At 43.8% G+C, this 999,332-nt stretch overlaps 2 protein-coding genes and 1 long non-coding RNA gene across 4 annotated transcripts; 2 read left to right on the forward strand and 1 right to left on the reverse strand.

Annotated features, from left to right (window-relative positions):
- The first annotated feature begins 201 nt into the window (after window positions 1-201).
- On the forward strand, window positions 202-171,568 carry ARHGAP19 (Rho GTPase activating protein 19). 2 transcript variants are annotated; one of them, XM_029610172.1, is made up of 12 exons: window positions 202-340; window positions 42,255-42,520; window positions 67,428-67,508; window positions 75,108-75,317; window positions 75,987-76,213; window positions 85,562-85,648; window positions 116,591-116,653; window positions 118,125-118,331; window positions 137,001-137,099; window positions 143,706-143,816; window positions 163,017-163,100; window positions 166,752-171,568. In XM_029610172.1, exons 1-12 carry the CDS (start codon window positions 294-296, stop codon window positions 166,806-166,808), a joined length of 1,539 nt encoding a protein of 512 aa, XP_029466032.1. In that variant the 5' UTR covers window positions 202-293; the 3' UTR covers window positions 166,809-171,568. The 2 variants fall into 2 exon arrangements, with proteins under 2 accessions (XP_029466032.1, XP_029466033.1); XM_029610173.1 differs by lacking the exon at window positions 143,706-143,816.
- A 115,037-nt stretch (window positions 171,569-286,605) lies between these two features.
- On the forward strand, window positions 286,606-867,151 carry SLIT1 (slit guidance ligand 1). Its single transcript, XM_029610174.1, has 37 exons — window positions 286,606-287,226; window positions 374,456-374,527; window positions 376,311-376,382; window positions 387,902-387,973; window positions 637,232-637,303; window positions 642,130-642,201; window positions 642,553-642,624; window positions 643,123-643,286; window positions 654,368-654,515; window positions 662,550-662,621; window positions 667,232-667,303; window positions 669,684-669,755; window positions 670,713-670,856; window positions 676,039-676,202; window positions 679,165-679,188; window positions 686,986-687,130; window positions 689,815-689,889; window positions 690,413-690,556; window positions 696,651-696,794; window positions 706,424-706,590; window positions 708,091-708,223; window positions 723,659-723,727; window positions 724,134-724,205; window positions 725,466-725,537; window positions 729,846-729,917; window positions 758,674-758,837; window positions 764,047-764,171; window positions 767,172-767,263; window positions 816,024-816,163; window positions 826,498-826,591; window positions 828,147-828,284; window positions 836,035-836,272; window positions 836,902-837,032; window positions 852,939-853,090; window positions 854,353-854,641; window positions 863,987-864,198; window positions 865,326-867,151. The coding sequence occupies exons 1-37, from the start codon at window positions 287,027-287,029 to the stop codon at window positions 865,562-865,564; spliced, it is 4,599 nt and encodes a 1,532-aa protein (XP_029466034.1). The 5' UTR covers window positions 286,606-287,026; the 3' UTR covers window positions 865,565-867,151.
- Window positions 344,002-352,605, reverse strand: LOC115095882. Its single transcript, XR_003857900.1, has 3 exons — window positions 352,491-352,605; window positions 344,221-344,257; window positions 344,002-344,103 (listed from the first exon to the last, which is right to left on the reverse strand). It is a non-coding gene; the product is annotated as an uncharacterized LOC115095882 (long non-coding RNA).
- Window positions 867,152-999,332: the final 132,181 nt, after the last annotated feature.

The raw sequence follows: 999,332 nt of genomic DNA on the forward strand, positions 1-999,332 counted from the left end.
TATCAAATAACTACAACTCCCAGAAGGCTTTAGTCTCTGTCGAGACTTCACCGTCTCTCGAGCGAGAGCACCCGGATTTGAACAGCCAAGCCAAGCCAACCCTCCTCCTCCTCCTCCTCCTCCTCCTCCACCCCGCCCTCCCCTAAGGCAAACCGCAAACCAGAGCCGGTTCAGTCTTAAAGGAGGAGTGATATTCAAACTAACCAATCTCTTTTGAAGGGGAGATAGGACGCTGCCCAATCGGGAGAAGCAGGAGGCGTGACAAAGACGGCAGCGGAAGATTTGAAAACAAAATGGCGACTGCGACAGATGGGGAGGAAGAATGTATTAGGATAAGACGGTGAGTAAAAGAAGTCTTTGGGGTAAGGGGTGCTGGTCAATTAGGGCAGCGATAGTTAAGGAGGGCAAAAGTATTGGAACTGGGTGTTGCCTACTTTATTTTATTAGGAGAGCATATGTTCCTTGACCAGTGAGAGTTGTCATAATGTGTGAGTACGGTTTTATAACACGGCTCAGGGGAGCTTTGAAAGGTGTTAAGTAATCATGTTATTGCTTGAAGCTTATTGAGCGATATCGAATTTGTGTGTGTAATTATTTTCTATTGGTACTATATCTAATGACTGGAATGAATCTGATAAGGGGGGTTTGTTGACAAAGAATGTGGTCGTGTAGTAATATAGCCGAGTTTTAAAAAGTTTTGGACACTTTTATGGAAATCCATAGCCAGTAGATGTGGGTGTCTCCATACTTCTAGGCGTGAGCCAGAAGGCATGGACTTTTCTATTATGATCTGCTGGGTCCTTCACAATGACCCAGACTGGCCGCCGTCAGACAGGATGTTAGGCTCGTTGTGTTATTGGTCTGTCTCAACATGGCACACACATGATTTTAATCTCAGGTTTACTGCTAGTGCTTTTCTAAATACTTGCATTGTGCTAAAGCTCTTCTTTCTGGAGCTGCTAAGATGTAATATATGCCGATAACATATGGAGGTGAGCTTTTTAATCAGGCTTATGGCTCCCAAGACAGTTGGGACCAGTTCTGTGTCTCGTCACATTTTCCTGGTCTTGACTGCATCTTTTGTTACCTGATATTCTTTCTTCATTTATAGTACAAGAATAACATTATTAAGAGATGTTTTCTCCTTAACCATAGTTTTTTGTGTGTGTGTGTTTTTTTTAATCTTCTAACTTTTTCTGTCTGTTGGAATGGGAATATTCCTTGTGATCAACTACTGTGTTTCTTGTGGGCAAAATCTCAGATGCTAGTTTCCCATACCACCAATAGTTAGCAGACTCTTTTTGTATGAGGGGGATGCCAGCTGCTGAGAAACAATTTTATTGACATTCTGAGGCTTTTTTTTTTTTAAAACTGTCATTAAAAATGTCTTGAGCATCTCTGGAAGGGGTGCAGGGTCACCAGAGTGGATCGCTCTTGGAAGATCAGAGCTGAGCGGGCTTCAGCAGAACATCACTCCCTTCTTGCTCCTCTATCCAGAGGGCAGATACTTCTAGACTCTCTCCAGGCTTTTGAAACTATTTTCCCTGCTGGCTGCACCTTCCCTGAACTGAAGCATAGCTTCAGTTGCTTTTGCTAACCTCTGGGAGCTCCTGCTTGGGACCCGATGTAATAAAACGTGAGGTAAATTTTAGCTCATGTTTTCTGAGTTAATGCCCATTGCATTAAGCTAATGATATGCTAATACGTTGGGAGTTTAACAAAACAAAGTGTGCTAACCTGAAAGTGCTCAGCATGAATAAATAGACCTTATAAACATTTTTTCTGAAAGATAAATAATCCTCTTTGGTTGCAGGAGTCCTGTTCTCTGAATTTATGCATATTGGACACAATTTTGCACAAAGCAAGTGCGTATAAAACATGTTTTATGCACAGAGAATGTTTTGTGCACAGATTTATTTTATGTGCAACAATTGTGTTCTGTGCACATAAAGCAAGCTCTGGAAGACACTGTGCAGAAAACATGTTTTATGCATATCCATAACTTAAAACATCACACACAAACAATATTATTTATTTTTATTTATTTATTTCAGATTTTTATATACCGGCATTCGAGACAGCAGTCACATCGTGCTGGTTCACATAAAACAGGGGTGCATAGTAAACATAACTATAACAGGGTGATAAGAACTTGGCTGAGAAGGAAGAGAAAGGAAAGGTTATTAAAATTCACACAGGTAAATGATATATAACTTAATATATAACTTAAATATAACTTAACATTAAAAATTGTCATACAAAATACAGTAATAAAAGCTACATAAATACACATCTGATTCCTGAACACCATAGTTAGCAATCACCAAAGGCTACGTGAAAGAAAATATTATTTGTTATGATGAATCATGGAGTGAGCAAGCTTTTTCAGATTTGTGGGTTAAAAATGTCTCAGAACATTAGCCAGGGCAACATTACTCCAGTTCTAACTAGGAGTTTAATTTCCAGTATGAGTTAAGCCTATACACCTCTGCATCAGTGAGTAATAGCTAATGCCTTCATTAACACCTTCATTAACATGGGATTTAAATGGAGGCATGGTAATGTGCATATTTTATGCAGGTTTGTACACTTTTTTTTTGTGTGTGTGCAGACTTCACTCCTGATGTAGCAAGCATAGCCTAGTGCACCTAATTACATTGGGACCATAGAGGGAGCTGAAAGAAATATGCGGTCAGGTTTTTTTTTTTTTATATACAGACATTCGATCTGAGATATCACATCGGTTTACATTCAGGTACTGTAGGTATTTCTCTATCCCCAGAGGGCACGCATAGGCCACTCTCCTGTGCGTGTGATTCTGTATTAAATGAGGCCTGGCGGTAAAAACGGGCAAAAGGAGGCGCTAGGGACACTAGCGCGTCCCTAGCGCCTCCTTTTGGACCAGAGCGGCGGCTGTCAGCGGGTTTGACAGCCGACGCTCAATTTTGCCAGCGTCGGTTCTTGAGCCCGCTGACAGCCACGGGCTCGGAAACCGGACGCCAGCAAAATTGAGCATCCGGTTTTCGACCTGACAGCCGCCGGCCGACTTCAAAATTACTTTTGGAAAGTTTCAGGACCTCTGACTTAATATCGCCATGATATTAAGTCGGAGGGTGCACAGAAAAGCAGTTTCTACTGCTTTTCTGTGCACTTTCCCGGTGTCTGAAGAAATTAGTGCCTACCTTTGGGTAAGCGCTAATTTCTGAAAGTAAAATGTGCAGCTGGAAAGGAGGCTCAACCCACTGTCTGGACTGATCCCTGGTACTACAGGAACGAAAATTAACAGGTAAGAACTAATTTTCCTTTCTTTTGGTATTTCATCTAGTGTGCTTGCTCATCGCTGCACATTCCTGGTGTGGTCTTATTCCATATCTTCATCTAATGCTATACATTCTAACTCTCTGAACTTATTTTAGACTTCTGTATATTGACATCTACCGTATTTTTCGCTCCATAAGACACACTTTTTTCCCCCAAAAGCAGGGGTAAAATGTCTGTGCGTCTTATGGAGCGAATGTAAAAAAAAATTAAAAATCTAACAACGCGCCCCTCCCAGACCTTCCAAATTAATTTACTACAACCCCCCGCCCTTCTGACCTCCCCAAGACCTGCCAAAAGTCCCTGGTGGTCCAGCGGGGGTCCAGAAGCAGTCCGGGAGCGATCTCCTGGACTTGGGTCGTCTGCCGCCAGTAATCAAAATGGCGCCGATGGCCCTTTGCCCTTACTATGTCACAGGGGTTACCGCTGCCCTTGGTCGACCCCAGTGACATAGTAAGGGCAAAGGGCCGTCTGCGCCATTTTGATTACTGGCGGCGACCACCAGGGACTTTTGGCAGGTCTTGGGGGGGGGGGGGTCAGGAGGGTAGGGGGTTGTAGTAAATTAATTTGGCGGGTCTGGGGGGGGGGGCATCAGGAGTGGGGGTTGTTAATTAATTTAAAGGTTTGGGATGGGGTGGGGGTTCCTACAGAAATAGAAAAGTTTTCTGATCTGGGGAGTGGACCGAAATGGCCCTCCCCAGACCCGAAAAAAAAAGTTATGCACTTCCCTAATTTTCTCCATAAGACGCACAGACGCCCGGGAACAGAGCCGGTTAAGCACACCATTTTTTTTGCGTCTTATGGTCCTGTGCGTCTTATGGAGCGAAAAATACGGTAAATGTTTTCTTTTTATTTTTTACAACCCACTTACTAGCAGTTGATTAACATGATTTGGAATCTGCTTTTTCCACATCCTCACTGTCAGGGCAATCTAATTTCTCTTTTTTAATGGTATCCTTTGTGAATACTCTGTTCTGAACAACTGTCTGCTTTCCCTCAAGCACATTTATGCTACCTAATTAATTTATGGTTTTGCATCCGACACACACCAAAATTTCAGAATATGTCAGATGTCTGAGCATCATTGAGTGAGATTTTTTTGGGGGGAGAATCCATGTATTCCTTGAATACATGTATGCAGCTGTCACCTAATAACTTTTTTGGTTTTGCATCTGATCTAGGGGGCCTAAGAGTCTTATATGGGTATTTTTCTCTGGATGCACATAAGCATATGCATTCAGCATGTAGGCAATTTGCATATAATAACTTTTTCCTAGCGTGTAGCAGATGGACTCAGAACCAATGGGTATAGTGTACTCATGCTAGCAGTTGGAGACGGATCAGATTTCAATCTGACGTCAGCCCCTAGTACATATACCCCTGCAGGAAGTGCAGATCCTCAGTATTTTCCGTCTCCATAGCAGTTAGGAGCTTTCTGCACGCTCTCAGAGCGTTGGAACCAAATTCAAAGAAAATTCTACTGAAGACGAGCCCCGCTCTCCTGCGGTGATACCCTCGGGTCCCTCCCCCAGTCGAGATTCCCGAGGTGATTTCCGTGATCCCTTGGAGGTGAGCCTCGGTCCGGCGGCCGAATCGCGGCAAGGACTTACGGCCCCCGAGCGAGAGGAGTTCGGGCGCGGCTGAGAGGCAGCGGGTGTACCCTCAAAAGCGGCGGTGAAGGTAGTTGCCCTCTCCCCCCGCAGCCGGAGACCGCTCAGGTCGAGACCGGGAAGCGCCAAAGGTAAGGTAGAAATCTTTACTTGTGCCGGTCTCCGAGGATTGAGGACGAGCGCAGGCCATCGGCCGAAGCCAGCGCCACCGGTTTGATTCGCCCTAGCAGGGCCAGACCCCGGCATTTCCAAGGGCCTTCCCACGTGGAGACCCTCTGAGGTAGTCGCCATATTGCCCGCATGGTCGCTGTCGCCATCTTGGCCTTAATCTCGCCGATTCACATCGCCGCCCGGCCGAGCGCACAAAATTTACCTGTGCGCACAAACCTACTTCTGTGTGTAAGTTATACGTACAAGAACCCTTGGACGCATAAGCGGCACGCGCAAGTCCTGGTCGCACGGACTACGCGCACTCGTCTACCTGCGTGCACATCCCGGGTTAAGCGCTCAGATACGCGCGCACGCGGCCAGGCACTCCGGAACGAAACATGTACGCGCAGGCAACCTAGACACCTCCAATAACGGAAGTAAAATCCCTAGGCCTCTGCTCAGCATGCCACCTCGGGGCCGCCCAGAGCCAGGAAGCCGATGCCTTATGCACCCAATGCGAGGAGGCCCTGGGAGATCCACCACAGGCTCAGTCTCGCCCAGGGCCGGGGACTAGCTCTTCAGGGGGCTCCCTGGAGCTAGCGACCCCCAGCGGGACCCCCTCTCAGCCGGAGGCTCCCAGGGAAGCAGCGCCACTCAATGTGGACCCTTCGTCTATTTCTTGGGTGGAACTCTTCAAGGGGATTCACGCCTTTATCCGAATGCAAACGGATTCCCTGGCGGACCAACCACATACGTCAAGTCAGCCTGACTCCCACAAGGAGGTCAAAACTGTGGAACCGGTTGCAATCCTTGATGAGCAACCCTCGCCCCACGGCATGGGATTACCTGCAGGCCCTAGGGCTGATGGCATCCACACTGGAAGTGGTCCCCTGGGCGAGGGCCCACATGAGGCCTCTACAACACTCACTGCTGTCCCGTTGGAACCCACGGTCGCACAACTACACCGTATGCTTAGCCCTCCCGGCCACAGTTCGGACCAATCTAGACTGGTGGCTGCAGCCCAGCCCATTTTCAAAAACATCCATCAATCAGCCCCAATCGATCTCCATATCCCCCTCAGATTACACTACTCAACAAGACCGACAAGAGATGCTTACAAAGGATCACTTCAAGTACCTCCAGCCAAATCTACCAGACACATCACGCATAGAGATCGGGCCTTCTCCACAGCTGGTCCAACTTTATGGAACTCCATTCCCCTGGATCTTAGAATGGAACCCAGCATCTCAACATTTAAGAAAAGACTCAAGACGTGGCTGTTCACGCAGGCCTTTCCTAACTCCAACATTACTTAACTCCCTTCAATCAGCATACTTCGCTAGTAATAGCATTAATAGTCACCTCTTATAATGTTTTTGTATATATATATATCTGATCTTCATTTTCCTTCTTACCCCAAGTTATTGATTCCCTGTTACATGTAACTGCTTTTCTGCACTATTGTTCAAATTGTAAAGTTTATTTTAATTGCACCCCTGTTTCTTGTGAACCAGCATGATGGGACTACCGTCTTGAATGTTGGTATATAAAAAAACTTAAATAAATGAACAGAGGCTCAAGACTATCATCCCCAACCTGGACTCTGCTAACTACAGATGCCAGCCCTTGGGGATGGGGAGCACACTGCGAGGAATTAACCGCCCAAGGGCAGTGGAACACAGAAGAGGCAGGATGGAACATCAACCGCCTAGAAGCGCGGGCAGTCAGACTCGCCTGCCTGCGGTTCGCCCAAAGACTTTGAGGAAAAGCGGTCAAGGTGATGTCCGACAACGCCACAATGGTTGCCTACATCAACAGGCAAGGGGGAACCAGAAGCCAACAGGTGTCACTGGAGATAAACCCACTGATGGCATGGGCGGAAGTAAATCTACAGGAGATCTCCGCCGCTCACATCGCCGGGAAGGACAACATCACGGCGGACTTCCTCAGCAGAGAAAGTCTAGACCCAGGAGAATGGAAGCTGTCTCCTGCAGCCTTCCGGATGATAGTAAACCGATGGGGAACACAGGAAATGGACCTTCTGGCGAACAGAACCAACGCCCAAGTACCCAGACATTTCAGCCGCAAGCGGGATGTACAATCCCAAGGGATCGATGCCCTGGTGCAGGCCTGGCCACGGGGGACCCTACTATACGCCTTCCCGCTGTGGCCCCTCTTGGGCGCAATCATTCACAAAATACAGCTCCACAAGGGACTAGTCCTTCTGGTGGCCCTGGATTGGCCAAGAAGACCGTGGTACGCAGACATGAGAAGACTGCTGGCAGGGAACCCCCTACCCCTTCTCCCCCCCCCCCCCCCCCCCCCCCAGGGACCTGCTACAACAGGGTCCGATCTTCCACGAGGACCCAGCTCAATTCTCTCTTACGGTCTGGCCATTGAGAGGGCTCGCCTGAAGAAGACCGGATACTCGGGGGCGGTAATAGACACCCTCCTCCGAGCACGCAAGTTCTCCACATCGTTAACATACATAAAGATCTGGAGGATATTTGAAGCTTGGTGCGAAGATCACGACATCAAGACACGTTCACTTAAAGTTCCCGTGATGCTGGAGTTCCTACAGAGCGGACTCCAGAAAGGACTGTCCCTCAACTCCATCAAGGTACAGGTGGCAGCTCTGGCATGCTTCGGCACCAGGGGCAAGAGGGATAGCCTAGCCTCTCACCCGGATGTGTCACGTTTTCCTGAAAGGAGTCAAACACATTCGTCCACCTCTGAAGTGGCCGGTACCTCTGTGGAATCTCAACCTCGTCTTGGACTTCCTGTCTGGAACCACCTTCAGACCTCTTCGAGGGCTATCACTCCATCAGCTGACCCTGAAGATTGTTTTCCTACTGGCAGTTTGTTCAGCGCGACGCATCTCTGAACTACAAGCACTGTCTTGCCGTGAACCCTTTCTTAGGTTCACTCCGGGATCCATCCAGCTGCGCACGGTACCGTCATTCCTTCCCAAAGTGGTCTCCCACTTCCATCTGAACCAGACCATCTCGCTCCCGTCGGCGGGAGCCCTGAAGAATTCGGAAGAAGCCCGTAGTCTGCGTCACCTCAACGTTGACAGAATCCTTTCCAGATACCTGGAAATTTCAGAACCCATACGGAAGACGGACCACCTTTTCGTCCTTCACAGCGGGAAAAGACTAGGGGAAGCAGCCTCGCGGGCAACCATAGCCCGATGGATCAAGGAAGTCATCAAGGCGGCCTACGTAGAAGCAGGGAAACCTCCGCCTCTACAGATCAAGGCCCATTCGACCAGAGCCTGGGCAGAAACAAGAATGATGTCACCCGCCGAGATTTGCAGGGCGGCAACATGGTCCTCCATCCATACCTTCTCCAGATTCTACCGTCTGGATGTTCAGGCCCGGGAGGACACGGCATTTGCAAGGGCAATACTGAGTGGGTCACAGGCAGCCTCCCACCCGGTTCGGAAGTAGCTTTTATACATCCCATTGGTTCTGAGTCCATCTGCTACACGCTAGGAAATGGAGAAATTACTTACCTGATAATTTCGTTTTCCTTAGTGTAGACAGATGGACTCAGCAGCCCGCCCTTGGCTGCCGTCACGCATGGAATTGCAAATGATTCAAGGGTAAGCCTCCTTTCGTTTACCTAGGGCTCCACCCGGCTGGGTGTCGACGCTTTCCGGTTGAGCTCCCTGGCGGTCTCCAGCTATACTCAATCGACTAGTTAAAATTAATCCAGTTAATCAAGTTATAACGTTTATATAGTTACGAAGTTATACAAGTTAATCAAATTAACCAATCGGTCAGTCAAACATATATCCACAATGCTTTGCAAGGAAGAATACTGAGGATCTGCACTTCCTGCAGGGGTATATGTACTAGGGGCTGACGTCAGATTGAAATCTGATCCGTCTCCAACTGCTAGCACGAGTTCACTATACCCATTGGTTCTGAGTCCATCTGTCTACACTAAGGAAAATGAAATTATCAGGTAAGTAATTTCTCCAATATAAACTATACCCTTTATGATTGATCCAAGTTTATTGGAGAATATCACAGTTCTGTTTATCTTAGTTAATGGATGTTTTACTAGAGATTTAAGAACATGCCATACTGGGTCAGACCAAGGGTCCATCAAGCCCAGCATCCTGTTTCCAACAGTGGCCAATCCAGGCCATAAGAACCTGGCAAGTACCCAAAAACTAAGTCTATTCCATGTTACCATTGCTAATGGCAGTGGCTATTCTCTAAGTCAGCGGTTCTCAACCTATGGGTCGCGACCCCGGCGGGGGTCGAACGCCCAAAACACAGGGGTCGCCTTGTGTCGCTCGCTCCCGGTCTCTCCCGCTGCCGTTGCCGCCGGGCTGTCAGCACGTTCAAGCCCAGCGGGAACGGCAGCGGCGCTAGAAGAAGCTGTGCACCCGTGGCTGGGCCTTTTCTTCTTCCTGCGCCTGCCCCCCCCCCCCCCTCCCGTGACCCGGAACAGGAAGTGAATCGCGGTGCGCGGGAAGGAGAGAGAGCCGCGCGAAAAAGTAGCAGCAGCGGCTGCAGCATCGGTCCTCGAGCAATAGAAGCAGCCGGTAATGGAGAAAGGAGACAGCAGCATGAGCCTCCCGCGGCCGATGGGATTCTTCTTTCTTGGCCAGCGGAGGCTGCTGCAGCTCCCATTTGTGCTCGGGGGGGGGGGAGGAGGAAGTGAGTGAGAGAAAGAGAGAGAAGCAGCCAGCCAGCCTGTGTGATTGACTGGTCAGAGAGCTGGTGTGTGTATGTGAGAGACAATGAAAGTGATTGCTCAGGGAGATGACTGATGTGTATGTGAGAGTGTGAGACATTAGTCAGGGAGGTGACTGATGTGTGTGTGTGTGAGAGAGAGAAAAAGCATGGAAGTGAGAAGTCTGGGTATGTGAGAAAGCATGGGCGTAAGAAGCCTGGTGTTGTGGGGGTGAAAGAAAGCATGGGAGTGAGAAACCTGGGTGAGTGTGCATGCATGAGAGAGAGAGACTGCTTGGTAAGGTGATGGTGCGTGTGAGAGAAAAAGACTGGTGTGTGTGTGTGAATATGAGAGAATGTGATTCAGGGAATGAGAAGCCTGTGCACGTGGAGAGAACAAGCATGGGAGTGAGAGACTGGTGAGTGAGTGAGTGTGTGTGTGTGAGAGAGACAGAGAAAGTGATTATGAGAGTGAGAAGCCCGTATATGTAAGTAGAACATGGGAGTGGGAAGCCTGTGTGTGTGTGTGTATGGCATGAGAGAAACTGTTCAGGAAGGTGACTGGTGTGTGTGTGCCAAAGACTGTTTGGGAGATGATTGGTGTGTGAGAGACAGAAACTGGTCATGGGGGTATGACTGGTATGGTGTGTGTGTGTGAGAGACATGGGCACTAAGGAAGAGGACCATAAGTATAGAGCTTAGCTTCTACTGCTGCTTCTGGTGAGTGCCACGGCCTGCAGGGAAGGGGAGTAGGAGAGCTGCTGGAGGGGTAAGTAAAGGTGGCTTTTTAAGTTTATTTTTCTTGACTGCCATTTTAATTGTGTGATGTCTGCTTTTTTGAAATATTTTATTGGTGTTTGGAGAATGTTTAATAGTTTTTATGAGTTTTTAATTGTTGGATGTTCATAGCTGTTTTGAAACATTTATTCTGCTTATTAGTATAGTTTTACAATTATTTCTGTGTGGGGATATATAGCTGCTTGCTAGTTCTGTTTTCCTAATAAGAGGTGTATTGGTTTTTAGGACCTGATTTAATATTTGTAGTGTTGCCTTTTCATAGATAGGGTTGCTCCTGTTTGAGTGTATTCCCTTCGGCGCAGCCCCGAGGAGGCCCGAGCCATACCCGAGGAAAAGCCCTAATCAACAACAATAGTAACAGCCAGTAAAGGTACAAAGCCAACCGTTTCAGCTGTATGGAATACAATTACCATTCAACCAACTTCATCTATTCCAGTCTCTACAGCGTTGTCAGAAACATCTACAATAAGACTCGCCACCCCTTCAGGACGCCAGTCAGCATTCATCCAGCCTCACCGGCAATCCTCAAGCATTCATCCAGCCTCACCTTCAAGCTTCCAGCACTCATCCAGCCACACATGCAAGCTACAAGCGTACATCCATCTTCACCTGCAAGCTTCCAGATCTCATACAGCCTTGCCGGAATATTTCCCACAGCTATCTAGCCCCACCTGCAAGCTTCTAGTATTCTTCTTGACCCACTTGCAAACTTCAAGCACTCATACAACCTCTCCTACAAGCCGCTAGCATTCATCAAACCTGCACAGACAAGCCTCCAACTTTCTCATAGCCCTTCTTTCATAATTCTTCTTACCTTGTAACATAGTTCTTACAAATGGCACCATTTTTCACAATTCCAATTCTCCAACATAACACACCACCGAAAAGAATTTCTTTCCGACATGCTCAACAACTCAACCTTAAATCCCTCTCTTCAACTCCGATCACTCCTTCCACACAACTCCTAGGCCTCACCCTCTTCTCTTTAAGCCTTTTCAATGTTCAATCTCTAACGAAAAAGTCTGTAATCTTAAACGACTACCTCATAGATGTGAAACCGGAGATATGTGCAATCACTGAAACGTGGTTAAAACCTTCTGACACAGCAATAATTAATCAATTACCTACAGAGGCTTACGACTTCTTCTCACTTCCCCGTCATAAAAAAAAGGGAGGAGGTATCCTTTTAGCAACTAAAAAGGACCTCAGATTCTCTCTACATCAATCCAATTCCAATTCAAAACTTGAATTTGGCTTTTTCACCTCAGACAAGCTCCAAATCCTCCTCGTATATGCTCCCCCAGGACTTCTGGAATCAGATGTTTCACCACTAATCGAATTAACCTCTTCCATCATCAACTTTGACTCTCCAGCTATCATCCTAGGTGATTTCAATTTACACGTTGATAACCCCAACCCATCACCTAACTGTGAAACACTACTCACAGCCTTCTCAGCGCTAGGCTTCACTCAATTAGTCAACAAACCTACCCACAAAGCCGGCCACACGTTAGACCTGATCTTCGTTAACGCTGCCATCAAGCCCCTATCTATCCCAAATTGCACTAAGGTCCCCTGGTCAGATCACTACCTCATAACAACTTCATTCTCTATAAAAGATACTAGCCTGGCTTGCATTCCTTCGCCCTCCTTCACTTACAGGAAAACTTGCTCCCCAGAAGACCTCAACAATCACCTATCACCACAATTACACCAACTGGACCTTACAGATCCGAACTCAGCACTTCGATCATGGAATACCATCACCGAAACTATAGCTAACAAGTTATGCCCTACAATTACAAAAAAACCACACCAGAATTCTTCCAAAAGACAGCCCTGGTTCTCCTCAGAACTAAGAAAGCTCAAACTCCAACTAAGACAAAATGAGGCTAAATGGCGCAAAAACCCAGGAACCAACACCCTTTCAATCTACAAATCATCACTGCACCAATACAAATCAAGCACCTTAAGATCCAAGAGGGACTACTACGCCTCGAAGATACACGACCTCGTATTCGATGCTAAAGCCCTCTTCAGCTATGTAGCCAACCTCACACAATTAAACCAACCAGAGATTGCACATGACCAAGCTCAATCGAAAGCGGAAGAATTAGCTCTATTCTTCAGCAACAAAATCAACAATCTTCTAGCTCAGTTCCCCACTAACCCCATTGATCCACCAACCACTCCCCAACCCTCAATCAACTACACTCGGTTAGAAGAACTTGACACAACTTCATCCATTGAAATCCAAGGAATTCTAAGGAAAATTAAACCTTCCTCTCACCCTTCAGATCACATCCCAACTAAACTACTTCTCTCAATTCCAGACTCTATCTCCAAAACACTGGCAGATATCATAAATTGCTCCCTCACACAAGGATTCTACCCTGACAACCTCAAACTAGCCTCACTTAAACCCCTTCTCAAAAAACCAAATCTTGACCCTATTGATCCGAACAACTTCAGACCGATAGCTAACCTCCCCTTCATAGCCAAGATAATGGAAAAATTGGTAAACTCTCGACTCTCTAACTACCTTGAAGACAACAACCTACTATTCCCATCACAATACGGTTTCCGTAAAACCTTAAGCACGGAAGCCCTCCTCATCTCTATGACTGACCACATCATCCTAGGCTTAGACAAAGGACAAGCCTTCCTTCTGATCCTACTCGACCTGTCGTCTGCATTTGACACGGTCAATCACTCCCTTCTCATCAACCAACTAACAGCCATAGGTATTTCAGGCACTGCCCTGTCATGGTTCAGAACCTTCCTCAGCAACAGAGGATACAAGGTGAAGATTCATAATAAAGAATCCTCTCTTCACCCCATGTCAGTAGGAGTCCCTCAGGGCTCTTCCCTGTCTCCTACCTTGTTTAACATTTATCTATTACCCTTATGTAAACTTCTCACTGACCTCAATCTCAAACACTTCCTCTACGCTGACGATATTCAGGTCCTGATCCCCATCAAGGAGTCGCTCGCAAAAACACTGGCTCACTGGGAAACCTGCCTCCAAAATATCAAACAGCTTCTCACAAGTCTCAACCTGATTCTAAATTCATCAAAAACAGAACTTCTACTCATCACACCAGAAAACAGTTCCCTCACACACACTCATCCTACCTTACCAAATACTACACAAGTGAGAGACCTAGGAGTTCTAATTGACAATCACCTAAACCTGAAAGCTAACATCAACAAAACCACCAGAGACTGCTTTTATAAGCTCCAAGTGCTGAAAAGAATAAGACCTCTGTTCCACACACATGACTTTAGAACAATTCTACAATCAATCATTTTTGCAAAGCTGGACTATTGTAATACCATCATGCTTGGTCTCCCCTCTTCACACACCAAGCCACTGCAAATGGTCCAAAATGCCTCCGCTCGTATACTCACGAACACCAGGAGAAGAGAACACATAACCCCTATCCTGATGGGCCTCCACTGGCTGCCCATCCACTTCAGAATAATCTACAAGGCCATTCTCACCATATTCAAAAATATCCACCAATTAGCCCCAATCGAACTCCATATCCCCCTCCGACTACACCACTCTACAAGACCGACAAGAGATGCTTACAAGGGATCACTTCAAGTACCTCCAACCAAAACCACCAGACACATCACGCTAAGAGATCGGGCCTTCTCCACAGCCGGTCCAACTTTATGGAACTCCATTCCCCCGGATCTTAGAATGGAACCTAGCATCTCAACCTTCAAGAAAAGACTCAAGACGTGGTTGTTCACGCAAGCCTTTCCTAACTCCAATATCATTTAACTCCCTTCAATCATCATGCTTCGCTAGTTATAGCATTAATAACCACCTCTTACAATGTTATCATTTACATATATAATTATCTGATCTTCTTTTTCCTTCTTAATCCAAGTTATTGTTTTCCTGTTACATGTAACTGCTTTTCTGCACTATTGTTCAAATTGTAAAGTTTATTATATTGTGCACCCCTGTTCCTTGTGAACCAGCATGATGGGACTTCTGTCTTGAATGTTGGTATATAAAAAAAACTTAAATAAATAAAAATAAATAAATAAATAATACAGGTGTAACTGTGTGCGGATTAGTTTATGTGCATTACTACAGATCCTGGGAGTATGTTAGGTCGGTTCTGTGTCTGTTACCGAGATGAGATATTTTGCTAGCATGTAAGCGTTTGTATCGGTCTTATTTGTTGTGTTTTCTCAGAGGACATGCATTGGTGGTAAACTGCTGTCTTTTCATAAGTAGGGCTATTGAGCCTGGAAATAGAAGGAGTTTGAGTTGCTGTTACTGAGATGTCACTAGAACCAGAATATCTTTTTTGTAGGGTGAGTTGTATGGGGAATGTCCTAATTCTGCTTTACATCCATTATTGTGGGTCAGGGGGGTTCCTGTGGATACAAACTGTACTTTTACATCTAGCCCCGTGACGATCATGGGTCAGTGTGCCATGCATGTGAGAACCTATGGTGAGTTGAGTTACATTCACATTATAAATGTCATAATTAAATAAGTGTGCACTAAAATCCAACCCCATCCATAGCCCCGCCCCCATATGACCAAAGCCCCGCCCTCACCCCACCCTCACGGGGCGAGGGCGGGGCGAGGGGTCACCGCAACATGAGGAACTGTATTGCGGGGTCACGGCATTAGAAAGGTTGAGAACCACTGCTCTAAGTGAACTTAATAGCAGGTAATGGACTTCTCCTCCAAGAACTTATCCTATCCTTTTTTAAACACAGCTATACTAACTGCACTAACCACATCTTCTGGCAACAAATTCCAGAGTTTAATTGTGAGTTAAGCCTATTTCAATGAAACTGTGACAGTAACCCTAATGATTGTCAGGTGTTAAAGAAATACATTTAGCAAATTTAAAATAGAAAAATATTCTGTTCTTATAAAATAAGACAGCATACCAAATTAATCTGAAACTTTCACTTAAGAAGTTAAAGATTCTGACGACTCACAGATATGTATTTAAATGTCCAATCCTTCCAGTTCACAGCCTGGGCTTAGGAGCTCTTGGAGGTGGCTGGGAATGCTGTTATCCGGTCTTGCGAAACATCAGAAGCAGCAGTTGACTGGACTTCTGCAATTGCAGCACCTCGCAGGAGATAGGGGTGCAATCCTAGCTTTGTGTGGGAAACAAGGATTGCTCAGCCCTGGAGATGAGGACTAGCAGGGGAAGTATCTGCTTCAGGTGTTACATGTGGCTCCTCTTCCCTTGTGTTCCATTAATGCCTGATTGTTTTTGTTCTTCCCTTTATAAAGTTTGCATTGCTTAGTTCATTAATGCAAATCAGCTTCCATACCATCAATACAGTTGGTCTAGCTCATCCAGGTTTTTTTCTCAAAGTGCAGATCATGCCTCGCCCAGAGGCACATTGACCATAAGGTTTGTGGCAAACATCTCCATGAAGAGATGTTTGCCTCTAATAGGCGATTTGGTTTTACTTGGTCATATACCCCAGCCTTGCTAGTGCCTAGCTAGGTCTGTTTTCACAGAAATAGTATTTTATTGTCCTTGTCTTTTGTATAGAAAATAGTCTCTCTTGTTCTCACTTTGTGCTGGGAAAGATGTCAAGTATCCTATGTGCCTTTGCAAAAGAGACTCCCATATTGTCAGAATACACTCCATAGAAGGTTTTATTGGGCCTTATACCTACAGGAATGTATGCTGTATTAACTTTGTGTGGAACTTCTAGTTTTCCATCAAAGCAGGCTGAATCACCCATGACATGTGGGTGATGTAATCTGATGACACTGAACGGACTTGTCTCTCTTGGCTAGTAGAGGTTTTAGCTCTACTAAGCATGTGTGGGAGTTGCTTCATGAGCTGCCTCCAGTCACTTTTTGTCTGTGCACAAGCATGGACATATATTTGTTATCTCCAGATATTTTTTTCTCTAAAATGTTTAAACCTTGATATTCTTCAATATTTTTCTTCGGTATTTATTTTTGTTAGTTACCTTGCTGCTTCTGCTGCACCTACCACAACACAGTTCAGGGCTAGTAAAAAAAAATAAAAATAAAATAACCCACACACATAATGAAAGGACTTGCCTCCTCAACATGTCTGACAAAAAAGAAACCTACCGTCCGTGGTTTTAAAAACTGCATCTGTGTCAAAGCAATGTTTCTCGTGTACTGGCATGAGCTATGCTATTGGTGCCTTGGGCTGAATCATAATGGGGCAGATTGCCACGCCTGTGCATAGATGTCCCTGATTGCCAATGTTCCAGGGCTGGTAAGATCGAAGAGCTACATCAGTCTCTTTGGAGTTGTAGCAGATTCTCTTCCCATGATGTAGCATTTTCTGCCTTGCTGGGTAAAGTGTTGAGCAGGGGCTCTTCCAAAACTCCTCCATCAGCATGTTTCAAAGCCACGAGCTTGAGTAGTGTGAGTTGCCCTGTGTCAAGGAACCAAGTGTCCTCACTCTCTAGGGCTGTTGGAGCCTGGGTCAAAGAAGCATACATCCTTGAATTGCTGTGCATCTGCTATGCAATAGACTTTTGCACCATTGGTGCATTCAGTGCCTGGTATACAGGTCAGGTGTGCTCCATCAACACACCTTGATGCATCTAAGTACCATGCTTGAAGTGCAGCAGGATCACAACATAAGACTTGCCATACTGGATCAGACCAAAGGTCCATCATGCCCAGCATCCTGTTTCCAACAGTGGTCAATCCAGGTCACAAGTACCTGGCAGGATCCCGAGATCCATTGATTCAGGGTGCAATAACATTTGGCATGGGAACTCCTTCAAGACTAACAATCCCTATGCATTCATTGAAAAAACATCCCAGCTCTGTGCTTGCTTTGTCAGTGTGGCTCAAGGGAAGCCCCTCGAAGCACTAGAAGAAATTTTCCTCTGCAGCTTCCAGGCATTTAACTCCATTGAAGCACAAGGTTTCTATAGTGCTGCAATTGACACATTGAGCCCCAGACTCAGTCGTGTTCCATTACCTACATAGCTGTATGCTGGTTACCCTAGATCAGGTACAGAAGGGGATTTGTTGCCTCTGCCCTTTCCTTCATGATTACTGGAGGAGGGCTTCTGATATGGAGGCACTGATTGCATAGTACCGTTCAACTCTAATAGACTGACCCCCTATTGTGTAACAGGAACCCATTCTTATTGCCGAAGAGGATGTTCCACCTTCTATACCAAGTCAGAGGACATGTTGGTCATTTGACCAGATTGCAGATATGGTGAAAAATTTCTTTACCTCTTTGACTAGGGAGTCAGAAGGAAATATCCAGCCTCTCCTCTCCACTTTTGCTACAGCAGTCCTTCAGTCCAGTCTAGAGTCTAAGCTTTAGTTATTTATTTATTTATTTAAAGGCTTTTATATACCGACTTTCTTGATACAAATCAAATCAACTCGGTTTACATCGAACAAGTAGAAACTATAACCAACCAAAAAATAGAGACAGTTTGAAGGAGTATAAAGTTACATTATAACAAGGATGTGTTAACTTGGAGTAGGAAATAAGAAGGGGTACGAAGAAAGAGTATAATATACATTGGAGCATATGAGGGAGGCAAGGGGCAGTCCTCATGGTAATTTGTAAACGTCCTCATAATAATTTATATACATGATATACAATAAGCTTCACTTATTGGCATGAACACATCATTGGAACTGTTGCCAAGAGGTTCTTTGTCATTCAGAGATGGTGGACCAGAGTGTTTCCCCTCTGAGGAAACTGGGAGAACCCCCTGGGTCACCACCTTTTGTCATTTGAGTCCTGAATTAGTGAACCCACACCATTAGGTTCTGAGGAGGTTTCTATGGGTATACCTTTGGCCTTACTTCTGGATCCTGTTGTGACTATATGTTGCCCCTGGAGGACTTTAACTATTCAAAATTTGTGGGAAAAATGGAAAAGACATTTGGCATCAATGTGTGCAAGGATACCCCCCCCCCCTCCCAAATCAGAAGTCTTAGGTCTCCTCCAAGTACTGGACACATCATCAGAACCAGTGGCTCTTCAATCCATGACATTCTGACCTTATTACAGATGAGAATGTAGGAAACTCCTATTTCTAGCATACCTATAGTCAGAAAGCTAGATCTAAACTCTGCCGGAGAAGTCACAGGGGTTCGGAGTCATCCAACTACCCCATCAGTCTGTCGTTGTTGGGTCTTCTCTGAAAAAAGCAAAAAAGACAATTCATTTGAATTCACCTCTAGGCAAAGATCATAGACTACTAGACAATTTTGGAAAGAAAGTATTTGAGTTTCATGCTTACCACTTGTATCTCTACTCACCAGTTTTATATGGTGCATTATACTGACTGCATTCAAAAACTAAAGCCTTTTCTACTTATTACCCCCAACCACTGTTGAATGTGGAAGAATGCTAAGATGACATTTTCATTTTGAGTCCTTTGTATCTCATCGGCCTCCGTTGGAGCTTGACATATAGCATGGCTTAGAGCCAGTAGCATCTGAGACGATATGCATGAGAAATTTGCATACTTCTCTTTTTAGGGGACAATCTTTTTTGGTGACAAACTCAGAAAAACAGTCACTCAAAATCAGAATGTGGTGGTCCAGCCCCTCTGAACAATTCCTGAGCAACCTTCTTCTTTGAGATGCTCCTTCTTTTCTTACAAGAGGCTATACTTTCAGAGGCACCCATTTGATCCTTTTTTCAACAATACCGCCTTTTCCAGCTCAATAGCAACCGCTTCTAGCCAGACCTTGGCAGTGGGAATGCAGTTGGTCGAAAACACAACAGGCCCAGGTTTTTTGATTCTTCTGTTCTGATGGGGGACAGAGTCCAGGCCTTCTTGAATTTGTGGTGCCAGATAACCAAGGACTGAATGGGTCATCAAGGTCATGGAGACTGGGTACCGTTTGCATTTCTCTTGGCTACCATATTGCCTGACTTTCAATCCAGGTCCATCCTTCTTGGTGCAGCTCTGTCTGGAAGTAAAATTGCCTCTTTAACAATGGACGATCGAGCCAGTCCCAGTATCCCAACAAGGACTCTGCTTCTTATCCCAATATTTCCTCATTCCTAAGAAATTAGGAGGCTTGAGGCCCATTCTGGATTTGTGACTCCTGGACAAACATCTACTCAGAAAGAAATTCAAAATGATTTCTCTCAGCATGATTCTTCCCTGTATCCAGAAGGGAAAGTGGATATGTCCTCTGGATCTGAAAGACATATGCTTATATACCCATCTGTCATTCTCACTAGTGCTACTTTCACTTTAAGATGAATTTTTCCCAATATCAAATAAAATACTTCTGTTTGGCCTGTCAGCAGCTCCAAGAATCTTCACCAAATGCTTTGCAGTGGTAGCGGTACACCTGCGTCAGGGGATTCGAGCTTTCCCATATCTGGATGATTAGCTAGTCACAACAACTTCTTGGGAAGAAGTGTTGATCTTCCTGTACAAGACGATCCGTCTTCTACAAGATATGGGTTTTCTGGCAAACTTTGAGACATCAAATCTACTGCCAATTCAGAGCATAAAATTCAACAGAGCATGGAGACTCTGGAGACTCACTTCAAGAAAAGGCGTTTCTATCATCAGATTGAGCAAGCACCATGAAATCATTCATTTACAAGCTGCTGAGCGCTTGGCATTCAACAGCCAGAGCAGTTCTAGTTGCCTTGGGTGGTGTGGTGGCTATTCCACCTTCAGATCTTTTGTCTGCAGTGGGTCTACACTATCAGTGGGATCCACTAATCCAATCAATGTCAACTGTAGTAGATATTTCTAGAGACATGAAGTGGGAGTTGCACAGGTGATTAAATCCAAATGTGCTTTAAGATGGAGCTCCACGTCGCACTCTCCCCCATCAGATAACCCTAGTTGACACATGCCTCCACGAAAGGATGGGATGCCCACACAGGATGCTTTCGGACCCAGGGCACTTGGTTTCTCGAGGAAAGCTACTTTAGATCAATCTGCTATAAAAGCAATCTGATACATTTTGATGATGTTCATGTATCTTCAAGGAAAGAACATCCTGATTCAAACCGACAATCAAGTTGGCATGTAATATGTCAACAAGCAGGAAGGCACAAGGTTTGGACTCTACCAGGAAGTCTTAGGGATTTGGCAGTGGGCAACCAAGAATCAAGCTACCCTACAAACCACCTATCTTCCAGGGATTTCCAATATGCTGGCAGATCGCCTCAGCAGAATGTTTCATTCACATGAGTGGTCTCTGTATCAATCAGCAATCAATTAGCTATTCGACTTATGGGGTCTGCAGTCTGACCTATTCATTGGCAGAGCAAAACAGAAAGCTTGACAAATTTTGCTCATTTCTGCCCAGCAATCTCAGATTAGCTCAGGATGCTTTCCTGCTCAGCTGGGGAATAAGCCTCATGTATGCTTTTCTGCCAATACCACTGATCGCCAAAATAGTACAAAAGATACTGCAAGACTGCGCTCTCTTAATCCTCATAGCTCCGGCATGGCCCAGCCAGATACGGTTTACATATCTTGTATGGGGAATTGCTGGAAAGTTGTATATATTGGGGACAAACCCTGCCTTGCTAACTCAGAACAATGCTCTCCATCTCTCAACCTGACGGTTTGGATTTTTAACGCTCCGTAATTGCTGGATTTTCATTCCCCAGAGACGTTGGTTTCAGCTAGGAAGCCCTCAACTAGAAAAAGTCTTTTTAAATGGAAAAAGTATTCCAAGTGGTGTCATCAGAATGCCTTGTATCCTTTTCTTGTGAGCCCAAGCATTTGCTAACATTTGCTCTTCCTTTCTGACTCTGGCCTTGCTGTGTTATCTGGTAGAGTACATCTCCATGCCATAGCGGCTTCATCTTTACTCATCCAATTGTATCAAGATTTATGAAAGGCTTATAGCACTGAAGCCTCCAGTGCAAAAGCATCTGGTCCCATGGGACTTGAATGTTGTACTTTCTCAATTGATGAAGTCAACTTTTGAATCTTTAGAAACAACTTCTCTTAAGTTCTCGATGTGGAAAGTAAGTTTCCTGATAGCAGAAACTTTGGCTAGAAGAGTCATTGAACTCCAAGCTCTCGTTCATTATCCACCAGATTTGCAATTCTTTCACAATAGGGTGGTGCTCTGCAGTCACCCAAAGTTGTTTTTGTTTTGTTTTTTTGTCTGAAGGTGGTCTCTGCTTTCCATAACAATCAATCCATTGTGCTACCTACTTTGTTTCCACAGCCACATGCACATGAAGGTGAGAAAACCCTTCATAAGTTTGATTGCAAAAGAGCTCAGCCACATCGCCAAGCTTGGTGCTTCATTTTATACAACATAACGGACTTGGAGCAGTGTTCACAAAATTGCCAAACTGGGTAGTGGAATGCATTCAGCACCACTACGCTTCAGCAGGCTTGCATATCACAGACACTATCAAAACTCATCAAGTGAGAGCTATATATAGCTTCTTCTCTTGCCCATTTGCGAGAAGTATTCCTTAAAAACATCCGCCGAGTTGCAACACGGTCATCTGTTCACACTTGTATGTCTCATTACTGGCTGGACGATCTCTCAAGAACTGAAAGTAAATTTGGACAAGCAGTTTTGCACAACCTGTTCTCGCAGTAGTCTACTCTTCACGGTGGAGTCCGGATTGCTTACTCAGTAAATGCTTTTGCTGCAACTCTTAGCTTGGGACTCCCCACGTGTCAGGGATAATTCAGCCTACTTATCGACAGAAAAAGTAAGTTTGCTTCAGTAAATTGTGTTTTCTACAGATAGCAGGATGATTTAGCCATGCTAAATACTCGCCTGCCTCCCAGGAGAGTTGACTAATTGCCTAAGATTAGCTTTGTTGTTGACCTGAGGAAGCTCATGAGGCAACCCCTGCATGGGAACTCCTGCATATGCTCAGAGCTAAAAGTTCTAGTTGGGAGAGATGAGTCTGTTCGGTGCTGCTGGATGACATCACACACGTCATGGCTAAATCATTCTGCCCTCTATGGAAAACACCATTTGCGGTAAACAAACTTGCTTTTCTCTTTCGTTTTCTTCAACATATCATCCAAGATTCATTTCATTGAACTCTGAAGTGTTCAGCCTTGGAGAATATATTCAGTATTTTCATAATTGCTGTGTTTTTCCTCTTCCATCCTCTGTGAAAGAGGCTAGCTGCTAGCTGTTGCAGGTGAAGCAGAGGTTGCTGTACAATATATCGGGCCAATCCTGTATCGTGCGGTAGGAAGAGCTGCGTTAGTGCCTACGGCACCCGCAGTTACCGCCCGCACAGAGCAGCTCACCTACCGCGCGATCCTGAAGCCTAATTATATGTAAATGTAAGCCGCGTCCGAAAAGCCTTAGTCCCGCGCAAACCAGGATACTGGATAGAGCGCCTATACAGGATCCTGGGTGCGCGGGCCTAAGGCTTCACGCCACGCTGGTATCTGTCATTTCAAATGTCATTTGAAATGACAGATACCAGGAAGCAACGGCGGCGACAGCGCAGAAGCAACGGCGAAAGGACTTTTCAGTGTCCCCCCTCCTCTCGGAGCAGGGCGCGAAAAGCTGCCTTGCTCCGGGAGGAAGGGGGACACTGACAGCGACGAAGCTTTCCCCCAGCCCGGACACCGGCGAAGCCAGAAGACAGCGGCGGAGAAACGGCGAAACGACTGTCAGTGTCCCCCCTCCTCTCGGAGCAGGGCGCGAAAAGCCGCCTTGCTCCGGGAGGAGGGGGGACACTGACAGCGGCAAAACTTTCCCCCAGCCCGGACACCGGCAAAACTTACAATTTTGCAGCCATGAGCCACGAGCAGGAAGGCTAAGATCTGGCTCCGATAGCTCCTCCCGACAAGATGGCCGCCTGCACGGGGAAAGAGTACAATTGGCCGCTCAAGACGTGATGTCGTGACGTCACGTCTTCAGCGGCCAATTGCACGCTTTCCCCGTGCAGGCGGCCATCTTGTCGGGAGGAGCTAAGGCAGGCCAGATCGTGTTCGTGCTCGTGGCTGCAAAAAAGTAAGTTTTTTGCCGGTGTCCAGGCTGGGGGAAAGTTTTGCCGCTGTCAGTGTCCCCCCTCCTCCCGGAGCAAGGCGGCTTTTCCGCCCTGCTCCGAGAGGAGGGGGGACACTGACAGTCGTTTCGCCGTTTCTCCATCGCTGCTTGTGCGCTGTCAGTGTCCCCCCTCCTCCCGGAGCAAGGTGGCTTTTCGCGCCCTGCTCCGAGAGGAGGGGGGACACTGACAGTCGTTTCGCCGTTTCTTCTCCGCCGCTATCGTCTGGCTTCGCCGGTGTCCGGGCTGGGGGAAAGCTTCGCCGCTGTCAGTGTCCCCCCTCCTCCCGGAGCAAGGCGGCTTTTCGCGCCCTGCTCCGGGAGGGGGGAGAAGAGACAAGCGGCGAAACAACTTACTTGCACGGGGGAAAGCGGTCTCCGTGGCAGCCCCAGTCCTCTCCCCTCCTCCCGAAGCCAAAAAAAAAAAAAAAGCTTTTTTTTTTGGCTTCGGGAGCAGGGGAGAGGACTGGGGCTGCCACGGAGACCGGCACCCATGATCGCGGCCGGGGCAGGTGAGCGGGGGCTGGGGGAAAGCTTGCCACCTACCCTGACCCCTGCCTCTACCGCCTGGGTCAGGGTAGGCGGTAAGTTTGCAGGTTAAACGCGCGACAAAGCGGCAGGGAAAGGTAGCGTTAGTCGGGGCGCGGGTTACGGGATGCTAGGGGAATAGCTAATTCGCTCGTTTGCATGCAATATCGCGCTAATTCGCTCGTTTGCATGCAATATACATGCCGCGGGCGGAAGGGGTTACCCGGGGAATTTAGGACGCGGTAGGAGTAGGTTAAAGGGGATTCGGGATCGCAGGAAGGGCTAACGCGGCCGGAACGTGAGTTAAAAGCGGCTTAGGAGCAGGGTAAACGCAGCCGCACTTTACAGGATTGGCCCGTATGTAAAGCTTCTGTAGCCTAAATTCTAGAATGCCTCCTATAAGCAGCACTATGCAGGGATGAATGGCTGTCACGCATTTTAAAGGAAATACTGTTTGGTACACAAAGGGTTAGACAACCTATTAATTTACTGCCTCCATCATATGTTTCCAAGCTGATGAGTCAATGGAACAACGTGGAAAATGGAATTCATTAGTTCACGCTCTATACAAAAATGATTTAGTACAATAGAAGACATCTAATTATGCTGACATTCTCCTCCTTTTTTTTCTTGAGCAGTGGGATATTAACCATTTTGTGCTAAGTCTGGGCAATACTTTTTTGTTTCCATTAGAGACTCCAGTTCTACCTATTAGCTCTTTACTTAATAATTCAACCAAAGGGGTTAAAATAATACAGATTGGTGTTAAATCAGTCTTTGTGCATTTTGCATATCCAACATACATGTGCTTGTATTTCATTGTTCTTACAATGAATTGTATACCGTCCATTATAACAAATAGAAAGTAGAATTTCCAATAAGGAATGAATGAGTAGGTCTATAATGGCATTATGGTTTATGGCTGTATAGGTGGGTATTTTGATCACCTGAATGAGGAAGCTGCATCCCTCCCGCCTGAACCCCCTCCATTCTAATGTATTACTTCCTGTCACAGATTTAGCAGGATACATAAATGCTCATAACATATTTCAGCCTATAAACCGCCCCCCCCCCAAAAAAAAAACAAACAAACCTGTAGACAGAATTACACAGTCATCAAGTATAATCATTGGCTCCTGAAGAAAATTTATCAATACATATGGAACATCACATGTCCCTTTTTAATTGAAAATTTGTGGAGTTCAAGAACCTTAATACAATTTAACTACTTGTGCTATAACCACCTGTAACGACTACCTCAATTTTTTCACAGTCTCTCTTTTTGCTCATTATTTAAGGGCAATACAAATTAATAAAAAATAACCCAAAGTAGCAACAAACTCTCGAATGTCCAATATACTGAAATAGGGCATAATTACTAGATTATAGAGTGACCATCATATAGCACTTCAGGCTGATTAAATTTTTTTAATAAACCCTGTTCAAGTGCTAAGGCTTTATAATCATCAGTCACTCTAAAATGAATTTTGTGGATTCTTTGTATTAAAGTTACCAACCACTTATCTTAGTGAAGTCCACTATATTGTTGAGCCTCTTATTGTTCTGTCTAACACTGCAATGTTTCAGAGAATGAGCTGCTCCTTCAGGGAATTATAAATCTTTAGGATTAATTTTCGGTGTCCTTGTATGTAGACTATTATGGAATTTATTTGGTCAGATATGGTGCTGTGCGCTAACTACTGGATCATAACATCTTCAAAGTTATTTAAACGCGGTGCTGTGAGCTATCTGCTGCTCCGAAGCGCCATGACCGTTACTGACCTTATTTAAGGGTGACATCTATCAACCAATTCAGTGCCTGTGTTTTCACGGTCCCCAGCCAAGCACTGTCATAACAATTACTAGCTAATGCTAGAGATCCATTCAATAAATGATAGCGTGAAGAAACGGGGAAATACAGCAACCAACAATACATCAAGCAAGATAAGTTTTATATGCATTTATAAAGTTTTCACATTTTATTTATTTTTGCCAAACATGCCAATGAAGGTCATGAGAGTGGTAGTCTTTATTATGATGGCTACTCTTATCTGAGGGAAAATGTTTAATGTATTACAATAACTGGATCAGGTATGTTAGGAAGTGGGATATAAAATAAGTTGGGGGGGGGGGGAGAGGGGGAATCCCCAGGTAGCTGCAAATGAAGATTTATGGCACCAGATTCCAGCTTTAGTTCCAACTGAGCTGGCAAGTACAAAGGAGCAGGAGAATTTCCTTATTTTCCATGGATAGTGCCATTTGTTTTCATTATTCTGAATGTGCAGAACGTGATTATGCAGCTCAAGTTTTTGAAAATGCTCCCCACTTGCGAGATCATTCTGAGTGCCTGTGAGTGGACAGAGAGGCCAAAAGCCAAGCCCCCCGCCCCCCCGCAGAGGCTGAGTAGAAAGCAGTTTGAAGAAGCTTCCTCAGCCCACTGAACAAAAATAGCATGGCAGAGGAAAATGTACCAGGGCCTGGATGATGGTGGAAGCATCTTCTGCATTTACTGGGGGTAGAGGCTGCACAAGGGTGGCTGGGGATTCTGTGCATTCGTTGGGGAAGAAATACATTTGCCATATAGTCGCTACTGTCTACCTGCCCCTTACCCACTCCCTCCAATTTATATTTGAATGGGGGATGGGGAGGAGGGGGATGGGAAGGTACAAACAGATTGTAAGCCCTTTGAGGATGGGAAAATACCTCCAGTAGTTGAGTGTAACTCGCCATAAGCTACTATTGAAAAAGTGTGAACTAAATATAAAAATACATAAAAAAAAAAAAATATATATATGGCAAAAGTATTTTAACCCTGGTGGTTAAGTCCTAGAAAAATTGTTTAGATCCCTGTTCCAGTTTGTTCCAATGTAATGCAATTTTCACAGTACAATTAAATCTGAATGGTGTACAGAATCTTTCAGGAAAGAAAATGATGAATATAATGAGCACCTGGAGGTTTCAGTGCCTTTTATGGCTGATGAGATAAACAGAGAACCTTTTTTGAGAAACACTTTTCATTTAATATGACAAATTTGATGCTTTACAAATGACCTATCTTTCCTCCAATGTATGCTTGGAGATGCAACAAAAATGCACTGGAACCTATCAAAGAGCAAATTTCCCCTATCCTAAAGCAGAGTAACAAACTAATTCTCACACAGCAGTAAAGAGGTGAATGATGTGTATATCTAATAAACAAAAAAGTAAAGGGGCTCACATTCTATGATCACTGGGAGAGACTTCTTTCAAAAAGATTTTAAGTGCATCACTTTGTCCACATTAAATTTCATTTGCTATTTGCATACCCAGTCTCCCAGTTTTGCAAGGTCTTCTTGCAATTTCTCACAATCCTCGTGCTTGGCATCATCGGCATATTTTATCATCTTCTCATTCCTATTTCCAGGTTATTTATAAATATATTAAAAAGCAGTGGTCCCAGAACAGATCCCTGGGGCACTCCACTATTCACTTTTCTCCATTGGGAAATTTTACCATTTAGCCCTACTCTGTTTTCTATTTTTTTAACCAGTTCTTAATCCACAATAGGACATTGCCCCCCCTATCCCATGACTTTTTTAATTTCCTAAAAAGTCTCTCATAAGGGACGCTGTCAAATGCTTTCTGGAAATTCAGATATACTATATTAACTGGCTCACCTTTTTCCACATATTTATTTACATGCTCAAAAAATGAGCTGATTGGTGAGGCAAGTCTTTCCTTGGATAAAGCCATTGGCTTTATCCCATTAAACTATGCCTATCTATACGTTCAGCAGTTTTGTTCTTTATGATAGTTTCTACCATTTTGCCGAGAGCATATGTCATTCACTAGTCTGTAGTTTCCTGGATCACCCCGGATCCCTTTTTAAAAAATTGGTGTTACATTGGCAACCCTCCAGTCTTCAGGTACCATAGACTATTTTAATGATAGTTTTACAAATTACTGTACCAGGTCTGCAGTTTCATTTTTCAGTTTTTAGCATTCTGTGATATATACCATCTGGTCCAGGTGATTTCCTACTCTTTAGTTTGTCAATTTGCTCTATTATATCCTCCAGGTACATTGAGATTTGATTTGGTTCTGCTGAATTATCACCTTTGATTATCATTTTTGGCATGGGTATCTCTCTTACATATTCCTCAGTGAATAGTGAAGCAAAATAATTCATTTGGTCTCTCTGCTATGGCTTTGTCATCCCTAAAGGCCCTTTTACCTCTTGATCTTCTAATAGTGCAACTGACTTCCTTGCAGTCTTTCTACGTCTAATGTACATGAACGAGATTTTATTATGAGTAACCATTTAGATTGAAAGATCTATGGATAAGGGATTTGTGTCTGAATGTAACTTGTTTCATGGTCTCCTGGTTTAGAGTGCCACAAATGCTGAAATATTTAGAATATCTTATGCTTTTTATTTAAAACAGCCAGTAGCCATGATATAGTCATAGATTAGTAATATTCATTATAAGGTTCTAAAAGTATTTTAATTACAGTATATCTGATTTTCATGATATTTCAGGAGAAATGAATGAGGCAGTGAAGGTTTTATTGCTGGAAATTGGCAGAAAACAGAATAAAACAGATAGTTGGCTAGCCTTAATGTCTTTTAAGGATAGTTAGTTTCTTGGCAGATGAGCTACCTCACCAGAAAAGGAGCCATGATGGATCTTGGTTTTTGATATAAACCAAGAGGATGGAGTGAAAGACCTGCAGGTCATGGAACACTGAGGAATGTTGACCACGTTTTATTTGAGTTATGAACAAAAGCAGAAAATGCAAGTGTAACAGCACCCCACTCCTTTTCACAAGGAGCCACACTTCAGAGACTGCAGAGCACATCACAACTTAGTGTAGTGTCTAGAATCTGGAGTCTGCTAAGAGGGGACAGGCTACCCTGTAAGGCTCAGGGGATCACGCTTAGCCTTGAAAAAATATTCTGCATGCCATGAATTGTTACAACATAAGTTTTTTTTTTTTGTTTGTTTTTTTACTGAAAATAGAAACAGAAGCTCAGCATTACAAAAATGTAAAGCAAACACACCACAACCAATAGTTTTCCTCATAGCAGCAGACTCAGAATTAGATAGTCCACCGTCCACAATATTAAAAGCACCTCCTCATGCACCTTGAGTAGACCAGTGGCAAAAGATATAGGACTTTCCTTTTGAACTCCCAAAAAGTCTTTCTTCACCCAGCCTCTTCCCAGGACTCAAGGATCGCCTTCTCGGTGGGAAATGATATGAAATATATGGTGATGCCCTCAGTTTTCTAGACAACCTCCTCCTCCCTTGAAACAAAAAGGAGAAAATAACCCTCCAAAGTCCTCCTAGCAGAACCATCTCCCATCAGATGAGAAAGCAAAATGCTTTCCCAAAAGGACAGGAGGCAAAGCCATTTGACCTTCCCTGTTGTGGAGTCCAGAAAGCCTCTGGCTGTCTCTTCTCATGTCCTTCGTCAAGGATTCCCCTAAGGGACTCCAGGAGTCCTCTCTTGATTTATGACCCACTAATTAGGGCAGTGTTATTCAATGTAAGGCCTAGGAGTTAGTGGTGGTTCCTGTTGCCATTGGTGGGTTTTTTTTTGTTTTTTTTTTAAATAAATGTGAGCTGGTTAGCACAGAATCAGTAGTGGACTGGACAAGCCAAAAAGGAGGTGGCTTCCTACACTGGCCACTAATGAAAAGGAGGCGTCAGCTGGCATGGGCTGACATTAAGATGGGGTCAGTGGGCCCATGCCAGCTGAAGAGGAGCAGTGGCAGACCAAGGCGAGGAAAGAGGGGAGGGAGTGATGTTATTTTGAACTGCTGAGGAAGAGATACATTGTAGGCCGAGGAAAGCTGCTGTCCAGCAGGGATCCAGCCCAAAGAGGCTGCTGCAGTAGAGTTGAGAGATGCTGTGGATCAAGAGACAGGGAATTGTTGAGAGAGGCTGCTAGTGTGGACCAGTTCACGCACTCTGGGCCACCCCACAGCAGGTACAGCATGAGCAGTGTCAGTACAAGCTACACACACTGCTCTACCACAGAATGGTGACACAAGGTAGGAAGGTTGAGAAACAAAGAAAGATGGGGACAGAATATCATTTAGCATGCACTGGTCAGCAGTGGTGTTAGCCCATGGGAATATATTTGTTGTCTTTCCTTCAGCTGCTTTGGATCCAGAATGGCTTCTGCTTAAAAGTTAGTGAAGACCATTGCTTTAGGAGATGGTATTTTAATATTATTTGAGAGATTCACACTCCTCCTGAATCTTCCATTGTTGGAAAGTTCCTCAGTGCATTACATAGAAGGGCCTAACTAGCTCCTCACAAGAAAAAAAATCAAACCCTAAAATATTACAGTTTAAAGTGGCCAACAATTAAACAGGCCCAAATTGCTGGTTATGGGTGGGACGGATCCTTGAGCTGGCACCCAGGGACACATAGAAAAGAGAGATGGACCCTTTCTGCACACAATTCCTCTAAAATCTCTCTGACTCTCCACGGATAGCATTTACTACTCTGTGCTCCAGGATTCTACTTGGGGGATGAACAATTGTGTTTTAAACCCGTTTCTTGCAATGCAAGCCCTTCTCAGTCTCTGTACACAGCACTGATAATTATCACTGTCTCTGCATTCAATAAACACACAGAAGCAGGGTGGTTTCCAACTTTTACTGATAGTTGATTTGATGACTGAATAATATTTACTGCTTCAGTTCTAATTCCGATTAAAGTCAATAAATAAGATAGCAAGAAGAAGACCTCACTACTTTATTAAAATCTCTTAATTTCTCTAGAATCACATTTTTTTAAAAATACTTAATTCCTTCTCTTCCCAGTTACTCCAGTTTCTCAGTTTATCCTGATTGAGGTTAATTCAATCCTACTTCACTCCTGGTTTTATTTCCCAGCTCTTCCCACTGTAGATGGTTAGAATATAGTCCCAATATGTAAACAATTATTTTCAGTCCCTTTTCTAAACCTTTCTTAAATCCTGATGGGCACTTAACTCTCCCTTAAATGTTACTTGAGTTAGCAACAAAGTTCGTGTCACCTCTACTTTGGTTCCTCTAGTTTCCTTTCCTCTTGTGCCACCTTCTCCTCCAGATGGATTCCTCCATCTTCTTTCAGGTTGAAAGATGCCACTCTCCCCAAGGTTTGGTTACGGAGTCCTGGGTAGCAAGGGCTATCAGCTCCCACTAAAACAAAAATAGTCTTTGAACCCCAAAAGGGGAAAAATCAAGCATGAGACAGAGTAAAAAAAAAAAGCTTCCTTGCCTCAAAACCAAGGAGATGGTGCAAAAAGACAGTTAATTCAAAGTGGAAACTCCTCTGCAATCAGATCATTGTCAGGTGAAGAGAGAGAGCACACTGCAGGTCTTCCTTACCTCAAATTCAGCCTTGAATACAGGGATGCCCCAGATCACTACAACAAGGGGGACTGTTTCTGGCAGGGAATTCTCCAAAAACTGGATTAAAAATGTAAAAGCAAGCAGAAGAATACAGGCCAACGGGAGGCGGTCCCCAAAAGTAAAATCCCTACTCCTTTCCCATAAACAGGGAAACTTTATACAGCAGGAGCGAAGAGCTCCCGACTGCAAGAAAATCCATAACCGGTCTGAACAAAAGCTGGACTAAAAATCCATGAGGATCGATGGTGCTTGGGGATGATAAAGAGCTAGGTGACACCATCTGCAGATCCCACATGGGGCAGTAAAATCCACACTTCTTTATTCCTACACAGAACCTCCCCAGTTAAATGTTATAATCCTTTAGTGAGGGAAACCAAAGGTTCCCTACACATATGCAAAATATGTTGGAAAACACAGTAGGGAAATATTACTAAGGATGATGAAACCAATCCCCAAAGAGCTTTTTGCTTTGTTTAGTTTATGATGGTGAAGAATGGAGTGTGAAACACAATTATTGGATATAGGGATAAAGCAAAAACCCCAAATTACTTTTGGGGTTTCCAGATATTAAAAGAACATTTAAAAGACAGTGATTTGATCAGGGTTCACAGGTGTCTACAGTAAGGCTATAGCAGCTTTGCCACAACAAAAATATTTTGTCCATTTTATATCAATTATATACTCCTTGTCTATATAGGGAACTTACTAAAAGTATTCCCCCACTTCATTATAATGTTACCCACATTCTTCTCGTCACACAAAGCCTTCATAGACAAACTCTGGAATTCTCCTTGAGGCATATGCAAGAGATTCTCCAGTTTTCCAAGCTCACGCTTTTCTGAACCTCTCCTTTCCTAGGTCTTCTACAGACTATAGGACCTGGATCACTCCTCAGTCTCATGACCTAATCCTCACCCCCTGATTGTTTTCCTTTTGGGGGGGAACACTACGGCAGCCTCAAGGTTTTCAGGATATCTGCAATGAATATGCATGAGAGAGATTTGCATGCATATTCATTGTGAATAACCTGACTGGCTGGGGGTCCTCCAGGACAGGTTTGGGGAACCACTGCCATAAACAAAACATCTGCCTGGCGTTCTGTTGGCAAAGTGAACTCCTCTACCTAGACTTTTCCTAGGCCATATACAATGACATTCCGTAGGGCACAGTTTGGAGGCCTGTCACATGCATAAAAAAAAAGCCAATTTTCATTTAGAAATGGTCAAGGAGCTGGCTAAAGAGAAAACTGCAAATAATCGATACTTTTAAATATTAATAAAGTGACATAGTTGGGTCCTTCAGAGATCTGTACTTAGACTGCTTTTTAATATTTTTTTCATCAGTGATCTAGAATGAATAAGCAATAATATTGCTATTTTTACAGGTGACTCCAGTATCATTCAAATAGTAAATACAAGTCACAATTGATTTTTACAAAGGAATCTAGAAACCCTACGCAAAATCATGTATGGAGCACAAGGCTAGCTAGATGAAATTATTATTACAGAGCATTTCTTTATGACTAACCAGGAAATGACCTGGATATCCTAGTTGATTCTGTAAATTGGAAAGGAGTGTGCAAAGCCTGCTAGTCAGGTAGATTAGTGACACTTGTATGTGGTAATCCAGCAAGCAGCAGCTAAAATTCTTGTTTAAATGAATGACGATTTTTGTCCTATTCATAACTAAATGAAGCATGAACTGCCTCCAGTGTATTTCTGCCAATGGCAACATAAAGAAATTGAGTTTGGAATTGGATTTTAGTCCCAAATGTTAAATCCATCAAAATAAAACCATAGAAATATGACGGCATCCAGTCTGCCCAGCATGCTTATGTAGCATCTGCCAGGCCTTACAGGTCACCCCAATACTTAGTTTCCCAGACCATCAAAGTCCGGGCCCTTGTTGGTTGCTGTCTGAGTCCAATTCCCCATTACCTCTTGCTGTTGCAATGTTGGAATTTCATCAAAAGTATCAGGCATATTGGTTAATGGTAGTAACAGCAGCATCAGCAAGTTACCCCCATGCTTATTTATTTTCCCAGACCGTAAAATTCAATGTCCTTATTGGTTAACATAGAAACATAGAAATGACGGCAGAAGAAGACCAAACGGCCCATCCAGTCTGCCCAGCAAGCTTCACACGTTTTTTTCTCTCATACTTATCTGTTTCTCTTAGCTCTTGGTTCTATTTCCCTTCCACCCCCACCATTGAAATATCTAGCTTGATTAGTTAGGGGTAGTAACCGCCGCAATAAGCAAGCTACACCCATGCTTATTTGTTTTACCCAGACTATGTTATACAGTCCTTATTGGTTGTTTTTCTTCTCCCCTGCTGTTGAAGCAGGGAGCTATGCTGGAAATGCGTGATGTATCAGTCTTCTCCCATGCTGTTGAAGCAGAGAGCCATGCTGGATATGCATCGAAAGTGAAGTATCGGACACAATTGGTTTGGGGTAGTAACCGCCGTAACAAGCCAGCTATTCCCCACTTTGTGAGTGCGAACCCTTTTTTCTTCTCCCCTGCCGTTGAAGCAGAGAACTATGCTGTATATGCATTGAAGGTGAAGCATCAGGCTTATTTGGTTTGGGGTAGTAACCGCCGTAACAAGCCAGCTACTCCCCTCTTTGTGAGTGTAAATCCATTTTTCCACATTTCCTCTTGCTGTTGAAGCTTAGAGCGATGTTGGAGTCACAGTAAGCATGTGTATGTTTATTGAATAAGGGTATTGTCTCCAGGCAGTAGCCGTCATTCTGGCGAGTCACCCACTCTTCATTGGCGGCCTCTTGACTTTATGGATCCACAGTGTTTATCCCACGCCCCTTTGAAGTCCTTCACATTTCTGGTCTTCACCACATCCTCCGGAAGGGCATTCCAGGCGTCCACCACCCTCTCCGTGAAGAAATACTTCCTGACATTGGTTCTGAATCTTCCTCCCTGGAGCTTCAAATCGTGACCCCTGGTTCTGCTGATTTTTTTCCTATGGAACAGGTTTGTCGTTGTCTTTGTATCATTAAAACCTTTCAAGTATCTGAAAGTCTGTATCATATCACCTCTGCTCCTCCTTTCCTCCAGGTTGCTGTCTGAATCTAATTCCCCTTTTCCCCCTGCCGTTAAAGCAGAAAGCAATAATGGAGTTGCATCAACAGTATGAACAGTATGGTTAAGAATAGTATCTGCAACACTGCCAAGTTATCCCCATACACTCTCTCTTCTTCATTTCCATCCTCTAGCCTTTAGGGATCCACAGTGTTTATCCCATGTCCTTTGAAATCTTTCTCTGTATTTGTCTTCACCACCAACTCCGGAATGACATTCAGGCATCCACCACCCTCTCCTAGAACAAGCAGGATGGAAGTCCTCACATATGGATGACATCATTGGATGGAGCCCGGCACGGAACTTTGATCTCAAAGATTCTAGAACTTTCAGCATGCCCCACTGAGCATGTGCAGCTGTAGTCATCACTCTGCTCCCTAGGCAGAGTTCCTCAGTCTCTCTTATTTTTTTCCGCTGAGCTGTTGTCTCACGGTTGCGGAGCTCGTGCTCTTTTTTTTTTTTTTTTTAATCGGAAAAAGTTTTTCACAATATTCAGCTTTGCTCTCTTACAGTTTGTAAGTGATTTTTTTCTAGAGCTGCAGCTTTTCTTTCTGGTAGTTTTATTCTTTTTTCAAACTGTCTGCCGGCTGCATGGTGGATTCTCCCCTGTGCAGCCTGGCAGGGTCTGTTAATCCAAAAAAAAACCTGCTCCTGCAGGTTTTGATTTGTGTCCTCTCTTTGCTCTGTTTTTCTTTTTTCCCCACAGTGCTGACAGGACTGAACTATGCAGTCAGTTGGTGACCAGTGTAAGCCGCTGAACCTGGGGACTCGCCTGAGTTCTACCTGGGCTGGAGTTCCATGGCAGTTCACCGATTGCTCAACATCGATGGATTCAGACGATGGAAGGATTGAAGACTATGCCGTTCTTGTGGGGTGGGGATAGCTCATCTTTCCCCACCTTCTCAAGGAACTAGTCTCCACGGGTGGGAGCCCTGGATGATGTTGCCTCCCCTCTTGCTTGCCAGCCTTGATAATGCAATCTCTCTGGGAGAGAGGGTGAGCGAAGCCTAAAGCTAGCAGCTTGCTGCTGCACCTCTGTGCCATGCCCATGAACGGTTGCCTGTGCACAACTGTGACAAGCGCACCATTTGTGTGACTGATCGATGTTGGACCGCATGAAGGACAGGGCCCATCCTCTGTACCGTGGTCCCCTTGATGCCATCGAGGTCCAGGATCACCCTCATTGCCATTGAGGTGTGTGACCACCCACGATACCGTGGTGGCCTTCTGTGCTGTCGGCATAGGTGGAACTGGAGTCTCACTGCACCAATTTGGGCATCAAGTCCTCTGTGCTGCGGTGCCCCCAGTGCCGTGATGCAGTACGCTCAATGACACGATGCACTCAATGGCACTGTGCACTTGTCCAGGCATTCGATACCTCGGTACCCTAGATGCACTCGATGCTACGGTGCTCTTGATGCCCTTGATGTCACGATGCCCTTGCAGCTCTCAATTCCTCAATACCCTTGCACTCAGTGCTGTGGTGATCGTGGTACCATTGATGCCATCGAGGTGGGGGAACTTACTAGAGAAGCCTTAGGACCACTTATGCCTCTCACTACTGCCTCGGCTGCGTAGAGTCCCAGTGACCAGGCACTGGACTCTCCATTGAGCGACCGTGTTGCTCCTGTGGCAGTAGACTGCCGGGATTTTGTAAAGCCCCCACATGACCCTGCAGCCTTCGGGGGGGGGGGGGGGGGGGGGGGCAAGGGTTCTTGGCCTCTTACGGATCGAGTGCAGAAGTTGCCATCTACTCAAGGTGCGCTGGTGTATTTGTATTCAGTGGCTCGGTGTCCTCAGAGCTCCTGGGTGGTGTTCCCTACAGAGCACTGGGAAGCCCAGGGCTTTCCCTTCAGCCGACGGTCCCAGTGTTGGGGGCCCCACCAAGATGCGCACACCATCAATATTAATGGGCACTAGCGAGGCTCTCATTAGCCATAATGCTTCCGAGGCCATCTAGCTCGCAGCATTGACACCACCGGTGTAAATTGGGTTGCTGAGGGGAATTGCCATTGGCACTGGCGGTCGTCTGTGCCTTTTTGATATCTATGGCCTGTCGGGAGGCTGTGGGGCCTCTCCCTGCAGAGGCCCATGGCTCCTTTATTCCATACTTTTGGACGTCGGGACCACTGGGCTGTCAATGTCTTTGGGGACCTGTGGTGCCAGGAATGGTGCTAATTACCAGAAAACTGCTTATAGATCGCAGGATGTGTCCACAGTCCTCCATAAGCACCTGCATTTGCCAGGGACTTTGCTACAGTCGTTCCCTGTGGGACTTGCAAGCGAGCCGGTTCTAATGCTGTTTCAATGGCCCACCTGTTGGAGTATGCTCAGGTACTGAAGGAGGCAATGCCATAGACCGCCACCCTTCACCATGCCCTACCCAGAGCACCAGTGGTGCTGGGGATGCAGTCACGCTGTCCTCTTCACTCCGCTGCAGTTACTGTGGCGTTGATGCGCCGCTTGCGCCGTTGGGACAGGTAAGGTATCTGTTCCAAGGGCCTTGGACCTGACAGACGGCATTCTCACTAGCTGTGCAGTCCTCAGCCACACTAGATTTCTGCCATTTTTTGGCATAGTCTCAGCCTCCACATCAGTCCATGCTGCATAGCGCTGTGGAGCACTGTCAGAGGAGCTGTCATTACATACTCTATGCTTGGTCGTAGGGCGGCGTGTAGCCACCAACTCTAGCAAGTGGTTCTCTGTCCTCGCTGGGGCATGGGATTTCTCTCACAAGCACGGCGTTCAGGATCAGTGATGTGCCACCATCTGTGGATAGGTTACCTCTGCATGAGTCCGCCCAGCGTGCTTTTCGCAGTGGAGGGTTTCCAGTTGCCTGGTTATTGGAGTGTGTGTGTGCTCATTGTTCCCTCCAGGCAGTCACAACAGGTTGTGTTCCGCAGCTGCAGGACTGACCTAGGATCCTGAGGTGAGTGGACATCACGAGAGTGGCTAGAGTGTTCTCTCCTTTCTCAGCAGAGGAATATGTCTTTCATCCTCTACCATGATCTTGTGGAACAGTCCCTGGGGCTCTGTCCCTGAGCAATTGTTTTCTCTGATCCGGAGCCCCAATCCTTTGAATCGGTGCATTTCCTTGGAGGCCAGGGAGTGGCAGATACAGTCATTGGACCGTCTTCAGCTGGGGTCCCTCTGGGGATTACAGTGGTGACCTCCCCTATCCGAGGCTGGCTGCCTGTGGTGAGATGGTCACGTCTGTGCCTCAGCAAGTAGTGATTGTGCCTCAGCTCTCCTTCAGGGAGTTGCTAGGACTTTCGAGATCAGGAGGCCCCGATCCTGCTGCTTCCCTCTGCCCTCTGGAGGGGAGATTTGACTTGGTTCCAGGGTAACCATTTCGGGTTATCCTATGGACACCCCACTATGCACCCCTTTGAGGGGTGACCCTTCGTTCCTGGACAAGGGATGCCACTGCTCTGACTGGCGCCAGTCCCAAGAATAGTCAAGAGTAGCTCTCTTCCTTGGACGCTTTAAAGCGCGGCACGTCTAAACTCGAAGAGGCCTGTCCATTGTTGCTCCCTGGTGGCTCTCCAGGTCTCCCCCCATTTGGGAGTTACCTTGGAATCTGCTGGGCTCTGTGGGCGTCTTTCTTAAGGATTGCTATCTTCAGTCATCCTTGCCTGCAGGACCCTCCTCTGTGAGGAGTATTTTGGTCCATCAGCTAGGCGATTGTGCCTTTCACCTTTTTGCCGTGTCCATGGAAGAGGGAATGGGGGGCAGAGTACCCTGCATGAGGGCTACTGCCCTCTGCTTGTTGTAGCATGCAGTCTTGGGTCATGCAACATTGTCCATTGCTGGGCCATGTGCTCCCTTAGGAGGGGAAGTATTATGCACTCATGGCTGGGGTAATGATACCGCAGCCGGGTGGCTTGATACTCTGTCCCGAGATCGCTCTGGGCCTGTGCTGATAATACAATCAGGTTCTACAGGGGTTTGTGCTTGCAACTCCCCGACTTCCCGTCTCCTGGTGGAGCCTTCGGAACTTCTCCTCCCCTGGGGCAATCGTGCTCAGTTTCTGCTGTTTCGAGAAGACTGAGGGCTCCGTCTCAGTGGGATACTCCCTGCTGCCTTGGGCAGTGAGTTGTTTGCTTGGGGTTGATAGACATCCGGGCGACTTGTGCTTGCCCTGGCGGTCCACCAGTCTGCTTCCTTGTGTCCTTTGCTCCTCCTAACTTCTGATTGGTTTGTTGGGAGGAATGGAGATGAAGCCCGTGGTATCTCTCCGTATACCTGCAGGGAGAAATACTGCCTTAGGTTTTATTTTTCCTCATTCTCTGGGTTGCCCAAAGGCCTTCCTGCTCCCCTTGCTATCCTGTGACAGGATAGATGAACCGGTTTTGGCAGGTGCTCTTGAGTGAGCTTCAGGCCTATTTTATCTCCCTGCCGGGAAGCTTTGTGCTACAGGTCTGTTTCGGGGGTTGTTCTCATCCCCTGAAACCCTTGACGCTGTCTTGTGCGGTCAGCTAGGTCTGATGCTTCGGCTCATAGTGTCTGACCCAGGCCCTGCCATGGTTTACTGCTTGTTCTTCAAGCTTAACGTGGGTTTCTTCTGCCCATTCAGCCTACCAGCCATACCTGGGCACTCTTCTTCTGACCTTTCTGGAGAGCTCTCGGACCCCAGTTTGTTTTTTCGGTTGTTTTCATACCAAAGAAATTGTGCAGTTTTCATCCTAGAGTATCTCTTGTTTACATTTTTGGTTCCTTCCTGTATCCAGGAAGATCTAGATCCACTGTTTTTGTCAGAAATCCTGCTTGTACTGTTTTCCATGATACGCTGTTGCTTCTGCTTGCACTCGCATCACTCCCCTGCCTCAGGTATCCCTGATAATTATGAGGGTTTGTGACTGTCTTTTTCTTGGCTTTCTTTGTAGAGCCCAACTCTTCTCCAGCTTGCACCCCTGGTGGATCTGCTGTCTCTCAGGCAAAGGAGGGAGTAGTGCTCCGGCACTATGCGGTTTACTGCTTTCTCCTGTTCGGACAGCCTGTAGCTTGATATTCACCCATATGTGAGGACAACCAACCTGCTTTGTCCTAGGAGAAAGTGTTGCTTACCTGTAACAGGTGTTCTCCTAGGAGAGCAGGATGTTAGTCCTCACAAAACCCTTCTGCCTCCCCTGGGAGTTGGTTTCTCTATGTATTAACTATATCATGGACTGAGGAACTCTGCCTAGGGGGCATGGTGATGACTACAGCTGCACATGCTCAGTGGGGCATGCTGAAAGCTCTAGAATCTTTGAGATCAAAGTTCCGTGCCGGGCTCCATCCGGTGATGTCACTCATATGTGAAGACTAACATCCTGCTGTCCTAGGAGAACACCTGTTACAGGTAAGAACTGTGCTTTCCTGATGTTGGTTCTGAGTCTACCTCCCTGGAGTTTCATTACGTGACTCCTAGTTTTACTGATTTCTTTTCAATGGAAAAGGTTTGTTGATTGTGTATCATTAAAACCTTTCAGGTATCTGAAGGTCTGTATCAGATCTCCCCTGTACCTCCTCTCCTCCAGTGTATACATATTTAGGTCCTTCAACCTCTCCTCATACGTCATTTGATGGAGACCCCCCTACTATTTTTCTCACCCTTCTCTGGACCTCCTCCATTCTGTCTCTGTGCCTTTTGAGATACAGTCTCCAGAACTGAACACAGTACTCCAGGTGAGGCCTCACCAAGGATCTGTACAAGGGGTTTAACACCTCCTTATTCCTCTCTCAATGCAGCCCAGCATTCTTCTGGCTTTAGCTATCGCCTTGTCACATTACTTCACTGTCTTCAGATCGCTAGACACTATCTCCCCAAGGTCCCTGCTCTGTGCACAATAGCCCTTCACCCCCAATTCCCGAAAATGCAGTGTTCTTCAGTTTTGTAATCTAGGACCTAGACTGGGCCAGTAGCAAGCTGCAGTACTCTGCTTGTAGCACAGAAGTTATTTGTGGCTCTTCAGGGCCCTCTGGAGGACTTTTACAGCATGCAGAATGTTTCCAAATGCGTATGTCCTAAAATGAAATGGAGCTAAGCTTAAACTTAAAAGGAGAGAACATTTGAATGAAGGCTCTTAGAGGTGTAGTAAAAATTGAGCATGACTGGATTAGTATTCAAAAGCAGCCCTTGATGAAATGCTATGGTTGGTAGAGCCTGTATAAATTATATAAACTGAGAAGCTGATGTTTTAACCAGAGCTGCATTTCTGGGACACCAAATCTTTGCTCTGTTTGTTTGTTTTGTTTTTTTTTGGTTAAATTTTACTGCAGTGTGTTAACATTGTGTGTATTTATTTAAGAATTTGTGGCAAGAAATGGTGGCATTGCTTCTAAGTGCTGGATGTCGCCCTGTTTAAAAGTGAAAGACGACATATAAGTTCTGGTTTTCATCAATTTAAACCTTGTGGACTTCCTTTCAGAATTTCAGGATGGGCTGACTGTAGTGCAGGACTGTCTGTAGATAACAGCAGCACTTGCAGTTTTAAAGCGCGGCATCCAGTTCTAGTATAAACAGTAACAGTAGCTGGTAGTGTGCGGATGTCGAGGTCCCAGGAGCACGGGCCCATGTCCTAGTTATTGTTTTATGGAAGGTTTGCCCAGGGCCCCGCTTTACTAGCACACAATGTGCCATTGTGGTTGGGAGCATGTCTGGAATTTGCATAGGCTGCTTTGGCACTGGGGCTTCTTTGTTCCTTGGAACGGAGGAGCAAGTCTCCTGTGCACTCTGGCTTATTAATGCCTCTCCACAAGCTTTCTGCACTCTTGTAAGACTTTTTGTCATTTATATAATATTGCTATTGAGAAATGTTTTAGATGCAATAATTTGGAACTGGAAATTATGCTCGATAAATATCTGATCGGAACTAGAAAAAGTTGTTTTCAGTAGTCGAGGGAGCATTACTAGAACAGGTTGCACTGAACGGAACGGTAAAATGTAATGTTTTGACAATATAGTAACATCATTGCTACTGCAATTAAGCTATCACTTCACATACACACAGGTGTTGTATTATGTAAAAATGGTAACATTTTGTCTGCTGCTTACTCTAAATTCCTCTGGTGCAGCAGCCTTATAGCAGAAGCCATGATGCACTGTAAAAGCAATTTCTTGCAGCTTGCAACTTTTATAGTTAGTACAGTGTCCCAAGTATCTTTATATGTATCCTTCTCTTATCAGAATTTACTGTATCCCACTTTTAGTTCAGTTCATCTCATGCTGAAGTGATTTTTCATGGTTTAAATATATTTGGTTTGGTATCCCTGAATAGACACCTCCCCTTTCTGTATCCAAAATGTGTTCTGTGAGCAATCCCTACGTAAATTCCTATTACAGCCGAAAGTGTTTATGTTCATTTTCTCTGAATGTTAAATGCAAGTTTTTAAAATGTCATTTTGCTGGGACTTCAGCGAGTCTACTAAAGTTCTTTATCCTGTGATCTGCAAATTATGGAATAATCTTTTTCCTTTCAGCTTGGAGTTTGTTCTGAATTGTTTTGGGGAGGGCACAGATGTTTGGCAAGTGTTATATTGTGGGAGTCTTGTGAATGTATAACCATTTTTTTATTTTTTTATTTACAAATTTTAAAACTCATTTCTTTGTTAAATTCAGAGAGGCTTTTTAGCTGTCGTCTTCCGTTACTATAAGCGTTTTCACTTTTCATGTTGTCATTCTCTCATTTTCAGTGATACGCTCTGCAGCATCGTCATCTGTAATGATGCTGCCCTTCGGAGCGGGCCCGTCATTTTCAATCCGGATTTCTTTGTGGAGAAGTTGCGGCACGACAAGCCAGAAGTATTTACCGAGTTGGTGGTCAGTAACGTTACAAGGCTAATTGACCTGCCTGGTGCAGAGTTTGCCCAGCTCATTGGAGAGGAGGAGCCGAAGCTGCCTGGAAGCAATGGAACGGCCGCTGGGTTCTTCCGCTCCCTGAACTTCCTGAGACGCAAAGGTTTGTACCGAGCTCTGAATTCTTTCGAACACTGTAATAGTATGCCGGCCGACCAATCAGTAGGAGCGCTTGTTCAGATACTTTTTCTTAAGCTCATTGAGGTGTAATTGTAATCATGGCCTCTGTTAAAACGCTCCTCTTACTGCTCTTCTGTACTATTTCATTACCAGGATCAGGCTTCCCCTTTAGTTTGTAATGGAGCAGCATTGCCTCTCTGTGGCCAAATGTCTGTAATTGTAGGAAATATTCGGTTGTTTTCTTTTTAATCGAGAAATACTGCATCATTTTCTTCTAACTTGAATCAGAATTATGGCTATCTGGTAAATGATTCTATAGGTTTAGTTTTGTTTACTGCCAGGTCCTCTCTAACTTCTTAAGGGGCCATAGGCAATGCTTTGTGTGGATTCCCTTTTAATTTTCCCATATTTGAACTTAATTGAATTACTTTTTTTCCAAAATCCAAGCTCAAATCAAGTTATACTCAGGTGCAGTAAGTAGGTCCCTTCTCCTGAGAGCTTACAATCTAAGGGGCTCATTCACAAAGCCATGTTAGCATTTATTGCATGGTAAATGATCGATTTATTGGGTGGTAAATGGCCTAACATGGGGATAATGCAAAGTATTTGTAGTACCTCGCATTATTTCAGCCCTGGCACTGCCCATATTATAATGAGCTGATTAGTATTTAAATGCATGCTAAAAAAAAAAAAAATCACAAGCCACAATATTTGACTTGAATTTAGTTACAGCTCAAGAGTTGTAGCTAACTTCCCCCAGATGCATCAGGATGCTTCTGGAGCTATCACTTAAAGGGGCCAGTGAGTAAGCCCCCTCCCTGATCCCTGGAGGCAGCTGTATAAAAGAATAAATTAAAACATTTTTAAGGTCAGTCCCGGCCCTACTCCTCTACTCCCCTACTCTCACCCCCCCTCCCCACTCACAAACGGGCCGATTCAGTAAAGTCCACGGGAGAGCGGACGAATGCCCACTCTCCCGGCGCGCGCGATTCTGTATTTAAATTAGGTGGTGCGGTAGAAACGGGCAAAAGGAGGCGCTAGGGACACTAGTGTGTCTCTAGCACCTCCTTTTGATCCAGAGCGGCGGCTGTCAGCGGGTTTGACAGCCGACGCTCAATTTTGCCGGCGTCTGTTCTCGAGCCCGCTGACAGCTACGGGCTCGGAAACCGGATGCCGGCAAAATTGAGTGACCGGTTTTCAGCCCGACATCCGCCGGCCCATTTAAATTTTTTTTTCTTTTTTTTTTACTTTTTCTATCCTTCGGGACCTCCGACTTAATATCGCCATGATATTAAGTCGGAGGGTGCACAGTAAAGCAGTTTTTACTGCTTTTCTGTGCACTTTCCTGGTGCCGGCAGAAACTAGCACCTACCTTTGGGTAGGCACTAATTTCTTAAAGTAAAATGTGCGGCTTGGCTGCACATTTTACTTTCTGTATCCCGCGCGCATACCTAATAGGGCCCTCAACATGCATTTGCATGTTGAGGGCCCTATTAGGTGCCGCGGGTTGGACGTGCGTTTTCCGCCCCTTACTGAATAAGGGGTAAGGGAAAACGCGCGTCCAAGGGCAGGTTAACTGTATCGGCCTGCAAGTAAGCCCAGGACTTTGCCTTTATTAAAGGCTGGACGCTACCTAGGGACGCTCTGGGCCCCCACTGTACTATTGGGGCTTGCTTTGTGAGTAAGGGGGTTCTGGAGGGTAAGCTAGTGTGAGGGTCCTTGCCTCCAGGGTCCGGATTGTAGGGGAGGGGTGGGAGGTAAGGGTGGGCCCAGAACCGGCCTTAAAAATGTTTTATTTCCTAGCATGTAGCCAGATGAACTCGGGACCAATGGGTATTGTGCTCTCCTGATAGCAGATGGGAGACAGAGTCAGATTTCAAAGCTGACGTCAGCCTACATATACCCGTGCAGCATGCTTAGCTCTTCGGTATTTCTCCGTCTCCATAGCAGATGCGGATACTATCCCAAACAAGAATAGTGTAACATTTAAAGTAGGAAAGAAAATTTACTTTAAGAGGAGAGCCCCGCTTCTCCTGCAATGAAACCTAATGGTCCCTCCCCCAGTCGAGACTTTCCTGAGGTGACTTTTAGTATCCCTCAGAGGTGAGCCTTGGTCCGACGGCCAATTCCCGGCGTGGACTTAGCCCCCAGGGTGGCTGAAAGGCAGCGGGTGCAGATTTGAGCGCGGCGGTGAAGGTATTTCCCTCCCCCCCCGCAGCTGGAAACCGCCCAGCATGCGACCGGTAAGTGCCGAATAGCCGTACCGTCCTTCCTTAGATGAGGCTTTAAAATCGGGTTGAGTAGTCCTCCTTGGGCAGGCCCTGATTCAGTGTGAGGGTCCACACACGTGGAGACCCTCTGGGGGGGGTCGCCATCTTGCCTTCGGGGTCATCTGCGCCATTTTCCCCCCTCGACTGACAGTAAGCGCAGGGCAGGCCGGAGGCCTGAAGCGCCTAATTTAAACCCTCATCTATGGGGTGAGCGCACAGCGGCGCGCACATCTGAGTTGTGTGCACAGCGATGCGCACAACTAGGCCGCGTGCATAACGGTGCCGCAAGCACAAGTTCCGTTGCCCGTTCGCACAACTTGCGCGCACTTCTTGCACATAACTTCCACACACCCAACGTGCACAACTAAGCGCATTTGCGCGCATAACCCCACGCATGGATGAGTTTTTAAGACCTACTCATGCGTAAGCAATGGCACTGCCATCCAAGAAAGCCAAGGGACCTTTTCTTTGCCCAGCCTGCCACTTAAGAGCCGCACAGCTGGAATTGGATTCCCTCCTGTGCCAACAGTGTGAACAGAACCAGAGAGAACCAAATCAAGACCCTCTACAGCCAGGAGAGGGATCCGGAACCACTGATGATGGCACCCTCGACCTAAGTATTTCCAACTCTGTGCCCCCATGGGAAAATTCCTCTGGGGCAACCATTACAATCCCCCCCTGGGATTAACATGGACCCAGGAACCTTCTCCTGGGTGGAATTTTATTTAAAGGGCTGCAAACGTTTGTCTAGGCACAACCAGCCCCTACTACCCACCTAATTCAAACCCTGCCGGAAGCTTAAGCACTTCCCGGCCCCTTCTTGGTTCCTCGAGACATGCCTCTCCTAACCAAGAGCATCCCTGATGAGGATCCAGACACCTCAGAAGAGGAAACTGACTCCCTGGAAGAAGGAGACATTCCCCCAGGGATAGAGCCATACCGGACCATGCTCTGATTCTTCCACAAGGACGAATTACCAGCCCTCGTGTCCCAGGCTATGAAGACACTGGGTCTTCCAGGCATGGAACCTACATCGGAACCAAAGAAGAATCACATGTTGGTGTACCTCCTTAAGGCTTCATGCTATTTTCCTATGTTGGTGCCAATCAAGGAATTGATTGACCCTGGAATGGAATGCTCCAGAGGCCACTTTCAAAGGGGGGCAGGCACTAGAAGCCCTATACCCACTGGAACCCATGGTTAAGGAACTTCTACGTTTCCCCAAAGTAGATGCTATGATCTGTGCAGTCTCAAAACAGACTACGATCCCAGTGGAGGGGGGAGCGGCACTGAAGGATGTCCAGGATAGAAGGCTGGAAGCCATCCTTAAGCAGACCTTTGATGTTTCAGCAATGACGCTACAAATTGCTTCCTGCTGCACATTAGTGGCACGTCCTCGCCAGAAACGCAACCACGCCCAGAGAAGCGATGGAGCCTGCATTCTCCTTCCTCACCAATGCTACCGCAGACCTCGTGCGCACCTCATCCAGGGGTGTTGCTGCTGCAGCGCTTTAAGCCTTACAAGAATACACGGTCCCAAGCACCTCGTCCTTCAGGAAGGTCTCAGTCCTTTCGAAACAGGCACATTTAAAAGAGGAGCAAGCTCAGGGACAGGCCTCGGCCATACCCTACAATGAGAAGACGCAGACCCATCCATAGGAAGAAGACATAGGGGGCAGACTTACCCTCTTCTACCAAAGATGGGTCGCGATAACTTCAGACAAGTGGGTCCTAACTATCATTCGAAAGGGGGTACTCGCTGGAATTCCAAAGCATTCCCCCAGACAAATTTATGAAATCGCCGTGCCACTCCCACTCCAAGAGATTGGCAGTGGAAATCACTCTAGCAAGACCACAAGGCCGTCAACCACATGGAAACCCTATGCTCAGTTATAATGGCGGTACAACCGGGAGAATCTTAACCTCCCTGGACCTATCTGAAGCCTACCTTCACATCCCGGTCCATCAGAACCACCAGCGCTTCCTGCGCTTTGCGATACTGGGCCATCATTATTAATTCCAAGCCTACCCTTCGGACTAGCTACTGCCCCCCAGAACCTTCACGAAAATCATGGTGGTAGTGGCGGCAGCACTGAGGAAAGAAGGAGGCCTGGTACATCCTTACTTGGACGATTGGCTCAGGGCAAAGCCTCCAGAGGAGAGTCGCCATGCGACCACCAAAGTCAAGAATCTACTACAAGAACTCCGGGTGGGTTGTGAACACAACCAAGAGTTGTCCACAGCCCTCCGAGTCACTAGAATACCTGGGAGTCCGGTTCGATACCAAACAAAACAAGGTCTACCTTCCCCCTCCATGGAGAAGGAAGCTAATGGACCAATTACAAAAGCTGTTGACCTCGGTCCGCCCCAAGGTATGGGACTACCTTCAAGTCCTCGGCCTCATGACATTAACTCTGGAAGTTGTTCCATGGGCAAGGGCCCATTTGCGGCCGCTATAATGTTCCCTACTGTCACAATGGAATCCAGTGTCCCAGAACTACTCAATTCACTTCCAGCTACCGACAGAGGTTCAGGAGCAGCTCAGTGGTGGCTACAGGAAAAACACCTAAGCAGAGGCGTAAACCTATCCGCACCAAACTGGATCTTCCTCACCATGGACGCAAGCCTGCGAGGGTGAGGAGCCCACTGTCAGGAACTGACGGCCCACGGACAATGGAACAAGGAAGAGGCGGGATGGAACATAAACCGCCTGGAAGCTCGAGCATTCAGACTAGCCTGCCTATGATTCAGCCACAGATTCCGAGGTGAGTCCATCAGTCATGTCGGATGATGCAACGACCGTTGCCTACATCAACCAACAGGGAGGAACCAAGAGCCAGCAGATGTCTCTAGAAATAGACCCCCTCCCTGCAAGGGGTTTTGGCCTCCCACATCGCGGGAAAAGACATCTCTGCGGATTACCTCAGCAGAGAGACAGCCTAGACCTGGGGGAATGGTCACTGGCGGAACAGCCTTCCAGCTGATAGTAAATCGATTGGGTCTCCCAGCCATGGACCTACTAGTATATGTAGGCTGACGTCAGCTTTGAAATCTGACTCCATCTGCTATCAGGAGAGCACAATACCCATTGGTCCTGAGTCATCTGTCTACACTAAGGAAAACGAAATTATCAGGTAAGTAATTTCTCCAGTTTTCACTCTTGTACGGCTGCCTCCAGGGGCGGCAGCAGGGGAGGGGGTACTGAGTCCTGTGGAGACTCACGGGACTTTTGGTAACTCATATGAGGGGGCGCTTACTTGGGGCCATTGTCCCTATTTAAGCGAGGGTGGCCCCACAATCCCAAGGCCACTATTGTGCAAATTTTTGTGGTATTTAACACCGTGGTATTTTACTATGGGATAAAATACAATGGGACTCGCAAAGCGGCAGGGTCATTTTCTGCGGCTTTGTGACTCCTGCGTTCAGTTGGATCTCATCTTTCGATTTGTTTATATTCTTTGGGTAGACCGGGGGTGGGAAGCGGGGAATTTGCTTCCTATGTTTACTCTTTTGATGATCTATGTTTATATGCCTTGGGAACTCAGGAACCCGTACCCAGATGTCTTGTGTTATCTTTATTGTTCAATAAACAGATTAAACATAAAAAAGGTATGAAAAAGGAAAATGTCTGTAGCCCAGTACTTGAAATCTCTAGGTCTGTGGTTCCCAAACCTGTCTTGCAGGACCCCCAGCCAGTCAAGTTTTTAGGTATCCATAATGAATATGCATGAGATACATTTGCATGTCCTTCGTCCACTGCTTGCAAATTTTATCTCATGCAAATACATTGTGGATACTCTGAAAAGCTGACTGGCTGGTGTCCTCCAAGACAGGTTTGGGAACCTCTGCTTTAGGGGTATCAGAAAACAGGAACCACCAGAGTGCTACAAAAAAAAACTGAAACCAACTAGACTATATAATCATTTACCTCGAATCAATAAACTGCAGAGAATCCAAAAAGTATTTCCAATCTGTAAGAGCATTGTTTAAGCATCAGTCTTATTAAAAAATTTGCAATCTGATTAGTGTGATCTATTATTTTGGAGGGTAGTCTGCACAAAATAAAAATCAAGAAATATCTAAATTTTATAAATTAAAAGAAATTCATTCAGCATTAGTTGAAAGTAGTCTCTCTTACAGGCCAATACAGAACGGTGCACTTGGCTGAGCGCACCATTAGCCCTCGTTTGGCCGCGCGTTTTTGACGCACTATTATTATCCCTTATACAGTAAGGGGTGGAAAACGCGCGGCCAACCCCCCTGAAACTAATAGCGCTCATCACATGCAAATGCATGTTGATGAGCCTATTAGGTAGTCACCCGCAATACAGAAAGCAAATGTGCGGCTTGCCCACCGGGCAAGTGTACAGAAAAGCAGAAAAAACTGCTGTACACCCTCCGACTTAATATCATAGTGATATTAAGTCAGAGGCCCCCCCACCAAAATAATCTTCTTAAAAAAAATTCTGCCCGCGGGTTGGATGCTCAATTTTGCCGGTGTCCGTGTTCCGAACCCATGGCTGTCAGCAGGTTCGACAACAGACGCCGGTAAAATTAAGCGTCGGCTGTCGGATCCGCTGACAGCCGGCGCTTCTGCCAATAAGGAGGCGCTAGGGATGTGCTAGTGTCCCTAGCGCCTCCTTAGTGCGGACCCTAATTTAAATACTGAATTGCGCGCCCGGGAGAGCTGCCTGGGTGCGCATTGGGAGAGCGGGCGCTCGCCTCGGAGCACCGGCTCTCCCGCAGAGTTTACTGTATTGGCCTGTTAAATAATTAGGAAACCTCGGCTAGAATGTTTTCTCTTTTGCTCAACATAGAAAAAAAATGCAAATTCTTTTTTTCACCTTAGTAATAGTGACACATACTCCTTCTATTACCAGGCACTTTTGTGAAGTAACACATAACGCTGCAAAAATGTCACTCTCAACCCCATATACCATATCTGTAATACCAAAACACTAACTACCAGAACTCAAACAGCAACAACCCTATATGAAAAGGCAAGACTGCAAATATTCTGCCGGGCCCTAAAATGCCAATATACCTCCTATTGGGAAAACAGAACAAAATGGACTGCTCTAGATCCTGGCACAGAACCTACATGCTACAGCATGCCTCACCTTTGTTACATAGAAACATAGAAAATGACGGCAGAAGAAGACCAATCGGTCCATCCAGTCTGCCCAGCAAGCTTCACACTTCTTTTTTTCTCATACTTATCTGTTTCTCTTGGCTCTTATTAACCTTAGGTTCTATTTCCCTTTCACCCCCACCATTAATGTAGAGAGCAGTGATGGAGCTGCTTCCAAGTGAAATATTAAGTTTGATTAGTTGGTTAAGCGGCAGCATAGCTAGCTCTCTGCCGTTGAAGCAGAGAGCAATGCTGGATATGCGTGAAGTATTAGTTTTTCTTCTCCCCTGCCGTTGTAGCAGGGAGCTATGCTGGATATGCATTGAAAGTGAAGTATGCCTTGAAAGACACGTTAACTATCATCTAATATTGAAATGCCTAATAATTGGTAATTGAATAAGCCTAATAATTGGTAATACTTATAGCCCATGAACCCATCCCTGTTTTTTTTTTTTGTTGTTTTTTTTTCCTTTTTTTAATTTGGAGATGGCAGCCCTCCATCCTTCCGCTCCGTGAAGGTGGAACACCAACCACTGGCATCCCGCTCCGTGAATGCCTCTGTGGCTACTGCCGCTCCGTGCAGTGTTTTGCTGCCTCCTCTTTATATGCTTCCTCTAGACCTGATGGATCCACAGTGTTTATCCCATGCCCCTTTGAAGTCCTTCGCAGTTTTGGACTTCACCACTTCCTCCGGAAGGCATTCCAGGCATCCACCACTCTCCGTGAAGAAATACTTCCTGACATTGGTTCTTAGTCTTCCTCCTTGGAGCCTCAGCTCGTGACCTCTGGTTCTGCTGATTTTTTTCCGACGGAAAAGGTTTGTAGTTGTCTTTGGATCGTTAAAGTTTTTCAAGTATCTGAAAGTCTGAATCATATCACCCCTGCTCCTCCTTTCCTCCAGGGTGTACATATTTAGATTCTTCAATCTCTCCTCGTATGACATCCGATGAAGACCCTCCACCTTTCTGGTCGCCCTTCTCTGCACCGCTTCAATCTTGTCTCGGTCTCTTTGTAGATACGGTCTCCAGAACTGAACACAGTACTCCAGGTGAGGCCTCACCAAGGACCTGTACAAGGGGATAATCACTTCCCTTTTCTTACTCGATATTTCTCTCTCTCTGCAGCCCAGCATTCTTCTGGCTTTTGCTATCGCCTTGTCGCATTGTTTCGCAGACTTTATATCATTAGACACTATAACACCAAGGTCTCTCTCCTGCTCCGTGCACATCAGCCTTTCCCCCCCATTCAAATACAGTTCATTCGGATTTCCACTCCCCATATGCTTGACTTTGCACTTCTTGGCATTGCATCTCAGCTGCCATATCTTCGACCACTCTTCCAGTTTCCTTAAATCCCGTCTCATTCTCTCCACTCCTTCCGGCGTGTCCACTCTGTTGCAGATCTTAGTGTCGTCCGCAAAAAGACAAACCTTACCTTCTATCCCGTCCGCAATGTCGCTCACAAAGATATTGAACAGGACCGGTCCCAACACCGATCCTTGCGGTACACCACTTAAAACCGCTCTCTCTTCAGAGAGAGTTCCATTTACCATCACACATTGTCTTCTGTCCGTCAACCAGTTTGGGGCCACGCAAGCCCCCAGCAGCAGCAGTAGAAGGGCGGCTAGAGAGAGCGGCTTCAGCGGATCGGGCGCTCCCCATGCGAGGCAGCTTCCAGCAGCCCCGCCGGCCAAGGTGAATACGCGCACACCGTGACCTCCGTCCAGCCGGGTGCTCAGGTCACGGCGTGCGTTCATGCGCCTGCTGCCTTGAGCGCCCATATTGGATGTACAGGCGTGCACGTATTCACCTTCGCCGGCGGGGCTGCTGGAAGCCGCCTCACATGGGGAGCGCCTGATCCACCCCGGGCTGCTGAAGCCGCTCTCTCTCGCTGCCCTTCTACTGCTGCTGCTGGGGGGGCTTGCGTGGCCGCGGCCAGGGCAGGTGAGCTGGGGCTGGGGGAAAGTTTGCCCGGGACTGTGAAATTTCGTCTCTCTCTGCTGGGGCTTGGATTGGGTTGGGTTGGTTTGGTTTGGGACTGTGAAATTTCGTCTCTCTCTGCTGGGGATTGGGTTGGATTGGGTTGGTTTGGTTTGGGACTGTGAAATTTCGTCTCTCTCTGCTGGGGATTGGTTTGGTTTGGGACTGTGAAATTTCGTCTCTCTCTGCTGGGGCTTGGATTGGGTTGGTTTGGTTTGGGACTGTGAAATTTCGTCTCTCTCTGCTGGGGATTGGGTTGGATTGGGTTGGTTTGGTTTGGGACTGTGAAATTTCGTCTCTCTCTGCTGGGGATTGGTTTGGTTTGGGACTGTGAAATTTAGTCTCTCTCTGCTGGGGATTGGATTGGTTTGGTTTGGGACTGTGAAATTTCGTCTCTCTTGCCCGTCCGAAGGAGGGTGATTTGTTGCGCTCCCTGCCTCCGATCGCCGGCTGCTGGGGCTTGCTGGTGCCGGGCGCTCAAGGCAGCGGGGTCTGTAGGAGAACCATTCACTTCATGGTACCTGTCATTTCAAACGTCATTTGAAATAACATTTGAAATGACAGGTTCCAGCGCACCCAGGATACTGTATAGGTGCTGTAGTGCCTATACAGTAAAACGGATTGCGCTTCATGGACGCGCTTTGGACGCGGCTTGCATTTGCATGCCATTTAAATACTGTATCGAGCGGTATGTGACCGGACTGTGCGCGCGGCAAACGAGCGGGCGCCCGGCACTGCTGCACTTTTTCTTACGCGCCCTTACTGTATTGGCCTGTAGGTTAGGGAGCAAAGTGACTCTTCTTTGCTGTGTTTTGGCTTTGTCTGCCCCGTTATTCCCTGCAGGCTGCATGGGAGGGGACTTGCTAGAACAGGAAGCTGAGAGCTGTTCTCTGCTGCCTGAGATTGGGCACTGACGAATTGAATTGTCAGGGGCAGAGCTCTCTGTGCTTATGCAACAGGCCCTCTGCTATGCAGGGACAGGGGCATCTACCCCTTTTGCCTCCATCCTGCATGTCATCTGACAAAGTGAAAGTTGCGTACCTGTAATGGATGTTCTCTGAGAACAGTTGGATGTAAATCTCGCAGAACCCAACTGTCTTACCTTGGAACTGGATACTGTCTGTATTCATGTTAGATAATTTAAGGACCGGAAGAGGTCCCTCATGACACGGGATGGCCATGCACATGCTTGGTGGAGCAGGGCAAAAGATTCTCACTGCTTTGTCATAATCTTCATTGGCTTGGTTATTCAGAAGACATCACCATCCGTGAGGACTTACATCTAGCTGTTCTCAGAGAAGACTTGTTAGAAGTAAGCAACTTCTGCGTTAATGTACACGGAGATGCCCCGTTAATGCCTTTCGCCTGGAATTAGACAATATGCCACCTTGAATTGCATAAGGTTTGCTGTTACTGAGATGTGTGGGTTTTTTTCTTTCTTTTTGTTTTGTTTTGGTTTTTAGTAGTTCATTACTTTGTTTTGATTTTCTAAGTTCTTGGTGTGACACCAGCATTATTTTCAGGGTTTTTTTTCTCACCTCTTTAAGCATATTATTTCTCTCTGATATCCTTCTTAACAGGTCTTGTAAAACACTTTCAGAGCTTATGTTGCAATATTGCCATTATGGGGGAAAAAACCTATTTGCATGATGTGTCAGGCTGTGAAATAAATTATTCATGTAACCAAGTGATATTAATAATTTGCATGCTTTATCTGCTTGCAGATCACTCAGTGAAAAGGGTGTTAATTACCCTGATTATGCTTCTTATTTACATTATACTCTGTTTTTCTTTTTTATTTACCGAGTTGCTAACAGGAAAAATAATCATTAGATTAAAAAAAAAATCCTGATATTACTGATCTCCTCACAGATTCACAAGTTCTGTTGTGATGTGTACACTTGGAGACAGATTTTGACACTCATCTTGCATGTCACATAAATGTTGTTAATCTTGCTGGCCTTCTTTAGGGTAAAGGGTGCCTTTCTGCTTGACTTCTTCACTTGATATATACTTTGTTCATGATAAGCAGGGCTGAATTATCCATGACAAGTGAGTGACGTCGTCTGAAGGCACTAAACGGATCTTTCTCTCACCAGTAGAACATGTGCGGGAATTCCCACATGGGCGTTGCCTTCTGAACCCACTCATGCATGGATGTATATCTATCTCTGCATCTCTGTCTCTCTTCCCCCCCACCCCTTTGAAAAAATAAATTGCTTTGCTGCCTCAGCAGCCCCCACATTTTTCCTCAGAATGGACGTAATTTTAAAAGGTTACACTGTAAATGTAACTACTATTGTAGCAATGTATCAAAAGTCAATTTACGCATGTTAAGTGCACTTCCACGTGAATATCCTATGGACATTTCAATGGCATATTTTCTAGCAATTTTCAAAGGCCCACTTATATGGGTAAAGTGCATTTACACATGCAAAACCCAATTTTAAGCATTTTAAATACTTTTTAAAATCAGGCCCATTACCAGAAAGAAGAAATCTACAGTCAGTGGATTCAAGGACTGTTTGTGGCAGGAGAATGGCCCATTACAGATGGGCACAAACACTTCTACACTGCCTCGAACAGGACCATGACAAGGCCAGTTGTTACAACTGTGGATGGATTTTCTCCGTGTACTCAAAAATCCAGGGTCTGGAAAATGGAGGAACTGCGTCTCTGAGAAGCCGCAGTCAATACTTCTCCCAAAGTGCAGCCTCCTCTGCCTCTCTGGGTCCTGAGTTGAGTAGGAACTCAAAAATATCTCCTTCATTGATGGGACAGGCTGAATCCTTGGTCGAGTAATCATCATGTGTAAAAAGATTGCGTGCCACCCTCTAGAGTTGCCGGTGTACAAAAAGCATTGAGGCATGAGGTGCACAATTTTCGACGAACGTGATGCTTTGAGCCATGAATTGCATTGATTCTCCGCACCTATATCATCGAATTATACATCAGTGCTTCCAACACAGCTATATGCTGGCTTACACAAGATTTTATCAGGAGCAAAGGGGGATATGATACCTTTACTCCCACTAATTACTCCCTTGCACTAACAAAATTAGTGTAACAAGGGCTATGCCTGGAGACTCTAGATTCAATTTGCTTTCACATCTAATTGGCTTTCAGTTCAAATTCTCAGAACCCAGAAAATGTGCAGGATTCCCATACTTGTATCAGAAGAGGATGTTCCATCGCCCATGCCAGGTCAAAGGGCACATCAACCCATTGACCAAATAGCTCAGTTACTAAAGGATTTCTTTGTGTTCAGTGGCTAAAGGAAAAGAGATCACTTTGAAATCTCTCCTGTCCAGGATATCAGAGCTACTCCTATGAGGAGTCTCAGTATCTCCGATTCAGCTAGATACTTCATCAGAGCCCATGGCAGCTACTTCCAGCAGAGTCCAACCAATCGGAGAATGTATACCAGGAGCATACCGTTCCATGACAACCAAGGACCCCTCCTCAGACACCTATTTCATCATTGGGGTCCTGGATTCATATTCCCTCACCTCCAGACTCTGGAGACAGGTTGATGGGAATCTCCTCTGACCCCCTCCCAGAGCCTCAGGAACATATGACTCCACTGGAAGACATTCCCTATGTCAGATTTTGGAAAAAAGCACTTGGCGTCTATTTGCGCGAGGATAAAGATCCCTGCACAGAGGTCTTTGATCTCCAAATTTTGGACACTCAGCAAAAGTAGCAGCTATCTCCATCCATGACTTAATACAAGAATTACAAACAAGGATGTAGAAAAAATTCTATTTCCTGTGCCCCATTTGTAAGAAAATTAGACCTCCAATATAGAGTGCAAAAATCCCCAGGATTGGGGTACTGTAATTATCTCATTAATCAGTTGTTAAAAGAACAAAGATAAGAAAATATTCAAATACTCTGTTAGAAAAGGATCTCAAATTATTGGACAATTTTGGTAAGAAGGTATTCCAAAGCTCCATGCTAAATTTGCAGATTTCTGCCTACCATGTTTGTAGTCGGAAACTGAAGCCTTTCCTTCCACCTGACGAAGGAGAAGTTGTCTACCGTCAACCACTCCTAGATGCTGAAGAATGTATATGTCATCTTATTTGAGCCATTTACCAGACATTGACACCACAGCAAGCATTTTGACAGCATTCATCTGAGCACACTGCAAGGCTTGGTTGAGAGCCGGTAGCCTCTGTGACAATGGCCATGACAATCTGGTGGATATTCCATGCCAAGATCAACTTTTCAGTAAAAAGGCCAGAGAAACAGTTGCTTAATTAAAAGAATATGTGGCGGTCCAGTTCATGTAGACAGGACTGGAACAGCCGTCTTCTGCAAGGCGTTCTTACTACTCCTTTAAAAAAACAGTATTTGTAGAGATGCCCATTCCGGCAATTTCAAAAATAGTGGATGTAGCCTCTATTTCTGCTACATCAGCAATTTCCAGCACACAGTAGACAGCATGAATGCCATCAGCCTAAAGCAAATCATCCTATCTAGCTCAAGTATTTGTCCACACTCCATACCCAGCAACAGTCCTCTCCATTGATTCAAGATCACCAAGTATCACTGAGTTCTCAAGATTGTAGATACTGCTTGCATTTCTCCCAGCTTCCAATGTTGCCTCATTACTCAGCCTTTAATCTGGATCTTCCATTTATTATTAGACTGGCCATTTACTAAGGTTCATGATTACCATTGTTTATTGTATTTGCTTTGATCTTGTTGGTATTTTTTGATATATATCATGTCTGTTATTTCAATTTCTCTGTAAAGCCTGTTGCTGAATTATTGTTTATTGTAAACCGAGGTGATGTTTTTAACGTGCCGCGGTATATAAAAAAAATCACCAAATAAATAAATAAAGCTGTCTTACTTGATACAACTCCACCTGGAAGTGGAGTCACTCCTCAAACAGCGAACGATAAAACCTGATTCTCAGCATCAACATGGCTAGGCGTTCTATTCCCGTCGCTTCCTTATTCCCAAAATATCTGGGGAATTGAGACCATCCTAGATTTAAGAAGCCTGAGCAAGCATATACTCTGGGAGAAATTCAACATGAATTCTCTCCACCCGATACTTCCCTTCATCCAAAAAGGAGAGTGGATGCTGATGCTCATATTCCCATCCATGAGCATTAGCTATGTTTCATAGTGGACTCCTCCCACTATCAATACAGAATGTTCCCATTTGGCCTATCAGCAACTCCATAGGTATTCACCAGATGTCTAGTGGTAATAGCAGTGTATCTGTGGTGATGAATTTTCCCACACCTGGACAATTGGCTTGTGAAGGAGAACTCCCAGGAAGGTGAGTGAATCTCCCTGAAAAAATCAATACATCTACTTCAGTCGTTAGAGAAGATGTCTCAAAATTTAATAGAAATCCTAATTCCCTACCAGAAAATAAAATTAATTGGAGACTGGATAGATTATTTCCGATAGAGAGCTTACCTTCCAACAAATTGAGCAAATACTCTCAGATCCCTAGTGAGCAATCTGTTGAACACAGATCAGTCATCATTCAGACATGTATTATTCTCTGCCATATGGTGGTGGCTAATCATCAGGCCGATACAGTACAGTGCGCTCCAACGGAGCGCACTGTTAACCTGCCCTTGGACGCGCGTTTTCCCTTACCCCTTATTCAGTAAGGGGCGGAAAACGTGTGTCCAACCCGTGGAACCTAATAGCGCTCTCAACATGCAAATGCATGTTGATGGCCCTATTAGGTATTCCCGCATGATACAGAAAGTAAAATGTGCAGCCAAGCCGCACACTTTACTTTAAGAAATTAGCACCTACCCAAAATAGGCGCTAGTTTCTGCCGGCACCGGGAAAGTGCATAGAAAAGCAGTAAAAACTGCTTTTCTGTGCACCCTCTGACTTAATGTCATGGCAATATTAAGTCGGAGGTCTCGAAGGGTAAAAAAAAGTATTTTTAAAAAAAAATGTAAAATGGGCCGGCGGCTGTCGGGTCGAAAACCGGACGCTCAATTTTGCTGGTGTCTGGTTTCCGAGCCCGTGGCTGTCAACGGGCTTGAGAACAGACGCCAGCAAAATTGAGCGTCGGCTGTCATCCGCCGCTCCGGGCTAAAAGGAGGCGCTAGGGACGCGCTAGTGTCCCTAGCGCCTCCTTTTGCCAGTTTCTACCGCCGGGCCTCATTTAAATAGAGAATCGCGCACACAGGCGAGTGGCCTGTGCGCGTGCTGGGAGAGCGGGCGTTCGTCTGCTCTCCCGCGGGACTTTACTGAATCGGCCTGCATGTGATTCCACTCCCCTCCCTTCACAAACAATTCCTGCAGAAGGATCTTTGTTCTCAATGGGACGAACTTGCTGAACCTTTGATAACCAAAGTATGGATTTGAAAAGAAATGAAACAGGAATTACACTGGTGGCTAGACCCTTTCATTCTTCAGGAAGGAGCACTCTTCTGCTACCACCTCACTAAGTAACATTAGCAACCGATGCCTCCATAAAAGGTTAGGGAGCCCACACAGTCCCCTTTTGAACCTAAGGAACTTGATCATTCATAGAAAAACCAATTTTAAACGAATCTCTTAGAATTCAGCAATTCAGTACCTTCTGACAACCTTTACACACTTCCTCCAGGAAAAGGGCTTTCTAATTCTTTCCAACAATAAGGTAGCCATGTTCTACATTAACAAACAAGGTGGCACAGGGTTATGGACCCTTTGCCAAGAAGAGATTTAAAGATATGGGAATGAGCATGCAGATGTCAAGCCGTCCTGCAAGTGACCTATCTCCCAGAGATCTCCAACATGTTGGCAGATTGTCTTAGAGTATTTTGACCATACGAGTGATCTCTATAGCAATCGATAGCCAACAACCTATTCAGTCTATGGAGGACTTCAGTCATCAGCTTATTTGCATTAGAGCAAAACAGAAAGCTGGAAAAGTTTTGCTTCATTCTTCCCAGTAAACTTAGCTTCACTCAGGATGCTTTTGTGCCTGATTGGAATGCAGATCTCATGTACACTTTTTTCCACAGATACCGCTGAGAGCCAGAACAGTGCAAAAAGTTATCAAAGACCAGGCCCTTCTGTTCCTCATAGTTCCAGCATGGCCCAGACAAGTTTGGTTTGCATATCTGCTATAACTGTCCAGCAGTCCTCTTGGATCAAACCCATCACTACTGATTCAAGAAGAGGGATGTCTGTTACATCAGAACTTCTCCTCCCTCAATTTGACAGCTTAAGTGTTGAGGACTCAATTGCCAAATTCTCTCACGCAGGCCTACGGTAGCAACACTTAACACCCCCCCCCCCCCTTTGTAAATCTTCCCCTCTCCTTCCTTCTCCCCCCTTGCTTCTTGAGCTGTTTGTAACACCCTTTAAGCCTCCCCTACCCCTTCCTCTCCCCCCGTCCTACTCCCCAGCTACACTTCCCGATTTGCCTTTCACTTGCCCATCTGCTCAGCCTTTCGCCGTCACAGACTGTTCCCCCCCCTTGACCCTTTGCAACTCTCCATTCTCTCCTGCTTCTACATCCTCTGACAATCTTGCACTAATTTTATACTATTACAATCCTGTAAATAGCCTCAGCGCCTGTAAAAAAAAAAAAAACAAAAAAAAAAAAACAAAAAACAAAACCAAACAAATCCAGCGCTTCCTTTTGTATCCTCAGCGCCTGTAAATCATTCCAGCGCCTCCTTTGGTATAACTTTCCTCAACTATTTCTCCCTTCTTCGGCCTTTCCCACCCCTCTCCTTTATCCTTTCCATCATATTGACCTCTGATGTATCTGATTTATGTGATCGTTACAGTTCGCTTTTCATATCTTTCCCCAGTTTGCTGTCTGCTTATTATAAGTTTTCCCTGTTACAGCCTTATCACATATCCCCCTCCCCCCCCCAGTTGAAATTATGTTTATTGTAAAGCTTTGTTTTGTTGCACTATTTGCTCTCTGGAAAAAGATGTGATGTCCCTAATGAATGTCGGTCTATAAAAATGTTAAATAAATACTTAGAGTTTGAGGACATTGTATTTTTTGATAGAAAACCATCAACTAGAAGAGCCAAAGATTATAAATGAAAACAATTCTTCACATGGTGTTATGACTATACATTGGCTCTGTTCACATGTGAACCCAAAGAGTTACTGAACTATTTACTCTTTTATGTTTCATCAGTGAGAATACATCTCCATACCAAAGCAGCTTGCCATAGCAGCTTACCATACCCAAACTGAGGGTAAGCCAATCTCTACTCAGCCCTTGGGATCCAAGTTCATGAAAGGTTTATGGTATTCTAAACTTCCAGTTGTAAAACCACTTACCACGGGACCTAAACTTGGTTCTAGCACAACTCATGAATCTGCAGTTTTAGCATTGGAGTCTGTTTCACTTAGTAAGTTTCTATCTTAGAAAGTGTTATTCCTTAAGAACATAAGAACATTCCATGCTGGGTCAGACCAAGGGTCCATCAAGCCCAGCATCCTGTTTCCAACAGTGGCCAATCCAGGCCATAAGACAAGTACCCAAAAACTAAGTCTATTCCATGTTACCATTGCTAGTAATAGCAGTGGCTATTTTCTAGGTCAACTTAATTAATTGCAGGTAATGGACTTCTCCTCCAAGAACTTATCCAATCCTTTTTTAAACACAGCTAGACTAACTGCACTAACCACATCCTCTGGCAACAAATTCCAGAGTTTAATTGTGCATTGAGTGTAAAAAAACTTTCTCTGATTAGTTTTAAATGTGCCACATGTTAACTTCATGGAGTGCCCCCTAGTCTTTCTATTATCCGAAAGAGTAAATAACCGATTCACATCTACCCGTTCTAGACCTCTCATGATTTTAAACACCTCTATCATATCCCCCCTCAGCCGTCTCTTCTCCAAGCTGAAAAGTCCTAACTTCTTTAGTCTTTCCTCATAGGGGAGCTGTTCCATTCCCCTTTATCATTTTGGTAGCCCTTCTCTGTACCTTCTCCATCGCAATTATATTGTTTTTGAGATGCGGTGACCAGAATTGTACACAGCATTCAAGGTGCGGTCTCACCATGGAGCGATACAGAGGCATTATGACATTTTCCGTTTTATTCACCATTCCCTTTCTAATAATTCCCAACATTCTGTTTGCTTTTTTGACTGCCGCAGCACACTGAACTGACTATTTCAATGTGTTATCCACTTATGACGCCTAGATCTCTTTCTTGGGTGGTAGCACCTAATATGGTGGTAGCACCTAACATTGTGTAACTATAGCATGGGTTATTTTTCCCTATATGCATCACCTTGCACTTATCCACATTAAATTTCATCTGCCATTTGGATGCCCAATTTTCCAGTCTCACAAGGTCTTCCTGCAATTTATCACAATCTGTTTGTGATTTAATTACTCTGAACAATTTTGTATCATCTGCAAATTTGATTATCTCACTCGTCGTATTTCTTTCCAGATCATTTATAAATATATTGAAAAGTAAGGGTCCCAATACAGATCCCTGAGGCACTCCACTGCCCATTCCCTTCCACTGAGAAAATTGTCCATTTAATCCTACTCTCTGTTTCTTGTCTTTTTAGCCAGTTTGCAATCCATGAAAGGACATCGCCACCTATCCCATGACTTTTTACTTTTCCTAGAAGCCTCTCATGAGGAACTTTGTCAAACGCCTTCTAAAAATCCAAGTATACTACATCTACTGTAGCATTCACATCTGCCAGAAGAGTCGACAAACTTCAGGCCTTGGTTCATTTATCCTCCTCATATTCAGTTCTTCCACAATAAGGTATTGCTCTGCACTCACCCTAAGTTATATATGGTATCCACCAGGCAGCCACATTGCCAGCCAGTGGCTCAAAGTCCCAGATTTTTTTTTTGTTTTTCTGAAAGGCATAAACTCATATACACACATCAGCACAGAAAGGCAGACAGAGAGACAGAAACTGATATCTTATACCTACACACTCCACATCCAGACCAACAGAGAGAAAAAGACTCAGACATCGACACAGAGACCCCCACAGACATCCAGGGACTCAAGACACCCCACACAGAAAAACACAGAGGCGTAGACCACATACACATTCTACAGCACACTAGACAAACACAGACACACACACCACAATGTTAAGGGCTGAAATTTATTTTTTTTTTAATTTAGGTGCCAGCTAATTTTTATTTTTATTTTTTTTTATAATTTTATCTTTATTGAATTATTAGTCATTTACATGAATAAACAACAAAAAGTATATTCTGCACATTCAAAGAAATAAAAAATCAAGAATACATCTTAATAGGATGTATTCTTGATAAATAAACAGAATTCAAGCCCTCTTCTTGGGGGGAAATCAGAGGCAAATAATAAAAAAAAAAAAAAAAATACTAGTATCTCAAACCTTGCAGCTGTTACTTTCATATGACTACTAACCCATGTTAAGTAACTTGATGTTCATTATTCACAGAAGATTTATCATTCAAAAATGTCTCCAGACATGGGATGAGGAGAAATGGGACGGGTGTTTTCAACGTCTGGGGAGACATTCGATGTCTACAGCCATGATGGAAAATTAATATAAAATGCTATATCGGTGGTACCTAAGTCCAGATAAGTTGGCTAGATGGTACCCTCAATTAACAGATACCTGTTGGCGGTGTGGCCAAGTTGGGGGCTCATTTATACATATGTGGTGGGTTTGTTCACATGTACATGCTTATTGGATACAAATACAGGAAGTTTACAAGGAAATGGTGGGCATAGAGCCTCCTTTACTACCTGGGCTTTGGCTGTTGGGCTTGGGGACAGAAGGCTTTAGTGTTCCCCAAAGGTGTTTATTGCGCTATATGATTATAGCGGCAAGGATGGTGGTGGCACAATGGTGGAAGAGGCCGGCTGCTCCTCCCAAGAGTTTGGTGATAACTAGACTAATGGGCATTAGAAATATGGAAAAGATTTCTGCACACCGCCGAGATCAATTAATTGCTTTTGAGAGGATTTGGGATCCGGTAGATAAATGGCTACAAGCACATGCACCCAAACGCACTTCTATGGTTTAGAGTTGTTGATAAGATACCTAGATAGTGATGGGATGCTGAGAATAGTAAACTTACCTTTGGTCAGTTATCAGTGTCTACCTCTGTTGGAATTATAATGATCTGAATGCTGTTCCTTTTTTGATAATTATTGATGACAAGAAGGTTGATGTTTCCCTACATAATGTTATAGCTAGGTTCTATATTTGTTATTATCATGACAATTGCACTGATACAGATCTGCTGTATATATCTTATACTGTCTATTTGATGTTTGTATTATACTGATGAGGTTTGAGCTGAGGGGGGTGGGAAGGGGACTAATAAACAGGGGATTATGAGGGAAAAATGTTGGATGATGGGGTGGGCTTTAATGGATACAGCTGTATGAAGTAATACATGGCATGTAAGTTATACATTATCCAATAAAAATGTTTAACAGAAAAAAAAAAATGTCTCCAAATGAGCTGGATCTAGGAACACACATGATTTTCCTTGGTAAGTTAACTAAGCACTTAGAGGGAAACTTAGCGAAAAAAGTAGGCCCAAGAGAAATCTTATGCTGTCTAAGAAAAAAAGTCTTCCTCGAAGTTGTTTCACGAGAGACATCTGGGAAAACGAAAACCTTTTGACCACAAAATTCAACTGATTTAAATTTAAAATATTGTCTGAAAATTAAATCCTTATCTATGTCTGTTACAAAGCTAACCAACAAAGTTGCTCTCTTGATATAATATCCTGTGAGTCCTGAAGAAACTCAGATACATCAAGATTATATTAGATTATCATAACCTTCCTCAGTGCCCTGTACAGATTTAAATTCCGGAAGGAAATAACATTTAGAAAGCTTGATTTCTCTAGCCTGAGTAATCTGTAGTACTTCATTAATATAATTCCTGAACAATTCAACCAAAGATAGTAATCTGCTTTTCGGAAAGTTCACAAACCTTAAGTTCTTATCTCCTTGCATTATCTAACTGTTCTAGTCTGTTATGTAAAAATAGACTATCTTTAATATTAGATTCTAAAACAGATTGGGGTAGATTTTAAAAGCCCTACACGCACCGGGCCTATTTTCAAAAGGCACGGTGGTGCGTGTAAAGTCCCGGGACGCGTGTAAGTCCCGGGGCTTGCAAAAAGGAGCAGGGTGTGGGTGGTCTGGGGCGGGGCCGGAGCCTCCAGGCACAGTGGCCATTTGCTGCTGTGCCCAGGATCGTGCACCAGCATTTGGCTGGCCCCACGTAACTTGCGCCTGCCCAAGGCAGGCGTAACTTGTAAGTTAATTTTTTTTAGGGGGGGGGTTAGCTTAGGGCTGGGGGGGGGGGCGGGAGAGTTAAGGGAAGGAAAGGTGGTGTGGGGGGGGGTAGGGAAGTTCCCTCCGAGGCTGCTCGGATTTTGGAGCAGAATGGGAGGGAACAGAGGAAGGCAGTGTGGCTCGGCGAACACAAGGAGCACAATTGTGCACCCGCATGCGCGCGCCCACCCCGGATTTTATAACATGCGCGCGCATGTTATAAAATCAGGCGTACATCTGTGCGCGCAGGTTTTAAAATCCGGCCCATTGTATATTATTAGTAGTTTTGATTAATAGTAACCAGTTGTCCCTCAGTTGCAGCTGTTCTATACTCCAAGTCCAGAAATGTTTTGGAGGCTTTTGTAGAATAATCGGATAACTGAGAGACAGTTACAGATAATGCAGTCTCAGTCCGCAAGACTACTCTCCATATGTCTCTTAAAGTTATATTCTCAGGTTCTTCCAGGTCGCCAGCCAATTGTGATTTAATCTCTGAAAGCATAACGACAGGTTCTGGAATCGGGGCCCTCAATCCAGTGTTTTCATCCTCAGTATGAGAGTCTATATTAAATTAAGTTTCCAAAACTTGACTCGCAGCTGTTGTGTGCTAGTTGAGGTTAATGCACAACAGTCAACTTGAACAAGCTGTTGACACATTAAGTCCCTTGAATTTACGTTAGAAGGGGACCCAGAGACCAATAAGCTGACTGGAGACTCTTAAGTGAGGTGCATGGAGAGGAGTCCTACCACCCATACTTAACGATAGCTCACCTGAAATTCCACTTTCTTCCAGTTCACTTTTCTCCCTATGAGCTGATGTTCTTCTAAGATGTTGATCCATAGGTCCGACTATGGGTGGATTTGTAGGGGACATCGCCTTGATCTCTTGGACAAGGGATAGTGGATAGACCTGGCCCCGAGGGGGTTCTGTGTTGGGCAGGAGGTTGATGGCACAGTCGTATTGATGGTGTGGTGGTAGAGTATCTGCTCCTTGCTTGGAAAAAGACCTCCACATAGTGGGGCGGCAGTCCGGCAGAAAGAAGCGCCGTGGAGAGGCAGCGTTGGGAAGTCGGCGGTTTCAGGCAAAGGGAGAAAATCGTCCGAAGGGGTGTGTGGCTTCGGCGCGCCACAGGCACTTCACTTAAATCCTGTTGTACAGGATCCTGGTTGTCGTCCTCTGTGCCTGAGGGAAGGTCAGAGGTTCAGCTGCAAGATGGTAAGCAATCCCCGGAGGTGAGCGGCCGGCGGCACACCACTTAAATCCTGTTACACAGGTCCCCAGTTGTCCTCCTCCATGCCTGATGGAAGGTCAGAGGTTCAGCTGCAAGATGGCAAGCAATCCCCCTAGCTAAAATTTTTTAGGAGCTGAAAGAAACTCCATCCCACCCTGTCCAAAAATATTTTAATACTGTTTTCATATTTTTCTCTTTATTTTTGTTTTGCTTTGCCTTTATTTTCTTATGTTTTTGATTAGCTTATTTAATTTAATTTAAATTTTTTTAACACTTTTTGCCTCTGTTCTCCCTTCACCACATCCTCATTCTCTCTAGCCTCTCTGTCTATTCCCCTCCCCTATACTACTTCTTTTCCCCTGGGTGGATAAGAGCTATGATTTCTCTCCCTGAGTAGGGACCCGGAGGCAGTAGGAACACCTCCCAGGCTGAGGCCTAAGGAGGACAGCTCTTCCTGGAGTGTGGAATACCATAGTGGTTCCTCTCGTGTTCATTTCTATTTCAGTTCTCACTACCCAACCTGCCATAGCTTGTCTCCTGGCCCATTGAAAGAGATGCATGGCTAAAGCATGGTATGTCATTATGTTCGGGCCTAAACTTGCAGTGCTTCCAGAGCACTGAGATTCATTAGGACAGTCATTTATCTTCCCTGATTGAGCAACCAGTATGCCTCCCTTCAGGATTATTCATGCTCCCCCCCTATTCGTAGGGCCCGCTCCCCAGTTTACTCACCCCTGCCTTAAACTGTAAAAGGGCTCTGGTTTACTACAGGAGAAGAACAGCCTTATTGTCAGACTTCGCAGTTCTTTGTCTCCTACAATCTTAACAGACTAGACATAGCAGTGGCCAAATATATATTGTCCAACTGGCTAACAGATGTATTGCATACTCCTACACTAGCAGGCTTATAGATCAGAGACTGTTAAAGCTGATCAAGTTAGGGCCATGGTTGCTTCAGTGGCTCATTTGTAGATATCTGCAAAGCTGCAACATGGTCATTAGTACACACCTTTGTCTTATTACTGTCTGGACAATCTCTCAAAGAGCGACAATAAATTCAGACAATCAGTTTTGCATAGCCTGTTCACCAAGTAGTCTACTCTCCTCGTTGGGGTCTGAATTGCTTACTCACTAAGTACTCTGCTGCAACCCTCAGCTTGGGACTCCCCAAATACTGCTACTTTAACCTTATTTATTGATGGAAAAAGCAAGTTTGCTTACAGTAAATGGTGTTTTCCATAGATAGCATAGCTAATTCAGTTTTCTAAGTACCTGCCTGCCTCTCTGGAGAGTCAAATATCTAGCTAGATTACCTCTAAAATTGACTAAGAGGGCTCATGAGGCAATGCCCACACAGGAATTCCTGCACATGCTCAGTAGAACAAAAGCTATACTAGCTGAGAGAGATCCGTTCAGTGCCCGTGTATGGTGTCATGGCTAATTCATCCTGCTATCTACGGGAAACACCATTTACAGTAAGCAAGCTTGCTTTTCTTTCTCCAGACTCTGTACATCTGTTTATAAAGCAGGGCTTTACAACTGGTCCTGGGGACCTAACAGCCAGTCAGGTTTTTAAGGTACCCACAAAGAATATGCATGAGATCAAGGGTTCCAATGTATGCAGACTTATGCCATGCATATTTATTGTAGGTATCCTGAAAACAAGAATGATCAGGGGGTCTCCTGGACATGTTTGGAAAGCCCTGCTTTAAAGTAAGGTACTCGCAGACTATCAAAAACACGAGTAACTTTTAAAAAGCTTATATAAATCCTTTTCCATGAATTGATTTAGCTCTGTATCATTTTGTTTTATTATTGTGAATGTGGATTGGCCACTGTTGGAAACAGGATGCTGGGCTTGATGGACCCTTGGTCTGACCCAGTATGGCATGTTCTTATGTTCTTATCTTGAATTGTGAAAAGTTTGGGTTTATAAACCCTTTTAAATACAAATAAATAAAATAGTAAATGCACCACTCTTGTTTTCTGACTTCCTAGACAAAGGGGTGATATTTGGAGCACCACTAACAGAAGAAGGCATTGCCCAAGTCTATCAACTAGTTGAATACCTGCACAAGAGTAAGTAAACAAGGACAAAACTAATTGTTCAAATAATGGCCTAAAATTAAAATGGTCTGTAATGAGCATTACTGCTTGCTGTTTGAAAATGTCAAGGAAAACTGTACCCATCTATATACAATGTTAAAGTACATTAAGGCTGGTAAGCGAGGAATGCAAGTTTAAGAAGTTGTGAAATTTCTCCCTTGGTTGTATTTTATTTATTTATTTCTCAGTTCTTTTATACCACTATTTCTTAGGCTATGGACAGGTGGATCCAAAACAAGTGGATCATGCACCTCTACCAGCAGATAGAGACGGAGCAAAGCTGACATCACTGACATCAGCCCGCTAGTATTCTCCGTCTCCAGGTGGACATGCATCGCCAATGTAACAATTGTGGAGCCTTTATCTTGAGGCAAATCATCTGGAAACTTAGGGCTTGCCCCATTTGTTCAGAACTCTCTTCCATGAAAAAGGAGTAGACTCACCTTTAAGCTGAATTAGCTGCAATAAAGAAAGTATCAGCAACCACCAAGAAATCCTCACCCACTTTACAGTATTCAGGAATAGTTTCCCCATTACCACAGAAAAGTCAAAAGCCCAGAAAAAAGTGGTTTACAGTGGGCTCAGGTAAGATAAGACCTGTGACCCAAAGACACCCATTTTTCACAATTGTGCAACCCACATGTCCCCCTTCACTTACATAGAGTGTACAGGAACCCAAAAACAAATGGATTACAGTGGGCTCTGGTAGAATAAGACCTGTGATGCAGAGACACCCACTGTCTCAAGTGGCACACGTACAAAATGCCTTCTCTGTATTAGATAATAACGAAGCTCTAGCGAAAGAGATTGAAGTGGTATCTGAAAGGAAAGAAGAAACCCAATGCACGCAGAAATTCCATAATACAACCAATAACCATAAGAAAAAGCTCATTATGCTGGGTGACTCAATCATCAGAGGCACTAATTTGGGAACTCTTTTCGAGGGGGACACTATAGTTAAAAGCCTTTCAGGATCATCAGCTGCTATAATGCTATTCAGATAGTCAATGTAATCATAGAAGAAAGTGAGGACTCTGAAGCTGATATTGTTATCCATCTGGGAACAAATAACCTTGCTAGAAACAACATCCAAGTGATACAGAGATTTCCAGACTCTGGCGAAGCAGATTACTCACATGGCGAAGACTATTCCCTTTTTAGAAGTGTTACCTTTTCATGGAAAGGGGAAAGAGAGGCTAAGCCATATAGATAACTTCAATTCATGGCTCAAAACCTGGTGTAAGGAAGAAAGTTTTGGATATATTGGGGGCTGAGGTCATGTATGGAACAGTAAAATACTTTGTCAAAGATGGATTACATCTGTCTGTGGCAGGAAAAAAGATCCTAAGTGATAAAATTCAAATCCTATGCCATAAGGCATTTAAACTAGAGGATGGAGGTGGCAGAAGGAAATTGGAATGTCATCCCCCCAAATCTCAAAGAAATGGGTGAAGGGAAAAACAAAAGTCATCTGAATAAGGCACAAAAGAAGTCCAAGAAGAGCAGAAACCTAAAGGAGGAGAAGCTGTAAAGCTATCAGCACAAATGCTTGTAGTCTGGGCAATAAAATTCCAGACCTGTAGGCTCTAATGGTGGAAGCGGATCTGGATGTCGTTGCTGTTATAGAAACAAGGTTATCATAAGACAAACAGGGATAAACAATTCTATAAGCCGATAAACTTATGTCCGGTATTGCTTATCCTGGGAAATGACCATTCAAAGATACAAACTCATTAGATAGCCAGATATTGCTTTACTCTATATAACAGCTAAATTATTTTTTTTAAATGATCTATTATGTAATTTAAAACTTATTTCTTTAAACACCTTCTGTGAGAAATACATTTTTTTTAAAGTAGAAATCTTTATATAGTAGTCCTCCCGATGGAGTCTAACAAAATACAGTAGTTGTATTGAAACTTGAATTGCACTTATCTTTATTTCTTGTGCACAGATCTTCCATCCAACGTATTTTTCCAAAATTAGAGAGCACCAACTTGCCCAGAAGTGCACAACATGACTTGCCTGACACTGGCTGTGTTTCAACATCTTGCATCTGTGTCAGGGGCTGGAGGACTACATAAAATGATAGAGCAGTCATAAAAGATCCCAGGAACAGTTAAGCTATAACATAAAATACTCAGTGAAGTTAGCGTTCATTCATCTTCTAACTGCCATCTTACCATATGACGGCATACGACTTGACGTCAGCCTATTTAAAGAATCTGTGACCAATCACTGTCCTTTCCACTTTAAACATGCCCTTTGTTTATCTGTTATATAGAGCAAAGTGGTATTTGGCTATCCAATGAATTTGTACCTTTTGAATGGTCATTTCCCAGGATAAGCAATACCGGACATAAGTTTATCAGCTCATAGAATTGTTTATCCCTGTTTGTCTTTTGATACTTTTGTTCGGGAGGGATTTTCACCTGAGGTTTTTTGTCTGTTTGGTGTTTGATAGACAGAAACATGGTTTACAGAGTCACAAGACTGGAACATAGCCATCCCTGGCTATAACTTATTAAGGAAGGACAGAGAGGATAGGAAAGCAGGAGGAGTAGCATTTTATGTCAGAAGCAATATCCAGGCAATTGAAATGCAGGAGACGTGGGGTAGGGAAGAAGCATTATGGGCTAGCCTAAAAGAAAAATGATGATGCTTCCATTTACATTGGTATGGTTTATATGCCTCCAATTCAGACAGAAGAGCTGGTTAGAAATCTGATCGAAGACATCAAAAAGATGAGAAAGAAGGGAGAATTATTGCTTATTGGAGATTTTAATCTGCTGGATGTAGACTGGAGTTATCCCTTCTGCGGAATCTACAAGAAGTAGAGAGATACTGGATGCCCTTCAAGGGGCTATGTTCAAACAAATGGTAATGGATCCCGCAAGGGACTGTGTAATCCTGGACCTAGTGCTCACAAATGGGGATAATGTCTATAATGTCGAACAGGTGCTCACCTGAGTACAAGTGATCATCACATGGTATGGTTTAATATTGCGAATAAGATACAAAGAAGTCACAAAAAGACCTGAGTTTTGAATTTCAAATATACAGACTTTGACAAAATGGGGATGTACCTGGAGGAAGAGCTAGAAGATTGGGAGCAAATGGGCATGGTGGAACAACAGTGGGCTAAATTAAAAGGAGCTATTACAAAGGCAACAAGTCTATATGTTAGAAAAGAGTTTGTTTATTAATTCAGCCCTTTCCTTGACTGTCTCGGGTCATTGCTTCTTGTCACCTTTCAATTTCACTATACCACTTCGGGTATAGTGGGGTAGGGCTTCTTCCCTACCCCACGTCTCCTGCATTTCAATTGCCTGGATATTGCTTCTGACATAAAATGCTGCTACTCCTGCTTTCCTATCCTCTCTGTCCTTCCTTAATAAGTTATAGCCAGGGATGGCTATGTTCCAGTCTTGTGACTCTGTAAACCATGTTTCTGTCTATCAAACACCAAACAGACAAAAAACCTCAGGTGAAAGTTCAAGGAAAAAGAAACCAATTTGGTTCTCAAAGGAGGTGGCTGCAAAAATAAAAGCAAAAGATCAGTGTTCAAGAAGTATAAAGGATCTTAAAAAGAGGAACACAGGGATCAATACCAGGTGAAAATGAGGGAGATGAAGAAAGAAATCAGAAAAGCAAAAGGTCAAGCAGAAGAAATCATTGCCCAAGAAATAGAGAGGTAACAAAACATTTTTCAGATATATGAGAGAGAGAAGGAAAGCCCGAAGTGGTATAGTGAAATTGAAAGGTGACAAGAAGCAATGACCCAAGACAGTCAAGGAAAGGGCTGAATTAATAAACAAACTCTTCAGTTCTGTGTTCACTAAAGAAGACCCTGCAAAGGTTAAAAGTGTACAATAGATGTGGACATTGTTTAAAAATACAATTTTAGAAGCGCAGTCCAGATGTATTCCATGCATTAAGAGAGGTGGGAGAAAGGCAAAATGATTACCAGCATGGTTAAAAGGTGAGGTGAAAGAGGCTGTTTTAGCCAAAAAAATATCCCTCAAAAATTGGAAAAAGTGTAAAATTGTTAAGTTTAAAACATTGATAAGGCAGGCTAAGAGAGAATTTGAAATGAAGTTTGCCGTAGAGGCAAAAACTCATAATAAATACTTTTAAAAATATATCCAAAGCAAGAAACCTGTGAGGGAGTCAGTTGGACCGTTAGATGACTGAGGGGTTAAAGGGCTCTTAAGGGAAGTTAAGGCCATTGCAGAAAGACTAAATGAATTCTTTGCTTTTGTGTTTGTTAATGAGGATATTGAGCAGATATCGATTCCAGAGATGGTTTTCAAGGGAGATGATTCAGATGAACTGAACCAAATCACTGTGGACTTGGAAGATGTGGTAGGCTAAATTGACAAGCTAAAAAGTAGCAAATCACCTGGACCGGATGGTATGCACATCAGGGTTCTGAAGGAACTCAAAAATGAAATTTCAGATCTATTAGTAAAGATTTGTAACCTATCATTAAAATCATCCGTTGTACCTGAAGACTGGAGGGTGGCCAATGTAACCCCAATATTTAAAAAGGACTCAGGGGCAGTCCAGGAAACTAAGAACATGCCATACTGGGTCAGACCAAGGGTCCATCAAGCCCACCATCCTGTTTCCAACAGTGGCCAATCCAGGCCATATGAACCTGACTAGTACTCAAAAACTAAGTCTACCCATGCTACTGCTGATGATAATAGCAGTGGCTATTTTCTAAGACAACTTAATAGCAGGAAAACTATAGACCATTGAGCTTGACTTCAGCTAAGAAAGGGGGTTTCCTTAAGATCACTGGACTGGCTAGTTCTCACGACTGATGTGAGCCTCCAGGGTTGGGGAATTCAATGTCAGGAGTTGACAGTGCTAGGGTGCTGGAGTACAGAAGACTCTTTGGATCATCAATCGGCTGGAAGCCCATGCTTTCTGTTTGGCATGCTATTCTGCGACTGCTTGCAGGGTCGAGCGGTCTGGATGAAGTCGAACAATGCAACAACTGTGGCTTACATCAATTGGCAGGGAGGAACCAAGAGGCAGCAAGTGTCACAGGAAATAACACAATTTATGGACTGAGTGGAAGTGCATCTTCAGGAGATCTCAGCCTTGCACATTGTAGGAAAAGACAATGTAAGAGCCGACTTTCTCAGCAGACAGTCTGGATCCAGGAGAATGGGAATTGTCAAATGAGGCATTTCAGCTCATAGCGGATCGCTGGGACCTTCTGTATCTGCACCTGCAGGCGATTTCTCACAATGCGAAGTTCCTCGCTTCTTCAGTTACAGGAGAGATCAAAAGAGGTTGAGAATCGATGCCCTCTTGGAGGAGTGGCTGGAGGGCAAACTGCTGTATGCCTTTCCCCCATGGCCCATGTTGAGCAGAATGATTCAAAGGATTGAGAATCACATGGGAATGGTGCTTCTGGTGACACCAGATTGGCCCAGGAGACCGTGTTATGCAGATTTGCAGTGGCTCCTGGTGGACTCTCTCCTCTGGTTTCCATCTCACAGGAACTTGCTATGGCAGGAACCTGTTCTTCACAAAAATCCCACTCTTATTTTGTCTTACGGTATGGCCCTTGAGAGGGCTTGGATGCTGAAGCATGGATATTCTACTATGGTGATTGCCACCTTGCTACGAGCATGAAAGATCTCCACTTCCTTAGCCTAAGTGAGGGTTTGGCAAGTGTTTGAGACTTGGTATGAAGATCGAGGGGTTCTCGTTCGGTTAAGATCCTGCTCATTTTGGAATTTTTGCAGGATGGATTGAGTAAACGGTTGGCTCTTAATTCATTGAAGGTACAGGTGGCGGCTCTTACCTGTTTCGAGCTCAGGTGAATGTGGACCCTTGTCAGCTCATCCAGATGTGGCCCGTTTCTTAAAAGGAGTGAAGCCTCTTTGTCCTCCCTTGCGGTTACCGGTGCCTTGTGGAGTATTAATCTAGTTTTGGAAGTTTTTGGCGGGCCTCACTTTTCGACTGATGCATAGCCTCTCTTTGAGGTTATTGACCTTGAAAACGGTGTTTCTTATGGCAATTTGTTCTGTGTAGAGATTCCGAACTGCAGGCGTTGTCTTGCCAGGAGCCCTTTCTGTGAGTGACTCTGGGGGCGATACAGCTGCGTCCTATTCCATCCTTTGGCTTTTTTTTAACCAAAAATGGTCTTGTATTTTCTCTTGAATCAGTCAGATTCCCTGTCGCCTCTGGACAGTGAAAGAGGAGTGGAGGAATATTGCCTTCTTTTGTCCTTGGATGTAAAGAGGCATTTCTTGAGGGATTTGGAGGTTTCTAAACCTCTCAGAAAGATGGATCACCTGTTTGTTCTCCATGGGGGGAGTAAACAGGGCAAGCCGGCATCGCGGACTACAATAGCCTGCTGAATTAAGGAGGTAGTCTCTGCCGCGTATGTGGTTGCTGAGCAGCCGTTGCCTAGTCAGGTTAGGGCTTGTTCCACTAGGGCTCGGGCAGTGTCATGGGTGGAGATTAGATTGTTGTCTCACGTCGACATTTGCCGAGTTGCAACGTGGTCCTCCTTACACACCTTTTACAGGCATTACCGTCTGGATGTGCAGGACCAGGAGGACACAACCATTGCGTGTGTGGTGTTAATCGGACTGCAGGCAGCCTCCCGCCCTGTTCGGGAGTAGTTTTTGTTTTTTGGATCCACCTGTCCATATGCTAAGAGAGGAGAAATTACTACTTACCTGATAATTTCCTTTCCTTTAATAAGGACAAGGTGGATCCACCTTCCCACCCTTGGCTGCCGGATGGTTGTGCTCTTGTCGTCCTGTGTGGCTGCTTGTTCCAGTGGTTACTGGTAAGTGTTGTTCCAGTCCCTAGACTAGTATTATTACACGCCTTCTCTGAGCTGAGTGTTTTCCTGTTGGCTGAGTGCTGGAATGGTTATCTGTTAATAATCAAGTTTTTGTTAAGTTTGTCAACAGTTGGCTTTTGCAGAGAATACTGGCGGGCTGATGTCAGTGCAGGGGTATATATACCGTGATGTCAGCTTTGCTCTGTCTTCATCTGTTGGTAGAGGTGCATAGCCCACTGGTTTTGGATCCAGCTGTCCTTGCTAAAGGAAAAGAAATTATCAGGTAAGTAATTTCTCCATTCAGATATCAGATCTGCTCAGAGCAGTGCACAACATTAAAATACAAAGTAAAAACCCCAAAATTACAATAAAATAAACATGGTCAAATGCAACATTAGTAATAGTCACTCCCATCTACAACTATCAACTTCCACTAAGCTGTAATGCAAATAGCCAAACCTTTTGTTTTTTTTCTAAAAGCTAGACAATTTTATTCCAATTTTATATCCTGGGGGGAGGCTTCGTTACAAAGTTATAGACCTATTACGGCAAACATCCTTCTCTGATTTGCCATTGTGCATATCTCAAGCCTTGATGGTAGCTGACAAAAGGCCTTGTTCATTGAATGTAAATTATGGTTAGGAACATAACTTTTAATGCTTTCCTGTAAATATTTAGCTCCATCCCCTCGTAATGCCTTAAACATCAGAGTCAGAACCTTAAACCTTTAATCTCTGCACCTCTCCACTCTGAAGATCTCCGTACCGAAGGATTATTTCGTGTGCCTGGGAACAGTGTCCGACAGCAGACTCTGAAAGACACTCTGAACAATGGGGGTGATGTTGACCTGGACTCGGGTGAGTTTCATCCAAATGATGTGGCCTCTTTGCTGAAGATATTTCTGGGAGAATTACCAGAGCCCATCTTGACTCACCGGCATTTCCATGCCCATCTCAAGATTGCAGGTAAGTGGATGATGCTTGCTGCAACTGAAATATTTCCATGTAAGGTTTATTTTTTCCCTGCGCAATTGTCAAATGCATCAGAATTTTCTGTTTTAAACTGACCATATGGCATTCTATTTATGAGCAGCTGAAAGATTTATATGATTGTTTGTTTTCTGCTGTTTTGTTTTTGGGGAAGTGGGGTTTGCTCTTTTTTTTATCTTGGGTTTTGCTCTGAGTCCTCTCTCTCGTACTTTACTGAAGCATCTTTCAAGATGGATCTATGCATTTGCTTCTTTTATGCAGGGTATAGAACATTTTTTAAGATTATCAGTTTGCCATCTTTTAGTTCTGAAATATGGGAACATAAAGATACTAATGCCAATTGATTTTGAGCAATATTATTTTGAATTATACAGGTTAATGGTGCAATTGTAGATTTCCCCAACTTGCTTCCTCATACACTGCAATTCAAGCAGCATAAAATACTTACATACTGTTTTGCCTTTTATGTAGCTGTTTTGTGGAATGTTTGTAGCATGCAGTATCCAGGTATTCAGTGCAAGCTGTCGAAACAGTTTATTGAGAATATTTAGGAAACTTGTCAGCTTCCATGCTATACAGTACATGCTGTACATGGCAGCCTTTGTATTCACTTGTTCTTAGGATTTTTGATATTTTTGGCTTCAGATCTAATGCTGTTTGATGACAGAGGCAATAGAACCGAAGTGCCCGATAAAGAGCGTCGGATTGAAGCACTGCAGCTTCTCTTCTTGCTTCTCCCAGCAGCCAATCGGAATTTGCTGAAGCTTCTCTTGGACCTGCTTTACCAGACAGCAAAGAAACAAGACCGCAACAAGATGTCTGCTTACAACTTGGCCCTTATGTTTGCACCACATATCTTGTGGCCCAAAAATGTATGTGGTGGTGAAATATTTTACTTGAAGAGTTGGGATCAGGCACTTGGGTTCGAGCTAGAAGGGATAAATGTTCATTATTTCTGGAAAATAGTGTGCTTGCCAGAAGACTAACAGTAGCTAATTTGCTTTTTGGAATAAGTTAGTTGATACTGGTTGTCAGAGTGTAATAGTCCTGCAGCAAGTAAAAGGGAAGTGATCTCACTTTCTTCGATCGGCTTGCTGCCACCTTCCAAAGATAATCAGTCTGAGACGGATTTCTCACTGAGAAGGACTGCAGCAGTGAAGCTCTGGTGGCAAGAGTCACTGTAGACCTCTGACCTGGAGTTTTCATTGCCAATTCTTTTTAAGGAAGTCTTCAAAGCTTTATGACCTAGTAACACCCAGGTTAAGTTTCAGTACTTTCTCATGATCCTCTCGTTGGCCAGGACTTGGGGATTCAGTGAAGGCAGAATTCAAAGCCCCTGGGAGGGAGGATGTTCTGGCCATTATAGGTGCCAGATCGGTGGGTGCTTGAGCACTCTTTATGTTGCATAATTGCCTTCACTGTGTCTAGGGAGGGGCAACTTTGTGTTTAGCACCCAAATCATTTTGAAAGATTGGCTCCTATGCAAGCCATTATGTAACAGCAACTCCTACTGATTAACTTAAGCATGCTAGTGCCAGAAATGAACTCTAGATTGGTACTGCATTGACTGCATGGGAGAAGAACTAAAAAGATGAAAACACTGGATACCTGCAAATGAAGGCTTATGGTACTTTAGCCCAAATTTAATTCCTCCTCTTCCCCTAGCTTTTATTTATTTTGAGACATTTAGCAATAATCTTATCCAAAGTCTCTAAGCGATATATATATTATGCAGTTGAAAAAAAATTAATGTAAACATTACATGCTAATGTAAAAGCAAATATGCTCCGTAGATAGCAGGATGAATTAGCGATGCTGTCATGGGAACTGTCAATCAGACCCGGTAGGTGTAGCTTCAAAGTAGATTTCAGAAGTTTGTGTCTGAGGCTGCACGTGAGTTCCTGCGCAGGAAGACAGAATCTCCTCAGTCTGTACAAAAGCAAGCGTAAGCAAGATATGGAGTAATGTCGACCTCTCAGGGAGGTGGGTGGGTCAGCCTGGCTAATTCATCCTGCTATCTACGGAAACACCGTTTACGGTAAGCAAACTTGCTTTTTCCCGTTGATAGCAGGGCTGAATTAGCCATGCTGTCATGGGAGTCCTAAGCTCCCGATCACGCTGTATTATGGAGTTGAATTGTCTTGTAAGTGTGATCCCATACATGTAGCAGTCAACTATGTGAATTAATGTTTTAGCGAATGTATAATCGCAAGCCCCAGCTTAGCGTCTTCGGCTGTGTCCTGGGCTAAGTAGTAGTGGGACGTAAACGTGTGCAGGGATGACCAGGTAGCCGCTTTGCATGTGTCTATTGGTTGGACATCCCTGAGGTTCGCCACCGAAGCGACCACCGCCCTGACTTCATGCGCCTTAGGATGAACAGAGAGATGAGAGCCCTGTTTTTGGTGGCAGTACTGGATACACTGAGCCAATCCAGCTGGAAATTGTTCGTTTAGCCACCGGTAATCCTGGGGCAACCGGATTGAAGGAAGCAAATAACTGAGTTGCTCTTGACGTTGAAGTGGTCCATTGCTTGTAATAGGCCAGTGCTCTTTTACAGTCTGTGTAAAAGTCTTTCTCTGTCATTCTGATGCAGTTTCAGGCAAAAGGTGGGTAGCTTTATTGGCTGATTCAGATGAAATTGAGACACTACTTTTGGTAAAAATGAAGGATGAGTCCTGAGGATTACCTTCTGATGGTAAAACTGAAGGTAGGGACTATAGTGAACTAGAGCTTGCAACTCACTGACTCGACAAGCTGACGTGACCGCCACCAGAAACACAACTTTCCAGATAAGGTATTTGATGTGAGCAAAGTCCATTGGTTTGAATGGAAACAATGTTTACATCCTGTGCTACTGGCGGCTTGGAGATCGGAGGTCTTAAATGTGTCAGATCTCTGACGAAACGAGATATAGTCGGATGTACTGAGATTGGTTGACCGTGGTGCGGTCTATGGAAAGCTGCAATTGCGCTAGGGTAGACTTTGGCCGATGCCATGGCTAGGTGCCCCACGTATAATTGGTAAAGGTAGTCCAATAATAGTTCAAGGGAGCAAAGTAGCAGATCAATGTGTTTGGACACGCACCATTCAGTATATCTCTTCCATTTGAAGGAATAACTTCTGGTTGAAGGCTTTCGGGATGCTATGATTATGTCTTGTACCTCTGATGACAGTCCTTGTTCAGTTAGGAGGACCCGCTCAATCTCTATGCTGTTAGATGGAGGGAGGCATGCATCGGATACAGAAGAGTTCTTGAGAGAGAAGATCTTCCCGGTTGGGTAAGTGAAGTGGGTCTTTTGAATGAAGAGTTGTAGAAGATGAATGTACCATGGTTGCTTTGGCCATGCTGGTGTGATGAGGATAAGTTGCGCTCCGTCCCGCATGCATTTCTGAATTGTTCTGGTGAGCAATGGAATTGGGGGAAAAGCGATTAGAAGTCTTTTTTTCCCAAGGAATGAGGAAAGCATCTTGTGCTGCCTTAGATTACTCGGCCATATGGAACAGAAGCGTGGTACTTTCCTGTTGAACTCTGTGGCAAAGAGGTCCAGGGTTGGAAGTCCCCATTTTGCAAAAATCTGTTATGCCACTTGAGGGTGAAGCGACCATTCATGTGGATGAAAAATCTGACTTAACCTGTCTGCCCATGTGTTGGCTACACCAGGGAGGTAGGTCGCTTGAACTTGAATGGCAGGCTGCCCATTCTAGAATGATCGTTTCCCTGCAAAGGTTCCACGACCCGGACCCTCCTTATTTGTTTGTGTAAAACATGGCCACTTGATTGTCCGTGTATACCATGACTCGATGACCTCGCAGGTGGAGGACAAATGCTCATAAGGTGTATCTGATCGCCCTGAGTTCCAGGAGATTGATTTGGAAATGTTGTTCGTTCCGGGACCAGAGGCCTTATGTCTCTAGATGGTCGAGATGTGCTCCCCATCCCTTGCAGGAGGCATCTGTGGTCAGGACTGTGTTGTGCGGGAGCAGGGTGAACGGGGCCCCTTTTGTAAGTGTGATTATGTTCAGCCACCATTGTATGTCCATTATCACGTCTGGGGGTAAGGATAACTTCCATGTTAACGGCTGAGAATGTTGTCGCCATTGCCACTTGAGCCCCCATTGGAGACGGCACATGTACAGTCTGGTGTTTGGCACTGTGTGAATGGCGGCCGCCATGTGACCCAAGACCGTTACTACCTGGCGAGCTGACGGCGAGTGAGTGGCTTGGAGGGATTGGAGGAGCTGTCGAGTAACAATTCTCCTTTCGTCGGGGAGAAAAACTCTGTTCCTGGTCGTGTCCAATCGAACTCCTATGAAGTGTAGTATTTGAGAGGGCTGAAGGTGCGACTTTTCGTAATTGACAACGAGCCCCAATCTGTGTAGACAGTGGAATATGTCCTGTAGATGAAGTTTGAGTGTCTCTGGGCTGGAGGCCACTATGAGCCAATCATCCAGATAAGGAAATATCTTGATGCCCTTCTGGCGAAGAAACGCCACCACTGCCATGCACCCTGTAAACACTCTGGGTGCTGCCGAGAGGCCAAACGGCAGGACCTTGTTATTGGTAGTGTTGAGCCTTGAACTGGAAGGTTAGGTAACGCCAGGAATCCTGGTGCATAGGAATGTGCGTATACGCATCCTTCAGATCGATTGAACACATCCAATCTTTGTGTTGCAGCAAAGGAAGAATGGTTTTCAGGGAGACCATTTTGAATTTCTCTTTGAGCAAATACTTGAGTTCTTGGAGATCCAGAATGGGGCATAGAGATCCCAACTTCTTAGGAATGAGGAAGTATGGGGAGTAGAACCCTGTAGAGTGGGAGGAAGGAGAAACGTGATGTATCGCCTGTTGTAAGAGCAAAGCTATTTCTATTCCCAATTGATGTTGATTTGACATTCTCCCTTAGCTGAAATTCAATGGAAGTGGAGAATATGTTGTAAATTGGAGGTTGTAACAGTGTCGAATTATATCCAGTACCCAATCGATCTGTGGTTATCATCTCCCACTCTTGGATGTGCGCTTTTATTCTTCCCGCTGTGAAATGAGGCAGTGGAGGTGGGTGAGCAACTCCTAAAAAGAGGAAGGAGCCTTGGGAGCCAGGGCAGGTTGCTGTCCCTGAGGTCTTTGAGCTTGAGGACGACCCCTTTAGTTATGCAGCTGCTGTGGTGGTTGGTATGGCTGTGGCTGGTAAGAAGCGTATGGATGATATGGTCGATGGGTGAACGACTGTCTGCGAGACGGTGCATAGAATCACCTGGACGAAGCCGCATAGGATTGAGGATGCACTAGACTCTGTATCGCCACTGACTGCTCTTTAATTGGGCCACAGTCTCTTGAAACAGGGTTCCGAAGAGGTTGTCACCTTTGCATGGCAAATTTGCAAGTTTATCGTGCACGTCGTCACGAATGGCACTAGACCTCAGCCATGCCATGTGACGTGCTGCAATTGCCGAAGCCGACGCACGCGATGATGTTTCGAACGCCTCATAAACCGTTCGTAATAAATGCCTGATTTCCTCCTCCATATCCTAGATGGGCTGTGGAAGTGGGTTAGATGGGTCAGGTAATGGCAGCTGATGTTTTAACGTTTGCAGGCACTCATGCAAATACTTCATGATATAAAATTGATAGTGATTAATTCTTGCCGTCAACATGGCTGCTTGGAATGAATGTTTTGAAAATTCATCTAAGCATCGATACTCCTTTCTGGGGGGGTGGCGGAGTGCATCACGTTTTCTTCGCCCGGTGTAATGCCGACTTCACCACAATGGAAGTGTGCGGTAACTGTGGCACTGAATAGTAGGGGGAGGGTTTCATTTTGTACTTGAGATCTGTCTTTCGAGAGACTGCCTCTTATGCCGGTATGTGGAACCAAGGTCGACGGCCGCTTACCTTGAGTAGAGGTTCTCGGAACTGGAGGCTCAGCGAGTACGTTGGGTAGAAGACTTCAGATAATTCAGGTAGACCAACAGTGAGATTGGATCCAGGCAGGGTGATCCAAGAGTCAGGCTGAGAGTAGCGCAATCCAGTCACAGTCCGGTTCGAGGCAAGCGGCGGCAAGCAAGCAGGAACCAAGGCAACAAATCCGAAGGCAGGCGGCAGGCAGAATAATCCAATAACAGTCCAGGTCAAGGCAGGCAGCAAACAAGCAGGAACCAAGGCAACAAATCCGAAGGCAGGCAGCAGGCAGAGTAATCCAAAGAGCAGTCCGGATCTGGCAATAAACAAGTAGCAGGAACACAGCAAGAACTCTCCAAACGCAATAGTGACCGAAGCAACACAGAATAGGAGAAGCTCCCTTAAATAGACCAAATCTCCCACGCTGCCCGGCGGCTCCATCGGCGTCTGACGTCAAAAGGGGGCATGGCTAAGGCTCCGAATCGTGCGGAGCCACGCCGCAGGAGACGCCAGCGTCAGGAGAACGCAGACTCAAACGGGAGGTAACACTGCCTGGATCGCAAATGGAGTCTCCCATGACTTTTCCAGTACGCCATCAAGAACTTTGTGAGATAGGAGTGAGGTAGGCTCCGATGGAAGATCAAAAATCTTTAAGAAATCTAATGTCTCCACCCCGGGATCCGGAACTTTCTGCACCTCGAGATGAAGCACCGATCCAAGTTTTTCTAGAAATTTGGGGTATGTCAGGTCTTCCGACGGGGAATAAGTCTCTGCCAGTTCATCCGGGGGGTCAGAAGAATATCCTGTGGAAGTATCTGGAGATGATGGTGGAGAAGCTGGTGTAGGTGTTGGAGAAGCAGGTGCTTTTCTCCATTGCCGAGGTTGCGGCAACGGTGTATCTGGTACTGGAGACTTAGGCCTTGTAGGAGATGGAACTGCGGTAGGCTCCGGTGATGGAGGTCTCGTGCTTGGTGCTGAGGGGTGTAGTGTGAATGTAGCTTGCATACTTTCTAAAAATCCCGAGAGAGCTTCAGAAAGTTGCGTGAATGCTTGGCGGGTATCAGGAGGCATTGCTCTTTTTTGGGGTGGATTTTCACCTCGTGGTGGAAGTGCCGCCACCAGGATATCTGAGTTTGGTGGTGGACGAGAGTGTGTGTTAGCATGCAATTCCCGTCTTGTGACCTGTTTGTCCTTGAAAGGTTCCTGTAGGCTCTGGGCGGAATTACGCCGCTTAGAAGTATCAGAGAGATCCGAAAATATCTGAACCAAGGAGGCTGAAGAATCCGAGGAGTGAAATGTGACTCTTACCCACTCTGCATCAGTTCCAGTTAGCAAATCGTTTTCTGACGAGTGGGATTGTGTAGTGTGTTCTGGGCTTCAGGCCGGGCGAGTCGTCTGCATGGATCCCACTCCTGGTGATGGAGTACAGTGTTGGACCGAGGAATCTTGGTGAGAAGCTGTCTTGCACCGTTTTTCAGCCTGTAGGAGGGTTGCGTTCCTCTCTTCAGGGGCTGTTTCGTGTGCTTCATCGAATGAGTCGACGCCGTTGGTATTTGCGTCGAAGATCTCTTGGAGTGCACTGGAGAAGTGTGACAGCGCATATGCTCAGAGTCCGAGGAAGTCGGCGCTAATTGAGTCGGCGCCGCTGGCTTCGTCTGGAGCGTCGATAAATTCGAGGTGGACGCATGTGGCGTCTGCCTCGACTCCTTAATCGTCAACGCCGATATTTTCTGCTTCGATTTGGTGCGACGGCGACGTGACTCCTCATGCGTCAAATGCTTCATCTTTCCATGCGATTTGGTGTGCGTCGGCTCCCCGATGGCTGTCGAAGCTTGAGCAGACCGCAGACGACTTGTCGACGCCGGTTCACACTCCCCAGTGCTGGCTCTGTTTTTTTAGGGCTAGCACCTTTCTCACCTCCAAGCCTGGAGGAAGTCTGCTCCATCAACGCCACTCGACTCGCTTTGAGAGAGAGTGATTTTGCAGGCCCCGGGAAGGAGTGAGCTTCCGAGGGGGGCGGCCATACGAACCTCCCTTTGCTGTTTTCAGGCCCTGATTTTTCTCTGCTCACTGACTGCTATCCCTTGGGGACATCTTTCCACAGTGTTGCCAAGTGTCCTGCTGGTGATCTGGGCCCAGACACCGGTAACATCGGTCGTGGTCGTCTGTTATGGACATTATCTTCCCACAGGGGCAGGGTTTAAAACCCGATGGACGGGGCATGTTCTATCTTTTGATACTTAATATATATATATATATATATAATTCTAATTGAATACAAATAGTTTTAACGCTTCCTGTTGACTCTCCTCTCCTATATTTTTGCATATCCTCCAGTTAACCCCCTCCCCTGTTCATTGTAATTTCCTTTCTCAGTTATTTGTAAACCGACATGTGTCCTACGAATGCCGGTATAAAAAAGTTTTAAATAAATAAATAAACTTAAGGAAAAAATGCTGAAGAAACTCCGATCAAAAAATCAAAGTTGAGGAGACTGAAGATCCGCATGTGTTCCCGCGTGCGGAAAAAACAGACTGAGAAAATTCTGACTTCCTGCGCAGGAACTCACGCGCAGCCTCAGAGACAAACTTCTGAAATCTACTTTGAAGCCCCGCTTCCCAGGCCTGATTGACAGTTCCCATGACAACATGGCTAATTCAGCCCTGCTATCAATGGGAAAAATAAAACTAAGCAATCATCTTAAACTAAAATAACCACTGATTCAGCAATAAATTTAACTAAACAAAACCACTAAAAAAAAAACAAACCCCAATAAGCACAATAAGTTTGTTCAACCAAGCATAAATAAAATGTATGGAGTCTGTACTTCCTCCAATGAGATTCTAAACGGTTCCCACCAATTTGGAGTAGTCAGATTAAAGCACAGACTAAGGGGGGGGGGGGGGTGTCTTAAACAGCTTTCTACATCTGAAGTAATACCGCTCCAGACAGAGCGGTATTACCTCTGGGGAGGGAGTTTCACAGAGTTGGAATGTTTCATGAAAAACCTTTTGACCTGGTCCTTGCATGTCCTCATTTTTATTGTGGGGATGCTTAGTAATAATTCATCCCCTGACCTAAGATGGTAGCCTGGTACATATATCTCCAGTTTTTTCTGCAGATGCCAGGTCATTCAGAGCTTTAAACATAAGGCAGACCATGTTTAAATGTTGTTTTGAATGACATGGATAGCCAATGAAAGTTGAGCAATATAGAAGTGATATGAGTCCTGAAATTACATCCCAGTACTAGCTGGGCAGCAGTATTTTATATGAATTGTAACTCATACAAACTCTTTGAAAGAAGACCTGCAACATGACCATGGAGTGCATACTGTTTTTAACTAAGCAATTCTGAAATGGTCTTTATGTGTGAACTAAAAGTTTAACCAAGCTTTTATTACTATTGATGCATTGTGTTTTTCTAAGTTGAGTGCTGAATCCAAAAGTACTCCTAAAATTATAACAAACAGCTTAGGGAGAAGAGAAACCCCCTTCAAGCTTTATCTGAAAATCCAAGGCATACTTGTCCAATTGCCCATACACAACTCTTTTTTGATGGATTAAGTGAAAGTGTGTTTACCCTCATCCCTGCAGAGACAACACTCAGACATTCATTCATACAATGGATTGACTCTAAGGGATTTTCCGTTACAGAAAAATAGATTTGCACATCTGCTTAACACTGTTTTCAAAAGCCATAAGATCTGTCAGGTACAGCACCAGGTGCATGTAGACTCTAAATAGCATTGATGAGAGAGTAGCCCCTTGAGGAACACTCCTGCTCTCAACCTTAAACAGACACAAATAAATTGCCCTTACACAGCAAAAATTTGGGATCTGTCACTCGGGGAAACAAATCGAAACTATTGTATTACCTTACCTGAGATACCAGCGTATGCTGCTTATCTTGTGCTTTTACTGTGAAGTGACAGTAAAGGTACCAGGTCAATAGCAGCTACCAAATAAGGCAATTTATTTTGAAGCAGACACATCTGAAAAATTAACAAGGTGATGGGTGAGAATGAAATACAGAAATTGTAATTTTCCATCCTTTTGTATGACATTATATTTCCTTCCCTTCCACACAGAGCAGCTCTGGAAACCTTTACCAATCTAACAGCACCATTTCCCAAGTCCACAGTTAGCTGGTAGTCCTTTTTCCCTTCCACACTGGGCCTTGGTGATTCCCCCAGATCCAGCTGGCCTCTAAGCCATGTGGCTAGACCCTTGAAATTATTTTATTGTGTAATTAAGACTGGTTTTCTCTATTCAGAGAACTTTACCCATTTGCTCATCAATTGTGTTTTTTTTTCTCTGAGCAGCTCACAGCAAATGACCTTCAGGAAAACATTACAAAGCTGAATAATGGGATGACATTTATGATTAAACATTCCCAAAAACTTTTCAAGGTAGGTGTTAGCAAAAAAAAATGTTGTTTCCTCCTCCTGACCCTTATTTCATGATGACTAAGTTTCGGTAGTTAAACCTCTTTTCTCTTGGATGTGGCATTAAATTGAAGTCTCAGCTTTACATGTGCATATGTCCATGCTTTGCTTTCATGTTTATAGAAAACTATGGTCTCTTGGTCCATTTTCAAAAGATATCAGTGCCCAACTTAAGGCATGATGCATCTGTCCGAGAGAGGAACCATGATCCTAGGTGCACAGTTCAACTCATTCCTTGGCAAGAGTTTAAACTAGATGAGGGTGGTGGCATGTGGAGGAAGATTGAATCTGACTGTCTTACCCAGCAAACAAGGTAGGAAGAGAAACACACACGGGTGGAAATCCTACAAAACTGTAAAAAAAACCAGGGTGGATAAGTATGAGCAGTTACAGAGGGAAGGGGTACTATCTGAAAGCCTATATGCATAAATGCTCAGTATGCTCCTCCTCTTGGGTGTAGTTGGGAGAGATGTCAGATCACTCTGCATAGGGTTTTCTAAATCTGTTCTGGTGGTATTTTAGCCAGTCAGGTTTTCAGGATATCCACAATGGGATAAATTTGCTTACACCGGAAACTCAACCTACAGATTTATCTCATGCATATTCATTGTGCATATCCTGAAAATCTGATTGTCTGTGGGGTTCCCAAGACAAGTTTTGGAAAACTCTGACATAGCATGGCCTGACTTGACTTCACTCCTCATAAGCGAGAATAGGCCTAAATGGTCAATATCCTCAGTGGGGAAAAGTAAATAGTGGCGTGCCTAGGGATCTGTACTGGGACCGCTGCTTTTTAACATATTTATAAATAACCTAGAGATAGGAACAATGAATGAAGTGATCAAATTTGCTGATATAAAATTATTCAAAATTTGTTAAATCACAAGAGAATTATGAGAAATTGTAAGAGGAGCCTGGGAAACTGAGCATCCAAATGGCAGGTGACATTTAATGTGGACAAGTGCAAAGTGATGAACATAAGGAAGAACAACCCAATTATAGCTATACAATACATGGTTCCATAGTGGGAGTCACCACCCAGGAAAAGGATCTGGGCATTATTGTGGAAAATATGTTCAAATCCTCTATTCAGTGTGTAGCAGCAGCCAAGAAAGCAAATAGAATGCCATGAATTATTAGGAAAAAAATAAAGGATAAAACAAGTTACTCCAGCACCTTGAGTACTGTGTGCAATTCTGGTCACTGCGTCTTTAAAAAAAAAAATGATATAGCAGAATTAGAAAAGGTACAGAGAAGGGTGATTAAAACGATAAAGGGGATGGAACGATTCCCCTATGAGGAAAGGCAAAAGAGGTTAGGGCTCGTCCACTTGGAGAAGATGGTTGAGGGGAGATATGATAGAGGTCTATAAAATAGTGAGTTGAGTGGAATGAATAAACATCTGTTTACTCTTCAAAAAAGTACAGAGATAAGGGACACGCAATGAAGTTACAAGGTAACACATTTAAGACAAATAGGAGAGCATATTTTTTTACACTATGCATAATTAAACTTGAATTCATTGCCAGAAGATGTGGTAAAAGCTATGAGTGTAGTTGGGTTTAAAAAAGGTTTGGAGAAGTTCCTGGAAGAAAAGTCCATAAACCATTAAGGTGAACTTAGAGAACTTACAGAAATGCACTACTTATCCCTGGGATAAGCAGCTTGGGATCCTGCCAGGTACTTGTGATCTAGATTGGTCACGAACGGAAACAGGATACTGGACATGAAAGACTGGTCTAACCCAGAATGGCAAATCTTATGTTCAACTAAGGGCAGAAAGGATAAGGAAGAGTTCTCCAGGCTATTGGGCTTGTATGGCTGAAAGCTGGGGGATCTCTTTAACACAATGGGCAGTAGTGAGTGGAGGAGTAGCCTAGTGATTAGAGCAGCAGGCTGCGAACCATGGCAGCCAGGAGCTTGTGACCTTGAGCAAGTCACTTCTCCCTCCATTCCCTCAGGTATGAACTTAGATTGTGAGCCCACTGGGGACAGGGAGATACAATACAGTACCTGAATGTAATCTGCTTTGAAGTGGCTGAAAAGCAGAATTTAAAAAAAAGAGTGAATCCCACACTAGAGCAGTATAGTGGTTAAGACTGTATGACTGATGCAGTGTAGGCATGCAGACTGAGTGGGCCAAAGTGATCTTTATCTGCTGACATCTGTGTTACCGCTGCCATTAACCAGTAGTTTGCATAACTGGTAACCTACAATCAGGCCTGCTCTACATTGTACAGTCAGTAATATTAGTCACAACAGACCGTTAAAGACTTAGTTTTGTTTGCCTATGAATAAAAAAAAAACAAAAAAAAAAACTGTGACAGCAGTATACTGAGTAATCAAGGTTCCATAGACAGTATATATAGCAGTAGTGATATCAATTAATAAAAAAAGGTCTCTACCACTGTCAGCTGGATGTGCAAAAAGACTAAGAATCCTGGACTGGTGAAGCAGAAATACAGGAAAAAGAATTATCAGGTAAAAAATCTTTTTGTTAGCTCCAGTTTTCAAGGTAAATGTCTAGTGAATGCCACTTTGAAGTGTCTGAAAAGCAGAATATAAATCAAATAAAAACAACTAAATTCCAGTTCAAATAGTGGTTGCCAGGTACTTGTCTCTTTTCTACAGAATACTGAAGATCACTTTCTCTTGCAGAGTTACATGCTTTGTTTGGTTTTCAACTAACATTACTGGTATCTTGCATTTCTATCACAGAATAGTTTTTGTTCTTGCTGGGTATTTACATTGCTGTTATTGGCACTTGTTTAACTCATTTGTATGGCAAGTTTAACTTAGTCTTTGTAATTTCCTTGTAGAAACTAGGCAGTTAAATTTAGCCATTTAAAGGGAAATTCCATCCTGTAAGATCTACTGCCTAACTCCATTGGTAGGCAGCTAGTTCCTTTTGAAAACCTACTTCATAGGGTCTTATCCAAAAATGACCTTTTACCATTCTTTACCTATTGAATAGAACCCTAAGAATCCAAGATGGTTCCGTTTTCTTTCAAACAAAAAAGTTTTTTAATTTATCCCTGTTATGAAGTGGATCATTTGCAAATATACATGTTGATCTGCTAGTGTGTTAGTACATTTTCATATAATTACAATGTATACTCCCTTTGTGGTGCCAACTGAGCTACTACCACTAAATCATTTCTATAGTGAAATTAGATGTATACAGCGCTGCACAGATACACAAGAGTCCTTTCTCCATGGAGCTTACAATCTAATCAAGAGACAAGAAATATCAGGAATTGTATTGCCATAAATGTGGCTAAAATCAACAAAATCAGGATTGTGAATAACCAAGTTTTAAAACATAAAAATAACCTCAAAAGAGGTTTTCAGATGGGACTTGAAAGCAATTCATTGAACCTACACTACTACTACACATTTTTATAGCGCTACACGACATACGCAACACTGTAGAAACATACAAAAAGACAGTCCCTGCTCAATAGAGCTTACAATCTAAGACAAACATACAGGTCAAGAGACTTGGTTACAAGAAAAGAAAGTTAGTCAAGACAATCAGGCATAAGATTTAAAAGCAGTTTCAAAAAAGGTCTTTAGATGGGATTTAAACATGGCAAGAGAGGGAGCATAATGCACCAGTTCAAGAAGACTATTCCAAGCACACGGTGCAGCCAGGTGGAAAGCACGGAGTCTGGAATTGGCAGTAGTGGAGAAGGGCATGGATAGGAGGGACTTATCTGACGAGTGAACTGCACAAGAAAGGGTGTAGAGAGAGATGAGAGGAGGGGTAGTGAGGTGCTGCAAAGTGAAGGCATTTGTAGGTGAGAAAGAGGAGCTTGAATTGTATGCAGGAGCGGATAGGGAGCCAATGCAGTGACTTCAGAAGAGAGATTATGTGTGCATAGCAACTTTGGTGAAAGATAAGTCACACAGCTGAATTTAGGACAGATTGCAGTGGGGAGAGATGGTTTGCTGGGAGACCTGTGAGGAGCAGGTTGCAATAATCTAAGCAGGAGGAGATGAGAGAGTGCATAAGGGTTCTGGTAGTGTGTTCAGAAAGGAAAGAATGGATTTGGGAATGTTATAAAGAAAGAAATGACATGTTTTAGCACTGTTTTGGATATGCACAGACAAGGAGAGAGAGGAGTCAGAGGACTCCAAGATTATGAGCTGATGGGACAGGGATGACAACCTTGTTATCCACAGAAACAGAGAGAGGAGGAAAAGGGGAGTTCTTAGCCAGCTGGAAACAATGTGTAATTGAGTATAGGTGTTAATGATAATTTGACCCAAATGTATTTTTCCCTACCGATGTTTCAGACATTCAATGAAAAGTCTACAAATGGGTTCTCATCCATCACCCCTCTTTTTTTTATTTATTTTTTTTATTTTTTTACAGCTTTCTCTTAAGTAATCCAAAGGGTAGCAGCAAGCGATCATTCAGGAATATGATTGCTCTGTTCCCATTTTAGTAATGGGAAAGTCAGATCATTCCACAATTGTGTCCAGCTGGTATGCATTTTCATAGTTAAATATTTGGCACATTAAAAAGCTCAAAAACAACCAGGACGTGTAAGATATAGAAATATCAAAATTGAAAGAACCCTTACACACACATTTATTGCACCAAAATTAGAAATATCCTTTTAAGGAGGAAAAAAGACCTCAGAACCCAAGTGTAAGTTTTATTCAAAACTTATACACATTTACGGGTAGGTCAATCATCGGTATTTAGAAAAACCTCCCCGAGTGCCTTTATTGCTATTTAAATTTTATTTCCAATATTTCTTCTTTTTTTGTTTTTTTATATTAAAAATCAGTTTCATTCTTCCTGTGACATTAGTTAGAACCTCTTTTTATCATAAAATTTCCACATCTAAATTCATGCAAAGCTTTGTTAAGTTCACATTTCTTTAGCTCAGAATGGCTCAAACACTTTTTTTTTTTTTTTTTTTTTAAAAAGCAAAACTTATCTTAAGGTCTCAAAGGACTCTTGACTTGAACCCAATCTCACTCAAAAAGCTTGCATGGAACCGTGGTACAAAGCTCTTCATGTAGGAGGTCACTCCACGTAACCACTCATATTGTGGATCAAGGTGCCGACGTTAGCTAGCATTTCGCTGTTAAGCTGTTTCAAGGCAATAGCTACAAAACAAGAAACAGTGTAACCATCTCACAAGGTGGAAACACTGAGAGGAGAGGACATTCCAGTGGAAACACTGAGAGGAGAGGATCACCTTGCTGGTGGCTGAAAGGAATCACACAGCAGTGAGTCACTCAGGAAATCTAACTGAAAGGTCACTCAGGAAATCTAACTGAAGTGTACATCTCCTAAGGGATTGTTCTGCACTAATTTACTTTAGAAGCACATTATAAATTAGAAGGAAAGAGCTCAGTAACCCACATTCCAGTGGAAACACTGAGAGGAGAGGATCACCTTGCTGGTGGCTGAAAGGAATCACACAGCAGTGAGTCACTCAGGAAATCTAACTGAAAGGTCACTCAGGAAATCTAACTGAAGTGTACATCTCCTAAGGGATTGTTCTGCACTAATTTACTTTAGAAGCACATTATAAATTAGAAGGAAAGAGCTCAGTAACCCACATTCCAGTGGAAACACTGAGAGGAGAGGATCACCTTGCTGGTGGCTGAAAGGAATCAGTAAGTTTTTGCTTGGGACATTGACATTGACTTTTTTAAAAGTATTGGGGCAAAGTTAACTATTTGGGAATATTATTTAGTGTGTTTGTGTGTTTGTGCCTTTAATAGTTAGGCAGTGAATAAACAAGTTAGACTGTTTGCATTTTAAAATAGTCAGTCAATAAGGTAGCAGTAGGTAGGCAGTGAATACACAAGTTAGACTGTTTGTATTTTTAGTCAGTCAATAAGGTAGCAGTAGGTAGTGTGTTTATTTTTTTAAAGTCTGCCTGACTATTAAAGTGTCCTCCAGACTTTTAAAGAGCTAAGTGTTTTATTTAATAATAACTGAGTGCATTGTATTGAAAAACAAAAAAAAAAAACCCACAAAAAAAAAACCCACAAAAAAGTAGCCAGAAGCTAGAAATAAGCAAGGAGCAGTATATACCAAAGTAAAAAAGTTGAATAGTTCAGCTCAGTTACTCACCTTGGAAAGGTGTTGAGGTAGTGTGATTAGGTTTGAATAGGGAACAACATTTGTTAATCAAGGGAGCTGTGAGTCACTCAGGCTGACTAACTAAAGTTAGACTGTTTGTAATTCCCAACCCTCCCACCCCTCGCCCACCCACCCCAAGCTCATCCCTTAATTTATAGGCAGGTGCCACTTGCACAAAAAAAAACAAAAACCCATCAACAAAAACTTTATTGAGAATTCGATCAGACCCCAGTAGGCCACTACCAGACATATAGTGAATTCACTAATACATTTAAAGGAACTTAGACATATTCCTACTCCCATAGCAACCTAAAACTTAACTAGGAACTGATCAAAATTGAGATGAAGGCAGTAGTCCAGCAGCAAGAGGGGGGCTTCCCAGTCTTTTGCATCGAGTGTCACATGTATGATTTTTTACCCACCGGTGAGAAGTTGTACATGTGCATGCGATGCAAAGAGCTCCTGGCTCTCAGAGAATGAGTCCGATCTCTGGAGGCTAGAGTGGCAGACCTGGAGGAGCTGAGGGAGACAGAGGTATATAGATGAGACCTTCAGGGACATAGTAGTCCAGTCCCAACTTCAGACTGGCAGCCCTGGTGCTGCCTTGGAGGAAGAAGGTCTCATAATGGGAGAGCACCAACCAGGTGTAGCAGGAAAGGATCCTGTAGCAAGGACCTGCTCTCTAGGTGATGCATTGTCCTTTCGCACTGAGGATATCTCCCCAAGGCCTACTGCCCAGGAGGGAAGGGTTAGGTCGGCCGTCATAGTTGGTGATTCGATTATTAGGAATGTAGATAGCTGGGTGGCGGGTGGGCGTGAGGATCGCCTGGTAACATGCCTACCTGGTGCGAAGGTGGCGGACCTCATGCGTCACCTAGATAGGATTTTAGACAGTGCTGGGGAGGAGCCGGCTGTCGTGGTACACGTGGGCACCAACGACATAGGAAAAATGTGGGAGGGAGGTTCTGGAAGCCAAATTTAGGCTCTTAGGTAGAAAGATTAAATCCAGAACCTCCAGGGTAGCATTCTCTGAAATGCTCCCTGTTCCACGCGCAGGTCACCAGAAGCAGGCAGAGCTCCGGAGTCTCAATGCGTGGATGAGACGATGGTGCAAGGAAGAGGGATTCAGTTTTGTTAGGAACTGGGGAACCTTTTGGGGAAGGGGGAGTCTCTTCCGAAGGGATGGGCTCCACCTTAACCAGGGTGGAACCAGACTGCTGGCGCTAACCTTTAAAAAGGAGATAGAGCAGCTTTTAAACTAGAACAAAGGGGAAAGCCGACAGTCGCTCAGCAGCGCATGGTTCGGAGAGATGTATCTTTAAAGGATACTAATGATGCATTAGAATTAGGGCATCCCGACAGTGAGGTTCCAATAATTAGAAAAGTAGTCCAAGTGCCTGTAACTAAAAACTCACCTGAGCTAAAAAATTCTAACTTATCCCTATCAATTAAAAAGCAGAATAAAAATACAAACAAAAAACAAACTTTGAAATGTTTGTATGCTAATGCCAGAAGTCTAAGAAGTAAGATGGGAGAATTAGAATGTATAGCAGTAAATGATGACATAGACTTAATTGGCATCTCAGAGACATGGTGGAAAGAGGATAACCAATGGGACAGTGCTATACCGGGGTACAAATTATATCACAATGACAGAGAGGAGCAGTCGGGAGGAGGTGTGGCGCTTTATGTCCGGGATGGCATAGAGTCCAACAGGATAAACATCCTGCATGAGACTAAATACAAAATTGAATCTTTATGGGTAGAAATCCCTTGTGTATCAGGGAAGACTACAGTGATAGGGGTATACTACCGTCCACCTGGTCAAGATGGTGAGATGGACAGTGAAATGCTAAGAGAAATTAGGGAAGCTAACCAAATTGGTAGTGCAGTAATAATGGGAGACTTCAATTACCCCAATATAGACTGGGTAAATGTATCATCGGGTCACGCTAGAGAGGTAACGTTCCTGGATGGAATAAATGATAGCTTTATGGAGCAATTGGTTCAGGAACAGACGAGAGAGGGAGCAATTTTAGATCTAATTCTCAGTGGAGCACAGGACTTGGTGAGAGAGGTAACAGTGGTGGGGCCGCTTGGCAATAGTGATCATAATATGATCAAATTTGATTTAATGACTGGAAAAGGAACAGTGTGCAAATCCAAGGCTCTCGTGCTAAACTTTCAAAAGGGAAACTTTGATAAAATGAGAAAAATTGTTAGAAAAAAACTGAAAGGAGCAGCTACAAAAGTAAAAAATGTCCAAGAGGCGTGGTCATTGTTAAAAAATACCATTCTAGAAGCACAGTCCAGATGTATTCCACACATTAAGAAAGGTGGAAAGAAGGCAAAACGATTACCGGCATGGTTAAAAGGGGAGGTGAAAGAAGCTATTTTAGCCAAAAGATCTTCATTCAAAAATTGGAAGAAGGATCCAACAGAAGAAAATAGGATAAAGCATAAACATTGGCAAGTTAAATGTAAGACATTGATAAGACAGGCTAAGAGAGAATTTGAAAAGAAGTTGGCTGTAGAGGCAAAAACTCACAGTAAAAACTTTTTTAAATATATCCGAAGCAGAAAGCCTGTGAGAGAGTCAGTTGGACCGTTAGATGATCGAGGGGTTAAAGGGGCACTTAGAGAAGATAAGGCCATCGCGGAAAGATTAAATGATTTCTTTGCTTCGGTGTTTACTGAAGAGGATGTTGGGGAGGTACCCGTAATGGAGAAGGTTTTCATGGGTAATGATTCAGATGGACTGAGTCAAATCACGGTGAACCTAGAAGATGTGGTAGGCCTGATTGACAAACTGAAGAGTAGTAAATCACCTGGACCGGATGGTATACACCCCAGAGTTCTGAAGGAACTAAAAATGAAATTTCAGACCTATTAGTAAAAATTTGTAACTTATCATTAAAATCATCCATTGTACCTGAAGACTGGAGGATAGCAAATGTAACCCCAATATTTAAAAAGGGCTCCAGGGGCGATCCGGGAAACTACAGACCGGTTAGTCTGACTTCAGTGCCAGGAAAAATAGTGGAAAGTGTTCTAAACATCAAAATCACAGAACATATAGAAAGACATGGTTTAATGGAACAAAGTCAGCATGGCTTTACCCAGGGCAAGTCTTGCCTCCAAATCTGCTTCACTTTTTTGAAGGAGTTAATAAACATGTGGATAAAGGTGAACCGGTAGATATAGTATACTTGGATTTTCAGAAGGCGTTTGACAAAGTTCCTCATGAGAGGCTTCTAGGAAAAGTAAAAAGTCATGGGATAGGTGGCGATGTCCTTTCGTGGATTGCAAACTGGCTAAAAGACAGGAAACAGAGAGTAGGATTAAATGGGCAATTTTCTCAGTGGAAGGGAGTGGACAGTGGAGTGCCTCAGGGATCTGTATTGGGACCCTTACTGTTCAATATATTTATAAATGATCTGGAAAGAAATACGACGAGTGAGATAATCAAATTTGCAGATGACACAAAATTGTTCAGAGTAGTTAAATCACAAGCAGATTGTGATAAATTGCAGGAAGACCTTGTGAGACTGGAAAATTGGGCATCCAAATGGCAGATGAAATTTAATGTGGATAAGTGCAAAGTGATGCATATAGGGAAAAATAACCCATGCTATAATTACACGATGTTGGGTTCCATATTAGGTGCTACAACCCAAGAAAGAGATCTAGGTGTCATAGTGGATAACACATTGAAATCGTCGGTTCAGTGTGCTGCGGCAGTCAAAAAAGCAAACAGAATGTTGGGAATTATTAGAAAAGGAATGATGAATAAAACGGAAAATGTCATAATGCCTCTGTATCGCTCCATGGTGAGACCGCACCTTGAATACTGTGTACAATTCTGGTCGCCGCATCTCAAAAAAGATATAATTGCGATGGAGAAGGTACAGAGAAGGGCTACCAAAATGATAAGGGGAATGGAACAACTCCCCTATGAGGAAAGACTAAAGAGGTTAGGACTTTTCAGCTTGGAGAAGAGACGACTGAGGGGGGATATGATAGAGGTGTTTAAAATCATGAGAGGTCTAGAACGGGTAGATGTGAATCGGTTATTTACTCTTTCGGATAGTAGAAAGACTAGGGGACACTCCATGAAGTTAACATGGGGCACATTTAAAACTAATCGGAGAAAGTTCTTTTTTACTCAACGCACAATTAAACTCTGGAATTTGTTGCCAGAGAATGTGGTTCGTGCAGTTAGTATAGCTGTGTTTAAAAAAGGATTGGATAAGTTCTTGGAGGAGAAGTCCATTACCTGCTATTAAGTTCACTTAGAGAATAGCCACTGCCATTAGCAATGGTTACATGGAATAGACTTAGTTTTTGGGTACTTGCCAGGTTCTTATGGCCTGGATTGGCCACTGTTGGAAACAGGATGCTGGGCTTGATGGACCCTTGGTCTGACCCAGTATGGCATGTTCTTATGTTATGTTCTTATGTAAGACAATGCACAAAATTGTTTCAAAACTTCAAAAACTCCTTATGTTACCATATTTGTGGTTTTACTCCAACATATTCTTACTTTTCTTCTTGCGGTTCCACCGCTAATTGCGATTCTTAGCAAAGAACGCTGGCGCACGCGCATATCTTTATATGTTTCAGTAGCCAATCACATGAAGAGTGTGTCCTGACAGGGATTTGCCTCTTTCACTGCAAATGAAACTCCCATAATTTGCATGATTTTGTCGATTAAAAAATCATTCAAAAAAAGAGGAACCATTCCATATCAGAATTTAAACCATGCGGAGTATAACTCTGCAGTTTATAAATCCACTGCAGTTTTTGTCACCACCCCTTATATTCACATGTATACGTTCTAAGATAAAGCATTTTAATTCCTTGAATTTGTGGTTACTTTCCAGGCAATGGGAAACCATTGAGGCATCTGTCTTTTTATTTTTAAGGCACTCTTATGTTTAGCCAATCGTGTTTTTAATGCCCTGGTGGTTTTGCCAACGTATAAAAGTTGGCATGGGCAAATGATGACATATACAACAAAATCTGTAGAACAATTGGTATATTCTCTCAAAAAATATTCATAATTGTTCCTGGGATTTTTGAAAGAAAGTCCTTGTAACATATTTTCACAAAATGAACAGTGTCCACAATGGTAATGTCCCTTTAATTTAGTGCCAACTAAATTTGCCATCGATAGATGCTTTTCTTCCTCTGGTAACAATGAAGAACTTGCCATTTCTTTGATGTTCTTTGAACGAGTATATGAAGTGCATATCCTACAATTTTTGAAACAATCATGTAATTGTACAATATCAAAATGGGTCTGCATAAAGACCGATGATTGACCTACCCGTAAATGTGTATAAGTTTTGAATAAAACTTACACTTGGGTACTGAGGTCTTTTTTCCTCCTTAAAAGAATATTTCTAATTTTGGCGCAATAAATGTGTGTATAACGGTTCTTTCAATTTTGATATTAAAAAGCTCTACTGACTTCCTTACATAGATATAGCATACTTTGTACTATTCTGGAAACTTTACAATCCCAAATGAAACGAAATACCTGTCTTTGCATACATTTAAGGGCCTCCATATAGCTTTTTTTATTTGGAGTTTGGTTGGATTTACTGTAACTTCATTTAAGTTTGTCCTTTTAGCTAAACTATTAATAGAAATCTTTGCACATGTATTAAAATTTATGGATTGTTTTGAAAAACTTGCTTGTTAGAGCAAGGGCAACAAGATGCTTTCTCTAAATGAAAATTGCTCTTTCCTCTTCATCCAGTCAGACCAGTCCAGAAAAGTAGATTATGCTCACCGACCAGCTGATGGAGACAGAGATCAACAGGCTTGGTGATGTCCTTCCTTAAATGCATCTGTGCTAATACCAGCCTGCAAGTAATCTATGTATCCAGCTGTGAAGGCCTGGGAGGCTCAAAAGAAAAAGTTTGCAAAGGCTTCTGAGGTGAAAGACTAGCTCTCCCTCTCTCAGTTGAATGGGTTCCTGAAGTTTAAAAAGCAAAAAAGAAAGTGAATAGGTGGTAGCCTGAGGAGAAAACATTGCTTCCCTCCCTCAGGACTGTGTGTCAGGACCAGGAGAATTTGGATATTTCCTTCCTTCTACATTCCTCTCCACCTTCTCCTCTCTGCCCCCACCCCTTCGGTGCTGCTGCTCCCCTTCTCTTTCAGCGTCTGTGGTTTTTTTTGTTTTGTTTTTTTTAAGGAAACTGCCTTTTTGTGGAAGTAGCAAAAAAGCAAAAAAAAAAAAAAAGGCAGCAGACCTTGACAGCGGCAACTACTTACTGCAGTAGTAGAGCCACAAATTTTTGAGTATCAGAGGATTACCTTGATGGGTTTAAGGAACTCCAGTTAGACATAAGAACATGTCATACTGGGTCAGACCAAAGGTCCATTAAGCCCAGCCTCCTGTTTCCAACAGTGGCCAATCCAGGCCATACGAACCTGGCAAGTACCCAAGAACTAAGTCTATTCCATGTTACTGTTGCTAGTAATAGCAGTGGCTATTTTGTAAGTCAACTTAATTAATTAATAGCAGGTAATGGACTTCTTCTCCAAGAACTTATCCAATCCTTTTTTAAACACAGATAAACTAGCTGCATTAACCACATCCTCTGGTAACAAATTCCAGAGTTTAATTGTGCATTGAGTGAAAAAGAACGTTCTCCGATTAGTTTTAAATGTGCCACATGCTAACTTCATGAAGTGCCCCCTAGTCTTTCTATTATCCGAAAGAGTAAATAACTGATTCTTATTAACCCGTTCTAGACCTCTCATGATTTTAAACATCTCTATCATATCCCCACTCAGCCGTCTCTTCTCCAAGCTGAAAAGTCCTAACCTCGTTAGTCTTTCCTCATAGGGGAGCTGTTCAATTCCCTTTATCATTTTGGTCGCCCTTCTCTGTATCTTCTCCATTGCAACTATATCTTTTTTGAGATGTGGCGACCAGAATTGTATACAGTATTCAAAGTGCGGTCTCACCATGGAGCAATACAGAGGCATTATGACATTTTCAGTTTTATTCACCATTCCCTTTCTAATAATTCCCAACATTCTGTTTGCTTTTTTGACTCTGGCAGCACACTGAACCGATGATTTCAATGTGTTATCCACTATGACGCCTAGATCTTTTTTGGGTGGTAGCTTCTAATATGGAACCTAACATTGTGTAACTATAGCATGGGTTATTTTTCCCTATGTGCATTACCTTGCACTTATCCACATTAAATTTCATCTGCCATTTGGATGCCCAATTTTCCAGTCTCACAAGGTCTTCCTGCAATTTATCACAATCTGCTTGTGATTTAACTACTCTGAACTATTTTGTATCATCTGTAAATTTGATTACCTCACTTGTATCTCTTTCCAGATCATTTATAAATATATTGAAAAGTACGGGTCCCAATACAGATCCCTGAGGCACTCCAATGCCCGCTCCCTTCCACTGTGAAAATTGTCCATTTAATCCTACTCTGTTTCCTCTCTTTTAGCCAGTTTGTAATCCACAAAAGGACATCGCCACCTATCCCATGACGTTTTACTTTTCCTAGAAGCCTCTCATGAGGAACTTTGTCAAACGCCTTCTGAAAATCCAAATATATACTACATCTACTGGTTCACCTTTATCTACATGTTTATTAACTCCTTCAAAACAGTGAAGTAGATTTGTGAGGCAAGACTTGCCTTGGGTAAAGCCATGCTGACTTTGTTCCATTAAGCCATGTCTTTCTATATGTTCTGTGATTTTGATCTTTAGAACACTTTCCATTATTTCCTGGCACTGAAGTCAGGCTAACCGGTCTGTACTTTCCCGGTTTGCCCCTGGAGCCCTTTTTAAATATTGGGGTTACATTAGCCACCCTCCAGTCTTCAGGTACAATGGATGATTTTAATGATAGGTTACAAATTTTTACTAATAGGTCTGAAATTTCATTTTTTAGTTCCTTCCAAACCCTGGGGTGTATACTATCCAGTCCAGGTAATTTACTACTTTTCAGTTGTCAATGAGGCCTACCACATCTTCTAGGTTCACCGTGATTTGGTTCAGTCCATCTGAATCATTACCCATGAAAACCTTCTCTGATACGGGTATCTCGCCAACATCCTCTTCAGTAAACACTGAAGCAAAAAAAATCATTTAATCTTTCTGCAACGGCCTTATCTTCTCTAATTGCCCTTTTAATCCCTCGATCATCTAACGGTCCAACTGATTCCCTCACAGGCTTTCTGCTTCAGATATATTTTAAAAAGTTTTTACTGTAAGTTCTTCATTTCAAATTCTCTCTTAGCCTGTCTTATCATTGTCTTACATTTAACTTGCCAACACTTATGCATTATCCTATTTTCTTCTGTTGGATCCTTCTTCCAATTTTTGAATGAAGATCTTTTGGCTAAAATAGCTTCTTTCACCTCCCCTTTTAACCATGCCGGTGATCGTTTTGCCTTCTTTCCACCTTAATGTGTGGAATACATCGGGACTGATAGTATTTTTTTTTTAAAAATGACCACGCCTCTTGCACCCTTTTTACCTTTGTAGTTACTCCTTTCAGTTTTTTTCTATTTTTCTCATTTTATGAAAGTTTCCCTTTTGAAAGTTTAGCACAAGAGACGTGGATTTGCTTACTGTCCCCCTTCCAGTCATTAATTCAAATTTGATCATATTATGATCACTATTGCCAAGCAGCCCCACCACCGTTACCTCTCTCACCAAATCCTGTGCTCCACTGAGAATTAGATCTAAAATTGCTCCCTCTCTTGTCTGTTCCTGAACCAATTGCTCCATAAAGCTGTCATTTCTTCCATCCAGGAACTTTATCTCTGTAGCATGTCCCGAGGATACATTTACCAAGTTAATATTGGGGTAATTGAAATCTCCCATTATTACCGCACTACCAATTTGGCTGGCTTCCCTAATTTCTCCTAGCATTTCACTGTCCGTCTCATCATCTTGACCAGGTGGACGGTAGTATACCCCTATCACTGTAGTCTTCCCCAACACACAAGGGATTTCTACCCATAAAGATTCAATTGTGCATTTAGTCTCATGCAGGAGGTTTATCCTGTTGGACTCTATGCCATCCCGGACATAAAGTGCCACACCGCCTCCTGGGTGCTCCTTTCTGTCATTGCAATATAATTTGTACCCCAGTATAGCACTGTCCCATTGGTTATCCTCTTTCCACCATGTCTCTGAGATGCCAATTAAGTCTATGTCATCATTCACTGCTATACATTCTAAATCTCCCATCTTACTTCTTAGGCTTCTGGCATTAGCATACAAACATTTCAAAGTGTGTTTTTTGTTTGTATTTTCATTCTGCTTTTTAATTAATATGGATAAGTTCGAATTTTTTAGCTCAGGTGAGTTTTTAGTTACAGGCACTTGGACTAATTTTCTTACTTTGGAACCTCACTGTCGGGATGCCCTAATTCTAATGCATCATTAGTATCCTTTGAAGATTCCTCCCTCCAAACCATGCGCTGCTGAGCGACTGTCTGCTTTCCCCTTTGTTCTAGTTTAAAAGCTGCTCTATCTCCTTTCTAAAGGTTAGCGCCAGCAGTCTGGTTCCACCCTGGTTAAGGTGGAGCCCATCCCTTCGGAAGAGACTCCCCCTTCCCCAAAAGGTTCCCCAGTTCCTTACAGAGCTGAATCCCTCTTCCTTGCACCATCGTCTCATCCCACACATTTAGACTCCGGAGCTCTGCCTGCCTCTGGGGACCTGCGTGTGGAACAGGGAGCATTTCAGAGAATGCTACCCTGGAGGTTCTGGATTTAGGCTTTCTACTTAAGAGCCTAAATTTGGTTTCCAGAACCTCCCTCCCACATTTTCCTATGTCGTTGGTGCCCACATATACCACGACAGCCGGCTCCTCCCCAGCACTATTTAAAATGCTATCTAGGTGACGCCTGAGGTCCGCCACCTTCGCACCAGGTAGGCATGTTACCAGGCAATCTTTACGCCCACCAGCCACCCAGCTGTCTCCATTCCTAATAATCGAATCACCAACTGTGACGGCCAACCTAACCCATCCCTCCTGGGCAGTAGGCCTTGGAGACACATCCTTGGTGCAAAAGGACAATGCAGCACCTGGAGAGCAGGTCCTTGCTACAGGATCCTTTCCTGCTGCACCAGGTTGATGCTGTCCAATCATGAGACCTTCTTCCAGACAGGCAGCACCGGGGCTGCCAGTCTGAAGTTGGGACTTGGCTACTAGAGATGTGAATCGGAACCAGAATCGGTTCGGATTTCAGTTCCGATTCACATCTCTATTGGCTACTATGTCCCTGAAGGTCTCATCTATATACCTCAGCTCCTCCAGGTCTGCCACTCTAGCCTCCAGAGATCGGATGCGTTCTCTGAGAGCCAGGAGCTCTTTGCATCGCATGCACATGTACAATTTCTCACTGGCAGGTAAAAAATCATACATGTGACACTCGATGCAAAAGACTGGGAAGCACCCCCCCCCCCCCCCTTGCTGCTGGACTGCTGCCTGCATCTCAAATTTGTCCAGTTCCTAGTTAAGTTTTAGGTTGCTATGGGAGTAGGACTGTGTCTAATTAACGTCCTTTAAATGTATTAGTGAATTCACTATATGTCTGGTAGTGGCCTACAGGGGAATGATCAAACTCTCAATAAGGTTTTTTTTTGGGGGGGTTTTTTGTGAAAGTTGCACCTGCCTATAAATTAAAGGATGAGCTAGGGGTGGCTGGGCGAGGTTTGGGAAATACAGTCTAACTTTAGTTAGTCAGCCAGAGTGACTCGCTGCTCTCTTGATTAACAAATGTTGGTACCTAATCAAACCAAATCACACTACCTTAACACCTTTCCAAGGTGAGTGCTGAACTTTTCAACCTTTTTACTTCGGTATACACTGCTTCTAGCTTCTGGCTACTTTTTTTTTTTTTTTTTAATATACAAACACACTAACTTCTGCTTATTAGCTGCCTTACTGACTGACTATTTAAAAATACAAAGTTAAACTTTAGTTTTTTTTCCCTGCCTTACTGACTATTAAAAGCACAAACACACTAAATAATATTCCCAAATAGTTAAGTTTGTCCCAATACTTTTAAAAAAGAAAATTTCCCAAGCAAAAACTTTCTGATTCCTTTCAGCCACCAGCAAGGTGATCCTCTCTTCTCAGTGCTCCCTGTGGATTGTGAAGAAGAGGTTGGAGGAGGGTGTACGTTCTCTTGAGAGGGGTAGACAGCTCCTCTATGCTGTGACTCTTTCATAGCGAAATGCTGGCAACTCTGATTTCTTAGTCTCTGTGCTCCTTGCTTCTTGCAGACAACAATAGGGATGAAGCTGCCGCTTCGGAGAAGGATCCAATTTATGGTCAGCCTTAGGAAATCATCTAAGACTTTCCCATTTCACCAGGCAATGCAGGACCTGATTGATTTGGAGTGAGTGGCTCTCCAATTAATTTTAAGAGCAGATGTTCTCTTGCCAAGCTGTACCCATTGGATCCCCTCCAGAAGGAAAAGTTTCATTTTCCCAGGTGGATGCATTGGTTTGTTTGGGGTCCAAGAGAACCACTGTTCCCGTGGAGGGTGGCACAGCTCTTAAAGATTCTCAGAACAGGAAAATAGAATCCATGCTTAAGCAGACCTTTGAAGCCTTCAGCATGGCACTTCAAATCTCAGCTTTCTGTTGCATATTAGCAAGGTCTGGTTTGCATCTTGCATAAAATGTTCAGGAGGAGTCCTTGGAGGATTCTTTGCAGTTGGAACTAGAAGTGGCATATTTGGCAGATGCCTGCTTTGCTTTAGTACGCTTTTTAGGTAGGGGGATGGCAGCTTGGAGGCTCCTTTGGATGCTGAACTGTTTGGCGGACTCCATTTCTAACTATAACTTGACCAAACGTCCCTTCAAAGGGAGGCTTTTTTTTTTGGAGAGTAACTAGAGGAAATAGCTAAGGCCTGGGGAGACTCAAAGGTTCCCAGGCTCCTGGAAGAGTGAAGGTTTCAGCTTGTAATTTCCCATCTCACAGTAGGTATTGAGATTCCAGAACATTTAAACAGGTTGAACTTCATCTAGTCCCAAGGTTTAGGACCTTTTCTCAATACTAGTCCTTTTGTTCCAAGAAGATAGATAAGGATGGAGCATCTGGTTCTGGGTCCTCAAAAGCCACCCAATGAGGATTTGGGGGCCCTATCTCCGGTTCCAGAGGTAGGCAGTCATCTATCCAAGTTTTATCGGAGATGGGCCCAAATGACATCCGATCAGTGGGTCCTGAACAAAGTGCGAGCCCGATACACTCTGTTTTCTTGTCCCATTTCTCACACTTTTATGATTCTCTCCTGTTGTTCCACCAGAAAGAGGGAAGCTGTAAAGGCAACTTTGGAGAGGCTCTTAGAAATAAAAAGGCTGTGATTCCAATACCGAGAGGTCAGGAGAGGTTAGGCCGCTAGTTCATTTACTTTGTGGCTACAAAGAAAGAAGGCTCTTTCTGTTCCATTCTTGATCTGAAGTGGGTCAACAAATTCTTCAAGGTGACTCCTTTCTAGATGGAGACTTTAAAGTCTGTGATTATGGCAGTCCAAAAAGATGAATTCTTTACCTCATTGGATTTAATGGAAGGTTATCTCCATACTTCCATAAGAAAGTATCAACGCTTCCTTCATTTGGTGGTGCTAGGCTGACATTTTCAGGTCCAAGGACTTTTTCAAAGGTGTTGGTGGTGGTAGCAGCTGTGTTGTGCAAGGATGGTATTTTGGTCTATCCTTATCTGTACGATTGATTGATAAGGGAGCACTCGAGTCAAGAGAGCATGGCAGCCACCCAGAGGATGGGTTCTGTTTTTGCAGGAATTGAGGTAAATAGTCAATTTCTCCAAAAGCAACTTTCAACCATTTCAGATGGTGGATTATCTGGGTGTACATTTTGACATAAAACTGAACATAGGATATCTAATTGAACAAAGGCTCCAGAAGTTGGGTCATTAGACTCTAGTGTTTGCCAAATGGTATGATATCTTAAGCTGTATGGTTTGATGTGGCATTGCTGGATCTCGTTCTGGGGGCAAGAGCCCATATGTGCCCTTTGCAGAAGGCTCTGCTTTCAAGGAGGGATCCTCGGATCCAGGACTATGCCATATGACTTCCAGTGCCAGAGTATCAAAATGAACTTGCAGTGGTATTTGGACTGCAATCATTTGCACTGGGGGGAGGGAAGTGGATTTAGATACCCTTACCTGGATGGTAGATGCCAATCTGATGGGTTGGGGGGGCACACTATCTGGAACAGTGTACTCGGGATCAGTGGACATTCGAAGAAGCAACTTGGTCCATCAAGCGGTTGGAAGCCAGGACAATTCTCTTGGCTCTTCTGGAATTCGCTCCTCAGTTAATGGGTCAAGCAGTTGGGATAATATCCAGCAAATGCAATAGGCATAAGCTTACATAATCAAGGAGAGACAAGTCATCAGGTGTCGTTAGAGATAAATTTACTTCTTGCTTGGAAGGAAAGCGATTTGAAGGCTGCATCAGTATCACACATAGCAGAGGTGCACAGTGTTCAAGCAGATTACTTCAGTCATAATGTGGTCAATGCAGGGGAGTGGTCTTTATCCCAAATGGCCTTAGATCGAATTATACCCAGGTGGGGTTTACTGGAGTTAGATCGTATGGAAATTAACAAGAATGCAAAGGTGCAGGAATTCTTCATCTGGAAGAGAGACCCTCTCTCATCCTGAATAGATGCTTTGATTCATGTCTGGCCCATGGAGACAATATTGTCCATGTTTCGCCTTTGGTCCATGATAGGCAGAATACTTCAGCAGATCTTGGGGTATCTGGGCCTGGTAATTTTAGTGGTGCTGGACTGGCTATGTTGTCCTTCATATGCAGATCTCATGCATCTGATGCATGGCAAGCCTCTAAAACTTCTATCCCACAAAGGGATGCTTTCACAAGGTACAGATCTACATGGTAATCCAGATCAATTTTCCACTTCCTTAGCCTATATCTCAGTCTGGAGAGTTTTTGAGGAGAAGGCTTCGGTTCTGTTGATCTTGGAATTCTCACAAGAAGGTCATTCTAAGGTCTTTCTAAGGGTTTGGCTCTTAATATCTTAAAAGTATAGGTTGCTGCTCTGTCTTGCTATAGAGGGCATGTTCTGGGTGGGCCTTTGTGTTCACATCCAGATATATCTTATTTTTTGAGAGACCTCTGCTAAGGTTCCCAGTGCCATTTTAGGATCTGAATTTGGCATTGTCTTTCCTGACAGGATTGCAGTTTCTAGCTCTCAAGAGTATTTATCTGAAATTGCTTACACTGATGACTGTCTTCCTGGTAGCTATTTGTTCCACTCAGAGGATTTCAGAATTAGACACTTTCTTACAGAGAACCATTCCTTTTGATTACGAATGACATGATGCAGATGCATACGGTTCCATCTTTTCTGTCAAAAGTGGTTTCAGACTACCATCTAAATTGGTCAATTTTCTTGTCTTTGTGCAGAGGGGGAATAGATGGAGAGGATGACTGTATTCTTCAGACACCTGTTACTACATCTCAAGGTCACTAGGGTCTTCGGGGAAATCAAGCCATCTTTTTGGACCGTAAGGTAGAAGTTGCAAAGATGACACAGCCACTAAAGCTACAGTGGCACGTTGGATTAGAGGTGATGCAGGGAGAGAATGGAGAGAATACCATTGCTGTCCCTGTACCGGAGTTACCATCTGCAGCCACTCAGTGCATAAAAGGATGTACCAGCAGCACGCTACCACTTGCATGCCCCTGCATACAGTTTTTCTGTGCATTTTGTGGTCCGATGGGGTAGAAGCGAAAGGGGAATGCAAAATCTATCCCATTATTGTCCTCTCCTCTACCCTCAACTTCAGTCTGTAATCCCACAATTCTTTGCTGCACAAGATATGTCGGAAAGTGAGGAACTTGGGGATCTAAACTCCAAGATTAGATGGTAGTCCCTCTCAGCCCTGCTGGGCCTGTTCCTCCAAGGGCAGGTTTATTGTTGTCTGGTGAGTTTCCCAGTAGTGCCAAACAGAAAATAGTCTCTCCTAACATAACAGGGGTTTGGCCAGTTTCTAAGACTTTAGAGACTGGGTCATCTAGTCTCCTGGAACTTGGAATAGTACTCAACTTCCAGTTTCTAAACCTGCAATTATCACCTTAGCAACTCGAGTAGATATTCAAAATAAGTTATCTGTCTAAATGAATAAGCTGCTATTTTAAAAATTTTAACTGGCTTTATTCTAGCTGGATAATGAGTTATCCGGCTAGAATATAGCTGGTTAAGTTGGGGGCGTTCCAGGGCGGCCAATAGACGATCTTGGGAGGAGCCAGAGATAGCTGGTTAGGTTAACCAGATAACTCTGATATTTTGAGTTATCCGATTAACCTAACTGGCTAATTCTAGCCACACCGTAGGGCTGTTCTAAAGTTAGCTGGATTCACCTGTCCAGCTAGCTGTAAGATATCTGGGTATATCCAGTGGTGCTGCCGCACTGCTGAATATCCCGGTTAAGTTAGCCGCTCCGCGGCTAAATGTGGACCCCTCTATGGTTTACTATCAGTAAGCTGGATCTATCAATGTCTGCTAGATTAGACTCTCTCTGGGATGGTTCAAGGTCTTTTGCTTTCAGTCAATAACCATTCATAATTATTAGCTGATCAATCAGCAAAGATGAAGACTTTAGAAAATGAGTTACTGAAATCTCAAGAAACTGATGTTTCTTTGATAAAGATCTTCAAGTAGTGTATCAGAAGATGGAAAACATGGGGAACTATTTGAGGCGTTGTAATTTGAGATTTCTACATTTTCCTCATTGCCCATTAATCTCTAAACCTAGAGAAATGCTGAGGAGATTCTACCTTGATTTTTTTTAAAGGTTACTAAAGAGATGGTGCCAGAGATTACAAAAGCATATTACTTACTTCCCAAGAACAAAGTTTCCTCAGAAATTTTCTCAATTTGCCTGATGGAAAAAATCTTACTGTGTTCTGGGAACAGATTTCTTTGTAAGTTAAGAATGTGGAGAGAGCTACACTCATTGATACCTTTGTTAAAAAAAAAAAAATTGGTGAACAATGGATTTTACATTTATTTTTTCCTTTGAAGAGCGTGTTGTTTATGGGTCAGGCTATTTCTATCTTTGCAGACGTTTAAGAGGAGTGCTTTTCTTTTGAAAAAAACCTAGCGTTTTGGACATAGGTGCATCCTTTTTAAGATTTCCCTGCAAATATTTAATCAGTTTTTCTGATGTTAAATATGTTTACTGACCCTATTCAACTAGAATCCTTTCTTCAAAATAGAAGTGTTTGCTAGCTTCCTGAATGTTTGACCATTTAGGCCTAGATTCATCATTTAGCGATAAATATTGCAAAAATAGTGCCCTTGATTAAAAAAAAAAAAAAGGGGGGCGTGGGTGGGGGGGGGGGAGAGAGAGTCTCTGTAGAGGCTCACAACAAAGTTAACTATACCGCTGTTATAAGGGGCACTAGTAACTCGGGGTAAGGTGTGTGGGGTGAGTTGGGTTTTGGGGGCAGTTTAACATGCACTGTCATACGTACGAACAGCACAGTGAAGAAGTAATGTGATTTGGAGTGATGAAAGGTGAAAGAAGAGTAGATTTATACCATGTTCTCTCTACCTAGCTTGACCACTCCAAATCACATTACTTCTTCACTGTGCTGTTCGTACGTATGACTGTGTATGTTAAACTGCCCCCCAAAATCCAACTCACCCCACAAACCTCACCCTAAGTTCATAATGCCCCCATAACAGTGATATAAATAGCTCAACTTTAAGTGGGCCTCCACAGGGGCTCTCCCTCCCCCTCTTCTCCTCTCCCCTCCCAAACCAGAATTTGCAATAACTCACAGCTATCACAGGCATAACACCAAGAAAAAAGGTGTAGTTATTTCAGGAATTAAATCCCACAAGAGTGTGTGTTACGTTATCACACGCAACATTAACCAGCCCTCATTTCCATTTACTCTGCCCAAACTCCTCCCACTTGAATAAAATTGTCAAATTTGGGTATGCATTTCGTGATGCAGTATTTATCACATGTGTTATCGTGGGCATTAGGGCCTTAACGCGATTTGATAAATGACCCCTTTAGTTTGCAGGCCCTCTTAATTTAAATGGTGTATTTTCCTTAAATAATTTCTTTAACTTTCTCCCCATTATGTGTCTTTGTATGGATGACTTTATGATTGATTCTGGAGATATTTTGCTTTTTTTGTATTTGACTGATGGCTCATTCATTCCCTAAGCAAGTGTATTCTTGTATTGTAATTCAGTTTGAAAATAAAGTATAAATACAAAGAGGTGAGAGAGAAGCCTATGTGGATTCTCTTTCCTAAACAGGTGTGAGCTCATTCTACTAGAGTTTAGGGATACCTCTTGGGCACAATTGTCCTTGGTATTTCCTTTGGAGAACTGCAAGGCAGTGATATGGTTTTCACTGCACACATTTTCTCTAAGCATTACTACTTGGATTTCAGGTATAGAGAAGAGACTTCTTTTGCTTGGATGATCTTGCAAGGGGCAGGGGCAGTGTCCCATCTTAATCAGGAGGAGCTTGGGTACATCTCACTTGTCTGGACTAGTCTGACTGGATGGAGAGGAATGTGAAATTACTTCTTACCTGATAATTTCCTTTCTCCGAGCACAAGCAGGATGGTAGTCCTCACACATGGGTGACACCATCAGAAGGAGCACCAACACGGAAACTTATGACAGAGTTTCTAGAACTTTGACCTGGCACACTGAGCATGCCCTATACCGCAAGTCCACTTGGGGTCCCTCTCCAGTCTCTCTTTATCCGCTGAGTTGCAGCATTGAATTTTGTGAGCTCTAATCTTGGCCTTTTTGGCTGTTTTTAGAAAACTTTCTCTTTGCTTCTTTTGCAGTTTTCTGAACGTTCGATGCCAGGTCCTTCTCTATCCATCCCTGATAGCATTCCTAGTCAGGATTTTTGTCGTTTATTAGAAAGTTTCCTTTCACAGTCTATTCCCCTGCATCAACGCTCGCCACCATCGATTTTGATTTTGCATCCCTTTTATTTCATCCTGTTATGGCCCGAGGATCATATTCATTATGGACCCCTTGAGACATGTGTCCTCAGCCTGGGGGCATTGCATGATGTCTGGGGTTGCCACTTATGTGCACAAGTGACCCTGAAAGGAATGCCATCTTCTAGTCTTCCAGATGGAACAGCTCTTTAAGTCCAGGAAGACCAAGTCAACAGCATCGGAGCCACATCAATGGACACCGTGCCATCAACATTGGCGGGGCCATCAGTGCCGTCGGCGGATAAGGAAGCTGGAGACCGACCACCATTGATCTCCTCCAGGCCGAGGACATCTGGTTCCTCATCATCAGCCTTGGCATCGGGGAAGTACCAGGCCGAGCACTGAAGGAAGCCAAAGAAGCATCAGCACCGGTCTCTGTTGATACGCGGCGATGGGCACAAGGATGCACCGGCACATGCTGTGATGCCCCCAAAGCGACCCTGCAGCAAGGAGCGCCAGTCAATACTGGAGGTCCGTGATGGTCTCCATCAGTCCTGATGCCAGTCAACAATCCACTTTGCGGGTCTGAAGAGGATCTGACCCCTCCTTCCTCTCAGTCAGTGTTGGTATTGGCAATGTTCAAGGAGGAGCTGGAGCAGAGAATCCAGCTAGTGGTGGAACAGGCAATACAGGTCATCGGTCCTGTGGCACCGACAGCATCAGAGCTGGTACTGACCGTCCTGGAACTGCTGCTTTAGTAGCTCAATGCGCTCATCAGTGCATTACTGACCCAGCTGGCGTTGGTTCCCGGGAACTATCCTATTATGTTCCTTATCCCTTACCCTAAGTTATTTCTATATACTCTCAGATCTTCTGCCAGCTAATCTCTGGCTTCATGAAAGACCCTACTATTTAAATGTTGCTTTGATCCCTGTTCCATTGCTCCAAGTTATTTATTCCTTGTTAAATGTAAAAGCATTCTTACATGCTAGTTATTGTTATATTGTAAACTGAAATGATATGTATTTTCTTACATGAATATCGGTATATAAAAGTGTTAAATAAATAAATAAATCAGTGCCTTTTTGGGCACCACAGCCTCCCCCTACCGATACAGTGGTCACTGCCCGTTTCTCGGAGGAGGAAGTTCAACCCAGGCCAGCAGAGACATGGAGGCTTGTAGCCCCCCATCCAGCTTTTCCGGTGCGTGTATTTCTGGATGAAGGCTGAGAGCCTAGGGCCCCATCCCTTGTTGCTTACAGTGAGATGAGGGTCCCTATGACCCCTGGGGGATGACACCATGGAGTCCTCCTCCAAAGGCTCTGAGGGTCTCCCATCAGACCCTTCTCCTCCAAAGGCTCTGAGGGTCTCCCATCAGACCCTTCTCCTCCAAAAGAGTGAAGGAAGTCTCCGCCTAAGGACTTAACCTTCGCAGGGTTTGTGAGGGTGATGGCAGAAGCCATCTCATTTCAGTTACTGATGGAGAAGAATGTCAGGCACAAAATGCTTGAGATCCTTCAGTTCGTGGAGCCTCCTAAGGAGATCATGGTAGTCCTGGTACACGATATAAGAATATAAGAAGTTGCCATGCTGGGTCAGACCAAGGGTCCATCAAGCCCAGCATCCTGTTTCCAACAGAGGCCAAACTAGGCCTCAAGAACCTAGCAATTACCCAAACACCAAGAAGATCCCATGCTTCTGATGCAATTAATAGCAGTGGCTATTCCCTAAGTAAACTTGATTAATAGCCGTTAATGGACTTCTTCTCCAAGAACTTATCCAAACCTTTTTTGAATCCAGCTGCACTAACTGCACTAACCACATCCTCTGGCAACAAATTCAAGAGCTTAACTGTGCGTTTAGTAAAAAAGAATTTTCTCCTATTAATCTTAAATGTGCTACTTGCTAACTTCATGGCATGCCCCCTAGTCCTTCTATTATCCGAAAGTGTAAATAACCGATTCACATCTACTCATTCAAGACCTCTCATGATCTTAAAAACCTCTATTATATCCCCCCTCAGCCGTCTCTTTTCCAAGCTGAACAGCCCTAACCTCTTCAGCCTTTCCTCATAGGGGAGCTGTTTCCATCCCCTTTATCATTTTGGTTGCCCTTCTCTGTACCTTCTCCATTGCAACTACATCTTTTTTGAGATCCTTAAGGAGTTGCTGCTGAGGAAATGGGAACACCTGCTCACAGTGCCTCCCATTAACAAGAAGGTTGTCAGGGTCTACTTTGTTCAGAAGGCTGCCAGCTGCTTCACCAGTTGGTGGTGGTCGAATCCGCTCTCAAGAGAACCAAGCATTCTTGGACCCATTCCCTGGTGCCATGGGGAAGGACTACAGCATGATGGATTCTCTGAGAGAAAGTGTTTGAGGGCCTTGCTCATTGCCCACATAGCTTCCTATCAGCTCCACATGAGACAGTACTCGTGGGACATCTGGAAGCAGGTGCAAGAGGTAGCCGAGCAGCTGCCTCAACAGCAGCAGGACACCCTCATGTCACTGGTGCATAACAGCCTAGAGTGTGGAAAACATGAGTTCTGAGCGACCTATGATTTCAAGATGGCATCGAAGGTCTCTGCAGCAGGAATCATGCCCACAGAATGGCATGGCTGCAGGCTTCAGATCTATGACCGGAGATACAAGACCAACTCGCTGATGTGCCATGTACTGGGGAGAATCTCTTCAGAGATGGGGTGAGGGACACGATGGCCTAACTCCGGGACCACTGTGAAACCCTCCAGGAACTCCCTGCCAGCACTCTGGACCCCTCCTCCTCCTCCAGGAGATTGGGGCAGAGGAAGTCTTTTTTTTTTTTTTTTTTTTTTTTTCGGCAGAGGAAGTACTATCCTCTGCCCCCTCGCTCCAGTCAACAGCATCAGGGCTCCTGTGGCCATCCAGACAGCAGAGAGCCCCCAAGCTCCAACTAGCACCCCAGTCAATTCCAGATTTGGAGTTTTGACTGGTTTGTAGAGAGCGTAGGCCAATCACCTGTACCCGGGATGTTATCCCCTCCAGTCGGGGGCAAGCTGCAGTTCCTCATGAACCAGTGGCCCAGTATAACCTCGGACAAGTGGGTGTTTTCCATTGTCCATCTGAGCCCGTTTTGGGGTTTGGTAGTGCATCAGGAGGTACTGCTGGCAGAGCTCTTCTCCTTCTTAATGGACAGAGCGGTCAAGCTAGTTCCACAAGCGCAAAGAGGGCAGGTATTTTACTCCCAGTCCTTCCTGATCCCAAAGAAAACAGGAGGACTCATCCCATCCTAGACCTAAGGGCCTTCAACAAATTTCTCAAAAAAGTAAAGTTCAGGATGGTTTCCCTGGGCACCTTATTTTATTTTATTTATTTAAGGTTTTTATATACCGGCATTCATGATACAATCACATCATGCTGGTTTACAGTTGAAAAAGGGGGTGCAAAATAAAATTAAAACTGGAACCTGTGCAGAGGAAGATTTCAGTTACAATGAACAAGGATGATCGAACTGGGAGAAGAGAGAAATACAGTAAGAATTTAACATCATATAGAGTTATTTACAAAGAACTGGTGTGGCTGCATTATAGATGTTGATGAGGTGAAATTTAGGAGGAGTCCGGAAATGCTTGTTTAAACAGCCAAGTCTTAAGTCTTTTTCGGAAGGTTGGGAGGCAAGGCTCCTGTCTGAGATCAGGTGGAATGGAATTCCAAAGTGATGGTCCAGCTGTCGAGAAGGCCCGTTCTCTTAAAGTTATATGCCGAGTGGATTTGGTATGAGGTACCTGGAGAGATCCTCTCTATGCTTCTCTGGTAGGTCTTGAGGAGTTACGTTGGATGAGCGGGAATTGTAGGTCTAGTGGAGTAAGGTGGTGGGTGGCTTTATATATAATGGTGATGGACTTGAAGATGATTCTGAAGTGAATAGGCAGCCAATGTAGATTTTTTAGGATAGGGATATGTGGTCTCTTCTCCTGGTGTTAGTTAATTCTTGCTGCCGCATTTTGGACCATCTGTAGCGGTTTGGTGTAAGAAGATGGGAGACCTAGTAAGATAGAATTACAGTAATCTATCTTTGAGAAGATTATTGCTTGTAGAATCATTCTGAAATCTTGGGAGTGGAATAGAGGTTTTATCCTTTTCAGCACTTGGAGTTTGTAGAAACAGTCCTTGGTTGTACGGTTGACAAATGCTTTCAAATTCATCCAGTTATCAATTATAACTCCTAAGTCTCTCACTTGGGTGGAGAGTGAGTTGGCTGGAGGAGTTATGGTGGTGTTGCTATTTTCTGGGGAGATGAGAAGGAGTTCAGTTTTGGCGGCATTTAATATGAGGTTTAGGCTGGCAAGGAGGTGGTTGATTTTTTGGAGGTAGGTTTCCCAATGTTCGAGAGTTTTTTAGATAAGGATTCTTTAAGGGGGATCACGATCTGGACGTCATCCGCATAGAGAAAATGTTTAAGTTTTAGATTGGTTAGGAGCTGGCACAGCGGAAGGAGGTAAATGTTGAAGAGCGTGGGTGATAAGGAGGATCCCTGTGGGACTCCTACAGGTGAGTCATGGCGGGGGGATTCTTTGTTGTGGATTCTAACTTTGTAGCCTCTGTTGTTGAGGAAAGTTTTGAACCAGGCTAGTGCCGTACCTGTTATACCAATGGTTGATAGTTGGTTTATGAGGATGGAATGGTTAACGGTATCGAAAGCTGCCGAGAGGTCCAGAAGAATCAGTAGGAATGATTGTCCTTTGTCGAGACCCATAATGAGGTAGTCTGACAACGATACGAGGAGGGATTCTGTACTAAAAGCTTTGCGGAACCCATATTGGAAAGGGAATAGTAGTTTTCTTCGATAACATAACCTTGATCCCCTTTTTGCAAAAAGGGGACAGGTTATGTTCCCTCAATCTAAAGGACGCGTACACTCACATCGAGATCTTCCCCAGTCACAGGAATAGGAATTATTTCCGATTTGTGGTAGGAAAACAGCACTTCCAGTACTGGGTGTTGCCATTGGGGCTAGTGTCAGCCCCACAAGTCTTCACAAAATGCTTGGCCGTGGTGGTGGCGCACCTTCATAGGCTGGGTATACATGTTTTCCCTTTTCTGGATGATGTGCTGGTCAAGAGCACAACTCAGGCAGGTGCTGTCAGGTCCATGTGCTTGAGCATCTGGGTATTGGAGTCGCTAGGGTTTGTCATCAACTACCCGAAGTTCCATCTTGGCCTGTCACCTCAACTGGATTTTATAGGAGCCCTGCTAGACACGACTAGGGCCAAGGCCTTCCTGCCTCATCAGAGGGCAGTCACTTTGACGACCATTGCGGCAGAGCCAGCAGATGTCAGCTTGGCACATGTTGAGGCTGTTGAGCCATATGGCTGCAACCGTCCATGTCACTCTCTTGGCAGGATTACTCATGTGCAGAGTCCAATGGACCCTTCACATATTCACATCTCACTATTGCTTGGATAGGGATGGCCGAAGCGACAGTAGGTTTGGCCATTCTGTCCTTCAGAATCTGTTTGAGGTGTAGAACCCAACTCTCTCCTGCCTGTCTCCCCTCTTGTTATCAACAGCACCATTGCTGTTACTTAGAAACATAGATGTGACAGCAGAAAAGGACCTTATGGCCCAACCAGTCTGCCCAGCAAGCTCCCAAAGTTACCAGTTTCCCATACCTATCAGTTACTCAGACTGCCAAGGTCAGGGCTCTTGGTTACTGTTTGAGTCCAAATTTCCTTCCCCCCCCCCCCCCCCCCCCCCTGCTGTTGAAGCAGAGAGCAATGTTGGAGCTGCATCAGAAGTGTAGTATCAGACTTTTTAGTTAAGAGTAGTAACTGCCACATAAAGCAAGTTACCCCATGCACCTGGTTGGGTGTCTGTTGGTACACTTTTATGTTGGGAAGCAGCCTGTAGCTAGGGATTCACCCATGTGTGAGGACTACCTTCCTGCTTGCCCTCAGTGAAAGCAAAGTTGCTTACCTGTAACAGGTGTTCTCCGAGGATGGCAGGATGTTAGTCCTCACAAAACCTATCCGCCACCCTACGGAGTTGGGTTTCTCTTATTTTTTCATTTATATATAATTCTGTGTTATAATACTGGAGAAGGACCCCATGTGAACGCATGGTATAGGGCATGCTGGGTATGCTCAGTTATACCAAGTCAAAGTTCTAGAAACTTTGACATAAGTTTTCTGTCGGACCTTCATCTGATGATGTCACCCATGATGTCATCTATCCTGTTGTCCTTGGAGAACACCTGTTATAGGTAAGCAACTCTGCTTTCCTTAAATCCAATGAAGACCAGTCCAGGACTCTCCCTGTGCTCTCATGTTTTCAATTTCTTCTCAGTATGCAGAGAGAGAGAGAGTCGAATATTCTGAGATGTTAAATTTATAGTCTTCTCAAGTGAGTGACTACTGGTATACTGTGAAACTTCTTTATTTTAACTTCCTTGTTCTTCTGGAAATCCATGGGTTTTAGAAAAAGGCAAATTTAAATAATATTGATTGGTTTGAATTTAAGTAGTCCGCAGTTTAGTTTGTTACAAAAATACTGGCAGGCTGGTGTCTGGAGATGCTTATAAGATTGAAATCAGTGAGCCTGTTGATTTGTCTCCATCTGCTGGTTGGTGAGCATAAACTACTTGTCTGGACTGGTCTAACTGACTTAAGGAAAGGATATTCAGGTAAAAAGTAATTTCACCTTGGTATCCCATAACCATTTCCACCAAAACTGTTCAGAGCAGAGGTCACCAAAAATAAGTAAAGGGGGGGGGGGGGGCTGTATGTCTTTGGAGTGTTGGCTCAGTTGCAAATGCTGCTGTTTTTTTTTCACAGGCACCTGCATATGTACGAGAGTACTCTAGATTGCAGTATGGGTCCAGATTACATGCATCAAAGGTAAGAGCAGGAAGTTTTCACCTGTCAAGCATCTGCACTAACATTTTAACACTTCACAAACCAGGCTGAGATGCAATTTTAACCTTTATGGCATAAGAGGTTAAATTTAAGCAGCAAGACATGTTTATTGAACCTTGTTCATTGCTTTTATTATCATTACACTTGTCTCTTTAGTGCCTGGCATTTGGAGCTACTTTTCACTAACGCGATGAGCAAGATTTTCCTCCTTCAGTACATGAAGAGGCAGAAAATGTTTGCTAAAAAATTTAATTTTCTTAACTCACAAATGCATTATCTTAACTTTAAGATAGCAGGTTTGTAATTGGATGATGTAAAACATGTAGAAAGCTTTCAGATGTTATCGGTCCATGAAAACTAAGTGATCAATTAAGTTTTTTCCACCATTTGATGCCGTCCATAATACACTGTAAGCCAGCTAGACATCATGGCATGTGTTTACTGAACTGATGTTAAAGGCTTTACAAACTAGCCAACTTAAAATGAAGATGAGGTTCATATTTGATTCTTGTGTAAGCTATCAACCACAACATATTTTATAAATACTGTCAACTGTTTACAGTTGCACAACACATGATTGTTAGTTTTTAATGTACTAAAAAAATGCCTAGCTTACATTATTTCTCAAGCATGTATGGCACCGAAGCATAGTGCTGCATACCCTCAAAAGAAACAATATTTACATTGCTATTGTCTGCATATTTGTAGGACTTTTTGAATTAACTACATTGGAATGTCTGAGTTTTAGCGGGGTTGGATTTCCCAATAGGCAAACAATTTCCAATGGGCAAGTGGTGATGCCAACAACAATTTTGAGGGCCCCTCCGGTTCTCCTCCCACCTCAGCCATGCAGCGTTGGTGGGTAAAGGGAGTAGGCAGCTAGATGTCAGACAGGGGATAAATCCATCACTGAGTGATAGGTGGAACTGGGAGTACAACATTTATTGTAACATTTCCTTTTTAAAGTAAGAATGGATAGGACAGAGTGATAAATTCTAGGAAATGAGAAGGGAAAACAGAATATTGGATATACCATTTAGAGCTAAGACCTTGAAAAAAATTCTAATGAGCAAAAGTGCAATCTCTGGACTGATTTGACAATCCACATTAGAAATCTGGACATGTTCAAAAAAAATTAAGCCAGGTAACCAAACAGTTACCTGTCTAGAAATGGAGAGGTGGCACAGGATGCCTTCATCTGTGAAAAGCAATTAACATTAAATGTACTTTCTCTACTCTACAAATATTTCTCACATTTTACCCCCAGTTTAATGTTGTTCTTACCAGATTTTGTAGACCTCCTACTAGTTTTCTATAAACTACTAGATATGGCAAGGATATTATTTTGATTCCTTGACTTGTCATTATCTACTTTTTCATGGCCTGGAACAGTTAAAGACGAATTGCGTAAAATCTGTTAGTTTTCCTGAGTCAGATTTTCAAACCTTTTCAGGATGATCTGGATTTACTGCCTTCTCAAGGATCCATGGACTTTCAGTTGGTGAAGTCTCAGAAAAGGAGCAGAATAGGGGACTGCTCCTCTGCAACGAGCACCCTCCAAGATGACACACAGCAGCGGACAGAAGAAGCCCTGAAAGAGCTCTTTCGTCATGTCCACAACATGCCAGATTCTGCAAAGAAAAAGAAACTAATCAGACAGGTACTGCATTAGATGAATACCTTACACCATGTAGTGTCATGTTTGTGCATTCTCAGATTACCATATTGTATTAAACTTTAGAAAAGTTAAGTGCAAGCTAGTATTTACTTGTATGCAGTGGTGTATGTAATAAAACCTGGCCAGAAGATTATGATCACTAACCCTGCTCAGAATTTAGGGGTGTGGCTACAGGCAGGGACTTAATTTTCTGGGTTTCTATTGAGATTTAATAATTATGATCTAGCAGCACCTCACTTCTGCCGGCAGATGAATGCTTATTGTGGAGTGGGTTTGTAAAGAGACTGAGATTTTTCAGCCTGTATGCATATTTTTTCAGCAGGATGTCTGAGGACCAGGCAGCCCTCTCTACTGAGAATTTTTTTTTCCTAGTCCTGCAGCTTTCTCCTGTTCATTTAGCTTCTAGCTCAATCAGAACTCTACTTGATGTCCAGATCCTTGTGTTGGGGGTGCTTGTAAATACTGAATACCAAAAGCTAGTAGGAAAAAAAATATTTAGTCTTTTGTCTAGGAGCAGTGCAGCTTACTAAATAATGTAGAGTAAACCCCAGCTCTTCTTAGCTGTTGACTGGATTCTTGTAAGTCATGATTTCTTGTAAATTGAGCCCAGAAAGCAGAAACAAAACTTAATTCTGAACTTTAACATACTGATTAACCTTTAACTTATGTTTTAACATTTCAACAGCCTTGGCTATTTCTACAAGTCTGATCAATGCAATCTTATTGTGTTTCTTCACTGGCACCAGGCTCGTTTGGCTTCATAGAAAACCTTCTCAAAGCACCCTTACACAAGAGCCCTCATTCACAATTAACCATGCTTTTTTTTTACCTACTATACAACCTCCCTTCCATCTAGCCCAGTTATTGCAGCAACAGTCTTTGTCCAGGGGCCACAGACAGCTACTTCATCCAGAACCCTGTACACATGCACCCTGAATCTGGTCACAGCATGACTGAGAATTCCCCCTCCCCCACCATCAAAACGCTAATAAAAATATTGATCTAATTATATTCCAGTTAACTCCTGACAGCCCTTCATAGTATGTTAATATCTGTTTTTATTTTGATTTGTTAGGGGGTTTAGATCTGTTGTATCAAACAGGATCTTTGTGGCAAAAATCATTTGATATCTTTTTATGCCATAAACATAGGAAGCACCCAGTGGGGCTCAAAATTATCTTTGAAAACATTTATCACTACTTCTCATTCTATCAGCTGCTGTGTTTGGATTTTTCCAGTAGAAGTATGTTTTGAAAGAGCAGCCCTACAACATTTCATGATGATTTTCTGTAGAAAGTTCTAACATTTTCCTCCATAACTGTCCTATAATGCCCTTTACCTAGCTCTCTTTGCATCCCTCCCACTAGCAAATGACAATTGGTAGGAGATGTGAGATTGTCTAGTTAAGTGTAGTTAAGACAGGCAAAGAGATAATTTGAATTGAAGTTGGCCATAGAGGCAAAAACTCATAATAAAAACTTTGTTAAATATATCCAAAGCAAGAAACCTGTGAGGGAGTCAGTTGGACTATTAGATGACCGAGGGGTTAAAGGGGCTCTTAGAGAAGATAAGGCAATTGCAGAAAGACTAAATGAATTCTTTGCTTCCGTGTTTACTAATGAGGATGTTGGGGAGGTACCAGTTCCGGAGATGGTTTTCAGGGGTGATGAGTCAGACGAGCTGAACGAAATCACTGTAAACTTGGAAGATGTAGTAGGCCAGATTGACAAACTAAAGAGTAGCAAATCACCTGGACCGGATGGTATGCATCCTAGGATACAGAAGGAACTCAGAAATGAAATTTCTGATCTATTAGTTAAAATTTGTAACCTATCATTAAAATCATCCATTGTAACCCCACTATTTAAAAAAGGCTCCAGGGGCGATCCGGGTAACTATAGACCAGTGAGCCTGACTTCAGTGCCGGGAAAAATAGTGGAAACTATTCTCAAGATCAAAATCATAGAGCATATAGAAAGACATGGTTTATTTATTTATTTTATTTATTTGAAGAGTTTTATATACCGTTATTCGGTGAAGCCATCATAACGGTTTACATAGTGAACAAATATGTTCAAGGAAATTTTTGAGATATTATTATAACATTGTGAACATTACAGTAAAAACATAGAATAACAATTCTATTTATTTATTTATTTTAAGTTTTTCTATACCGGCATTCGCGATGAATATCGCATCATGTCGGTTTACAATTAACGTGGAGAGGGAACAAAAAAGATAATAAATAATAATGATAATAATAGTAAACATTAAACAAGTGAAGGCTAAGGAATTGCAGTTACAATAAAACAAGGGAGTTATACAACTTGGAACAGAGAAAAGAAGTTAGGGATTTAACAGAGCGAACATATATGCACATAGCGGCATTTGTAGCATTAGTGAATTACCCTGTTGGGGTGGAGTTATTAATTACCATATTAAGGCAAAGTCTAAGCGATTAGTTAATGATGACTAGTAAGTAAAGTAAGGTTGGAAGAGGAGGGAAATGAGTTAGATAGGAAATATAGTTCTTAGTTCATTTGAGAGTAGGTATGAGCAGATTATTGGGGGTCCGTGAGAAATTTGCGAAACAGTAAAGTTTTTAGGTCTTTTTTGAAGGTTTTAATGTTGTGTTGAGTTCTCAGGTCTTCAGGTAGAGTGTTCCAAAGATTGGGGGAGGCGATGGAGAAGGCTCTCTCTCTTGTTGATGTTAGATGAGCATCTTTGATGGTGGGGATTAATAAGTAGTTTGAGTTATTGGATCGTAGATTTCTTGAGGAGTTTTGAAGAGTTTTATGTTAAGGGTGTTTAGGCCTTGATGATCGTTGTTAAGGATTTTGTGGATGATAGTCATGTATTTGTATGCAATTCGTGCAGTGATAGGGAGCCAGTGAAGTGAGGATAAGATGGGTGTAATATGGTCATTTCTTTTTGTTCCAGTTAGGACTCTCGCAGTGGAGTTCTGAAGTATTTGGAGTGGTTTGAGGGAAGAGAAGGGTATTCCCATTAGTAGGGAGTTACAGTAGTCGAAGGTGGAGAAGATAAGAAGCTGAAGGACGGTTCTGAAGTCAGTGATGAGAAATGGTTTAAGATGTCTTAGGGTAAGGAGTCTGTGGTATCCTTCTTTGGTTTTATTTGAGATGTGGTTCTTAAAGGAAAGGTCTTTGTCAATGATAATTCCAAGGTTCCTGGTGTGGGTGGTAGGAATTATAGATGTCATATATTTGTCTGGAATTAACAGGGGTGGAGGAGTTGGATTCTGTTTTTTATCCATCAGAATAATTTCAGTTTTGTCAAAATTGATTATGAGTTTTAGGGAATTTAGGAGATGTTTGATAGAAATCAGTAGATCTGAGGTTTTCTTGTAGGTTTCTTCAATTGATTTTTTTATGGGGATCAGAAGCTGGAACACAGTCAACATGGATTTACCCAAGGGAAGTCTTGCCTAACAAATCTGCTTCATTTTTTGAAGGGGTTAATAAACATGTGGATAAAGGTAAACCGGTAGATGTAGTGAATTTGGATTTTCAGAAGGCATTTGACAAAGTCCCTCATGAGAGGCTTCTAAGAAAACTAAAAAGTCATGGGATAGGAGGCGATGTCCTTTCGTGGATTACAAACTGGTTAAAAGACAGGAAACAGAGAGTAGGATTAAATGGTCAATTTTCTCAGTGGAAAAGGGTAAACAGTGGAGTGCCTCATGGATCTGTACTTGGACCGGTACCTTTCAATATATATATATATAAATGATCTGGAAAGGAATACGACGAGTGGTGTTATCAAATTTGCGGATGATACAAAATTATTCAGAGTAGTTATATCTCAAGCGGATTGTGATACATTACAGGAGGACATTGCAAGACTGGAAGATTGGGCATCCAAATGGCAGATGAAGTTTAATGTGGACAAGTGCAAGGTGTTGCATAAAGGGAAAAAAACCCCTTCCCTGTTCGTACCCGGATCAGTCCAGACCGTGGTTGAGCCTCCTGTCCAGCAGGTGGAGACAGACCAAAACTGTGAGCGTATCCTATATCAGGACAGAGCCTACCCTACACCCCTTCAGTATTTGTCTGCCTCCAGCAGGTGCAGCCAGCTGAACCTATGGTTCCCCTTCTTCTTATTCCCTTAGTTTCCCTAAGGGGATTTTCTTTACTTTTGGTCTGGATCAAGCAAGTATTAAATTCTTGTTTAAAAAAAAAAAAAGAGGACTTTGAAAGATTTCTCCCTTTTTTTTCCTCACAGAGACAGTTCAGTCTCTTCGCTCTGCTGGGAACCTAGGGGTGGGCTTGCCCATCCTAGGCCCCTTTTTCCCCGGTGACCATCTGGGGTGATACTGGTGTTCCAGTCCCTCCTCTCAGGGAGTGTTTTTCCCCTAGCTTAGCTGAGCAGTTAAAAAAAAAAAAAAAAAAAGGGGGGTACAAGCAGGCCTGTATTTGTTACTTTTACTTTTAAGAACTGTGGACAGCTCCGGCAGCGTGCAGAGTTCAGTCGCTGCCTCCGCTCACCGACTTCAGCCCTGCATGGCTCAGCTGTTTTTACTTTTTTAGCGATTTTTTTTTCTTCAGCGCTGATGCCGCGTTCCAGCGCCTGTAAAACATGTGGAGAGTCTGCCACACGTTTTTCCCACGGAGTCCTCTGTTCAGGGTTCCTACCAGGTGGGGAGGGACTCTCATCGGTCCCCTCGCCCACAGCGACCTGGGACGAGTTCCCCGCCGCGTGGCCAGGCCATTCCTGGCCCAAAAAAACGCGGGAACGGCAGCCATCTTGGAAGCAGGCTCAAATGCAGAATCAGATGTGCAGGAGGAAGGTGAGCCCGATTTTTTTTTTTTTTTTTTTTTTTTTTTGTTTCTTCTCCAGATTTGAACCCCCTCATGCCCCGGAGGGGGTGCCTGATCTTTCCCTCCCCCCCCCCCCCCCCCCGGGAAGTCTGTCTTGTTTCTCCGCGGAATTTGTGCTTCTTATGCACAAGTCCTATTTAGCCAGCTTACAGCAGGAGGAAGATCCATCCCTGGACCCCCCCCCCCCCCCCCCACACCAAAAAACCCTCAAATTTCTCCTCTGCAACCTCCAAAGTCGCCGGAGGGCCAGGTCTCGGTTAGGGTGGTCCCGGGAGCCCAGCCGCCGCCGGTCCCAATTCCAGATCCAGATGTTGACCCACTGCTTCCTAACCTCCCCCCTCGAGGGGGACTATCCTCGGGTGCTACGCTTATTTCAAAAGGAGGAACTAGAACCGCTCATTCCCTTCATTTTGCAGGAACTGGGAATTGAGTTGCCCCCGGCAGATACGGTTACGGCCACAATGCCTGCCAACATGAACCCTGTCCTGGTGGGACTTAGGGCTCTTCCATGAACTTTTCCTTTTCACTCTATGCATAAGCTGATGCTCCTTAGGGAATGGGAGTCCCCTGAGGTGGGAGTCCGAATGGGGAGGGCTATGGACAAGCTCTACCCCCTTCCTGAAGACTGCTTGAATCTACTTAAGATGCCCAAGGTAGATTCCTCTGTCACGGCAGGTACCAAACACACCACCATCCTGGTGGTTGGGGCTACGGCTCTAAAGGATGTCCAGGACTGCAAGTTGGAATTTTACCTCAAACGCATATTTGAGGTACTCTCCTTGGGAGTTCAGGCGACAATCTGCAGCAGTCTCATGCAGCGGGCAAGACTCAGGTGGGTTCAATAATTACTCGGCACCCAAGACCTCCCATCTGCAGAGGCGGATTGCTTGGAAGGAGTGATTGCGTATGGGGCGGACGCGCCCCGTATGATCTTCTGCGAGTGCAAGCCAAGGCAATGGTCTTCGCGGTCTCGGCCAGGCGCTTCCTCTGGCTGAGATATTGGTCTGCGGACGTCTCTTCCAAAGCGCATTTGGGAACCCTTCCCTTCAAGGGCCAGTTGCTTTTTGGAGAGGACCTAGAGCAACTTATCTAATCCCTGGGAGAAAATAAGGTTCATAAGTTGCCGGAGGACTGCCCGAAACAGTCTAAGTCCTTCTTACCCTCTCGCACTAGATTTAGGGGGCAACGCCGTTTTTCCACCAGGGCAAGGGGCTTGTTCCCGAAGGGTAATGCTTCCTGATCTCAATCCTAGCCTCATTCCTTTCGGGGACATCGGCCTTTCAGGGATAATAGCCAGCAACACTCTGTCACCAAGCCCTCCTCTCAATGAGATGGGGCCGGCTCATTCCTCAGTTCGAAACTTAGGTGGACGACTGTCCCAGTTTCTCAGGGAATGGGCCACCATAACGATGGATCAGTGGGTCCTAGAGGTGATAGAAAAAGGCTACACGTTAGAATTTGCTCAAGACCTACTGGATCTTCACCTGATCTCCCCCTGCGGAGGTCGAAAGAGGCCGGCGATTGAACAAACCCTGTGCAGGCTGCGGGAACTGGGGGCCATAGTCCCAGTCCCAGTGGAAGAACAAGGGTCCGGCCAATATTCCATCTACTTCGTCGTGCCCAAAAAGGGGAGGGCCCCTTTCGTCCAATTTTGGATCTCAAGTGCGTCAACCGGGCTCTGAAGGTTCCCCATTTTCGGATGGAAACCTTGAGGGCCGAGTCTACCGTCACAGAACTGCAGTGGTGACTATCGCCTGCCCATCTTCAGAAGGGGATGTCCCTTCTGACACCTCAGTGGATCGTGGTAACAACGGCCGCCAGCCTCTCCGGTTGGCGAGCTGTATGCCAGACCCAGTCTGCTCAGGGGTATTGGTCTCTGACCCAATCTCGCTGGCACATCAATCAACTGGAAACTCGAGCGATCCGACTGGCTCTCAAGGCCTTCTTTCCCCTACTGCTCCACAAGCCGGTGCGGGTCCTGTCGGACAATTCCACCACTGTAGCCTATATCAATCGACAAGGTGACACCAGGAGTCGCCTAGTAGCTCTGGAAGCCAGCAGGCTCTTCTCATGGGTGGAACGTCACCTAGAGCGCTTAGCAGCGTCCCATATTGCGGGGAAGGAGAACGTTCAAGCAGATTTCCTCAATCGTCAGAGGTTAGACCCAGGCGAGTGGGAATTGTCAGATGCAGCGATGAACCTGAACATCCGCAGGTTGAGTCCCCTTCACTTGGATCTGATGGCCACCATGACCAATGCGAAAGTTCCTCGGTTATTCAGCCACAGACGGGAACATTGCGTGGAAGGGGTGGACGCCCTGGTCCTTCCCTGGCCCCATGACATTCTACTGTACATGTTCCCTCCCTGGCCGTTAGTGGGCAAAGTACTCCAAAGAATCGAGCTTCATCGCAGGCTGGTCATCCTAGTGGCTCCGGAATGGCCTTGCAGACTGTGGTTTGCAGACCTCGTGAATCTGGCCACGGACGGTACCCTACGCCTCTGTCATCTTTCCCAGCTTCGGCAGGGTCCCGTATTTTTTGATCAGGCGGATCGCTTCTGTCTAGCGGCCTGGCTTTTGAATGGCAGAAATTAAGAAAGAAGGGATATAAGGAAGAAGTGTTATCCACTCTATTGCGGGCCAAGAAGCCGATTACCTCGCTTATGTCTAAGTATGGAAGGTTTTTGAAAATGCATGTGTCGCCTCTGGTATCTCGGCTCGTAAGGCTTTGGTTTCCCAGGTCCTTTCTTTTCTCCAGAACGGTCTCACCAAGGGGTTGTCGTTCAGTTCCTTGCGAGTGCAAGTTTCCGCTCTCTGTTCTCTCTTAGGTACCACTGACTGTTACTCAGTGGCAGCTCATCCAGATGTCGTCCGTTTTCTCAAGGGAGCCAAGCACTTGAATCCTCCGGTCCGGGTTACTTGTCCCTCGTAGAGTCTTAACTTGGTTCTCCGGGTTCTCTGCGAAGCTCCTTTTGAACCTTTACGGAGGGCTACACTTAAGGATTTGACTCTCAAAACCGTCTTTTTGGTGTCCATTTGTTCAGCCAGAAGAATCTCGGAGCTCCAAGCGTTGTCGTGCAGAGAGCCTTTTCTACGTTTCTCGGATTTTGGGATATTCCTTAAGACGGTACCCTTTTTCTTGCCAAAGGTCGTGTCTTCTTTTCATGTCAATCAGTCTGTGGAACGTCCGGCTTTTTCTTCGTCAGAAGTAGCAAATACAGCTGGGGGGTGAGCTGCGGCGCCTCGATGTGAAACGAGTCTTGCTGCGATACCTTCAGGTTACAAATGAGTTCCGGGTCTCTGACCACTTGTTTGTTCTGTGGAGTGGGCCAAATAAAGATAATACGGCTTCCAATGCCACTATCGCACGCTGGCTAAAGAAGGCCATTGCGTTGGCTTACATTTGTAAGGGTCAGCCCGTGTCGGAAGGCTTAAAAGCTCATTCCCGGTCTCAGGCTACTTCTTGGGTGGAGAGTCAATTGGTCTCTCCGCAGGAAATATGTAGGGCAGCTACTTGGAAATCCCTGCATACTTTTGCTCGTCATTACCGTCTGGATGCGCAGGCTCCAGTTTTTGGCTCCTTCAGGTGGCAGGTTCTTCGAGCAGGACTATCTCTGTCCCATCCTGTTTAGGGAAACTTTGGTACATCCCACGGTCTGGACTAATCCGGGTATGTACAGAGAGAGAGGAGAATTGGTTCTTACCTGCTAATTTTCATTTCTGTAGTACCACGGATCAATCCAGACACCCGCCCGTACTAGATCTGATACGTCCGCTCGAATATTCTGTCTTTTTCTATAGGTTTTTTCAATTACCTGATTTGTTGTATACTATTACTAAAGGCACCGGAAGCATCTAACAGATGAAAATAAAATTGTATGCAAGAGCGTTTTTATTCATACAGAATCCTTTCAGTTGTTCACTTGTTCAATTTGTTAGTTTTTTCTTATTGCTTGCTTGATCTTTGGGAAGTTATATCTGCTTTGAAAGTACTTTATACTGAAGGGGTGTAGGGTAGGCTCTGTCCTGATATAGGATACCCTCACAGTTTTGGTCTGTCTCCACCTGCTGGACAGGTGGCTCAACCACGGTCTGGACTGATCTGTGGTACTACAGGAACAAAAATTAGCAGGTAAGAACCAATTTTCCTTTGCTGTAGTTACACGATGTTAGGTTTCATATTAGGAGCTACCACCCAGGAAAAAGATCTAAGCATCATAGTGGATAATACTTTAAAATCGTCGGCTCAGTGTGCTGCAGCAGTCAAAAAAGCAAACAGAATGTTAGGAATTATTAGGAAGGGAATGGTTAATAAAACGGAAAATGTCATAATGCCTCTATCACTCCATGGTGAGACCGCACCTTGAATACAATTCTGGTCGCCGCATCTCAAAAAAAGATAGTTGAGATGGAGAAGGTACAGAGAAGGGCAACCAAAATGATAAAGGGGATGGAACAGCTCCCCTATGAGGAAAGGTTGAAGAGGTTAGGGCTGTTCAGCTTGGAGAAGAGATGGCTGAGGGGGGATATGATAGAGGTCTTTAAGATCATGAGAGGTCTTGAACGAGTAGATGTGAATTGGTTATTTACACTTTCGAATAATAGAAGGACTAGGGGGCATTCCATAAAGTTAGTAAGTAGCACATTTAAGACTAATCGTAGAAAATTCTTTTTCACTCAACACACAATAAAGCTCTGGAATTTGTTGCCAGAGGATGTGGTTAGTGCAGTTAGTGTAGCTGGGTTCAAAAAAGGTTTGGATACGTTCTTGGAGGAGAAGTCCATTAACAGCTATTAATCAAGTTTACTTAGGGAATAGCCACTGCTATTAATTGCATCAGTAGCATGGGATCTTCTTAGTGTTTGGGTAATTGCCAGGCTCTTGTGGCTTGGTTTGGCCTCTGTTGGAAACAGGATGCTGGGCTTAATGGACCCTTGGTCTGACCCAGCATGGCAATTTCTTATATTCTTATGTGTAAATGTGTGCCCTAAAAAAAAAAAAAAGCCCCATTATACCAGCCTTTGTCCCACAACAAGATAGTGTACCTGGAAAACATTTTTGTGTAATTCAGTTGACAGCTAAATAAAATGAAGACCCCTTTTTCTTCAGAATTATATTTCATTTCTCAGGAATATATTGTTCTTGAAAGCTTCTCCTCTTTAACCATGTGTGGATCCTTATCAGAATCTCATGCAGGCATTACACTGAAATGTGTGTAACGCAGACAACTGAAGAGTAGCCTCAAGGAAAGTCAATTAAAGTCATAGGACATGGTCATAAAAGCTGAACACCTTTCATCCATACATTTGTGTACAGGCTTTCTCTGTTGACAAGTAGGATAGTAATCAGCCACACCTCTAATGGCACTGAGGCAGAAAAGCGCACTCACAGGTCAAAAGATCGAGCTCAAAAGGAGTAAAATATATATTCCATTTCATCCTGTGACACCAGGCCAGTCCTTACAGGTGGATTATTTCCCCTTACCAGCAGATGGAGGCAGAGCACACTGTCTTTTCCCTTGACGTCATCACCACTACTTAGAGCACAGAAAGATCCAGTATTTTCAGTCTCCAGCAGATGGTAGGACTCACTTTTGGTGCAGCAGGATCTGGAAAGGAATTGCCACTGGTGTGTCTGGGGATGCGAGGCCGCTTAAGGGATTCCCAGTGGGAGAGTACTCCTTTTTTTTTTTTTTTTTTTTGAAAGAAATAAAAGGAGAATCTGTATTTCTTGAGTAAACCAACAGCCCTGATGAGAAAATCCTGCCTCTCTCCCCCCACCACCACACCTGCCGATGGTGTTCTGAGGCTTTTCAGCACAACAAAAAGGCCTGTATCCAGGGCAGATGGAGACAACTGGCTGAGCAACTAATCTGCCATCTGATTATAGTAAGTGCCTGCTGGAGTGGTTGATCACAGCGATCTTTGATTTTCATGCCTCTGAAGCTGCCTCGTTATGGAGAGGCCTTAATGCAGCTGCTGCTGCAGAGCTTGTGGCTGCTGTCACATGGCTAGCACAGTAAGGCCTCTCTGTTCTGTCTGCATCTGTGTAAGGGAGGTCCCTGGAGAATGTTCAAAAGCTGCTGATTTGGTAGCCGCTGTTTCTGGCTTGGTGGGGAAAGCCTGGGGGCCATTGCATGGGCGAATCCTGCATCAGAGGAGGTCTCAAGTGCACTGGTCCTGGTGGTAATGGTGGCCATATTAACTCATTCTCCTGCAGGCACCTCAGTTTCTCCACAATGGATTTCAGATTCCACGTTGGGTTCCGATTGTCACCTGGTTCTGGTTCCCATGAAGCGTGCTCCTTTGGGTCAGGCCAAGGATTTTGCTGATTTTTCCACTCGAGGACAAGCAGGAATGGTAGTCCTCGCACATGGATGATATCATCAGATGGAACCTGGCACGGAAAACTTCTGTCCAAGTTTCCAGAACTTTAACTTAGCACACTGAGCATGCCGTATACCACGCATCTATGTGGGGTCCCTTTTCAGTCTTTTTTTTTTTTCCACGGAGCTATTGCATTACGGTTTAATGAGCTCTTGGATTATTTTTTTACTTGTGGAAAACCTTTTCACCCGAATTTTTTTTTTCCTTCAGGTTTTTGCATTCCATCAACACCGGGGCCCTCTTGGTCCCTCCCATAGCTTCCTTAGATAGGTTTCTCTGCGTTTTTGGGTAAGTTTTCATTTCGACCTCCTCCATGGCAGCGGTGTCTTGGTGCCCGCTGGTCATTGTTGCCCACCATTGTTATCGTTGCCCACCATTGTTATCGTTTTTCATCTCTCTTTTTACGCTTTGATCATAGCTACTACCAGTTTTCGCCCGAAGGCCATGTCTATCATGGACCCCCATGACGTTTCATCCTGGGGCATTTCATGACATCTGGGGTTGTTGCAAGTGTGTCCAAATGACCCCGAAGAGATGTTATGCCCAACTCAATGATGAAGAAACTCTTCGGGTCAGGGAAGTCCAAGCCATCGACTTCGGCATTGGTGGCCATGGACTTTGGAGCCGCCCTGATGGACACCACGCCATTAACATCGTCTGTTCCGCTGATGGCGTCGGAAGTTGGCCACATTTGGACTCCTCCAGGTTGAGAGTTCAGGTTCCTCATCTTTGACCTCTGCACCGGGAAAAGACCGGGCTGAGTACCAAGGGAAGCCGAGGAAGCATCGGCACTAGTTGCCTTCAATGCATGGTGCCGGTCTCATGCTGTGATGCCCCCAAAATGACCCCAAGGCGAGGAGTGCCCATCCTCCATCAATGCCGGGGGTTCATGATAGTCTCAACTGGTCCTGATGCCAGTCACCAATTCACCTTGAGAATCCAAGGAAAATCTGGCCTCCCATCCTTCCTCTCAGTCAATGTTGGCTTCAGCAACTTTCAAGGAGAACCTGGAGCGGCACATCCAGCTGGTGGTGGAGCGGGCACTGCAGAGCATCTGTTCTGTGGCACTGACACAGCTCCAGTATGCTTTGGAACCGCTGTTGGAACAGCTCAATGTGCTCATCGGTTCCTGGGAGGCCATTGATGCCCAGCTGGGCACCTTTGCTTCCCCTGACCAATGCATTGGTTGTTCCCGGTTCCTCCAAGGAGGAAGCTCTGCCTAAGCCAGTAGAGTCACCGCGGCCTGCTGCCCCCATTCTAGCTTTGCCAAGGCCTACACCAAGTTTGCCAGTGACTGCGCCTCTGCCCGAAGGCTGAGCATCCAGGGCCTCATCCCCTGTTGATTACAGTGAGGATGGGGGTCCCTATGATCCCTGGGGGATGATGATATGGATCCCTTCTCTGAGGGCTCGGAAGGTCTCCCCTCAAACAGTCTCCTCCAGAAGAGTGAAGGAGGTCCCCCACTGGAGGACTAATCCTTCCTAGGTTTTGTGCAGGTAATGGCGGAAGCCATTCCATTTCATTTGTTGACGGAGGAAGATGCCAGACACAAGATGATGGAGATCCTCCAGTTTGTGGAGCCTCCTAAGGAAATCGTGGTAGTCCCACTGCACAATATCCTTAAGGAGCTGCTGTTGCAGATATGGGAACACCCCCTCACTGTGCCTCCCGTTAACAGAAAGGCACACAGGGTCTATCTTGTCCAGAAGGCTACCGGATTCAATAAGCATCAGCCCCCCCATCAATTGTTGGTCGTCGAGTCTGCCCTCGAGGGCCATGCACTCTCAGACGCATTCCTCAGCTCCCCCAGGGAAGGACCACAGGGCGTTAGACACTCTTGGGAGGAAAGTGGTCCAGGCAGCTATGATTATTGCCTCCTAAGAGCTGTACATGAGACAGTACTCGCAAGACCTCTGGAAGAAGGTGCAGGAGATAGCCGAGCAGCTGCCTCAGCAGCTGTAGGTCTCCCTCCTGTCACTGGTGCAGAAGGGCCTGGAGTGTGGGGAAACACGAGGTCTGGGGCGACCTACAATGTTTTTGAAATGGCAGTGAGGGCCTATGTAGTGGGAATCAGCGCCCACAGATTGGCAAGGCTGCAGACCTCGAATCTTCGTCCAGAGGTTCAGGAGCAGCTCAGTGACGTGCTGTGTACTGGGGAGAATCTCTTTGGACTATTTGTGGCACCTTTCAGAGTCTGGGCTCCAAACCAGCTCAGTCAGGGTCCATCTCAGCATGGTTGGTGCATACCATTGAGGCATCACTGGCACACCAATGTTGGCGCAGCCCTTGGTGAGTCGTTTTATGAGGGGCCTACTTCAGTTGAAGCCCCCTCTTTGGCCCCCTACTGCTTCCTGGGACCTTAACGTTGTCCTGGCACGGCTCATGCATCCTCCCTTCAAGCCGCTGCTTTCCTGGGATCTGAAGTTCCTTACCTGGAAAGTCATTTTCTTAGTGGCGATTACTTTGGCTTATAGAGTCAGTGAGCTTCAGGCCTTGGTCATGTACCTGCCATACACGTGTTTTTTCCATGATTGTGTGGTCTTGCGTACACACCTGAATTTCCTGCCCAATGTAGTGTCTGATTCCCACATCAATCAGTCCAATGTTCTGCCCACCTTCTTTCCCAGGCCTCATTCCCACCCAGGGTTCAGGCCCTTCATACTGTAGACTGCAAGAGGGCCTTGGCTTTCTACTTAGAATGCACAGCTGGGCACAAACAGTCCACTCAGCTCTTTGTGTCTTTTGACCCCAATAGGCTGGGCATGGCTGTGGGTAAGCAGACTTGTCCAACTGGCTAGCAGATTGTATCGCATTCTGCTGTGCGCAGGCAGGCCTTCAGCTATCTGGCCGCATCAAAGCTCACTCTGTGCGGGTCATGGTGACGTCTTTTGGTCATTTGCGAGCAGTTCCTGTCGAAATTTGTTGTGCCGCAACGTGGAGTTCTCTTTACATGTTTGCGGCTCACTACTGCTTGGACAAAGATGGGCGGGAGGATAGTGCATTTGGTCAGTCCGTCCTGCACAATCTTTTCCACACCTGAACCCAACTCTTCCAGCCTAGTGCCCTTGGTTGATGCCAGGCAGTCTCCTGCCAACCAACAGAGCCACAGTTGTGCCCGTTGGCACCTTATTCGGCATATGTTGGTCTCCTCCTATTCATGGAGACAGCCTGGAGCTTGGTATTCACTCACATGTGAGGACTACCATCCTGCTTGTCCTAGGAGAAAGCGCAGTTGCTTACCTGTAACAGGTGTTCTCCTAGGACAAGCAGGATGTTAGTCTTCAGGAATCCTGCCCGCCTCCCCATGGAGTTGGGTTCTCGTGCGTTTTGTTTTATTTTTTCGCTCGTATTTTTATCTGTGTTATGAGTCTGAAGGGGGACCTCGCAAGGACGCGCGGATAGTGGCATGCTGGTCATGCTCAGTGTGCAGGTCAAAGCTTCTAGAAACTTTGACAGAAGTTTTCCGTGCCAGGCTCCATCTGATGATGTCGCCCACATGTGAGGACTAACATCCTACTGTCCTAGGAGAACACCTGTTACAGGTAAGCAACTGCACTTTCCCAGGCCCCAAGGAGAACAAGCACTGCACAGTTTGGACTGCAAGCAAACTTCTGTCTGGAGTGGACAGAGGCCCATAGACGGTCCACCCAACTTTTTATTTCTTTTGATAAGAATAGGTTGGGAGTTGCCATTGCCAAACAAGACTCTATCCAACTGGCTAGCAGATTGCATCTCCTCCTATTTTGCCCAGGCGGGACTGCATCTTCAGGGTCATGTCAAGGCTCATTCTGTCAGAGCAACGTTGGTGGCCCACTTGCGACCAGTTCCTGTGGAGGAGATCTGCAAGGCTGTAACGTGGAGTTCTCTCCATACATTCACATCTCACTATTGTCTGGATAGGGATGGCCGACATGACAGTAAGTTCGGGCAGTCTGTCCTTTGGAATCTCTCTGAGGTGTAGAACCCAATTCTCCCTACCTTGGGCCCATTGTTTGGGCTCAGGCTGTCTCCCCTTCTGTTACCAACAGCACTGTTGTTGTGCTCTTTGGCACTTGGTTGATGGTGTTGGTCCTCTTTTGTTTTGGAAAGCAGCCTGTAGCAAGGGATTCACCCATGTGTGAGGAAAATCATCCTGCTTGTCCTTGGAGAAAACAGAATTGCTTACCTGTAACAGGTGTTCTCAAAGGACAGCAGGATGTTAGTCCTCACAAAACCCTCCCACCACCCTGTGGAGTTGGGGGTTTCTCCTTTTTTTTTTTTTTTTTAAATTAATTGTGATTCTATGTTACAAGACTGAAGAGGGACCCCGCATAGATGCATGGTATAGGACATGCTGGACATGCTCAATATACCATGTGAGAGTTCAGGAAACTTTAACAGAAGTTTTCCATGCTGGGCTTCATCTGATAATGTCACCAATGTGTGAGGACTAACATCTTGCTGTCCTTGGAGAACACCTGTTACAGGTAAGCAACTCTGCTTTCCCCAATCTCCATACCTGAGAATTTTTGCTTTCCAGTCACCCTAAGATTGCTGTGGAATAGTAGGGGTGAGGAGGAGGGTGCACAGACTTTCTCTTCTCTCTCATACACACACACACACGTAGGCGTTCATTCTCACTCACACACACACGCTCACATAAACATGCTCTCTCTCATTCATACATGCACTCACACACACCCACATGCTTCCTTTCAAACACAGTGCTGTCTCTCATACATATGCTCATTCCCCCTCTCTCACACTGTCTCACACACACACACACACGCTTCCTTTCTTATACACATGTGCTCTGACACGCATGCTCACATCCACACTACCTCCCGCTCACACAAATGCGCTCTCACACATACACATTCCCTCTCTTCTCAAATATACGTTCTCACTCACATACATATGGTCCCTCTCTCTCATAAACACATGCTCTGTTACATACCCACACACACACACATACAAGCTCCCTTTCTCTCATACACTCAGGCTCCCTCTCTTTCTGTCGATCACACAGGTTCTTTCACACCCTCTCTCTCATACACATCCTCTTTCACTGGTCCTCCCCCTCACTCAGGCTGCTGGTGGTCCCACAGCCTGCTTCACTCTTCTGCTGCTGGCGAGATGGGGTGCGCCGGTGGCCTGTTGGGCCTGCTTTGTTCTTCTGCCACCGGCAAGAATGGCCCGAAGCCGCCTTCATTCTTCTGTTGCCGGCAAGATGAGGTGCACTGGCAGCTTGCCAGGCCTTCTTCGCTTTTTGATTGCCGGTGAGTTGGAGTGTGCCGGTGGCCTGTCGGGCCTCCTCTATAGTGGCCACCATGGGATGGGGTCCAGTGGTGGCCTGTGAGGCCTCTTCTTGGCATGGGCTTTTTCAGCTTTTGGACTCCCTGTTTTGGTCTGGCAGATCCCAGATTGGTAACCACTGTGCTAGTTCAACCATGGTCAGTAGTGGAGCTTCTTTGTTTTCCCTTCTAGGCCTCTGATAGGCAGGATTTTGCACAGAATTTAATTGAAGAGCAATCTTGTTATCCTCGTAGCTCTAGATTGGCCTCGAGGACCTTAGTATGCAGATCTGTTGAGACTTCAGATCGACTGACACCTACAGCTCCCAGATGCCTGTGGACTATTGGTACTGGGTCCCATCATCATGGAAGGCCAATTTCATTCTATCTTAAGGCCTGGCTCTTGTGAAGTCACGTTTGAGAAAAAGAGGTTATTCTTCTTTGGTAATTTCTAACTTTCTAAAAGCCCATAAGATTTCTATTACTTTAGCTTATATTCAGGTGTGGCGCATTTTTTATATGTTCTGCAAGCATTGATTGGTCTCTCCCTAGCATTCTGTTAATCCTTGCATTTTGTCCTTCAGAGAAATGTTGGTAAAGGTTTAGCCTTGAATTCTCTGAAAGTTCAGGTTGCAGCTATCTCCTGTTATAGGGATATTTCAATAGCCGCTTATCCAGATGTGTCCCAGTACCTTCAAGGAGTGAAAAGGTTGCGGCCTCCATTTAAATTTTGGTTTCTCAGTGGGATTTCAATCTCATTCTTAAGGCGTTGGTATCGCCTCCCTTTGAAACCCTAAAATAGGTTTCTCTTAAGCATCTTTCCTTGAAGGTGGTATTTCTAGTAGCAGTCTGTTCAGCTTTCCATATTTTGGAGATTTGGGCTTTATGTAGAGCCCCTTTCTCATCATTGTGTCCAACTTTGTGTTTTTTCAGCCTATATCTTCCTTTCTTCCAAAGGTCATGTCCACATTCCATATTAATCATTCTGTTTCTCTGCCAACCTTTTTGATGGAAGAGTATTGCGAGGGTAACAAGTCACTGAGATATCTGTACATTCGTTGGGTGCTCATCCGGTCTTAAAGCTAACTAATTCTTTCTGTAAGACGGATAGACTTTTCGTGTTGGGAGGACTGTACAAGGGTGAAGCGGCCTCTAAAGCTACGTTGGCTAGACAGATCAGCATATTTACTCAAGTGCCAGCATATTTACTCAAGTGCCAGTAGACCCAGAGATTATTTGTGCTCATTTTTCTAGAGCTCAGTTTTCTTCTTGCATGGAAGCGGTTGCTGTGGCACAGAAGGATATTTGCAAGGTAGCAATTTGATCGTGTCTATGTTCTTTTGCGAAGCACTATAGATTGGATGTTTTTGCTAAGGAAAATGCAGTATGTGAAGTTGGAGTTCTCAATGTGGCCCTTACTTGCTCCCTCCTTTCTTAGTGGGGCTTTGGTTCTTCGCATCTTTAAGGACTGGACTGGTGTAGCAGAATGAAATGGAAAGAGACATTTTTACATGTTAATTTTCTTTCCATGAATCCTTATACACCAGTCCAGGACCCTCCCAGGAAGTTGGGTCATTTTGAATCATGGAAAATGCATAGGTTGGATTTCTGTTGAGCATGTGTGTGTGTGTTGTGTGTGTGTGTGTGTGTGTGTGTGTGTGTGTGTGTATATATATATATATATATATATATATTATATTTTCAGTGCTTTGTCAGTACTGCACCATTTCTAAATAATAGTATGATGTCATGGGAAAAGATGGTGTGCTTTGCCTCCATTTGCTAGTAGGGGGGAAATAACACACCTGTACCACTAATGAGTCTTACTATCTGTTGGAGACAGAGAATACTGGATCTTTCTGTGCTGTAAGTAGTGGTGATGATGTCATGGGAAAAGACAGTGTGCTCTACCTCCATCTGCTGGTAAGGGAAAGTAATCAACCTGTAAGGACTGGATTAGTGTAGCAGAATTCATGGAAAAAAAATTAACAGGTGAAAATTTTTCCTTGAGACGAAGAAGAAAAGTATCCTCTTTATAAGTCCCAAAAGAAAGCAAGAATCAAGAAATATGCAGGATCTAGATAGTATGTGTGCTTCTTTAAAGGGAAAATGAATAATTAAAATGGTGACGCAGGATTTTTTTTATCTTCTTAAGTTTACTAAACAGCCAAATGCTGGCACTCCTGTTTCTGACATGCACACTCCTTCAGGCAAGAAGCATGCTCGTTCACGGTCCTTCAGCGGGCTCATCAAGGTAAGCCCTTCAGAAGCTTCATCTTTAAAATATAGGCTATGTAAGCCTTATGGCTGTAAGTTAAATTGCAGATATTTATCTTCTGTTCACATTTATTTATAATTCTGTTTTTAATGCAGCAATTTGCTCTTTGTGAGTTCTATCATCATTTTTTGAATTTTATGTCTTCAGTTTGTGCTAAATGAGCACATTAGCATCCCATGAGTAGCCAAAGAAGAAGTATAAAATGTTTCTGGGCAGACTGAGGGAAAGGCCAGCAGATTTATGTCAAGGTTTGATTAGTTTGTGTAATTAGGGTATTATATCAAAGTTGCTTTAATTTGATAGCATCTAAGGCAACTCACATATCTGTTCAAGTCCAGTTGGCATTAATAAGTGATCACTTGGCTAGCTGAGTTGACAGCGCTAGACTTCTCTTAAATTTTCTAGCTAATCTGTAGATTGTACCACAATTAAATGTCTTGAAACCTTAATGTGCCTTATGCTTAGCTGCATTTTAAGCTACATCACATTTTGTGATAATCAGGCTGAAAAGATGTTGCAAGAAAAGACAGTTCAGTTCCTTTACATATTTCAGATAATGTAGTTTTTCTGTCAGTAAGCAGGCTGAATTAGCCATTATGCGTGGGTGGGTGATTTCATTTGGCGGAACCAAATGGAGTCGTCTCTCCAAGCTAGTAGAGCTTTGAGCTCTACTGAGCATGTGCAAGAGTTCCCATGTGAGCGTTGCCTTGTAAGCCTCCTCAGGCACAGACCTACACACTCTCTCCTCTTATTTTCCTCTAAATATCTTTTTTGGTGGCATGTGCCTCACAAAATATTTTCTAAGTTGCCTCGCTGTCTCTGCAGCCTCACAGCAGCACTTTTCAGTGCTACTAAAAAAAAAAAAAGCGTAGTTCCACCATGTCTGGCTAGAAGAAAGTCAGCAAAGGTAAGTGATTTTAACAGTTGCATCTGTGATAAGATTATGTTCCTCAGCAATGGCCACGAGCTGTTACCAATACCTCAGGCCGGAACACAACCAGAACTGTTATGCTTGTAGACTGATGTCCCCGTACTTGTAGCATTCTAGAGCGCTTTGTATCAAGTAACTGCATAAATCTCTGCTCTGATATCTATCCACCAATTCTATATGGTGCAGTATATTCATGATTACATTCAAAAGCTGAAGCCTTTCCTACATCTATTGACCAAGGGCCCCTATTATCCTCAACCACTCCTGGAAGCGGAAGAAGGCATCCGCCACCTACTTGTATCTATCTGATTCATTTGATTCTATTTTACATACTTCTCAGCCTCCATTGAAGCTAGACATATGGCATGGCTGTGGGAAAGCAGTATCCGTGCGGAATTTCATGAGAAAATGGTAAACCTCCCATGCTTGGCGGACAATCTTTTCAGTGAAAACTTCAGGTCACTCAGATAAGACCAAAATGTGGCAGTGCAATCTCTCTCTGGCTCCTGAACAGCCCTCCATGTTGATATCACTTCTCCCCAAACAAGAGATCATACTTCCACAGGTGGCCTTAGCGGTCTTTTCAACAGTACTGCCTGCCACCACCTGTGGCCAGGCCTCAATAAAGGGAATGCAATAAGCCAAACAGCACACAAGCCCAGACTGGGGCCTAGTTCTTGATCGTTCCGAACAGTCCATTTCCCGCTCTGCTAGTAGTGGGAAGAATTCATCATTTCATGAAGAGTGATGTCAGATCACCAAGGACCTCTGGGTCCTCCAAATTGTGCAGTCTGGGTTTTGGTTGCGTTTCTCCTTACCACTATCCCTTCCACATTGTTTGATGCTCTATCTGAATCTGTCTCATCTGCCAAAGCTTTGTATAGAAGTCCAACTGCTTCTCAGACAAGCAATAGAGCCAATCCCAGAGTCTTAAAATGCAGACTTTCTATTCCCAATATTTTCTTATTCCCAAGAAAACAGAATTGCAGCCTATTCTGGAGATGTCTGAACAAACACATACTCAGAGAAATTCAAAATGAATTCCCTGGGCATGATTCTCCTTTACATACAGAAGAATGAATGAATGTGTGTCCTGGATCTAAAGTATGCACATGCTCACATACCTATCCACCCATTGTATTGGCGCTAATTCCACTTCCATATGGATTCTTCCCATTTCCAACACAAAATAATCCCATTTGGCCTTTCATCAGTCTGGAGGGTCTTCACAAAATGCCTTGAGGTAGTGGCGGCTCATCTGGCAGCTTATCTGCATCACCAGAGAATACAAGTCTTCCCATACCTGGAAGATTGGCTAATCACAGTGAACTCCTGTGCCACTTGGGTTTTCCAGTAAACAAGAAGTCAAGCCTGGAGCCCTCTCAGAGACTCAAGTTCATTGGGGTTTGGATAGACTCACTGCAATAAAGAGCATTCCAGCCTCCCAACCGAGCAAGCACCATGACATTGCTCATTTTCAAGCTACTGTGCTCTCCATGCTCGACAGCCAGAAGGCTTCTCATGGTCCTCTATCATATGGCAGCAGCCATCCATGTGGTTCCGCTGACCCACCTTCATATCATTTATCTCTAATGGGGTCTACATACCCAGTGGAATCAACTAACACAACCACTTTTATCACCAGCGCAAATTACAGTGGCAGTGAAACCAGAGTCTCACCCCTGAGTTCTCCAGGAAGGAGCCCATCTTCGCTTGCTCCCTTATGAAGTGGTACTGGCAATGGATGCCTATTTGAAACATGGGCATCTGGTCTCTTTGGAAGAGCTGTTGCCAAATCAAGCTACTAGACTTGAGAACAATCAGACACGCTCTATCAATGTTCGTGAATCTCTTTCACGGAAAGAACATCTTTATTCAAACTGACAACTAAGTTATGTTTTACATCATCAAGCAAGGAGGATTAGGGTCATGGCCTCTCTGCCAGAAAGCCTTAAAAATCTGGAAATGGGCGGAAAGAAATCAAGTTGTTCTACAGGCCACCTATCTGCTAGGCATCTCCAACATGCTAGCAGATCGATTCAGCGGAGATTTTGACCACAGCAATCAGTGGCTGCTGAACTGTTCATCTTATGGGGGTCTGCTGTTAGTAGATCTATTCGCATCACAACAGAGCACAAAACTAAATCAATTTTGCTCAATTCTTCCAAGCTCAGACTGGCTCGGGACGCTTTCCTCCTTGGCTGGGGACAAAGCCTCATGTATGCTTTTTCTATTGTTACTATTTATCGCCAAGACAATGCAGAAGGTTCTTCAGGATCATGTTCAGCCACTCCTCATACCCCCAGCAAGGCCCAGGAAGATCCTGGATATAACTTTCCAGCAGTCCTCCCATACATCTGGGAACAGACCCTGGCTTGTTAACTCAGGAAGACTGGACACTTTTTCATCCCAATCTATCAGTCCTCAATCTAACGGCTTGGATGTTGAGCACTCAGTGATTGTGGGTCTCCACTTACCTACAGAGATTTTTAAGTGGAGATCCGCTTACTTTCTAGTCTCATCTAGAAAGCCTTTAAATGGAATAGGTAATCCAATTGGTGCCAACAGAACACTTTGGACCCATTTTATTGTAAATTCAAGCAGCTGCTGAAATACTTGCTCCATCTTTCTGACTCAGGCCTCACCACCTCTTTGGTGTAAGTGCACTTCAGCGCTATAGTGGCTTGCCATGCTAGATAGTAAACCGATCTTTACTCATATGCTGATATCTTGTTTCATGAAAGTCTGTCATGTCAAGCCTCTGGTACAAAAACCACTTGTTCCATGGGACCTGAATGTCGTCCTTTCCTAACTAATGCGTTTTCCCTTTGAGCCCTTGGAGTCAACTTCTCTAAAGTACTTGACATGGAAGGTGGTGTTCCTCGTCATAGTGACTTCAGCTAGAAGAGTCAATGAACTCCAAGCTCTCATCCCTATTCTCCATACATACAATTCTTCCAAAATAGAGTGGTGCTCTGTAGCCACCCAAAGTTTCTACCAAAGGTAGTCTCAATTTTCCATATCAATCAAGTCATTGTATTGCCTAGCACCTTTCCAAGGCCCCATACACATGAAGACGAAAAAACCCTCCATATTCTGGACTGTAATAGGACTTTAGCGTGTTACAAGAAACACTCAGCTGCATTGTCAAACCTCTCAACTGTTTGTCTCATATAACAGGCTAGGAGTAGCGGTCACCAAGCATACTTTGTCTAACTGGCTGACTGAGTGCATTCACCACTGCTAAACCTTAGCAGGGACTGCAAGTCACAAACTCTTTGAAGGCTAATCAAGTGAGCCATGGCTGCTTCTGCTGCTCATCTTCGAGAAGCACCCATCAAGGATATCTGCAAAGCTGCAACTTGGTCATCAGTTCACACCTTTACGTCCCACTGCTATCTTGATAACCTCTCAAAGACTGTCAGTAAATTTAGACAGGCAACTTTGCGAAATCTGTTCTTGCTGTAGTCTACTGTCCATGATGGGAGCCAGGTTGTTTACTAAGTAAATGCTTCACTGCAATCCTCAGTTTGGGACTCCTCATATGTAATGGATAATTCAGCCTACTTATTGGCAGAAAAAGCAAGTTTGCTTACTGTAAATACTGTTTTCCATAGATAGGATGAAATAGCCATGGAGATTCATCCACATAGCTAGAATTAATTTTGAGTAGACTCATAAGGCAACACCTATGCCAGATCTCTCGCACATTCTCAGAGTTCAAAGCTCTACTAGCTCAGAGATGAAGCCGGTGCTGCTGGATAACTTCACCCACCCACATGTAATGGCTAATTTATCCTGCTATCTATGGAAAACATCACTTACTGTAAGCAAATTTGCTTTATGTACAAGAAAAACACATTGGGGTACATTTTTAAACATAGCGCGCGTGCGTACTTTTGTTCGCACACCAGGCGCAAACAAAAGTACGCCGGATTTTATAAGATACGCCCGTAGCCGCGCGTATCTTATAAAATCCGGGGTCGGCGTGTGCAAGGGGGTGCACATTTGTGCAACTTGCGTGCACCTAGCCCTGCGCGCGCTGCCCGTTCCCTCCGAAATCGGAGCGGCCTTGGAGGGAATTTTCCTTCCGTTTCCCTCCCCCCCCCCCCCCCCACCTCTGTCGCAGAAGTTACGCCTGCTCGAAGCAGGCGTAACTTAGCGCGCCATGTTCCGATCCGGGGGCTGGTCCGGAGACCGCGGCCACTCCCCCGTGCTGAAACCACGCCCGCGTCACGCCCCCCCAACACGCCCACCCCAAGAAAGCCCTGGGACTTACGCGCGTCCCGGGACTTTGTGCGCGCTGGAAACCTATGCAATATAGGCTCGGCACACGCAGGGGCGTTTTAAAAGGGTTATGCGCGTAACCCTTTTAAAATCTGGCCCATTATTTCCCCGATTTCCTTCCAGGCATCTTATTCCCCATTCATTCCTAAGAGTTGGGGGAAAAATTATAAACTTGATTAGAAGTAGTTGAACAACAGGTTTCATGTGGTAGTTGGTAGGGTCTGTTTTGCTGAAGGGAAAGTGATCGACAGGTGTCGCGAGGATAAGTGCTAGGCCCATTTATCTTCAGTGTCTTGTATCGGTGATAGTATGGAAGGATTAGAAGGAAAAGTATTTATTTATACATATATATTCTGCAATATCCAAAATTCTATGCAGAGAACAGTTAAATGCAATCATAAAAAAAATTACACAAATGACAAAGATATGAGCCACTAGCATGTTTGCAGATAATATGAAAATTTGCAGCAGAAGTAATTAAGATGAAGATGAAATTGGTAAAGAGGTAAAAAAATAAGACACACACTTTAATTCAGTCATGCATTTGGAACACACAAATCCAAGGGCCAAATATCCTTTTGGAGGCGATGAGGAACTAGCAGTCTCCAAACAAGAAAGAGACATGGGGATCATGAACTCTGATCTCATGTAGCCAGTCAGTGTGAAAAAGCATTCGGGAAAGCTGAGATTTCACTATTAGGAGGAAGCAGTATTCCTTTTCTACAGATCTCCTAAGATCCCACCCAGAATTCTGTGTTCAGTTCTGGAGACTATATCTACAGAAAGACATTGACAGGATAGAGGCAGATTAAAGAAGGGCCACCAAAATGGTGCATGGACTTCACTATAAGCTATACATAGACTGAAAGAGTTAGATGCACTCTGTAAAAGAAAGATGGGGAAAGGGAAGATATGATACAAACATTCAAATATCAAACAGGCTTCAATAAAGTACCAGAAAGAAGCTTTTCCATAGACTGAAAAGCTCAAGGATACAGGGCAGGTCATATGAAACTGAAGGGAGAGAAACTCAAAAGGGATGTAAGAAAATACTTTTCACTGAAAGGGTGGTGGAAAGATCGAAACCAAAATAGTGGCTGATTTTGAGCCTGCATGGGAAAAGCACAAAGGAATATTTGTAGCAGAGGGGAGAGAAGACCACAGATTAAGACCTGACAACACAATGAGCAGGAATAAATGGGCAAACTGGACCAAATGATCCTTTTTTGCCAATACCTTCTGTTTCTAATAATGAATTGCCTGTTCAGCAACTTGCTGCATTGTTGCAATAGAAGTACTATCCCCATGCATTGCATTTCCTTCAGGTACACCATCCTTGTCTTTGTTTTCTTTTCCTGCACTAGCGAAAAGTTTTGGGAAATCAGATAATCCTGGAAAGGAAAACCAGAAATGTGACTTCAGAATCTTCAACAACTGGAGAGACAGAAAGCACTAGCAAAGAAAATGTGCACTTGGTAAATACTGGTAACTGCTTGCTACACCTAGTATTTTAAATATGTCGGGGATCAAGGAGCATGTTAACAGCAAAGTGGCAGCTAACATGGAAATATAAATAAGGGGAACCCTTTTTATATTTATTATAGTACTATTCCAAATGAGGATTTGCAGTGTGGTCATTGTGTAGAATTCCCCCCTGTACTCTACTCCAGGGGAGAATTCTACACAATGCAGAATATACTCAGAATTCCTCCCTGTCAAGTAGAAGACATTCGTGTGAGCATGGTAATATAAATACCCAATGGGAGCAGGGCTGTGCACCACCATATATCAACTTCAGGCCTGCCAGCAATCTTTTATCTCCCTCTCCCTCCTGCTGGCAGGAGGTGTCAAAGCACTACCTCTTACCTTCGGCTGCCTTCTCTTCTGCCAGCCTTCTTCTGAAGTTTGAGCCACACAGAGTTCTGTAGTATTGCATGACCTGCCAGCCACATGTGGTTCAAATTTCAGATAGAAGCTAACTGAGGAGGCAGCCACAGGAGATGCCCTGCCCTCCAACTCCTGCCAGTGGAAGAGGATCACACCTGAGAGGAAGGAAGGAAATGATAGGTGGAATGTTGGGGTGGCAGATCGCACTAGGATGGGTGAAGAGAGAATTGCACTGGGAGGGGGGAAATAAGGATGTGAATGAGCAGGAGGAAAGGGAAAAGTTAGTAAACATGGGGGGGGGGGGAGAAAAGATGATTATGCCAACTCCCCACTTCCTCCTCCTATCTCCTGCTGCCCCACATCCTCACCTACCCCCACCCACCATCCTGGGTCTCCTGTCTCCTGCCTGCCCAAACACAGGTTCCTCTGCTTTCTATCCCTGCCCACTTTTCACCCCATTTTCAATCTCCATTCATAGCTTTGTCTTGCTCTGTTGCATAATACTGCTTCAGTCAATGTTGCTGAATTTTTAAATTCTTACAGGACAAGCAGGATGGTAGTCCTCATCAGGATGGAGCCCAATCACGGAACACTTTTGTCAAAGTTTCTAGAACTTTGGCACCTACTGGGCATGCCCAGCATAGCACCAACCCTGCAACCATCAGGGGTCCCCCTTCAGTCTTCTTTTTTCCGCGCAGCAGTAGCCACGCGGGTTAAGGAGCTCTTCAGAGATTCCTGACAGGAATTTTTCCTCACGGAACTTCATCAAAAACTTTCAAAATATTTACCCCACAGGGGTCCCCTTATCGATATCTTTGCTTCGCGGTCGAACGGTAAGTTTTTTTTGTCTGCTTACGGTCAATTCCCGTTGAGTTTTTCCCTCGTGGCCTACTGGCCATCGACCGCACCGCGGCTAAATTTTGTCGAGGCCATGGCATCAGGTTTCTGTCTGTACCCTGACTGCGCTCGAATGATGTCCATCACTGACCCTAACACGGTCTGTGTGATGTGTTTGGGGTCAGACCATGATGTCCTTACTTGCACCAAATGTGCTCAAATGACACCAAAGTGTCGCAAGGCTCGGCTGGAGAAGATGGGACTTCTCTTTCGACCAAAAACCCCAACTCCATCGATAGCTTCGACGTCGTCTGAAACAGTGCTGTCTACTTTACGCCAGCACCAGGAAACCACTGCTGCCTGACCAGCGTCGACTATTCCGCAGATGTCGACCCCCCCCCTCTGTTCCTCCTCAGGGAAAAGACCGAGGAGAACATTGAGAAAAACATAGACACCGCCATCGTAAACTTCAGGCCACCGATACAGGCAAGTCCTCTGTGTCAACTTCATCTGAGCCACCGACAAAGAAATCCCATACAGAAAAGGCCCCATCCTCTTCTGTCTCTGGGTCACCGATGCATTCCCCACCTGGACAGATGCTGGGATCCGCGATTCCACTTTCACCGGTGGACCTTCGGCTACGCCAGTGCTGCCTCCTACTCCGGAACCGGGTATCCATTCCCCAGGTTTCCGTGAGGAATTGGATCGGATGATCCAAGAGGCCATCGGTAAAGCACTCCAGGGGTTCAAACCTCCATCGCTGCCAGTTGCTGCTCCGGCCACCGATCCGATACCCATGGCGCTTGCACCGCTATTGGCAAGAATGGATAAGTTAATCGGTGCCCTTCCTCCGGTGGATCCGAGAGAACCGATGGGCCAGATTTCTTCCTCACAGAGTGCTACCACCGACACAACCATCGATGTCACCGATTCCATCGGTGCCCCCATCAATGCCTTCGATTCCACCTTTGAGGCCATCGATGCCTAGGCCCAGACCTTCCGGAATAACACCGTTACTCCCTTCTGATGAACATATGGGAGCTGGTGATGAGCCATACAATCCCTGGACCAATGATTCATCCCAGGATACAGATGATCTACCTTCACAACCCTCTCCTCCTGATGAAAGGACTTGTCCTTTATCAACTTTGTAAAAGAAATGTCTGAAACAGTTCCATTCCAGCTTCAGACTGAAGAGGACTCTAGGCATCAGGTGCTAGAACTTCTCCAACTTCTCGATGCTCCTAAGGAAATCATGTCTATCCCTATTCATGACATCCTCTTGGACCTTTTAAAGAGAAATTGGGAGCGTCCTGGCTCTGTGGCACCTGTCAACCATAAGGCAGATGCCACCTATCTAGTTCAGTCAGCCCCTGGCTTCCAGAGAGCTCAGCTAGACCATCACTCAGTGGTTATGGAGTCAGCCCAGAAGAGGGCACGACGCTCCAAACCCCACTCTTTCATTCCCCCAGGAAAAGAACAGAAATTTATGGATGCATTTGGAAAGAGAGTATTCCATGGGTCAATGCTCATCTCTCGCATTGCTTCCTATCAACTGTACATGACCCAGTACAACAGGGCCCTGTTTACGAAGATTCAGGAATTTGCTGAAGCCTTACCTCCGCAATTCCAAGACTAACTTCATGCCCTAGCACAAAAAGGTTTAGATGCTGGCAAACATGAGATGCGGTCGGCATACAACATCTTCGACACCGCCTCCAGAGGCAGGTATTAGTGCGAGAAGATGGGCCTGGTTAAAGTCTTCAGACCTCAGACCAGAGGTACAGGACAGATTAGCTGACTTGCCCTGTACTGGGGATAATCATTTTGGAGAAAAGATTCAAGAAGCAGTGGTGCAGCTCAGGGACCACCAAGAGACTCTGTGCCAGCTCTCCTTACTGCCTTCTGATCTCTCTTCCTCTTCCAAAAGATCTTTTAGGAGAGATTCCAAGAGACAGGTCTACCGGCAAAGAAGATACTATCCCCCGGCATCCAGGGGTCGGCCTTCTAAGCCTTACCAAAAAGGCCAATCCAAGCAACCTCGAATACAGAAGTCACAGCCAGCTCCCCAGTCAGGTCCAGCGTCTGGCTTTTGACTCCCTCTTAGAGAGCAGTACCCAGCCTCCACTTCCGGCTATTCCCGGTGACTGTGTGCCACTTCTCCAAACCATGGCATACAGTCACCACAGATCAGTGGTTACTCGCTGTAGTAACTCAAGGTTACCACATCAACTTTCTCTCTGATCCCCTGGATTCCCCACCTCGGCTTACGTGGGGAACATCTCACCACTCATCACTCCTGGAGCAGGAGGTCTCCCTCCTCCTCCAGTCCCAAGCAATAGAGCCAGTGCCCCTCTCCCAACATGAGCAAGGGTTCTATTCTCGTTATTTCCTGATACCAAACAAGTCAGGTGGTGTTCGCCCAATACTGGATCTTCGCACCCTAAACAAATATCTACAAAGAGAAAAGTTCAAGATGGTGACATTGGGTTCTCTTCTTCCCCTTCTCCAAAGGGAAAACTGGCTCTGCTCTCTAGACCTCCAGGACGCCTACACACACTTTTCAATTACTCCGTCACATCGCAGATTCCTGCGGTTCCTAGTAGGCCCAAAACACTTCCAATATAGAGTATTACCATTCGGCCTATCATCTGCCCCACATGCGTTCACCAAGTGTCTCGTAGTGGTAGCTGCCTTTCTCAGGAGTCAGTGTCCACGTCTACCCCTATCTCGATGATTGGTTGATCAGGGCACCCACTCAGCAAACTGCACTGACATCCCTTGTCTCACGTGGCATACCCTGATCTCCCTAGGGTTTCTCATAAACTATCCAAAATCCAGGCTAGTTCCTTCTCAAACCCTATCGTTCATAGGGGCCGATTTGGACACTCTAAAAGCGAAAGCCTTCCTACCTCAGGATCGAGCTCTCACTCTCGCTTCTCTGGCCCATCGACTTCAGTTTCGACAACACTCAACTGCACGTCACTTTCTGATCTTACTGGGTCATATGGCCTCCTCGGTGCATGTCACTCCCATGGCCCACCTTGCCATGAGAATAATGCAGTGGACTCTAAAATTGCAGTGGATTCAGTCTTCTCAGCCAATGTCCACCATTGTCCACATCACCAACCAGCTCCACTTATCGCTGGCTTGGTGGATAAACCAATCCAATCTTCTTCACGGCCTTCCATTTCAGGCTCCAGAACCTCAAATAACCTTGACAACAGATGCCTCCAACCTCGGCTGGGGTGCATATGTTGCAAACCTGCAAACTCAGGGCATTTGGTCTCCAGAGGAAGCCAAACACCAAATAAATTTCCTGGAGCTTCGTGCAATCAGCTATGCTCTCAGGGCTTTCAGGATCACCTTTCCAATGTGTTGGCAGACAAGCTGAGTCGCACTTTTTCAATCGCACGAATGGTCCCTCAACCCCACTGTAGCGGACTCAATATTCCAACATTGGGGTTACCCTCACATAGACCTCTTTGCGTCAATTCAATTGTGTCCACAAAGTAGGGAACTTCTACTCTCTCACTCGCAGCCAACAATTTCATCCAAGAGACGCTTTCTCCCTCTCGTGGGCCAGCGGTCTCCTTTATGCGTACCCTCCACGTCCACTCATTTCAAAGACTCTCGTGAAGTTGCGAAGGGACAAGGGGCTAATGATTCTGATTGCCCCTCATTGGCCACGTCAGGTCTGGTTTCCAATTCTCCACGACCTATCAGTACACCGGCCATTCCTCTGGGGAAGGACCCGCTTCTGATCACTCAGAACAATGGCTGCCTTCATCACCCCAGCCTCCATGCCCTCTCCCTGACTGCCTGGATGTTGAAAGGTTAATACTTCAACCTCTTAACCTTTCAGAGCCGGTTTCCCATGTCCTAGTAGCTTCACGAAAGCCTTCCACAAGGCAGTCTTATTACAAATGGAACAGGTTTAGGTATGGTGTACTTCCATGTCCATCGATCCCTTCACTTGTTCCACACTGACGTTTCTGGACTACCTGTGGCACCTGTCAGAGTCAGGCCTCAAAACTTCTATCAGGGTACATGTCAGTGCGGTAGCCGCCTTCCATAAAGGTGTCAGGGATGTACCTATTTCAGTACAACCCCATGTAACACGCTTTTTGAAGGGCTTGCTCCACCTTAAATCTCCACTGCACCCTCCGGTCCCTTCCTGGGACCTCAATTTGGTTTTGGGGCGGCTCATGAAACCGCCATTTGAGCCTCTCCAATCCTGTGATCTCCGTTATCTCACCTGGAAAATGATATTTCTTTTGGCAATCACATCCGCTCGCAGAGTTAGTGAATTACAGGCCTTAGTCACCTTCCCGCCTTACACTAAACTTCTGCATGATAGGGTAGTACTCCGCACTCACCCTAAGTTTCTACTTAAGGTAGTATCTGAGTTTCATATCAATCAATCCATTATACTACCCACCTTCTTTCCCAGGCCCCATTCAAATCCAGGAGAACGGGCACTGCATACCCTTGACTGTAAACGCACTCTAGCATTCTATCTAGACCATACAGCTGCCCACAGGAAATCCACTCAATTGTTTGTTTCCTTCGATTCCATCAAATTGGGTAAACCTGTGGGTAAGCAGACTCTCTCCTCCTGGTTAGCGGACTGTATTTCCTTTTTCTATCAGCAGGCAGGCATTCTGCTTCAAGACCGTGTCAAGGCACACTCTATCAGGGCCATGGCAACATCAGTAGCGCACCTACACTCGGTGCCGCTTGCTGACATCTGTAAGGCTGCTACCTGGAGCTCTCTCAACACCTTCGCAGCCCATTATTGTTTAGACAAGGCTGGCAGACAAGATTCCATCTTCGGCCAGTCTGTGCTACGCAACTTATTTGCGAACTGAGGTACCGACATCCTTCCGCCAACCCGTTAGGGTTCAGGATGCCCTCTACCAAATTCCACCCCAGTTCTTGTGCCTGTTGCACGTCTTTGGGTACATTTGGTGCATTGCTCGGGCATCCTCAGCTCTGTACTCACCCATATGTGAGGACTACCATCCTGCTTGTCCTGTGAGAAAGCAGAGTTGCTTACCTGTAGCAAGTGTTCTCACAGGACAGCAGGATGTTAGTCCTCATGAAACCCACCCGCCACCCCATGGTGTTGGGTTCGTTGCATTTTCTTATTTTATTTGTCGCACTACTTTTTACTATAAGACGAGACTGAAGGGGGACCCCTGCTGGTTGTAGGGTTGGTGCTATGCTGGGCATGCACAGTAGGTGCCAGTCAAAGTTCCAGAAACTTTGACAAGTGTTCCGTGATTGGGCTCCATCCTGATGATGTCACCCATATGTGAGGACTAACATCCTGCTGTCCTGTGAGAACACCTGTTACAGGTAAGCAACTCTGCTTTATTTTGCACAAATTTCCCCCAGGAGTACCTGCACTCTTTTGAGACAAGTGTTGAATGGACATGTATTGTGGTTCAGAGAGTATGGATGTGTATTACCTGAAGAAAAGCAGGTTCATTAAGTCAAGTGGGTCAAGAGTTTGTGCTCACTACCTTATGGACAATCCTTCCTGTGCTCTCTGGAAAAACTTTACTTGCATATGTGCAACAGTTCACATGCTGTCGCGGCTCATGACTTCTCTCTATTTCTTTTGGTCTGCAAACAGACTTCTTGCCCTTAAAATGCCCCTTTTTAGTGTTGCTTCATTTTGTTTTCAGCACATTACAAATTTTATTTTCTTAGCATCAGTCAGATGAATCCAGAACAAGTGTGTTATGCACTTCTACCAGCAGATGGAGACAGAGCAAACTAAGTCACAGTACATATACCCCTGCAGTGACATTTGCCTTCCAGTATTTTCCGTCTCCAGCAGATGGGGAACGTGCATCTCCCTACTGGGGATTGCTTCATTTTGAAAAAGGAGAATTAAGGATATTATATTCGCCTCGCTTTCCTGAGGTGATATCAAAAGGTCCTCCCACAGTTGAGAATTCCTGAGGTGATTTCCATGGTCCCTCAGATGAGTGCCTTGGTCTGGTAGCCCGACTAAGCATCCAAAAACTGGACTCACAGTTAGACACACACACCGAACTGACAATCCTGTAGAGAGCAGCCTAAGAAAGCAAGCAAAATGCTGTTGCGGCCTACCACGTGGCACACAGCAAAAAAGCCTCAAAGCGTGGCCAAGCCTAAAGAGGCTGCTGAACCCGCCAGGCTGCCCACATCCCTCAACCTTCCATGGAGCGGGACGAATGTTGGAAAGTTGCACCGGGCATGGAGACCGGGAAAAAGAAGGAAGCCCTATGCTTCAAAAGCCTCCTTTTACATCTCTGTATATCTATCTATCTCTCTCTCTCTATCCCCTATATATTTTTTAAACTTACTTGAGCTCAGTCTTACCTGGCTGAGCGCAGAGACTGTTCAGCCGAGCTCGGCGTTTATGGCATATGCTCTCCCTGCAGCCAGAGACAGTCTCTGTGCTCAGCCAGGTAAGACTGAGCTCAAGTAAGTTTAAAAAAAAAAAAATCATAAACGATGGTTACTTCAAATTAAACATACTCAAAAGATTTAAACCCCTCCTATTCCCTAAAGACTTTAGAACTGTCTTACAGGCACTTGTCTTATCAAGATTAGACTACTGTAACTCACTATTCTTAGGCCTTCCCGCAAATATAACAAGACCATTGCAACTTCTGTAGAACTCTGCAGCTAGACTCTTGACGGGTACTAGAAGATCTGAACATTTCACTCCAGTATTAAAAGAACTTCATTGGCTGCCAGTCAAATACAGGGCCCAGCATAAAATCTTATCACTAATACGCAAAACCCTCTACAGTGAAAAAATTGAATGGCTAACCTCTTCACTTCACTTCCACACCCCCTCAAGAACCACCAGATCAACCGGAACAGGGATGCTACCAATTCCTTCCCCCAAAATTGCCCACCTAAATAATGTAAGAGAAAGTTCTATCTCTATTGCTGGACCCCTTCTATGGAACTTCATCCCGCAGGAATTACGATTAGAAGCTGACATCAAATTATTTAAAAAGGGGATTAAAACTTGGCTTTTTAAACAAGCCTACCAAGAGCTGTTAGCATAATTATCTTACACTTCTGATTTATTACCAAGGTATTGTATATTTTTTATTTTTATTATACTATCTCTACCCTAACTATACTACCTCTCTAAGTGTTTAAATTTTGATTATTTAGCATATTTGGTTTGCTATGTTAATTATGTTATCCCAGGACAAGCAGGATGTTAGTCCTCACATATGGGTGACTTCATTGATGGAGCCCTATTGCGGAAAACTTTCTGTCAAAGTTTCTAGAAACTTTTGACTGGCACTCTGAGCCCATTTAGCATGCCCATCATGCCATGATATTCTCAGCCACAGGGGTCTCCCTTCAGTCTTCGTTTTTCCGTGCTGCTGTTGGCATTGCGGAGCAGGAGCCTGTGTGAGTTTTTCTCACAGTTTGTCTGATTAAAAATCAGATTTCAAAAGCATTATTCTCTCCCATATCGGGGTCTCTCCTATTACCACCGGCTGGTGAGTAAATTTGGTCTCTTTGAGTAAAACATTTTTCCTCTCCAGTTTTCTCTCATTTTCATCGACTGCTGTCAGCGAAAAAATACGGCCACGGGATTTAAGAAATGTCCCAACTGTAATCGGACAATGCCCATTACAGATCCACACCTCAAGTGTGTCCTTTGTTTAGGTCAAACACACGACGTAACAACCTGTCCCAAGTGTGCTGAAATGACCGCGAAGGGAAGAAAGGCCCACCAAGAAAAGATGGAGCATTTATTCCATCTACAGCTTCTGCCTTACCCTTCTACATCGACTCAGTTGTCTCCAGCCGGAGTCTCTAAACGTATAATACTGAAAAAGCGTCATCCGGAAGGCTCGGGGGATCACTCATCGCCGACACCATCGATAGCATCGTCGAAGTCAGTGACAGAACACCATCCGAAGCATCGCCATCGGCACAGACACCCATTGATACCAGAGGCACTTCTCTCCCCGGAGGAATCAAACGCGAAACGGCCTAGACTCCAGGAAACGCCGAGGCCTTCACCCCATATTGAAGCACTGATCGTCTAACCTCCACAGGGCCCTGTGGAAGGACCATCGACACCTCCACCGCCACCACGTGTAGCTGCTCTGCCTGCACCAGCTATCACGGAGGAATTGACGGATTTTATCCGTCAAGCGGTGCTTCAAGCATTGAAGGATCAGCAGACGTCGATGCCAGTGCCCGCACCGATGCCGGCGGTCCCGCCAATGCCGGTGCCTGCACCGATGCCGGTACCACAACCGAAGTCTATACCGAGGCGACCATCGATGCCGATGCCCGACCTGATACCATCGATGCCGATGCCACCTGGGGCTCCAGGACATCCGGAGTTTGCACTGTTCCAGCTTTAAATGAACAAATTCGATAAAATAGTTGGTGCTCTTCCATCGACTCCATCCAAGCCACAAGAAGAAGTCCCTGAACGGATACCTTTAGATGATCCACAGCCAGGTCCTTCAGGGCTTTCTCGTCCACCAAGGTCTTCTCCAACGTCTCCACATCAGGACGACCCGTATGATACCTGGGACGACAGGCATACTGGCACTTCTTCTGAAGGATTAATGTCTGATCCTTCTCCTCCAGAAGAACGAAAGAAATCTCCACCGGAGGATTTATCCTTTACAACTTTTGTTCAGGATATGGCAGACACCATACCGTTTACTCTGGTAGCTGAAGAGGACACAAGGCAGCAAACACTGGAGGTCCTCCAATTTGTGGACCCTCCAAAACAAGTCTTGGCTATACCTGTCCACGAAGTCCTCCTAGACTTACAGCACAGACTCTGGGAGCACCCATGCTCAGTATCAGCTATCAATAAGAGTGGACACCACTTATTTGGCACAATCTGTCCCCGGCTACCAGAAAGCACAACTGCCACATCAATCAGTTGTTGTGGAGTCTGCACAAAAGAAATCTAAATGGATAAGGCCTCATTCCTCCACTCCTCCAGGCAAGGATCATCGATTCTTAGATTCCCTGGGCAGAAAAATTTATCAGGGAGCTATGCTAAACACAACAATTGTGTCATATCAGTTATACATGACGCAATATCAGAGGAATATCTGTGGAAACAGATGCAAGATTTTTCAAATTCGTTACCACAGCAATATCAAGACACAGCCCAAGCAATCATACACAAAGGACTTGAAGCTGGCAAGCACGAAGTCCGGGCCGCTTATGATTTTGAAACGGCCTCCAGAGTAGCGGCCTCTGGTATAAGTGCGCGTTGCTGGGCATGGTTTAAGGCCTCGGACCTCAGGCCTGAGGTCCAGGAAAAATTGAATGATTTGCCATGTGTGGGCAACAACCTTTTTGGCTCTAAGGTACAGGATGCTGTAGCACAATTAAAAGAACACACAGAAACCCCTCGACAATTGTCAGTTCCACGGGATTCTGCCACACCATCTCGACGACCTCCAAGGAAGGAATCTCAAGACTCTTCTATAGACAGAGGCGTTACTACCCTCCAGCATCAAGAGGCAGATCTTCTAGGCCACAGCAAAGATCTCAGCCCAGGCAACCTAGAGCTGCTAGGCCTCAACCTCCGCCACAGATGGGACCGGCTGCAGGCTTTTGAGGCCATCACCAGAGACCAAAGCCATCTCTACAACCCTCAACCAGATCTACCGGTAGGAGGCAGAGTATCCTCATTTTACAACAATTGGGTACAAATAACAGATCAATGGGTACTCGCAACAATATCTCGAGGATACCAACTCAATTTTGTCTCAATTCCAAAAGATTCTCCTCAAAACATTTTTCATTAAGCGAAAATCACATAATCCATCTAAAAGTAGAATTATCCACCCTTCTGAGAGCCAGGGCTGTAGAGCCAGTGCCCCGGACTCAGCAGGGCAGAGGATTCTATTCCCGTTATTTCCTCATTCCAAAGAAAACCGGAGGCCTACGTCCATCCTAGACCTCAGAAATCTCAACAAATTTCTGAAGAAAGAAAAATTCAGGATGGTTTCTCTAGGCACCATGATTCCACTTATTCAAACAGGAGATTGGCTTTGTTCTCTGGATCTTCAAGACACTTACGCTCACATTCCAATATTCCCTCCTCATCGCAAATACCTGAGCTTCATGGTGGATCATCAACATTTCCAGTACAGAGTACTACCATTCAGACTTGCATCAGCTCCCAGAGTGTTCACAAGATGTCTGGCAGTAATAGCAGCACACTTACACAAAGAAAGTGTCCATGTTTTTCCTTATCTAAACGACTGGCTCATCAGATGTCAATCTCAACAAGGAGCTCTGGCTTCCCTCAGTCGAACAATTACTCTACTTCACTCCATGGCCTTTCTCATCAATTATCAAAAGTGCCATCTCATTCCATCTCACCTGCTTCAATTCATAGGAGCAGAATTGAACACCATACTTTCAAAAGCTTTTCTGCCCAAGGATCAGGCAGACACCCTTTCCCAGTTGGCAAACTCGTTACACTCAAACAAGCAACAGCTCATCAGTTTCTAACCTTACTAGGCCACATGGCCTCCACAGTTCACGTCACTCCTATGGCAAGGCTAGCCATGAGGGTAACCCAATGGACTTTAAGATCACAATGGATCCAAGCCATTCAACCACTGTCCTCTCCAATTCAAGTGACCCACCTGTTAAGATCATCTCTACTTTGGTGGGCGAACAAGGACAACTTGCGCAAGGGCCTACCCTTCCAACAACCAGTCCCACACATAACTTTAACTACAGATGCATCCACCTTAGGTTGGGGAGCTCACATAAACAATCTCCAAACCCAGGGTCCTTGGACAAAACTCGAAGCAACATTTCAAATCAATTTCCTGGAACTTCGAGCTATACGTTATGCGCTGCATGTGTTCAAGGACTGCCTTTCACACAAAATTGTTCTGATCCAAACAGACAACACAGTAGCCATGTGGTACATCAACAAACAGGGAGGTACTGGCTCGTATCTCCTTTAAGAAGTCACACAGATTTGGAACTGGGCCCTGACACACTCAATGTTTCTCCGGGCCACTTATCTGGCAGGCATTCACAACGTAGTGGCAGATCGACTCTGTCGTTAGTTCCAACCACACGAGTGGTCCCTGGATCCCTTAGTAGCGACCAGGATATTTCAACGTTGGGGGCAACCAACAATAGACCTCTTTGCATCACACCTGAATCGCAAAGTGGAAAAGTTCTGCGCTCTCCACAGACAGAAATACCAGCCAGCCAAGGACGCCTTTGCTCGCCCGTGGAACTCAGGCCTTCTATACGCTTATTTATTTATTTGAAGCTTTTATATATCGACATTAGGGTGCAACATCATACCGGTATACATTATCAACTGATGGATGGAAAATACATTGAACAGGGGTAGGGGAAACAGGAGGGATAATAATATACAATGACAGAAAAGGCAGAAAGTAAAATAGATCAACTTTGTTAAACAATTAAGCGAAATACCAAGAGGGCTTGGTAGTAACTTATATACAAAGAGAGCAGGGTTTACGGAGGAGATTTAAACATTTGCGCGGAAGGAGCAATCCAAGGATAAAAGAAGGGGGTGTAGGCGTGTGCGAGAGAGGAAGGAAACAGGGGCTCAGAAAGGGGGGAGACAGGGGGATAATGGAAGCAGGTAGTCAGAGTTCGAGTATTAATCCGATACCGCTCATAACCAAAACTCTAGTGAAGCTACAACAGAACAAGGGGTCCATGATACTCATAGCCCCGTATTGGCCTCGACAAGCATGGTTTCCCACACTTCTAGACCTCTCAATCAGAGAACCAATTCGCCTGGGTATAGCTCCCACTCTCATAACTCAGGATCAGGGTCGGTTGCGCCATCCCAACCTTCAGTCCCTATCCCTGACAGCATTGATGTTGAAAGCTTGATTTTACAACCTCTCAATCTTTCAACCAATGTATCTCAAGTGCTTATAGCCTCACGTAAACCTTCAACACGAAAATTATTTTTCGAAATGGAAAAGGTTTACTTTGTGGTGCACACAAAAGAACGTTGACCCTTTCTCCTGCCCCACAACTTCTCTACTAGACTACTTATACCATCTTTCAGGTTCTGGTCTCCAGACATCATCTGTAAGAGTACATTTAAGTGCAATCTCAGCTTACCATAACAAGATGGGAGATGCATCAATATCACTACATCCTCTTGTCAGTAGACTTATGAGAGGTTTAATTCACCTTAAACCACCAATTTGGCCACCTGTCACAGAATGGGACCTGAATTTGGTCTTAAGACTCGTGCGTTCTCCTTTTGAACCCATGAATTCCTGTGATCTTAAATTTCTCACATGGAAGACTATCTTCCTTATAGCCATTACATTGGCTAGAAGGGTTAGTGAGTTACAAGCACTTGTCACTTACTCACCCTATACAAAATTCCTACATGACAGAGTGGTTCTCTGTACACATCCAAAATTCCTTCCCAAAGTAGTTACGGAATTCCACTTGAACCAATCCATAGTATTGCCCACATTCTTTCCAAGGCCTCATTCTCACCAAGGAGAATGGGCCTTACATACCTTAGACTGTAAGCGTGCGCTAGCGTTTTACTTAGACCGCACTGCAGTCCACAGGAAATCCACTCAACTTTTTGTATCTTATGATCCAAACAAACCGGGAAAGGCAGTGGGTAAACATACTCTCTCCAATTGGCTAGCAGATTGTATATAGTTCTGCTATGAAAAAGCAGGCCTTCCTCTCCAAGGGCGAGTAAAGGCGCATTCAGTAAGAGCAATGTCAACCTCAGTAGCACACTATCGTTCAGTGCCAATTCTTGACATCTGTAAAGCAGCAACATAGTTCTTTTCACACCTTTGCAGCTCACTACTGTTTGGACAACGAAGGACGACAAGATTCAGCTTACGGACAATCTGTCTTAAAGAACTTGTTTCCAGTATAATCCCAACTCCTTCTACATCCAACCTGCTGTGATCTTTGGCTGCCTCATTTTCACCAACAATACTTCACTGTTGCTTCACTTCAAAATGACTCAGGCTATAGCTTGCTAATCACCCATATGTGAGGACTAGCATCCTGCTTGTCCTGGGATAAAGCAAAATTGCTTACCTTGTAATAGATGTTATCCCAGGACAGCAGGATGTAGTCCTCACGAAACCCACCCGCCACCCCGCGGAGTTGGGTCCGATATGTTTTATTATTTTATTTTTTGCTAAAGCTTATTGCTACATACGAGACTGAAGGGAGACCCCTGTAGCTGAGAATATCATGGCATGCTGGGCATGTTCAGTGGGCTCAGAGTGCCAGTCAAATGTTTCTTGAAACTTTGACAGAAAGTTTTCCGCAATAGGGCTCCATCAGTGATGTCACCCATATGTGAGGACTACATCCTGCTATCCTGGGATAACACCTATTATAAGGTAAGCAATTTTGCTTTATGAAATAATGTATTTACTACTTTCTTCTTTGGAAATGCAAATAATTTTAAATGATTAATTGCTGACTACTTAAAACAGATTTGGTATACTTGCATGAAAAGTTGGTATATAAAAATTAAATATAAGAACGTAAGAAAATGCCATACTGGGTCAGACCAAGGGTCCATCAAGCCCAGCATCCTGTTTCCAACAGTGGCCAATCCAGGACACAAGAACCTGGCAAGTACCCAAAAACTAAGTCTATTCCATGTAACCATTGCTAATGGCAGTGGCTATTCTCTAAGTGAACTTAATAGCAGGTAATGGACTTCTCCTCCAAGAACTTATCCAATCCTTTTTTAAACACAGCTATACTAACTGCACGAACCACATTCTCTGGCAACAAATTCCAGAGTTTAATTGTGCGCTGAGTAAAAAAGAGAGACGTAAAAGGAGGCTTTTGTAGTGTAAGGCTTCTTTCTTTTTCCCGGTCTCCATGCCCGGTGTGACTTTCCGACATTCGTCCCGCTCCATGGAAGGTTGAGGGATGTGGGCAGCCTGGCGGGTTCAGCAGCCTCTTTAGGCTAGGCCATGCTTTGAGGCTTTTTCGCTGTGCGCTGCGTGGTAGGCTGCAACAGCATTTTGCTTGCTTTCTTAGGCTGCTCTCTACAGGATTGTCAGTTCAGAGTGTGCGTCTAGCTGTGCGTCCAGTTTTTGGATGCTTAGTCAGGCCTTGTATTATGTGCATTTAAGTTAAGCAGCCCCTTATCTGTGCACACAAATTATATTGTGCGCTTAAATTGTTTCACATCGCTTTGTTTTTGGAACACCTAAAGTTTTGGATGCCTAGGCATTGGGTCACACAGGTGTGAGACGCCTAAGTGTCGGACGCCTAATTGTTTTATGCCTAGTATTTTTGGACGTACAAAAAAAAAAAGCTAGACATACGCCTCCAGCCACCTCTTAAGCGCACGTTGGCCATAAAGGTTCCTATGCCTAAGTGCCTTTCTCTTTGAGCTACCTGTCATATACGGGCATCTCAGCCATGAATACCCGGAAACTTGTATCAGCACTGTTTGGAGGCTCAGGGAGAATTGCCTTCCTCTGACTTCACTAAGCCTGGCTCTTCCCAGCTGGATATAGGCCTGGGTACAGATGGCTCAGCTGGGGCACCTGAATTTGGAACTCCCCTAACTAGTTCCTCTACAAAGAACAGTAGATCAGTGAGTGTGCCTCAAGTACCTCCTGGATTGGATGCTTCTACCTTTTCGAGGGTAGAGTTTTTTCAGGGATTTGCAATCCTTTCTCCAGGCACAAACTTCATCCCTCTCTAATGTTTCCAGAGCAGAGTGGCAGGTAGGAACCTTGCCAGGACCTACTATTAAGCGCCGGAGTACTGTTAGAGCAGCAGCGGGACTTCCCAATGGAGGTCTGAATGACATGGATGATGATGCCGATTCTGACTTCTTTGAGGATGGTGAAATTTCTCCAGGATCAGAACCGTATAGAACTATGCTAAGGTTCTTTCATAAAGATAAACTGCCAGCTCTGATTTCCCAGACCTTGAAGATGCACAGATTTCCTGGGGCAGATGCTGTGACTGAGCCGAAGAAAAATCCCATTTTGATTTCCTTGCCTCAGGCCTCTTGTTTTTTCTCCGTGATGGAAGCCATTCAAGAATTGATTGATCTTGAGTGGGGCACCGCAGAGGCTAATTTCAAAGGGGGTCTGGTTTTGGAAGGCCTGTACCCTCTGGATCCAATGGCAAGAGAGCATTTACATTTTCCAAAGGTAGATGCACTTGTATATGCAGTCTCCAAGTGGACCACTATTCCCATGGAAGGGGAGCGGCTTGAAGGATGCTCATGATAGAAGAATTGAGACTATCCTTAAGCAAGCTTTTGATGCAGTGGCAATGTCCTTGCAGTTCGCTTCTTGTTGTTCCCTGGTGGCTCGATGTTTTGTTTCTCTCCCAGGTGGTTGATGACTCTGGGGTGAACTCCAAGGCAGTTATGGAGCCAGCTGCTGCTCTTTTGGCAGATGCGGGCTGTGATTTGGTTCACTCTTCAGCCAGAGGAGTGGCTTCCATAGTAGCGGCCAGGCTTCAGGTATGGCTGAGAAATTGGTCAGCCGATGTGACCTCCAAGACTAACCTTAACCAAATTGCCCTTTAAAGGCTCACTATTATTTGGAAGCGAGTTGGAAAAACTGGCCAATAAGTGGGGCAAATCTCCGGTTCCTCATTTCCAGAGGTTAAGAAGCAGATGCCAAGCTCTTTTAGCATGTGATGTCGTACTAGAGGATCCAGGTGCTTTCGTCCCTATAGAAGAATGACCCGTCAGAGAACTCAACCATTTGGTAGGTCTCAGTCCTTTTGTCCCTGACAGACTAGAAGAGGTGCGGGTTCAGATAGTGGAACCTCCTGACCCCCCCCCCTCCCACAATGAAGGTTTGCCGACCCACCCCCAGGAACAGGAGATAGGGGGGTGCCTCTCTCTCTTCTATCAGAGGTGGGTCGCGATCACATCAGATCAATGGATCCTGGAAATAAGAGTGCTGGAGTTTCGTAGTGTTCCTCAGGATGTATTCATGGTATTTTCCTGCCATTCACCACTGAAGAAGCAGGCAGTGGAAACTACATTGGCAAGGCTCCTCATTCTGAGGGCTGTGGTTCCAGTGCCCACGTCTCAAGAAAATGTGGGTCAATAATCCATTTATTTCATTGTGCCCAAGAAGGAGGGCTCCTTTTGTCCCATCCTGTATCTCAAGTGTCAACAGTCATCTGTGGGTGTCGCATTTTCGCATGGAAACATTGCGCTCGGTAATAATGGCCGTACAGTCGGGGGGATTTCTGACCTCTTTGGATCTGTCCAAGGCGAACCTGCTTATTCCCATCCGACTAGAGCATCAGTGCTTTCTGTTCTTCGCAGTTCTGGGATGCCATTATCAGTTTTGAGCCCTATCTTTTGGTCTGGCCACTGTACCAAGGACCTTTTCTAAGTTAATGGTGGTTGTGGCAGCAAAATTGAGAAAAGTTGGGATCCTAGTCACCCATATTTGGATGACTGGCTGATTCGAGCCAAGTCACTAGAAGAGAGCTGCAGAGTAACCCGCAAGATGATCTTCCTGTTGCAGGAGTTCGGCTAGGTGATAAACCTGGCCAAGAGCAGTCTTCAGCCTTCTCAGTCATTGGAATACCTCGGGGTTTGCTTCAACACAAAGCAGAGCAAGGTTTTCCTGCTGGAAGCGCGCATTCCAAAGTTGATGACACAGTTCTGTCTGTTATTAAACACTCTGCGCCCGACTGTAAGGTCCTTCCTGCAAGTACTTGGCTTAATGGTGGAGACCCTGGAAGTGGGTGAGAGCGCACATGCATCCTCTTCAGCGCTCCCTGCTGTCTCAGTGGAACTACAGTCTCAGGACTATTTGATTTGGCTCCTTTTGCCGATGGAAGTCTCCTCCCAACTGCAGTGGTGGCTGCAGGCAGATCATCTAAGGAAGGGAGTTTCCCTAGCACCACCGAACTGGCTAGTACTGACAACAGATGCGAGCCTCCTTGGTTGGGGAGCTCACTGTCAAGAGCTGGTGCAAGGGCACTGGTATACAAAAGAGTCTCTATGGAATCTCAATCGACTGGAAGCCAGGGTGGTCTGGTTGGCATGTTTGCAGTTCAACGACAGGCTGCAGGGTTGAGCGGTCTGGATAATGTCGGACAATGCAACAACTGTGGCTTACATCAGTTGGCAGGGAGGAATAAAGAGCCAGCAAGTGTCACAGGAAATAGATCAACTTATGGAATGGACAGACGTGCATCTCCAGATGTTCTCAGCCTCACACACAGCAGGAAAAGACAATGTAAGAGCAGACTTACTCAGCAGAGAGAATCTGGACCCAGGAGAATGGGCTTTGTCAGACGAGGGGTTTCAGCTGATTCTGGATCACCCTCCTCCTCTGTCTCGATCACCCCACCCCCTCCTTCCACAAGTTATCTAGTTTTTTGCTCTGTTTCCTGAGCTTATGTTTTACACTGTTTCTTGTAAAGGCTTTGCCTATATATCCTTGTTGTAAGTTATCTGTAAACCGGCACGATGTGCAAACGGTTGCCGGTATATAAAATTAAATAAATAAAATAAATAAAAAAACTGCTTACCTATAACAAGTGTTCTTTGAAGGCAGCAGTTCACAAGTCACACACACCCTCCGTCCTCCCTTTCTGGAGTTGAGGCATGGTATAGTTTTCACTAGGAAAGTGTTCTGAGTTGGTGCCATTGGATGATGGTACCCATCTGTGTGACTTGTAGATTGCTGCCGTCAGAGAATACCTGTTAATGTTCATTTTGAAATGTTCATTAGCCTAATAAAAGTATTGCCTGCTCAACTATTTTTTTTTGTTTTATTTTAACAAACTAACACAGCACTCCCCTTCTACTTTCTATATTAGTGAGTGAACTTAAGTCAATTTTTAGAACATCTTGATTAGCCTGACTTAGTAAAGAACCTGATGTTGTGATGTCATTGTTCCATGTGCAGTTACAGAGATGCCAAGAATCTTCATCAGTCCTCATGGCACATACAAGGTTAAAATTGTCAGAGGATGGCCATAGTAGGAAAGAGGTAAGAAGTTTCAAAAGTCGTCTTCATACCACCTAGAGTATAAAAGGCTATCAAGCATATTTGGCATGATGGCTTGTGGGTTAAATAGTGTATTGGGGAAAACACTAACTTTTCTCCTTGAAGGCCTAAGTTGAATTAGTGTTCTGATTTAATAGTTTTATATACCATAGTGATACGATATCACTATGGTATATAAAACATTATATTAATTTATGGTTTACTGTCTGTTCTGCCTGTTATCATATATACCTGTTATCTGTAAAGCCTGTTGCTAATTATTGTTTATTGTAAACCGCGGTGATGTATCTTTTTACGTACTGCGGTATATAAAAATCCCTAAATAAATAAATAAATAGTACATCCTAATCGTGCAAATATCACATTGCTAAGGAACAGACGTCACTTATGCATGCTATTTTTTTTGTGGGAGAGGGAGGTTCATCTAATGCTAGACTTTCACTTCTGACCAATTCCAGCTTTTAATATTTTTTGTATGGCTGTTTTCAGATTACCTTCTCTTTGCTCTGCTTCCCAGTTCCTTTTCTTTAGATCTTGTCCTATGCCTCTCTCTTCACTGGCCCACCCTAACATTCCTCTTCCTGGTTGCTTTTCCTGGTTTCCACATTCAAAGCCAGTAATCTCATTATAATAGACCTGCATAATAGAATAATTATATTTATTTATTTTATTATTTAACATTTCTTTTATACCGATATCCGTTCGCACATCGTATCGGTTCACAGTGAACAAAAAACCATTGGGCAGTGCCCGTACATATAACATATAACAGATAACATAATATAATATGATGAACTAGGCAACATATAAATAATTTTTGGGAGGAGCCCTTACATATAACAGGCATCAAAGGGTAGATGCTATGGAATAGAACTATAACTATATACATGATAGTGCAAAGTACAAAATCAGCAGACATAAAGGCGTTCATACCAAGATATCAGTATAACATTCATAGGGGGGTTTTATGTAATAGGGGGTGAGATGGAGTAGGCCTGCTGAAAGAGCCAGGTTTTAAGTTTCTTTTTGAAAGTGGGGGTATAGGTCTCTGTGTGGATATCATGGGGCAGTGAGTTCCATATGGTGGGGCCGGCAAGAGAAAAGGCTCTGTTAATAGTGGAGGAGAGTTTAAAAGATTTAATAGATTGGGCATGGAGTGTTCCTTGGAGGGCTGGGCGTGTAGGTCTCTTGGAGGTACGAGGTAAGAGGGGGGGGTTAAGCCAGTTGAGGTTGGAATTTACTAGACTCTTATGTATGATCGAGAGTGTTTTATAAAGAATTCGTGACTGTATAGGGAGCCAGTGTAGTTCAGTGGCTTAGTGTGTGTTGCAGGAATGCCAAGTAAGAGCGCATTACAATAGTCAATCTTTGATAAAATAATAGCTTGGAAGACTGTACGGAAATCATTGAAGTGTAGTAGGGGTCTGAGTTTCTTTATTGTTTGGAGTTTAAAATAGCAGTCTTTTATGATGGATTTGATGAATGGTTTAAATGAGAGGTGATTATCAATAATAACTCCTAAGTTGCGAGTGTGCGATGGGAAGTTGGTAGCTGAGTAAGCAGGAGGGAAGTCTGGGATCGGTTGCCTATTAGATATGATTAATAGCTCAGTCTTGTTGGAATTAAGAGCTAGGTGCATGTCCTTTAGGAGTTGGTTGATAGAGGAAAGACAGGATTCCCAGCTGTGTAAAGCAGTTTGGATGGTGTCAGAGAAAGGGAAGATGATTTGCACATCGTCAGCATAAATAAAATGCTTGATGTGCAGGTTAGTGAGAAGCGTGGTAAGGGGAAGCATGTATAAATTAAATAGCGTGGATGAGAGTGAGGAACCTTGGGGTACACCTTGGGGAAGACTGATGGGATCAGATTCATTGTTGTCCATTGTGACAGTGAAAGTGCGATTTTGGAGATAAGATTGAATCCAGTCAATGGCCTTGCCAGTGATCCCAATATTTCTGAGTATGTCGAGTAGGACATCGTGATTGACTGTGTCAAACGCAGCCGAGATGTCAAGTAATGCAATAAGGTAGGAGGATCCGGAGTCGGTTCCTTTGATAAGGGTATCGTGCAGGGAGAGGAGCAATGTTTCAGTACTTAAATGCTTCCTGAAACCATATTGGGTAGGAGGGAGGATGTTGTTCTGTTCAAGGTGATCGGATAGGCATGAGTTCACCAGCTTCTCAAGAACTTTAGCTAGGAGGGGTAGGTTGGACACCGGTCTGTAATTAGAAAGAGTGGTGGGGTCAAGGTTGGATTTTTTGAGTAGCGGTTTAACTATAGCTTGTTTCAGAAAATTCGGGACAAAGCCATGCTCTAGGGAACAGTTGAGAATATTTGAAATGGGTTTGGCGATTACATTGTGTATAGATAGGAGTTTAGAGGGAATAGTTTCAGAGGGATGTGTTGATGGTTTCATTTTCTTAAGTATGTTCTCTACTTCTAGGGAAGATGAGGACTCAAACGAGGAAAGGGAGACTGGAGAGTTGATATTGGGAAGACAGATGTTGAGGTTGTTGTGCGAGAACTGTGCCGTGATGGATGATACCTTGTTTTTAAAAAATTGAGCTAATTCGTTGCAACGATTTGTCGAGGAGTTAGCTAGTTGTTGTGTGTGTATGGGAGAAGTCAGGTCAGCGACCATAGTGAAAAGAGCCTTGGGGTTGTATTGCAGAACATTTATTTTTTTGGCGTAGTATTCCCGTTTAGAATGTAGGATGGAATTTCTATATTCATGCATGTGTTGATAGTAGAGAGTTTTGGTTGCGGGGGATTGGTGTTTGCGCCATGACCTTTCTGAAGCTCTGAGTTGGATTTTGAGATTTCTGAGGAAAGGCGTGTACCATGGTTTCCTATTTTTTCGGTTGGGGTTGATAGTTTTTGTTATTAGGGGGCAATGTTCATTGGCCTCAATTGGCCTCATTGGCCTCAAGATCCTATAATATAGCATTAAAACTGTGAAAATCATAATTTTGTAAGAACATAAGAGATGGCATTCTGGGTCAGACCAAGGGTCCATCAAGCCCAGTATCCTGTTTCCAGCAGTGGCCAATCCAAGTCACAAGTACCTGGCAAGTATCCAAACATTAAATAGATCTCACTTTTGATGGGATGGGGGGGGGGAGAGAAGAGATATTGCATTCAGACGACAACAACACGGGCCATGACTTTTGTGGTCTGGGTACTGATACAGACATAGGGGAAAAAGCACATGACTGCTTCTACGGCCAAGTCCATAAGCAAAGCACGTCAAAGCAGCACTGTCTGAATTTTCAAGAAGGCTCATCACCCAGTAAAAGGGAAACATGGGGGTAACCTACACAGAAGATACTACCATAAGCTTGCTGGGCAGACTGGATGGACCATTTTGGTCCTTTTCTGCCATCATTACTATGTTATGACAATAGACTGTAAGCTAACTGAAATTCAAGCTAAATGTTTGGTAGAGATTTTTTCCCCACAAATAATGTATTGAGAGAAAAAAAAAATCCCAAAATGAGCAATCTAAATGATCTCTTGTACGTGTTCCCTGCATAAAGTCCTACTTTCATATGTACATTTTGCAGGCTAGCATCTTTTTCCTATTTTAAGGTATGGAATGTAATACTTTTTTTTTTTTTTTTTGTTCTACTGCAGGGGTCTTGTAAGCGGATCAGGGCCCTTCTGCCTTCTAGCCTGGAGACTTCTATATAGAGAATCCACATATCCTCAAGTATACAGCAAAAATCTTCATTTAAAATCTGTGAAAAGCAAAGCATTGTGACTGAAACTGTGACGGAGCTAATACTATGAGGGAACCCTACAAATACCTCTAACATGACTCACTGGAACCTATTTGAAACATGTTTTTTAACGTAACATGGACTTTTACTTTTCATTTTAACAAGGGTTTTCCTTCATCAGCAAGTTGCATGGTTCATAACCTGTGGAACTAAGTGTGACTAGAAAGCTATTTAAAGATTGCTTAAGTCTGAAAAGGCACATTTTTATAATTTCAGATTTTATCTATTTTCTTGTTTTTTTATACTGTCATTGGCTCTTCATGTTTAACAAATGCTGACTTATTTTTATTCTAGGCTTTCTTATTTTGGCATGTGCTGAAGCACCATGTGAACAAAACTGATGAAAGCTAGCTGTAACAAAATGCTTTTGCTCAAATATATAGCTCTGCCTACCTTCTTGAGAAGTTAATAACCTTTTATATTTTCTGTATAACTCAGCAGACGGTTTTGAATGTTGCACTCGGTCTGGTGACCACTGGTGGACTAATCGAAAGGTGCTAACAGAGCAACATCCTCTTAGCACATGGTAGCCCACCCCCTCTGTCCCCCCACTCGAAAATCAGGCAGAAAGTAACTTTGAACTTTACAGTTTTTTGCTTGACTAGCACTGTATACCTTTAGGAAAGCATTTCCACATAATCTGCAATTCTGCTGTGTTTGAATGCTGCTTTTAAATTATTGAACTCTCCCAACAGATGGCAGAGAGTGAGTTTGAATCATCAAGTACACCTGCAGAGTAATCTTAACTGTGCATTCAGGTAAAGCCTGCACATATTTTTTTACATGCAGACTTGGCACTGCATTTTCAAAGTGCATACGTTTGCTTTGAAAATTCGCACATAAGACCCTGGTATGTGCACAGATTCAACACACCAGTTACACCTACTTTGTCGAAGGCATAACCTCTGCTGGTAAACTTCCCTGCATACTTTTTAAAATTCAAAAGTATACATGTAAGTCCCAACTCTACCTCTGATTATGGGTTTACTTTTACATGCACTGAGCTCTGGGCTGTTTTATAACAGCCATTTATGACTGTAAATGGCTTTAAAAATCAGGCCCTTAATGTATTTCTCCTTCCCCTTTGGCCTTCTGTGAAATGATTATGCTGACTGTATAATATCCCAGAGGTTCCTATAGTAACTGTCATAAACATGATTGCTAAAAATCAGAAAAAGCAATAGAGCAATGATTGCAGTGGTGTGGGTAATAAAAATTTCCACCCTGTGTTTAAAGGGGCTCTCAGTTTCTTTGATGTGAAACTCTTGCTGCAATTTTAATCTCTCCAATTTAGTATCATTTCAGCTCTAATAAAGGGGATAGAGGGGTAATGATGCACATTTGTTTAGTCTGATAATATCTAATGTTACTTTGTCACTAATTGGTAATTACAAAATCTTATCAATCCCAAGTAAGATTTGTGAACGGTCTTAATTCATAAAGAAATTTGCAAACATTTCTAATTTTTTTATGTTTGTAATTTGTTAAAGCAGTACTTCAGTATAGGTCATTTCATTGCCAATAGTGTTAACTACTATAGAGGTAAAAATATTGGAAAAGGTTTTTGAGTCTGTACTTTGGTGTTTAGGGGACGTTGTCAGGCTTTCTGTCTTCTCTAATAGCACTGTTTGCTGGGCCTAAAAGAAAGCCTTATACTTCATGATAGGCCATAGTCAGAAACAAGACAGCCAGAACGGGTACCAACATTACAATAAAATAACTTCATTTAAAAAAGAACCTCCTCGGAAAAACACATAGAACTGTATATCTGAGCGCTCTGCATGCTTGAGGAGCCATTTTAACATGGCCCAGCTTGGAGTCTATGGGTCTCAAGCAAAGAGGACTTTCCCCATTCGGTGCATATGGAAATAATCGCTATTGAATAAGGCTCTGTGTTGGAGAGCTACTTTAAGGTCAGTAACTAAATGATGTTTGACTGCTTATATGTGTTTGGTGAAAAGATGATGGTGATGGTGGCTGAAAATTTGTATCTCGCTGTCTGTAGTTCTTTCCTGTCTGAAATGGTGGAAGTGCATGTTCTGTGTTACAGACGTGCAGGCCTTGTTGCCCACAAATGGAAGAACAGTGGCATTCTGTAATGATGGTAGCGTGTGTCTCAGAGCAGCTAGTGGCATCTTTACTTGAAGATTGTACGTGTTGCAGATTTCTTCGAGGAGCACAAGGCATAAATGCCACCTTTCCTCTTTTTTTGTTCTTTGTGTTTGGACTTCCTGTACACTCTTTTTTGCAAATGAGACTCCGTTCAAAAGAAAAGCCCAGCAATGGATGAAAAGGTTAAACACTGGCACCATCAATATCTAGTAGTGAGCTATTGTAGGTATTCCAGGGCTTTGCACAGCAGGTTTGAATAGATAGTTGTTTTAAGAAAACAATATCCTGCTGGCTGCTGTTGCCTGAAAAATCCATGAGGTAAGAGGTTTCTCCTGGAAGGAACAATTATCAGAACAGCAGAAAGGTGCATAGCATCAATAGTGCTTTTCTTCAGTGTCTGTGTTGTCTCATGCACATAAGAAATACTAGTAGCACATTTTTATTATTGATGTTCCTTGGTTTGGTATGCAAAGATCCTGCATAGTATTCTAAAAACATTACAGAATTCAATATGCGATTGTCAACTCTGTTTTAACTTAAAAAATGGCCAAATGCTAGTAAGCTTCTGGATTTGCTGTTTCAATTTTCAGCAATGCAAGAAGTACCCTCTACAAACAATAGTTGCATATTTTATCATTGTTTCAATCATATCTGAATTTTCTTCTCATACAGTTGTCGTGTACAGCTACAAATGTTACTGAATAAGATGGGGAACTGAATGTTAATACCTTACCTAGGCCCCTTTAGCAACTGTAGCATCCAAGGTTACATTGTTTTTCTAAATGTGTGTACATTCATTTTGAAAAATGAAGCTTGTGTTGTAGAAATCCTACCAAAGGGTGCCTAAAGTTTTGCATCCAACTGTGTATGTATGTATGTGTGTATATATATAAAATTTTAATCTTTAAACTTGAACATATAGCATTGATTTAATTTTCATCATAATGTGCTATACATGGCTTTGACATCACACTAGTGTTTACGAGGCTGCTAACCTCTGCACTGTCCCTTTTACTATATTCTTCTAAAGGATTTCAATATAGTCTGGCTCATATTGGAAGCTGCCTGTCTGTAGGTGTGGTCTTGTGGGACCAAAGATAGAAGAGATATTTTTTTTAAGGATTGAAGAGGGAATGAGCAACTGCATTCCTATAGCGTGGAGCAACCTGCTTCCCCTCCCCCCAATCAACCTTAGCCTGTAAGTCACATTGCTTCGTGGTGACAATTATAGAGTTGTAAGAGTTAGCCATGTGAAATTCCACATGACTGTGTTGTGAGGGCAATTTTTAAATCCTCATCCTAAGTTCTGATGCTAAGGGTCAGATGTACCAAGGATTTTTCCAAGACAGACAAAATAGGAAAAACCCATCTGGCCTTTAAGTTTAGAAGTTTTAGGACTAGGTATATCCTAGACAAGAGGTAGGCAGTTTCGGTCCTATAATTCATCAGCTTAATTTGGAGATAGCACTATGTAGCAAACAATATGATAGCATTTTAATTCTTAATCTGTAATGCACAACATTTGAGGCGTCAACAAAGCATATACTTCAACATGTCATGTAGATAAAATGCAGGAATTGTCAGTGACTGAAACAGAGTGACAGGAAATGATGCAGGACTATTGTGAAATGGTTGTGTGCATTTTTGTAAATATTCATTCAAATTACTGAGACTGTAAAACATACCTTAGCAAGCAGTATATGCACTGTTTGTCTGTGTCTTTCTTCTTCATTTCAAGTCTCATAATAGCATGAAAACTTTGACTTTACGTTCAGTCTTTCATTGAACGATAATGAAGAATTTGAAAAGCATTTTCTATGAAATGTGGTTGGGCAATGTGTTGGCAAGTATTTGCCATATCAGAGTGTTTCTTTTAATGATCCTATAGCAGTTTTATTAGTCTTAAAATATTTCTAATCATTTTTCAGCTGTTACTTTGTCCCAGTCTTGGTAGTTCCTAGCAGTGGACATCTCTCTAAACTAAAAAAAAAAAAGGGTCTTGAGGTTCACTTTTCAGATGCTTTTGTATCCAAAACTGTTGTATAAGAGCAAATGCTTTTAGAAATAGAATTCTGAATGTATTTTTTCCTGTATAGAGAGAGGGTACTTATCACCATGCTCATGGATGAGCAGGAAATAAGAAAGCAGTTGTAATTGCAATAAATAATCCTGGAAACATGCTTGAAAAAAATATTTCAACAGTAATTTACAAACATTCAAGGGTCCTGGAGATTGATTTAATGTGAGAGACACCAAGCTGCCAATAGACTGTTTGAGTACAGCATTCTTTAATAACCAAATCCTCAGCATTTCGCTAGTAAATATGTGCATATCATAAAGTAGCAATAAACAAGTGAGAAATGTCTCAGAGGGAGTATGAACTCTTAATGTGAAGCTTTGGCTTCTGGGAACTGAATGAACAGAGACAGCTGAGTCCCTGCTATCTTGGAACAGGAGCTTATTTATGTAAAATTTGTCATACTGTAAACATTTTATATATTTTTATTTTGCTTCTAATGTTTTAATGTAACATTACCAGATTAAATGCTCTTACAGCTTCTCAGCTGTGCCTGGTGTGTTTTGTTTTTAATGTTTGTTCATTTTTAAAAGGCGCAAATTTCCCTTTTAAGAGGACTATGACAGTGGTTATTCTTAAAGACAAAGGGGAAATTTAAGACCACAAGTACAGACACGTGGACCACATGGCTATATGGCTTCTTCAGACTATACCATCTCCTTGTCACCAAGTGGGACGTGCTTGTTAAACAGAAACGGCAATCTTCTATGGCACCTCTCTATTTTGCATATGGGGGTGAGGGGGAACATGGGCAGATTGGCCCATCGGGGCTTCGGGTATTCCTGGTAGGCCGGTCGGGCCAGTCACATGACTGGTATTGGACACAGTGGCCTCTGCAGAGCCATTTTGACCAACATGAGGTCCTGCAGCAGTTTATACCAGAGGGAGCATCTCCTGAGGGTCTCTGCTCACTCACCCACCCCTACTGGCCTTCATTTTTTCACAGCGGCAGTGATAGCAGTTCCCTGGGCTTATCCACCCAGTGCTCTGTGACACCCCCCTCCCCCATCACACACACACTATCTTCAGCAGCAGGTAACACTCCCGTGACCTGCCCTTTCACCTGCTCAGTGGCATCACCATGGGTGGCGTGTCAAAAGATGGCTTGCAGAAAGACTTGTGTGACCGAAGATGCAAGAATAATTGGAAAGTAACCATGGGGCCTCTCAGAGCCAACAGTACTCAGGTTCTGAAACAACTCCTTACCCTCCTGCTGCATGGATTTTCTATTATGAAGGTAATTCGTGCAAGGGGCAGGGTTTGCCACAGGGCCTGAGCGTTGCTGGCTCAAAGATAGGCCCCACGGTTACTTTCAAATTTTTCACAGTTCTTCAGCCACACCACAGTCTTTCTACAAGCAACGTTTGACAAACCCCCTCCCCTTTCATTGTCTTGGATCAACTGAATCAAACAGGTGAGGGAGGAGGACTTGGCAGCATGGGGCTATGAAGAAGAAAGGGGAGATGCTGAGCTGAAGTGGGAGAGAGAATGAAGGGAGATGCTGGGCAAGGGGGAGAGAGTGAGGGGAGTTTTTCACTTATCTGACTAAGCTAGGAGGAATAGCCTAGTGGTTAGAGCAGTGTCCTATGAACTAGGAGACCAAGGTTCGAGTCCTGTCGCTCCTTGTGACCTTGGGCAAGTCACTTTACCCTACATTGCCTCAGGTACAAAAACTTAGATTGTAAGCCCTCTGGGGATAGGGAAATACCTACAGTACCTGAATGTAAACCGGTGTGATATCTCAATTGAGATCAAATGTCGGTATACAAAAATAATAAATAAATAAAGTTAGCTGCGGCCAAATAAGTACGAATTATCCAACTTTTTAAAATTTTTATTCTCAGCACAGTCGTTTTGTTCCCCAGTTCCCTTCCCCACCCCCAGAGTTAAAATGTGCCTTCAATAGTTCAAAGGCAGGTAAAGCTCTGTGTTTCTGCATCAGCCTGAGAGAGAGGCATCTGGCTGTAGGATCATGGCATCTTCTGGAGAGTGGGAGTGGGAAAGAAAGGGGGCTGCTGCAGGCTAGGGAAGGGCTGGTAGCAAGCAAGATCTTTACGTAATGATGTGGCAGTTCTAGGGCCACAGGACTCAATGAGCAAGCACATGCGCAACATACTTTGTGTGTGTGCCTGGGTCTTAGCCATTGGCTGGCACTGTGGTTATCTCATTGCTTCGCAATTGGTTCAAGAGCTGATTGGTTGCAAACAGACTTTAACACCAGGCCAGGAATCCAAATAAAAACATAAATTCTATATAAATAGTCCCCACCAAATACCTAAGTATATAATCACTCATAAGGAGTCAGATGAATATTTTGAAGGTTCTTTTTGTACCATAAATTTATCTTATGAAAAGTAACCGCGACTCTTCAATAATAAGTTTGATGTGCTTGGAAGCACTGCTTATCGCTAATCATGGGAGTATACTCCTTTATTGCTAGATATGAAAAGACCATTTTGCTGCTGAGCTTATGACTCTTTGAGATCTACATGGACATTAATCTTTATTTAGGAATTTTGTTATAAATATTTTTAGTGGATGAATGTTGCTTTTATTAATGTTGTGAGATTTGTTACAATAATATTTAAGACATTTTCTATTATAGATATTCATTTATGTTCCGCTTGTTCCCTTATGAGTGATTTATATACTGTCTACATTTTCCTAGCATGTAGACAGATGGACTCAGGAGAACAGTGGGTTTATGCTCCTCGCCACCAGATGGAGACGGAGCAAGCTGACATCACAGTATACACAACCCTGCAGTGACCTCCAGCAGATGGGGAACGTGCATCTCCCTCTGGGGATTGCTTTGAGCTTTTTGAAAGGAGAAATTTGAAATTGTAAATTCAGGAAAAGAAAGCCCTGCGCTGATACCTAAAGGTCCCTCCCTAGTTGAGGATTCCTAAGGCAATTTCTGTGATCCCTCAGAGGTGTGCCTTGGTCTGGTATCTGGGTTTTTGGCATGGACTTAGATGCTAGTTCAGCTGAAAGGCAGCAGATGCAGAAGGCAGAATGTAGCGGTGATGGCAGATGCCCTCTTCCCTGCAGCCAGAGAACATCTCTGTACTCAGCCAGTAAGCACTGAGCTCAGGTAAGGTTTAAAAAACAAAAAAAGTTTTACCTGAATCGGAAACAGAGAGGTATCAGGATTTCCTCCGGTCTCTGTTCTCGGCACTCCGTGCTGATTTTTGTTGCTGCCCCCGTTGGGGTTGGAGAACTGGGCAGCCTGGTGGGTTGAGTGCCCCCCGTGGGCTAGGCCCCGCAATTAGGCTTTTTTCTTGCACATTGCATGGTAGGCCGCAGCGGCCATTTTTGCGCGCTCTTGTGCACGTTCTGCTGCCCTCTATAGGCTATCAATGTGTGCAGTGTGTCTGCTCTGCACGCACTGCGCGCTCAGTTTTTGGGTGCGCTTTTTAAGCGCACAAACTATGCGCTTAACTTGGCACACAGGTTGTGCGTGTGTCTTGCCACGCTTATTTTATGGGCACATTTCATTTATGAGCGTGAGCCTTTCCAATGTACGTTTACTGCAGCAATTGCGCCAGTAAGCAAGAAGCCTAAGCGTCTTCCTATTCGTGTTGCCTGTCATATTAGGGCTTCTCAGCCTGACCTGGCTTCTAACCTGTGTCAGCACTGCTCAGACGCTCAGGGAGAGTTGTCTTCCTCAGATTTTGCTAAGCCTGGCTCTTCCCATTCTGAAGATGAGTTGGTCACGGCCCTGACTGGAGGGACACCAGATCTTTGTTCTCCCTTGACCGGCTCCTTTGCTGTTGAGGGCAGGTCAGTGAGACCAGCTCCAGTTCCTTCTGGGCTTAGTCTGGACCCAGCTGCTTTTTCTTGGATGGAATTTTTTCAAGGCTTACAAGATTTTCTTTAAGTGCAGTCCTCCTCACCTTCTCCCATTTCTCCTCAGCCGGTGGCTCCTCCCTGTTCCAGTCCTATGCTTAAGTGCTGGGGCTTGTCCCGGCTCCCTATGGGTGTTCTGACAGGAATCTAGATGGCACTGATGAGGTTGATCCGGATTTCTTGGAAGATGGGGAAATTCCTCCAGGGCTGGAACCATATCGAACCTTGTTGCGGTTCTTTCATAGAGATGAACTGCTGGCCCTGATTTCCCGCACCTTGAAACAGTTGGTGTTCCTGGTTTGGATGCTATGTCAGAGTCGAGGAAGAATCCCATTTTAGTTTCCTTATGTAAAGCCTTTTGGGTTTTTTTTTCCTGCTGCTGAATGCCATCCAGGAATTGACTGTTCTGGAATGGAGTGCCCCAGAGGCAAATTTTAAAGGGGGTCAGACATTGGAAAGCCTGTACCCCCTGGATCCGACTGTGTGAGAGCATTTTCCCAAAGTGGATGCTCTGGCATGTACCATGTTAAGCAGATGACTTTCCCCGTATGGGGAGGAGCGGCCTTGAAGAATGTACATGATAAAAGGATTGAGACTATTCTTAAGCAAGCCTTTGAGGCAATGGTGATGAATTTACAGAATGCCTCCTGTTGCGCCCTAGTGGTGAGATCTTGTCTGCTTCTCTCTCAGGAGGTTAATGAGTCTGGAGGGAATTCCAGAGCGGTTATGGAGCCCTCTGCCACCTTTTTAGCAGACACAGGCTGTAATTTGGTCTGGACCTCGGCCAGAGGAGTGGCTTCAGTGATAGCAGCCAGGCATCAATTCCAGTTGCAAAATTGGTCAGCTGACACAGCTTCCAAAGCTAATCTTACCAAGATGTCCTTTAAAGGCTCGCTCTTGTTTGGGAGTGAATTGGAGAAACTGGCCAGTAAGTGGGGCGAGTCTTCGCTGCCTTGTTGCCGAAGGATAAGAAACAGTTACAGCACCCCTTTGGTATAAGAGGTCATTTCTGGGGTTCCAGGCATTTTCATCCCTACAGAGGGATGACCTTTCAGTGGACTCGGCCTTTCAGTAAGTCTGTCCTTTCATCCCTGGCAGCCCAAGAGAGGAGCGGGCTCGGGTGGTGGACTTTCTCAAGCTTCCCAATGAAGGTTTGCTGACCCACCTTCCAGAACAGGAAATGGGGGGTGTCTGTCTCTGTCTTCTTTTTTTTTTTTTTAATTATTATTATTATTTATTGAATTTTAAAATTTTACAGACAGCAATTAGCATACCCAAGACGTTATAGGCAATATATAAGGTCAAATGTTGAAAGAAATACATAAATGCGGAAATCACTTATTACTTACTACACTACCTGAGTTACAATGCAAACTGGAGGGGAACAAAATTTCAAAGGAGCAATTCTATTATTTCTAAAAAAAAAATAAAATAAGGAAAGAGGTAATTGCAGAGTATTTAAGCAACGGCTAATATATCGGTCCCTTCCCTAGGATCAGATAAGGAATTCAAAAATACTTCTAATTGAGAAGGTTCCATGAAAACATATCTAACATTATTCATTTTTAAAACACATTTACTTGTAAATCTAATGACAATCTGTGCTCCTAATTGATGGGCTCTAGGACACAGTGCAAGGAATATTTTTCGACGATGCTGTGTAACCCTGGCAATATCTGGATATATCTGAAAATTACAAAAACCAACGGCTCACTCCCTCAAATTAATGTATCCAAAACAAAAAACAAGAAATACCTTTAAAAGAACCTAAAAGAAACCACTGGGAATGGTATCAGAATAACAGTAAGGAAGGTGACTACAGCAAAAGATAGGAGCAGAGAAAATAAGTTATATACTACACTAATGGTGATATAAGTGAAGTTAAATAGTATCAAGGAGTACACTTTTTAATGAGTAATTTTTAATGGGTGTTTCATTGGAGGCTTTTTGCACAGGAAAAAGGGATAAAAGATTAAAAGCCAAAAGACCACATGGGAAGAGGTAGATGACGTTATAAGAAAGTGCTAACACAAGAGAGGGGTTGTAGCCCTATGCGGGCAAGAGCCTATGAGACTGCAGCACCAAGCATTCTGATACCATTCCCAGTGGTTTCTTTCAGGTTCTTTTAAAGATACATATATATAATTCTGCAATTTGCAGTTTTCCCTCAAGGTATTTTTTAATATCTGGATATATCCATATTTTTGGCCCCAAATGCAACACATTCCTATTGCGAAGAAACAATCTTAGTATATTATCTCATCTGCAGGTAAGGTGAAATTAACCATTAAAGTTCCTCTTTTTTCCACTTTGTTTTCTAAAGATGTCTCCAAAAACTCTGATAGATTCATTGTTAGAGATACAGTCTCAGCAGATTTCACAGGATTATTGATAATCAAATTCTCACCTACTTGAATGGTTTCAGGCAAAAAGTAGATCTTAGATATGATTGGCAAAGCTTCAGTCGAAAGATGTAATATCTCTAGTAAGTATTTCTTAAATTGTTCCCTTGGTGAGATCATTTTACACTTAGGAAAGTTAACCACTCTTAAATTCAGGTATCTAATATTATTTTCTAAGTTTTCCACTTTTTTCTCCAATATAGAGTCCCCTTGAATTAGGCCCGACTGAATAGTTTGTATCTGAGTAATTTTTGAATCCATTTCTTTGATCTTAGCAGAGTGGGCTACCACCACCGGATTCAAAGAATTAAATTGAAACAGTTAAAGAAATAATAACATTTTCCAGCAGCGATATAGCATTCCACAATGTGTCTAATGTTACAACCGTAGGTTTAACCAGAAATGTTTTAACAGTCATATTTATCACAGAATCAGGCTCTACTACTTAACTTTCCTGGGATAGTTACTTATTTCTCCTTCCTTGGGTAGTTTGATGTAGCGGTGAACTGCAAAAACCGCCCGATATTCTGAAGTTTTGCTTCTCCAAAGCGGTCATAAAATCTCCACTTTGGGCTTGCCCTACCATATTCATAGGTGGGCCTGCCTCGTGGGCCACTTTCTCTATGAACGCCTTCCATCCTGGATTCGTGGCCAAACCCAGACGCGCCGGCAAGGGCTGGTGGGGAGGGAGTCGTCGGTGCTCCGTGGCTCAATGATGTCTCACCCAGCAGCATCAGAGCTTGCTCCTCCTCAGAGGCTGCAACTGGGCCTCCCGAAGCCATCTCTGCAGCGGTGCAAAATCCTTTGTCATTTGTGTCATGGTGGGTTTAAGGGGGGTCAAGGCTCCATCCCTTACCTTCCCCTTTCTCTTCATATGAGGCATATTTAGATTCAAGGAAATAATTTTTCACAAGCGACTCAGCTCTTGCAAACCGCGTCCTATCTTCTCAACACCATTCTCTGTCTCTCTTTTATTGGAGGTGGGTCGAGATCACGTTGGACCAGTGGGGTCCTAGAGGTGATAAGCGAAGGATATTCACTGGAATTTTTCAGCATTCCTCGGGATGTGTTCATGGTGTCCCCTTGCCACTCCCTGCAGAAGAAGCAGGCAGTGGAGTTCATATGTCAAAGGCTCCTCACAATGAAGGCTGTGATTCCGGTGCCCATGTCTGAAGAAAGTATGGGGCGATATTCCATTTATTTTGTTGAGCCCAAGAAGGAGGGCTCCTTTCATTCCATCTTGGATCTCAAGAAAGTCAACCATCACTTGAAGGTGACTCAATTTCGAATGGAAGCCTTATGCTCTGTAATAATGGCGGTGCAGACAGGTGAATTTCTGACCTCCTTGGATCTGTCAGAGGCCTACATATTCCCATCCAATTGGAACACCAACGCTTTGCACACTTTGTGGTGTTGGAGTGCCATTATCAGTTGTGGGCACTGCCTTTTGGTCTCGCCACCACTCCCAGAACATTTTCCAAGATTATGGTGGTGGTAGCAGCAGCCTTGCAAAAAGACGGAATCCTGTCTGGACGACTGGCTGATTCGAGCCAAGTTTCAGGAAGAGAGCTGCCTGGTGACATAAGGTGATCTCCTTATTGCAGGAGCTTGTTTGGGTGTTGAACCTGACCAAGAGCAATCTTCAACCATCCTAGTCATTGGAGTATCTGGGAGTCTGATTCGACACAGGACAGAGTTTTCCTACCGGAAGTTCAAATTCAGAGATTTATGTCTCAAGTGCGTCAGTTGATGAACACCATACGCCCGATGGTGTGGTCCTACCTATAGGTACTCAGTTTAATGGCAGGCTACCCTGGAAGTAGTGCTGTGGGCAAGAGCACATATGGGTCCTCTTCAGCACTCTCTGCTATCTCATTGGAACTTGCAGTCTCAGGATTATGTGGTTCAGCTCCACTTGCTGATGGAAATCTGCTCCTGCCTCCAGTGGTGGTTGCAGGAGGATCATCTGAGAAAGGGAATTCCCTTATCCTCTACGGCCTGGTTAGTACTCACGACAGATGTGAGTCTCCATGGTTGGGGGGCTCACTGTCTAGAGTTAACAGCCCAGGGGCCCTGGAATGCCAAAGAGTCCCACTGGAATATCAATCGCCTGGAAGCCCAGGCAGTACAGCTGGCATGCTTGCAGTTCAGCCACAGACTGCAGAATCAAGCAGTTTGCGTGATGTCAGACAACGCATCGGTGATCTATATCAACCTCCAGAGAGGAACCAAGAGCCAGCAAGTGTCGCAAGAAATAGACCAGCTGATGGAATGGGCGGAAGGTCATCTGCAGATCTCGGCCTCTCACATTGCAGGAAAAGACAAAGTAAGAGCAGACTTTCTCAGCAGGTAGCGTCTGGACTCAGGAGAATGGGTGTTATCAGCTGAGGCGTTTCAGCTAATTGTAGATCGCTAGGGCCTTCCGTTCCTAGACCTGCTGTCTACTTCTTGAAATACGAAGGTTCCTCGCTTCTACAGTCACAGGAGAGATCCGTGGTCCCTGTGTATAGATGCTCTCCTACAGATCTGGCCAGAAGACAGATTGCTTTATGCCTTTCCTCTGTGACCCTTGCTGGGCAGGATTATTTACAAGATTGAAGGCCACAGGGGGTTAGTACTCCTGGTGGCATCGGACTGGCCCAGGCATCTGTGGTATGCGGATTTGTGAAGACTCCTGGTGAAGGCCCCCCTTCGTCTTCTGCCGCATGTGGATCTGCTTTAGCAGGGACCGGTTCTTCATAAGGATCTGACTATTCTGTCCTTGAGAGGGCTCACCTGTTAAAGCGTGGTTATTCCTCTGCGGTGATTGCCTCTTTACTTTGTGCTCACAAGTTCTCTACTTCCTTGGCTTATGTGTGGGTTTGGAGAGTTTTTGAGGCCTGGTGTGAGAAGCAGGGTGTTCTTCCTCATTCAGTTAAGATCCCTCTCATTCTGGATGTTTTGCAGGATGGATTGAAGAAAAGTGGATCTATATACAGACAACAACCAACAAGGACCGAATTACATATTCTGGGTAAACAAATAAGCATGGGTGTAGCTTGCTATTTGCGGCGGTTACTACCCCTAACTAATTAAGCTAGATATTTCACTTAGATGCAGTTCCAACACTGCTCTCTACATTAATGGTGGGGGTAGAAGGGAAATAAAACCAAAAGGTTACTAAGAGCCAAGAGTAACAGATAAGTATGAGAAAAAAAAAGTGTGAAACTTGCTGGGCAGATTGGATGGGCCGTTTGGTCGTCTTCTGCCGTCATTTCTATGTTTCTATGGATTGAATAAAGGCTTGGCCCTTAATTCCCTGAAGGTGCAGGCCTGGTGAATGGTGTTTCCTTGTCATCTCAACTTGATATTGCCTGTTTTTTGAAGGGAATTAAGCACTTTAGGCCTCCCTTGAGGTTACCAGTTCCATTGTGGAGTCTTAATTTGGTGCTGGACCTTTTGGTGGGCCCTACATTCCAACCACTGCATAGCCTTTCCTTATGGTTTTGATTTTGAAGACTGTTTTCCTGGTGGCTATATGTTCTGTGTGTCAGCTTTCTGAGCTGCAGGCATTGTCTTGCTGGGAGCTGTTTCTTCGGGTGACTCCGGGGGCATTACAGCTGCATACTGTTCCATCCTTCTTGCCCAAGGTAGTCTTGGACTTTCATTTGAATCAGTCCATCTCCTTACCATCTCTGGATAAGATCAGGGTTGTGGAGGAGTTTCAACTTTTGTGCTCCTTGAATGTTAAGCGTTTTGTTGTGTGGTAGCTGGAGGTCTCTGAATCTTTTCGAAAGACGGATCGCCTGTTTGTTCTCCATGGCGGGAGTAAGTAGGGAACTTCGGCTTTCGCGGGCTACCATAGCTCATTGGATTAAGGATATGGTCATGGTCGTGTATGTGGATGCTGGAAAGCTGTTGCCTACTCAGGTTAGGGCTCATTCCACTAGGGCTCAGGCATTGTCATGGGTGGAGGTTAGTCTGTTGTCTTCCGTCGATATCTGCCAAGCCGCGACATGGTCCTCCTTACACACTTTTTCCAGGTTTTGTCGTCTGGATGTGCAGGCCCGGGAGGATTCAGCCTTTGCACATGCGGTGTTGACTGGACTGCGGGCTGCCTTCCACCCTGTTGGGGAGTAGCTTTGGTACATCCCACTGGTCCTGAGTCCATCTGTCTACACGCTAGGAAATGGAGAAACTACTTACCTAATAATTTCATTTTCCTTAGTGTAGACAGATAGACTCAGCTTCCTGCCCTCGACTGCCGCATGAGTGTGTCAGTAGTCCTCCTGTGGGGCTCTGGGTCCCAAGGGATTACTGGTAAGTGTTCATCCAGTCCCTATCTTGGGGTGCCTAGAATCTTATATAGTTCAGTATTTATGGTTGGTTGAGTACAGTTCTCGTTGCCTGTTTTTAATCATGATTTTAGTCAAGTTTTTTGCTAGTCTGTCCACAGATGCTTTTGAAGAGAAAACTGGCAGGCTAGGTTCACTGCAGGGTTATGTATGCTGTGACGTCAGCTTGCTCTGTCTCCATCTGCTGACAGAGGTTCATAAACCCACTGATCCTGAGTCCATCTGTCTACACTAAGAAAACTTAAATTATCAGGTAAGTAATTTCTCCAATAGATACACACCCCTATATATATATATATATATATATATATATAACATTAAACACATCCCACTCAATTTTTAACTATTTATTTCTTCATATTTTTCCACACAAATTTTTATCAAAAAAATCTGTATAGCAGAATAACTTCTTGTTAAAACATACAAATCCACTCTAAAATCATTACAAGCATTGTTTCTCAAAAGAGCCCACCACTCTGGAAACTATCCAAATGTATCTTTCACACCCAATCAAGCTTAATCAAGTTGTACCATCCTTGTTTTCTTTTTCTTTATGATTACACCATATTCACAGATGTGTTCACAGACGTGTTTCCAAAGGTTAAGAATTTCAAAAGAACCTTTTTTTGTATGCCCAAGATAGTGAATTTATAGCAAGATGGAACGCAATTTTGAACAAGTGTTCATACGATCTAATGCTTCTGATTATTGAAACAGCTAATAAAACTTCTTTAGAAATAAAGTCAGTAATAGATACTCAGATTTCAGAACTCCAAACTAACACAACATTGAAGTCTTTTACAATACAATTGGCTGAATATAATGACAATATGCAGGAGTACTGGTCAGAGTTAAAGGCATCGAAAATTAAGAAACTTCAAAGAGATGAACGGGATTATACCCAAGGGTATATATATCCATGGATGGATAAAAATAGATCATTAAAGTCATGTACTTTTGGTAGTTCCTCGAGTGACCCTTCAGATGAAGATAATAGATATTCATCAAGTAAATTATCAACGATATGTTACGTTTTCTACTGCTGAAAACCCGCCTGAAGTTTCTTCTAGCAATCAGAATTTATCCAGTAATGTGCGAAAAAACTGTGTAGGAACCAACTACGATCGGGGAGCGAATTTACGGGATAAACTTATGATGCCATGGAAAAGAATGACTGAGGAACAGAATCCAGGACAGTTTACATGTGGCCATTGTATAGTATGTCAGAATGTATTACAAATCAAGTCTTTTACCATTCACAATAAAGAACAAAATATTTTCTGAGTGCACACTATGATTGTGACACTACTCTGGTGGTGTATGCGATTATATGTCCTTGTTTGAAGATTTATATTGGTCAAAGTAGACTTGCAATCAGAACTAGGATTATCCAGCATAAAAGTTGTATTCGGACTAAGCGTTTAGAATCACCATTGGTGAAACACTGGCTTGCTTAGAATCTTGCTGTTGAAGATGTAATCCCCTGAATAATTAAAAAAACGTACTTTACCAGAGGGGGGAACATCTCCTTAATGCTCCGGATGGAACAAAGATTTATATATAACTGATGTACAGCAAGTCCAGCAGGCTTGAATTTATCAATAGAATGGGATGCTTTTTTCTAGAAATTAGAAATGTATTAGGGGAAGAGAGTTCATAAGAACATGTTTGGAAGAACAGAATTCCATGAGGGGTTTAGGGATATATGAGGTTTAGATGTGGTTGAGAATATTTGAAAAAGATTATATTAAGAATATGAGAACATTAGTACAAGGGATGAGGTTTGACCAGTAGTAGAAAAGTAGAGAACAGCAGAACAAGTTCCATAAATTGTTGCTAAAACATGAGAAAAGGAGGTGAAGATCAGGAAATGAAAGGGGGTAGAACTTAAGCTGTAGGGAATGTTGTTTCTTTCTGCAGTACTCAGATGCTTAGAGAAGAAGGATCCTTTATGGGGTTTGGGAAATACATTTTTTATATTTTATTTATATATTGTGAGTACAGTATATGTCCATCATCAATACAAAACATTACCAATCTCAACCACTATATATACCAATATACAAAATTTCAGAAATAACTATTTTAACAATAACATAGTAACACACACATTATATAATACATACAGAAGACACACACACACTCCACATACATTTCAACTGAAACAAAAATAAAATACATAAACTATAAAGATAGATATAATAGTAGTCAAGGAACACTAAGGTGATTCCCAGTAGTAAAATCCTTGCCTTTGGATAATCTTTAGATAGAGAAAGCTGCATAAAGATTGCATCTAATCTTTCAATATACATGTAAGAAAAGATGGAGCCTCCTGTTGCAATCAGTATTCTAAAATAGTAAAATAGGCCAACAATAAAGTCATGATATCCTTTTGAAAGAGGAGGGCTAAATTGGGACGATCCCAATAGCAGTAAATGTCCGTCAAATGATGGGTGCCAGGACATTATCTTTGTTAAATAGAAAAAACTTCATCCTAAAAGGGAAAGACCAAATGGCATAAGAGAAATTTATAAAAAAGACTCCGACTCTATTCTGCATCTATTATAAATCGTACTCAGCAACACCAAATTTAAATGCTTTTAAATTATCAATATAACTATGATGCAAAATTCAAAAAATGTCCTGGTATTTAGCATCTAGAGATAATATAGTGATATATTCAAAATACTATCTGATATGTGCTGTAGATACCCGTAATCCCCAAAATGATTCCTGTATTGTGCTAAATCCATTAGTCATTGGTAATTTTCTGTAGGTGGAATGTATACCACACAGATAATTGGTTCACCTTCTTGTCTCCCATAGATCGAAGATCTGTTGCCAGTGAAGTAAATTCTTTCAACAGGCTCACCACATAGTGTCTGGCTTGAAGATAGGCAAATAAATGTGTTTTGGGCAAATTATATTGATCTTGTAGTTGTTGCAAAGACAGTATGGTTTCTGTAACAGAACAATAAAGATATGAAATATCTAAGATACCTTTTAGTACCATTCTTTAAACATCCTGCCTAGCATGCCTGATACAAACAATGCAGTGGGAGAAAAGTGGCTATAGTAGAGGATGATCCCCCACCATTTTTTAACATAGTGCCAAGCCAACCATACAAAACAAGCAACAATTCCGCAAAACTGCCGGCAACTCTGTGTCCGCTATATGTAGAAATCCAAGAATAGAGAGGAGTAATACTTTAGAAGTGAACACATTTGGGGCACAAAACTGATAGGAGGAATTATTACATTCCCAAAGAGAATGTAACTGACTTACCAAGTTATAAAAACAAAAATCATGGAGATTAAGGCTTCCAAAACATCTAGGCCTTGTTAATTTTAAAAGACTATTATGAGTTCTTTTCCAGTGCCCAAAGAAATTGACCCAGCATAGATTTGAGAGCTGTTATATCTTGATTATGTAACCAGCACATCTTCCAGGCTTGAAGTTGAGACCAGATCTCCACTATATATTCCCCTAATATTGGTAATATAAATCTACTCTGCTCCCTTATACCCAAATCCCCAAATATTTAATTTTATCTTCTGCCCAACTTAAAGAAAACACACCCGACCACAGTAATCTTGTTGCATCATGAAGAGGTAACACTTCAGATTTAGAAAGATTGATTTTTCAAGCCAGCAAATTTTCCAAAGAGTTGAAACAATTGAAGTGTATGAGGATTAACTAGAAACCATAGTAAGTCATCTGCAAATAAACAAATATGACAATCTTGTCCTCCCAATTTAAGCCCACAAATGAAAGAAGATTCTCTAATTTTTACTGCCAGAGGTTCAATAGTAATTACAAGAAAAAGTTTGCTGCTGCTCTCTCTACATGACTGCAGCAGAGTGTGCATTGTTCTTCGTTAAGCTTCAGGGGTTTCACATTGATTTCCACCTCAAACATATTATCTTGTGTCTTTCAGAAGTTTTGCTGAAAGAGATTGGTACACACAAATTTCTTAAAAACTATACCATTGTCTTGAAGATGGGAATGTTAAAATATAGCTCTCCACATTACTCCTGAGATAGCTATAGTCACCGTAAAGCAAAGACAGAAGTAAAAGTGTATTGGGCTACTCTGATGACTCCATGAAACCTAAATTCAATCCTTAGCCCCAGTTTCTGCTTCTTGGGCCATTCTGTCCTGAGGTCATGCGGGAGCCAATGTTCACAAGAGGCAGCCTCAGCTACAACATTGATACTTACTGAACAGAGGTGGAGTGCCTGCCTACTGGGTTTTGGAAGAAGCCACAGGCGCTGCCCCCATTCCACCGACTGTCATGATGATGGCTGGGCGCGGTGGAAGGATCCTATAACGGGGAAAACTGCTGCACATCTGAGTATGAAGGCTGGCGTGGGGGGCAGGCTCTGATTGAGCTGAAAGCCTAAAGGAGCAGCAGGAAGCAGCCAGGCCAAACAAACAAAGCAGTCAAAATTCCGCATGTCCATGGATTTTGGAGTGCTTTTCAATTTTCTCTGAGCAGGTCTTGGTGCATTTCAATACGGTTAATTCCAGGATCATCTTTGCCTTCGTAGAAAGTTTTTTTTTAATCTGATTGGTCCACTCTAAGCAAAGTCGTCGTGCCGCTGGAGGGATTGGGCTGCGGTCCCAGTGCTTTTCAACCCATCTAAAAACAAACAAAAAAAAGAATAAAAACAATAGATTATTAAAATGAATGGTGGGATAATTTGATGAGTTTCTGCTACGAACTTAACTAAGAGCCTCATTTACTAAGCATTTTTTCCATAGACACAGAATGGGAAGAAACTCTTAGTGAATCAGGCCCTAAGATCAACAAACAACTTTCACTTATGAACTGAACTTGAGTTGATCCCCACATTTCCAGACCTCACCGGTTACCATGCAGAGGCATTGCTAGATGGGGAAAAGAGTTAGGGCTAGCCCTGTGTGGAATTGGTGGTGGTGAGGGTCCCACCCTGCCACGTCTGCAGACTTGGAAAGTGCTGGTACCAGCCTTGAATCCAACACTCCAAAATCATCCTCCTCTTCAAAGTGCAGGGGCTCACGACTCCTTTTGTTTAGGGGGGGCGGGCGCGCTCATGTGGCAGTGTCTAGTGCTATCAGGCAGCCGCATTATGCAAAAGAAGCCCACACAGGAGGGAAGGGGGACCAGGGATGCACTGGTTTAGTCACTGATCGACCTAGGCACTGAGGGCTGGTGCCATGCTGTCCCCCCACCCCAGCAAGCCTCCAAGATCCGCGAGGTGCCACTGACCCTCAGCTCCAGGGGTAATCCTGAAAGTGCAGTGAGTGCAAGGACTAAGCATGAAAGCCCTGTGAGCACACCTGGGAACTCTCTAGTTTTCTCCCAGAGACTAAGGGAAGTTGCATCAATTTCTGAAAAGCTTTAAGCCTCTCTGTTTACAGCCCCAGCCACTCCCCTTCCTCAGTAAGCTTGGGGGAGCAAGAGGAAAATGGGTGATTCTGGAGCAGACACTGCAGACAGCACATGGGGAGAAATTGGAGAGGTGCTGCAACACAGCCTTAGGCCAATGCAACATCGGCTCACATAAAACGGGTACTCGTGACTAAGCGCCTGCTATCCTGACGGGCGCCAGCCACCTCTCCTGGGCACGCGATGCATTATTTAAATAAGGGGTTGCACTGAAACAGGACGTGCTAGGGACAAATTGTGCATCCCTAGCATCTCCATGGCATCGGGCGCCCGGGAGAAGTGGCTGTGTGCCGTTAGGAAAATGGACACTGAATTAATGAGCGGCCATTTCCCTAACCTGACACCCCCCCCCCCGCAGAGAGCAGCAATCTCAGAAATTCCTAGGCATGCCTGTGAGTGCTGGCTTTAGTGCCTGTGCTCACTGCGCTTTGAGGAGCTAAGCTCCAGGGCAGGAGGTCTTGGCAGCAGGAGCGTTGCCTTCCAGGGTCTGGAGTAGGATTGCAGGGAAGCAGTGGGCAGGAATTTTGCTGCTCTAGGCAAAGGTTTAGTAGGTTTGTGTGTAAATCTAGGCTTGGGGGCAGGAACAGATTTGGTCAGCTAGCTTCCCTTCCCCTCAGGCACTGATTCAATGACAGTGTCGCCACCCCCCACCCCCACGGCACCCTTGAACCTTGTTCCAATAGTGACCCTCGAAGTGCAGTGAGCGTGAGGACTAAGCCTGTGCTCACAAACTCCTCCCCCTGATTGTGAGCCCAAAACGAACGGAGCACCCACCCACCCTCACTGTGCTTTGAAGATCTCACTGCTGGAGTCGAGATCCGGGGACGTGATGGAAGCAGCAAGAGAGGCATCTTCCACTGTTTTTTTTTTTTGTTTTGGTTTTTTGCAGGATTTCAGTGTGGTGAAGGATAGGACATTTCACCTCCTCCCAAATTTGGTCACCCTGTGCTTAAAGCTAGGATTTCCTGGGGGGCAGTGGGAGACATAACTATACTATAAACTTTTTAATAGCTTGCATGCTTGTAATTAGTGCAAGAGATTAATATTTTCTATATATAAAAAGGCCAAGGCATGAAACCGGAAGGTGAGAGGCTCAGAGGAAATGTGGGAAAGGGGAATTTTAGTGAAAGTGTAGTTCATATCTGGAATAGGCTACCTCCCAGCAGAAGTTGTGGCAACCGATAGACAGAGCACATTCAAGCCTGCTTGGAAGAGATTCACAGGGCGATGGTAAAACAAGGCAAGCACGAGGGCTTTGCGTCCATGGCAGAGAGGATTGTTGGAGATTCCATCGATGGGGCAGGCTCCTCTGTGAGCGCAGGACCTACCGAGGGGAGCTCCACTCCACAGGAAGTGCGATTGACGAGCGGCACAAAATCATTTAAGGCACTGCTGAAGACGTATTTGTTTGAGCTAGCTGTTGGATTAATTTAGCAGACAGCTCTATATCCTCTCTGGATTTTTGTTTCTCCGCCCGTTTCAGATTGTGTCCTCTATAGTGACGGAGAGGGTGGTGGACGCCTGGAATGCCCTTCCGGAGGAAGTGGTGAAGTCCAAAACTGCGAAGGACATCAAAAGGGGCGTGGGATAAACACTGTGGATCCATAAATTCAAGAGGCCGCCAATGAAGAGTGGGTGGCTCGCCAGAATGATGGCTACTGCCTGGAGACAATACCCTTATTCAATAAACATACACAGGCTTGACTCCAACATCACTCTAAGCTTCAACAGCAAGAGGAAATGTGGAAAAAAGGATTTGCACTCACAAAGCAGGGAGTAGCTGGCTTGTTACAGCGGTTACTACCCCAAATCAAATAAGCCTGATACTTCACTTTCAATGCATATCCTGCTTCAACGGCAGGGGAGAAGAAAAACAACCAATAAGGGCTGTATAACATAGTCTGGGTAAAACAAATAAGCATGGGTGTAGCTTGCTTATTGCGGCGGTTACTACCCCTACTACCCCTAACTAATCAAGCTAGATATTTCACTTGGATGCAGCTCCATCACTGCTCTCTACATTAAAGGTGGGGGTGGAAGGGAAATAGAACCAAGAGCTAAGAGAAACAGATAAGTATGAGAGAAAAAATGTGTGAGGCTTGCTGGGCAGACTGGATGGGCCGTTTGGTCTTCTTCTGCCGTCATTTCTATGTTTCTATGTTTCTATATAAGTGGCTTGCTAATTGGACGCTATCCATTTTTGTTTTTATGGTGTTGGTATACTGATGTATCTAATTGTGCATGTTCTCGCCACCTAGGGTCTCTGCATAGGCCGAGTATAAATAAAGACGCACACATAAATAAAATGAGTCGCCGCAATGGGCGGAGGCTACTGTGCAGCCTGTAGGGGCCAGAAGTTCTCTCTCTCTATCTACGCCTGTGTTACCCTGTGCAACCGCTAGATGTCAGTAGAGATCTCCAGTAAGGTAAAATCAAGTCTCTTTCTATGGCAGCTGTGCTCTCGGAGGCAGTCCAACTGAGAACAGCTTGTAGTTAAGTAGCTCTGGGGATATTTTTTTTTTTTTGTGCCTTTTTTTAAATTATTTTTTAAGCCCCCCCCCCTGTTTTTTTTATTTTAGAAACGCTATTCACTGCGTTGTCATAACGACCGTGGTTTCCATCCGAGAATGCCTAAATATTAGCTCTTCCGATCAGATGCTGCTTCCAGATGTGACTGCAAGCTTTAACTGCAAACGTGACACTTCACAGACAGATGTAGGTGAAGGGAAACAGAAGGGTATGAATTTATGCTAGCATCCCCCCCTTATTACTTCATTCGGTTATAGCAGTACCAGGGAGTAGAAGTAATGGGATACTGGAATCCTAAGGAGGGAAGCAGCTCTTTAAATTCCATTTACTCCGACCTGGACGATTTGAAAGCCTCATTACGCTCTTTCAGCAGCAAAGTACTGTGATTTTCATGCACTGTAAGTTCTTCAAAGCTTCAATAAATGCCTTAGCTAAACAAAGCCCTTCACAATGCATGCTACAAGGGTGCCCCATTGACTTCAGTTTCTCATTGTACACTGTTTTGACACGTTTTTACAAAGGCCCTTCACCTCGTAAAGAATTGTGCTAAAATGGCTTTAACAATGATATTTTTTAACAGTTAATCTTGTTAATTATGGATTTTTTTTTGCTCTTTCCCCCCCCCCCCCCCCCCCCTTTCTTCTCTAATGGATTTATGATGAAATCTCAAGTCGCCATAACCTGCACCATACTGGCCTTAAATTCTTCTTTATGAATTGCGAGACTGCTCTGAGTGGTTACTAGCCCTTAGTGAAGGGTTTGCCTTTGCAATGCACCTGAGCCCTTCTTCATCCCATCAGACTAAAAAAAAACAAGCTTGAGCCTCTCATGGCACAGATTCCACACTAATTCCAAGTTGCTAAATGAGGCCATCCAGTTTTCACTTGTAGTTTCCTGTGAATTAGTTCCAAATTTTTATTTTAGCTGTTAGCTTTATTCAGCCCCTTGAAATATCTAAGTCCCAAAGGATAAACATGGCATAGGTAATGTTTGCCTTGCTTTGTGAGCTCTGTTTAGTTTTGTACTCTGGATGCCTTGTGGCATTTAGCTGTGGCTCTCAAACTGTGGGATGCAAGACGTTTGATTTGGTACCACTTTAATTGTGGTTTAATGTACTGCAATTTAAAATAAGCTAATTTTGTGTTTGGGGGAGGAAGTATTATAGGGAAGAAATAGGAGAGCATGACCCAAAATGTTTGAGAAACACTTGTATACAGTAGGCCATACAATACAGTCATATCTAGAGGTGGAAGGGGGCCCCTTCTTAGCCGTTGTCAGTTCCTATTGAAAATTCTCAAAAAGCAAATTCTGAACATTATTTATTTATTTTTATTTATTTAAGGTTTTTTTATACCGGCATTCAAGAACTCGTTCTCATCATGTCTGTTTACAGAAAATAGGGGTGTAAAAATATAACCAAAAACATAGATAAACATGGAGAAGAGAAGCAGTTACAATTAACAAGGGTTCATGAACTGGGACTATAAGAAATAAAAGAGATAGATGAGGATAATTATATACAAGTGTACAGTGTAAATAAGGAGTCCTCTATCAATACAAGAGAACAAAATAAATATGGAGTCCACTATATACAGCTACTTAGCATAGGAGTCATTGATGGATCTTGTTAGGTGGAGTTCGGGAAGGCTTGCCTGAAAAACCATGTCTTCAGTCTTTTCCTAAACGTTAAGAGGCACGGTTCGTTTCTTAGATCTGGTGGGATAGAGTTCCATAGCGGAGGGCCTGCTGTTGAAAGGGCTCGGTCTCTCAAGGTTCTGTGATTAGTAGTTTTTATGGGTGGAACAAGGAGGCATCCTGTGTAGGCTTCCCTAGTCGGTCTTGTTATACATCCTATTACATATATTTAAAAGTAGAATGGGCATTGAAAGATTGGCATACTGTAGGACTTAAAAAGCTGGATGAAGCGACCCTACTATACACCTCAGCAACACAAAGCCATCAAACAAAGAAAGTGTGGAAAGATAGCAGCTATAGAGAACCTCTTATATAGCAACGCTGCTTCAACTAATGTGCAATTGTGTTAGATCACATTTGGAAGCATTTACTGTTTAGGAAGGAGCAGCTTGAGTCTATGGAGTTGCTGTTGGACTCATTTCCACTCTTTGAAGAACTTAAAAGTCTGTGGTGATGGAAGTCTTGGCTTTGAAGGTATATTTATTTTAATTATTACTCTGTTGTGTATCAGGAAAGACCATGCAATACTGGGATTTCATATTCTACACTTGATGTTCTTCCGTTGAAGAACTGCAATGTTCAAAACGGCACCTTCCAACCCTCTAGGCAACCAAGCTCGTTAAAACCCAACAAGGAGCAGATGATTGGTTTTCAGAGATCTGTTTTCTTTGAAGTGCGCTCATGAATATTTATTTGGCAAGCAAATAAATGTTTGCATGTAGGCTTTTAAAAATTCCCAAATCATTCATTTTTATTTAGGGAGGTCATGAAAATGATTTTGTATAGCATTGAGTGTGTATAGTGCTGTCACGGAAACAGAGAATATGATGACAGATAAGGACCATAAAGCCTAACTAATCTGCCCTATTTACTTCCTGTTACAATGCCATAGTCTCCAATTAATCATTGGCAACATAGATAAATTAATACAAGATACAATTAGGGTTACCAGATGGCTCTTGGTTATACCCCCCGTTCCATGCATGGAAGAACGATAATTTGCATGCCTGCGGGGGAGCGGGGGTTAAAGCAGAACTGGTTCAGCTTGTCCCTGATGAGCGGGAGCCATCTGGTAACCCTAGATATGATGAGTGACGAAGTGGATTTGTACCTCAGAAAGTTTAATTTTATTTGGTGCAATCACCTGCAGATATTCAACATAACTAATCTAGTCGGGGCTCAGTAACATGCATTGTTGCCCCATGGGAAATCAGAATTCTGAGTTGTGAGCATGATTTCTTATTCCCTGGACCTTTAGGCGTCCCATCTCCTCGTAGTTAAGGTACAGCAGACATTGCTGCTGTGTAGAAGGTTTCAGAGTTTTCTAGAGAAGTTTTGGGGGGGGGGGGGGTGTCCCCTTGGTTCTTTTGCTGTGCTTCTCAAACAGGTTTTGCTGAACACACTGAATGAGCTGGGCTCCAGGAATCACACAGGGAGGGCAATAGTGAGGAGAAAACCATGTATGTGTTTGCGAAGCACATGTAAAATGATATTAAAGGGTTAACCAGGAGCAAATAGAACATATAGCACATTAGCGCTGGCTTTTCAGGCTGAAGGCCTCTAGCAAAGTGCAGATTAGATCACATGCAGCGGCTTTGCTAGTCTTGTTCCATTCTGCAGTCTGTCGGCTTTACTAAAGCACTACATATTTTGCCAGGGCTGCCAGACTCTGCTTGGAAGAGGAGTGGGAATGAGCTATGTGCGAGGCAGCAGTGAGTGACATAGACAAAGCTTCACCATTACGTACGTTACCAGCTAGAGCTGGGAGAGGAGAGAAAAGGCATCTGCCTGTTTTTGTCTGGTGCTATCAGTGTCTGTTTTGTGTGTATGTCTATCTTATCTATAAAATAAAAACCCAGCAGAAAAACTGGGTAGAAATCATTTCATTTTATTCCCTTGATTGCATTCAGTATCAGGTCCTGCACCACTGCCACCACCACAAGAAGTGCATGAATATCATCATTTATGTTTTTAACAAAAGGGAGCGTTTTACATTTAAAAAGGTATTACCCCCAAGTACCCTTAATTGTAAGCAGATGCTATGGCCTCAGCTCTATTGGTGGTAACAGAATGTGATCCAATGGTTAAGTCTCTGCGGTCCCCATCTGTCTGAGAAAATCTTTTTTTCTCTACTCAGAGCCACATGGCCTGTCTAAAACTTTTATATATTTTTTTTTTGTTGTTGTTCTGGTTTCTAATCCACTTGAGACTTTTCCTAAGGGGGCTTCTTTTTCTCTCTGAAGAGGCTGGAGAACCATCGAGAATAATTAGCCCTACAGGCTGCTAGGGAATAAAATGTTTTCTTTTTTCTTAATGAAGAAACTTCCATGCAAGATCATTGCAGTTTTTTTGTTTTTTTTTTCACAGGCAGATAAGGCCAATCGGCTAACCTTCAGCAATCCAATTACCAGGACGAGCTGTACCATTTTATTACGGGCCATAGACAGTTTATGGCACCATGGAGAGAAACATGCCAAAAAAAAAAAAGACTTTGGCAATAGCAAATGGAAAGTTAGTCTATTAACCAGCGAATTGCCCATTGAGCAGTTCTTCATTTGAAAGGCTTGGTTAATGGCTTGTGTCAGCAGGTAGGGGAAGAACCTTCCGGAAAGGAGTGAAACCTCTGAGGGGGGGGGGGGGGGACAGCAGAAAAGCACTCTGTTCTAATTCACGCACTCCTTGCCTAATATTTCAGGTGAGAGCTGCGTTACCAGTAATACCTGTTCATCACCACACGGACATTTCACCTTATTCCCCTGAATCCCCAGGAATGCCTGCTTCTCCTCGCGTCGGTTCCTTCCCTCTCAGAAAAGTAAAGGTTTATCACACTGATCACATCCGAAGGTAGCACGATGAGAAGCAGTGAGAGGGGTTTTGGTGTCCCTGCTTGTGTGGGGAAGGGTCGTAGCTCAATCACGCCGTGACAAAACGACAAGGCCAGATGAAGAAGTGGCCCATTCCATGATGGGGGTAGTGAGAAGATCTGCCAAAAACGCTATCGTTATGCGCTCTCATTCTTTTAGCGTAAGAGGCAGATATGAGGTATATTTTGGGCATTTTGTTTAACAGTTAACTCCATGGCTAATGTTGATGTTTCAGGCTTTTTTGGTTTAACTGCCATAATCACAGGATCTTTGTCATCAACCACAGTGAATTCTGCTCTCCTCAGCCCCTGGCTCCATGACATCTGCCACAGCTCGCTGGTCAACTGGACTAAACAGAAACAAAAGGAAGTTAACAACATTTTATTTTTTTCTTTCTTTTTTTTTTTTTGAAAGTTAAATTATTACTCGCACATTGCAACTATTTTCATGGTTATTGGGACCACATATACATTGTAATGACAGCAGAAAAGGACCAAATGGACCCATCCAGTCTGCCCAGCAAGCTTTTTATGGTAGTATCTGCTGGGCCGGGCAGGTTACCCCCATGTTTCCTTTAAGGGTACTAACTGCCACTCCGTGCAGTTATTCCCAAGCCTTATGATCACACACAAAACATGTACTGCTAGCAACAATTTTTACTGGGTGATGAGCCTCCTTAAAGATTCAGACAGTGCTGCTTGATATGCTTTGCTTTTGGACTTGTGCTTTTTTTCCTTATGTCTTTGTATTATTACTCCAGACTAAAAATTAGGGCCCATGTTTGTTGTCGTCTGAATCCAATTCTTCCTCCATCTCCCCCCCCCCCCCCCCCGCCATCAAAGCAGAGAGCAATGTTGCAGTTGTGTCAAAAGCATCAAGGCTTATTGCTTTAAGGGTAGTAATCCCATACCTTCCATTAAGGGTAGTAACAGGTGCACTGTGCAGGTTACCTCCATGCTTATCAGTTCCCCAGACCGTAAAAGTCGGGGCTCTCATTTGTTGTTATCTGAATCCAATTTCCCTTTTCCCCCTGCCATGAAAGAGAAGAACAATGTTGCAGTTGCATCAAAAGCATCAAGGCTTATTGGTTAAGGGTAGTAAACCACTGCACCAGCAAGTTACCTCCATGCACCCTTTTCTTCATTTCCATCCTCTAGCTTTTAGGGATCCACAGTGTTTATCCCATACCCCTTTGAAATCTTTCACTGTTTTCATCTTCACCTTCTCCAGAGGAAGGGCAATCCAGGCATCCACCACCCTCTCCATGAAGAAATAATTCCTGACGTTGGTTCTGAGTCGTCCTCCCTGGAGTTTCATTTCTACTGATTTCATTGGAAAAGGTTTGACGTTCGGGTATCATTAAAGCCTTTCAGGTATGTAAAGGTCTGCAAGCGTCCTATTCCCCCCTGCACCTCTTCTCTTCCAGGGGATACATATTCAGATCCTTCAGCCTGTCCTCATAAGTCTTCCAATGCTATCCCCTCACCATTTTGGTCGCCCTTCTCTGGATCGTCTCCTTCCTGTCTCTATCCTTTTTAAGATACAGGCTCCAGAACTGAACACAGTAGTCCAGGTGAGTTTATGTATTTAAACTTTCTACACAGTCTAAATATATAAAGTGCATAGAAAGCTTTTGTAGCTGACTTATGACCAGAAAGGAAGCATATGCTCATCTTTTCGGAGGACTCTGGGCAGGGTAGTTGTGGTGAAAAGCCTCTTGCAAACCTGAACAATAAGTACCCTCTTCAGCCAGTCAAAGCTAACCATATTTTATGGGGTTGTGTTATGACCCATGAAGTTTAGCTGACTGAGCCTGAGCTAGCTTTGCTGTAGGACTGGGGCTTAGCGCCTGGGTGATAGGCTAAGCCCCTTCTCTCCCTCCTACTCGAAGACCTAATGGCATCACCACCCCACTACTGCCATGTCAATTACAGTCTGATTAATGCTGGTTTTATACAATTGTGGTGATGCTAGCAGGCACTACCAAAAGAAAAAAAAAACCATGTAGTCACTACTCTAACCAATAAAACACACTAACATTTACTTTTTAGCTTCATTATACTAAAGGAAGTATTAAGGTATTTAGTAACATAGCTATGTGAGCAGACCCCCAAAATAGTGTCTGTTTTTAGTATAATAAAACAAGATTTGGATAGAGGAGGCCACAGCACTTTCATGTGTTTGAGGTGTTCTAAGCAAATGTTTGAAGGTTTAGGCCTGCAGTACTGATAAGTGTCCCCAGGATGGCATTTAGGGTGGTTGCTGGGGTATGTTAATGCCTTCTAGTTGAAAGGTTTTTGGGTGAGTTGTCCCCTTAAGTGGATGGGAGGATTTGATTGGTTGGGGACAGTCCCAGGAAGGTATAAATTCTGGCAGTTTGGCAGTTTCTAGTTGGAGTTTGAGAGAGAAGGACCTCCAGGATGTAGTATATTAAAAGCTGTTAAATAAATAAAATAAATAAATAAATAAAATAGTCGACCTGGAGTAGCCAGCCATGGGCTTTGTAGGGCCTGGGGTCTCCTCCAGTATGAACTGGGCCCTTCAGGGGGGTTCCCGCCAAGGGAAGACACCTGAGGCTGTGGAGTGGAAAGGTGGTCATTCCTCCCCCTGAGGAATAGGGTGAGGAGAAGGAGCAAGGTGAGAGGTTGTTTCTCCTCCCAAAGAAGAAAGTACCTGGATAAAGACAGACAGAGAGAGAGAGTGCCTGGGAGAGGCCATGGGTAGAGAGCCCCTGGCAGAGGAGAGGAAGGGGAGTCCTAATATAAATGGAGCCCTGAGGAAGATGGGAAAATGAGGAGGAAACAGGGGACTCCTGCACATTATTTGAGACAATGGCCCAATACGAATGAAGAGAAGTTCCTGAAAGCGTGATGTGTGAGTAACCCTTGGGGTAGGGAGTGAGTGATCCCAGGAATAGGGGAATGTAATTGTAATGTGTCAGAGAAGATGCTTGGGTAGTGATCACATGTTTTACCAGATGGAGTCTGGTGTTTAAAAAGAAGAGGGATCTGAAGGGTGATTTACATGACCCATGAGAGAATGGGTAGATTTTGGAAAAATTGAGAGAAGGGGAGAGTTGTAATGAGGAGTGAAGGATTTAATTTCTGTTCAAGTGAAAACGAAGAGGCTAGTACCTCTACCCAGAGGCATCATGGAATTTACTTTGACCGTATCTCATGAATTCTGAATATTCAGTACTGAAATTCCTACCCTATGGTATAATGTGCATAGTAACTGGTGGTTTAAACCAGAAATAAAGATTAAGGATTTGGTTTTACCAGAGAGTGGAGGGATTTTGTGTGTTTGAGGTTTGATTGGGGCCAGCATTGAGAGTTAGCTGTAGGAAAACCGTTCATGGAGGGGAGAGGCTGAGGCTATCCCTGACCAATCAAAGGAAAGGGGTCTACCCCTGCTGTTTCTAGCTGGGTCCATTTTGCCATCTGCATGATCCACATTTTTTGAACCCACAACATAAATGTGAGGGTCTGTCCTTCAAACGGGGACAGAACCACATCATTTTACTGTATATACCCTGGAGGTAGGGCTACAGCTGCACAGATGATGATGCTGGCAAATAAGGACCATTTGGGCTCACCCAGGCTGCCCAGTTGCTCCTGCCTCCACTATGCTAGCTCTGTTCATCGTCCATCCTTGTCTTTACTACTGCTGTCTGAGCTACAGAAGATCTCCCAGTTGTCAGCTATACAAGCCAACTGCTCGCAACAGGTCATTGTTTAGCCTTTTTGCTATTAGCAGGGGAGGGTAACCAAAATGCCTTGCCAGACAACCTGCCATGTGCTCCTAAGAATACCAGAAAGCATAGCCCTATTGCTAGTCCATGCAGGCCAAGCTTGCCACCTCTCCCTGGAAGTTCAATGCAACCATACTGCTGTTCTTTGCCTTTCTGCTATGGCATCTTTGTCTTTTGGCTCACTGCTGTTCCCGGTTGATGGTTATCTGTATTACCAGACATAAACCAAAAGACAGGCCTGCCTCTGCCTCTCCCCTACCCTTACCAGCACACTCCATATGTTGTCCCAAGCATGCTTCAGTTGCATCCTTTAGTGACCCCTCTACTTGTTTGCTAAGCTTCTGTTTTTGAAAACTATTAAAGAGCCTTTTGTGTATCACTTGAACTTTGAAATAAAAAAGACATATCCTTTGTATCACTCAATATAAATAAAATAGATAAATGTACATTTTACCACTGGTGTACAGGATTTCTGTTCCATAAAATAAGTATTCCTAGAGTTCCTTGGCATTAATTTTTTAAATTAAAATAATGTCCCATTAAAAAAAAATAAATTCCCCTATGGAGCTGGCATTTCTGTTGCTGTTGCGAACGATGTGGAGTGTGAGCCCCTCTTGCCATGGTGCAGTTTGCGCAACCTCATGGGCTGGACCCTAAGGTTTGTGCCGATGATGGGTGAGGGAATTTTGGCATGGGCCAGGCTATGACAGAGTCCACAAGGCTATGGCAAAAGTTGAGGGCTTGACGGGAGCAAGGTGGAGTCTGAAGCGGAGCAGGACTGAAGTTGTTGACTGGAGCGAAGCAAGGCTGAAGACCTGGAACAAGGTGACCTTGCTCAAGCAAGGCTGGAGTGTTTGAAGAGCCCTTTTACAGGGCCGGCAGCAGTGATATCATCCAAGGACGCCACAGACTTTTCCCGCAGCAGGCCCTTTAAAGGAGACTGTGTTGCATGCACACACGCCTGGGAAATAGCCTCGGTAGCGTTCAGGGTGAGTGAAGCTGCTCACGGGGCCTCTCTTTGAGCAGAAAATGTAACAATGCCCCCTCCCCAAGCATCTTTTCTTTGACTTCTAGGGAGACATCGAAGGTACACCTTTACCATCTGGAGACTCGGGGGTATTGACATAAGTACTGGAGATTCGTTGGTTTCGGGACTGAGCCGAAGAATCATTCAAAGCTGAGGATTTAGGCAAAGACAAGGCTGAAGGCTTGGATGAAGACAGTAGCTGATCCTGATCTGCAGGCAAGGAACCTTTAGTAAGAGGATGAAGACATGCTTGTAGGTTTCAAGATCATCATATTGAGTGAGGACAGTCTTGACAGTGGCTTCTACCTCCATGACAAAGGACTTCAAATATTTGTAATGGTCAGTTAAAGCTCCTGGTCGCTCCTCATGGCCTAAGCAGGAACAGGGTGTGCACAGGAGTGGCAGATCTGGTACTTTAGGTAGTGTGGTCCAGGCCATTGCATTCAGAGACGAGTTAGCGCAGTGTTCCCAGCAGTAGGGATGTGAATCGTGTGATCGATCGTCTTAACGATCGATTTTGGCTGGGGGGGGAGGGAAATCTGATCGTCATATTTGTTTTTTTTTAAAAATCGTAAATCCGGGGAGGGCGGGAAAACCGGCACACCAAAACAACCCTAAAACCCACCCCAACCCTTTAAAACAAATCCCCCACCCTCCCAAACCCCCCCAAAATGTTTTAAATTACCTGGGGTCCAGTGGGGGGGGGGGGGGGGGGGTCCCGGCGCAATCTCCCGCTCTTTTGCCCTCACTATGTCATACGGGTCGTATGACATAGGGCAAAGGTAGCGCCGGCGCCATTTTGAATATTGGCAATACGGCGCGAGTGCAGAAGGTCTCTCCCGGACCCCCGCTGGACTTTTGGCAAGTCTTGTGGGGGTCAGGAGGCCCCCCCAAGCTGGCCAAAAGTCCCTGGGGGTCCAGCGGGGGTCCGGGAGCGATCTCCTGCACTCGTGACGTCGGGTGTCAGGAACCAAAATGGTGCCGGCGCTACCTTTGCCCTGTCATATGGTAAGGGCAAAGGGCCACCGGCACCATTTCTATTAACGCAGCCGTGGCCCGAGAGCGGGAGATCGCGGGAGATCGCGCCGGGACCCCCCCCCTCACTGGACCCCAGGTAATTTAAAACATTTTGGGGGGGGGTTCGGGAGGGTGGGGGATTTGTTTTAAAGGGTCGGGGTGGGTTTTAGGGTTGTTTTGGTGTGCCGGTTTTCCCGCCCTCCCCCCTCCCCTGATTTACGATTTTTTGACGATAAATCGGGGGAATTGTTATTGTATCGCGGCTCTAACGATTTTTGACGATTTAAAATATATCTGACGATTGTTTTAAATCGTCAAAAAACGATTCACATCCCTACCCAGCAGTATGAACCTCAGTGGGTGAGCTGTAAGGTGCTCCAGTCGATGGATGGTTGATGGAGTCTGAGCCAGGGTAGTCCCAAGTATGAGAGGACTGGATGATTTAGGTAGCACATAAAACTGAAGTTTTTCTTGGTGAGACCCTATCTGCATAGAGATGGGCATGGTGGTCATGGTCACCTGACCTGGTAAGGGTTCTCCATAAATGGAGGAAATAACATAAGGTGTAATCAAAACTGGTAGTAGGGCATCCACATTGGTGTAACAGTGAACCTTGGATAAAGTTGTCCCTGGCTCCGATATCAACACCTCAGTTTGAACTGAATATTTTCTGAAGGTAAGGGACACTGGTACCCTCAGTTGTGGAGAAGGAGCAGAATGGTGGAGAACTGCCCTCCCGACTAGGCTTGTTTCTTCTGAGTTTCCAGTTTCTTGGTGCACCGACCGACAAAATGTCCTTGTGTTGCACAGTAAAGGCAAACGGGCGGATTTTAAAAGCCCTGCTCGCGTAAATCCGCCCGGATTTACGCGAGCAGGGCCTTGCGCGCCGGCGCGCCTATTTTGCATAGGCCGCTGGCGCACGCAGAGCCCCGGGGTTTTTTGAAGGGGGCGTGTCGGGGGCGGGACTGGATGATGCGACGTTTCGGGGGCGGGATGCGGCATTTCGGGGGCGGGACCGGGGGCGTGGTGCCGGCCCGGGGGCGTGGTCCAGGCCTCCGGACCAGCCCCCGGGTCGGAAGACGGCGCACGTAGATTTACGTCTGCTTTTCGCAGACGTAAATCTAGGGACAAAGGTAAGGGTGGGTTTAGATAGGGCCGGGGGGGTGGGTTAGGGAGGGGAAGGTGAGGGGAGGGCGAAAGGAAGTTCCCTCCGAGGCCACGCCAATTTCGGAGCGGCCTCGGAGGGAACGGAGGCAAGCTGCGCGGCTCGGCGCGCTCAGGCTGCCCAAAATCGCCGATCCAGGATTTTAGAGGATATGCGCGTATCTTATAAAATCCAGCGTACTTTTGTTTGCGCCTGCTGTGCAAACAAAAGTACGCGATCACACTTTTTAAAAAAATCTACCCCAAAGGTTGTGCCGTCGCCACCTTTGTTTTTCCTTGAGTGAAAATCAGGTGCTACCCAATTGCAAGGGTTCTTCAAAGGCCACTGCCTTCAGTGGTTCCAGCAAGGACTCTGAGAGACACAGGGGTTTGAGAGCTATGGCAGTGACCCAATAAGGAGGTCTTCCTCTCTCAAACTTGTTCCTGAAATCTCAGATATATTTGAATAGCAGAGTAATAAGTGTTTCTTTGGTCAGGAGAAGGTCCCGAGCTGCTAGCTCATCTTTTGTTGTCCCAGATAGCCCTTGCCAAAAAATGGAGGTTTGACTGTCTTCGTCCCAACCAAATTCAGAAGTTAGGGTACAAAATTCTACTGCGTGCTCAGCAACTGAGCAAGTGCCTTGATGAATATGAAGAATTTCTTTAGCAGCAGACAAGAGGTGACCAGGCTGGTCAAAAATCAGGCAAAACTGTTGAATGAAGTTATCCAAGTTCCTGAGAAGCAAGTCATTTAGAAGCCCAGTGAGAGCAGGATCATTCAACAGAGCAAGGATGTATGTAATCTTGACACGGTAAGAAAAGAAATGAGCCAGCTTTAACTCTAATTGCATCTTACAAACGAGGAACCCTCTGCACCCCTTGGGATCACCACTGTACCTTGGAGGTGGTTGGAGTTGCATCATGGATTCCATGGGCTGGATAGGTACCATGCAGGGTTCGCCAGAGCTGGAACTGGGCGGAAGCTGGACATTGGGCTTGAATCATATCTAAGTGTTGGGACAAAGTCAGTAATAACCCATTTACTTGGTCAAGTTGCTGCTGGGCTTTGCTGCAGGAACCTGCTCGGGAGCCTGTTTAATTCAATCTTTTGCTCCTGCATCTGGGAAGCCAAGACAGTAATGGCCCGTTTTGGGAAACGCGTTCACTGAGCTCACGGCCTCTGCAATCTGTTGCGAACCACCTGAGCGTGAGCTCCTCGTGCCGTGGTGCAATTGGCGCAACCTCGTGGGCTGGGCCCTACGGTTTGCACTGACGGTGGGTGGGAGAGTCTTGGCATGGGCCAGGCTGTGACACAGGCTATGGTGAAAGCTGAGGGCTTGATGTGAGCAAGACAGAGACTAAAGTGGAGCAGGTCTGAAGCTGAAGACCTGGCACACGGCCACCTTCTTGTTGAGGCAGGGCTGGAGTGTCTGAAGAGCCCTTTTATAGGGCAGGCGGCAGCGTCATCATCACAGGGCGCCGCATGATTTTCCCGCTACGGGACCTTTAAAAGGAGGCTGTGTCACACGTGTGCCTGGGAAACAGCATTGGAGGGAGCGGTGGCCAGGGTAAGTGAAGCTGCTCACAGGGCCTCTCAGTGAGCAGCAAATGTAATATTTCCAGGCTCTGAAAACTGCTTGCCTGTACTGCCAGCTTTAAAATATAATCTAACAAGGTTTGTGGGGAAAAGGGGAGGGAAGGTCATCTTTTCTTAAAATTACATCAAAGTATCAATAAAACTAGGCTTTTTGGAGTTTGCTAAATCTCTCATGCATTGCTGGAAGTTAATTAAAAAAAAAAAATGTTTGTCAGTGTGCACCAAACCTCATTTTAGGGAAATTATTGCAGAGCATGGGAAATTGCCAAAAAAAAAAGACACAAACATGCTTACAGCTATTTGGGCCTACTTCTTATAGCAAATTATAAAGGAAATACACAAAAATTGCAGACTATCAATTGCATTATGTGTTACTAGTATGAATTTCTTTCAAATTGCTTTAATACTGTGTGATCTGTTTTTTTTCTGTTTTTTCTAAATGAATGAATTTTCATAAATTGCCTTTGGAAAATAGGAGAAAAGAAACTAATTTTCTCTTAGGTAAATTAATTTGCATGAAATTTGTCAGAAACAAATGGCAGACATTGGATTCGTTGATTTATTTTCAGTATTAACTGGATTGAGAGAGACATTTCACTTCATTTGTTACACAACATTATTCTCCTATTAAACCCTTGCTCTGGCGGTGAATACTGACTCTGCAGACAGACTGAAGCTGAAGCCACGTCTGTCTGCCTTAATGAGTTGTATGGGAGACCTCACTGACAGAGGCTGATGAAATCCACATTCCTGGCCTTCCTGGGGGTGGGGTGGGGGGGAGGAAAAGAAGATGTGCCTTTCAGACTTCATCTGGTTAAAGGAGCCTTCACAGCTGGACCAAGAGCTGGTTATCAGCTATCATGAGTCATTTCCAAACATCTGCCCTAAGATACCCCACTAGAACTCTACATTTATTTATTTAAACATTTTTATATACCGGCATTAGTTGTGTACATCATGCCGGTTTACAGCAAACGGGTTAAGCTAGGAAATTACATTTTAACAGGGAAGTCAAAATTGGGAGGGGGGTAACAAGAAGTAGAAGAGAATAGAAGTAATAACAATAACATGGATCCTCAATGTGAGAAGAGAGAGGATAACAAAATATAGTTCCTCAATATGAGGAGAAAGAGGAGGAGAAAGAGGAGAAAGAGTAGACGCAAAGTGGTCTATTTCTTGGAAACTGTGTGGTAGCATTTTATTCTGGGTAGGCTTGCTTGAACAACCATGTTTTCAAATATTTTTTTTTCATATGTTTATGTCAGCAGGCAACTTATTATAGCTTCCTTATGTTGTTTGGAAGTTTTCATGTGACTGGTATTATATCATATACAAAAAATGTCTAGCAAAATGCAAAGTATGATAAGAAAACTCCTTACCCTCTGTTTTAAGTTTTGTAGGAATTTTGATAAATTTTCAGATGACTTGTTTGGATAAAGAAATCTAATTTATGAGCCGCATGCAAATGAGGGCCCACGGTAAAAGGAGGCGCTAGGGACACTAGCGCATCACTGGCGCCTCCTTTTTGACAGCAGACGCTCAATTTTACCGGCGTCTGTTCTCGAACCCGCTGACAGCCACGGGTTCGGAAAATGGTTGCCGGAAAAATTGAGCGTCCGTCTTCCAATCTGTGGGCCGTGGGCAGATTTTTAAATTTTTAAATTTTTTTTTTTAAATTTTAAATTTTTTTTTATTTTTGGGACCTCCGACTTAATATCGCTATGATATTAAGTCGGAGGGTGTACAGAAAAGCAGTTTTTCTGCTTTTCTGTACACTTTCCTTGTGCCGGCCGAAATTACCAGTAACTCCTGCCTTTGGCAGGCATTAATTTCTGAAAGTAAAATGTGCGGCTTCGGACTGGGAGGGAACTGGGGGAGGCCCGATTGCATCGCTGCGTGTAATTTGCTAAAATTCATACCCCCCCCCCCCCCGCGCGTACTGCCCGCACATGTGCATGTGCACGCAGCCCAAGGATTTTATAACATGTGCGCGCATGTTTTATAATTTGTGCGTCCATGTGAGCGTGCTGGGAACCGTGCACATATGGATATGCACGCACACCTTTTAAAATCTACCCCTATGTGATATAATGCATGCACCATTAGCTTCAATGGTGACGCCTGTTTTTCATCAGCTGTCTTCTCATTGCAATGTCCTTGATAATGGTTCTTTTTAAAATTTTGTCTTTGCAAATAAAAATCTTTGTTATGTGTTCTTTAAAAATTATCATGTATATACATTTAACTTGATATGCCTATACTTCTTGAAGCATCTGCTTCTTAAGTTGATACATCATTCCTTCATTTGTTATATGTCCTGAATTTAAACTAACAAACTGATAATCATCTTACCTCTTTATTAGAAAATATGAAAGCCAAACTTATCTTCAGGCTATATATTTTCAAATCATGCTGAACAGTTTCCCAGTGCCGGCTGTGTTTCGATGTAATTCTTCCTGCAGTTTCTATAGTGCACTGGTACCAGAAATGGCGTCTTTTAAACATCTTTTTAAACTGACAATTGACCAGTAAAGATAAACTGAATGTTGAATTACAAATGATTCATCAAAAATGAATAAAATATTGCGACTTATCCCCCCCCCCCGAAAAATGCAGAAAGATACTGAGTGAAATAAAATTGTTTAGTGTTGACCAGTCTAATTCTTCATTAAGACCATCTGAAATATCATTTTCAGATTGTATATTCAATATTGCTCTTTAAAGTTCAATTTAGCCAATCTATTACCTCCTCTATCCGAATAACCAACGTACTCTAGCACTGTCCAGAGCAGTTGTGAAAACGAATGTTTATGGCCTAAACAATGTTGTATTATCAGTGCATTCAATTTTGCTGTATTCAAACAGCTACAATGCTCAATTATTCTACTGCGAACTTGTCTTCTTGTATGTCCAATATATATTTTTAAACAGGGACAGATTGCATAAATGACAAAACTGGAGGTATAGTCTGTTTCAATTGTCACGCTATCTTTCTATGCGTGATTGAATGTTACCGCGTGTGTCCTGTTATCGTGTTTGCACAGAAATCACATTTATTATCTTTATGTTTTGGAAGAGATGTCTTATCTTTACTGTCTCTTTCTGGTATAACTGCTTGCACTACACAATCTTTGATGTTAGGTCCTCAAGAAAATGCTATTAATGGAAGTTCACAAAAATCTCATGTAATGCTAACTCGTACCAGTTTCTACAGATGGAGGCAGCAAAAAAAAAAAAAAAATGTAAAAAAAGAGCCATTATCAAGGACATTGCAGTGAGGAGACACCTGATTTAAAAATAGGTGTCGGCACCGAACCTAATGGTGCAGGCATTATAACACACATGATCTCCTGTCACATCTGAAAATTCACAAATAGTAAAGTGATATATTTATTAACTGTAGTCCCCTTACGATTCACCATACAAAAAAAATTGAAATTGTTGTCACCTCAGTAACAGTGACACAAATACCCTTTATAACATACTTTATGAAGTGACATAAAATCCTGCAAAAAAGTCACTCAGAACCTACAGTATATAATAAACCTGCATACCAAAACAGCACTAACTCCCAGAACTCAAACAGCAACAATGTTACCTATGAAAAGACACTAATACAACTACTATAGTTCTTCCCATCATGGGAGAGTAGTTTAGTGATTAGACCAATGAGCTGAGAGCTAGGTTACAAATTTATTTATTTTATTTAAAAACATTTCTTACCTGCTCTCTTAAAATACTAGCCAGGGAACAACAAATATTCATATACTAATTAACACATAAACATCAAACATCATTACATTGGATATATAAAAAGAACTCTGTATTCTCTCAAGGGATTCTGTGTTGTGGAAGTGGACCTTTGGACCAAGGTGAGGTTGGCCCTGTAGGTCCTCACCGTCGGCAGGCGAAGCTGACTGGAGCAGAGACTCAACAGGAACTTGACCAACACCAGCCCTCTTTCCCCTTAGGTTGAGCCCTAGGATGCCGGGGCTGGCTGGACTTAGGCACGGGCCTCTTTGCAGAGATGAATCCATCGCAGAAGAGACAGTTGGCCAGTGGGAAGAGAACAAAGTCAGTCCAAGTAGAGGTCGGGGCAAGCAACAGACAGCAGAATGAGAGCAGGCTGAGGTCAGGGTGGGCAGCATTCAGCAGGACGAGAAGCAAGCAGAGGTCCCAAGGCAGGCAGAAATCCAACGTGGTCGAGAAGAGGTCCAAAATTAAGCCAGGAAATCAAACAAAGACGAAGCCGGAGGTCCAAGCCGAGGTCAAGTCGAAGAGTCAATCCGAGAGAAGGAAGGCAAGGCAGAACAAAAGGAAGACAGGTGTGGGACCACTAGGGTGTGCATTCGTTTGCAACGTATTGGCAATCCGCAACGTATATACCATATTCGTTGTATTTGTGGGGGTCACGAAACATATGGCGAATCCCCACGAATACAATGTATCACTAACGAATAAACTCCCACCCTCCTGACCCCCTAAGACTTGCCAAAAGTCCCTGGTGGTCCAGCGGGGGTCCTGGAGCGATCTCCTGCACTTGGGCCGTCAGCTGCCGGTATTCAAAATAGCGCCGATAGCCGTGCCCCTGTGACATAGTAAGGGCAAAGGCTATCAGCGCCATTTTGAATACTGGCAGCGAAAGCCCGCGTGTAGGAGATCACTCCAGGACTCCTGCTGGACCACCAGGGACTTTTGGCAAGTCTTGAGGGGGTCAGGAGGGTGGGGGGTTGTAGTTAATTAAATTTAAAGGGTTGGGATGGAGTTTTTTGGGGAAACGAATACATATGTAACTAATGAACAGGTCGGGGTCCCCCAAGAATGGATGCAATGGATTTGGGTCCCGACGAATACGAATACCGAATGGGACAAATCTGTCCCTGCTGCACATCCCTAGGGAGCACCAGATGAGAACACAGGAACTCCAAAGAAGCAGGAAGGGAACAGGAACACAAAGACAAGGCACTGGAACAGAAGCAAGATCGGGAACCAGGAACATCGTGGTAAATAGTTACTCCAAGGAGTTCAACCTATTGTCGAGATGTCTGAGGCAGGGCAGAGCAGACCTTATATAGGGAGAGGCCTGTGACGTCATAAAGGGGCGCCGCAGAGGATCTCCTGCTGCAGGCCCTTTAAAGTGCCCGAGTTGTGCACACGTGCGCTTAAGGTCACACTACTCAGCTGAGTAGTGTTCCTAGCGAGATGTAGTTCCTTCACTCACAGGGCTGTCATCCCTCTAGGCATCGCAGCAAGGCTGAAACGGCTGGGCTCTGCTGCAAATTCAGACGTTCTGGCAATTCTTTAAAACAGTTTAGGAGTCAACCTTTTGAATGAGGTTACCCATTCTGTCTCTGACTGTCCCTCCTCCAGTCAGGTATTTTTCCTGAGCTCTCACCGAGATGCAATTATCAGTTCTTCCCCCTCCTCCACTGAGGAAGGATTCACAAACAAACATATAATAGTTTATCAAAAATCCAGGTCTTTTTTCCTTTCCTAAGATTGTGCAGAAATTGCAATTCACTATTGCCTCTGCACTGAAACCGAAATGTCTGTAGTCAGGCTTCTAACCTTGCACTGACTATCCAGCGTGGGGATCCAGCATCAACTCACCCCTTCTCCCCTATAGTTGTGCTCCCCGTCCTGTCTCACCTCTATCTCTTGCGGTAATCAACCTTGTCCTCCTTGTAAGTGTGTAGTGAAACCAGGTAACCCAATGCTGCAGGACACCCTCACTCCGTCTCCATGTCAGACGCAGATGAATCCTCGGAAGGCAGCTCCCAGTCCATCTCCTCCTCACTCTCCATGCTACTGCTCTCTGAGCTTTCTTCCTCACTCCTGGACACACCCTCTGCTTCCCACAGCATGCTCTCAGCTGCCTCTAATTCCTCCAGATTGCCCTCGGCCGTCACCTCAGCCTCCTTCTGGTTAGGAGCCTTCCCCTGCCGCTCTGGGATTCTGGGAACTGTAGTCCACACAGGGTGTCTCCACGCCCCCTGCTGTTTCCCCTTGGTATCTTTGGACCACTGCTTAACGGGGACCTGTAGAATATCCTGCCGTGCTAGGAGTTTGTCACTCTTCTCCTGACATAATATATATATAACATACATATATATGTTATATATATATATGTATGTTATATATATATATATATGTATGTTATATATATATATGTATGTTATATATATATATATATGTATGTTATATATATATATATATGTTATATATATATATATAATATGTTATATATATATATGTCTGTATATATACCATATATATTGTATATATAATATGTATGTATATATAATGTGTATATATCTGTATATATATAATATATATATATATATATATATATATATATATATATATATATATATATATATATATATCTCCCATTGTAAGAGGGTCATTTTTAACTTAGGGTGGGTTTTGGTGGTGGGGGGGGGGCACGGTGTTACACTGCTCTGTTTAAGGCACAAGGGTCTGTAGAGTGTAAGCTTCTCTCCCCCCCCCCCCCCCCCCCCCGCAATATGGTTACTTGTGCAAGCATGTTATTAAAATGTGTATAAAGGCTCAGCACATGTGCACAGCAGGGATATCTTAAATGATACATGTGCACTTGCACATACGAAATAAAATTAAACGTGTCTCTGCTCGCGTGCCAATACGCATGTTTGTTTATGGGTGTACGCATGTTCCTTTTAAAATTAGTCAGATTATAAGCACTTTGGGACAGGGACTTCTTGAATTTTGTTTTCTAAAATGCTGTTAACCACCTTGACTCTTATTTGAAAATGTGAGCTGACAATCCAAATTTATTTAAAATATCCAAGTTTATTATTATTATTAGCAATACACCTCCTGTTAGAAAACAGATCAAGCTGGAATGCTACAGATCACTGCACAGAAACTGCACATTGTCACAGAGAAGGGAATTAGCTGGATGGGGGTCTTCTGCCTGACCAGTTACCTTCCCTTTGTGCTGAGCCAGCAGGTTCTGGTGGCCAGCAGAGCTTTCCTGAAGCAGTACATGGCTGGCAGAGGTCAGGGCAGGCAGTGTTCAGATGAAGTAAGTTTCCAAGCAGGAGATCAAGGCAGGCAGTTAACAAGCTAGGTCAAGGCCAGGTAAGAAATAAGATCAGTCCAAGGAAGGCTGACAGGGAAGACAAGGCAAAGGCAGGACAGGGGCACCAGGCGGGAGCTGGGGACTGGCAGGAACTGGAAGTAAGGGCTGGAAGAGGAGGCCAGGCCTGGAACTGGAGACAGGCAGGAGCTGGATATAGGCAGAGGCTGGAGACAGGGACGGACTGGAGAGAAGGACAGGAACTGGAGACACAGATGGTACTGAAGGCCTACAGAACTGGACAGGACCACGAGAAGAGGGCAAAGAATATACAAACACAGGCAACCAGGAAATTAAAGCAAAGCAATGTACATATAAGAAAAGACGAGGAGGTCTAAGCAGGCCACAAGGCAAGGCAAAATGAGACTAGAAGGCTTGAAGGCCAAAAGGCAGGGCAAGAAGGCCAAAGAGGCCACAGGATAAGGCAATAAGGCCAAGGAGGCTATAGGATAAGGCAAGATGAGGAAAGAAGGCCACAGGGGCCACACAGTACCAAGGTAAAGTGGGCCAATGCAAGGAGCCAAGGTAACTCAATGAAGAGGCACTGAGTTGTGGGAGAGGCAGGACTAAATAGGGTTGGTCTTTCTGTGTCATGGTGCCATCAAGTAGGTGGCTAGAGTGGGAGAAAGCGTGGCTCAGTGAGGACCTCTGCTGGTGGGAGGCTGTCTAGCAGCCAGAAATGTTACACACATTAGTAGAAAAATCCTCACCAAATACAAAATAAGTGACCATAAATTATTAAACATTCAGACCACTGGCCAGTAGAGTAATTGAAGTAAAGCTCCATGTGCTCATGCATAGAAAAGTCCAAAGCTGTTGTGCTTTAGGTGAGTTTTCATCCCTGAGTTATCCTCTCTGTCTTCTTCACCCATCCCTATGATCCCATTCCCATGCAAATTCCCTTCGTCCCTTCCTGCATCAATCACCAAGATCCCTTTTTCTCCCACTCCAAAAAAAAAAAAAGTCAGTAAAGAATAAAATGTTACCCGGATACATAGGAAAGGTTGCAAAATAACTATAATTTTATAAAGCAAAATTAAAAAAAAAAAATCACATTTAATATGCAAATATATGGAAATGAGCTACAGAACTTTGTAACCCTTACCCCAGAATCCTGGAGCTGTGACTATAGCACTGCAGCTTCATCAGAACTCTGAAATCACCATCACTCAGGAAGCCCTTTCAACAAATGATGCTGAGCCACAAAGTGAAATTAAAGCAAGCCTGTCCTAAGAACTAGCTCAGGATCAATGGACAGCATGATTAAAAAAAAAATGTTCTTATTCATGTCTTAATACTAACATAACATTAACAATAGTCAACTTTACACCTCCTCACATTACATAGTGGTTTATCAAGTAGAACTAACATCAAATGGTGTCAATTAACTGAGTTAATGTTTTCAAATCTCATTAGCCGCAAACACTCTTTATTAAAAGTCTTATCTCTGTAGCATGCTGAGCTCCAAATGAAGCATGATTCAATTAGATCGACTCCAGTACTAGTGCAGCCAGAAATATTGTAAGCCACAGCAATTTCCTGCTCCCTACCCCATTAATATAGGACAGGAAGAGGATTCTTGGAATTGTGCCCTTTTGGTTTTTCCAGGACAAAACTTTGTAAATCTTCACTAGCCAATCCTTAGTATTGGAGGAGTGGGTTGTTTTTTCTATTTTGCCTCTGGTCATCATATTGGCAGCTATAAAGAGATGCGCTGTTATTAACTTTTTTTGAATGGGGTATATATACAATCCTACTAAGAGAATGCCTGGTGTAATGACCCTCCTTTTAGCTGGGACAGACAAGATAGTAATTAGGGGAAGCACCATTCATTATAGCCCTCCCTTTGAGGGTGCTGGGATGGCCATCCCCATGGAGAGGAAATAAAAGCAGCTTTTGCCCTGAGAGTTGGGCCACAGTGTAGATTGAGTTGAGAGTCTGGAGGAAGTGCAGGAGGTTTTTAATCCTTCGTTGGGTTTTTGGGCCTACTTGGAGGACTCAGGCAAACCCTGCCCAGGGTCCATGAGAAAGGTCAGGAAGCTGCCTTCCAGTCCACCTACTGGCTGGTTGTGTCTGGTTTCCAGGTTGTTTTGGGATATTTCCAGATTTTTGTGGTAAGAAGCCTGCAAGACCACTGGGTGCTGCCTGGAGAGAAGTGACGGGGAAACCTTTCCCTGGGGGACCCAGGATAAGGGGAGTCCTGCTCCTCTGCAACCTCCTTGAGGACAGAAGTATGGTGGTGACCTGCGGCAAGGAACTTCTGGGGTTTTGGACTCAGTTTTGAGAAAAGACTCTTTGGTGGGAAGAGCCAGGAGGAAGAGTTTTTCTGCCTTCTTCCTACCCTGACAAAAGGAACATCAAGGGCTGTGTGTTCTTGAGTAGATCCTGCCCATCAAAGAATTCAAGAGCGATGTTTGGAGAACTGTGAGTAAAACCAATACTGGACAAATTCTGAGGACTCCCACTTGGAGTCTGCACCCTGGGGAAGAGGTAAATTGGGACTCTGTGCTGAGACTGTGTTACCATTTTTCTTACCACTTGGAGGGGTTTTCCCTGCCCACACAAGGAGACCCTGTCCTTGTGGGAACCTCATTTATTGTTAGGAGTTAGCAATCTGTTAGGAGCTGCTATCTGTTGGGAGTATCAATCAGATAGGAGTTAGCAATCTGTTGGTATTTAGGAGAGTTGTGGGTGGACCCTTGGACTGGTGGCAGATGACCACACCCCGGGGGAAGATCCCGAGAGGGACCACCGGTCAGGGTCAGAGTATGGAGACAGACACACACTAGTTTTTTTATTAAACAGTATATGGAACCACCAGAGGTGGCAGTAGTGAGCTGGAATGCCCGGCTGGGCTGTAGTCCCTCAGATACTGGAACAGCGATCCTGGATAACTGAGCTGTAGAGAAACTGCGATATAGTGAGTAGGCAGGGTATGCAGAGTTCATGTACCGAACCTGATGGTAACACTCACACAATGTCTCATAGAAGCCCAGGAGCTGGAATGTATAGGCCCTCGAGGAGTGAGGGAAAGCTCTGAGAGAGCGATGATAACTCACTGATGTAGTTGGCAGTGATGACTTCCAGGCAGAAGAGAATACGGAGCAAGTCTGGGAATGAGGGCCCTCGAGGAGCGAGTACCGGTTCCAGACTGTCACTTGAAAAACAAAGGAGAGAGCGAGGCCCCCAAGGAGCGTGTACCCCTGGTAAGTCCGAAGAGGCAGAGTAGCTTAGGTAGAGTAACCCGTAGCGAGTCCGTTCCTTGCTAACTCTATCTGTTAGCAAATTCTAAGACCTTATATATCCGTCACGGGTGACGTCATCTCAGGGGGACGCCCCTGAGGTTCGCGCCATTGCCGGTACTTCAATCGGGACCGTGCCGCGCACCCCTAGGCCTCCAGGAAACATGGCGGGTTGCAGCGTCTAGCCGGTCCGGGGACGCCGGAGGACTTCAGCAGGAGGATGCCGCGGCAGCCAATCTTCCCGCGGTCAAAGAGGGAGGCGCCAAAGAGGTAAGGAGGGCGGAGAGAGGGTGTCGGGAACTGACGGACACAACATTTATCCCTTGCCTTGGAAGAAAGAGACCCTTGCACAGATACAGAAAGGAGTGTGAACAGTAAAGATCATTTGTGGTGTTAAGAACTTCTATTGAATTGTGCCATTCACTCCACAAAGTTACCTGCAATACAGTCTCTTGTGTGTTATTGACATGTACGGAATTCACAGTGGTAAAGAACTTGTACCTCTCCCAGGTAACAGAGCTACAGTGCCTCTCAGGGCCTTGAAGGAGAAACTACCCTGACGTTTTGATAATTAATCATAATAAGCTCTCTTCCCCCCCCCCCCCCAACCCCCATTCTAAGAACAATCCTGTAAACAATTGACCCCCAGTGCCACCATAAAGGTTGACTGGTTAATTGCTAACTGGTTGGATGGCACACAACATTTTCAACAATTTGGGATTAAAGGAGATACACTTCTCCATGACTTAAAAATTTCAGAAACTGGAAGATTAAGTTGAACAGGCAGTGGAAAAAAAGGAGCAATATGGGCTTCACTGTTAAATTCACTATAGCCTTTCTTTCTGGGAAAGTGGGAAACTTGAGGTTTGAAACTATAACATAGATGCTTGAGGACTGTTATAAATTTAAGAGCCTAAAAAGTCCCCCTGAAGCAGGCTAAAAGTGAAAGATGACACCCTATCGGGGAAGGTTTGAAGCATGTTTTACAAATATATGGGAAGGACTCAAGCAAGCTTCAAGACTGCAGCTAAGTCTTAATTTTTATTTGCAAGATTAAAACTGTATATGAAAGCAAGGTCTGATAGTAGCTATACAGGATTGATAATTAGTGGTTTCATGACAAATGCCATTTGGTGAACATATGATATCCTTTAATTGAAGATTGATATTCATTGGAAAGATTGTTAATCTTAATTGTTCTTAACCAGTTTCTTCCTGGGGAGATTTGTGGCAGTGCTATAGGTATATTGTGGAATATACCCACACCAGAAAAGTTCTTTGATGTGATGATTCAAAGTAACAGAAGCAAAAATGAAAGATGTAATAAAACAAATTGACAAACTAAAGAGTAACAAATCACAGGACCAGATGATATTGATCCCAAAGTTCTGAAAAAACTCACATATAAAATTTCAGACCTGTTACTAGTAATCTGTAACCTATTATTAAAAAAGCTACGGTACCTGAGGACTGGAGGGTGGCCAATGTATCACCAATTTTTTTTAAATCGGTGCTGGGCAAAATGGTAGAAGCTATTCTTAAAAACAAAATTATGGACTTTTGATAATGATGCTGAATTAAGTGGTTGTTGGCACTCTCAGCTCCTTGGAGTTCTGTGAATTTTCCTTTAATTAAGTGCATCAACCTGCAAACTCATTAACTGGGATGCCCTTTTATAGGCATGAGTTAGATGGACATTTCTGGGGATTCCACATCTTTTGATATGGCGGGGAAACAGAGAAAAGCAGCGGCGGAAAAGCTGACCCTACAGGAAGACAAAATGGTGTTTTGGAAAACTTGCTGAGACAGCTGACTAAGGCAGTGTTGGAGGTGCTGAATGATCAACTGCAAAAATTGCAGTCATCTTTAGATGAATTGCAAGACGAGCTAGAAAACAAATGTGCTGAAGGTCATCGATGCAAGAGTAAGTTGGCAAGAGGAAAGACAGGACAGCACTGAGGCTTCAATTACTTTGCTGCAAAATAAAAAGAACAGGAGCTGGAAAACAAATTGGATGAGTTAGAAAATTGTAGCAGGAGGAACAATATACGTGCATTGGGCCTACCTGAAGCTCTCCAAAATGAAGCTTTATTGCGGTTTGAGTGGTGGTTGCCGGAGGCCTTGGGACTGGCGCGTACGGGAAGGCAGATAATTGTGTAGCGCGCACACCAGTTGGGTCCACAATCAATGGCTAATCGCAAGCCTCAGCAAGCAATTGCAAAATTTCTTGATTTCAATGACAAGGTTAAGATCCTGGAGGTTTACAAGAAAAAGAAAGAGCTCATTTACAAGGGAAACAAAATTCTGTTATTTCTGGATTTCTCCACATGTGTTAAGGTGGCATGCAAGGACGTCATGCCATATTGCATGCAGCTCTTCAACAAAGGAATCAGATTTGCTCTGCAGTATCCCGCCCATGTGCAGGTGTTCCATCAAGGAGCCACTAGTCTACTTAACACTAAGGAGGAAGTTAAGAGATTTCTTGACGAGCTCTGACATAAATGCCCGAGGATATCTTTAAAAGCTACTGGGTCCCAGTTAGTGGCTCCTTCTTCCAGTTTTGATACTCGACTCGCAATGATTTCTAAGGGTCTCCAGCATTAATTCTATTTTGAGAAAGATCCCCTTGTTGATGTTTTTGAGCTGGGATATGCATTCTTGAAGAAGTAGCTTTTGGAATGTTTTGTTTGCACAAATGTGAAATAAACTTTGCAGGTTCATTGCATTTTTACAGTTATTTCGCAGTTGTCTGGAGCCTCAAGGTTTCGATTCCTGTTCCAATGCATGTGATGCAGATAGGAGCCTTCCATTGAAGAAAAACTGAGTCTGGAGCTGGACGGTACTTTGGAATTGAAAATTATGGGAATACAAAGTTTGGGGGTGTGAATGGTAATGGTATGGATGCGGGTTTGTTTGAGTCTGATTCTAAACTACTGTTGTGTGGGTCTACAATGGGAACTTGTGAGAGAACGTGGGATAAGAGGCGGGGTCCAGCTGGGGGACCCTGCCTCTTCAAAGTGTATTTTGTGTGTCACAGTTAGTTTGGTCACTGTCTGAATGGCTAATATCATTAAAGCTCTCTAAACATAGCTGGCTTGCATTCTCCCATAAAGAGAAAAAAATTATCTAAGCTGAAAAGAAAATACACCGCTGTTGCCCTTGTGCAAGACATCCGCTTAAATGATCTGGAGCACCAAAAGCTGCAGAGAGATTGTGTCAGTTCTTGCTATTACTCTTCTTAACCAACTAACCAAAGAAGAGTAGTGATATTGATCAGTAAAAAGGTGTTATTTGTTAAAGAGGGTGTAAGATTTGTGATAATGCGAGGGGTGCTTCAAGGGTTTATGTGCCTAACAAATACTCTCATGTCTTTTTTTTACTCAACCAGACTCTAAAATTACAGAATGGGAATAATATGCTGTCATTATGGGAGAGGACTTTAACATCACCGACAATCCCAGAGTGGATTGCAAGCCTTCAAAAACCCCAAGAAAAAAATCAAGCTGATATTTGAATTAGTTTTCTATGTCAAGAATTGCAACTGATTGATTCATGGCGCACATTACACCTGGATGATATGGAATTCATGCATTATTCTCACTACATTAGACTAGATTATATCTTAATTGCGGAGACTTTGCTAGATTGACATCAAGTACTATTGATATTGTCCTATTTTCAGATCATGATATGGTGGTATCTTCATTAGCTACCACCCAAGAAAGAAATCTAGGCGTCATAGTGGATAACACATTGAAATCGTCGGTTCAGTTTGCTGCGGCAGTCAAAAAAGCAAACAGAATGTTGGGAATTATTAGAAAGGGAATAGTGAATAAAACAAAAAATGTCATAATGCCTCTGTATCGCTCCATGGTGAGACCGCACCTTGAATACTGTGTACAATTCTGGTCGCCGCATCTCAAAAAAGATATAGTTGCGATGGAGAAGGTACAGAGAAGAGTGACCAAAATGATAAAGGGGATGGAACAGCTCCCCTATGAGGAAAGACTAAAGAGGTTAGGACTTTTCAGCTTGGAGAAGAGATGGCTGAGGGGGGATATAATAGAGGTGTTTAAAATCATGAGAGTTCTAGAACGGGTAAATGTGAATTGGTTATTTACTTTTTCGGATAATAGAAGGACTAGGGGCACTCCATGAAGTTAGCATGTGGCACATTTAAAACTAATCTGAGAAAGTTCTTTTTCACTTAACGCACAAACTCTGGAATTTGTTGCCAGGGGATGTGGTTAGTGCAGTTAGTGTAGGATTGGATAAGTTCTTGGAGGTGAAGTCCATTACCTGCTATTAATTAAGTTGACTTAGAAAATAGCCACTGCTATTACTAGCAGCAGTAGCATGGGATAGACTTAGTTTATTTGTTATGGTTGAAGTGGACTCTTGGGCACTGTGGTAGTGGTTACTCCCACAGGGAGGAGCCCCGTGAGGATCCGCAGTGCTAGGCCAGACTTGTACATCCACACGCTCAGAAGATCTATCTTTATTATACGGCAAAATGATACCACCAGAGGTGGCAGTAGTGAGATGATCCAATAGAGATAGTCCTAGAACCCTCGGCAGAAGAGACCCGTCTCACAATGATGGTATAGGAATCTCCCGGAGTAGATCTCCCAGCACGGCAGAGCTGTAGATGAGACAAACTGAGAATAGATTACTCAGTAGATGGTTGCTGTGAAGTTGAGATCCCAGCGAGCAGGATAGTTGAATAGCAGGCACCAAGACAGGAAGAGCAGGCCCTCGAGGAGCAAGTACCTGATCCCAGATAGACACCTGTAAGAAAGTAAAGGGCCCCCGAGGAGCGGGTACCCAGGTTAGAGAAATTACCCCGAAGGGCAGAGAGAGCTTCAAGAAGAAACAAGAAGCAGCAGAGTAGCTTAGACTGAAAGTCCCAATCCTTGCTAACTTGCTGATGGAGAGAAAGGTTGCTGTTTAAATACCCCCGCAGGGGTGGGTAACTTCCGGGACTGGCCCGGGTATTCCCGCACTGGTCCCTTTAAAGGAAGGGATGTCCTCGCTGTGTGTGTCTAAGTGACGTCGAGGGGTGGAGCTTCGGCAGCGGCAGCATTCCTGCCGCGAAGGAAGGCCTCTCTGCCTCGTGGCAGGCCTCGGAGCCAACAAGCAATCTGTTCTTCCTCCCCTCGGCATCCTGGGAACTGGCGGTCCCTCGCGAAAGTGGGTAAGCATGCTCGAACTTGGGACCCAAGGTCGAGCAGCGTAACATTTTTGGCAACTTGCCAGGTTCTTATGGCCTGGATTGGCCACTGTTGAAGACAGGATGCTGGGCTTGATGGACCCTTGGTCTGACCCAGTATGGCATGTTCTTATGTTCTTAAAGGGAAGATGTCCACTCTGGTTATATGATGATCAAAACTTTAAAACTTTTTTAACCAGAAATGGGATGAGTATGTAGTGTTTAGTAGGTCACCTGAAATTAATGATATAAAATTCTGTAATGCTGCTAAGGTGGTAATGTGGGGACATATTTTAGCAAACCAAGCAAACAAAAAAAAAAAAGAAGAAAGAGATAAAAAGATAAGTCATCTCACAAAAAAGCTACAGGTTTTAAAAAGACAGCATGTGAGAGATCTTTCCCAGGATGTTAGGGAAGAATTGTCAACTAGAAGGGAATTTAATGAAGTATTAACGATTAAGGTGCAACAGAATATTGTATAATATAAATATAAATTATATCAATAGGGGAACAAACCAGGCAAACTATTAGCCAAGTTGGTAAAGAATAACAAAGGGTCTAGGGTTTTGATAACCCACCTTAAACATGCTTCTCGTACATAGTCAGCTTTTTAATAATATTATGAGAAGGTTTACACAGCAGGAAAAGTTGTGCAACAGGAAAGGCAAGCATTTTTTGAAGGCTTGAATATCCCCATATTGTCCGATACTGTGTGGCTTAGCTTGGAGGCCCCTCTTAAAGAGGCCTAGATATTTATGATTATTATTCAGTTAAAACTGGCCAAGGCTCCTGGGCCGGATGGATTGTGCCCAGGGTTTTATAAAATCTTAGGGGACAAAATTTTAAGACCACTGAGACTTATGTTTCATGTCAATTATGAAAGAGGATTTTTTGATGTGGGGCATAACGTGGCAACTGTGATACTGTTGCCCAAACTGAGCAAAGACCCCCAATAACCCTGAGGCATAGCAGCCTATATCGTTATTAAACCAGGACATAAAAAGTGTGGCCTGCTGCCAGGTTCTTGTGGCCTGGTTTGGCCTCTGTTGGAAACAGGATGCTGGGCTTGATGGACCCTTGGTCTGACCCAGCATGGCAATTTCTTATGTTCTTACTTGCCACCAGATTGGGCTCAAAAAACAAGAAGGAAGTTGGTCTAACAAAGCCGTGAGGAATTCTCTGGGACATGTTTTAATTCACTTTAGACTTCCCACCTTTGTTGCACGCGTACCACATTGTGATGTCTTTTAGAGCCACTCTGATTGAAAGAGAGGCTCCAAAAGAGCCGCTCTTTCAATGTGCAGTGTGCCTAAGAGGTAACACTGCATTTTACTAATAAGGCTCCTTTTTAAATTATTCGATGCAATAACACAATTCTTAACAAATTCCAGTAGCTTTTAATTTTACAATTTAATTTTATTGTTTTATTTTTACTTTTTATTTCTTCTTTTTAGTATTCTTCTTACATTTCATTTTAAATTTTTATTTTTTACCACACTCTCCACACCAATTTTAATTTTTTATTTTTAAGCTCGTTTATGAACCTCTATGGAATGAGTATATCAACAAGATAGTGAAAAACCTGCTACCAATGTTTTGGATCTCGTTATTGATGTCATTTTAAATGAAGTACAATTCTGCCGACACATATACATTTACATAAGTTTTTAAGTTACAAATCCATTTTATACATTAGTTGATTATTAATTTATTTTCTTCTGATAGGCTTGAGAAATTGAAAGTGTTTCTTGAATGAGACAATCTGTTTTTCACAGGTAAAAACCAATTATAAACTGTGCCATGGTCTTGCTGTTACATATGTTCTTTATCCTGCTACTGTCCTTTGTTCACAAATTGACTTATATGATTGTACTTTCCTGTATGTTTATTAGTTTGCATTCATTTTAATTTGTGTATCTGTGTGTTGCTTGTGATTTCTAATGATATTAACATTATTTATGTAATGATTATTTTATTATAGCCCTTGAAGCAGCCCTTCACTGGGCGAAACTCAGGCCTAGAGTCAGGTATTCACGGATTAATTGTTTCTTAATAAATATTTTTGAGGACTTTCAGCATCTCCTCGTTTTCATTCCTTGCCACCAGATTGAACACTGTTATTCAAGACTTAGTATCCCAAGATCAGTCTGGGTTCGTTAAAGGTAGACTTTCTAGCAATGATTTATTGAACGTGATCATGGCGATTCAGTCTGCAGGAAATATCGGGCAAGAGGGAATGTTAAGCTTAGATGCATCTAAAGCCTTTGACTGTGTGGAATAGCTCTATCTAATGTGGGTGTTACAGAAATTTGGACTAGGAGAACAATTCATTAAGTGGATTTGGCTACTATACCATCAACCAGTAGTTCAATTGCTGGTAAATGGAACTTTATCTAAACCTTTTGCATTGGATAGGGGGACTAGGCAGGGCTGTCCACTGTCATCTCTACTTTTTGTCGTGTCTCTATAACCCCTGGGCATAAAATTACGCGATCTGGAGATCTTTTATGGCATATGCATTAAAAATAAAAGGGTGAAATTAGAATTGTTCACAGATGATATAATGCTGTTTGTAGGCAATCCTGGGGCAAGTATGAGGCATATTTTGAAAACCTTTGAGGCCTTTGGGACATTTGCTGGTTTACAAATTAATTATGACAAATCCCAGGCATTTCCCTTAGATGGTTCTTTGCCTGATAGATGGTAGGGAGGGTTTCCACTGGCTTGGGCAAATGACATATTACAATATTTGGGGGTCACTTTGGCATGGAGGGATTCGGAGATATGATTATAATTTCACCCCTATCATAGAGAAGGTTAAACTGCAGTTGAAGAGATGGAGAGATCTGACTTTGTTAATTATGGGGCAGTGTGCCTTGGTGAAAATGGTAATACTCCCTTATATTTCTATATTGCTTATGCATGATACCATTCTGGGTTAAAAATAAAGATATACATGCCTTTAAGTCTGCCATAGTTTCCTTCATTTGGGGAAGCAAACGTGTATGCATCAAATTTTATATGCTCTGCCTGGGGAAATCGTAATATGGATTAGCCATACCAGACTTGCATGTCTATAATGTCTCATGTCTCCTGTGTCACATTCAAGATTGGGTTTCTAATCAGAGAAAATTTGATGAAGAGGAATTTGTGAAGGATTGGTCCTCTCATATCACCCCCTCAACTTACTTTATATATTGGGGACCAAATTGGCCTTAATATCTCGCCCACCTTTTTGGTTGACAGCCTTGCGCAAGGCATGGCTATGGTGGAGGAAGAGTATTGGTCGCAGACCCTTTCTCTCCCCATTTATAACTTTAGAAGGCAATTATGATTTTTTGCCTGGGCGAGACTGTAAGGTGTTTAGAGACTGGGCTAGAAAAGAGTTCCACTTTATATCACCATGGCTTGATGCTGATTTAGTGTCCATTTATTCCTTTGAGCAGTTACGTGAGACATGGGAGATATCAAATAAGCATTTCTTTGCATATTTGCAGGGAAGACATTATTGTTCACAGCTGTCTAAGGGGAATCTGAAATTATTCCTAAATGTCTGGAAACTATTCTTAAATTTAATAAAATTATGATTTTGGCTAAGCATTTAAAATCTAAATTGCCGGATTCTCATTTAGAGCAGCTAGCGTTGTAGTGGAGTGCGGATATGGGTGTAACAATCAAAAAGGAGGATTTACAGTTGGTATTTTCTTGAATATATAAACACCTTATCTCAGCCAATTTAAGAGCGATTCAATTTAAGCTCTTACATAAAATCTATTTCACTAGAACTATGAGTAGTATTTTGTACCTCTGGGAGTCTGATTTATGTACTAAATGTAATGTCCAGAAAGGAACTCTGTCACATGTTTACGGCTTGTGCAAAATTACTGGAGGCAGATATGTGGCCTATTGGATAAGGCGTTGGGTTATGAGATCCCTTGGTCAGGACCTCTATTGTATTTACACTTAATGGATAGAGGTTTACAGCTCCCTCAAGGGGGTAAAAAATTCATCATGGTGGCCATTATGTTAGCAAAAAAGCATGATTTATTAAACTGGAAATCTGTTTTGCCAACTATGGGGGCATGGAAAGAAATGATGAACGGCACAGAGGGAAATACTGCAGAAAAAAAGAGTGTTCACCATTCTGGACAGATATTAATGATGTGTGGGTATTTCAGTTTGTGGGAGAAAATTGTCGGACTGTTTTAAACCTACGCAAGACTTGTAGAACAACTAAAAGTAAATGTGTAAAGAATCAGCCAGAATGAATGCATGCGTCATGTGTGAATGAGGGGCTAGGTAATCTGTAGGGTGGGGAATATAGACTGCCTTTCTAAAGAGGGGGGATGAAAGAAGCAAAAGGAAATGTTGGAAAGAAATTTTCATTGTATCTGATTCTTGTTGGGTTGAATTATTTACTGAGGCCTCTAGCAAGGCTTTTCTATTTCTGTTCTTTGTTTACTGTATTCTCTGCAACTTGAATAAAACAGACTTAATAAAAAACCATTATTGGCCACACAAATAGACATGGTCTAAGTGGGAAGAGCTAACATGGATTTAGCAAAGGGAAGTCTTGCCTTTCAAATCTACTAGATTTTTTGAAAGTGTTAATAATTTATTTGTTTGCTCAATCGCATATCTTCTATATAGTAATCTAAGTGATGTACAATAAAAGCTAGAATTAAGTACAGGTACACATTAAAATCAAACAGTCATAAAAAAATTGATAAGCTGGTTGATATAGTATATCTGGATTTTCAGAAGGCAGTTGTTAAAGTCCTCGTGAAATTAAGAAGTCATGGGATAGAAAGTAATGTCCTATTGTGGATTAACTGGTTAAAAGACAGGAAACAGAGAGTAGGACTAAATAGTCAGTTTTCCCAGTAGAAACAGCTGCCAATGGACAAAGAGAAGGGGAGGCTTCAGGACCACCAGTGGAGCCCATCCCTCTGGCAGTTGAAGAGAAGGGGAGGGCTCCACAGCTGCCAGTGGAGCCATTCTGCCAACAGCCGAAGAGGAATGGTGGCCACTGGCCATGGCAGAAGAAGTGAATGAGAGCGGAGCAGTATGTGGATGAGGGAGGGAGGAAGAGAGGTATATGAGTGAGAGAGCGAGACAGAGTGTGTAAATGACAGAGGGAGAGAGATATGTGTGTGTGTGTGTGTGTGGAGGGGGGGAAATCAGAAGAGAACATGTGTGAGAGAGTGTATGAGAAGGGAGTAAGGTATGTGGATGAACATCAAGGTGTGAGTGAAAGAACTATGTAGGGGAGAAAAAGGAAGAAAGTGTGTGTGTGTGTGTGTGTGTGTGTGTGTAAGTGAGAGAGTGTATGTGAGGGCGAGAGGTGTGTGCAAGCGAGAAGGCTATGTGGGTGAAAAAGAGGAAGAAAGTATGTTTTAGTGTGTACGTGAGAGAATGTCTGAGAGGAAGAGAGGTATGTGAGTGAGAGAGCTTTAAGGGGGCTCTAAGAGCACCAAGGGCGACTTCTCTTCTAGAGAAGCTCCAAGGGAAACCCCCCCCCCACACCCCTTCCAGGCACTTGTTTCAAACGGGAGCTAGTAATGTGGCTGCCAGTAGAAAAAAAACATTTACCCATCCCTGATCTAGTATGTATTCTGTATTCTGGGTCAATATTTTTTTTTATTTTATATTCTACTTTTCAGAACTTCAAAGCAGATTATATGCAGGTACTATAGGCATTTCCTTATCCCCAGAGGGCTTATAATTTATTTGTGCCTGAGGCTACAGAGGGTAAAATGACTTACCCAATATCATAGGGAGTAGAAATGGAATTTGAACCCTAGTTCCCCAAGTTTGTAAGCTGCTGTACTAACACCTTAATCAGGTGTTTCTTCAGGTTAAATATTCTGGGGCTGGTATGTTTAGGCTGAGAGACATCTGAGAATGTTTTGGTATGGAAAGCTTTTTTTTTTTTTTTTTTTAAATGGGCTGCTATTTAATGTATGCATTTAAATATCCACAGGGATGGCTGATCTTAGATTTTTCTTCTCGTAATGTGGATGATGTATACTTACCTACTAAAAGGAAAAAAGTGTGCCTCTATTTAAGAAAGAGAACACTCAAATACGGGCAGATTTTAAATGCCCAGTGCGCGTAAAGGCCGGTATGTGCTCAAGTGCCAGGCCTCTTGGAAGGGGCGGGTCGGAGGGTAGGCCAGGACAGCGCCATTGTTCGCTGTCCCAGAGTTGCGTCTGCCGGCGCGCACAACTTACTTCAGCTCTGGAGCTGAAGTAGGTTGAACAACAAAGGTAAAAATAAAATTTAGATTTAGGGGTTGGGGAGAACAGGAGACGGGGAAGGGAGGTTAGGGTAGGGGGTAAGGAAGTTCCCCTCCAGTCCGCTCCTTAAATGGAGTGGACTGGAAGGGAACTTCCTTACCCCTGATTGCGTCGCCACGCATAGGTAACAAAATCCCCCTGCACGTGCCGCCATCGGATTTTATAATATGTGCATGCTGGTGCGCACAAGTTATAAAATAGGGGTCAATTTTAAAAGGAATGTGCATGCGTCCATGTGCCAGCGGTTCCCGGTGCACTCGTCAATTTTATAAAATGTGCACGCCAACATGCACATGTTAGAAAATCCGTGCAAGCGGACCGTAACTTGCACACGCAGGAGGGAGATTTTATAACTGACGCGCGGCGACTTCATTGGGCCTCCCCCAGTTCCCTACCCCCCTGCCTAACCTTCCTTCCCTTTCCCCTCTCCCCTCTCCATCCCGACCCCTAACCCCTACCTACCTATACCACAATGTTTTTATTTCCCTACTTACTGCTCCTCTGGAGCAGAATTAGTTTTTATGCGCCGGCCAGTTGCCGGCGCTCGTTTCCCCGTCCCGCCCCTCCCCGCCCAGTCCCCGCCCCCTGGCCCGCCCCTTTTTCAGGGCCTAACACTCATGCGTGTATTGGTGGTTATGCGCGTGGCCGGGCCCTTTAGAAAATGCGTACGGCGTGCGTGGGGCCTAGCCATGTGCATAACCATCTGTATTTGTGTGTGCAGGCCTTTGAAAATTTGGCCTTTGGCGCATTCATGTGCGCACGCCGGGAACTGCATGCACATGGACGTGTATGTGCTCCTTTTGTGTTTATCAGTCTTTTTCAGCAAAAGTTATCTGATTTGTAATGCTTATGTTCCTAATGCGTAGTATTGTATATTTTTTTTCGATTGGTCAGTGTTCTCAGCCAACTTTTGGAGCATGTTATGGTTGTTGGGATGAGGATTGGGGAGAGGGATTTCAGTTTGTTAGCTGACTCTGCTGAGGATGCTAAACCTGTAGGCTAGGATGGAGTTTTACTATGTGTACACTGCAGTTTCTTTTGGACATTTGATATGTTTTACATCCCAAATTGCTGGATTTTTCTTTTTATTCTAAGGCACATGATAGTTATTACCATACAGATTATCTATTGATTTCCACCACTTTGTTTTCCTGTGTGAGGAGTGCTGATATTGTCAGCCTGACTTTGTCTGATTATGGCCCCTGTTGCGGCATTTTTTTCACTTGGGTAGGACTGAGTCCAGAGCATTTAAGTGGCGCCTTAGTCCAGCTGTTTATTATGATAAAGATTTTTGTGACCAACTGAAAGATGAGTAGCAAGCAAATCTTACTATTAATGATACACTGGGAAGTGTCTTCAGATTTTTTGTGGGCAGCAGGGAAGGCAGGAATGAGAGGGGAAATTATTGCTTATGTGCCACAAAAAAACAAGGCTCATGTGATTTATATGAGCAACTGGCATTTGAGAAGCCATGACTTCTGAGGTAATAGACAAACTAAATTCTGTTAGCAAAAGATTACATTGGTTATTACATCAAAGAGCACTTAACATCTATACAAAACGTTATAGGAGAAAGCTGTTTATAATAGCTAGCAAGCTTTTGGTGAGACTGGTGAAAGGTTCTGTGGCTAGACATAGAACCTGTGGCCTGAATAGATAAATAGGGGTTTGAGTATACTGAAGTTCAGGAAATAAACTTATTATTATTTTTTTTTTTTAGAGTACTGAATGAAATTGTATTCAGCAAGTAATGTTTCATGTGCATCCTGTGAGCAGTGTTTTTTTTGCTGATTTACAATTGCCCCAATAAAATAAACTACAAAAAGAGCATTAAAGGCACCTGTGTTAAGTAAGGAGGAAGTTGGTGTCAATATCAGAAGCTTGAAATTGGGAAAAGCACCAGGACTGGATGGATTTGGACTGAATTTTACAAAATTTTATGAGTTCATTTCTCATCTGTTGCAGCAAACATATAATTGCCCTTTTCAGAAAGGGACGTTATTTTACCAGAAATCAATCAAGCCCTTATATTATTTTAGCAGTGCTTGATCAAACTGGATTTGTAAAAGCCCATTATGGTGTCAGTAAATTCTGCAAATTAATAGCAGCAAAATGGTCTACTCATTTAGATAAGAATGGGATGATTATTAATTTAGACTCAGAGAAGGTGCAATAGTAGCATGTGTTTCGAGTGTTGGGACACTATGGTTTACAAGGTTCTTTTATTCAATGGATCCCATTGTTATATACTTGTCCACAAGCAAGAATGAGCATTAAATATCAAGTCTCTTCCTTTTTTGATCTTCATAGTGGAACTAAGGAAGGATGCCCATTTGCCATTTCTCCCCGTCAGTATATTTTGACTATTGAGCCATTGGCTATAAAAATTAGATCTGTTCCTGAAATCAAAGTTTACAATTGGGCATGAGAAAACAGAAGACTTGTATGTTTACAGATGATATGCTTTATTTGTTGGCAATCTCCAAGAGTCATTAGACATGACTCTACATATCTGTGAATTTTGAGAACTTTGCTGATCTCAAAATCAATTTTGGTAAGTTAGAGGCGATGCCTGTTGTGTTGTCTACGCAAATGAAATAGCAAGGAAAATATCCCTTACGTTGGGCATCATCTCAACTTAAGTATCTCGGGATCTCTATTCTTCATGAGGTGTTTTTATTATTGAGAGCATCCAGGAGCATTGAAAGCAAAGTATGGGCTGAACTTCTATCTGTATTTAATAGATGTGCTTTGTGTAAAATGGTGCATTTCAGTGTTTCTTGTTGATACTTGTGCGTTGAATTTATTATGATATGTACAGTGTTGGTATATTGATACACTTCATTTGTTACTGTTTTGTATGGACTCAGAATAAAAATTATTTTTAAAAAATGGTGCTTTTGTTCAAGATGCTTTATAGATTACAGATACTTCCATGTTGGATGACATCTGAATATGTGAATCGATTATGCTCTATGTGTGATCCAATCTATTTGGAGACCTAAGATTGGATAGCAAATGTTAATGAGGGAAACAGATTATGGTGGATTGAATATGTTAGTTTTCAGATTTTATAATATTGTAGCTCAGTTACATTTTTTGCTGAGAGAGGCGAACAGGTTTTTATAGGTTTTGATTTCCAGATTTGGTTGAATCTCACACAGATCCATTAGTACCAGTGAGTATTACATTCAAAAGATTCCACCATCCCTGCCAATGTCCTCCAGTAAAGCTAGCGATACAGGCATGGAGGACTCTGTAAACAGTGGGGAATTGGTTATGCTGTTTCTTAATTTTGACCTCTGGTTGGTAATACTGACTTTCCTCTGAGTAGTTCTTCAGGAATGGAAATCAAGAGGGATTATAAATATTTCTGCTCTTTATTGTATAGCGCAATATACTATACAATCATTTTGAACAGTCAAAAATAATGAAGACAATATTTTAAAAACAAAAAATGGATAATGTAGCTGGCTGAAGTTATCTGGGATATTCAGTGGAATAAACGAGCTGTTGAATATTGACATATAAAGTTATTCAGGCATACATACCCATATAACTTTCAAACTTAGGCCTGGATTTATCAAAATGTGATGTATCGCATGCGATAGCAAAAGGGGCATGGTTTATGCTAATAGACAGTTTATCGCAATTTGCACTAATTACCTGTGCGAAGAGCTAAATTAGTGCAAATTGCGATAATTTATTTATTTAACACTTTTTTATACCGATATTAGTAGCTACACCATATCGGTTTACAGTAGAACTGAAGTTAGAAATTACATTAAATAGGTGCAGGGAAGGGATTAGATAGGAACTAAGATAAAGCATGGAACTGGCAAACAAGAACAACAGGCTGCTTGCAATCACAATAAAAACAAGGGGACAAGATAAAATATTGTAACATAACTTATACCAGGTATCAGATTAAGAGATAGCGCGATATGTGTTAAGGGAGCAGGGAATCTATTTGGGGTAGGCCTGTTTGAAAAGCCAAGTTTTTAACTTGGTTTTGAATTTACTGGTACAAAGCTCAAGCCGGAGGTTCGCGGGAAGTGAGTTCCAGTGGGTAGGCCCGGCGATGGAAAGGGCTCGGTCCCTCGTGGAGGTAAGGTATGCCTTCTTGAGGGAAGGCACATGGAAGGTTCCTTTATTGGCAGCTCTGGTGGGGCGGCTAGAGAGTGTGAAACGGAAAGGCTCTTCAAGTCAGCTGGAATTGTGTATGTAGATGGATTTGTGGCTAATTGTAAGGGTTTTATAGAGGATACATGAGGGGATTGGGAGCCAGTGCAGGTCTTTAAGGATGAGAGTGATATGATCAAATTTATGGGCATTAGAGATGGTTCTTGCTACTGCATTCTGAAGCATTTGAAGTAGTTTTATGGAGGAATAGGGGAGACCTAGGAAGAGGGAATTACAGTAGTCCATTTTAGAAGCAAGAGTGGCCTAGATGACGGTACGGAAATCATTAGTGTGGAGTAATGGTTTTAGTTTTTTCATCACATTGAGCTTGAAGAAGCCATCCTTGAGGATTGTGTTGATGTATTTTTTTAGGTTCAGTTGCTGATCAATCAGAACCCCAAGGTTTCGGACAGAGTGCTGAGCGGAAATGGTACTATACGCAGGGTCATTAGTGAGGGAGGATTTGGGAGGTTGGTGTTGTGATATGAGGAGCAGTTCCATTTGGGAGGTGTTTAAGGCAAGGTGGAGATTTGTAAGGAGGGTGTTAATGGCTGCAAGTCAATTTCCCCAGTTTAAAGGAGTCAGATAGAGAGTCATGAATAGGTATGATAATTTGGACATCGTCAGCATAGAGATAAAATTTGAGGCCCAGGTCAGATAGGAGTTGGTAGAGGAGTGTAAGGTAGATATTGAATAGGGTGGATAAGAGTGAAGAACCTTGAGGGACTAGTGAGTGGATTCGGCATTGCCTAGTTTGACTGAAAATTGTCTATTTGAGAGGTAGGATTTGAACCATTGCAGAGCTGAACCTGAGAGGCCTATGTCAGATAGGTGGGAGAGAAGGTGTTTGTGGCTAATTGTATCAAATGCAGAGGAAACGTCAAGAAGGGCAAGGATGTAACTGTGACCTTGGTCCATACCTCTGATGATGTGGTCAGTGAGAGTGAGTAAGAGAGTTTCAGTATTAAGATGCTTGTGAAAGCTGAATTGTGAGGGGTGAAGTATGTTATTATCTTCAAGATAGTCAACTCCCAACTTACAGACTATCATTTCCATGATTTTAGAGATAAATGAGAGGTTTGAGATGGGATGGAAGTTGGCTGGGTCATTAGAGTCTAGCGATGGTTTTTTGAGCAAGGGTTTGTTTTCAGATAATGTTTTCAGACTTTGCAATAAGTGCCAGACCTGTTGTATTTCCTGCATACAACCACTGGGGGGGGAGAGACTGACTAGCCATAATGTCCTCTCCCTAGATAGGTATTTGTATCACTATGGGAGGCCCACCTAGTAACTCGAGGTGAGGTTTAGGTATTCGTGTAGGGGGTTAGGGGCCACTTTGGCATTCAACGTGAGACGTACGAACAGAACAGTGTCTCTTGTGAAGATCTGATGACCTACGGAGAGAGGAACTCACCCAAAGATGAGATTTGTGCAATGCTCTCCACCTAGCTTGATGTTACCCAGGCAGAGTGTCCATCAAGCTAGGTTGAGAGAACCTTGCACAAATATCATCTTGGAGTGAGTTTCCTCACTCCGAAGGTCATCAAATCTTCACAAGAGACCACTGTTCTGTTCGTACGTTTCAAGTTGAATGTCAAAGTGGACCCTAACCCCTACACAAATACCTAAACCTCACCTCGAGTTACTAGGTGGGCCTCCCATAGGGATAGAAATACCTATCTAGGGAGAGGACATTATGGCTAGTCTCTCTCTTTCTCTCTCTCTCTCTCTCTCTCTCTCTCTAACTCTCTCTAACACTACTGAAAAAGGTGTAGTTAAATCAGCATTAAGCCTGTGCAATAGCACTTTGCAGACTGGCAAACCTAGCCCACTCCTCCTCTTTTTTGAATTTGCATAGCACCATACGATATGGTGATATCGCATGCGAAAATGCCTTAGCGCATTTTGATAAATGACCCTCTTAGCTGGCTATCTTTGAATATCACTGCTAAGGTTTCAAAGTTATTCGGAAATATATTAAGAAAATATAAGTGGTTAAGAGCAATGCTAAGGGGGTGGGGGAATCAGTGGTTGGAGCCTCCTGGTCTGATTCCCCACCTCCTGACAGAGAAAGCAAGGCTGGTCCAGCCAACTGATGTCCCCTCCTCCAAAGCCCCCCAAAATGTAAATATCATGGAGAGCCTATAAGCCTAAAAAGCTTCCCTCCTTGCTTTCCAACATGCTAAAAGTCAGTACATAAGGTTGGCCAAAGTCCTTATCAAGAGGGTACCTTTCCCTCTGCCTTCATACCTCTGTCGCCCACACCCTAACTCTACCACACTGCCTGGACCCCCACAAAACCTTTATTGTGACCGAGAGCTCAGAGCATGCATCCAGCTATGCTATTATATAAGAACATAAGAAATTGCCATGCTGGGTCAGACCATGGGTCCATCAAGTTCAGTATCCTGTTTCCAAGAGAAGCCAAACCAGGCCACAAGAACCTGGTAATTACTCAAACACTAAGAAGATCCCATGCATTGGCTATTCCCTAAGTAAACTTGATTAATAGCAGTTAATGGACATCTCCTCCAAGAACTTATCCAAACCCTTTTTGAACCCTGCTACATTAACTGCACTAACCACATCTTCTGGCTGGCCCCTTGGCACGGATACTCTGTCACATGGTAAGGGCAAAGGGCCATCGGCGCCATTTTGATTAGTGGCAGCCGACGGCCCGAGAGTGGGAGATCGCTCCTGGGACCCCCACTGGACCACCAGGTACTTTAAAAAAGTTTTTTTGGGGGAAGCTAAAGAATGTGTTTTAAAGAGTTGGGATGGGTTTAAGGGTTGTTTTTGTGTGTCATTTTTCCCGCCCTCCCCCAAAATGATAAGAGAACCCCACGAACAATTTTGTGGGGATTTCCTATCGGTTTCGGGGAGCCCCCGATTTCTGACGAGTTTGAAAATATCGTACAATATTTTCAATAATCAGAAAAGCAATTCACATCCCTAGTAAATAACTGATTCACATCTACTCGTTCAAGACCTCTCATGATCTTAAAGACCTCTATCATATCCCCCCTCAGCCATCTCTTCTCCAAGCTGAACAGCCCTAACCTCTTCAGCCTTTCCTCATAGGGGAGCTGTTGCATCCCCTTTATCATTTTAGTTGCCCTTCTCTGTACCTTCTCCATCGCAACTATATCTTTTTTGAGATGCGGCGACCAGAATTGTACACAGAATTCAAGGTGCGATCTCACCATGGAGCGATATAGAGGCAGTATGATATTTTCCATTTTATTAACCATTTCCTTCCTAATAATTCCTAACATTGTTTGCTTTTTTGACTGCTGCAGCACACTGAGCCGACAATTTTAAAGTATTATCCACTATGATGCCTAGATCTTTTTCCTGGGTGGTAGCTCCTAATATGGAACCTACCATCATGTAACTACAGCAAGGGTTGTTTTTCCCTATATGCAACACGTTGCACTTGTCCACATTAAATTTCATCTGCCATTTGGATGCCCAATCTTCCATCTTGCAAGGTCCTCCTGTAATGTATCACAATCCGCTTGTGATTTAACTATTCTGAATAATTTTGTATCATCTGCAAATTTGATAACCTCACTCGTCGTATTCCTTTCCAGATCATTTATATATATATTGAAAAGCACCGGTCCAAGTACAAATCCCTGGGGCACTCCACTGTTTACCCTTTTCCACTGAAAAAATTGACCATTTAATTCTACTCTTTGTTTCCTGTCTTTTAATCAGTTTGTAATCCATGAAAGGACATCGCCTCCTATTCCATGACTTTTTAGTTTTCTTAGAAGACTCTCATGAGGGACTTTGTCAAACGCCTTCTGAAAATCCAAATACACTACATCTACCGGTTCACCTTTATCCACATGTTTATTAACCCCTTCATAAAAATGAAGCAGATTTGTTCGGCAAGACTTCCCTTGGGTAAATCTATGTTGACTGTGTTCTATTAAACCATGTCTTTCTATATGATTTACAATTTTGATCTTGAGAATAATTTCCACTATTTTTCCCAGCACTGAAGTCAGGCTCACTGGTCTATAGTTATCCGGATCACCCCTGGAGCCTTTTTTAAATATTGGGGTTACATTGGCCACCCTCCAGTCTTCAGGTACAATGGATGATTTTAATGATAGGTTACAAATTTTAACTAATAGATCAGAAATTTGCTACTCTTTAGTTTGTCAATCTGGCCTACTACATCTTATTTTATTTATTTATTTATTTATTTATTTATTTAAGTTTTTTATATACCAACATTCAAGACAGTGGTCCCATCATGCTGGTTCACAAGAAACAGGGGTGAAACTTTACCATTTAACAAAAGTGCAAAAAAGCAGTTACATATAACAAGGACAACAATAACTTGGAATGAGAAGGGAAAAGAAGATTAGATATTGAAATATAAGTATAAATAACATTTTGAAAGGTGGCTATTAACGCTAATACTAGCGGAGCTTGTTGCGTGAAGGGAGATTAGATGGGGTTGGAGTTAGGAAAGGCCTGTGTGAACAGCCACGTTTTGAGTCTTATCTTGAATGTTGAGATGTTGGGTTCCATTCTAAGATCCGGGGGAATGGAGTTCCATAATGTTGGACCGGCTGTGGAGAATGCCCGATCTCTAAGCATGATGTGTCTGGTAGTCTTGGCTGGAGGTACTTGAAGTGATCCTTTGTAAGCATCTCTTGTCGGTCTTATGGAATGGTGTAATCGGAGGGGAATATGGAGATCGATTGGGGCTAATTGATGGATATTTTTGAAGATGGTGAGAATGGCCTTGTAGATTATTCTGAAGTGGATGGGCAGCCAATGGAGGTCCATCAAGATCGGTGTTATGTGTTCTCTTCTCCTGGTGTTGGTGTTCTCTTCTCCTGGTGTTGGAGATCGATTGGGGCTAATTGATGGATATTTTTGAAGATGGTGAGAATGGCCTTGTAGATTATTCTGAAGTGGATGGGCAGCCAATGGAGGTCCATCAAGATCGGTGTTATGTGTTCTCTTCTCCTGGTGTTGGTGAGTATACGGGCGGAGGCATTTTGTACCATTTGTAATGGTTTGGTGTGTGATGAAGGGAGACCAAGCATGATGGTATTGCAATAGTCCAGCTTTGCGAAAATGATTGATTGTAGGATCGTTCTGAAGTCATGTGTGTGGAAGAGAGGTCGTATTCTTTTCAGCACTTGGAGCTTGTAAAAGCAGTCTCTGGTGGTTTTGTTGATGTTAGCTTTCATATTTAGGTGATTGTCAATTTGAACTCCTAGATCTCTCACTTGTGTAGTGCTTAGTACGGTAGGATGAGTGTATGTGATGGAGCTGTTTTCTGGAGTGATGAGTAGAAGTTCCGTTTTTGATGAGTTTAGTATCAGGTTGAGGCTTGTAAGAAGTTGTTTGATGTTTTGGAGGCAGGATTCCCAGTGCGACATTGTTTTTGCGAGCGATTCTTCGATGGGGATCAGGACCTGAATATCGTCAGCGTAGAGAAAATGTTTGAGATTGAGGTCAGTGAGAAGTTTACATAAGGGTAACAGATAAATGTTAAACAGGGTAGGAGACAGGGATGAGCCCTGAGGGACTCCTATGGCTGCGGGGTGTAGAGAGGATTCTTTATTATGAATCTTGACCTTATAACCTCTGTTGCTGAGGAAGGTTTTGAACCATGATAGGGCAGTGCCTGAAATACCTATGGCTGATAATTGGTTGATGAGAAGGGAGTGATTGACCATATCAAATGCAGATGAGAGGTCGAGTAATATCAGAAGGAAGGCTTGTCCTTTGTCTAATCCTAGGATGATATGGTCAGTCATGGAGATGAGGAGGGCTTCCGTGCTTAAGGTTTTACGGAATCCGTATTGTGATGGAAATAGAAGGTTGTTGTCTTCAATGTGGTTTGAAAGTTGAGAGTTTACCAATTTTTCCATTATCTTGGCTATGAATGGGAGGTTGGCTATCGGTCTGAAATTGTTAGGATCGTTTGGGTCTAGATTTGGTTTTTTGAGAAGGGGTTTGAGTGAGGCAAGTTTGAGGTTGTCCGGGTAGAGTCCTTGTGTGAGGGAGCAATTTATGATGTCTGCCAGGGATTTGGAGATAGATTCTGGAATTGCTAGTAGTAGTTTGGTTGGGATGTGATCCGAGGGATGAGAGGATGGTTTCATTTTCCTAAGAATTCTTTGGATCTCAGCGGATGAAGTTGTGTCAAGTTCTTCTAACCGAGTGTAGTTGATTGAGGGTTGAGGAGTAGTTAATGGAACAGTGGGGTTCTTGGGGAGCTGCGATAGGAGAGTGTTGATTTTGTTGTTGAAGAAAAGAGCTAGTTCTTCTGCTTTTGATTGAGCTTGGTCATGTGTAATCTCAGGTTGGTTTACTTGTGTGAGGTTGGCTACATAGCTGAAGAGGGCTTTGGCATCGAAAATAAGGTCGTGTATCTTCGAGGCGTAGTAGTCCCTCTTGGATCTTAGGGTGCTTGATTTGTATTGATGCAGGGATGATTTGTAGATTGAAAGGGTGATGGTTCCTGGGTTTTTGCGCCATTTAGCCTCATTTTGTCTTAGTTGGAGTTTGAGCTTTCTTAATTCTGCTGAGAACCATGGCTGTCTTTTGGAGGAATTCTGGTGTGGTTTTTTTGTAATAAGCGGGCATAGCTTGTTGGCTATCGTTTCGGTAATTGTGTTCCATGATCGAAGTGCTGCGTTCGGATCAGTAAGGTCCAGTTGGTGGAGTAGTGGAGATAGGTGATTATTAAGGTCTTCAGGGGAGCAAGTTTTCCTGTATTTGAAGGAGGGCAAAGGAATGCAAGCCGGGTTGGTATCTTTTATAGAGAATGAAGTAGTTATGAGATAGTGATCTGACCACGGGACCTTTGTGCAATTAGGTGTAGAAACTGACTTGATTGCAGCGTTAACGAAGATCAGGTCTAACGTGTGGCCGGCTTTGTGGGTGGGTTTATTAACTATTTGAGTGAAGCCTAGCGCTGTGAGAGCAGTGAGGAGAGTTTCACAGTTAGGTGATGGAGTAGGGTTATCAACGTGCATGTTGAAATCCCCTAGAATGATGGCTGGCGAGTCAAAGTTGATGAGGGAAGAGGTTAATTCAACCAGTGGTGAGGCATCTGATTCCAAGAGTCCTGGGGGGGCATATACGAGAAGGATTTGTAGCTTGTCTGAGGTGAAGAAGCCGAATTCAAGTTTTGAGTTGGGATTGGATTGCTGTAGCGAGAATCTGAGGTCCTTTTTAGTTGCTAAAAGAATGCCTCCTCCCTTTTTTTTATGACGAGGTAGCGAGAAGAAGTCGTACGCCTCTGTAGGGAGTTGATTAATTATTGCTGTGTCTGCTGGTTTTAACCATGTTTCCGTAATTGCACATATCTCCGGTTTTACCTCGATGAGGTAGTCATTCAATATTACAGACTTTTTTGTAAGGGATTGAGCATTGAAGAGGCTTAAAGAGAAAAGGGTGAGGCCTAGAAGTTGTGTGGAAGGAGAGACTGAAATTGAAGAGAGGGATTTGAGGTTGTGTTGTTGGGCATGTCGGACAGAAATTCTTTTAGGTGGAGTATTATGTTGGAGAATTGGAATTGTGAAAAATGGGGCCATTTGTGGGGTCTATGTTGTATGAATGTTTATGGCTTGCTGGAGAGGCTGGACGCTTGCTGGACGCTTGCTGGAGAGGCTGGACGCTTGCTGGGCGAATGCTGGGGAGGCTGGATGCTTGCTGGACGCTTGCTGGAGAGGTTGGACGCTTGCTGGGCGAATGCTGGAGAGGCTGGACGCTTGCTGGAGAGGCTGGACGCGTGCTGGGCGAATGCTGGAGAGGCTGGGCGAATGCTGGAGAGGCTGGGCGAATGCTGGAGAGGCTGGACGCTTGCTGGAGAGGCTGGACGCGTGCAGGGCGAATGCTGGAGAGGCTGGGCGAATGCTGGAGAGGCTGGACGAATGCTGGAGAGGCTGGACGCGTGCTGGGCGAATGCTGGAGAGGCTGGACGCGTGCTGGGCGAATGCTGGAGAGGCTGGGCGAATGCTGGAGAGGCTGGACGCGTGCTGGGCGAATGCTGGAGAGGCTGGGCGAATGCTGGAGAGGCTGGGCGCGTGCTGGGCAAATGCTGGAGAGGCTGGACGCTTGCTGGAGAGGTGGACTTTTATTCCCTATGGCAGAGACGGTTAAATCTGGGTCTTTGCTGGCTGTTGCCTTTGATGAAGATTTAGGTTGTTCCGCGAGTAAGGCACGGGGCCTCCTAGGGGCTCTACGAAGGGGCGAGACAAAGGGGCAGGCCCCTTTGTCGCGCTCCTTCGGCGCGCGACGCTTGGCGCGCGGCGCTGAGCTGAGCCGCGATTTAAAGTCCCTCTGGGCCGGCTGTGATTGGCTGAGCTGGCGGGTAGGCGGGACTAGCGTCTCGGCGCGTTTTTTACCTTTGTTGCTCTTTGTTTGGATTTATTTTACCCTGCTTTTGGCCGCGCTGTCGGGGCCGAGGTCGCCCGGGTGGGGAGAGAAGATTTCCGGCCTTCCCCCGGCGGGGCTCGGCGCCGATTGCGCAGGCCCTCCCCAGCAGTAGCGGCAGCGGCAAGGGAAAGGAGATGGCGCCGAACTGCGCCGCGATTTAAAGTCCCTCTGGGCCGGCTGTGATTGGCTGAGCTGGCGGGTAGGCGGGACTAGCGTCTCGGCGCGTTTTTTACCTTCCAGGTTCACAGTGATTTTGGTCAGTTCGTCTGACTCATCACCCCTGAAAACCATCTCCGGAACTGGTATCTCCCCAACATCCTCATTAGTAAACACGGAAGCAAAGAATTCATTTAATCTTTCTGCAATGGCCTTATCTTCTCTAACCCCTCGGTCATCTAATGGTCCAACAGACTGCCTCACAGGTTTCTTGCTTCGGATATATTTAAAAAAGTTTTTATTATGAGTTTTTTCCTCTATGGCCAACTTCAGTTCAAATTCTCTCTTCACCTGTCTTATCAAAGTTTTACACTTAATTTGACAATGCTTATGTTTTATCCTGTTTTCTTCAGATGGATCCTTCTTCCAATTTTTGAAGAGGGTTAGATTTTGTCAAGAAACAAAACTACATTAATATAAAGTTACTATTCAAATTGTACGTTCCTATGCCAACTTTACAGCTAGATGCATCAAGTTGTGATGTTTAATCGTGGGAGGGTTCCCCCTATTGGGGAGGGGGTGTCACCGCGATAGTGGGCCCCTTCTCCGAAAAAATATAGCAGCTTGATGGCGCATTGTTTTCTCTTGCGGGAAAACGCAGCAGGAAAAGCAGCGTTGCAATAGCAGCCCCAGCCTCAAAGGACCACCATTGCCTTAAAGAGCCAACTACTTAAAAAATGCCTTGAAAAAGAAGAAGTTGCGCGGGGTGAAGTCTAACTTCTGGCTCAACCCAGGCAGCCCTGACAGCCAAAGCTTTAAGGCGACACGCAGCAATGGCCCTCCAACTCCCCAACCCTGTCATCAATGTATAATGCGCCCCCTTTTCCAATGTCCTCAAGGCTAAAACTGCCCCTCACCCCCACCCCAATAGGTATCCAAAATCTTTGAGGGTATAATGGACCCCCATCCCTCCTCTCCCCCAATTGTAATAAAAATCACATTGGTAGTTAGTGGAACCCCCTCTGGCCCCCTCCCATATCCCCAAAACTTGAAGCAGATCCCATGATGGGGTCCATGGCGCCCCCTAGTCCTGGTATGGTCGGCACCATTTTTAAAAATGGTGCCGACCTGACCTTGCCCCCTAGGCCATGTGATCAAGGTCTGATCCCTGGACCTTGCCCAGTCTTGTGACTCCTGATTTGGTGGTACATTTGGGGTGGGGGGATGGGAGGGGGAGCAATGTCTTCATGTCTTTGGAAAGGGAGGGGTGGGGCGGGTACTTTTTTTTTTTTGAAGACAGAGTTCTGGTAAGAGGACCATCGCTGCCATGAACTTCATTCTTTTTTCACACTTGGGTATTGGGGCTGACCTAACTGGCAGCCCTGGGTTGAGCCAGGGTTCAGTCTTGACTCCTGCTGAACTCTATCTTTTATGCTGGGTAATTTTTCATTTTGCAAGGCGTTAGGGTCCTGGAGTTCCTACATTACATTTAACGAAACCCAGGAAGGTATTAATTTATCACAGCTGACCAGTTTCTCGGTCAGCTGCCATAAATTATTAACATAGAATTGCCTAGTAATAAGCTACTTTACATGGATTTGCAAAATCCATATATGCAAATCACATGCGAAGCAGCTCATTGTAATAGTAGAGGGACTCTGGGCATGAACATGCAAAATATTGCTTGTATTTTGCAATAAATATTGTGCAATATAAGCTGTTTAACGTGCATTAGAGTCCTATCGTAGCTTGTTTATGTATTTATTTGTTTGTTTTTTATATACCAACATTCAGCTTGATGCATCTCCCGGGTAATTTCTAATTACGAGCTGGAATTCAAATGGGGGGCGGTTAGATCAGCATCCATGATCGTTTGTGCCCACTTGGGTTGTTCCATGGATATTACACTAGTGGAATTCCTGGGAGTCATAACATTTTCTAAAAAGTAAAAAAAAAAAAAAGTCTAAAGAGTAGAATGACAATGTTTTCCTGAAAAGCATCAGATTCTGAGAAGCCCTGACAAAAGGATTTCCTAAAATCTAAGGGATGAGCTTACTGAGAGATGCCAGAGGAGAGGTATTCTGTCTAGGGAAGTCCCATGATTCAAAGACTGATTAAACACAATTCAGCAAAAAGTCCAGAGGACAAAATCAGAGAAAAATTTAAAGAGAAGGTATTGGGATGGTTCAAGATAGAAAAGCACCTGTCCCTGGGAGCCTAACTATTTGGGAGGGAGTGTGATAAGACACTTAGATTTAATTTTGGTGCTGTAGATTTGTGTTACGTTACTGGTGCACTGACTTGTGGTGTTACCAGAGTTTTGGACTTTGATTTTTCTTCAACCAGTTTCTTTAGTAAAAACTTTATTTTTTAACAAAACTAACTGGAGTGAAGTGTAGTTTGTGGAGTGCTAAACATTGGTGTTCAGAAGAGCTCCAGAGAGGTAAAAACCCTAAGTCCTTGAAAACCTGAACTTTTCCTCCCTCTGTGGGAACCCTGCATGGTCTGTAGCCCTCCCATGTGCCTCAGTTCTGACAGGGGCTACATATCTAGTTATTTATATTCTCCTTTTCAATAGGTTGCATTCAGATACATAAGTATTTTCCTGTCACCAGGGGGCTTACAATCTAGGTTTATATTTGAGGCAGTAGAATCTTTGATATCCTCACAGATGACAAACCTAATATTCTTGCCATCACTGAAACATGGCTTAAGGAATCTGACACCGCCATTACCAACCAACTACCTATACAGTCATACGACATCTTTTCGATTCCCAGACCTAAAAAAAAAAGGAGGAGGGCTCTTACTAGCAGCTAAAAAGTCCTTTAAAATCTCGCACAAACCCATCACGCCTCCACACAAACTCGAAATCAGCCTATTCACTGCTCACAACCTACAACTATGCCTTGCCTATGCTCCTCCAGGTCTCCTTGAAAAGAACCCATCCATCCTTATTGAATACATTTCTAAACACATAAACATTCACCTTCCAGCAATTATCCTTGGAGACTTCAACATCCATGTTGATGCAACACCTAGCACGCCCTCATGTGAGGCCATCCTATCAGCCCTGGATGCTATGGGATTCAAGCAAATAATTTCTAACCCCACACACAGAGCAGGCCATAAATTGGACCTCATATTTACCAGTTCTCTCATTTATTCCAACTCATCCACCTGCACCCCCATCCCATGGTCAGATCACTGCCGCATTGACATCTCCTGCTCTATAAACAGCCCCCCCCCCCCCCCCCCACCCCTATTCAACCCAAAAAAATCAATCCAATTCAGACGCAACTGCAAGCAAGAAGACTTAATAACAGCCCTAGCATTAGAGCTTAACAAACTTGATCTCACTGACGCAGAAACTGCCCTTGAATCTTGGAATCACCTTACTAACACCATTGCTGAAGAGCTTTGCCCCATACAAACGCGCCTAATCGACCCGTCTAAAAATAAAAAACAACCTTGGTATACTACTGAGCTAAGAACCATGAAATGCAACCTCAGAAAACTTGAGAGAAAATGGCGCAAAAATCCCTCCCCGGTGTTTATCGCTACTTTCAGAAACCACCTTCATACTTACAGAACAGCCATTGACAAAGCAAAAAGAGATTTCTACGCATATAGAATCCACCACCGCCAGTTTAATCCTCGTGACCTTTTCAAACTAGTTAATAGTTTAACAAAATCCAATTCTAGCTGCTCACAAGTTATTGATGACTTGTAACAATGTAACGACCTAGCCTTTTTCTTCAACACAAAATAAGTAACATTATGGCACGTTTCCCCTCCACCTAAGTTTCTACTGATTGCCATTGCGTTTGCAATTCTGGAGGGCTCCCTGCACTTGACTCTATTTCCTCAGTGGAAATTGAATCTATTTAAAAAAAAAAAAAAAAAAAAGAGACCATGCACACACCCTTCAGACACCATCCCTACCAAAACCCTGCTTTCTATCCCTAATATCATTGCCAAGCCCATTGCAAATATCATTAATAGATCCATTACACTTGGTCTCATTCCTGGTAATCTTAAGCATGCCATTATCAAACCTATCTTGAAAAAAATGACACTTGATCCGGCTGACCTTACCAACTTTCGCCCCATTTCTAACTTGCCTTTTATCACCAAAATCCTTGAAAAGGCAGTCAACCGGCAACTTACGGATTACCTAGACGAACACAACATTCTCTCACAATCGCAATTCGGCTTTCGGCGATACCACAGTACTGAGACTCTACTAATCTCACTATCCGATCACATCCTCAGAAGTCTTGATAAAGGCATATCACATATTCTGATTCTCCTGGATATCTCAGCTGCCTTTGACACTGTCAATCACAAAATACTTGCTCAATGCCTCTCAGATATTGGCATTTCTGGAACAGCCTTGCAATGGTTCCAATCCTACTTACAGGACAGACAATACAGTATGCAAATAGGCAAATGCACCTCCAAAACCATCCCACTGCCACAAGGTGTCCCCCAAGGATCCTCCCTTTCATCTACGCTGTTTAACATCTACCTCCTCCCACTCTGCAACCTTCTATCCAAGCTAGGTCTCCCATACTTCATTTACGCCGATGATGTGCAAATTCTTATTCCTGTAAATGACACTGCAAAAAGCTACTGAAATCTTGAATTCCACTTTAACGGTGATAATTACACTCTTGACAAGCAACTTCCTAGCTCTCAACACTGCAAAAACGGAGATACTACACATCACTCCTCAAAGCATTTCCCCCTCCTTGCACCTAGGCTACAATCCCCACACCCATACTGCTTCCAATGAACATGTGCGCAGTCTAGGCATTACCATCGACAACCATCTTACCTTCAAAAAATACATCAACAACACACTCAAAGCCTGCTATTTCAAACTTCACACCCTCAAAAAAATCAAACCCTTACTACACCTCAGTGACTTTCGCACCATCTTACAAGCATTCATTCTACCCAAAATTGACTACTGCAACTCCCTTTTCCTAGGTTTACCTAAAAGCACACTGTAACCACTACAATTACTCCAAAATGCTGCAGCAAGGATCCTCACCAACACACACAAAAACGATCACCTCACCCCGGTCCTAAAACACCTTCATTGGTTACCTGTCACTGAAAGGATAACATACAAAACCCTCACCCTCATCCATAAAGCTCTCCATAACCAAAACATGCAATGGCTCACTGAGCACCTTATTTTTCACACCTCAAACAGACCCATAAGGCAGCAACATAGAGCAACACTGCTCACCCCTTCCCCTAAGCATTTTAAACTCAGTTCCACCAGAACTCGGGCATTCACACTGGCAGGACCCGTCCTATGGAACAAGCTCCCATCCTTCCTGCGTCAAGAACCCTGCCCAAAAAAATTCAAGCAGAACCTTAAAACTTCCCTTTTTAGACAAGCCTACTCTTGATTACCTACTTCGTCCCCCTGAACTCTGCTACTCTAACATATGTGTTTTTCATTTCGCTATTTAACTAAATGTATTTAATCATTATTTTTCCCACTTTTTATTTTTTGCAACATGTTCAGTCCGCCCTTGTTGTTTTTGCACCCCTTTATTTTATTTGTTCTCCCCTCTATTGTTCAACTTTATGAGCATTGTTCATTGTTCTCTGTATAGCTTGTTTAGCTGCACTTTTTGTTCACTGTGAACCGATGAGATGTTCCCAACATTCATCAGTATATAAAAGCCTCTAAATAAATAAATAAATAAATAAATAAATAAATAAATAAATAAATGGTAAAGTGACTTGTCCAAGGTTACAAAGAGTGATAGTAGGATTTGAAGCTTGACTTCCCTTGTATACAGCCCACTGCTTCTCACCACTAGGCTATTCCCCCACTCTATAGTGCATCCTAATTTATAACTATCATGGTAATTTTTGCATGATCTTATACTAATCTATGCTGAATCACATTTAGCATTCATAGCACATTCCCTGTCCCCATCCCTTTCCCCCCATACCCCTCCAACCTATCAATATTATCCTCAATTATTCAATGCTAATTTTAGTGTCATCTGTAAAAATTCCTCTTTCATTAGGGATGTGCAGGGTCTAAAAATTTGTTTTGGTTTGTTAATTTGTTTTGTAGGTCACAGTCATTCTTTAGTTTTGTTTCATTTGGTTTTCATTTGTAAAAGAAAAATGAGATGGGGTCCAGGCCCAGGCTTGGGCCAAGACCCTATGCCTGATGCAGGGGCCTGGCCCAAGGTTGGGTCCCATCACCAAGACTAAGGCCCAGATCAGGTGCCAGGACCTGGCCAAAGCTGGATACCATTGCTGAGACCCGGGCTTGGGCATAGGTCTAGTCCCGATATCGGGCTCGGCCCAAGGCCAGGTCATAATCACTTAGGTCCAGGCCTATTTGCCTATTTATTTTATTTATATTCCGCTTTTCAGGCACTTTAAAGTGGATTACTTTCAGGTAGTGTAAGTAGTTCCCTGTCCCAGAGGGCTCACAATCCATGTTTTTACCTAGGATCCGATGCCAGGGCCCTTCTTAAGCCGGGTCCCATCACTGAGGCTAGGGCCTAAGCCTAGATCAGGCCTGATGCTGAGACCGAGTCGAGGCCAGATTTTTGTCACTAGGCCTAGGCCCAGGCTCAAGACCCAGACCTGAGAACTAGGTCCTGGTGCAATGCCAGGGCCTGGCCAGAGCCCAAGCCTAGACTAGGACCAGCCTGAGGCCTAGGCCTAGAAGCATGCCTTCCAGCATCATCTTTCTTCTTCCATTGACTCAAAATGTCCTCCAAGGGAAGACACATCACAGTGATGTCACTCTAATGCCTTCCTCCAAAGCAGATGGTGCCATTTGATTGTACATCCTTCACTGCGGTGCATCCTTCAGGCGAAGAATGTCATATTAAGTCGACAAAAGAAGACACCGGAAGGCCTGCTTCTGGGCCTCTGAGCTTAGGCCTCAAGGCCAGGCCTAGCCTACACCTGGGTCCTGGCAACAGATCCTGGAATTGGCTGGGACCCAGCCTCAGATCGGGACCTAGGCATGGGCCTTGATGACCAGGATCCTTCCTTGGGCAGGTTCTGGCATCGGATTCCAGCTTAGGCGACCAGGACCCTGCATCAGGCCCAGGCCCGGGCCCGGCCCTCTGTATCTGGACCTAGCCTTGGTCATATCTCAACCTCAGATCTGGGCTTAGGTCTTGGGGGCTAAGCCTAAGCCCAAGGCCCAAGGCCTGAGCCTTGACGATGGGACCCAGCCTCAGGCTTTGTCCCGCGGACGAGACTAGGCTGAGGCCTGATCCCAACAGAGGCCCCTTTTTTTTTTTTTTCAATACTTGAATCCCAAAATACCCCAAACTTTTCAGGTATTTTCCTCTGAGGCTAATTTTTGGTTTGTAACATTCGTACGAACCGAAAATGGCTTCATTCATTGCATATTGCTAATTAATTTAAAATAAAAGCACATCCTTATCTGTCATCATATGCCTCTTAGAATAAATTATTGCTAATGCAGAGCATGGCCTCTGTAGGAGTAATGAAGAGGCATCAGACAGCTTTCATGGCAGGCAGGAAGAGAGAAGGCAAAGAGCGTTTGTCCTCAGAGCCTCTTCCTTTTATTGTACATTCATACAAAGGCAGATGATGTGTCATTACATGACTGGCTACTTTCCCATAGCAACAGAAGAGTCATTACACCATTGGCTTTGGCTCAGGGGGTGTGCACGGATCATATCATTGGCTGCTGAAATCTATACCTCCTGACTTTGTCCTGCCTCTGACTAAGGAACACCCAGCCCTACTTTCAGGCTAACAGGATTAATTATAAGCCAGAGAAATACATGAAGTCAGGTATACTCTCCTTGGCAGAGACTTAAGCACAAGTGATGCTTTTATTCAGGCAAATGTCAGGGAGAAGGGAAGTTAGTGTTTAACCCTGATGAAATGGCTTGCTGGCAAGCGCATATTTCCCACATCTCACCCTTTCTGTTTTTGTTTAGGGCAGCTCAGTAAAGCTTTAGACCCTTACTGAAATCTGTTATGTCTTGGTATGGGCTGGAAATAGGGGAAGAGGGTTTATGGAGGGAAAAAAGCTGATTCGACGTGGTGTGCCAGCTGTCGATGAGCTCCTGAATCTCCATATCACCCAGAGCTGGTGCAGGTGGTGTGCCAACGCTGCAGGGCTCCGGATTCCCTATTAGGCATCTTACAAGACATCTTTGTATCCGGGCTGAGAGCAAGGTTTCAATATGGATATGAGGTTTGGGTATGCACTGAATACAGCATCACAGGCAAATAATTAAGATAATTACAGTAATTATAATAGAAATCACCCTTTTGAGACCAGAAATATCAGGGAGTCAGGACCATAGCCAGTCCCATGGAGAAGTAGGTATTCTGCCTGAAAATGGTGCATCAGCAACCATGGTTTCTATCTGCTCTATGGTATGTGTGAGGTTTGCTTTATAAACTGATATGTACACACAGCAATGAGATCCAATTAATGCACAAACACCACCCTTTAAGGCTAAAATGGTTTCTAAGATATAGCTGTTCTGTAATGCTACTTCTCTAATCTGAGAGACTTTTGTTGTAAGTAGTTTTAATGCATGGACTGTCTGATTAAATATGGCAGTCGTCCAGTTAGCTAGGACGTGTAAGTCTCTGTAATTCATAGCTGTCCCCATTGGGGGAAACAGGCTTCTAGCTATCTGAGTTTCTGGATACTTTTCTATGGGATTATTTATCGCCTCCCTTTTGTTACGGAGCCTTGCTTTAGGTAAATTTTTGACTGCATAGTATGAGGGGAGGATGTAGCCTAAAGTGCATCTGTCTTTCCATCTTGGGGAAATGTACATATATGCTCTACGCCCACATAACATCCATATGTTTCCTAACAGATTAGTGGACATGTCATTGTTTATCATTTGGGCTATATAACTACAAAGGGTAAATCCTTCATCCCTTCTATACTTTCTGTACTTGCTTGGGTCTCCCACTGCACATCCTGAAATCTGCCAATTGCATACATATGTGTGGTATAATTATGTAAGTGTTCAGTGATTAATACAAAAGTTCAGTTACAATATGGATATTTCCCACCTGAATTTCCTTCCCATCCCCTGTATCATAGTCCCAACAAAGAGCGGCAGTCTCTTGAATACAGCTACCAATGTGTAGTATGGTATTATTAACTGGAGAGTTAATGAAAACACCTCTCTGTAAAGGATAATTAGTCCATACTGTAAGGTTAAATGGTACAGCATGCATCAGCCGTTCTCCGCAGGCTTGGGTTGGCATGTGTGTGCAGATCTATCAGTCTGTTCGATTCAACAGGTGTGAAAAGTTCTGTGCAGAGGATGTACATGTTGTCCTGTCAGAGTCCTTGTTCTGAAATCGCCATAGCTGGAGAAATAAGGCAAAAGATGAGGATGCAGAACACAATTGTTAATGAGTTGGCATTCAGGCAAGAAAAAGCGGCTAATAATTTCTCTGGAGTTTTCTCAAGGCCTTGCTGTTCCAAGAGTTGTGCAGATTGGTTGGATAGGGCCTTGATCTGTCCCCAGGTCATGTGGTGCTGCTTTTTGCAAGGAGTCCGGTCTCTGTCCTTCTGAGGGCTGTGGAGGCTCAGGGAGAAGTTTGGGATCGGGTCCTGTAGACCTGGACACCTTTCCATCTTTCCACGGCTTGATATACCTGTGGAAGCAAGCAGAGAAACATATCCTCGTTCCCCATTTTAAGGGAACGGGACCGTACCAGACATTAAATATTCTATACAAAACTGATGGCTGTGGGTGACTAACCCTAGTCCCATAATGATTACTCATGGCTGTGTTCTTATGTGAACCTGATATGTTTAGATGATTTAAACAATACTTTGTTCAGCCAATCCTGTTTAGGGGAAACTCCAGGGGCAATCCCCCCTCTTTTCTTTTTGTTTGGTCCAGAGCTCTTAAGCATATGGTTGGCTCTCTCCACAATGGCTTGCCCTGTGGTGATGTAGGGGATGCCAAATAAGTATTTAATGTTCAATTATTGACAAAATTCATGCAAAGGAATGGCTGCAGAAAATAGAGCCATTATCAGTTTTCAGGACAGAGGGTAGCCCCATTATCAAGAAAGTTTTTATGCAGTGATCAATTTTCATTCAGTAAAATAGCAATAAATGTAAATTAATCCTTTAAAGGAAAAGTCATTTGCAGTAAGCAGAATCAAATGACAAGTATATTAGACATTACATTAAACATATGTTACACAAGACTGACATATATTCATTCATCTTGCAAATATTAATTTACACAAAACTGACACATATTCATATTCATTCTGCAAATATTCATTCATAGTCTTCTTGGCATCAAGACAGACAACAGATAACACATAATTTGAGCTAAAAATCTTATCAAAAAGTTATCAAAAACAAAATTAGATCAAGGATCAAAAAATCAAAAGTCAAAAGGTGTTAGAAAAATGTTAAAATAAACTGCAAAGTGTTCATCTTCACATCTCTTCATGGCAGCGTCAATCTGGAAAATATTAAAAACTGGCATACAGCAAAAATTTATTAAGGTAAGGATTAAAGTGAAGTTCTTACTTTTTTAACCTTGAAGAAATCAATTCTATCATTCAATTTAATAAAATCAATTTGGATTTGCAAGAAAAGGCTTGGGAGGGATTGCTTTAGATGTAGCAACCTCTGTCAGTAAAAATTTTAAGGTTCAGAATTCTGTAAAAATTTTGTGAAAAAGAAAATAAAACTGAAGTTTCTTTAATACAGAAGGTCCATAGGCCTGAAAAATAAAAACTATTATACAACAGAATTATTAAAACAATAATATAATATAACTTGTAGAATAACATAGCGCCTCCTAGTGGAGACACCATCATTACTTTATAGATTGCAAGTATTGTTCCAGGTTGCAATCAATAATACTCTGAGCTTAAATTCAATGTGGAATATCAGAATAGAATTTCTTCTTATAATTATTAGAATAGGAAATTAAACACGCTGTTTGCTCAGCTCTGTCTGCTGCATGCTAAAGTTTGAAAGTATTAAAAGATTAAAGACATATAGAAAGTAGAGAGAGAAATTGCAGGACTAAATCCAGGTTTTTTTCTTTCTTTTCAAAAGTTCTCCCTCCCTCCCCCATGAGTGGCTAGCAAGAGTTACAGAAAAGGGGGGGAGGAGCAGTGTTTCTCAAAAGAAAAGAACTGCACCCAAGGAGTTAATCCTTCAGTCAATAGGAACTGAAAGATAGCTTTGTTTAACAATTTAACATCAACCATAGACAATGGCTTGGCAAGGACTGATTCCCTGTAGACAGACACCATTCCAATCCACTTTTGTCCTGAAAGGGAGAATCACAGTAAAAATATAAGTTCTGTGTGCTGGCAATTCAAACTATAAACTTAAATCTCAGAGAAATGGAGTCATTTTAAATGTGAGCCAAATTAACTTTGTAAAAGGGAAATTTTCACATGAAATTCACACAGCAATTGTTCAAATTTCAGTACAGTTTTAACATAAGACTATGCATACACTTTGTGGGGGAAAATACTCTCAAAGTATGCAGATTTTTTGTAACTGAATTCAAATAGAAACTACTCCTTAAGCATGCAGTCCCTCTGCAACTGAACATCGAAGACCAGGAGAAACCATTTTTTCCAAATTTGTACTGTCTGCACAGTTACTTTGCCGCCTAATCTGGTCTGCAATAGGTCATTGAAGTGTATAATTAAATCAAGTTTTTCATAGTGATATTTTCTTTGCTTGTAACGCAGGAGTCTAATTAAATCTTTTTTTTCATATTGATATTTTCTTTGCTTGTAACGCAGGAGTCTAATTAAATCCTTTTTTTCATAATGATATTTTCTTTGCTTGTAACACAGGAGTGCAGCTGCCTGGCCCAAGGTCTTACACGCTGATTTCTTTGAAGACCTGGGGGCATAGCCACTGCTCATGGCATTCCGGGCTGCACTCAACTCTATTGCTGCCACACCCAGCTCCCTGTTTCTTTCTGTAATGGGAAAGGCTTGAATCCCTTTCAATAATTCCTCCCTTGTGAGATTTCCATGTTCTAGGTGGAATCCCATGCTGACCACGGCACATAAATTGTTACCGAGAGCAGTGGTTTGAGATAGTAATTTACCTGCACAAATTGATGATGCAGAATTAATGACTGCCTCAGGCAATGGCAAATGAAGGTTCAGGGAGTGGTTAGTGGGGGAAGGGGGTTGCAGGCAAGATGGAGGAAGGCTAGTTTTTCTGACCTCTGTGTTTTCAGGTTCCTGGGGCCTTTTCTCTGAGGTGGACGCAGAGGAAGCCACAGGAGCCATGTGAGTGTGTGTCCCCAGATGTTCTATTTCATTTTCTGTCCCCCTTTGTTCATGGTTCTTTTCTGTGATGGGGAAGGCTTGAAGTCCTTCTAATAATTCTGTTTCTGTAAGGCTTTCTTTTTGCAGTTTCTGCTGAAATTCAATGCTAATCACCCCACCCAGGCCAGGTGGTGGCTCTATTGTTCTCAAGGGTTGCTTTTCTAAAGAAATGGGGAAGGTGTGAATGGCTTGTGCCTTGGGTGTAGGTATGGGGAGCTGAGGATACAAAGAATTTGCTGTCTCTGAGGAAGACTGAGAAGATGGGGGAAGGGTATGTCTGCCTGCTTCTAAAAGCACATGGTTTGAAACTGCTGTTTTTAAACCTTTTTTTTCTTCCATGTGTTCGATGGCCTCCGTGCATTTTTGCCAAATTAATCTTTGCTTTATGGGAGCTCTGGGAGCCATATGAAGACAATTGCCGATTGAGATCCATTCCTGGGTATTTAGAGTTCCAGCCTCCATCGAATACCAAGGGCAACGGCAAGCTATTTCACTTATTAATTTTTCTAAGTCCCCCAGGCTGACTTGCGCTATTTTTCTTCTGGTGATGAAATAATGATTATTGATGATTTTCTGCAGCTCCTTGGCATGTAGCCTCTGCTGCATAGATAAATCACTGCCCATGCTTACGAGTGTGGGGAACAAACTTGCTGAGAAATACTTTTAAAAATTACTAAGAAGTACTTTTTTTTAAAAATATTACGATTGCAAATCTGTTGAATGGTACGTACCTTTAAGCTATGACCAGCCGAAATAAGCATGGAGTTTATCATCACGGTCGGGCTCACCAGATGTAGGAGTAATGAAGAGGCATCAGACAGCTTTCATGGCAGGCAGGAAGAGAGAAGGCAAAGAGCGTTTGTCCTCAGAGCCTCTTCCTTTTATTGTACATTCATACAAAGGCAGATGATGTGTCATTACATGACTGGCTACTTTCCCATAGCAACAGAAGAGTCATTACACCATTGGCTTTGGCTCAGGGGGTGTGCACGGATCATATCATTGGCTGCTGAAATCTATACCTCCTGACTTTGTCCTGCCTCTGACTAAGGAACACCCAGCCCTACTTTCAGGCTAACAGGATTAATTATAAGCCAGAGAAATACATGAAGTCAGGTATACTCTCCTTGGCAGAGACTTAAGCACAAGTGATGCTTTTATTCAGGCAAATGTCAGGGAGAAGGGAAGTTAGTGTTTAACCCTGATGAAATGGCTTGCTGGCAAGTGCATATTTCCCACAGCCTCCTACTATGGATACTCATGGCATCTGTTTTTCATCCATTGATAGTCAGAACCTCCACAATATAACACCACGATTTGCATTTTATGATCCACTTTGCAGTCCATTCTTATAGTCTTCCTATGCTCAGTTGTGTAATTTACTTTACTGCCTGCACTTCCAGACAAAAGATATGCCCACTATTTACTTCCATCAATCTCTTCGCTAGTAATAATGAACACACTCATGACTTGAATTCATCTCATTTGCCTGCAACCCGTGCTGGACTTTTGCAATACATTTACTGTAATTTTGTAACAGCCCACTCAAATTTAAAATAATTTAACCCCAGACTTTACCGTAGATTTCCAAATGAAAGCATACATGTACTATCTTTTCCTTTGAAGATTATCCCACCAAAACTATCCTCACACATCTGCTAATGTGTATGCTTCTTTTTTTTTTTTCAAGGAAAAATACATGTATACTTTTGAAATGCCAGAATATAGGCATAAGTGCAAACCTCTCCCCAGTGCACCCTTAGGGATGCCTTTTCTTGCTGCAGGTACACGTATGCACATACAAGCCTCACATGTGTACTTTTACCTGTGTAGCGGGTGGACAATTATATTAAAGGTAAACTCTGTGGGTAAAGCATTCTAAATGTTACATTTATGTTTCCTTTATGATAGCTTCTAGCGCTGTATTTTCACTGGCCATGATGTCTGATTGACCATCCAAATGTTCTCTCTTTTCTTTGCCTCTCTTTTTTTTTATAGTGGGGTCACATTTGCTTTCCTCCAGCCTTCCAGAACCATTCCTGCCTCCTGAGATTTCTTACTCTATCATGCATTTTAGTTCCTGTTAACAGTCTTGAGTGAATTCTATCTGCACCTGATGCTTTATTCACAACCAATGTCAAGAGCTGAAGTTCATCTCTAGCAGGTGAGTTCTTGCTGAATCATCCTTTGCTTCCATGTATCACAGGTTTACAGCTTCTGTGTCTTCTTTCTCATGTCTTGGAAAAAGCTTTCCAAAATATTGTAATACAGGCGTGTTACCTCGCTCATGCTCTGTAGAATTGCTTGGTTTTTTAAGCAGTCCAACCAAGCATGCTGTATTGTATTTGTTTGTTATCCTCCTACAGAGGGTACATTTCTAAGCCAATTTTGCGGGGAAAACTGTTACTTTACCCATGGAAAAAGGCTTTTAAATTAAATTGTCCTCCCTGGGTGTGGGGTAAACTTGTGTGCGTAGCACCACTACTTGCATAACTTTACCCACAGTGGAGCAAATCTTTAAACTTACGCAGGGGCGCAGATTTGTTCGCGCAACCTGGCACGAACAAATCTACGCCCGATTTTATAACATGCGCTTGCTGCCGCACGCATGTTATAAAATCCAGGGTCGGCGCGCGCAGGGGGGTGCACAATTGTGCAACCTGCACGCGCCAAGCTGAGCAGCCTGCCTCCGTCCCCTCCGAGGCCGCTCCGAAATCGGAGCAGCCTTGGAGGGAACTTTTTTTTTTTGGTCCCCCCCCACATTTCCCTCCCTTCCCCTATCTTACCACCCCCCAGCTCTAACTAAATCCCCCCCCTACATTATTTCGTGGAGTTAGGCAGGCGTAACTTGCACGCGCCGCCGGCTCCCTGCCCCGGCATAGGCCGCTGTGCCGGAGCACTCGACCCCGCCCCCAGACCACCGTCACGTCTCCGGCCCCGCCCATGGACCACCCACGCGCCACCGTCACACCCCCGGACACGCCCTGGCCTGTCGCCATGCCCAGGACACGCCCCTGGCCAGCCCCTTATTTGAAGCCCCAGGACATACATGCGTCCCGGGGCTTGCTTGCGCTGCTGAGCCTATACAAGATAGGCTCAGCGCTTGCAGGGGGAGCTTGGGGCAGGTTTTCGGGGGGTTATGCGTGTATCTTTGAAAACCTGCCCTAGTGTGAACAGGTGTCCCCAGGGTCGGGGTTGAGGAGGGGTCTGCACTTATACAGACTTTTAATTTTCTTGGAAAAAGAATCCAAACAAATTAGCAGCTATAAATGTGTGTTGGAATAATTTTGAAAGGGAATGCACTGAGTACCCTCTCTTTGAAAATCTGTATAAACTCCACAAATAAAATGTACCCTCAAACTTTGCACCAATGCAGGCAGTGATAAAGTCACTAGAGATGGACATTCATTTGGAAATGACTTGAAAAAAACACAACAAAAAACAAGCAGTTTCATTTTGTTTTTCAAAACAAAACAAAATACCAATGAAATTCCTTTACATTTTTATTTTCGTTTTTGTTTAATTTTGTTTTGTGGGCAGAATTTAAAAACTGTGGGGTAGATTTTAAAAGAAGCGCGATCAGCCTACTTTTGCTTGCGCATCAGACTCAAGCAAAAGTACGCTGGATTTTAGTAGATACGCGCGGAGCCGCGCGTATCCACTAAAATCCTGGATCGGCGCGCGCAAGGCTATCGATTTTGTATAGCCTGCGCGCGCCGAGCCGCGCTGCCTACCCCCGTTCCCTCCAAGGCCGCTCCGAAATCGGAGCGGCCTCGGAGGGAACTTTCCTTTGCCCTCCCCTCACCTTACCCTCCCTTCCCCTACCTAACCCACCCACCCGGCCCTGTCTACACCCCACCCTTACCTTTGTCGGGGGATTTACGCCTCCCGGAGGGAGACGTAAATCCCCGCGCGCCAGCGGGCCTGCTGCGCGCCGGGCCGCGACCTGGGGGCGGGTACGGAGGGCGCGGCCACGCCCCCGGGCCGTAACCACGCCCCGTACCCGCCCCCAAAACGCTGCCGACACGCCCCCGCAACGCCGCGCGCTCCGGCCCCGCCCCCCGACACACCCCCCTCCGAGAACCCCGGGACGTACGCGAGTCCCGGGGCTCTGCGCGCGCCGGGAGGCCTATGTAAAATAGGCTTCCCGGCGCGCAGGGCCCTGCTCGCTTAAATCCGCCCGGTTTTGGGCGGATTTACGCGAGCAGGGCTCTGAAAATCCGCCCCTGTGTGCGTAAAATGCAAATAGTGCAAGTGCACAGGTTCACTTTTATATACACAATGTGAAAATTGTAAATACAAAATGGGAAATGAAATGAAAGAAAATAAAACAAACAACAAAAAAAAAAAGATAAAAAAAAAATCTGAAGTCATTTCCAGTTTGGAACCTCTATACCTGGATCTTAAAATAGCCCTGAAGAAGAATTCTCATTCCAAACACGGTCCCCTGTCTGGCTAAGAAGAGACGGGCATTTCTTGAAAAAATTATCCTGCGTTGGCTGTTTGGTGTTCTTCTGCCATGATTGATCCTATATAAGATAAGTTGCTGGACTATTTTGTATTGAGAGAGTATATTTTAATTGCAAAAAATCAAAAAGTGGGACATTCCTGTAGACCTTTGATTATATATAAGGCTAAAGACAGTTAAAGTGTTTAATTACATTTCTCTGATGACGCTTATTATGAAGGTCTAATATAAAAATTCATTGACCCACCATAGTGGAACCGAAAACCTCTCCCTTTTCCTCCTACAGTTTAAGATGTTTTTACATAGGGCACCTCTTCTAGAGATTGTTTTGATCTTATCTTGGTTCACGGCTTTATATCTTGCAGCTGCTGGTGGAATGGATTAGGCATCGGTAGAAGGAATTCAGCACAGGTGTTCTTTCCTAACATTAGAGCTTTACTGTTACTACTTAGCTGCTTCCAAAGTGGGAGGAAAATGAGATGGAGGAAATGGCTCTGTACCTGGATCTGCTTGGCTTTGGTGTCTTGCCAAGAGCTGTCCCTAAAACATCAGACAGGCAATTAGATTCTAAATTATAATTATGATGGGGGGATATTTCTCCAGCCAAAAGTATCAATCTCACCACCTCCCCTAAGAGTCATGAAAACTGCTTTTACACTAATAAGAAACACATTTGTCTTTGACCGAAGAGGTTAAATTCTGAGCCTGTGTGGGATCTCAAATGCACTCATTTCATAGTGCCCAACCTTTCACATGCTTAATATACTTTGTATGTAGACTTTTTTTTTTTGTTTGCTTTTGAATAAACATTTGTAATGGTAGGAAGGAAGGAAAGTAATAGGCATGTGCAGTCTTAACAATTCATTTTGCTTTGTTCATTTGATTTGTAGGTCAATGTCATTCATTGGGTTATTTTAAACAAAAAAAAAAAAGTCCTTTATTTTGTTTATTCATTTAACATTAGAGTCAATGGGGAAACAACATACTATGTTGGACTTTTCTAATCATTTCTAATGGAATTGGTATGTAGACATCATCAGAAGGATGAAGGCATGCCAACACTTCAAGATTGTGTTGACACGGCACTAAAAGTAGCATGAAAAGCCCAAGGACTGCATTGGGGCAAACCTGTACCAGCAGTAGCAGGTGTTCCCCAAGGCATCTTCAGAGGAACAAAACAGCAGCAAGAGTGGGCAAATCACCCTTAGGCTGCAAATGTGGGGCAAAGAGTACCAATAGCAATGGCATGAACCCCCCCCCCCTGCAAGGCTTTATAAGGGAGCCAAAGAGGCACTGAGTGTGGCATGAAGAGAACAAGGCACCAGGAAGGGAGAACAAATCAGTGATAGAGGGTGAAAGCAAATGAAAGAGTGGCATAAAGACCCCCAAAGCATCATGAAATGTGCAAAACAGCACCCAGAGTGGCAAGAACACCCTAAGGTTCCAAATGGCACCAATCAAATTGGAAGAAAGCCCTAGGCAGGGAGAAGACAAAGGAAATCCCTGGAGGAGGCCTGATGTTATTACTGAATGGCATCATTGGTGAAGTAGCTGACTGCTCTATCTCGAAGTTGATCTTCACCAGAGGCTAAGATGCTATCGACTAGAGGCATCAAATGTTCTTTAGCGACTTGCTGTTTTGATATCCTGTGATTCAGGAAATCCAGGACATGATTCTTCTTCTGAATCAGTTTTTCGCAAAAACATAAGAACATAAGAAATTGCCATGCTGGGTCAGACCAAGGGACCATCAAGCCCAGCATCCTGTTTCCAACAGTGGCCAATCCAGGCCATAAGAACCTGCAATTACCCAAACACTAAGAAGAACCCATGCTACTGATGCAATTATAGCAGTGGCTATTCCCTAAGTATAATTGATTAATAGCCGTTAATGGACTTCTCCTCCAAGAACTTATCCAAACCTTTTTTGAACCCAGCTACACTAACTGCACTAACCACATCCTCTGGCAACAAATTCCAGAGCTTTATTGTGCGTTGAGTGAAAAAGAATTTTCTCCGATTAGTCTTAAATGTGCTACTTGCTAACTTCATGGAATGCCCCCTAGTCCTTCTATTATTCGAAAGTTTATTTTTATTTATTTATTTATTTATTGTTTTTGTTATACCGAGTTTCATGACTGGCATCACATCAACCCGGTTTACAATTAACAATGTGTGAAAAGCATAAGGTAACGTGATAACAATATTCCCAATAGAACTGTGAACTTTAAATACAGAGAATCAATTGAAGGGTGAGAAAGTTACAATAAAACAGGGAAAATTAACTTGGAGCTGGAAGAGGGGAGAGATTGAACAATGCAATAACAATGCAATGTAAATAATAATGCAATAACAATGTAAATAATAATGTAAATAATAATGCAATAACAATGCAATGTAAATAACCAAATCACATCTACTCGTTCAAGACCTCTAATGATCCTAAAGACCTCTATCATATCCCCACCTCAGCCATCTCTTCAGCCGACGTCGCCCGTATGACATAGTGATTTTGGCTGGGGGGGAAATCTGATTGTCTTAGTTTTTTTGGTTAAAAAATCGTTTTGAATATTGGCAATACGGCCCGCGTGCAGGAGGTCGCTCCTGGACCCCCGCTGGACATTTGGCAAGTCTTGTGGGGGTCAGGAGGCCCTCCCAAGCTGGCCAAAAGTCCCTGGGGGTCCAGCGGGGGTCCGGGAGCGATCTTCTGCACGCGTGACGTCTGGAACCAGGAACCAAAATGGCGCCGGCGCTACCTTTGCCCTGTCATATGATAAGGGCAAAGGGCCACCGGCGCCATTTCTATTAACGCAGCCGTGGCCAGAGAGCGGGAGATCATGCTGGGACCCCCCCACTAGACCCCAGGTAATTTAAAACATTTTGGGCAGAACAACAAAGTCCTGACTTGAATCTTACTGATATACTGGAAATGTCTTCTGAACATCAAATAAGCCAGAGGAAACCTCTCCTAGTCTCATTTGCATTCTTATCAGAGCGGAATCATATTATGAGACTGTTTTTCAGAAATCGACAAGTACCTCTTTATGGATTCCCTATCTGGATATTCCCAGATGTGATTAAGTCTACCCAGACACGTAGGAAAGAGTTCCTTCTGATGCGGACAGAAGCCCTTAGAATAGGGGCTAGATTTACTCTGAAATATCCCTGCAAGGCTTGCATCAGGTATCAGAATGTGAATTATATGTTTCTTGAACCCGATCAAATGAAGACATTCCTAGCTGGGAAAACCCCTTTGGAAACTTCATCAGAAACGGTGTGAAAGAGAAGAATTGATGCAGACGCCACGACGAACCAAGTATTCTTGCGGACTTATTTCCTATTTTTGTTATTGCTCCTACCGCCTCCTAATTGCTAATTTGAATTTTCTTATAATTTAAATGTCGTTAATTATTATGCTGAAATAATGGTTAATCAGAATATTATTGTTTTCCTATTGACATTGATTTTTCTGAAAGGAGTTAATTCCTGGTATGTAAGTTGTGAAAAACTTGATAAATAAAGAATTATAAAAAATAAAACATTTTGGGGGGTTCGGGAGGGTGAAGGATTTATTTTAAAGGGTCGGGGTGGGTTTTAGGGTTGTTTTGGTGTGCCGGTTTTCCCGCCCTCCCCCCTCCCCCGATAAAACGATTTTTTAACCAAAAAAACTAAGACGATCAGATTCCCCCCCCCCTCAGCCAAAATCGATCGTTAAGACGATCGATCACACGATTCACATCCCTAATACGCAGTATATAAAAATCTTTTAAATAAATAAAATATACTCAAAGTAGAGTATGTGTGACTGAAAGGAAGGAATGAGATTGTGATTTAAACATTGTGTTCATGTTAGAGCAATCCAGGTAAGAACGATGGCAGCAAAAATATAGTAACAATCAATTACTTAAAATTACAGCCAAGATGCAGAGATTTTCATTGGCTTAGTTCAGTTAGATTGTTGTAGTGAGAAAATTTACTGAGTATGAAAACATAAGAAGAAGAACATGCCATACTGGGTCAGACCAAGGATCCATCAAGCCCAGCATCCTGTCTCCAACAGTGGCCAATCCAGGCCATAAGAACCTGGCAAGTACCCAAAAACTAAGTCTACTCCATGCTACTGCTGCTAGTAATAGCCATGGCTATTTTCTAAGTCAACTTAATTAATAGCAGGTAATAGACTTCTCCTCCAAGAACTTATCCAATCCTTTTTTAAACCCACCTACACTAACTGCACTAACCACATCCCCTGGCAACAAATTCCAGAGTTTAATTGTGTATTGAGTGAAAAAGAACTTTTTCAGATTAGTTTTAAATGTGTTACATGCTAACTTCATGGAGTGCCCCCTAGTCCTACTAGACCGCTCATGATTTTAAACATCTCTATCATATCCCCCCTCAGCCGTCTCTTCTCCAAGATGAATAGTCCTAACCTCTTTAGTCTTTCCTCATAGGGGAGTTGTTCCATTCCCTTTATCATTTTGGTAGCCCTTCTCTGTACCTTCTCCATCGCAAATATATCTTTCTTGAGATGCGGCGACCAGAATTGTACACAGTATTCAAGGTGCGGTCTCACCATGAAGTGATACAGAGGCATTATGATGTTTTCCATTTTATTCACCATTCCCTTCCTAATAATTCCCAACATTCTGTTTGCTTTTTTGACTGCCGCAGCACACTGAACTGCCAATTTCAATGTGTTATCCACTATGACACCTAGATCTCTTTCTTGGGTGGTAGTTCCTAATATGGAACCTAACATTGTGTAACTATAGCATGAGTTATTTTTCCCTATATGCATCACCTTGCACTTATCCACATTAAATTTCATCTGCCATTTGGATGCCCAATTTTCCAGTCTCACAAGGACTTCCTGCAGTTTATCACAATCTGCTTGTGATTTAACTACTCTGAATAATTTTGTATCATCTGCAAATTTGATTACCTCACTCGTCGTATTTCTTTCCATATCATTTATAAATATATTGAAAAGTACGGTTCCCAAAACAAATCCCTGAGGCACTCCACTGTTTACCCTTTTCCACTGAGAAAATTGTCCATTTAATCCTACTCTCTGTTTCCTGTCTTTTAGCCAGTTTGTAATCCACGAAAGGACATCACCACCTATCCCATACTTTTTACTTTTCCTAGAAGCCTCTCATGAGGAACTTTTTCAAACGCCTTCTGAAAATCCAAATACACTACATCTACTGGTTCACATTTATCTACATGTTTATTAACTCCTTCAAAAAAGTGTAGCAGATTTGTGAGGCAAGACTTGCCTTGGGTAAAGCCATGCTGCCTTTGTTCCATTAAACCATGCCTTTCTATATGTTCTGTGATTTTGATATTTAGAACACTTTCTACTATTTTTCCTGGCACTGAAGTCAGGCTAACCGGTCTGTAGTTTCCCGGATCGCCCCTGGAGCCCTTTTTAAATATCGGGGTTACATTAGCCACTCTCCAGTCCTCAGGTACAATGGATGATTTTAATGATAGGTTACACATTTTTACTAATAGGTCTGAAATTTCATTTTTGAGTTCCTTCAGAACCGGTGTATACCATCCAGTCCAGGTGATTTACTACTCTTCAGTTTGTCAATCAGGCCTACCACATAAGAACATGCCATACTAGGTCGGACCAAGGGTCCATCAAGCCCAGCATCCTGTTTCCAACAGTGGCCAATCCAGGCCATAAGAACCTGGCAAGTACCCAAAAACTAAGTCTATTCAATGTTACCATTGCTAGTAATAGCAGTGGCTAATTTCTAATTCAACTTAATTAATAGCAGGTAATGGACTTCTCCTCCAAGAACTTATCTATTCCTTTTTTAAACACAGCTATACTAACTGCACTAACCACATCCTCTGGCAACAAATTCCAGAGTTTAATTGTGTGTTGAGTGAAAAAGAACTTTCTCCAATTAGTTTTAAATGTGCCACATGCTAACTTCATGGAGTGCCCCCTAGTCTTTTTATCATCCGAAAGCGTAAATAACCAATTCACATCTACCCGTTCTAGACCTCTCATGATTTTAAACACCTCTATCATATCCCTCCTCAGCCGTCTCTTCTCCAAGCAGAAAAATCCTAACCTCTTTAGTCTTTCCTCATAGGTAGCCCTTCTCTGTACCTTCTCCATCGCAATTATATCTTCTAGGTTCACCATGATTTGGTTCAGTCCATCTGAATCATTACCCATGAAAACCTTCTCCGGTATGGGTATTTCCCCAACGTCTGCTTCAGTAAATACAGAAGCAAAGAAAGAATTTAATCTTTCCGCGATGTCCTTATCTTCTCTAAGTGCCCCTTTAACCCCTCGATCATCTAATGGTCCAACTGACTTCTTTATAGGCTTTCTGTTTCGGATATATTTTTTAAGTTTTTACTGTGAGTTTTTGCCTCTATGGCTAACTTCTTTTCAAATTCTCTCTTAGCCTATCTTATCAATGTCTTACATTTAACTTGCCAACGCTTATGCATTATCCTATTTTCTTCTGTTGGATCCTTCTTCCAATTTTTGAAAGAATATCTTTTGACTTAAATAGTCTCTTTCACTTCACCTTTTAACCATGCCGATATTTGTTTTGCCTTCCTTCCACTTTTCTTAATGTGTGGAATACATCTGGACTGTGCTACTAGGATGGTATTTTTTAACAATGACCATGCCTCTTGCACACTGAGAAACTGAGGTGTATAAAAATGTTGTGTTAATATTCTTTTTACTTGTTAACTGAAAAGTGTAAATAAACTTTTGAGACTGACCTCACTGCAAATGTTTGCTACATAAATTGATGGAACCTGAGAGTTCATGGACTGTTGAAGTTCTACAGCGCAAGAAATTAGCTCAGATTCTGGTCTGAGAGTGACTGCGCAATTTAAGTGACTATTCACTGTTTCATATGAAACAGAACTAGATATTTCTGTTAATTAATCCAAAATTTCTGAGCACAGTAATATATTAATCCAAAATTTCTGAGCACAGTAATATATCAGAGGAGAGGAACTATAAGTAAGTTTAAGCTGTTTTTCACTTAAGAGCTCTGGTGTGTGTGTGTGTGTGAAAATACTTTTGAACAAACCTAAACCAAATCATTTTCCCTCTTTTCAGTGAGTTTAGAGTGAAACTGATTATCCTTTGTTAAACACACCAAGTTAGATCAGTGCAATAAGACATCTAAGTTGCCACATTTAGAAACATTATTTAAACACATCTTTGGAAGAGGGGATCATGGACAATGTATTCAGGGAACACATGCTTTGATTTATTTAAAGATAGGTAGGTCTTCAAACACCTGCACGAGGAGATGGAGAGAGAAGTGGAGAAGAGACAAAACCGCCTTCAGTCATTTGCATCCAGCACCTGGAAAAGACAAAGGGAGACCACAGCGAGGAAAATAGGAACTGGTCTGGAAGGATTACAGGCAGCTAAGTGAAAGCATTGTGTACCACAAAATTGTTGGCCAACACAATATAGTAATTTGAGAAACCTACATAGATACACTGCATAGGAGTGAAAATAAGGAAACCGGGCTACTTCTGGTATTTTTTTTTTCTTAGTTGAAGCAAAGAGAATATTAAAGAGAAAAATAAAAAACCAACCAACATATTTACCTTCTTTGTTGCATCACACCTGAGAATCAGCTTGAACACCTGAGGAAAGAAAGCTTTGATAGGATCATTTTCTTTTATAACTAACTTTGGAAAGAGTCACACACACACACACACACATATATATATATAGTATTGAGTTAACTCATAATATCTCTGGTGAATTAACTCATAATATTTAAGCAGATCGTGCCTTATTTATTTAGTCATATGAAAAGTCAATTGTTCGTTCTTATCAGTTACCATGTTACAATGTAAAATAAGCAGATTATGACTTATTTGTTTAGTTATATGTAAACCGATGTGATATCTCGATCGAATGTCGGTATATAAAAACAATAAATAAATAATATCTCAATAATACTTACCTGATAAGAGTTCCCTATTAGCAGTACTGGTACCAGACAAGGAATAAGAAATCCTAAGTGAGAAGGTGATATAGGAAACAAGAGTTCTTTAATACGATTGTCTATTGTAAAATAGTACTTTCTGCCTTAAATGTTTCTTTTGTAAACTCACAAGAATTGGAATGACTGATTTACATTATTTTCTTGGTAAACAAACTGTTAAACTGTTTTCTTTAAGTTTACATTCAATTTTCCTAGGTATTATACTTTCAAAGACTCTGCTTCCCTCTCTACCCCTGGGCAACTGGTTGGGTGGGTTTCAGTCCCTTCTTTCCTGGTTTTGGAAGACCCAACAGGAAGGAGAGCAAAATTTTCCTCTCGTAGCCCCTCTCTTGTGGGCTTAGTGGCTCCCAGAGTAACACCAGAAACCCCATAGCTTAATAGCCACCATAACCACCGTAGAGGTCACTACCCACAAGTAGTGGGGTACAGAGATTTGGCGTCACGTTCACAGGATTAATCTGTTTACAAGTGTTCTAGTACTGTTATTAATTTGATGCCTGATGGGAAGAGCAATCAGATAGGGGTTAGCAATCTGTTATTAACACTCTGCTAAGAAAGCTGGGAGATAGCAATCTGTTAGCAATCTGTAGCATTTCTGCTAAGAGTAGCAATCTGTTAATGTTGGCTCCTAAAGAAGGAGGAGTCAGCAATCTTGTAGTGTCTCAGATATGGTCTTGCTACGTAGTTAGCAATCTGTTCAGGATCTGATATAGTTGTGGGTGGATCCTTAGGCCGGTGGCAGATGACCATGCCCCCGGGAGGATATCCCGAGAGGGACCACCGGCTAGGCTTGAGTGTGGAGACAATCACACATAGTTCTTTTATTAAACAGGTTTTTGAAACCACCAGAGGTGGCAGTAGTGAGCTGGTAAGCCCGGCAGGACTGTAGTCCCTCAGGTACTGGAACAGCGATCCAGGATGGCTGAGCTGTCGAGAAACTGTAGAAAGTGAGTAGGCAGAGTAGACAGAGTTCACGAACAGAACTAGATGACAAAACTCACATAAGGTCTCAAGGAAGCTCAGGAGCCGGAAAGGTTTAGGCCCTCAAGGAGCGAGTACCTGGTTCCAGGGAAAGCTCTGAGAGAGCGATGGTAACTCACAATTGTTTGTAGCAGCGATAGCTTCCAGGCAGTAGAGAATCTTCAGAGTGTCCAGGAACATGGGCCCTCGAGGAGCGAGTACCGGTTCCTAGCTGCAATCTGAAAATAAAGAAAAGAGCGAGGCCCCCGAGGAGCGGGTACCTCTGGTAAGTCCGAGGAGGCAGAGTAGCTTAGGATAGCGAAACCCTTCCCTTGCTAACTCAATCAGATAGCGAAATAGAGACCTTTAAATATTGGAAGCGGATGGCATCATCTCAGGGGGACTCCCCTGAGGTTCGCACCCTTGCTGGTACTTCAATCAGAGCGCGCGCGCGCCCCAGGTCTTCAGGCAACATGGCGGATCTGCAACGTTGAGCCGGTCCGGGGACGCTGGAGGGAGACGGCATGGAGACGCCGTGGCAGCCAGCCGTCCATCAGACCTGGAGGGAGTCGCCACAGAGGTAAAGAGGGCGGAGTGAGGGCGTCGAGCCGCGACGGTCGCAACAAGTACTTTTTGCTTACAGCAGCAGGTACTAAACAGTGAAGTTAATTTAGGGTGTTTACTTGCTGGGTGTTTCTCTGTTTTCCTGCCTACCCCTGTGCTTTGGTTATTGGTGGGAGAATTCAGAGTCTCTTTTATAGTAATAAGAGAATTTAAGAAGTCAAGATGAGTGAAAATATGCAAGCGGCACTGTAGGCACTGCAAGCTAAATTGGAGGAGCAGGAGGAGAGGATCCGCAGACCAGAAGAGACTATTCACTGAAATCAAGAAGGCAGATGTGGAGAAAGAGCTGAATGACCTGTGGAAGTGCCGCGGATGACCACTTTGTACATCCCAAAGGAAAAGAAAATTCCAGATTTCACAGGCGTGCCAAAGAAACAGGGAGACTTAACAGTGGAAGACTGGATAGAGCAGACTTGAGCAGCCTTGCAGGTTTTACACATTCCAGAAATAGGCCAACTGGAAATAGTGAAAGACCACTTGTACGGTCAGGCAAAAGATACAGTGAAATATGCTACACCTCGGCCCAAGAATATTGAAGAGATGTTCCAACAAGTGCAACTAGTATATGGGGACAAAGTGCCAATGAGCACTAGATTGCAGGAATTTCATGATCGAAGACAGGCATCTGGAGAAGACCTGAGGACCTATGCCTAATAGCCTACAGGAAAGGTTAAACAGAGCTTTGGGTGCAGACCTATCTCACCTGTCTGATTCACAGAAAATGCTGAAGTAAAGATTTATTATTGGCCTTAGAGATAGTAGCTTGCGATGGGAGATGAGAAAGAGCTTATTTGAGCATCCAGAGAAAACTTTTACTGAGCTGATGCAGTTGGCCATAGTCTGGTTTGAACAAGATGAAGCCACGTGTCACACTGAGGAGAATATCCCTCAGTTCCTAGTTAGGGGCAGGAACGAAGTGGCAGTCCGGGCAACAACTACTGAAACTAAGATGTCTCTTGCCATGCAAAACTTAAGAAGAATGATGTTAAGCTGTTGCCAGAAACAGGATGAAATCCTCCAGAAACAGGAGAGAGCAGAGCAGCAGCAGCAACAGAGTTATCATCCAATGCAAGCTACCAGAACAGTATGGATGGACTACAGTAACAGGCCAGTATACAAGCCCAGTGAAGTGTACTCACCCAGAAAGTACCCAGAGCAGTATGGCCAGCAACTGAGATATAATTGGAGGAGAAACCCAGCTTCCAGAAATGAATGAGGGGAAATTCCCTGTTAACGCAGCCAGGAATCTGGACATATTGCATGGGACTGCGAGAGTGAGAGGAATGTAAATTCCAGAAGGGGGAACCAGTAAGCATAGGAGGCTGGAAGCATGTCACCTGACACAAGTACAGAAGTGATTCGGCCCCAGCAGAATGAACTGGGTGCACCAGAGAAAGACATGCCTACCACCGTCACAGTTCAGCTACAATGAGGACATATTGATGAAGATGTAGCACTTGAGGAAAAGAAGAAAAGAGCATTTGGAAAGAGTCCAATATTAGATAATTTGATAGGCTCAGTTAAGAACACATACTTTGTTGACATGGGCTCAGATGTCACTACAATTACAGTCTCTCATTTCAGAGAATATTTTGAAAAGACAAATAGACTAGAAGATGCAAGTTGGGTGAAGCTCACAGCTGCCAATGGACTAGCTTTGCCAGTGCTGGGCTGTATTGAGGCTGAAGTTAAGTGCCTGTAGCAGTGTATGAAGCAAAAATGTATATTCATTGTGCCAGATTGTTCTACTGCTGAGGTGCCTGGAATCCTTGGCATGAATGTGCTGCAAGATTTGAATCTGTCAAAAATCACTGCTGAATTACCACAAGGGACCAAGTTGGCTAAACTCTGTAAAACTCTACAACAATAAGAAGCCAAGAAAATCAGTTTTGTGAGATTAGGGTCTAAAAGGATTAAGCTTCCACCGCTGGCAGAAATTACATTAATGGAACATGTGCTCGATTACAACAAATAACAGCTGAGAAAATGGTAGTCTTACTCTCCACTTCTGAATTAGTCACTTTACCATCGGCAGTGCTTGTGGCAAACACACTAGTGGATCCTCAAAGAGATAAAGTACTGATACGCTTAATTAATGCTGGGCAGCAACCGATTCAGTTGGTCCCTCAGTCCAGAGTCACATAGGTGATTCAACCCACTGAAATTTATATAGCGGCTCCTACCACATTCCAGCTAAAGGGTGATGAGTTTCAAATATAACAGTGTGCTGTCGTGACCAGTGATGCACAACCTGAGTCTTCTACCTGTGACATCTCAGTTGGGGTACAGTGGGATAATTTAACCACAGATCAGAGGTTAGCGCTATAGAAGTTATTATAGAAAGACTGGCATATCTTTTCTATTGCAGATACTGACTTTGGCTACACAGGTGATGTGGCCCCAATCAAGCAGATATATTGATGAGTTTGAAGATTTCAGGTGCCATGTACAAGACTTCTTTTAACACAAGGAATTTTAAAGGGAAGCAACAGTCCCTAGGCTTCACCAGCAGAAATAATTAAGGAAAAAGATGGATCGATCAGGTTCTGTTGTGACTACAGGAAGTTAAACATGTGACCACCAAGGATGTATACCCACTTCCCAGGATCAATGAATCATTGGATGCTTTGAGCTAAGCTGTTTTCTTCTCTTCACTAGATCTGACGTTGGGTTATTTTCAGGTGGCGATGGAGCAAAAAGATCAATCAAAGACAGCAGTGGCTACCCCATTTGGCCTCTAAGAATGGACACAAATGCCTTTTGGCCTTTGCAATGCCCCTGCTACATTTCAAAGACTTATGGAGCTCGCCTTCAGTGACCTCCTCTATAGCATCCTTCTACTATACTTGGATGTCATTTTGTTAATTTCCTGAGACTTTCCAAGTCATCTAGAGAGGCTGGGAAAAGTTTTCCAACAATTGGCAGAATGTGGCCTGAAATTAAAGCCCAGTAAATGTAAACTGTTGTACTAAGAAGTCAATTATTTGGGGCATGTAGTATCGGAAAAAGGTGTTGCGGCCCTGCAGGACTGGCAACCTCCCAGAACTGTCACAGAAGTCCATCAATTCATGGGGTTTGCCAGCTACTATAGACTATTTATACCAGCTTTTGCACAAATTGCATCACCATTATACCAGCTGATGGGGAAACAACCCAGGAAGAACTGTACACCTGTGCCATTTGTGTGGTCTTCTGAATGTCAAAAAGCATTTGAGACTCTCAAGGAGAAATTAACTAGTGCTCCTGTTCTGGCATTTCCACAACTTGAGTTGCCATTTATCTTAACAACGGATGCCAGCTTCAAAGGGCTCGAGGCTGTACTCAGATGGAGAGGAAAAGGTCTTCACAAGTTTGAGCGCAATGATAAGAACTTTAGTGCTTTCAAGCTTGAACATCTGGCACTAAAATGGACAGCAACAGAAAAATATAAGGACTAACTCATGTATAAGAAATTCACAGTACTGACTGACTACAGCCCTCTGAGATATCTTGAGTCAGCAAATGTTCAGGTGGTGGAACAGATGTGGATAGCCCAATTAGCAGAGCTGATATTTGAGGTATGTTATAAGCCAGGGCGAAAAATGTGGTGGCTGATGCATTGTCTTGTCTATGATCCGAAGAAGAACCAAAAATTCAGGATTCTGAAAAAGACTTTCTTAAAATAGAGCCAAGTGAAGTTCGCAAGTACTTGTAGGAGAAAGAGAAACCACCTACAGTTCAGGCAAAAACCCTATTAGTGAAGCAAAAATGTTGCGCTAGTTTGCTGGGATATTCACTGGAAGTGTTATGTCAGCTACAACAACAAGATCCGGACTTAAGCTTAATGTTATCTGCAAAAATGGACAGTGTTGCAACTGATAGCTAACTGGACTCAAAATCAGAAAAAGTTATGGGTGCAGAAGAGTCAACTGATATGCAGACAAAATCTTTGGTATCGACAAATACAAGAGCCACGAGATTACCAGGAGGTTTTGCAGTTTGTAGTTCCAGCTGCAATACAAGCAGAAATTATTCAAGTGAAACATGATCAAGCTGGACATCCAGGAGAGGAAACTACATTGAGAAGTCTGAGAACTGATTATTATTGGCCGAGCATGACCTGGGATGTGCAGAACTGGATCAGACAATGTAAGCTGTGTGTATTTGCAAAAGACTTGTTTCCCCGAGAGAAAGCCGAGTTTAGTTATTTCCAGGTAACCTACCCACTAGAAGTCCTTGCAATTGATTATACCCTGCTAGAACCTAGACCTGATGAAATGGAGAATGTTCTGATTATGAGAGGCATGTTCATTTGGTTCACTATTGCAGTGCCTACCTAAAATCAGATGGCTCTTACCACTGCTAAAGTGATTACACAAACGTATATTGACCATTATGGTTGCCCAACTCATATACACTCCGACCAGGGTAGGAATTTTGAATCAGTGGTGATTAAGAATTATGCAAGTTATATAAAAGAACTGGACTACACCATACCATCTGCAGGGGAATGCCCAATGTGAACGTTTCAATAGAACTTTACATGATATGTTGTGAACACTGTCTGAAGAGAAGAAAAGAAGATGGGTAGATTACCTGCCTGAACTGGTTTTGGCCTACAATAGCAGAGTACATAGTGCCAGGGGGTACTCTTCTTTTTACCTTCTTTTTGGGAGAGATCCAAGGCTTCCATATGACCTCCAGACTAAAACAGAGGAGCCGCCATCCAGAATTGACCCATGGGTAGAACAGTAACAAGATAAGCTCAAGTCTGCATATGAGGTAACACAAAGATCAACAGCGCATACGTTCAGACAGAGGAAGAGAAGATTCAACAGAACGACCCGAGGAGCCATAATACAGAGGGGAGATCAGGTCCTACTCTGGAATCAGAGTTACAGGGGTAGGAGGAAAGTAGCGAACACCTGGGAGAGGCATCCATATGAGGTGATAGAAGTGTATGAACCTCCAAGGAGCACTTACAAGATAAAAGCAGTAGATGGAATGATTAAAGTAGTACATAGAAATAATATCTGGTTATTTGCATTTCCTGAAGATGTAGTACATAGCCCTAACTCTGAACTCTATAGTGATGCAGAGATAGTGATAGCAGCTACTCCAGAAGAAAAATTAAAACCAAAAAACATATGTACCTTCTTTGTTGCATCACATCTGAGGATCAGCTTGAATACCTGAGGAAAGAAAGTTTTGAAAGGATCATTTTCTTTCCTAACTTTGGAAAGAGTCACACACACACACACATATGTGTGTCAAGGGCTGGGTATCTATGTTTAATACCAGAAGGTAATTTAATATTTTACATATGGCCAAAAGACGAGGTACTACAGGCTTGGTTGTCTCTTTGGATGCAGAAAAGGCCTTTGATAGGCTATCATGGACTTTTTTGTTTGCAGTTCTACAACATGCTGGTTTGCCAACCTGATTTGTGGCATGGATTCAAGCCATAAGGCTAAGAGCCCGTATATTAGTTAATGGTTCGCTTTCTTCTTTCATTAATATAGCACGAGGTATACGGCAGGACTGCCCACTGTCCCCGCTTGTATTTGATTTGGCCATTGAACCACTGGCTGTAGCTATTAGGTCAAATTCAGAGATTGTGGGAGTGAAAATGGGAAAAGGTGAACATAAAGGGGCAGGTTTTCAAAGTCCTACGCGCGGCAGGCCTATTTTCAAAAGGCCCGGTGGCGCGCGTAAAGCCCCAGGACATGTGTAAGTCCCGGGGCTTGAAAAAAGGGGCAGGACGGGGACGGGGAGGTCCGGGGAGGTCCGGGGCGGGGGCAGGGCTTGAGCCTCCAGGCACAGCGGCCATTTGCCGCTGTGCCTGGGATTGTGGGCTGGCACGCGCAACCTATGCCTGTCCGGAGGCAGGCGCAACTTATAAAACAAAGGTTAGGAGGGGTTTTAGGTAGAGCTGAGGGACGGGTTAGGGAGGGGAAGATGGGGGGGAGGAAGAAAAGTTCCCTCCAAGGCCGCTCCGATTTCGGAGGGAACAGGGAAAGCCAGCAGGGCTCAGCGTGTGCAACGTGCACTATTGTGCACCCACTTGCGCGCACCGATCCCGGATTTTATAACATGCACGCAGTTGCGCGCACATGTTATAAAATCTCTCCAAACCTTTTTGGCCCACTCCTGATAGAGCTCTTGCAGAAGTATGGCACCTTAGCGGGATACAAAATTAACTGGAGCAAGTCGGAGATATTTCTCTTAAGGCTAGTGGCGTAACCATGGGTGGGCCTGGGTGAGCCATGGTCCCCTCACTTTGGGCTCAGGTCCACCCAACCGGAAGATACCTCTTGGAGTAATGCCGTTGAGGGATTCCATCCCCCAATGGTGAAGAGGAGGGGCACAAAAAAGCAAGGCCATTGTGGGATCCTATCCCTGCGATGGCGAAAAGGAGGGTCTCAGAAGAAGCAAGGCTGCCACGGGATCCCATTCCCGTGACAGCAAAAAAGAGGGCATCAGAAGAAGCAAGGCCGCCACAGGATCGCGAAGAAGAGAGCCTCAGAAGAATCAAGGTTACCGTGTGATCCCATCCCCACGATGGCAAAGAGGAGGGCTGGAGCAGTAAAGCCGTCGTGGGATCCTATCCCTGCTGCAGCAGAAGTAGGACTTTGGTTGTTCCTAATGAAAAGGTCCTGAATGAGTGTGGGTGAGAATGGAAGCTTGAGTGTGTGTATGTGGGTGAGAATGGGAGCTTGAATGTGTGTATGTGGGTGAGAATGGGAGCTGGGGGTGTGTCTGTGTGTGTATAAGAATAGGTGCCTGGGAAGGAAGGAGGGTGAGAGCTTGTATGTGTGTGTAGAGAATGTGAGCTTGTACGGGGGGGGGGGGAGCATATGAGAGTGAGAGCTTGTGTGTGTGAGGGTCTGTGAAAAAAAGCATGTGTGTGTGAGGGAGGAAGGCAAGAAGACAGTAGAAGAGAGACACTGAAAAGGAATTAGGAAATGTGTGACAAGGGAAAATGGGGAAAAAAAGAGACTGGGTCCAACTGATTAGAAAAATACAAAGATCAGACAACAAAAGTTAAAAAAAAAAATTATTTTTAGATTTTAGCAATTTGAATATACTAAAAAAAAATTATTTTGAGATTTTAGCAATTTGAATATACTATCTTTGGAAATGTACATTTCTTATATTTTTGCATTTTGCTCTTATTCAGTATTCCATTGTTCAGAGTCCAGTTTCTCAGGCTTTCTATTTCAGTTTTGTTTCTGTGTTTCTGTATCGAATTTGTAGTCTCTTATTTCTATATTAGGTAAGAGTCGGTCTCTGTTTTGCCTGTGTGTGTGTGACTGAAGTGCAGTATTTCTGCTAGCGTATAGTTTCTCTGTAGTACTCCAGCTTGTTCTGTTATTCCCATAGGTGATGTATTAATGTTCTAGGGCCTGGTGTAGTATTTGCACTACTGCTTTTTCATAAGGTTGCTGTTTTTTGAGTCCTGAGAGTCAGTGCTGTGATATGATATGGCAAGGTTGTAGATGTCTCTTTCTTTGCAGGAGTTTGTATTACATCTCAAAATAGCAGTGGTGGGATATTTTTTGATGAGGTGACACCAGAATTTGAATTTCTTTTTTTTCATGTTGGTTGTCATGTGAATTGTCCTAGCTCTGCTCTGTACCTGTTCTAATGATTAATGATATTTTATTATAGTTATGATTATTTCTGGCTTTCTGCAAAGAGGATTCATGAAAGGATACATTAATTTTTGTTTTATTACATGATTGATTGGATCTGTTTGCTTTCTTTGCTTTTTCATGATATACTTGTTGCAGTTGGACACTGCTGGAGAGATAGTGGACCCTTGGACCGGCCTACCTAGGGTGACAGGGTAGGCCAGGGGGCGGAGCCACAAGCAGGAGGTGTTCACCCAGGAACCAGGGACCCCCCGGGAGGAGCCCGTAGGGCACCGGGTCCTCGGGACTTGGAATAGAGGCAGAAAGTCCAGGGGCTGAGATAGGCTTAGACCGGGACCAGAGCAAACAGGAAGGATAGGAAGTCCAAGGTTCCCGGGAAGCAGGGGACCGGCTGTACAGGGCCGAGGGCCGGCTGAAGGCAGGGCAGCGGGCGGCAGCGGAGTCTGTAGCAAACCGGAGGCTGAAGCAGGCTGTAGGCTGAAGCAGAGTCGGTAGCAAACCGGAGGCTGAAGGAGGCTGTAGGCTGAAGCGGAGTCGGTAGCAAACCAGAGGCTGAAACAGGCTGTAGGCTGAAGCGGAGTCGGTAGCAAACCGGAGGCTGAAGTAGGCTGTAGGCTGAAGCGGAAGCAGGCCGGGGTCAGAGGCTGGCTGCAGGCTGAAGCGGAGTCAGAGGCAAACCGGAGTCGGAGGCAGGCAGCAGGCAGAAGAGGAGTCAGAGGCAAACCGGAGTCGGAGGCAGGCAGCAGGCAGAAGCGGAGTCAGAGGCAAACCGGGGTCGGATGCAGGCAGCAGGCTGAAGCGGAAGTCAGAAGCAACCGGAGTCAGAAGCAGGAAACGTGGAGATCACCAGGAACGCAACTAAGAACAACTATGGAGTTGTGAACCTCGTTGGAAGGCGATGAGAGAGAGTTTGAGCGCCGGTTATATCGGGGCTTGGGCGTGACGTCAGCAGCACGGGCGGGGCCAGGCTTCCGGGAGTTGAGCACTCAAGACGGGCGTCCTCGCGCACGCGCGCACGAGACTGACGAGAAGCAGGCACGTAATGGCGGCCGCCACATGGAGTGACAGAAGCCCCCGGGGTCCAGGGCGGGCGGAATGCGGTGATTCCTGAAGCGGAGGTAGGCGGGTTTGAGCCTTAAGCGGAGAGAAGCGGTAGAGACCGCAACAATACTTGTGCATTTATAAACTGCAATCAATATAAAATAAAATAATATAATAAGGAATTTTTATTGCTGGCAAGCGCTTGAAATAATTGCGGTAAAATGTTTTAAAGTTTCACACATGATGCATAATGGCTGTTGCAAACTACTTAGAAAGCCTTTGTAGAGTGCAGTATATGGCATTATTTATCAATAAGAATACAACTAGATGGTCTCAGACCTGCATGCCTACAGCCTACCCATGTTAACCTTGTGCCCATCCAAAAAATCAGTTCTGGCTACTCCACTGCTTAAGGCTTAAGGTAATATTCCCTGATTGCATGAAAAACTTTAGATTAGTGATATCTGGTTTTAAATATTTGGGGATGTATATTGTTAAAATTTTAAGAATATATACAGCAAGTATTTTGTGGGAATTAAAGCACTATTAAACAAAATTTGCAGGAATGGGCGGACTTGCCCATATCTTGGGCTGTCTGGATAAACTTGCTGAAAATGAATGTGATTCTTAAATTATTATATCTGTTTCAGCATGTGCCATGCTCTGTACCGTTAAAGGTGTTTGATGAGTTACATAGTCATATGACTAAATTTATTTGGAGGTACAAGCAGGCACAAATAAGCCTCCAGCAATTGTGGATGCCCAAAAGCAAGGGGGAATGGCATTATCCAATCTAAAAATCTATTATTGGGCTGCAAGACTGGTGTGTGTAAAGTCATGGGTTGGTCATGTGGATACACCTTGGGTGTCCTTGAAGTGATTACAGACAGAGGCGACAACCTTGGGTATGTTGCCGCTTCTCCTGGTTGGATCTCTGATAAGACGCAATGTCTGTAGAGAAAGCCATATTCTAGCTTAAGGTGTGGACTCACGTGCAAAGATTTATGGGTACACAGTGTTTCTGAATCTTTAGCTACATCTGGATATGAAGTAACAGAATTTACTACTTTACTTGTTTCCTTTATCACCAATAGCGATTTAAGTAAGGTCATGTCTCTTTATTTTCGTAATTTAAACTCAGAATTTCAGGGCCAGAAAATCCATATTTTTCCTGATTTATCTAGGATTACTCAGGAGTGTAGAAGAGGGTTTCTTGCTCTAAGGCAGGAGGCGTTGGAATTAGGAGCTTCCTTTATGCTACGCTATTCTTGCAAATGCCCCATTAAATTTCACTCTGATACTTATATCTTCTTCTCTCCTGAGCAGCTTAGATCTTTTACTGATGCTAGGAAGAATCCAACTTCTTCTCCTATTTCCCAAATAGACCAGCAGTCCTGATTTTTTATTTATTTTTTCAGGGTGAATTATCTTCGCTATGGCTTTCTTTTTGTTTTTTGTTTTCCTTAGATTAACTCCTTTATTTTCTTTGCTCCTCTTGTTCCATTTCTTTTTAAATAATGAATTAGTATCAACTTTGTTATTAGATATAATTTTTCCTTTTGATATTGTTCCATATGACGTTGATTTTATAAGAACATAAGAAATTGCCATGCTGGGTCAGACCAAGGGTCCATCAAGCCCAGCATCCTGTTTCCAACAGAGGCCAAAACCAGGCCACAAGAACCTGGCAATTACCCAAACACTAAGAAGATCCCATGCTACTGATGCAATTAATAGCAGTGGCTATTCCCTAAGTAAACTTGATTAATAGCCGTTAATGGACTTCTCCTCCAAGAACTTATCCAAACCTTTTTTGAACCCAGCTACACTAACTGCACTAACCACATCCTCTAGCAACAAATTCCAGAGCTTTATTGTGCATTGAGTGAAAAAGAATTTTCTCCGATTAGTCTTAAATGTGTTACTTGCTAACTTCATGGAATGCCCCCTAGTCCTTCTATTATTCGAAAGTGTAAATAACTGAGTCACATCTACTCGTTCAAGACCTCTCATGATCTTAAAGACCTCTATCATATCCCCTCTCAGCCGTCTCTTCTCTAAGCTGAACAGCCCTAACCTCTTCAGCCTTTCCTCATAGGGGAGCTGCTCCATCCCCTTTATCATTTTGGTTGCCCTTCTCTGTATCCATACATTTTGCTACAAAGTTATGATTATATGCTTTGTAAAATAAAATGCTTATAAATAAAAAGAGTTAAAAAAAAAAAAGATTTATGGGTACACGGGGGAGGTTCTGTCACCTAGTTCCGCAATATACGCGAATGCCCAAATTTCAGGGTGCACTTTTCAAGAGAGTTTAAGTAATGGAGGCAATTAGGCCTTTTTAACATTGCCCAACTTTGGGATGATACTGGCTTCCAATCTTTTAGTGATCTTAGAGAGGAATTTGATTTACCTGCCCAAATGCATACAAAATATCTGCATTTCCGAGAGGCGCTGACAGGCCACCTCAATATTTCAGCACCCTTATGGTCCCTAAATAGAATGGAGGTCTATCTGAGTGATTCAGAGACTTTTATTAAATATATTAGAGCAAAAGATTGGGGCATTCTGATTGTTAAATTTAGGCAGCAACTCCACCAGCCCTGATTGAGAAGTGGAATGTAGACCTGGATGTTACTTATGGCCATAAGGTGTGGAAGTCTGTTTGGGAGGGAGCCCATCATAGATCTGTATGCACTAAATGTACTGAGTTAATGGTTTGAATGTTACACAGCACCTATCGCACGCCAGTATTTTACTATAATATTCACTTAACCCCAGATGCAGCGTGTTGGAGGGGGTGTGGAGAAATAGGAATGTATTTACATATGTGGTGGCAAAGTCAGGGAGTTAGACACTTCTGGACACTGGTCACGCAAGAAATTGTTAACATTTTAGGCTTTCTGGTGCCTATTAAGCCTGTTGGGGAGATGGGCTGGTTTATCAATCCCAAGAAAATATAGATCACTACTTGTCAGCTCTTGTTGGTGGCCAGATTTTTGACTGCCACCTTTTGGAAGTAAAGTCCCTAGATAGTCCATTGGCGTGATCAAGTGAGGGACATGGCAGACCTTGAATGCCTATGATATGCATTGAAAAATTAGAGTTTTAGATATGAGAAGATATGGGTGATTTATCATCAATATTATAACACTGGATGCAGTAGTTAGGTATGGAATGATGCTTGTTTTCCTGGGATGGGGGATTATGTCTTATGGTCGGGAATGCTGCACATCTGTTTTTTGCTTAGTCTGTTATGAAATATTATGTGACTGTACCAAGAAGGCATTGCTTTTGTAAGTAATAAAGAGTTTAAAAAAAAAATAAGAAGAGTAGCCAAGCCCCTGCCCTGCCCCCCCCCCCCACCCCCTCCCGCCACAGTACACCCTGGGGGCTGAGGTGGAAGGAGGAAGAATGGCATCAAAAGCCAAAGGCACCAGGAGAGGCAAAGCAGTACCTGGAATGGCGTGAAATGCCTGAGGATTGGTGTAGAGAGCGTAGAAAGCAACAAATGGTCAGGGCAGGACTAAAAGTGAAGAAGTGCTGTAGAGAAGTGGATTTGGCAAGGAGCAAGAAGACTGTCAGAGCAGTGGAGGAAAGACCCTAAGGTATCAAGACTGGCTTGGAGAGGCGACAGCAGTGGCACTGAATATTATTAAAAACTGAAATAGTAGGAACAGAAGAATGACATCAAAAACTCCAGGAGGGGTTCAGCAAGGGCGCAAAACGACGGATGGCCAGGGCAAGACCAAGAGTCGGCAAATATCATAGGGGAAGGGAATTTAAAAAGAATCTTCAAGCCAAAGCGGGGGGATGCCTGTCTCAATAGGAGGAATCTAGTCCTTTCAAGATTTTATAGACCTCTATCATATCCCTCTCAGCTGTCTCTTCTCTAAGCTGAACAGCCCTAACCTCGTTAGCCTTTTTTCATAAGTAAGCCATTCCATGCCCTTTACTATTTTGGTCACCCTTATATAACTTTTTCGCGATGCAGCGACCAGAACTGCACACAGTATTCAAGGTGCTGTCTCACCATGGAGTGAAACAGAGGCATTATGACATTTTCCGTTCTATTAACCATTCCCTTCCTAATAATTCCTAACATTCTGTTTGCTATCTTAACTGCCGCAGCATACTGAGCCGACCATTTCAATGTGTTATCCACTATGACGCCTAGATCTCTTTCCTGGGTGGTAGCTCCTAATATGGAACCTAACATCGTGTAACTACAGCATACGTTATTTTTCCCTATGTACACAACATCTTGCACTTTCCACATTAAATTTTATCTGCTATTTAGATGCCCAATCTTCCAATATTGCAAGGTCCTCTTGCAAATTATCACAATTTGCTTGTGATTTAACTACTCTGAATAATTTTGTGTCATCTGCAAATCTGATCACCTCACTTGTTGTTCCCCTTTCCAGATTGTTTATAAATATATTAAAATGCACTGGTCTAAGTACAAATTCCTGAGTAACTCTATTGTTTACCTTTTTCCACTGAGAAAACTGACCATTTAATCCTACTCTCTGTTTTCTGTCTTTTAACCAGCTTGCATTCCACGAAAGGACATCGCCTTCTATCCCATAACATTTTAGTTTTCTTAGAAGCCTCTCATGAGGGGCTTTGTCAAACACCTTCTGAAAATCCAAATATACTATATCTTCTGGTTCAACTTTGTCCACGTGTTTATTAACCCCTTCAAAAAACTGTAGCAAATTTGTGAGGCAAGACTTCCCTTCGGTAAATCCATGCTGGCTGTGTCCCATTATATCATGAATATCTATATGCTCTGTGATTTTGATCTTTAGACTATTTTCCATGATTTTTCCCCATTACTGAAGTCAGGCTTGCTGGTCTATAGTTTCCTGGATCACCCTTGAAGCCCTTTTTAAATATCGGAGTTACATTGGCCACCCTCTAGTCCTCAGGTACAAGGGACTATTTTAATGATAAGTTAGAAATTACTAATTTGAAATTTCATTTTTTAGTTCTTTCAGAACCCTGGGATGTATACTGTCTGGTCCAGGTGATTTGTTACTCTTCAGTCTGTCAATCTGGCCTACTACATCTTCCAGGTTCACTGTGATTTGGTTTAGTTCATCAGAATCATCACCCCTGAAAACCGTCTCCGGAACTGGTATACCCCAACATCCTCATCAGTAAACATCGAAGCAAAGAATTAATTTTGTCTTTCTGCAATGGCCTTACCTTCCCTAAGTGCCCCTAGATCATCTAACAGTCCAAACGACTCCCTCGTAGGCGCCCTGCTTTGGATATATTTTAAAAAGATTTTATTATGAGTTTTTGCCTCTACCACCAACTTCTTTTCAAATTCTCTCTTAGCCTGTCTAATCAATGTTTTACATTTAACTTGCCAGTGCTTCTGCTTTTTCCTATTTTCTTCAGATGGATACTTTTTCCAATTTTTGAAAGAAGTTCTTATGGTTAAAACAGCCTCTTTCACTTCGCCTTCTTACCATGCTGACAATCATGTGGCTTTCCTTCCACCTTTCTTAATGCGTGGAATACATCTGGACTGAACTTCTAAGATGTATTTTTAAACAATGTCCATGCCTGTTGTACACTCTTAACCTTTGTAGCTGCACCTTTCAGTTTTTCTATTTTCTCATTTTCTCAAAGTTTCCCTTTTGAAAGTTTAGTGCTAGAGCCATGGATTTACTTACTGTCCCCTATCCAGTCATTAATTCAAATTTGATCATATTATGATCACTATTGCCAAGCGGCCCCACCACTGTTACCTCTCCCACCCAGTGGCGTAGCCACGGGTGGGCCTGGGTGGGCAGGTGCCCACCCAACTTAGACCCAGGCCCACCCAACTGGCACCGGAACTGCAAGGCTGTCGCGGGATCCCATCCCCGCGACAGCGAACAAGAGAACCTACGCCTCGCGCGCCATCACGGCACACGTGGGGAAGCGCTGCTGCGGCCGTATGGCCAACCGGTCTTCCTTTTCGGGGGGGAGCGGAAGCGCCGCGCGCAGCTTCCGCTTCCTCCCCCCAATGCAGGAAGATCAGCTGCCTCTCCTGCTGCCACCCGTTCTCCTGCTATCTTCGGACCAAACGGCCCGCCGAACTTCCTGTTTAGGGGAGCGGAAGCGCCGCGCACAGCTTCCGCTTTCTCCCCCAAAGCAGGAAGATCAGCTGCCTTTCCTGCTGCCACCGGCCTCCTGCTATCTTCGGGCGTCGGGCCGTACTGCCCGCCGATCTTCCTGCTTGGGGGGGGGGGGGAGGAAGCGGACGTTGTGCGCTGCGCTTCCGCTCCCCCCCCCCCGACAGGAAGTTCGGCGGGCAGTACGGCCCGACGCCCGAAGATAGCAGGAGTCCGGTGGCAGCAGGAGAGGCAGCTGATCTTCCTGCTCTGGGGGAGAAAGCGGAAGCTGTGCACGTGCTTGAATGTGTATGTGTGGATGAGAATGGGAGTGTGTGTGGGTGAAAACTGGAGCCTGGGTGTGTATGTGGGTGAGAATGGAAGCTTGAATATGTGGGTGAATGGGAGCTCGAATGTGTGTATGTGTGGTTGAGAATGGGAGCCTGGGTTTGTGGGTGGGTGAGAATGGGAGCTTGAATGTGTGTATATATGGGTGAGAATGAGAGCCTGGGTTTGTGTGGGTGGGTGAGAATGGAAGCTTGAATATGTGGATAAGAATGGGTGCTTGAATGTGTGTATGTGTGGGTGAGAATAGTACCTTAAATGTGTATATGTATGGATGAGAATGGGAGCTTGAATATGTGTGGGTGAGACTGGGAGCATGGGTTTGTGGATGAGAATGGGAGTCTGGGTTTATGTGTGTGGGTGAGAATGGGTGCCTGGATGTGCGTCTGTGTGTGCATAAGAATATAAGTCTGGGGAGGGGTGAGAAAGTGAGAACTTGAATGTGAGCTTGGGGGGGGGGGGGGGAGAGCATATGAGAGTGACAGCTTGAGTGTGTGAGAGGGAGTCTGTGAGAGAAAGCGTGTGTGTGTGTGTGTGTATGTGTGTGTGTGTGGAAGGGAAGACAGTAATAGAAGAAAGACACTGAAAAGGAATTAGGAAATGAGCTATAAGGGAAAAAGAGACCAGGACCAACTGATTAGAAAAATACAAAGATCAGACAACAAAGGTAAAAATATATATCTATATTTTGAGATGTTAGCAATTTAAATATAAGCAACACAACCGCTCTCTCAAAATTTATGGACAGGTAGGAGTCGTGTATAAAATCGTAATAATAAGAAGGCTAAAGTACCACAAATCACCGTGAATTATGTTTGTATCATTAAGTAAACCTCATATTTAGGCGTAGATGTGAATGCTATGCTGCATAATTTGGCATTATTTATCAGTAAAAAAAACAACTAGTAGACCTGCATGCCTACAGCCCACCCATGTTAACCTTGTGCCCACCCAAAAAATCAATTCTGGCTACGCCACTGCTCCCACCAAATCCTGCATTCCACTAAGAATTAGATCTAAAATTGCTCCCTCTCTCATCAGTTCCTGAATCAATTGCTCCATGAAGCAGTCGTTTATTCCATCCAGGAATTTTATCTCTCTAGCATGTCCCGATGTTACATTTACCCAGTCAATATTGGAGTAATTGAAATCTCCCATTATTACTGCATTGCATAATTGATTAACATTGCATAATTGCATTGCATAATTGGTGTACCAGTCCCCATTGAGAGGAGTTTGAGATCCAGCAGGACTCCTGTGCCCATATGACACAGACGGAGTTCAGCATCAGGCTTAGCACAGGGCTGAGGAGGCAGGTATCTCTCCCTGTGGATGTGGGCCTGGGTCTGTCCCTTCACAGGACAAGTACCTGAGAGGAAGAAATTCCAGGGTTCTGGGAGTCCCGAGTGTACTGAAGGAAAAGTTCCTGGAAAAAAAAAACAGAAGAGAATCTGAGGAGGCTGAAGATAAAAGAGAACTGAATGAGTGAGGGAGGTGTCAGAGGAGAGAGAACCTGTCTGCAAAAATCCAAGGAGTTAAAGATTGATCAAGCAAATCCGTCAGAGGCTCTAGAGAGAAAAGGAAGTGAGAGACTGAGGAATAGAGAGGATGGCACTGGAGAAGGGTGCAGGGAGGAAGGTTACCTTCCCTAAGGGAAGAGCAATCAAGGAGAAACGACTGTGTTGAATGGGGTGCTATTTTTTAATTGTATTTGCTGGCGTGCACCACCATCTGGTGTACTGTGTTTAGACTTTGTTTTCCTGCCAACAGTTTGCAGTAAAGATTTCCATTTTAAATAAGTGAATTTTTTTGGACTGGACTGGGGTGCAGAAGAGCCCCAGAAACCCCAAGGGCCTTGAAAAGACTTGTTTTCCCCTTCTGTGCAGGAACCCTGGGAGATCACGGGGGCCCTTGCATGGTCCGTGGCCCTCCCCGTGTGCCCCCATGCCCATGAATTGAACAGGTCAAGGGTTACAGCAGTCTCTGGGCTAACTCCCATCAGCCACTGGGGGTTATGTTTCTCTCAGTGTGTACTACTTTAATGAGGGGACTGTATTAAACCAGGTCCTGCGGGCAGGATTTAACTCACAGCCTCATCACTTTTGTAGGTCACAAGCAGGGAAGGATCTCTTACTTCTGGTTCCTTGCATCACATCTGACTTTCTCCCTCTGTCTCCCTCTCTCTCTCCCCTTTGAAGTTTTAGTAACCCAGAAGCCCGCATGGAAACACTTTCTTGTGCTCTGCACCGTCTTCTGACAGAGGTTTGCTGGTACAAAATAAATATCCTCACCCTTTCTTGTAGCCTTCTCATGAGATCTGGGCAGCTGCCACTTCTACCAACTTCTCTTCAGGAAGCAGAACAAGCCCAATAGTCATAGGGATCTTTGGATGCACAGCCGAGTCCTAGCAGGAAGACGTTTCTCTGGCTCCTGATTGATGGGTGTTGCTGTCCTGCTGGAATACATGTTGTAAAGTTCTGTAGAATGCTTGGCATGGTCAGGTGAAAACCAAACAGAGAAACATAGAAACACAAATGACGGCGGAAAAGGACCAAATGATCCACCCAGTCTGCCCAGCAAGCTTATGATGCATGTGCAGGTTACTCCCATTCTTATCAGTTTCCCAGACCATAAAAGTCAGGGCCCTCGGATGCTGTTTGAATCCAGTTTCCCTTAACCCTTGCCATGGAAGCAGAGAGCAATGTTGGAGTTGCATCAAAAGTATCAGACTTAGCGATTAAGGGTAGTAAAAGCTGCATCAGCAAGTTACCCCCATGTTTATTTGTTTCCCAAACCATAAACGTCAGGGCCTTCGTTGGTTGATGTCTGAATCCAATTCCCCTTTTCTCACTGCCTTTGAAGCAGAGAGCAATGATGGAGATGCATTAACAGTATCAAGTAGGGATGTGCAGAGCAAAATTTTATGTTCATATTTTTTATGTCCGAAAGGGGGTCCCACTTGCGGCCAATATGGACATAAAAAAAATCCAATGAGTTGGGTATATGTACATATGTGCAAAAAAAAAATTTAAACCCCCTCACCCTCCTTAATCCCCCCCCCCAGACTTACCACAACTCCCTGGTGATCGAGCGAGGAGTGAGGACGTCATTTCTGCAATCCTTGGCGAGAAGCATGTGACGTCGGTGGCACGTCGAGTGACGCGACGTCACGTGATTCCCGGCTCGTTCGCGCCGGACGGCTCGTTCGGCCCAAAAAGAACTTTTGGCCAGCTTGGGGGGGCCTCCTGACCCCCCCAAGCTGGCCAAAAGTTCTTTTTGGGCCGAACGAGCCGTCCGGCGCGAACTTGCCGGGAATCACGTGACGCCGCGTCTGAGTGACGCGGCGCCACGTGATTCCCGGCTCAAATAAGCCTTGATACTAGGGGTGTGCATTCGGATTGACCGCATTAGTAAAACGCAACTCATATTTTTTTTTTACTTAAAAAATTGATTCGACATAAACGATCGGATTTCCCACATATCGAACATAGATATGTTCGATATGTGGGAAATCGCGATTGTTGAGCCAAAATAAAAATATAAACCCCCTCACCCTCCTTAATCCCCCCCCCCCCCCGACTTACCACAACTCCCTGATGATGGAGCGAGGAGTGAGGACGCCATTTCTGCAATCCTTGGCGAGAAGCATGTGACGTCGGCGGCACGTCGAGTGACGCCGGCGTCACGTGATTCCCGGCTCGTTCGCGCCGGACAGCTCGTTCGGCCCAAAAAGAACTTTTGGCCAGCTTGGGGGGGCCTCCTGACCCCCCCAAGCTGGCCAAAAGTTCTTTTTGGGCCGAACGAGCCGTCCGGCGCGAACGAGCCGGGAATCACGTGACGCCGGCGTCACTCGACGTGCCGCCGACGTCACATGCTTCTCGCCAAGGATTGCAGAAATGGCGTCCTCACTCCTCGCTCCATCATCAGGGAGTTGTGGTAAGTCGGGGGGGGGGGGGGGATTAAGGAGGGTGAGGGGGTTTATATTTTTATTTTGGCTCAACAATCGCGATTTCCCACATATCGAACATATCTATGTTCGATATGTGGGAAATCCGATCGTTTATGTCGAATCAATTTTTTAAGTAAAAAAAAAATATGAGTTGCGTTTTACTAATGCGGTCAATCCGAATGCACACCCCTAGTATCAAGGCTTATTTGTTAAGGGTAGTAACTGCCACACCAGCAAATTACCTCCATGCACCCTTTTCTTAATTTCCCTCCTCTAGCCTTTAGGGATCCATGGTGTTTATCTCATGCCACTTTGAATTCTTTCACTGTTTTCGTCTTCACCACCTCTTCCGGAAGGGCATTCCAGGCATTCACCACCCTCTCCATGAAGAAATATTTCCTAACATTGGTTCTGAGTCATCCCTGGAGTTTCATTTCATGGTCCCTAGTTCTATTGATTTCTTTCCAATGGAAAAGGTTTGATGATTGTGTATCATTGAAACCTTTCAGGTATCTGAAGATCTGTATCATATCTCCCCTGCACCTCCTCTCTTCCAGGGTGTACATATTCAGATCCTTCAGCCTCTCCTCACAAGTCTTCCAGTGCTAAACCCTCACCATTTTGGTTGCTCTTCTTTGGACGGCCTCTATCCTGTCCTTATCCTTTTTGAGATATGGGCACCAGTACTGAACGCAGTACTCCAGGTGAGGCCTTACCAAGGACCTGTACAAGGGCAATATCACCTCTTTTTTTTTCTTACAGGTTTTTCCTCCTCCTATGCAGCCCAGCATTCTTCTGGCTTTAGCTATTGCCTTGTCTCACTGCTTCGCCGCCTTCAGATCACCAGACACTATCACCCCAAGGTCCCTCTCCCACTCCATGCACATTAGTCTTTCACCGCCCATCACACACAGCTCTTTTGGATTGTGCACCCCAGATGCACGACTCTGCACTTCATGGAATTGAATCCCAGCTGCCAAGTCTTCAACCACTCTTCAAGCTTTCTAAAATCACATCTCATTCTCTCCACTCTGTTACAGATCTTGGTATCACCCGCAGAGTCAACAGACACTGAGGCAGGGTTGGGCTGTTTCTCAAACTGGCCTAGAAAGCCGAGTCCTACTGAGCCTCTCCTTTGGCCCGAACTCTTCTCTCAACTGCCAGCCATCACTGCTCACTGGACCCTTCCTTTCCCATACCCCGAGCCCTTCTGGACCTCCCTTGTCACCCATCCCATCTCCTTGGGCCTCCTTAACCCTACTACTGATTTCCAGCTCACCATCCCTCTTTAAATGTCCGCCCCCCCCCCTTACCAGACTCCTATTGGCCTCCACCTCCTTCTCTCCTACCCCACAGCTCAAGTGGTGTTTATCTCCTGAGTCAGCTCCAGGCACAGTGATATGGTCTGCTCAGTATAAACCTCACCTGCCTCTGCCCCCACTTTGCCTGCAAAAGCATTGGCTCTCATTGCTTGGTCCCCAGGGCTGCAGAAATCAGCCTGACTAGCAGAGGGCATTCCTGATCCCTCGGAGCTGCTTCTCCTCCTCTCCTCGGTGCCTACTTCCTGTTTTAAAAGGATGTATGGGAGGGGTAAGAGAGGACCAGGAGAGAGAGAGCACACTCTTGCTGTGTCCCTGTGCTGAGGTCCCGTTGGCTCCCTCTGCCTGCTTCTCTGCACCTCACTTCCATAAACCAGGCCAGGGTTTAGGCTACTGCACTAGCCCAGTGCAGGATGTCCCATTAGGCTGAGGAAGCACCTGCCTGAGGGTGCCTCACTGAAAGGGTGCCACAGTGCTGGGAAATCTGGTCCTGACTGAAGTATTTTGTCCTGGCGGCAGGCCTGATGCTGCCACAAAGAACATAAGAAGTGCCCTGCTGGGTCAGACCAAGGTTCACCGAGTCCAGCATTCTGGCTCCGGCTGTGGCCAGTCCGGGTCAGAAGTCCCGGGCAGATCAATCCCAATACTTGATCTTTCTTCTATTTCACTCTGAAGGATAAGTGTTGGCTTTCCCAGATCCACATGGCTAGGGCCTGGAGGAGCCAGGGAACCCAGCATTCAGAACCGGCTTCTGCTCCTTGTGACCTTGGGCGAGTCACTTTATTCTCCATTGCCTCAGGTACAAACTTTGATTATGAGCCCCCTGGGGATAGAGAAATGTCCATACTACCTGAATGCAATCTGCTTTGAAGTGCCAAAAAGCAGAATATAAAAATAAATAAATACTGCTGTCCAATCCTCTTTAGAACCCCACTATGTGTGCACTGAGTGATAAAATGCTTTCTTTAATTTGCTTTCAACCTGCCTGGTTCTCGTTTCATGGCATGTCCCCAAGTCCTAATGTAGTTTGAAAGGGTAAATAATGGCGCTCTCTGAATCCATTCCACACCACTCGTTCATATTCCCCCTCTCAGACCACAGAGTGAGAGACCCTCCTTCCACCCTCAGATCACCTTAAACACTGCGCAGGAAAAGATCCCACCGCTGCCGCCTGCTGTGGCCTGACTGTGCTGGAGCTGCCCTCCTGTTCCTAACACGGGCTTGGACACCCCCCCCCCCCCCCCCCACCACCACCACCACCACCACCTAGGGATGCGTGACAGCGAAATTTGGCCCTGGCACTAGCCAACTGGAAAATGTCCTGCTGTCCTGGTGCAGCAGGTCCATCTCTCTACCGTCTTGAGCAGTTCTGCCTTTCTCATCAGTACATGAATGTTTGCTATTTGGTCCTTTAATAGCCTGAGACCTAACAGCTGAGCACCACTGTGTTTGCCGTGTGTTTTTTGTGTCCATTTTTCAAATTCGGATGACATTTTTTTTTTTTTGGCAAAACTACAATCTTTCAACAAATCCCCGTGGTCCGTGTTTTAAATTTGACACCTCGGTCCTACCTCTGCCACAGCACAAGCCTCCTCCAGCGCTGTCCACGCAAGAACCTGAAGCTGCTATTAATATATTAAATATATTTCATTTGGCAGTAAATTTGTCATAGGAAGCTACATTTTCAGGCAACTTGTGTAAGGTCTCTCGCTGAGCATAGAAATCCATAGATCCGATTCCTCATGCTTTGTCTGAAATAATCTTAAAAAAAAAAAAAAAATCTCACACGCATTGTTTTAGGAATAAAAGGAACTGCTAAGGCATTTGGGCGATGATGCAACTAGAAGCGTCTTCGCATTGCATTTAAGTCTTTGTTCCTCGGACCAGATCTCTTTTATCCTCCCAGCTCTCTCTTTATTTTTGCCTTACTCTAATAAAAGAAGAGGAGAATTTGCCTAGAAGGGAGTGGGGGCGGGGGATTCCCCTCTCCAGCGCGCTTGTTTCACTGTGGATGGACTTTTCGGTTTGAAAGCGAGCGCCCCAGCATGTAACCAAAGTTTGAGGCGTTTAAACAAAGAAAAGGGCTGGCCGTGCTGCAGCCCGGCTGCACGCAATTATTTTTCTTCTCGCTGGGATCAGAGAGGTAAAGCAGGCACGATCGGCTCCTGCTTTCCGAAGGAGGTGCCGAGTGCTAAGGGCTAGGGGCACGGTGTCTCTCTCGCACCCCCTCCCCTCCGGAGGAGGGGGGGGGGGGCAGAGCTCCAGGCTGAGCGCAGATTTGAAGACAGGAGGAGGAGGAGGAGGCGGGGGAGGGGAGGAGTCGGGGGCTGAGGTTTGTGTCTGGGGTTGATGGATGATTGCTGTTATGAGCCTCTGTGGCCGTGTGTGTGTGTGTGTGTGTGTGTGTGCGCGCGCAGTGGCTATGCGCACTCTCGCTTGTGCTCCCTAACAAGGCACCGAGGTAGTGCGGCGAGAGAGCAGGGACGGGAGCCCACTCTGGAGGGAGAACTCCAGCTACTGAGGCAGGGGGAGGAGGGCACCATTAAAGCAAAGGGGTTGTTTTTGTTTTTTGTTTTGGGTTTTGTTTTGGAATAATAAACGTGCTGCTTACACTGAATCTCAAACGCACGAAGAAAAAGCTCGTGCTGGGCTTTTCTCCCCCTCTTTTCATTTTCTTTCTTTTGTCATCATCATTATTATAATAATAATAATAATTAAATTTTTTTTTTTCATTGCCATTATTTTCACTGGTGTTGCCAAAGGATCTGGAAGCTGTTTGCCCGGAGCCTGTCCGGGACTGTGATGTGGAAAGGCTCTGCTCTCTAGCTCAGCAAGGAGTAGCAGGAATGGCTCAGAAGTGCAGGTCCAGCCCCGGCTCCCCGTGGCTGAGGGCAGGAGTCTGGCTCCTGGCGTGGAGCGCGGTCTGCCAGGTCCCCCCTGCCAGTGCCTGCCCGGCTCTGTGTACCTGCAGCGGAACCACTGTGGATTGCCATGGCTTAGGGCTGAGAGCGGTCCCCAAAAGCATCCCGAGGAGCACAGAGAGACTGTAAGTATAGCCCAAGTGCGTTCTCCTTGCTACACCTGCCCAGGGCTTCTCAGCAACCCTGCAGCAGGCAGTCGGGCTTAGAGAAGGATCAATAGCATGACAGTGGATTTCAAGACAATTACAGAAAACTCCTGATTCTTTGTTGCCCGAGAAGAATAAGCTGTGTACCGGATAGGTGACTGCACGATTTAAAGGTTACTTTTTAAGAATCCTAACCTTGTGTTATGGCAGATTACTCCATACCTTTCCACTGCTCTGTTTCATCCTCGCCCAAATTTACCTGTGCACAGAACTGCCCCGATGCCATTCCCCTTTCCCCCCCCCCCCCCCCCCCTTCTCTGATGAACTTTTGATTCCTGAAAGTTAGGTTCTGTCGAAACTTATGCCTGAGGAGATATTTTATACAAAGGCTGCTGCTTGCATATGTGCATAGGTTTGTTAAAAAAAATAAAATAATAATAGTGTGGCCACCAGCCAAGATGTGCACACCCTGAATCCTCCCCTTCAAGGAATAAAATGTGTTGTAATGTTCTTCTATGGGGGACAGTGCTCAGGCCTTTCCTGAGTGGCCATCACCAGAAAGACACCTGATTTGGGGAGGAGAGGAGGGATTGCACAGGGTCAGGTTATGATCTTGTTGATCAGAAAGTACTAAGCAGGCAGTCTGTTTGTGCTTTGCAAGCCATGTGACCCTTTCACTGGACCCCCATATGAGAATTATCTGACAGTGATGCCATAGGTGAACTTTCGAGACTGCACAGGTCCTCGGATAACACCTGGATGGTGTCAAAAGCTCACCCATAACAAGATCTTCCAATAATTCAGTTTGCAAAGAATCCAGCTTTGTCCAGGATCAGCAGGATAGCTCTGCACTTTGAGCTGAAAAACAGATTTTTAGACTGGAATCAGTATTTCTTCAGCCCCCCAGCATTTTTGGTGGGGTGAGAGACCCAGACTAAAAAGAGACCTTCACCATGCATTTGACATGCTTTAAAAAAAACAAGATAAACGAGTGTTTCTAATTTATTGTATTTGAAATCTGTGCATTTTGACTATTGCTGTGAATATGATGCACTCAAAAAAAAAAAAAAAAGCAGGAGGGTTTGAGGAATGGAGCAATCTGATTGGCTACAAGGGAGACCATGATTGGCAAATAATAGAGCACTCACACCTGGGTACCCATGCGGTGTCACCCTGGCCGCTGATTCATGCGAGAAGATTTTCAATTGCACGTGTTGAGTTTCACAGCAAGAACTGGCTCGGGGTATTTGACAGGCTTTCTATAGTACTTTATCACATAGTCCTCATGATTCATGTTTTACACTGTCTGCTTTTCATCGTTAGATGATAAAATGCTGTGACATTTGCACCCTCAACGACAGAGCCAAAATGAGTAATTTATGAAAACATTTTTGCTCCAGTGTAAAAAAAAAAAAATAAAACGACTCCAATTTAGTGAAAGGAAAAATGTCCCAGCCACCTGAAATCTGGAGAACTGATTAATTACCAGACCTTCCCCCAAAACAAAACAAAATATCCATTAAAATTCAAATTACAAATCTCCTTGCATCTTCCTCCCTGCTCTGTTCCTCCTCTTTTTCTTTCATGTCTCCTTTTAATTTTCTCTTCTACTGTCTCCTTTGTTTTCCCTCCTTCTCTGCTCTCTTTAAACTCCTCTAACGACCTTTGTTATAATAATTATTATCGTTTGTAGAGCACATACCAGATGTATGCAGCAGTGCCCTCCTCCCTTCCCTGGCTTCCTTTGTTTTATCATCTTCTCACCTCTTCTGTAACTTTGTTCTTTTCTCTCCTATCTCATCGCTCTTTCCTCCTCTCCTTTGCCCACTGAGCTCTGAGGCATTTCTTCATAATTCGCACTCCAGTCTGCTCTTTTCCTGTCCCCCCTCCACTCCAAATGCATGACCCTAGGGCAGGACAAACTGTGTTTCATTCTGTTTGCGGGATTTCTACTTTCCCCCCCCCCCCCCCCCCCCTGAGTATGCTTCTTTACGCTGAATCATACCATGAAGGCTCACTAGTGGTGGACATGCATTCTTGTAAGGGGTTTATTGTCATCTCTGGGTCTAGTCTGGCTGCTGCTTCGCTATGTTTCTTTTAAGCTAATTCTGTCAAGGAGTATGGGGCACAGATGTGTGTAGCAGTGTTCAGTTTTTCACCATCTGCAGAGCGGGGCTGAATTCAATGGCAGGGAACAGGAGGAAGCACTGCAGAAGTCTTACGAAAGCAACGCTAGGGGCCAAGGGGCTTAGAGAAAATTCTAACGCATAATGGGGTGGTTAACCAATGACGTCACTTGATTGGTTGACTTGCTTTGCAGCAGATTGTGTTGCCATGTGCAGGGGAAAATCTGTGAGACCGTTGCATCGTAGACAGTGCCAGACGGCTACCCGCCTGTTTTTAAGTTTAAAGTAAAGCACATGTTCATTTTGAATTTGTTGATGTCTTGTAGTATCATGCTTCGCCTATTGTATCTTTTATTAAATATTGATATGTACACATTTGGACAGAATCATTTGTGTTGTGGTCTTCTTACCAAAACATGCGTCCATAAGTGTGAGGCATATTAATGCTAGAGTGGCAGGAACATTAATACCTCTTTGTATTCCACTATGTACAGGTCCCACTACCTGCGTTCCCTTTCGACCAATATTAGCCTTCAAATGATATAAAAGTTTTAACCTCAATAAATAAAAACTGAAAGCAGCAGAGTATAACTATTCGGTGCTGACCTATGGGTAGGGTGAGCTGGGCGGTCAACCGGGGTGCTGTAAGATAAAGGGGCTGTAATTTCAACAAAATTAAAAACAGCACAGCTTGGAGATCCTTCTCTCCGAGTTCCATGCACGGCCGGGGAACGCCTTGCTCTAGAACTCCTGAGTCGATTGCAGTGATCTGTGACTAGCAGGGCAATGCTAGAGCAGAGCTTCTTAACCATTGTGCTGCGGCACACTGGTGTGCCGCAGCAAGATCCCTACTGTGGCGTGGTAGTCTCCCTTTCCCTCTCCTTTCTCCCAAGGCAGTGCTGCACTGCAGCCTGTAACTTTTGATCCTCCACAAGTCCCTACCAGCCTACCTTGCTTGTGATAATCCACCAGCCAATGTCTTCTTGCCACCGCAGCAGCCTGCCTTCCAACAGGCCGGTTGCTCGATGTGCGCTTGATACACGTGCAACAAATGTTTCCTCTAAGCTGTGCCCATGCACAACTTTTCCCCGCTGGCATGCACAGCTGTGTTCGAGCAAGTGAAAGATGACAGACCTGGCTGCGAACCTCAGCTGAAGATGAATTTCAAAACAAAATAAAGAGAGACCCGACTGCAGGCTGCAGCTGGAGCCCAGGCTGGTGTGACCGAAATTTAAAAAGGAGAGATCCCGCTGCAGGCTGCCACTGGAGCCCAGACCGGCAGGGACGAAATAAAAAAAAAAAGAGAGAGAAATCCCACTGCAGGCCACTGTCAGAGCCCAGGCCAGCAGGGCCAAAATGAGAAAAAAAAAAATAGAAATCCCGCTGCAGGCTGCCGCTAGAGCCCAGGCCAACAAGGACAAAGACTAAGTTGAGACACAATTGTGTTAGAGAGATTGGAAGCCTGCTTGTGTGAATGCCTTTGTGTGAGAGGGAGAGTGAGAGATTGGGAGCCTGCTTGTGTGTGTGTCTTTGTGTGTGTGAGAGAGAGAGAGATTGGGAGCCTGTTTGTGTGTGTGCGCCATTGTGTGTGTGAGAGAGAGACATTGTGAGCCTGCTGTGTGTGTGCCCGTGAGAGAGACAGAGAGAGATTGGGAGCCTGTTTGTGTGAGTGCCATTGTGTGTGTGAGAGAGAGATATCGGGAGCCTGCTGTGTGTGTGCCTGTGAGAGAAACAGAGAGAGATTGGGAGCCTGTTTGTGTGTACTTGTATGAGAACCTGTGTTTGTGTGCCTGTGTGAGAGTGCATGCCTGTGAAAGCCTATGTGTCACATACATGCTCTCACAAGCACACACATATATAATGTGTCTGTGAGGGAAAGAAAGCCTGTGCATGTGAGAGAGGGGGGAGTGTGTGTGAGAGCATCAGTATGAAAGAGTGAGTGTGTGAGAGAATGAATGTGTTATTGTTTATGTGTGTGAGAGAGAGAGAGAAGATAGTTTGTGTGGCTCTCCCTCCCCCAATCCATGACAATCTCAGGGTGTCTGGAAATCAAAAGATTCCAGGAGAGCAGGAGTTTTAACATTTATATTTTAATTATTGGTTGGTGCTTGATGTTTCTGCTGTTTTGAAATATTTTATTGGTGTTTTGGGAAATTTATAACACATTTTTTTAAATTATTGGATGTCTGTTTTAACATTTACAGTATTCTTTTTATTAGTATGATTTTAATATTATGAATGTTTTTGTCTTGATTTTATTGCTTGATGTTTTGTGAGGATTTCTGATGTTTCTGTTTTTCCATTGTGGCACTGCATAGTACAGTCAGGCTTGTGGTTTCCAGTTCAGTTTTTGTTGGCACATTTCTATTTATACTTTATGGCCTTTCTATTTTGTTTTGGTGAGGGTCTGCCTTGTGTAACTTTAATTCTTGCTGTGAAAATGAAGGTACTTATCATCATAGGCTTTTATGGCATTATGGTCATCCTTTCTTTATTTCTATTTTAATAAATGTTTGCTCTTTATTTATTTCACCTGCATACAGAAAGCAGTTTTGAACATTGCTGAAAATATTTTTTTGACACATTTTATTTTCACTGGTGTTAGTAGACATTAGACGATTATTTTAAGCAAGGGATGGACTTAGCCAATGTTCCCCTTAAGGATTGGGTTGCTGTGAGCATAAAAGTAATAGGCCTTTTGCATCAAAGAAAGTGCTCACAGGGTAATGTAACCAAAAACATTTTGCTCATGTGCAAAAATCTTTGCACACAGCAAACCAGTCCTTAGAGGGAACACTGGGCATTGGGAAGAAGAAAATTGGGATTGGATCTTGAGGGATTTAGAGAGAAAAAGAGTGCTGTTTGGTTTGGCTCTTGGGGAGGGACGGTAGTGCTGCTGAATTTAGTTAAAAGTACATACCCTGGCATTTTCACAGTCACGTGACCAGTGACCGGCGGGTATGAATGAATATATGTGACATTGTAAAACTTGGTTTGGTGTACCATGAGGATCAAGCAAACTTGAAAGTGTGCCCCGATATAAAAAAGGTTGAGAAGCTCTGTGCTAGAGTGTCATCATCGTTTGGCCTGTCCCCCTCCCCCTACAAGCTGATGGAATAGGAATGCAGGCTTAGAATGCCAGGGCCAGGGGAAACAGCGACAAGAGTCGCTGGAGGAGGTATAGAAGAGCATAAAAAACGGAGAGGGGGAGGTGAAGAATTGGACTGGCCAAGGCAGAGATAGAGAGAGTTGGGGGGGGGGGGGGGGTTGGAGAGCGAGCAGGAAATGCAAGTAGAGCCTGGCTCCAGTGAAGGGATGCAGTAGTACTGGGGTTCAGTAGAATTCTCTCCTTCCCTCTCCATGGACCCCAGAGCTGGTGGGCATCGGCTTCTCCCAATGACCAAAGCCAATAGCAGCTGAGGGAAGCACTATGGGGGGTCTGAATGGGACAGGTGGAGGCTTGAGATCCTGTGCATGTAGATTCAGCAAGAAGGGCATGTTTTGTAGTTACAGTGAAGTCACAAAAGTTCGTATGTTGTGGCTCACAACATTCTCCTGCTCAAACTAATGGCAGCATCCATTGAAAAAGTGCATTCCACTAGCCATTATTATAAATGATAAGGTATACATATTTTGTGGAAAAATACATCATGGGTGGGGATCAGTTGGGAGATGAGGCACTATTGACGATTTTCACCCAGGGCACCATTTGTTCGAAAATGGGTCCTGAGCGATCCTGGCTGTTTAAATTGGCCAGTAAAGTGATCGCTCTGAGAATGGAAGATGTTCTATTACCTTTCGCTCCCCAAATACGTTATGTAAGTGTAGAGGGTCCCTTCCCTTCAAGAATCCCCTCTGTTTAAGGATTACGATTTGTTACTAAAATTCCGGCTGACTGTGACGAGGCCCTACTGCGCCTTGCTTTTGTGACGGGCCGAGTGCCTGAGACCCACAGAAAGTTAATCATCCATCACAATTCAGGCAATATTGATATCCCATTAACCCCCTTTCCATAGGAGAGAGAGGGGTGGGAGAGCAGAGGAAGAATGGGGTCTTGGTGACCAGGGGGAATAGAAGGGACTTGTGGATTGGGGGGGTGTGGATACAGAAGGGCAGGAATCTGAGATAGAGAGGGGGAACGGAGCAGAGACTTGTAGATGCAGATAGCAGGGTCTCAGACTGAGCAGGGATTTGGGGTAGACAGTAAGAACTCTGCTATTGGATGAGTAGGAGTTGAGCTGTATTAGGTGGCCTGGGAAAGGTATGAGTGAGGGTGGGAATGACCTGGAGTGCTAGAGCGAGTGTGAGAGGCAGTGGAAAGAGTGTTGGATGTTGTGAGAGAGGCAGTGAAAGAGGTATTAGGAGGCTCAGCAGGGCTCAAGAGACAGAAGCAAGAGGCCAGGGAGGAAATGAGTGCCAAGGAAGGACCAGGGGCTGGTGAAGGGATGGGAGGCAGAGGAAGGTAGAAGATTGAGGAGATGTAAATGCAGAGGGTGGAAATGTAGGACTAAGGAGCTGGTGAAAAACAGAGCAGGAATAGGAAGCTGGGGAAACATGGACGATATGGGAATGGGTGAGAGTTGTGGATAGGAAGCTGGTAGGTAGATGAGAGTTGGAAAGAAGGAGACTGAGGACTGGAGGATTAGAAAGAAGAAGAGGGATCAAATTTAGCTATGAGTGGATAGAGAGGCAGAGAAATGGATAAAAAGATGAAAGAAAACAGAGTCACAGACAAATGTCGGAAAGGAATGGAAGAATATAGGAGGAGAGAGAAAAAATGGAAAGGTGATCCTGGAAAAGAACTTAGGAGAAGACCTAAAGAGAGACTAGTATCAAATAAACTAACTACACAACAAAGGTGTAAAATAAAACATTTTATTTTCAGTTAAGGTCGATACAGTAAGGCCGCGGTAGAAACAGTGCGGCAGTGTCAGGCGCACCCTTCCTCCCCGCACGCACAGTTCTCTTCACTAAGTCCCCGATACTCTCTTCTAATCGCATGCAAATGCATGCCGCGGCTGTGAAGCAATAGGGAAGGGTTATGCCCGCGCAACCCATTTTACTGTATAGGCGCTTAATACAGCGCCTGTACAGTAACCTGGGTGCGCTGGTACCTGTCATTTCAAATGACATTTGGAATGACAGGCACCGGGAGGAGGGAAGCGGCGAAGCGACTTACTTCTTGCTGTGTCTCTCCTCCTCCCGGAGCAGGGCGCGAAAGCAGCCTTGCTCCGGGAGGAGGTGGGACACAGCGGCGAAGCAAAAAAAAAAACCAAGGGCGCGTGTTCGATCGGGCGGGTGGGCGCGTGTTCGATCGGGCGGGTAGGCGGCAGCAGCGGCGGCAGAGAAGAAAAAAAAAACCAAAAGCAATTTTTTTTTTTTTTTTCAAAAAGCGACAATTTTGTTTTTTTCCAAAAGCGACTTACTTTTGAGGAATATGTAAGCTTTGGGAATGTGCATTTTTTAAATATCTTTGTATGTTGCTCAGAATAGGTGGAAATTCATTTCTATTTCTGTTTCTCTTTCTCCTATGTTGCACTGCTCATAGTGTCTGGCTTCTTGCGGTTTCCATTTTAGTTTTTATCTGCACGTTTCTGCTTCTAATTTGTGGTCCCTTATTCTATATTAGGTAAGGGTTAGCATGAGTTTTGCTTGTGTGACTGTGGTGAGGGATTCTGCTGGCGTGTAGTCTCTGGGTAAGGATCTATAGCTTGTTCTGTTTTTTTTCCCGGAAGAGCATTGGTGTTCTAGGGCCTGTAGTATTATTTGTAGTGCTGCTCTTTCATAGGTAAGGTTGTTGTGTGAGTTTTGAGTGTTAGTGCTGTTATAGTATGGCAGTTTGCTAAAAAGGTTCTGAGTGTGTTTTTGTCAGGGTTTTATGGTGCGTCACAATGTGCCTGGTAGTGCAAAGACTTTTGTTTTTAATGAAATCTAGACCCTAATTCGTTTAATATAATAAAAAATCTTACAATTCAATAGTAGAGAAAAAGGCATGACATTATTATGGTTTAAAGGCACACACTCCTTTTTTAACCCCTATTGCTTAACACTTTTATATTAGAGTATTAATTTTGAATATTCAGAGCATCCGAATTAAACCTGGGAATGCTCTTTAAGCTTAAGGGGTCTAGAGATGAGGTCTGAATTGGTAGGGCATTATTATGGTTGTTATAGAGGGATGGTAACATGATGTGCTATTTTATTTTTTTAATGGATGTATATTGTTTTATTGTTTGTATGATTTTATGTGATAGCTAAACATGTGCATCGCTTTGGAAATGTTTATTATAAAATTGGAAAGCGATTAATACATTTTATAAATAAATGTGTTGGGGTAGGTTGTAGATTTTATAATTATTGTACACTGCTTAGAGATTTTTTATAAGTAGTATATCAAATTGAATGAAAGAACAAATAAATAAATAATCATTTGGGTAGAGGTTAAGGGTCACAGTCATACAGACCTAAGGGTCACACTTTTGGAGTCAGGATCACCCTTATGTTCACTTATAGATTATAAATAATAGTGCCATATTTTATGTTAAAAAAAAATTGACAACCTCCAAGTTCCGGTTGTGCATAGGATGAGGGCACATTTTTTTACTTGACCATAGGTGCCAAATTGCCTGGCTTCAGCTCTGGTGCCACCATCCAGAATGAGCGAGGAGAGAAAGCAGGAAGGATTACACGGGTTCATTCAGGAGCTTCAAGGCCTACTTTCACAGATGCAGAGAGACACAGGACTTCCTGGAGCAGATGCAGCTACAAACAGATATAGGGTGCTTTCAGCTAGGCATAGCTGTCACCCAGCATCTGGACCTATATTTTACATGGCGGGCTACATACCTTACTTAATTTAATACCATTCCAGATTAGATGTCTTAAATTCTTGCTTTGCAGTCCTGCTCTGGAAAACGGTCGTGTTTAGCTTCCTTTAAGACAGAAGAGAATGTTGTGCAAAAGAGGATGGATATGAATCCTCCATGCTGTTTCTTTTTTGACGATTTGGGATTTGTTCTTGATTAGAAAACAGAAATTGTATATATATTACAATATACATACACATATATATATATATATATATGTGTGTGTGTGTGTTTTTGTATATATATATATATACATTTATTTATTTAAAAACTGTATATTCCACATATCAGAGCACCTATGCTAAGCAGATTACAATAAAAACCCTCATAATAAAAGAATCAATAAACATATAAATAAAGTGGACAGACAACACGACAACCAATCAAATGAGACGATCAGGCTGCTCTGCAAAATCATTAGCACAACTGTTATCTGAGCTGCTTTTTCTGTTGTAATGCCATTAACACACTTTGTCATTTTCCTTCAGCACGATCAATCAATGGCAACAGCTAAGTACCGGATAGGGTTACTATCCTTTTCATTCAGTTGTCTCAAGATGTTTTAAACAAGGATTGACATCAACTGTTTCTCCTCTATGCACCTGGTTTGAGATTTTACAGGAAGAGCCATGAAAAGTCAGCAAAATAAAGGTTGCAGACTCTTGATATAGCGTATGGAAGAAGATAAGTTTCTGCATGGTAAAAATAAATCAGCTTTTAAGTGGGAAGCTAGATTCAGGCCTACAAATAATAAAGGGAGAAGAAGCATGCACATAAAATGAGGCTGAGAATAGCAAAAGAAGGCAAAGACGGGAGAAAGGTTCAGACAACATCGGGGTTAATTCACTCAAAATCCTTTTCAGCTCTGGAAAGTGAATAATGGAGAAATCTGAAAAGGCAGATGTTCATGAGGAGGAGTCAGTAGCGACGCCCTATGTGCTCCGCCCACAAAATCGTTTACATAAACCCATTCACCCAAATACATGCATGCCTTTTGTCCACTTCCAGCAACCCGCAGACCCCAGTATATGCATCCCCCCTCAAAACTGGCATAAGTCTGGGCTGAAGCGGCACAGCTCCCATTAATGCAAGGCGGAGTGATTTTGACACTTCTAAGTATTTTTTTTTTTTCATGCTTGCTGAAAATTGGAAAGCTAGCCCCGAACAAAGGTTTTTGTTTAATCCCACAGCTACCACCACCCAGAAATGTTGATCTTATGGGGCCTAGACACCATATTAGGCCTGTGGTGTCTTCTGCAGAGAGGGTACCCTGGGCCAGATGTGCTGAAGCATTTCCACTAGGGTTGGATTCCTTTTGTTTTGAATAACCATTAAGCAGTCGGCCCCCTCTCACTCTCCCACAGATTAACCCGCAGCTCTTACCCCGCGCCACCCCCCCAGGTTCTCCTCTCTCCCTTCCACCCCCTCGGGCCCTCCTTAAGCTTTAGATTAGTTTAATTTTAGTGTATCCATTTGAGTGGCCGCTTTTCTCTGAACTTCGGGTCGGCTCCTCGAGCACCATTTTGAAGTGCAGCACCTGCAGGACAGGAGTGACTGGGGATCGTTCCGCCTCCTTTTGGAGCCCGGATTTGGTAAGTTTAAGAGGCTGGGCCCAAAGGAGTTGGGGGGAGGAAGGGAGGAGAAGCTCAGTGGGCTTGATTTTAAAGTTTGATGGTGCGGGTTAATCCACAGGACGAGGCTGACTGCTTAATGGTTATTGAACATGAAACAAAAAAACCCAAAAACAAATGTTTTGTTCATTTTCAGAACGAAATCATATCCCTAATTTCCCCATGAGCACAAAGTAGGAGATACCCCCCCCCCATTTATTTATTTAACATTTTTATATACCGATAGCCGTTTACGCATCATACCGGTTTACAAGGAACAAAGTGGAACGGCCACAAAAGGGCGTATCCTTTACATAAAACATAGAACATTGGTAAACAAAATAAAAAGTAATAAACGGATATGAACACGGAAAAACAAAATAAAGAAAAGACATCATTAAGATAATACATAAAAGCAAACTTAGGTTCAGCATTTAAACCAGGAGGATAATAAAATATATACAGCTTATGTACGTAGGAAAAGCATAATTACTTGCTGGGCCCATAGCACTGGCACAGGCAACCAGCCGCTACCCCTGCCAGTAATTCAAGTGAAGCGTAGCAGGTAGCTGGTACAAATGGTTGCAGCTTTATTTAGACATTCAAAATACAATGCAATCTATATCTATTGTTTCTACGCAAGCTGAATCCTTTCAATTAGACGTATCTACTACGTAACTCATCAGCCGCGGAAAAGGACTGGGCTTCGGCAGCAAGGCCTTCTGAAGAGGCCCCTGCTTGCATCACCTGACTCACCCCTGCCTGCTCCCATTGGTTGCCGATCCCTGGTTGACTCCCTCCCCCCTCAACTCTGCCCAGTGGCGCTTCGTGCGGGGGCGGGAAGGAAGAACAAAGGAGCAGGTAGTGGGATAGGGGCCCGCGTGTCTCGCAGGGACGCCCTGGCTCCGCTGTGGCCGCCCAGCTCAGCCGCACTGGGCTTGCATGACCCTAGTTTGCAGAGCCATTATCAACAGCAGCATTCATCAAAAAAACACTTTCTAGTGTAGCAGTCTTCCAGTTAAGGCAAAACTGTTGCTGAAGTTCAATGAAATCGCCTTTAGCAGAAAAAGATTCCTCCAACAAAAGAGACTCTACAAAAACAATCGCCATAATGAAACACTTAAAATTTAAACACTGTGTGTCACATTTATAATTCAGCTTTGGAAAATGCCAACTGTATGCTTATCCTCCTGGGGATATTTTAGTGCTATTGTTTGATTTCATGGACATTAATGCAGTATGATCTCAGCCTCTCTGTCTGTTGCATGACTGCTATTGTTTACATTTCATCAGTCTAGGAGCCAACCAGGAAGTGGCAGAATCCCTCTGCTTCTTCCTGACAGCTGGGTGTGACTCTGGGAGCAGCTTAAGTTGGGCGCCTTCTGCATCTCATCTACTCTGTTGGGCATGTTCTTCTGCTTGCAGGAAGGGCATGGTGCCATCTTTCTGTCCAACCCTATTTCATTCTCTGGACTACTTTGATGATATTTTTTCAAGCTGTTAGTTGAAAACATTAGTGGCACTTATGATTTTCACTCACTTTCTCCTTATTTCCTTCACTGCATCCCCAAATAATGCTTCCTCACGACTCTCATCTTGTATCCCATCGGCACCTGCACTATTCATGTATTACCCCAAAATGAGATATATTGATGATGTAAGAGCAATGCAGATCGGAGAATCCTTTTGATGTCACGAACTGCCCCCACACAGTACACAGAGCCTTGCAGTGCCCGTCATTCTTATAAAGGAATGCGTCACATCCCCTGCAATCTGTAAAATCTTTAAAGGAACTCTCCACCCTATCTATTTATTTATTTATTTGAAGTTTTTTATATACCGACACCCGTTTGCACATCGTATCGGTTTACATATAACTTGTGACTATTTGGCAGTGCCTTTACATGGAACAGGAACTATGCGTACAAGAACTAACAAAATAACCTGGAAAAAACTAGTAACTATTTACAGGATTCAATGGAATATCGTCCATAAACTGATTAGAAAAGGAGTCCATAAACTGATTGAGGATCTGGGTAGGCAAAGAAAATTACAGGATTTGCGATTGAACAATATGGAAACAGAAGGATATTCCAAAGGAATTTAGTAGAAGGAGGGAGAGAGGAGCGGGATGAGTAGTTTAACTAGGTATTAACACGAGGGGAGGTAGAGGCATACGGGCGGATTTTAAAAGCCCTGCTCGCGTAAATCCGCCCGGATTTATGCGAGCAGGGCCTTGCGCACCGGCGCGCCTATTTTGCATAGGCCGCCGGTGAGCGCAGAGCCCCGGGACGCGCGTAGGTCCCGGGGTTATTTGAAGGGGGCATGTCGGGGGGGGGGGGGGGGGCGGGACCGGATGACGCGGTGTTTCAGGGGTGGGACGTGGCGTTTCGGGGGCGGGACCGAGGGCGTGGCGCCGGCCCGGGGGCATGGTCCAGGCCTCCGGACCAGCCCCCGGGTCGGAAGACGACGCACCAGCAGTCCGCTGGCGCGCGTAGATTTACGCCTGGTAAGGGGGGGGTTTAGATAGGGCCGGGGGGGTGGGTTAGGTAGGGGAAGGGAGGGGAAGGTGAGGGGAGGGCGAAAGGAAGTTCCCTCCGAGGTCGCTCCGATTTCGGAGCGGCCTCGGAGGGAACTCCGCTCCGATTTCGGAGCGGCCTTGGAGGGAACGGAGGCAGGCTGCGTGGCTCGGCGCGCGCAGGCTGCCCAAAATCGGCAGCTTTGCGCGCGCCAATCCAGGATTTTAGAGGATACGCGCGGCTATGCGCGTATCTTATAAAATCCAGCGTACTTTTGTTTGTGCCTGCTGTGCAAACAAAAGTATGCGATCGCGCTTTTAAAAAAAATCTACCCCATATTGTAAAAGGTAATACAATGTAAAGGTGCTAGCCGCAGCTGAGTGGGTCGTCAGGGGGGTGGTTATCGTAGGAAGGGTAGGCCTGTAGAAACAGCCAGGTTTTTAGGTTTTTTTTTGAATTTGGGTGTAGAGGTTTCAGTTCGTAAATCTGGGGGCATGGAGTTCCATAGAGTGGGGCCTTATCCTACCTCTGGGCTCGGCTGTTATCTTCAGTTCTTGAGGAAGTGGGAAATCCACTTTGAAATTCCAGAAAACAATATAAATCAATAAAAATCAAATAAATAAATAACTAAATCATAATCCCTCTTGTAACTTTTGAATTCTCATGTTTTTGGCTTCTCTTTCATTCCTTCCAAATTTGCTCGGTAGCAGCCAGGACCCGGAGAGCTGGGCTGCTGAAGCCTTCCTGCGTTGGGATTTGTGCAGCACCACAGCCCTAATGAAGGCACCGGTGAATTCTGCATGGCTCCGGTCCTGCCTGCTTCTTTCAATTATAAGTCCACCACTAACAGCTACTTCTTACACGCTCCCTTGAGAATCCCTGGTGTCTGCACTGCCATTGTTGATCCTTTTTTTTCAAGATGAAGAGATTGCAAAAGACAGGCAAAGGAGAGAAGGGATGGTGAATATAAAGTAGAGTGGGGGGGGGGAGATAGAGAGACTAGAGAATAAGGACAGAGGGAAAGGGAGACAGAGATAGAAGGGCAAGGATGAAAAAAGAGGGGGAAAAGGGTGAGCGAACAAACGGAGCTAACAACGCTAACGTCACGGGTCTTTCTTTTCTGTCTGCATGCAATAATGAGGATATTTTTATTGTACATCGCTCTGACGTGAAGAGCGGTTTTATCAAGTTTTAGTAAATAAAAAAAAACAAACGTTACTTCAAGGCAAGAAAAGAAAAACCAAGCAGCATCTAAGCACGACCCCCATGTAAAGCGATTTGCTTGTGGGTGCCCACTGATTGCCCACTGAATATCCTTGGGAATACCCAGTTTGTTAAAGGTCTACAGCAGGGCCGGATTTACTTCTTAGGTGAAGGATGCAGGAGCCGGGGAGAGGGTTCCCTAATGTGATGAAAGGGACCACGTTCTCCCATGTCCAGCTAGCCCTCCGTGTTCAGCCCGCACGTCAGCACACTCGCACCCTTACCAGCACGAGGGCCGACAGCTATTCAGTTTCACAGAGCTCTGAATATTGCTGGCTCATGAGCCCTCCCTTCCCCCCCTCCCCCCCCCACAATGCCTTTAAGAAGACAAATCCGACAAGAGAAAAGTGCTGCCGGGATGGAGTAGGAGATGCCTCTTTCCCCACGGGAAAGCTCGCCTATGCTGCCTATTTGGAAAATGGGGGCCTGCACAATGTACTAGTAACCAACTCAGCGGTGAGTGTGGCATTGAAGCACGACCTTTCTCATTGACGTTGTCACTGATATCTGTCCCGAAGATAGTAAGGCATGGGAAGGAATGGCCTGATATGTCTAAGTCAGAAAAGACAGGGACAGGGAAGAGTGAATAGAATGGGTTAAAAATATGTATTTTGCTGGAAAACAGCCGGGTTGATCCCATAAGATGAACTTTTCTCTTAAAGGTGTCATGGTGGCATGAATCTGGCAGCCTTCTTACTCTGCCTGATGCACAGTGTACTTAATTCAGCACTTCCATGTTATTTCAAGATAGAACGAAGTGCAGTACAGTCATCCCCATCATCCTCTGGCCCTTGTTTTCACCTGGGCTGTATAATTCAGCATCCTAGGAGCAGCGTTTTAAATCTGTGCTTGTAGCCCTGCCGCCCACAGGAGTGGGAAACCTAACTGTTCAGGGCCAGCAATAGGGCTGACTCGCATGGCTCTTTCTCTAAGGCAGCCAGTCTGCCATCTCTCAGGCAATGGGGCCCATGCAATACTGCGTGCAGTGGCTGGTACACGGTTTAACCCTCTATTGGGTACGCATTTTGAATGCGCGTCTATAACCCCCGATGCAACACGGGGACTAGCGCGTCCAAAATCACCGTGTAGCTGATAGCGCTCATCACATGTAAATTCCATGTAGACGAGGCTATTAGCTAATCCCCGTGTTGCAAAAAAAAAACATTTCCAGTGCGGCCAATGCGCTCATTGCAGCGTGGCAAATTGTACGCCAGTCCGGGGCTGCCGCAAATGTGTGCCCCGCTCAAGGGCGCATTGAAAAAAAAAGAAAAATCCCGCTTTCTGTAATACCGCCTAATAGTATTGTAGCGATACTGAGTAGGAGGAACCAAATAAAGCAGATTTAGTTTAAAAAAAAAAAGTCTTTGAAAAAAAACTTCTGGATGCCCAATAGACACACATAAGCTACACGGTCCAGGCCAAGGATCTTGTGCGTATCTATTCCACGAGCGGGAGAAAACAGACGCTCGTAGATTGAGCGTCCGTTTTCCCAACCCGCTCGACAGCCACCTCTCCTGTGCGCCCGCTGCCGAGGAGGCGCTAGGGAGGCAGACATTTTCCCCAGCGCCTCCTTTTTTTGTGCAGGCCCTCATTTTAAACATTGTGTCCCTGGCCCAGGAGAGGTGGCTGGCTGCGCCTTAGGGAAACAGCAGCGCTCAACACTCCGCTCCCATTTTCTGCCCGCAAATATCGCATCGGCCCCTGAGCTTGGAGGGATTTGGGAGCTGTGAGAAACCAAACACTTTTTTGTCTCCATTACCCGAAAAGCTCCGAGCACTTGAGATTCCCCCCTCACAGCTCGGAGGAAGGGACCTCAGCTTTTCTCCTAAAGGAGGACTCGGAGAATCTCGGATCCTGGTTCGTCTTTGTACAGCAGGAGTTGGCAGGAATGCAACCTGTGCACTTGGGGTTTTTTTTTTTCCTAGGAGTGCTTCACAAGAGATGATATAAGGAGGGATCTGATACTAGATAATCCGCCTCATCTTTCAGACTGCTGTATATTGGAGAGCAGCAGTTTCAAGTATACTTCTGTAGTAAGGACTCAAAGTCTAGATCTTCAGATATTACTGTGATGGTGTTATAGTTATGCTAATATTGTGGTTGTCATTAATTCTTTCTGCTTAAGAAGTGTCATGCATAATTCACCATCTGCTTGCTTCTGCTGCCATCCTCGCTGCTAAAACAAATTCTTGCAGTTGAGAGAGTTTCATCCTATGATGGTTTCCTTGATTAGTTTTTAAGTAGGTAGATTAAAAAGCGCATGATGCTGAAAGAGAGTGTGAAATGTTGTGTATTATTTATGACGCGGGGCGGAGCCTGCATTTTGCTCTGCGCTTTGGTTTGTAATTGAAATGGCATTTTGCCATTTCTTGTGCGTTAAGCATTATGAAGCAGGCTTTTGGCCCTCCCCAGCTGGGAACGCGTACCCCTGGAAGTCTGGCTGCCACCCGTGCACACAGCACACAGTGCCTGCTGGCTTAACCGGAGCTCAGTCCTGTACCATGGCAATCAGATTTGTTCGTTCCCTATCCATTGCTGAGCTGCAGTACTCATTGTCTCCTTTGCTCCTTATTTTACTCCTTAGCTTTCTGTCCCAGAATTTACCCCATCACTACAGCATTTCAGTCCATTTTAGTATTTTTTGTTTTTTTTAAATTAATCTTTTGGATTATTCCAAGCCATTTGCCTACAAATAATCTGCTTCACGTCCTCTGGATAGAGGATGCATCCTGCCAAGTCCCTAAAAGAAAGCGGGGAAAAAGCACATGCATGGTTTGAATATTTAAATGTATTGAATTATTTATTTTGTACACAGACAATGATGCTTTAGATTTATGATACTATTATGAATTTTGCAATGGACTGTTAGTTTATTTATTTTGTACATTTGTAACCCCTGAGCGGGATGGATCCGCTAAGCTGCGCCCAGGGGCACATAGGAAGTGAGATGGACCCCTTCTGCTCACAGTCCTCTCAGCTTCTCCATGGAGAGCAATTTCACTCTGAGTTCCAGAGCTCCCTGGGGGGGGGGGGGGGGGGGGAGTGGAACTCTTGCATTATTTCCAGCTTAAGCCCCTTCTCTTTCACTGTAAACAGCACTGATAATAATCCCAGCCTTTTATATCCATAAAGCACACTGAGAAGCAATGTGGTTTTCAACGTCTTTTATTTATTTAGCCATTTCATATCCCGTCATTCCAAGTGAAGATCACAACGGATGACATGCACACTGACTTGATGTGAACATCTAACATGCACGTTATAGGTTGACATATGCATTGAAGAACGCAATCGAGGTGGAATAGATCTGCTATATAATATGTTTCAGTTTTATTTATTTGAATGTGGTTGGGATGTGATGAAGTTTTTGGTTCAATTGATAGCGTCTTAATGAATTTGTCCTTGTTGGTGCAAGCTCTGTGTACAGAAGGTTTTAAGTTAGGACATAGGCATTTTGAAATAGCCATGCTTTTAGGTCACGTTTAAATATCTTTGTTTCTGGGGTCCGTCGTAGAGTCTGCGGTAGAGAGTTCCATAATATTGTGCCTGGTCACTGAAAAAGATTTACAGCTCTCAGTTCGGTTTTCAAATAAAGTCAAGAAATAATAAAACAGCAGAAAGATTAATAAACTTGTAACCTCACTCTGTCTCTTAATTCTTTGGAAGCACACTTTTTAGCACTTGATATCTTTCTCTTTTCCAGATACTCAAATTACTCAGATTGAAACTAGTGCAGTCCTCATTTCAATTTCCACGTTTATCACTGCTTCCTCCCCACCGTGGAGTGGTTAGAATAAAGTCCCAGTAACTTATCAGAACCTAAGTCCCAATTCTCATACTTTTCCTGAAGTCTTCTTAAATACTTTACATCTCTGCCTCTGGAAGCACCTGTGGATACTTTCCTCACAAAGCAGACTCTGCTCGAGCTCACACAGCAATGTTTCAAAAAAATACCTTCAGATCTTTCCTTTCTCTGTGAAAGGCAAAGCTTCAATCCTCCCAGATACTCCTCCGATCTTCAGCTTCCTTCAGAGTGAAACACACCTCTCTTCCAATCAATCTTTGTTTGATTTCAGTTATTACTTTGCAACATCTTCAAAGTGAAACCGCAAATGATTGAGTAGTCCGGAAGACCTTGTCGGGTGATGAGGTACTTCGTCAGGCTTGCTGATGCAGTCTCATTTATATACATACAAAGAGAATTTGGTTTGAAATTATGATAAAAAATACAAAATGAAGATTAAAAATCACAAAATAATAACAAAAATAATTTTAAAAAAAAGTTTTCTAGTGAGTGGTGATACAGAGAAATGATTATTGATGATCCCCTTTTTTGTGTCATTTTGTCGTGTTTGGGAACTTGAGTGCTCTTTTTTGATTTGCAGGGGAATAAAAACCAGGACTGGATCAACCTGTCCTGAAAATCTGGAGCCAGTTGGCAACCCTGCAAAGTCTGCAAAAGTAGGATTACCCGAGAAAAAAATAACACCAAAATGGGTCCCTCTGGCAGGTAGATCCTCAAGGAAAAAACAGACTCTGCTTTCTTCAATAATTAGGAAAAAATAAAAGGCAGGAGACCACTGAAAGGTTACCTAACAATCCACAAGGATTGATGGTGCTTGAGAATGATAAACAGCTAGAACCCCCCATCTGAGGCTCCCTCATGGGGGAGCAAAACCCAAATCTCTCTCTTTACTGAATAGTTCTGAACCTCCCCAGCTAGTTAGTACATTCCTTTCATTAAGGAAAGTAGGGTTTCCATGAACATTTATTGTTTTATTATGTTGTTCCACATTTTGGGCATTTGATGGTAAAGCGTGTAATAAATAATCTGGTAATAAAAAAAAACTTCACTGTGGGTTTATTGAAAAAAATAGACAGTTATCAGAAAGGGTCTGATAACAGTTTTGGCCTCAATATTCAAAGCTGAGCGGCTATGTAAGTTAGCTAGATAAGAGTTATCCGGCTAACTTATATGGGATATTCAGCAGCATGGCTATGCTGCTGAATATCCCAGTCAAAACTGCCACTTAGCCGGTAAGTTATATCCAGCTAAGTCAGACCTGATGTAACTGGATAAGTCTGAATATCAGCACTTATCTGATTACGTTAACTAGATAAGTAGCTCCGCCCCAATCCCCCCATTGCCCATCCCCAAGATATCTGTCTATCTACTTAGCTGGATAAATACTTATCTGGCTAAGGGGCGACTGCTGAACATGGCCAGATTTTCAGCGACTGCCACTTACAGCAGCTGGATAAGTACTGCTCTTCTGGCTAAGTAGCACTGAATATTGGGCTCATCAGAGCCTTTCTGATAACAGTCAGTTGGTGTATTGTGGTCACTTTGAATCAGAAATATTTGCACCAAAACTCTGCTAAGAAACGGAAGGTTGCACTGATTTTTTTTCAAGGAGCCAAACATTGAACATGACAGCAGATAAAGACCATAAGGTTCATTCAGTCTGCCTGATTTCGTTCCTGGTGTAATGCCATAGACCTCAATTGAACTCTGGCTTTCCCTTCACTTCTTCGTGCCTAGGACTCTTCTGTGCTTATCCCATGCTTTTTTGAATTCCATTACTTTTTTTGTTTCCATCACCTCTGTTGGGAGGTCATTTTAACCACCTACCACCTTTTATGTAAAAAAAAAAAAAAAAATTTCCCGGTGTTGCTCCCAAGCCTACCCTCTCAGAGCCTCAGACCATGGCCTTTGGTTCTGGAGCATTCTTTCCTTTAAAAAAGGTTTGCTTCTAGTGCATTGTTTATACTTAGGAAATATTTTAATATCTTTATCATATCCCCCCATCACTCCTCTCCTCTAGGAATGTACATATCTAGGTCCTTAAATTTCATCTCAAATGACTTTTGGTATAGAACCAGCAGGAGCATCGTTAGGTAGGGACACATGGGAACTGTGTCCTCACTCTATTTGACTATGGCCCATGTCTCCACTCTCCCTTCCCACTCCCCATAGCTTTAAGCAAGTTCCTGCTCCTGCCTCTCTCTCATTCCCATCACCTCCCTCCATGCCCTGGTTTTTCTAACCCAGTCACTCCTCCTGCTGTCCGTACCTCTTCATCCTATAGCCCACCTGTTTCACACATCAGCAGTCTGAGCTGTACAGGGCTCCATAGATACAGAGATCTACACAAAACAGCTGATGTGTACACTGCGCAGGAGGAGAGACACTGGTACAGCAGCAGGTGCAGTGGTTGGAATACAAATGCTCTGACCATGGAGGGTGGAGCAGCTGAGTTACAAGCACTGGGGCATGAAGGAGGGAGGTGAGGGAGAGAGAGAGTAGGATAGGGGACTTGGGAATTGGGTGGTAGCAGGTACTTGTGAAAACATTGACTCAGGGACTGGAAGGGACTTGGCGATTACAGCAGAGAGTCCCAGACTCAGGGGCAAAGAGTGAGTATTTGGGGATTAGGTGTGGGGAGAGTGAGTGGGAACTCAGTGATGGAGAGGAGAGCAGGAATTTGAAAATAGAGTGGGGATTTGGAGATTATGGGGAGAATAGGGTCTTGAAGATGACTGGTGAGCGTGAGAACAGAGACTGGGCAGAGACTGGGGAAACAACAAGGACTCAGCAGTTGGGTCGAGGGGAATGTATGAGTGAGGAGTGATAGATGGACTGGAGCTGTGAGACGGGGGAAGGAAAAAGGGGCTGAAGGGCTCGGAATGGTCAAGATGTGAAATTAATTTCAAATAGGGCTTCTTTAAATTGTTTGAATGTCAATACTTTGGTAGATGGTAGATGTGTTCAATATGCAATTGGCTTCCATTTTAGATGAAGAGGCACATATTAAATGTTGCAAGGTTTTCGGCCATAGTCCCTTGGTTTAATAAGGAGCTGAATGAGAATAAGAAATCATTACAGAAAATCAAAAGTAAATGGCATAAGGATCCAAATTCAGTTAATAAAGATTTGTTTTTGGTTGAAAGCAAATCTTACACAACTTTTTAAATTTTACTGTGGTACATTTTTTCACTTATACCACAATTATGGGAGAGAGAAAGAGAGAGAGAGAGAGAGAGAACCTATCTATAAGGCTCTTGTACTAGTTAGCTATTTATGCTACTATAGGAGGCCCACCTAGTAACTCAAGGTGAGATTTAGGTAGTAGTGTAGGGGTTAGGGGCCACTTTGACATGCAGAGTGAGACAAAGGAACAGAACAGTGCACTCTTGGAAGATTTGATGTCTTTTGGAGTGTGGAAATTCACACAATGATGAGATTTGTTCAATGTTCTCTCAACCTAGCTTGAAAACGCCTTAACGCCATAACACGAGTTGGAAAATGACCCCCCAAAAAGAGAGCTGTTTTATCAAATAAACAATTTAATTAACACTTCTAAATGAATACAATTTCGATGGGTATTAGTTGTGACGATTATGCTTCCTTTTTTCAATCTAAAGTTTCTACTTTGTTGAAGCAAATTGATGATGTTTCAGTTCCCTCTCAGATAGGATCCACTGCAGCAGGTGTTGATGTTTTGTTGAAGGTTACATGGAACTGATTTGATTTACCCTCTAATCTTGAGATTCAGCAAGCTCTTCATCAAGTTAAAAACTCTCGTTGTTGGATCGACCTTTGCCTTATAGGTCAAGTCTCAATTTTTAGGTATTATAAAGGATATTATATTTAGTTCCATGAAGAGTGGTATTTTTCCAGAAGCTTTCAAAAAGGTAGTAATTCCTCAAGTTCCAAAACTTGGTTCTTCTCTTAGAGATTCCTGTTCCAGTTACAGGCCTATCTTGAATTTACCTACTATGGTTAAATTTCTAAAACAAATTGTTTTGGTTCAACTGGTTGATTATATGGAAAATAATCATATCTTAAGTCCACAACCTTGTGGTTTTAGAAGTAACCACAGCATGAGACACTTTTAGTCTCGGTTTCAGACTATGTATTACGTAAGGTTGAATTGTGTAAGGCAGTTATTGGCATTTTTTTGGATATTAGTGCCTCCTATGACACAGTGAACCACTTCAGACTGTTGTCTAGGCTACATGATACTGGGCTTAGAGACGAGGTCTATAGATGATTTGAATCGTACTCGAAATCTCACCAGTTTCAAGTGCAGATAAACCAACAGTTTTCTGCTTGGTATAATCTGGATGTTGGTATTATTCAAGGATCGGTGTTGTTGACAATTCTTTGTAATATTTATAGTTGTCCTTTGGCCGCTGTTTTGGATGTTTGCATTCCATTTTATAAAATCTATGCAGATGACATCCAACTTTTTTTCCCTGTGCAGTCAAACTTATCTACCACTATGGCGCAAATGAATGTTTGTTTGCAGGGTATCAAAAGTTAGATGTCATCAAATTACTTAGTTTTGAATGTTCTAAAACTGAGGCAATTTGGATTTCGCAAACTCCATCACCTACAACAGGCTTGGTAATAGATATTGATGGGACTTCTATTCCTTTTGTGAATTTGGTATGGAACTTAGGTTTTTACTTTGATTCTGATTTACCTGGACTATCTCATATTCGGAAAATAACTTGAGCTGATTTTTTTTATACTACATCTACTGAGACACTTATACTATATACTGTCAGTAACTGATTTTAGAAATGTTATTCAGGCATTTTTGCTGACAATGATAGATTATAGTAATTCTCTGTTGATTGCATTACCAAAATTGTGTTAAAATCAATTTAATTGCTACAAAATGCCACTGCATGCCTTATTTTATACCACCTCTAATCAAATTGCATTGGTTACCGATTCAACAGAAAATTAAATTCAAAATTTTGGTATTAGTTTTTAAGGCTGCCTCTGGCTTAAATCCTTTCTATCGCTCTGAGTTACTACTGTGGTATTCTCCAAGCAGAAATTTAAGATCACAACATGATTTTTTGTTAATAGTCCCATCAATAAAAGAATACCAGTTAGTCAGAACATGTTCTTGGACCTTTGCTATTATAGGCCCAACCCTTTGGAATTCCCTGCCTATAGATCTACATGTTATTTCTGACATTAAGGTTTATCGTAAACAGCTTAAACCCTTTCTATTTTCTGAAGCTTTTGGTAGTGTCTAATGTCGCAGCTGAGATGTAAAGGATTTAGGAAAAATTAATGGAAAATTATCTATTTTATTGGTTGTATTATGATTACTATTTTTATTTTATTTTAATGTATTTTTTGTTTGGTTATTTTATCACATTTGTGAAATTATTTGATGGTATATATTTATGCAAACTGTATTTGATTTATGCGTATTTAAAATTTTTAAAAAGTAGGTGAGAGGCAATGGAAAGGGATGAGAGGGAGCTGTGGAGGAATGAGAGACAGGAAACAGATAAGTCTGTGTATGGGTGAGAGAAGGTGAAAATGGGGCTGGAGATGAGGTGAAAGAGGGAATAATAGAAGTCTGGATAGGGAGTAAGAAACAAAAGAGGAGGCAGGGGAATGAGAAATGTAAAGAGCTAGTGAGGGAATAAGAGGCAGAGGAAAGTAGTTGAAGGTTTGGGAAGAGGTGAGTGCAGAAGTTGGAAATGATGGACTAGAAAATGGGTGAAAGACATAGCAGAAAAAGAAGGCTGAGGGAAGAGTGAGAGAGAGAGTGTGTGTGGGAAATGGAAGGATTCAGGAGGGTGTGAAAAAATGGGGAGATGGGCTGGGAAGGGGTGAGAGTGAAATGAAAAGCTGGTAGCTAAGCAAGAGATGAAAAGAGGAAGACCAAGAACTGGAGAATGAGGGGAGTAGGAGTGAAATTTAGCTAGGAGTGGATATAGAGGCAAAAAATAGAGATAGGGAGATAAGAGAAATGAAAAAGAAAGATCAATGTTATAGAGCGATGTAGAGGAGGAAAGAGAAGAAATGGAAAATGGAAAGGACTCTGGAAAAGGTTTAGAAGAAGCTCAAGAAGAGAAAAACAGAAAAGAGAAACTGTGACCAACATGATTAGAAAAATAAAATGTCCAGACAGAGGTAGAAAAAAAAGCATTTTATATTCTGTTTAGTGATTGGAATATGTCAGCTTTGGGAATGTACATTTCTTATTTTGCTCAGTAAATGAAGAAATATGTTTCCGTTTCTCTTTCTCCAGTATTGCACTGGCTTCTTGGGGTTTCCATTTCAGTTTTTGTCTGTTTATTTTTAATTTGTAATCACTTATTCTATAGCTGGTTTATTTATGGGGGATGTTTGTAAGGTGCAGGATTTATACTGGGTTTCTGTCCCTTCCTGAATAGTCTCCTATATAGAATCAATTGAAGGATGTTATTGAATACTTTTAATATCAGTTTAGTAGTTTTACTGGGTGGTTGAAACTGGCAAGGGGTTTCTTTGTTGCCTAGAAGGCCCTTCTGTCTACAGATGCCAGTGTTGTGCACACCCAGAACCTTGGGAGAACGTTGCATGCATAATGACTGCAGCAGCGCCGTCTGCTTATGGGCAGGGGTGTCCTCTCTTCACACTGTTCCTGGCCAGATCTCAGTAAAAGGTGGGTGCAGAGTGGGACATGGGAATTTTGCCAAGGACAAGCTTTCAGAGCAATCTCTCTTCCCCCACTCCGTCACAGACCATGGAGGATGGTCTGCATGGGAACACAGTATGAAAAGAGCATTTAGAGAATAATTTGCAGCAGCAGCTGGTAGCTTGCAGCCTTGTGGGTGCTGGGGGGCTGCAGTTGATTCAGTCCTGGTTTTACCCCATTACATGCTGGGACTTATTCTGATTTCCCTATTGCATTTCCTACGAAAGGCAAGACTATAAGAACCTGCATGCAGGCAAGAAAAACCAGGACTGGATCACCCTGTCCTGGAAATCTGGAGCCACGTGGCAACCCTTCCCCCGAGACATACAGCAAAGTAGGTTGTTTTGTTCTTTCAAAATGTAACAAAAAAAAAGCCAATGAAATGTGTTTTCGTTTTGTTCTATTTTTGTGCATGTTATTTGTAAACTGCATGTCCAAAAATGGAAAATGAAACAAAAAAAAAACCCACCCACCTTTCCCCCTCCTGGCCCTCACCTAGCTAAATGAAAATAATCAGTGTTCACACCTGTTTGAGCATGGGAGAAGATTCACTTCTAGGCCCTTAGGTTTGTGCTTTTGGACTAGAAGAAAGAGCCTCCACACACTGACTTGTGTTTCAGCTTAAATCTTTACTGAAATCAAACTTCTTTAATTGTTGCAATCAGGCAAAACAGTACATTTGCTTGGAGATGAATCTCTTGCTTCCATTTGCACACCGACCAGCCACGCCAGCAGGACCCCCTTGCTTCCTTATTGCCAAGATCTCCTAATGGGACGATTCCGGGGCCTCCCATGCCTCTTAGGACACCCCTCGGTACGTCAGATCCGGCGGGGCAGTCTCCCTTCCTTTTCCCTTCGGTTTCAGTACAGAGTCGGTAACGACACCTCCTCCTCCTCTCCTTAGCAGCGAGGCTCCTTGTTGGCACTGGGTTACACTGACTGGAAACTCCTTCTCCCTGGAGGAAAATCACCACCAACTGCTGTTATGGATTCCAGTTCCCATTCCGGCAACCCAGAAATAGAATTAATTTGAGCTCAGAGAGAAGACTCTCCCTCCTTCCCTGAGAAAACAATGCTGTGTGAGAGCCAACATCCATATTTGGGGAAACTCATTTCTCCATAGTCCACAACACTAGGACTTTAAAGAAGAAAATTATAGGAATGGGGTGCTTCAGGCTTGCGTTCCCCTCCTTAGGCCGCTAAAATAAGGACGAGAGCCCACAGACCCCTGACTTAAGGTCATGCAGCTGCTCTCTGCATACAGTGTCCATGGCTGCCTGAGTAACTTCTTTCTTCTTACTGCAGAGAGAGGGGAGAGAGCAACAGAGGGGAACCGATCCATCTCTGAACCACTAAATCATAGAACTAGAAAGCTCTTGGGGGTCTTCTTTTGTTCACAGTACAATCCATTACTTATGGGCTGATACAGTACAGTGCGCTCCAGCGGAGCGCACTGTTAACCCACAATTAGACGCGTGTTTTCGACGCGCTAGCGTTACCCCTTATTCAGTAAGGGGTCGAAAACGCATGTCCAACCCCCCCGAACCTAATAGCGCCCGCAACATGCAAATGCATGTTGCGGGCGCTATTAGGTATTCCCGCGCAATTCAGAAAGGAAAATGTGCAGCCAAGCCACACATTTTACTTTTAGAAATTAGCGCCTACCCAAAGGTAGGCGCTAATTTCTCCGGGCACTGGGAAAGTGCACAGAAAAGCAGTAAAAACTGCTTTTCTGTGCACCCTCCATGGCGATATTAAGTCGGAGGTCCCGAAAGTTACAAAAATTTAAAAAAAAATAAATAAATTTGAAGTCAGCCTGCGGCTCGCGGGTTGAAAACCGGACGCTCAATTTTGCCGGCGTCCGGTTTCCAAGCCTGTGGCTGTCAGCAGGTTTGAGAACCGACACCGGCAAAATTGAGCGTCGGCTGTCAAACCCGCTGACAGCCGCCGCTCCTGTCCAAAAAGAGGCGCTAAGGACGCACTAGTGTCCCTAGCGCCTCTTTTTACCTGTTTTTACCGCTGGACCTAATTTGAATACAGAATAGCGCGCACAGGAGAGTGGCCTGTGCGCCTGCTCTCCCGCGGACTTTACTGTATCGGCCCGATAGTAACTTAGTATTGTTGGAAGGAAAAGACCAAATGGTCCGTCCAGTCTACTCAGTAAGCTTCCCATGGCAGCAACTGCCGCTCCGTGCAGCTTACCCCTACGCTTTATGTTAAGGATAGCAATACTTAGAAGCAAAACCAAACAACTGTCAAACCCTTTAACAAAATTACCGCAACAATTTTACGTAGTGAGCAGCCGCCTTCCTGATAATTCAGTCAGTGCTGCTTTAATGCTCTTTGTGTTTGGACTTGGTCCAATGTCAGCGTATCAGCACCCCAGACTGTAAACGTCGGGGCCCTGCATTGGATGTCTAGAGAATCCAATACCCTTTTTTCCCAGCCCCCCACCATCAAAGCGGAGAGCGATGTTGCAGTTGTGTCTAAAACATCAAGGCTAATTGGATAAGGGGTAGTAATGCCCCATGCCTTCTGCTTAAGGGCACACTACTAACTGCCGCTCTATGCAGGTTAACCTCATGCACCTTTTTCTTCATTATCATCCTCTAGCCTTTAGGGATCCCAAAGTGTTTATCCCATGCCCTTTGGAATTCATTTACTGTTTTTGTCCTCACCACTTCTTCCAGAAGGGTATTCCAGGCATCTACCACCCTCTCCATGAAAAAAAACATATTCCCTTATTTTGTATTCTGTCAACCTCCAAAAGGGGTGCTCTTACAGAGGCATCATGCCAACTCCTCACGTCACAGAAATATTTTCTGTCAACAGAGCACAAATTTAGTGGTGAATCTAAGGGATCAGTACGTGATTATTAACATAGCACCAGATAGATCAGAGGTTCTCAACCCAGGCCTCGGAGCATATCTAGCCAGTCGGGTTTTCAGGATATCCACAGGTAAATATGTATGAGGCAGATTTGCATATAGTGGAAGCAGTACACGCACATCTACCTCATGCCTATTTACTGTAAAAAAAAATGAATGAGTTATGTGTTGTGAAGGTGACGCCCTTACTCACAATTCCTGTAGAAGGCAGAGGGCGGGGCCACTTTTGAGTACTGCCACTTTTGAGTACTGCAAAGTACTCAAAAGGGGGGACAGCTCGATGCTGCAATAACTAAAGACCTCACACGCAGAGGAAATTCTTCACAAAAAAGCGTGTTCTTCCAAAACAAAGAATTTTGAGTTTACTGAAGAATAATGAAACAGCAGAAAACAATCAAATCCAGCTCGGGCCTTTGGATTCTCCTCCACAGTTACTGCTCACAGATCAACAAGAAAATGCTAAAAATACAAAGCGGTGAGAACAAATTCCAGGAGCCCCTTCTGGCTTTTCCCCTTGCCCTCACGACCCCCCCTCCCCAGAAACAATGTTGGCTCTGCTGTAACTATTTCAGCTTCTTGCAGGTAAGGGGTGAGTGCTGCAGGCCTTCAGCAGTAACGCAGCTTTTCTCCTTCTGAGATAAAGACACCGACCGAAGATTGCGCCCTCAGAGACCTCACTAACTTCCCTTCCACATGGAAATAGAATTGAGTTCACAATTGTGGATTTCTAACCCTTTGCTAGAGAGATCCTTTTGCAAAGAATATTTTGAAGAGGACTGAGTTTGCCTCTTGTAGAGACCTCGTTGGGATCTCCACTAGTGGTTAGGACCGAGCAGTGTAGGGCAGAGGGATCTACCATCTTGCCAATGCATCCCCGAAGGAGAATGCCGCAATGGTAGTTTCCCGCCTACATATTTGCAGGTGACCCCCCTTGGTTCAGTGTGGCATTTTGGCATTTTGAAGGAGAAGGAGTGATTTTTTTTTTTTATAGCTCCTTTATTTTCATTCAGACCTGACTCAACGCTTTTTGCTGAGTAGTTTAGGGAGCACAGAGATCGAGTTGCTGCTCCACCACTAGTGGGTCAGTAAAATGGGTCTCAATGATTTTTGTTGGGAGGAAGATTTTTTTTTATTCCACCTTTCCTGCCCGTGAGTAAGGAGTAGGGAAGAATATGGATATTTTCCTGTGTGCAGTATTTTTGGACCCTGGGCCATCTAGGAGAACTGTGAGGAAAAGGAGTGGATACCGACTGGAATCGAGAGCTGGGAGGAGAGAGGAGGGTACTGGACCTCCACACCAACGTTTCAGCCAGAACAGGGGAGGAGAGTTTTGGAAAAGGAAGGATCAAGCAGTGGTCACTGGGCACTGTGCAAGGGAGAACCTTAAGGGATGGAAGACCCCTCTTCAGTGCAATTCAGTGCAGTGTATTCCATTGGGGGGGAGGGGGCGGAGGGCGTTGGACGATCTCAGACACTGATCATTTTGGATTTGGCAGGAAGAGAATGTGCTTGGTGCCAGTTGATTTCTATCGAACAATCTGAACAGTTAACTTTTAATTTTTGGAGCACCCAACTCAAGTTTCCAACCAATTTCTTGGCACTGGGAAGTTTCAGAGACGGAGCTGAGTTTAAACCCACAGAAAAAGGGACTCTGTCTGTTCTCCCATCTTTCAGAGAATCCATACCAGGGTTTGGTGGGATTGTATATGGACTAAGCCCTGGTACTGAGTGTGCCCGCTGCTTTCATTGCTATTCCTAGAAGAAGGATATATTCCCTTATTGGAAAAAAAAAAAAAAAAAGCAAGGATGTCTAAGAAAATATGGGAATCAGGCCCTCTATGTCTCTGTGAAAAGGCAAACAGCCTTCCCACTGAAAAAAAGTGAGGATTTGGAAAAACTTCCTCAGAGAGCAGGTCAACACACTTTGCTGCCTTTCTTCACTCCTCCAAGGTACTGAACTATCTAGAACACATGGGGTCGATTTTCAAAGAAGTGTGCATACATCCATGTGCGCGCAGTTCCTGGCGAGCGCACATGGACGTGCCGATTTTATAAGATGTTCGCGCCGGCATGTAAATTAGGCTACATATTGCAGAAGTCTTCATTCCTCATCTTCTTTCTCTGGCTTGTTAATGATGATAGCGTAGTACTTGAGCAAGCTCTGAATCTTGGCCACCAACAATATAACTGGGATATTATCCAACATGGCCATGCAAAAAAAAAAAAAAAGCAAAACCCTATAGCTTTGTCGAGCCCTTGTCTTACTCTTCTTCATGTACACTAAGTGAAGTTTGAGCTTTTGGTTTCATGATTTGAAGCTCCAGGGAGGAAGACTCAGAACCAATATCAGGAAGTATTTCTTCACGGAGAGGGTGGTGGATGCCTGAAATGCCCTTCCGGAGGAAGTGGTGAAGACTAAAACTGTGAAAGATTTCAAAGCAGCGTGGGATAAACACTGTGGATCCTTAAAGGCTAGAGGATGGGAATGAAGAGTAAAGCCATGGGGGTGGCTTGCTGGAATGTTTACTACCTGGTGATTACTACCCTTACTCAAAAAAAAATCCCTTGCAGGTTTAATGCAACCCCAACATTGCTCTCTGCTTCAACGGCAAAGGGAAATGTGGAAAAGAGGATATGCTTTCAGATAACAACCAAAAAGGACTGAACTTCACAATCTGGGTAAATAAGCATGGGGGTAGCTTGCTTATTACAGCGGTTACTACCCTAAACCAATTAAATCTGATACATCACTTTGAATACATATACAATGCTGCTCTTTGCTTCTACAGCAGGGGGAAAAAAGTAGAAAACAGGATTTACATTCAGGCAACAACCAACAAGGACTGAACTTCCCAATCTGGGTAAACAATCGTAGCGGTAGCTGCTTATTACGGCAGTTATACCCTAAACCAATTAAGCCTGATACATCACTTTGAAAGCATATACAGCATTGCTATCTGCTTCAATTGTAGGGGGAAGTGAGGAAAACAGGATCTGCATTCAGACATCATCCAACAAGGCATCGATCTGTGCAGTCTGGGTGAACAAGCATCGGGGTAGCTTGCTTGATGCGGCGGTTACAACCCTTAACCATAAGCCTTATGCTCACCTTTGATGCAACTCCAACATTACTCTCTGCATCAATGACAGGAGATGGCAGGAAATTTGAATCAAACAGTTACCAACAAGGGCCCTGAAGTTGGTAGTTGGGAAAATAAGAGTCAAAGCTTGCTGGGCAGACTAGATGGGCTGATTGGTCTTTTTCTGCCGTAATTTCTATGCTTCTATGGCAAAGGACTGCTTTTGATTTTAAGATCTCCTTTCCATTTCAGCACCATTATTTCAGACAAGAAAAGGGTTTTTCTCCACCTGTTTCAATGCAGTCCCCGCCACTTTATTGCCATGGCAATACTGGGATCTATCTACCACTGGACTCACATGTTGGAACAATCAGTATTATTTTAAATATAACTATCTATCAAGTATAACAGGTGCAATAGATATATAACGCAAATGTATCTTGCTATCTTGTACTACCACCTTCCACTGATGCAGACAAGATTCCACAGCGTGAGATAAACATTTGCGTAGTCAATAGTTCATGCAGCAGGCAATATTCGCTGTGAAAGTGGCATCAAACGTAGGTTTTTGCATTTTAGAACAGAATTATAAAATAAATATAGGCAGTCATATTTACTCAATATTGACCCATCAGGCAGAGATAGAGATAGCCAGGGATGATATTGTCATCAGCTGATATAATCCACTGTCTGCCACTATTTTATCCTTCAGAAGTCTGTATTTCCCACTATAAACCTCATCGGCAGTCAGTATTTTGCTCCACGTTTTGAATGCTGATGCCAGGTCCCATGCTGCTGACTGCCATACGATCCCTTGCTAGCCCCTATCAGGGAGAACTGAGGAGGTAACAGATTCTGTGATATTCACTGCTGTACTTAGGTTAGCAAAATGACTTCTTAAACTTTGGATTTTATTCAAGAAGGGTGCACAGTGACGTAAATAGCACTACAGAGTCATGTGGGAGCATTTAAATCCCACTGCTTTCATGTTGGCTATGTTGAAAGACTGCTAGAAATCTCTTGATTGCTCAATCAGGTTAAACATAAAGGGATACATTTTCAGCCAGGCGCCTAACTGCAAAGTTATCCTGTGTAGTGGTGAGGACAGAGGATTTTCAAATCCACAGTCCCCGTGTACAATGAGTTTGAAAACCAGGCTGTCATGAGGGTAACTACATGCACGTACATTTTGGCGAAGTAAGATGGGGTGTAAAGTTAGGTACATGAGCAGGATGCCATCTACACGAGTACTGCTTGAAATTGTAAGGTACGTGTGTACATCTAATGCATGTTCCCCTGGGAACGCCAAGTGTGCACGTTCTATGAAACAAGAAACGGTTTTCAGATGGCTGAAAATCCGTTTGACCACATACAGCTGACTCACGTGGATTAAGCCTATTTTAAACTGCGAAACAGGTAACTAAGGGGACCGTGTACTAAAGGTTTTCTCCCATTTTGCGTCTCTGGGAAAAATGCATAGTACGGAGGGCTCTGAGTCTGGAAACTAACCACAAAAGATGCATTACAAATCCAGTGAATGTACATTTACAGATTTATTTTGCAGTGCAAAACTGAGTAATGAAAAGAGGATTTCACTTTGGTAAATTAATACACACCAGGCAAAGGACAGATTTTAGCATTCTGCAAAATCTTCCTCTAATACAAAGTGACAAAATAATATACATTTTTAATAAGTGATATGAAAAATTTTGGCCCCTGGTAAATGCCCTTAAAAGGTCAAAGCACACTCAATGCAGAAGAAAAATACTATATCCTATAGATGTATATCTTTCCAGAGTTTAAATACAAGCTCCCCAGAAGGATTAAAACAACTTGTCCCTCTAGGGCTCACTCATAGGCCCTCCTCGGAAGAATTTACAGTGGATTTATTCCTATGTTTATTAGATTAGCATTGAGTATCCCGTTCCTTACTGTATGTAGTGTGGTCACGCTGCAGTCTTTGGAACGGTAATTACGGATCTCATTACAAAGTATTATATCTCTTCACCCATTCATTCTTTGGGGCAATGCAATTAATATCCCTTTTGCAGGAGAACTGGCATCTGTTTGAATGCACAATAAGAATAAGTAGTTAAAATTGTAGATGATTGTGAGTTTAGTTTTTGAGGTGTGCTTCCTTTGATTTTACAGCTGCATAAATATATTTTAGCCGTCTCCAGTTAGTGCAGAGAAAGACCATACATGTTGGAGCCTCATGATTTATGCAGATTAGCATGTTTAAGTTGCTGTGGGATTGTGCCAACACCGCTTATGTGTACATTTTCAAAGGCTTAGATGCTTAGCCACATATTACACACCATGCCATTTCTTAACGCACCTGGTATGTAATATGTGGCTAAGTGACTTTTTAGCCTCCAGAAAGTAAAGGTCCTTATTCAGGCGCTGGTCAGCTAGAAAAGTTAGCCAGATAAACGTATGTGGCTAAGCTAGCTAGGATATTCAGTGGCGAAGGTTGCACTGCTGAATATCCCCAACTATCTTAGAGTTAGCCCGATAAGTTTTTCCGACTAACTTTAGGACTGCACTTTCACTGTCCTAATGTCATCCAGCTACAGCTAACTTAGGCCTAGATTCACTGAGCCGCAATGTGTTATCACAGGAGGGGTCCAATTTCGTGGCGGTATCGGCGCGTTCTTTTGTCTCACAGAAAAAGTCCGCAAGGCTAAAAGAAAGCGGCAGAGACCTTATCAACGCAACATGGCAGCCCCCAAAAAATGGGGCAGCCATGGCTTTAAAAGGCCATGCAGCCCAACACGACTCCTCCCCCTAGGTTTAAAAAAAAGGTCCTCAGGAGTCTTACTGTACCCACCCCGGGCCACCATTTGAGGCATCCCCGCCAAAAAAACGTTTAAAAATAGAAAAAAATCCACTGCACAGCAACAACGCGACCCCTTGCCCAAATCCTTTCCCGTTCAAGCAGACCCATCCCCCCACCGGGTCCATTAATTCCCCCCCCCCCCTCCTAATAGCTACTCCCCCACCCAACTCCCCTTTCCATATAAAGTGTAGGCCTGTAGGGGCCGCTACATCCCCAACCCTCAAAAATTTTCTGGTGGGCTCGTGGCCCCCAGCTCGGACTCCCCCCAATGATCCATTACCTTTAAAATAATCATTGGTGGCCAGCAGGAGGAAAGTGGCCCCACGTGGTATGGGCATTGGTGGCCAGCAGGAGGAAAGTGGCCCCACGTGGTATGGGCATTGGTGGCCAGCAGGAGGAAAGTGGCCCCACGTGGTATGGGCATTGGTGGCCAGCAGGAGGAAAGTGGCCCCACATGGTATGGGCATTGGTGGCAGCAGGAGGAAAGTGGCCCCACGTGGTATGGGCATTGGTGGCAGCAGGAGGAAAGTGGCCCCACGTGGTATGGGCATTGGTGGCCAGCAGGAGGAAAGTGGCCCCACGTGGTATGGGCATTGGTGGCCAGCAGGAGGAAAGTGGCCCCACGTGGTATGGGCAGAGGCCAATCTGCGCTGTTCTGAAAATTGCCAATGACCGGGCCCAGAGCTAGGGGGCACCCTGAGTCTTGCTTCTGGCCACCAATGATTATTTTAAAGGTAACGGGGTGTCAGGGGAGTCCATGGGGTCCGGAGTGGGGGCCACTAGCCTGCCAGGTAATTTTATGGAGTTGGGGAGAGGGTCCCTACCTGCCTATACTTTTTATGGAAAGGGGGGTTGGGGGGAACAAATGGACCTGGGAGGGTCTGCCTGTTTGGAGGGGGCTGGGCAGGGGTGCAGGTCATTGCCTCATAGCGAATTGTTTCTATTTTTAAAACTTTTGTTTGCTCGGCTGCCTCAACTGGTGACCCTGGGGTGGGCAGGGGGGGGGGGGGTATAGCCTGGTGACTTTTTTAAACTTGGAGGGGGGGTCATCAGAGGCCTCATGGCCCTTTACTTCTACCACAGGAGCATCGGGACCCGTGTTAGGGTCGCGATGCTCCTGTGGTAGAATAGCATTTCTGGCAAAGTTGTAGATAAAATAACGTGGCTGAAAAATTTGTAAGTCAGCCGCGTTATTTTATTTACAAAGGATTAGATATACATGAGCTGCTTTGCATGGATTTGCAATAGGGGCTCAAACATCGTGCGATATTGCTGTTTAACATGCGTTCTAGCCCTATCGTAGCTTCATAAATCTCCCTATTAGCTGGATAACCGGCTCTGCCCTGGAACAGTCTCCATCCCGCTCCCCAAGTTAGCCGGATCACTTGGGCTGGTCCAGCATGGTAGGATTTTCTAATTGCGCCGCACATCTGGCTTAGTCCAAATTTAGCCGAGCAAACTGTCTGTGCGTACCTTTTGGCATCATACTGAAAATTAACCCTGTAGGGTGGGGATGGCGAACTCCAGTCCTCGAGTGCCACAAACAGGATATCCACAATGAATATGCATGAAATAGATTTGCATAAAATGGAGGCACTGCATGCAAATCTTTCTCATGCATATTCATTGTGGATATCCTGAAAACTTGGCCTGTTTGTTGCACTGGAGTACACCATCACTGCTATTGCGGGTCCTGTTCACGTAGGCGTAGAATCTGTAGGGACATTTTTCCCTCAGACTTTACACTAAGTTTTATGGCAAAAGTACACGCATACTTTCGCTTTGAAAATTACTCCAGGTAAAAAGTGCCCACCCACATTTATGCCTGCTAATGTGTGCAGATAGTTTTCTGGGGGAAATGTATGTGCAGGCTTTTATGAAATTGAAAAATATGCAGGTAACTTCTAAGCCCACACCCCGGCGCGCCTCTCTTATACAAAGGTACAGATGTGTGCGCACAGCGTGCATGCCCGCATTTTTGCCCGCATATCGAGCAGACAATTTCACAAGAGATCCTGTGGGTGGGTAAGGCACTGTTTGACCTGCAGAGACGCCTTTTAAAATTTTTATCCTTAAGTGAAAACTTTGGTTCCCAGGCGATATTGACTCAGTGTAATAATAATTCTGGGAGTGTTAACAGTTAGCCAGGCCCCTGGTTCTCTGTGGCAACCTGAGCGGCAGATTCCACGGGCAGATAGAATTCCACAGCCAAGCTAAACATTTTGCAGCAGCTCCCAATGGAATGTCTGCGGCGATAAATATGCTCGTATCTTGCTATCTCACCAGAAAAAAAACAAAACATCTTTTCACATAGGAGGAAAATGTTTCCTGCTTTAGTTACAAGAATGAACATAATCCTTAAATAGCAGAACTCAAAACATAAATGTATATTAACCCTTTGAGACTGTCCTTACAGCACAAGCTCAGAGAAACTGATCTCTGCTCCTCTCCTATAGCAGGAGCTCAGGGAAACTTTGATCCCGATTGTTCCTTGAAAGGCAGGAATACAACCACTGCACGTTGTTTTTTTAATATCTTTTCTCAAGAGCAGAGAGAAATGTAAGAGGAGATAGAAGGAAAAATATGCTGCGACACAGTGAAATTATAGCCCGAGTTAGCTGTGCCGGTTAGAGTCTGCTAGGGGACAGTAAGCTGAGGTTTGATGCTCTTTGTTTGTATATCAGGGGGTTCCTGACCCTGTTTACCCGCTGGTTGTCTTATTGTGACTGTGCATGTTCTTTTGTTCGCCGGATTGTGCAGGATATATACATTTAAAGTAAGTAAATAAGTAAGTAAATAAATAAATAAAGGAGGGACCTTGAAATACAAATATTCATTAAGGATGTGCATTCCTTTTAACGAATGGCACATCCGAAGCAAAAAAGGCCATTAATGGCCTTGCGCGAAAATACCCCCAAATTTTCAGGCATTTTTCTTTTGTTTAAAAAAACAAACAAAAAAAAAAATAAATCTAGGCCTTTCAACCACATGTAAGGAACTATTGTGTTTCGTTACCAGAATGCGTGAAGCAAAATTCTGGGGAGGTTCAGAAAGTGTAATGAAACAGAGATTTGGGCGTTGCTCCCCCATGTGAGAGAAGCAGATGGTGTGCTCCATCTGCCATTATCGTAGCGTGTGGATTTTCCTTTGGATTCTCAGTTGGATTTTTTAGTTGAAAGTCTGAGTTAACCTTATAAGGGGCAGCGTACTGAATGCTGTACCACGCTGACTGTTTTCTGGGTTAAGCCTCTGGGATCTGTCTACATAGAGACTTGGGCCTTATCCCTAGAGTGTTTTGTCCATGTTTTAGTTTTCTGTTTTAGTTGCCAGAGGAGGAAGGTTCTTTCCACTGCCTCTGAGCTGCCCTGCTGAGTAAGATTTTGCCTTTTCTGTGTTACTGAGCACCCCAGAGCCCAGGGGCTCAGCGTCTGTTGGTCTGAGAAGTGCCTTTCCTTTTGAAAGGACTGGGAGAAGAATCGCTGTCGCCAAGGAAGAATGGACTCCTATCCATTTCCAGGGAGAAGAATTTGAGGGATGGTATAAGAATCCTGAATGTTCTCAGGGATATTTATCAGAGGAGAAAGCATGAAAAGGCACCCCCATTGGGTGCCACAAAGTGGAGGGTGAAGAACAGTGAGGACTATGGGGAAGGTATGAGAAATGGGACTAACCTGGGATAAACCTTTTTCCTTCCCATTCCCATGGGAGGATCTGAAGAGAAACTGGGAAAAGTGAAGGGAGAATAGCCGGTCAGTTTACTCAAGAGATTGGCTGAAGTAACTGTAGAACTGGTCGCTGGTCACAAATTTATTAAGTTTTAAGTTGTGGAAATCTATTGGATTATTTTCACTTTTGAGTTTACAAAGAAATCCAATTCACTTTTATAACCTAACTAACAGGCCGATTCAGTAAAGTCCGCGGGAGAGCGGACGAACGCCCGCTCTCCCGGCGCGCGCACTGGCCCCTTGCCGGTGTACGCGATGCAGTATTCAAATTAGGTGGTGCGGTAGAAACGGGGAAAATGAGGTGCTAGGGACACTAGTGCGTCCATAGCGCCTCCTTTTAGCCCGGAGCGGCAGCTGTCAGCGGGTTTGACAGCCGACGCTCAATTTTGCCGGCGTCGGTTCTCGAGCCCGCTGACAGCCACGGACTCGGAAACTGGACACCGGCAAAATTGAGCGTCCGGTTTTTGGCCCGACAGCTGCGGGCCGAATTCAAATTTTTTTTTTTTTAACTTTTTTTACTCTTCTGGACCTCCGACTTAATATCGCCATGATATTAAGTCGGAGGGTGCACAGAAAAGCAGTTTTTACTGCTTTTCTGTGCACTTTCCCGGTGCCGGAAGAAATTAGCGCCGACCTTTGGATCGGCGCTAATTTCTTAAAGTAAAATGTGCGGCTTGGCTGCACATTTTACTTTTTGTATCCCGCGTGCATACCTAATAGGGCCATCAACATGCATTTGCATGTTGAGGTCACAATTGGGTGCCGCGGGTTGGACGCGCGTTTTCCTCCCCTTATTGAATAAGGGGTAAGGGAAAACGTGCATCCAAGAGCAGGCTAACTGTATCGGCCTGTGTATCAGTAAAATTGAATTGGCATTCACACAGTCTCCGGCATGATTATGGCTACTGCCTATGTTGAGAGATCTTCAGTGCTGTTTACAGGGTGTGGAACCAGAGACTAAGGGTGTGGGTTAATAATGCAAAGGGCCTTGAAGCTGAGCTTATCCCCACAGGGGATCCTGGACACTCCGAGTGATATGCTATCCTGGTGAGAACTGTGCAAATAGGGTCTACCCTTGAGATGTGCGCTTTTGGGGACAGGGAGCTACACACCCTTCCATTCCCAATGGCAGTTACAGGGCCTGGGCCCTACCAAACTAACTGAGCTGAACTCAGCCAGGGCCTCACCGGGCTCCTTCTGCACCCCTCGTAAAAATTTGCCAGGACCAGGAACAACCCCAGCCCCCACTTTTCCTTTTCATGGGTGTTGCTGGGAAAAAGCCAAGTCTTTTAAAAATGGTGCCACTGGATTTGAGAATGACATCAAAGGAGATGCTTTAACGTAAAAGAACTGCTGGATAAATGCTGGTCAGATCCCTTTCTTTTACAACTCATAGGGCAATTTGTTAACATAAAGAACACGTGCAAATTTCTTGTACATTAAGGAACAAGATTACCATTAGGTTACTGCTCCAGTTCTTTTCTTGATCTAGAACTCACTCAGTTGCTCAAGCTGCTTGTCATGAAGTTAGCATGTGGCACATTTAAAACTAATCAGAGAAAGTTCTTTTTTACTCAATGCACAATTAAACTCTGGAATTTGTTGCCAGAGGATGTGGTTAGTGCAGCTATTGTAGCGGTGTTTAAAAAAGGATTGGATAAGTTCTTGGAGGAGAAGTCCATTACCAGCTATTAATTAAGTTGATTATAGCCACGGCTATTACTAGCAACTGTAACATGGAATAGACTTAGTTTTGGGGGTACTTGCCAGGTTCTTATGGCCTGGATTGGCCACTGTTGGAAACAGGATGCTGGGCTTGATGGACCCTTGGTCGGACTCAGTATGGCATGTTCTTAAGTGTCAAGTACTAGAGTGCAGTTTCAAGCCTGTGCTTGGTTGATGTAACCACTAGAGCTCATTGTGCATTGCCTGTCCCTTGGAAATCTTCCTCTTATCTTTCAGCCCTTCTCAACTGTAGCTCATCCTGCTGCAATTTCATAGCGTCTGGGATTCTGCACAGTGTCCTGAAAGTTCCAGGATGGTTTGCAGTAGATAAGCAACTTAATTGCAAAGCAGGTTTTGGTACATTTTTCTGTGGTTCTGAGGCATGCGGTAAGCATTTCTGGCCTTGGAGTGCACTGATAATGCTTAAATAACTCCTTTCCTGTGATAACTGACAGTGCCAGCATTCTGCCTCGCTTCTCTTTTCACCTTCTCTGCTTTTCTTTCTCCGTCTTTTGGTCTCTTCCTTCTCTTAATGTTTCTCACTGCCATTTTTCTTGTCTTCTTTTATTTTTCTCTCTCCCTCTCTGTGGTCTCTCTGGGCTTAGGATTTGTGATTCGACCAAGGAATTCATGAAAAAATAAACATAGGAAAGAATGTTCTCAAACCTTATTGCTCTGAACTCATCTTGCCCTTCCTTCCTCTCTCTATCTTGAAATTTCCTCTCCTGGAGTCTCAGATATTCCTGTTTTCAGACATTATATCAGACATTATATTTATTTACTGATTATTCTAACCGTGTGTTCCCTTTAATATTTTGTGCGCACGTGCGTGTGCAATGTGGCGTGCAAGTTTGTGCGCAGTGTTCTCTGAAATGCCATTTTATTTTCCTTGCCTCGTGCATGCTGTGGTTACCTGCGGGCGCTTGTTTCATGACCTGTGTGGGTGCGCTCCCGCTCACAGGGAACATTGCTTCGTAGCTTTTTTTTTAAACTGCATTTGTTAAAAGGTGCGACCACCTCCTCTCGCCTACCTATAATTAACCCCCACCCCCACCCCATCCCACATTTCTTTTTGTATTTGTAAGAGACAACCCATTCACATGATTATTCAAAAGACCTTTATTGGATGATATGGCTGGCCGCAGCATAGCTCAATTGCATACAACAATTCAATTAATAAACAATTACTAGCATTCATTCAATTACAAAAGCATCAATTACTAATATATTCTCAATCCCCAGGGGTGACCATGTCTTCGCCTGCTGAATTCCCATTCACCAAATGCTCCCTAGGATTATGCTACAGTTATGTAGTGCCGTTGTGGACGCAAGACCATCAAAGCCGTGCTCCATTTCATAAGTTCTCTATAATATCATGGTACAGCAAAGTAGCACTATTGGGGGACAAGGGGCCGTCAAAGCCCCGCCCCCTCAAGTTATCCAGCAATTTGATCCTGATTACCAACTAAGTTGTCTGTGGTACAATGAAGTCCTGCTCTGTAAAAGAGCAGGTGTCACTCATTAAGCATGCCAACACAATTTTGGGTGATGTGCAGGCCAATCCTGGCCGTCAAAGCCAAAGGCTTGACAGGCAATTCATCTCGCTGTCATCCTCCAATACAACGTAGGAGCAGAAATACCACACTACGTGGTATTCTCTTCCCTGCTAGCTTTCAAGAATTGCATATGTAGTGCCCCCCCCCGGGTCATGGTCAACCCCTGCCACAAGCCCACAGTAGTGACACCTCACTTGCCAAGGGCACCCCACTAACCTAGCTGCGGCCATATCTTACAACCACTAATGCTGCTTAGGGCTTTAACAACCCTGAATACTGTTGTTCGATGCCTTGGTAAGCCATGATAATGATGAAAACATGCTGCATATTGCTCTGGAGATAGCGCAACCCCTTGCTGAATACTGCCATTTGCCTGTCAAGGCCTCGTCCTGAAACCTGCTGGGTTTAACATGTAGGACATGCTGTATGCAGTAATAATCGAAAGGCATGGTTGCCATGTTTCTGCCTTGCTTCTCCAGGATTTCAAACCTTGTCTCCCCCCTCCTCCGGATAACCTGTTAATTGGCCCGCATGAACAATACAGGCAGGACAGATAGTAGAGACATTGCCACAGGGTGTTACGTCAGCCGGCTGTGGAACTCACGACCGGCCCTCCTTGCCTAGCCCGCCGCCCTGCCGGGGCGGGTCCCGGTTTCTCCTTTGCCTTCTTGGGCCCAAGACGCGGCTGAGACGCCGCTGATGGGCTGCACCACAACAAAGACGCCGCCGCCATCAGCCTCTTCCCTTCTGGGTTCCCTAGGCACGCATGCGTGCCCCTCTTTTCAATTTAAAGGGCCCACAGCACACTAAAGCTGCCGGCCCTTCCTGAAGGTGTCACGTGCTAGGACCTATTTAAGGCAAGCTCTGACAGTCAGAGCTTGCCTTTGCAACAGGACCCCTCACTTCTTGTTGCTTCCTGGCGATTCTTCAAGTTCCTGAATCCCTCTATTGTTGGACTGCTTCCCCGGACACAAACCCTGCTTTGCCTGACCACGTCGTTGATTCTCTCCAAGCGTTGACCTCTCCTTTGCCTGATCACATTGTTGATTCTTTCCAAGCGTTGACCTCTGCTTTGCCTGACCATGTCGTTGATTCTCTCCAAGCGTTGACCTCTGCATTGCCTGACTACGTCATTGACTCTCTCTTCGTCCAGACCTCAGCCTGTCTTGCCACTTCTTCCTGCTTTCCGCCGGTCCTGACTCTAGCTTGCTTACGACACTCCCTCAGTGTACGTTCTGGACTTGGCCTATTCAGGTTTCGGCCTGTTCTTGCTCGGGCGCCTCATGTCTGACTCTGTTCCTTTCGGTACCCGGGTCTCCAGGATTCCACCTCATCCAGTACAGACTAATACTCTTCTCAGTTGCTGCCTCTGGGCTGACTTCGATCCTTCCATTGATGACTACATACGGAGGCCCACCTAAGCCCTGCTGGCCCCGGTACCCAAAGGCTCAACCTGCGGGGAACAAGGGCTAGTATTGATGAAGCGCCAGCCAGCCTCCGTCCATCAGCCCACTCCGCCTGCTGACGGTGGGGGACCCATAGAACCCTTCCTACGGGTTGCGTCAACCCCGCCTCGGCCCAAGGGTCCACCTCCGGCACAACACAGGGTATCAACAACCACCAAAATAGCACTTCAGCCACCCTCTTGGAGGCAGGCAGCTAGATCAAAGACCATTGACACAGATAAAACCCGTTTAGTAATTCTCTCTACTGGCCCTGCCTATGCACCCGAATTTGGAACAAGAAACCCATTCAGGTAAGGCAGTGTGAGATGCCTAGATTAAGTGAAACATGTGAATTGATCTGCCAAATTGCATAGGGATGGGTCTATAGCTTTGCTGTAAGAATTAATAATTATTTTGTGCAGGGTTGCAAGAGCCACAGGATCTCCCCAAGAGCTTATGGCTATATTGGCAAACACAGGGAGGTTGAATTGTAAGCTGGAAACAGTGATGGTGACATGCCCCACAACACCGGGTCGCTTGCCCAATTCCTCTAAAGTTTTGCCTACCTGCACTAGAGATTATACCAAGGATGGGTACAAAGGAAAATCAACTACAAGATAGCACCACTGTTGAGCAAGCTATGCAAACACCTTGTTGAACATTTAAATCTGTCCTGCCTTGAAATTAACCACCATTAGCTGAGATAGCTCATGGACGAACACTGGGCACTGTCCTGAACAAATAACAAGATCGCATACTAAAATGAAAATTCCAACTGCCACAAACTCCTTCTCCATTTTCAACCTCTGAATCATTGTCCAAAGTCCCTTCCCAGTGATAGGGAAAAAAAAAAAAAAATCCTCTCATCTCCTCCTTTTCACGGTAAAACACAACTTCTCCAAAAATCAGTTCTTCCTCCTGGGACACCACACAGCCCACTCTCCCTGGCTGCAGGGTAAAGCAGAACTCAGGCAACTGCAGACTCTGCTTTAACTGGGGGGCAGAGCACCGAAGCCTCATCCCATTCCCCTCGACAGGGGTAAAAGCCCTCCCAGAATGGGAGCAGGTCAAAAGAGAAATCGCGCTCTTAAAGACAAAAAACATACTCTCTTCTGAATGCTTCAAGCCAGGTCCGTGAAGGCTCTAGCAGGGATATTGTCCTCGCCTGTCCCAGTGATGCAGGCTGGGGGAGGGGGGATCCACCGGGAACAACTCTCCTTCTCCCAAAAAGAAATCTACATCCAACTGTGCTGCTTATGCTCAGGCAAGGGGTTTTCATAGCCTGAGCTTGGACCAATCCCAGCACCCTGGGCAGGAAAAAGAAAATCCGAGCGATGGTCTCCAGACATGATAACGATCTCCAGAGTTAGCCAGAGGAAATTTAGCGAGGGAAGCCAAGTACCCCTTACACTGTGTATTTAGTTGTTATGTTGTACACCGCATTGAGCTTTCTGTGCATATGCGGTTTATGAATCTGATAAATGCATTGATAGTTAAAGGAGATTATCCAGTTTTCTCTGAGACATGTCCAGCGATGCCACATGTACAGTCTTACTGGATAGTGCATTCCATAACTGGATCACACTATGCTAAATTAATTCTTCCCTGGAATTGAATTGTTCCCCTTTATCTGGAGCTCCAAAGTCCGTCCTCTTGTCTTTTGCATGTTGCCAAATGTAAGAATGTGGTTTGATGCACCTGTTGCCCTCTAAATATTGAGAGACAAATACTGCTATTATCTTCTCTCAATCTCCTCTCTAAGGCGAAAATCCACAGCTGCCCTGACTTTTCCTCATCTGGTCCCGACTTTCAGGCCGATACAGTACAGTGCATTTGGATGCACGTTTTTGAAGCGCTAACTTTACCCCATATTCAGTAAGGGGTAATAGCGCATCGAAAACGCGCGTCCACCCCCCCCCCCCCCCCCCAAGACTAATAGCTCTATTAGTCATTCCCGCGTGATACAGAAAGTAAAATGTGCAGCCAAGCCGCACATTTTACTTTCAGAAATTAGCAAAAACTGCTTTTCTGTGTACCCTCCGACTTAATATCATGGCGATATTAAGTCGGAGGTCCCGAAAGTTAAAAAAAGTTAAAAAAAAAAAAAAATTTAAAACGGGCCCGTGGCTCACGGGTTGAAAACCGGACGCTCAATTTTGCCGGCGTCCAGTTTCCGAACCCGTGGCTGTCAGCGGGCTCGAGAACCGACGCCAGCAAAATTGAGCGTCGGCTGTCAAACCCGCTAACAGCTGCCGCTCCTGTCCAAAAAGAGGCGCGAGGGATGCACTAGTGTCCCTAGCGCCTCTTTTTACCGCCGGCCCTAATTTAAATATTTTAGATTACTGAATTGCGCGCACAGGGCACTGGCCTGTGCGCTCGCCCGCTCTCCCGCGAACTTTACTGTATCGGCCTGTTAGTGTGGCTTTTACCCCCAGTATGCCTTCCAGTTATGGATCATTTCAGTGAAAACAAGGAAGACCAAAAGTGGGGCAGGCTTGCTAGGACGTGATACAACTGTGGGTTAACAGCAGAAACCCCTGCCTGAGGTGATACCTGGCTGACCTCTCTTCTGCCTTATTCCCCCAGCACCAAGTGCCAGTGCAGCAGAGCTTCCCCAGGAGTCAATGAGGAGAGGTGTCAGGTGGAAGGAACCACGGCTGGGTCTGGTGAAATGTCATTAAGGAAAAAACCTTGGTATACTCCCGAGCTTAAAGCTATGAAAATGGAGCTACGTAAGACAGAAAAAGAATGGCGCAGAAACCAAAATTCTACTACTTTATTAAAATTCAAATCATTACTACACAAATATCGCCAAGCCACCGACAAAACAAAAAAAGATTTCTATGCTTCCAGAATTCACCAATATCAATTCAACCCTCATGCACTTTTCCAATATGTCAAAAGCCTTGTTACTGCTCCAACTTACAACAATCTAAACAACAATGATGATTCAAAATGTGAGGAACTAGCTACGTTCTTTTATAGCAAAATACATTCTATTTTAACGCGATTTAATTCATTTCCTGCTCCTTTACACACCAACCAAGCTACATCAGCCGCTCAAGATAAATTTGAAACAAAGCTATCTAATCTTGAGATTACTACTGGTATTGAAGTTGAGTCAATTCTAAAGAAAATGAAACCAGCTTTCCACCCCACAGACATCTTACCTACTAAGACTCTTCTTACAATACATTCTACAATAGCAAAACCTATTGCAAAGATTCTTAACAAATCCATCACCACAGGCATAGTTCCTTCTATACTTAAACATGCTATCATTACTCCAATGATAAAAAAAATCTAACCTAGATTCATCTGATCCAGCAAACTTTCGACCAGTATCAAACCTACCCTTCCTTTCAAAGATTATGGAAAGAGTCATCAACAAACAACTAACTGATTATTTAGATGATCATCAAATACTCTTCCCATCCCAATATGGGTTCAGAAAGTACCACAGCACGGAAACGCTTTTGATATCACTTTCTGAGGTGCTACTAAAAGCTTTAGATGCTGGCAAATCATACCTCATCGCCCTTCTTGATGTATCAGCTGCTTTCGACACGGTAAACCACAACACCTTTATTACCCGTCTATCTGAAATAGGTATCTCGGGATCGGCTTTACTATGGTTTCAGTCATTCCTGAGCAATAGAACATACAGCATTAGATGTGGACAAAGTGAATCCAAGCCAAGAAACCTCTCTCAAGGAGTCCCCCAAGGATCTTCTCTCTCCTCCACATTATTCAATGTTTACCTTACACCACTATGCCGGTTACTCTCTAAATTGGGCCTTCAACACTTCATCTACGCAGATGATGTTCAAATACTCATACCTATAACCAGCACAATCACAAATGCACTGAGTACCTGGAAGGTAGCTTTATTAGAAATTAAAACAATCCTCACAGACAACCACTTGGCTATAAATACCAATAAAACTGAACTTATCATAATTTCACCTCCAAAAAAAAAATGCAATACTGATCAACTCTGATATTCCTCAAAACAACTCCACTATTTCACAACAAGTACGCAGCCTTGGTATCATCATTGACAGCAATCTCACGTTTAAAAAATTCATCGCGGATACGGTAAAAAACGGTTTCTTTAAGCTATACATGCTTAAACGTATTAAATCTCTATTATACCAATATGATTTCCGCACAGTCTTACAAGCAACTATTTTATCAAAGATTGATTACTGCAATGCTCTGTTACTGGGTCTACCTAAAGCCACCATTCAACCTTTGCAAATGCTGCAAAATGCAGCTGCCCGCATTATCACCGACACAAGCCGCCATGATCACATCACTCCAGCTCTTCAGTCTTTGCACTGGCTACCCGTGGCTTACAGGATAATTTATTTATTTATTTATTTATTTATTTAGCAGTTTTCTATACCGACCTTCATAGTAGATAACCATATCGGATCGGTTTACATTTTAACAAAGGGTAAAACTGAGGTAACAATTCTGGTAAATAATAGATAACAAAGGAAAAGGAATAAGTCAAAGTTACAATCAACAAGGTATGGAAAACTTGGAGGCTTAAAGACAAGCTGGAAGGAAGATAGAGGCAGGTAGAATAAATATAACATGATACGAATAATTTAACGGGTTAGAGCATATGCTTTAACCAGGAAATGCCAGTGTCCATTGTTCAGGAGGAAGTGTGTCAAGGTCCTTGTAAGAAGTGAGGCTCAAACTAGTGATTATCCGGTGGATCTGGGAAGGCTTGGTGAAAGAGCCACGTCTTTAGTCTTTTTCTGAAGGTTAAGAGGCAGGGTTCCAATCTGAGATTTGCTGGGATATTGTTCCAGATAGCTGGGCCTGCAATTGAAAAAGCTCTGTCTTTGGTCGTAGAGAGGCGAGTGGCTTTAGTAGGGGGAAATTTCAGAGTGCCTTTGTGGATATCTCTCGTTGGTCTGTTAGAGGAGTGGAGTTTGAAAGGGATATCCAGGTCGAGTTGGAGTTGCTGATGGATGGTTTTGTGTATTAGGGTAATAGATTTGTACAGGATTCTGAAATTTACTGGTAACCAATGTAGGTTTCTGAGGACGGGGGAGATGTGTTCACCGCGGCTGGTGTTTATAAATCTATGTCGCTGATACACAAAGCCATTCAAAACAGAGAAATGCACTGGTTCACAGATCAACTACAATTCAAAACGTCTTCCCGCCCAACGAGATTCCAGAATTTAGCCAAACTAAATATCCCAGCACCCAATCTGACTAAACTTTCTAGTACAAAAGAACGATCTTTCATCATTGCTGGATCAACAATATGGAACACCATGCCCTCTGAATTACGCCAGGAACTCTGTCACAAAAAATGTAAACAAAACCTTAAAATCTGGCTATTTAAAAAAGCCTACTATTAATGAACTTAATCTTCTACTACTCTTCTTAATTTCCACAGTCTCTCATATATTGCTTATATTCTATTAATACAAAGTTATATACTATATTGTATTCGTTCAATTACCATGTTATATTGTAAAGCGCAATGTTGAATTACTGTTTGAATGTAAACCGAGGTGATGTTATTTACGTACCCCGGTATAGAAAAATCTATAAATAAATAAATAAATAAAATTAAACTTTTCAAGTCTTCAGAACTCGGTGTTCTGAAGAGCACAAACTACCATTCTGAAGAAACTTGTGATTTCTTTCAAACAAGGGGCATCTTTATCTTCTATGTCTTAATTGACTTTGTGTAATACTGAGCAAACTAAAGGGAACTGTACATTCCAAGGGTCCAATTTCCAGCTTTGTGTTTTGGGTAGAATATACACATATATATATAAACCACAGAAACCTCCAGCCTTCTGGGTTAATCTCTTGATGGAATTTACCTGCCTGTGATGTGAGTTTATTATCTTTACATAACGAGAGAGAGCAAACGTGTGCCGTACCTGAAACGTTTTCAGGGCCTCAATCCCAGCCTGGTGCAAACATTCTTTAAAAATAGAACCTCCACTGCACACACAAAGAACCCTTTAAGAATCCCCCTGTCTCTCACGGCTTATAATGAAGCCCTGGGGAGGAGCTGTGTCCTGGTTGAAAGACTGGGAGAGAAAAAAAAATCCCTTTCTGCCCACCCATCCAGCAGCTGACGCTTGCTCCCTCAACCCGGCAAGCAGTGTAACTGCGCAGGGCACAGGCAGTTGCTATCCTGGTTGCCGTCGGATCCCCCGGGGAGGCAGGCGGAGGTGGAGTGAATGCTGGGGGATTAGTGCTCTAATCCTTTTGTCTGGCAAATCTGTAACAGAGTTATTTAGGAAGACACTGAAAGGAAGATTTAGGGGTGGGCCTTCCTAGGTAGTCTCATTAGAGTGACCTGAACTGTGGGGGGGGGCCCCCACACAGAACAAGCTAAGGGCTGGTGGGCTGGTACTCCTAGTTGATGTTATGGTGTGACTCAGATTTATCTCAATAGGAAGCAGGGAGGAGGAGGAAGAGGGTGAAAGTGAGACAAAGGCCTGTTGGGGCTTCTCCTTAGCTGCAGGGCCTCAGAGAAGAGGAAATGGTGGTGGATTGGGGGTAGTGTGTGTGTGTGTGTGTGTGTGTGTGTGTGTGTGTTCGCGCGTGCATGTAGTTGAGAGGTGAGGTAGGATATATGTAATCCCCTCCAATCTCCTGTTCTTTCCTCTTTGTCTCTTCATCACTGCAGGCTGCATCCACCTATAATAGTTTCTGACTCACCTTAATCTCCTTTCCTTAGTCACGGCTGCAAACAGTTCAGGTTTGGTTTTTTTTAACAAGCTTTTTATTTATTCCTTTATTAATGTAATTGACTTACCATTGTTGTTTATCCTACTTTTTCCATAAAACTGATTTGAAGTAACACACACACACACACACACACACACACACACACAAAAAGCACAGCTTGAGTACCAGCAGCAGAGTGGTCCATTTCTCTAGACAGAATGGGAGGTAACATTTCGCAGCAGTTTTACCATGAATGGAAGAGGTAGCAACAGCATGAACCGTACAGAGTAACAGGAAAGGCATTAATCACACGATAAACAGTTACTCAGATCCAAAGCAATATTTCCGCAGTTAAGAAAAATGATGAAATGGCTTGAAATCTACCAGGAGGGAGGTCCTGAAGCCCGGTGGAGTGCCTCACCGGGTACCTACCATGATCGTTCCTAATTTGGAAATAAAAATCTAAACACAACCTGTACTCTGAAATTGATATAGCCACTAAGAAACTAAAGTAGTGAAATTACTGACCCTTTTCATAATTAAAATGGCAAAGACCAAAATTCAAGATTGTCACAGACTAGCCTGACACTGATAGTGGTTCTCTGTTTCTTGGAGATTTGTTTTATTCTTTTTTTTTTTTTGCCTGTTTTTTCAATCCTGCTCTTCTTTCCCTCTTGATATAGTGAAGAAAAAGAGTCTGTTTTTCCAGACTCTTAAGAGTAGGAACATTTTGTCATTTTCTCACAAGAGGCTCCTAGGGAGCTGAGCTGCCTGACATCAAGCATTTAGGTACAAATACAGTAACCACCTTGGACCCAGAATTGACATCTCCTTGATGGCTCAAGATGCCTCAAAATATCTTGATGAGAAGATACCTCTGATCTTTAGGAGGAAATTGCATTGTTTTTGTACCCATTGCAGAAGCTGCCGAACCATCTGGGATGCTTGTAGAAGTGGCATATGGCAGCACTTCTCTCTGTCCCTTTGTGTGGAGAAGCCGCCTGCAGGGAGCCTGAGGATATGTCTGTTCAGAGTACCAGCCCTATGCCTGGGAACGAGTGATACCATTGAGAGCCCGGGCCTGGACTAAACTTGGAGAGAACCAGAATCGTTGCCCCTAAAATAGCCAATGATTGGGAGGGCACGATTTCTCTGGTGGCCATGGTGAAAAGTGTTTACAGGACCTGGTGTGCCAGTAGCTAACGAAGTCTCAGCCTAGTGCCAGCTCATCGCACTCCAGAGCTAGCCAGGAGAACTTCAGTTATCCAGACATGTGATATAATCTCAGAAAAAGAAAGAGTGTTAAAATATCTGAAATTCCCTTCTCTACAGATAAACGGTCTAATCTTCGGCTCACTCACCTGTAGGTCACCAGGTCAGAGTGGGTTCTCCAGCCTTAAGATCTCAAACCATGAGTCCCCCCTCTGGGGAAGTGGGTATCTTCCCCTATGCTCACGGAAGTAACCCTTGAGAGAGCAGAAAATTGTGTGGGAGCTACAGTTCATGAAAAATTGGAATTACAGCACTCCTCCACTGCTCGATTAGAGGATAAGATGAAAATGTGACACCTATAGGTTACTAACACATTTCTGGCTATCTGCGGAAATACATTTTTAAATTTCTGGTACAGTCTGGATTGTATCTCCCCCTGGAATGTGACTTGTATATAAAAATAAAAAGAGATCTCCAAGAGGAAGGAGATAGGGGGGTGTGGTGTAGAGAGTTGATGTGAAGCTGCATTGATGCCGAGCCCTGAGTTCCCATGTATCTAATTTTTTTAACTTGTATGAAGACATCTGAGAATTCCGGAGATCTTCAGGGAGAGGCATAATGTGTCAGCTGTGTTTTTGCTGCTTCATTCTTTGTGTATGGATCACAGCCATCATCTTAAATCAGTTCTATGTCAGTAAATGTGACATGTTACTTCAACCATCTACCTCAATAATTAAATTTTAAGTTTATGTGTGACCATATATGAAAATAAAAGCAAATGTCACTTAGAACTGCTAGTCGGTGTGGAAGTGCTGTTGATGTGTAGAGAGAGTGCTGTGGGGCTGAGCGTTGCGTTCCCCGGGTACAAAACTATAATTTGTCTGGCAGAAATACTAAATGAATACTTCAGTTCGGTGTTCACTAAAGAGGACCCAGGAGAAGGACCTTCGCTAGTTAACAAGAAACTGGAGGGGACTGGAGTAGATGTAACTCCGTTTACAGTGGAGAATGTGTGGGAAAACTGAAAGTGGACAAAGCCATGGGGCCTGTTGAGATTCATCCCAGGATACTGAGGGAGCTCAGAAACATGCTGGCGAGTCCGCTGCATGACCTATTCAATAGATCACTAGAAACGGGAGTGGTGCCGAGTGATTGGAGAAGAGTGGTGGTGGTCCTGCTTCACAAGAGTGGGAGCAGAGAGGAGGCTGGAAACTACAGACCGGTTAGCCTCACCTCAGTGGTGGGTAAAGTGATGGAGTCGCTGCTGAAAGAAAGAATAGTGAACTATCTACAGTCTAAAGAATTGCTGGACCAGAGGCAGAATGGATGCACCAGACTTTTTCAACTGGGTGACTAGGGAATTGGATCGAAGAAGAGTGCTCAATGTCATCTACTTGGATTTCATCAAGGCTTTTGATACGGTCCTACACAGGAGGCTGGTGAATAAAATGAGAAACTTAGGAGTGAGTGCCGAGGTGGTGGCCTGGATTGCAAACTGGTTGACGGACAGAAGACAATGTGTGATGATAAATGGAACTTACTCTGAAGAGAAAGCGGTGTTAAGCGGAGTGCCGCAAGGATCGGTGTTGGGACCGGTCTTGTTCAATATCTATGTCAGCGACATAGCGGACGAGATAGAAGGTAAGGTTTGTCTGTTTGCGGATGACACTAAGATCTGCAACAGAGTGGACACGCCGGAAGGAGTGGAGAGAATGAGACGGGATTTAAGGAAGCTGGAACAGTGGTTGAAGATATGGCAACTGAGATTCAATGCCAAGAAGTGCAGTCATGCATATGGGGTGTGGAAATCCGAAAGAACTGTATTCAATGGGGGGTGAAGGGCTGATGTGCATGGAGCAGGAGAGAGACCTAGGGGTGATCGTGTCTAATGATCTGAAGTCAGCGAAACAATGTGACAAGGCGATAGCTAAAGCCAGAAGAATGCTGGGCTGCATAGAGAGAGGAATATCGAGTAAGAAAAGGGACGTGATTATCCCCTTGTACAGGTCCTTGGTGAGGCCTCACCTGGAGTACTGAGCTCAGTTTTGGAGACCGTATCTATGAAGGGACAGAGACAGCATGGAGGCGGTCCAGAGAAGGGCGACCAAAAAGGTGGATGGTCTACATCGAATGTCTTATGAGGAGAGATTGAACAATCTAAATATGTACACCCTAGAGGAAAAGAGGAGCAGAGGTGATATAATACAGACTTTCAGATACTTGAAAGGTTTTAATGATCCAAAGATAACGACAAACCTTTTCCGTTGGAAAAAAATCAGCAGAACCAGGGGTCTCAATTTAAAACTCCAGGGAGGAAGATTCAGAACCAATATCAGGAAGTATTTCTTCATGGTGAGGATGGTGGATGCCTGGAATGCCCTTCCGGAGGAAGTGGTGAAGACCAGAACTGTGAAGGACTTCAAAGTGGTGTGGGATAAACACTGTGGATCCATAGTCTAGAGGATGTGTATGAAGAGTGGGTGGCTCGCGGGAATGACAGCTACTACCTGGAGATAATACCCTTATTCAATAAACATTGCTCTAAGCTTCAACGGCACGAGGTAATGTGGAAAAAAAGGATTTCCATTCACAAAAAAGCGGGGAGTAGCTTGCTTGTTATGGCGGTTACTACTCCAAACCAAATAAGCCAGATACTTCACTTTCAATGCATATTAGCTCTCTGCTTCAACAGCAAGGGAGATAGTCTGATACTTCACTTTCAATGCATATCCAGCATAGCTCTCTGCTTCAGTGGCAGGGGGGAATGAAGAAAAGTGGATCTATATACAGACAACAACCAACAAGGACTGAATTACATAGTCTGGGTAAACAAATAAGCGTGGATGTAGCTTGCTTATTGCGGCAGTTACTATCCCTAACTAATTAGATATTTCACTTAGATGCAGTTCCAACACTGCTCTGTACATTAATGGCGGGGGTGGAAGGGAAACAGAACCAAAAGGTTACTAAGGGCCAAGAGTAGCAGATAAGTATGAGAAGAAAAAAAGAGTGCGAAAGCTTGCTGGGCAGACTGATGGGCCGTTTGGTCTTCGTCTGCTGTCATTTCTATGTTTCTATGAGAGTGAACCCTGAACATAAGAACATAAGAAAATGCCATACTGGGTCAGACCAAGGGTCCATCAAGCCCAGCATCCTGTTTCCAACAGTGGCCAATCCAGGCCATAAGAACCTGGCAAGTACCCAAAAACTAAGTCTATTCCATATTACTATTGCTAATGGGAGTGGCTATTCTCTAAGGGGCAGATTTTAAAAGCCTTGCGCGCGTAAATCCTTACGGATTTACGCGCGCAGGGCACTCGCGCGCCGGCGCACCTATTTTGCATAGGCCGCCGGCGCGCGTAAAGCCCCGGGATGCGCATAAGTCCCGGGGCTTTCTAAAAGGGGCGGGGAGGGGGCGTTCCCAAAACGATATGCGTTTCGGGGGCGTGCCGTGGCGTTTCGGGGGCGGGTCCGGGGGCGCGCGCCAGCAGCCTGCTGGCGCGAGCAGATTTACGTCTGCTTTTAGCAGGAGTAAATCTGCCAACAAAGGTAAGGGGGGGGTTTAGATAGGGCCGGGGGGGGGGGGGGGGTTAGGTAGGGGAAGGGAGGGGAAGGTGGGGGGAGGGCAAAGGAAAGTTCCCTCCGAGGCCGCTCCGAAATCGGAGCGGCCTCGGAGGGAACAGGCAGCACGCGCTGGGCTTGGCGCGCGCAGGTTGCACAAATGTGCACCCCCTTGCGCGCCGACCCCGGATTTTATAAGATACGCGCGGCTATGCGTGTATCTTATAAAATCCAGCGTACTTTTGTTTGTGACTGGTGCGCGAACAAAAGTACGCGATCGCGCAATTTTTTAAAATCTACCCCTAAGTGAACTTAATAGCAGGTAATGGACTTCTCCTCCAAGAACTTATCCAATCCTTTTTTAAACACAGGTATACTAACTGCACTAACCACATCCTCTGGCAACAAATTCCAGAGCTTAATTGTGCATTGAGTAAAAAAGAACTTTCTCCGATTAGTTTTAAATGTGCCCCGTGCTAACTTCATGGAGTGCCCCCTAGTCTTTCTATTATCCGAAAGAGTAAATAACTGAAAGAGTAAATAAGAGTAAATAACCGATTCACATCCACCCGTTCTAGACCTCTCATCCACAACTAAACCTGACTAAACCTTAGGTATTGATGTGATGAGTTAAACTTGTAGAATGTGCTTATTCTCAGTATCCTTGCTGGGCTGTTTGTTAAGATTTTGTTGTTTTCATTTTTTGGTTTTTCCTCCATAGGCAGGATGATTATTATTAGCTTTTTTCTTCATTTGTATTCTCTTTTTGTTGGCTTATTCTTCATGGCTTGACCTTCGAAGCATTTTATGTGCGTGAAACCAAACTGAACGCTCATAAGTCACATTTTGAAAATCAACCCAGTAAAAATACAAAGCCCACTTTGGCACCTACTTTTCCCTGCAATAGGACGAGGAATTCCGAGGGAGGGGTGGTGATGAGGGCAGGGAAAAGATCTATGAACCTATTTTTGATTTCTGAAAGTTTACACGCAGATCTCCACTCACACTGGCCCGCACACTGGGGACATCCACAAATTTTCAAAACAGAATTACATGCATAGGTCCACTTTGAAAATTCAGGCTAATGTCTGTAGGTAGAAAGTCTGCAGACTTTAGCCCTATGCGGGCTGATATAAAATTACCCTCCTTAAGAAAGATTGCAATGTATAAGGTGCGAACTGTTTGTTTTCCTATTGGATTGCATTTATATTTTGTAATTTCCTTTTTGTTTATATTAAAAAAAAAAAAAAAAGCCAAGACTATCAAGAGGAGAAAGATCTTTTATTTATGTTTTTATTACAGACCTAGAAAGGATGCATCCACCCACTTTTTTCTGTAATGATCCGAATGATAGGTGCAATGTGCAATAAAAGTCCTCCTCTTGCATAATGCTTTTTAACACCACCACACATACCCAGTACAGTCAGATGCAGTGACGCCCCAGATCTATAGTGAGATCTATATGCTTCAAGGCCTGATACCCTGTTTTTTTGTGTAACCCTTTTCATAAGATTGTGATTTGGAATGGATAACATAATCCCTGATGTTTCTTCCTCTACTGGTAGTTATGAGAGGTTCCTCTCCCAACACACTATGGAGAGCCATTTGGATGCCCAATCTTCCAGTCTTGCAAGGTCCTCCTGTAATGTATCACAATCTTCTTGTGATTTAACTACTCTGAATAATTTTGTATCATCCGCAAATTTGATAACCTCACTTGTCGTATTCCTTTCCAGATCATTTATATATAATTGAAAAGCACCGGTCCAAGTACAGATCCCTGAGGTACTCCACTGTTTACCCTTTTCCACTGAGAAAATTGACCATTTAATCCTACTCTCTGTTTCCTGCCTTTTAACCAGTTTGTAATCCACGAAAGGACATCGCCTCCTATCCCATGACTTTTTAGTTTTCTTAGACGCCTCTCATGAGGGACTTTGTCAAACGCCTTCTGAAAATCCAAATACACTACATCTACCAGTTCACCTTTATCCACATGTTTATTAACCCCTTCAAAACAATGAAGCAGATTTGTTAGGCAAGACTTCTCTTGGGTAAATCCATGTTGACTGTGTTCCATTAAACCATGTCTTTCTATATGCTCTACGATTTTGATCTTGAGAATAGTTTCCACTATTTTTCCTGGCACTGAAGTCAGGCTCACTGATCTGTAGTTACCCGGATCGCCCCTGGAGCCTTTTTTAAATATTGGGGTTACATTTGCCACCCTCCAGACTTCAGGTACAATGGATGATTTTAATGATAGGTTACAAATTTTAACTAATAGATCAGAAATTTAATTTTTGAGTACCTTCAGTACCCTAGAATGCATACCATCTGGTCCAGGTGATTTGCTACTCTTTAGTTTGTCAATCTGGCCTACTACATCTTGCAGGTTCACAGTGATTTCGTTCAGTTCGTCTGAATCATTGCCCCTGAAAACCATCTCCGGAACTGGTATCTCCCCAACATCCTCATTAGTAAACACGGAAGCAAAGAATTCATTTAGTCTTTCTGCAATGGCCTTATCTTCTCTAAGAGCCCCTTTAAACCCTCAGTCATCTAACAGTCCAACCGACTCCCTCACAGGTTTCTTGCTTCAGATATATTTTTAAAAGTTTTTATTATGAGTTTTTGCCTCTGTGGCCAACTTCATTTCAAATTCTCTCTTTGCCTGTCTTGTGACACCGTATGTGACACTGTATGTGACACCGTATCCTGTCATATATCTCTCTTTTTTCTTCCCCCAAATCAAACTCTTTTCTCAGAACATCAAAGAAAGCCACTCATGGTCATTCTATAGTTGCCCTAAAAATTTCCCATTTGCTGCCAATCGTTGAGTATGAAATGTAGCAATGGACATATGTGGATTATCTCTTAATATGGCATATACGATCCCAGAGGTATGTTCAGGTGCTTACATAACATGCAAAGTCTTAGCTGTATATGCAAAGATTGAATTGGACCTCAACATCCATCTCACCTTCAGCAAGGAGAGTGATAAAAACAAGAGAAGAGAGAGATCTATCCCCTCTACAGCTCCCACCTCCAACGATAACCAAGGCTGGTCATAGCTTCTCCTAAACCAAGCCAGTAGGCATGCAAGTCAGACAACCAGGTAGTATCCATGCAAACTCAGGAGTTTATTTAAGATATTTGCACTACAAGTTTGTGTTCATCATTTGAACTGAAAATTATCTAATTTTTTATTGGTGAACCCTGGTACCTGCAAGGTAAAAATAAAAAAAGAAGTTAATATTTAAAGTTCACTGAAAAACCTGGCAAGCAAAAAAAAAACAGTAGTTAATAGTGAAAGACAAACAGTTAAAGGAAATACACTTACTTGTTGAATATTTCACTTGAAGTTGTTAAAGGTGTTCCTGGAAAGAATTTAAGGAAATTATACTTGTTACTAAAATGCTTTCTTCAGTTTGGGTTCTTTAAAAAATAAAATCTATTGAATTTGAGTCAAGATATGTATTACTATGAATTAACACTTAAAGGCAATTTTTCAAAGTATTACACTTCCAAAAATTAGCATGTACGTGCTTAAGTAGCTACTATTCACGATTTCCATATTTTTTAAAAGTCACAAGTACACACATATATTCACTTTTGTGTATATATATATATATATATATATATATATCAACATATATATAGTAATGATGGCAGAAAAGGACCTGATGGCCTATCTATGCTGCACAGCAAGCTTCTTACGGTATATCTGCCACTCCATGTTTCTCTCAAGGGTATTAACTGCCGCTACGTGTAGTTACCCCCAAGCCTTATGATAAGAGTACTAATATTTATAATCAATCAAAACCAAGTAACTGTCAAACCCATAAATTACTGCTTGCAACATTTTTACTGGGTGAGGAACCTTCTTGATAATTCAGACAATGCTGCTTGATGTTCTTTGCTTTGGAACTTGGCCGTAGAAGCCATCCTGTGCTTTTTACCTTATGTCTTATTGATAATTCAGACAATGCTGCTGACATTCTTTGCTTTGGGATGCGAATAAAAAAGGGGTGATCTAGTGGTATTTTGGAAGTGAGCCAATAGTTAAATGCAAAAGTTGCTATTTTAAAAGACTTGCATGTACATTTTCCAATTTACCCATGCATATTTAAACCTTCTCATTATCAGATGTAAAAGTGCTAATAAACGTGTTTGTATAGGTGGTGGAAAATCTAAGTAAACTGGGGGAAGTTCAGGCTAAAGAACCAGGAGGGTCTCGATGGCCTGGAAAAGAACTGGGCAAACTGGTGAGCTAATTGGTATAACTGGTAATTTCCTCAACGTGAGCATCTTATAAAATTGGCAGACTTACACATGGAAATCAGGACTAACGTGAATAATTAAGTACTAGTTTACCTTTACACGTAAAATATGTACACGTATGTGTTTAAAATTAGAGATGTGAATCGGAACCAGAATCGGTTCGGATTCCGGTTCCGATTCACATCGTGGGTTTTTTTTCGTCCGGCCTGATCGCGGTTTTCTTTATCGGCTGCGCCCAAGCCAATAAACAAAAAACCCACCCCAACCCTTTAAAACTAATCCCTTAGCTTCCCCCACCCTCCCGACCCCCCAAAAAACATTTTACAGGTACCTGGTGGTCCAGTGGGGGTCCCGGGAGCGATCTCCCGCTCTCGGGCCATCGGCTGCCATTAATAAAAATGGCGCCGATGGCCTTTGCCCTTACCATGTGACAGGGTATCCGTGCCATTCACCGGCCCCTGTCACATGTAGGGAGCACTGGATGGCAGGCGCTGATGACAATACAATTTTTTTCCCCATTAATATCGATACCTGATGTAGCCTTTGCAAAGTTATCACATTGTATTACCACTCTGACTGGCCCTCTTTGAACAGGCTGGCTCTAAATGTAAAGAAAACGGAAATCCTCTTGATGGCTAGGACTGACATGAGTGACTTTAAATCATCCTTCAGTTTTGAAGGTCAGATCATTCCCATTTCCACACATGCATGGAATCTAAGAATAATCATGGATTCTGCTCTTACGTGTTGCTTTAGATCAATTCCGTAATCAAAACTTTCTATTTTAAAATGCGCATTCTGCGGTCTGTGAAGCCTTTTCTTGGTATAGGGGACTTTCAGACAGTTATTCAAGCATTAATCATCTCATGCACAACTGCACTTTTGAAGAAATCATGGAATACATGTCCGACAGGGAAATCCGATATGCAAATGCAGCTGAATCAGTCAAGCCATGGATTTCAGGAAAGGGTTTTTGTGTGTGTGTATGAAACGTTGAGGGTGAAGTGTAGATAGTGTGAAAGATAAAAATATTTATCTGCTCCAGTGCCCTGCTTTTGCTCTGAGTCTATGAGGACTGTTGGTGGCAGGTAGACGTATGCCCCAATGCTCCTGGCACTGATTGGCCCAACGTGAGGAAGGCCCAGTGTCTGTAGGGCCTTGGGGGGGGAGAGACTGGGTAACATGGCCACAGCGTGTTTTTTTTAAATTTTTGGAGGCCTGCAGAGGGGCTCCCGGTGGCCAAAAGGAGACAGGCCATATGATTCAGAGGCTGGAGCAAGTGGCCAGTAAGACTGCCGCAGCCACTCCAGGACTCCCGATGCTGCTGTTGAGACCACATATTTTTTTTAATTTAAAAAAACAGCCCTTTCACACTGCATCCACATGTCCCCGGCTTTCTGCATTGGGGCTTTTGGGGTATCTGCATGGGTATTTGCTCTTTCGCAGGTTTTTTTGCGCCTATCTCATCTGCATGCCGTTCCTTTATTACATCCTGTGGAGCCGCCTGTTTCTGCCGTGCATGCTTAAAAAATTATGCGCAGAAAAACAGCACTGATTTCAGTGTGGGCCTTATTGCATCGGCCCCTATATGTCTCCTTTTCGTAACATCATAACTGAGTTTGTGGAGTTTTCCAAAATGTATGCTGATGACATCCAACTCCTTTTATCAATAGGGGATTGTATGTCTACCTTGCTGGAACTGCTTCCTTGTTGTCTGCAGGCTATAAACCTAAGAATGAGGCATAAAATCTCTTCTAAGACCAAGAGATTTTGGGTCGCTCGATCTCCAGTTTCTGAGTTGGGTTCTCATATGGTGACTGAAGGAATCTCTGTTCCAGTTTTGGAAACTATTAGAGACGTAGGGGTCTTATTTGATTTTGCTTTCTCTCTTAGGCAACAGATAATGGCAGTTAATAGAGAAGGGTTTTTCAAGCACAGGATAACTATGTTTGAAATTTATGCTAAAACAGATTTTCATGCTATTATTCAAACACTGATTTATGTATTTAAAAGAATTTTAGTTGTATTAATTGATATTGGTTTTAAAATTCTATTGGATTGCTGTTTTAATTGATATTAATGATTTCGAAAATTTATGAATGATATTCTGTAAACTGCATTGATTTTGTTAACCGTTGTATATCAAATTTAATAAGCATAAACATTTGTTTTAACATCTGTAGATAATTCCAATTCTTTTTATTTAGGCCTTCCCAAATGTCAGCAAAAGGTCTTGCACATGTTATCAAATGCTGCTGTATGACTTGTTTCAGGGCATTCCATTCTGGATCTTTTCTCACCAGTTTTGATGGAATTATATTGGCTGTCTGTCGATATTGAATATATCTGGTTAAGTCCAAAGTTATACGGCTAACTACAGCTGAATAACTTTATACATAACCGGCGATATTCAAAAAGAACATCTGGTTATGTTTAAAGTTATCCAGCTATGGTTAGTCAGATAACTTTAAGCAAGTATATTCAGCGGGATGTTTATCCCGCTGAATATATGGGACAAGTTATCCGGCTACCTGTAGCCGGATAACTTGTCCATTAAATGTCCTACTGAATATGAACCCCCTTATGTCTAGCTAAATGGTGCTGAATACTGACCATTTAGTCTAACTCTCTATTTTTATCTTTAAACTATTTATTTATTTAAGAAATGTATAACCCGCCTATCTACTATTCTAGGCGGTAACAAATTAAAACATTTATAAAGAATTAGACAAAACCAAAAACTCAACAATATAAAATTCTGCTCTTCTAATTACATTTAAACTCAACAGATAGAGAATATCAGACTCAGTATGGGCTTTCATCTTTGGACTAATATTCTCAAAGATGAGAGGATTTAGGGCCAAATGATTGTGCAAATAATATCATCTTTAACTTTTTTCTGGAAAAAAAACTAGTTACCAACCCACACTAGGATATTGCCTCCTGTGCCTTTTTAATTTCCTAAGAAGTCTCTCATAAGGGACTTTATTAAATGTCATTTGAAAATCCGGATCCATTATATTGACCAGCTCACCCTTATTTACACCTTCAAAAAACTAATAGAGTGTTAAACACGACTTTCCATTACCTGTCTATTACCATGTTGGCTTTTCCCCTTTAAGTTGTGTCTATCCATATGCCCAGCATTGAGATCAGGCTTTCTAATTTATAGTTTCCTCGATCATCCCTGGAGCTCTTTTTAAAAATGTGCATCACATTGGACATCTTCTAGTCTTCCGGCACCATGACTGATTTTAATGATAGTTTGCAGATTGCTAGTAACAGGTTTTTAATTTCATATCTGAGTTCTTCTATTCCTCTGCTGTGAATACTGTCCGGTCCTGGTGATTTGTAAATCTTTAGTTTGTTAAGTTGCTCTCTTACATCTTCCAGTTTCAGTTATTTGCTTCAGTTCCTCTAAATCATCAACTTCAAAGTTTCCTTCTTGTATGGGTATCTTCCCAACGTCCTCCTCAGTAAAGACCGAAGCAAAGAACTCATTTAGTGTTTCTGCTGCGGCTCTGTCCTTCCTGATTTCCCCCTTACCCCCCCCCTTGTCATTTGGTGGTCCAGCTGACTCCCTCACAGACTTCTTGCTTTTGATATTCTTGAAAAGGGTTATATTATTAGTTTTTGCTATTTAGTTTAATTTCCTTTGTCAGACTTATTATTCCAAAGTGGATCCAGAATCCCAAAAACAGATATAACTTTGCTGGCATTTTTGTGGTGAAAATATAGCATTATTTGCAAATCTCTTTCTATATAGTCCATAACAAACATTACTTTTGGGAAATCTGTGAATGTGTAGTTTCTTCAACAATGAGCTCCCAGTCAGAACCCTCTCTACTTTGGGAGTAGTTTGGGATTTCCTCCTGCGATGGCTTTAACTGATGGGATGGATCATGGATGCATCATTTCCTGTCGCATGCCATTTTTTGAAATGTTGGAACATGAAGCAAATAAGTTTCAGTGACTAAGGAAGGACTAACAAGCCTGAAATTCAGCCCCGTGTCAGGCTCAAGAAAGGTATCCTGCAAAACTCAGACATTTCAAGGCAATGATTGTGCCCAGGAACGTGCAACGCAGTGAAGATAAGTTTACTCTTTGAATTCTCTTAGAGACATTTTCAAATTGTGCTTTTTTATTTGCAACAAAAAAGAAAAATATGAATTGATTGGTTTAAGACCTATGATTAAATATAAGGCTGAGAGCACAATTTTGTGAATAACATTAATCGATGTCTGTTATGACAGTCACATTGTATTTTTTTTAAATGTGGATATTGTGAGGTGAAGAGGACTATATAGTGCATAGTCTATTTATGTCCATTTATCTTTGAGATCAAGATTAAGGAAGACATTAATTTGGATTATGATGGTATATATACAGTGTATGCATGTGTATAGAGAGAGAAATGTGTGTGTGTGTATATATATTTATAGATATAGACATATGCATAGATATATTTTTGTAATCCCTGTTAGGTGTACATAAAATAAAAACCAAATGTTGAGGGGTTCTGATCCCTCCTGGCACTGGTCTGTGGGTTCAATAAAATGTCATAACGTGATGTAATGGACCAGGCTCCAGAGGTCTTCTCAGTGACTGTTCTTATTGAACAGGGAAACCCTTTCCTCTCTGTGCCTTGAATTAACTTTCCTCTGGATGAAATGGCTGCATCTTCAGTTACAACCCCATTCACTGTCAATCCTCTGCTTTAGGTGAACCCAAACCCTGGGACATGATCCCGTCCACAGTTTGGATGGGGGGGGGGGGGGCTCCAATGATGCCAATTTTTTTAGAACCAAAACAGTGGTATTTAAGTCCTTCCACAGGCTTTCATAGTAAAGAACTTCATACAGTTAAGTAGCAAAATAAATCACTTTAGCAGTGCCAACTCCTCAGCATAAGGAATTCCTTTCTAATAAAAATCTAACACAGTTCTACTGAGAAAATCAGTCACTTGCTCGTTTCTGAGGCCGAGAAGAAGTTAGGCCTTACACCTTACCATTTTAGATGTACTCTCTCCGTGAAGGAAAAAAATTACTTCCCTGGGTTTCTGCAGCAGGAAGCACAAAACACAATAAACAGTCTGGCAAAATATGCCAAGCCAAAAGAGCCCTCACAAACAGCAAGTCTATGACATCACCCAGCTTAAAGACACATGTTCCCACCAGTGAATCAATGGCAAAACATTGCTTTACATGCATCAGGGATAAGTGAAAATTAAACAGATGCTAAGCATAGGCCACATAGACCTAAAGGTCACACTTTTGAGACCAGGACCACATATTGAAGGGATGTAACCTAATCCAGACATCAACGAGCACACAAAGGCTTGAAATAAAACCACCGTAACAGATTCTTTCGGTCCCTAACCCAATAAATCAATGGCTGGTGTTACACGATACAGGAGAGAGTTCAGTTTTCTTACTGCAATGCTGAGGAGGTGGTATGCCCCGTGAAAGGAGAGTTACTGTTATTTGTGGCTGTGGTTCAACCTTTGTGTTCAAATTAAGTAGCCCAGGAAAAAGAATGTACAACTTACTTAATAGTACACTCCAAAAAGCAGTTTAGTATTTAATTGAGAAAAAAAAACATCTGTACAAAACAAGAATGCCTACTCTATTTAGTAGCTGTAGCTCACTTGCAGGGCAGACCAGAAGTGAAACTGAAAGCAGCAAACAGGGAGAGAGAATTAAAAAAAGGTCTTATGAGATCAACTCAACTCCAGTCCAACCTCAAGCAGTAAATTTGAAACACAGAAGGAGGGAAAAACATTTTAACATTACCTTATTTTACATAACTGTACATTAGTTCAAACAAACATAAGAAACATGCCCTCCCTTTCTATACTCTTAGGAGCTGATGTTCCCAACATTTCCATTCTCAGCAATTCCGCACATTTGCTGTCCATTATTACGCTGGTCCCAATTCATTGTGCAGGGCCAAAAAATGATCTCTGGACAAAGAGTTAATATATTTGCCACCATATTCTCTATGAGGCAGTATTTCAGTTTAACCATTCCCTTTACGCACAAGTTCTCATATAATATTTTTTATGTCCACATGTTTCATGTTTGGCCTGAGCCATTTTTTTACACCCTTGGTTGTCTTCATAAAGCCTTACTGGTGTCAGTTGATTGATCTCAAAGTCCAAAAATAACTTTGTGTGATGGGGCTTTGCCAGTCACTAGATTTGTTCCCATGTATATTTTTCCATCATGGTGGTGGGAAAGGTTTGCAGATTTTTGAACTCTCCCATAACCAAAACCCCACCTTTTTGGGGTGAAAGGTTTCTTGGGGTATATAAATTCCTTGGAGCAAGCTCAGTTCTTTAGTGAGCTGAAGAGAGATTGGAGAGTAGGTTGGAGAGCTGGAGATTCCTTCAGGATTTCAAAAAGGCAATTCAAGCATTCTAGCAGGAGTTCTGAGGAAAGAGATTTGAGAAAATATTTTGAATGCCTGGCCAACACCAGAGGGAAGGGCATATACTCGGTATCCAAAGGACTAGGCCAAAGATCTTTTTGCCCAGGCAACTAGAAATAGGTTGAGCAAAGAGAAAGGACTATGACATTTGAGCCAAGAACTCAAGAGAGTTGAAGATTTTGGCAGTTGGACTATAAATTGAGATTTGTTGACCCACATTTATGATTTTTGTATTTTGGCTTCACCTGTTGTACTTGAAGAATTTTTTTTATTTTTTTGACAGCTACATGCTGGGACCTCATTCCAGCTATTCAACCTTCAAGCATGAGAGATGTTTTCTTATGTATAATCATGCAAGATAGCTTAGAATGAAATAAACATCTAGTATGGGCAAACTATCTATCATCCTCATTGATATTTTATTTATTTATTTAGTTAAGTGTTTTTTTATACCAATAACTGTATTCACATCGTATCGGTTTACATAGAACGTATAATAATGATAGAGAAAATACATTGAACAATTTGGTTACATGGCAAACAGAACAAGAATAACTTTATATGCAGAGTGAACATAACTGTTGATATAAGTATATATATATATATCTAACTAGATAAATGAAGCTTGACCGACGTGCCGCAAATGCGCAGTAGAGAACAGCTCTACTGCGCATGTGCGGCACAGAGAACTCTGAGCAACAGAGGGGAGGAGGAAAGGGCAGGGAGCTGCCGCGCCGATATGTTAACAGCCTGAGCCCATCCCTCCTCCACCGCCGGGGTGGGGGGGGGGGAGGAGGGAGGGACGGCCGGACCATCACGAACAGGGACAGGAGGAGGAAAGAAGAGTCATCAGCAAATGCAGTAGAGACCCACGTGCTGCGAAGGGGCCTTGCTCCTTACCTCCAGCTGAACAGATTAGAAGCAGGAGCACAGAGAAGACAATGGAACGGAGAAGATCTGAGTCAGCCCGCCCCCTGCCCCCTGAGTCCCGCAGATAAGGAGAAGCCAAGTAAACATTCAGCAACTTCAGGCGGGGGGAGGGGAAGCAGTGCTATCAACCGGGGGGGGGGGGGGGGTCTCAGCCACCAGGGGAAGAGTTTACATGGGCATCCCTCCACCCCCACTCCCCACAAAGCAGAGCAACAAAAGTGAAAGCCAGAGCCCTGCTCCCTCCTCCCTCTCAAGTCACTGAGCGGATTTCTTAAAGGCACAGGTCTCCCAGAAAGAGAGCAAAGCAAGCCTTTACTTTGATGGAGCTCCAGCACTGCTCTCTGCATCAGTGGCAGAGGGGAAGAAAATTAGAAACAAAAAGTTTCCAATAAGGGCCAAGAGTAACAGATAGACTGCCGTGCCACAAGGGAAGGAGTGAGTCACATAGCGTAGTGACTGAGAGGGGAGGGGAGGAGAGTGAGGGATGGGATTGGGAGAGGGTGGGGAGTGACTGAGGAGGGGAGGGAGTGAGAATGAGGGAAGGGGAGGTGAGAGTGAAGGAAGGGGGTTTCAGTGAGAGGGGAGGGAGGCAGTGGGAGAAAGAGGGTGAATAAGACTGAGGGAAAGGAGTTTGAGTGGGGGTAGGGGAGGGAAGGGAGGTGAGTGGAGGAAGGGGGGTGAGTGACCGAGGGGAAGGAGGATGAGTGACCAAGGTGAATGAGAGAGGGGAAGGGGGAGTGAGGGAGAAGAAATGAGGAAGAGTGCCGTTTCCGAAAACCAATCCGAAAAAAAATGTTTTAATGTAGCCCGTTGTTACGGGCTTAACGGCTTGTATATATATATTGGGTACAATATACAATGTTTGGATAAAAATTAGGTAATAAGGCATGTTTAGAGATAGGTTATATATTATTGAAACTAAAGAAAGGTGCTTGATGTTATATGCAGAGTGAAACATAACTGAGGATAAAGGCATATATATATATTGTACACTATATACAATGTTTGGTTAAAGATTATGGTAACAGGCATGCTTAAAGTGTGATATATATCATTAAAACTAGCGAGTAGATGACTGTTGAAATAAAATATGTGTAAAGGAAAATGGCTTTGTGACTAGGCATGTTCAGAGAGCATTTTATTACTTTAAAGTAGTTTATAACTTTAAAATAGAGTATAAGTGGCTGGGGGTAATGGTAGGTATTATGGATAGGCTAGCTTGAAAAGCTAGCCTATCCATAATACCTACCAAATTACCCTGCATACCAAATTAATAATACCTACCAAATTACCCTGCATACCAAATTAAAAAAAAAATTGAAGTTTTCAATTTTTTTTTTAATTTGTGTATGCAGGGTTCAATGCATAGGTCGGGAGGCATAGAGTTCCAGTTGATGGGTCCTGCTATTGAGAGTGCTCCGTCCCTAGTGGAGGTTCGTTGTGTAGTTTTAGGAGAGGGGATGTGGAGGGTTCCTTTATAGGCAGATCTGGTTGGTCTGTTGGAGGTATTGAAGTGGAAAGAGTTATTTAGCCATGTGATTTTCTGGTTGTGTAAGGTTTTGTGTATTAGGGAGAGTGTTTTGTCAAGAATTCTAGATGACATCGGGAGTCAGTGCAGGTCTCTTAGGATGGGTGTGATGTGGTCTTTTCTACGGGTATTGGTGAGTATTCTGGCAGTGGCATTCTGTAATAGCTAGCTGGAGGGCTTTGGTGGTGGAGGTGGGGAGGCCTAGTAGGAGAGAATTACAGTAGTCTATCTTGGCGAAGATTAAGGTTTGAAGAACGGTATGGAAATCATGGGCATGTAGGAGTGGCCTAATTTTGTTTAACACATGAAGTTTAAAATAGCATTCCTTTAAAGTTGATTTTATGAATGTTTTAAGGTTCATCTGGTTGTCAATAGTAACACCCAGGTTGCTACTTGTTGAGTGAGGGGGGTAGGGAGGGGTGACGTGCTATTAAGTGTGGGTTGATGTGTGGTGGGATTGTGGGAAATAATAAGGAATTCAGTTTTGTTGGTGTTGAGTGCCAAGTTGAGATTAGATAGGAGGTGGTTGATCGAGTTGATGCAGTTGTTATAGACTCTTAATGAATTGTCTAGTGAATCAGTGATGGGGATAAATAAATTGGACATCGTCCGCGTATATAAAGTAAACGATGCCTAAGTTGGTTAGAGGTGGCAGAGGGGTAGCAGGTAGATGTTGAAGAGGGTGGAGGAGAGGGCAGAGCCTTGGGGTACACCACAGGTAAGTTTAATGGGGTCAGATTCGCTATTGCTTAATTTGACCTTGAAATATCTTTCAAGGTATGATTTGAACCAAAGATGGGCAGTTCCAGATATGCCTATGTTAGAAATGTTGTTTAGAAGGATCTTTTGACTGACGGTGTCAAAGGCAGAGGAGATGTCAAGCATCGCTAGGAGGAAGGCTTGACCATTATCTATGTCTTTGAGAATGGTGTCTGTGAGGGACAACAGGAGTGTTTCTGTACTGAAAAATTTACGGAAACCAAACTGAGATGGGGATAGAATGTTGGGTGTGTCTAGGTAATCAGTGAGGTGGAGGTTGACTACCTTTTCGGTGATTTTGGCTAATAGAGGTAAGTTTGAGATTGGGCGATAGTTAGTTTGTTCTGATGGGTCAAGATTGGGTTATTTTAGGATGGGTTTCACAATTGCTTGTTTGAGGGAGGTGGGGAATACACCATGTGTGATGGAACAATTGATAATCTCTGCGAGGGTTGAGGCTATTGTGTTGGGGATGGTTTGTAGCATTTTGGAGGGGATGTTGACTAGGGGGTGTTTGGAGGGTTTGATTTTCTTTAATAGGGATTCAATTTCTAAAGCCGATGTGGTTTCAAGGTGTTCAAGGTTGGCAGTGGTTTTGGAGAGGGGGTCATGGTGAAGTCTGTGTCAGGGGGAAAATTTGCTGTTCGATTGGCGACTTTGTTATGGAAGAAGGAGGTTAGGTTGTCACATTTGCTTTTGGAGTCTAAGGATGGGCTGTGTGTGGGGGAAGGTTCAGTGAGATTTGATATCAGAGTGAATAGGACCTTGGAATTGTACTGATAGTCGTGAATTATGCATGCATGGAAATTACGTTTTGTTTTTAGGATGGTAGTCCTGTATTCGTGCATGGAAATTTTGTATGATGCGAGTAAAGAGGGGGGATGGGTGCTTCCTCCATTTTCTTTCCTTTATTCTCAGGTTGTTTTTGAGTTTCTTGAGTTCTGGTGTGAACCATGCTTTTTTATTGCTGTGGGATGGGTTTACATTTATTGTTTTTAGTGGGCAGATTGGGCAGATTTTGTCTGCAATGTCTTTGGTGGTGTCGTTCCAAGAGGAGATAACTGATTCTGGGTTAGTGAGATCAATCTTGTTTAAGATGTTAGAGCATGATGCGATAAGGTCTTCTCCGGAGCAGGGTTTGCGAAATTGGAAAGAGTGCGTGGGGGGTGTTGGTTTCATTATAGAGAGGGTGGTGTTTATGAGGGCATGGTTGGACCAGGGTACTGGGGGGCAGGTGGGGGTATCGGTGGTGGCTATGCTGGAATTCGTAAAAATGAGATCAAGTGTGTGTCTTGCTTTATGGGTTGGGAGGTTCATGACTTGCTTGTATCCCATGGCGTCAAGGGATAAGAGGAATGCTTTTCAGGAGGGGGAAGGTGGGCAGGAGTTGACATGTAGATTGAAGTCGCCGAGTATGATGGAGGGTGTGTTGAGATCCATGTTGTCTGCAAAGAATTCAATTTTCCTGTTGCTTTCATCTGAGTTTTGGAATACTGGCTTGGATCATTTCATTTAAGCTGCAGTAAAGACTTTGATTTAATCTCTAACTTGAACTTCAGTTTGATTTTTGCCTATTACTTCCGGTGCTCTGACTGAATGGAGGGACCCTGGTAGGAGCATTGGCTGCATCCTCGGATTCCCTTAGTCTCTACTGTAACATTGTTGTACCAAGTGGAGGTTTTACATATAGCAAGTGATCCTCTGATAGTTATAATACTGACCATACCAGGGGCCCTGAAAAACTATCTTTCTCTCCATCTGAACTTGGACCTGGACCTTAAACACCTAAACTGGGCATGGTTACACTTATATAGACATGCAAGTTTCCTGACAGCTTACTCTGCAGCACAGTACTCTGCCTCTGTTGAAGACAAAAGCTACATCTGTCTGCTTCTTGCTCAACCTTTGTGAAAGAAAACTTATCTTCTTGTTGATTTTCTGTCCGTCCTGTCTCCTCCCCCATGTGCATCCATATAGCCAGCTAGGAATCAACTCTCAGTGGCTGGTAACTCCAATTTTAAGTTCATTTCCCCTTTCAGGTACTGTCCCAGCCTTTCTACTGCTCTCCAGTCCTTCTGCATATTTTTCTTGTAGGTCATTATCACTGGCAGCTATGCATGCCTCTGCTTGCATATCAGTGTCTTCAGCCTCTTGCTCAGCAACCCCTTCTTGTTCTCTTACTGGGTTGAGCCATGTGCTGCTGGTAGATCTTGCTTTTGTTATTTGAGATTCAAGACTTAGTGATTCATTCTGGTTCATTCTTTCTTTTTCATCAAATTAGGCCATACTGCCTATTTATACTTCTTTTGTTTTGAGATCCAGGATTCTATAATGATTAGTTCCTACTGCACATCCCAATATGATTCCCAATTCACTCCTGTATTGCTGTTTGTTTCTCTTTTCTTTGGGAATATATACATATAAGTTTTGCAGCCAAACACTCTGAGATGAGACAAATTAGGCTTGTGTCCATTCCTCAGTTCATAAGGTATTTTGTCGTCACCCTTGGTTAGTAGGTAACGCTATAAATAGGTGGCAACATGGATTGCTTCGCCCCAGAGGTCATCAGATAACTGCATCCAACAGTAGATATCTAGTCATATTTAGCAAGCTCTGATTCTTTCTTTCTGCCTGTCCATTCTGCTCAGGGCTATATAGCTTATAGTCTTTTCATGGTTTATACCTTTTTCTGTTAGAAATTCCTTTGTTTTTTTGCTACAGAATTCCCTTCCATTGTCCATTCTAAATCTCTTAATTTTTCTCTGAAATTTATTTGAACATAGGCACAGTAATGTTTTTAACTTTTCAAAAACCTCATTTTTATTTGACAACAGATAGGTGTAAGTGTACTTTGAATAGTTGTTTACAAAAATAAGAAAATAGCTCTTGCCACCCTTTGTTTTCACTGCATGGAGGTCACAAACATCTGCAAAAACCAGATCCAACCTTTCTTTTTACTTTCCTGTGCTTATAGAATATAAAAAGAGCTTCTTTTTGTTTTTCCTCTGAAACAATATTCACAGGGCATGCCTTTATCTTTGCAGTTGCAAAGCCCAAGCCCATCTGCAAGCTCCTCTCTTCTGATCTTGTTTAGGTATTCATATTAACATGCCCACAGAGTCTGTGCCATAAATTGATCCCTCTGTTTCAATGTCACTGTGATGGCTCACCGTCCGTGAGGCCTCGAACGCTGGTCTTCCGTCTCCAGTTCTCTGTCGCCACCAGTTGCCCCGGTTCCTGGAGTCTGGTGTGTTCAAGTAACGCCCTGAGCCTGTGCCTCGGCTGGCCCTGGTTTTGCTGGGCTGCTGGGTTCCCTTTAGGCAGGGTTGGGGGTAAGCAGTTCCCCCAATCCCCAGAGACAACACAGAGAGAGGGATAGTTCCTTCAAAGCAGTTTAATAACTAACAACTGGATGCATTACATGGGGTTTGTCCCCTCCCCCTCCAGCCCTCTGATTCCCTTACAGGCAGTGCTAGTTCAGAGCACTCATTTACCTCCTCTGTTCAGCACTATTACAAGCCCCAACCCCGCAGGCCCCTTTAGGGTAAAGAGTATACTTCACCCAGCCACCTGGATTACTCCGTATCCATGCCTGAACTGGAGGACTCCTCCATCCCTGAACCTACCTCCATCTCCTCCCCCTCTGACTCTGAAGAGCTGGCTTTTTGTGGCCAGTCCCACCAAGGGGGCACGCCCTCTTCCTCCACCTCCATGGACTCATCGGTGTCTGCCTCATTAACCTCTATGCTTGCCACCTGTTCGCCTTCAGGCTTTCCTTCCCTGTCTGGTGGTGTTTCAGGGAAGCTGGGATTTGTAGTTCTTCTCTTCCCCTGCGCCCCCTGCTGTCTGGCTCTGGTACTCTTGTTGCACTTATGGTAGCTTGTCAGCTCCTGCCTGCGGCCGGGCTGCGCTACATCACAGTCACCAAGCCTCAAATCTACTGCATTTTTCCTCAGGTTGAAATAGTTCAAGCAAGCTTGCACTGGTCTTTTTACCTTTAGCAAAATTTCCCCATTGCTCTCTATTATTTATTTATTATTTTATTTATTTATTATTTTTATACACCGACATTCGATCTCAATCAAGATATCACACCGGTTTACATTCAGGTACTGTAGGTATTTCTCAATCCCCAGAGGGCTTACAATCTAAGTTTTTGTACCTGAGGCAATGGAGGTAAAGTGACTTGCCCAAAGTCACAAGGAGCAACAACCTCTTTCCATAACATAATATTTAGATAATTCACATCCAGTTCAGGAGACCAATAAGCATCCATAAACTCACCAGTTCTACCTTTCCCCTCATCAATCAAACAATTTATCTGGATTTCCTTTTTCTGCTTCAACAGATCTTCCATCTGATAGACAAATCTCTGCTCTGAATAATTTGTCTAAACAAGTAAATGCACTTTAATTGCACACCTATTTATATGAGGCACCTGAATCTAGATAGTATTTATGCTTGCAATCTTCATTTGAGTTGTTTGCTATCTTCAATAAATATTTGTCTGCAAACATCATTATCAACAGTTTTTCTTTGATCTGTGTTTCTGCCTTACAGCAGTTTGGAGGCTTCCCCTCCCCTTTCTCTTCTTCAAAAGGTTTTGTTTTCCTGCTAGAAGAAGCATTTTTAACATTGACTTTGTTTAATTTACAATGCCTTTCTATATGACCTCTCTTCTTATTTAGATAACACACAACACTTCTTGTTTCTGCTTTAAAATCATTTTGATCCCTTTCTGAATGTTTCTATTCTTGTAGTTTCCTATATGTTTCAAGTTGTGCTAGTGCCTGTTTTGGTGACATTGCACACTGAACTCTAAATAGTCCCATAATGTTTCCATAGTTCTTAAGCAGTGAATGGAGTATAACCTCCTTTATAAGCCCATCTGGTAAACTGATATCATTATTATAAGAATTGTTTGCATTGATATGAATTCTGACATATCAGAGTCAGATTCCCGGAGGCCTCGGTCCCTCCCCCGGACCGCCCCCGGACGGCTCCGGGACCAACACCACGCCCATGGCCCCGGCCCCCTTCCCGGCCCTTTTTCAAAGCCTCGGGACATACGCGCGTCCTGGGGCTTGCGCCTACCACCAAGCCTATGCAAAATAGGCTTGGCATGCGCAGGAGAGTTTTTAAAGGGTTATGCACGTATATTATGCGCGTAAACCTTTGAAAATCTACCTCAATGTGTCCACAACAACTTAAGTGCAGCTGCTGTGAGCTAGTGCTGCCCCTTGTTGGTTAATCATTTGTATCTTATGCTGCTTTAATTGAGCCAGGTTTTTCTGAATTTATACTAAACCTAAACTTAACCCTGACACTAACTCTAACCTTAAAAACTGAAGCACCCAGGCTCAAATCCTGGTATGGTTGGATCAACTTTCCAGCCTTCTGAGCTATGTTGAAGAGATGTAATTAGGCAACAGCAATGTGCAATAAATGCTGAAAATGTTCTGAGATGCTTTGGTATCATTCTTATCAGATGAATGCGCAGAACAGAGCATCTAATAGAAATATAATTTTACGGTAACTTTTCACTGCCTTTTAATCCTTATTTACAAATGCACTAAGACGTCAATATTCAGAAAAGTGGTGAGTGGGCAACTATGTTCTCTCTAAGGATTGGGTTGCTGTGTGCAAATGTTTTTGGTGAGTACTGCTTTCTTTTTTTTTTAATTTTATTTTTAATGCAGTTTAACAAAATTCCAAGAAATCATCTTGTATAGAAATATGAGTTCTGTTACATTTGTATATAAGGTATAAGAAAAATCACAATTTTCAGAAATAAATGATCACTTAAACCCACATATTACAAAGGTAAAGAGGGGAGAAGCCTAGAATTTGAGCGTATATATACGGAAATAGTAAAAGTACGCCATTGAACATAAACCCCTTCTCTATATCACAGCTGATTTACTAGGAGGTCTCCATCAATACCCTTAACTGTTCTGGTTCTTGAAATACATATTTGGCATTCCTATAGCTTACAAGGCATCTACACGGGTATCGCAGGAAAAATTGTCGTCCTTTAGCCAATACATCAGGTCGTAATGCTAAAAACGTCTTCCTCCTACTCTGTGTAGCCCATGTGAGGTCTGGGAACACCCAGATCTTCTGCCCATAGAATAGCGATGTTCTTGCTCTAAAGAAGAATTTTAGTATATTATCTCTGTCCGATTGAAATGTAAATGTAACCAATAATGTTCAGACAAATTCAAATTCAAATCAATTTCCTTTATAAATGTTCCTTCTTTCATGTCGTCCTGCTGATCTTGATTTTCATTTTGGAGCCTTTTATTTCCCTGGGGCAAATAGAAAACTTTGCTCACTATAGGCACCGGCATTTTAAGTGACTGACGAACATAGTTCTTAAACAGTTCAGTCGGCACCATCTGTGATATAACAGGGAAATTTAGAATCCGCAAATTCAATAATGCATATAATTCACCAGATATTCCAATTTTTTACTATACATTGATTCAGACTGAATTAAATTGGTTTGCACTTTCTCTATTTTATTCAATCTTATTTCCACTTTTGCAATTCTTTGTTCTTGATGTTCTATCAAATCCGAGTTCTTCTTAAGAGTACTGTTTGTTTCCATTACAACACCCGTCAGCGTTATTACCGCTGCCTCTAGCCTCACTATCGCACTCCATAATGAATCCAAAGTAATATTAATTGATTTTGTAATCTTAGTCTTACCGCTCAGGGTGTTTGATGTATCCCCTTCGGGTCATGGACTCACTGCTTCGAGAGCTCCAGAAGATAATGTCCCAGACCTTCTGGGGTTGAAGTAAGTAAGTTTACCATCTGTTTAGAAGATGGCGTCCTCGCAGTGGCCTGTAACTCCTCTGCAATTCCAGAAATCTTTCCAATTCTCCTGGCTCTCTCTTCTTCAGTTAGCCACATTCCCATGCTCTCTGAGAGCCTCTCCGTTTCTGGAGTGTCTACATCCAAGACCGCTCCCGGAGGTGTAGGTGTTGCCGGCGCTCCCAGGGTTAAAGAGATTTCCTCTGCTATAGAAGGAGTGCCTCGCTCCAGGTGCTCCTCCACAGTGGCAGGCGCTCCGGGCATCTGAACAGGGGTCACCGAAAAATAGTCCTCAATTTTCTTCTGAACCATCTCAGACTGCTTGGATTGAGTAGGTTCTACTCCCTTCAGTTTAGCCTTATGCTTTGTATGAGGCATCGAGGCAATAAAGGAAAATTATTCTTCCAAGGTAAGAAATGCAAAAAAGCAAAAAATGCAAAAAACTTTTATGCAAAAAGCTTATCGATTTTATGCTCAAGCAGCCCAATCCTTAGTTAGTAGCAGCATGCACACTAACTTTCTCACATACAAATACACCCTAACACACTTGCATATTTACCCTCATACCCTTTCACACATATATATGCTCATTCACACAAACACACACACATGCACTCACTCCTCAGAGTCTCACATACATGCACACTCACTCAATTCTCCTCCTCTTCCATACATACACACATCTTGTAACTGCAAATCCTTCATTGCCAAACACTTTGAGAAGTAACACAAACCCCTAAAAAAAAAAAAAAGAAAGACATCTAGAAGCTTTTCATACTGTACCAGCACTATCTCAGGACTCAAACAGCAGCAGCCCTTATTTATGACACAGCAGCAAGGCAAATATTATAGCATGTCATAGAACACTAATACACCACCTGCTGGGCTTAACAGAACAAGCCGTACTGCTACAAAGCCCTACAGAAAAACAACATGCCAGCAGAAATACTGCACCTCAGTTACACATGCAAAACACAGACAGACCCTTACCTAACACATAATAAGGGACTACAAATTAGAAACAGAAACATGCAGACAAAAGTAAAATGGAAAGCCTGAGAAACCAAAATCTTAACAGTGGAATAATGAAGAAAGAACAAAATACAAATATGTAATGCACATTCCCAAAGATATATGCCAATCAGTAAAAATTCAAAATAATTTTTTTTTTGCCTTTGTTGTCTGGTCTTATTTTTTTTCCACATTCCCTTTCTCGGTCTTTTACCAATTCCTTTTACACAATCTCTTTTTTCCCCTGTGTCTTCACTCTCTACCTGTCTTCTTTCCTTCCTCTCTCAATGCACACTCAGGCTCTCATTCTCACACGCTGTCTCTCTCTCTCTCACACCCACATGCTCTTATTCTCATATGCTCTCTCATACATAAGCTCCCACTCTCACATGCTGTCTCACATTCAGGCTCTCTCTTACACACACAGGTTCTTGCATGCTCTCTTTCTCACATGTTCTCTCTCTCACATACACACAGGCTCTTGCATGCTCTCGCTCTCACTCTCATATGCTCTCTCTTAAACATACACACTGGCTCCCATTCTCACATGTCTCTCTCACACAAACACACAAGGCTCTCACTTTTACATGCTCTCTCTCTCTCTCTCATACATATACACCAGCAGTTCTCACATGCTGTCTCAAACACACACACAGACTCTCACTCTCACATTCTATCTCACACACAAAGGTTCTCTCTCACACATACACAACATACTGTCTCTTACACACACACAGCTCTCACTTTCATATGCTGGCTCTCTCTTACGTTGTCTCACTCACACACACATAGGCGCTAACTCTCACTTTCTGTCTCTTACACACACAGTGTCTCTCTACAGGGCCTCAGCCAGCCTTTCCCCTCTGGACCTCCTCTTCTTGGGCCATGTAAAATGGGTTATGATGCAGCTCTGCCTCAAACATTGCTCCTTTTCTGCACACGGGCCGATGAGCTTCCTCCTTCCTATCTGCACTGCTCCAGAAACCTTTTCTTCTGGGTCATGTGGGCAGGAAGGAGGTGGCCCTGGAGTTTTGGGGCCTCTTTCTTTCTTCATGCTGTGGTGGGATGTACGTCATCACGGCCCCCACCAGTCTCCTCACTTTGGGCTGTGTTGCAATGGGCTCCACCACAGCCTCGACGGTCTCCTTCTCATTTCGGGCCGTGGTGGGCCCCGCTGGTCTTCCTGCATGGGGGGGGGGGGGGGGTAAAATCTGTGTGTGGTCGTGAGAAAAGTTCACAGCTGCGCATGCACACAGCTTAGAGAGAACAGTGGTGGGAAAGTGATCCAGCTGATGAGCCAGATAACTTACGACATATTCAGCTGGACACGTTTCCCGCTGAATGTACTTATCTAATGTTGTTACCCAGACAACTTTAAACCTTACTGGTTATATTCTCAAGCCTTCCCCTGATGAGACACTCCCCAATTAGCAATGACTTTTACCCCCCTCCATAACCTTCCCTCCCCGCCTCGAACCTATAACCTCCACCTGCCATGGCCCCCTCTAGCCCCAGTCGTCTCCTCGGTTTGTTGCCTCCTCTACCACCTATCTAAAGGAACCGTTAAGATCAAACCACTTAGTTAATTTAGCCGATAAATTAGCTTTCCCTGCTAATCAATTGTTATAGTTGCCTGTTCGCATTTCTATTAGAAGCCTTATGTTAAACTAATTCTTTTTCTTTCAATTGTCCTGAATTGTGCTCCCTGTTCATTGTAACTTTCTTTCTTCTAATTATGGTTTCCCCTGGTTTTGCTGTAAACCGGTACGATAAGACCTGGTCTTGAGCATCGGTATATTAAAAGAATTTAAATAAATAAAATAAATTCTGAATGTACAAAGAGCAAAATAGGTGATTTAAGCAGATTATAAGTCAAAGAAGCTTTTGTGACAGGTTTAGCGGGGAAATCAGGCTTCAGCCTCGATCCCCCAGTCCCTCTAAACCCCCAAAATCTATGTGTGTTTGTGTGTGTGTGTGTGGGGGGGGGGGGGGGGTTGTCTTTTGTATATCCTTATGAATGTATTTTGCATTTGTATTTAGAGTTATCTAGTGTGTTATTTGTATATTTTGATTAAGACTTATAATTGTAATATATTTGCATTCATTTATAGTATATTAATTTTTTGGCTACATTCATAATATAGGGGATCAATGCAAGGAAGAAGGACACTAAAGTTCAGCAGTGTCCATAGAGCTCAAATACAAGCAAGCAGAGTTCAATTGTCAGCATCAAGCCAAAAAGGCAGCCTGATTTCCCCGTTAAGTCCGTCACAAAAGCTTCTTTGACTTACAATCTGCTTAAATGGTTTAACAGCAACAGTTTTTCTCGGACTGACTTTATCTTGCTCCCTTTAGAACTGGGCTACAAGTTTCTATAAATACTTTTCTTAAAGCATTGTTATGAAATTTCCTTACAACTCTGCCTTGGGGACTCAGCTCACTCATCCTGTTACTCTCTTAGCTTAGATGATTTTTCAACAACTTGTGGGTTCCCTCCCGACGCAGTCTCTTCGAAACAGGGCCCATGTCGGGGAGACCGTGAATCTATTGACATAATCTTTTTGGCTTGATGCTGACAATTGAACTCTCTGCTTGCTTGTATTTGAGCTCTATGGACACTGCTGAACTTTCGTGTCCTTCCTCCTTGCATTGATCCCCTATATTATGAATGTAGCCAAAAAATTAATATACTATAAATGAATGCAAATATATTACAATTATAAGTCTTAATCAAAATATACAAATAACACACTAGATAACTCTAAATACCAATGCAAAATACATTCATAAGCATATACAAAAGACAAAAAAAAACACAAAAAGGTTTCAGGGGGCTGGATGGGCTGGGGGATCGAGGCTAAAGGCCTGAAAACATTTTTTTAGAATATACTTAACCAGCTATAGCCAGTTAAGTATCACGATATCTGTTTACACGTTCCAGGATAACTTTAGGACTGGTCTGAGGTAGACCTTGAGTGATCTGGCTAAAGTTGTCAGAGAACATTGAATATCAGCTAATCTGAATAACACTCCTCTGTCCTGGAATGCTCCCGCCCTGCCCCTGACTTGTGCGGCTAAAAGGTCGATTTTAAAAGCGCTACGCGCACCAACGTCAAGTCATATGTGCGTGTCTCAGGCCGGCACACGCCGCGTGGCTTTTAAAAAGTGCACGAGTATGTGCCTATCTCCCGGTATGCACACAAATCAACACGTTTTAGAGGGGCGGAGCTTGGGCATGGTGTGGGTGGAGTATGGGCGGGGCTTGGGTGTTCCAGGAAGTTATCTTGAAATGTACGTGGAAGTATTTACACGCACAAGAGCGCCCAGGGTTCCCCTACCTTGTAACTTTACTTCTGCTATGGACGGTGTGTAAGTATTAAAATAAAAAAAAAACAAAACTAGGCAAGTCAGTGGGGTTTTAAGGGTCGGGGTTAAAAGGGTAAAACAGAGGCTAAATAAAATGGGGGGGGGGGGGGATAGGAAATCCAATCCATTAACTGGGCGAACTGGGAAGAAGGTCTATTGCATTGGCTTGCGTATCTAAAAAATCCCCCACACTTGCACGGTAGAGCCAGAATTTGCGTGCACATGCACACGTACATATAAAACTGTGCGCACGTGTACGTGCACACAGCCGATTTTATATCACACATGCATATACACGCTTATGTTATAAAATGGCCACGAGTCTGCATACATTACTATCCCCAGTTTTAGCTGGATAGCTGCTCGGCCAGATAAATCGGGGACAGCGAATCCAGTGGCATTTTCAAAACCTTCTATTTGTCCGGCTTAAGTCCTGAACTTAGCCGGACAAACACTTCGAATGTAGACCCTAGACTTCCCATTTTCTTCATAAGACAGTGACAGAGAAATAAAGAACAGTGTTGGTTGTAACGGTGGGCCGGCCGCAGGTCGGCCCCGTGACCAGCTGTACGCACCACTGGATGTCAACACTTCCCATTCCGCCAGGACACTGCCATGTCTGCCTCTCCAGCCCAGCCTTAGGTGCACGTGTGCGGGCTGCACACTGCCTTAAGTTGGCCCCACGGCAGGAAATGCTGGAGCAGCACTGATGAATAACGTTGGCACGGTGGGATACTTAAACCCCCGCCATGCCCCCAGCTGATGCCGTCGCAACAAGTCCTCCTGCTTTTTGCCTGCAGTGAGTGTGCTCAGCGCCTGCTCTGCCTTGCCCTCATACCAGCCCAACCTGTCTTGCTCTTGTTCCAGCCCAGCCAGCCTTGCCTTTACTTCTGCATCCCTTGTCCAGCCTTGTACCTGCTCTCTTCCTCCATGAATGCTTTTCGGACTGCCTTCTGGATCTGACCTCTGCCTGGAACCTGATTCTTACTTGTCTTCCACCTGCCCCCACATTTGCCTGGATCTTGGCTCTGCTGTCTACCACCGATCCTGGTCTCGACCCGTATTCTCACTACTTCTATCTGGCATCCACGGGACCCTCGCCTATGTCCTGCTGGTCTCCTTTAACCCTCAGGGGGAGGAGCTGGTATAGGTGAAACCTAGTCTTGGTCCCTTTGCCAGTGAGCATGTCTTCTGCTGGTGGGGGCCAAGCTGGCTCACCAGCTGGGCCGAGCCAATTTCACCACAGTCAAAGGGCTCACAAAAATAAATAGGCATCACGAAGCGTACCTCAATGTAGATGAAATCCCCTTATTCTGCTGTATAGCTTACAGCAGAGCAAGTATGGAGAAACAACTACATGTTGGCTCTCAGACGTGCGTTCTGCTGCTTGTCTTCTTCAAAATTACAAACTGGGAAATGGAATCTTCTTTCATTCAGTCCATACCCTGATATGGTATGCTTTGTCCTCACCAATGTATGTTCATTATAAAATGGTTTTTATATTATTATTGTAATTAGTTGATTGATTAATATAAATATTTGGATTTTCAGCCCACCTTTTCAAATACTACTCAAGGCAGCTTGCACCATTATTGTTCAGGTACAAGTCTCTGCCCCAGAGAGCTTACAATCCAAGAGGCTAACTGAAGGCATGGATTGGCTTTTGCTACTATTATTGTTAGTGCTTCTAATTTTCGAGCTGACTTTATGCCTTCCGCTAGTGAGCCACTGTGCGTTGTTCATTCATTAGTTCACGTGCCTCTCTGACCCATTTCACTCAGGGTTCTGCCAAGGAAACCCAGAGCCCCTTGTAAACAAAAGCAGATGGGTGGAATGCGTCACTCCTGGTTTCTATTAGGTCCTTCACGCTAGTTTTATTTGCTTGTTGTTTGTTTAGGATTGTTAAAAGAAAAAAAAAAAGGCAGATGTTTAATGACTTTTCAGTCCAAAAACTGCTTTCTTTGATGCCGTGGAAAGCAACCATTTTTTCCAGGGCTAAGAAAACAGCTCCCCCCACCCCACAGCTGCAACTGGTGGGATCAGGGCGAGGAGAAGGAGGGGAGAAGAAAAATAGTTATTTACGTAAACAGAGAACCACTGGAATTAGCTAACGCGATAGTGACTTAATTTTTAAATAACACAGCTTTCCGTGTGCAGCCTCGGATACAAAGATGTCAGGTCCCAGCTTGTGCTGGGGTTTTTTTTTTTTTTTTTGTGCTAATGTTTTGGTTCCGTTTTGACTTTGATTCTCCTCCTGCCACCCACGCAATTGTAAACCCGAAGCTGCACTGCACCTAATGAAAGAGATACTCTTACTTAGGGCTATCAGTGTGAGTGTTGTTTGTTTTCATACTTTAAGCTGCATTTCTCAAAACAAACACAAAAATATAGCTGTATTCATCAATAAAAATATTTTCCAAAGATAGTACTCTCATAAGCAGGTGTATCATGTTCTTGCATTATAGAGTACAGTACTGTAAAGGATAAATTAAACAATAAAACCATCCCAGGAGCAGCACACATGAAGGCTTGCTCTCTCTGGCGTTTCTCTCACCCCACAGTCTGATTGGAAATATGGTGCTCCATGACCTTGCTTTCTGATGGGACCTGGTAGGGAGGAAGCAAGACCTGCAGCTCGCTCCTTCCAACCCCCCCATATACAAAAACACAGAAACCTCTGTATGGATTTAAAACAAGGCCGCAGTTTATTACGTAACATAACCCGAGCCCCTCAACTTATTATACACAAGTACCAAAACATATGGCCCCCCCCCTTTTTTTTCCTTCTTGCCCCTCTTCACTTACCACCACGTCCCAATGGTAAGACTCTGTCGGCGTTCTCCCATCTCTTACCCCGCTGCTGCCCCAGCGAGGGTAAGCGCACGGCCTGAGCATAGCCCCCCCCCCCCTTTTTCCTTTTTGCCCCTCTTCACTTACCACCACGTACCAATGGTAAGACTCCATCAGCGTTCTCCCATCTCTTACCCCGCTGCTGCCCCAGCGAGGGTAAGCACATGGCCTGAGCATCAGCCCCCCCCCCCTTGCTTGTAGGCCTTCCCTTGCTTGTAGGCCTTCCCGTGTAGCAGCCCCAAACTACACGAGATTTCCCTCCCCCCCCCCCCAATGTTCTTTACAATACAAAACAACACATTACCACTTAGGGCTCGGGTTTCCGCCACAAACGAAGACAACCAATGGTTATTTTTGTTCCCCCACTGCGGCCCTACAGATACTGGATTTGTTGCTCAAATCCTTCCTGCAAAGCATTGTTGAACAAGTCAATGTCAATGTCTGAAAGATGGACCCCATCGCTCCTGAAGAAACCGCCCAGCACTTTCCATGACCAATCGTGCCTTATCCAAAAACCGCCTTGTTTGATCAACCATTTACCAATTTGGCGGTTCAATTTTTTAACACCCCTGCACCACAAAGGCTCTGTATGATGCCTAATTCAGACTATAATATCCGACCACCCAACCCTTGTACCTGGCATCATATTCATAATACCTGCAAGATCTTTCCTCATGCACATTATGAAGTCACGACAAGACAATTTCCCGATATCGTTGCCCCCCCAAATGCAAAATCAGGATCTGTGGTATATCCCATATCTCCACAAGCTCTTGCAGGAAAGATAGCAACTGCCCCCAACGCATGTCCTGTATGCTGAACTATTGTATTGTCCACTTTCTGGTATAGTTCAAATTCCTTCCATATGAACGTTTTGCTGCCCGCCGCTGAGCCCAATGGACAAAGGAATGGCCCACGACCCAAGCACATTCCCGATTGTATGGAACCTGTTGCAATTCTGCAAAGAAAATAACCATATTAGCCGCAGGCAAAAAAACCCCTCCCTCCCCTAGCCCCTAGCATCCTTACTTCCGCACATACGACCTATACGCATCAGACTTCCATTGCCTGATCGATTGAATCAACTGTACGGACAACCCTAACTCTGCCGCCATAGTTGCCGCTCCGATCCGGAAGGAATGCGGTGTAAAATACTCGGCTTTCCAACCTAATCCATCCACCACCCATTTCAAAACCTTGGAGAATTGAAATATGGTCAAAGGCGAACCATCCTCATGAATCAAGAACGAGCCCGGGACTACCAGCCTCACCCATACAAACGCTTGGGTGCTATGTACCGGGCACGCCACCTCACTGCATGCTGGCACCAACGAAATCCAATGCCCCTTGCCCCTCTGATTCATCTAGAATTTGCGAATGCAGTGTCACTGAATGCTCGTAAACCTAAACATGTTGAGCCAACAAGCCAACCCCCAGGTCCCACAAACAAAAAATCATCTAAATAATGCAAAACCGCTTCACACCCTATATGCCACATAACAGCCCATTGTATGAAGGTACTAAATGCCTTGAAGAATGCACAAGAAATCGCGCAACCCATAGGCAAACAACGATCCATGAAATAGCCCCCCTCAAAGACAAAACCTAACAATGGAAAGCTTCGCGGATGAATAGGTAACAACCAAAATGATGATTCTATGTCCGCCTTGGCTAATAACGCACCTTGTCCCACACCTTGCATTAAACTATCTGCCTCATTGAAAGAAGCGTATTTCACCGTACACTCTCTGCACAGAATTAAATCATTGATGGACGACCCTTCTGGAGAAGATAGATTCAGAATCAACTTGAACTTTCCCAAAGCCTTTTTAGGTATGACTGCCAGCGGAGACAAATGCATCCTAGGGAACGGCGGCCGATCGAACGGCCTGACCACCCGCCCCAAGTGTATCTCTGAACTCAACTTTTCCCTGGCCACTTCGGCCAACTGGTATGTTGACCTCGTGTTCCGTGCTCGACCCCCGCAACCCGGCCCCTCATAGGGGATACTAAAACTAACACTAAAACCAATACTCAAAAACTTTGCAACCGCTGCATCAGGATAACACCGCAACCACTCCTTTAACATGGAGATGACCTTGCCCAAATATCTTCCCTTTGCCCCGCTGGATGCCTACTACTAGGCTGAAAAACCCTGTCCCCTTCTTCACCTCTGAACTCCACAGGCCAACCCCCTACGCCGCCCCTTGCCCAAAATTCTTCCCCACCCACTGTTTGGGAGCTTGTCCCAAAGCGGGTACCCATATAATGGCCTAAAATATCCGCAATTAATTCAGCTGTTGGCCCCCCCATGACCCCGGACCTACTCGGGGCTGAGGCATCTCCTCTGGGCCGAGGCCAGCAGTGGGTCTCCTCGGCTAGGCCCCTGGACTTACGCGCTGCCTTTGCCTGTCCTTTAACAGTCCACTTACTCCTACCACCCCCTCTGCTAACATTCTTGCCCTTTCCTGGGCCCATCGGGAGAGGGAAAGGCCTAGGGCCTGGCATCTCCCCATATATGGGCATCTCTCCGCCCGTTTTTAACCCACTCTGCGCCTGGGCCTTGCCTTTGACTGCCTCACCCAGAACTGCCGCATGAGTCCAGGCCGCTGCACGCCGCAGGTGCCCCTGCTCGCTTGCCTCTCGCCACCGGGAATGGAGTTAGGGGCTCAAGTGGGGAAGCATGAGGCACCGGAATTGCTTGTGCACTGCACCACACAGGGGTGGGTGGGGGGAGGAAATCGCCTCCGGAGGCGTCCAGGGAGATCTCGGCCGCCGAACCCAACGAAGAAGAAGAGGAAGAGGACGGAGGACCTGGGGAAGCGGCCGGCTCAAAAACCGGAGGGTCAGCCGACTCCGGGCCACTCTCCCCCGAATACGAAAAAGAAAGAGGAAGGGGGGCTGCCGCGGGGACTGGAGGGGCGGGCCGACAGGGAGGCCGTCGATGGGGGGCCCACCGAACGTGGACCACTTACCAAGGACAGCATGGCAGAGGAGGCCGCCGCCAATCCCTGGGAGGCCTCGCTGCCGGCCGCCGTGGGTAGGCCAGCCGACACTTCAGGCCGTGTAGAAGCCGGGCGAACCTTTGCACGCTTCATGTTACGAAACTTAGGCCCGGAACCTACAAAAAACGTAAGCAAAAACCAAAAAACCCCCCGAAATAGGTGCAGAGCAAACGCAGAAAATCTGCTGCTTACTTCGCTGCTACTTGCTGACTGAAGTCAGCACCGCGCCAAAACCCCCTATTCCCGCGAGGCAACCAATGGCGAGGCAGCAATTCAAATTGTTGCCATCGCCATCGGTTACTCTCACCCCCCCCCCGCGTATTTAATGCTCGCTGCTGCTCATCCTATGTTATTTGCGGCAGCATGAGACAAGCCCGTGCAGCCTTCACACACTGTGGATGTAGTACATTTTTATAGCTTAAAGTTATAGAGCAGATACAGTATATAACACTAATAGCACTGTCCACTGCTGAAAGTAGTCTAATGCAGACACCTAGAAACACAAGATGTCGGCTGAATAGGACCCCTTGGTCATCCCCCTTCTGCCCCATTGGTGCCTGCCTATTGTACTGCTACTGGTCTTACTTTGTGGTTAAAACTCCAGTTTTTTAAAAAAGGCAATATTCCTGGGCTGACCAGGTAAATTTAACCACCTACATTTACAAACTGGTCAATTTAGCCAGGCAAAAAAAAAAAAAAAAAGTGATACCAGGGCGGGCTGTTTTTCAGCTCTTACAGCTATGTTTAGCCATTCAACTCTGGTCACAGAAATAGCAGACCTTCATCTTTCCTGACTAGGGTTATGTGAATTTTCTGTTGAAAACTTTCCTGCTTAGATTCTGCTGAAAATTCACCTAAAAATAGCAGGTTAAAATTAGCTGACTCTCATCAGCTTTCTGAAAATTGACTTGTTTATGTTTATCCCATGCACGCTTGAATTCTGCTACATTTTTTTTGGCTCCAGTAACCTTGGCTGGAAGTCTGTTCGCACTCTTCACACTTCTTGTCTACATCATATATTCCTGGTAGGAGTATAGCATAATAATGCATCCCGTGAGTGCTTTGGATACCTTGTGGGTTGTGATACTGATTAAAGCACTAAGAAGAAAGCAGTTGTGATACTTCAAAGGCTTTGAAGACCTCAGGGATGTCATCTGCTTTGATGTCTTTGGATGAAGGGGCAGTCAATAAAATATTATTAAATAAATCTGAAGAGGCATGTGAGATCTTGAACATTGACGTACCACAACGTCTTTTTGGTTGGTCCTTTAAAAGATATCACAACCTACGAAGACTCCAGTTTTCCCCAGGACTAATATGGCCACTGCAAGTGTTTTTGTATGATCACAGATAAAGTCCCATGTGGAGTTTTCTGCGGTACAGAGTATCCTTCTCATGACATTCCCAATGATTAACAGTGCGGTCAATAATGAAACAGCTTTATAAAGACATGGAGGACAGCGATCCATGATATAAGCATCCCCTTCTTTTATCTGAATGATTAGGAATGAGGTCAAATACAAGGAGATCTGGAAAGATTTCTGCCACAGTTCCTTATCGCATAAGATCTTCAATAAAATTGTGTTTGACTTAAATTTTATTCTTACCTTGTCTAAATCCCCATAATTATGGCTACAGTGTATGGGTGCAGATGCTATTTTGGGGCTGGGCATTTCCTGAGAATTATGAGCTATGTGAACCTGAAAACTTAGAATGTGGTGAATGATTGAAAATAACTAAGATTGCAGTTAGACCTTATGAAATTCTAGGGCAGGGGTAGGCAACTCTGGTCCCTGGAGTGCCACAGACATATCAGGTTTTCAGGATCTTTGCAATTAATGTGCATGGGATATATTTGCATACAGTGGAGACAGTGCATGCAAACATACCTTGCGCATATTCATTGTGGATATCCTAAAACCTGACATGTTTGTGGCACTCCAGGGACCAGAGTTGCCTACCCCTGTGCTAGGATGTGTGGCAAGGGTTTCAAAGATAAAATCTCATTACTCAATATATACGTGGGTGGAGTAGGACGGGAGAGAGGGCAGGGAGCCAAATAAAGGCCACAAAAGTCTGAATGACTGAAAGGAGCCTGTGTATGGAGGCAGGTAAATGGGGTAAATGGGGATTGGACTTCAGAGTTAGTGGCAAGGTTTTGAGGGACGGAGAGAAGGTGTAGAGCAGAGGAAGAAGGTGAAAGGTAACTTTGATGAGGAGCCAGTGGAGGAGGAACCTCCAGTCCTTGTGGACACCAATTTGCTCAGGTTTTCAGGACATCCCTATTGAATATGCATGAGATAGATTTGCATGCACATTGTTTCAAGAGAATACAAATCTCATGCCCAGGCAGATTGGTATCCACGAGGGCTGGAGATTGCTTATGCCTATCCCTGAGGAGGAATCAGCAGTAGGCACAGGGGATTAAATCAGTGGTGAAGGTCCCAGGGTCAGTGGCAGAAGAATTGGTGGTCCAAAGCAGACATAGAGGGTGAGATTAGTATGACAGGCCTCAAGGGATCATTGGTTCTGCTTCCTCATGTGAAACAGATATTATTTCACTGAACCGTTTTATTTACGTTTGTTACTGTCTACAGGGAACTCAATGGAAATAACATCACCCGTATCAACAAGAATGACTTCGCTGGACTCAAGCAGATGCGAGTTTTGTAAGTTTGCTGTAGTCACGTTCTTATTTATACTTGCTGCCAGAACAAACTTTCCCAGGGAATTCAAAGGAAATCAAGGTGTACGTGTTTTCATTTTCTAATGGCGCTGTGCTAAAAACTGAAGAGTGAAAAACATGGAGGCCTCCGTGAACCAATGTAAGTGCTTTCTAGCTGAAACGATCCAAGAAAAACGACTTGGTGTTCACCTTCCAAAACTGCTCAGATTACTGGTGCCCCAGAGGTGCTACTGTGCACTGGCTGTTGTACTCCAACTCATGTCACTACTTTCTCGGGCAGTGAAAAACTTGACCTGAGAATGCTGGCACCGTGGGTGTCCAGGTGGTAGTGACAGCGCAGATGTGGGAGCACCATTTCACCGGCGTCCATGTTGGGCATGTATAAGCCAATGGCACAGAAAAAGCTAACAGGACAGAAGGCGACTTGGGTGTAACATTAAGAGCACAGCACACAGTGGCACATTGTTGTGCTAAGAAAAGTCTGGAGAAATGTTTGACCATAGAGGTTAAAAAGAATAACATGCCCCACGCCCTACTGTCTTTTGTGCATTATGAAGAACAACAGTGTTACAACTGTCTCCATCACAAAGGACTATTCAAGGCAGTGATGCAGATAAGGTAAGCTGCCACCGTAAACAGAACCTACGAAATCTATGGGCTTCTCTCACAGAGAAACCATCATCATAAACATAATTAAAATTGAGACTATAAAGGAATGCAGCTGAAAAAAAAAAAAGTATTCAAGCTAGTCAGAAACCGTCCATGTTAGGGTCAGGTCCAAGAACACTGATCTGAGAGGACCCGGTGAAATTAATCTTCTGTTCCTCCAGCAATGAGAGGAAAGAAAGGAGTAAGGTGGATCCAGGAGAGGGGGGGAAAGAGAGAAGAGGAGAAAGGGAGCAAAGAAGAGAGTGAAGCGGAGTGCAGAAGAGTAAAATTAGAAAAAGGGAAGCATTGGTCACATTTGACGTATAATGCCATATTGTATTCCCCTGTGTCAGGGAGTGGATGGCATGGTGTTGCCCGCAGACGCCTATGAGCATTCACAGACTGCCACAGATCACACAGGCAAATCAGTGGTTTTTTTAGTGTTCCGCACTGTAGACACAGAGCAGTGAATTCATATTTTAAGGCTATTCCGGAAGCCACATTCTTGTTTTCAGTTGTGTGTAGCCTTCTTTTTTTTTTTTTTCTTTCTTTCAGTACTTTGTGTACTATAAGTTCCAGCTGCAATCCGCACACCAGTTGTTGCTTCCGTTCTCAGAGAACTGAAAGGATAGCCAAGTTACTGCGCAAGCTGACGGAAGAGTCGTGCAAGTGCTAGGTTGTGTGCTGTCAATCGTTAATACTGCTGCCTCAGTAGTGGTGGAGGAGCCTGGGGGGGGGGCCTTCCTTAGCTGACATCCCAATGGCCTTGGTGGAACCTACCGCCTACACCTACAGCGTTCTGCTTGTGGGAGCCCTCTATGATTTCCTTTCTTGTTCCTTCTTGGAGATGATCTTCTTTGCAAGCGAGAATAGCAAAGTACACCTGCTCGCCTCCACGTGCTTCTCTTTTCCTCCGAAGGCTAGCATGTCATCTGTGTAATTTTTCCAGCTCGCACCAATCTGCAGCTCTGGTCAGTTGCTAGACTCACTTACTGCTCCTTTCACATTTGTGCCCTTGGAGGCACACATCCAGGCTACCTTTGATGACTGCTGTGTTTATTTTTTACTTTATACTGAGACTCTCTTTCTTAAACAGCTGTTTTGCATTTTCTTTTCAGGCAACTGATGGAAAATCAGATTAACACACTGGAGAGAGGTGTTTTTGATGATATGAAAGAACTTGAACGACTGTGAGTATTCTTCATGATGTTTTGGTTTTTTGTGTGTGTGTGCATGTGGATGAACCAGGCCTGGATTTACACACAGGCCTACTAGGCCTATGCCTGGGGTGGCAGCAAATATCCTGCAACCTGCCCTTGCTCCCCCCCCCCCCCCCCCCCCCCCCCCGCCACCCCGCAATTCTGCTTCAGACCTTGGAAGGTGCCCCATCCCCCGAACCTTGGCTCCAGTGCTGATTCTCATAGGTTAGTGAACACAGGAACAAAGCTTGCGTTTATAGGTCCTATCTCCTCTGGGCTTCCACGTGAGGGTAAGGGCCTGTGAGCGCGGGCTTAATCCCCGTGCTCACTGACCTATGAGGATCACCGCTGGAGCCGTGCTAGGGGGGTTTTGGGGATCCTGCAGACCCCTCATCCTTTCTGAGTGTGAATGGGGAGCCAACTGCAGAAAAAAAAATCACATAAATGTGAGATGTGCACCCGAGAAATTCAGGAGAAGTTCAAATGGTGTACAAGAAACCGGGTTTCCTAAAGATTTTGGATGAATAATTTTGCCCATTTCAAATTTCAATATAAAGTGGTTATAAATCCCTGAATGCAAACAGAGCTTACCTGAATGGCTGACCTCATGTCCATGTCCATAATCGGTAGGGTCCACAGTGTCCTGCCCATAGCAAATGGCGCTGAATTAGACTGTTGAAGTGCAATCTGAAGAAGCTGCCCATCTGCATTGCTACCATTCAACTTCTGTTGATCTGGCCTTTCTGCTAACTCCTCTCTGCTGTTGCCGCTGTACCGCTGGCCTGCCTCGTTCCCACTGCACCAGCCAATCGCCATTTGCTACTGTCTCCTTCTCACTACCTCTCTCCTGCTGTGCCAGGCCACCAACCTATGTCTGCTGCTCTTCCTCCAGATGTTGCCCCATTCTCCTGCTGCCCTCAGCTGCCAGCTTTCTACTTGCTTCCAGCTGCATGGCCCAGTGCCGCTGCCAATGCCTTCCTCCCGCCGCAAGCTCACAGGGAACAGATGCACGTGATACCAGTGCCAGGTTGAAGGGGTGGGCGGGTTCAGCTTCTGCAGCCGTACTGGGAGGGAGGAAAAGACTACGAATGAGGCAAGGGGAGAATTACTAGCGGGAAAGGGAGGCTCGAGAAAAGGCAAGGGGCGGAGACACGAGAGAGAGTGAAAAAGGTGAAAGAACATAGGGGAGGGGGTGGAGACTAGAGGGGATGGGAAAGGAGGCTAAAAGGCATCGAAAGGGTCACACTAGATGCGGGGAAGATTAAGAGGTCAATATTTGAAGGGTTTGCCCGGGCAACTTTCGGAATTACCTGGACGAAACCCAAGATTTAAATATTCCCCACCCCGCCCCCGCTGATCAGCTAAATTTTGTCTGGATAACCCATTACCCGCACAGACCTGACTCGGATATAATGAAGCAGTGATGGAGGCGTTCCAGGGGCCCTGGTTAAAATGTAGTCAGTGAGCGCAGATATTCAGCGCTACCCAGCCACAGCTATCCAGGAAGGTCTGGTCAGAAACGTCACTGACCTGAAGGTACCCAGGTAACATTACTCCGGTAACTTTCCCACTGACAGCCCGCTGAATATCGACCTCTAAGCGACCCGAGGGAAGGGGAAGGAGTTTGGGGGGGCAGCAAAGGAGAGAGAGGGAGGGAGATGTGGGGGAGTGGAGGCAGGTGAGAATAGAGGGGGCACCTTCAGGAAGTGAAGAAGGCAGGCCGCAGTAAAAGAGGGATTTGGGAAGAGAGGAGTGAAAGAGAAGGACTGAAGAAAGGAAGCGGGGAAAATAAGAAATGGAAAATAAAGTGAGAGAAAGACCTAGTGGAAGGAATAATAATGCAAAAACTTATCTCGATCTCTATGACAAAGGCTGGAAAACCTTACTTTGTTTATTCATAGCATTTGATATTTCTCCTTTATACTATGAGTTGGCACAAGACGGATTGCATAGAAACAAAAAAAAAAAGTAAATTGTGTGGATATAATTTATGCATATTAAGTAATGCAAATTACATGCATATTTATACAAATATGCTGCCAAATTTAGCCAGGAGCTGCTGCAGAAGCCTCTGGGAGTCTTGATAATAGGCAGTAAATGTATGGGCAATGACATCATAGACCTAACCAGCTCATTTCCATCTAAAAGAGGCAGCAAACATTAAGCATAATGCTCCACGATCCTCTTAACAAGCCAAAGCAATCTTTAAGTGAAATCAGGACTAAGCTATTCACTCACCGCTAATCAGCATGCAGCTATGGTACTGCATTCAGACTACTTTCAAACCAATGTAGCCGGACCCCCGTGTGGATATTTAGCCTCAAGCAGGGGAGCTACGGGTCCGGGTCCGGGTTCAGGTCCAGTGGGGGGATGAAAGTCAATCTTCCTGGGCCCCTGGCCTGGTCGATCACTATCACAATCTCAAGCTCAAGCTCGCACGCTAGTTCATAAATCTCCAAAAGGTGCCCAAGCTGTCCAGAGTAGGAGCAAGGAGGTCAGAATCAGCAAAATAGGCAAAACCCAGGATTCACACCAGTGTCCATCCAATCACATGGGCACGGCCAAAAATAAACACACAGAGTGTTTGGTGGTGTTCAAATTAAACAGAAGCATGCAAGCCAAAATCAGGAAAATAAAAAAGAGCATCAAAAATAGCAGAATAATGAAAACAACGGTTTCCTTGTCCATTCTAGATCTTTTCACCCATCTCCCTTTCCTTGCACCGTCATCCATAGAAAATATATCTTCACCAGTGAGGGTGGGATAACTAGATTGTAGCTCCAGCATAAACATACCTGGGAACTTTTGCTTTCCAGTCACCCCCCCCACACACACACACACACACACACTGTGGATTAGTGTGTGTGTGTGTGTGGGGGGGGGGGGGGCACAGAGAGAGCAGGGGAACTTTCTCTTTCCTCTCTCACACCAGTTCTTTCATGCTTATACATGTGCTCCCATACACATAGATGCTCTCATACATGCTCTCTCATACATACACATGCTCTCATCCACACGCCTGCTCTCACATTTGCTCTTTCACACACACAGATGCTCTCTCTCACACACACACACACACAGATGCTCTCACACTTGCTCTTTCACACACACAACACATGCCCTCTCATATATATACATTTTCTCAGGCACGCGCATAGATGCTCTCTCATACATATACATACGCTCGCTTTCACCCACACTCACACATGCATATGCTCTCATACACACATGCACATATGCACCCAGATGCTCTCGCTCACACAAACCCATGCTCTATCATGTGCACACCCACACATGCTATCCATCAGTCTCCTCTTTCTGTTGTGGCGGTGAGAGGGATGAGCTCAGTGGACAAGCGGGGACCTCTTTATTTTCTTCTGCCATTGCTAGGCCTGTTCTTTCCTCCTGCCGCTGACGGGCTATGCTCGCCAGCGGCCACAAAGACTTTTCTCTTCCTTCTGCCCAGGCCTGGTGCTCGCAGGGGTGCAAACCATGCAATTGCACGGGGCAGCGCTTCCAGGGGGCAGGGGTGGTCCGAAAAAGAAAGAAGAGGGCCATCCGTGGACCCCTTCCCACTGGCGGCAAAGACAAGAAGAGTCCCATGCATGATCCGAACGGGAACAGGAGGGAACCCATTCACTTGCTGCTCCTTCTCCAGTGCAGCCCAGCAGTATTCAAAATTTGTGGAGCTAGCAGTTCCTTCATGCTGATCTCATGCATTGCAAGATCAGCATGATCATCACGGGCTCCCTCCTGCTCCCAGTCAGATCATGCACGGGACTCTTCTTGCCTTCGCCGTCAGTGGGATGGGGTCCCCTGGTGGCGCTCAAGGCCTGCTTTCTTCCTCCGCACTCGGAGTTTTCGGGTATTGACCCGGAGACCCAGCAGTTCATTCAGAATTCTGGAGTCTCCGGGCCAAATCTGGAGAGGTCCCAGGTATGAGCATAAACTAGCCAGATGGGGAAATATCCCCAAGTACAATTGTAATGAGCCCTTGGGTTCATTACCAGTAGCGCCCTTAATAAATCCATTGGCTAGGGATAGCGCAGCGTAGGTTAGTAATTAGGGGCGGTGCCATTCATATGCAGCCCCTCCCTTTCAGGGTGCTGGAATGGCCGTCCCCCTGGGAAGTAACACGAGCAGCTCTCTCCTCAGAGTTCTGGGGGCAGCGCAGTTTGGTTTTGGATGCTACAGGAGCTGTTGTTTTGCCTCAGTTGGATGTTTGGAGCTACCCTTTGACTCAGGTACCACTTGCCTGCAGTTCCTTGGCAAGACTGGGGATCTGCCCTCCCAGTTCACTAGTTGGCTGGCTGGGTTTGTATCCCGGGTTGTTTTGGGTATTTTTGAATATTTTTCTTTGTAAAAAGGCTGCGAGGTGAGGGCATGGGAACCCCTCTCCCTGGGGGGGCCCAGGATCAGGGCCGCCATCAGGAATTTTGAGGCCCCATACAGCCAAAATGTCTGGGCCACAAGCATTCAGTGGATAAAGTATATGCAACAATGTTTATACCTATGTGTAAACTCCACCATAGGTGTAAAAAAATAAAAACAAGTCAACAAACTCAAATCACTTAGATAAATGCACAGTATCTGAGAAATCCAGTGGGTTCTATCCAATAAAGCAGTTCAGTGTGAGTACTGAATTGTGTCCATCTCGACTCATAGTGGAAATAACAGCAAATTCAGGTTTATGAAGCAATCAGTCTTCTTACTTTCTGATTTGCAAAATCTTTAATTAAGTCTTTGTAACTGAGTTGTCTGGCAAGCTCATGCTCAATAGAGAGAATTGCCAGGCCGTTTAGACGTTGTTCACTCTCTTTTCTGCTTCCGTTTTTGAGAGCCAGATTTGTGATGGTACATTCTTTGGGGTTATCAGAATTTACTAGAGACAAATAATGAACATTTGCTAGTAATCAAGGTCTATGATAAACTGCTTACTATGTATAAGGCCGTGTTCCAACTGTGTTCTATATAACAAAGAAAGTCTGTTGCAAAATCATTTTAGTAGCTGCTGCTTATAATAAAAAAATGCATTTAATCAAGAAAAGAGAAAAAAAGTGCTTCTCGCACATAAAAAACTGTCTTACTATGCTTTGGGCCTTCCCGATCATACACATTATGTGCTTGATTACGGAAGCCGAAAATTCAATGTAAACCCTCCCTCATGTGGCCATTCATTCAGCGGTTGACTTGTTAGGCCTAGTTCACACTAATAAATAGATAATGCACCAGCCCCCCAGTAATAAATAGATAATACACCAGACGTCCCCCCAGTAATAAATAGATAATGCACCAGCTCCCCCCAGTAATAAATAGATAATGCACCAGACGTCCCCCCAGTAATAAATAGATAATGCACCGGCAAAACAAACTTGTTACTTACCCTTTGCGCTCCGGGGACTCCGCGGCTCCTCGGCCTCCAGCTAGCAAGCAGACAGCGACGGCCCGCGCGCTTTGCCGGCGCATACAGTCTGACGCGGCGGTGACGTCACAGCCGCGTCAGACAGTGAACGCTGGCAGGACAGAGCGCGCGGACGAGTCTCTGTCTGCGGTGCTCTGTAAATCAATGCTATGCGTGTCTAAAAGACACGCATAGCATTGATTCTCTCCCTTCTCTGGGGCCCGCACCCAGGGCCGGCTCCAGGTTTCAGTAGGCCCCTGGGCGACAGACTGTCGGAGAGAGCCTCAGTGGGCCTCTTTGCCATGAACTAATACATCCCCCAAGCGCACCTGCCGCCTGGCGGCTGCGGGCCCCCATATGTGGCAGTAGATCCTGGGGCCCCATACTGCAGGCCCAAGAATACTGCCCTGATGGCGGCCCTGCCCAGGATAGGGAAGACCTGCCCCACTGTGACCTTCCAAGGAAGCAGAGGAATGGTGGTGACCCACCGCAGTGTCTCCTGGTGTTAAGATCAGTTTGGGGGGGAATCAGACCTTTGGGTTAAAAGATGTGGGAGGAAGTGTTTTGCTGCCTCTTCTTCCTGCACTGAGAAAGAGCTGCGTGTTCCCGGGGATCCCTCTCCAACTTGGGATTTGAGAAAAGTGAAAGAGAGACTGAGAAAGACAAAGGAGAAGTGTGAGTAACAGAACCCTTTCAGTTAAGATTGATTTTGGACACTCACCCAGAGGCTTCTGAGTTGTTTTTGGCACTTACAGCATGGCCTACCTGGGGCATTACGAGCTTGTTAAGACATAAAGCTATTTAGAAAACTTCTTAAGGTACATTTGTTTATTCATGCATTTCCTTTAATTTGATTTTAATATTTTTGTTTAATATTTACTGTATATTGTTATGCACTTTCTCCAGCACAGCTTTATCCTTTTGAGATGCGGTGACCAGAATTGCACACAGTATTCAAGGTGCAGTCTCACCACAGAGCGAGACAGAGGCATTATGACATCCTCTGTTTTATTTTCCTTTCCCTTCCTAATAATTCCTAACAATCTATTTGCTTTTTTGATCGCCACAGCACACTGGGCCGATGATTTCAATGTATTATCTACTGTGATGCCTAAATCTCTTTTCTGGGTGGTAACTCCTAAGATAGAACCTAACATTGTGTAACTAAAGCATGGGTTATTTTTCCCTACATGCATCACTTTGCACTTGTCCATGTTAAAGTTCATCTGCCACTTGGAAGCCCAATTTTCCAGTCTTGCAAGGTCCTCCTGCAATTCATCACAATCCGCTTGAGATTTAACTACTCTGCATAATTTTATGTCATCCACATATTTGATCTCCTCACTCATCGGACCCCTTTTTTACCTTTTTCCACTGTGAAAACTGACCATTTAATCTTACTTTCTATTTCCTGTCTTTTAACAAACTTTCAGTCCACAAAAGGACATCGCTTCCAATCCCATGACTTTTTAGTTTTATTAGAAGCTTATAATGTGGAACTTTGTTGAACGCCTTCTGAAAATCCAAATACACCACATCTATCAGTTCTCCTTTGTCCACATGTTTATTCACACCTTCAAAAAAATGTAGGAGATTTGTGAGCAAGACTTCCCTTGGGTAAATCCGTGTTGGCTGTGTCCCATCAGACCATGTCTATCTAAATGTTTTGTGATTTTATTCTTTATAACAGTTTTCATGATTTTTCCCGACACTGAAGTCAGGCTCACTGGTCTATAGTTTCCCGTATCACTCCTGGATCCCTTTTTAAATATAAGGGTTACATTGGCCATCTTCCAATCTTCAGGTACATTGGATGATTTTAATGATAGGTTACAAATTAATTGAAATAGGTCTGAAATTTCATTTTTTAGTTCTTTCAGAACTGTGGGGTGTATACCATCTGGTCCAGGTAATTTACTATTCTTCAGTTTGTCAATCAGGCTTAACACATCTTCCAGGTTCATCGTGATTTGGTTCAGTTGATCTGAATCATCCCCCATGGAAAACCTTCTCTGGAATGGTTATCTCTCCAGCAACCTCTCCAGTAAACACTGAAGCAAAGAAATTGTTTAATCTTTCCGTGATGGCCTTATCTTTTCTAAGTGCCCCTTTATCCCTTTGATCATCCAACGGTCCAACCGACTCCCTTGCAGGCTTTCTGCTTCGGATATATTTTAAAAAGTTTTAGTTGTGAGTTATTGTCTCTATGGCCAACTTCTTTTCAAATTCTCTCTTAGCCTGTCTTATCAATGTCTTACATTTAACTTGCCAATACTTATGCTTTATCCTATTTTCTTCTGATGGACCCTTCTTACAATTTTTGAATTAAGATCTTTTGGCTAAAATAGCCTCTTTCACCTCACCTTTTAACCATGCTGGTAATCATTTTGCTTTCTTTCCACCTTTCTTAATGTATGGAATACATTTGAACTGTACTTCTAGGATGGTATTTTTTTAACAATGTCCATGCCTATTGCACATTTTTTACCTTTGTAGCTGCACCTTTCATTTTTTTTTCTATTTTTCTCATTTTATCAACGTTTCCCTTTTGAAAGTTTAGCGCTAGAGCCTTGGATTTACTTACTGTCCCCCTTCTAGTCGTTAATTCGAATTTGACCATATTATGATCATTATTGCCAAGCGGCCCCACCACCGTTACCTCTCACCAAGTCCTGTGCTCCACTGAGAATTAGATCTAAAATTGTTCCCTCTCTTGTTGGTTCCTGAACCAATTGCTCCATAAAACTCATTTATTCCATCCAGGAACTTGATCTCTCTAGCATGTCCTGATGTTACATTTACCTAGTCAATATTGGGTAATTGAAATTCCCCTTTATTACTGCACTACCAGTTTGGTTAGCTTCCCTAATTTCTCTTAGCATTTCACTGTCTGTCTCACTATTTTGGCTAGGTGTGTTATGCTCAGGCGGAGTCGTGGACCCTTGGGCCGGCCTGGAGGATGGTATAAGGAAGGCCGGTAGGCGGAGTTGGTGAGGAATAGCAGAAGTCTTCACCCGTGCGGTGCGATACCCCCCAGGAGGCGCCCGTAGGGACCGACCGTGGGGATTCAGGCGAGAGATGTACGGAGGTAGCTGGTATAAACTGGAACAAGAGCAAAGGAGAACCAGCAACAGGAGTTCAGTGTCTATGATAATCCCTGGGAAGAGCAAGAGGCCGGATGGAGAATCGGGCCCTGGCTGGCAACAGAGATAGGTGGGCGTACCAAGCCTAGCGGTCAAGGTCCAAGCAGGGCCAGGGTAGGGGTCAAAGGCCAGCAGGGAAAATCAGAAGCAATCCGAGGTCGAACCCCAGGGGTCAGCAGCAAGATAGGAGTCCAAGGTCAGAAGACAGACCGGGGTCGAAGCAGGCAGAAAGCAGGAGCGTCAGGAACCAGCTGGAGTCAAAGGGCCAAGAGTCAGAGACAGAACTAGAGTCCAAAATCGGTAGCCAAACCGAGGTCGGGGCAGGCGGCAAGCAGGAGCGTCTGGAACAAGCCGGGGTCAAAAGCCAAGAATCCGCAGTAGAACTGGAGTCCAAAGTCGGGAGCCAGACCGAGGTCGGGGCAGGCAGCAAGCAGGAGCGTCTGGAACAAGCCGGGGTCAAAAGCCAAGAGTCCGCAGCAGAACTGGAGTCCAAAGTCAGTAGGCGAACTGAGGTAGAGGCAGGCAGCAAACAGGAGTATCGGGAACAAGCCGGAGTTGAGAACCAGGGATCAAGAGCGAGACTGGAGTACAAGCAGCAACTCAAGGCACAGAGGAACTGTGTGAACCTCGTTGCAAGGCAAAGTGAGGAAGTCTGGCGTCTGCTTATATACTCTAGCTGATGAGTGACCTCACCTCGGGGGCGGAGCAGCACTTCCGGGTACCAGGGCTGAAGTACCCAGCCCTCGCGCGCGAGGCCATCAAGGTGGGCGGAGTCTGGAGAGGCTTCGGCGGCGTTTTCGTGAGGCAAGGCCGGAGCCATGTGGCTGGACCCGGGTGGACCAAGGCGTCCTTCTCCGTGGACAGGAAGAAGGCTAGAGAGCCCAGGCTTGAGTGGAGCGAGGCCAGAGCCTCGTGGGGAATCCTCACGGGGAAGCACAGGAGCCATGCGGCCCGGTAGTCTGGAAGCAGGGTGTCCCCCTCCTCGGTCCCTGGGAAGGTAAGAGGCCCCGAGTCCGACGGGGGTGGAGGCGGTCAGGACTGCAACAAGGTGGATGGTAATATACTCCTGTCACTATTCTTTTCCCCAACTCACAAGGGATTTCTACCCATAAAGATTTGATTTTGCATTTAGTCTCATGCAGGATCTTTATCCTGTTGGACTCTATGCCATCCCCGACATAAAGCACCACGCTGCCACCAAGATGCTCCTCTCTGTCATAGCGATATAATCTGTTCCTCGGGATAGCACTGTCCCATTGGCAGTCCTCCTTCCACCATGTCTCTGAGATGCCAATTAAGTCTGTGCCATCATTCACTGCTATACACTCTAATTCACCATTTTATTTCTTAGACTTCTGGCATTAGCATACAACATTTCAAATTGTGTTTTTTGTTTGTATTTACATTCTGCTTTTCAGTTGACAGGGATAAATTGGAATCTTTTAGCTCAGATGAGTTTTTAATTATAGGCACATGCACTACTTTTCTTATTATTGGAACCTTTCTGTTGCAATGCCCTAACTCTAATGCTTCGTTAATAACCTTTGAAGATACCTCCCTCTGAACCATGTGCTGCTGAGTGACTGTCAGTTTTCCCCTTTGTTCTAGTTTAAAAGCTGCTCTATCTCCTTTTTAAAGGTTAGTGCCAGCAGCCTGGTTCCACCCTGGTTAATTTAGAGTCCATCCCTTTGGAAAAGACTCCCCCTTCCCCAAAAGGTTCCCCAGTTCCTTACAAAACTGAATCCCTCTTCATTGCATCATCGTCTCATGCACACATTGAGACTCCGGAGCTCTGCCTGCCTCTGGGGACCTGCGCGTGGAACAGGGAGCATTTCAGAGAATGCCACCCTGGAAGTTCTGGATTTCAGCTTTCTAACTAACAGCCTAAATTTGTCTTCCAGAACCTCCCTCCCACATTTTCCTATGTCGTTGGTGCCCACATGTACCACGACAGCCGGCTCCTCCCCAACACTGTCTAAAATCCTATCTAGGTGACGTATGAGGTCCACCACCTTCGCACCAGGTAGGCATGTTACCATCCTCATGTCACCAGCCACCCGGCTGTCTACATTCGTAATAATTGAATCACCATCTATGATAGCTGCCATAACACTTCTCTCTTTGGCAGTAGCCCTGGGAGAAACATCCCCAGTGCGAGAGGACAATGCACCACCTGGAGAGCAGGTCCTTGCTACAGGATCCTTTCCTGCTGCACCAGGTTGATGCTCTCCGATTATGAGACCTTGCTCCTCCAAGGCAGCAGCAGGGCTGCCAGACTGGAGTTGGGATTTGGCTACTATGTCCTTGAAGGTCTCTTCTATATACCTCTCTGTCTGCCTCCTCCTCCAGGTCTGCCACTCCAGCCTCCAGAGATTGGACTCATTCTCTGAAAGACAGGAGCTCTTTGCATCAGATGCACACGTACAATTTCTCACCAGCAGTTAAAAAATCATACATGTGACACTCGATGCAAAAGACTGGGAGGCCCCCCTCTTGCTGCTGGACTGCTGCCTTCATCTTAAATTTGTTCAGTTCCTAGTTAATTTTGAGGTTGCTATGGGTGTAGGATTGCATGCACTTAGGTTCCTGGCTATAATCTGTAAATAAAAAGTAACCATAGACTTTAGCCCTAGGTGGATCATTAAAAATGACCCCCTTTATGACTCCCCCTTCTCACTGTCCATGAAATCACATGAAAATTCTACCAGCAGAGGTAGTACTAATCAAAGCTGTGACAGAATTTAACCATGTTTGGCATAGATACGGCAGGGGTGGGAGAGCTGTAGTGTATAAGACTATGAAGACATTTAATGTGAATAATTGTACCTGGCTGGTTGGAAATATCTGATGCCATAGTAACCCATAAATACTTAGGCTGTTCTGCCCCATATTACTGCTAAATTAGGAAATATATGGGACAACGTGAAGCCTGACTTGCTGGATTTTGTTTTGTTTCCATACTGTAGACGGCTGAACCGGAACCATCTACACACATTGCCTGAGCTTCTCTTCCAGAACAATCAGGCTCTCTCCAGACTGTGAGTAGAACTCTCTCCTTTTGGTATTATCCCACCGTTACCTTTCTTAACCAAGATTATTGAAGCAACTGTGTTGAAGCAACTAATAGAGTACCTTGATGATCATACTCTACTTGACCAATGCCAATTTAGTTTGCCGTAAACGTCATAGCACAGATATATTACCAATCTTTCAAGCTTGGATATCATCAGAAATGGTATCAGTCAGGGTGCTGATTATTTGCGGGTGTTGCTTGAAATTTCAGCAACTGTTGATACCCTGAACCATCTTACTAGTGCGCCTAGTCAAGATTGGGGTATCTGGGATAGTTCTGCACTGGTTTGCTTCATATTTGGAAGACAGAGAGCAGCAGGGTAAGCAATGAATGACAGTATCTTCTTGGTACCAAATGGCAACAGGTATGGCACAGGGATCTGTCTTGTCAGCAACATTATTTAATGTCTATCCCCAATTTGTAAACTTTTGGCAAATCTTGGTATAGGATGCCAAGTATATGTGGATGATATACAGTTTTTGCCCCCTAATTCTATATCTTGGGCTGACACATTGAAACTGGTAACACAAGGACTGATTAATAGAAAGCATTGGATGTAACAGAACCGGTTGGTTATAAACATTAATAAAACAGAAGCTATGATTCTGAATAGGTTTCCCACCTCAAAGATTCCCTCAGCCATCCAATACAACATCCTTGTGATCCCAATTATTCATCAGCTCAGAAACCTCAGTGTCACACTAGTCAAACCAATCTTTCCATTAATAATGTGGTCAGGTCATCCTTTTAAAAGCTGCATCTCTATGAAAACTGAAACTTTTCCTGTTATGTAATATGTACAGACTTTCGACAATTCTGCAGTTATTTGTATTAACAGGATTGGATTGTTGTTACTCTGTTTTTATTGAGCTTCCTGCAAGTACTGTCAGAGCTCTGCAGATTATACAAAATATGGCTGCCTGGTTCCTTCCTGGTGCACACCTTTGGACCACATTTCTCCTGTCCTGCAGGTGTTGCACTGGTTGCCCGTTATTTGGCAAATAAAATTCAGGATTGCCACCATTGTTCATAAGGTCCTGAATCCTGAGGCACAATTATGTATTAGTACTCTGCTGAAGAGTTTCTGGCCCTCTTCTTCCCCATGCTTCAGTAGCCAGGGCCTTCTGGAGACTCCCTCCCTCAAAGTGTGATGCATCTGATAGAAGCCTTTGAAAGAGAATTTTCAGTAGCAGAACCTGTGCTCTGGAACTGACTCCCTGCTCAACTGCAATCTATTGAGTGTCACAAACTGTCTAGAAAACATCTTAAAGCATCTTCATTTGAGCAAGCATTTGTGCTGCTGGAAAAGCACCATACTCAGGGAAGCCCAGTCTTTGTTTAATGCTATCTTAGGTGGTGCTGTGATGGCGCGATTGCCGTCTTATCTTTTATACTGTGTTCTTAATAGTCATGGAAATGTATTACCCATGGACCAAGAAGGGTGCGGGTAATACATATTAAAAAAAATTAAATAAATCTGAGGTGCCATCCTTTACCTGTGTGGGACGTGTGCTAGAGCAAAGAGGCGCGAGTATGAAGTTGTCCTGGAGAAGTCTAGCAGAGCTCAGCTTCAGAGTTCAACATCTGCCACAATAACAATCCCCAGATCAAAGGATCCCTCCCAGGGTCCTTTGAACTGTGAACACTGCTTTCTCCTGAACAGCAGAAAGTCACTCCTTGTATGATATGGCACAAGTGGTTATTTAATTAACTAGTTTACTTTTTTTTTTTTTTTGCTGCTCTACCACATTGTTCAAAGAGATTCACAATAAAAGTGTTCGTAATCATACAATAGTAAAAGCAATACTAAAAGGGCTAATAAAACTGTGATACGAAAATATAAATGTCAGACTGTAATAGCTCACTTAAGAGCAAAAGAAAACACTGTTGTAAAGTACGAACTCCACGGGGAATTTGAGAAGCCCATGAATTTAGGACCTGGCTGAGTTGTAAACGCTGGCTGGCTGATCTCTTGAGAGAAGGGCAGCTATCGGCTTTGCTCAAACAAGAATGTATTTCCAAGCAGGGAATGATGTGATGCCTGGTCCCAGGTTTCTGGTGTGTTTGACTTCTCTCTATAAAATGCAAACTTTTTATTTTCAAGGTAGCCTTTTAGTTTCCATCAAAAAAAGTTCTGCTGTTGGCTTTAGAGAACATTCATGCACAGTGAAATCTGTAAGCAATCTCCCCTGATATATTGAAGGGTTTCTTCAAGTCCCAATTCTTTTTAGTGTGTTTAACTGGAGAATCACCCTTACAGGGTGAAGGACTCTGCCCTTCTAGTGACGAATTGCTGGGTAACATAGAGGCAGATCACTTTAACGGAGACATCATATTATGTTTGGCTCACTCTGGCTATTCCACTCTCAATACCACTACTAAATGTGTATACATAATATAATTCACAAGGGCTTCCTAAAACTTAGCAGAATTAACGCTCATGTGTGTATTTTTTCATGTTCCAGGTATAGGGCAGGGCAGCGGATTTGTTTTCCCACATATTAGGGATCGTAGACATATTAATCTTCCTTTTCCATTAATCAATGGAAAAGAAGTTCTAGAACAAGGAAGCCATGATACGTGGCTCTGAGGGGACAGACTGAGGAGCAACCTCAGGAAGTATTTTTTTCACAGGATGGTGGCGGATGCATGGAACGCCCTCCTGGAGTGGTTGGTGCAGGCTAAAACAGTAACAGTTTTCAAGAAGGCATGAGATAAAACAAATGAAGATGGAATGTAAACATAGCCTAGCAGCTCATATTTAGTACCCCACTAAAATGATTCAGAAATGAGTGTTGGGGCTGCCTGAATGAATGACAAGGTAGGTAATATGAAATGTTAGAAGTCCTAGTAGGAAATGCAGGCAACTACATGGACAGGTCTGTCTGGCAGGTTGCGATGATAGAATTACCTACCAGCATGATCCGGTCTGGCAGGCTGCAACTTCAGTAACAATTTGAAGTCCGAGCTGAAATGCAGGTGCTCATGTGTCCGAGTCTGTCTCGCAGGTGCTCTTTCTGTCAATCAGATTGCTGCAGTGAGTGAGTGTTGGCGGGCACCATCCAAAAAGACTATGGAAATCTAGGAGGCCAAATGTTGGTCCACAGCCACACTAGTATTGGTAGCTATTTAGATTACTGCAAGTTTCGTTGTTAGACATGGAAGGGGGGGAGGATTACTAGGTGTAAACTAAATAGGGGAGCTTACAAGCTCATCTATCCAAGAGAGTTGAGTAGAAAGAAAGAAAGTAACAAATACTGTCTTGCGGGCCAATACAGTAAGACATGCGGGAGAGCCGGCGAGCGCTCGCTCTCCCGACGCGCGCCCAGGCCACTCTCCTGGGTGCGTGATTCAGTAAATAAAGATATGCAAATTAGGACCCACGGTAAAAGGAGGTGCGTCCCTAGCGCCTCCTTTTTTGACAGTCGCCGGCAAAATTGAGCATCCGTCTTCCAACCTGCAGGCCGCAGGCAGATTTTCAATGTTTTCTTTTTCAATTTTTTTTTTTTTTTTTTTTTGGGGCCTCCGACTTAATATTGCTATGATATTAAGTCGGAGGGTGTACAGAAAAGCAGTTTTTTCATCTTTTCTGTACACTTTTCCTGTGCCAGCCGAAATTAACTTCCGCCTTTGGGCAGGCGTTAATTTCTGAAAGTAAAATGTGCGGCTTGGCTGCACATTTTACTTTCTGTATCGCTCGGGAATAACTAATAGGCCCATCAACAGCATTTGCATGTTGCGGGCGCTATTAGTTTTGGGGGGGGGGGGGGGGGGGGCGGGGTTGGCCGCGCGTTTTGAATGCGCTATTACCCCTTACTGTATAAGGGGTAAAAATAGTGCATCTAAAACGCGCAGCCAAACCGGGGCTAAAGGTGCGCTCGGCTGAGCGCGCCATACTGAATCGGCCTGTTGGATAGGTAGTGATATCCTACAAGTGATCACATTCTGCAGCTGGGATACATTCTTGTCTCTGTGGACAGGAAGAACCAGACAGACTAGACAGGCCGGTTACAATGTTTTTTTTTGCAATGAAAGAGTTTGCCAGAAAAGAATATTATTAATGTGCAATTTTTATTGTTAACCCCCCCTCTCCTCCCCAGCAAGAAACAAATAAATGCATGGTTTGAATGTAGTTTGGTGTGCAAGCTTTCTCATGCTATGGTCTCCTCTGATCTGGTGCAAACAGCAATGGTGATGGCACCAGGTCGAGAAATAACAGCCTCTGGCATTGCTTTCTTTGTCTAATTTAAAACAAAAAAAAAGAAATCTTGCAACAGAAAGCAGCTTGCATGATTGGTAGCATTCTATACCCCACGAGTATAATTATTATTTGTCTGAGTAAAAAATGTTAATTTAATTTTAAGGGCTGCCTTATACAGTTTGCTAATTGTTTCAGTATTGCATGAAGAGTGTGGAGCCGCTCACAGATCTTACTGTCAGACATCATTAGCAGCTGTAGCTCTGGTCACTCCAAGGTCTGCACGGCTGTGTAAGCCCCTGAGAGAATGGATTTTCTGGGGTGGGTTAAGGAGCCATTAAGATGTCTTTCAACTCTAATACCCTTAGAAAATTGTTCTGAATCCTAGTTAATCGGGTATGGATTACGTTTGTTGAAGTGAGATTCATACATGACAGGGGTTCATACTGAAGAGCGCTATAAGTTACTTAAAGCTCTAGGAGACCAATAAACCAGCAGGAATAATAAGTTTATGTTTTGCCCAACTTTGGAGGAATGTCAAGAAGAGGACTTAATGGTTGACGGGTTTTTTGAGTTTGAACAGACTGGTGTGAAAATTGGAACAATCGATATGAGTATGTTTTGTCTGTATAAACAACGATTTTACCACTCCTCCTTCCTCATTGTCCTTGAAAACACAACAGGCTACTTTGTTCTGGGTAAACTAACTGCTGGAGGGTAAGAATCTCCGACTCTTCTGATTGTAGTCTCAGAGGCCTGTTGGAAGCTAGGGCCAAGATTTGGGTAGCTAAGTAATCTTTCCTGACCATGATTAATGCTGTAGGTACCGTAGCATGGCCCACGGAGAGGTATCAGGTGAACTCTCTGGACCCAGGTATGGCTCCATCAGGGTCAGTCCTGCACAGCACAAGCTCTCGCAGATCTGAATGTGCACTTGTAGACATCAAAGGCTAACATTATAGGCACAATCAGATATGCACGCACTCACGTCGATCAACAACAGTTTGCACAGGGCTTATTTTCTGCCAGATGAGATCCTGCCAGCTCGCCAGCCTGGAACCTTCTTGAACTGTGGCAAATTCTTTCTATTTCCCGAATTGCAGCTGGACTGGAAGGTCGAGGCAGCCACCGGCCTCAACCCGATACCTTTTTCTATTAGAAAATCACCGCTGGAATTACGCACAGTTAGGCCAATATTTAAGATAAAAACCACACATGTAATGGATAACTCATCCAGCTAGAGCAGCCACGTAAGTTATCAGGGACATTCAGCAGGATAAACATTCCACTGAATATCCTCGAATAAAGTTTTCCAGGGTAACCTACCCGGATAACTATGACACTTAACTGACTGTTTGAATATCACCGGTTAGGCTTCAAAAGAAATATAGCCGGTTAAGTGCCAAGCAGGGTTAAAAAAGAAATTACACTCAGGTGGGCCTAGCAGCCCAATCCTCCACTCCCACCCTCATGTGCCAGTTATAGATTCTGCTGGCTCGGTCATCCCCCTCCCACCCCTCCCCCCACAAGGCCACAAGTATACATATTGAAAGCCACGAATAGCTGCCACTCTCCCCTCCCCCTGGTTTAGTCATATAGACTCATCTCTGGCTAGCTCCTCTTTCCCCCCCACCCCCCCCCCCCCCCCCCGAACTCCAGCTGTAAACTTTCCACCCCACCCAGCACTCTCAAAAGCCCTCTGTGGCACTGGGATCACGGCCCACTCATACTGGGATCACGGCTGCTTCCAGCATTGCTTTGGAAGAAACACTGGGGGGGAGATTTTACAAAGTTACGCACACGCGTACTTTTGTTCGCACACCAGGCGCGCGTATCATTAAAATCCGGGGTTGGCGCGCGCAAGGCTGCCTAAAATCGGCAGCCTGCGCGCGCCGAGCCACGCAGCCTGCCTCCGTTCTCTCCGAGGCCGCTCCGAAATCGGAGCGGCCTCAGAGGGAACTTTCCTTCCGCCTCCCCCCACCTTCCCCTCCTTTACCCACCCCCCCAGCCCTATCTAAACTCCCCCCTCGAAGCAGGCGAAACTCGCACGTGCTGGCTGTGCGATTCAACGGCCCGGGAGCTTTTTCGGAGGCCTCGGCCATGCCCCCGAAATGTCCTCGGGCCGGAACCACGCCCGTGACCCCGCCCCCAAATAACGCACTGCCGTGACACACCCCCGGCAAGTCCCAGACACGCCCCCGGGAAAACCCCGGGACTTACGCGCGTCCCGGGGCTTGCGAGTGCCCCGAGCCTACCCAACATAGGCTCGGTACGCGCAGGGGGAACTTCAGGCAGGTTTTTGGGGGGTACACCCGTATCTTACGCGTGTACCCCTTTGAAAATCTGGCCCTGGAAGCATAAGCTGTCAATGACTCTAACAGCGATGCCTGTAGCTTTCTTTTTGAATACAGGAGGTTAAGGTCAAAGTTACCGAGGTGCACATTCTCAGATAGCTTTAGCCCTGCTCCTAGCCATGTCTTGAATTAGCCAAATAACTAATTCGGCAGACTCCATATATCAGAGTTATTCAGTTAACTCAATTCCCCTCCAGAACGCCCCCAAAACTATAATTTATCAGGATGAGCGCAGGGGATATTCAGATCTCTGCACTTAGCTGGGTAACTTTCAAGTTAGCCAGCTAAATGCTTTTAAATATTGACTTCAGTATGATTATCTTTTGTGCTATTAATGCTATTTCCATCAATTTAGATCCGTAGGGAAACAGTAACATAGTAAATGATGGCAGATAAGGGCCAGAAAGGTCCATCTATTTGCCCAGCATTGACCTTTTTCACATTTACCCAAAGTAGATCAAATTCCCACATGGAACTTACCCCTCAGTCCCATCCGGTCTGCTTTATGTTGCACCTGCTGCTCTGTGCAGGTTTCTCCTGGCCCTCCAGGAAACACTGCTGCCCTGGGCTGCAACTGGCGCTCAGTGAAAGTTGCCCAGTACCTTCATTACTAATCTCTTGCCATAAATAGCCATAAGTAGCATTTGTTAAAACAATAGGCATCAAGCAGCATACTCTAGTGATCAAGCTTACTTTTGCAATTAATTATACTGCTGACTGCTGAGTTTAGGAAGCTTCTAGCTTGCTACCATCGGTTTTGTACTGCTCTCCATTAGGAGGGTGTCTTCTTAGTTCACGCACTTTTCTGTGATGCTGCATGTGGTACATTTAGTTTGTTGTAGTCATGGCCTACCCTCATCCTGCACATGGCGTGGGCTGCACAATGCCACACAGACATCGCCCGATTATATGGTGCAGCTTTTGGAACCCCCACATGATTGCCTTCTAGGTGATCCCTGTGCTCTCCCCATTCTTCTCCTCTGCGTGAGGGTCAAATCCTCAGTGGAAAACATAAGATTTGAGATGTGCAATGCCAAGATCTTTCTAAAGGTCCTTTCTGAGGTCCAGACTTAAGGGGGCAGCGTTCAAAATTAGTGTAAAAAAAAGTACAAAGTGAGGTCAATATTTAAAAGGGTTTGTCCGACTATCTTCATCAGTTAGCCGGACAAACCCTGAGATTTGACATTGCTGCCCCTCTCACCAGCAAAGGTTTACCTGGGTAAGTTATTGCCCAGTTAAAATTTAGCCAGATAAAAAGAGGCAGGGCGAGGGGCATTCCAGGTGCATGGCTAAAATTTATCCAGCTAGCACTGATATTCAGTACTTGCCAGATAAACTTAGCCAGGTAAGTCTGATTGGGGAAAACTGCCCTAAATATAGCAGGATAACTTTATCCATGTAAAATTATCCAGGTAGATTTTGTGGAAGACTTGCTCGGTTAAGTTCCATTGAATATCCAGGTATAGTTACCTGGATAGGATAACCCGGGTAACTATCACGCTCACCCGTTTGCTGAGTATCGACCTTAGAGCTTACATTTATTTATTTAAAAACATTTCTTAATCGCTTTTCCAAATTAAAAATCGCTCAAAGCGATGTGCAATCATCAAATATAAAAACAACTTCACATAAAAACAATTATAAACAATACCATCAAATAAAATACAAAAATAACACTAAACAATCTTTTGCTCAGGATTTAATTTCCCCCAGCTTCTAGGCAGATGGGGAATGGGACATTTCACAAAAAAACCTCAAATAACCAAAACTGTGCCAGCAAAAACTTGCACAAAATCGCTGTGGGCCTTATTCACTACAGATTTTTTTCTCCACTGTCACAAAATAGTGAGAAGTCCATTGTGAATCAGGCCCAAAGTCCCACATCACTCTGCACCAAAGAGTTTTATCTTTGCACAACTTAATTTTGTGGAATTTTTTTCCTTTCAAAATGTGCAGGAAATTAAAGCCTTGTTCCAAAATTGTGCCAGCACTGGCCAGCTCAGCAGCCTGTGGCAGCGTTGTACATCATTGCTCAAATGATCCAGCTTCAGTTCCCAGGCCTGGACTCGGGACTCCTGATCCTCAAGCCGACTGCAGCTGGGTGCGCTGCAGTCACAAGCCCTGGGAAGGGAGGATGCCTAGCTGTTGCATTTTTACTGGGCTCTAAATGGAACCCAGATCCCTCTCTCTCAGCCAAAGGCCCTTCACTACAACAGCCTGGCTTGGTAGGAGGAAATCTTATGACGGGGTAAAATTCTGGTGGCTTTTGAATGAAGGTTTCTTGTGCCCAGTCAGATGCCCACCACTGAGTAGCAGGAAGCTGCTAGGTGCATACATAGAAACATAGAAACAGTGCATACATAGAAACATATAGAAACATAGAAACACAGAAATGACGGCAGAAGAAGACCAAATGGCCCATCCAGTCTGCCCAGCAAGCTTTTGTATTTATTTTTCTCATACTTATCTGTTACTCTGACCTCTGAGGTCAGGGCCCTTATTGGTAACTTTTTGGTTCTAATTTCCTTCCACCCCCGCCATTGATGTAGGGAGCAGTGCTGGAGCAGCATCAATGTGAAGTATCAAGCCTAAATGGTTAGGGGTAGTAACCGCTGCAATAAGCAAGCTACTCCCACTCCTATTTGTTTACCCAGCCTTTGCAATTTAGTCCTTGTTGGTTGTTGTCTGAATATAAATCCTATTTTCTTCATTCCCTCCTGCCGTTGAAGCAGTGAGATGTGCTGTATATGTATTCAAAGTGAAGTATCAGGCTTGATTGGTTCAGGGTAGTAACCGCCGCAACAAGCAAGCTACTCCCATGCTTATTTGTTTTTCCAGCCTGTGCGATTTAGTCCTTGTTGGTAGCTTGAATATAAATCCTCTTTTCTTCGTTCCCCTCTGCCATTGAAGCAGAGAGCTGCTTAGATATGCAATGAATGTGAAGCATCAGGCTAATTTGGTTTGGGGTAGTAACCGCCGCAACAAGCAAGCTGCTCCCACGCTTGTTTGTGAATGCAGATCCTTTTCCCCACATTTCCTCTTGCCGTTGAAGCATAGAGCAATGTTGGCGTCGCATTAACCTTGTGAATGTTTATTGAATAAGGGTAATAGCCGTCATTCCCACAAGCCACCCCCATGCCTCTTCTCTTCATTGGTGAAAAAAATAAAAGAACAAATTGTGCAAGCACCCTGACATTTTTTGCCCTCATTCTGCCATGCTTTTAGAAGACTTTTACATCTAAACCCTTGTTTTCTTATGCAGCTACTTGATGCCTGTGCAGGGGCTACTGTGAGAATTAAGGACCTCAACAGGTACACACAAAACCAGAAAATAGGATGGTAGGTAAGGAATGTAGGGGCCTACTTACTCTCCCCAGCTTCTTCCCTGGATCTCTGACTTTCCCTTCGTTTCTTCACAGCTATGGATCCTCTGGGCTTATCCTAGGCTCTTTTTGAATTCCGTTACTGTATAACATAGCAGGAAGAAGAGAAAGGAAGGATTCAGATACCTCAATGACATACAACTATGCTAAAGGCATAAATAAATGCACAAGAAGCAAACCTCTTTAAGTGGAACGGGCGACCTAGAGAGGTCAGGATGTAAACAAACTGTATTATGTAGCTTCCAGACTGTCCCCTGCACCATGAATATGCATGTAATGCTTTTTTTTTTTTTTAACCTAGTTAACTATACTGTGATCTGCTTTGAAGTGGCTGACTAGCCACGAAAGGCAGAATAGAAATCTTAAATCGAATTAAATTAAAATACGAGCCTAAAAAGGGGTAGACTCAGGAGTAGCATTAGAAATATTTATCCCAGAAAAGTTGTTGGATGCATGGATCGACCTCCTGGTGGAGGTGGGGGTATGAACTGAACATATGGGATTCCACCACTCCAAGTCTGGCCAGTAGGTGTCACTGTAAAAGGTTCTGTGCAACATTCTCTCTCTGGGCCTGTAAGCATGACCCACATGCCATTCGGGGACGTAACTAACAGCCCCAGGACTCCTGCTTGGTAATGTGGAGGTCTAACCACTGAACTGCTTTGGAGGCCTTTTTTTTTTTGTACTTCGACTAGCAATTTTACTTTGTAGATGGAATTGTGTTTATCTGAGATAAACCACCTAGCAATGGCAGGGGGTTCTTGTGCCAACATCCATGGCGCCCACCCATTTTTATCTTATTAGGTTGTCTGTATCACATGAAAGCTCTTTTCCTCCATGCCTGGAATCTCATTTAGAGAAAACACACAGTAACATGGTAAAAAAAAAAAAAAAAGTTTGTGTTTCTTTGGCAAAAACTTTTAACAATTTGGAAAAATATTTGACTGGTGGTGTTTATGTCTCCTTAATGAACCGTGAAGTTCCTACGCTAGCAATTCCAGTGTCAAGGGGAAATGCTTTAAGTGAGGTGGAAATGTAGTCAGGCAAAGCCGCAGTCTGTTTCATGAACTCTTTTGCTGGTTCATGCTTGAGGGTGACCTCAGGGCCCTGGTTCCATGGTTTGGAAGAGTCACACCAAGCTGGGGAGAGGTGAGAGCCAAGTCGACTTGGTTCATCTGTGAAGCAAGTACGATGGGAAGAGGGGGAAACAGAAAAACGAATTGGTTGTATGTTGATGAAGTCTTAACGGGAAAAAAAAAATCAGATTAGTAAAAAAAAAAAAAAAAAAAAAAGTGTAATCCTTATTATTCCATTTGGAATCAGCAGTATCCTGCAAGCTCCAAAAATACAGGAGGCCAGGGGGGTGTCAAATTCTCCCTCCGGAATCTAAGTCATTTAACAGCTCCCATTTGGAAGCATTTGTGAGCTAAATGGTGTTGTGGCTTACAGAAAGGTTTACTGTGGCCTTCGACACAATAATGAATCCACTTTCAATGAAAGAAACAACTCAAGGCATAACAACCAAGTTTACAGTAAACATGACATTCCATCCCTTAAGAGCGGTTTGGATTCGCCCTGGCATTCCTTGGGTTTAATTTCTAGCATGTCTTTTTGAATTCCTTCCTTGCTGGGCCTTTTTATGTGGCTGGGGTGCAAAAGCAGCAAGGGCTTGGGAAAAATGCAAGAGCTAAAAGAAAAGGGCCTTTTCCTTTTTTTTTTTTTTTTCCCCAGCCAGTCAGTGCTTGCAGAATGGGCCGTTCAGAGTCCAGCGCACCACAGACATCCAACCCCAGCAAACCAACCAACCCGGAACTTTGCAGGGGCTCTAGCTGGGCTGAATTCTCACCAGCATCCAGAGGATTTGGTTGTGTAATAGTTTAGCAAGAGGCTGATGTCTAAATGTTAGGAAGACAGTCCTGGAAACAGATACCAAAGGAAGAGAAGTCAGGATATCGCAAAGTCCAGAGTGGTTTCGTATGTTACCACGTACGGATTCTGCCTGAAAGCAAAATGCAAACTGCTTCTTTACGATGATCCCATAACAGGCTGAATGCTGCGTCTTCATGTCCACCGAAAGGGGGACGCTAGTGTAAACCCTAGGCTGATAATCCTGGATAGCGTCCCAGGAAACACACCTCAAACACAGTGTTAAATGTCCAAGTCTTCCCACAATGTTAATTCTACCGGACTGTCCAACATTCCCTGCATGGGGGGAAGATTATTCTTATAGGCGCTGTGCGTTGCTTTTAGATAATTCCCTCTTTAAAGTTCATTGTATACAGCACTGATGATCTCTTAGATGAAAATAGCAGCAATGCTCAAAACTATCTGATGCAAGTCCTCCAGTTTGTGGAAATCCAAAGCAAATTGTTTTTATCCACTTCAGATTTCTTGAAAAGGCTTGTCAAACTCATTTGAAGATATTTTGAAATGTTCTCATTTTCACTGAATTATACCTCTTTTGAAGAAGTCTGCACTTCTCTAGGTAAACAGCTGTCTTGTCCTTATTATACAACGGGACCTTACTATAGAGACTCAATAAATAGAATAGGGAAAAGATCTCATTTGTAAAATAACCATTTGGAGCCTGCAGGCTGTAAACTCCTTCTGTCAGCTCAGCTGCTAATCTGATTTAAGGCACCGAAAGTCAATTTATAGCACAGCTGAAAATGAAACTGAGACTTTTGGAGGACTACAATCATTGGCAGAGGTGATCCAAAGTCACCATGAAATCCCATGCAAGCCCCTGAAGGCTACTGAACTCTTTGCATCTTTTGCAGTACAAGGCATAGCCTGAGGTGGGAAGATTTTAGCCGAATGAAGTCTTCCTGAGTGGATTATATAGCCAAGGAAATAATACACATAGTTACCATAACAAGCCGATGTAGCATTTCCTTTGGTGTCATTATTGTTTTCATGACAGTGTTTTCCCTGTTTTCAGCTGCTTGAGCGGAGCTCGCACTGGGCCTCCTAAAGCTTCCCATCCAGCACTAATAGCTGTGGCAGCTGGCAGGAGGGGTGGCAAGTGGCTGCTGTCCTGTAGGAGGAGGAGGGAGTCTCCTGCCGTGTCCTCCCATTCTTTACTGCCGTGTCTCCTGCTGGGTAGGATTGCAGGGCATGCACTATCCAGTAGTGATGCTCAGGAAAGGCATGTGAAAAATAGGAAGCAACAGGCTTTCAAGGACGTGCTGCAAAATCCTTGCTTGCATTTTGTGATCTACTCTTTCTCTTTATCGGGCTCTGTGATAACAGGCTGTTATAGTTTGGATCCTGACTCCAATAAACTCTTAAAATTCTCCTCTCTTAGCATCAGTCAGTATCACCTCATATTGCTTGATCCCTAAGAAGGCAGATCCTAAAGAGCTTTAGAGTACTGTTGTTACTCATTGGCACCTCATTCCTAAATTCAGGGCTAAACCTAGGAAAAGCGCAGGGCCCGGTGTGAATCATTGGGAGCAGAACCCCCACCTTGACATTGATGAGTGGGGAGGTTGTTCTTTTAACCAGTTGGCAATCCACAATAGGACACTGCCCCCCTCTTCCATGACATTTTAATTTCCTAAGAAGTCTCTCATGAGGGATTTTGTCAAATGCTTGCTGAAAATCCAGATACACTATATCAACTGGCTCACCTTTTTCCACCTGTTTATTTACACCATCATAAAAATGTAGGTCACACTTCCCTTGGCTAAATCCATGTTGGCTTTGTCCCATTAAACTACGCCTATCTGCACCCCAGTCATGCATCTGGGGTGTGGTAATCCAAAAGAGCTGTATGTGATGGCGGGGGGGGGGGGGGGGTGAAGGGCTGTTGTGCACGGATCAAGAGAGGGACCTTGGGGTGATAGTGTCTAGCGAACTGAAGAGGGCAAAGCAATGTGATAAGGCGATAGCTAAAGCCAGAAAAATGCTGGGCGGCACAGAGAGGAATAACCAGTAAGAAAAAGGAAGTGATGGTCTCCTTATACAGATCCTTGATGAGGCCTCACCTGGAGTATTGTGTTCATTTCCGGAGATTGTATCTCAAAAGGGACAGAGACAGGATGGAGACAGTCCAGAGAAGGGCGAAAAAATGGTGGGGGAGCTCCCATCAAATGACTTATGAGGAGAGGTTGAAGGACCTAAATATGTAGACCCTAGAGGAGAGGAGGTGCTGGGGAAATCTGATACAGACCTTCAGATACCTGAAAGGTTTTAATGTTGCACGTTTGACAAACATTCTCCGTTGGAAGGAAATCAGTAGAACTAGGGGGTCACGAAATGAAACTCCAGGGAGGAAGACTCAGAACCAACGTCAGGAAATATTTCTTCATGGAGAGGGTGGTGGAGGCCTAGAATGCCCTTCCAGAGGAGGTGGTGAAGACAAAAAACGGTGAAGGATTTCAAAGGGGCATGGGATAAACACTGTGGGTCCCTAAAGGCTAGTATGGAAACGAGAGGTAATTTGCTGGAGTGGCGGTTACTCCTTAACCAACAAGCCTTCAGACTGTTGATGAAACTCATTATTGCTCTCTGCTTTAACTGCAGGGAGAAAAGATGAAAAGGGGAATTAGTTTCGGACAACAACCAATAAGGACATGAATTTTACAGACTGGGGGAAAAACAATAAGCATGGGGGTAGCTTGCTGATGCAGCTGTAACTAACCTTAATCCATAAGCCTTATACTTGTGAGGTAACTCCAACATTGCTCTCTGCTTCAACAGCAAGAGATAACAGGGAATTGGACTTGGACAGTAACCAACAAGGCCATTACTGTAACAGTTTGAGAAACTAAGTAAGAGGGTAACTTGTAAGGCAAAGCAGTTGCCATTCCCTGATGATACTTTTATAGGAGAGAACCTGTATGGTGCGGCTGATGCTACCATAAGCTTGCTGGGCAGACTGGATGGACCATTTGGTCCTTTTCTGCCATCATTTATATGTTTCTGTATATGTTCAGCAGTTTTGTTCTTTATGATAGCTTCTACCATTCAGGGCCGGTGCTAGCTTTTTTGCTGCCCTGTGCGAATAATTATTGTGCTGCCCCCATCACACTTCATTCATTCTCTGTCTGGGGCCTGTCAAAAAAAGCCCAGCTCCTTCCAGCAATCTAAACTTTAAAAAACTGTTACCCTCTACCCTCCGGGTCTTCACCCCCTCCCCCAGAGCTCATTGCTGGTGCAAGAGTATTAGGTGCCCTAGGCAAATCTTATACCTTTGCACCCTCGCTTCCTGCTCTCTCCACGTACATGGTTAAAAATGATGCATTTATAATAGATTTTGCATGAAAAAGAATATCCAAAGGACAGTCTTCTGAGGTAAAAAAAATAAATCATAAGTATTTGCATGCACTTTGGTGCCAACCAGAAAATCCTACAAAAAATCCACTTGGAACAAATGGAATTAGGGCTACTGTAATGCGTTTTAGGTGTGGGTTTGACCTTCAGAAAGCCATGAATAAATTACAATTACAATATCATAACCTCCCACAACAAAATAGCACTAACTGCCAGCTCTTAAAAAAAGTAACAACCCTACACCAGGCCCAAAAACACCAATACATCTTCTATTAGGAAAATAGAAGGAATTTATTTATTTATTTATTTGATTTTCTATACCGACATTCGATATGTTATGTCACATCGGTTTACATAAAACAATGTCAAAGGCTGGCCTTAATGACATAGTACAGTATAACATCATTAAAATTGAGAACCTAGCTAACTACATAATAACAGGATACAATATAACATCTTATTTAAGAATCAAGCTAACTATTTACAACAGAATGACTGATAGCATTATTAATTATTTACAGGATATAGTCAGGAATTGGTTCATTATGCGCAAGGCTGGATAGGGGGAATGGGGGGGGGGGGGGCAGGGAGGGGGGAGGGGGCCGTGGCAGGAATTATTTGTTTGGAGGGAATGCTTTCCGGAAGAGCCAGGTTTTGAGGTTCTTTCGGAAGGAAGGTGTGGAGGGGTCAGTCCTGAGTGCGGGGGGAAGGTTGTTCCAGAGGTGAGGGCCCGCTACGGAGGCAGCTCGTTCTCTCGTGGAGACTCTGAGTATTTCTTTGGAGGGGGGAATGGGGAGTAGGCATGTGTTGGATGAGTGGAGAGTTCTGGTGGGGTTGCAGGGGGTCAGTGGTCCTTGTAGCCAGCTGGCTTTGTCGTTATGGATAGCTTTGTGTATGAGCATGAGTGTTTTGTATTGAGCTCTGAAAGGAACTGGCAGCCAGTGGAGTTGTTTGAGTGTGGGCGTGATGTGGTCATATTTTTTCTTATTCATTAGTAGCCGAGTGGCGGCGTTTTGTAGAAGCTGCAGGGGCTTGAGGGTGGAGGCTGGGAGGCCGTTTAGGAGGGCATTGCAATAATCGAGCTTGGCAAACAGGAGGGACTGCAGTACTGTTCGGTAGTCAGGGGGGTGAAGTAGAGGTTGGAGTTTCTTCAGGATTTGGAGCTTATAGAATCCTTCTTTTATCAGAGTCTTGATGTGAATTTTGAAGTTTAATTCCTGGTCCAAGGTAATTCCTAGGTCTCTAGCTGTCAAGAGCATGTTGCATTTGGATTGATTTGTGGGGTCGGAGATGGGTGTTGTGGCTTTTCTGGAGAGGTGGAGGATTTCAGTCTTGTTCTGGTTGAGCGTCAATGCCATTTCTGAGAGGATGGAGGTTATGTCTGTTCGGTGTGTTTCCCATTGATTAAAGGTGTTGTCGATGTTGTCTCTGATGGGGAGCAGGATCTGTACGTCATCGTTTTGTTCACAAAACCCTACTATTCCCAACTACTATGTTAAGTCCATTTGATTGTAAGATAATTGCATATGTTGGATGATAATTGCAGATTTGTAAACCGTTATGATGGCTCTACCGAATAACGGTATATAAAACCCTACAAATAAATAAATAAATAAATCGGCGAATAGAAAGTAGTTGAGCCCTGTTTTTTCTAAGTATTTGCATAGTGGAAGCATATAAACGTTGAAGAGAGTGGGGGATAGTGATGAGCCTTGTGGGACTCCCTGTGGGAGGGGGAATATTTCAGATGTTGTATTTCCTTGGGTTACTTTAAAGGATCTGTTTGTGAGGAATGATTGAAACCATTGTAGAATGGTGCCGCTGATGCCTATTTCACTGAGTCTGTGAATTAGAATCTTGTGGCTAACGGTGTCAAATGCAGCGGAGATGTCCAATAAGACAAATAGGAAGGATGTGCCTTTGTCAAATCCTCGTAGTATGGTGTTGGTGAGGGTGAGTAGTAGTGATTCAGTGCTGTGGAATTTTTTGAAGCCATGTTGAGCGGGGGCAAGTATGTTGCAGGTTTCCAAGAATTCTGAGAGTTGTTGGTTGACTGTCTTCTCGATGATCTTGGCCAGGAACGGTAGGTTTGAGATGGGTCGGTAATTTGAAGGTATGGAGGGGTAGAGTTGGGGTTTTTTTAGGATGGGCTTGACTACAGCACATTTAAGGGCATCCGGAAGTACTCCTTGTTGGAGGGAGAGATTGGTGATGTCCGCTATGGGTCTGGCTAGGCAGTTCGGAATTAGCTTGAGGGTTTTTGTTGGGATGGAATCGAGTGGGTGAGCTGCAGGGTTGATTTTTCGAATCATGTTTTCCACCTCGATGGAGGCAACGGTATCGAACTGCGACCATGTTGTCGCTGTAAGTGTTGTATGTGTGTTGGGACCCTGGTTGATTGGTGGGTCTTTTTGGTTTAGTTTTGCTGTTTGTCTATGAGGTATTGGGCGAAGCTGTGACTGGATATGGCTGGGGTTTCTTTTGACGTAGGGTTGTTGATGGGTCGTGTCAGCTGAGTCACGTAGTCGAATAGGACTCTCGGGTTGTATTGGTAGTTGTGGATTCTTTGGGAGTAGAAGTTCCGTTTAGCTTCGTTGATGTCCGTTGTATATATGTATAGAAGTGTTCTGTATCTATCGTGAAGATGGCTTGTGGGGTTGTTTCGCCAAGCCTTTTCTGCTTGTCTTAGTCGGCGTTTTATGTTTTTAAGGTGCTGGTTATACCAGGGTGACTTGCTTTTTGTTGAGGCTCCGATATCTTTTACAATGGTTGGGCAGATCTTTTTCGCTATCTCCGTGTTAATTGTGGCCCATGAGTTGACTGCGATGATGGCATTAGATGTGTCCAGGTGCTTTAGGGCCTCAGGTAAAGTTTTTTCAAGGTTCTCACTGGAGCATGGCTTGGTGAAGACTATAACCAACCTGCTGTAGATTTATACATGTTAGCAGAATACCCCTCCACATCACACGTGCAGAACACAGGCAGACCTTCACCAAAAACAGGAAAAAGAAACCATAAAAGAATATCCAGATGTACAAATTTTGGCTCAAGGACAACAGAAAATACACTAGTACTACTTGTACTACGTGTACAGTAGTACTACTATGTTTAACAAACCAACACTAAAGACCACATAAGATCTTGAATCTTTCTCGTGTATTACACCCAGCTTAATTCAATAAATAGAAACATGCAGGCAAAAACTGAATAGGAAAACCGCAACAAAGCAGGCTCTATGCAATGCAACAATGCAAAACAGAAATCACCAATCCTCAGCCATTAAACATTAAACTCAAGAAATATAATAAATACATTCATCATATAAAAAGAATATTTCAAAATTGTTGGTGAATGGAAGATTCAATAATTAAAAACTCAATTTGTTTTAAATTTCTCAAACACCAATAAAATATTTCAAAGCAGCAGACACATCAAACAGCATTCAAAACTTAAAACTAATAAGGATAAAATAATTCACACTCTCCATACCTGGAAACTTTTGATTTCCAATCACTCTGAGAGGGTCGTGGATTAGTGAGAGAGAGATGCATAAACTTTCTCTTCTTTGTCTCATAGATATATATCTATACATACACATACATGCATATGCTTTCTCCCTCATACAGGCACATGCTCCATCCTACATACCATGCTCACATGCACATGCTTCCTCTCACTCACACACATGCTCACAGATGCTCCCTCCTACATATTCACACACACACACACACACACACACAGGCACACATGTTCCCTCTAACATACAAATACACACACTCAGGATTCCTCTCTTTCTCACATACACAAGCTCAGACACACACACAGACACACACACTCACAAATGCACACATGCTCAGACACACATGAAGAAAACACCCTATGCTTCAATACCTTAACCTTTCCTGATATAAACTGAAGAATTTATTGCTCAAAAAAAAACGTACTACTATTTAGACCTCTTATTCCATCATCCCTAGAGCTTGCAGCTGTCTCAGTGCTCTCTCTCTCTCACACACACATGCTCCCTCTTTCACACACATGCCTCCTCTCACATGCACATGCTCAGACCCCCCCCCCCCCCCCCCCATACACACACACATACTCTGCTTCTGCTCAGACATACATACACATACATGCTCAGACTCCTTACACACACTCTACTTCTGCTTGGACACACACACACACATACATGCTCAGACACCTGCACACTCTCCACTTCTGCTCAAACACACACACACATGCTCAGACACCTGCACACTCTCCACTTCTGCTCAAACACACACACATGCTCAGACACCTACACACACTCCAGTTCTGCTCAAACACCCCTCCCCACACACAATCATGCTCAGACACCTACACACACTCCACTTCTGCTCAAACACACACAAGCATACATGCTCAGACAACCACACACACTCCACTTATGCTCAGATACCCACACACACTCCACTTATGCTCAGACATACACACACAAGCTTAGACACACAGAGGTTTCCTCCTGCTCATATATACACCAAGGCCTCTCCCAGCAGCCCTGGCCCTCCACTTCTTCGGCGGGGCAGGTTGCGAGCTGTTTGGTGGCTTGTTTTTTCCTTCTGACCACCTAGCGCATGGTCCTGCAGCTCATCCTGACTTCTCTTTGCCGCACAGCAGGTTGGGAACTGCCGCGCGACCCTATGGCTCCCTCCTCTTCTTCACCATGCGGCAGGTTGGCAGCTGCTCAGTCCTAGGGCTCCTCTTGTTCACCGTACGGCACTACAGCTCCTTTTCTCTGTTTCGCTGCACAGCACTGGAAATCTCTCATCTTTGCCACGTGAGGGTTGCGAACCGCCAAGGGCCCTAGGGCTCTCCTTTACCACGCGGCGCTATGGCTCCTCCTCTTGTTTGCCGCAAGGCCCTCCGCCCCTGCCTTATCTTCACTGCATGGCAGTTTGGAAACCACCACATGGCCCTGCAACTCCCTCCTCTTCGTCACTGCAGCCTGCGGCTCCTCCTCTTCTTTGCAGCACACCGGCACCAGCAGCTGACTCAACTTGATCGTGGCCCTGAGGCCGCCCTGTCCAGGTCACCGCCCTGTGCAAATGCACGGCTTGTACAGTGGGTTGTGCCGGCCCTGCTGCCATTTTGTCTGGCACGGATATCAAAGTCACTGCTCTGTAGTTTCCTGGATCACCCCTCAATCCCTTTTTAAAAATTGGCATTACATTGGCAATGCTCCAGTCTTCAGGTACCTTAGACAATGTTACTGATAGTTTACAAATTTCCAATAGCAGGTCCGCAGTTTCATTTCTCAGCTCTTTCAGCACTCTGGGATGTATCCCATCCGGTCCAAGTAATTTGCTACTCTTTAGTTTGTCAATGTGCCCTAGTACATTTTTCATGTTTACTGAGATTTGTTTCAGTTCCTCTGAATCATCAGCTTTGAATATAATTTCTGGTATGGTTATCTCTCATACATTTTCCTCAGGGGGTAATTTTCAAAAGGAGTTACACATGTAAATGTAACTACTATTGTAGCAATTTTCAAAAGCCATTTACTGGAGTAAAGTGCACTTACACAAGTAAATCCTATGGACAATTCAATGGCATATATTATAGCAATTTTCAAAAGCCCACTTACTCAAGTAAAGTGCATTTACTCGAGTAAATGCTTTTTAAAATCAGGCCCTCAGTGAATACTGAAGCATAGAATTCACTTAGTTTCTCTGCTATGGCTTTGTCATCCCTAAGTGCCCCTTTTACCCCTTGATCATTTAATGGTCCAAATGACTCCCTTGCAGGCTTTTTACCTTGGAATGTACCTGAAAAAGTTTTTATTACAAGTATTTGCTTCCAAGGCAAGCTTCTTTTCAATTTCTCTCTTTGCCTTCCTTATCTTCTGCCATAAAAATTATTGTGTGTGATGAAAGTGAGCCCTTGGTGCTGTGGGTATAGTTGATGCAGCCTTGTAGGCAAACCTACGAGGCCTACGCTGACAGCTGGTGAATGCACCCTGAAGTGGGAGACACTGGAGCTTCATCTTATACCAGCTGCCTCCCCCCACAAGTTGAGCTTTTGGATTCTGGCTTCCAGCAGAGCTTAGGGGTTCCTAGGGCAATGGAGAGAGAGAACAGAATCCAAGGACATGCCGGGGTCAGGACAGGCAGCAGACTGGAGATACAGTGGGCAGGCCAGGAGTCAAGGTGGGTGTCAAGCAAGCAAGGTCAGGTACAAGGCAAAAGCCAGGTCCAGGCAGCAGGCAAATTTGGCCAGCTCCAAAGCTATGATCAGGTGTAGGCGTTGGGCAAACATAGTTAGGTCCAAGGGTATGGTCAGGTCCAGGCGGCAGGCAAACGTGGTCAGGTGCAAGGCCAAGGTCAGTACCAGGAGAACAGGCCAAGGGAGGACAAGGACTGACAGAAAAACACTGGACGAGATTAGCAGGATAAAGTTGGATAGGACAAGCTGGGCAAAGCAAGGCTGGATGAGACAGGGCTGGACAAGACAGGGCTGGATGGGATAGGCCGGGCAAGGAAAGGCTGGATGAGGCTGGCTGGGCAAGGCAAAGTTGGATGAGAGAACACAGGAACGCAGGATCTCAGGAACACAGGAGCAACATACTGTGCACAAGGCAGGAGACCCGTTGCTGAGGCAGTGTTCGGCAGTCCAGGCCACACTTAAATAGTGAGGGCCTACTGATGTCATCCTTAGGCTCTGCTGGGCTTTTTCCACCACTCGCCCTTTAAGTCTAGATTGGTGGCATGTGTGCACACGCCTATGGAGACCCAAGCAAGGAGGCGGATGATGGTGGTGTACAGGCGGTGTTGGAGCCGCATTGGATGCTGGGGCCCGCTGGATTATGATGGCGTTCCTGCTGTATCAGCAGGGTGCAGAAAGCGTTGGAATGGTTCACAGAGAGGGTGGCTGGTCACAGGCCAACCCCACGGCCGGCCAAATGTAACATTATGTTTCTGCAAATACAATTTAATAACCCAATTTTTTTCTGGAATTAGCACAAAAGAAACCAGCGATATTACCTAACTTTGAGGAGATGCAATTCTTCTTTCTTATCTTCTTTTCTCTTTCTACAAGTGCAATGATGAAACAGACACAAATGATTTGGATTGAAAATGGACACAACTTTGTTTGTTAATATAACATAAACATAACTCATCCACAAGCCATAATTTCTGCAGTTATATTATCAGCTCGAGAGCTAGATGAACTTAAATCACTCAATGCAAGTCCGCCATGTTACAAACTAGATCCTGCTGTTCTTCTGGGCCCTCTCCATTTTTCAAGCTAGTTGAATCCTTCTGGGGCCTGTCGTCCATGCAACTATTCTTCCCTGCCCAAACCATCTTGAGCCACTTTATGGGTTGTCACACATTTAACGATCCTCCAATATAGCTTATTACTGACTCCTTCATCGGGTACCCTGCCCACAGAGACAGAGCAAGATAAGCCAAAGCACATAAGTAAATATGGAACAAACCAACATTAACCGAAAATTCAACATGTTTAGCAACTCAACTGTTGTGACAATAGGGTGGGTGGATGGACCTCTCCAGGTGCATAGCTCAATAGCCATTTTCACCACTCGCCTTATTTTGATATTTTTCCAACAGTTAGGGGGATACTCTGTATTTTCATGTTGCATGTGTTCTGTAAACATTGACAATGCTCTATGAACTGAAGTTGCCAGTACTGTAGTTGTGTATGTCATAAGAATAATCCACAATATATGGGTATACTAGAGCATGATGAGTTAAATCAACATTTGAAGTCACCCTTTCTTAAATGGGAATTTTGGTAGTTGTTCTCTTGATGCACAGAATGCCACAGTAAAGTTATAACTGAGGGGGTGAACTGGTGGACTTCTATCCGCAGATGAGCAAATTAGAGGAAGAAAGGGAAGGGCATAGGATTGTAGGAAAGGATGGTCAATGAGATCACTTCCTTTATTTTCTTTAGGAGATAAAAGGACAAGGGGACAAATAGAAGATATAAACCAGGCTGAAAAGGCCCTGCTTCAGAGGCAGCTGTTGCCCTGGTAACAGAGGCCTTAATCTGGGTCTTTGCCCATGGTTAGTGACTTTGCAGTGATTAGCTGATTTACATTGAAAAAGTGTCTGCTTTCATTAGCAATTTTTGTTTTCTCTGATTCTTAGTTTTATTTTTTTTTTTACTGGTCATAATGAAACGCTTTTATTCCATGATGAGAGAGAAAAGACTGATAATTATTATACAAAGTAAACCCCTCTTCCTCCTCCCCTGACTGACACTGTGCACATTCCTATCTCTTACATGATCTAAAACAAAGTGTTTTGAACATTTTAGAGTAAATATTATGTTAATCCCTTTGTAGACTCATCTTCACCTAATGGGGAGGAAGGCATCCCCCAAGGTTAGCTATCTAATATAAACTTTGCTGGGATGTGCTGCTGTCACGCTGTTATTCATGCTGGCAAATACTCATTTCCAGGACCTTTCTAGGGTATCTCGTGGCTGATGTGTGGTTGTTAGCCTCATGACAGCACGCCAAGCATTGCTCCATGAGAAGAATTGGCAGAAAAATATGAAGAAAGGCATTTTGGCCTTTACCGCAGATTCAACGTCCACCATTCTTCCTTAGTGAGTGCCTGCCGTGCATGCATGGTACTGGCCAGAATGCACGCACATGGCTACGGCATGCAGCAAGCGTGGAGACAAACAGCGGCCAGATAGGGTAAGGAGGGAAAGCAGATGTTGGTTTCCAGAGTAAAGCCCCAAATGCATACTGCTGACATGGGGAATGGCACAGGAGGACCCCATTCAGGCATCCACATTGAGGCCTTCCACAGTGAAGCAGGGTGGGATTTAGGCATCGGCGACACAGGCATGTGCTCAAGGGCACCAAATTCTGAAGGCACCCAAAAACCTGGAACAACACCTGCTGCTCTCTGATTTCCGGAGGAGATCCCCCTCCATCCCCCAGTCCTCTTCTACTGGGCTCTGTAATCTTAAATCCAGCCCAGCAGTGAAGGGACGAGTGTGGCCATTGCAGCCTATCTACATACTGCACAAGAGATTGAAACACACATTGTAGCACTCAGCTTTCTCTCTCATAACAATTCATTGTCTCACTCACACCGCTTCTGTCTCACACTCACTCACAGTATTCACTCTATCATTATCTCACGCACATGCACACTCTCTGTTTCTCATGATCACTTCCACAGACACTCACTCAGGCACAGTGAGGTCCACGTTCAGCGCCACTTGTCTGGCTAAGTTCAAACTCAGCTGGACGAATGGTGGGATCTGAAAACCTTGCTGGAGATAGCCGGATAACTGTTTATCTGGCTAAAAGGTTATCTAGCTTAGCTCGTGGGTGGGGTGGGGGCATTCTGGGTTGGAGCCTGCTATCCAGGTAAGGGGACTATTTACTAAACATTTTCTCCCAGTTTGTGTCTATGGAAAAACTGCATAATGAATAGAGTTTTCAGCTGGATAAACACCAGTATCAGCATTATCTAGCTAACATAACTATAGGACTGCCAAAGAACAATCCTAAAGTTAGCTGGGTGCCCCAAGTCTCTTCTCCTATATATTTGCCTTATTAGATTGTAAGCTCTATTGAGCAGGGACTGTCTGTTTGTGTGTTTGTACTGCGCTGCGTATGTCGTGTAGCACTATAGAAATGTTAAGTAGTAGAAGTAGTATAGCTAGGTATGTTCAATGGCGTGCCTGAGCTGCTGAATTTTCCTGCAAAGTTAGCCAGATAATTTATATTCCGTTGATCCAAGTAACAAACACAAAAATATTTAACAATAGCAATAATACATAATGAAACAGCAATTGATTGCAAAACAAATAGTGAAAAACAATAAAACTGTCATGAGAAGAAAGACAAATATTCATTAACCAGAGAGCCTAAATTATGTTAGGAAAAGCGAGAGAGAAAAAAAATAAGGTTTTTAGCTGCTTTCTGAACTACAACAGGTGCTCTGATCTTACCTGGGAGACTATTCCAAAGTATAGGTCCAGTTATTGAAAATTTGTTTATGGGATACTGATAGATGAGTTTGCTTGAGAGAGGGTATTTTGATGAGATTTTGAGTAGCTGAGCAGAGACACTGAGTAGGACAGTACTTGCAAGTGGAAGAGATGAGAGAGGAGGGTGCCAGGCCATGTAGAGCCTTGAAAACCAGAGTAAGGGTCTTAAACGTTATCCTCCAAGAGACAAGAAGCCAATGGAAGTCAGCTAGAACAGGAGAAATATGGGCATACAGTGAAGAACCAGAAATGTGATGAGCAGCAGAGTTTTGTTACTATCTCACATATACTCATGTATATACAGTCTCTCTCTTACTATCTTTCACACACTTTCACATACTCACTTTTACCACACTTACTCATTCTATATCAGACACACATTTTCACTCAGTCCTCTCCTGGGTGCCTCTCTTGAGCGCGCAATTCTTTATTTAAATTAGGGCCGACGCTTAATTTTATCGGATTCGGTTGTCGAACCCACTGACAGCCACGGGTTTGGAAAAAGGACACCGGCAAAGTTGAATGTCTAGGCTGCAGGCAGATTTTTTTTTTTTAAGGTTTTTTTTTTACAGTTTTGGGGCCTCCGACTTAATATCGCTATGATATTAAGTTGAGGGTATACAGAAAAGCAGTTTCTTCTGCTTTTCTGTATACTTGCCCAGTGCTGTCTGAAATTAACGCCTGCCTTTGGCAGGCGTTAATTTCTGAGAGTAAAATGTGCTGCTTGGCCGCACATTTTACTTTCTGTATTTTGGGTGACTAACTAATAGGCTCATCAACATGCATTTGCATGTGATGAGCGATATTAGTTTCAGGGGGATTGGCCGCGAGGCCAAGCAGGTGCTAAACGGTGCGCTCGGCCAAGCCCACCGTTCTGTATCGACCTGACTGATAAACACCAGGTCTCTCACAGATACTTTTTCTCTCACAGATACTCTCTCTTAAACACACAGATGCACTCACTGTTACACACATTCTTGTCTGTCTCTCAGACTCACTTCCACACACATCCTCTCAAAATGTCTCGTGTTCTTATGCTCTCTCACATAGACTTGCTGATATACACACTCCCTCATTCTGCAACTCTCACTCTCACACATATTCAGAATCCCACAGGGACACTCTCTCAAACACTGACCCCCAAATATTCAAGTCTTCTCTCAATGCACCACCATCTAAAATGCATATTTAAAAAAAATCATTTCCATTTTCTGCACCTGTGCTGTGTAAATGTCTAGTTCCTATCATTTTTTTAATTATTTATTTTTGCATTTTCAATAATCTATACAAAACAAATTTTGTACATGAATACAGATGATTCAACATTCAGTTGAGAACATAAATAATACTGTTTACCAATAATAATATTTAGAATATTAGAATCTTCTGTTACCTCTCAGGAAAATACCAGGGCAAACAATTATTTACTGAGCGATTTATAAGAAATTTTAATTATAATGAGAGAGAGGGGTATCCCTTCCCTCCTGTCAATCTCATTCTAGGGGAAACAATTGGTATCTTTATTGCATCTAACCTGGTCCTATATTGGGGGGGTGGGGATCTAGAAAAACCTGTAACTCAGATGTTTCGAAAAAGACATATTTATACTCCAGGTATTTACTAACTTCAAACCTACAAGGAAATTTTAAAATAGCTCCTATCATTTTTGATGGGCACTTTCACTACTTTAAAATAAAATATTGCTGAAATTAGTAGGGTTGATCCTATTTCTACCCTTGTTTCATTTCATTCATTAGATTTAGGGTCACTGTGAAACTCACCGAAAGCAGATTTATAAGCCAGCAACATAATATTAAATTGTGAAACCAAAATGTAAACATAGATACAAAATTAACAACCTTCAAATAAAACACAGAATTGTAAAATTAGCAATAGACATAATAATGAATCAAGATCATAGCATAAAACAACTAACATCAACAGACACAACAATGCAAAACATAGCTTCTTGACTTTTGATGGAAGCGTGGTGTAGGTTAAGTTCTATGTTAGCCTGCTCAGCAGCTGTACTTTTTAGTTACAGGTGATTTTTTTTGGTGTGGCAGGTGTGGCTGGGGAGGGAAGGTAGGATAGGGAGAAGAGATGAGCAACACGTAATTACTCATATCAGCATTTCATGAATAATGGTAACTGCAAAGTAATTTGTAGTTTCTCTGTGTTCTTTTGAGTAACTGTGAATAAGCAGTAGTGACATACACATAAAGCACTGACAGCACCGGAATCCTTTTTTGGAGTTTGTAATGCCTGGAGGTTAGGTTTTGCTATGACCCTGGTTAGTATTTCACTGTCACAACTTGTATTTTTAACTCAAGGCCTCTGTCTGCTGAAGGCTTGTACAAAATGATTTGCAGGATATTTAAAAGATTTGTCTCTGTTTTCCTGAGTCTCCAGCTACAAGTCTTTAATTTCCTGTCAACTGACCTGATCTAGGACCTCCATGAGTCTGACTTTGTTCTGCCTGTGCACGCATGTGTCATGATATGCTTTAATGGAAGAGAGTAGAAAAAAGTTGTCTTTTTTTCTCTGTTTGCTTCACCCTTTACTAGCACCAACGAAACAGTTTAATCCTATCTCTATTTGGCTTCTCCCCATAAATAGATGTCCCACAGTAAACCTGCCTGCTAAATACTGAAAGATGTTGTCTCATTTGTCCATTTCAATGCATTCACTGTAATTAGAGTTGGACCAAGTTTTGGATTATTTTGATTGCAGTTAGGGAGCGTGGGAATTAGTGACATCCTACATGGTTAAGGTTGTCAAATTTTAAATTTTTTTTTAAATGACCAGCCCTCCCTCCCTCCCACCATCACACCACACCCCCTAGCTTTGCTGAACGTGGCCATGCCTTGAGTTTAAAGAGGGGGATAAAAGTATAATTGAGGCAAAGGGAGTGGAGTCATTTTAACTCCAGAATTACCCATAATCTTTATTTTTCTGGACTGTTAACTTCAGGGTCAAGGTATATTGATCATCTCACAACTATCTGTAGAACAAATAAGAATGTACAAATATACACTCTGGCATTTTATTTACCAATACTAATAAAGAGACTAATCATTTACAAGGACTAACTTCAGGAACAGCATTTAAATAAGAGTGTGTCCCTCTTCTCCGTAGTCCTGAGTCAGCAACCCAGAAATAAGTGTGTGTTGCTCCAGTTCCCGCTGCTGAACTAACTAGCTCTCAGCTAGGAGTCACTCTCTCAATCACTTAATAACGAGACTTTGCCCAAATATGGTCTCAACAAAAAAGGTATTGGGTTGGGAGTTGATGGGGTAAGAGGGGAAGAAGGAATAGTCTGCACCAGCCCCTCCCTAGCCCCCAAACCTTGTTTCTCCTCCCCACCACCACCAGTTACCTACCATACCTTTTTACCAAATAGCTAGTGGTGGATCTCCTTCATCTCTTCCGTGGCTGGCGGTATGAACTCGGCCAGCCAACACGCCTCCTCTATTCTTCGGCAGCTAACGAGATGAGCTCCACCAGCAGCCCCATCCCTTCAATGTCTGCATTTTTTAAACTGGTGGGCCAGCACTTCCTAGCTGCTGATCTCGTGAAGGATGAGATCAGCAGCCAGAAAGGCGTAGCCCACCAGTTTTGAAAATTAGCACCGTGCCTTAAAATGTGCTACAGTGCACTCAGGCTCTGGTTTAGTCATCCAGCTTGACCCATCTAAAATCATCACTGCTCCTTCCTGTGCCCTTAATAGGGAACACTTGACACGTTTCACTTTGTTCTAAATTTAACAAAGAACCTTAGCAGGTCAGGAAATCCTTTCTGTGCTCTGTGCTCATACTGGGCTTAGATGACTGCTGCTGAGTTTTGGGTCCCCTGATTTGAATTTCCAGGTTGGGTCATTACATTTTGAAGGTGCCTTGTTTTGCTGCACCGCCCCCACTCCCACCCATCCTCATCTCTTCTTCTCCTCCATGGCCAAGACCCCTGTTCCAACCAGACCTTCTATGCCCTAATCCCTCCCTCTACTCATGGACCTTTGCTTCTCTACCAACTCCCCTCCTACCCCCTCCTCTATGGGCCTCTTGTTCTGAAGCAGGGGCTGGTCCTAGGCCCACCCCAGAAACTGCAGTAGTAATAACCAGCTGCGAAAGTATGTGGGACGGAGACTGAGCCGGCACGTGCTCCACGCTCAGGCCCTGCTGAGGACCCGCCACCCTTCATGGCTTCCATGTAGCTCAGTCCCCGGCCAGCATGCTTTCACGGCTTCTTATTCCCACTGCCACCTCCGTGTTTGGGCCCAGGACCGGCCCCTTGCTTCAGAAAAATAAAAGTCAGCGGGGGCAGGGTGGGCTACAGGTATGGATGAGAGGAACAATGGGGAGGGAGGATGGTTTGCTGCTAGGGAGAACGGCAGTGGACAAAATACCAACAGTTACACTGCCAGTTTCAAGATCCCGACAGACCAGCGTCCCTTCATCAAATCCGGATGGGCCGGCTGAATACCAGGCAGTTGGCAACCATACACGTGGTTGAAATGCAATTTTCCAATTCATAAAAATATAGTGAGGAAATATAAAGTCCTTGATCAAGAACAGGGCTTTCTGTTTATGCTGGGATACTCTTCTGGATTGTGAAATCACAATTCAGGTTCGTGATGAAAAGAATCACATGCTGATTGCCCATGACATCAATAAGAGGGAAGCTCCCAAAACTGCGATCAGAATGAATCATTTTATGGGCACCACCTTTCCTTTTTGTCAGCACAGACGATGATACAATTGAGTGAGTGACAGAATTCTTGGAGCATATCCTGCAGGTTCATTAGTCCCTAGCGAGGCCACTCTCCTGGCTCACTGAAGTTTTCAGTTCCTTGCCAGGGAATGTATGACCAAGATCCATGAGAAATAGCAAATAACTAGTGTAAGTTTCAATTAAAGTAACAAACCTTTTTTCATGTTTGATATTATAAACTGTTAACCTTAAGTTTGGAACTACTTGACATTAGTGGCATGGCGTACTCATATCCAATGGAGTAATAATGGGCCTGAAAGAGGTTTTCTCAACGTTGCCACCTACTACATTACAAATGATGAATGGACGACGGAATGCCCCAAAACCTCATCTTCAGGGTTCTTACTGTTTAGAGAAGGTAAACAGCAGCTCAGACTTCCTTTAGCAGATCGACTTGTGCTTAGGCATCTGGGGCTCCTCCGGGTCCCCAGATATCCAGGATGAACACAAAACATTTCAAACTTTGTTTCTTTAAGCAGGGCCAACTCAAGGAAAACAGGGATAATAGCAAGGAAACCCTGAAGGGCAAATAATATGTATAACAAAAACGAAATCATAAACAGCCTACGGCTCTACTTGAGCACCTTGTACACTTTGGAACTTCCCTCACTACAAGAAGCTAAACTAAGCTTATTACCTTAAGAAAACAATTCAGTGCAGTTTAAAATCTCTAAATTTATTTAAGGTTTCTATTCCACATTTTGTGGCTAATCAGCCACTTCAAAGTGGATCACAGTAGTTAATCTGTTTGAAAAGTGTTACATATAATTTATAGCCCAGAGAACATACTAACTAGGTTGCTACACAATATAGTTGGATTATATCAGTATTGTTGATAGGATAGAACAAATTATCATATTTTACAGAAAATATAACCTCTCAGTTATTTACCCCCGGATATGAGTTCACAAAGAATGAAACCTCTTAATTATTTGATCCTCTATTATTACAGGATCTTAAATTACAGTGTATTTTCACCTGACACAGAGTCATGTTTTTAGTTGGTGCCAGAAGACCAAGTAGTCATTAATGGTTTAGAGATGGGGGCAGTGATTTCCACAGAGCTGGTGCCACACCTTTGAAGGCTCTAGATTTTGTTTTCCTCAATCTGAGTACTTTTAGGGTCAGAGCAACTAGCTGTATTTTTTTTTTTTTTTTGACCATCCCACCTTATCTTCTCAAGCAGGTAAATGAGGCAGGTGATTTTCACTGCCTTGAATATGAGAGAGAGAATTTTACATTTGATTCAAATGGAAATTGGGAGCCATTGTAGGGAAATTAAGAAGGGAGAGGCATGTTCCTTTGAATGCCAACACAGGGTCACAAAAAGTCTGATGAATTGACCCAAAACATCCGCGCACCTCGGAAGCAGAGCATATTTGAAACATTGATCTGCGTCAGTTTTTTTGTAGCTTGCTTCTTTGAAGATAAAGGCCAAAAAGCTACAACTATACTAAGTACTTTTAATTGTACATTATTCAAAAACTGTAAAAAAGTGAACATTTGTATAACCATCTGAGAGGTCCATGATTGTAAATAAGCACCAGTTGCAATCATAAGCACAATGTTAGTTGTCTATGAAGTCCCTTATCTCATAATTTTCCAGTACCGGATGTATGGAGGGCTTTTTTGAAATGTATTATAATATAGTTAGCAAAGTGGTTGGTGTTTGTTGGTTATTTGTTAACCATTTTCTGCTACTCATGGTTATTCTGGCGGTGGTATTTTAGAGCACCTGTAATTTGTTCATTGTCTTTTCGGGCAGCGCTTTATAAATAAAATTACAATCGTACGGGTATGTGAGTACTAAAGATTGCATGACTGTTTTTAGGTCAGTTGGTTACAGGAAGGGTGTAATTGTTTTACCACTGCACTACTCTACCATTGAAATCCTTCCTGCAGTGGATCCATTTGAGGGGGCTGATGGTCTGTCACCAACAAAAACGTTCATCCCAGCAAATAGTAGCACAGAAACTCTAGTGCCAACTTCATTGCCAAGGCCTCATTCTCTAAAGCAGATTATTTTGTCTCTGGAGGCAGTAAACTCTACACTAATATGGCCCTGGTCCCACTTCTAAGACATCTGTCTGCACCTCAAATGGCATCTTAAAATCTAGACTTGAGTCCAAAGTCTGAGTTCTGAGTTCCTGAGTTCGAAGTCTGAGTTCCTAGTTCCTGAGTCTGAGTCTGAATCCAATTTCCTGAGTCCTGTTCTGGTCTTCGGCATTCTTGTTCCAGCTTCTGTCTTGTTTCAAGCCTGAATCCAATGCCTGCACCACTATTGGTGTGGTCCACAACCAGCTCACGGGCTTTGTAGGGTGGGCAGTAGGGGTGTGCATTCGTTTGCAACGTATTGGCAATCCGCAAAGTAAATGCCATATTCGTTGTATTCGTGGGGGTCATGAAATGTATGGCGAACCCCCACGAATACAACGTATCGCTAATGAATAAACCCCCACCCTCCTGACCCCCCCAAGACTTGCCAAAAGTCCCTGGTGGTCCAGCGGGGGTCCTGGAGCGATCTCCTGCACTTGGGCTGTCGGCTGCCGGAATTCAAAATGGCGCCGATAGCCCCTGTGACATAGGGGAGGTCAGGATTCCCCCCTAAGACTTGCCAAAAGTCCCTGGTGGTCCAGAGGGGGTCCTGGAGTGATCTGCAATCTGGCTGTCGACTGACGGTATTCTAAATGGCGCCAATAGCCTTTGCCCTTACTATGTCACAGGGGCTACCGGTGCCATTGGTCGGCCCCTGTCACATGGTAGGAGCACAAGATGGCGCCGACCGTCCATTGCTCCTACCATGTGACAGGGGCCGACCAATGGCACCGGAAGCCCCTGTGACATAGTAAGGGCAAAGGCTATCGGCACCATTTTGAATACCAGCAGCCGACGGCCCGAGTGCAGGAGATCGCTCCAGGACCCCCACTGGACCATCAGGGACTTTTGGCAAGTCTTGGGGGGGTCAGGAGGGTGGGGGGTTGTAGTAAATGAAATTTAAAGGGTTGGGATAGGTTTTTTGGGGGAAACGAATACATATGTAATTAATGAACGGATCAGGGTCCCCCGAGAACGGATGCAATGGATTTGGGTCCTGACGAATCCGAATACCAAATGGGACGAATCCGTCCCTGCTGCACATCCCTAGTGCACAGCAGTGCCAGACTCTCTCAGAGCCTTTGTCATGTTTCCAAGTCCTGTACCTTTGTCATGTTCCAAGTCTTGAGCCTTCAGAGTTCAAGCCTTCATTATGTCTTGTTTTGAGTCCTCAGCCTTCATCTATCCTCACGCTCAAACCACTTCCAAGTAGTAGTCCGAAAGGGCTTTCAAAGTGGCCAGAGGGGTACCCCAGAGACCAGCATTGTGTTGCTAGGTCTCGGTTCCTTTGTGCATGTTGGACATCTGTTCCCAATACTCTTGGCTTGGGAACAGAAAGACCCAAGACAAGGGTCTTTCTGTTCCCAAGCCAAGAGTATTCCGGATGTGTTCACCAGTGGCATGGACACAGCCACCTCTGGGGTTGCGCAGGTCGTGTCGTGGCACAGGGGCTCATGCTCTCAAGTGCCCATTTGCGCTTGCAACCCAAGATATATTTATAACCTCTGGTCAACAGTTCAGGTCTAATCAAATCCATGGCTATCCTCTCAAATAGGATTTTTATAATGTGAAGCAGAATCAGGGCACTTTCTGGGCTGGTTTTAGAGCTGTCAACTGGCACACTGGATAAAACTGACAAAAGTCACCTACCTGACCATGAAATGCCAGACAGCATAACTTGGAAAGAATCTTCTCTTTCCTTTTTTTTCAACACGCAAATGACTTTCCAACAAATACGAGTGAGCCAAAGTTAATACCTGCCTCCAGAAGAGTTGGGGAATTAGTAACTGTACATATACTTCTTGCTCCATTTCTCCCTTGGCCACTCAGCATAATTCATTTTTCACAACAAAGAAGGGAAATGGGCTTTTAGGGTGCACGTTCACATTCATTTCTTCCTATCTCAACCAGGCTGCTGAATTGCAGGCTTCAAGTTATTATACTCAAATCCACCACAACCACCATAGGAGTTCTTCATCTGCGGCTGTAACTGTTGCTTCAGCAGAGTTATCTGGTGGAAGCATTATTCCCGTGCTTTCTGCTGTAGGTGTTGCTGTTTGACCATCCATTTAAGCAGGGCATTAGGATCCATTCTTGAGGGCTCCTGGATCTCCCTGGAAGCAGAGCCTTTAGTAAACTCCAGTCCTGGTTCCATATCAGTCTCCTGGGCATAGTGGGCCAATTTATGGCTAGGCATTTCTAGTTCCTCTGGATCCCCAGATATTTAGGACAAACACAAAACATTTCAAACTTTCTGGTTCTTTAGGAATGTGTATTCCAGGAAAACACCAATGAAAGCCTCAAAGAGAAAACAATATGCAGAGCAAATAGAAAATCATAAACAGAAAGCCTGGTTCTACCTGAGCTCTAAATAAGTACACTTTGGCAGTTCCTTCACTGAAAGAAGTGTAGAGATCCTATGGGATCTCCACTAAACATTTGGTCTATTGTTAGGGTACAGCAGTGTAGGATAGAGCAGTGTTTCCCAACCCTCTCCTGGAGGCACACCTAACCAGTCAGGTTTTCAGAATATCCATAATGAATATGCATGAGAGAGATTTGCATACATTGGAGACCCAGGGTATGCAAATCAATCTCATGCATATTTATTGCGGCAATCCTGAAAACCTGACCGGCTAGGTGTGCCTCCAGGAGAGGGTTGGGAAACACTGGGATAGAGAAATATACAATTTAGCCACTGCACACTCACTGGAGTTTGCTGCAATGGTAGTTTCCTGCCTGCATAGGAGCAGGTAACCCCTTAAGTTCAGTGTGGCATTTTTTTGTTTGCAGTTGGGTGACAAGGGCTGCATGTTATGAACATCCCTAGCCTTACCTGATATTGGTGCAAAACCATTTTACTGATTAAGTAGAAAGTGAAAAATTCCGGGTACTACTTTTTCAATAAACAGTCATCCAGAAATCTGCAGTTCCTGGGAATAACTAGGCAATAAACAAAACATCCTTCGGACTAAAGCCAATTAAAGTCTCAGTAGCAGCGTTAGATCTGACCCTGTCCAGCAGATTCAGACATAAGACTGCACAATAGATAGCTGCAGCTATGAGGTCCCTGTTCGGGCGCCATAATGTTAAGCGCCACGCCATTTTTTTATGACGCTTATATATCCAGGGATACAAGAACACTTAGATTTTTTTATAAAGCATAATTTTTTATTTATTAATATAAGTATTCTTGGGAAATGCTGATGCCATGTCTCTGACAAACTGACTACCAGCATCTCATCATATACAGGAAGTGATCCTTCTTTTATAGATAACACACAATATTATAGAAGATTCTAGAGTTGCGTGACTGCCCAAAGAATCATTTACATTGGTTGTCATATCAACAGCATGATAAGATCATCCCTAAACTGCCCTGATTACTTCTCCCAATTGGGGTCCATTTACCATCACTCTCTAGATAGTCCTTTGTTCTGTTAGAATCTTGCTGGTCAGGGCAATTAACACATCTGAGGTTGTGCTAATAGAAACCCCTGAGAAGGGGAGAACAAAATGGCGTCATGAAGAGAGGAAGCGTTTGGTTGAGCTCCCGGTTTGGTGTCGTTTTTGCGTTCTATATTGCCTTAAAGACTACAATGCCTCATACAAAAAGAAAGGGGAAGGCAAGTGAGGGAACTTCGACCCCCCCTTAAGCCTACCCCTGTTCAAACGCGAATCTGGGAATTCTTCACCGCAGTGGGTGAATCTCCAGGAGAGTCGGCTTTGACACGTGAGGAAGAGCAGACCTCCGTGTCTCTCGATGAGATATCTTTGAGCCCTGGAGCACCAGACACACCTTCTCATCCTGCCCGAGTCGGAGCGCTGGAGCCAGTGGAATCCTTGTTGCCGGTGATGCAACATATGGAAGAAACGATCGAGGCTGGCCCAGCTGCAGGCGCGACGGGGCAAACCCAGGGCGATGGGACTTTAATCGCCCTGAGGGAGCTGAACATTAGCGTGCTGAGCGGAGTGGGCAGTTCTCTGCCAGACACCACCACCTTGGGAAAGAGTCAGTCGGATCAGGCTGAACTGGAGAATGTAACGCGAGCTACAACGGTAAATATATCTGAGATTAAGCTCTTAAATAAGCCAGAAACCGTTACTTTAGACTCTCTCTGGAATGGTATATCAACCCTTGAAAAAGCAATAATTTCCTTGACGGTAATGGTTAAAGAATGAACATGTAATTCTCTCTCTCTTACACACACAGTTGCTCTCACATATGCTCTTTCACACACTCACAGATGTCATGCTTTCACTCACAGATGCTTTCACACACACCTCATGAGTGCTTTCACACATAGAAGCTTTCATATGCTCTTCCACACACATGCATGCTTTCATATTCTTTTTCACAAATATACATGCTCACACATTCTCTTTCACACACATACATAGATGCTGTCATATATGTATGTTGTCATACACAGATACTCTCATATGCTTTTTCACACACATGCTGTTTCACACACACACACACATGTGCTCTCACACACACACATGCTCTCACACACATGTACATGCTCTCACACATATACACATGCTCTCTCACACATACACATATGCTTTCATACAAAAACATACACTCTCCCTTTACTTCACTCACATTTTACCTTTTGGCTCTGGGTCGATGAACTCAGCAGGCAGCTGGCAGTCTCATTGTCTTCTGCTGCAGGTAGTCACTGGGCCACCTCAATTTTTCACTGGCAGCCTATTGGACTCCACTGGCAGCCTGCCTGCATACCAGGGAACTTTTGATATCTAGTCACCCTGAGATTGTTGTGGATTGGAGGGGGGAGGCAAGGGTACTGGGGAGAATAGGGCATGCACCAACACATACATGTGTTCATTCTCAGACACTCACATACATACCCACTCATACTTCTCTCTTCCACACACACAAACCCATTTAACTCACTCTTTAACACTTCCACAGTCACATGCCCATTCACATATGTACTCTCTCATACAAATATGTCCAAACACACACACAGTAACTTTCACACCTCTCTTGCACGGCCTACAGGACTTCTCTATCTTCCAAGAAAATGTGGCAGTCAGTCCTAGTTGTATTGGGTGCCACAGACCTGATTAAAAAGAACTTCCAAGCACACCATGATTTGTTGCCAGTACATACTACACCCTGTGAATTCCAGAAGGAGGATCTCTTTGGCACAATGCAAGTACCAAGAAGGGCATTAGCAGTAAATTTGAGAGCCTGAGAACATATCCAACAATACCCTGGCCTACGAGTGACATTCATTACTGTCATGGCTCCCAAGTTTCTGCCAAGGAGAAACGTGAAAGGAGAGATTTAGAGATTTCAATGTCAAGCTGTGGGCCCCAGGTATTTGGAAGGGGAAATCTGTAAGCGACAGGAAACCCTTTCCATTTTGTCCTGAGCAGCCTAATATTCCACTCACAGAAAGGGAAAGAGACTAAGGGACCACAGACACAGATCAATTTGAAATGTATTTATTTGAATAAATGTGGATGAAACAAGAAGACATTGTATTTGGTACCATTGGATTACCATTGAACAGTCATTTTGTTTTTTGTTTTTTTTTTCTGAGACATCCTGTTTGAGTGTCCCGCTGGTTACTACAATATATTCAGTACAGAAACTAAGTCTGAGCACACACCCACAGAGAAACTATGTGTTAGGCCGTGGAGGTCTGTCCCTTCTCCCCCAATTAGGAGAATCCACACCAGGGTTTAGTGGGATTTTACAAGGACCAAGCCCTGGGACTGAGTGTGACCCCTGTTTTCATAGCAACCACTAGAAGAGGAGCTACAATACCTTAACAAAAACCCCAAAAACTCAGTACAATTTTAAATTCCCTTCCCCCTTCTTGATTTTACCTTTGCAACCTTCTCTGTGTGTTTCTTCCTCCTGGCCTCATCTGCCACTTCCCGTTCCTGGTCCATCCGTTTTACCTGGCCCACTAGCTAGGGAAGTTGACTCAGCAGTCCTTTTCAGTCAGGCATGAGCTCTCTATTGGTCCTGAGGAACATATCCTCCAGTTAAAAACATATACTTCCTCACAATCTCATATTTCATGTGGATCCCCTTACTGGGTCCTGCATCCCATACTCGAGACCTGTGTCTTAGCTAAATCCAAGTATTTATGTTTCTGAAATCATGCTGCATCATGCTGTAACTTAGCCCTTCCTTACTATTCATTCCAGTTTGCCAGCACCTAAGCATATAGCACGGATTTTGACCCTCAATATCCTCTTAGCTGACTTAACCCAATCGTCCTTCTGTATTTTACTAATTTCTATCATGCTACTAGACATGCAACCCTGACACCATCCTAGGTCAGACATTTTGGAATGTGTTCTATTCAGGGCCTGTTGCAGCATGAAGAATTTAAGGTGCATCCATTTAATACGGGGGGGTCTCCCTCTATTCCTGAATGATGATATCACTGTAGCCCCCACTGCACTATCCTCTCTGCCCTCACCCTGCACAACCCTCTCGCCTCCTCTGTGCAATCTTCTCTTGCCTTCCTCTATGATCCTCTCTCTCTATTGCCCCTCACCCCACACCCTGCTCAGTCCTCTCTCCTTCCTGATCTCCCCCCCCCCCCCCTCCGCTCCCCTCCTTGTCTATAACTGGCAGGACTAAAGTGGGACTAAAGTGGCACTTAGCTGCCTCTGCCTGCCAGAGTAGGTTTGAATGTGTGGTGCCAGCAAGTCCCGCGAGACTAGAGGGCCTCATGCGTTCAAACCACTAGTGAAACAGACTGGCAGAGCCGAGAGATGCAGCATGAATCACCGCTCTCCTTCTAATGACCGAATGGGAATTGGGAGGTGGGACACCCCACCCAACTATGGTTGCAGTGCATGCAAATTTATCTCATGCATATTCATTGTGGATATCCTGACAACCTGGCTGGCTGGGGGTCCTTCAGGACAGGTTTAGGAACCACCGCTTTAGGCAAACACAGAACACATGTGTGCAGCAGCCGCGTTTTCCTTCTGATAATGCTCTTTCTATCCTGGACACTGCCGGTTCTTCTTAGCATTGGCAGATTTCATGGCGTTTCGGCCCATGACCAGTGGATATCTTGTGAAAATGATCCAGACTGAGCTGGGGTGCACACTGCAGTGGAACTCAACCCACCGATTTGTCACGGTTAATTTACATGTCTGGGTTGCACTGACATAACAGCACTGTGTGTGTTAGCATTGCCTCCAAATGAACTTGTGATACAGTCAACTGAACTGATACTGCAAACCACTGACTGGCAAATCAAGGGCTCAAGGGATGTGCACAGCAGACATAACACTGGCAAGGCACTGACTTAACTGCTGTGTTAGCACTTCGCTTGATCCTGAATATATTTAAAACCAGATAAATCATGATTGTATCCTATTTCCCAGAGCTATTTCTTTCTGAGGCACCATAGATGAATGTATGTACGGTGTATAACAGGTGGGCATATTCAGCTACCAACTGAAAATTAAATGCTCATATCTTTCCCTGTTTCTTACATGTTGCACCATATTAGCTTTGGACAATGAAGTATTCTTATAGATACTGGCAAAGTTTGTCAAAGCTTGATCACCTCCAGGACCTTAAGGAAACATGGGAGTTCAGCAACAACCAGTGGAAACAAATCAATGCAAATTTATCTCATGTGATTCCTAAAATCTAGTTTTTCCTTCTTGATTTTCTGGATTCCTAACAAGTAAATAGACTAAGGGGTATATGTACTGATCGGTGTTAAAGGTGTCCTGGTAGCACGAAGTACCTGATGGTCTTAATGCCAGCATTACATAAAGCTGTAACACAAGATATCCATAACTCACAACGGTGTTACCATGGCTACATTAAAGTCAGCGCAGCCATGGTAACACTGCCGCACTCCAAATTGGTTTTCCTGCAGGTAACTGGGCCAAAGTGAAATAGGTGGAAAGCTTCCCACCCCCCGACTCTTGCCAAAACAGCTAGGACCTCCTGCCACCCACTCCCAGATCAACTTTAGGCCTTCTGGGCTCCAGAGCAATGATGGGTTTTCCAGGCCACCACAATCTCACATTTCCTGCCAGACGCCCGCCTTGGTCCCCTCGGATCTTTGCTGCTAGGAGGGAGTTGATTTCCCTCCCACTGGCTGTTGATCCAAATAAGAAATGAAACCACTGATACTCCGACCCACACACCAAGCAATTGTGGGTCAGAGCACCAGCAGTGCAATTTTGGATTTGCCACCATAGCTGGCAGAAGAGAAATTGGTTCCCTCCTGCACTGAAAATTGTATGGGTACCAAGGAGAGCTTAAACAGGCCTCTGGGAATGATTTTTTTTTCCTGCAGACTCAGAAGGTCAATCTTTCACCCAGAGAACATGGAAACCCCATCATTGATCTGAGGGGTACAAAAGGGCAATCATTGTTTTACTATTGGGAGGGGGAGGGGTGGGGAACATGGGCTTAGAATCCCAGTTTGACTTTGGAGAGTCACACTCAGGCCCATATTTGTGCCTGGAGAGAGGAGGCTGGTGGCATGTATTAATGTGGGCCACTGGCAAGCAAGTTAACTTTAACTAATACTGCCTGGGATGTAGTTAACTTTCCTGCCTTAAGTGGTCCATGTTAGGCATCTTAGACATTAACTCTGGATAGTACATCCAACATTAATATCTAATAAGGTCATTTGCATAATCCCTTTTGGAGGTTCATTTGCATATGTGTCATGCAGGAATGCTAACACACATGCAACTAACACACTTTATACATGAGCATTAAGTAATGCCCACACTAAGGCATATTAATATATACATTTCATGCATATTACATGCATTACACTAACACCCTTCAGTGCTTAGACCTCTAATCATTCCTAGGACATTACATTGATTCTAAAAGTGATTTTAATGATCTCTACAACATGATGTATGCTACAGCTTTTTATACCATTAGCCCAGAAGCCAAATTAGTATAGGAAGGTAATACAAAAACCCCAAAAAAATAGTGATTCTAACAATTAGGTGAATTACTTGTATCAATCACACTCTCTCTTCAATATGTCTCACTATGAGAATGGTTTATAGGATGCACAGTACATACATTTACAAAGAGTGCATGGGTAAATACACAAGCACATATAAAGTATACATACATAGAGGACAATATTCAAAGGAGTTTGTCCAGCTACATTTGGGACTTAGCCAGACAAACCCCAAGTTTTAAATTTCCTGCTCCACCAAATGGTACATTTTAGGCAGATAAAAAAGAGACAGAATGGGGCTTTACTTGGGGTCATGGCCATTATTTATCTATAAAGTGTGGATATTCAGTGTTAGTCAGAAAAAGGTACCTGGCTAACTCTGGTCGGAAAAGACACAGGTCTACGCAACCCGGGTATGGTAAAAAAAAAACCAAACAAACCCTCACATGCAAGAAGCACCCTTATCCCTCTCTTTAGCTCCCAAAATAAAAAAAACAAGTGTTAAGGGCTCTTGCAGCCTGATCCCTCTGCTCATCTAGTTTTAAAAGCAAAGGTTGCATGCCAGCAGCCCATTGCCCTCTTCCCTTTCTTAAAAGTGGGGCACTACCCCCAGCGAACTCCCAAAAACCTCCCAGTGCCCCAGCAGGAGGAGGAAAAGCCCTTCCCTCCTCCTGTGGGGTGAAATCTAAGTGCCAGTACAGCTGACAGATACCGGCAACTGGGAAGTCAAATCTTCACTTCACTGGCACCAGGACCAGTTGCTTCAGCAACAGCCGACCAATCCCCCTGTTCAGATCTCAGACAATTAGAGACTGAGCTCTGAATGGAGATTGGTCAGCTGCTACTGAGGCAACCAATCCTGGCGCCAGTGAAGTGAATATATGAATACCTAAGTGCCAGGATGTTAGCGGAATCAGCACTTAGCTGTTCACCCCACAGGAGGAGGTTAGAGTATTTCCTTTTCTCTCTTGGGGGTTCAGGGTGGGAAGTGGTGCTGCAGACCACCATCTTTATTTGAAAATATTCTTCAGTCTATTTTTATCGGTAGATGCCAGGCGCCCCACTCTGGCCAGGAAACAAACTAAGAGGCGTGTGCTTCCACATCCTGTGGACATTCGCACAAAAAGAAAAACAAAAAACATGCACAGTCCACCAATAAAACCAAATGCCTAGTGTATTAACAGACAACAGCTTATGATGCTGCGAATGCTGCTTTCCTTAACAAAAACTATTAAAAAAACCCCCAAAAAACGGTAAAAGAAAGGCAGGAAACCAGAAGAATTCGTCTGTTCAACATTTTATACTGCATGAGGTAGAAAGGATTCCCTGGCTTTCAGCGGGTGACCTTTAGCTCATCATCACAGAAAGCCGGTGGACGTCAAAGTTGCCCAGATAACTTTCACCGAGTCTATACAGTGGGAAATGTGTTCTGCTAAATATTCAGTTAAAGCTGGCTTTTCTGTCACATAAGACTTAAACATATTTCCCATTGGGCAGAAGAAGGAGTAACTGTCAAGGAGCCACGTCATACCATTTATTTATTTATTTGGATATTTTATATATTGTCGGTCCACATAAAGATCACAAAGGTTTACAAAATGAACATTCATATTATAAATCAACAAGTGGTTACTGTTTAAGGAGGTAATATTCAGAGACAAGGATTAACATACATCAAATTGGATGTTCACATACATATTAACCGTAGGTCTAAGACATAGGCGATAACAGATTGCACGTGATGGGCAGTTCATTGTAATGGGATTCTTACAGTCTCTCCTTCATTTCTGTTTGCAGGGTGGCATATTGGCCATGCATCTCAGTGATATTCACTGGAAACAGCCAAACCACACAATATGACCATGCAGTACATTCTGTGGGGGTTTCCATACGTTTGGACTCCCGTGCTTTATATTACCAGCCTTTTTTTTTTGTGTGTGTGATTGTTAAAAACTGGAAGCTGAGGTAGATATATTGGTTTCCAAATCTCTGAATTTGTGTCCAGAACTGGAATAAGCAAGCAAAGACATCTATTTTGTCTTTTATTTCTGCCATTTTCTTTCTCTCCATCTCCCTCCCCCCCCCCAATAAAACAAATTGGGGGTGGGGTGAGGTGGGGAATAACTCATTAACCTGCCCTGGGATGTAGGAAAGGTGCTGAGCTGATATTTCACTGAAACAGTGTTGATGAATGGCTGACCCGATGACCTCATCTAGAGCTGGGTTTAATTAAACTGTCAGCTCCAGGCAGGCAAACAAAAGATGATGGGGGGGTCTGACACAAGTGGAGAAGATATTGTCTCCCCTGAAATGAAGAACTGTTAAAAACAGCTCCTTCTCTCAAGGAAAACTACAAAGACAGGGAGGTGACCTCAGCTGTGGCTGGTGCCATAGCTTTTTGACTCCTTATTTTTTATTTTTTTTTATTTTTAATTTTTATATACCGAAGTTCTTGTAGGGGCTACAAATCACTCCTTGCGCATAAACTAAACAAAACTTACATGGTCCCCCAGAGTTCCTTCTGATATACATCGGGTTGAGGGGTGGGGGAGGGGGTGCTGTATGCAAAAGTCCTCGGAAGAAAAAAAAATGTTCTTACCTGACTTTCGGAGTTTCCTCTTTCTACGCTTGGATGGTGTAATCTGTAGGCCCCTTCTATTAGATTTAGATAATGGATTATTCCTATGCTACCAAGCTGAGTTTCTTTCTCTTTCTCTCTCTCTCTCTCTCTCTTACTCTTTCCATTTCTGTCCATCTCTGTTGGCTTCAGTTTGGAGGAAAGGATTATTGTCCCTAGTTAAATAGCTGTCTTCCTTTTTTTAGGAGAAATAATGAAGTTTATTTTGCATCCACCTGTTTCACTTAAATCAGGATCTGGAAGCTCTTGAGATGGAAATATTAAAATTCATAGGGCTCGGGTGCCAAAAGCGGCTCTAGCAGCACTGAAAAGATAACAGCTCCACGCTAAACCTGAATGAAGGCATCTGATGACACCTGAGCTCATCAGCATAAGAACATGCCAGACCAAGTTCCACTGAGCCCAGCATCCTGTCTGCAACAGCGGTCAGTTCAGGTCACAAGTACCCAGCAGAACCCAAAATGTAGATCTATTTCTTGTTACTCGCTCCCAAGGATAGCAATGGTTTTCTCTCATGCACCTGGCTAACAATATTTTATGGACTTTTCCTCCAGGAACTCGTCCAGACTGCTCTCAAACCCCACCGTGCTAGTCGTCTTGACCACGTCCTCCGGCATCAGATTCCACAGCTTGATTGTACGCTGAGTGAAAAAGTGCTTGCTATGATTTGTCATGAATCTGGCCGCTTGCTGGTATCATGACGTGCCCCCTTGTTGCAGTATTATTTGAAAGGGTAAATAACTGCCTTTGCTTACCCATTCCACCCTCTTCGTGATTTTACAAACTTCTATCAGAGCCACCTCAGCCGTCTCTTTTTTCCAAGATCCCTAGCCTGTGTAGCCTCTCATCATAGGGGAGCCGTCCCATTCCCTTTATCATTCTTTGTTGCCCTTCTCTGCACCTTTTCTAGCTCTGCTAGGTGTTTATTAGAGGCGGGGCGACCAGAACTGCACACAGTACCCAAGGTTCACTATCACTGTATGGAGGAGGATACTGGGGCGGGAAGGTGAAATGTCATGCCATTAAGAAAACATTTCAGCAAGAGCACTGTTGAAGGGAGACAATGGGAAAATGGCAAAAGAAGTCTCAGGTTTTAGAGTTTGATTTCCCCATAGAGACAAAGAGCAAAAAAAAGCTTTAGTAAATCATGCCCAGGAAGCAGCAACGGATTTAGGATTTTGCCGCCCCTAGGCACTACTAAGGGTGCTGTCACTCCCCCACCTCCTATAAGGGGTTGTTACAGGGTAGCAGAGGGTTGTTCTCTGCTAAATGAAATTCAGCAAAGCTGCAAGACAGCAAATCTTTAGCCATCCTGCTGCCCCTAAATGATTGCCGCCCTAGGCACTGGACTAATGTGCACCTTTAGTCGGTATCTTAGTGAGAATGTCACAGTACTAACGTATGATGCCACTCCTGTAAAAGTACCAGCTTTTGAAGCTCTTAATTGATCTGTTAATATTTATTATTTTTGCAGTGTACACAGAGAACCGGAAAAAAAACAACTCACAATAATACAAGTTATTTCAAACATAGAAATATAGCTCACGCATATTCATTGTGGATATCATGAAAACCAGAGTGGCCAGGTGGTCTTCAAGGCGAGAACCATTGACATAACAGTCCTTAAGTAACATAGACCATGAAACAAATGTGACGGCAGTGGAAGACCATAAGGCCCATCTAGTCTGCCCAATCTCCTTCCTGTGGTAAAACCATAGACCCCCATTTGGGATCCGGCTTTGCCTTCACATCTTCACAAGGGAGGATCCTTTGTGCTTAACCCATGCTTCCTTGAATTCTGTTACTGTTTTTGTCTCTACCACCTATCACAAGTCTTAACTGGGAGACTAATCCATGCATCCACCACCCTTTCTGTGAAGAAATATTTCCTGACACTACTCCTAAGTCTCCCCCTTTGAGATCTCTTGTTATAGAACTTATTTTCCACTGAAAAACGTTTGCCTCTTCTACATTATACAGACCTCAGACTGGAACCCTGCCTACAAACATTTCAGAAAAAACTCAAAACTTGGCTATTCCGACAAGCTTTCCCATAATCGGCCCAAATCAGGATCATTACAATTTAAGCTCGCTTCGCTATATATGTATCTAAGCCCCTTATATACTCAATGTTGTCTCTCTCTCTTTCTATTTCTCCAGATTCCAAGTTGCTACTCCTTGTTAAATGTAACTATTGTCTCCTGTAAATGACCTCTTGTTAATTGGTCGTTAACGAATGTTATCCCTCAGGTTCCATGTAAACCGATTTGATATGACCCATGTCATGAAGGTCGGTATATAAAAGAATTAAATAAATAAAATAAATATTTGAATATCTTGATCACATGCACCCACCCACCCCTCCTTAAGGTACACATGTCCTTCAGTCATGTCATAGGGATTTTGGTGCAGATTCTGTACCAATTTAGTAGGCCTTTTCTAGACTGCCTCTAGTCTGTTTATATCTTTATAGAGGTCTATATTCAACACCACTTAGCTGGTTAAGTTCAGACAGCTAGCTAAGTGGCGCCGGCTGAATATTTGGCCAGATGAGTCTAGGTCAGCTATTTGGCTGTCCTATAGTTGTTGCTGGATAAACTGGCCAAGTTATCCAAATAGTGGCTGAATATTGGACTCCAAAATCCAGATAAAATCTTACCAGTGACTTGAAAGATACGTTATCATCTCCTTTTCTCTACTTGTTATCCTTTTTTATGCACCCTAGCATTCCTCTATGTCTGCCATTACCTTGTTGCACTGTTTTGCAGTGATCATACTCGGGCCGTATTGCAAAATGGCGCCGGCCGAATGGCCATATTGCCGTATTGCAAAATGGCGCCGGCCATATGGCCGGTGCCATTTTGCAATACGGCAACACGATTCGAGTGCAGGAGGTCATTCCCAGACCCCCGCTGGACTTTTGGCAAGTCTTGTGGGGGTCAGGAGGCCCCCCCAAGCTGGCCAAAAGTCCCTGGGGGTCCAGCGGGGGTCCGGGAGCGATCTCCTACGCTCGTGACGTCGGGGGACAGGAACCAAAATGGCGCCGGCGCTACCTTTGCCCTGTCATATGACGCCATTTCTATCAACGCACCCGTGGCCTGAGAGTGGAAGATCACACCGGGACCCCCCCACTGGACCCCAGGTAATTTAAGACATTTTGGGGGGGTTTGGGAGGGTGGGGGATTTATTTTAAAGGGTCGGGGTGGGTTTCAGGGTTGTTTTAGTGTGCCGGTTTTCCCGCCCTCCCCCTTCCCCCGATTTACAATTTTTGACGATAAATCGGGGGAATTCCTATTATATATCGCCTCTAACGATTTTTGACGATTTAAAATATATCGGACGATATTTTAAATCGTCAAAAAACGATTCACATCCCTAGTATATAGATCCACTTTTCTTCATTCCCACTGCCGTTGAAGCAGAGAGTTATGCTGAATATGCATTGAAAGTGACGTATCAGACTTTCTCCCCTGCCGTTGAAGCAGAGAGCTATGCTGGATATTTGTGAAGTATCAGTCTTTCTCCCCTGCTGTAGAAGCAGAGAGTTATGCTGGATATGCATTGAAAGTGAAGTATCAGGCTTTCTCCCCTGCCGTTGAAGCAGAGAGCTATGCTGGATATGCATTGAAAGTTAACTATGAGTCTTTCTCCCCTGCCGTTGAAGCAGAGAGCTATGCTGGATATGCATTGAAAGTGAAGTATCAGGCTTATTTGGTTTGGGGTAGTAACCGCTGTAACAAGCCAGCTACTCCCTGCTTTTTTGTGAATGCAAATCTTTTTCCACATTTCCTCTTGCCGTTGAAGCTTAGAGCAATGTTGGAGTCGCATTAACTGTGTGTATGTTTATTGAATAAGGGTATTATCTCCAGGTAGTAGCCGTCATTCCCGCGAGCCACCCACTCTTCATTCACGTCCTCTAGACTTTATGGATCCACAGTGTTTATCCCACGCCCCTTTGAAGACCTTCACAGATCTGGTCTTCACCACTTCCTCCGGAAGGGCATTCCAGGCATCCACCACCCACTCTGTGAAGAAATACTTCCTGACATTGGTTCTGAGTCTTCCTCCCTGGAGCTTCAAATCGTGACCCCTGGTTCTGCTGATTTTTTTCCGACGGAAAAGGTTTGTCATCTTTAGATCATTAAAACCTTTCAAGTATCTGAAAGTCTGTATCATGTCACCTCTGCACCTTCTTTCCTCCAGGGTGTACATATTTAGATTCTTCAATCTCTCCTCATAAGTCATTCAATGAAGACCATTCACCTTTTTGGTCGCCCTTCTCTGGACCACCTCCATCTTGTCTCTGTCTCTTTGGAGATACGGTCTCCAGAACTGAACACAATACTCCAGATGAGGCCTCACCAAGGACCTGTACAAGGGGATAATCACTTCCCTTTTCTTACTCGATATCCCTCTCTCTATGCAGCCCAGCATTCTTCTGGTTTTAGCTATCGCCTTGTCACATTGTTTCGCTGACTTCAGATCATTAGACACTATCACCTCAAGGTCTCTCTCCTGCTCCGTGCACATCAGCCTTTCTCCCCCCCATCGAATACAGTTCATTCAGATTTCCACTCCCCATATGCATGACTCTGCACTTCTTGGCATTGAATCTCAGCTGCCATATATTCGACCACTCTTCCAGCTTCCTTTCTCTGCTGAGACCTCTTTTGGAGCACTGTGTACAGTTCTGGAGACCACACCTAAAAAGGATATAAACCAAACAGAGCCAGTCCAGAGGGCAGCTACTGAAATGATCAATGTCTTCATGATAAAGCTTACGGGGACAGGGATCTAAATGTGTATACCGTGAAGGAAAGGAGGGAAAGGAGAGATATGATAGAGACATTTAAATACCTCCAAGATGAGGTGAAAGGGGGTAGACTCAGGATAATCTAAGGAAATATTTCTTTACAGAATGGATGGAGGTGGAGGAGATAAAGACCATATCTGGCACAAGCACAGAGAATCTCTGAGTGACAGACAGGAAAGGACCAGCAACCTGAACGGGAGATGTGGATGTTGGAATCATGTACCCTAGGACTGAGGTGGAGTTGGTACAACCTGCAGGGATAAGCCCTGCAGGTCCCCACTGTCGGCAGGTGGAGTTGGAGGAGGCAGAGGCCCAACTGGAGCTTCTCCTATACCAGCCCACGTTCCCCTTGGGTTGAGCCTTTGGTTTCCGGGGCCGGTAGGTCTTAGGTGCGGGCCTCTGCTAGTGATCAGACGGCCGACGGCCCTTTGCCCTTACTATGTCACAGGGGCTACCGCCGCCATTGGTTGACCCCAGTGACATAGTGAGGGCAAAGGGCTGTCGGCGCCATTTTGACTACTGGCAGCCGACAGCCCAAGTCCAGGAGATCGCTCCCGGACCGCTCCTGGACCCCCGCTGGACCTCCAGGGACTTTTGGCAGGTCTTGGGGGGGGGGGGGGTCAGGAGGGTGGGGAGTTGTAGTAAATTAATTTTGGAGGTCTTGGGGGGGTGTCAGGAGGGTGGGGGGTTTTGTTAAGATTTTTACTTTTTTATTAAAGATTTGTCTGCGAGCCAGATGCAGCCATCAAAAGAGCCACATCTGGCTCGCGAGCCATAGGTTCCTTACCCCTGTGCTAAGGCATCAGAGAAGTGTCTGTAGTGGCCTTATATAGGCAAGGGAATGTGATGATATCAGAGGGCACCTGCCAAGTTTTCCTGCCGCTGACCCTTTAAGAGTAGGAGTGTCAGGGGCGCGCACGCTTTAGGGGGTGCAGAGCCTGACTGTGTCAACGGCGTCCAGCTGCGGGGATCTCCGGCGCCATCTTGCCGCATCGGGGTGGGTCAAGCTGAGACATTTTGGCAGCGTCCCGGCGTGTGGGGGAAGACCCGGCCTGAAGAGTGAGTGCGGTAGTTTGTGGGAGGAGCCCACGGACTGCCAAACACAACAGTGAATGGGCAGACTGGATGGGCTGCATGGTCCTTATTTGCTGTTGTGTTCTGTGTTTCCATGTTTCTGTGTTAGAGCTTACAGTCTATTCAAGACAGACAAAGAGAACAAATAAGAGACTTAAGGAATTTCATTTATTAAGGGAAATAGTTAAAGTCTAGAAAAGTATGACTAGAAGAACCAGAGGTTACGATTTAAATTCTGCCTTGGATCCTGAAATCTGCTAAATTTAATATACTCCACTATCCTTTCCTTGAGTAATGACTCAATTAACACTGACCTCAGACCAACTGGTTTGCAGTTACTAGCACCTCCCTAATTTTGTGTTTATGAAGAGGAATAACATCTGCTCTTCTCCAGTCCTCCGGCACCACGCCTGTCTTCAAAGAGTGAATGAATGGTGGAGCTGTCAGGACCTCTCTGAGCTCCCTTAATATCCTCAGATGTGTCCCATCTGGCTCCACTGCCTGGTCCGCTTTCAGTTCTGCTACCTCCTCTCTTCTGTAAATGAAGTGGTACCTTCCCCTCTACCACATGGACCTTTATATACCATATGAACTAGTCTCTATCTCGCTTTGTCTGACTCCTTGGCCCTGCAAATGCAGATCATCTGAGTTGTCTCCTAAGATATGGAAAAAAACTGCATGGTTGTATTTAAATGTGAAATACACTTTCTGGAAAATCTTTCTAAAGTCACAGTGGGTTTTGGAGCGCCGTAGCTGAGGAAGAGATACAAAACTCCAAGGAATCTCAGATACATGTGTAATTTAACAGGCACAGCATTCTGAGTATGCAGACTTAAAAAAAAATAGGTAGGAATACGGTTTATTTAATTGTTCGTTTATTTGTAAACTTTTAATATTCTTCCTTTTCCAAGCTCGTCTCAAGGTGGATTACAATCAGAATTTGAGTTAAATTCCTATGACAATAGTGCACGCACAGTATACAATCAACATGGGGTACGCAAGGAGGGTCCTGTAGGGGCATAAGTGGAGGTATAAGGGGATTAAATTGGTCATTTGAGGAAGTAGAGGAGTGGAGGCAGATGTGTCCGTTAGATGGAATAGGAAATATTCGGGACAAAGACATCTTGTCTGGGAAATCCCTAAAAACAGTAACTCCAGAGCCAAAAACTTATTTTCAAACTTTCGACTCTGGGCAGAAGCCACAGATATTTTTTACCCAGGGATTCCTGCATCTACTTTTTCTGCAGGCTGAATTTTTATGGAAAGTAAAGCATGTAGATTGGAAAGTACAATCTATGCCGTACGTAATGCCTCCCCTCCAAGTGCGACTGAAAGTCCATATTTTGTTGAATACTGGATCGAGGGAAGGCAAATCTCAGGTCAATTTACACAGGTAAATCACTATTTACCTGCATAAACGGCTTTGAAAATTGCCCTCGTAACGAATGCATTGTGGGAGTAATCGTGCATTCCAAACCACTTATCCATGGACTTCATACCAGTTTTCAGAGGGAAGGTGCACATGCGCATGTCTGCTTTCCCTTGGAAAATTTATCCCAGGAAAACTACCCGCACACATTTACACCTGCTAACTGGAGCAGCTGGTTTTCCCGAGGAAAAAAAAAAATTCTGTGCATACTTTTGAAAATTCAAATGTGTGCACTCAGAGCAGACCCTGCCCCCAACCCTGCCTCTTCACGTGGTGGGTAAAGTTATGCGTGCAGTGGCGCCTTGCATGTAAGCTTATCTGCAACAGGGAGCGCATTTTTTTTACAAGCCCATTTCTGCAAGTAAAAATCTGTTGTACCTGTGGAAATGTCTTTGAAAATTACCCTTTGCGTTATACTCTGATCTGAAGGAGGGACTGTATAAATAAGGCGATCATGTACATCGGGCATCCATTAATTAGAATGTACTATCCAGGAATAATCAGACAGGAGATGACAGTACAATTGTGTGTTCTTGCTGTTGGAGCCTAGGATGTAAGTCTATTAGCAGACTATCTCTAACTCCTAAAATTAAACTATTGATTTCTCTTCCTTTTCTCTTCCATTTCTAGATACGAGTCTCAGGGGCAGATTTATCAAAGCTTTTCAACAGTGCAGATACTGCTCCCTTTTTCACCCAGTGTCTTCCCCATGGAAAATACTGAGAAGTATTCATTGATAACTCTGGAACCTTTTTTTTTTATATATGAGCAAACATATGATAAATCTATGTTTGTCTCTAATTAATTGATACTTCTCATCTGTAAAATACGATGGTGCAAAAAGATACAGTACATGGTTATTATTCACATAGGTATACAATCCTATAGAAAAGCAAAGCATATTAGAGGTGCACATGCACCCTTTTTTGTTTTCTTCAGGTTTTGTTTTGTTTTTATTGTTTTTTTGTTGCATTTTATTTTTGCAAATAGCACGCGCTATTTGCAAATAGCGCGTGCTAAAACAACTTAGTGCATGCTGTTTGCAATTAGTGCATGCTGTTTCACAAAGCAAAATTAAAAACAAAAATTTCAGGGTTATTTGGTTTTGTTTTGTTTTTCAGAAACAGAATGGCATCATAATAATTATGACTGATGTTTCCTATTTCATTTCAATTGAATACCTAACCCTAAAAATGTATCATATATACAGTCCTCGCTGGTTTACTATAACTCCATTCTCCTTGGCTTACCACAATCTCCACTGAAAGCTTTACATCTACGGTAATTCAAAATTCAGCTGTGCACCTCATTACAGATTGTCTTCTATGGTCCCATATCACACGATGCCAACAGATTTACATGGGCTCCCTGTTTCCTGGCGGATCCAATTGAAGATTTTATCTCTGGTTTTTAAGTCTCTTCATGGAACAGGCCCACTCCCCCCTTGTTTATCTTCTGATCTTGTGGCCCACTGTCCCTTGCCTACCGTACGCTCCTCTTGAAGGTCACTTCTTTCAAAGAGGTTTGGCTAAAAGAATCTAGAGGAAGAACATTTGGAGTAGCAGGCCCCACTCTCTGGAATGAACTTCCTGATTTGTTCAGATCGGGTTCTGAATTTCTACATTCCAGGAAACTTCTGAAAACCCACTTTTTTTCACTAGCCTATAAAAATGAGTCCCGAGACTCGCTCACGAAGTGGGTACTGGGTACAGCATAGGAGAAAGGTTGGGAACACGAATGGTTCCTTTTTATTTTTTAATTAAAAGAACTGTTATGTGTGTTTTAGAGTGTTTTTATTGATGTATTTTGTTTTCTTCATTGCATGGATTTTATAATTGTTATGAAGGTTTGTTTGGCACTTTTAATGACTGTGTTTTTGTAATCCACTGAGAGTTGTAGATCGGTGGAAGGTAAATTTTATAAATAAGTAAATAAATAGTAGGTAGGACACAGTACCTATTCCAATTTAGTTTCTAGGCACAGATATACACCTAGGGGTCAAGTCACATATTCTAAGGCTGGAAAGGAGGCGGACATGAAAAGCTGTTCAGCAGATCCGTGAATAGAAATATTTGTTATTCAGAACTGGAGCCAGGGCTGTGTGGGATGTGAAATTGGGATGAGCAGGGAAAGAATTGGCACGCTGTATAACAAAGCACGAGCTGCTAAATTTTCTTTATGCTTTCAAAGCATCCAGAAGCATCTCCAAATGTGACTCTTTTCCAATTTTGTCCTTAGTCTTTTTTCTCCCACTCTATTCCAATGGTTTCAAATACAGTAAAAGGAAATAGTACGCTTGGGCCAGCTCCCGCAATTTTCCTTGGGAGGAAAAGAAAAGGAAAAAAACAAACCCTTTTCGCCCCATAGGAAGTAAATGGGAACTTAGCGGAAACTACCTACTGCCCCTGACTGTGAGTCGCCTTAGGATGAGAAATTGAATCCTAAATCCACATCTAGCTGCTAAGGCAAACACAAGACTGGCCAGAGTTATTCCCATTCTGAGCTGGAGTAAATCTGTTCAGAGTCCTTGGGGAACTGATTAAGAGCAGCACACGGCAGCCATTTGTCTGTGGGTGTGGGGACTGATATTGGAGCATAGAGGCAAGCTCCCCCTCCTATCTGCTCGAATACCCTTTTCTGAGTTTTGTGAATATCTTTGAGAAGTTTGAAAACACTCTGAATAGTGACCAAACCTCCCCTTTCATGACAGTAGATACAAGAGAAAAGTCCATATTCCTGGAGGCCAGAACTGCTGGGGGGCGGATCAGTCCCTCACTGCCTAATTCCTACCTGTGACCACATCAGCACACAGTCAAGGATAGGCAGGGACCTTCCTTTTCAGTTTTTATTTTATTTTTCTCCCAGGACTTTAGCGTTTTGTTTTGTTTTTTTAAATTTTTGAACCTGCATAAACAGCTTTGAAAAAGAACAAAAATGATATTTCCCTGGAAAAATGAGTCGTTTTGTTTCCACCTCTGATTTCTCCTATTTCTGATCTCGTAATACGTGCCGGTAATTTCCCGGGAAAATTTTTTTTTTAAAAACTGAAAAGGAAGACACCAATGTAGGGGCCTAGGGAAGGTGGTGAAAGTTTCAAAAGGCATTTCCAATGGTAAAACAGCTTTACCCACAGCAATGGCCTGTTTCTAAAACTGCCCACCCGATGTGCGGGTGAACGTATGCTCGTAAGTCTTGTCTGCGCGGAAGTTTACCTGGAGTAAATGGAGGGAGTTCCTGGGGGCGGAGCTAAAGAGGGGTCTGGACTTAGGTGCCTGCTTCTCGACTTTTTGAAAGCACGGGTGCAACTTTTCCTGCGCACGACCTGCAGGTGTAATTGCGGGCGGCTGGTTTTCGGTGGGATAATGCTCAGAGCGACCGTGCAGGTGTTAAGTTTGCTTTGAAAATGGGTGTAACTTGTGCACGCATTTGCCGACTTTCTTATGCCAGCTGTTACAAAAGTACCCCCACGGAGGGCAATTTTCAAAGCCACTGATGAGGGTAAAAAGTACTTTTTTTTTTTTTAACGTCTAAATAAAAATACCCTTCCTTGATGCCACTCAAAGCTTGCTCGTCGTTCCAGCATGGGTGTGCTTTTCAGCCGCATTACGAGGATGCATTCCTCCCACAGGAGAAAAAGAAGGCACGTGGCTTGCATTGTCAGCTCTGCGTGCTCTTGTGTTCAATGAGCAAAGTTGCCTGCAGGAAAATCAGGTGCCAGGGACTACTTTGTGCCCGCAGCAGATTTCAAAGCGAAAGGACGCATGGACTTTCAATTTGAAACTCGAGGCAAAAATACCCATGGATTCTATCCCCATATGCTATGGCTTGAAATTGCCTTCCCAGAGAGAAATTTTCAAAGGCATTTATCTGGGTTAATTGCCCTGTTTGAAAATTGTACTCCGTTCAGCTAAGAGCAGGGCCGGACTTCCATGGCGCACACACTGTCCCGGGGAGGGGCAGCTGTTCAGGTCGGAGGAATAAGCGGGGCGCGCGCTTCCTATTTTCAAAACATTATGTGCACTGTTTGTTTGCCTTTGGTTGGCCTTCTCCACACACAGAAGGTGGTAAAGCACTTGGTTACTTCTAGCATACCCACCTGTACTGAGTTTTCAAACCGATGCCAGCCAGCTGGTTTCCTTTTAAAAGCAAGATACAAAGTTTGTGCATGAGAAGCATGTGCAGATTTCGCTTGGCTGTCGCGGCATGGCCCCCGCTCTGTTTACCCACCTATAGATTTTACGTTGAAAAGATCCAAAGCCTGCTTATTTCACTCTCTTTCCTATTCCACCCTTTATTCATTTCCCCTCCCCATTCACACTTGCTCTTGAGATAACTAAGCCAAGTGGTGATATGGAAAGAAGCAGCTGGGTACTGGCCGATTGTTATTCACTGAGAACCCTTTCTTTGAGGCCTGGCAGCTTCTTTTGGCTTCCAGCTAAATTGGAACCAACCATACACTGAGCTAAGGCACCGTGAGCCTTCATTCACAATTACTCTGGGTGTTCCCTTATTTTAATTTCTCCCCTCCTCCCTCAACCCTTCTATATCTCATGCATTGCAGCAGCAGCTCTAGGCAGGGGCCACAGACAGCGAATCCCCTCAGTACCTGGCATGCGTGCACCAGGATTCCCACCCATAGCTGTTCATGCGGTGCAATGACTGGGACTCTCTCTTTTTCCATACCCCACCTCGCTCCCCTCAACCCCCGGAGGCTACGAGATGGATGTCTGCTGCCCAGCGTCCTACAGAGAAACCTTCTGAAGCTGACGCAGCAGAAGGGGCCTCCATGATAACGGCCCTGGCACTAGGACTAGATAATCCTTTCTACCCATAAGATATCTGTGCTTGCTGTCGGGGAAGCTGATGGTAATTGAATCAATCTCTGTGCGTTCGCTTTTGGAATTCTGGTTCCATCCTCCTAACCCACAGAAAGAATTGACTTAAGCCAGCTCATTAAGGACAGCTCTCATCCACTTTGTCCTGCTGAGGGCAGCTGATAGCTTCTACTTAGAAGGGGGCCCTGGGTAGGAGAAAACCGGTTTTCAAGTGGTTCCTCTCAACTCTAGGTTAAGGGATGGGAGATAGTTGCAGGAAGGACTATGAGAGGTATTCTTTTTGGCAGAAGGGTAACTTGATAAAGGTGTGGGGGTTACAGATTTTGGCAAAACACAAACCATTTAAGTGACAATTTGTCGGGATTGCAAATGGCTTTAAAATCCTTGGGTCTGGGCACAGAGGGCTATTCGTCGCACTCCTTCTGCTGGACTTCCAGTAGCCACGACAAACGGGCCGATACAGTACAGTGTGCTCCGGTAGAGTGCACTGTTACCCCGCGATTGGATGCGTGTTTTGGACGCGCTAGCTTTACCCCTTATTCAGTAAGGGGTAATAGCGCGTCCAAAATGCACGTCCAACCCCCCCCCGAAACTAATAGCGCCCGCAGCATGCAAATGCATGTTGATGGCCCTATTAGGTATTCCCGCAAGAAACAGAAAGTAAAATGTGCAGCCTAGCAGCACATTTTACTTTCAGAAATTAGCGCCTACCCAATAGTAGGCGCTAATTTCTCCAGGCACCAGGAAAGTGCACAGAAAAGCAGTAAAAACTGCTTTTCTGTGCACCCTCCGACTTAATATCAAGGCGATATTAAGTCGGAGGTCCCAAAAGTTAAAAAAAGTAAAAAAAAAAAAAAATAGAAAAAAAAATTTTGAAATAGGCCCGCGGGTCGAAAACTGGACGCTCAATTTTGCTGGCGTCCGGTTTCCGAACCCATGGCTGTCAGCGGGCTCGAGAACCGACGCCAGCAAAATTGAGCGTCGGCTGTCAAACCCGCTGACAGCCGCCGCTCCTGTCAAAAAAGAAGTGCTAGGGACGCGCTAGTGTCCCTAGTGCCTCTTTTTTACCGCTGGCCCTAATTAAAATAAATTAAAACACTGAATCGCACGCACAGGAGAATGGCGTTTTTACTGTATCGGCCCAAAAGTCCCCAACATTCTGTCCTCAGCGTACACCATTCTCTGCTGCTCTGCTCCTACACATCAGTTAAAGCCTTGATTAATGTACGGCGATTAGAGGCCATTCTGCCTTTCAGTTAGAGAATTATGCTTAAGGTCTGCATGTCTCATTACTCCAATAATCCCGCAAAGCAATCAGAGTAAATGGATACCGTCTCCTTCAGTTACAGTGCGGGGTTTTTTTTTTTATCTGGTTGATTTACAATTATCCTGGACAGTTATGCCATTTGTGGCTGTACTGCCCTTGCTCCCTAGCAGGGTGGGAGAGCCCATGCTGATTAATCTGGGTCCGTGTTCTGTTTTGTAAATTCTAAAAAGAAAACGCAGCAGACGTCAACAGAGGAGGACGTCAAGAATCGAGATCTCAGTTTTGTTCACAGCTTCTACGAGGTTCAAATGCTTTAAATGATGGAAGCAGGTAAATGTTGATACTGCTGCTTTCGGAACCTACTAGTTATTGCTATGTTCAGCAAACATTATATATGTATATGTATATATATATGTGCTATTTATGCTATTATGTTTTTATTATGTTTCCAAGGAAAATGAGGTGGGGGTGCAATTTTGAATGGGGCGCCGAGCTGCAAAGTACATGGGTGCTTTCCACTTATGGACCTTGTAGCTAATTTTCAATGAGGAGCTGCTGACAGTATGCAGGGTACTTTCTTTTTGAAACTCAGCTGGCGTAAGTACACAGGGAGCATTTGTCAATTTCTCTGTTTTCTGCTTCTTGTGGGGTTAGGTCCCTGCTCCAGCATGCCTCATTTAGCAAAGTTTGGAACAGATCAGGCTTGACTTTCATAGGAGCATCTCCTTAAAATGATCCTCTTCTGACCAGCTTAAAGAACACTCAAGCTTGCATAGCATGCCTGGTTTTAGCTGGGTCAAAAAGAGGTGCTCCTGGGGATGGTGGCATGTTTAGGTCAAGGGAGAAAAACCAGCATGTGCATATATTCAATTTTCAATCATACACTTGCTATTTTAACTTCCTACTGGGCTGCTGGTACAAATAGCAGGCACAGAGTATATGCTCCCTGTATACTTCAGCTGAGTTTCAAAAAGAAAGTACCCTGCATGTTGTCAGTAGCTCCTCATTGAAAATTAGCTACAAGGTCCATACGTTGAAAGCACCCATGTACTTTGCAGCTCCACGCCCCATTCAGAATTGCACCTCCCACCTCATTTTCCTTGGAAACATAAAAAAATTCCAAAAGTCATGTTACATGGAGTCAACATTCAAAATGCCACACAAAGCTATTCTTACCATTCTTATTGCATTTCATTTTGCTGTGATTGTTAACCCTTGTATTTCTGCCTAACAAGTAGTAAGTGGTAACCTTTCTATTGGACGTGTCTATCAGGTCAGTGAGGAAACAGTGGGTCTAAATAGCATAAATTCAACTAGGCCTTAGCTTGTCTGCATATGTCATTACAGCTCAGTAAAAGGAAACGGGGGGAGGGCATGAGAATAGAGGAGAGAAGGGTTATGACAGAGGAGACTATGATATTTTTTTATTTTAACCACTGCTTTGTATTAGGTTGGCAACATGTACAAATTGTATGCCAATAAAGTTTTCTGAATCTGCAAAACTTTACAGTTCAAAGGGCCTTAGATCCATTTGTATTGTTTCAACGTGTTTGATAATCTTAATTCCAAATGTCTTGCATTTATGTACTCCTAAAATGCCCTTTAAGTTCCCTGATTGTGAGGTTGTTAAGGGGGTGATTTTCCTTTCATCTGCTGAGGTATCACTCTGTTCTCTGTCTGTGAATATTTCATCTTGTCTTTAATTTTTCCCCAATATATGCAACCTTCACAATTTTTTTTTGCATTGGATTTGTTGTGATGTAATTGTAAATCATGTTCTTTTCTAAAGTTAATTGGATAGTAAACCTGACAAAAAGACATAATTAAATTGATGCATCCATTAATATAGCCTTCTGCTACCCAGCATTATTTATTTATGCATTTACTTATTATGTTTATAGACCACTTTCCCTGTCTCTCAGAATAAAAAGCCGTCCAAAGCAGCATTGTAAGTGCACCATTGTTTGCTATAGCAGGAGTTTTGCTCCATGATAATGGGGCTTCAGGAAATTCATGCAGCAGAATTTACTAAGACAGTTTTAAAGGGACACGACTGTATACTTACTACAAGCAAAACTAGGTATCCTCTTCTCAATGACAATCAGCCCTCATGTTCACAGTGAGCTGCATACAAACGTGCACATACACATACAAGTACATGCCTGCTTTCATAGCTACATGTGGTTCCAGGCTGCTGGAGACACATCCATTCATGTATTTGTTCTTTGCTGCTGTAGTATTTAACTCTGATCTCATTACTGTCCCAGCAGGGGTCTGCAAATTCAGCCCTAAGCAATGGCTCATTAAAATCCAGCTCCTGAGATTTCCAGCTTGCTCTGAAGCCCCTGCCGCATTCCACTGCAGCATTCCTGCAGGAAACAGTCAGTTTTGTTTTTTTTTGTTCACAAAAACAGCAGCTATATCCATGTGAAAGCAAGGCTCAAACTCACAATCCACTGCAGCCAGTAGGGGAAGTCTGTCTTAGATGGTGAGCTCCATGCGGTCTGATTTATCAAAGGGTGTCTCCTAATTTGTGGCCCTAGAGAAAACCATTTAAAATAAATCAACCTTCATGTGTCCTATAGGCTGGAAAGACACAGGGTGATGATCAATAATCAAAGAGGCATTCCCTGATTACATTTATTGAATTGTATCTCTCCTGGGAGTTGCAGTCAGAACAAATGGAATAAGGGCAGAGGGCGGGCACGCAGATAAACCCTGTTAAACTTTTTCTTCTTCTGCAAAAATGAGCAAAAGTAGTCCTGGTGCTGGCCTTGTGCCCGAGGACTGTCCACGGATGGCAGCACCTTTCTGTCAGCAATGAATCTTCACTGTACTAATATCTTGATATCTTTAGCACAGGGGACACAAAATTGTTGTAGCAACCACTGCAGGAGTTTTGTGCACCTGGAAAACATGCGTTAGTTAAAAGTGAATATTTTGTGTGGCAATTGCGAGCAAGGAGGTCACATAGCCAGTCTAGTGTCATTCCCCCATGTAGATTAAACTAGAGCAAGGGTTTTACTAACCCAGAGAGTCAAATCCAGGGGTCGGCAACTCCAGTCTTCAAGTGCCACAATAGGTCTGGTGTTCAGGATATCCACAATGAATATGCATGATTAGATCTTTAAGTCTGTTCACATATTCGTTATGATGAAGACCGCTGACTATTTTAGAGCTGCCTTCTGGAACGATTCTACGCAGTTTATATCCTTTGGAAGTTGCGGTTTGCAGAATTGGTCTCACCAGAGACTTACACAGCGGCAACATCACCTCCTTTTTCCTGCTTCCGGTAGCTATTCCTCTCCCTATGCACCCAGGCATCCTTCTTACTTTTGCCATTACCTTATCTACCTATTTGGCCACTATAAGATCATCAGGTCCGCCCCCTGATACCACTCTCGTTTTATGCACAGAAGAGCTTCATCCCTCACGCTGTACTTTTTCTGGGGGTTTTGCAGGGCTTACTTTTTTGCAAAAAAAAAAAAAAGGGGCATCAAGAGATTAGGAGATAGAATATGGAGTTGCCATATTTTATTTTTTTAATGAGGGAGGCAGCTTGGCTGGCCAGATTTAGGACTTGCCTTTACAGCACCTTGATTTGTCTGATCAAGTCAGGCAGGTAGCGCTGGAAATCGGTGCTATCTTACTAACTTTCTGGTCATGGCCTAACACTGTGCCCAGGCTCACCCAGAATTTCTCTCGGTAAATTAGCTGCTTACTGTCCAGTTTTCAAAGGCTTTGATCTAGCCAGTTGTCCTTACTTACAGGCTAATTTTAAAAGGGGCGCGCATGTGCCCATACTCATGTGTATGGGCGCATGAGCAAAGCTACACTGGGATTTTAAATTATGCACACACTTACAAGCGTATGATTTAAAACATGCTGCTGTGCATAAGTATGTTCCTAACAGACGGGCCGATTCATTAAAGTCCGCGGGAGAGCGGGCGAATGCCCGCTCTCCTGGTGCATGCGATTCTGTATTTAAATTAGGTCCGGCGGTAGAAACAGGCAAAAGGAGGCGCTAGGGACACTAGTGCGTCCCTAGCGCCTCCTTTTGGCCTGGAGCGGCGGCTGTCAGCGGGTTTGACAGCCGACACTCAATTTTGCCGGCGTCGGTTCTCGAGCCCGCTGACAGCCATGGGCTCGGAAACCGGACGCCGGCAAAATTGAGCGTCCAGTTTTCGACCCGACAGCCGCGGGCCGACTTCAAATTTTTTTTTTTTTTAACTTTTTTTTTACCCTTCGGGACCTCCGACTTAATATCACCATGATATTAAATCGGAGGGTACACAGAAAGCAGTTTTTACTGCTTTTCTGTGCACTTTTCCGGTGCCCGAAGAAATTAGCGCTGACCTTTGGGTCGGCACTAATTTCTGAAAGCAAAATGTGCAGCTTGGTTGCACATTTTGTTTTCTGAATCGCGCGGGAATACCTAATAGGGCCATCAACATGCTTTGCACGTTGAGGGCGCTATTAAGTTTGGCGGGTTGGACGCACGTTTTCGGCCCCTTACTGAATAAGGGGTAAGGGAAAATGCGCATCCAATGGCGGGTTAACAGTGCGCTCCGTCAGAGCGCACTGTACTGTATTGGCCCGTTAAAGCAGTTACTCGAGCAAACATACTTCACGGATCTTCCTTAGGACTTTGCCTGTTTTAATATACGTACGAAACTTTATTGGCACCTACTAGCTAGTTTATAATCCTAACCAGACTTATTTATGTGCCTATCTGTAAACCGTTGTGATGGTATACTACTAAACAACGGTATAGAAAAGTTTTTAAATAAATAAATAAATAAGTGGCTTTTAAAACATGCTCACGCGAGACATTCCCAGTTAGTCCTCCAGTTTGCCCAGTCAATCTTGAGGGCATCCAGACCCCTCTGGTTCTTGATCGTGCAGGCCTCCCAGATGATCCAGCCCCCCTCACCCTGTTGTGTAAGCCTTAAAATGCAAGCTCTGAAGACTTACTCTTCATCAGGAACAGCCCCCAAAGAATCTCTATTGGAAACTCAACCTCTGACTGGCATACCACCAAATCTGGTGTACCACAAGGATCATCACTCTCTGCACTCCTATTCAATGTTTACTTACTACCGCTCTGTCATCTTCTATCTGGCCTTAACTTATCATTCAAAATTTATGCTGATGATATTCAATTCATCATTCCATTCTCCAACTGCTGGACAAAAACCTTTTCATTACTTCAACTATATCTGTCTACTATAAAAACATGGTTATCACACAACAGACTAAAATAAAACATCGCAAAAATGGAATTAATTTTCTTATCATCAATACCCGACTTGATTTATCAACCACCGAAGAACTTTATGTTCGAAGGTCAAACACTACCTATAAGATCCTGTGCAAAAAATCTGGGAATGATCATTGATTCCAAATTATCTATGACTAATAACATGTCAGTCCTTGTAAAGAAATCATTCTTCAAACTTCACATGTTGAGAAAACTAAAGCCCATGCTACTTCCTTCAGATTTTCGTTCTGTAGTTCAAGCTTTAATCCTGACAAACCTAGACTACTGTAATTCTCTATATTTAGGTTTACCTTCATCTACTTTACATTCCTTACAACTTATTCAAAACGCTACAGCACGTGTATTATTTAACTTATCTCGCAGGGAACATATAATCCCGATCTTACAACACCTTCATTGGTTACCGAACTCACAACAAATCATCTACAAAATTCTTACAATTGTACATAATCTTATATATAAATCTGAATCAGTATGGACTTGTACAGCACTAAGAATCTACAAACCAAATCGTCATCTACGCTCAATGAACAATTGTACTCTGGAGGTACCTTCAGTGAAATTGGCAAGATTAGACCTAACTCGTTGCCGTGCCTTCTCTGTCGATGGTCCAGTTTTGTGGAATTCACTTCCGGAAGAATGAAGACTAACAACAAATATAAAAGAATTCAAAAAATCACTAAAAACCTATCTATTTATCGCCACTTACAAAATCAGTTAATTACTTTATATTAAATTCAGTAATCATGAACTTGTTGGATTTTTCATTGGATTTTAATGATATACTGTGATATATATGAGTCTTTTATTGTACACCGCTTAGATGGGCAGCCATCTGCCCAATTTGCGGTTTATAAAAACTTTTAAATACATTAATTAATTAATTAATTAATTAAAATATAAGCGGCTAATGAGCGCTGCGCACCGCAGCCTCCGGTTTTAAAATACTGAGTCACGCGCGCAACCGTTGGCCCCGCCCTGGAACACCCAGGCCCTGCCCCTTTCCCACACCCTTATTTTGGTCTCACATACGCCTGAAATTCGCAGCTTTTAAAATCCGCGTTGCTCAGGCGCGGCCCACATACTTGCATATATGGGCCCTTTTTTGTGACCCCCTTAGCTGGCTAGATCCCTTTGAATATTGATCCCTGTGGAACTCTGGAGTCTTAGAATCTGATTACCTGATATAACAAGCCATTCCTGTATGTGCCTTCCCACTTAGATCCTCACGGATTGTTAGTGTCAATTCAGTCATCAAAAGAAATCAAAGGAACAGGCTACAGATCCTTCACAGGAGCTGCACCTGTCCCCATGGAATTCCCTCCCAGAAGAGCTCCAATAAACTCATGACTCCTTCCACTTCAGGAAGCAAATAGAAGCTGGCTCTTCTGTCAAGCTTTTAATGCCCAACCTAGAACTCAAAGATGCTAAATCAACGATAAAAAACTGCCAGGCATCACCTCAAATGCCTTAGACATACTGCTACAAACAAATGTCTTGCCAGAAATGTTATTCATTTTGTGAGTTAGTCGCTAGTATTTTCGCTGTGTTACTGACAGAGATTAGTATTTGCTAATATGTTTCAAGCTAGTCCTAAGATATACCTTTATTCCAGACTGTAATATGATTTTTGCTGCTATTTTAATCTGTTATACACCTTTCTTATTATGAAGATGCAAATGACCTCTGTTTATATGCTGCTAATCTAATGTGCTGTAAACCACTTCTGATCAATGTTGTATTCAAAAAAATGATTAATAAATGCAAGTAATAAATACATTCTTTAGCATAAAATGTTAGCTGCCAGACTCTAGACCATCCTGCAAACTTCACAAGCAACCTGTAACCTAGCGTTTAAAACAGCCATGATAACTGAAGACTAGAAGGTGGCCAATGAGATGCCGATTTTTAAAAAGGGATCCAAGGGTGATCTGGGAAACTACAGACTGCTATGCTGGACATTGATGCCAAAGCAAAAGATAGACGCCTTTCTTAAAAACAAATCACTGGCTATATTGACAGAAGTTGTGGCTTACTAGGGAAGAGTCAACATAATTTTGGAAAAGGGAAATCTTATCTTATCAATCTTTTAGATTGATTTGAAGGTGTAAATAAACACTGTGTAACCCCTGTGATGGCGGACCCCAGGTAACAGTTCCAGAGCTCATATCTCACATTTCTGTTTTAAGTGGCACATGGTGGTTATGCCTTTAAATGTATTTTACAGGGTCTCCTGCCCAGGGGGAAGTTTCCTTTCAAGGCCCTTACATTACTCTTAGATTTCCCAGTTTTAAGTCCTTTGTACACAGCTCTAAAAATCACAGCATAGAGAATAATAAACTCACTATTCAATGAAACACAAGGAAAGCTGTTTGATGGTTTCCAACATTTTGCTGATCATGTGCAAATGATGATTTAAAGTCTTTACAGCTCTGTACTTCATTTTCAAGAGAGTACAAATTCTTTTAGTAAGTTTGTGACTTCTTTTAGTCTTTCAATAAATCAGACGGTAAAGCCAATTGATGTAGTTCTGTAAGTAAATGACTTCTCGTAGTGTTTCTTACAATTTAATATACATAATAACATAGTATTTTCAGCAGAAAAGACCAAATGGTCCATCCAGTCTGCCCAGTAAGCTTCCCATAGCAGCAACTGCCGCTCCATGCAGGTTACCCCCAAGTGTCCGCCAAGGGCAGTAACTGCCGCTCCATGTGGGTTACTCCCAAGTGGCCACCAGGGGCAGTAACTGCCACTCCGTGCAGGTTATCCCCATGACTTATGTTAAGAATAGTATACTTACAAGCAAGATCAAGCAACTGTCAAACCCAAAACAAAATTACTGCAACATTTTTACATGGTGAAAGTTACCCTCATGTGATTAAGAACATAAGAACATAAGAAAATGCCATACTGGGTCAGACCAAGGGTCCATTAAGCCCAGCATCCTGTTTCCAACAGTGGCCAATCCAGGCCATAAGAACCTGGCAAGTACCCAAAAACTAAGTCTATTCCATGTAACCATTGCTAATGGCAGTGGCTATTCTCTAAGTGAACTTAATAGCAGGTAATGGACTTCTCCTCCAAGAACTTATCCAATCCTTTTTTAAACACAGCTATACTAACTGCACGAACCACATTCTCTGGCAACAAATTCCAGAGTTTAATTGTGCGTTGAGTAAAAAAGAACTTTCTCCGATCAGTTTTAAATGTGCCCCATGCTAACTTCATGGAGTGTCCCCTAGTCTTTCTACTATCCGAAAGAGTAAATAACCGATTCACATCTACCTGTTCTAGACCTCTCATGATTTTAAACACCTCTATCATATCCCCCCTCAGTCATCTCTTCTCCAAGCTGAAAAGTCCTAACCTCTTTAGTCTTTCCTCATAGGGGAGTTGGTCCATTCTCCTTATCATTTTGGTAGCCCTTCTCTGTACCTTCTCCATCGCAATTATATCTTTTTTGAGATGCGGCGACCAGAATTGTACACAGTATTCAAGGTGCGGTCTCACCATGGAGCGATACAGAGGCATTATGACATTTTCCGTTTTATTCATCATTCCTTTTCTAATAATTCCCAACATTCTGTTTGCTTTTTTGACTGCCGCAGCACACTGAACCGACGATTTCAATGTGTTATCCACTATGACACCTAGATCTCTTTCTTGGGTTGTAGCACCTAATATGGAACCCAACATCGTGTAATTATAGCATGGGTTATTTTTCCCTATATGCATCACCTTGCACTTATCCACATTAAATTTCATCTGCCATTTGGATGCCCAATTTTCCAGTCTCACAAGGTCTTCCTGCAATTTATCACAATCTGCTTGTGATTTAACTACTCTGAACAATTTTGTGTCATCTGCAAATTTGATTATCTCACTCGTCGTATTTCTTTCCAGATCATTTATAAATATATTGAACAGTAAGGGTCCCAATACAGATCCCTGAGGCACTCCACTGTCCACTCCCTTCCACTGAGAAAATTGCCCATTTAATCCTACTCTCTGTTTCCTGTCTTTTAGCCAGTTTGCAATCCACGAAAGGACATCGCCACCTATCCCATGACTTTTTACTTTTCCTAGAAGCCTCTCATGAGGAACTTTGTCAAACGCCTTCTGAAAATCCAAGTATACTAGATCTACCGGTTCACCTTTATCCACATGTTTATTAACTCCTTCAAAAAAGTGAAGCAGATTTGTGAGGCAAGACTTGCCCTGGGTAAAGCCTTGCTGACTTTGTTCCATTAAACCATGTCTTTCTATATGTTCTGTGATTTTGATGTTTAGAACACTTTCCACTATTTTTCCTGGCACTGAAGTCAGGCTAACTGGTCTGTAGTTTCCCGGATCGCCCCTGGAGCCCTTTTTAAATATTGGGGTTACATTTGCTATCCTCCAGTCTTCAGGTACAATGGATGATTTTAATGATAAGTTACAAATTTTTACTAATAGGTCTGAAATTTCATTTTTTAGTTCCTTCAGAACTCTGGGGTGTATACCATCCGGTCCAGGTGATTTACTACTCTTCAGATTTAGATCTTTCCCTCTATTGAATATAGAGCAAGTTAATGGCTTCCCTCCCAATGTCGATAATGTATCCTGTGATGGAATTTATACTAAACAGTCATTTTACATCCTATATCCTTCATGTAGTTTTCTCTTTTAAACTACTCGGTTTTCTCACTGTACCTGAAAGGCACACTTCCTCCTCCTTTCTCTCTCCAGTTCAGTAGCTCCTCTTCTCCTTATCTTTTATAGATGAGCATGGGCATGATTGAGGTCCACTCCAACTCCATTTTTCCCTCTCCTTAGAATGGCTGGAAGTCATCCTTTCCTTGGATCTTGATGATCTCAGATTCCTCTTGCTGGAAGAGAACCTCTCCCATTAGATTGAAGAGCAAAATTAAGTAAGCTTAAATGAGTCCAACAGGATTTGGCACTCCAAACTCAAATTCTTAATCAAAGATTAAAGAATGGAATGAGAGGGTGGAAAGAAACTCTCATACAAAACAAAGAACCTCATGGAGGTTTAAGTTAAGTCAGGGATCAATACCAGACATGCTGTCTCCTCAAAAGCAAAAGGGATCCAGGAGGGTAAAATGAAACACAGAAACTTGACAACAGAAAAAGTGCGTATAATTTAGCATTATAATTCTCATCACTTTCTTAGAGATCCCCTGTATTTATCCCATGCTTTCTTGAATTAAGATACTGTTTTTGCCTTTACTACCTCCACTAGGAGGCTGTTCCATGTATCCACCATCCTCTCTATACAGAAATATATCCTAAGATTACTCCTAAGTCTACCTCCTTTCAACCTCATTGCATGACCCCGCCTTCTAGAGCCTCCTTTTCATTGAAAAAGGCTCATGTCCTACGCATGGAAACCTTTGAGATATTTGAATGTCTCTTTTATATCTCCCCTATCTCGCCTTTTCTCTAGGGTAGTGATGGTGAACTCCAGTCCTCGAGTGCCACAAACAGGCCAGGTTTTCAAGATATCCACAATGAATATGCATGAGATAGATTTGCATGCATTGCCTCCAATGTATGCAAATCTTTCTCATGCATATTCATTGTAGATATCCTGAAATCCTGGCCTGTTTGTGGCACTCGAGAGCTGGAGTTCACCATCACTGCTCTAGGGTATACACATTTAGATCTTTAAGTCTACCCCATATGCTGTAGAACAAAGACTACTGACCAAGTTAGTAGCCACTCTTTGGACTGACTCCATCTTGATTATATTCTTTTGAAGGTGCGGTTGCCAAAATTATGCACAGTATTCCAAGTGAGGTCTCAGTAGAGACCTACACAGGGGCAATACCACCTCCCTTTTTCTGCTGGGCATTCCTCTCCCTATGCAGCCAAGCATCTTTCTGGCTTTTACAGTCACTTTATCCACCTGTTTGGCCACCTTAAGCTCATCAGATACAATTACCCCCAGATCCTGCTCTTTCTTTGTGCTTAGAAGAATTTTGCCTCCAGTACTGAGCCTTTCCCTTGGGTTTTTGCATCCTAAATGCATTGCTCTGAATCTTTTAGCATTAAATCTTAGCTGTCAGACCATAGACCATTCCTCGAGCTTCGCTAGATCCCTCCTCATGTTTTCTACACCTTCCTGGCTGGCCACTGTATTATAGATTCTGGTATCATCAGCAAAAAGACAAACCCTTCCTGACAATCCTTCCGTTATGTTGCTCACAAAAATGTTGAAAAGAACCTGTCCAAGGATCAATCCCTGAGAAACAACCCCCTCCTCAGACATTTATTTATTTATTTATTTATTTATTTATTTAAAGACTTTTCTATACCGTCGTTAAGTTAGGTACCATCACAATGGTTTACAATAAGGCACAAACATTAATGTTGGAAAAAAAAATAATGAATTCTATCCACTAAACAGGTGCCAACAATTTACGGTAACATAGTTTGTTATAATTATTCATAGGTGGGTGTGATACATCAAGTCCATTCATTTTAGTGACAGATTTAAAATAGAGAACTTATAGTATCTTATTCTTTGGTGGTGAGTAAAAATATATAAAAATAAAAATACATACCCTTGTAGATTGGGGTAGTGTGCTTGGGTGTTCTGCAGATCGCCTCCCATTTTCCTTGTGTTCTACGCTCCTTTCTCTTTGTTGTACGCTTGTTTAAATAACCATGTTTTTAAATTTTTTCTGAAGGTTTTGATGTCTTTTTGTAAGTGGATCTCGACAGGCATGGAGTTCCATAGCATAGGTCCTGCTAAGGAAAGCGCTCGTTCCCTTACTTGGGTTAGTCTTGCTGTTTTAATTGAGGGGATGGTCAGTAAAGCTTTATTTGCTGATTTCAGGTTTCTGTGAGGGACGTGTATGCGGAGGGCTGTGTTCAGCCATTCAGCTTTTTCATTATGTATTAATTTATGTATGGTACATAGTGTTACGTTTGGGCAGTGATCCGGTGTAGTGAACACCACCTTCAGGAGTGACTCCAGGTGGAGAGAGACAGGGATGGCTGGAAGGTCTCTGATGATGGCTGGGAAGGAATGTGAAGCGGCAGGAGTGTATGGAGCTGGGCGATGGCTGATATATGGAGCAGAGTACTGGCTGGGAACAAGTCAAGGTCCAGGCAGGGTCAAGGCAGGCGGCAGGCAACAGAGTCAAAGTCCAGGCAGGGTCAAGGCAGGCGGCAGGCAACAGAGTCAAAGTCTAGGCAGGGTCAAGGCAGGCGGCAGGCAACAGAGTCAAAGTCCAGGCAGGGTCACAAGAACCTTATGGCAAGACAGAGAGCCTGAAGGCCACACACACACATGACAAGGCAGAGGGCCCGAAGGCCATACCACATGGCAAGGCAAAGGGCCCGAAGGCCACGCACACACAGCAAGGCAAGGTAGGGCAGAGGGCCCGAAGGCCACACACACACAGCAAGGCAGGAGACCCGAAGGTCTCACACACACACACAGCAAGGCAGGAGACCCGAAGGCCACACACACACACACACAGTAAGGCAAGGCAAGCCAGAAGGCCTGAAGGCCACACACAGCAAGGCAAGGCAGAAGGCCACACACACTCAGCAAGGCAAGGTAGGGCAGAGGGCCCGAAGGCCACACACACACAGCAAGGCAGGAGACCCGAAGGTCACACACACACACAGCAAGGCAGGAGACCCGAAGGCCACATACACACACAGTAAGGCAAGGCAAGGCAGAAGGCCCGAAGGCCACACACAGCAAGGCAAGGCAGAAGGCCCAAAGGCCACACATAGCAAGGCAAGGCAGAAGGCCCGAAGGCCACACACACACAGCAAGGCAAGGTAGGGCAGAGGGCCCGAAGGCCACACACAGCAAGGCAAGGCAGAAGGCCCGAAGACCACAAACAGCAAGGCAAGGCTAGAGCAGGGAGCCCAACGAGCTCGATGCCGAAGCACTGGAGTCTTGGGTAGGCAGGGTTATAAAGGCACATCCAAGACATAGAGCAGATGGATTGGGCCAGCCAGGAGAGCCTGCTCTTGAAGGACCCCTGGTGGTGAGGCGGTTGCACAGCCCATAGCCGTAACACATAGGGTTTTGTATTATATTCTTTGCTCGATGGGTAACCAGTGTAATTCAGTTAGGGTTTCAGTGATATGGTCTCTTTTACTTTTACCAGTCAGAATTCTAGCGGCTGTGTTCTGCAGTATTTGGAGTGGTCTAATTGTGGTGTATGGTAAACCAAGTAGGAGGGCATTACAGTAATCAGTGCTAGCAAAAATTAGAGCTTGTACCACTGAACAGAAGTTATTAGTTGTAAGTAGAGGTTTTTAGTCTTCTAAGAGTCAAGAGTTTGGCATATCATTCCCTCGCTTTTAACGATATGTGTTGTTTCAGGTTAAGTTCTGTGTCAATTATCATTCCAAGGTTTCTTACTTTCTCTGCTAATTCTATGTTTTGGTTGTTTTTGAGTATGATTGGGTTTTGGATGATTTCAATGTTTTTACGTTCCAAGTGTAGGAATTCTGTTTTCTCTATGTTAATAACTAATTCCATCTGGTTTAGTAATTGTTTGATGATATCCAGATACATGTTGGCTATATTCAGTGTCTTTTCAATTGTGTCATCAATGGGTAAGATTAGTTGAATATCATCAGCGTATATGTAGTGTGAGATGCCTAGACCAGCTAGTAGGTGACATAGTGGTAGCAGGTATAGGGTGGCCGATAAAGCTGATCCCTGTGGGACTCCTGTTTGAAGGTTTATTTTTTTTGACATTACGTCTTTTGTCTGTATTTGGTAGTATCTATTATTTAGGTATGATTGGAACCATTTGATTGTTTTGTTACTTAATCCTATTTCTTCTAATCTATTTAGTAGGATGTTATGATTTACAGTATCGAATGCCGCTGATAGGTCTAGCATCATTAAGATGTACCGTTTACCGCTGTCAAAGCCTCTCATGATGTTATCTGTTAGGGCGAGCAGTAGAGTTTCTGTGCTGTAGTTTTTGTGAAAGCCATGTTGTGATGGGTATAGGATATTGTTGTTCTCTAAGTGTTCAGCTAGCTGCTTTTGTATAGATTTTTCTATTAATTTTGCGATTAGTGGTAAGTTAGATACTGGTCTATAATTGTTCAGAATGCTCGGATCACTGTTTTTTTTCTTTAAAATTGGTTTTACGATTGTCCCTTTTAGTGTGTCTGGCATGGTTCCTTCTGTTAAGGATAGATTGATAATCTTTGTTAGTATCGGGGAGTATTGGCTACTTTTTTTATGTCCATGGTTGGTATTATGTCTTCTGTATGTGGGGTGGGGTTTATTCTTTTTAGCATGGTTTCAACTTCTAGTTCTGAAATTTCATTGAATTCCATCCATTGATTAATATCTCTTTTTTGCATTTTAATGTTTTGTTTGGTTGTGTTTGGAATCTTGTTTTTTAGGTTCATAATTTTGTCATTGAAGAATGTGGCTATTTCATTACATCTATTTACTGGTAGGTTTTGGGGAGCATCAGTTTTATCATTAGTGAGATGTTTTACAATTATCACTACCCTTTGTCACCTCCCACTAAGACAGTTTCTAATCGAGTCAGTCATTCTAGGATCCATATCAAGGGTGCTCAATTTATTTATAAGTCTTCTGTGCAGAACCGTGTCAAAGGCCTTGCTGAAATCCAAGCATACTACGTCTAGCGCTCTCCCTTGATTCAATTCTCTGTTCACCCAATCAAAGAAATTAATCAGATTCGTCTGACAAGATTTACCTCTGGATAAACCATGCTGCCTCGGATCTTGCAATCCATTGGATTCCAAAAATTGCACTCTCCTTTGTTTTAGCAGCAATTCCATCAATTTGCTATCCACAGAAGTCAGACTGACTGGCCTGTAGTTCCCAGCCTCCTCCTTACTTCCACTTTTATTAAAAGGGACCACATCTGCCCTTTTCCAGTCCTCCAGAACTACTCCGGACTCTAAAGAAGCATTGAAAAGGTCAACCAGGGGAGCTGCCAGGACATCTCTAAGTTCCCTTAGCATCCTCAGATGTATCCTATCTGGCCCCATATCCTTTTCTACTTTGAGGTTAATATTCATTAGGGCTTGTCTGGCTAAGTTCAGGATTTTACTAGACAAACTCTCTTTTTTGAATATCCCTCTGAGCTTAATGGTTATGGTTTAGCCTTGAAAGTCATTACACAGCTAAAACTTAGCTGGATAAAAAAGGGGATGGATGTGGGCGTTTCAGGATGCGGTTTACATTTACTTGGCTGCCTCTGAATATCAGAATTAGCTGGGTAACAATACAAATAAAACACAAGCATCTGTGTAGCTGCAACCTGCAGCGCTCCAGGTTGATCTCCAGAATAAAAAAGAAAGTAGCCTGTCAGCAGCCCCGCACCCTCCCGATGCTCCCAATAAAAAGGAAAAGTATTCTGTCAGCAGCCCTGATCCTTCCCCCCCCCCCCCCAATTCTGCACCTAAACTGATCCTCTCTCCCACATTCCCCAACCCCCAAAAGCCTATAGTTAAGCCAGCGGGAGAAGGAGAGGTTCTGTCCTTCTTCCGCTTGCCTCAGTGTTAAATGCAGGCACAGCAAGGACCAATCAGAAAGCAAGTGAAGTGAATAAATGCATATTAAATGCCGGTACAGTTTAGGTGTAGAATTGGGGGGAAGGATCAGGGCTGCTGACAGGCTACTTTCTTTTTTATTGGAAACATCGGGAGGGAGCGGGGCTGCTGACAGGCTACTTTCTTTTTTATTGGAGGAAGCAGGAAGGAGTGGGGCTACTGACAGGCTACTTTCGTTTTTATTGGAAACATCGGGAGGGAGCGGGGCTGCTGACAGGCTACTTTCGTTTTTATTGGAAACATCGGGAGGGAGCGGGGCTGCTGACAAGCTACTTTTGTTTTTATTGGACACATCGGGAGGGAGCGGGGCTGCTGATAGGCTACTTTCCTTTTTATTGGAGGAAGCAGGAAGGAGTGGGGCTACTGACAGGCTACTTTCGTTTTTATTGGAAACATCGGGAGGGAGCGAGGCTGCTGACAGGCTACTTTCGTTTTTATTGGACACATCGGGAGGGAGCGGGGCTGCTGACAGGCTACTTTCGTTTTTATTGGAAACATCGGGAGGGAGCGGGGCTGCTGACAGGCTACTTTCTTTTTTATTGGAAACATCGGGAGGGAGCGGGGCTGCTGACCGGCTACTTTCGTTTTTATTGGAAACATCGGGAGGGAGTGGGGCTGCTGACAGGCTACTTTCTTTTTTATTGGAAACATCGGGAGGGAGCGGGTCTGCTGACAGGCTACTTTCTTTTTAATTGAGGCTATCAGGAGGGAGTGGGGGGCATCGGGAGAGAGAAGGGCTGCTCACTGGCTACTTTATAAAAACCCAATTTTCAGTAAGCCAGCTAAGGGTTAAGTGTCCCGGATAACTATATCCAGGCTACTTTAGCCTTGCATTTTCAGTGACAGATTCCTCCTGCTGAATATTTGGCATATGTTATCAAGATAAATTTTCCCCAGTTATCTTAGCTGCTGGCCAACTTATTGAAAATATTGACCTTTTTAAGTTTAGTTAGCTCTTTACGAACATGCTGCTCTGAAAATCGATTCAGGTTTACCTTACTTCCAATCTTATTTGTGTTTTTTGTATCTTCCTGCTCTGGGCCCTTCTACAGTGAACATCAAACAGAAATATTTGTTAAGTTATTTTGCTTTTTCCTCATCAGCCTCTACATATTCCTCCCTTTCACCTTTGAGTCTCACAATGCCTCTTTTGCACTTCCTTCTATCACATTATCCCCCCATTTTACCATATTTTCTTCTATTTGAATTTTTGCTTTCCTGACTGCTTTCCCAGCTTTTCTTAATTTTCCCAGATATTGTCGCCCATTTTCCCCTTTCTGAGATCTCTTGTAGTTTATGAATGCTACCCTTTTCTCCCTTACCTTTTCGCTGCTTCTTTATAAAACCATAACACTTGTTTGTATGTAGTCTGAAATAGCAAACCCTCCCTCCAGCTTCTTTCTTCATCTGCAAATGCCATACCTAAGAAGTTTTAATTTGTGGTTACCCTGAGATTCAAACTGGATTGGGGATGGGGGTGGGGGGTGCATATATAAACATTCTCTCTTCCATTCCCCACCTCCACACCCTCACACATACAATCTCTATCTTCCCCCTCCAGGGATGACTCCAGAAATCTCCCCTCTATCTTCAAGTCCTACACTAACATTATCCCCCTTTTGTAACACCAGGACCGCCCCCCCCCCCTTCCCCACACTCTCCCCCTCCCTAAGCATAGACACGCAGGGCTTGTACAACAATGACTCATGGCTTGCTACAGACCCACCCCTCCCAGGCAGCCTGCAAGGAACAGGGGGAGAGGGGTGAATTTGGAGTAGAAAGAGCAGAGCAAACAAAAGATGAGTTAATCTGCTCCCTAATACAGCCCCTCCTCTCCTGATTTCTCCCCCTCCCAGGCAAACTGCAAATTTTCTCATCCAGCTAACGATTCCTAATTATACCCCCTCCAACATTAAGGCTCTCAGCAGGCTGACTGGGGGGAGAGGGGCATCTCACTGCTGAAAGTGGCTATCTGGGATGTACATCCACTGCTGGATTGACGATGGCAGCAGCAGCAGTGGTCTGGGCCATCTTGCCTGGCCCCTATGGCAGTTTCCTGTGCTCATCTTGCCTGCCCCTTTTAATGGTCCTACTCATGTACTCACTGACCCTGTGGCAGTCTATCCATCGCCTTCTTCTACTCACAGTGCCTGTGTTGGTTTTCAGAAACTGGTGCTGTGAGCAGAGGAGGTGAGCATGAATGCTCACACTCCCTTAAAGTCTTCATGACACACACTGTTGTACCACTGTGGGGCAAGATTATTGAGGCTGGGTGGAGTACACTGCTGCAGGAAGAAAAGCGTGCAATAGTAGCAGTGATAATTTGGGGAAAAGGGAGAAAGAGATGCATGCAAATCTATCACATGCATATTCATTGAGGATATCCTGAAAACCAGACCTGTTTGTGGCTCTTGAGAACTGGAGATGGCGACCCACAGACACACACATGAGATGATAATTGAAATCTGTGCAACAATCTATTCCCAATAACCTAAGTACTGGCTTTTCATGCCCTCTTTGTACTAGCTAGGCCTAAAGGTCAGAATTGAAGACACCTGTGCCTTTGTATAGATTCACCTGACCCCTCACATGGTACACAACTAGGATTTCTCACCCAAATCTAAACTAATCAACCGCATCCTTCAAAGCTGCAGAAATTCTTAGTGTTCTATACATGGAATTCAGTATTGATATGGACCCCCTCCCCCATTCGAAGTCTGACATCGGGATATCTGAATAGGTTATATAACTCTCAATGTGTATCAGCTCAAGGCTCTCTTTAGACTCACATTTCAAAAAAGTAAGACCATAGATAGATGTAGATCAGTTTAAGGCAGCATGGGGGCAGGTTGGTTTATAGGTTGTTTATGAATGTTGAAGACTTTACAACTCTATGGTTTGATCAATTACAAATAGTCTTTTGAGCACACGTCGTCCCTTAATGTGAGGTTTGGATTAATGCGCACAAACAAATGTTTCCTTTGTACTCTCTTGAAATGAAAACAAAAGGAAAATGGCATAGGAGTAAGGTGCATAAATTGGAATATACTACATGTTTGAAAGAATATAAGGAAGAGGTGATATCAGCAGGGCTTTATATTGTAGTCGTATTAAAAATTCTCTGAATCAAGCAAAAGAGTTGTTTGAAGTAGTTAAGACATTAGCTGAAAAACCTCCGATAGCTAACATAATGGAAGTAGATTGAAAAATATTCTGCAGTTCGGCTGCTGTGTTCAGCTGATTGAAACTTACTATGTATTACTAGTTTCAAAAATTTTAAAATGCAAGAAACAAGAAATAGAATATTCTCTATGGTTGGACCCTCTATGTGGAATGCCCTGGACCAACAGCTGGGGAATGAGGATCAGTTGATGATTTAAAAAAAACAAAAAAAAAAAAAACAACTTAAAAGCATTTCTTTTTAAACAGATTTCAAGAAATTATGCATTTTAATGTTGTGAAGGCGTTTTTTGTCTTATGTTTAATGATGAATGTTAATTTGTGATCCGCTCAGGTTATATTGTATGGATGCTGTGGAATAGACTGTAAATACAATAAATAAATACAAATCTGATAACTGTAGTCGTATTTTCTCAGGAGAATCCCAGCATGCTCTGAGAGAGGAGTCTGTCACAGGACATGGACCTCTATTCTCACCTCATTTGAGATGTTCACTTCTCCAGTGCTTTCAGCCTCTGCTAGTTGAGTGACAGCTTTGGTCATGTTTCTCAAGTGAATATGTTTAACTAATGCTCCTTTAGTCCGCTTGAACTCCTGTTCTGCATAAATGAAGGTCTGAACTTTGTCTCAGACAGAGTTGCTGATGGCAGAGCTAGAGAGGAAGGGAAATGGAAGGAGGAACCTTACGGTTTGATCTTTAAAGATGGGGGAGGGGGGTGCCATGCATTCATACTGTTTGTCTTCTTGGCACTACCTTGGCTGGTTGGTCACCATATTACGGGGTAAAATTTTAGTAAGCTTCTTAGCTTAGTCAGGTTTTCAGGCTGAAGCTATTCAGATAGTAGTATCTGTCTAAAACCCCACCCAAAGTTACACGGGTGCAAAGTACTCACATGTACTTATTTATTTATTTTTCTATACCGGTGTTTGATTATACATATCACATCGGTTTACATTCAACAAGAGAGTGCAGGAAATCGGGCGTTTCCTTTGTCTAATACAATGAACATTTGTAACATGGAAATGGTTAAAAAGAGAGAGGAACGTTAACAAAGGTCAAGGTGGGGGAACTCTTATCATACAGTAGTCAGGCGCAGGATTTATGTCTTACAATTAAAAAGCAAGCTGGAAGAACTTCTATCTTACCGTGGTCAGGCTCAGAAATTATATCTTACAATAGAACATCTATGGTTGGTGAGAGATTAACCAAATAATAAGGGTGTATGTAGTGTGTGTGATGTCGGTTTACAGGGGGCTGGCTATTGACTGGGCTATAGGGTTTGTTCTGGGGTGGGAGTTTGGTCATGTTATTGCTGCGAAGGCTTTATGAAAGCCTTCTGCACCTTACACCTGCTACGACTTTGCATGGACTTATGTAGGGAAAATCCATGTTGCATATATTTGAAAATTCAGAACATGTTGGTAATTTTCTCCACCTGACCTAGACGTGCCTTGAGGAATTCCTTTTTTTTTTTTTTGGCAGCAATTTGTAATGGAAATGGAGGGCTAAATTTTGATGAAAGTGAGTCCAGCTGCCTAACTCCCGAAGCTGGGAGGCTGGAACATTTCAAAATTCGCCCCATACACCGTATGGTTTAGTTTGAACCCTGCTCATTCTTTTAACAGCTTCATTTTTTTGGTAAGATCTGGTTTCCATGTCGGAAGCATTCCACGGTACAATTTTTGTTTTCCTTTTTGAAAATGAGCTGCTGATCCAAGAAGAACGCCTTGCAATGCACAGCCCCTCTCTTAAGTAATTCTGAGTTCTGTTGTTTCTGCAGCACTGGGCACCCACTCCCCACCCTTCTGTCCACGGACAAAGACTCTTCTGTCTGTGGAAGAAGGTTGGGAGCAGTTTGGAAGGGATAAAGGGGATCCGGAAGGTATTCATCGAATACTAATAAGGGGTAAAATATGTGTTTACCAAAGACAACAGGAGATCAGTGACTGTTTATGTTCGGCTTTGCAATGGCCCCGTGTTTGCCTCTGGCATTGTGAAAGACACATGTGGTTGGGAGAAAAGAAAGCAAAAGATTGGAAGATGAGAAATTCAACTATACCTCATAGAGGAGGAAGGGGGCAGAGGAAACGGGGAAGCGCTCAACAGATAACAGAGAGGCTGTAGTGCAACAAAGAGATTAGTGTGGCCTTCTGACAGCTATGAGAAATCTCCAGGAAACTAATGGGACTGTAATGGATGGGGAGGCTTACTAGCAAGATGAACAGTAGATAAATTGCTGTTAACTTAGGACCAAAGGGCTGATATTTGTTCGCATTTTTCCTTGGCATTTTGTGCAGTGCTCATGACTGAACCACCTGCTGGTACAAATTAACATTAAGGAGCTCTCTTTCCTGAGTTAGCAGCCTAGGGTTTCTGGAATTGACTTCCCTGGGCACTATCTCTGCAAATCCTCCCTTTTTTTTGGTTCAGCTGTTTCCTTCTGCACCTTCCAGCTCAATTGGAATCAGCTTCTGTATCACCATGAGCCTCCATGGCTCACGGCTTCCTCCCCCCTATTACCTAGGCCAGGAGCCAGCCTGCAGCTTTCTCTGGAACCTGCTATGCCTTTTTCCTTTTTATATAAATTGTTATTAACAATTTCAAAATTTTACAATTACTAAATGTATATTTTTCAATGCATTCACCCAAACTCCAGCCAGTAGGTGTCTCCATTGAGCAATGGCTGAGGCATACTCTCCCACCTAGAGGCTGTGAACATTTAATCCTAAACTCGGGGATGAGTCCAAGGCTGAGAGTCAAACCCTTTTCTTCCACACAGTAATGCACAGCTCTTACTGCGAAGGCACCAGACCAGCTCTACAAATCCCTTGTAAGACAATTTCTAAACTACTGATGCATTTCTAGGACTGGTAAATCCTGACTCCCGTTACTGTGCATTTTGGTGTTTATAATGCTGATTATGGCAATGGTTTTTACTCCAGGGCATTATGGTAGCAGGAATACCATCTGTTGGTTATGATTTCATGAAATGCAACCTGGTATGTGCAAGTGGTTGACCAGTCACAAAAGGTAGAATATAAATCAATAATAATAATCCTTTTGTGTGATCCTATTCTCATTTAAATGTATATTAGGATATATAGCTCTGTTTGTGTAGCACCACTTTCATTCACACTTTGTGTGTGTGTGTGCATAATCTCCATCTCATGTATTTAGAAGTAGTTTTCGCAACATTTTCTACACAGAAATAAAGGACAACAAATAAGTTGTAGGTGATATTTTTTAATTGGGCTAACTTAATATGTTTGGGATTAGCTTTCAAGGTTAAGGACTTCCAAGTCATACATCACTGGGTTCGCAGTGCTACTTGAACTGTAAATTCGATTCCTAATATAAAGTTCTTTCAAATGCAAGTGTCTGATTTAAATTGTTGTAATCCGCAGCGGAACATCAAATGTCTCCAAATGAATAAGAGTGACGCTTTCTTCAAGTCAATGCAAAATGAGCTAGGCATGCAGTTGCATTCCCCTGATGAAGGGAGCACAGTTCTGGAAAGGTAATCACAAATGCATTGAGATGCCACCTGCACCTCGTTTGTGGCCCTTTATTTCTGTGTATCCAAGTGGACTAACATAGTGCATTTTGTATAAAGCAGTGTAATGCTGTAATTGGAGAGTAATAGCTACATCGCCTTGAATTGGATCAAAATCACAGACTTGAGCTGGGATCACATGAGAGATACTGCATGTATATTATCTACTCCTTTCAGCCATATATCTGACTGCTAAGGTTGCTAACACACTGGCCAAAATACCTCCCAAGAAGTTCCACGCCAAACCAAAGAAACCTAGTTTTGGGGAAACACACAAGCAGAGACTGAACAGATACAGTACATGGATCGAAAACATTCACCACTTGTCAGACTCTTCATCCCTTCTGATATGTCCTGAAAATTTGCTGTGGATAAGATATCAACCAGAAGAAAAACTATTAGGGACGCGCGCATCTGCACACACAAACACACACACACAGATCTCATAAGAATTTCTCTTTCAGAAAGTAGACTAATAAGGGACAGATTCCACACTGAATGCAAATGGATAGGCATTTATTTTAGCAGTGTATGGGACAGCTGGCAACCGTGGGCTACAACATCATACTGGAAATTATGCATCAGGAAGGAAATCGGTGCTTCTGGAAACGGTGCTAGAGTGCCAGCAAATCAGTCCTTCTGATGCTGTTGTATCATTCTGGGAAACTCTGTGGCCAGGAAAATGTCCTACCAAGATTAATATTAAAACCGATGGCTTACAGAAGAACAGAATATTAAATTCCTTTCCCCAGTTACTGATGGGGGCTCTCTGGATGTAACCTGGAAGCTCCGGGTTTAGAGTTCCATCTCCAGGTCTCTTGGAGAGGCCTGAGGATCTCCGGGTCTTAAAAATCCTCCCCCTTCCTCGGGGTGGCTGTCTTTTTCCCTAGAATACGAAGAAGGCAGGCATTTGTACGGCAGCCAGGCCCCGGCGGGGAGTCGCCTCTCAGCCTGCAGCTATGTTCCCGCTTCTTGTCACTGATGAACTCATTCTGCTAACCAGAGACGAGCAACAGCAAGAGGAGGGGAAACAGCCAGTGGTGTCTCTAGACAGAGGTATTCTTGGGTGGGGGCAAGCCAAGTATGGAGCCAAAGTGACATTTCCACAGAGCACACTCACCCCAACCGCATGGCCCCCTGCCTTTTACATTGGCTATAAAAAACACAAGGAAAAGCCCCAAGATCCTATTGTGCAATTCTAAAAAAAAACCCGACCAGTTTCAGCCTCTCAGTAAAACTACCATTAAAATGATTTGATAGCCTCATTTAACCAATTCTTGTACATGGATATGAGAGTGAATTCTGGAGTCTATGTAGAACGGGAAAGAATCTTAATATAAATCCTGCACTTCCAGTTCTGTATATAGCACTACTCTGCATTCACAAAAATTCCCCCAATATTGGACCTAGGACATTGACTCTTATCAAACAAAAAAATATGTATTCAAACTCTGGTGTCACTTCAGTAAAGAGCAAACACCGTCCACTGCCAGACACATTTTTGTGACTTAACACAAAACTCTGTCAAAAAGTCACTCAGAACCTAGTATAGATATCATACCTTTACAGCCCCAACTCCTAAAACTCAGATAACCCTACATATGAAAAATCAGCACTGTAAGTATTTCACTGGGCCCTAAAATACTAATACACCTCCTGCTGGAGAAACAAAGCTATTTGTTAGCAGAATCACTCAGCTTGGCCACACTGACAGACCATGGACAGATCTTCACCTAAACAGAATAAAGGACCACAAATTAGAATTAGAAACATGTAGACAAAAACAAAAATGGAAACCCAAAGAAGCCAGACACTGAGCAATGCAATACTGGAGAAAGAGAAGCAGAAATGCATTTCCTTCTATACTTTGTAAAATAAAAAATACAAGAGATGCACATTTCCCAAAGCTGAAATATTCCAATCTCTAAAAATTGAAATTAAAATTTGGTCTTTTTCTACCTTTGTTGTCTCGGCATTTTATCTAATTGAGCGGGTTCCAGTCTCTTTTCCACTTTCCTGTTGTAGGTCTTATCCTAATTTCTTTTTTTCAAGGATTTCCTATCCAAATTCTCATTTCTTCTCTCTCCTATCTTCTCCCCTTCCTCTTCTACATCATCTCTGATGTTGATCTTTTCTTTTCTTCTTTTTCTCCATTTCTCTTTTCTCTGCCTCTCTGTCCCCTCATAGCTAGCTTTTACTCCTAAATGCTCCCATTCTCTCACCCTCTGTTCCATAGACTTTACCTCTCTCCTACCTACCAGCTTTCCATCTCCCACTCATACCCCTCTCCAACTATTGCTTCCCCCTCTGCTGTCTCTCCTTCCTTAGCCTTCTGTTCCCTCTCTGTCTTTCACCCCATCAAGTTCCCCATTTCCATCCTCTCTTCTCATCCTATCCCCAGCCCTCATCTACCTCCCTCTGATTTTCATTTCCTCACCAGCCCCTCTCTGTCACAAGCAGGAGAAAGTCGAGCCCTTGGCTGCTGTCATGCTGGGGCTGCCTGGCCCGTAAGGAGACCGGTTCCTGCTTGTACAATACCGAAGCCTGTGAATGATATCTCTTTCCGCGCGAGTTCTTAATATTCTACCCGGCTGTCTGGGGAGCTTCCCCATATAACGCATAATATGCTGAGCCCGGTTCCAGTTAGAGCACTGAATAAAGGTGTTAATTAGAAGGCTAGATTCCAATTGCTACCCCAAGTTTTATACATATACAGCCCCTGAGGCAGCCACATATAATGTGGCGAAACTCGGCCAGAGTCGGGCTATTTTAATACAATTCGTCTCCATTTAAATAAAATACCTTGAAGGACATTTGGCATCTATTCTTTTTTATTTACCGTAAGGAAATGGGACAGGCAGACACACCTACTGACAAGGACTACAGAGCATGGTGTCTTCACCTGGACCAACCCCCTCCCCTCACAGGTTGAGCCCTTGGGTTCTGGGGCCCAGTAAGATATTCAGCTTAAGGAGACAAGGAGACGAGGTCCAGGCGATGGTGAGGGCAGATGGCCAGAAGTAGAGTCAAGGTCCAGGCTAAGGTCAGGGAAGGCAGCAGTAAGCAGAGTCAAGGTCCAAGCTAAGGTCAGAGTTGAGCTGAGGAGTCTGTCCAGAATATGAAGACAGGGAAGGAGGGATGGTCTGAGGAGACGGACAAGAAGGAGACAAACAGGAGAAGGACAGGAAGGAGACAAACAGGAGAAAGCAGGAAAAGACAAGGAATGCAAGAAGGAGGCAAGGCAGGAGTCACAGGAACACAGCAAGGCAACAAGAACCAACAATAAACACTGGAAACTTGTTGATGTGGTACTGGCTGGGTAGCAGAGTGCTTTCTTATATACCTGGTCAGGATGTGATGCCATCAACCAGTGCCCCAGGAGGTCCCAACTGCAGGGAATATAAGAGTGGTTCAGGGAAATAGGATGTGCTATACATGACCCTTGGATGCAGCACAGTGTGGGACACTATAGTGGAGGTGCTTGGAGGCATCCAGCTTCTTTCTTCGTCTTCTTACTCTCTATCCAGCTTCCCATTCTCCTTCTTTCATCTCCACTCCAGTCTCACTCTCTAACCCCCTTCACAAACCTGTCCCTTTCCTCTTTCTCTCATCCCTCCACAGTCCTGTCTCTTTATGCTGCCTCTCAACACCTTTCTTGCCCCTCCAGATCCTGTATACCATCTGTTTATCCCTCTCTCCCTCTACACACTCTCCTGCTTTCTTACTCATTATCTCCCTCCCATTGCTCTTCTCTCCACATTTCCTTCCTCCCAAGCCTCTTAACCCCTCCTCCAGATTCACTCACCTCCTTCCCTCCCTACAAAAGCACTTCCTTCTCCCGCCTTCTCATTTCCTCCCTATGCTCTTCCTGTCTTGTAATCCACCCTATCTCTTCCCATTTCTCCTCTACCCCTCTAGACTCTTCTCCCCTTCTTACTTCCTCCCTCCAGATTATGCTCCTCCCTTATAACCTTTTCCTTGTGTTCTTTCCCACATTTTCAGCTTCTCTCTTCCAGGTTCTTACCCCTTCCCACTCTCCACACTTGAGCTAACTGTGGCTGGTCCCACAGCATCTCTCTCCCCCTCCATCAGTACTCCACCAGTTTCTCTCACCTTCTTTCCCTACATCAGTCTCTACCAGTATCTTTCTCGCCAATCCTCATCAATTTCTCTCTTTCTCCCGCCATCAGCCCCCACAAGCTTCTCACTTCTCCCTCTGCATTCCTCTGCTAGTATTGCTGTCCCAGTCGCTCCTCTCTGTCTGTGTCAGCTGGACAAGCATGTTCGAACCTCAATGGCAGCATATCCTGTAAGTTGATCTCCATCACGAGAGCAGCCTACAGGACATGCCAGCCAGGGAGTTTTTAACATATTTGCCCAGCCGGCACAGATCAAGAGGAATAACAGGGACAGCACTACAGGTTCCTATTACTCCTCTGGTTGGGTTTCCAAGGGCGGGTCGTGATGTAAGCAGCTGCCCAGGCATCTTTGAAAAGCAGCAGCTGGCAGCGGGCGTTGTGTTTAAGCAATGTCATCTCCTGCTGCCACAAGACCGGTCTCGTGGCAGCAGGGGATGATGTCCGCTTAAATGTAACTCCTGCTGCTGGCTCAGGTGAAGGCCATGTATTTAAGGAGGAGGATCATGCTGTGCTGAAGCTCTGACTGTAATGCACTTCAGCACTGGATTGGTCAAGGGTTTGGTTTATTCCTGCCCAATCCGGTGTATGAAACTGAGGTGGCAAAGGAATGGCAATCCATTTTTTAGGGGTGGCACTAGCCACTCCTCAGTGACGCCTATGGAAATAATGGCTGTACCCTGTTAGGAGGTGCTTTCCCTCTTTCGGTTTCAGCCCTCACAGTGACAGTACTAACCAAGGGGGTAAAGGAGAAGACAGAGAGAGCATGACTGACTGACTGATTAATGGGATCAGTGAGAGGAGAGAACAAGGGGGGGGGGCAAGAGTGTTTGTGTGTTTGACTATATGAGAGGGGCGATCAAGGGTTGGGGGAGAGTAAGGATGGGACGAGAGAGAAGGAGCAAGAGAGGGGAAAGCAATGGAGTATAGAAAAGCTAAAGAGATAGCAAAGATGGGGAAAGAGATTAGAGCAAGGGGGAGATGGGGGAGGGAGAGGGCCAAGAATGGCAGGAGATGGAGAAGGAGGGGACACTGGATTGGGTGGTGAAGGGGGATGATCCAGGATGTTAACACAGGAGAAAAAGGGGAAAAGGAATAGATGAGAGAACACACAGGAGAAAGAGGAAGAGAAATGTGAAAGGGGAACGAGTAGGAAGAATGGAAAGAGATGGAAAAAAGCAGAAGAGGATCAAAACAGAAAGAAAAATGATTAAAATATCTGCTGCTGAAAGAAAGAGCCAAAGAGATAGAACCGAAACAGAAAAGAAGGGAGGCCACCAGAGATAAACAGAAAAAAAGAATAGAAACAAAGAAAGAGGATGAGAACAGAGAGATGCTGAGCAAGAAAATCAATCCAGAGATACCAAAGGTTGGAAACTATTTATCTGCTAGAGAATATTAGTTAAGAAGAAAGAAGTTATCTGGATGAGGTGGGGCAGGAAGATAAAAGTCCTTACTGCGGCCACACTGCACCAATCTCAGGGTAAGCAGAATTCAAACGTTCCCAGTTATGCCTGTATATTAGCACATGTAACAGTGCCTTTACTTCCCTACCAAACATTTTCCCTGTTTCCATCTGCTGGGAGATTGTTTGCATTTTTACATCCTCCCCAGGTGTTGGCCATTCCCCCGTTTTGGGATTAGTCAAGCTTCCCACGTACAGGCTGGGTTGCGCATGCTCACATTGGGGGCCGATGCAATACAGTGCGCTCAGCCGAGCGCCTTCCTGGAGCAGGCATTAATTGCTTCTTAAACCAGTACAGAAAAGCAGAAAAAACTGCTTTTCTGTACTGCTTCCTACTTAATATCGTTGCGATATTAGGTAGGAGGAAAAACAAACTTAAAGTTAAAAAACAGAAAAAAAAACCCCAACCCACTGGCAGTCGGGTGCAGGAAACAGACGCTTGAATGACAAGCGTCTGTTTCCTGAACCCCCTGGCTGTGCGGCGTTTAGGGAAACCGACGCCGATGAATTCGGCGTCGGTTTTCCTAACTGGTCAACTGCCGACGCTGATCGGGTTCACGTTAGCAAGGAGGCGCTAGGGGCGTGCAAGCAACCCTAGCGCCTCCTTACTAACGCCACCCCCTAATTTAAATATTGCATGACTGTTCAGCGACCGTTTTCTGCGCAGATTTATTGCATCGGCCCCATTGTGCTTGACTGTAGTTATGAATTGAGGAAGCTTGTTTCCCGGTGATCCCAGTTGGCCCTATGGCCTGCAAAGGGGATATCTGGGAGAAATCCTATTTTTGTGCTCTGTCGGACAGCAGGGGATTTCCCCTGTGCGGAGGGAAGAGAGGAGACTTTTTTTTTTGGGGGGGGGGGGCTTACAGAGAGAGCGTAGATTTTTCCATCACCTGCCTAACCTAGAAGGAGTAGGAGTGAGGCTGCCTGTCTGTGCTCCGGAGTGAAGCCATTTTTTTGTTGGCAGAAGAAATGTTGTTTCCTCTCTTTCCCCAGGAGGAGCTGTTTTGGCCTTTACCTTTCTACCCTGTTTTTTCAGGTACTACTTCCCTTTTTCCAACTTTTGGTAAAAGGACATTGATTCAGGCTGGGAAATGGACAAAGAGACTGTGATCTTGGGAGCTGCCATTCTTTTGTTTATGAAGATGATTTTTGCTATCCTTGCTTGGATATTGTTCTTTAAGTTACAGTAAATATTTTTTTTTCTTTTGAACAACACTGCCAGTCTGCTGCATGGTTTGTTTTTGTGGTTTTTTTTTTTTAAATCTCCTACTTAAGACCTCCTTGCTGAAGACGGCCTAAGTGAATAACATTTAGGCAAGGACAGTGAGGAGTAAGAGACTGAGTGAGATACCCACCCCTAGCACTGTGGGCCCCGGAGGCTTAGCTCCTCCTCCCCGCTGCCGGGATAACCCCGGCACCCAAGGCCAGACGTTTGGTGCATGAACGAAGGATTAAAGCACCAGGACAGTGAGAGAGGCCATGGGCATTGCTGAAGCCTCTGGATTAGGTGTTCTAAAACCAGGAGGGGGAGGGGGGGGATTACACACAAGATGATGTGAAGATTGTCGGTGACATTTTGATTCCGTTTACCTCGCAGGCCTCACAGTCTCTGATGTCAGTGCGCTAAGCAGCGGAGTTTTCTTTAGAACATTTCTTACCAAGAGGAAAGTCATGGCAGCAAATCTTCGGCCTGTTAGGGGATAGCCAGTTCTACCTTGACATTCTAAAGTAATAGCATATACAACACGTTAATGACCTACGGAGGTGTTTATGAAAAGGAAATTTGATCTCATGTTGAGAGTAGTTTGGAGTTAAGCTAAGGTCAAGTCTACCTACAGCAATAAACAAAAAGGGGCCGATGCAAAAAAAATGCGTTAAAAGCGGGCGCTGAGTGTTCACCGCCTGCTTTCCTAACGCGCCCCCAGGCACCTCTCCTGGGGGCGCCATGCAATATTTAAATTAGGGGTCTCATTGCCAAGGAGGCACTAGGGTCGACTGTGCGTCCCTAGCGCCTCCTTGGCAGCATGTGCCCAGGAACGGTCAGCTGTCCATGGGTAAGAAAACAGACGCTGAATGTATTGGCATCCATTTTCCTAACGGGAGCACAGCCACGGGTTAGGGAAACGGATACTGGTTAACTGAGCGTCCATTTCCCCTAACCTAACCACCAGCACTCTTTTTTTATTTTTATTTTTTTAATCTTTTAAACTTTTACTTCCTCCGACTTAATTTCGCTACAAGTTGGAGGATATACAGAGAAGTATTTTCTGTTTTTCTGTACCATTTTTTGGGGTACACAGAAATTAACGCCTGCTCTGGGCAGGCGTTAATTTCTGAGCGCAAAAAATGTGCAGATTGGATGAAGATTTATTTTTTGCATGTGGGGTGAATAACTAATAGCCTCATCAACATGCATTTGCATATGATGAGCGCTACTAGATTCCCTCCGCATTGGATGCATGTTGTGGAGGCGCTAATCCCCTTATAGCAAAAGGGGCTGTGGACGCACCTACAAAATGCACATTCAGCCACAGGTTAAACAGTGCGCTTGTTTGAGTGCACTGTATTGCATCGGCCCTAAAACCTTTGTCATTGCCGGCTATACAATCTGTGGAGAAAACTGTCATTTCTTAACAGATTTTATTAAAGACATTACAATAAATTTAAATAGTTAAAAGGTAATCAATGAATTATGTGGATAGATGATTAAAAAGGCAGATTTTTGTGATTTCTAAGATCTCTTCCACCAGTAGTTTGTTCTTATTCATGAAGGGGTATATTTTTAAAGGTTTAGGCACCCTTCACTTGGATAAAAATAGAATTAACCCATCTCGATCAGCTATATCTGGGATTTTTTTCTAGTTTCCAAAATGTATGCGCATACTTTCATAACACGCATACTTTTAGAAGCATGGAATCAAGGCATTCTGCGTGTGGGAAGGGGAGGCAATTCAATGGCATGTTTATGTAACCAGTTTCATAGGGAGGCCAATTTCTGATGATCTACATAATTCTTCATAGAGTTGTTGATTAGATGGTGTAGTGGACTGCGGGTGAAAGCATTCAGAATCAAAGGTAAGCAAATTCTCCCTGAAGCAGCTTTGATGTAAGTTAGTCAAGACCTGAAATGACTTCTGATAACTCCAATAGCTATAGTTCCAACTGGTATGACTTTTATTTACAACCTGCTCTACAGCACAATTTGTACGTTCGCAGACTGTATCTCAGAAAGGATCTATGCTGAGCATAATGGGTTCCACTTCAGCATTGCATGTCATTGTTTACAAATTTCTCAGAATCCCTCCTTGAAATCTTTATTCTAGTATGGGTTCACCCTGTGGCGTAGCCACGGGTGGGCCTGGGTGGGCACGGGCCCACCCATTTTGGGCTCAGGCCCATCCAACCGAAAGAGGCCTGTTGGAACAATGACATAATGGGATCCCATCCCCGCGATGGTGAAGAGGAGGGCCTCAGAAGAAGCAAGGCCGCTGCAGGATCCCATCCCCGCGACGGTGAAGAGGAGGGCCTCAGAAGAAGCAAGGCCGCTGCGGGATCCCATCCCCGCAATGGCGAAGAGGAGGGCCTCAGATAAAGCAAGGCCATCGCGGGATCCCATCCCCGCAATAGCGAAGAGGAGGGCCTCAGAATAAGCAAGGCCGCCGCGGGATCCCATCCCCGCAGTGGCAAAGAGGAGGGCCTCAGAAGAAGCAAGGCCGCCGCAGGATCCCATCCCCACGACAGCGAAGAGGAGGGCCTCAGAAAAAGTAAAGCCACCGCGGGATCCCATCCTCGTGACGGCGAAGAGGAGGGCTCAGATAAAGCAAGGCCGCTGCGGAATCCCATCCCCACAATAGCGAAGAGGAGGGCCTCAGAAAAAACAAGGCCACCGCGGGATCCCTTCCCTGCGGCAGCGGAAGTAGGTCTTTGGCTGTGTCTAATGAAACAGCCCTGCATGTGTGTGGGTGAGAATGGGAGCCTGGGCATGCGTCTGTGTGTGTATAAGAATGGGAGCCTGGGTTGTGCGTCTGTGTGTGCATAAGAATGGGGGCCTGGCAGGGAGGGTGAGAGAGTGAGAGCTTGTGTGTGAATGATAGAGCATGTAGAGTGAGAGCTTGTGTGTATGTGTGTGTGTGTACAGAATGTGAGCTTGGGGGGGGGGGGGGAGGAGCATATGAGAGTGAGAGCTTGTGCATGTGAGGGAGTCTGTGAGAGAAAGTGTGTATGTGTGCGAGGGAGGAGGGAAAGAAGACAGTAAGAGAAGAGAGACACTGAAAAGGAATTAGAAAATGAGTGACAAGGGAAAAATGGGAAAAAAAGAGACCAGGACCAACTGATTAGAAAAATACAAAGATCAGACAACAAAGGTTACAGCAGTTAGTGTAATTGGGTTTAAAAAAGGTTTGGATAAGTTCCTAGAGGATAAATCCATAAACTGCTATTATGGTAATTACGGTAATTAATATGCAATAGTAGCTTGAGATCTATCTAATGTTTGGGTACTTGCCAGGTTCTTATGGCCTGGATTGGCCACTGTTGGAAACAGGATGCTGGGCTTGATGGACCCTTGGTCTGACCCAGTATGGTATTTCTTATGTAAAAAAATATATTTTGAGGCCATCATTCCACCCTGCAGTATTTGAACTTAAATTATGTTCAATATTTTTACCAGCAAGGGTCACTTATAATCATCGGACCTAAGGTGATGCATTCCCTTAGAAAAGTATTTAAGTTTTTTTAAATGCTTATAAAAGTGTATACTTCCCCTTTCAAATAAGTCCAATTCAAACAAGCCTGATGCGATATCATGTTTCGTAGTGACTGCTTCAGGGGCTCCCAAATTATTCTTTACTGGTGAGGAGAATGGCGGTCACAATCTGCACTAACTTTTAGATGAAAGATTCTTGGACGCCTCACCAGTAAAGAATAATTTGGGAGCCCCTGAAGCAGTCATTACGAAACATGGTATTATTTGTTTGAAGGGGGAAGTATACACTTTTATAAGCATTTAAAAAAAGGTAAATACTTTTCTAAGGGAATGCATCACCCTAGGCCTGATGATTATAAGTGACCCTTGCTGGTAAAAATATTGAACACAATTTAAGTTCAGATACCACAGGGTGGTATAATGGTCTTTTTTTTTTTTTTTTTCCAAGAATTGGATAAGCTGTCAAATGTAAAGACTAACTTGCAAATGTCTTTTGTACTTTTTTGAAACATGGATCAGCATCGGGAAAATAATTTTTTAATCTCACTGGTGTAACTGTAATAGCATAGCGAGAAAACCAAACAAAAAAGACAAATATGGAAAATGACTGTTGGATCTAGGATTATACTATAGAACAAGTACTAAGCAATCACGGAGGAGTGCCAGTTATGGAATATTCATATTTTTATCTTCATTTATATTTTGTCTAAATCTGGAATCAATTCTTGATTTGGTATTGATTTTCCCTTCTGTTTTGGATTGTTATGGTATTGTTACTGTAATGAACAGGGGCTTCCCATGTACTGAAGCAGCCTGGAGAGACAGACTCCAGAAAGCAGAGGGAGCTTTTAAGGGAGGTCCAGGGGGAACACTGCTTCAAGGCCAAAATAAGTAAACCACAGTTGGCTAAGGGATTGAAAAGCCAGAAGGAACAGGAAATGCTGCTGGGAAATGTAGTTTTGAGATGCTTGGCAGAGAATTAATTAGGATCAAGGTAGCAGCCATGGAAAGGTGAGTTATTAATTTGGAGACACAGCTGAGGCTAATTAGAGACTCAGGGGAATCAGCATGGCTCTTAGGTTACAGAATATTGCCTTTCAGAGAGAGAGGGAAAAGGGGACTCACCCAGACCAGATGCAGAGATGCCCTCAGCCTGCGGATAGGCACTTTGAATCTGTAAAAAGGTACAGTTGGGAAGTAGGTTCTGTATGGTCCTAGGAAATTGGTCTGGCCTACACCTGTTGACCAAAATATCTTACTGGGGAAACCTGGTATCTCAGGAAAGGAACTGAAAGTTGGAAGTGCGACATAAACACTGATGTCTGCAATAAAGTTATGTTGTATATACCACAAGTGGCTGGCTCTGAGCAGTATGTTCCAGAAACTGTCAGTGGGTTGTGTAATATGTTTTATATTTATTTATTTCAATTATTTATTTATTTAAAATACTTATATGTCACAACTTCCAAATTGCCAGACGCTGCGAGGGAGGGCCTGCGCAATTGGCGCCGCAGACCCACCGGGGTAAGGCCCTTTAAACTCACCATTACCCTCGGGGGCTCCAGCGCCGATCGCGGGCCTTCTAACACCGTCTTGCCGGCAAGTCCCGCCCACGAAGCAGCCCTGCCTAGACCAGCCAATAGGAGCAGTCGCTCCTATCAACCAATCCAGAGAGGCTCCGGGGAACTTTAAAAGTTTAATCTGCCCGGCGCCGCACACCGAGTGTCGCGCGCTGAAGGAGCGCGACAAAGGGGCAGGCCCCTTTGTGCGCCCCTTCGTGCAGCCCCTAAGTGTAGCCCTACAGGTTAAAAAAAAAAAAAAAAGTTTAGAAACAAGCTCACAACCCATAGCCCATTACCCTAGAATCTAACAGATTTTCACCCCATATCAAGATGACAATCAACACATACCCACCATCAAACACTTCAACTCTGCTCACAAACCAGAGAAACACAACCAAAACTTTTCATTTCATAGAACACTAACTCCCATTATGATAGCTCCCATTACACAAATGTTAGGTCTGTTAACCTTCTCAGTACTACTATTAAACACTCAATCATTACTAAAAAAGGCCACACTACTGAGTGATATACTTACTGAAGAAGCTCCGGACATTTGTGCGATCACAGAATCATGGCTGAAGGACACTGACTCAGCTATATTAAATCAACTACCCACTGATGCTTACAACGTATTTTCCATTCCAAGGAACAAAAAAAAAGGTGGAGGTCTCCTCCTTGCTGCCAAAAAGAAATTTAACCTCTCATTACAAGCCATTCCTCTCCCTCACAAACTTGAAATTGGCCTATTTAAATCCAAAACGCTTCAAGTCTGCCTAATCTATGCTCCCCCAAACATTCTTGAAAATAATCCAACTCTACTCACAGAATTCATTGCCAAACACATCGAAATCCATATTCCAGCTATTATCCTGGGAGACCTGAACCTGCACTTCGACCGCAAACCACTATCTCCAGCCTGCGAAGCATTCATGACCTCACTAAATGCACTAGGATTTCAACAAGCAGTTACAAGTCCTACACACGAAGCTGGCCATACACTTGATGTCATATTTACCAATTCGATCATTCAAACAGACCTGCCCCGCTGTACCCCAATACCTTGGTCAGACCACTTCCGAATCGATACATGTTGCACTATCAAACATCCCCCACCTACATCTCTTTGCAAAAAAACGATCTCCTTCCGAAAACATGGACAAATTGAAGACATTATGAATGCACTATCTGAAGACCTAAAAGAATTAGACCTCACTGATGCAGACACTGCCGCCTCATCTTGGTTTCAAATTACAAGCAATATAGCAGATAAGCTCTGCCCCATACAAACCAAAGAAATCAACACAGAAAAGATTAACAAAAAACCATGGTACACACCGGAATTAAAGTCAATAAAAATGGAGCTCCGCAAATCTGAAAAGGAGTGGCGCAGAAACCAAAATACAACAACTCTTAAAAAATTCAAGGCTTTACTCCACCGCTACCGCCAAACCACTGATAAAGTAAAGAAGGACTATTATGCAGCGAAAATCCACCAATATCAATTTAATCCACACGTACTATTCCAATATGTAAAAAGCCTCGTTATTGCTCCAGTCAATACAAACTCAAACAACAAGGACGAATCAAAATGTGAGCAACTTGCTGCTTACTTGAGCAACAAAATACAATCTATTATGTCTCGCTTTAATTTACCAAGTCTACCCTACTCATCAGCAATGACCAACTGCACCCACAACAACAAACAATCTCCAGCTACTCCGTCTACCTCCACCATACAACCATCACCAACCACACAGAGAGAAAGAAATTTTGAAGCAAGGCTTAACATTCTTGAAAATACATCTCAAATAGAAGTAGAATCAATACTAAAGAAAATTAAACCAGCTCTACATCCATCAGACACTATGCCCACAAAAACACTTCTATCTTTCCGCTCTATCATAGCGAAACCCATAGCAAAGATACTCAACAAATCGATCACACTGGGTACAGTACCTTCTCAACTTAAACATGCCATCTTAAAACCGACTCTTAAAAAATCAAACCTAGACACCTCGGACCCAGCGAACTATCGGCCAGTTTCGAACCTCCCCTTCCTTTCCAAAATTATGGAAAGAATCGTCAATAAACAACTCTCCGAATATCTTGACGAACATCAATTACTCTTCCCATCACAATATGGATTCAGAAAGCATCACAGCACGGAAACTCTTTTCCTATCACTTTCAGAATCACTCCTAAAAGCCCTAGACTCTGGCCACGCATACATACTTGCCCTACTGGATATATCTGCTACCTTTGACACTGTTAATCACAACACACTTATCACACGCCTTTCTGAAATAGGTATTTCTGGCACTGCACTACTCTGGTTCCAATCATACCTGAGCAACAGGACTTACAGTGTTAAAAGTGGACAATGTGAATCTAAACCCAGAAGCCTCACACAAGGAGTACCCCAAGGATCTGCACTTTCGTCAACGCTGTTTAATATTTATCTCACTCCATTATGCCGCCTTCTATCAAAACTGGGTTTCCAACACTTTATTTATGCGGATGATGTGTAGATTCTCATACCTATAAAAAACTCTCTTTCAAATGCTCTGAACACTTGGAATGCAGCCCTCACTGAAATAAAAAAACTCCTCACCGACAACTTTCTAGCTATCAATACTAACAAGACTGAACTTCTCTTCATATCACCTGCAAACAACTCCACACTGAACACAACAGTCCTACCCCAAGGCTACCCTCTGGCGGCACAACAAGTCCGCAGCCTTGGCGTTATTTTAGACAACAATTTTACCTTTAAAAAATTCATCGCTGACACTGTTAAAAGCGGATTTTTTAAGCTTAACACACTAAAGCGTATCAGACCTTTACTACACCCATACGACTTCCGCACGGTTCTACAAGCCACAATTCTATCAAAACTTGACTACTGCAACGCATTGCTATTAGGCCTACCCAAAAACACATTGCAGCCATTACAAATGCTTCAAAATGCAGCGGCGCGCATCATCACCAACACGCACCGCTACGATCACATCACTCCTGTGCTTCAATCACTTCACTGGCTACCTGTTGCATCCAGGATCATTTACAAATCGATTACTCTGATTCATAAGGCTATTTACAACCAAAACATGCAATGGTTTCCCGAGCACCTGTATTTCAAAAAAACAAACCGTCCAATCAGATCTCAACATCAGGCCAGACTGCCGATCCCTTCTCCTAAACTAACCAAACTTACATCCACAAAAAAAGTTCCCTCATCATAGCAGGAACCAAAATGTGGAACAGTATGCCCACGGATCTTCGCCAAGAACCCTGCCACCGAAAATTTAAGCAGAACTTAAAAACATGGGTATTTAGAAAGGCCTTCCTTTGAAAGATGTAAATTATGCAATTACATAATTCGCTTCTCAACTTACTCCTGATTCCTGTATACTGCCTTGCCTTTCCCTTTCCCTTTCCCACCGACTCCCATTCCTCCCTTATATGGGGGGTTGGGAGGAGACAAGAGAGTCAGACTAATAGTGCGGGTATGACTCCCTTCCCCCCCTTCTATGATTCCCCTTTTTCCCTTTCCCTCTTTTCCCTTACAAATAACTCCATTCAAGTCAGACTTTTGTTAATATTATTACTCATATATATTTGATATGTATACTCCTAGTTTTTCTGTTAAATTAGCACTTTACTTATTCCACTTATGTTCATTGTAAAGCCTTTGGCTGAATTACTGTTTGCTGTAAACCGAGGTGATGTGCATTACGTGCCGCGGTATATAAAAACCTATAAATAAATAAATAAATAAATAAATTAAATATTTGTACAGGGTGGATTACAAAAAACTAAAGGATATTAGAATTGATAGGTGATGCAAATTACCTGTTGATTTTAATATCTGCTTTAAACCACTGTTTAACATAGAAGTCGATATTCAAAAGCCATTTAGATGGATAACTGAAAAGTTATCCATCTAAATGGCAAGCCAGGGATGTTCAGTGCCATATGCGCTTAAAGTCTAGGCATACACTGAAATGTGCCTAGAATTTAGGCACATAAGTTAGAGGTGATCCAGGGGCGGGCAGGAAGCATTTCAGGATGGGCCAGAGTTAGCTGCATAAGATAACCAGGGATATTCAGCAGCATGGTCGTGCCGCTGAATATCCCCATTAAGTTAGCTGGATAGCTATATCCAACTAAATTAACTAGCCGCTCTGCGGCTGAATATCAACCTCATAGTATTTACTAAATTAATTATATATGCAGAACACTATCACACTAAAATGACCATATTCAACTGAACAGAACTATTTTACTGAGTTCAATCTATTTAATCTGTTTATTGAATATTTAGCAATAAAAATATAATAAAATAACTACAAAACAAATAAGATTACAATAAAAATATAAAATAACATTAGATAAAATGCAGGAAGAAGTGGATTTCCAATATACTCATGTACTGGATTCAAGAAAGTCTTTCAAGGATTTCCAAACTGCGTATGTCTTTTTCTTTTGACATAGCTTAGTCGCTACGGGTACTTCGAATCTATAATTCATACAAACAGTATTCCACCAAAAGATACTATTTAATAGGCTGACATCTTTCCAGTTGCTAAGTATCATCTGTAACGCAAGTGCAATAAGAATTTCCCGTCGATAGCAGGGCTGAATTAGCCATACTGTCTTGGGACTGTCAGTCTTGCGTCAGAGGTGGAACTTCACAAAGATGATACAGAGCTTTGCTCTGTTCGGCTGCGTATGTGTTCCCACGCAGGAAGACAGCTTCTTCTCAGTCTGTCTTTTCTGCAAGTGGGAACACACGCAGAGCCACGACTCTCCTCAGCTTTTTGGTTAAAAAATAGAAAAAACTCTTCAGATTCGATCCTAAAAGTGACGACAACAAACACTAAATATGCGTGACCATCCGGTTTCAAGCCATGCGCTTGTAGAAAGAAAATTTCCATCACAGATGGACATGAGGCCTGCTACCTATGCCTAGGCCCAAATCACACACAGTTTGTGAACACTGTGGTGGGATGTCGCCGCGGGCGCAACACCAGAGAGTGGCTAAAATTGAAAGATTAAAAAATCTCTCTCTCTCAGGATCCTATGCCCCCCCCCCCCTTCGGAGGCTCATTCCTCCCCAGGCCAAGGCCAAAGCATGCCCCGGCCATTAGAAGGGCAGTGTCGCTAGAGCCAGGTTCCTCACAGAGAGAGCCAAAACGAACAAAAAAACTAGGGTCATCAAAAACATCGACGCATCATAGAGGAGACTCGGCTGAGACCTCATCCGCATCGAAGAAGCCACCGTTACAGACTACAAGCGTCAGGCACTCTGAGTCAACGTCCTCCACGCACGCTCCAGGAAAACATACGTCGATGCACCCGAAGCACTCATCGAAGACCCAGAAGCATCGATCGACTCAACCATCGAAAAATTGCTCGACTTGTTCACCGACGCAGGGATCGAAGCGAGCTCCGGATCACTGGTTGGCGCAAATCCCGATGCAGGCTCCAGCGCATACCCCGGCGCACATGTCGATACAAAAGGAACCACGGCCGCCGGCACAAGTTTCAGCACTAAAACCGACGCTATCGACACAATCGAAGCATCCTGTCAAACACTCTGCTGCAGGAACTTCGAGTTATTTACTGGCCAAATCCTCAGAAGGTCATGCCTTTGAGCCATCATCTCAAGGGACACTGACTCATCCTCCTTCTCATCGACCTAGGACCTCAGAATCTACCCCTAGGCCTTCTATTTCACAAGATAACCTTAGTCCTCCAAACTCAGATGATGGCACTCCACCTTCTGATTCCTCTCTCCATAGACCAGACACTCACCACCTGGAATCACCTATAGACTCAGAGGATGAATTTATCAGAGTGTCTTCGTACTCCCCATCCTCATCTTCCTCAGAAAAGGTTTTTTCGGACCTGTCTTCAGTTTCAAAAAGGAAACGTTTTTTGCCTCAATTGCAAGAACCATTACAGAAACACATCAAACTGCATCATCCCCTGATACTACAAAAACATCAGCCACATACAGAGAACTCTGATATATTGCTTGCTGCAATTCCAGCCAATCAACATTCTCCATTACCTCCACAGCCTCAAGTATCAGAGGGCACACAGAGGACGATACCCAGTTATCCTTGGCTTTCTCTGACTTCTTATCCTCCATCTAAACAGGATTTGGAATCTCTATGCAGAATCCCACAATTCTGGGGGGACATTTTCCAATCATACCATCACCGGATATATCTCCATTTCTTCCAGGACCTATATCACATAAGAATCCATCTGTGGTAACGCAGTTATCACCCCAGCCTACAACACCTAGACCGGTTGACTCACCTCCAATGCCAAATCAACCTGACTCAGTACCATCATCACCCGGATCATCTACCGGATATCCTTCCAACCCTCCAGAAGGCCCTCAAGAACCGTACTCTCCACCCGAAGACTTGACGTACCCAAAGTTTATAGATAAAGTAGGCTTAGCACTAAATGTGGAGGTACACAAACAACCTGATCCCAGATCAGAAACAGTAGGACTATTGAAGATCTTCGACCTTTCATCAGATTCCTCTGCTCTGCCATCTCACAAGGTCCTGGATGCAGTACTTGAAGTCATGGCAGACGCCATATTAAATTACCCCAATCTCCAGAAAAACTGACATGAAATTCAGAATGCAACAGTCAAACTTCTATTCCACCTCTCAACTACCTCACACATCAATTGTAGTTGAGTTGGCCATGCAACAGGCCAAGAAGTCCAGACTTCCCTCAAATACACCACCAGGAAAAGATAATAAGTGTCTGGATGATTTTGGTAAAAGGATCTTCCAATCAACCATGTTAGGTGCAAGAATATACCAACATCAATTCTATATAGTCCAGTACTTATTTGAATCCTTACAACAACTCAAGGGGATCCTACCTGACACAGAACCGACGTCCCAGCCATTACAGCTGGTACAAGACATGGAGGAAGGAATTAGACACCTCTTAAGAACCGTGTATGAAGGCTTTTAAACGTCTTCCAGAGCTTCAGCATCGGCCATAGCTGCCAGACGTTTAGCGTGGCTAAAAGCTAGTGCAAAACGTGAAGACGTGCACGATAAATTAGCTAACCTACCCTGCTGCGGGAATAATTTCTTTGGAGATAGACTCTAAGAAACCGTCACTCAATTAAAGGAGCAAAATGTGGCTGTTCATGCCTTGACAACTTCCACTATGTCTGGATCTTTCTCTTGTCGTTATTTCGCACTAGAAGAGCACCATATCATAGACGCCCATTCAGGTCTTATCCATCTTACAGACCTCAACCTTATACACAGCCACCTCGACAACAACCTCAAAATAATCAACAACATAGAGGTCGTCTGCGAACACAGCGACAGCAGGGTCAACAACCTACTACAACTGCAAAGCCACCAATCTCTTTTTAATGTTCACAAGGCCACTACCCCCCATGGCTGTGGGAGGCAGGATCACAGTATTCAAGGAGGTCTGGACCACAATCACATCCAACTGCTGGGTACTAGAAATAGTCACTCAGGGCTATCAATTAAATTTCCTATCCAAACCCACCCTTCCACATCTAACTACCAGCATGGGCAATTGCTCCAATCACCTTCATTTGGCAGAAGAAATATCAGCTCTCAAAAATCAACGAGCAATACGAATCTTGCCATCATACCTCCGCAATATGGGGTTTTATTCCCCATATTTCTTGATTCCCAAGAAATCAGGGGGTCTCAGACCAATTTTTGACTTACACAACCTCAACAAATATTTAGTCAAGGAAAAGTTCAAAATGGTCTCCCTAAAATCAATTCTTCCACTCCTTCAACCCAACGATTGGATCTGCTCACTGGACCTAAAGGATGCCTACACATATATTCCAATGCACCCGTCTTCATGGAAATACCTCTGGTTCCATTACAAGAAACAACATTACCAATACAACGTACTTCCTTTCAGCCTCTCAGCAGCCCCGTGAGTATTCACAAAATGTATGGCAGTGGTGGTGGCCCACCTTCGTCAGCTAGGAATCCAAGTTTTTCCCTATCTAGGCGATTGGCTTCTAGTAGCATCAGATCAGAGGACCCTACTAGATCACTTACAACAAGCCATCTCCTGTCTTCAGAACCTAGGTCTCATTATAAACTACAAGAAGTCCAGCCTAAAACCCTCCTGAACACTACAGTTCATAAGAGCATTTTTAGACACAACAAAAAACAGAGCCTTTCTTCCAACAGACAGAAGATTACTACTTCAAACACTGGCCAAAAACCTATGTTATATGACCAGTCCAACAGCTCGACTAATACTATCAGTATTGGGTCATATGGCTGCAGCCATTCATATGGTCCCAAACACACGTCTTCATATTCGTCGATTTCAATGGGGACTAAAATGCCAGTGGATGCAACACTCACAACCTATGTCTCGAAGAATCAACTTGACTTCGGCAATGAGCAGAGAATTAGATTGGTGGTTACGGCCACAGATACTTCAGAGAGGTGCACTGTTTACAATACCACCTCACAACATAGTGCTAACAACGGATGCTTCCCACAAGGGATAGGAAGCACACCTAAATCAGCTAGAAACGTAGGGGCTATGGATGCCTTGTGAAAAATCTTACCAGATCAACCTCCTCGAGTTCAGAGGAATCCACTTTGCCCTCAGAACCTTTCAGATACACCTGCAAGGGAAAAAAGTAATGGTGTACACGGACAATCAAGTGGCCATGTTTTATATAAACAAACAAGGAAGGTCCGGTTCATGGATACTCTGCAGAGAAGCCCTTCTCATATGGGATTGGGCGTTTCGTCACTCAATCCACCTGCAAGCAACCTATCTTCCCGGCATAGCCAACACATGGGCGGACAGGTTGAGCCGAATTTTCCATCCTCACGAATGGTCTCTAGACCAACAGGTAGCCGACCACATTTTCGCACAATGGGGAACATCATCCATGGACCTCCTTGCCACAGAACACAACAGGAAGGTACCTCAATTTTGCTCCCTATTTCCCAGTCATCTCAGAATGGCTCAGAACGCCTTCTTACTCCCGTGGTCAGGAAGTCTAATGTATGCATTCCATCCAATTCCACTGATAACATGCACACTGCAGAAATATATAGCCGAGACGGTGAACCTCATCCTCATCGACCCAGCGTGGCCGAGACAACCATGGCACTCTTACCTTCTTCGACTCTCGATCGACACCTCCATTCCCTTGGGACACAAGGACGGACTTCTATCTCAGGACCAGGGAGCTCTCCTCCACCCAATGCAGGACTCACTCCACTTGACAGCATGGAAATTGAAAGGTCAATATTCAGGGAATAGGGAATATCGGAGGATAGCCAAAACATCCTCTTAGCAACCAGGAAAGCATATCAATATAAATGGAAGCGTTACAAGTCCTGGTGCTCAAAGAAATCACCATGATCCTTTTCATTGTGCTCCTATAAATCTACTGGATTACCTATTTTCCTTATATAAGTCAGGATTATCAACTGCTTCGGTTAAGGTACATTTATGTGCCATTGCAGCCTATCATAGGCCGCTCCAGGGCCACCCAATCTCGCAAAACCCAATAGTTTCCAGATTCATCAGAATAATGTTTGTTCACACTGATCAATGTTCTCAGTAATTATCTACATGAAATTCATGGTATGTTTTGTCATGTTTTGTGTCCTTTAATTGTTTTTGTGCATGTATTTTTTGTAAATCGTCTTGACCATTTGAGAAAGGCAATTAATACATTTTAATAAATGACATGAAATGACCTCCAATATCTAAGCCCCAATATCTAAGCCTGGAACCTTAACCTAGTTCTTGAACAACTAATGTTCCTTCCATTTGAGCTATTAGACTCTGCACTGTCCACCTTGCTGTGCTGTGCCATAGCTGGCATAGGCTCCCTGAGTTGGTGCATCATGCACCCTCTCTGGCTGTACTCAAATCCAGTTTAAAAACTAATCTTTTTGAAGCAGGTTTAAATACTTAGCACTTTTCTACAATAAATACACTTCCCAGAGATTAATTTGTCATGTATGTTTGTCTTGTCTAGATTGTAAGCGCCATGTCTGTCTCTTCTGTGTATCCTTATAGCACTGTGTATGTCTACTAGCGCTTTAACAATGATAAAAAGTATAGTAGTAAAAGTAATAAGTAATGAACCAGTTAGCATGCTATTTGCATATTTAAATAAGTGATTGCAATAAACAATGTGATTGTGTTATCTTTAACACATTTACTTTCTAGGGTAGTAGCAGTGCATTAGCAGCGTTAGTACCAACTCATTATGCAACCGGTGCATTCAGCATATTTTAACATGTTTTAGTACATAAGCCCCACATTGGCCCTAAATCTCTGTGCCTGTAATTTAAGGGTTAAAAAAACATGCCAAAAGATTAAAAGACATTCAAGGAATAATTAAATAAGTGGCAATACATAACATTAAAAAAGAAAGATTTATCTTTTGGAGATTTTCAGATTCTCATTTTACCCACCCTGACGATGACCCCTTAACTTTAGATTGCTCAGTTTTCAAAGGGAAAATCTCTTTTGAAAAAGGATTGCTTTCAAAGCGCAAGTGGATCTCTGGGAAGAAAGTTCCAGAAAAGAGAGAGAATATAATAAGGACTGAGGGAGTCCCAAGCTGGTATCTATGGATTAACAGCTATAGCTAGGAGCTCTGCCAAGTCTTAACATTTTTGCCTTGTTTCTTTAACTAATATTGGTAGAAATTTACCTATGGTCAAGAGGAAAGGCAAGATGAGGGTTTTCCCATCTGACGATCAGCCAGTTTGTTCATTGAGCTCATGAGATAGTGATCTCCATCCAATGCTGAGTGTTCCATGGGTGCAGTTTCTCAGCTGGAGCTGGGGACACATCTTTGAGTCCCAATGCACTCTTATAGCCCCAGGCCCCAGGGGATGGTGTCTGATGCAGGCAGTGGAGCCTGCAGAGTCAGAGGAATCTGTGCAGGGTGTGGCATGTTGTGGCAGCCTAGGGCAGCAAACATTTAGGGGCGGCAGGCTCGCCTTGATTCGCTGCCTTCCAGCTCTGCCGAATCTCGTTCAGCTGCCCTGTAACAGACCCTTACAGGAGGGTGAGAGTTGGAAAGCACCCAAAGTGCCTAGGGGCAGCAAAATCTTAAATCCATCTCTGCCCCATCCCCCCCATCCCCAATATTATTTTGGGCTATATAGTTAGGATATGAATCTTTTCTTTATCCTCTATATCTATATTGATATATAATTTTTTTGGCTGCTTTATTATTGCTTTGGGATTCATTTTCCAAATTTCCTGTTTAATGGATATTTAATTTGTAATGTGAAACATCAATAAATAGAAAGTTGAAAAAAGAACATAATAGGACTGAAGGTCTAGCTGTTCAGAGTGAAGTGTATGCTAATTAGATTGTCAGTGTTGAGATGATTAAGAAGATGGCTTAAAAATAGAAGAGGAGAGTGATGGAAAAATTAATGAACTCAGATTTTGTATATCATTATTATAGATGTAAATTGACTGAATACATTTTAAATCAAATACACACTTATTTTATATCCGTTTTCAAAGGGAAAGTACACACAATAATTGCCTTTGAAAATGATCCCACAAAAACTGCCTGCACACAATTGCACCTGCTAATTTGTGCACAGAGGTTTTTTTTGGAAAAATTTAAATGTGTACTTTTGAAAATGCAAACGTATGTAAATCCAAATCCCTCCACACTCCCCTGCTCCCTGGAACGCCTCTGCTTGCGGTGGGTAAACTTGTGCACATCCAGGCCGCCATACGCATGTATGATTAGCCGCCTATCGGGCAGCTAAATGGTAGCAGGCCCATTTCTTTGGATACAACACGGGCTTGTAAAATTACCCTTCATATGTCAGCAGGCAAACTGGTAGGAACTCTCCCTATGGCCAGGAGATGCTGAAACGTGTTGTGTAGTTTCAAGAATGCAGTCAGAAAATAAAAATGTAAGATGCTTTCTTTTAAATCTGTGTACAAAATCCATTTTGAAAAACATTTTATTTGGGGGGGGAGGGGCAAGCAGTTTCCTTCCTCTCCTTTGGGATTCCAGTTCAATCGCAACCAGGCCTGGGATCTGGCACCATGAGCTTTCATTCACGAGCACCCAGGGATGTTTTCCCTATTTTATATCTTCTCCCAGCTCACTTAACTCAGACATCACAAGGACAGACCTAGCCACAGACAAGATCACCTTCTGGAACTGTGCAGTCATGGGATCTAAATCTAGCCATTAGGTGTCTCCATCGCGCAATGATTGGGATTCCTTTCCCCTGGCCTGGGGAGTAGAAGTCCTGACCTGGGAATGATACCCAGATCCTCCACATTCAACCACTGGGCTGCCCCTAGAAAACCATATTAAATTTAAAAAAAAAAAACTGTTTGCAGAGAGAGAGAGAGATACAAATGCTAAAGATTGCTGTATCCTGACCATATGTACATTTGAAATTCTGCAGAATCTACAGCAGATAAGTGCAGTGCAACAGATATGATAAATACAAGCAGTGCTATAGATGAATACAGGAAACATACTGCAAATGTATTTATTTAAACTTAATATTTTAATTCATTACACTGACTTGTCTCAAAGCAGATAACAAACCAATAAAATGCATAAATAGAATATAATCAAAATAACAATAATAACACACGATGCAATAATAAAACCCATAAATAATAAAAAATGATCAATGTGTGAATGACCCAAATTTGAATGAAATTTGAATCTTGCTGGGATACAGGAAATAAAACAGAAATACTCCGTGAAATCCTAACAGCCTACCCTAGTCAACCAAAAATCTGGGTAACCAATTCTTAATTTCTTGCTAAAGGCAAAATAGGTCATTTCCAATTATTTCAAGGGTTCCTTCATGGTAAAAAGGTTGAGAAAGACTGGATTTGTTGGGTTTGTGGCATATTGTGGACTCTTGGTCGAAGTGGCGATGACTCCTCCCATGGGGAGGGGCCCCGTGGGGAACCACAACGATTGGCTAGACTCTTAGTAAGCAGACACTGAGGAGAGAAAGCTTTATTATACTGCAGTTGATGAGTTTGAATCTTGCCCAAGGAACGGACAGTGCTGTAGTCCAGCGATATCACAGTAGCTCAGACAGTCTCTGTAGATGTTGGTCTCACCCAGATGTAGCTAAGGTCCGGTAGTGTTCCGCAGCGCGGGATAGGCCGTGAACCTGAAGGGTGGAATGAGGAGAGCTGGAGCGTAGTGATACTCACAGAGTAGCAGTGCTGATAACTTCCTTCGGTAGTTGAATGAAGAGAAGGACCTGAGGTCCGAGGTTCAGGATACCCTGAGCAGAATAGGCCCTCGAGGAGCGAGTACCTAGGAGCGCCGAGGGTTCCTGAAAGAAAGCAGACAGGACCCCCGAGGAGCGGGTGTCCTTAAGGTTAGGCAAATTAACCCCGGAGGGCGAGTAGAAGCGAGAAGCCCCCGAGGAGCGGGTACCCAGAGCTTCCATAGTAGTGAGATACCCCGGAGGGTAGTGAGGAATCCAAGCGAGCAGCTTAGAAGCGGTCAGAGTAGCAAAACCGAAGTCCTTGCTAACTCATTCAATTGGAGATTTAAATACCCAGAGGTACTGATGTCATGCGGTGGGGCCGCCCCCGAGGTTCCTGCCATGACGTATTCAAAAACGTAGGCAGCGTGCGCACCCATGTCCTAGCAGGCCTCAGGAAGAAGCATGACGGACGGGGATGCCCATGCTGGCTCGGAGATACCGAGGGTGTCGGCAAACAGCAGCGGAGGCAGCCATTCTTCCCATGGAGGAGGAAAAGGGTATAAGAGAGGTGAGGCAGAGAGGTCGCAGTCGTCTGCGACCGACGGACGCAACAGGATTAGAGAAACAGCTGTTTTATACCACAAAGATTCTAAAGTTAGAAAGCTCATCTGTCCTGTAAATTACTGTATGTTGTCTCAGTGGTCAACACAGCTAAAGACTCCAATACAAGAAACTTTATTTATATGCCAATTTGTACTTGTTACAGCTCAATTTACTTCTATAGATTTTCCTACAATATGGGGGCAATTTTAAAAAAATACGCAAAGCTTGGGTAGTGTTCCTTTTAAAATTGCCTAGATTAAAGGTCCCTGGCTGCAAAGTCCCTGTGAACATTGTACCTGCGTTTTCTGCAAGCAAAAATTGCAGGAAAACAAGGAATGTAAGCTAAAAATCCAAATTTGCACATGTTATTTCCAAAACCTGCCCTCTCCCTACTGCCAGGAACGCTTCCCCTCTGTCTGGCCCAAAGTACCCAGACTTCTAGCTGGGCACAGAGGGAGAACTTTCAGATATTTATTTACTCTGATAAATTCCTTTTCAAAATTGCCCATTAAGGGGAATACATTTTCAGACTGTTATGCACGCGAGTTGTCTCAATTTTCAAAGTGAATTTATGAGTTTAGTAAGTTCACTTTAAAATTTCTGGAAAACTACAGGCGTACAATTGCACCTACAATTTGGTGCATGTAGTTTTGCCAAGAGAATTAAGGTGCATACATTTTAAAAATCAAAAAGTGTGTAAGTCACAACCCCATGTAACACAAGTATGCACATACGTGTGCATGTGTGTGTGTGTGCAATTTTACATGCATATTGGTCGAAAAATTTCTAAAGGGCCATTGCTGCAAGTAAAGTACTCAAGCAGCGTCATTTTTATGACCATACGAGTAGGCCTAAAGTCTGCCTGAAACCCCAACACACAGAGTAGACTTCACTCCTCTTCGGAGGGTGTAACTTGTGCGTGTTACTTTAATGTGCATATTGGTTTTTTTTAATCAAAAAGCATGCATGTGTGTTCTAACTTTACCCTCACTCCACCCCCCGGAACACCTTTTTGCAATATGCATAAATACATGTATGCCCATAACCGGGTTACCAGCACATTTTTTCACCCACAGAGTCTCTCGGACTATTTTGTAAGAAACATTTACGCACAAAACAAACAGGTTTTATGTATGGAAATGGCTTTGAAAACCAGGCTCTAAATGTGAGCGGATTTTTGTTGTTGTTTGTTTATTTTCCAGAGTTTAAAATGTTAAATATTCTTGGAGGAACCTCCAGAAGAAGAAAAAAATGACTTAAAAATACTCTATGTTCACAAAAGGAAGGTAGTACAGAAAAATGAAAGAAAAATAAATGTGTGTTTTAAAGAGAGGAGCTGGATTAATTATTACTATGCCTGAGGGCAACATTTGTTTTGCTGTCTTGTTCTCTGTAAAACGTGGAAAAAGCTAGCAGCAATGGTTTGATCTATTGTGAGATGTGGGAAGGGAAACGTGATGAAAGACTCTCTCCAGCATCTCGCTCTCCTGGCGGTCGGCACGGTTTTTTTCCCCCATTGAAATAAAGAAATAAAGATTAACAGGCAAAAAATATTATAGAGTGGGTCAGCTTTATACATTTCTTGGCTAGCATTTCGCGAGCTGTACTAGCCTCTGCTTTTCAGACTTGAAGAAAGGAGCGTAGCTCTCGAAAGCTACTCAGGAAACGTATTTATTTAGTTCAGCGTGAAACAAAAGGGAAACCCCCCCCCCCCCTTTTATATATTTTTTGTTTGTTAACTTTAATTTCCATGCATTCAACTGGACTGACATGGCAAACGCATCTCTTTATCTCTCCCACTGAAGAAGAAGCTGCAAAGCTCTGCGGTTTGTGTCGTGATGTCTAGCCAAGGACTGTCGCTGTGATGGCTGGGCTAAAAGAATAAGGAGACATGAAAATAAGGGCAAAAGCCCCAGGGTAATTGTGATTATAGGCTTCTAGCACCCTAGACCAATAGAGGCAGATGCTGATTGAGCTGGAAGCCCCAAACGCACAGGAGAAAAAACTGCTGGAACAAAACAAAATTCCTTCCCTCCCCCAATTGCTATATTGGTGATAGACGACTACATTATTTATTTATTTATTTAAGGTTTTTTTATACCGGCATTCATGAACTCGTTCACATCATGTCGGTTTACAGAAAACAGGGGTGCGGATAATACAACCAAAAAACATAAATAACGTGATGAAGAGAAGCAGTTACAATTAACAAGGGCTAATGAACTCGGAATGTAAGAAATAGAAAGAGATAGAGGAGAATAATTATATACAAAAGTTCAATATAAATATGGTGTCTCATACATGCAGTCAGTAGGACAGAGGAGTCCTCCATGGCCGTCCCGAGTGCTAACTATTAAATCAACCAGAGGACACCCATCATATGGGGAACAATCAATTCAATTTATTTGGTCTCACTATTATTGCAGTGTATTTGATCCCAAAATGCTTTGCAGGCACAGATGAAGATAGATAGCAATGTGCAGTGTGTCAGCACATTTAAACTGGCCAAAATTACTGCAGCCACAAGCCAGGGAAAGGAGGAGAATTTAACTGGGAAAAGGAGATACATTGCTGCAGAAAAGAATTATTCTTTTAATTATGGTTTCCTAATGAAATTAGTGTCTACCTGAACTAAAAGCAAAATGTAAATACTGAAAATATTCCCCTTTTGCAGCTGACCTTGCACTCTGCGCCTGATAGTACAATGGGCACGCTGCTGAGTCCTAAACAGAAATGGTGCCATGAGGAGCAGACGTTGTTGAAATACCTCCAGAATGATCTGGGAATGCCAGACAATTGCAGCTGGCATGGCCTTACTTGGATTCTCATTGATGAAATTCTGGCATGGTGTGAAGAGATGAATACAATACCCTGCAACCTGCCCACACATCCCCACAGACCAACTAACACCCCAACTGAAACAGGACTAATCAGCTATGCATGCAGCAGCCAGCCTGCATGACCTTAGCCCAGAACGGCGCATTGCTGGAGTACGACAGAGTTCAGCTCCCTTTCTGTGGGTTTATCCACCGGAGTAAATGAGAGCAAATCACAAAATGGAATGCTTTTAGTATTCTGGACACAATTAGAGCTGTCCAGTTGGCCGTCATACAAGACATCACCACTCCCAATAACTACACAGCAATTATCGCTTCTGTTACTACTCATTAGCTGTCAGCCATTTCAAGAACTGTGTTTGTCTATGGTTTAGTGAGCATTTCATGCAGATGCATGCACAAGACAAATGCCAGAAAAATAGCACGGCATGCCAAGGATGTACTTTGTGGAGTGGACTTCTGTCTGTTTTCCTGTCCTGATGGGATTTAGAGTGCTTAAAAATGTTGTCTTGTTTATGAAAATGATCTGTATGGAAGTGACAAATATGTTTGGCCATTTGTGCCGTGGAGCATTTTGCAGAACTGAAGCTATAGTGTTGAGTAGGGCGCCTAACTGCAAAGATACACACATACTTTTAAACTGGCATAAAACAAGCCGACTTTCAAACAAGGCACCTGCCTGAACTGAATTTGAAAATCAGGTTGTTAATCATGCCAAATATGAGGACGTACATTTAGGAGATGCAAAATCAGGGTGCAAATAATTAGACATGTCAGCAGCACGCTGTCTGCACATGTGCCTTTTGAAAATGGAAGGTACGTATATGCATTTAATAGATGGCCTTTTCACACCACGGTTGGTTGAATTACACTGGCTACCAGGGGCTCAGCGAACCAACTTCTAATGAGTTGCGTTGGTTTCTAAAGTATCGATGGAGGAAGGTCCTCAATATACCTAAGAGATCTTTGGAAAATGTGTTGTCCTACCCGAGTTCTACCGTCTTCAGATAAGCGACAGTTTCTTCTTTCAGAGAAGGCCATGTACAAACAACTCATCAGCAAGCATTTTCTGTCTTGGATCCCATCTGAATGGATTGCTGCCCCACCGGCTGTTCAGGAGATCTCTCATTATGGTTTATTATGGGGCCGATACAGTAAAAACGCGGGAGAGCGTGCGAGCGCCCGCTCTCCCAGCACGTACACAGGCCACTTTCCTGTGAGTGTGATACAGTATTTTAATTTATTTTAATTAGGGCCAGCGGTAAAAAGAGGCGCTAGGGACACTAGCGCGTCCCTAGCACCTCTTTTTTGACAGGAGCGGCGGCTGTCAGCAGGCTCAAGAACGATGCCGGCAAAATTGAGCGTCGGCTGTCAAACCCGCTGACAGCCGCCGCTCCTGTCAAAAAAGAGGCGCTAGGGACGCGCTAGTGTCCCTAGCGCCTCTTTTTACCGCCAGCCCTAATTAAAATAAATTAAAATACTGTAGCATGCTCACAGGAGAGTGGCTTGTGCGCGCGCTGGGAGAGCGGGCACTCGCCCGCTCTCCCGCGTTTTTACTGTATCGGCCCGGGTTCGGAAACCGGACGCCGGCAATATTGAGAGTCCGGTTTGCGAGCCGTGGGCCTATTTCAAAATTTGTTTTCTATTCTTTTTACTTTTTTTTAACTTTCGGGACCTCTGACTTAATATCGCCATGATACTGCTTTTCTGTGCACTTTCCCGGTGCCCGGAGAAATTAGCGCCTACCTTTGGGTAGGCGCTAATTTCTGAAAGTAAAATGTGCGGCTTGGCTGCACATTTTACTTTCTGTATCGCGCAGGAATACCTAATAGGGCCATCAACATGCATTTGCATGCTGCGGGCGCTATTAGGTTCGGGGGGGTTGGACGCGCGTTTTGGACGCGCTATTACCCCTTATTGATTAAGGGATTAAGCTAGCACATCCAAAACGTGCGTCCAATTGCAGGTTAACAGTGTGCTTCGCCGGAAAGCACTTTCTGTCTCGGGTCCCATCTGAATGGATTGCTGCCCCACCGGCTGTTCAGGAGATCTCTCATTATGGTTTATTATCGGGCCAATACAGTAAAAACGCACAGAAAGCGTAACCCGTTCTGAACTACCTACCCAGATAGGGCAAAAAATAAATATTTTAAAATAAATAAAATGCAATCATAACAAAGTATAAAAATGAAGCACAGGAAAAGGAAATAAGAATTGCAAGCTATGGCCAAATGTACCAGTGTAATGGAAGCTCTGAGAATAATGGGAGGTCAGGTGCCCTGCTCCCACCTTCCTGAAATCTAATTACTTACTTTAAGTTACTGTTAGTGCTGGGAAGAAAAGAAAGGCATCTGAAAGCGTATGGCTCTCACTTTCTGCTACTCTATAATCTGAAAAACAAACGCTAAAAAATCAGCAAACCTGTTACTCCTGCAATTTGGGGGGAAAATAAATCTTCTTATTGAACACTTGTCTCCTTTTCCTGTAGTGAAAGTGGAATCTGCAGACGGACTGAGATCCCCTGAGTGTCTGAAGGCCGCTGTGGGAATGGGGGAGGCGGGGAGGGCGAGAGGAAGAGAAGGCGACTCTGAAAGGAGCTTTTGTCCCTTTAAATGCCAGCTAATAACTCCACAGGTGGGGGAACCACTTCCTTGACTCTCTGGAGTTTACAGTGCTAACTTTAACATACTTGCAGTGGCAAAAAAAAAAAAAAAAATTGCGTGAATAAATTTACAGCTTTCATTTATCTCCATGCTTTGCCGGCAGGAGAACCCCCTCCCCAAGAAAAGACCAGGGAACTCCAAGAGAAAGAGTTGCCCTTTACCAAACTGCATGTGCTTTTCCCAGGGACCATTGTTCTCAGTTGCTAGGAGACAGAGGCCTTCAGGTGTCACCAGGGAGACAAGGGCCTGGGTATTTGATTTTAGGTCAGGCGCAATAAAGACTTCAGAATGGAATGGGCGTCCTCCGGTCCTCCTCAGTCATTTGTCAGGCTATTCCAGCCCTCCCTGTCTATTCAGGAGGGGGGGAAGTGGATGGAGGGGCAAAGGAGAATGAGAGCTGAACTGTCTGTCAATCTAAAGCCTGAGTTGTGTAAAGATAAACACATCCGGTGATTAAAGAAGACAGGACAGATTCCTGGGAGCACAAAATCATTTTAAGCAGGTCAATTAATGCTTTACCCTAATTGTCAACCGGAGAAGCAGTTCCTGTCTGACAGATGAAGCTTGCATGCCAGCGGTATACTATGATAGTGGTTGGGGAGGGACAAGAGGGGTGAAGGAAGTGATAGAGAAATATGATAGCATCATGAAAGGAATGGAGTAAACGCCACAAAAGGCTGAGGTGATATCCTTTTCCCTCTGTGATCACGGTTAAAATTCAGGTTGAGCCTGTGGCTCTTAGTGGAATGAGTTTGTTGAGTCTCAGTTTAATTCCCTCTATAAAGGGGTATTTATTGCAGAAATATCAGCCAGCATTCAATCCAACTGATAGCATCTAATTAGAAGTCCAGGACCAAGCAGAGATTAAACTCTTCTTAACCCCCTGGAGAGGATGCTCCATAGGTCAAGTCTGAGGTCACTGGTGGGGCAAGCATGAACCAGGAGATGTCAGCTACTAGTTCTTCCAGGGCATTAAGCTTCACAATTACAAATATCCACCTGCAGAAATGCCCCCAAAATAACCATTCTGTCCAACCAAGATGGAAAATTTCCTCTACTAGAAATCTTTTTATTTTAATTGGATAGAATAGGATACAAGTTACTTTTCGAGCAAATGAAGTTCACAAAGCCTGCAAGTCAGCATAACCACAGTTTTGAAACAGCACATCTAATACCCAAGGAATTTCATTTCCTCCTAACCGTGAAAACAAAAACAAATCCACAAAAAAAACCCAAAACTAAAAAAAAAAAAAAGAATATAAGTAAAAACTTGGGCACAAAATGCTATGGAACTTTTATCTGAAAGTACTAAAATTTAAAAAATCAACTGAAAGTTGTGGGGTACGTTTTATAAATTATATTTTTCCTGTGATATTCTGTGGAAGTAAAAAAATTGCACGTGCATTCAAGAAGATTTTTTTTTACAATAACAGAGTGTGCTATGAGCAGGGACCTTCATTTTCAATTTTTATTTTATTTTTGCCTGGAATTTATCCATGTTTATTAAAAGTACAAAAACTGGAGAAAATCAGTGTTAACAATGGCTTAACAGTTTTCTGGGTAAATATCAGAATTTATTTTAGTGGAAAGAAGCCAGGACAGTAAAAAAATATATTAAACAGATTAGGAACCTAGAGCAGGGATTCCCAGACTTGACGGGGCTGGGTGAAAATTTAAATGACTTCTTCCACCAGCATCTCCCCTTTTAAGTCCATCCTTCTTCCAGTATCTCCCTTTCTCCCAACATCTCCTCTCAGCCCTTCCCCTCTTCCTTCCACTTTTCCCTTTTCTCTTTCTCCCAAGCATCTTCACAATTCCCAGCATTTCTACCCTCCCATCAGACGCTCCCCTTTCTTCTTCCCCCCTCACTTACAGGCCGATACAGTAAAAAATGCGGAAGAGCGGGCGAGCACCCGCTCTCTTGTGCGCGCAATTCAGTAAATAAATTTATTTAAATTAGGCCCGGCGGTAAAAAGAGGCGCTAGGGACACTAGCGCGTCCCTAGCGCCTCTTTTCGGGCAGGAGCAGCGGCTGTCAGTGGGTTTGACAGCCAACGCTCAATTTTGCTGGCGTCAGTTCTCGATCCCACTGACAGCCACGGGTTCGGAAACCGGACACCGGCAAAATTGAGCGTCCGGTTTTCAACCTGCGAACTGCGGGCCTATTTCAAATCTTTTTTTTTGTTTTTTTATTACTTTTTTAAACTTTCGGGACCTCCGACTTAATATCGCCATGATATTAAGTCGGAGGGTGCACAGAAAAGCAGTTTTTTTCCCGGTGCCTGGAGAAATTAGTGCCTACCTTGGCTGCACATTTTACTTACTGAATTGCGCGGGAATACCTAATAGGGCCATCAACATGCATTTGCATGTTGCAGGCGCTATTAGGTTCGGGGGGGTTGGACGCGCGTTTTGGACGCGCTATTACCCCTTACTGAATAAGGGGTAAAGCTAGCACGTCAAAAACACGCATCCAAATGCCGGCTAACAGTGCGCTCCGTACTGTACCAGCCAAATGTCGGCTAACGCTCTGTACTGTTCTGTACTGTATCGGCCCGCTCTGTACTGTACTGTACTGTATCGGCCCGCTAGTGTCTTACCTCTTCCTTCTCCCTCCAACATTTTTTCCATCACCCCTTCCAGTATTGCCTTCTCTCTTCTCCCCTCCTCCCAGAAGGGCATAGTTCCTTGTACCTCCCTGTTCAGCAGCAGCTTTAGTCTTCTTTCCCAATAGCAACTCTCTGACTTCCTCCAGTGCAACTCCATGGGTTACTCTGGCCTTCCCTCTGTGGTCAGGTGCAATTAGTTGTTTCTCTTAGAAGGAAATGATGGCACAAGTGGTTAATGTTTATTTAATCAACTTAGTAGGAATCAACCATTATGCTTTAGATTGCAGGTTGGTTCAATCTTAGGGAAATACCATCTTTCCCTTATCTTTCTTTTTCTAAATAAAATAAATCTGTTCTTTCAACAGGATGAAACCAAGATTCAACCTCCCTACATTTTCAACTAGTACAATCTGGGAGTTTTATAATCCACTATTCAGTGTTTTTTGTCTGGCATTGAATTTTTAATTAGTTACTCAACAATGCTCAGTCAACTTCTCTGGTTTATGAACAATACATCCACTTCATGCGACTTGTGATATCATGTCTGGTTGATTCTTGTTTGCTTAAATCAGTGAAGGGAGAATGGGATCTTTAGCTGATGATGCATTAGGTTCTAGGGATGCATAGAGTAAAAAAATATGTTGTAGTTTGTTCATTTGTTTTGTTGGCTACAGTCATTCATTAGGTTTGTTTCAAATGAAAAAAATTGTTCATTTGTTTATTCGTTTACCATTATAGTCAATAGAGGCTATTTTGGGCTTCCAAATTGGGATTGTCTAATCATTTCTAATGAAAACTGATGGGTATTTATTTATTTATTTATTTAAAAGCTTTTTTAGACCGGTATTCGTGGATACATCATATTGGTTTACAATGAACTTGAACATGGTACAAAGAACAGGGTGCGACAACTTGGCGGGAGTAACATATCAGTTTACAAGGAACTTGATTGAAGTACATAGAGAGGGAGATGAAACTTGGAGGGGAGTAAACAAGATTTGTAAGGGGGAGAAAGAAAAGGGGTTTAGTATAAAATAGAGGGAAACAATACGGAGGAGAAGGGGGGATGTCTTAGGGGATATAAGAGACAGGAAGAGGAGGAGGTGTATAAAGTACAGGGGGGAAGGCTAAGTGGGAGAAGATGAGAATATACAGTACTAGGTGGGAAAGGAGGATAAATGTACAGTAGGTTATTAGAGAAATTGAGGGAGGGGTGGAAGTACATGTTATTAGAGTGTACAGGGGGTAGGAAGAGAGGATATATATAATGTACAATAGTCGGGTAGGTAGATTGAGGTATAGTTGATAGGGGATTAAATATAGAACATTATTAGAGCAAATACATTATTAGAGCATATACAGCACATTACTAGAGCATATTCAGAACATTATTAGAGCATTAGAAGGTAGACAGCATTAGAAGGGTGAAGGCATGCCAATGCATCAAGAGCATGTCAATGTGGCACCAAAAGTGACATAAAGAACCCAAAGACCCGCAATGAGGGAAACCAGTACCAGCAGTTGCAGGAGTTATCCAAGGCATAATCAGAGGATCAAAAAAGCAGCAAGAGTAGCCAAATCACCCCAAGGCTGCAAGCATGGGGCAAAGGGCACCAACAAAAATGGCATAAACTCCACAAGGCTATTCAAGAGCTGAAAAGCAGCACCAAGTGTGGCATGAAGAACTGAAGGCACCATGAAGGAGGAACAAAGCACCAAAAGAGACAGAAAACCCCCCAAGGCAGGGATAGAGGGTGAAAGCAAGTAAGAGAGTGGCATGAAGAACCCAAATCATCATGAGAGGTGCAGAGCAGCCACCCAGAGAGGCAAGAATACCCAAGGCTCCGAATGAAGGACAAAGGGAGCCAACCAAATTGGTAAAAAGCCCTAAGCAGGGAGAAGACAGCGAAAATCTCTGGAGAAGGCCAGATGTCATTTCCATCCTTGGTTTAAAATTGAAGTCAGTCATCTCTTTGAAGAGCTATTAGTAGTCTTTCAGTTCTGGAAGTATATTGATTAAGCCTCGCCTTACAATGGGTGTCATGGGTCTGTGATCTGTTTCAATCAACAATTTGAGGCCATACAAATAGAGAGGAAACTGTATCTATATAACAATTCTAGTGACTTTTTATCTGGGCATATATTTGCTCTGTTGGAGTCAGGGCATGTGAAGAGTATGTAACTTATGACCATGAATCTTCATCGTTCTGGAGTTAAAATTCACCAAGGCCATTTTCTAAGGCATCTGTTGAGAATTACTTGTTTTTGATGGACCATAGAACTGCAAGACCGATGATGTACTCAGCATGTTCTTGATATAGTTCAAGTTATTGTCTTGTGCTGCAGTCTACTGCCTGGTTGCATCTTTGCACAGCAATGCTCTCAAATTGTTGGTGTGAGCTGTTAGTTTAGGAATAAATTTGGAGATGTAATTCACCATTCCCATGATTTTCTGTATGTCTTTCTGGTATGTTGACTTGGGCATCTGTAGAACTGCTTTTATTGTAGCTTGATCAGGTTTAATGACATCATTTGTTAATATTTCTCCTAAGTATTGTATCTCATATACTTTGAAGTAACATTTGATTTTCTTTAGTGTTACATTTGAGGATCTTGCCTTTTCCAATACATGTTTCAAGCACTGGTCATATTCTTCTTCTGTGGATCCGCACACAGGTATATTACCCTTATAAACCACTGTACCTGGAAGACCTTCCATCAGTTGCTGAACAGTGTGGTGAAAGTTCCCTGGGGCTGAATATAATAAAAAGGACATGCGTCTGAAAGTGTACTGCCCAAGTGGTTTATTAAAGTCACACAAACTTAAACGTTTTCTTCATCAAGTGGAACATACCAAAACTGTGATGATGCATTCAGCTTGGAGAATATGTTTGCACATTCCAATTCTGATAAGAGTTCCACTTGAGTAGGAGTATGATAATATTTTCTTTTAATACCTATTCAGTTCTTTGGGATCCAAGTAAATTCTTAAATCCTTGAGGAGGTTTGATGGCCCAGGGGTTACACATGTACTTGCATTATTACACTCATGTCTGTTGTCAGTGGTGGCAGATGACAAACAGGATATCAGAGGGTGTGGCTTTTTCCTAAATCAGCCTTGTTCAGAAATGTGAGTCTGATTTCATAGTAGATGTGTATAGTGCCAATTGCTAAAGCTCAGCAGGTGCTTCCAAGGTGCTAAGGGCAGCCTTATGTGTGTTTTTCTCCTAACTTGCACTTCAGATGTCTGATGTTGGGAGAAGCAATATGTGGGCTGCATAGCTCATTTGTGTTCCTTCTCCTGATGAAGCAAAATGGAAGGCCTTTAAGCGATCTGTAAGGTAGGAGAGGAGAACACTCTTTGAGACTTACTTAGGGCCACCAGACTACCAATGAAGTGTAGCACTCTCTGTCTATTATCTTTCCTTAAGATGATTTCAGCTCAACAGGCTGTGAGCTGTGAGCCTAACTGCTGATAGCTGCAACCTACCAGGTTAGTAACACTATATAAGAAGAAGCATTCTATCACTATATTCTTACCCAACACACATGGGATTTCTACCCATATAGATTCTACTGAGCATTTAGTCTCTTGTATGATCTTTATCCTGTTGGACTCTATACCCTCCTGGACATAAAGTGCCACACCCCCACCAAGTTGATCCTCCCTATCATTGCAATATAATTTGTACCCTGATATAGCACTGTCCCATTGGTTATATCCTTCCACCAGGTCTTTGAGATGCCAATTATGTCAATCTCATCATTTACTGCTATAAACTAACTCTCCCAACTAACTTCTTAGATTTCTGGCATTGGTATACAGACATTTCAACGAGTGTTTTTTGTTTGCATTAACAACCTGCTTTTCATTTGATATGGATAATTTGGAATTCTTTAGCTCAGGTGATTCTTTACTTATAGGCACATGGACTCCGTTTGCTTTTATTGGAACCTCTCTTTTGGGATGCCCTAAGTCTCCTGTTTCATTAATATCCTTCAAAGATCCATTCCTTCTAACCATGCATTGCTGAGTAACTGTAGCTTTCCTCCCTTGTTATAATTTAAAAACTGTTCTATCTCCTTTTTAAAAGTTAGCGCCAGCAGCCTGGTTCCTCTCTGCTTAAAAAGTGGATCCCATCCTTTTGGAAAAGTCTCCCCCTTCCCCAAAACTTCCTTACAAAACTGAATCCTTCTTCCCTGCAGCATCATCTCATCCACGCATTGAGACTCCAGAGCTCTGCCTGCCTCTGGGGACCTGTACATGGAACAGGGAGCATTTCAGAGAATGCTGCACTGGAGGTTCTGGATTTCAGCTTTCTACCTAAAACCCTAAATTTGGCTTCCAGAACTCTCCCACATTTTTCTATGTTGTTGGTGCCCACATGTACCACAACAGCAGGTTCCTCCCCAGCATGGTCTATAGGTGATGCATGAGGTCTGCCACCTTCACACCAGGCAGGCAAGTTATCAGGCGGTCCTCACGCCCACCAGTCACCCAGCTATCTACATTTCTAATAATTGAATCACCGTGGAGAAAGGTGAATAGTAGAGTGCCCCAGGGATCTATACTATGACCGCTGCTTTTTAACATATTTATAAATGACTTAATGATGATAACAAGTGAGGTGATGAAATTTGCTAATGATACAAAATTATTCAAAACTGTCAAATCACAAGAGGATTGTGAGAAATTGTAACAGGACCTTTCAAGACTGGGAGACTGGGCATCCAAATGGGGAGGGGTGAGCTGGAGCAAGTAGAGCAGAGAAAAGAAGGCTGTGCTCTAGCCTTCTGCTCTGTTGTCCCTTGTCCAGGGGAGGGAGGGGGTGACAGCACTATTGGTGCTTTGGGGGGGGGGCAGCAAAATCCTAAATCCATCACTGAGTAACATAGTAAAAGTTGGTAGATAAAGACCAAAATAGTTCATCCAGTCTGCCCAACAAAGTGTTTAGGGTTGTAACTATCGCTCTCTACAGGTAACCCAGTAAGGAGGCACCATCCAAGCTGTACAATCTAAGGGCCCTATTTAGTAAGCATTTTTCCCATAGATACAAAATGGGAGAAAACCCTACTACCCCACTACCCTAGACTAACAGCTAGCTTTCACTTGGTTAAGGTGCAAAATATTATTCTTGAGTCCCAGTATTGTTGCTTACAAGGGTACTCTGATAAACAATAAAGAAGCAAGCCTATTCCACGCTACACATTTTCGACATTAATTTGAATCTACATACACGGTACTTTGTGCCATGGATATGAGCCACCTGTGCAGAACTTTAAACTGATGTTCTTGTAGTTAGGTAGGAAAATCTTTAGAGACATCCATTCAGGGAAAACTCAATATCCTCTGCCTTGTTTTCTTCTTGCAGAAAGGTCAACTGCATAGGGGTTGCTCAGTCATATTCTTTTTCATTTATTTATGTAAATAATTGATATTCCACTGATCCATTTCATTTTGGGTTTGTTTGTTGTTTTTTTTTTTATTATCTTTTGTTTGTTTCTTTTCATTTCTTTAAAACAGAAAATACAAACAACAAACAAAATTAAAAGAAAATAAAACTATAAAAATGTAAACTCTGCAGGCAAAAAAACCCAAATACTCTGGGCCCCCACCTGTTCCTTCCCTCCACCCCCGAGATCCTCTGTAGCTGAAACTTTCTACATAGAGCAGGAGAGAACCCCAGTCACTCCTGCATTGCCACTACTGGAAATGGCACCAGCAGACCAAGGTTGGCACCATAGTTTATTTTGGGTAGTATAAGTATATATCATTAGATGCCCGTGTGATCTACTGTATGTTGGGAAGACATCTTGCTATTTGAACACCCGCATTTTTTAACACCATAGCGCCATCTGGTGACATATTGAATCCGCCCACCTTATTACTCATTGGCATGAAAAGAATCATTTGATCACAGATCTGCGCTATAGCGCCATTGATGTCATTCCTCCTAGACCCCAGGGTGGGGATAAGGATTGTATGCTCATACAGAAAGAACAAAAATGGATTTTCAAATTACAATCACTACATCCGGCAGGACTTAATCGAGAAATTGAATGGTCTGATCCATCTTAATCGAGAAATTGAATGGTATGATCCATCTACATCCATGTATGTAGATCCATGCAATGGGTGATTTACTGCAATGAGGATTTCTTTTTTAATTGACTAGCCTAAGCAACATGTCTGTGGGCTCCGTTGTTTAAACTCCTTGCTCTTAATTTGGTCTATCCCTGATGTCTAAGTAGGTCTATGGTCTCCTTGTTAGGTATAAGTTCACCGCTTTCTGTTTATTTCTAGTCCTGTGACTTTACATTCTATCAATGCAAGAGGAAATGTTTGAAAAGCAAAGGAAATGTTTGAAATGCTTGCTATGATGTTTGAAATGCAAGATTAATGTTTGAAATGCTTGGTATGATGGTGTCCCCTAAGCCAATTGATTCTTCGTGCCGTTTTTTCAATTACCTGCCTTTGTTCAATTTATATCTCCGGTATCTAAGCTGCTCTATGCAATCTTATAAATGTCTGAAATGCTTATTATGATTGTCTCCCCTAAGCCATGTGACTCTTAGCCCCATTTTTCCAATTCCCTTTGTTCTAGTTATATCTCTAGTATCTATTCTGCTCTTAGATAGGGATTGATTCATCTATTTCTGATTGGCTATTTCTGATCCATTTAACCCTCCATTCTGGAGCTGTTCTTTGTATATCACTGAGTTATGTATATCACTGGCCTATAAGCTTCTGCATGGTATCCTAGGTACGTATTGGTTTGTTTGTTTTGTATTATATTCAAAGGTGCTCGTATAACACAATGCTTCTTAAATATGCAGGGGCAGATTTTAAAAGCTCTATGCTCACCGAGCCTATTTTGCATAGGCCCAGCGACACGCGCAAGCCCTGGGACGCGTGTATGTCCCGGGGCTTTGTGAAAGGGGCGGGCGGGGGTGGGACCGAGGCCTCCGTCACAGTGGCCGTGCTGGGAAATTGCGCGCCGGCACTTGGCCAGCGCATACAACCTACACCTGCCCAGAGGCAGGTGCAACTTCCAAAATAAAGGTTAGGGGGGGATTTAGGTAGGACTGGGGGGCGGGGTAGGGAGGGGAAGGGAGGGGAAGGTGGGGGGGTGCGGAAGGAAAATTCCCTCTGAGGCCGCTTCGATTTCGGAGCGGCCTCGGAGGGAACAGGGAAAGCCATCGGGGCTCCTCTAGGGCTCAGCGTGCACACGTGTGCACCCTCTTGCGTGCGCCGACCCCGGATTTTTTTTAATATGCGCGCGGCTGCGCACGCATGTTATAAAATCGGGCGTAGATTTGTACACGTCGTGTTGCGCGCACAAATCTACGCCCGCACGTAGGTACTAAAATCTGGCCCGCACTGTTTATATAATTTGCTTTTCACTGTACCTTTAGAGCAAGATTCATCTTGTTTTGTTTGACTTTACAGTGAGGTCCCTCCTGAAGAAGCCGACTGGCGAAACATGGCCGTGTCGGGGGACTTTGATGCTTAAAAGGGGGACTTTAAGGCTTAGGAATTCAATAACTGATACAGTGATAACATCAGAATGAAACTAATAAAGATGTTACTTTGAACTTGACATTTGGAAGTCTTGTGATTGTACCGGATAATCAAAAAAATATTACTGTTGGATTTAAATTATTTCCTCACATTTCTATGTTTATACTAGCTACATTTAAACCATATTTCCAATTTAATTCATAAGAGCATGCCATACTGGGTCAGACCAAGGGTCCATCAAGCCCAGCATCCTGTTTCCAACAGTGGCCAATCCAGACCATAAGAACCTGGCAAGTTCCCAAAAACTAAGTTTATTCCATGTTACTATTGCTTTTAATAGCAGTGGCTATTTTCTAAGTCAACTTAATTAATAGCAGGTAATGGACTTCTCCTCCAAGAACTTATCCAATCCTTTTTTAAACACAGCTACACTAACTGCACTAACCCCATCCTCTGGCAACAAATTTCAGAGTTTAATTGTGCGTTGAGAGAAAAAGAACTTTCTCAGATTAGTTTTAAATGAGCCCCATGCTAACTTCATGGAGTGCCCCCTAGTCTTTCTATTATCTGAAAGAGTAAATAACCGATTCACATCTACCCGTTCTAGACCTCTCATGATTTTAAACACCTCTATCATATCCCCCCTCAGCCGTCTCTTCTCCAAGCTGAGAAGTTCTAACCTCTGTAGTCTTTCCTCATAGGGGAGCTGTTCCATTCCCCTTATCATTTTGGTAGCCCTTCTCTGTACCTTCTCCATCGCAATCATATCTTTTTTGAGATGCGGCGACCAGAATTGTACACAGTATTCAAGGTGCGGTCTCACCATGGAGTGATACAGAGGCATTATGACATTTTCCGTTTTATTCACCATTCCCTTTCTAATAATTCCCAACATTCTGTTTGCTTTTTTGACTGCCGCAGCACACTGAGCCGACAGTTTTAATGTGTTATCCACTATGACGCCTAGATCTCTTTCTTGGGTGGTAGCATGCATGTTTTATTCGACCTGTTTCCCAAGTCCAAATTCAGTTTGTTTATTTGATATTGTGGCACATGGCAGAGTATGAAAATCCAAGAAAGGTTCCTCGTATCAGCTAAATCTAAATTCAGTGCCATGTAAAAAGGAGAAAGAAGAGCAGGGGGAGAGAGAACAGAAAGGATACAACTCCAAATTTCAAACAATAAATAATTATTTTTCCTTTAAGCTGTTCCAGGTACAGATGGTGCTTGTTGAGCTATCATAGTCTAGCCCTCCTTTATTCACTCGTGAAGGTTCTTATTAATCTCCTATCCATAATTAGATGCACCCTCTGAACTTTTTGGAGAAGCATAAAAGCACACTGTCTTTTGCTTTGTTCTTAAAATTGTTCTATGTGGCCATTCAAAAAAGAATTATTTCCATCTTTACCCTCTGTTAGAGTGTAAGACTGAAATTGGTTATATTAACTGCTTGAATGATAAGGTTGGCGTGCATAAGGGGGGAAGGGAGGAGAAGGGCATAGATGACAGCAGAATTTGAAAAGGGGATTAAATTGAGCTAATGTGTTCCAGATGGACAGCTCCACATAAATTGAAAAGCTGGGGTTTTTTGTATGAGATCGTGTGATGGGAATGACAGAAGCACTTAGTCCTGTTGTTTAGGCTTCACTTTTCTTGGATACTTTGGAAGGATGAGAAGCACTTTCATGTACACTCACTTTGCACTTTACCTTTACAATCCAGTTCTGAATTTGGTTGGAAACCTTTACTTGCTCTACTCTGAGCGTTAGAGAGCCATGGACCACCCAAATGATGCCTTGGTATTTTCCAGTAAAAGCACAATGCTCTCCCACTGCAGAGGTCACAGTTGTAAAATGGAAGTCGAAAAGGGAGCAATTTGATAGGATAATGGCTAGTCCTGGATATTCAATATTAGCATAACAGTTGTAGGCATGCAGTTTCAGAAGCCTCACATTTTGAACCATTCCATACAGGCTAATAATCACTTTAACCTTTCCACTCCACATGTCCACTCGCAAAATGTTGTGGTTTTCATAATTTTTAAGTGAAATAAATGCACAGCAGAAAAGTTGGTGATTGGAAGTGCATGATTATGGTCTCTGATTATAGTGCTATTTAATTACCAGGACAGTTTTCAAATCTTGCTACCCAGAGAAAAACTGCCCGGATCAAAGTACATGTAAGCTTTCACACCACAAGTGCTCTCAGCCAGCGGCGATTCCTTCAGAGTGTTTAGTATGAGGAAGAAAAATTGCATACAAACTTGACTTTCTTTTCAAAAGTGTGCATGCTATTTTGCCCCTTTTGGTCACCAGCACAGAGTACGCGGGTACTTTGAGTGTGCATACTTTGCCATTGGCAACATCTGATTCACACTGTCGCCAAACATCTCTTCCCGTTTGCTTCCAATATTGAAGCTTTTCCTTTGTCAAGTGAAGCTTGCTGTCTGTAGCTGAGCTATGTAAAAGTCAGAGTTGATTTTCTTTTCATTATTACCTTTAGCAAATACAAGAAGGTCATGGTGAAAAGGATTGGTAGAGGTTCTTATAATTCTCATTAGACGGCCCTCTTATTTTCCTTCCCTCTCCTAATGATCACACCCAACAGGAGACGTTTGAAGGACTTATTTTGTCATTTATTATTTGGCACTGGTTTTCCGTTTTTATTGTACACTGCCTCAGGCCTTGTGGAAATGTGGTTAATTAAATCTGCTGAATAAATCATTTAAATGATATAATCTCCAAGTTGCAAAAGACCAAATATTATCTGTGCTGCAGCTTATTTATATTTTGAACAATATTTAAGTATAGACAGTGATTTCAAGTTCACCAGGAAGCAAATAATGTGGTGGGTGGACTGTCTGGAAGGGAAAGGGGGTGGACATTGTCAGTGTCTGAGAGACAGTCCTGCACAGCTGGATTTTTTAATATCAAGGAAGCACCAGTCTGACACTTCTGATTCAAGAAACCATACAGACAGAAGCAGTCTGTGCCTGACCTCCCTCCTTGCTCAGTTCTTTGTTTTCCTCTGAAGCTGCTAATCAAATATCCTCACACCAAAATCAGTTACTGGGCCAGAAGCCCATCCAGGGTCTGCTACTTAATGAAGGCTTTCAAAAACAAACAAACAAAAAATGTTCTCACTTTAAGGTGAATTTTCAGACGTTGCTCACAGGGACAGTAACTTTCAAATAGGCGCACAGTTGTGCGCAAGCATCCATCCCTGCCCAGGGACGCGGCTATTTTATAACATGCGCACATGTTATAAAATAGCCTGGCCATGCACACGTGTGCCTGATTATAAGTGGGCACGTGCATAGGTGTGCAAATGCCACTTCTACCGCATAAATAGGGGGGATTGTAAAAGGGGTGGTGCCCATGCCATTCCTGTTTACCAGCCCATCCACCAGGTCACCCAGTTAATGGTTAGGTCCTCCAGCGCCCCCTGCTTTGATAGCCTACACTCCCCTCAGATCCCCCAGACCCCGTTAAACCCTCAGAAATGGCTCAATCCTTTTATTTTTATAACTTAGGCATCGTCCATAGCAGAAGAAAAGTTAAGTGGCAGGGGGACCTCAGCACCCATTGGGCCGCATGAAAATGTATGCACCCATCTCTCGGCCAGGCCCCCAAAAACGCCCATGTCCCACCCAGACCATGCCCACACCCCGCCCCTTTTTGGAAACTTTAGAGATGCGCGCACCCTGGCGTGTACGCAGGTATATGGGCACTTTTACAAAGAAGGTCGGCACACACACAGGCCCAACTTCTTCGTGCATCCCCTAATTTCACCGTGCGCCAGGCTTTTAAAATTCACCGTGTAAAAATGAGCAGATATGCATGTAACATAGCAATATATACAAGTATTAGCTATTTTAGAAACTCAACATACACGCGGAAAACAGGGTCCGTGAGTAACTTTGCACATGTAAAACAGGGATGGGCCATGGCTAATACTGATGCAAGAAAATAGCTATTTTATAACCTATTTACGCAGGTAAATTTGGCAGCTTGCTCGCGTATATTTATTCCTGCTCTATAGGGGTTATTTTTGTAAAATCTTTTACCTTAAGATGTAATGCAAAACCTTCCGGTGGGCAGCGAGGATCTGGCAGCTGTTTTCATGAAAAAGGGTGAAAGCCATTAGAACGATGCCTAAGAGAAGTGGGAAAAATATGTATTGCAAATATTGGGCGCAGGATAATACACAGAAAGGGGTTGAATTCGCACAAGCATGAAACTTGTGAGCAGCGGCACCAATCAAGGCTTTGACCCTGCTGCTGTCCATTCACACATTTTTCATATGCATCTATCGTTCAATTATCTTAAAACCAAAAAAACATCTACCTGACGTGGAGAGGATATCTCGCATGTAAGGAACCTGGGATTTGTGACACTTTTTCATTCAAAATATTGTAAGCAGTATAAAGTCAATGGGTCATCTATATTATTCTTCTTTGAATTTGGGGTGCAAAGTGGTATAATTTCTAAGAGCCAACATAATGGGTTTTTGCGCTTTTTGCTACCAGGATGACATTTTTTGCAGTTTTTTTTATTGATTAATACACTGCCCATCTGTTTTCTTAATCACTTTTCTCTGATTTCCTTCAGCGCCAGGGGCACAGGGATAGTCCCTTTTTCTTTCCCTGCCGGCATTGCAATTTTAAAATAAATGTCCAGTAGCCGTAGGGGCCAGCTAAACAGATGCTTGAACCCCTCCTCCCCCCCGCTCCCCCAATATCAGATCTGTCTCCCACATCAGTTCCTGGACCTGCGGCAGCTGGGAGGAGAAACTGAAGGGGTAGGAGATGGATCAGATGGGTGTCTGATATTGGAGGTGTTCAAGCAGCCACAGCGCCCACGAAGCTGGTGCCCATGCCAATAGGACCATGAAATGAAGACACTGGACAGTAATCCGTCCCCTGCCACATGCCGCAACTTGTATTGTAACTGCATTGGCATTGCTGGTATTAATACAGGAAATCTCACAACAGGTCCAGAGATGTCATGTGACATGCCTTGATATATCGCGACACACGGGAGCATCAGTTCGCAAGTGACCGGCACATACCTGTGATCCATATGCAGTATAACCTGCAGACTGCGAACTATAAAGAAGGGGAGTTATAGACACCAGGGATTTCTTTTTCTGCACTGGAATTAAAGGCGTGACTCCTATAATTGCTAGTGGTAACTGTCTGTTGATGTCTGCTAGGTATTTTGGGCAAAGGCATCATGAAAATACATAGCATGCAAAATAAAAATATCGCATGTAACAATCTATTTAAAAATTTGTAAGCTCCAAAACACCATTAATAACTATATTGGTTTAGTAATTCATGATAAAAACACTTTAATACAACAGAATCATCTACAGCAATGGAGAGCTCATATATTGTTCCCTAGCAGTCCATAAAACTGTATTCCCAAAATACTGTTAAAAAGCCAGTCATACTTATTATGTGAGAATGGTAACAGGTTTCATAGTGTTCTTCCTGCTGGAGAGCAGATCTTAAAATCCAGCTTTAAAATATGGAAATGCGCCTACCTATGGGGAGGATTTCACACTATGCTAGTTCCAATTGTTTCAATTCTTAATTATAAATCTGGTTTCCTATAGCATTAGATCAGAGTTCACGCTCATGATTATTCAAAAGCTCTGATAAGTGCCTTCAAAGTGTGGTGGGGGGAGGAAGTCTTAGAGGAATGGAAAATGAGGGACACCCCAGCGACTGTAGGGGAGGAGGTTGATTTATTGTGAAGGCAGAGGATTCTGGTAGACCTTTTACACAGTCTGTGCAGTGATTTCAAGCAGCCTACCGTGAGGTCAGAAAGTCAGCCCTGATATTCTTCCTTCATATGTCTGACCCACTTGCAGCCATGCTGGATGTAAGCTGCTTGCAATGTTACGGGTGCTCGATGGGGCAGACAGGCTGCAGAGGCAGCAGAAAGTGTGTTAATGGTGCAGACCAGTGCTGGGATGAGGCCAGGGCATGCCTCGGGCATAACACTATATAGGGTGTGATCAGGGCCGTGCAAAAGGATTAGGCACCCTAGGCACCTTCTGCCTTGCACCCACCCCTCCCCCTTGTCATGCAGCCCCTGGTCGCATTGCCCACCCCCATTAGAGGCCGTGAGCCATATGGGTCTGCGAGTGGTGGTGTCACTGCTCATGGCCCCACATGGCTCACGCCCAGCAGTGGCTCAAACAATGTGCCGCCTGAGGCAGGGATCACATGCCGCCCCCTCAAATTTAAATAAAATAAGCCCCCCTCCTCAAGACTCATGAAAACCCCTGTTGGTCCAGTAGTGGGCCTGGGAGCCATCTGCTGCTCCCAGGCTGTCGGCTGCCACTAACCAAAATAGTGCCGATGGGCTTTCACCCCTACCATGTGACAGGGGCTACTGGTGCCATTGGCCGGCTCCGTCACATGGTAGAAGAAATGGACGGCCCATGCCATGGTAGGGCAATGGCACCGGTAGCCCTGTCACATGGTAGGGCTAAAAGCCACCGGCACCATTTTGGTTAGTGGCAACCAATGGCCTGGGAGTGGCAGATCACTCCTGGGACCCCGCTGGACCACCAGGGGTTTTCTTGAGTCTTGGGGGGGGGGGGGTCAGTAGTGTGGCGCATTGGGGGGGGGCCATTGCCGGTGCATCCCCGTGTCCAGCACCATGCATTGACATGGACCGGTGCTGTTACTTCTTTGGCTACTCTTGATGCTCAGCCCGGTCCTTCCCCAGTGCTGAAGCCAATGACGAGGAATTCAACATCCTTAGCCTGGAGGAGATTGATGACAGTTGGTCTCCGGCCCCCTATCCACTGATGGCATCGATGGAACCGATGGTCCTACCAATGTCAATGGTTCTGTGTCCTTAGGTGTAGCTCCTTGGTCCTTCAATGCCGCTGATGCTGATGCCAATGGCTCAGACTTCTTCGATCCAAAGAGCAGCTTCATCTTGTCGATTCAAAGCTGACATCCCTATGGGGTCATATGGGCACATTAGTGGCAACCATGGATGTCATGCGATGCCCCCAGACAGAGGATTGCATATCTCATGCGGATACATGATGGACATGGTCCTCATGCACTGGGGGCATCGCTGAAAACCAGACGTGGCCATGTCGGCCGAAACAACAGGGGCACAAACAGAAAACAATGGCAGTGGGGCAGTGATGGCCGGTGGGCACCAATGCACTGTCACCATGGGGAATCGATCGCGAAAGGAAACTTACCTGAATCGCCAAAAAAACCTGACTAGGAGACACTACAGGAAGGCCACAGAGAGGGACCCGGCGTCAAGACAACGAAGAAAAACCCACAGAAAATGTGAGAAAAAGCAAGTTTTCCACAAGGCCAAAAAAACAGCTAAAGTGGGCTCACTCACACCGCTAGGCTTACAGCTCCGTGGAAAAAAAGAGACTGGAGAGGCACCCCGCATGGGCATGTGGTATAAGAAAGTTCTAGAAACTTTGACATAAGTTTTCCACATCGGGGCTCCATCTGATGACGTCACCCTTGTGTGACGACTATCATCCTGCTTGTCCTTGGAGAAAGGGGTTGTGAGGCAGGAAAGGGGGAAAACAGATGGAGAAAGGAGGATGCTGGGAAGAGGTTAGGATATTATAAAAATCATGAGTGGGAAGGAGTGGGTAAAAAAAGGACGGTTATAAACCTTTTCAAATAATACTAAAACAAGGGGACACTTTATGAAAGTAACCACCAGCAGATTCAATATAAATCGTAGAAAGCACTTTTTTCAGTCAGCGCATGATCAAGCTGTGGAATCTGTTGCCAGAGGACGTGATCAAGGCGACTAGCATAGTAAAGTTTGAAAGAAGTTTGGACAAGTTCCCGGAGGATAAGTCCATAAACAATTATAAGCCAGGTGGACTAAAGAAAGCTGTTGCTATCCCTGGGAATTAGTGACAGGAATTAGATCTACTTTATGGGATCTGCCAGGTTCCTGTGATCTGCTGTTGGAGACAGGATGCTGGGCTCGAGGTACCTTGGTCTGACCCAGCCTGGCATTTCTTATGTCCTTATGAGAAACTGCTAGAGGGGGGGTGGGAAGATGGAGATGTCGAGCAGGGAGCGGGAGAAGAGAGGGAGGATGTATACTGCTTGCTGAAGGGAGAGATAGGAGGATGCTGGGCAAGAAATGGAGGGAGAGGGAGAAGTTGGCCAGGGGTGGGTAGAGAGAAGGGGATGCTACTGGGGATGGGAGACAGAGAGGATTTGCTGGGCAGAGGTGGGGAGAGAGAGAGGTTACGGCTGGCCAAGGGTGAGAGAGAGGGATAATGGAGAGGGAGAAATAGATGGGGAGTGCTGAGCAGAAGGAGGAAGGAAAGAGGGAGATGGTGCTGAGCAAGGGGGGAGAGAGAGAAGCTGCTGGGCAGGGGGATGAGAGACAGATAGGGGGATACTGCTGGGTGGGGAAGCGAGAGGGGGGAGTTAGAGAAGGGGGATGCCGAGTAGGGAGAGAGAGGGAGAGAATGCTGGAGGTGGAGAAAAGTGAGAAAGAAGGATGCTGGGCAGAGGTTTGGATGTTATTAAAATAGATAAGAAAAAAAGATAGGAAAAATCTAAACCTTCAGTAAGTCAGAAGGGTGGGGGTCGGGCAGAATTCTGAATATCTGCCCTGGGCGCAGAAAAAACTGGTCCCATCACTGGTACAGACAGCAGAGATGGAAAGGAAAACGGAAACTGTTGCTATCATTAAACTTCTGCAAAAAAAAATAATAATAATAATTGCAAACACTAATTACTGTGCTATAAAGAGTTGCTGTTTCATATGAAATCCCTCCCCCATGAAAGGTTCTTCCGGTCAGTAAGTAACAGAAAATGGGGCAGAGATGGAGGGGAATCACAGGCCATAACGCATACTTAATGCCTTCGTTGCATTTAGTTTTAGTAAAGTGGTGCGACCCTTTTCCTGGGGTTAGGATGCTTTACATTTTCAGACCATCCCTCCGACATCCTCTGCTTTCCTCTATGAAAGGTGGTGCAGCACCTGGCTTGGCTTCAGTTTTGTTTTTTTGCATTTTAAGTTTCAGGAGAGTCCCAGCCTGATACCAGGGGAAGCATGCTGTAGATTTTCTTTTTTTTTTGACTGTGCAAGAGGAAGAGATTTGCAGTGGCATTTCCCAGCCTGATACCAGGGAAAGGATTTTGCCTTTGCCAGCATCCTCATGGATCTGAAAAAGTGGAGAAGAGAAGAGAAGAGAAGAGGACCCTGGAAGAGGTTTTTGAAAGAGCTGGGTTTTTCCTGACATTTTTGAATGTTGAGACCTGCTCCCTGCCTCTGGAGATCAGGAAGGTGCTGCGACTCCCTCCGTCCAGTTAAAGCAGGGACAGCAGTGGCCTGAAAGTGTATTGAGAAAGAAAATAATCTAATTTTGAGTAAAGTCCTGCTCTAGTTTTTTTTTTTTTTGAGAGGTGGGTTTTGCTATCAGCTCCAGCCCCCTGAGAAAGGGAGAGAGAGTTTTGTGGATGTTGAACATCTCTGGGGAATTTTGTTTTCCACCAGAAATCCAGCCATGGAGTTTTATCATTAGAGAAAAAAAAAAAAAGAGAGAGAGAATCTTAGCCCTACTGGGAGCCCACATTCCTATCACCCAGGAGTGAGGGGGTTCCTAGTTTTCCATCACTGAGAAAAATTGGCACTTTGAGCTGTGTGTTTTTGTATGGAGAATTTTGTGAATTGGTTGCTGTTCATTTTTTTATTGAACACCCAACCAGAGTTTCCAGTGATAAGGATGCCCTCCAAGGACATCCCAAGCGCAGTATGGCATATCTTATGTCCTTAAGCAGAGAGTTTCACGAGGACTAGCGGACGGAGAGGAGAGCAAGGAATTTTCCAGAGCGAGCTCCGGCCACGCCATCAGATGTAGACCCTCCCCGGCTGACATCGCTTCGGCATGGCGCTCCATGCAGCTGGTGCTATGTATTTTTAAATATGCGCTGGCCAGGGCCGGAGCACGTGGATTTTGTTCCAGACTTAACCCTCCATTGCCTCAGATACAAATTTACCTAGGCTTTTCTTCCATTCTGTTTCTATGGGAAATCTGCTTAGTAATTAAGGCCCTTAGATTGTAAGCCCTCTGGGGACAGGGAAATGCCTCCAGTACCTGAAAGTAATCTGCTTTCAAGTGCCTGAAAAAGCGGAATATAAATTAAATAACAATAATAACATCCAAAACAAAAACAAAAAATCCCAAACCTAGCCTTCACAGGCCCTCCAACTACCCTCTCCCTATAACATTTAATCCAAGGCCTAAACTTGCCCATCTGAGCATCCCTGGGCCCCTCCTACCTCTCCGTAAAGCTATTCTGGGGTTGGGGTCTCCCTCTACAGCACCCACTTACCTGCTTCCCTCTGCTGCCCATAAATGAATGTTAAGTGACTTACAAGGTCACAAGGAGTGGCAACAGGATTTGAACCCTGGTTCCCAGCCTGCTGTTCTAATCACTAGGAAACAAGCTAAAAAAAAAAACCCATTAAACAAAACTGAAAAACATGAAAAATCCACCTGAAACAAAAATCCACACGAAACTGAATATTTTTATACTGCCCGTCCCAAATCTTCAGCCCCTGAATGTGCATATCCCATAAGGTAGGTTTGTTAATTCTGCGGGAACTTGTCTTTGTACACGTCAGCTCTTTAACTGTTGCTTTCTGACTTACTGAATCTAATGCCAACAGGGTTTAATTTTTTTTTTTCTAGAAAGGGGGTTTCAGGTGCAGTCCTTCTCACTCCCAAATGAAATACATTCATGGAAACACTTCCTGAGAAAATGAAAGTAGATACTGTATGCTTCACTCCTTTAAAGCAGCGGCAGTGCAATTTAGGAGAAAAACAGTTCCAACTGTTTTGAGTACCGCTGGCCTGAATAAAAAGAGCTTCCAAGTACAACTTGAGATGTTGCCCGAACAGATTACACGCTATGAGCTCCAGAAGGAGGCTCTCTTTGGCACAATGAAAGTATTAGAAGGAGCGTTAGCAGGAAATTTGAGAGACTGAGATCATATCCAGCATGCCCTGGCTTAGGAATTAAGTTCATGCCTGTCATGGTATGCAGAAAATAAACCAACAAAATGAACAATCCAATACAGAGGCATTAGGTAAGTGCGGTATCAAGGAATATATATCGTATGTGCTTACCCATTAGAAATTTTTGAACTGTGGTATTATTAACGCACAACTTCCAAGGCTTCAGAATTAGAGACCTCACAACTGCATGGTGTGACTTCATCTTGAGTATTGTGTGCAATTCTGGTTATCGCATCCCCAAAAAGATGTAGCAGAATTAGAAAAGGTACAGAGAAGAGCGACCAGAATGATAAAGGGGATGGAATGATTCCCCTACGAGGAAAGGCTAAAGAGGTTAATGAAGTTAACACTTAAAACTAATAAGAGAAACGTTTTTTTTACTTAATGTACCATAAAGCTCTGGAATTCATGGCCAGAGGATGTGGTGAAAGCTATGAGATGAATTTTAAAAGCCTGGTGCACGCCAAAATCGTGAGATATGCACACAAGTCAGGCTCACGTGTGCCTATCGAATTTTAAAAGTTGCCCAGATGCACATGTATCTCCCGTTGTGTGCACATCTGAAAAGTTTTTAGAAAGGGGTAGGGTATGAGCCTGGTCTGTTTGGGGCATGGGCGTGGCCAAGAGATGTGTACGTTAATACTTATGTTTCTGGGCGCGTACCCAGATCCCCTGCTGCATAAGTTTACTTCTGCTAGGGACGAGTCCATAAACCATTATTAAGGTAGATTCTTCTTATCCCTGGGATAAGCCGCATGGAATCTATCTATCCCTTGGGATCCTGCCAGGAACTTGCAACCTGGATTGGCCGCTGTTGGAAACAGGATACTGGGCTTGATGGAACTTTTGGTCTGACCCACTATGGCAAGTCTTATGTCCTTATGTACTTATCTGATACATGATACGGACTTTCATGATATGATACAGACTTTCAGATACTTGAAAGGTTTTAATGATCCATGGTCAACAACAAACCTTTTCCATTGGAAAGAAATCAGTAGAACTAGGGGTCACAATTCGAAACTCCAGGGAGGAAGACTCAGAACCAATGTCAGGAAGTATTTCTTCACAGAGAGGGTGGTGGATGCCTGGAATGCCCTTCCGGAGGAAGTGGTGAAGATTAAAACTGTGAAAGATTTCAAAGGGGCATGGGATAAACACTGTGGAGCCATAAAGGCTAGAGGATGGGAATGAAGAGAAGAACCATGGGGGTTCTCCAGAGCTTCAACTCTGCGAGCTAGAACAGTTTGAGCTTGATTCAGATTTGATTGAATATCCTGTATCTTCTCTACATCTTGCTTGATGGAAACGATTTTTAAATCCTCTCTGCAACTCTGAGATCAAGATTGGAGACTTGAGGCTGAATTTTATCAATGAGGGAGTCTAATCTAAGTAAGGAGACAACCAAAACTTGGCCAAACTTTGCTATTAAATCCAAAGAGAATCCAAAGTTATAGCTGCTGACATACTGAAGAGCAGGGAAATCTCCTCTGGACTCTGCCCTTCTGAATTCGCTGAAGTTGGAGCAGCTTCAACAGAAGCTACATCACCAGCGAAGATCTGTCGAAGGACATCAACCATCCGTGGGGGTCCCACAAACATTTCAGCAGCTGGTGAAGAGAGAACGAATCCTTCCCTGGCCTCCTCCTCCGAATTGGCATATACATGGACTTCGTGCTGTCTTTCGCATGCCCCTGGAAGGCATCAGATCTCGATATCTGCGGCATATCTTGATGACAGGGGCTGAGAGAAACCTCCTCCCCTAGCCCTCCGCTAGCAATCGCCATGGGGACCTCACCACCCGACAGTGGAGGAACCGGGGACGCAAAAGATGTTATCGGGAGCTGTCTGGTGAGTTGAGGTGTCTCAAAATCCCTCTCTCTCCCTTTCCATTTCAGTGGCATAATAGCAACAAGACTTCCAAGGAATCAGGACAGCTTCCTCAAGGTGTCCGATTCAAGCGGCCATCTTGCCCTCTTATCATGAACATTTTTTTCTTCATACACATCCCAGTTGCTCATTGAAAAAGCCTGGACTATCCAACCTGATTGATTGGGCCTTCTTGAAATTCAAAGCTTGATATGTAGTCCCATCATCCTTTTCAGTTGGGCACCATGTAATTTATTTTTCCTAGAAAGATTCCATAGTGGTACTTAGCAGCTTCACACACTTTTCTGAGAACAGTTCAATATAGCAAATGCATTCATCTATGTTAAATTGCTCCTTTACAAACTGGAAGGTTTAGCCCCATAAGCCTCTTGGCAGAAGTTGAGTACAAGCTCCTAGTGCCAGTGAGCTTCTAAATTGCCTTCATAATATAATATCTTTGATTTTAATCTTCTCTAGAGGGCTATTTAAATCTCTCCTTACTGGTTCCTTTGATTTCCATACGCAAATGAGGTCAAGCCCAGCATAGATGGGCCATATAATTTGTGCAGGAACATTAATCTATGTACAGTATAGTGTGCAGACTGGGATATACACTCTGCTGTGAAGCCTCTGGTCCCTCTGGTAGAATCTGACTGAGGTCCCGATTCATCCTAACACTCTAACACACTTGTTCACATTCGCCTTTAATAATGCACAAATAAGAAACATTAGTCACAATTCCAACTGGGCATCTTTCGTCTCCTAGCAACCTTGTCTGAGCTGAGACTCAAGAGTTTACCTTCGCTGTGATATGATTTGTGAATTGTTGATAATGCCAAGATATCAAGTAGGAGATGCTCAGGACAGTACCGTCAGCTGGATTTTCTAGAATCTTACTGTGGCATCTGCTCACACTAACTTGCTCCAATAAAGTTGTTGAAGATGTTCTGTTAACCTTTGCTCCTGGAGGGGGTCATGCTGTGTATAGTTTCCATTAAATAGTTAATTGCCTTGCAGTAGGCTGCATCTCTGTGAGTTCTTGATTCAGCCTGAACGAGCTGACTTAATCTTGACACACAATTCTTGAGTTTGTTACATCCTTATTAGATTTTTTAGATAGATTTCCTTTCTCTTTTTTACCCAATGTATTTTGTTTTTTATATTTTTACTGTAATTCCTTTAAAAAAAAATATCTCCTTCCAAGTTTATTCATCAGTTATTTGTTTCCTATTCCTACTTTTCCTGATGAAGAACAGTGCAGCAGCACCCTGATTTACTTCTGTTCATATGCATGGGAGCAGCCAAGTAGGAGCTTTTGGAAACTAAAATCTGAGCAGAAAGGGAGGCATCATAATACTTTTGCTTAATAGTTAACATTAAGAAAAAAAAGGTTTGCTAGTCTTGCTGCTTTATTTCCTGAAGTGTGGGCTTAGAGAGTGGGGAAAGAGTTGACTGCGGACAGTAAAGTGAAATGATTTGAGTGAGTTCAGGTGGAGCTTCTCTGGTCTGTTGTAAAGGTCTTCTGAGATTCTGTAAATGAAGCTGTCATGCCAAGAAAACTAGAACTCAGCACAGACAATCAGTGTTCAGGGAGTGGTAGCGATCTTCTGCATGCCCACTTTTTCTTCTTGAGTGGAACTGATCCTACTATGGGCTTAGATGTTTGGATGAGATGAGATGAGATGACTGTGTGTTTAAAACAAAAATGAAAAGCAGCCAAGTTGCCTAGAGGTCAGTGCTTATTATTACCATGCAAGAGACTTGAGTTTGAGTCCTGGATTGGGCTCCTCCTGGGCACAATAGAAGCTGAAAGAACCATTGTAAAATCGCTCACTCGTAGCTATTGGGGGGAGAGAAGCAAAGTCTGCTACTATCCTCCTTGCCATTATTGATTTATTCCTTTCCTCTGTCCTTCCTATATTTAACTTGTCCCTTTCCTTTGGAAATGCTGCCCTGAGCCTTCAAAGTGGCCTCCATCCAATGCTTGGAACGTTGGAAGCCTTCCTTGCTTGAGCAAACTACCATCTGATCTCATTTGCTCCATTCCTTTCCAACACTCACTCTTTTCCTCCAGCTCCTTTGGATTTTCACTCAGTCAGAACCGGCCTCTATTGATTTGCAGCCCCATGAGCACTTATTCACGACCACCTGAGAAATCCTCCCCTTTTTTTGTATCACCCTTCCAACTAAGCCTCTGGAACCCTACAATCACCTGTCCTCTATCTGGCCACTAGGTGTCGCTGTTGAGCAAGGGCTGAGACTTGCACCCACCAAAGACTGCAAACCCAGTCTCTATGGCATCAACCCCCATGGAGCAAAAACCTGGCCAGGGAATGAAAGCCAAATCCTCTGCATGACGGTGCACAGCACTTGCCACAGAGCCACCAGGTCAACCCCCCCTTTCCAAAGTCCTTCCACATGCTATTCACTGACAAAACGCAGACTTCCTGACCTCCAAACCCTCTCTTTTGATCCTTTTCTGTCTACTTTTCTTTCTGCTCACTCAGCCGAATCTGTTTTACTCTGCCTCTTAGACCCCCTCCTGAGATTACATTTAGCTGGTTCCTCTTTGATTCTTGTCCTGTTAGGTCGTTGAATGTCGATCATACCGTTGTCCTTGATAAGCCCTCTTCTTTTGGTGCTTCTGGTGTGGCCCTAGCTTGATTCTTTCCTTCTGTCTCCAACTGGCTCATCGGTATTCTAATTAATTACTACTCATCTGATTCCTCACTTTTCATGGCTGGCATCCTTCAAGGCCCCCTACTGTCCTCTATCTATCCTCATGATGTTGGTCCTCTTATTTCTTTCCGCAGATGCTTATATCTTTCCTTTGTATCCCTTTCTTCTTCTGTTTCCTTCTCCCTGTATCCCCTGGCTTTCCTCCCTAACTTCCTGGAGGATGTGCACATTTTCTTTTACGGCATCCACAAATGAGCTTATTTTCTTTCCTGCTAATCCTCATGTTCCCTGCTGGCTGCAAGGATTTATCTCCACTGGTTACACACTACCCTCTCTTGCTGAATTTGAGGCCTGTTTACTAAGAGGTATTCAACTGGCTGTGTTCAGACAAGTTTGGGCTAAATATCTGGTCTATAGGTAACCCAAAAGTTTTATCCAGTTAACTTTAAACTTGGTATTTGACCAGCCAAAATTAACCTATTAACTTTGGCTGGCCAACATTGAATATCAGCACTGATAAGCCACAGTTTAATTGCACCCTCCACACACGTAATACCCCATAGCCTCCTCTATTTGTCCAGCTAAATTTTGTGTGTACTATAATTTGTCTGGACAAAATTTACTCAGTCAGCTAGGAGGGAAGGGAAGAGGAATTAAAACAGCAAGGTTTGTCTAGCTAATTCCCAAAGTTTGAATTTAATATTCTGCCTTTTGTAACTGATCAGCCATCTTCAAATGTATTCTATTTATATGTTAGGATTCGTGAGTTAGTGGGCCCTTGGCCTGAGGTGAGAAGTGGTACCGCCCATGGGGAGGAGTCCAACTGGGCCTCACCTTCGGGAGGCGAGGTCTGTAGCAATAAGTGACACAGCCCAGGGAATACAGAAAGAGCAGGAGACCAGGGTGTGGATACAATTGCCAGAATAGGTCCCCCTAGTGGTGAAGTGCAGAGCAGGCCTCGAGGAGCGGGAAATGCAAGGCAGAGTATGCTGAAAGAGTGACCCTAGGGGGCGGAGCCACAGAGTGCGTCAGCATGGGAGGAATGACGTAGACTTACCCGAGGAGCGGGGAAGCCCAGGGGTCTCTGGCAATGCACCTGGACACTACCTCGAGGAGCGGGGGAGTGTGGGTACAGTCTCTGAGATAACAGCTGGACACTACCCCAAGGAGCGGGGGAGTGAGGCGTAGTCACTGGAATACTCAAGGCGCTACCCCAAGGAGTGGGGAAGCGCGGAACAGTCACTGAGGTACACAACTCGCTGCCCCAAGGAGTGGGGAGCACAGCACAGTCACAGATGTAAGGCAATGGCCCGCAGAGCAGGGTACACCAATGCTGAGTCTCCATGATGCAGGGTAGTAAGGCACTGGCCCGCAGGGTGAGGTACACCTACTTTGAGTCTCCACGAAGCAGAGTAGTAAGACAATGGCCTGCAGGGGGGTGATACACCTATGTTGAGTCTCCATGAAGCAGAGTAGTAAGGCAATGGTCTGCAGAGCGGGCTACGCCAATGTTGAGTCTCCATGAGTAGAGTACTTCTGGAAGCAATCCTGAGAAGCGGGGGAGCTGGCAGGCAGCGTCCGAGGCGCAGGGCCCTCCGAGGAGCGGATAGCCAGAGACAGGAACAAGGCCCCCGAGGAGTGGGTACCCGAGAGTGTCTCACGCCTTGAGGAGCAGGATAAGGGAACCAGCGTCCGAGGAGAGATCAGCTGGATTCAACAAGGAAGGAACCCATTGCCAAGTCGATTATGGTGCTTAAGAGTCCAGGGCTAGTGATGTTATCAGGAGGAGACGCCCCTGAGGTTCCCGCCCTGGCATCCTTAAAGGAGGGCCATGTAGTGCTAGCACGCGCTTAGGAAGGCCCAGAGGAGACATGGCGGTCGGCGGAGTCTTTGCTGCCCTGGGGCGTCCTGGAATGGAGCAATGTGCGTCGAAAGCGGCTAACCACAGCCGCGAGTTTCCCTAAGGGAGAGAGAAGGCAGCAGCACAGGACGAGAGTAATAGCAGTCGCAGCCGTCTGCAACCAATGGTCATAACATTAGAGACCTTCATTTTCAGTTTTTATTTTATTTGGCGGAATTTCAATGTTATAACAAAAAGTCAGTAAAAAAAATGACTTTGATATAACACACAGTAGAAAAATCAATGGAAAAGTCATTTTTCCACTGATTTCCTTTTTGTTCAAACATTGAAATTCTCAGGTAAAATATAATAAAAACTGAAAAACGAAGGTCTCTTTTTAGGTACTGTAGATATTTCCTTGTCCCCAGAGGGCTTATAATCTACAAAGTAGATTTACTAAGCTGCAATAAACTTCTAATGTGCATAAAACAGCATTTATCGTGCAATAAACCTGTTTATTGTATGATTCAGCTTTATCGCGGCAATATCATGCGATATTACATGTTTTTTAAACTAAATATCTACCCATATTGAAATTAGCTGCTTTGCATGCATTTGTTTGCATAAAATTGCCTAATTCATGCAAATCAGCTAATGCGTAGGCAATACAATGCTAATAAAATAACGCAGCTGGCTTAAAAATATACAGCCACATTATTTTATTGTATTTGAAGAAGGTGTAGTTCATCCCGGGGACATTGGGACACTAACTCACATCCTGATGTCCCTGGGATATTTGTTAAGGGGCCCTTTTTAAAGTTTTTTTTTACCCCGTGACCTTTTCGGACAGTGGTACAAGCTTTGTCCTGAGCCACCTGGACCATTGCAGTATGCTGTATCTAGGTCTATCAGAGAATCTAACTCATGTTCTTCAACTTGTGCAGAATGGCTACAGCTCGGGTTCTGACCAGGCTCTCCAGAAGGGACCATGTCTCACCGGTATTAAAAGAATTTCATTGGTTACCGGTAAAATGGAGAGCATGGTTTAGACTGCTGATTATTATTTTTAGACTGTTAAAGTGTGTTTACCCTTGCGCCTTATGAGATATGTTGGAATATTATACTCCCGGAAGAACTCTGATATCAACAGGTACCTTACAGCTATGCATTCCTGCTACTAATCAGTATAAATGGGTCCGAACGAGATCACGGGTCTTTCCCGCAGTAGCCACTATGGAATGGAATAAACTACCAGTTGGATTATGTGAGCGGTCAGATCTAAAAATGTTTTCAAAATCAGTGAAGAAAATATTTTTTTAAGAAGCTTTTAATTGTTAGTTTTTATTTGGATGTTTTTGTATTTTATCATTTTTAAAGTAAAGTATTATTATCTTGTATGTTTAATATGGTATATTATGGATGTAACTTTTTAATACTCACTGGCTACATGTTAGGAAGTTGCGGACTAGAAGAAAGTTTTAAATAAATAAATAAAATCCCTTCACAACACTCTGCTAGTAGCAGGCCCTCCCATCCCCTAACATACACCGTAATCTCTAGTGTCTACTAGTGCCCCAACCCCTCTCCCTTAATAGGAAATATATCCTGGTAGTCTAGAGGAGCCTCTGGACCACCCCTTTCCTAATGAAAGAATCCCTGCTGTCTAGGAGCGGCCGGAGTGACCTCTAGCTCCTAGCCTAGTTGCCACATTTTCCAAAATGACACCAACCGGCCTTTGCCCCTATCTACCAGAGGGAAAGGAAGTAAGGAGGAGAAAGAGTAGAACCCCATATGGCGTTTAACCACAGCAGAAACCCATCTGGTACACTGAAGAGTATCAAGACAGTACCTAACCAGTACAATAGAGAAGGAGAGGAGAAGTTGGAGACTTCAAGATCAGGTATTTAAATGGGGACTTAAACTGGGAAGAGGAGCCCGTCTTCAACAGTAACCCAGGGAGGCTTCAGAGTCACAGATTTACCCTGTAGACCTGCTTTATGGAAAATAGATTGAAAGACTTTTACCAAGTGCCATATTTCATGTTTGAACAAACGCGTCAATAAAGTTGTGTTGGAACACTACCTTTCTGTATTCGAAAAACATGGGGTAAGGAGAGGGGATCTCCGAGGGAGTGGAAGGGACTGTAGAGCTGAGTAGTTGGTGTGGATGGGCTGACTGGATAGGCCATATCCCGTATGGTCTTTTTATTCCAGTAGGTTTCTATGATTCTTTGTGTGCGGCTTTGTTTATTGGCGCTCATTAAAGGGCATTACAAGTAAGAGGTTATTTCCCCCCCCCCCCACCCCTGTAGTTCTGGGGGCTATATAGACTGAATAATTTGTGAAGGACACCTAACCCCAGTGTTCAGTGTGTGCCCCCTGGACCTCAGCCCGGGAGTTACGCAGTGACTGGACTAAAGTAAGTTGGGAAGGGAGATAACATAACAGAGAAATCCCCAGGCGGTTACAAATGAAGGCTCTTGGCACCCGTTCCCGGCGCTGGTTCCGACTGAGCTGGAAGTACAAAGGAGCAGAAGAAAACTGCTGAATCAAAGAAAAGCAGGCATGGGACTGCTCACCTTCTGTATCAATGACCTCCCCTCTCCCACGTTCTCCTCTCCTCCTTGTTGCTTTACATTTGCTACCGATTAAATGTCAGCTTCAAAATCCATTTAATTAGCTATAAATACAGCTCTGCTCCTCTCTATCTGACTGCTTCAGTCTTTCTCTGTTTCTCTTTTTCCCTTCACACCCATTTCTTTCATTTAATCCTTCCACATGTGAAATGACCATCTCCTGTGCTTTCCTTCTCCTGCTCCCTCACCCTCACCATTGCTGTCTGCTATCTGACACTCAGGACTCATCCACCCTGACTAACTTTGAACCTAAACTCAATCTCCACTATTTAATCTCTGCCTTCAAGCTGGTCCTAGAATTAACCCCCTAGCAGGTCTGGCTTCCAGGATAGCCACAATGAATATGCACTAAGAATGAAGTAAAATAGGATATCAAAATGAAATGTCCTATTTGGTTTCCCTTTTCTTTTGAAAGCAAAAGAAAAATTAACAAAATGCGGTTCATTTTTCCTCTTGTTTACAAGAAAAAGCAGCCAGCCCCAGCCTGTTTCCTGCCAATAAACCCCATGCAACCAATAGTTTAAAATAAAAGCCCACGCAAGTTTGGCGCCATCCTCCCCAGCCCCCTGGACCCTCCCCCCCCCCCCCCCCGTATCTTGCGCCAACCATGCGTAACCCTACCTAGGGTCACTAAAGAGTTTGCTGTAGGGCTCCTGCTCTAAGGGGTTCAGTAAGAGGTCAGAGAGTTTGTGCACGCAGAGCTCCTGCAAATGGCAAGTATCCTTCCTGTTTAGGAGGGCTTGGAAGGGGATTAGGTAAGGTGTCATCTAAAGCTGAGTGACAGGATGGTGCCGACAGAGTTGGGTTCTTTCCCCCTAAGGGGATGGGTTTCGGGAGAAGAGATAAAGGGTGCTTCCAGAGGCACTGCAGATTCAGATTAGAGAGGAGAGGAGAGAGAGTCCTAAACCTCCTACCCGAGACAGAAGGGTGGTGTAGTTGAAGACTCTACTATTTAAGATCACCAAGAGCCAGCCAGAGAGAACTCAGCCCTAGAGATCAGGGGTGTTTGTCCTTCCTGGGGAAGCCCAAATTAAAGACCTTAAGAGGATTTTTTTTCCATCTGAAGAGATGTTGCCCCAAAGACCTTGTATTTTTTTCTATTTGAGATTTCCACTGTATGATACTGAATTGCTTTACCTTTAACTATTTCAATTTTTGATTTTGAGACTTGGAAAATCTTTGAAGTTGAAAGAATAAATTTATTTATTTTTTTTTGGAACCAACAAATTGTGTGGACTTGGATTTTCTTCGGTAAATATCTCCTTAGGCCTCCCAGAAATTTTTTCTGGTCTCCATTTGGCGATCCCCCCCCCAGGGAGTAAATCTGATCCCAGGGCTGCAGCAGCATCACTCACCACCTCTGTGGCCTCCAAAGGTGACCCCGTGGAAAGGGAGGGGGCTACCCAATGGGATCACAGGGGGAAGGAAGGATCCCTAGTTGCTCCTGCTTCACCGCTGCTGTATTTCTAAATTCTAAATGGCAGCTGACCCAAAGCAGCTGCCATTTTGGAGAACAGCTCATATTCCAAAATGGTGCCGGCTTCAGGTCAGAACCTGAAGCCGGTGCCATTTTGAAGTACAGCCCTGAGACGGTAGGTCAAGTGGGGACTGCTGCTGTCCTCTGTGGAGCAAGGATGAGGAGGGCTGGGTGGATGATCTCAAATATGGTGGGAGGTGTTAGTTTGATGGCATGGGTTTGCTTTAGCACATGCTATTATAAAAAAGGAGCATTTCTGGATAAGTAGTTTGCATCCTCCAATATTTTTGCAAAACAAAACGTTGTATTAAAGAAACGTTGTATTAAAGAAACAAAACGAAACATAGAAAGGATGGCAGCAAAAGACCAAACGGCCCATCCGGTCTGCCCAGCAAGCTCCCATACTTATCAGTTTAAAGAAAACAAAATTTTCCCATGTACACACCCCTAATATGTACTGCCTCCATGGCAAGCAAATCTATCTCGTGGATGGTCGTTGTGGCTCTCCTGAAAACCAGACTGGCTAGAGAAACACGGCTGTAGAGTACAGGTCAATGCCGGCAGGTTGATGGTGGCTGGGTACTATCCATCAAGGCTATGGGGGACCTTGGCAGTTGGATATTCAGGCAACAGCCTCATTAGCTTTTGAGCAACCACGTTACTGGTTTTGAGTTTTACAAATGTTGGTGGTAAGACATGGGGGAAATGGGGGTAGATGCTGAATTAAGAATGGAATGCATATGCTCATTTATCTAGGATGGTAAAGAACCAGAAAGGAAGACAACAAAAAAAACCCAATGACTTGGATAAAAAGTGATATCCTAAGTGGTCGGGTTTCTATGGCTAGCAGTGGGGATATATCCATAGCAGTGTAGACCAGAATTACTGGGGAGACTTGATGGGACAGCTGGCCTTTGTCTGATTTTATCTACCATGTGACTGTGTATTGTGTCTGATGCCTTAAATGAGTACCAGAGAACTGCAAAAACAAATAAATTAAATACTGACACTACAATGAAGCTAGAAGGACCTGCAGCCGGCACGCTTGTGCATAAGAAGTCACTGCAGTACATAACTTATGCATGGGAGAGAGCCAGAAAAATACTAGCAGCCGTGAATGCAGCTTTCTTTTGAGATCAGGCAGGGACTGAATAAGGCAACTGATGCCCTCTTAGGAGAAGTTACATTAGAACATAAGAATTGCTATACTCGGTCATAGCAAGGGTGCATCAAGCCCAGTATTTTGTTTCCTCCAATGGCTGATCCATGGTAGGATCCCAAACAATAGGTAGATCCCAACCTGCTAATGCCCAGGAATAAGTAGTGGCTTTTCCAAGTCTATCTGGTTAATAGCAGTTTATGCACCTCTTCGCCAGATACTTGTCTAAACCAGATTTAAATCCAGCTACGCTAGCTGCCTTTACCACATCCTCTGGCAATGAATTCCAGAATTTAACTGTGCATTGCATGAAAAACAATTTTCTCTGATTTTTTTTTTAATGTGCTACTTACTAATTCCGTGGAGTATCCCCTGATTTTTGTATTATTTGAAAGAGTAAATAACCAATTCATATTTACCCATTCTATTTCACTCATGTATTTATTTTTTTTTTAAATTATTTATTTATGAATTATTCATATATAACACAAGAATTACTTGCAGTATAGAAATTACAGAAATGAAAAAAACAATATATGACAAGAAAACAATTTAGTTAACATGTAACCTTAGAATCCAAATTTCTGTAATCTTTTGCAAGAAAATAAGAAAAGCATTTACCAAGAACTTAGAGCAAATACAATAAAATAATGCTAACTAGAAAATGTAAGTTAATTCCCGTTATTTATCCGCCTAAATTATCTACCCCCAATAGTGTTCTAAGATGGTCTGGATCAGTATAGTGATAGGTCTGTCCTTTCAATTTGATAACACACTTACAAGGGTACCGAAGTAAGAATTGACCACCCTTTTCAATTACTAGATGTCTCAAGGCAAGAAATTTTTTTCTCCTGAGCTGTGTAACTTTTATCAAGTCAGGGTATATCCAAATCTTATGGCCATAGAAGGTTTTTAACCTATTTCGAAAAAAATATTTTAATATATTATCTTTATCTGAAATAAAGGCTAGTGTTACCAGCATATTTTCTCTTTTTTCTATGACCAACTCATCCTGGGACTTTTCCAAAAAATCTGATAAATCTATTGTTGGATCCTGATTTTGTTTTTCTTCAATTTTTTTAGATTGTATCTCAGATTGAACTTGCTCTTGCTTATCCATGTTAATAGTAGAGGAAGCTTTAATATAAAAAGCTTTGACTATGGTAGGCATTAACTGTTCTGGAATTTTTAAAATTTGTGTAAGTTAGGCTCTAAACAGATCAATAGGGCTCATTTTACTAGTGACAGGAAAATTTATAATCCGTAAGTTTAGTATACGAGAATAATTCTTGATGTTCTCAGTTTTCCTTTGTATCTCTCCCTCACTTTTTATTTGAAAAACTTGAATTTTTTCTACCTTTGATAGTCATTGTTCTATATCATTAACATGTTTTTGCTGAGCAATCATTACATCAGTATTACCTTTAATTACTAAATTAGATTCATTCACAGCATTTGTTAAATTTCTAATAGAAGAGTCCAGCTTAGTCAAATATGTCCATAAAGTATCCAAAGTAATATTTATAGGTTTTATTATTACTTCATGACTGATCTTTTCTTTAATTTCTAATCCTTGACCACTAGTTAAAGCTTTTTCATTATAATCTTGATTCAATTTTTTCTCCAATATTATGGGCAGTGAAGTCCTCACTTCTGGTGTCCCTTGTTCTTCCCCAACCATTCCACATATTCCTTCCAGACTCTTAGTATCACTTTGTGAGGTATCCGGCAAATTAAGGGCTATCATCCCTTCTTTGCCCGGAGGAGTTGGTATAGTTGGCGCCCCTGGACTTAAAGAGATGTTCTCGGCCAACGGGGATGGATTTTGCTCTGAATCCATCCCTGTAGCGGCCCCCTCATCAAGGGTATTCAACGATGAATTCAGCCAATCTGCAACTTTCCTTTGGCCCACCTCCACTATCAGAGTACTTGAGATTGGCCTAATTTTGGCCTTTCTCTTGGTGTGAGGCATATGATATTTCTATCAATAAAGGCAAAAAAAAGTAAGGGACCTAGGTCTCGATGCAGAGACAAACTTACAATTATCCAGTGCTTCTCTTGTGAAGGTCGAGGAGAGATTTATATAAAGACTTTGCCTACCTGCTGCAGTTTCAACTTAATTCTTTATTCCATTACTAATTCTGATACGTTCTGGTACGTATCCGGTCGGAACCGGTCACGCGGCTTCGGCGGCGCGCCTTCGGCAGCTGCGCACCATAAAGCAAGGTTATTTGAAGTTCTGTTCTGGCCCCTCCTGATGACGAAAAGGCAAATGATTGGCTTTTCTTTGCCGTCGGGGCAGAGTCTCATCTACCCCGGAAATCCAGTCGCATTCACAGAACGCGAAAAGCCAATTCAGAAAACAGTCACAAGCAAAGAGCAGCAGGTAGGACTTAGGTAAAGGCTTGTGGTCGCAATCACAGAAATCAAATCTCCTCACCTCCCACTCATGTATTTATATACCTCTCTCATATCCCCCCTCAGCCATCTCTTCTCCAAACTGAACAGCCCTAACCTCTTTAGCCTTTCCTCATAGGGAAGACTAGTTTTCCTCATAGGGAAGACTAGATTCCTCATAGGGAATCACTAGTTTGAGCCTCACTTCTTACAAGGACTTTGACACACTTCCTCCTGAACAATGGACACTGGCATTTCCTGGTTAAAGCATATGCTCTAACCCGTTAAATTATTCGTATCATGTTATATTTATTCTACCTGCCTCTATCTTCCTTCCAGCTTGTCTTTAAGCCTCCAAGTTTTCCATACCTTGTTGATTGTAACTTTGACTTATTCCTTTTCCTTTGTTATCTATTATTTACCAGAATTGTTACCTCAGTTTTACCCTTTGTTAAAATGTAAACCGATCCGATATGGTTATCTACTATGAAGGTCGGTATAAAAAACTGCTAAATAAATAAATAAATAAGACATTCCATCCCCTTTTATCATTTTTGTTGCTCTTCTCCGTACCTTTTCCAGTTCAGTTATATCTTTTTTGAGATGTGTCCACCAGAATTGCACACAATACTTTAAGGTGCGGGCTCACCATGGAGCGATACAGAGGCATTATGACATTATCTTCTTTATTCTTCATTCCTTTCCTAATAATTCCTAACACTCTGTTTGCTTTTTTGATCACTGCCACACACTGAGCCGAGAATTTCAAAGTATTGTCCATGATGATGCCCAGATCCTAATATGGAACCTAACGTTTAATCATTTCAGTGTGGGTTATTTTTCCCTAAGTGCATCGCTTTGCACTTGTTCACATTACATTTCATCTGCGGTTTGGATGCTCAGTCTCCCGTATTTTGTCATCTGCAGATTTGATCATCTCACTCATTGTTCCCTTTTCCAGATGATTTATAAATACATTAAAACACCACCGGTCCCAGTGCAGACCCCCTGAGGCACGCCACTGTTTGCCTTTCTCCACTGAGAAAAATGACCATCTGTTTCCTATCTTTTAACCAGTTTGTAGTCCACAATAGGACATTGCCTCTTATCCCGTGACTTTTATATTTCTCAGAAGTCCCTCATGGAAGTTGATTTTCTCAGACTTTTAACTTAGAATGTATCCTGTACAGAGGGGATTACTACTGTTATAAAAACTAAAATTTGTGAGATATTTTTCAAAAGGAAGTGGCTGATGTAAACATTCTGAACAGTTCAGTCCATGAAATGGGGGAACTTCTTGAGGATGAGTGTGTACCCTCCAATATTTGACAAATGAAACTAAGTATATGTAAATGGATTGAGCGACCTGCACCACCCCAAAATCAGGGCACTACAAATATCCTCTACTGTATTCTCCATGTAGATGGCACAGTTAGCAAGACTAGAGCAGGATCACTTATCCATCATTGTGCTTATAATTTAAAGCAATAAAAACAATTGTACTTACAGTGGATAATAAAATAATACTTTAAAAAGCTGCTTATTTCTCAACTTCAGTTGAAAACAGAATTTTTCAATTGTATGGTCTGGCGAATAGTTTTTTCTTCTTCATGTGCTTTCCTTTTAATTATCTCTCTTCTGACTCCTTTTTTTTTTGTTCTTCTTTCAGTCTGACTTCTCTCCCCCATCCCCCCATCTATTTCTCTGCTCGGTCTTTCTTTCATCTTTTTTACCATCGCATGCATTTGTCTCCAGCTCTGGCTTCTTTTCATCACACCCCCCCCTTCATTTTCTCCTTCCTCTGTCTGCAGTCCTGACCTCTGTCTTCCATCATTCTCTCATCTCACCATTTCTGTGAGCCTTCCATCTCCCAATCCTCCTTCCTCTCTTCCCCATCAATCCATTTCCTATATGCTAATTCCTCAATTTCCCACTTTCTTCAATCGCCCCTTCCTCCTTACACCCTCTCTTCCATATGTCCCAACTTGTGGACGACATGTCTAACAGGAGACCTTGCCTGTTGCAACTAAAGTGCCATGTGGAGAAAGAATGGCTCTTTGGGCAGGCCTTTTTAAATTAATACCTCTCTGTTGCTACTGTCCTATGACTGTCATTTAATTTTAACATCCCCCCCCCCACGAAGCTGGCCTTGTAATCTGGGCCCCTAGATGTCAGCTTCATGATCTCCAGGATCTGTATGGCTGGGGAGGGCTTTTTTAGGCCTTGCTTTTGTTAATTAGATCAGCCCCTAATGTACTAGGTGGAGCTATGATTCATAATAATCTGTACTCTTATATGTGTAACCCTTGGGCTGAATCCTCATAAGGAGCCCATGGGCAGACAGATAATACTGGAGCTTTATTTATCATCACTTCCCATACAATCCATTAGCCCCAGACTCTCCAGTATTTCCCACAGTGGGGGAGAATACTCTCCTAGACACTGGAGAAACAAAAAAACACCCCAATGAACAATTGTAAAAATGAAATCAAGCAAAAAACAACACAAAATGAAATTAATACAAAAAAATAAAATACTGTACACCCCTACTATTCTCCTCCCAGATGGGTGGTGAGCTGACTCTCACAAGTAGAGAGATTAGAAAATCCATGAAAGAAGGCAGAGTGGATAAAACTTTCTGAACTGCGAACCGTTGTGATGGCAGCCCAAATGACGGTATAGAAAAATTGTCAAATAAAAAAAGACATTTAGAAAACAGAAAATAATATTCCTTTACAAGCAAAGAACACCTTTTCCACTTTTTCTGAACCCAGAACTTTAGACATAAGGTCTAAGGGTTCTTCTTAACCCAAAAGGAAAGGAAAAGAAAAACAGGAGCAGATGAAAAACTTAAAATCCACACCCTATGTTGGTGTCTCTAGTTGTTATAGAAAAAGGACCTTAATAATGCAATAGTCCAATGGGGAAGCTGTAAAACAATGGACATTCCTGACCTCTATCTACAGTGATGGTATAACCACTTGGTAGAGACCCAGTAGAGCTCTACATGTGCAATTGGAAAAAGGGCTGTAGTTTTAGTGATTGGTCAAACTTATGAAAATTGTTATTTATTGATTGTTTAATTTGATGTGCCCTCTTGGTACTGCAATATTCATGTTATTTTATGTGTTGCTACTATATTTCATGTATAATTTTATTGTTTAATTTTGTTGTTCCCTACTGTTATTACTCTATTCATGTTATTTTATGTACTTGTAAAGCTGAATAGGCCTCGCTATTCTTTAGAAAATAGAAATTTCCAGTAATTGGACATTCCAAGGCTCTAGCTCAAAGATTTGAGTGATAGTCAGTGGAAAACATCTATAAAGGTGACTCGATGAGTCACCAGGAGGAGTTTGTCAATGAAAGGAGTAAGGAAGAGGCAGCAAGGGCCGTGGCTCTCCTAGCTCCAGGAGGAAAAAGCTGTGTTGCCTTTCCATTAGGGGAGGTGCCTCTTTTTGAAGCAGCTGGAAGGAGTCTACAAAGGGTCCCAGAGTCCGCAGTGATCTGGAAGGTTTCAGGAGCAAGGAGCTTATCTAGGCTGAAGACTCCAACTAGGCATTGACAAATATTGCACGTGAGAGAGGATTTTCCAGTTTCTAAGGGGTATGAAAGGAAAACATACCCCACTGGAAGGCCCAGTTTCCTACTAATTGACTCAAGAAGCATGAAGTATTTTTGTGCTAGAGACTGAAATTCAGAATTTTGTCATTTCTCTATTTTTTTGCTCTGCTGAAACTTTTATTTTTGTCTGCAGTAAAGTATATTTGTTTTGGAACTGCACCCAGTTGTGAACATTCTGTTTTTAGGAGACTGCCTGCATGAACCCCCTTGGATCTTGCAGCTTTTCTATCCGCCATGGAGGAGTCCTGATCCAGAGCTACAGTCTGTTTTTTCCTCAGCCTCTGTGGTAGGTGGCCTCTTGCCTCTTTCCTGGAGTGCCTGGAAAAAGGGGGGGTTACACGCTCTTACTGTAATGCACCCTGAGTTTCCAAAGTGAAGAGGTTAGCTAAATCCAAATTAAATGAAATGTAACGAGGCACAGAGAGAATGAGAGAGCTCCCAGTCTCATTGCTGGCCCTCTGCACACACACACAATTTTCGTTTTTCTCTTTTTCACTCTGTCCTCGCACTCCTGCCCCACTATTCTGCTCCTGCCCGCAACCCTCTACTTCTAACAGGCAGCTAGCTCCCATGCTTCTGGCCTGTTGGCTGCGACCCAAGGACCAAGACCTGTTAGGAAAGGTGAGAGGCTCAGAGGGTACGTACCTGGCACATCACCTTCTAACCTATTATCCAAACAAGTAAATCAGTATTGCTGGAGGGAAGGCTGTATCTAATGCTCTATGTCCCAACCAACAGGAGGACTTGAAATCAAATTGGCATTCTGCTTAACTTATTATAATAAAGACACGCTAAACAAAATGTTCAATCAGAATCCAAGCATTGTCATTGGCACTGGAATAATAACTTCTAATTCCCTGGAAAAGCCCTGTTTCATTGACTTAACAGTTCCGGCTTGTACCACATCACAACCCGAGACAACATTATTCTGCTCCTGGATAAGGAATACTCATTGAGCTGCAATTTTATGGGCAGGTTTTCTGGTTTTCAGGAAATTAATAATCTCTCTAGCACTGAAAGCAAACAATAGCTCCATGGAAAGACCTCGGTGTGGGTTGTGCCCCTCCCCCTCCCCGGGGGACTGTTGGTGTTCTGCAGACATGTGTCATGATGAGGGCTCTTAACATGTTAATGACAAGTTTCCTGGACCCAGCAGCTCTGTGTAAAACCTATGTTCAGACCTCACTCTGCCGCCTATAGGGAGATGCATCATTAAATATTTATCCTTCCCATCCCCCATTGATAATGGAGATTGCATTTTATCCCTCGTCACCCCTTTCCCCCCCTTACCCACCCTCCCTGAGAGCTTGAAGCCCACAGAGCAGGGCAGCTGACATCCTCATTTGTATCTGTGAATTATAAATGAGCCATAAGATAGTTTGTATACTGCGAAAGTACTAGGAGCCGAGTGCAGAGCGTGGCAGGATGAGCTGGGCCAGTGTCTGGCCTGCTGCTGAAGTTGCCTAGATTAGAACTTGCACCGTTCCTCCCAGCCTGCGAATAAGGTGTGCGGCCCTGCTAGAAAATGTTGCGTTTCCCAATCAGTTCCATGCAGGGCTTCAGGAGCGTCTAGGAAGTTCATCCTAACATGCTGCTACTCTCTTATCTTCTTTCAGATATTCTAAAAAAGAGACCATCCCTCTATCCAAAAACACCAAGCAGCCAAGTAAGGGAAGAAAACAGATGATTAACTATAATATATCATACAGAGAAATTCTTCACGTCACAGGAACCGATTACACCACCCCGCCCCCCCCCCCCCCCCCAATTTTTTTTTTCATGAGAATAGATCCACAGAAAACAAATATGCGTTTCCCTTTTTTTGTTTATTAATTCTTGTAAGGGTATCGTAAATTTCTCTGCTGCACAGCAAAATCTGTGATGAGCTAAGGCGTATTTCTAATCACTTACTTTTTTGATGTCCTTAAAAAAAGTCCTTCAGCTAAAATGTATTTCACAAAATCTCAAAATTCAAAATCTATTGAAAAAAAAATGTATCCTCTCCCTGAGATGCCAAGCTTGTCCTGACAGCGGACGTGTTTTCAACAAGAGGTCTTCATCAGGGGAACTCAATGTCGACTCCACATCCCAGTGCTACGTCAGCACTAAAGTTCTCACCAGAGCTCCCATTTTAAACAGCTCCTTTTTTTGTTTTTTTTTTAACACAGAATACCTCACCTCAATTAAACATGCAGAATACAGACTCATTCTCACCAAATTCAGAAGAAAGAGACTATAAACTATAAACAGAAACTAAACCAGAAACTGCAAACCGCAACAAGCCAGACTCTGCAGGCAGTGCAGCAATGGAGAAACAGAAACATCACCAGGCCTCATAAATCATTCATCAAACAATAAAATCAAGGAATATAAATCAATCCTAATAGTAAAACCATACTTGGAAATATTCTTTTTTATAATGATCTAAGGAATAGAATAACATCCAATAATTAAGAGCTCATGCAAAATTTTAAAAATTTCCCAAACAACAATAAATTATTTCAAAATGGCAAATGCAGACATTTATTTATTTATTTATTTATTGATTGCTTGATTGATTTTTATATACCGACATTCGTCGGAATATCATGCCGGTTTACATTGTAACAAAATAACAAGAGAGTGAAATACAATAAACAGGGAAGGGGAAGGGGGAGCAGCAATGAAAGAGGAGAGAGGACAGCAGTAGGAAGGATAGGGAAAGAGAGAAATTTGATAGGAACATTTGAAGGGGGGAGAAACACTATATTTTGGAGTCTTTGCTTGGGGTGAAGAAAGGGGGAGAGGAGGAGAGGGGAAGGGTGGTCTGCGGGGCTGGAGTGCAAGCTAAGTTTGGTCAACGTCTGGGTAAGCTAATGTAAAGAGCCAGACATCCAATAAGTTAAACTAATAAGGATGGAAAATACCCCATACCTGAAAATGTTTTATTTCCAGACATCCTGAGAAAGGAATGGATTAGTGAGGTAGCACTCATTTTCTTTACACACACACACACACACACCCCCAGGCAGGCTCCCATTCACACACACCCCAGACAGGTTCCCTTACACACACACTCACACACACACACCCCTACACCCCTCCCAGACAGGTTCCCATACACACCACATACACACCCCAGACACGTTCCCATACACACACACACACCAGACAGGTTCCCATTCATTCATACAAAACCCAGACAGGTTTGCATTCATACACACAGAGTCTTATGTACACAGAAATAACACATCCCACCAGACAGGTTCCCATACACACACACACACCTACACATACCAGACAGGTTCCTATTCATTCACACAAAACCCAGACAGGTTCGCATTCACACACACACACACACACACACACACACACACACACAAACACATCCCAGACAGGTTCCTATTCACATGCACACAACCCTCCAGTCAGGCTCCCATTCACACATACCACACATACAACTGGGAGCTATTCTGCTGCTCCTCCTCAAGTGCCGGCCCGTGTGCACGTGAGCCTAGCACTTCCTCTATGCTGATCTGAGCATCGCGACATCAGCATAGAAAACATGCTAGCTGCATGTGTTTTGGAAAGCAAACGCTGGCACCAAGATGGAGTAGGAGAATGGACTCCCTTCTTCTTTCTTCGGCTGCCGGTAAGATGGGGTCTACCAGCGGCCTCACGGGCCGATTCCTCTTCCGGGCTGCCAGTGAGATGGGGGTCCATCAGTGCCCTCATGGGCCTCTTCCTCTTCCAGGCCACCGGTGAGATGGAGGTCTACCGGCGGCCTCGCAGGCCTCTCCCTGCTCCCAACGCCACCCCACCGGGTGTGCCTCCCTGTGCAATTGCACAGTTTGCACACCCGGTGGCGCTGGGCCTGATTTTGAAACATTGGATGCGGAAGAGCAGAGCTTTGGGGAGTATTTTGCTGAGACTGCTTTGGTACTGCTATAACAGTAGAAAAGGAAGGAAACAGATAGCGGGGGTTTTTTCTGAGAAACTATTCTTGTGAATAAAATGTTTCTGAATAGTCCACTTTTGAGAAATTGATTACTGTGTTGTGAGGAATTTGTCTGTATAATAATTTAGAATTGATAGGCTTGATAAATTGTTCCTTCTCTTCTTTCAGCTTATAAAGCTTTCTTTCCAGTTATTGGGAGCAATTTATAAATGGCACGTGGGGCTTGCACCCTTTGAAAATCCAGCTGGTAAGGGGACAGTAGGTGCCTAGTGCTCACATACATTTGCATTTGCTTCGAAGAGGGTGTAATTGTGCATGCAAGGCTTTAACAATTAAAGCCCTACGTATACCCTTTCTCCCCGGCCTAATCCATGCTGTACTTGTTCGATGAGGCTTTTTAGGTGGATAAACAGCTGTTTACCTCAGGGGCAGTGGAACGTTTTGAGGTTGGGGAGGGGTCTAGTAAACCAAACTCCACCCATTCCCTCTCCCCCCACTGGTCTCTTTCTCTCTTTCTCTCTTCCTCTGCTCCCACCCCCTCCCTCTTTCTCCTCACCTCTCTTTTCCCCCGCACCCAGTCCCTCTTTCTCTCTCTCTCTTTCTTCCTTTCTCCCCCCCCCCCCTAAAATCCCCCTTCCACCTGCCCATGCTGATCAGTGGAAGAAGGAAGAAGAGCGGTGGTGCCTCGGGCTGCATCCTCCTCCTCCTGCTCTGCCGCTTGGCCTCAATGCTGCTTTGAACCAGATGGCTGTACAGTCATGTCCAGAGCTGCAGAGGAAATGGCTAATGCATTACTTCTCTCCGCCTTCCTGTCTAGTAGCCTCGGCCATAGGTGCCTTCCAGCAGAGGCGCCTTCTCTCTCACCTGATACAACTTGGGGGCCTCAAGAGCCGAGCTGCCTGAGGGGAGAAGAGCTGCTGCACCTGCTCCTGGTGTCCCATGTACCCTCAGAGCTGTCATTTGGGGGCGGTGGCCCACACAAGGACAAAAAAAATCACCAATGCTACCGCCCTCCCCTTCTGTCTGCAGTTAAGATCAGAGCAGCCTGCGATTCCAGAAGAAGCAGCATCGGCTCTCCCACTCTGTCCTGGCAGTTAGAAGCGCTGCCCGCAGAGCTGCAGAAAGCAGCATTGGCCTCCTAACCCCAGATGACCAGAGGAGCACGGTCCGCATTGCAGCATTGGCCTCTTCCAGCCCCCCACCTCACACCCGGCATTAGGAAGAACATGGTCCTGGGGGTTGAAAGAAGAAACATTGGCCTCCTACTCCATGGTGAGACCGCACCTTGAATACTGTGTACCATTCTGGTCGCCGCATCTCAAAAAAGATTTAACTGCGAAGGAGAAGGTACAGAGAAGGGCAACCCAAATGATAAAGGGGATGGAACAACTCCCCTATGAGGAAAGGCTGAAGAGATTAGGACTTTTCAGCTTGGAGAAGAGACGGCTGAGGGGGGATATGATAGAGGTGTTTAAAATCATGAGAGGTCTAGAATGGGTAAATGTGAATCGGTTATTTACTCTTTCAGATAATAGAAAGACTAGGGGGCACTCCTTGAAGTTAGGATGTGTCACATTTAAAACTAATCGGAGAAAGTTCTTTTTCACCGAATGCACAATTAAACTCTGGAATTTGTTGCCAGAGGATGTGGTTAGTGCAGTTAGTGTAGCTGTGTTTAAAAAAGGATTGGATAAGTTCTTGGAGGAGAAGTCCATTACCTGCTATTAATTAAGTTGACTTAGAAAATAGCCACTGCTATTACTAGCAGCAGTAACATGGAATAGACTTAGGGGTAGATTTTAAAAGAAGCGCGATCAGCCTACTTTTGCTTGCGCATCAGACTCAAGCAAAAGTACGCTGGATTTTAGTAGATACGCGCGGAGCCGCGCGTATCCACTAAAATCCTGGATCGGCGCGCGCAAGGCTATCGATTTTGTATAGCCTGCGCGCGCCGAGCCGCGCTGCCTCCCCCCGTTCCCTCCAAGGCCGCTCCGAAATCGGAGCGGCCTCGGAGGGAACTTTCCTTTGCCCTCCCCTCACCTTACCCTCCCTTCCCCTACCTAACCCACCCACCCGGCCCTGTCTACACCCCCCCCTTACCTTTGTCGGGGGATTTACGCCTCCCGGAGGGAGACGTAAATCCCCGCGCGCCAGCGGGCCTGCTGCGCGCCGGGCCGCGACCTGGGGGCGGGTACGGAGGGCGCGGCCACGCCCCCGGGCCGTAGCCACGCCCCCGTACCCGCCCCCAAAACGCTGCCGACACGCCCCCGGAACGCCGCGACGACCGGGCCCGCCCCCCGACACGCCCCCCTCCGAGAACCCCGGGACTTACGCGAGTCCCGGGGCTCTGCGCGCGCCGGGAGGCCTATGTAAAATAGGCTTCCCGGCGCGCAGGGCCCTGCTCGCGTAAATCCGCCCGGTTTTGGGCGGATTTACGCGAGCAGGGCTCTGAAAATCCGCCCCTTCGTTTTTGGGAACTTGCCAGGTTCTTATGGCTTGGATTGGTCACTGTTGGAGGCGGGATGCTGGGCTTGATGGACCCTTAGTCTGACCCAGTATGGCATGTTCTTATGTTCTTACTCCCTCTCCCCCTGCCAGTCAGGAGGAGCACAGCTTGTGGAGAGAGAAAAAGAGAGCACATGAGCGTGTATGATTGTACATAGTTGTATTTGTGTGAGAGAGAGCAGAGGAGCACATATGTGTGTGTAAATGATTGAGCATGTATGTGTGAGAGAGAAAGGAGCACGTGTGTGTATATGGATGAGCATATAAGTGTGAGAGAAAACAAAGGAGCATGCATGTGTGATTATGGTTGAGCCTATAAGTATGAGAGAGAGCAAAGGAGCACCCGTGCGTGCATAAAATTGAGAGAATGTATTTTTGAAAGAGAGCAAATGTGTATGTGTATGTGTATATGATTGAGCATAAATGTATGAGAGAACAAAGAAGCACACGTGTGTGTATATGAGTATGTATGTGTAAGAGAGAGCAATGGAGTGAATGTGTGATATAATTGAGCATTCATGTGTGAGAGAGCAAACAAGCACATGTGTGTGTGTATATAATTTAGCATGTATGTGTATATGATTGACCCAAAAAAACAAATTGGAAGCCGATCCAGTAGGCTGTATAGCAGGGAAGCAATGGAGATCGGTGTGTATAAAATGCCCTTTATTGATTAGGCCCGACTCTGGCCGAGTTTCGCTCTATAACCTAGAGCTGCCTCAGGGGCAAAATACTAAAACAGGGCATGTAGCATGTGTAGTCATACAACTTATCTTCAGACTCTCTGTTGTGTGCAGATCAAAACTGTAGATGCTCTCACAGGTGTACTGCGGCTTGAAGTAGAGAGATATAAATGGCAACCAAGAACTGAAAGCCTTTAGAGATTCAAATCATCCAAAAACCTACGGTGTGACTCTCTGCCGATTTGCCGCTGAAAATTTTCATGCCCTGTTTTAGTATTTTGCCCCTGAGGCAGCTCTAGGTTACAGAGCGAAACTCGGCCAGAGTCGGGCCTAATCAATAAAGGGCATTTTATACACACCGATCTCCTGTGTATATGATTTAGAATGTATGTGTGAGAGAGAGCAAAGGAGTGTGTTTGAATGTATATGATTGTAATGCATTTGGCAGTCTGTGAGCTCTCCCTGCAAACCACCACACTTCCCACCAGGTCCGAGCCACAGTCACTGGCCCCTGATGCCACCAAGGAATCCCCTTGCAGCTATGCACAGGCCACAGCATTCCACAGGGTCCCAAAGTTCCCGATGCAACACGAGGCAGGATACCACCAACACTCTTCTTGGCCTCTCCTAGTTGCGTGCGCACCTGACAGCCTACTGATGACTTCACGGACTTTGGCCTATAAAAGGCCCTTCTTTCCCTTCAGTCCTTGCCTCAGCAACACGTCTCCTAGGATTCGTAATGCGAGTTGCTTCAGTGTTCCTTGTCTTAGTTCTCAAGTTCCTGCATTCCTGTTCCATTGGTCCTCATCTTCATTCTTCAGTTTCTGTGTTTCAGTTCCTGTGGTTTGTGTCCCCCATCTTCAGTTCTTGAGGTCCTTGTCTTCGTCTACAGTATCTGTGGTCCTTCTTCAGTTCTGTGTGTTCCTTGCCTGCCATTCTGCTCCTTGTCTTATTGCCCTGCCTATCCATCCCTTCCTCCTATGGACGGATACCCAGTATTGACCTTGGCCTGTTTCCTGGAAACTCCCTGATTGCCACCTGCCACTGACCACTGCATGACTTTTAGACCTTCCTGCTTGCTGCCTGCCTCTGACCATAATCTGTCTCCAAATTCACCATTTCCATTTCTGTTCCAACCCTGCAACCTCAACGGATCTCTCCACCTGCAGAGGCCCCCACCTAAGATCTGCTGGCCCCGGCACCCAAAGGCTCAACCCAAGGAGAAATTGTTGCGCTGGAGGTGGACCTTTGGCCTGGTGCAGGATTGGTATGGTCCTCTGGTCGGACCCAGAGAGCACCTGCCACCAGGAGGCGGAGCACATGAGGAGACAGAGGCTAGCTGGAGCTCCGCCAATAACAGTCCGGGGTTTCCACAGGTTGAGCCCTTGGGTACCCAGACCGCCTGGACTTAGTTGGGCCTCAGAGGGTCTCCCGGAGAGGTAGCGGAGGGGTGTGCCCACCATGAGCAAGGGTGCACAGCTGATGCAGAGAGGATGGACCAGACCCGAACTGGAAGCTCCAGAAACCTCAGGGAGGTAACAGTTCAGGAAAGTTCTCTGGGCGAGGCAGGCGGCGCCTGTGGGTCTAGTCAGGTGAAGGCCGCGGGTGGATTCCAAGCAGGTTGGTCTGGTAGTCACGGTAGGCCAAAAGAGAGTGTCCGAGTGAAGCGCAAGGGTCAGAGCCAGAGTATCAGTCCAGAAATGGTCAGCCAAAGCAGGGGTCAATACCAAGGTCAGTCCGAGCGTAGTCAAGGCAAGCAAGGGTTGGTTCCAGGCAGCAGATGAAGAGAATGGTCAGGCAGGCAGTGGTCAGTTCCAGGCAGCAGACAAAGAGAATGGTCAGGCAGGCAGTGGTCAATTCCAGACAGCAGATAAGAGAATGGTCAGGCAGGCAGAGGTCAGTACCAGAGATCAGTCCGAGGAGGTACTACCTGAGTAAGGATACAGGAACACACAGAGAATCAGGAACAAGGAGACACTTGGAACAGGATTAGGCAAGCTTACTACACCATGGTATCGACCCGATTGCCAAGGCCAGTTCCTGGGGACAGGGCCTCGCTATATATATAGGGCTTTCAAGTGATGTCATCAATCTGCGCCCCCATCGGTGTTCCCGCGCTTGGCCCTTTAAATTGGAGCACGTTGGCCGCGCGCGCGTGCCTAGGGGCAGGGCCAAGGAGGCCGAAGACGCAGAGCCCCAACAGGAGCTCCGCTGCGAGGCCTGCGGCATGAAGGAAGACAGAGAGGGCCGTGGTGAGCGATGGGGACGGCGGGAGCTGGCAGCAGTGGTGAGACCGGAGCTAGATGAGGGCAGCGCAAGGTGAGCAGGCCTGGTTGCGGCACCCACGCGGCCGGGACACATAACAAACATGGGCTGGTATGTCTGAGAGAGAGAGACATTCATTTCAGCTGCTGGCAGGTGGATCCCAACCTGCCAGCAGCTGAAATGAAGAGGAGGGCCTGGGGCTTCTGGCAGATTCCAACCAAAGAAAAGCTGGAGACCCCTGGGGATTTGTCTGAGAGGGAGCATATGTATGTATGAGCTTGTGTCTGTGTGTATGTAGATATATATATAAAAAAGAGAGGAAAAGGTTTCTGCATCTCACTCCCACTAATCCACAACAATCTCAGGGTGACTGGAAATCAAACGTTTCCAGGTATGGAGAGCGTGAATTTTTAAAATCCTTTTTAGTTTTATTTTTCAGATGTTATTTAATGTGTCTGCTGTTTGGAAATATTTTATTGGTGTTTGGGACATTTAAAAAGAATTGTGAGTTTTTCATTATTTGATCTTTTATTTGTCATCTGTTTTTGGAATATTGTTATTAGTAAGTTTCTATGTTAGGATCAGGTATTTATTTTATTTCTTGATTTTATTGTTTGATATTTAAGGATTGGTTTTATTGTTGTACTGTATAGATAGTCTGGCTTCTTGTGGTTTCCAGTTCAGATTTTGTCACATTTGTAGTTCTACTTTATGGTTGCTCTACTCTGTATTATGTTTTTTAATTTTATTTATTTTTTATCATTTTAACAAAAATAAATTTACAAGAATACGTCTTGGAGAGAAACAAGTGGAAATATAGAAATCGAACATCAAGTTTTACACAAGAAACTACATTTTTTCTTTCCTCTTACATCATATAGTCCACAAAAACAAGGATTCAAGTTTATCAAAAAAGTCATGCCAACATTTTTCTTAAAGAAATTAACCAGTTTCCAACAGAAAAGCTTATTACTTTACTTGGGCTATTCACTAATAAAGACAGGGACAAAATTTCTAGATCACAACAGTTTTATCACTCAAAAAGAAAGTTAATTGAGGAGGTGAATAAAAGACATATGAATTACCCCTATAGCTGATACAGCACTTACAGGAGTGTTTAAGAAAAAAGGTTGCTCCTATTTGGAGAACCCTAGGTTTCATAATCAGAAATTGTCTCCTCTTACGTTGTGTTTGTTTTGAGAAATCTGGATAAATTCTAACATTCAAAGCTAGAAATTTCTCCATACGGTGCTTGTAAAATAATCTAAGCACCCAGTCCCTGTCTGACTCAAAGACAAAAGTAACTAACATAGTAGCCCCTTGTGCTAGTTCACTATCTGAAGTTTCCAACAATTAAATATGTATATATAGCTAGTGGCGGTATAGCAGATTCTGTGACCTTAAATATTTCTAACAAATATTTTTTAAACATTTCTTTTGGACCAGACTATCTATGACAGTTTGGGGAAGTTGATTAATCGTAAATTCTTTTTTCTATTTGCATTCTCTAAATTTTCTACCTTTATCTGTAATTGCTGATTTTCTTTAATCAATGTATCTTGAACTGATTTCCCATTATCCAAATCTTTCTTAATTATATCCATATCAGTTGATATTCAACTGATATGGATATAATTCAACCAGAACTATTCAAACAATGATATTATAGTTTATTGTTCTATCTATTTAACTCCTTCTCGCCTAGGTCACCTGACCATTTTCTTCATCTCTTCCAAGTTTTTTATTCCCGTTACATGTAACTTTATCCTTCCCTCTCAATTTCAATATATTTATCCCCCTGTTATTTGTAAACCGATGTGATATGTCTATGAACGTCGGTATATAAAAGTTTTAAATAAATAAATAGATAAAATATTTTCAATTTCGATTTTTCTACGTTAGCAACCTTATCTTGGATACCATTTACTTTTTCTACTATTGGGTTTATTTGTAATGCAAAAGATTTATTTAAATTTGTAATTGCTACCCAAATCTCAGCTAAAGTAATCTTATCAGGTTTTACTAGGTCCGGGATAGATATCTTAGCAAGATAAGATGTTTTATCCACCATAGGTGAATCCAATAGTTCTTTATCCCCTTTTTTTCTAGTGAATTGACTTGGTCCCTTGTGGGGCCAATCTGGTTACTTCCTCCAGTTTTTCCAGGGGACACTGGCCCTGCTGGGCAATGTTCTTTTCCTGCGACTTCCGCAGGCAGACTTGCCCCCATATGACCCTGGGTTCTAGAGGTCACCGGATTCATAGGTGGTTCCCGGTAGATCGGGGATAGTGAGATTGACAAATCTGGGGGGAGGCCAAAAAATTGCCTTCTGACCCTCCCCCACCCAACACTTCATCCGATCTTAAAGCTCGCTGAATGTGAGCGTCCATCAGGCCTGTTAATTGGGATCCGAGGGCAGATGCAGGGTCCACTCTCTCCTTAGCCCATCATTTCCACATAGAGTATGGCATAATAAAAGGAAAACTGAAACCAGTCCCGGTCTACTCACATTTGCTGGTTACACCAATATTGAATCCTTGAAGTAGAGGATACTAGGAGTAGTAGAGGAACAAATCCAAAGTTGAGAAAGGAGTCAGAGTGACACAATATTTCAGGGAAAAAAAAATGTTTTCTTCTATTTTAAATCAAAGCCGCGTGGCTTAGGCAGCGCGCCAGCGTTGGCTGCATGCCGCAAATGGGCGGATCTTATAGTCCTCCAGCCGCATCGCTCCGGTGACGTCAGCAAAACCAATTAGGCACACTCACAGGCCGGGAAAACATCCTCACCTCGGGTACCCAGAGTAAGTTTCTTTTTTCAATTCCTCTCTCCTTTCTCCTCTCAAAGTCACTGCAAATGAGCGGGTCTTATAGTCCTCCAGCCATGTCGCTCTGGTGATGTCAGCAAAACCAATTAGGCACACTCACAGGCCGGGAAAACGTCCTCACCTCCGGTTCCCAGAATAAGTTTCTTTTTTCAATTCCTCTCTCCTTTCTCCTCCTCTATTCTGTATTTAATGAGGGTCTGTTTATGTTCTGCAAGTGTGACTGAGGTGAGGTGTTCTCCTAATAGGAAGTGTATTAGTGTTTTAGGGCTTCCGGAGAGTCAAGCCCATGCACAACACACGTTACTCTAGGCCTAATACCATATGGGTTCCAAGTGTGTTTTTGCAGGGATCTCTGGTTGGCATCACAGCAATGCATGTAAATCTAAAAGTAAGTGATATTTTTACATCAGTACACAGTACTTTGGTATTTTTCACGTAAAATGTTATTATAAATGTATAAATGCATAACTTTTAACTGTGTTTGTGAAGCGGGCCAAGGCGGGAGGTTGGGGGCGGGTGTGCATTGTGCAAGGCTATAATGTTTGCCTAGGGCACTTAATTGCATCAGACATGGGTTCGGGGGGGGAGGGTGATGTCAGTTTAAAAAAAAATGTTGTACCACTGGAGGGAGCTGGGATTTCTTTTTTGGTGGGCCGGAATGGACAATGAACAAGGAGGAGGGAAGGGCAGCATAGTCATTGTTTGCACAAGGCAGCAAAAAAAGTTAACACTGCCAAGGGATCCCCCCCCCCTCCCCCCACTTGGCTCTCTCAATGTTATGAATAAGCCTGTTACTTCTATTTCTATGCATATACAGCATAGTTCTCTGCTTCAACGGCAGGGGAGAAGAAAAAACTGATACTTCACGCATATCCAGCATAGCTCCCTGCTTCAACGGCAGGGGAGAAGAAAAAAGGGTTCACACTCACAAAGCGGGGAGTAGCTGGCTTGTTACGGCGGTTACTACCCCAAATCAAATGTGCCTGATACTTCACTTTCGATGCATATCCAGCATGGCTCTCTGCTTCAACAGCATGGGAGAAGAATAAACTGATACCTCAAGCATATCCAGCATAGCTCCCTGCTTCAACGGCAGGGGAGAAGATAAACAACCAATAAGGGCTGTATAACATAGTCTGAGTAGAACAAATAAGCATGGGTGTAGCTTGCTTATTGCGGCGGTTACTACCCCTACTACCCCTAACTTATCAGCTAGATATTCACTTGGATGCAGCTCCATCACTGTTTTCTACATTAATGGTGGGGGTGGAAAGGAAATAGAACCAAGAGCTAAGAGAAACAGATAAGTATGAGAGAAAAAATGTGTGAGGCTTGCTGGGCAGACTGGATGGGCCATTTGGTCTTCTTCTGCCGTCATTTCTATGTTTCTATGTTTCTATGCCTTGGTGGGGAGGAGAGAAGCCCCATCTCATCCCATGCCTCAGGCAGCAGATTGACTTGAGCCATCCCTGGTGGTGATGGCCTGTACAATTTTTCCTCCTTCAGCATTTCCTATCTGGGACTAATGTTGTAATTATCTGAAACCTTAGTGACTCAACCCTGTCCTCCCCTTTCCAGCTAGTACTCCAGTCCACACTGAGAATCCTGTTGTGGGAAGATAAGAGACAAAGTCCAGACTCCATAGTTTCTCTCATAGCCAGGTTATCTGCATTCTTTGGAAAGAAAATGCCTCTAAATCTAGTTTCTTGGAACAAGAAGTTGGTCAGGGATTAAATCATAAAAAAAAAACTGTTTTACACATTGCAGTACAGGAGAAAACCCCTTGATTAGATTAGCAGAAAGAGAAGCAAAAGGCATTTTACAATCCTGCTGCTCATTGTTGGCAAGAGTGTGTGTATTTTTTTTTTTCAGCCAGGAGCATGTCTGTTCGATTCTGACTGCTACACATTACTAAACGTTTGAATAGATTGCAGAATGAAAATATCCAAGGAACAAATTCTCGCATAAACTGTACTAGGAAATAAAACAACGCAGTAAAAATAAGTAGCAAAGCAAATACTCCCCCCCCCCCCCCCCCCCCCCCACACACACACACATTTCTGGGTGAAATAAAGACTGGAGCTGTACCAAAAGACACAATTTGCTGCTGCACAATGCTCGATGGTTAGGAAGTTGAGCCACTAAGATCCTGACGATTTGCTTGCTTTCAATGAAAATACAAATGAGAGAGTAGAGGTTTTCAACAAGAATGCAAGTATCAGCAAAGATCTGTGATTACAATGGTAAACCTCAGGTTTGGGCTCAGATTCTAGTCAGATTTCTGTATATCGCTCATCACAGCCACAAATGTATTTAGCCTTAGCATGCACTATCTTCACTCTAACCATCTCTTGATGGCTACCTTATATTCAGTTATACTGTTCTAGAAGCTATGTAGAGAGTCCAAATGGATATCTACTAAAGGTGCTGAAGAGGAGGCTTAGGCCAAGGTGGAGTTGGCGCAACCTGCAGGGAGGAGCCCTGCAGGTCCTCACCATTGGCAGGCGAAGATGGCTGAAGCAGAGGCCCAACTGGAGCTTCACTAATACCAGCCCTCGTTCCCCTTAGGTTGAGCCCTCAGGTGCTAAGACCGGCTGGACTTAGGCCCTGGCCTCTGTGGAGATGAAGATACGTCAAGTAGAAGATGTTGCAGGCCAGCATGGTGAAAAAGTGGAGTCTGTATGAGCAGCTGTCGGGACAAGCAACAGGCAACAGAGACAGGTTCAGGCTGTGGTCAGAGGTGGGAAGAGTTCGCTCAGTGTCATGGTTCAGGCAGTGGTCTGGGCAGGCAGAGTAGAGCAGTAATGGAAAGCAGGCAATGGTCAGAAGGAGGCAAAGGACAAGCAGCCTTGAGATTCAATCCAAGGTCAAGCCAGAAGTCCAATCTAAGTCAAAGCCAGAAATCCAATCCAAAGTCAAAGCCAGAAGTCCAATCCGATGAGAGAGAGACAATGAGGAGGAGGGAGGACAAGGAACCACAGGAGCAAGACAAGACACTGAAGACAGACAAAGGGAAGACTGACCAGGAAGATAAGAACTCAGAAGACAAACCAGACTATCAAGGAACCAGGAGCAGAACACACAGCAGAAGCAGGAACCAGGAAGCAAGGATCAAGAACTAGTAATCAGGAGCGCAGAGGCAAAGCACTTCTCTAAAGGAGTCGACCTATTGCCGAGCCACTGGAGGGTTCTCCATCTCTGCCCTTTATAGGGCTGGCTGGATGACATCATCAGGGGACACCTCAGGAGGTTCCTGCCTCTGGCCCTTAAAATTTAGGGCAGTCATCGTGCGAGCGCCCTAAGGGAGGGGGTGCATCTTGGGGATCTGGCAGCGTCCTGCTGCGAAGAGGAGACCAGTCACAGCATGACCTCCCGTCGTGCGCCGAGGAGGGCCCGATGTTAGGGAATGGATGGGAGCCTAGAGGCAGCACAGCAGTTGGCCATGTTCCAGAAAGCCAGCACGACATCAGGAGGTGAAGAGAGCTGGCCTAGCCTAATGGTAAGGGCAGCGGGGTGCAGGACAGGCCCACGGTTCACCAAACGCAACAGGAGCATACCAATTAATTAAATGGGTAGAAAAAAGAGTTAGGTTTAGTTGGGTTATAGCTCCCCATGTGGGAGAATTTAATTGTGGAGCCCTTGCCTATAAAAACCCAAGGCACCATTTTGTAGGTGTAGATTTTGACTTGCTCTTTTCAGAGACAGTGTGCTATCATGCTTGCCCCTGGCTTTTGTTTTGTTTTTGGGCAAAGGGCCTTTGATTTTCTTGGAAATAGACCTAGGCTAAGGACTAGAAGAAAAGGTGCCCTTCTCCCATTTTAATGATTCCAGCTTTTGATCCTTTTGTTGTTGGGGAAGAAGTTTATCCATCCTTCGTTTCCTTATTTTGGGTTGATTTTTCAAACTAGCTTTATTTTTTATCTGAGAGTTCCTTTGGATCCAGGGATTCAGGGAATGTTATCTTGAGAAAGTGTAGACGTTTCTCATCCGGAGAGACTCAACAAGCTTTTAGAGGTTACTGTAGGAATGAATTTCCATTTATTCGAGGAGGAGATGTGGACTTGAGAAGAACAGTGGCACTTTTCGGGGGAGGACCACTATGCTATCACCTGGATAGTGAAGAGATGAGATTGAATTGCGAAGAAAGATGTACATTGATCCATTCCTCTGGAGAAAGGTATGCAATATGGGACTTTACATCTGCCTGCATCCTCAAATATGGGAAGGAACTTGAAATTACCTTTACAATTTGGCAAGGATCAGGAATGAAAGAACAGAGGCATTAAGTGTTATCAAGTCACAGATTATTGAAGAGCCAAACATTTAAATTGATTGGATTGTTTGGGGATTTGTAAATAGTAATTTTCGCTATTCCACCATCAATTGTGGGTGAAGTTAAGTTGGTAACCACAATCGACATCCAGCATGATTATTCCTGCCATATGCAAAGACGGGCTTAACAACACTCACCCTGAATCTTCCCTTCCCTTCCCTTCCCTCCCCACCCCTACCCAACCAGGAATCTTGGAACTCAGAGAGGGATTTTCGCAAGTTTGTGGGAAAATCTGAATAGTTGAAGCCCAGAAGAATTAAAGGTGACTTCTGCAATTCTGTAGTGGGACATTGGCTAGAAGGTACCAGGTTGAGTCCACCTTCCATTTTTCCCTGGTGGGGGAAAAGAAAGCAGGCTCGCAAAGATTCTGGGTTGTTGACCTGGCAGGAAACCACCCCCCTGCTTGTTTTTCTCCTCTGTCGGCTGGCAGCAGCTGCTGCTGATTAGGCTGACGTGCTTTTACAAGGATGGCAGAGATCGTTAGTGGGAGAGCAAGGATTTTGCTAACGTGCTTCACAGAATGGTAGCAGGATATATTGGAGGGGGTGGGGGAAGGTGTTCCCCCTGCTGTATCATGCTGCCTCTTGGGGTTACCCTTGATCTGGTGGGAAAGGAATCACTCAGAGATGCAGAAGAAAGATGAAAGCATTATTCCAGGTACAGGACTTACGGATTAATAACAGGGCATAACACTAGAACTATGCCATAGCTGGCCTGCTTCCTTTTCCAGACTTTAGAGGCTTATGTGCCTTCCTGTGCCTGCTTCTGATGAAGATGCAAATAGTTAAAAAAAAATAAAAAAGCAGGTCATGTGTTTTTTTTTTTCTGTATTTATTTATTGTGTATTTAGGTCAAGCCTTTCATTGCTAACTCAAGGGGAGTTATATTATTATTATTATTATTTTTTTATATACCAACATTCAATCTCAATTGAGATATCACACCGGTTTACATTCAGGTACTGTAGGTATTTCTCTATCCTCAGAGGGCTTACAATCTAAATTTTGTACCTGGTACAGCAGGCTTTTAAGTTTCATTCAGGTATGGGAGGCTTTTAATAGAGACTTGAAAATGTATACAGAAGGGGCCCCACATTTTCACAAAGTCCTACTGAGAGATTTGTCAAGAAAGGGCAACCCTTCTTCATTATCCTCCGCATACAGGCAGTGACCCTGTTGTTTGCGTGTGGCATTTTCTACTTCCCAGGAAGGGAGGGTAGCCACCAAGCTCTGTTCCTCTGTTTTGCTATTAGATTTTTAACTATCCCTGCAAGATCTTTTGCCTTGGTCCTTCCCATGTACCTCGTCAAATTTCGGTTAATATATTATGTTAATTTTCCTATCATTTTTTCTATGCTCCAAGTTGTACTTATCCCTGTTGTATTGTAACTGTAACTGTTTTTTGTTCAGCACCTGTTATTTATTTCGTTCACTATACCTTTTATCACTCCCCTGTTTATTGTAAACCGGCATGATGTGATACTCTCACGAATGCCGGTATAGAAAAAACTAAAATAAATAAATAAATAAAAATCAATCAGTTTTTGTTGTTTGCCTGTGTTCAAACCACTTTGCTACCATGCATAAATAATGTACTTAGGGTAGGTTTGCCAACTGGTTCCATTATAGTCAGGACAGGCTGATCCAGTCCTGGTTTTACCCCACTGCATGCAGGGACTTGTAGTTTTGCTCTCCCTATGGCCGTGCCTAAGAAGACTATGTGTGTCTGCAATCCATGCAGTAAAACCTGGACCGGATCAGCCTGTGCTGAAAATCTGGAGCCAGTTAGAAACCCTAAATTCCCCGTGCCTGCATCTCCTGCGCATGAAAGCAAGAAACAGTTATCTAGTCAGAGTTGCTTCTAGTGCAGCTTTGTTGGCCTGGCAGGTGTCATCATAAGAGCTGAGGCCTCATTCTCTGGAGCAGTGTGGGTGGTTTATTCAGCATTTCCAGAAGAAGCTTTGCAGGTTTGCAGGCTTTCTGTAATCTTTAAATCAGATGATTTGGGGCTTAGTAGCCCAGAAGTGCCTCATCCTGTGACATCACCTTTCTATTATTTCTATTACTTTTTCTTTTTTTTTTTTTTTCTCCTGGCGCTGAGAGTGTGGGATTGAGGAACTTTCTCCAGGCCCCTCGCAACCTTCCACATGTAACCATTTGTCCAGGGAGTTCAGTTTCACAAGGGCACCCAAACTAACTTCCAGGTTTGGGGGCTGATCCGGGTAGCGCTTTGCCCTTCTCACTTTGTCCCAAGGGATGGGTCCTTTCTGAGGGGGGGAAGCTTAAGCTTATGGCCCTGGCGGCGGTGTGATTCCAGCTCCTCCTTCCTTAGTCACTGTCATGCTGTTCCTGGCACAAACAGGCAGGACAAGGCACCACTGGGTGTTCAAAATACAAATGTACTAATTCTTTAAAGTTAAAACAAAGTCCAGTTTATCCAAATGTGTGAGATTACAGCTGTCTGACTTACAGATGTTAATCATCCCCTGAGTATGTGTCCTTTCTCTCAGGTTCCTGGGGTTGAGTGTAGCGCTCATGCTGTCCCCGGGGCCAGGGAAACCTTTACTGGTGGGGGGGATCCCCAATCGACCCGGAAAAATCCTACCTGAATCCAGATGTTAATTCCAAATCACCCAGCCTGGGTCCTGGTCCCTTTGGGCAGAGATCCAGTGGAGGGTCTCCATGATCTTGGTCCTTCATCCCGAATTTCAGTGGTCTGTGACCTCTCTGAAGGAAAAGTCTGTGGGGAATGGGAAACTGGCTGCCCCAGCCCTGTTTCCAGTGAGGAGGGGTGGATGAAAAGCCTCTCCACAAACAAAATGGGAATACCTTCTATTTTTTTCAAAAGTCTCTCAGTGGCTGATGTTATGCTGTCACTGGTGCTTGCCTCTTCTAGGGAGCAGAAAAAGGCTCACAGGTCTCCAACCCTTGTCCTTTGGGTCCAGGGATTGCCTTCTCCAAAAGGGTCCAAGGTTTAAACACCAGTCCCAGTCTCAAAAAAAAAAACTAGGATAAGTTCTAGCCATCAAAAGCCCCACACTGTGAGGTGCTGTCACTGGTGCTTGCCTCCCCTAGAGAGTAAAGGGGTGGCTCACAGGTCCCTGGTCCCGGGATTGGGTTTGTACCTCTCCAAGGAAGCCAAGGTTTTCCCCAGAATGAACATCCAAAAAAGGAATCTGGCAAAAAAAACCCCTCTCTGTTGTCCAAAAATGAGGCAGGCCCTCTTAGAAAGGGAGTGTACTGAGGGGAACCTCCTCTACCAAGGGCTAACTGAAAATGACCACACTGAATGTACAAATCTCCTCACTAAAGTACACTGAGACAACCAATCACAGCCCTCCAGGCTAGGAGGGGCTGAAAAGGAATGGAAGTCTCACTGAGCTGTTCTTTTTGTAATAAAGGACCTAGGGTTATCTGGTGGCGGACCAGTGGGTCTGCTGCATACGGTCTGTTAATCCGCAGCCAGGGGGACCTGGGTGTAGTTCTTGATTGGCTGAATGTGCCACCACGAGTAGTATAGCCATTGTGAAACTGTCACTACTTGCTGGGCAGCCACACCAGCCTAGCTTGCATTTTGCGGTGGGGAATTGAAAACATTCCTCAGTTCCGTTTTTCTTTCATTGTCTGACAAAAGGCATCGGCAGTAATTACAGGCTTCCATGCCATAATTACTCACTGCACGGAATTCCAGACTTTCAATCTCTCTCGAAGCACTTCAGATAGGCAGAGTTGCATATCCTCACCTCTTTGATTGATGCAGAGAAAGGGAATCTCTCCCCCCGTCCGCCCCCCCCCCCCATCACGTTTCCCCACCTGTCCTTGGGGGTCTGACTTCCACCTGGGTCAATTAGAATCTTAGGGGGGGGGGGGGTCTCCCAGCGTTCTGCATGCTGACAGAAATGATTTTTAGTAAAGGTTCGCTCTAGCTGCAAGCAGCCAAGTAAGGTGCAGGATTTGTCCACTGCAACTTTGCACAACCCTGCAGGATGCGTGACCGTGGACAGCCCCGCAGCAGTCAGGCTGGTGTTTCTCCTGCTGCAGTCACCGTAGGACAGGGGTTAGCAACCAGGGGCACGTGGACCCCCTAGAGGTACTTAATAGCCTCTCAGGGAGAGCACAGCCAGAACAGCACTGCTTACGTGGGAGAAGGAAGTGGGAAAGGCAGGAGAGGATCACCTGTCACTGCCACGAGAAGAACTAATCTCGATGCTCTCGGGGATCCATTGCTAGCACCAATCTGTTCGTCGTCCTACCTCCCGCATCACTTGCAGCATCTCCCAGTCTCATGGCAACTGGGAAGGAGGCAAAACTGCCATCAATAGCATGAGAGGGGACAGTAGAGGGGCAGACGGTTGTGGAAGACTAGCAGAGGCAGTAGGGGGCAGTGCTTTTTTTTCCCTGTATCTGCTGCCTTCCCGTTTTCCTTTTGCATGGGCTTCCCGATTAGAGATGAAGCCTTGCACAGGGGGGTAAGAGGAAGGGAAGACAGTAATGAAGACCAGAAGTGCAATGATTTCATGGTGATTGCCTTTCCTGAATCCCTCTACCTCCTTGCTGGTGGTGGTGGCTGTGGTTCTGCTCCCAAATTGGGGGCTTTCATGCTTATATCTGTCAAATGCTGTTTTCCTTCTGCTATGAGGAAGAGCCAGCTATAGGTAATCCACTTTCACTGTATCTCTCTCTGTCTTGAATTTCTTCCACTCTGCTTTGTTTTGGGGGGCTGGCTACTGGATTTTTTGATGTAATAAAGACTTCTGTTTTATGAAGAATTTGAGTGGCACCAGGGCCGGATTTAAAATTAGGATTAGGTAGAGGATTTGTGGTAGGGAGATTTTCCCTTGCAAATCAGAGAGCAGTAAAAGAATTTGGCACCTTAGGCTCAAGCCTGTGTTGCCTGTGCCTATAAATCCGGCCCTGAGTGGCACAAGTTACTCCTCTCTGTTTTTGCCTATATACCTTTCTTGTAGGATCCTGGTCTCCTGCTAAATTCCTTTCTTATATAGCACATTGCTTTATTTGTTTCAAATTGAACTCTCTACTTTTTTGAAAGAGGGGATTTTCTGGCTCCTGCCTAATGCATGCATTTATACTGGAGGCGTGGAATTTCAAGTCCTTCATTTCACAATGGAGGGAGGCTGCGATACTGCTAAACCATCCAGATCTTGAAGTGTTTAACTCGGAGGCACGGCAGTTTAAATGCTACACTTTATATCATGAGAAGCCAATATGTTCTTCTGACTATCCCATAGCACACAAGTAAGCTACTAGAGTTTTTAAGCAACAGATACAGAAACTGACAAGAAGAGACAATAACTTGGATAGGAATTAAGAAACGATGATTCTGCATGGCTCTTGGGTAGACTGCAAGCCACTGTGATGAGTTCTGTGTGTTGTTCTCTTCTGTTGTGGGCTGGGTGGCATCATTCAGCCTGCTGCTATTTCACCGCTTCTTCTCAAATAGCAGGACTGAAAATTGTGGGACTTTGTGTGATTGCTGGAAAAAACCCAAAACAAAACAGGGGAGCTAAGTTAATGCATTAAACACTACAAGAAATGTGGCCTCCTGGTTCCTTCTGAACATATAGTACGGGCTTCACTGGATTGTACAGATGGTACATTTATAAACCCGAGCATCTTCCGCTGACTTGACTGCTCCTCCCAGGGGGCAGCAGAAAGCTGAGCCAGATGTGGGTTTTGCCAGCTGTTGTATAACTGCGGGACCCACCCCAGATTTGAGTGATTGCCCCACAGGATGTGAGACAGTTGACAGTCCTGAGGGAGTCACAATAAAAAAAAAAAACAGAGGAGAATAAGGAAGGAGAGAGACAAGACGAGAAATACAGAGAGGGATCAGTGAGCTTGAAAGAGCCAGGAGCATGGGGTTGGGAGAGAGATGATAGAGGCAAGAAGCGAGAAAGACCTGGAGAGAAAGCAACGTGGAATGAGGAGGTGACAACATGAGAGGACCAAAAAAGCATGCAAAAGAAAGAAGTGATCCTCAGACTATCAGAGGAAACTAGCATGGCAGAGAATAAAAGTAGAGTGGTTGCTATGTCAATCCATGGAAATAAAGCTTACCAAATTAAAACATAAAATCTAAGGCGATATCTTTTTATTGGGTTAATTTAATTCATTTCTTGATGAGCTTACAGGAACTAATACCCCCTTTCTCGGGCCAGAATAGAATGAGCAAAAGATGATAATACAGAAAAATATGAGTGAGTCATAAAAGGCATTCCAGTGCTGGTCTTTGGAATAATGGTCATTAGAATGCCTTTTAGGATGCACTCATTTTCCTGTATCTTCTTCTTCTGTTCATTCTATTCTGACCCGAAGAAGGGAGTATTAGTTCCTGTAAGCTCACCAAGAAATATATTAAATTAGTCCAATAAAAAGGTATTGCCTTAGATTTTATGTTTTTATTTGTTAATCTTTATTTCAAAGAAGAGAATGTGAGAGCAAGAGTGAGCATGTGTGTATGTGTGTGTGTGTGTGTGTTATTGAGGATGCGAATGTATATATTAGCGTAACTGATCAAGGGATGGATCAAGGTGATCTGCTGCTTGAGGCAAGGGATGAGATGGTGCTTTCTCCCTGTCCCCTCCCACCAAAGGCACAGCATAGGTTAAATCGAGAGGGTCAAGATGGGGGGGGTTTCCCTTTGGAGTCTGGCCCTTTCAGTGATTTGAAATGGTGCAGAAGGGGGAAAACAGGGGTCAGAATTCTCAGACGTATGGCAGATAGTGTCAGTGATAATATTTCTAAGAAAATGGCAAACCCGCCGCACTCTTAGGAACCCTATGACCTGTCTCCCAGGATTCCCCAGCATTTTCCCCCTGGATAAGTGGGAAATGGGTGAATGATGGGGATCTGGATGTGGCACACTCTCTCCACGTCAGTGCAAATGTTTAGGCATCCTAGGCAAACCTTACAGCCTTGTTCCCCCTCCCCTCCCAGTCCTGAAACACAAACAATTAAAAATTCTGAGAAAGACATTGAGAAAAATCTTGCTAAGTGAGTGACTAATCTGGCTAACTTACCCAGGATATTCAGCGGCACGACTGTGCTACTAAATATATTTGGATGTTCCTAGTTAGCCAGATAAGTTTTATATGGCTAACTTTAGACTGCTATCTAGTCAGTCTAGCTTAGCCAGATAAGTCCGAATATCAGCACTTATCCAGCTAAATTAACCGGATAAGTAACTCCTCCCCATTAAGGACTCCTCCCACTCACTACCTAGCCAGCTAACTACTTAACCGGATAAGTAGTTATCTGGCTAAGTGGTGGCCACTGAACAGCACCTGATATTCAGCTGTCACCACTTAGCCAAAATAAGTCCCTACTTATTTGGCTTATTCATAGTCTTCTGAGCTAAAAATATCACAACCACATGTATTATATTTTCACATGCACTGCTATGGTGCCATCCAGAAAACCTGCAAAAAAGACACTGGAAGCCCATATGGTATTAGGAGAATTGTAAAGAGCATTCAAAGTGGGCTGGGCCATCAGGTAGCCATATCCACCGCAGCCCTGTTGGCCTTCTCTTTTGCTGTGGGCATTTTGATAATCATGTCTGCAGAGAGGTGAGGCAGCCACTGTAGGAGTGTTTTGGGATGGCACTGTTTGCCACACACACCCGCCTCCCCTCCACATTTTGTTGCTTAAGGCGGCCACCTCTCCTTACCTAATAATAGAACCGCCCCCATGTGTGTCAATAACCCTTGAGAGAAGAACCATATCAGTGATTGCATATCTGTGTAAGTGAGTAAGGTTTTCCTTTACTTTTGGCAGTAAAATACTCCCACATTAACATGACATGAGTCCAAAATTCATGAGTGCATATACAACCCAAAGCCCTTTTCTCCTATGTTGCAGATCTCACTAAGTCTTCCCCTCCCCCCATCCCCGACAATGAAGCTAGTAGCAAATGTGAAGAACTAGCACTCTACTTCCATAAAAAAATAGCGAACATCCTCCTCAGATTCCCCCATAACCCACTTCACATTCCCCCCAGCCCAAGCCCAACTACCGCCACCCTTGACTCACTTGACTTCACCTCCTCCAAGGAAATTGAATCAATTCTTAAAAAGATTAAACCCACCGCCCACCCCACAGACACCATCCCCACTAAAGCACTCCTATATATTCCCAATACCATTGCTAAACCCCTAGCTGACATCATTAACTGCTCCCTCTCAGCTGGTATAGTCCCTGACATACTCAAGCATGCAGTGGTCAAACCCCTGCTCAAAAAAACATCGCTAGACCCAACGACCCTTCTAACTTCTGTCCTATCTCAAACCTCCTACTCATTTCAAAAATCATGAAAAAGGTAGTCAACTCCCAACTCATGGGGCCTCATTTTCCAATATTGCATTGGTAATGCATTAAGGGGTGTGTCCCATGCAAATGAGGTTTTTTTTGTGCAGTGGGGAAACTTTGCTCATTGCAGTGCATGAAAGTGTCCAGACAGCCTGTTTCAGTGTTTTGAGAGAGAGAGTGAGAGAGAGAGCCTTGCTATAATGTCTACTCCCTAGACAGGTGTTTGTATCCCTATGGGAGACCCACCTAGTAACTCGAGATGGGGATTAGGTATGAGTGTAGGGGGTTGGGGGCCACTTTCACATTCAACATGAGACGTACGAACAGAACAGTGGTCTCTTATGAAGATTTGCTGGCCTTCGGAGTGAGGAAACTCACTCCAAGATGAGATTTGGGCAATGTTCTCTCAACCTAGTTTGATGGACACTCTCTCTCTCTCTCACTGAAACAGGCTGTCCGGAAACATCGTGAACCGCGATAAACCTTTACCGGCCTCTAGCGCACAACGTACCACAAATGAAAGGGTTGTAGCTATTGGCTGCGTTAGGAGCCGCGCTAACACTGCGGCTGTTTCGCCGCACACAATAACTCTTTCCTACTTTACATATGCTCCGCCCCAACTCTGCCTCCTGAATACAAAATTAAGAATTTGCATTCGCAAATTGCGTTAACGGCTGTTAGCACGATTTGCGGAATTATCTCCTGCGGTAACTCCTTGGAAAATGACCCCCATGGACTCCTTAAAAACAATAACATCCTCCACCCTTCACAATTCGGTTTTCGTAAGCACTTCAATACTGAAACCCTCTTACTCTCCCTCTCTGACCACCTGATCAGAGGCATGGACCAAGGGCACTGCTACTTTCTTGCCCTCCTCGACATTTCCTCGGCGTTCGACACTATAAGCCACAACCACCTCCTCACCCGCCTTTCGGCCATAGGCATCACAGGTTCAGCCCTCCTGTGGTTTAAATCCTACCTATCCAACAGACATTTCTCAGTCAAAATAGGCAATGCAGAATCCACCCACTACTCCCTCTCCCAAGGAGTTCCTCAAGGTTCCTCCCTCTCTTCCACCCTATTCAATATTTACCTTACACCTCTCTGCCAGCTCCTATCCAACCTTGGACTCAAATTCTACCTATATGCCGATGAAGTCCAAATCATCATACCTATCCAGGACTCCATCTCCGAATCTCTAAAACTTTGGAAGAAATGCCTAGCCTCCATTAATACCCTACTCACAAGCCTTCATCTTGCCCTAAATACCTCCAAAATGGAACTGCTCTTCATATCCCATCACCAAACCCCCAAACCCCCCCTTGCAAATGACCCAGCATATAGCTCCTTCTCCACTCAGCCCCCAGTACAAGACCTCGGTGTCTTGATTGACCAGCAATTGAACCTAAAGAAAAACATCAACAATATCCTCAAGGAGGGTTTCTTTAAGCTCAATGTCCTAAAAAAAACTAAAACCCTTATTTCACATCCGTGATTTCCATACTGTCATTCAGGCTACTCTCTCCTCTAAAATGGACTACTGTAACTCCCTTCTCCTTGGTCTTCCCTACTTCACCATTAAACTGCTCCAGAATGCTGTAGCAAGGATCATCACAAATGCCCGCAAATCAAACCACATCACCCCGATCCTTAAAGACCTCCATTGGCTCCCGATCCCCTCACGCATCCGCTATAAAACCCTTACCATTATTCAGAAATCCATCTACAGACACAACTCCAACTGGCTAGATGAACCGTTCCACTTTATACTCTCTAACCGTCCCACCAGAGCAACCCACAAAGGCACCCTCCATGTGCCTTCCCTCAAGAAGGCACACCTCACATCCACTAGGGATCGAGCCCTCTCTGTTGCTGGCCCCACCCTCTGGAACTCACTACCTGCATACCTCAGACTTGAGCCATGCACCATTAAATTCAAAAATAAACTAAAGACTTGGCTCTTCAAGCAGGCTTACCCAGACTAGACCCTCCTGCACCGTTGACCCTATGCTGCATCAGTACTTGACCAGAAATTTTGTATAAAGTTTCTCACATTGTTCTCCTGTTATTTACATTTTTTTGTTGCTTACTTATGCCAGTTTTCGGCCTCTCATCTCTCTATACTCTGTTTTCCCATACCCAGTACCCGTTTGATGTATTTTCTACCTGCAGTTCTAATGTAAACCGGTATGATGTGTCCACTAATACCGGTATAAAAAAGCGTTAAATAAATAAATAAAATAAAATGGCATGAAGTCCTGAATGACCCCCAGCGGTTTTGTGGGTTAGGTAAGAGTATGTCCAATGAATTTAGAGGAGCATGTGTGACCGGTTTTGTAGGTAGGAGTATGGAGAAATGGTTTCTGGGTCAGGCATGCCTCACAGCGCTGCTCTTTTGATCTATGGAGGAGTAGCCTAGTGGTTAGAGCAGTGGACTGCAAACCAGGGTTCAAATCCTTATACTGTTCCTTGTGACCTTGGGCAAGTCACTTTACCCTCCATTGCTTCAGGTAGAAATTTAACTGGTGAGGCCTCTGGGGACAGGGAAACACCTGCATGTAATCCACGTTGAAGTGGCTGAAAAGTAAGATTATAAATTTAAAATGTATATATATATAATTATGAAAGGTCTCCAGTGAGCCCATGAAATTTCACCCCTACCTGAAGCATCTCAAGCTGCATATGTAGCGGATGCTACCAGGATATTTGTCATGCTTCACACACACGCATGTACTATTGTAAAACGACCACACGCTGACCTTTTTGCACCTAAGACAGGAAGAAGCCAAGAAAGTTCTCCATGAATCTTGGTACCTGTGCTCATGATTTCCTCTAAAACTAGCACTTCTCACAAAAAGCTGCAGGGAAAATCACAAAACAAACTTTAATTCAGCCAATCCACTGTCAAACTGTTTTGTCATGTTAATAGAAATATAGAAATCTTATTGTTTATGATTTGAAACTCCCAAGGCAATAGAATGTATTCAGATCCCAAAAAGTGACCTGAGAGGTCACCAAAAGTAGGGTAACCTCTCCGATTTGTAATCACCACCTCCTTCCTGGGATTTTCATGTTTCCTTAAAATTAAGTCAAGCAGTTCTCAGTTTTTTGCCTGCTTGACATCAGAAGGTCCCTGAAAACATAAATTTCTGTAGGCTACTGCACGCTAAACTGAGTATCTGCTCAAGGACTGAAACAATGCACAGAGAGGGGGGTCCTGCAGTGCAGCGCACCAAGGCCTGGCCTGAGGGAAGGAGGAGGCCAAGTGCAAATCTCTGGAATTTCTCAGCTCATTCTGCTGGAAAATGTACCCTGGAGGGGGCAAGAGAGGTGAACAAAAAAATTGTATCCGACAGTAGAACGCTGACCCGTGAAAGGCACGAGAAAAATCAGTGGGCGATTCTCTTTCTGTGTGCCCCAGCAGAATACATTTTCCTGAACAATAGTGCTTTTTCTTCTGCAGCTACCTGGCAAAAAGAAAAGACTTGTTAAACACACTTTGCTTCTGTTGAACAGATTTCTTAAACACCCTCCCCCCCCCTCCATGTTTAATCCCCTCAATGCTATATGTTCAGTTCAGCAGCTCCCTCCTGCCAGTGTGGTATGGACAAGAAGGCTGAGCAGGGATCCTGGAGTTAAGTGTCCACGCTCCTGCTTTGGTTTTACTTCACAGCTCCTTCTCTGCTACTGGACACCACATCTACTGTGATTTAATCATCCCCATTTATTTTTTTTTAATGATAATGATAAGGAGCGCAGCTGTCAGCAGGGAGAAAGCTGCAATCAAAGCTGTTAAAAAAAACCAGTCCCACCAGGCCAGTTTCATCAGGGGGTGATCGGGCTTCACAGCAGGCAGCCCTCGGGGTCCTAGTGCCTCCTCTAGAATTTAGCTTCTCCATTGGTGGTCCTTTGTTGCCATAGCAGCTCCATGTCAGTCATTTTAGTTGTTCCCTTCTTTCATCCCTCACCATGCCCCCTAAATCCTGCCTTTGGTTAGGTCCTGGAGCTTCCTTACTCTGGATCCAAGTGGCCCTTTCTTGATTTCAAACTTGCGGTGCCTCCATCTGGAAAGTTCATGGCACGGCCTTGCAGAAGAAAGCAGTGCTGGAGACCGGCCCCAGGTTGTGCTTGGTGTCATTTTAACAAAGCTGACATACTGGTAGTGCTGTACCCAGGCATGGGTGAACTGGGCAGTTGCCCAGGGGTCTAGACAGAAAGAGGGCATGAAAATTAATTGAAAACTCTGCGCATGCTGACAGCAGTGTAAGTTCTTCCTAAGTGAACAGTGTCTGTGTGTGTGGGGGGGGGGGGGGGGCAGGGGAGGGGCGGGCAGGAAGGATATGGACCTAACGGCCCAGCACATCGTCGTCCCATTACCCAGAACAGCTGATTGCCTGCCGTAGTAACAGAAAGGAAAGTTTGTGCAGGGCCTGTCAGAGGGCGTACGCTCACTGTCCCTGCATCGGCTTCATCCCCTTCTCCCGCATGGGCTTTCTGTTAGTAAGAAATCTGTAGGAGGAGCAAGGCTGCAGTAGGGCCTCCGAGCACGTGCCCCCGGTTTGGCTCCATGATGATATTCCCTCCTATTGTTGCTGCCACTGCTGGGCCCCAGGGAAGCTAAAAGAGAGGATGGGAGCCCTGGAGATGTGGGGGGAAAGACCCAAGAAGGGGCCATAGGGAAAAGACCCAGGAAGAACCTGTTGGAAGGGAGCAGGAGAGAGGACCCAAGAAGGGGCCATGGGAGGACAGGAGGGAGAGAACCCGGGAAGGAGAGGAGGAGGGGTTCATTACTAAAAGTTGGCCTGAGACTGCCAGTTGTCTATACACACAGCACTACATAAAATATTCCAGTCACATGCCACAGTCAGCTTTGCATCCCCACCGAGCTGGCAGTAAGTTCACAGATATTGCTACTAGTGTATGTTACCCGTTGAGCAGTTACTGCATCTAAGTTTGGCTGTGAGATCTGCAAGATGAGCAGAGAGATACACCACCAGCGATATCTATTCATTTACTATAAGGCACCTGCAAATGTTTTATTTGTATGCATTTTATAGTATACTAGTAAAAGGACCCACTGCATTGCGGTGAGTATAATTCCCCCTCCCCCTCCCCATCTAATCCTTCCCCTTCTTCCCTTCCTTATCCATTTCCTCCTATTCCTTCCTCATCAATCTCATCCCTCCCTTCCTTTCCTCTTATCCCTCCTCCATGTCTTCCTCATCCCTCTTCCCCCTACACCCTTCCTCCCTTCTCTCCCCTCTCCAGCTTAATCCTAGTCCTCTCTCTCCCCCTCTCCTCTCCAAACCCAGCCCCGATCCCAACACTATCTATCTTTCCCCCATCCTAACCCTCAGAGTGTGGTCTAGTCTCTCCGGCTGCCCACACAGGCAAGTTACCCTGAGTAGATACTCACTTGAGCACTAGTGATCATCAGACAGTATGGTTCAATATTGCAGCCAGGATAAAGAAAAGTCACATGAAGATCCAAGTTTTGAATTTCAAAAATACAGACTTTGGAAAACGGGGAAGTACCTTTAGAAGAAAGTAGAAACCTGGGAGATGATGGGTTAAGTGGAACAACAGTGAGTCAAATTAAAAGGAGCTATTTCAAAGGCAACAAATCTTTATGTAAGAAAAGTGAACAAGTAAAAGGAAAAAGAAACCAATCTGGTTCTGTTATGATAACATGTGTTTTGTGGATCCTTGGGTGCTGTGGAGATGACCACGCCCACGGGGAGGAGCCCCGTGAGGAGCCACAGCACTGGGCTAGACTCGTACACACAAAACACAGAACAGTTCTTTATTGTACAGCTTGAAGATCTCCACCAGAGGTGGCAGTAGTGAGGCAGTCTGTGGTTGTATTCTCAGCGACCTCGGCAGAGGGAGCCCTTCTCTCCTTGATGACGTTAGGAGGTTCCGCAGCAGGTCTCCCAGTGAGGAGATACTGTGGATGAGATAGACTGAGAGTTAGAGTACTCACTAGATGTAGCTGTTGGTATGCGATTCCACCAGGTCTGTTGTAGAAGGTACAGGCACTGAGGCAGGGAGAGCAGGCCCTCGAGGAGCAAGTACCTGTTCCCTGTAAGGTACCTGAAATAAAGCAGAGGGCCTCCGAGGAGCGGATACCCAGGTTAGCGATTACCCCGAAGGGCAGAGAGAGAGCTTCCTGTGGCAGCACGGAAGCGGCAGAGTAGCGTTGACAGGAACAGATTCGAGTCCTTGCTAACTCGGGGAGCTAGCAAATGAGTGAAGGTAATATACCCGGATGCCGTGCCGTCATCATGAACGCCCTCGAAGTTCACACCAATAGTGATACAAAGACGTGGGTTGCGCGTGTGCGCACCCTAGTAGGTACCTGGGAGGAGCAATGGCGGAAGGCTGCACCATAGTCATTCTGGGGATGCCAGAGAGGTTGGCTTGACGACGCTGCAGTAGCCATCTTTCCCAGGTAAGCGGGAGGAGCCGTGAATAAGGTGAGGCAAACGGGGCGAAGCAATCGAGGACCGACGGACGCAACAGGTTCTCAAAGGAGTTGACCAAAACATAAAGGCAAAAAGAACAGCATTCAAGAAGAACAAAGATTCCCAAAAAGAGGAACACAGGGAAGAATATCTGGTGAAGCTGAGGGAGACAAAAGAAATGAAGAAGACAAAAGGTCAAGCAGAAGAAAGAATTGCTAAAGAAATATATTAGTGAAAGGAGGAAGAGCCAAGGTGTTGGAGTGGAGGAGTAGCCTAGTGGTTAGAACAGCAGGCTATGAATCAGGAGACCAGTATTCAAGTCCCACTGCCACTCCTCGTGACCTTGAACAAGTCACTTTATCCTCCATTACCTCAGGTACAAAGTTAGATTGTAAGCCCTCTGGGGATAGGGAAATACATACAGTACCTGAATGTAATCCACTTTGAAGTGCTGTAAAAAGCAAAATATAAAATCTAAATTTACAGTAAAATTGAAAGGAGACAAGGAGTCATGTGAGCTGGGAAGGTCACAATCTCCTTAGCTCCAGGCACCACTCTTCTGCTTTTAATCTTTATTGCTACCATTCTACCCTTTCTGAGCTTTGACTCCAGGCATCTTCGAGGCACCTTCATGAGCAAATCTCCACCAGAAATGCCTGCCCGCAGTGGGAGGAAAGAGAAAGAGAAACTTCAGGGTCCGAAGACAAGATGACGGCGACAGCTGCACTAATGAAAGATCACGCAGCAGATCAATTTCCCCACAATTTAATGCTGACTGAGATAAAAGAGATTGTCCGGTCTGCTCTAGATGAAAAGTTGACAAGTATCTTGGCGCAATTGGGAGCAGTAAAAATGGCACTTGCAGATCTTGGCCCCCGTATGGAGCAAGCAGAAGGGCGCCTTTCAGTTCTAGAGGATGTCTCTCTGAACGATATGGCTAAGCTGGCTGCTATGGAGAAATCTATAGAGGAGCAAGCTGTGAAATTAGACGACTTAGAAAACAGATTGCGCTGCTCTAACTTGAGATTCTTAGGCTTCCCCAAAACTATTGAAGATCATAAAATAGGGTACTTTCTGGAAACCTGGGTGCCTGATGCCTTGAACCTACCAGATTTAACGTCACACCTCCACATTGGAAGGCGCCACCTCGGAGTTAAGGATTCTGACACGAGACCTCAGATTGTGATTGCAAAAATTCTTAATTTTGCTCATAAAGTAAAGATTATGCAGGCCTTTCGCAAACATTTGGAGCTGAGCTTTCACTCCCACCGCATTCGCATTCTGCAAGAGTGCATGTTGGCCAGTCAAGTAATCTGATTAACCGAACGCTGTCTGGTGCTTTATAATTCATGTTTTCCACTCGGCGCTTTTCAGCCTAAGCGGAGAAGAGGCAATAGGTTATGCGGGCCATTTGGCGGCTCTGCAGTTACTGCCTGGTGGCAGTGCAAGACGCAGAGAGTCTGTGGCTAGCAGAGGAAGCTTTTTCTTAAACTTTACAACTGACTTTTAAGTTTTCAGGCATCAATGCACAGCTGAAAAGTGGTACTGGATGAGAATGAAAAACCACCAGGTACAACATGAAGTGCCTCTTTAACATTAACAGAGCTGAATTTTAGGAGATATGTTGGCACGTTTTGTCTGACGCATGCTACTTCAGACTCGACTGGTCTGTGCTATGCATGTTGTTTACCTTTTGAGGCCTAGTTCTCGTCTGGCCTGTTCATTTCCTTTTCACTGGTGGATGAGGAAAGTTCTTGAAATATTCCCTACCACTTAAACAGGACTCGAGAGCCGTAGGATTTAAGGGTCCCAGGGATGCACTGGAATGCTGGATAGCTGATCTCTCATGGAATCCTGCACAGTACTGTCTCTCATCACTCCACCCCCTCTCATCTCTGTTTTGCAGAAGCTTGAAACAAAGAAGAAAGTGAAGGTATAATGGACAAGTTGAGGCCGTTGTCTTCTGGAACCGCTGTAGTTTAATTCTCTGTGCCACCTTTCTGTTCATTCTCATTCCCAGAGAAAACAGGGACAAGAGTAGTGAATTGTCCTCACAACTATTACCGTCTTAATGCTTGCTGGTGTGACTGCCCTGCAGCCAGGGAGTGTATTATCTAGGAATGAGTTCTGCAATACCTGGGCATTAGGCGAATAAGCCTGGGGATTGGAAAGAAGTTCAGAGAAAGGAAGATGAACTGGGCAAGGTTGTGCCTAAAATAACAGTAATTTGTTTTTCCATTTACACTTCTCCTGCACGTCCCTGTGGAATGGGGAGGAAAGAAATTCTCTCTGATAGATGCCATCTCAGGTCTGAAATCCCTTGATTAAATCTTCCCCATGTTACACAAAAAAACTTCACTCTCCTTCACCAGCCTTTCCAGCTCAGCAATAGTTTGGCATGGAAAAACTTCTTCTTTATGTCCTACTGTTGCTATTTATCCTTAGGGAATGTAAATCAAAATATTTTCTGTTATCTGATCTGTAGTACTAACGCAGACTCAGTTTGAGTTAGCTTCTGTTTCTTCCAACCTCAAACATGTAACTCAATAAACACGAACATAGCATAGGTTTTAGAAAAAACTATCAAAGGTCTAAGACGCAAAGGGTTTTTTTCTCATTTTGTGCCTGTTATAAAATCTTTCGTAAATCAGGCACACGTGTGCTAATGCACCTGGAGACTGGATTACATGTGGTGTAGGTCACAGCTGAATTGAGTTTGGTCCCAGTCTCTGCTTACTAAGCCATGGAAAAATACCAGATAGCCTAATAAATTAGCAAATTGTACAGTTGGAAGGCAGCAGAAGTGGAATAGCAAAGATTGCTGTGGGATAGGACTGTGCTGCATTAACAGAGCTATTTAGGAATATATATCTGAATTGGATAGAGTGTTTAAGGACATGATTGAGATAAATTAATAGGATTATATGAAAGTCCATAAGTAGCTATAGCAGATTAAAGTAGAATCCTTATGGGTAGAAATTTCATGTATGATGGGTAAGAGTATAGCAGTGGGGTATACTACTGTACACATAGCCAAGACTGAGAAATGCTAATAGAATTTAGAAAGGAAAATAAATTTGGCAACACAATAATAATGGGAGATTTCAATTACCTCATATAAATACGTTGTGAAGCTACAATTTTCCTTCAATGTGCTGTATATTATTAATATAAATTAATTTATATGAAGGACCGTCATAACACCCACGGTATACTAGCTATTTTAGCTTTATGTATTAACCGCTACGGGTCATTTTTAATTATCGGTCCAAGTCCTTTTATTAATAATTATGCTTTTTCATTTTTTCAGTTATTACTATTTTTGTTTTCAATTTTTCTTAAAATTAATGTGGAACCGATACTTCCCTTAGCAGGTGACAATGCTGCCGCGCTTCAGAAAATCCAGTTCTTTTGATGGCGCTGCCGCACTTCAGAGAATTAATTTACTCAAGGGACAGTTATTCAACGAATCCAGTCCAGTCCGACGTACGTTTCGCAAAGCTGCTTCAGGGACTGCAACCAACATGGATTCTCCTATACAAGTCACTGAGATGTGAAAATCATCATGTCCACATGGCTATTTCTATTCTATGAAGGACAGATACCAACATGTCTTGAAATTTAAGCTTATTCACTGCACATAGATTCAAATTCAAATACAAAAAGCACATCCAGGGTTATAGAAGAGGACACAGACTCACCAAACCTTACCGCCTTTTCCTCTTGTCGGCGTCTAAGCAAGGTTACCGCGAGATCACCACTGATTATATGTAATCTGTTATACTACACCTGTGTGTTTAATTCAGCTGACTGGTGGTGTTCACATAAAGTGAATCCACTCAATTTCCTTGTTAAGTCCATGAGGGGTCACTGTTTTTAATTGGTAAATCCAACGTTCACATTAAATTTCATTTGCCATTTGCATGCCTAGTCTCCCAGTTTTGGAAGGTCTCCTTGCAATTTCTCACAATCCTCTTGTGAATTAACAACTTTGAATAATTTTGTGTTATCGGAATATTTGATCACCTCACTTGTTGTTCTGATTCCCAGGTCATTTATAAATATATTAAAAAGCAGTGGTCCCAGAACAGATCCCTGGGGCACTACACTATTCACCTTTCTCCACTCTGTTTTCTATCTTTTAACCAGTTGGCAATCCACAATAAGACACGACTTCCTATCCCATGATATTTTAATTTTCTAAGAGGTTTCTCATGAGGGACTTTGTCAAATGCTTTCTGGAAATCCAGATACTATATAAACTGGTTCACCTTTATCCACATGCTTATTTGTACCCTCAAAAAGTAGCAAATTGATGAGGCAAGACTTCCCTTGTCTAAATCCATGTTGGCATTGTCCCATTAAACTATGCCTATCTATCTGTTCAGCCATTTTGTTCTTTATGATAGTTTCTACCATTTTGCCTGGAACGGTTGTCAAACTCACTGGTCTGTAGGTAACTGGATCACCCCTTGATCCCTTTTTAAAAATTGGCGTTACATTGGTAACCCTCCAGTTATCAGGTACCACAGACAAAATTAATGATAGTTTATAAATTTCCAATAGCAGGTCCACTATTTCATGTCTCAGTTCTTTCAGCACTCTGGGATGTATACCATCCGGTCCAAGTGATTTGCTACTTTTTAATTTGTCAATTTGCCCTAGTTCATCCTGGACCAGATGGTATACATCCCAGGGTTCTGAAAGAACTAAAAAATGAAATTTCAGATCTATTACAAGTAATTTGTAAGCTATCATTAAAATCATCTGTTGTATGGAAGGTTGCCAATGTAACCCCAATATATAAAAAAGATTCCAGAGGTAATCTGGGAAACTACAGACCGGTGAGCCTGACTTCAGTGCTAGGAAAAATTGTGGAAACTATTATAAAGAATAAAATCACAGAACATATAGACAGGCATGATGTAATGGGATACAGCCAGCATGGATTTACCCAAAGAAAGTCTTGCCTCACAAATCTGCTACATTTTTTTGAAGGGGTGAATAAGCATGGGGATAAAGGTGAATCAGTAGGTCAGGTGTATTTGGATTTTCAGAAGGCATTTGACGTGGCCGAACGTCAAATGCCTTCTGAAAGTCCCTCATGAGAGGCTTCTAAGAAAACTGAAAAAGTCATGGGATAGGAGGAGCTGTTCTTTTGTGGATTGCAAACTGGTTAAAAGACAGGAAACAGAGAGTAGGATTAAATGGTCTATTTTTACAGTGGAAAAAAGTAAACAATGCATGCCTCAGGGATCTGTACTTGGATCGATGCTTTTTAATATTTGTTTAAATGATCTGGAAAGAGGTATGAGCGAGGTGATCAAATTTGCAGATGACACAAAATTTTTCAGAGTAGTTAAATCACAAGCGTATGTAATAAATTGCAGGAGAACCTTGCGAGACTGGAAGATTGGGTGTCCATATGGCAGATGAAATATAATGTGGACAAGTGTAAGGTAATGCTTATAGGGAAAAATAATCCATGCTGTAGCTACATAATGTTAGGTTCCATTTTAGGAATTACCACTCAGGGAAAAGATCTGAGCATCATAGTTGATATTAAATTGAAATTGTCAGCTCAGTGTGCTGCGACTGTTACAATCGTGGACCCTTGGGCCGGCTGAGACTGCAGGTGTTGCACTGTGGGGACCCACAGTGAGCGTCGCAGCCAGGAGGCAGCGTGGAGAGACAGACTCTGAAGAAGGCTTCACCACTGGAAGACTGAGATCTCCCCAGGAGAAGCCCGTAGGGACCCGGACCTCTTGGACTTAGGTGGGACCCTATGTGACCAAGGATCCAGGAGGCGGCCGAAGAGATGGTCGATGAGGAAGGCAGGGCCCAGGAGGCTGGAGAGTCTTCACCCTCGGAAGCCCACAGCTCTCCCGGGAGGAGCCCGAGCCACTGGGACTTAGGAGAATCCTCTGGGCTAGCAAGAACCGGATACCTGTGGAGGCCGAAGAAGCTGAAGTCAAAGTCCAAGAACGAAGCCGGGTCAGAAGCCAGAAGTCCGAAGCCAAAGCCAGGGACGGAAGCTGGAATCAGAGTCGTTGGATGGAGCCGGGTCAGAAGCCAGAAGACAGAAGTCCAAAACCAAAGCCAGGGGCGGAAGCTGAAGACGGAGTCACTGGACGAAGCCGGGTGGGAAGCCAGAAGTCAGAAGAGATGATCCAAGATCCAAAGCAGCAACTAGAAACTCAGAGAACTGAGAGAACCTTGTTGCAAGGCACTGAAGATATCCAGAAGCAGGGTTTAAATACCCTGATAGCATCTGACGTCATCTGAGGCAGGGCCTGAGTTTTCTCGCACTGGCCCCTTTAAGAGGAACTCCTCCCCAGGTGCGAGCACCTAGGGGGTAGGGACAGCCGCGGCGGATCGACGGCGTCTCCCCCAAGGAGGGAGAAACACGACGGAAGCCGTACAGGCCCGAGGAGGCCTCGCAACAGCCCGTAACAGCGACAGGCAAAAAAGCAAACAGAATGTTAAAAATTATTAGGAAGGGAATGGTGAATAAAATGGTGGATGTCATAATGCCTCTGTATCGCTCAATGGTTAGATCAGACCTTGAATACTGTGTACAATTCTGGTTGCCACATCTCAAAAAAGATATAGTTAGTTGCACTGGAGAAATTATAGTGAATGGTGACCAAAATAATAAAGGGCATGGAACGGCTCTCCTATGAGGAAAGGCAAAAGAGGTTAGAGCTATTCAGATTGGAGAAGAAACAGCTTAGGGGGGGATATGATACAGGTCTGCAAAATCATGAAAGGACTTAAATGGGTAAATGTGAAACAGTTATTTACTCTTTCAGATAATACATGGACTAGGGAGCACTCCATGAAGCTAGCAAGAAACACATTTAAAACAAATCAGAGAAAACTCTTTTTCACTCAACACACAATTAAGCTCTGGAATTCATTGCCAGAGGATGTGGTTAAGGAAGCTAGTATAGCTGGGTTTAAAAATGGTTTGGGTAAGTTTCTGTAGCATGGGATCTATTTAATGTTTGGGTACTTGCCAGGTACTTATGATTTGGATTAGCCATTGTTAGAGACAGGTTACTGGGCTTGATGGACCCTTAGTCTGACCCAGGTTGGCATATATTATGTTCTTATGAGGCTCACTGAATTTGTTTCATTTTGTCTGAGTCATCACCTTTCAATATCATTTCTTGACAGATGCTTTAAAGTGTTCCTGTGAGTGTCTGCTGTATTCCTTTAGCTGTGTCCCTCTAGAGGAAGCTGTTCGGCGAAACATAGCCATGTCTGGGGACTTAGTTAATACACCTATTTGGGAATTAAAAAACTCAGTTCATATTCCTTCCTATAGTATTTAAACATCATTCAAGTGTTTTGATGTGCTTAGCTAATTGGAATAGCACTGTTTAAAAAATAAAAATAGCTTTGAAATCCACACTGAGGGATATTAACAGCTGTGCCTCACACTTTTACTATTTTTGTTTTTGGGTGTCTCTCTTCCATCTTCCTCAGTGAATAACTGGGCAACAAATTTTCACAAAAGTCATGTTACGGAAATGAAATTAGTCAATTCTTATATATTTCCATGTGCTAAACATGAATGTGACTGTGAAAATGCAAAATTCGCTCTAGTTTTTTTTGTAATATGCAATAATATAATTACATCGTGAACTGTATGCCAATAGCTCACTGGGCAACAAATTTTCACAAAAGTCATGTTACGGAAATGAAATTAGTCAATTCTTATACATTTCCATGTGCTAAACACGAATGTGACTGTGAAAATGCAAAATTGGCTCTAGTTTTTTTGTAATATGCAATAATATAATTACATTGTGAACTGTATGCCAATAGCTCACTGGGCGACAAATTTTTACAAAAGTCATGTTACGGAAATGAAATTAGTCAATTCTTATACATTTCCATGTGCTAAACACGAATGTGACTGTGAAAATGCAAAATTGGCTCTAGTTTTTTTGTAATATGCAATAATATAATTACATTGTGAACTGTATGCCAATAGCTCACTGGGCGACAAATTTTCACAAAAGTCATGTTACGGAAATGAAATTAGTCAATTCTTATACATTTCCATGTGCTAACATGAATGTGACTGTGAAAATGCAAAATTGGCTCTAGTTTTTTTGTAATATGCAATAATATAATTACATCTTGAATTATATGCCAATAGTAGGAGACCTACGGTTAAAACCGTTTGAAAAATGAAGTCATAGACTACGTCTTAGATTTCTTTGCTTGTCTCTTGTACACCTGTTCGGGAGCATCTCTGCGGAGTGTCCAGCAGTAGTCAGCCAGCATGAATATTTCAATTGCTCACCCTTTCTGACTGGGCTTCATATAGTACACTGCTGACGTCAGCTTACTCAGCAGCAGCATGGCAGTAGAACTGCATTGCATCAGAAAATGATGTAATAAACTCTGGATGATGTGTGCATGATGGTATTATGCAATATGATGCAATATTACATCATTCTAGGCTTATTTACAGTCCTACTGGTTAAATTTACATGACTAAACGAGAGCCAATAAAAACTTTTCATGGTCATATTCGTGTTCAGCACATCAAGATACTACAGAGTAGGACCTTTTTAGGTCAGTAACACTTTCATTGTTGCCCAGTGTACTAAAGCAAAGAATTCATTCAGTCTCTCTGCTATGGCTTTGTCACCCCTAAGTGCCCCTTTTACCCCTTGATCATTTAATGGCCCAATTGACTCTCTCACAGGCTTTTTACCTCGAATGAACCTGAAAAAGTTTTTTATAATGAGTTTTTGCTTCCACGGCAAGCTTCTATCTTTGCTGGAAACATTTTTCGATGGTGGAGAATCTGAGCAACTAAAACAAATTTCTGTGATAAAGGAGGATGTAATAGGTCAAAATGACAAACAAGAGTAACAAATCACTAAGACCATTTATATTCATCCCAGAGTCCTGAAAGAACTCAAGCATGAAATTACAAACCTAATACTAGTCATCTGTAGCTTATCATTTAAAACAGCCATAGTACCTAAAGGCCAGTGTACCCCTGATTATTAATAAGGGCTCTAGGGGTAATCCAGGAAACTAAAGACTGGTAAGCCTGATGTTGGTACCAGGCAAAATGGTAGAAGTTATTCTTAAATATAGATAGACAGGACTTAGGGGCGGATTTTCAGAGCCCTGCTCGCGTAAATCCGCCCAAAACCGGGCGGATTTACGCGAGCAGGGCCCTGCGCGCCGGTAAGCCTATTTTACATAGGCCTACCGGCGCGCGCAGACCCCGGGACTCGTGTACGTCCCGGGGTTTTCGGAGGGGGGCGTGTCGGGGGCGTGTCGGGGGGGGCGGGCCCGGTCGTCGCGGCGTTTTGGGGGCGTGTCGGCAGCGTTTTGGGGCGGGTACGGGGGCGTGGCTACAGCCCGGGGCGGTCCGGGGGCGTGGCCGCGCCCTCCGTACCCGCCCCCAGGTCGCGGCCTGGCGCGCAGCAGGCCCGCTGGCGCGCGGGGATTTACGTCTCCCTCCGGGAGGCGTAAATCCCCCGACAAAGGTAAGGGGGGGGTGTAGACAGGGCCGGGTGGGTGGGTTAGGTAGGGGAAGGGAGGGTAAGGTGAGGGGAGGGCAAAGGAAAGTTCCCTCCGAGGCCGCTCCGATTTCGGAGCGGCCTTGGAGGGAACGGGGGGAGGCAGCGCGGCTCGGCGCGCGCAGGCTATACAAAATCGATAGCCTTGCGCGCGCCGATCCAGGATTTTAGTGGATACGCGCGGCTCCGCGCGTATCTACTAAAATCCAGCGTACTTTTGCTTGAGTCTGATGCGCAAGCAAAAGTAGGCTGATCGCGCTTCTTTTAAAATCTACCCCTTAATGAGGAAGAGTAAACATGGTTTTAGCAAATGGTGTCTTACAAATCTATTAGATATTTTTTAAGCTACATAGTGACATAGCAGTGATGGCAGATAAAGACCAAATGGTCCATCCAGTTTGCCTAGCAAGTTGCTCATGGTAGTAACTGCTGTTCCATGCAGGCCACCCCCATACCTTCTGCCGCTGCCACTCCGTGCAGTTACCTCCCATCTATTAAGGGCAGTAACTGCTGCTGATGCACCCCTTTTTCATGTCCAACATCTAAGGATCTGCAGTGTTTATCCCATGCCTTTTGAATTCATTTACTGTTTTCATCTTCATGATTGGGGGGGGTTTGACCCAGCATGGCATTTTTTTATGTTCGTAAGTTGGCTAAGTGGAAGAGTAGCTTAGTGATTAGAGCAGTGGGGTGAGTGTCAAGGAAGCTGGGGTTCTAATCTGTGGATGTTCATTGTGACTGGGGGGTAAGTTACATTACCCTCTGTTACTTCATGTACAAATTTAAGGGTCTACTATGTTGTGGTATTTTTCCCAGAGGGGAAAATATGACAGGATTCACAATGTTGTGGTAATGTTCAATCCCCAGTATTTTTTGCAGTGGTAGATACTGAAAGGAGATACGATAGAGGTCTATAAAATCACGAGTGGGGTGGAACAGGTAGCATAGAAACATAGAAATGACAGCAGAAGAAGACCATTAGGCCCATCCAGTCTGCCCAGCAAGCTTTCACACTTATTTTCTCATACTTATCTGTTACTCCGACCGCTGAGTTCAGGACCCTTATTGGTAGCTTTTTTATTCTAATTTCCCTCCACCCCCACCATTGATGCAGAGAGCAGTGTTGGAGCTGTATCAAAGTGAAGTATAATGCTTAATGTTTGAGGGTAGTAACCGTCGAATTGAGCAAGTTACCCTGATGTTTGTATATAAAGAGGGAACAGTCATTTACCCTTTCCAATAGTACTAGGAATGGGGGACATGCCATGAAGTTAATAGGTTAGCACTTTCAAAACAAATAGTAGAAAGCATTTTTTCACTCAGTGCACAATTAAACTGTGGAATTTGTTGTCAGAGAATGTGATGAAACAGTTCGTGTAGGTGCATTTAGAAAGTATCTAGAGAAGCTCCTGGAGGAAATATCCATAAACCACTGATAACCCTATAGACTTGGGAAAGCCACTGTTTAACCCTCATTATGAGCAGGAAGCATTGGATCTGTTCCTTGGAATCCTACTGAGGACTTGTGACCTGGATTGACCTCTGCCGCAGGCAGGATGCTGAGCTTGATGGACCTTTGGACCGACTCCGTATGTCATTTATTTCTTTAAAAAATTTTCTGTTCCGCATACATCCAATCACTCGAAGAGAATTACAGTAAAAACATACAAATTAATAAAACAAGTAGTTAAACATATGTTACGAAATAAAATATGGAGTATAACATAAGAAAGCAAAAGAAAAACAATAGCTTGTCACAAAAAAGGGTAGTCATTTCTGCATTGAAATGATTTCAAAAGCCATTCTGAATAAATGTGTTTTTAAGGCTTTTGTTTAAAGTTTTGCTGCTTCCAAAAAGACTCTTTCCCTGGAGATGCCAAGCCATGCTATTCTAATCAGGGATACCTCAAGAAGATTCTTATTTTCGGATCTTAGGGCTCGATTGAGTTGGTAAATTAAACCATGAAATAGATTAATTCTACAGAGGTTTATGAATCATTGTAGCTATCTTGAGTTGGATTCTGAACTGAATTGGGAGCCAGTGTAAGGCTATGAGTGTGGGTGTAATATGTTCTCGTATTTTTGCTCCTGTGAGCAATCGGGCACCAGAATTTTGAACTATTTGAAGTGATCATAGTACATTATTGGGCAATCTAACCAATACTGCATTGAAGTGGTCTAAACCAGATAGAATTAGAGGTTGGAGATTGTACGAAAATCTTGTGGGGTTAAGAAAGGGTTCAGATTTTTTCCCATGTGTAATTTAAAGAAAGAATTTTTAACATTGTTACTTATATGTGGTTTCATAGACGGGAGCTGTCAATAATAATGACCAAGTTACATGCTTGTCATTGATTTTGATTACTTGACCTTTGAATGTAAAAAATGTTGGAAAGTTAGAATCTGTGTTTTTCCGACTTGATAGATTGAACATTTCTGTTTTATCAATATTTAATTGCAATTTGTTATGCAATAACCAAAAATAAATTGTGTTTAGATATATATCTAGCAAGCTTAATGTGAATTTCCAAGAATGTTGGTATGGAAAAAAAAACCTGAATGTCATCGGCATAGGCTCTATAGTTTATGCCTAGACCAGAAAGCAATTTACAGAGAGGGCCAAGATAAATATTAAAAAGTATTGCGGATAAGGCAGAACCTTGTGGTACCCCAGCGGTTATAGGATGCCAAGCAGATTATGAATTTCCGAATCTGACTTGCAACAATCTTTCAGAGAGGTATGATGTAAACCAATTCACCACAGTGCCCTCAATTCCAAGAGCATGTAACCAGTGCAATAGGAAGTTGTAGTCTAATTCTTATATTCTTATGTTCTAATGTAACTCACTTTGACCTAAATCCAAACTAAAATGAATAACTAAATAAATACATAAAAGCTATTGAATGGTCCAGAACAATGTAACAGTGCTAGGTTTCAGATGAGGTAAATTCCTAGAAGGAGTCATTTTCTACTGTGTTACAGTGAACCCAATATATAAAGAGTGCTGACCACTCAAATTTAGTAGCCTATGTTCCGCTGATTATTAGCATCTAAATATAAGCTCCTAACTTTAAGCATCTAAAACTGAGCCACCTAAAGAGTGAGACTGTTCTGTTCGTACGTCTACTCTGCATGTAAAATGGCCCCTAATCCCTACATTACTACCTAAATCTCACCTCGCATTACTAGATGGGCCTCCTATAGCAGCATAAATGGCTGCTTGCTATGGTGCCACCCCCAGAGGTTCTCTCTCCTCTCCCCTCCTCCCACATCTCAGGCCCTTCCCTAATCCCCTCCTACATCTCTGGCCCTTCCCTCAATTCCCTTCCCCAGCCTAAAAATGCTTAAAACAGAATTTGCAAAAAAATCACAATTTGCGTTATGGACATATTGCATGACATCGCACAGCTTAACACAAATGAAAAAGGTGTAGTTATTTTTGGCATTAAAACTGTGCGATATCATGCAATATGGCTTCATAATTCCCACCCCAACTCCTCCCCAATCCCTCCCCTTTTAAAAATTAGCATCGCATCATGCATTATAGTGCTTTTCACATGTATTAAGGCATTTTTTGCATGCAAAGACGTCATAACGCGAGTTGATAAATGATCCTGTTAATTAGATGCCTATCACTAGCTATCAAATACTATCCAACGGATCCTCACCAAGTGAGTACAATACACTATCCACAATAAATTCACCCGGTGTTATTATTCTTATATTGAATTTCAAAAGGTGAATTTCTATGTCCCCATAAAGCAACCCTGATATAATAATCAGTAATTTTTATATACCGAAAAATAATTAAGGGTGATGGGTGATTGTTTCATATATTTAGAGTCACCATCCCGGTGTCATGTTAATGCTGTAATCATTAACAACCAACCACCATCCAAATTTTAATCAAACAAAAAGTTTTTATTTTTTATTGTTAAAATTACAGTAATAGTGCACAGGAATTCCCCGAGTCTCTATATGCTAGTGTTCAACTATATTATCTAGACTTCTCTCTGTGACTCGCACTTTTTAAATATTTATTCACAAACCGTCAAGTTACCGCCGCTGTTACTTAGCTTGTAAGAATGTCTATCATACTCCTGACTTGCGCAAGTTTCGACGAAATGTCTTCCTCAGGGTGTATTCGTTTCTCTTATAACGGTACTCTCTCCAACGCTTTATTTTCACATTTCACGGTGCTCCATTAAGCCTCCGTTGCCCTTCACTCTCCTGACGGCGTTTTGTGCGCTCTATCTTATTTCCTGTCTTCCTTTAAACCCACTTCCTGGATACTAGGTTAACCAATCACCAGACTTCAAATCAGAGAAAACCAATCTAATTGGTCATTTAGTCCTCCTGGTAATTCCGTATGGAGTCTAAATATCCATGCTTGTTCACGGCGATTAAGAATAGAATGTCCACCCCAACTATCCGTAATGCTGTCAATGACCGTCCACTTTAGTTGTTCAAATGTGTGTTGTTTTTCTATACAATGCTGAACGATTGGAGCTGTAATGTTTGCGTTGTTTATACGGGAACGGTGTTCAGCTATTCTAAGCTTCACTGCCCTACTGGTACGTTACACCCTGAGGAAGACATTTCGTCGAAACTTGCGCAAGTCGGGAGTATGATAGACATTCTTACAAGCTAAGTAACAGCGGCGGTAACTTGACGGTTTGTGAATAAATATTTAAAAAGTGCGAGTCACAGAGAGAAGTCTAGATAATATAGTTGAACACTAGCATATAGAGACTCGGGGAATTCCTGTGTCCTATTACTGCAATTTTAACAATAAAAAATAAAAACTTTTTGTTTGATTAAAATTTGGATGGTGGTTGGTTGTTAATGATTACAGCATTAACATGACACCGGGATGGTGACTCTAAATATATGAAACAATCACCCATCACCCTTAATTATTTTTCGGTATATAAAAATTACTGATTATTATATCAGGGTTGCTTTATGGGGACATAGAAATTCACCTTTTGAAATTCAATATAAGAATAATAACACCGGGTGAATTTATTGTGGATAGTATCACTAGCTATCAGCAATGTCTAACTTAGTTCCCCTGCCCTGCTCTGCTGAGCCTAGGACAAATTTTTAATAGCTAGATCTAGGCAACTAACTCTTGGTAGGTGTCTACATCTTTTGAATATCAGGTTTGAGAAGATGGAGGGAAAGAGTTAACAGTTCATATGGCTGGTTAACATAAGAATATATGATATGCCTTACTGGGTCAGACCAAGGGTCCATTAAGCCCAGTATCCTGTTTTCAACAGTGGCCAATCCAAGTCACAAGAACCTGGCAAGTGCCTAAACATTAGATAGATCACAAGCTAGTGTGAAGAACATATTATTTTCAAACTCATTTATTAAATAAAAATTAGCAGAAATGTATGTTATCTGTATCTACTTTGGTCTCTATAAGGATCTGTTTTCTTCAGGTCTCTCCTCTAGCTCATAATATGAAATTGTGTTTGCAAATGTCAAAAGATCGTCTGGATAATGCAATGGTCAGTGTGATTTGTTTGGATCTTTGATTACCTTCAATGCTTGAGCTATTTAATGTCCTAGGCGTGTCACATCTCTATGGGAAGATAGGAGATGGCCTTTGGGAGACTTCTGCTGATCCTGAAGATAGACTATGACTGCCTAAATTCTACTGCCAGTCAGGAGGCCTGGTCACCAATACATGCTAGATAAAAGGGGTTAAGATTTTGGAAATGAATATTGATGAAGAAGGGTCACTTGATGACCATGTTGAAGGCCGTTGAGGAAAGAGAACATTATGTGGACACATGAGGGTCAGTTCAGCTATAGAAGAGTCTATCTGAAAACTCACATTGAGGTATGAATGCACAATATGTAATGAAACAAAAACAAACCAAAAGATGACAGTGATAACAAGGTTCTCAGAAACAGAGAAACGAGCCACAGAAATAAAGGCAAGGCCTTAAGGTTTTGCAGCATGGTTGATGGTGAAGATCTCATAGTTATTCCGATCCTAGTTCTGGGTGGATTCTGTAGGGCGGGTCTGGAGGCACTGTGTCCATGCGTCCATCATCCATGGGGCGAAAGATTGGGGGAAGAAAGCTGTAGTGTCCCTTGTTAATAGCTCTGCATATATCATTAGGCAATGTAATGAGGTATTAATAGTCCAATTACATCCCATTTATTTACTGAGCACATAATTGTTGTCCTCTGCAGAGCTAGAGTGATTAATATCTCTCATTATCAGCATGTCTCCCCTGGGGTGCAGATCGTAATCAAGTCCTTGCAAGAACTGAAACAGCTAAGAACATAATATACCAAATACTTTCAAGGCATCCACTTTCCAGGTGAACGGGATGTAAGTGCTGTAAAATACAATGGCAAACACGTCTGACACTGTAAAACATTGCATTGTTAAGCAGTTACATATGTTACACTGACTCACTGTTTTGCATAACTATCAAGCGAAGTTCGTAAAATGGACTAGGCATATTAATATATTATTCAATACAAGATACAGAGCTACACATTCCATAATGCTTAAAGATCACAGTATAAACCATTTTTGCGTCATGTAGCTTTTTTTTGTCCAAATTGCTTTACAGAGCGAGAATACAATTATTATTGCCTAGTTACACTCGGTACTCATTTTCACCATTTCAGATGGCGGAATGACAGACCCCGACCAGTTAGGATCTCAACCTGGAAACTGCACGTGATTTGTATGGATATTACAGCCTTTGCAAAGCTGTCTGCAACCTGGGAGTTTAAAAAAAAAAAAGAAGCAAAACATACAACATTGATGATAAAGGGGTAGTGACAGGATTACAATACCTTCTAAAATTATTGTGCATATGGTCAGTGCCAATGCAAGGATGTCCAGCCACCCCAGACAGTGATCTTGATCTCTCTCCCTGATCCCCCAAACCACACTATCAGCGATCTCACCTCCACGTCGTACCACGCGACTCCTTCCATTTTCAAACATGGCACCCTCGCATCAATCTGTGGTGCCCCGTCCTATTTTGGTCCCCTAAGTGGCCACCTAGTCTGCTTAATATATCCTGCTGGTCCTGCATATGCTGTTGTATTGCCTGTAGAAAAGCAGAAAAAGACCAAGCTTAAGCATATACATACCTTCCATTTTTTGTCTATCGGTATATGAAAAATGCATAGTCAGAAAACAACCTTAGATTTTGTGCTGTAGTGCACAATCACTGGACTGTCTCTTTTATATCTAATTTGATTAGTCATAATTTTCCCTAACTTCTTCTAGTTCTATATTATTAGGATATTTTATTTTTTGCTGCAGGTTTTTATTGAAGAATTGAATGGTCAAGGTCGTGCAAGTGAGCAAAGGCTGGTTACATTCGTGCGGACTGTTATTTCAGTCAAGCTGTGGCTATCGATTAGGCGCTAAAGGGTAAACTTTTACTCAGGTGGGACTAAGCAAGCATGGAAGGTTATTAAAGGAAGGGACCTCTATGGTGGTACAGTACGCTGGTAATGCTTAACATTGGGAACAGGTTCCTCAAAGAATGCTAGCAAGATGATGACTTTGGAGAGATCTTTTAGATCAAGGAGACCTGGGAAGGCTACCAAGAGAAGCTGTTAATTAGGACAAGGCAGAGTAGACAGACTTTACAGACAGGAGGCTACAGCAAGATCATCGTGTTTCAAAGGATGCTGCTGCGGGACACAAATAAAGCACAAGATCCCACTTTGAAAAAGGACAGACAATTTTTGTTTTTTAGTTCTCTCTCTCAAAGTATAAATTATATTGACTAGTGTAGCTGTTAACCCAGAAACCCAGAAAAAAATGACAAGAGATGCGTCAGGGGTAGGAAAACATGCACACGTACCTCTTTCCTCCGGAAGAAGTTATGTGTAGCCTTCATAGCCTTCAAAATAGACAAGGGCCTGCCAGGCAGTTCATTAATAAAGTTGTATTCTGTGCTACCTGAGTACAGGAAAGCGCCATCACTTCTGTTATTGCTTCCTTTGGCTGGACATTTTCTGGAAAAGTAAGACCTTCTCAGTTGGTTTGTAAACGGTACACAGTCTTCAATTACGCTTGCTCACCAGTGCTGTGGAAGTAGCCAGCCTTCAGCTTACCAGTGACAGAGTGCAACATGAAAGAAACGGTCTATCGCAGGATCAGCCTCCCAAATGCTACACAGGAAGGAAGGTCTGGGAGGTGGGGGGAGACGCTGAAGCTTGGCCATGCCTGTGTCATTCCATGCCATGAAAATGGTATCGCTCTTAATGAAGACGGTGGTCAGTGCGCAGGTACTCTCTGGGTTTCAGGCACGTTTTCCGACTCTGGAATGCTGGACACATTTTGGATGTTATTGCTCTGTGCTAAAGTAGTGCAAGGTCTGCAAATGACTTACCATGGTAAGGCAGTGAGGAGGATGTTGATTGGGATGATGGTGAGACATCATGGGTGGCAGGGCTGCCTTCCAGAGGAAGCAGCTTTGAGAATGATTAAAAGCATAGCCAAGGCAGAACAGCAGAATGTGGATTTCAGTCTTGGTCTCGCTCCACTATCAAAGCAGTTTACTGTACATCAGAAAGGAATTTAGCACATGAACCTAGAACTACAGCAGTTCAATACTTTCATGGTATTCCACTTAAATCTTGGAATTTGGGCACATGCAAAATTAGAGGTCATTATCTTTGAGGTCGCTCAACCAAAATTATCCCTCTTCTTCCATTCCACAAAAAAAGCTTTGAATTATATTCTTTCTTCTGAACTTTGAAATTAAGCAAGGTTGTTTTTATGCTGAACACTCTGATATCTTCTTGTGTGCTGTCAAGTATTGTTTTCATGTACTGCACTGTTATGCCATTACTCATTGGATAGGCTTTGCATTTCTGCTATCAACTTTAGGGATAAAATTATAACACAGTAGATGATGACAGATAAAGACCAATTGGCCTAGCCAGTCTGCCCAGTTATAGATGTGCGCAATGCCAATGATGCAGCCCTGCTACCATCTATACAAGCTTGGCTTCTTGCAGGATATCACCTCTAACTCAGGCCAGTTTTTGATGTCTTCCTACCATCCTCAGTAGATAAATACATTCCCATACCATCAATGTGATCTTCATGGGATGATATTCATGGCTGTGTCAACAAGTGTTAGGTTTAGTATTTATTTATTTATTATATACCGACATTTGATCTGAGATATCACACTGGTTTACATTCAGGTACTGTAGGTATTTCCCTATCCCCAGAGGGCTTACAATCTAAGTTTTTGTACCTGAGGCAATGGAGGGTAAAGTGACTTGCCCAAGGTCACAAGGAGTAACAGCAGGACTTGAACGCTGGTCTCCTGGTTCATAGCCCACTGCTCTAACCACTAGGCTATTCCTCCTCCCCTATTTTCTTTGTTGCTTTGCCATTAGGGAAATAATCTTCGAACAGCCCACATGCTTTCAAACTATGTGGGCGCTTTTAACGTGCATCCTTTAGGGCAAGGCCGGCTTTAGTGCCGGAGATGCCCTATGCGAACAGCAGGAATATTGCTGCCATGCCCTGAATGGTGTGGTTGGTGATGCTCCTTTAAAATAAAATTGAATGTCTGTGCACTGTTTTCACCCCTCTCCCTGACCTAAACATGCCTTTCGGTCATCTCTTTGTAATGCAGCTAAAAGTCCACACTTTTAGCTACATTTGAAGAGAGCAATTTCCAATCAGACCGTTTTACTCAAATAAATGCCTCTGAAAATTGCTCTCCCTGTTTGGGACCTATGGTGGTCCTCATGGCCTTCCCATCACCTGCAAGCCTGAATAATTCTCATTGTTCTGCTCTCTGTCATCTGCTTTGTCTATAGGGAGGGTAAAATTCAAAAGTCATTTTTGCAGATAAAAGAGCACCGTGCTGGCAAATATTACTTGTTATTAAATTTTGCCCGCTTGATATGCAGGTAACCTTATGACTTGTATGTGCGTACGTTTTCCCAGACTGAGTGAAGGCATTCTTGGGGGAGGAGAGTTAGGGAGGGGTTTGGACTTAAACACATAGTTTTGCATTTCAGAAGTATGGCAACACATTTTCCTGAGAATTTTCTGCACACGTTCTAGCAGGTGTAAAAAATGTGCATGGATAAATTTAGTAGAATAATTTTTGAAGCAAGTTTATATCCTAAGTCTGCTTTTGAACCCTCTGTGGTTAATTTGCATTGCGTGTGGTTCTGTGCACATTTTTGTGTGTAGAACTTTACCCCTGTGTGCCAAAATTCAGTGCACAGTTTCTTAATGCATCAGAAGTTTAAAAACTGCACTAACCCAAAAATGCATGTAGAAGCCATGCTTGGTGCATAAAAATATGATTTATGCACATACAACATATTTTCTGCATAGAAACATATTTTATGCATACAAATAGTGTTACTGTTACGGACTGGATGGTGGACCCTTGGGCCGGCCTGGCGGAACCGAAGCTCCGCAAAGGAAGAAAGGCCGGGAGGCAGAACTTGGCTGGAGGGTCAAGTGAAGTCTTCGCCCTGGAGATCCGAGATCCCCCCAGAAGGAGCCCGTGAGGATCCGGACCGCTGGGACTTAGGTGATGGCAGCGAGGTATCGAAGCGGAGGAATCTTCACCCTGGAAGTCCTCAGTCCCCCCCAGGAGGAGCCTGTGAGGACCAGGCCCGCTGGGACTTAGGCGACAACAGCAGAGAGAAGACAAGACGATCCAGAAGTCGGGGCGGGCAGCAGGCACGGAGAATCAGGAGCAAGCCGGAGTCGGAACCAGAGAAGCAATCCAGTGGAAGCGGGTTCAGGAACAGCAGGAGCGGATCCAGGAACAGCAGGAGCAACTAGACACTCACACGGAGAGACCTCGTTGCAAGGCGATTTGGTGAAGGCAGACGACGGCTTAAATACCCTGCCGGCGTCTGACATCATTTTGGGGGCTGTCCAGCACTTCCGAGTGCTGGACCTTTAAATAGCTCCCCCTTGCGTGTGCGCATTGCTTAGCGAGGGCGGGACCAAGATCGGGCCTCGGCAGCGTCTCCCTCGTGGAGATGCTGCCGCAACGTGGCCTGGCAGGCCCGGACCACGGCGGGCCTCAGCGCGGCTCGGAGCGGGGAAAACGAGGTAAGGAAGCGACCGGGACCGCAACAAATAGGGGCGGATTTTAGAAGGGTTACACATGTATATTACATGTGTAACCCCGAAAACCCTGCTCCTGCGTGCGCCGAGCCTATTTTGCATAGGCCCGGTGACACGCGCAAGCCCTGGGATGCACATATGTCCCAGGGCTTTAAAAAAGGGACGGGGAGTGGGCAGGGCAGGCAGGCGCAACTTATTTCACAAAGGTCGGGGGGGAGTTAGATAGGGCTGGGGGGTGGGTTAGGTAGGAGAAGTGAGGGGAAGGTGGAGGGAGGGCGGAGGGAATGGGGAAAGCCATTGGGGCTCCCCTAAGGCTTGGCGCATGCAAGGTGCACAAGTGTGCACCCCCTTGCGCATGCCGACCCTGGATTTTAAAACATGCACGCGCAGATTATAAAATTGGGCGTAGATTTGTGTGCACAGTTATAACGCAGGTTTGTGTGCACATTTTTTGCCCACAGAACTTCATGCTGTATCAGAAGTAAAGTGTGCGCACATAAAATGTGCACATATTCACTAGTAAAACTATGCTTGTGGCCAAACGCACTATATTATAGTGGACGCATCAGAGCTTAACCTATGCTCCTAACATGTCTTATGCATATTGTGTTCTAACCCAATCAGTAGTGGACCCTTGGTCCAGAGGGTACTCACCGAGAAGTCCTGATGAATTCCCTTCTGGAAGGTGGAGCGGTAACTCAATCCAGCGAATACAAGGCAGGCGATAGATAGAGGAAGGTCCAGTTCCAGGCAAGGTCAAGGCAGGCGGCAGGCAAGGCAAAGTCCAGTTCCAGGCAAGGTCAAGGCAGGCGGCAGGCAAGGCAAAGTCCAGTTCCGGGCAAGGTCAAGGCAGGCGGCAGGCAAAGCAAAGTCCAGTTCCGGGCAAGGTCAAGGCAGGCGGCAGGCAAGGCGAAGTCCAGTTCCGGGCAAGGTCAAGGCAGGCGGCAGGCAAGGCAAAACTCCAGAAGAAACCAGCAAGGACCCTGTTGCAAAGGCATCTGAGCCTTCCCGGGGAGAGGTTTAAATCTCCCCGGGCGTCTGACGTAATCATCCGGGGCCGACCCGACTCTCCTGTCTCGGCCCCTTTAAGGGGGTGGGTCCTGCCACGCTCTCCCCAACGCTGCTCTGGAGACGCAGGGAGAGACGCGCCGCGGCCCGCGCGATCCGCGGCCGCCGCCGAGGGACCCGCCCGACCCGGTAGGAGGTCCCGGCCGGGAACCTCCTCGGCCCGGGACCGCAACATATTAACTATGATTCGTGCACAGAAACCATGTTTTGTGCCTCTAAATCTTGGTTTGTGCATACATCATGTTTCCTAAACATAAGCCATGGTTTATGTAGTAAACATGATCTGTACATGCTATTCTTTTATTTTTGTGCTCATTTTTAAGTTTGCATGCTTTTTTAAACTATCAGCTTACTTCATCAGGCGTTAACTTTTTTTTTAGTGAGCATGTTACGAAATGTGTGCACTTTTTTTTTACTCCTCTTTTATTACATCGGGCCCTCCGACAGGTATAGAATTTGATAATCTCTTTCTATTAACTGGTGAGAGCTGGGTAGTGGGTTTCATTGTTTTGTCATCACATGTTCATTAGATGCTATCAGTCTACTGTTAGGGGGTTGCATGGGTGGGCTTTATTTCTAGCCATTGGGTATGGAATTAGAGGAGCTTTCAGCTGCCAACATCAATGGGGGGAGGGAAGGCACATTTCCTATCTTCAGCAAAACAACCAAAAAAAAAGAAATGTATCTTTCTGCAAAAGAAAGCCTTGGATTTCCTGAGTGAAATCCGAGCAGAACAGTGAGGCACGCTGAAAGGGCTGGGCTACAGAGTTTGCTGGTTTAAGCTGGTCCTGTTTTACATTTTTCTGACTTTGATTTGAGAAGCTGCCAGCTGTTTCTCCTACTCTGTCATACAGAAGAGAAGGAGAGCAGGAATGGGGAGGGGGCACTGATGCATTGGTGAAACGGTATGTGAGGCGGGGGCACTTGGAAGGATGGAAATGAGGGGAAGAAAAGTTTTTCTCGGTTATGTTTGATCTCATAACCTTCCGGAGGTTGTTGGTTTTTTTTGGGAGGGGGGAGAGATACTTCTGCCTCCTCCCCACCTTTAATATATATGGAGTTATTGACCTGTGTATGTTTTCTGTAATTCTTTTCCCACTAGAAAATATTCAGACGTAACACAAGCTGTGCAGCAGCATCATTCTGCTGATAAAAATCACTATGGCTCATGTGTGACTGCTCCCTGACCCCTCCACTCAATCTACCGGTTAAAAACGACTGATGTATTTATTTATATATTAAAGCGATTTATCGTCCACATTATTTGGATACCCATGCTAAGCGTATTACAACATAATTTAAAACAATAATACAATACACATTATAAAAATAAACAAAACAAAAATACAAATATACAAATAAAATAAAATAAATTGATTCTAACAATTTATAATTAAAATATGTATTTCCATAAATAAGTGCTATTACTTTTGAACAAACAGTAAGGCTTTAAGTTGCTTGCGAAAGGTTATATCATCCTGAATGTTTCTTAGCCAATCTGGAAGGTTATTCCACAAAAAACGGACCAATCAAATTAAGTGCCCTCTTCCTTGTTTCATTTAAATGAACCTGCCTAACAGTGGGAACCTGTAATATAAATTTACCCTGGGAACACAATACATGAGTTGATACATATCTCCTTAGAAACTCTAACAAATAAGAGGGGCCTTCTGACTTCAAAGCTTTAAATACAAGTATTATCAGTTTAAACTCAATGCGTTGTCTTAAAGGCAACCAATGAAGGTCAAACAATAATGGAGACACATGGTCCCATCTATAACCACCATTAATTAATGGAGTGGCTGAATTTTGCAGCATTTGCAAAGGCCAAATAGTAGCAGCAGGCAACCCAATATAGAGTGCATTACAATAATGAAGAATAGTGATTATGAATGCTTGAATAATTGTACGAAAATAATTTCTGTCCAAAACAAACCTTAAATGTCTCAACAATCGCAGTTTCAAAAATCCCATCCGTAATTATGGGTGAAGCGTTAATTGAGAATCAAAAATAAAACCCAAGGTACAAACTACTGGTTGAAAAGTGAGACCTTTATTCATAATAGTGAATGTGGTACATTTTTTTCTTTTTGTAAAAATTGAGATGTTTGGTCTTATCGACATTGAGTTTTAAATGATTTTCGGACATTCAAGCACTTACAACATGAAGGGTTTCAGTGATCAGACTCGGTGTCGAAGATAAAGAGACTGAAACTGGAAAATACATCTGAATGTCATCTGCATACATACAGAACATTATAGAATGCTGATCTAACAAGAAACACAACAATGAAATATACATTTTAAATAGAGCTGAGGACAATATAGATCCTTGTGACACTCCCGTTAGAATAGTAAACCAGTCTGAAAAAAAGCCACTAATATTGACCTTTTGGGTATGAGAGCATAAATATGATTCAAACCATTTATAAACCATTCCCTCCACTCCTAGTTGCTTTAGACGATTTAAAAGAATATGATGGGAGACAGTGTCGAAAGCTGAGGACACATCTGAGAGCACACTTTCCTTGATCAAATTCATTTAACAAAAAATTCATAACAGAAACTAATAATGTTTCAGTACTGTGTTTAATCCTAAAACCGCACTGGTGTGTGGATCTTTCAGGAAGTCAGTGAGCTGAACATGAACAATCTTTTCTAATATCTTACCCAGTGTGCCCAAATTAGAAATGGGTCGATAACTGGAGGGAGAGTCTTTATCCGATTTTCTGTTTCAGGATCGGTCGCAGTATGGCCCTTTTTAAAAACTGGTGGAACACGTCCCTCAGACAGTGAACGGTTAAATAATAGAAGCAGAGTATCAATAAAATAATCATGAAGAGAGTACAAAACTGAAGGGGGAGGCACGAGTCTAAAGGACAAAAGGAGTTTTTGACTTGAGAAATAAAATTCACTAACTCCAACTTGCCGCCCCCTTCAAATGTATCCCATAAAGGAACATTTACTGTGGTAGGATGAAAAGTCTCTTGTGCAACATTGCCACGATCCTTCACCCCACTCGATAAACTTATAGTGTAAAACTTTGAGCTCAGTAACTGAATAGTTGCTAGTAGCCGGGGAAAGTGACTGGATTCTTGGCGGGTTGTAATGGGACCCCCGGATGTGACATCCGAAGAAGGAGCCTATCTGTCTTTCCCCTCCCCCCAGCCCTCTCAGATATCTCGGGGTAATTCGAAAGTTGGTTGAATAAAAAAAAAGGAAAAAATCATAGCCTGCAAAGAATATCGTTTTGCACACAGTTCCTCTTCCGTTAATATGGAATACAGCGCTGAGAAGGCGTGTACCGCCACAGCCAGCGTCAGTAGTCAATCAGCCAACATCGTTAAGACATTCAGTAACTGTGCTACTGTCTGATTGCATCAGGGAGAGAGAGAAAATTCTATCCTTGCCTTCATGTTCCATTCTCTCTGTGCTTTTTTAACTCGTAAATAGAGTACAGGTAAGCACAGTGACTGATCACCAGAGGGATACTTGAACCTCTTGTGTTTGTGCTGCTGATCTCCTGGAGGGTGATGGAGACTCTTTCAGCGCAATCTTCCAGAGCCGTTTCTGCATGTAGAACAGCGATTTGCGCGCAGAAAAGGGATCTTTGAAAATGTCCTGCATGCAAAGTCCTGCATGCAAAGTCACACGTGTAATTAGGAGAGGTGTCCCCAAGGGCAGCACTAGGGAGGAGTTAGCTCTCACGCTCACAGGCCAATGCAATAAAGTGCGCTCAGCCTAGCGCACAGGTTTACACGTGGCTGGACCCGCATTTTGGACGCGCTGGACTAGCACCTGATGCAATAAGGAGATTAGTACGTCCAAAACGTGCGCTCAAACAAATGTGTAGCCGATAGCGCTCATCGCATGTAAATTCCATGGAGATGAGGCTATCAGCTATTAACCCCCAATGCAGAAAACTGCTGGGAGCCCGATGTGCACTATTTAATGTGGCAAATTTAACTCCAGCCCCGGAGCTGGCGCTAAGTCAATCCACAAGTCAAGGGCTCAGGAGAAATTAAACAAATAGGGGCAGATTTTCAAAGGCTACGCGCGTAACATACGCGCGTAACCTGAGAAAATCGGCCCCTACACGTGCCGAGCCTATTTTGCATAGGCTCGGTGGCGTGCGCAAGCCCCGGGACGCACATATGTCCCGGGGCTTTCAAAAGAGGGCGGGTCCGGGGCGAGTCTGGGGGGCATGTCCCGAGCCCTCCTCCGTTCTGGCCGTGCCGGTGCACGCAAGATATGCCTGCCTCTGGCAGACGAAAGAAATAAAATAAGGTGGGGGGGTGAGTTAGATAGGGGAAGGGAGGGGAAGGTGGCGGGGGGGCCGGAAAAAAAGTTCCCTCCAAGGCCGCTCTGATTTCGGAGCACATATGTGCACCCCCTTGCGCGCGCTGAGCCCGGATTTTATAGCATGTGCGCGGCAGCGCGTGCATGTTATAAAATCGGGCGTAGATTTGTTCGTGCCGGGTTGCACGAACAAATCTACGCCCGCGCATAAGTTTTAAAATCTGCCCCAAGGTGTACTGTGTGGTTCCTACCTTTACTTTTAAACAGCTGCTGCTTGCAGTGTTTAAGAATAAAGGTATATTGTAATGGCACGATGAAAAAAAAGTCTGGCTGTATAATATACACACACAATAGACATGCCCCAGGCCAATTTCGCCCTTGCTATTGTGTGTGTATATTGGGCGTCCAGAAATCGACCTGAAGCGGGATAAAACGGATGCTCATATTGAGTGCCTGTTGCAACTGGGGGCACACAGCCACGTCTCCTGGGCACCCGATGCATTTGAGCATTAGGGACGCATGATTCTTCCCTAGCGCGTCCATTTTAATACAGCATCGAGCGCCCCATTTAAACACGCGTCTTATTGCATTGGCCCCTCGGACTTTTCAAGTTTCAAAAATAAGGTGCCTATATTTTGCTGGAAAAAGAAACAGCACAAATAGCAGGTCCAGGCCTGTGTATGGACCTTTTCTGACTCAGGTTTCAATAGGAACTTTTTTTTCCTTTTAAAAATTGTACGGTTTGCAGGTAAAAAGTACCCACGGATTTTACCAGTTTGAAAGCTGCCCCCGTGTATGATGCAATTTCTTTTTTCGGCATTGAAGATTTGATATATTTTATGTCACCTATAAGTCCATGTCATTTGTTCTGGAGCTGGAGAGACTCTGTGCACACTAAAAGTCAGGAAGCACAGAGCTGTGAATTCCCTGTCTGACGTCTGGCGAAGACATCACTCAACATTAGGTTCCTAGGGGACCCTGTGGTCCCCAGCTTAGGCTTGCCAGCTTGAGAGGTTGGCAGGAGGTCCTGTTTCCCCAGCTGTGAAAGCCATTTGCAAAATTGCCTAGTTCTTCTTTTCATTGACAAGGGCCACTCAGCTGTAAAGGAGGCGGGCAAGTAGATAGCAATACACCATGGTGGAGCCAGCTGGGCTTCCTTATTCACAGCCTCTATTCTGTCTGATAGGTGGCTGAGGACGCCCTATTTGAAAAATGTTTCTGGCATCCGCCAAGTGGGTTTCACTAGAACAGTCCATGCACTGCGCACCACATGTGCTTTCTTGTTAGACAAAGCATGAACCCTGAGCAGCCCTGGTAGGCTCCCATCTGTCTGAAAGGAAAGGAGCATCCACATGTATTTGTAAAATTCCCATGCACTCACTTGCAATGGAAACGTACTTACTATATTTAAAAACTGTACATAGCAATATTTAGCATATAGGGGCAGAGTCACTGAATGACAAACTAACATTGGCACTAGTAGCAAGTTCGCCAACCTAATAATGATTTCACAGCATGGACATAGTAAAAGACCCACATGAAATGGAGTGCAATTCTTTTAGCATGTGCACACTGCATGAGCCAAAATCCCCATGCTGACTCACGATGCAAGGTCTGATTATCAAAAGGTGATCCCTCCCAACCCTGACACAGAAGAAGCCCCTCCAGAGGCTAGCCAAAGGCCACCCCGTCTCTTCCGTCCCACCCCTGAATCAAATAAAGGTGCTTCAAAGGCATCTGAACCTACCCTGGCCCAAAGGGGCTCCAGTTCCCCATTCAACTTCCCACCCCTCCTCACCTGAATAAAGTATAGGGCTTTATCCACCCTGTGCAGTCCCTGACATCTGCACGTGAAGATTGTAGGATTCTATAGGTGGAATCCTTGTATGGCTGCGCAAAGATGTGGTCCAGGTCCTAATTCCCTGAGCTGGGAGAGGATGCTCAATCTGCAAAGCTTCTTTATATGCACCTGGCATTAGTGATCCATTTAGGGGGTAATTTTGGGACATATCGTATAAATTAGCCAGCAAATATGCACATAAGTTATACCAGTTTTCAAAGGGAAAGTGTGCATATATTTTCCTTTTGAAAATTATACTACTGAAGCTACCCGCACATAATGTCGCCTGCTAAAACAGCCAAAGAATTTTTCAAAGAAAATTTACATGCATACTTTTGAAAATCCAAAAGTATGCGCGGAAGTGCAAACCCCTCCCCCACCCCCCAGGGAAGGCGTTTACTCAGTACAGGCAAATTTACATGTGAGCATGACATACATGCAGACTAGGGATGTGAATCGTGTCCTCGATCGTCTTAACGATCGATTTCGGCTGGGAAGGGGAGGGAATCGTATTGTTGCCGTTTGGGGGGGTAAAATATCGTGAAAAATTGTTAAAAATCGTTAAAAATCGAAAAATCGAAAAACCGAGGGTTCCGGCGCCTCGCTGAACGACCTCCTGCAGTCGATCTCCTGCCGGCGCCATTTTCCGTACGAAAACGATTCGCGGCGGGAAATCGCTCCCTGACCCCCGCTGGACCTCCAGGAACTTTTGGCCAACTTGTGGGGGGCCTCCTGACCCCCACGAGACTTGCCAAAAGTCCAGCGGGGGTCCGGAAGGACCTCCTGCCGTCCAATCTTTTTCGTCTATGGCCGCCGCCATTTTTCGGCGCCATTTTGGAAAATGGCGCCGGCTGAAGACGACAAGATTCAGGAGCAGGAGCCCGTTCCGGACCGCTGCCGTTCCGGACCGCCGCTGGACCCGCAGGTTATTTAAGTTATTTGGGGGGGGGTTCGGGAGGGTGGGGGATTTAATTTAAAGGGTCGGGGGTGGGTTTTAGGGGGTTTTAATGTGCCGGCTCACGATTCTAACGATTTATAACGATAAATCGTTAGAATCTGTATTGTATTGTGTTCCATAACGGTTTAAGACGATATTAAAATTATCGGACGATAATTTTAATCGTCCTAAAACGATTCACATCCCTACGTTTACCCGCATATCGAATGGGCAATTTGGTAGAAGCCCATTTCTGCATATCAAAATGTTGTTTCACCTGGGGAAATGCTTTTAAAATTATTCTCACTTTGGGGAACTATCTCAGGGGATTAAGGAGGTATGGGAACTCATTTATCTGATTCCAGAAATCAGGAGAAGGAAGTAGTAGGTTTGGGACAGGAAAGTATAGGAAGAGGAGTAATGGTAAAGAACTATAAACTGTGGGGAGCACAATGAATGCTTCTAATATACAAGGCCGATACAGTAAAGTTTGTGGGAGAGCAGGCGAGCGCTCGCTCTCCCAGCGCGTGCACAGGCCAGTGTCCTGTGCGTGCAATTCAGTAAACTAAAATATTTAAATTAGGGCCGGTGGTAAAAAGAGGCTCTAGGGACACTAGCGTGTCCCTAGCGCCTCTTTTTGGACAGAAGCGGCGGCTGTCAGCGGGTTTGACAGCCGACGCTCAATTTTGCCGGCGTTAGTTCTCGAGCCCGCTGACAGCCACAGGGTCGGAAACCAGACGCCGGCAAAATTGAGCGTCCGGTTTTCAACCCGCGAGCCGATTTCAAATTTTTTTTTTAACTTTTTTTTTTAACTTTCGGGACCTCCAACTTAATATCTCCATGATATTAAGTCGGAGGTTGCACAGAAAAGCAGTTGGGTAGGCGCTAATTTCTGAAAGTAAAATGTGCGGCTTGGCTGCACATTTTACTTTCTGTATCGCACGGGAATGACTAATAGCGCCATCAACATGCATTTGCATGTTGCGGGCGCTATTAGTCTCGGGAGGGTTGAACGTGCATTTTCGACACGCTATTACCCCTTACTGAATAAGGGGTAAAGCTAGCGTGTCCAAAACGCGCGTCCAAATGCAGGTGGAGCACACTGTACTCGGCCTGATAGTAAGGAGGTGAAAACTGTGTTAAAGACTCTTGAAACAGATGTTTCAGTGACTGCTGCCTAATTCGGTACAAGATAAACTGGCTGCCCTTAAATCTAGTTCAGGATTCTTCCTTTCCAGCCATTGTGCTGAGGATCCATTCCAGAGGGCCCAGAATTCTGGAATGAAGTTTTCTATTCCCCTTCCTGGCATTGTTCCCACTGTCTATTCCAGTAAGACTGAGAATGCAAGGCACAATGAGTGAACTTAGTGTCTTCTCCCAAACTGACTTTGGTGGTAATGTCAAAGGTTAATTTGCCAGATATGCAATCTGCTCTCGAGTTAATCCTTTGATAGAAGTTTCGCATCCTCCCTAAATAAATTGCGAATGTGTGCCCCCTGGATGAAAGGGTTGGCGTGGGGAGGAGGGGAATCCCACAAACTAAACTATGGATTCCTTACAAGTCCAGCTGTGGAAAGAACAGCATCAGTGGTTAACAGGCACACCGCAACATCTAAGTGAACTGCTGTGTCAAGAGCATAAATCCTGCGGAATCAGCAGAAAGCAACAAAACAACAGATAGAAAGCAAAACTCATTTGACAGGGCCTGTCTTGACTTAATGCAAACACTGATTGCTGTATTGATTTCCATTAGCCTGTCCTTGTTGATGCCAGGAGCATCATCTCCACACCTCCACACTCTTTGCTCCCAACAGTCATTTGCAAGCTATCGACCTGCATGACGGCTTCTGACTGAACCATCCACATGACAGCAGAAGTCACCTTGATTAGTTTTCTTGTTCTTGGTTGTTGCCTCTGTCCTTTAATCTGCCAAAACATGGTTTGCCTTTCTGCTTTGTTTATATTCGAATGCTGCTCTGTTGTCCCTGCTTCTAGGGGATAATTTTATAACAGCTTGCATACATTTCTGGGCAGTCACATGCCTAAGTTACTCCAGTTTTTTCGAAGCAAACTTCCGCATGTAAGTTTGCTTTGAGAATTATCACAAGAAAACTACCCGCGCCTAATTACAGTTTGTGCTGGGAAAGGTTTGGGGGAGATTTACACGCATACTTTCCAAAACTGAAAAGTATTCACATAAATGCCATCCCCTTCTCTTCCCCCACCTCACCCTCTGAAATGCCTTTCCTTGACATGCTTGTAACCCTTTTTTCATGGATTGAATTTTGCCTGAGGTCTATAAAAGAATTTGTATTTTGGGGCTACCTTTTCAGTCTCTTGGTGTGTTCCCTCACAGCTGTCTACCCAAGGTATGGGAACTTGGGCCATCTAGTGGAGACCACATGGTCTCTACATGCTGAAAATTATGCACATAATTTTGCACACATATTGGCCTGGCAGTTTTCAAAAGGGCCATTTCTGCGGGTAAAAGCACTGTTTTACCCACGGAAGGCCCTTTAAAAATGGCTCTCCCTATGTTCTCCTTGAGTTCTCTTTGCTTTGAAACCGTCAGGTGCAGATTGGCTTCATATAGATTTTACCACCATTAGCTACCAAGCTGGATGGGGTTACACGATATTTATATTATCATTAATAGCCAACTACCTTCCATACTAAATCTTTATTGGAAAAAAATATTTTTTTATAGAAAAACATTTTTTAATTATTAAAAAATTGTTTTTTTTAAGAAACTTGCATGTTATGTCCCAGTGCTGTAATATTTAAAGCATATAAGTCCCGGTGCTGCAACTCTTAAGCCATTTAAATCAGTGTAAAATACACTCACACATGAAAACACTCCGATTTCAAAAACTTAAATGTTTATAAGGGACCCGATGGGGCCTCTTTTCAAAAAAAGTCCTTTATCAGGGGATATGTGTTGCGTTCGTGCCTACCTTTCGCCCTCGCTCCACCCTCTCTACCTGTGTGGCGACTCCCTCCGTGCCTGATGGACGGCTTGCTGCTGCGGCATCTCCATGCCGCTTCTCCCCAGCGTCCCCGAGCTGGCTAGACGCTGCGGATCCGCCATGTTCCTGACGACGTAGGGCGCGTGCGCGCGCTCTGAAGAATGTACCAGCAAGGGAGCGAACCTCAGGGGTGTCCCCCTGTATTGACGTCATCCGCTTCCAACATAAAAGGTCTTTACTTTTGCTAACAGATCAAATTAGCAAGGACTTCGATTCGGACTCGAACTAGGATACAAATTTGTCCAAGCTACTCTGCCCCTCGGACTTACTAGAGGTACCAGCTTCTCGGGGGCCTCATTCTCTTTCGCTATTTCAGATTGCAATTAGGAACTGGTGCTCGCTCCTCAAGGGCCCATGTTCCTGAACAATCTGAAGATTCTCTACTGCCGGAAGCTATTCCAGATACAGATTATTGTGAGTTACCACCGCTCTCTCAGAGCTTTCCCTGGAACCAGGTACTCGCTCCTCGAGGGCCTAACCCTTTCCAGCTACTGAGCCATCTCAAGACCTTATGTGAGTTATCATCTAGTACTGGCTATGTATATCTGCATACCCTGTCTATTCACTATCTACAGTCTCTTTGCAGCTCAGCAACCTTGGAATCGCAGTTCCAGTATCTGAGGGTCTTCAGCCCTGCCGGGCATATCAGCTCACTACTGCCACCTCTGGTGGTTATATTACCTATCTAATAAAAGAACTATCTGTGTCTGTCTCCATACTCCAGCCTAGCCGGTGGCCCCTCTCGGGACTCCCTCCTGGGGGCGCTGTCATCTGTCATCAGCCCAAGGATTCACCTATCTACTTTCTTTCCAGCTGAGCACCATCTCTAGTACTCTGGTGGTACAGATTGTCAACTCTGCAGTCTACATCATAACATAAGAACATAAGAACATAAGAAAATGCCATACTGGGTCAGACCAAGGGTCCATCAAGCCCAGCATCCTGTTTCCAACAGTGGCCAATCCAGGCCATAAGAACCTGGCAAGTACCCAAAAACTAAGTCTATTCCATGTAACCATTGCTAATGGCAGTGGCTATTCTCTAAGTGAACCTAATAGCAGGTAATGGACTTCTCCTCCAAGAACTTATCCAATCCTTTTTTAAACACAGCTATACTACCTGCACGAACCACATTCTCTGGCAACAAATTCCAGAGTTTAATTGTGCGTTGAGTAAAAAAGAACTTTCTCCGATTAGTTTTAAATGTGCCCCATGCTAACTTCATGGAGTGTCCCCTAGTCCTTCTACTATCTGAAAGAGTAAATAACCGATTCACATCTACCCATTCTAGACCTCTCATGATTTTAAACACCTCTATCATATCCCCCCTCAGTCGTCTCTTCTCCAAGCTGAAAAGTCCTAATCTCTTTAGTCTTTCCTCATAGGGGAGTTGTTCCATTCCCCTTATCATTTTGGTAGCCCTTCTCTGTACCTTCTCCATCGCAATTATATCTTTTTTGAGATGCGGCGACCAGAATTGTACACAGTATTCAAGGTGCGGTCTCACCATGGAGCGATACAGAGGCATTATGACATTTTCCGTTTTATTCATCATTCCTTTTCTAATAATTCCCAACATTCTGTTTGCTTTTTTGACTGCCGCAGCACACTGAACCGACGATTTCAATGTGTTATCCACTATGACACCTAGATCTCTTTCTTGGGTTGTAGCACCTAATATGGAACCCAACATCGTGTAATTATAGCATGGGTTATTTTTCCCTATATGCATCACCTTGCACTTTTCCACATTAAATTTCATCTGCCATTTGGATGCCCAATTTTCCAGTCTCACAAGGTCTTCCTGCAATTTATCACAATCTGCTTGTGATTTAACTACTCTGCACAATTTTGTGTCATCTGCAAATTTGATTATCTCACTCGTCGTATTTCTTTCCAGATCATTTATAAATATATTGAACAGTAAGGGTCCCAATACAGATCCCTGAGGCACTCCACTGTCCACTCCCTTCCACTGAGAAAATTGCCCATTTAATCCTACTCTCTGTTTCCTGTCTTTTAGCCAGTTTGCAATCCACGAAAGGACATCGCCACCTATCCCATGACTTTTTACTTTTCCTAGAAGCCTCTCATGAGGAACTTTGTCAAACGCCTTCTGAAAATCCATTGCCATTCCTTAGCAGACCCATAGGAGGCAGTACACTACAGATTGCTACTCCTCGCCTTTGGGGAGGAGATTCTATCAGACTGCTATTCTCATCTGCTAGCTCCTCGAATCTGCATATCAAATCCCAACAGACTGCTAACCTGCTAGCAGATCCCACAACAATATTACTTATCTTTTGAAATAAGATGGAAAAATCTTCTTCAAAATATCGAGCCAGGGAGCTCTCTCCTGTTGTAAATCTATGGGCTGGATTTTAAAAGTTATGCACAAATCTATGCCCGATTTTATAACATGCGGCGCAGCCGCGTGCATGATATAAAATCCGGGGTCAGCGCTTGCAAAGGGGTGCACACTTGTGCACCTTGCGTGCATCGAGCCCTAAGGGAGCCGTGATGGCTTTCCTTGTTCCCTCCGAGGCCGCTCCGAAATCGGAGCGGCCTCGAAGGAAACGTTCCTTCCGCTCCCCCACCTTCCCCTACCTAACCCGCCCCCAGCCCTATCTAAACCCCCTCACCTTTGTTCGCAAAGTTGACAGGCATAGGTTGCGCGCGCCGGCCAAGTGCTGGCGCGCGATCCCCTGGCACGACCGCCTTGCCAGAGGCCTCGGTCCCGCCCCCATCCTGGCCCAGCCACTCCCGCCCATTTTTTCAAGCCCCGGGACATATGCGCGTCCTGGGGCTTGTGCTATGCAAAATAGGCTCGGCACGCGCAGGGACAGGTTTTCGGGGTTACGCGTGTAACGCTTTGAAAATCTGCCCCGATATGAAACCAACAAACTTTCCTTCTTAAAATTTTAAAAGAAATTTTTTTGAGAATGAGTTCACAATAGTCCATTTCCATTCCTGAAATATACTGAGTTTGTGTTGTGAGGAGTTTTCTGAGAATACCTGGTTTGGTGGTGATTTCATTTATTGGTTTTTCACAATGCAGTAGTCACCAGCTGTTCTCTTGCTCTCCAACTTCCCTTTCACTGCTTCACCTTATCTGTTTCTTTTCTTTGTCTCCCTCTTTTTGCTTTCTTTTTATTCTTGTCTCTTCCTTTTTCCTTTTTGTTCTCCCTTTCCATTTGCCTTTGTCTCTCCTTTTTCTTATTCTTGTCTTTCCCTCTAAACTCAAACCTCTCTTCAAATATTGCACATGCCAGAAATCACAAATAGCACCATGTGCTAGACTGGGCAGATTGAATAAACTAACTGGTCTTCATCTGCCATCATTTACTATGTGACTGCCTTACTATTTATACCATGAAGACTTCCCCCAAGCATGTCTTATTCTCCTCAAAAGGAGTTCCTTACTTTCTTCTTTACCCTTTAATCCCTAAACCAATGTACAATTGAGTTGGGAGTTAGATAGATAAATTAGTAATGGAAAGAAATCTTAGAGCAGGGGGACCCAAATAATAAATAAGTAAGTAAGTAAGTAAGTAAGTAAGTAAATAAATAAATAAATAAATAAATAAAAGTGTTGTTGGGGGTCTTTTTTTGGCAGTTATTGAGATCTTGAAAAATGTTTTTATTCAATGATTATTACAGTTGATGCATATGTTGCTTAATCGCAAGCCATAATTAAAGAGACTTATTACAAGGGAGGATAACTTTCAAAATTGCTCTCGTCCACCCATTAACGCATGTATATGGGCACACGCAACGTTCCCACTGTATTTTATAACCTGCGTGGATACGATATGCACAGATTATAGAATACAAGTACAGATGCGCGCATGAAACCATGAGCCGCGCAAGTTCAGACTAGTTCCGATTTATGCGGCTAAGTAGTGACACTTAGCTAGATAATCTGAAAAGCATTATTTGTCTGTCTAAGTAGTGCTTTTCAGACTTATCGGGTTTGTAAGATAGCTGGATAAGTCTAAGGAAAAGCTCTGTTATCTGGATAAGTTCAAATTTGTCTATCTAAGTAGTGGCAAAGACACTACTTAGCCGGATAAGTTGGAATTTAGCTGGATAAGTATGCGCAAATGATATATCCATGTATTTGTACTTCAAATTTTAAAGGGATACGTGAATAGATTTTACTTGCATTATTTAAACGTATTTACTCCCTGTAAGTCGATTTTTACACACATAGGGGTAGATCTTTAAAAAATACGCAATTGCGTACTTTTGTTCGCGCACCAGGCGCGAACAAAAGTACGCGAACAAAAGTACGCGCGTAGCCGCGCGTATCTTATAAAATCCAGGGTCGGCGCGCGCAGGTTGCACAAATGTGCACCCCGCGGCGCTGCCTGTTCCATCCGAGACCGCTCCGATTTCAAAGCGGCCTCGGAGGGAACTTTCCTTCGCCCTCCCCCCACCTTCCCCTCCCTTCCCCTACCTAACCCACCCCCGGCCCTATCTAAAACCCCCCCTACCTTTGTCGGCAAAGTTACGCCTGCTGAAAGCGCGCGCCGGCCGGCAGCCCCGCTCGTGTTCCGGTCCCGGGGGCTGGTCCGGAGGCCTCGACCACGCCCCCGAGCCCACCCCCGAAATGCCGCGGCACGCCCCCAAAGCGCCGCGTCGTTTCGGGAACGCCCCTGGACACGCCCCCTCCCACCCCTTTTCGAAAGCCCCGGGACTTGCGCACGTCCCGGGGCTTTACGCGCGCCAGCGGCCTATGCAAAATAGGCGTGCCGGCGCGCGAGGGCCCTGCGCGCGGAAATCCTTCCGGATTTCCGCGCGCAGGGCTTTTAAAATCCGCCCCATAAGTCAGAAGATTTTCTAATATGCACACGACAATGAAATAACTACTTTTACCAATTAGACTTCCAGTTCACCCAGTCCATTTGCAGCTCATGAAGACCTTCCTGGCTCTTCAGCCTGAAATCCCCCCATTTCACACACCCTCCCCCCCAACCAGCCATTTTTTCACTGTTAAGATGTTTACGATCACTTACTCCAGATAATGACCAAGTGTAAATATAAATTAATAATATAACCTATGGTAATAAATCATATTGTAACCTCTGTCCATTGGGGGTCGCCTTCTCTACCTTGTTGAGCCTAGGGTAACTCTCCTAAAGGGAGGGATTAGGTCTCTGTGAGTCGTGGGATGGGGGTAGCCAAGCTGCAAGGCCAAACTGAGTGTAGGAAGGATACATGCACACAAGCACTTCAAAAAAACCCATTGTCCACATCCAAATTACACTCCAAAAAGAAAGGATAGTTTATTAAAGTATCTTCAGTTTCTGTAAGAAAGAGTACATCTTTCAGCTTCACAGCAAAACCAGTAAGACTTTTCTCTCAACCTCCCAGACAGCCTCAAACAACTTATGTTACAGTCTATATACACCACTGTTTACATTCTCTTCTCAAACACAGCAGATCTCGCTTTAGATATCAGGTGGCTTCAAGCTACTCACTTCCCCTTGTTGCAGGAGGAACCGGGAGACTTTCAACTCTGTTTCCAGGATCCAACCAGGCACAGGGTTTTCTTTTCTGGTCCAAACTGGTCCCTTCACAGTTCCTTTCCTTTGCAGGACTTGTAACTCTTAAATCCAATGTCCAGATGCTTCACACAGGCTCCCTGAGACACTCTTGGAGTATCTCTACCAACTCTCTCCTCTTTTCCCCCTAAAACCTCTGGAGAGGGTACAAACTGCTCCCTTCTCTTCATATGGTGACTCTCGGAGAGCCCCCACCCTTGCTCTAGACAGAGTTATATTTCCTTCTCACAAACCCCAACCCCTAGGGGCTGAGCAAATATGTCAATTAGGTGTTACCCTACACACCCTCTGACCATTGGATAACCTTGGGTTATCTGGAAGCTTCTCTGCTCTTTTACCCTTTATACCACTTCTCTGAGGGGGAAAATCACACAACCCACAGTACATCCTCTGCAGTTTACACTTTACAAACATTTAATAGGGGCTACAATACAATGGAAAAAAGCCACATCCAACAGAGTCATAATGCTGGATTGTCTTACCGAGACCTTCATACAAATATAACACTTAAAGTGTATCCCTTAAAAGTAGTTAGTTGTACAAACACTTTGCTCCAAGCCTACTTAAATGAGAGTAGCCCAATCTTTTTCAATCATTGGTCTCCAAAGCAATTTTTTAGCCAAAAAATTGTGTTGCATTTAAATTTATTTTTTTTTAATATGAAATCCATTTACACTCATCTTTGAAATAACACATTGAATGACCTTATTCTGCCAAGCCCAAGCCCAACATGGCTCTTGTTTCGATATCCTCCTTCATCAGGGCAATTTTATTATCGTGAAAAATTTGGATAATTTAAACTGGAAAGATAGAAATTCAGTTGCCAGATCTAAAAAACTGGAAACATTATTTTACATTAGATTCCAAACATATTTGTCAAAGAATGTCCAATCTTTCTTCTAATAGAAACATTCATAGTAACAGGCGGTTAATTACAGTGTCCCCATAAATATATGCAAATAAAAGAAGTATGGCACTTTGGCAAGTTGTAAAATAGCAACTTACTCATGCAAGTGCTGGCCCCTCCCAGGAAAGTTCCAGGCCCACCCCTTTTTTTACGCATGCACATTTACTCGTGAACCCTGACGTCCACGTGTAGGTTGCGGTTTTAAAATAGGATGCGCTTGCGTATGTACTATTTTACGCGCGCAACTTTTGAGAATTCATCTTTAAGTTCATACAGTATCCAAGTATCACAAGAGCCCAGTTTATGCAAGTAATTAGAATACACAAAACAAGCCAACTATAAATATCTTTCCAGGCGGACGAGCAGGCGCTTTTTGGTCAGGAGAAGAGTCTAGAAAACCTCAAGAAAGGGTCAAAATTAGCTACCGTTGTTTTGTAAATAGCATTTACATAAGGCTTTCTACTGTGATATGTCAGTACTTATTCCCTAGCCTACAACAGTGACATTTTTTTTATACAGTTTACTGTGCTGCCTTCATCTCACTGGCGGCTGCTTCACGGTCATCTTGCTTTTTAAATAAATGCATCTCAGACACGATCCTATCATACATTACTCCATGCTCAAGCGACGACGTAGAAGAGATTTCTGTCAAGCTGTCCTGAAAGGAGTCAGAGCTTCCACACCCCTAAAACCAGAGGCTATTTAAGATGACAAGAAAGTTTTAGATTGCTGGCACTTTCTCATTCCTAATTAAACGAAAAATGTCTTCCTCCTCTGGCTTACTGCCAGTAGGAGAGAAATAGAGCTAGGAAGGAAAGCTGATGCCTTGCTGCTAAGCACCAATTAGTCCCCTGCTGTGTTCTAAGCATAATCCCTTCAAACAGAGAGGAAAGAGAGAGGGCCAAATAAAACTCAGTCAAGTTAAAGTGTGAAGTTGGGATTAGTGGGGAGAATAAGAGAGTGGCTACGACCCTCTGCCTCTCCATTTTCCTTCTTGGAGTAGCTCTCGCTTTCTTTTGCTTCCGCCTCTCCCCCTCTCTCCCTGAATGTTTACAGATAGTGACACTGGAAAAGATTACAGCTGGGTCAGTTTGTTTGTTGGAGTGTACACCCCCTACGGGGCAGCAGTGTGGCTGGGTTCATGCTGAATAGTTTTGCATTAGTGCCCAACTAAATCCTGGTCAAGGAGGTGAAAGAAAGCTTTGATTGCAGAAGCAGATAACAGTTTGAAAACTGATTTCTTGGCTTTTAAAATTTAAAAGATGGCGGATTTTAAAAGCGCCGCTCGCGCAAAAATGCCCACATACGTGCGGATTTTAAAAAGCCGCAAATTACTGCGTATGTGTCCCCTTGCGTGCGTGAAAAATAAGGGGGGGCAGGAAAAGGGCAGGGCCAACACTTACACGCGCAACTCCGTATATTAAAACCAAAAACTGCGGCGAGCATACGCTAGATATCCGCGTAACTTTACTGCTGCTCCTGATGAAGAGCAAGTCTGTAGACCTCAGGTTTTAGGGCTCATAGGACAGGGTGAGGGGTCCGGGTCAGCTGGGCAACCTGCAGGATGAAGAACCAGAGGGGCCTGAAAGACCTCGCTATCAACCGGACAAACTGGTGGACTAACTGGAAAGCTGGGAATGTGCCTCGCGCGAGCACGGTTTAAAATCCACTGACATGCGGGGGTTAAAGCCGACAGAGTCCTATGAAAGACACATGCGTGCTAGCTGTGCTCGAGTAACCTCTTAAAATTAGGAGCGCACTTAACGCGTGGTTTGTGCATTATAAACATACACGGGCAAGTGCCTGCATGATTTAAAAATCCCAGCGTATCTTCGCTCACGCGCTGATATGCCTGTGCATGGGTGCACACGCCCTCGTTTTTAAATTATAGTCAAAGATGTTAAGCTCTCGGTTAGTCTGCCTGCAGCATAGCAGCTTTAGTGAGCAGAAGAGTTCATTTTAAGTAGCTCAGTTCCCTGGTTCAGACAGTCCCACTGTAGAGTGTCAACAGTTTAAAGGAGGAGAAAAGGAGGAATATAATTTACTGGTGCTGGCTGTTTGCTTTAGTCTTTAGTTTTTCGGCCTTCTGGCAGGTGTGAGGCCTCCAGAACTGATTTCTGTACTAATTATGGGTACATTTTCAATAGAGCGCTTACTTCAAAAGCACTGAGTATGTTTCAGCCCGCACAAACCCAGATGATTTTCATACACAAGGTATCTGCGTATGATTGTATTTAAATATCAGCTTGTTATACTTGGTATATCCTTAGCTAGAGCAAACCAAAAGTCTAGCCAGCAATGTTCGTGTTCGGCCGAATGGCTGGAATCCAAATCAATTACCTGTTGGTTACCCGGCCACTGTACATTCATGTAGCCCCTGTTCCATGGCTAATCTGTTGCAGGGGAAGGCCAAAGCCTCCTCCTAACCTATGTTCCCGGGTTCTTTTCCCCACAGAGGGGGGAAAGTTACAGTCTCTCACCAGTACCCATTCCGCCGTGGCCCACACTGATTACTGGTATCCTTTTCTAGCACCCGGTCCACATCAAACCTGATGTGCTGTGTTCAGCAGGCAAAGATAACTGAGTGACGAGTTCCATGCCAGACCTTCCAGACAAACTCAGTCAAGGTGCACCAACTTCTGGATCCATACCTGGAAACTGACCCAGGTATCTGGAAACCTTCAGTCAACACAGACTGATATGGGAAAGACTCACTTATGGAGGAGTCATCCTATCTACTGCTGTTGCCAACCTCAAGTAATTCCTCATGGTTTCCATCATGGGCCAAGATGTGATGGGATCAATGGGAGGACTGGAATTTATTAGACTGTACAGCCCCAAATGTTGAAGAATTGAGGCAGTTTTCTCGGATGATGCTTCCTGAGTTGTTATATCTACATATAGCCACATAAATGCCTCTTGAGAGCTGATATATGGCATATATATCCTCCTTTGTTGAGTGTCCACGGACATATTATAGGAGCTGTAATGTATGGTATGTTACAGAGGAACAACATAGTCTATTGCCCTTGCATTATGTTATAGGAATGTATAATTCATTACTTGACCCAATACCCATCATGCTAAAAGATTACCTATTTCAGACTAGTACTTGCACTCGCAATTCTCGGATACCAAGATACACTGAGGAAACCATTGGAAGAATAGCGGGTGTGTTATATATCGGATTGTGTCGCTATAAAAAAAAACCAACAAAAAAAAAAAGGACTGCCTGGTGGTTGAAGTCTTTCATATCATCAGGGTGTGGTTAGTTTTAATGTTCATGCTTTAGCAGTTAAAAGAACATATGACAATACTTGCTGAAGTCTGCTTTCAGTAAGATCATGTTGTTCCCACAGCTCTGTCAAATTTGTCCTTACTTAAGTAAAACAATATATAATGGATAACAAGCCACACTTTAACGGAAAGAAATAAGAGATTCCCCGCTGGTGGTTAGGGAGTGCTATGAGGGGAGCAGTCAGTATGGGGAAGGCGGGTACATTAAGGCTTAAGACAGATCTCCCAGGCTCCAGAGTCATGACAAGCATTTAACGACAGAGGATGCGCTGACCACTTTCAGACAAAGAGGCACTTCCTTATTGCTGTCAGCCAGCCACAGCAATGTCTCTCTCTCTTTCTGTGGTGGAAGAGAGGCCGAGTGCAAGGAAAGTAAATAAGTAGTAACCATGGCCCTTATTTACTAAGCACTTTTCCCATAGACACAGAATTGGAGAAAAGCCTTAGTAAATCAGACCTTTTGTTTGCCTGTACAACCTGAAGCTATTAGAAAAAAAAAGAGAGAGAGAGAAGTTTTAAAATCATCATCGGAGAGAGCTTAATAAGTACGCAAAAGTAGGTTCACTGAGAAAGAATTTAAGAAAACAAGATGGAAAAAAATGAGAGAGAGTTTAAAAAGAAACAGACTAAGAGAGAGAATTCAATTTAATTTTGGAAATAAAAATTAGTGTATCTTGTTCTTGCTGCACTGTGACTTTTGCATGGTATTGCAGCTTGTGGCCTTGGAACATGTCTCATTACCTGTCCTTGTTACTGATTTTTATATTCCTTAATGGAACCCCTGTCTCCCAGAATGTTCCAGGAAGACCTGGGATGTAAAAGCCAGTTATCCAAATTCTTGAAATGTATCTTGTCTCTCCTTTCCCACCGTAAGTGGCAGTTGAACTCTTCTCTCCCTTTGAAATTTTTAAGTGTCCAATCAGTCATAGGTATCTCCTACCTCTTCAATGGTCTTCTTTTACTTCTCTTTCTCCTCATAGAATCAAATAGATATTTGTTGTACTCCTCTTTTCCCAAGATCTTCAACAGATGTCCTGTATGTGAGCTCTTGTAGGGGGGTCCACTCAAATGTCTTCCTCCCCTCACTCCTTCTCTCCTCCGGATGGCTGTAAGTTATCCCTCTTTTAGATCCAGATGAACCCAAGTTCCTTCTCTGGGAAGGGACAAAAAGTTGAGCCCCTAGTTAATGGGAATCCAGAAAAAAAATAACAGAAAAGTCCTTTTACAGAAAAGAGAGGAAAATACATGAGTCCAAAAGGGTGGGGGGAAAAAAACTCCTTGCTCAGAAAAACAAGTGATCTCAGAAGTGGTTCTATAAAATAAAGGAAGGCCCTCTGATTCTATATTCTTCCCAAGTCTCATTTCTGAGAACCTTAGAGGCCTTTCTTCTTTTCACAAACAAAATAGGGGGGCAGCTGAAGGCATGCTGCCCCTGCAAGGGAAACTGAAACCTTCCATGCAGTAAAATGGTGGAAAACACCATTTGACTTCTCCCACACGGAGAAAATAACTGCACATTGTTATTCTGTTTCCTCCCCACAAAGAATTGGTTTAGTCCCAACATAGTAGAGAACGAAAAGGGATAACTACATGTCCATCTACGAGTGCATTGTTTTTAAAAAAAATTAACTATTTCAGGAATTTTAATGTAAGCAGTACTCAGTTTGGGAAGGGAAATGCCTGAATAACTACAAGATGGCTGTACAAACCGGTGAAGGATGGATCTCAGGTGGTGACGACTCACTGTTAAGGAAACATTCCTATCGGTGGCTTTGAGCACAAATCCTGGTTTCTGAACTTCAAATAGTAGACTCCACAGTAGGCGTGGTTCCAAACCAGTAGGACTTTATTTTCCATAACATTGGTTGCGTTCCATAGGAAACAATACGTTTTTCCAGGTCTTAGTTCTGTGAACAGCCATGGAACTATGATATGGAATTTAACTCCTCAGGCATGACAGGCCATGCCACTCTTTTTTTTTGCAAAACATTTTTGTGCGCGTACCAGGGGATATGCATGTACTTGCATGTTTTTTAAAATCCGCGCAGTGCGCGCTGGCCCAAATTCTGTGCATATCTTCTGGCTTTGGCGCTTGTTGGGCTTTTCAAGTTCACCTTTATCTGTGGAGCATGTCCAAATCAATCTTGGATTGGACCACTTGGGGTGTACCACTAGTAGTACACCCCAGAGGTGATCCGGTCTGTAGTTTCCCGGTTCACTTCTGGGGTGTACTACTGTGTCCCTTCCACTAGTAAAGAGAGTGGGATGGCCTGTCATCCCAGAGAGAAACAATGACCATCTTTAGGAGATGCAAAGGGATTCTTTTGTTGAGGAGACAAGGAATCAACTATCCACTAGAACTCCCATAAATTCAGCTTTTTAAAAACCTCTTGCTGAGTCGAAGTGTTCTTGTTGCCCTAGCTTTGAGTCCAGAAATTATTGACAAGAGAGTGGATGTTGGCACAGCTGCCTGAGGAGTTAAATTCCATATCATAGTTCCATGGCTGTTCACAGAACTAAGACCTGGAAAAACGTATTGTTTCCCATGGAACGCAACCAATGTCATGGAAAATAAAGTCCTACTGGTTTGGAACCACGCCTACTGTGGAGTCTACTATTTGAAGTTCAGAAACCAGGATTTGTGCTCAAAGCCACCGATAGGAATGTTTCCTTAACAGTGAGTCGTCACCACCTGAGATCCATCCTTCACCGGTTTGTACAGCCATCTTGTAGTTATTCCGGCATTTCCCTTCCCAAACTGAGCACCGCTTACATTAAAATTCCTGAAATAGTTAATTTTTTAAAAAACCATGCACTCCTAGATGGACATGTAGTTATCCTTTTCATTCTCTACTATGTTGGGATTAAACCAATTCTTTGTGGGGAGGAAACGGAATAACAATCAGGTCGATCCAGTAAAGTGTGCTCCGTCGGAGCGCACTGTCACCCTGCTCTGGACGCGTGTTTTCCCTTACCCCTTATTCAGTAAGGGGAGGAAAACACGCGGCCCACCCGCGGCACCTAATAGCGCCCTCAACATGCAAATGCATGTTGATGGCCCTATTAGGTATTCCCGAGCGATCCAGTAAGTAAAATGTGCAGCCAAGCCGCACATTTTACTCTAAGAAATTAGCGCCGCCCAAAGGTCGGCGCTAATTTCTTCCGGCGCCAGGGAAGTGCACAGAAAAGCAGTAAAAACTGCTTTTCTGTGCACCCTCCGACTTAATATCATAGCGATATTAAGTCGGAGGTCCCCAAAAGTAAAAAAAAGTAAAAAAAAAAAAAATTTTGAATTTGGCTCGCGGCTGTCGGGCCGAAAACCGGACGCTCAATTTTGCCGGCGTCTGGTTTCCGAGCCCGTGGCTGTCAGCGGGCTCGAGAACCGACTCCGGCAAAATTGAGCGTCGGCTGTCAAACCCGCTGACAGCCGCCGCTCCAGGCCAAAAGGAGGCGCTAGGGACGCGCTAGTGTCCCTAGCGCCTCCTTTTCCTCGTTTGCACCGCGTCGCCTAATTTAAATACTGGATCGCTCGCACCGGCGAGGGGCCGGTGCGCGCGCCGGGAGAGCGGGCGTTCGTCCGCTCTCCCACGGACTTTACTGGATCGGGCTGAATGTGCAGTTATTTTCTCCATGTGGGAGAAGTCAAATGGTGTTTTCCACCATTTTACTGCATGGAAGGTTTCAGTTTCCCTTGCAGGGGCAGCATGCCTTCAGCTGTCCCCCTGTTTTGTTTGTGTAAAGAAGAAAGGCCTCTAAGGTTCTTAGAAATGAGACCTGGGAAGAATATAGAATCAGAGGGCCTTCCTTTATTTTATAGAACCACTTCTGAGATCACTTGTTTTTCTGAGCGAGGAGTTTTTTCCCTCCACCCTTTTGGACTCATGTATTTTCCTCTCTTTTCTGTAAAAAGGACTTTTCTGTTATTTTTTTTTCTGGATTCCCATTAACTAGGGGCTCAGCCTTTTGTTTTGATCTACAAAAGGGAAAGGTCCCTTCCCAGAGAAGGAACTTGGGTTCAGCTGGATCTAAAAGAAGGATAACTTACAGCCATCCAGAGGAGAGAAGGAGTGAGGGGAGGAAGACATTTGAGTGGACCCCCCTACAAGAGCTCACATACAGGACATCTGTTGAAGATCTTGGGAAAAGAGGAGTACAACAAATATCTATTTGATTCTATGAGGAGAAAGAGAAGAAAAAGAAGACCATTGAAGAGGTAGGAGATACCTATGACTGGACACTTAAAAATTTCAAAGGGAGAGAAGAGTTCAACTGCCACTTACGGTGGGAAAGGAGAGACAAGATAATTTCAAGAATTTGGATAACTGGCTTTTACATCCATTAATAATTTAAAGAACTGAAGAGGTCACAGATTTATTAAAGAACTAAAACTGAAATTACAGCAGTAAAGATCATCTCATCATTTCACATAACTTCAGTAAAGGTTTTGTTGGAAACCAGTTCAGCTGCCAGTGTGGTTTTTGCTGCTAAGTGATACTAGCATTCATCACTGCTGTACGCAAGAACTTTATTCTGGGAAATAAGTACATGCAGTGCACAGGGCCTAGAAGATTTAGCTCCCCCATGCTCAGGAAATCCTGGGAAGAGCAGATATGGATTATGAAATGGAGTATATGATCAATGACTATATTTAAGATATGGCCCTCTGGATCTTCTATCCAGGATATACCAGGGGTTACAGACAGAATCTCTTACTTTTGGAAGTCAAATAATAATGACTTGCCTGTTTTTAAATAGAAAACAGCAATGTTGGAAGTTAAAAAGTGGAAAAAAAGGAACGGTGAAGAAAGTACAGGAGAGAGCTAAAAACTAAACAAAAACCTTAGATATAATCGCCATACAAAAATATGTCCTATGCCACCTCACAGAAGTGCCCCTTAGTACTCACAAGAACTTTGAGTTTGAAAGTGTCAAGGGCGTAGAGTAGAAAGAATTTAGCGCAAGACACACCTCGATCAAGACAGACTAAAATGTAAATTCTATCACAATCTATCACAAGACAATCTATCTGTTGCGATCCCTCCTGTTTCTGCGCTGCAGGAGGTCTCTTACCTTCCTCCAGAGGCCGCTCTGAAGCCAGGGCCTCGCCTGCGCATCATCCAGGACTTGCTCCAGGGCCTGAGAGGCCTAGCTGCTCCTGAGGCATGCCGGTGGCTTGCAGCCTCAGTGTTTGGACTTCCTGTTGGGCGACGCCCTTCCCTAGGGGCTGGCCCGCAGCTCTCTACCCTAGTTATAGGACCAGCGGTGGGCGGTCCTGGCAAGCTCCTCCCAGGGAGTTGCCTTCTTCCTCCAGTATTTAAGGACTTTCTGTTCACTGTGTCTTTGCCTTCGGATCAGGTCCTACAGTCGTCTGTATCCTTGCTGATCCAGGTCTTCCGTGATCACTTATGCTTTGATGGATCCCTGCCCAGTGTCTCTGCCTGATGTTTGTTCCTGTGCCTGCCAGCCGTAAGAACTTCGGATGTGAGTATCCCAGCATCGGAGTTCCTGTTTGCCTGGAGTTTCCCTGCACCCTCCTTCTCAGCGTGGTCCGCGACCAGCCTTCCTGGGCTGTGTAGGGTGCGTCTGGGACAGGGTGGTCCGTGACTCAGTCCCACGGGTGGGCTGAGTAGGGCGCCCTGATGGACAGTGCAATGTTCCCGTCCAGCCTTGTCTTCAGTGTCTGCTTCAGCCCTTGTCTGGATGTCTACCTGTCTCTGCCTTGACCTGGTTCCTGAGCCTTCTGTCCTGTTGGGCCCTGGAGTGGCCAACAGGAGGGATTCGTCCCACGGGCTCTTGAGCTTCTGCCAGCCGAGGGGGCTTCGGATGTGAGTATCCCAGCATCGGAGTTCCTGCTCGCCTGGGCCTTTCCTGTGTCTCGCTTCAGCCCTTGACCTGATGTCTCCGTCTTGCTTCAGCCTGCTTCTGCCCCGTTTGATGTCTTCTGTTTAAGGACTCTGTCTGCCCTCGCCTCTGTCCGGCCTGCTGCCCATTGCCGTTCCCTGCGGCAGGTCCGAAAGGGCCGGGAACAGTCGGAGGACCGTTCATTAGTCAACTTCCCCGTGTTGGCTACCATGGGCATGCAGGTCCGGCTGAGGGTCGGACTCCCTGCTTCTGTTCCTGCCTGCCTGGCTCACCATGCCTGCTCAGCTCACCTCCCACGGTGTGGCCTTGGGCTCCTCCTGGGGTCCTGCCGTGGCCCAAGGGCTCACCACCCGCTAGAGACGACCGCGCCCGCGCGTGCTCGTAACACTATCACAAGACATAATAAAGGCCAAAAAAGAAACTTCTGAAATAGTAAATGGCCTACTAAAACTGCTAACTCAACTAAATCATACCCCTACTTTGAAACTAACAGCAAATGAAATTGCTTCCTACTTTGATAACAAAATCAAAGATCTCCATAAATCCCATCAATTTTGATATGGTCCCACACTAGAGGTGCATGAATAAAATGAGAAGCTTGCGAGGGCCTGAAAGTGGTTGAATGCATTTCAAATTGATTGACTGATAGATGACAGCGTGTAATGGTATATGGAACCTACTCTGAAGAAAGACTGGTGATAAGTGGCGTGCCTCAAGAGATATGGTCTATTAGATATGTTTGTGAGCAAAATTTCCGAGGGGTTAGAAAGTAAAGTTATCTTTTTGTGGATGTCACTCAGATCTGCAACAGACTGGACACACTTGTAGGGGTAGAGGGAATGAGACATGATCTAAGAAAATCTGAGGAGTGCTCAAAGGTCTGACAGCTGGGAGTCAGTGCCAAAAAGTGCAGAGACATGCATTTGTGGTGCAATAAGCCAAAGGAACAGTATGTGATGGTGGGTGAGAAACTGATGTGCTCGGACTGTGCAAGAGACCTTGGGGTGATAGTATCTGATGATCTGACAGTAGCAAAGCAATGTGACAAGGCAGTGGCTAAGGTCAGAGGGATGCTGGACAGTGTAGAGAGATGCATAACCAGTAAGAAAAAAAGAGGTGATAATATGCTCATACAGGATATTAGTGAGGCCTTCCCTGGAGAACTGTGTTCAGTTCTGGAGACTATCTCAAAAGGATAGAGATAGGATGGAAGCGGTGAAAAGAAAGGTAACCGAAATGATGTGGGGTCTGAAACGGAAGCTTTATGAGAAGAGAATGGAGAAACTAAATATGTATACCCTGGAGGAGAGGAGAGACAGGGAAGATATGATACAGACTTTCAAATACTTGAAAGGTATAAATGATGCACAAGAACCAAACCTTTTCCAATGGAAAAAAAGCTGTAGAACAAGGGGTCATGATCTGAAACTCCAAGGGGGTGAACTCAGGAACAAGGTCAGGAAATATTTCTTCATGGAAAGGGAGTGGATTTATGGAGTGCCCTCCCAGAACAGGTGATAAAAACAAGAATATTAATGGAATTCAAAAGGATATGGGATAAACACAGAGGATCCCTAATGGCTAGAAGATGGAAATGAAAAAAGGGGCAATCTTTGGCTAACTTTAGATGTAGCATTTCTGAATGGGGGGTAACCTGCATGGAGTGTCAGTTGCTACCCAAGAAACGTGCTGGGTAGACTGAATGGACCATTTGATCTTTATCTGCTGTCATTTACAATGTTACTATGTTAAGACAGCTCCGTTAATCAGACAAAGATAAGCTTGACACCACCAAATATATTAGAGTTATGGGTATCATCTATCCTAATTACTAAAGAAGGCCTTGGAAAACCCCTAGCTGCTCTACGTCTAACAACCTGCTCCCATGATTCATGCTCATCCAAATTAGTAAAACTAGTTAGTGAGATACTCTCAGTTTAGGCAGCTAAAATAGTAAAACCACCCTATCTGAGAGTGTGCTACCTACTGACCTACAAAAAGGTCATGGTACACCTTTAATAAAAAAGACAAACTTGGATCCAGAGAAACGTGAAAACTATCTCTTAGTGTCAAATATCCCTTTTCTAGGAAAATATTTATAAATCAGTAAGAGCTCAATCAAACGAATGGCTAAAAGAAAATTATCTGTCTGGACCTGTATCATTCCAGATTCAGAAAAGGCCATGCCCTGTTGGATGACCTCCTAAGGTACTGTAAATGGTCACTTTTAATTGTTTTTTTATAGATATAGAAGGAACATTTAAAAGTCAAGTTAGACATTTATTTTTTCTGCATTATATGCAACCACAAACATTTCCTGTCTCTGCTAGTAATAGATAGGAAATAGGCACTTGTGCATAATAGCAAAACCAAGTCGTTGAGGGATGAACATGAACACATTAGATAGATCTAAGTTTAGCTGGGTCAGAAAGTCATAGCAAATTATGCAGGATATGCAGTGGTCAGAATCTTGGCAGTGACATCTGGAAAGAATAATGTTGAACAGAATTCAACATTGTCTGGAAGTTACCATTGCTGAAAAGGTCATGATAACATATAAGGTCTAGCAATGACTGGGTCAATCAGAGCTTGACAACACATCCTAACATAACCAGGTGTCCCCTGGAGTGAGATGAGCCAATCATGTATCTAGAAGGTATGGCCATAAGAACTGGATAGAGCTACCTACAACCTAAAGGTAGCCAACCATAAACTAAATACCAACAATGATAAGCTAAGCTCTTCCCACGATGACCACATATTAACCACCAACATGGCAGCCCAAACCAAAAAAGAAGAAAACCAAAAGGATTGCAATAGGAAGTGCTCAAATCTGAAAACAACACAGAGGGTCCCAGCATTAAAGACTCATGACTGCTAAAGAGTTTTCCAATTGAGCAAAAGACGTCTGATATAACTAAATTTCAGGTAACAGAATTTTTATATGGGGATTAGATATTTTAGTTCAATATTATTTGACCAGCTTCACAGAGTAGGCAATGGATATGGTGAACTTGTGTAACAAACCTTCCATGATTCCATTATTGTTTTCTCTTCATTTTGGATCCAATAAGATGGGGTCTAGAATTGAAGAGGAAGGTCCTCTAGGGGTCCGAGCTTACAATCCCACGCCAGACAGCAGTTCTGGTACGACTGGATTTCTCAGCAGGTTTTGATATTGTAGATCACAATATCTTGCTATCATGACTAGCAACTCCTTTCTGTTGGATAGGTAACAATCAGTACATTTATTGACACCACATCGGCAGCATGGATCTTGATTAGTGGGGGCTCTATACTGTTGCCAGTACTCTTCAACATATACCTCGAATCATTGGCACTGCTGATCCAAATTTTTGATATAAAGACATACATCTATGCTGATGATGTCCATCTAGTGCTACCAATGGCATTTTCAGATCAGGGATTTGTTTTTGCCTGTTTTGTATCCATAGTATCTCCATTTTGTTATGATTCAGGTGGAGTTTGTTGTTTTTTTGTCCATTCTGAATGGCTGTAAGACATGTGCTTAGCTTATTTATAGCTGTTGATGTGTCTTACAGCCATTCAGAATGGACAAAAAAACAACAAACTCCACCTGAATCATAACAAAATGGAGATACTACAGATACAAAACAGGCAAAAACAAATCCCTGATCTGACAATGCCATTTGGGACCTATGAGCTCCCACTAAAAGCACAGATAAAAAGTCTCTAAGTTTTACTATACTGTCACAAATCCAGGCAATGGTAAAGAGCTGCCATTTTCAACTGCAGAACTTACAAAGACTGCACCCACACATCAAGAAGTCAAACCTACTCACAGTTGCTCATGCCACAGTAACCACATGCAACACACCTTACAAGGACCTAACAGACAAGACACCTCACAAACTCCAGGTAATACAGAACTCAATGGCATGACTGATAGAAGGATGCAAATCACAGGACCACATTACTCCCACAATACCATACAGAATGAAATTCAAAACTCTCTGACACTGAAACTTTTATTGTAAAAACTGGAAAGTACTTTATAAATGTTGTAAATAATAAATAATATTCAAGGTCTGAGAGGAGACAGACCTATCTACTTGAGTGAAAGCATATTCGCCTTTCAGACATCTAAGATCTTCATTCGGAGCTCCCATAACTACCCTATTCACAAAATAAATAATAATTAAAAAAAAAACCCAGGCCCCTGCAATAAATTCTTCATGAGAGCAGCACTTACCTCCCAGAAGAGCTCCAACAAATATAGGATTACTCTCACTTCAGGAAGCTATTTTTATCAAGCCTTTAAATGCTAAACACAAAATTGACCATGAAAGCTGCTTGACATTCACCTGAATGCTTTGGACATGATGCTAAAATCCTGTGTTTTACTGCAATGCTATTTATTTAGAGGAAGTCAGTAGTATTATGTTTCTGTTAGAGACTAGACTTAATTGTTGATTTATTTAGAGTTTAGCCTTGAGGAGCACTTTACTTTATGTTACCTAATTTGGGGGTTATTTATTAATTGGCAGAGAAGAAACTACCACAGAGGTTTGCTAAGCTATGATACTTGGCACCACAGCTTAGGAAACTATGCAGAATTTTCACCAGCAGCAACATAGCGTGGGGAAAAATACAGTGGGTTAGTAGACCCCAAGTGTCACAAAATGGCAACCCCTTCACCTGGGGCTGTTTTCTTGTTAAAGAGCATTAGTGGCCTGAACCACTGTAAGAGGGGTCACTTTCAACTCGGGGTGGGTTTGGCGGGGGGGGGGGGTGGTTTTACATTTGAATCAATGAAAGGTACCAACAAGATGAGCTGATTTGTACAAAGCAGTCTCTAGCTAGCTTGTTTGAAGTTAGCAGGAGTTGTAGCTAGCATTCAGTAAAATAACGTGACTTGAGATTTTTCAGGCAAGCTGTGCTGTTTTATTGCTATGAACTTGCCTAGTAATGATCTGCTTTGAGTGCATTTGCAAAGTATTTATATGCAAGCAGCTTATTACCATTTTGGTGATATGTGGGGTAAAATACCATGCTGTATTGAAAATACCGTATGTTATCGCTACCGCACGGCATATATCATATGTTAAATGCTATTTACCACATGGTAACTGCCTAACGCAGCTTAGTAAATAAACCTCTTATTTTGTTGTGTTGTATTGAGATCATGCTGCTACTTCAAATGTGTTTACTCCCTTGAATTGAAATGACCGGTTTGTAAATGGACCTGGACCCACGCCCATGGGCATATATACACATGTGAATATCTCTTGGCCCCGCCCTGGAATGCCCTTGCCCCGCCTACATTTTGCTCCTCTTTGTCCTGATGTGAAATAGTCTCGTATCGGTACTTGTGCGCATATGTGGCTAGTGTATAAAATCAGCCAGGCACAAATAGGTGATACATACACGTGCATCTCCCAGTTTTGGTGTGCATATCATTTTTCAAATTCACCCTAAAGTTTCTAACTGGAGCTCAGAATTTTCAACCTTTCCATTACCAGGGGATCTGCAAGTTGCTAAATGTTCCATTTCCTGGTCAGATTTCGATCCTCTTAGTTCTCCTGATGTTATTGAGGCAGTCAAAAAAAAATGAACCTGACCTCTTGTCCTCTATACCCTTACAGTATCATAGTCATGAGATCTCTTTTGGATGATATCTGTGGACCTCTAACCTCATTGGTTAATCTCTTGTTTAAGTCTGGAATTTTACTACCATCATTGGTTCATCTCATATCTCTCTAATAGAGGTCAACAAGTTAAATATTGCACTTCAACATCATCTTAGTACCCATTCACCACTGGGGTACTTCAGGGTCTTTGATGACAGCCACATTATTTAATGTTTACTTAAATCTTTTATGTAAACTTTTGGCTGGACATGGTTTACAGTATTATTTATAAGCAGGACATACAGTTTCTGTTTCCCTGTGATAGTGATCCTAATATTAAGCTTGGATCATTATCCATTTATTTAGGTGCAATATCCACTTGGCTTTATCATAATCGAATTGCTTTAAATATGAGCAAAACAGAAATTATTTACATGAGTAGATGTCCAGCGCAGTCTTTTCCGATAAACTTCTCTTTCCAAAGGCAACTTTGCCTAGTTAGAAACCTTGGCATTATCTTTGAATCTGATCTCTCTTTTAAATCACCTGGTAAAGTTTTCATCCAAAAATCCTGCTGGAAACTATGCAAGTTACACAGATTAAAACCATACTTTGAATTTAATGACTTTTGAACTTTGTTACATGCATTAGTAATCTTCAATATCGACTGTGGTAATTCTCTGTTTTTAATCTTACCCATTATGCATAGCAAACGTTACAAATGATCCAAAACTCTGCTAATACAATTTTAACCGGGACTTCCAGATATGATCATATCTCTGCCGTGCTAAATCCCTGTATTGGTTACTCATTGAATTCCAGATCCAATATAAAATCTTTGTCATGATACATAATGCTCTAAGGGCCTCATTTTCTAAAGTATCGCAGGTCTGCAGGCCTGCGCTAGCCGGCAGCGATCGCACCGTCGCAGTGCGATCACTGCCAGTTTCGCACCCAGTACCACCACCACAGAAGGTGTAGCTATTGGGCACGAACTCGGACGCGAAAAGGGCCTTACCTTTTCGTTGTCCTCGGCGTCTTCGCGGTGTCGGCCCCGGTGACACCCCGACTCCTCTTCTTCCGGGGCCGACTCCGCCCCCATTTTGGTATCGCGTGCGATCCGTTTAGAAAATGAGGCCCTAAGTGACAATGCCCCATTTTCTATTAACTATTGAAAATTCATCATCTAGTGAGAAATCTAAAGTCAGAGAGGCAATGTTTTTTTTGACATCCCAAATCAGTATACAATCAGGTTAGCAGATTCATGTGATAAATTATTGTCTGTTGTCGGTGCACTTATACGGAATAAGTTATCACATGTTCTACGTAAGCAAATATGTAGTAAATCATAGCAACTAAAAACATATTTGTTTGAGCTGGCTTATTTTTATATCTTTAGATTAAAATGGCGATTATTATGTAAATGTTTCTGTAGCAGTTGACTCAATGCTGGTTTATTTTATTTTATTTGTATTTTATGAATGTTTTATTTTGTATCTTATAATTGTTTTTATTTGTTACACTGTTTTCTTGCATTTTATTTATTTATGTATTGCTTTTTTTTTATACCGACATTCGTTAACATATCACATCAGTTTACATAAAAATAAAAGCATTTTATGAATGTTTATTTGGAAGCCATTCGTGATGTTGGATGACACGGGTTACAAATTTTTTAAATAAATAAAAATAATGTTGGACTTCAGTTTTAATATATATTCCTTGTTGAACCAGTTCACATTTATCCTTTGATGTATTTTCTTCTGGCATTTTAGTTTTTTATGGTTTTTACTGCTTTTTTGTAATAATAAAAGATTTTGTGAAGGTTTCTATATTTTTCAATTAATATCTAGGTTTTGTGCAAATATTTTTAATACTGCGTGTTATGTAATATACAGTATTTTTTAATCTCCCTCCTGTGCTTGCAACTTTCTCCATCGTGTCTCTTTTTTCCTCTGATATTAAAGGATGGGCTGTATTTCTCTGTTTCTTTTGTGGAAGTTAATAACTTCCACTTTTTAAGTTTGGCATTTTTGGAAAGCAAAAAAACCTTTAAATGGAGGTTGTTGGAAGCCCTGGAGAGAAGCAAGTTCAGCAGTATGAAGGTTCTTAGGGAATCAGGCATGCAAAAGGGAAGCCCATCCAGTTGGCACAATAATTAAGAACAGAATGGTATATATACGGTCTGGATGAAAAGATAACTATGTCAGATGGCAAATTACCAAAACACAGATATTGGGATGGAAGCACTGCAGTCTTCAGATAGAATTTGCTCTTGGGAGAATTCTCTTAGACTATCCATTTGGGGATAGGATGTCTGTGAAGGACTAAACCTCATTAAAGCTGGCATGGCAACGTAGCACTTGCCAGTGAGTCACTGATCTCCCAGTAAGTATTTTGTGTCAAATCAGGTGACCTCAGAAATTCAAGCATAGGCTGCCTTCTCTGGATTCTAATCAGTGTTCTCCGGTTTCCCCAACCCCTTTTTTGTTAATTTTGAGTACAAACATTTTATTATATAATTTAATTCCTACTCCCTTCTGTAAATTCTCCCAGCCATGGTTCAGTGCTCCAAGACAAAAGGGCATCTAACAGACTCCTTAAAGTCTACTACCTTTGTCTGAGTCATGCAGGAAGTTTGTTGATACACAGGCCGATGCAGAAAAACGCACGGGAGAGCCGGTGAGTGCCCGCTCTCCCGGCGCGCACACAGGCCACTCTCCTGGGCGCGCAATTCAGGAGGGTGGCCTATACAAATTAGGGTCCACGGTAAAAGGAACGGCGGCTGTCAGCGGGTTTGACAGCCGACGCTCAATTTTGCTGGCGTCGGTTCTCAAACTCGCTGACAGCCACGGGTTCGGATAACGGACGCCGGCATAATTGAGTGTCCGTCTTGTGGGCCGCGGACCGATTTTTAATTTTTTTTTTAATTTTTACTTTTATGTTTACTTCTGGGGCCTCTGACTTAATATCGCTATGATATTAAGTCGGAGGGTATACAGAAAAGCAGTTTTTTCTGCTTTTCTGTACACTTCCCCGGTGCCGGCTGAAATTAGAGCCAGCCTTTGGGCAGGCGTTAATTTCTGAAAGTAAAATGTGCGGCTTGGCTGCACATTTTACTTTCTGTATCGCGCGGGAATAACTAATAGGGCCATCAACATGCATTTGCATGTTGCGGGTGCTATTAGTTTCGGGGGGTTGGATGCGCGTTTTTGACGCTCTATTACCCCTTACTGTATAAGGGGTAAAGCTAGCGCGTCGAAAACGCACGTCCAAACCTGGGCTAACGTGCTAACGGTGGAGCGCACTGTACTGTATCGGCCTGACAGTGAATAACACCAATGTGCCCTTAGTTCTCCTGACAGACCAAGTACACCTCCAGACCCCCCTATGCTGTAGAACACCAAGAGGCTTTCCTCAAATTGCAGTCTAGGCCTTTACTGCAGCAATTTTGCTGAGCTAGCAGGGCCGTTCTAAATTTTTTTATCCTAGTCTGGGAAGTTCATTTTCATATTAAGGTGTGAGTGGAGATTGGGGAAGTTGTCTGCTAGTGCAAGGTGAAGCTGGTTTCAAGAGATTCTTAGATAGGAGTATATTTGAAAGAATGAGCAGCCCATCACTCAAGGGTTTAAGCAACGTTCATTAAGCATTAAAGCAAATAATAGAGGGGGTGGGGAGACAAAAGGGGTGTATGATCACCAAGAGATAATTGCTTTCTTTGGGAGTTGCAAGTTGAAAAACACAGCTGAGAATCTTCTCTGGAGGAATTTCTCTGGTATGTTCCTGGAGGATTCCTTCTGAGATGTCACCTCAGCATAGAAGGATGAAAAGAATGCGTTCTTCAGGCAAGGAACCATGGTTAGTGCTCGAAACCTCCATTGTACTAAATGGAATTGTTGGGAATGAGGAGGATCTGAGGGAAATCTGGGGTTTGTTGGTGAATCTGCCATTATTTCCCAGTGGGTTTTATTTATTTATTTTTATATACCGACATTCATCTCAATTGAGATATCACACTAGTTTACATTCAGGTACTGGAGGTATTTCTCTATCCCCAGAGGGCTTACAATCTAAGTTTTTGTACCTGAGGCAATGGAGGGTAAAGTGACTTGCCCAAGGTCACAAGGAGCAACAGCGGGACTTGAACCTTGGTTTCCTGGTTCATAGTCCACTGCTTTAACCACTAGGCTATTCCTCCTCCCAATGTCATGTATGAAATGACTTAATGGTCTCTCTTGCTACTATGTGCTGCAAGAGGAATTTACCTGTTTCACAAAACTTCCACACCTTTTAGGATGACTGATGGTCCGAGCACGGAGAAGAGGCATTGGATAGGAGCAAGTTGCATTGATAGATTGGCAGAAAAGATGCTGAAGTGTCCCAGCTGGATCTCAAACTACTGTATCAGACTCTCTTTATCTCTGCCTTTACGTTAACGGACCCGCACATGTCTCTCCTGTACCATTCGTGTACAGTTATATCACCTGCCCCTGACAACTCCTCATCCTCCAAATGGCACCTGTCCAGGTCTCCGCTGTGATTAATATTACCCAGGCTATTTTGAAAATTCTATATCCTCCTTTCCTTGCTTGTATAACATTTATTCCATGTCAAGAACTGTGGCTGGCAAGGTTCATTTATAAAATGTGGGTTCCGCTTTGAAACCTGTGTATAATGTCATTGTAAGGCAAGCCTTGTGATTTCTGGTGGGATGGAAGGAGAAGTCTCTTCCTGCTTCTGAAGTAGAAGAGGTATTAGGAACTCTACTCAGTGGTGCTGATGGATTTTCTCCTTTTTACCTTTCATGGAAACTTGATTCCTTACAGAAAGGAATCTTCAAGACACTCAAGTTGAAATATACACAGCCCTGGGGTTTCTTGGACCAGAAGCTGCTGTGACAGTGCACATGGATGTTTTCCATGCAGCCAAGGTTCCATTTTTTTGGGGATGTAACTTAGGAAGATCTGGAAAATGTAAATGTCGGAAAGAGGAGAAAAAAAAATACCAGGGGGATTTGGTGTGGGGAGCTCTGAAAACATTCCTTCGAGAGAGTCTCTGTGTAGTTTTTCAACACCACCCTGTGGGTTAAAAATGAACTGCACATGGAAACACCACAAAAAAATTCAAACAAAATAGAATAACACAAGTTTATTTATCTTGGCTCCATTGAACAGTAGAGCTTATTGTGTTGTATTTAGGTTTTAATAATGAGCATGCATATTAAGTATATCAGCTAACCAAATACACTGGTTCTCATTTTTAATTGAACCAAGGTCACTTCTTACCATGAGTAACAAAATAGCATTCCAAGTATACCTAGATTCAGAAAAGTAGGACTGCCTATTTAGAAAGTGGTTTGGAAAACAGAAACATCTTTTGCTTTAGGACTCAAATAAACACCAGTAAGTAATGGGGGAATGTGGGTGATTTAGTGTGTTCTTACAGCCAAATTGTTTTTTTTTTGTTTTTTTTTAATTTATTGTTTATTAAATTTTCTTAAACATTTTACAATGAATAAAGAAAAGGAAAATTTTGAGTTACATTCATATTATCAACATACGTATGTACTTTACAAAAAGAAAAAGTTATACATGTACTCCTAAATAAAGTCCACATTAAGGGAGGCATTTAGCAATTTGACAAAAGAAATTTTTCATTCAAGCATGAAATAATGTGGAGTAATTTATCTATTACAACCAGGATCTTTAATCTGTTGTGATAACATCTCGTCCTTCTTTATCAATTAGGAAAGTTTCTAGGTGTGTAGGCTCAAGGAATACAAATTTATTTTTATTAAACATTACTATACATCGACAAGGAAACTTGAGAAAATATGTGGCTCCAAGGGCCACTACTCTCTCTTTTAAAGCAAGAAACATTTTTCTTCTCATCTGAGTGTTCCTAGAGACGTCAGGAAAGACCTGAATGGTCTGCCCACAAAACTTAAATACCTTATTTCTAAAGTACTTTTGTAGGACTAAATTTTTCTCCTGCTCCAATCCAAAAGCAACAATCAATGTTGCTCTGGTTTGTATATCATCCACAGACGCCTCTAGAAAAGATGTTAAATTAGGGCTCTGTACCGATAACATATCTATTCCCCCCTCCGGTGCCACAACAGCTCTTTTTTGATTAGAAAGATAATAAATCTTAGAAATTAACAGATCTTTGGTTATTCCCAAAATTTCTCTAATGTATTTCTTAAACAGTTCTTCTGCTGACAAAAGTCTTGTAATTGGAAAATTCAGGAGACGCAAGTTCTTAGCTCTCAAATTATTTTCTAAATTTTCCATTTGTTTATAAATAATCATAGAATCTTTCATAAATGTGGCCCCAGCACTTTGAAGAGATGAAATTTGGGATATTGAGGTAACGTTTGTAGCTTCCAACACTTCAATTCGTTTACCTTGTTCCTCAACCACCTTCTTAACATTTATAAGGTTAATAGTGGACTGAGCTATGGATTGGGATAATTTTCCCTCCATGTTTTTCACAACCCTCCAAACATCCAGCAGAGTAATATTTTCAGGTTCTGATGTTAAACCCTGGTCTCTTTCCCCTAGGGTCTCTCCTTCTTCCACTATTTCTCCTGTCATATTTTCTGCTGGTGCACTTGATATTATTGTCTCTGTTAAGCGTGGATTAGCTTGAAGCATGCTAATCCCATCGCTTCCTAGAGATTCATTTGGAGCTGGTTCTTGGGCAGGGCTGGCTGATGCACCCGATGATGATGACATATCAAACTCTGTCTCCTTAGAGACTGAACTCACCCTTCTCACATGCGAGTCCATGGGTCCTCTCACTTCTTTTGGTACCGGTGTGGAGGCTACGATCTTCAATTTTCGCTTTTTCCCCATCTCTAACTCAGGAACTGAGACAAAAAAAAATCGCCCAGGGGCGCGCCCCTTTGGCGCGCGGCTTAGGCGCGCCGGCGGCTGCACGCCGCTGGTCGCAGTTTTTATCAAGCAGCCCTTCACTTCCGGTTTCCCAAAAAAGGAAGGGGGCGGGGTTCTCAACAGCTGGTCTCTCAGTCCTCTCACCCGGACGCCGAACGGCGCGTTGTCTCCACGGTAGGCCTCCGATATTCACTTGCTGCTCACAGCTTTTATCGAGCAGCCCTTCACTTCCGGTTTCCCAAAAAAGGAAGGGGGCGGGGTTCTCAACAGCTGGTCTCTCAGTCCTCTCACCCGGACGCCGAACGGCGCGTTGTCTCCACGGTAGGCCTCCGATATTCACTTGCTGCTCACAGCTTTTATTGAGCAGCCCTTCACTTCCGGTTTCCCAAAAAAGGAAGGGGGCGGGGTTCTCAACAGCTGGTCTCTCAGTCCTCTCACCCGGACGCCGAACGGCGCGTTGTCTCCACGGTAGGCCTCCCACAGCCAAATTGTTTATATAATAAAAGATACTATTTTTGGCTCGGTAATTTCCTTTTTCTCTTTTGGCCTTCCAGCTTAATTGGCACTGGGCTCTCTGCTGAGCTACGGAGTTATGAGCCTTTATTTGCTTATTCATTATATCACCCTCCCTCCTCAGCCTAGCCGTCTCAATGACAGCCCTTTGCTGGGGCAACAAACCGCACGCAGCACCCTTCAGAACCCAGCTGATATAGACCCTATGTCTGACCACTAGATGTCGCTATTGAGCAATGGCTGAGAATCCCTCTCTCCTTCCTGGGGCTTTGACTGTTGCCTCTGCATCATCCCTGGCCTCCATCTGGCCTGTGGATGGAGGGAATTTGTTTTGCTGTCACTAAAGTGACACCGGAATTTTATTTTTTTTTGTATGTCCTAGTTCTGTTCTGCACCTGTTGTAAATCTTTTTATGATGATTATTATGATTACTGCTGTTTTATTGCAGTTTTATGCATTTTTGGAAAGAGGATTCCTAAATGAATATATTGATGTTTGTTTTATTACATGATTGAATCAGATGTTTCTGAAGTGTTCTTTGTTTACTTTTTACATGATATTGTATATTTTAAAAATGCAATAAATATAAAATAAATTAATATAGATTAATAAGGCATTTTTAATGTTGGTAAGTGCTCGATGGCTGTTGCAAATTACTCAGAAATACATTGTATGGTACATGCTAAGGCATTATATTTTTGCTTGGGAGTGGCCTGTATGGAGCAGCAGTTGCTACTACCCTTAACAGAAGGCTTGGCAGTAGCCTGCACTTAGCAGCAGTTGCTACCACCCTAAAGACCATTTTGGTCTTTATCTGCTGTCATTCACTATGTTACTACATTACTATATAAATGGAGAAATCTGAGTGAAATAGGAATTCTAAAGAGCTTAAGCAGTCTAGAGGCTGTAAATTTGTTTTTTAATTTTCTGCTTGGACTGTAGGCTAGGGAATTGAACCTAGGTCTTGCAAATGGCAGCGTATAGCACTTCATACTAAATCATCAAGCCAGCTAATAAAGATTTTATAGTCAACTTTAGCAAGGTTGAAATGACTTCTTATTGCAAGTTCTTAATGGATGACTGGCATACTCACTACCAATGAGTAAAAGAAGAGGATACAAAAATCTATTGCACGTGGCTAATGTACCAGGTGATATGGGTTAAATTAAGTGTGAGGAACCCTTGTCAGGATCTCTGCAGTTCATTAAGGAGATGATGTGCTCACAGATGGCATGCTCATTAATAAGGGGGGTAGGGGGCTATAGACCTCTACTGCCCTCTACAGGCTGGGGAATGTGCTGCAGCCTAAGCTTGAAAATACAGAAACAAAATTCATTTATGAGATCAAACAAGATAAAATGATTTAAAACATAATTGTAAGCTCGCTATTAAAAGTTTTACCAGGAGCTACCTGTCCCCCACCGGCACCTGATCCTAAGGAGGAGGCTCTGGAGCGCTGAAGCCACCCAACACTGATGCCATCGGAATATCAGGGGCCTTAAAACGAGGTGTCCTACAGCGAGGAGCAAGTTGCATGCCCCCCGCCATCACCCTGTCCCGAGGAGGAAACTCTGGAGCGCTGAGACCACCCATTACTGATGCCAACAGAGCGTTGGGGGCCTTAAAAGGAGGTGTCCTGTGGCACGCCACCGCCGGTATGCAGAAGCCACGTACCAAAGGGTTGCGCTCCTTATGAAATTTTTTCTTTTCCTTATAAGAGGACTTTGAAGAAATGGGCAAGAAAAGGAAAGGGAAGCCTCCATATATTCAACAAGCTTCCAGCTCGACTCCTGTATGTGGCTCCATGGATCGTCACATGGTTTCAACCTCAACACTGCACAGTAATGTGAGTACAGAACTTGAAAAGGTCTCCTTAAGCCCAGAAGTGAGATCTCCCCCCTCCAATTCCATTGGGTTCAATTTTTCACCAAGAGGTTAACTTTGATCAATCAGAAGGTTGTACTTCTCAATTAGTGGACACTGATGCGCAGACAGGTTTGCATGGGGGACAGCTGGATATGGGGACGCTTACTGTTCCAATACCAACTTTCATCTAGAACTGGTTTGGTGGAATCGGAGTCATTGTCTGTCCCAGGAGAAATATCGTTTACTGATATTTGGAAGGTTTCTGTGGGTATTGACTCTAAACTTTCAAATGCTGTTACTCAATTATGTCAATTTTCTAAAGATACAATTTGTAAATTAAAGGGAGTTGATACATAGTTTTCAGCTATGGAATCAGTGCTAGCTGTGCAATCATCTTCTATTTCTAAACTGCAGTCAGTGTCTCCAGCAGGAATTAAAGATAGTATTTTCTTATATTCTAAATGTGAATTATTAGAAAATAAACTTAGGTCTAAATAACCTTCATTTGTTGAATTTTCCTATTTTTCGCCTGATTTCGGGCGAGGAATATTTCAAGAAATATGTGGCTGGAGTACTGCAATTCTTTCCTGAGAAGAGGTTTATGATGAATAAGTTCTATTATATGCCCGATAAGAAGAAGTTTGCAGGTAGCAGGGCAGAGGAAGCAGGAATTTTGGTCCCTATCCTAGGCCCGACCCTCTCTTCTTTTCTACAGACTTCCGATGACAGCGTCTCCACTAGAGCACCTTTTGTAATTCCTTTTGCATTGGCCTCTGATAGAGATGTACTTTTCAAGCGGTATTTTAAGTTTAAGGAGTCTCTATTTCGTGGTTATAAAGTTTTGGTTTTTTCCTGATATTTCTGGAGAGACGCAGATGAGAAGGAAGCAATTTCTCCAGCTAAAACCTTGGGTTCTTTCTATTGGTGCCTGGTTTTAGTTACGTTTTCCATGTAAATGTATTATATCAGAAGAACAAATTTGTGTTTGTGGACCTAGTTCATTTGGAGCTTTTTTGGTAGCTAAAACTGCCAGGTAATGAATAGTTTTAGTAGGTGTGATTGAGAGCAGGCAGCTTCATATATGGGGACTATAAGTGTTTATTGGGGTTTAAGAGTCTCCCTTTCTTGTATACACCGATGGATGTATATGTTTTGTTACATATTCTCTTTTTTCTTTTTTTTTTTTGTTGTATTCATGTTCTTTGTATTATGAATTAAACTAATAAAGAATTCATTATTAAAAAAAATAAAATAAAAGTTTTGCCAGAGCAGCTTACTGCAGCTCATCCTAGAGCAGCCGGTTATAGTTCCACTGTGTATTTCTTCAGAGCATAAATAAATAAAGTAGATTTGGTTTACTGAGTCCATGATTAATCTCATACTCAATGTAATTGGTGAAGCAGATGACTTTAAGCCTTGGCTAAATAATTAGTTAAACAGTCAATTACTTATTTCACCCAGGTAATCAATTACTGTCTTTATAGTAAGCCATATCTGTGGCCAAACAAATCTGCTGACTTTCCAATGAGGGGGATTTGTAGGGGAGAGGCAATCAGCAGGTTCGGATAAAAAGATTACAATTCCTTGTTAAAGAAAGGAAGGTCACATTCATGAAGTCTGCTAAAGCAACCGACGTGGGGAATGAGGGACACGTTCCTTCAGATGGGGAGTATCCAGACAAGGATGAGGCATGCCCAAAATTCCTTTGCCTACCAAAGATGCATGACAATAAAAGAAATTAAAAGGACTACATTGAAAAGGGACTAGGAGCAAACTCAAAAGAGAAAATAGAAGAGCCAAGCCACTGGCCATCTTTTTTCAGGGGTGGGAGCGGCTCGGCATTTCTATCTGCTCCCATGGGCTTCCATCTCAATTGGAAGGGAAGCTGAGATCTAATACCCTGAGCCTCCAATCTCAACTACCTGAAGAGTTTTCTTCCTATTTTAAATACCCCTCCCAACTCACTTACGGGACGATACAGTACAGTGCGCTCTGGCGGAGCGCACTGTTAACCCGCAATTGGACGCGCGTTTTCGATGTGCTAGGGTTACCCCTTATTAAGTAAGGGGTCAAAAACGCGCGTCCAACCCTCCGAACCTAATAGCGCCCTCAACATGCAAATGCACGTTGAGGGGCCCTATTAGGTATTCCCGCGCGATTCAGAAAGGAAAATGTGCAGCCCGCGGACTTTACTGTATCGGCCCGTTAGTCCGAGTCAATGCGGCGACAGTCCTCAGGCCAGGGGAAATGTGGCGGGCTTCTTCTCAGAACTTCGCAATCATGGGGAGCTACATCCAGCCACTAGGTGGCTCCATTACGTGAGCCACTCGATTTTCTGAGCCGTCCACGCAGATCCGCTGCTGCGAAGCAGTTCTCTATCATAACTCACTCAGAAGTCAGCTGCCCTGAAATGCTTTTGCAAAATCATGCTGCACAGCGGCGAAAGGTAAAAAAATAATTCTTAATTGAAAAGCAAAATGTCTCGTTGTGCTTTTGGAGGGGGCTAGGCACAGTAACCGCCATCCCAAGCGCTTGATATGACCTAGCGGGAAGGTCAGAGGGCACGTACGTTTGCTAGCTAGACCCGGGGAACTGGTCCCCTGGAAATGAAGAGGTCTGAAAATGTAACATTTAGGGGATAAGCTTTGTAATGTCCCGCAGAGGTTAGCCAGTAACTATGTGCACAAGTTACACGAATTTTGAAAAGCAGACTGGCGTGCATAAGTTCTGCAAAGAAAACTATCCCAGCTAAACTATGCGCACACAATTACACCTGCTCTTTGGGGTGCGCAGTTTTGCTGGAACAATTTATGTGCATAATTTTTATAATATCCAATCCGCAGGGAGTGCAAAGAAGCTGTAGGTCCAATAGTTTTTTCATCACACAGCTAAATCGGCCGATTTAGCTGTGTGAATTCCCCAGCTTACTTTAAAGCCATTGAAAAAACTCATATACTGTCCCTCCCGACACAGCCTTCGGGCGAAACACGGGGTCCGTGTCGGGGGACCCTGAACAAGCCATTTACTTGTGTAGTTTTGAAAATAGGAGTTGCCTATTTGAAAGTTCAAATAAACTTTTTGATGATAAAACTATTGGACCTACAGCTTCTTTGCACTCCCTGCGGATTGGATATTGTACTTTGGAGTGCTGTTTTGCTCCTTATTTATATTTGGATATCTCCCATAATTTTTATAAACCATTAAAAGCATGCGCCTGCCCTGCTCAGACTCCCTCCTGGACACCTGTGCGGACGTAAGCGTGTGTATCAGGCAGATTCTAAAAGCTCTGCATGCGCCAAAGAGGGAGATACGTGCACAAGTTGGGCCGGGGCCTGCTGAGGGGATTTTATAAGCTGTCCATGGACTTGCGCATCTCCCACCGCACGCACAAGGAAAGGGTTTGCAAAAAGCAGCGGTAAGTGGGTGGGGTGGGGGCATGTTGGGAGAATCCAAGCGACGTGTGTGCGAATACGTGCCCAGGCGCGTGCCGGGGGTCCCTGCCACATACATTTACTTCTGCAGTGGAGGACGTGTAAGTAGTACAATAAAAAAAATGTTGGCCTGGCAGTGGGGTTTTAAGGGTTGAGGCTAACGGGGGGGGGGGGGGGGGGGAAGGGTGGCTATAAAATTAAAGAGGGGGGCTTGAAAATCCTGTCTCCGAACTGGGAAAAACTACCTGTGTCAGCGCGCGTCCCTTGTGAAATTTCCCCAGCTTATGCGGTAGACGTGTGATTTGCGCGCACATGCTCGCATCCGTTTAAAATGGTGCGAGCGTATACGAGCGTCCAGGGCTATTTTATAACATAGGTGCATGTGTGCCCGCAGGGCTTTTTCAAAGTTATCCTCTCGGTGTTTAATTTTACGTGCGCGTTGGTCGTGCAGCTTTCTAAAGGGCCATGTGTGCAGGAAAAGCCCTAATTGATCTGTGGAAGTCCCTTTGAAAATGACCCTGTAAATACAATCTCGCTGTCCTTCGGTGACTGTGTGGAGCTTACGTTCAGGGAGGCGAGGTCGCGTTGCTGATGTAATGCATAGTGAGCAGAGAAAGCACTTTCAATAAAAAAAAATAAATTTGATGCTTTTGTGAAATGACTGGAATCTCCAGTGCTGGAAAGAGTTGATGAGAACGAATAAAGATTACCTCTGATGAAGACATTGCTGGAGAGGAGGAGAATCCGTTTTTGATTTGACTTTATTTTTTAGAAAATGCTACTTTTTAATTTGACTAAAATAAATGCATTTCATCAGAGACACACCGTAATAGTTCACTGATTGTCAGGTGCCTTTGATATACCTGGTGATACCCTTGGAGGACAGAAGAAGTCCAGCTTCATTGCTCTGGATCATTTATAATATCTGCCTGTCTCCTGATAATGCTGAGGGCACTCACAGGGGAGAGGCAATAGCCTGGCTGCTGATCTTTTTACTTTCACATCTCATTAGTTCAGCAAAGGAAGGGTCACAGCTCAGTTTTCCATTGAGCATGGCCCACAGTTAACCATTGCCTAACCAGACTCTCTGATTCTAACATGCAGCTTCCATCTCCTCGGAGAAGGTGTCCTGTCCTGTATCCTTTCTGAAGAACCCACGGTGCCTTAGAACATTACAGATAATGTTCAAAAGCCTTTTGGGAATACTGGGTGCATGTTTAAGTGTGTGTTCTCTGCAGGACAGGGGTTCTTAACCTAGTCTTCAGGACACACCTAGCCAGTCAGGTTTCCAGGATATCCACAATGAATATGCATGAGATAGATTTGCATGCATTGGAAGGGGTGCATGCGAATCCTTATCATGCATATTCACTGTGGATATCCTGAAAACCTACAGGCTAGGTGTGTCCCGAGGACTGGGTTGAGAATCACTGCTGTAGTACATTGAAATCTCACCCTAAGCATATCCTACGAGCTAAAGTGGACTGTTCAGGATGGATACAGCCTGTCACTAGAATGTGCCGTCCCTTCTACGACACCACAGTTATGGCGCTGGCGAGGTTCTCTGGTACAAGGCGATGATTTATTGCCCATGACACATTTACTTCACCATGATTGGCTGTACATAAAGTGAGCTGGAGTCTGTGCACAGCAGGGGACCTCATCAGCGAGCATGCTGGGCACTGATTTACTGCCTCTCATTTCCATGTTGAGGACAGTCTGAAATAACACTGCACTAGCCGCTAGGCATGTACACTGGCCTTTGCCAAAGTGGCTTGCTATAAGAATGTGCACTGCACCAATGCTACAAAGACAGCTTTATAGCACTGTTTTATGGCAGTTCATCCAGGGCCAGGCATATTCATTTTGATTGAAATTGCTAGACATTTGAATGAGAGTACTAACCTGGAACAGAAAGATGAAGATATATGGCAGGCGCTAGGCTTCAAGAGAAGTGAGTTTGGCAGCCATATTGATCCTAGCAGGTTGTGCTGTCTATTACTGGACCAACATAAGAATTGTCCAAAGTGGATATTGTACGTTGCTGTACATTTCCAAGCTACACTGACTTCTTTTTCAGAAGTCACCTCAGCGGGGTCTCACACATCTCCAAAGCTCCTGTACACCATCATTTGGCGCATGTGTGGATTGGCCCAGTAAACTGTGGCCCAACCTCTCTGTGAAAGGTGAAAGAGTTCAATTGTTATTATTTTTCCGCTTTGTGTTTGTTTTGTAAATCAGTCTTTTAAAACTTTTGTGTTTATGCAGGGACCTTAGTGAGAACGCCATCCAGGCAATCCCAAGAAAAGCATTCCGGGGTGCCACCGACCTCAAAAACCTGTGAGTAACTTGTGCTTTTTAATATCTTCCCCCCTTTCTAGTGAGCAGCTCATGAGACAGACTTTGGGGCTGCCACTGTAGTCAGGTCTTATCATTGCTACAGAAGAGTTTTCTCATCCACTGCAAAGCTGGAGGCTTCAGAAAAACAGGCAGAGAGAGGAGAAGTGAAGGACCTAATTTAGTGACCCCACTTTTAAAAATTACTGTTTACCCTGTAAAAACTGTCCTCTGTTAGGTAATTCCCTCTGTCATGGGAGCTCAGGTTTCCCCTGGATTTGTGTATGAAACATTATAACAGATGTGAGCTGCTCTGAATAAGGAATGCATCTGTAAATCAGGTATATTTGCTTTTATTATGATGTAGTCATGAATTATGACCTTTCTTTGCATTGCTAATAAGAAAGCAAAACAGATGGTGAAGCCGCAGTTTGAAGTCAATAAAATTAGGTAGTGATGCCTTCTTTGTACCTTCCATCCCTCTTGCATCTAGTTTGATTCTGTGGTTAGAAGATGGGGATCTATCCTTGCTAATCATCATATTTTGGAAATGCTCTTTGCATGACATCACAAAGAATTTTAATATAGAACCTTAATACTCATAATGTTTGCAGTATGAATTGGGTGCACATTTGGTTTTATGAACTAATGTGGCTCAGAAACAGAGCAATATGATTGGTGGATACAGATTTTATTTGGTATCATGAATACAGAGTCCATAAACACCATCAGGCCGATACTATAAGGTGCGCTCAGTGTTGCTTGCCTGTTTTCCCAATGCGCCCTGCCACCTCTCCTGGGCACATGATACTGTATTTAAATGAGGGGGTCACGCTAAAAAGGAGGTGCTACGGACAATAGCGCATCCCTAGCGCCTCCTTAGAGGTGGCTGTCAGTGGGTTCAGAAAATGGATGCTCAATTTTACAAAAGCTGACAGTCACAGGTTAGGAAAATGGACACTCGTAAAATTGAGCATCTGTTTTCCTAACCTCACCTGCCAGCACATTTTTAAATTTTTTTTTAATTTTTAACCTTTTTAGAGGATGTACAGAAAAGCAGTATTTTCTGCTTTTCTGTACACTTTTTTTGGACTGCTCAGGAATTAATACATACCCTTGGGCAGGTGTTAATTTCTGAGCGTGAAATGTGCGGATGAGCACTATTAGTTTCAGGGGGGGGGGTGTTTGGATGCATGTAATGGAGGCGCTAAACCCCTTATTGTAGAAGGGGTTGAGGACGCGCGTCCAACAGCATGTTAAACATTGCGCTCACCCGAGCGCACTTTACAATATCTGTCTGAATGAACCTTACTCAGAAAAGACTCTTCCCCATACTAAGTTTAGGGTAGTGCTGCTCAAACCAGTCCTTGGGCCCTCGCCAAAATAATGGAAATACATCTCATGCATATCCATTAGCGATATCATAAAACCTAACTAGCTGGAGTGGGGCCAGAAGGCTGAGGAACAGTTTGAGCACCATTGACTTAGGGATTCTTAGTTGTAGCTGAAATCATTAAACTAGGGTTCACACCTGGCTCCATGTCATAAGGAACAAGCTATTCCAGGCCAGACTTTAGCCCATTGCATGCAGGGACTTGTAGTTCTGATTTTCTTAGATGAATCAATGGGATAATAAGAACTTCAAGTCCCAGCATGCAGTGGGGGGAAAGTCAAGACTGGATTAACCTGTGCCTAATGACATGGACCAGGTGGCAGCTTCAGCTTCAGGACTTTGTAGTGCGTTATGGCATCTCAGCACCATACACAGCTGTCAGTGTTTTATTGCTCAGTTATCAGGCTGTACTGGTTATGCAGTCAGAGTCCATGCTAGCTAGGTATAGAAGTCAGATTTGAGTTTTGTTCTCATTATTTTAAGTCAATCAGCCTGCTGTACATTAGTGAAACTTTTATTTGTGAGCACACAAGGGCATTTGGGTCAGAATTTTCTGCCCGGCAGGAATAGATTCCACCTCTCCAGTCTGACCGCAGAAACACCAGAGAGATATGTGCGCCTCTGGCAGAGGAGGCACAGCAATGCATGAAAACTATGCCCCTTGTTGTTTTGCTCTTTTATAGCTCGTGTTCTTATCTGTGGTCAACAACATAAACAGAGAGCAGTGGCATAACTGGGGCAGAATGAGCAGGGCAGCTGCCCCAGGTGCAGCCCAGAAACGGGGTGCAGAATGAGGTGCCGAGCTCCAGCTATCCAGCTGATGAAATCTAGGAAGGCATTTATTTGTGTTCGTTTTTCATAAGTGATAGCACTAGAGTTGGCAGACGTTAATTAGTCCTTGATTACAGTCATAAAACAGAACTCTCGCATGAACCTCAGTCAAGATGGCAGCGTACAGTAATGGAAGGCACAGATGTGAAATGCTGGCATGGGGGTGCCATTCACAAAATTTGCCCCAGGCACAAAAAGATCTAGTTACATGTGCCACTGGGAGAACGTAAAAGTAGTTGGTTAACAAGTCAAGCAATATATTTTCTTACTGCAGTAAACTAAATACAAATAACCAAAGAATTATATATTATTTCAAATGAAAATATAAATCTCATCATATACATTATAGGAGAATTGCAATTCTTTATTCATCATGTAGAAATACAAAAATTTTAAAATTTTAAAAATACATAAAAAAGAACTACATTTATAAAAAATACACTACCAATTTATCATCAAAAATATCCTTAGAAAATATATAGAAACATAGATCATGCCAGCAGTTAAAGAGCATAAGGGCCATCCAGTCTGCCCATCCACATCTTCTGCTTAGCTCTGTAGCCCCTTCCTATCACTCAGAGATCCTCTGTGCTTCTCCCATATGTGCTTGAATTCTCTTGCAGTCCTCATCTCCATCACCTCCACAGAGAATCTGTTCCATGCATCTACCACCCCTTCTTAAAGAAATATTTCTGTAGCTTATTCCTGAGTCTACCATCTTTCACTTTCATCCTCCGATACCTTGTTCTTGAGCCTCCATTTATTAAAAGAAGGCCCCCTCCATTTCTATCATATCTCCCATTTCTCTTCTTTCTTTCAGGGTATACATGTTTAGATCTTTAAGTTTGTCCCCGTATGCTTTATAGGGGTGTGAATTGTGTGATCGATCGTCTTAACGATCGATTTTGGCTGGGGGGGAGGGAAATCTGATCGTCGTGTTTTGTTTTTTTTAAAAATCGTTAAAAATCGTAAATCGGGGGAGGGCGGGAAAACCGGCACACCAAAAAAACCCTAAAACCCACCCCGAACCTTTAAAACAAATCCCCCACCCTCCTGAACCCCCCAAAAATGTTTTAAATTACCTGGGGTCCAGTGGGGAGGTCCCGGCGTGATCTCCCTCTCTCTGGCCACGACTGCGTTAAGAGAAATGGCGCCGGTGGCCCTTTGCCTTTATCATGTGACAGGGCAAAGGTAGCGCCGGCGCCATTTTGGTTCCTGGCTCCCGACGTCACGCGTGCAGGAGATCACCCCCGGACCCCCGCTGGACCTCCCCCCCAGGGAGTTTTGGCCAGCTTGGGGGGCCTCCTGACCACCACAAGACTTGCCAAAAGTCCAGCGGGGGTCCGGGAGCGACCTCCTGCACGCGGGCCGTATTGCCAATCTTCAAAATGGCGCCAGCGCTACCTTTGCCAGAGAGAGGGAGATCGCGCCGAGACCCCCCCACTGGACCCCAGGTAATTTAAAACATTTTGGGGGGTTCGGGAGGGTGGGGGATTTGTTTTAAAGGTTCGGGGTGGGTTTTAGGGTTTTTTTGGTGTGCCGGTTTTCCCGCGCCCTATTTAACGATACAATACAAATGCCCCTGACGATAAATCGGGGGCATTTGTATTGTATCGTGCACTCTAACGATTTTGGACGATTTTAAAATTATCTGACGATAATTTTAATCGTTCAAAAACGATTCACATCCCTAATGCTTTATGCTAAAGACCATTGACCACTGTAGTAGCTGTCCTCTAGAGTGACTTTATTCGGTTTATACCCTTTTCCTGTGTGGTCTCCAGAACTGTCTACAGTAATCCAAATAAAGTCTCACCAGAGACTTATAAAGAGGCATTATCACCTCCATTTTCCTGCTGGCTATTCCTCTGCCTGTATACCCAAGCATCCTTTTGGTTTAGCCATTGCTTTGTCTACCTGTTTGGCCACCTTAAGATCATCAGATATGATCACCCCCAGATCCTGCTGAACTTCACTCCCTATACTGTAATGTTCCCTTGGGTTTTTGTAACCCAAATGCATAAGCCTGCAATTTTTTTAGCATTTAATTTTGGCTGCCAATCTATAGACCATTCCTCAAGCTTCACTAAATCCCTCCGCATGCTTTCCACACTTTTCAATAGGTCTACTCTGTTTCAGATTTTGGTATCATCTGCAAAAAGCAGATCTTTGCTAGTAGCCCTTCCTCAATATAACTGATGAAAATGGTGAAGAAAACTGGACCAAAGGCCGATCCCTGCAGTATACCACTGGTAGTCAGTCTGCCCCTTTTCCTCAGAGTGAATTCTGTTTATCATTACTAGGGACTGGGAAATAACACGTGTAAATGTGTGATATCGCAAGTTCCATTCATTATTTCCATTTAGTCAATTTTTATATTTTGAAAAGTTAACAATTCTTGTATTCATTCTATGATGAAGAAAGCATTGCAATTCTTCTATAACATATATGAGGAGATTTATGTTTTAATTATATATATGTATATATATATATATGTATATGTACTATATGGTTATCTGTATGAAGTTTACAGAAATAAAAAAAATATATTGTTTGATTTATCGACCACTTGTATTTTTCTTGTCTCTATTTTTTTTTGTAACAGGCAATTGGACAAGAATCAGATCAGCTGTATTGAAGATGGGGCCTTTCGTGCTCTTAGAGGACTGGAGGTGCTGTAAGTATCATCTAATGTCACCATCACGATTAGGGTTCCCACTTGGTTCCATTGTTTTAAGTCAGAATGATCCATTTCTGGTTACATCCCATTATATGCACAAATTTATGTAGTTCCACTTTTCTTGGGAAATATGTATGTAATGGGGTTAAACCTGAACGGGATTGGTCTGTACTAAAAAAAAACAAAAACAAAAGAGCCAGTTGCTAAACCTGAAGCTCTTCTTTTTGAGCATTCTTGGAAGGTGATCTTTGCAAAATTCAGCTCTGTAAGATGTTAGAATTGTAGGAAGAGGGAATAATGTCTCTAATGTATTCGCAGTCATGCTGCTTCGTGATTTCTTTCTTACAGAACTCTCAACAACAACAATATTACCACGGTCCCCGTCTCCAGCTTCAACCACATGCCCAAGCTCCGCACTTTGTGAGTAACTCAGTCCTATCTGCTTTCATCTGTAATGGATGGGATGAGCCTAGGATTTTACAGGTTCATCAGACTGATGCAAAACATGCCCTCTGCCCTGTTCAGCCTTGAGGACCTGAGCCACAAACCTGTGACAAGTCTTTAAAGGAATCATTCAGCCTTCTTTTCAAATAACATTGTATAGGACATGCCATGGGGCTTTTCCTGTAGGTACAACATGGGGCAAACAACATTCGTAAATTAGGTCCTCTATATGTAAAACTGTATTTTTTTCATGATCAAACTCTCTGGTATTACATACTGTAAGACTTCCTTTCAATTCCATCCAGTGACTGAAAAATCATCTACATGGTAAAAATCAGCTCTTCTTAAAATGTAAACATTGTATCCTAGAATGGGGCAATCCAGTAAACAGAATGAATGGCGAGTAGCAGAACTGGGAATTTAACACTTTGAGTGAACCTCTCATGAAACAGTGACTTGTTTTGTTCCTTCCAGCCGTTTGCATTCCAACCATCTGTTCTGCGATTGTCACCTGTCCTGGCTCTCTCAATGGCTTCGCCAGCGGCCAACCATTGGCCTTTTCACACAGTGCGCCGGGCCACACCAGTTGCGTGGCATCAATGTGGCAGAGATTCAGAAGAATGAGTTTAGCTGTTCAGGTGAGATCCTTTCCCCATCATTGTTCTTGTCAGTGGGTTGGGGGGAACTGATACCAACCCTTTCCCCTTCATTTCTTTCTTTTTCCTCAATGGGACAGAGTCTGTTGCAACCCAAACTAGCATCTGCTTCAAGGCTCGGAGCACTATAGAAGCCGAGTAGGGGAGTAAAGGAAGGTGTCAATCTACAGACAACGTCCAATGGGTGGTCAAGAGTGACTTTGGACACAAGCTTCAGAGGCAATGGCATTCTGCTATCTTGTCTTAAACCTGATTGGGAAATTTTGAAAAGGCTGCCCAGTTGCAAAGTACACAGGACACATTTGTACACAGGTACCTTGTAGTCAATTTTCAAAGGAAAACTACCTGGATAGTTTCCCTTTTCAAAATTAACCGTAAGAACGTGCACACACCAATAGTGAATGTACTTTGCGTTTGCTGTTTCTACAGGCAGCCAATCAGGGGTAAAACAACAAAAGCAGCAGGTGAATATTTGAAAATCAAATCTACATATGCGCTTTTCCTCCCTGTGACCTAAACCCCCTTTCCCTCCTCCTGCCAGGAACACCTATTTTTAATGTAGCTAAAAGTATGTGCGTGGGGCCAGATTCACAACTCTCATGCCCCTAGGTGGAAAGTGAGGAAGTTCCCTTCAAAACTTCTGGTTGGAGGCCTGGGCGAGACCCATCAAAGTACAGAAGTTAACTAAAGCTTTCCTTTGGTCATCAAGAAAGTTAAAGCTTCCATTTTATTTTATTCAATATATTGTTGCTATTATATTCCAGACTGTTGCTGTTATCTTTAATATAGTATATTATTACTGTTTGGTGATGAGTGGCCTCTTTAAGAAGAGGCCCTGGGTCACTGTCACCCTCAGACAGTAGTGGAGAATCGGCAGAGTTGGCTGCATCTTGCAGAGACAGTGGCCTTGACTGCAGTGACAGCATCACGAGTTGGTAGAGGTGACCATGAGAGGCTGCAGCAACCAGCAAGGGGAAGTCGAAGTGAATTGTGGCTTGGCCACAGCAGAGATTTGGCAGGAGTCCCCAATATCGCTTCTGCTCAGCACCCCTACGAGACTGGTGCCCTGAAGCACGTGGCTACTTTGCCTAATTAGAAATCTGGGCCTGTGTGTACATTGTGGAAGTCTACACATACTTTTAGCTACTGTGAGGGGAACAATTTTGGAAATTGCCCTCAATATGTCTGCATCTAATCCTAAGAAAACGTTTAGTTATTTTAACATCAGATCCAGTGCAACACCCAGTCCCAGCATGCAATGGCTGTTTAAAATTTTAAAAGAAAGCAGAAACAGCACTCACAATTTCAAACAAAATGGAGAAGTGTTTTCAAAGATGGCCACCATTTTGGATCCTGGGGAAACATCAGCTATGTCTGAAACTATGAATGCCATTTCCACTTCTGTTCTGTTTTGGCCCTATGTTATTGTTCCATTGCCTGGCCAAAAGGAGGAGATATCATAGAGAGAAAACACCTTTTCATCTGTGGAGAGTGGTGCAAGGGTTTCTGCCCCAGACTTCCTTCCATTGAGGCCTGCTACAAGAGAATTCAACCACTTACATGTGTAAACCTGCAAGGAACAGAACTGGAAAGGGAGATAGTGGAGTTCCAGTAAACCTTAGTAAGATGGTCTGATGCATGGTATGGAAGTTGGAGATGAAGAGAGAGAGAATACAGAGTGGTAATATTCCCAGATCAACTTTTTGGTCAGCCGGGAATATGCATGTGACAAAATGAGTAAGCCGTTGTCTTTCGCCAGCGACTGTGGCCATCTGGAGAATTTGAACCATGTGAACTGCTTCCTGAAAGAGCTGGGAGGGTAGGCACCCTCCAAACCTGTGGGAACAAAAACAACATGGAAGGAGAGAATGATCCTGAAGTGTCCTTCAGATTATTTACACTTTATAATGAATTTAGTTAGGAAGGGCATGGTACTCCAGTGGCAAAAGTGTTGTTGAGTAACTTACAGTGAAAATCAATAAAACTTAAATAAACAGAAAAGCCCTTCCAAAGCCCATCCTGGCTTACATCAATAAGACTGGCGCAGTAAGGAAGAAACCTTGTCCAACTTCAAATGCTTTCTGCTGAAGGGAGCAGAGCCCTCAGTTTAGGGATGGTGCACAAAGCTGGTGTGGGCTGAACAGTGGCATTGCCCCCAAAGTGTGGTCTCGGTAAGGACATGGGAAGGCCCTCTGCTGCCGTGTCATTGATCCAAAACATGCCTGCCCCCTTCTAATGAAGTGCTCCTTAGCACTCGCTCTACCAGCCGGTGCTGGGAAAAGGAATCATAGGTCAGCCCTCCAACTGGGCTGAAGCAAACGCGCGCACGCACACAGAGTCAATAATGCTGAAATATTAATTCTATTACTACCGTGGAAAAGGGCTGCGAGAAGGAAGCATTAATGAAGCACAGGAGTTGAACTTCGATGAAAAAGGAAAAGAGCAATTAGAGACCATGTCGTCTTAAAGGGTGAAGAAACAGAGAAACATGATGGCAGAAAAAGGCCGTATGGCCCATCCAGTCTGCCCATCTGCCCAATTAATTTAGCCTTATAATTCCCATCGCTCCCTGAGAGAGCCCCTATGTTTATTCCATGCGTTCTTGAATTCGGGTACTGTTTTTGTAACCATCACCTCTATTGGGAAGAGAATAAAGAAATGATATTTCCTAACCTAGGAGTAGTACTGTGTATCTGAAGAGGCTCTCAAATCATTCCACGCTGGATTTCCAGCAGCATCTGACACAGAACAAGGTTGTGGATATTATGGGAAAACAAATACAGAGTTCTTGTAGCCATGCTGGTCCATGGAAGAAACTGGCTTTTTTTGTAGATTGTGATGTCTTTCATTGCACCAGTGAGAGAAAAATCCAGAGCTGTGGCAGTGATTGAGCATTTCACGATCACATCAGTCCCCTCATATCTGAAGAAAGGCACTTCTATGGTGCCAAAGCTCATGCACTGTAACAGCTTCAGATTAGTCTTTTTATGTTGGCTCAGTGCACATTCAGAAGATGGGCCAACAGCGAAAAAAAGGAAGCTGAATCCCCGCGCAGAGATTAGCAACCTTAGAACAATGGATAGCCTAGCACTGAGAACCTTAAACCAATGCCAGGAAGGAGACGAATGTGATTTAAAAAAAAAAAAAAAGCTTCCTCACACTAACCCTGCCACTGTAACTCAAAAAAATCCTGCGGCGCCATCTGAGCTGCCGGGCCATCTGATCCACTATGTGCAAAGTTCCCAGGGGTTTCATTTTAATGACCACGGCTGAATTTGCACTGTGGGATCACTACAGAAGCAGAGTTTACACCACAGGATTTTTTGTTTGGCACTGCTGTGGGAATGGCACCGCGGGAGTCCTGCAACGTAGCAGCGATGTCTCATTCAGTGTCAGTGCTTCCAAAGCGTGGGATCCGGAATCTGGATGTGGAGGACACCGGGGGAAATGCCTTCATTTTTACCAGCATGGGACACAGTAAATTTGTGTCACGCACTGTTTAAGCAAACAGAATTCTCCAGAAAGTTTCAGGTGAGGATTGCAATGAAATCCTGTGTGGGAGGATCATGGTCTGATATCTCCATCACCAATACACTGGAGGCACTGCATGCAAATCTGTCTCATGCATATTCATTGTGGATATCCTGAAGACCCGTCTGTCTGTCTCGAAGACTGGGTTGATAACCCACTGCTCTGAAGGCAGTGGTGGAAGGTGAGCTTGGAAGAGTTACTGTACAACAGCAGCACCTAATGGTCAGTCTTGTGGTGCACACGTAGGTGGGCTACAGAGGACGTTAGTGTGGCTCCTGGAAGCCCAGAGAAGCAGTAGGAAACTTCCAGGCCTACCCCCCTCTTGTAAAGAAAATAACATTTCTAGATTACAGGCTATTTTCTCAGGGATGTAGATAAAAGCTTGTGTATGCTCTGCATAATAAGCATCTCCATCTAGCTGGTGCTTTTAGTCCGCCAAACTGAAATGTCTCTTAACATCCTAGCGCTTGTGCAAATTAGCATGTCTTCTTAGGTATTAATGCCCATAATCTTTCTATCTCGCCTGGGTGCCTAATATCTCAGACACATTGGTAGGGGCAGAGGACTGAAATCAGAAGTCTTGGAGGGATGAGGTAGTGCCTCTGCTGCGTACACCGTGCTTGTTCTATTACTCGGACCATGCTGTTATCTGATTGTGGTGTTTTCACATGCACAGACGGTGGCAGCTGGAAGCAGGATAATCCATCACATGCCAAGCAGGTGATGGGGGTAGAAGGTGCCTTTCTTGCTTTAGCCTATGCTCTACCTATTTATCTATTACATGAGAGGTAGCTGTCCTGCCTTATGTAGGATGTGCCTATGCTTGTCTCCATTTCCTATGGTGTATTATATGGGTGGTAACTTATAGTACCTGTCCTATCTCTCCTGTACTCGTCTTTCCTAACTTACTGCCACGGCCCTTACCTCCAGCAGATCATGGTTGCCATGCTCTGTTGTTGTTGTACCCTGGAATGCCGACCTGGCAGTTCTTACCTGCATTCGTTTTAGGAAGCCCTTCGTGTCTCAAATGCTGCAGGGCAGGAAGATAAATCTGGTCTTCACTGGCCCCCAGAATCTTGAATGCTTCGGCTTTCTCTGACCCTCTCCTTCCACTGCCCAGACGTCGTTAGGTGAAGAGGTGCGCTCATGGCAGCCGAGACTCCCATCACAGGGTGAGGGTTTTAGAAGAGCTATGTAAATTGGCCCTTTTCTCTCCCGTGGCAAGCAGTGCACGTCCAATGCTCAGTTCCCAGGACTTGGGAGTTTGTTAGTGCCAGGCTAACAGGGAAACACAGCCTTGTTGATAAACCCTTCGGATTAGTCCCAGCCCTAGTTCGATAGACTCTTGGCCTCCCAGGCGCTGGCAGCGTTAGCCCTTTTCACATGAGATGGTTTACTCTGTGCCAAGCGTGGGAGCCCACAGAAAGCATCGTGCTGCGGAGGGGGGAGAAGAGCTCCTATCTGCCTCCCAAATCTATGATCCTACAAGTTCATCTTAAAAGATCAAAAGCCCATTTTGTTGACAAACTATCTGCTTATAACATGACAGATATTTTACAGAGCAGATTAAAGCGGGGAAGAGGCTGGGGTTGCCAGCTGGCTCCTTTTTTTTTTTAGGATAAGTGCATCCAGTCCTGCTTTTATCCCACTGCATGTAGGGACTTATCGCTCTGCTTTTCTTAGTGTAAGGAGTGCATCACTCCCTTGCTGCTTTGCTTTCCCCTGTTATAGAGAGGGGGTTTTGCGTTTCTAAGATGTAGGATTTTTCTCCGCCCAGGTCAGTCTCTGCATATATTCTGGGTTGAGCATGAGCAAGGTGTGGTTAGATGTAGTTTGCTTTTTGCAAAGGAGAAGAGTGATTTTTTTTCTGGATCCCCAAATTCAGCCCATTACACCTGAACCAAAGGGGAATGAATTTGCCCTGCTGTCTCGTTGCCTTCACAGACCTAGAAGAGGGGCTGTCCAGTTGCGAGGAGAAGAGAAGAAGAGGGTTTTATGACCTTTAAAAGAGTTGGTTGTTTAGAAGGGGTGTTACCCCCTGCCTGAAGGGGAAAGGACTGGGCTTCTATGATCTGGAATCAGTTAAAGTAGAGTCAGCCAGGGTGCCCTCCATTCAGTAAACAGTGGGGACCATGGTTGCCAAGTTTGAGAATTAGGTTTTGGGAAAAGATTGGACAGAAGAGTTGTTTTCCACTACTACCTCTTATTTACCTTAGGACTCTTCAGCTTGGAGAAGAGATGGCTGAGCAGAAATTTGATAGAGATCTATAAAATAATGAGTGGAATGAAACAAGTAAATATTAATAAGGGGGTAGATTTTCAAAGGGGTACGCACGTACCCCCCGAAAACCTACCCCAAACCCCCCCCTGCGCGCGCCGAGCCTATTTTGCATAGGCTCGGCGGCACGCACAAGCCCCGGGACGCACGTAAGTCCGGGGGCGTGCCGGGGGCGTGTCGGGGCGTGCCGCGAGTGACGTGGCATTTTGGGGGCGGGCCCGGGGGCGTGGCGCCGGCCCAGGGGTGTGGTCGAGGCCTCCGGACCAGCCCCCGGGTCGGGTGATGGCGCGAAAGCAGCCCGCTGGCGCACGCAGATTTACGCCTGCTTTGCTTTCCGCAGGCGTAAATCTGCCGACAAAGTAGGGGGGGTTTAGATAGGGCCGGGGGGGTGGGTTAGGTAGGGGAAGGGAGGGGAAGGTGAGGGGAGGCGGAAGGAAAGTTCCCTCCGAGGCCGCTCCGATTTCAGAGCGGCCTCGGAGGGAACAGGCAGCGCGCGCTGGGCTCGGCGCGCGCAGGTTGCACAAATGTGCACCCCCTTGCGCGCGCCGACCCCGGATTTTATAGGATACGCGCGGCTACGCGCGTATCTTATAAAAATCCAGCGTACTTTTGTTCACACCTAGTGCACGAACAAAAGTACGCCCGTGCGTACATTTATAAAATCTACCCCAAGTTGTTTACTCTTTCAAGGACACACAATAAAGTTACTAGGTAATACACTTAAAAGTAATAAGAGAAAATATTTTTTTACTCAATTCATAATTACTGTAAGCTCTGGAATTCGTTGCCAGAAAATGTGGTGAAGGCTGTTATTGTAACTGCATTTAGAAAAGGTTTGGACAACTTCCTGGAGGAAAAATCCATAAACCATTATTAAGGTGGAGTTGCAGCAATCCACTTCTTATCCCTGGGATAAGCAGCATGGAATCTAACTATCCCTTTGGGATCTTGCCAGGTACTTGTGATTTGGACTGGCCACTGCTGGAAACAGGATCCTGGGCTTGATGGACCTTTGGTCTGACCCAGTATGGCAACGTCTTATGTTCTTATGTACTTTGGAGAAGAGATTTTTCCTACTTTCTCATTACTCAGAGACTAGAAATGGAAAAAGATATTGTAGCACTAGGAGTTTTCTTCCTTCTTTGTATTCTTACGATTTTTTGGTATTTTGGCTTGGGTTCTATTTATTAAGTTACAGTAAATGTTTTGTTAAACACCACTACAAGTCTCTTGCCTGCTCTTTTCTGCCTTTGGAGGACAGTGAGGACACTATTGTTGGGATATTCAGAAGTGAGTGCTATAGAGAGACTGATTGTATCTGAGACTGTGAACTAATACCCACCCAGATTGCACCTACGGTCCCGGAGGCTTGTCCTCCTCTCTACCAGTTGAACCCCAGCACCTCAGTGGCTAACTGTGCAAGATTTGAGAAGAGTGAGAGGTCTGGGACATTGAGATTAGCCCTGGGGACTTTGTGGCCCCATAAATCTGGCTGTAAATTGAAGAGGGGTTTATATTAGGAAATGCAATAGAGCAGAGAGAGGTAAGGCAACTCCAGTCCTCAGGATATCCATAATGAATATGCATGCAAGAGATTTGCATGCACTGCCTGCATTGTATGCAAATCTCTTTCATGCACATTCATTACGGTTATATATTTGCATACAGTGGAGGCAGTATGTAAATATACCTTATGCATATTCATTGTGGATATACTGAAAAACCCAACCTGTTTGTGGCATTCTAGGACTGGAGTGGCATAGCTCAATGGAGTGGCATAGCCCAATGGAGGCCGGTTCCAATTGAAGTGGAGGCCGAAATGAGCATGAAGGAACTGCAGGGACATAAAAAATTATAGTAGCTCATCTTAATTAAATTTATGTAAGTGGTAATTGAGAAATTCTTCAAATTAGCATCTTTCTTTCTTTCCTTCCTCCTCTTTTGGTCTCATTTTTAGTTCTCTTTTCTTTATTTCCAAATACATTTTATTTATCATGTTCATAACATTTTGGCATAAAAAGCCGTGCCTCCTGTATACTTTAAAGAAATTTCCTTCCCTAGGTTAGCTCTTTGGCTGTGTGTGCTGTACTCGTGCTTCGTGGATGTCAGCGTGATGCTCACCAAGGGTTCTCTCATAATGAGCAGTACAGCAGTGCCCTAATTTAATTAGATTTGTAGCGGCGGGAATAGCTAAGGAAGCCAAACCTTCCAAGACTTTAAAATTAATTTGTCTTCAGAAATTAAATAAAAATCAGAACAAAAAAAAAAAAGATATCATAATGATTCAGTTTAAACCACTGTATTATCTCTAAATCATGTTTCCTAAAACTGCAGCTTTAAGTAGGACAACATACATGGCCGTAGTGCAGCTAAAAGTAGCCACGTAACTTTATCTGGCTTTTTGGTATCTGGTTCACAGTAATGTTGAATATCCAGCTAGCCAGTCAAAAGTTGACCAGTTAGCTTTACAAACTCTGAAAATGAGTGCTAACCGGGCAAGTCAAGATCCGTGTGATCTCACGCTTCAAATGCAATGTCATGGCCATCGAGCCCCCGCAGGATTCTTCCTCTCTCTTGCCAGTGCTAAAAGGTTGTGCAGAGGGTTCACAGCCTCCCACACAACTTAAAAAGCTTCGTGCACGCTACTAATGTCATTGCCAGAGCAGAGTTGCACACCAAGCTAACAGGAGGGTAGAGGGCGTCATCCTGCACGCTTGGATGGGGGCACCCAGCGCTGAGCCTTTTTTTTTTGCCATTTAAGAGATGTAAGCGGTGAATCTGAGAGGCAGTAGAGGGAACTGCAAGATTGTGGGGTGGTTTCCCTCCCCCTCCCCCTTCCCAAAAAAATCATTTTTAAGTCCTTTGGGAAGGAAGGGGATCCTGAAGGAGGAAATTGAGAGACTCCCGAAAAAGTCACAGGACAGGAGGAAATGTCCTATTGTGCACTGCAAACTGGTTAAAAGATAGGAAGCAGAGAGGAGGACCAAATGGTCAATTTTCTCAGTGGAGAAGGGTAAATAATGGCGTACTGGGACCAGTACTTTTTAATATTTATAAATGATCTGGAAATGGTAACAATGAGTGAAGCGATCGAATTTGCAGATAATACACAATTATTCCAAATTGTTAAATCACAAATGGATTGTGAAGAATTGCAGAAGTATCTTGCAAGACTGGAAGACTGGGCATTTAAATGGCAGATGAAAATTAATGTGGACAAGTGCAAAGTGGTGCAAATGGGAAAAAATAACCCACACTGATGTTACATGGTGTTAGGTTCCATACTAGGAGTTATCACCCAGGAAAGAGATCTAGGCATGGCAGTGGACAATACTTTGAAATCGTCGGCTCAATGTGTGGTAGCGGTAAAAAAAACAAACAATGTTAGGAATTATTAGGACAGGTATAGAAAATAAAACAGCAAATGACATAATACCTCTGTATCACTCCATGGTGAGAGTAATATGTGCAGTTCTGGTTACCACATCTGAAAAAAAGATATAATTTCATTGGAAAAAGTACAGAGAAGGGCAACTAAAATGATAAAGGGGATAGAATGGCTTTCTTATGAGGAAAGGCTAAAGAGGTTGGGTCTGTTCAGCTTGCAGAAGAGATGTCTGAGGAGGGGATCTGATAGAGGTCTATAAAATCAGGAATAGAATAGAACAGTTAAATATAAATCAGTTATTTACTCTTTCAAAAAATACAGACTAGGGGCACTCCATGAAGTAAGTAGCACATTCAAAACAAATTAGAGGAAATTCTTTTTCACTCAGTTCACAAGCTCTGGAATTCATTACTGGAGAATGTGGTTAAGGCAGTTAGCATAGCTGAGTTTAAAAAATTTTGGGACAAATTCCCAGAGGTGAAGTCAATAAACTGCTATAAACCAAGTAGACTTAAGAAATAGCTACTAATCACTGTGCAATAGCAGCGTGGGATCTATTTATTGTTTGGGATCTTGCCAGGTGCTTGTGACCTAGATTGGCCATTGTTGGAAACAGAATACTGCGCTTGATGGACTCTCGGTCTGACCTAGTATGGCAAGTTCTTATGTTCTTATGATCCCCCTGCACAGCTTTTTAAAATTAGTGTAAAGGAGGCAGGATCTAGCCTGCAAAATTTAGGCCTATGATTGCAATGCTTAGATTTGATCAGATAGGCAGTTAGTGATGGAAATCAGTATTAGCCCCCTTACTTTCTCCCTCAACCTAACATTGCCCCAAGCCCACCCAGAATTTGACTATGCAAATTTAGGAACCTAGTGAAATTGAGGAGCTATATTTGGTTGGTTAGTCCAGTCAGTTTTGAAAGAGTTTAATCTAGCTGGCTATGCCCTTACCAACATGGCTAGATCTCTTCCATATTGACCTCCTAGGGCAGGGGTGGGCAATTCCAGTCCTCGAGGGCCACAAACCTGTCGAGGTTTTAGGATATCCTAATGAATATGCATGACATAGATTTGCATACAACTGAGGCAGAGTGCATGCAAATCTCTCTCATGCATATTCATTAGGGATATCCTGAAAACCAGACTGGTTTGTGGCCCTCGAGGACCGGAACTGCCCACCCCTGTCCTAGGGTCTAATTCAATAACGATTTTTGTTCCTATGGCACAGAAAGAAGAAGCTCTTTTTTGAATAAAGCCTGCACTGTGCTACTGAATAGTGAAATACACTTTTATCTTGAAGTCATTCAGGGATCTCTTTTGTCCCGAAAGGGGTTCCCAATTTATTGAATTCAACATGGCAGAGCAGGAATGCAAGATGGTGGGGGAATTACGGAAGGCAGATTTTTGTACAAGTACATCCAATAAAACCGTGTAAAGAGCTAACTGCCAGTGATGGGCATGGGTCATGGCAGAGGTCCACTCAACCAAAAAGAAATTGTGGGGATTTTTGGCCAGTGTGAACAGATGTGTTTCTTCTTCCCAGATGCAGCACATATGAGAGCAAGTCTTTGCTGAAGTCACTTTAACAATTGAATCCTATCCTAATTTTCACCTTTCCCTTGCCAAATCCATGCATCTCATTTTCTCTCCATAAGACTGAGAAATTGACTAGCATCATTTAAAAAAGAAAAAAAAAATCATTCTTTGAAACCACCCGTGGATAGCCTCAGGAAGGCTATGAGAGATGAAGTCCCCAGTGGTAGTTCTGAGACCATATCCCTGTAGTTCAGGAATAGGAGAGCGGTAATTCCACAGCACTTCTGACATCTTTTCTTACCTGTTTCACTTTGCTGTTTTTCATAGGCCAGACGGATTCTGCTAATACCCAGCTCTGCAGCCTCTCCACTGGCTCCTGCCCTGCCATGTGCACCTGCAGTAATGGCATCGTGGACTGCCGAGGCAAAGGACTGACGGCCATCCCAGCCAATCTTCCAGAGACTATGACTGAGATGTAAGTACCAAAGCTCACGGCAACTCAAGGTTTTGATTGAGGCCAGTGTACTGAAGTGCCCTGAATCTTACATGCACTTTACTAATTAGTGCATCCTATTTTGTCTGTGCAATAAGCCTAGTAGCAAAATAACGCGCATAGTTTTTCTGCCGACTTTTTCGCCAACACCTTAATTACTCTTCTATGAGCTGTAGTTAAAGTTTTTGCAAAACTGGATTTGTAAAGGGTTTTTCATGCATAGTTTTCCTGTGCATTCATAGTTAATGAGCTACTTTGCCTAATTACGCATTGCAGTTGCCCATTAACAGCGAATTGGCATGAAATTTTCAAAGCGTAAAACTATGCTTTAAAAATAGCTATTTGCAGAGAAAATAGTTAAATTTTGCACACTAAAAGGGCAAATAGTATGCATTATCCAATTTAATGTGCACTGTTAGCAATTTTAGCACACAAAGCAGTCATTGCAAATTTGGCTGCAGTTTAGTACATGGGCCTCTGTGTGTGAAACAGCTCAGAAGAGGGAGATGCTGTAGTGAGCTCCCTACCATCACTATGTCCATTCAGCCCCATTGCATGTTTGCTTCATCCCCTTCCTGAAAGAGTCCCTGCCACTGACTGCAGAAGTCACGTGGTGAGCTGACAACTAATCAAACTGTGGCTCCTGGTCCGGCACCCGGATCTGCAGGACTTTCTGTGCTGTGAGTGGGGGCTGTTGGATAATTTTCATCAGGGCCTTTCCCGCTAGTAAATCATTTTTTACCCACATAAAAAGCTTTGTGGTCAGTATTCAGCACCACTTAGTCAAATAAGGACTTATGTGTCTAAGCAGCAGCTAAATATCTGGCCGCATTTAGCGGCCTCCACTTATTCAGATAAGTATGTAGATGGATAACTACTTAACTGACTAAGTGGTAGGTGGGAAAATGGCTGTTTCGGGAAGGAGTTACTTATCTGGTTAACTTAGACGGTTAGTGCTGATATTCAGACTTATCTGTTTCAGTTAACCAGATAAGTCAGACCTGCTCAATAGCAGATTTAAATTTAGCTGGATAAGACTTATGCAGCTAACTAGCGATTTATTTGGTGATATTCCGCAGCATAAGCCAATCTCTAAATATAACTTATAAGTTAGTCAGATAAGTCTTATCCAGCTAACTTACTTAGCCATTCATCTTGCAAAATCTACCCCTTCAAAAGTGACCCTACCTAAGACTAAACAAAGTATTTAAAAAGAAATACAAGCTGTAATTGGTAACCAGTATAAAGGACTCTCACTGTCCCTAGAATTGTCCTCTATTATAATATGGGCAGCTGAATTTTGTACCCACTGTAGACAGTGAACATTTTTCTGTGGTAGACCAATTAAAAACCCATTAAAGGCATTGATGCTAGTGATTAGTGATCTAGCAGCTTTTATTAAAGAGGCTTTATCAAAAAATGGACACACTTGTTGAAGCAAATTGAGATGATTAAAACAGGATCTTGCAGACAACATGAGTCTGAGGCACCATAGATAAGTTTTCATCCATAATGACCACCAGGTCTCTCACCTGCTTTGCCATTTGTACCTGAGATTGATCATTTATACATAGTCCAAATTTTGAGGACGTGCCTTTCCCAACCTTCTGATCTCAGTTTTGGTATCATTGAGCTTTAATATTATTTGTGAGCCATATTCTGGAGGTAGAGGAGAAAGGACCAAGTGAAACAGGAGCAGGCAGGTTATCCAGAGTAACGTGGTCCATTCAGTATCTGTAGCAGATCCTTGGCTTATGAATGAAGCCTCAGGACAAAGGGAGGTTCTGAAACAGTAAGTCATCATAAGAAGTCAAGACATCTTTCAGAGTCTTTTCACAGAGAGCAAGCTGAGGTCTGTGAAATCACCTGTACCCATTCGAAGTATGTGCAAGTTTATGCACTTTTTACGCAAAGATTTTGCACAAGAGTTCGAAGAGAAAGTACACATATACTTTTGCATTGAAACTTGCCGCGGAAATTTGCATCATAATGAACTATGAGCCATGTTGAGGGAGAGCACTTTTCAGACAGGCCAGTTTTTACATGCAAATTGCTACTTACCAAGGTAAATGGCTTTCCAAATGGTCTCTTTGTCCCTAATGAACATGCCCACACAGAAATATCACGTTCACTTCCTCATGCATGCTCGCAGCTCACTAATGCAAACTCACACTCACACACAAGTACTCCAGCACTCCTACTTATGTATGCTACCTTGCAGTCTCTTTCACATTGGAGATCACGTGTGTATACAGATATAGAGGCGTCTTTTACTAAGAAGACTTTACTACGCAGTGAATGCTTTAATAAATAGATAATGCAAGGTATTTGAAATACCGCATGCTATCTTCCCTCTGAAAAATCCAGTGCAATGCTGTATTTAAATTACCTGATTTGCATGCAGATGTAGGATAATATATCCAAATCAGGTCAAGACATATAGAAATCTAGTAACATGGCTATCCTTAAATTCACAAGTCATGTTATTTGAGCGAAAGTTAGCTACATCTCAAATGATGTAGCTAACTTCCGCCAGGAGCATCGGGACTATTGCACACATCCCGATACTCCCAGGATTAGGCCTTAATGGGGCCTTCCCCCCGGCGGAGTGTAAAAATTATTGGGTGTCTATTGAGGACTCCTCTCCCATCCTCTAGGTGGCCAAATTTTTAAATTAAAAATAAAGCCATGAATTTAGCCCCATCCTATTTGAACCCCCTCTCCTTGGTTAAAAAAAAAATGCTGCACTCACTTTTAGCCCCCTCCATCCCCTACCCCACCAGCTCCCTTGTGATCCCCTAATCCCCTCACCTCGATATCCCAGAGCACTTACTTCAATGCCTTTGTGTTCTAGTGCAGAAGACCTCAACACCCCCTATGCTCTGGGGCCGCCAATATTTCCAAAATGGCACAGCCAGCCTCAAGCACCCCTTTGCCTCTGTCAAATGTCAAGTTAGTACGTGTGCAAAGACATATCTGAGCATGAAGATGTAAAGCTCACAGATTGGAGTGAATGGACGGAAGAAAGAGTGTTGGGGTACAACTTGACCAAACTCTTAGAGGGCGTTACAGTTTTCCAACATTGTATGGCTGGGAATAGGAAGAAAGAGATTATACATGCCAACCCTTTAGTATGATCTTGGCATTGGCTTGGGTCAAGTTGTGCCCCTGTAGATTATATCTGTACAGTTCTCTGGGGGTAGAAGGTTTGATGTTTCTTGCAAAATGCTGCTAGAGAGTGGGGAAGCTACAGGGACGACTTTTGTGACAACATTTTTATGCAAAATATTGCCATTTCAAATTCAGAACCAAACCCGGGGAGCGGGAGCCAATACATTCATTGTGAAAACCTACATGCAGAGAGGGTTGTGAATGGGAATGCCAAAGCCACAGACGCTGCTCTCCGTGCTGAGATAGTGACCCCGGCATATCCACTGGTGAGCCTTTGAGATGGGTCATGCGCTCTCAGATCTTACCAATGGAAAGCATTGACCTTAACCTCCAGGAATAGGTTTAACAGGGGATACGAAAACTGCCACCCCATCTTTCACATCTAATTCTCTCCGAGAGCTCGTGGATTTGGATATTAAAAACCCATTACGTTTTATGCATGCCTGCATCAGAAAAACAACAGCATCAAAAACACGAAGCCATCCTAAATCTATGCAAATTAGATATGTTCCAAAGCTATTGATTTACCCTAAGATACCGCGCCTTCCACCTTGCTATCCAGCCCTGGGACAGACTTTGGTTAGTCGGATGCACTCTCACCACCTTGCTGTGTCAGTATGAACTGAATTTTACTGGGCCTGAGAGCGAGAGGCTAATAATAGTGCAGTGTAGGCAGGCTGGATGAGCAGGCGTCTCCCTTCTCATTCCCCTCTCCCCTGCCACCATCCTGGTCGTGCACGATGATCCCGAGCATCTGAGCTGCCCTGTAACTGAGAATAATACTTTCGCCCCCGTGATGAGTGTTTTTGTAATGCGGGAAACACGTCTGCTGTCCACGAAGCAGCATTTCCCAAGATTATTTATGGGGTGGGGAAGAGAGCAGAGTCAATTTTCAAACTGTCAGCGCTGGGACGAAGGCCACGGATACTTTGTGACAAGCGGGCTTTTCACCGGTTCTCAAAGCGAACGCACACGTGGTCCTTCCACTTGAACCCTGATGCGGGGCACAAAGTTCGCGCGGCACGTTTGCACCTGCTTTCCCCGAGGGTAGAATCATTCTTGAGAAAATACGCACGTAAATTTGAAAATGTCCTCCCTCGACCTAAACACCCCCCCCCCCCCCCCCCCCCCCCCGTGCCCTAGAACCGCCCTCCTCTCAATGCGGGTAACGGTCTGGGAGTTACAGAAGAACGGGCGCACTTTTAGCCACATTGAGGGAGGGACGGTTTTCGGACACTCAATTAACGAGGGGAAAGCCGCCCTCAGTAAGAATTTTCAAACCTTTATAAGCAGGTAAACAGCAGTAAGAAGTGCCCGAGCCTGCCCCTCCTTCCTCCAGACGTAAACCTTCCTTTAGCGTTACGGCAGCCGATTGTTACTGCTGAGCTGCTCCAGCTCTGCTCAGGCAGGGCCGCAGTTGGCAAGGAAGCTGAAAGCAAAGCAGACTGTGGAACCTGTGCTGCCGCACCTGAAGCACGGTGCCAAGTAGGTCCAAATGATTTTTTTTTCCCAACTGGAAGCTTCCCTGACGTTTTCTTACATGCAATTGATGAAGTCTTAACTCCAAGTGATTCTGGAGCTGCTGGTCAGTCACTTACATACGCTCTTCTCTTTCTCTTGTTCTCTGTTTTTAGCCCACGTTGTCCCGTCCACACCGAATTTTATGAACATGTGGGGGAGGGGAAACATGAGGACTTTTTTTTTTTTTTTTTGGATGGTCTTTTTTTTTTTTTTTTCCCGGATTCATGTATCTGCACAGACCGTGGATATGCGGGTACCTCTCTCCCAGAGCGTAGGCTCGTTTAGTTCTGGGTGGAACTTCTATCTTCCTAATTCTTGTAAGAAATTAATAATTAACACATTCACATGGGTTTTTAACAAATCTTTGCCAAAGGAGCCCATAAAAGTATAAGGACATAAGATGTGCCATACTGGCTCCGATCAAGGTCCATCAGTCTCAGCATCTTGTTTCCGACAGTTGCCAATTCGGGTCGCGGGTATCCGGCATATCCCAAGGCGTAGATCTTTGTTCCCCGGAGGGGTTCTCTGAGGGGGTGATCGTCTTCTGACTGGTAAAAGTGCCAGTAGTCTGTATAGATGAGGCACTTGCAAACAAGGCTCTTTTTCCATCTCTCTCTTGCAGATTTCATGAGCCAGGTCCGGTATTATCACGGGGTGACTTATCTCATTGTTAACAAAATGTAAATGCAGATAATCTTCTTAGGGAAATCCAGTTACCAGCAAAAGCCTTATAAAAAGATTGAACTTGGCTGAGCTGAATGCTAACAAGAGGCTACAAGCAATGCTGCTCTGCTGGTGGATTAGCAGAGCTCTTCCAGAGCCAGAGCTTCTGAACCATTCCCAGGACAGAATTCCGCCGGGTGACCGGAGTAACTGAACTCCCCTAGTGCCAGCACTGCTGCACCATTCCCAGCACTAAATTCAACTGGACGATAATGCTGACGGCATAATTATGAGCTCCCAGAGAGTCAGTGCTAGGAGTAACAGTGAGCTCCAGGAGAGCCATCCCTGGCACTAATCTGCTGGAAGAAATGAAGGAATGGGGACATGCCCGAGACAGTTGTGGAGGGTGGTGTTGGCTTGGCCAGTGGGAATTTGTGTGCTCGTCTATAAAAGGTGGTAGAGTACCAGAGAGGAAGAATCTCATTTTGGGCAGACTGGATGGACTAATTGGTCTTTATCTGCCACTATTTACTATGTTGTAATTATGAACTGCATCAGAAAGTGTGTTTCTGTACCATTTCTACTGGGAGATGTGATGAGTGGAGTGACTATGAGCAGCCTTCCTGCAGAAGGAATGACAAATGGAACTGTTACAAGCTTTTTAGCAGATAATTCTCAAATGTACACCTGCCTTCATCTCTCTTACACACACACACACACACACATAAACAGACACACTTTCTGTCAGACATACACCTGCCTTCATCTCTCTTACACACACACACACACGCTTCCTTTCTGACACCCGCCCACCCACAAAAAACAGAATCTTTTAGCAATGCACACAAATTAAATTTCTCTCTCAAATACACACACATACAAAATCTACCTCTTTCTCTCACACACACACATACACGACAAAGTTTAATGCTCCCTTATGTACACAAATACAGCCTCCCCATGTCTCGTACATGCACACATTTTGGAAATTTGTACTCGGTGTAAAGCATACCTTTGGAAATGTTGTGTACTTCATCTATCCAAACTGGTTTTGTTTAAAATTTGGAGGGAAGGGAAGAAGTGGCAATAATCCTCTGTGCTCCCCACCTCCCCCCCCAACCTGACCCATTCCAGCATCACTGACAGCATCCACAATGACTTCTTCCTTATGTGCAGTGAGACAAGGCCACTGCCACAAAAGCAGCAGTGAGAAACCCTTCAGTTTACAGCACCCAATTCCTCCCTCAGTATGGTGTTCTGTACCTAATAGTTATAAACATGCACATAGAACAGCATGAAGATGGCTCCATGCCTGATGGGGAAAGAAAATCCCGATGGTGTCAGTCTTATTAATAAGTGCAACTCAGGACAAACCCCTTCCACACTCGGAAACTAGGAAAAAAAAAAAAGGATCTGCCATATTACTCACAGCAAAATGCATACATGGCTTACACATTAGTGTGGTACACAGGCTGAAAAGAGTCATATACTGTATCGGGGGTAGCCAGCTCTGGTCTTCAAGAGCCTCACTTAGGTCTAGTTTTCAGGTTATCCACATTCAATATGCATGAAATATATTTGCGTACAATGGAGGCAATGCATGCAGTGCTCTCTCATGCATATTCATTATGGGTATCCTGTTTGCTGTTCGTTAGGATCGTTATATATGTCCTGTTTTATAGTGCATGTCTTGTGCTATGATTTTAGGTTTGTACCCAACCTTGAGTACAAAGATGGGTAATTATTGACAATGATTTATTAAAATTATAATTACCTCTTGTTAAAATACAGCACAGTCCATGAAGTTTGCTACTAGATGCTGTAAACATGATATTATTGTAACTCTAATGTGACTTACTGAGACACCCAGAAGTGAATTTACATAGAAATATAGAATATGACAATAGATAAAGAACATTTGGCCCATCTACTCTAGTGGTTCTCAACCCAGTCCAGGGGGATTGCCTGGCAGGTCTGGTTTTCAGGATATCCACAATGCGATATATCTGCATACAGTGGAGGCAGTCTATGCAAATATATTTCATGTGTATTCATTGTGGATATCCTGAAAGCCAGACTGGTCAGGTGGTCCCTGAAGACTGGGATGAGAACTTTTTTTTTTTTAGAACTTCAGAGTCATCTGGCGTAGATCTTCTGTTTCCTGGGTCAGCTGGGGCTGGGGATGATGGGAGAGACAGAGTTGCACTCACTGCAGAAGAGTGACACCTAAGTGGCCAGTTTTATGGCCTATGATTTCAGGGTCCTAGAAGGAGCTTTGGTGTGTGGCTCCCAGCCAAGGACTGTCACTGCAATGGCTGGACTAAGGTAAGTTGGGAAAGGGGTATAAAATAGGGAATAAAATTCCCAGGTAGTTGCAAATGAAAACCCATGGCACAGATCCCAGCCTTGGTTCTAACTGGGCAGAAAGCCCAAAGGAGCAGGAAGAAACTGCTCAGTTAAAATAAAAATCAAATGTAATTTGTGTATCCCTTAAGTCTTCTCCATACTGAGGAAAAGAACCTCTCTGTGCAGTCTCTTGAGATCCCAGCTGTGCTGCACTGCCCTCCAGTGATGCCTATTGGGAAAACAAAGTTAGGTTGTCCTTGTGTAACTTTTTGTGTTCCATTCTTAATGATGATTGGTTACATTTTCTTTCCATAGACGCCTGGAACTCAATGGAATCAAATCAGTACCTCCTGGTGCCTTCTCTCCCTACAAGAAGCTACGCAGAATGTAAGTGGGGGCTTCCCTGTCTTGACGTGATCATTGCTTTTGTTTTTTATACATATGAGATAATGGTTTTATACATATGAGATCATTTCCTGTTCATCTCAGTCCTTCACTTTTCCGCGCTGGCTCTACCATTGCTAGCACTGAAATGCTAGAAGGGGAAGCATGAGAGGAGAGAAAGAAATGTCTTTTTTTTTTTTAGCTCTTAACTGGCTGGAATCAATTTCATTTTCCTTTTTAGTTAAAAAAAAAAAGTCTTTCTAATTTGATTTTTTTTTTTGTTTCTTTTGGGTGTTGAATCAGTTACAGGCCATAGTCATAACAAACGCAGGAGTGCTGCTTCCATAACTGATCTCTGTATAACTGGGAAGGCACCACTATGCCAATCCTTCTGAATCCTTTTCAGGAGGCCTTCTGTATCATCAGCAGGTAGTCTGATAAAGATGTAGTAGTGACATGCATTACTAATCACATTAGAACCTTAACTGTGCTTGAAGAGGCTAAGAATTTGTTACCGAAACAGAAAAATGACGTGGTATTAGCTGCAGAGCATGACATTGGGCCTTATTTTCCAATATCGCATTGGTAACGCATTAGGGGGCGTTACCAATGCAAATGAGGCTTCTTTCGTGCAGTGGGGAAACATCGTGTGCGGCGATGTTTTCGCCATTCGCGAAAACATTAGCGCCGCACGCGATGGTTTCCCACTGCACGATGATTCTTTCAGGGTTTTATCGCAGTGCACGATATTTGCCAGTTTCATGTATCGCGGTGCACGATATTTGGCACTTTTTGGAGATAGTCCCAGACAGCCTGTTGAGAGAGAGAGAGAGAGAGAGAGAGAGAGAGAGAGAGAGAGAGAGAGAGAGAGAGAGAGAGAGAGAGAGAGAGAGAGAGAGAGAGAGAGAGAGAGAGAGAGAGAGAGAGAGAGAGAGAGAGAGAGAGAGCGCCTTACTATAGTGCCTATGCCCTACATAGGTATTTGAATCCCTATGGGAGGGCTACCTACTAACTCGGGGTGGGGATTAGGTATGAGTGTCGGGGGTTGGGGGCCACTTTTGCATTCCACATGAGACCTACTGACAGAACAGTGGTCTCTAGTGCAGATTTGCTGGCCGTCGGAGTGAGGACGCTCACTCCAAGCGGAGATTTGGCCAACATTTTCTCCACCTAGCATGTTGTTGCCCAGGTAGAGTGTCCATCAAGCTAGGTGGAGAGAACGTTGCCCAAACCACTTCTTGGTGTGAGCGTCCTCACTCCGACGGCCAGCAAATCTGCACTAGAGACCACTGTTCTGTCAGTAGGTCTCATGTGGAATGCAAAAGTGGCCCCCAACCCCCGACACTCATACCTAATCCCCACCCCGAGTTAGTAGGTAGCCCTCCCATAGGGATTCAAATACCTATGTAGGGCATAGGCACTATAGTAAGGCGCTCTCTCTCTCTCTCTCTCTCTCTCTCTCTCTCTCTCTCTCTCTCTCTCTCTCTCTCTCTCTCTCTCTCTCTCTCTCTCTCTCTCTCTCTCTCTCTCTCTCTCTCTCTCGAACTACCGTGGATGGCGATAATCCTTTTCTGGCCCGTAGCGCAGTCCATAACGCGAAGTTGGAGTTGTAGTTAAAATCCGCGATAGCAGCCGCGCTACCACTGCGGTTGTTTCGCCGCACACGATACACAGGTTCCCGCTTTACATATGCTCCGCCCCAACTCCGCCCCCTGAATACCAAATGACTAATTTGCATTCGCGAATCGCGTTAACAGCTGTTAACGCGATTCGCGAATTTATCGCACGCGGTAAAGTGCTTTGAAAATGAGGCCCATTGTGATCCCATGGCTCACACCTTATTTCCTGACTACCCCATCATCAAAGCAGTAGTTGCATACCGAAGTGCTCTCTCTCGCTCCACCTAGTATGCTCCCAATTTTAAGAGGCTAGTTGGGCATAGATAATGCACGTGCGCCTTCTATAGGACCTTGTCGGCTTTTACACGCATATGGCAGTGAATTTTAAAACATGCTCGCACTCCCAGTTTTCCAATTAATCCACCAATTTGTCCAGTTATTTATTTACAGTTTTTTACATATACCGCGGCATGTAATGCACATCACCTCGGTTTACAGCAAACAGTAATTCAGCCATAGGCTTTACAATAAACATAAGTGGAAAAAGCCAAACGCTTGTTTAACAGTTAACTAGGAATATAAATATCATATACATATGTGTAACAATGATAACTGAAATAATTAACTTAAATACTGTCCTGTAGGGAAATTTTTTTTTGGGGGGAATAATACGGGTAGGGAAGGGGGGGATCGAAGCCTTTCAGACCTCTCTGGCTCTTCATCCTGCACGCCCCCCCATTTGACCCAGACCCCTCACCCTGTCCTCTAAGCCGAACAAAGCAAGGTCTTGTTCCTCATCAGGAGCAGCATATGCGTGCTGCGGTTCTCAGTTTTAAAATCTGGAGTTATGTGCATGTTGGCCCCGCCCTGGAATGCTCATTCCCTGCCCCTTCTCCATCCCCTTATTCCTCACACACGCACAGGTGAATTTTTGACGCAGAGCCCACGTAGGCATTATTGCACAAGCAACGTTTTTAAAATCGACCTCGAAGCGCATAGAAATTAGCATATGCGAGCATAAGTAGCCTCTACTTGCTTATTTTGTATTTTATAAAAGTTGAAAATAGGCATGTGTATTTTCACTTTCGTGTGCACATATACATGCATAAAAAAGGGGCGATCTAGAAGTATTCTGGGCAGAGCCAACACTTACACACGTAACTCACTATTTTAAAACACTTGCACGCATACATTTGACAATTTACATATTTTTAAGCCTGCTTATTACCTCACGTAAGTGATATTAAATGTGTTTATTGTGTAATACCTACTGGGTGTGAGGTCTGGGTGAACTGGGAGAATTCAGGCTGATTTCAATGACCTATAGAAGGATTAGGAGAACTGATGGGCTAATTGGTAAACTGGTTAATTTAATTTATGTGCACGTGTTTTAAAATCGCCAACTTAATGCATGTACATCGGGACTTACGCAAGTAAGTCCTAATTTTGTGTATAAAATATCCATGTGTATATTTTTAAAATCGGTAGGAAAAGTACACATGTTCAGTGCATTGATATACGTAGTTCCAGTGCATCACATATATTCGTGCGTAAGCCTACATACATGCATATGTTGTGAGGTAGGGATATACGCACTTTATAAAATGTGAAACGCGTGGGTTATAAAGTACTTGTGTATATCTGCTCATAGCCATATAAACGAGTATATGCTGTAGTGCGCAGCTGTTTGAAAGTTATCCTCTAAGGCTGCAACATAAGCAGAACCTGGTTTACATACCTCATGTTTGTAGAAGGATAACTTAGATCACAGTTACAAATACTTACTGCTAGGGCAAAGCTTAATCCAGCTCATACATCCCATCCTGGACAGGTTACACAATAAATCTTCTCCTTAGACAAGCACAGCACACATTTGAAGAAGACTTCAGTTTACAGTACTGAGTAAGACTTCAACGCCTTTGCATCACATAAACATCTTTACATAGCAGATTAAGAACTCACAGTTCTTTTTCAGGATCCTGCGCAGCTTCGGCCTCTGAGCCTTCTAAAAGCTTGATAACCCCTTCCTGGTATTTCGACACTCCTTTCTTTAGAAGCTGTGAGGAGCAATTAGAATCCACAGGGGCAGGATTACTAAAGGTGACAGGCAAGGCTGCTTGAGCCCGCCCTCATCTGAGCCAATCCGTGCTTGGATGCACAAAGCACCAGCATTGAACTGAGCAGACCCTGGTTTAAGGCCAAAGCACTTTTGCCCTAAAACAGAACCCTTCACTCTCCTACAATATCATCTTGTTAAATCGCCACGCGCACTTTATTTAGCTATCACGAACTTCTGCGGGACCTCTATGCATAATTATGTAAATCAGCTCATCACCCTGGTTTGCATAGCAAAATAACACACACACCTTTCAGTTGGGTTTTTTTGGGGGTTTTTGCGATAATGGCCAGGCTAATGCGAAAAATGTATCTCATTCTATTTGCCTCCCAAGTCACTTGCCTGCGATTAACATGGGCCATTACAGCATGTTAATTAACGGATGATAACAGCCTATGATATTATATTGCAGCTCAGTAGATCAGCCTCTTAGTGTTTAATTAGGTCGGAGGATCTGCATTCTGCCTTAATCCCTTTGTATCCCAAACATGGAAACAGGATATGATGATAGTAGGTAAAAAAACACAAGACCCTTCTAATCTGCCCACTTTCCCTTCCTGGTTATTCCACAGACTTCATTTGAACTTGGGCCTTATCATTTTTTCTTCAACAAAGGATCCTTGGACGCTTGTCCCTTGCTGTCTTAAATTCTAATGCTGTTCACCCCCCCCCCCCCCCCACACACACTATTAAATCATTCTGCCACTGCAGTTAATAGTGGTAGCCTCACCGGGGAGGCTGGCCCCTGCATGTTCTACTTCGCCCACCTTCACGATTGTCTCAGTTCCTGTCTCTTATCAGAGAGGAGGGAAGGAAGGATGGAAAAGAGAGGACAGCTGGAGGGAAGGGGAAATAATGATTCTGTTTCTGAATTTCAGTGACCTGAGCAACAACCAAATCTCAGAGATTGCACCTGATGCCTTTCAGGGTCTCCGCTCCTTGAACTCGCTGTGAGTAAGACTGACCCCTATTGAGTAACCCATGTCACAGCATACCAAACACTAGGCAAAGTGGGTGAATACTTGCTGGGCAGACTGGATGGGCTATTTTGGTCTTTATCTGCCATCACTTAATCATGTTAGTATGAGGCCAATATTACAAAAAAAAAGCTGAACATCTAATTTAAGAGTCTAAATTTTCTGCTAAAAATTAATTTAAATTAAGGAACCTAAAACTTAGGGTCTTAAATTTAGGCTGCTATTCGTTTCCTTAGATTTAGGATCCTAAATTAAGTGCCTAGTGTTGTAAATTCATGCCAAGCATCAAACATTTTTCTCAGCCATAGTAAATTTTCAAAATGGACAACCTGGGAACCTAATTCTAAGTTAGGAGCTTATATCCTTTGAAAATTGGCCTCTATGGAGCCAATATTCAAAAAAAGCTGAGCTCCTACATTTAAGACCCTAACTGGGTCATACATCAAAATGGGGTAATGCTTGCGCATGGTGCGAATGTAAATTTTTGGAAGGGGTGGGATCAAGGAGGAGTTTGGGCGGGATTTAGGAAAATGAGGGGCAATATCGCAGTGTTAATGCTGGAAATAACTACACCTTTTTTCCTGGCGTTAAGCTTTGCGATATGCCCAAAATGGCCATAACGCAATTTGCGATAAATTTTTAGAATTGCATTTTGGCCATTTCTGGGCTTGGGAAGGGAGAGGAGAAGGAGAAGGAGTGGAGTAGAGAGCAGAGAGAGAGAGAACGCCTCTGGGGAGGCCCTTACAGTGTGCAACTATTTATATCTCAATAGCAGGGGCATCTAATAGCTCAAGGTGAGGTGTTGGGGGTTTAGGGGCCAGTTTCTCATGTAGAGTGAGATGAACGAACAGCACAGTACTCCTCGGTGAAGATTTGGCATCATTTGGAGTGAGGAAAGTCTCACAAAGATGAAATTTTGTACTATGTTATCTCGCCCTAGCTTGATGGTACCCTAGAGTCCATCTCTCTCTCTCAGCACAAGATGCAAAAATCGCGGGGTGTGATAAGTTTACTGCACCACACGATTCTACAGATCTGAAGCGGTATTTATTTTATTTATTTAATTATTTATTTAATTATTTTTCTATACCGATATTAGTAGAGACATCATATTGGTTTACAATGGAACTAAAGAAAGGAAAATTACAATGAACGGGGAGAGGGTACATAGAAACACTATAGATAGCATGGAAAGAGCAATAGCCAACGCAAGGGCAACTTGGAAAACAGAACAATGCAATTATGATTATAACATAATTATAATTATGGTGCGGTAATTCTAAAATTTTCCTAAACATGCCTCTTTTTCTTCTCATGGGCGTTATCAATACATTAGTAACACATTTTGATGAATCTAGGGGCAAATTAGATTCTTACATTGGGGCCGATACAATATTATTCGCATATTACAAGGGGGGCGCCATGTAATATGCAAATTAGGGGGTCACGCTAGCAAGGAGGCGCTAGGGTCGCTAGCGTGACATTAGCGCCTCCTTGATAATGCGACCCTCGTGGTTACCGGCGGTCTGCTGGTTATGAAATCAACGCCGATAAACTTGGCATCGGTTTTCATTACTGCAGCCAGCTGGTTATGAAAACAGATGCCGAGTATATCGGCGTCGGTCTTCAAAGCGGCCGGCAGAGATTTTTTTTTTCTTTTTTTTTTTGTACTTTTAAAAAAGTACAGAAAAGCAGTTTTTTCTGCTTTTCTGTACTTTTTTTTCAGTGTGCTCAGCTATTAACGCCTGCTCCAGGCAGGCGTTAATATCTGATCAATAAATGTGTGTCTGAGACGCACATTTATTTTTTTGCATTTGGAGTGAATGAGTAATAGCCTCATTCACATGCATTTGCATGTGATGAACGCTAACTCATTCACTCCGCGTTGGACACGCGTTAAATAGGCGCTAATCCCCTATTGCATTAGGGGGTGGATTAGCGCCTATTCAACCCGCGTCTGACTGAGCGCACTGTATTGCATCGTGCCTATTTTCAGTCGAACTTAGGGAAGCTGTTTTCAGCTGAAAATTCACATAAATTTAGGACCCTAAAATCAGGCCTCTATTCATTTGCCTAGATTTAAGCTTCAAAATTAGGTGAAATTGATGCTAAGCTCTTACTTTGTTTCCTTAAGCCTCACTCCACCTCTGTAGCCACCCATTTTTAGGTCCCTAAATTAAGGAGCTTACTGAAACTAGGAGCCTAATTTTAGGCACTCAGCCCCTAATAAATTTTCAAAAGGGCCAATTTAGCACCCTAAACCCTTTGAAAATTGGCCCTTGTGTCGCTATGTCATTATGAGCTACACAAATGCATATTCTGTCTCCCCAGCTAACTGATCCGTCTTTTACAGGGTCTTATATGGCAACAAGATCACCGACTTACCCAAGGGCGTGTTCAGTGGCCTTTATGCGCTGCAGCTGCTGTAAGTAATGACGGGCAAAAGGGGGAGGTTTATCCTCTGAAGGGTCCTCCTATCGCTTTTCAGGTTAGAACGGACCAAATTCATTGAAGCCAGCAGAGACGCTAGAAAGGAATGCAACGTTCTGCAACGTTTTAAAATCCTTAGGGGTGTGGCCAGAATCTTTCTTGCTTCATTTAAGGCGCAGTTTCCAAATCCTTCCGCTCCAGAAGGGCACTCTTTTTCATGTCTGGAAAGGAAATGGGGAGAGAGAGTTTCCAATAAGCCTGAGAGATTGATTGAGTTTCACTGATCATTTTTCAGAGAAAAAAGAAAACCGTGCATTTATTTGTTTGCTTGATTTATATTCAGCTTTTTAGGGCACTTCAAAGCAGATTACGTTCAGGCTCCTTAGGTGTTTCCCTGTCCCGGGCGGGCCTGATTTGCTCGGCATTTTTTCCCATAGACACAGAATGAGAGGGAAGCCTCAGGGAATCAGTTCCTAAGGTTACAACTGAGGCAAGGGAGAGTGAAGTGAGTGGCCCAAGGTCACAAAGAGTGGCAGCGGGATTTGAACCCGCTACGGACAAGCAGTGCAGGTTACATATTTTGTACTGCTCTGTGTGTTACCATAAATAGGAAGGGCAGTCCATCATCGCAAGCCTTCTGTTTAAAGTCCAGAAGGCTGCTCAGCTTCTGTGGTGTGCCTTCTCCTTCCTGAGAGAGGCTTAAGGTTTTTTCCTGTTAAGTCTGTTGCAAAGCGTGACTAAATATTTGGGAATGGGGCCAGTGGACACTGGAAGCCATCCGATGTATACAGAAATGGGGGTGTTAGGGGGGGTTAGATCCTTCCTCCAACTTTATTACACAGTGTTGTGATATATAACTGTCATCACAGTTGACTTTCTCTTCTTTTTTTCATCTCCCTTCCCTATTCCGTCCTCCTCCTCTCTCCCTCTCCCTCCCACGGATCGCCAACAGGCTTCTGAATGCCAACAAAATAAACTGCGTGCGGGCCGATGCCTTCCAGGACCTGCAGAACCTGTCCCTGCTCTCCCTGTACGACAACAAGATCCAGAGCCTGGCAAAAGGGACATTTACTTCCCTCCGAGCCATCCAGACACTGTAGGTTTTCCCTTTCAAGCTGGGCAACAGGCGGGAGGCGGGAATGAATTTTTAAACGCGTCACAGAAAGAGAGGGAATGCAACTGCTTCTCATGCAGGTGGATAAGTATTTATTCAGGTTACCTTCCCTTTGAATGCATTCTGGGAGAAAACCATCTGCTCTTATCTCTCTCGAATGCCACACCCAGCCAATGGAGTTTTCAAGATATACGCAATGACTGTTGGGGATCTTTGCATGCACTGCCTCCATTTTATGCAGATATATCTTATGCATGTTTATTTATTTCCACTTGATAGGCTCATTTCCCAGGAAGGCACAAAGCGGATTTCATTTTACACAATAAAAATATAATCGCCACAGAAAAAATTAATGTAACATAACAATAACAACAGTGCATAAACCCATATCCCCAGATGAAAACAGGGAGCAACATTGGGAGTCTTCAATACAAATAATTAACTGCATGCCTGGACAAATAAATAAGCTTTTTGTGCTTTTTCATGAAAGACAAATAGGTCTTTTCAAGATGCACCTCCAAAGAGAAGGGAATTCCACAAAATAGGTGCAGCAGAATTGAATGAATATCGCCAGTTTTGCCTAACCTAGCAAAGAGGTAGCCAATAAGCCTATTCATTGTGGACATTTTGGAAACCAGGCTGGCCAGACAGTCCCTGAGGACCAGTTTGAGAACCACTGCTCTAGAAGGTAGTCTAGATCAGTGGTTCTCAACCTTTTTTCTGTCGGGACACACCTGACAGATGGTTCTCACATGCGTGACACACTGACCCATGATCGTCACAGGGCTAAATGTAAATGTACAGTTTGCATCCACGGGAACCCCCCTGATCCACAATAATGGATGTAAAGCAGAATTATGACATTCCCCGTTCAACTCACTCTACAAAAAAGATATTCTGGTTCTGGTGTCATCTCAGTAACAGCAACTCAAACTCCTACTTTCAGGCTCAATAGCCCTACTTATGAAAAGACAGCAGTTTACCACCAATGCATGTCCTCTTGAGAAAACACAACAAATAAGACTGATAAAACACTTACATGCTAGTAAAATATCTCTGTAACAGACACAGAACCGACCTAACATACTCCCAGGATCTGTAGTAATGCACATAAACTAATCCACACACAGTTACACCTGTATTATGGAATACACTCAAACAGGAGCAACCCTATCTATGAAAAGGCAACACTACAAATATTAAATCAGGCCCTAAAAACCAATACACCTCTTATTAGGAAAACAGAACTAGCAAGCAGCTATAGATCCCCACACAGAAATAATTGTAAAACTATACTAATAAGCAGAATAAATGTTTCACAACAACTATGAACAGAATAACATCCAACAATTAAAAACTCATAAAAACTATTAAAAATTCTCCAAACACCAATAAAATATTTCAAAAAAAGCAGACACATCACATAATATTAAATAATTAAAATAGCAGTCAATCAAGAAAAATAAACTTAAAAAGCCACCTTTACTTACCCCCTCCAGCAGCTTTCCTACTCCTCTTCCATGCAGGCTGTAGCACACACCAGAAGCAGCAGTAGTGGCTAAGCTCTATACTCATGGTCCTCTTCCTTAGGGCCCATGTCTCTCACACACACACACACCATACCAGTCATGCCCCCATGACCAGTTTCTGTCTCTCACACACCAATCATCTCCCAGTCTTTGACAAACACACCAGTCACCTTCCTGAACAGTTTCTCTCATGCCATACACACACACACAGGCTTCCCACTCCCGTGTTCCACTTACATATATGGGCTTCTCACTCTCATAATCACTTTCTCTTTCTCACATACACTCACCAGTCTCTCACTCCCATGCTTGTTCTCTCCACATGCACAGGCTTCTCATTCCCATAATCACTTTCTTTCTCTCCCACATACACACACACCAGTCACCTGATCTCTCTCATGCATACACACACAGGCTTCCCACTCCCATGTTCTCTTTCAGATATACAGGCTTCTCACTCCCATGCTGTATCTCACACACTCCCAGCTTTCTCACTCCCATGCTCACTCTTCACATGTACAGGCTTCTTATTCCCATAATCACTTTCTTTCTCTCTCTCACATACACGCAAACACACACCAGTCACCTGATCTCTCTCATGCATATACACACACACATAGGCTTCCCACTCTCATGTTCTCTTTCAGATATACAGGCTTCTCACTCCCATGCTGTGTCTCACACACACACAGGTTTCTCACTCCCATGCCCACTCTTCACCTGCACAGGCTTCTCATTCCCATAATCACTTTCTCTCTCTCTCTCTCACACACACCCGTCACCTGATCTCTCTCATGCATACACACACACACAGGCTTCCCACTTCCATGTTCTGTCTTACATACACAGGCTTCTCCCTCCCATGCTGTGTCTCACACACACCCAGGTTCTCACTCCCATGCTCACTCTCTTCACATGCACAGGCTTCTCATTCCCATAATCACTTTCTCTGTTACACACACACACACCCAGTCTCTCTCTCATTTCCATGCTCGCTCTCCACGTGCACAGGCTTCTCATTCCCTGAATCACATTCTCTCTCTCACATTCACATACACACCAGTCACACCGTCACCTTACCAACCAGTCTCTCTCATATACATGCACACACACAGGCTTCCCACTCCCATGCTCTCTCTCACATAATCAGGCTTCTCACTCCCATGCTTTCTTTCACATACACCCCCACAACACCAGGCTTCTTACTCCCATGCTTTCTCACATACCCAGATTTCTCACTTCCATGCTTTTTCTCTCTCTCTCACTCTCTCACACACACACATCCCTGACTGTCTCACACTCTCACATACACATCAGTCATCTCCTTGAGCAGTCACTTTCATTGTCTCTCACATATACACATACATCAGCTCTCTGACCAGTTTCTCTCAATCACACACATACACTCGATCAAATACATTCTCTCACTTACACACAGGCTCTCAATCACACACATTCTCTCACTTACACACAGGCTGGCTGGCTGCTTCTCTCTCTTTCTGTCACTCACTTCCTCTCCCCCCCCCCCCCAGCACAAACGGTAGCTGCTCCTCCAGCCCCCGCAGGCCAAGAAGGAAGAATTCCATCGATCGCAGGAGGCTCATGCTGCTCTCTCCTTTCCCTTCCGCTTTCTCCCCCAGAGCAGGAAGATCAGCTGCCTCTCCTGCTGCCACCGGACTCCTGGTATCTTCGGGCGTCCAAACTTCCTGTCGGGGGGGGGGGGTAGCGGAAGCGCAGCGCACAACGTCCGCTTCCCCCCCCCCCAAGCAGGAAGATCGGCGGACCATACGGCCCAACGCCCGAAGATAGCAGGAGGCCGGTGGCAGCAGGAGAGGCAGCTGATCTTCCTGCTTTGGGGGAGAAAGCGGAAGCTGCGCGCGACGCTTCCGCTCCCCCACCCCAAGCAGGAAGATCGGCGGACCATAGGGCCCGACGCCCGAAGATAGCAGGAGGCCGGTGGCAGCAGGAGAGGCAGCTGATCTTCCTGCTTTGGGGGAGAAAGCGGAAGCTGTGCGCGACGCTTCCGCTCCCCCACCCCAAGCAGGAAGATCGACGGACCATACGGCCCGACGCCCGAAGATAGCAGGAGAACGGGTGGCAGCAGGAGAGGCAGCTGATCTTCCTGCATTGGGGGGAGGAAGCGGAAGCTGCACGCGGCGCTTCCGCTCCCCCCCCCCCCCGAACAGGAAGACCGGTTGGCCATACGGCCGCAGCAGCGCTTCCCCATGTGTGCCGTGATGGCGCGCGAGGCGTGGGTTCTCTTGCGGCACGGCCTTTCTTCTTCCCGTGCACCACTTCCTGTTCCGGGTCCGGGGGGGGGGGGGGGGAATGCAGGCGCGGGAAGAAGAAAAGGCCAGCCGCGGATGCCACAGCTTTTTTTTTTTTTGCACCGCTGCCGTTCCCGCTGGGCTTGAACGTGCTGATAGCCCGGCGGCAACGGCAGCAGGGAAGAACGAGCAGCGGGAGGGACCGGGAGCCACGCGACACACCTGCCGGTGCTTGGCGACACACTAGTGTGTCGCCAAGCACCGGTTGAGAACCGCTGGTCTAGATCATCTGCTTTTTGCTGGACCACTTTCAATGGCTTCATTTGTTCACAGCATCTCTTAGTGAGTCAATTTTCAAAGACCTATACATTTTTTACTTGAGTAAAACAACAGTCAGTCCTATCTGGTTACGTGGATTTTTATCCATACATGTACTTTTGCAACCTGCATAGTTGCACAGTTGCATAGAAAAAAAAAGTCCTTCCTAGGAGCATTTCAGAGTCATGGTTGGAAACCATGTGCATATAGTTAATAATTTAAAAAGTAAGCATGTAGACTTACCTGTTTCATTTTCAGCTGCTTAACAAGCCAATATAAGAACATGCCATACTGGGTCAGACCAAGAGTCCATCAAGTCCGGTATCCCTTTTCCAACAGTGATCAATCCAGGTCACAAGTAGGGATGTGCATTCGTTACATCTGTTTCGGCGGGTACACGCATCCCTCGCCATCTTTCTAGTACACGCAGGAAAACGGATAGTATGCGTGTATCTGATTATTAAAAATACACAGATAATATCGGTTTTTTCGCATGTTCTAGAAATCGGGCAAGGTACGCGCGTACCCGCCGAAACAGATGTAATGAATGCACCTCCCTAATCACAAGTAGCTGGCAGGATCCCATGCAGCTAATGCCCCGAGATAAGCAGTGGCTTTCCCCGACTCTGTCTGGTTAATAACAGTTTATAGACTTCTCCAAGAATTTTTTCAAACCTTTTTTTAAGCCCAGCTATGCTGTCAATGAATTCCAGAGCTTAATTGTGTGTTGAGTGAAAAAAAGAATTTTCTCCAATTTGTTTTAAATGCACACTGGTACCTTGTGTTTGAATGTTCACTGGATTTCAGCAGGCTTAAAAATTAGGCACACAGTGTCAATTAGGAGCCCTGCTGAAAGTTTACCCTTTAATCTGCTACTTTTGATGATAAGTTCTGGCTGTCTCAATTATGTGGTTCCTCCTGGACTTATCCCCTTTTTGCAAGATGCCTTTTCCCTTCCTCTTCTTCCTACAGTGTAACCCATTCCTGTGTCGTATAACATTTGGTCTGTAAATGTTTTCCCCCACTCCCTCTTTGTTTTCCCGTGTGAAGGCATTTAGCTCAGAATCCCTTTATCTGCGACTGCAACCTCAAGTGGTTGGCAGACTTCCTGCGAACCAACCCTATCGAGACCAGTGGAGCACGTTGCGCCAGCCCACGCCGCCTTGCCAACAAGCGCATCGGCCAGATCAAGAGTAAGAAATTCCGGTGCTCAGGTAAACTGCTTCACCTGTTCCTCTTTCCCCCCCACAACAAAGTCTCATCTCACAGACAACGAAGCCATTCTGTCTGAGTTTATTTGTACAGATGGAAATTCTGTAACTCATGTGGGTCAGGCAATGGAATCGGGGGCCATCATGACTCTCCAGGTCAGACTGCAAAGATCACTCTTCCACAGCTTCTGCCCTATAGTGTGCTTGCTTACGTTGGATACCTTTTATTTCATAGATCCTCGTCTTCTGTTCTTGGGCTTTTCTGAGCAGCTCAAAGTTACTTTTGTCAGTTCTTCTATGTCTTAACATGGTATCCTTTCTTCTCTGAGGATCTGAGCTTCAGTCAGGTTCAGAGCCCAGGAAAGAATAAATAATAATTCTAATTTTGTTTTCATAACACTTATCAGTGTTATGAAAACATCCCTCTTTTTGGAACAGTCATCAGCTTCTCTGTAGCCGGTACCCAGGACTGAAATAGTTGGAGGTGCAGGAAGTCAGGGCTGAGCTGTGAAGACAACACTCTGTAGAAAGCACTTAAAAAGGTCCCATCTGCCATAGATCTGTGTATAGTCATTTACCATCCAGTTCTCTAGGGGCTGGGTCACAAGGATTAGGAAGAACTACGTTATGAAGTTCATTTTCACACATTTCTCTTACACTCAAACATGTTTGTGTCCTCTTCTCACTTGTGAATATTTTGAAATGCAGCCTTTTCCATCTCTGGATGGATTTATGTGCACTGCTGGAAGGAACCACTAGGATTAAGCCCAGAAACCCTTCATTACACTACTGTATTTCTAGGTACCTGCTGCAGTCCTTATAGTTACAGACTAGAATGAAAATTCCCAGAGCAAATATGGGAGAGAAAGGGGTAACACGTGTGCCTAGTGGAGGAGCTTTGATAGCCCCTGATCAGTTTGTACAAACATTATTCATTAATTATTATTTAAAACATTTCTGGGCCGCACTATCTAAAGAACTGAGAGGGTCATTGATCAAATCGCGTTCGGGCCCTAATGCAGGCGATAACACCATAACGCATGCGAAAAATACTGCATCGCGAAATGCGTATGCAAATTTAGAAATGTTTTTCAAGTGGGAGGAGTAAATGGAAATGAGGGTCAGTTAGCACAGCGTGCGATAGAATAATGCAGGATATAATTACACATTTTTCCTGTGCGTTGTGCCTGCGTTAGCTGTGCGTTACCAGCCGAAAATGTTTTTATTGCAAATTTCAGTGAGAGAGAGAGAGAAAGCCTCTGTGGAGTCTGACATATTAGTCAACCTTTTATACCACTGTAAGAGAGGGCATTATGAACTCGGGGTGAGGTTTGGTGGTGGGCTAGATTTTAGGGGGCAGTATTACATGCACAGTCATAGGTACGAACAGCACAGTTGCCATCAGTGAAGATTCTATGACTGTGCATGTAATACTGCTCCCCAAAACCTACCCCCCCCCCCAAACCTCACCCCAAATTATTAGTGGCCCCTCTTACAGCGGTATAAATAGTTTTCTTATATGTGAGCCTCCATAGAGTCTCTCTCTCTCAGGAAAATTAGCCTAACCACACCACTTTTTTATCATGTGCGGTATTTTCGCTATATTTATAGCAAAATGATGAATCTAGGTCTTGGGTTGGTTACAAGAAAATAACATGCAAAATAGCTGAAACATAATAAAAAAGACTGTCCTCTAATAGGGGTGTGCAAGAGTAAAAAACTAGTTTAGCTTTTTAGTTTTTTGTTTAGTTTTCGGTCGGGGTTCTCCCCACAAATTTAGATTCATTTAATGTTTCATTTGTTTCTTTAGTTTAAAAAAAAAAATAAAAAAGGAAAAAAAAGGAAATTGCCCTCACAAGGTCTCTCATCTCCATCACTTATCCCTCCCACCCAGAAAATTGCCGGGAACAGAATCCCCTCCAGCCCCCACTTACCCATTCCAAAGGGGATCCGCTGACGAGACCTAGGCCCAGGCTGAAGCCTGGGCCTTGCGTAGGCCTAGACTGAAGTAGGTCACCGTGACCTCAGCCTAGGCTCTATGCAAGGCCAAGGCTTGGATGCCTGGTCCCGACAGGGTCAGGCCCTGGCACAGTGGCTGGAGCCCAATCTCTTCTTTCATCTGTCTTCTCTCTTCTTCATATGACACCATACGCTGGAGACGCACTGGAGTAGATTAACTCCGGTGCATATTCCTCAGCGGATGGCACCATTTTGCTGTACGCAGTTAATTGATCCATACAGCAAAATGGTGTCCTCCACTGAGGAGGATGCACCGGAGTTAATTTACTTATCTGACTAAATTGCTTACTGGGCTATATTCAGCCCTTATCCAGCTAAATTCTAGCCAGCAAATAAATGAGGGGGCTATACTTTAGCTGGATAAATTAGGGGCGGCCCAGCAGTGTAACTGGAAGGAGTTGAGTTAGCCGGCTAAGTTAACCAGCTAATTCCAGTATTCAGAGTCATCCGGATGACTTTGCCTGGTCGAGTCAAAGAGCTATCCTAATGTTAGCTGGTTATAGTTAGCCAGCTAACTAATTAAGAAAGCTGGCTAAATTCAATAGTGTGGTTGCACTGCTGAATATGCCTCCAAAGTTAGCCGAATAAGTTTATCTGGCTAACTTTGCTATCCGCATTGTGTCTGAATATAGACCTCACCATGTCACAGTGTCTGAAAACCGGATCTCGAGATTTCCTTACACGTTTCGTAAATGCCACATTTGTAAAATAAGCACGCGCCTCTCTCAAGAGGATTGTGACAGTCGTACTCAGCATATTCTATCCAAGGGTAGTATGTACAGGATTGTATTGGGGCAGATTATGCAGCCGTGATATGACTCTAAACTGAAAGATGGTTTAAAACTGCAATTCATCATTCAATAATAATCTGCTCTCCAAATATTTTCAGTGATTGTGTGCTGTTAGCTGAATATCTTTTTTTTTTCTCCAATTTTTCTCTCCACAGCCAAAGAACAGTATTTTATTCCAGGTAAGAAATCTGAAAAAAAAATTGTTAAAATATTTAACTTCCTAATTTTGGATGTGGGCTCAGATTACGTTATGTTTGTACATGTGCATGGTTGTGGATGAGTGTGCATGTGTGTAAATGCTCTCCTAAGTCTTTGTCTGTGTGTGTGTGTGGGGGGGGGGGAGGGGGGGTGGCTAATAGAGAGAGTTTGTATAGGGCAACTTATGCATGAGTGCTTACAGCTGGATGCTTATGGTGTGTGTGTGTGTGTATTGGAACTTGCACATATATGCACAAGTGGGTATGGATATGGAGGTGTGTATGAATGTGTTTGAGTGTATTCTCTTCTGTTTGTCTTTCTTGCTAATACGTATTATAATAATAGTGTGAAACTGACTTTGTTGCCCCTTGATTTATGGAAAAATGTAACCAGGCGTCAGACAGGGACTATGCTTTGGGTGCCACAGAAATTTGGTACCTTTGATTGAAATCGGTCTTATTAATAACAATATCAAAATGATAAGCGCCTTGTGATATTATTTGAAAGATGCTATCTAAATGCCACATAATAGTAATTATTATGATTATTATTATTGGGGACTGATGATCTGGCATGTGACGCACATAACTTCCAAGGAGAGGTGGGGTATGAGGTTGGAGAAAGAGCAATATGATTGATATATTGCCCAGGTATAGGTGAGCAGACCATGACACAGGGGGCTAAAGATACTTGCTCAGGTTTACACAGTGCCCATGGCATTATGAAGGACCTATATCCAAGTCTTAGGACTTCATTGCTTTCATAGTTCAAAGGTCTGATAACAGAGCCTCCTTTGAGTAATATATGTTGGGGGGGTTTTTCAACACAGAGGAGAGGCGGAGTGAACAGCACACACATATAGGAAAATCACAACAAAAAAGATGTGCGGCATACAATATACTGGACAATAATCATATAATAACCCAACAATTATTTATTTTACATTTGCACACTGAAGATGTGCAAGAAATTTGATGTGTAATTTACAGTGTTGTAAGAGCGACAGAGCCCCGACACGGCCGTGTTTCGCTTTCAGCTGCGTCAGGGGGACCGAAGATTCTCAAAATTGTATGTTTTGTAAAGTGGATGATTTTAAATCTTGGAAAACCCGCAGAGTCAGCTTACAAAGTAGCTTGAAGATAAGGAACTCAGGTTGTTTAGGTTGGCTCATGGCTCAGAGCTCAAATTTGCTAGAGGCATCGCGGCTGGAATAGGTAAAAGTTTCCTGTACCGGAGAGGTTAGAGAACTCCCGCAGATATCGGGAGGATTGCAGAAGTGAAAAATGTTTCCGTGATTGCCGAGTGAGCAGAGCTTCTCTTCTGTAGTTTTATGTCACATCCGATATCGTACAGGCTGAAGCGGCGTATTATGTACTTCCAAAATGTTTGAAAACGGGCCGGTTCGGCCTCCAGATAGTGAAAACAGAAATCCAAAAGGATGTATACTTCACCTACCAGTGAAGCGAAACACGGCCGTGTCAGGGCTCTGTCGCTCTTACAACGCTGTAAATTACACATCAAATCAGTGTGCAAATGTAAAATAAATAATTGTTGGGTTGTTATATGGTTCTTTTTTTCAAACCATTCCCTAGGGGTGTAATCTAGTGGGGTACATGCCACACAAAGTTCCCCAGCTCAACGCCAAGGCTGTTAAGAAAACTTTACAATTATCATGTTCCATGGTAGAAGCTTCATTGCAAATTTGGACCCTGGGAGTCATTTTCAAGCAGTCCACGTTGGAACAAAGTCCAGGGGTACATTTAACCTGCAAACTTTGCTCCAATTTTCAAAGCAAAAGTAAGTGTATACTTTCACTTTGAAGCCTAGTATGGGTACAAAGTATCTGTGACCTTTTGATCAGCTTTTTATGCAGATAGAATTTTGCTGGAAAAGTAGGCGCTTAGAGCTAAAAATGCAATTGACATGCATACTTTTCCTTTCCCAACCTAAAAACACCTCAGAGAGCACCTCCGGTCAACGCAGCTAAAAGTGAGCGTGCTGTAGAACATTGCACGTACTTATAGCCACATTGGAAGAGGCCCATTTTCAGACAGCCGATTTACATGGGTAGTTCATTATTTACCTGCATAAATGGCTTTAAAAATTGCCTCTAGATGTTTAAACACTAAATGCACTCGTTATGTTGGCAGCAATTCCTGCAGTATAGCTGGGATGCCGAGAGCAGCGCTCCCTGCGCTGCTGCTGACCTTCCCTCGTAGCACGGACGCCATCAGTGCCTCCCCGGCTGTTGCGCCTTGCCAGTCTTTAGACACGCACAAGCACAATGTTCGGCGTTTTAAAGGGTCCCTGCAGTGGGAAAAATTATTCTGGCACTCCCTGATGACATCACAAGGCTGGGTATTTAAACCGAACAGCAACTCCAGCAATTTGCCTCAGCAACAGGTCCTGCTACTTCTGTAGTACGAGTTGCCAGCCTTTCCTCATCTCTCCTGCCTCATCCAGCCTTGCCTCATCTCTCCAGCCTGCCCCGCCTCATTGTATTTACAGTCCTCATCTGCCTGTCAGTCTTTCTATGTCAGTCCTCCCTGTCTCCTCCTTGTCTGCCTTCAGACCTATCACTGGTTCTGACCTCTTGCCTGGACTCTGACTATTCTGATTGCCGCCTGCATTGTCCCTCGCCTGGCCCTGGACCTTCGCCTATGCCATACTGCAAGAGACCATTGCCTAGGTCCTGCTGGTCCCCGGAACCCAAGGGTTCAACTTGAGGGGAAAGGGGCTGTTATAGGTGAAGCCTTAGACCAGTCTTTTGCCAGCCAGCCTCTGCCAGCTGTTGGTGAGGGCCTACAGGGTTTGCCCCATAGGCTGCGTCAACCCCAGCACAGCCACAAAGGTTCACAATTCTTACAACACCGATTTATGTCTTTCATTTAATATCCTGCCTCTCCCATAGCATCAAAGAGGCTTACAGGCTAGTCACAAAAATTAGAAACACTTCCCAAATACCCTGCAAGCTACTCTCTACCCACCAACTCCCTAATATCAGCCATATAGTTAAGATAGGTCTAATCCAATACTACCCAAACCTCTCATTTAAACCAATCTATCAATAACCCTTCCTTTCCTACCATCCTTGACTTCCACCATCTACTGCAAGTCCCATGGTCAGATTTAACAACATCTGCAATATCCATAGTGGTCAGAAACATTAGTACATAAAACCAGACCATGGTCCAGAACCCAGAAAGATACCTAGTCCAATGCTATTTGACAAAGCTATGTTTTAACAGATTTTAACAGATTTTCAGAATTTGAAATAAATAATTTCAATGCAGGCCTCCAAAGGAAAATTGTTCAAAGAGCAAAAACAACATATATAAAAACTATATGATGAGTAGCCATTAGATGGACAACATCCAAAGAGAGAATGGCCAAAAGGTCCTGCTCCAAAGATCTAGGAATCCGCCTAAGCTTATAATAAGGTAGGCAATCAACAATATATTTTGAAAACGCAGTCCATTGACACCTTAAGGGTAAATATCCAGATCTTAGATTTGGATCTGTGCTCCACTAGGAGCCAGTGCAGCTACCTCAAGATAGGTGTGACATGATTAAATCTTTCTTCTCTTTGCCGCAGTGTTTTTGAACTGCTGTTGTTTTAAATTGATAGTAATAATGCTCTGATACAAGGCATTAAAATAATCTAGATGTGATGTAACAATTGCATGTGTCAACAGAGCATGGTCCTTCCTATCAAGAATGGAGAGAAGTTGGCAGATATGATGCAGGCCCCGAAATACGTTTTGAACCATGGCTGATACATGATCATACATGGACAGATGATCATCCCAGTTTATCCTTAAACTACAAACTAATTCCTTAGGAGATAAATGAATACCTGACAACTCAGAAAATACTGAAAGCTTATTCTCCAATCGACTGGTCCAGAGGGCCTCAGATTTAAGTGGGTTCAGCTTCAGTTTATGTCACCTCAACCATTCTGCCATTCACTTCACACAATCATTAAGTTTTTTGCTGAATCTTGGTCTAATCCAATGTATGCAACAATCTGGATATCATTTGCAAAGATCTGACAGTCAAGTCCAGAATCCTAGATCAAAGCAGCCAGTGGAGACACGTATATATTGCAGGCAAGGGGAGCCAACACCGAGCCCTGCAGAATCCCACAGGACAAAAGTCTATAGTTAGAGCAGCACGAATTCTATGATGCCAGTTGCGTTTAGTTGGATTAAAAACAATAAACTAGCTTAATACAATACCTGAGAACCCACGTCTATTAGATTGAAGAAAAATCCTATGATCAAGTAGGTCAAAGGCTGCTGATAAATCCAGCAGGATGAGAACAGAGTCTGACTATAGGGCCATTCCATTCAAAAGAATCACTAAAGCCATCTCTGTGCTATTACTGCGACGTTTTCCAGACTGGTGCAGATGGAACCCCTGATGTACAAGTAAAAAAGGATGAATTTATTGATAAACCACACATTCAATGATTTTACTCAGAAAAGGAAGAGTAGAAACTGGTCAGTAGTTATCTACTCCATTTATATCAAGAGTTTATTTCTTCAGTATTGGGCAAACTGCTGCCTCTTTCTGTCACAGTGGCAGGGTGCCCTGTTCCAAACTTGCATTCACAAAGGCTGTCATAGTGGGCAATAGCTGCAATTCAGGGTTCTTTAAAACCCATGAAGGAGCAGGGTCCAAAAACAGGTCTTTGGTCTAATAAGGTCTAAAGGTTTACTCATACCAACAACAGACAACTTTGCAAAGGTCCTAAAAGATATATTAGTCCTAAAAGCTGACACCCTGTAGGTTAGCACAGAGTGGCTTGAGAAGGTGTAAATAGTGATAACAATTCAGTGGCTTCTTCCGAAGTACGAGAAAGACCTATATCTCACATCAGTGACAGCTTTCCCAAGTTTATCTGGCTAACGACTATTTATGGAATTTCCTTCAGGAATTTGTCCAACCCTTTTTTGAACCCCATTATGTTAGTTACCTTAACCATCCATTAAGAAATTAGTAGTGTCAGTAAAGGTTTGATGTATGGTCATAATTCTTTTCTTGAAATGGTGGAAAAAAATCTTAACCTAGAGAAGGGTACAGAAGGATTTTGCTAGAATGTTACCTGCAATCCAGGGGAGCTTCAGTCTCCTGTAACTGCTTAGAGTAGTAATCTCTTTACCTCCCTCACTACCTTCTTATAGTAATGAAGCCTGTTGGCAGATTTTATTTTTCTGCCAATTTCTTTCAAAATGATGGGCTTTCTGCTTCAAGAAACATAAGCTGTCATGTTTAAGCCTTGGGGAGAAAGTGGTGTGCTAAGATAGGAACTGAAGGGCCAATTTACTAACATCTAAGTTTTTTCAGTTCCTGTCTTAGCACACCACTTTCTCCCCAAGGCTTAACCATAAACCAAAATCAACATCTAATGGGCATGTGACAAGCACAGGGTTAGATCATGGTACTGGGCAAACCGTATGAGGTCGATTTTAAGTGTTGCTCACGCAAAAATGCCTGCATACGCGTATATGTAGCCTATGTGCGAGCAATGCAGATTTTAAAAAGCTGCAAAATATGCGCATATTTACCCTTCCACGCATGAGGAATAAGGGGGCAGAAAAGGGGCAGGGCCTCGGCATTCTGGGGTGGGGCCAAGACTTGCGCGCATAATTCGAATTTTAAAAAAGGAACCAGCAGCACATGTATGCTGGATATCCATGTAACTTTACTCCTGCTCCAGAAGAGAAGCAAGTCTGTAGATCTCAAGTTTTAGAGTTTACAGGACAGGGTGAGGGGTCCTGGTCAACTGGGCAGCGTGCAAAATAAAGAACCAGAAGGGTCTGCAAGCTCTCGCTATTAATTGACCAAACTGGTGGACTAATTGAAAACTGGGAATGTGCCTTGCGCAAGCATGTTTTAAAATTCACTGACATGTGTGCTTAAAAGCCGACATGGTCCTATTGAAGACAGGCGCGTGCTAGCTGTGCTCGAGTAACCTCTTAAATTTAGGAGCGTACTTATGTGCAATTGGTGCATTTTAAAACATACGCATGTAAGTGCATGTACGATTAAAAATTCTAGCGTATTCTTGCTCGCGCGCCAGTTCGCGCATTTATGGGCACACATGCACTTGTTTTAAAATCTACCTGTCATTGAGTTAGGAATAATATAGGCAGAATCAGACAAATTGATAAGTTCCAACCTGTGGCCAACCTTATTGGTGGTAGAGGTAACAAACTGAGAAAAACCTAAATCATGCATAGCTGACAAAAAAATATTACTTCGTTCCCCGATGAATAGATTATTGTGAGTATTATATTTTGCCAAGAAAATTATTTTCTTGCCAGATAGATACTACAAGCTCAGAAATCAGATTGCATATGTCATCAAGTGAACCCCGGACTACTGAAGATGGACAGTAAACTGATAATAACATTTGATTTCTTGTATTAGCAAAGTTCAGCAATAGCTAGTCAGAGGTTCCAGAGAATGGGCATCATTGTCACATCCCCACCCTGATGCAAAGCCTGTGACTGACCTGGTAGACTAAGCTGGGGCACGGCAACCAGGTCACGCTTTCCAACCCAATGCAAGAGATTTGAAACAATATTGTAAATTAACAGTAGCTTGTTCTTTACATTCCTTGCATTGAGGAGCCCCAAACAAACTTGAAGACCACCACTCCTAGCAGCATTTTAAGACACATCCTTCCCCATCACATTTGTGTGTCTCCTTTGAGACACTGTGACCGCCTTCCCCTCCGTCCCCTGCTGGGCAGCTCCTATAAACCAGCCCTGAGAGAGAGTATTGTGTTTCCAATGGATTTCTGCGGTTGCAGGGTAGTGCTTTTCCACCTGCAAATGTCATTATCAGAGTGGTCTTAGAAAGGAAGGCTGGGACTGCAAAGCCTTCAAAGGTAAAAAAAATCTCTGGTATCTTTTACAAGTGAATTGCTCTATTGCTGACTGATGTGATTTAACCTATAAAACCGAATTATATTAATACAATGACTGGGGAATGAAAGAGGGAGCAATAACAAACTACAGAAGTCCTATTGATTTTTTTCCATGGAATGCCCTTGGGGGTTTGTTCATCTCCATAGCAAGAATACTGAGTTGTGTACATAACACAGCTGGAAAATCTAGTACAAAATATGTGGATTCTTCCAAAACACTTTCCCCTCCATACGTTGTCTTTATAATTTGAAATGGATCATGTATTATTATTATTATTATTATTATATGGTTTTGGCTGCTGCTGAGTGAAACCTTCGATGCCAGGTTATTTTCTGATCCCACATTGTAACGAGTGAAATAATAAAAGAATTGTTAAAAAAAAGATGATGCCTGTTATAATGGTAAGATGTTTCAGGATGTGCTTGACTGTGGTTTTTAGAACACTCTCAAGTGACTGAGTTTGTTGACTTTTGTCTTTTTACAGCATAGTGCAGCTGGGATGTGGTGTAATTACCAATTAAAGGTTGCAGTAGGAACTCTGTATTAATATCGATGATGTTTATCAATTCATTTTTTTCATGTTTTGTGAGGATGTCATTGTTTTGTAAACAGTGTTGGTAGCATACACAGTATAGATGAACGTAGCATTGTATTTTAATGTGATTACAACAAACTACAATGGAAAAAGAACGGTTACATAAACTATTATTTCACGTAGTTGAAATGGAATCTGGTAAATATAAAGTTATTTTTTAACGTGGTTCAGAAAACATCTCATGTATTTAACTAATAAATTCTGTAAATTGTGAGCTCATCCTTGTTTCTTTTCATCTTGGTCAGGGACTGAGGATTACCAGTTAAACAGTGAGTGTAACAACGATGTGGTTTGTCCACCAAAATGCCGCTGTGAGTCCAATGTGGTAGAATGCTCCAACCTGAAACTCACCAAGATCCCAGATCGCATCCCACAATCCACCGCAGAACTGTAAGTGAATCCTGCTCCAACAATATCCTATAATCCACTGCATAGATGTAAGGGGACCTTACCCCAAAAATATCCCATACTTAATCCATTGAAGAACTGTAAGTGAACCCTACTCCTACCACATCCCGTAATCTGTTGCCTAGATGTAAGGAAATCCTACCCCAACCACATCCACTGCTTAAAGGGAAGCCTCTCCATAACTACATCCCATAACCCCCCAGATAGATGTAAACAAACCCTCTCCCAACCCACAAACTCATCCCATGATCCATGGCACAGCTGAAGGAAACCCTCCACCCAACTAAATCCCATGATCCACGGCACAGCTGTAAGGAAACCATCTACCCAACTAAATCCCATGATCCATGGCACAGCTGTAAGGAAACCCTCTATCCAACTAAATCCCATGATCCACGGCACAGCTGTAAAGAAACCCTCTACCCAACTAAATCCCATGATCCACGGCACAGCTGTAAGGAAACTCTCTACCCAACTAAATCCCATGATCCACAGCACAGCTGTAAGGAAACCCTCTTTCTAACTAAATCCCATGATCCACGGCACAGCTGTAAGGAAACTCTCTATCCAACTAAATCCCATGATCCACGGTACAGATGCAAAGGAACTACATCTCTCTAATTACATTCCATAACCCAACAAATAGTTGTAAGGGAACCCTCTACCCAACAATATCCCATAAATCACTGCAGAGCTTTAAATCAATCCTACCCTCTGACCGAATCCCACAGTCCACAGCAGGATAATTAGATTTGCCTCCTCATCCGGGTCTACTTGAACAGGCTGATCCAGTCCTGGTTTGGCTCCATGGGAGATGTAGTTCTACCTTTCTTAGGAAAATCAGAATTACAACTCCATGCAAACAATGACACAAACGTATGACTGGCTTAACCTGTTTGGGTTGACCCAGGTGAGCCTGTCCTCCTCCTGACTGCAACCTACAGTCCACTGCAGAGTTTATATCTGGCTAAATCTTGCATGCCTCTTCAAAGCTGTCTGTTTTTACAGAACTGACCTCCACCCCAGTAAAAGACAGTGAAAGCTTTGACCATGCGACTGAAACTGAATCATTTAACTGCTGACTTTATCTCAAGTGAAAAGCACATTGAAAGCTGTCGGAATACAAAGAAAAGCTATCAAAAAATAAAAGCAACTGCTGAAATATAACAACAAAACCAGGAACTATCAAATTGTTAAAGGAGCATTACTGGTTACAGTCACCTAAATATGAATTTATTGTTTCTTTGATTCTTTAGAGTCTCATATCTAGGTCTTTTTTCCTTCTTGCCCTAATAAATTACGGGGACAATTTTAAAACAGCCCAACTAGGTAAAAAGGACTAGTGGTCTGTGCACCTACTTTATATCTGGTTCTTCTCATGGCTGACAATTCCCAGATTTACCTCTCTACACCAGAAATGTTATCAGGAATTCAGTCCCAGATCTCAGCGGGCTTGTCTGCCATTGCTGCCTGGATGTCACGCCGCCACCTTAAACTCAACATGGGCAAGACTGAGCTCCTTGTCTTCCCCGACAAGCCCACTTCCCCTCTTCTTCCTTTCTCTGTTTCTGTGGATAACACTGTAATCCTTCCAGTCCCCTCAGCTCGTAAACCTTGAAGCCATCTTCGACTCCTCTCTCACCTACTCTACACATATCAAGAACACTGATAAATGTGCCGTTTCCTTCTCTATAACATCACCAAAATCCATCCCTTCCTTTCTGAACACACTACCAGAACCTTTATCCACTCTGTCATCACCTCCCACTTAGATTATTGCAATCTGCTCCTCACAGGTCTCCCAGCGAGCCATCTCTCTCCACTACAACGTATCCATAATTCATCTGTGTGACTTGTCTTTTGCTAAACTTGCTGCATCCATTCAACCCCTCTTCTCAAGTCTATTCTTGTATACAGTTCAAGTTCCTGTTACCTACAAAAGATTTTACTCTGCAGCTCCTCACTACCTCTCCTCTCTTATCTCTCTCTATTCCCCTCCTCGTGCACACCGCTCTTCAGGCAAGTCACTCCTCGCTACACCTTTCTTCTCTGCCGCCAATTCCCAACTCCATGCTTTCCACCTGGCTGCACCGCATGCTTAGAATAGACTTCCTGAGCTGTTGCGTCATGCTCCCTCTCTTGCCTTATTTAAATCCTGTCTAAAAACCCACCGTGTTTGAGACTGCTTTTAAATCTTAAATCTCTGATTCTATCGCTTATAGTCGCATTACTTTTTAACCATTATCTTAATAAATGAAATTCCCCAAGTCTTTTTTTTCCCTGTATGTTGATCTTGATTAGATTGTAAGCTCTACCGAGCAGGGGCTTTGTACAGTGCTGTGTACATCAAGTAACATTATAGAAATGTTTAGTAGTAGTGGTGGTGGTAGTAATTGTTGATCTTATAGTAATTTTTCCTTCTGCCTCTCTCTCTCTCTTCTCCCTTGCTTTCTTTTTCTGTGCTGTTTTGACATCTTTTCTTCATTTTTGCTTACTGCCTTTAAATATTTTTTTTCCTTTTAACTTTTATTCACTCTCTTGACTTTTTATACTTGTGTGTTATCTTGATGTTATCTCTTTTTTTTGAGGGGTGCTTCATTATGTTTTTTATCTCTTTTGACTCTGCTTTCTTGTGTTTCTTTTGCCTTGCCCTCTGTCTCCCATAGACGCCTGAATAATAATGAAATGTCAGTGCTGGAGGCTACTGGTCTCTTCAGGAAACTTCCACACCTGAAGAAAATGTGAGTGTAAGAGAACATCCAGTTTTGTGTAGTGGTTAAAAGATTACAAGAAACCACGGATAGCTGACAATCTGTGCAGTTAATACACTCGGTGCTAGCATGAGTAAAGAAAAGGAGAGAGGAGCATCAGGAATCTAATGCAAAGGCTCAAACCATGAAGAAGATGACGTCTTCTGAAAGGACGTGGTTCTCCTTATCTTAAGTATGGGAAAGACAGCCTGGGCAGAGGGACGCAGAAGCATGCATACAATATGAAGAGAGACACAAGTACCACTCATTACACACATTCATACCATTTCTAAGAAATTCAAGTTTGGGAATTCCGTGATGTTTCCTTTGCCCAGCTCAATGACTTTGAGTTGGTCCGCAGTGGCATAGCTGTCCCTAGCAAACTGTGGTAGGGGGTATCATGGAACATTACCCTGAGAAATGTACAGTATGGTAAAAGAGGGGAGGGGAATTAAACAGCAGATATATATCACCATAACCTGAGTCTGTCTTTTCCTTCTGGCTCTTTCACCAGTAACCTAAGCAACAATAAGATCACCGAGATTGAGGACGGGGTGTTTGAGGGGGCAGCGTCAGTAAGTGAGCTGCACTTGACAGCCAATCACCTGGAATCAGTCCGGAGTGGCATGTTCCGAGGTCTGGGAGGATTGAGGACCCTGTAAGTACTGACTATTGACAAACTGAAAGGGTTAGTGTGGGGGCACACACATTTATTAACCTATTATCATGGGCACGGAGAAGGTGAGGCGATGATGGTGCGTTCACTTTTCTGGTTTCTTCATAATTTTGCAGTTGTTTTGTATAACCCTTTTTTGGTGGAGATACTGTCTCGCCAAGGGCCATAAAAGAATTTGTTTCTGGGGCTGTTTCCATATGTGTATTTTCTCCTTTCCATTTGTCCCAAAGTGTAAGTCCGTTCTATGCGAGGAAGGATGTCCTTCTAGGCCCAGGCAGTGGTGTGATTTTGCTTCCTGTGTGTGTGACTGGGTGAGGTCTCTTCCTCATTCTGTGTGTGTAGCTGTCCTGCAGGGACCAAACAGGACACAGTATTATGTGTTCAAAATAAATTTACTATGATTATTTAAAAGAAATAACCACATGTCCTATTACATAGATAACTGTCCCTTTGCATTTGTTCTCTCACTGGGGCATTTACAGACCAGACTCTTCTTCCTTGCCTCTGTGCATGTTTCCTCAGTACCGGATTCTGGGTTAGAGCTTATTCCTTAGGGAGTGAGAGAATAAGATATCCCAGATGGGCAGGGAAATCCCTATGGGTGTAGAGGATCCCCTGAGTTTCAAAATTGTATCTGAGGTCCACACAAGTCTGGTTCTTCCCTATGCTGTATCCCAAGGGTGGGAATCCAGATGGGGGTCTCCCAAAAAAATCTTGCCTCTGCTCTTCGGACTCCTTCTTTTGTGACCTCTCATTAGGAAAAGTCTGTACTGGAAAAACAGGCTAAAGGAGCCCAGCTTCAACCGTGAGGAGGGGGGACACTAAACCTCCTCGCAAACAAAAAAGGGGAAAACACTTTCAGAGTCCAAACCCCTTCTTCTGAGGTGATGAGTCACTGCTTCCCTTCCATTTCAGGAGAAAAGGTACACAGATCTCCTCACCCCTGCCCTCTGGATTTGGGGCTTCTTCCTCACCAGCACAAACCAGGGTCTCACTAAGAATTCAACCAAAAATCTCAAACTTCACTGAAAAGTCTCTTCACTGAAAAACTGGAGACAGTTCCTGACAGGCAAGGGGTGCACCGAAGAAGCTTCTCCTCACAAAACGGATCGTTAGGCAAGGAGGGCCTAACTCAAATTAAGATCACTGCAAAAATAGCTCCTTCACTCCCAAGAGCCAACTCAAACTGACCACACTTTCTAAGCCACTAGCTCCCCCAAGTGAACTAAGGAGCTACCATTTACAGCCAGCCTCAAGAGTAAGTGCTGTTCAGAAATGGTCTCTCCCACAAAACTGAAAAAAATCCAGAACAGGGATCTAGGGCCATCTGGTGGAGACCTGGGGGTCTCTACATTTGTAAGTAACTGATTTTCTTACTGTTTCGTTGGCATGTTTTTTAGCTGATTAATATGTATACTGGATGAAGATCCTGGACACTTGAGTTCTCCAAATCAAAATGGATAATTGAGAAGATAGAGCCCCTTCTGTTTCAGCTGTGAGGAGGCAGAGGCTCCCCTCCCCCAAGCTATAAGGAGGCAGAGATCTCTTTTCCTCCAACTGTGAAGCAGCATGATCAGAAACCCGTTTCTCCTAGTTGTAAAGAGGCATTGATCCCCCTTCCCTGTCGACTGTGAAGAGACATTAACCCCATTTCTCTGTGAGGAGCATTGACACCTTTCAGTTGTGAGGAGGTGGAGACCCCCTTCCTTCCAGCTGTGAGAGTACAGGGTAGAGCAGTTTCATGATCAAACTCCTGAGAAAGTCTATGAGCAATGGGGCACTAAATCTCCCGTGATTGTTACAACCTTCTTTTACAAACAAGACTTGGTTGTTGTCTTGTGTTTGTAGGAGCAGTTGCTTGTTGCAAACTGTGTTCAGCCTGCCAAAATAAAAGATAACACTATATTTCATACCTTTCTTCCATTGTTTTGCAATCTGTTGGAAGGACATGCAAGACCTGCCAAAATAAGCAAATATGCACAGGATCAGTGCAGCCTTTTTTCCTGCCCTGTGCAAATGATTACTGTGCTGCCTTCCCTCCCTCCACCAGTCCCGCCAAACTCCCGATTTTAATGGAGCCATTCATGGGCTTCTCTTATTTTATTTATTTACTAGCTGTACCCGGCCATGCGTTGCCGTGGCTCAGCCTGGTTTAATTTCACAATGCACATTAGCTCTGCTCCGGCCATCCCAACTCCCTCCCCCCCACTTCCCCGGCGGTGGACGAACTGGCTCGGTGACTCTTTTACCCTTTCCTCCTCCTGTGTGTACATGTCTGGCAGTCCCTTCTCCCTCCATCCTTCCCCAGCGACGGAGGAACGGGCTGAGCCGTTTCTCGGAGCAGCGACTCGTCTGCCCTTTTCTCCTCCCTTCTGTGACACCCAGCACGTAGCGCAGAGCTCTATGGTCCACACATGCGCAGTAGAGCTGCTCTCTACTGCGCATTTGCGATCCGTCAGTCAGAGATAGCGTGTGTTGCTTTTACGTCCAACAGATGGCGCTGTTTTTCCCAAAAAGCATGTTTTTACCTGTCACAGGTATGACATCTATATAATATAGGTATATAAAAACACGCACGAAATCGAATGCAACGTTGTGTCAAAATTTGAAAGCAATCGGTGAAGAACTTTCAGAGATATAAGATTTTGAACAAACGAACATTTACATTTTTATTTATATAGATTTAACATTAGTATATCGCTTTAATGATTAAACATTGCCCAAAGTGATTTTCCTAACAATAAGGTCTTGTGTCTGAACATCTTTTACAGGTGCGCTGGGGTTAGAGTAAAGAGAAAAGCCAGTCTCCTTTTTGCAAGAAGGGGATCAGGATGCCCAGGGAAAACATCCTGAACTTTTCTTTTTTGATGAATTTATTCAAGGCCCTTAGGTCTAGGATGGGATGGCATCCTCCCATTTTCACTGATATCAGGAAGTACCAGGAGTAAAATCTCCGCCAACCTCCTAGCTATGGAGGAAGGGTCTGGAGGGCTGGTGGAGAGTTGCTGAAGGGTCGCATGGTGGTCCTGGATTTGGGCCACCATGTCCTTAAACTTATCTTCAAAGAGATTCTGTCCCATGCCTGGCACATCAGCAAGTCACTCCTGCACCTCTGGTCTGAGATCCAAGGCCTGCAGCCATGCAATCTGCAGGCACTGATTCCCACCGCAGAGACCCCTGTGCTGTCTCAAAAACATTGTAGGTTGAACAGATCTCGTGTTTTACACACTCCAGGTCCTTATGCAGCAGCAACAGGAGTGTGTCTTGCTGCTGCTGAGGCAGTTGCTTGGCAACATCCTGTACTTGCTTCCAGATGCTCGCATATACTGTCTCATGTAGAACTGATAAGCAGTTATGTGGACAATAAGCATTGCTCCCTGGAACACCTTTCTCCCAAGAGCATTCATTGCTCTTTGATCCTTCCCCAGGCTTGCTGAAGAATGGGTCCAAGAATGCTTGGCCTTTTTGAGAGTGGATTCGACTACCACCAAGTGGTGGGGCAGTTGATGCTTGTCGAATCCAAGAGCTTTCTGGATAAGATAGATTGCATCCGCCTTCTTGTTCACGGGAGGAAATGTTGTTCCCACATCCTCTTCAGCAACTCCACAAGGATCTTGTGCACTGGGACTGCCATGATCTGATTGGGAGACTCAACAAACTGGAGGATATCGAGCATTTTGTGCTTGGTGTTCTCTTCAGTTAGTAACTGAAAGGGGATGGCCTCTGCCATCAACTTAACAAATCCTGCGAAGGAGAGGTCCTCTGGCAGGGACTTCCTTTGCTCTTCTGGAAGAGATGGATGTGATGGGAGAACCTCAGAAGCATCACTGGAAATCCCAGATGAATCATCCCCCCAGGGGTCATAAGTGCCCTCATCCCCACTGTCATCAACCAGGGAAGGGGCCTTGGGTGCTCTGCTGTTGTCCAATGGTGTAGGCACCAGTGGAGCTGGATGTGGTGTTGAAGGAATTTGTGCCCTTATCGGTCTAGCTTCCTTCTCTAAGGAACCGCCAACAATGACTGGTTCATCAGGGGGGGGGGGGGGGTGCCTCGCAGGGCATTGATGCCATTCCGGGAACTGATGCCCGCTGGATCAGTAACACATCGATCAGCACATGCAGGGATTCGAGCAGCAGCGTGAGGAGCAAAAGTGTTGGTGCCGTGGCGCCACTGCCCCGCATCACTTTCTCCACAGTGAGCTGCACACATTTCTCCAGTTCTTCCTCGAACATCGCCAATGCCAAAACAGGTTGGAATGAAAGAGGTGTAACCAAATCCTCTTCAGAACCAAGAGGAGGATTGGTGGTTGGCATCAAGTCTGATGGAGTCCGTGGCACACCCCCAGCATCAATGGAGGATTGGCTCTCCTTGCTGGGGGTCACTCTGGAGGCATTACAGCAAAACCTGGTGCATCCCCTTACTCAGCACCATCCATTAATGGGGACCAATGATGATGCTTCTTTGGCTTTCCTTGATGCTCGACATTGTCCTTCTTCGATGCTGAGGTCGATGACGAAGAACTTGACTGTCTCGACTTGGAGGAGTCCATCGCTGGCCGGTCTCCGACAACATCAATGAAACCGATGGCCCCGCCGATGTCGAAAGTTCGGTTTCCAATGGTGCAGCTCCTACATCCTTCAATTCTAATGCCTCCATCTGATGCTGATGAAGCAGTCTTTTTCAACTTGAAAAGGTGCTCCATCTTATTCAGTTGAATCTCACAATCCTTCAGGTTCATCTGGGCGCATCTGCTGCAACCCCAGACTGCATGTGATGCCCTGAGGCAGAGAACACACCTATCATGGGGGTCCATGATAGTCATGGTCTTTGTCCACTAGGGTATTGCTTAAATCCCATAGTGGACATGTTATCATGAAATAAAAGGGATGGGAGATTGAAATTTATGACAGTGGCCGTCAATGGCTGGTGGGCACTGAACGCATCGCTGCCCCAGGGGTATTGATGCAAAAGGAAACTTACCACTAAATGTTGAAAATCCTACCTATGCTAGAGGGAGAAACGGGGGGGGAGGGGAGGGACCCTGAATCAATTGAAAGAGGCAGTGATTCAAAACATCACAAAAACAAAGTTGTCCAAAAAACAGGCCTAGTAAGCCATAGATGGGAAAGCTTTGCTCTTACCTGACCGCGAAACAACAGGCTCCGCGGAAAAGAAGTCACTGGAGGGGACCCCGCGTGGTTGCATGCTGAGCATGCTCAATGAGGCATAGTCAGAGTTCTAGAAACTTTGACATAAGTTTTCCATGCTGGGCTGATACGGTAATGCCACCCATGTGTGAAGACTACTATCCTGCTTGTCCTCAGATAAATATTTAAACAGATTTATGTGGCTAAATTCTGAATTTAGCAGGTCAAATCCTTTTGAATATTGACCTCATTGAGATTAAAAGTCTAGATGAGCAGGACTGCTATGAATGGGATACTGGGATAGACAGTAAGCAGGCTGGATGAGTTGAGTTGGTATATAGTGAAAGATGCAGAACAGGATAAATAGCAAGAATAACAGAGATAATGTAATGTGGAGATTTAGGATGCCTTGAATAGGATGGGATAATATTGATAATGAGCAGCTTGAATGAGTAGGATTAGGGTAAGAGGAGGGAGCAGTAAAGAACACTGTTGTGGGTAATTAGTCTGGATGAGTAATAGTGATAGTAGGATGTCTGGATAAGTAAAATTAGTGTTAGAGTGGAATAAATATGATGAGATATTGACGCAACAAGTTCCTATAAATAGGGTTAATCTGTGAAGAGGATAGTTCGGTTGAGGTATTGCATGAGGGAGGTAGGGTACAATCAGCCTGCGGTGGCAATATTGTCAGCTAAAACATATAAGGCGATTGAAATCTTTAATTAACAAATAGTAAAAAGAAGTATTTACCTCAAATTAACCTTATTCAAAAGACAAGGAAAGAATTAGAAAGGAGAAAGAGACTGGAAGGCATTTTCTCACTAAGAAAAGTGGAGGAGCATTCATTATTAACTTGCAAAATGTAGGAAAATTTAGAAAAAGAAAACTGAAAAAAAGGCACAAAATTATATTTCTTAACTTTGCAGGATGCTGAGGAATAATCGGATTGGCTGCGTGCACAATGACAGCTTCACGGGGCTAAGGAATGTCCGGCTACTATCGCTGTATGACAACCAGATCAGTATCATCTCCCCAGGAGCATTCGACACCCTGCAGTCTCTCTCAACTCTGTAAGTCACATGGCATCCTTCTCGTCATGGATTCTCACCCACTAGTGCAGTGCAACTGTGCTGTAGAGAAGAGTAAACACTCCCAATGCTCCGACTATTTACTTCTGACAAGTGATGCTCTGTATGTGTAACATGCAATAGTGTAGGCCACTGTGCAGCTATGGAAAAAGAAACTGGCATTACAGAAATAAATGATGGTATAGTAACTTAGCCTGTGATTGTACCATAAGAACAAAAGAAGTTGCCAAACTGAGTTAGACTGAGGGTTTCTCAAGCCCAGCATCCTGTTTCCATCGGTGGGCAGTCCAGAATACAAGTACCCGGCAAGTATCCAAACATTAAGTAGATTCCATGCTACTAATGCCGGTATTAACTGGTGGCTATTCCCTAAGAGGTAGATTTTAAAAACATACGCGCGCGCGTACTTTTGTTCGCGCACCAGGTGCGAACAAAAGTACGCTGGATTTTATAAGATACGCGCGTAGCCGCACGTATCTTATAAAATCCGGGGTCGGTGCGAGCAAGGGGGTGCACATTTATGCAACTTGCGTGCGCCGAGCCCTGCGCGCGCTGCCCGTTCCCTCCGAGGCCGCTCCGAAATCGGAGCGGCCTCGGAGGGAACTTTTTCTCTACCCCCCCGCACCTTCCCTTCCCCTACCTAACCCACCCCCCTGGCCCTATCTAGACCCCCCCTACCGTTATTGGAGAAGTTGCTACTGCCTCCGGGCAGTAGTAACTTACGCACGCCGGTGCAGCAGGCCCCGACACAGGCCACTGTGTCGGGGCACTCAGCCATGCCCCCGGACCACCCACACGCCCCCCGGACATGCCCCCGATCCCTAACCGCGCCCCCTGGCCACGCCCCTAACCGCCCCTTTTTGCAAGCCCCGGGACTTACGTGCGCCGCCGAGCCTATGCAAAATAGGCTCAGCTCGCACAGGGGTGGTTTGGGGTAGGTTTTCGGGGGTACACGCGTACCCCTTTGAAAATCTACCCCTACGTCAACTTGGACTTGGACTTCTTCTCTAAGAACTTGTCCAAACCTTTTTTAAACCCAGCTAAGCTAACTGCCTTAACCAAATCCTCTGGCAAAAAATTCCAGAGTTTAATTGTGCATTGAGTGAAAAAGAATTTTTTCCAATTTATTTTAAATGTGTTATTTGCTAACTTCGTGGAGTACCTCCTAGTCCTCCAATTATCTGAAAGAATAAACAACTGATTCACATTTACCCATTCTAGTCCTCTCATGATTTTGTAGATCTCCATCATATCCCCGCCTCAGCCATCTCTTCATGAAGCTGAACAGCCCTAATCTCTTTAGCCTTTCCTCATAGGGAGGGCATTGGACCCATCCCCTTTTTCATTTTGCTTGCATTTCTCTGTACCTTCTCTAGTGTATCTATATCTTTTTTGAGATGTGGCGACCAGAGTTGCACACAGAAGTGTGGTCTCACCATGGAGTGATACAGAGGTATTATGACATTCTCCATTTTATTCACCATTTCTTTCCTATCATTCTGTTTGCTTTTTTGACTGCTGCAGCACACTGAACCGATGATTTCAATGTATTATCCACTATGATGCCTAGATCTTTTTCCTGGGTGGTAGCTCCTAATATGGAACCTAACATCGTATAACTACAGCAAGGGTTATTTTTCCCTATATGCATCACCTTGCACTTGTCCACATTAAATTTCATCTGCCATTTGGCGGCCCAATCTTTCAGTCTCGCAAGATTTAATGACTATGTGTAAGATCTAGTTGGGATAACTTGAAGCACTCGCCAGAGGCCCAACAGATGATGAGAGCATTGCACAAATGTCTCTCTTATTCTCCTAGAAAAACACACAGAATGCATTCCTCATCAGAATCATTTGCCTGTCTTATCCCAGCCAAGTCAACCACATCAGTTCTACCTCTTTCCGAAGGGACTGTTATCATAGCTTATATGTACAGGATAGCCCTCATCCATGCCATCCTGGTCAGACATGGTAAGAAAATATCCTTTAGAAAGAAATTAGTCAGGGGAGCTATCTAAAGGTCCTATTTATCAAAATGCAACAATGTACTAATATGCTTTGTTGCACATTAACGCACAGACAGGCCAATACAGTACAGTGCGCTCCGACGGAGCGCACTGTTAACCTGCCCTTGGACGCGCGTTTTCCCTTACCCCTTATTCAGTAAGGGGCGGAAAACGCACGTCCAACCCGCGGCACCTAATAGCGCCCTCTACATGCAAATGCATGTTGATGGCCCTATTAGTTATGCCCGCGTGATACAGAAAGTAAAATGTGCAGCCAAGCCGCACATTTTACTTTAAGAAATTAGCGCCTACCCAAAGGTAGGTGCTAGTTTCTGCCGGCACCGGGAAAGTGCACAGAAAAGCAGTAAAAACTGCTTTTCTGTGCACCCTCTGACTTAATATCATGGCGATATTAAGTCCGAGGTCCCGAAGAGTAAAACAAAGTAAAAAATGAAAAAAAAATTTTAAATGGGCCGGCGGCTGTCGGACCAGAAACCGGACGCTCAATTTTGCTGGCGTCCGGTTTCTGAGCCCGTGGCTGTCAGCGGGCTCGAGAACTGACGCCGGCAAAATTGAGCATCGGCTGTCAAACCCGCTGACAGCCGCCGCTCCGGGTCAAAAGGAGGTGCTAGGGACGCGCTAGTGTCCCTAGCGCCTCCTTTTGCCAGTTTCTACTGCACCACTTAATTTAAATACAGAATCGCACGCACAGGCGAGCGGGCGTTCGTCCGCTCTCCCGCGGACTTTACTGAATCGGCCCGATTGTTAGTAATTAGACCCCATTAATCCCAATCAGGCCTATTTACTAATAACTTGTGCTAGCATGCAATAATGCATGATCACATTTTGGTAACTAGGCCCCAAAATTTATTTCTGTGTGGCTATAATTGGGAATATATTAGCTGTTGTAAATGTGACAGTTAATATTAATTTATGCCATCTATCTCAACTAGAAACAGTATGGAGCCTATTTACGAAATTGCATAAAAAATGCACAGTATAATGTACACTAGTGCGGTGCTTTTAACACACTATTCACTAAAGGGTGTAATGTCTTTAGTGAGTATCATGTTAAAATCAGGTTTGTCATGGCCAATAATGTGTGTATGTCACCAGCAGTGATAATGTATCTGTGTTCTTGTACCTGGTAACGAATGAGCATTACCACAGTGGTAAATCTATCTCTGATAGGGGCATCAATGTAAGTCTGCCAAAACCCCCTCTTATTCCCCCCCAAGCAGAAAGACTTTCCCTACTACCCGAAGGAATTAACCCTTGTCCAGAATAGAAGGTCCATCGCTGCTCCCCTCTGAGATTTAAGACCCTGATGTATGTAGAGTAAAGAAGCAGGTGAGGTCATCCAGTGCCATTTTGACTACTGAAGCAAGCAGAGGAGCTGATCCTGGACCTTCTGTTGTGAGACAAGGAGGGGTATATCAGTAACTTAGAGCCCCATCAGGGGATTTCTGAGTGAGACTGCAGCATACCATTTATTCTGCTACAGAAGGATTACCATTATGTGGCAGCATCTGCTTTTTTTGCTCAGAGTGAGGTTGAGGGGTGTGGCCATCAAGTTGCCAAAAAACTTAGCTATGCCTCCAGAGATTTAGTTAAGTTTACTGTGTACACTATCAGCAGGGTAATGTAAATCATGGTTTATGTTGACTCTTTGGGGTAGTAATGAGCTGATCTGCATGCTAAATTTAGCCGCTGAAAATATGGGTGGACCCCAAATGCTTTCCCAGGGCCAGCTTATGACTTAGCTGGTTAGTGCTGATTTTCAGGAGCTAGCCAGCCCTGGCCGCACAAGGAACAGGAATGAATCTAACAAACAAATTTTGGACAACTGGATTTATGCATATTTTCAGTTGCAACCTAGTCAGCCATCTTAGGCATGCCAGAGCCAACTGAAAATTGGTCCCAGTGTGACATTTCTGTGATTCAGCTTTTAAGACAACTAAAATCACTGGGTTAGTTTTAATGACACCATGTGCATTAGGAACAGTTCCTTGATTTCAAAAATACTGACTTGGATAAAATGGGGAAATACCTTAAGGAGTTGTTGCAGGCTAGGAGGAGCTAGGTAAAGAGAAAGAACTGCAGGTTAAATCAAAAGGAACTGTAAGAATGGCAACAAATCTTTATGTAAGGAAAGTAAATAAAAAGAAAAGGAAACCAATATGGTGCTCTACAGGCTTCAGAACTGGTTGGGCCACATGGGTCATAGCCCGACCCACTTTCAGCCTCTGGTCTCCTACCATTCTGCCATAGAATCCGGCCCACACAGCACAAAAAAGCTTTGCGAACTGTGATGCTCTGGGAATGTTTGCTACACTTCCCTGGTGATGCACCCAGGCTGCTGGATTAAATTGGCCACAAGGAGATCAGGGGCCAGATGGAGCATCAGCAGCAGTATTGTTATCTGGTAGTGCATCTCCTTCCCTGACCATTGGCTAATGATGGGGCATACTAATCTAATAGGCTGCTGCTTCTTCCCCTGTACATGGCAGGTGTGTCACGCTTATAAACACACAGTGCAAAGTGTGCCAGTGGGTGAAGGAGTAGTGGGGAAGCATCATGCTGTGACGCTTTCATTCACCTTGAAATGTCCCGTGATTGGCCACCCTCACCACCTGACACCATAACCCGCCCATGGCAAGGATGCTGCCATGCCTTCTCCCCTTCATCTCCTTATGTGCGAATGCACGTGATGCACCTATACTTATTGGCCCCGTGGTGGGAACTCTCTCTGCTGGTGCCTACAGATGACGTCATGCGAATGGGTATTTAAACTCAAGCCGCGCTACCAGCATACTACCTCAGCAACAGGTCCTCCTGCAGCCTTGCCGTGCATGTTGCTAGTTCCAGATCCAGCCTTGCCTTGTTCCTGATTCAGCCTGCTTTGTTCCAGCCTGCCTTGTTCCAGCCTTGCTTGCACCAGCCCTGCCTTGCTACAGCCTTTCCTGCTCCAGCCCTGCCTGGAGACTTGGTAAGAAAAATCCTGCCTTGCCGTCCTCATCTTGCCCTCCTGGTATTGACCTCGCTAAGGACCCGGACCACTCTTTCACCTGCTGCCTAGTATTGACCCTTGCTATGGATATCGATGTCTCCTTGCTTTCTGCCTGCCCTGACCTTAGCCCATCTCTAGGGCCAATTGCCTAAGTCCTGCCAGCCCCTGGAACCCAAGGGCTCAACTGGAGCAAACAGGGCTGGAATAGATGAAGGTCCAGCTCTGCACATCCACCAGCTGCGCCACAGCACAAGCGCTCACAACGCCACAGCACAAGCGCTCACAACCATGACAAATTGCTGAGGCCATGAACCCAGTGGATCTGCCCTCAGTTCAGGCCATACCTGAATAGGCCCAGCGAGTCCAGCAGCAGCAAGAGCTGCTTAACCAAGTAACTGGTCTGCTCCAGGGCCTTGCCATATGCATGAATGCTATGCAGGCCCAACTACCGGCACTGGCACAAGTTTCTGTGGCTCCTCCTATAGCCATGTCTGTCCGTGTCCCAGGACCCATGCTGGATCATCTGCCACCTCCCAAGTATGGCAGTGATACTAAGGGATGCAGGGATTTATCAATTTATGCACAATGCAGTTTGAACTCTAGGTAGTCCACTTTCCGCACTAAGGTGACTTATGTACTCTCCTTGTAGGATGGTTCTGCCCTCTCTTGGGCTTCCCCCTGGTGGGAGGGAGATGAACTACTCCTGGAGAGCAGCAATTTTGTCTGTTCTTTGATGAACCTGGCTGTGCCCCATCTGCAGCCATGGAGTTGCTGCAAATCTGACAAAGGCATTCACACCATAGACAAGTATGTGATACAGTTTCACACCCTGGCCTCCAAACTCCACTGGGGTGAAGATACATAACGGCCATTTTCTGGCAGAGGTTAGCAGCGTGAATAAAAGTCGAGTTACCAGGTCAAGAAACTCCTCCCATGCTGGAAAGTTTATCGCCCTAGCCATCCAAGTAGAATTGAGGTTCCAGGAACCCGGGAGAAAAGAGTACCCCGACGATCCGCCCAACTGGCTCCAAAATTCCAGAGTCCCCTAGGGTCCTCCGCTGATCCCATGATGGCAACTCCTTTGGAAGAGTCCATGCAGTTGGATCGTTACAGGCTCCCGGATGAAGAGAAATGGAGACAGAGATAACTTAACATTTGTCTCTACTGTGTCACCCAAGGGCATTTCACAAGTCATTGCCCCAAGAAGTCAGGAAATCCTCAAACTTAGAGTTGGTCAAAGAGGCAACCCTAGGTCAATCTCCCTCCTCTCCACAGCTAGTGGTACCTGTCTGTCTCACCTTTGAGGAAATGATGGTTCAAACAGAGGCAGTCCTGGATTCAGGGGAGTCATTAATTCGCCAATATAATCTGCCCATGACCTCATTAGCTACGGCCTTCACCATCTCCTCAGTATATGGCGAGCCTCTACCCAGTCACTTGACCATGGCCACCTTAACCCTCACCATGCAGACGGGTCTCCTCCACAATGAAAGCTTTGTTTTCTATGTTTTTCCCAGAAAAGTCAACCCAGTTATTTTTAGACTGCCTTAGCTCATGCTACACCAATCTTCCATAGACTGGGGTGCATTGCAAATTGCCCGCTGGAGTCCCTTCTGCCAGGAGCATTGCCTCTTGCGATCCTTCTGCCAGTCAAGGTGGCTCAAGCAATTACACCAGCCCTGCCCAGCCTGCCGCCCCAGTACACTGACTTTTCTGATGTTTTTAGGAAGCAGCAGGCAGACACCCTGTCATCTCACCGGTTATATGACTGCTCGATAGACCAACTTCTCAGGAAGATGTCCCCAAGGGGTAGGGTCTCCCCATTATCCACACTGGAGACTGATGCCATAGCAAAATATATTTAAGAAAACCTGGAGCATGGGTTGATTTGACCCTCCACATCTCCTGCAGGAGCAGACTTCTTTGTTGGAAAGGATGGCTCACTTAGACCCTGCTTAAATGACATAGGTCTTTTTGCAACTACTTGTAAGAATTGTTACCCACTGTCTCTCATTTCTGAGTTGTTTGACCACCTCCAAGGAGCACAACTTTTCACGAATCTCGAACTCCTTGGGGCATATAACCTTATACGTATCTGAGAAGGTGATGAATGGAAGACGACTTTCAACACCAGGGATGACCATTACAAATATCTGGTCATGCCATTTGGCCTCTGAAATGCCCCCACTGTTTTCCAACACATGGTCAACAACATCTTTGGGGACATCCTACATTCCCAATTGGTGGTTTAGCTGGATGGCACCATCATCTTTTTTTGCTCTCTGGAACAATACTGTGAGCATGTAAGACGAGTCCTGCAAAGACGTCATGAACACCACTTATATGCCAAATTAGAAAAATGCACATTTGAGTACCCGGAGCTGCCAGTCTTGGGCAACACTGTTCCAGTTCTCATATTGACCTCTGCTATGAACCCGGACCACTCTCTTGCCTGCCACCTGTTACTTACTCTTGCTACAGATAGCTACGTCTCCTTGCTTTCTCCCTGCCCTGACCCTTGGCCAAAACCCAGTAACTATCTGATTGCTGCCTTCCCTGACCTCAGTCTGATATTCTCTCTCCGACTGCCCTCGGGAACTATCGCCTAAGTCCTGCCAGCCCCTAGAAACCAAGGGCTTAACCGGCGGAGAACGAAGCTGTTATAGCTGAAGGTCCAGCTTGGTCCCAGCAAAGGGCGTGTCTGCCAGCTGTTGGCGTGGGCCTAGTAGGTTTGCCTACTAGGCTGCGTCAACCATGCCACAGCACAAAGGCTCAAAACTGTGGCACATGCAAAGCTCCCATCACTGCTCAAGAGCTCGGGGGAGGGGAGGTTTGTGTCCAGCAGCGGTCCCAGATGTATTGGGCAACCATGGCCAGAAGAGTATAGCACAAACTGGCCTGGACAGTGAACACAGATAAGGGCCGAAGTTTCCACCATTGGGGAAGATATTTACTGGAGCATATTCTGCCAATATGAGAATTGTTGTGTAGAGCTTGAGCCAGCTGGCTCTAGTCCGAGTGTTTTTTGACAGTTGAGTCAGACAGTTGGAGCAGAGAGAGAGAAACAGAGATAGTTTAAGAGGGTTACACCTCCAATTACTGTAAAACAAACAATTTTGGGAAAACTGGAAAGAAGATTGAAAGTTTTAGGTAATAGTTCCTGATCCTACTTATCACACAGGTTTGAATGGAAGTAAGATCTGAGTAAGTTAAGTGAGAGAAAATGTGACTTTTTGATAAAAGGAGACTAAGGTAAGAATTAAGAGTAGTTAAACTTAAAGTGGTCAATATTCAAAGCCATTTAGACGGATAGCTCACTTGTCCGGCTAGATTCTAGCTAGATTAAAAAAGAGGCATTCTGGGAGCGTTTTGGGAAGGAGAACTAAAGTTATCCAGCTGACTTAGCCTGTTATAGTAAAAAATTGGCTAAGTCAGCTGGATAACTTTAGACCTACGTAGCTGGATAAATTAGAATTTATCCGGATGAGTGCAAAATGTATTTGTGCGTTATTTTTACGTGAGCACATTTTGCAGTGTGCATTTATGCGTGCTTTTTAACCTGCATATATCATATATGCGCAGGTTATAAAATACAGTAGTAGATTTTCGTGCGTCTATATATTAGCGTATAGGGGGCACACGCGCGCTTGTTTCAAAATATCCTCCCTGTTCTCAACTCTGAGCTTGTTCATTATTTGTTCAAAGCCCTGATCTTATAGAAGCGGTTTTGGAGCAGAAATATGCTGCACAGTTTATAAAATACTAGGATAAATCTCTGCGCGTCCACTTGCACGAGCAAAATGAGGTACTGTGAATAGGTTTGAAAGTTAGGCACCCTGTGTCATACAGATGACAGCTCCCACCGCTTAAAAAGTTGATGGGGTCGGAGAGGGTCAGGTTGGGAGATCAACATTAGATGCTCAGGGCTGATTTCCAGTGCTAGACTCCCAAGTTAAGTACCTAAATTTAGGGATGTGAATTGCAATCCTACATTTCGAATCCTCAGTTTTAGGCTCCTTAAGTGAGATTTCTATTTTCAGAGCTAAGATAACTAAATTCAGCTGAAATTAGGGACCTAACTTAAATGCCTAAATTTAGGCTCTCAGTGTTTTTATGAATATCGCCCTGTAAATTTATTTATTTATTTATTTATGTAACGTTTTTATATACCGACAATCGTTTTGAACATCTTATTGGTTTACAGAAAAAGTAATACAGCAACAGGCTTTACAGTAAACATGGAACATTGAATTAAAATACTTGATGGAGTAATCAAACAAGGGAGGGAACTAACTATGGGATACAGAAATGTAGATTAAATTATAGGTGCAAAAAATATGTACATAGGCGGGAGGCGACATTGAAATATATTTACAATTACAGGGAGTGAGGTTGTGAAGGGAGGTGAGAAAAGGGGAAGGGGGAGCAGCAAGGAGAAGGAATGGGGGGGGCAATTTATGACACCTGTGTGTTGTGGTCAGGAGGTCAGTACATACAGAATGACATCCTATTAGCTCATTTTGTAGAACTGTTTTCTGTGCATTAGGGATCCCAGTTCTGTTTTTACTATTCTTTTCTATCTTGTTTTCCCAGGAACCTGTTGGCCAACCCATTCAACTGTAACTGCCAGCTTTCCTGGCTGGGGGACTGGCTGAGGAAGAGGAAGATTGTGACTGGAAACCCGCGCTGCCAAAACCCTGACTTCTTGAGGCAGATCCCACTGCAGGATGTTGCCTTCCCCGACTTCAGGTGTGAGGAAGGTAACCCACCGCCGTCCAGTCATTTACTAGGAGATGGTTAAGAAAACGACATTTGGCAGGTCTTGGGATGCTGTGGGATACCAGCATGCCTCAGGTGCACTGGCTGTAGCCCTGGGGGCTTTCAGTCACTTTCAGCCACTCTAGAAGCTCTAGTATCTATCAAATCTGCAAAGTTCTTGAACTGTGCAAATGACCATATGTCTGGAGGTATTCAGCTGCTGTTCGTTTTTCTCATGCAGCAAGAGAATAGATTTGTGCTTGAGGACAGGGCCAGTACCTACCCACTCTGCAAACCTACAAAAGGAAGACTTTTAACAAACTTTAACTAGAACCTATTAACCCTTAACAAAGTCGCTGCTCCTTCATGGAAGCTCTTTCTTTAGACTTATCTGGCATCCTACTGATATTATTGATGTCAAATTTATTTGGCGCTGAAAAAAAAAGGCAATTTTCAGACTGTCCGCATTAGGATGAAGAGCAGGGCATACTTTCTACTTGCATGCAGTCACCTGCATCTGGTTTTTTTTGCGGGGACAATTTTTGCTGGAAAAGTACAGGCAAAGACTTGAAAATACCCTCGGTGCGTGTGCGTTTCCTCCCCTGACCTAAACGCCCTCTGGGAATACCTCCTCCCAGTGCAGCTGAACGTAAATGCACTGTGGAACAACACGTACAATTTTAGGCACTTTGAGGGAAGACAGTTCAGAGACTGAAAATTAACACAGCTAAAAATGCTTTTTACCTGCATAAATTGCTTTGAAACATCATTGACTTCTAAATGCAACCCGCCTTCCAGAAGCATTGTACTGCAGTAGGTTTTTAGTACATTGCATTTTATGTTTAATGCAGGGGGAAGGACTGCTTTAGTTGGCACATTATGTATGTACCTTAAATGAATCACTTCATTTGGGATGTCTTATTCATTGCTGTGCATGTTATAATAATCTTCTGTACTGCTATATTTTATTGCTACTAAGATGCAAACTGCTTTGGGGTTCCTGTTAGGGGAAGGGAAGCGGTATATAAGAATGAAATAAAATAGAATATAATTTTTGGTAAATTCTGTGCCAGATATTTTTCCCCATAGACACAAAATAGGAAAATCCCTTTAGCTCATCTGGCTCTTTATGTTCCTTGCATGTATGAAACAATTTACCAGATTTCCATCATTGCTATCCTTATAATTCCTTCCTTCATGGATGCCACAATTGAGCACTTGTGGGATAAGCACTGTCATGTCTAGGTGATATGACTGAATTAATCTGTTTTTGAAGGGAGAGGTTTTCCATTAGAAGAAGTGCAAAAATATACAAAATTTAGAAGCAAATTATAGACTTGGACCTCCCAGGAAGTAATGCATTTTAAATGGCTTTTGGATGTCTTCAGAATGATCTGGGGAAAAACTCAGCTCACTTGTGGATGTTCCGAGCAAGGTGCCCAAGATTTTTTTCTGATGTCATAGATCATTTCACTAAGTTGCTTTCTTGCATCCTCTGGCAGGTCAGGAGGAGACGAGCTGCGTCCCACGACCTCAGTGTCCCCAGGAGTGCACATGTCTGGATACAGTTGTTCGTTGCAGCAACAAGCACTTGGTTTCCCTCCCCAAGGGGATCCCAAAGAATGTGACAGAGCTGTGAGTAACGCCGCATGTCTTGCCAAATTTCCTTAGGGCTGGAGTCACCTGAATTGCATCCTTAGAAAAATGTAACATGGGCCTACCTGGGTGAATGAAACACGATTGCTCTTCCTATTTCACACGGGTATAGGAGTTTTGTTAAATCGCAGACCCCTCCCAGCGGGGAGTGGCACAGTAGACTGCACTGACCTCACACACAGGGGCAGGGTCCGGATGGAAACCTCTGACACACATTGCTGGCAGGATGGCCTCTTGAGGCCACAGTCGTCATTCCACGTAGGGCAAAAACACAACGACAGGGTTCAGAGTTTGACAGCCCTGTTACAGGAAATACAATTCTGAAATTTGAAAGACTAAAAGATTTTTTTATTTTCAAATTCTTTTCTTTTTCCAAAACTGACCTAAGGATCTTTTTTTTTGGCTTTGCCGACAGTCCCGTTTTCAATGACCGAGTAAGACTGGATTAAAGGATCCTTCCATAGCGAATTGTGAAAGTTTTTTTGTTATTTTTCTATCTGACAAAGTTTCACATATTCGTGAAGAAATAGTTGTGGGTATTAAATCTGAGTTGACAGTATTCAAAATCCATTTAGACGGGTAACTCAAGTTATCCAGCAAAATGTCAAGTTTGCCGTATTCAGCCACTTATCCAGCTAGATTACAGCTTGACAAGTCATTATCTGGCTATAATTTAGTCCTATAAAAAGAGGGCATTTCTAGCAGGTGTTTAGTTATCCAGATAACTTAGACCTGCCTCAGAGTGTAAACTATGGGTAACTTAAGCTTCCAGCACAGTTTCTGACAGAAGCTGAGATGGAAGTCCTGGGAGCCAATAACTACTGCACCTCACTCCCGGCCGGGCTTTTGATGGGAGGGGGTGGGGTGGGGCCCAATAGTAATATGCAAAACAGGTGGGTGGAGGCAGGGTCCATGATGGGAAAGTGATTTTTTTTTTAATAGCAGAGAACAGGAGAAGGAGAGGTAGGGAGAGGGCCCCTATCTATAGGCCTTGGAGCATTTTTTTTACATTTAAGAAGGGACATGGAGTAAAGTATGCACGGCCTGACAAGACCATCAAAGAAATTTATTTTTTTATTTCTACACATTTGATTAATCGCCTATCTTACAACTATAGCCTAAGCGATGTACAATAAAACAAAATACAATAAAATATATTCTGAAAGAGAGGAATAAGACTGGTCACAGGCCTCCTTTACTTTAAACATTTTTTTTTTTTTTATTTCAAAGCACTACTTACCCAAATATCTTTTGAAGATATCCGGATAAGTAGTAAGTTATCCGGCCACACATAGCTGGATAACTAAAAAGTCTAACTGGCTATGTTCAAACACATTCAATGAGGCTTTTAGTTATCCGTCCACATGTAGCTAGATAACTGTAGGCAAGTATATTCAGCGGGACATTTATCCTGCTGAATATACGAGACAAGTTATCCGGCTAACTTTTGCCAGATTTCTTGTCCGCTAACAGGCTTACTGAATATTGCAGGGGTGACCTACTCTGGTCCTCAAGAGCCACAAACAGGCCGTATTCATGATTTCCACAATGAATATGCATTAGTTAGATAAGCACACAATCAGGCCGATACAGTATGGTGCACTGTAAGGGGATTAGCGGCCACCCCTCCCCCCCAAAAAATGCATGTTGATGAGGATATTAGTTCGTCGCCGGGATACTGAAAGTAAAATGTGCGACCAAGGGCAGGCGTTAATTTCTGAGCAACCTGGAAAAGTGTACAGAAGAGCAGAAAATGCTGCTTTCCTGTACACCGTCTGACTTAATATCCTAGTGATATTAAGTCGGAGGAACCAAAAATTAAAATAAATAAATAAATAAATAAAAATAAATCTGTGCACCAGTCAGCAGGTTAGAAAAATGGATGCTCAATTTTACCAGCGTCCGTTTTTCTAACCCGTGGCTGTCAGCTGGTTCGGAAACCGACGCTGGTAAAATTGAGCGTTGATTGTCGGAACCCGCTGACAGCCACCTCTACGCTAATAAGGAGGCTCTAGGGGCGCGCTATTGTCCCTAGCGCCTCCTTATTAGCGCAACCCCCTCATTTAAATAAAGAATTGCGCGCCCAGGAGAGGTGGCTGGGCGCGCATTGGGAGAGCGGGCGCTCAACACAGAGCTCCCGTTCTCCCGCGATTCTTACTGTATCGACCTGAATGGAGGCAGTGCATGCAAATTTATCTCATGCATATTCATTGTGAGTATCCTAAAAACCAGACCTGTTTGTGGCGCTGGAGGAATAGAGTTGGCCACCCCTGGAATATTGGGCTCTGAGATATTTAATGTCGATGCAGGGATTTCCTGGAGCTCATTTGAAGTGACTGAAGAAACTGTCCTTGAATCGCTTCTGATATAAATCAAGCCTAGTTTTTGCTTATTAGATCCATGCTCTGTATGACTTTTTAAGCAGGCAAGGAGTAACCTAACTCTTCTTGCATTCCTCTTTAATGCTTCCCCTGAAGGCTGTTTTCCACAGGTTTAAAGGAAGCCATAGTTAAGCCATTAATTAAAAAACAAAATCTACCTTGGATCCAATGGTTTTGTTTAATTTTAGACCTGTGTTATTTACCTCTGCTGTGGCACTACAACTAAATTGGATGACTGTGCAATTCTTGATGGTTACCAATTTTGGCATTAGTAAACACCGCCATGTTGAAAGTACTCTGGTTTTTCTCCATGGACATGCTACATAGAAACCTTGCTAAAGGTATCGACTCTGTGATGGTCCTCTTGGAACTTACTGCTGCATTTGACGTGGGGGATTATCATTTTATGGAAAATTAATTGCAGTCTTTGGATTTAGCTGGTTTGTGCCTTAAGTGGTTTGCCTTCTATTTTAACTGCAGAACCCAGCAAGTGGTTTTATGTGAGTTCTCTTCTTCCCCTTGACCGCTACTTTGTGGTGTCCCACAAGGGGCAGTTCTTTTGCCAATTTTATTTAATCTATGTCTTCTTCCACTTCCAAACTTGATTTGTGGTATGGGTCTTTCTTTTTTCATTATGCAGTTGGTACATATCTCTGGGTAAGAACTGGACTTAATGAATGTCTAGCTGATTTCTAGCTAATATCTCTTTGTGGTTAAAAGCCAACAAACTTAAGTTAAATCCCCAAAAATCTGAAGTATTTTTGGGTGAGGAAACCCTTGCCCACTTTATATTTTCCTTCCATTAAGTTGAATAGATAGCTGATTTTCTTGGATTGTGTGCAAGTTCTAGGTAGTTTGATTGACTCCAAGTTAACAATGAGTGAATACATTTCAGCTGTGATTAGGGTTACCTTGCTGCATCTTTATGTGATTAAACAACTTCGTTCTTATTTGTGTAAGGATCCATAGGTTTCCTTACCAGAAGGCAGGGCCGGTAGAACCACTAGGCAAACTAGGACTGGGGCCTAGGGCGCCGACCATTAGGAGGCTCAAGCCTTGTGGGGCCGTTGGCTATGAGCGGCAGCAAGGAGGAGGAGTAGAGTTTTCAGCTGCTCGCAGCCAACGCGATCGGGGCCAAGATAAGGGTGGCGGCGGGGTGGGGGGGCATGACCGGGGAGACGCATAACCAGGGTGGAGGACGGGTGCAAGGCAGAAGGTATCTAGGGCGCCTAATCTCCTTACACTGGCCCTGCCAGAAGGTTTAAATCAAATGTTCTAGGGAGGTACAGAGAGATTAGTGTACTGAGGTCTAGGGTTTGGGCCCCCCCTAAGATGGAGAAGCAGATGGTGTGGTCATAGTCTTTATAGACCCCTGCCACTATCTCAGTGCGTAGATTCGTAGTTACATTTTCCTGAGTTCCTTGCTGTGGGACAGCCCTTTTGTGCAGTCTCCACTTCTGGTAAATTTTGCCTTGAAAAAGAATTCTCAAGTTCTTACTGACAGAGGCTTGGGTAAAAAACTGGAGGCAGAGTACAATAGCCCTGCTTTTTGGTGAAGAGTTCTGGAGACCTTTTAGAGAAGGACATTTTTCCACTTTTCCTTTCTCTCATTTAATTTTCTCCTTTGAATAAGATTTTTTCATCTCTGTTTTTATTGACTGAAAAACCTAAGGCCCAGGGGCAGAGAATTTTGGTTTTTCCAAAGAAAGAAGTGCCTTTGTATGAGGTGGCCAGGAATAGAGGTATAATTATGTAATAGAACACATTACACACAATCTGGTAAAGCAAACTTAGTTTACTAAATATAATGAATAATTGGCAGAAAATGGAATAGACTGCAAAGACAATATCAAAAAGCAAATAGCAATAAGCACACAGCACTAGTAAGCATTACATAGGTTAATCAAGACAATTAGTTATAGCAATAATGAAAGATAGAACTAAGAAAAAGATTTTTTACAAGAATACTTCCCTCCTATGTTTTCCTGTCTATGAGTCAATGCATTCTGTGAAACGGAAAATTGTGAGCTTGGAGATTACATGCACAAGCTACCTGCTAGGTCATGGATCATCTAGAGAATGTTGTCACTTGCAGCTTTTTATATCTCATTCTCTCTGGCTTCAATCCAGTGTCTGCAAGTTAGATGTTTTGATTTCCACCCATAGCTCAGACATTATCCGGGCCATCTGAAGTTTGTTAAATTATGTCCAAATAAGACTCATAGTTTCAATGAGATTTATGGCACAACTTTGGCTATTAGGAAGTATCCTGTACCAAACTCCTTCACCGGTGTTATCTCTTAAGAAAATACTTGTTAGAGAAGCCAGTAACCAGATGTCTCTGGCCCTATCTCAGCTCATTAGTATCAGGCATTCTAAGGGAGAAAGAAAGCAAAAAACAGTATACATTGTGCTGGCTATGTTTCATGCTTTACTGATTCTTATGCTTCTTATACTATGCTAAGCTGTGCCATATGCTAAGTATTGCTAAGCTGTGCCATATATATCCATATTTATCAATTATTGGGGGCCTGTTTTGATTCATAGCTAAGCCATCCTGACACCACAATAATCTTCCAAGAATCTAGCTACCTTCCTAAAATAATTTTAACACAGCCTTTTGCTTAGAAAGTACCTGAGGAGAAACTGTGTCCTATAGGAGGAATGAATTCATGTCCATTACCAGTGAGAAGGAGTTGGACATATTGTCTAAGAGTTTTGGCAACTGACTCAGGTGAGGAATGTAAGGACAAAAGGGGGAAATATAGTGCCAACCTGGTACTACCAAAGGAGGAGTGGAGAATAGAGAAGACTTCAGGAGAGATTTGGACACTGGGATTTTTCATTCTGATAATTAGATGGGATATATTTTCTAACCATTACCTATGGGAAGAAGCTGAGGATGAAATTATAAACTGAGGAGAAGTAAGGAGTTAAATTATTCTGAAATTGGCTTAACTATTCAGAAGATCTTTGTTGAAACAGAAAGTCACAGATTTATTAAGAACACTGATTGTAAATCAATTGGACTCTAAACATTGTTCCATTTCAACAACTACCATTAAAATGTAGTTGGAAACCATCCAGCTTCCAGCATGATTATTACTGCTCTCTTTAAGGATCCGTTGCCAAGTACTCCTCCAGCCTGCAGGTGACACTGTGGATTCCTTGGACTATTTGTTCCATCCTCCCAGTTCTATGCTCTTTGCAGTCCCCTGGCTGCCATTTTGTTTCTTGTATAAGACTTGTATTTATATTGAGGCATTCTCATCAGTCAGTTGCCAGAGCTTGGTCTTCCTTCCAGTCATCGTACTCTGGCTTTGTTCCTGCATTTGCAAGACTAACTTCATCTTCAGATTCTATTCTCAGCATTCCTGCTTGTTTTTCTTCCTGGTTTCCTGGATTTGTTGTTTATTTTTTCTCCTTGCCTTGCTCCAGGCCTCTCACTCCTCGTTCCTGTCAGGGGCTACCCCCACTTCTCATGTCTTGCTGGCTGCCAGCACCAGAGGACTCAACCCAAAGGGAAGGTGGCTGGCCTAGGCAGAAGTCCCTCTACCTTCAATGGCCTGGATTTGACTCCTCTGGCACTAGGCCGCTTGTTTCTGGGGCAACTCATGGACGACAACTGTAATACTGTCTACTTCAATGTGATTATCTGTGTTGTGTACACTGAACTAAAGTGGCAGTTTAAGATCTAAGCAATGCAAAAGGGCCTAGAAGTAAATCACTCCCCCCTTCTTCACATGGAATCCTGGGTAGGCCAATTGATCCTTATCTGGTGTCATGTAATATGTTACTGTGGTCTCAGCATGTAGTACTCACAGCATCGTTTGGGGCAATGTGCTAACCCACAAGTATTCCAAGGGACTGAGGATCCTGTTGTGAGCCATAGCAAGGGAGTATCTGATTTGCCTTCGGAAGAGGCATCCTCGAGTCCTCTAGATTGGAAACTAGAGAGGTGCGGTTCACCTTGCAGTTTTGCAGTGCCTAGTGATGGTGTTCCTAGAGTGACCACAGTGGAGGGGAGCCAGCTTGATGGCCACGATGATATAACAGGTTTCTGTTTAGCTGCCGGGAGACCATGCCAGAGAGAGTCTGATTCTGTTTGCTTCTCTTCCTCTACCCTCCTTGGGTGCTGGAGGTTCAGAGGTAGCCTTAAGTCCCCTTTCATCTGGGTTTTCTCATCGAAACCAGCAAGTTCCTTCAGGTGAGTAGTTTGTGTTTCCACCATGACTATAGACTCCCTGTGGGAGCTCATGGTTGGCTTTGAGAAATCCCTAAATTGCTGTCCTACAAAAATTGATTCCTTGTCTGCTAATTTTGAATCGATGATATCTAATCATAAAGGCCAAATTTCTGCAGTTGCTAGTAAAGTTTCTTCTCTTGAAAATAACATTAAGGATATTCAGGCCTTCAATACCACTACTGTCAAGGATTGTAATTCACTTTCCAGGAGGATAGAATAGCTTGAAAATTTCACCAGATGCTTAAATCTTCGCATGTTCAACTTTCCAAAGGTTATGGAGGAAATGCCATACCGACTTTAAAGAAATAATTTCTTGAAGTTTTGAAATTTCAACCTGTTCCTTCAGTCAACAAATTGCATTTTTTGCCTTCAAATACTCAAGCGTAATCCTCAACAGGTTTCAAATGCTCAATTTCTTCCAGATATGAATAATCTGACAAATTTTCTTGAGAGTTCAAGCTTCAAAATTATTGAGCGAAGTACTTTGCGTGTTTCTTTTGTTTCAGAACAAGATTTAAGTAATATAATGAGAGAGAATTTTAGGAATTCCATGTCGTTGTTTCTTGGCGAGGCTGTACAAAGTTTTCCTGATTTAGCTCAAGTGACTCAAGAAAGAAAAAAAGGCCGTCGTGCCCTATGGCAAGAATCTATTGCCTTAGGTTTAGGCATAGATACCCTGTAAATGTATCATTAGATATATCAACGATTGTTTTGGGGTTTTCTCTCTTGAACAAGTGCAGTCATTCTAGATTCCAGAAGCACTTTGACACCTTCTCCAGTAATTAGTCTTCATTTGGGTGTTTTCAGTAGTTGCAGTCTGTACATGTTAGGCCAGTTTCTTAAATTATATATTTTCCTATGTTTCCCTTTTTCTGTCTTTCCTGCAGTAATTGTATGGCTAGGTAATGAGTATTTGTACTAGTTATTATCTTTAGAGTCGTATGAGTTACCTTCATTATCATTATTCCTACATATGGAGTCGCAAGATATATTGCTTTGTTATGTATTCAATTTTATAAATAAAAAAATCAGGTGAATAAGGGAAATGTTTAAACTTGTAATCCTGTAAGCTGCTTTCACATGTGATAGAGACTGTACATAACTTCTAATGGGAGACCTACAGTATTTAATATCAGATGCATGGGAGGCCAGGATAATACTGGATAGTGCAAGTAGCTTTGCAACATTTAGAAAAGGTGCTGCCATTCCAGTTTTCAGAGGATCTCTAAGGGGAGAGATTGTAGTGCTAAACAGTTGTGTGGATGGGCTGGACAAGATGGGGCCATATGGTCTTTTTCTGCTGTCATGTTTCTGTGAAATAGATTCTTGCAAAAAAAAAAAAAAAACAGCCCTGTGCATTATTACGGGGGGAGGAAATTTTCAAACTGCCCATGTTGGGACAAGTCCACAGGTACAGTACTTTTTCATCTGCGAGCTTTTCTGCGGTTCTCAAAGAGAAAGTATGTGCACACCTTGCTTTTGAAACATGCCACAGATACCTGCTTTCTCAGCAGGAACTTTTCTCATGGCAAAAAAAAAAAAAAACCCCATACGTAGATTTAAAAATGCAATCTAACGGGTTGATTTTCAAACGCATGGAAATCCCAGCAGATACGCGCGTGGCCGGGCAGAGCATGCACCGAGCATATTTTCAAAATGGCCTGGCCACGCGCGTATCTACCAGTACACGCAGAATTGCCGACAGAGCAAAAAGGGGCGGGTGGGGCGGGGGTTGGCCGGATCAGCAGCCATTAGCGCTTCTGCTCGGAGGAGCAGGTAAAAGTTCTGAAATAAAACTACTTTGCGATAGGAGTAGGGGAGGAGAGGGGAAAAGGGAGGAAGGAAAGGTAGTGGGACAGGAAAGTTCCCTCCCAGTCTGCTCCTTAATTGGAGCGGACTGGGAGGGAACTGGTGTAGGCCTGATCTCGTCGCCGTGTGTTTTTAACTAAAATCCTCCCCCCCTTGTGTGCACGTTAATTGCAACCCGCCCACATATGCTCGTGCTGATATAAAAATCGGGCACGCAGGAATCATATTTTATAACATGCAGGCGGCATCACGCGCATGTTATAAAATCGCCACGTCTATGTATGCGCTCCGGGAACCGTGCTCCCATGGAAGCACGCACGGGTCTTTTAAAATCTACCCCTAAGGGCGCTATTTTCCTCTCCTGACATAAACGCCTTGCCCCACACCCACCCCCTTGCCTGGAAATACCTTCTTGCAGTGTGGCTGAAAGCGCGGGCATTGACGAGCGCCATGCCTACTTATAGCCACGTTGAGCGAGAGGGCAGTTGACAGGCCACTGATTTATGCAGCTGATTCGCTTTAAAAAAAAAAAAAATGGTCCACTGTCAGGACAATCAAAGGGAAAGCACTGAACGGAAATCCTGCACTTGGATTCTGAGCAGACAAGGAAAGGGAAGCGGAGTAACACGGAGCGTTCCTTCTGTCGGGGCATTGCCTTCTGGCACATGGATGGCACTAAAGGGCTCCTGTTCCGGGCGTTGACCAACGAGGAGATCTGAATCAATCAGGAGAGGCTGTGTGAAGGGGGGGGGGGGGCATAGGAATGGGATAACAACCTCACAAAAAGTCACTAAAGCCTTTCTTTTCATGGAAATATTCTATTGCAGAACATCTGTGCCCTTTTCCATAGAGGAAGTATAAACTGCTGGGGTGAAATGAGCAGGTGGGGAAAGGGCGACATCCTCGCTGCTGATTACTGATTTACAGGCCCCAACGAGACACAAGCAATTATTTTAGCAGACACAAGATGGAAAATATATTCACTATTCAAAGAAAGCAGGAGATTTATGTCCCCGAACTCTTCAAACCCATCAGATGAGTGGCTGAGATACATCAGTACGGAGCTATTTTGCTTGCAGTAAAGTGTAAAAACAAGGGCAGGGTAGTTTTAGCCTAGTTTTACGAACCACTGTTTTATTTTTAAATGACTAGATTTGCTCTGTTTCCTGGCTTTTCTATAGACCTTTTGACTGAGATACCTGTATATAGATATAAATCTACCCGCAGAGACACCCACACACATCTCCAAACATGCAGATGCACACATCAGCTCCTTACATCTATAAAGATGCTCATGTGTATCGCCTGGAGCAGAGATTATGTAAAGAGAAACCACTGAAAGAGTTACTGTAGGAAATGAATGTGGTATTGCCCTGCAGCGGGATTTAATTATTTTGTGCAAATATATCAGTGACTTCTAGTAGGTCCTCGCAGGTGATCTTTTTATCCCAGTAGTTACTGGTACAAACAAAGTAGGCATTCTCTTAATGCTAAGGGAAAATAGATTTGCCACCCTCTGAAGAAGGGATTTGGCACTGAAAGGGTAAAATCATATGCCAGAAGAGGTAGTCATGACTACAGCACTGTAAAGAGAAAATTAATTTTGTTTTCAAAGGAAAAAAGATTGGGTATGATGGAAAAAAATCAAGAGCTAGGGCAGGGCTAGACCACTCCAGTCCAGGAGTGCCAAAAACAGGGTCTGGTTTTCAGCGGGCCTAATTTAAATAATTTTTTTTTACTGTATTGCGCGCACAGGAGAGTGTCCTGTACGCGCTCTCCCGCTTTTTTACTGTATCGGCCAGTTTATCTGTACAAATGTCTCTCAGTAAATAGGCCAGGGAAAGAAGTCACCCTCCAGGGCTTGGAAAAGCAAGGCTTCCCAGGTGGAGAGAGGTATCCTATTTATGGGTGGAAAAATCCCATTTTATAAATACTGGCAAATAAAAATAGGGTCTCAATTTCTGCACTGCTCCCACTTGTACCTTTGCCTTCCCAGGGTGAAGAATACAGATCGGGGTGGGGGGTGGGGGGGAGTTTACTCACAGTTCTCTATTTCCATCTTTTGGATGAAAGATTCAGGCAGCAGGGAACAATCAGCTTGTTTTTTTTATAATTGTCCCCACTCTAGGGCAGGAAGGGCGGCAGCAGACGTCTTCCTCCCAGATTCTTAAAACACATTCTTCACTTGAGAGTCCAAATTCTGGACATTTTTGGTTGCTCCAGCAGTCAACCTCTGATTGTGGGCTGGAGCAGGCAGAGGGGACAAATTATTTTGTGAAGAAGGCTTGGGGAGTGGGAGAGGTGTCCTTTGTCACATGTGGAAGTCAATCTTTTTTTTTTTTTTAATACTTTTGTGTGTTGGGACCACCTCTAGTGGCAACCCCGGGTTGAGCCATGACTCTTTATATAGCCCTTTAAATGTAACGCATGAGCCTCGGGACCCGCATTGAGGTCCCAGGGCTCCCACTTACATTTAACGATTCTCCAGGAGGTGATGTGATTCTCTCACGGCTGACCACTTTCTAAGTCGGCTGTGACAAAATATTACATAGAATTGCCCAGTAATGAGCTGCTTTGCATGCATTTGCATTATTCATGCATGCAAATCACATGCGAAGCAGCTCATTGTAATAGGGGAAGGAACCTGGACAGGACTATGCAAAATATCATGATTATTGTGTGATATCAGCACAGTAGAGTCATATCACTGCAATGCATGCTGTTAAACGCACATTAGAGCCGTACCACAGCTTAATGCATCTCCCAGTTAAGATTTAAGCCCTCTGGGGATAGAAAATACCTACACTACCTGAATGTAATCTACTTTGAAGTGCCAAAAAGCGGAATATAAATAAAAGGGAAAAAAAAGAGTTACTCCTCCTCCTCCTTTTTGTCCTCTCTGTCTTTCCTTACTTAACAGGTTAGGGATGGGTCATATCCCAATCATGAGACTCATGTTTCTGTAACAGCAACGATGTCCAAGTCCGCCCCCACCATTAGGACCTGCAGATCTGGAATTTTATTGCCCAGACTATGAGCCTTTGTGGACTTAGCTTTCTAGTTTTTTTTTCCCTTTGGCTTGCTACTGCTTCCTAGTCACCTTTTCTGCTCTTTTTGCTTAAGTGTGGAGTATTGCGCCGACTGATTTTATTTCTTCCTTCTACTTCCTGTATTGCTTGGGGGCAACAATCCAATTTCATTGGCCACCTTCTGCTACCCCGTCCTCCAGTCTGAATGCCTGATAATGTATGACCTCAATTTCTCACAGAGCATCCTCTTTCCTGCCACAGACAAATGTAGGCCATCCTTCCCGTATAATCTTTTACTGCTCCATACATGGCCCCAGCCTCCAATGTATGCATTACCACTTTCTTCATCCCATGTTTTAAGCTATGTATTGAAATTACCTGTATGGCTTAGCCTTTCCTTTCCCTTTCCATGAACAGGTAATACTTCAGAAAAGGCAATAATCTTTCCTATATGTCTAATTTCCTTCCCTGGATTTTGGAAATCATTCCGAATTGCTTGGATATTGTTTCTAGCAAAGTTATTGGTCCCCAGAGTTTATTTATTTATTATTTTTATATACCGACATTCGATTTGAGATATCACATCGGTTTACATTCAGGTACTATAGGTATTATTCTATCCCCAGAGGGTCCTTACTTTCATTTATCATTGCATTGACTACCTGGTATGCATTTCTACCAGCTGAGGACCCGGGAAGGCATTTAACTGTTGTGTCCCCCTCAAAATGAGTTCCCAAATTAGTTCCTCTGATGGCCCAGCAGAAGGAGCTTTCTTTATGACATTTGATAACGTTAAAGGGTTTCTGGGTGCACTGGGTGTCTTCTTCCTTTTCAGTCACGACTTCATTTTCCATTGCTGGAGCGTCTTCATTTTCCAGTGCAGAAAAAGCATTATGTAAGGGTATCATCGGGGATGGTGGGTGACTCTTCGTCACTGGCCTTAATATCTTAGAGTCCACTGTAATCCATCGATTCCTGGATTTCTGCCTAACACAAACATTCCCTCTGAATCTTATTTTCTCTCTGCTCTGTGTTTCCTATGCACAGCTTACGCAGGCAGCTTTACTCAGTCCTTACTCGCAGACAGAGGAGCCCGCTTCTTCACGCCAAACTTTATTAACATGTAAAACAATTAACAGATAGTCTTACTGCGCATAAACTGAAGGCAAGGGCTGCCAGCGCAGTCTGGGTCACTAAAATAAGGACAGTTAAAATGAAAATAATTATGCAGGATTGGCCAGGTTAGCTGCTGGTTCATAGAGACCCGGCATGTATGAACCGGAGATGAGAGAGAGCCAGGAGGTAAGAAAACTCCCAGGCACCCCCTGCTTTAAGTCACTGTAAACCCTTTAGAGCCAGCAGATGTCAGTATAATAATAAACATAAAGACCAATATAGGGTGTTATGGATTCATTGTCTAACTGTAATGTCCGGTATTTCAAAGACAGGAACCAACCAATCTTTCGGGTGTAACTAAATGTAATACCGTATTAATTTTGTGTTTGCAATGATTGTGTGTTTTCTTATTTTTAAAAAAATTTTCTATGCAATTAAAATCTCGCTCTTAGGATTCAATCATTTTTATAGAATGAAAAAGATACTCTCTCGGCGAGGGTACTCTCACTTTACATTATATCCTCCTGAGCAAGAAGTTTATGGAGAGATATTAGTCTGAACCAAAAAGATAAGTGGAAAATGTTGTTATCCCCTGTAAAGTGAGAATACCCTCGCCGAGAGAGTATCTTTTTCGTTGTATAAAAATGAGTGAATCTTAAGAGCGAGATTTTAATTGCATATAAAAAAAAAAAAAACATACACTATCGTTGCAAATATAAAATTAGAATGGTACTGTATTTAATTACACACGAAAGGTTGATAGGTTCCTGTATTTGAAGTACCGGACATTACAGATAGACAAACCTTGTATTGGTTTTCATGTAATAGTGACATGGAGCATATAGAAGAGGCTTATGGATATTACAGTATAATAGTAAACACAGAAACTATGCACATTAAAGCATGCACCCAGCATTAGTAACAGAAGCAGACAAGCTGCTGTGGAAGCAGGGCACTGTGACAACAGTTAGTAAACTGGAAAGCCCCTGTGGAGACAGGACAGTCTGTGTTCCCTGCAGTCATGCTTCTTTTATTTGTCAGGCCCCTACTCTATGGAACGCATTGCCACTCAGTGTTCATTGAAAGCTGGACTTTCTTAAATTCAAAAAAAAGATGAAGGCATAGCTTTTTAGCAAATCCTTCCAACTGTTAACCCTGAGTTGTTACTGCCCTTTCATTTTAATTTTGTCCTCTGTTTTGCTCCAGTCCACAAGGGGTTCTTTTTGTTGAATTTTCATTTATTGTAGTAAGTTTCTCTGATACTTTTTGTAGCATATGTATTGTATGTAGTTTTTGTTTTATTTTAACTATGTAAACTTGTTAGTTTATTTTTCATAAAAGTATATCAAGCTCAATTAAAAAATAAATATGCAATAACACTCATATTAAAAAGTTTTATTGTGAGCTTGCAAAAAATTGTACATGCATGCAAAAACTCATCTTAATGTGTTATACAACACATTTTGTGTTAGCATGTCAAATTTTGGCCATGTTAGCATGGCCACTGTAGTAGCATGCTCAGCATCCCCCAAAAAACTACCATGCACATTCCTATCATTCAAAATTCCCACTGCTAACTAGTCTGAAGTGAATGGGCTGGTTAGCTGTGAGAATTTCCTCCCTCCCATGGCAGCAGTAAGCCCCATTTGGGGCATCCTCATCCTTCCCTCTCTTCCATTATAAGCCCCACTGAAAGAGTGAAGATATCTTGTGGGGATGTGTTGATGGGCTCAGCTAGCTTGTGGAAAATCAAGGAAGCTAGAAGAGTCTGAATCCTTGGGAGGCTTTTTTTAAATAGGGATGGGTATTTCTGATTCAGGGGGAGAGGGGCCTTTGGATATAGAGAGGAGGAACTGCTGACTTGGTGGAGGGGGGTCCTTTGAGATGGGAGATAGCTACTGACTCAGGGAAAGGGGGAATGTGATCTCTGTGGGAGGGCTTGAGGGATAGGGATGTCATGGACGAGGCTTATTGTTGCTGTGGGAGGGAGGAAATCCCAACAGGTAACCAGCCTGTACACTTTTGGTTGATTAGTAATGGGGATTTTGAATGCTACTGTGCTCGGTAGCTAGTTAACACCAGGTCCTAGCATACCTACTAAGCATTTGGTAACTCCTCATTTGCATATGATGTTTTTTCATTTGCATACAGAGACTTGCAAATTTTTCAGTGCTTGCTAATGTCTTCTAGGACCGCTGCAATGTGCACATTAAAGCCCTCCTGCATAGTATTGCTGCTTTCACCAAGCAAAAGAGAGCCTTACCATACATGTTAAATGCTAAGAAGGTCCACAGCATGAAAGTGCATTTCAAGATAAATTGGTTGATTTCCATATAAAAGCATGACTGAGGAAGCTAAGAGTTCAATCATATTTCATTCATTGTTTTACAAGTTAGAGAGTTTCAGATGTTTACACCATCTGAGGAGCTGCCACAAAGATATAAATGTATTTATGTTTATATTCCACTTTCCGGCACTTCAAAGCAAATTTATATGGAGGTACATAGGAATTTCCCAATCCCCAGAGGGTTTACAGTCTAAGGGCCTGATTTACTAAGGCTTTTGTCCCATTCTGTGTCTATGAGGAAGATGCTTAGTAAATGAGGCCCTAAGTTTATATCTGAGGCAATGGAGGATAAAGCAACTTGCCCAAAGGACTCAAGGAGTGGCAGTGAGATTTGAACCCTGTTTGAAGTGGATATCCACTAGGCTACTCCTCCTCCTGAGAAGAGAAAAAGAGGGATGGATAGAGAAAAACGCCTGTAATCTTCTTGCATAGAAGAAACCATAAAACTCTCAACCATCAGTAATGTGTCATTTTTCCTTCTCCCAGATACCTGGACGGGAATCAGTTCACCATGGTACCTGGACAACTGTCAACCTTTAAATACCTACAGCTGGTGTAAGTATTCTGTTATCTGTTTTTGGGGCAGGTTAAATCGTGCAACCTGTAGGCTGTACGTTTGTCTTCCTTGGGCTGGAAGAAACTGGAAGGACTTGTGTGGATACTGTGCATGCCTGTGCTTCCTACATAGATGTTATGTGCCAAAGTGAAGTATTGCTCACCATGACAGCATAGCCAAGAAATAAAATCCAAGAAAATGAGGTGATGATATACTGTATGGTCAGGAGAGCCACTTGGGGTACATATGGTGCCAGTTTTTGTAAGGTCATGCAAAACACACTGCCACCTTCAAGTGAGCTGAGTACAGGATGCTGGGCTTGATGGACCCTTGGTCTGACCCAGAATGGCATGTTCTTATAAGTTCTTATGTTCTTAACAAATGAAAGTATTTGTGTTTTTTTAGAGACCTAAGCAACAACAAGATCAGCACCTTGAGTAATTCATCCTTCACAAACATGAGCCAACTCACCACACTGTAAGTAATCTCATTCAGACCTCTACCAAACCATCTCCGAATGGTGGATGGAGCCTGCAGGTGGGCCTGGAATCCTCTTCACCTGTGGAGAGGTCCGCTGACTCTGCATGGCAGTAAATATCACTATTATTATTATTATTATTTATTAGACATTGATGATGCATACGTTTTGGGATTAGGATGGAAACATTCATTTTTTTCCAAAGTTAAAATTCTCTTTGAAATTTAGCAAAACATTTGGAACTTCTAGAGTTTAGGGGTAGATTTTATAAGGTGCACGCATGCGTCCATGTGCGCGCGGCTCCTGGCGCGCGCACATGACCGCGTGGATTTTATAATCTGCGTGCGCATGTGCATGCGGATGGGGGTGCGCAATTTTACCAAATTACGCGCGGCGACGCAATCGGGCCTTCCCCAGTTCCCTCCCAGTCCGCTCCAATTAAGAAGTGGACTGGGAGGGAACTTCTCTTGCCCTCTACCTAACTTTCCTACCCTTTCCCCTCTCTACCCCGACCCCTACCTAAGTAAAAGACAATTTTTTATATTTTTACTTACTGCTCCGATGGAGCAGAAGCAACTTGCACGCACCGGCCGACTGCTGGCAGGTGCTTTCCCAGGACAGCAGCTAATGGCTGCCGTCCTGGCCGGCCTCTGTCCCGCCCTACCCCACCCGTCCTCGGCCCACCCTGTTTTCAGGGCCCTGCAATTGGGCGCGTAAGTGCCGATATTTGTGCGCTTGGGCGTTTTAAAATTCAGCCGTTAGGGTCCACGCTATTCTGTTTTCCCCTGATGGGTGACAGTGGCTAGCCAAGGTAAATCTTAAAAAGGTGACAGTGGGGAGGAGCGGTGACACAGATGCCCGTTTCACCTTGCACTCTCTGGAGCACTGACTCTCACTGCAGCTCACACTCTGACTGACATGCAGTGTGGGCGGACTCACATGGGCATGCATACATGGGTTTATGGACAGGCAGACAGGGAAGATAGATAGACAGATGCAGCCTTCCCAAAAGGCATACTTGCTATACTAAAACATGTCTAAAAACCCAACCTTGAAGTTACCCAGAAAGCGTTGTGTCATTTTGGATTGTGATGACCACAGTTTAAAAATCATCCCATCTCTACAGCAGAGTGAACCAACTGCCAGCATTTGAAGGGAATTTTAATGAATTTGCCTCTGTTGTTTGTGTGCTGTGAAAATTATTGCAGTAGCTCTTCTGTAATAAATGATGACCTCCCCATGCTTTTTTCCTCCATCAGGATCCTCAGCTATAATTCCTTGAGGTGTATCCCCTCACTGGCTTTTGAAGGTCTCCGTTCCTTGAGGTTACTGTACGTACATCTTTATCATTTTTTTTTAAATGAAATCTGGTATTGGATAGTACAAGAGATGTTTTTTCTTTCATGATAAAAGTTGTGCAGCTTTATGAACCTGCATATTTAGTCATAATGATATGTGCATGAAAACATTTCGGAGGTTGGTATTATTAGTTATCCAGATAAATGCCGAGCTTTGAATATCATCTGCACTTATCTGGAAAAAATATACAAGTGGGAGATGTTATGGGCACATTTTGGGGAAGAGTTAAGTTAGCTGCATCCCTTATCCAGATAACCCCAATATATGGAGTTAGCTGAAAAACTTACTTGGCTAACTCTAGACATGAACCAAAACAATCTAGAGCAAAATGCTCTGTCGCTGTCAGTACAGTAAACTTCTAAATTGTTAATGTTGTTGTTTTTGAGGTGTTTTAATAAAGTATGTCCCTACACATTAAGTGGTGTGAATTTTATGTGAATATATTAAAATGGTTTATTAGAATAATAATAATGGAGTTAGAGAAAGGTTTCATACATCGTGTAGGTGCCCAGCACCACAATTAAGTGGTATTATAATCATTAACCTTCCTCCTCCTCCTTAAGTTCTTTTTTATTTAGGTTTTTTTGAAAATTGTGTTGTCCCCAAGAAAACCTTGTGTTGTCCCCAAGAAAACCTTGTGTTGTCCCCAAGAAAACCTTGGGGACAACACAATTTTCAAAAAAACCTAAATAAAAAAGAACTTAAGGAGGAGGAGGAAGGTTAATGATTATAATACCACTTAATTGTGGTGCTGGGCACCTACACGATGTATGAAACCTTTCTCTAACTCCATTATTATTATTCTAATAAACCATTTTAATATACTCACATAAAATTCACACCACTTAATGTGTAGGGACATACTTTATTAAAACACCTCAAAAACAACAACATTAACAATTTAGAAGTTTACTGTACTGACAGCGACAGAGCATTTTGCTCTAGATTGTTTTGGTTTAGTTGGATCAGTTCGCTGTATTGATTGGTGTATCTCTGATAGATTTTGGTAACTCTAGACATGGCCAAGAGCTGAGTTAAAGTTTTCCAGGAACATGTTCCCAGTTAACTTTACCTTAACCGGCTACATTCAAAGGATATAACCTGTTAAAGTGCTGACACAGTACAGAAAACACCTGGGTGGACCTTGAGGGCCTAGCATGCAGCTTTCCCCCCCATCTCAGAAAACATTTGACATAAGTAAGGGTTATTCATTGTTGCTCTCCCAGCTACTCCCCCCCCTCCGAACCCACTAAATGGTAACAAATAAATAAATAAATAAAGCAGCTGTAGCGGCTCTAGCCTGGCCCCACCCCCTTCCTTCCATGACATTTTATCAAATCACTGAGCCTCTCCTGCCCTCTATTTGTCCCCACTCTGACAGCGATGTTATAAACGTACACGTCCAGTGCTGCTGTCAGGGCAGTGCTGGAAGCGACTGGGACTGGATAAGACACCGCTGCCCTCCTGGCTGGGATTTCGGGGGGGCGAGGGAGGAACACGGGGGGGGGGGGGGATAGGGATTGCAGATGGGTGGGGCTCGATGTTTTGGAACAAATATCATGAAAGGAAGAGGAGGCCAGGCTCGGGCCGCTTCAGCTGGTTCGGGTTTTGGTTTTTTTTTTTTAAACATTCATTTGGGGGATTAGGGGCAGTATTGGGCACTAGCCTTCACTTACGTCAAATGTTTTCTGGGGTTGGGAGCTATGGGGTCAGCACTTAACCAGTTCTATCCTTTGCTTTCTTTTATTATTTTTTTATTTTATTTTTATGCAGTTTCAGAACATTTTGACACAAAACAACTTGTAGCAACTGAGGCTAAATAACATCTTCAAATATATAAAAAAAAAAAGTAGCAATAAAGAGTTAGAAGTTGAACAGTCCATTGATACAAAGAAATATGGGAGAGTCAAGGATCAGAAATGAGTGAAAAAGATCAGGCAATGTGAAAAAGAAATATGAGCGAAAGAACAACATCAATAATCATTATAAACAACAACCATGGTTAGCTGACTATCTTCACCGGTGGTTTGTGAGAATCCAAAAAAAAACAACCCTCAACTGAGATGACGGTTCAAAGTAAACACATCTGACATTATTAATTTAACAAAATACATTTGCATGGATAGCGTACGATGACCTGTGCCCCCAAATCCAGGGCTTCTTGGCACATAGTTAGAAATTTCTTCCTCTGGTCCTGTGTAGATCTAGTAATGTCCGGGTAAATCCATACCTTCTGTCCATAATATAACATATTCCTATTACGAATAAAAAAAGCCTCAATATTAAATCTTGGTCCTGAGGAAAAGTAAGGCTGACAAATAATGTACCTCTGCTCACTACTTGACTTTCTCCTGAATTCTCCAATAAGGCAGTTAAACCAGAACCCACGGCAGCACGTTGAAAATTCCCCGAAGATAAACACCCCCCTTTTCTGTGTTAAGTGCTGACCCCATAGCGCCCAGCGAGTCATGGCTTGGAGGAGGAGGGGTTGTCGGAGCTCCAGGGCTCAAAGATGGTTGTAAGTCCAGCGATAATACCGCTCGCTCTACAGCAGTGACTGCAATGGAACCAGCTCCTGGAGAAAGTTCTAATGTTGGGGTGAGGAACCCATCTATCCGTTGCAACCGGACCAGACAATGGAGTAGTTGGGGTAACCTCCCTTATTCTCCCTTTTCTCTTCGTGTGAGGCATTTTGAAATAATAGATACAGCAAGGACAGAACTCTACAGACCATGCCTTTCAATCAGACACCATCTTGGCCACTCTAGCCTTTGCTTTCTTTAATTCAGATATTTCCTTGTCTCCACCAGCTCCACTGGAAGGCTGTTTCAAGTATCCACCACCCTCTCTGTAAAGAAATATTTCCTTAGATTATTCCTGAGTTTGCCCCCTTTCATCCTCAAGCAAGGGTCATAGGATGAATTCAAGAGAGCATTGGATAACCACATTTGATTTCAGGGAGTGGAAGGGATTGTAGAGCTGAGTATTTGCTGTGGATTTGTCCACAAGATAGGCCTTTTTCAGCCATCACGTTTCTATAATTCTGTACTTCTACGTAAGGTAAAGTTATCCAGGAATATGTTCCCGGATAACTTTGTAAGCTAAGCAGTGATATTCAAACATAGCTGGTTAGGTTTCAGTTATCCAGCTACATATAGCCGAATAAGTTATCCATTTTCCATTTTTTAAATATTGACCTCTGTATGTCATGCCTCAATTAACCTAGGGCCCGATTCACTAAGTCCTTTTTCTTATTCTGTGTCTATAGGGAAATAGCTTAGTGAATCGGGCCCTAGTTTTTATTCTGATCACAGAATGCAAATACAAAATGCATAAATTATATATACTGTTTGAACTGTTTAATCTCAGAATTGAAGTGCTTCACTGAACATCCTGCTTTACCTGAATGTTTTGTAATTTAAATAAAAATTGGGTTTGTGGCCATATATGAATTAACTAGATCTGATAGTAACACTATTCTGTGATCACCATTTTCTTTATTTCTTTTAACCTATTTCAGTGCGGACTAGAAATAGAAAAAATATATTGATTAAGGAAATAAGTTCTTAATGTTCAACTCATGTAGGGCAACTGGATCATATTCATACTCACATGACTTGGAATCAGAACCCAGCTCCTCAATACTGGGCTACTGAATACATTTATGAATATTGTAGCTTTTCTTGCATTTATCCACTCATTTGCTTAGTGTATTTAGCATTGGCTCAGCCAGCCACTGTTTTTCTTTAACAGCAATTGCTTTAGTCAGCGGGATTACATAGCACTCAGTACTACTAAGAAGAAGGTCCACTGATCCATGGATGTGGGCTTTTGACCTGAGGTCAGTCATGGCATAGAGTGCTCTTGTATGTAGCCGGTGGCAGAAAGAAAAGCCATAGTACTATGCTTGTAGAATCATCTGCTGGTCGGCTGCTGCAGGTATTCAGAGTAGCTCAGAAGGGAACTGCGCTCCATCTGCAATTCAAGCTGATTAGAAAAGTGGTGGTCAGTTCTGCTCCCCATGAACCACCAACAGACCTGGTGTTCCAGCTCACTACAGTATGCAAATTAACCTGGCCATAGACGAAGTGTATGCATCGTATGTCATCATTATTCATTGGGGATAAGCAGACTCCGCTTAAGAGCTAACTCTGGATGGCCTGCACAGAATGCCACGATGCTTGGTACTGATGAGAGCTCCATTTTTCTACTCCACAGAAATACTTGATCCTCTGATGAGAAGTGATATTTAGTAATTCTTTTAATGTTAATTGTTACAGGTCTCTCCATGGCAATGATATCTCAAGCCTTCCAGAAGGGATCTTCACAGATGTTATCTCACTCTCTCACCTGTGAGTAAACGAGTGACAACTTTGTAGGAATTTGCGGGTATCCTAGGCGTCATAGGAAAATGCCAAAGCTGAGAGCTCTGGTATTTAAAGTCAAGCCCCAGATATAGATGCTTGGAAAGGGTAATTTTGAAAGTCAATTAAGCACATAACACTCTGTCATATGCGCGTAAATAGCTGCTCTAAAATTGACCCGGGCTCAGTGCATTTAAAAGTACATGTGTTACCTAGGATCCTGCATACTTTTACATTGCACTGAGAGGCATTCTGGGGGGGTAGAGTTGGCACTTGCATACTTTTAGATTTTAAGAAGTATACCCCTAAGTTATCCTGCACAAGTTCCGCCCTGCTTGGAACATGTGTGACTTTGTGCAAGTTAATGTATGCACATACTCGGACAAGTCCAAGGATTTTCAAAGCAAGCTTATGTGCATTATGTGGACTGTTATAATATTACCCTTGGAAAATGTTTGTCTCTAGAGGGGATAAAATGATATAGGAGATGTCAACTGATACTGAGCCCGTCAGTCTTGCAGATTCAACAAGGCTACATGATGAGAGCTCTCCAAGGTTATAAAACAGTGCATACCCTCAAAAAAAAGAGAAAATAACTTACCATGACTAGCAGCTTGATATTTGGCAAGAGAATGTATTTTTATTCTCCAGCTGTCAACGAGCCACATGCATTTTAAATATTATTTTCTCCAAACATCCCTGTTTAGCACGAAATACATGACACACAAACTGTCCTTTTATCCTTCAAAGAAAATTCCTTTGTGGACGAGGCCTGTCCTTAAGATTGCTTGGGAGGGACTGGTACTTGCAAGGAATAAAGCTGTTTTAGCACGTGTATTGCCCAAATGAAGCATACACTAAATTCAGCTATATCAGAGTCAGTTTTAGAGACTGCTTAAACAAATCATCTTGGAAACTGGGGGAATTACTGAGTCATTCTCTAGTCTATACCAGGGGTGCTCAAACCTGTCCTATGGGGGCCCCTCCCCCCAGCCAGTCGAGTTTTCAGGATATCCCTGATGAATATGCATGAGATTTATTTGCATGTACTACCTACTGCATATTCATCAGGGATATCCTGAAAACCCGACTGGCTGGGGGGGCCCGTGGGACCGGTTTGAGCAACCCTGGGTCTAGACAGTTTTTTAAATACGGTAAATCACATCTTTCACATTGCTTCTTCATCGTACCCTATTATATATATATATCATAAGCTTTAGGGGACATGTGTGAGAATTTATGGAGTAATTTAGAGAATTATCTGTATAACAAGGAGGCTGGGAAGATGCTATTTTACTCTGGAAAAGCCTGGCTCAGAACAGCAGCACTCGATATAAAATTCTACATAGATTATATTGGACATTTCAAAAACCAAATAAATAGATGCATCCTATCCCAGAAAATGCTGGTGCGGCTTTGGGCAGTTCAGAACATGTATCCACATGCTTCGAGAATACCCTTAATTGCATTCATCCTACTCTTTAATAATTAATCTTATGAAGCAAGTGGTAAACGCACAACTCCCACTTCCTCCATCCTAAGATATTTTAGGGTACAATTTAAATAAGTGTATTAAGAATCAATATCTATGAAATTGAGCCTCAGAGTTATGCTGAGACATTGTAAAAAAGAAGCAGTGCAATATCACTGGCAAATGGTTGGATTTTTTCTCAGATGGCAATATTTAACTAACCAGATAAGCTTGAAAACTGTAACAGAACATGGGGTCCTCTTATGGGTAGGATAGATCCTTAAAGAAGTAAGAATATGCGCTATACCTAAACATGATTCGCAGTCAAAGTTTGTATTACTCACTTGATGGTTTACTTTTGTACTAAGCTATTGTGTTTGGTTTCTTTTTTTTTTTTCTTTTTAAGGGGGAATTTATTTTATCTCTATATTTATTTTAATTACCTTTTTTTTCAGTTATCTGTATGGTAATTTTTTTTTATTATTGACTTCTTATTCCAGGAGAGAAAAATCCAAGAAAGTGTTGATGAAAAAAAATATGAAGTCCTTATTCAACCAGCTAGGAAAGTTAGCCAGATATGTGTAAATCTTAGCCGGGATATTCAGCGGTGTGAGGGCATCACTGAATATGCCCAGCTATCTTAAAAGTTAGCCAGATACATTTATTCAGCTAACTTTAGGACTGCTCTTTGGCTGTCCTATCAGGATAATGATGCTCCACCTGGAAAACCCCTGGAATGCTCCTGACATAGCCGGATTAGATTGTAGCCACATTACAAGTTATCTGGCTACGTTGGAGCGGTCAGACAGGTGGGATTTTTAAATCCCGGCATTTGTCTGGCTAAGTTTGGCATTGAATATGGACCTCTATATTTACTGCTTTAGAAAGCATATAGTACTATATTTGGGTACTATGAGGTTCAGATTCAGTCATGTCCGAATAGCAAAATTAGCTGGATAAACTTATTCAGCTAACTTTGGAGGTATATTCAGTAGTGCAGCCACACTGTTGAATATAACTGGCTATCGTAAAGTTAGCTGGTTTCAGAGTCAGAAGGTTAACTTAGCCTGCTTATTCAACTCCTGCAGTTATGTCACCAGAAAATATGCAACTTATAGGGTCATTCATCAAAATGTGTTTTGGCATTAACTCACTAATGCATGCGATAATTGTACTATCGCACAGCGCAAATGCACATTTTTTGAAGGGGCGGGATTGGGGAGGGGTTTGGTTAGGATTAATGAAGAGGGAGGGATGCTATTGCATGGTTTTAATGCTGGAAATCACTACACCTTTTTTTCCCGTTAACATGTGCGATATGCCTGAAACAGCTGTAATGCAATTTGTGTTAAAGATCGCAAATTGCATTTGGGCCATTTCTGGGCTGGAGGGGGGGGCGGGGGGAGGAGAGAGAGAGAGAGAGAGACACGCTGGGGAGGCCTTCACTGTATTCAACTATTTATATGCCTATAGGAGGGCCAGCTAAAGCTCAAGGTGAGGTGTTGATGGTGGTTTAGGATTTAGGGGCCAGTTTTACATGCAGACTAAGAGGTACGAACAGCACAGTACACTTTGGTGAAGATTTGATTTCATTTGCTGTGAGGAAAGTCTCACAAACATGAGATTTCTACTATGTTATCTTGGCCTAGCTTGATGGTACCCTGTTATAGAGTCCATCAAGGTAGGGCGAGAGAACATAGTAGAAATGTCATCTTTGTGAGACTTTTCTCAATCCAAATGACATCAAATCTTTACCAAGGTATACTGTGTAAATCTTAGTCTGCACATAAAACTGGCCCCTAAACCCCCACCAACACCTCACCTCGAGTATTAACTGCCTCTCCCAAGCCGCACATTTTACTCTTGAAAATGAATGCCTACCCAATTTGAAACAACCGGGAAAAGTGTACAGAAAAGTAGGAAAAACTGCTTTTCTGTACTCCCTCCAACTTAATATCATAGCGATATTAAGTTGGAGGAACCTAAAATTTTAAATTAAAAAAAAAATTTTTTTTAAATCTAACCCGCTGGCGAGTGGGTTAGAAAAACGGATGCTCAATTTTGCCATTGTTCATTTTCTTAACCTGTTGCTGTCAGCAGGTTCGAAAACAAACGCCGGTAAAATTAAGCGTTGGTTGTCGGACCCACTGATAGCCGCCTCTACCTCTAATAAGGAGGTGCTAGATACGTGCTATTGTCCCTGGCGCCTCCTTTTTAGTGCGATACCTAATTTGAATACAGAGCGCTGACTCTCCTGCACTTTTTACTGTATCAGCCTCTTATAGTGTAAACAAAGAGTTTGAGACTTGTGTGCAGTAGTGTCAATCATCAAGCCTTGGCAATTTTTACCACTACTCACTGGTTTCAAATTTACACTTTGTAAATGTTATGGTGTGTCTAGTATAGGGGTAATTTTTAGACAGGCTGCATAAGTGCAAAGTCTGTGGGTACATGTTACCTGTGAACTAATTTTCCAAGTGAGAGAGTATGCATACTCTCTTTTAGAAAATGACCTAAGGAAACATATCTCGCCCATTTACACCTGCTAGTTTGTGTGGGTACTTTTACCAGCAAAACTATGTGCATACTTTTGAAAATTCAAAAGAATGGGCATGGTTCCAGACCCCACCCTCAGGAATGCTTTCCTCTAGTGCAGGTAAAAGCGCACATAAAATGAACCTGTGCATGTGCTTTACTCATACAGAAAGTGGCCAATTTTCTACCTGCTCATGTCTGCAAGAAAATACTATTTTACTTATGGAAGTGGCTTTTAAAATTACTCTCTCTATGTGCAGGTATCACTCTTAGAAGTCAATGCCAGGTTCTCTCAACTGTTGAGTTTTGGTGCAAAATCTCCATTTCTTTGATGTTTTTACAGGAGTTAATCCTGGAACAGGAGAATCATGACCTGTGCCCACTTGATCCACCATGATGCCTCAAATGCCCTTGTTGAAAAATATGATGGGACCTGGGGGGAGCAAGGGTTTATTTATCAGTGCAAACTTTGGTTCTGAGTACATCCCTATACTCACCTCTTGGAGGCCCTCATGGTGAGCCTCTTGTCCAACGCAGCCCTAGCATGGGTGGTGCCTTTGCTGGACCACGATGATCCTGTCATGAGTGAAGTTGATTACTTTATAATCCAGTAGCAAAGCTATGGGTGGGCTGTGGCTCAACTACCTTGGGCTCAGGCCCACCCAATCAGCATTGCCCATCGACCCAAGAAGAGAGGCCACAGTGGACTGCCAGGCATGAACATCTAGGAGAGCGGTGACAGAGAAGAAGAAGAGACCCGCGAGGCTGCCGGTGGCCCCCATCCCACCGACAGCTGTGAAGAGGAGGCAGTCCAGGAGGCCGCCGATCAACCCCATCCTACTGGCAGTCATAGAAAAAAAATAACCTCACCTGGAAGGAGCCAGTTCTCCTGCTCCAAGTGTGCTGGTCCTGTGGCATTCAAAACACATGTGGCCAGTAGGTGCTCTCTGCTAATCTTGTATATCATGAGATCAACAAAAAAGAAGTGCTAGCCCCATGAGTTTTTAATATTGTGGGGCAGGCACACAAGGAGCATCAGCAGAACAGGCTTCCCCTTCTGCTCCTAATGGGGAACTTGCCTGTGTTTTGTGTGTGTGAGTGAATGGTAGGCTGCCCAGACGAATGTGTAAATGGTAGACATCCCTGGGGTGGGGGGGGATGAATGAGAGCCTGCCTGGGTGGCTGTGTGTATGTGTGTGTGACTGGGAACCTGCCTAGGGTGTGTGTGTGTGAATGGGAGCCTGCCTGGGGGAGAGTGCGTGTTAATGGGCACCTGCCTGAAAGAAGGGATATGAATGGGAGCTTGCCTGGGTGTGTATGTGAATGGGAGATTGTCTGTGCATGTGTGAGAGTAGGAATGGGAGCCTACATGTGAGAGAGCATGTGAGAGTGAGAACAAGAGCCTGTGTGGCCAATGCAACATCGTACTCTCAGGCTAGCGCATAGCTTATCCAGTGATTGGATGCACATTTTGGATGTGCTAGGCTAAAATATGATATCCACGCACATGTGCGGGTGGATGTCTGTCACGCGAACAACGGGAGGGGATCTTAAAAAATTACGCACGGCGACGCAGGTAGGCCTTTCCCAGTTCCCTCCCAGTCCACTCCAATTAAGGAGTGGACTGGGAAGGAACTTTCCTCCCCCCCTACCTACCCTCCCTCTCTCTTTCCCTCTCCTCCCCGACCCCTTTGAAGACCTGCCCCCTGCCCTGCTCCTCTCTGCCCAGACCCTGCCCCCCCCCGGCCCGCCTCCAGTTACGTGCGTAGCCCAAAATGCACATGGCGCGCGCAAGGCCTGGCCATGCGCGTAATCCCCGTTATTTACGTGTATGGCCCTTTTAAAATCGGGCCATTTTTGCATTGGGTGTTATAACATGTGCCGATGCTCGCAAGTTATAAAATAGCCGTGTGCACATGGACACCCGTGCGTTTTTTAAAAAAATCGACCCACCAAAGGGGATTAGCACATCCAAAATGCATGTCCAAACTCAAGCGTAACTAATAGTGCTCATCACATGTAAATGCCATGTAGATGAGGCTATTAGCTATTAACCCAATGCAAAACATTGCCATGTGCCTAACATACACTTTTTAACATGGCAAATTTAACACCAGTCCCCGAGCTAGCATCAAGTCTTGGCGAGCGTCAAGGGTTCACTAAAAAACAAAACATCCTGCTTTCTGTGGTTCCTCCTACTTTTATTGTCATCGTGATACTAAGTAGGAGGAACCATACGAGTAGATTTTTTAAAAATACATGCACACGTCCATGTGCACGCATGCATTACCCAGTGCGAGCATGTTATAAAATCCAGGCCGGTGTGCACAGGAGGGGTAGATTTCCCAAGTTAATGCATGGCGACGAGATCAGGCCTCTGCCAGTTCCCTCCCAGGCTGCTCCAATTAAGGAGATGACTGGGAGGGAACTTTCCTCCCCCACTACCTACCCTCCCCCCTCTCCTCCCTGACCCCTTTGAAGGCCCTACCTTTTGTAGTAGATTTCTTTATTTCGGAACTTACACAGCTCCTGAGCTGTACTGGATGCCTCCAGCTCCGCCCCGCCCCCTGGACCGCCCCCTTGATAGAGGCCTGGCTTTTGTGCACGTGACAGGGGTTACATGCGTGGCTGGGTCTCTTCTAAAATGCGCGCAAGGCCCATTTTTTATGCATGGGGGGGTTTAAAATCAGGCCTATAGAAAGCATGGGCATGAAAAAAAAAAGTCTTGAACGCGACCAGCTTAGGAAAACGGATGTGCAATTTACCAGCTCCCATTTTCCTATCCTGTTGCTGTGCTCACAGTCATGTCTCCTGGGCGCTTGATGCCAAGGACACACTAGGGATGCACAATTAATCCCTAGTGCACTATTTATGGCGCAGCACCTCATTACCATCCTGCATCAGGTGCCCACGTTTCAGGAAGTGTGGCTATGCATGCGTTAAAAAAAAGGGCACCCAGCTTGGACGCAGGTTTTTACGCACAGCTTATTGCATCGGCCCTCGTGTGTGTGAGAATGGGAGCCTGCGTGTAAGAGCATGAGACAGTAAGAGCCTTCATGTGAGAGAGAGAGTATATGAGAGTGGGAGCCTGTGAGTGGGAGTAGGAGCCTGTGTGTATGTGAGAGAGAGCAAGCAAGAGTGGGATCCTGTGTGAGAGAAAACATATGTGAGAGAGAGCCTGTTTATGTTTATGAAGGAGGAGGAAAGCAGGCAGGAGGAGAGAGAAGAAACAGAAAGACTAAAAGAGACCCTGAAAAAGAATAAGGAAAAGACAGACAAGGAGAAAAAGAGACTAGGACCAAACGATTAGATAAATAAGATCAGACAAAGGTAAAAATGTTATTTCGCCTTTCAGCGATTGGAATATGCTGTCTTTGAGCATGTGCATTTCTTATATATTTGAATTTTGCTTTTTCTTCGGTATTCCAGAGTTCCCAGAGTCTGGTTTCTCTGGCTTTCCATTTCAGTTTTGTCTGCATGTTTCTGTTTCTAATTTGTAGTCCCTTATTCTGTGTTAGGTATGGATCTGTCTGTGATAAGCGTGTGTGACAGAAGTGCAATATTTTGACTAGCATATTGTTTCTTTGTAGGAATTTGTAGCAGATCGGCTTGTTCTGTTTGCTCAGTAAGTGGTGTATTAGTGTACAAGAACCTGGTGTAATGTTTTCCTTGCTGCCTTTTCATAAATAAGGTTGTTGCTGTGAGTCCTGGGAGTTACTGTTCTTATAGTATGGTATGGTATGGTATAGCAAGATTCTAGGTATCTCTTTTTTTTTTTTTTTTGTAGGGGTATGTTTTGCTTCACAAAGTGTTTGGCAGTGAGGAAGTTTCTTTTGCTATCACTGAGATTATACCAGAATCTGAATATTTTTTTTGTATGTCCTAGTTCTGTTCTACACCCATTGCAAATCTTTAAGTTCTTATGATTATTATGGTTATTGCTGTTCTGTTTATTTAGGTGTTTTATATACCATCATTCCAAGATAAGATCACATCAGTTTACAAAGTCATTGTTTGGTTTCTGGGTCAACATTCCCCGTTTAGTTCAGCATTCATATTCTGGGTTAATAAAGCAGCTAATACATAGTCGAGGTCATATTCATGCATTATCTAGTTTCGTGCCTTATCTAGATTCTTACAGTTACAAATACTAATTCTAAGTCAACACAACATCATTAAGTATATGTTAATTAAGGTGTTATTTCATTTCATTTCATTGTCCTATGTGCCAAACTCATAACGTAGTCTTTTACATTTTATATCATTCAATTCTTTTTACTCAATTTACTAATATTGTTTAAAGATCTAATAGTGACATTGTTAGTTTATTGACCTTTATGTTAGATTATAAGCTTTTCTAAAGAGCCATGTTTTCTGTTCCCATTTGAAACTCTTTCTTTCTGTTATCAGATGTAGAGAGAGTTCCATAACTTGGGGCCTGCTATGGAAAACATGTGGCCTCTTATTTGCATTACGGGTATGCTCTGTGTTGTAGGCATTTTTAGAAGTCCTTTGTCTTGCGGTCTTAGGGCTCTCTGCGGTGTGTATGGTTGAAGAGTCGCTCCCAATAGGCTTGGGTTAATGTTGTTGATATTAAAAATTAGAGTCAATACTTTATAGTGAATTCTGTATTGTACAGGAAGCTAGTGTAGTGCTATCAGCGAGGGGGGTGATGTGGTCAAATTTTCTTGTCCCTAGTAGGAGTCTGGCTGAGCCGTTTTGTAATAATTGTAAAGGTTTTATGAGTCCTGAGGGTAGGCCTAGTAATAGAGTTGCAGTAATCTATGTTGGAAAATATTAGTGTTTGTAAGACAGTCCTGTATTGTTAGTAGAGGTTTCAGTTGATGTAATATTCGAAGCTTGGAGTATCCTGTTTTAATTAGTTTGCTTATATGCTTTTTCATAGACAGATTTTCATCAATCTGTATTCCGAGGTCTCGTACCTGATCTGAGAGAGTAATGTTAAAGTTTCCTAGGTCTAGGATTGTCAGTTTGATTATTATGGAATTTCTCCTCAACCATAGAATTTCAGGTTTTTTTGTGTTGAGTATTAATTTCAGCTGAGTTAGGCCTAGATTTTCTAAGACACCGCGGCAGTGTGAATCGCGCGGTACAGGAGGGTGGGGGGGGCAAAGCGGGGGCGGGCCTGCGAAAGCCGGCAGCGATTGCACCTCTACCCCTCCCCCCCCCCCCCACGAGGTGGCAATACTAAAATCTACACAATTAAATATAGGCACGATCTATTGCCCACTAGGAACACTCCAAAAAGACTGCTCCCCCCAATTGTAATTTTCACAAAAGCATTTCCATCTCCTGAATCCACCCTAATCGTAGGAGACTTCAACCTACATGAAGATAGCATACCCAAAAATACAGCATGTGAAATATTCCTAGATTCTATGGAAGCAATGGGCTGGTCGCAATTCATAATCAACACTACCCACAAAGCTGGACACACACTTGACCTAATATTCACAAATAACACTAACTGCAGAATCAATTCATCTCACTATATACTACCATGGACTGATCACCAACTAATAAAAGCAGAAATAACCCTCCTCAACACACAGCAAGCAAAATTACATATTAATCAATCATTCACCTGTAGGAAAAATATCGAACCAAAAATACTTGGAGACCATTAAAAATAAAATAACTGATTTTAAATTTGATAATCCCTCCTCAGCATTTGACTCCTGGGAAAAAATCATCAATGACATAGCTGAATGTGGGTAACAATCTAGAATCGTTAATTTTTATCCACCTCCTCTGATCATTGAGCTCCTGGAACTCCTGAAAGCTGTCCAGATCTTCGCCAAATTGGATCTTTGGGAGGGCCTATTATCTCATTCGAATCTGTGAAAGCAATGAGTGGACAGCAGTCTTTCATACCAGTTATGTCCATTTGAAGTACTTAGTAATGCCTTTTGAATTGACAATATGCCCACAGCTTTCCAAAATGTGTTCAATGGAACATGCTCCTAATTTTTTAATCAATATAAGGGAGGAGAATGCCTGCTCCCCCTTCCCTCTCTGGGGGATACTGGCCGTGCTACAGAAACTTACCACTTAGTATCTTATATGCAACCTGAAACGTCTAGGAAAGGCCCCTGTTGGTCTCAGAATCAGACTGCTTTATTTTCAGACATTTCAGGCTTAGCAGTTAGAATAAGATAAACACATGCCTCTAACGTCCTTTATACAGCACAGGTTTATACTGAGTAAAGCTCTGCATCATTAGTAAACTTAACGTATCTGAGACCTTGACTTGCTTAAGGTATGTTAATAAATGTAATTAGTTAACTAGCCCAATAACTTTGGAGATTATCTTCTGTTTCACCCTGGATCAGTATGTGTGAGGAGTCTCTGCCAAAGGGAATAGGTGTTCTTGTCCCCATTTGCTTTCTGGGCTAAGACAGGTTCGAGATTGTTAGCCGGGTAACAGCAAGGCTTCCTTACGTATAGTCTTACAGGACACCAGAGCTCATCTGCTTCATCGCAGGGTGAGGTGAGGGATGCTGGCTGGGGTATCATCTTCAGGTGTTAATGGTTCTTCTTTCACTGGCCCCCTGAACCCTCTTCCTGATTGATTTTAACAAGCAAACCATGAATATTAAGAAACTCATGCATAGTCAAGCAGTGGGATGGGTGGGGTCATTTCTCCATTTCAGACTGCTGGCCCCTCCTTTTCCATCGGGGGAAGAGGGGCCACTGCTTCTGCTGTGTGGCGACTCTGGATAAGGATCTGATCTCAGTCCTGCAACCTCCTGACCTGCATGTTGTCTTGTGGTGTCAGCGCTTTTCTGTGAGCTGACCTATCTGATAAACTGCCCTTTGGATAGGTTGTTTTTTTTTGTCTCTGGGCAGATTTAGGTTGTTTTTGCTTCTGTGACCTGTCCCTGTCCTGGGCAGTCTTAATTCGTATTTGTGGAAAGAAGCTATAGCCCCTTAAGTTAAACAGGCAGATCAGATAGCCTGGGCATATATTGTTATTTTTGTCAAAAGTTCCTCATCTAGTTTTTCTGTTGAACCATACATGTCAGCATCATTTTATGAAGTCAGCATCCCTCTTGTGGGATCAGTATTCATTTGGTTGCATACAGTGGTAAAAACTTCTGATATCTCCTACAAATCTGGTTCATCATGATCAGCCTGTACACCAAGTCTTAGATTGCCTGAAGCAATACAAACTATATACTAAACTTGAAAACTGTGAGTTTGATAGAGATCTTAGGATATGTAATTTCTTCATAGTGTTTAAGTATGGATTCTCACAAGGTAACCAACATGACAGACTGGCCTGCCCCAGAGAATACAACGGGTTTTGATAACTTTTACCAGCAGTGTATACAGGGATTTTCCAAAAACGTAAAGCCACTGACCAAAATGTAGAAGAAAAACATCCCCTTCAGGTGGACCTTAGAACAACAATTGACCTTTGCCAGCTTGAAGAAATTCACTTCAGTTCCAATTTTGGTGCATCTGGATCCTAAGCTACCCTTCATAGTAGAGACCCATGCAACAAGGGAGACCATTGGGGCTAGTCTGTCCCAGAGGAAGAGGCTTGGGAATCTCCTCCACCCTTCTACCTACTTTACTTGAAAGCTAATGCCTGCCAAGCAGAACTACCATATCTGTAATAAAGAATCATTAGCAATCAAAACAGCTTTTGAGCAATGGCAACACCTACTGGAAGGAGCACAGCATCGAGAACAAGTGTACTAATGATATGAAGTGTGCGAAACAATGTGACAAGGCGATAGCAAAAGCCAGAAGAATGCTGGGCTGCATAGAGAGAGGCATATCAAGTAAGAAAGGGAAGTGATTATCCCCTTGTACAGGTCCTTGGTGAGCCCTCACCTGGAGTACTGTGTTCAGTTCTGGAGACCGTATCTTCAAAGAGACAGAGACAAGATGGAAGCGGTACAGAGAAGGGCAACCAGAAAGGTGGAGGGTCTTCATCGGATGTCGTACGAGGAGAGATTGAATAATCTAAATATGTACACCCTGGAGGAAAGGAGGAGCAGGGGTGATATGATTCAGACTTTCAGATACTTGAAAAACTTTAACGATCCAAAGACAATGACAAACCTTTTCCGTCAGAAAAAAATCAGCAGAACCAGAGGTCACGAGCTGAGGCTCCAAGGAGGAAGACTAAGAACCAATGTCAGGAAGTATTTCTTCACGGAGAGAGTGGTGGATGCCTGGAATGCCCTTCCGGAGGAAGTGGTGAAGTCCAAAACTGTGAAGCACTTCAAAGGGGCATGGGATAAACACTGTGGATCCATCAGGTCTAGAGGACGCGTATAAAGAGCAGGCAGCAAAACACTGCACGGAGCGGCAGTAGCCACAGAGGCATTCACGGAGCGGGATGCCAGTGGCCAGTGGTTGGTGTTCCACCTTCACGGAGCAGAAGGATGGAGGGCTGCCATCTCCCAATTAAAAAAAGAAACAAAACAAAAAAAAAAAACAGGGATGGGTTCATGGGCTATAGGTATTACCAATTATTAGGCTTATTCAATTTCCAATTATTAGGCTTTTCAATATTTGATGATAGTTAATGTGTCTTTCAAGGCATACTTCACTTTCAATGCATATCCAGCATAGCTCCATGCTTCAACGGCAGGGGAGAAGAAAAACTAATACTTCACGCATATTCAGCATTGCTCTCTGCTTCAACGGCAGAGAGCTATGCTGCCGCTTACCCAACTAATCAAACTTAATATTTCACTTGGAAGCTGCTCCTTCACTGCTCTCTACATTAATAGTGGGGGTGAAAGGGAAATAGAACCTAAGGTTACTAAGAGCCAAGAGAAACAGATAAGTATGAGAAAAAAGAAGTGTGAAGCTTGCTGGGCAGACTGGATGGACCGATTGGTCTTCTTCTGCCATCATTTCTATGTTTCTATGTAATTTGGAGTATCTGAAAATCAAACATTTGTCTTAACCTACTGACTTGGCCCATAGAATAATAAGGCAGATGCTCTATTTCAAAGAGAGGAACCAGTCTCACAGGAATCATCAGATTCTACCCCTGTTCTGTTGCCAAAGAGTTTCATATTAGGCTTCGTCACCCGGATATCATGGAATTAGTCAGAATGGATCTGCCCAAAGATGAATATGTCCAAAATCAGAGCCAACAAATAACAGGATCAGTTGATGAAGGTGAGTGGAACCAGAGATAAAGGTGTCTTTATAGAGAGCAGAAGCTATATATGCAACAAGGGCCAGCTTGCATGCCTGGAAACTTGTGCCATGTCTCCTGGAACTCCGTAAAACCAAGGAATTGATCAGTAGGGACTCTTGGTGGCCCCGTTGGAGCAAACATATCACATAGTTTGCATTCTCCTGTGAGGTCTGTCCTCACAACAAAGTACATACTAAAACCCGCATGGTTTGTTGAACTTCTTACTGGAAATGGATTTCCTCGGTGTTTATTACTGACTTCCCTGTGTCTGAAGCTATGTCCACAATCTTGGTTATTGTGGGTTCATTCTTGAAAATGGCTCTCTTGGTGCCTGTCAATGGTCTTCCTTCCTCCCAAGAAACAGCAGAACTTCTGGTCATGGAAATAATTTGGCTATATAGATTGCCATCCCACTATGTCTCAGATCAAGGATCACAGTTTGTGGCCAGGTTTTGGAAAGAGATCACCAGGCTCCACTCGTCGTCATCAGCCTACCACCCATGGTCTAATGGAAAAAGCGAGTTCCTAAATCAAATCCTGGAGCAGTATCTGCACTGCTTTTGCAATTATGGTTGCAACTGCAGAGTTCGCATACAACAATTCTAAACATTCATCCACTAAGACTTCATTGCGTTTCACCAGCCAAGGTTTTTAACTATGTTTCTATTTAGGAGAAACCTGTCAGTCCCCATTCCTCTTGCAGTTGGCTGCATAAATAACATGGACAATTTGCGTATTTGACTTTGCAGGAAACTAGAAAAGGCCAAAGAAGCTCAGAAGAGGTTTGTAGACAAGCAGTGGAGGCAGGCTCCACAGTTTGCAGTCTAGATCGCTGTTCACAATGTAAAAAGTGGGAGGCCCATGGCAAAACTGAACCAAAACTACGTGGGTATATTTATCATCCAGCATCAGATTAACCCCACAGCTTTCAAGGTTCCTTTCCCTGCCAAACTGTGTTTCCACCCAGTGTTTCATAATATAAGCCACACTCTTTTCTAGGATGCCAATGCCCCTCTCCAAAGTTGGTTTCGGTCCAGGGCTTTATTGTCCAGCAAATACTAGATGCAAGATACAATTGAGAATGGCTGCACTTTCTTATTGACTGAAAGGGCTATGGTCCAGAGGATCATAGTTGGGAACCAGCAAAGCATGTACAAACTAACATACTCCTAGCCAGTTTCTACAGAGAGCAGCCAGACCTCCGGCCCCAGGAGGGGCATCTGGAGGGGGCTATTCTGTAAGGAATAGTTGGTCTTGAACCAGCAACCCCTTGAGCTTAGTGTGCTGACTCTCAGGATTAGCCACAGGACTGGCTGATCTTGAAACATCTTGATAGTAATTACCTGGCAGGGGCAGTCCATGCCACTGGCAGCTTTGGGTGTGTCCCCTGATTGGAAGCTGTATATAAGGAGACCCTGCTCCTTATATGCAGCTTATATAACTTTGCTGGTCCAAACCGTCTTCTGAGGCCCAGCCTTTGGAAAAGCTGGATGACTGGCCCCTGCTTTCTGCCTCACGCCTGACTTCTGATCCATGACTGACTTCAGCACCACGTCAGATTCCTGATCTGTGCCTAAGCCCAAAGCCTCAACCTGCCTGCCTCCTCAGGTATTCAACAGATCCAGCCCCAGCCACAGCCTGCACTTGTGGGCTCAGCCTGTGGGGAACGGCTGTGGCGGCACCACCAGGTAAAGACACTGTGCAGGTGCTGCGCAAGGTGAGCTCGCTTCCCGAGTCACCGCTTACCCAGACTCCATGCCTCTCTGGACTCCGTCCTTGCCCTCCTTTGAAGGAAAGTCCCTGCAACACCCGAAAACAGGAAATATTGATGGGTTGTTTCCAGGAGTTGTGCAGAGCCTAGCACACCTGTTTATGATGAGAGATGGTGCAGGCTCCAGGAAAATCAATGAATGCCCATCAAATGCTGGATGAAAAAAAAAATATGTTTACTAACATCCACTCAAGAGTTGATAGATTGAACCTCATGAACCTGGTATGCCACAGGCTCCATGTTTTCCAGAAACTGGCATTTCAAATTTCTCCTGAGACTACATATTTGAAAAAACAGACCTAAACACTACCTGTATAGGAAAAAAAAAAAAAAGCCAGGTACATTCTGAATACTTTAGTTATGCAATCATGGGAAGCTTGCACAGGAACAAAAACAAATTACCTATGCGAAATAACACTTCAAGCAAAAGCAAACATGTCAGGAATGCCTGAGAAAGGAAGAGTCTGGATGACTTAGTGCACAGGGCATTCTATCTGCCAGTAACAAGGCTTGAGCAAATGAATGCAGCAACAGTAGACCAGAGTCCTTTAAAATAGCGAGTTCCCTGCTTCTTGTTTGTGTTGCTTCCTTTATGAATCTTATTTTGAGATCTACTTTCTTTTTTCTGTCCTAATGTACTTTCTCATATTATTTACTTTTTTTTTTTTTTTTTTTTTTTTTAACAATGGAGGCCTACCGGGCCAGCCCAATGCTTCCTCGGATGTTGTGACTCTCTCTCTACTCCTTGTCAAAAAGCAGGGGTCTCCCCCAGTCCCTCTGATCCTCCCAACCTACCCCCCTCACTAATTAGCCAGGGCCTACCCGGTGGACTGAACTGAGCCCAGCTGGGGCATCCCCAGGCCTCTAGGCCCTTCTCAGCAAATAAGCCAGAACCTGGAAGACCTCCCTGGACCCCATTTTCCCCTTGCATGAGAGTCTTCCATGAAGAAAGGAAGCAGGAGTCATCCCCAGGTGCTCCTGCCCTGCCGGTATCCCTGTAAAAATGGTGTTGGCCAGCCCTGAGACCAGGGCCAATTTGATGTCAATAGGGCCATTTTGTTGTGCAGCCCTAGTTTCACTGTAGTGGTGGCATTGCTGGGGCATGGTTAGACCGGGGGGGGGGGGGGGGGGAATTAACATCATTTTAGATTTTCAAAGCTATTAATGTTGTTTTGCTCAAAAAATGTACCTGCAAAGATGCAAGTGCAAATTTCCGTGGGTGCTTTTTCCTTCAGCAGTTTTCAAAGTGACAGTATTCACAGGCTTTGCTGCAATGCGGCCAGTTTGAGCATTGCCCTCCAAATGTTGTGGATGAGAAGTGGGCAATTCATGAGGACAAAGTCTCTCTTATTCTCTTGCTTGCAGTTTGGTTAGCTGGCCAATGCTTGTCATTGCTTCAGACAACAGCCAATAAACTTCATCTGCTTCGTGCAGTTTGAATTTCTAATTTCTGAAATTGCAGCACATGGTAAATGCTTTTTCATAAACCTCTTCCTCCCCATCCCCTGATCATAATAACGACAGAGGAAATTGACAGCATTTGTGTTCATAATTTCCCAGAAAACATAATCCTCTTTTTTCACCTGGTTGCCATTTCTTGAGATTATGAGGTGTACTGTTGGATGCATTTATTCAGCAGCACGGTCATTTGTTTGTATCAAATGCATTATCCATTGCCTGAGTAGTGGTGGTGCTATGTACTGCCTTCCCAGACATCGAAGTTTGATTCCTGAGCCCACCTTCTGCTCCTCAGACCTGCGGAACCATACGGGTGAAGGTTGTTTATACAGTTCCCAGGAGGAGGAAGCGTTTAAGAAATATAAAAGATCCTAAAGGGAGGATCACAAGGTAGAATATCTGGTAAAACTGAGGGAGAAGAAGAAAGAAATCAAGAAAGCAAAAAGTCAGGCAGAAGAAAGGATTGCCAAAGAGGTAAAGCAAGGTGACAAAACATTTTTCAGATACATTAGTGAAAAGAGAAAAACCCAAAGTGGTATAGTGAAACTGAAAGGTGAAAAGGATCAATGGGTGGAAACAGATGAAGAAATGGCAGAAATATTAAATGAATACTTCAGTTCAGTGTTCACTAAAGAAGACCCCGGAGAAGGACCATCGATAGTAAACAAGAAACTGGAGGGAATGGAATGGACAAAACTCCATTCGCAGAAGAGAATGTATGGGAAGAGCTAAGAAAACTGAAAGTGGACAAAGCCATGGGGCCTGATTAGGTTCATCCCAGGATTTTGAGGGAGCTCAGAGATGTGCTGGCGGCTCCACTGCGTGACCTGTTCAATAGATCCCTGGAAACGAGAGCAGTGCCGAGTGATTGAAGAAGAGCGGCAGTGGACCCTCTACACAAAAGTGGGAGCAGAGAGGAGGCTGGAAACTACAGGCCAGTTAGCCTCACCTCTGTGGTGGGAAAAGTATTGGAATCACTGCTGAAGGAAAGAATAGTGAAGCAGCAGAATTGCTGGACCAGAGGCAGCATGGTTTCACCAAGAGAAGGTCCTGTCAGACGAAACTGATCGACTTTTTTGATTGGGTGACTAAGGAATTGGATCAAGGAAGAGCGATTGATGTCATCTACTTGGATTTTAGCAAAGCTTTTGATATGGTCCCGCACAGGAGGCTTGTGAATAAAATGAGAAGCTTGAGAGTGAGTGCCAAGGTGGTGGCCTGGATAGCAAACTGGTTGAAGGACAGAAGACAATGTGTAACTGTAAATGGAACTTAGTCGGAAGAGAGAGCAGTTGTGAGCGGAGTGCCGCAAGGCTAGGTTTTGGGACCGGTCCTGTTCAATATCTTTGTGAGCAACATTGCGGAAGGGATAGAAGGTAAGGTTTGTCTTTTTGCGGATGATACTAAGATCTGCAACAGAGTGGACACGCCAGAAGGAGTGGAGAGAATGAGACGGGATTTAAGGAAGCTGGAAGACTGGTCGAAGATGTGGCAGCTGAGATTCAATGCCAAGAAGTGCAGAGTCAAGCATATGGGGTGTGGAAATCAGAAGGAAATGTATTTGATGGGAGGTGAAGAGCTGATGGGCACGGAGCAGGAGAGAGACCTTGGGGTGATAGTGTCTAACGATCTGAAGTCGGGGAAACAATGTGACAAGGCGATAGCTAAAGCCAGAAGAATGTTGGACTGCATAGAGAGAGGAATATCGAGTAAGAAATGGGAAGTGATTATCCCCTTGTACAGGTCCTTGGTGAGGCCTCACCTGGAGTACTGTGCTCAGTTCTGGAGATGTATCTCCAAAGGGACAGAGACAGGATGGAGGCGGTCCAGAGAAGGGCGACCAAATAGGTGGATAGTCTTCAGCAAATGACTTATGAGGAGAGATTGAAGAACCTAAACATGTATACCCTGGAGGAAAGAAGGAGCAGGGGTGAAATGATACAGACTTTCAGATACTTGAAAGGTTTTAATGATCCAAAGTCAACGACAAACCTTTTCCATCAGAAAAAAAATCAGCAGAACCAGGGGTCACGATTTAAAACTCCAGGGAGGAAGACTCAGAACCAATGTCAGGAAGTATTTCTTCACGGAGAGGGTGGTGGATGCCTGGAACACCCTTCCGGAGGAAGTGGTGAACACCAAAACTGTGAAGGATTTCAAAGGATAAACATTGTGGATCCATAAAATATAGAGGATGTGAATGAGGAGAAGAGGCATGGGGTTGGCTTGCGGGAATGATGGCTACTACCTGGTGATTAATAACCTTATTCAATAAACACACACATGGTTAATGCAACTCCAAGATTGCTCTATGCTTCAATGGCAAGAGAAAATGTGGAAAAAAGGTTTTGCATTCACAAATAAGAGGGGGAGTAGCTTGCTTGTTGCGGTGGTTACTCCCCCAAACCAAATAAGCCTGATACTTCACTTGGAATACATATCCAGCGTAGCTCACTGCTTCAACGGCAGGGGGGAATGAAGAAAAGATGATTTATATTCAGACAACAACCAACAAGGATTGCACAGGCTAGGTAAACAAATAAGAGTGGGAGTAGCTTGCTTATTGCGGCGGTTACTACCTCTAACCAATTAAGTTAGATACTTTACTTCGATGCAGCTCCAGCACTGCTCTCTGCATCAATGGCAAGGGGAAGGAAATTGGAACCAAAAAGTTACCAATAAGGGCCAAAAGTAACAGATAAGTATGAGAAAAATAAGTGTGAAAGCTTGCTGGGCAGACTGGATGGGCCATTTGGTCTTCTTCTGCCATCATTTCTATGATTCTATGTTTCTATGTCTCAGCAACACCTACTGGCCAGGCTCTGCGAGCTGCAGTCTGTGGCCCCTGGCAGAATTTGCTTTATCAATGGCTGGGTTACAGGACTAGAAGATTAAAAGTAGGGGCAGGGGCAAGGGGCAAGGTTCCACCTTCCATCGCAGTAGCTCTGAATTAAGGCTCGTAGTGCAACTAGCTCTAGTTGGGGGAGGTTCTGATTCAGCTGGAAATCCAAAGGGGCAGGAGGAAGATACTGGACGATGCAAAATGAATGAACCTGGAGGATGTGACGTCACTCCTCATGGAAGCAGCCTAGATTTTTGCTCTTCGACTTTACCAGGGCAAAAGACTCGCCTTGCACAGCTCTTCAGCCTAAATTTTACATCTTGTGACGGATAAGTCACCCAGTAGCAGTAATTAATCTCGATGAAAAAGAAAACCATGGATTTATGCATATTTTCATATTTGAAAAGTGGAGAAGCTAAAATGGCGCCGGAAGATGCCATTGAAGAATTGGAAGAGCAGAACAGTGATCCGAGCGATGCTAGCCACGATTTTCCTACCTGTGCAGAGATGCAGGAATGGTTCAGAGAGCTGCGGCAGGACATTAAAAATTATAAAACTGAAGTCTCAACTCTTATCTCCGAATTGCGAGAAGAAACAGCGGAGATAGGACGGCGGCTTGATGAGGCCGAGATTCGCCTGGACACGCAGGGCGAAAGCTGGCATGGTATGCAAAAAACGCAAGAACATTTCCAAGAAACTTGTCAGTCCCTAGCAGATAAGGTGGAGGATATTGAAAATCATAGCTGCCGCTCAAATATTAGAATTCGAGGCGTACCGGAACTTGAAGAGTACACTGACTGTGTATCAGTAGTTGAAAGGATCTCCAAATTTTGGAGACATTGATGTGGCAGGCAACAACTATCCCATTAAAACTGAAAGGGCCCACAGGACTCTGGGGCCAAAGCTGGCGAATAAGGCTCGTGATATTGTAGTCTGCTACCATTCTTTTCTGAAAAAGGAGAAAATTTATAACATAGCATGGAAACAGCGCACCTGGACATGGGAAGGACACCATATAGCCATCTTTGTGGATTTAGCAGCTGCTACTCTGAAGAAGCGCCAGGAATTTTGTTGTATTGCAACCAAACTGATGGCAGCCAACATCAGATATCGTTGGCTATACCCGGGTGGCCTGGTCTTCACGATGCAAGGGATCTCACACCGTGCTAAAACAGTGGAGGAAGCAGCAGAGATTCTACGGGAGGCAGGGATGACGATTGAAATACTGCAGCAGGAACAAGGCATTACCCATGAATATTTGCTAACTACTGTAAACCGATTTGATATGCTTGCATGAAAAGTCGGTATATAAAAATTATTAAATAAATTAAATAAATAAATAAAAATAAGTCCAGCCAGTTTGTGGAAAAACCTTGCTGGCAAAGAGCTTTGAAAGGCAGAAGAAGGCTTCAGCGTAACCCGGCTGAGACTGCGAGAGACAGTGACCCAGCCTGAACTTTATTTATGTTTACCCTATGGTATTTTCTGGCTGCCAAGACTCAAGGGCACATACACTGCAAATTGAGGCTGTTTTCACCAAGTTTTCTCAAGGTTTTCTCATTTGAATGATGACTATTTCTCTTTTTAGATTTTGGAGCTCGCTATTCATTCCACTAAGAGGCAAGATCCTAAAACCAGATACATGGTACCGGTATCTGGAGATCAGAGGAGTGACTCATGACTTCCTCTGAGATTATTTCGGAATGAGAGAGTCAGTCCCAGGAACTAGGGAAAGGGGGGAGGGGGGTAAACTAAAATGCCTGCATTGGCTCTCTCGGTTGACGCCGAGAAAGCCTTTGACATGGTGCATTGGCCCTATCTATTTGCATTGTTGCAGAAATTGAACAAAAACATCACTGCCTAAATTAACTCAAGCTCTGGAAGATTTTAATCGGATATCTGGCTTCCGGATTAACTGGGACAAGTCCAAAATTCTTAACATCAGTACTGACCCTTGGGAGGAGTCCCTTCTCAAATCCCAGTTTCAATTTAAATGGGCACCCAAGAAAGTTAAATATTTAGGGGTCTACTTGAGCACCACTCAAGATCTATTTCAATTAAATTATGTCTCTTTTTGGACCAAAATATCCCAAGATCTTGAGGAATGGAATAGGTATAGTATATCCTGGTTGGGCCGAATTGCCGCTGTCAAAATGACAGTTCTGCCCAAAATGCTGTATCTCTTCCAAACTCTGCCTATCCCAATTCCTCGGCAATGGCTGGCTCAATGGCAGAAGAGAATTATGTCTTATATTTGGGGGGGGAGAGGGTAAACGGTCCCAAATTTCATGACAGATCATGTATCAATCTCAGCATCAGGGAGGTGTTAATGTCCCTAACCTGGAACGGTATCTTCTGGCAGCTCAATTTAAAAACCTTAGTAAACTGGCACAGGCAATCTAACTCCAAATTGTGGTTACATTTTAGTCAACAATTGATGGGAGATGTGCCATCTCTAGTTTATTATGGCAGCCTAAGAAAACGTGGCGCATCCAACCTAAAGATTTACTGCCTCCCTCTATAGTTTACTTACGTGATACTTGGACTAGTAAGGGTTCTCTTTTCTTGGGAACGTGAGAATATCACCGTAATACGTATTTATATGCGAATTCTGATTGTATACCAGGCCATGCTACAAAGGTCTTTCAGACATGGAAATCAAGGGGTATCCAAACATGGGCCCACGTGTGGGGACGACAGGATTTAGTTTCTTTTCAGGATCTGAGATTGAAATAAGGTCTTTCTGGCCATGATATATTCCCATACCTTCAATTAAGACACTTTGGGGTAGATTTTCAAAGGGATACGCGCGTACCCCCCGAAAACCTACCCCAAACCCCCCCTGCGCGCGCCGAGCCTATTTTGCATAGGCTCGGCAGCGCGCGTAAGTCCCGGGGCTTGCATGGAGGAGCGTGTCGGGGGCGTGCCGGGAGTGACGCGGCATTTCGGGGGAGTGACGCGGAGTTTCAGGGGCGTGTCACAAGTGACGCGGCGTTTCGGGGGCGGCGCCGTGGGCGTGGTTTTGGCCTGGGGGCATTCCGGGGGCTTGGCCGCGGCCTCCGGACTAGCCCCCGGACCGGAACATGGAGCGCGGCAAAGGTAGGGGGGGTTTAGATAGGGCCGGGGGGGTGGATTAGGTAGGGGAAGAGAAGGGAAGGTGCGGGGAGGGGGTGGAAGGAAAGTTCCCTCCAATTTAGGAGTGGCCTCGAGGGAACCAAGGCAGGCTGCGCGGCTCGGCACGCACAGGCTGTCGATTTTGGGCAGCCTTCATCGCGCCGACCCTGGATTTTAGCGGCTATGCGCGTATCTATTGAAATCCCGCGTACTCTTGTTTGCACCTGGTGCGCAAACAAAAGTACGCGTGTGCGCAGATTGATAAAATCTGCCCCTATGCGAACACTGCTATGCTTGTGGGACATTTACAGCTAGGAAGGTCTGATTTTGAAACTTTATGTATGAAGGCCGATCAAGCTACCAAATAGCTATCGTTGGTGTTCTCTCTGATGGGGCAGAAAATGCCCACAAAGCCTAATCATCTGCTAGCGTGGGAGCTTGATCTTGCTACCACCTTCTCACAACGAGATTGGGAGGAAATTTTCTAATCTTTAGGCAAGTGTCTCATTGCAGCCTCTGTGATAGAAAATTCGCTAAAATTATTATACAGATGGCATTATTGCCCATTTAGGCTTCATAAAATGAACCCTATTATTTCTGTTCAGTGTTGGAGAGGCTGTCAGATGACTGGGACATATCTTCATATGTGGTGGACCTGCCCTAAGATACAGAAGCTTTGGGTGGATATTACAACATGGATCGGCCAATTATTTCCGAGTGTTGGGTCCATTCATCCATAACATGTTTTATTAGGGGTCCCCCTGTTTCCACATAGGGTCTATGAAAATAGGTTTGTTAATTATATTTTTACAGCCACTAGAACTGCAATCGCTGGGAAATGGAAGTCACCCAGCACTTCCGCTATTGCTGAAATCCAGCATAAGGTGGGGAAAATATATCTACTCGCGAAAATTACTGCCCATAATCATAAGACTATTGGGAAGTTTCATAGTATTTGGAAGAATTATTGTTTATGGAAAGATAACGCATAGTGCGGGTATGCCTGTTAGGTTACGGATGTAGCCCTCGAATGCTCATAACCACCGTGTGAGTGGGATTTTACGACAATTATTCACCTACTCAGATACAACTTGCTAGGTGGACTACGGAAGGGGGGGGGACAGGGAGATGAAGGGTGTAGGGTTTTCGGGGGTTAAAGGGAACAAAATCAAGACACGATATCTGATGTGATAAAAGGTCTTTATTCTGGTGGAACGCTTGACTCATGAATATATTCATACCATTTGCTCTTGTTATGTGATCATTCGATAAAATAGAAAATACAAATAAAAGAAAGAATGAACCTGCTCTTGTCTCCAGTCACGTTTTGCTTCGAAATTATTTTGCTAGAAAATATATCAATATTATTATTTTGTTTTCAGAGAGACCTGGAGGATTGCTGTTGAATGTAGTGAAAACAGAATAACTGAAGAAATAACCACTTATACAATACCTTAAAATTGCACATGCAGGAGGAAAGCAAGCAATGTCTTAAAAGCCTATTGCAGTGCTACACATTTATTGCACAGTAAAGAAAGGTCAGGCAGCCATGCATTGCATTTTTGTCTTTCTGAATAGTTACACTGCCGTCTCTCTATCTCTAGAGGAATAATATTTTTTAAAAACTCGGGTGATTCCAAAAGGGCGAGGAGCTTGGGCTGTGTGGCTGTATAAGTGAGGCAGTATCTCACTTCCTATATATGACCTATAAATGAGAACTTGTAGTTGTTAAATAATATGTAAATTTAGCAACTCATCTATAGGTCTTCCCCTCCCTCTCGTCTATCTGGCGGACTGGTTTGAGTACGTTCCAGAGAGACAGACTAGAAAACAATTTAGCTCGTAAATTTAATAGAAATATAAAACTATGATAGCAGAGAAAGACCATTTGGTCTGTCTTGTCTGCCCATCCAACCTACAGTCCAGCTCTATAATCCCTATCACTCCCTCAGAGATCCCCTGTGCTTGTCTCATGCTTTCTTGAATTCAAATACTGTCCTTGCCTCCACCACCTCGACTAAGAGGCTGTTCCACCCATCCACCATCCTTTCTGTAAAGAACTATTTCCTTAGATTACTCTTGAGTCTACCCCCTTCACCCTCTTCCTATGACCCCTCATCCCAGAGCCTCCTTTCCACTGAAAGAGACCCATCTCCTGTGCACTGATACGTCACTGCTTCTGAATGGAGATACATCTGCAGCTTTTATTATTATTATAACTAGCTGAAAGGGCCCATCAGAAACAATGGGCTGAAAAGTCTGTCTCCATAAAGCACTCTCTGTCTCCACATCCTCAACCTCTCCCTTCCCATAGGGAAGTGGCCCTTAGCAAGCATTGCTTCCCAGTAGTGCACGCTATCGGCCAGTAAGGCACATTGTTGAACCCTTGCATGCTGTATTGGCATGTGAATTTCTTCCCCCCTGACCCATGGGAAATGTGCCGAACCATAAAATCTTCAAAGTTAAATTTCTCTATGAATATCTACTCCCACAGTCCTGCTGTCATTTCAAACTGGTGACGTCAACCAAAGAATACCAAATCCATAATTAGCTTCTGTCCAAATGTCCTAAAAAGTGGTTATTTACAGTGTGACTGACAGAGTGTCCAAAGAACACACTAACACTAGGTAATTAAATAGAGAGGTAAAAGGAAAGCCCTATGAGATAGGATTTAAGGATCCTATGGCCCTAATGGGGGGAAAAAAAACAACAAGCTGGATTGCTGTGTAAGTTTCTCTCTTTCACATCCAAAAATTCCACCATGTCCCCTCCTCCCCATAGACTCTCACATTCCTATTCTCTCTGCCCCACTTCCAAGTCCTACCCTCCATGTGAGCACTTTCCACCGTCTACTGTACAACCCTGCCCCTCCACAAAAACACAAGATAGACACAAGCTGTTTCCTCCTTCCCACTTTCCTCCATAGGATGGACTCAAAAATACTCTTCCTTCCCATTCTGCCTCCCCAGGATAGACTCCAGCAATCTCCACTTCCCGAGGACAAAACCCAGCATTCTTCCCCGCACAAGAGCAGACCCTAGAGCTTTCCACAGGCCTGGTGATACTGGATGTGTACGCCATGCAATTGCACACGGAAGCACACCTGGGAGTGTCGGTGGCAGAAAAGAGGGAGAGGCCTAGTGGGGTTGCCAGAGTAGTCTATCCCACTGTCAGTTAAAGGCTGAAAAAAGAAGAGAAAGACAGGCCCAGTGGGGCAATGGGCAGACCCTATCCCACTGGCAGCTGAAGAAAGGGGAGAAAGGCCCTGCAGGGCCACTAGTATACTGCATCCCACTAGTGGCCAAGGAAAGGAGAAAGAGACAGGCCTAGCAGGGCAGCTGGTGGATCCCATCCTGCTGGCAGCCAGTGAGAGAAAAGTCCAGTGGAGTCCATCCCTCTGAAATCCAAAAAGGGAGAAGCCCAGCATGAGTGAGAGAGAGTGTGTGAGTGAATGAGTGATAGAGTGGTGCCTGAGAATGAGCATGTGTGTGTGTATTAGAGGGAGAGAATGTATGAGTGAGAGAGAAGGTATGTGTGGGGTATATGAGAGCATGTGTGTGTGTGTGTGTATATGTATGAGAACTGTGTGTGAGAGGAGTATGTGTGAGTGAGAGAGAATGCATGTGCATGCGAGAGACTGTGTGTGAGAGAGAGAGAGAAAGAAAGTATGAGAGCGGGTATGTGTGTGTGTGTGAGAAAAAGAACAGGCATGTGTTAGAGAGTATGTTATATGAGAGAGAAAGATAATGTTAGTGCTCCCCAGGTATGGATAGCGGAAATTATTTGTCTGTATTTTGCTAGCATGCAGTTTCTAAGTCTGGATTTATAGCAGCATGGCTTGTTCTGTTTTCCTAATAAGAAATGTATTGGTGTTTTAGAGCCTAGTGTAACATTTGCAGTGTCTTTTCAAAGGTAAGGTTATTAATATTTGAGAGTTGGCATTTAGTACTGTTTTGGTATGGGATGTAGTTCAGTTTATTTATGGCTTTCTGATTACCAAGCCCACATCCACCATACTTTACAATAGGCCTAATACCATATGGTTTCCAAGTATCTTTTTTTGCAGTATTTTCTGGTTGGCACCACAGCAGTGCGGGTAAATATATTATACTTCGTGTTGTAAATGATATTTTTGCTTTAGAAAATTGAACTTTGAATGTCCTTTTCATGAAAAATCTGTTATTATAAAAGCATAATTTTTATTTGTGCATGGAGAGGGCCTTTTCAGTAAGTGCAGGGCACAAGGCTGTAAGGTTCACCTTGAGTGCCTAATACCCTTGCACCAGCCCTGCACGCAACTCCACAACCCTGGATCCAAAGTGCCCAAAGGGACAGAGGCGATCAGTGCCCAGTCTGATACTGGCTGGCCCTGTGGCCAGAACCATGTTGTTATACAGAGGTACTGCTGTACAACACAATGGCACTGGCCGGCACCCTTTTCACATACCGGAGGGCGAAGCAGGAGCACTTGGGGGTCACTTTTGTCCCAAGAACAGGATAAGATGGATTTGGGGGTGGGTATCAGTTTTTAAAGTTTGGATCTCTGGACCAAGCTGGGCTTTTTTTTCTTCAGGGAAGATGTCCCAGGACAGAGACTGAAACTGAGACTGACAGAAAATGTGTGAGAGAGACCGTGCAAGAGTGAAATGAGGGAAAGTGAGACTGAGAGAGTGTGAGACATACTGATTTGAAAGCATAATTTGTCTGCTATGCTTGGAGGGGGACAAAGGTCATACAAGTGGAGTTGGAATGGTGGCAGGACTCAGCCCGGAGCATTGGGGGGGCAGTGCCCACCACGTCCCTCCCAAACCATGCCTGTAAGAGAGAGAGAAAGAGAGACAGAAAGAGAGAGATTGAGACACAGAGAATGTTTCTATTGGAAAAACAAAAAAGCATAAAAAAAAAAAATCAGAACGAAGTGGGGGCAGCACAGCAAGTGTTCGCACAGGGCAGCAAAAAAGCCGGCACCGTCCTTGACTCTCCCCCAGGATGCACCCAGGGACTCTCTCCCTTCCTGTAAAAGGCCCAATGCCCACCCGTTTAACCTTTGAAGCTGTAGCTGACTCCAGGATAATTGGGCCAACACTAGCATTTCCCCCCTTCCTCTGACCTTTGGGACAATTCTGCTGCCACCGCTGCTTCCCTCTTCTTCTGGCCTGTGCGGGCTACCGATTCTGATGCTGACACTGCTTTCTTCTCCTTCCAGCCCGCACAGGCCACATGTTGCAGAGTGGCACCCAAAGGTTTCCTGGGTGTGTCCAGGGGGTGACTTTCACTGGGATAGCAAAACGGGCCAAGCCATTTTTTTTTTTGAGGGCGGGGTGGAATTTGCTTCCTCTTACGCCCTCCTCCACTTAGCAACATCACTACTGGACAAGTTCATTTAGGACAGGTCCATTAACAATTTTTTTTTGCCAGGTAGACCTGGGGTTAACCATCTTCTAATTCTGGGAGTGAGCAATGTGGAATAGACCTCCCCATTAGGCTCTGCCAGGTACTTCCAAGTGACCCAGACTGGTTGCCATCGGAGACAGAAGTTGGGCTTGAAGGACCACTGGTCTGTCCTAGCATGGCACATTCTATTTTCTTATCTGATGCCTCACTGTGATAAGAAAAGTTGCTAGTGCCAGCCCAGAGGCTCAGTGGCCATGCCGCACATTGCCTGCAGAAGATCTGGGTTTGATTCCTGAGTGCTGCTTCTGCTCCTAAGGCCAACTGAGGGGGTGTGGGTACTGCATTCACAGCCCCCGAGGAGCGGTGGTCGTAACCATCGTTCAAGTGACACCAGCTGGCTAGACGCAGGGTACATGGTATCATATTTAGAAGGGCATTGGATTCTCTGGCCCATGGCCGAGAATTGTTGCTATGATGGCTGGACTAGATAGGAGAGCAGTTAAAAATGAGCAGAAAATCCCCGGGTCCTGGCAAGTGAACCTACACAGACAGCGCCGATCCCTGTTAAGTTGGAAGCCTTAAGGAGCAGTAGCAAACTCATGAATAAAAAAAAATGTTACATTTTAAAAAAATGAACGTGCAGTAACAAGAACAAAATGAATATGAAGTCACTGTGTAAATTGCTATAGCATATGGAACATACAATGAATTACTTTATTATATGCTTTGGCATCTCTGGTTGTGTTGTTTGTAAAACAGTCTGAAAGTTCTTCAATAGTCCTGTCTATATAAGTTGGTTGAATATCAAACAATTTCATTACAAGACTGAAATCACGCTGTCCAAATAATCACACCATGCTGAGCCAGTTGGTAAATTCACACCACAAATTTATGCTTAGCTGTATTTGAAATTCCTGAAGATGGGCTTCATTCCTGTCTGTTTTCTTTTTTTTCTATGTGATTCCTCAGGGCAATCGGTGCTAACCCCCTGTACTGTGATTGTAATCTGCGCTGGCTTTCAGGGTGGGTCAAAACAGGGTACAAGGAGCCTGGTATCGCCCGCTGTGCTGGACCCAGTGACATGGACGGCAAGCTTCTTCTCACCACGCCTGCCAAGAAATTTGAATGCCAAGGTGAAGCCCTCCTCTTTCTTCTCTCTTTCACCATTATTTACTTAAACCTTAAACGCAGTCTCTGGTGGCGTACACCTAAGTTATGGAACTGTCTGCCAGAGTCATTACGTCAAATAGCAGAAATAAAAAGTTTCACACGTGAGCTAAAGACATGGCTCTTTAGAAATGCAATACGATTTAACCTAAAATCCCAGTATGCTGATAACGTCAATGTCAATACCAGTGATAATGTTAAAGGAGCGAGCAATAAGGACCGAATGACGAAAATTATATTGTTAGTAGAATTAGAATTTGTATTTGCTGCAGTGTCGGCCTAGAAAATGTATGAATATGTGCTAGACTACATATTTGCTAATGCAGTGATGGGTTGACCTAGAATATGTATGGATATGAACTAGAACATGCGTTTGCTGTAATTTTGACCTAGACTAGGAACGTTGATAAAGTATGTGAATGTCGACCGAGAATTTTAATGCTGATTTTGTAAACCGTTGGGGTCTTCTTTTGGAACAACGGTATATAAAACGCCTAAATAAATAAATATTAACAAGTCGTGTTCTCTCGCTGGCCAAGCTTACAGAATTGTATTTTTCGGCTTGTTGAGGATATTAATTTTATGGAGGTTTTTTATAATTGTATTTTTCAAAATGTATATTATGCCTTTCATGATACTTCAGAGCAGATTACATTCATCTACTGTAGGTATTTCTGTATCCCCAGAGGACTTACAGTCTAGGAGGGTCATTTACTACGTATTTTCTCCATAGACACAGAATAGGAAAAGACCTTTAGTAAATAGGACTCTATACCTGTACCTAAGGCAAAGGAAGGTGATGTGCCTTACCCCTACACCCAAGGTCACAAGGAGCATCAGCAGGAATTGAAGCTGGTTTTCAGCCCGCTGCTCTAACCACTAGGCTACTCCTCCACTCCATATTGCTGGTCTGGCGGCTTTTCCCCTGCTTCTTTGGGCTTCCAGCTCAGTCAGAACCGGCTTCTACTACCCAATGGCTCCATGAGCCTTCATTTGCAATTAACCAGAATTTTTTTCCCCATAATTTTGTAAGCCCCGACCTAACCCAGCATTGCATTGACAATCCTTTAACATGGGCCACAATTGTGGCTTTCTCTGGAAACCAATACTTGTGCACCTTAGTTCTAGCCAGTGGGTATCACTGTTGAGCAATAGCTGGGGCTCCCTCGTCCCTAGTGTCCGTGAACCTAGCCTTCACAGCATCTCCAACCACAGCTGACCCAGGGAGCAAAATAAAAAACAAAATTAGGACATTGATATCCAAAGCTATGTAATCAGATAACTCACAAGTTATCTGGCTAAGTGGTGGGTTTTGAATATTTCCAGTATTTATCTGGCTAACTTTGAGCTGGATAAGTCATTATCCAGCTAACATTTAGCTGAACAAGCAAGGGGCATTTTGGGGACATTCTGGGGCAAGGTTGAGTTAGTTCAAATAACTTATCCAACTATCTCTGATATTTAGAGTTAGCCAAATAAGTTATTTGGATATCTCAAGATGTGGCCAAGAGCAGGTCTAAAGTTATCTGGCCTTATATAGTCGGATAACTTTAGATTTAACCAGCTATATTCAAATGAATATAGACATTAAGCAACACATGTTAAAAAAAAAAATACAGGACTGACCCCGCAACCATGACTTCCCCCTCTTCTCCCCTCCAACTGGATAGCCAAATCAGGCCGGCAGATCTGTGTCCCAGTTAACCAAAAAAAAAAAAAGGTGCTCAGCGCAAGGCCCGTGGAAGTGGGCCAGCTACGTCCTCCCCCTCGGCGATGCCTTTATCATAGGGTAGAAGGTAGTTCCTTCCTTCCTCCCCCCATTGCCCCCAAGGAGTACCTGAGCACCCCGAATGTGCATAGACTGCCAGGCTGTGGTGCATGTCTAGCGTTCCCGGTGGCATTGGCAGTTCCTTGGACAATGCTGGTATCATAAAACATTTACCGCTGCCCAGCGGCTTTGTGCATGTTCAGGGTGCCCTGGAATTCAGGTACTCCTGGTGACAGCGTGGGATTGGCAGGGAGAATGTTTTTGACCCTATGATATAGGCATGGAGGAGGGGGAGGGGGAGCTGGCCTGCCTCCTCGAGCCTTGTCCCGGACACGGAGAGCCAGGAGGGGGGAGCCACCAGCTCAATTGGGCTATCCACTTTGGTGGGGGGGAGGAGAGGACACCATAACCGGAAGGCAGTCGAGTTTTTCTTTTCAATATGTGCTGCTTAACGCAACTATATTTTTTTGAATATAGTGGGTTAAGGCTAAAGTTATCCAGCTTCACAATGTCATTTAAAGTTATCCAGTTACAAGCAGCCAGATAAGTTTGATCAGGGATATTCAGTAGGATGTTTAACTCACTGAATATCCAGAATAACTTAGCCGCCTAAATTTAGCTGGTGTTAGCCCTTCTATTTTTTTTAATATTGGTCTCTAGAATGTTTAGGGCTGACCAGTTTTTTTCATGCATGAATAGTAAATCATGAATAGCAAACCTGTCAAGAAACAACCAGGTGACCACCCAAACAACAGAGAATGAAACCGATTTTGTACTGATAGGCAAGAAATTCCACAAGGTTTGTAAAGAGACAAGATATTTTGCCCTAATAAATATAAAAGAGAATCAACAGTGGGTAGGAAAATGCACTAAAGACACTGATAGGTTAGCAGTCCTCCTTGATATAAGAGGTCAGATTAGAGAAGTTCTTATACCTGATTATATTTAAAGGATTTTAGCCACCAACACAAAATGGGAAAACTCATTCCTGAAAACAGTTAGCAACTGTATTTCATGTGAACTTATGGGAGTGTGGTTTTACTGCAAGACAACAGGGGCAGAATGCCTGCAGATTCAAGGTACAGTGGCACAAGGTTTCCCCAGAACTCTTGGGTTCTATGCAATAGGCTTCTTTTGGTTGAACCCAGCAGTTTTCTCCTGCTCCTTCTGGGCTTGCAATTCAAATGGAACCATCCCCTACTGGGGCAATAACACTGTGGGCTTTTATTTACAAAAATACCCAGGGTTTTTTTTTTATTTCCACCATTTTTAACCCTTTCCTGGCAGCCATTGCAGTGACAGTCTATGGCTCCCCCCTGAAACCTGGAACCCATGCATCCTGAGGCCAATATTAAAAAAACGTAGAAGGAATAACTGATCCAGCTGGATTTAGCCAGATAGGTTTATCCTGGATATTCAGCGGTAGAAAGCTCCCGTTGAATATTCTCGATTAAAGTTATCTTTTGAATACCGCCGGCTAGGTGAAAAGTTACCCAGGCTCGTGTGCCCGGATAACCTTAGACTTAATCGGTTAAGCATTTCACATTGACAAAAATAAAACCAAAGTCTATCCCTGTGCTCAGGGCTCCCCACCCACGTGGATGGCAAAATCTGGCCAGTGGACCCTACACCCCCCTCTCCCGGGCTCCCTGTATGGTGCAATATTCAAAGACGCAGGCAGGATCCCCCTTGGCGATACCAAAATTATTCTGTGGAAGGGGGAGGTCCCCCTTTCACCTCCCCCTCTGACCCTCCAAGCCTTTGTCTCGGGCACCCTGAAGGGCACAGTTCGCCGGGCCACAGTACAAATCTACCACTCCCGGCAGCGTCAGCGGTTGCCTGGACAGTAACCGCTGATGCCTCTGGGACTGATATACTTGTGCCGCAGCCTGTGCACGTTTGGGGTGTTTGAGACAAAAGATGCTCTTGGAGTTAGCCTGGGAATCAGAGGGGAGACCCCTTCCACAGTACAATAATGGCGTTGCCATGTGGGAGGGGGGGAGCTGTCGCGTCTCCTCGGGCCATGCACCGAACGCTTTATGTTATGTTAACGGGGAGCCTAGTAGGGTGGGGGTCATAGCCCTCAGCTCGATTTTGCTATCTACTTGGTGGGGTAGGAGAGACCATGGCCGTGGAGCCAGACTTTTTTAACACTATGTGCTGCTTAACCAGCTATATTCTTTTTAATATAACCGGTTACGTCTGAAGGTAACTGGGAACACATTCCCGCATAACTTTACATCTGTTCCTGGGACTGGCTAGTTAGCCAAAGAACTTATTTGGCTAACTCCTAATACCAGAGTTAGCTGAAGTCCCCCCAAATGCCCTTCACTTATTCGTCTAAGGCCTGGATTTATCAAAATGCGATAAGTATGGCATGCAATAGTAAAAGGGGCCATGTGAATTCATGTTGACGCGCGCTATTAGCTACTACCCCCCGATGCAAAATAAAAAAGCGCAGCCAAATGCGCACATTTTTACTCTAAAAAAGTAATGCCTACCCTGGAGCAGGCATTAATTCTTGAGGAGCCCCAAAAGTTTACAGAAAAGCAGAAAATATGTGGTGATATTAAGTTGGAAGAACCTAAAAAAGGAGAACAGAAAAATAAAAAATAAAAAAAGCAAAATGTCCTCAGCGGTAAGGATAGGAAAACAGATGCTAACCCATGGCTGTGGCACAGTTTAGGAAAATGGAAGCTTGTAAAATTGAGCGTCTGTTTTTCCTAACCCGCTGATAGCCACCTCTCCTGGGCCCTCGATGCCAAGGAGGCACTAGGGAGGCAAACATTTCCCTAGCGCCTCCTTTCTACGGCGGCAGCCCATTTAAATATTTAATCGGGAGAGGTGGATTGGCGCACATTAAGAGAGCGGGCGCCCCGTCATGAGCTCCCGTTTAACAGCTGCTGGTATTGCATCGGCCTGAATGAAATGTGTAGCCGCTTTGTTTTTTGGGTTTTTTTCCTGACTGAAGTTGAAGCAGCTCCCAAATCCTTTTCGCTGTCATAAGAGACAGGCAGGTTGTGAGAAGACGCTGGGCATTTCTCCCTCACTCACGCACTATTCCTGCAGATATGTGGGCCGAGGAAATGATTGGCAGGAGGTGTTTGTCCTGCAGCCAGTTCAATTGGCATTTGGCTTTATCTCTTTTTGAGCAACTCTGAATTTTGCACAGTAGAGGCCAACACGCTGGAGAGCTCACTAGGAGCCAGAAGTGCTGAAGGGTGTTGCCTATTTTGTGTTAATGGGGAAAAAGCATTATAGTCTGTGAAAAAATGGAAGAAAAGGCACATTAGGAAAAGCTCATTAGTAATTTATACCCATAAAGATTTTTATTTTTTTTTGTAAAGCAGATCTGGATGATAATTGCACTCTTTAGTGACCCCTTAATAAATAATTGTTCCTCCTAGGTCCTCCAGGCTTGAGCGTTCAGGCGAAGTGTAATCCCTGTCTCTCGAGCCCATGTCAGAACCAAGCCACCTGCCGAAACGACCCAACAGAGTTTTACAAATGTATCTGCCCAGAAGGCTACAAGGTAAGGGGGTCTGGCAGGGATGCTTAGTAACTTTTGTCAGAAAATCCCTGTGCTCCACTGTGAAATGAGTTTGGTTGAGTCTCAGAGGAAACAGAAACTAAGTCTGTTCGTTCCATACAGTTTGAAACGCCAGGGCTTTGCAGTGGCAGATGGCCCAGCATTAGAGGGTTATACCATTATTAGGTAAAAGAAAATGGACGATGATCTGGGAGGGCTCACATCAGCTACACCTACATTTCCGTAACTGGCGTGCACCTGCAGTTCTCTCTGGTGCCGTGGCACACTTACGCGCCAGCAGGCGTGCCCCATATCTTTTCGTTGGGGTCCCACTTTGGAGCTGCAACGAAACCAACGGGACCTGCTGCCCAACCCCCAATTAAATGTCAAAATTCAGATTAAAACGTGGTGGGTTCTCACAGCTTTTGATTTGTAAAGGGGTAATCTTCAAAAAGATTTACACACTTAAAACTGGATTTTTACACCTGAACATGCACTTTATGCATGTAAGTGGGCTTTTGAAAATTGCGACAATAACCGATGTGATATCTTGATAAGCGGCGGTATATAAAAACCAATAAATAAAATAAAATATGTCATTGAATTTTCAATAGGCCCTCATTAAGTGCACTTTAAGCAGGGAAATGGCTTTTGAAAATTGCTACAATAGTATGTTACAGTTATAGGCAAAACGCCTTTGAAAATCACCTCCAGATTTGTCAGCACAATGTAGAAATGTGTGTTCAGCTGGATGCTCGTTTCTGCCCGCACTCGAAGGCACACTTTCTGAGTGCAAGACTTACTGCTAATGCAGCAAGGAGTTTTACGTGCAGAAAATGTTCGTCCCTGATAGGGAGTACCGCTTAGCGCCCTCGCATGCAAAATCCCATGCAAATGAGGACATTAAGCAGTGCTCCCCGGTGCAGAGAGACCACATCAGGCCAGCGCACATTTTTAGCGCTGGAAAACTAACTCTTGGATCACAGCACTACAAAAAAAAAAAAAAGAAATACATGAAAACTAGAGTTAAGGGGGCGACAGCCACCGCTGCCACTTCGCCAGATAAGTACTGATTTTTCTAGCTATCTGGCAGTGGGAGGCAGCTGCCACACAAGTCAGTACTTATCTGGCAGAGTTTGCCACTGCTTAGCTTTATCTGACTAAATCGCTTCCAACTGCCAGATAATCCAGATAAATACTGATTTATTGGCTAAGTGGTGGCGGTGCTGATACCACTTACCCAGATAATGGCCTGTCAGAGATGCCTCCGCTGCCCCGCCCCCCTTTCTGGGTTAAAATGTGCGTTTAGCCTGTGCCAAACGCACATTTTAAAGGTTATGCGAGTTTTATAACTCCTGATGCATTTACATAGCTTTAGCTTACTGAAGCGGGAGTTAGAAAATAATTTTAATCTGAGCATAAAAACCGTACTCTGAAATTAAAATGTTTTCATGCTCAGCTACTTGCATCAGCCTGTGTGTGATGTTCAGAAGCCTTTACAAATAGTTGTCTTACTCTTGTGCTATTTACACTTGAATTTTCTGGTTGGCTACAAAGGGGGGATTCATCTCAAGACCCACCCGAGTTTGAGAGCCAGTGATGTAGTGTATCCAGACTTTCAGAAAGCATTTGACAAAGTACTTTGAGATATTCTTCAGGAAATTAAGAAGTCAAAGGGTAGAGGCAATGCTCTATTGTGGATTGAGAACTGGTTAAAAGTCAGAAAACAGAGAGTAGGGCTAAATGATCAATTTTCTCATTGGAGAAAAGTGACTAGCAGAGTGCCCCAGGGATCTTTGCTCAGACCGCTGCTGTTTAATACATTTGTAAAGGTCCTAGAGATGGGAAGAACATGTGAGGAGATCAAATTTGCTGAAGATACAAAATTATTCAAAGTTCTTAAATCACAAGAGGGCTGTGATAAATTGCAAGAGGACCTTGCAAGACTGGGAGACTGGGCATCCAAATGGCACATGGCATTTAATGTGGACAAGTGCAAAGTGATGCACATAGGGAAATGGAACCCAAATTATAGTTTCATGATGCAAGGCTCTACATTGGCAGTCACCACCCAGACAAAAGATTTAAGTATTATTGTGGATAATATGTTGAAATCCTCTGCCCAGTGTGCAGCAGCAGCAGCAGCCAAGAAAGCAAATAGAATGCTAGGAATTAGTAGGAAATAAATAGAGAATAAAACAGAGAATAATATCATAATGCCTCTGTAGCACTCCATGGTGCGACTGCATCTTGAATACCGTGTGCAGTTCTAGTCACTGCCAGGGCCGGCGCATCCAATTAGGCGAACTAGGCGGTCGCCTCGGGCGCCAACCATTAGGGGGAGCCGAAGAGCAGTGGAGTCTATCCCACTCGCAGCAAAAAGGAGTAGAGATTCAGCATGCCGCGAGCAGTGCCCATCCTGCTTGTGACCCAGAAAAGCACACACTCGCCAGGCGTGAATGAGGCAGGAGTCAGGGCCGAGACCGGGGAGGGCGCAAGGCAGAAGGTTTGCCTCGGGCACCTAATAACCTGGCCCAGGTCCCTGCATATCAAAAAAGATATAGCGGAATTAGAAAAAGTCAGAATTGTGAACGTTTTTATGTTCTCTGCATTGAACTAATTTTGGAAATCTGTGGATTTTATGAATCGCTAAATGAATAATAGAAGGGCAGCCAAAATGATAAAGGGAATGGAATGATTCCCCTTAAAGAGAAAAGCCTATAGGGTAGAATTGGGGAAATCCACTGCTTATCCCTGGAATTGGCAGCATGGACTCTATTGAATTTAGGAATCTTGCCAGGTTCTTATGGCCTGGATTGGCCACTGTTGGAAACAGGATGCTGGGCTTGATGGATCCTTGGTCTGACTCATCATGGCAAAACTTATGTTCTTACGTACACTGATTAGATGAGATTTACTGCATGATTGCATGCACGTGTTCTGTGTACCCCTGTATGTGCAAAAGTAGTATTATACAATTGTTTAAGCATTTCTCTCTCTCAGGGCAGAGACTGTGAGGTTCCCCTCAATGCCTGCTCCAGTAATCCCTGCGAAAATGGTGGAACATGCCATGCTGAGCTGCAGACTGGGTTCAGGTGAGTGTCATCTTAGAAAATGTGGGCGCTCTCCCATAGCCCCAACATATTCTATAGCTTTTTCTGTTAAATATAATCAGTCTAACCTCTTTAGGAAGAAAATACAAATCATTTTCAACTGTCTTTCTGACATGTTATTTCTGGCTTATTCAAGGGCAAAGACAAAATCAGGGGTCCAAGGTTGGTGCTGTCACATCATAAGAAGTAAATGTACACCTACAGATAAATAACATATGTTATGGATCATACTGGAGTTTATTGCATATATTATTTATCAAGAGAAACCAAAATGACTTGCCCAATGAAAAGCTTAAAAATATGTTTTTTTAAAACCTGCAGACAAAACCTTATATAAACGTAGAAGGAAAGTTAATTTTTAAAATCAAATTCTGACATCTTTTATAGCCAAATAAAGGAATTAAATAAGATATTCACCTCCCCTCTGTCCCCCTAATCAAGTCCTGTTGCAGTTAAAGTAGTCTGTGGATATCTGGACATAAATCGGTGACCCTCTTGCTCCGTGTCAGAAAGGACAGTTCTAGTTTTACACCATGGAGTTCATGGAGATGTAGCATTAGTTCTTACAGAGAAATCATAACTACCTCTCCTTGCGGGTAATGTGGCAAAACCAAGTTGAGCTCAGCCTGGCCCTTCTGATATGGAGCCATAAGGTCCCCTTAGGCCAGTGTTTCCCAACCAGTCTGGTTTTCAGGGTTGCCACAATGAATATGTATGAGATAGATTTGCATACATTGCAAACCCAGGTTATGCAAATCTGTCTCCTGCCTGTTCATTATGGATATCCTGAAAACCCCACTGGTTGGGTGGGCCTCCAGGAGAGGGCTGGGAAGCAGTGCCTTAGGCATAGGGACAGAAACCTTTTCCCTCTTTATTGAAAAGTGTCAAGGGGTTTTGTAGAATGTTACACCATGATTACTTTGTTATATTATATCAACTGTATTAATCTGTAGCACACCTTCAGCTCTGGGACTGGAAAGGCATGACATTAATAAACAATGATGACAATGATGATGATAAATGGTTGGTCTGTTTTTCTTTTCTATGTTCTGTACACTGCAAAAAAAAAAACCCCCAAAACTTTTTTTTATGTTTTTAAATTAAAATTTATTGATTAAATGGTGAGAAAGGCTGAAATCCACCAGCAGGCCTTGCCCCCAGTGGTTCTTGCAGTCCTGGATTTAGGGATAGGCAAACTAGGCAACTGCCTCTTGCTCCAAATTTTCATAGGCATCAGACGGTCACCGCTGCCTTGACCATAGCTGAGCCTGCTCCCGCCATGGTGCCGGCCAGCAGCAACAGGGAACCCCACTGTGCCGACAGGCCCGGTGCTGCGCTGCCTGTCGCACGGGTTTCCATGGTAACAGGACACCTCTGAAGGAGAAGATGGTACAAAATAATGTACATGCAAAACTGCCTAGCGCTTAGCACCCCCACATGGAAATCCCATACTAATGAAGGCATTAGCTGTTACTGCACCCCCATTGTAGAGAGGTGCACTGGCTTAACTCAGCTTCTGTTAGTGCTGGAAACTTTACTCCTGGTCAGAAGTGGAGGGAAGTGTCTATGGACAGAAGTAGTTCTGATGCCAGGACCTGTAGTCAGGATTTCATGTGCAGAAAACATACCTTCTGAACACAAAAAGCACGTTACTGCGCATGAACTATGATTTATGAGCACATAAATGTTTTCTGCCCTGAAAGCATCTTTGTGCACATAAGTCATTTTATTGCACAGAAAACATGGCTTTTGTGCATACAAACCTTATCTGAGAGACTCCCCCACCACCCGACTTAAAATGTGTGCTTAGCGTGTGCTTAGCCTGTGCTGGGTGCACATTTTACCTCACCTTTGTCCGCACAATTTTGTGTTTGCACACTTTTTTTTTTTTTTTTAAATTGTCTCTTTCTTTATTACATTTTCCAAGCAAACATTAGGAATACTTCTCTCCAGAAATGAAAGAAAAATCAGAATGTGAGAAATAACAATTGCAGGCGATATTCACATGCTTAGACCTCAATATCAGGGGAGAGAACGAGAGGTTGTTTTACTAGGGAAAATGATAAGACAGCACACATTTTTAACCCCGACGCATTAGCGTCCCATTTGCATACTGTATCGGGTGTTCAACATTTTTTTAGCGCCTCTTTTAGCACAGGGCTTATTACATTACTCAATAAACCGAGCCATGTGACAGAAGACAGTCAGCATTGTAAGGAGGGCGAGGGGGTGAGAAAGCAGGAAGGAGAAAGGAAGTGTGGGAAGAGAAGGGGGAGGGTCTCCAAAAGGATAAAAAATGAGGAGGTCGGGCAAGAAAGACTGGGAGACATAGGAAGAGAGCTTTCACTTTTTTCATACCTCAACCCATGATGAATATCGGTGCAAAATAATAATAAAAAAAAAAGATCAGGATAATCATTCATGATGTTGTGTCTTTCATTGTAATTGTACGGCAGAGGATTTCTTCTGGTCTGGAAGCAGGGAAGCAGTTAGAGGAGAAGCAGCTACAGCGATTGGGGGAGCAAGGACTCCCCCTTCCCTACCTGAGTGGCAGCTGATGCAGAGCTGCCACTCAGGTAGGGAAGGGGGAGTCCTTGCTCGATATCATGGCTGGCTCCTCTCCCCTGCCTCAGCCTTCACTTCTGACAAGGACTCATTCTTCTTAAGCAGACTGGAACAGAAGGCTTGGTAAATAAGTTAGAGAGGTGCCATGGCATCAGAAAGAGGATCAGGCTAATTGTAGCTGGTTTCAGCATCAAGAACCTTCTTTTCAGGGCATTTTCCCTTTTAATGAAGCGGGTCAGATGGGAAGAGGGGCGGCAGAAAGACGAGATTCAGTTTGCGGTATATTGTACGCTGAAACCCTCCCTATTGCCATCTGCAGTAAACCCCCTTTACGGTGAAATTCTCACGTACCCCATTTGCAGGGTTGTTTTCAGTAAGTGCTGGAGGATTATGGAAGAAATGGAAGCATAAGGTAGAATCTCAGATTTCTTGGCAGAGTTCTTCTTTCTGCCGCATAATCTCAGTTGATGTTTTCGGTCTCTCCCAATGGTTCACTGCTAGAATGAGCTCCAGAAAGAACAAATAGGAGCCTGGATGGGTTTAGTTTTCTCCCCCCCCCCCCCCCCCAGAGCCCTGGATCTTACTGTATGTGCAGATGTGGCCCCTGCCCCACTGTTATAACAGGTGTCTCACTGGGAGCTGCCGGGGCCACCTTCTGACCCAAACTCCCAGGTCCTGCTCCTGACAGGCGGGAAAGGAAAAATTTTTACAAGGCCCTTAGAGGCCTCCTGGAAGTCTAGTCCGGTGACAAGAAACACGGCAACTGTTCAAAAGGGAATCCTTTTACTGAGTGCAGGTGTAAAATCACAAGTGGTACTCTGCTGCAGAGGGCACATCAATTCATAAAATAAGGTTACAGGAGAAAAGTCACAGACACTCATTGGCAAATTTGCACTTCCTGGCGAGTAGGCACTCTAAACAAGTAGCTTACCTGGGCACGTCCCAAATGGCACCTGCAAATTGGATGGAAATGTCCGCCCTGTGGGAAAACCATAACTCCTCCTGATACAGTTTAGAAAATTCCTGTGCTGACACTTTTTCCTTTAAGTATCCGCTCTGAGTCCCCACAAAGAAAATTCACTTTCTCCAAAACACTGAAGAAATCTCTCTCTAGATGGATGGGGAGCGTGGGACTATCTCCCTTTTTATTTTTTTGAGACCTCTTCTTTGGGTCCTCGGAATATTTAAGTAATCTTCTCTTGGACGTCAGGAGAAATCTCCCTGATCCTAAGGACCTGGGGACCTCATCCATGGGTCCACCAGCCACCCGCTCAGGACTGCAGGAGGGAGCTCTCCCCGTGAGAGAACCCCCAGCCGAAGATCCCAGAACCAAGAGGGCTCGTGAATTTTGTTAAACTACTCACAGCAGAAGGCACCTCCTTCACGCCTACTCTCTCTTACCTCATCTATTAGTGTCCTTGGAAACACTGAAGTCAACAGTAAAGGACCACATTGGTGACCCTGCCCCCTTACACCAATACAAATATCTGAATTCTCAGTATTAAAAGCAACAGCTGGACGTACTGCCTGTAGAAAATCAGCTGAAAATATATTTAGGCCACCTTTGTTTCAAGCATAATGTTTCCCACTGAACATAAACAAGTTAGGCAGACGCCAGGAGAGGCATAGGGGATTTAAAAAGCCTTTTTATAGCCTGCCTTTTTGTTCTCTCTATTCACTTTTGTACCTTTTCTTCCAAGAAAATTGGATAATCTGCTGAAAGGAGGACAAATGTAAAGATAGAGAACGGTTCGTGCATTGACCCAGCGATTCTCAGCCGGTGTGTCACCAAGCACCGGGCAGAGGTGCCGCGCACTTCCTGGTCTCCCGCTTCTCTTCCCTCCTTCTCCTTCACCCCAGCAAGACGCAGACAATTCTTTGACGAACACTTCTGCACGGGCTGTCAGCACATTCAAGCCCAGAGGGAAACAGCAGCAGCGTTCGTGGAGGCCGATAACAGCAGCAGCATGGCCGTTTCTGCTTCCCGCCCCAATGGCCCAGAAGAGGAAGAGATGAAGCGTGCCCAGGCTCCCTCCTCCTGCAGTCGTGGGAGCGCTTCCTTCTCCTTTCTCAGGCAGTCCTTCACCAGCACTGCCCGCGAGGCAGGAAATCTCTGCGGCCACATTCTCTGCTGACTGCAACCTCTTCTCTGCACCGCCATGATTGCAGCACAGGAAAACAGCTGAGTGCTGCCTTTTTTAGTGCCGCGGCGCCAGGGGGAGTTGCTCCTGCTGCAGTTCCCAGCCTGTCATGACTCTGCTTTAATAGCAGCACACTGGCTGCCCTTCTCGGTCTCCCAGTACAGATCCAGTATGCTTCATGCTGCAGCTGCCATGTGTACAGAGGTGGGGGGGAAGGTGAGTGAGTGAGTGAGACAGGGATGAGTGAGTGACAGAGAAATTGAGTCAGCATATGTGTGTGTGAGAGAATGTGTGTGATTGAGACCGTATGTGTAAGTAAGTGACAGAAGGCATGTGTGATTGAGCAAAAGACTGGTCAGGGAGGTGAGTGGTGTGTGACAGAGAGAGAGACTGGTCAGGGAGGTGACTGGTGGGTATGAGAGAAAAAGATTGGTCAGGGAGGTAACTGGTGGGTGTGAGAGAAAGATTGTTCAGGGAAATGACTTGTGTGTGTGTGTGTGAGAGAGAGATAGAGATGCTGGAGTGGGAAAATAAAGGTGGCCTTTTAAGTTTATTTTTCTTGATTGCCATTTAATTATTGGGTATTATGTGATGTGTCTGCTGTTTGAAATATTTTATTGGTGTTCAGAGAATTTTAAATGACTTTTATAAGTTTTTAATGATTGGATATTATTCTATTTGTTTTGAAACATTTATTCTATTTATTAGTATAGTTTTAGAATTATTTTATATTTCATGAGGAATGTATAAATAAAAATGTGCAGACAAAAACTGAACTGGAAACAGCAAGAAGCAATACTCTGTATGCAGTGCAACAATGGTAAAACAAAAACATTAACTTTATGGTCACTTTATTCCGTATTTGGTACGGGTCTGTCTGTGTTCTTTCTGTATGATCCAGGTAAAGGTGTTCTGCAAGCTTGTAGTTTCTTTGTAGGGATCTATAGCAGCTTGGCTTCTTCTATTTTCCTAATAGAAGGTGTATTGGTGTTTAGGGCCTGGTTAACTATTTGCAGTGTTGCCTTTTCATAGCTTCTCTTAAGCCCCTCCTCAAGAAACACAATCTAGACCCTAATGTACTAGCCAACTTTAGACCCATCTCCAATCTACCATTCGTTGCCAAACTTACAGAGAAACTGGTAAACACCCAGCTTTCAGAATATCTAGAGGACCATAAGATCCTATACCCCTCGCAATATGGCTTCCGGAAATCACGCAACACGGAGACCCTCCTCATTTCGCTTACAGACCATATTATAATGGGATTAGACAAAGGACATTCCTTCTTATTAGTTCTGTTAGACATTTCGGCGGCATTTGACACAGTCAACCACACCATCCTCCTGGATCGCCTTGAGGATATCGGCATCTCCGGATCAGCCCACAACTGGTTCAGGTCCTTTCTCAGCAATAGGACTTTTAAAGTCAAAATCAATAACAAGGAGTCACCTCTAACAAAATCTTCCCTTGGCGTACCACAAGGATCCTCCTTATCTCCAACCCTCTTTAATATATACCTCCTTCCCCTCTGCCAACTACTGACAGACCTCAACCTAATTCACTATCTGTACGCAGATGATGTACAGATTCTAATCCCAATATCAGAATCCATCTCAAAAGCTCTCACCTACTGGAATAACTGTCTTCTATCCATTACTAATCTACTCAACAGCTTAAACTTGGTCCTCAACGCCTCAAAGACGGAACTTCTCTTCATCTCTTCAAATGAAAACAATCTTCCTCCACCTTCACTGCACAATGCTCACATCACCTGTACGCACGTTAGAGACCTTGGGGTAATAATAGACAATCGTCTAAACCTTAAAAAAATGGTCAACACAACTACCAAAGACAGTTTCTTCAGACTACAGGTTTTGAAACGACTGAGACCACTCTTATTTTTCCAAGACTTCAGGACAGTCCTCCAGGCTCTTCTGTTCACCAAAATAGATTACTGCAGTGCCCTCTTTCTAGGCCTCCCTAAATCTACCACCAAACCACTGCAGATGTTACAAAATGCGGCAGCGAGACTGCTGACCAACACCAGCCACGGTGAACACATCTCCCCCGTCCTCAGAAACCTACATTGGTTACCAGTAAATTTCAGAATCCTGTACAAATCTATTACCCTAATACACAAAACCATCCATCAGCAACTCCAACTCGACCTGGATATCCCTTTCAAACTCCACTCCTCTAACAGACCAACGAGAGATATCCACAAAGGCACTCTGAAATTTCCCCCTACTAAAGCCACTCGCCTCTCTACGACCAAAGACAGAGCTTTTTCAATTGCAGGCCCAGCTATCTGGAACAATATCCCAGCAAATCTCAGATTGGAACCCTGCCTCTTAACCTTCAGAAAAAGACTAAAGACGTGGCTCTTTCACCAAGCCTTCCCAGATCCACCGGATAATCACTAGTTTGAGCCTCACTTCTTACAAGGACCTTGACACACTTCCTCCTGAACAATGGACACTGGCATTTCCTGGTTAAAGCATATGCTCTAACCCGTTAAATTATTCGTATCATGTTATATTTATTCTACCTGCCTCTATCTTCCTTCCAGCTTGTCTTTAAGCCTCCAAGTTTTCCATACCTTGTTGATTGTAACTTTGACTTATTCCTTTTCCTTTGTTATCTATTATTTACCAGAATTGTTACCTCAGTTTTACCCTTTGTTAAAATGTAAACCGATCCGATATGGTTATCTACTATGAAGGTCGGTATAGAAAACTGCTAAATAAATAAATAAATAGGGTTGTTACTGTTTGAGTATGTTCCATAATGCAGGTATAACTTTGAGAGGATTAGTTTGTGTGCATTATTGCAGACCTGGGACTATGTTATGTGCTAGATTTCTGATTCCATTTCTCCAGTTTTACACTGGAGAAATCCACAGAGTGGATTTTTTAGGTTTCCATTCCAGTTTCTGGCTATCATTAAGGTGATACCAGAAATATCATTTTTGTATGATGAATTGTATGGGAAATGTCCTAGTTCTGCTCTGCACCCATTATTGGGAAGTTGGGGGTGGGGTTCCTGTGGATGCAGAGTATATGTTTACATTTAGCCCTGTGACAGTCATGTGTTCAGTGTGTTACACATGTGAGAACAATCTATCAGGTGTCTCCTGACAGAAAATATTTTGAGAACCATTGCATTAACCATTGCAGTTTTTGGCACACATGAACTGCTAATTTGTAAAGATCATAGAGCACAATATGCCTACAGGCTGGGTTGTGTACTTCTCCGCTCTCATTTTAAGTGTGAAACACACCCCCCCCCCCTGCCATGAACAGATATCAGTCCTATTCCCCAACCTGTTCATACTAAAGAAAGTCACAAAACATCAGGCTTTAGAGCACGAGTCCACAAACTGGTCCTCAAGGGCTGAAAACTGGTCTGGTTTTCAGGATTTCTTCAGTGAATATGCATAAAATCCATTTCTCTGTACGTACCTGGATCAGTCCAGACCCTGGGTTATGTCACCAATCCAGCAGAGGGAGGCAGAGAAACATTCTACTGACTCTGACGTATACCCTGGGGTGCCACCTGCAGTTCATCAGTATTTCTCTGTTTCCCAACAGAGGTGGACGTGCCTAGCCCTGCAGTCTGTGGTAGTTTTTTTTTCTGGTCAGGTTGTTTAGGAATTAGTTTTAGTGAGGTTTCTAGGTCTTTTGTGTGTGAAAGGCTGTTCCTTTAATTTAAAAAAAAAAAAAAAAAAAAGTAAATTCAGTCTAACTTTTACCACCAGCTGCCTCATTGCCTCCCAGGAGGTTGGGAGGTCCTGAAGGGGACTATCCCTCCTGGTTCTGAGGTCGCCGGAGTTGGGAAGGTTTTTTACCCAGCAACCACTCCGGGCAGGGGTGATACCGGGGGGCCCGGCTCACTCACCCTATTTGGAGCAGCTCCCGGGGTCCGTGGCATTTGGTCAGGTAAAAAAAATAAATTTCTATTTATTTCTCTTTCTGCCGGCAGCTTTTATTGTGGTTTATTTCAGTATTTCAGTGTTCGGCGGCGCCGTAGTTGTTACTTTTCGCGTCGGGGTGTACTTTATTCTTTTTCTTCGCGCCGTTTTTTTCTCATAATGCTGCGAGGCTCGGGCCTGCTGCGTGTGGTGATGCGCGCGCGTAGCTCTCACGGGAGAGTCTCTGCTCTGCTTGCCTCCCCGGTGGGGAAGGCCCGTCTATTTTAACCACGAAAAAAGCAAGTAGGCCGGCTCGCGCGGCCCCGAAGCCTCGGCGCAGGTGCTCCCCTACTCCAGACCTGTTTCGCTGCAGTGCAGGTACAGAAGCTGTGCTAAGTACTATTCGAGCGGCGACACAGCAGGCCATGCAGGGAGATTTGGATCCGCCTCCCTTGTCGCCGCAGCCGGCAGTCCCTGGTGGGGACAAGCCACGCGAAGCTGAGATATGTTTAGGCGAGGAGAGCCTTGAGGAAGCCTCAAATTCCTCTTCCTCTTCCTCCTTTTCAGGGGATTTTATCCGGTTTCTCCATAAGGCTTATAAGTCCGAGAAGGACCGCAGAAAGTATAGAGAGTGCTCATCTGGACAGTGTCTAAAGGTCCACTATTCCAAACATGTGAGACCAAGTGGTTTTGGTGCCTAGTCAGCTCCAAAGTGTCCCCTTCGCTCAGGCCCGGATCATTTACTTTTTCTACTTCGGAGGACTCTGAACAGGACTCTTTGGCTATCCAGGGCAAGTCCCTGCTGGATGTGGATCTCGGAGGGGATCCTGGTTTGGGCAATAGTTCTGGCCCTCACATAACGGATAGGGTGATCCCAAAGTGGTTTGCCTTTTTAGGAGGGAGGAACTTAGTCCTTTGATTCCGGCAATTTTACTTGAATTCAGTCTTGAGGCTCCGAAGAAGGATTCTCGAATGAGTGATATCGATCCAGTGTTGCTAGGTCTTAGGGGTCCGTCGACGTCCTTTCCTTTCCATCTTTCTCTCACTGACCTTTTGTACCGGGAGTGGGACACTCCTGAATTAGGTCTTGAGGTAGGACGGGCCATGGACAAGCTATATCCGTTACCGGAGGCGGCCTTGGAGGTCTTGAAGCTTCCCAACGTAGATGCCGCAGTGTCAGCTGTCACTAAGAGGACAACTATCCCAGTGACGGGAGCTACGGCCCTTAAAAGATCTACAGGATCGTAAACTGGAGGTTCAGCTCAAACGAATTTTTGAGGTTTCTGCACTTGGTGTGCAGGTGGCTATGTGTAGTAGCTTGGCTTTACGAGCTGGCCTGCGTTGGGTCCAGTCATTGCAAAACAATTCTTCCCTCTCTGATGAGTTGCTAGCACAAGCTGGTCGATTGGAGGCTACGGTTGCCTACAGCGCAGATGCTTTATATGATCTCCTCAGGACTTTGGCTCGCTTTATGGTGGCTTCAGTGTCGGCTTGCAGACTCCTCTGGTTGAGGAATTGGTCGGCGGACGCATCCTCAAAGGCTCAGTTAGGAGCTTTACCCTTTAAGGGAAAATTGCTCTTTGGGAAGGACTTGGAAGACATAATTCTGTCCTTAGGAGAGAATAAGATTCACAAATTACCGGAGGATCTTCCTAGAGCTCGAAGCTCCTTCTCATCCCGCTTTCGTTTTCGGTCTGGTCGAAGATTTCGTTCTTCTCGTCCATCGGCTCCACCTGCTAAGCAGTCTTCGGGTAGGCAACAGAATTGGCCTCAGTCCTTTTGTGGCCGCTGTTTCGGAAGACCTGGAAATTCCCAAGCTTCAGGTGGAACAAAGTCTGCCCAATGAGATAGGGCCGGTCCATTCCCCGGTTCCGGTTATAGGAGGCAGACTATCTCTGTTTTACGGGGAATGGACCAGATGGACGTCAGATCAGTGGGTTCTCACGGTGATAAATCAAGGTTACGCTTTAGATTTTGTTCAGCGGCTTCACCACCGATTTCTGGTTTCACCATGTTCTTACCTGGAAAAACATCGGGCAATAAAGGACTCTCTGCAGCGTTTGAGCGGCCTCGGAGCTATACTTCCAGTTCCTCAATCAGAACAATGGAAGGGTCGTTACTCAATTTTCTTTGTCATTCCGAAAAAGGGAAGGAGCCTTTCATCCCATTCTCGACCTCAAAAGAGTCAACCATTGCCTACGGATTCCCAAGTTTCGAATGGAAACTCTCCGGTCCGTCATAGCTTCGGTACACAAGGGAGAGTTCCTAGCATCTCTCAACCTCACCGAGGCCTATCTTCACATCGGCATTCGCTCCGATCATCAAACATTTTTCAGATTTTGCATTCTAGGACAGCATTATCAATTCAGGGCTCTCCCATTCGGGTTAGCCACAGCTCCCAGAACATTTACCAAGGTAATGATTATGGTGGCAGCACAACTCAGGAAGGAGGGTCTTTTGGTCCATCCATACCTGGACGACTGGTTAATTCAGGCGAAGTTGGAGTCTCTTTGTCACTCATTCGTCAGCAGAGTCATCGACCTTTTGCAGTCTCTAGGCTGGGTGATCAACAAGGAAAAGAGTCACCTAGTTCCTTTGCAGTCACTGGAATTTTTGGGCGCACTGTTCGACACTCGTCAAGGGAGAGTGTTCCTTCCAGAACATCGCCTTCTCAAGCTGCAAACGCAAATCCGAAACTTACTGTCCATTCCTATACCATGTGTACGGGATTATTTGATAGTAATCGGTTCAATGACTTCCACTCTGGAGTTGGCTCCCTGGGCCTTTGTGCATATGAGGCCACTTCAGTCTGCATTGCTTTCACACTGGAATCTGGTTTCGGAACTATACCACCTTCCCCTTCCCCTTACAGAGAAGACTCGATCCAGTCTGGGTTGGTGGTTACAGGCGGTCAATCTACAGTGGGGAGTCCCTCTAGAGATTCCGGAATGGACTGTCATCACCACAGACACCAGTCTTTCAGGCTGGGGAGCGGTATGTCAGAAAACATCTGTTCAGGGTCAGTGGTCCAAAGAAGAAGCACGGTGGTCGATCAATCGGTTAGAGACTAGAGCGGTATGTTTGGCATTGATCGCTCTTCAACCTCTCCTATGCGGGAAGTCGGTACGGATTCTCTCTGACAATGCGACCATGGTAGCGTACATCAATCACCAGGGATGAACTCGAAGGCGCGGGAAGCGCAGCAGCTGATCACCTGGGTGGGAACAACATCTGCTCAGTATCGCAGCTTCTCACATTGCTGGGGTAGACAATGTTCAAGCCGATTTCCTCAGTCGTCATCATCTCGACCCGGGGGAGTGGGAACTGTGCGAAGAAGCCTATCAGAAAATATGCAACAAGTGGTCCAGACTGGCAATGGCTCTCATGGCAACATTCCAGAATTCCAAGGCCCCTTGGTTCTTCAGCTGCAGGAGGGAAAGAGGAGCAGAAGGAGTGGACGCTCTGGTAGTTCCTTGGCCAAAGGATGTTCTTCTCTATGTGTTTCCACCCTGGCCTCTGATCGGCAAGGTCCTGTGTCGGATAGAGCTTCAACAAGTCAATGTTGTTTTAGTGGCTCCGGAGTGGCCACTACATCCGTGGTTCGTGGACTTGGTCAGTCTGGCGCTGGACGGTCCCCTACGATTTCGGGATCTGCTGTGTCTCTTGTCTCAGGGTCTGGTTTGTTTGGAAGAGGTCAAACGCTTCTCTCTAGCGGCATGACTTTTGAGAGGCAACGGATAAAAAACAAAGGTTATTCCGATGCTGTGGTGGCTACTTTACTGTGTTCTCGTAAGCCTTCTACATCTTTGGCTTATGTGAGAGAGTGGAGAGTTTTTGAAACGTGGTGTATTGAGCACCAATTAGATCCGGTGCAGGCTTCCATATCGGATATTTTGTCTTTTGTACAAGATGGTTTAGCGAAAGGTTTATCTTGCAGTTCCTTGTGTGTCCAAGTTGCAGCTCTTGGATGCTTTCGGGGTAAGGTACGTGGATTATCTTTGGCAGCGCATCCGGACGTGGCATGTTTTCTCTGAGGCGCAAAACATCTATGTCCTCCTTTCCGGAACCCTTGTCCTGCATGGAGTTTGAATTTGGTTCTCAGGGCTCTGTGTACGGCACCTTTTGAACCCCTTAAACATATGACTTTGAAAGATCTTACGTTGAAGGTGGTTTTCCTTGTGGCCATTTCCTCAGCTCGTAGAATTTCAGAGTTACAGGCCTTGTTCTGCAGAGAGCCCTTTCTTAGAATTTCTGATACGGGAGTTTCATTACGTACTGCCTTCTTTTTTACCCAAGGTTGTTTCTTCTTTTCATTTAAATCAGTCGGTAGAGCTTCCAGCTTTTCCGTGTTTAGATCGTACAGATCCTTCCTCTAAGGATCTCAAGAAACTGGATATGCGACGTGTGCTGTTGTGTTATCTTGAAGTTACCAACAGTTTTCAATTGTCTGATCATTTGTTTGTTCTGTGGAATGGTCCTCTTAAGGGTCATAATGTTTCCAAGGCTACGATTGCTCACTGGTTAAAAGAGACCATACGGTCAGCTTATCTTTTGGCTCGTCGAGATCTTCCGGAAGGTTTGAGGGCTCATTCCACTAGGTCGCAAGCTACGTCATGGGTGGAGTGTCAACTAGTTTCTCCTCAGGAGATTTGTAAGGCAGCGACTTGCTCGGAGCTTGGCAGCTTTCGGGGAGAGTGTTCTCCGAGCGGGACTCTCTGGGTCCCACCCCAAGTAAGACAGCTCTGGTACATCCCAGTGTCTGGACTGATCCAGGTATGTACAGGGAAAGGAAAATTGGTTCTTACCTGTTAATTTTCGTTCCTGTAGTACCATGGATCAGTCCAGAGGCCCGCCCTTTAGGTCTAATTATAACAATTATTTTTTTCTTCGGAGAGTCCGCTCGTTCACTGTTTTGGTGTATAAACCGCATTTCATGCTGTCTACTTTCTTAATGTTTGCTTGTTTATTCCCACGGTTCCTTGGGATTCTGCTTCCACTTAGGATTTGTGAGTAGGAAGTATGTTATAGAGTTTAGATAGCCAGTTAGTTTTATTGGTTAGATTTCTGCTTTGATATCGTTCAGTACTGATGGACTGCAGGTGGCACCCCAGGGTATACGTCAGAGTCAGTAGAATGTTTCTCTGCCTCCCTCTGCTGGATTGGTGACGTAACCCAGGGTTTGGACTGATCCATGGTACTACAGGAACGAAAATTAGCAGGTAAGAACCAATTTTCCTTTGAATATCTTGCTTCCATTGCATGCAAATAGAACTCATGCATTTTCATTGTAGAAATCCTGAAAATAGACCTTTTTGCAGCCCTCGAGAACCGTAAAGTTAGAAGTTTGAGAAGTATACCGTTGTTTCTCAAATATTCAACCCCTTTGTATATCTGTTACTATGTGTCTGATGTATCCGCATGTATTTTTCAAATGTCCATGGAAAGGCTTATCTATTTTCATGCTTAGAATATGCTGAACCAGGAAAGCAAATTAATCAATAAAGGTGATACTTTGTACTAAAGCTGAACTAAAACGATTTGGTGAACTTTGGATGCCTGCAAACCTGGGAGTGGTTTCTAAAACCCACATCAAGTTATGTATATTTCCGTGCTTCCATCCTGTGTAGATCACTGTTTCTAGAAATCTCTCCAGCCACTAAAATTAAGACGGGGAGAATTGGCAGCATTGTGTTTTATTTAATCCCAGAAATTATGTTTGTTGCAGTTCATAAAAAGGAAAGCATTGTTCCTGAGACTGGGGTGGTATATACATTTGAACTGATTTATAAAAGGTGTTTTTTTTCCCCCCATTCTTTGTCCATAGGGAAAACCTTTCGTTCAACAGGCTTATTGTATTGAGTTCTTCAATTTAAATATAAAGTCACATTTAAATTTAAAGGCAAGGTCTTTTTTCCCCTGATGAATGTATAATTGGGTGGAATGCCGGTAGAATCAAATAGCTGCAGATGGAAGGATTTTATTTTCAGGCTGCTCCCTGTAGAGTTTTAATGAGGGATAGTGAAATCCACAGGCATCGGAACGGGCAACTTTGGGCAGAGCAGCACAGCGACTCCATGAAAAGGGCTGCAAATTATGGCCCTTTCCGCGAATTACCCAGGTCCCACCGAATTCTTGTGGCACATCCGGTGCTGGGTCAGGCTTGCAGCTGGCTGGCTTGCCGCTCCGATTGGTGGTAGAAGGACGAGAACAGCGGTGGCCCTGGGCCGCATTTCCCATCTCTACAGCCCTGGGTCCGTCCAACTGTGCTTTGAACCACACGGGACACCGTATGACTGCACAGTTCAAGCAGCTGGGCCAAGCAGCAGGGGAAGAGGAGGAGGAAGAGTGCCCGAGTCACCATTGCGCTCCGTCTCCTGCCGCCAACCAGCACAGGAGAAGGGAAGGATGAAGAAAGAGGATCACCAGGCTAAAGGGATGTGATTAGAGGGCATGGGAGTTTTGCAACTGCCACTGGTCATACTCAGAGCCCAGGCTGGGGGTGATGGGAGAGAGGGGAGTTGGCAGAGGGAGAAGATGGAGAAAAGGGGATGGAGTGAGGAGAGGGATTGGGCCTGGGGGAGAAAGATGGGGGTAGGGCAGAGAGAAATAGAGGGTGTGGGGCATGGAGGTGAGAGAGGTGGGTGGGGGCAAGGGGGACAGAGAGAGGAATGGCAGGGGAGAGGGAGGGCAGGGGTGGAACTTGGTGTTGGCTTGCCCCCCCCCCCCCCCAATCAAAAGTTGTTCGGCTTCCTCTGGTGAAATCCAGGATGGTGCTGCCCTTTGCCTAGCAACTTAATCAGAAGTTATGGATACAATTGCTGGTTCCATTGAAACTTCCTCCTTCACTTTCCTTGTTATAATGCTCATTTGCGACAGCATCACCTTGTTTTCCTGAATTTCATCATCAGAGAGGAGATTGCATCATTGGTTGTAGCTGAGTCATTTGTAGTCGAAGTGTAACACAATGCAGCTGGGCAGTGAAAGGCAGGGAAATAGTCCCAGGGCATGGAGGCTGCTGGTACTGCATGGTGTCTCTTCCATGACATGCTCTCAACACTTCTTAGGCCAAGCTAGTAACAGCTTAAGGCAGAAGCAATGAGAATGATGTAGCTACCGCATGCTAGTAGCTAAAATTTATATGTTTATATATATCTACTCCCATATATGGGAGTAGATAGAGTTGTTTACTGAAAAAGTTATGGTTATTTCTTAAGAAAAACATAAGCTTATGAATAGGTATTAGTTACTCAGAAAAGGGCATAAGATTCTTGGAATTTATTGCATATTGATGAAAAATCATAAAATTCATGTAAAGTATGATAAAATGACCATTGATTTGTCCAGCGCTTGTTATTACTGTCCAACGATCATTTATGAGGTGTCAAATATTACTGTGTCTCTCAGAGCTCTCATTATCTTTTGTTAGCTGCTGGTGGCATTTTTGTCTGTGCATGCATCAGATAATAAAAAGAGGAAGTAAACTAATTGCTTACTGTTTCTAGTGATTACAAATTTTTCTTTAAAACTTTTAAATTGGTATTAATAGAGGTGTACAAAACCAGGTCAAGGGACCTTGTACAGATCTTTGGTGAGGCCTCACCTGGAGTATTGTGTTCAGTTCTGGAGCTCATATCTCAGAAAGGATAGAGACATTTCAGTCAAGGACCAGCAAAATGTTATGGGGTTTGTATCAGAAGACTTATGAGGAGAAGCTAAAGAATACAGGCCTTTAGATATCAGAAAGGTTTTAATGATGCACAAACTTTGAACTTGTTCATTTGGAAAGGAAACAGTAGATCTTGGGATCACAAAATGAAACTCCAGGAGAGACGACTCAAAACCAACATCAGGAAATATTTCTTTATGGAGAAAGTGGTGAATGCGTGGAATGTCCTTCAGGAGGAGGTGATGAGGATGAAGACAGTCAATGAATTCAAAGGGATATGGAATAAACTGTTGAGACCAGGGATGTGGACCCTTGGGCCGGCCTTGAGGAGAAGAGTAGTTGGATTCCACTGAAGAGAAGGCCGGGTTGGCGGCTGGCTGACTGAATACCGTGAAGAAGCTTCACCCTGGAAGTCCGCGGTACCCCCGGGAGGGGCCCTTGAGCACCCGGACCGCTGGGACTTAGGCGGGAGTAGTGAAGATGAAGTCTTCGCCCTGGAAGCCCAAGATCCCCCCGGGAGGAGCCCGTGAGGACCTGGACTGCTGGGACTTTGGCGACGATGGAGCGAAGCGATGAGAAGACGATCCAAAAGTCGAGGCAGGCAGCAGACAGGAGGAACGAAGTGAAGCCGAGGTCAAAAGCCAGAGAATCAAGCAAAGGAATCCGAAATATATACAATGGACTGGAACAGGATCAGAAGAATCAGGAGTCACAGGAGCAGGAGCCACTGGATCAGGAGTCACCGGAGCAGCAAATCACTCTGAAGAGGAACTTCTTGCAAAGCAATTCTAAGCAGACAGCCGCCGGCTTAAGTAGCTTGCCGGTATCTGACGTCATCAAAGGAGCTGTCCGTTGCCTCCGGGTGCTGGGCTGTTAAAGATCCTTTCTCGCGCCTGCCCCCGGAGGGGCAGAGTTAGACACCGCCGCAGCACGGCCTGGTAGGCCTGAAACTCGCTGCGACATGGCACGGCTTCCCAGAGGAGAAATAAGTTAAGGACCCGGTCGCTAGCCTAGCAACCGGGACCGCAACAGTACCCCCTCCCTTACACCCCCTCTTCAAAGGAACTGGTTTACCAGGATGATCCAAAATGGAATTGTCGCAGGAGGGACTTGTCTAAGATGTTTCAGGCCGGTTCCCAGGTGTAATCCTCTGGACTGCAGCCCTCCCATGCCAAGAGGTACTCCTCCCATAGTCGATGGAAAAAATGAACATCAAGGACCTCACGGACCTGATAGGTCACATCATCTTGAACCGGAGCCTCCGCAGGTTCTGGAGGCCGATGATGGTACCTGGAAAGGATCAGTGGTTTTAACAAGGAAACATGAAACACATTATGTATACCGGTAAGATACTAGCCCCACTCTCTCCGCCACTCAAAAAGGACCACAGTACTTGGGAGCTAATTTCTTAGATGGAATTCTAAGATGAAGGTTCTTCGTACTCAACCAAACCCTATCACCAGGTAGAAACACTGGTGCTGGTCGTCGGTGTCTGTCTGCACATTTCTTAGCTAGTTTTGCAGATTGCGATAGCCTCCATTGAACCGAATTCCAGAGGTTCTGTAACTGTAACGCGGACAGTTGAGCAGCTGGTGAAGGAACAGATAGTGGCAGGGGCATGGGAGGTCTGAGTTGCCGCCCATACACTACTTGAAAGGGCGACCTCCCAGTAACAAAGTGCATGTGATTGTTGTAAGAAAACTCGGCCCAAGGGAGTAGTGAAACCCGATTATCTTGTTTCTCCGTAGAAAAGACATACAGGAATGTTTTCAAAGAACAATTCATTCGTTCGGTCTGCCCATTGCTTTGAGGATGAAAGGCCGTAGACAGGTTGAGTTGGACTCCAAATTTCTTACATAACACCCTCCAATATCGGGCAGTAAACTGAGGTCCCCTGTCTGATACAATGCTTTGCGGTAGACCATGGACTCGAAAGATGTGCTGAGTGAATAATTGAGCCAACTCTGGTGCTGAAGGTAACTTGGGAAGAGGCACAAAGTGGGCCATTTTGGAGAAATGGTCCACTGTTACCCAGATGACTGTATTTATTTATTTAGAGTTTTTCTATACCGGCATTCGTGATTAAAAATCACATCATGCTGGTTTACAGATAACAAGGAGGTGTGAAACGAAAAAACCGGAACATTAACAAGTGCAAAGAGGTCATAAAGTTATATTACAACAAGGTTGAAATAACTGGGGAAAGAATTAGCGCATGATAACTGAGCAGTTAAGGATTAAATATTTACATTGTATTGTGAGGTCTCTTAAAAGATGTTGCTGTCAGAAACAGGCAAATCCACCACAAAATCATTGGCAATGTGTGTCCAGGGCTCTACTGGTATGGGCAAGGGTTGCAAAAGGCCCCAAGGTTGTCCTGTTTGAGGTTTTTGTTTAGCACAGGTGGGACACGACTCGACATAGGTGCGAACATCCTGTCTTATGCTAGACCACCAATAATATCGGTTCAGAAGATCCAGAGTTCTTTCGCGGCCAGCATGACCACTAGTGAGGGAGTCATGGGCCCAACTAAGAATCTCCCGACGATTCCATCTAGGAACTACTGTCTTTCCGAGAGAGCTTACCCTCGTAGAAGATACGTTGATCTTTGCCGGATCGAGAATGTACTGAGGAAGTTCTCCGTCCTCCTCTAATTCTGAATTGCAAGACAATGCATCCACCCGGATGTTCTTAGCTGCGGGTCGGTAGCGTATTGTGAAATCAAAGCAATTCAAGAAAAGAGACCAACGAGCCTGCCTAGGATTTAGGCGTTGTGCTCGACTCAAGAACTCTAAATTTTTGTGATTGGTGTACACTGTGATAGGGTGAACAGCACCTTCGAGCCATTGTCTCCATTCTTCAAATGCCAATTTGATCGCCAAAAGTTCTTTGTCTCCAATACTATAGTTACATTATGCAGTGGAGAACTTCTTGGAGAAATATGAACAAGGTAACAATTTTCCAGTACTGGATTGCTGACTGAGGACGGCACCTACTGCTATATTGGAAGCATCCACCTCCACTATAAAAGGGCGTAGCGGATCAGGGTGATGAAGACAAGTATCCTGTAAGAAGGCTCTTTAAGGTCCTCAAAGGCCTGACAAGCTATTTAAGGCCATTCCACGGCATCGGCCCCTTTTCTGGTAAGGGCGGTAAGAGGAGCAACCTTAAGGGAATAGTGAGGAATAAATTGTCTGTAAAAGCGCAAATCCAAGGAAACGTTGTAAAGCCTTTATTCCTCTAGGGCGAGGCCAATCCTTTATATCAGAGACCTCTTCGGGATCCATCTGAAATCCTGTTGCGGAGACACTGTATCCAAGAAATGGTAAGGACTGCTGCTCAAACATGCATTTCTCAAGTTTTGCATACAGATGATTGTCTTGAAGAATTTGTAGCACCTGCCTCACGTGCTTCCGATGCGATTCTAGGTCTTGAGAGTAAATTAGTACATCATCCAGATAGACTATGACGGAGGTTTGTAACATTTCGCGAAGCACCTCGTTCATCAAATGCTGGAAGACTGCTGGGGCATTGCACAGTCCGAACGGCATCACTAAATACTCATAATGCCCATCCCTAGTATTGAAGGCTGTCTTCCATTCATCTCCGGGTCTGATGCAGACCAAATTGTAAGCACCCCGTAAGTCGAGCTTAGTGAAAATTTTAGCTCCTTGTAGTCTATCCAAGAGTTCAGGAATAAGCGGGAGAGGATAACGATCCCTCTTAATGATGGCGTTCAGACCTCTGTAATCGATACATGGTCTCAGGGAGTCATCCTTCTTCCCTACAAAGAAAAAACCCGCTCTGGTAGGCGATTTAGAGGGTCTGATGAACACCTTAGCTAAATTCTCTGAGATATATTGTGACATCGCTTGTGTTTCCGGCAAGGATAAAGGATAAACCCTTCCTCGAGGTGGTGTGGTTCCCTCTTATTTAGTTTTATACCTATTGGTTAGCAATTTTAAGTTAATTTTAATGGGCAATTCAATATTTTTTTTGATATCTTAATATTTTCAATATTTTAATTTTACATGTTTTATTAATTTAATTTTATAGTTTGAGCTTTTTTCGATACAGTCAATATAATACGTTTTTATTGGACCAGGATTAACACTTGGTCCTCATTAACAATGTAAACCGAAGTGAAGTGTATACAAATGTTCAGTATATAAAAACGTTAAATAAATAAATAATAAATAAATAACAGCTCAGCTCCCTTCCTAGGAATTGCATGAATTATGGAAACAAACCAATCAGTTGATTGAGAAAGCCACCACCCTAGCCAAGAAAACAGCAGATGCCCAAAGGAGGACAGTACCCGGCACCTATGCCTATGGCTCCCCTCGATGCATTTAGCACCACACTTCATTGGGCCTTTTCCAGTTGTATGACAAGTGGGCTTGGTCACGTACCACCTAAGCTGCCACCCACCTTAAATATCCATGATGCATTTCAAATTTCCCTACTCAAACCACTGGTACTTTCCTGGCCCTCCAGACCAATTATATGAAGTCCAAGAGATCCTGGACTCCTACCAAAGAGGCAAGGAAATTGAGTACCTGATCTCCTGGAAGAACTACGGCCCAGAGGAAAACTCATGGGAGCCATCATCCAACATACTGGATCCCAATCTATTGAAGGAGTTCCACCAGAAGTAACCAAAGAAACCCAAATCCAAAGCCTCAGGGAAGAGACTTTAGAGCCAGGGTACTGTTGCACTTGACAGCTTATGGGCTGTCTCCACAAGCCGTCACTCTTACCTTCGCAGCCAGAATGCTCCTGCAGGCTGCTGCTGTCCCCAATACGGTAGGATGCCGCCAATCCCTCTTGCAGCAGGTCGCTGACAGTTCCTCTCTCTGCTGTGCCTTTAGGCTTGTGCGCAGCTGACATCAAGACTCTTAAAGGGACCATGGTGGGAAAATCCCCACGGCCCCTAATGATGACATTATTCCTATTATCCTATATAAGGGTAGCTCTCCCAACATACTCTGCCCCAGCAACAGGTCCAGCTGCTGCTAAATAGTGTGTGTTGTGTTCCAGTCTTCGTTGTCCGCTTGTTCCAACCCTTGCCTACCTGCCTCTGACCTCTGTCTGGATTTAGGGTATGCCTGACCACAGCCTGCCTCTGACCGGATTTAGGATATGCCTGACCACAGCCTGCCTCTCACCTCTGCCTGGACCCTGGATACATCTGATCACTGCCTGCCTACAACCCTAGCCTGGCCTTGGACATCTCTCCTATCATCTGCAAAGACTCATGCATAAAGTCCTGCTGACCCCAGTACCCAAAGGCTCAACCCAAGGGGAATGCGGGCTGGTATAGGTGAAGGTCCTGACCAGTCTTTTCTTCACCTATGTCGACCTGCCAACAGTGAGAACCTGCAGGACTCCTCCTTGCAGGTAAAGTCATTCTTGCCTTAGCCCAAGGGTCCACAGACGTAAATAAAAAACAAATCTTTCTAGTGTTTCTTTGGTGATCCTCCAGGGTAGAATCTATTTTTGGTTTGCCATAGGATTGCCCTGAAGGAGGATTGATGTAATTCCTAAGGAGAAGGCAGTGTATGCCCACCAGGGTTATATAAATAAGTTTAAAAGAATTTGTAAGGAATGAAGTAAATTCTTCAAATTATAAAAGAACAACATTTGAATAACTTGTATGCCACATGTACTTTTGTACATCTAACATCATATAAAAATGACACTGATTACTGTTAGTTTGTTGGTGTTTTTATGTTTTATTTCTTACAACTTAAAAACAATAAATACATTTGTGAAAAAAAAGTCTGGCTGCCCATCTGACTTTAAGTGGGATACCCAGTGATTGCTATGCATAACTAAGTCATCCAAATAGGTCACTGCGTACTCCTAGTAGGGCCTCAATATCAGGTTAATCAGATTCTGAAAGACTGTTAACACTTCATGAAGACAAAAAGATAGGATCATAAATTGGTATATGCTGGTAGGAATTGCAAAGGCCATTTTTTTCTTAGGAGGTGTAAGGAAGGTGGACCCTAGTGCAGTGGTGTGGTTGACACAGCCTAGGGAGCAAACCACCTAGGCCCACACCAACAGCTGGCGGATGTACCTTGGGACAGGCCTGGTCAGGAGCTTTACCTTAACCAACCCCTTTCCCCACAGGTTAAGCCCTTGGGTTCCAGGGGCCGACAGGCCATAGGTGAAAGTCCCACAAGGCAAGGAGAGAGAGTGAGCCCAGGATCAAGCTGGGTTTGGGCAGGTAGCAATCAGAGAATACACCAGAGACAGGCAGAGGGTCGAGGCAGGCAGTGGGCAATGAGGTCAGGTCCAGGCAGTGATCAGTGGCAGGTGAAAAGTGAAGAGTAGTCAAGGTCCAGGCAGTGGTCAGATGCAAGAAGTCAGTCCAAGGCAAGGATAGGAATGAGGCAGGGCTTGGAGCGCAGCTAGGGCTTATGTACCCAGCCATGCCAACATCATCATTGAGCACCTCTTGAAAGTTTCACGCCGCATGACCAATAAAGGACAGAGTGCACCGTGCATGTGTACCCAGGTGGAACCTGTGGGAAAAGCAATAAGGCAGTATCCATGCCGTAGGCAGCCAGCAAAGACAACCAGGATCTTTACTGCTAGATACTGGCGGCATCTTCCGAGCCCTGTTGTGTTGGGGTTAAGTTGCTGGTCAGGGGCATCTCCATGACTGGCCTAAATTTTATAGTACCCCCCCCCCCCTCCTAAGACCCCCCTTCCCCAGGCTTCTTGGCTTCATCTTCTGAGGGAAGCAGCGGTGGAAGACTTTCACCAACTGAGGGGGGCCTGGAGATTGCAGGCTGGCTCCCAAGAGTTTTCCTCTGGTCCGCAGTTCTTTCAGGATAGGAGGTATTCTATGCAGTTTCACTACCTCCTGGAATCTAAAATCTCCTGTACATTTAATTCAGGGGTAGCCTCAGATGTTGCTTCTGTGGGACTGGGAGGCCGCGAAGATGGCCATGAGAGGATAAAAGATTTCAGCAGCAAAACATGGAAGACATTATGGGGTACATTTAAAAAAAATTTGTTCGCACACCAGGCGCAAACAAAAGTACGCCGGATTTCAATAGATACGCGCGTAGCCGCACGTATCTTTTAAAATCCGGGGTTGGCACGCGCAAGGGGGTGCACATTTGTGCACCTTGCGCGCGCCGAGCCCTGTGCGGGCTGCCCGTTCCCTCCAAGACCGTTCCGAAATCGGAGCGGCCTCGGAGGGAACTTTCCTTCCACCTCCCCCACCTTCCCCTCCCTTCCCCTATCTAATCCACCCCCCAGCCCTACCTAAATCCCCCTCATAACCTTTATCCAGGAAGTTACGCCTGCCTCCGGGCAGTCGTAACTTGCGCGCGCCAAATGTCTGCTGGCGCGGCAGGCCCCGACACAGGCCGCTGTGTTGGGGCACTCGGCCACGCCCCCAGACCGCCACAGACTGCCGCCACACCCCCAAACACGCCCCGAGCTGCCGCCACGCCCCCTGGCCACGCCCCCAAACCACCCCTTTTTGCAAGTCCCGGGACACGCACGCAGGGGCAGATTTCCTCAGCTTACGCGCGTAGCCTTTGAAAATCTGCCCATATGTATTTTCAATGTGGGTGGCAATTTTTATTTAGTAGGTTACAGCCTCAGTCTGTTGTAAAATGGGGAAAGGTCCAATGACCTAGGAGAAAATTTGGTGGATGGCATTTTTAGTTATAAGTTCTGTGTACTTAGCCATACAAGGTCTCCAGGCCTAAATTGTGGTGCTGGTCATCGTCTTTTGTGTGCCTGTTTTTTGAATTGGTTGGATGCTGTGGTGAGCAGTTAGCAGGTTCTCATCCAGATTTCTCTAAGATTGCGGCTCAATGTGTTGGCTTCCAGACAGGATACTGAGAGCGGGAATGGGAGAGGTATCTGGGGTTGGGTGCCATAAGTGATTTGAAAGGGTGATGATCCCATGGAACTACCAATATGGTTGTTATGGCAGAATTCTGCCTATGGGAGGAGATTGGCCCAGACTTCCAGCTGCTCATTGATGTATGACATTAGAAAATACTTGAAGATTGCCAGGTACTTGTGACTTGGTCTGGCCACTGTTGGAAACAGGATACTGGGCTTGATGGACCCTTGGTCTGACCCAGTATGGTATACCTTATATTCTTATGTAATCCTTTCTATCTGCCCATTTCTTGCGGGTGATATGCTGATGTGAAGTCCAGAGTCATTCCAAATTTTTTGCAGAACCCTCTCCATAATTGGGCTGTGAATTGAACTCTCTGGTCCAAGAGGATATGCAATAGGAGCCCATAGAAACATAAAATATGTTGCACAAAGAGCCGGGCTATGTTTTGATATAGCTGATTAAGGCTAAAGTTATCCGGGTACACATATCTGGATTACTTGGGACCTCCTCTGGGAATGGACAGTCTTAGCTGGCTAAACCGAGTTGGGTAGCACAGATATTCAATGCCACATGCCTACATTTCAGTCCTTAGAATAATAACTGCAGGTATATGATGAATTCGTATGTACTTAGTTTCTAGACATCATCATATTTATGCAACAGAGATAGCAAAATGTATAGTTTATATTTTTTATCTTTTTTTTTGGAGTTAACCTCATATAAAATGGCGGGCTTTGTTCAATTCAACCAGCCCTGTCGGCCATACAGTACTTGTGCGGTCACTTCGATACCAATTTGATACCAAACCGTCACTATTATAATCATAGGTTACTCCAGTATGTATTTTTTATATAGTTTTAGCTTATTATCACCTAATGTAAGGCAGAAATATAAGGTAGCACTTATCATATATAGTCGGTGCAGCGGAAATATCTGGCTGACTGGCGATGGCCCGCTTCTTCAGGGGCCCAGGACATGCCAGTTTATTTCTCCGGTCTGCCCAGGAACAATTCTGCTACCCGGCTGCAATGTTACACATGTCCTGAGCCCCTGAAGAAGCGGGCCATCGCCAGTCAGCCAGATATTTCCGCTGCACCGACTATATATGATAAGTGCTACCTTATATTTCTGCCTTACATTAGGTGATAATAAGCTAAAACTATATAAAAAATACATACTGGAGTAACCTATGATTATAATAGTGACGGTTTGGTATCAAATTGGTATCGAAGTGACCGCACAAGTACTGTATGGCCGACAGGGCTGGTTGAATTGAACAAAGCCCGCCATTTTATATGAGGTTAACTCCAAAAAAAGATAAAAAATATAAACTATACATTTTGCTATCTCTGTTGCATAAATATGATGATGTCTAGAAACTAAGTACATTTCAGTCCTAACATGGGAAAGCCTCTTTTTTTACCCAGATAAGTTTTGGCCAAATAATGATTTACCCAGCTAAAACTTATCCAGACCGGGGGGGGGGGGGGGGGAGACATATTTAAGCTCCCCCAGGTTTGTCTAGCTAAGGGATGAGGTCTATAGTTTAAATTGTGGAGTACCTCAAGGTTCCCATTTATCCCCATTACTTTTTAACATCTTCTTGCAGCCACTGGGAGCATTGATTCATAGCTTGAGATTTCAGGGATATATTTATGTGGATGATGTCCAGATTGTTTGCCCTCTAGGAAAGGACCCTTTAATGAACATGGGTAGAGTTCAGAATAGTCTACAGCGTTTAGGGAGCTGGTTTCAGGAGAATAAGTTGATATTGAATGAGGAGAAAACAGAGTGGATGTTTTTTTCATATGGGACACCTGAGCATAGTCTTCAGTTAGAGGTGAGGAAAAAAGTTTGTGATAATATTCATGAAATTCGAAACCTGGGGCTAATTTATGATGATAAATGGTCCTTTGTACCGCATGTATCTCTGATGGTGAGGAGGATATTTTTAAAGCTGCAGCAATTGCGAAAAAAAAGGGAATAAAGTGAATGAGGGAGTGTTTCGGACTATAGTTCAGGCATTCATTTGCCACTTTTTGATTATTGCAACAGGATATTGATGGGACAGAGAAGAACTTGCAGAGACTTTAGATGATGCAAAATATGGCAGCCAGATTGATTTTTGACTGCCCTAGACATATTAGTGCTTGGCTGTTGTTGAGTGTTTTACATTGGCTACCAATGAGGGAGAAAATTATGTTTAAGTCTTTGACCCTAATGTATAAAGTCTATCATGGGAAGGGAGCCGGTTATTTGGCGAACAGGATACAGAAATATGTTCCCAGGCAGATGACCTCTCTTCAGGAGAGCCACTATTTATAGTTCTAGGGTTCAAGCAGGTAAAAAAAAGATGGGTCCAGAAAGATGATGCTCTCAATAGTGGAGCCCGAATGCTTTTCCAATAGCTATTAGATTGCAGGCCAACTATTTGGGTTTTAGAAGAAAGGAAATCGTGGCTGTTCCAATGTTTTAATAAGGGCAATCTTGTTGTGATTGTATTGTATTTTTTTTTTTGTATGTCAGCCTTGGTCAGCTTACTGTTAATGTGATATAAAAGTGTAAGAAATAAATAAATAAAGTACCGAACTGAAGTGGAGAAACCATTTTGAATATTTACTTCACTGTCTGGTAGCCACAATGAGGGAGGGCAATTTTTCAAACAGAGAATTCAAGTGCGTAAATCTCTCTATGTTCATGTAAATGGCTTTGAAAATTGTCCTCATAAGATATATATATATATAAACTGCACTCCCCCTTTAAATTCGATATAACAAACTTCATAAAGGATTAGAAAACTCTACTTCTATAAATATATTAAAAAAATGTATTGTATCCAAATAGCTTTTAATGTGTCTAATTATATAGAAAATATGAAATGCATAAGTATTTGAGTATCCAGTGGGATACCAATTATTTTATATATATATATATATATATATATATATATATATATATATTTATACACATATATAGGATGGTCCCTGCATGGGGGGGGGGAGGGGGAGAAATTCTTCAAAGCTGTTAGGGTTTTCTCATGATGGAGCTCTTCTGCTTATCACCACGCTGACTTCCAAGCTATTGTTTAAAAATAAAAAGTCTTTTGCTGGCCTTGATGAGCAGGTAAAACTAAAGTCCAAAAACTCTGGCACAGCAGGTAATGATGTCCCACATACAAATCCAAAATTCAGTACAAAAAATCATTTCATTCTCTTTCAGAAAATCCAACCCTCTCCTTCAGATTTTCTCCATTGGGCAGGGACTCTTCCTCACCTGGGCCCATCCCCCAGTACCTGTTTGATGGAATGGGCTATCCTCCTTTTCCAAGAACGCCAACAGAAGACCAGTCCTCCTTAAAACATACTTCATCAAAAGTCTCTCAGGCAGGGATGAGGTATCTTCTTTCACCTCTCCTTCCAAATCTCTGATCTGCACACCCTGGAATCCTAGGCTCTGCCTTTTCCCAGACTCTTTCCTCCTGGCGAGCCCGACACAACCCTGTTCCTGGGACTCATCCAAGTTCCCTGGACAGAAACAGCTTCTCGCTCCTCCTCCTGGAACTTTCCCTGTGGAGGGATCAGTCCCAGTGGTACCACTCTGTGGAGAGATGGATACCCTGCGAACTCCAACTCCTGGAATCCTTTTCTCCTGCTACCTCTTGCATCAAATGGATGCAGTCCCTTTTATTCAGACCCAAAATCCTTCCCACTGGGAAGTGGCACACTACCCGACTCTAGCACCAGTACTGGAGCGGGGTCTGATTGAGACCTTTGACGTCTCCTACTGGTAAACAGGCCTAATGGAGGCCACTGCTGCCATATCAGGAAGGGGCAACGCTACTGGTAAGGGGCAGAATTTGACACCTCTTTATGCATATGAATATTTATATAAAATAAGATTTCCAAGGTTGCTCATTCCTATAGTGGATGTTTACTCCAACAAAGATTGACAGATGCAGATCTTCAATCCATTTTATCTTTTAGCTGGCTCTTCGAATTGAATAGTTTTAGGTTGGTTGTCAAGCAGCTCAGTGAGTAGGTGGCAACAGGAAAGGAACAAACATTGACTGGTGCCATGGTTACTATTCTTCATTATCTATGGGGGTGAGCATGCAAAATACTGCTGCAGACCTGTATTTATAGTAACTATATATTATGTAAATGGAATGAGACTACATGTGTGGATATAGTGTGTGCATGTACGTATGTTTTGTTTTTGTTTTTTTTGTTACAGCTCTTCATACCTAAATCTATTATTTTAAGTTTCATGCATTTCAGTGAAATAAATGTACCCTGTCCTCAGCACTTCATGATTCTCTGGAGAAGATAATTAGTTGCTGAAAATAAATTCTAGTTGGGGGGGAGGGGGGGGGGGAGGCGCCAGCAGAAAATTGGGTCCCTGGAAAATGCTAGTGAATCAAGAGGCAGAAATGACCAGACCTACCTCTTAAGGCCCAAAATTACCAGATGTAAAAAAAAAAATATAATAAAGTGCTAAATGACCTCTCATCTTGTCTCCTTGGTAACCACGCATCTTTACAATAGGCCTCTATTTTCCTTTGGGGTTTGCGGAGCCATTCAATCAAACCATTTATCCTTTGCAGCTTTCAAACCAAGTAAAAATGTTTCCTGACTCCTTCCCTCCTTTCATTTTGGAGAGATGCTGATAGCAGATCGAGTTTCTAATCAAAACAGAAGGTTGACATGACCAATAGTGGAAAACAGTGGCGCTCACAAGGGCTTCATGACATAATTACATTTGGCTGTCTAGGATGCAAAATCACCAAAAAGTCATTTGTATGAGATCCTAATGGCTAATAAATATGTATATGTATGTTTATATTTAGTATGTGTGTATATTTTGCCTGTCTCTGCCCAGAAGTACTAGCTATAAAGGCAAAAGGGCTTTTAACAATTCTCTGGTTACTAATAAAAACAAGATATGTTGTCTCATGCAAAGTCCCTGCACAATTTATTCTTCATGCATGCTTGATGGGGAAGAATTGTAAAAGGATGTTTATATCCTTTTACTGTACCCTTTCTGTGAGCCTGGCAGGAGTTAGAATTCCTGGGATTTTAAAATAATTGGTGGAACTCATGGAGTGTGCTTCACTTTGCAACTGCCTACCCCATTCGGTTGCTCATCTTGGTGAATATTTTAATACTAATGACTAGAAATTGTTTGCTGATGATTGCCAAGTGGTTATGTTGAAAAGGTGAATGCAGATGGCCCAATTCAAATCTTCTGCCCAGTTGCATTTTGTGCTTTCATTAGCTAGAGAGGATCTGGGTTTTCTGTTAATGAAATCCTAATGTCCAGCCATGTACATTGGGCCTGAAGCCTTTTTTTTTTTTTTTTATGCATGGGATAATTAGACGTTCCTTACTGTAACCCAACCATGATATATTCTTTGGAAACCTAACTCACTGTAACATGCTTTGAACTCTCCAGTTGGAAAAATATGATATAAATAAATGATGATGATGATGATGATGAACATAAGATGATGCTTTGCCTTTGGGTATTATTACAAAAATTATTTTCTGAGGAGTATTTGGTTTGGAGAAAGTAAAGCCTGCTGGTTTTCACTATATCAGTGGGAGTCAAGATTTTTATTACTGCTATCAGTAGGAGTTTGGAATATTAAGGGATTAAAATTAGATTCAGACCAAGGCAATCTGGATAAATGCAGATCCTTCAAGAGCAATGCCATTCATACAGTACTACAATATTAATGAAAGGTCTGCCTTCCAACCAAGACTTGCTTCCATCCCCACCCTAATACATTTTACTATTATGTTCACACTCATGGATAACATAAATCAAAAAATGTTTGCTTATTATTCCAATTCGATTAGTCACCATATCAAGAAAATGCTCATAGTGACTTACAATAAAAAACAAAAATACAATAACAAATAAAAATGCATTAAATACAATAATCAACAAATAGAAATAAAATACAACATAAATAATTAAACAAGCAATTTATACACAATGGCTAAGAATCAATCCTGGAAACAACTGAAAAAATGAAAATAAAAAGTAGTCATGAGCAAATAGAGCCATAGAACCAAATATCCAGCAATGTGCTGGAAAGTGATTCTTGTTAAAATATTTTATATTAACAAAGAGTTTCTTCACTGAGTGAAGCCAAAATGGTGAGAGCCCCATGAGAAAAAAAAATTGGTATCACATCAGTGCATATATTAACTTGTGAATGAGAATAACATTAGGGTAAGGATCATCATAAGCATCCCTTGAGGTAAGATTCCAGTAGTACCATATTTATTTCATTAACCCAATGAGAAAAATGTGGCAATCTATTAAAGGAGTTATCATGCAGAGCATAAGAATACATCTTCTTGAATATGTTTATTTTTTATATTTAATTAATTGCCTAACAAGTGGTCAAGTTGATGTACATATAAAAATAACATTTTACAAAATATCAGTAATACCAGCAGAAAACAAAATAATAATCACAATTATAATATAACAACCAAAACAACAAAAATATAATAGCTAGCTAACCAGATACAAAATAAGCAAATTTTCTTACTTATAAATGGAGCTGTCTGGAGACAATAGGATGAATTGGCCATGTTGATATTATCTGACAGTGCTGAATGGACCCATCTCTTAGAACTCAGTAAACTTTACTGAGCACTCGTGGGAGTTTGTGCACATGCACTGTCTCATGAGTCTCTCCATCTTTTTCACAGCTTAAGCTTTAGTGAGGCAGAGGACTTGCCAAGGAGGCAGGCGGGTAATTAGCATGGCTAATTCATTTCCTACTGCTTTCTATAGAGAACCCTGCTTACAGGTAAGCAAATGTGCATTCTCCCTCAACAAGCAAGGCTGAATTATGAAGGACACTTGAGGAATTCCTAACTAATGGTAAACATCGGAGCAGTTATTGAAGGTATAACCTGGCCCTACCTGTGGACGGTGGACAACTGGGTGAAAAGGCTGTGCAAAACTACTTGACCAAAAATGCTGTCCAGACAGTAGTAGGATGTGAAGGTGTGCAAAGACAATCACGTTGCAGCTTTGTAGATGTCTTTAAAGAAAGCGAACCAGAGATGAATCCTGGCTGCAGTGTCAAACACTTCAGACTGAAGGGGGTCATACTCTTCCACCATTTTACAAGCCTCAGCTTGCTCCATGTCTAGCAAATCCATTAACAGCTTTAGCTTCTTACTAAGCAATATGGGGTACCACAATTCAAGCACTCAGCATAGAATTCTAGAAGCTTCAGATATTTTCTCAGATTTGATATATTAGAGAATTCTTGAGTCTTTTTGGCTTGCTTGAGGGCTGAATCCACCATTACAGAGTGGTGAGGAAGCTAGACAACACCAAAATCAGGGGCAGGTTGCACTCTGTATTTTAAACCAAGCTTTCAGGGTACTGAACGGCAAGAAATAGGATTCTGCCACATTCTGGGCTGGAGGTCTTAGAGCAACTTGGGCACTAGTGTTGCTGCAGAGTCCCCTGGAGTTTGCAGGAACTGTAAAAGCCCAAAAACCTCTGCCCTTGGGTCTGCTTCTTTTCTAACATTGATATCAAGGGCATTTGCCAACTTATCCAGAAATTTGGAATAACGGAGATCCTCTGAGGAACAGGAATGCAGTGGTAAGTCAGGTAAGGGGGGTCTAACAGAATCCCTACCAAACCTTCCTCTCCCCCTGACTAAGAGGGAATGCTGATCCATGCCCCTGATGATGAAGAGGGTACCGAGACAGAAACCTCTGTTGCCTCGGAGGGGACATGCCCAGGAGGGAATCTGACCTAGCTGAAGCTCCTTGCTCATCCTCCGATTGATCGTGGGATCCCTCAGCCACGGGAGAAAGATGGGGACTAAAGCCTATAGCCGATAACTCTTGCACTAGGCTGCACACCGGTGTGGAACCAGGCAGGATTCCACTATACAGCAACACTTCCCCATTTAGATTTTTAAGCTCACACTTTTTCATTGGTAGCTCAAGGCTAGTTACATTCAGATACAGTAAGTATTTCCTGATCCCCAACCTAAGGAGTCTAATTACTAAGGGTTTTCTCCTATTTTGCACATATGAGAAAAATACTTAGTAAATAGGGCCCTAAGTTTGTACCTAAGGCAATAGAGGGTGAAGTCACTTGCCCAAGATCACAAGCAGAGTCAGCAAGATTTGAACTCTGGCCTAACTGGTTCTCAGCATGCTGCTCTAACCACTAGACATCTCCTCCAGGAGAGGCTCCAAGGCCCTTCTGTCATCAGGAGTCAAGGAGGCAAAGAAAGTCTTCCCCTGGTCCACAGGCTGATGTGTCCTCTGGGCTGGAGTTGCAGGAGAGTTAGTTTAGTTCATTTACTGAATGATCATGTTTTTTTACAACAGTAAACCAAAGCGATGTGCAATTTAATAATTACATTAATATCCTCATTGAATGCCTGTTAGCCCTTGAAAAGGTTCTCACTGCTGGCTAGGGGCCTGATTCACTAAGCATTTCCCCCATAGACACCAAATGGGAGAAAAGCCTCAGTGAATCAGGTCCTAAGACTGATTACTCTGAGCTCTCTGCATTGTAAACTGCTCTTTTACACTGTACCTGTTACTGCTGGAGCTTCTTTTGGAAGGGTCTATATGTGATCCTGGGCCTGCTAGCCCCTCCCCCGTGACATCATCATCATTGAGCACCCATTGCAAAGGGCCTCACTGACAGCTAAGATTTATTACTGTAAGCATTGTGCACTTTAAACTTCTCTTTTGCGCCATACCTGTTGCTGTTGGAGTTTCATTTGTTGGGGTCTAGAAGTGTTCCTGGAGCCTGCCAGCCCTGACCTCGTGAAGTTGACATCATTAATAAGTGCTTGTCAGCCCTTGAAAAGGGCCTTGCTGCTAGCGGATCCACCAGCAAAGGGCCTGCCCCTTTGCTGGCCTGTTTGCTGGATCTTCCTCTTTTCCTTGTCTGATTATTGAGAATTATCTTGTCTTGTGGTTATGCATGATCAAATTCTTGCATATATGGGAGAGGGGGAAATATGGGAATCCTGCTGTTAAAAGCCTGTCTAGAGGGTTATGGAGTCGGTCTATGTTGCCTAATTTGGTTTTGTTGGGAAGGAGTGGGACTTTTCCATTTATTATGCCTTGGAATGTGATATATAAATGCCTGTTCTATTGGTAACAAGTTTGAGATAATCTTTACCTTAATTTTAGAACAGAAGCCAAGTTTGTTCTTAATAACTAAGTTGTGGCACTCTGATGCTGATGTGTTTTCATTAAACAAGCTTCGTCTCCCCAGGTTCTATTATTTTCATCATGCCAGGAGTGGTCCTGGTGGGGGGGGGGGGGCAGTGAGGATTGTATTTATTTTTATATCTACCTTGCCTATCACGATTCTGTCTTGTAAATTAAGTGCTGGGGGCAAAGGTTTAGTGGATAACTATGGGTTTGGGGCCATTGATTTTTTGCATGTTTGGATGGACCAGGGATTCTTTAGATACTTTGATAGATTTCTGTTCCTCCTTATATTTTCGTTATCATTGGCTATTGTTACGAGGAGATTTTAACATCAAGATTCGTTCTCCCAGTCCACTTGTGTGTGACTATTTAGCTACTATCACCTTTATTGGTCTGACTCAGCTAGTGGACCATTCAACAAACGTTCTGATCATATCTTAGATCTGCTTTAACTCCATATTGGAAGAGGTATTATTTCTGACTTGCAATTAACAAAGATTTTGTGGTCCTGACCATTTTCTAATGTAATTTTGTTTTAAACCAGTATCAGTTTCATTATCCCAAACCGTGTCTGGGTTTGAGCAGCAGTCTTGCAGAGAAATTGATCTCAGTAAATTTAGTTAAGATTGGGATTTGGTGAAGGACTAGTTGATTGATAGCTCAACCTCTGTTATAACAGACTCATTTTTAACTTATCATCTGTGACTAATAAGATTGCCCCAATGAAGACAGTAAGACGTTCTGAGGAACATGCTCACATTCCTTGGTACACTGCTATTTTAATTTGGAAGGAAAGGGAGATGAGGCATGCTGAACGGGCTTGGAGGAAATATCCAATCTGTAAGGCTAAGGATACATATAATCTTAACTTGTTTAATTTTTTACTTGAGTTTGTGAAACAACCTATGTTATATTTCATCTCACGTCTGCAAGCATCATTGAATCACTCTTTCGATTTATTTAGTTTAATCTCCTGCCTGACTGAATTTCCAGATGAGCAAAAAGAGCCAGTTAGGGCCACTGTTGCGAATTTGAAGGTGATAATATACATTAGACATGTAACCTACTCTTCATTTAGTAGACTGAATGAAAGTTCATACAATTCCCAGGATGCTATCAACATCCAGGATCTCTAATTCTCTCTTCTATCACTCTACACCACTAGCTTCTGGGATGCTGAGGCTCATCAGCAAAGAAAAAGGTATAGACCTCCAAGGCCTTTAGTACAGTGATGGGAATTTGCAATACAATAATTCACTCTTACCTGCATCTCAATTACAGACTAGTAGATATTCACTGTAAGGGAGTTCAATAGGCTAAGGAATGGCACCAAAAAAATGCAGCAGGGAGCTAGGTAGTGGTGTTCAATAAAACGCAATGATTGAAATGTGGTTATACTGTTAATAAATTATTTTGTGGACTCTTGTTTGATTAATGTTATTATAAATCAAAAAAGGGTCTTAAAAGAGACAGTCTTTCAAATAACTAACCTTGAGCTGGAGAGTCGAATTGAGCACAGTGGAAATTCTTGAAAAGATATTTATTCATAAACCAATGTGGATAAAATTAGTTTTCAAACAAGAACATCAGGAACAGGTAAACACTACTTGGCAACTAGTCAATAAGTAAAGTTCAAAGTAATAGGCAAAAGTTCAAAAAACATTCGCAGAGACAAACTGAGGAGATGCATTCAGGGCTGCAGCTAAGTTGCCAAGGCAACCAGAACGCCTCTCATTACAGTTATAAAAGAAAGTTGTGTCGTACCTTTTGCAGTAGCCTTAGAATTAGCTCAAGCCCCAGAACTCCTCGAGATCTCACATCCCGACACCGACTCCCTTACCCTCCCCAACGATGGCACAAGCTCGAGCCCCTGCACACGAGGCTATCCCTCGTTCACAAACAGTTTCCCCACCAAACACTCGCGCACACTGCGACCAACCCCCCATCCAACGTGCACGTGTGCAGACCGACGTCAGGCATGCAAACGTACGCGTGCATGAGACGTTGGCTTCGAAGCAGAAGCAAACCCGATAAAACACCCCGACCGACACGCAGACCTGCAAAGCCGGTGAAAATGCAGATCTAACAGCAGACCCGCAAAAGGTAATTTCACAACATATAAAGTCATAAGCAACACAATTGACTGTAGAGCAACAATTAAAACGCTGCCAAACCTAAGCATGAGTCATTTCTTTAAAGTACAAAGAAGCTCACTTTGTTTATGAAGTTTCCACACTCATTCAATAGACTACATGGTATGAAAAGTTTTTCAGCTCGGGAATATGTTTATCTACGAGGGTAAGTCAGTAAGTAAGTCACAAATCTCTCTACTAAGGTAATAAAACATATATCTGTAATGTTGTCATATTCCATAGATGGCAGCACCTTAGAAGTGCTTATGTACATAAATAGTTATTTAAACTGTGCATGTGCAAGGGCTGTGTACACAAGGAAAATGGCTGCCGTGTTGACAGATTGTACGGTTGAAGAACAACTTGCTGTTGTCCAATTTTTATGGGCTAAGGGCTTAGTGGCAAGTCATTCTTAAAGAAATGTATCCAGTATATGGAGAGAAATGTCTCTCGCGTAAAGCAATTTATAACTGGACTGATAAATTTGCACAAGGACGTGCCAACATGAATGACTAAACCAGACCTGGTCGACTTGTAGAGATTGTGACAGAGGCAACTGTGAAGCAGGTTGAAGAGATGGTTCGCGCTACCGGAGGGTAACAATTGACGAAGTTGCCAAAGAAATTGGGTGTTCTCACAGATTAGCATATTCCTTAGTGCACGATGCATTGAACTTTCGCAATGTCTGTGCAAGATGGGTTCCCAAACAGCTGACCGAAGAAAATAAGAACAACCGGATGGGTGTCTGTTTGGAAAATCTCTGCTGTTATGCAAACGAAGGTGAATCAATAATGGCACGTATTGTTACTGGTGATGAGTCGTGGGTGCACCACTATCAACCAGAAGCGAAACACGATTCCATGCAGTGGAAGCATCCACTATCACTGACACCGAGAAAGTTCAAGCTTGTGCCTTCTGCAGGAAAGGTGATGTTGACTGTGTTTTGGGACCGAGATGGGATACTCTTAACCAGTTTTCAGAAGCGTGGTGAATCTGTTAATTCGGCTTCCTACTGTGCTACTCTATTAAAGCTTAAAGGAGCTATTGGTAGAAAACGCCCAGATCTAGAAAAAAGAGGAGTGCTGATTCTTCACGATAATGCCAGACCACACACTTCGAATGAGACTCATCAGACAATTGCGAACCTGAACTGGGAAGTTCTTGAACATCCACCATACAGTCCAGATTTGGCACCAAGCGATTTTCACTTGTTTGGCAAACTGAAAAGCCATCTCGGTGGTAAACATTTCACCAGCGATGAAGAAGTGGAACAAGAGGTGAAGCGCTGGTTACGATGCCAGCCAAAAGACTTGTACGCAGAAGGTTTTGACGGGCTTTTCAAATGCTGGGACAAATGTATAAATGTTCCCGGCGATTACGTTGAAAAGTAGTTGGTTTTTCCAGAAAAACTGTTTGTGACTATATTCTGTATATTTCACAGTAAATAATTCATCTTTTGCATTTAAATAAATTTCATGAATATTAATCCCATGTATGTTTGTGACTTACTTACTGACTTACCCTCGTATTATAATTGTTGATCTATACATTATATTATTACAGTTTCATTTAGTGAAAGCTTCTAGGTTGGTGTCAAGATGTCCTTTGTCTGCCCACATTTCCCTTGTACATTGGCTCCCTATTGAGTCGAGGATTAAGTTTAAAATTTTAACCCTAGTATACCAGGTTTTGTATGGGAGTGTCCCACATATTAGAAAGAGCTATTAGCATTATATTGTCCCCAGAATGCATTATGCTCAGCCAAAAGCAGCTGTTGGCTACTATTAGAGTCAAAGTGGCTGCAGCATACCAGTCATTGCATGTTTTCAAAGTTGTTGTGATGCTTTGGAACAACCTTCCACTAGAATTGTGCAAGGTTTCTGATTATAAATGTTTTAGGAAATTGTTTAAAACTCATTTTTTAGGAGTACTTTTTAATTAATGTATTGCAATTTTAACATAATTTTTAAGTTGTTATATTAGGAAATGGATGTCTGATTATGTTGTGATCCATTTTGAACAGAAATTTTGTTAACTTATTTAATTTATTTATTTTTATTTAAAAGTTTTTTCTATATCGCCTATACAAGGTTTGACAGATCTAAGCGGTTCACAAGAAAACATACAAATTAAAATAAATAAAAAACAAGGATATTAAAAAAAACAATACTAACGTAATACATTAGACAGAAATGAAAGGTGGTTTACGATTGGGATTCAGGAAAGGCTATACTGAAAATAAATGGGTTTTGATAGTTTTTTTAAATTCTTTTTTTGAGGTGATTTGTCGAATAAAGTTGGGTAGTGAATTCCACAAAATGCCACAGAAAAGGCACGTTTCCAAGTCAGGTCCAATCTGGCTGTTTTGAGGTTAGGAACTTCTAAATGATTTTTGTCTATTGGGTGTAAATGACATGAGGATTGGTAAAGGCGGAGAGATGAACATAACCAAACAGAGGATATATTGGGCCAGATCTTAAAATCTACGCATGGGCATAGATTTGTTCGTGCAACCCGGCGCAAACAAATCTACGCACGATTTTATAACATTTGTGCGCTGCCGCGCGCATGTTATAAAATCTGGGCTCGGCATGCGCAAGGGGGTGCACACGTGTGCACCTTGCGCCCGCCGAGCCCCAGGGGAGCCCCGATGGCTTTCCCCTCCAAGGCCGCTCCGATTTCGGAGCGGCCTTGGAGAGAACTTTTTTCCGGCCCCCACCTTCCCCTCGCTAACCCACCCCCCCCATCTCTAACTAAATCCTCCCTTACCTTTACTCCAAAAGTTACACCTGCCGGCGGGCTGCCAGCGCACCATGCCCCAAGCACAGGCTGTTGTGCTGGAGCACTTGACCCCGCCCCCAGACTGCCGTCACACCCCCGGGACATACGCACGTCCTGGGGCTTGCGCATGCTGCCAAGCTTATGCAAAATAGGCTCGGCGTGCACAGGGGCAGATTTTCTCGGGTTACGCGCATAGCCTTTGAAAATCTGCTCCATTATGAATTAGATTGTGAATAATGGTTAGAGTTTTTTTTACTGAATGTGTTGTTGAATAGGGAACCAATGTAATTGTTTCAGTCCTGGGGTAATGTGTTCATTGTGGCATGAGTTGGAGATCAGTCGGGCTGCACAGTTTTGGATTATTTAAAGAGGACATAGAATGTAATCTGGAAGGCCTAAATAAAGTGAATTGCAATAGTCCAGACTGGTCAATATTAAAGCTTGGAGAACAGATCGAAAAACATGTGGGAAGAGAAGAGGTTTTAATTTTTTTAATAAGAGAAGTTTGTAGAAGGAAGTTTGAGTGATGGATGAAATATCATTAGTCATGGTTAATTTGGAGTCTAAGGTAACTCCTAAATTACAGGCTTGTCTAGATATAAGAATAAAACAGTTTTTGAAGTTAAGGTTTGATGGGGGAGTGTAGATAGTATTTATTGTCTTTAAGTATAGAGAGGCTAAGGATATGGTATGGAACTAAATATCATCAGTGTAAATTTTGAAGTTTATATTGAGTCCAGATAAAAGGGAACAAAGGAGTAATAGATATATATTGAATAAAATAGCAAATAGAGCTGATCCTTGGGGTACTCTAGATTTAGTGAAAAACCAGTTTGAGTGATGGGGACCAATATTGACTTGAAATGGTCTTTAAAATAAGAAAGATTTGAACCATTGAAGAACATTCCCGTTAATACCAATGTTTTGAAGATTGGAACAGACAATATTGTGACCAAGGTATCAAAGGCTGCGGAAATGTCAAGGAAAATTAAGATGTAATCTATGTTTGAGTCGAAATCACGGATTATGGAATCAGAGGAAAACAGGAGGAGGGATTTGCTACTGTGTCCTTTACGAAAGCAGTGTTGATTCGGGTGTAATATATTATTATCTTCAATGTGTAGTATTATCTTCAATTTAGTGAAATATAAATTATTGGACATAAATATTGTAACTAAACACATAGAACAAAATAGTAAATGAATAAAACAAAAAAAAAAACAAAATAACTGTGAAGGCAGGGATAAAATTCAGAAACCCATGTAGACTTCTGCTCACTTTAGTGAAACAGGGCAGAAGTATTCAGCTCCAAGGAGAGAGCAGCTGCTGGCTCCGAGGTGCTCCACACTGGCTGGACTGGGATCTGCGCTAGGATCTCCATTGCAGCCTTTCGCACTGAAAGCCCTGTTCTGGCACCTTCCTCACCAGTGCCACATTTGCCTTCAAGGATGGAAATGGAGTCAGCATCAATGCCTTGGGTTTCCGTGCCGACAGCACCTTGGAGTGGTTGCTCTGCGCTGATGCCACCAGTGGTACCCTGGAAGGGCTGGGGTCTGGGTAGAACAAGTGGGTCGGCAGCGGCACTCTGGAGACTTTCAGCACCAAGAACAAAGATGGTACTTGTGCTGACATGGCCCCATCTTTTCTCAGTGCTGACAGGCCTACAGCCATGGAACCTTGTCCATCTGCTGGCTTCAGTCTCTTTGGCTTCAATGGGGCATGGAGCCATGCCCACTTAGGCAACTGCTTCTGCTCCTCCTTCTTTGCCAAGTATTTCTGCATATTGCTTGACCCCTGACCTGAGGCAGATCCAGTAGCCAGCGTCAAGAGGAGACGCCTTCACAGTGGGGTGGGAAAGAGGGGAGCAATCCTAACCTGGCTTGACAGGTCAAGGATGCCCCACTCCGGGAAGAATGGCTCCATTCTCAACACTTACCCTTAAATACTCTTCTGAGGTTCTGCATCTTCCCTAGGAGACATATGGCCATATGTGCAGCAATTAGCCATATTGTGGTCGGAGCCCTGGCACTTGTAGCAGACCCCATGGAAATCTATAATAGATATCCGGCATCCACAAAGCCACTGAAAGCAGCCTTCTTCTAAGGCCTTTCCCCCAGACATGAGCAAAGCTTTTTAACTTTCTTTTTGTTTGAAATAAAGGAAGGGGCTGCTGAGACACAAGAGGGACTGCAGTGAGACAGATTTAAAACTTTGCATGCCTACAATGTTAAAAAAGAGAGAGAAAGGGTCAAATGTCCATGCGGAAGATTGGACATAAACAGACTGAGGGCCTCATGAACCAGTGCCTGCTTAGGAACTCCCGCATATGCTCAGTATTGAGCTCTCAGAGATGAGTCTGATTGGTGCTTTCAGATGATGTCATCCATATGTCATGGTTAATTCAGCCCTGCCTGCTGATGGAGAAACAGTGCAAACTATATTTTTGTGCAAAAATCTGAATAAAAAGATGGGCTTTCAAGATTTTACATAACTGCAAATAATTTTTTTCCAGTGCTGAAGCCACTTGGCAATAGTGATCATAATAGGATCAAATTTGAACTAATGATGTAGTGTATTTGGATTTTCAGAAGGCATTTGACAAAGTCCCTCATGAGAGGCTACTAAGAAAATTAAAAAGTCATGGGATAGGAAGTAGTGTCTGTTCGTGGATTACAAACTGGTTAAAAGACAAGAAACAGAGAGTAGGATTAAATGGACAATTTTCTATAGAACACCTGACACAGAACTGCTCATTGTTGCACAGTGTCACGTATCAGTAGTAGCCAAATGGTTAAGAAAGTTTCCTCATATAAATAAAATATTAAGTTTTTAAACAATTCCCATGCCAGATGTCTTCATAAGAAACATAAGAAATTGTCAAAAACAATTTTCTGATTAATTTAAAATTTATTTCCAAAGTGACCAATAATTAAGAGAAGTTTGAAAGATATTTTCAACAATATTCAGCTGTTCACATTTAAAGAAAGACAATTTGAATCTTCAAGTAAAAATCAATTCTCTTCTCAAATAAGTAAGGAATAAATAATTCCACACATCAAGGAATAGAGATGTGAATCGGAACTGATATCGGATCCGATTCTGGTTCCGATTCACATCTATAGAGATGTGAATCGGAACTGATATCGGATCCGATTCTGGTTCCGATTCACATCTCTATCAAGGAATACATTTTTCCATTAAACCCACAAATCCTTTCACATATATGTAAATAGTTATACTTTCTAGGATTGATTCTTGATTTTGGTTTGACTTACTAATTTCAGATACATAAGAACAACATACCCAACATACAATGAGGCATGAATTCAAACAAATATGATTTATTAATGGACAGGTAGGCAGGTGTAACCCTTATATTCTTATATCCCAAATATAATGGGGTATACATCTATACCTCTTAAAAGACTGTTTAAGTAACAGAACAAATGCTTACAGGGTCATTCATCAAAATGCATTATGGCATTAACGCACGCGATAAGGGGTAGATTTTTTTAAAATATGCGTGCGCGCACACATGGACACGCAATTTTATAACATGCGTGCGCCGGTGTCAGCATGTTATAAAATCGCGGGCGGCGCATGCAAGGGGGGGGCAGAGTTATGCAAAACTCAAGCAGCGACGCATAGTCGGGCTTCCCCAGTTCCCTCCCAGTCTGCTCCAATTAAGGAGTGGACTGTGAGAGAGCTTCCCTACCCCCTACCCTAACCTCCTTTCCCACCTGCCCCCTATCCCTATCCTTGGTACCCCTTTTTTTTTTTTTTTTAATTACTTTTTGCTCCTCTCAAGGAGCAGTAGCAAGTGATGCGCGCCGGCCGGGCCCCTTTTAAAATGTGCGTGCAAAGCCTGGCCGCGCGCGTAACCCGTTTTTTATGCACTGAGGGCTGTGCTGTGCACCACCTCCTCTCCCTGTGGTGTCCAATCACAGCATGGGAAAGGAGGCTCCGACCTGCCTTTCACTTCCTCTAACTAAGAGGCTGTGGGGAAAGAGGAGGATCCACCTGCAAAACCGGACATTTAGCGTCTGGTCGGTACTTCTGACTGGACACTGTACAGAATGCCTGAAAACCTAGCTGTCCGGTCCAAAACTGGGCAGTTGGCACTTTGGCTATTAAGTGCTTTTACTAGGCCTCTGGGTACAAGTAGCAGCTGTGCAGGTCTTGTCCCTTCCTCAGTCAGCTCAGGAATCCCCCCAGTATTCTAAACTGAAATTACTAAGGTTCAAGGGATTATTACTCTGAAAGAAGTCATTAAATAAAATAATTCCTTGCCTCTTTGTTTTAGGTAAATAAGAACATATATTTAACAATTAACCAATCTGTTAATAAATAATAAAGCTAAAGACATTTTTAATCCCCTTTTACTTTTGTTTATCCTCACAAGGAAAAATATTTGAAAAGTGCTTTGGTTTAAAATAGTAACACTGCGCTGACTTTTCACTTCAAGAATTTTGAACAAGACTCTGTTTCCAAGGAGACTCTATAGCAACGGCTTTGCCTGTTACAGTTGCTCTGATGTTTAAACCAATGGAACTTATTTTTCCTAAGTGGCAGAGACTGAATTTTAAATAAAATTTAAATCTATAGTTTACAAATAAAATATTACTTTTCCCAAAAAACAAAATAAACATCTCAAATCCATTCTCTCATCATTCACAGTATTACTACAGTACTCATTTACTTGGAATCCTATTAAAACCCTTCAGAACCCTCTTCAATTCAATGTCTGAATTTAAAAATATTTCAGAACAATTTAAAATTAGCCAGAAGCTTCTTTAAAACTCCTTAGATGTTTATTAATTCAAATCAAAATTTTCCTATGAATCTGTATTTTTTATCTGACTCCAGAACTACTGTAAAAATGAGACTTTTAAAAAGTTTATTTAAAAAGTTATATTTATAACTGCTTATAAATAAACTTTTTCAAAGTCTCATTTTTACATGAATCATATTTTAAATACCAGTAAGTCTTCTCATGACCACCACTATCAAACTCTGTATTTTAAAAGTTTTATAGGTCCTCTGACCCCCTTCCACAAAGGGTGTTAATATAAATGTGTAGCCCTTTAAAATTTTTATGGGAGCCTCCTTAATTACTGCATTTAAAAATCACTAAGTTTTTGAATTTTAAAATGTCCCAAAATCTTTTCATTTTAACTTTAAAAGAGTTTCCAGGCATTGTATTGGGCAGCCACTGATGTCATTATTGACATCACCCAGGGTCCTCACTCTTCAATGCATCAGGTGCCTTCCCAGCACCTAGCACCAAATGGTTGGTTTTTTTTATATTTAATTAATGTATGCAACTTCTGCAACAGCAGCTTCCTAGGCTGCCGTTGCCACCCATGGCAAACACCCGACGGCACTGAATCATTTTTAATTTTTTTTTTTTAATTTAAATTCAAATCCTGCCTCCGCAGGGCTCAGGACCTGCATGGGAGACCTGGAGCAGCGGCAAATCTGACATGCCGCACTGATCTTTCCTGCGCACATGGTGCTGGTATTTTTCTGTTTCCGTGCCGGCGGGAGTACCCACTCTTCCGCCGCACCTCTTACAAATGCTGGTACTCCGGCGCGTGTCGGCACACTCATCAGGACGCAGCAGGAGCTTCAGAGCAGCCATGGCACTCAAAATAGCCGCCTGCTCAGAGTCCTGATGCCTCTCCCCACTCACATGCAACATACTACTCACACTGCTCACTCGCGGCAAACGCCGCTCTCAAAAAAAAAAAAAAGTGGCGCTCATGCCTCTATGGGGCTTGGTCCTCTCACGGCCCCCCTCCTTCAGTTCTTCGCGGCACTTGCTGCTTTCACTTTTAAACCATGGCGTTTCAGTCGCTGAAATATTTATTCTCATGGCCACTCCTTCCTGGACAATGAGGCCAGCTTCCCCACCCTTAGTGGAAATGGGTAAACAGTGGAGTGCCTCAGGGATCCGTACTAGGACTGGTGCTTTCTAATATATTTATAAATGATTTGGAAAGGAACATGACAAGTGAGGTAATCAAATTTCCAGATGATACAAAATTATTCAGAGTAGTTAAATGACAAGCGGAAAGTGATAAATTGCAAGACTGAAAAATTGAGCATCCAAATGGCAATGAAATTTAATGTGGGCAAGTACAAGGTGATGCATATAGGGAAAATTAATCCATGCTGTAGTTACACGATATTAGGTTCCAGGAAAAAGATCTAGGCATCATAGTGGATAATACATTGTGTGCTGCGGCAGTCAAAACAGCAAACAATTAGGGTCATTTAACGCATGGGATAGCACCATAACGTATGAAAAAGAGGAGGAGTTAGGGGTGGATTTACTGTTTTGACTAGCCATAATACCCCAATACTAGATAGGTATTTATATCTCTATGGGAGGCCCACCTAGTAACTCGAGGTGAGGTGGTAGAGAGTCCATCAAGCTAGGGTGAGAGAACATTGCACAAATCTCATCTTTTAGTGAGTTTCCTCACTCCGAGGGACATCAAATCTTCACAAGAGAGCACTATTCTGTTCGTAAGTCTCACTTTGAATGTCAAAGTGGCCCCTAACCCCTACACTAATACCTAAACCTCACCTCGAGTTACTAAGTGGGCCTCCCGTAGAGATATAAATACCTATCTAGTGCTGAGGCATCATGGCTAAAGTTCATTCATTCTCTCTCTCCCCCCTCAGCAACCATGATAGTAAACATGGTCCCCCCAGTGGTTGTATGTAGGAAATACCACACTTCTGGCACTTATCTCAAAGTGCAAAAAAGTTATCGCAATTTACGGTAACTTAGCTCTTCACATAGGTATTAGCACAAATTGCAATAAACTGCCTCTTACCATAAAACACACCCCTTTTTCTATCACATGCAGTATTTAGTGCATTTTGATAAATCCAGGCCAATGTTAGGAATTATTAGGAAGGGAATGGTGAATAAAATGGAAAATGTCATAATGCCTCTGTATCGCTGCATAGTGAGACCGCACCTTGAGTACTGGGTACCATTCTGGTCGCCGCATCTCAAAAAAGCACTGGAGAAGGTACAGAGAAGGGTGACCAAAATGATAAAGGGAATGGAACAGTTCCCCTATGAGAAAAGACTGAAGAGGTTAGGGCTGTTCAGCTTGGAGAAGAGACCGCTGGGGGGATATGATAGAGGTCTTTAAAATCATGAGAGATCTAGAACGGGTAGATGTAAATCGGTTATTTACTCTTTCAGATAATAGAAGGACTAGGGGGTGCTCCATGAAGTTAGCGTGTGGCACATTTAAAACTAATCAGAGAAAATTCTTTTTCACTCAACGCACAATTAAGCTCTGGAATTTGTTGCTACAGGATGTGGTTAGTACCGTTAGTGTAGCTGGGTTTAAAAAAGGTTTGGATAAGATCTTGGAGGAGAAATCCATTAACTGCTATTAATCAAGCTGACTTAGAGAATAGCCACTGCTATTATTAGCATCAGTAGCATGCGATCTATTTAGTGTTTGGGTACTTGCCAGGTACTTGTGACTTGGATTGGCGACTGTTGGAAACAGGATGCTGGGCTTGATAGACCCTTGGTCTGACCCAGTATGGCAATTTCTTATGTTATTCCTTAAAGTGTTCCACATGCAGTAAATGGAATGGTAAATGCCCAAGCTCTGATTCGGGACCATTTATGCTCCCTAGGAGTTGGAAGGCAAATCATTCCCTGACTTAGGATATGGCGCATAACTTCAATCTATCACCCATACGGCTTGGTCCTGTATCATGCAGAGCTTTAAAAGTCAAGCCAAAAAAACCTAAACTGGGCTCTGTATAGAATGAGAAGTCAATGAAGATCAGCCAGACGTGGAGTAATATGAACTTAATAAAATGTACCAGAAATGAGCTGAGCTGCAGTATTTTGGATCAGTTGTAAAGGATGTAAACGTTTTGCTGGAAATCTAGCAAACAGGGATTGCAGTAATTAGTTCTAGATAAGATTAAAACCTGCACCACTGTCCTAAGCTGAATATCAGTCCAGAGAGGTTTAAAATGTCAAATTAATGAGCGAGCATACCAAGTAGTTTTTTAAACTAAATGTATATGGCTTCATTAGGTTAAGATCAGGATCCAACAAAGCCCTCAAATTCTTCACACAGACTTAGGAATAAGTGTGGTCCCATTCAAGATAGAATGGAAATCTAAAGATGAAACATCTGATATACTGAACCTGAGGATCTCTGTTTTATCAGGATTAAGGGTTAGCTTGTTTAACTTCATCCAATAATACATTTCTGATAAGCAGATATTAACATTCAAAAGATGACCAGAAAGATCGTCTGATTGTGAACAGCAAAGCTGTAAATTATTTGCGCAACACTGAAAAATAATGCCAATTTCTAAAAGTGGGCAAAGATAAGATAAGATATATATATATATATATATATAGATATATACAATATATAGATATATATCAATATATATATATTAAATAAGGAAGGCAACAAGATTGGCCCCAGAGGGACACCACAATTCAGCTTAGAGAAAGCAGCTGTCTTTCCATTCCAAAAAATAGACAGAAAATCCTTAAAACATTGAATGACTCCATTTCCAATATCAATGTCTCTTAACCTGGTTAGCATGATTTTATGATCAATGGTGTCAAAGGCGGTGATCAAATCCTACAAAATCAGCAACGAGGAGTTACCCCCCATCCAAGCTGAACCTCATGTCATCAGTTAAGGCCAATAAAGCTGTCTCCGTACTGGATCCACAGCAGAAACCAGATTGATGGTCCAGACAATTGTTATCAAGTAGAAATGTTTCCTACTGCTCCAGAATAGCCTGCTCAATCGATTTAGCAAGAAAATGTAAATTTGCTATAGGACGATAGCTTTCTACCCAATTCGGATCACAGGTTGACTTTTTAAAGAAGTGATTTAATAAGTGCATGGTTGTAATTATCAGGTAACCATCACATTTCATAAAGAACATCAGATCCTCCCCCAAAGCCTTAATAAGGTTAGAGAGGCAAGGATCCTAAGAACAAGTCGAGGGCCAAACTGAGCTCAACATTATAGAAACATCTTTGACCTCAAGTGACAACAATTAAGAGGGGAACCTTACCACAGAAGCAGTACTGATTGGAATGGTCCTAGAATCATCTCCTAAGTGAAGACTTCTAATTTTATCTATAAAATACCAGGCAAAATCATTGCTTTGCAAAGATGAATGAACACAGGGTAAACCTGAAGGATCTACTAGTCCCTTCACAATAGAAAGAAGCTCTCTGGATTCATTAGCGACAGAAATGATTTTATCCTGTTAAGATTTTGCTTTTAAGGTAGCAAAGTTATATAACCTATTCTGAAAGCCCAAATTAGATTTATCTGTTTCAGGATATGATTTAATCCTGAGTTTGTCCAGATGCCAATTCTCACATTTCCTCTCTCTCATGTATTCTCCATATTATGGGGCAGCTTTCTGTTGTCCAATCCTATAAATTCTCTCAGGAGCTAACTGGTTAAACAGTTTGGCTAAATTAAAATTCCAATTATTAGTAATATCCTCAAAATATCAGAGAAAACTTAGAGATCCATAGTTACAGATTCAGTATGCAGGAAAGTCATCTGGGGAAAATAAACTTAATTAAAAAGTGGTCTGACTAGGTAATAGGGAACATTTCCAAATTAGAAACTGACCAAAAGAGTTAGCACTAAAATAAAATAGTAAATCTACATGAATAAGTGATCTACATGAATAAGTGATTAAATAACCCGATTAAAACCTATGGCTGCCATACCGGATAAGAGAATTTGTGCAATGACCCTGTCTGGCGAATTTGCATAGATATTGAAATCCCCCCGTAATATTAGCTTGGATGACTCCAACAACCAGGAGGAAACTAATTCTAAAAACTCAGCTAAAACTGAATCGGCTAAGTCAGGACGACAGCAGACCACACACATGGTCAAGAATTTTGGCTTTCCAAACCTGACCAACAAAAATTCTAAACCCTACAATCTGCTTTGGGTCTTTGGAAAGAGATAGGTTAACAGTGGGATAAACCAATTTTTTAAAAATTTTCTTTAGAGATAACAATAACTTCTTTGTCCCTCTGTCGTAAGTTCAGCTCAGAATATGGAGAGACAAAAAAAAAAAAGAAAACAAAATTAAAAAAGAAAGTACTGATCGCACACTTAGGACAATGCTGAATTTTCTTATCCACTGAGATATTGACTCACATTTCATTCCATTCTTACTGGGTGAGAGGATGTTTCTGCAGTCTATTTCCCTCAGATATTATCATCTTGTCTTACTATACCCTCTCCACCACCATGTTGAGTGCCCTGTTGGAACTTGGAATTTTACTGCCCAAAATTCAAATATTAATTCTTAAATCATAAATTTGGACTCCAAGAGATTAATGCATTCATTTTTACCCCCTCCTTTCGCTTCCTTCCCTTCACAGGTGTTTGTGCGCTGAAGGATTTGAGGGCCCAACATGTAGAATAAACAAAGACGACTGCAAAGACAACGACTGTGAGAATGGAGGCACCTGTGTAGATGGACTTAATAACTACACATGCATATGTACAGCTTATTACACAGGTATGAGGATTCTGTCAGCTGTATCCTCCTGTGCAGATGGAATTAATAACTACACATGCATGCGTACACCTTATTACACAGGTATGAGGATTCCATCTGCTGTATCCTCCTCTGCAGATGGAATTAATAACTACACATGCGTGCATACACCTTATTGCACAGGTATGAGGATTCTGTCTGCTGCATCCTCCTGTGCAGATGGAATTAATAACTACACATGCGTACGTACACCTTATTACACAGGTATGAGGATTCCGTCAGCTGTATCCTCCTGTGCAGATGGACTTAATAACTACACATGCGTGCATACACCTTATTGCACAGGTATGAGGATTCCATCTGCTGTATCCTCCTCTGCAGATGGGTTTAATAATTACACATGCGTACGTACACCTTATTACACAGGTATGAGGATTCTGTCAGCTGTATCCTCCTGTGCAGATGGGTTTAATAATTACACATGCGTACGTACACCTTATTACACAGGTATGAGGATTCTGTCAGCTGTATCCTCCTGTGCAGATGGGTTTAATAACTACACATGCGTACGTACACCTTATTACACAGGTATGAGGATTCTGTCAGCTGTATCCTCCTCTGCAGATGGAATTAATAACTACACATGCGTACGTACACCTTATTACACAGGTATGAGGATTCTGTCAGCTGTATCCTCCTCTGCAGATGGAATTAATAACTACACATGCGTGCGTACACCTTATTACACAGGTATGAGGATTCTGTCAGCTGTATCCTCCTGTGCAGATGGAATTAATAACTACACATGCGTGTATACACCTTATTACACAGGTATGAGGATTCTGTCAGCTTTATCCTCCTGTGCAGATGGAATTAATAACTACACATGCGTACGTACACATTATTACACATGTATGAGGATTCTGTCAGCTGTATCCTCCTCTGCAGATGGAATTAATAACTACACATGCGTGCATACACCTTATTACACAGGTATGAGGATTCTGTCAGCTGTATCCTCCTGTGCAGATGGAATTAATAACTACACATGCATATGTACAGCTTATTACACAGGTATGAGGATTCTGTCAGGTGTATCCTCCTCTGCAGATGGGTTTAATAATTACACATGCATACGTACATCTTATTACACAGGTATGAGGATTCTGTCAGCTGCATCCTCCTGTGCAGATGGGTTTAATAATTACACATGCGTGCATACACCTTATTACACAGGTATGAGGATTCCGTCAGCTGTATCCTCCTGTGCAGATGGGTTTAATAATTACACTTGCGTGCATACACCTTATTACACAGGTATGAGGATTCCATCTGCTGTATCCTCCTCTGCAGATGGGTTTAATAATTACACATGCATACGTACACCTTATTACACAGGTATGAGGATTCTGTCTGCTGCATCCTCCTGTGCAGATGGAATTAATAACTACACATGCGTGCATACACCTTATTACACAGGTATGAGGATTCTGTCAGCTGTATCCTCCTGTGCAGATGGGTTTAATAATTACACATGCGTACGTACACCTTATTACACAGGTATGAGGATTCTGTCAGCTGTATCCTCCTGTGCAGATGGGTTTAATAACTACACATGCGTACGTACACCTTATTACACAGGTGTGAGGATTCTGTCAGCTGTATCCTCCTGTGCAGATGGAATTAATAACTACACATGCGTGCGTACACCTTATTACACAGGTATGAGGATTCCGTCAGCTGTATCCTCCTGTGCAGATGGGTTTAATAACTACACATGCGTGCATACACCTTATTACACAGGTATGAGGATTCTGTCAGCTGTATCCTCCTGTGCAGATGGGTTTAATAACTACACATGCGTGCATACACCTTATTACACAGGTATGAGGATTCCGTCAGCTGTATCCTCCTGTGCAGATGGGTTTAATAATTACACATGCGTGCATACACCTTATTACACAGGTATGAGGATTCTGTCAGCTGTATCCTCCTGTGCAGATGGGTTTAATAACTACACATGCGTGCATACACCTTATTGCACAGGTATGGGGATTCTGTCAGCTGTATCCTCCTGTGCAGATGGAATTAATAACTACACATGCGTACGTACACCTTATTACACAGGTATGAGGATTCTGTCAGCTGTATCCTCCTGTGCAGATGGGTTTAATAACTACACATGCGTGCATACACCTTATTACACAGGTATGAGGATTCTGTCAGCTTTATCCTCCTGTGCAGATGGGTTTAATAACTACACATGCGTGCATACACCTTATTACACAGGTATGAGGATTCAGTCAGCTGTATCCTCCTGTGCAGATGGAATTAATAACTACACATGCGTGCATACACCTTATTACACAGGTATGAGGATTCTGTCAGCTGTATCCTCCTCTGCAGATGGGTTTAATAATTACACATGCGTACGTACACCTTATTACACAGGTATGAGGATTCTGTCAGCTGCATCCTCCTGTGCAGATGGGTTTAATAATTACACATGCGTACGTACACCTTATTACACAGGTATGAGGATTCTGTCAGCTGCATCCTCCTGTGCAGATGGGTTTAATAATTACACATGCGTGCATACACCTTATTACACAGGTATGAGGATTCTGTCAGCTGCATCCTCCTGTGCAGATGGGTTTAATAATTACACATGCATACGTACACCTTATTACACAGGTATGAGGATTCTGTCAGCTGTATCCTCCTGTGCAGATGGGTTTAATAACTACACATGCGTGCATCCACCTTATTACACAGGTATGAGGATTCTGTCAGCTGTATCCTCCTGTGCAGATGGGTTTAATAATTACACATGCGTACGTACACCTTATTACACAGGTATGAGGATTCTGTCAGCCGTATCCTCCTGTGCAGATGGGTTTAATAATTACACATGCGTACGTACACATTATTACACATGTATGAGGATTCTGTCAGCTGTATCCTCCTGTGCAGATGGGTTTAATAACTACACATGCGTACGTACACATTATTACACATGTATGAGGATTCTGTCAGCTGTATCCTCCTGTGCAGATGGGTTTAATAACTACACATGCGTGCATACACCTTATTACACAGGTATAAGGATTCCATCTGCTGTATCCTCCTCTGCAGATGGAATTAACAACTACACATGCGTACGTACACCTTATTACACAGGTATGAGGATTCTGTCAGCTGTATCCTCCTGTGCAGATGGGTTTAATAATTACACATGCGTACGTACACCTTATTACACAGGTATGAGGATTCTGTCAGCTGTATCCTCCTCTGCAGATGGGTTTAATAATTACACATGCGTACGTACACCTTATTACACAGGTATGAGGATTCTGTCAGCTGTATCCTCCTCTGCAGATGGGTTTAATAATTACACATGCGTACGTACACCTTATTACACAGGTATGAGGATTCCATCTGCTGTATCCTCCTCTGCAGATGGGTTTAATAATTACACATGCATGCACACACCTTATTACACAGGTATGAGGATTCTGTCAGCTGTATCCTCCTGTGCAGATGGGTTTAATAATTACACATGCGTACGTACACATTATTACACAGGTATGAGGATTCCATCTGCTGTATCCTCCTCTGCAGATGGGATTAATAACTACACATACGTGAGTACACTATCATCCTGTGTAGATGGGATTAATAACTACACATGCATGCGTACACCTTATTACACAGGTATGAGGATTCAGTCAGCTGTATCCTCCTGTGCAGATGGAATTAATAACTACACATGCGTGCATACACCTTATTACACAGGTATGAGGATTCTGTCAGCTGTATCCTCCTCTGCAGATGGGTTTAATAATTACACATGCGTACGTACACCTTATTACACAGGTATGAGGATTCTGTCAGCTGTATCCTCCTCTGCAGATGGGTTTAATAATTACACATGCGTACGTACACCTTATTACACAGGTGTGAGGATTCTGTCAGCTGTATCCTCCTGTGCAGATGGAATTAATAACTACACATGCGTGCGTACACCTTATTACACAGGTATGAGGATTCCGTCAGCTGTATCCTCCTGTGCAGATGGGTTTAATAACTACACATGCGTGCATACACCTTATTACACAGGTATGAGGATTCTGTCAGCTGTATCCTCCTGTGCAGATGGGTTTAATAACTACACATGCGTGCATACACCTTATTACACAGGTATGAGGATTCCGTCAGCTGTATCCTCCTGTGCAGATGGGTTTAATAATTACACATGCGTGCATACACCTTATTACACAGGTATGAGGATTCCGTCAGCTGTATCCTCCTGTGCAGATGGGTTTAATAATTACACATGCGTGCATACACCTTATTACACAGGTATGAGGATTCTGTCAGCTGTATCCTCCTGTGCAGATGGGTTTAATAACTACACATGCGTGCATACACCTTATTGCACAGGTATGGGGATTCTGTCAGCTGTATCCTCCTGTGCAGATGGAATTAATAACTACACATGCGTACGTACACCTTATTACACAGGTATGAGGATTCTGTCAGCTGTATCCTCCTGTGCAGATGGGTTTAATAACTACACATGCGTGCATACACCTTATTACACAGGTATGAGGATTCTGTCAGCTTTATCCTCCTGTGCAGATGGGTTTAATAACTACACATGCGTGCATACACCTTATTACACAGGTATGAGGATTCAGTCAGCTGTATCCTCCTGTGCAGATGGAATTAATAACTACACATGCGTGCATACACCTTATTACACAGGTATGAGGATTCTGTCAGCTGTATCCTCCTCTGCAGATGGGTTTAATAATTACACATGCGTACGTACACCTTATTACACAGGTATGAGGATTCTGTCAGCTGCATCCTCCTGTGCAGATGGGTTTAATAATTACACATGCGTACGTACACCTTATTACACAGGTATGAGGATTCTGTCAGCTGCATCCTCCTGTGCAGATGGGTTTAATAATTACACATGCGTGCATACACCTTATTACACAGGTATGAGGATTCTGTCAGCTGCATCCTCCTGTGCAGATGGGTTTAATAATTACACATGCATACGTACACCTTATTACACAGGTATGAGGATTCTGTCAGCTGTATCCTCCTGTGCAGATGGGTTTAATAACTACACATGCGTGCATCCACCTTATTACACAGGTATGAGGATTCTGTCAGCTGTATCCTCCTGTGCAGATGGGTTTAATAATTACACATGCGTACGTACACCTTATTACACAGGTATGAGGATTCTGTCAGCCGTATCCTCCTGTGCAGATGGGTTTAATAATTACACATGCGTACGTACACATTATTACACATGTATGAGGATTCTGTCAGCTGTATCCTCCTGTGCAGATGGGTTTAATAACTACACATGCGTACGTACTCATTATTACACATGTATGAGGATTCTGTCAGCTGTATCCTCCTGTGCAGATGGGTTTAATAACTACACATGCGTGCATACACCTTATTACACAGGTATGAGGATTCCATCTGCTGTATCCTCCTCTGCAGATGGAATTAACAACTACACATGCGTACGTACACCTTATTACACAGGTATGAGGATTCTGTCAGCTGTATCCTCCTGTGCAGATGGGTTTAATAATTACACATGCGTACGTACACCTTATTACACAGGTATGAGGATTCTGTCAGCTGTATCCTCCTCTGCAGATGGGTTTAATAATTACACATGCGTACGTACACCTTATTACACAGGTATGAGGATTCTGTCAGCTGTATCCTCCTCTGCAGATGGGTTTAATAATTACACATGCGTACGTACACCTTATTACACAGGTATGAGGATTCCATCTGCTGTATCCTCCTCTGCAGATGGGTTTAATAATTACACATGCATGCACACACCTTATTACACAGGTATGAGGATTCTGTCAGCTGTATCCTCCTGTGCAGATGGGTTTAATAATTACACATGCGTACGTACACATTATTACACAGGTATGAGGATTCCATCTGCTGTATCCTCCTCTGCAGATGGGATTAATAACTACACATACGTGAGTACACTATCATCCTGTGTAGATGGGATTAATAACTACACATGCATGCGTACACCTTATTACACAGGTATAGGGATTCTGTCTGCTGTATCTTCTTGTGCAGATGGGATCAATAACTACACATGGGTGTGTACACTATCCTCCTGTGCAGATGGGGTTAATAAATACACGAGTATGTATACTATCTTCCTATGTCAATGGGATTAATAACTACACATGTGTGCATACATTTTATTACACAGGTATGGAGATTCTGTCTGCTGTATCCTAGTCAATGCCTTGTCTTTCTCTTTCCATTTAGTTTGTTACCTAATGTACTGCAGTTTGTAAAAATATCAAAACACTGTATAATAAAAACACAGTAAAGCTAAAAACCATCAGAGCAAACATAAATACGTTAACAGAGCAATAAAATAACCAGCCTTTACATAACTATCCTGCACATAATTATCCTGCACATAATAATTTATCACTTAGTAGAACCCGTACACATCCTCTCACCTCCTTCACTGTTGTTTATGCGCTTATACAATACTCGTATAAAACCTATGTACATATCACTTGCCCATTGATTCCCTGTACATATCCCCTGTACATATTCCCTGTACATATTTTTTCCTCTTGTATCTGTCTTACCCTCCCCCTGCTCCCCCCTCTGTCTCGATCATCCCCACCCCTCCCTCCCCTAGTTACCTAGTTATTACTCTGTTACTATGTTTATGTTACATACTGTTCCTTGTAAAGGCTTTGCCTACATATAATCTGGTTGTAAGTTATCTGTAAACCGGCACGATGTGCAAATGGTTGTCGGTATATAAAACTAAATAAATAAAAAATAAATAAATAAATAAAAACTAATAACTTCCCTAATAGCAATCCAGTAAGACGATTTTTCAGAATGGTTGGGGGTGCTAAGGTCAGCACATATTACCCATCCCCGGACAGAGAGGAGGAGTTGGCTCAATACTCTGGGTACTCAAGAACTGTGGCACCCACATGATGTAGCGGGCACCTATAAGCATAAATAAAAATATCTCTTCTCGGCTTTTGGCTAAGATCAAATGAAGCATAAATAAGAAAAAACTAAGCAAATATAAAACAAACTTTCTGCTTCTCTTTCTCCTCTTTCTCTTCTGCTGCCCCGTCTTGGTGTCTATTTTACATCTTCTTTTGCTTTTTGAATTGTGCTCCAAATGAATATTAAAACTTATGGGCCTGATTTTAAAAAGCATTTACACACTTACAATTGGGTTTTACATGTGTAAATGCATTTTACTCATGCAAGTGGGCTTTTGGAAATTGCTACAATATATGCCATTGAATTGTCTCTAGGTTATTGGCATGTAAGTGCATTTTATATGGGTAAATGGATTTTGAACATTGCTACAATAGTAATTACATTTATACATGTTCATTTTCTTGTAAATTACCCCCAATGGTGTATATTCATACTGGAAGGAATTTTCAAAAGTTACGCAATGGTTGTACATTTAATAATAGGGATGTGAATCGTTTTTGAACAATTAAAATTGTCAGATAATTTTAAAATCGTCCTAAATCGTCAGAGTGCACGATACAATACAAATGCCCCCGATTTATCGTCATAAATCATCCTAAATCGTTAAATAGGGCACGGGAATTATTTGGGGGAGGGCAGGAAAACCAGCACACCAAAACAACCCCTAAACCCACCCCGACCCTTTAAAACCAATTCCTTACCCTCCCCCACCCTCCCGAACCCCCCCAAAATGTTAAATTACCTGGTGGTCCAACGGGAGGGGGGGGTCCCCCGGCGTGATCTCCCACTCTCGGGCCATCGGCACCATTTTGGCTGCCACTAATTAAAATGGCACCGATGGCCCGATAAAAAAAACCCCACCTGACCCTTTAAATCGACACCCCTTAGCCTCCCCCACCCTCCCGACCCCCCCCAAAACCTTTTAAAATTACCTGGTGGTCCAGGGGGGCCTCCGGGAGCGATTTCCCGTTCCCAGGCATCAGCTGCGCTAAAAAAAATGGCACTGGCCGGCGCCATCTTTAAAGATGGCACTGGCCATCTTTACTTATCAGCTCCTACCATGTGACAGGGGCCGGCCAATGGCACGGATACCCTGTCACATGGTAAGGGCAAAGGGGCATCGGCGCCATTTTTTTTAGCGCAGCTGATGCCTGGGAACGGGAAATCGCTCCCGGAGGCCCCCCTGGACCACCAGGTAATTTTAAAAGGTTTTGGGGGGGTCGGGAGGGTGGGGGAGGCTAAGGGGGGTCGATTTAAAGGGTCAGATGGGTTGTTTTTTTCAGCGGCGCGGGCCTCCCTAAAAAAAAAATTAGCGATGTGAATTGGAATCGGAAACGATTCCAATTCACATATCTTAACGATCAGATTTCACCCCCCCCCCCAGCCGAACCTGATCATTAAGACGATCTGGCACACGATTCACATCTCTATGTAATAATAGCATATACTGTATGCGTACAAGTAGCATGTACGTACATATATGATATTTTATAAACCTCAGGAGCATGCACATCCTTGCAGTACTGCTTGCAAATTTTAACAGGAAAGAAAAGGAGCAGTCTAGGTGTATTCCAGGGGAGCGTTCTGAAGTATACATGAAAGTTGCTATTTTGTAAGAACTATGCAGACATATTTTGCCAAACTTGTCCAAAAAGTTTTACAGCTGCTAATTGACTTATGCAATTGAAATTGGACTTATCTATTATCTGCAGTTTTTTGGGTGGGAGATCTGGATGAAGTGCTAGAGCAGTGGTCCCCAACCCTGTCCTGAGGACCCCTCCAGCCAGTTGGGTTTTCAGGATATCCACAATGAATATGCATGAGAGAAAATTTGCATGTTATGGAGGCAGTGCATGCAAATTTTCTCTCATGCATATTCATTGTGGATATCCTGAAAACCCCAGGACAGAGCTGGGAATCACTGTACTAGAGGGGTCTAGGTGAACTGGTGAAGATCGTGGTGAACTGGTAGAGGTATTGGCAAACTGGTGATTCCAAGTCCACGCACAGCTAAGTATTTTCAAAACAGTGTTTGCACATACTTTAAAAAATTCCTGCCTCCATGTTTAATTCAGTGTTGTGCATGAATTGTTACAACTGTACACATAAAAATATACACGCATATATATATTTTTTTTAAATGGGTAGAGAAAGTATACATTGCTGCATTTCAAATATGCGCATGTATTGAAACATACACGTACTTTTGGGGCAGAAATACATGGTATTTTTATTAACTGTGCAGCTCCCTACTACAACTACTATTTAACATTTCTATAGCACTACTGGATGTATGCAGAGCTGTACAAACAACACATAAGAGATTGTAAGCTCTACAGAGCAGGGACTATCTAATCAAGACAAACATACAGGTCAAGCTACTTGGGGAGTTTCATATAGTAAGACGGGTTAAAATTAATGAGACTGAAGGCAGACAATCAGGCTTAAGATTTAAAAGCAGACTCAAAAAGAAGGGTTTTTAGACAGGATTTAAATAAGGCAAGAGAGGGAGCATGATGCACCAGCTCAGGAAGTCTATTCTAAGCATGTAGTGCAGCCAGGTGGAAAGCACGGAGTTGGGAATTGGCGGCAGAGGAGAAGGGCATAGTTAGGAGCGATTTGTCTGATAAATGGAATGAACCAGGAGGGCTGTAGCGAGAGATACGAGAGGAGAAGTAATGAAGAACTGCAGAGTTAAGGTGAGTAAGAGGAGTTTGAATTGTATGCGGGAGCGGATAGAAAGCCGATGTAGCGAGCTCAGAAGAGGGGTTATCTATCTGTATAGCAACTCTGGTGAACGCCAAATCGCACAGCTGAATTTAGGAAAGAATGTGGTGGAGAGAGAAGGCTCGCTGGGACACCTGTGAGGAGCAGGTCCCACCACACTTGTGTAGACAGACAGTTTTGAAAGCTGGGCTCCCTGTGGATTTTGATACAGCAGTGTTGGACTTGGTTTGTTTGGAAATGACTTCATTATCTGATAGCACCTTGCCACTTCCAACATGAGCCATCCTGCTGCTTAGGAGCACTTCTTTATTAGTGACAAGATAAAATAAAGGAGAATTTGTTCCAAGTGGCTTCTTACTCCTTCCCATCCGATTTGGACTGGGAACCAATCTTTAGTCACCAAAGTGATCTCCACTAGGTGGATGACTTTAGCTTGTACACTGCCTAGAAAAGGGACTGTCCTTTATCCAGTAGCTTCCCGCCACAGAGTATTTCAGGGCTGCAGGAGAGAGGAATTGTAATGCATTGCCATGAAGCTCAGGCTGGTTTTTCTCTTCCCTCCACAGGGGAATACTGTAAGCAACTTGTTGATTTCTGTTCCCTGGAGAGGAACCCCTGCCAGCACGATTCTAAGTGTGTTGTTACTACTGAAGGGCCAAAGTGAGTACCAGCTCCCCCCCCCCCCCAAGACTTCTCTTGTCCTGTTACCTCTGGGAGGTTCAGGTACCCTAGTTAGAGCTCTGCATGCTCATGGGGGAATTACTTTGTGTTTTATCTTGGGAGAGGCAAGTTTAGGAAACCCAGACTCCATAGTCCCCTAGCTCACAGGCTTCCTGGATTTGGGGAGATCAAGAAAAATAATAAAGAAAGAAATAAGAAAAATAATAAAGAAAAAAAAAAAAAAAGAAAACTCTGAGGGGGGGGGGGGTACCGATGCAGAAAGGTGGCTTCAGTGGAACGCACCTTTTAGCCTGCATCTGTCCGCACCTTTTCTGCAGGCAAAGGGGCAGATTTTAAAAGCTCTGCACGCGTAAATCCAGCTGGATTTACGCGTGCAGGGGACTTGCGTGCTGGCGCGCCTATGCTGCATAGGCATGCCGGCGCGCGCAAGTCCCGGGGCTTTGCTTGGGGGGCATATCGGGGGGCGTGTCAGGGGGGGCGTTCCGGTGGCGGCGCGGCATTCGGGGGCATTCCGGGGGTGGGGCCGTGGGGGTGGTGCCAGCCCAGGGGCGTGGCCGAGGCCTCCGAACCAGCCCCCGGGCCAGGGAATGGCGCGCTGGCAGCTGGCCGGTGCGCGCAATTTACGCCTGCCTCGGGCAGGCGTAACTTTCTGAACAAATGTAGGGGGGGATTTAGTTAGGGCTGGGGGTGGGTTAGGGAGGGAAAGGTGGGGGGGGGCCGCAAAAAAAGTTCCCTCCGAGGCCGCTCCGATTTCAGAGGAGCCTCGGAGGGGACGGAGGCAGGCTGCTCGGCTCGTCGCACGCAGGTTGCACAATTGGGCACCCCCCTGCGCGCACTGACCCTGGATTTTATAACATGCGTGCGGCAGCGCGCGCATGTTATAAAATCGGGCATAGATTTGTTTGCGCTGGGTTGCGCAAACAAATCTACGCCTGCGCATAACTTTAAAAATCTACCCCAAAGCTTACTCCTGAAGCAGGAAGGCGTTTTGCGCACAGAAAATGTGCATACCTCAAGGAGAGCAATACTTAGCGCCCTCACATGAATATCCCTTGAAAATGAGGGTCTTAAGTATTACTTCCCGATGCAGAGAGATTGCATCGAGCCAGGGCGCCTTCTTTAACGCTGAAACTTAACTCCTGGGTCAAGGCTGGAGTTAAGTTTCAAGTTCTATAGAAAAAAATAATTAAAAAGGGGAAAAAAATGTCTAGAGGGGTAAGTGGTGGCAGATGCTGCCGCCATTTAGCCAGTGGTGCGGTCACCGCTACATAGCCGGATAAGTACTTTATCCGGCTACATAGCGGTGACCTGCATGTGCGCCGAACGCACATTTCACAGTTTTCACACGTTTTTAACTCCCAATGCATTAGCTTATCGTTAGCTTATTGCATTGGGAGTTAAAAAAAATGCACTTGAGTGTTAAAAATGTGCGGTGGAAACCAGCGCACCAATTTTGTAACACTCAGATTATTGCATCGGCCCTGGAACTGTTAGAAAATTGGTTCAATGCATGTTTTGTTTTCCTGTTCCTTAGGTGTGAATGTGCCCCAGGCTTCATGGGAGACAATTGCAGCATTAATTTAGATGAGTGCCGAGACCATCGTTGCCAAAATAATGGTCACTGTGTGGATGAGGTGAATGGATATTCATGTCTCTGTACAGAGGGATACAGGTAAGATAATGCACGGACACAAATCCCCAATATCCCAGTGGATTGCAAGGTTAAAAATAGAGAGAGTAGTTTTCAAACATCCAGCAAACGTAATGTTGCAAATACACAGATAAGTTACACCAATTTTCAAAGCCAACTTATTGCACATAAGTCTCCTTTAAAAATGATTCCACCAAAATCTGCTCCGTACAAGTTACACCTTTACTGTGTAAAAAAAGAAGGAAGGATTTTTTGAATTTACAGTGAAGCAGCAGCTATCTTCTGGCAGGCATGGCAGGGCATTGCTCTGCCACTAATTTCCCGGAGAACTGAGTTACTGTCCCGGTGAGTGGAGGGGGAAAACTTACCGGTGGGCCGGTCACTCTCCCCCTCCTTGGACAGATCTGAAACGTTTTAATTTTTCTATTTATGGTTTGGCTGTCCATTACAGGCTGATTTTAAAAAAAAAGATAAAGTAAAATTAAATTAATACATAGCAAGACTGGGTTCAAAGACTTTATTTTTACCTTTGATTGATTCCTGTCAGCCGTTGCCTGCTCAGAGTCTCCCGGGTCTCCGGAGGGGGTGGAGTTTCACCCGGCTGCTGCACTTTTCTCGATGCCGCATAGCAGTGCTTGTACAGCTTGTGGAGAGCCGGGGATCCGGCTTTCCCGCAAAGGCCTCTGCTCCCGGTGTCTCCCCGGGGGTGAGGGGCCTTCGCGCCGGTCAAATTCAGCTCGGGGGGTGGCCTTGCCGGGTCCGCGCGGTCGGCAGTCAGCTGTCAGGCAGAGGCCTGCCTCGTTCCCGATCAGTGCGGGAGCGGCGGCCATCTTGCCTGCAGCTGGCAGGGACGCAGATTCTTCGGAGGAGGGGGAGGATCTTGCCCCTCTGTCCCTGCCGGCCCTCAGTCCTCAAGCGGCTTGCAAGATGCCTCGGCTCCGCCTCTGCCTTCGGGGGAGCCCTTAACGCGACGGCATCCCTTTTCTTCTCCGTTTGTTCTGCTTTTACATAAGGCATACATGGAAGCTGAGGCTGATGGGGAATTCCAGCCTCCTATCAAGGCTAAGCTTTTTAGAGCTTCCAAGGATCAGAAGAGACCTGAATCCTCCACTACATGGCAGAATCTGGGAGTGGGGTTGTCGGATCCCCTTATTACAGTGGATCCGGAACTTTTGGATCCCTCCACCCAGGCAGGGGGTGATGGGGTAGATAATGCCACCCCGGTGGAGGGGGATGATCCGCAGAGAGGAACTGGACCCTTTAATCTCCCATGTACTCCAGGAACTGGAGATCCCTATCCCGCAAGAGGTTTCGGATAACTCCCCAGGGGATTCGGTTTTGGCGGGTCTTCGGGCTCCTCCCCAAACTTTTCCATTCCATCCAAAGCTTTTCCAGCTCGTGACCCGGGAATGGGAGACACCTGAGGCCTCCTTGAGAGTTAGCAGGGCTATGGAGAAGCTTTATCCGCTTCCCAATGATTCGCTCGACCTCCTTAAGGTTCCTTCGGCCATAGGAAAGCATACTACTTTCCCCGTGACGGGAGGCACAGCACTCAAAGACTTCCAGTATAGGAAACTGGAAGTGTTACTTAAACGGATTTTTGAAGTGTCTGCCTTGGGGGTACGAGCCGCAGTATGTAGCAGCTTTATGCAAAGGGCTACCCTCCGTTGGGTTCAACAGATGCTCACGGCCCAGGACCTTCCTCCAGGGGAAGTCGAGCAGGCGAACCTAATAGAATCGGCGGTAGCCTATACAGCTGATGCTTGTATGATCTCCTTCATACTTCGGCACGCACTATGTCTTCGGCGGTGTCTGCCAGGCGACTTCTATGGCTACGTAACTGGTCGGCGGATGCCTCGTCCAAGTCTCAGTTAGGCTCCTTCCCTTTTTGGGGGAAATTGTTATTTGGAGATGAACTCGAACAGCTTATAAAGGCCTTGGGAGACAATAAAGTTTACAAGCTCCCGGAGGACAAACCCAGGTCGGACCACTCACCCGGTGCCTACAGAGGCTGTTTTTGGGGACAGCGCCGTTTCCGGACTGGTAGGAGTTCCTCTTCCTATAATCCTCGACAGTCGGCTACCCGAGCACAATCATAGGCTTATTCCTTTCGTGGCAGACGGCCTCAGCTTACTGCAGTCACCCATGCCTTTGCCCACAACAATAAATCTCCCCAATGAAGTGGCGCCGGCCCATTCCTCGGTTCCAAGGATCAGGGGTCGACTTTCGCTATATCTAGGACCAGTGGGTCCTAGATATTATGTCACGGTTACGCTTTGGATTTTGCTCAACCCCTGCAGGATCTCTTCCTACAATCACCCTGCAGACCCCCGCAGAAGCAACGAGCTGTCCTCCAAACTTGGTCCCGGTTGAAGACTGACTCTAGGGGCCATTGTTTCAGTTCCCGGAGCCGAACGCCGGACCGGTCGCTACTCCTATTTCGTAGTACCCAAGAAGGAGGGCTCCTTCCGGCCAATATTGGACCTGAAACAGGTCAACAGGGCGTTGAGAGTACCACGATTTCACATGGAGACGTTGAGGTCGGTCATTGCAGCTGTCCACAAAGGCAAATTTTTGGCTTCTTTGGATTTGACGGAGGCCTATCTCCACATAGGAATCCAGCCACACCATCAGAGGTTTCTGAGGTTCATGATCATGGGACAACATTATCAGTTTTGCACCCTGCCTTTCGGGCTAGCGACAGCTCCCCGCGTGTTCACCTAGGTAATAGTGGTAGTGGCAGTGAGCCTTCGACAGGAAGGGATCTTGGTACATCCCTACCTGGACAATTGGCTTATATGAGCGAAGTCGGAGATGCTTTGCAGGGAAGCGGTTCATTCGGTGTTGCACCGCCTTCGGTCCCTGGGCTGGGTGGTCAATTGTGCCAAGAGCCAATTGGTTCCCTCCCAGGTGTTGGAGTTTTTAGGAGCCCACTTCGATACCGCTATCGGCAAGGTTTCACTCCCTCGGGTGCGGATGGACCGGATCATGTCTCAGGTATGGCGACTGTTGTCTCTTCCCTCACCCGTAGTGTGGGACTATTTGCAGGTTCTTGGTTTTATGACATCTACCCTGGAATTGGTTCCTTGGGCCTTTGCGCACATGAGACCTTTACAGAGGGCGCTCCTTTCGCGTTGGGACCCCAAGTCAGAAGAGTTTCAACTTCCATTGCCTCTACTGGAACCAGCCAGGTCCAGTTTGGATTGGTGGCTAATTCCGGATCACTTACTTCGAGGGGTGGACCTGGAGAATCCTCAATGGATAATTGTGATGACCGATGCCAGCCTCACTGGTTGGGGGCAGTTGGTCAGTCACGGTCAACGCAAGGCCTTTGGACACAGTCACAGGCCAAGTGGTCCATCAATTGCTTGGAGACCAGAGCGGTTCGTCTGGTGCTGCAGCAATTTCTACCCCTGATACCTCACCAGGCAGTACGGATTCTGTCCGACAATGTGACCACCGTGGCCTACATAAACCGTCAGGGGGGTACAAGAAGTCGCCCCGTGGCCGACGAAGCAGACACGTTAATGGTCTGGGCGGAACGCAATCTTGCCCGCATTGCTGCGTCTCAAATAGCCAGGGTTGACAACATTCAGGCGGACTTCCTCAGTCGTCAGCGGTTAGATCCCAGAGAATGGACGCTATCCGAGGAAGCGATGCGGCTGATCTCGAGCCAGTGGGGGACTCTCTGCCTGGATTAATGGCGACTCGTCTGAACACCAAGGCGTCCCATTTCTTCAGTCACAGAAGGGATCACGGATCAGAAGGGGGTGGATGCCCTGGTACTTCCTTGGCCGTCCCACATTCTCCTTTATGTGTTTCCTCCTTGGCCGTTGGTAGGAAAAGTATTACAACACATAGAATATCACCAAGGACCAGTGATTCTAGTAGCTCTGGAGTGGCCGCGAAGACCGTGGTTCGCGGATCTGGTCAATCTAGCGTGGACGGTCCCTTGCGTCTCGGTCATCTGCCGAACCTTCTCCATCAGGGTCCAGTATTTTTCGATCAGGCAGACTGCTTCTGTCTAGCGGCTTGGCTTATGAGAGGAGACAATTAAGAAAGAAGGGTTACTCGGAGGTGGTTATTACCACTATCCTGAGGGCAAGAAAAACTTCTACATCTATCGCCTACATTCGAGTATGGAAGGTGTTTGATTCTTGGTGCCGTGGGTTGACTTTGCCCCCGCGGCAAACCACTATTGGTCACATTCTTGCCTTTTTGCAGGATGGATTACGGAAGGGCTTGGCGTATAGTTCACTCTGGGTACAGGTAGCAGCCTTAGGCTGTTTTTGTGGTAAGGTTGATGGTACTTCCATTGATGCTCACCCAGATGTGGCATGGTTCTTGAAAGGGGCCATGCACTTGAAGCCTCCAGTACGCGCAATCTGTCCATCATGGAGTTTAAATTTGGTTCTCCGTAGCCTTTACGGGTCTCCCTTTGAGCCTTTGAAGCAGGCCACATTGAAGGATTTAATGCTTAAGACGGTGTTTCTCGAGGCTATCTGTTCGGCTAGACGAGTTTCGGAGCTCCAAGCCTTGTCATGTCGGGAGCCTTTTCTTTTTTTTATTTACTCTTTATTGAATTTCCAAAATTATAATAACAAATACTTCTTTGTCATAGAGAAATTTAAGTGCCTTTACACTTGAAATATGGAAAATACAACATAAATATATTAACATTTTCAATGCAGGAAACCTTCTCATCTAACTCCTTTTATGCACTATAACATTATAGAGGAAAATGGGGGGGGGGGGGGTGTAAGGAAATACAGAGGAGTTGAAACTATAGGCAAATTCTAATTAAATGATGGTCAACCGAGAGTATACATTCATAATTATTATCCCTCATTAGATGTTTCAACTGTTATTGGATATTTAGAACTCAGAAATTCTCTCAACTGTGGTGTGTCAAAGAAAATATAAGTGGACCCACGCCAACATATAACACACTTACAGGGATATTTCACAATAAATCTAGCACCCAAAGATAAAACTTCGGGTTTCATCTGAAGAAAAGCTTTCCGCCTCACCTGGGTAGCCTTGGCAAGGTCAGGAAATATCCTTACCAAGTCCCCTCAAAAAGGTACCCTTAAATTCTTATAGTAACTACGCATTATCAAATTTATATCTTCTTCTGAAATCAAAGTCACTAAAAGTGTCTCTCTTCCAGTGACCTCTTTTTCTGATGCTTCTAAGTACTGTGTCAGGTTATCCATATTATCCATAACGCTGATTCTAGGAGTACTTTGCCTCTGAGATAAATGTAGTATTTTTTTTATCACAGGATTTTTTTCCTGGGGGATTTTCAAAAAGTCTCCCAGGTATTTCTTTAATGTTACAAGGCTCGGTTCATCCTTAATCACTGGGAAATTTAACGAGTTTTCAAGAAACTCCATTTTATGCAATGTAGCAAACCTTTCCCTAGAGAAAGCTGCTGAAACTTCTTTTAAATCTTTAACCTCCGTTTCAACTTTGGATAGCAAATCCTTGTTCTTGTAATATGTGTTGGTGGTCATGAGCTACAATGTCCAATTTCGCCGAAACCCCATGTAACTTATAAGATTGCTCTTGCAGTTTGATATCCATTCCAGCCATGAGCTCCCATAGGGAGTCTAAAGTCACAACTGCAGGTTTTTCAATCCGATGAGCAATTTGACTCACCCCATTGGCTCTAGAAGTCGAATCCATCCTCTCAGCTGCCTCCACCATGCTTCCACCTTCACCGGCAGCTCCACTCAGCCTTTTTGGGGTTGATGTCATCGCTACTCCGGAACCAACTCCCTCGGTTCCCTCCGACTGGTCTGCTCCAACCGAGTTTCCTCGGGGCTCCCCAGTAGCTCCAGGAGTCTCCGGGGAGCTTGCTGCAGGTGTCTTGGGTTTGGCAGGCTTAAAGATATCTCTCCCGGCGAGAAGGGCTCTCCTCCAACCCCTCCGCCCGCTGGAGCCACAGCCCGTGCCACTGAAGTCGCATATTCCCGGATTAACCTCTGGTCAGAAGGAAGGGAGGGTTCGGAAGGGTATACCCTCACCCTACCTTTTCTTTTGTGGGGCATTTTTTCCAAAAAATAAGGCAATACAAACCGAAGATAATCAGAAACGGTCAGAGTGTCTGGGAACAGCAGCCTCTTGGTCGGCCATCTTGGTTACGTCCCGGGAGCCTTTTCTGCGTATTTCTGATTCAGGGATTTCTTTTCGGAGAGTGCCCTCATTCTTTCCGAAGGTAGTCTCGGCATTTCATGTCAACCAGTCTATCGAGTTGCCAGCATTCTTTGTTGAAGATAAGGATCTGAGGAGGCTGGATGTCCGTAGAGTCCTTTTAGAATATCTAGAGGTTACCAATCTGTTCAGATTGTCGGATCATCTTTGTGTTGTGGAGTGGCCCTAAGAAAGGGTCTAAAGCTTCTAAGACTACTATTGCACGATGGTTGAAAGACACTATTGCTTCTGCTTACATATGTCACAGGCGCCCAGTACCAGAGGGCCTTAAGGCACATTCTCTTAGGTTACAAGCAGCATCATGGGCAGAAAGCCAGTGTGTTTCGCCCCAAGAGATTTGCCAGGCGGCCACTTGGAAATCATTGCACACGTTTGCTAAACATTACCGGTTGGATGTCCGGGATCCAAAGGTGGATTCCTTCGGCAGCAGTGTGCTCCGCGCCGGACTCTCCAGGCCCCACCCCTTTTAGGGCAGCTTGGGTACATCCCAGCAGTGTGGACTGATCCTGGTACGTACAGGGAAAGGAAAATTAGTTCTTATTTGTTAATTTTCGTTCCTGTAGTACCAAGGATCAGTCCAGACGCCCGCCCATTGGCAGGAGAGTCCGTACAGCAGTTTGTATTTCTCTTGGCAGATTATTTCACAGACTACGCATCTACGCGACATGGTTGGTGTTATTTCAGACGTTCCTATAAGTTTACTTCAAGACATTTAAGTTTGACTTGGTCTAATCATTGGTTGTTGAATTACAGTACAATAAAATAGTTATATTAACAGCTATTCATTCTGCTTTGATATTGATTATACTGAGGGATCGCAGGTGGCACACCAGGTTATATGGTGGGTGCTTTTCAGCTTTTCTCTGACTCCATCTGCTGGAAGGGAGGCATATCCCAACAGTCTGGACTGATCCTTGGTACTACAGGAATGAAAATTAACAGGTAAGAACTAATTTTCATTTTACACATTCGGACAATAGAAGGACTAGGGGGCACTCCATGAAGTTAGCAAGTAGCACATTTAAAACTAATCGGAGAAAATTCTTTTTTACTCAATGTGCAATTAAGCTCTGAATTTGTTACCAGAGGATGTGGTTAGTGCAGTTAGTGTAGCTGAATTTAAAAAAGGTTTGGATAAGTTCTTGGAGGAGAAGTCCATTAACTGCCATTAATCAAGTTGACTTAGGGAATAGCCACTGCTATTACTGGCACCAGTAGCATGGGATCTTCTTAGTGTTTGTGGCCTAGTTTGGCCTCTGTTGGAAACAGGATGCTGGGCTTGATGGGCCCTTGGTCTGACCCAGCATGGCAATTTCTTATGTTCTCATGAATTTGATAATTTTACATATTACATTGGTTCAAGTTATAGAAACCCTGTATGAATTAGGGATAATTGTTTAGCATTTATAATAAACTAAACTCGTCTGTATTTAGAATTTGATTCTCTAAGTTTTTTCCTCCATTCTGTGTCCCTGGTTGAAGACCTTGATGAATCAGGCCATAAGTATGAGGTTCTCTGCATATCACATTGCACCTTTTTCTGTTTCTGTTTCAGTGGTCAACTCTGTGAAATACCACCACGAACCTCAGCCTTGCCAAGCCCCTGTGAGTTGGCAGAATGCCAGAATGGTGCTAACTGTGTTGACCTTGGGAATCGTGCCATATGCCAGTGCCTTCCAGGATTTGGTGGATCTAAATGTGAGAAGCTTTTGAGTGTCAACTTTGTGGATCGAGACACATACCTGCAGTTTACAGATCTACAGAACTGGCCCAGGGCAAATATTACATTACAGGTAAGTAGATACATTTATTATACTGGCCACTCAAATTAGAGAGAGATTCCTAAGCTTAGCAAGATTATTGCTGATTCATTCACTGTGCACATCCATTTTCTGCCAATGGAGCTATTAGCAAGAATGCAACAAGACAAATGAGCCATGAAAAATGTAGGTAAAATTAGTACTTTCTAGAAACCTAAGTTGTCATTGATGTTTGTGAAAAACTGTATGTCATTTTTAAGTGAAGACAAATAGCCAGGGAAAGAAATAAACATAAAGGTCAAGAAATAAAACATATCCAGTAGAAGAAACAAAATTCGTTTCACTTTTAACTGAAGCCACATCTACTTCTCTGCAGAAGGGTAGTGTACTCTTTCAGCTTTGCTGTCACATCTGAGGAAGGGATTTATGGCATCTAAAAAAAACTTTTTCATCTTTAGCCAACTCTTCATCTTTTTCATCTTTAGCCAACTCTTATATTGGTCCAATAAAACTAGGCAAATAATTGAGTTTCTAGAAAGGAAATCCTAGTAGACCAATTCCCATTTCTTTGAAGTACTGTGTGTATGTATGTAACTTTTACATCTAATCTTTAAGTTTGTACTATGATGGTTTAGTGTCATATGGCTTTTCCATTTATGTAGGTATCAACAGCTGAAGATAATGGAATCCTGCTCTACAATGGGGACAATGACCATATGGCAGTAGAGCTGTACCAGGGGCATGTGCGGGTCAGTTATGACCCAGGCAGTTTCCCCAGTTCTGCCATCTACAGGTATTATATGCGATGCAGTTGCAAACATCTACTAGTGCTATAGAAATAAATAGCAGTAGTAGTACTAAATGAATATGTATCTTGTCTTCCTATCTCTTAGCTGTACTACCTGGAGTAAGAAGAAGAGGGAAAAAATATTAAAATTGCTTCAGTGATGGCTGGTGTTATTCTCAGTACCAGTTTAGATTTGCACAAAAAATTACTTCCTCTCAAATGTACCTGAAGATATATTTAATGAGCTGTTCTGTAAATATTTACAGAATACTCCTCCCTAACCACTGCACTAATTTTTCAGAAATGATCACTGGAAAGCCCAGTAGTCTACATTCTGGCCCATAGATCAGAAAGCTACGCAATTTGACCTCTGGTATAGGCCACATGATTAAACAATGCTCTGACTCTAGTGTCCTACTCAGAGGGAGAGGTAGAGAGAAGAAAGTAAAACTGCTTTTTACCTGCTGGTTTGCATGATGGTTTTCTGCATCTTAACAGCTTGCACTAGTGTACTACAGAATAGAGGTGTGAATCGTGTGAATCGTGTGATTGATCGTCTTAACGATCGATTTTGGCATGGGGGGGAGGGAAATCGGATCGTCGTGTTTTGTTTTGTTTTGAAATCGTTAAAAATCGTAAATCGGGGGAGGGCAGGAAAACCGGCACACCAAAAAAACCCTAACACCCACCCCGAACCTTTAAAACAAACCCCCACCCTCCCGAACCCCCCCAAAATGTTTTAAATGATCTGGGGTCCAGTGGGAGGGTCCCGGCGCGATGTCCCACTCTCTGGCCACAACACAAAAAAACCCTAACACCCACCCTGAACCTTTAAAACAAACCCCCACCCTCCCAAACCCCCCCAAAATGTTTTAAATGACCTGGGGTCCCGGCGCGATGATCCTGGTGCAATGTCCCGCTCTCTGGCCACGACTGCTGTGAAGAGAAATGGCGCCGGGTGGCCCTTTGCCCTTATTATGTGACAGGGCAAAGGTAGCGCCGGCGCCATTTTGATTCCTAGCTCCCGACGTCACGCATCCAGGAGATCGCTCCCGGACCCCCACTGGACCCCCAGGGACTTTTGGCCAGCTTGGGGGGGTCAGGAGCCGGCGCCATTTTGCAATACGGCTCGAGTGCAAGAGGTCGTTCCCGGACCTCCGCTGGACTTTTGGCAAGTCTTGTGGGGGTCAGGAGACCCCCCCAAGCTGGCCAAAAGTCCCTGGGGGTCCAGGAGCGATCTCCCGGACGCGTGACGTCGGGAGCTAGGAATCAAAATGGTGCCGGCGCTACCTTTGCCCTGTCACATGATAAGGGCAAAGGGCCACCGGCGCCATTTCTCTTCACAGCAGCCATGGCCAGAGAGCGGGACATCGCGCTGGGATCATCGCGCCGGGACCCCAGGTCATTTAAAACATTTTGGGGGGGTTCGGGATGGGTGTTAAGGTTTTTTTGGTGTGCCGGTTTTCCCACCCCCAAAATCGTTAGAGTGCACGATACAATACAAATGCCTCTGACGATAAATCGTGGGCATTTGTATTGTATCGTGCACTCTAACGATTTTGGACGATTTTAAAATTATCTGACGATAATTTTAATCGTTCAAAAACGATTCACATCCCTACTACAGAATAATAGCAAGGTGCGTATAATACAAAGCTCTAACTTATAGTCCAACCAATTACTCCAGATTTATAATTTTTTTTAAATTAAAAGTCATTCATATTAAATATAGAAAAGGTAATGATACAAAACAAAATGCATTTTACAATTGAAATAACAGGTACAGTACATAACTGTTTGGAGCAACTTCCCCCACATCATAAAGACATCAACTAATATAAATACTGTTATAATAAACATTAAACATCCATTTGATTCTGATTTTCTTTGATTTTCTTATACTCAAGACAACATCTCACAAACTTGACATTTGTGTTCTTTATTGGCTTCCATTCTAATTAGAATAACAATATTATTACATCTGAGGGGTAACATCTTCGCACTTCCCCTGATACCCACCAGGGCTTGAACCTAAGTCACCTGGGGGATCTGGTAGGCACTACATAAGCCTCTCCTGGCAACTTTCCACCCACCAACTGGGTTAGCTTGCTTTCGGACAATTACTCTGCCCACAAAGCTATTTCCTGTGGGGTTTTCTGGGGACACTGTGACTTTGCAAATTGGAGTCCCACAATTCCCAAAGAAGTGCTCACAGACCACACATTCAAAACACCAGGATCATATAGCTTCTCATTTACCTGGGATTCAAATCAGTCTCAAGCACAGTGGTAATAAACTAGTTTATTATTAAAAAAGGAACAGTGAACAAAAATGTTAACACAAAAAGATGCATTGCAGGGAAAAGTAAAAGGGATTACACTGGGAAGCTCATATTCAACCACTGTGAAGCTTGGATAGTTAGCTGGATAAACTTATCTGGCTAACTTAGCCCATATATTCAATGATGTGGCCATATTACTGAATATATCGAGCTATCTTAAAGTTAGCTGGCCAACCAGAGTTAGATAAGTTATTTGACCTAACTCAAATCCTCCCAGTTATGCCCCTAACTTATTTGGCTAAATTCTAGCCATCTAACTTACTATCTGGTTAGAATGTAGCCAAATAAGGGCTCAAATCTTCATTTAGCTGGATAACTTCTGAGTTATCTGGCTAAATGTTTTTGAATATGGACCTCAATATCTTTTTCTTCCTATTGAACTTAACTGTAGAATAAACTCTGCTCTAACATAAATTGTAACAGTTTTAGTAACTCTGGTAGCCCATCTCTAGCTCTCTCTCTCTCTCTCATTTCCAGCTGCTGCCAACCATTACCTTCTCCCAGTCAGTTTCTAACTCACATTGTATTCAAAGAGCAACAGCAGTGGCATCATGAGCTGTGCTGAGTGATGTTAACTCCTTCAGCGCCAGCTGCTAGTAACTATGGAACACTGCCATTTCCTATCCAGTAGGAGTTTCAAATGACAAACAACATTTATTATGAAACTCCTATTTCACTATACATAGTATATCTAAAATATAATGAAGTCAATAATCAAAGGATTTGTCCAGGCAAATTATGGAGTTATTTGGACAAAACCCGAGATTTGAACATTTCCCTCACCCTGCTCCCTGGCTAAATTGTGTACGGACCGCTCATTACTCACACAAAATTTATCTGGCTACAAAGCAGTGGCTCTGTGGATTATCACAGACAAAAGTTAGTCTGGTTGGAAAATATCTATCCTAAAGATATCTGGAGAACTCTGTCTAGATAATTTTATCTAGATATCTTCAGATATACTTATCTGACTGGTTAAAGTTATCCAGAAAATTTACTCAGATAAATTTCTTCTTCCTGGCTTATTCAACATAAACTTCAATGAGCCATTTCTTTGATGTAATAAAATATTGGTCATTTAATCCATGTATCTTTTATCAATTAGGGAAAATGGTTCTTTTTCTTAATGCTGAGAGATTCCAAGGAATAGTTATTAAAGGAAAAACTGGAAAAATGTTAAAATATCAACACAGAAATAAGAGTATATATGATGGAGGCTGTGCTAAAGGAAAAGATAATGAAGTAGCTAGAATCCAATGGGTTGCAGGATCCAAGGCAGCATGATTTTGTTAAACAATTGTGATCTATTTCTTGATTGGGTAACCTGAGAAATAGATTAGGAGCGTACAATGGATGTGACATACATGGTATTTAAGCAAAGATTTGGATCCTGTCCTGCTTAGAAAGCATATAAATAACCTAATTAATCTGGAGCTGGGCTCCATGATGGCTCACTAATTTGGAAACTGGTTGAGGGGTAGACAACAGAATGAATGGTAAATGGAGTTAATTTTATTTATAGTAACATACAGTAACATGCTATATCATGATAAATAAAGACTCAAATGGCCCATTCAGTCTGCCAATCAAGTTGTTAAGGGTCGTAACCTATGTGGGACAATATTAAAAACTTTGCGCAAACCCAAGTAAACCACATCAAATGCTCTTCCTTGAACTAATTCACTAGTTACCCAATTAAAAAAAAATCAATTAGGTTCATATGACAAACTACTTCTGGTAAAACTATGTTGCTTTGGATCTTGCAGCCCATCAGATTATAGATAGCTCACTATCTTTTCCTTCAGCAGAGTCTTCTGGAAGGAAAAAAAAAGTTTTATGGAGCAATTGATTAAGGAGCCAACGAGAGAGGGAGCAATTTTAGTTCTAATTCTCAGTAGAGCGCAGGATTTGGTGAGAAAGATAATGGTGGTGGGGCTGCTTGGCAATAGTGATCATAATATGATCAAATTTGAATTAATGACTGGAAGGGGGACTATATGTAAATCCATGGCTCTAGTGCTAAACTTTCAAAAGGGAAATTTTGACAAAATGAGAAAAATTGTTGGAAAAAACTGAAAGGTGCATCTACAAAGGTAAAAAGTGTGCAACAGATGTGGACATTGTTAAAAAAAATACCATCCTAGAAGCACAGACCAGATGTATTCCATGCATTAAGAAAGATGGAAAGAAGGCAAAACGATTACCGGAATGGTTAAAAGGTGAGGTGAGAGAGGCCATTTTAGCCAAAAGATCTTCATTCAAAACTTGGAAGAAGGATCCATCAGAAAAAAATAGGATGAAGCATAAGCATTGACAAGTTAAATGTAAAACATTGATAAGACAGGCTAAGAGAAAATTTGAAAAGAAGTTGGCCATAGAGGCAAAAACTCACAATAATAACTTTTTAAAATATATCCAAAGCAAAAAGCCTGCAAGGGAGTCAGACCGTTCAATGATCAAGGGTTTAAAGGGGCACTTAGAGAAGATAAGGCCATCATAGAAAGATTAAACTATTTCATTGCTTCAGTGTTTACTGAAGAGGATATTGGAGAGATACCCATTCCGGAGAAGGTTTTCATGGGTGATGATTCAGATCAACTGAACCAAATCACGGTGAACCTGGAAGATGTGGTAGGCCTGATTGACAAACTGAAGAGTAGTAAATCACCTGGACCAGATGGTATACACCCCAGGGTTCTGAAAGAGCTAAAAAATGAAAGACCTATTAATAAAAATTTGTAACCTAGCATTAAAATCATCCAATGTACCTGAAGATGGCCAATGTAACTCCTATATTTAAAAAGGGATCCAGGGGTGATCCGGGAAACTTTAGACCGGTGAGCCTGACTTCAGTGCCAGGAAAAATCATGGAAACTGATATAAAGAATAAAATCACAAAACATTTAGATAGACATGGTTTGATGGGACACAGCCAGCATGGATTTACCCAAGGGAAGTCTTGCCTCACAAATCTCCTACATTTCTTTAAAGGGGTGAATATACATGTGGACAAAGATGAACCGGTAGATGTGGTATATTTGGATTTTCAGAAGGAGTTCGACAAAGTCCCGCATGAGAGGCTTCTAAGAAAAGTAAAAAGCCATAGGATAGGAGGTGATGTCCTTTTGTGGATTCTAAATTGGTTAAAAGATAGGAAACAGAGAGTAGGATTATATGATCAGTTTTCACAGTGGAAAAAGATAAATAGTGGAGTGCCTCAAGGATCTGTACTTGGACTGATGCTTTTTAATATATTTATAAATGATCTGGAAAGGGGTACAACGAGTGAGGTGATCAACTTTGCAGATGACACAAAATTATGCTGCGTTGTTAAATCTCAAGCAGATTGTGATGATTTGAAGGAGGATCTTGCGAGCCTGGAAGATTGGGCTTCCAAATGGCAGATTAATTTTAACGTGGACAAGTGCAAAGTGATACATGTAGAGAAGAATAATCCTTGCTGTAGTTACACAATGATAGGTTCTATCTTAGGAGTTACCACCCAGGAAAGAGATCTAAGCATCATGGTGGATAGTACATTGAAATCATCGGCCCAGTGTGCTGCAGCAGTCAAAAAAGCAAACAGAATGTTAGAAATTATTAGGAAGGGAATGGTTAATAAAACGGAAAATGTTATAATGCTTCTATATCGCTCCATGGTGAGACCACACCTTGAATACTGTGTACAGTTCTGGTCGCCGCATGTCAAAAAAGATATAGTTGCAATGGAGAAGGTACAACCAAAATGATAAAGGGGATGGAACAGCTCCCCTATGAGGAAAGGCTGAAGAGGTTAGGGCTGTTCAGCTTGGGGAAGAGATGGCTGAGGGGGGATATGATAGAGGTCTTTAAGATCATGAGAGGTCTTGAACGAGTAGATGTAAATCGATTATTTACACTTTCGAATAATAGGACGACTAGGGGGCATTCCATGAAGTTAGCAAGTAACACATTTAAGACTAATCGGAGAAAATTCTTATTCACTCAACGTACAATAAAGCTCTGAAATTTGTTGGCAGAGGATGTGGTTAGTGCATTTAGTGTAGCTGGGTTCAAAAAAGGTTTGGATGGGTTCTTGGAGGAGAATTCCATTAACAGCTATTAATCAGTTATACTTAGGGAATAGCCCACTGCTATTAATTGCATCAGTAGCATGGGATCTTCTTAGTGTTTGGGTAATTGCCAGGTTCTTGTGGCCTGGTTTGGCCTCTGTTGGAAACAGGATGCTGGGCTTGATGGACCCTTGGTCTGACCCAGCATGGCAATTTCTTATGTTCTTTTTCAAAGTCTCTTTTATTCTGTTTCTTCTCTCTTCTCCTGTCTTCTTTCCTTTCTCCCTCATACAGGCTCCCATTCCCACACACTCTTGTCTTACCCAGGCTCTCAATCTTATGTACTCTCTCTAATAGGCAGATTCCCACTCCCACACACAAACAGGCCCTCACTCTTACATGCTATCACTCCATGCAGGCTCCCACTCCTACACGCTTTCTCTCTCACACACCTATACAGGATCTCTTCGCCCACATGCTCTCTCTCTTTCACACACACACATGGGTTCTCCACTCCACATGCTTTCTCTCTCAAAAACACATATAGGCTCCTCACACTTGCTCTCTCTTACACATGCAAGTTTCTCACTCCCATGCTCTCTCACACAATGCAAGCTTCACACTCCCATACTCTGTCTCACAGACACAAGCTTCTCACTCACAGAAACACAGACTTCTCATTCCATGATCTCTCTCACACAAAAAACACAGACCTCTCACGCCCATGATCTCTCTCACACAGACTTCTCACTCCCAAGCTCTCTCTCACACAGACACACACACACAAGCGTCTCACTCCTATGCCCTCTCTCATGCATACACACACAGGCTTCTCATTCCCGTGCTCTAACACAGTGGTTCTCAACCTTTTTTCTGTCGGGACACACCTGACAGATGGTTCTCACATGCGTGACACACTGACCCATGATCGTCACAGGGCTAGGTGTAAATGTACAGTTTGCATCCACGGGAACCCCCCCTGATCCACAATAATGGATGTAAAGCAGAATTATGACATTCCCCATTCAACTCACTCTACAAAAAAGATATTCTGGTTCTGGTGTCATCTCAGTAACAGCAACTCAAACTCCTTCTACTTTCAGGCTCAATAGCCCTACTTATGAAAAGACAGCAGTTTACCACCAATGCATGTCCTCTTGAGAAAACGCAACAAATAAGACTGATAAAACACTTACATGCTAGTAAAATATCTCTGTAACAGACACAGAACCGACCTAACATACTCCCAGGATCTGTAGTAATGCACATAAACTAATCCACACACAGTTACACCTGTATTATGGAATACACTCAAACAGGAGCAACCCTATCTATGAAAAGGCAACACTACAAATATTAAATCAGGCCCTAAAAACCAATACACCTCTTATTAGGAAAACAGAACTAGCAAGCAGCTATAGATCCCCACACAGAAATAATTGTAAAACTATACTAATAAGCAAAATAAATGTTTCACAACAACTATGAACAGAATAACATCCAACAATTAAAAACTCATAAAAACTATTAAAAATTCTCCAAACACCAATAAAATATTTCAAAAAAAGCAGACACATCACATAATATTAAATAATTAAAATAGCAGTCAATCAAGAAAAATAAACTTAAAAAGCCACCTTTACTTACCCCCTCCAGCAGCTCTCCTACTCCTCTTCCATGCAGGCTGTAGCACACACCAGAAGCAGCAGTAGTGGCTAAGCTCTATACTCATGGTCCTCTTCCTTAGGGCCCATGTCTCTCACACACACACACCATACCAGTCATGCCCCCATGACCAGTTTCTGTCTCTCACACACCAATCATCTCCCAGTCTTTGACAAACACACCAGTCACCTTCCTGAACAGTTTCTCTCATGCCATACACACACACACAGGCTTCCCACTCCCGTGTTCCACTTACATATATGGGCTTCTCACTCCCGTGTTCCACTTACATATATGGGCTTCTCACTCTCATAATCACTTTCTCTTTCTCACATACACTCACCAGTCTCTCACTCCCATGCTTGTTCTCTCCACATGCACAGGTTTCTCATTCCCATAATCACTTTCTTTCTCTCCCACATACACACACACCAGTCACCTGATCTCTCTCATGCATACACACACACAGGCTTCCCACTCCCATGTTCTCTTTCAGATATACAGGCTTCTCACTCCCATGCTGTATCTCACACACTCCCAGCTTTCTCACTCCCATGCTCACTCTTCACATGCACAGGCTTCTTATTCCCATAATCACTTTCTTTCTCTCTCTCACATACACACAAACACACACCAGTCACCTGATCTCTCTCATGCATATACACACACACATAGGCTTCCCACTCTCATGTTCTCTTTCAGATATACAGGTTTCTCACTCCCATGCTGTGTCTCACACACACACACAGGTTTCTCACTCCCATGCCCACTCTTCACCTGCACAGGCTTCTCATTCCCATAATCACTTTCTCTCTCTCTCTCTCACACACACACCCTTCACCTGATCTCTCTCATGCATACACACACACACAGGCTTCCCACTTCCATGTTCTGTCTTACATACACAGGCTTCTCCCTCCCATGCTGTGTCTCACACACACCCAGGTTCTCACTCCCATGCTCACTCTTCACATGCATAGGCTTCTCATTCCCATAATCACTTTCTTTCTCTCTCTCACATACACACAAACACACACCAGTCACCTGTTCTGTCTTACATATACAGGCTTCTCCCTCCCATGCTGTGTCTCACACACACCCAGGTTCTCACTCCCATGCTCACTCTCTTCACATGCACAGACTTCTCATTCCCATAATCACTTTCTCTCTGTTACACACACACACACCCCCAGTCTCTCTCTCATTTCCATGCTCGCTCTCCACGTGCACAGGCTTCTCATTCCCTGAATCACATTCTCTCTCTCACATTCACATACACACCAGTCACACCGTCACCTTACCAACCAGTCTCTCTCATATACATGCACACACACAGGCTTCCCACTCCCATGCTCTCTCTCACATAATCAGGCTTCTCACTCCCATGCTTTCTTTCACATACACCCCCACAACACCAGGCTTCTTACTCCCATGCTTTCTCACATACCCAGATTTCTCACTTCCATGCTTTTTTTCTCTCACTCTCTCTCTCACACACACGTTACCTCCCTGACTAATGTCTCACACTCTCACATACACATCAGTCATCTCCCTGAGCAGTCACTTTCATTGTCTCTCACATATACACATACATCAGCTCTCTGACCAGTTTCTCTCAATCACACACATACTCTCGATCAAATGCATTCTCTCACTTACACACAGGCTGGCTGTTTCTCTCTCTTTCTGTCACTCACTTCCTCTCCCCCCCCCCCCCCCGAGCACAAACGGTAGCTGCTCCTCCAGCCCCCGCAGGCCAAGAAGGAAGAATTCCATCGATCGCGGGAGGCTCCTGCTGCTGTCTCCTTTCCCTTCCGCTTTCTCCCCCAGAACAGGAAGATCAGCTGCCTCTCCTGCTGCCACCGGCCTCCTGCTATCTTCGGGCGTCCGAACTTCCTGTCGGGGGGGGGGGGGGTAGCGGAAGCGCAGCGCACAACGTCCGCTTCCCCCCCCCCCCCCCCCCAGCAGGAAGATCGACGGACCATACGGCCCGACGCCCGAAGATAGCAGGAGAACGGGTGGCAGCAGGAGAGGCAGCTGATCTTCCTGCATTGGGGGGAGGAAGCGGAAGCTGCGCGCGGCGCTTCCGCTCCCCCCCCCCCCCCGAACAGGAAGACCGGTTGGCCATACGGCCGCAGCAGCACTTCCCCATGTGTGCCGTGATGGCGCGCGAGGCGTGGGTTCTCTTGCGGCACGGCCTTTCTTCTTCCCGCGCAGCACTTCCTGGTCCGGGTCCGGGGGGGGGGGGGGGAATGCAGGCGCGGGAAGAAGAAAAGGGCAGCCATGGATGCCACAGCTTTTTTTTTTTTTGCACCGCTGCCGTTCCCGCTGGGCTTGAACGTGCTGATAGCCCGGCGGCAACGGCAGCAGGGAAGAACGAGCAGCGGGAGGGACCGGGAGCCACGCGACACACCTGCCGGTGCTTGGCGACACACTAGTGTGTCGCGACGCACCGGTTGAGAACTGTTGCTCTAACATATATATACATTCAGGCTTCTCACCCCCATGATGTCTCTCACACATACACAGACTTCTCACTCCCATGTTCTCACTCTCTCACACATACACATCCATACAGGCTCCTCACTCCCACACACACACTCTATTAGGGCTCTCCCTCTCTTCTGGGCCTCCTTGCTGTGACAAGCTTCCTCTTCTCAGGCTGCACAGGATGAGCTCCATGACAGCCCTGCATTGGGCCTCTTCTCAGGCTGCCATTTTGATGAGCTCCTCAACAGCCCTGCATCGGGCCTCTTCTTCTCGGGCTCCAGGGGATGAGCTCTGCAACGGGCATCCTCTTCTACTCAGGTTGAGCTCCGCAAATGGGACTCTTTGGACTGCAAGAGAGCATTCAAAGCGCTTTCTCCCCCCTCTTATCACCTCTAATTTAGACCTCCATCGCCTCCTAATCCTGTCCCTAACCTCATACCTAATTTCCTAGAATCCCTTTACTTTCCAGTTCTGTTTAATTCAGCTCAGTTAAGTTACAACTAAATGATAGTTCTGTTTTTAAAAGATTCTACTTGTTTTATGTTCAAATATTTATATACTTACCTTTGTTAAATGTATAACGCTTATATAACCCTGTTAAATGTATAACGCTCCGGCGTAAGTTCCTGTTCACTATACACCAACGTGATATCTTTGATGAGCGGTGGTATATAAAAAATTATAAATTAAATAAATTAAAAAATGAGCTTTGTGACAGCTCTGCGATGGGATTCCTCTTCTCAGGCTGTATAAGATGAGCTCTATGACGGCCTCTTCTTGGGCTGCATGGGATGAGCTCTGTGATGGTCCTGCAATGGGCCTCCTCTTCTCAGTGCTGGTCAACGCTTAATGGAGGGGCCTCAGTGCAAAGTGGGTGGACCATGGCCCACCTATGGCTCGCCATTGTGTAGAACCAAGGGGTCATGGGATGAGGGTGAAAGGCGTAGACTCCAGTTTAATCTTAGGAAATATTTCTTTTCAGAGAGGGTGGTGGATGCATGGCAAACTCCCCTGGAAGTTTGCCTACACCAACTTCCAGGGGAGTTGGTGTAGGCAAAAACAGTATCTAAATTCAAGAAAGCATGGGATAAATACAGGGGATCTCTGAGGGAGTGATGGGAATTATAACGGCTAGATAAATTAGATGGCTGGGCAGACTACATGGGCCATATAGTCTTTTTCTGCCATCATGTTTCTATGTTTCTAAGAATTAAAACAAATTGTAAACCTATTACTAATAATATTTAACCTATTATTTAAAGGAACTAAAAAATGAAATTTCAGACCTATTAGTAAAAATTTGTAACTTATCATTAAAATCATCCATTGTACCTGAAGACTGGAGGATAGCAAATGTAACCCCAATATTTAGAAAGGGCTCCAGGGGCGATCCGGGAAACTACAGACCGGTTAGCCTGACTTCAGTGCCAGGAAAAATAGTGGAAAGTGTTCTAAACATCAAAATCACAGAACATATAGAAAGACATGGTTTAATGGAACAAAGTCAGCATGGCTTTACCCAGGGCAAGTCTTGCCTCACAAATCTGCTTCACTTTTTTGAAGGAGTTAATAAACATGTGGATAAAGGTGAACCGGTAGATATAGTATACTTGGATTTTCAGAAGGCGTTTGACAAAGTTCCTCATGAGAGGCTTCTAGGAAAAGTAAAAAGTCATGGGATAGGTGGCGATGTCCTTTCGTGGATTGCAAACTGGCTAAAAGACAGGAAACAGAGAGTAGGATTAAATGGGCAATTTTCTCAGTGGAAGGGAGTGGACAGTGGAGTGCCTCAGGGATCTGTATTGGGACCCTTACTGTTCAATATATTTATAAATGATCTAGAAAGAAATACGACAAGTGAGATAATCAAATTTGCAGATGACACAAAATTGTTCAGAGTAGTTAAATCACAAGCAGATTGTGATAAATTGCAGGAAGACCTTGTGAGACTGGAAAATTGGGCATCCAAATGGCAGATGAAATTTAATGTGGATAAGTGCAAGGTGATGCATATAGGGAAAAATAACCCATGCTATAATTACACAATGTTGGGTTCCATATTAGGTGCTACAAACCAAGAAAGAGATCTAGGTGTCATAGTGGATAACACATTGAAATCGTCGGTGCAGTGTGCTGCGGCAGTCAAAAAAGCAAACAGAATGTTGGGAATTATTAGAAAGGGAATGGTGAATAAAACGGAAAATGTCATAATGCCTCTGTATCGCTCCATGGTGAGACCGCACCTTGAATACTGTGTACAATTCTGGTCGCCGCATCTCAAAAAAGATATAATTGCGATGGAGAAGGTACAGAGAAGTGCTATCAAAATGATAAGGGGAATGGAACAACTCCCCTATGAGGAAAGACTAAAGAGGTTAGGACTTTTCAGCTTGGAGAAGAGAAGACTGAGGGGGGATATGATAGAGGTGTTTAAAATCATGAGAGGTCTAGAACGGGTAGATGTGAATCGGTTATTTACTCTTTCGGATAGTAGAAAGACTAGGGGGCACTCCATGAAGTTAGCATGGGGCACATTTAAAACTAATTGGAGAAAGTTCTTTTTTACTCAACGCACAATTAAACTCTGGAATTTGTTGCCGGAGAATGTGGTTAGTGCAGTTAGTATAGCTGTGTTTAAAAAAGGATTGGATAAGTTCTTGGAGGAGAAGTCCATTACCTGCTATTAAGTTCACTTAGAGAATAGCCACTACCATTAGCAATGGTTACATGGAACAGACTTAGTTTTTGGGTACTTGCCAGGTTCTTATGGCCTGGATTGGCCACTGTTGGAAACAGGATGCTGGGCTTGATGGACCCTTGGTCTGACCCAGTATGGCATTTTCTTATGTTCTTATGTTCCTGAAGACTGGAAGATGGTCACTGTGATGCTGATTTTTAAAAAGGGTTCCAAGAAACTATAGATTGGTGAGCCTGATGTCCGTTTTAGGCAAAATGGTAAAAGCCATTCTTAAAAACAAATTCACTGGCCATATAAATAAATGTGGCTTAATGGAGAAGAGTCTACATGCTTTTAACAAGGAGAAGTCTTATATTACCAATCTTTTAGAATTTTTTGAAGGTGTAAATATACATGTAGATAAAAGTGAGCCAGTTGATTATAGTATATTTGGTCTTTTAGGAGGCATTTGACAAAGTCCCACATGAGAGACTCCTCAGGAAATTACAAAGTCATGGGATAGGAGGCAGTGTTATGTTGTAGACTGGTATCTGATTAAAAAATGAGAAACAGAAAGTAGGACTAAATAGTCAGCTTTCCAAATGGAGAAAGGTTGTTAGTGGAGTACCACAGGGATCGGTACTGGGACCTGCACTGTTTAATATATTCGTAGATGATCTGGAAAAGGGAACAATAAGTGAAGTGATCAAATTTGCAGATGATAACAAATTTGAATAATTTTGTAAAACAGCAGCGAATTATAAGGAATTGCAGAAGGACCTTATGAGACTAGGAGACTGCAACTGAATGGCAGATAAAATTTAATGTAGATGAGTAGAAAGTGATGCACATAGAGAAAAATAATCCCAAGGACAGGTACATGATGCTGGGTTGTCTATTGGGAGTCACTACCCAGGAAGAGGTTCTTGGAGTCCTTGTGGACAATACATTGAAATCCTCAGCTAAGTGCACAGCAGCAGTCAAAAAAAGCAAATAGAATTTTAGGAAAGATCCAAAAAGGAATGGAAAATAAAACATATGGCGATCTCACTTTGAATATTGTGTGCAGTTATGGTCGCCCCATCTCAAGAAAGACATAGTGGAAATAGAAAGTTGCAGAGCAGTGCAACAAAAATGGTGAAGGGGATGGAGCATCTTTCCTATGATGAGAGGCTATGCAGGCTAGCACACTTCAGACTGGAAAAGAGATGGCTGAGAGGGGACATGAAACACGTTTTTAAAATCACAGGTAAATAAAGGATGGTTATTCCCCCTTCATGAACCTAACCACCAGCAGATTCAGAACATATTGCACAATCAAGCTGTGGAGTGTGTTGTCAGAGGACATAATTAAGGCCACTAGCATAGCGGGATCTAAGAGAGGTTTGGACAAAGTCTGTAACCCATTATTATCCAGATAGACTAAAGAAAGCTATTGCTATCCATGAGAGTGAGCAAGAGGAATTAAATCTACTTTATGAGATCTGCCAGGTACTTGTGACCCGGATTGGCCACTGTTGGAGAAAGGACGCTGGGATCAATAGTCAATAGTCTTATGATGTTTCCACCATTGCTGTTTAGCAATTAAACATTCCTGTGTAAACCATGATACTCGCGTCAGAGGTGCAATGTTATCTCATATCTGAAATAATGTATGATTAAACAACTCAACTGAGGTTTCTACATCTTTCTCAATAAATGAAGGTTAGACATGGAAATAGCTAGTCTCAAATCCCATTAAAACTACAGGGTCTCTATAAATTCTTGGTAAAGACAGATTAATATCACCCCTTTAGCACTCAGAACTTGTATACAGTACCTGCAGTAGATGATAACAGTTAGAAACAAACAACAAATCAAGCATAAGCCACATATTATATGTTGGGAAATCAATTAGCTGGGAATACCAAAGACTGCCAATCGATGTTTCTTTACTGCTAAGGGCACTCATCAGCAGGGTTTTAAAATCCTCTATAACAAACAAATTATCCAAAACAAGTCAAAAGCTACTAGAATCTCAGCCATCAAAGCAAGGTTTATTGCATTCTGTCCAGGGGGATGATATAGGAAATACTCAATGTGTGATGTAGCTGCCAGAATGTTATGAAACGTTAGAAATCCTAGTGAAAAATGAAGACAACCCTGCAGGCATGTCAGTCTAGAAGGCTGCAATAGAGAATTTACAATAATAACAAATTCTTGCAGCTGGAACTATCTGGAAGACTGTGATAATAGAATTAACTAGCAACTGACTCTGTCTGGCAGAAATGTCCTGGCGGAAAAGCAGGCACTCACATAACTGGGTCTTTCTGGCAGGCTACGACTCCCCGTGTTCACCAAGTCACTACAGCAGGTTGATGGTGGCAGGGTACTGTCTGGGAAGGCCACAGAGACCCAGGAGGCTGTATCTTCCAGCAACTGTCATGCTAGTATTGATAGCTATTTACAAGTTTTGTAGTTAGATATCAGAAGGAAGGGTTGCTCTCACAGGCTCATCTAATCAAGAGGGTGGAGTATAAAGGAGGAAGGGGACAAAAACTGTCTTGGATAAGAAGCAATATCCTACAAGTGGTCATGCTCTATGGCTGGCAGCTGGCATATATTCTGAGCGGATTGGATGGTTCCATTGGTCCTTTTCTGCTATCATCTACTATGTTACTAAGTATGTTACTGATTTTCTTCTTTAGTGCAGAGACAATCAATGATGGACAATTCCATACAGTGGAACTGGTCACTTTTGACCAAATGGTGAATCTTTCTATTGATGGAGGTGCACCCATGACCATGGATAATTTTGGCAAACACTATACTCTAAATGAGGCCCCACTGTATGTTGGAGGTAAGTTTTGGGATCTTAGACAACTTTAGGTTAGATTGAACTGCTTAGATCATGTACAGAGGGTTGGTAACTTGCTAACAGGCTCTCAGGAACACATATACAGTAGGCGTCAGCACATATCCAGAGTCGTGGCAAGGTTATAACATGCGCATGTTATAAAATAGCCTAGGCTTGCGTTATCTGTGGGCCTAATTTTAAGCTTGTGCATGCCCAGCAGCATAAGTTGGCTTACGTGCGCACAACTACCTGTATTTTATAACAGACGCGCTACCAGCCAAGGACCGGTTTCACCTGTTCATTCACCAGTTTGCCCAGTATTCTGCTAGGTCCTCCCACCCCCCACCGCTGTTTTTTTTAGCCTGTACGCCCCCCCCCCCCCCCCCAGTTACCCCAGACCCCCTCAAAATCCCTCACAAATGCCTGTACATTTTTTTTTAAACTTATACCTCCTCCATAGCAGAAATTACGTGGCACTGGACCTGCGCGCACATCTCTTGGCCCCGCGCCAAAAAAGCCCCACCCATACCATGCCTATACCATACCCCTTTTTATGGCCAACGCAAGATATTCGTGCATTAAGTGTTTGTGCGTGCATCTTGCACATGTCCAAAATCGGGTAGACACGTGCAAGTGCCAGATGGGCACCCATCTCCCGATTTCAGCGTGCATCAAGCTTTTAAAATTCACCTTTAAGTGCGGAAGTGCAAAACTGAATGACGAGGGAAAACTCCATTCCCTTCTTGCCCCAAAAGAACAAATTCCCAACAGAAGTAAGTTTATCATAAAATGATTGGGGCACCCCAAATATTTGACCAGCAAAGGTAGTGGTCTAATAGGATGGTGTTTAGGCCCCATGATCAATGTAGGTAGAACTCTGGATAAAATAATCTTTGGAAAAAGAGTCAGTTGTTTTCAAACAATATTGAAGGTTAATCTTGAACTTCCTTGCCACCTAAAGAATGTGTTAGTTTAAGATAAGAGAGCACTGGAGCAGAAGATAGCAGAAGCCTGAGATTTATTCAGTAGGAAAATTCAGTTCCAAATGCAGCATATTAGAGGTACTTATCATCTGCATATACCTCCACCCGATAAAAAAAAATTATTATAGCTACAGAAACTCACACATCTTAGTCATAAGTATAATCAGAGACACACTCTGTTCACATTGTATAATATCTGCTGAATTATCTGTGTGGCAGAAAAAAATGAATCCCCAGTAAACCTGTGTGTTAATCATTTGATATACCTGTTCTTGGTTCCAGGTATGCCAGTAGATGTGAATTCAGCTGCTTTTCGACTTTGGCAGATCCTCAACGGTACCAGTTTCCATGGCTGCATCCGCAACTTGTATATCAATAACGAGCTGCAGGACTTCACTAAGACCCAGATGAAACCTGGAGTTGTTCCAGGCTGTGAGCCATGTCGCAAACTCTTCTGCCTTCATGGCATCTGTCAGCCCAACACTGCTCATGGCCCTATTTGCCACTGTGAGCTAGGGTGGGAAGGGCCTCATTGTGATCAGCCAGTAAACAACCCATGCCAAGGCCACAAGTAAGTGACTCTCAGATGGCGGATAGTGCAGAATGTTCTAATTCCCTTTGATGATTTTATCTGAAGTTCCAATAGAATCTATAGTACCTGATGAAACTTGAAAAACACATCACTAAAGAATTACCAATTATGCTCAAAACCAAGTTGTCAGATATTTTCAAATTATTTGTTAACTTGCTTTAAACACAGTTCTCTTCTGTCCTTTCCAGTACCAGGATTGTACACTAAACTGAATGACTGAGAAAACCTGATATATCCACCTCAGTAGTCATAAAACAAAACAAAAAAAACAAAAAATAGCGTGGAGAAGTGAAAAAATATATTACAAAGTTACAATAAAACTTTAAAACATGTACTCATTCATATATGCGTCTAACACTCGAAAATCTTGATTTATCCCATTCTTTGGTATTATTTATATAATCATAGCCCTAACAGATTTTCTTATGTAAGTCATTTTATAATGTGAATTTTATTCATTTATTATTTCAAATATTTATATGTGACTCAATAACTACAGATCTGAGCGGCTTACAAAACAACCATTCATCAAAGTAATGCACATGTAACCAGAGGTTAAAATATACAATAAGAGGGTGAAGACATTTTTTTTTACTGACCCGAGTCCTAGGGCTGTAAAAAAACATTACTGTGATGTGGCATGTTTTCCTTTTCTCACACTAAGTATGTGACTACTTAGGGGGAAGAGGGCTGTTGTAGCTCAAATTGAAGGAGACTCTGGAGTTGTGTAACAAGCAGTGGCATAGCCAGAAATGAATTTTTTGTTGAAGGGGGGGGGGGGGCCCCAAGGTTAACATGGGTGGGCAGTTGACATATAAGTCTAGGCCCTACTAGTTGTACTCTTATTGATAAATAATGCCTTATACTGCACCTGACAATGGATTTCTAAGTAGTTTCATCATGAGTGATGCTTTAAAATATTTTAATTCTATTATTCCAAGCACTTAGCTGCATTAAAAATACCTTATTAATCTGTATTTATGTTATATTTATTGCAGTTTATAAATACACCATGTAAAAAGTAAACAAAGAACACTTAACAGAAACATCAGATCCAATCATATAATAAAATATCAATGTATTCTTTTATGAATCATCTTTCCAAAAATGCAGAGAATATAACTACAATAAAACCATAATAATCATCATAACAACTTAAGATTTTCAACAGGTGCAGAGCAGAACTAGGACATACAAAAATAAATATATTCAGTGACAACAAAATAAACTCCCTCCAATGCCAAACATTTTGTGAAGTAAGACAAATCCCTACAAAAAAGTTTTAAAAAAAAAAAGCATCTAGAACCTTGCCATGCCATACTAGAACAGCAGTAACTCTCAGGACTCAAACAGCAGCAACCTTATCTACAAAAAGGCAGCAAAGGCAAGCATTACACCAAGCTCTAGAACACTAATAAACTACCTAGTGGGCAAACAGAACAAGCCGAACTGCTACAAATCTCTACAGAGAAACAACATGCTAGCCAAAATACTGTACCTCTGTTACACATGCACTATGCAGACAGACCCCCTACCCAATACAAAATAAGGGACTACAAATTAGAAACAAACTTGCAGACAAAACCGAAATGAAAAACCTGAGAAACCAGACTCTAAACACTGGATTACTGGAGAAACAGCAAAATACAAATATATAAGAAATGCATTCCGTGATGGCATATTTCAATCATTGAAAGTCAAAATAATTCGTTTTACCTTTGTTGTCTGAAAATATTTTCTAATCAGTTGGTCCCATTGTCTTTGTTCACCTTCTCTGTCTTTTCCTAATTCCTTTTTCAGGGTCTCTTTTATTCTTTCTATTTCTTCGCTCTCCTCTTGTCTTCTTTCCTTCCACCTTCATACACATACGCAGAAGCTCTCTCACAATCACTCTCTTACATACATGATTTCCATCATGTATGCTCTCTCTCACGTATACACAGGCTCCCATTTCCACACTCTGTCTCTCATTCAGGCTCCCACTCTCATCTGCTCTCTCTCGCATGCAGGCTCTCATGCTCATGTGCAGGTTCCCCCTCCCCCCCCCCCACACACACACACACAGGCTCTCACTCTCAAATTCACACACAGGTTCCCATTCCCCTCACAAATACACACAAGTTCTCACTCTTACATTCTGTCTCACACATAGGTTCACATTCCCACAAAAACACACAGGCTCTCACATGCAGGCTCACACAAACATAGGGTCTCACTCTCACAAGTAGGCTGCCACTTCAACAAACATACACTTCCTCACACACACAGGGTATCACTCCCAAATGCTCTCTCTTTCAAACATACATGTGCTTGCTCTCTCTTACATACATGCTCTCATACCCACATGCTCCCCATCCCTCAGACACACACACAGCTTTCCCACTCCCACATGTTGTCTATCATACACATACATTGCCCCCCACCCACCCAGGCAGACTCCCATTCATACCTCTCCCTCAGGAAATCTCCCATTTATACCCCTACCCCACCCCACTACAGGCTTCCCATTCACACACACAGAGGCAGGCTCCCATTCACACCAACATTCCCCTCACAAATACACACAAGTTCTCACTCTTACATTCTGTCTCACACATAGGTTCACATTCACACATACAACCAGGCAGGCGTCCATTCACACCATGCCCCCATTCTCTCACACCCCCCCCCCCCCCCCAAGGCAGGTTTCCATTCACACAAATACACACCCAGGCAGTCTCCCATAGGGAGCAGAAGGGGAAGCCTTTTCTACTTCTCCTCCTCATGTTTTCTCCTTCTCCAAACCGTTGTGATGGCTTCATCGAATGACGGTATATAAAACTCAACAAACAAACAAATAAATAAATAAATGTGCCAGCCTCTGCGTTATACAAAACTCTTGTGGCTAGCAGTTCCTCTATGCTGATCTTCCATGGGGCCGGCACACATGGTAGGGTAGGCGAACCGGCTCTCTCCCGGCAGTATTCTATTCTTGGCTGCTGGTGGGTTGGGGTTCACCAGCAGTCTCTTGGGACTCTTCTTTCTTTGACTGGCGGTGGGACAGGATCCACCAGCAGCCTCCAAGGCCTTTTTTTTGTCCCAGACGCCGGTAAGATGGAAGCCACCAGCAGCCTCGTGGGCCGCCTCCTCTCTTTGATGGCTGCTCTTCTGGCTGTGCATGCCTGGCAGTGCCAGGCCTGTTCACAGGAGCCCTGCGACAGGGCCTCTCTTCTCAGTCTGCCAGGCAATGCTAAGTGGGTGGGCCTGAGCTCAAAGTGGGTGGGCCAGTCCCACCCGTGGCTATGCCACGGGTGACAAGTTTCTTTAAGTGCAGGCAGTGACAGGCTGCAAAGATTAAAAAAAACAACAACAACAACAAGCAGCATTGTTTTACCAGTGCTGGCAGGAAAAGAGAAACTTCGGGGAACGTAGAAGCCTGGGGATGGGGGGAGGTGAAGAACAGCTGTGAGAGGGTTTTTGGGTTTTTTTTGTCTTTTTATCTTCAGTTACAACGGGTGGGCGGGACTGAAGTAGAGTGAGCTGAGGAGGAGCAGAGCTCCAGATTTTGATTGCCATTTTGCTAGGGCAATCCTGCTAAAGCTAGGGCTGATGGGAATTCCATTCTGAGAGATATGCAAATTATCCGCCCCCATTATCATGTGAGAGCTTTAGCACTGGAGAGGAAGGGGGACACAGAGGAGAGCAGATGGCAGAAATACAGAGGTTTGAGGCAAACTTGTTAATGTCTGAATGTTTAAGAGTGAATGAAGCTGTTCTGAGAGTATTTAATCCCAGGAACTCCAGGTAAAGTGCAGGACAGCCAGATTCTTGCAAATAGAACTGGGCCGCGTGTTTTTTCCCCATTTTAATTGAGATAGAACTGCTGAAAGAAGATTATGGCATGAAAGAAAAAGAATTTTAAAACCACATTTTCATTTAATTGTGTACCCTTTATGAGTTACTTACCATAAACTGTCTGGGCTCATTCAGGTGGTTGTTTTAAGCTCCTGCTTAACCCTGAGTTTAGAGAGAGGGATAAGTAAACAGAGAGAGAAAGAAACTGCAGCCAGGTGGCTGGTGGTGATGTTCATTTTATCACGGCGGTCATTTTAAATGAAAGAAAATTCCTGATCAAAAGAAAAGTGCAAGAGGGGATCATGTGAATAACTTCAAGGAAAACCTGCCTAGATTGTGAAAGTACCCGAGGAAAAGTCAGTGAAGTACATAGGACAGCCTGAGAAACTGACATCAAGGACGTTTGTCTTGAGGAGAGACATTAATTGCTATCTCCTAGGCAGGATAGCTTTTGTTAAGAGTCAGCACTGAACATCTGAATAACAGAAACAACAAGAGAAAGGTGTGAGTGAGAAAAGAAAGGGAAGGACAGTGGGCTATTTCATCCTCTGTCTCTGAATAAAATATGTCTATCTGGAACTCACTTCTCTTCTGAGCCACAGAAATTAAGTGCAGAAAGAATGGGGAAAGGACAAAGAGTGAAACAGTGTGTGCAAGAAAACATAAGACTGAATAAGACATTGCTCATTCCCTCTGTTAGCCAGAACAGGGTGCCTTACTTATCTTTTTATTTATTCACTAAGCTAGCACAAGTTCAATTAGATGGCCAGAGACACCACATGTAGCAACATTGATAGTACGTCTTCGGAAGAGGAGACACGATAGAGCAATTAGAGAACACAAGTTTTACGTTATTTAAAGATAGTCAGGAAACCTGCACTACGGACAAGGAGACTGCTGAGAGAACCGAACTATAGACAGCGCACTCAAAGATCCAGAGAGGCCAGAGGCAAAGATTCATCAAGGCTCTACAGCATGAGGAGACTCAGCAAAGCTGGAATCCATTTGGAAGAGCTAAGTGTATACACTCAACACAAACACTAAGGAGTCGATTTTAAAAAGACCACGCGCCTCTCCATGTGCTCGCGGGTTCCCAGCGTGTGCACATGGACGCGCCAATTTTATAACATGTGCGCGCATGGGAGGGGGGGCGAATTTTCAAATATTATGCGTGGTGACGCAATCGGGCCTCCCCCAGTTCCCTCCCAGTCCGCTCCAATTAAGGAACGGACTGGGAGGGAACTTTCCTACCCCACTGCCTAACCTTCCTTCCCTTTCCCCTCTCCACCCCAACCCCTAACCCGTACCTAGCTACCCGAAATTTCTTTTTATCTCTGGAGCAGAAGTAGTTTCCACACACCAACCTCTGTCCTGCCCCTTCCAGACCCCGCCCCCTGGCCTGACCCTTTTTCAGGGCCTGGCACTTATGCACGTATCGGCAGTTACGCGCGTGGCCGGGCCTTTTAGAAAACGTGCGCAGTGCAGGCAGGGCCCGGCCACATGCGTAACTGCCGGTATTTGTGCATGTGGCCCTTTGAAAATTAGGGCTTAAGTGTCTAGCTAGACTGAACAAGGAAGCAAGAGATACACACAATGAAAGCAAAGGAGAAAGGAGACAAAGCCTCAGTGTTAAAGGACTCAGACAAACTTAAGAAACAGTAAGAAAGAAAGGAACTTGTACAAAAGACCTACTTACCTTTATCCGCTGCAAAGAAATACACCGGAACACCTGTGAAGTGGAGCATAAGAAAAGAATCAGTCTCTTTTAAACAAACATCTGCTTTACATACACATTATTTCAAATGGAACAAACCTTATTACTCAGAGATATAAAAATATATACATCTACTTATCTGATGAGAGTTCCATATTAGCAGGTACCGGTACCAGGCAGGGAATAAGATTTCTAGGAGGAAAAGAGATGGGGAAAAAGGTTCTTTAATGTTATTCACTATTATAAAACAGCACTTTCTACTTCGAATGTTATTTTCAAAAGTTCACAAGAAGTTGAATTGCTGATTTACACTACTTGCTTGATGAACAAAATGGCTAAATAAACTGTTTTCATTAATTTAACATTGATTTTATCTAGCATTATACTTTTAAATACCCTGCCTTCCCTCTTTTACCCCGGGAAACTCATTGGGTGGGTTTCAGTCCCCTTGGTTACACTTCTTGGAAGACCCAACAGGAAGGAGGGCAAATTTTCCTCTCGTAGCCCTTCTTTTGTGGATCTAGTGGCCCCCAGAGTAACAACAGAAACTCCATATTCCAATAGCCACCTTAGCAGGAGAGATCACTGCCCAAAAAGTAGCGGGGGTACAGGCATAAAATGGAATAAAACAACTCACAGCTCAAAAGATACACATGATTATGGCCTCAGGGCTCTGAATAATTCAGTCAATATCAGAAAAAGGAACAAAAAGCTCTGTAACAGCTTTTTGAAGCAGCGCGTTCATTAATTCAGGAGCGGCTACCGAAAAGGATCTCTCACGAGTCCCTACAAGTCGTGCAATGCGCGGTGAGAGGAACTCCAGGAGCCCTGACTGTCAGGACCTCAGTGCTCTAAGGTGGATTGTGGCTATGAGGCATTGTGCTCATCCATGGCAGAGCCTCCATCCTAGTCATTTCAAAGACTAAGCAGGCCACCGTGTACCGGACTCTCATCTCAACAGGCAGCCAATGCAAATTCCATAAGGTTGGCGAAATGTATGCTCTCTTCTTCAATTTAGTTATGAACCAGGTGGTAGAGTTTTGCAGCAGCTGAAGGGTACACAAAGCATGCAAAAAAAATCTTATTGTTTTGTAAAAAAAAAAAAAAAAAAAGCATAACAATCTCTATGTTTGTCACTTTTTCAAACTTCAGCAGGAAAAAAGCATACCATCAACACATACCACAAGATTGTGCCATATAACAAACTGCCCACTAAAAAAAAATTTAATTCCAAAAACATTGCAGCTTTCAAAAACACTGAAAACACTTATCATGAGGTAAACCAAAACTGTGGATAATATAAAAACTCTCTCGGACTTCCCTACACAAATACCCGCTTCCAAGGTTTCACCACTCATCTAACTTTACCACTTCTTTCTATAGGAAAAGCCATGGTTCTTAAGACGTCGTCGTCCACAAAGTTTTTTGTCACTTTATGGCATATTTTTTTCACTTGTCTACAGTATATTTTTTGGGTTTCAATGCCAGAATTATACATTTATTTAGTGGACAGCTACAGTGTAGTTTAGCGCTTCTGCCTTTGTGGTTTAAGGGTAGGGAAACAGCGAGGTAAGTCAGAGGCCTGTAAGTAAGTTTTGGGATGCAGGGACCTGTCTAATACAGGACATGTCCCCTTCCACTTCACTTTACGATTCTTAGTTCAGGAAAAGACAACATGTTCTCCTCAAAATTAGACTAATTAATTAATTAATTAACTAATAATTAATTAGTTAATTGTAAACCGGACTAAAAACTTGGCTTTTCAAAAAAGCATTTCCAAGCCTTGAATAAAACCTCCTCTCACTAGCACTAACTCGTATGCAATAACGGAATGTAAACACGAATCAACCAACCTCAAACCCTCTCTCACTAATTCCTGCTGAATATATATCATACTATTACCATTCACAACTGTGTCATATTTATTCATTTGATTACCTATGTACCGTTTCATAGTCTTATTTTTTCACTTGCTATTCTAATGTATCAATAGGCTGAAATGTAAATATTGTACTGTTCAATTTCGCCCCTTCCATCCCAAGTTTATTTTCCTTGTTTTATTGTAACTTTCCCTCTCCCTTTTTCTGATTCACTGTATTTAAAGTTCAAGGTTCTTATTGAAAATATTGTTTTTTACGTTATGTTATGCTTTACACTCCTTGTTATTTGTAAACCGGGTTGATGTGATGCCTATCATGAAACTCGGTATAACAAAAACAATAAATAAATTAAATAAATAAATGTGCCATACGAACGTCAGTATATTAAAAGTTGTTAAATAAATAAATAAATAGACTTATATTTATCATATTTGGCAGTATTTAGCATATAGAAGATAAAAATTCATGTCTCTAACATCCTGACCACTAAGCACCAGTTTATCCTACATTACTCCCATTCTATTATTATGATTCCTTATAAGCACCATGACTATTATTATTGTTGCATTATTCCTACCTCATGTTGATGTCATCATTGGTGGTCATATATGTCATACAGCTAAAGCCTGCATAGTAGCCTGATAGGCTTAAGCAGAGAGAAGCTCCATTGTTGGCTCATCCTGCTTAAGAAGGGGGAAATGTAAGGAGATATCCCATGTTTAACCACTGAAAACACCAAATATGAATAATAACTGCCAAAGAGGGATGCGGACAGGTAGGCTGACAGGCCAAAAAACACTGTCACAGCTAAAGAAAAGAAACTTTGCCCAGATGAGAACTTTAAAGCAGAACTGAAGGATATTTATCAAGATCTGCCTGTTTGTAAGCACCTGTGTAAATAAAACCAAGGGAGAGGGACAATGCAGCAACTTAGGTTCATAAACAGAATTCATGTACTGGCCAAGGAAAGGTCAGAGGGATACCCACCCTTGGATGAAGGGGGGAGTATTCTGAAATGGAGAAAACACCGACACTGGCATACAGCTTGGCACACAGGACCACCTCCTGAAGAAAAGGGGAGGGGGGGGGAATGCGGCAAAGACCCCCCACCCACTACATGAATATGCATGAGCTTATGCATATTTATCAGCTGGAAAATATAAGACGGAGGGGGCAAATAAGGAGAAAAAAGGATTGGACTCGAAGCAGCCCCAGCACCTCCTGCTATTGAAGAGGGAGAATGTAGGCATGGCCAGGAGACCAGAGAGAGGAGACGCCCTGCCTAGGCTCAGATGGTAGCACAGGTCTGAGGCAGTGAGGAGCCAAGAGCAGCCCGGCAGCTTTACCAGTACCAGACCCGGAAGCAAGCCCTCAGAAAGCACAGAGGTTCTGCCAGTACCAGTCCTGGAAGCAAGCCTCCTTCACAGATGATTCTTTAGACCTCCAGCCAGAGCCTGCTTCAGAGGTAAACAGAGGGAAATCACCTGAAGTTGGGGCCAGGGGTAAGTAAGTTAGCCATAAGTATTAATATATTAGGCAGGCTAAGGTTTTTGGCATTTGTGAAACCACCCATGGTACAGAAATTTCTTTAGGGTAAACTGGTGCTTAGTGGCCAGGATGTTAGAGATAGGAATTATCTTCTAAATGCTAAAACCTGCCAAACCTGACAAATGAAAGTCTAATTCGGAGGCGATCACATTGTCTTTTCCTGAACCTAATATTGTGATGTGAAGTGGGAGGGGAACTGGAAAGTGTCCTGTAGCAGACAGGTCCCTGCACCCCTAAACTTACTTACAGGTCCATGGTCCATGGCTTCTGAATAAGGGTCTAATGGAATAACAAGAAGGTTAATCAAATGTGATTGCATGGGTTCAAGTCATGTCATCTCTTTTGCAGATGTGTCTATGGGACATGCATGCCACTTGACCCATTGTCCTATAGCTGCCAGTGCCAGGATGGGTACAAGGGAGCCTTGTGTAACCAAGAGGGAGAGCTCTATAATCCCTGCAAGAACCTGCAGTGCCAACAGGGACGCTGCCAGATCTCGGACTTAGGTGAGGCATATTGTGAGTGCAACAGCGGCTTCACGGGAGATCTTTGCAATCAAGGTGAGGAAGAGTTTATATTTATTTATTAACAATCATTTCTATACCACAGTATCACAAAGGTCAATGTGGTTTACAAACCAATAGGTGCATACATAAAAATCGCTAGAACTAACAATACGACACAGATATCACTGTAGTAACCATACTGTCTGTGCAATCACTGGTTGAACATGCCAACAAATTATCCAGATCTATTTTCCCCAAAGTATCTTTGGAACAGCCATGTTTGTAATGATTTTTTAAATCTCAGTTCTTAATTTCTCCGGCTAACCATTCCATAGTATCAGGCCATCTACAGAGAACACTCGGTCTCTAATCTCACCAAGATGTGTCAATTTGATTGAATTATATGCCTATAATTACTTTTGTCAAAATTTTCCTTTAATCTTAAACATAAGAACTCCCAAACTATGAGACTAAAGAGTGGGAAGGACTCCTGATACAATTTAGGTATTCATCATAGTAGGAAGTTAAAACAATCCTGCACACTGTGCTATCAAAAGTGAGGCATCAGATTGTAAGGTTTCCTGCCCTAACAGTCACAAAGCACACTTAGGGCCTTATTTAACGAAGTATGGTTTTCATAGGCACAGAATGGGAAAAAGTCCTTTTGGAATAAGGCCCGATGCATTGCAGACCCACTCACTGATCAGAAGATTGCTTTGCTAGTATAAATCCAAATGCGAAAGGGTTGAGTTCATACTGCACTGTGGGCTTGGGTGCATTAGGGAACAGCTTGTGATAGAGATTGAATAGCTTATACTTCCACCCTTCAAAATCAACACCACAGTATTTTAACTTAGAAGATTGAAAGCTAATTAGAATAAACTTCCTCCACCTGGGGGTATAGCACTAAAATTATGGCACTATACACTCTTCACAAGAGTGCAGCACCAGCCTTTAGGAGTCAAAGGTTCAGCCCTGAAATTCTTCCCTACCACTACCTCTCTCTCTTTCTTCTCGGTAAACTGCAAACTTTTTACGCTAGCATTCTCTGATATGTGCAGAGTTGTATAATGCAGGAGTGCTTTGGCCATCCTAATTTAAGCTACAGTATGGTAGCACCACAGAGTGAAATCCTGAACTAGTTAAGACACCGTAATCTTCCTTGTCTGTCTTCCTTTCAGAGTCTGAATGTCGTGGAGACCCTGTCAGGGATTACCATCAGATTCAGAAGGGCTATGCCATCTGTCAGACCACGCGCACTGTCTCGTGGGTGGAATGCCGGGGATCCTGCTATAGCCAGGGCTGTTGCACAGGACTACGGATGAAGCGCAGGAAGTACCTGTTTGAATGCAGTGATGGGTCTTCCTTTGCAGAGGAAGTAGAGAAAGCCATCAAGTGTGGATGCGCGCAGTGCATGTAACACCAAAGTGAAGGACACCCAGCAAGCAAACACAAAGATAAACTGCAAGGACAGACAGGAGGATATATCGGACAGCGATGTCTGCAAACCTGGACATTACGTACTTTTCAGATGTGTGAACATCTTGATGTCTTGTGGCTTATATATGTCAAACAGTACCTACTGCAGTGCTACATTGGGAGACACGCACACATACTGACTGGAATGTTGTATAGTGCTGTAATCATTGGAAAAAGGTATAGAGAAGGTATATATTGCATCTAGAGGGTAAAATATGTGTAGATAGAGAAATTTTTTTTTTAAATGCAGATACACAAAATGTATTTATACGCAATGTGGATAGCTTTTGATGGAATAAGCGCAAAGGATTTTTGTTTGTGTGAGTGAGACATTTTTCTTATCCAAGAACAGTATTGTAAAATGTGTATTTCAGATTACGCTACCAGTGTCTTTTCTGCTTTTCTTCCAGGATAAGACTGTAAATGAATAGAGTCTTTACATCAATATCAGTTTCCCATTTCTAGCAGTAGTAGAGCAATTCATTATAGGGACATAGTAACTGTATGTGGGATGGAAGCAGAGACTTAGATCCTACTATTTCTTTGCATCAAGGTATGTATTTTATCCTTAGAAAGAGAAAAGTGAATATAGAGAAGGAAAATGCAACAAAGTAGAATAGCAGAAAAAAAAATGTGCCAGAGTGCGACGAGGGAGCTAGATTTACTTGTCTTATTGGGTTACCTCCAGCAATGGAGTCATATACATTTGAACATGTTTTTAAGCTCTTTGAGGCTGATTTCTAAGTATTTAGCTGGCCAGCCATGGGAATTAGGCTCCTAAATTGGCATTTTTGAAAAATGACTATGGTTCAATGCTTAAATTTAGACACCTAAAAAGTGGGTGGCTACAAGGCAGAGTTAAGGCAGAGTTAGAGCAGGGGGAAAGAAACGATCGCTTAGCACTGCTTTTCTCCACTAGGCATCTAACTGAGGAGCCTAAATCTAGGCAAAGAACAGCAGGCCTGGATTTAGGATTCTGAATTTAGGTGAATTTTCAGTTGAAAGCTTAGGCCCCCCCCCCCTATGACTGAAAATAGAATCTGAATTAGGTGCCTAACATAGCAGCCTAAATTTAGGGGCTCAGCTTCTAGACCCACCAGAATACAATCCAGCATAAATCTGAGTAACAGTTAAAAGACATACATTAAATCCTGAGTTCATATATTACTTTGCTATCATTTGTTGCTTTGAGACAAAAGGAAATCTTTGTTGTTGGAGAAAAAAATGATTTAAATCCTCCTGATAATTATCAGTTTAGTCAAAATAATATGCACTCTACTTTAAAGTATTAATTCTCAACCACAATTTACCCTAGAAGTTATCAGAAATGTTCAGCTTTCCCTTCAAAGCATTTATAAGGGTTCTTTTTCCTCTCCGAGTGATTTCAAAGATCAGTTCACACCAAAATGGCATCTTGGGGCCGCCTCCTTCTGAGAAGCAATAGTGGATTGTGCTGCATGGAATAAAATGATTGACCAGTTTCTTAATATTAATATAAAGTCTTTTATTTTCCCCAAATCTTAATAAACAGAGTAGTAATATTAGAAAGACCTGGAAACCAATGATAGGTAAATTTAAAATTTTTAACAAACATTCATTTAGCAAATCTGGATATATTATGCATTTGTGGGCGGTGGTGGGGAGATGGGAAGGGATTAATATAGTAGCACTTATTTTTAGGAAAAGAGCACAATTTGTATGAGCCAGTTACTTCAACATTCTCATTTTGAAAGGGATTTTGAAGCGGTTACTGTTAGTCCAGTCGAATACCTAGAAATAAAGTTTGACAAATAAGTTGTAGGCGATAAACTTTTATTGAACAAGAAAGTATCACCTACAACTTATTTGCTGTCTTGTTTGTATTTAGCTCACCTGAAGCCCAGGCCACAAGGTTTTTTTTTGTTTCATTCTGCACCTTAGCCATTTTGAAATGTGCCCCTTTTCATATTCAAGTTGTGTCGGGCTCTGCTTTTTCATGCATCACCATTTCCAGGCATAAGTCACATGCTGTTTTGTGGCCCTCTTAAAAGAATCCAGAAAAGCTGAGATCCTGGAATTGCAAGCACTCTGTGCTTGACTTTGAACAGACAAATCATTATTGTCTTTTTACTCTGTTTATCTTTTGTGTACAGCAAGCAGAAAGGTTTTAACATAATGAATGCTTGTAAAAGAAATCTGTGAACACTGAAAAGGGTACTGTATCCGAGGGTCTCTTGGCATTATTATAGCTAAACCAGTAGAACTTCCAAGAGGCCTAGTTCTTTGTTCATAGATTTGTTCTGCTCATTATAAAGTGAATAGAAAAACAGTCTTTCATCCAATTGGCTGAAGAGCTTATACAACCATTTTGACATCTTACCTAACCAATGACAAGGCAGCTTTTGCACTGCTCGATGACATCAACAAAGAACGGTAAAAGCTTACAAATCTTGGTGGTAGACAAAATGATCAGTATTTTATGATCACGTGAAGAAAGTGGGAAACAGGTGATAATACATAAAAGGGATAATAATTGCAATGATATCTCAAATCACCATCACCACTTCCTTTACCACTCATTGCTTAATTTTAGATGATAACAATATACCTTTGTTTTGGTTAACTGTCATCCTTTTCTTATTTACCTGTGGCAATTGTACTGCTTGAAAAAGCTTTTCTAGAACCACTAGAATAGATCCCATTTAAACAAAATATTTTGGCTGCATGTTATTTTGACAGTTGAGTTGAAAGAAAAAAAATGGCCAGTAAGGTTTGCGATTACAGTATTGATACCACAAGTTTAAACTGCAAGAGAATGCCTGCGATGTTCTCAGGAGTCTCATTAGAAAGAGTTAAAACTGATGTGCTAGGGGTATGCAGGGAAAAAAAACATCTATGGTTCAATTTCTTTTTCAGTTCAGTTTCCTGTTTGGTTTGGATCAGATCAGGAGCTCATCAATTTAATTTGCTCCCATTAAAGCTAATGAGGAAAGCAATGCATCCTATTTTTGACTCTAACATGGGGGGGGGGATTTCATCCCAGTCCTATGAAACTTGCTGGTAACAGCACCCCCAAAAGCGTGACATGAATACCTACAGCACCAAAAGAGAGGTAAAAGAGGAGAAACAGTGGAGTGGCAGGCATCAACAGAGGGGCAATGGGTACCAACAGTGACATGAATAGCCCAAGGCAGCAAAAGAGGGGCAAAGGACCCCAGCAACAGTGACATCAATAAGCCAGGCAGTAAGTAGTATGGCAGAAAGAAGAGGGGCATGAATACCCCAAAACACCAAGTGAGGGATAAGGAAGCAAACACAATTACATTAACACTCCGAGCCACAGAATAAAGAGTAAAGCAGCAAGAAGTGTGGCAACAACACAGCAGGACTCTGAATCAGAAGAGCAGCAGGGTCAGGCAGCAGCAGTAAGAAAGGAGATATGATCCTAAGGCATCTAGAGAGGGGCAGGGTAGGAGAGGGATTTCTTCTAATGTTCTTTGATTTGTTCTTGGAGCCAAAATATCCCAGTGGAACCAAGAGAGTGGCATGGCAGCAAGAGTGCCAACAGCAGAGCAGATGGCTGCACCAGGAGAGAGGCAAGGTGGGAAAGTAAATTCTGGACAAAATTGGCAAGGTTCGGCCAGACTGCGATTTTGTGTGCCCAGGATTCCAATGGGTCTGAGTCCATGATAGTGATGAACTCGCCAATACACTGCATGACTGAAATTTGCAGAGGGGTTTCCTTTATTGGGCTGAGTATACAGGTCTCTATTGCCAAGTGCTGTAGCTGTGGCCTGTCACAAAAGAGCCCATTCTTTGGTGGGTGGGGGTAGATATGGCTAATAAAGGTGGGAAAGGATGTAGTAGTTTTCAGGTTCTGCTGACGCTGACAGCACTGCATAGAGACTGAGCCTACTCTTTCCTCCACTGCATCCCCACTGCCCTTATCCACCAGTTTCTCCTTCCTCCATACCAGAGTGCCAGACTGGAGGTCATACTCCTTTTCACCCATGTCACGCAGGTTGACCTGCTTGTAAGGATCCAGCTGGGCAAGGGGGTGGAGCCAATTTTGCTGTTGCAGCTACAATGAGTCCACAAGCACCAACATCTCTGGTGCCAGTCCCTATTCCTGCCAGAAACCCTGTAACTTCTTCTCCAGGATAAAGATTATGGAGATGACCTTACCCAGGATGGCTGTTGATGAACTCAGATCCTCCACGGCATTCTTGAAAGGCTTCATGACTTGTACTGCTTGCGTCATATGTACATAACCAATCCTGATGCCCCGGGGCCATCCACATTGATCTGTGTCTCCACAGGTAGTTCATGAAAGAGTGTCTGTTGTTCCACTAATCTCTACATCATCAGATACATGGAATTCTATCTGGTGCCTACATCTTGAATAAGCTGCTTCCTGCTATTAATGGACCTGCTGGCCATCCTTCATACTCCAGTTAAAATGCCCTGCTATTTTCCTGCAGATCTCTTGCTTCCTGCTATTAATGGACCTGCTGGCCACCCTTCATACTCCAGTTAAAATGCCCTGCTACTTTCCTGCAGATCTCTATCAGTTCACACAGGTCAAAGCTGCCTACTTCTTTGGCTTCTAGCTCCAAGGAGCCCCTTACTGCCAGGTGAAGCCAGTGTACAAATACTGGATTCCCTGCTATCCCCCATTGCTCACTGCCCTAATCATGTTTCTGCCCTATCTATAACAAAAAAAAAACAACCCAGGAACAGTCATCTGTTTCCAGTCTAGCCATAAGCCTTCCATTAGTCCTCCTTATTGCAGCTAAGATATGGCTGAGATAGATTCTGGCCAGTCTTGGTGTGCAGCACAACCTACCTGTACCCTGCTGTTGTGGTCCCAATAGAGCTTTTGTTTGAAACTGCCTTATCTAGCTGCCACCAGTGTGCCATCAGGGAGAGATAAACATGCATAGTGATCTGGCTGGTCCAGATGTTGCTAGTGAAATGGATTCTACTCCCTTTTAACTTGGACAGCTTTGATTGTGTCTGGGTACAGACCTGAGTGTAGAGAGTCGGGGTCACCCATCTACTAAATGTTGCCCTGGAGGGAACATTTGTAATTTGGGCCTAAGATGTTCAGTAGCTACTTAAATCCCGTGTTCTCAACCTTATGTAGGGGATAATCAACCAGGGCAATCATTTATCTAATGGTCCATGTCACCACCTTCAATGGTGCCTGCCTCTTGCCCTAGCACAATTCAGAACACCACTTTATCTGCTCCATGATTGCTTGCTACTGATGTGGTGGTAGATACTACTGGCATGCCACCTCATCAGGGGAAGGGGGTAGAGGAGTCAACTTAGGAGGCAGGTTTCTCTCCTCTTGCTTTGAGAGGAAGACAGGATCCACAGTCTAGTACTGGCCTCTTCTAAAACCAACCCTTGCAAGTGTTATCTTTAAAAATGATGGAGCATACCATTGTTTGAAAAAGAGCCCACTATCTTTCTTCTGCTGATGGCCTTTTAACGTGAATGCATTCTACAAAATGCTAATACCTCTGATGTCTTAAGAGGCACTTAGGGATGACAAAAAGCCATAGCAGAGAGACTAAATGAATTCTTTGCTTCGATATTCACTAAGGAAGATGTAAAAGATATACCCATACAAACCAAAAAGCAGAAACCCCTGCAAAATCAACCAAAAAGCCAAGAATCAAGGGGAAACATCCAAAATTAATATACGTACATAAATTGTGTGGAACTCAGCATCAGAATAAAAGGTACTTTCTTTTTACATCTACCACTTCTCGCCGTCAACATTGATACACTGTTAAGAGGAGTCACAGGTTTGTAAACTAATGTACAGTCTTTGGACAGACATTTGATTGAATTATATCTCATGTTTAATTCAGTCCAGTTATTATTCCTGAAGCAGGTGGCCGCATCTGCTGAAACATGAGCTCAGTCGGGTTCCTTGTTCCTCTGGAATTAGTTGTGAGGTTGTAAATGGCGCATCCATATTAGTGAGTGTATTTTTTACATTTTTTAGATTTTTTTTTTCTTTTCTTAGAGTTTAAAAGTATATTAGTAGTTACTTTAGTAGAGAAATGTCTAGGGCATAGCCCACATGCAATATTTCCAATAAAGTAATTTTTTTAATAAGAGTTTAGAAACCTGCATTTGAATGACATTGAAGGTGTATACCACTGATACCACTTGAGGCCCTTTGCGTGGCAAGAGGCGGTGGATATACAAAGAAAACACCATTTTCTGATGCCAAGTTCCACACAATTTATGTAAGTATATTAATTTTGGATGTTTCCCCCTCATTCTTGATTTTTTGAGAGATATACCCATGCCAGAAATGATATTCAAAGGAGATGATTCAGAAGAAGTGAAACAAATCTCAGTAAACCTGGAAGATGTACTAGGGCAAATTGAAAAACTAAAGAGTAGCAAATCACCTGGACCAGATGGTATACATTCTAGAATACTGAAAGAACTGAGAAATTAAAACTGTGGACCTGCTATTGGAGATATATAAACTATCAATAACATTATCTATGGTACCTGAAGACTGGATGGTTGCCAATATAATGCCAATTTATATTGGCATTATATTGATTATTATTGATTTATATTGGCATTCCTTGATCCCTTTTCAAATTTTGAAAAGGGATCAAGGAATGATCCAGGAAACTACAGACCAGTGTCTCTGACATATGTGTCAGGCAAAATGGTAGAAACTATCATAAAGAACAAATTTGCTGAACATATAGATAAGCTTAGTTTAATGGGGAAAAGCCAACAAGGATTTAGTCAAGGGAAGTCTTGCCTAATAAATTTGCTATATTTTTTGAGGGCATAAATAAACATGTATTTATTTATTTATTTAAATTATTTCTATACCATTTTTGCAATTATATAATTGATCAAAGCAGTTTACATAGCCAACAATAAAATAATAACAAACCCTCTCATAACACTGGTACTATACTGGAAGGATCCAGCAAATAAAATGAAATGAACCCTTCAACCAGACCTCATACACTTTAAACCGTGCTTAAATGCACAGGATGAATACCACATATTTTGAAAAGCTTATGTGCAGAGTGGTTCTAATCATTGGTCATTGGTTGTTAGGTTCGATAACATTACTTATTTTTCATATTTTTTTTCTTTTTGTTTTTTATAACATATTTTCTTTATACTGTGGAAAGTACTTATCTTAAAAGATGCTATTTTGCAAGCAGTACTTATCTTAAATGTTTACAGCTGAATGTCTTGAAACTTTAGACCGGAACGCCGGAGTGAAAGAAACAACTACGCCCGACGCGGCTCGCGTTTCTTTTTTTTGCTTCTTCAGGGGCTCTTAGTGAGTTGTATCAATTATATAAACTTATATCTCCCAACTTCCACAGTCTGCAAATCAGCTGTTATAATAATAACAATAAAATAATAGCAACTAAAAAGATAAAAATTAATTACAAAAATAAAATGCACTGATTAATTCCAATCTTTGTTAGAATAAAAAATAAATATCTAAAAAATCAGGCAAAAATAAAATAAAAGAAACAAAAAATAATAAAGTTGGAGAGAAATACAATTCGTTTCAAATCCCTTTGTTAAACTTACTGGTTCTTTATAAACTAGAAAAAAAAACCTAATATAGTTTACTTAACTCAAGTACAGAGAGAAAGCAAAGAGTATGAAAAACCTGGAAGAATTTATAATGTGAGATGCCTGTTCCAATATGGGGCCTCATTTTCTAAAGTATCACAGGCCTGCGATACTTTAGGGAATGAGGGGCGGGGGGCCGAAACGGGGGGCAGGCCTGTGCTAGCCAGCAGCGATCGCACCATCGCGGTGCGATCGCTGCCGGTTTCGCACCCAATAGCACCACCATAGAAGGTGTAGCTATTGGGCGCAAACTCGGACGCGAAAAGGGCCTTACCTTTTCGTCGTCCGTGGCGTCTTCGCGGAGTCGGCCCCGGTGACGCCCCGACTCCTCCTCTTCCGGGGCCGACTCCGCCCCTATTATGGTATCGCACGTGATAAGGGACATTTCGCTTGCGAAACGTCCCTTATCGCGTGCGATCCGATTAGAAAATGAGGCCCATGGTATGGATAAATGACCTATTAGCCTGTAGATCCAAATGCCTCTTAAAAAAGATGTGTTTTTAATGATTTTTTAAATTCTTTATGGTTTGATATTTGTCTTAAGGTGTTTGTGGTGAAAACATGGTGAAAACATGTGGATAAAGGTGAACCAGTTAATATAGTGTATCTGAATTTCCAGAAAGCATTTGACAAAATCCCTCACGAAACACTTCTTAGGAAATTAAAAAGTCATGGGAGAGAGGACAGTGTCCTATTGTGGATTGCCAACTGGTTAAGATAGAAAACAGAGAGTAGGGTTAAATGGTAAATTTTCCCAATGGAGAAAGATGAATAGTGGAGTGCTCCAGGGATCTGTTCTAGGACTACTGCTTTTTAATATATTTATAAACAACCTGGAAATGGGAACAATAAGTGAGGTGAACAAATTTGCAAATGACACAAAATTATTCAAAGTTGTTAAATCACAAGAGGATTGTGCCAAATTTCAAGAGTCCATTGCAAGACTGGGCATGCAAATGGCAAATTAAATTTAATGTGGACAAGTAAAAGTGATGCTCTTCGGGAAGAGTAGCACAAATTATAGCTACACAGTGCAAGGATCCACATTAGGAATCACCATTCAGGAAACGGATTTAGGTGTCATCGCTGATAAAACATTGAAATCCGCTGCTTAGTGTACAGCAGCAGCCAAGAAAGCAAGTAGAATACTAGGAATTATTAGGAAAGGAATGGAGAATAAAACAGAGAATATCATAATGCCTCTGTATCGCTCCATGGTGTGACCTCATCTTGAGTATTGTGTTCAGTTCTGGTCACCACATCTCAAAAAAGATGTAGCAGAATTAGAAAAGGTACAGAACACGATGACCAAAATGATAAAGGTGATGGAACAATTCCCCTGTGAAGAAAGGCTAAAGAGGTTAGGACTCTTCAGCTTGGAGAAGAGATGGCTGAGGGGGAGATATGATAGAGGTCTATAAAATAATGAGTGGAATGGAACGAGTAAACATAAATCAGTTGTTTACTCTTTCGAAAAGTACAAAGACCAGTGTATACACAACAAAGTTTCTAGGTAATACATTTAAAACAAATGAGAAAATATTTTTTTTACTCAATGCATAATTAAACTCTGGAATTCATTGCCAGAGGATGTGGTGAAAGCTTTTAGCTTATGTAGCTGCATTTAAAAAAGGTTTGGATATGTTCCTGCAGGAAAAGACCATTAACCATTATTAAGCTAGATTTATAGAAATCCACTGCTTATTCTTAGGATAAGCAGCTTGGAATCTACCCCTTGGGATCCTGCCAGGTACTTTAACCTGGCTTGGCCACTATTGGAAACAGGATACTGGGCTTGATGGACCTTTGGTCTGACCCAGTATGGCAAGTCTTATGTTCTGGGATTCCCTCTCTGGATTCTTAGGTGCTGCTGCTAGGGCTGAGGTTAAGGGTGGACCAGGAGATAAAAGGCCAAGGGTGTCTCTCATGCTTTCAATTGCCTGCTGTTTCGGGGGAGGGGGGTGATCTTGGCTCTGATAGGATATCTTACTGTTTTTGTGGCTCTACTATCTATCTGCTGCGGACATCATGCTTGTAACTAGGTTCTCCAATCCCTCCTCAGCTGCTAGACTTTCAAGATCCCCTTCCTCTAGATCTTCAGATCACTTATGTCGCTCATCTGAATCAGTAGGTTCTGCACAAATCTGTTATACACATTGGTCAGAACTGAACAGAGAACACTGTGCTGTTTTTTTCTGCAGCTCTCCTCATGCATCCCCCCTACTGCTGCTAGCACTTTTCACTGGGAGCAGGTTGCTGCTGTTGCAATTTCTTGACCACCCCTGCATCTCTAGCTAGTTTCCTTTGTTCAAAAAAAATCACTTTTCAACTTGATAGGAGGGCTCTTGGTCCTTCTCCTATGCCTCTCATCATCATGATAACTGTTACTGCTCTATCTGAAAGAACAAACTTTCCTTATTCTCTCCCATTGACAAGTCTGCCTCTTGATGCTAGTGACATGATGGGATTTATTAAAACAGATTACGAGTGGGTAGGGGCTTTTAATATTACAATGTATATGCACCCTGGTGTGAACACACACAGGCAGCAAACCAGTCACTTATATCACAGAGTACCGTGTACTGATGAGGTTTGCTGAGTCTGGCTAAGTTTGGACTTAGCTGGACAAACAGTGGGATTTGAAAATCCCACTGTACTGATCAGCCTGAGAAAGCCAGATAACTTTTTGTCCAGCTAAAAGGTTATCCAGGGCAATATTGTCAGTTATCTGGCTAAATTAACCAGATAAATGCTGATTTTCAGCATAATCTGGTTAACATAGTCAAATAACTTTAGGATAGCTCTTTAACAGTCCTAAAGTTAGCGCAATAAACTTATCTAACAAACATAGCTGGGTATATTCAGCTGTGTACCTGTGCCAAATAAATTTATCCAGATAACTTTGCTAGCTTCCCTGCAGCTGAATATGGATGTCTAAGAAAATAAAAGTCAAATTTAGTGCACAAGTCACACACACAAAAATTAGTACACTGTCACATGGATTCTTTTACACAGAAAGCAGGAAGCTTCCTCCAAGTCATTGCAGTTCACAGACACTCCATTGCAAGAAACAGACAATCTCTCTATCTATATCTTTCCTGCAGCCATTGGCACAGTGTCAGCTGTAGTGGAAGTGTTACCCTGATGATACATACTGTAACCCTCTCACAGATATATCAGACCTTCTCCTGTTACTAGGTAGTACCTGAAACCATAGCTAGGCATAGTGTCAGAGAGTGACTAACAGCATATTTTTCCATTCTCCTGTAAATTAATTACATTTTTTTCTAATCTTTTTTTTCACTCTAAAGTTTGAAGCAAGGAACTTCAGAACCTCTGCCTTCTATCTCTGAGAACCAACGAAGGAATGACAGAAAAAAATGATCATTGTTCAAAGTGCTAATAGTTTCATTTTTACATACAAAAAATTGATGACGTCATTACATGCGAGCTGGAATAGACTAGTTGAATAAGTGCTGAAACACTGTCCCATCACCAAACATTTCCTCTCAGTCTAGCTTGAACTACAAAAAAATGCATGCTTTGCTTTGTCCACATACTTTAATGGTAATGAACTGAATGAGCTGAAAAGGATTTTGGATTTTATGTTTTATTTGGGGGGGGGGGGGGGGGTTCAAGAAAGTATAGATTTGATTTGGTTTCCAGAATGAAACCAAACTAAAATTGACTCATTCATTGTGTTTTTCCATTCAGATAAAAAAGAAATGCACATCTTTAATATGTATGAGTACATCTTTAATATGTATGAATACCATACATTTATTAAAGATGAATACAAGTTTATTTGCATGCATTTTTACAATTTTTTAAAGATTAAAACTCTCCTAAGCAGGCCAGTCAAGTAGCTGGTATCGGGAGTCACCTCCTGCTGTTTGAACTGACTGCACAGCCCTTGAAGGGATTTGTACCTGTAACTCTATAGTGATAGGTCTGCCATATATTGAATCAAGGACTTCTACAGAAATCCTGGTTATTTTGTTAGGGTTTCTGCCATCAGTCATGATTCAATCATGCCAGCAGGATGGAGGGGAAGCTGGGAAGTGGTGCTTGGGTTGAAGGGGATTCAAATCCTGATGTTACAGTAGATTTCACTGATTCTTCAGTTGCCTGCTAACCTATTGTAATGTAGGCCAGTGGGATTGGAAGAGATCCCAGTTAGATCTGGATAAAGCATTGCAGTGGAGATCTCAGCGGGAAAAGAAAAAAGTGTGAAAAAGGAAAGGGAAATCAGACTCCTTGTAAAAAGTGAAAACTCAGTTTCAAGGTAATTTTACAGACAGTGTCACATTCACTATTAGTGATCTGCAAAATCAAAATTATATCTTTGTTCAGGCATTTCTAACTAATTTCCTTTGCATAATTTGATATAATGAGAAAGTTTAAGAAAAGCTTTTCAAATGAAAATCCTGCTGACATTACAAAGCCATAAAAAGTAAACAGAACGATCATTTCCCCCCACCCACCTTAAAAAGCAATTCATTCTCTCTCATCAAAAAGATGCGATGGGTGGCTTATGATATCAAATGGTGATTCAAACTGCCAAAAACCTCTACGCTCAGGGGCTTCTCAAATATTTCCTCTAAAATTAGGATCTCTCTGTTAATGATATTGCTGGAAAGAAAAGCGAACAGGGAGGCTACCTAACAAACCAATGCCTGTTCCAGTCTACTATTGCACTGGCTAAACAAGACTATGACCATATGAAAAACTCTCTTACATCCAACCCTCTCAATTCCCTCCTCAAACTTCCCTCACCTCCCTCCTCCCCTTCTATCTCTGCCCAGACTATGGCTGACTGCTTCCATGACAAGATTCACAAAATTAGTCTTCAAGTCTCAGCTATTTCATCTTTACCTGGCTCTTCTCCACTTCTTTCTTCTTCCCTTCCCCCTAACCTCTGCCACGCTCTCCTCCTTTTCCTGAAGTCACAGTGGAGGAAACTGCTCATCTTCTCTCTTCCTCCAAACTCACTACTTGTTACTTTGACCCTGTCCCCACCCGATTCCTCAGCTCCATCTCCTCTGCAGTCATCCCTTCTATCTGTCACATCCTCAATCTTTCACTCTCCACTGCTGCCTTCAAATATGCTGTAATCATACCACTCCTTAAAAAAAACCCTCACTGGATCCTACCCGCCCTGCAGGCTAACATCCCATCTCCCTTCTCCCATTTCCCTCCAAACTACTTGAACATGCTGCCACTGTCTTGACTTTTACATCTCAAGCATTTCTTGATCCATTCCAGTCTGGTTTTCACCCGCTACATTCAACTGAAACAGCCCTTGCCAAAGTTTCCAATGACCTGTTTATGACTAAAGCCAAAGGTCTTTACTCTGTCCTTATCCTCCTTGACCTGTCTTCTGCTTTTGACACTGTTGATCACCATTTACTCCCTGCTACTTTGTCCTTGCTTGGATTTTGGGAATCTGTCCTGTCATGGTTCACTTCTTACCTCTCCCATCACACTTTTAGTGTTTCCTCTGGTGGTTCCTCCTCTAATGTCATTCCATTATCAATTAGTGTGCCTCAGGACTCCGTTCTGGACCTTCTTCTCTTCTCACTATATACTAATTCCATTTGTGCTTTGATTTCCTCTCTTAGATTTTTCAATACAACTTTTATGCTGATAACTCCCAGATCTACCTTTGTACACCAGAAATGTCACCAGAAATCTAGTTCTGGATCTCGGCCTGCTTGTCTGACATTGCTGCTTGTTCCGCCACCACCTAAAACTCAACATGGCCAAGACGGAGCTGCTTATCTTTCCCCCAAAACCCACCTCCCCTCTTCCTCCTCTCTCTGTTTCTGTGGATAACACTGTCATCACCCCGGTCTCATCAGCCCATAACCTTGGAGTCCTCTTCAACAACTCTCTCTCTCCTTCTCTACACATCTCCAAAACATTGCTAAAATGTGTTTCTTTCTTTAGAACATTGCCAAAATCCATCCTTTTCTTTCTGAACACACTGCCAGAACACGTATCCACTCTCTCATTTCCTCCCACTTAGACTATTACAACCTGCTCCTCACAGGTCTCCCAGCAAGCCATCTCTCTCCACTGCAAGCTGTCCTAAATTCCGCTGTATGACTTATCTCTCGCCTATGCTCACATAACCCTTCTTCTGAAGTCACTGCGTTGGTTCCCTATCTGCTCCCGCATACAGTTCAAGCTCCTCTTTCTCACCTTTTCTCTGCAGCACCTCACTACCTCTCCTCACTTATCTCTCTCTACACCCCTCCTTGTGTACTCCACTCATCAGATAAATCATTCCTATCTGTGCCCTTCTCCTCTACTGCCAATTGAAGACTCTGTGCTTTCCACCTGGCTGCGCTGTGTGCTTGGAACAGTCTTCCTGAACTGGTGCGTCATGTTCCCTTTCTTGCCATATTTAAATCCCATCCAAAGACCCACCTTTTTGAAACCACTTTTAAATCTTATGCCTGATTGTCTGCTTTTAGTTTTGACTTTCTTTTCTTTTTAACCATTGTCTTGCTTTATATCCCAAGTATCTTGTCCTGTAGGTCTTATTAGATTGTAAGCTCTATTGAGCAGGGACTGTCTTTTTGTTTATGTTGTGTAGCACTATAGAAATGTTAAGTAGGTAAAGATGATATATAGGCTAAAATGCCCTATCTTGTAATTCTGCATATTGGGTACCTCATGTACGTAAATGGTTCTTAAATAGTGGAAAAGCTGTCTTGAGGTCAAGTTAAAACATACACACAATGAATACTGTAGAGATTTGAAATGTGTTTACAAAGGTCCCGATTTTCCCTCTCTTTGAATCATGGGTGATTTTGAGTTGAGATAACAGGACTTAACTTTGTTTAATTGATCTAGTTTGTTGAATAGGTCATTAGTTTCAGTTGTAATTCAAATCTAAGTAACTTCAAGAGGACTTATAAACACATATAGGTTATGGCAGCCTGGGGCTAGATCAGAGTTTCTAGGTTTGGATAGTCAGCAGTCAGCACTACTCTGGAGAAATTGGCTTTTGGTGATGGTGATAGTTTCAGGATATTTATTTGTCTGTAGTGACTCAATCTGAATAGCCTATTCTTTTTTTTCTGTGGCATTCTAGGTCTAGATTTTTATAACAGATAGAAGCTTTCATTGAAATTATTCTTATTATTTTGCTTCTGTAAGGTTTGAACTCCCATATTAATGTTCAGCCCAGATAATTTGTACATCAGTGTTGACCTAAAGGCAAATGATATGCAGATACACATAAATACATATAATCATTTGGCAGATGCATGAGGCATGCAGCACATTAACAGAATGAAAAATGTAATTTTGGAACAGCTGTTGTATATTTAAGCCCGAAATCAATCATATGGGAATGTGGGCAAGAGTTTTATATCAAAGAATAGCTACCAACTCCAGCTGACCATTCATTAACACTTTGTCAAGATTTGTAATTTTCCAGCTCCAAGCACTATTTGTTCTACAAAATACAGTCAACATTATATGAATATAAGTAAGGGGTGGGAGGCTTACATGTGCCACAAAATTCCCATGCACGCATCCCTTTATGTGTTGTGCTACTGCTGCCCTACAAGTACCTCTCCTGTCTTTTCTTGATGTTTACAATAAAAGCTGTGTTTGAATCTTTCAACCATTTGGGCATTTTGGCTAGAAAGAATGTCTGTTGCATTACACTTACTTTAAGATAACTAAATTGTGCTGCACTGTCCCTTTCATTACACTGACACTAGAGCTTGTGAGTTTCTGTTTACTAATGCAAGTTTGCTTACCTGTGAACAAGGTTATCTATAGACAACAGGATGAATTAGCCATATTGCATGGATGACATTATCTGATGGTGCTGAAAAGAACTCTGCTCTCAGAGCTCAGTAAAGACTTCACTGAGAATGCACAGGAGTGCCCTCTTGCCCACACAGCCTCATGAGCCCCTTAGTCTCTTCTAGAGCTTAAGTTTCAGCAAGGTAGTCAACTTTCCAGGGAGGTAGGTGGGTATTAAGTATGGCTAATTCATCATGCTTCCTATAGAGATCCCTGTTAACAGGTAAGCAAACTTGCTTTCTCCAATGACAAGCTGAGGGTTGAATATTGGAGCAATTGCTTAAAGACAAGTAGGCCCCACTAAGCAGGGAGTGGACTACTGAGTGAACAGGCTATGAAGAACTGTTTGTCCAAAGTTCCAGTCTCCTCAGGACATGGAGTCAGAGTAGAGGTTCCCTCACTTTATCAGGATATTCATAATGAATATGCATGAGAGGTTTGCATGCATTACATGCAAATTTATCTCATGCATATTCATTGCAGAAAACCCAACTAGCAGGGGGTCCCCGGTCGTCGTCCCCCCCCCCGAACAGGTTTGGGAACCACTTGTCTACAGAGTAGTTGGACGTGAAGGTACAAACAGACGATCAAGTAGCAGCTTTTCAAATGTCTTCAACAGAACTGGCCCTGAGATGAGCCATGGCTTTCACTTGATGAGCCTTAACAGTCACTTTAATCTGTAAGTCAGCCAGAGTATAACAGTCCATTAGCCAATTGAGCAGAGTTTGTTTGGCAACTACCCTTCCCGGGTCTATTGGGACACAAAGAGTTGTGAAGCTTGATGGTGAGGTTGAGTTCTCTTTGGGTAATATGCTAGGGATCTCTTACAGTCCAAGGAGTGAAGAGCCCATTCTCCTTTGTACGCATGTAGAATGTAGGTACACAATAGTTTGACTAATGTGAAAAACAGATACCATTTTTGGAAGGAACTTGGGGAGAGCTCATAGAACCACTCTATTGTGAAAAAAATGAAGGTATGGTGAATATGAATCAAGGCCTGAAATTCACAGCCATGGTTAACACAACTTTCCAGGTTAGAAACTTCAAGCCCACTGAAACTCTCCTCTCATTTGAAAGGAAGTTTCATGAGTTGAGCTAGGACTACATTAAGTTTCCAAGGCACTATAGGTTTACTGATCAGAAGTTTGGAATGCCATAGTCCTTTCCTGAATTTTGATTTCAAGGGGTGTTGAGAGGTTGGAGTCCCTTCCATTTGTTGGTGTTATGTCACAATGACACAAAGAGGAACTTTGGCTGAAGAGATGCTAAGATTTGAGGATGGGAGAATAGGTACTGAAGCAAATCCCTCAGACCATAGAAGAAGGGATCCAGCTAACTAGTTCTATACCAACTTGAAAATTTCTTCCATTTGAAACTGTAGGATCTTCTGGTTGAACATCCTGCACCAATTTGGGAAGGAGTAAGGAGGAGACTACTGCATGTTCATCTTCCATGCTGCAAGAGCTAGCAATGGCAGGTTCAGATGGCAGAGCCAGCTTTCTTCTTGTGAGATGAGAGTTGGAGATGTTCCGAATGGAACCAGAGATAGAATTGACAGGTGGACGGGAGATGGATATCATATTTGACAAGGCCAGACTATGAGGATTATCCTTGCCTTGTCCTGAAAGACCTTCTCAACAGTCCTTTGTTTAGAGGAATTGTGAGAATGCATAGAGTAGACTAATGCTCCAGTCTAGCACAAAAGTGTTGGGAACTGATCTGTAGCTGCTGATATGCATGGAGCAAAACCTCTTGACCTATCTGTTGTTTTCTGAGGCAAACAGGTTGATCACCAACCTTCCCACTAACTGAATAAGTGATCCAGGGACTACTTGTGCAATTGTAACACTTTGCTGAGGCGGTCTACCAACGTGTTCTGGATTCCCAGAAGGTAGGTTGCCTGGAGATTGTGTTCTACCCACAACCAGATTCAGATGGCATCAAGGCAGATGGTGTACAAGTCTGTACTTCCCTGCTTGTTTACATAGAACATGCCCACTTTGTTACCTGTCTAGTTCAAGAAAGCATCTGGATGGCTATCTGGTTCTGAAAGCATTGTGGATGCCTTGCAGCTCCAGATGGTTGATTTGTGACGATTGTCCACTGGGGACTATGATTCTTGAATCCATGCCACACTGATGTGCAGCTCTCACTACCTGGAAGGGATGTTTCTCATCCTGAGGGGTTACTAAGATTTTGGTGGGATAATGGATGATAGAGCTAATCTCCTTGGCTTTGGTGGCATCATTAAAGGCCGCACATGTGCAGGCAAGTCAGAGGAACCCCATGCACCACAGCAGCCATGTGTCAGAGAAGGATCAGGACCTATTTTGCTGATTCTTGGTCCTGTTGAAGGAGACACCTCTTTCACAGGGAAAAATGCTTTCTCTTGAAGTAAGTCTATCCAGGCTCCTATGAAATTAATTATTTGAACCAGAACCAGATTTGATTTGGCAAAGTTGATCAGGAAACCCAGGGACTGGAGCAGCTGTACGGGCTTCTTGAGGGACTCTAAGAACATAAGAATATAAGAAATTGCCATGCTGGGTCAGACCAAGGGTCCATCAAGCCCAGCATCCTGTTTCCAACAGAGGCCAAAACCAGGCCACAAGAACCTGGCAATTACCCAAACACTAAGAAGAACCCATGCTACTGATGCAATTAATAACAGTGGCTATTCCCTAAGTATAATTTATTAATAGCCATTAATGGACTTCTCCTCCAAGAAATTATCCAAATCTTTTTTGAACCCTCTACACTAACCGCACTAACCACATCCTCTGGCAACAAATTTCAGAGCTTTATTGTGCGTTGAGTGAAAAAGAATTTTCTCCGATTAGTCTTAAATGTGCTACTTGCTAACTTCATGGAATACCCCCTAGTCCTTCTATTATTCGAAAGTGTAAATAACCGAGTCACATCTACTCGTTCAAGACCTCCCATGATCTTAAAGACCTCTATCATATCCCCCATCAGCCATCTCTTCTCCAAGCTGAACAGCCCTAACCTCTTCAGCCTTTCCTCATAGGGGAGTTGTTCCATCCCCTTTATCATTTTGGTTGCCCTTCTCTGTACCTTCTCCATCACAACTATATCTTTTTTGAGATGCGGTGACCAGAATTGTACACAGTATTCAAGGTGCGGTCTTCACCATGGAGCGATACAGAGGCATTATGACATTTTCCGTTCTATTAACCATTCCCTTCCTAATAATTCCTAACATTCTATTTGCTTTTTTGACTGCTGCAACACACTGAGCCGACGATTTTAAAGTATTATCCACTATGATGCCTAGATCTTTTTCCTGGGTGGTAGCTCCTAATATGGAACCTAACATCGTGTAACTACAGCAAGGGTTATTTTTCCCTATATGCAACACCTTGCACTTGTCCACATTAAATTTCATCTGCCATTTGGATGCCCAATCTTCCAGGCTTGCAAGGTCCTCCTGTAATGTATCACAGTCTGCTTGTGATTTAACTACTCTGAATAATTTTGTATCATCCGCAAATTTGATAACCTCACTCGTCGTATTCCTTTCCAGATCATTTATATATATATTGAAAAGCACCGGTCCAAGTACAGATCCCTGAGGCACACCACTGTTTACCCTTTTCCACTGAGAAAATTGATCATTTAATCCTACTCTCTGTTTCCTGTCTTTTAACCAGTTTGTAATCCACGAAAGGACATCGCCTCCTATCCCATGACTTTTTAGTTTTCGTAGAAGCCTCTCATGAAGGACTTCTGAAAATCCAAATACACTACATCTACCGGTTCACCTTTATCCACATGTTTATTAACCCCTTCAAAAAAATGAAGCAGATTTGTTAGGCAAGACTTCCCTTGGGTAAATCCATGTTGACTGTGTCCCATTAAATCATGTCTTTCTATATGCTCTACGATTTTGATCTTGAGAATAGTTTCCAGTATTTTTCCCGGCACTGAAGTCAGGCTCACTGGTCTATAGTTACCCGGATCGCCCCTGGAGCCTTTTTTAAATATTGGGGTTACATTGGCCACCCTCCAGTCTTCAGATACAATGGATGATTTTAATGATAGGTTACAAATTTTAACTAATAGATCAGAAATTTCATTTTTTAGTTCCTTCAGAACCCTAGGATGCATACCATCCGGTCCAGGTGATTTGCTACTCTTTAGTTTGTCAATCTGGCCTACTACATCTTCCAGGTTCACAGTGATTTCGTTCAGTTCATCTGACTCATCACCCCTGAAAACCATCTCTGGAACTGGTATTTCCCCAACATCCTCATTAGTAAACACGGAGGCAAAGAATTCATTTAGTCTTTCTGCAATGGCCTTATCTTCCCTAAGAGCCCCTTTAACCCCTCTGTCATCTAATGGTCCAACTGACTCCCTCACAGGTTTCTTGCTTTGGATATATTTTAAAAAGTTTTTATTATGAGTTTTTGCCTCTATGGCCAACTTCATTTCAAATTCTTTCTTCGGCTATCTTATCAATGTTTTACACTTACTTTGACAATGCTTATGTTTTATCCTATTTTCTTCAGATGGATCCTTCTTCCAATTTTTGAAGAATGTTTTTTTGGCTAAAATAGCCTCTTTCACCTCACCTTTTAACCATGATGGTAATCGTTTTGCCTTCCTTCCATCTTTCTTAATGCGCGGAATACATATGGACTGCGCCTCTAGGATTGTATTTTTAAACAATGTCCAAGCCTGTTGAACACTTTTAACCTTTGCAGCTGCACCTTTCAGTTTTTTTCGAACTATTTTCCTCATTTTATCAAAGTTTCCCTTTTTAAAATTTAGTGTTAGAGCTGCAGATTTACTTATTGTCCCCCTTCCAGTTATTAGTTTAAATTTGATCATGTTATGATCACTGTTGCCAAGTGGCCCCACCACCATTACTTCTCTCACCAAATCTTGCGTTCCACTAAGAATTAAATCTAAAATAGCTCCCTCTCTTGTTGGTTCCTGGACCAGTTGCTCCATGAAGCAATCATTTATTACATCCAGGAACTTTATGTCTCTAGCAAGTCCTGACGTTACATTTACCCAGTCAATATTAGGGTAATTGAAATCTCCCATTATTATTGCACTGCCAAATTGTTTGCTTCCCTGATTTCTCTTAGCATTTCATCATCTGTCTGACCATTTTGTCCAGGTGGACAGTAGTATACTCCTATCACTATACTCTTACCCAACACACATGGGATTTCTACCCATATAGATTCTGAGCATTTACTCTCTTGTATGATCTTTATCCTGTTGGAGTCTACACCCTCCCGGACATAAAATGCCACACCCCCACCAAGTTGATCCTCCCTATCATTGCGATATAATTTGTACCCTGATATAGCACTGTCCCATTGGTTATCCTCCTTCCACCAAGTCTCTGTGATGCCAATTATGTCAATCTCATCAATTGCTGCTATACACTCTAACTCTCCCATCTTACTTCTTAGACGTCTGGCATTGGCATACAGACATTTCAAAGTGTGGTTTTTGCTTGTTTTAACAACCTGCTTTTCAGTTGTTTGGGATAATTCGGAAATCATTAGCTTTGGTGATTTTTTACATATAGGCATATGAACTATGTTTGCTTTTAATGGAACCTCTCTGTTGGGATGCCCTAACTCTCCTGTTTCATTAGTATCCTTCAAGGATACATTTCTCCGAACCATGCACTGCTGAGTGACTGTCGGCTTTCCCCCTTGTTCTAGTTTAAAAGCTGCTCTATCTCCTTTTTGAAAGTTAGTGCCAGCAGCTTGGTTCCACTCTGGTTAAGGTGGAGCCCATCCTTTCGGAAAAGTCTCCCCTTTCCCCAAAAGTTTCCCCAGTTCCTTACAAATCTGAATCCCTCTTCCCTGCACCATCGTCTCATCCACGCATTGAAATTCTGGAGCTCTGCCTGCCTCTGGGGACCTGCACATGGAACAGGAAGCATTTCAGAGAATGCCACCCTGGAGGTTCTGGATTTCAGCTTCCTACCTAAAATCCTAAATTTGGCTTCCAGAACCTCTCTCCCACATTTTCCTATGTTGTTGGTGCCCACATGTACCACGACAGACGGCTCCTCCCCAGCACTGTCTATAATCCTATCTAGGTGACGCGTGAGGTCTGCCACCTTCGCACCAGGCAGGCAAGTTATCAGGCGGTCTTCACGTCTACCAGCCACCCTGCTATCTACATTTCTAATAATCGAATCACCAACTATGATGGCTGGCCTAACCCTTCCCTCCTGGGCAGTAGCCCTGGGAGATTTGTCCTCAGTGCGAGAGGACAATACATCACCTGGAGAGCAGGTCCTTGCTACAGGATCACTTCCTGCTACACCAGGGTGATGTTCTCCTACTGGGAGACCTTTCTGATCCAAGGCAGCACTGGGGCTGCCAGAATGGATTTGGGACTTGGCTACTATGTCCCTGAAGGTCTCATCAATGTACCTCTCTGTCTCCCTCAGCTCCTCCAAGTCTGCTACTCTAGCATCCAGAGATCGGACTTGTTCCCTGAGAGCCAGGAGCTCTTTGCACCGAGTGCACACATACAATCTCTCACCGGCGGGTAAAAAATCATACATGTGACACTCAATGCAAAAGAGTGGAAAGCCCCCCTCTTGCTGCTGGAATGCTGCCTTCATCTTAGTATTATTGCGTTCCTAGTTAAGTTTAGGATACTAAGGGAGTTGGAATGAGAGTACTTTAAATTTACAGGTGAATTTAGTAATTAATCAGCTAGTGTCCTACAAGGGGATGATTAAACTTTCAATAAGGGCTGGTACAATATTATGTTTTAGATAAGACCCTGATTGATTTTTAATGAGAAAGTGTCTTGTGCCTAAAAATCAGGGGTTGAGTGGGTGGGAAAGACAGACACTAGAATTAACTATCTCTGGCTTGCTTATTACTTCAGACACACACAAACTGTAAAGAATATATCCCTTAATTTCACCTTTCACCAAACTTTTATAAGTCCAAAAATTTCTGAAAACTATACTTACCAATCCTCTTAAACCATGGTTAAATTAATCTTCACTCAGTAAAAGGAAGGATTTGAGATTCGCGCGCCTAATGGCGCGCGCTTCCGGTCCTCCTCTACTGCAAACTGTGCAGGGCCCTCTGGAAGTTGGGGCGTGGAAGTCAATCCTTGGATCCCTTGTGGTGACCTCTGAACTCCTCTCCCGGGGGATGCTGGGAGCAATATGCAGATGAGCTTTCCGGTCCTCCTCTACTGCAAACTGTGCGGGGCCTCTGGAAGTTGGGGCGTGGAAGTCAATCCTTGGATCACTTGTGGTGACCTCTGGACTCCTCTCCCGGGGGATGCTGGGAGCAGTATGCAGATGAGCCTTCCGGTCCTCCTCTACTGCAAACTGTGCGTGGACTTTAGAACTCCTGATGGGGGATGGAACTCATCACATCAGTCGTCCAGGTATAGGAACACAGATTCCCTATCAATAAAGTTGTGCTGCCACTAGTGCAATGTATTTTGTTAATACCATCAAGGCTCCAGAGAAGCCAAAGGGGAGCACCTCATATTGGTAGTGTTACATTTGGCAACTTGCAATCTGCCACATTGACCTCCTAACACCAGTCAACTTCCACACGCAAGGAAGCCATTAGAGACTTTCTACCAAGCTGCCATGTCTACAACCTCGACAGCCATCCTCAGCACATTGTGAATGGCACTGATTCCAACCTCCATGACTGCCATGCCACCAAGGCTCTACTTCCTCATAGGTGCACACATCATCCCCTTGGACCTATAAAAGCTTCACTCTTGCAACACTTCTCTGTCTCAGCAATGGATCTTCTACACAGCCTATGTAGTACATGTTGCTGCTTCTTCATTCCTGGTTCCTGTGTTTCCAGCCCTTGACTCATCTCTCCAGCCCAACCTTGCCTTGTCTCGTCTCCCCTCGTACTGACTTCTGGATCGGACCCTTGCCTGGACACTGAACATTCTCATTTGCTGCCTGCCTCTAACCCTAGCCTGGCCCTGGATCAACATCTATGTCACAGTCACAGAGACTCTCACCTAAGACCTGCCAGCACCCAGAACCCAAGGGGAGAGGGATTGGTATAGGTGAAGCTCCTAGTCAGTCTTTCTTCTACACCACTCTGCCAGCTATCGGTGAGGGCCTATGGGACCTACCCTGTAAGCTGAGCCAATCTCACCAAAGCAGCAAAGGTCCTCAGATCTAACAAGTAGTGTGCAAACTTCACCTTAAACCTGAGGAACTTCTGATGGGCAGGGTAAATAGGAATGTGAGCATAAGCATTTTTCAGATCCAGTGCACACATCCAAACCTTTGGTTGTATGAAAGAGAATCATCTGCAAGGAATTCATCTTGAACCTTTCCCACCAACAATTTGTTCAGTCTCTTCAAGTCCAGTATAGGTTTAAATCCCCCCCCCCCCCCCCCCAAAAAAAAAAAACTTCTTGGACATTAGGAAATAACTGGAACAGAATCCTTAGCCACACTCCTGAGGAGGAACAGGTTCATGTACCTTCTACTGAAGGATGACTCACTTCCAGTTACAGTTGGATGGACTGAGAAGATTTGGAACTGACAATTGAAGTCTATTAAGAACATAAGAACATAAGAAAATGCCATACTGGGTCAGACCAAGGGTCCATCAAGCCCAGCATCCTGTTTCCAACAGTGGCCAATCCAGGCCACAAGAACCTGGCAAGTACCCAAAAACTAAGTCTATTCCATGTAACCATTGCTAATGGCAGTGGCTATTCTCTAAGTGAACTTAATAGCAGGTAATGGACTTCTCCTCCAAGAACTTATCCAATCCTTTTTTAAACACAGCTATACTAACTGCACGAACCACATTCTCTGGCAACAAATTCCAGAGTTTAATTGTGCGTTGAGTAAAAAAGAACTTTCTCCGATTAGTTTTAAATGTGCCCCATGCTAACTTCATGGAGTGTCCCCTAGTCTTTCTACTATCCGAAAGAGTAAATAACCGATTCACATCTACCCGTTCTAGACCTCTCATGATTTTAAACACCTCTATCATATCCCCCCTCAGTCGTCTCTTCTCCAAGCTGAAAAGTCCTAACCTCTTTAGTCTTCCCTCATAGGGGAATTGTTCCATTCCCCTTATCATTTTGGTAGCCCTTCTCTGTACCTTCTCCATCGCAATTATATCTTTTTTGAGATGCAGCGACCAGAATTGTACACAGTATTCAAGGTGCGGTCTCACCATGGAGCGATACAGAGGCATTATGACATTTTCCGTTTTATTCATCATTCCTTTTCTAATAATTCCCAACATTCTGTTTGCTTTTTTGACTGCCGCAGCACACTGAACCGACGATTTCAATGTGTTATCCACTATGACACCTAGATCTCTTTCTTGGGTTGTAGCACCTAATATGGAACCCAACATTGTGTAATTATAGCATGGGTTATTTTTCCCTATATGCATCACCTTGCACTTATCCACATTAAATTTCATCTGCCATTTGGATGCCCAATTTTCCAGTCTCACAAGGTCTTCCTGCAATTTATCACAATCTGCTTGTGATTTAACTACTCTGAACAATTTTGTGTCATCTGCAAATTTGATTATCTCACTCGTCGTATTTCTTTCCAGATCATTTATAAATATATTGAACAGTAAGGGTCCCAATACAGATCCCTGAGGCACTCCACTGTCCACTCCCTTCCACTGAGAAAATTGCCCATTTAATCCTACTCTCTGTTTCCTGTCTTTTAGCCAGCCAGAGGAGGGCAAGAGAAGCATAAGTGTTAGCTATACACCACAATTTTCAGGCTCCACTGATCTCTGGTAATATAGAGCCATTCCAGGAGGAAAGATTGAATTCTTCCCCTCATCAGCACTGGATCTCAAATCTATCAAAAGTAAGTACTAGGCTTAGGCTCCATCTGATGTTGAGCCATTGGCAGACACCTTTCCTTCTGTCAACTTCGGGCAGGCATAGGGTTGCCAACTTTCCACTATGAAAATTCTGAACATTTGGATGCACTAAGTAAAATTTTCACTGATGGTGTCATTCCATTTCCACATATGACTATTACTGTGTAGGACACCACTGGGACTCCCTACTAAGGAGTGTGGCCTAGTATCTAGGTCATGCAGTATAGCAGGGGTGGCCAACCTTTCACACATCGAGAGCCACAAAACCAGAATTCACAGAGACAGGGAGCCGCCATTACTTTTACCGGGGGAGGTGGGGTAGAATGTCCCCACATCTGAAAGAAAAGACCAAGCTTCTCTCTCCCCACACTAGACCAAAAGACTCACGGATACCCACACCCACCCCCTCAGATACAAAGGTACAGACACACCTATACACACACACTCTCTCAGACACAAAGAATCACATACACACAACCTCCCAGACACACTCACACACACACTTACCCTCTCAGGACATACAGGCACACACACCCCACCTCTCAGGACACAAAGACACATACCCACACACTCACCCTCTCAAACACACACACACCCCTCAGACACAGACTCACACCCCCCTCTCAGACACAAAGACTCACACACACACACAAATTCTACTGTTATGCTGCTGCTTATGTGCTCACTCTGGGGCCAATGCAATAATCTTCACGGAAAGCGGGCACTGACATTTCAGCGCCCGCTTTCTTAATGCATGCATGGTGCCCGCAAGAGGGGCACAATGCAATATGTAAATTAGGGAGTCATGCTAGGAAGAAGGCACTAGGGTCACTTGCGCGACCCTTAGCGCCTCCTTGCTAACGCAACCCGCCGCGGCTGCCAGTTATGAAGACCGACGCCGGTAAATTCAGACTCAGTTTTCATAATCGGCCTGTCTGCACATTTATCTTTCTGCATTTGGAGTGAATGAGTAATAGCCTCATTCACACGCATTTGCATGTGATGAGCGCTAACTCATTCACTCCGTGTCAGACGCGTGTTAAATAGGCGCTAATCGCCCTATTGCATTAGGGGGTGGATTAGCACCTATTTAACCCGCGTCCGACAGCGGGTTAGACAGTGCGCTCAGCTGAGTGCACTGTATTGCATCGGCCCCTCAGTGAGTGCCCCTCTGCCATAGCACTACTGTATTATTTTGTGAAGTTCTTGCTTGCTGTCGACCCTTCCGCAGCCTACAGCAGCCGCCTTCTTTTCTCATTACCACCTTTTCTCAGCACCCCTATGTTCCAGGAGATTCATTGGTTTCATAGCTAGCAAGATGTCAGTTGGCCATGCCTCACATATGCAGAACACAGTCAGACACTCATCATATTCAGAATAAAGAGACCATAACTATAAACAGAAATGTACAAACAAAACACTGAACTAAAATCACAAGCTAGACTTGTTATACAATGCAATAATAAAAAAACAGAAATTTATTCTTCATAAAGCAAACAAAATCAAGAAATATAAAACACCATAATAGTAAAACCATACTAATATTTTTTAAAGTAGCTTAGTCCACTGTTTCCTTGCATTTCAATCTTCAAGTAGCCTTCAGGAGATGGTTTATTATCGATTAATCATTCACAAGGGCCAGGGCCATGCTTTCCCAAAGTGGTGAAAGGCTCCTCCTCACTTCCACGGTCCCTTTTTGGTGGTGGGAGAACAAAACAAAAAGGCCATTAGAAAGAGTTGTGAGTAGAGGGAAGGATCATCCCAACCTACACACTTAACCTATCCCCATAGATGTCAAGAATGGTCCATCCCAATGACTGAAATTGAAAGCTAAAGAGTGAGATTTTTCAGGCGTTGTCTGGGTATAAATTTGGACTCTCTTGTACCCTCTGAGTTGATCCCTGTACTATGGAAGGCAGATGGCGTTTTCCCTGTCATAAGACAGTAAACACAATCAGACTGTTATGCTCTACAATTTGGGGAGTATATTTCTGCTCTCCCTCACAGCTCCTGCTGTCTCAATTTCCTCTCTCTACCTGTGCGTGGCTCCAGGCACTGCTATGGTCCCCTCTTTCCCTCCATATGCACTTTTCTGTGTGGCTCCCAATCAGGAATGGTGCAAGGTATAAGCATCCTAGGTGAAACTTACAGCCTTGAGCCCCTTTCCAAACACATTTTAAAATGATGCATTTATAACAGATTTTACATGAAAAAAGACATTCAAAGCAGACTCTTCTGAGATAAAAATATCACTTATAATAACATGCATTGTATATTGTATTTGCATACACAGCTGTGGTGCCACCCAGAAAACCCAGCAATAGAAAATAAAGAGACACTTGGTACCCATAGGTATTAAGCCATTAGGCTAGAGGATCTGTTTAAAATGTGCAAGTGGTTTTGGGATTTTCTTTCTTTTTTTTTGGTCACTCATGTTAAAGAATCTGATTTCTGACAGGCCAGAGAAGGAGCCAACTATTGTTCTTTATATAAATGAGGCAGCCTTATTTTAGCAGATGTTAAATATTGTGTGTGTCATCTTCCATGTAAACATGACATCTAATTCATTCTGACATATGGTGCTGCAGGTCTCTGTTTGTGTTGCATTGATTTGCTATAGGAACTAAGTGCTTCCCACTGTCCTCTATAGACATACCTTATTATGGCTCCCACTCTGTTGAGCATTATGCTACTACTTATCCATTTATTACTTAAAATAGATGTCAAGGGTGATGAATCATGGAACAGATTTTGTAGAAATAGCAACTACGAGAATTCTATGTGCATTGAACATGCATGCAGTGCACTGGTTAGTTCATGGAGCACTTGTAAACAAGAAACATGATGGCAGAAAAGACAGAATGGCTCACTGAATGTAATCCACTTTGAAGCGCGGAAAAAAGCGGAATATAAAATCTAAATAAATAAATAAATAAATCGATCCAGTCTGCCCATCCGTCCAATTAATTTATCACTTCCTTAGAGATCCCCTGTATTTTTCCCTTGCTTTCTTGAATTCAGATACTGTTTTGTGTTTTGTCTCCATCACATTCACTGGGAGGTTGTTCCATGCATCCACTACACTCTCTGTAAAAAAATCATTTCCTTAGATTACTTGAGTGTACGCCTTTTCAAAGTCATCTCATGCCCCCCTCATTCTAGAGCCTCCTTTCCATTGAAAAAGGCTCACCTCCTACGCATGGAAATCTTTGAAATATTTGAATGTCTCTATCATATCTCCCCTATCTCGCCTTTCCTCTAGGGTGTACATGTTTAGATCTTTAAGTCTATGCCTATATACTTTAGAAGAGAGACCATTGACCATTTTAGTAGCCACTCTCTGGACCGACTCCATCCTGTTTCTATCCTTTTGAAGGTGTAGTCTCCAAAATTGTACAAAGTATTCCAAGTGAGGTCTCCCCAGGGACCCATACAGAGGCAATATCACCTCCCTTTTTCTGCTGACCATTCCTTTTCCTATGCAGCTAAGCATCTTTCTGGCTTTTACCATCTCTTTATCCACCTGTTTGGCCATGTTAAGATCATCAGATACCATTACCCTCAGATCTCATATTTCCTTTGTACTTAGAAGAATTTTACCTCCAATATTCTACCTTTCCCTTGAGTTTTTGCACCCTAAATGCATTACTCAGCATTTTGTTAGCATTAATTCTTAGCTGCCAGACCTTAGACCATTCCTTGACATTCATGATATCTCTTCCTCATCTTTTCTACTCCTTCCTGGCTCTCCACCCTGTTACAGACTTTAGTATCATTGGCAAAAAGACCAACCTTTCCCAACAAACGTTCCGTTACATTGTTCACAGAAATGTTGAAAAGAAATGTTCCAAGGCTGATCCCTGAGCACACCACTAGTAACAACCCCCTCTTCAGAGAAAATTCCATTTACCACTACCCTTTGTCGCCTCCCACTCAGCTACTTTCTAACCCAGTCAGTCACTCTAGGATCCATACCAAGAGTGCACAATTTATTTATAAGTCTTCTGTGCAGAACCGTGCCAAAGGCCTTGCTGAAATCCATGTATAGGACGTGTAATGCTCTCCTTTGATTCAACTGTCTGGTCACCCAATCAAAGAAATTGATTAGATTTGTCTGACAAGATTTACTTCTGGTAAAACCATGCTGCCTTGGATCTTGCAATCCATTGGTTTCCAAAAATTGCACTATCCTCTGTTTTAGCAGTGATTCCATTAGTTTGCTCACCACAGAGATCAGACTAACTGGCCTGTAGTTCCCAGCCTCCTCCTTACTTCCACTTTTATAAATAGGAACCTCATCCACCCTTTTCAAGTCCTCCGGAAATACTCCAGACTCCAAAGAATCATTGAAAAGGTCAACCAGGGGAGCTGCCAGGACATCTCTATGTTCCCTTAATACCCTCAGATGTATCCCATCTGGCCCAATCACCATATTTACTTTAAGTTTAATTATGTCCTCATGAACACACTGTTCTGAAAATTGATTGAGGTTTACCTCACTTCCAGTCTTATTTGTGTTTGTTTTATGTGGTCCTGCTCCAGGCCTTTCCACAGTGAGCATCAAACAGAAATATTTGTTAAACAATTTTGCTTTTTCTTCATCAGCCTCTACATATTCCTCCCCTTCACCTTTAAGACTCACAATGCAACTTTTGCACTTCCTTCTATCACTAACATATCTAAAAACAAGTCTTATCCCCCCATTTTACTATATTTGCTATTTTTTCTTCTTTTTGAATTTTTGCTTTCCTGACTACTTTTCCAGCTTCTCAATTTTTCTAGATATTATCACCTGTCTTCCTTTTTCTGCAATCTCTTGTAGTTTATGAATGCTAACCTTTTCTCCTTACCTGTTCAGCTACTTCTTTGGGAAAACTATAACAGCCTCTTTCTCCTCTTCCCTTTATTTATGTTCCTAACAAAAAGATTAGTTGCTCTTATGATATCTCCTTTCAGTTTTGCCCACTGCCCTTCAGCTTCCCCTAGATGTTCCCATCCAGCTAATGACTCCTTGAAGTACTATCAAATTTTGAGAAAGTTAGTTTCCCTGAAATCTAGAATACTCATCTTAGAATGAACCTTCATCTCTTGCATCCTCATATTGAACTATACCATCAGGTGGTCACTGGTTCTCAAATGATCATCCACCACAACATCATAAATACTCTCCCCGGTGGTAAGCACCAGGTCCAGTTTTGCCCCCTCTTGTGTTGGTTTCATTACCAGTTGACAGAACAGTTCTCCTTGCAGAGAATCCAGGATCACCCTGCTTCTAGAAGATACTGCAGTTGGGATGTCCCAATCAACACCTGGAAGATTAAAATCCCCTAGCAGCAGTACCTCCCCTTTCACAGCAACCCTGTGATTATCCTCCATTAAAACTCTATCCATCTCCTCTGTCTGTGAAGGAAGTCTGTATATTACACCGATATAAATAGATGTTCCATTCTCTTTCCAGATAAACTCACAGTGCCTCCTCATCTTGTAAGCCCAGCAATACTGTTGCTTTAATACTGTTCTTTATATAATTTTATAACAGCCCTATTAGGACTGAAGTCCACAAGTCCTTATTAAGACTGAAGTCCACTGCACTACTATAATATCCAGAAAATCTTGTCCCAGCGATGAACTAGCTGCCGCATTATCAACCGCCCTACCCCAACCTAGGCCTGGATTTATCAAAATGCGGTAAGTACCGCATGCGATAGCAAAAGGGACGTGGTTTATGCAAAAATTCAGTTTATTGCAATTTGCGCTAATTAGCTATGCGAAGAGCTAAGTTAGTGCACATTGCGATAACATTATCTGAATTTGCGATGTCAGACCTGTTGTATTTCCTGCATATGACCACTGGGTGGACCATTTTTGAGTGTGAGAGAGAGAGAGAGAGAGAGAGAGAGAGAGAGAGACTGGCCATAATGTCATCCCCATAGGTAGGTATTTGTATCCCTATGGTAGGCCCACCTAGAGACTCGAGGTGGGGTTTAGGTATGAGTGTAGGGGGTTAGGGGCCACTTTGACATTCTATGTGACACGTACGAACAGAAAAGTGGTCTCTTGTGAAGACTTGATGACCTTCGGAGTGAGGAAACTCACTCCAAGATGAGATTTGTGCAGTGTTCTCTCAACCTAGCTTGATGGACTCTCTACCTGGGTAACATCAAGCTAAGTGGAGAGAACATGCCCAAATCTCATCTTGGAGTGAGTTTCCTCACTCCGAAGGTCATCAAATCTTCACAAGAGACCACTGTTCTGTTCGTACGTGTCACATAGAATGTCAAAGTGGCCCCTAACCCCCTACACTCATACTTAAACCCCACCTCGAGTCACTAGGTGGGCCTACCATAGGGATACAAATACCTACCTATGGGCATGATATTATGGCCAGGCTCGCTCGCTCTCCCCCCCTCTCCCCCTCCCCCCTTGACCCTTCAATTCACCTCAAATAGGCCTTACAGGAGACATCGCAAAAGGCGATGAAACCTTACCACACAGTCACGGCAGCTATCGCACAGCCTAACGCAATTCAAAGAGCTGTAGTTAAAATCGGCATTACGGCTGTGCGATAGCTCTTCGCAGACAGGCTAACCCAGCCCACTCTCTGCCCCTAACTCCTCCTATTTTCTGAATTTGCATCGCACCATACGATATGGTGCTATCGCATGCGTTAAACACGTTTTCGCATGTGATAAGCCCTTAACGCATGAGAAAGCACCTTATCGCATTTTGATAAATGCCCCCCCCTCCCTAGTTTGTTCTGACCCTGACTCAGCGCTAGAATCCTGGAACAACCTCACGGCTGACATCGCCAACAAACTCTGCCCTATTTCCAAACATGTCATAAGCACCTCCTCCAAACACACAAATCCATGGTACACATCTGAGCTAAAAACCCTAAAAAATGAGCTCAGACAAAAAGAGAGAAAATGGCGTAAGGACCCAACCACTCAGCATTCTGCACTCTACAAAACGGCACTACACTGCTACAGACTCACAACTCTAAAACACAAAACGTGATTTCTACGCTATGAAAATCCATGATTACAGATTCAATCCCAAAGCGCTCTTCTCGTATGTCTGAAGTCTCACTTAGTCCATCCCTCCCACTATACCTGACTCTGATGCAGCTTCCAAATGCGAAGAACTTGCTACCTACTTCCAGAGCAAAATAATAAACCTCCTTTCCAGATTCCCAGCCTCCCCCAACCCCGCCCCCCTCCTCCCTCTCCACCTACCCTGCACCCTCCCAGCCCGCAATGACTGCCCTCGACTATACTTCTCCCAAAGAAGTAGAAACCATCCTCAAAAAACTCAAACCTGCCTCCCACCCCAATGGCACCATCCCCCCTAAAGCACTATTGGCCGTTCCTAACTTCATAGCCCAAGCCATAACAGACATCATTTACTGCTCTCTCCCATGGGACTGTCCCTGACATACTCAAACATGCGGTAGTCAAACCTCTCCTCAAGAAGCCCTCCCTAGACCCGAAAGACCTTTCCAATTTCCGCCCTATATCAAACCTCCCATTTATTGCCAAGCTTATTGAAAGAGTTGTTAATACACAACTTATGGACTATCTTGAAAACCACTCGATCCTCCACGTCTCACAATTCGGCTTTCAGAAACATTCCAACACTGAATCGCTGCTTCTCACCCTATCTGACTACATCCTGAGAGGAATGGACCAAGGTCATAGCTACCTCCTCGCCCTCCTTGATATCTCTGCGGCTTTCGACACCATCTGCCATAATCACCTCCTTACCCGTCTAGAAAGCATTGGCATCTCAGGCCTAGCCCTTGCCTGGTTCAAATCCTACCTCTCGAACAGAAAGTTCTCTGTTAAAATTGGTAATGCCTTATCCATCCCCCATCCTCTACAACAAGGAGTCCCCACAGGTTCATCACTCTCATCCACCCTTTTCAACATCTACCTCACCCCACTCTGCCAGCTTCTCTCTGAACTCAAACTAAAGTTCTATCCATATGCTAATGATGTCCAGATCATCATACCTATTCACAACTCTATCTCCGATGCCCTGAGGCACTGGGAAAACTGCCTCACGGCCATCAACTCTCTACTCACCAACCTCCACCTCGCACTCAACACCAACAAAACTGAACGCCTACTTATTTCCCCCCACTCTCCCCCTCCCCCCCTGTCTAATGACCCCAATCTCAACATCACCACAGCCAAACCCTTTGTAAGGGACCTTGGAGTCTCCTTGATCAACAACTCAGCATGAAGAAATACGTCAGCTCCATACTTAAAGAAGGTTTCTTCAAACTCAATGTCCTAAAAAAAACTTAAACCACTACTATACACCCAAGACTTCCGCACAGTGATCCAAGCCACTATCTCCTCTAAATTGGACTACTGTAACTCACTCTTCCTAGGGCTCCCCTACTCCACAATAAACCCCCTACAAATGTTACAAAATGCGACTGCTAGAATCATCTCAAATACCCGTAAATCTGAACACATCACCCCTATCCTTAAAGACTTACACTGGCTCCCTATCCCCTCCCGTATTCACTACAAAACCCTGACCATTGTACATAAATCCATTCATGCTCACAGTTCCAACTGGCTAGACATTCCATTTAACGTTCATCAGTCTACCCGGCCCATCAGAACTGCTAACAAAGGCACTCTACTAGTACCCTCCCTTAAAACAGCCCACCTCTCCTCCACATGCAACCGTGCCCTCTCAATTGCTGGCCCTTCACTCTGGAACTCCTTCCATCCAAACTTAAGCCTTGAACCATGCACCATCAAATTTAAAAAGAAGTTAAAAACATGGTTATTTAAACAAGCTTATCCGGATTAGCCCTCCCCCTCCCTCCTACGATGCTATACTATCTTCCATATAGACTATCCTATATTCCTTATATTAAGGAGCTCTATGTTCGCCTGTTAAGCTGCATTTCTACGCTGCTCTTGTGTTATCCCCCTCCCAGTTCTTTCTCCCTGTTAATATGTACTTTCAAACCTGCTGTTCAAATGTGAACCGGTATGATGTCCCTACTAATACTGGTATATAAAAGTCTCTAAATAAATAAATAAAATAAAAGTACATGCAGACTTCATCCCTAATTTCCAAAGTGGGCTTACACACTTGGGAGCAGGTGTAAATGTACATTTATATGCATACTTGTGTAGAGACTATGTAGTCTTTACTAGACGGCCCTAGTTCCCAGCCCTGAGGACCCTGGATGTACTTGGACACTTAGGGGTCGATTTTAAGACCCGAATGCGCGCACACACATGGACACACCAATTTTATAACATGTGCGCGCCAGCACGCACATGTTATAAAATCCAGTGGCCGCGCCAATTAAGGAGCAGACTGGGAGGAAACTTCCCTACCCCCTTACCTAACCTACTTCCCTCTTACCACCTCCTCCCTGCCCCCTAAATCTAACCTATCCCCAACCTTTTAATTTTGGTACTTACTGCTCCTCTAGAGCAGAAGTAATCTCCACATGCCGGCTGGCTGCCGCATGCTCTTCCCTGGGACAGTGTCGAATGGTGCTTTCCCAGGCCGCCCCCCCCCCCCCCAACCCGCCCCTTTTGAGATGTCCAGCACTTTGGCATGTGGCTGGGCCCGTTGTAAAATGCACGCGGTGCGCACAAAGCTTGGCCACATGCGTAAACCCCGAAATACGCACGTAGCCCATTTAAAATATACTTACGGTATTTATTGCACCTATTAATTCTTTTGAAATCACCCACAGTAGACTTTAATTTGATCACCCATCCAGAGAGTCTACCAGAAGAGCTATGGTAATACACACACACATGGGAGATCATTTATGCCCTGGGCTTCGAAGGTTATTCTTCCCCCTAACAGAAAGGACCCACTCCTTGGGACAAGAAGAGGGAGAAAGGGACTGCGGAGCTAGCCCCAAACTACAAATAAGTTTATGGACCCTTAGGATGCAGCAGCCTATCCCCGAAAAAAGGCTCACACTTAAAAAAAAAAAAAAAAAAAAAAAAGTACCTTTGATTTTTGTATCAACTTTCCGCTTTTTCAGAGTGTGTGTAAATGTTTTCTCTGCCCCAAATCCACCCCCAGAAATGCCTCTTTCATACACATGTAAAAGTGCAGTGAAATTACTTCTGCACCTACTTTTTGCATTTAACCCCTCTGGGTAATTTTCAAAAAGCCATTTTATGGGCAGAAATGCTTTTAAAAATTAAGCCCTTAATTAATTTATTTATTTATCGAGCTTTATATACCGTCATTCGGTTTCGCCATCATAACGATTTACAAGTTTCTATGGAAGAGAGTATATTTAGGAGTTAATATAGACATTAAGATAAAAGTTACAGTTAAAGATATATTAATGACTGTTCTTTCCTGGCACACTACTTCCCATGTGTACACAAGGGGCCGGGGTTTAATACCTGCGCACAAATGTACGCCTGATTTTATAACACACGTGCGCAGCTGCGCGCATGTTATAAAATCCAGGGTCTGCGCAAGCAAGGGGGTGCAACTAGTGCACCTTGCGTACACCGAGCCCTTGGGGAACCCTGCTGGCTTTCCCTGTTCCCTCCAAGGCCGCTCCGAAATCGGAGCGGCCTCGGAGGGAACTTTCCTTCCGCCCCCACCTTCCCCTCCCTTCCCCTACCTAACCTGCCCCCAGCCCTACCTAAAACTCCCCTCTAACCTTTATTTTATAAGTTGCGCCTGCCTCTGGGCAGGCGTAGGTTGCGCGCGCCAGCCGACGGCCGGCCCACGATCCCGGGCACAGCAGCAAATGGCCGCTGTGCCTGGAGGCTCTGGCCCTGCCCCCGGACCGCCTCGCCCATGCCTCTTTTTTCAAGCCCCGGGACTTACACGCTTCCCGGGGCTTTATGCGCACCACCAGGCCTTTTGAAAATAGGCCCGGCACGCATAGGGCTTTGAAAATCTGCCCCAAGGTGTTCTAATAGAACAGCTGTGCTTCGATGTCTTTTGACTTCTAAAAATTCATATAATACTTTTAACCATTCAAAAAGGACAGATCATAATGGAACTCAGCATTTTCATTTAAAGTCACCTTTCCCAAGCAAATATAATGAGAGTGAAAGTCTAGAGATTAAAAGGGCAGCTCAGCCTAGCAGAAATGTTTGGGGTTTTTTCTGTTTAGCTCTTCTGCATAAGAACACTAAAACCATTACATGCCTTGAGAGAATTTGTTTTTTTAATTATAAAATGCACCCAACAATTTATTTCCCAGAACTAGAAGTCTCTCCTTTTAGATAGCCTCCCTACTCCTGTCTCTTTCCTTCAGCATCAGATGAAGTAACAGGAGACAGAGTAGTCTCTCCAAAAGGATATGTAGCAAGAAAGCATGGAAGCAAAGACACGCTAGAAATAAGACCATCTCATGCAGAAGCTAAGGAAGGCGATACCTTCATCAACATTTATAAGTCAATAAAAATCACATTCACTTTTCAAGTTTCATGCTCTAATATTATTTGCCACTTTTACTTGGTGGACCGAGTTTTCTGGTCCCAGCTGCAGGATTTAATGGATAGGTTTTACAGTATCTTGCTGGGAGGCACTTCCTCAAACCTGACATCTGTCAGAGAGGTGGCAGAAACAATTGCAAAATGAAAGCAATGCAAAACGTTTCTGAAACTGAAGAGCTTCCGAATCACAATGGCACTTGGGAGCAGACTTCCTGACTGCCACACAAGCAATCATAAATGTCTTGTAAATTTTGGATTTATAAAATCTTACTTTTTAAAGTGGGCAAAGGAAATTCTTCAATATACAGAAAAAGCTAAAGAATTTCCCTAGATGACAGAAGAGAGGATGAAAGTGAAGATGACATTTTACAACTAATACACAATTATATTCCATGGGAAAATAGTGCATACATACACACAAATGGATTGCCACCAGTACAGCCTGAAATAAACTCTCTTTTTTAATGCACTCCTTCTTGGGCTTAGCTCATGAGCATTCCCTTATGAGAATATAATGCACTCATATAAATTAGCATAAAACCCAGGTATAAATATAATACATATGACCAGAATTCCATTTTTCTATGTATATAATCAACAGAGAAAAAAAAATAAATGAGTAAATGATCATTAGTAATTATATGGAAGCCTAGGTTAAATTTAACAGACACGACCTTATGAAAGACAATCCAGTGAGAGCACTGAAAGGAGAGGATCACCTTGCTGGAGGCTGAAAGGAATCAGTAAGTTTGCTTGGGAAATTTTTTTTAAAGTATTGGGGAGAATAAAACTAATGGGGTATATTATTTAGTATGTTTGTGTGTTTGTGCTTTTAATAGTCAGTAAGGCAGCTAATAAGCAGAAGTTAGGGATGTGAATCGTTTTTTGACGATTTAAAATATCGTCCGATATATTTTAAATAGTCAAAAATCGTTAGAGCCGCGATACAATAACAATTCCCCCGATTTATCGTCAAAAAATCGTAAATCAGGGGAAGGGGGAGGGGAAGGGGGAGGGCGGGAAAACCGGCACACTAAAACAACCCTAAAACCCACCCCGACCCTTTAAAATAAATCCCCCACCCTCCCGAACCCCCCCAAAATGCCTTAAATTACCTGGGGTCCAGAGGAAGGGTCCCGGTGTGATCTTTTACTCTCGGACCTCCGCTGCATTGTAGAAATGGCGCCGGCGCTACCTTTGCCTTGTCATATGACAGGTCAAAGGTAGCGCCGGCACCATTTTGTTTTTTGTCCCCCGACGTCAGGAGCGTAGGAGATCGCTCCCGGACCCCCGCTGGACCCCCAGGGACTTTTGGCCAGCTTGGGGGGGCCTCCTGACCCCCACAAGACTTGCCAAAAGTCCAGCAGGGGTCCGGAATGACCTCCTGCAGTCGAATCGTGTTGCCGTACGGCCGGCGCCATTTTGCGCCGTATGGCCGGCGCCATTTTCCGTACGGAAAAACGATTCGCGTGCAGGAAGTCGTTCCCGGACCCCCGCTGGAGTTTTGGCAAGTCTTGTGGGGGTCAGGAGGCCCCCCCCCAAGCTGGCCAAAAGTCCCTGGGGGTCCAGCGGGGGTCCGGGGGGCGATCTCCTACGCTCCTGACGTCGGGGGACAAAAAACAAAATGGCGCCGGCGCTACCTTTGACCTGTCATATGACAAGGCAAAGGTAGCGCCGGCGCCATTTCTACAATGCAGCAGAGGTCCGAGAGTAAAAGATCACACCGGGACCCTTCCTCTGGACCCCAGGTAATTTAAGGCATTTTGGGGGGGTTCGGGAGGGTGGGAGATTTATTTTAAAGGGTCGGGGTGGGTTTTAGGGTTGTTTTAGTGTGCCGGTTTTCGATTTACACGATATTTAAAAAACCCAAACTGCGACGATCCGATTCCCTCCCCCTCCCAGCCGAAATCGATCGTTAAGATGATCGATCACACGATTCACATCTCTAACTGCTATTACTAGCAACAGAAGTATGGAATAGACTTAGTTTTTGGGTACTTGCCAGGTACTTGTGACTTGGATTGGCCACTGTTGGAAACAGGATGCTGGGCTTGATGGACCCTTGGTCTGACACAGTATGGCATGTTCTTATCTTCTGTGTGACCCATTTTGTGTGTGGGCACTTCCAGTAATTGTTCCCAGCCTAGCCCAGATAGGGTTTCTTATAAAGATGAAGATAGGGTTTCTTGTAAATATGAAACTGCAGTTGAGGGGGGGGGGGGGGAGCTGAGTTCAAATGGTCATTCATGACCCAAAATCAATGCATACAGTGACCACAACAGAGGCCCCCATTTCGCTAAAAATAGCTTCTTCAGGGGGATTTCTCAGAATGAATTAATTATAGAAGAAACTACAATGCTCTATTTTTGCATTAATTTTTATGCCATGTCCCAGGAAAATAAACAAATTAATTATTGAGGTGTTAGCCCTTCCAAAGCTTCAAAAGACCGTTTTGTCTCTTACAGCATTATATATAGTTTTGTATACTTTTCAGGCTCGACAGTCTCCACAATTTTATTGCTCTGCAACAAATGAAAAAAATGGAAGTAAATTAAATTTAACAAAGGCACTTAAAGCAAATGTGTTTAAATACATTACAAACATATATTAAACAAAATTAACACGACTAAATTGAAGGAAACTGTTTTTCTATAAGCCCGATGAATCTTACGCACCTAGCTGGAACAAGTTTTATGCCAACATATAAGATATCTAAATATCAAAACACACAAAGAAAACTCAGAATTACACTCTATAAAATGGGCCCTAAGTTAAGGGGCACACATAATGAGATACCTCACTATTGGGCACGATAGCTGTGCATGCACAGCAGTGTCAGCAACCCACTATCAACGATTTCCTTACAAATTCAAAACCAGAAAAAAATGAAACAAATTTGGTATATATCTACGAGAAGGTCTTACTGCTATAATTAGCTGCAGATGCCGCTCTCATTTACAAAAAGTGGATTAAAGCCAGTCCAAGACTGTTTGTCTCAACAAATACGGTCACTGCGCAAGTCACCTAAAGACCATGAATTAAAACCGAACCATGAATAACCATAAAGTATTTAGATCAAATAATATTTGACCATACATTTTTAAACCACGACCCCAGATTACCCTAATTCAGCCATATCACTGAAGAGTTCTTAAAGAAAAGCTTGCCTCGAAGAACTTTAGATTTGATCGAACAAGATAATATGGTGAGAGAATGCCGAACAAGCGCTCCAGTGCTTTTAAAGCCACAGGAGCTGTTACACAAAAAACTGAATGATGCTACGTAGCGTCATGCACCGATGCAGCACTATAACCAATAAAAGGAGTTGACCTTTTCAGCAGGACAATGAACCCAAGCACAAGGCCAAAGCAACACAGAAGTGGTTGAACAACAAAAAGGTGAATGTTCTACAATGACCAAGTCAAAGTCCCGATCTCAATTCATTCAAGAATCTGAGACACTATTTGAAATTGTAGTCCAGAAGCATCATCCAACCAATCTAAACAACCTAGAAGAATGGGCAAAAATATCTCCCAAACAGTGTGCAAAGCTGGTAGAAATTTACCCCAACAAATTTAAAGCTGTTATTACAGCAAAAGGTGGTCATAGCAAGTACTAGTCTGAAGGGGTTGAATACTTATGCAAGCAGCATTTTGAGGGCAGCTGCTGAGCCCTGTGCTCAGGCACTGCTGGCAACGAGAGTGCCCTTGGGATGCAACTGCCGCCCTCCCTCGCCAATCATGATCAGGTCTGGCTCTGCATCTCCCCCCTTTCCTTCTCCCTCTTGGGGACTCACCAATGGTCCATCAGTGTGGTGGGGGTGTAGGGTCTGCCCCCTCCTTTCTTCTCGGCCTGAAGCTTCGGAAATAACTACGCCTCACACATGGCCGCCCTGTATGGTGGCCTCAAGTGTGCTGTGCAGCTCAGTCGGTAGTTCCTGGCTAGCCGCACGGCATGTGATGATGTTGGGGGCCATCTCATTGGCCAGCCTCCTGGCTGAAGGGGAGGAGTTATTGGGTGCAGTGACGTTGTTCGGTCAGCTGGCCTGGTGCAGTGCCTCAATGTCCAGCCACCCGGGACATTGGGGGGGGGGGGGTGCCAATTGCCATTTTAAAAGGGAGAGCAGTCCATTACTCCCCCCCTTTTGGATCAGTGTCTCAGTGGCCAGCAGGAGTATTTCCCGCTCTCCCTCCCTATGTAGATTAGCAGTTTAAGGTTAGCCATTTTATGTTAGAAATAGTGATGCCTTTTCTATAGGGGGTCAAAGAATTGTCACAGCAGGTGACTGAGCCTTGAAGGAAAAATGAAGGGAGGGGCTGGGTCCTGCTGGCTTGGGGTGGTGAGATGTCATCTTCTGAGCCCAGTAAAGTCTGGTACAAGACCTTGCGATGCACGGTAGGGCCTTGGTGATGGGGCTGCAGGAGCAGCCCTCAGGGTGCATTGCTTAACAACTCTAGTGATCAGCTCCTGGATGTAGGTCTGGCACAGGACTCCGGCAAGGCAGGGGGGGGGGGGGGGGAGTGAGAGGGACAAGTTAGGAGGTTCAAAAACCTATCCCTGTTTGTAATGTCGGTTATTATAATAAAGCTGCGGCCATATTTATTCCAAATCCACTAACAACTCTTGTGGGACCAGGATTGGGATGGGCCCCTTGACTTGTGCTTGGGGGAGGGGGGAAGAAAGCCGGCTGGTCCAGGTGACCCTGTTGGCAGTTTTTCATTTTATTTTTAGAAAACATGAAGAGAAATAATGAATTGTGATTTTGAACATTTACTTTAAGAGCATATTGGTTTGCAATAAACATACCATCTGGAACAATCTGTGTAAGCATCATTTGTAATCCACATAAATCTTCTGCCTTTTTACAGGGTCGAATACCTTTGCAAGCCACTGTATCTAGCAAAACACAGCATGTGCATAGGGGTTGATGATATATCTAATTTGTTAAATGTTTCTTCTATGCATGTTTGTGTAATTGTAAAAGTGTAGCATCATTACTATCTAGAATAGAGTTTACTAGGATGCTGTTTAGTAGCCATTAGGATGCAATGATGAGAAATCATTGGATAAGTGGCCATTGACCTCGTCCCTATGGTGCATGTAATTGTGCACCCGGCGATTCAAAAGAACATCTATATGTGTTCCCTTTTGCAGGAGTCTTGTGTTAATAGTTTTTAGTAATAGCGAAGTGTCGTGTAGAAGGACTCATTTTACCTTCCCACTATGACAGCAATCATTACAGTGTTTGAGTGCATTGAACTCCTTTTCAAAGAATAAGGCTGCACAGAAAAGGTATGTTTGTGTGATGTAGCCACAGGTAAACGCTGGTGGCTGTATCTTAAGATTAATAAAAGACTGACAATGATCTATTTTCTCAGTATGTTTTCATTTCAGTTTATTATGTTTTCTTGAGCATGGCTGCAAGACAGTGTTATATCTTGTCAGTTATGACTTTACGACTACATTCATTCTATATGGTTCCAATGTATAATCTGTGTGGCAAGTGATATTTCTGTTAGTGTTACCAGGCTTTGCTTTCTACATCTTATAAACCTTATCTTTCTCATGCTGTATCTCTATAGCTCTCTTATCCCAATGTTGCTTAGTGTCCATTGTATTCTATGTGCTGCTGTGTCCTGACATTGCCATTTTTTTCATTTCTGATGTTTTTTTTGTGGTCATTTCTATCTCCTTCTTCATCTTTATTTTTTTAAGGTTTTTCATGTCTCTCCATTTGTTATTTTCTCTTTGTGATATATTTTGCATTTTTGGATTAAGTTTTGTTTTATCTTCTTTGTATGTTTTTTTGTCCTGTTATGCTGTTTTTGGTGTGCTTCTCAATGTCTACATGATAGTTGTGAATGTATTTGTTCTTGTGTTTTCTTATTGGTTTCCTGTTTGATATATGGTCTTTTTTCTACTTGCATTTTTATCTGATAATGTTTGCCATTATGACACGTATTTTGAAATATAAATCAACCTTGGCTAAATAAACATACCACAACAAATGATAAACAAAAAGAAGCAGTTATCAATAAGTAATAGAATTTCTTTTCACTCTGTAATAATAAAGCAAATTTTAATGAAAAGTTTTAAAGAAAATGTAATAAGAACATAACATATTTAAGTATCTAAAACAAACTTTATTTAACAAAACAAACTGAAAAACACACTTTTTTATACAATAGGCAAAAAAAAGTTATATTAACAAATATCAGCAAAATCTCATGGGCTCCACTTGGCTGGATAACTTTGGGCTTATCTAGCTAAGAGGCCGTGTTTAACTATTCAGCTATGTTCAGCGGCTGCTACTTAGCTAGGTAATTATCCATCTAAGTGCTAGGTGAAATGGGGGTGGTCCCATGGCATGGCTACTTATCCAGTTAACTTACGCCTAGATTCATCATTCTGCTGTGTTTATAGCAGAATGATGAGGCAGGAAAAATAAAGGGGCGGGGAGCGATAGTGGGCAGCCAGCTGCATCCTTTTGCCTTCATAGCTCCATGGGAAAAGGTGTAGTTATTTCCTGTGGTGCTGCTGGCGATAATGTGAAAAACATTATCAACTGCAACGCTGCTGGGAGATAACTCCGCCCAAACCCCAGCCACACTCCTCCTCTTTTGCTAATTGGAATAATACCGCAAGCAATACTGGCACATCCCAGAATAAAGAATGACCCTGTTTGCCAGATAAGTGATGATATTCAGACTTGGCTGGCTAAGAGGGTCACTCATCAAATCGTGTTAGGGTGTTATCGCGTGCGTTAGGGCCCTAACGCAAGCGATAACACCATAATACATGCGATAAATTCCGTATCGTGAAATGCATATGCAAATTTAAAATTAATTGTCGAGTGGGTGGAGTTTGGGCAGAGTAAATGGAAATGAGGGCCGATTAGCATTGCATGCATTAAAACCTGCATTGCTGTGCATTACTTTAAAGCCGGAAATAACTACACCTTTTTTCTGTGCGTTATGCCCAAAACGGTATTTATCACAAATCCTGGTTCAGGAGGGGGGAGAGAGAGAGAGAGCGCCTCTGTGAAGGGTCACATAATTGAACTTTTAATACCACTGTAAGAGGGGGTATTCTGAACTCGGGTTGAGGTTTGTGGGGGGGGGGGGGGGGGGTTGGGGGGCAATTTTACATGCACAGTCATACATATGAACAGCACAGTTACCATCAGTGAAGATTTAATGTGATTTGGAGTGATGAAAAGTAAAAGAAAAGTAGATTTGTATCATGTTCTCTCTTCCTAGCTTGATGCCCTCTCTACTTAGCTGCAATCAAGGATGGTAGAGAGTAAAGTATAAAAATCTGCTCTTCTTCTACCTTTCATTCCTCCAAATCACATTAAATCTTCATTGATGGTAATTGTGCCGTTCGCATGTATGACTGTGCATGTAAAATTGCCCCCCAAAACCCACCCCACCCCGAGTTACTAGTGCTCCCTCTTTCAGTGGTATAAATAAACAACTATTTTGTGAGCCTCTAACAGAGTCTCTCTCTCTCTCTCTCCAGCAGCCCAGACTGCCATTTGCAATAAAATCCTTTTTGGCTGCTAATACAGCTGCGATAAATTACTCAGAGTGCGATGTGAAAATAGCATGCATTGCGATAATGTTATCGCGCATTGTGGTAAATACCTATGTGATGCAGTATCAGGAAAATTAGTCTAACCATACCCCTTTTTTTTTTTTATTATCACGGGCGCTATTTTTGAGATATTTACAGAAAAATTATTAATCTAGGTCCAAGTTAGCTGGATAAGACAAAACAGGTCTAAAGTTATTTGGATAAATTCATCTGTCTAACAAACTTATCCAAGTATAATTCAGTGTCACAGCTATAACACTGAATATCTCAGTTAAGTTAGCCAGATACGTTTAGCCAACTAATTTTATTAGCCAGCTGTTTTCTGAATTCAGGAACCTCTATGCTTTTTTTTTTTTTTTAAATTTTATTTTTATTGAATTTTCATATATAAACAAAAGTTTTTCAGAAAAATTAGATACAGTAATAAGTACTAAAGAATAATTCAGGAAAAAGGATTCCTAGATTAAGCAAAGTGTATCTTAATTATTATAGGTAATATAATGGGGAGATCAAGTTATAATAGAGTGATCATAGCAAGAAAATTAAACCCATAATTACAGTCTAGAACCCTATACATTTTCATTTCAATTGCCTTCCCCCCAGCCCACACCCCCACACCCATGTACTTTACCTTAGGAGTACGAGTCCAGATAGGTACGAAGCTGAGTAGGTTCAGTGAACAAATATTTAGTATTTTGATGTTGTGAGTGAACTGTTTAGTGGACCTTTGGTCCGACCTGTGAGAGACTGGGAAGAGGTGTACTATAGTCTCTGGAGAGTGACAGGTCGGGAGGCAGATACCAGGCAGGAGCTGAAGGTGAGGTTCACCCTGGAAGTCGGTACTCCCCCGGGAGGAGCCCGTAGGAGCCCGGCCGCTGGGACTTAGGAGATCACGGAAGCTGGAGCTGGAGCAGGCAGGCAGGGATCAGGAGACAGGCAGGAACTGAAGCAGGCTAGGACTGAAGCAGAACTGGCTACTGGAACGAGACAGGAACCGAAGCAGGACTGGCTACTGGAACGAGACAGGAGCTAAAGCAGGACTTGCTACTGGAACCAGACAGGAACTGAAGCAGGACTGGCTACTGGAACCAGACAGGAACTGAAGCAGAACAGGTTAGTGCAAGCAAGCCAGACAAAAGCAAGACTTGGGCACGGAGTGAAGCAAGTCTCAGGCAGGAACGGAGTTGCTAACGCAATAGCACACTCCGGGGCACGGAGCAACAGAGAACCGCAAGGAACCCCGTTACAAGGCAAAGTCCTGGGTTCCATGGCGGCCTTACATAGGCCGCGGCGTCTGATGTCATGGATGGGCGGAGCTTCCAGTGGCGGGAAACGGCCTTCATAAGAGCGGATTGCGCGCACCTAGGGAGAAGGCGTCCAGGCAGGGCTTCTCGGCGGCGTCCCCCTCTTGGGGATGCCGCGAAACAGGCCACAGACCCTTGGAGATGGGCCGGGACCAAGGAGGTAAGGGCCTAGTCACGGCTGTCGCGACTGGGACCACAACAGTACCCCCCCTCTTACGCCCCCTCTTAGCAGGCCCGGGTTTACCTGGGTGGTCTTGATGGAAGGCTTTCAATAAGTCCTTATCAAGGATGTTGTGGACTGGCTCCCATGTGTTGTCCTTGGATCCACAACCTTCCCAGGCGATGAGGTACTCCCAGCGACGTTGATTGAATCTGACATCTAGAACCTCCCGGACTTGGTAGGTGGTGTCTCCTGGTACGGAAGGGTCTCAAGATTCGGGAGCTCGGGGATGGTACCTAGAGAGGATGAGAGGCTTCAAAAGCGACACATGGAAGACATTGTGCACATGCATTGAGGAGGGTAAGCGCAAGTGATAGGAAACGGCTCCTACGCGCTCGGCAATACGGAATGGTCCATAGAATCTGGGGGCGAGTCTGCAGGAAGGAATCCGAAGTTGTAGATTCTTTGTACTCAGCCAAACACGGTCCCCAGGGAGGTAGACTGGTGCTGGCTGACGGTGGCTGTCTGCCCATCTTTTGGCAGCAAGGGCAGCTCTTTGCATCTTCTTTTGGATAGACGTCCAGAGGGCAAGTAGCTGGCGGGCAGAGAGTTGCACTGCTGGCAGTGCGCTGGGTTCAGGCGAGAGCCAGGGCGGATGAAGTTGCTTCCCATAGACAGCTAAGAAGGGAGAACTTCCTGTAGCAGAGTGTGTATGATTGTTGAATGAAAATTCCGCCCATGGGAGAAGTTTGGCCCAATCGTCTTGTCTTTCGTTTACAAAGGAGCGCAGGAAGGTCTTCAGAGTCTGGTTCGTATGTTCAGTCTGCCCGTTACTCTGAGGGTGGAAGGCTGATAAGAGACTCAACTGGACCTTGAAGTGTTTACATAACGCCTTCCAGTAGCGGGCGGTGAATTGTGGTCCTCGGTCTGATACGATGTCCTGGGGAAGACCATGAAGTCGGAACACATATTGAACAAATAAATTAGCCAAGTCGGGCACTGAAGGCAATTTTGACAGGGGAACAAAATGTGCCATTTTGGAGAACCGGTCCACAACAACCCAGATGACCGTGTTCCCGTCTGATGCTAGGAGATCCACCACAAAGTATGTGGAGATGTGCGTCCAGGGCTCCACCGGGATAGGCAAGGGGTGTAACAACCCTCTAGGTTTCCCTCCAAGCGGTTTTTGTAATGCACAGGTGGGGCAGGAGTCAAAGAGACGAACATCTTGTCTTACTGTTGGCCACCAATAGAACCGGTTGAGGAGGTCTAGCGTACCAGTACGGCCTGCATGCCCTCCAGTGAGGGATTCGTGGGCCCATGCCAACACGGCTCTACGAGAGCGGTGTGGGACTACAGTCTTTTCTTCGGAAGACACAGAGGTGGCGGCAAGACACACTTTCCTGGGATCCAAAATGTACTGGGGCGTCTCAGGGGTTTCCTCAATCTCGGTGGACCGTGACAGGGCGTCTGCACGCACATTTTTTGAGCCAGGGCGATATCGTAGCGTGAAGTCAAATCAGTCAAAAAACAAAGACCACCGGGCCTGTCTCGGGTTCAGGCGCTGGGCTTGGCGGAGAAAAGAGAGATTTTTATGATCCGTGTAAATGGTGAAGAGGTGATTGGCTCCCTCCAACCACTGCCTCCATTCTTCCAAGGCGAGCTTCACGGCGAGCAGTTCTTTGTCGCCAACTCCGTAATTACTCTCAGCCGGGGAGAACCTCCTAGAGTAAAAGGAACACGGGAGAAGCTGTCCATTGTCGGAGTGCTAGCTCAGCACCGCTCCAACAGCTACATTCGAGGCATCGACCTCAACCAAGCTGACTGGGATCAGGATGGCGGAGGCATGTGTCTTGTAAGAAGGCCTTTTTTCAAATCCTCGAAGGCTTGGCAGGCTTGGGCAGACCAGTCCACCGCATTGGCTCCCTTCCGAGTGAGCGCACTCAGAGGAGCCACTATGCGAGAATAGCCGGGAATAAAATGCCGATAAAAGTTAGCAAAGCCGAGAAAATGTTGCAACGCCTTGAGACCCCTCGGCTGCAGCCAGTTCCTAATTGCAGCGACTTTCTCCGGATCCATCTGGAAGCCGTCAGCCGAAACAATATACCCCAGGAACGGCAAAGAAGTCTTTTCAAAGCTGCATTTCTCAAGCTTAGCATATAAGCTGTGCTCTCTGAGAATTTGGCGCACCTGGCGAACATGCTGGCGGTGCATAGGCAGATCACGGGAGTAAATCAGGACGTCGTCGAGGTAGACGATCACACAGACGTTGAGCAAATCCCGTAGCACCTCGTTCATTAGGTGTTGGAAGACCGCTGGGGCATTACAAAGGCCAAAGGGTATTTGTAATGCCCATCCCTGGTATTGAACGCGGTCTTCCATTCGTCCCCGGGATGGATTCTTACTAAGTTGTAGGCCCCGCGTAGATCCAACTTAGTAAAGACTCTTGCGCCTTGGAGCCGATCAAGTAGTTCTGGAATCAACGGAAGAGGGTAGTGGTCCCGTTTGGTAATTGCATTGAGCCCTCGGTAGTTGATACAGGGCCTCAAGGAGCCATCTTTTTTGCTGATGAAAAAGAATCCCGCCCCGGCGGGCGACTTTGACGGGCGAATGAATCCTTTCGCCAAATTCTCAGTGATGTACTCAGACATGGCCCGTGTCACTCCATGTAGGTTACCCCTCATACACCCCTTTCTTCATTTCCAACATCTAGCCTCTAGGGGTGAAATCAGACACACACAAGGAGTCCCCAAAGGCTCACAGCTGATAGTTTTTGTTTGAGAGTTCTCAAATAACAGAAGATCCCTGATGTTTTATTAGAACACATGGCAATGCAGTCTTTTTTTCTGGCAGATCTGCACTTCAAGCTGGCCCAGGAAAGATATACATACAGAGTTTGGCAGATGGAACCAGGGAGCTTTCTGGAAATAAGCAGGGCCCTACCAGCCAGGCTAGCCAGTGTGAATTTGGAGAGAGATAGACTCATTGTTGCCCATTTCTAAGATACCTGTGTAGCATCCCCCTCAAGTATTATGCTGCCAAGGGAGAGGGGCTGCACAAGAAGAATAACCCCCACCTGCACCCGTGGGTATGAGTATCAGAGTGGGGGGCTGCGGGTTATGTTAGCACCTCTGGGATAAATGATCCAAATGCCCCGATCCTCTCTTCTAGGGGTCTCTGTGGTTCTCACCCCACACCTGGGAACAATATACAGCACAAAAATCACCACTTTTCTGTAATAATTAACTTATTTTACTATGAACAGATACACAGAACAATACAGAAATGATAAAGCAAAAGAAGGGAAAATAATTATTAATAGCATGCATCCATAAGCCTGACAATCACAAATTGGCCAAATATTTGTCTAGTAAATTAAGCAACCTGCCCAGTCAACCAGGGCTATGAGCAACTTGAATTATCAGTAGCAGTCTGTGGATTTTCTTGCACAGACTGCCCCTCTGGAAAACCTGTGGGTTACCCAAGACCTTAAGGGTAAATTTCATACCAGTGCACAAAATGTTTTACTGTTACTCTCATTAGTCCCCAGTCCAAGGAGTGTATACACCCAAAAAAAAAAGGAAAAATCACAAGAACATTATTTTGTGCACTGGTATGAAATTTACCCTTAAGGTCTTGGGTAAACCTCAGGTTTTCCAGAGGGGCAGTCTGTGCAAGAAAATCCACAGACTGCTACTGATAATTCAAGTTGCTCATAGCCCTGGTTGACTGGGCAGGTTGCTTAATTTACTAGACAAATATTTGGCCAATTTGTGATTGTCAAGCTCCCTGGTTCCATCTGCCAAACTCTGTATGTATATCTTTCCTAGGCCAGCTTGAAATGCAGATCTGCCAGAAAAAAAAGACTGCATTGCCATGTGTTCTAATAAAACAGCAGGGATCTTCTGTTATTCGAGAACTAAGAAAACGGTTGTTAAATCATAGTCATAGCAAGCTGTATAAGTTGAAAAGTAATGGCTCTCTCTGGGGAAGCTCCAAGCTTATAGAGGCTCCAAACCAGGGGTAGGCCCATACTTGGTTGGTAGCAAACAGCAGGGGTTTATCATGTAGCTCACTGATGCAACAGTCTGGGCCCCAAAAAGACAGCTGGAATCGCTGTATGGCTGCTGAGCAAAGTAGGATTACTTAGCTGAACAAGGTCCTGCAGGACGACAACGTAAACTCTCAGCTCCTGGACTTTCCTTCTGCTGTGCTGTCTCCTGGTAGCCATGGGCGAAGGGCAAGGAGGGATCCTAGCCCAAGCACAGCTCTCTGCTTTCCTTCCCCTGCTGCTCCCTCTCTCCAATCTCCCACACAGCCTCGTGCCTTTTTTTGCTTGCTCCTCACTGGTCTGACATTCTCTGCTCTCTCCAGGTAGTAAGCTGGCTCCCCATTGGCTCATTTTAGTAGCTGAACCCCCTGTGCCTCTTGTAATCCGATAACAGCTGCTTTTTGCAACAGCGTAAGTCTCATGCTGGATTTAAACAAACAATTTTATTATGACATCTCTGCTCCACAGGGAAAAACAACAGTGCCCAGTTGTCCCCTTGCTGCAAATCTGGGATACAGTTGTCACCAGTCCAGTTATTATCTTTTGTCCTTTTATTTTTCTTGTCCCTGGATTACACCATACTTCTCTGTACCAGGTAAGGTCTGAAGGGCAGGGACCCAAATCAGGCAGTCCGACCACACCTGTATTAACATAGAAACATAGAAATGACTGCAGAAAAAGATCAGGTGGACCATTCAGTCTGCCCAGCAAGCTCCCACACTTATTATCCCATACTTATCTGTTTCATCAACTACCAAGTTAAGGGCCCTTGTTGGTAACTGTTTGATTCAAATTTCCTGCCCTCCCTTCAGTGAAAAACGCAGCATTAAGCATGACTAGGAATAGAGCGTTCTCGGTTGCTGGCCCCATAATATGGAACGCACTGCCAGACCCGCTTAGGTTAATAAATAATCGTAAGGATTTTAAGAAGGCGTTAAAAACTTATCTTTTTCAGGAAGCGTTTAAAGATTTAGAAGTATCTTAGTTGAATGTACAAAACAAATCATGTTTGTTTACATAGTTCTCTCTACTTTTCCTGCTTTTAACTTTTTAATGGAAACTGGCCACTCTCTGTCTTAGTCATTTTTATTTTTATTGATAATGAAACCATGATGTATTTTTATTCATACCTAGTTATTTACGTTTTATTTGTTACAAATTATTTTAACCTTTAATTTAAGGTTTGTATTACTGTAAACCGCTTTGATCGGTAAATATTACTGGAAAACGGTATATAAATTTGTTTAAATAAATAAATAAATAAAATTGTCATTGATGCAGAGAGTAATGTTGGAGTTGCATCAAGGGTGAGCATAAGGCTTAATGGTTAAGGGTAGTAACTGCCGTAATAAACAAGCTACCCCCATGCTTATTTGTTTAACCAGATTGTGAAGTTCAGACCTTGTTGGTAGTTATCTGAATGCAAATCCTCTTTTCCACATTTCCCCTTGCCGTTGAAGCAGAGAGCAGTGCTGGAGTTGCATTAACCATGTGAAGGCTTATTGAGTAAAGGTAGTAATCACCAGGTACTAGCTTCCACTCCAGTAATCCACCCCCATGGCTCTTCTCTTCATGCCCATCCTCTAGCCTTTATGGATCCACAGTGTTTATCCCATGCCCCTTTGAAATCCTTCACAGTTTTTGTCTTCACCACTTCCTCTGGAAGGGCATTCCAGGCATCCACCACCCTCTCCATGAAGAAATACTTCCTGACATTGGTTCTGAGTCTTCCTCCCTGGAGCTTCAAATCGTGGCCCCTAGTTCTGCTGATTTTTTTCCCTTGTAAAAGGTTTGTTGTTGACCATGGATCATTAAAACTTTCAAGTATCTGAAAGTCTGTATCATATCACCCCTGCTGCTCCTCTCTCATAAGTCATTTTATGTAGACCATCCACCTTTTTGGTCGCCCTTCTCTGGACCACCTCCATCCTATCTCTGTCCCTTTGGAGATGCAGTCTCCAGAACTGAACACAGTACTCCAGGTGAGGCCTCACCAAGGTCCTGTACAAGGGGATCATCACTTCCTTTCTTTTACTAGATATTCCTCTCTCTATGCAGTCCAGCATTTTTCTGGCTTTAGCTATCACCTTGTCACATTGTTTTGCCGACTTTAGATCGTTAGACACTATCACCCCAAGTTCTCTCTCCTGCTCCATGTGTTAGATTTGTGGCTCTTAGGCCAGCTGAGACGGATGGTGATGCACTGTGGGGAGCCCACAGTGGAGGTCACAGCTGGGAGGCAGCGCTGAAGAAGTGGTCCTGGGAAGGCTTCACCACTGGAAGCCCAAGGTCCCCCCAGGAGGAGCCCATAGGGATCCAGGCCTCTTGGACTTAGGTGAGATCCTCTGTAACTGAGGACCTGAAGAGAGATCCTGAAGAGGTAGTCCAGTGAAGCGGCTGAGCCAGGAGGTCAGAAGAGACTTCACCCTTGGAATCCCGCGGGCCCCCCGGGAGGAGCCCGTGAGGACCCGAGCTACTGGGACTTAGGCGAGACCTCCTGGCAGGTGAGGAACCGGATACCTGTGGAAGACGAGAGGTCAGGAGCCGGAGTCCAGCCAGGGGCGGAAGCTGAAGCTGGAGTCAGTGGATGAGCCAAGGTCGGAAGCCAGAAGTCAGAAGCCGGAGTCAAAGCCAGGGACAGAAGCTGAAGCCAGAGTCAGTGGACGAGCCAAGGTCGGAAGCCAGAAGTCAGAAGCCGGAGTCAAAGCCAGGGACAGAAGCTGAAGCCAGAGCCAGTGGACGAGCCAAGGTCGGAAGCCAGAAGTCAGAAGCAAGAGGAGTCAGAAGAACTGCAACTCGTAACTCAAGAGAGTGAACCTCGTTGCAAGGCAGGGCATTGAGGCAGCTGCAGGGTTTAAATATCCCTGCAGCATCTGACGTTATCTCTAGGCTGTCCTTCGTTTTCCCATGCTGGCCCCTTTAAATCTGGAGCCCCTGCATGCGCGCGCGCCTATCGGGCGGGGCCAGGCACGGAGGATCAACGGCATCTCCCTCGCAGAGGGAACGCCGCAGCAGGAGCCAGGTCAGGCCTAGACGGCCGAAGAAGCCTTCCAGCGGCCCAGGCCGGCCCTGAGGTAGGTGGCGGGACCGGGGCACGGCCCGGGACCGTAACACCGTGCACATCAGCCCTTCACCCCCCATCGAGTACAGGCTGGAAGGTTTTTCTCCTTGTGCTACTGGAATTTGCATTGTGATTTTGCATTTTGGATAAGTACTCTGCTTATTACTTTCAAGTTTTGTGGAAAGCTTCTGTGAATAATTCCTGCCTGTGTTTCATTTCTTGTTAGTAAGATATATTCTTGAAGTTAATTTGCTGTTTGGTTGCTCTGCCATAACATTAAAAAAAAAAAAACCAAACAAAAAAAAACCCCACAGAAAAGCAGTCCAGCTTTTAATCTGTAAAATATCTCTCTTTTTGGAGTTAGCTGGCATAAATAATCTGGTCAAATTTTTATATTGGGGCATAAAGTCTGTTTTAAAGCAATTGATCAAAGGACAGATACACTTCCAGAAGTGACCTCATCTAACTGGATTGGGTGTGTCTCAGACCTTGGGGGAGGTAAAGTTAGTGAGAAGGAGAGCCATTGTGGTCAGTGAAGAGGCTGGAGTATATATTTGGTCTGGTTCTTTGCTAATTCGTTTGCTTTAAGATTCAGCATACCTGCATTTCTCTTATTGTAGAGCTATCTTTATAATCTGTTTAACATTGGCACATAAGTACTGAGAGATCATTTAATAGAGGACTATTATTGCTCCAGGAAGTGCCCTGCTTTACCCAGCTTGTCCCAGATTAAACTGTTTGACTCCCTCTCACCCTACCCCTCTACCCACCCACCCCTGGGGCTTGTTTTCTAATAAAGACTGCCTAACTTAACATTAGCAGCAAGATAAATTAGTACATTGATAGGTCAAGGAAATACAAATCAAATATTACCAAAATGAGGACTATCCAATGTAACTGCTGTGGAGCCTGTATTCTCAGGGAAAGCATCTGGAAACTTAGAGCTTGCCCAATTTGTGCACAACTCTCTACATTGAAAAAGGAGCTGACTGAGGTTAAAGCTCAATTAGCTTCAATTACAAGTATTACACCCACATTGCATTACTCAGAAATTAATTCCCCAATATCACAGAAAAACCAAGAGTCAAGAAAAGGAGATTCATTAGGCTCAGGTAGGCCCCACAGTCACCCATTCTTGACAGATGGGCAGCCAACAGGTACACCCCCCCACTCAAACAGGTCATTAAGAAATTCTTTAAAATCCAGGATTACAGTGGGCTCTGGTAGAATTAGACCTGTGATAAGGAGACACACAATGTACCAGATGCAAAAAGAACAAAAAGCCTTCTCTATATTAAAAACTAATGAAGTTCTTGAGAAAAACATTGACGTGTTACCAGAAATGAGAAAAAAAACACAATGCATGCAGAATTTCAAGTTCCATAACCAAAAGAAAAATCTAATTCAGATGGATAACTCTGTCAACAGTGGCACAACCGCAAAAGGAATGAGTGAAGTGAATAACAAATCTCAACCAAAGTCTCATAAGGAGTCCAGGAAAAGCAATAACCTTAAAGAGAGTACCTGGAAGGCTATGACCACAAATGCTCATAGTTTGGGAAATAAAATCCCAGATCTACAGGCCCTAATGACAGAGGCAGAATTGGACATTGTTGCTATCACAGAGACATGGTTCACAGAATCTCATGAATGGGATACAACAATACCAGGCTATAACTTGTTAAGGAAGGACAGAGAGGATAGAAAAGGGGGAGGTGTGGCTCTTTATGTCAGAAACAACATCCAAGCATCTGAGCTGCAAGGAAGTTGGGGCAAGGAAGAAGCACTATGGGTTGACCTAAAAAAAGATGACGGACCATCCATTTATATTGGAGTGGTTTACAGGCCTCCAAACCAAAAGGAAGAGCTGGACAGAGATCTGGTTGAAGACATCCATAAGATAGGTAAGAAGGGAGAAGTGATGATCGTGGGTGACTTTAATATGCCAGATGTAGACTGGAAAATCCCATCTGCAGAATCTAAAAATAGCAGAGCGATAGTGGATGCCATGCAAGTATCTTTGTTCAAACAAATGGTGTTGGAACCCACGAGAGAAGGAGCTATACTAGACTTAGTGCTCACTAATGGAGATAATGTCTCCGATGTCCAGGTGGGCACCCACCTCAGCACCAGTGATCATCAAACGATATGGTTTAATATCACTAAAAGAATAGGGATAAGAACCACAAAGACCCGAGTTTTACAGTTCAAAAACACAGACTTTGAGGAAATGGGGAAGTACCTGGAGGAAGAACTAAAAGGATGGGAGAATGAAAGAGATGTGGATCAGCAGTGGACCAATCTAAAAGGAGCAATCACCAAGGCAACTGCTCTATATGTTAGAAATGTAAAGAAAAGCAAAAGAAAATTGAAACCTATCTGGTTCTCAAAGGAGGTGGCTGACAAAATTAAAGCTAAAAGAACAGCATACAAGAAATATAAAAGTTCCCAAAGGGAGGAACACAAAGAAGAATATTTGTATCAACTGAGGGAGACAAGAAATTAATCAAGTTGGCAAAAAGTCAAGCGGAAGAGAGGATTGCCAAGGAGATAAAAAATGGTGACAAAACATTTTTCAGATACATCAGCGAAAAGAGAAAGGTCCAAAGTGGTATAGTGAAATTGAAAGGTGGTAATGATCAATGTATGGAGAGAGATGAAGAAATGGCAGAAATATTAAACGAATACTTCAGCTCTGTGTTCACTAAAGAAGACCCTGGAGAAGGACCATCTTTACACAACAAGAAACTGGAGGGAAGAGGAATAGATGAAAATCCTTTTACAGAAGAGAATGTATGGGAACAGCTAAAGAACCTGAAAGTGGACAAAGCCATGGGGCCTGATGGGATTCATCCAAGGATACTGAGGGAGCTCAGAGATGTTCTGGCGGGTCCGCTGTGTGACCTGTTCAATAGATCCCTAGAAACAGGAGTGGTACCAAGAGATTGGAGAAGAGCGGTGGTGGTCCCGCTTCACAAGAGTGGGAACAGGGAGGAGGCTGGCAACTACAGACCGGTCAGCCTCACTTCGGTGGTGGGAAAAGTAATGGAGTCACTGTTGAAAGAGAGAATAGTGAACTATCTACAGTCAGGAGAATTAATGGACCAGAGGCAACATGGATTCACCAGGGGAAGATCCTGTCAGACAAATCTGATTGACTTTTTTGACTGGGTAACCAAGGAATTGGATCAAGGAAGAGCGCTCGATGTCATCTACTTGGATTTCAGCAAAGCTTTTGATACGGTTCCGCACAGGAGACTGGTGAATAAAACGAGAAGCTTGGGAGTGAGTGCCGAGGTGGTGACCTGGATTGCAAATTGGTTGACAGACAGAAGACAATGTGTGATGGTAAATGGAACTCTCTCTGAAGAGAGAGCGGTTTTAAGCGGTGTACCACAAGGATCGGTTTTGGGACCGGTCCTGTTCAATATCTTTGTTAGCGACATTGCGGACGGGATAGAAGGTAAGGTTTGTCTTTTTGCGGATGACACTAAGATCTGCAACAGAGTGGACACGCCGGAAGGAGTGGAGAGAATGAGACGGGATCTAAGGAAACTGGAAGAGTGGTCAAAGATATGGCAGCTGAGATTCAATGCCAAGAAGTGCAAAGTCATGCATATGGGGAGTGGAAATCCGAATGAACTGTATTCGATGGGGGGGGAAAGGCTGATGTGCACGGAGCAGGAGAGGGACCTTGGGGTGATGGTGTCTAATGATCTGAAGTCGGCGAAACAATGCGACAAGGCGATAGCTAAAGCCAGAAGAATGCTGGGCTGCATAGAGAGAGGAATATCGAGTAAGAAAAGGGAAGTGATTATTCCCTTGTACAGGTCCTTGGTGAGGCCTCACCTGGAGTACTGTGTTCAGTTCTGGAGACCGTACCTTCAAAAAGACAAAGACAAGATGGAGGAGGGGGTACAGAGAAGGGCGACCAGGAAGGTGGAGGATCTTCATCGGATGACGTATGAGGAGAGATTGAAGAATCTAAATATGTACACCCTGGAGGAAAGGAGGAGCAGAGGTGATATGATACAGACTTTCAGATACTTGAAAGGTGTTAATGATCAAAAGACAACGACAAACCTTTTCCGAAGGAAAAAATCAGCAGAACCAGGGGTCACGATTTGAAGCTCCAGGGAGGAAGATTCAGAACCAATGTCAGGAAGTATTTCTTCACGGAGAGGGTGGTGGATGCCTGGAATGCCCTTCCGGGAGGATGTGGTGAAGACCAGAACTGTGAAGGACTTCAAAGGGGCATGGGATAAACACTGTGGATCCATAAAGTCAAGAGGCTGCCAATGAAGAGTGGGTGACTCGCCAGAATGACGGCTACTGCCTGGAGTCAATACCCTTATTAAATAAACATACACAGGCTTACTGTGACTCCAAAATCGCTCTAAGCTTCAACAGCAAGAGGAAATGTGGAAAAAGGATTCACACTCACAAAGAGGGGAGTAGCTGGCTTGTTACGGCGGTTACTACCCCAAATCAAATAAGCCTGATACTTCACTTTCAATGCATATACAGCATAGTTCTCTGATTCAACGGCAGGGGAGAAGAAAAACTGATACTTCACACATCCAGAAAAGAGGGTTCGCACTCGCAAAGCAGGGAGTAGCTGGCTTGTTACGGCGGTTTACTACCCCCAAACCAAATGTGCCTGATACTTCACTTTCGATGCATATCCAGCATAGCTCTCTGCTTCAACGGCATGGGAGAAGAAAATCAACCAATAAGGGCTGTATAACAGTCTGGGTAAAACAAATAAACATGGGTGCAGATTGCTTATTGCGGCGGCTTCTACCCCTAACTAATCAAGCTAGATATTTCACTTGGATGCAGCTCCATCACTGCTCTCTACATTAAAGGTGGGGGTGGAAGGGAAATAGAACCAAGAGCTAAGAGAAACAGATAAGTATGAGAGAGAAAATTTGCGGGCAGACTAGATGGGCCATTTGGTCTCCTTCTGCCGTCATTTCTATGTTTCTATGTTTCTATGTTTCCACAGTCCATGGTAGGGCTTCAATCTCTGTAGTATACAAAAGATAGCAAATCTTTTCAGTGACATCTGAAGCCTATGGAACATTGAGGTTACTTAGTTGACCTGGCAACAGTAGCTTGCTTCAAGTGAATGCAGCACCTACTAATACATCTTTGACACTTCTCTGTTGTAGTGTACAGATTCAGAAAGGGCCAGCTTCTGTGTGTTCCTTATCTCCCTATGCTGTTTTAGGGATGCAAGGTTAATGCAAACCAAATCAAAATGCTGATATAAGGATAGATAAGAGGAGAATAACAATGAGTGGACAAACCTGCATGGCAAGCAACATGCAGGGCTATTTGTGGGTCAGATAGTTATGGCTATAGGATATCCTTAAAGGGACTTTACTATTGTAGAAAATAAACCATATAGGTGAATTTTAAAAGCCTTATGCATGCCAAAACTGGGAGATACATGTCTGTCTCAGGCCAGCACACACCACATGGATTTTAAGAAGCACGCGTATCTCCCAGTATGCATACAAATACAAAAGTTAAAAAAGAGGCAGGGCTGGATGTGGTCTGGGCAGGACATGGGTGGTGTAGGAAGGTCACTTGAAATATGCGACTAAGTAGTTACATGCACAAGTACGCACTAGGGTCCCCTACTCACGACCTTACTTCTGCTATGGCTGGTATGTAAGTTTTAAAATAAAAAAATCAGGGCTAGTCAGCAGGGTCTGAAGGGTCGGGACTAATAAGGTAAAAGGGAGGAAGGTTAATTAGGAAGTCGGGAGTTTTTACCTGGGCGAACTGGGAACAGACTGGGGAAACTGGTAACTGCGTTGGCATGCGTATCTAATAAAATGATAAAGGGAATGGAACAGCTCCTCTATGAGGAAAGGCTGAAGAGGTTAGGGCTGTTCAGCTTGGAGAAGAGACGGCTGAGGGGGGATATGATAGAGGTCTTTAAGATCACGAGAGGTCTTGAACGATAGATATGAATCGGTTATTTATACTTTCGGATAATAGAAGGACTAGGGGGCATTCCATGATGTTAGCAAGAAGTACATTTAAGACTAATCGGAGAAAATTCTTTTTCACTCAACGGACAATTAAGCTCTGGAATTTGTTGCCAGAGGATATGGTTAGTGCAGTTAGTGTAGCTGGGTTCAAAAAGGGTTTGGATAAGTTCTTGGAGGAGAAGTCCATTAATGGCTATTAATCAAGTTATAGCCTTTCTGGATTTATTAATCTCGAATACAGGCTCAGGTTTTTCTACTACTCTTTACCGTAAAGAAACTGACCGTAACACCATATTAAAGTTTGACAGTTGCCACCCTAAAAACCTTAAGAGGAATATCCCCACTGGACAATTCCTGAGATTATGTAGGCTATGCTCATCCACGTCTGACTATGTAGAAAAAGCTAAGGAGATGCTCTCCCGGTTTAGACTGAGAGGGTACCCTTATAAAGTTTTGAAGTCTGCATTTAAGAGAGCCCTATATGTTAATCGGGACTGGTTATTTCTTCCTTCACGAAGAGATGATAACACCTCCTTAAATTGTATTTTGCCTTTTTCACCGTCGAGCCACGCGATATCCAACATCCTTCGGAGACATTGGTCTTCTTTAGCCCTTTCAAATATGTTTCAGGGCTCCTTGAGATTCACATACCGGAGAGGGAGAAACCTCCGGGATATCCTGACAGATTCAGACTTTTTATCAAATTGTTTTGCTGGCACACAGGTGGGAACACATAAACCATGTGGAAACTGCTCGGTATGTAAACATACAACTGTTCTTTCTCAATTTAGTGACCCCCATACTGGAAAGAGCTATGCTCTACGTCATGACTCAGATTGTGCCTCTGAAGGTGTAGTCTATATTATACGCTGCCCCTGTGACAAACTATACGTGGGCAAAACTAAGAGACAGATATGCACCCGTATCATAGAACACAGGTCTAATATAAAACACTCTCGTAATTTGGCTCCTCTTGTTGACCATTGGGTACTACAGTCACACACAGTATCTGACTTATTCTTCTTTGTTTTAGAGCTTGTTTCCCCCTCCTTGCGAGGTGGTGATTTTGACATTTCACTTATACGCTGTGAACAAAGATGGATACATCGTTTAGATTCTGTCATACCGAAGGGCCTCAATAAAGAAATTGAATGGTTCCATTTTACCTGATACTGATAGGGTGCAGCTGTTACCTCCTTACCTGTGATTGGCTGCTTGTTCCTCTATTCTGATTGGTTTGTGAAACCTGTTTGGCGCGAATTTTGACAGCTTTTAAGTCTGTTTTACTTCATGCTCTAGCGCGTTCCATGCCCGGAATCTTTGAACTCCGTCTAAGGTAAAACTGATGCGTGTTTAATTGTATTTATTCTGTACCGGTACCATGCTTTCTAATACAGTCCTTTATAATTATTTTTAGAATTCCTGTAACAAAAATCTTGGGCATCCCTCCCGACGCAGCCGTTGGCGAAACACGGGTCCGTGTCGGGGGACCCCGTGTGCATGAAAGATTGTGTTCAATATACAGTGGAGTTGCCATTTTTTGAATAAAAGAAATTTTGGATTTATACACTTATCTAACATCTGGGACTGTATCACTTTATTCCAGCATTTGTTCTGGTTTCTATAGTTTGACTGAATGCTGGCCGCAGCTCGGTTGCTTGTGGTTTTGCTGTTTAAAAGTTACCATCACAGTATGTAACAAATAACAGAGACATACACACAAAGTGAATTAAAAGTTGTAAAACTTTTATAAAATTTGTGAAATATTTAAAACTTTGAAAAACCTTTTTTTTTTAATTTAAAGAATATAAGAACATAAGGCTTGCTGTACTGGGTTAGACCGAAGGTCCATCAAGCCCAGTATCCTGTTTCTGACAGTGGCAAATCTAGGTCACAAGTACCTGGCACGATCCCAAGGGGTAGATAGATTCCATGACGCTTATCCAAGGGATAAGAAGTGGATTTCTGCAAATCCACTTTAATAATGGTTTATGGACTTTTCTTCCAGGAACCTGTCAAATCTTTTTTAAAGGGCACAAGCATACAAGGAAAGCGGAGTAAAGGGCACACACATTTAAATGAACAACAGAGTAATGTACGGCAATTAATTATAATGGACAATATCACTTTAGCAGGAACAATTTTTAATTCTATGTTGTGCACACAGCAACTGTGCACAAAGGTTCAATCAAGGTCAAATGTTGGGGCCTTTTTTAATCAACATTTGACCTTAATTGAACCTTTGTGCACAGTTGCTGTGTGCACAATATAGAAGTAAAAATTGTTCCTGCTAAAGTGATATTGTCCAGTATAATTAATTGCCGCACATTACTCTGTTGTTGTTAAATCTTTTTTTAAACACAGCCCCACTAATAGCTTTCACCACATTCTTTGATAATGAATTCCAGAGTTTAATTATGTGTTGAGTAAAACAAATACTTTCTCTTTTTAGTTTTAAATGTATCATCTAGCAACTTCATTTTGTACCCTCTAGTTTTTGTACTTTTTGAAAGCGTAAACAGCCAATTAACATTTACTTGTTCCATTCCACTCATTATTTTATAGACTTCTATCATATCTCCCCTCAGCCGTCTCTTCTCTAAGTTGAAGAGTCGGAACCTTTTTAACCTATCCACATAGAGGAATCGTATCATCACCTTTATCATTTGAGGGTGGGACAAGCCTCCATTTTGGATCCTTCCCTCAATTTCATCTTAATCAAACTCAATAGTCAAATAGAATAAATTGGTGAACTAACTGCACAACCAATAATTAAGAGGAAGGGAGTGCTGACAGTGGAATTTTCATCTGCTGGTGGTAAGTTCAGACTTCCTGGGAAAAAGCATTTAAATCTAAAGACAAAAAAAAAATAAATCTTGGAATTATTATTGCCTGTTTATATTGTCTGCTAGTTGTAAGGTTAGTATTTTCTTGCCAGTGTTAGAATTGTTTGTTAGTTTAAAGGTTAGTATTTGTTTGCCAAGCATTAGAATTGTTTTATAGTGGGAAAAATAGACACTCTCTGAGCTAATAAAGGATAGTATTTGTTTGCCAGTGTTAGAACTGTTGTGTTGTGGGGAAAATAAACTTTGATTCTCTGAGCCAGTAAAAGATAATATTCTTTGCCAGTGCTTGAATTGTGAGTTTGCAAAGGTCACTTGCTTGATCTGAGAAGGTGAGAGGACTGATTCCTGGTCTAGTTAGTAGTTTGATAGTTCTCCTCCGCTTGCCTCTAAACTCGCTCCTGGAATGCTGTTCTACCAGGTGCTCCACGTCTTGCGGCTTCTCCCCCGCTGATCCTCAGGACAGAAGTGAAATCACTTCCTGTTCCTTCCTCGAAGCTTTCCCCGCCTTCTCTCTGCACTGGTGGCCTCATAAGCTCCGGGCTCAGCGATACCTCCTCTGTTAGGTCAGGCAGGTCTCCCACACCGCTTGGCACATCAGGATCTTCGGACGCCAGGGTTTTTCCAGGTATGGACATGAATTTGGTGATTTCAAGTTGAATTGGAAAGGGTGAAGTCTCAGAGGGGTACACCCTCACTTTTCCCTTTCTTTTAGCTGGCATAACAATTCGTTTTTAGAAAATATTTCAAAAAAGCAACCACCATGATCTCAAACATGTCCCGCTACTGCTGCCATCTTGGACACACCTCATGCCACCACCACTGATTTTTAACATAATTATAAATGACCTAGAGATGGGCACAACAAATGAAGGGATTAAATTTGCTGTTGAAACAAAATTATTGAAAATTGTTTAAATCACTGTAGGATTGTGAGAAATTACAAGAGGGCCTTGCAAGATTGGGCATCCAAATGGCAGATGACAATCGGGGCGGACTGCGTGTGGCATGCGCAGCAATTCTAGTTAACATGGTGAGAGGCCTGAGCTCCCTCCCCTTCCCCCTGCCGTACTTCTGTGCCAAATGCTTTCATGGCATGAGGGGGTTGGGGGAGGGAGTTCACATGATGCTAGTGGAGGGGAGGAGTTGGGGCTGATGTCGTGATCTCGCTCCCTTTGCAAGATCACAGCCCCATTGTGTAGGCCCGGGCATTCGACACGTCCTCTTTTCATCATCCTGCTCCCGTGTGTGAAGACCTTTGCCCGCATCGTCGATCGGCGCCCGCATCGCATCCCGGTGGCCCCACAAGGTCAGGAGCCGAGAAGGAGCAACCGCTGCTGCAGCGACTGAGAGACTCGTTAATTGAGGTCGGCAGCACTTGTCTCTCCCCAAAACAGGCCTAGAGCCAGCAAAGGTCAGCAATTAAACAAAAGAGACTGCAGCCATTTGAAAGGAGGCAACGGAGGTACCAACGACCACAGCAGCAATCGTAGGTCTGAGCGGTGGGTGCCAAAGGAGCAGAACATGGCGGTTGAAGAGGGTGGCCTGTGAGGTGGACAGCGGGGGCAGGTGACACGAGCAGTGGGAGAGGGTAGGAGGGGAGCAACCATGATTCGGACGAGGGCCAGGCAGCAAGAGAACACATGGGCAAGTTGGGACACGTCCAGACGGCGGAGCATGGCGGGGGATGGGGCATGGGCATGCACAATGCTGAATCCGGGGTCGCCCAAGCAACGGATCGACATGAAGAGGCTGCACCGGGTCAGAGTGAGAATGGTACAAGGGGTCCCTCGTTGTCGATGGTCAAGCAGGACGAATATCGCAGGGACACCAGCCCCCACCGGCAAGCTGGCGCGTACGGACATGCATGCATCCCTCCTCACTGGCCATTTTGGCCCATGTGGCCGGCATATTGAGCAGCATAACAGAGTCAGCCTTTGCAGGCCTCTGTACACAGCGTACCAGACACAAGCCCAATGAGCGGGTCACCCTGGCATCTGCCGATTTTCCCCGCACTGGACCATCCACGCAATGCTGGCGTGGACAGCTCTGATTTAAGTTTCTCCTCGGACAACAGTTTGATTCGACCAGTTCACAATCCTGAGGCAAGTAGGGCTTCCCCCCCCCCCCCCCACCTACTAATTTTTTCTCAATTGTGGGAGTGTGTACCTAAAGCCTTACAGAGCAAGATAAGAAAGTGGGAATACACAAATATCTTCAGCATTTTAGAGGACAGACAGAAGCGAGCTGATAGGAAGAAAGGGAAGAAGAGAGACGAGGCTGGAGGGGGAAGCAAACATTCCTCGAAATATAATAAATTGGGTACGGGCGTTTTTGAGGATGATTAGCATTTTGGGACAGGACGACCCCTCACAGTATGGTCCAATGCTAAGTTATGCAGACACCATTTTCGAGGCTTATAGAGAATACCAGGGATGGGCTTGGTTAAACTATGATGAGAAGTTCAGAGATAAGATGGAATAAAAATATATTATGTCTTGGGGGACACAGGATGTGTGATTGTGTTTAAGGCAGATGACCAACAAGGCCGCCAATGCAGGAGCAGCTAGTAAGATCGGGCAACAGACTAATAGCTCTGGTACATCGGGCAGCAGCCCAAACAGGTTGCAGAATGGTAATAGTAAGGTATGCTGGCGTTTTAATAAATCCGGCTGCATCTTCCAGGATTGTAAGTTTAAACATGCATGTTCAATGTGCGCGGCTTCACACTCCGTGTCCAAGTGCCTGAAGAAGGGAACAGGGAGTGCAGGGGGGAGTTTTGGAAAAGGAAAGTGATACCTGGGGTTCTGCAGGGCCGCTTCGCCGGTTCGGATATCTGCCACGGAAGAATGGTTAGCTATTTGCCCTAGGCAGGGGGAACACCCAGAGATTAATGGCAGGTTTCCAGTGGGGTTTTGTTATACCATTCCAGGGCAAAATCAGGAATACCTTCACCAGCAACTCCCCTTCCTTGGCCCGGCATGCTAACATAGTGCAGCAGAAGATGGAGGCAGAGATTATAATGGGCAGAATAGCCAATCCATTTACGGACCCAAAATTCAAAGCCATGATGTTATTGCCTCTATCAGTTGTGCCCAAGAAAGAACCAGGCAAATTTCAACTAATTCAAAACCTATCCTACCCTCTCGGGGAATCAGTGAATTATTATCTGCCGGAAGAGGATTGCTCGGTTCAGTATGCTTCCTTTGATTCTGCAATCAATTTATTGAGGCAGTGTGGCAGGGGAGTACTGATGGCGAAGTCTGATATCAAATCTGAATTTAGGCTATTACCAGTTCACCCTAGTCGTTTCCCTGTCCTGGGTTTTCATTTTCAGGGTTTTTATTATTTCGATAAGTGTATGCCTATGGGGTACTCCAGCTCCTGTGAGTACTTCAAGTTATTCAGCACCTTCCTCTAGTGGGTGCTGGAGAAAAATATGAGGAATCGCAATGTTGTCTACCACTTTGCCGATTATTTTATTTGTGAGCCCTGCCGAGGTGGACACATGCGCTAGTACGTTGCAAGCATTTCAAGATATGGCCAAGGAGTTCAGGATCCCCTTAGCACATGAGAAGACTAAGGCCTGGCTACAGTGATCTCCTTCTTTGTCATCAAGCTAGATATTGAAGCAATGGTCTCAAGATTGCCCTAGGATAAATTGTACAAGTTACAGAATATGATTTGGCAGGTTCTATTAAGCAAGAAGGTCACTTTGGTAGCCTTGTAATCCATCATAGAGAGTTTAAATTTCGCATGTTGAGTGATCACCATGGGGAGGGTATTTTTGAGGGGTTTGGCAGAAGCAACAAAGGGGATATCGCAACCCCATCACTGTATATGAATTTCACAACCAATGAAGGAGAACCTGTCACTGTGGCTCAGCTTTCTGAGCGAATTTAACGGTGTCTCTATGTGGCAGGAAGCCCCAGTATGAAGTTGGGATCTCGACATACACACCGATGCTTTAGGTGATTGGGGATTTGGAGCATACTGCCAAGGAGCTTGGTGTGCAGCTTCGTGGCCAAGAAGCTAGTGTGAGAACAGTTTGGTAAGGAACATTGCCTTTCTTGAGCTATTCCTAATTTTAGTTGCACTGATAGTATGGGGCACAAAGCTTCACAACAAAAGAATAATCTTTTGCTGTGATCATCAGGCCGTCTTATTGGTCATTAATAAGCAGGCGGCACGATGTCTTCGGATGGCAGCTTTATTGAGGGAGGTGATCCTGCAATGCTTGCGGCTGAATATGACCATTAGGGCTAAGCATGTCCCGAGTGTTAGCAACAGAATAGCCAATTTTCTTTCCCATGCTAAGTGGGATCTCTTTTGCCAGCAGGTGCCAGAGGCAGATGAAGGAGGAGTGCCAATCCTGGACTGGTTATGGTGGATTGGAAAGCTACCAAGTTGGAATTGTTAAGGGAGTTCGTTGCCCCGGCGACATGGACAGCGTATTGTAGGGGTTACAGGAGGGTGTAGGAATTTTTAGGAGTGTGGGGATGGGCCAGAGGACCCGTTGAAGCTAAATCCATAATTAAGTTCATTTCTTGGGCCAAAGAGGCGGAATTATCTAGAGGAGCAACAGTCAACCAATTAGCAGGCTTTGCTTTCTTTGCGAAAGCTCAGGGTTTGGGGGACCCACTTGACAATTTTATGGTTAAGATGTTGGCAGGTTGGGATTGAAAGTCGGGGGCGACTGAGGATAAGAGGCGCCCAATAACCTACGAAATTTTAGTTCTCTTATTGCAGGCTTTGCCAGAGGTATGCATGTCTGACTTCGAAACTGGTTTATTTAGGGCTGCATTTAGTATAGCATTTTTTTTGTGGTGCTGTGGGTAAGTGAACTGGTGGCTGCATCCAAAATGATAAAGGGTTGAATGGAATATTAGCAGGGAATATTCAGGTGCAGGGCCAGAGTGTCTGTTAATTGTCCACTGGTCAAAAACCGATCAGTAGGCACGAGGTCCGCCTAAAACAGGTTGTTTTGCAAGTAACATGCCCCGTTAGGAATCTTAGGGATTACTTGAGGGGGAGCCTGGATGGTGGCACCCATCTGTTGGTAAATGGGGATGGGGCTCCGTTGACTAAATTCCAGTTTACTGCCGTACTTCACAAGGTGATGGTGCAACTTGGGTTAGATCTGAGGGACTATGGTACGCACTCTTTTAGGATAGGGGCAGCCACAAGTGTGGCAGGTTTGCAGTTGAATACCATACGTAGAATCAGGCGTTGAAAGTCATCAGCAATGAACTCGTATGTTAGGCCCGAATTATGTCAGATCGGCTCTAACCATTAATTCCTTCCTTTCCAGGTTTGGGACAAGGACGAAGGATGGTTTGGATGACTGGAGACTCTTTCGTCCATTGGGCAGCCAGGCGGGCGCAAGTGAGGCAGTATGGTAGGCATCTGGGTTTAGCCACACACGGTGTGCGACTGTTATGGATGGGAAAGCGAGGAATGCAGTGGGAGTAATTGCTATTGGCAGTATGTCACAAACTGGACATGTTTGAGAGACTGGATAAGTCATTCATCTAGGTGGTAACAATCTTGGTGAATGCTCATGCAAACAGCTGACTGGCATGATAAAAAAGGACTTGGCAGTGCTGAAAGAGCTGACCCGCACAGCCATATTGATCTGGTCAGACATCATATCTCGTAGTAGGTAGAGAGATCAGAAATTATGGGTAGGGGAAGAAAAAAGGTGAATAGGCAGATAGGGTTTTAGGTTCGGAACGTGGGAGGAGACCAGATAAGGCATGAATAGACAGATGATTTATGCAAAGGTTTATACCGGTCAGATAAAATACATCTGTCAGATGTGGGCTGCAACTTATTCAATAATGCTATTCAAGAAACTCTGAAGCACGTTTTGGGCGGCTTAGTTTGGGTCAGGCAGCAGTAGTGGATGTGGGGGGGGGGGGGGGGGCTGGGACAAGTAAGGCACTATCCCAGGCCTGTGGCAGGGGTACCAGAGTTGTTGGGTCACCTGAAAGTGGAAGACAGGGTCTGGTACAGCTGCATTTCCTATGGAACTGTACGGTGTTGAACGTGGGCGTGGGCTACCCGGATGGGATGACCCCCTTGCTTGGAGGCATGGCGGGGGGCCAAAAGGTTGTGGTAGTCTTCCTGGACCCGGCGGACACCGGTACAATGCCCAGACTGGGGGGGGGGGAGGGGGCTTGTAGTTTTCAGTGGCGACTCAGGTAACATGATAGTTTATGTTATTCATTAATAAAGCTGTGACCTGTTTATTCCAAATTCTATTGTCCAGTGTTTTGTGTTACGAGGGAAGGGGGGTGAGGGGAGGGAAGCAAAGGTGTGAGCTGCCAATGTTAGGGGCGGATTGCGCACGGCATGCATGACAATCCTAGTTAACATGGAGAGAGGCCCGAGCTCCCTCCCCTTCCCCCTGCAGTACTTCTGTGCCAAACACCTTCATGGCATGAGGGGAGTGGGGGGAGGGAGGTCGGGGGACGCTAGCGGAGGGGAGGAGTCAGGGCTAACACTGTGATCTTGCTCCCTTCGCAAGATCACAGCCCCATTACGGCGGTTACTACCCCAAACCAAATATCCAGATTACTACCTCCACCTTCCTCTATTCCTGATGCCTTTCAACTAGCTTGATCACTCCATTCTTATACTTCACTTTCAATGCATATCCAGCATAGTTCTCTGCTTCAACAGCAGGGGAAAAGAAAAACTGTTACTTCACACATCCAGCAGAGCTCTCTGCTTAAACGGCAGGGGAGAAGAAAAAAGGGTTCGCACTCACAAAGCGGGGAGTAGCTGGCTTGTTACGGCGGTTACTACCCCAAACCAAATGTACCTGATACTTCACTCTCGACGCATATCCAGCATGGCTCTCTACTTCAACGGCATCGGAGAAAGACTGATACATCACGAATTTCCAGCATAGCTCTCTGCTTCAACGGCAGGGGAAAAGAAAAACTGATACTTCACGCATATCCAGCATAACTTCAACGGCAGGGGAGAAGAAAAAAGGATTCACACTCACAAAGCGGGGAGTAGCTGGCTTGTCACGGCGGTTACTACCCCAAACCAAATGTGCCTGATACTTCACTTTCGATGCATATCCAGCATAGCTCTCTGCTTCAACAGCAGGGGAGAAGATAAACAACCAATAAGGGCTGTATAACATAATCTGGGTAAAAACAAATAAGCATGGGTGTAGCTTGCTTATTGCGGCGGTTACTACTCCTACTACCTCTAACTAATCAAGCTAGATATTTCACTTGGATGCAGCTCCTCCACCGCTCTCTACATTAATGGCGGGGGTGGAAGGGAATTGGAACCAAGAGCTAAGAGAGACAGATAAGTATGGGAGAAGAAATGAGGGAAGCTTGCTGGGCAGACTGGATGGGCCATTTGGTCTTCTTCTGCCGTCATTTCTATGTTTCTATGTTTCTATGTTTCATTGTGCAGGCCTGGGCACTTGATGTTTCCTCTTTTTGTCAGCCAGTGCCCACCTCACCCATTCTTCACCTTTCCTGTTTCATTGGGCGAGCAATTGGGGAAGCTTTGACAGTAAGAGACCTATGTTAGAAAGTTTATGTTTCACACATGTATTTTCTTGTCACAGTGGGTGGGGGGGGGGGGGGTACCTGAATTGTTGGGTCACCTGCGAGTGGATGACAGGGTCTGTTAGAGCTGCAGGTCCTACAGAACCATATGGTGTTGAAAGTGGGCATGGGCTGCTCGGATGGGATGGCCCCCTTGTTTAGAGGCATGGAGGGGGCCGGAAAGTTGTGGTGGTCTTGCTGGACATGGCAGACACCGGTACATTGCCCAGACTGGGGGGGGGGGGGGGGGGCTTGTAGTTTTCAGTGGCAACTCGGGTACCATGATAGTTGGTTTATGTTATTTATTTATTTATTTGGAGCTTTTTCTATACCGGCATTCATGATACAATCATATCATGCCGGTTTACAGGTAACGGGGGGTGCAGTAACCTTGAACATTTAACATGTGGAGAGAAGCAAAAAATTACAATAAAACAAGGTGTTGCAACTGGGGGAAGAAGAAGACAGAGCAAGAGTAACTCAACAGGAAGAGGAACAAATTATTTACATAGTGCTGAAAGGTATCTTAATGGTTGTTGCGGTGAGTCAGTTAGACTTGGGAAAGGCTTGTTTAAATAACCAAGTCTTAAGCCTTTTTCTAAATGTTCATAAGCATGGTTCCTGTCTGAGATCAGGTGGAATGGCATTCCATATAGATGGTCCAGCTGTAGAGAAGGCCCGTTCTCTGAAAGCTAGATGGTGTGTAGATTTGGTTGGTGGGTCATACAGGGGATCCTCTGTAGGGTTCTCTGGTGGGTCATACAGGGGATCCTCTGTAGGGTTCTCTGATGGGTCTGGATGAAGTGTGTAGTCTGAGCGGGATTTGAAGGTTAAGAGGGGCTTGGGTATGGATGGTTTTATAGAAAATGGTGATGGACTTGTGTAGAATTCTGAAATGTATTGGTAGCCAAGGTAAATTTTTGAGAATGGGAGAGATGTGGTCTCTTCTTCTGGTGTTTGTCAGGATTCCGGCTGCTGCGTTTTGGAGCATCTGAAGAGGTTTGATGGAGGAGGAAGGGAGACCTAGCAAGATAGAGTTGCAGTAGTCTATCTTGGAGAAAATTACAGCTTGGAGGACAGTTCTGAAGTCTTGAAAGTGAAGGAGTGGTTTAATTCTTTTTAGTACCTGCAGTTTATAAAAGCAGTCCTTGGTTGTGTGGTTGATGAATGTTTTTAAATTCAGGCGGTTGTCGATTAGTACTCCTAGGTCGCTTGCTTGGGTGACAAAGGTGTTAGATGGTGCACTTTGTGGGGTATTACTGTCTTCCGGGGTTCAGTTTTGGCTGAATTTAGTATCAGATTTAGATTGGCGAGGAGGAGGTTAATCTCTCGAAGGCAATTTTCCCAGTGCTCGAGTGTTTTAACAATGGATTCTTTGATGGGGATCAAGATTTGCACGTCGTCGACGTATAGGAAGTGTTTTAGTTTAAGGTTGGATAACAACTGGCATGGTGGAAGAAGGTAAATGTTGAAGAGGGTGTGGGATAGGGAGGAGCCTTGAGGAACTCCTAGTGAGGAATTGATGCGAGGGGATTCTTTATTGTTGATTTTGACTTTGTAACCTCTGTTACTGAAGAATGTCTTGAACCAGGTAAAGGCAGTTCCTCTTATTCCAATGTCCGAAAGACGGTTGAGGAGGATGGAATGATTTACTGTGTCGAAAGCCGCCGAAAGGTCAAGGAGAATTAGTAAAAAGGATTGTCCTTTGTCCAAGCCCATGATGAGGTGGTCTGTCAGAGATATGAGTAGGGTTTCGGTGCTTAATGCCTTGCGGAACCTGTATTGGGTGGGGTGCAATATTTTGTGATCTTCAAGGTAATCGGAAAGTTGTGAGTTGACTAATTTTTCCATAATCTTGGCTACAAAAGGAAGATTGGAAATAGGGCGGAAGTTGTTGGGATCCTTTGGGTCCAAATTCGGCTTCTTTAGGAGAGGTTTAAGAGAGGCAAGTTTTAGGGCGTCTGGAAAGATTCCTTGTGATAATGAACAGTTTATGATATCGGCCAGGGGTCGATATCATATCAGCAGAAGTAGTTTTGTTGGGATTTGGTCGAATGGATGGGAGGAAGTTTTCATTTTCTTTAATAGAGATTGAATCTCTAAAGCGGTGGTAGGTTCAAATGATTCAAGAGAGATTCTTTTATTTAGGAGCTGGTAGGAGCTAGTAGGAGAGGTGGGGCTAGGGGGCAAGAGAGTTAAGAGGTTGGAGATTTTGCTTTGGAAGAAAATGTTGAGATTACTTACCTGATAATCTCTCCTTTTCCTTAGTGTATGCAGATGGACTCAAAACAAGTGGGTATAGTGTGCTCGTGCTAGCAGTTGGAGACGGATCTGACGTCAGCACGGGTACATATACCCCCGCAGGAAGTGCAGCAATTCAGTAATCTTCCTTGCAAAAGCTGTAGCTGACCGATCGATTAAATGAACAGGATTACCCTGACCGATTGATAGTAGCTGGAGACCGCCAGTGTTCTCAACCGGAAGGCGTCGACACCCGGCAGGGTGGATGGCTTATTATAAGAAAAACATGGCTTACCGTGAGTCGGTGAATTCCCATATATACCGGCAGCCGGGCGGGATGCTGAGTCCATCTGCATACACTAAGGAAAAGGAGATTATAAGGTAAGTAATCTCAACATTTACTAGCGTGTAGCAGATGGACTCAAAACAAATGGGATGTACAAAAGCTACTCCCGGACTGGGCGGGAGGCTGCCCGAGGTCCGTTCAGGATTGCCCTCACAAATGCTGTGTCCTCCCTGGCCTGGACGTCCAGACGGTAGAATCTGGAGAAGGTATGGAGGGAGGACCACGTCGCCGCTTTACATATCTCTACAGGCGACAGCATCCTAGTTTCTGCCCAAGAGGCTGCTTGCGCTCTGGTAGAGTGAGCCTTGACCCGTAGAGGCGGTGGTTTCCCTGCATCTATGTAGGCTGGCCTTGATAGCTTCTTTGATCCAGCGGGCGATGGTTGCCCGTGAGGCCGCTTCCCCTTGCTTCTTCCCGCTGTGAAGGACGAACAGGTGGTCTGTCTTTCGTACTGCTTCTGACATTTCCAGGTATCTGGACAGCAGCCTGCCAATGTCAAGATGGCGTAGTATTCGACCTTCTTCCAATTTCTTCAAACCTTCCGTGGTAGGCAAGGATATGGTTTGGTTGAGGTGGAAGTGTGAGACTACTTTGGGTAAGAAGGAAGGAACCGTGCGAAGATTAATGGCCTCTGGAGTGATTCGGAGAAATGGATCACGGCAGGACAGTGCTTGTAGCTCTGAGATGCGGCGTGCTGAGCATACAGCCAGCAGGAACACCATCTTCAAGGTTAACAAACGGAGGGACAGGCCTCGAAGTGGTCTGAAGGCTTGTCCCGCTAGAAATTCCAAAACTAGGTTGAGGTTCCACAGGGGTACTGGCCACTTCAGTGGCGGGCGAATGTGTTGGACTCCTTTCAGGAAACGTGAAACGTCTGGGTGTGTGGCGATGCTGTTGCCGTCACTCTGGGGACCGTAGCAGGATAGCGCTGCTACTTGGACCTTGATGGAATTGAGGGATAGACCCTTCTGAAGTCCATCTTGTAGGAAATCCAAAATGATAGGGATCTTCGTGGCATGTGGATTGGTGCTGTGAGTTTCGCACCAGGCTTCAAATACTCTCCAGATCCTTATATATGTTAGTGATGTGGAGAACTTGCGTGCTCGGAGGAGTGTATCTATTACCGGCCACGAGTATCCTCTTTTCTTCAGTCTAGCCCTCTCAATGGCCAGACCGTAAGAGAGAATTGAGCTGGATCCTCGTAGAGGATGGGACCTTGCCGCAGCAGGTCCCTGTGTGGAGGCAGGGGAAATGGAGTCCCTGCCAGTAATCTTCTCATGTCTGCATACCAGGGTCTCCTTGGCCAGTCCGGGGCCACTAGAAGAACTAGGCCTCTGTGCCGCTGAATCTTGTGTATGATGGTGCCCAGCATGGGCCATGGAGGAAAGGCATATAGCAGGATCCCCTGCGGCCATGGCTGTACCAGGGCATCGATCCCCTGGGATAGCGGATCCCGCCTGCGGCTGAAATATCTGGGTACTTGAGCGTTGGACCTGTCTGCTAGTAGGTCCATGCCCGGTGTCCCCCACTGATCCACAATCATCTGGAAAGCTGTGGGCGACAGCTGCCATTCCCCTGGATTTAGGCTTTCTCTGCTGAGGAAGTCTGCCGTGGTGTTGTCCTTCCCGGCGATGTGAACGGTGGAGATGTCCAGGAGATTTGCTTCCGCACAAGTCATCAGGGGGGGCTATTTCTAGGGATACCTGTTGGCTTCTGGTTCTGCCCTGTCGGTTGATGTATGCCACCGTGGTGGCGTTGTCTGACATCACTCTGACCGCTTCTGTTGCGAAGTCTGTGGGCAAATCGCAGGCATGCTAGCCTGACTGCCCGTGCCTCTAGTCGGTTGATGGTCCACCCCGACTCTTCTCTGTTCCACCGCCCTTGGGCGGTGAGTTCTTCGCAATGTGCTCCCCCATCTGTTCAGGCTGGCATCTGTAGTGAGCAGGATCCAGGTTGGGGAGGACATTCTTGACCCCCGGCTCATGTGGCCGGGTTGCAACCATCACCGTATCTAATTCCGCACTCTGGCTGGTAGAGGTAAGTGTACGGTGTAGTTCTGGGATCGTGGGCTCCACCGAGATAGGAGGGCGCGTTGTAATGGTCTCATATGAGCCCGCGCCCATGGTATCACCTCCAGAGTGGATGCCACAAGGCCGAGGACCTGTAAGTAATCCCAAGCTGTGGGCCGGGTGGCGCTCAGCAGGGCTTGCAGATGATTCCGGAGCTTTGATCTTCTCTTGGAGGTCAGACTGACCTTGTCTTCCTGGGTGTTGAATTGGACTCCTAGGTATTCCAGCGACTGAGAAGGCTGTAGGGAACTCTTGTTCAGGTTTACTACCCATCCAAGGCTTTCTAGAAGAGCAATAACTCTGTTGGTTGCCTGGTGGCTCTCCTCCGGGGGTTTTGCCCTGATCAGCCAATCATCCAGGTAGGGATGGACGAGAATTCCTTCCTTCCTGAGTGACGCCGCCACTACTACTATGACCTTGGTAAAGGTTCGCGGCACGGTGGCTAACCCGAAGGGGAAAGCTTGGAACTGGAAGTGTTGATTCAGGACTTGGAAGCGTAAATAGCGCTGGTGATCCCGATGAATTGGGATATGCAGGTAGGCTTCCGACAGATCTAGGGATGTGAGAAACTCCCCTGGCTGAACTGAATTTTTGACAGACCGTAGAGTTTCCATGCGAAAGCTGGGGACCCGTAGGTGTCGGTTGACCGACTTGAGGTCCAGGACGGGCCTGAAAGTGCCCTCCTTCTTGGGCACTATGAAATAAATGGAATAATGCCCAGAATGTATCTCCCCTGCAGGCACTGGGATTATGGCTTTTAGAGACAGGAGCCTCTGCAAGGTAACTTCTAGTGCCATCCTCTTGAGGGGTGAACAAGGAGATTCCACAAACTTGTCCGGTGGGAGCCGAAGAAAGTCCAGGTAGTACCCTTCTTGGATGATGGTGAGGACCCACTGGTCCGAGGTAATCTCAACCCACCTGTGATAGAAGAGGGTTAGCCTGCCCCCTATGGCTGCTACCCCCGGATGGGTCGGCTGATTGTCATTGTGGGGTGCGGCCGGGACCCGAACCCGAGCCGGTTCCCCTCTTGTTGCGCTTAGTCCGAAAGGACTGGTTCCTGGCCTGTGGACGGGGTGCTTGGTAGCGAGTCCTGTATGGGTTGAAGCGCTGCAAGTTTCTACCTCTGGATGGTCTAGGAAACGGGCGCTGGCTCCTCCTTGGCCTGTCTTCTGGTAGACGGGGTAATGGAGAAGCGCCCCATTTATTGGCCAGTTTCTCGAGGTTGCTGCCGAACAGGAGGGATCCCTTAAAGGGTGACCAGATCTGTACGCAGTATTAAAAGTGTGGTATCACCATGGAGCAATAAAGAGGCATTATGACCTCCACCATTTTATCAAACCAATGAAATAGAGAGGAAATATCTCATTTATTATCCAACCTATCAATATCTAATTACTACCATGGAAACAACATCATCAGAAATAAGTGCAGATATAATTTAATCCACTGCCTCTCGCCACACAATGGGGCGCAGGCAGTATCAGCAGTTTGTCAAGCACTGTATTATAATCATTTGATGTTGTTTCCCATCTAATCCCACTACTTTTATTTAATCCACTTAAAAACTTTATTTTCTTTAAACCCAAAACCCAAAAACTTTCATTAAATCTAATTACTATTTAATGAAACATTATTCACGCTAAAAATTATACTTAGCTCCCACTGTAGTTTATTTTATTTTGACACTGTCCCGACATGGGCCATGTTTCGACTGTTTCCATTCTTCATCAGGGGGTGCCTTGTATCATAATTTCATATTTGCCTTTCCGACACTCTAGTCAATCAATTCAACCTTCAAAAAGTATCACTACATACGAAATAATTCTACCGTAATTTCAATTGCAGCATTAATGGCACCTCGGCATTCCATGGTAGTAATTAGATATTAATAGGTTGGATAATAAATGAGATATTTCCTCTCTATTTCATTGGTTTGATTGTTCTGAGAGGATAAGAGCTTCTGTGTGGTGATTTGATATCCACCATTTTATTACATTTAAGATATATTTAATATATTTAAGATAAATTGGAGAACTTTTTTTTAATCAGTGCATAATTCAACTCTGGAATTCATTACTGGAGGATTTGGTAAAAGCTTTATTGGGTATAAAAATATTTTGACAAGTTCTTGGAAGAAAAGTCCATAACCATTATTAGGGAAGACTTGGGGAAATCCACTTCTTATCTCTGGGATGAGCAGCATGGAAATGATCAACTTTTTAGGATCCTGCCACTGTGACTTAGTTTGGCTACTGAGGGAAATAGTAGAAGTGGGCTTGATGGAGTTTTGGTCTGACTCAGTATGGAAAATCTTATGTTCTTATGACATTAGAATAGTGGTTCCTAAATTCAGACTGGGAGGATGAAAAACAGGTCTAGTTTTCAGCATATCTGGAGTCTTTTGAGTTGTGTTCAACCTGAGGTTTGGTGTGGATTAGCAGAATAGGGGAATGGCAGCATGTACATCAGCGTTCACTTTGTCAGCATGAGCAGAGTGGCCAGTGACTGCTGTAACAGAGGAAGCTTGCTTTCTCTATATAAAAGTGTCTGTAACCAGGGGCGGATTGGCATGCCCTGATGGACCAGTCGGGCCAGTCATGTGGTTGTGGGGCCAACTTGTGCCAGGCCATGTTGAGAAAAAGACAACACCGTTTTGGGCTGGGCTGCCGAAAAGGAGACCCCTGCAGCTGGGCCGTGTGGCTGAAGAGAATAGGCCTCTGTTGGCTGGGCCATGCGGCTTAAGAGAAAAGGCCACTATCATTTGGGCTGCTCAGCCTTCTCTTTTTTGCCTCACAGCCCAGCTGAGAGGGGCCTCTTCCTTTTCAGCCACGTGGCCCAGCTGACAGCGGTCTCTTTTCTTCAGCCACATGACTGAAGTGAAGAGACCACTGTCAGAGGCCGATGCAATACAGGGATCCAGCCCCTGCAAGAAGATGACGGTGGCTGAATGGATTTATGACATGCCCATAGGGGTCCCAGGCCTCGTGGGAAAGAAGACACTGGCAAGAGTTCTAAATATGATGTGCCAGCAGGGATCACAGCCCCAGTGAGCAGAAAGAAGATAGCAGTGGCAGAGAGTTATGACACACCCATGCTGATCCCAGGGTCAACGGGCAAGAAGACAGCAGCAACAGCTAGACATGCCTGTGGGATCCCAGGCTGGCACTGGATTTTGACGTGTTTGCAGGGATCCCACATCCCACAGGCAGGCAGGAAGAAAGAAGAGACCTGTTGTGTGGGGTTTAAGGGAAGGGCGCAGGTGAGTGTGATTGAGAATGAATGGAAGGGAAAGGATTAAATGAAAAGGGTGGAGAGAAGGGGGAAGGAAGGGAAGAGATAAGGAGTGTTTGAGAAGAGGGAGAGAAGGAAAGCAAAGGGGGCTGAGAGAGTGAGAGGATGAAAGGGAAGAGGAGGTGAGTGAGAAGGAAGGGAAAGGGGAGCGTGTGAGCATGTGTGTGTATGAGAGCATGTGGAGAATAAGCACGTGAGTGAGCTTGTGTGAACAAGCTTATATGAGTGAGTGTGTATGAGAGCGTGAGCAAGCTTGTGTGTGAAAGAGCATGTGAGTGTGTGTGAGAGCATATGGGAATGTGGGCGAGTGTGTCAGAGCACGTGAGAGTAAGTGTGTGTGTGCCTAACTTCAGTGATGGGAAAAATAGTGGAAACTATTCTCAAGACCAAAATCGTAGAGCATATAGAAAGACATGATTTAATGGAACACAGTCAACACGGATTTACCCAAGGGAAGTCTTGCCTAACAAATCTGTTTCATTTTTTTGAAGGGGTTAATAAACATGTAGATAAAGGTGAACCGGTAGATGTAGTGTATTTGGATTTTCAGAAGGCGTTTGACAAAGTCCCTCATGAGAGGCTTCTACGAAAAGTAAAAAGTCATGGGATAGGAGGCAATGTCCTTTCTTGGATTACAAACTGGTTAAAAGACAGGAAACAGAGAGTAGGATTAAATGGTCAATTTTCTCAGTGGAAAAGGGTAAACAGTGGAGTGCCTCAGGGATCTGTACTTGGACTGGTGCTTTTCAATATATATATAAATGATCTGGAAAGGAATACGAGTGAGGTTATCAAATTTGCGGATGATACAAAATTATTCAGAGTAGTTAAATCACAAGCAGACTGTGATACATTACAGGAGGACCTTGCAAGACTGGAAGATTGGGCATCCAAATGGCAGATGAAATTTAATGTGGACAAGTGCAAGGTGTTGCATATTGGGGAAAAATAACCCTTGCTGTAGTTACATGATGTTAGGTTCCATATTAGGAGCTACCACCCAGCTACCACCCAGGAAAAAGATCTAGGCATAATAAGAACATAAGAAAATGCCATACTGGGTCAGACCAAGGGTCCATCAAGCCCAGCATCCTGTTTCAAACAGCGGCCAATCCAGGCCATAAGAACCTGGCAAGCACCCAAAAACCAAGTCCATTCCATGCAACCATCGCTAATGGCAGTGGCTATTCTCTAAGTCAGAGCTTTCCAAACTGTGTGTCGGGACACGTTAGTGTGTCGCCTGCAGTGTGCAGGTGTGTCGCGCAAGCCCGTCAACTCTGATGCGAGTTTGGGCTTTTTTTTTTCTAGAGATTCACTTTTTTTTTTCAGTTTATGGGTTGCTTATTATTGGGTGATTTTTGCTGTCAATCGCGTTTTTTGGGGGGGGCTTGGTGGGTGGAACGAGCCCAGCCATCCTTGCATTGGCTGCTGCTGCCGATGAGGCCTGGCCATGAGGAGTACTGACTGCAAGCAGCAGTGTCTGGTGATCATGGAAGGGAGTGAAGCACTTAACTGGCAACAATCAAAAAGACGAGGTACATGAGTGTGGGGGCCAGACATGTGCTGGGGGGAGAGAGATGAGTGAGTGGGGGACAAACGTGCTGGGGGGACAGACATGTGCTTGAGGGGGAGAGATATGAGTGTGTGGGGGCCAGACATGTGCTGAGGGGAGGAGAGAGATGAGTGTGTGGGGGACAGACAATTTGTTTTATTATTGTTTCTCATAAATTATAACAATAACATGAATCTTGGAATATATATTTTTAATATAAATTTAAGGTTTTCATGAGATAGGTTGTGTCCTGAAACATTTTATTTATGTATATATTTAAGGAAACATACATAAATTGTCGAAATATGTTTCGTTCGTTTAACCTTTAACCTCTGGTTTACTAGTAGACTGAATTACCGTGTCCCGAAATTATGTTTGTCTAAAAAGTGTATCACCAACATGAAAAGTTTGGAAAGCTCTGCTCTAAGTGAACTTAATAGCAGGTAATGGACTTCTCCTCCAAGAACTTATCCAATCCTTTTTTAAACACAGCTATACTAACTGCACGAACCACATTCTCTGGCAACAAATTCCAGAGTTTAATTGTGCGTTGAGTAAAAAAGAACTTTCTCCGATTAGGTTTAAATGTGCCCCATGCTAACTTCATGGAGTGCCCCCTAGTCTTTCTACTATCCGAAAGAGTAAATAACCGATTCACATCTATCCGTTCTAGACCTCTCATGATTTTAAACACCTCTATCATATCCCCCCTCAGTCGTCTCTTCTCCAAGCTGAAAAGTTCTAACCTCTTTAGTCTTTCCTCATAGGGGAGTTGTTCCATTCCCTTTATCATTTTGGTAGCCCTTCTCTGTACCTTCTCCATCGCAATTATATCTTTTTTGAGATGCGGCGACCAGAATTGTACACAGTATTCAAGGTGCGGTCTCACCATGGAGCGATACAGAGGCATTATGACATTTTCCGTTTTATTCATCATTCCTTTTCTAATAATTCCCAACATTCTGTTTGCTTTTTTGACTGCCGCAGCACGCTGCACCGACGATTTCAATGTGTTATCCACTATGACACCTAGATCTCTTTCTTGGGTTGTAGCACCTAATATGGAACCCAACATTGTGTAATTATAGCATGGGTTATTTTTCCCTATATGCATCACCTTGCACTTATCCACATTAAATTTCATCTGCCATTTGGATGCCCAATTTTCCAGTCTCACAAGGTCTTCCTGCAATTTATCACAATCTGCTTGTGATTTAACTACTCTGAACAATTTTGTGTCATCTGCAAATTTGATTATCTCACTCGTCGTATTTCTTTCCAGATCATTTATAAATATATTGAACAGTAAGGGTCCCAATACAGATCCCTGAGGCACTCCACCCTTGGCCTTCCTCCCTTGGCTCACACACGAAGGAGCGCAACAAAGGAGCATGCCCCTTTATGCACACCTGAAGTGAAGCCTGCAGATGCTTTTCTCTTCTGCTCTGACTATACATGGAAAATGGAGCAGGAACACCTTGCAAGGTTTACATAGAAAACTTAGGAGGTCCACTAAAAATCAAACAGCAAACACTAACCTAATCCACCCCACAAGAAACAACTCCACAGCAGCTCACTCCTACTTAATGTTTTCACTGCTTCTTCTAAATGCACAGTCGATTTAAAAAAATATTCCACTAATGAACAATATACTTGAAGAATTAAACCCAGCCACCTTCTGCACCACTGAAACCTGGCTGAATAATAATGATAACATGCTCTTAAATCAAATTGAACATTCCAATTATGATATCTTTCACTTCCCCAGACCTAAGGATAGAGGTGGAGGATTACTAATTAGTGTAAAAAAAAAAAAAAAAAGAACTCAAAATTTTTCCTCCTTATGAAGCGGCAATACGTAAATCACCACAATTAAACATCGATATGCTCTATTGTCCCCCTGTTCACCTCTTATCGAAGCATTCACCAAAGCATTCCCTTCACCCAAATCCACTCTCATAATAGGTGACTAATATACATATTGATAGAACAAATCCTCTGCTTGTGAAACCTTCTTAGGAAGTATGGAAGCAATGGGATGGTCACAATTTGTAACTGAACCTACACACAAAGTTGGACATACTCTCGATCTTATATTCCCAACCACAACAATTGTATGATAAATACCTATCACATGATTCTGCCTTGGTCTGATCACCAATTACTAAAAGCTGACATAACCATCCTCAATATACCACCACAAAATCTAAACATCAACCAGCCATTCACCTTTAGAAAAAAGATGGAGCTAGATTTACTTGCTGACACTGTAAAAGATAAACTAATTGATCTCAACTTTCCTAATGCCTCTGCATCATTTGACAAACCAAAAATATCCTATGCACCAAAGAATTTTTTTTAATGTTCAATGTTCAATTCCAACTCATATGAAAAATGTCCAATGAATTACTGTAGAAGATTTATGATTTTTTGAGAGGTAACAAACCTCTAATTTTATAAAAGACACTAAATAAGCAATGACTTTGCTGGAACATTTTTAGAGGAGGAAGTGGAATGTTTCATAAATTTACAATGCATTACTGGCTTGCAATGTTTCCATTTTAATCACGAACTTTCCACCACCAACCTTGAAAATCTTTTTTATGTGAATGAAAAGTACGCAGTGAATTTTAAAATTATTAACCATAATTTGTTAGAGTGTGAGATGAACTCATTTAAGTTCAAAACATACTATTCTGCTTGATGTCCATTCTGCCAGCATAATACCGACTTGTAAACTATAAGATTTAAAGTCCACCCAACAAGGCCTTGTTTCTGACCGTGATAGGTCTTTCTTCCGGGGATGTACGCTATATTAAGTAAATAGTCAGAATTACTTATCTTAAGCTGAGTCTTCTACTGCTGGCATCTTTTTAAACCGTCATTACACTGTGGTTTCCCAAATTTGCAGCGTTGTGTGAAGCTGCTGGTAGGCAGCTTTCTGGACTATTGTTGACTTATTTGAAGATGGTTTTTTTCCCAACACTCTAAATTGCAGGAAAGTTTTTTTTGTCAAAACTATCGCGAGCTATAATGCTTCACATTGTTCCATCATCTTCTCCGGCGTATATCTTTCGCCCGAAACAGCAGTGAGCATTTTGGAGAGCAAAAGATACACGCCGGAGAAGATGATGGAACAATGCGAAGCATTATAGCTCGCGATAGTTTTGACAAAAAAAAAACTTTCCTGCAATTTAGAGTGTTGGGAAAAAAACCATCTTCAAAGAAGTCAACAATAGTCCAGAAAGCCGCCTACCAGCAGCTTCACACAACGCTGCAAGTTTGGGAAACCACAGTGTAATGACGGTTTAAAAAGACACCAGCAGTAGAAGACTCAGCTTAAGATAAGTAATTCCGACTATTTACTAATATAGCGTACATCCCCCGAAGAAAGACCTATCACGGTCAGAAACAAGGCCTTGTCGGGTGGACTTTAAATCTTATAGTTTACAAGTCGGTATTATGCTGGCAGAATGGACATCAAGCAGAATAGTATGTTTTGAACTTAAATGAGTTCATCTCACACTCTACAAATTATGGTTAATAATTTTAAAATTCACTGCGTACTTTTCATTCACATAAAAAAGATTTTCAAGGTTGGTGGTGGAAAGTTCGTGATTAAAATGGAAACATTGCAAGCCAGTAATGCATTGTAAATTTATGAAACATTCCACTTCCTCCTTTAAAAATTTTTCAGCAAAGTCATTGCTTATTTAGTGTCTTTTATAAAGTTAGAGGTTTGTTACCGCTCAAAAAATCATAAATCTTCTAGAGTAATTCATTGGACATTTTTCATATGAGTTGGAATTGATTCTGCATCATTTGAAGCATGGGATATCATAGTTAATGAAATAGTGGACAACCTAAGCCCAATCCAAACAAAGTCAATCCAACCCTATCTACATTCCTTTAAACAATAGAAAACCTTGGTACAATGAAGAATTAAGCCATGCAAAACAATTATTGAGAAAATCTGAGAAACTTTATTTATTTAAAGCTTTTTTTATACCGGCATTCATGATAGAATCACATCATGCTGGTTTATAAGTAACAAGGGGAGTGAAAACCTAACATTTAACAGGTGGAGAGAAGCAAGAAAGTTACAATAAAACAGGGGAAGCAGGAACTGGGATAAGAAAAGAAGCCTGAATAGTTTTAGGAGTAAAACAGGAACAACTATTTACATAGTGCTGGAATGTAATGTGATGGTTGTAGCAGACAGTTCATAAGGCCCATTAGAGGAGTCAGTGAGATTCAGGAAAGGCTTGTCTAAATAGCCAAGTCTTAAGTCTTTTTCTAAATGTTAATAAGCATGGTTCCTGTCTGAGGTCCGGGGGAATTGCGTTCCAGATGGAAGGTCCCACCGTGGAGAAGGCGAGGTGGTGTCTCACTTTGGATTGGGGAACATGATGAGTCGTAGCGGAGGGATTCTTTGCTATTGATTTTGACCTTGTAACCTGTTACTAAGGAAAGATTTGAACCATGAGAAAGCCATTCCTGAGATTCCGAGGTCCGCCAATTGGTTGAGGAGGATGGAATGGTTGACAGTGTCAAAGGCTGCAGACAGGTTGAGGAGAATTAGTATAAAGGATTGGCCTTTGTCCGGGCCCATGATGAGGTAGTCAGTAAGTGAAATGAGAAGGGTTTCAGCGTTTAATGCCTTGCGGAACCCGAATTGGGTGGGGTGCAGTATTTTATGATCTTCTAGGAAATCGGAAAGTTGAGAGTTGACCAATTTTTCCATTATCTTGGCCACAAAAGGGAGATTGGAAATGGGGCGGAAATTGTTGGGATCTTTTGGATCAAGATTCGGTTTCTTTAAGAGAGGTTTTAGAGATGCCAATTTTAAAGCCTCTGGGAAGATTCCCTGAGATAAGGAACAGTTTATGATATCAGCCAAGGTTTTGGAGATGGTGTCTGGTATTAGCAGCAGCAATTTTGTAGGGATGTGGTCGAGTGGATGGGATGAGAGTTTCATTTTCTTTACTAGAGATTGGATCTCTGAAGCTGTGGTGGGTTCAAACGATTCTAGGGAGATGTTCTTGTTAGGGAGATGGTAGGAGCTAGTAGTAGAGGAGGGGTTGGAGGGTAACCGGGTTACGAGATTGGAGATTTTGTTTTGGAAGTACAGCGCTAGTTTGTCTGCTTTGGATTGAGCTTGGTCATTAGGGATCATTGGGGCGTTAGCTTGAGTTAGATCTGCTACGTAGGAGAATAATGCTTTGGCGTCGAAAATAAGGTCGTGAATCTTGTGGATGTAGAAATCCCTTTTTGCCCTTAGGGTGGAGTTCTTGTAGTGGTGGAGAGCGAGCTTGTATGCGGATAGTGTGCTGGAACATGAGGTTTTGCGCCAATTGCTTTCTTTCCGTCAGAGGTTTTGTTTGAGTTTTCGGAGTTCATTGGTGAACCACGGTTGTTTTTTTGGGGAGTTGGGGTTGAGGTTTTTTGTTGCTAGAGGACATAATTTGTTTGCTACTGATTCTGTAATGTTGCTCCAAGATAGAAGGGCTGAGTTGGGGTCTGAAAGGTCAATATGCGGAAGTTCATTAGCCAAGTGGTTGCTGAGGACTTCCGAGGAACAGTTTCTTCTGTAGAGGACTTTGGCAGAAAAGCCAGACATCAGAATCACTTGGAAAATATAGATCACTACTTTCTCAATACTGGACTTCTATCAACAAAGCAAAGAAAGAACTCTATGCTAAACAGATTCATGGAGTGATTTTTAACTCTAAATTAATCTTTGATATCACTGAACACCTAATCAAGGACCCATCGTCCTCTATCTCAAGAACGACTGCTTCTCTAAGAATGTCTGCAATGACTACAACTATCATTTTTCAGAAAAAATAATCAGACTAAAAAAATCAATTCTCTGCATACCCACTGACCAGAGAAGAAAATAATGAACCAGCTAAATGGACCACTTTTGATGGAATATGTAAACTACAAGTCACGCAAATAATTTCTAAAGTAAAACCTGCAAATCACCCTCTTGATCCCATTTCAGCTAGCTCCTTAAAACTAATATATAGCACGATCACTCCAACAATCACATCCTTAATCAATCAATCTCTCGTGGAAGGTCTAGTCTCAGACAGGTCGAAACAAGCAGTGATAAAATCTGTCTTAAAAAATAAACCAGCAGTATTGACAACTGAGAAAACTATTGACCTATATCAAACCTGCCCTTTCTATCCAAAATTCTTGAAAAAGCAGTATTATCACAACTAGAAGACTATCTAGATGACCACCACATTTTATATCCAAACCAATTTGGATTCAGAAAAAAATCACTCTACGGAGACTTTACGCATATCCTTTACAGAGCCCATATTACAGGGATTTAACAATGACGAACCTTATTTCCTGGTGCTAATTGACCTCTCAGCAGTCTTTGACATTGTCGACCATACGTTTCTATGCCATCAGCTGAGAAAAATCAGAATTGACAGCGATGTAATGAAGTGGCTCACCTCCTTCCTATCAAAAAGGACATTCCAAGTTAAATTAGGCAATCATATGTCTGACACCTTCTCGATCGACGCTGGTGTCCCCCAGGGTTCAGCACTATCCGCAACTCTATTCAACATTTACATGCTTCCAACTCTGTAAATTACTATCTGATCTAGGAATTGCCTTCTACCTGTATGCTGATGACATTCAGTTCTACATACTATGCACCATTTCCGTTGAAAATACAGTACAGACACTGGCATCACACATGAAGGCTATTCAACATGAACTATCCAATCTCAAACTATCTCTGAACACTAAAAAAAACCTGAAATAATTCTGTTAAGAAGAAATACTCCAATTACATCTCCTTGGGTAACTTCAATATTACACCCTCAGACCAAGTACGGGACTTAGGAATACAGACTGATGAGAACCTAACAATGGAAAAACACAAATTAATCAAATCAAGTTATGCTAAACTGTGATTACTACATAGACTGAAACCTTTGCTGACTCATGTAGACTTCCAAATGGTGCTGCAAACCCTCATCTTTTCAGTCTACTGCAATTCTCTTCTACTCGGAACACCTAAAGGTGTTATAAAAAAAGCCTGCAACTACTACAAAATGCTGCAGCTAGACTCTTAACAGGATCCAGGAAATTCGATCACATCTGGCAATCACTGATAGCTCTGCACTGGCTACCAATACAATCCCAAATCCATTACAAAGTCTTAACATTAATACATTCCTCTCTCCATTCTGACAACACTGGACTGGTAGGGGTGGCGCTACAACCATACAAGCCACAGAGATCATTAAGATCTCATAATAAAAGATTACTAGTTGTACCATCATTACAGAATAAACCAAACAAACAACGCACTAATGTATTTACGAGGGATATAAATGTCAATAGTAAACAAACAAGATATCATCTCTATCAAGCAATTTATGCCAAATAATTATCATTCAATGTTTTCATAAGAAGACAATCTCTAACTAGTCATTACTTTGAAAAAAACTCAAAGGTAGATTCTCACTTCCAATGAAAATTTTTTTGGGAAGCTATACACTGCTGGATGCAGTGGTATAATGAAATTGTATGAAACCTTCCTCTTCTTCCTGAAAAAATTTTCATTGGAAGTGAGAATTTACCTTTGAGTTTTTTTCAAAGTAATGACTAGTTAGAGATTGTCTTCTTATGAAAACATTGAATGATAATTAGTTGGCATAAATCATTACAGAATATACATCTGACAAAAATAAGAGACCATATGTTGTCCATAGAACCTACTTTGGAACTCAGACTCTACGACTGACTACTGAAACAAAGAAATTCAAACATGACCTTAAAATATGGTTATTTCAAAATGTCTTTAACCTAACTTAACATCTTCTGAAATCAGTACTTGCTCCTACATAGACAAATTCATTATGAACCTGACTAAAGAACTCAATACCATCAATATATCTAAAATGCCTTCTCTCTACTACCATCTTTATATCCCTCTGGCACCTTGTATTAAAAGTGCTACCTCATCCTTGTACATCCTTGAGCACCTTAGTCAATGCATGTCTTTCACTAAAATATATGATATATGAACACATTAAGTGAATGTAATTGTCTACCTATAATATTTATGTTATGATGTATTGTAAACCATTGAGATCTTCATTTGGAATGATGGTATATAAAATGGCTACATAAATAAATTAATTTAAAAAATGTGAAAGTTGCAAGCCTGCTTAGTGGGCTTGGTACACACACATCCTTGGGTGTTTTTTTAATACCTGCAAAAATTATAATTAGTGTACATGTCATTATGGCAGTCATTTAAAAACAGTATGAACTACTTTTTCAACCAGTTTTTTTTGTTTTTTTTTAATTTGAGTTCTGGATAGTGACTGCATTTTTTCTGAATTTTTTCTAAAATTGTCAAATACCCGTTTGTTTAAAACCAACACAGTTTCATAACCGAATAAGCAAAAATCCATGATGAAAAATCTTCAGAGGGATAGCCATATTGGTCTGGTGCAGCAAAAAAGACAGGAGTTGAGTGGCACCTTACAGACTAACCAATTTAGTAAAGTTCATGCTTTACTTAATTTGTTAGTCTATAAGGGGCCACTTGACTTTCTTTTTCTTTGTGGTTTTTGTTGTTTGTACTTGTGGAACACTTTAAGCATTATATATACTGCCTTCTTCTATATACTATATTTTTATGTAAAATACATATGGATATACCTCATAGATTGATTTTATTTCAACATTCAACTTTCAAAGTCAAAGACATTTTATATAATTTTTGTGATGGTCACTATGTATCTTGTTCATAACTAGCTGCAGGAATCACTAGAGGGCGTCAGCTTAGAGGGAAAGCCTGGGTGAAATCTCCAGAAAAGAGAAAAAGTCAGGATAAGACAGACTACAACTTCTAGGAGATATGGGCCTCTGGAGGGGAAGCTTCCAAGAGCAGGGAGGGGAGAAATTTCCAGGGTCTTAATTACCCAGGTGGGCCATTAGCCAGGAAGAGAGCCAAAGTACATTCAGATAAGGAGAATTTGCTAGAAGAGGTGGAGGGGCCAGAACCAGAGGATATGAAGATGGGAGATGGATGTAGAAGACCAGTAGTGTCAACCTCCCCCAGAAAAAGGTACAAGTGGGATATCTGGAAACAATCTTCTTTGAAAACACTGCTATGGGTGGAGTAGCTGTGGCTGGGAAGCCATAAAGAAGATAGACAGGGAACAGAGCGAGGTTCTTGGCTCCCAGAACCAAGCCCACTATGAAAAGCAGAGACTGTTGTCTTGATGAAAGGACTGTGTGATTCATCAGGGAGAATCTGCTTTATTTATTAGGTATAGGCTGTGACTTTGTTACAAAAAGACAGAATGGTTCATGGAAAGGGGGTATTACATTTAGGTGTTTGTGAGAAGTCCTGCAACCATCTGATCTCACCCTGAGGTGTCTCCAGTGTGCCTCAACGCATCCGGTCCCATGCGGTCGAGATGCCGCCAGCAGCCATCTCACCTCTGCTACTGACACCGCTGATGTGGCCGCTACGATGCCTTCCAGGACCTCCCTTAGGCCTGCGTGTGTACAATGCGACACCTCTTAAAGACCCTGCAGCAGGGGATCTGAGTCGGCACCTCCTGATGAAGTGTGCAAATTGGCCCATTTAAGGAAGGGCTCCACAGCTATTTGGTGCCTCAGCAACGGGTCTCCTGAAAGCAGTGCATGTTGCTTCAGTGCTTGTCTTATCCTCACCTTGCCTCTTTTCTCCAGCCTGTCCTGCCTTGTATAGTCCAGCCTTGCCTCACCCCTGCCTTCTGGATCTGATCCTTGGCTGTGTAAATCGCTGCCCCTGTGAGGTGGAGTGAAGATTGCTGTCGTGGCCGAGATTGTTGTTGAAAGTGTAATCGTGAGATCATGTCAGCAAATTCTCAGATGTTACTCACAGAATTGCAGTTTAATGCCCTTTTCCCAATAAAGAATGGGGGTCACAACCGTCCCAGTAAAGTCTCTCAGTATACGGAGGGGAGGCAAGGATAATACAAACAATAGAAAAATAAACTATTTCACTTGCAATTTATATCTTACTATCTCTGCATGTTTTATTTTAAATACTTAGCAATATACTGTTACTTCTTCTCAATGACAATGTGCACATTAATAATAAAACTTTACTTGTATATAATGTACATAAATATTCCTCAGTATTAATAATGCTTCTTTCTTTTCTCTCTATAGTTTTCTAATTACAGCAAACAAATAAAAAACTGTCACATCTATCAACTTTCTGCCATTAATCAGATAAGTATCTCTCTAGAAATTGTCCTTATTACTATATTATCTCTCAGCAACTAATGTCCCAAAGTTTTACTTCTTTTGGCTGTAAAGAATTGATTCTTTGTGGGATTTTTTTTTTTTTAGGTTTCTCAACCAATTCCTTCTATTGGCGTATTCAGGTAAGTAATCTTATGTGTTTTGTGTAGTCTTCTTTTCTTCTTGTCTCTCTCATTCTCTTTAATGTCTCTTTCTGTTCGTTGTCAATAATCACTCAAAGCTATAAATGTATGAGCTTAGGCCTGGCTATAATGATTATTGTTTTTTTTTTATAATGCCAACTTATCTGTAGCTTTCTTCTTCAGTTGGTGCTGGCCAGTTCTTCTTTTTCTCCCTCTCTCAATGTCTTTGGTATCTTCTTTCTTGGACCTACTATCCTATGCTTTAACCAAATCAATAAAAAAACAACTCTCCCTTAAACCGCTCCAGGTCTTCCGCAGACTAGTCAGTATGTACCCTAAGGGGTAGATTTTAAAACCCCTGCGCGCGTAAATCCTCCCGGATTTACACGCGCAGGGCACTCACGCGCCGGAGTGCCTATTTTGTATAGGCCACAGGCGCGCGCAAAGCCCCGGGACACGCGTAAGTCCCAGGGCTTCCTAAAAGGGGCGGGAGGGGGCATGTCCAGGGGGCGGGTCCGGGGGCAGTCTGGGGCAGGTCCGGGGCTTGGTGACGGTTCAGGGGCGGGCCGGGAGGGCGGTCCCGAGTCCCCCGGCACTGTGGCCTGTGCCGGGGGATGCCGGGGCGGCGCGCGCAAGTTACGCCTGCTTCAAGCAGGCGTTACTTGCCCAACAAAGGTAGGGGGGGGGGATTTAGGTAGGGCTGGGAGGTGGGGTAGATAGGGGAAGGTGGGGGGACATGGAAGGAAAGTTCCCTCCGAGGCCGCTCCGATTTCGGAGCAGCCTCGGAGGGAACGGAGGCAGGCTGCGCAGCCTTGCGCGCGCCGACCCCAGATTTTATAGGCTACGCGCGTATCTTATAAAATCTGGTGTACTTTTGTTCGTGACGGTGGCGCGAACAAAAGTACGCACGTGCGTATTTTTTGAAGATCTACCTCTAAGTGTAATGTCCTCGACAGCTTGTTGAAACTGTAATACTAACTAAATTAAACGAAGGATAATTGAAATACCCTATCTTTCTTTTTAAATGGAAGAACAGTTCCACAAATAAACAAACTGCTTACATTCACCTTCACTCTCTTTCATCTCGTGTGGTTCTTCTATTTCATTTAAAATATATATATTCTGATATGACGTGAGCATAGACAGATTCTTCTCTACATGCAGTGTTTTATTCACTGGTCTTCAGTATTCTTTTCTCCATCAACACTTCAAAGCTGCTGACAGTTATTTCAGTATGGAAAGTGCTTTGCACTGTGACTGAAAGCTTTCAAACACTGAACGCTTCTGAACTTTACACTTCCAGTGTTCATCCTTAATAAAGGTCGCTCATACTCTATTTCTAACCCTAATAAATGCTGTGCTAATTTGCGGTACAGCAATAGAATATTTAATCTTTTCTATCTAATACCTTATCTTGGCAGGAACTCACATTCATACATAATCAAACTCTCATTCTCTCGTTATTGTGAACGTTCTTTGTTTTAAATGGTTTGCACTTTTTGTTGGGGTCAGAGAACCATCACAACACCTCTGCTCTCTTTGATTACTGGCTCTCAACTGTCATATTCTATAACTGTCCTTTGCTTTTCTGAGTTCCTCGGATCATTCCTCAATGTCAGTCAGTACTATTTTTTTTTTTTTACACTGAATATTATTTGTTCCATAGGTATTGACTGGTGTTTTTATTCTTGTATATAATTAAAACACAGGTTATTAGAATTTTTCTAGTTGTTACATTCTTTTATATCATCTAATTTTTATAAAATCAGCTTTGTGCTTTGGCTAGTTTTAGTAGCACAATGCTAACCACTTCATTGGTAACCAGGGAAGCCAAACACACACATACCATGGATACAACTATAGAATTTCTCTGGTCACCTTGGTATTTTGTTTATTCTGGGATGTATGGCCTAGTCCATAAATTTTAGGGTGTTCAGGCAGTACCAACTTACTCTTTAATCAATTTCTTCAACATTTTTACATCTTCACAATGCTTTTAAACATTAAAAATATTGCTTATAATTATTCTGAAGTTTTCCTGTATTTTTTTATTCTCTAAATAACTATGCAGTTCGCAAAATTAACATTACATTTTTCCAAGTAAAAATCATTAATTTTATTTTTTCACTTTCCACTATGTATGTGTCCCAAAGACATCAAAACGTTTTTCCTTTATTCTTTAAAGCCCTGTTTGTTTCCCAAAACTAATCCCTATCCACCAAAGGAGCCAATCTCTCTTCAAGAAGATTTGTATATTTAAACTTGTCTTCAATACTGTGGAGCTGGTGTCAGACAGGTGGTCAGGATTCCCTCTCTTGACCACCACCAAATCTCTTTCAAATGTGTATAATTTTTTTAAAATTTTTCCTAAAATCGGTAGCCTTCCCCCACCTTAGCGGCAGGTAAGCGCTGACATCATTCATGACATCAGTAAAATCATGGCCTACTTCACTGCAGCATAGGGGCATCATTCCAGGCCCTCCAATGCTCACCACGCCATTTTCTATACTTTTTTTTTCTCTGCAGTTTTAATTCCTGTCAGCGGCAGTGACACTCACCCCAGCAGCGATTCCAACATAGGCCCAGGTTCTCCAAAGGCTCCCCTCACGAAGCTCCACACACGGGAGAAGAACGCCGCTGGCAGCGGACTGCTGCTGGTCAGCTGATTCCTCCCACAATAGTCTCTCTTCAACGATTGGGCTCCCTCTCAGTCGCCCAACCTCCTCCTCACGATGGACAAACAAAAAAAAAAAATGATAGTCAGAGGCCCGGCAGAGGTGCCAGCCTCAGGCTGGCACCTCTCTCCTTCCCTGACAATGCGCTCAGCCTGACGCTAAGTTCGCCCTGTCTCTCCTTACTCACTGCCCCAGACCAATAGTGGCAGTAAAACACCCCAAAACCTCTCCCCTCTGCAGCCCTCCTCCCAGCTAGCTGGCACACACTGCTGGGGATGTCCTCAAAATCGCAGCACAAAGGGGGGCGCTAGCACCACGAATCAATATGGATGCCTAATCCTGAGCAGCTAGAACCCTTGAGCCGTTAAACAAGCACTTACTAGTGAAAAAGGGACGCAGCCCTCCAACAAATATATCCAACTAGCAGTGGAACCCCTAAAAATGGCCCAGAAGAAAAAAGGTTGGGATTTCAAACAATTCTCATATACAAAACCTGCAAATGCCGAAGAGGGGCCTAGCGAAAATGGAGAACACACATGCCCGCATACACCGGAGGAGGAGGCTGTTACCCCACTAGGCGACTTTGGGGCGAATACTTCCGAGCTGCTATCCAGAGAGGAATTCCGACAATGGTTTGGCGAGCTTCGCAAGGATATGAAATCAAATAAAAAGGAGCTCTTGACCATGATGGCGGATATGCGGGAAGAAATGGCGGAAACTGGGAGACGAGTTGATGACTGCGATGTACGCATAGACACACAAACCACTAAAATAGATGCTCTCCAATTTCAATGCTCCCACTTAAACGTGAATGCAGAGATTCAAGCTAAGCTTGAAGATTTAGAGAACAGGAGTTGGAAGAATAATTTACGTTTTCGCGGGGTACCGGAGATGGAAGAATATTCTGATTGTATGCTGGCAGTCAAAAATTTTTGTACCTTCCTTCTTGAAAACCAGCTCAACCTGGATAGCGAAGAGGGTGAGAGTGTGCTTGGGATAGAAAGGGCTCACTGATCCTTGGGCCCGAAAATAGGCAATAAGCCTCAGGGCATTATTGCATGCTTCAATCGCTACACAATCAAAGACAAGGTGTTCCAAGCAGCCAAGAAGCAACAAATATGGTCCTGGAACTCTCATTCCATTTCTGTTTTTGCTGATATATCTCCTCTGACCCTTTGGAAGAGATTCGAATTTAAAGAAATCACAACCATGCTACGAAGTGAAGGGATTCAATTCAGGTGGATGTTCCCTTTTGGGATTGCTATAACGATCCGTGGGACAACCTACAGAGCGAAGACGGTAGAGGAAGCAGCCGCCATGTTGAAAGAAGTGGGCCATGTGGTCAAAAAATCTGCACCAGCCAAGACTCTCCCACAGAACCTGGGTGGAGATACACCGAAGTGGCAGCGAGTGACTAAGGGCAGACGGAGGCTGCGTCGCCACTCCGGGGACTTTGCCCAGGCCAAGATAGCAGACAAAGGATGAACTGTTGGTGAAGACAAAGAGGACTTTCTTAGTATGTGGAGAATATAGACTCTTTGTCTACAGGGGAGATTATACATTTGCTAAACATGGAGGGGCGATTCAGTTGATTTTGTATCAAGATTCCTGTTTTATGTATGTTGTGTTACACATATGATCAAGCAAGTTTCTTTGAGATACTAATTAGCTTCGGCTCGGGGGGCATGCTCTGCTAGTGCATCTGCCTTCATCTGCAATAACAGATCTGCTATGACTCAATGGCAGCACTGGATGGATAAGGGAGGGGGGGGGGGGAATTTGACTACAGTTTTGTAATTTCTATTGTTTATATGTTAACTGTAATAGGCTAGAATATCGGTGCCATTCCTTCCTCTGGAATAATTCGAAAACAGCAATTGTTATGGTCAGAGGTGATCACACAAGTAAGCTATGTGCAACACGAGACAGGGGGTGTTCCGGAGATCAGGAGCTAGGGGAAACACAGCATAGAACATCTTCTTAACAAACTAAGATGTTATCCGTTAAAATATGGTCTATTAATGTTAAAGGCCTGAACTGTCCTCGTAAACGACAATTATTTAGGATAGAAGCCCAGAGCTCTGGAACAAATATATTTTTAAAAGAAACTCATTTAAAGAGGCAATACGAACATTTGATGAAGTGGCACTTATACTCCCGTCAATTTTTTGCAGCGGCATCCAAAACGGCTAAATATGCTAGGGTAAGTATTCTGCTGCATAAATATTTTCAATGCCATGTTAGAAAGGTACAGGAAGACCCAGGGGGGTGATTTTTGTTATTACAATTGGAAATAGAAAAGGAGATCTATTCTTTTCTGAATATATATGCACCCAACATAGTTTAGTGAATATATACAAAAATTAGATGCAGTCTTATAGGCCAAGGGACAGGGCAATTTGGTGCTAGCTGGAGACTAACTTGACGATTCAACCCCGACTAGACAATTCTTTAGGTGGGGGACTGGGGGCAAAATCAAGGAGAAAATACCTCAAGTCCTTTATTCATAAGTGGGAACTAATGGACATCTGGAGGTCTAGGCATCCTCACAAGAGAAACTACACCTTTTATTCCAACCCTCATAGTACATATTCACAAATAGATTTCTTCTTGGTGGATAAAATTTTGAGCCACAGGATTACTGGGTCAGATCTGGGTATGATAACGTGGTCTGACCATGCCCCGGTGTGGTTGGAAATGAGCATGGTAGGACTAGACTCTGGTATGAGGTTTTGGAAATTGAATGACACATTGCTGGAAGATGAGACCTTTTGTACCACAATTAAGGATGCAATTGCTGAATATGAGCAATTTAATGAAGCCACCCTCCCAGATCCGCCCTTATACTGGGACTGTTTAAAAGCGGTCCTTAGAGACAGATTCATATCTCAGGCCACCTTTACAAAAAAAGTCAAAGCTAGCTCAAAAATTGAAATTAATGAATGAGATTGCCTCATTAGAAGTACACAAGCGCCATCCCACACAATGTGTCTTTCAGGAGCTACAAAAAGCTAGGGACTCTCTCTCCTCAAATTTAGAGGTTATTTCCCATCATTTAAATCTTGTGCGGCAGGAAAATTTTGAATGGGGGAATAAAGCGAGTAGGCTATTAGCCAGGAGATTAAAGCAACAGGTAGACCAGAATCAAATCACCAGGATTTATGGGGAGAACAGATCCTTACTGACTTCGTCCAAAGATATACATCAATGATTTCATCTATTCTATGGACAATTGTACAAGAAAGAATCCAGAATGACAAGATAGATTCCTATTTACAGCAGGTCTCTATCCCTAGTCTCTCAGAAAATGATAAAAGCTTTTTAGAAAAAGAAATTACGTTGAGTGAAATCCTGAAAGTAAAGACCTTAAACCAAATAAAGCCCTGGGGTTGGATTGATTCACGGCCCAATTTTACAAAAAATTCATAGATGAAGTGCCCCCCATTCTCTTACAATTGTTTAACTCCCTACTATCGGGCACATCTTTATCCTTGGGCTCTAATATAGCTGGAATAACAATTTTGGCTAAACCCGGACAGGATCCTATGGAGTGCGGGTCCTATTGGCCTATATCACTAATTAATATTGGTTTGAAAATCCTGGCCAAAATATTGGCAAAGCGCTTGAATATAGTGATGGTAAAATTGGTTCAACCCAACCAGACAGGTTTCATCTCTGGCAGGATTGCAGCAGACAATGTCCAAAAAATTATAGACCTTATATGGTGGGTACAACAAAATCACACCCATGCTGTCTTGTTCTCTGTGGATTCTGAAAAAGCGTTTGATATGGTACATTGGCCATATCTATTCCATACTATGGAGAGGATGAATTTTGGTCCCTATTTTTTAAGTTGGTTATCTAAGCTCTATGAGGACCCCAAAGCCTGTGTGAAAGTGAATGGATATTATTCAAACCCTTTTCCCATCAAGAGAGGAACAAGACAGGGGTGTCCACTATCCCCATTATTGTTTGCGTTATTTTTAGAACCTTTAGCTATAAAAGTTCAGGCTCAAATGTCTATCGCTGGGATAAGTATTGGAGATGAGGATTATAAGATGTCCTTATTTGCTGATGACATCCTTTTTACCCTAGCTAACTCACTGAACTCCTTACAGGGAGTGGTACAAGTTTTAGTTGAGTTTGGTTCTGTCTAAGGATTTAAATTAAATCTAGTTAAGTCAGAGGTTCTCAATTTATCTGTCCCTCAAGATCAAGCCTTAGTCTTGAAACAGTTGTTTCCCTTTAAATGGGCTCACACCAAAATAAAATATCTAGGCATTAACATTAGTAATAAAGTGGAAGACCTATTTAAATTGAATTACACCCCCTTGACTTCCAAAACTTTGAGAGATGGATAATTGGTCAAGGACTTCCCTCACTTGGACAGGCCGCTTTGCATCCATAAAAATGAGTGTTCTCCCCAGGTTCCTGTATCTTTTCCAGACCCTACCGATTCATGTGTCCACAGCTGCACTTAAATGCTGGCAGAAAAGGCAATTTGCATTCATATGGAAACACAAACCGCCCAGGGTGGCGAGTAGGGTCATGTACCAACCCAAACTAAGGGGAGGATTGGGAGTACCACAGTTAAGATGGTACTTTGTTGCAGCTTAACTGCGAGCGATAATAGATTGGAACAAACAGGGTGAATGGAAATGGTGGGTTGCAATTAAACAAGAAATGGTGGGTTGCAATTAAACAAGGGCTTAGACATGGCCTACATAACGTGTACCACTCAGAGTCTGGCATCAATGGAGACATAGTTTGGTGGGTGAAAGGAAGTATTTTTATAACTTGACACTGTTCTATAATAGATTATTCTCCCCAGGTCAGGATTCACTGAGCATCCCAGTTTGGAAATTGAAAACGTTGGAGACTATGGGAAGAATATGGGGGCAGGGACATGTGGCAACCTTCTCTTACCTTAAAGACACTTATGGTCTTATGAAGAGGGATCATTTCCTATATGTTCAGTTGAGCTATTTTTTCCGTTCTGAAAACGTGGCCGCCGAATTACAGATGGGGAAAACAACTGAAACATTGGTGTGATCAGGTTGATAGAATAAAAGGGGTGGTCTCTAAAATATACAATGTACTTAACAATGACCCCTGCCAGAAACCATACTATATGAAGGCCTGGGAAGAAGACCTAGGGAAAAGCTTGGAGGGTGACTGCTGGGACAATTTTCTTCAATACCAAGAGTAGCTCTATATATCTGCCTTACTCTCTGAGAACAGCTATAAAGTTCTTCTGCGATGGTACTTTACTCCAGTTAGATTATTAAAGGCTCATCTTATCCAGAATGATTTATGTTGGAGAGATTGCGGACAAAGCGGATCCTTTTACCATATGTGGTGGACATGTCCAAAGATAGATACATTTTTGGGGGACAGTCTCATGTTTAATCCAACAAATGTTAAATGTGGCTATTCAGTTAACCCCTGAAAATGCTTTATTAAATATACCAACAGATACCACCAAATATGAATGACTCCTGATACATCAGATTTTAATTGCATCTAGAAGTGTGCTAGCATTTAGATGGAAACAGAACAGCCCTCCAACTTTAAGTATGTTGTTAACTAAACTAGATAGGATGAGTGCACTCTATAAGTTGACAGCTCGAAAACACCAGACTATCTCACGCTTTACCTCCATATGGTCCCCTTACCAACGATGGAGATCAGGGTACAGCGGTGAGACACTGCAGGCTGCTGGTCTTAGCTCTTCTTGAGACCTCTATCACTCACTCACATGATAATGCTTGTGATTCGATTATCTCCAGTTTTGCTGTATAGAATTATACCATTTTATTTTATTAGATGAGCGATGTTCACCAAAAACTGTAGTAGAATATGCACGAATAGTTTACAAAGGTCAAAGATGTAAGACGCTACACAGTGGATTGTAACTTGTGGTTTATTATCTGTTAAATTTTACACCATTTAGAGTAGATAATGACTTCTCATCTTCCAATAAAATATCATTTACAAAATCGCAGCACAAAAAAAAAAGATCTCTTCTCCTCCCTGAAGCTCAGGTAAACTTTTTTATTTGCTATTTTTTTTTCTGTGTACCTTATTTACACCTGGGAATGTCCAAGTTAAATATTTATTTAAGAGCAGATGTATATTTTGTACTTGTGCCCGACTCAGGCCAAGTTTCGCCCCACCAGGGGCTGCCTCAGGGGCTGTATATAGGTGATCACTAATTGAGCCAAAAAATTTGCTTAAGTGCGCCAAAATTCACACACTCTTTTGGTACAAATATAACGGTGAAGCGATTCAGTCTCCGCTCTTGTTATTCAAGACATTCCTTGGTGTCTAATCCACATTATTGCCTAAATGGCTTTCTTAGACAACCTACCCTCCTGTTTTATTGGTCCTTATTTACACCTGGACATTGATCATTCCTGCTTGCTGCCTGCCACTGATCCTTATCTGGATATTGCCTACTCTGAGAAACTCTCGCCTATGTCTTGCCAGCCCCTGGAATCAAAGGGCTCAATCTGTGGGGAAAGGGGCTGGTAAAGGAGAAGCTCCTGACAAATCTCACCGCCAGCTGTTATTGTGGGCCTAGGGGGTTCACCAACCATACCACAGCAAAAAGGATCCACTTCCATTACAAGGGGCTGCTCAAGTGGTGGAAGTAGAAAGAGTACAGAACCTCATTCCTTTAGACTAATTAAGACTGTGATAACAGACAATTTGCCTGGATGTTTTTAACAAGTTACACTATTGGAAGGAATGAGGTAAATTTGTTTCCTGAAGACTTTATGCTACTGAGGCATTACAAAGACTTGTTCCTGGACCTTCTCTCCTGTGAGAGAGCATTTCCTACATCCCTGACCAGTGATACCACAGGAAGGAATAGGTGCCTTGGAACTCTTGTGGAAAGAAACTGAAGATTTGGCATTCTGACTCACAGATCGTGACCTTGTTTATATAAATACATACACCTTAGTTACATACATACATACATATATATATATATATATATATATATACACACTATTAGTTTTAAGATTGAGGCATATTTTGAGGGAAGAAAAAATTAAATAGATAATGCATACCTATAATTTTTCATTTACAGACCAAAAATAAGAACAAATAAGGAACTGACAGACATGGCTGAGTTTTATATAAAAAAAAAGAGGTAAACTGTTAGTGAAAATAACAGATTTTTGAAAAAAAGGATAAAGCAAATGTTGCTTACCTTTAACAGGTGTTCTCACAGGACAGCAGGATGTTAGTCCTCACATATGGGTGACATCACAGGATGGAGCCCAATCACGGAACACTTCTGTCAAAGTTTCCAGAACTTTGACTGGCCCCTACTGGGCATGCCCAGCATGGCACTAACTCTGCAGCCAGCAGGAGTCCCCCTTCAGACTTGTTAAAAAGCTACAGGTAGTGCCAAAAATAAAATAAGAAAACGTTACGAACCCAACACCGTGGGGCGGCGGGCGGGTTTCATGAGGACTACCATCCTGCTGTCCTGTGAGAATACCTGTTACAGGTAAGCAACATTTGCTTTCTCACAGGACAAGCAGGATGGTAGTCCTCACATATAGGTGAGTACTGAGCTGAGGATGTCCGAGTATGGACCAAATGTACCCAAGACATGCAACAGGCACAACAACTGGGGTGGAAATTGGCAGAGGGCATCCTGAACCCTAACGGGCAGGCGGAAGGGTGTTGGTACGTCAATTTGTGAATAGGTTATGCAGGACAGATTGGCCGAAGATGGAATCTTGTCTTCCGGCTTTGCCCAAGCAATAGTGGGCTGTAAAAGTAAGGAGAAAACTCCAGGTGGCAGCCCTGCAAATGTCAGGAAGCGGCACCGATCGTAGGTGTGCTACTGAAGTCGCCATGGCCCTCACAGAGTGTGCTTTAACACGGTCTTAAAGTGGAATGCCCGCTTGCTGATAGCAAAAGGATATGCAGTCCGCCAACCAGGAGGAGAGTCTGTTTACCCACAGGCTGCCCCAATTTGATCGGATGGAAAGAGACAAACAATTGAGTGCTTTTCCTGTGGGCAGTTGTACAGTCTAGGTAGAACGCTAGAGCCCGTTTGCAGTCAAGGATATGCAGAGCCTGCTCTCCTGGATTGGAATGGGGCCTGGGAAAAAAGGTAGGTAGTATAATGGATTGATTGAGATGAAACTCCGAAACTACAGTAGGTAAGAATTTAGGGTGAGTGTGGAGTACTGCCCGGTCCTGCAGAAGTTTAGTGTAAGGTGGATAGGTAACTAGAGCCTGTAATTCACTAACTCTGCGAGCCGAAGTGATTGCCAAAAGGAAAATCACTCTCCATGTGAGATATCGAAGGTCACAGGATTGAAGAGGCTTGAATGGTGGTTTCATTAGTCGACCCAGAACCAGGTTGAGATCCCAAGAAGGGGCCGGAGGACACAGAGGAGGCTCGAGGTGAAGCAAGCCTTTCAAAAAATGTGTTACAAGGGGATGTACTGATATGGGAACATTCTTGACACCTTTATGGAAGGTGGCTACCACCCTGACATGCATCCTGATGGAAGAAGTTTTCAGACCTGACTGACAAGTGCCAGAGATAGTCCAGAAACTTCGTGATTGCACAGGTAAAGGGGTCAAGGGATTGAGAAGAGCACCATGACGTGAACCTGGTCCATTTGTAAGAATACGATTTTCTCGTGGAAGGCTTCCGTGAAGCAATCAGGACACGGGAAACTGGTTCAGAAAGATTAAGTGGCTGAAGGATTAACCTAGCAACATCCATGCAGTCAGGGACAAGGCTTGAAGATTGGGGTGGCGTAGGCACCTGTCGTTTTGAGTAATTAGAAGTGGGTCCTTTTAGAAGTGGGTCCTTTCCCAAGGGAATATGCCTGCGAATGGAGAGATCCTGAAGTATTGGAAACCACACTTGGCGCAGCCAGTGAGGTGCTATCAGGATCATGATTCCCTTGTCCTGACGTAACTTCACAAGAGTCTTCAAGAGAAGTGGAAGTGGAGGGAATGCATATAGGAGACCGGTTGCCCATGATAGGGAAAACGCGTCTCTTGGTCGATGGTGTTGGCTGCGAGTGAGAGCGCAGAAGTTGTCTACTTTGCGATTTTGAGGAGACGCAAAGAGGTCTATTTGAGGATGACCCCATTGTTGGAAGATAGAGTTCACTACTGAGGGATTGAGAGACCACTTGTGCAGTTGAAAGGTGCGACTCAGCTTGTCTGCCAACACACATTGTCCACTCCTGGCAAGTAGGTGGCCCTGAGGTACATCGAGTGGAAGAGGGCCTCCACCCATATCTGCGCAGCCCTCCCCGTTTGTTGATGTACCACATGGCCACCTGGTTGTCCGTCTGGATCAGGATGACTTGATTGGAGAGGAAATCCTGAAATACCCTGAGAGCATATCTGATTGTTCGCAGCTCCAGGAAATTTATTTGGTGTTTGGCTTCCTCTGGAGACCAAGATCCTTGTGTCTGCAGATCGGCCACGTGGGCTCCCCAGCTGAGGTTGGAAGCATTGGTGGTGAGAGTTATTTGAGGGTCTGGAGCCGGGAAGAGCAAGCCCTGGAGAAGATTGAGCTGATTTCTCCACCAGGTGAGAGACTGACTGAGTGAGTCGGTTACGTGGACAATGGTCGACAGGGGCTAAATGGATTGAGTCCATTGTGACCTTAGAGTCCACTGCATGACTCATGGCCAAGTGGGCCATTGGGGTGACCTGAACTGAGGACGCCATGTGTCCCAGGAGGATGAGAAAGTGGTGTGCAATTGTGGACTGCTAAGACTGCAGCTGGTGTGCAAGAGACATGAGTGAAAGCTCGCTGTCGAGGCAGAAAAGCTTTTGTCTGCAAGGTGTCCAAGTCTGCCTCAATGAACGATAAAGTTTTGAGATGGGACTAAGTAGGATCTGTCGTAGTTGACGAGAAATCAGAGTGAAATTAGAGTGTGTAAAGTAAGATGTAAGGACGACAGAGCAGCTTTCTGAGTGGGAGCCCTGATTAACCAATCGTCTAGATAGGGGTAGACGTGAACACCTTGAGTCCTGAGGAAGGCTGCAACCATGACGAGGAATTTTGTAAAGACTTGTGGTGTAGACGCGGGGCCGAATGGAAGCACTCGGTACTGATAGTGCTTGGGGCCTACTAGAAACCTCAGATATTTGCGATGAGATGGAATTATTGCGATATGAGTGTATGCATCCTGGAGGTCTAGAAAGCAGAGCCAGTCTCCTCTTTGTAGAAGAGGAAGAACAGAGCCCAAGGCTACCATTTTGAACTTCTCTTGCTGGAGGTACTTGTTGAGGGCACATAGATCCAGGATTGGACGAATGCCTCCAGATTTTTGGGGGATTAGAAAGTACCGGGAATAGAACCCTAAGCCTTGCTGGGAATAGGGCACTGGTTCTATTGCCTTGACTGGAGGCGGAGGGAGACCTCCTGTTCCAGAAGGATGGAGTGATCGGATGTTCTCCACGTCAGTAGAGGTGGGGAGTCTGGTGGAATGGAGAGAAAGTTCAGATGGTAACCTTGAGCAATTATCGCTAGGACCCACTGGTCTGAGGTGATTGAGTGCCACCTGTTGTTGAAATGGCACAATTGACCTCCCAATGGAATGTGGGGCAATTGAAGCTGGCTGCTGCTCTCTATGCAGGAGTCAAAAACCGGAAGCAGGGCCTGGCTGAGGAGCTGCTTGCGGTTTTTGTTTTCATGTCTGACGAGACTGAGCTTTTTGAAATGGTCTCGTAGAAAGGGTTCCAGTTGGTGGCGGGTAAGACTTCTTCGTGCGGAAGAATGACTTCTTAGAGTCCTTTTGGAAGGGCTGTTTTGAAGAGTCCTCAGAAGTCATCAGAGAGCTGTCTTAGGGTCTCATGATGGTCCTTGAGTTCCGCCACTGTCAGTTGAATCTGCTCACCAAACAGATTATCTCCTATACAGGGCAGGTCAGATAATCTGTCTTGTACTTCAGGGCGAAGGTTGGAAGACTTGAGCCAGGCCCATCATCTTGCCGAGATAGCAGCTGCAGATATCCTGGTAGCAGCGTCAAAGATATTGTAAGATGACCTGATCTCATGCTTGCCTGCCTCAAAACCCTTGTTTACTAGGGTTTGGAGTTGCTCTTGAAATTGCTGAGGCAGGAAGTCTGTTAAGTCTTGTATCTGCTTAAATAAGACCCTATTATATTGGGTCATATAGAGCTGATAAGAGGCAATTCTGGAGATGAGCATTGATCCCTGGAAGACACAGCGACCAATGGCATCTAGAAATTTCTGTTCCTTGCCTGGGCGAAAGGACGTGTGAGGTTTTTATCTCCTTGCTCTTTTCAGGGCAGATTTGACAACCACAGATTGGTGATCCAATTGAGGTTTGCGAAAGCCTGGAGCTGACTGAACGAGATAGGTGGTGTCAGCTTTCCTGTGGACTGGAGTCACAGAGCCAGGATGTTCCTAGTTCTTTTTGAGGAGATCCAGAAGAACCTGGTGGATAGGGATGGAGGTTATTTCCTTGGGAGCATCCAGGAATTGTAACAGCTCCATCATTTGATGCCTGTCATCTTGTTCAGTCTGTAATTGGAAGGGAACCAGTTCACACATCTCCTTCACAAAATTTATAAAGGAAAGGTCCTCTGGCGTAGAACGCTTTCTGCTTTCAGTAGGTGAAGGTGGTGAAGGCAAATCATCGGTGTCTGGTGAAGAATCATCAGTCCAGGTGTCGTAGGGATCAGCACCTGCTCCTCTAGGAACTAGAGGACAGGGTGGTGGGATTCCTGAAGGTCCTGGTCGAGGCTCCGAAGGGCTCAAAGGAATAATGAGAGGCACCGATGAAGGCATCGAAGGCACCAGTGCAGGCATCGAGGGCATCGATGTATGGCTCGGTGGTGCCGATGGACGCGTCAGCATCTATGGGTGGATCGGTGGCACCGGATGTATCGCCATCGACAGCTGAGGCATCGGCAGAACTCCCGATGGAGGGATGCGGAATGGTGTTTCTCCTCCCAATGACAAAGCAAGCGGGGAGGGTACCGGAGCCATCGGTGACCCGGGGTCCATCGGTGGATAAGTGGCCATAAGCGCTTCCATCGAGAGCAGCGGTGCCAACGCTGTTGGAATCGGGTCAGTGGTCAGTTCTGCAACTGGTACCAGTGCCAGAGGAAACTGGAGTCTATGCATCGCCTTGTCGATGGCCTCCTGAACCATCCGGTCCAGTTCTTCTTGGAGACCTGGAGCAAGCAGCCCTGGCTTCGGAACAGAAGAAGGTGGCAGAGGCATAGCTGGAGGGACCACCGTTAAAGGCAGAGTTGCGGTTCCTGATACCCTGTCGGGTGAAGCTTGCCTCGGTGACCCGGTCGCCGAAAAGGTCGGTGCCTTTTCTGGATGGGGCTTCTTTGACGGCGGCTCGGACGATGGCGAGGTCGATGATTTCGCTCCCTCGAAGGTCTGAGACTTTCAATGCCGGTGGCGATGTTTATCTATATGATCCCATCGGTCCTGAGGGGGAGTAGAGGGTGTCAAAGACCGAGAAGTCGTCGATGCCGGACGGTCACCGGCCGGAAATCGATGCTGGCATGAAGTTGACTGTGCCGGTTCTGACGACGTCGATGCAATTGACGGCGTCGGGGTTTGAGCACGGAAGAGATGTTCTATCTTCTCCATTCTAGCCGTGTGAACTTTTAGTGTCATTAGGGCACATTTGGTGCAGGTTAGGACATCGTGCTCACATCCGAGACACATTACACAGACTTTGTGAGGGTCTGTGATGGACATGGTGCGATTACAGTCCGGGCACCGGCGGAACCCCGACACCATGGCCATGAAAAAATTGGGTCGCGGTATGGTCGATGGCCAGTAGGCCGAAAGGGCCAAACTAGACGGTAATTGACGGAAAACAGGTAAAAAACTTACCGGAGTACCGCGGCTTGAAAAAGTTGGAGGGACTCCTGTGGGGTAAATTAGATTTTAGTAATTCCGTGAGGAAAATTCCTGTCAGGAATCTCTGCAGAGCTCCTTAACCAAGTGGCTACTGCTGCGCGTAAAAAAGAAGACTGAAGGGGGACCCCTGCTGGCTGAAGGGTTAGTGCCATGCTGGGCATGCCCAGTAGGGGCCAGTCAAAGTTCTGGAAACTTTGACAGAAGTGTTCCATGATTAGGCTCCATCCTGTGATGTCACTCATATGCGAGGACTACCATCCTGCTTGTCCTGTGAGAAAGGTGCTAATACTGCAGAGTGCAGCCAAACATTCAATATTTTTACACAAGTAAATTATTTGATCATTTGAATTTAAATAATCACCTCTCCAACCTCAAAGCCAGTTACAGATATATTATTGTATTTCCCTGCCCCAGATGCCAGAGGCTGTTGTACTAACCAGCGGTATTTAGCATGAGTTAGTGATCATTTTATGTGGAATTTTGTTACAGATGTTAATTAGCTTGGATATCATTAGAATCTGTAGTAAAATCATCCAAGACCTCTTTTGCATGTGACTGGCAGTGGCAACTAGCAAACCTAGAATTTAAAGCCTGTGTAAGGTCCCACTCTCCCTTCCAAGCCAGGTATGATTAAAAGTTCCTGCCCTTGCCTGCTTCCAGAATGACATTGGCTGACCACAGGAGCTTCTTTGGTATATGCAAACTTGCTCCTGAGGTTGATCAGCACCATTTTGGAAGCAGGCATGGACAGGGCAGGAGTGAGCGGAGATCTCTCCTGCTTCTTAAGATCCATGCTGCTATTGGATAAGCTTTTGGGGGCTTGAGAAGGCAAAGGAGTGACCTCTAATTAGAGTTCACAATGATTCTGGGAGGAAGGGAAAGGCAGCAGGGCAGGAAGGGGATGGACTTAATATAGGGTTTTACCTTTTACTATTTTAGCCCATGAGGGGGCATGGGGATGTATGTGTGGTCCACTTTGGCCATCAGGGACTTTTAATGACAGTTGTGGAGGTGAGTGGGACTTCACAGGGGCAACAAGGCCCCTATAAATACCAGCAGCAGTTCACATTAACCACTGCTTCCCAGGCCAAGTCAGGAAAATAATTACACTTCTTAAAATTTAATTTTTTTCACAAAAAAGGGCCCACAAAACCTTTTCCATGTGCCCATTTTTTCAAAATGGCATATTAATGAGTTGATCTGCAAGATTTTGCATTGCAGCAACTCAATGGACCATTTTAATAAATTTTCACAGGTAGTAAAATTTACTACTGTGAAATACATCCTGTGAAATTTTTTTGCAAAAGGTGTTTCTGTGAACACTTTTGTGTAAAACATCCACACCTTTGTGTTTTTGAAGATTAGCACAACAGTCTAAGGGAGTCATTTATCAAAGTGTTATATGGCGTTTTCGCATACATTAAGGAGTTTTCGCATGCGAAAAGCACCTTTAATGCATGCGAAAATGCCTCTATGTTAATTCTTTTTTATTAATATTTGCAACGAGCAATTGCAAAGATGATATATGATGCATGTGTTCTACTACATATCATAGCAAAAACGCCTTTAAAGCATGCGAAAACACATGGTGCGCATGGTGTGATGAAAATTAGGAAAAGGGGAGGTGGTGTTTGGGGCGGGATTTCTGGCCAAGTGGGCCAGCTTCGCAATTTGCCAAGCCATATCGCACTGCTTTAATGCGGATTTTAACTACACCTTTTTCATTTGCGTTAAGCCGTGCGATATGGCTTTATCACACTTTGCGATGTTTTCGCAAATTGCGTTTTCAGTATTTTAAGCTGCTGGGGGTAAGAGAGAGAGAGCGAGCGTCTAGCTATAAGGCCCTCATACTAGGTAGGTATTTATACCTCTATAGGAGGCCCACCTAGCTACTCGAGGTGAGGTTTAGGTATTAGTGTAGGGGTTAGGGACCACTTTGACATTCAGAGTGCAACGTACGAACAGAACAGTGCACTCTTGTGAAGATTTGATGACCTTCGGAGTGAGGAAACTCACCCAAAGATGAGATTTGTGCAATGTTCTCTCAACCCCAGTGGTCCTAGGTAGGAATTGCAACAATTGTGGTACTTGCCGCAAAGTGCGAAAACGTTATCGCAGTTTGCGGCAATACCTATGCAAAGTGCTAAGATAGCATACTTTGCGATACACGCCCCTTTTCCTATCGCATGCGATATTTAGTGCATTTTGATAAATCCAGGCCTAAGTTTGTATTTCAGGCAATGGAGGGTGAAGTGACTTGCTCATGGTCAAAAATAAGCATTGAGGGAGAGGCAGGATTTAAACCCTGCTCTTTTTTTTTTTTTTTTCCAGCCCGCTGCATGTAAAAAAAAAAAAAAAAATGAAGACTTGATTTGGTAGAAGACAGCTGGTCCAAAGTATCAGGTGCTAGGAAAGCAAATAAACAAGCATCATAGCATTCTAGCACATATCCTTTTGTATTCATAGTGCTGGACATGTTCTTTTAATAAGTGAACAGCAGTCCAAAACAATTTAAAATCCTTTACACATAGGGATTAGTTTCCAGATGCTTTAAGTGGCCGCAATATTCAAATAAGGGAGTCAAAGAATTTAAAAAAAATAAGCCATCTGACAGACTACCACACCCATTTAAACCTTTAGCTAAGCAGTGGTTGATTTTTTTCTTTCAAACAAAAGTTTTCTTTATTAAATGCCTTCATTAGAAAAGCTGGATTTTTCAAAAACAATGAATGATCCTATTAGGGGAACCTCATTACACCATGTCAAACAGAACAATTTGAATAGCCATGTTTTCCTATACTCCCCATTTATATTCTAGTAATTTGAGTCCTAGTTTTCCAAGACAAATTGCATTTCAATTGAATACTTTTGACAGATATTTTCTTCTGCAAAGCATCACTTCATCATAGCTGACATGAAAGATGTGCTGAAATGTTTATCGTTCGTGTATGTTTGGTGCTTTCACTCCCTTGGTTAAAAAAGAAGCCCAAACAAATATTTCACTTTAAAGTGTGCTAATATAAGTATTAGTAGCACCTAGAGAAATTGGATATAAAAAGGAATGCATCACTTCCACAAAGAAGAATTTTTATTGAATCCTAGGAATTGAGGCTTTGTGACTGGACCAAATCAGGTGATAAGCTCAACATTTTTCACTGTTGTCTTAGCAACAGTCATAAGACATTTCAGCAGTTAACACTTTACAGGTACATTGACTGCTTTTATTGTAACATGCTCCACCAACCCCCCACTACTCTATTTTGTAAATTATAAGCATTTTACATTTTCACCCTGTGGAGGCAGTAGCTCTTCAGTGATATCAAAGAGTTTAGGGAAGGTGCAGCATTCTCCAGTCCTCAAAGGCAATCACAGGTCCAGTTTTCAGGACATCTAAAATTAATATTTATGATACTAATTTATATACAGTGGGGTTCTAATTTAGGATTACTTTACATATTTTAGTTGTGCTGAAAACTTGGCCCATTTATGATCAGAATGGAGTCTGGTATGTCTCTCTATAATAAGCAACTGAGGTATACACCAATTCCTAACCCATGTATCATAAACATATACAAAAGGAATCGTTCATGTCAACAAATAAAATATAGATTATAAATAATTATAACAGGTTTACATTTTATTGAAAATATATGCATACTAAGTGGCAATAATACAACAATAAGAAGTTACATCACTCTATACCACATACATACCATCATTCATACCCACACCATAATTAAAATACACAATTCTACATCAATGTATTTCAGGAAATTTTTCAATAAAGTACCCCTGTAGCACTAATATATCTGAAACACTATTTTACCCAAAGCTCAACATTGATATTTTCCTAATAATAATATTATTCTGTCCCCAGCAGTGGGTGCATGTTTGTATCTGTCTATATTGTAGTTTAACTGTGTTTAGTGTAGTTCTCCCTTCTGAGGATTCTTAATACTGAAGCACTGTTGTAACCTTTGATAAACATCTGTGAGCCTTTGCCTTTAAGAGGCCCCCTCCCCCCTCCACTTTCTCTCACCATCGGGAGAGCTTGAATCCCACTCAATCTAATTTAAGTTTTTCAGGGTGCCTTATAGGTTCAAAGGACTGCCCTTCATGCTCCCCCTGTGTTACATGATTCTTAGGCTCGCTGCCATTGGATCCTGTCCCCTGCCTCTAGCTTGTGGAGGCATTTCCTGTAGCAGCTCTTGATGAGAGTTTGGTTTGCTCCATGCTTGCTTCCGAGTAGCAGTGGTTTGTGTTACCCCCTGAAACGGATTGGGTTTCACCTTCCCCTTATCGCCTTCTAAGGACTAAATCAGCCTCATATTCCTTTTATCCTCTCACCCTTGCAACACAAGAAACTCCATTCTCCCTTCTCCTACCTCATCTCCAGTTACCAAAGATTCTTGCCTGGGGCTCGCGTTTGACATGCAACAATTGTGAGTAGAATTTACTTGTACAATAAATGATTTCAGACTTATATAATCTTTGTCATGAGGACTGATTGGGTGGAAAGTTTAGCTGCCTGGATAATAAAACATGGATGTTTTATCTGAGCCAGAACAAATATATCCACTTAAATGATGAGATCCCCAGTGTTTCAGCAGGGATATGTGATCATTTAAGTGGATATATTAGGGAAATTTCATTGTTGAGCTTTGGGTGAAATAATAGTATTTCAGATATATTAGTGCTACATGGGTACTTTATTTAAAAATTTCCCGATATACATTGATGTAGGATTCTGTAGTTTAATTATGGTGTGGTTATGAATGGTATGAATGATTGTATGTATGTGATATTTTAAATTTTGTCTAAGTTTGTTGTATTATTACCACTTAGTGTGCATATATTTTCAATAAAATGTAAAACTTTTATAATTATTTATAATCTATTTTTTGTTGAAATGTTGTATATGTTTATATTTGTCTATATCATATATGTGAACTTAATAATTATATTTATTTGTATTTAAAATCATCTATTAATCCCTTTATTTGAACAATTTTTAAATTAGCTTCCAAGGAGCATCAAATAAATTTAATTTTAGAACCACAAACATTGCTCTAGAAATAAAGCAAGTTTGCTTACCATGAACAGGATTCTCCATAAACAGCTGGATGAATTAGTCAAACGATTGTTAGTATGGTTAAAAAGTGAGGTGCAAGACTATTTTAGCCAAAAGATTTTCATTCAAAAATTGGAAGAATCCATCAGAAGAAAATAAGATAAAGCATAAGCATTGGCAAGTTAAATGTAAGACATTGAAAAGACAGGCTAAGAGAGAATTTGAAAAGAAGTTAGCCATAGAGGCAAAAACTCATAATAAAAACTTTTAAAAATATATCTGAAGCAGAAAGCACGCGGGAGTCAGTTGGACCATTATATGATAGAGAGATTAAAGTGGCACTTTGGGAAGATAAGGCCATCGTGGAAAGACTAAACAAATTCTTTGCTTTAGTATTTACTGAAGAGGATATTGGGGAGATATCTGTTCTAGAGACAGTTTTCAAGGGTGATGAGTCAGATGAACTGAACCAAATCATGGTGAGCCTGGAAGATGTAGTAGGCAAGACCGACAAACTGGAGTAGTAAATCACCTGGACCAGATGGTATACATCCCAGGGATCTGAAAACTAAAAAATGAAACTTCAGACCCATTACAATTAATTTTTAATCTTTCATTAAACTATCAGTTGTACCTGAAGACTGGAAGGTGGCCAATGTAACCCCGATATTTAAAAAGGGCTCCAGGGTCAATCCAGGAAACTATAGACCAGTGAGCCCGGTTTCAGTGCTGGGAAAAATCATGGAAACTATTATAAAGAATAAAATCACAGAACATTTAGAAAGACATGATTCAATGGGACACAGCTAGCATGGATTTACTCAAGGGAAGTCTTGACTCACATCTCCTATATTTTTTTTGAAGGGGTGAACAAACAGTAGAAGTGGTGTATTTGGATTTTTAGAAGGCATTCGACAGTTCCTCATGAGAGGCTTCTAAGAAAACTAAAAAATCATGGGTTAAGAGGCAGTGTCCTTTTGTGGATTACAAACTGGTTAAAAGGTCTGTTTTCACTGAGGAAAAAGATAAACAGTGGAGTGCCTCAGGCATCTATACTTGGATCAGTGCTTTTTAATATATTTATAAATGATCTGGAAAGGGGTATGACGAGTGAGGTGTTCAAATTTGCGGATGACACAAAATTATGCAGAGTTGTTAAATCTCAAACAGATTGTGATGAACTGCAGGAGGACCTTGTGAGGCAGGAAGACTGGGCGTCCAAATAACAGATAATTTAATGTGGACAAGTACAAAGTGATGCATATAGGAAAAAATAATCCTTGCTATAGTTACATGATGTTAAGTTCCATTTTAGGAGTTACCACCCAGGAAAGGGATTCTAGGCATCATAATAGGTAATACATTGAAATCATCTGCTCAGTGTGCTGAGGTGGTCTTTATTTATTTATGTAGTTTTGTAGACCGACATTCATTTAGAAAAATATCACATCGGTTTCCATTTAACATAACTTAGCAACAGAGCTTTACAATTGTCAAAAATTAAAGAACAAGGAGATTGATAAACACAGCTAGTAGAAAACTAGGTTGTTAAATATAATACTTGTATAACAATTTGAGAAATAAAGTTGGTAGAAAAATTGTATAAATACAGGGAATTGAGATTAGGGAGTTATAGCTAAGAAGGTACAAAGCATTTGCTAAATAAAGCTAATTGAAAACTAGGTGGAAAAAGCATAATTGAATAATGGTTGCCATTCTCCGTACCTTAAAAGCAAACAATCCCCTAGATTCATCAAAATGCTATAAAATCACATGGATAATGCCTGTAGTAAGAGAAAGGGGAGTATTTAGGGTAATTTTTAGAATTATCACACAGTGCGGTAACATAGTGCTTCGCATAGGTAGTATCACAGGATGCAGTAAACCTTTTCGCACCTTGCGATACTTCCTATTTCACAGCTCGCAAAGTGCCGAGAGAGAGAGAAACTATTTATAAGGCCTTCATAGTATTCAACTATTTATATGCCTAAAGGAGGGCCAGCTAATAGTTTTGAGGTGAGGTATTGGTGGTGGTTTAGGGGCCAGTTTTACATCCAGAGTGAGAAGTACGAACTGCACAGTACATCTTGGTGAAGATTTGACATCATTTGGAGTGAGGGAAGTCTCTCAAAGATGAGATTTCTACTATGTTCTCTCGCCCTAGCTTGATGGACTCTATAACAAGCAAGATATCATACAATGGCGCTGACCTGGTCTTCCCCTCCCCCTCTCGAGAGACCCAGCACTTGTGCGCATAGCGGTGTTTACGGCTGTGGCCAGGCCTGTTTTAAAATGTGTGTGGCGTACGTGGGCCTTTGAAAATTTGGGCATATGTATAATTCTGGCCACCGCATCTGAAAAAAGATATAGTTGCACTGGAGAAAGTACAGAGAAGGGAGACCAAAATGATAAAGTGGCTCCCCTACGAGGAAAGGCTAAAAGTTAGGACTACTCAGCTTGGAGAAGATATGGCTGGGGGGGGGGGGGGGGGGGATATAATAGAGGTCTACAAAATTATGAAAGGACTTGAACAGGTAAATGTAATTCAGTTATTTACTCTCCCAGACAATTAAAGGACTAGGCGGCATTCCATGAAGTGAGCAAGTAGCTCATTTAAAACAAATCGGAGAAAATTCTTTTTTATTCATTGTATAATTAAACTCTGGAATTCATTGCCAGAAGATGTGGTTATGGCAGTTAGTGTAACTGGGTTTAAAAAAGGTTTGGTTAAGTTCCTAGAGGAGGCATCCATAAAGATAGAGATGTTTAAAATTATGAGAGGTCTAGAACGGGTAGATGTGAATCGGTTATTTACTCTTTTGGATAGTAGAAAGACTAGGAGGCACTCCATGAAGTTAGCATGGGGCACATTTAAAACTAATCGGAGAAAGTTCTTTTTACTCAACGCACAATTAAACTCTGGAATTTGTTGCCAGAAGATGTGGTTTGTGCAGTTAGTATAGCAGTGTTTAAAAAAGGATTGGATAAGTTCTTAGAGGAGAAGTCCATTACCTGCTATTAAGTTCACTTAGAGAATAGCCACTGCCATTAGCAACAGTAACATGGAATAGACTTAGTTTTTGGATACTTGCCAGGTTCTTATGGCCAATCCACTGTTGGAAACAGGATGCTGGGCTTGATGGACCCTTAGTCTGACCCAGTATGGCATTTTCTTATGTTCTAACTGCTATTAATCAATAAGGAATAGTAGCTTGGGATCTATTTAATGTTTGGGTACTTGCCAGGTACTTGTGACTTGGATTGGCCACTGCTGGAAACAGGATGCTGGTCTTGATGGACCCTTAGACTGACCCAGTATGGCATGTCTTATGTTCTTATATTCATGTGGGTAACATCACCTGACGGCACCAAATTGACTCTTTCTCCTAGTTCAGAGCTTTTGCAGGAGTTCATGCATGCACACTCTCTGACTCCCTCAGTTGACTGCAGAGCTTAGCTTTAGCTAAGTATATGACCTTCCAGGGATGTGGGCAAATATTAAACATGGCTAATTTATCCTACAGTCTATGAAGAACCCCATTTATGGTAAACAAACTTGCCTTCTCAGTTGACCAGCAGGGCTGAATTAGCCATGACACGTGGAGAATCCCAAACTAAGGGTTACATGGTGGAGCACTTACTGAAAAGCAACCCAGCCTCCCCCAGTGGAGAGTGGACTACTTGGTTAACAGGCTGTACAAAACGTCTTGTCCAAAATTACTGTCTCTTCTTGATAGACTGTGCAGACAGCAATAGGATGTAAAGATGTGAACCGACAACCAAGTTGAAGCTTTGCAGATGTTTTTCAAAGGATATAGCTTTTAGTTGAACCTCTGAGGTAGCCATGGCTTTTACTTCATGAGAGTCTGTGATCTGGAGATCAGCCAGAGCATATTAGTGTGCTTTATAGTCTGCTATCCAGTTGGACAACATGCGCTTGGCAACTGCTGCTCCCAGTCTGTTAGGATCATAAGAGACGAAAAGCTGGGAAACTTGAGCTCTCTTCAGATAATAAGCCAACACCCAATTGCAGACCAATGAATGTAGGGCCTCTTCACTTCAATAAGTCTTGGAAAGAACATGAACAGGATGGCTTGAATCAGATGAAAAGCCCAAATTACTTTTGGCAGAGTGACTGCGGAACATCACTCTGTTGTGGAAAAATTGCATGTATGGTGTGTGATGGATAAATGCCTGGAGCTCATTGACTCTTCTAACTGACATAATTGCGATTAGGCACACTACTTTCCAGGTGAAGAACATCAAGGAATCTGACTTTAATGATTCATAAGGTAGCTTCATGAGTTGTGCTAATATAACATTGAGATCCAATGGCACCAGTTGTTTGATGATGTAGGTCTTATATACCATAAGCCTTTCATGAACTTTGACAACAAAAGATAGTTTGCCATCCATTTGCCAAGACAATAAGGTGTACAAAAATGCACATAAAACTGTCCAATTAAGCAATCCAACTTTAATAGGGCCAACCAGATTCCAAAATATCATAGCACAACTATCATAGCACAACCTACTATCCGTAGGTCCCTCAATACGGATAGTTTTTCAAACAAGCTGCATCAGGAGGGACTAGCATCTGCAGAAACCAATATAAACCGGACAGATAAACATAGGCCCAGCATCCAGTGTAAACTTCAACAAAAGCTCAAGTATTGACACTTTTAGGAAAATTACCAATGTATCGGCATTATTTAAAAAACGTAAATCATTCCACCATTAGTTCAGCTCACAGCCCGTATAAAGCCAGTTAAATACGAACAGAAATTTGAAAGAATAAAAAGGTGCCATGATTTTGTTGTGGCATGCTTCGATAGCTTTGCTGATGTGGCCACTGTGAGGCCTGGTGTCAGCACTGATGTACCATGCGTCAGGAGGTCAGTTGTTCTATGTTGTGTGATGCTGCCTGTGAGTTGTGTCAAGGCATGTAGCATCTAGGTGCATCAGGTGCCTGGGGTCTCCTCACAAATTTGGTAGGCCCTAAGAAGCAGACACTGATGCAGCCTTTGGTGGGCCTGGTGGCACTGACAGTACCGACTTTGAGTGCTTTTTCTGTGGTTGCATTGTCTCTGAAGCACTGCCCTTAGCTGCACGGGTTTTGACTTCAGCCAGCTTAGTCTTTTTCGATGTGGACATTTCTGGCCCAATTGATGAGGTTTGCCTGTGGGACTCATAATAATGTGATTTTAGCCCTGGTGAGGAATGAACAGAGTGCTGAGGGGATGGTGCATAACTGCCTGATGATGAACTGGCTTCTGCCTCCCATAGCCTGGCTATCTTCTCAGCCTGATACTGCTGGGCCTGGGTGCATTCTTCCACAGTGGCTGCATGGTCCGGAAGAGGTTGCTCCTTGAACAGGGCACATCGACCAATCAGTCATGAATGTCCTCATGCAAACTGATGGCTGTCAACCAAGCCACCCACGAGCTCTGATGGTACTGCAGAAGACCTCGCTGTGATTTCAAATGATTCATATTCTGAGCAGAGAAGATGTTCACACTTGTCATTGTCCAGAAAAGTCGGTTGATGGTCTGCCTATTCTCTGTCCAGCGACACTATCAAGGGTTTCAGCTTGTTCATACAATTGTGTAAGTTCTGCACTATGCAGAATTGGTGGGCCATGATGTGAGTACTGAGTTCTGAAAAATCCTCTTTCAAAAATTATCCAACAACCTAGGGTTTTCTTACCCATTTCAGCACAGACTCCACTATTGTTGATTATTGATTATTGTGCTAGCTGAACTACCCTGAAACCTGAAGTTTATTAAACTTTCCTAGCTACTGGGGGACAGGATGCTGGATTCACCTACTTTTTTTTACTCCCCCCTTTTCTGGTCTGATTTAAGGGTGGCGACACTTTTAGAGCACTGGACTTCTAGAGTTATTCAAATTATAGACTTTATTGCTCCTTTTATGCAATTTACTGTTCATTGAGAAATGTTGGCTAAGGTCTCAAATGATGGATAAAGCTATTTTTGTAGACAGTGCATCAGTACAAGGATCATGTTGAATTAGCAAAGAAACAGCATGCTACTAAATTAGCCTCTGTGGCTAATAAACCATGGAAGCTGCTTTTCTTGGTTCAAATTATGACAATAGATCCAAATCCAAATATACATTTGGAAATTTTTTTTGTTGAAAAATTGCTAAAATTACAGCTGATTTCAACCATCCTCTGAGTTAGTGCTGTTGGTTGTCCATAGGCATCTCTTTTCTGTAAAAAGTTTCAATTAATATCTACCTTTAAAATAGTCAGCCTTAGGTATGCTGAAATCCATGATATTGGACTTGGATGCTTGTCCTGGCTTTTTCCTCATTTTATTCAGTCCCTTGAAGAATTAGTGAACTCTTCACTGACTGAAGGTATTGTGCCTCCATTGCTGAAAAAAGCAGTGTTCCTAAAAATGACTCACAGGACTCTTTTGTGTGCACTAACAACTATCCTATTTCTAAAACTTACCTTTTTTTGCATAATTAACAGAAAAAGTAGTTCTTGATCAGTGTCTGAATTTTCTTGATTTTTCTATTCTGCATGACTCAATTTGGTTTTCTTAATGGGGATGAGACTCTACTACTTTTCTACTTTGGATTTTCTTCGAAGGAGCTTAGATAACACTGGTGTACATTTGAAAAAAGGTTTTCTGCTGATCTAAATATTTTTGCAGATTTTACCCAAATGAAAGATGCTGATTCCAAATATGAAGTAAAAAAATATGCAATACATCAAATGTTTTCACAAATGAAAAAGTTTGATTAAAGATTATAAAGTCGAATATCAAGGGTAATAAGAAATTCTGAAGAAGCGATAGCACGTAATATATTTGTTTCATGCAAAAAATGAGTCTATCGTCTAACCAAGAGAGCAATAGTTGTGTAAATTTTAATTGTTAGGGAGAAATTTTCTCTTTTTGGATGCTCTGGAATAGTTATGATCAGGGTTGTCACGCTGTAAACACCAGCAGTAGTCTGCCATCATGTTTGTGTTCCATCTGCCTTGATATCTATGTTCCATGGTCTTGATGGAAGTATTCTCCTTGTTCTTCACTCATAGCTCCAAGATTTGCTGCGACTTCTAAGCCTCTTGAATGACTGAATGTTGCTGTTGGTTTTCACGCTGCTTATATAGCCATAAAATGCCAACATCAGTAGTTTTAAACTGTTTAATAAGCAGTCTTCCTATTGGTTATACCAATTGCGTATTCAGCATGTCTTTCTGTGCAATAATTATCTTTTTGCGTATTCAGCATATCTAAATAATAATGTTATGTTATTGCTATAAGAGGCAACAGCGTTTTGTGGAAAAACCGGACGTGACTGGAGGAAACGGATGTATTTTTGGATTCAGCACACTAAAATACATAAAGATCACATGTTATCTTGTAGTCAGCAAAATTGATCTAGACCAGTGTAATGAAAACATTTTGATGGGTTTTCTAGATATTGTAGCTTTTAATATTCTTCTTAGATATCTTGCTGAAATCGGACTATCCTGAAATAGCTTCACTCTTTTCTCACGTAGCGATCACAGCAAGAGAGGTCTGGGATGTTGTGTTCTGATTGGATGTCATTGTACTTGGTGGTGATGGGGGGGGGGGGGGGGCAGGGGTATGTGTCACAGGGATTGGCTCTTTCACCGGTTCTGTTTAATATTCATTTGCTCCCTCTTGCTAATTTACTAACTTCTTATAAAGGAAAATTGGTTCTTACCTGCTAATTTTCGTTCCTGTAATACCAAGGATCAGTCCAGACCGCTGGGTTGTGCCTCCCTTCCAGCAGAGGGAGTCAGAGTCAGAGAAAAAAAATGAAAAGGCACCCCTCTTAAACCTGGTGTGCCACCTGCGATCCCTCAGTATATACGATATCAAAGCAGAATAACCAATAAAGGAGAACAAATCCCCAAACATAACAACCAGTGGCTACAACAATATGCATGGTAAACTAAACAAACCGTACCACCGCATAACATACCTATCAAGAAGATTCCTTCCCATGCCTGTAAAGAACTCTGCTGAGGTAAGAAGGAGGAAGAAAACATACAGAAAAAACGGACTTTCCAAAAAAAAAAAAAAAAAAAACCCCCAAGGACGGGCATCTGGACTGATCCTAGGTACTACAGGAATGAAAATTAGCAGGTAAGAACCAATTTTCCTTTCCCTGTACGTACCAGGATCAGTCCAGACCGCTGGGATGTACCAGAGCTGCCCTAATTGGGGTGGGATCTGGAGAGTCCTGCACGAAGAACACTGCTGCCAAAACAATCTACCTCCGGATCCCAGACGTCCCCACGATAATGTTTCGCAAAAGTATGCAAGGATTTCCAAGTGGCTGCTCTACAAATCTCCTGTGGCGAGACAGACTGGCTCTCCGCCCAAGAGGCCGCTTGAGACCTGGTAGAGTGCGCTTTCAAGCCTTCTGGTATGGCACGCCCTGCGCAAAGATAAGTGGAGGAAATGGCCTCCTTCAACCACCTAGCAACCGTAGCTTTGGATGCTGTGTGTCCCCGTCTAGGACCAGACAACAAGATAAACAAATGATCCGATAAACGAAAAGCATTGGTCACCTCTAGATAGCGAAGGAGAACCCGACGCACATCCAACTTATGCAGATCCTTATCCGTCACAGAAGTCGGATCCAAATTCGGGAAGGCCGGTAACTCTACCATCTGATTGACATGAGAAGCCAATACCACCTTGGGTAAGGAGGGAACGGTCCACAGCGAAACTTCGGAATCCGAAATACAAAGATACGGGTCCCGACACGACAAAGCTTGAAGCTCTGAAATTCGCTGCGCAGAGGTAATGGCTACCAAAAAAACAGTCTTGAGTGTCAAATCCTTCAACGTAGCCCGCCGGAGGGGTTCAAAAGGAAGACCACATAAACCCTTGAGAACTAAATTCAAGCTCCAGGCAGGACAAATTTGTTGTACCGGCGGGCGCAAATGCTTGGCCCCTTTCAAAAAATGGGACACATCTGGATTAGCTGCCAGTGAAAAGCCATCAATCTTGCCCTGCAGGCAACCCAATGCCACGACCTGCACCCGGAGAGAACTGCAAGTTAGACCTTTCTTCAGTCCCTCCTGCAGGAAGGATAGGATATGTGCCACTGAAGCCAGACGCGGAGAGACGTTCAAACCTTGGCACCAAGAGTCGAAAACTCTCCAAACACGAATATAGGCCAACGACGTGGACGATTTCCGTGCTTGCAAGAGGGTAGAAATAACCGAATCCGAATATCCCCTCTTTCTCAATTGCCTCCTCTCATAAGCCAGGCCGCTAGACAAAAGCGATCCGCTCGATCGAAAAATACTGGACCTTGCCGAAGAAGACTCGGGAGGTGGGTGAGACACAACGGACCATCGATCGCCAACTAGATCAAACCCGCAAACCACGGCCTTCGGGGCCCTCTGGGGCTACCAGAATGACAGACCCCACGTGGTTCTCTATCCGACGCCCGATCTTTCCCACTAGTGGCCAGGTGGAAACACATACAGCAGTACGCCCTGAGGCCACGGAAGGACGAGAGTATCCACTCCTTCCGACCTGTGGTCTCTCCGACAACTGAAAAACCGGGGCACCTTTGCATTTGTCCGAGTTGCCATCAGGTCGAGGTGTGGAACCCCCCAATGACGAGTGATCAGCCAGAAAGTGCGGACAATTCCCACTCGCCGGGATCTAGATGCTGGTGGCTGGGAAAGTCTGCCTGCACATTGTCCACCCCGGCTATGTGCGAGGCCGCCAACCGGACCAGATGCCGCTATGCCCACATCATAAGCCTTTCGGCCTCCCAGGCCACCGACTGGCTCCTGGTTCCCCCTTGGTGGTTGATGTAGGCTACCATCGTCGCGTTGTCTGACAAGACTCACACTGCACACTGAGCTACCAGAGGGAGAAAAACACGTAACGCCAGGTGTGCTGCCCTGGTTTCCAATCGATTGATTGACCACGTCGCCTGATAACTTGTCCAACGACCCTGAGCGGATTGTGACTGGCAAACTGCTCCCCAACCAGTGAGGCTGGCATCCGTCGTGACTATTACCCACTGCAGCTCCTCTAGTTCCATCCCCTGTAACAAGTGGGCCAGAATCAACCACCAAACGAGACTGGACCTGGCTGGTTCCATCAGTGGCAAAGGTAGGCGAAACTCCTCCAATTTCGGATCCTACCGAGAAAGCAATGCACGTTGTAATGGTTTCATATGCACCCACATCCAGGGAACCACTTCCAGAATGGACGCCATGGAACCAAGTACCTGCAAATAATCCCATACTATGGGCAAGGGTAAGGACATGAGCCGACGGATCTGCGCCACTAACTTGAGCCTCCTCTCCTGAGTGAGGAAGACCTTGCCTACTGAGGTGTCTAAGCGTGCTCCCAGGAAGTTGAGAACCTGAGATGGTACCAACTGGCTCTTGGCAAAATTGACCACCCAACCAAGGGACTGGAGCTGGAGTACAACTTTGCTCACTGCTTCCCGACAGAGGCTCTCCGATTTGGCCCGGATGAGCCAATCGTCCAGGTATGGGTGAACCAAGATCCCCTCCCGCCGGAGGGCCGCTGCTACGACTACCATTACCTTGGTGAAGACCCGAGGCGCTGTTGCTAAGCCGAACGGAAGAGCTTGGAACTGATAATGCTCCCCCAGGACCATGAACTGGAGAAACCTCTGATGGCGCTCACGTATCCAGATGTGAAGATACGCCTCAGTCAGATCCAAAGAGGCCAAATATTCTCCTGAGTGGATGGCCACAATGACTGACCGTAGAGTCTCCATGTGAAATCGGGGAACCTAAAGTGCTTGGTTGACTGCCTTGAGATCCAAAATTGGCCGGAAGGACTCCTCCTTCTTTGGGACTGCGAAATAGATGAAGTACCTGCCGGCCCTGCGCTCCTCTGGAGGGACCAGAACAATAGCCCCCAGGGATTTCAAGCGACTCAGGGTTTGCCTGACTACCTCTTGCTTGTTCAGAGAGCCGGCAGGAGAAATCAGAAAAAGATCCCTTAACGGGCGGGCAAAATCCAACTCGTAACCGTGGGCGATGATATTGAGGACCCACTCCTCGAGAAACAGGGAGACACGACCTCCCACCACTGGAACCGGGGAGAAGGTCGGAATACCTTCATTGGGACTGCTTACCTCCGGTGGCCCCTTGAGAGCCTCCCTCCCAAAATGGCCTCCGACCACAAAAGGAAGTAGGCCAAGACTGAGCTTTCTGAGTCTGTTGTTGGGCGGGAAAAGCGGGGGCTGCGACTGCCGAAATCTGCGCTGTCCTCGGAAACGGTAACGCGCTGCCCCAAAGGGCCTGGAAGACTTAGGCTTGTCTTCTGGCAATTTATACACCTTATTCTCCCCAAGAGACTTAACAAGGGCGTCGAGTTCCTCCCCAAACAACAATTTTCCCTTAAAAGGAAGATTACCCAACTGAGTTTTGGAAGAAACGTCCGCGGACCAATTCCGGAGCCAGAGAAGCCATCTAGCCAAAACTGCAGTTGCCATGTTGCGTGAAGATGCCCGCAACAGATCATATAATGCATCCGCTGTGTAAGCTACCGCAGACTCCATCCTATTCGCCTGATCTGCTTCCTCTGGCGGCAACACCTGTGATGTGAGCATTTGCTGGACCCACCCGAGGGTCGCTCGCTGCATGAGGCTACTGCAGACCGCCGCTCTGACACATAGCACTGACCCCTCAAAAATGCGCTTGAGGAGGACCTCTAGCCGTCTATCCTGTAAGTCCTTAAGAGCCATAGCTCCCGTAACATGAATGGAGGTCCGCTTGGTGACCACAGTAACCGACACGTCCACCTTGGGAATCCTGAGGATATCCAAGGCTTCCTCAGGTAAAGGGTAGAGTTTGTCCATCGCCCGTCCCACCCGCAAGGTCGCGTCTGGAGATTCCCACTCCCGAGTGACCAACTGCTTAAGCATTGGGTGGAAAGGAAAAGTTTGGGGCAGGGCACGCAGCCCCGATAGTACTGGTTTACACTTAACTGGCTCCGAACTGGGGACTGGTGCCTCCACTTCCAGTTCCTCTAGGACATAGGGGATCAAGGGATCCAACTCCTCCCGGCGAAACAGCTGAGAAACCCGGGGGTCGTCCCCCTCTACTGGAGCAGACTCATCAACACCCCTATCTAGGTTTTGGAGGAGAGGATCCAGAAACAGCGCGGTAGGAAAGAAAAAAGAAGAAATTACAATACCCTGCCGACTTGCAGCCTTCCGGAGCTCTGGGAACGCTGCAGCACCCGAGGAAACTCGTCTCAGGGCGCCGAGGGGAGGGTACCGGCCCACCGGTTAAACCCCCTCCAGAGAGAGACGGCCCTCTGGGAACAAGGCTTTTAGAGCTGCCAGCCCCTGCCTTACCTCTACCGGCTGAGTGAAAAGCCTGGGAAAATAAAACCGCACTAAGCTTTTTTTTTTTATATATACAACCAACTTGCTGTAACCAAAGGTGTTAACTAAAGCTTCTAGAGCCGTAGAACTCTGTAAAAAAAAGTAGTAACTAAATTTAAAGAAATTGAAAAATCAGGACCGCAGGTTTTGTCAACCCTTCTGCTGAGTGTCAGAGAAAATACTGAGGGATTGCAGGTGGCACACCAGGTTAAGAGGGGTGCCTTTTCAGTTTTTTTTCTCTGACTCCCTCTGCTGGAAGGGAGGCACAACCCAGCAGTCTGGACTGATCCTGGTACGTATAGGGAACATTTATTTTTTATTTTATGCTGATGACATGTTATTTTCTCATTAAATTCTCTTAATTCTAATATTTAGGCTGAGTTGATTGATTTCCTTCCAATAATTAATTCTTGGATGTTTGGCTAACAAGTTCGCCCTTAATTTTGAAAAGTCAGAGAAATTATGAGTTTTTCATTTTCCTGTTTCTTCTACTCTTCCTGCCCTCAAGGTGAATGGTGTTGTAATACCTATTGTAACAGAACTGCGCTATCTTGGAGTTGTGTTGAACTCTCATATAACTTTCAAACTGCAGATGCAAGCAGTAGCTAGGTTAAATTTTTTTTATTTTTTTTATAAAAGTTAAGATTATTCCACCGGGTTAAGCTTTTCTTTTATAACACTGGATATTCAATTGCTGGTACAATCCAGAGCTTTGTCTCATTGGGACTACTGCAATGCCTTATATCTGGGTTTGCCAGCTACCCTGTTACTGGTGTTGCACTGGCCCAGAATGTTATGCCAGATTGACAACTGGGCTTCCTAATTTTGAGCATCTTTTTCTCTAACACTTCATGCCCTACACTGGCTACCAATACCTGAGAAAGTGTAATTTAAAATAATTGCAACAGTTTACAAAGCTTTAGAGAATCTAGCCCCAGATTATTTTAGATCGTTTTTATTTTTTTATACTCCAGCCCACCTATTGCGGTCTTCAAATACTGCTTTGCTAATAGTTTCCTTTATTTATCGCTTAGTGGAGACCTGTGCTATGACTTTCTCAATTGCCATGCCTTCCTCAGAATTTGTGAAAGGAAGGAAGTTATCTTACATTCCATAAAAAAATCAAAGCCTTGCTACCTGCTTCGGCCTTCTCTGGTTAATTAAAATATAATATACATAAAAATCCAATATGTTCCACTATTTATTTGTGAATTGTGTTTTTATAGTATCGTTATCCACCAAGATCTGTGAGACTGGTGAGATTATATATGTTTTTAAAATAAACCTCATAGGATCCAGTGAACCAGGATCACTGTGGGCTCAGATGGAGTTTCCAGAATCTGAAGAAGTCTGAGACCTCAGCACAAGAGTCCTCATCCTTGCGGATGTTGACGCCCAATGCCTTACCCAGCTTGTTCAAGAATTTGGAGCTCAAGAGGTCTTCTGGTGGCAAAGAATGCTCCAGCAGAACAGGTAGTGGTTAGGAAGGCAATCCCATAGATCCTTCCTCATACCCAAGAGGTGAAGGGACTCTAACCAACAATTCCAATGATGATGGAAATTGGGGCGGGGTCCTTGGTTGTTTCAGAGGGGAATACTCCTAGGTCATGCTCCAGATAGTATTGTACTGTGCTCCCAACTCAGACTGACTAGATTTCTCTGTAGAGAGGAATGGTTGGGGGCCACATTTTACCACTGAGGCTTCTAATGGGAGCTCATGAAGTGTGAAAGCAAGAGGGACTTTGCCTTTATATAGCGTTTTCAGTATTTTAAGCTGCTAGGGGAGACAGAACACAGCCTATCACCACTGGGGGGGGGGGGGGGAGAGGGAGAGAGAGAGAGAGGGAGAGGGAGACAGGGAGCCTAGCTGTAAGGCCCTCATACTAGGTAGTTATTTATACTCTATAGGAGGCCCACCTAGCTACTCGAGGTGAGGTTTAGGTATTAGTGTAGGGGTTAGGGGCCACTTTGACATTCAGAGTGCGACGTACGAACAGAACAGTGCACTCTTGTGAAGATTTGATGACCTTTAGAGTGAGGAAATTCACCCAAAGATGAGATTTGAGCAATGTTCTCTCAATCTAGCTTGATGTTACCCATATAGCACATTGTTAAATGACCCTCTTAATGAGACCACTCTAGGCTGGTTCGAGCCTGGATCGAGGGAAGCACTAGTGCTCTCCTATTGGCTGAGAGCAAACCTCCCTCGAGTGGGGAGGGGTGGGGGATGACCTTGGAGACTATTGACAGGTTCATACTTGTCTAGGCTATTCAGTTACACATGAGACAGTGTGGTGAGAGGTTGTGTGCCGCTCTATATAGTGAATCATATTCTGAAGTGTAGTCCGAGTTCTTGTCTGTATACAAGGATTTAGCAGAATTAATTTTTTTTATTTACATACGTATTTATTTCCTTTCCTTCAGATCATGTCTGCCTCTGCTATTTCTTGTCTTAAGTGCCTAAACAACCCTGATTTGTTTTGTTATATCTGTGACAGTTTCACCATTCCCAGTCAAAGGACAAACATCAACGCATTTGTCAGGCAAGCCTATTTTGCATATTTTAAAGTAAAACTTGGTGATCAAGATAAGTCTTGGGCCCCTCACAAGGTGTGCAAGCAGTGTGTCGAGAGTTTACAGATGTGGACGAAGGGAACACGTGATAAATTGTCATTTGGTATACCTATGGTTTGGCGAGAGCTCAGAGATCATTCAAGTGACTGTTCCTTTTGTATAGTGAAAACGTCAGGATATAACAAGAAAAATAAATGTAAAATAGAGTATCCTAGTCTACCTCATTCAGCTGAAATCCCAGTGCCAGTTTTCATTGAACTACCTTCTTTCGAAAAACAGGAGTATGGTGAAGAACTAAGTGACAGCAACGATGAAGATTTTGAAATTGAAGATGACTCAGTTCATGAGGGATTTTATCAGCATGAGTTGAATGATTTGGCACAAGATTAGGGACCATCCAAAAAGGCTTCAGAACTCCTAGCATCAAGACTGCACGAGAAAATCTTGCTTAAAAAAGGAGCGTAGATATCTTGATCAAGAGAAATGGAGAAATTACCTACCTGATAAATTCGTTTTCCTTAGTGTAGACAGATGGACTCAGGACCAATGGGTATAGTGTACTCCTGCTAGCAGTTGGAGACGGATCAGATTTCAATCTGACGTCAGCCCCTAGTACATATACCCCTGCAGGAAGTGCAGCTCCTCAGTATTCTTCCTTGAAAAGCATTGTGGATATGTGTGTGACTGATTGATTAACTTCATCAAATGGCTAACTTAATTAACTTGTTAATAACGTTTAAAACTTGATTAAACTTGAGTGACTTGAACTGGTTAATTGACTATAGCTGGCGACCGCCAGTGTACTCAACCGGGAAGCATCGACACCCGGCAGGGTGGACGCTCTAGGTAAGTTAAAACATGGCTTACCCGTACTTCATTGAAAACCATGCATAACGGCAGCCAAGGGTGGGATGCTGAGTCCATCTGTCTACACTAAGGAAAATGAAATTATCAGGTAATTTCTCCATTTCCTAGCGCGTAGCAGATGGACTCAGGACCAATGGGATGTATAAAAGCTACTCCCGAACCGGGTGGGAGGCTGCCCGTGACCCACTTAGAATTGACCTGCAAATGCAGTGTCCTCCTGAGCCTGCGCATCCAGTCGGTAGAATCTGGGGAAGGTATGGATGGAGGACCACGTTGCCGCCCTGCAGATCTCGGCAGGTGACAGCATTCTAGTTTCTGCCCAGGACACCGCCTGGGCTCTGGTAGAATGGGCCTTGACCTGTAGAGGTGGTGGCTTTCCCGCTTCTACTTAGGCCGCCTTGATGACTTCCTTGATCCAGCGGGCAATGGTTGCCCGTGAGGCCGCTTCCCCTTGCCTCTTTCCACTGTGAAGGACGAAAAGGTGGTCCGTCTTTCGTACCCGTTCCGACCTTTCCAGGTATCTGGATAGGAGTCTGCCGATGTCGAGGTGGCGTAGACTACGGGCTTCTTCCGAATTCTTCGAGCCATCCATCGTTGGTAGTGAGATGGTTTGGTTAAGGTGGAAGTGAAAGACCACTTTGGGGAGGAAGAAGGGAACCGTGTGTAGTTGGATGGGCCCCGGGGTGAGCCTGAAGAACGGCTCACAGCAGGACAGTGCTTGTAGCTCTGAGATGCATCCGGCCGAACACACGGCCAGTAAGAACACAGTCTTTAAGGTTAACAGATGGAGGGACAGGCCTCGGAGGGGTCTGAAGGCGGATCTCGCTAGGAACTCCAAGGCGAGGTTGAAGTTCCACAGAGGTACTGGCCACTTTAGTGGTGGGCGAATGTGTTTGACTCCTTTCAGGAAGTGTGAAACATATGGGTGCGAGGCTATGCTGTCGCCTTCGCTCCTGGAGCCATAGCATGACAATGCTGCCACCTGTACCTTGATGGAGTTGAGGGACAAACCCTTCTGTAGTCCATTCTGTAAGAATTCCAGAATCACGAGAACTTTAGAGGAGCGTGGGTTGACATTGTGGTCTTCGCACCAGGCCTCAAAAACTCTCCAGATCCTTATATGTACGTTAGAGATGTGGAGAACTTGCGAGCTCGGAGGAGGGTATCTATTACCGCTCTCGAGTATGCGCTCTCTCTCAGTCGCGCCCTCTCAATGGCCAGACCGTAAGGGAGAATTGAGCTGGGTCCTCGTGAAGGATCAGGCCCTTGTTGGAGCAGGTTTCTGTGTGGAGGCAGGGGTAGCGGATTCCCTGCCAGTAGTCTTCTCATGTCTGCGTACCAGGGTCTTCTTGGCCAATCCGGGGCCACCAGAATAACTAGTCCCCTGTGTTGCTGTATCTTGTGAATGATTGCGCCCATCAAGGGCCCCGGTGGGAAGGCGTATAGCAGGGTCCCCGGTGGCCAGGTCTGTACCAGGGCCTTGATCCCCTGGGACTGCAAATCCCGCCTGCGGCTGAAGTATCTGGTATTTGAGCGTTGGATCTGATTGTTAGAAGGTCCATGTCTGCGGTCTCCCATCAATTCACTATCATCTTGAGGGCTGTGGACGACAGCTTCCATTCTCCTGGGTTTAGACTTTCCCTGCTGAGGGAGTCTGTCGTGATGTTTACTTTCCCTGGCGATGTGGACGGCGGAGATCTCCTGGAGATTTGCTGCCGCCCACGCCATCAGGGGGTCTATTTCTAGGGATGTCGGTTGATGTAGGTCACCATCATGGCATTGTCAGACATCACTCTGACCGTTTTGTCCCGAAATGTGTGGGCGAACCGCAGGCAGGCTGATCTGACTGCCTGCGCTTCTAGGCGGTTGATGTTCCATCCCGCTTCTTTTGCGTTCCATTGCCCTTGGGCAGTTAACTCTTCGCAGTGTGCTCCACACCTGTGTAGACTGGCATCTGTGGTGAGCAGGTTCCAGGTTGGGGAGGATAGTCTTGATCTCCGGCTCGTGTGGCAGTACTGCAGCCACCACCGTAGCTGGGTCTGGACTCTGCCCGGAAGTGGTAGATGTACGGTGTAGTTCTGGGATCGTGGACTCCGCCGCGATAGAAGTGAGCGTTGTAGGGGCCTCATGTGGGCTAGCACCCATGGCACCACTTCCAGCGTGGACGCCATCAGCCCAAGGACTTGCAGATAATCCCATGCTGTGGGACGCGGGACGCTCAGTGAGGACTGAAGCCGGTTCCACAGCTTTGATCTCCTCGTGGGGGTCAGGCTGACCTTGTCTCCCTTGGTGTCGAATCGGACTCCTAGGTATTCCTCCTGTGACTTTGTTCTGATCAGCCAATCATTCAGGTAGGAATGAAGGAGGATTCCTTCCTTTCTGAGTGTTGCCGTCACCACTACTATCACCTTGGTGAACGTCCGGGTGTAGTGGCTGACCCGAAGGGTAGTGCCCGGAACTGATGGTGACGATTCAGGACCTTGAAGCGTAGGAAGCGCTGGTGTTCCTGATGAATTGGGATGTGTAAGTAGGCCTCCGACAGATCCAGGGATGTCAGGAACTCCCCTGGTTGTATTGCCCATATGACGGATCGTAGGGTTTCCATGCGGAAGCGGGGGATCCTTAGGTGGCGGTTGACCGACTTGAGGTCCCAGATGGGCCTGAATGTACCCTCTTTCTTGGGTATGATGAAGTAAATGGAATAATGACCAGTATTTATTTCCCGTGTAGGTACCGGGGTTACGGCATCGAGGGCCAGAAGCCTGTTCAGTGTAGCTCCCACTGCCGCCCTCTTGAGAGGGGTGGCAGGGTATTCCAAGAACTTATCTGAAGTTATCTTGACCCATCTGCGAATAGGGTTAGTCTGCCCCCTATGGCTTCTTCCCTTGGATGGGTCGGCTGATTCTCATTGTGAGGTGTGGCCGGGTCCTGTACCCGAGCTGGTTCCCCTCTTGGTGTGCTTGTTCTGAAGGGGCTGGTTCCTGTCCGTAGGGCGGGACGCTTGATAGTTGCTCTTGTAAGGGTTGAAGCGCTGTGAACTTCTGTCCTTGGTGGACCTGGGGAAGGGGCGCTGGTTTCTTTTTGTCCTGCCTTCCGGCATGCGCGGTAATGGGGAGTCGCCCCATTTGCTGGCCAGTTTCTCTAGTTCGCTACCGGACAGGAGGGATTCTTTGAAGGGTATCCTCGTGAGGCTCGTTTTGGAAGAGGCGTCAGCCGATCAATTTCGAAGCCAGAGCTGTCTGCTGGCTGCCACTGGACGAGACTCTGGCCGCTGTGTGCACTAGATCGGAAGCCGTGTCAGTGAGAGAAGATAGTGCTGATTCCATGTCTTCTCCCGGGGTGTTGTTCCTGGCTTGTGATAAGCAGGTACGTGCCACCACTGTGCAGCAGGCCGCAATCTGTAGGACAGGGCTGCAACTTCGAATGACTGCTTGAGTATGGCTTCCTGGTGCCAGTCATGTGTATCCTTGAGCGCCGCTCCTCCCTCCACTGGGATGGCAGTGTGCTTAGCGATCGCGCAGCCTATGGCGTTCACTCTAGGGCACGCCAGGAGCTCCTTGGTTGCTGGATCCAGGGGATACATGGCAGACAAGTCTCAACCCCTTTTGAATGAGGACTCCGGAGCATTCCGCTCTAGGTCAATTAGCTGTTGCGCCACCTGCAAGAGAGGAAGTGGCGCGACGTCTGGCGAAGGCCCTCCAGCAGGGGCTCATTTTAGGTTCCCCCAAGGTGCCTTGGCCCGGGATAGCGAGCTCCGATAGGCATTGAGATACCAGGTCCGGGAGCTCATCCTTTGTGAAGAAGCATCTCATGGATTGTTGTGGTTCTGTCCCGGGGGGGGGGGATTCCCCCTCCTCCAGGGGCTCGATTTCTACTTTGGAGAGGTCCGTGTCCCCGTAGGTGGGGCTTCTGGATGGTGTGAGCTTGTGCCTAGGCCTCGAGGGTCCTGGGGCGTCGCATGTGGCTGTTCCGTCCGGGGTTCAGGCTATATTTTAACGACGGCGTGAATCCCCTTGAACAACTCCACCCAAGAGCTCAATGCTGGGTCTAAGTTGAAGGGCGCCGGTTCTCTGGTTCCCAACTGTGGGGCGGACTCACTGGGGCCTGCTAAGTCCGGGATGCCCCTTGAGGAGCTAGCGCTGAGCCCTGGTGGGGAAAGGCCCTGACTTGGATCTCCCAGGGCCTCTTCACAGTGTGCGCACAGGGCGTCAGCCTCCTTGCTCTGAGCGGCTCTGAAGTGGCATGCTGGGCAGAGGCCTTGAGCTTTATTCCTGGCTCTGGAGGTGCCTTGTCTGCGGGCGCATAAGTTCTTGTGCGCTCCGGTGCGCATAAGTTCTTGTGCGCTCCAGTGCGCCGCAAATGTGCGTGCAGATGTGCGCCTAGCTGCAGGTATGCGCTTTGTTCTGTGCGCGTAACTTATGTGCGTAAGGTTTTATATGTGCTTAAGATTATGCGTACAAGTAATTTTGTGTGCTTAGCTCAATTTGTGCGCTCGGATCGGACAGTGGGCGGTGCGGCGAACAGGGCCAAGATGGCGACGGCGAGCATGCGGGCAATATGGCGACCTCCACGGCGGGTCTCCACGTGGGTAGACTCTGGAACAGCCGGGGCCTAGCCCTGCTAGGGCGGATCAACTCGGTGACGCTGGTCTCGATCGGTGACCTCCTCCTCTATCCTCGGAGACCGGACGAAGAGTAGATTTCTACCTTACCTTGTCTTTGGCGCTCCCCAGTTTCATTCCAGGCGGTCTCCGGCTGCGGGGGGAGAGGGCAAATACCTTCACCGCCGCGCTCGAGGGTGCACCTCGAGCGTGGGGTGAAGGTATTTGCCCTGCGCAAATACCTTCACCCCACGGCAGGGACGTAGCCCCCGAAGCCCAAGGCTTCGGGGGCTACGTCCCTGCCGCGAATCAGCCACCGGACCGAGGCTCACCTCCAAGGGACCACGGAAATCACCTCAGGAAACTCAACTGGGGGAGAGACCCGAGGGTATCACCGCAGGAGTGCGGGGCTCGTCTTCAGGTAGGTTTCTTCTTTAGATTTCTTTAATTTTGGTCTAACGCTCTGAGAGCGTGCAGATAGTCCCTAACTGCTATGGAGACGGAAAATACTGAGGAGCTGCACTTCCTGCAGGGGTATATGTACCAGGGGTTGACGTCAGATTGAAATCTGATCCATCTCCAACTGCTAGCAGGAGTACACTATACCCATTGGTCCTGAGTCCATCTGCTACACGCTAGGAAAGTGCATTTCTTCAGTACTTTTGAAGTGATGGTGGCTTTGTCTATTTCCATAACATACATGGTTTAATGGAGGAATTGGGAATTCCAATCTATAACATAACTGAACGGCGACTGTTCATCGATAGCTCAAAGCGGAGCTTGAAGTGTGTTCTCCTCCACAATGGCAATTTATTTGGTGCAATCCCAATTGGCCATTCAGTTTGTTTTCATGAAGACTATGAAGACATAAAGAGAGTCATTGATCTGTTGCACTATCACAAGCACAACTGGATCATCTGTGTTGACCTTAAAATGGTCTGCTTCCTTCTTGGTCAGCAACTCTGATACACCAAGTATCCCTGTTTTCTGTGTATGTGGGACAGCAGAGCTCGTGAGAAGCATTGGGTGCAGTTGAATTGGCCTCCAAGATCTGACCTCAAACCTGGTGATTCAAACATTCTACAAGCCACTTGTTGACAGAAAGAACATAAAGAGGTAGATTTTAAAAACATACGCGTGCGCGAACAAAAGTATGCTGGATTTTATAAGATACGCATGTATCCGCGCGTATCTTATAAAATCCGGGGTCGGCGTGCGCAAGGGGGTGCACATTTGTGCAACTTGCGAGTGCAGAGCCCTGCGCGCGCTGCCCTTTCCCTCGGAGGGAACTTTCTTTCTACCCCCCCACACCTTCCCTTCCCCTACCTAACCCACCCCCCCAGCCCTATCTAGACCCCCCCCTACCTTTATCGGAGAAGTTACTACTGCCTCCGGGCAGTAGTAACTTACGTGCGCAGGCGCGGCAGGCCCCGACACAGGCCGCTGTGTCGGGGCACTCGGCCACGCCCCCGGACCGCCCACACGCCCCCCAGACACGCCCCCGATCCCTAACCACGCCCCTGTCCACGCCCCGACCGCCCCTTTTTGCAAGCCCCGGGACTTGCGCGCGCCACCGAGCCCATGCAAAATAGGCTCGGCGCGCGCAGGGGGGTTTGGGGTAGGTTTTCGGGGGGTACGCGCGTACTCCTCTGAAAATCTACCCCTATATTCCCACCTCTGCATATAAAATTGGGTCTCATGAAGCAATTTATTTTTGCCAACTGACGGAGACTGTTTCAAGTATCTCATTTTGGCATTTCCTAGCTTGCCGTTTGAAAAGATAAAGGCGGTGTGTTTGACGGTCCACAGATTCAGCAACTCATTAAAGATGAACATTTCATCGGGACAATGTCAGAACTCCAAAAGAATGCTTGGTTGTTATTCAAAAACCTTGTGAAGGACTTTCTTGGAAATACACAAACACAGAATTACACCGAAATTGTCCAGAAACTCTTAGAGAGCTTCAAAATGCTTCGTTGCAACATGAGCATCAAGGTGCATTTTCTGCATAGCCATCTTGCTGACTTCCTGAAAAACCTTGGTGCAGTCAGTGATGAGCAAGGTGAATGATTCCACCAAGATTTGAAGGTCATGAAGGCACAGTATCAGGGTAGATGGGATGTACTATGATGGCTGACTATTGTTGGAGCATCAGGCGAGATTGTCCATAGATTGAACACTGCCGGAAAAGCTATAAGTGTAAATTTTTAACTTAATATGTATGTTTGGTAGCAGAACTTTACTACTTGTACACAATTTGACTTACAGTAACAATATATATCCTTTGTATGAATAAAATAACTAAATAAACAGTATATTCAGGTAATTTTTTCTTTTATTTCCTTTATATGTATATTCTGTATGATTTTTGGGACAAAGGGAGGGTATCCTGTACCTTAAAAAGTTGATGTGATAGAGAAAAACTGGGGGCATTTTTGGATTCAGATGTCAAAAGTTAATCAAAAACGAGTGTCAGATCTAACTCAATGAAAATTGTGTTCCAATTGATGATGGATGTATTCTGGTTACACATAGTGTCCTTGAAACCACTTAAGTGGCCTTCTTGCAGCCAGACATATTGGATTTATTTTTGTAACTAACTTTTTTTCTTTTAGTAACACTGAAAAGAGCTGTTGAGAGGCTGCTCAGGCAGCAAGACAGCTCGGAGTGAGTTAAGATCCAAAAAGAAACTATGAAGTACCAAAGAGAGAGAGAGAGAGAGCAGGCACACGTCCATGTAGAAACTCAGACAAAAACCCCCCAAAAAGTCTGAGGGACTAACAAGAAGCATGCACAAGAGAACTCCCACCCATGCTCAGTAGAACAAAGGCTCTATGAGCTTAGCGAGAAAGGTCTGTTTAGTGCCTTCAGATGACTTCACTCATATGTCATCGCTAATTAAGCCCTGCTTTGTCAATGGAGAAAATAGTGACACAACAGAACACATCTTATCAAAGATGTGACGAATGTCAGAGTTAGGTTTTCTTAAGGAAAGCTGTACTGTGTCCTGTGGAATATTGCTAAAGTAAACAAAGGAAATACTCACCCTATATTAATTTTAGTGCTAAGTTATTTTTTTTTAATTTGTTCAAACTACCATCCTAAACCAACTGTTCAGAACAGTATCACAGATTACCTCATGTTTGGTCTATATTGGCTGTGATATCACAATCTCTCACAATCAGAATGACATTTGTGGCTCTCTACTAGCATGGCTGCTTCTAGGGTGCTTGAAAATTCAAAGGGAACTGTTGAAAGACTTCTTTTCTTGGTGGTT

The sequence above is a fragment of the Rhinatrema bivittatum genome, chromosome 7, assembly GCF_901001135.1.
Source record: "Rhinatrema bivittatum chromosome 7, aRhiBiv1.1, whole genome shotgun sequence".
Classification (NCBI taxonomy): domain Eukaryota; kingdom Metazoa; phylum Chordata; class Amphibia; order Gymnophiona; family Rhinatrematidae; genus Rhinatrema; species Rhinatrema bivittatum.

Coding starts and splice junctions, on each gene's coding strand:
- ARHGAP19 (XM_029610172.1), top strand. CDS start 294: ATGGCGACTGCGACAGATGGGGAGGAAGAATGTATTAGGATAAGACG. Junction 341..42,254: donor GAATGTATTAGGATAAGACG/GTGAGTAAAAGA, acceptor TCTCATTTTCAG/TGATACGCTCTGCAGCATCG. Junction 116,654..118,124: donor CCAGATTACATGCATCAAAG/GTAAGAGCAGGA, acceptor AAACCTTTTCAG/GATGATCTGGATTTACTGCC.
- SLIT1 (XM_029610174.1), top strand. CDS start 287,027: ATGGCTCAGAAGTGCAGGTCCAGCCCCGGCTCCCCGTGGCTGAGGGCA. Junction 662,622..667,231: donor TACAAGAAGCTACGCAGAAT/GTAAGTGGGGGC, acceptor TCTGAATTTCAG/TGACCTGAGCAACAACCAAA. Junction 725,538..729,845: donor CTCCGTTCCTTGAGGTTACT/GTACGTACATCT, acceptor TAATTGTTACAG/GTCTCTCCATGGCAATGATA.